This window comes from Monomorium pharaonis, chromosome 9 (genome assembly GCF_013373865.1).
Source record: "Monomorium pharaonis isolate MP-MQ-018 chromosome 9, ASM1337386v2, whole genome shotgun sequence".
In the NCBI taxonomy this organism is placed as follows: domain Eukaryota; kingdom Metazoa; phylum Arthropoda; class Insecta; order Hymenoptera; family Formicidae; genus Monomorium; species Monomorium pharaonis.
The window spans coordinates 5,676,046-6,572,520 of NC_050475.1; the positions used below are offsets into that span (position 1 = coordinate 5,676,046).

At 35.6% G+C, this 896,475-nt stretch overlaps 21 protein-coding genes and 1 long non-coding RNA gene across 64 annotated transcripts; 11 read left to right on the forward strand and 11 right to left on the reverse strand.

Annotated features, from left to right (window-relative positions):
• Positions 1 to 69,040: 69,040 nt before the first annotated feature.
• On the reverse strand, positions 69,041 to 72,346 carry LOC105836203 (troponin C, isoallergen Bla g 6.0201). The gene is made up of 5 exons (XM_012680074.3): positions 72,237 to 72,346; positions 71,876 to 71,903; positions 71,667 to 71,810; positions 71,344 to 71,595; positions 69,041 to 70,000 (listed from the first exon to the last, which is right to left on the reverse strand). The coding sequence occupies exons 1-5, from the start codon at positions 72,237 to 72,239 to the stop codon at positions 69,966 to 69,968; spliced, it is 462 nt and encodes a 153-aa protein (XP_012535528.1). The 5' UTR covers positions 72,240 to 72,346; the 3' UTR covers positions 69,041 to 69,965.
• A 2,391-nt stretch (positions 72,347 to 74,737) lies between these two features.
• On the reverse strand, positions 74,738 to 76,516 carry LOC105836204 (troponin C, isoallergen Bla g 6.0101). Its single transcript, XM_036291966.1, has 5 exons — positions 76,146 to 76,516; positions 75,960 to 75,993; positions 75,670 to 75,813; positions 75,070 to 75,324; positions 74,738 to 74,986 (listed from the first exon to the last, which is right to left on the reverse strand). The coding sequence occupies exons 1-5, from the start codon at positions 76,146 to 76,148 to the stop codon at positions 74,961 to 74,963; spliced, it is 462 nt and encodes a 153-aa protein (XP_036147859.1). The 5' UTR covers positions 76,149 to 76,516; the 3' UTR covers positions 74,738 to 74,960.
• Positions 76,517 to 80,653: 4,137 nt separating this feature from the next.
• On the reverse strand, positions 80,654 to 187,643 carry LOC105836201 (leucine-rich repeat-containing protein 15). 6 transcript variants are annotated; one of them, XM_028193893.2, is made up of 9 exons: positions 187,513 to 187,639; positions 133,832 to 133,901; positions 91,919 to 92,519; positions 89,437 to 89,659; positions 89,062 to 89,201; positions 88,675 to 88,827; positions 87,050 to 87,230; positions 86,802 to 86,941; positions 80,655 to 86,485 (listed from the first exon to the last, which is right to left on the reverse strand). In XM_028193893.2, the coding sequence occupies exons 3-9, from the start codon at positions 92,277 to 92,279 to the stop codon at positions 86,217 to 86,219; spliced, it is 1,467 nt and encodes a 488-aa protein (XP_028049694.1). In that variant the 5' UTR covers positions 92,280 to 92,519; positions 133,832 to 133,901; positions 187,513 to 187,639; the 3' UTR covers positions 80,655 to 86,216. The 6 variants fall into 6 exon arrangements, with proteins under 6 accessions (XP_012535523.1, XP_028049694.1, XP_012535521.1 ...); XM_012680067.3 differs by having other exon boundaries at positions 187,013 to 187,635; XM_012680066.3 differs by having other exon boundaries at positions 186,863 to 187,635.
• On the reverse strand, positions 123,645 to 130,898 carry LOC118647435. 2 transcript variants are annotated; one of them, XM_036292341.1, is made up of 8 exons: positions 128,758 to 130,898; positions 128,427 to 128,605; positions 125,955 to 126,091; positions 125,744 to 125,876; positions 124,758 to 124,919; positions 124,412 to 124,528; positions 124,165 to 124,326; positions 123,645 to 124,059 (listed from the first exon to the last, which is right to left on the reverse strand). In XM_036292341.1, exons 1-8 carry the CDS (start codon positions 128,924 to 128,926, stop codon positions 123,763 to 123,765), a joined length of 1,356 nt encoding a protein of 451 aa, XP_036148234.1. In that variant the 5' UTR covers positions 128,927 to 130,898; the 3' UTR covers positions 123,645 to 123,762. The 2 variants fall into 2 exon arrangements, with proteins under 2 accessions (XP_036148234.1, XP_036148233.1); XM_036292340.1 differs by lacking the exons at positions 123,645 to 124,059; positions 124,165 to 124,326; positions 124,412 to 124,528; positions 124,758 to 124,919; positions 125,744 to 125,876 and having other exon boundaries at positions 125,996 to 128,605; positions 128,758 to 130,883.
• Positions 187,644 to 210,384: 22,741 nt separating the features above from the next.
• LOC118647346 lies at positions 210,385 to 215,547 on the forward strand. The gene has a single exon (XM_036292113.1). The coding sequence runs from the start codon at positions 210,385 to 210,387 to the stop codon at positions 215,545 to 215,547; it is 5,163 nt and encodes a 1,720-aa protein (XP_036148006.1).
• Positions 215,548 to 218,374: 2,827 nt separating this feature from the next.
• On the reverse strand, positions 218,375 to 228,972 carry LOC105836202 (sodium- and chloride-dependent GABA transporter 1). 2 transcript variants are annotated; one of them, XM_012680072.3, is made up of 11 exons: positions 228,607 to 228,972; positions 224,348 to 224,653; positions 223,548 to 223,682; positions 223,289 to 223,417; positions 222,321 to 222,453; positions 221,209 to 221,580; positions 220,592 to 220,808; positions 219,646 to 219,798; positions 219,332 to 219,535; positions 219,007 to 219,177; positions 218,721 to 218,858 (listed from the first exon to the last, which is right to left on the reverse strand). In XM_012680072.3, exons 2-11 carry the CDS (start codon positions 224,646 to 224,648, stop codon positions 218,721 to 218,723), a joined length of 1,953 nt encoding a protein of 650 aa, XP_012535526.1. In that variant the 5' UTR covers positions 224,649 to 224,653; positions 228,607 to 228,972. The 2 variants fall into 2 exon arrangements, with proteins under 2 accessions (XP_012535527.1, XP_012535526.1); XM_012680073.3 differs by lacking the exon at positions 228,607 to 228,972 and having other exon boundaries at positions 218,375 to 218,858; positions 224,348 to 224,648.
• A 681-nt stretch (positions 228,973 to 229,653) lies between these two features.
• Positions 229,654 to 232,371, reverse strand: LOC118647307. Its single transcript, XM_036291951.1, has 2 exons — positions 230,577 to 232,371; positions 229,654 to 230,119 (listed from the first exon to the last, which is right to left on the reverse strand). The coding sequence occupies exons 1-2, from the start codon at positions 230,781 to 230,783 to the stop codon at positions 230,024 to 230,026; spliced, it is 303 nt and encodes a 100-aa protein (XP_036147844.1). The 5' UTR covers positions 230,784 to 232,371; the 3' UTR covers positions 229,654 to 230,023.
• A 96-nt stretch (positions 232,372 to 232,467) lies between these two features.
• Positions 232,468 to 254,178, reverse strand: LOC105836205 (laccase-1). Of its 9 annotated transcripts, none has more exons than XM_036291950.1 (10): positions 243,082 to 243,193; positions 242,508 to 242,539; positions 241,820 to 241,919; positions 239,695 to 239,815; positions 238,107 to 238,317; positions 237,137 to 237,532; positions 235,997 to 236,359; positions 234,747 to 235,016; positions 233,334 to 233,549; positions 232,468 to 232,741 (listed from the first exon to the last, which is right to left on the reverse strand). In XM_036291950.1, exons 2-10 carry the CDS (start codon positions 242,527 to 242,529, stop codon positions 232,590 to 232,592), a joined length of 1,851 nt encoding a protein of 616 aa, XP_036147843.1. In that variant the 5' UTR covers positions 242,530 to 242,539; positions 243,082 to 243,193; the 3' UTR covers positions 232,468 to 232,589. The 9 variants fall into 9 exon arrangements, with proteins under 9 accessions (XP_036147843.1, XP_028049567.2, XP_012535537.2 ...); XM_012680083.3 differs by lacking the exon at positions 242,508 to 242,539 and adding an exon at positions 245,942 to 246,028 and having other exon boundaries at positions 232,590 to 232,741; positions 243,082 to 243,285; XM_012680082.3 differs by lacking the exon at positions 242,508 to 242,539 and adding an exon at positions 245,089 to 245,407 and having other exon boundaries at positions 232,590 to 232,741; positions 243,082 to 243,285.
• A 429-nt stretch (positions 254,179 to 254,607) lies between these two features.
• On the forward strand, positions 254,608 to 264,038 carry LOC105839201 (pre-piRNA 3'-exonuclease trimmer). 2 transcript variants are annotated; one of them, XM_012685345.3, is made up of 12 exons: positions 254,608 to 254,853; positions 254,948 to 255,182; positions 255,322 to 255,606; positions 255,687 to 255,891; positions 256,013 to 256,111; positions 256,188 to 256,304; positions 256,388 to 256,493; positions 256,567 to 256,660; positions 256,759 to 256,845; positions 257,674 to 257,762; positions 259,322 to 259,420; positions 263,448 to 264,038. In XM_012685345.3, coding segments are annotated over exons 1-12 (1,545 nt in total). In that variant the 5' UTR covers positions 254,608 to 254,725; the 3' UTR covers positions 263,449 to 264,038. The 2 variants fall into 2 exon arrangements, with proteins under 2 accessions (XP_012540799.1, XP_012540798.1); XM_012685344.3 differs by lacking the exon at positions 263,448 to 264,038 and adding an exon at positions 261,148 to 261,482.
• A 15,866-nt stretch (positions 264,039 to 279,904) lies between these two features.
• LOC105832227 (calcium-transporting ATPase sarcoplasmic/endoplasmic reticulum type) lies at positions 279,905 to 327,315 on the forward strand. Of its 8 annotated transcripts, none has more exons than XM_036291921.1 (14): positions 279,906 to 280,195; positions 290,995 to 291,184; positions 305,295 to 305,312; positions 309,837 to 309,919; positions 310,771 to 311,157; positions 311,374 to 311,861; positions 312,005 to 313,010; positions 313,472 to 313,692; positions 313,771 to 313,906; positions 313,981 to 314,133; positions 314,236 to 314,369; positions 314,441 to 314,558; positions 314,669 to 314,786; positions 321,698 to 327,315. In XM_036291921.1, the coding sequence occupies exons 2-14, from the start codon at positions 291,067 to 291,069 to the stop codon at positions 321,724 to 321,726; spliced, it is 3,009 nt and encodes a 1,002-aa protein (XP_036147814.1). In that variant the 5' UTR covers positions 279,906 to 280,195; positions 290,995 to 291,066; the 3' UTR covers positions 321,727 to 327,315. The 8 variants fall into 8 exon arrangements, with proteins under 8 accessions (XP_036147809.1, XP_036147814.1, XP_036147813.1 ...); XM_036291920.1 differs by having other exon boundaries at positions 322,633 to 327,315; XM_036291916.1 differs by lacking the exon at positions 321,698 to 327,315 and having other exon boundaries at positions 279,905 to 280,195; positions 314,669 to 320,662.
• A 4,220-nt stretch (positions 327,316 to 331,535) lies between these two features.
• Positions 331,536 to 547,618, reverse strand: LOC105832228 (alkaline phosphatase). 4 transcript variants are annotated; one of them, XM_036291923.1, is made up of 11 exons: positions 516,376 to 516,380; positions 515,300 to 515,304; positions 513,627 to 513,634; positions 513,121 to 513,364; positions 412,786 to 412,960; positions 402,368 to 402,546; positions 399,957 to 400,164; positions 398,003 to 398,143; positions 384,157 to 384,351; positions 362,408 to 362,529; positions 347,641 to 353,759 (listed from the first exon to the last, which is right to left on the reverse strand). In XM_036291923.1, exons 4-11 carry the CDS (start codon positions 513,232 to 513,234, stop codon positions 353,307 to 353,309), a joined length of 1,587 nt encoding a protein of 528 aa, XP_036147816.1. In that variant the 5' UTR covers positions 513,235 to 513,364; positions 513,627 to 513,634; positions 515,300 to 515,304; positions 516,376 to 516,380; the 3' UTR covers positions 347,641 to 353,306. The 4 variants fall into 4 exon arrangements, with proteins under 4 accessions (XP_028049294.1, XP_036147816.1, XP_036147815.1 ...); XM_036291922.1 differs by lacking the exons at positions 513,627 to 513,634; positions 515,300 to 515,304; positions 516,376 to 516,380 and adding exons at positions 545,407 to 545,632; positions 545,971 to 547,618 and having other exon boundaries at positions 513,121 to 513,368; XM_028193493.2 differs by lacking the exons at positions 347,641 to 353,759; positions 513,627 to 513,634; positions 515,300 to 515,304; positions 516,376 to 516,380 and adding exons at positions 331,536 to 333,145; positions 537,778 to 540,249 and having other exon boundaries at positions 513,121 to 513,368.
• Positions 415,774 to 460,261, forward strand: LOC105832229 (caspase-1). Of its 3 annotated transcripts, none has more exons than XM_036291925.1 (6): positions 415,774 to 416,426; positions 417,858 to 418,043; positions 422,594 to 422,844; positions 437,992 to 438,167; positions 442,211 to 442,331; positions 451,739 to 460,261. In XM_036291925.1, exons 2-6 carry the CDS (start codon positions 417,937 to 417,939, stop codon positions 452,044 to 452,046), a joined length of 963 nt encoding a protein of 320 aa, XP_036147818.1. In that variant the 5' UTR covers positions 415,774 to 416,426; positions 417,858 to 417,936; the 3' UTR covers positions 452,047 to 460,261. The 3 variants fall into 3 exon arrangements, with proteins under 3 accessions (XP_036147818.1, XP_036147819.1, XP_036147820.1); XM_036291926.1 differs by having other exon boundaries at positions 417,865 to 418,043; XM_036291927.1 differs by lacking the exon at positions 415,774 to 416,426 and having other exon boundaries at positions 418,032 to 418,114.
• Positions 547,619 to 549,260: 1,642 nt separating the features above from the next.
• LOC105832231 (sorting nexin-13) lies at positions 549,261 to 557,910 on the forward strand. 4 transcript variants are annotated; one of them, XM_012672989.3, is made up of 11 exons: positions 549,261 to 549,481; positions 549,771 to 549,903; positions 551,332 to 551,444; positions 551,566 to 551,665; positions 551,733 to 551,819; positions 551,904 to 552,028; positions 552,515 to 553,079; positions 553,296 to 554,861; positions 555,055 to 555,243; positions 555,331 to 555,545; positions 555,748 to 557,910. In XM_012672989.3, the coding sequence occupies exons 2-11, from the start codon at positions 549,859 to 549,861 to the stop codon at positions 556,076 to 556,078; spliced, it is 3,336 nt and encodes a 1,111-aa protein (XP_012528443.2). In that variant the 5' UTR covers positions 549,261 to 549,481; positions 549,771 to 549,858; the 3' UTR covers positions 556,079 to 557,910. The 4 variants fall into 4 exon arrangements, with proteins under 4 accessions (XP_012528443.2, XP_012528442.2, XP_012528444.2 ...); XM_012672988.3 differs by having other exon boundaries at positions 549,775 to 549,903; XM_012672990.3 differs by having other exon boundaries at positions 549,819 to 549,903.
• Positions 557,911 to 558,052: 142 nt separating this feature from the next.
• Positions 558,053 to 563,863, reverse strand: LOC118647255. Its single transcript, XR_004964554.1, has 2 exons — positions 562,274 to 563,863; positions 558,053 to 561,542 (listed from the first exon to the last, which is right to left on the reverse strand). It is a non-coding gene; the product is annotated as an uncharacterized LOC118647255 (long non-coding RNA).
• A 3,520-nt stretch (positions 563,864 to 567,383) lies between these two features.
• On the reverse strand, positions 567,384 to 586,818 carry LOC105832232 (transcription cofactor vestigial-like protein 4). 3 transcript variants are annotated; one of them, XM_012672992.3, is made up of 5 exons: positions 586,295 to 586,818; positions 578,119 to 578,404; positions 571,413 to 571,577; positions 569,769 to 569,969; positions 567,384 to 569,577 (listed from the first exon to the last, which is right to left on the reverse strand). In XM_012672992.3, the coding sequence occupies exons 2-5, from the start codon at positions 578,174 to 578,176 to the stop codon at positions 569,501 to 569,503; spliced, it is 501 nt and encodes a 166-aa protein (XP_012528446.1). In that variant the 5' UTR covers positions 578,177 to 578,404; positions 586,295 to 586,818; the 3' UTR covers positions 567,384 to 569,500. The 3 variants fall into 3 exon arrangements, with proteins under 3 accessions (XP_012528446.1, XP_012528448.1, XP_012528447.1); XM_012672994.3 differs by lacking the exon at positions 586,295 to 586,818 and adding an exon at positions 585,894 to 586,044; XM_012672993.3 differs by lacking the exon at positions 586,295 to 586,818 and adding an exon at positions 585,781 to 586,043.
• A 577-nt stretch (positions 586,819 to 587,395) lies between these two features.
• Positions 587,396 to 589,129, forward strand: LOC105832235 (NADH-cytochrome b5 reductase-like). Its single transcript, XM_012673000.3, has 5 exons — positions 587,396 to 587,710; positions 587,778 to 588,084; positions 588,198 to 588,432; positions 588,494 to 588,705; positions 588,910 to 589,129. Exons 1-5 carry the CDS (start codon positions 587,636 to 587,638, stop codon positions 589,098 to 589,100), a joined length of 1,020 nt encoding a protein of 339 aa, XP_012528454.1. The 5' UTR covers positions 587,396 to 587,635; the 3' UTR covers positions 589,101 to 589,129.
• LOC105832234 lies at positions 587,977 to 591,470 on the reverse strand. Of its 5 annotated transcripts, none has more exons than XR_004964620.1 (9): positions 591,166 to 591,470; positions 590,673 to 591,047; positions 590,484 to 590,585; positions 590,154 to 590,401; positions 589,780 to 589,969; positions 589,481 to 589,702; positions 589,136 to 589,236; positions 588,357 to 588,630; positions 587,977 to 588,119 (listed from the first exon to the last, which is right to left on the reverse strand). XR_004964620.1 is itself a non-coding variant. In XM_036291955.1 (7 exons), the coding sequence occupies exons 2-7, from the start codon at positions 590,988 to 590,990 to the stop codon at positions 589,141 to 589,143; spliced, it is 1,176 nt and encodes a 391-aa protein (XP_036147848.1). In that variant the 5' UTR covers positions 590,991 to 591,051; positions 591,166 to 591,470; the 3' UTR covers positions 588,632 to 589,140. The 5 variants fall into 5 exon arrangements, 1 of the variants encoding a protein (XP_036147848.1); XR_003626499.2 differs by having other exon boundaries at positions 590,673 to 591,051; XR_004964621.1 differs by having other exon boundaries at positions 590,838 to 591,051; positions 591,166 to 591,469.
• Positions 591,471 to 592,174: 704 nt separating this feature from the next.
• On the forward strand, positions 592,175 to 593,641 carry LOC105828198 (transcription elongation factor 1 homolog). Its single transcript, XM_012666426.3, has 2 exons — positions 592,175 to 592,409; positions 592,989 to 593,641. The coding sequence occupies exons 1-2, from the start codon at positions 592,294 to 592,296 to the stop codon at positions 593,119 to 593,121; spliced, it is 249 nt and encodes an 82-aa protein (XP_012521880.1). The 5' UTR covers positions 592,175 to 592,293; the 3' UTR covers positions 593,122 to 593,641.
• Positions 593,642 to 593,819: 178 nt separating this feature from the next.
• LOC105837544 lies at positions 593,820 to 612,416 on the forward strand. Of its 4 annotated transcripts, XM_012682418.3 has the most exons (8): positions 593,820 to 595,454; positions 596,728 to 596,762; positions 596,900 to 597,262; positions 597,776 to 603,351; positions 603,503 to 604,364; positions 604,540 to 604,914; positions 605,449 to 607,254; positions 607,486 to 612,416. In XM_012682418.3, the coding sequence occupies exons 2-8, from the start codon at positions 596,747 to 596,749 to the stop codon at positions 607,731 to 607,733; spliced, it is 9,246 nt and encodes a 3,081-aa protein (XP_012537872.2). In that variant the 5' UTR covers positions 593,820 to 595,454; positions 596,728 to 596,746; the 3' UTR covers positions 607,734 to 612,416. The 4 variants fall into 4 exon arrangements, with proteins under 4 accessions (XP_012537872.2, XP_012537871.2, XP_012537869.2 ...); XM_012682417.3 differs by having other exon boundaries at positions 596,728 to 597,262; positions 605,449 to 607,251; XM_012682415.3 differs by having other exon boundaries at positions 596,728 to 597,262; positions 604,543 to 604,914.
• Positions 612,417 to 613,403: 987 nt separating this feature from the next.
• LOC105837545 (glycine--tRNA ligase) lies at positions 613,404 to 616,994 on the forward strand. The gene is made up of 4 exons (XM_012682419.3): positions 613,404 to 613,758; positions 614,239 to 615,922; positions 616,090 to 616,277; positions 616,453 to 616,994. The coding sequence occupies exons 1-4, from the start codon at positions 613,513 to 613,515 to the stop codon at positions 616,561 to 616,563; spliced, it is 2,229 nt and encodes a 742-aa protein (XP_012537873.1). The 5' UTR covers positions 613,404 to 613,512; the 3' UTR covers positions 616,564 to 616,994.
• Positions 616,995 to 619,686: 2,692 nt separating this feature from the next.
• LOC114255235 lies at positions 619,687 to 867,898 on the forward strand. Of its 3 annotated transcripts, none has more exons than XM_036292153.1 (7): positions 619,687 to 619,784; positions 629,749 to 629,872; positions 641,875 to 641,994; positions 673,749 to 673,794; positions 685,655 to 685,861; positions 686,115 to 686,152; positions 863,761 to 867,898. In XM_036292153.1, the coding sequence occupies exon 7, from the start codon at positions 863,925 to 863,927 to the stop codon at positions 865,413 to 865,415; it is 1,491 nt and encodes a 496-aa protein (XP_036148046.1). In that variant the 5' UTR covers positions 619,687 to 619,784; positions 629,749 to 629,872; positions 641,875 to 641,994; positions 673,749 to 673,794; positions 685,655 to 685,861; positions 686,115 to 686,152; positions 863,761 to 863,924; the 3' UTR covers positions 865,416 to 867,898. The 3 variants fall into 3 exon arrangements, with proteins under 3 accessions (XP_036148046.1, XP_036148047.1, XP_036148045.1); XM_036292154.1 differs by lacking the exon at positions 619,687 to 619,784 and adding an exon at positions 629,414 to 629,429; XM_036292152.1 differs by lacking the exons at positions 619,687 to 619,784; positions 629,749 to 629,872; positions 641,875 to 641,994; ... (1 more) ...; positions 685,655 to 685,861; positions 686,115 to 686,152 and adding an exon at positions 781,879 to 783,606.
• LOC114255234 lies at positions 686,160 to 692,144 on the forward strand. Its single transcript, XM_036292156.1, has one exon. It carries the CDS (start codon positions 690,836 to 690,838, stop codon positions 691,322 to 691,324), a length of 489 nt encoding a protein of 162 aa, XP_036148049.1. The 5' UTR covers positions 686,160 to 690,835; the 3' UTR covers positions 691,325 to 692,144.
• Positions 867,899 to 896,475: the final 28,577 nt, after the last annotated feature.

Consider the following 896,475-nt stretch of genomic DNA (forward strand, 5'->3'; position numbering starts at 1 on the left):
AGAAAGCTGTGCAAGGCACGTATGATGTGATACAACGAAAGCAAAATTTTTATTCGCCGAACATCGAGTTGTCGACATTTAACGGGTGAGTTTTATACTCTCCGTAGATGTTCCGACACGCCTCGCGTGAAAAAAATTTCATTCGTCATGATCCCCGTGAGGCGGGATGATGGGCTGCAACCAAACGGTTTGTCTGACAGCGGTAAGCATTATAGTATGTTAGCGCATGAAAGCGAGAGTAACGCATTTATTTGATTGGCACATTTATTGCTGCGATTTTATTCTATGGCTTCGTATCTCTCGTATGATTAATATATTCTTCTAACGTCATCGTGCGTACGAGAGAGAGTGCGTTTCCCATGATAATTATACAATAATATTATCGCGATTTATACTACCTTTTTGTACAAATGTAAAAAATGAGATTGGTGACAGCAGCACTCAATGGTGGAGCAACACTGGTCGCTCGAAAAGAATATTTGGTTAATTAGCGCATTCGGTTTTCAGCTGTTTGATAGGTTTGCGGTTATGTAAATGGGCGGAAGACGGACACTCGGTGGTACACGAGCGTTTCCGGTAACCCCGAGTAAACATTCGGGGCGCACGACGATTGTGCAACAATTGGCAAACTAATGACTTCGATTATACGCGACTGAATGCTATCGCACGGCAAATCTCGCCTCGGCTCGGCCTGATCGGGGCCTAAAAACACATCCTGAATCAGAAAAACGTCCTGAGCGCCGCATGGTAACGGTTCTCGCTCTCCATTCCGTATTTCACATCTCCGCGCGCTTACCGTAAACCGCAGAAACGCACCCACGGGGGGAAACCGCGTGCGTGCGTGCGTGCGTGAGCGCGCGTGTGCGAGTGCGTGTGTGAAAAATACTTTCTTCTCGCGCGGAAAACCGTGTTACACCGCACGGTTTCTCTCCACGATCGAATATATGAGCGGGCGTAATGTAAAATTCGCGCGCCCAGCATAATTAAAGACGAAGGCGTAGCCCGCCCGCGAGCGTTTCTCTCAACACTTCATTAGTGCATCGAGCAATTTCATTACCCAAGTAGTTAGAATTTTGTAATTAAATTCATGTGTGATTGGTTCTAAGATTTATAAAGACACTCTTAAAGTAGCGGGTTAATAAAGAGCTCCGCGCTTTTCTATTTTATTCAAGATCATGGCACAACTAAAAATATATTATTGAACATTATATTATAATAACGTTTGCAATTATAAAGATTTTTATATATGCTGCACGCGTAAAATTCTTATCAAGAAAAACAATATTAGCATCATTTAATACGGAGAGATTAAATATTAAACTGAAATGAATTGTGATCAAGAAATATCTAGATATCTGAATAATATAGCTAATATTCAAAAATATAATACTAAGATTAATTAATTAAGATGTTTAGGTAAATACAATTTTTAAATGTAATATTAAAAAATTTTGTTAATGCTATTTTACACCGTGGGAAACGCTTTACCTCTATGATTGCATTAAGATTCCCTCGATTCCTAAAATTCCTAAAAACAGCTGTACATAAGCCATTAAACTTTACAAAGTACACAATGCGATGTTTGCGACTAAATAAATTCAACCCGTTGAATTTACACGTGCATTTTATATACGTATGATGCGATTACAATCGTCGGATGGGATTTTTCCAAGAAAATCACAACCAACGTTTCTTCTTTAGGAAAATCGTGTCACTCCGAGAAATCCTTCGTACTCACGATATATGTAGGTCAACGCATAAAAAATGCGAGACATTTCGCGATAGACCGAAGTTTTTCTGTGTGACAACGAAACAAATAATACCCAACAAGCCTAATACAAAGCCATACAGATTCAGACGTGTGACAGGAAAAAAAAATCAAGATTAATTTGAGAAATATAATAGTACTGTAATTTAAGTTAATTAAAAAGAAAAGAAATTAATCTGCTAAAAGTAAAAAATTCAAATAATAAAAAAAAAACAATAAAATTTAAAAAGTAAAATGCCACATCTCAAGATCGTTTTGTTCGTGGAGAATTTAATTTTGACTAATAAAAAGGAAGACTAAACCGTTTGAAAGGGAGATAAAAAGAAGAAAATAAATGAAATAATAACTCGGTTCCGTCACTTTTTATGAAAGATAAAAGTACTTTTTGTTTTCACGTATTGCTAACACAAATAAAGTAGAATCATAAAAGTAGGAACTCGTTTCACGTCTAAAGTGTGCATCTAGCCATATTTTTCTTTTATGCTTTCATTCGATCGTTATATGCGAACAGCTGTGGCGCAGAAAGGGAAGGCCAGACATCGCCATCTTTCTCCTACCTATCACCCACATGGCTCATGATCAACAATGCCGAGGCGGACCGTGCACCTTCTATCCGCGTCTCTATATATAAAAAAAAATTCCGATGAAAGTGATAATATCAACAGAACGTTTCCGCGCTACGGAAACTCAAGCCGTCAGGCTTCCACGATCATCGCGCAGACACGCGTTGTTAGAATACACTTTTCCCCGAGACATTGATATTAATATTCTGCTGCGAAAACAACATTAACGTCGCGCTTATCGGCGGAGTGCGCAGTCACGACGGAATGACCACCGGCACAAGCCGATATCAGCTAATTTTCTTGGATAATGCAAAACAAGATCTTCGTGTCCGAGGCCCTGCCCGCGGAATTCTCTGCCGCACGGAGAAAAGTAGCATAAATCGACGCGTGACGGAGAAATGCGGAATATACTGCAGAATTTGCGGCTTTAATCTATTCAAATGTCTGGAGTTATTCTCTTTAATATGAAGACAAAGAGTAAGACAAATAGAGAAGAAACACATTTTTTTTCATTCTTTCAACACTTTAGACATATGCCGTATACATTATTAACAATAATTAAATTAAATCGATAAAAAAGTTAATATATTATTTTTGGATATCTGATAGTAGTATAAAAGATAATAATAGGAGATAATAATCAATTGTTCACAAAACTTATCTAATGATTACAAGATATAACAATAAAATTAAACTAAATTTACTTTAGCCGGAATTCCAAGAAAGACAAACTGCAAATATTTGATAAATAATAATAAGAAAGTTATCCTCCATTATATCTTCCACAATGTTTGACAATTTTTATTTCTGAATATTATTTGCTGATTAATTAAAAGATTATTAAAAAATAATTGGATTGCACTTTAACGAATCTTTCAATACAATGGAATATAAAATGCCATAAATTTTAAATCCTGCCATTACGCAAATGGGTGCTTCAAAGTTCTTACTCGAGATTACATTTATTGCGAAAATGCTTGACAAATGAACGTAATGATAACGGTGCATTTGTATCATTAATAAACGCATAGATTAATAAGCTGCTATGCGCAACGACCAGACTAATTGAAATCAATATTACGCGTTCTTCTTCCCCGACAATGACAGTCGTTCTCAATTAAAATGATTAAAGTATTCGTGCGTGATAAAACGGTTTCAATTAAACGCCCCACGACTTAGCGGGCAAATCATGAGAATAGGTGTGCGCAGCGTGGAGATAAAACATGCTGGAAACATTAATTTCAATAAGTCGAGTGTAACCGTGCTCGACGCGCTTGTTAAACAATCAATCAGAGCCTAATAGTGCTAATTGAAAGCTTGAATGCAAGAACGGTGCAGTTCTTTGATGTAAATTTAAAAAAAATGATAATGATTTTACAAGTAATAATATCCCGTGACATTTAATAGTTAATTTTTATTGCATTTATTCGTATTTAAATGTACGTACAAAATACGTATAATTATTTATTACCGTTTTGACTGAAGAGCAAATATGCCCTTTCGCTCAGAGCGACAAGTTTACAAGTAATTGCTTATGTAAATTAATGTTTTACTTTGTATGAGCGTGTCGTTACGTTTCTAGAAAATTACACCCGTAACGAGAGAGATGCTCGTTCCTATTTACATGCTCACCGCTATACACGAAGATGAAAGTTGTGAGGCGACAAGAGTGACCGGCGCGTATCACGCCTGTCCCTTGCGCGCGCGTAGAAAGATTGCAGTTGGGACGGTGTCGGTTATGCAAGGCTTACGTGCCGGCACAAGTGGCATAATTAACGAGTACGAAATCCGCGACTGTCTATGACCGCATCGATATCGGCGTCGCATCATTAAGGTCGATGCTACTCTCGCGTGAGTTCCGCGTTGCAGAGGCAGTTCGTTACGCGAAAGATCGCCTTTAAAATTTAATTATACGTCGGCTGATGACACGTTCCGACACTGTTAATTGGGACGTAGCATACTCTCTCGCAAACTAGAGTTTGGTGCTTTTTAAAAACAGTCCAACGGCGTGCCAGAGTATGAAACAATCGATTATGTTATCTGGTTTGTACGACTTATGGGTGCCGAGAAAATTCGTGAATACATAAAAATCAATGATATTGCGTGTACGTAATTATAAGTCATCTTCAATAATAGTAAATTATAGCAGTGATATCAAGCAAATCCTTGCAATTGCATTGATTATGTCATAACAGAGAAACTATACTTATTATTAATTACTACGAAATCCAATGCATTTTTTATTTTTTAAAGAAATCTGGCTATATATAATATATACAGTCTTCATTCAAGTATTGATGTAATCAATTACATTTTATAAATTCTACGATTTCTTTCGATTTCTTGCAACTCGAATTAAGAAACTTTATTCTTCAACTCAGCTTTTATAGTTATATAGAATGTGTAGTAAAAAAGTGAAAGTAAAATTTAGAAAATAGAATTCAATTTTAATATCAATATATAAATTAAATATTTCTTCTTACGTATTACGAAAAGTGAGATTCATAAATAAAAATAATGAAACTGTTAACTACATTCTGGTAAAAATGTTTACCAGATCTTTTAGTTACAAATAATTACCAATGGTGTAAATTTAAGAAATACCATTTCTATTAATGACGCTTATAAGTATAATATTATAAGAAGCTATCTGTTTGAATTTATGTAATGTAATGTCGCATATGTTATTTCCTCGAAGAAATTCCAATTTAAATTATATGTAAATGTTAAACGTAGAATTAATAAATTTCCTAATTAATATTTGTGCATTAAATTGCCTAATTATTGCACACATTAATCGCACTTATCTTACATCCTGCCAGAATCAATAATATAAAGAGTTACGAATAAAATTTTTCATTACTCATTATTACAAAACTCAACACAATGTTAATTGCACGTCTTAAGTAACGTCATCTGACTTAAAGATATGTGACACGTTTTTCTATCTCAGATTTTGTTAATCATAAATCATTCTTTTGTGGCAACTGAAATTCCCATGGGAAATTAAAGACGGGCGGTCATATTTGATAAACTCGATTTTGCAGTCGACGAGATATACAAGTTAACCGTATATTCAGAGAGAAAGAATAATGAACTTTATGTACAAGTTGACAAGGCTTCATATTTCGCACAATGTTTCACCATGTAACGAGAGAACTTTTAATTCGAGCGTTATGTTCGTAATTCAAACAGTCACGAGTTACGGATGCTACAAATTTGATAATTAGATACTACGGGGAATTATGTAAAGTGCACTGAGAGGGAGACGCACGAGCCATATGTCTAATGAGTCATTACATAGGCATCAAATAACTGCTATGTTTAATTTGATACTAACGAAACTGGTTTAACGAATAAATGCACGTTTCACGCAGATACACCGTCGTTGCAGTTGCACGAACAGGGTCTCAAAATGCCTTCGCGTTCTAGTTGATCGTGATATAAGAGGTACTGCCGTGCCGCTGTAGAACGGCCAGGCAGCATTTCACGGCACATTTCGTAATTAGATTGAAAGCGTGGAATGACTTTTAATGATAACACATAAAAAATACATTCGTAAGAGTTAATATTAAGATAACGAATCTTTTATAGCAAATATTAATTTGATATCCGGAAAAAAATATAACTAAAACATCTGCAATATGTGACAAGTGTTTCTTAATTGGCGTTAAATGTTTCTTGCGTCACTGTTTTTTGCCAATCCAAAAACAGCATATAATAATTATATATTTTTCTTGAAATTCATAATTCTTGACAATTATATATATTCGAAAAGAGATAAATTAATCATATTATTGTAAAAAAACCTAAATAAATATTAGTTTCAAACAATTGAATTTTTGAACACAAATTTCGTGTATTTTTATACTCTGTCAATTTTCTGTATTTCAATACTCTGTCAATGTTTTGCAGTTTCTTGACTGTTATATCCTTTCTCATCAAGCAACGCTATTCAAATTAATTGGTTTCGCAGCGTTGCGCGGAAGGATATTATGAACATTACGTATACGGTTATTCAAACACCGAAAAACGCTAACCTAATTAATATTATTTTTTTTTAGAGGATAAAATTTATCCCACATTAAGGTCGTGTTATAAGTTGCGTTACGTGAGTGAAACGAGAAATTAGATCAACAACTTAATTTTTATAACGTCTAACTGCACACATACATGTACCTATGTATGCATAAGCAACATTGCATAAACGTTGGCTGATACGGGAGGGTATTAATATTCTGATATCTCTTACTAGTATTTTGAATACGAAAGAGGAAAGGACAGAGTTACTCGTAACTCCTTAATGAATTTAACGAGCGGATTGCGTTCCGCCTCTTGCGATAAGAATCGCGACTCATCGTAAGGGCGTAACCTGACGTTTGCCTTCGGCAAATTAAATCAACAATTGCGATTCGGCAATAAATGGATATTGATTACTTTGAAGTCTGCGTGTAAAATTAATTCTTTATCATATGATAATTTCGTGCAATTATATAAATTTATAAGTAAACATATAAACATTTTAACAATAACCCAATAGCTAACAGAAAGATTTACTTAAAAAAAAAAATACTAAAAGAATTTAGTGTATGTAAATAAATTCGGAGTAAATAATTCATACAATTTTTTATATAAAATATTGTATTATTTCAATTTTTTTTTTCTTCATACTTTTGTTCGTTATAAATAACTTTGCACAGAAAATACAACTGTTAAATGTTAGGATGTAAATATGAAACTTGATGTAAGCACAAAATGTTTCGAATTGACGAAATCTCATGTTAATCAATCGACATGGCGGAAAAGCAAGGTGGATAATATTGCATTCCTCTAAAATTGGTTTCGTTTCTGTTAATGCGAATATGATTGATCGATCACGTCATATAATGGACGGCATTGTCGTATTCATTAGAGCAACTTGCGGCACGCAGAAATCACAGGGAATCATCGTGCAGAGTGGGTGCGTAGAGAGATTTCCAAAGAGGCGATTAAGAGATTGCCCGGCGCACAGAACCGTCAATCACCGATTGTTCGCGCTCCCACACGTGTTCAAGAGTGATTAATTACAATTTTCACTTGAGGCGCCCGTGCGTAGCGTCAGTCTCGAACGTCCACAGAATTCGCACAGTACATTCGCCGATGTACTTTGGCGATGTATTTACCACAGTTTCATACGTCAAGTAAAATGGATATTGCATCTAGAGGAATAAAATTTTCAATGGCTTGACTATTTATATGAAATATAACATTTTGTAAATTATGTCAAACAATAGCAAAAAAATGTTAAAATTAAATAACCAACGCGCAAGTGTTTTACTAAAATAATTAATTTAACAAATAACATGACAATTACATGAGATATTATATCTCTTCTTATTTTTGAGATAATTAATTTATGCTGTTTTATCTATTTGAAAAATGCTTCCAATTACTACAATTTAAGTATAATTCATAGTTTACGATGTTAATTACATATTTATAACTGTTCTAATCATGCAAATTATTAGCTATTAGTTATTATTACGCGATAAGCAAATATTAAAAAATATTATAGTTACATTCACTGTAATTATAATTGTGTACATTTACTACATAAAATATTATTTTATTTCAACAATCTATATCTCTTGTTATTGTTAAATCCGTAATTATAATAACTATAAAAGTGGAATTCTTAATCATAATTATTTTACTATGCAATTAAAGTTAAAATCACAAAATGAAAGACATTTCTCTCAATATAACAATGCATATATGCATACATTAAAAAATAGTCATTTTAAAACTTGCCCACTTTAATATGTCCTCTTTTATAAATTTTGATTGATGAATATATTTTTGAAAGTTATGATTTGATGATCTTGAAACATGTCCGTATTTCTCTCGCCGCGAGATTTCCAAGGGGACGTAGACATGGCATTTGCACCTGCAGTATGCAAACACCGCCGATCGGCATAATTGGGTTTCGGATCTTTACGGTACGCGCGAGCGACACAATATCGGGCTCTCGACGGAGACGTACGAGATACAAGATAAAATCTCGTACACGTGCATAAGGGTTCGCCATCGAGAACGCGGCTCATGTCGTCGTTCTCGTTGTCCCTGCCGTTGCATTCCGCAAGGCGTAACGCACCGCGAAAGCCGCGTCACCCGCATTATGCGCCGCATACATTCGCCGATCTTGTGCTCTCCCGCTTGGCGTTATCGTGGGAAGGTCATGCTGCTTTCCACGTGGAATTCAAACATGTAAACGCAATAATGCGAAATTACCTAGTGTGAGGAAAATAATACAGGCGAAACTCGGGAAAAATGGAAATAACGTTATCAACGAAATGCTTCGAGTTGTATGGTGCTTTGATATTCTGTAGAAATCGTGTAACACGTTTGTTATTGCTTTAAATAAAAAGTTAATATTTATAATAATTCAGAAATATACTTATTTTTTTCTAAATAATCACGAATAAAGAAAGAAATTGAACAAAATACAACTATGTCTGATACAAATAGACTAGAAAATCATTAATTAAAAAAGAAATTTAAAAAACAAATAAATCAACATTTATTTATAAGATAATTGCATTTTAATTATTTATTTATATCTACAAATTAACAAATTTGTATAAAATTACTGTATTGTTTAAATTATTTCTCCTACTTTTTCTCCTTTTCACATTAAACTTAATTAAAATTAACAAGAATAGTTAATTTAAATTTCTGTCCAAAATTTATGTATAGATGCAGATTAAATTTTCTTTTTTCATAATTGAATCTTTATTGACTGCAATTTGCTCTTAAGACTTATCGCGATTGGACTATTTACTTAATTCATCTATTTTTAATATAAAGTTACAAAGTTTTATGTCTTCCACAAGTAAGTGTCCTATTGCTTGGTCGGGCGAAGATAAGCTTGTAGCGAGCAGAGACACAGTAGGACAGCACGTGCTCGTGAGCACGAACGTCTTGCATATATATTGCGAATAAGCGCAGCATCTCTTCGTTTTCTCCGCCTGTGCCCGCTACCGTGATGTAAGCACGTACACGCGGCAATTCCTCTACGCGTAACACGCAAGTCCTTACAAGGCAGCGTGCATTCCACGATGGTAGAGTGTAGACTCCAGCGGTAACGAAGTGCCGCCGCGATTCGAAACCGTTTCCCTTCCCGACAAAGTCCTTAGTTGCAAAAAAAAAAAAAAAAAAAAAAAAATCTGAGAGAAAAGGAAGAACAAATGGACGATGTGTTGAATACAAAGGCAATTCGCAGCGAGGTTATAAAATGTGAGACAAAAGATGTATAGCTTCATTTAAGTCTCAAGTGTCCGATTGGATAAAAATGAAGGGGTTATAATAGGAAAGCCGTGTGTAATATATTTAAAAATAAATATAAAATAACATTGTAGTTTAAATCGTTTCTTTAATCGTTATATGAAAAGTTTTTGATTATGTTAATAGCGTACGAATATTGCGTATGTTTCATAAAAAATTGATCGCGTTTGGTAAATTTAAGTTTCCCCTTCGGGGACTCCTTTACAGTAATTGCGAAGACGTGCTGCAAAATTGAGGAAGATGCACAAGTGTATAATGCAACAGCATGAATAATAACACGGTAGAAAAGCGGAATGTATGTTTAGTATGTATTTTATCCGTAAAAGTGTAATTAGCAGACACACAACAATTACATGCACATCGCGTTTATTGCTGCCGTGAGCACACTCTAAAACTCAAGTCACGAGAAAGCGCATACGGTCTTCAAAACGATGAAGATATCGCTCGGTTTAATGACTTCTTCAGCGCCTGAAATTGTCGGAATTGCAGCGTTATCCTGCCCACATGCACGAATCATTCCTCTAGCTATCTCATGCGGATATAGGAAACATTTTTCCTTTCGATTCACGAACCGCATTTAACGTCGAGCGTTATTAATTCGTTTATAAACATTATAAATTATTAAAAGGCACGTACTTTAAGGAGATTGCGTGCGCACGCGGCGCATTCCTCCTGTGTACCTATACTCGCGAATGCCTCGGGAAACAGATACGGACGGTGCCGTAAAAACGTTACGACTTCCTTCTCTACGCTCTCGTACCAATATCGTATATATTTGAATATGCATCAGGCTGCGAATTTTTGCAGGTGCACGGCATAACGGTGCAACTCGTTGATCAGATCGCGTTACTTCCGGCGAAAACAATTTTTCATTGCTCTCGTCTATACGTGCGAAATTTTTGCATACGCCATTGCATAATCGGATCGCCGGGCACACGGTGCGTTGTGCGGATTATGTTTTTATTCCGCGACATTTGCGACTTTATTTGCCATTCATTATGCAATGCGGCATTTCGTAATTTTGAATTTCATCAGCTGTACAAAACCCGCTTCACAGACGTCATTGCCATACCCTCAGTAAAAGAAAAATCGTATATATCACATATATCGCTTATATTTCGCTCGCGATTAGTTTGGTTGACATTTTAATTCATACGTTAGTTTCCACGTTAACTGCTATCTTGACACGGCTACGTAGATTTTAATGAGACACGTCGAAGGTTTTTCGCCACCGGCGATGAAAATGTAAGGCGCGCGGCTGCATAGTTAAGGCATTGCATTTCGATGATGGCGATAATTAGCTGATATTGATTTAAATCTAAAAAAAAGTCAGTGAATTAATTCATACTTCGATCTTATGTTGTATGTATATTGATAGACCTTTGGAAAATCGTAATTGCATCAGATGAAATACTGAAGTATTGAATATAATAAATGCACGCAAATTCTGAATTTTACTAAACATAATTCAACAATTATCTATATTTGTTATCAAAATTTATTATCATATTCATTACGTCAATCAAGATTTCGAGTAGCCTTCTCCTATGCAATTAAATATTTTTTATCACGTGTTTGTCAAAAATGGTTCCTTTCGTGTCATTTTTCTGTGGATAAAGTCGCGAATTTCAGCATTTTAACATTCTTGCACAGTTCTTGTCCTTCAATAAATGGTATCAATCGTGACGGAAAACTTTATGACTTTACGACTTACTTAAGAACGACTTTTTTAGCACGTTTGATCATTGCAGCCACATTTCAGCACGCACAGGTGCCTTTATCTGCATCCCCCTCTCTTATTTGTGCACAAAGAGTCAACTTTACAACTTTACGCTCTTGCCACATAATGTACTATTAACTAATTGCCACATAATGTACTATTAACTAATTGCCTTTAAACAATACATTCTACCTATTGTTTTCATTTCAATCAGCTGTCAATTTATTATCTTATTTTTAATAGATAAATTTTGCTAAATTCATGTTTATCACGCATTTTTCTTATTTTTGTATCTTCTATTTTTTTTATTACAATCTAATATAGTAACATTATTGCTGGCATTTTTCTCTTTAAACATATTATTCGCTGTCGTACATATAGATGTCATTTTTATAAAATATTAAATGTATATGTGTAGTAATAAAGTCATTACTATTATTATTAATAGTAAAATACATGCGTTTTGTGATCAATAAATTTCTGTCCATGTATATCTATTTTAATGTGCATTTTTTTTATATTGTAATGCAAAATACTAAAAAAATGCACTTCAAAAAATCGAAAGGTATCTATTTGGCGCGTTGTCAATTTTACGTCAAGCTATACAAATTGGTAAGTATATCACGTACACGCAATGAGTAATTGTGAATTACCACGGAAATAGTAAAACTATCTGCGAGGTTGTAATATTTACAGGAAGTGAGCAATGTTCTTCAATTCTTGTCTACCAAACATTAAAATAATAAACGGTTATTGTTTTTCTTTCCACAAGACCTAATATTTACATTTTATGCATCTTTATGCAATGCGCATTTTAATATCATTGCATTTTCTCTCGACTATACATTCTTTGAGTCACATACAGAGATAATTTTTCTTTCTTAGAATTTACTTTCAAAATTATGATAATCATAACTAATTAAATTTAAAAGAATTTTAGTATATTGTTATAACTTCAGTATATATTTTAATAAAATTTATAATTTTAGTAAAAAATATTTCGTAAAACTTAACAAGATTTTACTACTTTTACTATTTTACTATTTTTAAATTCTAGTAAAATTTTTTGAAGAGACCATGTTGTCCCATAATTATCATAATTTTTTTAAAGTAAATATCTAAGAGAAAATTCTCTTCCGTGTTAGTAATTTTCGATATCAAATTTCTGTTGAAGATTAAAATTAAAATTTTATCAATTAAAGATTATTTAAAACAAAATGCAAACTAAAACTGTGCTATTAATTCATGTTTATAAAATTTTATTTGCAGAAAGGCTATCGTTTCTAACTTACAAAAAAGTCCACGTGTAATAATTCTATATTTGCATTATGTAGAAATCGGCAGTAGGCACTGATACATATTCTACACAAAATAATTGTACACGAGCAGAATATTCTACACAAATATTGTACAAAAAAATTGTACGTGGAAAAACTGCACAAGAATTACCTTTGAATTAAAAAAAATTGCACACGGATATATTGTGCGTAAAAAAACTGTCCATATATCCGTGTGCTATTTTTAATTCAAGAATAATTCTTGTACACAGTTTTCCCACGTACAATTTTTTTGTGTATAATATATTTGTGTAGAATATGATCAGTGCCCCGTTCCAGATCATTTCAATTTATTTAGATTTATTCTGTCTACTGTCCTGTAATTACGATTTACGATATAACAACTTAGCTTCCTAGCGATAACTTTTTAGTGATAACGTCAGCTGCTTTATTAATCAAGCAGCTAATAATTGTGTCTCGTGCATTTTACTTTCTCCTTCCCTTTTCGGTCTAGACTTTTCATGTATTTTACTGGACTCGTATCTATTTTACTGGTTCCGCTCTACATGTACGCAGGTGCATTCGTGCCTACATACGCAATAAAAAATCGCGCGCGATTGCGTTTGCGTATGTATTTCCATCGTAATGGCGAGAAAAGGGTCGTGCCAAACGGAAACAATTCGGCGATCCTTTCGCTCAGACCTCATCACGCAAAACAGATTCCCATATTAATTATCGCGTAATGCGTTTGCCCTAAATGTGTGATATATCGATATAATATAAAGCTAATAAGTTTAATGCAGTCGTGCGAAAATGTAATATTCTGCGAACTTATTAAATCGGTTTCTATTTCATACGCAATCGGCTGGGACTGTGAGAAACCATGCGATAAGTAATGGCGATATGTGAACGTCTACAGGATATTCCATCATCGTCGACTCCTAAATAATTTGCAGCGATTCTTATTTCAATAGTATGTAAAATCTAGTTATTCAAATATTTAAATAAAAAATAAATAAATAGAGAATAATATTCTCTATTAAATTTCCAATTCGCGAAAGGTCTGTTTCAACTTTGCTAAAAAGTTCATAATTGAAAGGCGCAATGGCAAAACCATATAATCTGTTGTATACATAGTTGTACATATCAAACGGGATTTGCACGAATTGCGAGGCCCGATTTGATAAGCGTGGCTTACGCTGTGTTTTTCGTACGTACATATGGATCGGATAACTAGTACGTTCTCCGAAACGGTTGAGAGTGCAATTCGTTTCGCACGAGCGGCCGCGCGATTTTCGAATCTTTCAAGTTGCGCGCCTAGCTGGACAAGTCGTCGTATCCTTTTTTCCGCGGCAACGTACGCACGACTTAGGATATTAAATAATGTCTCTCGGGTCGATCGCTTTCACCCACCAGTACAGGACAACTTTGCAACGCTACGGCAATCCACGCGAGCGTACGGACAGATCGCGGGATACGTAGATCGTGAGCGGGTTGTCACTGCTCTCGAGATGTAAAAGGTAGATTTAACAATCGACGCGCAAGCTTGACCCGTTGATGCGTGCAACTTTGATACGCGTTATGCACCTTTAACGAACACGACCGTTAAATCCCGGTTAACGAGCTCTCTCAAAAAGCCGGAAACGCAACTTTCGTTCCTCGCGCGCGATCCAATCTTCTCGCGGGTCGTGTGCCGTTTTTCTCATCAGGTTCGAGGCTCCGGGTCGTGCCAAAGTCTCTCAGTCCGCGCCTTCCGAGGCAGGTATTAATACCCGATCGATATAACGAGTTTCGTTTTCCCGCTGCCGACGCGCGGGTTATCACAATCGCAATCGTTTACGGTCGGTCGCGGTAATTTTGGCCGCACTTCCTTCGGCGATTCGGTATACGTGCGCATAATTCGTGAGATCTGCCGAGAGAAAGTCCCAGCGAAAACAATGCGCGCGGTTCTTTCTTTCCCTTTTTCTCTCTCCGGCCGATTTAATGCGTGCAACGCGGGACAATAATTAAGGAGCTCACCGCGAAATACAACGCACGAAACCGCAAAATCGATCCAGTAGGCGCGCGCGCTCGGTGGATGCTCACCTCTCGATCGTAAAGACGAACTTACGCAGTTCACTCTTGGTCATGAAGCAAATTACCGCAATGTCAGCAAAAACTGTTTACCGATATATGCTGCACAAATAAATCTGCATTCCCCAAAAGTTTAATTCATATTTAAACGTTCAGAACTGCCGACAAGCGCTTTCACATACACGTTACGAACTTTTATTTATAAAAATTGAAAATTTTTTACATTATTATATTAAGAATTATTTATTTGCCTTAGTAAATATCGCTTATTCAGGTTGAGTGATATTTCCTATGTGTGTCACAACGCGAATAATAAATTTTTCAATTATATTTACAGGATACATTCTCCTTCACTTGTGATCAGCGTGAATGCCAAAAAAAAGCAAACCGTGTAAATTTACCTTAACCCTTCCACAGCGAAGCAGCCCACGCGCCCGTGCTCGTCCCGCTTTGTCCCGATCTTTAATTTATCTCCCGCAGCTCTCGTAATAATCGCTATGCAGCGTGTCCTTGTCACGAAGGATACGATTTATTGCACACCATGCACACACGCATCGACTGTGACGAAATGCTATCTGATCAGTTTGCGTGAGTGCCCTTACTTGACGTGCATGCGAGACTCATATGAACTTTTTAGCGTCCCGCTGTCGTTTTCTATTAAATCGATATCTTATATGATTATAGGTAACCCATGCTTGTACCATGTTGCGCTTGTACCTGGGCTGCTTTCGAAGAATTTTTTAATCGTACGCATCAGAAATTCTTCTTGGAAATATACGAAGGTGAATATAAACTAATAATACCTTCCACAATTAATGTAAAAAAATGGAAATAGAACTTGTAATGTGTTACGACATACTTGGCTTTTAGACAAACACAGAAAAAAAAAAATACTGCAAGTAAAACTTCGTAAAACTTATGAATATGAAAAATCTATATCTAAAATAAATAATCTCTAAAATTGGAAAAATACCTCCATGAAAGGAAAAGAATATTTTACCATGTACCGATGCTTGCTATAAATTGTAAGCAATACAAATCACCTCATTATCTCAATTAAATAATCAGATTATATTAATAGTTTTAATTAAAAGCATGCAGTCGGTTGACTTATCAGCTTTCACAAATTATATTTAATGCATTTTACCGCACGCGCCAGTTGCTAAACGATACATTTATGCTGTAAAAGAACAAGATTTTATGATTGTACGCACGCATTCAAATACACGCACACAAATATGCACATCGTGAGATATATGATTTAGATAGGAAGATAACGTAAAAAACGTACGTTTCTCATGAAAGCGCAACCGGAAAGTAGCAAATCCGGAACAGGTGTAGTCCGAATCAAGGTGTAATGCCTCAAGAATACTACATTTTTATCTTTGTGTACAATATTATAAATCCATTCTCGTACGCTGCAAAACGCGTGACACGCTTGACTACGTGCAATTAATTATTAAATTTTTGTATGCCTATGAAATTTTATGATAATAAAACTGTCACGTTTTGTAAAAATTATAACATCAAATATTCTCTAAATACAAATTTAAAACAATATAATGTAATACTAAACCATTATATATGCATACACAACTTAAATTGAGAACTTTATTTTTATGTTTAAATTGAAAAAACACAAACGGAAACTGAATCTTAATGCTTAATATTTCTCGTGTGAAGTTGTATATATAAAAATTAACGTATTAATAAGTTTATAATTACATGTTATTATATAGTAGTATATGTAAACATATATAAATTCCTAAATGCAAACCTACAGAAAGAACACTAATCCAGATCATTAAATTTTAATACTGACGATGAGATGTAAATAAAAGAAAGCCAGTATAAGTCCACTCTCCGATCTTTCCAGACTTACTCAGCAATGTACATTGTCCATTGCGGCTGCATAATTTGAAAAAACGAAAGGCGAAACACGGAATGTCACCATACATCCTGTCTGGCGATCTAACTAAGTAGACCGCGATATTTCATTTTGTATACTTTCACCGAAAAATCTCACTCTCATTGTCCTGACACCGATTTTTTGCCGCAGCAAAGCGTCGTTTAATAAACGAGCATGTAGATCATATTTCTGTAGCCTCATCACTTTTGCTTCAGAACAATTTTATAAAGGTTTTATGAAAGGCAGACGTTAACACTGACAATAAGAAGAATATCCTGATTAACTCAATGAAATGTATTTGGTAGAGCTTATTTTTTTAAGACCAAACAGAATAGATATGACCAACCAGATTTGATATGTTATTACAAAAACGTTTGGTTTAATTATAAAGATTTGATTAGTATTTTCGGATTGAATAAAACTACTAGTTATAATACGCGTCGTCGCTGAAAAATAGGCGCGATAGAAAATGGTTTCTGAAAAAACCACGTGTAATAAGATAAAGAGATTTAAGGACATAAAAGTTGTTTTATTTCCTTTAAACATTTCAATGTAAATACCTGATTATTTATTATAAATACTTATGTGTAAATGCCTATTATTGTGATACTAGATTCCAAAATTATAATTAATACAAAGAATTAGGAAAAGTTAATGAAAAACAACTTTCATATGTCATTGCAACATTAATTATCTCACATAAAATCGTTGCTATATCATTTGCTACAACGTCAATCCTAAAGCGAGTTTTCACATTTTGATTGAGACAGATTACTCGGCGTAAATCAATACATAGGATTCAAGTTATATCAGATGCACCACTACGAATTAAGGTTTCAGATTAATGATCCAGATCATGTCAGTCGAACCGTATATGGTGTAAGTTTGTCGATCGACAAGTTTCTTCTCGTACCTTTAGCATGCTTAAGAGCTCTCGTGCGTAATTGGCAACAATTACATTTATACGTAAACCGTCGGTGACACGTACAATGTTTTCTTCCTGTATGCGACATTTGTTAAAAAAACGTAATCGAGACGATCAGATTACCGATTAAATACGTGCATGTGTAAACTCGCATCGATATGTACATATTTCTATTTATAATTACAAAAAATTATAATAAAATAATAATAGCTAGCATTTTTTCTGCAACTCCAATACTATGTTTTAAATTTGAGCATTTCAGCTTTTTGTAGCTAACATATTTTCTTTTATTGGATATATAATATACATATAATTTGCATAAACATAAGAAAAATTAGATTAAGAAACTTATTTGTTATAATTAAAAAAAATAATTCTATAAATTAAAAAATGTATTTTTATTTCAGTAAAGATATTTAACAGTGCTACTCTTCTTAATTCGTTTTAATATATTAGAAATATACTTTCATTATCAATATAAAATAAATATAACAGCATTTTTGAGAAAGTTATTAAAATAAATTTCAAAAAATTTTAATTAGCACATAGTGACTGACAAGCAATTTACTAGAAACAGACAAAAATACAACTTAGACAAAAATCTTGCTGTCTAGCTTTTTTTACTTATACTACAAACAGAAATATTCGAGATCACTTAATGTTATCATGCACGTCAATTCTTAAAATAATTACTTGTCTCTGACATGCATAACGTTTTGATAACCTTTAATTAGAAACTAGTATATGTAGTAACTTGTATGTAATATATAAGTATATAGTAACTTTAATTAAAAATTAATATAAAACCTACAAAAAAGATTGCAAGGCCATTACTTATTTTATGTTATAAAAATCGATACGCGACTGTAACAAAACTCTATTAATATAGCAATTCTGAACTTTCAATTACTTTGAAAAATATGATAATCGGAATTAAATTATAAGTCTGCCGCATGTTTGAGAATTTCAAATCCGAATAATTTCAACTTCTCGGAACCGCGATATATCATACATATTTTTATAAATACAGAGATATTTTTATATGTAAAGTATGTATTTATATGTAAAATAGGTACGGTAAGTTATAGTATTGACATCAAACAAAAAATAATTATTATTTTTATACCGTCTGATGTAGAAGTTCATCATATCACAGTAAAAATATATACGTTTATCACCACCAAGATACTCTCATATGAGAATACACATTAGAATGTGTAGAGTTATTATTCTTCGTGTTTATTATATCATCCATAACCCCCCGGTCACAATAAAGTCGAAAAATTATCTCAATCTCCAGCGCCCATAATAAGAAGATTGTTGGCCTTCGGTGAAAGGCGCTTCCTAAAAAATATGCGAAGGGAAAGGGATGGTATAATCATTACCGAATGACTGAATGTGTCAAGCCTCCAGATATTATATAAGTCGAAAAAAGCTCGGCTTAGCGAATAAGACGACAAGATGAAGAATAAAATACAGTTTGAGATTTATAATGTTTTTTTTAGCACAGAAGAATAAGAATTATTTGTTATCTGGAAGATGTGAGAAAATATTATGAAAATTTTCGTATATATTCAGAATGATTGAATTCTCTTGGCTCGATTCAAAATATCTATTTTAATTGCACTAAACTTTTTGTTATTTGCGACACTTTTCACAAGAAAAACATGTATTAACAATCTATCTCGTTTCTACCTCTTTTTTATCTTCCTACATGGTAGCAAGTATAAGAAAGTTGTTATTACGTGACGTCGAAAATAGAACGTATGGCAGTGAAGTTTATGCAGCGCACAAAACAACGTATGCAAAATTCCGATACCCTTCGCATGTGTCGGCTTTTCTGCACGAAGAGGCAATTTCCTTCCCCGCGAATCATTTTAATCTTATAACAACAATAACGGTAATCGCAAACCGTAACGAGTACACGCCTGGCAATTCGAGTGCCGGTTGTAACCCGTTAGGAGAAATGTTGTCAGTATACAATGCTTGTTAAACATTGCAATGACGTCAGTGGTATTTTTTATAAGAGAGAACAGTTAAACATCCGGCAAATATGTCGCGTGGTAGCACGATAAATCACATAATCTGATTATATTTGTTCCCCTTTCTAAATCTAAGAACAACTTTGTGTTCTCCCAAAACAATTTATATTTTAATCTTATAATTATTTTAAATTATTAGCTGATTTCAAAAATATTCGTAAATGTGAGAATTTATTATATTTATCGTGAATTTGATGAGAAAAAAGAAATGCATTGAATATTTGTCCGAATGACTGCACTTCTGAGACGCCAGATTAATTTCCAGCTGATTCAAACATATACTTTCGTTTTTTATGTATTTTTCTGGTAAGTATTTATCGAACAGTTTCTTGTCAAGATTGCAGCTTGCTCAATCCTTCAATGAAGCAAATTAATTCTCTGAATGAAAAAAAATTGCTGTTTTTGCTCGTAGTGTTGCAATTCTGTAATACCGTTTGAACATAATGATTACTCGACTGTTTTATGTTACATTATAGAGATGTCCAATTTTCGTAATTTCATTTATGTATCCGTGTTTCATCCACGTGCCGAGTGTTCGCCGACTGATTGCCGAGCATTGTGACGCGTTTAAGTTATTAAAGTTAAGTGTTTCGTTTACAGGGCGCAGTTTCGCTTCTGTAAACGGCTGATGTGGTCGCCTGATTATTTCAACTTGACGAAAGGGAAGAACAGTCGATAAAGGCGAACATAAAGGTAAAACAAGTTTAAGTAATGATCTAGCGAGTCGGCCTTACAACCGTGTTAACGCCGGAACGCATAAATTATGCCCGAGAATCATTCAGTAATGGCACGTCCATCTACACGCGATACTATGAGTCGGCACGTGGCATGCATATCACATAACCATTACCGAAATTATAGCACGTAATTAGTATGCTTTGTTCACAGAATCTCACGGTGAGTGCTCACTGTTATGAGTTCTGACATAAGAACTCTTACTTTTTTTTTTTCGTCTATTTCGCGTTTTAGAGGTTCTCGCATTGTAATTCTTGCGCAAAAGCAAGTACTGGAGTTATGTGATCTGCGAATATTTTAAGATGGTCTTTTTAAGCTATTACTAAATTTTCTTAGCAAAAAGTGCTGAAATTTATTCAGCCTTTCTTCAGATAAAAATCTTTATTATAACTTGGATTATATATTCTATTTAACACTTTATTCGTAACATATTTGGGTAAAAAAGATCAAGCAATTTTTATATGTATATTAAAGCATACTTATATGACAGTAAAATGATGGAATTATAGTACAAAATTCTTCAAATTGATTTTACAAAAATAAAAACGTTTTTACATGTGTATAGAATATACAAAAATAATTCGCAAGATACTCAAATTAAGTTAAAAATCAAAGAAAAATTAATAAATTATATGTTGATAACTTTTTAATATTTTTTAAATCTGTAATTCAAATTTTGTAATGCCTTGTAATACCAGTAATTCCATTGTTTCCCTTAATAATGAAATTTACTTTACAATGATATTACACATCAATATGCATCAAAACTGGAATGCAATCTCGAATTCTTGAATAGACAACACAATTTTTTCATTCTTTTTTAAAAAATTTTTTTTAACTCAAATCTAGTGGTTTTATGTAAATTTTATCAGTGATTCGTATAGCAATATATGTTATAATATAAGAATATAAATTCTTTATCTAACGTAAAAGAGACTTCACATATTACAAGTATTATTCGACTCATATCATGTTTTTAAAAAATCATAATTCGAATACGATACATTTTGTAATCCAGAGCAATATAATTACGTATAGTTTTTTATATGTAATTTTATTTTCATAAATAAAATTGCGTACCGAAATTAATCGCAACTAATTGCCATTGTGCATTGTCGAATGGAATAGAAAATACAACTCCTGTCACAAAAAGATATAAAGCAATTAAAAATTTAAATAATTTATTTAAATAATTATTTAGAATAAGAGATATTATCGATTATAATATAATGCAATATTAAACACGTTTTCATATCAATACTTTATCAGGTATTACGATAGGAAAATAAGAATGGTACGGGTTTCGTTCCAAGTTGATCAAGTATAGCAACATTTTTCTCAAAAAGCGTGCTGCAACATTATTACTTGTGAAATAACCTAGTTTAGGTTCATGTGACGCAAATAGCGACTTGTATTTCTAGTCGGCAAGATCTCCTTATCAAACCAAAGATATAGAAATATAATACGTAATTTAAATAACATTTGATCAAAAATCACACACGATCATATTAGCGAACTATAACTATACTCGTGTTATATTATCTAATTTTATTCACGTATCATATCCATATTACATCTAAAAGTCATAACATTCAGTACTTGAAATAACTTGATGTTTCCTCTTATTTAATAAAATTAAATAAAAAACATTTTTCAAATAATTACTTATTACATTATTTTTTATTATTATTATTGATGATGTTTTTATAAAATGCTATATACATACATACATATATATGTGTGTGTGTGTGTGTGTGTGTGTGTGTGTGTGTGTGTGTGTGTGTGTGTGTGTGTGTGTAAATAAAAAAATAAATAACTAAATAAAATATAGATAAAAAGAGAGAAAAAGCAAAATATATTAATGTTTTATTCTGAAAATAAATAACAAAGAATCGTTAGTCAGTTGAAAAATAAGCTATGTCATTGCTATAAGAAAATGCAAAATAATTATAAGCTTAAAAAAATTATAAGTTACTTTAATATGTAATAATAGAAACTGAAATCACAAAGTTTCACAGATCAAAGAATGCCTCCTTTGCGTAAGACCGCATTGCTTTATGGAAGTTTGTTAAACGTGGAATTTCCATTAAGCTTTAATGACCTCATGATAACGAAGAATGAAAGTGCAGCGGGCACAACTTCCAGAAATTCTCATTATCCGTTGAATATTTAGATGACAATTAGAAAACTGGCATATACGTATATCATAGTTTCGTAAAACAAACGACAATATAAATTACTTATGGTTATCTATTGCAGTTGTGCCGGTAGTTTCGACATATTTTTTTTACACTCAATTTGTTTACGAGAATTCATTCTCTATCGAAAAGTGAGCATTATATATGCTTCCACGCTTGCTTTTTATTTAAAAAGTCATTATCGATATAAATAAACATCATTTAAATTATGCAATATATATATAATAAGTTTAAATTTTCTTTGTTACAAATTAAGTCGGAATGATTTATTAATTTCCTTTTATCTAAAGCATATTTTGTTATAAATATTTTATGATACCTCAATTACTCCTTAATTGTTATCTTACAACTTATAAAAAAAGAATGTAATTAAGCTAAACGTGTGCATAATTTTAATATATCTAATATATATTATCTATAGAATATTCTAAATTATTTTTTTAAAAATGTTGCAAACATTATAAAAGAAGTGTAAGAAAATTCATAATTGTAGAAAAATACGTGTTTTTTAATGTAAATAATGTATAAGGCACATTATAAAAAATAAGTATAATCGCTTTTCTCTATTAACGATAGGGATCTACATACAGTACGTGATTTTCCCGTACATTGATTAACATATTAAATAGACATTACATACAGGTACCATAATTTATTTGCATGTTTTTCACTTAAGTATCTTTCCGAGCAATTTTAAATTCAAAACATCGACGGTGAAGTAAAATAAAAATTATTAATTGCCCCTTTACCGGTACTTAACGTTCAAATTATTCGAATAAATCTATTTTAACAGATAAATAATAATTTATTTCAAATCTAAAGTCAACATTTTTTGTGATTCGTAAATTAATATAATCGTTCACATGTTTTCGAAAAATTGTTTTTGCGAAATAAAAATAAATATTGACGAAGCATTTTAGTCCAATCAAATTTGATTAAAGGCATTTTAATTTCTGAAACTTCAATAATGAAATACATCAAGGCTACTCAATTGCATAAAGAATTCTAGAAAAAGTAGTATTACGTGTACTTGCGAGAACAGTTTTATTAGAAGGAGAAAATACGATCTGATTTACTAATTTACTGTAATTAACTTGCGCTCTTTCTGAGGTACGCATCTAGTGGAATTATAGTGACATTAGGCCGCAAATTGAATACAATAATTTTTGCGACACATGAAAATGCGTTTCCCAACAACATGTAATCACGTGAAAGTATTTTCCCACTGAGAGAACGTACAACGAAACGCTATAATTTCAAACTTTTGATAGTCACTTTCATTTTCTTTTTTTTTCTTCTTGCGGATTATCATATAGTTTTCAATGTGTGCGGGTAAAGCAGAATATCATGTAAAACATCTTGTGACACAAATAACACTCTATTTCACTGTGCGTAGGCGGAACTAACGCATAGTTATTATTCAACTTATATAATTTCCTCCTTGTTGAAAATTTTTTTGCACATAATATTTTTAATATATAATTATAATCACGTTATATTTTTGATATAAATTAACTAGAAATTATTTCTGTAACTACAAATTTCTCGACTAAAATTAATTTTCTTTTCCTTAATTAAACGTTATCTTTCTCTCGTAAGTTGAGACAGATAATTTTAATTTGGCAGCTCTAAATTTAAATTTGATTAAACTAGTATATTTGTATGTATAGAGCAATAAATAAAATATCGTCATATATCCATGTCTTGACATATTAAAATCATTTTATAAAACAAACTATAATTTATGTCAACATTTAGAATAGAATGTATTTATTACTTTTTGTGTAGTGTAATATATAAAACATTTAATAAAGAATATAGATTGAAATGTACGCATTAAAATACAAAATAAATAATAATCTAATGCAATTTGTTAATTTATCTTTCTTATATTCAGCACATTGAGATTTTTAATAAGTGATTATTGTCCAAAAATATGTATATAACACATTTTTTAAAATATTAAAATTTTAAACTGCTGCTTTTGTTTTCAACGAGAGAGACGTATGATAAACATAGTAGGCTTAGATCTATTGTTAGATCTAGCCGATATTACCATATGAAAGCTACTGTCTTGTGCCGTCAATAGCCAAGCGCACCAAGCCAGCTATTTACATGCACAGTACAGCAATGTGAGACACAGAACATTGTATAGAAATGTACGCGCTAAGGTATTCCGGACTGACGAATCTCAATGGTTCTTGTCACGGTTCAACATGCACTGCAATCAATCTTTGCAAGTGCACACGTGATGTGACGGGTTATACACGATAATTACAGAAATAATTAAATTATACCTCTGTGTTGGTAAGCATAATTATTAAGTGTACGATTAAGTGATGCTACGTAATTATAAGTATAAAAATTTTGATAACAGTAAAGTATGCATTGTATATCTTCTTGTATTTAATTCATTATTTCGACTTTATTATCTCTTATCTTTATTATTACTTATTATTGTTAATTTTATTATCTATTTAAGATATTGCGATATAAAAAAAACTTCTGAAATAAATAGTCTATGGATTTTTTATTATCATTCAGGATCGATAAGTAGAAAATTTCACTTTGGGTCAGACAATGGTTTTGACAGAAATAGTACGATTAATGCGCGTTATGCACGCGTATCTAATGCAATTAATAGAATATGCTATAATTTATCATAAAAAAAGGAACACAATAGTATATCAGTATAAATCTGTAAATATGTATTATGAATCATCTATCTAATATAACTTATCACATAATTCGGTTTACATAATTCATTTCACTCTAAAATTGTTTATAATAAATTATACTATTTGTGTGTGAAATATATTTATTTTATTTTTTTTGTATTGTAATATACAATATAAATTCCTAACGTAGAAGTTCAATAGAAATAGCACAATGTCTATAACAAGACTCACATATTTTACGTAATGAATGTGCATTCAAGCCTGTGAAGATTCACATTTGTTCGCGTATATCAAGTGCGTAACAAATTAATTTAGAAAATTTACCGTGCCATTCTGAATAACCTAATTGAATGGATTAATAGATTTTCTAACAGCCCGTATCGTGAAAACTGGCCATGCGGTAATTATTGTACAAGTTCCAGATAATAAATCTGTGCTTAAGTGCAGCGGATAATCTTCTACTGGTCATATATATCGGTCGAACGTTTATGTACTTGCATCGCGCACGGAGTATTCTACTTCGTGATTTATGTTCCAAGGGGAAATCTTTCTCTCGTTCACCATAGTGCGTCGCTTGTGGTCTAGCATACATAGCGTAAAGTGCAACAGCATTTCCCCGTGCTTAAGAGTAACATCCAGCGAATGCAAAAGCGTATTGTCTCGCGTGATGCAGCTTGCATCCGTGAATGCTGCGTGCTTAAGCAAAATTATTTGTGGTAAAATCGCTGTTGAATTTACGCACAAAATCAGGAAGGTATAACTTTTAGTAAGTTCATTAATTTATGATTAATCCGTAATTTAAGACTAATTACTTTATATTCATCCAGACTCGATCGCAGACAACCTTCAAACTTTGCACGTGGTTTTCTACTTTCGTAGTGGTAAAACAACATTCGCTTTTAATGCAGCTTGCAGATTCGTGACTTTATATGTAAGATTAGGCAGACATATATAATGTATCATTTTAATAATACTCATATATTTGGAATCAAAGAAAAAGGAAAAATAATTTATATTATATCCAGATTTGGTAGGTTTAATTTTGTGAGAAATGCATAAAAACTGCGGTAAATCTTTCAATAATGTTATCTAATATGGAAAAATGACATTATGTATTATGTTAATTGATTATACAAGAATGTATCGGTTCGTAATCCTCACGAGAAATTTTTATTACCGAAGCAATTCATAATAAAAAAAATGATGTATACAGTTGACTTTTCTATTGGCATTTCCTGTAGAGCTGCACGAACCAGAATTATCGTGACATTTAGAAACTGGTTGAACCACGCACATATATAGTTCACCAAATAATTTTGTAAAAGCCTTTCGTTGATATCAGTGTAGATATCTGTAGTAAATGAATGAGTGTCTATATTCACGCTCCGACGAGAGCCGCGTTTGAAAAGGTGGTAATCGACATAATGCCATTGTTTTCCATTTACGTTCCGTTACGAGAAAAATATTCGTGTAATTGGGTACCACGTGATACACTTCGCGCGTGTCACGCGATATATTTCGTACGTTTTGCGCAAGAGTGAAATTCTTATAAAACGCTACTACGCGTTAAATTCATCGTGTAAGAGACACGTTACACTTGCGATGCTTTATGTAACGTATTGCGCGCGTAGAAGAATTTTCCTCTTTAAATTAAAAGTAAACTTTCGTTAGTTCCTATAAGGCAAAATATTTAATGCATGTGCTTTATTCCGCAATTCCGTCATTTCCTCACATAATGGACGCTTCACGTGTCACGTTCGCGCGAGTCACCTAACGATTTATAACGACAATTTACATCTAATCGTCGACGTGATTTTAAAATCACCATTTGTGCAATAAATGGCAAACCATAAGAAGTATATCCAAGTAAAAAGTTGCTAAGTAGCTCTCAATTCATTAAATTGATCTTTCAATATGCACACATGAATGTTTTTTCTCCTCGATTTACAATAAGTTATATGTATCAAAGCTGAAAAACCTGTCGAAAGACTAAGGATTTCTTTCTGAATAAAATGAACGTCTCGAGGTAGCTTTATCGATTGCATTCATTGCAACTAACACGGCCATTACCCCATATCTTTGCTCTCAGATTCCTCGCGGATAATCGCATTAGCACAGCTTGTTTATCCGTTACGTAATGGATAGTGTCTCGTTGCGCGTTAGAATCAATGATATGTAAATAGATCAGCTTACTTTTTATTCTATTCGACGGGACTTTCACCGATATTCATTCCCAGACCGTACAGCACGTTACTCGGGGACCATGGCGAGTCCACTAAATCGCTTTTCCTATACCGTTCGAAAGCGATTCCGCTTTCTTTTTATATTATCGCGCGCATGTGCGTTGATTTCGCGATACGTTTTGAATGAGCTGAATAGTAATAACAATAATTAAACAATTTTATAAATGAGTTTGTAATTCTTACAAATTTAGATAAAATATGTGTGAAACAAGAATTAAACTACACATATTATAAAATTTTTATTAAATTCTATGTGAATAATGTATCTATAGATTTTTCAATCATTATATGGAGTACTAGAACTTTAAAATTTGTATTAAAAAAAATTATATTTTATATAAAGAGAAATTGTGATTTGATGGTAAACTGAAATCGAAACAATGATAAGGAGTATCAATACGGGTATATTTTACGTACAACAAACTTGTATAGTTGTCGTCTCAATCAAATCGATGAAAGCAGAATCTGATTTATATATTTTGAAACAGAAAGTAAACAAAATAAAATAAATCTCTATCCAAACATTTAAATGACTAGCATCATCATGTTATTAAAAAAATAAATGCAAACAAGACAGAAAGTAGAAATAATAACGCAATTTAACAATAAAATTATAGTTAAACATTAACTAAAGCCAAAACCACGAAAACTTATTAAATTACTTCGAATTAAATTTTTTTCAAGATAAACAATTACATTTACACGGTCTTTAAAGATTTACTTTCGCTTCTACTGATAATAATGGCACTTCGGAGTAATCCGTTTTTTCGTGAGTGTCAAACATTCTCGGAGTTAGTGGAGTGAATCTATATTAATAGAGTTCAGTGAGATACATAAGAATAATGTATGTTCTCGCGATTTCTGCGAGATTACGGCCCATTCGTTACTAAGAAAACCACTTAACTGTACACGCATCATTTTAATTCGATTCGATTTTCAATCAACGCGTTGTAATTGTGGAACAAAGTCGTAAAAGAGAAATTAAGAACCGGATGAGTATGTGTTTTATGCCATTATATTTTAAGGTTCAGGTTCGCAATAAATCATTTTTAGTTCCATTAATGACGAAATCAGGGCCGTTTTATTCATTAGTCATTATAGATATTGCATGTGTACAGCCTACTTTTCAAGGGCTTCTCAAAATTTCAGGATAATATTAAGGCAAGAAACTTTACTAGTCTTATTAAAGACTTATTTTATTAAGTACATTTTTTAATTAAATGCGTATTTTAGTGTTTTTATTTTTAGTATAGTTATTTTACACTTTAGAAAAATCTACAACAATTTTTAGAGTATTGCTCTACAAAAATCTCAAAATGCTTCAATGTAAAATAGAGTTGTATATTATCATTTAGATAAAACAAAATCACTTTTTTGACAGCGTATTTATCCAATCACTACAATGATCATACATAACGATTGATCTGTTCTCATACGATAGCATCCAATTAAGATATTATGACGTTCTGCGAATTCGTCTGAAATGTATGGCGAATCGCACTTGACATGGGCAACTTGACGGGAAGAATTTCGCATCTGATTATGAGTGGCATTCTGACTGCCGTGCCCATATTTTAATACAAAATAAAAAGAATGCATTGTACAAATTGGGACGTATCACTGAGGATTGAACGATCGACACGGTATCTGACTTATTTTATCTGACGTTGAAATGTGCACGCTAATATATAGTTACAATGGCATCTGTTACGCTTGCAGAAAATCCAACGGTTGCATTAACCCTTCAAAGATATGTCTTTATAGCGCGTGTCCCAAGGCAAAGTGTCTCGTAAAACAAATACCGGTTATGACAATTTTGCGCGTAAAATACTTTAAAAAATCAAAGCAAAAAGTCAATTGTGTAATTTGCTCTTTAAAATACTTCAAGTATCATATATGTACCAAACTGTTATATTTTAATATAGCTAATATAAAGAAAATTAATTAATTATTAATCGCTTTAAATGTTTTATTTTCGTATTATTTTATACTTTCTACCCGAATGGTGAAAAATAATTTTTTTTGTACAAGAAACAACATCTTTGTACCAAACGACAGTAGTCGTGGCGAGTACCGCGGATTATAAATAATCCGACAAGATTGTGCATCTCTTGGGACGAACACTTTATCTACGGGATTTCGCGGAAAATGCATCGATCGCGAAAAGTACGAGATTTATATGTAAGCAAATCCCGCGAGCAAACGGAATCGATTCTCATAAATAAGCGTGAAGGTGGTTCGAGCATTTACTTTCCCTTCTAGAGCAGCGCGCGAAGGCGTACAGAAACCGTTTCAGCTGCAATCCCTCGTCGGCGGCGAGCAAACCATCGCCATAGGAAACGGTACTCGCTTTATAGCCCACCTTCCTCCCGTTAGTTGGTTCCTCGAAATTCGCGACCGTTACTTTCCCTCGTGAGACAGAAACGATCGGCTACAGTTAATTGACGACGACTCCAGGCTACGAAAACTGCATGGATCACGAGGGAGGAAATGTAAAGAGAAAGGAGCAAAGTACATTTCGTATGATAAAGAAAGAAAATCAAAATTTGATAAAACAAAAATGAGAAATAAATGATTTTCCTATCGATGCTATTTTTCAATAATGAAAAAAAAAAAAATAACGCAAATTTGTTAGTGGTTTAATGCTTTATAATAAAAAAGCAATTCTGCGAAATAAATATCAACTCAATTTCTTTTTAAGCAAGAAACACGTTTCAGTTAACTGAATTTACGTAATTTGTGCTCAATGATTGTAGCAGAAAGTGTCAATTCACTAATCTTGTTATCCTTTAATACTAAATACAAAAACCTACAATAGAATATAAAAGTAAAAGTAAACAAAGTAGTCGTAATACCGAGCTGCTCAATTAAAAAATTCAGTCATTGTCAGACAGAGTTGTTTCTGAAAAGAGAACTACTGCTATAAAATAGTCATTGACACTTTCGGGGATTTGCATAGAATCGGTTGTTGCTAATAGGACGACACAATTCTTGCGGAATATACGCGTATAGATCTCATCATCCTTATTAGTCTCAATGATGTACGGAAGGCCGATGATATGAACACGACGAAGAACAATACGTAGATGCGAATAATAGAAAGCCGGAATCGCAAAACAATGCTTCGTTGTGTTGTATATCAAGACCTGCCGGTGACAAAGCATCTTTTTCCAAGCTTTCTCATATGCCTAATACATTCGTATGTACATTTAGCTGCTTCATGTACTCTGCGTTACATGGATCTATGCAACCGTACAGCAGCCTACGAGTATCCTGTTTTATCTACACGATACGGTTGCGTAATACATATATAATCGATTAGCTCGAGTAATTCCGACTCGATTGAAATCATTCATTTGTACGTGCACAGATTAACGTTTATAATAAATTATAGTAAAATTAAAATTGGAAATATTAATACTATTTCTAGTATAATTTTTTAATCGCTACATTATAGATATATATATATACAATGATAACAATATATATTTATAATAATTCTAGTATTTTCTTTGTACTGTTAAATTGATAATATTGTTAATATAATGAAAAGCTTTTTTATTTAAAATATTTCATACATCGATACATTTATAAATTCTTTCTTTGCACGTAATAATGAAAATTAGTTTTTCTCAAATTTTTCGTGTAAAACAGTACATTTTAAAACTATTATTAAACATATTTTTTATATAAATTCTTTGGCGAAAAAAAATCAATAATTGGTTTTTAGCAATACAATTGGTATTTTTGTGTATATAAAAAAAGTCTCATTTTTGTTCATAACAATATTTGGGTTAATAAGCTCGCAAACTCGAATTTCTGGAAGAAACGGCAAATGAGAGAAAGACGTGAGAGTGCCCTGAGAATAAGGTCGTCCATGTGTCGATCGAGAAATCGAGGGGTTCAGTTTATTACTTCAGAAACTGAAACCATACACCGGAAGCGCCGTTCTCTTACCGCGAAGAAAGGGAGAGTGACGAAGGGGAAAAGAATATCATAGAGTTCGAAGTGTGCGTACATTGAGATGCACGTTGAGATGCATTGTGCACCGCGAAAATGAAAATAGATACTCGGCTTACACACCTCACGAAGAATTTCACGAAAGTGTCCCGTGTGCAGTGAAACTTCATTAGCAATCTAGTAACATTGAGATTAGATTGCACCTATAATCAGATAATTCTGCATTAGAAATCCTGTGTTTCGTTCCGGATCCGCAACGAAAGCAGGCAGAGAGAACTTAATCAATGCACCGATAGAAAAGATTACTCGATTAAAATAAATATGTTATTAATACTACTCAAATAACTTATTTACATCGACCAAGTAAATATTAGTTGTTTATAGAAAATATTACTCGTTTGAAATAAATATTATTGATTTAATATAAAGTGTTTACTTATTAAATTTACTTATAAAATTAGTACTTCTCTTTAAAAAGGTATGTAATAAAATCTATTTTCCCTGATGCTAAAAAAACAAATGCGAAGTAACAAAGTAAAAACGTGCGTATTTTATCTGTAAGATGAATAATTTCTAACGTTCAGTTTGTAACGTTGAAAGACTTGCCAATTTATGCAGAGAATACAAGTGCTTGAGGAACCATGTGTGAAAGATCAAGAAAAAATGTATTCACAGACTATCAGTGCATACAGTCAGCGGAAATGCATTGAACGAAGTGCATACATATATACTACTGATTCGACACGTTTGAATGTAAGAAGATCTTGAGGTGGCAGCGACTGTCTGCTCTCCACCAGCCGCTCCTTGATTTTTTTATCCTTGCCCGAGATGACGACGGAAGGTCCGTGCCGTTCTCTCGCGAAACAGCCGCAAGGAAATGACGGCAAGTGATATTCAAAGAGAAAGAGTGACTAGTGCTTCGTTCTTCTCAAGAGTGACCTCAAAAAACCTAAACTCGCCAACAATGCACGCTTGACGTCGGATTGAAGTTAAAGCGATTACGAGATCGTCCGCAATTTATCAGCTCTTGATCTGTGTTGTCTTGTGTCCCATTTATCCGTGACATTCAAAGTAAGAACTTTTTAAGGCACCTTTATTATCCGCATCAAGATGCACATCGGCTGTTAATCATTCATAAGTAGAAGTTTCTTGCTTCTTAATAATTAGTTTGTAAAATTAGTCCAGATGTATGTTTCGCAAACAAAGATATACGTCATATACTGACTGTTTTCTTCTTAGTAATGGTCATTAGCGATATATTAACACAAACGGTTCAAATTTCATAGTTCAAACAATTTTTTGCAAGCGAACAGAAGCATCATATAATTTTTAATCAATCCAATTTTTAATCAATTGATAATTGCATCTAATTTTATATGTAATTATAATTATATTATAATAAAACATATTTAGTAAAAAGGAATCACTTGAAACTGCTAAAAAGTACTTTTAATTAAAAGATAAAAGAATAAGCTTTAATTTTTATCATCTTGTCTTATATCAAACACTATATTAAACAGTAAACAAATATATAAATATATGGATCTAGTTTTTAGTCCTCTTTTTCTGTTATTTTTAAATTAAATTATATTTTTTCTCTTCTTTTTAAATATTTGTTGAATTCATTTCTTAAAAAAAAACGAGCAGTATAAAAATATGTACGTGAATAACCATAGCGTATCGAGTTCGAGTCCGAGGGTTTGCTAAGCCCAAATAACTGTAAGGATCAGTCATCCCTATGGCTAAACTATGGCTAATACTGTCTAATTAATATTAACTGTTGCTATTTAAATTCTCATAAGGATAGAATGTCTGACTTCAGCGGTTGCGTGTCAAACTCGCGATATCTGTCAAACTGTCAATCGTTGCTGCACGAAGTGTGCATGTTACGCCGTTACTTATTGACAAGATGTTGTGAACTGACGTGTGTCACCTCATTCTATGTGGCCACGATGTCGAAAATTTCCACACGCGTGCACAGATCTTGTCACAAAAGATTTATTTGACACAATCGTTTAATAAATTTTACGAGAGAGAGAGAGAGAGAGAGAGAGAATACATTTTCTAAAAATGCTTATCAAAAATTAAAATGTGTAAGCTTTATAGTTTACAATATATATTACATCATCTTTGTCTTTTGATATGCTATCAACTTTAGTATTACTTTAAATTTAACTTAAGTTTAACATAACGTTATTTAAGATAAATAATATTTATTACTTTAAAGAGAAAATGTATTATACATTTTATTATTTTTCATGCATCCTGATTTTTCAACTATTATACTTTAATAAATAAAAATAAAAATATATTATTCATATATAAAATTGGCAGAATGCCAGGTTCTAGTTTCAAAATATGATTCTGTTTTATATATATATATATATATATATATAGATTCATCTCAATCCGTTATATGAGAGAAACTTCGTACACGGAACTTCGCGAAAAATTAAAATTTCTAATATAGAAAGTGAAAAATCTCGGTGAAATGTAATACGTATAACGACGACTCAATCTATTAATCTCAGAAAGGTTATCGATACAAAATGATTTAGTTGCAATATCCAACTCATGCCGGCAAGGGGTCATTACGTGCGAGGAAAAGTCGATGCAGCCGGTCGTACTAAACGGAGGAACATTCAGAGCCGAGTGTATCATTTAGCGTGATTTCGAACGCGGCATTAACGAAGGCGTGTAAATCTTCACAGCATTCACCGCTGTTTTCGCGGTTGGCGCTGTATGCGATCTCTCATTTTTTTGCGCGTCGCGATAATTATTTTCCAGCGTGTCTCGCCGTATTACGATCCTTCCGCGCGCGCCGTCTATTTACCGCATTCGGGTATCTTTCACGGCGATACTAATGATGGCAGCTAATTACGTACGTGCTGCCGGGCGGTGCAGCGGTGGCTCCTTTAACGAACGGGGCATAAGACAATTCGTGAGACTTCGTGCAGGTTTAACGATTTCTGCCATATACGTAGAGATTCGCCATTAACTCTTTCGACATTCAAAAAACAATGATACGTATTCTCACCGCACGTTTCGTCTTAAATACATCTGCAATATGTCTAATCTTCATGTCGCGTTGCCGTTAAATAGATGAAAGAGAATGACGTTGCGTAAAAAAAAAGAATTATGATATTTTAATGATACAATAAATCAAAAACTTGCAACAATTTTTTTGAAAAGATCAATCCTTCTTTCGCCACAGTTATCGCAAGATTTTTTGCAGCAGCACGCCAGACTTTCATTAACACATGCAGTGATTATTCGATACGGCCAGTTTGATACGTCCGAAATTTCATACATATTACCTTCTTAAGATAACATTACAATGGGAAAACGTTAATATGTTTACGAAACATGCAATTTCATGCCATTTGTTATTGCTTTTTCTCTGCGATTATTGATTACATTAGAAATCTAGATCAAAATTTACGGACAGCGTGATGTATTATGTAGTATAATGTGTTCTCTGGTTTCGTGGCGTTTATCCTAGCAACGTATTATTAATTATACTCCAGCATGACTCCGTTTCGACAGGAATTAGTTACAGAATGTACAATGCGATGTGTTCGATAAGCTACAGAAACTTTGCTACACGTTGATAAATAGCGACAAACATTAGTAAAATCTAACAGCTTAACGTATGCAAATATACAATAAATTATTTTGCAGCTATTACATTTGCATAGTGTAAATATAGGAGAACGTTGCGATCTTTTTGCAATAAAAGCATAAATTTATTCATGCTTTTTTTCTAAGGTGTCAACGTATCGCGTAATACTAAAACTGCTCCAGACTTGTTCCGAGCTTGTATCGTATTATATACAATACATATATATAGAATATAGAGACTTGTTACTTGTTGAATATGTAGAATAAGTAATAATGTCATTATCGCTTTTCCTCTCACTAAGATCTTAAGTTACATATTCCGAAACCTTGTTTGTCTTGGACAACGCCCAGTTCGAGTAGTTTCGTAAAGTATAATCTGTACCCTTCTTCTAAGTACTGTTACACTGAATGTAAAGTTAATGAGCTATCTGCATTCGCAATTCAAGGTCAGGTAAAAGAGAAATTCACGCGAACAATTTCTAAACAAATGCTAGCGCAAATAGTAAAAGGAAAAGATACAGAGTAGATAGAAATTACTACACAATAGCTCTTTCTTGCGAATGGATTATGAGAACGATTCATTAAATCATTAATGAACGATCAATTATTACAGAATAATGACTTGATGATTAGAGACCTCACTTGTTAATGACTAATTAATTAGCGAAAAATTTCGCTGTCAACAAAATCATTAACGGAATCATTAAAAGAATAATTGTAATTCATCCAGTTATAGAATTATCGAAGTACAGATTTTATAAAGTCATCAGTTTTTTAATTCTTGATAATAGAGAACTAATTATTAGAGATTCGATTGTCAGAAAAGTAACTATCATATTGATTTTTGTAACTATTTAATGTCCACGAATTGTGTAGACCTTATTTTGATGTAAGACGCTTATTGCGAATCCATGCAACCTTCATTCCGCCACGCGGCAATCAGCAGGAATGCGCTCAGACGATTGCGTCAATTTAAATTGAAACTAGGCCGTACTGCGATGTTAGAACGGTCGGAAAACTTAAAATCCCTTCTCGTCGATTTGCCATCGTTATCGTTTTATCGTGATTAGCGATTCGCAGCCTTGAACGAATAAATTTCCGCATTGTGTAACCGATTGCCGGCGCAAAATTGGTTAATTGGTTATTGTGCTCCAAGTTTAATTAGTCGGAGATCCAAATGTTCTATGAACGGCTTATTGTACGAATAAATCTAGTCCATGATTTTGCAATTACTAATTCTCCGTGTCGCCCGAATAATTTGCAGCACGTTGAATTACGGCGCATAAGCAATGGCAATTAGGGCAATCAATACACTACGTTTTTAACTGCAACACATAAATATATAAATGTCTATCGGCGAATTCTTTAATAATAAATGATACGTTACATTTAACTTTTCGCTCTTAGCATTCGAATCATGTGTAAACATATTTCATATTTATGATATGCAAACCTATAATTTTAGATTTTCTTAATCTTGTTGACTTGATTGGAGAATGTATTTGTAATTGTTGTAGACGCGTATGTTCATTAATAATTTATCACGAATAACAAGGATTATAAAATAAAACTATTAAAAGATTTATAAATTGTTTTAGGTATATAAAAAGATAAAAAAAAGAAAGAAAAAGATATGCAAATTCCTTTAGGTTAATAAATAAAAATAGATAATTAATAAATATGTATATGTGAGATCCCGGGATAAACTATATATGTCGCGTTTCTTGTGTGCTTTGCACATATTAAAAAAGATTTATTCACACATAATGTATGGATATAACATAAATGGCACACATCAAAGTAAGCAATTTACACGTGATTTTTTAAGAATGCAATAAACGCGCATAATGCTACATAACATGAAAAAAATATCTGTTGTCATAAAAACATAATAATTACGTAATAACAGCATTTATTACTTTCGAATATCATTGACAACATCATTGATCGTTTTTCTCGGTGTATTTCATAATCTAATCACATTTTACATGATATATTTTCTTGTGAATAACGGATATCTATTACAGCAGATTGCAAGGAGAAAGAAGTCTGCTCAAGCATGATTATTACAAGAATTAACGAGCCTCACGAGTACCCATGGGTCTTGCAGGTCGAAACTAACTAGTTATCGAACGAATGCGATGTACACGATGTTTCGAAAACAAATTTTCAAGCAAATTATCCCTTTCGCGTCATGCATACGATATTAAATTCATATCTGTGTGTTTATAACAACAGTAATTTATACAAAAATATTAACAAAATTTCTTAAGTAAGAAACTTTTGGACAATAAATTATTTTAATATTGCGTATAAGACATATCCGTTTTATTGCATACAGGCAATTAGCCGTAGGAATAACAGGAGCAAAGTTACATCTTCTATTATAAGTCGTGAAAGTGTAGCATATGCGTAACTGTTGCTTTAGTAACATCTTTTATCTTTTTGTAATGCTATTTCATCGAAACTATGCGAATGTTCGGGCTAGAATCTTTATAACAATTTCGGCAAATTCTCACGATCTTCGCCTTCTTCGTTATAACATGAATTTCGTCATTGTGCGCACGTAATCACGCGTGTCACATAGTTATTTTTTCTAATACTGTCAAGGCATTGTTTCTATTTATTTAAAAGTTACTCGACTTTGAAACAGCTATTTTTAAATAATAAAAAATGGAAATAGATGCATATAATGTTAAAATAATTTGCATATAAAGAAAAGGTTTGTCTGCTGGGAGCAAAAAGATGCGTCTTAGGAAGACTTATTGTGATATATATATTACGAGCGATGAAAAAAAACCGGGAAAGCTGCATAGGTGCTAATTAAAAAGATTTACGAGCGTCAAGAGCATTAATAAAGTTATAATTGGAGTATATCTGACGTTAACATGTACAGTTAAAAAAAAAAAAGATTATGACGATATCGCGATGCATGCGATGATATGCGACGTATCTCATGCGGTTACGTAACGAATCGTCTGCCCCGTATAATGTAAAAAGAAGTCATGATAGTCACTTTTCCCGGTTCAGCCGTTTGCTGCGAAAGCTCGGCGCTCGCTTATCGAACTTTCACGATCGATTCACGTCTGCTTAGTCAAATTGCAGGTTTTACATTTCCACGCGATACGCACATAATGCAAAGTCATACAACACATAATGGCGCCCTGAGTCAAGGAAGTAGAAACCAATTTCCTGAGCTTAAATCTCTACTATTCATCGTAATTGAAGTTATTGTTCTACTCCAGATTCTAATTGAACTTTCTTGATGGCTGTTATATTATTGCTGTTATTACATTCTGATTAACGACACATTAATTAATTGGATCTTCAAAAATATACTAGAAAAATAGCATAAGAGTCGATCAAAGTACAGTAATATTAAAAAAATATTCCACTAAAAATTTAAATAAATACGCAAATTGCTGAAATATCGTAAGACCAAAATTTAAAAAATGCACGTTATTAAAATAATATCACGCAATATATTGGAGAATTTACGAAATTCGGAAATGCAAGTTTCGCACAAAATGGAAAAAATTATAATTTAATAATCGCGAAACTTTACGCATATAAAATCCAGCAATAATATTATTAAAAAATAAAGAGTGCAACGTAAAATAAGCAATAACACATTCATCATGATTATAGTCAGTATTCATAGTCTATTCTTACATTTAAGACCGTCTTAAGTACTATCTTAAGACGTCACCGACCAATCACAGAACCGTATTAGTATCTTAAGATATTGCTTAAGACAGTCTTGAAATAAGATTCGAATATAAATATCGGTCTGTCTGTTCAATCATATCATTATATCTTTTTTTTTACAAAACGAGTTATCGTGATTTGATGGAGATGAATAAATCTTTTACACAATGCTCATATTATCTTTCAAAATCTATTTCTCCTGTAGATAAACGATCTCTCCTTATCTAAATAATTCTCATTCTCTGTACATTTCACAAGTAAAAAGTTTTTCTAAACGGAGAACGCCCAACTTTCGCGGCAAATCGTGCGAGAAATTCTGTATCGTAACAATGAGAATGCGTGCCGATCGAAATGCATTCTGAATTAAAAGAGTTCTTCCCGGTATTGTTGTGCTTGTTACTATTAATGCGAGCCATTAATGCGTACAGGTATCGACAGGTGCTTTTACGCTTTTGCGTATAACCGCTAAGATATAACGTAAGATAATGAACATTGCTTCGTATCATGACGATGCATTAATCTAAAGAATATGATAGTGTAATTAATCAATTTTGCACGCAATTGCAGTTTTACCTATGTCATTGTTAGAATGTACAAAAACTTGAATTAAATATAAAAATCTGAAACATCGCAAAATATATTCTATATCTGTTTGAAAAATTTAAACTTTGTAAAATTTCGTTGCAGAAAATTGTAGTTGTAATTATAACACTTTATGCAAAAATAGTAACGGTAATAAAAACTCTCCTTAGAGAGAAAAATTATATATAAAAAATAAAATAAATAATAATACTGTTCTAGATTTTGTGTATGTATACATTACTTAAATAATAATTTTACAAAAGTAAAGAAACAAAATAAATTACAATATAATTATTCAGCCTTTGTAAGCAAGATAACTCATTGGGCAACAAGCAATTCATGGAAGCCATTTAACTAGATTTATGTATAAACAGAGATAATCCTATATTATATATTAAAAGCAGTTTAAATAATTTATTATTAATTTAAAATTTCCGAATTTATCATCATTATTGTTTATTAGAATTACACTGTAGCTTAAAGATTTTACACAAAAATCCTTAAAGGTAATAATACAGTCAGCATTATTATAACATTTATCACGCGTTTTGATTTTGACGTACTAATATAGTCCTGCAAATTCCTCAATTAGTCATTTGTATCTGTTACAAATGTCTCATGTTTACCTTTGAATTTGACGTTCTAATTGGCGTTTTACTAACAAATAGTCCTGCGAACTCCTCAGATACTCATTTGCGTCTGTTACGAATGTCTCTCCCACGTGAAACGTGCGATGTAGTACGCGATACTTCGTGAGTCGACAATAAACGTGGGCACGTGTTGCTAAACCGTTCATATACTCTATTTTAAACATTTATAAGGAGTACATCAGAAAATGGTATTTGGAGTCGTTTGTTAATTATAAAGATGAACAATTGCCACCGGCATTATCAATAAATTTGTAATGTAAGAGAGCATAATTTAACGTGATTTAAGTAATTGACAAAGTGATTAACAAAGATTGCGAAACTGTAATGCATTATCATAAATTCTAAAAAATATATCTTTGTACAACATAATAAACTTATGCTTATTATATTTAAAAAAATATATGCATATATATATATATATATATATGCATATATTTTTAATAAAACTTGTAAACAAACTTTGTATACTTAAAATTTTCTCATGTTGTTTTATGAAACTTAACTCCTGAAGTATGCTTTACACTTTGATTTTAATTAAACCAAGTGCAACATTTTCACTTGGAAAAAATACAAGAAATATTATAGAAAAACGTGGGTAGAAAACTGCCTTTCAAACAAGAATAATTACTGTAAGAGAAATACAAATTTTATATATGTATATCTACGTTTAACATAATCAGAGTTACTAATTTTTAAATAAAATGTAAAATTAAGAAACAAAATAACAGTGTTATTTAAATTCTTGTCAATCAACTGAAGTGAACGTATATATATAGATGTAGGTCAATCGTATAACTGCATCAGAAATGTCGCGAAATGTCGCGAAGTGATCGTGTCGTTAATAATTAGCTCTCTAGATATAGTCGTGCATACTAATATGTAAATCAATTTTCAAAAGAGGTATTGCAAAACTAGAGATATTGGAAAAATATTAAAAATAATCTAACTTAAAAACAGTAACGAAAAATCCAATCGTGACAAACTTTTAAAGAAGGTGAAACTGAAAGAAAAATTATGACTAGTAAAATAGAAGTAAACATATTTCGCTTATAAATGTATGCAATGCGTATCTAGTTATTTCTTTGCTTCTTATTAACTTTCTAACGTGGACGACGGATATTTTTATTTATTTCATAAAAAGAGAAGGTCGTGATATGACTTTCATTTCACTCTACATGATTCCACGCATAAGAAGGTTAGAGAGCAAAAGTTAGGCTATTAATATTATATTATGACTACATCATGATCAAAATAAAACAATGTTCAATGTTATCTAGATAATAAGCAACTGCAGCATTAGTCTTTAATTGACAGTCACATTTCTTCTAATAAAACGTTAATAAAATGTAAACATGCTTGTAATTAACTTAATATTTTTTTATTGTACTCTTATCTAAGTAAATCTAAATTATACTGAACTATCAAGGAACGTCTGCAAAATTACTTGAAAAATGAGTATTCAAGGTGTGAGTCATGAATATTAAAAAATGTTATGTAAACCCTTATTCATTGCATTGTATAAAGAAATTGAAAATAATTATAGATAAAATTAATAATTAATATAATAACAACGTTTGAGAGTTGCATTAAGATACAAACAAAACGGAACCACTATTACGCTGCATTCTTGGCATTGAAGTAATTCGTACCACGCCTAATCAGGATGGGTGTGGCACGCGTGACGTATTTAATGAAATACCATGCAACAAGTTCGTTACTGTATGTAATCATATGCACTCATAATAAATCATAAAAAATTACACATACTGACAAGCGAAAGTATACGCGTTTCTACTCGTCAATGTTTATTGATTTTCAAATAATGTAATTTTCTGTACTAAAGATTTCAAAAAATTAATTAAGATAAAAAAATAAAAAAATGTAGAATTAAAATTAAATATTTCATTCTGAATATATACATATATAAGTATATATACACATACACGTACACATACACATATATTAACTTAATCAATAATTACTATGGAAAGGTATAAGTTATCCTTTTATACAGATTACTCTACTTTTACCGGATATTAAAGCAATTAGGCGCCACCTTGGAAAACCTCAAATTTTCCAGTTATATCTAGATAAGTCTAAATTATGCTTTCAATTTGAAATTTAAATTACACTCGATAAAAACGGATCAATTTTGAAGATCTGCTTCATTTAGTTCATGCATTTTTTTTTTGCACACATTTATTTTATATTTCTATTTTGTTAAACATTTTTTAAATTTTATATAACAATCAGCACTTGGATGGCGCTAAGCGCATATACGCATGCCGTACTAAATATAGTGATAAAATCCCAAATTAGAGGGTGAATTTCATGTCCCTCGATCTAATTTTCTAACAACATTGACATATATTTGCAAAATTTTAAGCATTTATAATTAACATTTAACAAAAGTTGCAGAATTTTATAATTTAACAGCGTTGTATGTAACAAGTTTCAACGATCACTTTTTAATAAACAATAAAAAATTAGTCCGATTTAATGAACAAGGAAAAGCAAAATGACCGTAATAGAGATTGACCTTTGCGGGCATGGTAAATTCCTTTTTCCTTGATAGTCTATACTTTCAATTCAATGAACTATGGGAGAAAGGAAATGATTTACATGAAAAAAGTTTATATAATAAGATGCAAAAATCTGTAATAAATTAATTTAAATTATTGTTACATATTTAAATTATTATTAATATAATAATATATAATTAATATAATAAATAATAAATAATGTAATTAATTTCAATTACTTTTGCTATTCTTTCTACGTAACTATATATTCAATTACAATGATGGGTTATATAGATATAATGATGGGTTATATAGATATTTTAAGTTATACAATGTATAATAATAAAAATTGCAAATTCATTATTAAAAATTATGTAAAAAACTCTAAAAAATAAATTAACTATTATACTGTTCTTTTCGTACTGTCAACTGCATTATTATTACACATTTAAAAAATTGAGATCAAATCACAATTCTAACTATTAAAATATATCTTTACGGTAAAAATTTCTTTTAAAATAAATAATTCTTCCCTCTCTCTTTCTCTTTTATCTCAAAAATTCAAAAAAATATCTGATATATAAAGAATATGTAACATATCTACATTATTTTTGTTTTCTTTTAAAATTGCATCAATTTATATAATAATACGTTGACTATTCAGAAATCATTATTTAAAAAAGTGATAGCGCGACCGCTAGAATGCAATCGGGGACTGTTGGCTAAATCCTTGTAAGGACGCCAATTAAACCGCATTGCACGCATAACGATACTTGGTATCGCGCGCGTCCACGAGACAACACATAGAAGATTCCCTTGAGCTTCAAGTTCAGGGCGCGCGTCTCTCGGCATTATAGTCTAGGTTGGAGAGAGAGAGACGTTTACATCATCGAGTCTTCACCACGAAGGAATTACGGACACGGTTACGAGCAAAAGCCGGTTGCATCATTGAGGATCGTTGCACCTCACGAGCCGTCCTCGGATCGAGCAAGATCACGGATCGTCCTCGAGACACGAGCAACCTCCTCGATTCTTCCGCACTTCATTCAACGTTTTCTCTGAGTCATTCGCGGATTGTGATTCCACGTGCTTGTACAGATATCAAAATATCGAACCGCTTTATAAACACACGAAATTACAAATATCTCTATAATATCAACATCGATTAACTTTACTTTTCATCTTTTATAAAACTAATTTATGCATAATAGTTTAATTAAACTTTATTCTTTTGTTACTTAATTACTTTTACAGTTTAGTATTATTAAAAAAAATAGCATATATATATATGCACACATATACAAGAACATCAATTCTATTCTGTTAAAAACAGTGATTATTTAATTTACTTTGCTTTCAGCAAATAACGGTTATTTTTAATAAAGAATATTTTCTTGATAATTGCCTTAGTATATTTATTATAATTTAAAAAACTTATTGTTATACTATATACTCAAAAAAGAATATGCTCTTTCGAAAAATATAAGTATAAAGTTTTATTTCAAAAATAAAATAATGTTTTTAACATAATATCTTGAAGCATATTATTAAAATACTAGAATTCAGAATATATTTTCAATAAATTTGCTGCTTATAAAATTATAAGCATAAGACATAAGAGAGTAATATCTATTTAATTGAAATAATTTGTGATACTTTTGTATATATACGAAAGTTTATTTTAAGTAAATGTTACCTGTTTCAAGTAAATGACGAATGCATTTTCAATTAAAATATCTCAAAAAAATATTCTTTATAAATAATCGTTACTTAAAAGAAGAAAATTAAAATTGAGTATAATCGCTTTTCTTATGAGGAATGACATTTTTGTATACATAATTTAAATAATTCGAATAAAACTATTTCAGAATTTCAACATTAATAAGATTAAGTTCAATTTTACATTATTGTAAAAAAATTCTATTTTATAAATATATTGCTTAGCATCTGTATTATTAAAATTGCACACAATATTTTTAACTTTTGATTGATTCTTCTCAATACATCTCAATACTGCATTCTAGAACAGCTCAATGACACGTTGTTTATTATCATGCGCTCATTTGTGCTTGTTAAAAGCTTGCTGATTCCCGGACTTCATCGAACGCAGAATAGTGGCATAACTTTTCGTTCGAATTATCAATCAATTGGATCTCAACGTGTTGTGGCTCGCTGCCGTCAGAGAAGAGAAAATTAGGGGCAGACATTCAATTAGAACCGCACCGTCGGTAATACGTATCACCTATCTAACAATCGCAAAGTGTCAATATTTCGCAAAAGACTCCCTATGAAGGCACGCTCGCTCGTGTTCGCCTCACGCCACTTAATGGCTACCTGCACGTCGACGCGATATAAACCAGGCCGCTGGCATTGATCACTAGATATTTCATAATCTATGCGCGCAGGCCTGTTATTTTCCTACTTCTGTAGTAATTAGATTCCGCGACTGCAAACCGCCCATCCGAACCCGTTCGTTCCAGTAGGATGATGATCAGCCGAAAGGGGAACCGTTGATAAGTACCTGTTCGTTTCTCGTACCTGTTTTCTATGCAATTATTCGTCATTTTTCTATTATAAACGACCGTTTTGAAACATTAAAGAACGTGCATGCGCGATCAAAAAGTCAAGAACGTACGATATTAACGCCATAAATTGCGAGTAGATCGCGCGCATTACAAATTTAAATGCAATAATCTTTTAAAATTAGAAAACAATTCATTAAAGACAGACAGGAGCAAATGCAGCAAATTCAGATTTAATCATCAATGAGTAAATTTCTACCAGTAAACATAAATAAATACTTATGAAAATTAACGGAAAAAAAACTAAATAAAAAGTAAATAAAAATAAGAAAGAGACTAAAGTTAAATTAAATAATCTAATCTTGATATAGTCGAAGAACAGAGTAAAAGCAGATATTTTTATAAGTTATTTCACGCATGTTATATCGCACAAGTAAAAATTCGTAAAAAAACCGTAAATTTATATTTATTTATAAAAATATTATTTTATCTATTAAACTCCTCGATGATTAAAACTGAATTTGCTGCATTTACTTCTATCTTTAACGAATTATTGTTTTGTTTACAGGAAAACAGCGTTACATGCTTACTCGGGATGCGATAAGGCAATAGTATCCGCTTCCGATAACTAACATTATAGGGGCCTTCTTATTCTATTTTTTTTTTAATTTCTAATCAGAATATTGTCATTTAATAGCGCGGCATAAGCGGCGCGAATTCGCTTCCCGTAGTTAACCTATATAGTAGGTAAAGATTTATATTTATTCTTTCTCGGCGATTACTATCGATATCGTTTCTCGCAACACAATGCACAATGAACGAGATAGTGCATAAACGCGATAAATATGCATCTATGTACAGTCGAGAAACCGACGTCTGTGGTATATGGTTCCGATAGTATGGAGCCGATCTCTCGCAACAAGATTCCACGATTAAATTAATTCGTTTCCAATTAGATGGTCTCCTATGCGACTCATGCGAAGATAGGCAAAGCGCGGATCCCGCACCGTGCAACATTTTAATTATGCGCCGATGCGTGGGACGAATCGCGCGTGACGTAACGGAGAAACTACGCGATAAAAGCAGCTGCAATTTTTCAGCACCGGCACACAGAGGCTGCTGCCGCCTCTACGGTTACGCGACCGTTGCACATCGTTGATTAATACGGAATCGAGGCACGCATTCGCGCCATACGATCAATTCACCGTTTGCGATGATAATAAAAGCGAGATATGCAACGTTATCTTCTGGCTAATCGATCTAATGCAATGGAATCAACGCCGCCGCCGCTTCTAATTACGATCAAGATGGTAATAATTTCTATTGCTTTCCCGTTGATGTGCACAACTCAAGCTTTCAACATTTCATGTTTCGTGCACGTGACGGCATAATATATTTTCCAAACGATAAAAATTATTCAAATATTTTGCAATAACGTGAAGAATTGATTGATAGTAAATATTAAAAAAAAATTATACAGCACATTATTGTATTTCACAGAAACTAAAAGTGCACGCGTACGTTTGCGATACACGCTATTAAAACGATTACATAGTCGAAGTAACGTCGTGTGCAAGTAGCATTTCATAAAATTTTCATTAATCGTCCAGCGAATATCTAATAAATACATTCGAAACGGCAAATTTTTTTCGTTTTTATTTCTATATGGATTTTAGGACCGGCAAATAGGACTGTTCACGAAAGACAGTCATAAGAACTTTTTATAAGCCAATTTTATAAGCCTTTTTATATGCCCCTTTTGTGACTTTTTTATCGTAACGTAATGTTGCAATTTTTGTCATAAAATCAATTTTAAACAAGATATGTGCGAACATTGAACGGTGTTACTTTGGTTAATGCATATTATGGGCATAATTATTGCTACACGCGTACGGAATGCAGCTTGTAATAGCGTTATTGTGTCAGTTTATGATCGCATTAACCTCTCAGTTCAGTGGAAAAGATTAATCAACGTGGGCCAGCTAATTAAATCCTCTTGGAAACATTTTCGGTGCGTAACAGGAAGCTTTTTGGCAGTAAAATGAGATTTAATATTCCTACTGAAAATTTAAATTACATGTTATAAACGAGATTTCTAGCATGCGAAGCTACCTCTTAATTAGATTTAAACATACTTAGAAAAGTTCCTTAATTACAAAATAGCGAATAGCGTTTGCACGAAAGCAAGTCAAACGTTATACTAGAAATTTTCCGAAACGTGAGCACATAATATCCTATTTAAAATTAAAATATTTTATAGTCTTTAAATATTTTGTTTGTGCATTTGTTAATTTTATCGCTATTTTCTCCTTTTTAAACTTATGCATTACTAAAAGATTATAATTCAAGAAAAACGGATGAACATACAAAAGTTTCACATTTTTGTGTCATTTATATTTGTTTCAGTCATCTCGTTTATATCTTTCAGGAACTTGCTTTTTGTTTTCTTCCGTCAAGATAGAGTGGATAATACTTTGTCAAAATGCACAAACGTTTTGGAAGATGTTCTACATAAGATACCTTTGCGTAACAACTTGCACGATACGATATGGGCTCTCGCCCATATTTGTTTATAGACTAACAACATGGATATATCCACGTTATTATAGAACCGTGCGTGTAACCACGGAGAAAGTTCGGCGTGCGGCTTGCCGACCATAGTGCAACAGACGTTAATGCGCACTAAAAATGGATCGTGTTTATTAACATTGCCTCCTTGCGGATACGCCGCCGTGCGGATACTCGTCCGGATCTTTCGGAATGAAAGGAATTGCCGCGGACGAACGATCAGATACCAGCAGGGAGGAAATAACGCCCCGGCGTTAATGCGAATTTGTCGGAAACGAATGATAATTTTATCTCTGATCGATGCAGTGGATTGGCCGTGCAGCCTTTGATTCTTCCGTTTGGCAAACGTTAGATGAAATTGTTAAGCAGCAAGCAGGAAATTAAAGTCCCGTTTACTGCGTTGCTGCTATTTGCCGTTCGAAAGTGCACGCTGCCTTTTCGCTACGGCCACTTTTGGAGTCGCGGGTGTCTATTTTGAATAACTAGAGAGAAAGTTGGATGACACAAAATAACATATATAAACATATGACGCTAAATATATGAATCTCTACGCAGAGATCGGTAATTCGCATCAAGGGCATCGGTAATTGGATAATATTTTGAGTCTCATTTCATGAAATTTTAATACTATGTAATACTGAAACGCAAAAGTACTTGTAAAAATAAACTAAATCACACATGTACTAATAACAATGCGGATATTCTCAATCATAATCACGCGGATATCTTTTTGTGTCTTTGGAGAGTTTACATAGCTGATGTAATGTAGTATAAAAATAATAATTGTCTAAACTTACGTACTAACTCTTATTATATGCGCCTTGTCGGACGTATATGCACAATAATTATTGAAAATTACTTGAATTATAATGAGTTGAGAATGTTTTATAGAGCTATTAAAGTCGGTAGTATATACGTTTTTATCAGGAATATAGATGTTTAAGTTTGGAAGTATGTAGTAATTTTTAAGTAAAAAACTTTCATAATTTAATTATTTATTATTTAAAGAATAATTCTGTTCACATAAAATTCTGTTTCTTTCTTTAGTCATAAATTTCTTATCAAAAAATTTGCAGCACTGACTTTTTTTTATTAAACCATTACTTCTGTTAACGTTATAGGTGAAACTCAGTCGTAGTTTGTAGCTTTAATTGTTGAGACACATTTAAACATGCGTGTCCACGTTGTTTTTCTACCCCTTTCTCTCCGGTAATTAGAATTCGAACGAGGAACTCATATTCGAAAAAAAAGCATATATCCGTTATGTTATAAAGAAATAAAGAGCGTGTCAATGTGATATTTTTAGTGGCAATTTTCACACGGTAGTAACTTATGGTTTTATACATAATCATGCACAATATATTTTACCGGCATCGTGCATTTCATGGTTCGAGACCATTCAACAGCTGGCATATGAGATCCATTAATCTTGCTACGTGATCTACTCGATTCTGATTGATCAAGACCGTTGATGTAACTTTAAAACGTTTGTAAGCTTGCCGGAAAAAGAGGACAATTTATCATCGCGTAATAGATCCCATTATTATAGCTTCACGCTAGCTTGATTTTATGCGCAACATGTGTCCTATCCTATCGTAATCTGCGATAAAATTAACGAACAATATCAATTTGCAAATCAAAAGTACAAAGCTTATCATTGAAGATTTCATACTATAGATATAATTATATTTGATTTTATTTAAATTGTACCGATAGTTATACGTACATATATTTTTTACACATTAATCAATTAAATTTTTTTAAGAGAAAATGATAAAAACATGATTTTAAAATCCCAAACTTGTGGATAAAATATTTTACAACTTTATAGATTATTCGTATCATTATGCGGTAAGTAATTTAAGTTGGGTAGTATTTCTTAACAGCTAGGTAATTAATTACAAGCACAATAAAACTTTGACCATATGAAAGCGTAAGTTAAAAGACTTACAAAATTTCTCTTGGATATCCTTCAATTATTGATTATTACCGTGTCATAAATTTATGGATTTACTTATTTTATTGTAAGATTTTATATGTAGACTGTTTTTAAGTAAATTTAAAAAACAGCATAAATCGCACGCATACTGATTAATTATAATGTCACAACAAAAACTTGTGTAATAAAAGTAAAAGTTTCGCGTTCCGTGTTAATTCACGCATAACTGATAGATTTTAATTTTAATTAACATCAGGGCCGATTATCTCTCTAAGTAAAGCAGCACCAAATAAAAATATTTAAGACCGACAGATTTAATCGCGCGCGTGCAACTTGTATAACGTATAATTTATTTATTGGCATATTTAATTCGTTAAGTTATTTATATGAGCTAAAATATAACATTTTTCACACACAGATATTTTAATTATTTAATTAAATAAATATGAGACAATTGTTATAATAGTTCTGTTAAAACATATAATATTCGCAGAACTTTTAATTGTGTAAAAGAATCATATAAATTTGGTTCATGATTTTCTATATTCATATTTCTTTATGTGTGTTATGTGTGTTTTGTATATGCATTTTTTTAATAGGCAACATTATTTAGACAAAGAAGTATTGTCCAAAGTTGGAACAAAACTTTAATTACCTGACAAGTCTAATAATTCAATAACGAATTTTTGTAATTAATTTGTTTTTTATCTTTATAATAAAAATATTTACGTCTTTGTTAATGTAATTAATATTATTGTGTGCGCAAAAAATAGAAATACGTGCTCGTAAACAATAGTTAATATAATTTGCAATTTACTTATATTATATATACACCCAAAGTGCCATCGGGACCGGGATAGTAGACAATAAAAAAAGGCAGTTTATGTAAAAACATTAATAATATTCTTGTTCACTAAGTTGGGTATGAGAAGCAAACATTTACGAAAATGGCTCATTAGATTCGCGCGATAATTAACACGGCTGGATGAACACGAGAAGTCTCTAACGGTGGGACCGCCGCGCCGGTATAGCTTTGGATAGGGTGCCGAGAAGTGAAAGTATCCGTATTTTTTTCGCAAGTGTATCTAACTTCACAAGAAGGAAAAGAGACAGAGCACTGCACAAAGATTGCGTGATAGAATTACAATTATATGATTATTTAATTGCCCATGGATATGCGAACTTCGTGTAATCGAGTATTAAATTGCCCAAATATATTATGAATTATACATACACAATATCATAAAAAATTTCCATCGCTGTAGATATAATATTGTTTTATAAGGGGATATAGAGATTCTTTCAATTTTAAAACAATTCAGTGTGAGTAATATCTTCCAAATTATGATTATATGACTAATAAAAAAGTAGTAACTTGCCAAATAAATGTAGTGATTTTACTCATCAATTGCTGTATTGCCATAGTATTGTAGTAGTGCTGTATAGCCATTGGATCACCATTGCATTATATTATAATATTGCTATTGGATCTGCTATTGCTGTTGTACTGCCGTTGCTTACACACAGATATTAGTACCTAAAATTATAATATTGTAATTAATATTCTACATCTAAATGGATATTAATTAGTTACGCCAAGTATTCTCTGTGTTAATATAAAGTATTAAATATTTACTTCAGTTGTATTAAAAAATTCTTTAAGCTTATCTAAAATTTCAGAAACAATTTTTGAAAAATGTGAGAATTCTCAAGAAATTCTTTTACAAAACTTAAGTAAACATTCAATATATTTTGTAATTTATTGTAAATTATACATATTCAAAATTCTCTTTAAATAAGATTACAAAATTTTTTAATAATATAAATTTTAAATAAATTTTATTTTATTATACCCTTTTTAAAGTTTCTTAATATAACATAATCACAAAAATTTTTATAAAATATTAAAAACAAACAAAATAAATAGCATGTATAACAATATATTTGCAATAACGGACTCCTTGAAAATTGACTTAAGAATCAAAGAATTAATATACTTTATGTACTTTCATTTTTCAACAATTTTCGTATTACGATACAAGAAATTATAAGAATTTTAATGTAAATTTTTTTACACAAATTGCAGATTAATTAAAGCAAGGATAAACTTATTTAATTAAAAAAAAATGTTACGAAAAGATTGTTTTTGCTATACCCGGAGAAAACCGTAATTTAAAGCAGGCATAATTTCTTATAGGTTTTAAGTAATTCGATGGTGAGAGTTAAAATTATGACGGAACACATAAAAATGGAATTTAAATCAGGGAAAAGCGTGGGTGAAGAAAACTTTCTTAAACACGTTTGTGCAAGCGCGACCGTTTCGTCTGACATTTTCGCTAATATGAACGAGGGAAAAGAATAATTAAAAGAAAAAAAGTTGCCGTGATAGCATGCACATGCACGATAGCATGCACAGCCATCTAGCAAACTATAGTCGTACCTGCAAGAACGATCGAGAAGAATAGCAACTTTTCATTAGCGAGGAGAACGCGATGAGAGAATCCGGAACGATCTCGACGGAGATCGGAAAGAAAAAACGGAAGCAGAGGAGCATACCATCTCTCACTACGTCTCCGTCCGTCTCGAAAGAACAGCTTGGTTTCCGTGTCTCCGTCATCACGGAAGAAAGGCATCGGAGCTCATTCTCGTCACTGGAATGACGAATCAGTTCGTACTCAATATCAATTCGTATATCGCCTCCACGCGTTGCATGCAATCACACAGTCGCGAGGCACTCGAGTTGTAAACAAAACGGCTCGTGGGATCCACGACTCACCTTCCTCCGCGGCGCGACCTTTCCGAAATCGTTGTCCGCCGAGCGGTCGTCGTCGCATCGTTCCGCCTGTCGTCGCGTCCTTCCGCCCGTCTTCGCGTCCGTTTCCCGCGCTCACACCGTAGATCGGCAGCTACGTCACGCTGCTCTGCGCGCCACCCCCCAAGCGTCGAACCCAGCGCCTCGCCAAATACGTGCACGCGCGCGCGCTTCGTCGAGATTACGGAGAACTGTCCTTGTTCTTCCTCCTTCCGTACTTTTTCGAAATACACCGCGCCACAAAGTCGAGACGCAACTCGTCGACAAGCACGGCGAGTCGACGATCCGGTAAATATTGCAATGAGCGTTAGGTCGTCGCGCGATGTTCTCACCTTACGTTTGATATGTAGATTCGATAAATCGGTCATACAGTACGTTCCCGCGCAATCTTGCCGTCCCACAAAAACGCGCCAAATTCACGACGGCCATACTTGATTCGCGAACTCTGATTGCTGTGACGTAATTGGCGGCGGTCGACGCGGTGCTCCGCGTTCTCCGTGTTTCTTTATTATCGGTGAATTATCTGCGACGCGTCGCGACGCCCGTGACGAGGAATTCATGAACACCCAGAACACCTCGAAGGAGGCGGATCATCCAATCACCGTGATCGATGCGACTAATGTGTTTATCACGGATGCACGTAGCTCGCTAGCCGTATCATCTCAGCTCCCATTAGGAGGGACGGATAACTTGCTAATAACTATGGTCGACTGCTTTTGGCCGGATATTCGGGTTTCAGCCTGATTTTTTTTTACGTCGATTTACGACAGACGACAGTCAAGACAACGAAGATCTTGTGATCAACATGAGAGGGGGAGGGGAAGCGGAGATTGGAGCAGCAAAGCAAGTCCGAAATTGGTAAGCTATTTAAATTTCGTTTATACTCGACTGCATAAAGATGGAACGTATACCACAATTTCGATATTTTACGTGCAGTTTCGCGGGACGGCTGACGTTCTGGGAAAACCGATTGTCTGCGAGCACCAGGATGACGTTTACCTAGCGCCAAGATGCACAGTTTTTCGCATGTGTAAGGACTCTGTTTCTGTGCCCTTATTGCAGTATCCTTATATGCCACATAACTGGTGAATATTTATTTGTTTTATTATTATATTTGATTAGTAATACATTTATCATAGCCGTTTCTGTATTATTTATATTCAATTGATCAAATTGTTCTTGCTGCAGTTTTGTAATTTGATAAAATATAAAAATTAAGATATTACTGTGACGACATTATTAATAACGTATAAGATAAACTACACGGAGAAAATTTTTTAGCAAAAATTACTATGGTAAATATCAGTATGCGTAGACCAGTGAAGAAATTATGAAAATTTTTGTTACGTTTTCATTAAATTACTATAGTATTTACATTACTTATGATATAATTTTTTGAAATTCATTAAATTATCATAGTATTTACATTACTTATGATACAATTATTTGAAATTTCTTATATTTCCTATTCATAGCTACTGTTGTATAGTAATTTTTATTATAAAATTTTCTTGTTTAAAGATATAGATAGTTTATATTTAATATGTTAATATGAGATGCATCGTACATATTACATGTTGAAAGACAATGGAAAAAATAATTACTAAGTAATTGTAAATTTTTAATAGGTGCAGCTAAAGAGACAACAGACACAACTCTGTCATCAAAGGTAGGATATCAGCGCAGGATGCGGTAAGTGATGTTTTGTTTATGTCAATATATTGATGCAATTGGTTGTAATGGTTTGGTATTGTTACATCAGAATAAAATTTTCAATTGTGAAATTAGTACTCCAAAAATTATGAAAAGTTTAAAGATTAAACTTATATAATTTAAAACAAAATTAATTTACTTAATGCAGTGATTTAAAAATAAAGAATTCAGAAATATTATTACTTTTTTTCAGTATTTACATGTATTTCATCTTATCTAGGGTTGCCATTTATCCTCTTTTTTTAAGGCATTTGGAAACGTCTGGGAGAATTTTTGAAAGTGTTAAAGACCGGGAGAATTATGTGCGCCCAGGGTTTTAAATAATTATTTATTTTCTTTACCATGCTTTTTCTATGGCATCACTTATTGAGCGGCTGAGTAACAATTAAATATAATACAATTAAAATACTTAATAGACTTACAAGAGTATACCCTTGAGGCGAAGACAAAAGTTTTTATTGGAAAAAATAATCCGTTAGTAAAAGTGGTTTGTCTCCTCCATCTTTCGGATCTAGTAGTGCTTTTTATTGAAAATTATGTTATGTCCCAATTTCTTAATACGTCAGTCCATGGTTTCCAACTTATTTTCAGCCATCAAATGGCTGTTTACACTTCGTCTTTTTTTACTAAATATAATTTGGCAAATTAATTTACCACTATTTTATTAAAAATGTTTCAATAATTAATCATTATTTAAATCAGTAAATTTAAATACTTTCAGATGTACTCGTATTAGGCACATTTTTATTATTATCCGTAGAATCTAAATTTCTGTTATAGTTGCACCGAACATAAACTTAAGGTTTTTCACTTTATCAGTTAATTTTACTCTTATATTTTTTTTATTTGGGCCATTTACAAATGGCTCGTACGCATATGTAGTCTATAATATATTTTTCAAAATAAACATTATTTTATTACTTGTATTAATTTTAATTATTAAATTTTAAAACTAAATAAAGAAATTTTATCTCAATCTCAGTTGAAAATAATTTGTAATAATTCATATTTTCTTAATTAATATCTTTTTAGATAAGATGTGAAACTCTTTAAAAGCAGGGCTACAAAAATGTTATAAAGATAAAGATAAAATTGCCTATCTGCTCTGCAACAAATGTTACTGTTGCATAATAATTTTTCAGTGAATTTAATATTTCCAGCTTATTATGAAATACGCGCTACTTTTTTCAGTTTTGAAATACAGTTACTAACTAGATATTGGTACTCAGAAGCATCTATAAGATTTGTTCCTTTTCTTAAATTATTGGAAATAATTATAGCGAAAACTAATATCTGAATCAGGATTGGCCTATCCTAATTGAGATATTATTTTTCGCAAAAGCTACATATAAATTATTGGGAAATAATACATATCTTAGCCAGGACTGACCACCCTGTTTGAATTATTTCTTGCAATAAATTATTTGGGAAGGGGAAAGGGGAGACCTTACAGATGCGTTACAGCATCGAGTTAGTTCAGTGCATCATAGTATCTAGCTAGTAACTGTTTCAAAACTGATAAATGTCGGCGCGGTTTATATACGCTACAAATATTAAATTTACAAAAAAATTATTATTTATCATCAAGATTCTCTTGGCGTAAACCAAATAATGTAATAATGTAATTTGAAAGAATGCCGCTATTATATATAAGGTTGTGTTGTTCACCGTGTTTAGTTTAACGATTGTGTTTTAATATTTTTATTTTTTCTAGTTCAAGTATCTTTACTTCTTTATATTTGATTGATTTTTTTATAACTAGTTGTTTCTCCCCTTATGTGTGTGTCATTTCTTATTATATTATAATTTTCGAAAGTTATTATTTGTTTATTATTAAGTTTTGTTTTATTTAGCAGATTTATGTTCGGTTTTTGTGTTTTAATTAAGTTAATCAGTGAGCTCTTTTGGTTCTTTATTATCGAGTTTACGTTAACTGCTATTATTTTTACTTTTTTTTAAATTTTTATTTTACTTATTGTCAGTGATTTATTCGGATTGAAAGTGACTACCAATAAGTTTTTCCAAGGAGGCTATTGCGTTTATTTTTGTTGCATTATTTTCATCTTTTTCTTCTAATTTCGTTATATTATTTTTAATTTTAGTCATTTATCGCGTTATTGGTACATGTATTATCTGTCACTTTGCTTACTTGGGTGTTTTTATTTTTGATTATATCCGCGTAACTGAATTCCGGGTTTATTAATGATTTATTTGATCGGGTTTACTCTTTTGTCTTGATTTTTTGTGTCATTGGCGTTAGTGTTTATGTTTTTAAATCTGTTTTTATTCTCTATTATTTGAGGGCAGCCTCTATATGAGGCAGGCTGGCCGTAGCTATTGCAATTGACGCAAAATAGTTTTGACTCCTCTAATTGTGTATGCGGCGGATATCTGCATTTACCTGGTTCGTGTTTAGTATCACATTTAACGCATTGGTACGGCAAATTACAGTTGGATGCAGACTATCGTATGATTTTATAATATTTATTATGTGTAATTAACGTATCCTCGTATATGTCCGGAGTTGCAACAGAAATATCCGGGGTTTTTGGCCGGTAAGTTCTAGTTTAAAAAAATTTAATATGGCAACCCTAGTCTTATCAAATTGATCTTATCGAATATCTTATAAAATTAATTTTTATTCAAATATTTTTTATTATAACTTGTTATTCTTGCATATATTTTATTGATGTTATTGATATTGACATTTACTTTTTTATTGTTATTTCTAAAATTACATTAACAGTAAATATTATGTGTTTTTATAAATTTATTTAAAATTACATGATTTTTTAAAGTTTTTTTTTTAAATTTATCTAGTAATATTTTTTAAAGACTTTTAAATAAAATAAACGATATTTATATTTTTAAATTATTTAAACAATTTAATTAAAAAGTGTTTACATTAATATTTTGAAACAAGATGCATTACGTGAAAAATCACTACATTCTTTTCATTTATATGCGTCTTACTAAATACAGTTATAGAAAAGCATTATAAAAAAAATTTATGTTATTTTACAATTGGTAAAATACTCTGATGGAGCAATGATCATCTTTTATCTAATGTTCAACGACATAATGTAATTAAACGGAGTAGAAAGAGGGAAACAATTTACCCTCAATTAAGTTGTAGAACGGTAGATTATATATATATATGTGCAATGTAGTTTGCCGTTTTCACATAAGCGTTACTTTATTATTGACGTCATAATTATAACGATCTGGAAATGGCGCGAAATCGTAAAACGAATCAATTTCACCGCGTCAGTCTCGGCATTATTGAACCGAGAACATATTTAACTTCTTTTTTCTTTAGTTTATGCAATTTCTCACAAATTATGAATTCGCTGCGTGTGCTAATGTGTGAATATTCGTGCGGATATCCTCGCGATTAAATTCCAGTAGATCCTTTAATAGAATGAGTTTAACAAACGCCGGCCAACAGGAATAGATATGCGTCAAACACCACGTCACGTCTGATAAATCCTTTCTCCCGCAGCCTTTAATTTTGTGTCGAATTCCGGGTGAATTCGAAATAGTCCTGAGCGTTTCGACGTAGCCATGTGTATCACGTCACGCTATCATTAACTTGTCCTTTCTTTCTACTTAGATTTTTTTTTTTTTAACAGGATGTAGACTTGCGAAAGTGACGAAGTGTGACGCATCAAAAAGTAATTTCTTTTTTTCAATAAACGATATTTGAAATTCGCACGCAATGTATTAATATTAAAAAGTTAATATACAAACAGCTTAAAATATTTATATTTATGACGGATATCTTGAAGGATGTTTATATAACATTACGTTTACTTTTAATTAAAAATATAAATGTAATACGATGTGAATATTCTCTTGTGTTAAAGAATATATAAAAGTTGTATTACTTTTTAAAACAAGTTTAAATGTGTATAAATCGAGAAGTAATTAATTCACACACTTTAGACTTATTGTTCTATTATAGAAATATCTTTTTAACAAACTTTTATTTTACCCTAATGTACATGATTTCGATATTACTCGTTTTCCTTTTCAATGTTAAAATTATCCGCTACAACTTGATTCTTACTCGCCAGTGGATCCGATTTCAAGTGGCGAGCGGGGATCAGTCGGCCGAGTGTAGTCGTGAATCACATTTGTGAGTGGTCATTCGACCGGTTAGACACAGCGATCCGTCTGTAGCATGCTCCGTTGATCTGGTGGTATGGTGAAAGGAGTTTGCGCGGCTTTTAACGCCCGCGCGTTCCAACGAATTTGCCCGCGATCTAGTGCATGGTTGGTAGGTATTCGGTAGCGTAACACAGAATTGTGTTCTTACACATGATACCATGCAAAACGTAAGTTAGTAAAATGCACTATTAAACTTTCAATTAACTCTTTCAATTAAGTCGGGGCGATACCTTAAAGACCTGAAGTTAAGACCTAAAATATTACAGCAGGTACTCTCTAAATCGCAATCAAGAATATTATTTGCTGAAAAAAAAAGCAAATAGTCTGATATCAGTGCTACACTGGTATAACTGTGTATTATCACCGATTCTTCTCGGTGAGAGTACATCCCTCTTAATCGGCTCTGAAAGATATTGAATAGTTTGATAATCACAGTTATAAATATCGCATTGTAAATAAGTAAGATTTCACTGACTCAGATGTAGAAAGTACATTTGGAAAACATTGAATTTTCGCATATGTTAATAGCGAGCAATAAAACAAAATAAAATTCAGACTTTTATTCTAATAAATTGTGTGACTCGAAGTGGCAGGAGAAAGTATGTAACGTATACATCTTATAACAAGAATGATACGTGCGAAAGTGACGTAATCAATTATTTGGATCAAATATTTATTAATTTATTATAAATACATGTTGCATCATAATGGATCGTCGACTTCGGTCGCATAGTCCAGCCGTAATAAAACTAGGACTCTCTGCGGCCCTGAGTAACACCTTATATCAGTTACCATCAGTGAATGCCATTTTCGAAGGACACGCTCGGTTACAGCCGGTGCCTTGTGGGATGTTGTTACATACGGTACTGTATATCCGTTACCGCGGAGTAAACGTCACGTCGCGCAAGTCATCGGCTGGAAAGCGCCCCGGGTACAGATCACCCAGAGTGATTCCCCGATGCAGGCTCGTGCGAATAGAGGTCTAGACTTTCACGGATAGCGTGCGATCGGTGCACGTGCTGGGTGCATATAGTTTTCCTTTCTAATACGTCGGTTAACATTAGAGTTTACGATCCCGGAATTTAGTTTTCCGCACGGGACTTCGGTCGTTCGTATTTCCACGAGGAAAATGTGAATTTTGTTTTCTTCTGTTTTCTCTTTTCTAATGAGATAACTTCTATCATGAAAAGTATGTATAGCATATTTATATATATATATATATATATATGTATGAATATGATATTGTTGCATCGGTTTCATTAACTTGTTAATATTATTAATTATTTTATTGCTAGTTAATTATTAATATTACTTGATCACATTACGAAGATTGATACCTAATCATCTGATATTAATAAACATAATTAGTAGAGTCTTTTCTATGTAAATTTGCTTTTTTAGCGTGAACGCATATGTTGTGAACACATTACGAACTCGCGCAATCTTCATCCGGATCTAGTTCAGTCTTGCCGTTATTTCCCAAATTTAAGAAAGCGTTTAATTACAACGTGTAATTAAATATGTATATTAAAGTTAAAATGAGATAAATATGAATTAAATAGGATAGTAGGTACATAAGTTTTTACAAATTATTTATATGGAAATAGCACAATGTGTTGTAAACCAGTTATTGTGTAATTTTGAAAAATTTAGGATACTTATTAATTATCGAGAAAGCTAATAAAACATATGTTATTAACTTCTGAATTGTTAAAAATGAATACAAGTGGCAAGAATATAAAAAAACATAAGTAAAGAAACCTAGTTAAATCTACCCGCTCAGGTGAATTATGTTTTTCGGCGCCTTTCTGTACTACACTCGCATGGCTTATCGATCTAACTACGGTATCGGTTTGGTAACGTTGCAGATCGATCGGAACCAGCTTCAGAATTATTTATGGTTCGCTTATTTATGTAGAATACGATCGTATCCACCGATAACTTTTACTTTTGCGATCGCGGAGAACGCTGTCGTTGCTAATTCTCGTAAACTCGCGAATTTCTGTGCCGTTTCGACGCTTATTGAATATAATACATCTAGCGGAGGAAAAACAATTTCGCCTGCACCTAACGTGCGCGCAAACGGCACATTTATAATCGCATATTTTATGGTCGTTTCCGCAAAGTATCGTTGCCGCCTTTTGATAGTATCTTAATGATTTTCCTGTAATGCAACGTGTATAACTGATATAGCCACAATTTGCGTTTATCTTTGTCGTAATATAAAATTATCAGAGCAAAAGACTCATTTATTAATAAAATGTTTACATATGAGAAATTTACATATCTTTTTAAATTAATTAGGGAAGTATTTTTTCTAATTTGAATCTAATAGAATAAAAATTTCTTGTGAAGGTACAAGAGATATATCGATGATATAATTTTGCACTATTCAAACAGAATCTTGTACTTGTTCTTGTATCGTTGTGAAATCTATGTAAGGATATAATGTAGCGATTACTTTTTGTGTCTGTTGAATAACGATAATCTTGGGTTTTGAGACAGTGTTCGAATGACGACAGTATGCGAAATACAGTTGCCTTGGTTTCTCGCAATAATGATCTTATGAACGGCCGCAGTTGCATATCAATCAATTGGCAGACATTTTCCTTTCTATAGAACCTAAGCAATGTCTGGCCTTACGTAGTTACGATGCGGGTGTTGACCGTTTCTCATCGATGGCTGTGCTTGATGATTGTCAAAGCCATTCCCAGTCGCCGCGAGCTGACATTCCATTCCTTATTACATCACATTATTATGTTACGTGCGAAAAGCAATTCGTCTTAATGATTCTTAATGTCTCAGTCTTCATCAAAGATTAATGTTCATCATTTCTATACTTGTTATGTTGTTTAATATTTAATATTTAATACAAGATGATTTCTGGTTATATATACGACAATGGAATTGTGAATGTTGTATAATCGTATTTCATAAAGGTACTCTCTAAATTACAATCAGTGAAAAATCACTGAAATTAGTGAAAATACGCTGATTTCAGTGGTATATTTATAACTTGTCAATTAGTGAAATAAATACACTGATCTTTCAGTGTAATTATTTCACTAATTCTAAAGTAAAAATTATTAAAAATTAGAAAAATACTCACTAATTATCACAGTTATAAGTATACCACTGCAAATTAGTGAAAATACACTAATGGCAATTTAGAGAATAATATCATTTTTTTTATTGAGCCATGTGGTCGATTGATTTTTCGCGACGGTCATTTCTCTTGTACTGAAACTTTCGTTAATGATATATTCGCTAGCATTTTGCAAAGACTTGCCGCGGTATAAGAAATTAGGTGTTACTTGGCGATTCCCCTGGCGGTCATGAGCCTAGTCGTAACGTTCTCTATCCATTCCCAGCTCGGAAACCGCACCATAAAACATTTATGGGAAACGTGATCGGCTTAACTTCGAACGGGCGTATGATCTTGTAATTTGTCCCATACATGGTATACGGCTATTTTCCTTAGAAAGCGCCAAGGGAGATTTCGACTGCTGCACCAATTAACCGCGCGCGAATTTGTATTATATTATGTTCGAAGGAACGGTAAGAACCCATACGCGGTTTTAATTGTGCGGTTTATAGTATACAGTTGTTCAACTACCAACGGGTTGAAAGTACGATCGAGATAGATTTACGATCGATTTTTTATCAGTGAGATTTGACGAGAAAATTGAATTGTTTTAATTGATTGAATAGAAAAGATATTGAATGAGAACATGCGAGAGTATATTAAGATTATAGTAATGCAAGGGATCATATTTTTTTACACTGATAGCTGTCAAAATCAATTTCGTGACTTTTATATCATGATTTTGAAATTATAATACTATCCCGGCGATAGATTGTAATTGTCGATAATTAATATTATGATGAATCATCACGCTGATCTGTTTGCGTAAGATTCATTGGCTTCAGTAGTATTTAGTTATAATAGTAGTATTTAATTGTTAGAAATATTCGTTTCTGATATCAGATATATTATATAAAGCGTACCGATTAAAATGAAATACAGACGTAGTGGAGAATAAATGAAACTTCCTTTTAATCTATCTCCGAAATGAATCTAATTTGTTCGGTTGAGGCGATAATTACTCGCGAACGATTCCGAAACGAATTTCAGTTTACAAAGAAATGCGGGCAAGGCCGTATCATTAACGGAATGCAGCCAAGTTTATAGTAGATTCTATTAGCCAGAATTGTGTAATTCAGCGTAACTACCGGCCCCGCGACTGCAAGTAGCTTCGAGAGGCAATGCATGCATAAACTGAGCTATGCATCGTATGTTTTATCACGGAACAGAATGTTAATTATATACTTTCCTTTGCGAAAATAACCCTTAGCAGTGTCAAACTCGATCAAACGTTTTAGTTAACAGACAGAGCTGCAGTTAATTATATAATTGCACGTTTGGAACAGAGCAATAGTCAATTTTATCTACATATCATTATGTCATATCTTATGTAAGACTTCGACTTTTATTATATGAAATACCAATAGATCTCGCATTTTATATTAAAATAGAAAATTTTTACACATAGTTTTCATAGACAGAATATATACAGATGCATATACTTGTGTAATATGAGATACATGCATTAAGTTTTGGACTTATAAATTTAACTTATTTATTTTATTTATATTTTAAATTTTATAAATTGCATATTGAACAACAATTGTACATACATAGATGATATACATAATTTTTTTATTTTTATACAAAAAATATACTGCAGAAGACTTTGATATTATATTTCTATCTTGTTTTATATTTTATTCCGTATCTATGTGTCATGTTTCCTTTTCTTTTTTTTGGCAAATGTAAAGTATGGTATGCCAATAAATGTTACGATATTTGATTTTGACGAAATAATTTACGATAATTATTTCAACAAAATGCAATTATACGTACATTCTATTAGCTCGCGATTGGTGATTGGCGATTGGAGTACGTGCATCAGGCCAATCTCAGTCGATCGCATTTTAGGCACTTGTACTTTCTCGCAGCGGGACTTGTTTCGTTGGCTAGGTGTAATACGCGAAGGAGACTGCAAGTAATTGTGGCAAATCGTTCGTTCTAGCCTTCACCCACTTTCTCTTTCATAGACCGAGTTTAAGTTAACAATCGGATCTAAATGTGTCGAGCCAAACGTGTAATGCAGCGGTGATATCCGTGTTTCGTTATTTACAACATATTACAAGAGTACTTTGAACCCTAAAACAATTTTCTCGAACTATATATGTATATATAGAATTTACTCTAGCTACGCACTATCTACTTACGTTTTTCTATATGTCTCTGATTTATTGATTTTTTATCATTTTTTGTAAAAATGTCGAAATAATAATGATTTTGAATTACAAACTATTAAAAATTAAAAATAAATAATAATGTTTTACATTTAAAAGGACATTATTTTAATAAAAGTCTTATTTAAAAATTGACTAAAGCTTAAATATATTTACAGTAAAAATTAACTTCGTATGCTTTTAGAATGAATAAAAGTGTAATAAATATTGAATATTATATATGTAGATAATAATTTCTCATTGATGAATTAATGAAAAATTTACATACAATCATACACATTTTTCCCCATTAAAAAAATTATATTACATACGTGTATCGTGATAAAATATTCGGGAAGCATCGATTAACGCTGAAACTACAAGTGAACTTAGTTATCGAATTCGTAGCAGTAGACTTAGGCACTTAATTGGCAGAGAAAGTTCCGTCAAATGTGGCGTGCACTGTAATTAAACGAGCGTTTAATCGCGGTAGTGCATTTCTGAGAGCTATGGTTTGTCTCTTGAGACCATTGCGAATAACCATAATGACGTTAGGCACGACGCGATGAAGAAGTACATACGTGCGTTATTTCCGCTGTGCGTTATATCACTTCTGTCGAATTAGCACATGTTTAGAATTTTATTGTGATTAATTAGGTTTTGGCCGTTTTTTTAAACAAATTCTGAAATTTTTAACATTACAAAAATTCTTAGATTATAATATTACATTTTTATGGAGGATAGTGAAAATTTTTTTTAATTAGAAAAGATTTGAAGTGTAAAATGCTAAATAAAAAAATGTTTAATTTCACGGAGAAAATTTTACAATAAAAAATACTATGGTAAATAGTAAGCGCGGAAGCAAGAAAGTAATTTTACTATATTTTTCATTAAATTATCATAGTATTTGCACTATGGTATACCTAATTTGCAGAAACTTCTTTTTAAAATTTGTAACTATTATTATACATAATAATTTTTACTATAAAATTTTTTCTATAGAGATTATAAATTAAAATTAAATAAAAATTAATTTGTATGTTATTACTACGTTATAGTTATCTGAACTACATTGCTTTAATTTATTTTTAATTGCGTGTTGTTTTACTGTCACGTTATTAAGCACGTATTTATATATCATATAAATATGCGACCAATATAACATTAAAGTTGAATTTATCATTGACATAGCATTCATATCAATATTTTATTGAAGAAGCTTGTAAGGGAAATCACGCTATCAGAGTTACGACGTACCTTACTTTCGAACAAGTCTCGCTCTAATTTGAATCATACATCATACGCAGGTGATGAATGTAACATGTAACTCATTATCATAACTCATATAAGAATACTTTTTAGTTAAAAATTATATACATAGATGTATGTTTAAAAAAATATATATGGAAAGAAATATTTTTTTAATTAATAGCAAAATATATTGATGTGAACAAAATTTACTTAATTTCTTACATTTTCACAAACGTTACATTATTACGTTATAACTTTATTAAACATTTGAGTGAATTTGTCAATGAAATGATTTTGTTTATACAGTCCCTTTGCTATAGGAAGCGGATGACATTCTTGCAAAAAACCTAGTTGCCTTGAACACTTACAGACATAATAATGTATATCTCCTTATGTATTTACATGATTTATTATATTAAATGCAATTTAAGACAAATTTTAAGAGATTTACTTTATATAGTCGAAATCAATCGTTAAAGAAATTAATTATTGAAAATCCTTTTAAGAGTCCTGCAGGTCCTCATTACGGCTGTCTATTGATTTACGTAAAACAAAGAATCGTAAAAGTATATTTTGTCTATATATAAATGAGAATAGTTGATAAAAAAACAAAAAGTAATTTTTTGCTTATAATATTGTAATTCAGTATATTGCAGTAGTAGTTTGCTATTGACAATTTGATTACTGTGCAAGTAAATATTAATCAGAGTTAAACAGAGAATATAAGATGAGTCGGGCTTATTGATAGTATAGATTACATTTTTGATGATTTTGACTAAAATATCAGTTCGTTCCGGATTCTGCTTATCGCGGATAAACACAAATGATCGTGCAATAAACTTTCTCGTATAATTTATCCTCAAGCGCAGGAATAAACCACAGCTTCTTAGGTAACAGTATAAATCAGGCTATTTAATTTGCTCTTTGTTTCTTGCGGCCGATTCTTGTCAACCTATCCAAAAAATTGTCAGACATAAACATCTATAATAATCGTTTTACTTTCACCGAACAACGATATAGCGTGACTTAAATTTTGACAAATGTGCATGCTTTCTTGATGAGATGTACTTTTTCTTTCGTGAACACGTATCGAAATTATTTCCTTTTTGCCAATACATGGGCTCGGTCATAAATATTTATCGCCATTTCTCGAATAAATGTAAGAAAATAGTACATTACTAAAAGAATATTATTTTTAATAGTATTTTTAATATTTGGAAACATTAGTTAATATATTAACTATGGCAAAAATTTTCAATCAACGTTGTTATTATAAGTACTATTACTAAATAGAATTGAGATGTTATTTGATTTATTATTTGCTATCGTAATTCAAATAAATTGAAAGTTTTAAAAGAATTTTTAATATATATGTTTTTTTATCATAGCTCAAAATTTATACAATTACATTGTATTATTATGCTTAAATGTTCAAAATGTATTACACTGACAAAAAAAATTTTTGTTTTAATAATTGTACTATTCAAATAACTATTTATTCGAAATATTTATTTTGGTCAGTATACGATGTAATAATAATTTGATGAATTATTTTAAAAATTTACAAAATTTTATAATTTATTTATATGAAATTATAAAGAAATAGCGCATGTAATATTTATAAGGTATAGAATGTTTATGTTTATACTCGGAATAATACATTTTGATCTAAGATTTAAGAGAGAAATTTGCATTAGAAATTTTGTCGGTGAACACTTTTTTCGCCATCACATTTGACTTACATATCACTGCTCAAATAAAGATCACTAAATGCAATATTTATCATCACAGGGTATGCGAATGTTATAATATACGCACATAACATTTTCGTATTTGTTATTTTATAATAACATAATATGTTTCGGAAGTAGGAATTATTTCACATTTTCGACTTTCTATAATGGGATATCGAACCGTTAGTGCCAAACCACTTAATTCTCCCGCAATTGTTACATAATTTCAAGTGCAAAAGAAATTTTATAGTTATCGGTTGACCAAACCAAACCAGTGAAAGGAACTTTTCTTCCGTATGAATTATTACGAATGGCGCCTCGTTTACCGAAATAGCTCGGACAATCAGTGCGGAAATACAAGTAATCGTAAAGTAGGGACTTAATTTCAATTACAGAATATATAATGATACTTATTTTAAATTTATGATCAAAATAAAATATTGCATAATCAACATTATGACCGGACACAGAGATTTAGATTAAAAAGTTTTCTAATTTTGTCGTTTTGTAAAGAAAGTAAATCGTTTACAGTTATGATACTTACAAGCTATAAACTATGTAATGTTTGGCTGCACTTTGAATTTATTGCGTCCGGGATAAAGCAAAAAGTAATTACGTTTAATGTAACGTTTCTATTATGATAATTAACTATTAGTAATAGAAAAATGCATTTTATAAAAGAAATGTTTTTTTTCTTTGATTACCATTCTTGAATTTGTGAATTATGAAATATATATTTTGTTATTTTTTTTTAATAAATGTACTAGTTCTTATATAATTTAATCTTTTATTTCGATTTTAAAAAGCTAAATATCAATAATGATAAACAATTATTAATTTATCGAAATTATAGTTTTTACTAAAAAATTTAAAAAATTAAATAGTTACAGATCTGAAAATAATTTTATTAGGTTATTACAATAATTATGTAAGCTTAAACTGGTTGTTAGTATGTCCAAAGTTCTTTCCAGCATTGTTTGAATTTTTTTTTTTTTTTTTTTTGATCCAACAAAATTATTTTTCGATCTATATTTAGTTAAATTTCTAGATACTTTAGCAAAATTGTTCTATCTATATAAAAAATAATGACAGTATCTATCAGGATTTAAAAGCGAAAATTAAAATATGTCAAAATTGCAACGATGAAGTGATTTTTAAATTAATATATTAAATGTTTTAATCTATCATATATAAGATCATGTGTAAGTTGCACGGTGTAACACGTGTATATATTCAAGAGAGATATATGAGGTCAAGAGATTATTATTTCTTCTATATTATTATATTAATAATCTATCTTTACTACATTGATTTTATTATGAAACCAATGTTACGATTATGTTCGAGTTCATTGACTATAAGAAAAGCGGAAGGTCAGTAGATTGAATCATCGGGACACAAAGTTACAACACTATTTCTAGTTTTAGTGACTCTGACAAATAATTGTGCTCTTGCGCGAAATTTGAGTTCTCTGTATAATAAATGGGTCGGCTATTTTCACGCGAAGCAGATTAGTCTACGACGACGTGAGAATCGCGATATAACTCCGTGACGGAACATTTTAGATACCTGATTTGGTCAGATTTCTCACAGCGTGATTGCACATGCCGCGACGTTTATTGCTGCACTTATTATTACGTGGTTCATTTTCAGAACGGAAATGCCACTGGTCAGACAGCTAGTGATCGGTGTGAACGATTGCGGACATTTGTTTTAGTCGCGTGAGTCTATTTTTTATTCGCAATCATGTTTTGTTTTGTAATGTGCGAATCCTACTATATTAAAAAATGAAAAGATATTAAAATCAATGAAAATTTCTTATACAAATGCATTTGCTTTTAATTAAGATAGTATATTTAATTTTAACTGTAAAATTATTTTATTTCTTGATAGAGAAAAACAATAGTTATAGTATAGCCTGTATATTATTTACACTTTATATTTGTGCAATTACACCCAAGTATAAGAACAAATAAATATACTCTCTAAATCGTAATCGTGGATATTCACTGATTCGCAGTGACATACTTATAACTATGATAATCAGTGAATATTCACTGTCTTCCAGTAATTTTTACTTTAGAATTAGTGTATAGTCACTGAAAGATCAGTGTATTTATTTCACTGATTGATAATCAATAAATGATTATAAGTATATTACTGAAAGTCAGTGTATTTCCATAGATTTTGTCGAGTTTTTACTGATTGTGATTTAGAGAGTAATAATAATGTACTATAAATACTATAAATAATATACTAATATACTATAAATATACTTTTTTTTAATTTGCCTAAAATCTTTAAATTTTTTTTCAATAAATTGTAAAAATATTTTTTACAAAACTATATACAAATTGTTTTTTTTTTTCTTAAGCTTTATTTAAAGAACTACAATGTAGTTATTAATTTTACATTTATGATGTAAATATGATGTCGGTATTTATCTCAATAATTATTTATTATTTTATACCCTGGAAATAGGTAAAAAAATAAGAGAACATTCTCTCTTAAAGGAACATATATATAATAAGGAATTTTTAATTATAGAAAAAATATTTATTTTACAACACGTTTACATATACGTGGAAAAACGATCTTTATCGCAGATAATGACATTTCCACTTTTTTAATTGACTAGAAGAAGACTCTTCTTTTTGAATTGCTAAATTTAATGCTAATGAGATGACACAATTAGTCTGAATCTGATTACTGAACGTTATAGCATTGCATAAATTATATTTGAAAGGTAAAAGAAAGTTACAATTTTTCCAAATAATCTCATATTTGTTAGGAAGTTACAGAATCTGCTATAGTGATGTAATTAATGTCAGTTAAGACTTATGAAGAAAGTAGCGCCTCATATACTTGAACGCGACGCGCTACTTCGTACACCGGGAAATATCGTTTCAGGCGCAAGGCACTTGCGTGTAAAAAGAAACAAGTAACGCAATATTTCTACGTATAGCTTATTATATACGGTTTATGTTACATATTGGACCTCTCCGTTATACTTTCATGTGTAAAGTCTCGAAACGAAATCCTGTAATGATATTCGTGGGATGGGAAATTATAACTTTCTTCGCGTCGTAATCAACTAGAAACGATTGGAGCTTTGTACGCGTACACATTTTCTCATGACGAAGAAATTTTTATCGCTACTTTATTTTGCACGGATGCAGTTTCGATTTATTCAAGACACTCCGGGATTTCCATTTGCTCTCGATATCGTTTGGATCACGTTGTGATCTTCATCTCGCGCGATGAAAGTCACGTGAACGTTATAACCAGCGATACCACGGATGAGAGCGAACGTCCAATTTCTCACTCGGCCGTAGTTTAGTGGTTTGCAGAAGCGCGTATCTGGATGATGAAGAAGGAACGCTCTCTCTTTGACGGTCGTTGCCAATTGCGCGGCTAACAATCAGCCTTCGAGTGCCCATCTTCATTATCGGCTTGCTTTTAGTCGTCGCCTCCTGTCATGACTTCCATAAACTCTGAAAGCGCGCAAAATGCGAGCGTTAGCGTAATCAACGACGCCTCGCATTTCCCGCAGGCTACAAACTTAGCGAACCACCCAAGTTGAGAGACTTATTGAACATTCGATCGACTTTGCTATTAGTGCCGGTTATGTTAAGCTGACGTTGACGTGCGCGAAACGAATTTACTTGGCTCGGGGCTTTGTAACTCGAGCACATTTTAAATGAACTACTTGGCTTTCGGAGCATGTCACATGTTATCGTATTCCGCAAATCACTCGCAAATCGTTGTTAGATTTAATTTGGGACATTTCTTGAACACATTTTAAATGTCGTTAGTAGTTAAGGATGTGCCGTAGTTTTTAATGACATCGTGATATTGATGAAAACTAACATGATTATAACACTGTATCTCTAGTAAGAGCTATTTTACAATATATATGACATTTGATAGTAATAGTAATATCGATGTTTTTGATAAACGCAAGATCTAATGCTATACTCTATTAACTTTAGAGTACTACTATGGGTGAATTTTCATCCAGGAGCTTATTCCAATTACGTGCTATTAAATGCTAAATTAAATATTAATAGCAGCGTTGAGAGTTTGTGATTTAATCTATTCTTCTCTTTAGTATACCTAGTTTAGTAGTTCTAAACAATATCAGATTTACATTACGTTGCGTAGGAAAACACTATTAAAACCTAAACGACATTCAAGACCTCTAATTTTGCAGGCCTGTTTAATTATATCAATTTATTTCACTAAAAAAGTAAACGAAATTATTTATGTATTAGTTGAATATTTGTTAATAAAGAGGCAAAGGTCACTTACTTCTTTTACCTCTACATTTAACATTTATATCTTTTTTTCTATATATTCTATCTCATCGGTGATTACATTTTTGGAAGAACTTTTTTTACTTTTAAATACTAATTCTTTAACAATTTTGATTAAGGGTCAAGTTACAAAGAAGAGTTCGTAGAGATGTTCTAGAACTTAATTACAATAATCTTACTAAGACAGTAAACATTAAAATTTGTTACATAAAAATTTATTACTTAAGTTATTCTACCATTTTATTTCTACCATAATTTATAAAGTAGACATAAAAAAAGTGTAAAACTGTTCAATTATTTGGATGAATTTTTACCCAGAGTAGTAATAACATAAGAAAAATATGAGCAATACTCTTGGTTTAAATTAACTTGAAATACTTTCTTTAATATATTTAAGAATAATTGTTAATTGAAAAATAAATTCGAAAAATTAGTTTAACTTGGTTAGTCTCTTTGATATCTGAGGTTAATAACCAACACACACCACGAAATAATAAGAAATATATGTATAATGAAAATACCATCAAAATCGAGTGTTCCTGAGCCGTCAGCGTCGATCTCTTCGATCATCATATCGAGTTCTTCTGGCGATAGCTTGTCATCGAGTTCGTGAAGGATATCGCGAAAAACAGCGGTAGTTATGTAGCCGTTGCCCTCTTTATCATACAATCGGAATGCTTCGCGTAATTCTTGCTGCATCGCTTCCGTATCCTCTTCTACTAAGAATCTAGCAGCCAGCGTGCAGAATTCTTCAAACTCGAGTTCTCCAGAACCTGTCAGTGTGAATGAGGAAACGTTGAGAGAATGCGATCGTGAGAAAATTGATAGAATATATTTTACTTACCATCCTCGTCGACTTCACTAATGATTTCTTGCAGTGTAGTCTCGCTGAGTTCGTAACCTAACATGGTCAATATGGTGCCTACCATGTTGGTACCGATACTGCCCTTCTTTTCGTGATCAAAGGCATCAAAGGCTTTCTTCAGCACTACGGAAAAGCGATAGCTTTATATTATCTTAAATTTTCTATTACAATAAAAAGATAATACTTACGGGCCACCTGATCTTTGGTTAAATCGTCCTAAAATTATAAGAGATATTTAATTATTGATTTTAACCAACTATTAATTTACTAAAAATAAAATTATTAAGAAGAATATTTTAATAATAAGAGCAAATAATTTTCTTGCGTAAATTTATTTACATTTGCTTATTAAACTTATTATCTACTTTTACAGTATTCAAGCTTGATTATAGAATTATCATTTTTATTTAATTTAATATTTAATATTTAATATAATTATATAAAAAATAATATGAATTTTATTTATAGATGTAATTTTATGTTTTCTTGGCTGGGAGATATTAAGACTCAATAAATTATTCTCGCGTTTATAGAAAATATTTGACTTGCCATAGCGATGATTATACTACACTCGCTGCTCGTGGTACGTTGGCGCCGACAGTTTATCCGGGTATGCACCAGATTCTGGCGGTGAATTTCTGTTTTAAGTGATCATAACGATGAGCTTCTGGCACGTGATTGACTAGGTAATACCTACATCCCGAATCTAGTGGTTTTCAAATTCATCGAGGACGTTCTCCCCACTCTATTTTCTCAGGTGCGTTTTATCTAATTATGCAGAACTTGTGGCATCACATTTAATTTAATTTTGAAAATTATCCACCAGTTACACGTTCGATTTGTCAACGGTTGCTCCAAATATTCTGACGTTTCTACGTAGACAAAATTAATGCGAGCATATCGCACGCGATTCGTCTTGATGCAAATAATTAATTATGATATGAACATTCGTATAACGTATGACATTCAAATACAGCTGTATCAATTATATTAAAGTTTATTTTACGCATTAGTAACGAAACAATTTAAATTTATTAATGACAAATTAACAATTTTACATATTGAGTTACATGTTTAGAGATATATTAAAATTAGTGTATTTATGTGATATTAAAAATAATTGTGTTAAATATGTTGCATTAGATACATAAAAAATATATCTTATTTATTTCTAGATTTATAAAATTTTTTTATATCTTAAATAATTATTACAATAGATATATTCAATTTTTTAATATATTTTTAAATAAATTGAATTTTAATTTGATGTGTATTGATATTGTGTGTGAGAGACTCTTAACTTTTTCATAAATAATTTGTTATATAGTACGTATTTATTATAATCTGTAATTTGAATTTATTATTAATTTTATATGAAGAACTTTAATAAGAGTTGTCTCTAAAAGGCTGTAGTACATTATAACTTAAAAATATATAAAATATTATTAATGCACTATGAAAATTTTCTTCGAGATGGCGTTTTGATCAAAGCAAACTTAGTGTCTGATAATACGAATTTTGCTAATATTTATATACGTATTTTCACAATTCTTTAGTAAATTTATTCTTTCGATTTTTCTTGAAACCACGCTTGAATTGTCTCAAGTCTTTCCTAATCAGATCACGGAGACCTTTTATGTTTAGAGCTTGCACTACCGTTGTCAAGACCACACAAGCAGTTCACTATAAAATTTTGTAATATGTCTGAACGGCAGAATTTACGAGCGACGTAATGTGTGACTGTGTGGATGTAACAATAGACAGAATTGGCGCATCGCCGGGGGATTCATTGGTGATGCTGAGACCCAAGACGGTTTTGTGCAATAATTGTGCACGCTTTATTCTTAGACTCCTAATTATAAGCTCATAAAGCCCGTGACTGCTATTATATTTAGGCGATTTTACCGTTCAGAATATAGTTGCTTGCCGTCGCGTGCATTGTCGAGCTCTTTGGTACACGTGCCTTTGCTACTTTTTCGACAAAAGTTCACAATGGATTACGCTATGTACGAAGTGTATAATGCCACGTTTAAAGCGTGCGAAACACGTGCAAGTTCTATTGCCAACACGCGAGCATATTTTCAGATGCGACTTCTTGTATTGAGAGTAATTATATAATTATAGATTTTGTAGAATATGAAGTAACATATACATTTTCTTGTAAGAATTAAATTTAGAAAAATAACGTTATTCTTAATATTTATATCAAGACATTAGCATTTTTAAAAATTGGGATTCAAAATTTAATAGAAATTAAAATTTTATTTTTTTATTAATTATAATTAATAAATTTTGTTTTAAAAATAGTGAAACTAAAAAATAATAAATATTACGATTATATAGTTATTATATGTTATATTTTCTTGAAATGTCTCTCTCTCTCTCTTTCTCTCTCTCTCTCTCTCTCTCTCTCTCTCTCTCTCTCTCTCAAAAATGAAAAAATAATCCGATATCTTATAAAAGCTCGATTAGAATTAGTACCTATATTTTTTTAATAACAATAGATATTTATTATATTTAATTGACATATATATATACACATATTGTATTTTAAAAAATTTAATAAATATTTAAAATACTATAAATTTAACTAATGTATCTTAAATATACATGTTATGTATATTTGTATAATTACATATACATTGCATAAATATATATTATAAAATTTTAATATCTGATTAAATTAACAAAACAAATATTAATGCTAAGTAAAAATAATACAATAAACAGGTCAATATATCGAGCCAAAACAAATTTTCCTAATACAATATAATGTTAATTTAATAAATTATATTGTATTAGAAAAATTTGTCTTGGCTCAATATATTAACCTGTTTATCGCATTATTTTTGATTAAATTAACATCTAATGGGACTTCAGTGTCAAAATCCTGACATAAAAAAGAGCAATTTTGCAATCTTAACAAATTAGTAGCTACAAATTTTAAAATACTGATAATAATTATTATATTTAAAATATTATTTCATATATACTTTCATAGATCCTGAAATCTTTCCTGTTATATTTGACACATACACACAATCTAAGAATTTTTTAGGCTTTATTTTTTATTTTTTATTGAAATCCTTGATTTGTATATTTTATAAAAATATTTTACAACACTTTTTTTTGCACAAATGATAAACGAGCGAATTTATACTTTGCTAACGTCAACTTCGAAGAGATTTCGGCCTCTCTGTTTATACAGGCACACTTGTTGTCCGATACGTGGGCGATCGACACGGTGCATCCGTATGGTGCCAAAGCCATAATTTATCCTGTCATGACCTCCATGAATTCTGCAACGTAAACGCCGGGTTAGTCAGGTATGAAGACGAAGACGGAGTGGATTAACACCTGTGTATCACGCAAGATCTCTCACCATCGTAATCGAGTGTGCCAGATCCGTCAGTGTCCACCTCCTCTATGATCATGTCAAGTTCCTCCGGAGACAATCCGTCGTCCAATTCGTGAAGAATGTCTCTGAAAACGTCGGTAGTGATATAACCATTCCCTTCCTTATCGTACAATCGGAATGCTTCTCGTAACTCTTGTTGTATCGCTTCCGTGTCTGTCTCTTCTTCGAGAAAACGCGACGCTACCTGACAAAACTCCTCGAATTTTAACTCACCAGTTCCTAAAAATGGAATTTAATTTATTATTTTTGTTTATTATGTATTATATTATAGAATATTATATGTCGTCAGTTTTTAATTTATTATACATATTTTTTTTTAAATGTATATATATATATATAATTTCTGGAATTTTTTGACAGTAAATGACTATCGTGCATTTTTGGATATTTTCTAAAAATGATCTAAAACTCCATATTTTTTAAATGAATTTTGTTTTTAAAAAATTTGTTAGGAATTGTAATATAAAATATTAAATATTAGATGTAAAATATCATTATTTTATAAAGAAATAGCTAAGCGACTTTTTTTTTAATAGATTCTTTTCTTTCTACAATAATATTTACCCCAGGTATCAACCTCCATAATAATTGCTGAGAGCTCTTCTTGTGCGACTTCATGACCAAGCATACCTAAAATTGTGCCTACTTTGTCCGTGGTAATACATCCTTTTTTATCAGGATCAAACGCGTCGAATCCCATTTTCAACTCTACACAGGAAAATTGTTTTTTAATTTTTATCCTGAACGTGTAGAGAAATGCGCTAATTATAATCGTTAATAATTTTAAATTGATCACAAAAGTATATATTTAGTAACAAAAACAATGGTACTTTAATAGAAGCAAGTATACTTACGAGACACTTGATCTTTGCTAAGTTGAATTTCTTCCTATAATTGCATAACGAAATATTTAATTAATATATAAATAATTGGAAATATATTAAGACACACAAAGCACTGAATGAACAACTGTCTGCAATTATTTCTGTATAATTAATTCGAGCAATTTATAAATACATATAAATTTACACATAAATTACCATGTTGTTAAAGTTCGCTTTTCTAGCAAAATTATTGAATTAATTACTAGATCAAACAATTAACGCGGATTCCTTTCCGATGCAGCTAACTTACTCCACTGACGAAAAAGTTCTACTGAGCCGTAGTAAACTAATTAGTAGCACAATACATATACTATAGCTACACTACTACAATCGGTGTTAATAGATCAATCATGTATCGAACCGAACTCGCTATAAAAAGATTTTTATTTAAGGCGCCTTCGTGACTGTCTCTGCACGAAACAATTAACGAGTTGAAGCAATTGAATAAACATTCGAGTTGTTTAAATTGATATGAGAGAGAGAGAGAGAGAATTAATATTACATAACATTATTAATTATTATAGGTACGCGAACGCAAATAATATTGCTATAATATTTACATAAAAATTGTAATCCTACATTTTTTAGTAAAAAAGTAATGTAACATTGGACATACTATACAATTATTGATTTTTATGTATACAGTTTTAAACTCATATAAATTTATTTATTGAAATAGAATTTAAAGATTTTTTGTTCTTAGAAAATTATAGATATATTAACAGAGATCTATAGGAATTTTAAAAAATTCTGTATTTTAGTTAATTTTTGATATAGGCTTTATTCTTCCGTTTATGGAAAGCTTGAAACTAATATTATATAAGAATTACAAATTTTGTGTGTGTGTGCGTGTGTGTGTGTGTGTGTAATTTATGTTAAATGCATTTATTATTTAATTACAAAAACATGAATTTTTTTCATGAAAAATTTTGACTGTTGTCAAATTGATTGAAATCACGAAAACATGAAAAATTTTTTCCAATAGATGTAATTAATATTTGACTTGTATTCAGAGGTAAAATCTAAGGAAGAATTTGTAGCATATCTGATGTTATCTTTGAATGACGTAGATGATGGTTATAGTAAAATGATTTCCTCGCACCTAGCAAACTGTTCGCGATCGTGAAAACAGTTATACGTTGCACCGTATCGTATATACAGCGGTTTGGCATTGCATCCTTTTGAGGATTGTAGTAGATTGCAGTGGATTACTGACAACTCGTACGTGAAAAAAATCATCTGGCAACTACCTTTAACCTCAATATATGTATGTTAATCTCTAGTAGCCAATCAGATAAAGCTTCGACGTTAAATCGAACTACTGATCTAACGGCTAAAAATAATTCTGGGGAATCGCTTCGTTACCATAATAAACGGCTCATTGCAAATCACTAAGTTTAGGGTAGTTAAAAGCGCACGCATGGGTCATCTTGATTTTATAAGTTTCTAACATATATGCATACATGTATATGCGTGTTATTTTCAAAATAATTAAATTTGTTTTCTATTTTTATTTCACTTAATTTATGTGATTATATATCTTTATCTTATGATATGAAAGATTCTGTCAAAAATTAAATTAATTCTATAAAAAGATAGATTATTGATAAAATTATTTGACGAATACTAAAATTATAATAAGAAATTTAGAAAAAATGGAGTGGGATCAATATAGCTTTTAAAAAGAATTTTACACACATATGATACACGTGTTTAAAATAATTCTGAGGAATACATATATTAACGTATTTTACTTTCATACGACTTTCATCACTAAATTTCTTTTAACTTAAGTTATGTATTTTTAAAACAAAATTAACATTTAAAATAATAATTATCTTATATTCAGATTTTTTAGAATATTTATATTTATAAAATTTAGAACATTTTATTATTAATAAAATCTATTAGATATATTTATTATTAATTCATATTTTTAATATATATTTTTTCTCAATTTTTTTTTAACGTACACAATACATTATTTCCTACCATATGCGTTCTCAAAACCCGACATTGACTTTGGGCTGTTAGCCAAATTTAGCTTAGTCCAAAGCAAACCGAGTATTCCAAACATTTTCATTAGCTAACATCATGTAAAATATAGGTAGTGTTTGAAATACGAATATATATTACAAAAAATTCGAACTTGGCAATACGTATGATAAAAAATTATATTTTTTTACAGTAATTTTTTTATAATTATTTTTTAAAATCATTGTTGCAGGATAAAATTTAGGAAAGATTTGTAACACTTTTAAGTCACAAATTTAATTTTATAACGTTTCGTTACACCGTACATGTAACGAAACGTTATAAAATTAAATTTGTGACTTAAATTCTACTAAATCGTTAGACTCGTTCAAGTCTGTTACCGTCGATAATCGTGCATGATACGAAGTACGGAAACGGCGATAAGGACAGTGGTTCGACTTCCCGGTTCATGTCAAAAGCTCTTTTTAACTTTTACTAATTTAGTTGAGATAATATCAGTTTGACGTCATAAATATAACTCGTATTATCTCTCTGTACACTCGATAAACTCTTCGAGTTCTTGCGAATTAGCTCTTGCGCATGTATAGCAAAGATATCATCATACATTCCTTGTTCAAACTTTACAAAATTATAAATATCACGTTCTGCTTTGTATAGGGCCTTAAGGATGTCACTTGAAATCCTTCCGTAGCATCATAGCTAGATTTCTGTGCTTCGCGATTACGACTCGATGATTTTTTTTCTAATATCGCCGGATGTCGTCGCATCGTGACATGAGAGCAGCTCTTATGAAACATGCTAATATTTAAAAAAATTACCCGGCGATAATCGTGCTCTTATTGTTGCTCGTCAACCAGAATTTAAATAATGATATAGATTGTAGTTAAACAGTTAGCGACGAAGAGCTGATGTTGTTCAATATTATATAACTTGTTCCTTATAATTTCTCGCTGCAGATCCTGCAGCAGAAAGAAATGATTTTGCTGACGCATTGCGTCTTTCTAGATTAGATACGCTTGATCGCGTGTTATTGGCGAATCAAATTAAGGACACGCTGTTTAAATTCGGCAGACTGACTAGGACGCTATTTTCGATTTCCTTCGTAGAGAAATTCCACAACCGTAACGATATTGTGAAATTAATCGTAGTCGACGAAAATATTTGAAGTTGAAAATATCAAATCCAGTTCCGAAGAAATTTGGATCAAATATTATTTTTTTATTTAATTCTGAACTCGTTTATGCCATCAGAAACCTAAATTATGTGACTTAGTCTGCTTATATTTTCAGCTATTTTTAGTTGGTTTATTCGTAAATAAAATCGACTGGTTAAAAAACAACTACACCTGATGAACCAAGAAATACTGTAAAATGATTAAAAACGATTAATTTCATAATTTTTATGCGAAATGTTATCATGAGAGATAATTTTTTTTTATAATTATTTTGTACATAATTTTGTATTTCTAAAACAAATTTATACTCATGCAATATTAATCTTCGTTTATTTACTTTTGTCATTAATTTTTGTCATTACATTTATATTATAATTTGTTATAATATTATAAAATGACAATTACATAATGATACTTTGAAAGTATTTTTTATGAAGATGTTTGCCATTTTTCTTGGATCAAATTTTTGTAAAATAAAAACACTAAATAATTTTACATATTTTGAAGTATAGCCATACGATGAATTCAGTGTTTAGTTTTTTTCCAATACAACAGCAGTGTAATATTTTGAATAATTTGTTCTTATAATTCGAAATATATTAACAATGGATGAAGCAACCGACTATAATATATTTTAATCAATAGAAGCTTTTGACATATGAGGAAACAATAATCAATTGTCTACTTTGAAACAATATGTAATTATTGGTGGACAATAAATAGATGGATCGATTTATGCAAATTGTTTACATATTTTTAGATTGATAAATCGATACTAGGAAATTGATCAAAATATAATATGCATGCTGGAAAAAGTTGTAAATTTTATGCAAATAAAAATAAAATTAATATGCTAAAAAATTTTATTAAAAGTTTAATACATTTATTAAATTATAATTTTTTCTAATAAAATAAAGCGTATATTTGAAAAGCATAATATAAATTTAATTTTATAAATTTACATTAAATATTTGATATATATTTATATATAATATATATTTTTAATATTTATAATGTATTGTAGATATACGCGTTTGCTATGATTTTAATTAAAATTTTCTTTTTTTAAATTTACGTAAATTTAATTAACTTATTTAAAGTAATATTAATTAGGAGTATCTTTTCTCCAGAGCAAATTTTTGACAGAACATACTATTTATATTGTTGTTTGTATATATTAAACATTATTACTACTTGATGCAGTTTGACTGATTCATTGTAGGATATTCTGACATTAAATCTCTTCTGTTTGTGTTCGACATTGATTAATGTTACCATGCACTTGTCGATACGTATCTCGTATTGATTACCGATACAATGTTGCTAAAGATGAACTTCGATAAATTATCCTGTGTTTCAATTAAATCACATAACATATAGCGTATAAAAATATCTATGTTTTCATATTTCATATTGAAATCCATAAAAAAAAAGTATTTCCAGTTTAATGAATAAAGGTAAAAGGTAAAATTGAATAAAAGTAACAGCAAATGGTGTTTCTGCTTATATCATTTTTATTCTTTGAAAGTTTTACATATACACGTTAATCATTAACGACATAATAAACAATGACATATAGAACTTGAGTAGCGAGTCGCGAGTCGATAAGGGAAAAATGTTTCATAATACATACATATCACGTAATAGTTATTATATAGCGACCATATATATTTAACATTATGTATAGACATATACAGACGAAGTTCGTGTATGTGTGTTATATAGTAACCATTATATATATATACATATATATATATATATGTATGTATATATGTATATGTATATACATATATATCATAGATATAACATTAGGCGTGATTTTGTCTCGTGTATGTGTATTCATTTAGGTATGCGTGTACAAGTATACACATTTATCTCTGCTTAAGAGCATTTATGCTGAAAGACGTAGACGTGTGTACATCAATAATTAATTCTTTTTTATATATCTAATTTCATACGGACTTTGTTTTTATATATGTAAGAAATACGCGTTCTTTATCTATATAGAAGAGACAATGAAGAAAGGAAACGCTCACGAGAGCATAAGATTAACTCGTAGTGTTTTGTCAATGTAGATAGCATCTGTAAACACGTGTTTATGCTGTGTACATTTGTGTATAACTGGTACGTGTTAACACAGATACGAGATTTCTGAAATCGTGCGAAGAAGCGACGTGTGAGCGAGCACCGAGATTACAAAGATACATTCTTCGATCGAAAGTTAAGCTCCATTTATCGTCCTTACGTGCAAGGTGAGTCCTGGATGGGACCGGCGATAATTTCGTTTACACGTCCCGCTAACGCACACACATGCGTATGTAAAGGTATCGTCGTGTTTGCGCACATACGCGTTTACGCGTCTTCAGGGTATCGCGCGCTATATAAATGAAATAAGTATGGCGGGCCGGTCGTGTGCCCGTCGGGCGTGCCGGCAACGATCCGACCACATTGTAAGACGCTGTACAAAAATATCCGCTTATAATAATTAGTAATAATAAACGGCGCGCCCGACGAGTCTAACGCCGGCTTCCAGCGATATGTCTTGATATGGTTCTACGGGCTTGACGTCCGGCGATCTGTAATCCTTTCGGCTGCTGCAGCCACTGATAAGTATTCTCATTCGTTGGGCAATGCTCATGAAACGGTAGAAACTTTGTAGAAGATTTCGCCTCTCGATTTTATTCAGTTATTATTCAAGTAGAAGGGTATAGAGGGTGCGTAGACAATTCTATATGCATTGTACAGTGCTTTTTTAGAGCATCTTAACAGTATGCCGCAGTCACCAGCAGGAAAGATTAAAGTCGCGCAAACTCCCGTTTTCGCTTTTGTCTCTAAAATTTGTCTAAAGATATGTTTTAACATTCGAGCCGGAAGTTCTTCAATGAAGCAAATTTTTGAGTGTATAAGTAGATAATTAATTCGGATTTAAGAAACTTTTGTTCTTAACATTTTTTATTTTTCTATTTCAATATAATAGCAAAAGAACAAAATTTAGAAATAAGAAAGATAAGTAAAGATAAAAAACGTCGAATAACTTAGGGTATTGTCGGAAAAATGATTGAAATGTAAAATGTTTAAAATATAATATAAAGAAGCTCTTTTATATTGCATTTCTCAAATGTGTTTTCTACAATAAATAGTATATACTTTGAACTTCTGACTCAGATAATTATGCTACTTCGCTAGTTTTACTTTCATATCTATCAACTTTTTTTATAACTTATTGCCGTTCACACACTGCCGTTTTTCTCTTGTTAATAATCATAACTGTGTATAGATTAGAACTCGTGTAAATCTGTACTCATGAATTTTTCGCTTGTAATTATATAAAGACGAAAATTAATTAAGGGTAATAGTAGATATGCCTCGTACGAATCCTAAGCTAAAGTAGGGCCTGCAGAGGATCGCATTTGGCGTATCGTTAATTTTTATTATTATTTAACATATCCAAATCTTATATTAAAGTATTTTATAACTGAGAATACAATAAAGCAAAACACGATAAAGATGGATTTTTGGAATTTAAAAGACAACTAAATTTACAACGCCAATGTGTGCTTGACAGTTTTTTTATATTATTATTAATATAACTTTTTAGAAAAAACATCTAGTGCATATATGTATATATAAGAGATATAGGTATATATAATATATTTTTTATAATCGTAAAATAATGCATAATAATATATATATTATATATATAACGTACATATATATGTATATATATATATATATGTATATATGTTAACAAATAAATTCTCTTAAATCTCGTACGTTCACGATATGTATACGATCTTTAGTCGTTATAGCTTCGTCAAGCCTTAAATCGACTTAGTTAATCAGTTTATCTTACAAGTAGATTTGGGCGTATAAATGATATGTGTACGTGTGTATGTGACATCGTACGCGTCTCTACCTGCGCATTCAAAAGAGAAGATCTTCACTCGCGAAATAGATCACGCACTGTATTAATCAAACGATTTTTTCCAGACCACAGACGGTCTTATTGCATCGATCATGAAATGTTGAAATGACAATCTATTTTAAGTAAAAAAAAATTAAAAGACATTTTTTAGAAAATAGCTTCAAGAATTATTCCATTTATGCAAATTTTCTTTATTGGTTTGTTGAAGTATAACATTGTTATTAAACTGCTAAATTAGAGAAAAGATTCCAATATTTTATACATGAAAAAAATTGATGACACGAAACTTTTGCAAGAATTACGTATTATTATTTCACACACCAAGTCAAAATATGAAATATCCAAAATGCTCTCTGAAATGTCTAGCTCTGAAATTCACTTTCGAAAAGCTCGGCTTGACGCGCCATATAACGCATACCGGCGATCTAATATTCCGCTATACGATATATGCGCCTTACAATAACACCTTAGGCTTAATTCTACCTTATTTTTTATACGTATCGAATAGCAAAACACATGATACTTTCTGCGTTAGCACTACGTCCTGTGAACTACGTCTCCTGCACGATCGATCTGCCGTACGATGGGTCTTCGCTGAGAAACGCGTTCGTCGTTGAGTATGCATTGCTGAATTTGCCGAACGTCTTTCAAAACGAAGCACACGATATGCGTTGTCATGTGCCACGATCTTCCATATTGTAAACGGATATTATTGTTAACAGACGAGAAATATTTTAAGCACAACAGACGGATGTTATGCCTTTACGATTGTTTGTGTCTCTGCGTCCCGTGATGATCATCGCGAACACGTGTAACGCATGCGTTTTACCTTCGGCAAGATGATGCAATTTTAGTGCACACGTGAGCTGTCGCGGCGGCGAAGTAAGCAAGTCGTAAAGCGAACGCAACGAGGCGTTTGAATAACCACGTTTGTGCTCTACCGGCTTTGACAAGTGTCGGTTTCCTGTTGAGAGTATCGTTGGGAGTATTACGTGTCATCAGCACAGTCGTTATCTCATTTCGCGCGGTCGGGTCTTTGCGAGTCGAGTTAAGTATTGGGGCGATCTCAAGATGTTAGCGATTCTACCGCGCGCGCGGGGGGACACATTCCAGCAGAAAAGTCGATAAAAAGATAAATGTCACGAGTATTATTTTTGTTTTATCCCCGAATTTAACCTATCTATTTTCTTTTTCGTTTTCTAATCAGTGTATCAGAAATTATTGATATAATGATATAATGATTTACTATCAATGATGTATAACGGATTTAAGCAAAACAGACGAATGACCTACTTTCTGACACTTTGTCCCTGATAAATACAGAATGAATAAATTTGAATAATTGCTAATTTCTAAGTTCTGGAAAAGATCTTCGATAATAAGCAAGAGCAAACAAGCAAAAATAATTTTTGTTCGACGTTTCGGAAGATCGTGGCATATGGAAAGCAACGTACGGGAGGATGTCGACTGTATATTCGCGAGTATTCAACAGGAACGCATATTGATATGTATATAACGAGTGAATCCGGAACCTGACTTCCGGCCACTCGGATTCGCTAGTGAGTATACTACGCTTCGCGTCGCGAGCTTAACGGATAACCACGAAATAATTGGCAACGATGCTGATATGTAACGTTCCGGTGAAGAAAACTCGCGCGCTCCTTTTGCGAGCGAGAATTCTACGGTCCAGTGGCCGATCGTTCGATCGACGTTTGTTCCTAGCAATCGCTCAGATCCTATACCATCGAACTACATAAACGAGTGATACCTCGCTGCTACCTGTATTATAACAAGAATTAAAGATACGTATACCTCATTTGTTTTTCATTAGGTAGTTGTTTTCGATGAATTATCATAAGCAGCAGGTCGCGAGTTCATTGCTTACTACAGTTACCATGGCCATCTTGCAATTCGACCGTAAAGTATCTGAGGGGTTTATAAATAACAGTGACATTATCAGAAATTAATCCGCCATCGCGTAGCAAATATATCTCCTACAGACTGCTCGTCGTTACATTAATAATCTAGCGTTCCTGCGACGTCTGTGATTATCATTTCGACGTGCAGGAATTGAAGGGATTGCTCGTGATACCTAGTGCGATCTGACTTACCGCAAGGATTAACTTTTTTAACACGATCATTGTACTTTTGTGAATTGTATTTCACGGCGGCGAACGAAATTAAACTTACGACGTACGGTGAACATTAAGCGTCATCAAGCAAAAGTGTTACGGCATCAAGTAATTTATAAACGTCATTAAAAGAAATCCCAAACGTGTATCGGTTTGATTAAAATGTAAATATTTCCGCAAGCTTTCTTGCGGACAACGAACAGATTGTCATATTGAAGATTAATCGAATTGAAGAGCTCGACAGGAGCCGTTCCGGTTTAAAAAAGAACATCGCGGAAGCGCCCGGCGAATATCCGGAAGAATTTAAAGTATTCAGTTCTCAAAAGATCGATTGTCGCGGTTGCCAAACGCCACGTGATTGTCCACGCGCGATCGCATTGCATGGACGCGTATATGTATCTCTGCACGGAAAAGCAACCTTCGCTTGTACGCATAATATATTCTTTCCAGTTCGCATGCAAAATAGACATACCTCCTCCAGGGAAATAAAAAAAAAACGGCTTCTCAAAGAGCAAAGGAAAATCAATCACTCCTACCCGTCGCGCCGAATCGTAGCAATCTGTTCGAATAATAATGCTCGAGACTTCCTTCGTCAGCCTTGTTATGAGTCGGCTGATCGTGACAAACGGACATCGTGAGATGCGCCGACTTTTCGTGCCGCGACTCCCTCGCACCATTCCCATAACAGGCCATGAATGTGTTGAATTGTCGCGATGGTACATGATAAAGTAGCGTTTTGTTTTCTACAAAAAGGCTATCGTGGAATCGTGACGCGTCTCCGCTATCGCGTCACGATTACCTCGAAAAGCCTGGGGGATCCTTACCTCCTTTATAGAACTGAACAACGGAATAAAAGATTCGTAGTGAGCTACAGCAATCGCGAGTTGTAATAACAGCGCTTAATGAAAACGGCAGATATGATTATTGACCGTTCCAGCGACGTCGAAACGAAAAGTCGACTGTCCGTCACCGCGCGATGCCGTGCACCCTTGCAAAACGCATTACACTACAGCAGCAGTAAGAACAATCAACGGTAGCGTCGCGTCGACGTACATTCTACAGCCGATAGCTGACGATGAGAATTTCCCGACGTTTTTGCCCGCGCAGCCCATCCTTTCGAGCGGGATATTCTGCACGGAATATTCACGATGTTCCGTAGGCATCATGCAGACTGTCCGCTTCTTTGACATCATCTCGTCGTCCTTGTCACGCAAATTTCCGAGCCACACGGAGTACCATCGTAGCTCGCAGTCACAAATCAAAGGGTTGTCTGAACGACAGGAAAACAGCGGAAGAAAGATGAAATTAATAAATTCGCACAAAATGAATTTCTGTTTAAATGAAAAACTAAAAAAGTATAACTTTAACGAGCGCGATATTATTTAATTCGGTGATTTAAATGTTTTAATAAGATTTATGTAAGTAGAAGAGAGGCAGATGATTTTTAAAACGTGTTGTATTTATTTTTAACATTAGGGACTTTAATGGCAAAAGATAATGAAATTTTGGAGTTATCGTATATTTGACTCGGAGAAAAGTTATTAGTATAAATATTTTAAATAAAAGAAAAGTAATATATTTTTTACCTGTTATATCGATGTGACGTAGAGTGTCAACGATGTTCTCCGTAACTTCTTCTGGGATATGTGTGAGTCTGTTGTTTTGCAAATTTAAAGTTTCTAGCGAATTGAGATTTTCGAATACCAGAGGTGGAAGTATTTTAATCCTAAAAAGATTACGTAATAATATAGAATATTTTGCATATATTTAAAAAATTGAAACGGTGTTTGACCCAAATTCTTAAATAGTATATGCGTGAAAAAAAGATTATTACATATTTTTCTGCAGATTAAGGAAAGTGATGGAATCTCCGTAGCCCGTGAAAGCGTCCTCCGGAAGTACAGTGATGTTATTTGACCGCAAATCAAGGTGGCGTAAGCGATGCAAACGTCGCAGAGCGTCGCTCGGTACCGAATGCAAATTATTATCTCCCAGTCGTAAATATTGCAAGTTTTCTAGAATAAAAGATTAAAAGATTTACGGAAAAGAGAGAGGGAGAGAGAGAGAACAAAAATAAAAAATGAACATATATGTATTTAAGATATGAAAATGAGGCTAATAGTTCCAAAATTCTCTTATTAAATTTCTTATTAACTTTTTTGTGAAGACGCATATTGATTTTTTCGTATGATGATGTGAGTAGCGTAATTAAAATGGTCGTACACAAATGTATAAAATATATTAGGAAAAGTAAAATCTGGTTTATAGTAGGCAACTTTGTTACGTGAAGATCAATAATGGCCTTCAAGAGTTACGACACGCTCAAACAAACTTCTTTAGATGAATTGTAGCTAGTTATAATTAAATCAAGTTATTACTTGTAGTGATGAATAAACACTTTATCGAAGAATTTACGTAAGCATAAATCAAATACTTTGTTTGAAAGCTTTAATTAGATCCATCAACATTGATGAAAATAACAAATGATTAAAAAATTCTAAATTTTTGTTGGGCTTTTAGTAATAAATAATAATTAAATATTGATAAGAATGAATGAAAGAATATTCAAGAATAATTTTGCACAAAGCAAGAACACATCTTGCTAAGAAACAACGCTTCATTCAATATGTTATTATAATAAATAAAAACAAAATATTTCTCGTACAATAATAATACTTCGCAATTCATGTTTTTGCTTCATATAAAATTATCCTAAATATAATTTATAGGGCTGCGGAAGTAGTTTTTTAACCTATTTTAACCTATTGAACTATTTTATTAATATTTTATTAACATTTATTTATAACAGCGTTTATGTGTGTTTGAATTATTGGTCTTATTGATTGCGAAGCTAGCTGTGATACTCGACTGAATTGTCGATATTCTACATTCACACAATGCTTTGTCGATTATCTTGGTAGTGGAGCTCGCGTTCATAGGATGCAACGAGATGAAAGGTAGTTTGTAAAGTGTCGTTCGCTCGTTTATATCCATGTTCCCAAAGGGAACCGATTGCATCTCAGGCAAGCAGCCACAGTATGCGGTAGATTTAAATGCTAAGCAGTTGTTCGCAACGATAAATAATGTAGAACGTGATCTGCAGAGACTGCAGGAATTTTATGGTAAACTGAACGCGAGCCCGCACATAAATTCCGCGGCTACATTAAACCAGCGCGCATTAAGATGATTTACCAATACAAAATTTAAATTATTGTTCAATTAATATAGAAAAATAAAACGATGCTCAAGTGTTGATTATTTCTTTGCATATTATTAGTAAAATTTTCTATAACAGAGTTGTTGTACATATTTAATTGTTAGACTTTTAAATTTATTGTTAAAAAAGGAGGGGATGGAGAATCATATTGATATCAGGCGCACTATAACTTTATCGTAAGTGCTATGTTCGAGTGTCCATGTTTAACAAATTAAACACAGCTATATTGCAATTGCACTTACCCTCAAGACCTATGAACGCATTGGCATCCACGTGAGTAATCTGATTTCCGTCGAGTTCCAAAGAGTTTAATTGTGTCAAGTGGGAGAATACACGCGCCGGGACCTCACGAAGGTGATTGTGCGCCAATCCTAATGAATCGAGCGCTTTCAATCCTGAAAGAGTAAAACGTTTTATCGATGAGCCCATTTTATTTAATTGTATGAAATGCTCGTTACACATTCATTTTATAAAAGCTCTGTATTTATATCTGCAGATTCGATACATATGATGGATTAAAAAAGAAGGTAATTTAATTAAAATTACAATTGTTCTGCAAAATGCGATCAACAAAAATTGAAATGTTAAAAAAACATTTCTTTTAAAATGAAATATATTATCTATTTTACCTTCAAAGTCTCCTTCCGTTATTGTAGATATGCGATTCTCTTGCATTTCTAATTTCTTCAACAATTCTAACGTGGATAAAGCTTGAGTTGGAATCTTCGTGAGCTCGTTTCCGCCTAAGTTAAGTCTTTTGAGTCTCCGGCTAAAAGCGCGAGATTTAAAATTAGGCTAGGAGATATTCGAATTCATTCTTCATTCGAAGCTTTTTATAACAGTGAAGAATTCTATTTAAAGTAACAAAGTTGGGAATTTAATTATTCTAGATTAGCCAAGGAAATGCATCTTCAAAATTTCTATATCAATTTTTAATAAAAAATCTCTGTCTGGCTTAGTTTTTTTTAATTTACTTATGAAATTAGCAAATAAAAGCGACTTACTTATCGAGTCCTTTAAATGCATCTGGATCTATAGAGGAGATCTTGTTCTCATAAAGGGTGAGAATTTCGAGTGTGTCGAGACCTTCGAAAGCTCTAGCGTGGATGGCTGCGATTTTATTACGGTTTAAATTCAAAATCAGGAGATGGTGAAGGTCTCGCAACGCGACGCTCGGAACGCTACTCAGCGAATTTTGGGAGAGATCCAGCTGTGTCAATCCCGTTCCTGTAAGGAAGTGTATTAACTGAATCTGTATTTGCATTTGTAATATTGCTTATATAAACCTTGTAGTTTGATCAATACTATTTTCGAGTATTTCTTAAATTTGTAAAAATGTGAGAGGGAGAGGGGAGAGGAAGAAAGAGAGAGGGACCTATTTTTACCAACGTAGATTAACTTTAATCTTGGATTAAATTATTCTTTATCTCTTTCTAATTTTTGGAACTAGAATGAGATAACAAGTAAATTAAATCAAGATTAAAATTAATCTACGTTAGTAGAAATAGGTCAGAGAGAGATGGTAAAACGGCAAAGTTTAAATGTAACACCGTTATGATTAACTTTAAAGAAAATTTGACTATGTATAAATGTTAATTATGTATAAAACTTGTTTTAATATTTAAAAAACTTTGATGTATACTATGCACATTATATTAAAAGATGTCGAAATTACGCATATATAAGTATATGTATACATATATAAGAATCAAAATTATTTATAAATTAAAATATAAAAATAAACTATATATATATATATATATATATATATATATAGTTGACAGGAAGCGTATATAATGAGATATAAGTTTTAATCTTTTAATATTGAAATTCAATTTTATATCGTTTTCTTGTGACTCTTATTTCTTTTTTCGTTACTTTTAATTTTTGATTATTGAGAGTGCTCTCTCTCTCTCTCTCTCTCTCTCTCTCTCTCTCTCTCTTTCTCACGACATATTGAGGACTATTTATAAATTTATTAAATTATTGTTTTGCGTTTTGACGAAAACTGATTTGGTATTTTACAAAATGTAAAATTACTTGCGATATTGATTAATAGTACGACTACAAAGTTTCGAATTCTTCCTATTTGATGCATATATAATTAATTTGTTGTAAAATACACGATGCAAGCATCTGGAAAATACCATTTTCTATGTTTAATATACTTTCGACTTTGCGAGTTAATCACCACGACCGGGTGATGTCGCGCCGAGAGACGGGGAATGCCGCATTCTCATTAAGGTCGTGGTATATGCGATATGTTATCTCCACGTATCTCGAATACGGGTATAAAAAGAATGTATTTTTCACTCCTTTACAATAATTTATTCTGAATCTCCGTGGCCGCGTAAAAACGATGTGGTGATCAAGTTAGTATAGGATTTCGTAAGAGATTTAAAAACAGGTCAAATTTGCAGTCAATTTTAACATGAATTTTATGATAGAGGACTTTAATTAGAAACTGATTTTAAATTGTTCAAAGTTTTTTGAAAAGAACAAGTATCGTTCAACGCCATAAAAATATTATGTGGAATAAGAAAATTATTATATAACCCGAATATTAGAACGCTCTCTTTTTATTACTTCTTAATTATTAATCACAATGTACTTTGAAAATTGAATATTGATATATTTTAAGTGAATTAATTTTTTTATCATTTAATTATCTAATTATATATTAAATTTAATTTTCTTTAGACGTTATTTTTAAAGAAAAATTTAAAACTTAAATATTTGCATTTATATTACTACATTACTTAAAAGTTCATAATTTAATTATTTGTAAAATTATTGTGAAATGCAATAATATATTTTGTTTTAATATTTTTTTAAGTAAAAAAATGTTCAAATATTCAGAAATTTAGTTTGTATAACATTTAGGCTTGGTTATACGAACATTATTTTAACTTCAAGTGAGACTTAAATATGCGTTTGTCTTCATTTATTTAGAGAGAAAGATAAAGATAGACATACTCTTAAGTCTTGCTTAAAACCAAAACAATGTTGGTGCAACCAAGCTTTAACATTATATTTATCATAGTTATAATGGAAATGCTTACATTGATATTAGCAGTTATCTTTTGGTGAACTTTAACCTTTAACCTTTCACAATTGCCATTAAGATAAACTCGTCATGTTTTTTAACTACAATTTCTTAAAATGCCGCGATAATGAGCGTATTATATTTTTTGAAATGTCATAAATATTGTTAGATTGCTGAGATAAACTTTAAACAAAGATTAAATACACAATATTTGCCTACTTGTGGAAATTGATTTGAATTTTGCAAACAAAATTAATGTTATAAAGCATCGTATTTGTTTTAAATTTTATATTCTATATATTTCATTGAATATACACGCAAATTGATTTTATACGTTTCTGTTTTTCTTCGAAAAAGTGACAATTTCTAGCTCTCTTTCGCGTGTCTTATTGATACTTTTGTTTAATTCAATTATAAGCGAATAGCATTCGTGTACTTACCGAGAGAACTAAGGGAAGATTCCTCGAGCACCGCGAGGCTACTATTGTGGATGGTGAGGTGGCGTATGTCGAGCCCGAGGAACACGTATCCCTGCAACTTGGGCAGGGTGTTATGCCTGAGCCTAAGATAGAATATCACGAGGTTCTGTCTTCCCTTAAGCACGGCCATGGCCTTCAAGATGTGTGTCAGGTCCGTAATCTCGCACACAATGTCCAGGCCGGATTTTTTCACGCTGCAATAACAGGGCGAGATCTCACTGTGGGACGGACAGACCTGCGACGTTTGCGCTAAGCTCGTTGCTAAAACGAGGCAGAGCAACCACACCAGCCGCCACACATCCGACAGAGCTTGCTCCCTCATTTTTCGTGGGACTCCACACTTCTCCCCCACGACTTTGTCACAATGGCCGACCCTCCCGTATCCTACTTTTGCCCTCCGTGTCTATCCCTCTGGCGTTCACTCTCGCTTTCTGTCGGCCGCACGCCTCTTTCCAATCTTCCCCTCGTGCCGTCTCCGTTTCTGTACCTGCAGCCTGCTACTTAGCCTCTGCTCTTCTCATATCCATTGTTTGCTCTGCCACGGTGTATCAGTACACCGAGTCTGCAAATAAACGGAAACATGGTAAATCGAAAGCAAATAAGAAACACCCCGGTAGTCGATAGGAAATTGCGATATGATATAAATATATTATGTAATCACTCACAACTTACTCTTTTAAAAATATAATGGAAAACATGGGTTATATAACGGAGTTTATAAGCAAGATTAATTTCAATTCTTACACTGAGAAAAAAATGTTCTTAATTTAAATGTTCTAAATTTTCCAACTAAATTAAATTTTGTCTATTCAGGTATTTATATATTTCAATTAACTATATAAATATTTGAATTGAAATTTATGCATTTAAGTTATGCATAAATTCTTGAATTGAAAAAATTTTAATTTAGTTGGAAAATTTTGTCGTTAACAATATTTTTTTCTCAGTGTAACTACAACATCAATGGAATCTTTCTTATCCATTATTAATATCGTAAATGTCGTTGGTTTGTTATGACAGTAATAATATAAAATATATGGCAATTCAACCATTTCTTTGTTTATTCGAATGTAACGTGGCTTTTACAACTTTTTAAAAATATTCGTCGTAATAGAAAATACCATGGCTCAATACATTGCTAAAATAGTACAATGTTCAGTTCCTTTCAGTTTAATATTTATCCAATAACTATGTAGCTTATATAGAAATAGAAGATGGAAATTTATTGGATTTATTGTTAGCGTAGAATAACACATATATTTTAGCACGAAGCAGTAATAGCGTATACGAGCGGCATTCTAATCGCGCTGGTTGCACTGCAAACTTATACGAAAATATTCGTGCGTAATAAATGTCAAGGCAAATATTGCTTATTAGCAGTTATAATAACTCCATGAAACTTTTACGCACCGTCGTTAATAACTGCGGTAACATAAAATTTTAGTATTCATTAAAGCAGTTATACAAAACTTTACAAAAACACCATTATCATCATCGTAATCTATAAAAATCTGGCATCGGGAAAAAAATTATTCTTGCATTTTATTTTTACATATATGTAGTTTATATAAACACTTTGCATAATTATATGATTATCTTAAAAAACGTATTTTTTTCTTTTTCTCAGTAAATTTGAAATTTATTTTTTCTTAAAAAATTTACAAAGAATAAAATAATTTTATAATGAAAATGGGTGAATTTTAATTCCCTTTCTAAGTGATTAATTAATATTAAAATTGTGATGTAAATCATAAACATTAATGTTACTTTTTATTTGCATGTATTAATATTTTATTTTTTAATAAATTTTTGTTAATTAACTTTTTTTCCAATTTAAAAGCAATTTTATTTTCTTTCACGAACTAATGATTCAATTTTTATTAAGGATAAATTGATTCCGCTTCCACCGGACTTGACATGTTTTTAATTAATACATATGTTTATTTTTCCATAAGCTTTTAATGTTATATAACGAATTCAATTTCTTTATTCAATAATTTACACTTACCGAGCCATGCGGCGAATACCGTATCTTCTTCTAGCTCGTAATATACTCAATGGAAGACGCAAAATAGAGTAATGATGCGTACTCGCGTGATCACTAGTCATCGCTTTTGATATCGTTGTGTAAGTAATAGTTCAATCGATATCAGCTAATCGATCGCAGGCGCGCAACCCCGACGTTTCCTCGAATATTCGCATTTTTGTCACGTAGCAAATACAGCGATCAATAAAGTTCACAGAGGTCCGCGAGAAAACTTCTCGGCTCGTTAAACGAACGCGCTTCAGCGCATTGCAAATCTGAAATGGGTCAATCTCACTTCGCGCGCGAATGTCGGAATCACTCTCCCGAGATGATGATATCCGTGGCGAGTTTCGCACGGTCGCAAAATAACGCCGATATTGTCACGCGACGAATGTGTCGCACTATTATAGTTGCAGCTCGCTATCTCGCTTAGTGCGCGTAAATAATTTACTTTCCCGATAAACACGTTTCACCACGATCAACGCGCACCACCTACGTAGCCGCAAACCCGATCAACAAAATCGCAAGGTTTCCACTACCACCCATGAAGTAATCACTCGCTGCTTCCCCATTCGTTAGTAATATTCGTATCGTTTTCTATCCGGCGCAATTGCGTTGTGAGAATAACGCTCGGTAATTGCGTCACGATGTTATCGTCGTTTTGCAGTTATTGACAGGCTACATCAGCGACGGAATCAATCCCTCATTAGTTTTCCCGGGAGAAACACATCCGCACGATGCGACGCGCACATTGATGTCCGATAACACAATTCCCTCGAATCCGTTGCCGGAAGTACAAGGCACGATCGATGTGTTTCAGGTGGATTTAGAAGCGATTTATAATGATCCACGGTAAAGCCACAGTAGAATTGACGATATCTACCGCAAAGCTATCGCTAAGACACGTCTCCGCGCCAAGATGCGAAAGCGTTACAATTTACAGAGCCGAGCTCGCCGCTGCGTTACTGGTGACCGGGTGTCCGTTAGCATTATCATTGCCCGACTAATGGACCCCTTCCGGTACAGGGATCATGGGATCGCGACCGCGAGAATACGCCGGCCAACGTTATCGTTGCACGCCTACGATCGCCCACTGCAAATCAAGGGTTTCACGTAAAGAGTTTGTAATGGCGAAGGAATAGTAGAGAAAAACGAAAAACTTAACACCTCGATTTGTGTAAAAACGCCTAATGTCTCGGTAATGCTCTTTTTCCATCTCCGGTCATACGAGAAGACTCACAAAACACAAGCCTGTTTGCATCTCCCGATAGAAATTTTCTTAGAATAGCAATATCGAAAATTAAAAAACGTGATATGCGCTATAATATATATGTAAACCATGTACACTTATTAGTACTTTCAATATTTTTAACAACCGCATCACTTGAATGATTACGTTTGAAATATGATATTGTTTACTGATTCGCTTAATAACTCTGGGAAGCGTATATAGTTGGGACACTGTAGACAGTAGTAGAAGGATAATGCAAACGAAATAAATTACCTTCTTTTTACTTTGGAATGTAAATTTCCCTTTTCATATTTCGTATATGCGAATTTGCACAAGTAATTTCGGTATATCAGCTTTGTTAATTCTATAAACGAGGCGAATGGATGGATGCGAGTATAAATTCGTGCTCAGGAAAATATAAAGTTTTAACACAAATGTCATCAGCAAAATGAATGAGTTCATACCCTGGCTCTTCTGAAAGCATACGTATGGAATGGATATCTACCGTGTGTATCATATGGATTTGGAAGTGGAAATACTTTACTATTTATATTAACTGTACCTTATTATATATTTCAGAGATATAAATACTTTATTACATGTGCTAAATTTAAACTATGCAACATTTTATTATTTTGATATTCAAATTAATATAAATCTGAATTTGTAATAACCCCATGTTACCATTTCCAAGTTACTCGCGTACACACGTATCTTTTTATTATTAAATTCTAGTAAAACGCGAGAACATCCCATATCTTTCTATCCGTTAAACTAATCTTGTACAATCTTTTAAATTAATAGAAATGACAGATGTCGTTTTTGAATCAGATAATTAGCTTTCTTTATTATTTAAAGGCAATTCGTCTTTGATCAATAATTAATCTGTCAAGTTTGACATAATTGAGTTTATGATTGCGTGGAGATAGATAGATAGATAGACGGATAAAGAGAGATTGGAGGGGGAAGCATTGATATGCATCATTATTCCGAATATAGGTCTTTACATCTGAAAGATGGAGTTTATAGAATATTATGGAATATTGCACGATTGCCAATTAATAATAAATTGGGGTTCGCAAAGAAGATATTAAGAGTTTTCAGCTTTTAGAATGTATACTGATTTTTTCCAGAAATAATGCTTTTGTGCAATATATCTTACATTCTTATTTAATATGTTGAATATAAAATTAAAAAATTTTTGCCACAAAAATTAATTCAGGAATATAATAAAATAAAAGTTATAATTTAGACGATGAAATGGAGCCACGTTGAAATCAAAGTTGAGAAAAGAGAAAATAAGTACTAAAGGGAAGTGTGGTAAGCAGACGTAATGCTAAATTTCTTCTCGTAAATTTTCATAATTCACGGACGACAAATAATAATTACGCATTTGCGAACTGTACATTTACTTAAAATTTCGCACAGTACGTTAATGAACTTGATGCGCGTAATATGCTTTTAGCGCTGTGCTTTTCAAAGCAAAGCATTTGTAATAAAGCTTCGAGGATAATGTAGGCCCGAGAACAGTAATTAGCATATTGAACATTTTAGGACGAGAGGGACGAAGTGTGAGTCCTTCGGTTAACCGACGTCGCCAGTTGACGTCGCCCAAATCGATTCGTCTTCGCTTGCCCGACAATAGTTCACCTCGCTTTGTTTGTACGGCGGTTGGCGTAGAATAAATTGTACAATCTAACGAGAGAGAGAGAGAGACTTTGTTAAATTGAATGACGTCGACACTTCGATAATGTCGGTTACAGCAGACGCAACTTTTTTTCTTTTTCCCAGCCAACGTGCTTACGAGATGGATTTTCATCTTGAACCAGAGAAAGAAAAAAGGAGATTGTGAAATTTAATCTAATAATCGTAATATCAAATGTTACCATTTCTTTCGATAATACTATATAATACTATATAAAGGAATATGCTATATATAAAAAATTACAAAGCGTTTGTTCCCATACAACTTATAGTTCAAACATATTTAGCGATTTTATTATATTACGATTAAATTTAATAAATCTGCTCCACGTAATTGTGTCCGCTTATCTTCTTAACAGATTCGAACAGGTATTTTTAGTTTAATTGGCAAAATTCACAGGAAATTTTATATTACCTAAAATTGTATCTAATTATATTTTATAATATCAGGTCTGTGGGTTGGTTGAGATGTGAATAGAATAGAAACAAGTTACTATTTTAGTCTTATTATTTTTAGAAACTTATAATGATTAATGCACTAAAAAAGGAATTAATAATAATTACCAAATGTTGAGTGAAATATAATACCAGTTAAATATTAATATTAATATAACCAAAAATAATTTTATAATATTTATTACTAAATATATTTTGGAAAGGAACAACAAACAACAAACGTTATTAAACACTTTTTTAGTGTAGAATGCTTCTTTTTGATTTAATTAATAGTTTTTGTATTTCGACGTGACTTGATCGTATTTCCGATTTCATTATATTATCATGCCACAATCTCCGTTATCTCTGTGAGAATCAAAACCAGACGCTCTTCTCCCAGTTGAATTACAACCGATCCGATTCGTATCAAATTCTCGGAATGCGGCCTAAATCCTTAGCATGCTTTAGCAGTTAAATATATGATGAGCTTGTTAGGCTTTATTAGCATACATTGCGTGCGATTAACATGCGTCGTTGGGTACATCGACGCATGCGATGAGGATCGACGTGTGCATTTACGTAGAAGCAATTCAATAGCGTATGCCGTAGCGAATGTCACGTACGATTAATATACATATGATTGGATCTTTCTGGAATATTTTTATTCTTTTTTGCCCGTAGCGATACAATGTTGGCTAAAACCAGCGAATAATCGTATGCTTTGTGAATACTACGAATTCCGGATCCGTAATATTTGGATTTATTCTGCCCATATAAATTGTAAATTGTAATTATAGAGAAACAGCACTCAACTCTACCGAAAGAGTAACATATTTCAATTTTGCCCTTATTTCCTTGTTACAACATTCATATTCGAGCTGAGTACTACGAATTATTATTAAAACGATTAAAATGTTACAACGTGAAGAAACAACAAGAAATCCAGATCAATTATATTAACTGATAAAATTAATTTAACAATTTATTTTTATGTTTATTATCTCATTCATTTAATGATTTTTTCGTTCACTACAATTTAATATAAAATCCAACTTTAAATATAAATTAAGGATGTTTTTTCACGTTCTCATTATGTTTATTTATGGGAGTTTAATGAAATGATATAATAGACACAATAATTGGACAGAATACGCACGCGCGCATACACACCACACACACACACACACACACACACACACACACACACACACACACACACACACACACACACACACACACACACACAAAAACCTTTCTGCAAAACAAGTCCTTTTTTTTTTAAATCTAGGTCATAATGCCAATTTGTCAGAAGCGTCACATCGTTAACAATTTTGCTTCAGTAAGAATCAAACAGAAAACGGAATAAATGTAAACAGACAGTAAATATCAAATTTTGCAAGGGCTAAACAATTCTGTTTTTTAATTTTTATATGGTTGCTTACGAATGTTAATTGAAATATTAAAATCTACAGTTTGTTCCGTTCGTATATATATATATATATATATTATTTATATAAACTTTGCAAATGAGATGCTTTTTTGTTTCTTCATAATTTAACTTTTTGAATTTATTTGATTTTTATAAACTGTGTGGGTGGGTGGATGTGTGTGTGTGTGTGTGTGTGTGTGTGTGTGTGTGTGTGTGTGTGTGTGTGTCTCATTAGACACAAATAACTAAGTAATAATCCCAAATGATTTCATCTCCAAGGAGTTATGTCGCATTTGGCGAATAGATTCGGAATATCTAGCCTTGATTGGATATTTGCATAAATCTTTTATGCATGTCGCGTAGGCTTTAAGTCGCAGCATCGCAAGAGAAATATCCCGCGAACTCGCAATGTTCTTAGTTCGTGAAATCATTTCCGGAATTGTCCGTTACTCGTCTCGGCCGCGAAATGAAAGAGACAGGTGTACTATGCTCTTCCGTTCTCTCGTGCCGTTAGTTTTCCCTCCTTCGAGGGAGAACTACATTTTCTCCCATCCGGAAATCGCTGAACTTCGGCGTGTTCGTTTCGCGAGTGCTTCTGCTATACTACTGACTTTTACAAACAGTGTTCCATTCATAATTGAACTGCCTTTGCGCGGGAAAAAGATGGAAAACTGTCGGTGCGGTAATTTGGTGCGATGTCACGGGCAAAAAAGACGTTTCATAAGTAATGCTGCGTTAACGGAAAACGTAAACTTCCTCGCCGAACCATTAAAGCGCGTTGGCTTTGCAAGTACCGTTGCCTGAAATGTGGGTGGGCAGATTGGAACTTTCCAAAAACGCGCTCGTGTTCCACCGTAAGAAGATTACGTAGAAGATTATGGTCCGGGTTCCCTTTATTGAACACACACGTGGGAAATACGTTATTCACATTTCCCTTCGCTCGCCATTTCAGCCGTTCCTAGTCCCAATTAACTCGACTTTGCCTTTATATTAACGCTTGCGGATATTACATTCGCGCGAGTATATCAATTCACGAAGACTGTACATCTTGGCTGAATCTTACGACGCACATTAATCTTTCTCATCCCTTCCATAACGTTCCGCATACGAAATTTGTACAATATGCAGAACAGTTGATGACGTATCTGGAGATTAAAACAGACAGGGATGTATTTGAGAAACGGCGAATTATCCCCCGTACGTTATTTTACGTTCTGGAAAGGTGAACGTTATTAATAGACCTGATCGTATTGGAATAATATCGACGTGTATGTTATTTTATACTTCATTTCGATAAATGCCATCCATTCCGTGCACATCTGCCCGCCGATTTTGCCCCAGTGAAATCAGACCGGTGCTCGAAAATATACACGGCGGTAAAAGATTGAACCATTGATATACTCGGCGGATATTTTTACGCCGTTATTCCGAAATTAGGTTGATAAAAAGAAAACGAAAATAGCGCGTATGCATTGAGGCGTGCATTTCGCGATTACCGTGCAACTTGCAATGTTATTTACTGCCAGAATGTTCTCGAGTGCCGTTGGCGCATCTGCTGCTGAGAATGCGAAATGTCGAATGCGCTTCTCGCATCACGGCATCCGAATGCGCCATGCAAGGCTGAACTCTCGGCAACGCAACGCCCGGGTAGAATTCGCGGTCTACTTTTAATTCTGCAGGTGACTGTACAGTGTATTCACCTTTATTAACCCCACGGCAGCGTAACGGGATGCGGCGAGTTCTAACTGAATATTTTGTTTCGGACACAACAGGTGAAAAAGTCACAGGCCTGCATTACATTTTCCAATTCCGGGAATGTATGTTTTAATCAAACTTTTAATGCAATTGTTTCATTGCGTGTTTCTGGATTGTATATTTTCAAAAACTTTAGAAGGTAAAAAAAAGGAGAAGGAAAGTAACGGAATTAATTTCCAATGTATATACAATATAATTATCAAAAACTGTTGCTGATTTTATAATGTTTTTGAAATCATATCATTTTTCTACGTGTTATTTCCCTTATTCTACATTGATCTTCAATAACGCCACGTGCACGTATAAGAAAAAATAACAATAAATTAAAAAAAAAATTACGTAAAAATGATTTTGCATTGTCACCTTAACATTGAAATAAAAACCTCTAATGTCAAATCGCGTGGCGTGAACATTTGATACATCCTGACGTTACGCCGCGACGTGCGTTTTAACGTAAAAATACGTCACGACGTTCTGTCAACGACTTGACAAATGGTCGATGAGTGTCTGGAGCACGAAGAAAAGGGAGCGTAGCTTGAAAACCCGACAAATCGTCTTGAGCGAGACGCGGGCGCACTTTCTTCGGCGACGCATCCGCTATAATAAGCTGGATAAGTCTTAAGATGAGAAGACAGACACAAAATATACGTCCGTCAGGTTTTTCGCCCTTATGCTTGAGGAAAAATAGATCTGGCACAATGAAGTGCTTCCCGTTTCAACTAATGGTGTACCATTAGTCGAAACGCCGCATTTGTAAGAGGATTTCACATTCAAATACTAATGAAAGGGAGGAGAAACGTGATCACAAAGTTCTTCTTTTTCGCTCCGGTCGTGCAAACTCTCCGACTGTTCGACAATTTTTCTGAATATCCAATTTGTCGTCCGCGTATGATTACTGAAGATTTATCGCTTCGAGCACTCTGTATTTTCGTTTTAACAACGATCCACTTCATGTCCTTATCCTGACACAAGCTTTTTCCACTTCACACAAACTTATAATTATCTCTTCGATTTTGCAATTTATCAGCATACTATTCTAGAAACTTATATCTCTAATTTTTTGCATTTTAAATTCTTTTTAATTACGTTACGTAAATGTGAAATATGTTTGACCTTTAGAATATTAATATCCATATCAGGGTTATGTTGTTCTTCAAGATTATCTACATGAATGATTTATGTATTGTTTACGTTATATTTACACGAATCTTTTTCATGTCAAGATAATGCAAGTAATGTAAATTATTATAAACTGGATAACACAATACAGAAATAAGTAATTAAACAAGATTGTTAATATATCTGACTACTAATAAAAGATATAATATTAAAAATTAGAAAATAAAACATAATTTTCACTATTTATGATGAAATCTATATCTGTGAAGACCTATAGATTAATATTTGCATACATGATGCATAAATCTTAGTTTATATTGTATGCAATAATAATTAATTTTTTTACGTCCAAATCTGATCGATATTGAATGATTCCTTTTTTTGTTACTTCTATACATTATTTTATAATTGTGAAACTCTTTACATTATTTTAAAATTTAAATATCTATAACATAAGTATAATATAATGATGCATAAATAATTTTTACGCAGCTTGCATTACATATAATACGTTACATATCGATCTAACATTGAAACAGTAAAATTTTATGCAACGTTCTCCACGTCACGTTTTCTCATTTCTAGTTAACTAGAGTTCAGACAGAGGGAAATTAATGGGCAAACCTACATTGCTTTCCAATTATCGCTGCTACGAATTGTGTATTTTCTGTTGGTCATTTTATCGGCTTACTACTACTACTTGTTCGTATTTAATTTGGTCCCACGGTTTGCGAGAGAACTATCAAAAGAAAATTACGCAAAATATTTTAGCTTTTGAAAAACATTCCAGCGACTGGCGCGTATGTAACTCTATTCTTTATCGAACACATCGGTAACAACAATCGTTAAAGAACAAAACAGATAGTTTTATTATCAAACAGAGAGTACACACGTATGTAATAACAACCTACGTAGATTAGTGTCGAAGCCCACTTTTTAATAAATCTCCATGTTATGCTTCGATTTTCTAGTGTACGAATGGATGGACATTAAATCATCGGCGCATGAAAATAACGTTATCGAGTATATGAATATCTAGCGAATAGATTGCATATTTCTCCATATATGTGGTACCCATTTAATTATGAAAACAGCTTGTGACGCAATTTTTACGTAAACCGGCGCGTAGCTACAGGCAGTTTTCAGCTTTTGGATTTGAATGATAAAAATATCGAATTATCTCCAAAACATATGCGATATGCAAATTCGTACGTGTAAGTAACCGAGCTCTTTTTCGTACACAAGCTCATTTTTCTTTCGAGCCGCTCCTATTCCCTACCGAAAACATTTTGCGTCTGAATTGTCATAGACTTCCACGAACGAGTTGCGTTCTGTCCGCGAAACATATATATGTAAATGCGACGCGCAGCGTAACAACAACACCGGGCTCGCACATCGGGAGTTTGCATATTTTCCGCGTATATGTGTGTCACACAGACGAATGCGTTGAATAAGGATGCGTCGCGACGTCGAACTTGGTTCCGGTGGAATATGGCGTTCGTTAGCACCGGTATAACGGCTGAATGACCTAATGAACCGTGCGTGCGTCCAACAGCGTATTCCTAATTAGATCTCGTACGCCGTGGCATTGTCCTGTCGCGCGTATTAATAAACGGTACAATGGCATGTCCATCATGGTTAGAAAATGATTTATTTAATCTTAATAATTGTAAGCTCAATTTTTAGATATACGTGTGACAGCGTAGTAAAAAAAAAACGATATACTTGTATTTAACACTTATATACAGGAGCACATTTTTTTATTGTACGGATTTTTATTAAATTCGTATTCATGTTTTTTTTTTTTTTTTTTGACCATTGATTACGAATTTAAATCTTTCGATTTTTTGCAATTATATATATTTTGTTAAGTTATATCGGTATGTAAGTATTAAGTTAAACGTATAAAACATATTAAAAAGATTGATGAGAAAAAGATGAGATATATATATTTGACTGTTCCTATAAGGGTTGTTTGTAGAAAATTTTTTTATAGAAAATTTATGTCTTTTTTGTTTACTCAATTGTAATACTTAATTATGTAATATTCCTGCCTAACAAACGATTGATTTCGAGAATTGAATATTTTGTATTTTTCCATTTATATATACAGAATATAAAGTTATTTAATAATTAGTGATCATGATAAAATAACATTTTAACAGAAAGTTAAGTTTGAATGTTGCAAAAATATTTCTATTAATTTTATCTAATTACAGCAATTAAAGAATGATAACGAAATTTCTTGACAATTAATTTTAAATTTAAAAAACTATTACACAAAATAACTTTTAATATAAATTTAAAATTAAAATTGAGTCATGTCACTTTTAAAAAATTGAATATTTCTTTTCTAAGAATTCAATATCTGAAATACGATAGTACGTTCTTTTTATTTTTTTTATTAAAATTTTCATATTTTTATTGAAATTTTATCGTCGTTTTATTGAAAGTAAACTTTGCTTCAGAAATAGGTCATTGGAAATTGTTAAAATGTTAAAACATGCAGCTAAAATATAAAATAATAATTTATGATAATATAATTATTTTTAAACAATTTTATAAAAATACAAAATATTGAATTTAATAAATTATAGAATATAAAATAATTATTTTGTTTATATACCGTTTACATCGAAATTATTTGAGAACTTATATTATACAACAATATTATGTATCCGCATAATATTAACATAATACAATGAAAACATAGTTAATTTACATATAAATGAGAAATAAAGATTACATATATTTTATTAGGAAGAAAGGGGAACACTTTTCATGAAAAATTTAAATGAATATTATAAAATCTTGATGAAAAATTTCCTATTATACATATGTGTTACATAAGTATTAGATAGGATATTTTAATATATAATATCTGATTATAATAAAATAATAAAAATGTATAATATAAAAGAAGCCTTAAATAATACGATATATCACAAGACTTTTATTATTAATTACATTGAGTCAGGTTTCTTGTTCTATTGACTAAGGGATTCTTTGCCGACAAGTATAATAGATCGTAAGATCCGATTATTGCGTATTATCGAATCCTTTATTACGTGACGGAATCGATATGACGAACCATCGCCATCACGCTATCACAGATATCTATTAAATAGCGAAATCGTGATGAAGTTGAAACGTTTATTTAAAGGCGCACGACATTTCTGAAGTACAAGCTGAGAAAGAGAAAGACGAGGGTAAAGCGACAGAGATAGAAATGCACCATTGCTATGAGAAAACCTAAGGTGGCTCGTGCATTAAGTGATCCATCCGTGACAAACTGAGATACAGCTCTCTATCCACCAAGAGGTAATTTTATATTCTCCCCTTGGCCTCGTACTCGTAGTCTACTACACGTTGCTTCACCTGTTGGTTGCTCGACGTTTCGCTTGGCCTCCCTCAACGTATACGTAATATTGATCCACCACCACTCGGAGGGAGGCGAGGTGGGTTCTGGCTGTCCTGCAAGACCTCAGCCACAAGTATAACGTGACTCGGGTGTATAATCTCGATCGCCCCCACGGCTTATGTTCAAGGAAGACAGCGAGAGAATGGTCCCCATAAAGAGATGACCCATATCCCCAGATTGGCCAATTATACTCCTTGGAACGGGCTGCTGCCGTCTGTTTTAACGATTCTCAAAGAATACGGCGGCTTTGTATCGCAGTGCATTGCAAATAAAAGAGGGACTCTGTGCTAAACAAACATGCCACAACAACACGATGGGTACCGTGTGTTTTGTATCTTCGCGCTCGAAACTGCATGCAAAGCACAGCGGTAGATGTCTTCATACATACACGCATGTAAATTTAATCTAGGGAGTTTGAAAACAAAGTGTAATTTATATATTTATTAATACACGTTCGTTTCCTCTTGCTATTTAAGAAAATGTAGTAGCATTATCTCAATGTAAAAAGAAAATAACATAGTAACAGAGTCTGCTGGTTTAACCGACAGTCGATGTTAATCGACGAAAAAACAAGTCTTTTTGTTGAAAATATTAAAATTATGGTGATAAACTAGCTGCATGTTTTTATGTTTTTGTTTTTGCTGCATTCGCAAGATATAAATTAAGAAAACGAGGGAGCTTTGCAAACTACCAGGTTTCTCGCGCTTAATTACCACGCCGGAATTGAATTCGTGGCCTATTTAATTCGCTTGTGAATTTCGAATTATGTTGCTTCCGCCTGTATCACGCGATGCATTTCAGTCGTATGAAGAAATAACGCGAGTCAAGATGTAACGCGAGTAATCAGTCTCGAAATAAAGAACGTCTAGCAACAGGCAAAGCTAGATTTCTACGAGTTTTCTCTGTATTACATATGCCATTTAATCCGCGCGCGTACGTGTGTGTGCATGTTATAACTCTGCCGTTAGATGAATAAATAAAAATAAATTTTGAATGAATGTTGATATTACTTGATCAGTCGCGTTCTGCAATTCATTTTGTTACTACAAATTGAATTAAGACAATTGCACGTATTAAATATTAAAAATATAATTTGTTATATTTTAGTTGCACTTAAACAAAGAAACATGAACCTCAAGTTAATTATTATTATATAATGAATATACGCTAAATAAAACTGACAATTACATTTTGTAATTTCATATAAGATGTAATTGTGTTGCAGAATGAAAGCAGTTGATTTTAACGTTTTCTTTATTAAATAAGAAATTCATAAATTTATTAACAATTTGTAACTGCAATGCGCATCATTTCTATAAAGATAATATTCTGCAACTTTCTTGTAACTGTATTCTCGGAAAATTGTTTTTTACAATAATTTTTTTATTAGTTACTGTGCGCGTTTACAACAATATACAGTTGAACTTGTCTTTAACATTGCGTCACATTAATTAAAGTACCTAACTGACACTTCAGTTGTTTGAACACGTTTGTTGTTAAAATTAAAGTTGTTACACGAAACACGATAACTTTGTATCGTAAATCAATTGCGAGAGAGCACTGCAATATTTGTGCATGAAATAAAAAATGCGTATGTCTCTTTCTCTCTCTTTTCATCTCTTCTTTGTATGAATCACGTTAAAAAATTGTGCAAATTCTATTATAAAAGATAAACAATTCTGAAAAAACAAATATACTTGGTTACAGTTTTTTTTACTGTTACAAGATAATTTATTTTAACTTTTTTTTAATTAAAAACAAAAATTTTTATAAAAAAATTTTATTGCAAATAATATTTTATCTAGATTATAGAATATTTTGAAATAGTAGGTGTGCGTTATGTGATAGAGAAATGTGAAAAGATTATAGTTCTAAGTCTTTTAGAAAAAATTGAATGCTTTAAATAATATACTGGTAAGACTAAAACATAATCGACTAAATCATTTTGATTTCATTGCGGGGTCATAATATTATGCTCTTAATTTTTATGATTTTCCCTGCGACATATCTTATTTTACGAGAAATAATAAAAATTATTGTCTGCTCTGTAAAATTATTTATCTCCAGCATAAAACTTGATTTTATATCGATTAATACTATTTTATTACATGTTTGAAGAAATGTTACAGAAAAGTAATTCTTTAACTTATTTTTTATGGACTACTTATTAAAAATTATTTCTGTAACTTAAATGAAAGCTTATATTATACTTGACTCAATTACAATCAAATTAATGTTATCGAGATGAAAATGGATTTTGCGACTGGAATAATCTTATGTTGGTGAAGATGCATTGCATATTTGGTGCAATGGTTCGCGAAAAATTGTTATGAGGCTTAACCTCGTTCTCTGCTTCAGTGATATACGTAAACATTTATGATGCCGTCGAAGCTGCAAGCATCGTCGTACAGATAAAATGTCTCAGATATTTTTCCCTACAAATTTTTAAAAAATTCTACTTTTTAGGAAACGTACCATGACAATTTTCTGAACATGCAAAAATCTCGAAAAAGAAATCTCAGAATTCGAAAAGTAGGATAATAGTTCGCAAGTTATCGTAAAATATTTCTTGAAATATATTTTTCTAAAGTATTTAAAAGCATGTATATTTACCAAATTAGTTAAAATACATGTAGACTAAACATATCACATTTTTCTGTAAGATAAAAATTAAAGTTAGTATTTATTTGAAATATAATTTTATATACATTTTTTTCCGTAATGAGATAGTCATGGGATAATTAATAACTTTATATTCTTTAAACATATCAATGGATTAAGTAGATCGCCTAACGGTCTGCATCGGATCTTATTGATGAATATAATTTTTTTATTAAATTAAATTTCTTAACTCATTTAAACTGCTCGCCAACAGGTTTCGTCAGACTTACAACACAGTTACTAAATTAAATATTGATGCTCAAGAACATCTTAAAATCCCCCCTTCCCCGAAAAGCTAAAAAGTAAATTTATATTTTTTGTTTTATATTTTATTAATTGTAACTCAAACTTGATTTGAAAAAAATTTTAACACAGTTTTTTACATAAAGGAAAAAAAATATATTTAATTATAAAATGTACACTGAGAAAAATTATTTGATTATGTTAGGATACATATAATGGGGTGCGTTTTGGGAAGACTAAAGGGGATTTCTGGGTTTTACATTGGGAATAACTAGAACGTTTGATATATGGATCAAACGTGATGTAACGAATAGTGCATTGGTCTGTTATGCTGAAGGCTCTGGGTTTGATCCTAGGTAGAACTGGAAAAGTGTTATATGTTTGTTGTCCTTTTCGATGAAATAGCAGGTCATCAAAAATATTTTATATTTCAAAATCTTTTTATCTTAGCCATTCGGAACCGACATTAAACTGTAAAAATGTATACCCGTATATCTATGTACAACCTACGATGCACATCACAGATATATAGAACAGGCCCAAACCCAACATGGATTTTAGTACTATTTAAAGGAAAACAAAGATGCGACATAATTAAAATTCTAGTCAACGTTAATCTCGGTGTACTCTGGTAATTCTATTATTATACGAGTTGGATGAATACGTGTCATTGTTTTGTGTCGTGCGTGTTGTATCTTGTAGTGAAGTGAAATGATATGTGGCATGGCCAACAAAAAGTCCTTTCTTCTTAAAAGTTTATAATACAGTTTTAATTTATATTTCTGTACTCATACATAACACATTATTTTCTTGTTTAACAATTGATGAACAATAATTATCGTACGCATCAGAAAAAACGTAAAATAGAATACGGAATACATATATGTATTATCTATATGCGATAGTTAGAAAGCAAACTACAAAAATCCAAATTAATTGTATTTTAAATCTCTAAAGCTTCGATATATTTTTAAAGATTCTACAAAATATGTAAATATTGAGCGAATAATCAACTAGAAATTTAATTAGAAATACATTAACAAGAAATTCTAGTATACATCTAACAAGAAAAAGTTAATCAAATGCTTATCCCTATAAGAATTCTGATCCATTATTTTTGAATAGATATACTAGTTGAATCTATCCAATTTTCTATTATACACATACAGACTTGTATGTTTGTGTGTGTGTGTGTGTATTGCAAGAAATATATTTATTAAATTATTAAAATTAAGAGGAAAGCGTTTTCAAGTTATGAAAGCGTTTGTGCAATAATGAAATTATTAATGAAATTATTTAGATGCTTATATTTTCATTCAAATAAATTTTATAATGAAATAATTCAATTATCTACTTTTATTAAAACATATGGTTAGCGATCAGAAAGGGAATCATTAATTAAACGTGTATGAGATATTGTAAAATATTGCGCCCGATGTATTAATTCGTTACTCAATATCGACATGCGATTATATTAATTCGTTATATCAGCTATATGTTACCCAAAAATAACTTTAAGCCGCATTTGCGTCCGCGGTATTACTGTGCGTCGGAAATGAAATTGCCACGTACATTTTACAGTGTCGGTGTCGGTGATATGTTATATCTTGTTGCGGTTTTAATGTTCCTCTTTGTGTACGTGTTATTATTAGTTTTAACCCTGCAGACAATACCCGCCATGTATCATATTGTTAAACCCTACATCTTTCTTCCTGATCGTTACCACTTTCATGGAGGTACTTTCGTAATAAGAGGCACTTTTAGTTCCGTAATTCAGACACATTTTATATTATAACACCAGCTACATTGTTTGCATATTTTTCAGATAGAAATAATGTCGATGTGATAATATTTGTAACGTTGGCTAAACAATTTTATAAAGATAATATATAATTTTCTGTACATATATGATACGTATGAAATTCGTAATACTTAATATTGTATTTTTGTGAAATATTGATCTGTTAATTAAATTATTCGATTTCCCATAAATTAGTCTGTCGCTAATATAGCAGAGTTCCGAAAGAGTAAAAATAATTTAGTTGAAGAGGCGCTAAGAAAACAAATAGCATTTACTAAAACGTAACACGAATATAAAGAAGATCTTAGCCAGAATTCTACTTTGTATATTTAAATGTCAAAGATAAAAAATAGATTTTTATAAAATATTTATTATATAATAAAGTAAATCTAAAATAAAAAATATAATTAACACAAAACAGTTTGTTTTAGTGCTTTGTGTTTAAGTGCTGCATAAGCTTTTAGGGAGGCATAATAGAATAATAACATAGAATTAGTATTTGCAAAAGATAAATAGTAAGCTGATAAAATTTATAATTTACATTATTTGCCAATTACAAAGAATTTATTAATTATCGTTTTTATTATTTTGAGTTAAAAACAAACTGCTTTGTGTTAATTATATTTTTTATTTTAAATTTATTTTATTATATAATAGAATATTTTATAAAAATCTATTTTTTATCTTTGACATTTAGATATACAATATTTATTTTAGTTTAAGTAGTTTAATATTCTTTATATAAATATTTCTATCTCATTTTATAAAAAATAATTCGTTTTTGCCGTAGACAGAGCATTACAAACAAGCATGTACGAACTATCGACTATCAGAATTCGTACGCTAATACTGACAAGTTCTCTGAACAAGTTGGCCTCCGGATTTGATTAAACTGTACAGAGAAACTTGTATCTCGGAAATTCTGCGCAAATCAGAATTACAACAGTTCGTCCAGCTAGTTCGTGCAACTGTAGGAATATTGGGATTATAACATTTTTCATGAAAAATATGTTTTATATGGATAATTACTCACATGTATAATTCTAGCTACAAGACAAGATAAAAATCAGACACGTGAAGTAGAAACCAAGTTTTTTCTTCAATTAAAGGAAGAATATTTCTCTATTGCAATATAATTCTCGCTATTATTGCATTAACTTTGATATACAAGTTTGAAATAAATTTGTTGTTAAAATTTAATTTGCTACCAAAGTAAAGTAAATTTAATTTTAGTAAATCTTGTAGAAATTAGAATTTGTTATAAAGTTTCTCAAACATTCTAATTATAAAATTTTGATTTCTACTATAATAGTAAAAAATTCTACTTGGCATCAAACTTAATTATATGTCTTGTTGATATACTTAAATCATTTTTCTCAGTGCGTATGTTACAATAAAATATAATTATAAATTTAATATAAAAATTTTAACAAGCCCTTTCGTTGTTTATACAATTGATAAAATATAATATAGTGGTATAAAATATATCGTGGTATAGCGATTTTTTTCTTTTTAACTTGACAAACTCATCCATTAATTTTTTTATATTATTTTTACCTTATTTTTATATGTATATGTATAAGTACTCAACGTTATAATTGAGTTTTCTTTAAAACATGCCGTTTTTTCAATCTTATCGTGTTTTTATATTTACTATATGCGTATTACTAACATCAGATAACAGTCAATATCTATTTTTATAAGAAACTCTATGTTGGAATATGATAAAATGTATCCCACAAAAGCATTGAAACATCTCGAGGATTGAAATAATGTTGCATATGGCAAGGGCAATTTCGTAGCTGCATAGAATCGAGTAACAGATAGTAATCCGGGTTAAGTTCTGGTCTGAGTCTCGGGTTAAATACATGGTCACCCTAGATTTGCCGCAGGAGTTAGTAGCTTTAGTCTTGGTACTCATATTTCATAGTAACATCTTGCATAAAGGAGCCGGTAAAGATTTCCTGTATCCGCAGAAAATTTCTCTCTCTCTCTTTCTCTCTCTCTAGTCTCCAAATCTCAAAGATTTATACACAGAGAAAAATTTCCAGCGGATTTATAAATTAAAGTGTATCTGATTGTTAATTTTGTTTATATTTTTATGATTATTTCTAATAAAATTTTTGCTAAAAAGACATTTATTATGAAAGTAAGTAACATTGGGATTGTACTTTTGTCAATATCGTATAATAAAAGTATAATGTATTTATTTATTAATTTACGAGTAATCTATACATTTACGAGTTAATAATAATAAAAATTACCGTTAATTAAAAATTTAATTTATGTGCGTTTTTATGAAATTATTTGACCAATATGTACATGTGCGTGATGCACTAACAAGAATGAATAACATTCTTGGTAATCTTTCTGTGTAATTAATATTCGTGCACATGTTACGCGATTATTCCCCTCGGAGGCGGCGCAGTGTCCCAACTTGGAAAAGTTATAATCATAATCGTACAGTTACTATTTTAAACATACGCATATTATAATTGATGCCATGGTCTACACTAAGACCGCCGTTAAAAAAGACTCATACATGTGCTTCCGTTGCCCATAAATAACAATTAACGCCCGGAACTCTCTGCAATGTTAACTAGGATTAGCAATGGTCATTTCTCTCGCGAGTAAAATTAAAATATTTCGGCGCGCAGCATATCCAATTATAATTCTCCTGCTCACTAACCAAATTCCCAATCGGCATTACAAATGTATATATATAACATTGCGTGCCAAATAATTACTACGTAATTAATCACAGGCGACATAAAATTTTCATCAATATTGTAATTGGTGCACTAGACAATATTACATTGCATAGCAATGTGACTTGACATTATTATGTCGATGTGATTTTAAAAGCTGTTTATTATAGATAAATAAAGTAGAGTATGAAACGAAGTAATTTGGAATAAAATAGTTCTATTTTATATGTATACTAAGCAGATTTTAATAATTTAATAGTCGAATTGTATGCTTTCGCATTCTTGAGCTTTATGTGTATATAATGTTACATGAAATAATGCGAAATTCTTCGATGCGTGATCTTTTTTTTTAATTGAAAAAATAAATAAACGAATTGATGGACAGTAGAGTTAAGTGTGATTGTCACTTTACGGTGTTGCGAGTCGTCTACTCTACGAATCAATTTGGTTAACAGCAGGCTCGTATTTATCTTTCTAGATAATCTTATTAAGAAAATTAAATATTTACGATGTTTTCTCCATTAAGAGAGCCGCGTGCAACATGTTGAGACAGTACAGTCTGTGTTAATAGTACCGAAACATTAATTAGTTAGCGTGTCTGGCTGCCAACGCTGATTTACCGATTGTAAGCTAATTGTCAGAGAAACTTGTGCTCGTGATAATTGAAGAGAGAAAGAGAGAGAGAGAGAACTTAGAATAAATAACAAAATTAATAATACTCAAATAACGTTAGTCACATTTTTATACAATGAAAATAAAAGTAATATATTCAATAAGATATGTAATTGCGGGCTGCCAACTACAGATATACTCAGTACAATAATATAAACTATTGCAGTATCAACATTGTACTTGCATTAATAGCAAATATTATTGTATTGAGTATTTTATGTAGTTGGCAGCCCGCAATCACATATGTAATTGGCTATATTTTTTTTTTCTGTGTACAAAGAGAATTATCTTTAGATAGAAAATCGTTTTGCTATCAAATACCATTAAAGTAAAACTGCAGCAATAATTTTCTACGTTATTTTAACGTAAGAGTGCGTTTGGAATAATAGAACACAGATAATTATTTGATATAATTATACCTACAACAGAAATATTCATAAATGTTTATTAAGAAATAATTTTTTGACTTTATTTCTTTTATTGTATGATACTACGTTATTTATTTGATATAGCAAAGCTAAATCAATTACACGATTAGCTTATTATAAAAGAAAATATTACCATCAAGAAAATGTTTATATAGTAACCTTTTTGTTTAAATATACGATAACATCTTGCTTTTATTTAAAATACATTAATTAGTTTTATTCTTAGCGCAATTGTCATTTCATTAGAGATAAACATTATGGAATTAATGACATAATTTTCATTAGTATTCCTATCGCGTCATTTGAGTTGCTCGATTATTACAAGCGCAATAGTAAAGTGGTCTAGTAATATCCATATAATCGACATTAACATACAGACACACATACTCACATATATATTAGTGGATTATGTGGATTGATACAGACGATTTGTCACCTTAAAACTTATTTTTACGAAAGATATGATATTAAATTTTTGACACTGATAAGTGAATATAAACCAATACGTGAAAACTAATTAACAAATTAAAGATGAGTCTCAATCGGTTATGCTATACCTATCTTATTACTGATATTTCTTATGTGATCTTAGAAATGTTTAATTTGCAGAAAAGACTATCGAGTAATGAGAATTATCTAATGCTCAACGAACAACGAAATTCTTGCTTTTTTAAATTAAATTTGTTTTAGCGAGGCCTTGATGCGAAACTAAAGCTCCGGGCCGAAATTTAAGCAGAGATATTAAAAAATCTTGAAAAAAAAGAAGCTAAAAGAAGATTAGTTTACTGAAACGTAAATTATAATTTTGATTGTATTTTGTCGTATAACCCCACGTATTTATCTTTGAAAAGCTTTGTAAGCCATAACGATTTCCGATACCGAACCTAGCATAGGTGTGACACGAATGCCGCTCAAGTTTTATTCGTTGCGCCGGTGTATCTCTGGTTTGGTTGAAATGTGACTAGAATTACATGTCACAATTTTTACAACAATGTCGGCGATTCTATTTCCGAGACAGGAAAGAAAATCTCTTTAGTAATATGTACGCCATGACAAGAATAACGGTTTTACAATATTCTACCATCGCTATATGCAATATTCCTTTGATGATACTCCTGTGAAAAAGTTTTTGTTAACACAATCAGAAAAATCTCAGTTTGTTATGATTCTAATCTTTATTCGCGTAACTTATTAACTTTTAATCTTACGCAATTGTGATAATTACACTAAAAAACTTTAATTAAAATTTGAAATTGTATGAAAAAGTACATTGCTTTATGTTTTCCAATTGAGGAATTTATTTCCTAAAAAGCAATTTTCTACTTTTAATGACACAAATACTTCAAACATTTTATAATAGATTTACATATATTTTATTAAATGTATTCATTTTTGCCTGGAGAAATTAATAACGCTTTTATTATGAAACATGCGACTGCAGAATGGTCAAAGAAATCAAAAGGAACTGCAATTGTTTTGACGTGCTTTTGGTGCATCTGACATATTGATTTGTGCCCTTGGGCAAGCGATTGTTTCAATTATTGCAGACAACGATCCGCCTTGACCCGCCAAATGTCGCGTATGTGCATCCCACGTAAAATGGCTGAACTAATTGGACAATATCTGCCAATACAGATGGAACATTAAATATTATCATCATTTGTGATACAGTTCAGAAATAGCCGATTATCCTAATTACCTCCCCTGGCATTGATTCCAATAATGGCTATGTGTGTGTATGTATGTCGCGGGGTGAAAATTAATTTCTAGCGCGAGATATTAGTGATTTTCGCATTTGAGAACGAATACATGGTGATGGATGGTGCTCGGAGATAGAAAGTGATAGAAACCATCCAGCAGCCCGGCGCGCGGCGCGGCTGCTGCCGAGGCGCAGTGGCTAGTCACGCTTCATAGTAATTAGAAATCGATACGCCGTTGTGTTTTTCTTTATCACTCGCGACGGGGGAATACGAAATAAGTCTTGCGTACGCAAATATTGTTGCTTTTATAATGATTTCATTATCGTGTAGATAAACATGCACTTAAAAAATAGGAAGCGTAAAATTATTTTATGTGATAATTTTCACTTTTTTCCATGAAGCCGAAACGAATTTTCCAGAACATTTCTTTCGAAACGGAAAAACGTAACCGACACTAATATGCACATGTAAAAAGGCGCACTTAAAAAGGATAGTCATAAAAATCCATCTTGCGGATGATTTAAATCATTTAAAATACCAATTTCTAACTTTCCTATCTTTTTCCAAGTTGTTTGTAAAAGATGCTCGTCTACATAAAGATTTTGATATAATTTTATGAAGAAGCAGAACGGTCGTTGTGTGCACGTGTGTCCCTAGAAGTAACAAGTCCCTATATTCTTTTCGTTTTTAGCTTATTATTTTACAATATCCTTTTGAAGCTTATGAAGAACTTGGCTAAAATCATTTCGTTGTTTCTACGTTGGGATAGGATGCAATAAACCTGCGGAATTGTCTCGACTGACGCGGATTTCATCCACAGTGCAACATCAGCATCAACATCACGTAGCGATGCGACGCGGGCATGGTAGCTGCCATCTAACGCGGCAAAGCCGACGTAGTTAGGGAACGATACGTGTCGCGAGAGATACCAGCGTAATTAAGGAGAAATGATCGTGCTCGTGATCCCTAACACGCCGGTTAATCTCGTAAACATTTAATAGGAGTTAAACCGAATTTTAACATGTGGGCGTTTTCTTGCAGGAAAGTTTCGAAGCGCGTCCGGAAAAAAAATTTCCAAGTCCCGCAATCAATTCGAGAAGCCTCGGCGCGGTAAACGCGGGTATCGATCGCGAACGTAACAACCCCGATGATGAGCGCCTTCGAAACTCGAGGAAAATTACATGCCATAACAATATGCATTAAGGCTAATGGTTAGAACAGGCTTCACACGCGATCTAAAATCACAACGGATCTCGCCTATCACTTTAACGACATTATTTGACGTTTTAGAAATCGATATTTTAATGAAAGCTTGATAAAACGTTATCATACATCACAACTATTCGATTATCGATTTAAAATATCTTAGTTGTACGCTTTCTTTAGTTTTACAAACAAATAAAGATTTGCTTAACTTTCTTAAAGTCCGTTGGGACATTCATATTCCATACATTCAAATACGTTAAAATATAAACAGTAATTTTTTAATTTAGGAATTTTATCGATAGAGTTGCTTTAAATACGCCTTGATGACTATACTATTAGAGAGTCCGAGATTCATCAATAAATCGGTTAAAAAATAATACAGTATTAACGTTAACGAAAGTGCACATTACGTTTGCTGATAATTTAAAGTAATAATATTTTTTATAGTATGATAAATATAGATTTATTAAAAGTAGACTTGACTGAATAAATAAACTACTTAAAATTGCTTCTTAGATTTATTATGTGTAGGGGGTTATCATTTTACAGTTAAAGGAAATTCTCTTATTCAAAAAAACTGTACTTTTCCCGTTTTTATGCCCGATTTAATTATAACCGATATAACTTTTTAACCAGAAGTAAAATGGATAATTCAAGCTGTCAGAAAAATTATATAACTTCTACAAACCTGGGCTTTAGAGGTTAAAGGGTGCGCTTAAGAAGCAATAGGAAAAGAAAGGTATTATCTATATTAGAAATTTATTAAATTTCAAGTAATCAGACAATCCTCTAAATCCTCGTCAAGAAAAATTCGACGTAGTAAATATGTAATAATGAATCAGCGTAAGTGTATTTGCACGTTTTTGATAGGAATGATGGATCTGAATCCTGCTTCGGTATAAGCTACATCAGGAGTGCATACAAAATTTTTCTGAACAAATAGAGAAATGTCTGCTCTAAATGATGAATTATTAGAAATGTGGGGTATTGTGCGAGAAGAAAATTAATATACGCGCGTTACTATTTAATGCAAGGTATCGTTACGTTACGTCAATGGACGTTGTGAAGCTACGAACAAAAGCTCACGTTGAATAACCGAGACAAACCGGGTTGAATCCTAAGAGCCCAAGCCTTACTCATTGAAGGCGTAAGGTATACCGTAAAATATACTATAAAATGTATTAAAATAGCAGTTGGTGCGCTCCTGCATTTACGCTTTGCCAACCTTCGACTTATGATGGTCACGTAGCTAAATCCTCCCGGACAAATAGAATTAACTGCTCGATTATATTCCCAGATATAATTAATTCATTTATGCCCCGTTCACGTGACCCAGAAGCAAGATGTAGCATCCTCTAGAGAGTATAGAAATTGATTCTATGTACAGTTTGGTAAAGAGATAATTTTGCCCAGAATAAATCGATAAACTCTTTAACACACACATTTTGGAAGATAAAAAAAAATATAAAATTATAAAATTATCAATATTATAAATATGATTTATCATTGAATAATTTTTTAATCTTTTGTATCGCAGAATATATAATTTATATTAAAAACGATAAAATATATGTAATTTTTGATAAATTTGTTTTAATTATTAATGAATTTTATTATACTGTATTACATAATAAAACTCGTCTATCTCTCAACGGGTTTCTGTTCTATCTATATGAAGTGTCGCTGTTTAACGTATAAAGAATTACTTGCGCGCGATTACTTTGAGGAAAGTCAGTGTTACATGATATAACAATGTTACAGATTTGAGACATGGATTCTTCCGCACAGTTTAGTGCAAAATTAATCGTAAAATTACCACCGCCGCCGGTTAAATATAACTTTCATGAAGTGAATTCGAAAATGTCGCGTATTCTCATAGTGCACACTAAAAGCTGCCCCTTTTACTACGGACTTTAACGTTTCGGCGAAGTTGTAAAATCGACTGGCTGCATGGACATACATGTTTGTCACTTGCATCCTGTTAAATATTTAAGCAGACATCGCCCGATGTTCACGCAGGTTGTACATAGCGAGACTGACAAGACCTTTTCCGTGCCATGCAAATTGAACCCCGAGGGTGTCGTCAGGGCGAAAATTGGAGAGCACGAACGAAGATGGTTCTTCATCTCGGAAAGATACACTTAGAGGGGTCGACTGTAATTTCTCTGACTTTGTTATTGCAGTAGAAACAAAATAGCAGAGCGTCGTTACGCAAGAATTAACTTTCTCATCCCATCGGTCATTTCTGCTTATTAGGTTGAGCGGCTTCTACCGTTTTTACCTCAGATAGAAACGAAAAACGTATTCTTGAGTTGTCGGCAGTTAGATTTCTTCTACGAGTGGATTGTTTCATGCAGTTACGGATTGTCGTGCTCCCTCGCGGACTCGCATATTCCGAGCACGTGTCACAAATGTGGTACGTTAAGGAGACTCGATCTTGCAGAGAAGAGAGGTCGTATAATATGCATAATTTCTCCAGACACGTGTACGTATATGTAGTGTTATCTTAAGATGATGACGGAATGAAAACATAATTAAAATTTAAAATGTATTTAATTGTTTTGTATTTGTCTTATCTTGAATATTTAATTTAATCTTGAATTTTACATATCTTTTATTCATCATGTACAAAAAACAATACAATTCATAAAAAGTAAAATTATACACATCGCTAATTTAATTATTTATGATATAACAAAATTTTTATTGATAAGTTGACTTGATTATTTCATTGTCTTGATTAAGTTAAATAAATTTTATGATTCAATGCATAGCAGATGATTCAATAATACGTTATATGTACATAGCATCTGAGATCCGGAGATAGATGTTTCTGCTTGTTAGTATTGGATATTATTTTTGTCTCAAGCGCATCGCAATTATGCAATAACCACAATTAAACAGATATTCCGCGAATAATTTAATATGCAATTACTCATCCTATTAATCACTGATAAACGAAACTCCGATATGAAAATTGGGTGAGAATGTTTCTCTCGGAGAAATCGAAGGTTCGAGGGGGAGGCGAATGAAGCGACGCACGACGGAGAAATGTAATTTCGAAACGTTTTATGTAAATCGCAGCCGAGAAATTGAAGCACACGCGAACGCCACGTCCGGTGCATGGAGCCGTCCGGAACTTTTTAATTAACGCTATACGACGACATTATTTATCACATCGGATCCAGGAGGACCCCTACGGTTTTATCACATTATACACACGCGCGCAGAATTAACATGGCGCATGCGTCTCGGTCAAATGAGAATTCACTTCCGCCTTATTTATCTGAATAATAGAACATGCGCGATATGAGTTACGTCTCGCCTGTCATAATTGCGGCGCAAACACTGTATCTTCCTCAGTGCGTCAATAGCGTTGTTTATAATTCGGCCGCTGCAATATTGATCGATATTATGTTGACGTGCACTTTTTTGTTTTCATAGCAATTTCAATACACAATTACGACGGCGGAGCTTGCGACAATAGATGGGACAAAGATAGGGAAAGGAAAAAAATGGCTCGTGTCTCACCTATTTTAATGTCTTCCTTTGTTATAATTATATCGTCCTTTTTTTATTTAAAGAGATTATTTAAACCAGGGATTTTAAACAGGCTCCGAAATGTAGTCGTATCAATAAATACGGGACCTTTAATAAATTTAAAATCAAGTTTTAGGCTAAGAATTTATTTACTTTTAATATTTTTGTAGCTGAGTATTTTTGTAACTAAGTTTCAAACTAAAATTTAATCAACTCAAAGACGATTTAAAATCCATTAACTAACAGAAGTCTTGTTGTGATTACTTGGTTTTTTATTTCAGTTTATTAAAACACAGTCTGTATCATTAAAGATATTAAAACACTTTTTGCTCAAAGTTAATCATTCTCGTATGAAAACTTCGATGTTTTCCCTTCTCTTTTTTCTTGTTTTTTCTCGCCCTGACCACGAACCAGCATCGTTTTCATTCGCATTCTTCCACAAATTACGAGAACCGGGAAATAAATATCGGGTTACGCGCAGATATTGCGAGATTGCTCGTTGTCTGGTCAACCGCGAAATGTATATACACAGTACTGGTCTCGGGATGGTTTCAGATTAGTTTTAAAGTACTTCGCATGTGCATGGAGGATAGACCGAGCGCTTCCGAGAGGGTGGGAAAAAGAGAGGAAAAGAGATAAAGGTGGGTCGCGGTGGAGAGCGAAATTCAGAGAAAAGGAGTAAACTGCGAAACCGCCGCGGCTACAACCGCGGCGGCGACGGCGACGGCGACGGCGATGACCGTGGTAGCCGCGATTCGTCGACGAGATACGTTACTTTGTTCCGCGGATTAAAAAACATTCGTGCTTTTTCATGTACCGCTATTTGCGCGCGGCAATAAACGATGAAATATATAGCCCAGCATGTGGTTCTCTAAAACTGTCCATACTACGCTAAATTATCCGAGCGAGGATCGCGTTTGCCGTGCTCGCGACAGCCATTCACGCACGAGATCGATACAAGTTTTTGTTTTTTTAAGCCGTCTCGCGAACCGTAAAAAATACTTTTTTATAGATCCAATTGATGGTCCAGATTTATGGGCAATTGCTTGGTATATTTTGAAAACGTTTCTCGCATTTTTAGGCTTAAAGCATATATATTGCCACGTAAACACGTTACTCATATAAAAAATTGCAAGAGAATCTAAAAAAAATTATGCAAAGAATTTTAAATTTCTTGTGCATATTTTTAATTTAAATTTTTCTTACGTGACTTATTTTTAAAAAAAGATTTTATTCTTTTTACAAAGGCAAGTCTTTTTTAATTAGAAAATTGAATTAAATATTATTCATTTTTATACATTTTTTAAATAGAATATAAATAAGAAATTTAATATCTATGTGTCACTGTTTAACTCGGGAATAGTCATCTTTTCTCAGTTTTTGCGTAAACGATCATTTGGAGTAATTTTTACAATTTACCTCAGTTAAAAGTCATTGTTATTTAAGTACATATTATATATTATTGATTTTTCTATAATCTATTAATATCTAAGGACATTATGTATATAGATTTAACCAATATTTCTTTAAAGGAGAAACAAATAAAACACAAAAAATGAAAAAGTATATTATTATGATATTCTAAAACAAATAAAATTAGGTAATAAAACGCTCTTATTTCATGGGTTTTTATTAGGATTTTATTTTACTTTGTTTATTATATTATATAAATGTGTATACAGAATATAATAAAGTGTATGCTTTAATAAAAATAAACATTTACAGAAACTCATTATTTGAACTTTTTGTATTATATTAATATAAAAATATTAAAAGATTATAATATTTTTTAATTTAAACATATTATTTTAAATTTATATAAGCTTTTACCATACTTGATTAATTTAATACGTAAATGATTATCTAGAATGTTTTCTACCCAGCTGAAATTTTACCGGATTGATATTATAAATCGGTATTATAAACAAGTTATAACTTGCTTTTATTGTTTAAATTAAATCTTGAAATTTTTTAATAAAAGGTAGATATGGATTGTTTCTATTGTACGAATTGGATCTCAAAATCTTTGAATGAAAGGTAGACATGGATTTGGAGTAAAAAAATTGCTCTGTGATGTGAGCTTTATTTTTTCGATGTTAAAGTGTAAAAAATGTTTTAGGTGACTATTCTCGGATTAGTGCTATTTAATATCCATGTTATGTATCGATTTTATTGATAAATTGTATATCTACCACGCATAAATAGCGCCACGTGAAAAGTTAAAAATCGATTGTACTTAGATATAAAAATAGACGTTTAAGTGCGTAATGTATCTAGACACTATACATATAATACTGCATGAAATTTCTCCTTGGTGACTCCTTTATTTACTCGCTTCCATGACCGATATCGCGATATTACAGATAGATTTTATTGACCAAAGAATTCTCGCGGAGACAACATTTGATGGAAGCGCAGCGTCGTGTTGATAAAAATTGCTAACAAATAAAACTTTAGATATTAACTTTTGAAAGTTTTTTTGTAGGCGCGTGTATTCATAAGTATAAAAATGAGACGGAATAACTAATGTTAGCAGTGGAAATATCTTTTTCTATAGTAATAAAGGTGACTATTTCAGTTTCTACAATTGCGCGATATAATAGTAACAGACCGTTATTCGTCTCTCTTTGTACGAATATTATTTATTCTCTTTTAGGAGACCAATTAAAATATTTCGCTAAATTGAGAGAAGGATGAAAGTACCTCGTATAAATACGTTATTCGTAGAAAAAATTACAGCGACTTCTTCTTTTAAGGGTAAAGACTGAGTTTCCGTCATACAGATCTGCATATCCAAACATTATTACGGAACGTCGTTTATTATCTGTGGTACTTATTTACTCTTCAGATTTCTTTTATAAGCACGATAAATGCGAATTTCTTTTTTTTTTTTTGGCAAATTGTTGGTGTGCATTTTAATGTGCAAAAATACATCCGAGAAATAGCATCAGTATACGAACCAATGAAAAAATTTGCATAATTATGAATTACTTATTGCATCACGGACACATTTACACGGACTTTTTCGAACACTTTGAGAAATTTTTTGTATTATTAACACAGTCGCAATTTCAGTAGTTGAAGGTAGAGAACGTTACGGTAATTTTAGTTACCATCTTGGATCTATGTTAATCCATCTGTTACACTGTCGGATCGTAGTAAGACCGAGTACACACACTGCAAAACATATCCACTCTAAATTCCGCGAAACTATAACGGAAAAAAGTGACTTTTTTTCCACTTTAAATAAGCGTGAAATTAAAACGGAATTATATACGTAGGACATTGTCTATAATAATGTCCTTTATAAATAAAACGGACTAGTGTCCTTTATAAATAGAACGGACTAATGTCCTTTATAAATAGAACGGAAATTTAGTCAATTTTATATTCTTTTCCGGATACAGAAAAGAACATATCATCTGGAAGACAATATTTTATTACATTCAAATATACATTATACATTATTACATATATACTTATAAAATATATACATATATACATATATATACTTATATATATATATATAAAACATTATATATATATGTGACCAGAAAATATAAATGAACAAACTATATAGTTTGTATACAAAAAAATAAAACCTTTATCCATAATAAATGTATTATATTAGTTTGTTTGATATATAATATATATAAGAGAAAAAAGAAGGAACAAGTACAAAATCCCAAACAAAGATAAAAATGTAAATAATAATAAAAGAAATTCTTAACATTTTTCCAAAGTACAATGAGACAAAATTTCTTTAGCTCGCTTGCATAAAAATTCGTTGTTGTTACCGAGGCACAAAGCATCAATTAAACCAAGCAATTGGCTAAAAGATGATGGATAAGTCAGATCCTTCATAAAGTAAATGGCAAATCCTAAAGCGGCTGCTTCTTCCGCAGATGTAACATCAATTTTTAGTTGATCAATCTCACTGATCACAAGCCAGGCAGTAGCATCATTGTAAAAAACTTTTGGTCCAGGAGAAGGTAATAGTAGATCATCAAACGTTGGAACTTTCTGCATAAATTATACAAAACATACAAAGAATTACAGACATCTATTAAGCATATATAATAAAATAAAAGAAAAACGATTTTAATAATTTATTATACAAGATTTTACCTGTTCAAGAAAAAAGTCTTTTGTCCCTCGTAAAGTTACAAATTTTTGTAGCTGCAGAATGTTGTTAATTCCTTTCTCCGCTGTCTTTTTATACATTGTGTTTATAGTATTAATAACACTTTCAATAGATGTTTTCATCCTTAATTCAGCTTCTTGGACAAACTATAATATATACCACAATTTGTATGCATACAATTTTAGTATTTTTCTAGTATTCATAGTATTTTTTTTAAGTATATATACTTACACATTCTTTTCGTGAAAGATAGTAAGGCCACACATTTCCAACGTGAGGTCGAACTTGAAATGATTGCTGAAGTAATTCAACAATTGTGGTTGTCGACAATTCATCTTCTGCTGAATCCTAAAAAGGGACAATAAAACAAATAAATGTAATTTTACATAAGAATGCAAAAAATTGTTTTTTAATATGTTGAGTTATATTAATTTAATATTGAATTTGTAAGGCAAGAAAATTAGAATGAGCCTATATCTTATCATCTCATTAAACCATCTTAACTTTCATTTTAAGTATTGTTCGATTCTCTCTCTTGCACATTTTAATATTACGAGATTCTTAGAATGCATGTTACCTGAAGTTTCTTGTAAGCCTCTTCTGGAGTTATTACTTGTATAAGTTTACCCTTTTTGTTTGTTTTTTTTTGCAACTGCAAAGGATTATGCATCTGCTGCATACATTCTCGACGGTTGTTTCTGTGACGTCTAATATCAGCAATTTGATGTACGAAATGTCCCTGTTTCACATCATAACTTTTGACTATAGAAGTCTGGACTGCTAATTGCATATCCAAGCAAAGAGTTTTTGTGTAATGGAGATGAAACGCACCCCTAATGTTAAAGTAACAGAAGCCCGATGGTAAAAGATGAGGAAAGAGAGAGACAGATTGAGTCATTCGTCACTATTTTATAAACTGCAAATTACCGAATATGCATTAAAAAAATTAACGCAAATAAAAGTTGAATTAGTTTCATAGACATACATATTTATGCAAGTAATCCTGCTAATATATTCCCATAATAAAATTATAAATTAATTTTAAAAAACAAAATCGCTTAATTGCATTAATTCTAATTTTATTATGGAGATATATTAGCAGAATTACCTGCATAAATATATATATTTATAAAACTAATTCAGCCTTTATTTGCGTCAATTTTTTAAATGCATATTCGATAATTTGCAAAAAGTTGATAAAACAGAATGACTCAGTCCGTCTCTCTCTTTCTTCATCTTTTACCATCGAGATTTTGTTTAATGTTTCCAATTTCTGCCACTTTAACATTGGGAGCGCGTTTCATCTCCATTACACAATAACCTAGACTGGTATTCATAGTCGGATCTTATATTTAAGATCATCTTAAGTACTGTCTTAAGATGCCATCAGCCAATCACAGAGCCGTATTAGCCTCTTAAGATATGGCTTGAGACGATCTTTAAATAAGACTCGACTCTGAATACCATTCTTAGACAACTAGCAGTTCAGACTTCAAAGATCATAACAAAGTTGAAAATTGTTATATAAATACATCGATTTAAAAATCTACTGTATCTACTTACACATTTAGTTTTAAATTTGGGTGACTGTTCTATATGGATTGAAGGAAAGTTTGTTACAAGAGCTTCTCCTAGATCACGATATTGCCAACGTTTTTTCATATGATTTATGTTGTGAGGAATCAAGTTGTGCCTGCTGATTAAATAAGGTACACAAGACTTTATATTTTTGTTTTACTATAAATAAATAAAGACATCAAATGTATATACTTACTCCAAATGGTCTATTATTTCGTCTTTTAACTGAGAGCATAATTTTTTTTTTTTTTTGGGACTCATAGCTTGCCCTTCCAAAAAAGGCATTACATATGAACTAAAGCTAGGTAATAACTGGGTTTTATTATTATCAAGCTGCAATATTTAAAATAATAAAATAATGGAATTAATTTACAAGACCAGTAAACCACCCCGAAGGCAAAAGAATGTGAATCTTGCCATTTATAACATATTCTGGGACAGTCCATGGATACTCGAGTTTGCAAATGCTGTACATTTTAAGTTCATTTTTACAAGATACAACATAACTGCATGTGTTTTGTTGGTATGTTGTAAGAAGAGTTTCCACAAGCACATAGAACACATTTTCAAAGAGAAATATGCGACAAACTCTACCGAACAAAGGATGATCATCAATCTCTCCAACTATCAAAATGACATTGTTCTTGTATTGTACACCATGATATTTTAAGTATGACAATTCGATTGCATCAGAGACATTATCAGAATCAGGTAACATTTCAAAGATAGTACTTTCATGCTCTTTTATAATAGCATTTTTAACTTTTATGTCCGCTGATGGAGATAAAAAAGAATGTTTAACAGAGCCATTACTATGAAACATTTGATAAGCACATTCTATTTGAAAATGATCCATCACAGAATAGCAAATATTTTTGTAGGAAAAAAAACGCTTTTGCTTGACAACAAAATGTTTGCTTTCAGCACGTATACATGATTGGAATCTACCTGGCCCATGAGTGTGCATCTGTGCAGCTAAGTGAACTAACATGTGCAACTTGGGAAAGAAATTACCTGGATATAATTTCACATACAAATTTTGGTGTTCATGAACTAAAGCCTCTATTGCAGTTAAAGATTCAACTGTCAATGCAGGTGACCATATCAATTTAACAAGTCCGACAAGCAAAAGAAAACACTGCCAGTGCTGATTATCAGTAGGAATATCATGATGCAGAAGAATCGGCAAATGATACATTAGTGTGAAGTTTGCTTTACTGGTTCCCGATATAGAAAAATCTGGAGGAATAATGCGAGGCCTTTCACCACTTGGAATGCTTTTGTGAAATTTAAATTTGCTAATCAGAGTATTCAGGCGATCACGAGTAATTAAACGTTGCAAAACAATAGTTTTCAGGAACAAGCTTAATTCTTTTGGAACAATACCCTCCAATAATACGTGCATAGGATCATACAGAACATCTTTGAATATATTGAAGAAAGGAATGTGCCGAAATATGGTATCTCGCTTAATTCCATTCTTTTGAGACTTTTTGGAATACAATGCCTTATTTTCCTTCATCATTTTTTTCATTTCATCGACAGTTCGATAATGTTGTATTTCATCTCGCAAAGGACATTGAGAATGATATGACATTTTAGGAAATAATGTAAATGACGCAGTACAGATTCTACATTGTTGCTTAACGCGAGGAGAAAAACATTCCTTAAAACCACATAATTGATGTGCTGCTAGTGCATCAGCATGATATGCAAATAAATAGCCATAAAATTTTTCTCCTTGTGGATCAGAAGAAATTATAATTCCTGTAGAAGCAAGCATCTTTAAATCGTTAATGAAATTATTAAGAAGAATCTCATGTGTCTTAAAAGATTTCAATGATTTACTTTTACATACAGCAATGCAAAATGTAGCTGCTAAACGTGATCGTAATTGGACAGGTATGTTCAGAATTGTCACGTAAAATAAACATATTTTGTTAGTACCTCTGTGCATGCCAATTGGATTACATAATTCAATATCATCATTGTATAATAACAAAGCAATGTTGTTTTTTTCGTGTGCAATCTGTCCAGGATGATTCCTGAATCTTTGACCCTGCATTATATCAGTTATGTGATGATCTGACAATGGGGCATTATTTTTGAAGAAGGATAAAATTTCATTAAATTTTGCTAAATTCTGAATTATATCAATAATTGACACTACATATCCACTACTGCCATCAGGAAGATCTACTTGTTGAGGAACAAGATACACACCATTTTTTATCAATTGACGTTTACGTAATCTATCTGAGACTGACTGAGAAACATCGTTTTCATGACCAATGCAGCCAAGAAAATTTGTCATTACGTTTATTGCTATTTTAGGAACTTTATGTTTTGCTTCCAGGAGTACACAGAAATCTAAAATTTTATCGGCAAGATTCAATTCTTTTTCATGTTTTTCTACTATTACATCAGTATTGACATTAGTTTCATTTTGTTGTAATTCTACAACTGGCAAATCACATGCAAACCTCGGGGCAACACATTTATGAGTCTTAAATTCTGTTAATATTGAAAAATAAAAATTGCATTTACGACAATGACAAATTACTGTGTGTTTTGATCTGTTTGTATGCGTTACATTTACGTGATGTATTAAACGTGTTTTTTTATTGCAAATTAATCCACAAAGCAAACACTCGTAACCCATTATTACCCAATTATTTTCCTCAGCTACAATTATATCATTATCCTGTTGCTCTACATTGTTGGCAGATTGCAGAGTTTGTTGAGAGTCTGGATCTTCATTGGGATTGATTACTTCCATTACTTCGATCACTTCATTGCGTACTGAGTCAGTCAAATTTTCTATTGCCACTATTGTAGGCATTGTAACTGCAATGAACCAGTAGATTTTATTAATTTCCCTTCACAATATAATAAAGTATACACTGAGAGAAAAAAAGTATAACATGCACGTAACGTAATATAATCTATAATAATAATAATAATAAATTATCAAATAATTTATTTGTAACAAAACTTACTTTCGTGCGTATGAGCTTCTTTAATTATTTCCACACGCTCATGTAAAGGCGAATAATGCCCGCAAAAAGAGCACACATTTGTGTTATCATCCGCCTGAGGCAACTCAAATTCGTCGCAATCACACGCCGTACATTTACCGCGATGGTTACCGCGTCGATCGACACCCATTATTAACACCAACAATTAGTAATAAAAATATTTATTATAATTGGGAAGAGGACGGCCGTTAGAGTAACAAGTTAACACTGTTGTGAGTGAACGATACGGCTATCGCTACCGCTCGCGCCATATTGCGTTGCGTTTTGTTTATTTCGTCCGCTTTAATATATATGGCGGACCACATCCTTTATAATGTCCGGTTTAACGTCTGTTTTATAATGATTACTTCCAGTCCTATTTATATAAAGGATATTGATCTATATAAATAACATGTCACATTAAGAATTGCGCCAGTCACGCTTAAATAAAATGGACACGTAAAAAATCCGTTCTAATATGGTATATTCCGTTACAAAATATACATGTCCTTTATATATAAAGAGGATATGTTTTGCAGTGCACTACGTACAGAGTCCTAATTAGTCTTAAATTGACTAGCGTGGCATACCATCGTGCACATATACTACAGTAATTTGGCATTAATGTGCCTGCTTAATGGGATTGGTCCGGTTACATTTTAGGCAAATATAATCTCAAAATATTTCTCATCACGATTCTCAATATTTCCGTAAACTGCTCGAGCAAGAAAGAAGAGCGTGATTAAAGGAATTAAAGACAAATAAAACTATTGTTTCTCTTTGTCTTTTCGATGGCCCTATAGTTAATAATTAACGATACGAAACGTGTAGCTTAATTTAAAAGCTCATATAGTCACGTAATGCGGATCTCAAATTTTCCATTTATTGTTGTTTATCAAAATTTTCTTTTCTATCTACTATTTGTCTGTATAGTACTAATATTTGTAGAGATTTGTGTCGAAACATAAAATATAAACTCGCAAATTTGAAAAGAAAAATTTTTTTGTTTAAAAAACCTAGGAAAGTAATACACTAAATACAAAGTTCTGTTTTTAATAGTTCTACTCTTTCTGTGTATGAAACATACTTTGTATGTTTATTTGATTTATTAATATAACAAAATAATTACAGACAATTTTGTAGAAAATACAGTTACATAAGCTTTAATTAAATGTCAATAACATATTATTATGTATTAAATAATTGTGTTAGATTTAATTATAAATTGCTTGCAGCGGCACACACACGTAACCAAGTCTTTATGTCGATCAATTTCATTTTTGGCACATTTTTCAGGGGAGATGTTCAAATCAAATCATATTAAATTTTAAATCCAATCACTCTGCATAAATAAGTGAATATTTTTCTCTATTTTTAACAAATAAAGTTGCTTCCGTCTGATGGCGTCAATACGTAGTATGGCAGATTGATGTCGCTACAAAATGGTGCAGCACAATTTTGTATCGAAACTTTCGTTCGAATTGCTTTGAAACTTTAGATCTCTTGACATCTACGAACAAATATGACTTTTTTTACGAAGAATAAACCGATTTGATGCTTCGCGATACGTTGTCCCACAAAGAGTAGTTTTGCTATTTATAAATATCTTCTCCTTTGCTCTTTCCCAGAAGGATGTTGTAACTTCTTATAACTTAAAATATATATAGGTGCTTTGTAATACCCACCGTATGACCTAGTCACGTAACTCTTAATATCGTCAGAATATAAATATTTAAATACAAAAGTTTATAAGAACTTAGCAATATGTGATTTGCAATACACAGTATACATATTCTGTCTTTGTAATATGCATACTGACATATTTAAACAAATTTTATCAACTTTGTACATATACGTGCTTGCAATTATCATTTTCTAGATATAGTGATAATAACATTTTACAGAGCAAATTAATCTTACAGCGATGCATTTTCACATTAGTGTTGCTGAATAAATAAAACATTGTATTAGTTAATTCTTTTAGTACTTAAGAAAATTGTTTGCATCGACCATGACATTGTGATAAGATAAAATTAAACTGATTAATGCTTTTTTGATAATAATTACAAAAAAATTGTTATTTATTGCTTCTTGTAACTATTAAAAAGAAATTGTAGGTGTTGCTTTGAAATCGATAAAGATATTTAACAGATATGTTAATATAAAAGAAAAGTAAAAAGAAAAATACAAATGACAAGAGTAACAAAATATTTGTTATTTACATATTTTTTATTTTCGAAAAAATTATTTTCTGCTGAAGATGCTTTTCTATTATAGGAATTTTTGGATAACTTTTATGATTTGAGATATTTGTCACATTATAACTTGTAATATTTAGAGATATTGGATCTTATTAATTATTAATGTTATATCGATCGAGAGAAGGAAATAGCAAGAAAGAGAGAAATAATGTGATGTTACGAAAGACGTGTTTCGTAGGTTCCTTTCAGTAATTCGATCTTCACGTAGTTCATGGAGCACGCTGTTCATCCATTAATTTTGCCGCGTATACTACAAGGCTCCAACTCTGCGAAATATATTCCAGTTCGCGTCAGTTCGCGTATACACTTGGGAGGACCAAAGCGAAATCAGAGAGTTGCACCGTACGTACTCCGACGGGTTTACGCGGACAAACGCAATTGTAATAAAATCTCCACGACTGCTGTCCGACAGAGTGCGACGAACTCTCTCTCGATTATTGTTTCTAGAATCTCATTCATTACGTATGACAATACTGTCCATCGATTCACGATATCAAAGTACATGTGTTCGATGTTCCACTGCAATTCCTCCTACTTCGATTAATGTTAGTTAATTAACATGGCGTTTAACGTAAAATCATGTTACACGCTTTGAATGTACGAGATCTATCGACGTAGTTTGTAATGAACACAAATTCAGAAACGGATGATTTATTCGTGCTTTCCGCAGTGAGTACAGTGAGCGCACAATGTTTCGTAAAATTGAAATTCGTAAAAAAAATAACGTATGGATGAACGATTTTTTATAATTACAAAAATTCCATGCAAAACAAAAGAATTGCCAAGCCAGACATTGTTCGATTTCGTGTAGAATTTCCAATATTGGATCGCAAAAGAGTTTTGTTCGATCTTTTTTTTTTTATATTCAACGCTGAAATCAAAAAAACCTTCTCGGTGCTTCATATGCAAAATTAAATTCTTTTCCAAAGCAACACGTAGATAACGAAGAATTCCGGTAGTAGTTGCATATTTACATTCATAAATCTTTCGCGTAAACACCGATTGCAACACGATTTAATATGCATGCATTGCTCTTTTATTTTCTTATGATATTCTTATCCTTATTGCGATTCTAAAATGTGCATAAAATTCCGTCTGTGTAGTCATCTGCGTTTCAATGAACATTATTTTTACCAGCAAAACTAATTTAAGTTTATTCGTATTCCGTCTATACTTACATTATGCATATGTTATATAATTCTATAAACTCCTGTTTCTTTTTTGTTCATTGTATCATAAAATAACTTTAGTAATCATATTTCTTCACTTTACTTTTTACAAATAACATTTACCAATAATTTTCTTATGACAATTTAATTCCTTCAAATTTTTTGTAAAATCTTTCAGTTTATGGAGAGAATTTTGTGTCGTTTTCTGTTATCTGTCCATAGTTTTACTTTGTTCTTGCAATTTTTCGACCATGAAAATACATTTGTCTACCAACAGAGAAATAGATGCCACTCTAAATGCTATTCAAAATGTCATTCTAGACTATTCCATTAGGATTTCATTTTCTAGTTTGTCGGATCCGATACCTTTGGTCGTCCTTATCGTGTTGCTTTCATTTTATCAGTCTTTTAAATTGTATTTGTACGCTTACGAACAAGTAAGGAGAAAAAAAAATGTACATGCATTACAGAAAAAGTTCGCTTTTTTTTATATTCTTTTAGTTTGAATTATCTCGAATATTGGATAAACATTAGTTGAAAATGCACGTAATCCCACGTACAATTATTTCCTTTACATTTGTTTATTTTAGTTAATAAAATGTAATATACCCTTCAACATGCTACTTCCATTTACGGTTCTGCTAATTATTTCGCAAACGCGTATATCATCACAAATAGAATTTATGAGTCGCAAAAGCCGCACCCTTTGTCACGCATTATAACCGTATATAATTTCTCTGTTATATATATACAACACATGCAGAAACATATGTTTATGTGTCATTTTTCTTGAATTATAGATATAATAGTGATGAAAAATGTTATAGAAATTTTTTTTAAGATTTTTGGAGTTCCTTTTATTAAAATTATTAAAATTGAAATTACATTAAATTGCAAACATTGTGAATATTGGAGTTTTGTTAATAAAACACTGTGTTCGTAAAACATTCTATTTGAAACCATAGAAATATGAATACAATAATTTCAACTATTTCCTCAACATACATTTGTTGTAATTTAATAAGCATTAAACACAATTTTACAATAACGTAATATCAAAAATAGAAGGAAATGTCCATTACTTTTGCATCAACCTAATACAAATAATTAACATATTTAAAATAAAAATATGATTCTGCGTCCTCGCTCTTTCTCTTTGATAACATTTAAACAATAATTATTTTTTTTGTTAATTATTATTTGAAACCATTTTGATCATTATTCGCAACAATCATTCCAATAAACATGTAACAGAATGTCAAAGATTAAAAAAGAACATAAAATCCAATTAATTGTAATTAAATAATTAATAAAAACATATTTATGTTATATAAAATTACAAAGATATAAAAAATTACAATTATATAAATTTACTTGCGGCATTTGTGTGGTTATCTACTGGAAAATTAGTTTATGTAGTTTATATGTTACAGGGCATGTTATATTGTATTTTGTTGAACATAAGTTATAGTATATTACGATCAACATCCAAACTGTATAGACATAGTTTCCATATGCTACATTTTTAACCCTTTAGAAACAAGAATTGTGTGGCGCAACAATGTGTTTATCTCGTTCGAATTCGCGATAGCGTATTATTTTATACGTGGCGAAATATTTACTTACCGGATGTTGCGGGTGTTTCTCGTTTAATGGAATTTTACCAGTTGGAGCTTACATTCTGTACGGTACGTACCTGCAATGAAAAGGATTGCACAAATGAAACCAACGAATATACAATGCAACAATACGACGCGCATTATTTTGAAGCTCGCAATTTAAAAGCTCGTCTGACAGAAGGGAGTACAATCTATACAATAGGCCTGCAAATTGTATATCGAAAGTCGGAAATGTAGAATACACTTTTGAGAGAAGTGGAAATATCTGGCAGTAATTATTTTGTACAATATTTTCAAACAATTACATCTATGGAAAACATTTTTATAATTTATCTTTTACCATTTATTATTATTAATTTACCATTAATTTGCAATTTTAAATTAATCTTGTTCTATTAAACGCTTTATGCTATATCGTATTTATGATTATTAGAATTTGCATACAGAAAAAAGAATTTTAGTTGTTTGTTTAAACAAACGCAATACTCATTGATTATATTGCAAGAGCATGTTCGCATAAGTGTTATCGTTGATTTCAACATAATAATACCAAAGTGCGGAGATTTCGTGACGTTCCGGAACAATGTATATCCAATTTCAATTAGACGGTTACTATTCGCCGAGATTCGCTTTGGACAAACGGTTGATTGTTATTAGCGTCTCTTGGTGTTTCACGATGAGATACGAACATTCGCTGTACCCTCTTCCCCAAACTCTGCACAATTACAATTTCGCGCGCGAGGCGCAATGCAATATAAATTGCGTATCGGCACATAATCGAGAATACAATTTCGTATGTTTAGAAACGAAAGAACCAAATGGGATGTTTTACGAGTCGCATAATACAGAAACATTTCCTGTCAGTTTAAATTTTTTAATAAAATTCTGAAAATTTACGCCCATGACTATATAACGTGGAAGATGTATGATAAATATGACATGAAAAAAGCTTTTACTTATGAAAAATACGGCAAAACTTAAATTAACAAGGATTATTATCCGTGCTTCATATATTTTGTTAACAGTTACTCTGTGTATTTAGAAATTGTTCAGAATATACGAGTCATTTTTCTTTAAACGCGTCCCTTTTATGATAATCTCTTCTCTGACATAAATATGATCAAAAACACGCATATTATTAAAACTTCTTTTTGCGATACACAAAAAATAGATATATCATTAAAAGAGATACGGTTTAACGGTGAGATAATACGTTTTGCTAAAGAAAAACTTGAATGGACATTCTGACTTCAGAATCCATTCCTTTGCAAATGATTGTAAGAATAATGTAAACCTAGTACGAATTTTAATGGACTATCATTATTTAAGAACAATCTTGATTTCTGCATCAATATTTTTCTAAAGAAAGAGGTGTGCTTGAATTTAATTGTGAACTGGAGTTCGTCTTTGATACCGACAATATTATAATTCAAAGACCAACTTTAAATACTTTATATAAAAAGAACCTAGATTTATATAAATATTGCGATTCGACGAAATATACGTGCAGATGTTTTCCGCTTGAGATACCAATATTGCGAAATGTTTCTAAAGAAGATATTCTTGCTCAATATTCTTAAAATACAATTTTACGAAATAGCGCGTTTTCGTTTTTTGGGGGGAAAGGGAGAGAATTTATAAAGATACACTAAAAAAAATTTACTAAATTGAAATAAATATTTTTTTCAAATAGTACTATGCAGAAGTTTTGTAAAATACATATTTTTGAAATAAGATAATGTTTTTTATAATTTAGAAAATGTATTATACATTTTGTATACATTTAGAAAATGTATTATACTTTTTCTAAATTATAGAAAATATTATTTTAATTGAAATAAATATTATTTATTTTTTACAAAATTTGTGCATGATATTATTTAAAGAAATATTTATTTCGTTTCAGTAAATTTTTTTTTCAGTGTACATTTTTTAATTTCCTCTAAAAAACAATTTTTTATATACGATGTTTTTTTGGATTATGAAAGTTATTATTTTATTTATTAACATATTCTACATAAATGTTTTTATGGTCTCTCAGTAAAATCAAATTCACATAATTAGAGGTTATTTACTTTTTCTATACCTTGTGAAAGCGGAAAGAGTTACGCTTGATTTAATTGTAAATTTGCGTTTAAAGCTAACAAAGAAATTTATTATCTACAATAAAGGTAAATCAAAATCATATGTTAGAAGAGAAATAAAAAACTATGAATAAACATCATAATTGAAATATTCCGTCTCGGAAAGTCTTGCATTATTCATATAAAATTACACTTTATTTCTACGATTGAAGGGGGAAGGGGGGTAACATCGTGATTAAAACTACTTTTATCTTCTGTTTTGCATATTATTACGTTTACACTTTAACGCTGCTTGCATGACAGTGCGGAATTTTCTGTTATGCTTTTACGCGTTAAACGTTGCGATTCTAATTATTCACACATCAAGATTTACTGCAATGAAGATGCATTGAAATATGAACTTTTGCGACCTATTTTTGCATCAGAATATCAAAGGAAAGAATCTGCATGAGCTTCAAAGAACGTTCGATTGATTCCGCTTTTGAAGTTTTGTGGGTAAGAAAATTCGATTCAAGCATGCTCCATTATTTAATGGAACATTACTACTATTTTTCTTACGAATTTAAATATATGTACGTTCTCAAAAGGCAGACACACATTTTCCGTAGATTCCTAGGAATAAAAATGTTTACGGAACATTACAGCTATGTTTATTCATGCTCTAATTGCTATAAGCATGCGAATGTCGCACAATCAGGAAACCTATGTGATAAATCTTTTATAATAGTCGCGCTAAATGCAGTCTCTGTTCCGTACAGGCAAGTTGTATGGGTGCATGTGAAATTATTACCAGACATTACTTCTTGTAAACAATACCGCACCGACACGCCTAAAAGTTACTGCGCGATATACATATCATAAAATTGAGTTAACACGAAAACATACTATTTGTAATAGCGGTATTTTAGAACATATTGAATTATCAATATTGAATATTTCTTTTATATATTATTTTTCTGTAAATTATTACTTTTTTAGAGCTTTATATTAATAATTTTGAAGACAATTTCAACACTTTTTCTCTGGGACATCTTTTTTCTAATAAATGAAGCAAAAGACGCATAAATTGCATGGCAGTATGATCAGCAATACTGCAAAAAGTTGACATTCTAACAGCTTAAATAATCTATGTAATTGTTTTAATAGTCAAACGAGAAATTATTTTTATATCTGTATTTAACTAAATTTGTAGATATTTTAGCAAAACGGTTTTTTTCATACAGATTTGAAAGTAATTAATATAATTATGTAGATTTCATTTAAGTATTCAAGAGCATGATACAAAATAATATTATACAAAGCGTAAACTTTTAATAATTAGTTTGAACGTTCTATATAATTACTTTAATGGTATAACAATTATTTTCAAACATATCTAATTAATTTTTAGATTTTATTTTAAGAGAAACCGTTTTTCCACGCGAGAATAAATGTATGTAAAATTGAAATATAAATTATTTCACCGATTTATTTGCCTATTTATTTTTACAGGTTAATTTTATCGTATACAAAACGAACGTTATAAAGTTAAAAGTTAAAAGTTAAAAAAATTACACAAAAACTTTACAAATGTTCTACATACCTATAGAAGAGAACAATAAAGATTTTAATAATATAAAACCTCTTTTTATCACATTGTATATAAAGTTTTAATATAAAGTAAACATTACTACTTTATAATATTATGGCAGTCGGTCGCTATTCCTCTAACGGCTTTTTTATTTAATATATTGCTCATATGTATGCAACATTCTAGCATATTATTAAAAATTAAATTAAAATATTAATATGGATAAGAAGATTCACGCAAAAGAGATTACACGGATATTAAGAAATTAATAACATTAACATTAATAACAAGATAAATAAATGCTGAATCGAGCAGAGGATTGTAGAATACGAACCCTTTGACGGACATAATACACGAAATAGATCCTAAGGGCCTTTGTTGTCAGTTAGAACTGTCCGCTCTGGACAGGTTAAAGGATGGGCGCAGACATAACACGGATTCAAAGGTGGTTCATGACAATCAGATTATACAGTTGGAAGAGTGGTAGACTTCAATCGGGGTTATGACGGAGAATATCCGCTGCCATAAGAGGTTACACCGAAACAAGACATGCGGAACACCTGTAGCACTGTAATACCTTTTGCCCTGCGGGTATATACATTCATGCTTTGCTTTGCTTCTGGGTCACCAGTACTCTCGCGTATCGATGGAAAAACGTGCGCGCTGAAACAGCATTCTGAATCTGAAGGAGTCAGCTTTACGGAGTGAGCTTCAGAAATTCAGTAGTAGTACGTGTTTCAAGTAGAACAGTAGTCGAACGAGCTGGTTAGTTCCGACGGTGGGTGTTAAAAAGGAAGGCACACTCAGTCGCGGGAATGAATCTGAACGATAATATTGGATAACGTGTGGCGCGTTTGATCTGGCTTTTTGCGATTTAGTAACGAAAAAAAGAGAACGCCAGATACGTATAGCTCTCTTTTTGAATCGAATAACCTTGTGTTAGAAGATAACGACGCGTTTAATCGATTTCAAACGCGTCTGAAAAATAAATTATCTTTTTTTTTTTAATTTTATAGAAACTCATGACGTTTACAATATGCAATATATTATGTTTAAAAATTATGTAAGTAATAAATTTGATAACAATTAAAAAATTTGTTATAAGACATATTTGCTTATAAAAATTATAAAATAATTCAATAATTTTTAAATTAGTTTTAGCACAAAATTACTTGGCACTTATCTCAGAGAAAGTCATTTTGCGGATTTCAATCTCGGCGAAAAAGTTACTGAAATCCGCAGGATGATTGGTCTTAGTAACTTTATGTAATTTTACGCTTTAAAAGACAGCTCGCAGAAATGCAAGATAAGTCGATTTAGTCTTTGCAGGTTACGAGAAGAAAAGTCTTTTCACGGGTATCAAGAAGGATTGCGATAAGTTTCGTTCTCAAAACGCGAAAATAAAAAAAAAATTTTAAGAGATATCTATTTATTTATAATCTTTGCAAGGATTGTTTTGAGTAAAAAATTAGGTGCCTCGCGAGCATAATAAGATTATGTAGTAGCAAGAATTTAAGGAGAAAAGTGGCATTTATCCCCCGGAAATTCATAACAGTAGAATAGTGTTGATATATATTCTCTAGTGATTTCGGATCTATCACAGAATATTTCATTCTAGGGATAGTAACGTATTCCTATTGGGAGTAAAAGTATACGTGTAGGCGAGCGGCATATCAAGAAGACCACGTAATATAACGGATAAGATGACGTGCTATGATCAAAATTCTGAAATCGAAACCTCTCTTAATATTTCGATCAAGAGTTCACATATAGTATTTTATAGTAATAATTTATTCTTTGTTCCTTTCGAATCATGTATAATACACGTTTATATATCAAATTATAAGAATTATAAATTATAAATACATGGAAAGAACGGTTTTATACCATATGTCAAAATTTAACAACACAGATACAGATTTGAAAATAATTTTGCTGGACCATCAAAATAATAATGAAAGATATTTGGGTATAATGACCAATGCTAAAAAAATTTTTTTGATATTCTAAAATTAGCTTAAACGTATTTCGATAGTCCTACATAATTATTTTGATAGTCTAACTGTGCTCATATGCATAAAAATTTTATTTAATTGATTCTGAATATTGTATCCTTCAATTTTAGTGTTAAAATATTTTTAATTTTAGCTGATTTTTTTAAAATTTTGTATTCTGAAACTTTTTTAATAATATATGTATACACAAAATAATACACGTTATAAAATATTATATTATTTCTATTTTGTTTATTTTTCTTAGGATTTAATTTTAATTCTATTTTGTATTATTTCATTTAACGCGTTTTGTTGCATGTACGTCTCATGTTTTCGAAAGCTTAATCAGAACAAAGGTTTGCTATCTTATACGATAATTTCTGAACAACATGTTTCGTGCAAGTCTGTGTGACTGTAGTGGAAGGTCTTCCGGGTCTTTCTCTTCCAGTCGGGAAAATCACGCGGACGACGTGAAGTAATGCGATTTTGGCGAACAGGAGATTCGATGCAGTAGAAGTAGCTTTTCGCGATTCTGGATTCTCATGGGAGTCCAGAAATTTATAAGAGACTGGGAATCAGATAAATCGTATTGAAACAAGAAAGTAGAAATGTATTACTAGTTTTTAACGAATTGTTTGATATGCGAAAAAAACCTATTCTAGATTTATATCGCATAGGTAAACATTATAAATTTTGGAAAATAATTATTTGTGTTTTCCTTATAACAATATTAAACTCAAAAAATCATGTCAACTTGATATCCTTTATGTGATATTCTCTTGTAAAATTATATTTTAAATACATCTCCCTAAAATCTCTTTCTCTTTTTCCCTCTTTCTTTCTTTTTATTTCTTTAGCTCTTTCTTTTGTCGTTAGTTATATGTATAAACTTCTTTTATTTTAAATATTATTTAGTTATTACTCATTTAAATTAAATTTTTAATTAACTCATTTAAATAAAACATTTAATTAAAAAATGTAAGACATAATTTCTTGAACAAGTATCTCAAAAATTTTACCGTACTCATCTAAAAGTAGGGAAGAAAAACATTGACTGTTTGAAGGTCTTAATTGGAGTTATTCAAATATGTTTCTTTTATATACACACACATATATATATATATATATATATATATATATATATAATGTAGAAAAAGAGAGAATTTTTTAAAAATATTTTTATTAATTAATTTTAAATAAATATATACATTTATTTAATAAAATATTTGCTTTCTTATACGCATAAGAATATTATTCTAATACTGAAAACAACAATTACTCAATTTTAGTTTTTTTCTTTTCAACAATAGTTATTTGTTTACAAAGAATATTTTTTAAATCATTCTCTATCTTTTTAAACCGTTATTTATCAAAAGAAAAAAGTAAGTTGAGTAATTGTACCACTTATTTTAGCAGCAGAATTAATATTCTTCTGCGAATACATTTAAGTTTTTATTGAATTTAAAGAAATTAACACAAAAATTACAGCATTCTTTTAGAAGAAAATGACTACGCAACCATTTAGAAAAGTTTTTTGAATTTTTATTAAATAAATTGTTTTCAATGAAGTAAAAGATAGATATTTCAAAAGGATGTTTGTAAATTGATAAAAAAAATTGCAAACTGATAGAAAAACTCCGATGAACGATATGGCTACAAACGAGTTATTTAGATAATTTAGATAAAATGTATATCTATTATATTTCAGCTATTTATTACAGGTCATCAGGCTTGTAATTATGGTTTTATTTTTAACAAGAAATGCACGTCACTTTATAACTATCTCTTAATATGAAAGGAACTTTCGTAAAGTTTTAATTGAATCTAATACAAGAAGTGTAAAGTTGAGTCTCGGTTAAGTGGCTTTTCATCCGTACGTAAGATGAAGTTACAGAAATTGGCAAGTTTAATCTGCATACGTAGTAAACCGTAGTGAGCAAAACTTGCATCACGCATTTATTGCGCTTAACTTACGGTCGTGACAAACTATTAAATGCAATTTTCAGGATACAATTTTCACGTGTTACCTTCACCGGAAAATAGCCAATCCATTTTTTCTTATTAGTAAATAAAATATCTTTCGCGCGATTTATTGAGAAAATCTGATTTTTAAATTAAAAATTTTAAAGATATTTTAAATTTTAAGTTGGAGCAGTAACATTATAACAGTTGGATCATTCTGAAAAAATAAAAAAAATATAAAGTGTAATATATACACTTAGTGCGACGCTCGGATGGAAATCCCGCCAGATTTTCGTATCCTTCCCGTATACCAATGCGCTTCTAAATCCTTGGATCACAGCACGGTTGAAAGCATAAACGGGATGTAGTTTGATGGCGGACAAAGCACCGGAACGTGGCGCGAAACTATAATAGGTCGTACCATGAATGACTGATACGATCGGTGATTCTATTCTCTTCCGCTACGCTTAGCGTATAATACCGTTAATAACGTTAAACATTACACTAGCGTGGATTTTGCACCGAGGTTTTAATAAATATATTACGCGGCAAAGTGCACATTTATATAATTCGATTTTCATATAACCGTAATGTCGCGGGATAATTACATACATTAACTGATTTCGTTTGTCGGGCGGCGCGGCAGGTCAGAATCCAGCGACGGTGCCAGAGAAGGAGAACGATGCAGTTTTTTAAACGTATGGACCTTACGTACGTTCAAGCGTATCGTAAGTTTGAGCGTATATCATACAAGCTATCGCTCTGGGGCGAATTTGAGATTCGGTGTCACGACTTTCCCTCTAAATCACGCGCCCACTCGAGATTACTTCGCGGAATCGAATGTCGAATAGATCCAAGAGCGTGGTACTCTCGAGACTTATACGCCGCATATGCGCCAAGCTTTTCCTTTATCGGCATTTTCATTCCCTTTTCGTGCCAACAATTCTGAATGCACAAAGGGCCCGAATCGCCTTTCACTTGATTTATTAAGGCGCATGTTTCGTTTCAACACACCAGAGGAGTTTTATAATGCGTCTTTTCTTCAGACCTCACAATACCGTCGTGTTAGCGTTTGTACTCGTTTGCGAGAATGCTTATTTCTTACGTTCCTCCATGCTTATGAATTAAGCACTTTCTGAAATAGCTTTTATTCAAGCTAATTAAAGGATGAGAATTTTAAGTTCTGTATTGTTTTCAAGCAACGTATGTTTTTATTTTAGAATTCTTATTATTTTAGAATTCTTATATATTTCTATTTTTTCCTAATTTGAATTAATGTTATATTGTCATTAATAAGCTTAGTTTAGAATTTAAATTCTACCTAAATCAGGTTGCCTATTTTTAGATAAAATTGCTATTTTCTGCATTCTAAAAGAAGTTTGAAGTTATTGATCGTGACATTGTAGCAACTATTCGTAGCATTCAATGTGGTTAATATATAAATTTGGCAAAACAACGTAAAACAAATTATGATTCTTCATAATTCTTCTACTGCTTTGTATCTTTTTACATTTTTATCTTTTCGAGTTTTTTTATTTTAACTTTAAAGCAAAGTTAATAACGGGCGAGATAATCAACGCGAGATAACCAACTAATTGTAAATAAAAGCGTCTTTGTTAAATTTATATATTTTTAATTTACTTTTTGTTGCTTTCTTAGGAAAAAAATTATGGATGAAATTTTGAATTTTTAATACTTTTCTCGATAAACATTGATTATTCAATTATCTTATAATTTTCGAATTTTTCAATATTATTGTACGCAATGTATAAAAAGATATAATAATTATTTTTTTTAAACAAAATTATTCTAAATTTTAGAGATTGTAACAACTGTTTTAGCTCATATAGTGTTAGTTTCAATTAGTTTTATTGCCGTACTTAACTATGACCACTTAATATCTGTAGAATCCGACTGAAATGATAAACGGCATGAAATATGAAATCGTCCATCTTCATTTTCTTCTATAGCGAGAAACGCAGTCGGCATATTGGGTCGTAATAATAGATTAATGTTCAATATTTTACGTCATGGAGTAATGCTATTACCGCCTTCGTAACGATTAAAACTACTTATTTCCACAAAAACGTATAACCTGATCTTACCGCGTAAATTTTAATTCAATAGCAATTTAATTCAATACATTAACGAGCATTTAATTATTGCGTAAATTACTTCGATATCTCTTTGGAATACGCGTAGGTGTACAATACTGAAGTTACCTTTACGCAGTAAAACATCATGAATTTTTTCCTCAGTCATCTCCTCGGTGAGCCAATAGGTAAAAGGAATTATTCCACGTGATAATATAAAGTGGTTCAACCAGTATACACTGGAACAGTAGCAACGACTTTTCCGCACTTCATCACACAACTTCGCGTTATATGATGAAATATAAGGCGGAGAGGATCGTCTATTTTCTTACACGTTATATCACTTTAGCCCAGGCTCGCGCAGTACTTGTCCGCCCGCCAAGCCCGTGTCGGGCGATCCTTAAAAAAACATAGAAGTATTTGAGCTTGTAACGAGGCGAAAGTAAAGCCAGGACGAGCAATGCTGATTTTTAAAAATTAGCATTCTAGCGCGCCAAGAATAATATCTCCCTCGATAAGGTAAACGAGCGAATTGTAAAACTGAAAGCAATTGCCAGCGCGAGAACTTTATCGAAACAATTAAAGTTTCTCCCCCGTTCGTACGCCGTTTTTCTATTTATTATTATTATTTTTTTATTCGATGCAACCTACTTTCTCTTTTTACTGGATTATAATTGATAGCCGCGTCATTATCTCGCCACATCTTTCGCCTTCCCCGCGTCAAAAATCAATTTCCAGACGGTGCGTATCTTGGATACTTTTGTCGTGCATTATGACAAGGTAAATATCGAGAGTATACGTTTTACGAGGGTAGAAGCATATGAAGCTGCGCGGAACTAACTTCCATCGCTTCTAATATCAGACGCTGTTATTAGTATCGTTTTATCACCACCTTCGAGAAACTACTCCCGTCTTTTTCAGTAGAAAACTTGGCACTTAAATATGCAAAATATTTTACAACTACTATGTACAATATTTTAGCAGCTTATTTTAATCGTTAATTAGAATTATAAATTTTAATTAAAATAATATTGATTTTTAATGCTCAATTGATGTAGGCCATAGTAATTATAATAATCAGATGATATATACAAGTTAATTTTAACATGCAATTTTAATATTTTAACATTTACATTACCTATTTAATCTCTCGAATAAAAATGTGACTAATTTATTAATTAATTTTCTTAAAAAATTATTAAATCTAAAGTGCATCACTTAAATCTGAAAAATAATTTATTTGTATTTTAAAATTAAATTTATATAATTTATTATAATTATATAACTTTTATTTCGAGAGAAGTAAAATTGTGTTATTTTAATGAAACACGAAAAGACATGTCACGCTTTCTGCACCAATTTAATTTAAATTTCGTGATTTATTAATCTACAATCTAATATATCTAACAATATAATTTCTTTTAAAATAACGTGAAAATTTATCAGAAAATAATATATTAATACCATATGTAATATTGAAATTTTTGAAAAAAGTATACTTAATTAAAAAATAAATATACTAAATTTTATGCGTGACAATAATTCTTTCTATTTAAAATTTTCAAAATTAATCTAATATAAAAGACCAAATATTCTGCGCGCATTTATCTCATAGCAATTAAGCCCACTTTAAACGATCTAGAAACGTCAGAATTCAGGATAGAATTATATTCATAATTTTATATGCTGTAGAAAATGTAGAATATGTAAAATATTTATGGAATCAAAGTATAGAAATATGACATGAAATAAACATGAAAAATAGTGAATAAAAACGTTAAATTTTTATTCTGAAATATTAACCTTAAATTATATAGATGTAAACTTAACCTTGAATAATTTCTATTTCATAAAATTTAGAGAGAGAGAGAGAGAGAGAGAGAAAATAAATTTTTGAATAATTATATATAGATATATAAAATATGAAAACATTTGAAAAATAAAAATACAATAAATATAAGTGTATTAAAATACAGATATATGGTGCATAAAATACTAAATGTTAGTCTGAAATGTGACACAAATTATAAATTATTTAAGGTACTTTTGTGTATAATGTTAAATATTTTGTGGTTTACATACCCAGCATACATAAAGGGTGTCACTCCTTTGCGTACACAAGATCGCTGTGCTGTCATTCGCACGGCAACAATTAAGCAAAGAGACGACGCGAATAGCTGTGTATCATCATATTACTATCATTTTAAATGTTCTCATTTTCTAGAAAATTATTTTCTATAAATTAGCAATTATTAATTCGCAGTTACAATTCCCGCGATTCGTATCATAACAATTATTTGCCAAAGCTTTAACATATTTCAAACATCCATTTGTTTCATATGAAAATTGAAACAGTAAAGAAAATAATTAATGTTTCCTGAGAGTCATTAACGATTGTTTTTCTTTTATCGATATTTGGAACAAAATACACTACACATTGAATTTTAGATTTTTCACCATGTTAAATATGACCTGCCAATCATTTAGGAGTTGATAGGGTTGAACACATAAATCATGAGATATTTAACGATTTGAGTGGAGAAAAATGGCGACGCATATCGATCGATTATTAATAATTGATTTTAAATATAACAATATACTTGACGTAGATTTAGTTTATGTGTGTTGAATATTTCGTAACACCGACAAATTACTCTTGGTGTTTGTTTTGTACGGTATACAGCACGCGTTTGCATAAGACCGTCGTGCTATCATTCGCGCTCCGAGATTTGAATGAAGCAAGTTGCAATAAACTGCTCCGCGCGTTGTGACGCATTAATTCTCGAAATGCGATCTTTCCTAAACAAGCAGCAACTACTTAATTCTTGAAATAATTTTTGCGCGATATATTCATACTGTCAAAGTGAGTTTCACCGACGATCATAATTGCCGCGTATTCTAGAGATTAGAACTCGAACGATTAATTAAAATAATTAATCGTGCTCTTGCGGGTAATTCAAATACAACGAAGGAATTTTGAAAAAAGAGACTTTAAGAGAAGCATCGAGCGATGAGTTAGAGCAACCGTGAGGCGATTTATTTTTTATATTTATTACGTATATTTTTATTTGAGGTTTATCTACTTTATTCCCGTTTATGAGAATTCGGACGACTTAAGTAATGACAAAGACTTATTTATAAAATTTTATAAATGAATTATATTCTTTAAAAAAAAATTATATTATTTAAAAGAAACAAAAAAACTTTTTTGCAAGTATGAGTTATAATTTACTAAATACATACTAATAAATACAAAAAAGTCAATGCACGCAATAATGATCTTTTTTCTGAATATTAATTGCCCTGAGCTCCATAATAGCCCCCGTGTTTGTGTTTGACATTTGAGATATTAATTACTTTGAACTTTGTAATACCTCGTGTGTTTGTGTTTTACAGTTCAACATAATTTGTAACACAGTTTACAATTCCACTATTGCATATTGTATATTGTAAATGCCAATTTATTTTATGTTCAAGCAATAAATTTTTGAAAATTACATTAAAGTACACAAATATTTAATCCTGCGGGAAATAATATTTATAAACTGTACGTATATTTAATAATAAATAATGTTTTATATTAATTTATCACAAATTATCATTTGTGGACACATTTTAACGTCTTATTATATGATAAAGCAATTACGAGATATCTTAATATGAATAAGACAATCTCACAAGTAATAATAAGTATAAATATAAAATACAATTAGAAGAAATATATTATAGATAGAGTAATCTTAATTAAATAATGATAAATAATGATAGATTTATTTTGTCTTGGAAGAGATACGTAATTTTCAAATCTATATCTAGTTAAAATATTAAAATTTGTGTATCTTAAACTTTGTGTATTACATATTCTACGTATAGATAAGATTTGTATAAAACGGAATTTAAAAAATAGAAATATTTATACTAATACAAATATATTAATATATAATTTTATTAATAAATATATTAATAAGAATATATTTTACAATATATTAAAATTTATTTAAATAATTTTATTTTAAAATATATAAGTATATTTTAATTGATTAAACTTTTAAGTTTATTTCTAAGAGAAGAATTAAAAAATAAAAGAACAGGAAAAAATTATAATCAGTGAAATACTAATATTGTTAGAATACAAAGTTATAAATTTCTAATAATGCGCATATTATATAAAGTGAAAGAGATGTGACACACACAAAGTCTATAAGTTTTTTTTAGTTTTTACTTTCTACATAATAAAAACAAAAAGCAAAGTTGAAGTTATGGACCCTTATTTTGTTTGAAAAATAATGTCTCTGGAAAACAGAATTAAAAATTTTATAAATATAAAGAAACAAAATTTATATTCTTACATTCTTATTCAGCCTTCGACGCTTATTAACAAAACGGAGATTTGTTAAAAATATTAAACTTGCCTCAGATGTATCATTAAATAGTCAGTGTTACGAGGCAGTATTCCAATAAAGAAGGTTCTCCGGATAAGGAATGTATTTTACTCAGATCCATGAGAAAGAGAGAAAACGAGAAATTTTAGTATTTCCATCAGGGTGGATCATCTCTGGGGACATTCAATCATTCTGCGCTCTCTGGAGTATTTCTTCCCTTCAAACTGGCGAATCATTAATTCGCCCTCTGCATCGACACTATCCCAGATGGGCGGAAAACCGGAGAATAAAATAGGACGTTAACGCTTGAGAGAATCGATTTCGACATAAAAGTTAGCAAAATTACAAGTATTTTATCCCTTTGAAAGAAACATTGTCTTAAGAAAATTTAACTTATTACACACGCCCTTTTAAAAAGTGGATATAAAATGCCATTTTAGAATTTTACAAAGTTTCTCTCTTTGGAGAACTTTTGTAAATGTAAAATTAGAAACTGTTATAATAATGTTTATTGTAACTTCCATACCTTGATTGGTGTAAAATAATGACGGTTTTTCTTTCAAATATAAAAATTATAATATACGAATTATTTAAAAATTTTATTTGCAAGTATTTTCTAAATAATTCTAAGTCATTATTGTTGTTGAGTTATTCTTTGAAAGTATCCTAGCCACGTCAAGTAATGTTTTGTGAAACTTCATAAACTTTAGTTTATTATATCTTTGTTTTAGAATAACAAACAATCTCACAAAGTAGTTTGAAAAGGATTAAGGTATTCTCGCAGGACAGTTTCTCAGGTCAAACTGAATTAAAGACTTATTTTTAACTTAATTAAGTACTTTTTTCCTTTTAGTTAGACGGATAAGAAAATATATTATTTATCAATATTATATGCATTAGAGATATATTTAAAAGTATCTTATATACAAAATAACCGAGAGATCTTTAGATCTTCACGAATCGCGTTTATAACCAAGAGACTTGTGTAAGGAATAAAAAGAGGAACCCCAATCTCATTTTGCCGCACTCTATTCAGAATTAGGCTTTGCGCGTACTTTACAACAGGCGAGCTCCGTCTTGGCTACTTCTTACCCTCGTAACAGGGATCGTTCGAGGGATCTTATCGCTAGTTTTTACAGTCCGGGCCAGAACGCGCTTAACCGCGTTTTCTGATTTCAGTATGGGATAAGACCGATACGTGAGTCGGGGCGACGGGGCCTGGCTCCGGGTTTTCAGCTTCGCTGTACACCACAACCGTGATTTTATCGCTGAACTTTTGCGCCTTCGTTTCCCCGTGGTATGCGCTACCCTTGTCCTATCGATTTCTGTGACGTAGCCCGCTCACCTCGTCTCACGCTCCCGCATCCCTTCTTGTCCTTTTCGTATTTGTTTACTATACCTCTTCTTTTGCTTTTGGTCCGTCCGTTGATTTTCTCAATTCTAAAAGAGATTGATGATGTGAGTGTTTTACCGACAATGAAACAATTTAGATGATTTAACAATTTGTTTTATACCGTTTTATGTTGCATCTATATGCACACAAAATACGAAGTTAGGTAATTCTGTTTTCTTTATTCGCGACCTTATCCGTCGACTCCGAAATTGGTTTTCTTTCAATGAAAGTTTGATCAAATGTATTTTTCTTTAATAGTTTTCCAACACTCGATTTTAAATGTTTCGTAAATTGATAAAATTATTCAGTTTTTTTTAGAGCTGTAACAGGTCCTGTTTCAAAAAATGAATTTATTGCCATTTGTATTGTTGCCAATTTAAATATGCATCAATTCTTGCTTTTACTTTTTACAAAACATTAATTATAGCGTGCGAATTTATAGCGTGAATTTCTCTTTTGGTTTTTGAAATTTAAAATCGAATTTGTATATTAAACGTGTCTCTATTTTCTGTCAATATGTTGAAAACTGTTATTCTTTGATAAACGTCAATACATTCGGCGCACAATGCCTATCCGGTGTAAAAATTTCAGTCATTCATCGAGTAAGTAATTGACCAACGGTCGAGTAGATACAATTTGTACCAGTTAATTTCTTCATTCCGCAATTCAACCATTTTGAATGAAAAAGTATCCCAAGCTACAGTATTTTTTTAGCATATTTTTTTAACATGAAATTGATACACATTTAGGAATATTTCAGAAAGATTTGATATTTATCACATTTTATTTAAGGTTTCTTTATTTAAAATATATTTTATGGCTTCTAATTAAATCTGACAAAATAATAATATATACGTGGAGTTATAATGCGTTTAAAATACAACTATATTGGAAGGCACCGAAATGTTGTGGTCTGTGAAACTTTACCTCAAATAAATCCTTATGCTATAACATCCTCAGAGTACAGCAATATCTTAGCTTCCTCTGCCACGTTTGGCCATTGCGAAGAACATTATATCTTACAGCTTGCTTTACTTGTTAGTCTTGTAGGTCAAAGTAAGTATAATTCCAAATTTAAAGAAAGCATGAGAAGACGTAATAAAAAATGAAACAAAGAATCTTATCAGAATAGCGGAGAATATACGGATATAAAAGAATTTAAAGTTACTCCATGTTTTGTACGAGGAGTAAGGAGTTGACTGGAAGTGTATATGCGATATGTAGATAATGGATACGTAAATGGATTAAGATCCGGAAATACATTTTCCGTTCTGTGATCTTTTCATCGGCGTCGCGTGTATACAAGGAGCATTCTACATTCTATGTAGAGCGTGGAATAGGAAGGAAATGACAAGAAGCGAGTAACGTTAAACGAGGATAAACAAACGGGAACAATAATGGATGAAGGAATCAAACAAGCGACAAAGACATCTAAAAAGCAAAGCGCGACAAAGACAATCGCCATGAGTGACAAAGCAATCAAAAGGACGAAATTGCCGTGGCACAAAGTCACTTGCACACACATGTATTCATCATGCGCGAAGGTACAAAGGCGATAATAGTATCCGGAGAGCCGGCTCTCGTGCGTGTAGAATATGCGTACAGCAAAGATATAGTCCACGCAAATATTGTCGGAGACGATAAAATCGATAGGGCGAAGAGCAGTGAAATATGCTGTGTATTTTTGAAGGTATCTGCTAAATTCGTCGCGCGTTAAATAGAGAGGTTCAATCGATTTTAAGCGCTGTATATGATACAAAGCTATGTCACGCAGGCGACCGAAAAAAAAAGTTGAGTTAATACGACAGTTTTTTTTTTATCATTGAAATGCTTTTTGTCAAACGCAGTCGAATAGTATTGCAACTAACGCGACATGTGACATTAGAAAGAGTGCAATTTGTTTATTTCACTTATTTTACTCATCTATTTCTAAATTTCTCTTTTGTGTTTCTTTTCGAAACTCTCTTTTGCGGGTTAAATCTGTTTTATTCACGATACTTCGCACGCTACACGTAACAATTATAAAATCAAAAATTACGGCGATATGTAACAGCGGGATTTCACAACGCACGAATGAAAAGAGTTAAAATGGAATGGAAACACTGTACAGAACTATCGCGACGAGTGTTTTGAAAGCTTTTCTCTGTATTTTGCAGGGCAGTTGGTAACTGTTAGGGCGCGCGAATTTACTGCTTTCGAGGTAGAACTGTATCTAGAAAACAGCGGGGCAAAAAAACAGACATACGAGAAACATGTGGGCCATAAGAAAATACGTTAATAAATGAGGTAAAGAAAACAAAGCAAAGAAAACTCTCAAACGTAAAGCTGTCACGAAGAAGAAGAGCGGAGATGTGGCGCCGAGGGCAATGGTAAAATAAGATACTTGAACTTAAATAAAATATTGCCCGAAGATATTAATTATTTTATTCTTAACCAGAACAATAATGTCAAGCGATAATGACACCGTAAATCAAAATTTTTAAATACTTGAATCAAAACTTAAAAGATTATGATATTATTTTAAAAGTGTTTTAAATGACATACATTTTTCAGAAAATTATCCATTAAAGACATTTAAAGCAAGAAGCTTTTATATTGTATAATAAAATTTTATTTTTTTATTTATTTTTAAGAACATAATGTGTTTTAATATAAATTTAATGAAAGGCTTAATTGTGTAATAGACTTGATAATCAATATCGAGATTTGATTGATTTCTAATTTGTGTTGAAAAAAATTCAATTTTAATTTTACAGTTATTCAAGATGATAGCTTACACTAATTTAAAATATAACAACAATAGCGTCTCATAAATATTTATAAAATGATGTATTTATAAGTAAACCTGAATGAAAATCCACGCGTAATTAAATAAAATCAAAATGCACGAGTTGTATGTATAAGACAACATTGTCGGGATATAAAGAAAAGTACAACAAGACTTTTACCTAGAAGTTTGTTCTTTATTGCCTGGAATGGCATGCCACTGCGGTAGCGTGGAATCTTATTGCTTTTCCGACAGCGCTGTGAATTCAGAGGACTCTCACGTTAAAGAAAAAGAAAAGAGTAAATTGCTAAAAAAAAAAAAAATAACTTTCTATTTAACGACGGTGCAAAAAACAACCTCGAATATATTGTAATCACTCTGAAACCTAACAGTGACAGTTTTTATATGTTTATTTCACTTGCATTTAATTAAGTGATATTAAATATGGAAATCGGCTATTTATTGAAATTGGCATTTCATGTTTAATATCATTTAACATTAATTATGCATGTTTATTACCTTTGCAATCTCTTCAAAAAGTTATTACAAATATATTGATGACCGCGTTTAAGTTAGTAATTAGTATGCGACATAGACTTTCGTCAAAAATCGATGCTGAAACATAATTACTCCATTTACGCATTATCATTTTCTATCTAAAAATAATAATGTTGATTAATATATTTGATAGCTATTTATTAAATTTGTATTAAAATTATCTCGGTTTTATTCAAACATATGATAAACATGCGAGATAGATCATTTTAATCCTAGACTAAAAGTGAATTTCCCAGGTTAGGTTTTAATTCAAATTTAATATGATTTTTTAATTAATTAAAATTTTAATAGTTTAAAATAATATTTAGTAAGATTTTTCACATTAAAATAATGTTAGTTTAGTTATTCTAACACTTTGCAACCTGTATAAGGTAAAAAAATATTTAAAAAATTCTTAATATATGGATGAACTTTTATCCAGAGCAATTTTAATCTCAAAAAATATTAGTAGCACACTAGGCTTAAATATATCTAATGCTATGGGAGGAAAAATTTATTATTATATTTTTATAGTAAAGACTACAGTGATACAGCATCGTGCAGATATAATTCAAGATCATGAGAATAGAGGAAACGAAAACTTTAACAGAAAGTTGGTTTTGTCTTTTCTATCTGTACATGAAAGTCTTTGACGTGAAGTAAGTTTGAATTCCTTTTGACTTTAATCTTCCCCGAAATTGACTTACAATGAGTGACGTTTTCTCGTCGGATCAATACGGACAACAACATGAATTCTAGTACAGAAGAGGCGATAAGAAATAATACAGAAGTTGCAGCGGTCATCTGTCTCAGAATTAGGACAAGAAGTAACCATAACGTTTCCTCGTGAAATGTTGAAAACGTTGATTTAATAACAAGCTAAGGAAAGAGAAAGAAATATATAAATCCAGATGGTGGAAACACAACGAATATTCGTGAAGCCATTGTCGGTCGACGTAACCACTAAGAGTGATATCTGTTTATGAAGAGACCCACTGAGTTAGGGTTATTTCAGCTGAGTAGAGCCTTTAAACCGCTATTACGTTCCTCTCTCTTCCCCCGCATAACGAAAGAGCACAGATCAATAAACGGGTGAAAGAAACAGGAATGGTAGCTGTCTAGAGACGGCAAAGAATGGAAGAGAATGGATGGAGTAGAGCGACAAAAAAACCTTAAATGAATCTTTCTCTGAGGTTATCCTCGCTTTACACAACTTCGCGCGAGATATACGTTCATATATTCCAATCAGTATCTTCTTCCCCACATGTTGTCTTTTTTTATCATTACGAACAAAAAGATATCTCTAACAAAACAATGTCTTTATCTTTTTGAAACTTGAGCTTTGAAACTTAGAGCGAAAGAAGAGGTGAAAAGAATTCTTTCTTTTTTGTAAAAGAAAAATTTAATTAATTTAACTTTATAAAATGAATATGATTAAAACTATACATGCTAACGATTATAAATTTGCGCAATTTGCAATAGATTTTTAAAAATATAATTATTGAAATGTCAATTGGCTTTTATAATTTATAACTCATGTAGAAATAAAAAACATTTTATGTTTAGAATTATGAATAAATGATAAAATTATATCTGCTGTTTAATTAAAAATAAATTTTGCTTTAAATAAAATATTTTTTTATTTAAATGATTACTCAAACAACATTATATCCAAAATCGAGACATAAGATGAGTCTTAGAAATATCTGGTCTGCTTTTAAATATGCGTGCTGGTCTAGATTATTATGAAAATATTATTTAAAATTGAATGTCGCAAAAGTGAGTATTTAAAAAAAATATCTCATTTTATCTCATTTTATATCTTGGTTTTTGCATTAGTAATATAAATTGCAAATTAAACCCTGTTTGAAAAAGGAAGCTCTTGGGCATATTCACATGCATTTTATGTTGATAAAAAAAAGATTAATTTAAAAAAATATCAGACAGTCTACTTTTCCGCTACAATAATCAGATTATTTTGCGGAATTTTTTTCTGATTTGACAGAATTAATTGGTCTAACGGAATATTTGTTTAGAATATTTGCATTGGCTTAACAATTCTCTTGTCGCATTTCACAATAAATAAATCTCTATTATTTTGTCGAAAGGACAAAGGAGAAGAGATAAAAGCAGCAATTTATTTGAATCGCACATAAAAGGCAATTGCAAGAACATTGCGTGGAAATGGGTAAAGGTAAATTTCTAGATGAAAAAGAGATATGGGGCGGTGCTGTGCGGGCATACGGAAAATAGGATATGCACCTACATATCGAGAAACACTGGCACGAAGAGCCATTTCCTTATCCGCGTGCACAATATGACAGTCACAACTTCTTTGAGTCGTTGAAATACGAATTGACAGACAAAGTGAGCATATAGTAAACTAGGAAAACGCGCAAAAGAGTTGGTAAACTATAGAACGGAAATTAAAAGGTCAGGGATGAAACTTTATATTCAAATAAGATGTACTATAAATAGAAACGCGCGAAAGTAACAATTTTTAGATTGAAACAACTATTATAGAGTAAAAAGATATTTTCAAAGCAACAGGATTGCATTCTCTAATATGCATCGGTACCTATTAAATGTTTTACAAAATTTGATAAAATCTATTAACGTGTATTTCTATTTTTACCTGCTGACATTAACGAGATTGAGTTTCTGCTGTTTTTCTTTGTAAAAATAGAAAATACCTTGAATGCACATTAAAGATTATCCAAGAAAGCAAGAAACTGATTGCTTCTCAAGCTTTCTCGAGAGTGTCGACTTTTTCAGTCCATCGTAATCGATCTTAACCTGTGAAAGGTTCGGTGTAATATCGTTAGATCTCAGATTACATCTTTGATTAATCTTCGATAAAATTATTCAAATACAGCATTTTTACAACAAATTTATAAATTTCTACTATTATTCTCACGTTTCTTTTTCTAATATTTCTTATTCAAATATTAGTACAAATTTTGCTTCTGAATATGGCCGTTGTGTTTCATTTAGTAGTCCGGTTTTCAAGTTTTATTGTTAGAAATGTAATCTTGCCAATTTCTATAGCAAATAAAAAGCAGAAAGAAAAGAAGCAATATTTGCGTTTGGTCCACGACTATTTAAAGTCACATATACATATAATATACAAAAATGGAAAGTAATGTCAAAATGGAAATCGATTTAGACATATGAAAATTTTTGAACTAAAGAGAAAATATCAACATCGCTTTCCGCAAATCGGAACATATAAATGCAAACAGATGCTCGACAAGTGCAACTTCTTATTCTTTCAAGTTGAAGCATTCCTATCCCTCGGGTCGAGTCGCGGAATAGTCGTATGTAAATGTAAAAACCAAACGAATAAAACATAAGGATAGAATGAGCAACGCAACGAAAAGTAGTTAAGAAAGATTTAAAGCTTGCTTTTGGGTTTTATTATAGTTAGCTAATTCGGATTCCTCTAATTAAAAGTTCTAAGTAAAGCTATTACGTATTAACGTAACGAATTTGGAAACGTTATAAAGTTTAGGTCAAATTTATTTAATTTTATGAGGTCATTTTATTTTATGTTCATTTATTTTGAATCATATTTAATTAAGAGAGTATCTTAGTCTAAAACGCGAAAGAGAGAAAAAGAAAGAAAGAGGTCATTTATTTTTTAAAGAAAACTGGTGCACATATTTTCTTCTATGGTTTTATACATTCTACTTGTATATATTTAGTAAATATCTACAAATTTTGACTAACGTTTATTAGTTTTATGTTACATAAACTTAAATAAATATTTTTCAACTCGGCACAATTTCTCACAAACATTGGAGCTATCAACTTTAACTTTGGCGTAAAATGCAAGTCTGTTTATCGCAAAAAATTTGAATAAATAAAAAATATTGCAAATTAAAATAAAACAATTAAAAATGCATATCGGTTTTTTAATAAAATCCAACATGTATAAAAAATAGTTAATTTATAGTTATTGCAATAAATTTAGTTTGTACGATAGACATATATTTTACATACATACAAAAGTTGGAAGTTGATAGCTTTAGTAATTTCAAAGAAATTATGTCAGTTGATTTATGAAACATTATGTGCTTAATTTGTATGTGTTTAATTTTGAATTATTTAACATAAAATCTAATAAACACGTTTAGCTATACCAAAATTTTAGTTTTTTCTTCGTGGTTTAATATTTTATAAATGTCCATACATTTTTGCGAGTAAGTTTTCGTATAGATGTTAGTTTTTATAGCAAGTTACTAAAGAGCATGAAAGCAAATCACATTCTAAAATTACATTTTAGAATTACATTTTAAAATTACAATAGGATATTGTATAATGGTTCATGATCCGAAACGAGCTTTTATCTATGTAATGGCGCTTTAATCTATGCTTTGCGCTATGAGTTGAATCACACATTTAACAGTTGCGACATGGGAAATTACTCTCAGCGAATCTCCGGAGAATTAAGATTGTATTGGATCATACTCCCGGCACAGGTCTCCTATCGGAGATCGAGACCTTTAAGCTTCGCCTCATTCCCTTTACGAGCGCTCGAAATCGATTTGAATCTCAATTAAGTATAAAAATTCTGTTATGCTTGTAGAAATTTTACAGTAATAAATAATTGCACACACGAAACTTGTGATTTGAAAAAATGTACAATATTCATATATCATAACTAATATCATATCATATTATATCATATCATATCATATTATATCATATCATATCATATAATATCATAACTAATAAATATCTTATATATTATAACATAACTATTAAATTGTACATATAGTTCACTTATATTTGTGTCATTAATACGCATTGCTTGTAAGTGTAAATTTATTTCTTACGTTCTTTGAACTTTGGAGAGAGAAATAAATTAAATTATATATTTAATATTGGCGCAATTATGCAATTGATCATTTAACTTTCTTTTTTATTATTGAAGCACATAAAATCAAACAGCCGCGATTATAAAAGGGTGACCTCACTTGAACGAACGAACTTGTGTTCCACTGTCCAGGTTCCTAAAATTAGTTCGGGATCAATATCCTTCCGTCCCGAAACGCAAGTCGAGACACGATTCTTGCAAGTCAGATCTTAAAATATCCACGTACTTCTTAAATTTTTCATTATCAACCTACGCGAAACGCATATATATGCGTGTACGTGCGCATCAGTATGTTTACTCTCATAAAATATATACATATACGGGGCCAACATATATACCCCGCATTATGAATCTGTTATGTAGTTCCGATGTCGTTACTATGTTACGGTCATTACAAATTATAAAATATTGCCGGGGGGGGGGGAGGGATATTACCACCGAAAAAGCGGCGCGGCGTGTTGTACAATCGGTCTCGTGCGCGCGCTTTTTACACGACGCCGCCTCCGGCAGCGGAAAGATAAATCGGGCAAAAACATCAGAATCTCGATAACGCCGTAACGACACGTATGACCAACGGCCTCGGGTGGCCAGACTCGCTCCCGCAATGTCGGAAACATTTTTTCGCGTGGTAAAAACCGCACGAAGAACCGGTAAGGGAGGAAAGCACGTACGGATCCGGTGCAATAACGCGCGCGCCCGCGCGACACAGCACGGCGTAACTTTGCATAATATTCTACGTGGCATTCTGCGAGTTAGCCCACTTCGACTTTACAATTTGCCCGGCGACCTAAGCATTAGTACGGACATATGACCTTCTTCCCTTCCGTCCACTTTTTCCCATCCTTGTGAAACAGTTATGTCGATCTGATAAGGTAAGAAAAGGTCCGTCGGTTTCGAGTCGCCACGATAAAGAAATTAATTTCCTCTCATTGATGTTATTGCAATAGTAAACGAAGAATTTTTTTTAATTATACCAGCGACAGAGGAGAACAGTTGTCGCATGCACGTGGAGCGATGATAGGCATTATCTTTTCATTTATTTGCGTGACCTCCGCGTTCTCTTTTCCTCTTCTTTATGCATTACTTTGTGTTTGCATCATTATTTTTTTGCAGCAAAAGAAAAATGAGACCGCATTTATTATTTATTTCTACCAATCGATAAGGTGCGCTGTATGAAAAGCTTTTTCTTGTAAATTTTAATTATAACTTAATTTTTATTCATGCTGAAGACCCAGTTGCATACAACTGATGCATGACGTCGGATATTATGCTTTCATTGTCATGAATAAACATAGAGATCATTCTCTGTGTCGCCGACATAAGAGTCAACTTTTGAGGAGCCAATAATTTTACAAAATTTATTTTAACAAAAGATGAAAGAGAAATGAAAGAAAGAAGGGAGAGAAAGGCGAAAGACTATTAATTATAAGTTACAAATATAAATTACAAATGCGTCTGGAAATGTAAAACGTTTGGTAAAGCGGCAAGAATTGCGAAAGTTCAAGACACCCTTTTCAAAGTTGAAGACATTTAATTAGCTCGCTGCATATTCAAAAAGTTGAATTCATCAGAATTAAATCCATTCCAGTGAGTTTCTCAATTCCCGGACGGATAACACAACCCGCCTCGTTACGTTAAAAACAACGCATCGCACTCTCATTATTTCCCTTATGAGAAAGGCACAACTCGCAATAATATCTCGCGAACATTTATGTTGGGAAAGCCTCCGAGTTTTCAGCATCCATCATCCGACGTCGCGGAGCACCGGGAATCAAGGATGATCGAACGTTGCTCGTAGAACCGCGCCCAGGGAAATCCCTTAATTTATCGACTTGATTTGTAACCATCACGTGCGCGCGCGCGCTCACGTACACCTTTTGCCGTAAGGCGCGTAACGAGAACACACAAGGAACCGAAGTCAAATTTGCACTGCTAGGCGCGACGAGTATTACGAGGGCAGCGGTATAAATGATCGTGCCGGTCGATTCGAAGACACACGTAGGCGTTAAACCGAGATTTCCTCGCGCCGCCGTAGCGGCTGCGAATAGCTAAGTTCGTTATCGCTTGGCATCTGAAAATTGCTGCCGGCCAAACGCGCGAAATCGAATATTCGCACGACAATTCGCGTGCCCGTGTGCAAACCGCGTTTCACACATTTACGTGCACGCGAGAACAATACGGAATTGTTTTAAGATTCGAAACATTGTACACAGCCGCTGTCTCGGTTTATGCTGAACGTAACGTGCATTCTTGATTTTCAAATACCATGATCCTATCATATTTTAAGAATATATTTTTTTAACTCATAAAATGTTTTGTTTTAAATCGATGTAACTACGTATTTTTTTATCCGTTACTTTATGCAAATGATATCGAAGTAGCGAAACTCCACTGATTAATGCAATTTTACGTTTTTAATGGTTATAACGTTATATAAGTCTTTATAAAATTAAACTTTTTGTTCCTTTATGTACTGCGAAACCAGTAAATCTTTAATGAAGTTTCTGATATTTTCACAGGCTCTAGATATGAGTCTAAAGATAAACCAATTCTCCTTCGGGTGGCCAAACGTGACTAGAATCTTACTCTATCTCAACGAACGATCTATTTTCAAACTTTTATATTGTGCTTCAAACGTCACGCGCATGAGAATATAACCGCAAACTTTCCCATTCGCTAAAATTACAAATGTAAAGTTTATTTAACGTTTCCATTAACTATAAAATTTGTGGAGGAGTTTAAGAAAATTCAATCATGTTCAACAAATATTCGAGTTAATGTAAAACAATGAAAGTTGTATGTAGCGTTATATATTTTAGAAAAAAATTATAAATATTTTTATTTCACTAATAAAAGAACAATTGTAAAGTCATTCAATATAATCGTGATAAAGTAAAATAAAATTGCAACAAAAAATGTGTATTTTTTTAATGTGAAATCCTAAATTAAAAATGTACATAAATTTATAATTTGAAGTTATTGAATTTAATATGCTATTCCATATATAACGTGATATTTTTAGTTAATTTTAGTAACTTTAAAATTTAATGAAGAATATAATTAAATTGCACTGTATACTTATAATAACCCTCCGGATATCTAATATTAAAAAACGAGACGTTGCTCTTTAAATTTATTACTAAAGAGGAATTTGATATAAATTTTAGTGAAGATACTGATATTCTCTTATATTTGCCAAATGAAATAAAATAATTTCAGATTAATTTAATTTGAAGGGCCGATCGCGAATATAAACTGTATGAACTTTATGAACTCTAAAATATTGGTTTCAATCACACGTTAGCGCTATATAGAATAAAACTAAATTGTATTATGGAGTCACACAGGTATCTTGCATGATTTATGATCATACGCTTACTGACCATTCGATTTGCCCTTTGATCAACCATGTCCACATACATCATATATCGAATATAACTCACAGGTCCTTGGTACGAGTGCGCTTGACGTCAAGAGCATAGAAAGATAGCCGAACTCCTGTCGAAGAGCAAGATCGATATATCGAACATATGGCACATCGGCAAATTATGCTTTTTATGATTTCTTCGATTGACAAATCGAACGATTGCCTGTTGACGGAAGCTAATCGTAAAATTCACAAAATTTGTGAGAAGCCGAAATAAATTTTTGCTACCTTGAGCCGCGACTGTAATTTAATCGTTCGATTCTCTGTTATTTACAAATAGAGGAGGGAAAGTATACATAAATGTTCGACAGATTACTCTTGAGTTATTTTCTTTTGATCGGTGAAAATTACAATTTATTCGAGTTTCAATTAAATACAGTACGTTGTAGTAAATGAGTAATTGTGCAATTTCTATATATTTTGCTGTATAATTCAGGTACACCTCCTCGGTGCATTGAATAATGGCGTGGGAATTCCCAAATTATTCCGAGCACTATAAATTTATTATTCAGATTTTGATCCACCAACGCCAGTATGTTACATGCATGTATATTTAAGAGAACAACAGGGAGATGCTTTATTCACTTATCCACATTTTTCATGAACCTTCTTTACACGCTATCGAATGCATAACATACCGTTGCATTCGTAAAAGTTATGTAATAAAACAATTTAAAATATATATGTATATAGTACAGATATCTGTATCACACGCAAAGTTATTCTATTGATAACTAACGCATTGATTTAATTATAATTTGTAATTAATAGCCTTTAATTAATATGAAAGCATATACAAATCCAGATTATATTTATATACATTTATAAATCTATCGCTAAAACTCGAAATGTGGAGGTCGATGACGCATTACGTTCTGGCAATTTATATTTATTTCATTAGAATATGAATTTTATATTTATGTAAATATCAATATACGATTTTTTTATATTTATACGATAAAAATGAAGCTGTTGTGCTTATAATCCATTTACATTTTTACAATATACGCACGATTTCCATATTTATTTATCATGATAAATATGCGACAATTGGATTACGTGTTTTTGATATTTAAATCAATTGAAATTGCGCTCGTGTAAAAGTCGCCGGAGTTAATCCTCAATTCAGAAACTTTTCACAAGGCTCTTTATGTCAGGATATTCAATGCTTCATCAGACATCACATCACATCACTTGAAATCCCGATTTTTAATACACCCCTGGAGGTAATGTTAACTTATTGAATGTGCTCTTCTTGAAATGGCGCAATTTAAAGTGACATTGCGGAAAACGTACTGACATCGGACTGGTATTACTCGTTCAGTGATTCTCATTCTTTAGTCTCAGTCTTATATACCGCTATTTTTCATCCATGGCCAAGACGCGAAGTCGTCAAATAACAATGCCGTGGATATAGGTCGACCAGTTGGTCGATAAACCGACCGTGTTTAATACGGCATAGATGAGGAGCATAGATGAGAAGTAATGTATGCATACTAGTGCAAGATATTCTAAAGTACCTCCTACGTCATTATTTATTCTGACGTATATACATATAAGCCAGATCTTTATTACTTCCTTACGTTAAATTTATCACGCCATTTCGGTTTCAATTGGGCCATCGTTGATTTATTTCGCAATTATAACCGCAATTATATAGCGTTTATTTGCTAAATCATTATTGAACAACAATGTGTAAATAACTAATGCGTTTAAATAATTAAAATAGATGATAAATTAATACGACGAAGTATAGAATTGTAATTAAAAGTAGCGTTATAGTTTCTACACATGAACGAACATATTTGTATACTTTTCATATACCATTACCGTGTATACATTAGCAATCTCTTGATGGATTAGTCGATGGATACTCGATTTTCCATTATTTAAACATTATCGAAACAAATATTTCATATTTGATAAAGTAATGAAAATATAAGGTTTTATAAATATTACAATTACAAACATAAAGTAACATTTTTGTGTCGTACTTTGCCATAATTTGAAATAAAATATATATTAATTTCTTATTTGTCATCTTTCTCACACGCGATATTCATATAAAATTATTTAGAAATGTATATATCTGTATAATAAAGAATATAAGCAAACGGGGTTAATGGATTATAACCATATAAATAAATGTAGGATTAGTTTACACAATCTTTTAATTTTTATTAGATTTTTAAAAAATTTATATCAATTCTTAAGACATTTAATATTGAAAATTATAACTTTTTAGAATGCTTTATTACAGAATGATTTATTTTGAAAAAGAATGGAAATTCTATTCTTTAAAAAAAAAAAACACATTTGCATAGTCGTTACTATTATAAAATAAATTTGATAAACGTTAATTAAATTAGAATCAGTATGATGAACTTGTTCGGCATACTTGTAAGTCTTTTGGATCGCAGCCAAATCGTTATTTCATTCTCGTCTCAACGCGCGCGAGCATATAAGGTATTTCCGATTTATTCAAATAATTTCTGACAAATCAAGTTGACATTAAAGACTAAAGAGGTTTCTAGACTGATTAAATTTATATAATTTCAGAATATATTAAACCAGAAGTTCCAAATTTCTAAAATTCATGCTTTTTTCAAATATATCAGCTAATATATATAGTCATTACATATTATTATATTATACAATTATATTATAATTATTATACTTTGATAACTTTATAATTTTACCAATTAATAGAATTTATTAGTAGAATTAACCCAAATACATCGTTAATCACGACTCGTATTTTGAAAATCATTTCTTGCAAAATTAAAACATTTTGCAAAATATTTGTTAAAATTTCTTAATATTATTTATTTTTATTATTTGAAACATTTAAATACATTCTGGCCCACGATGAAAAAAATAATCTTATAATTAAAAATTTTTTAATATTATATAAGTAATTTAGTCTTTCAGCAGATACATCACATATTGTTTTTATATATCATTTATTAATAATTTTTATAAAACTAGAAAATAGATTGTATTTTGTATATGTACTTCATACAAAAATTAAAAAAATTTAAATTTAAACAGATTGACATAAATATGACTTCCACAATAAAAAAGGATTTGTTTTAAATATTAGACTTAGTTTTTGCAAAGATTCTGTAATCTTCATGATAGTAGCAGAGTTTTAAATATTTTCGCCTGATAGATTACGTCCATAATGATATAGAGCAAATATGCAAAGCAGAACGCCCTACGTTTGTGGATGAAAATGCATTAATCATTATGTCATAACACGTATATATTCTTTCAACACTATAGTGACTACAATTAACATGTTATTTTATGCTAAGTCTATATGCAGCACATCTATGCTTGTATCGAGCGATTTGATATTCGCTATTTGATATGATGTCCAGAGCAATATACAGTTCACCATAATTATCGCGTTTTGCATAATAATTAAGAGCTAACAAGGACAAATACTGCATAGTTGTATCTAATCATTACAAAAGCACTTGCTACATACTTATACCTATCGATTAAAAGCACTTTCTCACATTTGTGTTAAAATCGGTTCCTCAACGACATGATAAGTAATTTTATCGAATCTGTTTGCAAATTTTAGTTTTGTTTAGATAAACATTAAAATTTTGTTTCAGTTATGTTCATTTTTGGATAATTAAAATATAAATATACAAAAGATAATGATATATTTATAATGTGTGACATCTTTTACGCTGTGTTACTAGTATTGAACATTTTTTGTTATTTTAAAACGAACTTGTCTTGAAATTATCTTACTAGTTGACAATTCATAATATAAGTGCACTATCTTAGTCATCCCTATCTATTCCATATGCATGAAATCATTAGAATCGCGCTCACGTTACGTGGATCAATTAAATGTACTTTCTCTAATTTTAACGCATATTCATTAAGCTATCAATACTATTCGAATATGTTCTACCAAACTTTCCAATACAATAAGACAACATACATATATATGTTTGTATCAAATTTACATTTATATTTGTTGTCCAGTCGTTTTTATACAACTCGATAACAATTGGAATAACAATAGAATTTTAATATTATTTACATAAATTTGATTGAAGCTGTTCTCCTGCAAAGAGATAAAATTTGTCCATAATATTTGCAAAAACAAGACTTGTACGGTAAACATTTCGATAGAACTGATAATTTTGATATACCATGCGATATACCATTGAATGTCAAATTGGAATTAATTCGACAGTACTTGAGTGGTAAAGCATGTACCTCAAATCGTACACAACAGTTATTGACATGCGTTACATATTTTGGTAAATTATATATAAACGATCCGTTCATATTTCATATATCATGATAGAAACTGATTACAAAGGAATGTGTCGAATGTTCTATTTTGTCGCGTGGTCGATGATTGTTCGATAAAGCTATCACAGATTGATACGGAATGTTGATTATCCCCCACAAAAGTAGTACAAGTTTATCATCACCTGTTGTCGACCTGAAAACCGTATTGATTTGCGCCATGAATTTTGAGTTGCCGCTGGGACTGAAAAATGGCAATTTCAACGCCCGTTTGTTATATGAATTAACAAAAATATGAGAGAGAGAGAGAGAGAGAGAGAGAGAGAGAGAGAGAGAGAGAGAGAGAGAGAGAGAGAGAGAGAGAGTTGCATGAGAGAAGCTAAATTCTATGAGATTTATTTTACGCAATTGAATAAATAGCAGTGCAAATATCTTGACTCGAAATTTTTTAAATAGAGAGTAACAGATTTAAAGGTAAAAGAAATATGATATTAATTTAATCAGCAAAAACATTGCAAATTCAAGTGTGTAAAAAATGTGTAATTTAGAGTTTTGCGTTATCATAATAATATAAATGTTAAGTTACACATTTAAATATGTAAATTTCTTTTAATACAATATATCAATGTTATTATTATTTTTACCTGGAAAACAAAATTATTGAATAAAGCATTTTTTTGTGTACTTGAATTTAGAGAAAAGTATGTTCTCATTAATACTTGTAATTAATTCTCTATCCCTTGGATATCTCATAAAATTGATTCTATGTTAGTAAATATACTTAGGTAAAGATATACAGAGTAATACAAGCTCTGAACTTTCTTTCATTTATGATTTCTTTGATAACGTTGAAGTCACTTAGAGAGAGTTTAATTAAACGTCAATTTTTTTCATAACATTTTAATATTTAGTATTAAACTTCTTTGATATTAATCTTTGAATTAAAGTTTTAAATCAAAGCTTACAAACTAAATAATACATTTTGTATTTATTTTTATTACGTCGTATTTTGAATTGATGCGAAAAAATAAAATCATAAATATTTATCTTTAAAAAAAAAGGATGTTATATACTGAAATAGTGGGACAGATTTGAATAATTTCAATATTGTTTTGCAAAATTAATATTATTTGTATTTTTCGGCAATTGTACTTTTGATAAAAATATTACTTTTAATAATTGATGAAAAATATTGAACATTATTCACGGCATTTGAATTTTTTATTTTATTCTTTCTTGAAATGTATTTTTTGCGATTTACGATACAATGCCTAAGCTTTATATGTAAAACGTCATATTGTGCATTAATTATAACTAACATGCAAAAATTTATCGACAAAATATATGCATTGAAGCACTATTATAATTAGTCCCCTATTTGCAAGTCACACAAAAGTAATTGACGTTAAAGCGCTGAAATTTCTTAATCTCGTAATTTTGTGGCCTAATATTTGTCAATAAAATTGTCGCAGCTGAGTGGGAGGAGTCATCAGTCGTCATTAAATTTCACGGACGCATAAACGGAATAAACACCGCTCCCTCGCCACTTCTCCGTTCCGCTCCCTTTCTTCGCCCGGTCAACTTTTTCTCGGAATTACGTTCAAATTTGTCGTAAATTCGCGAAACTCTCGTAAGATGTTGAGCTTAATATAAAATAGAGTACGACCGTAGAGTAAGATCACATATAATAGTCTTATTTTCTTTTTTCTCTTATCTCACCGGTCGTTGATATATATGGTCCGTTTCAATTCTATCTAACTTTTGGTGCTGTTTTTAGTAGCGCGCATGTACCGAAGTAATTCGCTATTGATTCTCGAGATCAATGGAAAAGTTGGAAAAAAACAAAAAACTAGGTAATTTGTTATCATTATATTAAACTTAACAAATCTTTGACGGGTTGGACATATTTGTTTAACGAAAATTGAATTGTTTGTTTTGCAATCTCTTTCAATTTATAATATTAATATATATATATATATATCACAGATATTGTAAATTCTTTGAAGTAAAATTAATTTAAAATTAAAGAGAAAAATGTTATTTACAATTGTAAAAAAAAACTCGTTTTGCGAAACATTTATATATATTTTTAATAGAAAAAAAATTTGATTTTGACATAATTTTTGACACGCTCACACACACACACACACACACACGCACACGCACGCACGCACGCATGCTATATGTACTTGATATATGTGCATATATATTTTTTTTTAATTTATTATATGTACATATTATTTTTTAAATTTTATTTATTTATAAAATGTATGTATAACTATTTTTTTAAAATATATGTATAAAATATCACAGTTGTTCGCATTACTTCTTTTACACATGTATGTTTTATGTAAAATTTGAAAATATCTTGATTAGATTAACAATAAAATAAAGACATTGATTCTCTGTTGTAACACAGAAATTATCGCAATGATGGCAGAAAAATTGATGAAATAATCCATATTCTGTACAATAACTGTGAATAAAAGACTATTTTGTATAGAACCACATATGGATACAATGTAAAAATATCAAAATATTATAAAATAAATGTACTGTATTATTTGTAAAACGTGTTTTACAATTTACAATGACGCGTAGTATTTTCTGCAACATTTTATAATCACACGTCGATGGCATTTATAGAAAAGCTATCGATTCGATAATCACGAATACGAATTTATGTTGTTATCAATTTTTACTCATTTAGCTAACTACGATAGAGTGCTTCCTTTATCGTCCACATCTAGAATTCTATAAAAATGGAAATTTTCCAGCCATACTTGTGATGCGGGACCAATCGATACTACGGAAATCGTAAGCGTTATGCACGAATTTTTCACACATCAAGTTATCGCAAAATACAAATTGCTCCTTTCGCCGGCCGATGTATCACACGGAGGTACCGTCTTAATATTCAAACCCATTTAATACGCTAGAAAATTTAATTTTTCATCTTACATATTTCTTCTGGAAAATATACGGTATAAATGTATCATCGCGCGAAAATGAATAGAATTCTGCCGCGAGAGAACGCCAAGATTGGACGTCCGCAGATAAGTTTCGTACGTTTTCACACTATCTATAGTAGATATGGAAAATAGAATGGTTTTATGAAAACATCGGAAAATAGAAAGAAATCTAATAGTTCTCTGATGTAAAAATACGTCCGCGTGAAATGCCTTATCGATCCAGTCCTTGCAAACAGCGATAGTTTGAAATAATTAATGTCGGAAATAATGCATATGGAGAATTAATACACAAATATATATAAATAGTTTTAAAATGTCAACCGGTATTTGATCTTATTTGGTCTTATATTTTCCTATTGTAATACAACATATAATGGAAAGTAATCAATTTATTTCTGAACTTCTGAAATTATTTCGATTTGATTTATATCACAAGTTACAGAGGAAAATAAACCTACTCCGGAAGTGCAAAGCCGAATTGAAAGAAAACAATCCGTGGAAATCTCTATCCTTTACTCTGAAGCGTCGTGATAATCTGTCTTAGGAAAACAATCAAAAGAGAAAACACACCGAGCTCAAATTAAAACTGCGAAGTGTTTCAATGATTTCTAGTGGCCACTTACCTTCCGAAAACAAATTTCGATTTAGTAGTTCTTGAATACAGAAGAATAGATTTGTAAGTAACGAATAAAATTAATTAAAGAAGGTTTTCGAAACATTTTTCTTGAATTGTGCATTGAATATATATTTATGCCAATAACATTTGCAAGAAAGAGAGAAAAGTTCTTAATATTATTTTATTTAGGAATGTAGCGCTTCTATCGGAAATTATTTTGTTTGACAAATATTTTTTTATGTTGAAATATAGAATAAATAAATAAAGGAATGGAATAAAAATAAAAAATATATTTAGATAGCGGACACACACACACACACACACACACACACACACACACACACTGCATATAATATACATATATACATATGATATACACACGCTAATTAATTTTTTCTCAAGAATTCCCCGCGGTTACAGTTTCATGCAAGAAAATATCAGAGTGAACTTTCCAGTTTATGTATCTCATTTCCCATGTCATATGTCAAATACTGAAATGTCAAGCTGCGAATATGCTTATCAAGATTATTGCATGTTATATATAAATACGATACATTCCGCACTTTAGAACAACTGCTTTAAAAAGGATAGCAAAAAGGCGATAAATAGGAACGCTTGTTAGCACTATCCTCTAGGGAACTTTTTATCGATTCGCGCGATTATGTAAATTTTTTTTTTGCTATATCTCCCCGTCGCATTTCGCATTAATTTTGGAGTCCAACTTTAAGTTAATTTTTAGACCAAATCGATAAGTAAGATAGGCAGAACGAAATGAATTCTACGCGAAAAAATAAAGAGTAATATTCTATTGTATTCTTTATCGAGAATGCATAATATTTAAATGATAACCAGATATTTTTATAAAACGATCATGTAAAATAATCGCGCTGATTCCACATTTTACTGACGCGAAAGCAATAAATAGCGTGTTTATGCAGTAGTGAAAAGTGCAATCATCCACGAGCTTTTTCTGCATTTATTTCTGCGAGCGCGCACGGTACTGTTTACAAATCGATGCGCTGCGATGCCATTGCCTAAATAACGTGGTTCTTGCGGTTTGAATATAGGATTATCGTTTAACCAGTGACGCATCACCGAATTGCATTACACAGAGTTGACAATCGACACTGTTATTATTATTTTTTTTTTATCAGCCGATTGAAAACCGGCCCGGTCGAACGTGTAGCCGACGTCCGAATAAAGAACCTCGTTGTATAAATTCGAGTGAAGAGAGGCGATCGATTCGCTTCGAGGATTTCCGCCGCCGGCGCGAATATCACGCGGAAGAGCGAAATCGTTCGCGATATCGACGGCTGCACTTCACATCTTATTTCACTGCGTTGCTCGCGCGTAGATCCCGATAAACCGATATACTTGAAAGGAACTCTACGCGAAAATAGTGTAAAAGAACTATTGATTTTCTTTCTATTAGACGATGCGTCCGCGTACTCAGCGACGGTACGGACGAAAATAGGAAAATTAAATGTTTGTTTCATATATTGCAAGCAGTATGGCATCCAGCAAATAAACAAACGAGAAACGCAAACGTTCGAATAGCCGTTATTGCCGCTACGCTCTGTAAACGCGAAACTCTCACGAGTGTCACGAAAAATTTCTCCAGTGCCGAAATGTACGTACAAAAATTAACAGTATTTTTGAGAAAACGTTAATACCATAAATGAAATTTATATTGAAAACTTTTAGTTATGTTTGTAAAACACGTACGCGCTAATAAAATTTTATCGGTCGCGTTAATCAAAATTTCACTGAACTTGAAATTTTTCGAGCAAAAATTTCAAGTAAAATCCGAACGAGAGTGGCTTTGCAATTTCCTTTGCCTTTTAATCCTTTTGCTTTTCATGGGTTCGCAAATAGTGCACGATAACATGTAAAAAGAAAACTAATTGAGCAATATTCTAATCGGTATCCCAACTTTCTGTATAGGGAGACGATTAACTTTCATCCTCTTTAATAATTTATCTCTTCGGAAATTTAACTGTATTACCAGGGTTACAACATTTCGCGTCCCGTATAGCAAGGGATGTTAAACATGGGATCAAAGTGGAAAAACATTCCTCACCACTTCAATCGGGATGTCCTTCTCCGCAATTCTACACGAGAAATACCGTTTTGCACCGGCATCGGCCAATATTTATTATTGATATACGCTTGCGCGTTTATTTTACGGCGTTACTCCGTGGACGCCATCGTATCCAAAGTTTTGATTAGAACCAGAATGTCGGGCCGGGGATACGGCTTGTTTCGCTGGGAATGACTCCGCAATAGCGAGGGAGGGTTTCAGTCTGCTGGCGGACCTGATTTGTCACTTCTCCGTTCTGTTCTATCTATAAAGGGGCACTTAGGGCCGACAAACGTATTTCGTCCTGGGCGAACATCACTTGACGACATCTCCAAATCTTTCCATGTGTATTGTACGAATCAGCACTATTATTAATACAACTGTCGAGATCTATCTGCCAATCCTCCTTCTCGCTTTCTCTTTCTTTCTCTCTCTGTTTCCAAGAAAAGCACGGTTATATACGATACATTTTGAAATGATCTTTACAAATGATCTTCCGATATGGGTAAATTAGCTGTCAATAGGTATACGGTGTCCGATTAATGCTGTTGACATAAAGTGTCCACTCGTATCTCTATAGCGCGTTGCAAACGAGCACTATGCCAGTCTAAAGTGCACTATTGATCCGCCCTAGGCACGTTCAGAGCATCAACAATGAGATGTATCGTAATTAATTACTCCTAGCAATCTGGATAATTATTGATTCGGGAATAAGACGCGCTTTAGATGCTAACGATTAAAGTGAAGTGTAATTGGTAACTGGAGACGATAAATTGTCTGTCGATGTTCTTTGCTTTTACACAAAGATGTAGACATCGGATAGAATACCGTCAGAAGAATTACTTCTAATTTGTTAACTGTTTTGAAAATGCAAATGTATATCCGACGTGAAATGTACATACGCGTGGACACAATTGTCTGCAATAAGAGGTGTTTTGCCCTCGCAAAACTCCATTCAACTCGAACAAAGGACCATCGCATTTCGATGCATTAAACGTCGTGCAGAATCGCGAAAATTGCCAGTTAGCCGGCGGACGGGCGGACGTAAGTTCTGCGTAGTGAATCGATGGCTTGGCCGAGTTGTGTACATCGAGCAAGAACTCGCGGTTACAACTCGCCCAACTCCGTTTATAGCTCGGTCGCTTTCCGAGGTGCATCACTCGACGATGCAAGTTTACGACTGGCCGAACACCCGCGGAAACGAGCTACGTCTCCCGAATGAGAAAGTAATTCCGCCTTCTAACTTGTGCGCTCAATTCACCGAGTTGTCAACTCCAAGTTCCGGACGATGTATAGAATCTCGGTTTCGGCTGCGGCGTCCACCCGATCTATATAGGCCCAAATCAGTTTTCTTTATTGTAGCAGTTGTAAATTGCGGAAGATAGAGCGGTACGTGCTGAGAAAATTGTTCTCAATGAAGCAAAAAATTCATATTTCAAGTATATGTTAAATATGGTTATAAAAATATGTAGAAAATAATGAGAGATGATGATATATACTTCCTGATAGACAGTACATAAAAATCTATTTTGATTATATATCGCACTTAAAAAAATAAATAAGTATAATAAATAAAAAAAATATTAAATATTTTGTATTTACATATATGTTTATACTTGTTTGCATTTTTCTTTAATTTAACAATTAATAGAATATAGTTAAAAATTTAAAATTTATAAAAATTACAATTATAAAATTTCAATTATACTTCTGACATTTCGGATTATTTTTAGCGCAATCAAAGTTTTAAATTGTACCTTGTTTGATATTGGCAACATTTCTTGAATAAAAGTAATTTAGAATTTAGGCCTTAATGTTAAACTTATTTTGATGAACTTGCATGTATGCACTTTGTTTAAATCTTGTTAATGGTACAATTACATTTTTATGAAAGTATTCATCGTTACTATTATACCGTTCTCGATCAGTTAATAACGAAGAATGATAACAGCATAAACTGTAAGTTAGGTTGTATTTTTATATTAGGAGATGCATAGTAAATCTTATATATCTCTTAATTATGGTTTCAATTAATTCTGTAGATTAATAATTTTATATATCTGTACCGATATTGCACACATACAAAGCAATATTATTTTAGGCTTATACATGAGTTAACATTAATATGTACATACGTATTAACGTGTATTCTGTCTAAAGCCTCAGTTGTAATGGTTTCACGTTAAGAACTAATTAATTACAAACATTGCAAATACATATTACAATGTCGCATTATTTATTATTACTGATCTTAAATATTATATCTATATAATACGTATATATATATATATATTTTTTTTTTAAAATGTTTTGTTATACAAAAGAATCTTGTTTTATTCTTACAAACACAAAAGTAATAAAATTTTTATTTTATTACTGTTACTTTATTTTTATTATAGTAAATAATTATTAAATGTTATATATATGTATATACATACATATATATATATATATATATATATATATATATATATATGTGTGTGTACACACACACACACACACACACACACACACACACACACACACACACACACACACACAGTTTTTTATCAATTTTCTAAATGTTATCTCTTTTTTTATGCGTATTTTTCTTTAGTTTTATTATTTTCGCAAAATAGATGAGATAGAGAGGGAGATAGAGAGAGAGAAAGAGAGGGAGAGCAGAACGGCAATATTGACCTGACCCTTGATACGTTGACGCGTTTACTACCGACAAGGGACATACGGTAAAATTGAAGCAAACCAAAACTGTTCTATCAAACACTACGAAGTCAAGGACTACCTTTCGCAAGGACATAGAATAGAATTTTTTATCACGTTCCACGCCATTATCGTTTCGCCCTCCATTTTCCTTTAAGAGCAGAATTAGTCCTTTCCCCAAGTGTAAACTTTTCTTGTAAATTTGCATGTTGAGTATAATGTATAGACATTCCATTCTTGAAACATATTTTTACTATTTTAAGGTATTTAATCGAGACGAATATGTGCAGTATGATTTTATATAAAAAATTATAAATTTGTTTTCAAAAATGTCAAAATCAATTAGATTACTCTTTAAGCCATATATATACTATATATAATATATACATATATTTATTTATTTAAAAAAAAAAACTTTATATAAAAACTTACAAATTCTTGCATGTTGTAAAAAAAAACAACACTCTTGTTACATGGAGCTGCAAGCTCCAAATATTTGTTTCCAAGTATTCTGCAAAATTAGAAGTTTAATTTCTTTTCTTTTCTTCTTTGTTCTTTGTTCTTGCTCATTTGACCTTTTTAACTGTTTTCTTAATTAAACTGTAATTATCCAGATTATAGTTTGTCACGTCATTATATGTAGTAATATATTGAGGAAATGGGGCAAAGTGCAAAAAACTGTAACAAATCACAAAATATGGAGAATTTAATTTTGTAGTTTTAAAGTTTTGTAATGATACGTTTATTCTATAAAATGATAAATTTTTTAAACTCTTACTTGACTTGTAATTGGTAATATACTTTTGCTTTTGCAGTCAATTCAGTTACAACAAATTGTTATTATGGTATATAGTTGCGTCTCTGCACGTGCAACTATCTGTATAAAACGACGAAGTTATATGAAACTTTTTTATTAAATACTAGAAAACAAGTTTTACTAGAAAACTTTTCTTTAAAGTACAAACATTTTTTATTACAAAATAATGTTCATCAGCGTTACAAATTGTATTTTAAATTATATCTTTTATATCTTGATAAATGTTTTCCAATTAATTTTATTTATAAATATTAATTGAATTTTGGTATTTTATGCTATCTTGGTTTGAAAAAAATATGAAACAAATCGGAAAAGCACAATATTTTAAATAATCGCATTAAATATTAATTCTTAAACTAATTAAATAAATTATTTCTTTCTTTAATATGATTTATTTAAACGGACAGTAAAAGCATTTTCCACGATTTTGAATATTTTATAAATAATCAATTAACGTCTATTCTAATTTTCGTTGATAGCACGTTATCATTTTATAATTAAGTCCGGATTGCCACTAAGGTATAAGCACAACGTTTGCTTCCTACTGTAATTTATTTAAAGTCTGTTATGCTACATATGCGGAAGTTATGGCGAACAAAGATGAATTAAACAGCAAATATCGCTTAGATTCGACGAATTTGCGTCAGTAGCAATCATTATGCAGCGTTGTAACCATGAGGTAACGTACAGTATTATTATATGCAAGGATGTTAGGCGGATACTCTGTGAATGCCTGCGGGATATCGTCGGGAATATCGACATATCTGAATCGCGTCTATACGCAGATATTTCCAGGATATAGCAGATTATGTTACCTCCCTGTTGCCAGACTACACGCCGCAATATCCTGAGATTCCCACATGTTCATGTGAGAAAATAGAAATCGTGGATGTGGAGATATTGAAAGGCTTCTTAGAAATAATATATATTATCCGTTTATATCTAAATAAAATGCATGTTCTTTTATTTTGAGGAGTTAATCGTTTATCAAGAAAATTTTTTTTCTCAACTTTTTACGATTTAATGGGCGGACGACAATCCGAAAAATTTAAATTACAAAAAACATTGATAATACCTTTTAAAACTTCTTTTAAAAGACTTTGTTAAAAAAATAATTTTGATGTGTTCCGGTTGCTGCATTGCTCCTATTCAAAATCACGGATGATCAAATTCTTGTATCATTTTTAACTCAGGCTAATAGTATGGTTGTAAAGAATTACGCGAGTTGATAAAATATTCATCTAAGAATATTTTGCTTTATTTTTGTTTTCAGATTTAGTTTCTTTTGAGGGTGTTCCAAATTTTCTCTAAACTTATTCTACATTTAAATCTCCCTTACTTTTTCAGAGGCGAAAAATTAGAATTGTAGATTTTTTTTCATTTGGGAGTTAGAACTGTCATTCAGGGATGGGAAGGACCTAACTCAATATTTCTTTTGAAGATTTTTTTTGATTATATACGTAGAACTTGGATCGAAGAATCAATTATCTGATCCTTACTTTCTAGAAGCTACAGTAAAATCAGTGTTGCTAAAAACAATGGCTTTTCAAAATAAAGTAAAAATAAAAATGCATGTGTTTCTGTATATTTATATAATAAAAGTGCATGACATTTTTGTATATTTTTCATATGTTCGATATTTTATGTTATTTTGAAAATACATGTGTTATTTTTTTCATGTTTTCTGTATATTTGATTTTAATGTCATTTTGATATTTTTCAAGTTGACAGAAAATGTGAAACAAAAAATTGCAAATAGGCTTTAGATAATTTTGTATATACGTGATATTTAATATTAATTTTTCTTTGCAAAAGGATTAAGTGGCACTGCCAATTTTTTTCATTAATATAAATGTTTAAATTTTTTTAAAAAATTTTATAATTTAATTGCGGTAGCGTATTAGCGATTATAGTGCATGAATGCATTATCCTGAAAAAGTAAACCTGAGCCAAGCAGATCCCGTGCAGCATTCCACCCATAAATTATGCCCGAAGCAAAGATTCATGTACGGTAAATGCAAAATACCAATATTCCGGGAAATCCAAGGAAAGTTACGTATATGGCGCGATAGCGAAGTTACGTCTTGTTAAGACACCACAATGTTAACGCGATTGATGTGTTCTTAACGAAACGGGCTGTGGAGCCGAGTTTAAGAAACTTTAAATAAGTTCAGAAGTCGGGATGCGTAGGCAAAGTTACGTTTCATTGAAGAAAATTTAGTGCCTACTATAGACGTGGTGTTAACTATAGCTTAGCTATCCCGTCCTTCGCGTAGTCTGATTAAATTAATAAGCGGATTATGTGCGTAACGATAAGGTCGACTGGCATAAAATTTTCAGTTTATTTATATATCCGCGGTATATTTTAAGCGTTTCAGAGATCGCTCTTACAAGATGCTTGCAGTGAAGTTTTTAAATATTATAAAAAAGCTCCCCAACAATCAATATCCGATATTATTGTACTAAAGGTTGTATTGCGATCGTTGTCAAGTATGAAAAGGTTAAAGGAATATACTTTGTGTTACACTTTGGAAGAAAGTTTCTATCGAACCAAGGAAAAAAGAAAATTTATTAATTTATTTGTTATTTTTTACATAAATGACAATTTACTTTGTTGTTGCAATTATAAACTATCTAGTGACGATGCAAGAAGAAACATACATCTTTCTAATGTAGATGCTCATTTAATTTTTTTTTTTTTTGCAATTTGAAATGCATGCCTTGTGGCACAAAAATTTAATTTTTACATATGTATAAAATTAAAAATATTTTCTATAGTTTTTTAAATCTTTTTACACACAAACGCTCATACGTAGAATATTTATTAAATTACAACATACTAATTAAAACACATTTAATGAGATATGCAAACTGGTCTCGTAAAAATGTTGCTACAAAATTAGTCCCTGACCTTATGATCATAAAAATGTTTTGTATAAATGTAAAAATATTCTTTTCATTTAAATGAAAAATGGATGAATTCTTTTTGAATATGGAAATCTTTTATTTAAATAAAAAAGATAAATTCTTTTTAAAAAGAATATTTTCTACTTGGATAACAAAAATAGAGAGATTCTTTTTTAGATAAAATTAAATAAAATACCACAAAATTATTTTACGTTGTTTATGTTTGTATATCTACACGAAAAAAAAAGTAACATATCCAATAAGATACGTAGTTGCGGGCTGCTAACTACAGATATACTCAATGCAATAATATATGCTATTGCAGTATCAACATTGTACTTGCATTAACAGTAAATATTATTGCATTCAGTATTTTATGTAGTTGGCAGCCCGCAATTACATATGTTATTAGCTTTTTTTTTTCTGTGTAAGAAATATAAGATTGTAATATATAAAGATGTTCAGTCTCTATCTTATTTGTTATGCGTAAATAAGAATACACTGGTGAGAAATCACATTTTATATAAGGCAGATAGAAATTATTTCTAAAACTGTATTCTCAATTTTTTTTCCAAAATTTAAAGGGTAACAATATAAAAAAAAAAATAAATAACTTGGCGATAATACCGCATGTTTGCAACGTTGCAAGTAACTGTCTTTAAGTTAAACAAGGAAACTACATCAGATTAATTAAAGCTTTATCACTGTACTTATACCTATACATATATAGTATTCATCTGTCTTTCGCTTAGTAAACAAAAACGTGTCTAATCTATTTCTTCTGTCAGCACGGCACGATCTACATTAATGAATGCCATCTGTTTGGAATGGAATATATGGCTGAGCAAACGTTTAGTATTATTAGCCAATTGCATCGTGTTGCAGCTTTTCCCAGCTTCAATGATCACATTTCCGTCCGCGAATATTAGCAACCAGTTGGCGAAATAGCATTTTCTGCAATATCAGTGAATAATTTATATGCGAAGAAGTTGCCATTTCACAGGACTTTATGATCGTTCTATCTATCATCGCGCTGCAAAGGCAAGGAAATGTTCCACGAAGCAATATCGCCCCCTATCCTTCGTGCTGAATTATACCGACTTGTCCTGCAAAGTTAGTACGTATTACGTTCACGGAAATTCCGACAAACACAATTTTCTATGCTTGAAAGTACTGTAATGCGTATGCACACGTATACACATGACGTACATAAGAACATGAACATGCATACAAACACAAATATGCACTTTGTCACTATCTATTGTATAGAAAAGTAAGATCCCAGCTCAATTCTTTAAATTATGCAACTAAATATATAAATTAAATAAATAGTTATAACAGCAAAATAGTTATTTGAATTGAATCAGTTGTACATTTAATAAAAGTAATATTTTTACATAATTAGTTTACATAATTTAACGACTACTTTTCTTGATATAAAAACATATAAATGATGCAATAACGATCCCGCTCGCTTTTATTTTCTTATCTGCTTTTTATGTAATTTTATTTTAATGAGTCTTCAAAATATTAAAACTTTTAACAACTTTGTTCTTATATTTGTTATATGTCCGGAGAAAAATTATTATATTTATACAATGAACGGTTTTTTAAGATGAAAAGGTTTTGTTTCTGAAAAATTTAACTGTTTTGATCTGTTTGATTTTTGTAGGGAATCCTTTAATAATATTTGAAAATTATGCATATAATTATGCGTTATTTGTTTAGTTTGTAATATAATCGTGATCTACTCGTAGTTAACTGCTTACATTAATCCAGCTTTGGCATGTTCGTAAGGGCTCATGTAAATTCCCTGAAGCATAGTTACTTATATGTGTATGTATTATCTTACTGTGTGCTTCAAAGGACATTGCCCTAAGGTATAATAAAATCTCTCTCTCTCTCTCTCTCTCTCTCTCTCTCTCTCTCTCTCTCTCTCTCTTTGCCCCCCCCCCCCCCTCTTCCTTTGTCTCTCTCTCTCTCTCTTTCTCCTGTATCTTTCTTAGTTATATGTATAGTTATGCACGTAAGGATATTACACTACGTTTCAAGTTTTTGGATACCTTGTGCTTAATGGCACTATAAAGCGCAAATTTCGGTACGACGCGACGGTAAGAAATGGTCGGTCGTCCATAAAGTCAGACATTTCTCGCCGGTACTATTTCAAATCTTACTAAAATATCGAGCTACGATTTATTCGTTCGTGGGGCGATAAAGTTTTAAGAGCAAACGGTAAAGTGAGATTATATTGTACGCTAGTAATCCTGCAACAAGCAATATGTTTGAGCCACCAAGATAGAATTGTTTGAACGATTGATAATGATAGGTTTTGGAGACAACTACAGAAAAAACCTAAAGAGAATGTAAAATTATAAGAAAGAATTATAAAAATGCATAACGATAAATAATTGATAACTTATGAGTATGTGGATTGCGCAAAAAAGTTCTTTCGCCGAGTTATAAGCTTTTCTGCGCTTTTGAAAATTTCACTGAGAAACGCGCCAACAGCCAGCTAAAATTACACCCACCCAGTTATGCGCTGGCTTATACTACTGAAATTTTCAGAAAAAGCTCGGAAAGGAAAAAATTTCTCACGACCCACATACGCGCACACGTGTGTAATATTAGCCCATATACTTATCTGTCAAATGAACATTTCTTCGCGCGAAATCGGTTAATTGCGAAGTCATAACTTGGTCCATTTATCTAATTCAATTTCGTTCGAATTTTTATATTTCATAGCCACTTCGCGTTGCGCGTTTACCTCTTTTTCAGTGTCGATATTCTCCGCGAGACATTGAAAATGGATGTATGCTAATGGATTGTGCACCCTTCACAATTTTTCTCGCTAGCGCGGCGAAGTCTATGCAGAAAGCATCCACGTAGCGGAAATGTCAAAAGTACAATGTCCCCAAAAAAAATGTGATAGCATCTTGTATAAGAATAATGGCTAAAGTTTACTTTTTCTTTATTTAAAAAAAACTCAAGTTTCTTTCTTCCAACAAGTTTGATATATTTTAAGAACATCCTTCGAAAACGAGCTACTTGCACGTTTGTGCAATGCAAATGCCACTTTCCCACTGACTTTATATATTTTAGCTTAGTATAGCAAATCTTGTAACATGAAGAAAATTCCCGTACACGTGTTTATGCAAATCTTGCTTATTTTAACAAGAGGGTGAATATTTAGCGTGAAATTATTTAACATTAATATACAAATATTTTATGCAATCGATACGTTGTTTATAAGTGGCATGGAACATACTCAAACAAATATTTTTGTTCGTTTTCGCTCAACCTAGTTTCTGTTAAAAGATTTCTCTTGTAAATTCAGGCGATGGATTGTAAATAATGCGCGCGAGTCTAAAATGTTTGAAGAGCATCAATTATTATTTCGTCGACAAAGTAGCGCACGACAGGTCACGGAAATTCGAGAATAATCTTACCGCTGGTAAAATAATGTAACGGAGTAGCCGTTCGCGACACCGGGCGAAGAGGAACGGCGAGGGGGAGAGAGAGAGAGAGAAAAAGGACGAGATCGACGGCAGTGTGCCTTGAATCGAGTTCACCGGATTAACGAGCGATGCGGTTGCCTTCACAAACGCAAAGATAATGCGCGCGGTCAAAGCCTCCGCGCACAAAAGTCGACCCCGATCGATCGCCCGGTGTATTTTAATCAAGCGCACGTAAAAACACGAAGCGAGAGAGCGCTCCGCTACCTGTCGCGCGAATCACTTACTCGTTGCAGATCCTCTCTTGGGTCGTCTTACGCGAACCACGTTTAAAGTTAGGTTTCGTAATTTCCCGGCTTCGAAGATAACGCAATGTTCTTCGTGCGTGTGTATGCGCACACGTCTTAAAGTTAGTTTAAACATCTCACGAGGGCAATCCTGCTTGCACGTAAGGGAAATCCACGAGCGTGAAACGCGTAAAAACTCGTCGGTACGTAGCCGGAAAAGCAGCTTATCGCTTTCGCAGCACCTCAGAGAACTTGCGTGCTAGCGCCTTATAACTCTCCGCCTCCCGATGGCACAATCGTGAAACTTGTACGACTAACAGGATGAATCCTAATTGGTTTGAAAAAGTTTTCCGAACTTAATTTCATTCCTTTAAATTTATTATTATTAATTAAAAATTTTTTAACGATATGTTGATGTTATATTGAAGAGGCATACCCAACTAACAATTTGAATTGTAAAATAGGTATTAATAATTTTATTGATGCTTTAAAATACATTTTTGCGCGTGCAAAAGGAAAAAGGTAAAACAAATGGTTTGCGTAATTTATATTGTTTTGTATTTATCCTTTTTTGTGTTTCGCTCTTAAATCTTACTGTTTGATAAAAAATCTGTCATTCTTTTCTTGACGTTAAAGTCAAATTCGTTCGTGAAATTCACTTTTACATAAAGGGTATGTTTTTGAAACAGATGTTAAGAAATCTTCGTGCCGTTTTAAAGCGCAAAGTGGAGGAAATATGTTGGTTTGCCAAGACAGCGAGTCGAGTAAAACAGCGCGAGTTGAATTTGTGTGTTCGCAAACAGCACACCATTCCTTTGTACAGTGGCCGAGGGGGAGGAAAAGAACTGGCGCCTTTCTTGCACAGCAGCGAAAATTCATTGAGGTTGGCATTGTTGTAAGCCTTGACTTGCGGCCTTCGCGAGTTTTTACGCGGCAAGAACACGCGGCGCATAGTAAATGCATTATGGTGTGACGTGATCTACAATAAAGATGATACACGTTATTGCACGTCATTCAGGCTCGTACATTTATGCTGAACGCAATACGAATTCAGCTCCACGGTCGTATATCGTAAAGTATAATAAATAAAGATGATATGTGGGGGCGAGTTTTTTAGATTTTTCAGAAAAATTTATACATGCAGCAGAAAGTTGCAAGACGTTACGTGTCATCGCGTAGAATTTAGAGTCATCTTTATTTTTGACGCAAAAATGTGATGAAAATTAATTTTTCGTTAGACTTTAATTTATGTTCAGTCTCAAACTTGATTGACAAATGAGAAAATTTTTTCTTACGCAAACCAGGGACAAACGCGATATAAGGGACGAATATGCTGCCCTCGTAACCGTAAACGTGGAAAAGAAATGCCACACGTTCAAACGTAATAACGAGATGAAAAGTCAAAGTAAATGAAAATGGATGCGTGTATGTTGGATCGGTGCGTATCTTTTCTTTATACCACTTTGATTAAACTAATGTGTACCCGTTGGAGAGAAAGAGAGCACATTTTTCCAATCCTGCAAGAGCAACCGTTTCCTTAAGGGGGATGTCCGGGACGTTGTATGCGCTCGCCTCATTTAGTCATTCGCCCTCGCTTATCTTAATAACGTCGCAAGAAAGTACGATAAAGGTCGTTTGCGTATCAGAAGGAGCGTATACTCGGGGAAACGAAAGAGAGTATAAAAGTATGAATAACGTTCGCGGCGCCGCTACGTTTTGCATTTCCGGTGTGCAATTTACGAGCGACCAGGGATAAACTACGTATCAGCGCGCGTCGTATTTTCCAGTAAATTTCTGGGTGTCCAGCGGGTAGTGGAAGAAGGGGGGAGAAAACGATGCGCATTTCAAGGCGAGTGAGCGCAATTTCTCCATGTGAAAGACGCGAGCGAGTTGCATGGTGGCTCGACTAGCGCGTGCATTATGACATTGGCACGGAACGGCAATAACGCCGGCCGATAACGCGCGATATTGCCTCGCACTGTGCGCATTAACGTACGTACGTAGGCCGGCATATATCTTTACGGTCGACGAAATCTAGGGTCACGATTGCTAAGCCGCGCTCGCGCACGCAGCGACGTAACGAGGGGGATGAATCGACTCGGGCTGTCGTAACCTCGGCCGCTTCGCTGACATTTCGCGGCGACGGCGGTGCTTATACCCCCGCAGGTACTTGTCCCTGAACATGCCAAGATTGCTAAAAACACGAATGTTCGATACTCGAATAAAAGCGGTGAAACACGAGACAAGGAAATATCGAGAGAGAACGGAATATGCGAATAGAAATCGTGCTCGAGAGATTCAATCCTATTGTGTGTTTGATGTGTGGTCGAATAATTCGAAGTACAAAAATATTAGCATCCAGTTTGAATAGCAGTTTTTTACGGATATTTTCTTTTTTATACTATTATTTCATAAAATTTAGATTTAGATTATAATAATTTCGAACTATTTGACGTTTGCGATATGATCTGTCCGAATTAATCAGTCAACTGTCACTATTTAATCACTTGACGTTTCCGTGCACTAAAAATAAGTAGAAATAATCAAAATGAGATGTTTTCGAGAAATAAAAATTTGAGTGAGCTAACAAAATGAAGTAGCTAACTCGTGTTTTCATCTTTTAGCACTTTTTTTTCATGTATTCAGCCATGTATTCTGCAATTTCATAGTGATACATGACAAATAATTTATAATAATATTGAAGAGTCCGAAGATTTTAGCTAGTAGTTATGAAAGACGTTTAGCAATTTATTGCAGCAATGCTGGAAGAAGTTTTGACAATTTGACAACCAGCTCGAACATTTTACATGCTTCTTTGCATGATTTAACAAAAATTATTTTCAGATCTGTCAAATAAATTAGACACCGCAGCGAAACGCCGTTCTTTCGCTGTGCATAATTTGTCCCCTTTTTTTACACCGCCACATATCGATCGCATCTTTGCCACTCAAAATAAATGATTTTACAAATAGAACATTTCTAAAAGAGACAAATGTATCACGCGATTTGACACTTCATTTGTTTTATGCATTTCTTCCTACTGCAAAAAATAACAATATCCACATTTGATCGGATAGATTGTTTGATGTTCCAATAATACGGATCATTTTTCTTATTACATATTTATTGATTTTCTGTAAGCGCTCGTGAATTAATGTGTTCCGCGAGCGCTGTAGGCAACATGGAAAAGCGCATTAACCTTTGGCGCCTTCTTCCCCTCCCCGGTAATATATGCGATGCGATTTTACCGCGAATCGTGAAACAGCCTCTTGAATTAATTGACGGAAGGATTCCGGGGCGCAGCGTATGGTAATGGAACAAACGCGTACTATTAAGGAAATGCGCACGAAGGCGCGCGGAGGAAATTACTCTGATAAAAGGAGACAAGACGACGAAGGGGAGCAGGTGTAACAGCAGAGCCATGTTCTATCATTCCCTCGAGATTACGTAAACAACCCTTGCGCCAGCACGCGCACTCGAATTGGACACACCCTGCTCTCACTTCGCATGGCGTATCGCCCGAAATTTCGGACGTCGACCGTCCATGTATCACGTATATACGTATATGCGCGTGAGCAAATAAGGCGCCCGCGGGGAACGCTGCCGAAGTTACGACCCCGTAATTTCGCATTCGTGAATGTGCGCCGTTTCGTCATGTGAAACAGCTAGGGCTTTAGCTACGTCAATATCGGGAACGAATATTATCTGATCAAACGCGTGGAATTAATTAAATTTTTTTTTTTTTTCAACAAAAAATTCTTCCTACTTCTGATTAAATTCTCCCTCCCCCCTTCTACGAGGGATTTTTATATACATATCTAATTACTGAGATACGCTTGACAAGTATATCTCATTGAATTTGACTCGATGATTCCATCCCTTTCTTCGTTATATTCTCTTTGTATTTTCGCATTTATTTATTAAGTTACGAGGAAAAAGTAAAGAGAGTAGAAAATGTCGGCTTTAACTCAATCTACTCCCGAGTTCACGTTCTCGAATTAGATGTGCGCCACAAGTTGGTAACTTTACAATACGAAATCAAGCCGGGAGCATTCATTGTCCGTACACGTACGTTCCTCGGATAGCTTGATGAAGTCCTTTATCCGATATGCGAGAACGGTGATATTTAGTGCAAAACCATTTTCATTGTCGCCAAATGAGACTCGGTCCCTGAATAATGAACGGGTTAACGCCTCGCCATCATCATCGGGCACGATGCCCGTCGCGAAATGGCGAGATTTCGGGACAATGGGACCGGACAGAAGTCCTACGACCCGAACAAAACGGAGCCACTTGTTACGCGTAATGCGATAGAAATTGCTTCCTCAACGTGCTGCCGTGCATCGTGCTCTCGCATGAATCTCGCGCCGCGATCGATATTGCGTTTATTCTCGTGCAATCGTCCGTGGTAAGGTCGAAAGACCTAAAAGGAAGCTCCTGTCACGGTAATTGATGGGCAAACGTTCGACTCCCAGAGTTTACCGCGTATTGACTATCCGAGCATCCTCAAAGCGCACTCAGGCTATTGCACAACAAAGAGAAATACGTATTGCCGTATTACAAGTGCGAGTGTTCTTTCCGAGATCGATATATTACGCCGGCCAAACGCGTGTCTCTCCGATTAACGCAATTAAAAGACACGAAATCTGAAAATGTGTCTTTATTGTGAGAATTTTACAACGATTAAAAATTTTTTAGGGAAAGATTACGATGTACATTATGAAGCACGTATGACCAAGTATCTTTCCACAATTACTTCACATTCTGTTACTGAAAAAAGGCAGAAGGTGAGGCACGATCGATAAACGCATGGCGCAACAGTGGTTTGAAAAATTCTCAAGGGACACGACAAAGAAGGAAGTCACCGGAAATAGTAGTCTTTAGAGAATACTATCATACACTGAGAGCAAATTTATAAGAAATAAACTTGAAAATGTGGACTTTCTATAAGAATAGATACAATTAATTTGATGAAAGAACCGTCGCCATACTTTTATCCAATTTTTTTTTGTGGAAGATCGTATTTAATCGTAGAGTGAGACTTAGAATTCTTACTTTATATTTCACGTTATATATTATTTATTTATTTTTCTATTTAACTTTTTATTAATTTTCTTTAATTTTTGGACGAGAGTGAAAGAAAAAGAAATAATTTTCGTAAACTTATTTGCACGTGACAAAATTGCATTCTCGTCATCGCGTCTGTTATAAATGTTTGCTTATGTATCAATTTTATGAAGATTTAATTTGTCAATTGTGAACTTTATAGTAAACTTTGTTAAATATTAACTTTTGATATTTTTAACTATTCATTGCGAATTTCATGAAATGCATCGAATCTCTTTTCTTTTGTCTTCTAAAAGATATTTTAATGTATATCACACACCTTTGAAGATTATTTGTATCACTCAATCATGAAGGTAATAACTAACTTATATTTGTGTGATGACTGTAGCACAAAACTCATTGTAAGCCGCAGTCAAACTTTCCTCGGTGTTGTTTTGTCGTTGTTAAACCCATGAAACTCTAACGCATGGGCACCATTTTGCGCCGCGAACTGTGATTTCAGTAATTATAACTACACATTTAAACTTCATCGGTCGCTGCGACAGAGATACCCTTAACGTCGCAGGGGAAATAAAGTCTACTACGCACGACTATAGTTTTACATATCGTGAGCTTCATCAATAAATCAGGAAACAAAAGATTGATTGTGGATCTCTCGCTGCCTATCGTACGTCAAGCTGCTTTTCGACGAAATGCGATCGTCCAATTAAAAAGAGCACGTTTGGATGAAGCTTACACACAGGAGAAAGAGACAATTAATTTAACACCTACCTAACTAGCAATTTCGCGTCACGTTTATGCAAGATCACAGTATTTCAGTCTTCCACAATGTGAAACTTGTATTGTACGTCGTCACCAACAACTGACGCGTTCAGCCGAGAATTCTAGTTTGTATGCTAGTTTAACAGGTGTCCAACTTACGCGCGTTGTCTCTCCTGTGAACAAGCGGGCACCTTCGAACGGCAAGCGTTCGTAAAAGGCGAATCTCTTCAACGGAGAAGATTTCTCGAACTAGATAGTTGTAGTTGGATCCAAACTTCCGGCAAATTCGAGAAGCATTCACCGAATCCACCACCCGCGTCTTTCACTTCACTTTTCCCCGTGACATTTCCGAGGAATGTGAAAAAAAACAAAAAACGAAGGTGCTCACTTGTTCACTGGTAGTGTCCCCCAACACGCTCGGGATACCCGAAGTCGCCCCAATACTCCAATAATCCGGAAATCGGATTAAATTGATCGCCGAACCGAACGGAACAACCGCGAACAGTTGGTCTCACTCAAACATGATCTGCGTGTAAATTACAACTCGCGAATTAAAAACTCAACTGGTTGCACGACTGAAACACTGATCTCGCGACGGATAAACGGATCTCACGTGCGTGACGTTGTCGATGACGCGTCCTGATAAGTCTCTGACTGACCTGGTTTCCGGAGAGGATTCCCCTTCCTAGCTGACGAACGCGCGGGAACCGAGGCTCATGTCAAAAGTCAGTCGGAGCGACGGAGTAGCGGACCCGGCGGAGAACCGACTCTCTACGATGGGACCTCGCGATCCTCTGGGCTTCTGCCGCGCTCTGTGGCGTCGCGCGTACCTCAAGCTACGCGTATATCTAACGGGGGTGGGGAAGGGGATAGGAGGGGTAATACTGACGACGCCGACGCCAGCGTCACGACGCACCTGCGCGCCTCGCTGGTAAACGCGCGCTAGCTAAAGCGAAACCCGGGCCCGCCGCCAACCGACCGGGACACCCTGGAGCTTCTGTTCCAGCAACCCCTCTGTTTCAACAGTCCTCCCCCTTTTGTCCTTGTCGCGCTTCGAGCGTCTTCTAGCAACAACTCAAAGTCGATGACTGGCCACCTGACGATTCTCTTGGCATTCGTCCAGCATAGATTCAAAGCTTGTTGCAAGTTTGGAAAAGTCTTAAAGTCTTCAGAAAGTAAAGCAGGTAGGCTACAGTCGAGGAATAGCAGAAAAGATCAAACTATTATTGAGAGCTATATTAGATTATTACAATTTATTTATTTATTTATTTATTTTTTTTTTTTTTGCTTAATGCCTATACATTGCAAAAAAATGTTAAATAAAAAAATATATAAATGTATAATAAAATTTATAAATAAGTATGTAGAAATTTAGTCTCACACATTCGAAATTTTTTAATAAGCTTTATTTGATCCAAGGAAGAAAATTAAAATACTTTACTCATAACAAGTAGTACAAACATAACATTTCTCCGACGAATATCTTCAAATAGAGCATTTAGCTTACTAATGTGTCTTTTTCAAAGCTACTTTTTAATTAACAATTAACAATATATTTTTGGAGCTAAAACAGCATTTGAATCATTTGGATTAAAGATGTATTGTTTATTCAGTTGGTATTCAGAGACGTTCTACCACCTGAGTTTGCTCTTTGCTTTAACGTTGCGGTGAGTGCGGTAACACTGAATATATTATACCATTAATCCTCGAACTATATCTTTATATGTATAATCCTTCAGTTTCGTTATAAAACGCCCAATTTCGCGGAAGAAGAAACCCTTGCGAATTCATTACGCCCACAAAATCATAAAGACTGATCTTTCCGTTGAAACATTTCATAAGGTGGCATGAGAAAGCTCGCATGTAGGAAATAGCTTTGTTTTATTTTAATGCTCAATATTATCGAGAATTTTGTGTCACGCTTGCTCAATTGTTCGCATTGTGAAAATGTCGTGACTCATAAGTGTTTTGTGTGACATTAACTAACTTTTGAGGACTTAAATATTTCTCTGGTAATAACTAGTTATTATCAAAATAGTGCAATTTGCCACGAAATCTGCATGATTATAAATTCCAGAATTCCTACTAAAATTTTATTTATTTCTTGCTAACGTTTGCAAATTAATGTTCCATAAATTTTATTTATTAAAATTTGAATATTACTGAAATTTTAATAAATATGTTGAATAGATCAACCACTTGTTTTTACGTTGATAATATAACTTAAGAAGTACCCGGTTAGGTACAGAGTTACATGGCTTACTTATAATTCTGACGGATTGAAATCGATGAGATTGATAAATTATTTATTCATTTCGTTCCACTTTGTTCTGTTAAGTTCATAAAGAGAAGCTTTTTTTCGTACGAGAAATAAGAATTGGGATTTATCGATCGAATATCTCATGAGTTTAATTTCAGATCGTTATCTTTATTTGAATATGTAAAATATGTAAACACTCGCTTATAACATATGCAGATATACATATAGAATATGTATAGTTTAGAATATAGGTTGTATATATGTATATATGCTATGTACATTTATATGTGAAAATGTTCGATGATAAATTAAACGTCGCGCATATTGAACGGAAAGCAAAGAATAGAATCCCTGCCATATGTATTATATCGTGCAACAAATGGCACAAGTGACAATATATATCGGCACAAGTCAGCCATATGTATCATCTTTACTATTACTAGTAAGTGTGAAATTGGCAAACAAGATATCTAACTCTAACCAAACTTTATCACTAATGAAAATTCTGATTTGTCTTAATTAAGGCACTTATGAAAACCACATTTGAATTGTAAATCACAAATATCTGTTGTTTAATTGGTTTAACGTAAGCTTAACTTAACGTAAGTTAAACTGAATACTATATTCTAATTAATTTAATTAATTAATAAATTGTTGAACATAGAATGAAATTAATTTGATTTTTCTAATAAATAATGAATATATAGTTTACATTACTTTTCCTAAATTTTTGTGATGAAAGCAATGAATCATTTATATGTTGATAGATGTATTGAATCAAACAGTTCATAGTCAAAGTTAAATTTTTCAAAATTTATCTCATTTTTCTTATTTTTTTATAGAGATATTTATAAAACAGTTGTGTTTACAGAATTTTATTTTTTCTTTTTGTCGTAATAATATCAAATTGTGCATGATTATCGATTCTTATGAGCATCGAATGAGTTACGCATTTATTCATTAAATTTTGTAAAATAGAAATTGCATTTTAAAGTGGCTTAATACAATTTATTATTATGATGCAGATATATCAAATAATTTATATGTCTGGAAAAAGAAAGTATTGTTTAATGACCATAATACAAATTGCATAAAATAATGTATACATGAGATTGTCCGATAATATTATCGAATTATACATATAATAATGATCATTTGAGAAAGAGAGAAAGAGAGTGAATGTATGTGTGTATATGTATGTAGATGTTCTATATTTTAGTGAATTGATCAATAATCGTAAAATTTTCATGTTAATAAATGCATTGGATCAAACGGCTCATAGTTAAATCCTTGAAATCCGTCTCATCCTTTTTACATATTGAATATGTAGAACACAATAATCCATAATAGTTGAAATTCTTCAAATAATGCATTTTGTCACTAACATTTCATCTTTTAAAATTTCTTAATACGTAAGACATAGTACTTTGTATTTAATGACTTTGTCATTAAAATGTTTTAATGTGTTTTTTATTTGCATTAATTATAAATTTTTGTTTTATTATTCTTGTATTATTAACAGCACATATATATTTTATAATGTTATTACAAATATAACTTATAATTAATATCTTGAAAATAATAAGTATATATGAAAATATCTTCCTTTGTCGAAAGGACATTATATGATGCGAATTTTTTATTGTATACAATGTGGTTTTAAATTAAAAAGTTTTTCTAAGTTTGTTTAAATATTTTTATATCAATATTTTTATAAATATAAAAAAATTATTTGCAGGAAAATGTTCCATTTAAAACAAAATATTGACGGATCTTAATTAATATAAACTCTTCAATCTATTACACCTAATAGCTTGGAAGAATTTGATTAGTAAAACCATCAGCAACATTGTTTTGATAAAAAATAATAACATAACGAAACAACATCAATTTTTCTTTTTAATTCGATCTCTAATATCTGTAATAAAAGCGCCACTTCGGCAGCTCTGAAATTCTCTCTGCGAAAAATTAATTCAGATTACGCTGTTGACATGTCGAATGTATCGAAGTATTAACACCCTATACACCCACGGGACGGCCATTAAACCGCTAATCGTAAATATATCGATTAACATTATTAACGGCTAGCGCGTGTACGCACACGCGTTTCCCGCAACTTCAGTCTAATCGACATCGAGCACGAGGAAAGAGCCGAAGAGTGAAGAGAGGGTGAACGAGCAACAACGAGCGCCACCAGCGCAACTGGGTCAATACTGCCGCTCCTGTCCTACGTTCGCTTCCACCTCTAGCAACTTTGCTTCCTCTTACCTCCGTTCTCGCGAATACGAAAAGCAACCACGATAATGATGCCTACAAAATACATGATGAACTAAATCTGTCTATCGCGATCTTTTTGAACCAGTTTTATTGGTAGAAGTTTTTGCTGTACGAAATCATTATTTCGCTATGAAAATTAGGACGTTTTATTAAACGCGATTAATAATCTATCTATATATCGTTTGTTTAATTACTTTAATTACTTTAATTTAGTAATACTCATTACACTTGTGGAGTAAAAAAATGGATACGTATTTTTTTATCAGCCAACATAAGGAAATTAGCTTTCGAAAGTTAATTAAATTTTCGCTTTTTTTGTTATAAGAAAATTAAATGTTACATTAGTGTATAACATTCGATATTCTATTTATTTTGTTTATTTATAAAATTACATTCTATTTTGTTCGAGAGTTATAATTGAAAAATAAAAATTAAACTGATTTCCAAGAACTAACTTTATCTTTTCAACATGATTGATTGCCGACAAAAGAAATATGTTATTTATACGTTTTAAATCAACGAATATGTTGAATTTTAATATATAATCGACGAGTAACACAAAGGTCTACTTGCTGACAATGTTATTAACTTTTTAATTGTAATAATTAAAAATCTGTCGGCAAATGATATAACTTCTTATTTCATAATAATTTACAGGTAAACTTACCTTTGACATTACCTATTGATAAACGAAATAAAAATGCGATTACGATATATTGCTTTGATTAATTTTTGTATTATATAAACTAACGTGTCACAAGATATAATAAAGAGACGTTTAATGGATTACTTATGTAATTTTAATTAGCTTTTATCATATCATGTTTGTAGCTAAAAGGTTTAAGCAACAGGATATGAGAGAAGAAATGATGTCGGAAATTTAAACGTTGAAAGCAGACGATAGTAGCCGCATGTATCACGCATGATGTAGTGTAATATTCTATATTTCAGTCCGTAAAAGATCATATGCTGCGAGCAAAAATATTACAATAAATCTTATACGATCAACGGTCTGTTTTCAATAATATCCATAGTAAAAATTATATCATCGAAAAATTGGATCAATATTTGTAAGTAAATAGTTTTAAATCAGAAACTTTTATAAATTTTTCTTTGAACTAAAAAACAATTACAAAATATTTGAGAGGATGAGAAAAATGGGGGAGCAAACTAAAATAGAGCGATTCTACAATTGGACAAAAGTTCACTTTGCGAATGTAATGATGTCTTTGTTTCCCCTCCCTTTCCCCTTACAAACTCCTCTTCACGCATTCAGGAAAACCCCAGGAGATATTTTGCGAGGATTTTGTGCAATTAAAATAACAGTAGGAGGCGCTGAAAACGGACAGTAACGGCCACAAAGTTCTCCCGAATCGTCGTCTCGAAATCTCTGCGCCGCGGCGAAATTGCGGCAGTCGTCGAGAGGAAACCGACGCTCCTCCATCATGAACAGGATGCACGTAATACTTTCTCAGGGTGTGTAACCCAGGCGCCACGACGATGAAAAACGGAAGAGCCGCTGGGTGTAAAGGGGCTGGAAAAAAGGGTGAGGCGCCGCCGGCGTCTCTCAGATGAAATTCAAGGAAGAGGAAGCGTGAGTGACTAGCCAAGCGAGACTTTCGTGTTATATTGTCTTCGGGTTCTTAGCTACGCGAAGGAAACCGCGCGAAGGTATTCCGCTTCCCGTATTCGGGAAGCGTGCTTTTCGACACATTTCGACGTTTCTGCGCTGTTCACAATAAAACGAGAAATTCCGTTTTCAATACCTCATTGAGAATCGAGTGACCCAAAAACGTCGAAGCCAAATTTACGATCGACAAGAAGTGAAGAACTTTTCGGGAAGTAGAAATAATAGAGGGAATAACGAGATTAGTTTTTTACCGTAATATAGAAATTATCCTTTATTGCATTCCGATATTTTGATCGTTAATCATAGTTTACTGTAAAGGAAATTTAAATATCTCAGTTGCTTTGCGCTTTTTATACATGAAAAGTTCTTTTTAATATACATTCATTGTGTGTTATATATCACGTCGACGCATTTGTCCGTAATTCCATTGCTGTTCCTTTTGTATCTTCTTAGAAGCATGTTATTTGCATTTAAGTACTTATCCAACAGAAAGCAGATAAATTCTGTACTTGCCGTTAATGCAGTGCGAGAGGATTTCTTGAAAGCAACGAGTAATCTTTATCACCTTACCCATGTCACCGTTTCTATTTTTTTCTGCTAACGGATTACCCAGAGGTTCTATGAGAAATGTGAGTCGCCATGAAATAAATATTTATGGAGGATAAATCTGAACTGCACTCTCGCACATTAATTAATATTACTTAGTTGTTAATATATATTTAATGTTTAATAACCTGTACATTTCAATCTAAAAAGGCACAAATTTTGCTTTTTAGTAAATAATATATAGTAACAAAAAGAAATTTATTTTTATAACGATAACATATTTTTTTTACAGTTCTTTTCAATGGAAAATATTGATGTCGGAGATAAAATACTGAATATTGCTCACTTTATCCAATAAAATATAGGCAAAAATGGCGTAATATTTTCTACATTCTGAATTATATTGCTGCGAAAAATCATTCTTTTCAATTTATGTTTTCAAGGGTTGTCTAGTTCAAGTTTGTTATTAATAAACGCACGAAAATTTACAATCCAACACCATCAATAAATCTAAAAGTATAAAATTATAATAAAATAAAAAAGATTTTCTTTTTAAAAATGGTGTAAAATTAATAACAAATTCTTTAATATTTATAAATGATGAAAACTAACAAAATTCATAAATTTCTAATCTTCTTACTATTCTTTAGCCTTCATATAAACGATAACTTAGCATATTTTCAATGTAAAATGATTCGAGGTGGCCGATCTAACATGAATTTTTCCGCTGTTTTATATTTCGACGTATTGGAAAACCGAAGGAGACAAGATAAAGAATTCGCCTATCTCGACGCTTTAAAACTGGTGCATCGAGAGGGCGGGCCAAGTTTCGAAACTTGATGCGACGTGGGACGTTGAACAAACTTCTTTAAGGTTCCGCTCTTGCGTGCAACACGAATATATATAAAGATATCAGATTTCTGCATGAAGTATGCACGGCAGTTTGCAATACACGAAGTCGACGCACGCCCAGGTTACGCGAAAAACGCGATGCGTGATGCACGTGAAATTCTTCTAATTCATATTCCCGTCGTGATTGCGAAGCCGCGTCATCTGATATACCAGCCGAGTAATCGTTAAATGTAAGACTTTACACGGCCTGCGACCGCAAAGAATTACGAAACCGCGTTCTCAATTACAGCTCTGCTCTGTTTGGAATAGTCGCCACGCAATTTTGCTCTCGTTGCAAATGCGAAACGCGATAAAGCGTGTCGCTTGAGAGAGATGATTAAATGTCTCTTTTAACAGAACGATTACGTTATTAATCGCTTCGCCGCTTTCGAATCGAAAGCAATTGGCTATATACATTGAATTCGCCGCGAAACGTTTTTGCTCCCGTAGACCTTTGCTCGCGCGAAACTTGTAACTTTGATTGTTAAATAATTACATACACTGTAGAGGTTTAATATCGTGTAATGTTACAGCGGCAAAATTACAACATCGAAGCGTGATAAATACCGTGAACTCAATCACGTAAATTCAACATGTCAAAACGGCGAGGAACGAATGTTTTTAAAAAAAATTACCGAACAATGATCAATGAAAATGTTATATGTAACTGACAATTACATTCGGTAATTAAAAAGTCGCTTAATAAAACATGAGTATAATTTCGAATCTTTTATGGTATTCTCCAAAATATACATCAGGCGGTAAAATGCTGTGCGAACATTGTTACACAGTAATCTAGTTAAATACGGAGAAATTTTTCTATTAATCAGGATTGATTTTAATTAAATGGTTTTAATAAGCATCAATTTTTATTGGACAATGGCTGCGTCGATATCTTTGTTAGTAAATCAAATTATAACTTTGTGATTTCCTAATAAACTTGATTCATGAAAAGTAAATGTCACAAATTTTGCCTTTGTGCGATCAATATTCGTTGTCATCGGAAAATATAAGGTTTTTACGAGAATTTTCCTCAGTTTAGGACATCGTATATTATAATGTACTACCTCATTCTTTACATCTAAAACTTTTAACACAATAGAGAGAAGTTTTTCGATATAAGACTTAGAGCTCACTTTTTGAATTGGTATTTTATAGAAGACCTTTGTTACACGCTCTTTTCTCGATTATCATGAAATATAGTTTATATAAATGTGTTATAGAACAATTATGTATTGTTAAAATAGGAAGTATTTTGTAACTTTGAATGTGCGAAACAGTAAAGCAAAGAAGAACGCCATTTTTTGATCGAAGCAGCATTGTTATCTAATAATATTCTTCTGTGAATTTTTAGTCACAATTTCTAGTTCATATATTGCATGACTATGTTTTGACCTTAATTGAAAAATGGCATTCTTCTTTGCTTAATTGTTGTTCACATCATTAGTTTTAATTTCAAAACTTATTATTGCAAAACAGTAAGTTGCTTATGAAAGTACAAGTTACTATTTTTAGACATTAATTCTATTTTAAGCTCCATAACTGCTCCAGAACTCATTTCGCAATGGTTATAGGAAAACTTTCTATTGATAACTGAAAGGTAAATTACAAGAAACCTTCGGAGCTGTTCAATATTGTACGCTCCAGGTCAATAAGAACATTCAATTGCTAACCATTTATATGCTTGACATATTCTCTTTGTAATGCGAAATTACAAATATATATCCTACAAGTCTTATATACAGTCTTATAGCTAGAAGTCTCTGCGATATATAAGTAATGTGTCTATTCAATCAGAAGACATTTACCTTATTCGCGTACAGTATTTACCAGTTATAAGATTACTTCTTGCCCTAGAAAACCACCCACTTTTTAGAACGAATACGTCACCTTTTGCCCCCGTTAAGAAATTATCCCTTTTCTGAAGTCAGCGAATCTTATCGTTACAAAAAACTAAAATGTGATTTTATAAAATATTATTTCTTTTAATCTCGTTTTCTCATTCAATTCTCATTCTCTATGAACTGTTGGTTTTTTGAAAGCTGAGTCTGTCTTGCAGCTCTTTTGTAGTCAGAGAACACTGTATTCATTATGATAACATCTAAATTTTTCGACTCGTTACTTCGATGATAAGCGTAATATTGGTATTAAATAATTAACAAACAAATATATAGACAACAAACGAATCGATATAACATCTGTATAGCGATATACAATTTAAACACGCGAAATATATTTGTGCGAATAAAAAGTAGATCAAAATTATAATATAGAAGTGAACTCTGGCACCTTGGCCTTATCTCTCTCGTATATTTTCGAATGGACGAGCGAAATTAAGACATTTATAATTATCGACAACCTACGCTAACAGCCTACGTTAGTGACATTTATCGATTATTCGACATGTAGCAAACGAGGTTGTTGCACTCTCGAACCATACAAAGGGGCCTCTTGGTTTGCTTACAAAACTAAAATCCACAAACTTTGATCTCGGACCTCTTCGTGTATTAAAACGACATTAGTCGATATAAGTAGCCGCCGTTATTAAACGATCCCATGAGAAATAAAGTGTTATCTTGTATAAGATAATTTGAAAGAACTACGTAAAGTAATAATTGTTCCTTTAGATAAAAATAATTCCATGTTTCTATATGCTTGTTATCTTAATGGTGCTTTATTATTCTTTCCTTTTTCACATAATAATTTTGTGAACATAATTTTGTCACATTTTATTTTCTTGAAAAAGTGCAATATTCTTTACATTCTTAAAACATAAATTATTGGATTTAATAGAGAATTTAAAAATAGTTTATCAATATTTTTATTCTTTTGAAAGACAAAGAGGAAAAGAAGCATGTTAAAATACGATTTGTGAATTAGAAATTATTAAAAAACTAGTGTATTTAAAATATAATATAACAATTTAATGTAACATAATAATTAAATGTAATATCAATAAACTCAATAGAATATAATGATTTGCTTTTTAAGTTATGGAAATTTAAAACTAAAATGCAAAAATGACGACGTCTAAGGTGCCGAAATAAAGTACGAATCGGTTACAATCGTCCGTGGAATAAATCTTCGTTATGAGAAGTCTTTTGAAGCAAGCTTATCTCTTCCCTAAGTCCATTCTGACTTCCACTTGCATACTTCTCACATCCGTGGATACAGGGAAATTTTAGAAGTCCCGGAAAGTTTTCAAGCTACGAAGTGTCATGAACAGTAAAGTACTCGAATAAAGGGAAATGCAATACGTGAAGAGTTTGCTTCGCTCGAGTTCCTTGCATAAATCTAAATGTGCATAAATATGAAAAATGTTAAAGTATCTACTTTAGTCTATCAACTATTTAAGAAGTAAAAAATGTAGATAAACAAAATTGAAAAATACTTAATTTCAATAGAAATGGTTTATGTAATGCATATCTTTTCTTTTTTTTAATTAAGAGCAAGCGATATTTTCGAGAATGTTCTGTGTAAAAAAAGCTCGGTTTTTCATATTTTCTTTTATTTTCTTGTAATTATATTTTAAATTAATTAATTTGAACAATGTAAGTTTGTAAATAATGTTTATAATGTAATATATGATATTTATTGGGAAAAAGAAGCATTTCAGATTCGAGTTAAAAATAATTACAATATCGATGAATTATACATAATTGCGGTAAAAAAAAACTGATCTGTGATATAATACTGTGATATATAACTGAAGAAATTCGATAATAAAATAAATAACAATGTTAAATTAAAAACGATCGTGTGTATGAAATTAATCTTCAATATTAACCATATTTATTTTATATATACATTGATCATGTTTAGGATCAAAACTAGATTCAACATTAAAATTTATTAAAACATATATTTTGCTATTCTTTTATTTATTAAATGATTTAGAAATAAATGTTAAATATTGACAATATTTTATTCCAAATATTATGAGACGTATTTTACAAATAAATGCATTTTGCACACATATAACAGTACATATAATATAATATAAATGTTATTACTTTTGCTATAACAATTTTTTCATATAAGTAACAACATTCTCATTTTTTTATTTCTATCAATGTTGTTAATGATTCTTTATTTTGCATACGTTACACTATATATGTTTTATTTAACGTCTTTGTCCTATGTAAAGCTTTATTAATTTTCCAAGATTTTTAATAAATAATTACTATCTGTGCTTGACATTTTGTTTCCATGTAAAATCAATTTTTATATCAAACAGCATGCATTATATGCTGCTTACTATGCGTATTCAAAAATATGTTGACCATCTCTCTTACTTTCTCTTACATGTATAATTAACAATATCTCTATCTTACTTATCAATAGCATCTTTCATATGATTATAATCTAAAATAATTTGCAGATCAACGATTGCTAATCATTATGAAACGTACTCTATAATACAACACATTTATTGCGTTTTAATACATAGGATACAAGAGTAGTACTTTTTTTGAGAAAGTAAAATTAGATGTGAAGATTGGAAAACCTTTACATTACAGAAATCTTTACATTGCAGTTCGACGAAATATTTTACAATTCTCAAATTGAAACGAGTTTATCTTAGCTCGGCGCTCGAGTTTTGCGATTATCAAAACAACGAATTCGTAATATTTATTCAAAGTTATAAAGATATTAGTGTTTGAAAAATACATTTTTTTCATATCATAGATTTCTAAAATTTTTACTATTTGATTTAAATACTGATTTGATTCGAGCTCATAATAATAGACTTAAATGTATGTACACGTATTTCAACTGAATTCAACACAATTTAATGCTTCGAATACACAAGGAGACTTTCCATATTCATTACTAAACTATTCAATATTTCCAGATACAGAACGCGACTTACGCTAAAGTCAAATGGAAAAGATGAACACACAAGGAGAAAGCGCTTTGGGCATACACAAACGTACCTTTTCCCTGTATATTCATTTTTTCCATTTAACTCCTATGCAAATCCTGTCCTCTATCTGCAAACAGTGTAGTGTACGAGAGCAGATAGCATTATTAATCGATAAACTTGTTTTGACGTTTGATAGCAGAAGATTCTTGGTTTTTGCCGTATTCTTTGATCGAATGTGATCAACGTCACTTTTTCATAGTACTCGTTATTGCACATTGTAATAATTTATTTCATTAAAGTGTGTCAAAATATTAAAGATGCAAAAACGCAAAACTTCAGTATTTTGAAAGTACAAGTATCTTTTAAAAATATTTGGGCTGAAAAAGATCTGAATACGGTTAAAAGATTAAATGCAAAATGTACCATTATCACGAAAGGAACTTTTATATATTTTTTTATTAAAAATTTAGCTAAGTACACATTCAAAAATATTTTTTAGACCATTAAAATAATTATATAAAACACTCGAGCAGATTACTGGTATGTAAAACTTTTTACAAAATTGCTTATCATGTTTGAGCTATATAATTATTTTGATGATTATAAAAATTATTTTTAGATCTGTCTTTTTTAAGCAAAATTCTTTAGTCAAATCATTTTTTTTATACTATATATATTATTCATATTGTATACTATACAACATATACCAGTCAACGTGATTTAATATAAAAAAATACTTCTGATATATAATTTTTTAAAAATATAATTTGTAAAAGTGCATGTACATACATGCATGCGCGTACAAAAAAATATTCTAAAAAATTATGGAAGACGTTGCCAACCAGATTTATAATAGTTTACCTACAACTCTCTACGAGAGTTTATCAGCGGTAATTTTTTAAGTGCACTTTAGCCTCTTATATACTCTTGAATCCTAAAATACTGTACTATTCATAAACATGAAAAGTTGTTAAATATGTCAAGGTAAATTTAAAAGTTTAATTTTTTTATTGGGTTATTGTAATAATTTTAAAAATAAAAGTACAAATATTTTGAAGGTAAATATTTAAGAAATAAGAAAAAATCTTACTTCTTGAAGCAGTCTTGATGTTAATAATTTTATATTAATTTTTAAATATATATTTTAATTCTATAGACTGCTAACATATTTAATAATTGATGTAAAAAATTATTAGTACTCAAATCTGCTTTGCGACCGAGAAATGGTATTTTTTCTTATATTTGTATTATTCACATAAGTCTAATATAGTATATTTTACTTGTTATTATTGTATAATATTTATTAAGAAAGGACGTTCTCTTAAAATAATACTACTTATTGCAATAAACATTACGTCGGTAGTCGAATTGATGTGACATAGAATAAGGGAGTTTCAGTTGTGAATTTTGGTTGGGGAAATACCTTTCTCAATAAGTTTTTTGCAGTTTTTTTCAAAATGCTTATAACATCTTGATCGTTATTAAATCTGACGAATCAATTTGAGATATTATTTCTAGTTCTAGTTTACAATTATGTTACAAGTTCAACAAACCATATCGATACGCAGTCTATAGAACTGAAAAATGTATTTAATAATTGATTTAAAATTATTATTACCAAACTCTACTTTGATTAAGAAATGGCATTTTCTCTTATTGTATTATTCATACAACGATTTAATATTTAACTTATTATTGTTTTTAAATATTTGAACTAGATATGCTATTTCGGATCTAGATAAATAATTTAGAAAGAAATACATTACAAAATTTTAGTTTTTATTGATTTATATTAATTTAACTAATTACATAAAATTTTATATAAAAATTGTTCTTACATAATTACATTAAAAATAATTGTTATTTATTTTATTTAAATGTAAAAAGCAATGCGTTTAATAATTAATATCCTTTCAGACGTAAATTCCTTTTTAGGGGAAGCGGGTAGATTTATATTATCTTAAAACGAGAAGCAAACTCTTAATTACATTGGATATACTAATTGAAACAGAAGTGCGTGTACATAAGGGGTGTCATATACAACGCGTTGCGGGCTCGCGTCCTAAAGTAGCGTCACGTTGCTTAAAGGTTCTTAAACCTTACGTTTTATAGTCAATATTGTCGTGAGGGTGTGGAGATCATGTTCAATGAGTAGGTCATCCGAAACCAGTGACGAAATACAGGATAATGCTTCAACGTGATGCCTGTTTCGCAAGTACCATTAATTGCTTGGTTAAACTATGTTACACAAAGTCTGTAGTCCTAAAATAAGTATCCATATCCTAGCGATGCTCTTTATAAATGAAAAGAGAAGGAAATAAAAATAAACAAAAACTCTTTATTTGTTATGACACACGCGAAAATTTTAAAACATATACAATAATTGTAAAAACATTTGTCAAAAAATTTTTTTTCTGCTTTTTTCACACTTGTTTTAATTTTATCTCAGTATTTATTGTATTTCCAATATACAAATTTGCTAAATGTTTTAATTACGCTGTCAGAAATGGTATTTCGACAATATTTCGATGTAGTAACTAGTCGGTTGATGCGTGGCTTTTGATGTTTGTTTTCATGCTACACACACACACACACGCCGCTATGTGTTCCAAACTCAGTGCTATCATTCGCACAGTCGACAACTGCTATTATTCTACAACACTCGAGTGAATGGGTAGAGAGTTGCTTCGTGTACCACATTTCCCCGAAACGTGATCATTTTCTACCAGCAATTAGTGATTATCAAACAGTGTAATCAATAGTTTATAATTAACGTTTTGTGAGCATCTTATTGCGATGTTTATCGACGTAACTACGTAATAATAAAGTTAGAAAAAGTTCAACTGCAAGAATATATAGAAAAAATAAATACAATAAAATTATTTTTATTTTTTAATATGTTTATTGTTTCTCACATTTTTCAAAACGGTGAGTTAAATTTTCTGTGCACAAAATATATTCTAAACTTTTATCTTTAAAATATATGTAATATTGCATATTACTTCTTTATCATTATCTCTACAACATTGGTTTAATCTCTAATATTTTTTTAGTTTAAAAATTGAAGTTCGTTTTGCTGAGAAAAATTTATCCATGGTGGAAAAATGATCTGATATGTTAAATTATTTTAATGCTAAAAATTTGGAATATATTTTTAGTGTAAATAATAATATAAAAAATAAATTTATTGTTTTGAAAAATGTATTGAAATGAAATGTAACTATATCATGAGAAAAAATGGTTGTTTTACTCCATCTTTTTTAATATATTTTTTGAGAAGGATATTTTTTGATTTTATTACATATGTTGCGCAATTTGTCTATTCAAAATAAGAAATAAAACGAAATAAATAGAAAGAAAACAATCTTCAAAGTGCGAATTAAAATTACTGTCTTTGATATTTTTCCTTCTTTAATTCTTTTTGAATTCTTGTGCTTTGAATTTTTAATCAATATAAATGTAATTTGTCTATTATTACTTTACTAATAGAGAAAATAATAGAGAAAATCAATTACTCTATTAAAGAAATTAAAGCGAACAATACAAATAGTGAAAAATATTTATAGATTTTTTTTATTAATAATACATAATACATTTTTTGAGATGTATTTGAAACTTACTGTGTATAATATTCGAATTTTAATTGTTTATTTTTGAGCGGTTGTCGCATTATTTACTAAAATGCGATTACGAAAAGTATGTCAAATACGATTAATTTTTTTAACGATTAACTTATCCGTGATTTATTAATGTCTCGATTGTAACTCGTAAATAGATGAAGCGAACAGGTACAAATAAAGCATAATTTTGGGCATGATTTATTCATGTACAACAGAGATCGAAGCGAACATAATAATAAATTATTGCTTTATTATGTTTATAAGCAATGTTGTATATTTCTTAAATTTGCTTTCGATCTGTATTGCGCTTTCAGTTCTTTTATGTAAGTGGAAATCACTCGCAATAATTTTGGATTAAGAACATGAAGCAATATATACATATATCGCCAATTTAAATTTACAAATACAAGATATTTGATGATAGTTAACTTGAAGGTTACTTTGAAGTTTAAGGTAAAAATTTATTGTAAAAAGGTGTGTATTTTATCATTTATTTTACAGTACATTAAATATTTCGAAACGACAACTTGGTATCCAATTTTAGCCTCTATTTACGCAACGAACAATGTAGACCATTGTATGTACAAAGTCGGCACGCTACTATTTGTACGCTACACTCGAGCAATCTATTATAGCAGCAATGCGAGTCACTCCGTATATCATCGTCTTTTCTTCTGAAACACGATACTAAATATTATTACACTTTATGATTATTTACACTTACCTGATCATCTGCTTACACAGCCAACGATTCATAAATACATAAAAATAGAAAATTTAACCGATTTTTAAAGGCTACCTCTGCCCATTAAATATATTGATTGCTAGAAAAATACATATTATACCTTTTCTACAAATTCACCAAGTTTTATTAAAATTGAAGAAACACTCGCTTTTTCGTGTTAATTGTATTTTGATTAATTTTGAATTAGTATTCACGTGCAATGTAAACAATATAAACTATGTTTTCCTGAGTATTTTATTAATGTAACAATCTCTGTAAATTTGAAAAAAAGGAGGAAAATAGCAATAATTATTATGCGAAAATAGCAATAACTATTGGTGAATCATAAAATATCTGTAATTTTATCTTATACGAAAATTAGATAAGATACATTTAAATGTACAAACGTTTATGTTAATACATATAAAATATAATATTATATTGATCTGTTATTCCAAAATGGATAGGATAAAACAGATTGATTGAATATTTAATCTTAGAAATACGATTTTTCTAGTAATTTATTTTGTTTATATTATTTTATTTTTTCTTTATATTATTTTTTAATATTCAAACTTGAGTATATTTTAGATAATAGTAGAACATTTTGATATGTTCTAATATTACGATATTTACAGTACATTAAATATTTCGAAACGACAACTCTGTATCCAATTTTAGTAGTTTATGTCCGTATTTTATTCCAAATAGCAATATTGTGAATATTATATCACATTTTTATTTTTGACTGCCTGCAAAAATTTTTTGTGTGTTCATTAAAAATTGCCACAACGTCGAATAAATTACATTTGAGTTGTCATAACTTAACTTAGATACATAACAAAGGTATGTCAATTAATTGTAATGTGTGATTATCTTTTATTTTCTTTCCTATTTTGTAATAAATAATATGACTATCTTTCTGTCACAGTTTAAATAAAATGGTTTATGACTTTTTTTGAGATAAGTATATATTTTATAAAAATTTGAATAAAACATTTGGCATAGTTAGTTTAGTAACTAAACCATTTTAGTAACTAAATCTAGTTTATCCATTGTGTTTTTTTAAGCAAATATATATTTTTTTATTATTTGACTCATTGTTTTTAAAACCAAAATAAAAAATTGTTTTTTTTTTACTGACCTTTTTGCTCAAAATTTCTAATTTTTTTCAGTTATTTTTATCTCTACTCTCGCGCCGGATGAGCATTAATATGTCGACGAATACGTTCATATTATCGAGACTGTAATGATGACTGAATCTTCGTGGACGGTTATTTTTTATTAAATCGGCGCCTCGTTAAAAACTAAAAGTTTTGTCACAGAATTAAACCTGGATTTTATTGAATTAAAGTTTTTAAGAGCGGTGATTTTATCAACGAATTAATAATGTTATACAATTCTTGAAGTTGAAATTATTATAATTTTTTTTATTTTTAGTGAATGTTCTTATTTATTGCAAAGTTTTATGTTTAGGGACCATTTTTGACGTACATTTAACAAAAAATTTTGTTTTGAATATTAGAATTATAAGAGTTAGTCATTCAAAGTCAATATTATCTAATTATATATATCAAAATTTAATGTATATAGCAAATTATCTTTAAATTATTAACAAGCTGTATAAAATAAGAAAATTTATTTTTACTACATCGAATAAAAGAATTTAAGAAATGCTTTTAGGAAAATAACTGAATCATTAATTGCGCTACGTATATTATGTGATTCTCCTTCGACATTAGTATCTCTGCGATTTAATGTAGATAATGGTTGGTGAATTATTCATAAAGTAGATAATATTAATAATCTGTCTCTGACATTTTCTTGACAGTTGAAGAATTAATTACGTATTCTTTAAATACCGATTATTTATCAATATTAACATCCACATGTTTAATTGTGTAATAAATTCGGATATATTAATCCAAGTCAATAATATTAAACTATTAATATAATATCTATAATACTATCAATAATATTAAACTATCAATATAGTTATTTTATGAAATAAGCTTTGATTAAACAAGTAAAGTTTTTTCTTTTTATTTAATTAGGAATTACTAAATTATTAAGTAAATATAATTAAGAATTCTACTATAAAAGAGACGTGATAAAGATCGCATAATTTGATTTTCAATTGTAATATTTATATAAAAATTAATTAACTAAAGTATCTTAATTATATTTACGAAAAAAGTATTTACATAATTTACGAATTAGCACCGTCCTCTTCTCTGAGATCACCACACTTTGCAATAAAATTTGATTAGTCGGATCTGATCAACACACGAAATACAAGTCGAAGGTGAGGAGAATCGAAAGCAGGGTGCAGCTTGCTATCCTTGCGTGGTACAAATGTAATACGATAGCACATTGTGCTGTCTTTTGCCCCATTCTCTGGCTAAACTTAGTAGATTGGTTATAATGGATACAGAGCACGAAGAGTCATTTACGATGGCCATACAAAAACAATAATAAAAACGTTATTTCTGTGCAATATTAGTTATAGACAAAAATAATTTTATTTGTTGTGTTGCATCTTACACATTGCATTTTCTCACATTTTTCTTTACTGTTTTTTTTTTTTTATATTAACTTAGAAAAAGAGTTATATAATTCCCAGTTACTAAATTACTAAAGATTATCTTGTATACGTAATCATCCTGTGACGGGGTCATATCCGTTATAAATTTTTACAAATTAGATAATATTGATCCTTTAATAAATATCTATAAGTGTCTCTCCCTCGAAAACAAGTGTTTATAGTAATCAATGAAATTAGTATAAAAAATAAAATATACGATAGTTTTTAGTGGAAGGCATCTCTTTACTAAATAGTTGTTAACAAAAAAATAAAAAGCATGAAATATACACTGTGGAACACTGCAAATATAGACTTCGTGTGAGGTGTGAAGTAAACCTCGCTCGGAAAATCGAAAACCCATATAAGACAGAATAATTATAGATAATTGCTTCTCTGCTTACAAGATAAAACAACGTTATATTATACTGCATTACTGATCCCATCATTTCGATACTTTTTTTTTGTTAGGAATTATTTAATAAAGACTTTGCCTTTTTATAAAAACTATCATACAGTTATTTATTTATTTTTTTATCTATTTTTTGTTTAATAGAATTTTTTATCTTAATTGATTTTTTAAATACAATACATACATAATACAATTAAAACAAACTGTATAATTTATACATGAAAAAACCTAGTTGTCTTTCCCTTTTAATCTTTTATATTTTACTGTTAAAATAATTAACTTAAGAGAAAAGGTTCTCCAGTTCTCGTGTTTTGTTCCACCCTCTAATTATCAATCTTGGTTAGTATTTAAAAAATGACGCGAGTAGAACGTCCCTGTGCGTTAACTTCCAAACTAAAACAATTTTTAAGCCTTTCATAGACAAAATAGTAGGAGAAGATAAGAATTTATTAGAAAGTACAAAGTTGAGAGATAAAAAACGTACTTTAGCAGCTCGTTATTTTTTACTGTTGAGAGTTTTGCAAATTATACAAGTAAAATGTACTTCTTCTTGTTCTGAGAGACACGACATAGTATATTTTAACAACGCTTTTTCCAGTGTAGCATTCTTTTCGCTTGCGAAACGTACTCAAAACCGCATATTTACATGTGTCAGAAAACGACAAGAAAAAATGAGATACAGGTTTAACTTTTCCACGACATTATTTATTAATAAAACATATTTTCTTTCGTGCGCGCACGAGGTATTTTGCGCTTAAGAAAGTCTTAACGGTGACACCCGTCTATATAAAAGGGAACGTTGCTGGTAGCCGAGGCGACAGGTGGACCTCATGAGAAGGATGCGCTAGCACCTCGATAATAGCCCCCGTCACAAAATAAAAGACCGCGTAACGATCGGGTTTAGTGTGGTAGACGAGACGACATACAGGTCCTTCCACCATTGTCTTTAGCTATCGTAAAAATACGACGCGTCGTCGTTTCACGAAATGAGAAAAAGTCGAGGTTGAAATGCGCGGGAATGTTTGAGATACAACAAAACCCTACTCTCGTCCTGCATGTTATGAAAGACGATTCCATCATTAGCATATCCGTTTAGCATTTAATTACTAATTAAAATATTCTTGTAGTTGTTAATTGAAATTCCCCATTATCGTATGTGAAAAGCTTTAAACTGACTGTATATGCATCTATATATTTTTTGTACAAATCTTTCTGCGGGATTTTAGTACAAAATAACAAATATTTAGTTAAAATCGTGTTAAGAATTCAAAAGATGTTACTGAAGTATCCACAAATTTAATGAGATATAGCTAGATCTGAAAATAATTTTGTTGATCATCAAAATTATTATTATGAACGTTTAGTCACGATAAGCAATTAACATTTTACTGCAAAAAGTTTAAACACTAGCAACCAGTTTGAGCACTGTACGTAATTATTTTGATGGTCTAACAAAATTCTTTTTATATTTGTTTCCATACTAAATTTTTAAATATTTTAGCAATACCGTTTCTTTAGCAGAATTAACAAAAATTTTATTTAATGTAATTATTTTAAATTTGTTAATGATTGTGAGAAAAGGAATTTTCTAAAAGCATTACACAATCACACTACAAAAAATCACTGTTATTGCAAAATATTATGTTTATATTCATTAATCATGAATCATCTTTGCAAAATACACAATTCTATATTCAAAATATTGGTATCAACTCTGACAATAGTTACATAACAGATGCTCCTAATTTGCTTTTATCATTTGTAACCACGCCTGAAATAATTATGAAGCAATAGATAAACACTGCGAAAGCAAACATCCATAAATGATATAAACAATGGCACATGATACAGATATTGGATCAATAGGGTGGGAAGTCTTATTTACCACTACGGATACTGGAAATCTTCACAATAATTAGGCGTTAATGTTTATTTAAGTACATATATTGATACAATTTTGCTGGAAACGTATATGTAATGTCACAAATATGTGAAACATTCAATGCGTCTAGTCAGTACACATTTGTAAATAATGCGTTATTTTTACTGCGTTTTTGATCGCTCGGAAAGTAAATCTAAACAAATTTCGATTCTCAAGTACGTGTACATACAACATTGTGATTCGAATTACACACTATCTGATTTACTAAAAATATATTTAAAAATTCTTACACATTTCACGTTTCAAAGGATTCTCACTCTTTTTTTTACACATTTCCTACACACGTTTCTTCGTACGTGAAACGTAAGAAAATGTGACTCTCGAAATACGAAGTACGCCGTGAACTCGGTGACGCAGTCAATAAATATGTAAATATATATTACCAAAGAATTGTTGGTAAAAATTGTCGAAAATTCTGAAATAAATTCACGGGTTAAGCAATTAATATATTGCTTTTAAAATTACATTTGTACAAAAATTTAAAAACATAATTAAGATATCGTTTCGTGAAAAAAATTTCATGATATTATATGTGAAGATATATTCCATATATGTGTAGTATGAAGTATTTATTTCTTGAAATAATACAATAAAGTTTGAAAACTATATAAACAAAAGTCTCTTTACACTTAAAGACAGTTTACATTTTCAATAAAATTTAGTAGAAATTTATGGGGCGCACATATTTTGCAAAAAATCTGGAAGTATTTCGTAGAATACGTGTCATAGTGAGCACAAATTATTATTTCTAATAATTTGCAACGAATAATATGAATGATATAAAATAATTCTTCTCTGCACGTATGATAAAAAATTTATTTGAAATTTACAGCCAAATTTCGATGAAAAGAAAGTAGATTTTCTCTCTGCTGCATTTAATTTTCATTTATAAGAACAATACTACTTTTTGATTTTTGAACGGCAATATATATTATACACTGTATAAAACGTGCATACAATGTATAGATATATATAGAAATATAATTTGTAATACATTTGTTGCGGCCATGTGGCCTCCACGCGAATGATCTGATGTTTCTTCTCGAGATCGGGCGTGGAGGCCACATGGCCGCAACATTTGGTCCTTCGAGCCGGATTTCGAGACGAATCCAGCGCAGTATCAAGGTACGCTCGTAAAGACGACGAGAACACGGCCATTCGTAACGACACAGGCCGGTGCAAGCACACGACGAAGCAAATCGACGCCGGGCCGTTGCAAGAACGCCGCCATTACGGCGAGGCACGAAGTCCGTACCCGGCAAGGAGACTTCCTAAAATCAGCGCCATCCTGCCCAGTCGTGCCAGGAGGCACGAGTCGAGTCGCCGGCTGTTCCCGCCATCCTGCCCAGTCGTGCTAGGAGGCACGAGTCGAGTCGCCGGCTGTTCCCGCCACCTTGCCCAGTCGTGCCAGGAGGCACGAATCGAGTCGACGGCCGTTCCCGCCATCCCGTCGCACCAGGGGGTACGAGTCATTTCGCCGAGCATCGCTTCCCCTGCCCTGCCGTGCCAGGAGACCAGCGACCGAAACCATCGAGGTAGATTAACGCTATCGCGCCGATCTCAGGTATTTGTTAACGGGCGTCCGAAGCTAGCGCGAAATCCTTTACGCATCGCGAATCTTCCGCCGCCATACTGTCTTTCGCGTTTCGCGAATCTTCCGCCGCCATATTGTCTTTCGCGTTTCGCGAATCTTCCGCCGCCATATTGTCATTCGCGCTTCGCGAACCTTCTGTCTCAGTATTGTCGTTTGCGTTTCGCGAATCTTCTGCCGTCATATTCAAATGGCTACCGAAGCAGATCCGGTCGCGCTAAAAAGGCACCGTTCCACGATTAAGGCAGCGTGCACGCGGATTAAAACGTACGTCGATAAAATCAAATCCGTCACCCCGTCGGTGTTAGCTCAACTCGAGGAGCGTCGGTCGAAACTCGAACAACATTGGGCAGAATATCACGCGGTACAATCACAATTAGAAATTATCGATGAACCCGAGTGTAGCGATCGCGTTATTTTCGAGGAGGCTTTCTTTGATTTGTCTGCGAGAATACGAGAGATCCTAAGCCCGCCCCGCGCCGCACCGCGCGACACCGCGACGCCGTCTCCGACGACATCAAGTTCTCCGAGTTTGCGAGATTCAGCAGTGCACGTTCGACTTCCCAAGCTAAGTCTTCCGACTTTCAGTGGCAAATACGATGACTGGTTCCCGTTTTTCGACGCGTTCAATTCCATTATACATTCTAACGGGTCGTTAAGTAACGTTCATAAATTGCAATACCTACGATCCTCGCTCACCGGAGAAGCAAGCGATGTGATTAGTGCTTTGGAGATATCGGATCTCAATTACGAAATAGCATGGGCCATGCTGAAAGAACGCTACGATAACAAACGAGTCATCGTGCATGCCCACGTTAAAGCAATTATGGAACTTCCTTCCATGACCAAAGAAAATGCCAGCGAATTGCGACAAATCGCGGACGGCGCATCCAAACACGTACATGCTCTGCGAGCATTGAATCGCCCTACCGCGCATTGGGATGATTTACTCGTATACATTTTAAGTTCGAAACTAGACGCGCTTACATTGCGAGAATGGCAAACGTCGTTAACGGGATCGGACATCCCGGTCTTTAAACAGCTGGTAGACTTCATCGCGCATCGATGTCAAGTAATCGAAGCCACCTGCAAATCTAATCTTACTCCAGCAAAGGGGGTTAACTCTCGTGCTCTTGCCAATGGAAAGCGGCAAGTCGCGGCCGCCGCAACAGTGAAGTTTAAATGTAGTTTTTGCAAGGGAGATCACTCGATATACCACTGTAAAGATTTCTTGGAACTTAGCGTCCCGCGTAGAAAGGCCGAAATCCGCAAATTAAAAATGTGTGGAAATTGCCTGCGGTCCACGTCGCACTCAGCCGGCGAATGCACGTCGGGCCCGTGCAGGGTGTGCAAGGCAAAGCACAATACCCTGTTGCACGCAGCGTCTTCCGCCGAACCGACAAGCGCTGCGCAACAATCGCCTGAAAATTCAAATTCGGCAGCATCCCCTGCCGCACTGGCAACGCACATATCGCGTCCCTTCGACGGCAAGTACGCCATACTCTCGACGGCTGTCGTGCATGTTTACGACAATAGAAATTCGTTGATACCGTGCCGCGTCTTATTGGATTGCGGCTCACAAGCAAATTTCGTCTCGAAAAACTTTTTATCTATTCTCGGCATCAAGCCACGCTCGTTGAATATATCCATTTCAGGAATAAACGGTGCAATCACCAAGTCCACGCAAACCGTGCGACTCAAAATGCAGTCACGCATCAATACATTTTCGTTCGACACTGACTGTATCGTAACGGATCAGGTCACGGACAAACTCCCTTCGCATTCTATTAAGCGGAGTGAGTTCAACATTCCACGTGGCCTACCACTCGCGGATCCTCAATTCCACGTATCGGCAGACGTCGACGCACTCATCGGCGCAGATCTCTTCTGGGACCTCATCTGCATCGGACAAATCAAGGCATCGCAATCCCATCCGACGCTGCAAAAAACCCGCTTAGGGTGGATACTCGCTGGTCGACATTGCGACCCACCTGGGTCAATCCAAAAAATTCGGTCATGCCACGCGACGGTAAGCAACACGCAGCTGCATGAACAATTGGATAAATTTTGGCGACTGGAAGACGTCAACGGCCAATCAAACAGTTATACCTTTCAAGAGGCTAATTGTGAAAAACATTTTCTAGAAAACGTGGCTCAAACTCCCGAGGGCAGATACATCGTGAAGCTCCCAACCAATGAGCAGGCAATCTTCAGGCTTGGAGATTCCAAGGACATTGCACGCAAACGATTACAGGCTCTCGAGAAGCGATTCAAACGCGAAGCAGCATTAAAACCGCTTTATAAAGAATTCCTCGACGAATACGCCTCACTTGGCCATATGACATTGATATCCCCGCAAGCCGATGAAGGGCTATCGGTCTACTTACCTCACCATGGTATATTCAAGGCATCAGAGCAGGCACCGAAGCTACGTGTAGTCTTTGACGCGTCCTGCAAAACCAGTACTGGAATCTCCTTAAATGATGCGCTTATAGTGGGTCCGGTCGTCCAGCAGGATCTGATGTCGATCCTCATGCGTTTCCGCACCTTTCGCTACGCCTTCACAGCCGACATCATCAAAATGTACAGGCAAATTCTGGTGGATACATCCCAGACGCCTCTCCAAAGAATCCTGTGGCGTAGTGACCCAGAAGCGGACATACAGACATACGAGTTGCGTACCGTCACCTACGGTACCGCTTCAGCTTCATACTTGGCAACGAGATGCCTCAAGCACTTGGCGGAACAACACGAAGACAAGTATCCCTTGGGATCAAAGCACGTCAAACAAGATTTCTATGTCGACGACCTGCTGACAGGAGCGGACACACTCGACCAGGCAAAGACGATTCGAGAAGAAATAGTTCAACTCTTGAGACTGGGGTCCTTCGAACTCAGCAAATGGTCGTCAAATTCTCCAGAATTAATCGCGGATGGCGCACATCAACGCCAGAAATTAATCACAGACGGCGACGGTGCAACCTCTCGCATTCTTGGAATGAAATGGGATCAAGCCAAGGACACCTTCCAGATTTCGTACGATGCTCGCGAGAGATACCACGTTGTCTCCAAACGCACAATATTGTCGGGGGTGGCCAGGCTGTTTGACCCTCTCGGACTTCTAGGCCCTATTATCGTAACAGCCAAGCTCATCCTGCAGGAGCTATGGCGGGCGGGAAGCCATTGGGACGAATCCGTCCCACAGGACATACATACGCGGTGGTCAAGATTCGAACAGCAACTAACAGAATTGACACGACTACAAGTACCACGATGCATAAAATTCGCGACGAACCCTCAGCAGGTGGAAATACACGGCTTCGCAGATGCAAGCCAGCAAGCATATGGAGCTTGCCTGTACATCCGAACGAAACTTGGCAGCAATCAATACCGTACTGAACTATTATGTTCAAGATCACGCGTTGCACCGTTGAAGGCAATATCACTACCGAGGCTAGAGTTGGCAGCGGCATTACTACTAGCACGATTGCTAGAGAAGACTCGTGCGTCATTGGATCTGGCTCGCATGAAAATTTTTCTCTGGTCGGATTCTACCATAACCTTGAACTGGATAACCTCGACATCCCGGAGGTGGGAGGTATTCGTGGCCAATCGAACAGGCGAAATACAGCGCCTAACGGACTTAAACTGTTGGCGGCACATCGCTTCTTCAGATAATCCCGCCGACATATTATCCCGCGGACTCGACCCAGCCGAGCTCGTGGACGCAAACTTATGGTGGCACGGCCCCACATTCTTACAATTTAACGAGGATTATTGGCCAAGTGGGGAATTCACGCGCCTCGGAGCAGAGGCACCGAACAGGCAAGAAACAGCGGCAGTCGTCATCGTATCACCTTCCATTGTCAACAACTTGCTGAAAAGATATTCCAACATCAACAAGATATGCCGCATCCTAGCATACTGCCTCCGATTAAGCAAGAGGCATCGGCCAACCCCACTGACGGAATTCATCCCGCACACCGAAACCTCTTACGCACTCGAGGTCGCATGTAGAGCAGTACAGAGAGACGCATTTCCCAACGAGTACAGCCAATTAAGCAAGAACAAACCCCTCAGCACGTCCAGCAAATTACTCTCTCTTTCTCCTTTCATGGACGAAAACAGATTATTACGAGTGGGGGGTAGGTTAAAAAACTCCGACTTATTATTCGAAACGCGTCATCCCATATTATTGCCTCGCGATCATGAATTAACAAAGCGTATAATAAAGCAAGAGCACGAGCGGAACTTACACGCCGGAACGCATGCTACTATGGCAGCGGTCAGACAGCAATTTTGGCCCTTATCGCTGCGATCTACCACGCGAAAAATTATCCAAAACTGCATAGCGTGCTTCAGGGCTAAGCCGAGCATGTCAGAGGCCGTAATGGCTTCTTTGCCTAATAGCCGCGTCGCAATCTCCAGGCCATTCTCGCACTGTGGCGTGGACTACGCCGGTCCAATAATTTTAAGAGAGGGCAAACGACGAAACGCCCGCAACCACAAAGCGTATATCGCCATTTTCGTATGCTTCGCGACGAAAGGCGTCCACATCGAGTTAGTAAGCGATTTAACCTCCGAAAGTTTTATTGCAGCGTTACGGCGTTTTATTTCACGAAGAGGCAGGCCTTCCTGCATATACTCCGACAATGGTACTGTCTTTGTCGGGGCGAATAAACAGATTAAAGAATTGTATGAATTTGTAAACGATCCACGAACGCTGAGTGACGTGCAGCATTTCCTTGGCGAGCGGCAAACGACATGGGCCTTCATCCCGCCTAATGCACCTCACTTTGGTGGTTTGTGGGAGGCCGCTGTAAAGTCGGCCAAGCACCACATGCATCGAATCATAGGAGCAGCCCATTTGACTTTCGAGGAAATGGCGACAGTGCTGTGCGAAATAGAAGGAATTTTAAATTCACGACCGCTCACGCAACTAAGCTCGGACCCGAACGACCCAGCGTACTTGAGTCCTGGACATTTTCTAATCGGCGCGCCCATCAACAGTTTACCTGCTCATGACCTGAAAGACATAAACGAGAATCGACTGACGCGCTGGCAAAGAGTGGAGCAAATACGCCAGCACTTTTGGCAAAGATGGAGCACCGAATATCTCCATTCCTTGCAGGAACGAACGAAATGGAAGGTTAACAAGGGCACGCAATTGAAACCGGACCAGCTGGTGCTCATAAAGCAGCAAGGCTTGGCCCCTTTACAGTGGCTTCGAGGCCGTGTACAAGAACTGCACGTTGGCTCTGATGGCGTCACTCGAGCCGCCACGGTCCGGACCGCCAAGGGCACGCTAACGAGACCCTTGTCCAAACTCGCGATACTCCCGTTAGACGATTAAGCATATAGACTAAGCATATTTGCTCATTTAAAATAGGTTATAAGAATTATATTGTTATTGCGTACAGTAGTTACACTCAAAGCGTTAAATTTATTTTGAAGGAACGATGTTACACTTCATTGGTTAGAACCTGCGAGCATCTCTATAGTTTAAGTTATTTTCCTTGGCGTTCCTATTCGACCTTCCGCGCGACGATTACTTGTGTTCCCACCAATCATAATGTAAACCAGACAAGGTCTGCAACTATTCTTGGTTATTTTGAAAGCACATCCTTTCAAGGGGGGCGGCGTTGTATAATACTTCCGCATTATCTCCCGATTCGTATTGCCGCGCGAACGCAAGGCCCGGTTTTCAACGGAGGTCCCTAGTAAGAGCGCCCTCCGCTGCCCCCTCTCCATGACGCGTTGCATGAAGGCGCGAGCAGCGGCGCGCAGCGCGGCGCGTCCGTCTCCCCACTTCACTTCGTCCGTGGGTCTGCTAGCAAACACATCATCCGTCTAACGAGCGCGACCTCTTTATTCGTGAAGCAAAATTATATTCGAGTGATTATTGTGCAACGACGCATAGTTGAAAATAAAGCATAGTTCAGCAAAGAGAAAACAAGACGTTCCCTTTTTTTCTCTACCACGCCCGATCTCGAGAAGAAACATCAGATCATTCGCGTGGAGGCCACATGGCCGCAACAACATTTAATTTTCTTTGTACGAATTTTTCTAGCGGCGAACACCGATTCGTAAAGCCATAATCAAATTAACTGTGCGGTCGACAAATTCACTCGACAATAATGTATATGCAGGCATTGCCGTGTAAGTAATTTATGCTCGAAGCCCCGGTTGTGCTTGCGCACGTAACATTGAATACATTTACAGAATACAGTTACATACGGGAAATACTTATTATGCTATCACCCGCTGAACAAATGTTTGCGATGTTACACATATAATCGCTGGTGTGTTGCTCCCGTAATGGGTGTGAAAGAATTTTTTATGTTCGCGTGTCATTGAATAGTCGATTAATAATCAAATGGCCGGGATTCGCGCCCAGCACGTATTGTACAATTATTTTATTGTAATACGATCATTTGCAAACAGTCGCCGTACAAATCAATGAAATCGCGTGTATATCGCAACTGCCAATTGGAACTATAAATTACTGAAATGAAATGACAAATTGTAATAGTGCTATAAATATACGCAGACCCAACTGGCTTATAATATCATTTGGTTCTTAGCTTACTATTGGAAGTACTTCGCATTGCAACAGTACAGTACTAAAATAGAAATGAATATCGCGTAAAACTATCAGCCATTTCTTAGTATTATACAACGTCAACAATTGCAACACTTCGACGAATAGCGTTCACGATTACGCGAGTACTTTACGGACTATAATAAATAAGAGAAAATATTTCCAATTAGGCCGGTTAAAAAAGCACTCCCTCTCGTCTGTTGTTATTGCTTTTGTATTTCGAGCAAATAAGAAATCTTTTAGACAAAAAGTATTTTTACATTGATTTTGATATTTGAATCGATCGAACAAGTAAAAATTCTGATTATAAATTTAAAAGTCAAAAAATATTTTTTATGAAAAAAAATTAAACTTTTAATGTCTTTTGAATAATTATATATAGGTATATAACATATCTTTTATATAAATTTAACTTTAATATTATAAATATTATAAATACTGTTATAAAAGTGTCTCAGACACTAAATATTTGATTGTAATTGATTGCAAATGTTTTTCTATATAAATTTAAAACATATAATTTAAGAAATACATTACCGGCGTTATATCAGTTATATTGAAAAAGTATATTGAGTTTCGAGTAAAAAACATATTTCATTAATCCTATTTTCTTTAATCCTACATGTCTCATAAATTATAATGTACACTTTATAAATATGTAACAAAAATGTGAAAAGAAATCTAAAACTTGTGCCGTCGAAGTTGAATGCAGTATAAACTGCTAGAACTTTGATAGAAATATTCTGTATCCTGCTATAGTCCAGTTGATTATTACGACTGGTTGGAATCGAAAATGTCTCTTCTCGGTGAACGCATCGGGTCGTCTCGATTTTTTTGTACGAATATATTAAAATTATGTTTTTATTTCGTTACTTGTACTTCAGATTGAATATATATTCCGTAACTGTGTCAGTATTCTTATATTCTACATACATTATGCCTATATTTTATGTTATGTAATTGCAGCAAATTCCTTAAGCGCTCACCAGGAAGAGTTCTCAACTCATGTGAACACGCACCAGCTCATCACATTGATCAAAACAAATTTCTCTTTTCTTTAAGCAGGCCATTTGCTTTAATGCGAGAACTCTCTGTTTCCTTAAACCAGCCGAATTATCAACCAAACAATTCCTCTCTCCATTAAAAATTTATATACTTATCGCGACATAAAATATCGCGATATAAAAATATATTCTTTCAAATTGCCCGTAAATAGCTATCTGAATACTAGCGCGGTGTATACTATTATTACTTCTAAGTATTCCTTCCCGTCCCGTTTCCAATACTTATTATACCCTTTACTGAGTTTACAGCTTGGTCAACACGTACGAGTCTAATTGCGATCATCAAATAATTTTCTTTTCGATAAAAATTCTCTATCTTAAAACATTAATAGCTGGCATAGTTTATATATTAACAAAGATTGAATAATTAAGTAATAAAATTTTGAACATGCCCTTAATGAGGGTATATACTTTTATTTTTCTTTTAAAACATTAATTTATTATTAAATCAATAATTATCATGTATATATATAATAATCTTTTTTAACAAAAATTTCTTTTGAAAAAGTTTTTTCTTTTTTTAAGAAATGATTTAACTATTATTAAATATTATAATGTTAAAATATTACAAACAACCAGCTATTAAGGAATTAAGGAGAATCTCTGACATTCTTATCAGAATACATCACTAAACAAGTTTATTATTCACTTATTATATAATAAATAATATGTAATGATTGCTTAACTGAGCATACTATATGAAACTGATTAGTTTGACACGCGTCCATTTTGACACAAATTACTACTGAATGTCCAATCGTGCTGGACTCACTATATATAGATATATATATTTATCTTACTATAAATATTACTTTTATGATAAGTGTAACCTAACAAGTTAGAACTGATCACTAACGCTAATCATGTTTGACTCAGGAAACTGTTATTTTTTGTAATTAAGCCTGCACTGCTCTCTGACATGGGTATCACGGCTGACTTTTCACCTTTCGGTAACTTTGCATGTGATTTTATGTTTGGTTGCAGACCTTTCAGGAAATTCTAAAAAAAAACCATAATGTATTACATTTACAATTCAAATAAAGCCCGCAGCAATAATTGTACGGCCGTTACGTGAGATGAACGCAATGATAACACGAGAAGCTTTGTCACATGCATATAATTTCCATGCGAATGCATACAAATTTACCTCTTTAAATGATCCTGGCGTCATTATTACGTAATACAACGCGTATCCTGGTATCCATATCATAGACGAAAGGCTCAAACATACACCAACTATTTCTGCCCAAGTGGGATACTCGTAGCTGCTGCCATATTTAAGTGGTTTATATTGTACAATTTGGAATACGAAGATGAACTGGAAGAGAAAAGTCTTTTTTATTTTGCTATACGTACATAATATATTTTACATGTTTTACATAACGATTCTACGAGCTGATCTACACAATCAATTTGTTTTTTAAAGAGAGCAATAATTAGCTACGGTAATAATTAGATGCAAATGTACTTACAACCATGATCACCGGCGCAAGTAGAATCCAGCAAATATACCAGAATTTATTTAATCGAATACCCATCATCTGATGGACGCAGTCGCAGAACTTCTTCGCCCCGAAAATCCATGATATCGCAATTGTTTGGAAGAAGCACACCCACAGAATAGACATTCCGCTTGCGGAGTAGAAGTCCATCAATTGGAAAATATAAATTCCTCCCTGAAACAGGCATAATGGTTTTTTTGTTAATAAAGTGCATTTAAAACTTTTGATGGTATATCTTTAATTATACATACGCATATTGAATAGAAATGTTTTCAAATACTAACGTTTGTGACCATCGGGATTCCCAGAGCGAACATTATCATACATATAGCGATGGTGAATTTGATTCTGTGAGGACGAAGTGTATCAGGCCAGTAGTCGACCATGCCGGTTATGAAAGATTCCACGATGCAAAATTCACTGTCGATGCCGAGTATCTGCGTAAAAATGGAAAACCATCTCGTATATAATCTAATATTTAAATAATGACTCGGAACAATTCTAATTTCTCCATGCTTAATCATTGCTCCATAATCTAGATTCAAATTTAATATAATACGCTTATATTACATTAGTACTTAATAATCTATATAGGAGCTAGAAATGTTGCGTATGTGTATTGCTATTATCTACACGATTAATTATTATTATAATTCTTTCAACGAATACTAATTGATCTTGTACAAAATAATTTCTAAGTAATGTAATAATTGTGAATAAATAATTTATATAATAATAAATAAATACTCTGAATAATAATTTAAGCTACAAGTTTAGAAAGCAAATCAAATTGATATCCCTAAGAAAAAATATTTAAGTAATTATTATATTAAATATATAAATTGTGAAAGTGTCTATAGGAAATAAAATGTAGAAACTGTGATCTCAATTTGCTTATAGTCATCTAATTTTATATGTAAATTGGCTAATATTATCTTACTTTGGAATTTAATTCATTTGTCTAATATTTTAATTTTTCTATTGAATAGTTTATTTTGAAAAAAGAATTTTTTAAAGAATGTTTTTTATACCTATATTAATTTTACATTTATTATTTCCTATAAATATTTCACAATTTTTTTTAACAGACAAAAAAAGATGTTAAATGATGATATATCGAGTGAAACTTCCTGCCGACATGGGGTGACAACATGTCCCTTTTATAGCGATGCGCATGAACAAATAGACGGCGACAGAGCCGATTCCGTCGTTGGAATAACAATTTCTTACGAGTAGCATAACGAAGAATATAATGGCCCACAACGAAGCACCGGGTAGCTTCAAAACGACCTCGGGATACGTGAGGAAGACGAGACCAGGTCCGCTCTTGACAACCTCGGACACCTGCGTTTGCTGTTCCTGGGCGATGTGACCCAGTATCGAAAACGTTACGCAACCGGCCAGAAGACATGTCAGGGTGTTGACTACGCAAGTGATTATTGCGTCTCTGCAAGACAAAACTCCCTTTTTGAAAGACTCCAGCAGCGACGACACCGCGTTTAGTGCGTCGTAGTTAAAAGACTAGAGACACCTTTAACTCATAACTATAATTCTTGAATCATAATTTACGAAATAAGGTCTATGAAATCCGAAATGGCTACAGTAGCGATATACGTGGATTGTCCGAGCCACTTGGAGCTGCGAGATAAAGTTAAATTCATTTAGAGAAACGTATACTCTTTTTTTTGTCTTTTTCTTTAGTACATTGATGCCTCTCAACATTCTGATGAAAAATTAGTGAAAATCGGATAAGCAATATCTGTTATCAAAATTTAACACTGTAGGTGTAGAAGACGAGACGTCTTGTCGGTATCCAGCCACCAGTCAGATGGAACGCGTAAGCTTACCTATAACAATTATGATGGAACTTGTTGTACGAGCCCAAAGCGGGCAGGGCACCAGTGCCGATGCTGTACGCGAAGAAGATCTGGGTAGCGCCGTCTATCCACGGTCCGGGATTGAGCAACTCCTTCCATCGTGGCGTCACGTAGTAAACCAAACCCTCGTAGGAACCCTCCAACGTCACCGCTCTTCCCAAAAGAATGAAAAGCACCACGTACGGGAACAAGGCTGAAAACCAGATGATCTTACCGCTCTGATGAAGGCCGCGACGGATGATAAAGTAAACGAACAGCCAGCCGACAATCAGGCAGCCTAGCAGTTCCCACTGGACCTTGCCGATGCTCTCGATGCCGGACGTGATGCCGAGGACTCGTTTACTGAAAATTCAATATTCAATTAATTCGTGTTATTAATAATTGATATGTTCGATGTAGAGCCATGATAATCAGTATGAAATGTCACAAATGTTACTTTACAAAATTTAGATTTATCTATTTACTAGAATTGTCTCTCATAAGTTTCCTTAAAAAAAAAAAAAATAATAATTTAAGCAAAAATATCAGATTTAATTAAATTCCGCACGTTACGCAATTGCATTACAGGTATTAAAATTGCATTTTTACATTGCAATAATCTTTTCTTGCCTTTGTCATGAAGGATATTTAATTTAATAATAGTTTTCTTTACAACATCAGATTAATAAATTGCAAATCTGTGTTGTGCACCCCGCTAATATTATATCGTTGACATTATGTATTACGTAAACGCATTTAGAGATACACGAGGGAACTCTGTGCTATGACCTGATTTAGGAAAATCGATGTCGCATTCCTTACAGTTATATCACACAAATTCCCTAATAACTTTCGTCTTACATCACAGCCTGTCTCATAGGCACATTTTCCCAAGAGATATAAATCTAACGCATATATATATATTCACATATGTATTCCATTTCATCAAAGTTTCCGAGAGTTTGAAAGGTTTGAAGAATTATTTTTTTTTAAATTGAAGAATTTGAACGGTTTTTTGCAACACAATCATTGTGTGCAATTGATATGTAGTAGTTTATATGCATTTTACATTTTGTAGCAATTTTCAATAATGCTTTACTTACTCCCAATATTCTTCTACCGGCGTGGTATGATGACAAGTATTATTTTCGGCAGAATTCGAACAGTTTGCTCTGCTATGTGTAATCGTGCTTTCCTGGGTTGCATCGTAACAGTCGTGTGTATTCCACCAGTTTTCTGAAAACAAAATAATTGCGTGGTAAACAAAAGGGTTAATCGTGTATAAGATTTCTAGAGCTTTATGCCGCCGTATTATAGTATTTTATATAAATATTATCAAAAAATAAAAAATTTTATTGAGAGAGAGAGAGAGAGAACATTTAAATATTTTTGATCATTTTCTTCTTTTTTTTAAGCGACATTATTATATAAGGTATGATACATGATATACACATAAAGAAACTCCAATATATGCTGCACCTATTAAAAACTTAATTTATCAACTATTATTTACTGATAAACTATTAAGGTAAATAAAATATATTAATAAAAATTTTATATAATCTACTACTATAAAAAATTATAAAATATTTATTTGCTTATACTTATTTGAAAAAAGTCAAGTACTCTTGTCGTATATAAAGAGGAATGTAATATATGACTATTTGTGAATGAAACATGAAACCCTGAAGCTGAATAAAACATACAAGAGTTAAGCTTTTGTATTTTGTTATATACTTTATTTTTTATTATTTTCTTTACATTTGTGATATTTTGAAATAACTGCTAAACCTTTTACATGACCTATAGAAAGAGTAATTATTTTACGTAAACTGTAATACATTGTTATGTTATTTATTTGATATTATATTCAATTTATGTTAATTTTGTTAACATTAATAGTAAAAAAAACTGAAATCACAACATAATATAAAGTCATATGACAAAGTAATTGCGAGCAAATTATCTTTACCTTTTCTATCTTTTTTTACTTCTACAACATAAGCTTTCGTAAGGCATACATATCGGAGTTATCTTATATTTTGAATATCAATGATTGAAAAATATTTACCACATCCATTCCAAGGTACTCTCGGTAAATTCACGATCGTGCTTATGAGGTAGAAAAGAGTCCAAGCAATAATTATGCAGTAATATACATCGAGGAAGAATACAATGGTCATTGTAGCATATCCCACACCTAAAATCCGATGTAAAATCCGATACATTATGCGATTTACTAATTTATTGTTACAAATTTATTACTGATGTACATAAAGTGTATAATTTTAAACATCTTAAATCTAAAGATATCAGAAAATAATTATTACCTTGCAAAAGGGGACATAATTGTCCCACTAACGTCATTCCGCCAGCTCCAAGATATTGTCCAATGGCGACTTCTTGAAAAAATATAGGGATTCCGCAAAACAGCATTGCAATACCATAAGTGATCAGAAAAGCGCCTGAAAAAATTCGAAAATTTGTTAAAGTAAAAAAATAAGATTTATCCTTTTATATAAAAATTAATTATTATTTTTGCATTTTAGGTATAAAATAATCTATCGGGCGTAATCTAAATTTAATCAACTTTATCCTCGCTCTTTCTTTATCTTATTTTATTTTACACGAACATAAAGGAAACTTAATTAAATTAAATTAAGTAGCGAGATAATAATTAAACTTGAGAAGGTCGCAAACATTAAGTTTTAGCGCATACCGTTTCAAACATATTAAAGATTGCATGACTTTCATAAATTAAAAATAATTACGAATGTTGGATGCTACTGAAATCCGACACTATCTGCATTCTCGACTTATAACGGCAAATTTAAAGCTCAGCTGAAGCTTCTAAATGAAATGCTAGAGCTTAACGAGCTTTGTTAAGACTTTATAAATAATATTATAATGATTATATTATATATAAAATTATAATAATAATATATTAAATATTAAAATGATGTCTGTGTGTAATAATAATTATCTTAAAATTTTCAGCTATAAAAATATTTTATATTAGCTATGTTAGCATAGTAAGCTTTTTATTTTAGTAATAATAAAAAAAGAGACTAAATATAAGAATCACTAGATTCATCCCCCCCCCTCTATAAACTTAGTAAAAGTAACTTACCACCACCATTTTTATAGCACAGATATGGAAATCGCCAGACATTTCCCAGTCCGACAGAAACGCTTATGCAGGAAAATAGGAAGTCGAGTTTATTGTCCCAACCGCCGCGTTCGGCATCCTCCTCTCTATTACTGATTTCAGTCATTTTACCCTGCGGTGAAGACACCATCATCTTCGGCACCGTACGAGACGACTCGCGTCTCTTGTCCGTCGCCACCGATTTGGCCTTGAACTGTATGAAGGTCTGATCGGGGTCGACTTGATCCTTCTCCTCGCCCCAGTAATACATTTTCTCCGCCATGGAGTCTGAAACACAAAAGTTGACACTAAATTTCTATAGAAGGATGTGCTAAGCCAGTTCTTGAACGTAATTGGAAAAGTAAAATCTTGTGGCCTTCGTGCAATCGATTATAAAATTGTCCTATCTTATAACGCGTTATTAAATCATTATTCCGCTGGAAAGGTTACACGCAATGTCTTTTTCTGTAATTTGACAAAACTTCTTTCAGAAAACTCTCTTTTCATTCTTTTAGTATTTCTTCATAAAAGCTAAAAATAGCCAGATAAATAAAAAGTTGCATTTATATTCCCTTGGAACAAAATCTAATATTCAAAATAAAATAATTAATTCAAGAATGATTAAATTTTTGTTTATTCTTTTAAATTTCTTTTAACAATTAAGTTTCGAAATAGTTGAATACTTTTTTTTTCTCTTTTTCTTTAAGCTTCTTTCGGAGAAAAACAGTAATTTTTTCCTCTTTCTTTACGTGCTTGCAAAATTCTACAAACTTCTTACTTATCGCCAATTATAAAATTTCTTTTTATGCAGATTTATGTGATTAATATCAGTAGCAATTTCTGAGAAGACGGTAGGATTTTTCTCTCTAATTGCGATATTTTGTTGTGATCTCTATTACATTCGTAGGAAAAAAAGCGATGCGCCTAACGATGCGCGATGTGAATATCTCCGCCTACATTCCGATAAGGTCTGGCACGCAATTGCATGATACGCAATTACGATTGTCGTTCAGGGAATTGCTTTTCCGATAATTCTGCTTAGTTTCATTTATCGCCGATTTTCCAACATATTTATTAGATAACACACACACATGTTTATTAGATAACACACACACACACACACACACTATATAGATACACACATTTCGTTGATCTTTAAACAATATAATTTGTTAAATGACACAACGAAACTGAAACTAGAATCATTAATAACAGCATGAACTAATAAGTAATAAGTAATTGAGCATTGTGTAACTGCGTATCATTTCAAATTTTAAAATAATTTTAAAATTTATAAAAAAAAATTTTAATTTGTTAAAAAATTTTTGAAAGTAACATCAGATATCTATTACATCTAATTTTTATTAATTTTCTACAATTATTAACATTATGGTACAATCTGAATATTTTTCTTATCACAGTATATATTTTTATATGAAATAATAATTTTTTCTAAGAGACAAATCTGAACATTTATAGGAAACAATAGAAAATTATTCTTAAAGCTTTCTTTACAATATTTTTTATATTTTAATACTTGCTTTTCTTTATATTTTTATATTTTTAAACAATTTAAAATCAAATTTTTCCGTGCTGAAAGGGATCATCTTTACAGTTCACTGACTTTTAATATTCAGTATTAAACATTTCCATGATCGATATTGCAATTAAACTTTTATAAAGATTTACATAACCGAAAGATAAGTTTTTATTTGCAATGTTGTATGCTTTTTAAAATCCCTCGCTTTAATTACGGTCAGCATTCTATTAACAACTAATTTTAATTAATTAAATTTGAAATAAGGCAAAGATAATTATCTAACAAAGTTTACTCAATTTAGATTCCTGATATGATCGATTGCTTCATAAAGGAAGCTCGTCAATATCGAGATATCTTTGTTTTTCGATTATATTTCTTAAATAAAACTAAAAATAAATCTTTAAAAACAAATACGAACTAAAAAATGTCTTGTTAGATAATAGTTTTTACATTATTTCAAATTTTGCGCACTGAAATAATAAAATGTTTACTATTATAAATAGAATTAATAAAAATTTTCCATTTTTTAAATAAAATAAGCAGAAATGGACCTCTAACAAAATAAACCCCAAAACTGACGTAATAAACAATAACATTACACTCCTTTTCTTTTCCTATAACATGAATTATCTGTACAAAATACTTACAAGTTAATGTAAATGAGGATTTCCAGAAGTCTTTTTTACTTTGATATGTAATATCTCTTTTGTTTATTTATATAAATACCTTATGCTGTAAATTTAACTTATTAATACTGTCTTTTAATCTATCCTATATAATTTTTATTATATTTTATAGTTTTTGTCTTATCGACAAGCGTGCCAATTTATATTGCACCGCGATTTTATTATATGTTTAAAACCGCATTATATGAGAAAAATATAAATAAAAGTTTTAGGACGCTATGAATATGTAAAATAATTTAATTTTATAAATAATATATCCATTATTGTTTAAACTGCAATTTTGCAAATAAAATTGTGTAAATTTTGTTCTTTCTTTTGAAGAATTTGTTTTTAATGTATTTTATATCGAAAAAATCGTGAATTATGAATTTTTACTTCCTTAATTATTTAAGCAAATCTTTTATCAGTATCAATAAAGTGCAATTTATTTTTTAAGAAATAAGGTGTTGCTTTAGAAAGCTTATGTTGGTATTGGCGACTTTCTTCTACTTTTTGCAAAACTTTGCTTTTGATCCCAGTGACCAATGCCAGAACCTACGCAACCGGTTTCCTGTTCAACGTATCACGACCATGCGTATTGTGTCGTAGCTACATGCATGTTTGCAATATGCGCGTCCGTGTGTTCTTATTCAAGCTCCCCTCCTTCAGGAATTCTCTCCCTATTTCTTTTACCGTTGTGGCCCGGCCGATTCGGGACCGTCGCCGATGAAGGGGGTGCACGTGCCAAATAATGTATACACATTACTGCGTACATGTGCGTGTGTGTGTCTGCACATGCATACGTTTGCGTTTTATACGCGCGCGCGCCGCCGCCGTCGCGCTGGCCGTGCGCGCGTTCCACGCTCACGGATGCTGGACGCAAAATCAATATCAAGTTTACATCGCGTCTATGTACACACGTGGACCGTGAATCTCCTCGTAAAATTCGGACGCGTCGCAACGCCGAGGCAACGCTGATTCCAATCGGATTGCGATTGCGTCAGAACGTGATTGTACAAGGATCAATCGGAAATACTTTGAATTAGAGGGTGGGAAGGGAGTCATAGAAAACACAAAAGCGCGTAGGCTGGAAATGAAAATTTGATGACAAAACAAAGGATACACTTTGTGACAACGCGATAAATATGAATCGAAAATATACAAGCGTTTCTTGTCGCGTATTTATTTATTTAAAAAAGCAGTAAGATAAAAGAGAAAATTAAAATTAAAGTAATATTAAAATTATTAATACTTTACTAGTTAATACTTTATAGCAAAGTTATATCATTTAGCAAAAACCGTGTTTAATATTGTGATAATAGCTTATAATATTTTTTTGACATTTAAAACTATTTTAATTAATATTTTTTAATCCTAAATTGATGAAAGAGATTATAACACGATATTTAAATTATTATTAAAACTAATACAATTAAAAGAAAAATAAAGAATGGAATATTAAAGAATATAATTATTAATTTAATTATTCTCTTAAAAATGTATCCAAAATATTTTAAAATGATTACGATTTGTAAATTTTATTATGACACATAGTGTAACGTTACGTTCATTCTTGCCATAATTAAACGGACCTTACATGAGATGATAGTGCAGATGCTGCATCATGCGCTTGACTGCGTAAGGGAAATACTTAGTCGTTAAAATCGTTAAGTGAATTGCGTAGGTTGTGTACAAATATAATCCTGTAATTATTAGACGATGCTTATCGATTATCAGATGCAAATGAATTAGATTTGTTATTGTTAATTACAACGCACTAGCAGCGTCATCGAAATACGTAACTTTATGCAATCCCTCCCAATATCAGTAAATACATCATCAATATTATTGTATTTATCGCCGCTAGATGTAATTTGCAATAAAAAGTTCTTGTTCTTTTTATCTATTCTAAATTGAAAGATAAAGATCTAGATTAGACAATAAAACGAAATATTTTAGCGTCTCAGTCATTCGCTCTTTTGCAACTAAAATTCTGTCTAAAATACAACTTTTTCAAACAACTTCAATTATCTTACCAAAGGATGTGCACAGAATTCCAATGTAGCAGCCGTGACCGTCAATTTTTCGTGTCTGGTAATAGTCGTAAAATTCAGTACTGCGTGTAATCACATCGTACAAGGAAGCAGACGTTGGTTACGCCGCGTAGGACCGTTCACGCCCGTCTCCGCTTCGGAGGAGCAAATCCTCTTCCTGAATCTTTCCCGGGGTGATTTTATCGACCGGAATCGATCCCTGAGTGACTCACGTGGATTCACTTGTCAGGATTGACGTACGGAAAAGCGCACTTTCGGAGTGTACGGTTTATTTGACGTATATCGTCGCCTCGGTCACGAATATCTACGACCTACCCCACAAGGGTTGTGGTACAGAATAATGCTCCGGTTCAAGATGGGGAATGTTACCCCTTTCGAACGCATGCGCATTTCTGTGCATCCCTCCTCTAGCCGGCGAAGCGGAGTGACGGTGTCCTGGGGTTTGGCGGAGGCGGCAGGACCTTTTATTCAATAAATAATCAAAAGAACCGAAGAGGGTGGCTCGACGCGAACATCGCGTGCTTTATAAAGTTCTTTTTAAGATACTAACGAGAAGATTGTTGTTGTTTAATTTCTTTCTACATGCGATTTTTTCTATAACGCTTCTTTTTCTAATACTTCTCAATTTTTATTTTCTACAAATTTAAACAATTAAACAATAAAATATTACTTGAATAAATATTTACGGGAATATAGTAAAATTGCATGTAAAATTTAACATTTACGACTATTTGTCAAATATGAGAGAAATATTATCTAGAGCAATTTTATTCATTCTAAACAAACATAATAAAGAATATAGTAATATTTTATTATTCAAAATTTCAACGTTACTAAATAAATAAAAACTCTAATATTAATAAAATTATCGCTGAAATTAAAATTAAATTAAACTTTGAATTAATTTTTGTATATTATAAATTTATTATAAGTTTATTATAAATTTGTAATATTTATCTGAGATGATATTATAAATATCAGAAATTTTTATGTGAACCAGATGTTTTAAAATCTTAATTCAATTATAAAAGTTTTATATACATATATATTCTATTAATATAATTGATATCGGATGGCATGCGATCTTGTTACCTTGTTATGTAACTATTGCACTTCTTTAATCTGGTCATTCGACTATCGTTCAATCTCAAAAGTAAAATCTTGGTTCTACATATAGTACACGTATAAAATATTCTGTAAAAAATTTTATAAATTTTTGGGGGGCATAAATATCAGATGATTAAAAATTTTATCGGTATATATAAAACGCCATCTCGTTTATGCAAATCATCATCTTCGAAATTGATCTCAATCTTCGGGAAAATATTTTCCCATGAGCACATTGCTTAATCGAAGACTTGTTCGATGACGATCGTTCAGTCAACATTGACAAGTCCCTTCAACATTCGCTCGATTGCTCGCTGAAATTACTCGGTATCACGGTGTGACAGCCACGACGATGTCGCATTTGCTTAGCAGTGAATTTATCAGGATCCTGAAAGCAACTCGTGTTGCAGTCATATTGCATTAGTATTTGTTTAATACAATTAAGAATTCTTTCAGAATTCTAACGAATTGCAGTCATGTTGCATCAACATTTGTTTAATACAATTAAATTTTCTACGGGATTTTAGTGAAATTATTAAAAAGTAAGAGAGAGCTTCTTGTGCTCTACAAAGATAATTTCAACACATTTCTTCAGTATATACCAATTTTTATAAAATAAATATAAAATAAATTTTAATATTGTATATTTTATCAATTCTTTTAGGGCATAAAAAGTGAAATAATTAAACATTTTATATAACGTATTTATACAATATTTATATAACAGGTTTGTTAACGTTTATTAAAAAAAAAGAAGCATAATAAAACAGGAAAATAATAAGAAATTGTTGCGACATTAATTAAACACAGAAAAGCTCCTCTCTCTTTTTTTTCTATCTTGTTACCTTAATGTCATTTGCGCCTGCTACTGTGTGAAAGGATTTTGTCGACAATTTTCGTTGCGCTTCTTTGAATGCGGAGAAATTTGGCTGCGGCATCCAATTCGTTCCGTAGGAGATTGGATGTATGTCTCCGCGGGTCGCGTTGTTCGAGTCATTCGACATTTCTGAGCGACCGTCGTCGCAAACTAAACTGATCTCGCCCTCGTCCATTGGCGTGTTTGCTTCAGCAGTTACGGGCTCCTCTTGCGTTCTGAGAAGGAAAATTTTTGCTCAAATGAGACTCTAATTTATACCAATTGTCGTTGTTATACGTAACATTAATTTTCTCGCTTTATTTTCGTCACTTGTGACAAATTAATACGCGAAAGGAGACAATTAAAATACGAATTGCAATACCAACCCGTCCTGCGAGCATTCCACACAGGATTTGGCCACCACAAGCGTATCCCAAAATTTAGCTAAGGATTCTTTAATGAAAATTTCCACGCTATCCGTAGAGTTCGCGCATCCCAAGGCGATCGTCGCAATCGACATGGCGATAATCCAACTAATAAAACCGGCCGACATCACCGGCGGGTGTATCGATACAGGATAGTACGAGGACCAGACGTGTTGCCACCAAGGATACGAAATATCTCGATATTCAGTTTCCTATATCGATAATATAACTGTTCTATATATTATATCGCACAAGAAAACTCTGTTAAAACTAATTGTTAAGCCCAAAACTTTACAGTTATTTACAATTGATTTTATTTACAGAAAGAGAACAATATTTTTTTAATTCATAAAATATTATAATATTTATTTTTTAGGAGAGAGCTTCAGAAAAACCTGTTATCCTTTCTGTTACAGGCGCTTATTTTTTCTTATATAAAAGCAAACAATTCAAGCATTACGAAACCAAGTTCCTTTGTTAGTTACGAGAAGAACATAATAACGAGTCCACTCACATAACTCCAATAATGCCAGACGCTGCAATAGAGTATCCTTTGGAGGATCAGCCATAGCCATAAAAGCGCGTTAATCACGAGCCAACTGGCTGACACCTTTATGAAAGACGCACGTATAAAGGGAAGGGTATTAGCTAGGAGGTAGCTGAGAGAGATTGTACCTGAAACCCTTTATAAATGAACGTCATGCCTACGAGGTCCATGAGCCGCGTGGAGGACGGAGGATTCTTCCAAAGGACGAGTACCGCGGCTATCAGGATCAGGAAGGACGGCAACGTGTGGATAAAGTCCGGTCCGACTGCGATTTTCGCGTACTCGCGGAAAACCCTATGTTGCAAAAATAAAACTTCGTGGGGCACGGAGAGCAGGGTCCCTATCTGCGTTTGCAGCGCGCTCAGGCAGGACATTACTAATGAGGCTACGTCAGCCTGACCTTTCGGAATTATCGCGCCACCGCGAAGGAGCGAGTCGCGGTTATGGCGGTTTACTTACATTCAGTTACATCAAGACACGCGCGGAAACGCCTGACGTGTGCGCCGAGATGAACTGCGAAAGCCGCTTGTCGCTTGTTCGAGGAGGGAAATGCACGAGAGTGTAGCGGAAACTTACGGTAATGTAAAAATGAAAGTCGCGCACTAAATTCCGGTTGCCAGTTCTGAGAGAAACGACTGTTTTCCGACAAAGATACGAACGTTTTACTTAAATCTTACTGGTTAAAAACGGAAAATTGCAAAGTTGCGCCACAGATTACCGCAGATTTTCTGAAATAATTTATTAGTAGAGGAATTATAATTTAAATTAAGAATCAAATTTCTTGAAGTTGATAATGAGGAAGTTGTAAAGAGATATTGGCATTTAATTAAAATTTTCCAAAGGAAATAATTACACAATAATACACACGAGGATTTTTGAAAGAAAAGAGTGAAAGACTTCTAAACACGTTTGGCAGTCATAAGTAGATATTTATTCATTTAAAAAATTGCAAAAGTTATCTAAGAGACAGCTTCTTGTCCGAAACGCTAGTATTATATACAATTATATACATATTTAACGCTTAAACAGTCTATATAAGGAAGTAATCGGGTCCAACGAAGGATCCACATTTGGGAAAGTCCTGTGGCGCGACCACCATGTCGCTAGGTTCCCCGACTTGCAAGATAATATCTAAACCACGAGTCCAATCGGTCGCATGTTCATCCCGCAACATCCAATATCCTGCGAATAAGAATAATAGTTTCACTGAATTAATGTGCAATTCTACATATGCAATACTACATTTTTTAATTAAAAATTAAATTAAAGTATTTAGCAAAAGTCGATTTTTCCTCATTAAAAAAGTTTAGAAAATAGCAATCTATTTTGTAGACTGAGGATTAAATTAAAATTAAAAATTAAAGAGTTTTTTGCTACTATCCATTTACATTTGAAATTCAGTTTGCAAGAACTTTTTAGTTCTACTTGCTACATCGAAAAAAATGCTTTATTAAGTATATTTATTTTAATATCGTTGCTTTGATTTAAACAAATATTTTGTAAGTTTATGAAGAAATAATTTTATATTTTTTAATATTTATATAAAATATAGGTGAAATAATATTAAATTAAATATATCTAATTAAACAGAAAAATTTTTTTCAGTTTAATAATTCGCGAATTGCTGATGTTCTAGTATATTTTAATGGGCATGCTTAGAATCTTTATTTTCAAAATTTGCTGAAGAAAATTATCAAATTAGCAGTTGAACCTGTTAGAATAAAGACAAGTACATTGAGTATTCATACCAATTCGATTAACAATGAAAATTTACCAGGATTATCAGCTTTAAACCGCAGTGCTACGGCACCGAACTTGGGCACGACGATGGTGTCTTTAGCCAGTGTGCAATTGAGATTCCGTGAGAACAACTGCCTCCTCTCGTCAAGTTTTTTCACCTCTTGCAGTGACATATTTCGTCCAAATTGTCTGGCGCCCACTACGTAAAAACTATAGCCGTGTAGGTGGTAAACTAGATCATCCAAACCACCTGTGACAAAGCGATGATAGATTAATCCTGATTGAATAGAATTCCCCGTGAAACAAAAAAACCATTGTCCCTATTCATGACTTTAGCTAAAATTATTGTCATATTGAATTATTTTATTATATGTATACTGAATTATATTATATTCAAAAATATATTGAATTATATAAACACTTATACAGCTTGGATAACATGGACCTAACAAAATAATCGCGTCATGTAAGAAATTGTCGCTAGGTGAATGGTCAATGAAAATATAACTCGAGAACACGAATGGTCCTACAATTGCTTTCGCTTAATTGCGAAGCTTTATGAAGGAAACCAATCGGTTCACGTGCTGTTAACGGAAGTCGCGGGATTTCTCTCGACTGTTACAATTAAAAGAAATCACGATGACACGTTAAATATTGCTTTCTTAAGGCGAAACAAAATACATATATCTTCCGCATCAAAAGTGATTTATGATGATGGAAACCTTCGATCAATAACTTTGGCTTACGCACCAAATACGACATCGGGTTCAATCGTAATAAATTCTATTAATGCACTAATGTTCTCTCACGTGCCGCTTCACTCATTGTAAGATTATCCCCAAGCAATGGAGGGGCTATGTAATAATTAAGTTAATGAGCTACGCTATACAATATTACGCAGAAGACCGTATTTCTACGTACAATTGGCGTAATGAGTTCTTCAGTAATCTTGTCATATTTCATATTAACACATCTACTTTATCTTAACTAAAAGTACCGTGATTAAGGTAACATAACAAATATGTTTGGTAATTTGAGAATTGTTTCTTAATTACAAAAGTTTGAAATATTAAAAACTTGTTTAATGAAGCTGATTTTTTATGATCTTCAAATTTGCAAAATTGTTGACTCTAGAATATTAGTATTTTATTCAATTATATCTATTTTTCGCGCTTGCGTCATTGTAAAAGAAAAGTATGGATAAAGTAATAAAAAGAAAGATGAAGAAAATTTCTTTAGTCTTGTAAACTTGTGAGTGGAAACTCTGTCTTCGTCTATATATTTTTTCAGATTTTCTAAGTAAAAGAAAAATATAAAGATATCTGATGGACTTTCTGAATAGATGGGAAAAAGTTTGTAGAAAAAGATAAAGGATCAATTAGAATATGCAGAAATATCTTTGCGGGTTTCATTTGCGTTTTGATTGCGCATGAATGAAACTAATTACCCTGGTCCAAAAGAATAATCTCGACAGTCGCTCCGAGTGGCACGTGGCGCACGTGTACGCACTCGCATATGTCATCCGTGCTGACGTCGCCAACCTGGCGGTATCGGCGTCGCGACACGGTCTCGTTGCTCTCACTGAGATCGTCCTCGTCACCGTTGGTACACAGCATCCCCGGGGACACGTCCTCTCTTTGAGTCAATAGCGGCGACGACGGATATGTGAAAGTGACGTTGTCCACGTTCAACACTCGCGTCTCCGTCCCGCCATTACCTGGACACAGAGGGGGGGGGGGGGGGAGATTTGCGCGTTGCGATTAGATAATCGAGCTTATAATCACGCATTGCTTTCCGATCCAAAACTATCTTTGCACACGATTTTCTTAATTTTAATTTAACGTTTGCTCGATGTCCATTGCGAGAGATCCAGAAATTTATTCGCGATAAAAAGTAATTAGTGTAGAAAATGTAGGCCATCCTACTATCGATGCCTCGTTAGTATATCCAATTTATTTCTGAGCGAATTTAAAGATTTCTCCATAACGAAAATTTGACGAGAAATTAATATGTATCGCCGCTTTTTTAAGTTCTGCATTTGGTGTATTAATATATATAAGTTAATAATATTATATGATAAAACAATGTTCAACAAATAAAGTTTAACAAAATTACATAAAATTTTCCAATTTAACTGAAATTTAAAAATTATATTTTCACAATTGTGTTTTTTTTTTTCATTTAATTTCTTTTTAACTTTTAATAATATATTATATATCATTTAAATCAATTCTTTACGATAAGCTATAACAAAATCACGTAAAGTTTTTATTCCAATTATATTGGCTGAAATTTAAGAAAGTAAAATTTTTGCATTGTTTTTTTTTTTAATTTCTCTTTCACTTATTGTAATATTGTAATTAAATTTTGGGGATTAAAAACCTTGAGATTGAAAAACAATTACCTCTCAATTTATTAAAAAATTAATTAAAAAATTTCGTCTGTGATTATAGAAATAGAAAAAATAACAACAATGAAAGTCCTTTCTCACTACAATACGTTGTTACGTAGGAAGCATGCTCGGCAAAATTTTAGTATCCGGATTTGAATTTATAATAATGCGGTGAAACCTAGAATTTTTATCCATAAGCCTACCCGCGTTAATTAATGCGCCGTGCAATTACGTTCCGGTTGCATCTTAATTTGCACTTTCACTCCCATCAGGCGCTCCCATTAGGTTTTTGCTTTGTTACGCACCTATCAGTTCCGTCGCTTGAATCTTGTAGTTAATCGGCAGATACAGTGTTACGTCCGTCTTGGGCTTAGCCAGAGCCGGCGGCAATTTGCGGATATTTTGAATATCCATAACGCACAAATTCTCTTGCTCGCCGCAGCCCTCAGTGGGATTTGTCGTCATGGCCAGCCGGTCCGTCTCCAACTTATTGATATCGCGCTGATCGATAGTTTCCGTGGTTGCTGCAGAATTTTCCGAGTTACCTTTATAATTGAGTACTGCAGCGCCATTTATCGCGCCCGTTCCGCATCCTTTCGCCGTGTGCACGTTTATCCAGTAGGAGTCGATGTGTTTGCTCGCTTTGAGGACGAAGTCCGCCCTTTCACCTTTAACGAATATTGAAGACTGGTCATCAGTCTCGACGATGAAAATCGTGACAAAATCAAGAAATAAAGTCTTGCTTCACGTGCTCTCTAAATCTCGTGAAGTAAAACGTCACTTTGATAGAGTAAAAATTAAGCTTATGCGATTTTCAAATGATTTATTCTACGGGATTTAGAGTTGATCTTATATCTGCAATGTTGAATTTTTTAACTTTCTTGGAAATCTCAAAAGGTAAAAGCTGTACTACTTTAATACTTGATATATTCGAAAGCAAAAGCACTTAAGAAAATTAATGTCATCAGCTTAAATATACAATGAAAAGATTTGCGCAAGATGTTCTTACTATTTGTCATTGTCGCATCTAATATTTTTACAGTTTACGCAATTAATTTCTTAATGGAAAATATGGAAAGTGTAAAAGAGGTTTCAATTAAATGTCTTCAATTCTCCCAACAATGTTAGATCATTTAAATATAAAATCGACATGTTCTGTACTCTAAAAGTGATATTTTTACATAATTCTTATCATGTTGGTGTCGGCGAGAATCGCGCACTTTGCTTGGTTTTCTTACTCGCTTTTTTTTTCTCACTCAAACGCCGACACTTTTCATCATATTGTTGCTAATATTGGTGTTCGTACACCAACATGGTAAGAATTATATAAACACCAAATGGTGTTAAATCCACACCATTAGAGTGAAAATCACACTATCATTTTTTAAGATGTGTGTGAATTGTATGGAAATTTGATTACGAAGAGAAATTAACGAGTTTCCAACCTTTAGCCAAAGTAATCGAAGTGACTTGTCGCGATTCTGTAGGATGTCCATCAAGCGCGATTAGGAGAAGCGCATGGCCGTCGATGAAAAGCGTCACCGGACATGCACCGGCGCCTCCGGCATTAGCGACGCGAAATCTGTGACGTCGTCCTGGAATAACCGTGAATACGCTTAAAGGAACTGTGGATCCGTTGGGCTGGCGGCCTCTTCCATTGATTAAAAGAATTGCTGGTTTCGAGTAACCCTGACTAAACGATACTTCCGGTGAATGTTGCCACTGAGTCACCAGAATCACATGATTAGGATCGTCGATGTCATAAAGAGCGCGATGGGGTTCTCGAAGATCGGCTTGTCTTACAATCAACGATCCGACAATGCCATTCGTGACGTCGGCTCCTGAAAAAATTTTTTTTTCGAAAGGATCGGTCTAACAAGTATGCGTGTCATTATATTATATAATTCGTTGCATTGAAAAATCAAAATTTATGATTAATAATTAAAAGTAAATCAATATCAAAATGAATCATTAAATCTATTATATCTATATTATAAATATAAATAAATAATAAATATAAATAAATATAAAAAAATAATAATCTATCCGCATTTGATGCAGAATAACTTAAAAAAATATACACGTTTCCTTAGATTAATTTTAAATTCTACAAATAATTTTATAGCTAATAAGTCTACCTGACGATAAAATATAATAAGTACAAATAATGGAGAAAATATGGAAAGCTTATAAATTTATATTTAAATTAATAAATATATATTAAATAACAGGTTAATTAGATTAATTCCAATATTTTTAAAGTAAGTTTTACTTAATATATAAATGTTGTATGTGTCTGTTAAATCTTTCTCTTTTAAATATATCTATAATTATATATATAAATAGGTAGATAGATAGATATAAAGATACATTTTTCTGCAACCACAAAATTTAGCGTAAATAACGATTCCTAACCTGCGTGTGCGTGCCAGAGATGTGTGCCGGGTATGGAAGCGCGAAATTTGTATTGGAAAGTCGTGTAACTTGGTATTGGACATTGCGTGACCAACGGTGCTCCATCCATGTAAGGCATTTCCATTTGCGTTTGTCCACGCCAATGCACCGCTGCTGCTTTACCAGGAAGACGATTTATCACATCCACCACTAGAATATCGTTTTCACAAACCTGTAAAAGCGTATACTTGTTTGAAAGTTCGCAATTAAGTCACCTTTCTGGTCATTAAAAACGTTTACTAGAACATTATATCGAATTTATGAATATGATAATTATAATTATAATATTAATTATCTTTATCAAAGTAATATAATTTACAATATATTATATGTATAATAATAAATGTATTTTATGATTATAGCTTTAATATATATTGTTTCTTTCTTTTATTTTAAATCGTCATTTTCTGCAAAAGTATAAATACTTTAAATATGTAAAAAAATATTAAAGATTTAATTATATTTATATTTAAAAAATTTTATTTAATTTTACTTTATAATAAAAGATTTTATTTTAATTTCATATGTTCTAAATACTCTTAGATATTCAAAAATTAAAATTTGGAATATTTAAATTTGTTTTAGATGACATTTAGATGTTTTAAATGTCAGAAATAGAAATAAAAATGTTAAGAGTATATTAAAAATAATATACAAAATGACATAAAAGATTTAATAGTCTTCTAAAAATAGGTACTTGATTTTGCGAAATGAGAAAACGTACTTAGCTTCAATTAGCATTTGTAAAGCTTCGAATGTTAGCGACAGAGGAAGATCAATCAGACACCTAGCAAAATTTGCTTCACTTCAAAGTGTTCACTCAGTTAATCGAGACACGTGCTCTAGATTATTTCTGTATATTCACGTGGCGTGATCAATTAGCAAGCGTATATATTGAATACGTGTTTCAATCACTACGCGACATTCAATTTTAACGCGAGATGGAATGTCAAGTTTTATTGCAATTGCGGGTCACTAATTGCAAATGAAAGCGCATTGATATTAGCGAAGCTATGTGAAGCAAATTCATCTGAGTCTACGGAAATTTAATGCGACGTTTCTCTAAAATTACAGCATTGATATGAGCGAAAAGATAATGATGTCACAGAATTAATTGTATCAATTTCATATTAGGATTTTCAAAATAAAATCTGAAATTTAATTCTCTAATTCAGTTAATAATTAATAGCGGCTTTTCAATGCTTTTGATAATATTTAAACCGAATTAATAATATTTATATTTGTTAAATTGATTCTGCTTCTCACGTTTGGGTCATAAAATGACAAAATTACATGGAAAATTCTCAATGCGCATTTTTACTAAACTTTAAAATATAACAACTTTTTATATCAAGTATTTCTAATTATCTATCAATTATTACAAATAATTCGTTACGGAATATGCTCTAATTAAAGAGAGAGGGAGAGTGTAGAAAGATATTGGGTGATATTGTAAGTAAATTGCGCTCTTACAACGAACTTCATTGAATTTTCGACGGTAAGTGATGCACCCGAACTATTGATCGGTGGTTGAACATTGAGGTCGTACCTGAATACTGGGTCCCGGCATTTGACGATTGGCCGTAAGTATACCCCGTCTCTGTCCATCCGCGGAAACGCAATGGTTAGTTAGACAAGCCGTCTGGTTCGATGGACAGTCACCGCATGATCTGTAAGGAATGCCGTAAAATCGCAATATCTAGCACGAAAAACTATATGTACATGAAGAGAATTTTCTCTTAAAATTTTCCTTCAAAATCATGGTAGAGTTGTAAGGCTGCTTAGACTTCGAAGAATTTTACTATACTTTTAATAATAATAACATTAAGTTATTATTGTACAATATTATATATTAATAGTTCAGTCAAACTTTATTAAATTTTACTAAAATTATATGTATAATTATACAACGCGTGTAAAATGCATCGAAGACTAAGTTATCCCATATATACCTATTGTAATTTTGAAGATAAATTTTCTCCGTGTATTATTTATAATTGCAAAAACTAAAAAAAATACTGTGATACATAAGTGATCACCTACATGATGATCATTATATTTCAATTGAATAAGACGAATGGTCTAATTATTTGACTTATGAAAGGCAAAAGAAAGCGAACTATATTATTTGACATCAAAAACTTGTATTGTTTAATTTAACTCAATTTGCATTTATAAGATAACTATGAAATGCCTGGTTTAATCTTTTTAATAGAAATACATAATGCTATATACCTAATATATAGCTATACTCATGTAGTGTTTTTCATGTAGATTTCAATAAGACATGACCGCGTCGCATGATTGCTCGCAAGAGTCTTCCGCATTACATCGATTAATGCTTAGGAATTACATAATAATTACTGCACCGACGAGCCCGAAATTATCGGTGCAGTATTATGCTGCCATAATCGCCGCACGTAACAGTAGAAAAATCACTACAATGTTGCAATCGCAAAAACAAACTCCATAATCATATTGTGAGCATAAAAAGTACATCAGTAGTACTCTTGCGTGAGCCAATTACGATCTATGACGTGCTTTACGAGACGTATAAAGATACTTTCTCTTTCGAGTTTTTTTTTTTTTTTATTAGAATAAACTAGATTTTCTATAAGAGGTTTGAAATAGATTAATATATACACATGTTAATGTGACTTCAGGCTATTAGCCTTGATAGTAGAAAATATTTATGTTAAAACCGGTCCTTGTTAATTTTTAACGTGATGAGTGTTAATGTGATTATGTTATTTAAATACTTTGTGTTAAATTAATGCTCAATATTTCTTAGTATTAAAATAAAACAATGAGTAAATGTTCATAGATAACAAAAATAATGTAATTTAAAAATATTAATTTTGAATAAAAGATATGTTATATAGGTACCACATTATAAATGTTAATTTTACGAAAGAAATATGTTTCCACAATTTGTTTCCAAATTATATCAAAGTATTACATTTTTATTAGCTTTACTGTTTATTAACACATATTCATCTTGCGCTAACAAAAAAATTGACAATTATTTAATAAATATTAACATGTACAATTATAATTTATAAATCGATTTCACAAAATAAAAAATGAATATTAGACGATAATTCGTGACATTCGAAATACTTTGCAACTTTCATATAATATTTGTCTTAAGTTTTAATTTTTCTGCTTGGTTGCATTCATTGCTTTCTCTATTTTCATATACATAAAATTATATGTATGACTGCCTGAAACATTACTCACTATGCTATAAGTCTATTACGAAATAAATAATTGTTATTAAATATTTAATTTTTATTGAAAAATGTTTAATATATTCTTGATTTTTAACGTTGTTCTATCTAGATATGTATTTGTTGTCTTTTTCAATTTTTTATACACAGTTTTATACACAGTTGCACTATTTTTTATGCAAATTCATTATGAAATAAGTAGTTAACAGTTAAATATCTTCATTCAAGGTAAACCTTTAAAAATTTTTGCTGATTGTTTACAAAATCTCGATCATCGATGATTAGCGCAATGCATTAGCGTTATAATCATCATTGAGAATTAGGTATTTAATAATCTGTGGATAAAAACTGGACGGATCATGCGATTTAACGTTTTTTTGATGAATATTCTACAAAATTTTTCTAGCTTACATCACGAAGTAGTTAACCGATATTCTGACTTACTTGCTGAGCGATTGGAAGACTTCTAATGTGAGTTTCACCCGGCAGATCATAGGCCAATCTAAATGATGACACGGTCTGTCACAGGAGAGGAATGTTTGTTCTGGAAAAGAAGGATAGAAAATAGTCAAGAAAGTAAAAAGAAAAAACATTTTTATTCTTAAGGCGAAGAAAGCAGTTTTCCTGGCTCCCCCTCAATCGGGGAAAAATGCAAACGACAATCGGTAGAAATGAAAGTCCAATTCACATAGAAAGTGCCATACAGTAAAGAAAAGTTAATGATGCGCGCACACGGTGCACACATCGGATGCTGTGCGAATTAGAAAGAATAAAAATACGTCTTATACGTTATTAGGGACAATTATTTATCGTCGCATAGCAGAGCTGATCTCTGTCATTAGAAAACTTTAAGTTGTTTTTAATTGATAAGGTAAAATCAAGTATGATGATCATAGTTTTTTAAAAAATATAAAACTTTAGAATTTTAATGAATAGGAGGCCAATGAGCCACTACAGGATTTTTATGTAGAAATTAATTTGAATTGTATAACAAAATAAAATAGATGTATGTATGTTAATCTGTTATCAGATCATTCTCAAAATTACACATAAAAATAGGAATATAAATAATGAATATAATGCGCAGATTACATTTATTGCGGTGTTATTAGCTATAGGTATAAACACTTACCCCCAAAAAAGTCATGGACCATCTTACTCAAACTGTGACAGCAAGATACTCATAATATTTATTTAAAAGATAAAGGAAATGAAAGATACAATCACACATTACTATTTACATATCTTTGTTATGTGTCTAACATTAATTGTGACAGCTCAACTGTAATTTATTCGATATTGTGGCAATTCTTAGTGAACACATGAATAACTTTGCAGACAGTTAAAAAGAAAAACGTGATGTAATATCCAGAATATTGTTATTTCGAATAATATACACACATAAACTAAGTAAATATTAATTATCTTCGAAAATAATTAGAACACATTATTTTGCAAGTATTGAAGAAATTATAGCCATTGGCCATCTTCTCGGTACATGGTCATCATACCCTAATTTACCTTATTATAACTCGAATGAAAATTCCTTTCAGTATTTAAGTACTTTTTTAATAAAAATATGTTATAAAAATATATTTTAGAAAGTACTGTGTTTTAAAATAAGAAAAATTTAGCGATTACAAGATTCACACGAAGCATATTCCTGCGCGTTTTTTTATTTTAACAAACTAATTGTTTCAACTTACTGGGCCTGTAATTGTTAATATGCAAAAACGTGGCCGCAGCGACGATCATAGTGACAACTACGAGACACCGTAATATGTACGTAGTCGGTGTCGCCACATGATGGTGAACAGACTTATGGGAATACATCGCCTACCAACGTTGTTATGCGACGATAACAAGAGGTGACGACATTTATTCCTCGTGAGCTTTGGGTGATCGACGGACTTTAAATGAGATTTATTCGAACGATTAATTTTCACAAAATATATATGTGTCGCGATTAAATTGCGTAAACCATGAACGTATGCTATTGAGCGATGTGTGTATGTGTATTTAATAAACTAATTGTCAAGATGTCAAATTTCTGTCAATGAGCAAGAGCCAATTTCTTTTCGTTATTATATTAACGATTTTCTGCTGAAGGCTTTGAGCTGAATATCGATGTCAAGGAAATAAGAAGGAAGTGTCAGGTGGAGAAACCGGCTCTGAAAAAAAAAGGAGCAGCCATTTGTACAGAGACCGAAAGTCGAGTTGCTTGCTTGCAGCTCGTTCACATTAGGCAGACTCTTTCCAACTCCCGCTGAACAAGCGGTACATCGATTAACTTGCGTGAGGCAACCGTGAACAAGTCGTAAAAATCAGACTTGAAGAGTAATAGAATTAACGGTGACTAATTACGGTGACTAATAACGTATTGAATTTACCGGATACCATTTTTCACGCATTAACCGCTAGAGTAACTTAACTAGCTTCTGGAAACTACAGAGTTCTTCACTTAATTACGATTGCAAATAGGTTGTTGATATTTTGTAATGGATTGATGTAATTTATAAGCGAATGAGCAGCGATTATTTTCTGAAATATAAATATCGCTACACCACTGTGTAGCGAGTGAAGGTGAACCCCATAGATGAAAATCAATATTAAACTAGATCAAGAACATTACGATTGTCTAATCACTTTCGTTCTCGATTAGAGGGTCATTATTACATAAAGCCTCATTACGTCGAAACTGATCTTATCTATTGTATAATATAACGTGTCGTAATCCGATCACGAGTGTGACAAACGGAATCACTGAAGGTGTTCGAAAGTCCTAAACCGAAAGCGTTATTCACACTATACACGAATTTCACCACATAAATCTTTTTGCAGCACGGAAATAAACTGTACAAACGTAACATAAAGTGCACTTCCCAATTGCAGGCTTATATATTATTAAAATTCTATATAATTTGTTTAATATATAAATTTTATCGAATAATTTTTAACATAGAATTTGCGATTTGCGTAATTTTTTAATGAAGTCTGAGTCAACTGGATACAAAATCTAGGAAATCCTAATCGACGCTTCAAATATAGATAAGAAATTATGGCCTGTGTGCAATTTTATTCGCAATCATCAATGCATTGTATTGTTATATTGTTTCTGTCTTTAGCCTTCTACATATGTAATCTTCCGTTATGAAACGCAAAGTCACGTTTACGTCAATCGACGATCAATTCATTATGCCACGATTAATAGCTACGCCACATGCGGCACAATTATCAATCAAGAGAGCGTGTTGCGTCTAAACGCGACGAAGAGAAAGACACAAGCAAAATAATTATCGATAGATAATTATCCCCTTGACAATCATGCGCGCGGGAAAAAAAGGTAAAAAGAAGACGTATATGAGGAGTATGATAGATCTTTGTGTCGCACTGCACCACTGCGGACATTTACGTGGGACCGGTACAACAAAACCGCGGGCACAGTCGCGCGCTCCCCGTCGAAGACTGATAGGAACAGCAAGACTCCGAAATTCGTTGCCAGAACAGTACGTGTCTCTCCCGCTACCTTTCGCCGTTTCAACGTTCCTTCACGCTTCCTTATTACCTCATGATCGATAGTGCGCCTAAGCACAGTGTGAGGAATGATAGTGTAGGCCTCTCTTACTTGTGTAAAACCGCCCGAATCGAGTCTCCCGTAAAAAAAGGACAATGATCAAAATGGCATTGACAAAAATCGCAGTAAAAGTATTTACTGTAGCTTTTTACGACGGCATTATCTGCATTATACTCGGCTACGCGGAATTCAATTGCGCCGAACAATCGTGTCATCGACAATAGAAGAACACTCGGTTACTAAAAGCGCGATTACAATGAAGTTGATGATAATGAAACTTTTTCCATTTAAGTATAAATTGCTTATTGTTACACTGCTGCTAAAAAACTTGCTATAGTTTGTACATACGTTTGATAAACGTTAAGTTAACTGAGATCCAAATTTATTGAGACGATAAATGACATCTTTTATTTTACATTGTAACTATTACATTGATATTTTCATTTCTATTTTCATATACTATTTTATTAGATTAAAATTATTTTTGGTTAGTGTAAAAAAATATATTTTTAGCTTTGATTTATTTTTTATATAACCTGTTCTTAGCTGTTTATATTTTAGTAACTGTCAGTAATGAATTTTTAAAAAGATTTCTTATTAATTATTCTAACGAAATTATCTCCAAAAATGATAACTTTTTGATAATTTGATAATTGCTAAATATTTAACTTATCTCCACACATTGGCTGTGTTCTTATTCACGACACGTTATTGTTCTTATAATCTTCCCATCCACGGAAATGATTAATAATTAATATTGGTAAAGTATAATTGTACGAATTGATTCTCATCTCTTTTGACCTCTGATTATGAATAATAATCAATCGTGATGAGTTCGAATGGAAATCGAAACATTTTTAACACCCGGATGTTTATCTGTCAATGGCTAATGAAGTTGAAAAGTGAATTAATCGCTGATGAAGCAAAATGACGTCCTAAGAATGATTATGATTGAGACAAAATGACGACAGGATCTTTGGAAATCACTGCACCACTGTCGATTGTCGGCACGTGAACCCGACCGTGAGACGACCGACGTCGCCGGTACCGTCGCGCACCCGGTAGTCAACTGACGAGCAGGCCCAATTTCGTTGCTTACAATCGTGCAAATTGTGACGTAAATCGGTTTCCCCTCTTTCGTCCTCGGCCCGCGTGTCCTCGAGAACCAAGGATCGTGGTCGTACTTGAGCGCTGTTTTTTAATCGCATCTCCGCAATTTCTGCCAAACCCCTCGCGTTTCCTGCGCTTAAACGTGGGACGACCTGTGCGCCTGAGATATGTGTCAGAGGCTGGGTAACGACGAGTGAAAGTTCGCCGGCGGGCCTTCTCTTGATCGAGGGGGGGACCCCCTACTATCCCCGATAACTAAACCCTCGGATTCCATCTCTCTCAGCCGGCCTCGCGTGAATACTTTCATCTCTCGACCTTTCTCCTTCAAGTTGGTCCAGCCGGCGTATAGATTTCGCTTTCGCTGATGCCCAATCGATTCCACTCTTACTCGTGGACGGGGCAGAAACAGTCATCACGCTAGCGGCTACTATGTGGAAAACAAGTGACGTTTCGCTTTAGCAGGATGCGATTAAGCTTGCGTTTCTTCGGTCATTCACTGAGATTGCGACATCGTTGCTTGTTCAAGCGAAACTTTCTAGAGAGAAAGATAATCAGCTATTTGAAGTGCACCTTTATGATAAATAGATCGAAAATAAAGATATGAAATCGATTAATTCTGTTATATTTATGCGAAATATGTATAAATTATCATTGTCGAGAAAATTATTAAAATCCATTAACATAAATATGAAATGTATATGAGTAAATTTTCTCCCTACGTGTTATTTTAAGATACAATTCAATTTTTATAATCAATTTAAATCATATTAAAAATTTTTATTTTATAACAGAAAACAAAAAAAAATCATGAAACTTGTAATCAAATTTGGACTGCCTACTTGAAAGCAATGTCTACTTTTGCTAAACTTTTTTTCTCACAAACTCCAAATTTTTTTCAAGCAAAGTTAAACTTTTTTTAACTGGCAGCAATCGATAAATAATTTTTTAAATTAGCATGAATGCAAAAGAACTGAACGATGAAGAGTGTGGATTCGCGTGAGAGATAATTGCTATGCTTGATTTTAGTTGAGTAAGATTAGAAATAAAGTAGGAATTTGTGAAAACGACACGAGTTCGTATTTCCCTTTGCGGAAATGTACCGATAACATACAAAACAGTAGGGAAAACGATTGCATTTCCTGTTGTAATAACAACAGTCCCGAGCATTTCCTCTAACATACCGCAAAACACGTCAAAGATAAGAGATGAAGAAAAGTGCGTTGTGAATCCAAGGCACGAGATAATTTGCCTTCGATATCTATCTCAGAATATTTTTCTCCGAGTGTAATTGGAGCAAAGTGACAAGCGTAGGATGTTATATAAATAAATTTTTTGAATGATTGGCACGATACTGTATCATTATGAAAATATTAGAACACAAGAAGAACAGACAAATCGAATGGACGTCAATTAGATGTCTATTATTTGTTGTTCCTCTCTGGGAAACAGACATGCTGCAAAATATAAACTTTTTTACATTTCTGTTACGTATTACCTAATACGCATTGGATAACAAAATTGCATTACTTTGATCTGTAATAGTGACATTACGTTACCTAATCCGTATTAAAATAAAAGCGATTGTCATCTATTATCGCGTTGTGCTAAGCAAATATTACTTCCCAGCTTAGTAGATAACAACCGCGTTCTCATCTGTCGGGAATGTGTAACAATTTGACGCTATCTTCCTCTATTATCTAGCATTTCTCCTTCAATTTCGTTACGTTTCTAAGTGTTTATAAAGATGCGCCAGGGGAGAGTTGCTGGTAATGCAATCATCCGATCTAACTTAACTGTAACTCGCGCCACTCGAACACTGCTCAAAGTGAAACTGCTTAGTCGTGAATTTATCGAAGTCATCATTAAAAGTAAATTTTACTTATCACTTGGGAAAGTGAAAGACGTATCTCTAGGCAAATCGTTCTATGGCTAGTAAAATAGCGTTAATAAAAATTGGTATTGTTCTCTTTCCTCTCTCGGCAAAGTCTCTTCTTTTTTTTTTTTTATCGATATATCAAGTAACGCTCTCGAGTGAAAATCTCTCGGGCATAGAAATGTTTTGCTCAATATGTTTCATGCTACGTTTAGTAATTATGAATTATTAATTTCTGTATGAAGTAATCTATGTTCACTAGGTAATCAAGATTCTATTTATCTGATTTTTAAAAAAGAGACTAATTATTTTGTGCGTGTGTATAGAAAATGCATTAACTGTAAGAAAAAGAGAAAGGCTCTATTTAAATGATAATGCTCTTCCTTTTCGCATCTTCTTTAAACAACGGAAGTACAACATAACGCAATGTTAAGAACGTAATCTCATATTTTTTAATGATATTTTATCTCGTTGCAAATTAATATTCTTACACTTCCTGCATCATGTTTACTATAAAATTTATATTAAGTGACAATTTTTTTTCAAAAGTTTTATTTACCAGGAAGTTTTTAAAGCAAAACTCGGAATGCGTATACGATAATCAAGACGGCTTTATACATAATAAATCTTCACGTTTACCGACGAATAATCGACGCTTTCACTTGTTTAATTCGACGTAACGCATCTCTCGTACTTTTTACAATTCATTAAATTTAAACAAGTATATCGTATTTCACTAATATTACAATTTCTAGGAAGTATGGATGGATTATGGATTTGCGTGCGAGTTATGTATACGCAAGGCTGATCGCGGCAATCGATTCGATCGCCAAACATCCTCAAATCATATATGTACGTGCATACAATATAGCTATTACAAAATTTGCAATACAATCAAAAACAAAAATACAAAGTAATTTTTTTTGTAAATAATGCATTCCACTTTATAATATAATTGTCACACTTTATGGGCATAATCAATTAATATATCTTTTATGTGCGTGTATTAATTATTTTTTATGCATTTTGGACATTATTGCGTCGAGAAATTGGATATGAATTAAAACATTTTTATACGCAATTTATAATTTTCATTATAATTTTCCATAAATATAACGAAAAATAAATATAAAAATAATGTTTTTATATAAAATTATTATGCACATGAATGAATAATCTAAATATCTTGAAGATACTAGTTTTATAATTTTTTATTTTTTTATCATAATGATAGGATGATAGGATTTCGAAGAAATTGATAAAGAATGTTTTAGTTGTCTAATTATTTGTGAAAAAAATAATGATATAATTAATTTAATGTACAAAATTTATTACTAAATATTTAATTTGCATTTATTTAACAAATAGAATATTTTATTTTATTTATAATATTTATTTATATTTTATATTTATAATTATAACAAGGAGAAAATATTGAATTTTTGGTAAAATTCAAAAAGCGATATATATTATATGGTCTCGAAAATTATCTGACAAATTTTATATATTTTACATCTAAATAGGTAAGAAAAATTTAACTTTAGCAAGATTTTGTTTTCTGATTAAACAAATATCTATTATTGGATGTGAGCGAAATAAAAGCGTGTGTCATTTTATAAATTTTTAAAAATACTAGTAAATTACAATTAAAACACTAGTAGCAAAACATCGGTGAAATTTGATGTCAAGAAGTCTAAACAATCACAAAAGATAAATTTACGGGACAAACGGACACTTCTTCGAAGTATAAAAGAGGAGAAAGTGAGAGATATTCAGTCAATCAAAAAAAAGCCCTGACACTCGGGCTAGTGTTAAATCGTGATTAATAAGAAATTTGACTTTTAAAGCGGAAGTGATATATTATCGAAAAGTGAAATATTGTGTGTGCGCATGTCATTGTAACGTACTTTCACGTAGGCCTTTCGATTTTCGTCTCGGTATATTTTATCAATATTAAAGACTAGCACGGTGTATGAAAAAGCGCTCTTTTTTTCTGTACAATTGGCTAAAGAAAACGTTTATCATTACACTATTTGTGTAGGACTGTAAGATTACGATGTATTATTATCTGTGGATAGTATTATGATGCTAGTATTATGATGAAAATTATTACATATACACACTTAATTTTTATGTGTGGGAAAAATTTATATATATTTTCTTTGTGTAACATAATGATTCTGAAAGAAAATTAAATTTATCTTGTTTTATTGTGATATAATTATTTCTTAACGTTCAAGATAGACAAATTATTTTAGAGCTGAAATGAGAATATAAATGCACATAGAATGAAATGAGAATATAAATGCACATGGTGTAAATTTTCGAGACATTGCTACATTTCATTGATAGAATAAAACAAGTATCATATATGTCATATGCACAAGTATGGTCATATGCACGTGAAGGTAAACAAGTTTTACAAGATAACAAAATTGGTAAATATAATAGTATATACATATAAGATAAATATAAGTATATGTAAGTGAACATAAAATTATACGCGAGTAAGATTTTATTTAATTATATTTTATTTAAAAAGTGTATAAGATATTTATATATTAAAAAATATGTCAAGATATTTTTCCGTAATTACAAAATAAGAATATATATCTTACTTTCTAATATTATAAAATTTAAACAATTTTTATTGCTATCAATTTATAAAAATGTGTACATATATATATATATATATATATATATATATATATATATATATATATTACAAAAATGTTATTAGATAACTAGTTTACTTTTATTATACATTTATTATACATTTATTTTTATAACAATAATAAGTAATCCTTTTCATTATTTGTTTTTAAAAAAAATTTAATCCGCTTTTTATCCCGCTTTTCATCAAATAATATTAAGATTGATAATTTTATATCGGACAGTCAGTGCAGTATTGTATGTTCCAGGTTAACATATAGTATATGCTATCTCGCGTATTATATCTGAGAAATGTAGCCGTAGGCGATTAGCATCCATGGCAGTAGGTTTAGAATAGAGATGCGTGTACATAACTGTAAATTTTGATTTAAGGTCATTCACCTTTTGCACAATACTCAATTAGTACCAATTTTCCAACCAAAACGCATTGTTATCTTAAGAATCTTTGGGGCTATATCAATTATAAATATACTAGACACTACAGACACGCGCTTCGCGCGCGCTATTTAACATTTTATTTTTTACTTTTTGAAAATAAACTACAACGATAATTGTATAGATAACTATCTATACAAATTTGACAGCTGTCAAAATTCAATCGCAATGACAGTTACTCTCGCAACACGAAGTAAGCGCAGCGAGAGAACCAATCACCGTCGCGGAAAAGCGGCAATAATACAATGGTAACATCTCCTTTTTACAAAGTGGAGGGGATGGATTATGTTTTAGAAGACAAAAGAAGATTTTATGTATTCTTTGCAATATGGAAACCTTTCACAAACAGTTTCATTAATAGAAAGTAACACACACACATTATATATATATATATATATATATATATATATATATATATTTAAAATACTAGAATAAAACTATAGAAAAATAACAAACATACTAATATAATGGAACGTGTTAACTTTATATTAATTTAAATTTAAAATTTATATTAAAAGTTTAAACAAATTTTAAACTATTCTATATATATAATTTATGTAAAAAGTAACTTTATAATATAATTAATGTTGATGTGCGCATACGAATTTATACACCCAATGCGTATTTTAAATTTAAATTAATTTAAAGTCAACACGTTCCATCATATTAGAATGTTTGTTATTTTTCCATAGCTTTAGTCTTTTATATTTACTTGCACGTAAAAAAGTAAAATTTGTTAAACACTAATACTTACAAAATATCAATAAAAGCTTATTTTTAGTATAATATTTTTGTGTTATGCTGCTTTAAATCACTTTAAAATTAGTCGAGAAATAATTATAATACCACACTGATTATAGATTATGGATTATAAAGGAAAGTTGTCTATACTGACAATGAATTAATCTTTCTAAAGTGAGTTCTTCTTATCTCGCTCATTTAGAAACTAAACACTGCACTGTATGAATACTGATAAAAACATGATCTAGGTTAATATAAAGGAAAAAAAATTATAGAAATGAAACCTATAGTTCACATTCATGGTTTTTTTCTATAAAAAAAATCTATAAAATATTTTTCTATAAACTCTACTAAAAACGAATTCTTTACAAGCAAGAATAAAATTAGCGTGATATTCTCTTGCAAATTGCATCGTTTAAATAATCGTGAATGCATTATTAATAATATTACATGATCTTATATGTTTATAGCTTTTTAAAAACTGTTTTACATTTGTCTCTTTCGTATTTTTCTCATAATACATGTGAAACATAAAATTGCTGTACAGCGTGACTAAAGTACCTCAGTATGATACAGTAAATTATTTCATTCTTATTGTTTATCAATGTTAAACAAGGATGACATAATGCATTATTTTAAATTGTAAAACCAAAAAATTTAGTTAACTGTCTTATTATTTTTCTTTCCAACTTTGTTGTTTAATATATTAAAATATATCTTATTAATGATTTTCCAACTTTTATAATAACACACATATTTTATAATTACACACATCTGACTCCTCTTACGGAGCTCTGAATTCTATCATTACTGCCTATCTTAATTATGAAATAGAATTTTTCAGATATTTTTTTCGGGTTATGTTGCGGGAACATTGATTACTATAAAGTACTATAAACATTATTATAAAAATGACTATACCATGATAAAAAACATTTTCTAGTTCGTATTTATGTTTTTAAATTTTTACTTTTAACTTTCGTTTAAGCAATACTTTTCAAAAACAAAGTAGTAGCTAAGTCATGGCGACTTTCCTCTAGATTATAGCTTATAGATTATAGTCTACTACAAAAGCTGGGTTCGTTTTAGCGCTCACAATGCTTGTATGCATCACTTGTCCTTGTTTAATATTTATTTGATAAAAACAAGAATGAAACGATGTGTTTACAGCGTCAAAGCGAACTATTTATTTATAAAAAATAACGATTTATTTAAAAAATATTTAATAAAATATAACGATAGTATTATATATATATATATATAATATGTCATATAAATAAATTTAAGTAAAAGTGCTTTCTCTTATTTATCAAAGAAAAAATGTGAGAAACTATCAGAATATTTATATTGTATGTAAAATTAAATTTATATTCAAATAGATTATAACCAAGAAGTAAAATAAATTTAAAAATTTGAATAAAAACTAATTTATTTAAATAAATATAGTATCTGTACATATTCATGTATTGTATATTAATACAGAATTTTAAAACAAGATAAGAACAATGAAATAGATACAATAGTTTTCTATTAGCATTACTACTCACTACGCAATTTTTATTCATTTGTCTTGCAAGTGTCACCAAAAATTGTGTCAAAAGCAATTGTACAATCCATGCACTTTTAAATTGACCCGAGATTGTAAAATTGTACACCAACCTGAATTCTTCGCGCGGTGAAGGAAAGAATATGAATGAGACAATCTTATATATAAGTGAGACGCAGGATATATCTTCATCTCGTGTTTATACAGAATAGAACGTTTTTTCCCTTTTGATTTACTTAATTTCTGTTACTACGTGGCTTTTTCACTCACCTGGTGTCGGCGTCAGGTAGATGATGGTCGTGACCACGCTGCTCAGGCCAACAAAGATCCCGATTCTGAAGAGCATGGTGCACCTGACGGATCGGGACTTGTTAGCCGAGATAGCGAGAGGCGCGAGAGCGTGGAAAAGGCAAGCAACCCAACCAAGCAAGCCGTCGAGAAAGGTACGGACTGTCCGGTGTCGTAGCCGCGGACACACTAGCGCTTGCTTAAGCAAGTTCATTGCCAGAGAGAGAGTCGATTCCCGATTAAAAGAAAGAAGTTTTAAGTGTAGGAGCCGTATAGCGTGTACGCAGTGCCGTTTACGGTCTCTCGCCGGTAGAGAGGCTTGTACGCGGGTATGAATGTCTCCCCGAAGAAGTATGATACCTATCAGTCTTCCAGGGAAATCGTGAACCTCGTGACCCTCCGACAATGGTATTCTTCTCGCTTAGGAACTTTCATAACTAGCGCTTTTCACGAGCAGATCGTATAATAATTAAGGAATAATTAAATTAATAGAAGAATTAACATATAAATACCTAGCGTTATTTTATGTTATTTGTATGTTGAAATTATATGTTAATTTTTTATATTGATTTAATTTGTTAATTACTCCTGATCGTGTAGATTATCTCTAAAGTTACAAAAAAAAAATTATAGTTTCGATATCGAAACTGTCTAAAAAGTTGAGTTATTCGGTAAACTAAAAACGACATTATTTAATATCATAAATAAACGATTATTTATTAACGATTCATAAACGATTACAAATTGTAGATATATTGCATTTAAATTTTAAATATTTCATATTTTAAATATTTTAAAATTTAAATGGATTTTTTTAAATATAGCAATAAAAATATGAACTACATAATATAAATACATAATATATAGCATTTTAGAATTATATTTAATCAATATTTTGTTCACATGCATATGCATTTTTTTACGCGTAAGTATATCATCGAGGTGAAATTTTGCAGATTAGTACACCATGAGAGAACGTGATGGCGATACTACTGCAAACAGCAAGACCTGCTGAGTGCTGGATAGCTGGACTTCGTACAGTGGAGTTTCGTTTAAGGTTAGGTTATCCAACACTTAAGATTATTTCGCACATGCGGAAAAAGTACCATTATGATCGAAGTTACGAATCAGAATTTTAACCAGGTGTATCCGCACTTGGAGGCAACGTTGAAAAAAGCGAGTTTCGTAGCGATCGATGGAGAATTCACAGGTATAGAAGGCATTGATAGGAAAAATAGGTTAGTTTGTGCTCTCCCAACAGTATGACGCTCCGGCAATCGAGCGGGCATTTCAACAAACAGATGAACAACAGTTAACGTTTCGCCGTTGCAGCTTGTTCGACGCCGTACACGAATGTTACGAGAACAACAGGAGCAATATTCAGCCGCATATAATAATTCAATTCGGTATCTCGGCATTTGAACGAGTTCACGATGAAAATACATACACCGCGGAGGTTTTCAATTTCTTTCTATTGCCTAGATCCATACCGTCAAAAAATAGACAATTTCTTTGGCAAATTTCATCGTTAGAGTTCCTGACTGTATACAACTTTGATTTCAACAAAGTATGTGCATTTTTTGTATAGCCATATTATAGATATTCCTTTCTTACGTTTTTTAACAAAGAATAATTTAAATTACGATTCTTAAATTATGTCTATATTTTATTCTGTAGGAATAAAAAAATTTATGAATAATTTTCAGCTTGCCTATGAAGGTATTTCCTATCTTGATCAAATCGATGAGGAAATTTTACGGCAACAGATACAGGAGAATATGTTGCTGGAAAATGTGGAGCAATCTATCTCTTACAAAGAGGAAGATGATTTTAAAGATACACTCACTCAAGTATTTCAATGGCTGAACAATGCTAGTGATAGAACAAACTCATTTAAAATTGAATCCCTTACTCCAACTTTGCAGTATTTTATGCACAAAGAGTTGAGAAAACGTTTTCCAAATATTTGGACTCTCTCAGGGGACAATATGGTACAATTATGCTGTTTTCTTCTTCTTTTTTTTTTAGAAAAGCCTACAAAAAGTTTTTAGCCTTGTAACTTTCTTTTTAGGTAACTGTGATTAAAGTGCCACCAGAGTCGAGAAAAATGTTAGAACAAGAAGAAGACTCTATATTAGAAAATGTATTGCTCGAGACATATATAGGTTTTTCAAAAGTATTTAAGCTTTTGGTTACTCTGAAGAAACCTATAATTGCGCATAATCCTTTTTTAGATTTTATGTTTATGCATCAACAATTTTATAAACCATTACCACGTATGTATAATTTTGTAATAATGCAGATTTATTTATTTTTTTTTAGTTCCATTGTTTTTATGATATATATGAGTAAGAAAATTAAATCGGCAATTAATTATGAATAATGTGTGTTTTACAGGAAGGTATGCTGATTTCAAAAATAATATACATCAATTGTTTCCAACAATTTATGACACAAAATTTTTAAGCTTTAAAGCAAAAGATATTCTTCCAGGAGGTAATTATTTAATCTTCAATCACTTTGCATAGTATATTATATAGAAACATATTAAACACATTCTTTTTCTTTTCAGAAAAGTGGAAACGTAATATTCTAAGTGACTTAGTCAATTATTTTACAGAGAATAATGGAAAACGTATAGTATTAGGCTCACCTATTGTTAAACTTACAAATTTAAACGAATCAGATGGTAGGTAGTTTTTTCTTATATTTCCTGACTTTGTACAATCTTACTATTAATTTTTTAGTTATAATATACATTAACGTTTATAGATATTGCCTCTTCTAAGAGATATCACACTGCAGGATGGGATGCTTACTTTGCTGGTTACATATTTATTAGAATAGCTCATTTATTCGCTTCAAATCGTTATGAAGAGTAAGTTGTATATTAATTAAAAATCAGTTTATTTTAGTTCTTAATAAATAAATAGTGTGTTTCTTGATTTTAGATGTTCAAAGCAATTTACACATTCAGAATTAATGAGTGCCATAAAAAGTTTTACAAACTGTGTAAATATAACACGCGGTAGTACTCTATATTTGGTAAGAAAAGCATTTATTTTAGTAATAAATATGTTATTTTACAAAAACAATAATCAAATACATACTATTTTTTTATAAAGAAAATATAAATTTCCTAGAGATTTGATGCGCGTGATCCTGAATCGAGTCGACCAAAATGGCTTTATGTGAAAGCACTATCGACGCAACCGATTAGTGCCTTACAGGTATTATATAAAATTATTGCACATAATATTTTAAATACAATTAAAACTTTACAATCTTAAGAAAATTCTTGTTTTTTTTTTTAAGTATTAAGTATCATTTTTATTGTCTTTTTTTAAGAAAATATTTAAAAGTTATAAACTTAAAATTTATTTTTTGATATTTGAACTTTACAAACAGGAAAGATTTTTGATAATTATTTATAAATCTTTATAGGTAGGTAAAAAAATACTCACTGTTTAATTTTTGCTGTAATTTAAAATGCATATAAGTATTATCTAAAGTAAAGAATTAAAAGAAATTCTAGAAACCTATACAAAATTTATATAACTTATATAAATATAGTTTTCGTCTGACCTACAATCAAATTAAAAACATTGATTTTTGCAAAAATGGCAAATTTTTAAAAAAAGATTAATTTTTTCGCTTTAAAAATATTTTTATTGAAAAAAATTGAAAAGTTGAAATATTTATTTCATTGTAGACAAGAGAAACATTAAATATCTTCTAAAAATTTTAAATCAAAGAAATTGAAAATAAATGAGTTATCGTGTAGCAACAGTTTTCGAAAGTGTTATTTTGCAAAAAAAACACGTTTAAAATTTTATAAATAGTTTATATATACATTAATAAAAACTTTTATAAATCTTTTAATTTACTGTCACTCTCAAAGTCTTAAACTATTAAAAAATGTGAAAAAATTATCGATTTTTTTTTTAAGTGTAAAAGTGAAAATACCTCGTTAAATACACGTTTTATATATTGCAATATACAAAATATCTATAAAGTGAATGATTTGTGATTTACATTGTTGTAAAATATTTGTCCAGATAGCTGAAAAAATGTCGAGATTTGGCATCGTTGACGTGAAGCAGTACACACCGCAGCGCGCATTAGTTGCAGTAGCAAGTCATGGAAGGTTAGTAATCTGAATTTTCTATTAAGATCTTGTTTTCTTATTTAAATTTTTTTGTATGTTCTACATATACGAATAACGAGGAACGTTATTACATACATTTTAAATATGTATGTATATTAAGTATATATGAGAAATAGGTCACAACTTTATACATATATTGAAAAAACATGCTATCAACTGTGACTGATTTCAATCTACAAAAATATGATACTCTGCGGTACGAAAAAAAAACGCAAAAAATTTTTTAATTTTTTTGATAGAAGCTGGAATTGTGTTATCTTTGATTTTATTCTTTCATATATGGAGTGAATATAAATATTAAATATGTGGTTATACAAAGGAGAGAGAGAAATTTATAATAGTAACTTCGGTGCAAGGTGGCGGAACTATTTTGGATACGCTTCAAGGGCAGTCGCATATACTCATCGATGCACCGTACAAAATATGATTTTAGTGCACTTTTCTTATCCATTTATAAAACAATTATATTGCATAAATTTGCACGTAGAAAAGAAACGTACGAGTTTTTGTGCAATATAATTGTTGTATACTTCATTTTTTTTATTTTAATATTTCTTAAGGAATAAGAATTTATTTTTATTTAGAAAAGTAAGTTATCAAAAGTTGACACATTCATCCACAGATTTTGCTAAAGTGATTGAGTCATTTATTTGATTGTTGTACAGTGTTATATCGAATTGATGTACCATTAAGGTAACTCTCAACACGCATTCGACCAGAAAGTTTATTTCTCCGGTCTGATTGTACGATCGATCGATCGACTGTGCGCGTTTGTCTAATTCAGATAGTCTGAAAACACAAACTGTCGAATATATCACTAATTCAGTGAATCTATTATAATCCGCTTGCTTTGTAAGATACATTGAGATCGCGCTAAGCGCTTTGCAATCGTTTAATCGCTGCAGGTGTTCGGATATCTTCGTTTTTTTCTCAATGAAGTAAAATATTTTATACGCTACATTCACTGACCTATTGTTATGGACTACGTTTGATAAATTGCGCGTTTATCACTCTTGAGTGTCGAAATTTTGTCTCCCTATCTTTAAAATGATTTGATAAGAAAACTTAAAATATGTATAAGTAACTCGCGCGTTTCGCCAAAGACAATCCAGAAGACACTTTTGTTGAAATTAAGAAGTAAATTATTGTGATATATGTCGACAGACGTACACTTTTTACGATGAAACTTTTTCGAATATTTATACAACTGATAATTGACTCAATGCTGTCATATTGTATGCGTAAGTTTTCTTCGTTATTGGCACCGTTCCCGTCTTTATGTCGCTTTTACCAACGAACTTTTGTGGATATATTTACAACGCTTATTAAAAGATCACCACTGTCTACACCATCGTGTATATTATTATTAACGGTCTATTATTACTCGTAATGTGCCACACGTGTGTAACTTTTGTCACGCAAAATTGACTTAACGCGTTATTACGTTTATCTCGTCGCACAGGAAGCAATTGAGATTGTTGGATGCGTTCTTGTTTGCGACCCAATGATCAAAAATGACTTTCTTAATTGTTTTACAGCGCACGAGATATATTGCAACACTTCAAGCAAAATAAAGAGTTGTATGTAGTCCCGTATAATCCAATACGGCATTCACGCTCGATTCAACTTATTTTATGGTACGTATAAGAATCGGTAGTTAATCAAAGCATTCCGTAATAGCATAGAATAATAATTTGGCATGAATTCCGTTCAACAAATCGTCTTTCGCGTAATGTCAAACACGTATGATACATGCATCAACCTGTTTAATTTATTTCCAGTAACTTGTGCATTTATTTTTATTTATTAATGATCTATAGCATTTATATCTGAAAGAGATTCAATGTCAGCATTCATTGCCCTCGCTAATTATATTTTTAACTTGCAAAGATAATTTAATTTATTTAATGAAATGCTTTTTCTACATTTATTCAACTATCTTTATATGTCAGAGAGAGAGAGAGAGAGAGGGGGGGGGGAAGAGAAGGGGAATTAAATTTATATTATAAAAATAGTTTCAGTTTTTCTTTTTCCATTGAGAGGAATTCTCACGATCTGATATCGATAATAGTCAAAATATGTTAAATAAGATAAAAATGCTTGGAAATCACTAGTTGGTTAGTTCAATATTCACTTTAGTAATTTAGAAATATAAGAAATATGATTTAGAAATATAAAAAATAATTCTATGATTTGAAATAAAACTCGGAGGCTTACTTAAGCAAAATGTTTAATAGCGTAAAAGAATACCGTATTGAAAAAAGTGTTAATAATAATTAAGCTTAGATACTAGTTGCTAAATTTTGATGAAAATTTCAATTAACTGTTTAATTAATATAACCAAATATTTAATAATATTAGTAACTTATTGGTTCATATTATTATGTTTGGTTACTGTTAATAGAATTACGTAATATTTAGCTATATTAGCTATAATTTCAATTAAATTAAATATTTAATTGAAATTATTTTACCACAAAGCCCGATTATTATTATTAAACTATTTCTTTCGGTGTAGTGAGAATCAAATATTGGCGATAAAATGCGATATTTCTGGGACATCTCTCTACGTCTCTACTTTCGAAGCACCGGTGTCGTAATTGCGCGACTTTGGTCAACGGTTGTGATGTGTTAAGCTCGATCTGATTCCTATTAATGGCGAAACGCCATTGAATGTCAAACAAGCATTGCATCAAACAAATTAATGGCTCCCAATTGGACCGCATTTGCAAAATCTCTCTAATTAGTGTCGCCATTGCCGTAGATGCAGACAGAAGAACTCGCGTTGCCAATTGTTGCGCACTAACGAACGATCGTTGCATTTACCTAAAGCTCGCGGGTGAAAGACTCGCGTTTATTCCCTGTCGTTCTCTCAGCTTATCCCGTTTTGTATGATCGATATATCAATTCGCGTTCGTCATTACTGCGTTCTGAGCTCAATGAAAATGTTATATTTAGGTCGCTAATCCGTCCCGTTTGCATTCGCACTCATATGTGCTATGTAATAAAATTCTTCGCTGAATTTATAGACTTGATGCTCTCGTCGATTTTTATGATTTTTTGTCGCAAATTGCTTGTACAGTAGTTAACTTTATATTTGCTAATAGCAATATGAGTTTTCTTCAATAAGACTTTTATCCAATAATTTTGTCGAATTTTATCTTATTAACGAAAGAATACATGATGACATTGAAATTAAATCCTTTGAAAGCAGCGTTTTGATTGCGGGATTATTTGTCTAAATTTAAATATTTAAATATTATAAACTTCGTTTTACACTTTAATTCTTTATATAGATTTTTATCGTTTTTTATAATCACATTATGCATGTTATAATATAATTATCTGATCTCTTTAATTACAGGAGCAGTATAGTTGTTTCTGGTGGAATCTTCGCGTGGGTACTGCATCAGAAGTTTCAGAAAAGTTCTTAAACAGACTGTAAATATCTTTAAAATATAGTTTCAAAGAATTCAAAATTTTATTTTTTAAATAAAGGACTGTTTATCAAATTTTTAAGTTAAGAAAAAATATTAATGATTTAAAATAGACGATGAAAATGAGATGCATTTTTTTCTGTAATAATAGAGGGCAAAATATTTTAGTTGCTCCAAGAATTCAAAGATTTATAAAGTTGTTGAGTTGAATAAAGATATGAAAGGCTTATAATTTTTAATAAAAATAAAATTCTTTGTAATATTATAATTTATATTAAAAATTATATTTAAAAAATATAATAAAAGTTAAAATATTCCAGCGATTTGCAATCAGGATCTCTAAGAATATTCTTTAAGAATGCAAAAATTCCAGATTAATGAACGAATTTATCGACAAAATTTAAATTGGCGGCTCTGAAACACTTTGTATGTAAAAAGCTATTTAAACTACACGTAAACAACAAAGTTGTTTGTCGTTCGACAAAATTAAGAGAGCGGAACACAAGAGTCCGAGATGTAGAAACGAATAAGCATTTTATGCTTCACCGCGATGCCTGTCGCCATTCTGTTTAAATTTAAGATTTAGCTAGGCAACAGATTCCTCGTGAGAGTTGTTATTATTATGGCTCGTAGCAAGAGCTCGAAAATTCTAAGGACGGATGGAGCTCAAAGCTCGTTTTTCGAATTGAGAAGGAAGTGCTCTCTGTTCACGCTTGGCAAAGAAACGTTCTCTTTCGATTTCTCTCTCTCTCTCTCTCTCTATCTGGAAAGAATTACCTCTATCATGATTACGAATCGTCGACTCTCATCATATCTATCTACATAGTTTTTTGATGCTTTTTCTTTTGTTCTGCCTAATTGTTCTGAATAATTAAAGATTTTTTCACTCTTGGTCTCTACGATACTTTTCTCAGCAAGCTGCAAAGATTTATCTGCAAAAGGAAATTAGATAAATTACTCATGAAATTATACCTTGATATTTGGCATAAATTTTTAAGAAGTAATACTTTTGTAATATTGCGAAATATACTTATCCTAGGGACAAGGTTTTCCTTTCAATTTTATACATTGAAAAAAAGAATTCGAAAGGTACGAACGGTTGAAACCCAGGCCTTTTCACTCTTTTAATTGTCAAATGACGCGCATATAAGCTTCTTCGTACTATACATAGTTGATCTCCAGTTTGTGCACAACGGCTATTTCCATTGCCGTCGGTGATGGTGCGACAGGTGTTAAGCTATACCCGGCGGCGCGATGTTGCATCGGCGACGAGGCGAAGATTTCAAAATCCACCGACGGAGTATTTTCAATCGTCTCTACGGTCGCCTGGGCGATATTCCTCCGTCCTGGGAACGGCACCGGACCGATAGGTGAAGGCGAACGGATAGGTGGGTTCGCAGAGCATATTTCTGGCAGTCACGAGATACGATTTTACGGGCGGCGAGCGAGCGGTAACGAGCTCGTCGCGGAATAGAGAGGAAAATGAGAGGAAGATAGAGTGAGGAAGAAGAGCCAGAGACGAAGACAAAGGATACGCGTAATATGCATGTGACGATGAAGAGGAACGGGGCAGGCAGGGTAGAGGAATGGCATTCGAAGAGGACAGACTCACTTTTGCTCAGACTCGACATTGCTTGCCGGGCGGCAGCCAATTCTCGGGGAAATTCCATTAATATCCGTGGCTTTGTCCCACTTTGAATTGATGAGTCGTTCTACATGTTATACATTAAGACAAATCGCTTTATGCCAAGTATTCCTGCTTCATCTCGTTCTTTTATTTCGCGCGCTCGTAGTTCTCGACAAATTTGATATTGGATTTTTCTCAGCGCTCCCTTCAATGTTTTTTTTTTCATTATTTGATATTAGTTTTATTGATTAAATGTAGTGGACCAAATTTCAAGTTTTAAAATATACTGCTTAAAATTACAATGCCAAATAAATTCATTATAATGAAACATAGAAGCCGAGATTTAAGTAATTTAAAAATTAATGAAAAAATTGACGATAATTTAATATCAAAGCAATCATTCGTTTTTTTTTAATAATATTTATTCAACATCTTTTGTTAGGAAAAACACGAGACATCTCGTGAAAGACGACGTCGAAGTTGATTAATGACGCATAAAATACGTAAAACAATTATGATAAAAATAAAACTAGTACATGGTACAAAAACACATTGTACATAGTATAATAATCTTATAATGATTATATGTTTGCATGATAGATGTTCTGGTATGTTGAAGAACTTCTTAGGAGAACACCAATGGGCTTCAACTTTATAGCAAACACTGGCGTGCATGTACGACGGCTGCCAAAGATGTTTACGTGTGTCGTGATCCAGTACCGTTTTTATAAGTTTGAGAAATGTCGTCCGCCCACGTTGACGTTATATTTTCTGTATTTGTACACGTTGATCGTTCGCCAGAATTGCATTTGCGTATGCGGAGATGCATATGAGATTGATATCTCAATGCGATTTTTTTCGACGCGTTAAGTCATCAAATTATAAAACGCAGTATGTTAAATAAACTTGTGGGACAGTAAGGGAGAGATATTAAATAATATAAGTGTATATTATCTAATTAATCTCACTAGAAATTAAACTGTTATGTAAGGTCTTACTCTCCTTCACGTATTTGTATCTCAAGGATTAAAGTATATTTAGTATTAAAATTTTGAAAAGGAGGATATTTACACAATTTTTATTACAAAAGAATTAACTGCAAATTTGTTTAAATGTATCTTTAAAATATGACAATAATGAATGTTTTGCAATAAAAATCTTGCGATATATAATCGTGATCCATTACAAAAAGAAGAAAAAAGCCCAAATTTTTTATCGAGTTTCCAAAAACGTTCCATCGTATAGGTAATCTTAATCTCCAGTCTTACTTCAGGATCAGATAAAATCACGAGAGATTGCAATCGCGAGTGTCAATCAATTTTGAGGCTTCCCAATTCGCACAGCTTGATTAACCCAATTCCGTAGCCCTGGGTGCGAGCCCACGCGGGCGACCTTTACCTCATCTACGCGATGCGAGAGCGAAGGGAGAGAGGGTGCCCATCTCTCGAGGAGTCCACCTGCCATCGGATACCAGCGCGACCAAGCTGACTGTCCGGCCGTACGCCCACACAAATTGCTGCCGCATTATTTCGAGTGCTTTGGCCTTGGGTAGCGGCCAGAGAAAACTTTTGCGGAGATATCGGCGGAACGCGCGCGATGATTCTTCCTCGAGAGCGCGATAAAGTGCGGACTACTTCGATCGGAAGATGCATCGTAGCGTAATCAGCGCGGCTCTCACTCATGAAATTTTTGTTTTTAATACGTACATAACAATATTAACAATAGATACCTTGCAATAAATATATTTAAATATAGTTTTGTATTTTTTGTAAGAATATACAAATAAAGGCATAATAATGTTTTTCAAACATATATATTAAACGGTTTATAAAATTAATAGAATTTTATTTTGAATTGTGCCAAGAATTATAAATTTAACAGTAAATTCTATAGATATATAAAATAAAAATGTAGAAAAGATGTCTTTATTTAACATTTAATCATATTAACTTATGTTAAATATGCAGATGTATCAATGTTTTTTCTTAGCACATGTTTATATACATATATTTACTTTCGTCGAAATTCATATATGGAATTAATCCATTTTTTATCTTGTTTAGTAGAAACGCATTTTTAAAAAATAAGCGATTAAATACAGTAAAGAAGAAAATGGTTACTACAATAACTAAATGTGACGTTAAATAAGCAAGTTAATTAAGATTAAATTATCATGGCGTGTGTAAGCAGTGCTGGGAAAAAAGTTGAAATAGAAAATAATATTACTATAATAATACTTATTTTAAATAGTATTTTTAATAATATAATAATATAATAATATAATAATACTTATTTTAAATAGTATTTTTAAAGATAATACATTTTTTAAATTAACAATTTTACTGAATCTATTTCAACATTACATGTTAATTAATTAAACGTTGATTGGTAAACGATACGATAAACCTTCTGCTTTACATTATTGCAAGTATCTTTAAAACATAAAAGAGAGATAGAAAGTAATTCTTTACAAGATTTCTCGGGATATGACAAGATATAATCGAAGCCGACGCGGCGTTTGTAATTTCTTTTATATGCAAGCCAGCCATTTGTATACTTGCTGCTGTGTTCACGTATTTTCGAAAGGGATATTACATAATCCGCGAAAATCCACCGCGACGTCTGCTAGATTACTGTCTATCTCCACCGTGATGTGTTTAGAAAACTAAACGGGCGCAACGCGGCGAGTATTCGAATTCTCCGCGTTGAACGGATGATGAAAAATCAGTTTAAAAGAAATGAGATTAATCCCGCGCGTGAGCGTTAAACCAGACACACACTGGGGATTCTCGTGGACAACGTCCCAACAATTTCTTGTTCCGAAGTTTTCTCTCTACGGACTATTTTGGTCCATAAGCTGAATCGCGGAAATAGCCTAGCCTAGCCCCTGGCCTAGAGCGTAGGCTTGACCGGCCGTAATAGCGGCTTTCTCAAGGATCCTCCGTCACATTCTCGTCGCGTAAATTGGAAAACGTAGCGGAAGATTATATTTTCTCCCGCGTCCGAACGGGATTAGTTATGCGTTTCTTTGCTGACAATCTCGTATCTACGGCATAGCGCGGACGTCCGACAATCGACGAACTCCCAAAGATCGCGTTGTTCACAGAAATAATCCTTGCGTCTGCCACGCGAGTTCGTAAAATTATAAATACATTTGTACATTCATCTTGTTCATCCCGTTTTCTTTTCCAAGTAGAAAGTATTCTTCCTAACGATTTTCGGAAATGTGGAATGAAATATTTTGCATAAATTTGTTAAACTTTGATTTTCATCAATCTTAAGGTTCGTCAAGTTTATCTAACAAGAAAAATAAAAACTCACAATGCCGTTTATCTGTCTTCAATGTTAGTAAATATTAGGATTTACCGAAACTATATGAAAAAAGTTAAGGTTTTATTCTCTTTTTCAGAAGCAAAAGGTATTTTTCGACTAAATAGATTACGCCTCAACGAGTTTTAATCGGATTAATATTGAGATATTTAACTTTCACAATTATAAAGAGCGGAAAATTAATAAATCTAAGGGAATAAATTTTTGTATGATTTCTTGTCTACAGAGAAAAATTGATTTAATATTATGCTTTAATAATTTAAATTTTATTTTACTAATGTTGTGTCTCTCCTCCCTCTCTCCCTTGCTCTCTCTCTCTCTCTTTCTCTCTCTCAAAACCAGGAATTATTTGAATAGATCGCGCTTTAACTAAATTTTAATCTGATTATTATCGAGATATTTAATCTTGCAAATTGTGAGGGGCAAAAAAATAATAAATAAAGGGGGAGGGAGATTTATAAATTAATTTAAATGTTCTCTAAAGGAAAATCGATTCGACATTTATCGAGATAACTTTAGATGTAGAGACGCTTTATATCGGCTATACAAAGAAGTCAAAGTTGATTCTCGGCGCATATTTTTATCATCCTCAGCGTGTGCATAATCGACAGCAGCCCTTATCCACATATTGCATCTCTGAATATTCTTCCTGTCATTGCGTAATAATATGTCTTTCGCGTGGTCTTAAAGGAATCAGCTTACTTTGCCCTTTTCGATCCTTCCTTGAGATAAACCTTTGATAAGCCAATGAAGCGCGCACGATATAGGTACATATCTATATATATTTTTTATTATGATAAAATATTATACGATTAAAATATACCCGATGCTATCAAGAAGCGCAGTCTCGAAAAAACGCATCTTTTTTCAAAAGAATTAATTAATTTTTTAATCGTTATTTTTGGCACTTTCTTACATACATAGGTAGAATATTAAAAAATATCTGAAGACGTGTGTACTTTAAACTGGAGTTCTTTAAATATGTGGGAGAAATCAAAAACGCTAGAAAAATCGTGGAATTTGCGAATTTGTGTGCAATCTCGAAATTGTATCCGTCTCGCATGTGTCACTCCCAGACTTCACTTTCATCCGAGCGATTTGTGTAAGAGATCCGTGATAACGTCGCGACGATGACGTGGCCTCACGCTGGTATCAGAGGGATCTTAGGAGTCCGGATAATTCGCACCGGTACGGTCGCACGCACTCTTGTGAGCCCAGCGCCAAGTCCGGCCCCGAACACGTATCCTTGCGACTATTTTCGCGTTACGTGTTTCGACATGATAGATGAGACTTTTCTGCGTTTCATCGACGTCGCGTCGGGCCGCGTAATACCTGCCAAAGATTCCCCGGCTCGGTAGTGGAGAACGACGAATAATTTAAGATTGCGAGCAATACCTGTGCGCGTTCTTCGCAATTGCCCGAAATTTTTTTCCTTTTTTTTTTTAAGGAGAAGTACATATACTTGTAAAACAAAGTCTATATAAAAATAGCGGCTTTATTATCGAGATTAATTATTTCGGAACTTCTGGCTAATGTATTGTTTTGATATTTTTGCACTTGACATCTGGCACTTTGGAAATCTAAGTGCTACAATCGCTTGCATATATTAAAATTGAAAGATTAGAGAGATTTCTTTCAGAACAATAATTTCTTTAAGTTTTCTACATTTCCACATTTTTTCTATCTCTTGAATATATTTATATTTATTTTATATTCCAAAAACTTATCTCCTAAATTTATTGTGAAGTGCCCATGTTAATTTTTGTATTATAAATATATTAAACGTTGATATATTAATTATAATATATTGTGAAATATAGTATTTTAAATTTTATAAGGACATTAAGAGAAATTTATTAAAAGTTGCAATATTTCATTAATGTTGAGTAACGGTCACAAATCTGTTGCATAAATTTCAACAATAAATAAAATTTTTTTCTTTTGACAATTCAGAGAGGCACGAGTTTACTCGCTCACGACGTCATGCGTCACGCAACAACTATGACGTTTACGAAGCTGTGACGTGGTCTTCTTCAAGATGAGCGAAGATCGATCTCAAAGTGCGGCAAAATTCCTGGGGATGTCAGCACGAATATCTCAGCCTTCGTTCATCTATTTCTGTTCGCCCTATAAGCGGTTCTTAACAGCGCGTTTCAATATAAACAGGTAAGATTCGTCTTATTACAAAATAAAAAAACAGTGCATTTTTTGTTTTGGATTTAATATAATACATATATGTTTTTAAAACATGAAAATCCTTAAAATATTATAGATGGATACTAGAAGAAATAAATCCTTTTCAGATATTTTTTAAATATATTTTTCTGTTTTTTTTTAAGGGGGGAAGGGAATTAAAGAACAATATATTAAAGAAGAACTGCAAGCTGCTCTTACTATGTTTACAAAGATGTGCTTTTCAAATCTCTTTTTTAATTGATCAGATGTGTTGCAACTGCTATCTGAAGCATTTTATGTTAGATTTTGTAACCAGTACTCAGAAACTTGATCAAATACTAGATACCTAGAAATTTGCATTAAAAATTTAAAAAACTTTTAAGTGAAAAATATAATTGTACAAGAATAGGAATTTTTAATAAGGATTAATATATTTTAGGTTGAGTCATTTTATACATTTTAAGACTAAATTAAATATTTTTTATTATAAATTTAAAATAAACAGGCATACCTTACAAGAAAATTTTACTTTCCGAAATAAATTTACACAGAATATGTTACATAAAATCATTTCAATATTGAGAAATATGCTAAAGATATCTCAATTTGCATCGAAAATGAGGCGACATAAACAAATGTCTTTTATTTTTAACTGGGTAACTCTCTCTTTTTCACCGTCTACAAAGATTAAATTAAAACAACCTGAGTGACGTGCATTTCCTGGCCAGTGTTCCGTTCTGCATTAGGGACACATTCTGCACTGTAAAAATAATGTAAAATTACATAAATAATATTTGTAAAATTACACAATTTATAGTGGAAATGTATGAAACTTTTTAGTATTTTTATTTTTAATTGTGCAAATATAATTTTTCATTTAATATAAAGATACGTTTGCACAATTAACAATAAAAATATTAAAAAATTTAAATATATTTTACTGTTAATTGTGTAAGTTTCACACATATTATTTATGTAATTTTACATATGTATTTTTTTTTAATATGTATTGTCGACAACTATGCCGTATTTTAGAAGAGAATTCACGTAAAACATAATTCATTCCGAATATTGCCGAAATTGCTTTTGGTTCTCGCTGGCCAAGTGCATCGGCATTACAACGACAAAGTGAGGACCGAATAGCTGTTCTTGAGTGTTGAAAACCGCTATCGCGCTCGCGGGACACGCGTTTGTCATCGGTATCGTTATTGCTTTCGATGATTTTGATTGGTGTCGCCTCATAAATCAAAAATTTACCCACGCTTTATTTATTTACTCATTTATTTTATTCGGCAGCTACACGAGAAAGGAATCAATTTCAATAAATATTTTAATAAAAATTTTTTAACCAGTACGCGTCGGGTGTATTTTACCTCAGGCTTTTTCGATTTTGCACAGAAGCAATTTTTTTCAATATTGCCTTTTTCAATAAAAAAAATTAAAAGTTCGATATTATTTATATATTCTAAAATACGTGCAACAATGAATAATATAAATAAAAACCCAAACTAACAATTAATGTAATTATAAATAATGTGAAGTGTAATTTACATCCCACATGCCTCTTTACGTTTTAAATTTTGACGCGCTCATTAGAGAGTTAATAAACGTCAAATAAAATAAATTTCAAAGTGCTGAAAAATATTCAAATAGCAGAGTTCAAAAAGAAAATATTGTAACGCTAAAGATGATCGCGCGCAGGCAAATTTCAAATTAATAGATCAAGTCGCGATGAGCAGGTGCGAGTCAATATATTCAGAATGCGGAACGGCACGAGCAATCCCAGAATTAGCGAGAAACTCGCTGCGACTCGAGCGGGGATGGAAATCTATCGGGGAAATAGCAGCGCGGTGACAGATCTCGGAGTATATATTATTATGCCTGCACCCGAGCGATGCGCCATGCATACGGTGCATTGAGCGGCGGCAGGGATGCGCCAGTGACGGCAAGCGGGATAGACGAAACGCGACCATGTAGATGTCGGACTATATTTGGGACGTCGAGCCACGGCTACTTTACTGGCCCAGTTGGCCAGTCGATCGGACCCCCGCTGACCGATTATTTTTAGTTTAGGTCGCTAGCCGCGCGTCGTCGGCCCGCGGTAAGACCGTGTGTGCATCGCGCAAATTGCACACAGACTGCAGGCAGATAACGGCAGGCGGCTGCGACGCGGACCGCAGCTAAGCGGCCGTGTTTATAATTAGATCCAATGTTACTCGTTCAAGATTTTACATAAGTAGGACCGATCCGAGTTAACCCTGAATGTGCGGCGTCGTGCGGCGGCTGTCATATTCGGTAATTGCGAGTTGATCTTCTTCCTCGATCGATCAAGGGATCCCCCCCCCCCCATCGTTGCCTGAAAACCAAGATCCAGAGCGAGCGCGAATAAATGCGATTGAATAACTTGCTTCAACGGGTCTAATACTTGCAACATCGTTCGCATGCTCATTGAAACAAGTCGTTCATCCGTGTGTGTTTATTCGCGCCCGTCTGCATTCGGCGAACAGCAGAAGTGACGGGAGGGTGGTTGTGAATTGTAATGGACGTGCGAGATTGCAAAATGTTTACAAATATTTACATTTTAAACTTGAATAAAGAGGAAAAGCTTTATTACATTTGCTCACTTTATTAATTATATTATTGAGATGTTTACTAAAATTGATAATTATATTAATTTGGAAAGGAGAGAACAATTAAATATTTATTTGCGTTTAATACGAAAACAAAAATTTAAAAGTTTACTTTAATCTATCAGATAATAAATACTGCATGCCATCTAGATTAAAATAAAAAAACAATTTTGTATTATTAAAAAGATGCGTTCGTAATCGGTTATTATACATTACAATTTTATTTATATATGTATATCGTTATCGTATTCCTTATTGTCTTGATTAAATAAATGATAATGGATTTCTAACTAGGTATATTAGATTGACGACAAATTTAAAATAGATTATATAATTTATTCCGCGATCACGAATTATTTATTCACTAATGATAATCTTCTCTAATAATTCTAATCTCTATTGCTAATAATATTAAATGTATAATTACATATACGTTAATTACGTTATTAATTGATAACGAAAATTTAGATTACATTCAATTTACCTAGCCTGCGAAGCCGCACTAGGAGGATTAATTACAGTCAATTGCAATTAAATTCCTCCGATACCGCTTGGCGAGATGTGGCCGCTTGCTGGTTCGCTCGCCGTCGTCCATTCGTCATTCATTCATGCCGCGCATCCAAGAAATCATCGACGTCATATACACGATGACAGATTACATCACTATCAATGTCTGCATTGCGCGGGTCACGCAATCTTAATTCGGGTCTGTCTATAGGCCGTGCGAGACTGACCGTGAAGACTTCCTAATCCGAAAGAGTGTCATGTGCGTCGCGAGGCAAAGACCTGTGGTGAATCATATAAATAATAATGAATCGATATTGTATATCGATGTTTATCAATTAACTTTTTTGTCATATTTTTAAAATATTTTTAAATTTGAACGAGCGACTTTTATCTCAAGAAGGTTATTATAAATTTATACGGCTTTTTGAAAAATTCTATGTAAAATTAATGAAACGTAGGCTAAATTGTTGTTAATACCATATAAACATATTAAAACACAATCAGTACTGCTTAATTACATTGTGAGATAATTAATTTTTCTATTAAATTGAACATATGTTATATGCTGACAGAGATGATATTTGAGGAGATTTCAGAACACATTAGTTAGAGAGGCGCAATACAAATTACAAAAATGTAGGGAGAAACAAAAAACCACGCATAAAATGTACTAAACTTACCGCTTATTTTCTCAGAGACTTTGTCTTTAATTAATCAATCTATATTTTTTCTCTGGATGAGCGATTCGTGAATTCTTGCTTTTCACTATTAAACTCATAAAAGATTGTGTTAAAAAAATCGGTTTCATTACACAAGAGAAATTGTGACCATGTCGAATTGCCTGACGACAGACACTTTCAAATAAGCCTTTGTTAGCTCACGCGTTATTTACTACAAATTTCGACGCATTTCTATCTTTTTGACCTGCATCAACCGACTCAGGGCCTTCCTCTTCGCCTAACCAAGGGCCATCCCCACCTCAGTCGCCTAAGTTGTCTCGGCCCTTCTTGCTGTTTATTGGAAATTGCATGAAATACGTCAACTCTCTCGACATCTCCTTAACCAATCATCTACCGAAATAAAAGCGACGCAAGGAGAATCGAGCGGGAAAAATCTGTTACTATGGAAAAATAGTCAGTCTTTGTGCAGATAGTCTTTCGGATCCTTCTCTCGAGTTCAGTTGCGAACATTGTATTACGGCTACTTCTATAGAGCAAAGTTGCGAGTAGAGTCTGTTCAACTACGTCCCAATTTCGGTTGCGAATACAGTCCACCGTGGAAATTGTGAACGAGTACGATACGCGATATAACGTCTCGAGTAGACTTACATCCTTGTGTAGCAAGTGTATGCGCGTCGTCGAGCATTTCATCATCTACCACCCCGGGGACCAGACGACATACAATTCAAGGTAACAGGCGACTACCTGCTGCAATTACTTAAGGAATCGATCCTTCAGCCGTGCAGGGTCAAGGACCATCGGCATCGAACAGCTGTGCCTAACGTCCGGCGACACAGGGAAGTCCCCTCTCTCTTTACAAATTCGGGGCTCTTACAGAGTGACAAGTTTCTAAACTTGCTTACTGCTACATTGCATTCGCGGATATCACCTCCTAAGCGTCCGTAGGCTGAGAACGGCTCTCCTATAGGACCGATCGAGCGACCGCTAATTGTCGATGCGTGAGAGAGAAACGATCTTTCAAGAGAGCATACCTCACATAGCAGAACCTACGTTCTTACAGAAGCGTTCAAACAGAATCTACGTTCTTGCGAGAGCAACGGGCTCTCTAGAGAGCATAGCGTCAAAATCATGAGAGAGCAACGGGCTCTCTATATAAAATATTGCTACTACCTTGTTTAAACTGTACCTTCAAGGCTCATTGTAATACTTAGCGTACTAAGTACTAAAAGCGACTTTCTTTCTCTTGTCCGCCAGGACCTTTTTCCTTTTCGTCTCTGCGTGGCTATCACCGCGCTAACAGATTGATGAAATAGTTTGTAAAAGTTTCTGTTCCGGAAACCTTTTTATACTTCATGAAAACATATTTCCCGCGCGAGTGTTAATGATTCAGAATTATTAGAGCATTATTAGAACATATGGGCGAGCGAATGCGTATTTAACATGTAAGACCTGAATAACTTAACAGCAAAAGCAATCGCCAGGCAAAAGGAAGAACGAAAACGGACTCGGCTCCACGTGTGTGAAGTTAACATTTCAAAGTTTAGCATCTCATAAAAAATACTGCAGAATTACTTGCATCTAGCATAGTTCTACAGTTCTTGATAGGTTTCAACAATAGTTCCGTTGAATTACCTATTTTAATTAAATTTTTATAAATGAGATGCTAACTTCTAAAATCACATAATAGCATTTCACCGTATTTCGAATATACGACCACAGAGAAGACTAAATCTGTAGAGTTCTATCGTTTAGAGACGTCCTATCAATAGTTCAACGGAACTATTGTTGAACCCTATCAAGAACTGTAGAACTATGCTGGATGCAAGTAATTTTGCAGTATTTTTATGAGATGCTAAACTTGGAGATGCTAACTTCACACACGTCTCGGCTCCTGATCCAGTCACCCACGCTTGATGCTCTTCTCGCTCAAATATGACTAGTAAACGTATTTATGGAGCAGTACCGCTCGCATCGTGAGTCTATTGAGAGAGCACTGGCAAGGCAAAAGCATAAATTCATAACCGAAGTAAATTAAACAAATGGAAATTTATCTCACTTAAATTAAACTAATGTATGAAGTACTAATTTTTAATTTTATTTCAATTAAGAATATCTTTTTATAATTTGCCGCCACTGACATTATGCATTATTATGAAATCTCTAAAGGAATAGTAAAACTGTAAAAATTTATTTTTTAACGCGCGTTTCTGCACTGTAAATGTTTAAACATTGACTTCAAATTGCTTTCGTATAAAAACTCCCATCTGGACGGAATCTTGCCAGAAGAAAAAGTTGCGATTTCCGGCAAAGAAAATCGAACTGTGATTCTAGGACGTTCTGGGTAAATTTCTCAGAAATATAAATTTTAGAAATAAAAAAAAGAAAATCTCTGAAATTTTCTTCTTTTGGAGATGATGTACAATCGCTAGCTCTTATTTTGATTGAAATGCTTTGTTAGACGTGCCATAGTTTTTTTTACATTACTGCAGAGTTTAAAGATTGGAATTTATTTATGTGCCTAACGTAAATTTGTAAATCTTTAAATTGACAGGCGGGGCTGACGCGATCCTCTTTCACGCTGTCGGTGCAGTAATTTCCGGATGCTAATGATATCGTTAGACATTGAAGGCGCCTTCAGCAGTAATAAAGCTCTTCTGTCCAACGATAGGGGGAAAAACGTGAATTCCTCTTTGATAATATCTCATAAATTTCGACGAATGCGATTCCGCTGGCGATGATTTAAAATTACTCCCGCGATCTTTCTTCGGAAACATTTCTGACGAAATATGAAAATACGTATGTGGATCGTTTAGCAGTCATCCTTGTGTTTTCGAAGATCATTGCAACACAGAACGCGTATAACTTTTGACACTTTATGAAGGGTTGTAGCTCATAATTAAAAAGTACTGTCGAAACTGAATCCCTCATCTGATTAAATATTTGTTAAAATAGTTTTTAGAAATTTTATTTAATTATTTATTTTAAACATTTATATATTTTTAATATTGTTGTAATTATTAATTATTATTTACTTTTTGAGCATTAAAAAGACACAAGAAACTATTTACCAAAAAAATATCGAAAAATTTGAAAAAATGTACTCTTACTAATAGTTTAGTTATAATTCTGATATAACATTTATTTTCTTCTTTCCACAATAAGTTTAGTTCTATGATTTTACTTTTAATGATAAAGTTGACATTCCTAATGATAATAATATTAATATTATTCGTAAATTAATGTTAATTTAATGTGACATAAAACACAGATACATTTTGTAAATTTTCTAGTAATTATTCACGCATGTATCGAATCGACAGGAACATGATCGAGATGAGCAGCAGGCGATTCATTAGTCTGTCAATATTTGAACTCATTTTAGAACGCGTTTTGATCGATCGCCTGCTTGTCTGGCAGGTGGCTTCATCGCGGCTGTTTAGCAGTTCATTTATAAAAATCGTTATAAATAAATACGACTCTCTATGTGTTGTCGCCGGCGCGTACCCCGTAATATCCTTTGGCTCTCTCGACTTCTTTCTCTTTCTCTCGTCTTTCTTTATATATGCGTATATATTTAGTTTCACTAAAATTCGCGTTAGCGGCTAATAAAGCTCGCCGAAACACATGTCCGGGCCGATAAACTATTATTACAAACAAGGTTTCCGAACATATTGTCGCTATAAAAACGGCACCAGTTTTCTAGACCATCAAAATGCTAGCAGCGATATTCAGGTTATAAAAAAAAATCATTCACCATTTCTTCCGCGCTCAGGTTATGTGTACGACGGGGGGTTGCTAACTTGGTGAAATATAGATTTCCAAGCAAACACACGAACACCGTTGTTTCTCATAGCGAAAATTCGCTGGGAGGTGTTTTCTCCAGCCGATTAGAAAGATTACTCCTGAATTAAACTACGGGGGGGTTTCTATTTTTATTCGTTAGCTCATTCGAGATAGAGCCGTTCGTGCTGCACTCGTAAGACGTGTATACCAGCTTCTTCCGGGTAGACGAATCTATCCGCGCGAACGGCCGAAGACACGACGGGCATGGAGAAACGTTCCTAGCTCTAATGACGCTCCGAAACATCGCTGTACCCACGTGCCGGTTTTACGTAAGACTTTGAGTTTTGGCTAAGAATAACGCCGCGCTTTGAACCGCCGGTCAGAGTAAGCGACGAAGTAACAACGTCTATTTTCGTTTGCTATAATGAGAGAATGCTGATAGCGCGGACGTCTCATGGGGACGGCCGTCCAACTGGTTCCGACAGTTTCGGGTCTTTCGACAGGCCAGGGGCGATGAAGTCGCGCGTGTTGCGGATTCAAGGACCGCTGTCCGTCAGCTTATGGCACAAACGCGCCTGTTTTCGTAAAAACATTCGCGATGCCCGCGATATTTACCTAAACTTGATAGGTGCTCGTACACACGCCTTCGAAATGCATTATAGTCGATAAGAAAGCATTTCTTGCCCGGGACATTTCTGTACACAGACTGAAAAAGCATGTGAAAACAGCATGCTTGCCCGCGCAGCAATGTGAGAGTTGATATTTGAAAGTCCGATAAATCAGAAGTTCTTTTTCATTCGGACTTATCGATAAGCCATCGATGCTCTTTGCTATGTTAATCGGGAGAAAGAGAATTGCTAATCGTAAAGTTTAATGAAAAAAATTGTGGACCGCTAATTCTCCATAATTACTCGTTACAAATATATTCGCCGTCGTGATTTGCAATTAGAAAGTAAATTGGAAAAAAAAAAAATAATGTCCTGCCGGCGAAAATTGTAACTAATACATGCCGATTATACGCGTTTCAATATTGAGAAAACAGACTTGTCTCTGCAAGTATTTTCAGAACACTGTTACCGAAACGTAATCGCAAACACCGCACGTCCATTGATGTATTTAAAACAAACGTATTTGAGGCACTAACTTTCGCGATAAAGCGTATATGTTTATCCAGCGTCCAGAACGGCCCGTTGCTTCATCTTTGAAGTATATTGCGACGAAGAGATCTTCTTAGAAAGCACCCGCCTTTATGACACACTTTTTCGCACTTATCTCCCGATGTCCTGAGCGATCTATTCTCATCTTCTCGTTTCGTAACGAAAGGTTTTGACGGGTTCGCACATGTCAATCCGTTATTAATCACGAAACGCCTTTCATCGCGGAGTCGTCAGACTTTACAGACGGTATAGCCCATCGTCGATTATTTGTAATAAAATCCAGTAAAATGTGTGCTTTTTGTTATTAGAAGGATACACTTTACAATTACTCTATTTGGCCCGTACGTATATATATAAAATCCAACAGTTTCCGATTCAAGAATATTAAAAGGATAAAATAGAATAACCTTTTTTTTTGTATATATAATCCTCCTTTATCTTAATACATTTTTTAGGTAAACTAACAACTATACAAAAATTTTTTTTTAAATTTTCACTCTCAAAATAATTTAGCATTGCTGTTATTCCGTTATATTCCACGATGTAATATTTTTCGTAATTTTAAATAAAATTAAAGGTAAAGCTCGAGCCAAGTAATTACGCGCAGCAAGCTACGGTGGGTTCTGGCGGATCATCGCTAAACCGGGACTTTATCGTTAATACCCGCGTATATGACGCCATTGTTTCGTCATGTTGTATTGCAGCCTCGTGCAAACAAGCTCGTGCAACGCGCGCGATACCGGCGTGGCGTGCGCGAGATAACCGGAGGGACTTGGCAAATTCGACGAGGCGCACGCGGAGGCGCGCGGGATATCTCACAGGCGCGAAACGCACGGCGGGAATGCGGACGAGCACTCGTATATTAAATGTATTTGGGATTCGAGAAACGGGACGTTGACCCGACTCTTCCTCCTGTATTTTCTTTCGCGTCTCTCAAGGTATGCTTACACTTAAAACGTGGCGAGTCGCCGTTGCCGGGGTAGGAGGGGGGAAAGGGGTTACAATATTCGTTTGTTCGCGTACAAACGGATGCACTTTTCCAAAAACAATAAAATAAAAATTGCACGTTATATAATTTCAGTTATTAATTTTTAACTTCAACTTCTCAATATGTAATTCAATATTTAACATCACAAGGCGCAACGGTTCTTTTAAATTCACAAGTGCATTTACCTAAAAAAAAGGATGAACCGCGCATTATAATTACCAGCTGTTAATTTTTTAACATTAATGCACACTTTAAAATGTAATTCGACATTTCAACGGTCTTTTTAAATTAATGAGTGCATTTGGAAATTGAAAAAGTAAAATTATCAATGTATATGTTATAATCTCATGTTATATCTCAGCTATTAAATTTTAACTTTAATATTTCTACATTTGTCGATATATTTATAATTCAATATTTTTTAAAAATTAATTTAAAAGATTGAAGAGAAATCACCATGTTATTCGCATGACAAAACAGAATAGAATAATATTCTTAACGGGATAAGTAAAACATTTCATGTCACACATAAACATAACAACAAATCCTCATCAGAAATATATCACTGTTATGTGCACGTATGAATGTGTAGAGATTAAAAAATGATATTGATTAAAGGGGATGTAGATAAAAGGATATTAAATATCTAAAAGTATATAAAAGACGCAATGTATACATAACAGGGCGATGACGAGGGAAGATCGATGCTCGCGCCGAGAAACCTTGATCGTATTAATACGGAAGATGAAAACGAGGCGGCCGAAGAACAAATTTCCCAACAGAATGCTCGCGATGGATTGTCCTCGAAGATCTGTCTGATATCGCATTTGGATAACCGCCAGTCGACTATTTTCGTTCTTGAAGAAAACGCGAGCCTTGTATAATTCTAATAAGAATAATACTTGAGAGCGCGGTCGTACCGAAGTTACATATTTATAGCTGAATCTAAACGCGATCGTTCAGTCTTCTAAAAGACATTCGATGATCATATGATAATTTCTATTTTAATATATTATTAATTTTATCTTTAAAATTAATTTTCTGGTGGCAACGAAATGATATTCAGAGCTTCATGTTGATAGACGATATTTTTAAAAATTATTATGTGATTATTATGTATAATTTATTACTGAAAGAATTTAGTTATTTTTTTATTTACTCTTTTAGGAAATTATTTAGGATATAATAACAGCTATATCTCGCCGAAAACAATAGGGGACAAATGGAAAATGACAGAGTTTCTTCATGTATGAAATAATATTATGTTCACACATCCTTTGAGTATAAATAAAAGTTGCAAAAATTCTAAGAAAAGAAGAACCGCAATTACTTATGGTATACCTCGCAACTATTCTGCGATGTGCTATTATTCTAAGAGAAAAAGAAAACGTTTCACCCTTGTTATCTTAAGGAAAGGAAAAACATTTCTCTCCCCTGCTATCAGCTCAACCCTTTAGGGACCACCTGTACTGAAAGCTCGCGAGTTTGGAGATTTTCTTTTATTTATTCCTTTTGTGGTGAGGAGTCCAAGTTCTATTCTTTCGTATAGATTAGCGGATCACGTTCCCGAAATACGGTATTCCTTCGCGTTCAGAACGGCACTGTCTCTCCCCGTCTCCCTCTTTTCTTCGCAGTCCTCTTCCTCCCTCGGCTCTTCGAATTCGAAGGTTAAGCACAAAAAAGCGACGACGACGACATCCGCGACGGTCGCCGGGGCCACTGGCTTCCGGCCAGAGTCCGGCTTTCGTCGTCTCGCCACCAGGTAGCGACGGCTATGGACTATTTAAACGAATTTCGCGGTCGCTCGGCGCTTCGTTTTGTTCAGCAGCGCAGGCGTTGCCCCCTTTTGAATGTTTGTTTGTTTCGCTTTCCTTTTGCCGTCGCGCAAACGACTCTTCCGCACGTTGTAGAGGGTCCCAGTCGAGAGCGGCGCGTCGAGACGATGCGCACCGAGGAGTAGTGGATCGAAAGACGAGGAGAACAAAAGGCGAGAGGACAGTGTGAAAGGTTTAACGGGGGTGGTCCACACCCCCGCCCCTCCTCCACCGCGGCGCTACCAAGTGTAAAAGTTGAAGGATTGAAGACAGAAGCTGGTCTGGTAAGTCTCTCTCATCAAGCAGACATCGTGTGCAGTTGCATAGTGTTCTTCGTGTGACCACGCGAATAGTGACGAAGCTTCCGTTTCCGGAGTGGGGAATTTGCGCGCGCAGAAGGAGCGCAAAGTGTAGTGACCGAGAAGCCAAGAAGGATTAGCCCTGAAGTACCTATCGCGTTTATTATCGTGGATAATCAATTACCGTGAATAACCCTCCTGATTGGCGAAGGGCCGAGCTGCGTCGGAGAACGGAGCGGGCAGCTCTATGGTGAAAATTTCAAAATTTCGCGCGTCTACGGGGCGTAATCGCAAGCTTCGGAAACGCGATAGTGATCAATTTTATATAAGGGGAGAGTTGATCCTGTCTGGTTTTAGATCGCCAGCACGGCGCGATCGTTTTTAAGTGTCTAGCGAGAACAGAAGTGTTTCTTTCCGTCCTCGTAGTGAATCTCGATTGATACTTTGCACGTTAATCCTGTAAATTTTTCTTCGTCACGCAATATTCAGAGATTTATTCAAACAGCACGATGTCTAAAATCAGAACATTAAGATGTCTTTTAAATTTCTTTAACATAAAAATATGACTAAAAAACATTTAAAGACATCTTTGAGATGCTTATATCTTGATTTTAGATATTGTGCTGTCCAAGTAGAAACTGCGAGTTTGCAAATAGAATAATTCCTGTCATTTTATACTGTGAAAAAGGTATATAATGTTACATAAATAGGTAAAAATCGACTTGTAAGGGCCATCACACAATGCCAGGCAATAGGTAATAGGAACAGAAATAATGAAAGAGAGAAAGGATCTTCTCTCTTTCTCTCTTTCTTTATTTCCTATTCCTATTGCCTGTTGCCTGGCATTGTGTGATGGCCCTAAAGGAAATCCATATATTTTATAATTTGTGTAATTGTGTGTTACATTTGTTCGCATGAAAAAAGAAAGCGGCATATTTTTTTACAATGCAGACGGGAAACATGGTTTCTCTTATGTAACTTGAATAATTAACCTTCAAGTAATGGCTAGTCGGTTACAAAAGTCTCTGGAGGATTGGTTTTCAAATCAGGATGTTTCAATAAAATGTGCAAAAATATCTCTTTATTGGAACCAAATTAAATAGTTCACATTACAATTTTTTACTTGACATTGATGTATCTTTTTCTCCGATCTTATTTTTATAAAAATTATTTTAATCGATATAGTTACGGGATATTGTATAGAAAATTTTAGTAGAATATCTCGATACTGCACATATATTGCAACGTTGCATTTGAAAAGTGTAAAAATAACGGGGCAAAGTTAAATTAGAAAATATTATTCTTTAGAATCTGATTTCCCTTTATCTTGGATAAATAGAAAAAAATCTTATTGATATTGCATAAGGAAAACATTACATTAAACGAGCGGACACGAGCTTTGATCCTGTTACATTACACATACACGTTAATTCGAATGCGTGGCGATGCAGGTACGCGGTTGCATAATAAGTGCTTGGCAAAGCAAAATCCGCGGATTAAAAGCGTGTCATTCTGCGGGGAAATAAAATATTTTAACTCGCCGTAATGCGTTTCGAGCGCGGAAAGTTCGCGCGTACGTAAAAAGAAGCAGTTGGAGCGTGCGGCTCGAGAAAGTCAATAAAAACCGCTTGTAAAAAACCGCTTGATGTTCCCGATCACGCGTGAAACCACGCGCGTAAAGTCCTCTCTTCGCCGACGCGAGTACAGCAGTGCGTATTACGCGACCTATAATAGCCAGAGCCAAGAATTCATTTTCGTTTTTGTAGGTCACCGCCGCACATCCGCGCGCCCGCGTAAAACAATTTTCGCGGACCGAGAAATTATCTCGACGACCTGACGACGTCGCGGTAATTTGTGCAATCCTAAACTATAATTAAACACCGTTATAAAACACCGGCCAGCGAATTGCGCGCGCGCGCGCACGCCCTGAGAGGGACCCTCGATAAAAATGAATCCGCGTATTAATGGGAGATAACACGTGTCTTCAAAAAAAAGTACGTGCCTCCAGCTTACGCGTTAAGCTTTGATATTGCCAGGCGGAACAATTTTAATGTCCCGCGAGATTTAACAGCTTTAATATGGTGAAGCTTCAATGCAGATATCACATCTGTTCTTGCATTCCTCCAGTTTCCCTTCGAGTAATTTCGGGTCGCTTGTTACGCGTGACTCTATTAATAAAAATTTCAAAGGCATTCTGTTATCTTTGGCGATGGGTACGCGGCAGAAATACGTGATGGATGATTTGGTGTCGCGGGAAATGCGTTAATGCGTGCAGCACCGTCGGCAACGGTCGGAAACGCACGTATGCGCGCCCGCATTCCCATATGGTACCACGTCACAATAGCATAACATATAGATATATCAACATTGCGCCCGCAACATTACAGGAAATGATCTGTCGAGCGGTGAATAGGTCAAGTCAATATTGCAGTTAGCCTTTTCATAAAGCAACCGCGAGCTCCTCTGATTCGAGAAACTGAAAGTTCATCCCAGTCAATTTTCTAACGAATTCAGAAATACGTTCAAAAGTACTCGTAATAACAATTTTAGTTGATTTTATTGATAGTTTTAATTTTATTAGACCTCTAATTGTAGCAAGCTCTCAATCTAAATAAGAAAAATCCAACTCTTTGAAAATGTAATCGATTTCTGATTCTGATTGTCTGATATTAATAAATCTTAATTTCGATATATTTTTGAACCGATGAATACTGTGGAGAAATAAATTGAGAGAATAACACGAAGATTGCGTACCAAGTACCACGCTGAACTCTTATTGGCCCAACGTTGATGTATTTTTTTTTTAATTTTAAATTTTAATATCCCCAAATAATAAGTTTTACTTTGGAAAAGAATTCTGACTAGACTTATCGTTTAGTAAAGCGGATTGTTTAGCGCTGGAATAGTCGTTTGCGACTTTTTACACAAACGTGGGAGAAGGAATATCGGTTTTCTTCAAGAATGGATAATCCGATAAAGCGAATTACCTCATCCCGGGTACCTATGTAAGGCATTCGTCACATATAACGGCGACCTCTACTTGTTTGCCAACAAGCGCACTGCGTTTCTTATCCTTATGGCCCGTCCAACATGTTGCATCTCGTCTTCAAATAGATCCCACCAGTCCACTCACTCAAATCGTGACCACAACGTCTGCTTCGCCCAGCTGCGCTTTTCGCGCTTTCCGTGCTTAAAATGGAACAAATGTATGCTCGTGTCTCGGCAGAGAATCCCTTGTTATGTAAAGGGGTTCAAGCGTAATTTGGTTGATTCAGATCCCAGACATTTACCTTCTGTCACTCCTCTGTCGTTCTCTTTAAGGTTTAAAAAGATTATTATTATTATTAAAACACTGCTGAAGTATTTATTACGCGTTTCGAGAGTATTCAACATTCATTTCGCGCTTTTCATTTCACGCTGTGATATTATGCATTTAAATTACAGAGCTGAATTCGTGAATATGCCTGAACTTTTATTAACTAAAAAAAATATTGTTTTATTGCCTTAAACAGTATTATTAATAAATAATCAAATAATCATGTTTATTTCTTTAAAATAAATAGTTTGTCTATTTCAAAACATTTATTTTTTCTTTTTCAAATAAATTTTATTAAATTTAAGACTTTGTCTTAAAACTTGTGCGAGGAAGTTGATACTCTTACCTTATATAATTAAATAAAAGTAAATTTAGTGACCGTTGAATATTTGATGAGATTGATCCAAAGCAAGGTACGCTCTTTCGAGTAAACTTATTATTAATTAAATTTATTATGCATAAAGGCAAAATGATCCATACTGCACTGAGGGAAAGAATTTAATAATAATATAATCAGATTTTTGTAAAATAATTTCAATTAAATATTTGACAAATTAAATATTAATAGAATTAAAATATCTTACGAACGATGAAACATAACATTTTGCCAAAACATTTCTCCATTTCCCACGATATTCATCCTTACATTTCTACTTACGGACCGCGAATGGTGAAGCCACCCTCAAGCGCGTCATAGTCCTTGGCAGGACGGCTCGGCGGGACGAAGCAGGAGGAAGAGGCGATGTGCCGTAGATCGGGAGAGCGCGGCAGCTCCCCGCGGGAGCTGATCTCTGCCAAAATAATTAGGAAGCCGTCGTGTCGAAGACGTGCTAAAAACGTCCGCTCGGCCGCGCGCGATTTGGCCGGATAGTCGCGTCCCGGGCGCCCGAGCGAGCTGGTCGTCCGGACAGTCGTCCTCGGCAGAGAGCAGTCCGCAGCGGGTTGCCGTGGTACCGCAGTTACCGCGCGACCGGGTCCCGAGTGCCGTATCGCGCGGCGTCGTGTGCTTCTGCCCTTCGGCCCTCCGAGGCCCTCCGATCTGACGAGCGAGCGAGCGATTACGTCGGAGGGGAATAGTCAGCGAGCGAGAGAGGGTTAGTCTTGCCATATCCGCTCGATTCATCCCCTCGATTCCCCAACCGCGGGCTTGCTTTCGTTCCTGTCGCACGAGGGAAGAACGAGCCTTCCTGATTACGTTCGTCGTAACGTAAGCGGCAGCAATGCAACCCATGTAATACAGTGGTTTAGTGAGTAATCTAGCGAAATTGTCAAAATAATGATTGATTGGGTTTCTGAGAAAATACGCGGATTTGTGAAAAATCGTACTGGTTTCTTTATGATTTCTCTACGTACTTATCTGTCACGATATTGCTTTCGTCCTGTCGCGAAGGCCTCGACGGGAGACTCGATTTCTAAACCTTTATTTGTATTTAATTTAAAGAAGAATTTAATTAAAAGCACTATTTGTGTTCTTAATTAAAACATTATCCTAAAAAATTACGCCTGTTTGCGGCGGAGAGAGAAGGCCGAGAAAAATTTACGGGAGACTTTGTTGGTTGAGGGTTGAGCGTACCTCGTCTCGATTACGTTACCTCGGATTTGTGTGCTGGAGTGTGAATGGATATATACACGGGGCTCTCCCGTGAGAATCATGTGTGACGTGTGTAATTAACAGCTTGTCAGCATTTTAGCGAATTGTTTCGCTCCGATCGTATTTTCCAGCTCTCACAACGCGAAAAGTTGATGTGCTTGATGATTACGGGGCATAATCGCGTGGGAATTGGATACGACGTGTTTAATTAATCACTCGTCGGGCACTTCGTCGAGTTCTTCGTTTCCTGTGTTGTATCTATCTTGAATTTGCAAAACCAACTTACACATCGAATAGCTAAGCGGGACTTTATGAGAATTATGTTACATGTGACCTTCCGTTGACATCGCAAAACGCTTGTTCGATATTCGAATGACAGATTGTGAGAATCAAATAGCGTTGATACGGGTAATTAAATATCTTTTTCCCTTATATTGATTGTGTTGTCTTAATTTAAATTAACAAGAGCGTTTCTGATCATAGGAAGATGAGACTTGGAAACTTAATGGGATGGATTACTTATTAATTTTAAAACAATGTTTTATGCTTTAAGTCTTTGTCTTTAACGCACAATAACTGTCTTGTAGTTTGAACTCTTAGAGCCTTTGCTTAGAATGGACTGACTTGTATACTTTTAAGATGTCATTTATTGTTACATTATTATATTTACACACTTTTATAATATGTATAAAAATAAAGTAATAGTTAAAAATTAGTATTATTTTTGTTATTTTATACAGAGATTTATCAATTACAAACAAAATGACTCTTTAATTTAAGACTTTAGATACACACACACATCACACACACACACACATGCACGCACGCACACACACAAGACAGTTAAATATAACAATTTTAAAAAAGATTTAAACATTAAACATAATTTAAAACATTGTCTTAAATTTATAAATTATTAACATTTAATATCAATATTAAGTTATTAATGATAATTAATTGATAACGATATTAATATTAAATTCATAACCACTTGTTACAATGAATATCATCACATGGTTCAGTGATTGAATTGATTAAGATTCGTTCTGAAAATCAAGGCAGTCCTGGTTCGATTCCTGGCTGGGACATTATTTTATAACAAATTCTTTATAGTATTTGGAAGAGGAAATTTCTGTTGATAACATTGTCATAATAGATACTTGTTAACATTATTATTAAATTGGTTGATTAAATTAATTTAATATGTGATATTATTCTTATTCAACAAATAACACAAACAGAAACATAACTAAGTTTCGTCGATTTTAATAAGCTTTCGAACGTTAAAAAGTATTGATGGTAATGATATACAAAACATATATTTTTATATAAATATATTCTCATACTTTCAAGAGATGCAATTCTTTGGAAAAATCAATTATTTTCTATCGAAGTGAATATAATACTCATAATTTTAATAAGTTTATAATTATTATTAAGTGTTTTTGTAACTATTAACTTATTTAAAAACTTATTAAAAAATATGTCTCTTATTTTTGTTTTATTTATATTTTAATTAATATCAGAAGTTTATTAAAATCGGAGAGGAACTCAACGCACGATCGAATTATTTTGTCAATGTTTTATGACCGAAAATTTGTTTGGCGCGTAGTTTAATAAACTTGAAAATGTCTATAAAATTGCACAAGAAATATCAACACTAAGATTCAGCTATGATCGAAGAAAGATCCATCTTTAATTAGTTGTATTTTCACATATCGATGTTCTCTTATTAATAATAATTATAATTTTGATCGCGTATTTATATAGTTAAACATGTTCTTATCTTGATGACGCAAATTTATGTAGAAAATTAATGAATAATTACAAGAAATTATGGAAAAGTCAGAGATCCAGTACACAAGTTATATTACAAATCCCACCGGATAACAAGAAGACATGTTTTTCAGACTCTTTTGTGTTCAAAGCCCAAAGACAAAAAATTCAAGGGGAGGTATATAAAATATATCTAAACAATGTCTGAAATATCCGACGGCTTTTAGACGCATTTCAGACATCTCTTGGAGTTACGCCAGCGAGATCTTCGGGCGCTCTTCGTTCCAACCGCGTTGCTTCGAATTTGCGAAGTTAATAGGGAAAGTTAGCGTTCAACGATTAGCGGGGCGATGAAGAGCCGAATTGAATCAGTCGCAAGAGTTACGGGCGGGTGCGTTTAGTCGTTTGCCAATGTGTGCTCGCATAGGTGTTTCATAATAGAAGACACGAGAATATCCGAGGTAAAGGAAATTTCGCGGGACTGTGAAAACGACCTTGGGAATAAAAGCTCGTCGAGGGCTGGCAAAGCTCGTCGGATGGATTAAGAGATCGAGCATGCTAAAATGTTCAATTGATTTGACGAAACAATTTCCAACAATCATAAATGTCGATTTTTCTCTTAAACGAAGTCGAGTTTTCTTACAGAAATTGAATATTGACAGCGATTAATTATTTATTTTGAGTATTAAAAGTTCTTTATTATTAATGTTTTTAATATTAAAAATAAATAGTTAAATACTGGCCCATATTCAATTACTCTGGATAATAATTAAGAATTTTTTTATTACACACTTTCCGATATCTATTTCATATAATTGAAAGAATAATTGAACACTATTTTAATGTATAATAAAAAGACGATTAAATTAAACGTTACTTTAAGCTATGGAAATTTTAATAAAAATTATGTTCTAAATTTGAATTAGCACTGGATGAAAATTTACCTACAGTAATATTCCAGGATTAAACTTTTATGGGGGATATTTTAATCGATATTTTCGAATTTGAATCGAATTTTGAAACCGCATCACATTCGATCACACATTCGAGCGAGAGAAAGAAACCTGGCATTTAATTGAGAGGGAAACATATGTATCCTGATTACGGAGGGGACCCATCCTGCAATTTCCTTCTCTTTCGCAACTCGTCGTTCCAGCAACGCCAACATTACTCAACCCCCAAACTTGTTGATGCCGCGCGGATATAAATAATAACTTCAACGTGTGTCACGCTGGTATTAATAATGTGGACCGTTCGCTTGGGATTGAATTAACGTTTCGCTTTTCTCGGCGAAATGAGATATTCCGACCATCTGTCCCGAAGTCAAAAATCACAGCTGGACCGCGTCGCGGGCGTTGATGTGCGTACAAGAGCTTTGAAACGGATAAAAAAAGAAAGACAGAAAGAGAGAGCAAAAGATGTAGTGAAAAAACGAGTATTTTCGAAAAAAATTACGTGAGCGACAGGATCACTTTCCGATCCTGGGGGATCTTTCGCCTCGCAAAATTCGGCAAATTGGCGAGCGGGCCGGAGGATTTGCATTCGCCGACGGTCAACAGTCTACCACCGCCAACATCGCGGTTACGTAAGGGGAAACAACTGCGGTCGGTCCCGTCACCGGACGGCCGTCTTAAAATACGCGCCAAGGAAATAGCCTAGCAGAAGCCTGAAAATAGCCGCGCACCGCGTCACACGCCGCTCGGCCAATCGCGTCGCTCCACATGCTCGCTGTTCGCGAGACGCGCGGCGACGCGTGTCGCCGTCGCCGCCGCGGTGAGAGCGGGCGTCGCGACGCCCCGTACGCCGGGACGTGGCACGCGGCCGCGCGGACAGCCGCGACGCCGTCGACGACGTCGCGGGGCGAACCGCGGGCGGCGTCCCGGCGCCGATCGGCGCCGATTAATCGCCGTACGAACGGCCGGCGTGGCCGCGAGGCGGGCCACGCGGTCCGTCGTGGCGCGCGCGACGGCGCGTCGATCGGCGGCGGCGCGCGCCGCCAGGCGGCGCTGACGCTCGCGCGATGATTCGCCCGATTCGCGGTGTCAGTCTCGCGGAAGCGGAGGTCAGGTTGGCAGGTCGTTCGCGCTGGTCACACCGTGTGTCCGGGGAAAATGACGTGCGTCCCGTACGTCCGCGCCTCGTGATAGCTCGCGCGTGCAAACAGCGTTTCGCAGCAGCAACGGCACCCAGGATCACCAGCAGCAGCGGCAGCAGCAGCAACAGCGGTAGTAGCAGCAGCAGCAGCGACACAACCAGCACACCTCCGTAGCGCTCTCCGCTTCGGCACGTTTTCTTCCGTTCTTTTCCTCCCTTCGTGTTGTGCGTGTGCGCGCGCGAGCTGGCGAACGAACGAGCGAGCGAGAGAAAGAGAGAGGGAGAGACGGGTCGTGCGTTATTCCGAGAGTGAAACGTCAAGTTCCGTTCGCGGATCTCCGTCGTGGAGAAGCACGCGCGCCGCCACCGCCGCCGTCGCCGTCGTCGCCGCCGCTAACGCGGCTAACCTAAATATTCGGCGGCCGTAACGTAATCTTTTCTCTCTCTCTCTCCCTCTCTATTGCACTTTTTCCTTCTCCTCTCGCCTCTCTTCTCCCTCTCGTCCTTCGTCCTCCTCTCTTTCTCTCTCCTTTGCGTTCCCCCCTCCGCCCTGCCTGTTTGTCTTTCTCTCTCTCTCGTCGTTGACACGTCGTCGTCAACGGATAAGTCGCCGCCGCCGCCGCCGTCGTCGTACGGCCGTCAACGAGCCCGGCGAGGACACCGTAGCGGGCCGAGCGCGAGTGCATGTCGCGCGGACACGTCGCGCACCGAGCAGTGAGTCGAAACCGTGGCGGAGTGCTTCCTCTTCCTCCTCCGCCGTCATCCTCCTCCTCCTCGTCGTCGTCGTCGTCGTCGTCGTCGGCCCGTTGTCATCACGCGGACGCGCCATCGCGTTTCGTAATTTCACACGGAGGCGAAACACCGTGGGACAATCCCCTGCGTCACGGCATTTTCGGTAGTTGAAGTTTATTTTACTTCTCTTTCTCTTTCTCCTACTCTTGCTTCTTCTACCGCGTCTTAGTAGGCACTTACGTGGTGCACGCGGATGAGTTTACGTGGCGATCGCCCAGCGGAGAGTTTCACCGATTTCCCAAAGTCTCGCATCTTCGGCAGGTTTTCGTTAGGAACACGTAGCACGGGCTGGCGTCAAAGCCCCCGTTTTCCCCCTCCCCCCACCCGCGCTCCCTTCAGCTGAGTAAAGTGTGCCTGACGGTGCATTTTGGAAGGAGATAGCGGCTAGAGATTGTTAATTTTCTTGCTTTTCGAAGTCGAAGATTTGAGAAAAGTCGAAAGAAGCGCAGTTTCATCGGTTCCCATTCGACTTTATCGTGAATTTTTCTATTATTCGTGCGTTTTATATTAGGTCTCATATTTTTTACGAATTGTTAGAACATTGGTATCTGTGAAAGAAGCTTGGTCATTTCTCTGTTTGTGAAACGCAACGTTTGAGGGACAGCTCCAGGGTGATTGAAGACGCGAGTGTGACTTGTACGACAATGATTTTAAAATGTAGAGTTAAGTCTTAGACCTCGATGCAGCTCAGCTCTTTCGTTTGCGTGTTTTCAAGGCAAGATTTTATCATTAACGAATAGTGAATTGTAAAAGTTTTTGCCGATAAATAAAGTTTAAAGGACTATAGATAAAGTTTAATATAGACATTCTGAAGAAAAAAAGATGTTTAGTTCTGAATGAATATTCTGTCTACATAAAGATTTGTATATTTTCTAAATTCTTTATTTTATTATTTGATATTTTGAGAACATGACAATTTTGTGTGCTTCAAACATTTGGCGGCCTTGAACACAGTATGAAGCCTAACGTTAATTATTATCTTTCGAACGGCATTTGTTGGTTCAATCACTTTTTCAATTATTTTATTCGGAATAAATGAGCTAGTGATAAAAGTTCGCTGGCTGTACAATTTGCTCCAGTTTTTTTTTTTATTCGGTCAATGTTTACTTGCGTATTTGGAGCAATTTTTTAGCCGTGTATTTCGGTTTCGTTATCCTCTGTACTACATATTTTTTCGTAATATTTTGTCTAACAAATAATTCTGTTTATTTGCAGAAATTGCTAGTGTGAATGAACGTACACTCACTGAGAGGATAACATTGGTGAAGCATCTACGAAGCAGTAACCATGGAGGACGGCCATTGTAAAACCGTGGAAGAAGTGGTAAATTACTTCAACGTCGATCCTGACCAGGGATTAAGTCCCGACCAGGTCAAAAGGAACCAGGAGAAGTATGGTCTCAACGGTAAGCAATTGGTTCTTCCTTTTTTGTACAGTTTAGATTTTATAAGTCTTAATAAATTCCGTAACGTTTGTTCGTCTGTATTTACACAGGCTTCTTAATGCCAGATGAATTAAATATTCATGAATGAATTAAATGAATCGGTTAATAAAATAAAAATCAAACAGGTGAAGGGGAGCCGTGTATTTTTTATCGTTCGCTCCGTCTTGTGGAAAGGATCAAACTCTTTAACATGCGATACATACAATCACGTCGCACGTGGACTGCACAATGCGCTTCGGAATTAGCGCCATTCCAAGTCGCCGTTCGCGAGTTTTTCTCTCCTTATCTACTCCGAGTCGCCCGTCTTTCTCTTCAACGTAATCCGTCTGTAATTAAACTCCAAATTAACTTTCCGCCCGTACTAAGTACGCTTAAAGCGCACCGAGCCTTTAATGTTAATTAACAGCGTGGTTCTCCCCGATCGAGTTTATATTTAATGAAGAAAGAAATTGCATTCAGATTGCTCTCGCTAGGAAAAACGCAACAGCGAGCTCTGTAGATATCTGCGCGTTATTACGCGCATAGCACGCACTCGGCGCGGATGCGATATCGCGATACTCGCGGAAATAACGCGTGCGCGCGCGCATCTAACGTCTCCGCGTTGCGAGGAGCACGGGTAAAAGTGTCCTCTTATCAGAGCTTATGCCTGATACGTATGTCGATGTCGTTGGTCGTGCGTGTGTGCCACGCCACGCGTGTTGTCCCCACCATCGCGTGATATCCTACCACCGTCAGTAGCTCACCTCCGTACACGTGTTCCGTGCCTAAGTAGTTTTCTCTCAATGATTATTGTGTGTGTGTGTGTATGCCGTTTGATCATACGAGGAGACCGTTTTTGCTTCCGTATACCTGTCGGAAACGGCCGCCACACGGAGAGAACGATTTCTTTGAATATTTTTTTCTTCATTTTTTGGATTTGCTTATTTTACTTATTTCATTCAAACGACGTGATGTGTTATACGAAACGTTATCTTTATTGGCTGAAAGAAGTAGTATCGTTTCATTGAATCGAACAGTATTTAATAATAAATAAATCGAATAATCGTATTTGTTTTTTTTTTCCCTCAAATAAACAGTCTTGCTCGATTATCCCGAAGCACATATTGCCTTGTTTTTAATCAATTTTTATTATTAAAACTACACCGAGAAAAAATGTAGTTAGTTTGATTAAATTTTTCGACTTGGTTAAATTTCTTCCGTTGAGGCATCTATGTATTTAACTTAAATACGTAAAATACCTGCACTTCAATTCAAGTATTTATATATTTAGCTGAAATACATATATATTCAAACTGAAGAAATTTAATCAAGTAGAAAAATTTTAGCCGAGTTAACAACTTTTTTTTCTCAGCGTAGAGAAGAACTCGTTTCTCTCTGTGTATCCTTTTGTTTTGGCGTGTAATTTGCGTAGAAGGAATCGAGATGAGAGAACAATTGTTGTCGGGATTTGTGCCTCAGGTAATTTATTCGAGTGCCGCGTGTTTATTATCGGCAGGCAATAGCCCGTATCTACATTTCGCGAGATTAAATGATCAATTATCAAAACCGCGTGCCATTGCATGTGTGTGTGTGTAGCTTCTGTTTTCACCTCGTTTCGGAGAGAGACGTGCTTATGACGTGTGTATCTGTCGATGGTTTACAATAATGCAATTGGGGACGTTTAAATCATCGGCATTCCAATTTCCGTCGCCGATACAAACTGCTCGATTGAATCGCGTGTATTTCGAGTAATACTTGAAGTTGTGCTGACGTCGGGGATTCAATCCTCGCACTTGAGAAACAATAATTCTTTGTGATACGAATTCTTTGCGTAAAAACTTAATCCGACCTGATAACGCGCGATAATTGCGATTAATTAATACGTCAATAAACGACCGTGACTGTATTGTGATAATTATTTATTATTTTAATGAACTTATGCATACATAGTTTTTACTTGATCCAAACGTTAAATACTTAATTCAGAATTATATTATTTTGATAATAATAACATGCGCAAAAATTATATATTATGTGGTTAAAATTGCATGAAATACATTAGTACAGAGAGAGAGACTACAGATTAAACATTTAAATAAATTTTTATATTTTCCTTTGATTCTTTCTCTCTGAAGGATCACAACGCATGTGACATAAATAACTGAAATAAATGTGTCACATAAATAACTTGAAAGCAAAAATAGAGCAAAGCATACAAAATTTGGTAGAACCTTATGAACAGTTCTCAATACAGAACCCACTAATTTTTCATTTTTTATTTTGTTTTATATTTTACTAACTATATGCCACTGTACGTGTTATCTATTTCGCAGAATGAGACACGTTGCAAAGAGTATCTTTGATTGCGTTGCTTTGTAACTTTTGACAATTTAACCGTCGTAAAATTAATTCCGTTCGGTGATATTCACAATCCGCGGAAGAGGAGGAGCGCGCACGTGTCTCATCTATGGTTTATTTTCGCGTAAACGCTAATTAGCGCTCGTCGAAATACCGGACCGGATTTCCCTCCCGGTCTCGGAGATCGAGAATCTGCCGAGATGAGCTGTCGTCTGTCTCACTTCCGTTCTTCAGAGATTTCCATGAAATGTGAACAGAAAGGTCAAGTCTCGAGAGCTGATTACGGAATCGAGAGATCTTCAATTAGTGAGAGCAAAGCGAAATAAAAATTGCACATTCAGCTTTCTCGTCAATCGCGGTTCTCTTATTAGTTTCGTCTTTGTCGAGCAAACCACGTGACCAGAGGGAAATGAGGGGAAATACGAGAGGGAAAAGAAACGATAAAGTTACTCCATGTTACTCAGCGGGGCAGGGGGGTGTTTATTATTATTCTGATGCAAGGGTTTATGACGTGTCGATCGTCTCGAGGAGGTGCATAATCGCGCGCGCGCGTGCGTGGCACGGGCCGCCCGGGGAATTCGGGGCTATTTGCACGTATATACACGCGATAAACATTACGCCGGGGGAAGATTACGGCGGAGCTACAAAATAGGCGAGTTGCGTGGCGTAGTATCGTCTTTCGTTTACGAAAATAAAATACAGGGAGCAACAAAGTCCGTGGTCGAATCTTAGAGTTGGACGTTATCTGGCGTGTCCCGCCGCTATATTTTGACGCTCCTCCGAAAGCGCCCCCGCGATGTGATACAATTATTTTAAATAACACGCGGTGTCGACGAACGCGCAGCTGCTCCTTTCCGCACCTGCGAAATTTTTCCTCGGCTGAAATACGATCGGGAGCGCGAATCGTTGTAATTGGAAATCCTTAGCCTCCGAGTTCGGTTTGCTTTATTAAAATTCTCGGGAGGTTAAAGAACTTGACGAGACTTTGAGCTCTTCAGAGGATTATAGTTTACATAAAAACTTGTCGACTGTTTAATTTTTTATGGTGTAGTTTTTAGAATATTAAAGTTTAGGAAAAAATTAAACAGCTTCACCGACATCATCCGACGTAATCAGTCGGAACACGGAATAAGCTATAATTATGACTATAATCACTGTATTTCATTCTGCTCGAGATAGTACTTGATAATAGAACGATGACGATCTGTTACCAACCAGCAAACTCGTTTTTATGCGTAGCAACATGATTAATTGTGTCTGTGAATGCGTGTTTGGAAAAAAAACGCACATTCTACAATAAAATGCCTTCTTTCTGATAGATTTAAATCTTTCCTAATTAAAACAAAATTGTTACATTACTTGTTGTTTGTTCAATTTTGATAAAGGATATTATAAAATCCTATGATCGTTATTAATTAGTTTTTAGTTTTGATTGAATAATCGATACAAAGTGTGCTACACACGTTTGTTACGTGTAGAATATTAAATAGCATTTTCTAGCAATGATAAATTAATCATATTACGTTTGTGTCCGATATGCCGCGCCTTGAATGACCTTAAGTTCAATCTTGAAAATTAGCTGGACGAGGGTGAGGACAATGCGGGCACAACGTAACCCTTTAAGGCTCATATCGATCTGATAATACGATCGTGTGCCGCTGTTGAGAGTTTGATGGATAGCATAACTCAATTGTACACGGCCGAGCGTTGCATTTGGCAGGCTGCATGCAGCTTGATAGCCGACGTTAATTGCGTGAAGAAGAAATAAAAATAATCTAATTTAAGGTAAACTTGATTCACAAGCGAAGTTGGTCTCTCTTCATTGGAGAAAATTTGAATCGTCAGTCTAAGAGACGCGTAAAAAGCAGCGTTTGAAAAATTGAAGCGCGAAAATGAAACTTTTTATCAGGCAGAAGGTCACAATCGACTATTATATTATAAGTCCATGAGAAGGTAGTTTAATCCTTGCATTAATTTAAATTTAAATGATGAAAACGTTAATTAAAGATCTCGCGTAAAAGTGAAAGATAAAATTCGAGAGGAAGAACCTTTTACAGGCGAAAAAGAGGGAAGACCAGGTAATTTCGCTTATAATATTTGAAATCGGGAAATTAAAGAAACTTCGTATTGTTGAACTTTCGTGAAGTTTTAAAGACAAAATTAGAAATCAAATCGAGAGTAGTACAATTCAAAAATCTGTTTGCATTTTGACGTTATGCGAAGGGAGCTTTGGACATTTGCTTCAAGATAATGCTATCTTTTATGGAGGCTTTTGTTATGATTTTTATCGGATAAGTATAATAAATGTAGGCAGACTTTGCACGCGTTATGATAAACGGATATCGTTTACGTAACGCAAACGAGGCCATCTAAATTATAATGAATGCTTTATTTATATGCATTGCCTTTCCCCATTCTCCAATATTGCTGTTTGCACTCAAAGAGAATTTTGCATTGTTATATCATATTCCAATATGAAACAATAAATATCATTATTGCCGATGAATGAATTTGATTAATATATGTTAATTTATGAGAAACAAAATCTATTGTTCACCCGTGAATTTCTTAATACCTTTTTTCCAATTACACATTTCATCACACTGTGAAATGTTAAGAAGAAGCGAAACAAAAGAGAAAGAAATTTCCTTCAAGAAATTTATTCAGAACTTTGTAAAATATTACTAATTTTTCATTTTAAGATATAACTGCAACGCGTAAATTTCCATTTAAATTCACGATTAATGCAAGTTTAATTAACAGTTGATTTACAAAATTTCATAAAAATTTACATTTTTTGAACTATAATTTTATGTTTCATATATGTTCCTTTTATGTATCTTGACCGTATCATTTATTTTCTTGTTTTCTTTCTCAATTATAAATGGTCATTTTTAGGAATTCTTTTTCAGAAGCACACGAATATTAGCAGCATGAATCAGCACTGATCAACTCATTAAATTGATAAAGCGTATTACGTCCATTGTTTAATTATATTCTTATTTGTATGTCAAAATAACACGCTTATCGATTCAGCATTAAATCAGTCTTGACGTAATTTGTCGTGAGAAGAATTCGCGTTTAAAGCCAATCTAATCGGCGCGGAGAATTAACATTATCCGCATAAATACTACGCGCAATTGACGTCCGATGATCATCTTCGGAGATTTGTATCGATGACGTCAATTCATATCGGATTTATTATATTTTCGCAGGAAAAACGTAGACTACGCGGACGTCAGCGCGCGATATTCGGCGAACGTTATTAATTCGTATTTGAACGTACGTATATCGCAACTCATCCTCCTCCGCGTTTGCACCCGCATTCAAAGGTAAACAAATTGTAGGTAGTTACACAGAGCGATCTCGCTAACTCGCTTTTATCAAGATGCGGCCGGGGAGAATTTCTCGACGAATAATCGCGGTAGACCGCGCGCTACGGCGATAAAATGTCGTCGCCCACATAAATTTGCATTGCATCAGCCCGGGGAAGAAGCTCTTCGGTTTTCCGAGACCGAGAACTCGGTCACTACTGTGCGATCATCGGCACCGCGCGATAAATACCAAGGGTAGACTCGTCGGGCAAAAATTTCCATTTACACTAATAGTCACTAATACACGCGTCTTTTCGCATACGACTTCTTTACGTATTCCGTGCGCATTTTTACACACAACCTTTTCAAATCTTAACTGTCTATTATTGTTTTCTGTTCTTAATATATATGCAATTTACAATTTTTTAACTTATCGTAAGACGAAGGACGCACATTTACTAAAAATAAACTTACTGAATAATCATTAAACTTATTTGTTAAAAACGTAATCGCAACGATACATGAAATATGATCTTTTTTTTTTTTAAATAATGTAAGCTTGAATGAATTATTCCTGTGCCATACCGGATAAAATATCATTCCGATAACGATACCGTTATCACGAATTAATGAATTTTAACAAGTCGACTTGGCCGTGCAAAAGTTCAGTCGTTCTCTTAGATTTGCGAGCGTGAGTCAGTTTGTCTTTACATACCAAGCAGTCACGATTGATAATTGTTTTATTTATATTTCCTTTGTGCGTGAATACATGACGTGCGTTTAACTTGAATTCCACGAGATACGCCTATTCGGGATCTACGTGGGTAGAGTTCGTTCACAGCGTGTGTTTTCTTATCTTTTTGGGTTAAGGATTAATTGCCGATTCAGCGGTGACGTGAGTTTTGTAATTGGAGAAAAGTTTACGCATGTCCTCCATGGGAGTTACATTTTTGATACCTTTTCAAACTTTCTTGTATTAAAGTTTTATAAGTTAAAAAGAAATCTGAAGAGAACAGCAATTTAATATGATAATCAGAGTGAGAAACGTTAAAACAAATATCGTAAATGCAAACGAAGTGAAGACACGGATAGAATAGACGTGTTAATAATTTCATCGGGTTAAAACTGCCGTAGATTAAGAAATTGTTCTATGCCGGCAATGTAATGAGTTGCGAAAGAAAGTGGCGGACGGCGCTCTATGTCCAAATTGAAAGCTTCGTTTCATTTAGCCTTAATTCGCCCCGTGGGAAAAAGCGTGCCAGCCCACGTGTGTGCTTTTACGCGGGTCGTAATTGCATTTCTTAAGTTCCCGGGCTCTTTTGTCTTCGGTGTTGCATCCGCAACGCTCCGCGAGTCGCGCACGGGGGGACACCTGACGTGGACAACTTTCAGCGTAAGCAACCACGTCAGAGCAAACGTCGTTGGCCGATTCATTATTAATGCGCTGACTGCGAAGAGACGTTTTCCGGCGCCTTCCTTCGACTCGCGATCACGCGATCGCGCACGAAGGCCGAGGTGCATTGCGACGAGGATACACAATGACGCCACACTGCAATACAAGTGTGTAAAAAATGCCTTATTCGTGCGTATGTGATTTAGTTTTCCGCGTAAAAATAACAGCAAAACCTGTCCAACTATACTTTAAATATGTAAATTTATGCAGTGTAGCGTATTATTTTTTATATGGAAAACTAAATCATAAATACGATTGAAGGATTTTTACACATTTAAATTTAGAGTAAAGTTAAATCTTTACGAACACATTCACTAATTAATTTTCTTTTACTTTGTTAAATATTCGATAAATAAATTATATATATGGTGTACGTGTATAAAACATTATTTCTTATTTCTTCTTTTTAGCGTTTGAAAAGTATTTTTTGTCTAGTCTTATATCTCGAAAATACAATTCCGAGTATAACTTTGCACGTATGTCAATTAAATTGTAACTTTTTTGCTTTAAAGATTTAACTATTGAATTCTTTTATCTCGTCACTCGAAATTATTTCAATTCTCGGTGGTATTATTATTATTATTATTACATAAGAATACTAAAAATAGTAAAAGAAAAAAATGACATAATTTGTGTATCTGAAGAATGGTTTATTTTTTATTTTTTTACGTTCAAAATATATTCTCTCTAGTTTTTATCGAAGATACACTTTCGAATATAATTTCGCACGTACATCAATTGATTTGTAACTTTAAATTTTCTGCTTTAAAGATTTTTGCTTAAAGAACTTTTTTCATTTTGTTACTCGTAATTATTTCAATTTGCGTTATTATTATTGTGCAAGAAATAAAATAATAAAAATTATAAAAGATGAAATTACATAATTCGACATAAGAATCAATCGTACATTGTGCATAATAATTTGCACCGCGTCTTACTTGAGCTTCGTCAATAGCCGTGACGGGCAGGCGGCTGCAAAAATCGTTTGGCGCTTAATAAATTGCTTAATAAATTGTACATGTGTGGTGAAATTGCATTAGGAGTTGACGCGGCTGAGTGAGGTTAATTCATTTTAAGGTCGCTCTTTAAAGTCGCGGCGTGCCGTGATATTTAGCGCGCTTGGGCGCGTTGTACCACTTCGATATTACTTCACGCGATTATCCATTTAATTAATTTATTCTCGATCGATCTTCGTCTTCGTATCGGACCTTACATCCATTATTCAGCGTTAATACTTTCTTCGTTATCTGACGTTATTCATTCACGATTGCGTTTTCTCGTGTCATCGGCGACACGTGTTCTTTTATACGTAAGCAACCGTATACAATTTCAAAATCAAAATTCAAAGCAAATTTTCTTGACTCTTATAATTTAATAAGATATAGTTGATTAACCTTTAACATTTAAAAAAAGGCAGAATTGAAAACCTTGAAGGACATATTACAAAGGCATTCCACATTGATTAATTAACAATAAAAAATAAGGATAAAGGATTAAGTGCTGCTTTATGACGAAGGAATTTTAATGAAAACACATTTAAACGAGTTTGGTTTACATTTTAAAATGCAATATAAAAACATTAAAACGGCACAAAAATTGTTTTTTTTTTCCTTTCAAATAAAAATATCTAAAAATTTAGGGGATTAAATGTTCATACCTTTATTATAATAATACTATAGTAAATGATGTATGTACTGCTAATTTGCAACTACTTGATTAAATCTGTACACAACTCCAGAAAAAAGGCACCAGACGCATATTTAAAATCAAGCCAAGACTCACTAGCATACTCTCATTATTTACTTTCCTCTCGTAGGCCAAGACGAATGTGTTAAAAAGAAAAAGACCTATAGCCGATGCAAATGGGCGCGAAAGACATAGCATACAAGCTGAGCGTACACGCGTCTCGGTTAACGAGTCTTCGGCGAAAACTTCCAGCGGAAACTCGCAAACGCCAGCGAAGTTTACTTTGGTCTCGTCGGACGTTATATCGCCAAGTAGTCTAACCAATCGATACTAGAGAACTTCCACTCTTTTGTTTCTTAACAGGAAAAACATAGCTGCGGGCAGTCGAGATTATTGCCACGGAAATGCAAACTTAAACGTCGAATCCACAAACATGATTTGATTCTTTTTTTCAAACGGTCTTGCAATTTAAGAAAATAATCTTACGATTACACCTTTCGAAACAAATTTTTTTTGATTAATAGATTTATGACACGTTGATTTTAATGTATTACATTATTCGAAATTTTGTTTCGTGAGGTGGCAGTTGTATGTATATCGGAAATTAGAGCTTAAGAAATTTATTTTTTTTTTATGCTAAGTTTAGAAGCTTCGAAGCTCATTTACATGACACTGCATAAAATGTTCTAAATCCGTACTCGAATTTTCGTATTTTCACAATGCTGGCGTCTAAAAAAAAAACGCGTTACGTATTCTACGTTACGTCTACAATCATAACAAAGGTTTGATTCTCTCTTTGTGCAAGCTTGATTCTCTCTGAACGAGCGTTTCAAGTGCGTTAACATGCAGACTACAATGGTAATCACAGCGATCGATGCTTAACTTTTTAGTGACCGGCACTATCGAAATTTTTTGCAGCACTGTATATTGTAAACAAGTAAATGCCATTTAATATAAAATTTTTAACATAAATAGCTAGATGCAACACCATAAGGTGCACAATTTAAAACACTACTCGTGACAATTTATTCTTATTCATCATGTAACATTTTTAATTATGCTGTTTATGATAATAAAAATCAAATCAATCTCCGTAATAAAAATGTACAAAACTCCAAGCAGACAATATGTTAGGTACTTCTTGGACAGTTTACACATCCGGATTTTTGGAAAAAAAATCAATAAAGCGAATCTAATGGAACATTATAACAATTAAGGGTATCCGTGCGCCGGTAATCGAAGTTTTCTACGCAGTACAAGTGGTCGAGTCGAGTATGCTTAAACAGTATTGTTTTATCTTCTTGAGTGTTCACCGTACGACACACAAATAAGCACTCGACATACATGTGTATTGTAACGCTACGCATTTGTGCGCGTAATGAGGTTTCATCTATCGCAAACGCAGTTGCAGATTAGTTTCACGGATGACCTTAGGCGAGGGAAATTATATCGCCCACCTATATATTTCGTGTACACGATGGAATTTATCACCGCTGTCCATCAGTTGTGTATTATCCTTGACATCAAGTTGTCACACACGTGACAAATGGAACGAACGTGGAAGAAGGAAGGAAATTGTGGTCTTATGGTGCTATTTATTTATTTATTGTCATTAATTAGTGAGATTAGATTTGTAGCTTGCTGACTATTTTGCACGTTTCCTCATTTTTCACTTATTCACCTTGTCAACATTCTCGCATTTTTTCTTCCTTGTGTACATCATTTTTTGCTAATTCATGGTACTTTGATCGAAACGACTGAAGCGTGTATGTTCATTAATTGATTGAATTTCAAGCGAGTCGGTGCGATTGCGCGCCACAGTGTTCATAATTTAGAAATTTCTTTATGATTATTTTTCTAATTTTTTGTCGTAATGCTTTTTTCGTACAGGATATTTTTTTATAAAAAGATCTTCGGAGATGAGATTTAACACAGGCATCTCCAGAGAAGAGTGATATTGTCATTTACACAAAGAAAGAACGATTTTTTTTAGTCAAGCATCTAAAAAATTTAGCTAGGTACAGATCTGAAAATAATATTATTGCGTCAACAAATGTGGGACGTTCGAGTATGATGCCGTGCAGAAAGTTTCGACATTCTGTCATCAACTTGAGCGTTGTACATAGTTGGATGATCCAACAAAGTTATTTTCAAATCTATGTCCAGGTTTTTAAATGTTTTAAAATACACCCGTCACAGAGAGCGAAACTATATTCTTTCCGTGCGCAAATCGGGCGTATCCTTTACTAAATCGCTCGTGCCGCGCGATTCGGAAGTTTCTCCGAAACTCGGACGCGTATAACCCGCTCCCCGGAACTTGTTTAGCCACTTCGTTACACACGAATCGTCGTCCTGACGACAACGACGACGACAAGTTCGCCGGCTAAAGTTAGCACGTGCAACACGGACCCGCTGCCGCCGGCAACGTGTCGTTCGTTCAATGCACGACCGGCGGATTTGTTTGTCGCGCGTTTCTATCGGCTTTGTGCGGCCGTTCACTGTCGCGTGATAATCCGTAGCCCTGACGCTCTCGCACGGCAACGGCGGGGAAAACTCCCCGTGTGTCGTCGGTGGCTTTTTCCGCACCTATTCCCTCCCGCACCTTTAGCCTCGATCGCGCGCGCCGTGTGTGCTGGGGGCTTCCGTTCCGCAGCGCGATGTGACGACACCACCCCATAGCCGGCTCTCCCGGACTAACCGGTGTGCGTAAAGCGCGATCGATGCCACTCGTTGGAGGAGAGGCTCGCGGGCATCCAGGTGTTTTCCTACTGAGAGTATCTTAGCTTGTTGTTCCGCGGCATTGAATTATTAATTATGTTAGTTTCGTGCAAATACTCGAGCGCAGGCGAGTTCTACGGTATCCCCTTTTCTTTTTTTTTTTTAGCGAGGTCCGTTATCGAAGATTGATCGTTGGAAGTTACTACGTCGAGAGAAAAAAGTCGAAGTATCGAGAAACAAATATTTCTTGTGACGCAACCTTCGATATTTATTTGTTACTAGACACCACAGACGCGCAATCAATCAGCATTGCGGAAAACTGTCAACGATAAAATCGCTTACACGGTTTTTTTTTAAAAGAGAAGATAAAAAGATTTTGTCTGTGATGTAATGAAATAACACATTTCTATGAGATACATCTCGTTCTTCTTATTGACTGGTTTATTTCTTAGGAATGAAACTTTCGGAGTGTGAAATATACATTATTTCTAGCAAATAAATCATTTATATTTAACGCACTCTGGATGCTGTCTCTTTGAATAAAATATACATATTTTACAGAAATGTATTTCAGAGATATATTTCGCAGGATATTTCATAGAAATGTATATTTCGTTTTCACGAATAAATTTTTTTGTAACAAATAGATATTGAAGGAAACGTCACGAGAAATATTCGGTTGTCAGTACTTCGATATTTTTCTCTCGGTGTAGAGTCATCGACCCCTTCTTTTTTTCACGCCGAAGATATCGATTGCTTGTTTTTTTTTCGGCACCGATGTCAATCTCTAGGTATCAATGTCGCGGCGTCTCTCGATACTGGGGGTAGAGGTACAATACGTGTGTGCGAATTAGCGGCGGTTTTCGCCGCGCGGCGGTGCAAATCGATGTGAAATTGAAGCTATTATTCGCACGACAAACGCTTTCGCGCCCGGCTTTGTGCGCCGCGAGTCCGAGAATTACACGCGGCCTTTCAGCGCCCGCGGCCGCTCTCCGAGTTGCGCGTTTCACCGGGAAGCGACGACGTGTCCTCTGTTGAACACGTCAATCGCCGAGACACGGCCATTCAAGGAAAAATCTATGCGGATCCAGTATACGAATCAATGACTCCCACGTGTCTCTGTTTTTTCTCGCATGTCACTCCGCGCGCGTATCGCGGGGCAGGTCGCTCGCGTCGATATAGACAGTCGGTCTGCCTTTCCGCATATTGCGAACGGTACTCTCCCGCATCCCGTCCTCGATCTCTTCGGAACGAAACGTTAGCGGTGCCGTCATTTATTTCTGAGCGGCCGAGGTGCCGCGCAATAGAATTCTAATCTGGATTTGCGGTGCTACGAATTATTTAACTTTAAAAAATGAGAAGCGTCGCGGAAAACGAACAGCACCCGACGAAATTTTTATCCGTGAGAAAAGATCCGCGTCGAACGAGAAGTTCGGAGTTAGGAGTTACGCCGAAGCTGCATATAGCTCTCGGTAACAACGGTCGATGGTGTTTCTACGTGGTTTTCCTAGGTCTTACAAGAGGCTCTGCTTTTCCGCGATGCGTAAATATTTATACGGATTATATTTATACGGCGCTATTGGAACACGCAGAGAGACCCGCAATCGCCCACACGTCCAATTTCGAGACGTTAATGAACGCTTAAAAGAGAGTAATCGACCTCGTGGGTTAAACTGGATCGGGGATTCTCGCGTATCCGATAAAAATATCTGACCTTTCGGCTGCGCGTTACGGCGAATTTATTTCAATCGACATCAGACAGACACACACACACACACACACACACACACACACACACACACGTAATCGCAATATTATGGAGTATATCATGAGTGTGGTTTATAATTTTGCACGCGTCTAACAAGAACTTTTATCAACGTCAACTGAAGGCTATCTTCATGTTAATTTATGATTCGCAATGTTTTATAAATAGCTCTTAGCATAACTGTGCCTATTGCATTTTCGTGACGGAGAACCCGATATCAACTTATGCAAAATTACAAGTGAGATAATATTGAACGATTATTAACAAAATTCCGAGCCATCTCGCACTATAGAGAGAATCTCCATATAACGACTGTGCTATAAATCTTTCTGACGTTCGAAAACTGTCACCTGCACGTTCAGCTGAACCGCTAGGTACGCCCATTTTGCACGCCAAATTCGTTTTCGCGGTTTCCTTCAATTTGTTCGCGTCAAATTATGGAATTCTAGACTCCTGGCGCATTTCTCTACAATTTGAACTAGGACATCTTAAAGCGGATCCTTCAAACATCTCGGGTTACGCATTTTATCTTAATGTGCACATAGAGGAACCACCATCGTTTAAGTTTAAAAAGATTTAGAACTTCTGAAGTATCTTTCTGATGATTATTTTGCATTTTATAATTATTATAAAGTTGTTAAAACTTAATTTTGATAGACTTTTCTACTCCAAAATTTTATAAGAAATGTATTTTGCAGCAACAGTCATTACTTAATATTGCGATTTAATTCTTTGTCAATTTTACTACTCAATTCTAATGTTTCTAATTCTAATGCTTTCCTTTTTTTTATGTTGCAGAATTGCCAGCTGAGGAGGGTGAGTACCGACGAATTTGTCATCCTTTGACGTCGCTCGATGGTAGAAAACAGGTTTGCGACAGATTGGCATATAAATTACTTTCGACGTAGCAAAACAAGTTTGTAAATCGGAAACTCATTTTTTTCTCCCCCCCCCCCTCTCTCCGTCTTACAACTCTCGTCTATACGTCGAACCATGACTTTGCCGTGTTATTTCGGGCTAAACGCTTATTTAGAATTTATAAGTTTTCAAATTTCATCTCGACTTTGTCTTTTGCGGGGAAAGATTTTCACCATATGTTCGCGCTGTTGAAGTAGGTCAACGTGCTTGCTCCTGGAATTCCACAGGCTTTGAGAATTAACGTCGCATGCACCCACTACGTTACGTGCGTTCGCAAATGCGCATGCGAATGCGAACGTCAATCTGAACAGCTGGCTGTAGAGGACAAAAGCGTCAAAATCATTTTTGCGGCTTTGAAGACTCGAAGTTTATTCAGAAACTCTTGCAATTAATCAAAGCAAGAAGAAGTAAAAGACGAATGTTCATAAAATAAGCAGACATATAACAAATAAGATATAAGAAACGTAATAAATACAGAATATTAAAAAGGTTTACTTAATACTTTTTACTTTTTTACATTTGAGCTCTTTAAAAGTTTTCAAGCTTTCGAATTTCCATTTTTTTCTTCTTAATTTTCGCTCTTTGATAAATATTTCTTTTTGAAACGATACATTTTTCTTCTATAATTAAAAAATTGTAATCGACAAACTTAATCTGATACAACAACAAACGATATTTTCCAAATAAAAATGTTCTTGTTCCGAGCCTAGCAGCATAGATACAGCGGTTTGCCAAACGTTCTGGCTGTAAAGTAACGCGACGGCAGAAGGAAATAAATATAGCACGAGTGCTATGGGGAAATTACGGGATCCAGGTACCCGGGCCACTTGCCCCATTTACTCGTGTCGAAAGATGTCAGCGCGTAGCGCCGTACGTCGCCTTCGACTCGGCCGTAATTGCATCGGCATTGCACTCGACCTGCACACGCTATCTTTCCGTCGACGACCTTCGGCGAAGGATCGACCCGCCTTAGCTGCGGGTCTCTCGCTCGGCGTTCGTGTGATGCGAGATAAATGAAATTAAAAAAAAAAAAAGAAAAATAAGGAAAAAGAGAAGAGCAATTTCGAGAGGTGAAATTTTACGTTAGCAGAAAATCCATGCCGAATAAATCAAACTGCGGGAATTGACTTTGTTTAGGTCGGCTCGATAGCTGACGTTGACGATTACAGGCGTGCAATTTGTATCGCTGCGTGTGCATGTAATCAATATGCATTCTGCTGAGGCAGAGGCAAATCGCATGAAAATTAGATCGATTATGTACGACTGGTATAACATACTGCTAAAGCTCATTTATAAGGCGTAATATATTTTATTAGTCGGTGGACCGGTCCAGCCAATAATAAATATTTCCGGCTCTATCGAAGATAATTGGACGATAAGATAGCGTCATTGAATTCATATCGTTCAAACGCAATAATATCCGAATTTCGACGAATTCTCAAGAACATGGCCTGATAACGTGGAAGTGAAGTTTTCGACCTGATAACGGGAGATATGATTTTAAGCACACGACGCGCGATTTTTTTACGGAAGTAATTTTCTTTGCGCGCGCGCGCGCACACACGCACACGCGAATGAATAGAGTCATAGCCGCAAGCTAAATTGCTGTCATTTGAATCAACGATCTCGATCTCGTGGCAATTAGCATTACTCGGCAGACTCGGCTCTCTTAGAAGATGACATCCGACGTTTTCGGCCGGCAGATTGCTGACGAAACGTGCTTTCGTCGTGAACTTACAATTGGGGCAAGGGCTCGCGTATACAATAGAGATAATAGAGAAGACGATACGTAACAGGCACGTTTTCTCTTTCCTTCGAAGCGAAAGGGTCGAAGTCAATCAGACGCCGTCTGTATTTCATCGTTTCGCGGTATTATTATCACACTTTATATAATCCTGAAACGCGTCGGAGGAGAACGCGTATCAAGGCCGTATTAATGAGATTCCTGTCGTAAATTAATCGCGCGGCCGGTTACGAACGCACAACTGCCTGTAATCGCTGTCGCGCTCCGTCCATCACACATTTGCGCGCGGTCTCTTTTCTGTGTGTAGTGTAGCGCCACGCTCTATCGGACGATTGACAACGCCTATTGTCGCACGCTGAATCCGGTAATGAAGCATGTTGCACGTTGTGCACGTGGGTGAGAGAGTAAGGGGGGGGGAGGGAAGAGCGGGGAAATGTGTGTGCGCTGGTCTGTAGAGCACCGTGCGGGGCACGTCATACCACGGTATTAATTTCTTAGACGCGGTGGAATGTGTGCTATGATATTACGTGCAATTTATGTAACGAAATGTACGCGTGTAACATTCTCGCGTTACCGGAAAGTGTGCGTTAAGACCTAAAAAATCATTTTCATAAGTTATATTAATTTTGTATTTGTATAGGAACCTTACACACACACACACACACACACACACACACACACACACACACACACACACACACACACACACACACACACACACATACACACACACAGAGTTTATGTAATTTGTGGAATTAATGATGATTAGGTTTGCGTAATGTACAAGTTAATTGATTGAGGGTTACGTGGCTTTGGTTGTCTTTCTTGGACTGAATTTTAAAGTATATTTTTAAACAATTACTCCGTATTCAGCTGGTTAATATTTTATTACATTATCGATCCTGCTTAATTTTAAATTCAATGTTATTAGTGCTTTGAGACAACGCGATTTTATTAATCGCGTCATGTCGGAGATCTCAATTGAAAATTTCACCGTTAGCATAAATGCTTAATTCATTCATTTTTACGTTGATTTCTTACATTTATGTGAATAATTTTTAATATAAAACTCAAGTTGTTTTTGTCCTTTAGTTAATTGTTTAGTTAAAACATTTAAAAGAGTCCTTGATGATTGTATACATAAATTATTTTTTATTGGGGTCTTCTGACTTGCAAATGAATCATTATAACTGGCGAGTTCTGTCGGTACATATTTTACTTATTATTATATTATTTAATTTCGTTAAGAATTTATTGTTAGTATGTCTTTAACGTAAAAAATGTTAGTGTGTTAGGTAAAAAACATTATTTTATTACCAAAATTCTGTTAACTTGTCGTTTGCACTTTCTAAATGTAAAAATTCGTATGCCTTTAAACAAGGGAAAAAAAACACAGGATCTAACTTGATGAAAGGAGAGTGGTGCAAGGAAAATGAGAAGAAAGGTAGCGCTAGTTAATAATTTGTCGGGTAATCGAATTTTCGTCTCTTTGGCGGCTGTTGCAAAATTACAATTAATGAAATCGTCAACTATGGAGCAATGACGTCAATCGCGTGCAGGCAAAAGACGCCAGCCATCAAGGACGTTTGCTCCTGACTACTTTATTTTAATTTTTTATTCTTTCCTGACGCATATACCAGACTGTTTCTTCAACAGCGTTCAATACGTACAAATGAGATCTGCTTACGAAAATCTTTCTTTACGATACCAAATTAGTTCTTCGTGTATACAAAACACGTGTTGCCTTCGATTAAACTAGAATCTGTAGACCAGCATATACAGATATCGCGCGCGTTGAAATTGCTATTTGCTTAATCTCTCAATTGCTTTACATAAACTGAATGTAAAGATGAATAATTTTACTACCGCATAAAGATGAAATAATTCTTAATTTGAATTTATAATACTATGTAACGTTAATATCTATTTCTACCAATGTAAATTAATTTTTGTTTAATTAATTTATTTTTTTCTATTTTTAGAAACGATAAAAAGTAAGTTTAATTGAGATTAAATTTAACTTACATTGATGGTACAAAACTTTGTGAAATATATTTATTATTAAATATATATTGTTATTATATTGTATGAAATGAGAGAACAATTTTTGTTATAATTTTAATTTTAATGTGTTGCTTTATAATTTTTATTTAAAAAAATTGTATTTTTTTTCTAAGATAAAATTATGTTGAGAAGTACTATTCACGAACACATGCTATTATGTTGCTAGTAATAATGCAAGGTCGCGTAACAATGAGGTATCGTTAACAATCACATTCAGTATTGATTTCAATGTTAAGCGCTATAATTAACAGATTCTTTTTTTTATACAATTACGAACTAACATTGATAAACAACTATAATATATCAGATTGAGTATTTATATATCATTTATTCATATATCATTATATCATTATATTAAAAAGGTTAAATGCAATTTGAAATTAATAGAACTATGCAATGCATAAATTTTATTGAAGTTTTATGCCAATTTGTCGCAACAATTCTCAAATTAGATATCGGATAAAATAATAAAACTGTTGTTTACGAAATTAAATTTTGTAATATAAGAATAATTACGGAAAATATATAAAAACTAATAAAATTTCTTTCTTTCAACCTTTTTATATTTTACGCATTGCGCGAGATGGGTAATAATACTTATTTTTTGCGTACAGGAAAATCCATCTGGCAACTCGTCTTGGAACAGTTCGATGACCTTCTAGTTAAGATTCTTCTATTAGCTGCTATTATTTCTTTTGTAAGTATATAATGCGAAAATATAATAGGATATTGAAAAATTATAATATCTTATACAATTTAAACTGGTATTTGCGTAAAACACACAATTAATCTGAAATAAACACCTCTTCAAAAGAAGTAAAATCTAAAATAATGTAAATATATTAAGTTTATTAGATACAGATCGATATTTATTATATTATTATTTCCAATTACGATTTATGGATTGAATGTGTTTTGCGGTCTAATCTTTTACAAAAATTATGATAAAGTCAAATGAATTCTTGTTCTTTTTCTTGTCAAATTTTCCGGTATATGCCACTTTGCTAAAAGCACCATAATTATATGTTTACGGGGGTTCAAGGGTAAATGAGGCTAAATATATCTTCCATGAGAGGTGAAAAAATAGCATATTGATTTCAAGTAGCCGTGGTGATCTGATTTTCTCTGAGCGCATAAGAGAAATATGTAACATTTACTATGGAGTTTGATCTATAAATTGTAGAAATTAAGTATGTGGTTTATCACTATGTTGGATGTAATAGCTTAAAGAAGAGAAATTTTTTTAGTGATATGTGTATGCTTGAAAAATTTATCTTTGTTTAACATTTTTATTGTATTTTTTGAAATATATTAGTTAACATGTTGCGATGACAAATAAATGCTTATTTTATTAATTTTTAAATATTTCCATTTGGAAGCTTATTTTTTATAAAATTTTAAATATTAGATAAACTATTACTTGAAAGTAACAACGTGAACAAGAAAATGTAAAATTATTTAACAATTTGCTGAGAAATTTAAGGCTTAATATATCTATCTCTTATATTCTTGAAGTTTTTCTGATCTAATTGGTCTATTTTTTACCAGGTATTAGCCTTATTTGAAGAGCATGAGGATGCGTTCACGGCCTTCGTCGAACCCTTTGTCATCCTGCTCATTCTTATTGCCAACGCCGTGGTCGGTGTTTGGCAAGAACGAAATGCCGAGTCTGCGATTGAAGCGCTCAAGGAGTATGAACCCGAAATGGGTAAAGTTGTACGATCGGACAAATCTGGCGTTCAGAGGATTCGGGCGAAAGAGATCGTGCCTGGAGATATTGTAGAGGTGTCGGTCGGCGACAAGATCCCAGCCGATATCCGTCTATCCAAGATCTTCTCGACTACTCTCAGGATCGATCAGTCTATTCTGACTGGAGAATCGGTGTCCGTGATCAAGCACACTGATGCTATACCCGACCCACGCGCTGTCAATCAGGTGAAGTTGCATAAAAACATTTCCGCTTTTTCTCAAGCATCAGCTTTCAAATATCAACGTTATATCTTTGAAATAAAAGTTCATATTTGTAAAAAAATGCAAATAAAAACTTTTATTCATAGGACTTGCATAGTTTATTTACTCGATCTACTCTCAATTTACTTGTAACTTATGTTGAGAAAATTTGTTAATATATAAATTTTATTATTTCTCTAGGATAAGAAGAATATCTTATTCTCTGGTACCAATGTCGCTGCCGGAAAGGCTCGTGGTATCGTTATTGGAACTGGATTGAACACCGCCATTGGTAAGATCCGTACAGAGATGTCGGAGACTGAGGAGATCAAGACACCATTACAGCAGAAGTTGGACGAGTTTGGCGAGCAACTGTCGAAAGTTATTTCCGTGATTTGCGTTGCCGTATGGGCTATCAACATTGGCCACTTCAACGACCCGGCTCACGGTGGTTCCTGGATTAAGGGTGCCATTTACTATTTCAAGATCGCCGTCGCTCTCGCCGTAGCTGCTATTCCCGAAGGTTTACCTGCTGTGATCACGACTTGCTTAGCCCTGGGTACCAGGCGTATGGCCAAAAAGAACGCTATCGTACGATCTTTGCCGTCCGTAGAGACTCTAGGTTGCACGTCCGTCATTTGTTCGGACAAAACTGGCACTCTGACGACTAATCAGATGTCCGTTAGCCGGTAAGATAATTAAACAAAATTACTATATATTGTAGATTCTGAATTTTTAATAAACACAAAATAAAGATTCTTTTTCTTTCTTGGTTATATTTAAATAAAAATATTGATTCGCCACATAATTTTGAATATTTCAACATTTACAGAATGTTCATCTTTGACAAGATTGAGGGTAATGATAGCAGCTTCCATGAGTTTGAAATCACCGGCTCAACTTATGAACCCATCGGCGAAATCTTCTTGAGAGGGCAAAAGATTAAAGGACAAGATTATGAAACATTACATGAGATTAGTACAATCTGTATCATGTGCAACGATTCTGCTATTGACTTTAATGAGTTCAAGCAAGCATTCGAGAAGGTCGGCGAGGCCACAGAGACCGCTCTGATCGTTCTTGCCGAGAAAATCAATCCGTTTGGAGTCCCGAAGAGCGGTCTGGATCGTCGAGCTGGTGCCATTGTTGTCAGGCAAGATATGGAAACGAAGTGGAAAAAAGAATTTACCTTAGAGTTCTCACGTGATCGCAAATCCATGTCGTCGTACTGCGTGCCTCTGAGATCATCGAAACTGGGAAATGGACCGAAGCTGTTCGTCAAGGGTGCGCCGGAAGGTGTATTGGACAGATGTACGCATTGTCGCGTCGGTGGTCAGAAGGTCCCTCTTACTTCGACCCTCAAGAACCGCATTTTAGATCTGACCCGTCAATACGGAACTGGTAGGGATACCCTGCGCTGCCTCGCTCTCGCTACCGCCGATCATCCGATGAAGCCCGACGATATGGATCTAGGCGACTCCACTAAATTCTACACATATGAGAAAGATCTTACGTTTGTGGGTGTGGTAGGCATGCTCGATCCACCTCGCAAAGAAGTATTTGATTCGATTGCTAGGTGCCGCGCTGCTGGCATTCGCGTAATTGTTATCACTGGTGACAACAAAGCCACTGCCGAAGCCATTTGCCGACGTATTGGAGTCTTCGGTGAAGATGAAGACACCACCGGCAAATCGTACTCTGGACGTGAATTCGACGATCTACCGATGGCGGAACAGAAAGCAGCTTGTGCCAGAGCTCGCCTTTTCTCTCGCGTAGAACCGGCTCATAAGTCGAAGATTGTGGAATTCTTACAAAGCATGAATGAAATTTCTGCTATGGTAAGTTATACTGTTATTCCATCCACTGTTCACTTTATCATCATCATCAATGATACTACAGTTTAAATCGAGTTTTAATCCTCTAAAAGAAACTTCTTAGATTTTAGCTTTTTTATTTTGTTATAGTTATACTTTTTACGGAAAAGATTGTAAACCTCTTCAACCTTTATTCTGAAGGATAATGGCACAAAATATTACGATTTGTTTATCCCCAAATGATTTAGGATTAAATATTTGGATATTTTATTTTTATTATGGGATATTTTTCTCACACAAAATTCCTACTATTATTTGTGAGATGGCAATTCCTAGAATCAAATGCGTATTTTTTATTTAAATTTAATATTCAAATATCAAACATTTTTATACTAATATAATTATATTAAAATAATATTATGTAAAATAAAATTATTATTTAAAAGTTTAGAAATCATTAAATAATTTTTTGTTTGTTCCTACAGACTGGTGATGGTGTGAATGATGCTCCTGCCTTGAAAAAGGCTGAGATTGGTATCGCTATGGGTTCGGGTACTGCTGTCGCGAAATCGGCTTCGGAGATGGTGTTGGCAGATGACAATTTCTCTTCCATCGTAGCCGCTGTAGAGGAAGGTCGTGCCATCTATAATAACATGAAACAATTTATTCGTTATCTAATTTCTTCCAACATTGGCGAGGTCGTCAGGTATTTATAGAGATATATGAATGAGACAGAGAGAAAAAATGTTGAATTTTAATATTATATGTATTTATTTCTTTACAGTATATTCTTGACCGCCGCCCTAGGTCTTCCCGAAGCACTGATTCCGGTTCAACTTCTCTGGGTCAATTTAGTCACTGATGGTCTTCCCGCTACTGCTCTCGGTTTCAATCCACCCGACTTGGACATTATGAGCAAAGTAATTTAACAATTAAAGAGATTCATTGCCATGTCATCAAATACAAATTTTTTTATACACATGTTTTTTTATAGCCTCCTCGCAAGGCTGACGAATCTCTGATTTCTGGATGGCTGTTTTTCCGTTATTTGGCTATTGGCGGATATGTAGGCGCTGCTACTGTCGGTTCGGCTGCTTGGTGGTTCATGTACAGTCCAAATGGCCCTCAAATGAATTACTACCAAGTGGTATGTTTTGGTGAAAACATTGTTTATATTCAGAATTATTTAAAGATTTGAAAATTTATAAATTATTCTCTAATTAACATCCATTGTTTGTACAAAATATAGACTCACCATTTGGCATGTGTTGGTGGTGGAAGTGAATTCAAGGGTATTAACTGCAAGATCTTTGCTGATCCTCACCCCATGACTATGGCTCTCTCTGTGTTGGTCACTATTGAAATGTTAAACGCCATGAACAGGTGAGAAAACATTTGTAATATATTTTGCAGAATCGTGAGTTTAGAATTATAACACCTATGTTTTTCTATAGCTTGTCTGAGAATCAGTCGCTTATTACCATGCCGCCTTGGTCCAACATGTGGCTCATCGCATCCATGGCTCTTTCTTTCACACTCCATTTTGTCATCCTGTACGTCGATGTTCTTTCGGTAAGTAAAAATTTACTCAGGATTGATAAGGAAAAGCGAATGACCGAGAAGTCTTACTATTTTGATTTGCAACGCAAAAGTTATAAATATTGTTAACTATTTTGTTTCAGTCCGTATTCCAAGTGACCCCGTTAACGGGTGAAGAATGGGTTACCGTTATGAAGTTCTCCATTCCAGTGGTACTTCTCGACGAAACCTTGAAGTTCATTGCCAGAAAGATCACAGACGGTGAGAATCCAATTTACACCGTGCATTGGATCGTTCTAATGTGGGCTGTGTTCTTTGGACTGTTGCATATTTGTCCCATATAGAACGTCCGTGAAATAATAATATTAGTCTAGCAGATGATGTTTTTTTCCTATGGAAAAGCATCCGCGACTAAATCCTTGGACTCGCAATTTGCATTTAACCGAAGCTCTTCCCACCGTGACGCGGGAAGGCGCGAGATAAGTTATTAACAGAGTGCGTTCAAGTGAGATTTTAACAAGTTTGACTGTTGTGCATGGTGTTAGTACGATTATATATACGAAATATGCCACTAAGGCCCACCATGCCCGCATCACACACCGTACCCTGACGTCGCTCACAACGATCACGGGTTTCGAGTGGCATCGAGTGATCTAAGAGAGACCCCGTCGTAAATCAAAGATGTGATCGTTAAATTATTTTCTACGAGTGCCTTTTGAACATTGAATTTCCTCTGCAACAAACACGAAACTGTTTATAGATGTTCTTTCCGATATAGATATTTCCGATATGTTCGACGTCCTAATCCTCCTCCTTTCTTGTTGCACTATTATTTATATTTTGTTTTATTTTCATGCACGTTTCGGTATAATTAGCAATACATAAATTCTGGTAACTGTAGCAGCTCCCGATAGAATATTAACACAATTGAAACCTACATTAATTTATGCATGCCTTTCATCTGTGTTTCTCGCCGAGAATAATAAAGTTACGACGTAAACTTTTATATCTTTGCATGTTTGAAGCGTATTATTGGATTTTGATCGATTTTAGAAAGTACAAAGTAGTTTGCTTGCTAACAATACCGAGGATTAGTAACTTCGGTTATAGCGCAAACAAACGCATTTGCGACTATAATTTTCATAGAGTAATACGCACGTTTATACATACAACGAAGACAATAAAACATTCGGCGGAAATACAGATAGAACGGACAGTAATAATAGTTTAGTATTTATCTTCTGATTTTATTTTCAGGCTCAATTTAATGCACGCACACAACAAATTAGCACAGTATTTGGTTAATGTGATTAACATATCTCTCATTTATTAAATATTACTTTACATTTACACATTTCTTTTTTGTTGCTTTTAATGTTGCTTGTTATAAATTACATTTATTACTGAATTCTTAGTGTCTGATGTGCCTGTTTCTACTCTGAAGTCAGAACTGGAGCTGTCTAAGCGTTTGCTGAAATTTCAAGAAAATGCAAGGACTTCGCACTAACGGATCTCATTTTGTATCTTGCATCCCGTGTCTTCCTTCCCATAGAGATATATGCATGCACGGTGCAATTAACACAGCACGTTTTTGTAAGATCCTTTCTTATTGTAATCTATTTTTTCCAATTATATTATTCTCTGCTGTGCCGATCAATGCGCCCATGCGATCAAATCAATCATTTTAACATTACGCATCATTCATATTTATATCAAGATATATTCTTAATATTTATAAGCGAAAACTTTATTTTTATCGAATGATATCTTTGTGATTCATTCTTCTACCAGAGGTTTTTCTATTAAAATTTTGTAAATATCTACATAATCGATACTTTTAGATTAGATGATAGTGAAACACATTGTCACAAAATTAACGAGGATTAATCGCGATTGGCACGGCAGGGTTTCTTCTAATTTCTTGCATTGGCTCGAGAACACAATATCTGTTTCCCTATTATAACCTGTATGTGTGATTTATGTATTTGAAAGATTATGCAATACAACAGATAATTTCTGGATATGGACTGCAAAGACTCGTAAGTGTAAGATAAGGCAATCGTTAAGCAGAGGAAAATAGTTGACCTCATTACCTCTCTCGTACGCTCGAAACTGATGGGGCAGTCCATAGATTTTTTAATGCTGCGTTCGTTTATGTTAATTTGAGCAGTGTTCCGAACGTAATTCATTGTCAGAATTGATTATCCGTTTTTATCAATAGTGATATCGAATAGCTACATTAATCCTAGAATTAATTAAACTACTCCTCTCTCTCTCTTTTTTTTTTTTTTTTTTTTTTTTTATTATTTATAAATTTATTCTTCATGATAATTGCATGATAATAGTGATAGCTAGGCGCATCTATTTTCTGTTCTTGGTTCCCGAAAATCTGTTCATATTTAATTTTTTTTTCAAATTAAAAGAGTAAAAAAATTCGCGAGTAGAAGAATAGTCTTGATCCATAATCGTCTTATAAGTTATTTAAAATGTTGAAAAATATTTATGGATACGCGTTAACCTAATTAAATTAATTGAATTAATAATGTCGAAGAAGTCGATTTTTTATCGGTAACGAAAGAATTTGAGGGATGATGTGCTAAATACATAGTAAAAGGAAATTTGACTAGTGGCTCTTTCACATACAGAATTTTGTTAAGGATCGGCGATAATCCTACATCATTGAACCGTAATAGTTTTAATAAAGTCATTTGTTTACATGTAAGTTACAAGGGATCTCTCTTACCTTCCCGTTTGTTTTCTCATTTCCAACGTCACGGTCTCGGATGATTGTTCCGATCCTTCGAATTTTTGTATTGAGAGCAAATTTAGTCCATAATTACAGTCGAGATTGAGTGAACGCGAATTCGGTCACTGCCTTAGCCACATAACGAAACGAATAATCGGTGTCGTCACGAGTACGTGGGCCTTCGATATATCTGGCTGCTTAGTCAGTTTATCCTTCGGAGCGTATCCTGTCGGTGAGAGCGACCGCTAATTAAGAAAGGAAGGTGGAAATCGATAAAACGCTAGTAGAGATGGCAACTTCTCGATTCTCTCTTCCCGTTTGCTTATGTAAACTCATTATCTCTCACGAGACGAAATATTTCCAACTTGACCTCTGTCTCTAAATTACGATCGCTGAAAAATCACTGAAATCGGTGAAAATACATTGATTTCAGTGGTATACTTATAACTTGTCAATTAGTGAAATAAATATACTGATCTTTCAGTGATTAAACACCAATCTAAAGTAAAAATTACTAAAAATCAGAGAGATACTCACTTAATTATCACAGTTATAAGTCTTGCTGCAAATCAGTAAAAATACACTGACTGCAATTTAAAGAGCTTTCCGCCACGTTTCAATGAGAAAAACAAAGTCGGCAAGAAGGCAAGAGGACAGTGTATCGTCACGTGAGAGACCGCAAGTTTAAAGCGGTTCGCGCTCGCGTCGGCAGCGCACGATCCAAGGTGTCATCCAGATCTTCGTAGATATCGCCGTGATTCGGCCGTTCGCGATTCAGCGCGCGAGAAACGCAGCGCGCGAGACGCTTCTCCGCAAAACACGTGCAAACGTAACAAGACTGACGATGTGTTCCGGAGAGAAGCGGACGCGTTTTCCCCGCTGCGTTTTCCTCTTTTTCTTTTTCCCCCCCTTCTTCTTCGGTACGCGACGCATGATAGTTTAAATTGCGCCGTACTCATGGCGCTTCAGGAATCGGCCGTGGTCGCGCGGCGCGACATTGTAATATAATGAGTTAATTAATTAGTAACGGTTAAGGCGTGATACTTTGGTATGGGCATAATTAAAACTTAATCAAGACCGAACGAGTTAGCGCTGTCGCACTAACGAACTTCTGTCTCGAGTAGTGTTTCGTTCCGCAATTTAATTTTTAGCGGGAGATGAAGCTACCGGCCTTGCATCCCTGCGATCGATGTGACCTGTGCCGCGATCCTCGGCTTCTGCGTCACCCAAAAGATCATCCAAATGAATTCCGCGCGGACGAGTAACCGGAAGGTGCACGTGATATTTTTAATTGTCGTTTGTGAAAGGGATCTCTCGCGATCCAAACGTTTATGTTAACTGAGATTTTTGAACCGAATTCGAATTTCTTCAGATATTATTCTCCCGTTAGTCCCGAGGCATCCCGGGAAATACATGTCATGTTTACTCACCGTGGTACAGAACAATGGATGCGTTGCTCATTCGAATGTCTGAACGTTTGTTCGCGTAACGGTTGGCTTGATTGGCACGATTATCAAAGCACAGGTATACGCTCGTGGGGATCAATGCCGGTGCGAAGAGTCTAATGCAGTTCTCTGTGACGCTCAATAAGTTCGACGAAGTTGATCGGGGAGTACGGATGCAGGCGGCCCTCGAGCGACGGATCTCGAAAACGCGTGGAAGCACCGCTCTGAATTTTTTTGTGCATCATTGTATTCGAAAGTCCGTAATCTTGATATTCTTGGCGAAGTAATTATAGAGACGTACAGATCTGTAATTAAATTTGAGAAACGTTGCTTCTCTTTGTTGTTAAATGTACCTCAAAATTTTTTTCTTTTTTCGGGATTTGTCACTTATCGCTCCCCCGCATCCTCACCTCCAACCTCGTTCACGATGTATCTGTAAGTACTTGAGTGTGCATTGTATTTTACGTTGACCGAGAATGACGGGTTAGTGTCATCACGACGAGAATACACTGCGCGACGTCACGCAAACATCGATGCGACTAAAAAGTGGAATCCTAGAATAATTCAGTACAAAACGACGCTACGTAAAAGAAAATAATGGTTTATATTTATTGTATCTGTTCGCATATATATATTACATATTTATTAATTATAATTTATTGATCGCCATAAAATGAATTATACGTGTGCCGAGAGTTAAACGACTCATCGACAGACATCTCTCATTGATCCTTGTGTGACGTTGACAATCGTGGTGTTCAGCGATGATGAGACTACTAATCATGTCGTTTCCTTCAGGAAGTACCTATTTCTCTAACGATAATTGAAATAATATTAATATTAACTTATGAAATAACTGTAACATCGAGTATATACAACTCGCCGCGGAGCGCGTTCGCGGCGAAAAACTAGCCGGGAATATAATTCCGGATATAAATCAGACTAGAGACGGAGATATTAAAAAAATAGAGAAAGAATAAAGAGAAATTGTATACACGAATCCGACTGTGTTGCGCGCGTTACGTGTCCAGTCTATGCATATGCGATAAGTACAACATAACGTTATCATGTAATTACCGCGCCGTTCCTCCGTGTTGGCGTTCGCAATTTTGTTTTATTTATCGTCCGATTTGCCTTTATCGTGTATTCAATTGGAATTCCGTACGGAGAGCGACATTATAACAAGTGAGAGACTATGATGACGGAATTATATATAATGCATTACTTGTTATAATAAAAGACTCATGTGTTACTAATGCGTTTCTCGATCCTCCGATTGGCCTACTAATTGAAGCAACAATTCTCGCTTAAAATTCGGCGGCTGTTGCCATCGAAAAAAAAAGAAAATCGAGCACCTAGTACGACTAATGTCGTAATAGGTGTTCGGTTTAGTTCTGTCCCCGCCTAAAACTACTTTAACTTTTCGACTTTTTCTCTCTCGTTGTCTGTTATCCACCCTACCACATTCCAAATGTTCATTGTAACTGCAGCTGGCTTAAGACATTCAGACAGTTGGTGGGCCGGAGTTGCATGAGGTTACAGGATTACTGAATGTACATTTGAAATTCAGGAGGGAAATTAAATTCCTGTTTCATTCGTAATTCCTTTCTTTCGTAAAAAATCGAGTTGAAATTTCAAGTTTCGAAACGATATATTTTTAAAATTATATCTAGGATAAAATCGAATTATACTCAGCAATTGTTAATGAGTTAAATTTTAAAAAATGTACAATAATTCCAAAACGTACGTATAAAAAATATTTAGTTTTTTTAGCATAATAAAATTATAGATAAATGGCCCACTTATTCAATGATTAAGGCAGCTCTCTGCTTGTATAACCCTTACGATTTTTTAAAACAAATCGAAAGAATTCTCAAGGACTTGGGCATCATCTTGTACATCTCATCACCGCATCTGTGTGTGTTGAGGCAAGAGATTTCGGAAAATAAAACACGCTACATGATGCCGAAACTTCTCGACACCGTCACATCCACGACGAATTTTTTCATTATCTTTACTATGGCTACTGGTGTACCCTGTTTCTTTCTTTCGACCCCTCGAGATTTGTTGTTTGAAGTTTTTGCATGCGTTCACTGGAAAAAAAAAAAGACCGATGTGATAACTGTCGTGTCGACCTGGAATGAGTCCTAAAATCGAGGATACTGAAAACACACCCTCGACACATCGCGCAATCTCGACACCCAACCCTCTCTTGCTAACTTCCTTCTGCCTGCTGGTGTGCCAAACTGTACAGTCACGAGGAGAAAGAGAGAGAAAGAGATCTTCGAGGACGATCTGGGACGGACGCGCACAGAGATGACACAGGTAATGTTGAATTTGTCTATTTTAAAACTAACGGGATTAACGTTTAGCTGTACACTCTGTAACATGACATATATACGCCGTTCGCGAACTGCATTTTGCAAACGAGCGAGTTACTTAGGTGGCAGTTTTCTCCGATGGAAGAAATTGCGCTCTCCTTTCTGTCACGTAATGTGTATATGTATTCATGAAATGTACATTTTGAAAAGAAACTTAGGGAATTGCGGAGCTCTCTTCTGCGCCCGCGCGCATTTTAACCACGTGAAATGGAATTGATTTTCGTTTTTAATAGTTTTTATACTTACTGTAATTTATTATATGTACATTACATTCCATTCACTTGCGTACGATCTATATGTACAGATACTTTGTTTCTCAAGGATTTATACCTTATCTATACCACGTCCGCACACACACAAGCACATACACACGCTGTTTTTTATAATATATAATATTTGATTCTTCTATCTTTCGTGATTAAGCGTGCCGCTCCATACTAAATGCCCTAACACATCGCCATCGCCAAGCCTTGCATCGACTAGCAGCTGCATCCCGCTCCGTAGAGTTGGACGAGAGGCGCGTCGCTTGCCGCAGCTGAGCCAGCGAGGGTGGCTTGGCGGTGTGGTGAAATAATCGTTGTTACCCTCGTATGTTTGCAGTGGCACCGCCGGTGATGCCGCCGAAATAAAGCTCGAGGGGACGTAGGGCGAATCTAAGAGAGACATCTAATCAGCCGCAGCCGAGAAATCGGCAACCTGCACCACATTACACTCTCGAGCTGCTCTCGAAGGGACTGGAGACGTCTTTGCTACCCTCTTTTAAAAACAAAATCAAATATTTCCCGAATGAAACCACAGAGTATACCCCCCACCCCATCGACCCACAACACACACCGCAATTAAGCACCACCGGTCCACCGCACGCATGGGCACGCTCACGTACGTCTGCGTGGCGATCGGCATTCAAGATCGATCTCCCACGGGATGACGAAAAAAGTAGAAAGGAGAACGAATGTACGAGTGTAATTTTATGGCGATCGGAGTATTAACTACGTAAGACCTCGCTCACCTTCGTTTGATATCGTTGCCAGTGTTACATATTATGCGCCAGTAGGTTTCTAACGATGTCATGATTGTGATGATAAACAGATAGGGATATTGATTTTATTCGAGTCGAAGGCTGTACTTTATCTTTATTCGTCCGTGTCCCATTACCGAAAGAATAGCTGCTCATATAACAGCAGCGAGAGACGCGTCTCGGAATGCAATATTCTTCTTTTCATGTAGAATGGTTGAATATTGGTTGTATTGACGTCGGTCGATCGACATCAATTCAAAGCTACATCGATCACGCGACTATTCCTCTTCACAAAGGAGATCCGTACATTCGTTCGAGCACGTCGTACCTAGTTAGTCCGATTAATCCGAGGCCCGATCCGTTTCAGAACCACCAAAGTCGTGGGGAGATGATGCCGACGCGATGTCGAGAGCGCTGCTAAAACCAGCCGGCCGTCCAACCAATTTTTTTCCTATCTTTAGTTCGCCAATTGGATCTCCGCCGTTCGTTAATCGTTCTCGTGTGTGTTATGTTGCAGTAAATGAGGTGGTCGTCGACAAGTGGTCCCAGTAAATGGGTAGATCGTCGACAGGCGTGATCCCACACTCCGTCGCCGCCGCCACCGAGCGCGCGAGGCTCAACCCGAAAATTAAAAGCAAAAAAAAAAAATAGACCCGAACACGAAAGAAAAATAAAAAGATACAAAGACGAACGAATAAAAGCGTGAAATAACCGGCGCGCTTGTGCTCAGTAGAACGCTCCGTAATAACAACAGCAGCAGCAGCATCAGCAGCAGTAGCAACGCACTCGATAACCACTTAGCTACCTGCCAACTACCTGCAGTTCGGGGACTCCCCCTTGTCCTGCGCCCGCGGGACTTTCCCCGATCGCTGAGTAGACGCGCTGCACCGCCTCGCCGTCGCCGCTGCTTTTATTCTTTTCCATCTTCTCTTCTCCCTCTCCTGCAAGATCCGCTGCGCACGAGGGGTCGTTCGAGTCGAGGTCGTCGTCCCCGAGGCCGACGAAAGCGAAGCGAACCAACGGCTTTGGGAAACTCTTCACCCTCGGTGTTTGGAGCCGCATATTAACGTTTTCTTAACTTAACGACTGTGCCTTCTTAGATCCGATTGCGCCAAGGTCGGTCAGCGCTAATCTCGATTGAGCCACCTTCCTCCCTCCGTCCGTGCAAGGTGTCATTTGCAATTGCACTCGTGAAATTGATAAGAGGCTCTTGATATTTTATTATGAACCCCGGTTATTTTTATCGATGTTAAAAATAATCGATTTTTAAAAAATTATAAATCAATTCTGAAAAAAAAAAGAAACGCGTTAATCGATGCCTTGGAGTAATTAGAAGAACCGAAATCAGTAGAGATTCTCCTTTCGCTTAACACCTTGTATTGGATAGAAGAAAAAGATTAGCTGGCTCAAACTGTCGATGCAATTCAGCCTTAATTTCCTACCCGAGAAAGAAACTACGCGATATAACTGAGAAAGTAGAGGAGCGCTGCCTTGTCCTCTTTTAATCCTTAACGCCTCGGGAGCGTGTTAACGCAATCTAACGGCCACGCAGCACTCTCCTGAATCTAAGTAACTGTCAATCGATCACATCGCTTATGCTTCCGGAAGTAATCAAGACGATAATTTGCCTGTGTGCCTGAGAAAGGCCTGCTCCTCGAGCGAGATTTTCAGAGTAAGATCGCTTGACACATAATCGAAAAAATAATCGATCTTCTCGAGAATCTCATTAATTGGAAAAAAAAGACAAATTCAAACGTTCGCCTTTAACACATTTAGGTTTGCATCAAGTTTCATCCCTACATCGTCTCTTTTTCACCCCTTCTCTCTCGACCACTTTCAAGCGCGCTATTTTTCTCGCTATTTTTCTTGCCACCTCTTTTCCACGCCGCTTTACCGATATGGTATTCTACCGTTTTCTCTTCTCTATTTTTCCCTTTCTTCTTCTCACATTTTTCTTCTTTCCCTACTCTGTCTGTTTTTTTCCCCTGACGTGAAGATCTCGCTCTTGGCGGTACGTTCTTCCACCTAACAAACTCGACTGTCGTGTCCTCGACTGTACAAGCAAATAAAGGCAATAATCTACTTTTTTTTTTTCGATCGAAGCTGAGCTAACAGCGTTGAAATCCTCGCAACATATGTATACGCAAAGCCGATTAGTTCTGTTAATCTATTCCCAAAAGTGGAAGCTATCGATTTATCGTATTACTCTCGCATGGTTAACAGACTTTTGACTGGTAGTGAAGATTATTGCCTTGAAATTCTTTTACTTTCATAAGGACAATTGTATCTTCAGAAGCGATCAATCCCCCGGGTTTAAAGGCGAAAAACGGCCCCTTTATCGGGAATCCCCTTAGCTTCCAAGACGCCGTAGCCTCCCCGCGATGTGAGAGAATTCACGTAGATTAGGCACCTAATCGCATACACGGAGATTAGGTACCCGGTCCCTCCTGTCAACCACGAACGACGGAATCCTCTGTAGCTTGGAACGTCCGGTTCGACGAGAAAAAAAGACCGTCACTCGTACCTGGAACGCTCAATGATGTCACAGTCCGTCCGCGCGCGCGGCGCTCGCGTTTATCCTGCGGACAGTGTCGCGAGAAAGAGAGAAAAAGAGAGAGGAAGAGCGTGTGAACAATTTATGCGTGTGTATGTTGTGCGTGAATGGGCGTGCGGCCTGTTCTTATCGCGCAGAACGAACGAGGAACGAAGAAACCTACTCGCGCCGTTCTGGGTCTCCGTGAACCCCCTTGGGGGGGATACAACTTGCCGCTGCGAATCCTGCATTCGCGATTCACCCGACGATCATCTCGCAAGGCGTCGGAGGCAGCCGGACGGTGGGGGACGAAGGAGAGGGGTCGTTGACCAGGAGGTTCGACTCCTTGGGGCGAATCGACGAGTGGTGCCTCTGCGGAAAAAAAGAAAAAAAAAAGAACGAAACGAGAAGCGACGACTTCGGTTTCGAGCGGTGACGTAACTTTCGCGATCGGAGGCCGCCGCGATGATGATGAGCTTGTGCCCGCGTGCTGGTAACGCGGATCATTACGAGGCAGCACGCGGCGCGTTGCCGTTCTCTCAAGTTTTCCTCTCGCACGAGCCACCTGCGTCGTTCTAAGAAAAGAAATCCTTCCTCCGCGCGCAGACAGAACGGGAGAGATTATCGCGAGAAGTGAGCCATTAGAAGAGCGGCTTGTGCGAGAAGAAAAAGGCTTGTGCCCTCTCAAGAGGAAAGTTTGCCTCCGGACACGCACGAAACTTACGCCACCGGAGAATCCAGTAAAATCTCTCGCGAGAGTTAAGTTTATTATTGTAAATATTCGTCGCGCGCACACGCGACGATATATAACAAAGGAGAGATATTCTACATAAATACATAGTTATACATATATATATATATACACACACACACACACACATTATATATATATTTTTTTTCCTGAAGAGGAGCGCAGACGAACGCGTCGTCGCTGCGGACGATAATAAATTATTGTTATTGATAATATATTATTATTATTATTATTATTATTATTATTATTATTATTATCGTCATCGCTACTATTGTTAGTATTACTGTTCATTGAGGAGCGTCACTGGTTTGGTGATACACTGTACACTGTACGGCGGAAGCGCGAAATCTCTTTCGAGGACCGGGCTTCGAGCGAGAAGGATTTAAACTGCCGAGGCTCGTGGTTGTGGTTTTTTTCCCTTCCCTGTTTATTAGTCATGTACACGGTTGATCTTCTTCGTGGTGACATTAGAGGCGGAATTAGCCACCTCGCGGCGTTCTGATTGTTACTTAGAGAATGGAAGAGAGGGAGAGAAAGACAGCCACCTTTCCTCGCTTCGTTGATTGCAGCTCTCTCTTCGGCTTTTTTTTTCTCGATTAATACCGACGGAACTTCTCAGTAGCGATAGAGCAATTAATGTCCGACCGTGGAGACATCGTTTAAACGACGACCGGATATCGCGAACGTCAGTCAGCCTCCCGTCCCGCGCCGCAAGAGAGATCTCGTTCTCCGCGTCGTTTTTCGCGTCTCGTCTCTTCAAAGATCGACTTGTCCGGACGCGAGTGATAACATCAGCCCGATGTCACGGGCTGAAGTTGAATTCGCCATGTTCGTGGAAGCTCCGCAAACATGTTCCGCGCGATGTTCGAGATGGAGAACGCGGCGGGCGGAGGCGCGCATTGGCTACTTTCTCGTTACGGCTCTTCGGCTCCCGACGTACGTTATTATCGTGTGTTGACACCTCTAGTGGTATACGTCGTGCGTTTCTTGAATTTTTCTATTTTTCTCTTGTCCCTCACCCCCCTCTCCCCAACCACCACCTTTCTCCCCCTTCGGTCTCTCTTCTTCCCCCCGAGTACTTGTTATTCTTCCGCGCTACCCCCGTTATTCTTGTCGCAGCATCACGTCTCGCCGATCATCATTTCTCTCGCCCTGTACTACTAAATATATAAACTAGCAGTTAAGAATTTTAACGACCCGCGACGCGAAAGTTCATTGGAATCGCCGCCGATATGTAGGACGTGTGATTTCTAGTCGACTTTAGCTCTCGGCACGAAAGTAAGATAAGTAAAGACCGCACGCGTGACGCGAGTTTCCACCGGCGTCGGTGGGAACCGTTGTCAAATTCGTCACAGTGTGTGTATATGTGTGCGTACGTGTGTGTGCATGTGTGTGTGTGAATGAGTGAGTGTGTGTATGTGTGTATATATATGTATATCATTATGTACATTATATCTGTTACATATTATGTACATACATATATGTATATATATATATATATATTTAAAAAAAAAAATGGCACCTCGTGCCCGATAAATTGCTCCGTACATATACATCGCTCGCGTCATCCTAATCGGGTACACGTAGATACGTACGCATCGACGCGAACGTGATTCCGATCACGTTCCAATCCATCGTTACGTACGTGCGTACGTCTATCAATTTCTCGCCCATCCTGTAATTAAAGCTCATCATTTTTAATGTAATGTGAACACTACTGTCGTGGCGTGCAATATTCGTACTTGTATAAAGGCAATCGCCCGCGCTGACGCTCCAATCGTTCTCGCTCGAATTGTCCACACGTTGGAGCATACTCTTAAGAACGAATTTCATTATTTTCTTCGAATACGGTGACAAACCTTGCACGTTTCTAATGTACGCCGACAGCTCTGTACGAATAAAGGTTTGGAAGTAAAGCTCGCTGTCCTGTCTTCTGCCGCGTTCTGCCGCAATCCTTTCTCGAGGAAGCTATTCCTAGTATTTGATATTTTGTAGTATCTCTGGCTTTTATCTGTCTACAAAAATCTGAATTGCTTATCTATTATACGATTCAAGTTATATTTTAAGTATAGAGATTAATCTTGAAAACTGACACTAGGCTTGAAATGATTAATTTAATTTGATTATAGAATCATGAAACCTAATATACATTTATGACATAAATTGTATTTGCTTTCTCTTTCAAAAGTCATATTAGATAGTAATATTTGAACAACATATTCAAATATAAATTAAAGAAAAATCGTCTCCTATGCAAATACTTAAAAATAAATGGCGTTAGTTGTTCAGCTATATGATGTAGCAGTGAAAATGTTGAATAGTTCGTTGGAAACAAAATTCATAAATTGGATCGTAAAATTGTGACTATTTCATCGCAAACACACATTTTATGTGGTCTACATATTTAGCACATTATTTATTTTTGCTCTGTCATAAGATAATTTTAGAATATGCTTCGTGGAGACAGCACGGACCTCTGCTCATAAATTTCCCAAGCGGAGTAAATAAATTTTCTTCGTCTGGTTAAAAAGTAGAAACTAAAATAGTACAGTTCGCGAATCGTACTCTACGGACTGGCCGGGGACTTATTACTACTTTGCATTGCAAATTTAAATTGTTTTCAGCGACTGGGGGATGATGCGATCTTTGAGGATAAAACGCAAGATACATGACGCTATGTACGTAACACATACTTCAACTTTTCCACGAAACATTGCATCGCAAATGGTTGCAGCACTCCGTTTGAAGTACAAGGCCATAGTGTTCCTGAAAATTCTCGAAATTTTAATATAGCTTCTTTAGATTTATTTACTTATTTTGCAGAAGTTCTAATTGTACATTAATTCTACAGGTACTAAAACTTAAACTAGATAAAACTAAATTCCAGGAATACTATTATGGTATGTTAATAATGAGACATCCATCAAACAATAATTGAAAACACTCAATATTAAAATTAAAACTAAAAACAGAAAACTAAAAAATGTTATGTAAGATATACATGTAGATATCGAAATTTTCCTTTTAATTAATATTTATTGGACACTCATAAATTTTAAAAAATCTGAAATTGTACGTTTTCAAAAATTAGTTTTACAAAAAATTTTTTAAATTTTAAAACTAATTTTTGAGAATGTACAATTTCAGATCTCTGAATTTTTAATTTGTATCGGAAACAACGAATCTTTTTAAATTTGACAATCTTGCAATTACAATGACGCCTGTAATTATATATCTTTTATAGATCGGAAACATATAATAGTTACAGCCTTTAATTTTTGAAAGTTTATTTTAATGTTTAAAAATTGTTTTTAAAAATTATTCCGATTTTCATTTTAATCCGTTTTGATTTTAATTCTTTTCTTTTTCGCTTCTCTCTCTCTCTCACACACCTTTTTTTGATTCGATAGTTTTCATTGATTTTATTTAATTAAGAAATGCGTTGCTAACTTACTTACTATTACTTTAGAGATCGTCATTCTTGTCCCATATCGTCGGACGTCGCCATCGTTGGTGAAATGCTCTCGCACATAGTAAAATCACAGATTATTCCGCATAGAAATTTGCGCATAAATCTTCACGGCGAAGCAAGTCTTGTCTCGTGAAAAAGTAGATATCAAAATGATGCAGTTCGCGATTCGTCGTAAGATAGGTTCTACATTATAAATTCAAATTGTTTTCAGCAATCATGAGACGATACGAACTTTGAAGATAGAACGCGAGACGTACATTTTCCACATTGCACATATTTCAGTTTCGCCACGAAACGTTACGCCGCAAATACATTCTTGTTGTCTGCATTTGAAATTTAACGCGCGGTAGATTGCAACATTGCTAGCATTTCTCACGTCGGTTTCATATATATGATATATAAGCTTCTCTTTTTTTTGTTACAGATAGCGTTTGTGATCTAGAAATCCTTTGTAGTGACATCAATCAAAGTCGGTTAATTAAATAAAAACTGAAATTTTAATACTGCTAATTGAATGTTAATGTCAGAGTACGAAAATTATACAATTTATTTAAATAAGATGTCTTTCAATAGTACAAAAAATGTACTTGAATCTAAATTAGTTTAAATCTAATTTAGTTGTGTGGATTATTTTCATCCGTGTATTTTCATTTAATCAATAATCATCTGTGATTATTTTAACATCAATTTTCTCTTGCTTATTATAAAAATATGAAAACTAAAATTCATAATTTATTCCATCAAATTTATAATATATTTCGTATAATATTCCATCAAATTTATAATATATTTTAATTCGCATTCGAATAATTCGGATTTATTACACACACACACACGCACACGCACGCACGCACGCACACACATTAGATTTGTCAAAACTCTTTTTGTATGAATTGTTTTTTAATCGTTTTATTTGGTGCGTCTGTAATTAAGATGTATGTACAAGGAAGAAAGGAAAGGGTGATTTTTTATATTAAACAAAGCAGAGACTATATTGATGATTAAAATTAAAATTTCTTTTTTGCATAAAATATGAAAAAAGATATTCTAACCAATTTAATATTAATATATGTATATGTAATATAATTATATTAATAATTAATTACCAATTTATATAATTGATTAAAATTTATCTTAATTAACGTTCAGTAAATGAAATTCCAATATTATCGATATGATATATTATAGATACAAACTTTAATATTGTGTTTATTTTCTTATGTTTGAACAATTGTGTCCTCAGATTCTGTATTAATTTTTCAAATTATGTACAGAGTTGAGAAATTGGTTTTCGAATCGTGTGAATTTATCATAAATCGTTTCGTGAATGGTCGAATTTTATTCGTTTCAGGCACCTAGATTACAAACTGTGTTTGTTCATGCAAACGCAATCGCAGTAGTACATATCTATCTATTTTCAGCCACAGTAGAATACTATACACCCTTGTGCTAGATATATCTGTACTTGTATGTAACTGTTGTATAGACAGATAGTCAGAAGCTACTATATTCAATGTTCTATTCTAGAAATTTCGCATATTAAATTAACTCGCATATTTACTAACTTAATTAACAACTTTTTTCATTAAGCAGATTGTACGGCATGATGCAAGTTTTAATAGGAATTTAAAATAAATATTTGGAAATTCGTAATTACATACTGAGTCTTTATTATAGTTTAATTAAATTAAATCTTATTAATTGATAATAATTTTTATTAATTACTTATGTTCAATAATTCGGAGCTTTTCTCTCTATTGTATAGATTAATTAAGTAATGTTATTCTAAATTTGATAGACTAAATTCTGAATCTTGATTTTTATAATAAGCAAAAATTAAGATTTAAAAATAATTACATTATTGATCGAATGAAAATAGGTAGCTTAAAATAATCTGTACGCTGCAATTTCAAGCTTTTTATAACATAAAATAAAAGTGATACTTTATATTAGAGAAAAAGACGTCTTATTAAATTTTGAAATTTTAGTAGTCTGCAAATGTTAACATATAAATATTAATAATAATAATAATAAAAATCTGGAAATTATATACATGCCGTGTAGATATATTTTAAAATATTTTTTCAATTCTGCAAAAATTATTCTATGCGTGATAAGCTCTACGTAAATTAGTTTTTCATTTGCCTTTTCAAAGACTGTTGAATAGTTAGTTTAATTGGCCGCGTGACTTTGGCTAATTCCTCCGAGACTAATTCCGGCGTAGTGAATAACATTACCTTAGGTTCACACATATACCGAGCATCGTTGGAGCATTAAGTCAAGTTAATCGTGATATATGATACGTTGAGCATGTGGAGAAATTGTCTCGCCCATACTGAGTTACATCCTATATCTTCATATGTGTCGGCTTACCTTTACGTAGTACGCACATCGAAACAGATAGTACATCGTCTACTTATAATGTACAGACAACATTTCATGTGCCGAAAAAGATTATCGGAGATTTTCAAAATCTGATGCCTATGCAATTTTTATTTAACATTTTAGATATTTATAATATTAGACAAATTTAGACAAATTTATTTAATTATTAAGTATTAGTTAAATTAAATTTACTTTAATTTAATCAGAGCATTTTTAAATTAAATTAAATTATTTTAAATGTATATAAATTTAATATAATAAAATTCAACCTGTATATTGCAAAATTCTAATAAAAACCAGGATATTCAATTAACATTAGTATTTTTATTCAATTTAATTATATAAAATTTGTAACAGAATGTTGTTCTTGAAAAATATGCTTGCCTTGCTTTTAATAAAAAATATTAAATATAAGTGGAAAAATATTATAGCCATGCCCTTTTATATATTTAAAAAAATTTTTATTATATCTAAACATTTGAAAAATTCAATTATAGATGAGATGTTGCGATCGATCGGTGTGGATGCGGCTTTACAGCTAAAACGCGATCAATACGAATGCACACGCATAGTTTGCAATGCGTAAAATGTATGAAACTGCATGTTGGATTCGAAACCAAAATTATGCGAGACGACAGACATTTGCATTAATGCGTTCGCGAGTAGATATTAATATAATTGAAACGTATTGCAAAACAGTTACGCGATAATTCCTTGCTGGAATCGACTATAAGCGTTTTCGCTAGCAAGTTGCATTCCATGAAATAATATCCCCGCAGCGTTTGAATTTTAATGCGTGATCGTGGAAAATTTATCACGTCTTTATGCATCCGGTAATAAGCAAACATTTGTAAATTGTTGATATGTTCCAATAAACGTATTACGTAAACATAAACAATACTAACTGTTTACAAAGCTTTCACGATTAAATGTAATTTCTGCAGACCCGAAGCTTCATAAGCAAAAGAATTAATTAATCTACAATATAAAAAAAATAATTTAATACTGATATACGCAAAAAATAAATCGCCCCAATAATTTTATAATTGTTGTCGAGCACTTTTAACCCGAGAACCACGGGTGTTTTGATGTTTTTGTTAAAGGAAAACCACTTTGAAGTTGATTAAAAAATTTATGGACGGGACATTCTATGCAAAAGCGGACGGTTATCTCTTGATATCAATTGCTCTCGTTCGCCATTCAGGCGGTGCGATCCGCCCCTCCTGGGAGAGCGATGTAAAAGGCGAAAATCCGCGGTGCGCAAAGTCGGATCCGATGGTGCTACCGGTAGAGAGACGTGATCCGGAGGACAGCGCGAATAATTCATCGAAATCCGGCGGGATTTAGAGAGGAAGGCGGCGAATTCCGGGCCTGAATGCCGAAGGGTCGTCATTCTCGCCCGAGCTTTTCGTTCACCCTCTCGTATGCCATTAGTCGATACTCTCGTGGACGTCTTCGACAGATGGTCGTTTCGCCGGGTAGAGAAGATGTAGTAAGAGAGAGAGAGGGGGTGGGGGGAAGGGGATAAGAAAGAAAATATCTCGATTTCTTCTTATGATTTTATATATAGATCTCTCTTCGCCTTCTCCTCCGTCGCCGCCTGACATTAATATCGCTTCTTTGCGTGATCCTTCATTATGATTACTCTCGGCGAGCTCGCCCGCGATCTTCCCCCTCCGCGGAAAACGCAGCTCCTACGGGTAACTCCGACGATTTCTTACTGCAACGATATGGTCCTGCTGAGCTGTGATCCCTCACCTATGTCCGTGAACATGATCGAGACGAAAACTCGATTAAGGCTGTTCGCTGCACGGCGCCCTCCGGATCTCCTCGCTCGATTAGGATTACCCGTAAGCTTGTGCGTCTCTATCACGCAAACGTATCTTCCGCTGTAATATAGATGGAATAAGACGGCAGCTTTAAAGAAAAATTATGTTTGAGTCATTCTGAAAAAAATATATAATAAAGCTGTAATAAGAAAGAAAAATAGTAAAATCTTATTTTTTATTTTTCATACAGCGTCCTACATAATTATTTTGCTACCGATAAAATGTTTTTGTCACACCTGTATCTAGCTAAATTTTCAGATACTTTGATTGAAAATTTTTTTCTTCTGTATTTCTAAACATTAAAATTATTGATTATAATAACAAATTATATTGACAGTGATATGTGTAAAAAATAAATAATAAGGTAATAAAATAAGTAAAAAAAATTTTCACACTTGATCCTTGATTTAGTAAGAAAGAGGTAATAAATGCTTGTTAATATTATTATTATTATTAAATTGATTATTATAATAAATTAATTAATTGATTATCAGTTTAGATTCTCTTATTATTAATAAAATTTTATTTTTTATATATTATATATTTAGAAATATCAAAAAATTATTGCTCTAATAATAACATTAATATTATACATATATATTCGTATATATAAAATTGTGCACAAATATGCCTGCAGATGCACTATTGACTATACGAAATGCACAATACTTTAAGAGATAATTGATCAAATACCAATTAACTTCTGTTGTTCATGATTCTGTATTATTCGAAGCAGCACGTTAACAATATTAATTAATAAATAATCGACCAAGTGTCTATGGTCGATTAGACACCATAGACATTGCTGAGGCAAATAGCTTAGTGTTATTTTGGAATTAATTAGGTTTTGCACGCTAGAGTTAACGTTGAAGGATCTCTTAATCCGCCTTGTTTCCGGTCGAGCGTGCAGACGTATAGTGAAATCATCTATCTGCGTCGGCCAAGTTAGCTCCATACTCTGATACGACTATGATTGAACGATTACTCAGTATTGCGGAGTTTTAAGCGTCACCCGTTACGTTCGATTACGCTGTAATGAAGTTCCGCCGGAAGTTGCTGCTAAATTGAAAGCTTCCTTTCACAAGGTTTCTCTTAATTTTGCATCACGTTAAAATTTCAAATGCAAACTAATTAAATATTATAATGTAGTTTTATTTTTATATGTTTACTAAAATACTATTTTAAAATGCAGTTTAAAAAAGATTCGCGCTATAATATTTATGCAATTAAGAGATGAAATTTTACTAGAAGCACTAAAAATACAGAAAATTTGTTTTTTTATTTACATGAGAAAGCAAATATTATATTGGTTCCATCATTTGGCCCTTTTTTATTTCTGTGTATACTGAAAAAAAAATATCCAATAAGATATGTAGTTGTGAGCTGCCAACTACAGATATATTTAATACAATAATATATGCTATTGCAGTATCAACATTGTACTTGCATTAACAGTAAATATTATTGTATTGTGTATTTTATGTAGTTGGTAGCCCGCAATTACATATGTTATTGGCTATATTGTTTTTTTTCTGTGTATGTAATATCTTTCGGTCCACCGCGGATACCGTAGATTATCACTGGATGCATGCAATCGACACGATAATTCGACATGTAATCGACAGGTAGCAGTCGATTCATCATGGTGCATTGACAGCATTTCAGGAAAATTCTTCCATCTGTGTTCCCGCTAGAATAACGCGATGTCTCGTCTCGAGAGTGAAAAAAATGACGGTACACTAGAGATAAAATGAAAATCACCCAACGGACGATGTATTGTAGATTATTATTTTTCATAAATTTTTGTCATTATTTATTTTATTTTCATGATTTATTATATAATTTAACAATAAATACAAAAATATTTCTACTTTTACTATTATTTATCATTACTGATATTATTAACTTTAATGTTTCAGAATAATATTTCCAATTACGTCAACACTTTAGCTACTTGATCTAAATTGCTGTTATTAATAATATTTGTAATTGCTGTTTCCGTGCAGTCAATATAGGCATTATGTTGTGTTTACAATGCTGGTTGGTCATTGTGCAATATTGTATATAAACACAAATATTTGCCGCGCAAATATACATAATTAAATAGACTTCAGATTGTATGCTCAATAGTAGTCTATAGAACTGAATTGTGTTCTTCAGTGCATCAAATCAAAGCAAAGCATGAAACTAGTGTACATCAAATCTGTAGCATAGTTTATTCAAAGTTAGTTAAGTGAAAATGCAATAATAACATTTCGTGTCATACATTTCTAAAATTCAATTTCAGAAGGCCTGTTAAATCAATTTTCGATTTCGCATGTTAAGTTCATCCATAATTAAATTTTGAAATGTTAGCAGAGAGAGAAAGAGAGAGAGAGAGAGAGAGAGAGAGAAGGGGGGGGGGGGCAAAAAGAGAAGAAGAAAGAGAAAGAGAAACTTTTCAACAAAACTGATTCAAGTTACTATTTTTGTTCCCAATATTCACAGGTAATTTTTTTCATACAGAAATGCACTCGTTATCGCAAAGAATATATATGTATAAACTGTTTTTTTTTGTCATACTTAAATTAGCGAGGATTAATCATAGAAGTACTTAAAAGTTAATGTCTACCGAGATAAAAAGTTTTATTCAAAATAAAAGATTTCTTTAACGAAAAGAAAAAGAAAAATTGTATCAGAATTTTATTCTTAACTAAAAGATTTCAGATTTGTTAAGTGTATTTCATGAATATATTATTAGAGAAGCTGCCAATACCAAGATCTCCTAAAGTGACATTTCCTTATTTATCAGAAACTAAGCACTTTATTACTATTAATAAAAACATGAACTGATTATTAATGTAATTATTAGATTGTGTCCAATTTGTTTTATAATAATCATATAGATGTATATATTTCTCTTAGAGATTAATATAATTTTAATTTATTATGAAATATGTTACGAAGAAAATTTATATTTAAAAACGTGAAGAGGTTATTATTAGTTATATCTCTATAGAGAATCTGAGAATTCCAATTACACCGTTGCGTTGTCTCGTTGTACATACATAGTACAATCTACGATCGCTATCTTGAGGCTCTTTACAGTATTTCGAGCTCCAATCTGCTTTCGGCCAATATACCCGCCTGACTTGGCAGAATTTCATCCCCATCCGTCGCATTGAAGATGCGAACTTGGAAACACGCTTATTGAATTTTTTATTTGGTTGAGTCGTCTACACGTTTTACTCAATCGACTTTTCTGCGAATTTTTTCAAAAAAATTTCGAAGTATATATGATTTCATAGCAATCATACGCTCGCGTGTACATGTCATGTAATGTCGAAAATTATGGAATTGAGAAAATTACGAAACGGAAAGAAACGGTGCAATCAAATTTCTGCTGAATCAGCCGCGGGGAAAATCAAATTCAGCTTTACTCATTCACCAATTCACCGTGTATAATAAGGGAAACATTTTCACGTGCTCCCTCGCCGTTTTCTCTCATTCATAACCATCTTAATGAAAAATTGATGATTCAATTAAAGTTTGCAATCACGACACATTTGTATGCATGTGTTTCCCTCTCACGGTGTGCGGATATCGGTGCTCGAATCCTAATTCCCTCTACTTGTACGGCATTCAAATAAAGTTCGCTCGAAATTCGATCGATACGGAAAGTTTCGATGAGCGGGAATCGCGTAAGGCGGAAGTATTAAAAAGAGGTACAGGAGAATCTGTGTCGACAGAGCGGATCTGCGGGAGGCACGGACATTGATTAATCAATAGCACGAGTGTTCGTCTACGACGGGGATCAAAGAACGTCGGATGCTAATCGGGGGCAAACTTGCCACTTTCATGTCTGTCGAAGAAGAGTTTGCCCAAGCAAGACGCGCGTCTTCACGTTGCGAGGGCTCTCTACCTGACGCTTCCCGACGCCTTTCTGTCTGTCGCTCGGCTGAAGTGACGACATTCCTTCGCGTCGCTTTAATTTTGAAAGTGCGCGTCGCGAAGATTTACCTCTTTCGTGTTCTTTTTTTTGCAATTCAAAAATTAAGAATAGTGAGAACTTTTAACGCACAAGAGGCAACAACGCAAATGCGACAGTCGAATTGACGGACAAACTGCGCGGCGTTTCTCTCGGCGTAAATAATGAAATTCAATGGAACACTGAGAGAAATATTTTTGTTAAATTAACAAGACAGAAGCTACTGTAGCAAATGATTTGAGTACAAATAATTTGTTACATTTGATTTGCTGTTATAGCCATTGAACTCTAAGTGAACAAATGTGATTTGTATCTCAGACAATATGTTTCTTAAAATAACAAATGATTTGCAATGGTAACTGTTTCCTCTTTAGCTATCCTCTCTTTTGTTTGGGCAACAAAAAGTTTTTTCTCAGTGAAAATTGAAATTCAAGCACCGACGCTATTAGAACCATGGCTTACGACACCCGGCTTTTATTCCGCTACATTTCTCGCGCGTTACGATAATTAAACGCATTCCGCGTATCCGATCGGCAGCTCTGCCCTTTTCATTTCACGTTGTACATACGCGATGTATATTTCAGCGTTTAATGAAAAAGCCTCCTCTCTCCCCGTCTCCCTCCTCTTTTATTATTACCGGCGGATCGTAATTCTAATAATTTGTAATTCTACCGTAGCGCTTTCCAAATCGCAGTCCTCGCGGCGCATTCACGCCGATCGTTTTCCGCCGGTTCCGCCGCTCATCACGGTCCATTACCTTTCCTCGTAAATATCGTCTTTCGAGTGCTCGCCCGTGAAAGGGATCATCAACGCGCTGCAGCCCAAATCCACTGCAGAAATCGCGCGCCTGGCAGAAATTAATTTTATTCTTCTCCGATTCGCCACGTTCGATTCGCGTTTATCACGCGCGCCCGTGCAATATGTCGCGGGACACGGGCATTTTGTTTACGGGACGCGACGTTTTCACGCAAATCCGACTAAATGAAACTATCCCTTGCCACTCGTCCCGTTCCCTTCGTAATTTTATCACTAAAGTTTGTTACGATTTACGCGTCCCACGTTACAGGACAATTACACGCTGCGACACATTTTTTTCATTCAACCGTTTATTCGACACGGTGATCCGAAACAAACGTTTCGAAATATTTTTAAAACGGTTTAAAGTTACGCAAAAAAAAAAACTGATGAGAGAACGAGAGAGAGAGAAAAGGAGTAGTTATTTATTTAGCGCTCTGAAAACAATTTTCCTCAAGCGCAATCTCAAAAACAAAGTAAATGTAAAGAAATAACGAGAGAGCGAGGAGTTTATATTAAAATCTCTTTCTTTCGAATTTTATATTGCTCGCACTTGCAAATATTATGTTGCTTATGTGCGAATATAAAATTCAGACAATGGAAAATAACGTTCTCAAACAGTTTGCATCATATGCGTTTACACATTTAAAGTTCGTTAAATTGCGTCTAGAAAAATATTATATATAGCAGCTCGGAATGCAAAGATAACTGAGCAATATCTAAAAATTCTTTTCCGTCAAGAATTTATCATTGGAATTTATTGCACAGTCCATACATTGTTACGTGCAGTTGCATATTGCGCTGCGATTATGCTATTTATAAACAGATGAAACTTGGGTGATAAAAAGCGTCCATTTTCAAACAGATTGCAATCCACGGTCGTACTTAATTGTTAAATAACTACAAGAAATGTATTCGTTTAATCTCTCGTTCTTTTTATTCTTATTAATTATTTTTTAATTTTTATTTCGTAAACTTTTACACTTTATTAATTCGAGAATAGTCACACGGGACGTTTTTACATACCAGGGTTGGAAACTCACGTTACAACAAAACTTTCTACTTATCCAAAATTTATTTAAAGATTCTAAGACACAATTTAAATAGAAACAAATTACGATTTATGTATTCATTGTAGAAATTATCTCAAGATCGCAAAAAAAAAAGATTAGATGATTATTCTCAGGTTAAAGCAAGGATCATCATATATGTGGATAGTCTTGCTTCTTTTTATTGTTAAAAAAAAATTATTATACGTATGTTTATATATAAAATTTTGACATATCATGTCCGCGTAACTTTTCGTATCTGATCGTAAACTTTCATCTTCTCAAATTTGTTTGATTATTGCGTCTTCTCGCTTGTCGATGATAGATGTCGGGTTCATCAGCTGTAAGACAATGTTTGCCTATAATTTGAAATCGATATCGTGAGTTCAGCTAGGAGCGACTCGTAGTCGAGCAACTTCCCGATACACACGCGGATGTGTCCGGAAATTTAACTCGCTCCTACACCAATGTTATCAATCGATGTTGAATAGTTTAGACGAGGTACCCAAAGCCAATCGGTAATCGGATTGGGTTGCACTCGGTCTAACGACTGACCCTTGAATAACTAAACTGCAAGAGACGCAGTCAGATTTTCATTCGTTATTTTTCGGCAAACGAATAATTTCATTATCTAATATCGCGACGGTATATCTCTACGTACCTGTCGAATAGCAACTCTTCCGTGTAGCAAGCGTCCATTTCCGCCGACAGCTTTTTAATAACTTGAAATGTAGGATTAAGTTCGAGAATTGCTTTGAGCGTAAAAAGCCCTAGCAAAAAGCGAACGTTCGATCGAAGCGTCATTCAGCGAGACTTGATTTCAGATTGCAGAGGCATCCGCGATGAAAGAAATGCGATGGCAGGTTCCGGGACTTTTCCCGTACATCTTCCGTCGTACTTTCCATCGGATACAAGTGCTGGTGACTTTCATCCATCGACGTACCTGTTCGCAAGTTTTGCGAAATGGATGCGTGAGAGAAGTTCCGAAGCGCTTTCATATAACTCGTATATCGCGGCTGACATACGGGGGGGGGGGGGTTCAGTCTCTCGCTGCCGCGGGTGCTCGCTAGAAAGAAATCTCCCGCGAAAAGGTATTTGTCAATGAGCCCGAGCAAAAGGCACGCAGGCAAATGGATCTTGCGAACGAAAACCTGATGGAAATATATCATAATTCACGCCGATATGTCGAAGCCCCGTTAAACATGAGGCCTTGACATTTTTTCGAAACCCTTATTTATGAAAGGAAAGATCTAAATTTTGCGTGATTATTTAATTATTAAAATTATTTCTATACAGCTGTACAAAATGTGAAAATTATATTTCAACCTAAAACGACCGAGTTTGTATTATATTAATTTTTGTAACATTCCTCATCATGTTTAAACGTCCCTTATAAGTATTTTAATATAATCCAATAACAACAAATCTTCGGATTCGTATTTACAACTAAAGATTTTTAGACATTTCAGTAAAATTATTCTTTTTGTGTATTCACAAATAAAACACAAATTTTCGACTAAACGTGTGATATCAGTAAATAAATTATTACTACGTGCTAAAAGAACAAAGTATTAATTCTATTGTAATTTTTTATTAAATGTCTGTATTATGTTTCATATCAAGTTATTGCATTTATAATTAATAATTAATTATAATATTAACAGAATTATTAATTATTAACATAATAATTTATTAAATCAAGAGCAAAACTGCGCAAATAATTGCGCATGTTAAAGAGAAGATTTTCCTCTGGTTTCTTTTTGCTTAAAAGACAAAATTTTTGATTTGCTAGATCGCGATACTTCTTGCCTCTCACGTGACGGCTGCAAATTGCATACTTTACAAGGCTGACATAGTTCCCGCGCGTTGTTCTGTATTTCCAATAAACTTATGCAAATACGCGGACCATGCATCTCGCTCCACCGTCCGTCCGTCCGTTGAAAGCAAAGGAAGCTAAACAACCTGTCGTAAGCCAGTTCCAGCGGAAGTACGTCGAATTCCCCGGCGGAGCATTCGTGCCACTTCACAATTTTCACGGCATTTATGTCCTTTGCCGTTTTCGTCGGGAATTTCCATGACAGACGCCCGATTCCGCCGAACAATGAATAAATCCCTGTGTTCCGCGACGTAAACCGATTCTTCGACATCCGCGATGATCGATGTTATTAGGCAGCTGTTTAGCCCGGGCATGCAATACATGTCACTCGGCGGTAGGAACATGATTACGATCTTATCGAGGAACAGAATGACAAATTGTCCCTAACCCTTCAGGTGGGAGTTCAGCCCGTCGTCTGAACTTGTATCGAAAAAAAAAGGGCAAGCACGATTGCTCGCAACGTAACGTATTGCTCTCGCGAATCTGGTCGTGTTCGCGATTAATCTTGATTAATCTTTCTGCTAGCAAGGTATTTTACAGTCTGTTTTACAAAGACAGTTTTTAGAAGAAAAAGTAAGGGATGAATGTATATATGTAACATGTATAATCAATCTTAAGATCTCTTCTAAAAGTTTCACGGGGAAAAAATTAGATTAGATGATTCAGCAAAGCTATAACTTACTGTGCGAATTCAACATCTATAATTAAGAAGATTTAATAGTTCAACGAGGGAGTTATGGCTGGAAGTAATTAACAGTTCTTAAATAAATTTCTTACTATAATAAAAACTGCTAATTTAACAAGTTTTTTTCATTACAGAAGCAAAAATATATGAGTTTAGTTGGTTTTTTCAAATTTTAGTTACAAATTTTACTCTATATATTTGCTAATTTTCGCAAAAAGTTGTCTTGCTGTATTAACAAATTTGCTACTACACAAATATGATTATAATCATTTGCGTTATATGTGCGTCGAAAGCTCGCCTTTGGCTCATACGTTCTCGCACTTGTGAACAATAGCCGACTCACCGCACTTGTTACACAATATACTATTATAATCATTAATTTTATTCAACTGTAAAACTTCACTATTTCAGCACGGAAAACTGGCTATCTATATCACGGATGTAATTCTATTAAATTAATAAAGTTCTTGGTTGTTTCAACAATTTTTTTTCTATGATTAAAACTGCTAGACACGAAAGTAATCGTGTATTTACTATAAGTTATTACGGTATCGAAAGTTGGTATCGAAAAGCTTTGAATTCGCTTTTACATCCATGCGGCCGAAAAGGCATTTGATAACGTTTTCATTTAACCGCAGCGTGCTTTCGCTTGGCGTGCACATATTTGTATATATTATCTCGTTGTTAAAAGCGAAATTGCTATGTAATTATCGAGTGAATGTTATGTTAATGACTTCGCTGGTAAATATTCGGGATAAAGCATTTCTATGCATGACCGCAGGCAACTTGAGCGCAAACGAAAAGCAGCCGCCGGAAATAATGCGAATCGATCGAAAGTTTCGCAAAGCGTAATACCGAACTCGACGACGCAAAAAGCTTCTAATGCGAAACTTCTTCCTATCCAGCTCCATCGGCTGTTTACCCCGTGACGCTTTATCAGACTCGGCGTGGCGCGATAATTGCCAGAACGTTAAACTACTTGTTGCACGACGGCAAATTTCAATTTCAATTCACGGCGGATGGAATCTCACTTTGGCGAATATAATCGATATCGGCACGCTCGGATATGTCTCTCCAACGGAATTCATTTCGCAAAAATTCACCATTCGCAGAATTCGCGAAGAGAAGTCAAGAAGAATTGATGACCGTCTAATGCGGCGGTTTAAGTATCAAAAAGCGCCAAAGAGAATGGCTTTAAGAATGAAGCTCTGAACGATTAGAGAATGAACTGAATAGAGAACTTCTTTCTTATCTCACAATCGACTTTCTTATGTGTCACGTAACGTGCAATCATCTTTATATTCAATTCATATTCAAACATATTCATATTCAGTTTTTTTATTAATCTTTAGTTATTACTTTAGTGATTATAGTTTTCTGCTGATTCTCTGGAACGCGAAACGCTATTACAGTGGATTCCTTTTATAAACGATTTTCTGGGTCAAAACGTCACTGCACTGGCTCTTTTCTGTACCTCGGAGCCTCATTGCTATCAGACAGGAATGCCTCAATTGTTTGGACCTACGTTTGTTCATCAAAATAACGTTCGCATTTTTTAGTCGCATTCCATATAGTAGTACGGAATTCGCGTTCAACTCAGTATAGCCAAAAGATTAAATTTAAAAAATACATACACTACGCGTTCATCCAAGAATAGAATAATCTAAAAATAATATTCTACCAAAAAATCTGTGATCTTACAGAACTGATGCATAAAAAATCAGAATTGCATTATCGAGTAACATTTTATGTGTTCAATGCAAGAAAAGATTATATATTTGTATCCGGAGCAGTGGATGACTTCTTATCGATTCGAACCTCTTTGGAATGCGTCAGACTCTCCTACCCTTACAGGACTTGCAAGAATGAGGCAGAGAATGGGGAAGTGAAAATACCGATCGAGCATAAAGTACGCGTGCCGGACAGCTCTCTTCCAGATTAAGCGCAATTTTAGAGCGCAAGTTTCTGTTGATAATAATAAAATTCCAACAGGATGATCTCAAATTTATCGCATTTTTTTCATAAAGCAAACAATTTTTTTTTTATTGTTGCCTCCTTCCAAAAACATATTAAAATCCATTAAAACTGTAATATACAATTTCAACAGAAGTTATTTAAAAATTCCGTCAAATATTTTCGGATATAAAAATGTCGGAAATTTTTAATAATTTTAAATAATTTGGGGAAAGATAGTTGGCTTTTTATAATTATTTCTTCTTGAAGTATTATGGATAAAGGCAGAAAATGCAATGGTCTGAGGCACATTTTATCTTTTATGATAACATGTTAAGGTTAACATTCGCTTCGTAACGTTGCTTATTACACCTTTATGCTACGCTAACAAACTTCTAACGAAGCAACGATGTTACACTTCCTGTTTGTAATACATGAAACAACGCCCACCATAAACGAGATCTGAAGTGCATTGTGTAAACTTAATCTACAATGTACACCTAAAGCCACAAATTCTTCATTAACACGTTAACGTAAACCAATTTTTTATGTATTCACAATATATATTGTGTGTATTATAATTATATCATAATTATTTATAAAAATGGCATTACGAAGTAATTGATCTGTCAGTTTAGCAACTTTGTCGTTCTATATTAATTGATATTTAGTATATTAAATAAATATATTAAATTATTATTATTATTATTATTAAATATTAATAAAATATAATTCCAGACTTAAAATGCATTTTAATGTGTTTAATGTTAATTTAAATAAAAATAAAATTTCATTAAATTCTCTCTCTCTCTCTTTCTCTCTCTCTCTTGTGCAAACTACTTGTGAAATATGCAAAATGATCAAAGTTGGGATATGTCAATTTATTTATTTTATCAATAATTTATTCTCTTCCGATTATTAATTATGAAGGGCAAGATTAAAAATAGCGCAACTAATTCATTAATGATTTGTTTCCATGAATTGAGTATGCAATAGATTTGAATACAAATTGATGTAATCAACTCTTATGCTTTATTTTGATATAATCAATACAATATATCAAATTTAATTCGCCGATTTATCTTTCACATTTTCTTTCTCTTTAAGAACATTATTCTTTCAATATTATGTATTTAAACTTTTATTTCTCAACTTCTTTTTATATGTGATAACATAAAGCTCTTCTATATTTAGTATAATTAAGTTTATTTTAATAATACGAATAATAAATTTAATAATACAAATAATGTATGGTGTGCTAACAAAAATACTTGGATCTAATTATTTAATGAGAGAGAGAGAGAGAGAGAGAGAGAGAGAGAGAGAGAGAGAGAGAACGGCGCTGTAATCACGCTGTGTTTCTAATTGTGATCAAATTACGTCACAGCCGAACGTGGACCATTGTCCTTCAAATATCATATACATAAATTTCTTTATAAATTATCTACTTAGAAAATACTTATTAAATTTAAAATATAGTTTAATGAATATTTAAATGATAATGTAGAAATAATATTAGAAATCATATCAAAATATTCCAATATTTGCACATTTCAATCGGAAATTAAATTAAATGAAATATTCAATCATTTTCAAGTATACATCTTTTGATCATCTTAAATAAATAACAGCTTTTCCAAATAACATACGTTTTCTCGAGCGTACATGGGGTACAGTTTAATCGTCTAACACGCTTATAGCCTCGTAACGTTCTGCCGCGGACATGTAACAGGATGCAATTCCTCCTCGTGAACTACACGAGTTTCTAACGTGCCATTTCTAAAGTTTCAAAGCTAGTGTGCCACGATTTAATGTATCGCGTCGTTATTTGAGAATTGTTACATTAAGAAGATTGTTATACTTAGATAGCACTTCTATCGGCAGTAATTTTCATTCAAAGATCCTTCAAGAAGGTACTATTATAATATGCTATTCACTAGCGATGATTACCGTCCCTTGTCAGATTCGACGCATCACTATTCGCATCAAAATTGGAAATGAAAAATCAGCAATTTTATTTCGATAAAAGAGAAGATAAAACATCTAAGGCAACAAAAAACCAATTTAAAAAGAAGATCGATCTTGATTTGTGAATTATATTGATTGTGTATGTATCGTAATTTTGCAATTGCAATTTGAATGTATTGTTAAATTAATTAATTTTTCAAACCGTTAAGCACTCATCTTTTTAACGAAAAAATACAATTAACTATATTATTTTTATCGTTTGCAATTTAATTTAATATTAATTAATGAATCGAAAACATTTGTTTTTATATTAGTATTGTATACCAGACATCTTTTCACATTAACAATTGTAAGTAATTAGTTTCAATATAAACAAATTTAATTGCATTTTTATACGTTTTGCAATCAAAAGCTAATTGGATCAGACTTTGATAAAATAAATGAGAAACTCCTAATGTATCTCTATATTTTCGATATTAAACTTTGGTATTTATTCGGTATTTCTATTAATATTTGCAGTTTTATAATAATGAATATGATCTTTTTAGCAAGTATTTTTTTAATCTATATATGTATATATTTCATAATCTATATGATACATTTATGTAATAATACTCCACTCTAAAATTATATGTCAAACAAATATCAAGATTGTTCAAATAAATTATTATATATTTGAATGTACTTTAATAATACAGAGTTGAGAATATTAAATTTCAGTAAAAGTATTAAAAAAATATTAATCAACTGTATAGCATATAACGATTTGTCTGCAACGTAGTTTACTAAAAGAACAGAATATAAAACGCGATTAACACCCAAAGTCAATTCATAACAATGTATTGTCTTTTATTATCATTGATTTAAAAAATATTCGCGTTACACGAGATTGTATATGAATGTACACAGATGTATATTTATTGTTAAATGACATATTTATTTTTGATTGATTATCAATAATTTGTTTTAAAAAAAATTAAAAATATACAATAAAAAAAAATAATTTTGTTAAAAACAGTTTAGAATTTAAATTTAAAAGTAAAATTCCCCAAATTTTTCTGAGTTTCCAAAAAATTTCATGATTTTCAAAAATAAAAAAGAAATTTCCGAAAAATTCCCTGAAAATTTCAGGGTTTTTCCGGTTTTTCTGAATAATACATGTCGGGAATGCTTTGTTTCGTATAAACGTTATGTCGAAACGAATTTGGAAAAGCATTGATTTTCCAATTTTTTGATGAAAAAATGATTTGAGGTGAAAGAATTCACGAATAGATGGAAAACTGCGAGAAACAGGAGCCTATATAAAACGTGAACTCTACGTAAAGCTAAATCGACTGTCGCATCAGTTTTATCTCCCGCTGTCACCTGCTGACATACCTGAGAAAGAGATTCTGACGTGACCCCCTCCGTTGATGTTCCATTCGTAGATACTTGAAACTTCGCAGATAACTGTCTACAGAATGTTCTCCCAGGCAACGCTTAGGCCGCATTAGCGAGGACCGCGAAAGATCTACAAGCGCAAATCTCATAATATGTTTGAGAGCAAATGAATTATACACCACTTACGGAATAATGCCCGCACGTAATCATAATAGGAAGCCATGAGATTTATAGTATCCCGCCATGGATTTATGTTGTGTTCACCATCGGCCCTTCACACAATCGTATAACACGATACAGAAAAGAATTAAAGTACTTTATCGTACAGCTATTACAATCCACTATCAAAATACATGATCCGGGATAGCTATAAAAACATTATTTGTTTGTTATCCCCTGAATTACGGCGCTCTCGTACTTAATCGTAGCATCACGCAAACAGATTTATGGCCTTTTTGTCTGTAAAATTTATCCTGTAATGGATAATTTTATCTCTTCTCTGTTTGCTCGTACAATCAATATTATTTTTTTAAACAAAAATATTTTATTATCTTAATATTTAACATTAATATTTAATCTAATAATAAATTAGTTTAAAGTTATGTAATTTAAAGTTATGTCAACAATTCGGATTCAATTCGGAAATAAAATTTTGTCGATTCAATTTGATTTCAAATTCAAATTAAAACAAGAAACAAAGTTCAATTCGGTTTAATTGATCAAAAAATTCTATAGTAATGGCACTAATTAATTAATAGAATTATTTTTACAAACTTGCGTTTTACATTTACAAATTGTTTCAACCAGGCTTTTTTTTCGTTATAATCAAAGTGTAAAAGAAGGGAAATCTAATGGGGGAATAATTTGAAGGACAACTACGCAGACGTTTTGCGGTTTCTTTTTTATGAAACAATAGTATACAGATATCTATAATAAATTACATTCGTAATAATTTGTATTGATGTTCTTTACAGAAATATATATAGATCGGTGAAGTCGCGTATCGCATTTTCTTGTCGTAATTTGGTCTCACGTGATCCATCGCACGATCGCTAGATTTATATTGAAACATAAGTCCCTCGTGTGTAAGCTCGGCTTGAATAGCTAACGGCTTGAATGCCACGCATCATATGTTCGCAATTAAACGTTTTAAATTATGCGGCGCATTGACACATTTTCATTCATTGCCGGTAAAATTAATCAAAAATCGATGGTAGCTGGCAATGTTATTAACTTCGGAAAATTTATGTCATAATTTATGTAATTTTATTCGTGATAAATGTAAAGTTATTATTACTTCGTGTATATTTAAATATTAATAAAACGTCAATTTCTGATATAATTATTAATGAGAATTGTTTCCAACAAAAAAGAATTAACTTTGTAATTAATATTGTTATTGCCGGACGACATCTTTTGCAATTTCATACGCAACTCCGTAGCGTCTGTTGCCAGCACGTAGAAGTTCCTTGTGGTATAACAACTTTGCTATAAATACGATTTTACGTCGCTGCGATTTAAAGTTCAAATAATTTGTAATTTGCAATTCACTTAGAACACAGGCCAATTAAAAGGTTGCACTTGTTGGTAATTTCCTGAATTAAATTTTTATTCCGGTTTTAAACGGCACGAATGCGAGTCGGAGGAATGTAGAGTCGGATTGTGAACGGTGCGTTTAACAGAATGCAATGTAATTCACAAGAACCATCATCTCGTGTACCTTGTCTGCAAAGGATTCTACTCTTTCACGTTTATCACGACTGTTTTACTACTTGTGTATTCAGTTTTACATGATGCGCCAACACAGTAACATTTATCCATCTACGAGTCGTTGTTACTCGATATCTTGCATTCAAACTACAGCAAAGTACCTCAAGTCGTTGAAAATCTAGGAAAATGCAGCACAATTACCACATGTTTATTCCTTATTCATAACTAGTTTAAATGTTGAGGTATGTGTAAAGGAGAACCGTTTACTTCGATGGAAACTATAAATAGATAATGCAATTTTCTTAGGTTTCAATAATTTTGCAAAACTGTGTATTGATATATTTAATTATTATCTTTTAACTTATTACATGTAAATAATAAATGATAAATTCGTAGAGCGTTTAATGAGAATTACCGATGATTAACATATATAAAATATCTATTTATGATACAAATAAATTTGAAATTTTTCAATTCTATTAATATTTAAATTATCCAGATTATTATAATTACTAACTTTAAATACCTAAACCATAATTATTTTAAACAATTTAAATAGTATATTATATGTTCAGGTACTGTAAATATCACATGAGATATATAAGAGAATAAATACGTCGTTAATAAACAAATTCAAATAATAATTCATAAATTAATAAAATAATTAATATATTATATGCTTGTAAAAAAATAATTAATAAAATTGATTTATACTGAGCGCGTAACTAGTAAAAATCATTATAAGTATTACATATTACACATGTACCTTAAAAAAAATAAACGGTGAAAGTAAATTGATCAATTTAATCACACATGTTTATATATACTACAACAAAAATAATAGAAAAATTTCAGAAAATGTTATAAATTTGATCACAAAAAATTACAAATCAAAAAAAGCATTATAGTGTATATTGAGAGGTTTCCATCGAAAATTGAAACAATTTCTCCTTTGCTACAATATAGACGTTATACTTCTCGCAGCTATTAGAATTTTAATATAAATCATCTTGGTAACTGTGGCAAAAATCAAGATTTTCATATTGTATAATTTAAACAACCGAAGAATAAGCTTCGAGGAAAATAGTTTCTTTTTCGCTAAAATTATAAACACTCTTCCATGCGGTAATTGAAATTTTGACATAAAACATTTCCGTGACGCAAATCATAAAATTTTCATATTGTATAATAACCGAGAAATAAGATTTCATTATTTCATTATTCTCGATATGCTTTTTATCAAAATTCTTTTCACCGGATCAAAGTGTAAGAACTCTATGTTTTTATATTCCATAGATTAGCTAATTTTTTTTTTCTAAAAAAACATCGCTACGTGCATCTTTTATAAAATAAATTGTAGTAAAATTATGTTAAAATATGTTAACAATGCAACATTTCCTGATCCCGTTTAATAAACGACTATCTAACGTACAACCTCCAGTTTAATTACATTCGTTTCCTATTTCATCGAGATGTTGGTTTTGTTAGCAATTAAAAACTCACACTAGGCCATGGAAACTGTAATTGCCGCGCAAATAATTCTCCATAATTTGCGTAGGGATAATTAAAGACGGAGGATAAGATCTGTTCTGGCCCCAACAATGCGGGCGGACACGCTCGGTCCCATTCGTTGTCCTTATAACTGTTTTACGGCGTCTATCTATAAACCGAGAGAGAATTTACGTTGCCCGTGGAACTTCGCACCACTTTTTACGTCGCGCGATCGTAAAAACGACGTCGTCCCGAGGATGAATTTACCCTGCCAAAGCCTCCATCGTCGTTTAACTCCAGCCATCTCGAGGCTGCCATTTGTTAACATACACATATATCGCGTTACGTCTTGTGCCTTTATTTTTTTTTCTACAAATTTAAAGCTGACTTAAATATTCCTGGAGGCAAGTCTCTACAAATAGGAAGCGAAATAAAAATATTGCTCGACGTATGCACGTTTGTGAGATATTTTCTGCTTCTTTTCATATCCCGCATAAAATAAGCGCCATAGAAATAAGCCACTCTTAGCAAAATCCTTGCTGAGTTAGAAGACGCTTGATGGAAAAAAATAGGAATTCGTTCCAACTATTATCTTGTCAATGTCTTCGCTGGCTGCAGATCTCGGAGACATCTCCCCGCGAGTAGAAATATCATAACTGTTCAAGAATACACATGCAATGTAATGAAATTGGAAGCAAGACAAAAATATTACTTGACAAATGTGCACACGTTTTGCAAAGGTATCTGCCACTTCTCGTATTCAACGTACGTATTACTCTTGAAAAAAAAGCCAATTCTTTAACAACGTCGTTCGTCTTTTCCTGCATAAAATAGTTAAATTCCATAAATCTGATAGAAGAATTTCAAGTCGACAAATGTTATACATTATAGAAAAACATTCGCAATAGCAATCTGTTGCAATTATTTCATCAATATATTTGCTGTTTAATAATCAACTTAAAGAAAGTTCTATTTATGTTTGTTTGCAAGATATCTTCTGGTTTTCACACTCAAGATAGATGATACGCGTCCTTATTATTCCACACGCGATTTTAAGTTCATTAGCGCTTGCCAGTGGAAACAGAACTAACATAGCAATCTGTTGGCGCAATTACCAATCTGTACGCCAATTTACCGAGGGACTATAACTCAGAGTCGTGATTCAGTGCTTAAAAGGCAAATTATCTTTCAGAATGGCTCTCGCAAATACGCGCGAAACGCTCTATAAAATTCGCACGGCCCCATCAAAACTGGAAACGGTAACACTCCTCGTGAGAATGTATTCTGGAGAACTGAATGGCGAAGAGACTCTCGCAGCTGCAATTCCCCCAGTGCTAGTCACAAATACATGAGTGCATCGCCGGCAAATCTCCAATTCCCACTCAGCGCGATATAGCGATACATTACGAATAAACTTGAAAAGACGGCGCGGGTGGATTATTCAATAATAATTGCTTGAAGCAGACAAATCTGGGAAATGGAGCGAGACGGACTGTCGGACTAATCATGGACAAAACGTGTCCAACTCGCCGTAGTGACAAAATTATTTTAAAAAATTCTCTAGATTGCGAGAAGCTCAAGGTAAAAATAATTTAAGCGAAACAGCCTGATTTACGTAAGGTGCGAAAATTTCATCTGTAAATTACCCTTCTTCTCACAATCACCCAATGCAAAATAAATTTTGTAAAAAAATTGCTTTAACTGCATTATAAAATGTTTCTAGAAAAATTTAAAATAATTTAAAGAAGTATAAACAGAGAAAGAGAGAAAGAAAAATTAATGATAGCGTGTCAACGTGCACTGATAAAAAGTCTGTCTCGATTCGGCAATTAAATCCTACCTGTAGTTTACATTCGATGTGTGATGTGACACGTGTCTCATATTTATACATTGTGTCTGCTTCATTCTTAATATATATTTACATTTTACTTACTTGAGAAATCTCACGAATCGAGAGACTGCTTTACGGCCTGTTCGTTGGACAGTTTGTTAAATCGGCGAGGCTGCGTTATCAGTTCATTGTAATGTGCTACCACACGGCAAGAATCCAAAACATGCTTTCGAGAATTACGGTAAGTCCCCACTTGAAAGATAGACGGATAGATCTTCGTGACTGCGGAATGTATCAGAAACGTCGCCATTCTTGTCATCCACAAATTCTTTGATTAATTGATAAATCAAAACAAATTTTCAAAACCAATTCTCTTCCTCTTTGTTATTTGACAGAAAGTTTAGCTAATATTTACAGGCAATATAATAAGTAAAATTAGATCAATCTTTCAATCTCCAATTTGGATATTTATAAATTTTAGGGTATAATTGCATTTTTTTAAAATACATCTAATTTTATTTTAATTATTTCATTTAATTCAAGAATAAAAACTGTACTTTAATAAAGACCATTATCTTGGTTAAAATATATTTTATATTTAATCGATCGAAAGAAATATAATTGCAAAAAAATAGCAATAGTTCTGAAACATTTCGCAGAGTCGACCAATGTAATTAATCTTCCCATGCGAGAATTCGTTCAATTAAAAGAAAAACATGTGAGAACATAATTATAAAGAAGTATTATCAAAATTAAAATATATAATATTAAGACAATAATTCAAAATGTTAAAAATATATAAAAAAGAACTATAATTTTCCATAGTTCAAAGACTCTCGGAATAATAAGTAAGTATGACAGACCCCTCTCCCAATCTTCTCATTGAAGCTCTTTATTAAAAGAGCTTTAGTCATTAGCGTAAAGTTTGTGGAGCTTTTGGGCAATCTCTCAGACGAGAACTCGTATCAATTAAATTATTATACATAAAGCAAAAGTACACGACTATGTTCCGAGACACGTGAGAATCGCATGAGAGGACTAAAAAAGGGGGATACGCCGTTTTATCTCAGCGACGATGTCACGTGGCGCATCGTACGAATTCGTCGTCGGTTTGTCAGCCGTCGCGTTCTCACGCGAGGTGAAGATGAAGGATACGCCTTTCTTCGAGGGGACCCTCGCGACGGAATCCTTCCCATTACCGACTCTCCGCGCGAGGGTCCTCCACGCTTTACTCTCGCACCAATACTCGATGATCCTCGTAGCGTATGGTTGCTGGGCAACGATCCATTTAACGGTTCACCGAGAAACGCGATCACTACTCGTTCGGAACGAGGCACTCTCGAAGGGGTTCCTGTGTACCCCATCAAATTTACACTGCGGTCGCTCCGTCGACCATTATTATGCGTCCGCGTCGCGTTCAGGACGCCGGTATCCCGTGGCTTCTCCGCGCTGTCATGTATCTCCGACGTCACACAGGGGGCCGCTCTCCTCCTTGGACGCGGGAGAAAGGAGCGCATTAACTCGTCCTTTCGAACCGGCACCGGGGAATCAGCAGAACGACGGGCATCAGAGGCATCAACGGCGACAGCAACAGCAGCAACAGCACCAGCATCAGCATCACCGAGAGGCTGCTGACGAACGAACGGCAGGGACTGGCGGCGGCGGCGGATTTCGGGGGTGGATTTCGCATACGGTCGTTCATCACGTCGCTGGATATCGCCGCGCTGTTCGGCTCTGCCGAGGGACAGCTTATCGGCGCGGTGTTCATTGTGTCGCTGGCATTCACGTTGTTAGAATCCCGGGAGCAGCGGCTGGCGTGATGGGCCAGGCAGGCGGCGTAGGCGATTGCGTGCGGGATGTAGCTCTGGTCGACGCTACCGGAGAACAGGGCGTTCGCGAGGGGCCCGACGGCGAACACTGGCACATCCTCGCCCCCGTGCGTCGCCCACGCCCTCGGCACGCCCGACGTCTGTAATCATAGTCATTATAGATGCAATTACTGCGCCCAAATCGAACGCAAAGAGATTGCACCCCCGTGCGTATTGTTGGTGGAAAATTTGACGGGATCGATAAGAATGCAAATAGATGAATTGACTCTAATAAATCTTGATAAACGTGTAATGATAAAATCCCAAATTTATAGGCGACCAGGGCTAATTCGTGAATCAAAAATAGGTTAAAAAACGTATATAATTGATTACTGAGTTGAAATTAATTATGTACTTTGAATTTAACGCTTATAGTAAAAAAACTGAAGAAAAAACTTGAATTTACGTTTCTTTTTTACACGAATATTAATAAGATATTAATGAAAAATTGTATTAAGCTTATGTAAGATTTATATTTTGTGTTGAAATTTAAAATTCTATTTGTAATTTTACATACCTTGGAGAAAACATATGAAAACTCAGATATACAAACTCCTCGAGAACATTATGACGTTTTGATCTGTGAGAGACATTATAAAATTTCGAAGACAGTTCAAGGAACTATCAGAAAGACATCTGTAAGACGTTTTTAACGTTAACGTCTTGTGTGTCCCGATTTGTATGACATCTTTTAGATATTTTTTTAAGATGTCTTTCAAATGTCTTATTTAAAATCACATTTAAACATTCCATGGCAAAGTAAAAAATATTTAATATTATAAATATTAATTGATAGAAAGATATAAAAATTTGTTCTAGTGAAATTGTGATAAAACAACTTTACAAAGATACGATTTCTGTACTATTTTGGCGCAAATAATGAATTGCAGTAAACAATAAAAAAAATTCTGTCAGAAAAGTGTTGAAGACTATTCATCCATTTTACGGAAGAATACTACTCATGGTAGTAGGATGGTGGGCAACGGAGCATTATTTTTTTAATGAATCAAGGCCGGTTTTATAACTGCGGCTATATAAAATATAGCAATAAAACGACAAAAGTAGTAAAACAAACTTTTTTGTAACGTTTAACATGGAAATTGAAAAATGTTGTAGTGGAAAACATTAAATTGTCACAGATATGTACGCACATACATGTCTGTAAATCGTACATAAAAACAATTTACTTTCCAAGAGACTTACGTATATCTTTTTTATATACATGTAGAAATCTATACTTTACGTGAATGTAGTTTAATTCGAGATATAGTCGTCAAAAGAAAATTGTTGTATTGATATGTATATTGTATAATAAAAAAGTAACAAAATTAATATCAGATAATATTAATAAACATATTTTATTCGGTGTGATATGCAAATAAGGGCCGGTTGTTCCAACTTCTTGGTAAATTTATCTACCAGGTAAGCATGTGTCTATCTTCATTTCTTTTCTTAAATAAATAAAGACGAACATATATTTATCTAATAGGTAAGTTTATCAAGAAGTCGGAACAACCGATCTTAAAAGAGCAAGCTTTTAATTCTCATAACATCACACGCTATTTAAAAATGTATATCTTTGAAATAGTCTTTTCTAAAAAAAATTGACTTTACTTAGAAAAGTGTGTATGATTGGATAAAATATAATTTTTGTAATATCTTAATTGTTTCCACACTTTACTATACCAAGCACACATATGAAGTTAGTATACATAAATCAGTTTTAGAAAATGATAATTTTAAATTCGAAAATCTTGAATATCGATCAGTATATTATTTTGTAATCTTGTTAAAAATTGTTACATTTGTTTAACTTTTAACTATATTTATACTTTTTAAAATTTCTAATGCTAAAATCACAAAAATTCAAGAATTAGCAAAAAATACTGTTCTCTTTCATCACATTGAAATTCGTATTGTTTTAAACTTTACTTTAACTTCTTCTCCAACGGAAAGAGTGTACATTTTTAAATTAAAACGAAAATAAAATTAAAGCAGCTGGTTCGAAAAGATATTGTCGCGAGTTCTAACTACGACCAACTGTAGTTCACTCTGCATTTTACTTCGCCTGCGGCTACACGGTGCAGCTCAAATGAGGCGCGCTGTTGCGGCGAAAAAGGGATTTCTCCCACAATATTTCTTTCTCGTCGAGACATCGTAGACCCTTTGCTGCGATCTCGCCACGATGATCAGATGAAAGGCCACGTTTCGGAGTAGTGCGGTAACTCAGGGAGAAGTGGTTTTGTGCAATGAAGGTGGAACGAAGCTTTATGCCCGTAGGAGAAACAACAAGTGCTGGGAGTACAGGCTAGAATGGCGATGATGACATTGCGGAGGTGTCTATTTTATCTTCGTCTTACAATTATCTTACAATTATCTTTTCTCAACAAGCTTACATCCTGACATACATAAACAAAGATTGAGAAAAATATTATAACTGATTTAATCAAAATCGATTTGTAGCTTAATAAGAGCCAAATAGGAAATATTGTAGATTTATCTTTACTTTCATACATTAAACTTCCAGTAAAATAAACACAATTTCCTTCTTTTTTCTTCTCCTTTTGCAATAAAAACTATAATGTGCAGTTCTAAAAGCACTGAATATTGTTACTCCGGTTAGACATAGTCTGAATCATATGATTTAAGTAGAGTCATTTAATATGTGTGTATTCAATATCTCTTTGTAGAGATCGAAGCGGATTTCGATCCACTTGAGATCGAAGGCAAACTATTCATGCAAAAGATTCAATATGCAAAATATCAATAATTCCACAGTAAGCATCGCTAGTCTCGACAAGGACACAAAAGAGGTACGCTGTATCCATTGAATGTCTATGAGAATTGTACAAAGAACAGAGTTGTGATTTTTTTTAAGAATATACATATATAGACAAAAACATAGCTTATTAGAGATTGTTGATAGAGAGAGAAAGAGAGAGAGAGAGAGAGAGAGAAAAGATAAATTTTATTGCAAATAATTAGTACAAAAATTAAAACCGCAGGTCTCTTTAGCACATCGTAAAAAATATATAATTTAATTAAAATGTTCAGGATAATAAACAAAAAATTGTAAAAATTAAATACATAGCTGTTATTTATATAATCACTTATTTTATGTTAAGGACAAAATAAAATTTATTAAATACTATTCTATAGAAAAAAACTATATTTTTACATAATGCAAAAAGAATATATAAATTTGCAAATAATTATAATAAAAAAACAATTCGACTAATTACAATAATTTAATGACAGAAAATTTATAGAATAGTATTTTATAGAAACAGTTTTAAATTAACTTATCTTATAAATTTTCCAGATTTTAAATTTGCACAATAATTAAGATGTTCTTAAAAATCATGTCGAGACATTTTAAATACAAATATCACTCAGCCATGCAAGATAAATTTTCAGCTTTTTTATAATGTTTATCTATACATGTTTATAAATATATATTCCCTGTGCGTCAACAAAAACAATACCATTTTCTTTTGCGAAAAATGGTATAGTCCATTTCATTCTGTATTTCATTATACAAAGTAACAGCTATTTAATTTCAGCAATTTCCCCGATTGTCACTCTATGGCGTAAATCTACGTGAAAAATTCAGAGGGAACCTTTCCTGGCCTGGACTACTTGCACACAATAATCGTTACAATAGTTGTGTAACGAGAACGGTTACGTTTGTTGAAAATAACGCAGATAAAAATTCCGCCAACGTTTTCGCGCATCCCCCAAATTCTGCCGGCGTCCGCACGTTCTCCTGAGAGAAATCCCTGCCAACGACAATGATTGCGTAAAACAACGTCGGGCTGCCGGATGGGATTCGTCCGAGGAGGATGTAACTTGGGAAATGGTATCTTAAGGAATTATGGTCCATCGGGGGAGAGAGCGTTAAATATTGTAAGGGGTTAGCGTTATCCGCCATCGGTACATCCCGAGCTCGGTGTTTCTATTGGGTAATGCGAAAGCCCGGAGATATCGCGGAGCGAAACATATCTCGCGCACTTTATTCCCAGCAACAAAATCTATGGAATGGACTGGGACAGCGAGCGCTTAGCGAGATAAACAAGAGGATCAGATACAAACGCAATATAATGGCTATAGCCATTAGATTTATTAAAGAAATATGTCGTCTATCACCGCGACAGATTGGACTGGATTTCTCTTAATGCGCTCAACTCGCACACATTTATCATAAGTTGTATAGATTCCAGAGTCTTTATTTACATTTTCGAAGAAATATTAAAGTCACGTTTGAAACCCTTGGGTTTCTATTCCTCCCGCGTCGCATCTGCCTTTCGCCTGTTTTCTATAAAAGAAACCCTGGTAAAAATAAAAAGCAGCTATTTACTAGCAAGAGAGTTTTATACGGGACAAAAAATTCTGGCTGTGTGTGCGCAAATAGAGAGCGCAGAGGTTGCTTTAAGACATCCACAAGAGGCGGATACTTCATGCGGAGTGAACATCCCTGCGAGCTCCCGGGGTGAAGTCGACCGTGCGGGGTGGGACAGATTTGTACCGGTTTGCGCTTCGGGAATGCAGAGGAGAGCGCATAGCATAATACGAGGACGAAAGAAATGGCGCGATGCGAACGGGCGAGTTATCGATGCTGAAAAATTCTCATTAATTTGCGCGCTACATCGCGCGAACGAAGGGAGTCGACGTCTACTAAATAGCCCGATATCAGCTCGGCGCGATGTTTAATTCGTCCGGGATATCTGAAGCATTAACTCCCAGCGTGTAATTGCAGGCATAAATCACTAAGGTAGGGTAATAATGTATCTACTTTTTATTGCACCGTGTCGGTACATATAAAATGCAGCGGTAGATAAGTCGCAATCCCAGCATAGAAAATTTATGTAAAGTAAGCATATATTTCACGCCACTTAAATATCGATCATCATATAATAATTATATAATCCATGCATATAAATCTATACTTATGGAACAGTTGACACACGGCACCATTTTTGCTAGTCGTGTGAAAACATTCGTTATCGTTACATAACCATAAGTCACAAAAAATGATTTTTCACAGAAGCTTTTTCACAAAAACAGAAATAAAGAAGAGAGTTATTCAGAGTAATTAATTTATACAAATATTTCTCATTATCGTAATTTTTTCTGTATATCGTGTTGAAAAAAAAAAAGTTATATTTTTATATCACTAAATTTCTTAAGTAATAAAACCAATTTTAAATTATAATTTTATGGATAGCATTATTACACAAAAAAAATTTTACTAAAGTATTTAAAAATGATCAAGAATGATGAGAAATTCTGTAAAAATTTTTCACATTTCAGCAACGAGTTTGTTAAAAAAGCGCTCTTCATAATTATTATATAATAGTCTAATTAAATTATTTTTATATCTACATCTAGGTAAATTTTTAGATACTTTAGCAATACTGTATCCTTTCCATGTAATAATGTCTTATATCATTGCATAGCTTTACTACAGTTCAATAATCATCGCGTAACTTTGTTACAGTTCGATCATTCGTTTATCAAAGATCAAGTGATGGATAGTAACTTCGAATTATCCTCTCTACATTCTCGAGATAAACAATTTCGATTGGAAATTAGGTCACTGTATACCTTGGCAGTACCGCATATACGTTTAGTACGTACTTTGTATTATGATCATGAGATTTGCTGCTAATTCCGCGTGGTGATCCAGATTTACGCGCTTAATGCATACCTGACATTCACCCTGTAAATCACATTCTCGTAAAACGAGAGCAATCTCCCTGTGTAAAATACGGGCGCTTCTTGTTTCGCGATATCGATTTATGCGAATTTACGTTTACATGATAGTCCGTAGGAAAATGCGACCGCGCAAACGAGGTCTACGTGATACTATCGTAGCAATATTATGCGATACTATCTTAACTTACATTATGCACCCACAGTGGCATTATATGTACACATTCCAGGTGTCACAAAGGTAAAATATGCAATGCAACAAATTTTTCATGTAAACGATATGTAGAATTAACTACAAAAACACGATTTATATTATTACAAAGTTTTTAAATTTTTTGAACTTGCATATATGCTCTGTAATCTGCATTAATCTGTGTTCAATTTTGTAATTATGCTAGCTTTAAAACCAAATATTTTTATAAGCCTTATACTAACGTAAAAAATATTACAAACAAATTATTATTTAAGATTATTTTACTTTCCTTTCAATTCAAATATTGTTACACTGCATTGCTTTATTATATTTTTTCAAGGTATCTAAGAAAGATAAAAAGTTGTAAAATCGAATGTAGTACTCATAAGTACATCGCGGAAAGAATGGTTTTGCTAAAGTACCTAAAAATTTACCTATAAGATACAGATCTGAAAATAATTTTGTTAAATTATTAAAATGAGTAGAATGCTCCAGTTGGTTGTTAGACTGTAAAAATTGAATGTAGCATTGCTCATTATACCGGGACACTCTAAATAATTATTTTAATAATTTAACAAAATTATTTTCATATCTGTCTCTAGCTAAATTTTTAACTATTTTAACGCACACATAAAACTGTTCCTTTCGTGAAATAATATTGCAAAATTTAAGCAATTATTTCTGTTTTCTATTTTTCTAATAATAACGATTCTTCATCCGATATCCTTAATGCTCTTATTTCAGGCTGTCGCCTGAATTTTATTTAAGGTGACGAAATGTGTTATTCGGTTCCTTGCTATTTATATGGACCGCCGCTGAAAAGGGCAGGTCAATGTAATTTATCTCTTTAATAGCCATCTAGATTTTAATCAGTTTCTTCCCTAGCCACTTACCGTTTATGACGATTCACTCTGACGAGAGCATTCCAAGAAATTGAATAATCATGCTCGAGAGTCACCGCCAGATGATACCTTTATAACTTCACGAACGAATTTTCTCAATGCATTCCGAGAGCGCCGCGAGCGAAAAGATTGTGCGAATTGCCACTTTGTAATCTCAACGAGCTGGATTTTTAATATCGCATATACGAGCCTGCCTGTGCAAAATACATGAGAAAGGATTTCTCATCAGGATTAACTTTTTAATTATCAACCTCAAATATCTTGACAATTATAATCATTTGGAATCGATTCGAGGTTTCGTGACTTTTCCGCGTCGACATTTTAATATGCAATGTCTTTAAATAGCAGTATAACAAAGTGTTTCATAAAAAAAGAAAATTTACACAGTTTAAAGAAATGTACTATTCAATCTATCTCCAATATCAATACATTTACTCCATGGTGATTGTCTTGACAAAGGTACTCTAGATAATTTGCCATTGCCTCTCGAAAGATGATCAATTAAAAATTTAATATTGTTCTGTGTGAATTTTAACTCGAATCTTTGAAATTCCAGAATCCCAGAAAGTAGACGAGTAAGACTTTTATGCCATACACCACAAAAATATATAGCCAGTTATTATTCTATGTTAATCAAAATTAATTTACATCACTTTTGCGGTGGCATAATGGTACAGTATATTAAGTTCATGTAAGATGGTAAAATCGTAATTATATACCGGCGTACCAAATTTGCGCGTAAAATTTATTAATCGCCACACCTGCCATATCGGAGACTAAATTGCTGTATGTACGTGTTTGGCATGATAATATAAAGCGAAGTGCGAATAAAACCACGGGACGACTACCTCCCATTTCGCGATGTAACTCAGCGACGTCGAATAATATTATCCGTAGCGTAAATATTCAGCGGGGATGGAAATGTCTCCGGTCGAAATGTTGTAAATACAAAATGATATAAAACTCAGCGAATACGTGAGAGATCGCGAATAGTTGCGAGGCACAAAACATTTTTGTTTACAGATTAGTATAAATTCAAATCTCTATGTAAACGCATGATGTGCGAAAATCTATAAAACGGGGGACCGTGTGCTCGCGGAACGTAACATAACGCGATCAAAAGATAAATACAAATTCTCGAAAAGCTATGTCAGCGAAGGAAATTAAATCAATAAGCGACGAGCGCTGGTAAAACTGTCATAAATAAAATACATAAATAAGGTATAATATATGACGAGTTATAAATAAAACGATCGACGCATATATTATTTTGTTGTATTTTTCGTAAGCAATTGGACACGTATCACATTTGTAATTTCTCTTCATATGCCATTAATTTAGCACACGCGTGAATTTTAAAGAGTCTTTTATCGACGGGATTTAAAAAAAAAAGAGGAAAAACTAATTTCATCGCAGAAAAATTAAATAAAATCAAACACATTTTCCTCCTCTCAATATTTGTGTATAAACATTTGTGATTCTATCAAGTGAAATATATATAGAATATATTTTTAACATTAATTCAATTATTGGAACTATTTAATACGTTAAAAATCATAATATTTTAGAAAGGTTTATATGTATTTTATTTTAACAGTGCCATTTTTTAACACAGCATATCGTTGCACATCATTATGCGCGTCTACCGATTTCAAATTAAATTTGCCTCATGCCCGATCGTGTAGCACCTTCATTAATTTTGCGGCAAAATTAAAAATTCCTAGCGCCCATCGAACGTGGTATTTCAAGATACTTGAGGAAATGGTTGGAGCTAGGCAGTCGGAAGTGTTTGGCAGAATATTTCACGATGGAACAGCGATGGTACGTGATGGATTTTCGAGCGCGGTCGGTCTCGATTTCGCCACTCGATCATTCTCCGATCCAATAAACACTGGTGAACTACCTCTCACGCGTACGGAAATGAGGATAGGGCCTCACTTACCTGAATGGAATCTTTCCCGGCCTCCCGCAGGATATTCCGTGGATGCATGTAACCCGGGCCGTTGCTGTAGAGTAGCGTCGTGTACGGCTGTCCGTCAACGTCCGACACCTTGCTGTCGGAGCCTGAAGGGAGGAAAAAAATTGATGAAGCGATTTGTTCAGTGGAATTATTGATGAATAATTTTATGAATGCCCTCCGGGGGGAGGGGGGGAGAGGGGAAGCGAAGGGAACTCGTTACTTTACATTCATCGGCACGGCGCTCCGTCGAGATTCGATGTCATCTCCCGTAAAGATAGCCGACGATCAAAAAGCGAATAATTAATTTCATCCTAGCTCGAGGCAATTCAAGTTCTCTTATCTGTTAAGAAAGTTAAATGATCTTGCGTACACGTTAAGTACCAATGACTCCGGGATGACTCTCTTAGAGGCTGTCCCACTTTTGGACGCTTCCCCGGCCACGACGGTAAACTTCATTCGCAAAGTTTCTCGGGCGCAACACGTTTACTTTATTACCATCAACGGGTCGCTATTACGCGGCATCGCCCGAATGGCCTCCCCAAGGACGGGCGGATGTTTAACGGTAAAGCGGATGAAAAAAGAGGAGGGCGGTGAAGAAGACATAGGGGATGAAGGGATGAGTAGAGAGCGAAAGAGAGAGAGAGAGAGAGAGAGAGAGAGAGACTTCGGGACATGCCCGAAGCGGTAGATATGTTTTATTCAAGGGGCTTTCTTCTACCGCCGCGCGTAGTCACCTTCAAAAATAGACCAACCAGCAACCGCGCGCCGTTTCAGAGCCTGTCCGTCGCTTAACAATGTATAATTTAACCGTTTATTTGCCGGTGCGGCGGTTCACTCTAATCGAGGAGGTCGGTGCCGCTTCTCTTTAAACTTCCCTCCTCTTGCATTTTACGCCCGATAGACCGAAACACTTTCTTGTTTCTTCGAGTAATTGCACGCTTGTTGCCGCTGTACGTCATGACTCTTGACTGATGTGCATACACCCTACCGTTTCGCGTGCCGCGGCACTTCGCGTCTACTAGGCCGGCTAGGAGTAACGAGGAGTTAGTCCGGACGAAGGAAATCATCCATACTGATCCGTCAATCTGTTTGTTAATTTTATGCAGGTCCTCGAATGGAACAAGGTAATTGTATTTACTATTATAGTGCTTCCCCGCAGACGAACGTGAGGGTTGTCACGAAATGGGAACAAGGCATTTAGATGAAATTCGTTTCTCAAAAGCTTCGATCGAAACCGATCTATTCTACGTTGAAAACGCCACAAAGCTACGAACCTTTGTAAAATATTGTCGACGGCGAGTTAACCAATTTTACAAGATTCTTAAACCCTCAATTAGATTTTGACATCGATCGAGTTAAAAAAAAAATAGCTCGTTGATGGGATAGTTAAATTGCGCGAGAAAAAAAAACGCGCGGCCATCGTTACAGTAAACACGGCGGCGCATCCCCGCTGATGTTAAGCACTTCGTGGAGGGGGAGGGGGGTAGGTTGTAACACTTTAATTGCCCATCTGTAACGTCTGACCTGACATGTAATACCGGCATCGGGATCGCGAAATGCACCGCTACCTTAGGCTGCCCGACAGCGTCCGGAACGAAATGAGCCTTTGCGTTCCTTTCAAGCGCAGTTGGAACTCACGAATTACACGTTTAAACGGATGGGGGGTAAAGGGAGATCACGAAGTCAGCGAAGTAATATCCTGCAATCTGCCTCTAGAGACTCGGTAAGGTAAAGTCTGAGATAAATGGATATATACGCGCGGGTGCGAAAACTATCGTTCGAAAAGCCGATAATCTTTTGTCGATACAAACGAGTCTTTCTGGGAAGTTACCAAGTTGAAAAGCGATGTAAAGTGGCAATTACATCAATAAAAACTATATATTTCCTCCTTGTGAAAAATCGTGTTTTGCGTGCTTCTCCGCAAAGTTATGTTATGTCAATATTTATTCGATTATTTTACAAAATCATTTAAGATCTGTATTTAAAATCTACATATAAAATGTTATTATGCATCAAGAGCTAACCTCGACCGCAATTGGCGGTCTTATTTCTGTGATTCTTAAACAGTCCAGTTTTAAATTATTATTAAAAACTATTTGTTTGATTATTATTACAAACGTTCTTTCAGGGGACAGTTTCTTCTTATATTTGTGTTTATAAAAAAGTATGCACTATTCAAGCAAATAAGATAATAATAATGGAGACAATCATTTTCATAAATCGGCAAATATAAAACACAAACATAAGTTAGATTAAACAAGAAACACAAATTAAAATGTAATATACAAGCACAGCGCATGGACTAATCAATGCTATGTTAAGAACAAAGCAGTAAATTATTACTGTAAGTAACAACATAGCGCAAGTAAATTATTTGAACAATTTGAAGCCGTATAACGGCCAATTCTCAGCTCCAAGTTAATCAAGCTCGAAAGAAGCTTAGTTCCCATTATGCCATTTCACTCACTTCGCTTTTAGTAAACAGCATAAAGATACAATATGACGGTTTATTCTTCTTACAATACATTGAAAAAAATATACTAGATTCAAATCAATATTTTTTGAATAGTACCAAGCAAAAATTTTATAACAAATATATATTATTTATATTTTTTAAAATTTCTGCTTGGCACGATTTATTCTCCTTACGATACACTGAAAAAAATATACTAGATTCAAATAAAAATTAAATATAATTTATTTTTTATAAAATTTCTGCTTGGTACCATTTCAAAAAATATTTATTTGAATCTAATATTTTTTTTTCAGTATAGAATGCAACTCTTTAATTGGGTTGTTCACATAGTACTCTGCTTTTTAGTACATTGTAAATAATATTCAATATGCTTTATCATATCGTGTTATATAAAATTACGTAATGTAAAATTAAGAATGACGGCTACAGATTACGATTTACATTTGTGAAATGTAATACTGCGCGCACACAATTAAGGACAATCCTTTCGCTATCGAAGAAACCGCCGTGTCCATCAATGGGTTTTCCAACGATATTGAAACGTGAATCACTGGACTATGCTACTACGGTTAATACCATGTACAATATTGTTGAGCCGATTATGTGTCGATATTGCGCCATTAGATATTAATTAATACCATAAAGTATCATCAGAGGCCACGTCGACAGGTAGATTTGTCTAATCGGTTACACGAACTTGATTTGACGATAATAGCAATTACAATGTACTTCAGAAAATGTAATTTTCAGTAAAAAAAAAAGACATTTGTATATGATAATGCTCGATAAAACTCTGTGACTTCAGATACATAAATGTATGTCAAATGATAAAACGAGAAACATAACACGCTAATCGAAACAGAATACGTAAAAAGAATTGTCAATTCCATATTTTAATTTTAATGCTTTCAGTACTGAGCCTTTAATCACCATTTTACGTGTTGTGTTCTTTTTTTTTTTTTTTTTTTTTTTTTTTGTTTTGTTTAAGCGCCCCGAGTTGTGTTCAAAATCCGTTTGTTTAAAATGTGCGAACTGAAGAACTAAAAGTGTTTAACAGGATAACTGTAACCAATATGGTTAATTTTTAAGTAATAAAATTTATAGCTTAATGTATTTTTTTACAGTATTTATAATTAAATACTGTATTATTACAATATTAATATATATAAATAATTTATAAAGAAACGTTGTAAATACTAACATAGGTCTCTTAAAGCAGTGCCCCTTATTTCTTAAAAATTAAACATTGTATTAATATTAATAAAAATATAATTTGCTTGATAATTTAAAAAATTACTAATTTATAGGTTTATAGCTTTTTTTACATAAAATCTGTTAAAAATAAATTCCTCAAAAGCAAAAATAAAATTTGTATAATGTTTTTTGCAAGTTGCATTAGTTTAAAGATATTAATAATAAGTATATTATTGATAATATCGTTTAACATGTTTCTTCAAAAGAGCCATTATCTGTTATAAACCACGATGAAATAAACTAAATAGAACTCCCCAATGGCTTCATAACGCATATCGCGTATTGTGTAAATAAAACAAACGTAAAAGCATCGTGTTTCAACTAGATTTATAAAAACATTTGTAATACAATTGCACCATATCTTGATAGAATTTTCACGGGTGAATCTCTATCCGGCTCGTCTTCGTGATCTAACCAGCAGCGATATCGCCGAGTCTTGTATTCACACATAAAAGAATTCTCATTGAGGCTCGACATAAAAGTCGAGGATCCATCGCGTAATTTAACTTCCCGACGGCGGGTGCACCTTCGTGAGCGGCCACTATCGCATAACTTTCCGACTCCGTGATACGCTTCCGTGATCTTATATATTTCTAAGTTAATGGGTCGAGCCTCCCATGGCGTGTCACGATCCTCGTCGTCCTTGCACGATAGGTCCGACAGGACGTTCCCGAACTGATTTACGAACATTTCTAGAATTCAAGCGGCTACCTAAAATATTCTCGCAGCAACTTGGTACCGCAATTTAATAAGTGTCGATAATGGCCACATATTTATCGTAAACAATTTCTATCTAGATGTACAAAAGAATGTGAAAATTATTAAACTGCAGCATTTTGAAATTAATTTCTCTGACTGTTTTTCAGAGTCATATTCTAAAAAAATACAAAACGTATTGCTTAAATATTTCAAAATATACAGGCAAAATAAAAAACAAAAGGTTTTCTACTAATATTAAGAGATTAAATATCTTTAATGTATGCTTCTATATAAATAGCTTTGAATTTTATTTCGAAGGAACGTATCTCTTTCTTTGTATTTTAGCTTCGCGAGAAAATGATTACATTTTTCTCTAGTTCTATTAATAAGAGAATGTAGAGAGCTTTAATAATACTAAAATTCCCTTGCAAAACTCGACATTCAATATCAAATTCAATTTGGTTTGTTTGACCAATATCACATAACACAATCGTGTTATACAACGCGCGCATACATATATATAACAGGATACAATCCATTTTCAATATCGCGTGCGTCAATTTGTACCTGACGTGCCAGATGACTAATTCGAGGTATTTCAAGAAGTTCACGAAATTCGCTTAACTGAATTCCCCGTCATCCTGGAGTAATGTGTACCACGGCGTCGCAAAAACGTCACGCTATCTCCTCGCACCCTCCTGAATTTATGGTGATAAATTATCGCGATCGAGATAAACGCACTCTCCGGATTGCCGACCGTTGCTCTTCGGTCTGACCCATTTCTCCTCGGAATGCCAACAGTCAATGCCGATTGGCATAAGCAAGAAGCATTCTTCCGCTCGAGTGGCAAGCAACCGTCGTAGCTCTTAGCGGATTAATCGCGCAACCTCCATCTTCCTCTGAGTGATCCCGCAAGCTCGTTTCGCGCAAGACTTTTCTAGAATGTCTTTATGTAAATCTGTTGGCTGCAAATGCAAGCGTTCTACAATCGTATCAGTATTACAAATGTAGAACTGAAAGCACATGGAGAAATGTAAGTAAAACACGAGTAAAGAAATTGATTAATGACGAACAATAGTAATGCAATAAGCAGCAGCAAATTAAAAAAATTAATACACGTTGATTGTTTAAATCTTACTGGTTACGTTTTTCTTGTATGTTACTAGCCTAAGAAACAAACAAACACGCACACACACACACACACACACACACAGAGTACATTGAAAAACAAATTGCTAGATACAAATAAATATTTTTTTGAATAGTGGTAAAAATATATTTTATAGAAAATGAATAATATTTATTTCAAACAGATAATATTTTCTAAATTATAGAAAACTAGTACTTGTTTTAAATAAACACTATTGATTTTCTATAAAATATTTTCTTGGCACTATTCAAAGAAATATTTATTTAAATCTAGTTTTTTTTCAGTGTAGCTGTTTCATACGATCACAGGATCATCGTAATCCGCTGTTTTTTATAATACGAAAAATATTTTTCTAAAATACACATTTTACTTTACTAAATATACAGACACCGACAGCTGTTTTTAGTTTCATAAAATGTACATATTAATAACATCACATTCTCAAAATATTTTGCTCTCCGTATTTTTATCGAATAAAATACCAACATCTTTTTTATAGTCAGTCAAATAGCATTTTTTAATCAAGCAAAGTTGTTATATATCTTTCGAACTTGTCCTCATTTCAAGCTGTATTTTGAATGACTGCGTTTTACGGCCGCAAATATACAAACTCGTTAGATTTCGCTTTATGAACGTTACGTATTCATTAAAAACTTCGCATCGTGCTGCTCTTCGTGAAAGCATTAAGATGTCAGGTGTTTTGCGAAAAGCTTCTCAACGAGAAGCTTCGCAAAAAAAACTCTTTATCGATTACAGATGATTTGTATGTTTGCATGTATGTTTTAATATTTAATTTCTATTCTGCAATTTTTAGATATACAAGAAACTGGAAAAAGGAAAAGAAGAGTCTTAATATATTTTTTTTTGTCTCATTTTTCGCGCTTTTCTTTATTCAATATAAAATAATATTCACGATGAAAGATTTTTTCCAGCGCAAGTCTAAAAGTAATTAGCCAGATTCGTTTCATTAATTTCTGTAGAAATAAAAATCTTTATTTCTTATGTTTAAAAAAATATTATTCACACGTAAAGTTTTCTATTTGGTTTTCATTAGCTTCATGATTATATTTATATTCGCATGATTAATAACTTTGTTTTTATTAAAAAATAAAATAACAAATGAATTGTATCTATATAAAGGATTCATGGAATAATACGTCCTAATGTATGTGGTCGCTCGTGTTTTACGGTACTTATTAAGTTTTAATGAGACTACTTTTAACGGTACGCCAGCTGCAATGCATAAATCGCAGCTGCGAGGATCCTCAGATAAATGTGTGCGACACGTGTTCAATATCCAGATTCAGGCTTAAAGGTTACAGACTTCAAGACTAACAATAAAAAATCATATAGAAATCATTACATTACGCATCCAAATCACAATAAATCGTATACGAATATATCGGTTTTGTCGCTGAAAAAATTAGTATACTAAAGAAAGATTTAGACGCAAGATGTTCTATGTGTACTTCAGTTTATCTCAACTCAAATTTATTAAATATTTCGATTGGATGCAATAATGCACATTAAAATCAAAATCGCCGTAAAGGTATGTGTTTAATATAATAAAATAAACTTCAATAGATTTTATTATGCTGTTTGATAGAAAATATTTTGTCCTACGAGATATGTATATTTCACTTTTACGTTTAAATCAGATCAGTGTACAACGACACCAGTGCATTAGTTTAATGTGCACCAGTGTGCATTAGTTAAATCAAACTCGTTATTAAATTTAGTAATTCCAATTCAATTTTTTTTCAAAATTGTAGTCTAAGCTACAATTGATCAAAAAGCAAGATACACAAATCTTTTTCCCAGCTATTTCTATAAGAATCTCTTGGAAGAAGACATTCGTCATCCTTTGGTCATCCTCTATAGAATTCTAAAATTCGTGATACACATTCCATGATGTATACGCAAGTGGCGAGACCCTATTGTCGAACTTTGCATGACCGTGCTTATTTCGTTCAAGCCACGTTGGAGACATCTCGGAGCTCGTATCATCTCGCGATGATGGTTCTGACAGTGACGTTTTTCAATATAAAGGATTTTTGTCAAATTACAAAATTTCGAATAAGTTATGTAACGTAATGATGAATTGTTTTTTTTTCATCATAATATTAGAATTAATGTTAATTACCGAATATTAACTCTCTCGCAAGAAACTTTTTTTAAATAACCCTTTCTCCTTTCTCTTAAATCGATTAATGTAGCAAAAACTGCAAATAATTTCGTTGCATTTTCTGGATATTTGAATAAAGACTGCTTCGCTTGCAAAAATGAGAAGCGAGAACTGAAGCTTTTTCTTGCTCTAGTTGCTGTCCCACATAAACGAGCTTAGCCATCGCGCTCGGGCACGAATACACATCCTACGGTAAGTTTTGCAAGACCCGAAGAACTCACGTTTATTTCCTGCTTTGAAATACATCGGACACACCAGCCACTCTTCCGCCGAGTATCTCGTTTGTCCGATTACTCCGTCGAACCGCAATTCTGATTCAACTTGAACAGTGTCTCCCAAACGATATTTCGTCAAGTCGAAAGATAAAAGCAAAATATTTCCAGAAATATCTTGAAAATTGTAAGTAAAATTAAGCTGAAGATAACAAATTAAAATAACAAATTGTTAGCAATAAATAAAAAACTGAAAAAACAACACATATATACAATATAATACCTTATAATTTTATAATTTTATTTAAATATTATACCTAAACCAATTTCAATCTTTTCAGTTGGATTTAACTGAAATGTCGCAATTTCTAATTTATTTGATTGCCATCGCAATCACTTGTTTTGGGTGTACCTTGCTAACTTTACATAAAAGTGTAAGATTAAATTTTTTACAACTTTTCCTCAGATTCCAAAGAGGTTTAAAGCAAAATTAAATTGGGAGACACTGAGGTAGAAGGATCTTCTTTCCTCTTCCACACTTCTAGTCGCACTCTGTTTTGTTACATTTCAGTTTACTCCACGGATGCGCAAAAGTTGGGTGAATCGACAGAAGCCAAGCTGCTTCACGGCAATGTGATCAAATTCGATTCGAGCGTTGGATAATTATAAACGCATTGTTAGACGATACTTTTAAATTTATTTATGCTTTCCTTAAGAAAAAAGTTGAATCAAATAAAAGTTTAGTTAAACTGGAAGATTAAGGAAAAGAATTAAAATTTTCCATTTCTTTTGATAAAAAGATAAAGATGGCTATTATGAGACACTTTTTTTAAAAAGCTTATATTTTCTTGAATAATAACTTTTAGCTTACTTAAAAGTTTTACGTTTTATAGATAGTACGTTCCAGTTTTATTACCAAAATGTATTAACGGCTTAAATCTGTATTTCATTTATTATGATAATTTTTCTCAGACTTGAAATAAAAGTCAGTTTTAAAAAAGATGTCCTAATATGATACAGTGGAGTTCTTTTAATATAAAATAATCTCATGTTAAGAAATTAAATGTGAAAAGAATACATTTTCAATTAAAAACTATTTTTATTTATTATATTTACATAAATATAACAAATTGTGACAATTTTTATCGATAAAACATTACAGAATAAAATATAAAAAAAATAAAAACTCTAAATTTTGACACAAAAATTAACTTATACTAAAAGATATCCTTCCCAATAAAGGGTGCGCAAAAACTTGTCCAGATTTTCCGTCTCCATATTATACTTCATATTAGGAACTAATACTTTATATTAGGATCTACACAAATCATACAAATGTTGAAATTATGCGTTTAAAATACCTAAGTTAATGACCAAATACCAAGATGCAATGATTATACTTGATGTTAGTACCATGTTAAAAATAAATATTATTGCTATTAAATTATATTATTTACAGACCTTTGAAACACGTTAAGAAATTTTGCTAAGTTACAGAAACAAAATCTTTATAGACATGACCATATACGTGCACTACACGGCTGCTACTTACATGAGATTTCACGATTATTGGTTACTAATATGAAAGTAGTCACTAATATTTATTTAAAAGTGTTTGTGTTTGTAAAATAATTGGGTGTCTCATATTAGGCATCCTTATTCTAACAATTAATCAGATGTAAATTTTTCTGTGTAAATAAATTAAATTTAGATTAAATAAAAAAGATATCGATTGAATTCTCAGACAAGTGTTATATGTATACTTAGAAAAAATATATTACAAATATACTCTTGCTAATTAATATCCTGTTTGAATTTCCTGTACATATCATTTTGGTCAGTAAGAAAGAAGCTTTAAAAAATAAAAAATATTTTCACAAAAAGTAGATATTATATTAACAGATAAAATTATAAAAACTTAAAAAAAGTTTTAAAAAATATTAATAAAAAAATAAATTTTAATTAATAAGAAAATAAATTCTGGCCAAATAAATTGCAACAAAGCAGCAGTGAAAACAAAGAACTCAATTTTTAATCAGTAAATATTTTTAATTTTAACAATTTATTTTTAAAAAACTTGAAAAAGTTATATATAAATAATTATTTAAAATATTTATGTGTGTATATAATATTTTTAAACATTACATACCCAATACAATAAAATCAATACGATCAACACAATAAAAATGTTCGTGCGTTATTTTCCTCTTGTACTTTTTTTTTTTACAATTTTCACTAAACTTTTTTAGTTAAAAAACACGACATAACCGGTTTTTGTTTCTAAATATGTTTTTTTTTCACAGTTGCAAAGTTGATGATAAAAATTGCCGAGTACGCGAACGGCTCGTCATTTCGATCGAGCGCGAGTCACGTGTTTCAATTATTCGGCCAAATTGGTGACATTGTTGATCAGAGCGCGTTGCGAGCGACTGTACATAGAAAACTGGTCGGTTAAAGTTTCAACATTTACGCGATACCGACATTCGACTGTAATGGAGCCACCCGAAGGATCGTCGAGGATACCTAACTGAAATCGCGCGGTGAACCTCTTTATGGTCTCTGCCATACAATCGTCGTTGTAAAAAGGGGGTTTTATATGAGCACAGTTATGCGTACGCACTGATGCGTGCTCAACAACAGTCGTGTGTCACTCTTACCCTGGAAACCGCTCCGTTTTTATGGCAACGGAAAACATTATCCTCGAATAAACGATGTACGATTCACATGCGTCGATTTCGATCGCGGTTATTGTTTGCGATCCGTGTACAAAAGAGACACACAGCCATGTCTCAGGTTAAAGATATTAGCTCAACGATATTACTGCAACATCGGCGTGTCGCATAAAAATCGATGTAAAAATTTCTTTCCTTACGGGTAAAGCGCTCTTTTGCCATTTTACTGAGCACTTTAGAAATATAATGTTCCTGATCTGCTATATACATTTAGCAAAACCCACAGAGATACATTTCCTTACTTGATTTCTTTATATGTTAAATATTTCATTATTTTTAACTGCTACGTAAAATAAATCTCTATTGCGTGTTCATGCGATGTCGGTAATAATTCCGACGTATATCTCAGAAATGAGATAGCCTGCGCAAATTATTAAATTTTATCTGATTACGGCTATCCGAAGGATGCATCCTGTAGGAAAACACACTAAGAGAGATATTTCTTGCTTTATTAATGATCACGATCACAGCCTCGTTGCAGAAAGCAGAAGAGCCTTGCTTTGCATACTCTAGCAAAACCGAGGCGACGTGTATCGCCGCCGCGTAGCCTCGTCTCGCGCGTGGAAATCGCGGGTGAACGAGATAAAATCTCTAAGCGTAACACCATTTCTCTCTGCAACACGAGCAAAACTAGTCGAAACTCTTCCGAACAAAAGCAAAAGCAGTGTTGGCGTTGCCGCCCGTGCCTAAAAGGCGCGCTCAAAACCATTACCGTGCAACGTGAACGCAATTCGGTTGGAACACCACGGCGCAAAAATAGAACTTGAGAAAAGTCTTTATTTAATTAAACTTAAAATTCGAACGTGCCTGTCGAACGAAGGCGCGAGGTTATCGCGAATTAACTCCAAATTGAAAACTTAAAAACGACACTGCGTCAAAATAACGATTTCAATTATCCCTTAGCAACCCTTAACAAGTCTGTTACAACTTTTCGATTTGTTCCAATAAATCTCAATTCTAAATGTTAAATAATTTGATAAATTGAGATTTTTCTTTAACACGATCAGTTTGCGCGAAACCAATAAAAACAATTAAAACTAAGCTGCATATAGATACGGACGCGTACAATAATTTTCTAAAAAGTTCCGGTGATATAAATAATTAAAACATTTTTTAAACAATTATTTTGCCCGGAAAACTTGAATTTTGAGGGCTAGACGTGAGATGCTGTCTCTTCCGGTCTCTCCCCGTCTCTTCCGGTCTCTTCCCATCTCTCCCCGTCTCTCCCGGTCTCTCCCCGTCTCTTCCGGTCTCTTCCCATCTCTCCCCGTCTCTCCCGGTCTCTCCCCGTCTCTCCCGGTCTCTCCTCGTCTCTCCCGGTCTCTCCCCATCTCTCCCGGTCTCTCCCGGTCTCTCCCCGTTTCTCCCGGTCTCCCCCGGTCTCTCCCCGTCTTTACCCGTCTCTCCCGGTCTCTCCCCGTCTCTCCCGGTCTCTCCCCGTCTCTCCCGGTCTCTCCCCGTCTCTCCCGGTCTCTTCCGGTCTCTTCCGATCTCTTTCGATCTCTCCCGGTCTCTCCCGGTCTCTCCCGGTCTCTCCCCGTTTCTCCCGGTCTCTCCCGGTCTCTCCCCGTCTTTACCCGTCTCTCCCGGTCTCTCCCGGTCTCTCCCCGTCTCTCCCGGTCTCTCCCGGTCTCTCCCGGTCTTTCCCCGTCTCTCCCGGTCTCTTCCGGTCTCTTCCGATCTCTCCCGGTCTCTCCCGGTCTCTCCCCGTCTCTCCCCGTCTTTCCCGGTCTCACCCAAAAAATTTGAATTTTGAGGGCAAAATAAATGTTTAAAAAATGTTTTAATTATTTATATCACCGGAACTCTTTAGAAAATTATTGTACGCGTCCGTATCTATATGGAAACTGCGTTAAAATAAATAGAACTGTCGATATTCGACCAGCATCTCACGTCTAGTCCTCAAAATTCAAGTTTTTCGGGCAAAATAATTGTTAAAAAAATGTTCTAATTATTTATATCACCGGAACTTTTTAGAAAATTATTGTACGCGTCCGGAACTATATGAGAACTGCGTTAAAATAAATAGAACTGTCGATATTCGACCAGCATCTCACGTCTAGTCCTCAAAATTCAAGTTTTTCGGGCAAAATAATTGTTAAAAAAATGTTCTAATTATTTATATCACCGGAACTTTTTAGAAAATTATTGTACGCGTCCGGAACTATATGAGAACTGCGTTAAAATAAATAGAACTGTCGATATTCGACCAGCATCTCATGTCTAGAGCTATAAATACAAGTTTTCCATCAAGATAGTTGTTAAAAAATACTTTCTAAATTTTTTAAATTAATTAATTTTGTCTATCTGAGATGCCAGTTACACCACATCCACGTGCGCAGACGTATACGCATATATACGTATGTTTTGTAACAAAAAAAATTTTTTTTATTAATTTAAACATCAGAACTATTGATAGGACGTCTCTAAACGATAGAACTCTATAATTTAGTCTTCTCTGTGGCCGTATATTCGAAATACGGTAAGATGCTATTATGTGATTTTGGTAGTTAGCATCTCATTTATAAAAATTTAATTAAAATAGGTAATTCACGGAGCTATTGTTGAAACCTATCAAGAACTGTAGAACTATGCTGGATGCAAGTAATTCTGCAGTATTTTTATGAGATGCTAAACTTTGAAATGCTAACTTCACACACGTTTACATATGTACAAAAAATTAAAATTAAATTAGAATTTTCTCTATAATCAAATTTTATATCTCAAAAGAAATGAGAACAAAATTCATAAATGTGGTTTTTTTTCTACATCTTATTCATATAATAATTAATCCAAAAGTTCTTACGTGTCGCATTATATCGATTCTTAAATGTTAACAATCTAACTGAAAAAGTTGGTAAGAGTGGCGCTCTTTAAACTTCCAACAATTTCTCGGCAATTTATAAATAAGAGAACTTGGGAAATTCTAATTTATTCTTAATTTCTTATTCTAATTTGTTTATATATACAGCAAAACACACGTACACACACACACACACACACACACACACACACACACACACACACACACACACACCAATAACAGTGATAGCAAAAATAATATCAATTGTGTCATTAACGAAGAAATTCCTCTATTGAATTTATGTCGAAATAAATCTCCGCAATCCGCAATTATTTAATTGCAAGTTGTACCCAGAGTTCGAAACTGTGTAGAAATAAATTCGCACGAATCTCTTCATTTTTCAACAAGAAACATAGCTCTTCGCGTTAATAAAGCTCTCTTGTGAAAAATTATGTTTCCTACTGAAGAAATAGACTGACGTCACTCTATCTCGCGATATTCTTTATATCTTGGAAGATCGAGAGCGAAAGTACACACTTATAAGGTGAAGTAAATAGTTCTCTTCGCGCGGTACTTTATCCCAACTAGGTCGCGAGTTAAGAACCCTAAATCATTTCGCATCGATATCGGCCTCAGTCAGCGTGGCGTAAATGCAATTAAGTTCTTAACGGGCGAATCGCGCGAGCGCGAGAGTACGCGTAACTTTACTCCGCGGCAAATAAATTACATCTCGAATCGGCGCGTGCTTTAATTGTTTTATCCAATACGTTCACGTGAGTAAAGCAACTCGACTCTTAATGAACGGCCAGCAATAAAATCCGTTACGGGCGCTATGTCGTTCGCACATTTTTCTTCATTTCTTGTCAATGTGTCTTCCTTTTCTTCTACTGGTTTTTTTTATCTCGCCTTTTTGTTGAAACCTTTATGTCCTGAACGCCGACGGCATCTTCGCGGCTATTTCCTCACGAGGATGCCAAATGGTGCTAGATATAATATTTTTAATCTCAAAGAAATAATCCCGAGAGTGTCTCGATTATTGATAAACGATATGCCATGCGCGAAAAACTTTATATTAAATTTCGTGATGCATTAAATTTCAATAATTCTGACAGTTTACCCACGATGAAGCATAGTCTGGAGGGGAAACTTCTCGTGTACGTAATCCGGTTAAACATAAAATTCTAGGATTGTAATGCGAAAAAGTTAAGCGAAAAGTGCATTAGCACATATTTAAAAAAAACCGTTGAAAAAACTATCTTAATAACGCACATTACATACTGTACCTTTTCGCTTGGAATTACTGGGGCACGGTAAGTTGGCCTATGGTACTAAATACGCTACTGCAAATGTAAAAGCTTGAAGTCTCAGGTAGTCTGAACTGTTCAAACAGCTAAGTACCACATTACGTAGTCGTATTCAATTTACTGATAAAAATATTAGTCAAAACATATCATGTCGCAACTATAAAGTTAAAATTAACAATACAGAAACTATAGGTAAATCAATTTTATCGACAGATCAGCATGATTTTATTACTGAATAAATTTTCAAAGTTAACTAATTTTTTGTATACATCTTTTTAGATATTTAACATGCTGTACTTTACAAGCTTAATCTGACATTTTACAAAGCCAAAAATCGATTACAAGTCTCTTTAATTTTGCAAACTAATTACAATGCGTATCTAAAAATTTTGCTGAATAGACAGATATACAGATATACAAATACATAAATCTGAAAATATTTTTATCGGATCAAAATTGTGTACGACGCTAAAATTGTTTGCTAAAATGTCAAAATTCCTTACAATATTGCTCATCATACTCGATATCTATCATAATTGTTTTGATGGTCTAACAAAATCACTTTCAGATCCATATGATATCTGTATAATAGTAATTTTTCATTTATTTCTGATTTATTCTAATTCATCTCTCATATTTTTCTTATTATTTTTTATTAAGAACCTTTTATAAGCAATGATATGTAGATTACCAGAAAAAGAAGCAAAAAGCACACATACGATATTCATAATATTACATGTGCAATTATAGTATAAATAATAAAAAACTTAAACTGAAATATTTTATCAAAAACTGTGATATTAGCTTCACTGTAAAAAAGTATATAAAATTACGTTAGAGTATAACAAGTACAGTCGCGTGTACAAGTGTCTATAAATCATGTGATTTTTACATTTATTGTGCTGACATAATTTTTAATACTTTTTTTACAGTGAAGCCAATATCACAGTTATCGGTAAAACATCGTTTCGCATCGTACCATTCACATCGTTTCATTTAATCGGGCTCTTTTTATCCAAACAGTCAAACGACGTTATCGCTGGGAGCGATAAAATAATCATATTTATAAAATACATGTCTGTTTGACACTGTGGATAAACTATATCTAAATTTTGTAATTATTATTGTTCAGTGACCAAATGTCTCAATAACAATGTTTATAGATCTGATCAGTGAATAACTAGGTTATCGGAGAAATGGAGATTAAAGAGTAAACGCAGCATCACTCAATTTGTAATAATTGACCAAAATTCCCAATAATTTTCAATAATTACATTTGTTAATTTACATGTCTAACTATTTTCATTTAATATTCATTAAATTCTCATGCTTTAAAAATAACGAGAAGCAAGAAAACTCACAGTGTTTTTCTGTCAAATACTTCACTTTCTACAGTTGTATAAAATTTAATTATTAAGTTATTTAAGAAATAAACTCGTAGGTGATATTTATAAATATTCAATAAATTTTAATGTTATTTAAATAATACAATTAAATATTCAATAAATTTTAATATTATTTAAATGATGCGATTCATTCCACAAAATTTAATGCGTAAAATTTAATTTAAAAACAAAAACTCTTCAACTTCAGACTAATATATTAAATATAGAAAACTATAATTAATACCTTTCAATATAAGATAAATTTTGCCAATATTTATTTAAAAAGTCTATCGGCACATGATAAGTAAAAATGTAGTGACTTGTTAAATAGATGTTACAATTTAAACCATTTAAATACTTTTAGTTGGAAAAAGGGAATTACTTATGCACATTCATGTCCGTGCAACTTAGCAGTCGCGACAACTAGTTTGGCAAAATTTACATTGTCCCAAATACAGTATTGTCCGTTTCATTATTCTCACTTTAAATTCTCTCAAGTCTCACCTGGAATACTCGTTGCCGCGATTATAATATAAGAACGACTGCATATTCATTTCGGTTTACCTCGATTAAACCGTAGCGGCAATATAGACGCGGAACATTTTGCGGGACAAAAAACCGATCCGTACGTATTAGATGTTTCCTTCAGGCCGTATTTCACGCGGCGTATTAACCACATAATTTAGTGCCCGTGCTTACGTTCTTTTATTATGTGCGAAACTCGCACGCGCGGAATCTCATTTCGGAATTTTGACCCGATGCGAAACGCGTTTCGTCGAGATGATGCGAGACCGTTGTTGCGGCGAATCAAGAATTACGTTACGGCGAAGATAAACCTTTCAACTCCGCGCCTTTATTTAGATCAGGTGACAAATTCGAATTTTTCACGTAAATAGGAAATGCAAAATTTTCTACGTGATTCACGCGATACAGATTCTTATGAGCACCCGATAACTTTCGCGCGACGATATTGAATGCGCAACTATAGAGAGCATATGACCAGCGGAATTTCCGTCTGTTATATTTGATTCTAGAATACGAAATTATTCGCGGTTTCAATCTGGAAGCGGAATCGCACAATATCGAATCTAATTCGAGTCAAGTGCGCCCGGCATTGGCATATACCGTTCAGAATTGGGTGACACCAATACGTCCGTCTAGCGCTACCCTATTTTTTTTTTCAATTACAAATGCAAACGAAATTTGACGTGCCAAAAATTTAAAGCATCCAATACCGCGTTTTCGGTGCAGTGGACAAATTGCGAGATTCGTCGGTTCGACAACCGCTGTTTATTGATGGCAATCAACACAAACGGGAAAAGTTGAACTGGCGCGAGCTTTTCTGGGAGATGTATCGATTATTATAACGGCAGGCGCAGAGATAAATTATTTCCCGAAAGAGAGTAGATCAATATCGTCTCATTTATCGGAACGTTCTATTTAGTCACTAGGAGGTAAATTATTGGATGTTAAATCACATGCTCCTGTTCTCTTCACTAATAAAATACATTCTTCTTACTATATCATTAAACATATAAAGATAAATATGTACACAAATAGATAATAATAAGTTGAATATTAGACTAATAAATATGTAACACAAATGGGAAGAAATGTCATTTTTTGATCAACGAATCTTGGTACTTATACATGATAATGTTTCTGTATATCAATTATTAAATATATTTTTTAGTTCTATAAACTGCGTGCCGCTTGTTGAACTTAAAATACAATCGTAAACTGAAATTAAAAATACCATCTTTAATTAAATTAATATATGTATTGGCATTTTTCTTCTCATACAGACTAAAAAATTATCTTGATTTTTTTAATTAAAAAATATTAATTATTGTAACTTAATTAACATTAATCCTAATTCATTGTTGAGTTATTTGTATTATTTGTTTAAACTTTAAACTTAAAAACCAAACAAGACAATAAAATAATTCATTTTAAAAGCTTTTTCTAGTAGCAAAATAGCCTCGTCAGGTCATAATGTCGATTGCAGAGTGACCTGTTTAATTAACAAAGCTATCTCATTCAGATTATGTCTGCTATCAAACATATATATAAATTTCTATTAAATCATGCGGAATGTTGTTGAGTATAATCACGATGAGGGATTACATTATTGGATATCTTCCACTCGAGTAATTCCGGTAAATTTATCGTGCATTGGTTGGCAAATTTACGGGATGCAAACTTGCATTGGACTTAAAAATTATTGCATTGTTCGCATAAACGTAGCATTTCTTTGTTAAAATAGTCGCCCAGTTCCGAATATCACTTTACGTGATAAACAATTTGCATTATTGCTTATGCGGTTTTTTCTCTTCAATTCATCAAGTGTCAAAAATGTCTGTTATATAAATACATATCAGTCCGTTGCAAAATTTTAATTTTTTTTTGGTAAAACTTTGTATTAAATAAACCCGGAATTGGTTGAAAAAAAGGATTGAAAAATTCAATCCTTCCGGTACAAAAAGAAAAAAAGGTATATTGAAGCTCGTGGTGCGACAATTTTGCTTCAATTTTGCTGAAATTTAGTTTTTCAACTTTATTCGACCAACGTTTTTGCACTAATCTAAAAATAATTCAATTATTGTTAAAAATTAAAATAAAAATATGAATTCTAATTATTTCAGAAGCCACGTATTCCTCATACCGGGCTGGTTTCTGCGTGATTTTAATTGTGCTAACATATTTGTTTCATCGATGGGAGGGGGACGACGACTAAAAGTATGTCTATCAGATTTCAAACACAGCACGCTCCGTAAAACAATGATCCTCCGTGATGAAACTTGCGAACTCATGCGAGTCGACCATAAACGGATTAATTTCTCAATGGGGCAACAGAATATTCGGCAAATTCTGTGGGAACGAAGTACGCGAGGCGCCCGATAAAATTCACGATCGGCAATTTTCAAAAAACGGATGCGCGTCGGTCGCCGGGACGATTTTTTTTCAACTGGCCGCTATCAAACAGACGAGACGACGAGCGGAGTCCTTTGCGACTTCACGTACGATCGGCTGAAAAAGCCGTCCTTTACGTTTCCCGGGCGATTCAATTTAACCGCGACCGGTCCGAACTGGTCGACGGACGGATGCTGTCATGAAGTTGTCCAAGTAGATTGGATCTTATTGAATCCAGAGCTGTCCTGCCGGAAGGGTAGACCATCCTCCTTCTTGATGGGAACGAGCGCGCATCCTCATATAAAACAGTGTGCTCGCGTCGCTTACTCGGTATTGAATTGCGACACTGGGCGTTGACGTCCATTGCGAATCTCGGGTCAACACCTGGCACCACGAAAGAGAAAGAGAGAGAGAGAGAAAAGCAACGGCCACGTCGAATTTAACTCACGAAAAAGTCGTCACGGACGAGTAGAGTTCACTCTTTCTGGCAATCGGACGTTTCCGCGTCGTTCGTCGCGGATCAGTGTACACCATCGTGTACTTCATGGACAGTAGTTCAACGAAAGCGTAGGGAACGAGCGATCGAAGGGAGCGAAAGGGTGGATCGTCCCGGAGGACGATCTCCATAAAGCGCTTTCGTACGCGTAGGCAAATAGCACGTTTGCTCGAAAAATACGTCGAAAGTCTAGCGAAATATTGCGTTAGAGAAAATCGGTTAGGAGTGTGCCCGGTGCACAGTATTTGCTTTTATCGCGACGTCATAGGAAATTGGTAGCAGCCGGTAAATAATCTATCAAAGTGTAAGTTTTGATAGAATTTTTACATTTCTATGGACCGCCGGTTAGATGTTAAAACTAGATAACTGCGTGACAAAACTACGCATCATTTTTTTTGTGTCAGAACTTGTAGCGGTACCATCATTTTTACAGAGTGAAAATGTCTCGACTTTGAATAGCTGGCCAGTTGGCAGAATCTAAAAGAACTCGATGTGTCTTTAATAGTGTTTCCTGAAATTCGCTCTCCAGCAAAGTTTCCAGCAACTTTTCCGAAACTTTCTGTAAGACACGTCCTCTACATAAAAAAATCCTGACATTATTTACGGCATTTTTTAAACCATCTATTTTTTTTTTAAACGATTAGTTATCGATTCGCTTTCATTTACGTGTCATTAAAATTAATCGTCGCTAATTTATTTGTTTGCTGTTAATCTTGATATTATTTATAGTTTTTCAGTTCCGTGCACGGAGAGAATTTTCTCTTAAAATTTACCCTCAAAATCTGGTAATTGTGGGATAATGTGTGACCTCGAGGAATTTTACCATACTCTAGTAAAATGTACTATACTTTAAGTAAATTTTACTAAAGATGTAGTAAACTTTACTATACTTTTAGTAAATTTTATTAAAAAGTATAATAAAACTCCTCGAGTTAACACATTATCCTACAATTACCAGATTTTGAGAGTAAATTTTAAGAGAAAATTCTCTCCGTGTGGAGAAACGCATAAACGACGACTTCAAAATTGCTTATCAAATTTTGTTGAGATTTCGCGGACAAATTAAATCATAAAGCATCGCGCTCTAGCTTGAATTTGCTAATGGCTTTACTTGGCTAATGGAGGAAAATGTAGTGTAAGCTGCGTTTAAGCTCTGCCTGATATAGATAACCTTAGCGATTCATTCGATTAATTCGCGCGTGTGATTCAATAATGTTTCCTGCGAGGCTGCTTTTCGGGGCAAAAGTCAGTTGCCGGCGCATCCCTTCCGGATATTGGAAGCCCACAGACCCAGACAACAATGGAAGAACGTTTTCTTTCTTGACGGCGAGCGGAAGTTACGGCAGTTGAAACCGCTCGTCTGAATTGGAGTTTGTTAATGCATACAGACATCGTATTCGCGCTAACGGGTGTATAATTAAAAATCTGAGAGAAGCAGGTGTCAGAAATAGTGCGACATTATTAACTAGAAACTTCAAAATATTCCATGCTTAATCAAAGAAAAAAAATACTCAACGGGACAGTGCTGATGACTGCAAATTTATTTGTATCTCTTTTTAGTAATTTATTGTCGATATAATTGAATTATAGAAAAAAATAATAGACAATGAGTCATTGATTATCATTAACACTAAATAATCAATTTATATGTATTTTTGTTATAATAAAAAGCAATATAATATTACACACTTTAAAAGTGAAAATATATGGTACTTTTAATTTTTTATTGATATAAATAAAAAAATATTATTTGTCAGATAAATTATTGTTTCACTCTAATTTTAAAATATGCATTCTCGAACAAATTTGATGTAACACGCAAATATAAATTTTATTTAAAACTAAAAGTAAATTACATCTTTTTATTTAACCATTTAACCATGATGAAATAACAAGTTGTAGCGTATATTCATTTATTTTACTTTATATTTAATCATTATATTTAATTGTTATAACCAATTACAACTTTTCATTTAACCGTTCTCTCTCTTCTCCTCTACATTATTTTAATCAGTTAATTCATTCATTGATGCATCTAACCCAAACGGAAATTTCCCATTCACTTTAGTTAGACTCGAGAGCGGATATAGCATACAAGGATAACGTATATGTGGTGACTCACCAAATATGGGATTCCCACGATGCGTCGCCAGTCCGCCGAGAGTTAATACATGCGAGTGATCCGCCGTAACCACGAGGAGCGTTTCCGTGAGATCGACCTCTTTCATAACTGCCTCGACGGCTTCCTCCAACGCCAGCGTCTCATCCAGGGCGCGATAAGCGTTGTTGTAATGGTGAGCGTGGTCGATTCTTCCACCTGAAGTGAAACACCAACAGATCTCGCTCATGAGAGGCTCGTGAAATGCTACCATTTATTAAAGTTATCTTCGAATATTTCATAAGGGGTGACGCTACGTTTCGTCTTCCAAATTCGTTTGAAAATCTTCGCAGTTCCTAGCTATTTTTTGTGCTCTTATTAGACATCTATTTTCATATTACATAAAATTTATTAAAATACATCAACATCTATATAGTAAAACTTCTTTATCACAAATAATCTGTAAAAAATTAATTTTTCAAAGATAATTTCGTTAAAATAATCTGAAATTCTATAACACTATTAGTTCCAACATTTATTGTATTTATTTTAATAAAATTTTTAAGCTCTGCTATAATATTACGATTATGATTTTTTGTATCGATATCAAGTAAAACAATTTAATTTTACAGATTAAAGAACAAACGCTAGATTTGATCAAAGCGAATATACTGTAGCACCTACTAATATTTTTGCGTTTTGAGTTTCTATAGTTTATGCAAACCGTGTGTTGATTATTTGTCAGTCTTGAAACACAATCATAAACTGTACGTAATATTACAAATTAAATTGCTTGTCAATTTACTTCATGACATTATTCCAGTTTCAGTTTAGAACTGTTTCAAGACCGACAAATGATCGGCGCATATTTACATATGAATTGGAAATTGTAAAATTTACGCAAAAGTATTATTAGATACATATCAAAATCCGCTTTGACCATATATGGCAATTTTTTCTTTTCCGTGATATTCTCATTAATTAATTTCGATTTATTATTAATTTTAAACTGTTATTATGCCTTTATCTGCGATAAGGGCGATCCTGTTTGTCTACACAAGAAGAGGAGTATATTCGAGTTTGCGTTTTGTTTACTTCCTCGTTCTCGTCTGTACAATGTTTGTCATTTGATAGCTTCATTAATAGTTCTCAATTGGATTTTAATCAATGGTGTCAATCATGGATGAGACGTTGTTCGTTGCTCCATACAGTTACGCTCTGCATGAGAGCAGCGGTTCCTGTTATCGCATTAACAAAGTTACATAAATGGACTTAACTCGATCATCGTGATAATTCTATTACGGCAAAATGGCGGCGTGGCTGCACACGCGAATGTTCACGCCGTAATAGCAATGATCAAAAAACAGTTGCAAAAAATTTCACAAAAAGGGAGTGTCAACGCAATACAATTTAATTGTTATAAATAACAAAAAAAGTTCAAAAAAAGAACAGTGCAACGCAATGCACCCAAATTTGAACTCCATCTCGTTGAAAAGCCATATAAAATTTGATTATTAAATAACTAGTTTATCAAGTGTTGTATGAAAATGTATAAAGCTATTTATTTAAATAAAGCATTAAAAATGTATAGGAACAATTTATATATTTAATAATAACCGTTCAATGGAGAATTTCAATCGGTTGCAGCAAAATTATATGCAAAATAATGGAATTTAAAGAAATTAGAGAAAACAAATGAAATGAAACTAATACAGAGATAACAGAATTACTTTACGCTACAGTCACCCTTCAATTATTTATACTCATTACGTGTACAAAGTTACGTATGTAATATAAATTTGGTCGTTCCTGTTTCGATTCACACAAATACGAGCCAGTGCATCGAGTGCACTTGCGGTTCTGTCCACTGTTATACGAAATAATAATTCCTCCAGCTATTCCTCCAGCTATCCTTTGATTTATTAAATACCATTATAATATTCTGCCGCTTCTATACATATTCCATAATATTCCATAATCAACTTGTAAAATAGAGAGTATCATCAACTGTTTCTGAATGTAGTAATAATAATGTTTACATATTAGCTACTAATATTTTTTTAAGGAAAAATAAATTGTCGTTTTAGTTCAAGTCCAAATAGTTAATACGATTATTATGATCATTGGTAATGATGCCTAAGTTTTCAATGGTGCTTTGGTGGTAACAGACATTAAAATGTTTTAGAACATTTGTAAAAAAATACTTTACTACAAAATTTTATCATATGTAGTTTAATTAACATAAGTAATTAGATAACAATACAAAGTAAAAGCGCACAATTCAATTGATTTATCAATGAAGAACATATTCTTAATTTAATCGTATTGTACATTATTTTTATTATTACACTGAGAAAAAAAAATTGCTAGATACAACTAAATATTTCTTTGAATAGTGCTAATAACATATTTTATAGAAAATCAATAATATTTATTTCAAACAAATAATATTTTCTAAATTATAGAAAACTAGTACTTGTTTTAAATAAATATTATTGATTTTCTATAAAATATGTTATTAGCACAATTCAAAGAAATATTTATATAAATCTAGTTTTTATTCTCAGTGTATATGTTTATGATAATAAGAATTTTACTGTACTACGATAAAACTACATACAAACTTGCTGGGCGACAATGACAAGTTAAATGAGTTTCTAATTTCAGCGATAAAATTAATTTATTAATTAATGAAAATTGCGCAAGAAATTATGTTTCTGTAAGATTCCGTCTACATTAGATGTATTAAGCCTTAAAGCCGTAAGAAATTGAACAATTACAATAGAATATGAGAAAAACCGGTCAATTTCTTACGATATAAAGCTTATCATATCTATTGTAAACTAATCATAAGAAATAAAATTGCGTTTAGAAGATAAACCATTTACGAGAAAGAATATTTTATAATTATAATATCTCCCCAAAATTTACATCTCTCAAAAGAAAATTTACAGTAAAAAATTGCAAAACATGCACGTTGGATAGCGCAACTTCTCCTTCTCGTTACGTAAAAAGTTAGCAGCTAGTTATGTTTCTTCGCAATATCTCAACGCGTGCGCTTGGTTCTCAACATGACCGATCGTGCAATGCAAAAAGGTACGATCACCGACGGTATTACGTCGGTTTTACAATCATTAAGAGCGTCGTCGATAAAAATAGCCATAAAAAACCCACGAGATAAACTATATCGCGACCGGCGTTCAATTGCCGGGCGATGCTTAAGAACTTGCACCGCTGGCACATCACGAGCGAGTAGCATCGATCCACTCGTTACGCGCGTATCGTTCACGTGCAACTGCAGACTTGCTCGATCGAGGTCCGACCGGCTCTTATCCGATTCAGCTGTGCACTGCTAGAACAAGAACCGGCTTTATTATAGATATCATCCTAAGGGTTCATCTGGTATAACGTCACGTTTTAGATAAACTTAGTTAATCATCCGTTGCATTAGAGTCTCGTTCGAATCTACTTAACTCGGAAGCAATGTATATAAATATATATTTTTTGTAAATTTTGTAATAAATTTTGCACTTAGAATAATAAATTTTGTAAATTAAGGCTAGAAATAATTTCAAAATAATTTAATCGTCAAATTTAATACATACTATGAGCATCTTAAAAAATTGTAAAAAATTGTTTGCAAAAAATTTGTCTAATTTTAAAGTAAAATTTAATTAACTAAATTTTTTTTAATTTACAACTTTTTATTTCCAATGTGTATTTTGATACAGACTTAACATTTGACACTATAACAGTCAAAGAATTGACGGAATTTGACGATATAAATTATAAAGAAAAATTAATACGGCGAAAAAAATTATCAATTCGTGTATAAACGTGAAATTCTTTGAAATTTTCAACTTTCTTTGTTGAGAAAGATAAATCGAAAAGAATAAAAATATTATAATTTGTTCATAATCCATGGGTTCTTTTAATTTAGTTTCTTTTAATTAAAATATCCTCTTCTTGATTAAAACTTTGCTATTTGGATATAATAATGCAGAGTTCGAAATTTCTAGTTTATTCGTTGGACAATTGGTAATAAAATAACATTTTTGCATAAACCTTGAATGTACAACATCCCTTTGCGCTGCACACCGTAAATAACAAAGTAGCTTCGGTACAAAAGGATCGAAAATAGCTATTAGAACCGAGCACGCGGACTTCTCAATGCCCGACTGTATGTCGCAAATTGTTGCTTTCGTAGGATTGCCTATTCCATCTGGCAAGCAACGTGGAATCGTCACAAAATAAAAAACACCGAAATGTCACTGGAGAAATAAAACATCACTAAAAACAAAGCGTACCCGACAAACTGCGAACTACAAGAACGGCAACGAGGTAGAATACAGTCGCTGTTAGCCTTCACTGAAGCGCGATTAAAGCACAAACAATCGATAGGGCGTTCCAACATTGCCGTAATAAAGCGGAAACCGGCCTTGATTTCGATTCTATCTTTATGCCGTACACTCGAAACAGTCGCGATTAGGGCATAAAACAACTGGGAAATGTTAGGAATATATAGGCACATAATTGGGAAAGTTACATTTTAAAAATAACTCATTATTTACTAGTTTTCAAAAGTAACTCGTTACCATTATGTTTTTGTTACAGTTTTAATGCTAAAAGAAAATCAAATTAAACATAAAATTTACTTTTCCAATGTTTATATTATAAAATATCCCCCCAAAAATTATTTTTTATATTAAATTCGAAAGATTATCTGATGAATCTTAAGAAGAAAGGATTTTAAAGTATTTAAAATGCAAATTAAAATATTTTGATTCTAAATAAATTTATAAATGCAAACATTTATTTTTTTTGGCACCCTTCATTTTCCGTTTAAAAATTTTAACATGATATTTCCAATAATTTGAAATAATTCTTCCTTTAATCATTACATTTATTAAAAAAGAAAAGTAATATCGTTATCACTGTTATTTAAAAAAGTAAGTATAATAGTAAGCATAATGATAATAAAAACAACGATACAAGTAATGCATTACTTCCTAATCCTGGAAATAGAAAAAAGTATCTTTGGTTCGCTTTATCTCTTTATCCCATTATGAATGTTACGATATATTATTTCATAATATTCTGTAACTAGAATAAAACATATGCAGTTGGTCGTTTTATGTAAAAAAAACATTTTCAAAATATTTTTTCTGATAAATTCATTGACGAAGCCGTGAATTTTCTTTGGCAAATATTATTTCTTGTAAAAAGTTTTTGTTTGCTTGAGCTTGGCGGATTTCATGATAATTTCTATTAAAGTAAATAAAAAACGTAACGCTTATTACTTAACGGCGTAAATATAATTTATTATTATTTCCATTACAACGGCTGCGACACACACACACACACACACACACACACACACACACACACACACACACACACACACACACACACACACGAGAAGAAACGGTTATTTCTTCGCATAAATGTTCGACGGTCTTGATCATTCTAGAATTGAACTCTCGATTGCCGCTATTCGATACAATGCGCGCTATCTTAGTGATGACAGTTGGCGAACAGTTCGGCGAACAGTTACTGCACTTCGATTAAGATGACTGCTTATTACAAGTTATGATTATTACGAGCTCTTCTCTATCTCTGATTGTACTAGTTTCCCGTAATGGCCACTTAGGTGGCAACAATAGAGACAGAACTTATGCCGAGAACAATACGAAAGCTAAAATTTAAAAAATCTGCATTTACATGGTAAATAATCATAAAATCATCATAGGTATAAATATGAATCTGTTATTAGAAAATATTGCTTTATAAGTTTACACGTAAATTCTTAATTCGCGTGCTTCGTTTGTGCAGAAAATCTATTTTTATGCCTTTCGAAAAGATCTTTTAATTAATTTATACCCTGAAGGATTTGATTTCTCTTAATATTTGAGTTTCTCTAATATAATTTCCTTATGATTTTAACGTTCGATTCATCAAACTTTGTTAACGATTGCAAAATTTACAGTGCAAACGCATCCCAAATTTCACTTCTATTTTCAGGATTGTCTAAATAAAGGCTTTTAGTTATCGGAATGGTCATTCGAAGATTTGTGGAAAGCTCAATAGCGGAAAAAGGCTAGAAATAGATCTTCAATCGCTTACTCCGTTTACGAACTTTAGATTTTAATCCGAACGGACAGTGAGTCGTCTGTTCGACAAATTATGTTCGTGTCGTTAATTTTAGGAAACCGTTTTATAGGGACTATCGAGTCCCTGCTGGTTTAGTGGCCCGTATCTACTTCTCTACATTGCGACTGGCTTCCTAACTAAAACTCAAAGTAAATACCATGGCGCTGCAATGGCACTTACTGCGAAATTAGTTCTGCTGTTTTTCAACGAGTAAATGTGTAAGAGGATTAAATAATAAATTAAAAAATGAACGATTAAACGATTTGAGCTTCGGATAGTACGGCCGTTAATAATTACACTCACAGAAAAGGATATTTGATTCAAATAAATAATTATTTGAATAGTACTAGTAACAAATTTTATAAAAAATAAATATTTATGTCAAATAAGTAATATTTTCTACAATTTAGAAAATGTTATTACGTAAGTTATGTTATTCATATGTTTGATAAACATGTATGATAAAGATAATACTAGTAAATTGCATACCGAGAAATATTCTATAATTTGCAATTAATTAATGTCGGCACATCATATATCTAGCAATATTGATATAAATGGAAATATCGATATTAATGAAATAAATATTAAATTTCACGTTTCAACTGACATTAGATACGTTACTTTATTGTTATTATTACTTTAACACAAATTTTATTTTATCAAAGTTGGAAAGTAACGCGTTACTTGTAGCGCATATTATTGTTACTGTTATTGTTACTTCTTTTTTTTTACTTTATAAATATACATACAACACATGCATAGAGAGATCACATTGCGATTATTTATAATCACTATAGATTTCGCATTTAAACTAATCAAACAGCGGACATAGATAATTGAATGCCACTAAAGAAAAAGATTATCAAAAAATTTTATAAAACAAACAGTAACAAAGAAATAACAGTAATGATAATGCGTTATACTTCTATAAAATAACGTTTCTAAATCCTAAATATAATTATTTTTTTGTTTCTTTTCAATTATTTAAATTCAAATAAGCGGATATAAAAGCTCACAGTATACATAGCCACAAAACTTCTTTATCTAATCATGACCCCTTTGTCTGATTTTCCTGTTTTTAATATTACCGTCACATTATTGCTGTTAAATGCAGGAAGAGTGTTTTCTCACTGGATTAAGAACAATGATAAGACAGTAAACTTAGCGATGTCGCTTTTTTTTAAGCAACATAGACCAAACGTTAATTCGTAATGATGACTATCCATCATTGAACCATTTTATTATTATAAAAGATACGAAATTAACCTGGACATACTTTCCCGCTCCATTTTAATCTTACGTGGATAATTTTTATTGTTGTCTCGTATATAAAAATATATTTATATAAAAATAATACCAGAGAGATAAAAACTAAATTTATGTTTATGGCATTAAATGCTTGTAAAATACTTTAATAAATCTCATAACACAAAAAAACTTAACGTAAGCATTTAACAAAACAAAAATCTGTTTTCTTTGAATCTTAGAAACATACATATAAGACATAACTAATAGTCATCAATAGTCACCATTATTTTGTACGGAAAGTACATACAGACACTTGAGTCTTGCTACGAACGCTAACCTTGCTGTTCCTTTCATAAGAAATTCATGGGCGACATTTCAGCCACTTGGATCACAAAAATATGGATTCAAGGGGCAATAAAGATATTTTATTGCGCGGTAATAATACATGTTCTTATTCGTTCAATGACGCAAAGCCTCGAGGATGAAGGAGATTATGTGGTGGAATAACGCGTGAGCTCTAAGCATCGTAAGCGGGTTTCGTTTTTCTGCGATAAATTCTATGCGGGAACGTGAGTACATGTATCAGAAGAAAGGAATGATATCTTGACTTTCAAGCAGTGCTGTTCATAGTTTATTTTTATTTAAAAAAAAATAATAAATAATTTTATAAGCATCATACATCTTTATCCTCTTATCAAAACCTTGAAAAAAAAATCACAAACAATTTCATTATTAATTAATTATAAAATTTTAATTAGTATAAATATATATGTAAGTTATTCAGAGAGATCACGATTAAAACATATTGTGTTTAATTAAAACAAAAGAATTAAATATCCAAAAGTAATAAATATATAATCATTAATATTATGGTTTTATATTTATTCGGCTATTTTTTATAATTATTCTGATATCTCCACTTTAATTCCGATCAAGAATTATGACTATCATGCTTTCTAATAAAGATTTCTAATGATTCTAACCGTGTTAAAATAGCCGTCACTCCTATAAGACATATCACTGGCAGCATCCACCGAGTCGCGACGTGTGCAACGTTCAGAATTAATATTCAGATGACCCATTTAGCTTCCGAGCTTGACATTCCCTACCCTACCCAAAACCTGACCGCGTAACTATGCATCAGAGAATGTGACGTGTAAACACATCCATCGGCTACTGAAACTCAGCCGACAGCGGCCCGACGTGCAAACGAGCCTCAAGTCGACTTGAGGTTTATCTCGGATAAGGGCTTAACAGGAAGTCTGGACGTTATGCGTTTATCTTTGCGGACGACTGACGAGAAAATACGACTTCCGGCCCAGATTCGTTATTGCTTCCCGGATAATCAATACTAAAACTGTATGGAATCTACGCAAAAATAATGGTAAAAAAACACAGATTTTCACAGAAAAAAAAGCTTTCAAAGCGAGATCTCTGAGATTATTTATTCAATCTTTCTCTCTCGCTCTCGCTCTCTATCTGTTTATTTATCCATCTATCTATCTCTTTGTATAAGAAAAAAATATTTTCTCTTAAATTTATGTTGTAATGTTATTTATTTATTGTTTTATGATTTATTGCACCGCCAAAAGTATCATGGGAAAATATTATTCTCTAGTACAGATTGAATATAATTTCATCGTAAATTGAAAAAATACAGTTCAAACAATGCTAATGAAAAACTCGTAATCATAAAAACATAAAGAGCATCAAATAATCATCGATGAAGTATTATTATTATTATGCAGTAAAATCTTTATTGCTGCTTGAAACCATATTTTCGCAGTCCAAGGAATCGGTGCATCAGATTAACGCATTTACCGCGCTCGAAGAGACGCTCTCGTACCTTCGATGATCTGTGAGCGGTAAATCGTGTCGAAATGTATTAAGGTGCTGCAAACTTTCCCAACTAGTAGCCGGGAGCAACAGTTGTCGCGCGCTGTGAAACTTTAGTCGCAGCATCGAGATCTCAATGCCGATTGAAAGCAAAACGAGGAAAACGCGACCGCGGAACGGGGACAAGTCCTCTGATGAAGTTTCCCTGGAAGTGCTTGAATGATTTCAAACTCGGCAATCAGCGTTACCACGGCGTACGATATTTTCGCGCATGTTGCTTAGACGGCTCAACCTGATTCCGAGATAACATATTACGGTAACGTATGATATATGGAATAAACATATCACATGTGTGCCAATATTCTAGAGATGCTCCAATTTTCAATTTAGCATGAGCGACAACTATGAGACTCTCATATATTATATATTTTCCGCAACAAACATTTAATTTTATGTAAATAACAAGTGCACACAATTTAAAACATACTAAAACGTATTGCAAAGCTGCTGATTCTCTAAGTATAAGAATAAATTATGTCGAAAAGTGTTTATGGGTACGTAAAGTGTCTACGTTAAATCAGAAATCAAATGCACCGTGGTTATACATATATGTGTTCTCTTTGTTTGCAATTTTACGAATATTTTATCTACAATATATTACTGTATATTTCAAGTACACAATAAAAATCCACATACAGAACTGCAGACAAAGAATATTTATAACTTGAAAAGAAAGAGTTCTTTTATTCACGACTATGTGACCCTCTTCAAAATGAGAAAAATATACAAATGTGTGAAAAATATGGAAAAGAATATGTTTTCTTAGTTGAATTTATTTCAGAGATAATTTGCGACCTTATGCAGATGTTATTAAATAACTGCAAAATTGATTATTATAAAAAATTAATCGGAAAAAAGGAAACTGCTGTAACACATGAGATTACGTTTAAACATGTTTTTCTTTTGTATTATTATATTACTGATTATGTTCTAATTAACAAAATCTCCATTTACAAATAAACTTGTTTTGTATGAGTTTATCTAACACATAATCAACCTACCACTTTTCATTAATCAATATAACGCGTGAAAAATGTATTGCACAGTGGTGCACTGTAGGTTAAAATGTAAACAAGATCCTTAATGAAACGCTATTTTATTTGTATTACAATCGCGCTGAAGTGACGGCCTATTTTTGTGTAAACATGTGCAACATTTCGCATATCAAAGAAAAGAGAAAACATCTTGTACCAAAAAATGTATACACATGATGTAATTCAACTGTATTCAACTCTAATCTTTTTATTATCATTAGTCTGCATAATTTTATAACTTTATAAAAAAAAATTTAAAAAAACTAACTGATAAATTAAAAAGTTTTCACAGAAATTTAACCAAAGTAAAAGAAATAATTGCTTTAAAAGAAATCGACTTTGTCAGATAATTAACTACAATTCGGAATTGGTAAATACAAAATAAGTTTAAAATTCAAAACAAAATTTATTTGAAAATAATACAAATTTAATATAAAAATATATAAATTTTATAACATAAGAATTCCCCTATCAGTACATTTTTAACTTAACAATTGAATAGCCTTTCAAGTGCATTAGAGAAAATTATTTACGATAAGAAGCTAATTATGTAAATGTTCGCCTTATTTATCGTTTTAGCTGCACGTATTAAATCTCTCATGCAAATCTTTTACATAGGAAAAGACGCACAAAATACTGGTAATAATGATGAAATTATATATTGATCTGCGGTCTAAAAAAAAGTAGTCCGTTAAAGTTTCTCACATTAATTTTCAATATATATAAACTATATAAACAATATAAACTTTATGAAATATGCAAACCTATATATTTTTTAGATTCACATATATAAATATGTTACTTTTATATAAAATTCTGAAATTGATAATATCCGTAAAAGCATATCATGTTCTCGTTCAAATTTTATTAAACATAATATGCATTATATTAAACAAAATATAATATTGATAATAATGTAAAATTAATTATGAAATTAATGATGTTTTTGACCAGGCAAAATCGAGTTAGGTTAAGTCATCTCAGGTTCTTATTCTTCTAGAACTGGCCAATCACAGTTATTCCATTCTTCAGAAGAATGGCTGTGATTGGCTTTATGACGTCATTAATCGCTCCCGGAACGATTAACCCAAGACTAGTCAAAAATACTTGAAAATTAAATTATCATCCGTCGTATGTATATTAATAACTTTTTTAAGTATGTAATCTATTTAATAACTAGAGTAAACACAAAACTATCTGTTCAAATTAACTTTTATGAAAATTAAAAATGTAATATTTTCCTATAAATTCTTTTAGCGCAACTTATTTCAATATCCAACTTCATGCAACAACATATGGAACTTACGAACAATATAAATTTTACTTTATTTAAAACATCTGCATTTTAATGTATTTTTTCTGCAGTGAATCATGCATTTTCTGCAGTAAAGCTTTATAAATATCTCGTACATTTGTGTAATACGTCAGCCCTTTAGTGACGATAACACACGTACTATCTACCTGGAAAGTGTTAATCAAATTGTTGCAATCTCCAAATGCACACAGATAGCTACTTCGCGAAGTAGCTTCAGCGCGAAGTTTCCGAACTCATTTATATGTATGCACATGCAAGAAAACTAAAGTTCCAATCTGGCAACAAAGATACGTTACAGATTAACGGATATAGAGTGCCATTTATAAAATTGTTGAACTGTATTGATTTCAGTAATTTTTTAATATAATGTAGAAATTCCAATTATATTGACAAATAAGAAAAAATAATAAATTCAATAAAATACAGAATGTTAACTAAATTTTCATATAAAAAACATTTTTCCTTATTCTTTTTTCGGTAAAACTATCACATATTCGTAACGTTACGTGTAACTAACATATTACACAAATGGAAATCAAATTTGCGAAAGGTATAAGTAGTTTAAACTAAAAAGCATCTACAATGGTAAATTAGAATCTGAATATCAATTACGTTTAATGCCGAATAAATTTAAACTTGACCACAACATATTAAAATCAATACATTATTTCAATAGCAAATTAAATTTTGTACTATTAATTTCAAAAGTACAAAAATAAGAAATACAATTTTAACTGAAAACCCAATGTCAAAATTTAAGCTGAAGAAAGAGAAATGTTTTGTTTTTATTTTAATTTTGATTTAAAAATCCACTTTGTACAAAAACATCCACAAATAGTCATATAATTCCGGATAAAGTGGTCCATACTTTGACTTTGATATCCATCGTTTATTCGTGCATTTATTCATGATTCACTTCCATTATAAATCGTGCGCTATTTGTCATCTTCGACACATCAATAGTTTTTCAAAATCCCCGAAACAACTCTCGTACGCGTTCTCGATTTACAGAATCAAATAATCCGAATACGTAGAAAATGATTTATCATAATGCACGCACTCGACGCTCGTATATAACTGCACTATATTGTATTGCTGACTAAATCGAAATTTGGAATGTGCATAAAAGCGCGTCGTTTTCACACATCGGATAACCGCATTGAATTGCAAATGCTTTTTTTCCTCCGCACGTCATTTATTGCTTTTTTTTTTAATCTCTCTGCCATTTCGCACCTACATGAAACCGTGCCCCTACTTGCGACGTTAGATCGATGGAACAACCTGGGGTTCCCTGTCATCATGAATTTTGATGTTACCGCACATTCATCGATCATCATCATTCATCTTCATCCGTATAAATTATTTATTTTGTCACAGACAGGTTAGAAACTAATTAATTCTTATGTTCTCATTCGATTTTCTGTGTCATATTAGGTACATTAATCACGCATTATTATTTTCATAATGGATGATAATTGCTTCTTTATAAATTTCAATGTATTAGAAATAAAATAAAATAAAATAGAAATTTTAAGAAAAATTCGAGTAAAATTTGAATAGATTTTTCACTGAATTATACTCTTAGCAAAAATTCAAAGTGTGTCACACGGCTTACTTTTTAAGAAATATCGATCTACTAGAAGTACAATACTTTAATTCATTAGGGACACTGTGTATGTATATGCACAGAATGTAAATAAGGAAATTAATCTTCTGATTTGTACACACATCGGAAACCATAACCGCATTGAAGCGGACTAAGGAAGTGATAAACTCCTATAAAAGCCTGAAAGCAAAACGAACATAATACTTCTTCGATAAATGTGAATTTGTGTGTATCGAGATTTTATGGCTTTTGACCGCACTTTAAATAATTTAAAATAATGATAAATGCAATGTAAAACTGCAAACAAATCCTCTCAATTAATTATTAATTATCAGGCAACAGAATAACTAAAAGAGATAATATTGTAAGACATTTTCAAGTTTTAAATACAAAATTATTGTTGCAAGATATCTCCTCTCGAGAATTGCGAATTTTGTATTTAGGAACGGTCATGTGAATAGGTCGTCGCGTGTGTAAAGGCCACAACTCTCATTTCTCAAACCGACTCGCAGTGTTGATATCTCACTGGAGATGTATTTCGCGACTGTTACTCCTTTCGTCGCTGCGAACAAAGTTGTAAGTGGCTCTTTCTCTCTGATGTCGTAACTTCTGACTTACCCTCCACGAAGAGGAAGTATCCCTCGGGATTGTTCGCCAGTATCCGAAGCGCCTTAATCGCCATCTCGGCCAGAGAAGGATCGCCGGTGTCGTTCGTGTTCCGGTCGACGTCGAAGTCCATGTGAGAATAGGCGAAGAGACCTACGACGAAAGAAGATAAATCGCGACAAATAATCGGATCGTGTTACGCGGAAACAAGTTTGTAACCTTATGGACAAATGTGAGGAAATACGAAGCACATAAAAACCAGAATGTCGCACAAAATGTAAGTAACTAAAAATACGTAAGAAACGAGAAGTAAAGAAAAGATCATTCTATAATTATAGGACTCGTAAAATATGTAGTAAATTTAAAAAATAAAAAGAAAAATTTTTTTTTTCTTATAATTGACGGTATTAAAATTATAAGTGTGCGTGTACACACGCGCGCGCGCGCGCACGCACGCACGCACGCACACACACACACACACACACACACACACACACACACACACACACACACACACACACACACACACACACACACACACACACACACACACATTATATATATATGTGTATGCATGTATACTCGTTTAGACTACGTTATCATGCTTTTCGCAAAATGCTATGCTACGCAGCCACTATTGCTAGCTGTTATTAATGATTGTACCTGTACAATGTAACAGTGTTACATGTAACGGTGACTCAAATTTCACTGTATTGATCAACAGGTAACACTATCTTATTAGCTAGATACACAGAGAAATCATCAATAGCAATCGATAGGCACGTTGGGTAATCTCGTATACCGAATGCTGAATGTCTAATAATTAATACACTGATTACGAAATTGACAACAGCGTGCAATTAATACAACATAGCAGCTAATCACATTATGCACACAATCTAAAGCACGAATAGCCGATGAGATTAAATTCTTATAAGTCATTGTAAAACTCATGCATTCTGCAAATTCAAAATCCATAACTTCATATATTTCTTTTAATGCAAATTAAACTGTTAGCTATAAAAATTACTGTACTAATTAAATTACTAGTACAATAAATGTTATTACAATTTTCTCTATTAAATTTAATGCAATAGTGTTATAGTGTGACAAAAAATTCAAATTAATTAAATAAGCAATAAACAAATTAAAATTAGATAGTGAAAAACAATAAATAAATATTTGAAATTTTTAGTTATGAAATTCTAACAAAACTAATGTTCCTAAAATTTGAGAATAATATATTAAGAACACATCTGTGAAAAAGATTTTATAAAGTCAATTTTATAAAATTTTCTGTATTTTTGTTTATTTCTAATAAATAAATGTAAAATAACACCAATTTATATACAAAAATCTATAAAAAATATATTTAAATTTACATATCTAGTTTAAATTAAATATAACATCTTTTTGTAATTTGATGTAATTTTTCTACAAATTAAACTTAATAGTGTGTACTACAATATTATGATAATAATTTTGCAAAACACAGACTTAAATTCAAAATAAGCTAATACAACATATTCCAACATAATGAGATTTCAACCTAATTAACTAATTATACATGTAACTTTGTTAGGAATATTCTGAATATAAATTATATTGTTTGCCAAATCACACAAATAGAGTAACTAAGAGATCATTCAGTAAACAAGACATAATTTTAATATTACAATATTGTAATATTACTAATTATTATAAAATTAATAATACTGTTGTAATATTCATTTAATAGTAAGTAAAAGTTGTTTAAAATATTTAAAAAAAAATAAATATTGACTATATTATTTAAAATTACAACGTGATCTATTTATTTAATAGTCTTAATTGCTTTTTTAATCTTATAATAAATAATTAACGTTAGATTTTCATATAATAATGTATCAATGGCTGACAAAATAATTTTAAATTCTACGTTAAATCTTAGAAAAATATAAATATATTAAAACTTATTATTAGTTACCTAACAATCGATTCACTCTTCGTGGATCTACTCTTTCAAATTGCTCTTTATTGGCAACATACTTTGCGGCTATGTTCCTCTTACGATGATTTCTGGACCACTCTTCAATGAGATTTCTACCGTCTAACCGCCTACCCTCCTTATCCGGCTCTTCAGGATCCAAAGTCACCTTCGGTACAAAATGGCGTCTACCACCACCAAGTATCACCTATATCCATTAAAATAAAAATAACGCGATTTTATTATATATGTATATATACAATATAATTTTTAATTTAATAAGGTTTGATAAAATTTCGATCGATATATAAATCTTTCCAAACTTCAAATACCTTGACAGAAAATTTTATTACCGGTTCGAATGAGTTAAAATAAAAGATATATATATATATATATCACATATTTCGGCTAAAAACTGTGTTTCAAGGCTGATGAATTTGTTAGAGCGCAATATATGCTGGATTACAAACGATTAATTATACACGCAAATCACGCAAACATCCAGTATTGGCTCGTAACGGCGATATTAAATATACATATACAACGAGTATATTTCTGACTTTCCGAATTTATTCGCTTTGTTTGATAAGATACTCTCCAGACACTTTCGAGAGATTTGAATTTTTACTAGAAAGGCCATGACTTTTTGATCTTTGATTCCATCTATCCATGACAAGACACGCAGAACAGACTTTAATGAGAAAGAAAGTTTTCTACAACTTTGCTGGGAAGGAACGTACCAATGAAATCACCCGCGGAGTTCTTTGCTTTTTGTTCAGACTTCGAAGTAAAGACTCTTTTTCAAAAAATAGCACATCACAAGTTATTCCGAAAAATAAGGATTAATTAATCCTGTCGCACTTGCAATTAATCTGTTTGTTAATATTTGTTAACATTTACAATACACTTTTTCTTTACGTTTTTGTTTGGCAAACGTTTGGTTACTCAATATTTTATTTAAAATACGGAACATGATGTGTCCTTTCAATTATAATCGATCTAGATTTCAAAATTATCCAATGAAAAAATTTCACAAAAAGATATCTTTAAATTATAAAAAGTTCAGGTTTTCTATTACATGAATAATACTTTTAGTTCGGATTAATAACCTATTCTCCGCACGTTTTTTTGTGCGAAACAAACGTCACATGATAAAAGATGTGAATAAACTGTGAGACATATGTTTTATGTCTATCGATACAAGATAGAAGGTGCAATAAAACGTGATAAAGGAGACGAACGAACCCCCCGATATGGGTTTTATGTCCACTCGTATGCAAAAACGAATCATAACTGTGAAAACCTCAATATGTCATCTGGCGAGTGTAATCGTATCAGACAGGCTTTACATCTTCAATCGTCGCACCTTTCAATTTGTCGCGGAACGGGCAAAAGATTTAAATACTTTATTTTTAAATTTTATCGCAATGTATTGAGAGTGGTAGTCATTTTGCACAAAATGCGCTTGTTCGTAAATAATCCCGTCGTCCAGTTTCTACATTGAAAAGATTCATAAATCGAAATTTTATCATATGGTTTGCAAAGACTCAAAGTAAAAAGTGATATCAATCAAATTATCGAAATAATGGCATTTATTAGAAAATCTTGCAAAACATTACGAAATAACCATATAATTTAATTTAGAATCGTAGAAATACACAAAATAGAAGTTAGATAGAAGTTAAATAGCAAGTTACATATCAAGATTAGACGTAGATTAATTAATTAATTTATTTGTTAACTAAAATAATATTGACTAAAAGTTTAAGAAAATAGATAATCACAATTAATGTAATTAATTAATCAAATTAATTGTCAAGCAATTTTGTATTAATAATTGATTAAATTTTCGCTCGACTAAAATAATCAATTGAAAATTAATGCTAATAAGCATAATCAGGATTGATTTAATTAATTAATGAAATAAATCACAGTTAATAAAAAATATTAATAATCGTTAATCCACAAATTAATTTTTAATCATATTTCAAAAATTATATTATTTGTGAATAATTGCAAATATAAAAAAATTGTTTATCATATCGAAAAAATCGACATTGATTTATTTTATGAATTATATCAATCAATTAGCTATCAATCAATGCTATAAATCAATAGCAATATAATTAACGATTAGTTTTTTATTCAACAGTAGTTAATTATTTTTAATCAATTTTAATCATAATTACAACAATTTGTTTTATTTATTTTATTGATTAAAGATTTAATTAATTAATGTCTAAGGTTTACTTCAAAACAATAAAAAAAAATTTAATCGCATTTTTTGAATACTGTAGTTCGCTAATTACTACACCTAGATAAACACAGCTATCGAAATCACGCAAATACGTAAGGTATAAAAAGTATCGAATATTCTCGCCACACACAAACGCCGGGATATTATTACGTACAGTGATGTTACAGCCGGGCTCGTCCTCGAGCAGCTGACGCGCGATGTCTTTGCAAGAGGTACGTGCAGCAGGTGGCACTTTGCCGTCGTCCTCCCAGTAACGGCTGGCCGCGTGTGCATAAAGAGCCGCCGGTGTCGCGTGTGTAACCCTGGTGGTTGTAACCAGCCCCGTCGATTTGCCTGCGATCAGAAAAATCGAATTGTCTTTTTACGGCGAATTTTTTTCCTTCTCTTCCCCCCCCCCTCTTTTTTTCTATCTCTTTATATCTCGATCTCTATCTCTTTCTCTCCCTCTCTTCTTTCCTCTTTTGTTCACCACTGGCAAAGTTGCCGGCGCGTACGTGCTTTCGTAAATCACCCCCTCGGATCCTCGCGGCCGTTCGTATTCGCATCCGACTTTATCGCATTTAACCGGGCCAAGCGCGCACCGTCACTGACGTAGACCCGGAAGACAAATTCCCCGAATAGCGACCCCCAGGCGAATCAGTACGATTTATACTTCATTGGAGGGCAAAGTGGATTTTAGAATGTCGAACCGAGCCGGGGGTAGAGCTGTGCGGGGATTATTACTGGCCGATGTATTATTCAAGGGAATCTTGAATGAACTGTATCGTAACCTAGCCGCAAAACGGTTACGCTAAACTCGCTCTTAAATATAAATACTCGATGAAAAGTTGAATCTTTCAAAATCCTGGGATTAATTTTTCCTCCGACGAATACTTAACGTTTTATGCGACCTTCGAGTACAATGATACCCGAATACTTAAGGCTACTAACGATTTTATTGTTTCTCCCTCTCCCCCTCCCCCTGATTAAAAACAAATCTTTTCTCATTTTAAGATCTAAATTCACGTGCTTACACAATATTCTATATGTAATTTTATTTTCAAAAGAGAGAGAGGGGAAGAGAAACGACGACAACGATTGAATATAAAATACTTTTCATCAAGACAGAAAATTTATTTTCCTGACATTTAAATCTAAATATCTAGAAAAGAGTTACATATCGCTTATAGATTTTTTTTTGTTATATTTCCCATTCGATATTGGTTATTACAAATAAACGTTGAAAAGTGTAACTTGAATGTTTTAGGTACCCATTACTACAATATTTAGCCGAAAAATAAAGATATATAATTATAATACAAATAAAGATATATAGTTATAATACATAGCTAAAATACAATTATTAACTAATTCTAATTTTATTACTAATTTATGTGGTAACGTAATTTTCTTTCAAATATTTCATAGCTTGGCAGCTAGCAATTGTACAAATAAGATAATATGATTTCTCTTTCTACCTTCTTTTAAATATTATATACAGAAGTCTAACTTGAACGATGGCGAAAATATGTATTTATGTATACGTGTGTCCGCGCGTGTGAGGCGTATATGAAGCGAACGACGAAACGGATACAGAGAGTCGTTGCCGATCTGTCGATTTGAAATAAATAAAGATGAAAATTGTCTCCGTGCACAAAATCGGTCTCTAAGAGTTATTTCCAAATTCCATTATAATATCCCAACATTTATTAAAAAATAATCAAATATTTTATAATTAATAAGTAACAATAATAAAGCTAACAATGTAATAAAACTAGCTTAAATTTATTTTTACAATTAACATATTTATATTTATATTAATTATTAGTTTTACTATTAGTTTTACATTAATATCACTTATTTTAATAAAATTTGTAATGGTTCAAGTTAAGAAACTTGGTAAACTTTTTAAAAATATTGATTTAATATTTATAATTACTGGCCTGTATGTATACAATAAATGTAAAATATTCTGGAATAACCATCATCCTTTTATAAAAGTATAATAAATTCTGTATAAAAATTACGTAATAATCGACTACATAAATTGATCAAAAATTAACATTAATTGTACTTGACTTTTTAAAGTGTAATTAGCATGCACAAAACAAGGTACAATCTATTAAAAATTTTTGCCTACATATTACTCATTTTTCATTTATTTCATATTTTCACAAAACGTCCCTTAATATATATATATAACATATGAAGTAAAAATTAAAATGTAAAATAAAGTTCGTTTTAAGTAATCGTTTATATCGCACATAATTTCACTAATTAATGCATTTAACGGTTAAAATGACAATGTTTGGAAGCTTGGCCACGACCGAAGAATCGGAGTTGCAATGCACGGCCCGACTCAAAGATTGCATTTTAATTACACATTCGCAATAAGCTTAGCAGCCGTCTCGGAGGCTTTCGCTTAGCGAACGGGCTAAGGAATTAAGTCGGCACGCAGGGCTCGTGCAACATGTGCGGCTCTCTGCTGAGGTCAGTAATTACGGAAGTGGCTCTAGCGTGGGTGGTTCGATGCTAATCGACCCGAGTGTGTCGATGCGTGGTCCTTCATTAAAGATCCGCCCGGGGAGGGGCTCTTTGATCTCGATATCTCTACTCGAAATTATCACTGCATGATCCTGTTTAATTCACGACGTTACTTCTCGACCAGAGAGCAAAATTGTCAATACTAATTCGAAAGATTAGATTTTGAAACTTCGTGCAGTAGCATTACGAAACCCAATTTAAAGAGAAACGAGGTCAATTGCATTTTATATAAAAATAGTTTGTACAAGCATAATGAATGGTATTAAGATTCGTATTCGAAAGAACATCTACTATTCCAAGCACAATTAAATTTATAGATTAAAACCGTAATGTTACACGAAACTAATATTATAATAACAATTTAATGATTATCAGTAAGTTGAATATATTATGTGAGCATTGTACAGTGCATCATACATCACGAAAATAAAAGTCACAAAAAACTTTTACAAAGGTTATCTATCATTCATTTCAGATCTTTCATCTAATCGGATTCCCGTAGCGAAAGTTTAGAAAATTGTATTGCACAAAAACATCAAAGTTATTAAAAAGAAATTTAATTATATAATTTGTTTTAAAAATTAAATTATTTTGGCAAGCAGAAAATGCTTCTAATAACGACGCGAGGATACGACAGAACTTTGTTTTCTTCGTTAACTTCAAGTGACTTTTTGCTTTAAGAGGAATTTAATTTGAGGCTTAGCTGTCAAGTAATCTGAAGTTTCAAATTAAAAAGTTGTGTAAAACCAGCTGATGTAAGTACCGGTTGAATTTCCGCAAAGAAAGTTCTCACAAAATCGTTTCCGAATATTCACATTGAAGGAACGCAGAAGCCCGAACGGTCGAACATTCTTAACGCCGTAATGGCGAAAAAATTCAGCCAACATTATTGGCCTCTTTTTTTTTTATGCATGCTACATAAATTTCGCCGAAAAGGTACGAGATGGCCTACATCAAGATGTTCTTGGATCGGCGGTTTGCGAACGTAAATATTCCTGCGGGATCGTCTGGGATCTTACGCGGTCGTACCCAATTCGTTGCCCGCTTTCCGATGGGCGAAACGATGGTGCGATTTCGTAGGTCGCGCACGATCCGCGATTCAAAATGATAATTCAAGGAGTTCCGGAGCACCGCATGAGAACTGGCGGAATTCCGATTCGCCCCTCGAGATGCGCGAAATGGACCGTAGTAAGTTGCGCCGCTGCTCGAGGACAGGGGCAACCTACTCCCGCAACTTATCCCTTTTGCAAGCAAAGTCGCTTTAATGCGCGAACTCCTTAGCGAAATCGCGATATCGGGAAATGACATTTCAAATCTCAAAGTTTACATCTAGCGGGAAATAGACACTTTTACCGATTCGCTATAAAATGTGGATATTGATCCGATGACATTTTATTTTAAAGTGTCGATACTTAATGGCATGGGTATCACATGCAGATAAGTACAAGAAATAGCTCTACTGTATTAAATTTGAAAAGAAAATCTTAATATAAAGAAGAGTTGTTAAATGCCAGTTGTTCATCAATATTTTATATATTTTTATTAAATATAAGCAACATTTAATGACGAAGATATCAAATAAATAAAATAAGAAATAAGTAATGTAGAAAAATTAACAGATTATACATCTTGTGTATGATAACAAAACTTTAAAAAATCAGACACAATTAATATTAACTATTAATTTTTGGTTAATTTTTTTCAAGTAACAATAGAGTAATGGAATCTTCCAATTTTATATTAAATATTTATACTCTTATTAAAAAAAAATTTTTTAAATAAAAAATATTTTACATTGTATACACATATTTGTAGTTACTATAGAAACTAAATTAATATTCTTATAAAATTCACGTTGTATTATTTCTTCAATATAGCACAACAAATTTTTACAAAAAATGACGTAAAGATAAAAAATAAACAATAATATTAAAATTAATAATTAATAATTACACAGAAAGAACGATCTGAAAATTTAACTAAATACAGATCTCAAAAGAATTTTGTTAATCTAGCAAAATAATTACGTTGCACAGTAACTAAAATGTCAAAATTTCTTACAGTATTGCTTATTATGTTTGAATGTCTTCATAATTATTTTGAAAATCCAACAAAATTATTTTCAAATTTATATCCAGCTTAATTTTTGAATACTTTAATAACACCAGTCTTTCTGTGTGAATAGAAATATGTCAAACTGCAAACATTAATTCAAGTTAGTTCTATTTCGATGTCCCTATGTTCCGTTATCGTTATTTATTAATTCTTTTTCAAAGTTTCATAAAATTAATTGTAGTTTTATTGCTGACTTTTAGTTCAAATTACACATATTATTTTCAGTACTGTAGTTTAAATACAATATAAAACATTATGTACATTTACATACATTGGCATTTATTCTGCAATATTTTCTCTTTATTTTGAATAAATATATGATTTTATAGCAAGTATTGTTTTTTAACCAAATTAATTTTTAAATTTATTTTGTGGCAAAGTTACATACTACTTCTGTTTCTCTTCGAGCAGGCATAATCAACATCCAATAAAAAATATAATAAAAATAGCTTAAGTAAACATTTGACAATTCTTTCTCATATCACAAGAAAAAATAGAATATACAAAAGAGAGAAAAATGTATAACAAAATTATGAAATAATCATCGCAACCGCGATAAACATAAAAAATATCTACTGTAATAAATTAATAAAAAAAAACAGTATGCACGTAATAAATATAATAAATAAAATAATAATAATTATGTAAAATAATAAATATATATTACGAGAAAAATAATATAAAGCGTACGAAAGAGAAAATATATCAAAATTATGCTGTAATTTTGTACTTTTTCTACTCTCATCTATCCTAATTCCCCATTTCTTTTCGTTACTCCAACGTTTGTTTTATTATTCCGCATTTCTCCTCGACGATTATTCCTCGAGTGATAGATAACCGTATCGTTCGCTTTCAATTATCGCCTTTATTATCTCCACTGTTCCGCCATCGTTTTTTCCCTCGCCCCTGTTTTCAATTTCCCCACTTCTTCCCGTTCATTCGACATCGAATTTCCATTCGCCGTCGTGCATCACCTCACGTCGCCGCGTCGCGCTAAAGAACGTGACAAACCGCCGACGAGAGGGCCAAAAAGCCGCGGCGCGGCCGCGCGGAAAGCCAGGGGTGTCAGCGGCAAACGGCGCGCTATTAATCAGCTGGGCCATTCATCTTAATGATCGTGCCAAAGCAAGCTCGTCCTTTCATGCCCGCGTGTACATACAACGGGACCGGTGGCGTGCGTGTAGTGTCAGCAACCCGTACATTCGCATACATATTGTCGGGGGTGGCGTCGCACCGGCCGGTTCTGGCAACGTGTCAACTGCCTCAAAAACACAATGCCGCCGTTTGTTACCGTAGATACGGACGCGGAAACGATACGGCCGTCGTCAGTCGGTGTCGCGATACCGTCGCAATATCACGCGTCCACGGTGTAAGGAAGAAACCCCCGTTAATTGGCCCTCTCGGTTCTCCGATCTCCGCGAACGGCGCAGCATTACATCTCCGTAATTTGAGAGGACGTATCCTCAATTAACCATTTCTCATCCGTCCCAATAGCGGGCTCGGGTTTGCGGTGAGTAAAGGTACTTTGTTTGCTTGAGAGCTGAAGGTAAAATACGCTGAAACGGCGATCGTCGGACAGCCGGGCGAGATGCGCATCGCTGGAGAGTTCGCAATGATGATGCCTCGCGTGGATATCGCGTCGGATAGCGTGCATTTCGACGGTGTTTATTATTTATTCAGCACGCGCGGGAGATCAACGTGGAACATCTGCGGCGCTCTCTCTCTCTCTCCACCTATACTCGCGCCGCAAGAAATTACATTACAAGCGGATTACATCGTGCCGTGGCGCGCTTCGCTCGCGCGTCGTTCTTTGCAGCGGGGCCAAACGCAAACAAACCGTAAGCGATTACTAATGATCGCGCAGGAGCGGAGAGTATAACGTTAATTCGCCGCCATCGCCAGCACGCTCACTCGTAAACTTACAATTTGGCGGTAAAAGCAATTACAACGGTATCGCCGATAATTACTTCTGCAACAGACACCCGGCGTACCTCCGCGACATTGTATATTGTGCATGTACTGTTGCAAATACATTGTACGTATATATATTATACACCCTGCGTACATATATGTACATACAGTTTATATATACACGCCGACAGTTTTGATTTAGCGTTACGACTTTACGTTTTAGCAACGGCGTAATAAAACGCTATTATGGCTCGCGCGATTTATCTGGCAGGTAGACAATGTCGTGTAACAACAGCGCCTTTGATGTCATGTAACAACAGCGCTGGCTAACATCGTCGCGAACACCGTGTCTTTCTCTAATTGCATTTTCTACCGTCAAGAAGACGAACCTTTCGAGCACCGCGCTCGCCTTTGACATGCAACGCGTCCACGTCTATTTCCCTACGCCACGATGCGCATTCCGAATACCTTAGCGGACTGATTACGCGGCTCCGAGATTATTGGAGTATCTTCGATAATGGACGTGGTTACAGCTTGTAAATAATAAAACGCTGACATTCATGTTATCGTTTTAAATCCGTGTTGCTTTAGTCATATATATGACCTATTAATTTTTTCACAGTTTTTATGTAATATTTTATGTAATATATTTGATATAATTCCTGAGACTTATACATGCATATAAGTAATATAAATATATAATTACAAAGATAAGGATTAAATCAGCCTATTCAGTCAGCAGCGGATCTTGATGCTAAATAATAATTTTATTGTAAATTTTAATTTTTCCAGTTCATATAACTGCAACACTTTTTGTCAGTCTCGAAACACAGTTATTAGTTAGATAGCGATGCTAACTAAACAGGCGATTTAATCTTTATCTGTTTAACATTTATCGGGCGAATATTCAATTTAAATTGTATATACACGTTGCCGGAAAAGGACATTCCTTTAACATATATTGATTATTGCGAAGAGCAATATCATAGACCTCGGTTCGAAAGGCAATTAATAACCTTAAAAACCTCCATACACTAAGATTCGAAATATGTTCAAAAAGACCAAGGCAAAAAGAAACTCGGTAAATAAACTTTGATCCATTTACTTTCTATAGATATATAATATAAATAAATTTAACACGAGATCTTTTTTTCTCGGTTATTTATATTACAGAGTGCTTCCTGTAACTCCATCATTTACAGATCATCAATTTTTTTTAAATTAATGATATAATTTCATTAAGTTTCACGTTAATAATAGAGTTCATAAAACAATTTAAGCATAGAGAATATGTTGTCTGATAACTTTAAACAATAAAAATACTTAATATATTAATAATATTTAAAAACTACTATCAAAATTATAAAATATTATCACATCAAATTATTGCAGCTTGATTATTACATCATGGTTTACATTGAATCATGATTTTACAGAGATTGTAGGTGATTTAGTTGATATTTAATTAAAGTAAATGGTATTATGTTTCAAAAATTTTTCATTACAGAATGAACTAAAATTAAAAATCTAGCAAAAATGAACAAAAAGTACAAAGTACAAAAAAAAACAGAATAAAAATTGATTGTAGTTAGTTCTATAGTAATACATTTAATGTTGTTCATTTGAAAAAAAAAAACTCAATAGTTTTGGATTCTCGAATTATCTTTGCAAAATCATATATCGAATAAATTTATTTAATGCAATAAATCAAGTTAATAATAATAAATTTTATTTCAATAATATCATTGTTAAGTATTTTTAATTCTCTTTATTAATATTATTTTAACAATCAGAAGAAATTAATTTTAAATAAATAATATTACCCTCTCTCTCTCTCCCTCTCTCTCTTTCTCCAATTATCATTAAAAAAGACGGGTAAAATCATCAGATTTATCTTTTTCCATGGAACCTTTTTTATCCATGTTTACTTATACTACTTATATTTTTGGATGTGTTGAATCTAATTCAAATTATTTTCAAAATAGAACGATGGAAAAATATTGAAAATTGCATTTAAATTGCTCATTCTTTTATAATTTATATTTAATAAATCATAAATAATCTCTCTCTCTCTCTCATCTCTCCTCCTCCTCGCTATCTCTCCTCTCTCAATCTCTTCTCTCTCTCGCCTCTTCTCTCTCTCTCTCTCTCTCTCTCTCTCTCTCTCTCTCTCTCTCTCTCTTCTCTCTCGTCACTGTTACCGGCACAATAGTCTTTAATATTAATGTTTAGACAATTTTGTTTAAATACTCAACTAAACCCAGGAATATGCAAACAACAATTAACTAATTTTCTATTTTGTACGAATAACTGAAAATAGCTGAAAGATTAAAAGAACTTTTATTTTAAGAACATATGAAAAATATTTCATAGATTTTGAATGACGTGACCTAATTCGAGTCTTCAATAAGGGGGGATTGGGAGAATATTAATATTAATATTTATATTTTAATCTTTCCAATCAAGTTACTTTTTCTTAAGCACTTTAAAATATATATGTGGTGAAAAAGGAAGAGAGAAAAAGAAAGAGAGAAGAAAGAATTAGAAGGAAAAAAAGGGGAGTAGAGAGGAGCGATTTGAAGTTTAAGCATATTGTATTGAATTATATTACGTTCAATTTTTGGGTTAAGTAAAATTAGCAAGCTCATTATAAAAAAGTATGAGTGTAATTGACGTTATGTATAATAGTACAAAAGTAGAATAGTAAGTAGAAAAAAAGAAGGTAAGAAAATATATATAATCTTGAGTTTTTATTCAAATTTTATGAAAAATTTTGCAGATTGAATGCGATTTTCAATACTTTCCAATCATCCCATTTTGAAAACAATATTGGACTTAAATTCAGCACAGCCAAAAATATAAGAAAACAAATAAATAAAAAAGTTCCACCTTCGAACGCAAAAACTCCGATCATTCTTCCTTTGTGATTTGAACGAATCATGATCAATAAAATCTTATAATTTATTTAAAATATATATTACCGCACAAATACGTTACGTACTTTGAAATTATGTTACAATTAAATTTCAAGAATTATCGAACTTATTAATCCGTTTCCAAACGTATTAATTAGCGTACGACACACGAAGCCACAAACCACTCGAGCTTCGAACTGCGAGGCATGAAACTGCGAAAGTTCGGTAGCGACGTCCAGAATATTCTCATATGTACAGGGGCGATTTAATAAACAGCACATGAAATCTTCCATTAGGCAGAATCGCTCTAGCTTGTGCAATTAGCGCCAGCCGTAAATTAGATATCGGCTTCCGGTCAAGCGCCGCGCCGCGCGGCGCCAAGAATACGATGTGCGGTGCTGCGCGGGCGCGCAAGCATGAATTCAATTTATACGTGGGCATTTAATCGTGTGCCGTGTTTGGGCAGTTTAATCGTTTTAACGCCCGTCCTCGGCAAATTGGATGTATGCGCAGATTAATTATGTTTGCTTATAATGACGAGATCGCGAGATCGTAAACGCCGCGCCGTGAAATTCGGTATAAAGTAACAATCCAATTACAAAGATTAATCTGCTGAAGGCAGATGTTATAGGTCATTTGCTGTGCCTTTCCTTTTATTTAAGATTGATATTGGTTGCCTTTGCAAACATAAAATGTGTTTTCTGACAGATCGATGATACTGATACTAAGATCACCAAAAAAATTTAAACAAAAAGAACTGTTTTACTCAAGTATCTGAAAATTTAACTAGCTACAACGCCGAAAATAATTTTCTCAACTCATTAAAATAATTACGTTAAACATTAAAATTGGTTAATAGAATGTCAAAGCTTTTTGCAGCCTTGTTCTTTGTTGATGCAGCATCATTCTATATATAGCTAAATTTTTAAATATTTCAGCAAAAGCTCGATCTTTCTTGAGTGCACTTTATAACTATAGAGTGCACTCTAAGAATAACAGAAAATACACTAAAAAATTTATAAACAACTCTCTTCTTACTTTTTTCATTTGTGCGGCTGCTTAAATATTAATCTCACGCTATATCGTCATATTGAAGGTGAAGACTCACCTTGATCCTGGGCCCAATTAATAAGTGAAGGAACGCGCGCCTCCAAACTGGAGTAACAGTCCTCGAAACGTGCCGATGAATCCAGACCAACAGTCTCGTAATTGGCTTTAACTCCGCAGAGCAGCGCCGTCGCACATGCCGACGATTCGCCAACTTGGGCATCCATGTTGTACGTCTGGAAACAAGATAACGGAGATTAATTGCGTACTTTCGTGTAATCGAATTGCGGTTAATACGAATTTATGATCTGAGACATATTTTTTACTTGTCTCTGGGAAGGAAAATGTATTTTTCAATCAATTGTGTCTCGTTGTAAAAAAAAAAGCTAAACTAAAAGCGCACTTTATTATATTTACGAATATTTCAATCGATGTCCCTTTCGCAAAATTCTGCTCACAGTCAGTAAAAAAAATTAATAAAACATACAGAGACTTTTTTATTCTGTTCATATTTCCCTCAGACTTAAATTATGAATAACCTCGAATTTCAATTGCATACCACCGCAACTGAAATATAATGTAATTAAGAAAAGAGATATTTTGTTATTAAAATACATTGATTTCAAATGTGAATAATAATAATAATCCAGATTTGTTACACAGTGACCATTTCATTGACAAATATTTTTCATACAACATGAAATTTTCGTTTTGCAACTATTAATGGCTCATTCCACGACTCATTTCATCAGAAACAGCCCGTCTGAATTTTGCTCGAATTTCAGTGCTACCATTAGAGTGTCGGAATTTTGCCGTTTACCCTACGGTTAATATGGCCGTGGTCACGTAAATAAGGTGTTACCATACATCAAGTCCCGCGAACGTCAGGAGCATCGAGGTAGGAATGATAAGTTTCGAGGCAAAGAGAGAAATTCCGGTGGAAGTGGACGTCGCATGTCTTATGTGTCATGACTGGCAATTTTCGTTAGGTAATAGAATATGGGGTCGAAGTGTGTCACCGATGTCTAGGAACCGCACGTCGCGTTCAACGCTCTAGGATAAGCACTGCAACGAGCAAATGGACATTTTCGTCCATCGGCTCACTCGACTCGGTCCGCTCCGAGCTTTCATGAAAACGACAGCTGTGCTCTATTACCGCTGGCGATTCGCGAATAAAAATTGCAAACGCCGCTCTCCATTCTCTGCAGGAATTAATCGAAACGATGTCAATAATATTTTAATATAATTTTAATTGATATGAGAAAATTATAAACGAGAAAAATATTAAAAAATACAGGTTTTATAAGGTAATTTCTTTTATAATCAATTATTCCTAATAAATACTCCCCCCCCCCCTCTCTCTCTCTCTCTCTCTCTCTCTCTCTCTTTCTCAAATTGGTGATGAAAGATTATGATCTTTATTTGATGTACTCATACATGTTCCATGATGACTGTCTTGGTAAAAGTACTCTCGATGAATTGCCATTGCCATTCCGAGACGTGGTGATAAATTAAAAATCTGATATTACAAATTTAAAACTGGAGCTTTAGTACAGAAACCAGGTGCACAGCTCTTATACCTCAATTGCTACAAAAGTTATAACAATATTTTCATCTTTCTAGATTTATCAAAGATTCTTAATTAATTAAACTATTCAACAAGAGTTTGTTTTAAAAAATATTGTCTAAACTTTAACTGAACGATATAAATATAATATATTTAAAAAAATTTTTTTAATATATATATATATATGTATATATATACTTATAGTAAGATTATAAAGATCTCAAACTAATCGAAAAAGCTTGACAAAAGTATTATTATCTATTTTGCAGTATTTCTTTCATATAGCAGTTGCACAAATGCAAATCATAGTATAAATTTGTAATGATATTTATATTATACATAATGTATAAAAGTGAGTAGTTTTTTAGTTTTTTATTTCAGCAATTGGAAATAAAAAAATTCATAGAGAAATAGTATTGATATGCTTACAAGTGCGAGAAAAAAATACTCGTGATAAACTTTTTTTTTTCATTTGTGCCAAATAAAACAAACAACAAAACACGTTAATTACAACCACAATAAACAATTTTATTACAATTTAATAATATTTTGTTTCTTGAACTTGCCATATTAAATCGTTATTTAAAATTTTTACGTTTTAAGTTTATTTTGTATTCAGCAATTCTTTAAAAATAATTATTTATTATACATCTCATTTCTCAAAAAAATTAGAAAAGAGTTCAATCGTGTTTAAAAGATCGATCAGTACGACGAAATGAAAGCCGAAACAAACTCGTTCCCATAAATCCTTACAGTAATGTTAAAAATTATACTTTAGTATAAAATACCATTAATATCCGACAATTTTTTATTACAGAACTAGCCTATTTAGTTATCCTTTCATCTCATAGGGATTAATTCGCTTGAGTGTGCGTCCCTATTTCAAAATCCGGACAGAATCGATCTGGCACACCGTGTGGAAAGCCGATTTCCTTTTGCACAAGAATAACTAAAAGGCACACTCGTCGTTATCATAGTTACAACTAACCCATGAATCGTCAATTCAAATACCGTTATGAATTAACTACAAAACTACGGTCAATCGTCAAGTGGCGCTAAAATAGAACTAGGACTGCAGCTTATAATAATAAGCTTATAATAATCTGTTCTATTTTAGAGAAACCGTATACCGACCAAACGTTAACTTTGGTATAAACATAAAATTGCAAAGAGAGAGAGAGAGAGAGAGAGAGAGAGAGAGAGAGAGAGAGAGAGAGAACTTGTTTGTTTATATTGGATAGCAAGAATGAAAACCTAAAGTTATAATAAGAATTATGCACGATATCGAAAAGAGAAAAAATTGTCAGTACAAGAAACACTCTCCTTCTTAAAGCATTTTTCAACGTAAAATTTGTTTACTCATAATAATGTTAACGATCATTATCGGGGGAAAAAAATATAACTAATGTAAAATATAAAATGTAAGGAAATATCATATAATATAATATAACAAATTACAGTGTTAAAGTAATTTAATAATCATAGGAAATATATTATTTCATATGCTCACGCAGCCAACAAAAGAGGTTTAACATAAAAAAGCTCTTGGTTATTACCAAGAAATTTTTTTTTTTTTTTTTTGTTCACCAGTGACACATATACATTAACATTTCATATCTGATTGAGTTTTCTAAATAACCTAAATAATTAAAATAAACCAATTTTAATTTCCATCTCGCGAGATTATGCTGACCAGATGAGGACCCACGAGCGGGGCTGTGAGGCCGAAGGAACCGGAGGGTCAAAAGTCAGGCTCCAGCGAAATCGAGGTTGAGATTCGGAGAGGGATTCTCCGCACGGATGCGACTTGAGGTGGCGGAGCAGACCGCCCTGACAGCGATAGAAAAGTTACGACACCGTGGGGGAGCCGCAGGACCCTTGCAAAGCTAACGCAAGCTGTTCCTGTCGCTCGCAGGATCACGAGCCCGACGACAGGGCGCAAAAGGCATGCGCAATACGCACCCCTCGCGGGGGGATTGCGCCGTTGATCACGCATCGAGCGCGATCCAATTCGCTTTTGCGTTCCGACCGCCCAGGAGGATCTCGAGAAGGCCCCGGCTGTGGAGAAGCGAGATAGAACGAGACAGAGAGGCCGGATGTCGTCGTAGCGGATCTAGAATCTAAATGTCGATGAGGTACCCTCAACTGTAAAGCCGCGAGCAATCGGGGTAAACCGCGTCTTCGTCCCGCGATCAAGCCACGCTTAGTGTCGGATTTTGCGGTGCGTTCACCATTAGCGGTGTAGGTAGTTTACACGTGGTCGTTTGCGAGCGAGGACTCTACGCCCATTTTGTCGCGAGCTAGTGGATGCGTTCGAGATCGAGACGAGCCTCCTAGAGGACAGGGGCACGAGGGTGTCGAGTCGGGAAAAAACGAATTCGCGTGATAGTATACGCCCCGATTAAATTCCTTTCCGTCTTGATCGCGGCGACTCTTCCGCGAGAAAAAGCCGTGACAGCAATCATTATAGAAGTTAAATAGATATTTTTATAAAATCTGTCAAAAGTTTCTAAATTGTATCACCACAAATTTTATTACAATAAATGACATTACTGTAAAACTGATAATTTATAATAGCGTACTCGTGTATCCTCCGTTTCTTTGTGAAATCGGATGCCGTTGGATGATCGTGTTAAAAAAACGAGCGATGATTTTTCGAAGTAGGATTAGGAGAGCGAGGAATCTTGACCAGTTCGAATACATAAGAAATCAAACGTCTCGGGTAATCGTCTCTTTATTTGCGCGCTAATGTTTCTCGTCCGCTTTACCTAACTGTCGAACATCAAGTGTCGCTTGCTTTTAACATCCACGCTAATCTTCTTGTACCTTTCTCGATCTCATCCGTGACCGTAAATATTTCTATTACTCATTGTGTCTGCTCTTGATATTTCTATTTCTATCCGGTTCCTATTTCTTAATTTTCCGGCAATGATTTGTGACTATATAGTCGTGATAAAGTAATAATTGATATGAATCAAAACATGTCAACTACAAAAATAAATTCAAATCATTTTCATTTCAAAAGATTTGTACTTTTTCATCATTATTTATTAATAATTAAATAAATATTTTATCTTTATTCAATAAATTATAATAGAATAAGTATTAGTTAATGATTTCTATTAATCTTCATATTTTAATTTAATTACTTGAATTTATAAATTCAATACTACTTCTTTCGAGGTGATACGAATTAGGCATTTGATTGTCTTATGCTTTTTTGTCTCCTAACTTATACAGCAAAAAGTGCAAATAATAAATTGTTAGGTCAGAGTGAAGTTAAACATGTAGTAATAATATCTAAAACATCAAATTACAATTTTCATTTACAATTCGGTGCCAAATCAGAAATATAATAAAAGCAATAATTTAAGTTCACAACTGGAAATACCCAAAAAGTGCCCGATCAAGGATTATCCCGAAATGTGTACAGATATGCGCGCGATATGCAGCGATAGGCACGGAGATTACTCATCGGTTATTATCGACGAATGTTTTTATCGGGCGTTTTCTCAGCCGGGCGCGTCGATAAGATAATCTCAGTGCGTGTGAGACGTGTCTTTCAGTTTGCAGGTGAGAGCAAACGGCAATAAACGCGTAAACGCGTAAGCGCAAATACAGAGATCATTAGGAGGCTGGGGCAGCATGCAGGCGGACGATGGTTGCACTTCGCAGCAGAAACGGCAGAGCGTTTCAACGCCGGACGAATCGCAACAGAGCGTGCCGGACGGATGGCCGTTCAGGAAGGCAAAGTAAGCACCACTTCGTCACGTCCGTGACCGATATAAAGCGGAGATATGGAGGTACTGCAAGTAATCGACGTGTGAGTGACGCGTTTCTAGCGCTTTCGCTTGCTTTCCCTCCTCCTCACCCCTCCACCCGCTAAAGCAAACACGAAGATGTATCAACTACTAACTCCCTTTACGATCTTTTTTAATTTATTGGAAACTGGTAAATATATCATGCGTGCATTCAAATGAGAGGTGTGCGCAGAGCAAATAAAATCGTAGATATCAAAATTTTATGACGATCTTTTTTACGGCTCTTGTTCCCAATAGAAGTCATAAAAAGTGATCCGTGTCATGCTAACGATATGTAATTCACTTTGCACTTGCTCTTTATTTTCAACGGTCAGCCTCTTTATCTGTAATAAAGAACTCGAAAGATAACTGCCTCTTTATCTGGTTTTCTATGTATGCGATATTGGCTATAACGCAAAAGAATGGCAATTAATTCTGCGAATATTCAAATGAAATAAAATGTTACGATTAAAAAATGTATTCAAAATATTTTTTGTTTTATTTGCATTTGACTGCTCTATTTCGTTTTCAATTGCAAATGTCATTTATTTTACTTCAATTTATTTATTAAATTTGTACGTAACACGTGTAACACGTGGCAGCATATGAGCGATAATATTAATCCTTTTTGCTTCGAATTGTTGTTTTTCAAGCAAAATAATTTCTTTCCATTCCGAGGCCACCGCAGCGTTATTCTAAAGAAAATTTTACTTTCATGAGTGTTTATCGTTTTGTTTCATACAAGAAAAAGGGAGAATCTAAAATAATAGACACTGTTATTTCAATTGCGATTACATGGAATCGCGCAGAATGTAATGCAGTCGAGATCGTTTACCCGATATTGGGGAATTTCTTTTTTATTGAGATCCTCCCGCATAGGTAAAAGCGAGCAAGCGCTATGACGTGCGTGTTACGCGCGTTTTGTGCTCATTCTCGCAGCCGCGCATAACGCATGGTTGGTGGTAATTGTCGGATGCCGAAGCGGTCGGGTGGTTCGCGCGGGTGGAAAAGCCGCTGCGGGGTAGATTTATATTCATAATAGCAGGGAGTTTGGAGGCCGTTAGGCGCAAAATGTTTTAGAGCCCCAAAGTAAACGCGCCGCAGTGTTCGCGGTAATGCCGGTAACTCACTTCTCCCACGACGAACATTTGTCTCGTAATGGCCACTGGCCCACCACGCTTATGACTAGTTCGTAAGCGCCCCGCAGTGGTTTTGTCACATCCGTTCCATGTTCTATCTCTACCTCTGTTTTTTCCCCTCCTCCTCTCTATCTCTCTTCCTTTACACATTTTGAATGTTCTTGGTGATTACGTTGAGCATGTGTACCATTTTCATATGTTCATAAATATATATCGATATATGTATATTTATGAACATATGAAAATGGTTGATGTCCATCCACAAGAACCGTTCATGCGATGCGATTTTTTTTTCTACCTTAAAGTTTCAATCAATGAAGTTGTGCTTTCTTTAAAGACGCAATTTTTTATACGTGCGAAATTAATCCGATACTAAGCAAAATCATAACGCAAGTAGTAAATACACATTAAATATACTTTTACGTAGTTACAATACATAATACAGAATCAGCATATTAAGTTCATTATAATACGATATAATCTAGAGTCTTCTAGATTACATAGTATAGCGCAGTGTCTACGTATATTTGGTAATATTTGGTCGCGGAGCTTTTGCGAGCACGCATCTAACCGCGCGAGGGGATTAAACGCTTCGAGTTTACGGTCCATTCAGTTCAACGGGGCTCAGACAGTTCTACCTCCGCATCCTTCGCGCTATTCTGTACAATAATACCGGCGATTTACTTTCGGCCGGCGTAGCCGGCCCGATCCAAAGCAGTCGTAATCGCGGTAACTCGCGAAAGTTGGATCGCGCGTACGTGCGGGAGCCGCCGAAAGTCAGAGGGGCGGGAGGGGGGGGCAGGCGGACTCCCGCACGATAAAACGCCGAATCGCGGCGGAAGTTCTCGATTGCGATCTAAGTTGAAATTAAATTGACCGCGGTATGATCCCGCAGCGGCGCTGCCCAAGTCCCTCGGCTAAACAGGATATCCGTCTGCGTAAGCGCACGTGAGCGGAAAGTACGAAGTAGACCGGGTGCACTTTTCCGGGCGAGGCCCTCCTTCGCCGTCCTTCGCCTCGTCTCGTGAAGAGAAATGCTCCGATATTTCCCCTACCGAAACCAACCGCAAAGAGGCAAAACGTTCCGGAAACGCCCGTTTCTTCCCCTCTTTTTAGCTCGTTGCTCTCCTCTTTCTCCCTTACTGCTCATCGCTCGGGCCATCTATTTGCGACTGTCCTCAAGTCGGAATTCTACAACTAGCTACCGCCTAATTACACCAACTGTACAAAGAGACATTGCACTAAATGCTACTGACATTTATTTCGTCTGTAATCTCTCTCTCTCTCTCTCTCTCTCTCTCTCTCTCTCTCTCTCTCTCTCTCTCTCTCTCTCTCTCTCTCTCTCTCTCTCTCTCTCTCTCTCTCGCTCTCTCTCTCTCTCTCTCGTCTCTTTAGTGCAATATACTGCGGTTAATGTTTCACGGATATACTAATTTTTCCGATTTTTTTCAATGCACAAAGTATCGAAAAATTATAAGGTATAACGGAAGCTTCGTATCTTCGCAAGTGAATGAGCACCAAGGATAATTCGCGATAATTAGTCTATTGAGAACGAAACTTTAGTCACCTTCAACCGATAATCTTTTTCTTCGTTTTATGTAAAATATTCCACAATCATCGCGCCAGGTCTTCTCATCTGCAAGTTCATTAATGGCCGTGTTGATTTTTGCCTTGCGGCATCGAACATTTTAATTTGCCGTAAAATGTGAAGAAAAGAAAAGCCCGTTAATATTAATACAATATTTCCGTTACAAAACACGTTTTTCTGCGGAGAAAATAAAATTTAATTAAGATCCAACCAAGATATAAATAACTGTACCAAGTTTCGCTCGTTTCATTCTTGCAGCTCCGTTTTATTATTAATGGCGGAACCACTGAATCATTTGTTTCTTGCATCTCTTGTGCAACAGTATAGCGATAAATTTCTTTATCTACGCCATTTCGTCGAAACCATATCAAAACCCGTGAAAACTTCAGATCTTTCAACACGTTTCAAGATAATACCATACAACGTCATTTCCAACGTTAATTAACAAAATAGAAGCGACCGCGAAGTTAAGCGTCCGCTTTAGTTTATCTTCGAAATAACATTACCAACTTTCTATACGATAAGGAAGGTGTAATGTTGTAGTTATCACGAACTTAATTATAATTTCGAAAGATGTCAACTATTATTATCGTTATTAAAGCAAAATTAATTTTCTGTATTATATTTCGCATTTAAACGGTAAAATCATATATAAATGTATCAACTTCCAATAATATCTTTAATTTTGTGTTAACTCCATTATTATTAGGAAAAAATTATATACCGGATGCGCATTAAAATAATTAACATTATATATTTTTGTTTTATTCCCCGTATAGTACTAATTTGTACGCAAATGAACATTGGAAATTGTAGTTTGATATTCAGGTTCCTATTATTACAATGTTCTAGCTTTCATCAATAAATTAATTTGTTACAAACCTTGTTGCCCAATTACCATCATACTTGTAAATTCCTATATCATATCGCTTCCACAATATAAAATTTATAATTAAAATAATGAAAATATAAAGAATCATTAAGTAATACTTAATTCATTATTAATTTATTTTAAAAAAAGATCAAATATTTAATAAATAACAATAAAAAAACAAATAAAATTGGCTTAAATTTATTTTTGTTCATATATTTTTCACATATAAAAATAATTAATTTCACTATTATCAATTATCAGTCTTCCATTGATATCATTTACTGTAATACATTTGTAGAGATACGTTTAAAAAACTTAATCTATTTTTATGATAAACATAAAATATTCCACAATAAACTTTTTCTTATAGAAATATAAAAATACAGTATGAAATTATAAAATTATTTTTACATAAAAATTGATCAAAAATCATTAATTGTACCTGCTTATTTAAAGTTTTGTTGACGCACGAAAAAAGATGTACCTAGCTTGTTAAATTTTCTGCATTACTCATTTGTTTCATATCTTTGTCACTAAATGTCGCTTATATTAACAATAAGTAAAAATATAAAATACTAATGAGATACAATTTAGGCAATTAATACACATTTAGTAAATTTCTCCTATATATCTAAATTAATTTAGATAATTTTACAATATGTTTAATAATTATAAAAATAAAAGAGCTAATGAGAGAGAGAGTTGCACCAGTTGTTTGTGGTAACATAACAATCTAAGTCGAGATAAACTTATAAACAGTATCAAACATTTCAAATTAGATTGTAATGTTAACACAAATAACTAGCGTGACTCGATTAATCCTTCTGTAACTCTTGTATTGATCTTAAATCTTTTAATACTGTATTCGTTATTAATATTTAATGTTTAATAATATTTTTAGAGCGGACCTAGTCGACAGCCACAAAGCGGTGAAACTCGATTTGGATCCGTGGGCTGACGAATATAATATGAAACATAAGAGAAGAGGAACAGCGCTTATACTAAACCATGTCGAGTTCGAAAGCATGCCCACGAGAAAGGGCTCTATAAAGGACGCTCGGGACCTTGAGACATCATTAAAGAAGCTCGGGTTTGACGTTCGACCTTATCTTAATCCGTCGCTCAAAACCATAAACAAAGTCTTAGAATTGAGTAAGTACTGCATTTCCGTAATTCAAATACTACGTAATCATCGCACTTTGTATCACCTGCCTCAATTGACAAATCAAATAGATGACGACGTTCCGAGTCCCTTCTGGGATAATAAATGCGAACGGTTTCCGTTTGAAAAAAAAATAAACAAACAGAAACAATATCATTATTTCTGTCCATTCGCAATATTGCAGCCTGACGCAACCACATCGTTACCTCTGTGTACCGTCGTTTCTTATCTCTCGACAATGAGCGCACTTTCGTTTCGTATCTCATCGTGACAAAGCGATAGAGTTTTCTCAAGATGGAGAGAAAATATACGGAGCGCCCAAGAGACTCCTTACTTTTAATCGCAAACTTTTTAAAGAATTCGAACTTAATTATCGTTCGAAGAGGGGAGAAGTTCATGGGAAAACAATTTCATCCACTTTTTTAACGCTTGATATCTTCGCGATTAAATCAGGAAATGAAATTTTCCCCCAAAAATCTCTTTGATATTATGCAGTATAGTGACTCGCGATCCATTAAATAAATAATACAATTTCTCTTAATATTGTAATTTTACAAAATAAAATAAAAAGCAACAAAAATGGAAAAATCCGAGATACAGGCGTTATAAATGGAAAAAAAATTAAACACCGGTGAATCGATCGGTTATCGGAAAATCGAAGCCATTTGCCGAACGACTACATTTGTGGCTAAGCTACCCAGAAGTAATCCCCCACGCATTAACAATCTTCCGCTCGTCTAATGGCACTGCGCCTATAAAAGCGAGGAAGCTTTCCAACTGCACTGATAATTGCCGATGGACTCTTTGTAGAGCCCGTCCTGCAGACGAGCGAATGGATTCCGGCGCGGTTAACGGCGAAGCGGATAATGATGCGCGCCCCCCCGATGAGGACGACCTGGCGACAGGTTATACAAACATTTTACAACGGGACGAGCTCATTAAACGTCTATTCGTCGCAGTGAACTGAGTTCCTCAACAAATAACTAACAAAGCAATCTCGTGAATACGGCTGCGGCAGGTGCCGCGGAAAGTGAGGCGGAAAGTCTGATGATTACAGAACTTCGCCGTTGGATAAGAAAAGTTTTCGCGCCTTCGCCTCAGCGCGACACGATGCGCCTCTATCAACAAGCCATATTCATTTACCACTTTGCTTCTAAATTCTAACCGTCGGTCCTGCTTCACGTAGCACGCACCCATTCAAAGGGTTCGCTCCTGCGAGGTGACAAATAACACGATAGAGAGGGTCTAATTAAACATTTAGTATAATAAATACGAAAAGCGTCATCGCTTGCAGTCTCTCGGAACTCGGAATTTCGTGCAGATAACAACTCCGTTGATTGTACGAGACAAATCTGTCAGCCAAGGCGATATGAAGAAAAATAAGGGAGGGGGAGGAACGCCAAAAGTTGGCCGCACAAAAATACAGCAAATTTTCGTTCGCTACTTCCCTCGGGAGCAACTAAGGCGGACTTTTCTCAAACTGCGCTTTCCGTTGATATGAAGGGAAACAACGACGGTGGAAACCAGAGGCAGAGGAAGGAATCCCGTTCGGATCCTCTCTCCCCGATAGACTTTACACGTATTCGATTACCGAGTCGAAAGTGCACGCTTTTCCGGAGTATCGGAGGAGCGTTCGTTTACTTTGGAAAGTCAGCGCGGTCAGCGCGCGTTGTTATAACTATGCTGTCGCATAAATAAACCACCCCGTATTTTGCGCGACTATACCACCACGCCCGGGCTCAGTGCTTTAATTTTGTCTGGCAACGTTCCACGTAAGCCGAAGCGAGAGCCCGGGCTTCCTCCCTCTGGAAGTTTCGCGAACGCGAATCGACTGCCGAATGAGGACCGAACTTTTCAATTGGAAACGGTCCGCGTGTCGTTGTAGCTTCGGCTTTTCTTCCTTTCTTCCCATTGATCTATCAACAATGCGAGAGCTACACATTGCACAGCCGCCGTTTTCCTCCACTTGTATCGATGATTCTTACTCCTCACCTAGACTGTCACATTGCGCTAAAGCGATGAGATACCATCCTCAATTTATTAATAAGTTTTTTTGCAATAAAATGCGAAAGGTATAATTTATATCACCAGTCATCTAAATGATGAATATATCTCCTAAATTATATCGCTCTTTTAAAAGTATTGATTTTATAAATTAAAATAACTATATAAAAATATAACAAGTCATTAACTATACAATATCTTAATAATTAATTGAAAAAAGTTAAATAAGTAATAATAAAAAAATAAAAATGTAATAAAATTAGTTGGAATTTATTTCTATAATATATTGACATTTTTATTCATATAAGCTATTACATATTTACTATTATCAATTATTAATTTTATTTATTTTAATTATATTAATATAATTTATTGTAATAAAACGGATAAATGATAGAACAATTTTAAAGAATTTGATAAATTTTATTAAAAACTTGGATTTAATTTTTATAATTTTTACGTTATAAAAATAATAAAAATATCGTGACAAATATGTATATACAATAAATGTAAAAAATATTATACAAAATAAAACTTTTTAATAAAAATATAAAAATTTAGTGTGAAATTGCATTTAATGTTTTAAAATATTGTTAACGTGCATAAAATAAATATAATCTCTTAAATTTTTATCGCGGTATTACTCATTTCTCATTTATTTCATATTTTTGTCTAATAAATATTGATGCTTATATTATATTAAGTAAAAGTATAAAATATTGAGATGCGATACAATTTCAGTACACATCAGCAGCTCTCCCCTTCTAATTGTATTGATGCTAAAAGCATCGTTCAAAATAATCGGAAATGTTATTCAATAAAACTCGTAAAATTAAAAGTACAGTTCTAAAGGTTACAATTGGGCTACAATTCTAAAAGTTCATCCATAAAGTTATTTACGACGTTACGGTTAGATAAAAATAGAAAATCGAAGCTTTCTATCACAGAAACGTTTTAAATCTCCTAGTGAAGTAAGTACATTTAACAAAGACTAATAAAAACAATGAATGGTCACAGAGCGAAGACTAAACTTATTCGTGTAGAATCGCTGATAATAGATTGTTTTATAGTGCAATGTTATGCCATATTTTAAGAAATGTATTTAGTATATAAAATATCACGAGAAAATGGTTGTTAGCCTTTAAATTAATTCAACGTCAGATTAGCTTTTGAGAGAAAGAGAGAGGCAGAGAGAATGAATCAATAAACTATTATTACTTTCACAAATTGTTTTCGAAGATTCTATAGTTCCTAAAATAATTACGCGAACCGGAGAGAAACTAGAACTTCCTATACATAAACTTTCGAGTTAAGGCACGTTTTAATCGGGATAAAATTACCGAGAAACTCAAATCGTTTCGCAGTTTTTGAATCTCAATAATAGAACAATACCTTTTGAACAGCGTTTAATCGGGCGGAAAATAAAGCCGGGTTCTCTATAACACATGGGAATTCGATATATTCATTAAAATCGATGTTCAATAAACAGAATTGTTAGACGCGTTCTAGTCTTACCGGGATAAAACCGACGTGTTCGGATCGTTTCACAGTTTTTCGAATTTTCGAATTTTCAACAACAGAACCATACCTTTTGAATAGCGTTTGATCGAGTGGAAAATAAAGCCGGGTTCTTCACACACGCCGCTGGATAATCAACGAGAAAATCGTCGTGCGGAATGGACACGACGCGAGTCGTTCGCTCCCCCCCCGGTACGCTTTTTTCCCTTTTCGCGAATTTTTTTGAACGCGTGCCAAAAACAAACTTTTTCCGCGCGCGTCGTGGTCGAGTGTACGTCGCGGCAGATGTCACACCGCAGGATAACGCGACGGCATGTAGCACGTCCCGTCGCAAGTCTTCGCGATTTCGCGCAATATCTTGCCGCGTGGCCGCAATCGCGAGATATTACCCGGGAGGAGCCGGGCAAACGAGAAAGCGCGCGCGACGATGCGCCGGCACGTAAAGCACTCCCGGTGTTTGTCGACACTTCCCCACCGAAAAGCTCGATACCCATCGTGCATGACAGACTCGTCAACGTGGCAGCGGCATCCACTTATCCAAGTTGCAGCCGGCAGGCAAACCCCGCGCGTCCTCGAAGAGTAGATAGATTTTCAGAGTTAACGTGTCAAGTGCAAGCATCGTGAACATTCTACTTGAGATAAGTGCAAGTTATCGTGGGAAAAGAGCCGAGTGTCGTTCGCCTCTCGGCTAATGTCGCCTGCGCCTTTGTAACTCCGATACACGAACAGAATGGACGGAATTCACTTCTTCCCGGCTGGCGATCCGTAAATTTCTCGACAAACTCGTTAGGACAGCTATTTTTCGACGCGGCAGTCTGTAACTTCGTATTGACGTATACGAGTTAATATATATATATATATATATATATATATATATATATATATATATATATGCTCGAAACGTACGTTTCCCGTGGCGACACGTCAAACGCGGATATCTTGAAATGAGAATATTTCAGCTCGAGTAAGAACGTATTATGTTCGAAGTTTCCACGTTACATGTTTCCTCGTGTTACACACCCCTCCCGTAATACGGTGGCTTAATCTTGTTCTAACGTTGCGCAAAACGCACCACTGTATTTACTTGTTCTACATTATACAATATTAGACCATTTCAATGCTAAGTCACTTCTGGCTTTAGACTGTAATGCTTAAACTTGCTTACTAGTTTCGTAGCACCATAAACCATTTCCATTCCTTCAGTCGATACTATAATATACAAAATCCTTAATTACTTTGAACTTCAGTCAGAATTGCAAGATATTTCTATGTCCAGCGAGTGTATCATTACGCGTTTTTACTTTAAATTGTACATGTTTTAAAATGTACAATTACAAAATTACAACTATAATCTCAAAATGTTTAAAATGTTTAAAGCGGGAGATATTTATAATCCTTTGACTACGACTGACGCAAAGCTGTACCACTGAATGCACCGTGAAATTCAGCTAAAAATGCGTTTTTGAAACAAACGCAGATCAAAACAATTGAGAATATTTCTGTTTGATAACGATAGAATATCGAAACATAAAAAAAGGCTACTGCTCTTTAAGTTGAATCAGTAAAATCTTAAGGTTCATCTACGATAGGAACAGTAATTCTTAAGAAATTGATCAATTACAAAAGAACGTGAGAGAAAAAATTAACTATATAATTAATCAATTTTTTACAGCATTATCGATTTGCTATATTTATGCTGCGATCATCACTGTCTTTCAGTCAATTTCGATCATAAGAGGGAATCACAGACCGGAATCGATGTATTAATCATTAAAAAACAGTGCTTATTTCTGTGAATGATATAAATTGTAAATATAGAACTATTTATTCAGCGAATAATACACTGATTCTGATGTAGAGAGTAGAGTCCTTGTATGGAAGAGTTTGGTCACAGTATAATCTATAGGAGCACTCTGTGTCGGTAGCTTGGATTTCCACGTAGAGATTTCCGTGACCATCTCCTATGTTAAATTCATGACCGAATAGAAAGAGTGTCGTATCATAAGTATGTTATTCTTTTTCTCTTAGATGGTTTTTCTTTAAAAAATACAAAATAATAAATAAAATTATTTCAAAAATTATAAAAACTAGTAAATAAGTTAAATATTAAACTTATAAAATATTTGTGCACATATGTACGTATGTTACTGTATCTCGTCGCGTTGTATCTCATCGGATACAATCAGAAAAGTGCAATGAAAAATTTGCACGCTCACGCATCTTTTCGTGAAACGGGACATATTGTACTTTAAGCCAGCAGCAAAAGAAAAGAATAAGAATATACTCCAGTCATTTTGTATTTTTTTAAATACTAATATGATTCAAAAGATAGTAATGATTATAGTTTAAGAAGACAATTGCAAATTTAATTCTCACTGACAAACAAACATTTCGTAAACGAGAGAAGGGACAAAGAAACCACGTCGCTCCATTCCACGTGAATCAGCAAAAAAGTTAGTTTACATACCGCGCGCACTGTGACTGTGCAGACTCTGCTTGTAAAAATTCAACGTTGCTTCGAGTCGACCAGCGACATTTTCTGGTTTCACCAATGCGCGGCGGTGTCATAAATGTCGCGACCGCAAAAACCAAAAACAAAAAGGGAGAGAGGGGGAGAGAGAGAGAGAGAGAGAGAGAGAGAGAGAGAGAGAGAGAGAGAGAGAGAGAGAGAGAGAGAGAGAGAGAGAGAGAGAGAGAGAGCAGAAGAAAGAGAAGGAAAGAGAGAGAAGAAACAAATTCACGCGAATTGTTTGGCGTGTTTCGAAATTCCATGCAGCGCGTGCGGCGCTGGGGACTGGCAATTACAATCGTGATATTCAGCGGAGTCGACAATATGCGGCCGCGATGCAATGATGCCGAACGCTGTGGCCACGAGCAAGGGATCGGTATCCGCGAACGCGATGATTCCGGTGTATATTGACGGGCACGATGACCCGCCAATCACCCGCAACGTGCATAACAATACGCAGCGTGATTTAATAATTCCCGCGCGCGCGCGCTCGCGCTCGCGGGTGAATCGCTTTCTGTTAAGAATTCATCGCCAGCTACCGACGTTTCGCGCCGTCGTCGTTGCGAATCACCCCGTTTTACTATCGCGACCGTTGGTGGGATTTTTACACGGGCTTTTCGAAAGAGTGATCGCCCGCAATTTGCACCGTTCGATAGGAGCCTCTTGCCGGCAATAAAACAAGAAGCCTTCTCGTTTTCTGAAAATCTTCCGAGGAAGAGCACTCAAGGACGTTGAAAAAATTACTGAAAACTTTCGCTTGTTAATTCCGCTTGCAGACTACTCTAATTCATTATATTTGTTATTCATTGTACATTATGAGATAGAAGAAAAATTGCAAGAGCAAAGAGCACCGTTAAAGTAGAATTTAAAAAAGAAGTTTTACTGTAGACAATGGAACAGTTTATTTTATCATAATTACAAATTTCATTTCTTTAAAATTTTTGTTTAGTTCAAGGAGCTTCCAAAATAAAAATTAATTAAATTATGCCTGCAATATGTATTTAATCATTGCTGATAAAAATGGCACACTGCATTTTAAATGAAATTATATTTAGATAACAATTGCAAATTTAAAAAGAATTTATGAATAACATAAATATTTCAAACTTTATTCCATTTTAATTTTTAAATCCATCGTAAATACGCAATGTATGTATTACATTCGTTATTTGATTATTAATGAGTTCAAGTTTGCTTACTAAATATTAAATATTGTATCAAAATTTTTTAATCAAACGCTTTTATGTAAATATTAAAGACGGAACTAATGTATAACGGCAACAAATAATTTATTTAAAAATACTAATTTTCTTCACAAATATGGCTTTTAATTTTGAAACCTAATTACTTTAAGCTTACCATAAAAAGTGTTTTTCGAATAAATAAATAACTACCGATATATATAATGACGTTTAAAAAAAAACTTGCAGAATAAAAAATTGACAGCACTCGCTATTTATGGCAATGCTTAATCGATGCACATAATTGACAAATAACACCAAATTTATTCATGGAAATATCAGCGATACTGTCGAGCTACTGCGTCAGTAGCTCCTATTTCAGCAATATTATCACGAGAAACATCTCATATATTCATAACAAATAATTTATTAAATGCGCGTACATGGAACACGATCTAATGATAATACAATTAACTACATGCATAATTTAATATGGAAATGCAACAAGGTTCCACAGAAGAAAATACGTGATATAAAAAAATAATGATTAACAGATATCTCATGTGTGTTTGAGATAACCTTTCGTGTACTGCGATATTAAATCCTTGAATATGATCGAACATATATAATCGAGACGCGCTCTCTGCTCCCTTGTATTTTAACTGCATCCAAAAGCGTAAAATCGCGCGTGCGTTACTACACGAGGCAAGATTGGCCTCGGAGTAATAATGTTACCGCATCGTGCACAGCACGGGTCTGTAATGCTTTAACGCGCAACGAATTAAAAAATAACCAGGATGATCTTTTTCCCGAGAATAGGAGCACTAGAGCGGCGCTGAATTTCCACCTAACGTATTATCCCGCCCTCCTCCTCCTCGGGATATAAAGCGGACGAAAGAGATGGAGATATGTAAGCCACCTTAACGAGTTACGCGAAGCACGATACGCGAAACTCAATTACACAATAGCTCGGTTCTTATCCACGGTTACACCGGTGGCTTATTCGTCTTAAAGGTCGTCAATACCCGTATAAGCTTGGCCGTGACGTCAGAAACGGTGGAAATACTCGCGAACAATTCTTGCAACTTATGTCCACGCGAGTTATTCTTTGTCAACAAAACCGTTCTGACTCGATAAAGCGGGATCATAAAGCGTGCCACAAATTCTATCGTCAGCCTAGCATGTCAAGCGGAAACGCAGATTTCCTTTCTAGAAGTGTTTCAACAACTGTCATCAATTTCAGCATATGCATAAAAAAGTTTCCGTTTCCTTCTCCTCAATAGATTTTAAAAAATAAATTTTTATTTTTAGCATTTGATCGCCGACATTTTACGTCAAAAAATAATTTTCTAGTAAATAATTATAAAAGAAATAATATAGTATCACTTCAAAAATTCAAATTACAAATATTGAAATGTGGCTTTTGTCATTCATATTAATTAATATGCTGGCCAATATTTTTTCTTCAATATTTTTTTTCTAATTTAAAATTACTAGTAACCATACAGATTATATATTTCAGAAAAGACGTCATCTGCTATTGTTCTTTTTGTGTGGTGACTAAACAACAGTTGCATCACAAATTACAAATATGCAGCCAGTAACTAATCAGTGACGAGTTAGAAAAATCATTTAATCTACTACAGATTATATTCAATACTACAGATACTAAGTCTTAAATCAGATTGCCTAGATTTATTTTTATTCGGTATATTTATAGGTCAACATTGAAATAATGCTTTATAATAAGTGTAACTGTATATTTAACATGATCATTTTTTAATATTATCTTTCAATCAAACTCAACTATTAATATCAAACAGAAGCAAACTGTAGAATTATGCCATTGCTAAATGTGAAAAGGTATTTTTACAGATTTTACCAGTTGTACAGATTGCATTATCTGGGCCATCTATTTTTCGTCTTCCAGCGAAGATCTTATTCAAAGTTTGCGCGCATTAGCCGTTGCATCGAAAGCGTGAGAATATTAATTTATTATTACTTTATCGTCTACATTTTCTCTATAAAATGATATATATACATTCGTACCATTTTCGTTTGATCATCCATGTGCAAAGATAAACGATAATCTCGGTGAAGCTCGCGATGTTCGAGGATTTATTTATAATAAATGACAAGATATAGAGAGATTGAACAACTCGTTTACAGCGAGCTTACGCGCGCGCAATATGTTTTTCTGTAATGAAAAGTTTAATCACAAAAAATATGTAAACTCAAAATAATCTTACAGAGCTTTAATTTAACTATATTCAATTCGCTTTTTACTTCGGCTGTGTTAAATAAAATTGAAAAATATGTTATCGGTTATTTTTAAACGCCGATTTCATTTCTGATAATTAATAGTCTCGTTTCGTCCAAAAGAGCGTTATTTGATTTTCAATGCATAATTTAAGCAGAACTGAACGTAAAGAATTTTCCCGCTATTCAGGAACGCTTTCGATCGTAAGATGAATAATTAGATGAATAATTAGACGAAGGGTGGAATACCGCCGTAAAGTGAAGTAATCCTGAACCTTGCTGAGCCCGTTTAAGTGTAACGAGTTTAAAACTCGGTGTGTAACTATTTGCATTCCCTTAGTATAATCTACCTGATGCATATTACTCGTTTATACGCAGATTTCATTCATTTAACATCGATATTTCATTGATAACCTCTAGCTATATTCCTTCCATAATTTTAATTTAAATATTTTTTTATTAAAGTTTCTATTAGATGAAAAAAAATCGTATACATTTAATTTTATTTTTTATATATATGTTTAATTTATAAGACACACAAACAGGCGCACACACAAAACACACACACACACACACACACACACACACACACACACTTCTTCATTAACTAACTTCATTAACGGAACATATGTTTATATATTATAAAAACATATGTAATATATAATATATATATATAAATAAGAATTTCATCTTTACTCTTTTTAAATGTATGTATGCACTACCATATTTTTATTATATTATATACGAATAAACAATGTTTTACTTTTAATATTTCGGAATTTATCATCTATAAAACATTGAAACCGAAAATTATATATATTACATAAATACCAATTTCTGAATAACATCAATGAATATAAACATATTTAATTTCTGAATATTGTAAAATATTTGCGAAATAAATATTGTTAACGTAATAAGTGATTTTTATCCGAAATATCCAAATCTTCCGAAATATCAGGCAAAAAACACGTGTAATCCTTTGAATAAGAGATGTATTCGTATATAATAGAAGATAAATTATTTTAAAAAATTTAATGAAATGTAATTGCAAAATATAAAATGAAATTATTTTTCAAGAAATAAAAATTTATCGTTAACTAGTTAATTATACAGCCATAATAATCGTTATAAACATAATAATTAAATTTAGTTTAAATCTAAATTTAATAAACTCAGTTTTTCAGAATACACGTATAATATTAACCGTCGTAAATTAATGTTTAATTGATCAAAAGATTAAAAAATGAAAAGCAGTGGATTATTCTGAACAATAATCCATATTACTACGTAGAAGACGTTCTGTAGCTCGCATTTTCGAAATTTCTGTTGCAAGACAGAACATCGGCACATTCTATTCCCCTCCAATTCAAGATTGAAAATCGAGAAACGCAGAGATATTGCCGTGAAACATGTCAACCGCACGATTCTGTCGCGTTTCTCGAATAACTTACGCGGCCGCGACCATCCGCAGACACGTCAGAATTATCCGCATCTCTTAATTCACGTAATTCACGCCTTCTCCAGTCCTGTAACGTGAAGAGATGACGCTGTTCGCATATTCCGCGCGAGTATTTCGCACCTATCTCGCCGACCATACTCGCCAATCTTCTCGAGGTGCACAGCCAAGCATCGCAAACCTTCCCTTGAATACAGATTACACGAATACTGAATTTTCCTCATCAAAACTCTAAATGGACGGCGCGTTTTCACGCGTCTCTCTCTCTCTCTCTCTCTCTCTCTCTCTCTCTCTCTCTCTCTCTCTCTCTCTCTCTCTCTCTCTCTCTTTCCGCTAAATATCTCGGCGGGTAAACTTCTGTCGATACTTGGTAATGTAACATTCGGTGCATGCACCGCATCCAACACGCAAGAGTGTCGGCGCATCACTAGCCGTAAAACTTACAAAACTTTGTCCAAATGACTTCATTCAGAGTATCTTTTAACTTTCGAGAACCATTCGCTCCACATCCGCGTCTCAACGTTGAAACAAACGTTGGTTCTTTTCCCCTCTCGATTTAACCTTCGATGTTCACCCATCGGCGGAGAAGAGATACACGATCCAGTTCGTCCAGTTCATCTTGCACATTCGCCACGCGGAGGTCAGGTCCCACTCTCGCCCAGAGAATTCTCTCTATCAGCCACCGCCGGGATATTAAACTTTCGAATTTATAGCGCGCGTCGCGGCTATATCGATCGAGCGCGAGCGGCAACCCCGCCGCCCTCGCCCCGCGCCTTCATAGGGAGAGAATATTTCGCTAGAATATTATTAGCAAGAGCTTCATCGAGTTGTTAACTGCCCCGTGTACTGGCGCAGCGCGCACCGCCAAGTTGAATTTACAACGCGCCGTCTGCACTTCGGGCGATTTATACTTCGCTCGAACGACGGCGATATCTACACGTCGGGGCAACCTTGAATTATGACGGAGTCAAAACAGGAGGGAACGTCCGTAGCCTGTGTTTGTTCGCGGATACGGTTTTTGATAGATGATACTAGCGAATGAAGTTCAATGGAGCAGCAAAATTGTTACCCTCCCTTTTTTTACCCGTTGTTTTATGGGATTTTTACGTTGTTTTTCGTCATTTCATATCAGCGTATCATAAATCTAACTAATCGGAATCTGAATTAATTTTTCGTAAAAATGCAATAAAGGTTTAATACTCTATTGTAATTCTAACATCGCAGTAACCGATCCTTATTTCTTAAATAAATTATGTTGAGAAACAATAAAAATTATAAAACTAAGAACAACTGATAGAGAGAAAAATATAAGAAATACAAATTCAGATACGTAGTGTCTGAAGAATAAAGTTCATTGACCGGTGTATAGCCAACTTTTCCTTCATCTAAGCAAAAAAAGCTACGAGATAGTTAACGAATACAAGGAGAACAACGCTAGATAATATCAGATAATTACCTAACCTAGGGGATGCTTTACTTGATTTTTTTAAAATGTCTAGCAGCATCAAGCCAATGGTAATTACATGATCATTACATGTGCAAGGTATGGTGATGGTTTTTTCATGTGACGCGAGAGATTCACTTTTTCTTGTGAAACAGAACTGTGAGGAGTCAGAGTAAATTTCCATTACGGTCCGCGGCAAGCTCACAGGAAAACATCCCCCCGAGAAAACAAAGCGCGAACGGCAACGTCGTTTCACGTAATCACGCAAAGTCTTTTGCGAAACATTTTCCTATCCGCATACCATGTATAACTTACGAGACTGCATATGCCGCGCGTCAATTTTGCAGCTCCCGTGCCCTTTACGCCGATTTATATCCAACTCCTTAATTACATTAGTGCCGCAGGATTGCCGGACCGAGGCAGTGCGGATTAATTGGATTATCGATCGTCGTTGGTCATAATGCTTTTGCTCGAAAACAAAGATCGATGTTCCTCAGGAAGAGATAAGAAAAACTCTTTCACCCACAGCGGTGCACATCGGCGCAGTATTTCCCCTTATTTTTATTTATTTAAAAAAGTAAAAGCAAATTTTTGCATTAAAGTCAAGAAAAGTATCATGATTAAAATGTGTAATGATTTTATCGTCTACAAATTTCATTTGCTTAGTTTCCAACGGCACAGCGCGGCGGGAAAGAAGCAAATAATACTCGCGAGCTTCGTGAGAAAAAAGAAGGGAGAAGAAAAGAAAGAAACGCGCGAGGCAAAAACAGAAAAACAAGTACATTCGCAAATCCTTGGATTTTCAGAAAAATGAAGAAAGAATTAAATTTCAGTGAATAAACTTTCATAAAACTAAAATAAATATGTTTTACATTTTTCATAATTTAAATTTTTCTATTTACTCGTTACGCGATAAAGAGAATAATGGAAGGGGATAATGAAAGGAAACATAAGCATCGATATAATCCCTCATACTGTTGCCAATTACATAAAAGATACGTTCGGCGTAAAAGATGTTTGTTGCAATATTCTTCAAATTGTAGAATTTTATATTAGACGATATTTGGATACATATAATGATTCCGCTGTAACATTTAAAGAAATACGATATGATGAAATTATGCAAAGAAGACTTGGTTGCGTTAAAAAAAAAAAAGAGTAAACGCTAAAAAAAATCTCTGCCGTGATAAAATCGAACGAACAGCTACGAAAATAGAACCGTCGTAATAGCAAACAAAGTTGAAAAAGAACGAAGAAAACATAGAAATATACTAAAAACGGCAATATCTGAAAATATTACATGTTCGAGTAATGCAGTAACAGTACAGCGACGTAAAAAGAAAATTTTATGCGTATATATCCACGAAGTTTTCTAATGCGTAGTTTCGCATGTTTCCCCCAACAAGACAGGAAGGGAAAAAATATTGAATAAATAATATTCTTCTACAAAATTTATCATTATTTTGTTCTCTAGCAGAATAACAACTACAGCGCTGTAATCATCGACATCTGCTGTCCGTGAACCTCATAATGTATGGCTACAAATTTCGACGTTGTTATCTTAGACGTAGAATTAATCTTTTTTTTTAAAATTGTGTCACAAAATCACACACCGCATCTAATCGATAAACGGCTACTTTGTTCTGAAAAGAATCTACCCTCGAAATTTTTCCCCCTTCAACTTTAATTTTAAGATATATGTAAATTCTGGAGGATTTCGCTACAATGGATTATAATCATGAGAATTGAGCTCCTACTTTGCGCCTCAAATAATTATTGGACAATTTCTCACCTTGATATTAAAAAGAGACTTAGTAAATTTCTCAAAACTCTTCGGAGAACATCTCAATCAAATAAGCTACTACAACTAGTGTCAAAAGTGATTTGAGTGTGAAAAGTGTGAATATAGGCGTAAAAGATCTAATTGAGGTCGAAAAGAATAAAATTTTCGACTCGGGCAGTGTCTTACAGTTCTATTAAAACTTCACGAAGATTATAAAGCTACGATGAATAATACATTGCTAATCTTGCGTAACGAAACTTTTTACTTCACGCAGGCGAAACTGCGAGCATTTACAAAGTGAACATTTATGTTCATTTGCAATTAATCTCCTGCAGAAAAATATATCGTTCAAAAGCATAAAGCCAATTTAACTGAAACTGGATAGAAGACTGATTTTCGCGTTCTTTAAAAATGAAACGAACCATATGACCCATATTCTGTTCCATGAAAGCAATTCGTTTTATGATTACTGAGACGGTTTTGTATATTATTCCTTTTCACCTATTTTTTAGAAACAAAAACATTTCGCTTGTAATGACACGTCATCTAAATAAAATGCTTCGCTTTAACATTCTCCCATTAATTTCTCATATAACAATTCAAAGGAAAAACTATTTACTTTTCAATGTACTTTATAAAAAAAAAAAAGCTATAACAAAGCCACGTATATAATAATTCTGTCCACGATCCAGGGTTACAACTTGTTTGGAGTGCCTTAATAATAAATTACTTCGCGCAATTTTACTTCGAGGGGAAACTTCGTTTAATTCCTTAATGCCGGCGTCGCGCAAACCCGGAAGCTGCACGTACAGCCATTCGTATAGGTACGGCGCGCGTCGGGAGGAAATTCGCGATGCAGCGAACAGTATCTGCACAATCTCACCTCGGCACAGTTTGTTTGTGCACAGACTATTAGGTCGGACCGCGTCCAACGACTATTAGCGGCCACCGCGAGGAATTAATTAATCCTTTCATTAAAGCCTCTGCGGAAGACCACACGGATGCCGACTGCCTGATCGTGGTCGCAATGTCACACGGCGAATCGGGTCTATTGCATACGACCGACTGCATGTATCCAGTCGATATGTTGTGGACTCCCTTCACGGCCGATCGATGCTCCAGCCTCGCCGGGAAACCAAAGCTGTTCTTCATTCAGGTACGCCTGTCTTAACGTAAATTTACCGTTTCTGTAAAAATCACATCGGGGTAGAATCGTACCACTGCCCGCGCGTTCGACGAAAGAAGCGATGCCACTTTCCACTTTCGTTCACTCCGGACGATCGCCCCAAGTGATGGATCATTCCAAGTGAACCGTCTAAGCGGTGTTACATGCTGAGTAATTCGCGAGAGATTTATACGGATCATGTGAAGTGATTTATGGGTTAATATAAGCTATTGTACGGCCTAGTGTTGAAGTTAATTGTACTCTTCAGATAGGTGTGCTTCTCGTACTCGGATACCTTCTCCTTTCCGTAGTTTGCCTTTGACAAAATGACTCGCAGACACCTAAGGCCTTTTCTTTTCTTACAAATTCTTTCATTGCAATCGTATTTATATTGTTTTTCATTTATTGAGGGTACTGCAATGTGAATGTTTCAACATGAATCGAAGTTTGACGCACGTCCCGATTTACATATCTGTTTAAATAATTTACGTAAGACAATGATGAAGAAAACACCAACCGCGAAAAACGAATTTCTGTGATTTTTGCATTGTTCACATTTGCGTTGTACGAAAACCCGGTCGTATTTTAATAACGTTAGAGAAACGAAAGAGTGGAAAAAAAAAGATTATTACATTTTCCGGTTGGTTTTGATATACAATATTCTTGTGCGGCAGATATAAATTTAGTTAAATACGATTGCGATATCCCGCAGGTAACGCAACGTAGCAGCAAGATATATCCGTATCGGTTATCCTGATCGAAAAAGCGAAAAAAATCGTTACATTATTTTACAAAAATTGATGTACAGAATGTCCCGAAACTATCGTCATTTTTTATGCCGCTTATATTCCAAATAAAATTTTAATCACCATACACGTATATGTATATATATATATATGTTTAAAATTAATTATATTTAATAATATTTTTATCTTGGTTGACTCGTTATTCGAAAGTGGGAAAGAAATTTTGATAATCTTAACTTGCATCTCTCTATCTCTAGTTCCTCCGAGAAGCAGAAACTAGATTTTAATTATTAATCCGTTATCGATGTCCTTCATCCGCGTATTTTTAAGACTCCAGAGGTGAAGTTATGCATTTCCGTAACTACATCCTAACTGATGGAAACAGATGACGTCGAGACTCGACGATACCGAAATAAATGGCCGTTCCGCGAGTGTTACAGAAAAAGGGGAGTCAACGGCAAACAAGTGACCCGCATCTCTTTCGCGCCCGCGAACGAAAACGGGCGTACAATTCCGATGATCGTCCGCGTTTCAAGAGCGGTCGGGTTGACGCAGTTGCAATTCCGACAACAATGCCGCGCTAGATCTAATTCTTTCCCCATAATCCTACCGGGGATCGTTTTCCATTTAGAGACACCCCCACATTTATCTGCCTCACGACGCTCTCGGAGGGATTTGCGGGCACGCGCACATTAGTGCGCCGTCGGGTTTTTAGCGGGCGCAGCCAATGAAATATGTGCGTTCTGCGATGTAATGGAAACTGTTCGCGCGCTGGAAACGCCGCAGTAATTAAGATTACTCCCCGTCCGTCCTCGCCGGGGGAGCAGAACGGTGGCAAAAACTGTTATTTGCATAATTCCGAAAGTAATGCGAATGCGTGCATCGTTTCGGGGATTTCGCCGCCGGCCGAATTAAAAAGTGCCAAGCGGGAGGACTATTCGTGTCGCGCAATATTCTATACATTCATTTTTTTTCCTTCTCTCTTTGCATTTTTGCTTTTTATTTTTTTTCCGCGAGAAATTCCATCATGCTCGCTTTCCGCGCCGCTCGATGTACAAATGTTTGGTCGGCCGAATGCTCGAATATTTTAAACGGCGCGGAAACGCACGGGTTCTTGTAGGCAATGCTATTATCGCTCTTTATATTCACGCGTGACATTTGTACGCTCATGTACATATACATTCAAGCGACACGGAGAGAGAAGAGAAGATATAAGTGTTATAATTTCATTGCGAGCTATGAATTTATACGGTCACATTTATCCTTACGCAATAATAACAGTTTGCTATAACTAAGTTATATATGGCTTTCGATCGTTAAAATTAATTGATTGGTATCAGTCGCAAGGCAATTCCAGAGATGGCGCGGGGACGATCCATCAAGAATAACTATTCCGACAATGGATGTAATTTACTTCGCCACAAATGAAAAAGGAGCGGGCGGCCAACATGCCGGATGTCTTTCGAAATTACCGTTTTCGTCCCAAATAGAGTTAGAGGATCGATGATCCCAAAGATAAAGCGCGACGGGGATAAATGAGCGCGATAAAGTTAGCGCCCGTAACGATCGAAATGATTAATAATTTGGTCTCGTGTCTCGAATGCGCGTGTGCATTCGAAGATCCATGCGGATAACAATTCGCAAGACTCAATTATCTGAGAACTTCACGCTAAAATATTGAATCGATTATCTCGAAAGCGCGTTGTCGAGGTGCCCGTCCAACCGCGCGTTTCCTCTCAACGTATAAACATTTAACCAATTCGCTTCCACGTAAACGCGGCTTTAATCAATTGCAAATTAATGATTTGCTCGATACCCATTTGAAATTTTAATGACGTGCTGGAGAGTTATAATATAGGAATTATACAGATGAGATTATTGTAATTTGCAAGCAATGTAAATTGCACGAGCGCGCAAATTCTGGCTACACTATCTATCGAAACTAACGCCAATTTCTGTACACTTGAAAGCTGTGTGCAGCCACGGCAACCTCAAGTAAGTAGCCGCCATATTTCTTGCTACGTTTCCGTTCGAGCCGCGCTCGTCTTTCGTTAATGATGCTGTAAACATCGATAGATCTGCGTGTAATTGTCTCATGCATTTTATTATCAGTTTACCGTTAAAGAAAAGCAATTGCAACACTTAGCTATTGGACATTAAACATTTAATATATTAAACGTTGCGCTGTTCTTAAAATAAAATACTAATTTTATTAGAAGAAATAAGATTTGCTAAATTCAGAAACTGCAGTTTATCGATCTCTTTCCATTTTGACAATAATATAATATCAATTATTTAATTGATTTAATAATTAAAATAATACAAAAATGTGCATCAATTATTTAAGTTTACCTTATTTTTGATCAATTATTTAAGTCTGAAATAATCAAATAAGTTTATCATTAACAATAATTTAATAATGTAAACATTATACATATGTCATACAAAAAAATAGAGAAAGTCACAGCACTATAAATAATACTTGCTCATGTTAACAAGAAATAAATAATAATTAACTACTTTATTACATTGAGAATATTGAAATTGATAATCCAACAGTTTGTTACATTCCGATATTTTTGTTGATAAAGTTACGACTATGGATTGAATATCGAAAGACTCAATGTTTCATAATATCTGCCTGTAACTCTTTTTCGTGTTTATGTAGTTTCATGTTCATGTAATTGAATAGTCGATAACAGCTCACGCTGCATATTGATTTCTTTATATGTTAAACAACGAAAATGTAGACAATATAGAACAAGAAGTAAATACAAGTTATTTTATATATACTATATATATATAATATATATAACATACATACATATATGTGTGTGTGTGTATATGTATATATATATATATATATATATATATATATATATATATATATATATATACATATATATACATATATATACACATATATGTATGTATGTTATATATTGTATGTATACTTCTTATGTAAGGTATGTAATGTGTTACTTCTATAAAGTAACATTCTCAATCCTCCAACATATAGTTTGTGTATGTGTGTGTGTGTAACAGAATTGTATTAATGTAGCTAAAGTTCAGATTCATATTATTGCCCACCCCGATTACAATCGTATACGCATTGCATGTCTCATTTTGTAAATGTTTTAATAATTTTACGAATTATGATGTCATGTTGAAAAGTATTTTAAACAATTCGCGATTTTGTGCGGAAAAAATCTAACGGATCGTATGCATCTTTTACGTGCTGGGAAATTCTAGTATCGTCGCTCACGCGCGCATTTTTCTTTTCCGCAGGCATGCCGTGGGACGGAACTGGACAAAGGGGTGAAAATTATGCATGAGACAGATAGTAAAGGTACTACATACAGTATACCCACCTATGCAGATATCATGGTCGCATATTCTACTTACGACGGTATGTATAGGCATCCTGTACGTAAGTGCAGGAGATTACAGAATTTTTATCCACCTTTCTAATTTATAAGTACTTGCAAGAAGTTGCTGAACTAAAAATTTCCATAGTATAAATATTGGTATTAATTCGATGAACGATATGACTAATCAAAGATTTAAAAGTACACGTTTAAAGTTTAAAGTTTAGTATGGAATCGCGATGTTGTGTGTGCACAAAATTCATAAAAAAAGTTCAGGATTTAAAAGATAAATTGCATTCAATAAATTAAGTGCAAAATGCTTAATCGATGCGTAATCATTAGGTTAACAAAATTTAATCTTCTTTAAGCTAAAAAAAACTTCTAATTACGGTGATACTCACACACACATTTACTTCTAATTGTAAGATATGTAAGTTACTACAATCTTGCCAGTCATATCCTGAATACTGCCTTCTCGATTACTGCCGCACGTATCTAATATTACCTCCATATTTATTACCACACAATTTACTTGGGCTTTATAAAATAATAAATAATATTCTTAATGTATAATTTAATATTAAAACATCTTTTTAATACATAACATTCTCACACTTTTATTCTAATATTGCAATTAAAAAAGTGACAGTCATTGGGACAGTTACTCGTGCAATAAGTAAGCAAATCATTATATTGTCCAATCACTTTTCATATCTATGAAAGATATCTAATTACTCCTTCTGTACACACTTTATATTTGTCTCATAAATTCCTTTCAACGTTAGTTCCGTTTCATTTATGAGTATAAATCTAGAAATTAGCAGAAGGGAGCAAACGATAATTCTAATTTACTTTACATGTACGTACAAATAGTACGTCAAGTAGTTAATATTGCGCATAAATGCACGTAAGCCCTATTTCAAAACGGTCTGTTCCAAGATAATGCAGGGAATCTGAACGAAAGCTGCGCTTTAGGTGTGACGAAGAGTTATAGGAACGTCGCACGCGGGTAATCCAGCCGTGGACTATATATTTTCCGACATGCTTTCCCATTGAATTTACTGAAGTGAGCGTTACCTGATATCCGCTTGAAACTTTGACGACAAGGTATTATATTTACGTAAATGAGATTATTATGATTTGTAAGCGACGCAAGTTAAATGAACCATCTATCGGAATAGCATGTAGCTATACCAAAGTAGTGGAGATGTAGTAAAACTTTCCTCAAGTAATAAAAAAAGGACGTAAATCACAGATAATAAATAATAAAACCATATACTAATATGTATTAATGTCTGTCCAGTACAATTTTTGTGTTTTCAAGATATAAAATTACAGAATAACGATTTGTATAAATTTTAACTTTTTTCTTTGCTAATAAAAAACAAATTACGATTAATTATTACTATTGAGTATAAAGTCAATGGACGTAAAAAGACTGTTATTTCTATTTGGTTATTTTTTGTTATTATGTTACATTTATGTACGGAAAGTATAGAAATATAAATTATATATGGTATTATATCATCCGGATAATGAAAAGCTTGAAAAAAAATAATAATGCTTACCGCGTAATTACATGTGCAAATAATAAATGGCTTCGTATATGGTACTCGCTAATGAAGATGTATACTCCAATTTCAAGCTTTTAGATAGCAGCATCATTAGTGCATACGTGTAACGCAGATATATTGAGAGTATTTGCAAAGATACACGATAGATTGCCACGCTCAAACTCACGCGTGTAAAACGAAATTGTTCAGTCTGTCAAGTTAGACGTGGAAGCCAACAGGAAGGGAACATGCAGTATTCCAATGGATTTCGATAGGAAGATAAGAGAGTACCGGTGGTAAATCTGTTCTATTTTGAAACCCAGTAAACTTCTTTTTTTTTTTTTAGAAAATGTTTCTGGTTAAAAATCTAAAATACCCAATTTAAGATATAATTGTAACGTCAAAAAGCCTGGCTGTTCAACGCTGTTGGGTGAAATATGAAAAATTATAAAATGTCTCTAACAAATTTTTGTAGAGAAATCGAGTCCGCTCACCAAAAGAATCCTTCTTTAAATTTGATGCGTTATACCGAGATATCATTTATACGTTTGTCACGTATCATTCTCTCGCATCCTCATTTATATTTCTTACTGCAGTTTGTGCTCGCTGCAACGCGCCTTCCTGAAGCGTCTGACGGCGTTCAAATTCCTGATGATAATTGCATTGAAATGCATTTCAGTTTTCATACTCCGCCGAGTGGAAGATATCAAGTATTAACGAGATACCGTATATACTCGATTGCTAAACAATAAACGGATATGGCAAATGCGAATTAAGCTTCTTCTTCTGGCACACGTCCGAGATTCTATGGCGTCATAAGCTGCTTATTGTGAATAATGCAGGCTTCGCGATACGCTCGAGTGATGTATAGGTAATCTACGCCAATTCCTCGATTACACCCATCGCTTCCTAACGCTTCTCTGCTTCCATGCCGAAACTCGTTAATGAATGTAAACCAATATTATTTGCAACTCAATACCTCCGATACGAACCAGCTGCTCTTTGAAATTTCAAATTATACGAATCATTGTGTGCTTGATTGCCTCGCTCTATTTGTAATTTCTCGTGTCATCTGAGCATAACATCCGAAATTTTCAGGGGCACAAATTTTCGAGAATATTCTTCGCGAGAAAGATTTTCGGCTTACACCAAACAAAATCTCAATAATACAACCGTTCTCAGGACTGCAGTCGCAGCACGTATCTTCGTGTTTAATTCGGCTGAAAATCCCCCGTTGAAAAAGGTCTGTAAAAGCGAATTCGTTGCTCGAGCATCGGCGGCAAAACACGTGCATAATACGATGCGTACATTTTCGCGCCTCCATCCAAACATTTGACTTGCTGTTGCTAATGGAGTGCGAGAATTTGTGTTGACAGTGGTGCACATCGATGGGGTACAACAACGCGATGTCTAGCGAGAACGTCAATCATTCAACTGATAAATCGATATACAAGCGCGTTCGTAATACTGTCTCGAATCGAACTAGCATTCAACCTAAATACGATTACAATAGCACGATATATCATACGATAACAATGTACAATGCATTTTCGAACATCTAACATCCCCTAATTCTCCCGTTATATCTCGAAAGTTTCCGAATTTTTATCGAAAAGCACGATCCTCTTCAAAGCCTTCGAAATTCGACGACTTACTAACAATATTGTAAATTTTCATTATTTAAATTTAAAAATTTATACAAATATAAATTACTCCTAGATAAATAAATTAAATGAAGTTTTTGTGTGAATTATAACATTACATGTAATAAAATATAATCACAGCACAATAATGGTTCCTTTACTTAGTATGCTTCTTCGAAATTTTTAACGAAATATTCTCTTATAAATTAGAGATAAAATATAAGTGAATTTACATTTGTAGAACAAATTCTTGGTACATTCGAAACGATAAAGTTTCCCAGCAATCGCCCCCGCGAAACCAACTGTGCTATATAAAAGATGTAGAGCATTGTACTCACAATGAATCCAAATAAACCGTAAATTGTGCCGCAAGCATATTTATCGTGCATGTATATTTCTTGACGTAAAAAACCGAAACAAAAAATTACTTGAAAAAAATATCGCATGTATGTATCAGTGTATCAATTTATCATTATTGTTATACAGAAAAATGTATTGAGATGAAAATAATCGTATCATTTCTAAGATATCGATACAAAATAAATATCAGTATTTTTGTGAAAACGAGGATGTTCCTTGAATCAAGTTGGATGTCATCCAAGCTCGTTCAAACAACCATTTTGAAGCTATTCAGGCCGTTCGTGGCCAAGTTTCACGTCGTGATACATTTTTTCGCTCCTCTTTCATTCCCGTTCACAGATCGATATAAAGTATTGTTCTTTCTTTCGATTTTATATTTTTCTCATGTACCCATTAGCTGGCAGATAAAAATCAAACAGTCTGTGTTTTAAGATTTTTAGCCATTTCTCATATCAAATAATATATGTAATTAATGTTACATAACTTTGATCATTCGACTAAAAATTATTCCTTTAAAAAGTCAGATTCAAAAAATTAATATAATCTCCAGTATAAAAAAATAACAGTTTCATAATTATTATTACTAGTAAAGTTTGTAAGGCGTATATTTGTAAATGTTAAATTTTATGAATTGTTTTTGTAAATAAATATTTCAAACAAAGATAATGTAAGCTAAAATATTTTCGTATAAAAAATAATTGACTTTTTGCTTGTAAACAAGGTTATTTATAAAAAGATTATTTATAAAAGGTTATTTATTAAAAAAAAATTATAATGTAAAGAAGATAATGGATAAAGTATTAATTACAACAAATCTGGATAATCACGATAGCGAATTAAATATAATACCACAGTATTTCTCTCGATAATAAATTTTATAATTATTATTTCAGAAAGATTTTAAAATAATTTAATAAATTCACAATTATATTACATGTTATAATAATTTTATAATTTTAAATTTTATTGTTTAAATATACAACTTATACGACATTATAAATGACCGACATAATTATATCCAATATGCAAGTGTAATTATTTACACGATATTAACGGTTGGTACTACATGAATAAAATTTCATTTGGTCATGTATATACAGTAAATTACAAAAGTTATCACAATCCAATAAAATACAATTATAAAAAAAAGTATGAGAAACTCTATTAGTAATCAAATATTTTGCATACTTTGTGAACTACACCATATTGATATAAATATTTTAATAGAAATTCCTATATTGTCACCATTTCAAGATATTTTCACAATTGTAATTCCACGCTGATAATCTAGTTTCAATATTCCACTCCTCTTTGAGTCAAAGAATTTCTATATACGCTAAGGAAAGCTTTCTTTTATATTTTAGTTTCTAATAATGGTTGACTTAGAGATGATGGCTTAAGCGCAATTCTAGAAGGAATTGTGCAATATCTCAAACTTTGTAAAACTGACGCAAACGCACTGACAATATGCGTGAAAATATCACAGAAGATTCCGAAAGAAATATTGCAAACTCTTGACTGAGATTCGCCTAAATTCAGAATCGAATAGCGCGAACTTTGTTACGATCGCAATTCCGGTGATTTATTGCGAGTGCGAGCTGCAGCGCGACAATTCGCGAAAAACGAGGAAACTAGAAAAAAAAGGACATACCAAAACTCGGCAAACCAACAAATGCATTGGCAGGTTGCTAGACGAGAATTTCACATAACAGTATAGCATACCGCGCAATGTCAATCCTGCGGCATTGGATTAATGAAAAATACCTGTCGATTGTCAGCGAGATAACTCAGATAATCACAACTGCATCCACCAAAATCAACCGTTAATATCAAAGCGCTTGCGTCTCATTTAGGAAAATGACATTTGCACGTATCGATACATATGAACTGATTATAATTAAATTCCTTTGTGAAAATTTGAGTAAAAGCTACTACAAACATCCAAATCCAAAATGTTTTAATCGTGTCAAATCCAATTTTATTTCTTTCTTCAAATTACTCGAAAAATTGACAAAATTTTACCTGAATCAAGTCAAATTGTTGAAACATAATTTTTAATTAATAATAATATAATAAACATAATTATTATTATGTAGAAATTCAATAAATAATTAAAAATAGTATAGATAATAAGATTTCTATATAGATACGAAAAAAGTATATCAATTATAAACATAATATAAAATTATTTGATTCCGTAAAATTATCAGAATGCGATTCCTATTCAAATCTCTTAGATTTGAATTTTCAAATAATACGGATTTGAATCACAGAGATTCTCTGATTAATTGAGATGATTCAAATCCGAATCAAATCTAATTTAATACCAACAGTTCGCACAGCTCCTAAAGCTTCTTTTCCAAAAGTGGTTTAAATATGCTTACGCTCAAATAAAATTTACAGAAGATACGCTTATCTTCCTACCGCATTTAATAAAAGTATTCAAAAACACTATGCGTTAATGTCCGTTTTGAAATCGGATTTTGTATAGCCACGAGCAGCTTACATGTGGAAATATTCGCCGCAAATTTATTCGACTCGCAATTTTGCTTACGTCTATCGATTAAGGAAGGTAAACAAAATTTATATAATGCGAGTACATTCTCTCTACGGAATGATGTTTGCGGATATACCGTGCCCGTCATATAATATTAAGCGTTAAGCAAACCGGATAAACAAGGTTTGTTTATAATAGAAACAAAAGATACGTATATCCAACAGATGATGATTCATGTTGCACTTCACATAACCGCAACATTTTTGCTGCACCCCGATAAGCGTATGTGCCGTCGATACCAACGAATTAATATCCGCGAATTGAATATGAGTTCATTAAAATGAGGCGCAGGTAAAATCCCAATAATATCCCGACGTATTTACGCATTTCACAATGATTATTAATGAACATTACGAGCATGCGTGCACTGATTGCATAGTGGATTTATTTTATATCCGTAGTAATTCCGACAGTAATTTCATCAGACGAGTAAATAGATTTTTCAAACCTGTCTCGAGGAATGTCGATTCTCCATCCGTACCACGTGAAATATGTGTAGCGAGCAGCGGTTGTTAGATAAAGTAAAATAGTTGCGGGGTATGATAAACGTGGCACGCGGGTGGTCACGCTATTAATAATCCTAAAGAAGAAGATTACTTGTTAATGCGTGTATGTGTATGCGTGTCGTCTACATATGCAGCAGGAAGTGGACGCATTGTTAATAATACGGGCGGCGTTGAATTCGCGGATAACACCTGGCTCGATGCTAAAGGCGTCATTAATATGCCATGTAGAAGATAAGCGCGTAGTTAACATACCGATGGTGATAGCGAACGTGCATTTAACACTTCGCTATGGAAGTGAACGTACGGTTAATACATCATCGAGCACGTGTACGTCCGGCTAGCACTAAGATGTTTCGCGTCACGTGTGCTATTGTTAGAGCTTAACGCATATTGCGCTCGATTATCTCAAACCGCCAAAATAACAAATAATTACATGTTCCTCTACTTATGATGAAATTACGTTTCCAAAACGTTGGTCGTAAATCGAATTTTTCGTAAGTTAAATATAGTATTCATATTTCACATGTAAATAAAAATATACAAAATAATAACTTTGTTATTAAAAACAGCTATAGATCTTCTATTTAGGAAACCATTTCACTACACATGTAATCCACTGGTTTATTATCAATACACATGCCGGTCATAAATCAAAAAGTTCTTAAGTCGAGATAATCGTAAACAGTAGGAACTTGTATAAGTTGTAAATTATGGCGATAAATTGTCATATTACTAATAATTAACATTAAAATAAAAATTTAATTATATAAAGTTGACTTAAAAGTTTAATAAGGATTTTTTTCGACATTAAATATAAATTGTATTTAGAATTAAGCTTCTAATTAAAGTTTTTTAAATGAAAAATAAATCCAAAATAAGATAAAAAATAAGATTTAGATCACACACACATGTGAAAAGATTGTTACATTTACAATTATTCATATTTTATTTATATTATTTATTTATATTATTTATATTTTAAGAACTATCGCTGTTTGGATTTTTACAGAAAAATTTTCTATTGGCATGTAGTTGTAAAAATTCCTAGGTAAAAGTAGCTGTGGTGAGAATCTGGCGCATGCCGTATACGCCATTTAAGGAGAACACGTTGTCAGAATATATCAAGAAATCGATTTCTCTTACATATTCTCGAATGGTAAGCAGATGCAAATGTAGTTTTTACCTATTCTAACAACGTGTTTCCTGTAATACGCTTCGATCCTACAACGCAACCTTTCAAATCCGACGAATTTTATATCGCAACAATGCTTCATGTTGCTCGTAACTGTGCAATTATTAAGATTTACCAACAAATGCATAGATAATTTTCTAGGAACTTAAAAATATCTTGGATCAAATAATCCGTGATAAATGTGGCTGAACTAATATAGTATTCAATACCTTTGCGACGAACATACACCGAGCGAATCAATCTCGTGTTTAGGTCAAAGTTAATAATAAGCTCTGGTCGGCGTAAGATCAATGGAATAAGAGATGGAATAATTTAGCAATTTACGGTGCAGCAGCTAGGATGTACATCTATAACGTATGCAAAGTAATCCCAGATTAGGGAATCGCTCGGGCGTTGCAATCCTATTTGTAACAGACAGGAAAGGAAAATAATCTAATTTTGAACTAACAAACGACTTAATGCTATTCAATTACCGTGCAAACGAGTTTAAGGACAAATTAAGGAAGAGATCAAAAACTATTATATTTACAACAATTAACTTCTTAGGTTTATTCCACCTGAACAACGATTTGTGCTAAAACTTTCGAGTCTGTAATTGTGTTTGCATCGTTCCCAGTTCTATTCATTGAGATCACAACTTAGGAATTAAGAAGTTCATTAAAACCAAACTCTTAAATAATTAAGGTCACTTGAATAGATAAAATTAAATAAGTAAAATATAATATATAACATTTTTCTGAAAACATACCTGTCAACGGCCTTTTTAATAATTTTCTTACATATATATAAATAAACATTTCATACAAAGATCATATTCCGTAGCTTGTCGTTACTGTCTGTAATCCCACATTACTCCGCTTAATCCCAAGCCCATTAGACAAGGTCTAAGACTCGATGTCATCTAAATGTAGAATGCACGCGGCTTCCTAAGAAGTTTAAGTGCTATACCGAGGTAACACCGAACTTTATAATTTCTGATTAAAACATATATCTGTTCCGCGCAACACAATTAACAAGGAGTATGCGGTTGCTCGTATATGCGCGGAAAGTTAAGATTAATTTAAACTTATTGCCCTGGAAAGCTGCAAGTTTTTATTAGAGATTGAATTATCTCAAAGTCGTAACAAATCTATCAACTCGGCGACGTGAACTATCTTTAACTTCATAGGCCTCGTGTAAGCTTCAGTAAATTTATTTTAATTTCGTTTTCATTTTTATTCCGAAAACTTGTTCAAAGCAAGCGTTATTAAGATACATGAACTGCTCTTATCGACTTATACGTAGCCGTTATACTTTCTAAGATCTCGTATTTTTCAGGTAGTGATTTTAAAAAAATCACATCACATATTTTAACGCATAAGAAAAGGCAGGTGCACGTTAACCGTTGCGTGTAACGGCTCACGTATACTCGATGTATACATCATCTCGAAGGTTTTAAATTTCTCCTCTGTCCTATCGCGCTACCTTGCGACTATCACGGGTCATGGGTCATTCGCTGATGCTCCCACCTTACCGAGAGCTCCACTATCGATAATGTCGCATACATCTCGGCCGCGCAAAGCGTATCTCATTACGTATCGGAAAGGGGAAATCAATTCACTGCAGTCCGAGAGTAAACCGCGCGTTACGACTTTCAGGTTTTTACTCGTGGCGCAATCCGGACTCAGGCTCCTGGTTCATACAGGCAATCTGCGAGGAGCTGGAACTTCACGGGCGCACCCGCGATCTACTCACCCTAATGACCTTCGTTAACCGCCGTGTCGCCATCGAGTATCAATCCTATGTGCCGCAGAACGAGAAATTCCACGCGAAAAAGCAGATCCCGTCGATTGTCTCGATGTTGACCCGCCTCGTGTACTTCCGCGATAAGTTCACAGCGACACCGGATGATATCGACGACAAATCGAAGGAAAAGGAAGTTCAGGTCCGCGAAAAAGTAACGTAAAAGTGGCAAAACATTCGCTCTTGAACGAACTTACGATGATGGATTCTCCAACAAAAACCGACAGATTGATTCTACCCGAGTTGTTTTGATACGTTCAACTTTTTGAGCAGTGATTATCGATCCGGGCAACTCATCGAACACGTTTGGATTGTTACGAATGAGTTCCATTGTTACATAAAAACTTTAAGAATATAGTACGCAAAAAAGAGAAAGAAAAAGACAAATGTATTTTTTTTATTTAGGTAAGAATTGTTCGTTTGTTGTATTACAGAAAAAATAAATAATATTCTTTAAAAAATTTAAATATCTAGATTGTAATTAATTTAACCCTCTGTGTACAAAGGGTTAAATACCTTTCAAAATGAGATTATTTTACATCTAATATAATATAAAATGATATATAAGAATCAATTTTGTATCCTTTATTTGAATAAAATGTATTATTAAAATATTTCATTTATATTACTAAACATTACAAACGCGCGCTTCGCGCGCACTATTTGACTTGTTGTTTTTTACCCTTTAAAAATTAATTGTAACAATAATTGTAACTATTAAAATTTATAGTTTGATAGCTGAAAAACACAAAGTGAAACACAACGCACATGACAACGAAATAGCGAGACAGCCAATTAGCATCTCGGAAAAGCAACAATAATATCAATAACATTTCCTTTTTAGAGAGGGATAATTGTTATTTTTTATTAAACTAAATAGAACGTAAAAAGAGAAAAAAAATTATAGGCTATAGAATTAATGAATGCTTTTACATATTCCACTTTCCATTTACAAATGCGTTTACAAATAAATTCGTTAACAAATTATGAAATATCATGGAATGTATGCTTGATAACGTTTAATAAAGTAAAATAAATCGCTAAAGCGCATTAACTAATACACTCCGAATTATTATATTATAATTAAGTTCACTGTATTATTCTTAATTAGTATGCTAATTAGGTGCAGATTTTCATAACGCGGTAAAGGTTGTTATCGTAATGGCTAAGAATAATAATAAGTGACGTTCCTCGCTTGTTCAAATTCATCTTGAGGTATATCGATCGTGATGTACTGACACGTGAAACAATGCAAAGAAAATGCTATTTACGAATCGTTAGTCAATATTTTTCCTTACACAAAATTTAATTAGTATTTTAAGACAGTCAATTTAATTTACTAGAAAAGATTGCGTCCACTTAAAATTTTCTCAAGACTATGCGCGACAGGAAAATTTCTTGAGCCGGACTTGAACTCTAATTGAACGGGAATTGCTTGGGGTGTTTGCTCACGAGAAATCGGTAGGAACTAATTCTGCCCCCCTAATACATCCCTCTGGTGAACCGACAGGGAAGATCCTGGGGTCTATTAACCGCAATGCGTGCGATTGCGATGGCATGTTCAACGTCAGATTAGATACCTGCGGTCAAAGGAGTTAGACGCTATTAACCTTTGTCTTGGAAGACGCGAAGTGGAATCCACGAATTATGCCGTTAACCAAATACTATCGCGAAATGTAATCTCCTCCGTGCCCAGAGTAAATCGATCTGTGGCGATAATACGGACAACTTGTACAGCCTAGCAGAGAGAAATCTTGGCGTCACTTAATCGCGCTGAGTTGTCATATGGTGGCATATATTACAGATGTCTTTACCATAATAAACGGTAAATAAAAATAATAACAAGTTATTATTAAAAATAAATTTAAAATGTACATTTGTCCGCCGTAACATTTAACGATATATCTATATTGATATACCGTTAATTGTTACGGCGGACAAATGTACATTTCAAATTTATTTTTAAAATCAAAATATTTTCACAAATTTTTCGAATTTTTTTTCAATCCACTTCGTATTTTGTATTACACATATTTTGGATGCAGTAAAAAATTTTTTAATATTACTAAAAATTGATGTTGCCGACAATACATTGTTTTATTCGTAGTTCAATAAAATTTTTAATGTTTCGTTATATCGGCTGAATAATCTAAAAAATCATATAAAATAAATCTTATTTCATCTTTAGTATAGTTTTTTTTTTTTCCAATAAAATAGATTTCGTTGCTAATTGACAGTATTATTGATTAACGTAGAGAAGGAAAAAAAAAGCAAAAATCCTATTAAAACTATGAAACAATTGTGCGAAATATTACACTATTCTAAATGTAACGTTAGCTCGCAGAATTTTAAAAACAAAGAATATACTGTATATAACCATTTGTTCACTAACTGAAACAATTGAAAAAAATTATGATTGATTTTTTACATAAATAAACTACATATTTAACAAAAGACTAGTTTTTAGTCAGAACTCAATAAAATTTAATTTAATAGAACATAGAAAATATTTTCCTTTCATGACGTTATTGCAGGAATTTTTAATGGCTCGCGATCTAGTAAAGGATCATGAAAAATTTTACAGCCATAGGGTAGGAAATTTTAATACCAAATTTCAAAATAAATTATAATTATCAAACTTCTTGTGCGTATGAAAATTCGCATCGATATCGACATCAAAGCTGTCATCAACAGAAATGGAAAATAAGTGCATGCTTGATTGCTTCATACTACTTGATACTTTATACTTCATTATGTATTAAAGAGAGAGAGAGAGAGAGAAAAATAGATTTACAAATTTATATTTATAATAAAAAATTAAAAATAAAAGCGATAAAGTAATTTAAATAAATAATAAACTTTATCCCTCCTCCCGTACTTTTCATATTAAAGTTTGATGAATCGTAGATGTTTGCCGTTTCAAAAAAAATATCGCGGTACACATAATAAACGTACTTTTATAAGTTTTGTCTTTCTTAAAATGTAAAATAATATTTTGACACATCTTTATCCTGTAGCGTCTAGAAAATAATCTATCACGGATTCCGAAATTATCGTTCGCAATCTGGAATCTACTTTCAGAAAAACGAACGCACCACAGTAGAAGAACGGTAAAGTGAACCGAAGGCGGTAAGAAGCGATTCAATCACTGGCGCCGAGAAAGGGTCCAGCTGTCGAGGAAATTCTTCAAACCGTTTTGACTTTCTGGCTGGCAATTGGAACGATTGCGAATCGATCCTATCTCCGCGCGATGTTAAGTGGAGCTCTCGAAGAGCGAACCCTCGAATCTATGCGGATGGCTTGTCTGAAATGCGATCGAAAGGGATTTCGGTTTGGCCCTCTTGTCTCTTTATCACGGCTGGAGTACACCGCGTCAAGTAGAAACCACTTCGTTCGACGATCGTATCGTTGATTCGATCGATATCGATGCATACAAGAGTTGCGCGTGATATACAACTCTGCATACAAACGATAACGAGCGCGCCGCGTTCTCCCCCCCCCCCCCCTTTTTTTTACAATCCGAGGCGTTCGATATTTTATAGCTTACTCACCGCCGGCAACATTAAGCTTCCTTTCGCGTTTTTTCTTGCTTCTTCGTAGCGGCGGAATGCGTTGACTTTCCCCCGCCGTAAATATGCAAACAACGCCGATATATCTTTTTCATAAACCACCAGCCGCCATTTTGCGATTTTTTTTATAAAAAGCGATTAATGCGGAAAACCGTGAAATCGTGTATTTGACAGGAGAGGCACGTGAAAAAAATATATTTACGTGCATTGCTCATCACGAATCTCATAACGTTTGAACCTTTAAAAAGAGAGCAACTTGGACACTTCAATTCGAAATATATATCGCGTACGTAAGGTAACTTAAACAGATAAATCTACGAATTATCGAATTGCAAACGAGAAAAACGTTTTCTTCCTCTCTCGCCAAATAAAGAGAATCGAAAACGCGAGTTACGGTGTGCGGTTGCAAGTAGTAGTATTTCATCTTCGAGCCAGCCAGCTTCGACTCGACTAGCAATAAATCAGTCCCTTACAGGCGGCTGTATCATCGATATATTTTATATACTGCACCGGAAGATAAGTTACAAGATGTTGCGCGGCGCGATACACGTGCCCGCCGAACGTCATAATTTTAGACTCGCGCAACGATAGTTAATCCGCACCGCCCACCATTCCACGCGCCGCGGAAAATCGAAGCTGCGATCGCACGATACCCCAGCGCCCGTGTTCTTACAGCTAATCACCCATCTCTCCCTGCGGCGCAATCTGCACTACATCCGATGTAATTGTAGCAAAATGAAGGCAACGTACCGAGCATTCCGAGACGACGTCACGGCGGTAAACTAAGGCGCCATTCGTCTTAATCTCATTTACAAGCTTCGCGCGGGTGCGACTGAGCGCTCGTGGCTGTATACGTAACATTCTGTCCCGCTCTCGCAGGTATTACTATTTCGGTTTTGTTTTGATAGAACGGTGTGCTCGGTGAAATACGATGCAGTGGGTAAGAGCAACCGCTCTTAGAGGAATCGCATTCGCCATTTTATCAACTTACTCATACGTACACATATACATATATACGTGTGCTCCCAGTAATCCCTGTCACTTGGAATTCAGAAGAAATTGCTACCAATTCTATTACATGCGAGCAAAAGTAAAGTGTACCCATATAAAAGTACATTAGCCCAAAAAAAAAAAGTTATTTTACAATTTAAATAAAATAATCTGTTCTCTTTTACACACACATTGACTTACCATTAGGCGATAGGGGACGATCAATAAACTCAAAGCTCGATTTTCCCAATGCAAAAAAAAAAGGAAATTAACTCTTGCGGTATAATATAAAAAAGGGTATTGATCCGATGGATATCTCGCTTTGACCACTTTTTCATCTGTTTAAAATGGTTTTTAAAAATTTGCATTTTTTTTTAATTTCCGGAAATGTCTATACTTTTGAAGAAAAAGGCAAAATGTAGTATAATTTAATTGTCTTTGAAATTTTTAGAAACTTTGGATAATTAGAAATCGAACAGAGATGAAATACTTATGATTAAGCCTTAAAGACTAAGGCCGAAATAATGCGAGGACGAATGTTAAATTTGTAATATATTCGCTTTTAAAAGAGAATATTAAAAAAGAATAATCGTTTGTTTCGGCTACATTGAGCCTTTATTACCCTTCCATGTAATTGCTATAGCTACGACGTCAATGAACATTGATGAAAAATTGGCATAACCTACATCGCCGAATAAATTGCTTCCAATAACCACAAACGAATGAGTTGAATAGAGCTTTTAGAAGTTGATACTATATTACTCCTGCCAAATTTACTTTGTACTTTTCGTAAAAATTAAATTATTATTATTAATTATTTCAAACTTCGTCCTCTCAAATTTTAAAATGAGAACAATAACCTGTATGTTTCTATTATATTAAAACTTTTATCAGAGAACAAAAATGTGTACAGTGCGCGTAAGTTAAAAGCGCATTAAACCAATAAATTAAAGTAATGAAAATTAAAGATTAAAAATTAAAAGACCAATAAAAAAACCATATCTGAAATCAAACGTGTAACAAATTAAACAAAGCCGGAACATGTACGATAAAACAATGTAAACTGTCGCCTACAAGATAACAGTTTACTTTATTTTATTATACATATCCAGCTTTATTTAATGTTGTTAAATATCCGACATCAAATGTAGCCTCTTATTGACCTCATAATTTTTAATCTCTAATGATTAACTTTCAACACTTTAATTTATACATTTTTATTTCGTCGGCTTTTTAATTTGTACGCAATGCTTTCAGCTGATAAGTCTCATTACAACTGAAAAATATAGTTTATTCTCATTTAATAGTGAAAGGATAAAGTTGGGAAGGGGGGAAGATTAGTAATAACTTTTTACGGAAATTGCGGTATAACGACAAATCTGGCGAGAGCGATTCAATTTTCAAAAGGTTCATTCAATTCATTCGTTTATGATCAACGGAAGTAATTTCATTCGGCGTCACCGCGCGCGCGAGGCAGATTATGCCAATTTCTCACCAATGCCCATTGACATTGCGGTTAAAGCAACTATATGGGATCCCGCCACGCAAGATTGACTGTCACTATTGACCGACGCTAATTTGCCGGTCGTTAACACGCTAATAAAACACATCGCGGAACAACGCGTCGCGGGAGCGACGGGTCAGGTCGGCGTGAAGGGTTAGTACGGTCGCAGAGTGGCGCGAATTATTGCGAACGGGTGGGACATGTCTCCGCCATTCGACACCGGAGGATATAATTCCGTTTTGATCCGCGAATTCGCCTTTCGGTACATCGCGATGGCGCTGGATCGCTGGATGAACCGGCTCGGCTGGAAAGTTTTGACGCGATCACCGACGCGTTATCGATCAGCCGTCGGCCGGCAACCCGGTCAGCACTTTCCCCACGTCGCGTCGACAACCAGGTAATCTTTTTGTCGACCCTCTTTCGACATGCGAGCCATAATTCCGGACCGACGGGATATCCTTCGGGCGTCGCGTCGTTGTCACCGCGTAAACGCGGTCGCTGTTTTTTTTTCCCCCTCCCTTTTTTTCCCCGCCCCGCAACGCGGCGGCGCAACCCCAAACGCCGGGATCGCCGATGCGTTGCCGCTACGTTCGCGCGAGAGAGTGCTGAGAATCATCCCCATCGGGCACACACCACCTATATCCCTTTTGATATCTATGCAAAATAAAACTTCGGTTTTCCGATACGTTTCATCCGCGGCTTTCATTTTTGCCATGTTTTACGGCGTGTCGTTGATTACATCGCTCTTCAGCTGTAACTGTAACGTCAAACGGCGAGTCGGGAGATGTAGCACGCTCCGGTTATACCTCTGCAAAAAAATGCTGAGAATGATCTCCCTTCCCCCCCCCCTGTAACACTCCTGTCACAGCCATGCATTTGATGTATTTTCATTCATGCTGCACTTTACAACATACACTCACGATTATTCGCGCGTTCATTTATCAGCGTTAGATTCACAATTTATCCCGAGTGTTTGTACGACAAGTTTAAAAACGACCCTTTGCGGACTTTTATGGCGACTATATGAAATAGAACTCCGGCCTTCCGAATATATATTTCATCTATTTGCATACTCGCCATGTTTCACAGTATTGCTCATTATATATTTTTTTAATAACAATTCACCAGTTAAAGGTCGAGTATCTTATGTAAAATTTTTATTTCAGAAAACATTATTGCGAAAATGTTAAAAATAATTTTTCTTATACGATATATATATGTAGCAATAATAATAAAATTTCATTGATACTTCTGCGCATTTTATTCATTTATTATATCACTTATTTGTTTTGCGATTTTTGATTGTATCCTTTGTAGTTTAGTAATAATTAAGTAATAAATGACTCAAATTATAACTGTATCTGCAACGGTATTTACATATAAAATTAAATAAAACTGTCCTTTTAATTATACATTAATTAATAATTTATTATCATGTTACATTTGCATAATCTATTATTGTATTTATTTATTATTGTTTAACATAAAACTTCAATGCCATTTTGAAGAAATTCACGTTTAAAAGATGGATGTTTAATCCGTAATTATTCTTAAAAAAAAGAAAACAAAATGTCTAATCATATATTCTAACTGAGCCCGAAAAGCTAGAGCTAAAAATTTTGCTGCAGATAATGATTTTATGGAAACGTAAGAGGAACTCGAAAATTCAAGAACAGCGAATTCAAGAGTATAATAAACGTCCCGTCGAAATGTCCGAATGCATGTGAGCGTTTTGAATTAGCGATATTGGGACGGAAATTCGGTATTTCGAGAAAGGAGAGATAGCTGGCCTCAGCGGAACTCGCGGTAAGCGGGTTTTATTTATGGGGATGGAAGATGTATCTTTCGTTGTCGCTCGACGTTTTCGAAATGCAGCTGAGCCAATTACTGAGATTCCGCTTAACGTCGGCGGTGGTGCGCGCACGCAAAAAGAGAAGGCGATACCCGCATTTACTCAGCCATCGCCATTTGTAAAATATCCGTATTTGAAGCTGCTGTACGGTTCGCCACTCGATGGAACATGAAGTGAATTACACTAGCACTTAATTCGCGGTAAAAAGTAAAACGTACAAATGAGAATCCAAGTCGCGATCTATATATAGATGTACCTAATTCAATTGAAAAAGAATATTAATTTCCTTATCGATTTTTATTCTGTAAATAAAGTGCTTTTGAATTTCCACCGCGATGTTCGAGAAACGTTAACTCTAAAGTGTTACTGTGAGGTGCCAATTCAATTTAGTACAGTTTTTGTAATTAAAATTTAAATTTAATTTAAAATAATACTTAATAAGATTCTTTCGCATTTTAAAAAAGTGTTAGTTAGCTCTAATATCTTATTTACAAAGTAGAAAAAAAAAATAAAAAGAATTCTTAATTATAAATTTTCATCCAGAGTGATATTAACGTAAGAAAAATACGAACAGCACTTTAGGGTTAAATATCTCTGAAAGTCTCGCAAGAAATAAGGACCAGAAATATGATTTATCGATATTTCTTCTTTCTTTCACTCTGAAAGAGAATGTTAACAAAACGCTAGAGGTGCTATTAAATTTAAAGCTTTTGCATCGTGCGTAAGCCGCCGCCGCCGCAGCAATTTTCAAGGATTTTACGCTATATTCTCCTCACGTAATCTTCTTTCGCCGCAAGTACGACGCAACCTACGCCATCGCGATTCTAAAAACGTCACCCCTGTAACCTGGCAGTTAAAAATCTTTTCGTGCATTTTTCGCATCCAGCCCAGTGATATATCTAGTTTCTCGCCGTCGACACAATTTTCTTTGTTTTGCGACGGATTGCATAAGACAAATGCTCCCCGAGTTTTTATCGCCACGTCAGTTTCTCATACTTCTTACGTAGACATAATAAAACTAACAAATATCTGCTGTTCTGTAAGTAATGATTTACTTACAGATAAATTCACTGCGCGCTTTCAAGAGTGGCTGACGGAAATATCGCGAAAATGCTGTTTGCTTAATTAATCCTAGCAGCGCGACTCTTTGTGCGCGACATTTCAACGGAAATATTTACGCTCTTTTTGCTGAGAACTACTTTTTCCGAAAGAATCAATATTAATCTGCGGCTTCATGTCCGTCGGAAAAGTTTGTGATAACCTAATGGAATGTATACTTGATCAATGTGCTTGATATATCAGTGCGCATCGACGTTATCCTGTTTCGCATTGTTATGCGAACCATAATTCTAACATTTCGTTAGTGACGTACGGGAGTACGGGACATTGTTTCATTCCGTACGCCGGCTCGATGCACCTGATCTGTAGACGGCGTGAATTTTATGCGAGCATGTCCGACATTTTATAGATGGCTCATACATTCGAATCGCCGAGGATAAATCTTTTGTCTTGCGTGTATATGTGTGTATGTGTGGAATGCGTAATAAATAAAAGTTCCTCGGTTCCCCAGGTAGTCCAAGGATTTATCTACCGCAAGGCTTCATTGCCTTACGAATCAATTCGTGTCTTCCCGATCGGAGGTTATTATAAAGTGACATCAACACTGCGAGGATTAAATCTTCTCAGAACAATCTTAATAAACGGACACTATTAAGCAATTATTCTTGATAAAATTCCATATTAATTTCACCAAGATGTTTCGATCATTATGAAATTATATAATTAATTGTGTTACATACACAGTTCTAAAACATTTGACAAACACAAAATTAAAGTAGATGTTTCTGCTTGCGTGTACATTAACACACAGCAAATATTATCGAAATTTGATCATAAGATGTTCAGATATTTTGTATGCAATCGCTTTATATATGTATACTAACAGCAAATATAAAAAGTTTGAAAGTTTAAAGAGTACAAGTGTGCCCATGAAACGGCAGTTTATCGAGTGCACCGAAGATCGTTGCGAGGATGTCGGTGAAAGAGGACATTGACTTTGATGCAAGTCCCACGCGGGCACCAAAAACAAATCTTTCCTGAACGTAAGTACGTGACATGCAAGCGTACTTATTACTCTTCTCGAAAGTCTAATTTGTAGGGCGGTGCCGGCGAGCGAGAGACACGGATCGATTCGGAAGGACCGCGCTTGCAAGAAACGGTCCGTTTGCATTTTACACAAGCAGCGCAAGATTTTACGACGACCATGATCGTGTTACAACCATGAAAATAATCTCTCAAGTAATTTAGTTCAATATTATTTTCGTTTCTTGAATACTAAGACGTGAATTAATTAGAAACTAAAATCTAATTAGTTATTTATTAAGTATGATTTATAAATAATAATGTAAAATTGTTTAATTATGCGAGCTTAATTCTTCAATTTCGCAACAATTTCTGCGAACAATAACAAGATATATTCTGACAAACAGATAAACAGATATTCACATTAACCATCACCATCTAAAACCACTAATCATTCCTCTCCAATAGCTTACAGTATTAATGATTGTACACAGAATGAGGCAATGCTTTAATTTTAATAAATAATCGTATGTCTAGAACTATTACATTAAAGGATTCATTTTCAATACTAATTTTAAGAGAAGCTAAAATTACCTAAAAAAATAAAAGAAGTTAGATAAGCTTTATTCAGCAGATATTTTACTTAAAAAATAAAAAAGATTTTTTAAATTCTAAACATACACATACATATAGAAGAGAAGGTGAAAATATGGCCAGTGTGGATAATGGTATCATAAATAATTACTAGAATTCTCATCAGCTAATAACGGAGATAATATGGTTACCCATATTATCTCCGTTTATTTATAATTATATTATATCATTTGTTTAGTAGCCTACTGTTATATAATGATGCTAATATGACAAAACACAACAGTCAACATTTGTTATAAGGCATTTTTACTTTTAACAATTTCAAAAATTTTTTAAGGTACATTTGAACGTTTAATTACACATACTTCCTCATTATTTTTAAACTTAATCGCATTATCACCCAAATGTATGTACACTTGAATACTTTCTTATTATTTTAACTCTTTATTCGGCTGCATACATTTCAAATTATACAAAATTAAACAATGAGATAGGATGTTGTCAATATAGCCATCTAAGTGTGCTAGTAATATGATCGCCTTTTTTCGAGATCTCCATATCGACAAAATTCCTCGATAAATCGATTAAAGGTTTAATTTATGGCTATTAATTTTTTAAATCCTTTATATGAATAAGGTTCTTTAGATTTAAAATTAATACTGTAACCTTAAAAATGTAAATTAATACTGTAAATTAATACTGTAACCTTTTTAAACAAAATCAATTTTTTTACATTAATTTTTGTGGTGACCATATTATCCTCCTTATTTCTCTTCGGTCCATTATACAGTATCGTTACATTTTTATAAATAATATATAATATAATAAATATTTTATAACTTTGAATTGAAAATCTAATAAGCAACACACTTTAATGAATATAATCGAAAAATTTTAACTTAAAACATTGCTTATTAACAAAGTATTAAATAAAATATAAATGGGTGGCCATATTACCACCACCTCCTCTACATATACGTGTATATATTTATGTATATGCATTATATCAATAAATTGTTGTAAATTTATAATGAAATATGAGGGCAGAATTGTAAAATGTGAATTCTTTTGTATTTGGCAATACTAATAGCAATTTTCTTAATAACGTTCCTTACAATCGCCATTAAACGCTGTAAGAGGCAACTCTGCTAAAACAATCGAGAAAAATTGCAAAAGGACTGAAAGCACCCGTTGGGTCAAAAGAAAAATTATAAACGAAATGTAGCTCAGTTTTTGTAAAAATTGGAGAGTATACCTTAAAAGACCGTATCCTTTAATTCTAGAGAGCTACCCATATTTTTCTGACATTAATACTACTCTGGGTGAAAATTCACCCACGTAATTAAGAACTTTTTTAATACTTTGAAGATTTTTTTTAGATTTCTTTCTTACTTTGCAAGTTGAAAGGTGTACAGAATAACTGAATTAACACTATTTTAATGTTAAAAAAAACCATATTAAGTATTCTTTTGAACTACAATTTTAATAATAAAAACTGTATTAAATATTAAGATTAGCACTGGAAATTCATCCACCGTAGCAAAGGTAGAGTTAAATTGTATTTTTCGGATGGAACTTTCAACTCTTCGATTCCTCGTTGTAGCCGCGGCAACGAGTAGGTAACGCATATTAGCCTAGTTTAGGGGTTGCACTAACATTCACGTTCTCATTTTGCAGTCGCAACAGAATTGCAGTCACGTGTATTACATTTATCATCTGGCATATACGATTTGCCACGTGCTTCGACATAACAACAAGAAGCAATTAAAGAGATTAGAGTTGAGTAGGTACTAGTACTCTAGAACACCGGCATTACCGGAGAGGATGGAGTTAATTGCGTATCCCCTAAAACCTAAGGGATTCGAGGACAAAGCAGCGAGTCGTGCGTGATGATCGGATATTCAAACGAGGCCGATCGAGGCCAGATATGCGTTTCCAACGGATTGATTCTTAAAGCGGGAGATCGCGCGGAGAGATTGCTTCGCCGACCAATCGGCGTGATATCGCGAATAAATCTCGCGGCGTGAAACACGGGCGGGGCCCGAATGGTGGTATATCGAGATCAGTCTTCCGAGCGAGCAAACGTCAACGGAATTGCGATCAAAATGCCACACCATGATGAAACAGGCGATACGTGCCGCCGATAAAGTGCCGGAAGACAGATGCGTAATTAGCGCATACGAACTGGGAATGAATGTGGCTCTATCCGGTCCGCCCACGTGATATTCTCACCCTCCTTTGACCCGCAGATAACATCCGCGCGCGAGCGCGCGGTTGCTGGATACACGCCTGATAACAGCTCTCGCGCGCACGGGATATGCACGATTTACAGTTTAGTTTCGGTGCACTGTCGGCGTCCAACGGCGCGACAGTGGCGGATTAGCAGCTTTGAAATAGTCAAGCTCGTAGCGGCGTATGCAGCTTTAACACGCCGTGACGTTTCCACGTGCGTATAATTCAGAGGATAGGAGATGCGCGTGCATCCGCTAAACACATCAAACGTTAAGGTTTCTAGCAAGAGCTTAATTAAAATAATGTAACGCATACCGAGACATATCAACCGGCTTTCAACCGAGAAATTAAACTGCAATTCTACCTATTTTCTTTTCATACATGATTTTGTACAAATGCAAAGTTATTCTTGGTATTTATCCGCGACTATTTGGAATCTTTGTGACTGGCGTAAAGTCAATCTCTTCCTGTTTCATGTATTCCATCCCTGGCCTATAGAATGCAACAAAATCATGTCAGTTTTAATTCTTACATTAAATAAACTTGTAAAAAAAGGAACAAATCGACATTTTCTTTCAAAAAAGAACATTTTTAATTTGATTCAATAATAGTCAATTTTTAAACAATAAATAAAAACGTAACTTTAATCTATATCTATTATTAAAAAAGAAAGATTTGCATTTATTATTTCAGTTTTCATGTTCTAAAGGATGGCGGAATGTAATATCTTCATTTCTGTTCTGTTCAATAGACGCGATATATAGCACTTCAAATGTAATCTACATGCTCGACAGACAACGGACATGTAATACGAATCTTGCATGAATCATCAATAACTCACGAATAATGTCGCTAAATGGTAACGTCCTGAGTGATACAGAGTGCTACACGACCCTACTAAATTAGAATTGAGTTCAGTGGCCGGAAACTTTTTTTCAACCTTTGTACATCACATAGCATGCCGTTACAATGCACTATAAAAACCAGAATAAAATGTATGCCACAAAATGTTAGTGCAATTAAATTTATAAAGACACTTGGACGGAAAGAACAGTTTTGCTGACCTGTTAAGTCAATTGTGCAGAATGTTGAAATGGTTGGAATATATCGAAATTTTTTACAGCATTGCTCGTCATAGTTCAGAAAGCCTCCTATATGATTACTTCTAGGTCTAAGAAAATTATTTACAGATTTGTATGTAGCTAAATTTTTAGATACTTCAGCAAAACCATTCTTTCCGTGTATGTTTCTAATAACAAGAAGTCAAATTGTTTATAAGAACGTTAATATAGCAGGTGATTAATTTAATTATTTTTGCAATTTAGTTTTACATTTATATCTAATTTATATCTCACTTATTTTGTCGTGCGTCTCTTATTGGGAAACAAAGAAAGCTACCTACAATGCTATTTAAAGAAAATTATGTCGCTCATCCTACAATCAATACATAGTATTTTTACAAAGATAAAATAATTAACAATTAAAACGTCTCTTCCGTTGTATATGTGCACCCTTTCTTTTCTCAATCGAGCTTTTCCCCGTTCCCGTAACCTCCTTTATTTATCTCATGTCCACATTCTTATCCAAGAAACGATTTTCTCCGCCCCGTTCAAATGGCACTGCAGTTTCCATAAGAACCTCAATGGTGCTACTCTCGGGGTGATCCTATCCTCATTTAACCTCCTTTTGTTCTTCGGTATTACAGACTTCTTGAACGCTGAACTGCATCCGTTTCGCCCCGCAAGAACTTTATAAGTAAGCTAACGGCTTGATTGCTGCCGACAGTGCTAAATCTTCTTACAGAAGCGAAATCGTGATACTAAACGGTATCGTGAATTATTAAGATAATTTATTGGGTCTGCGATTGTTTGCGACAACTAATTTTTGTAATCTAACGTACATTAAATTTTAATTCCACTGTAATCAATTAAAGAAATCAATTTAAAATATAAATCAAAGTGCACTCCTCAACATTGCTTCTCTCACTTCTCTTCCATTGTTTTTTTTTTTTTTTATTTATATTTAATATAATTTTTTATATTATATTTCAAAGTGATAAACCTGCCATTGTGTAAGCCGATTGTACGTGTTCAACGCGTCATATGTCGCATTAAGAGCCGACAGTCCCAATCCCAACTACTTTTGGATTATGACGAAAAAATTCGTACGTACACCATTCTTGCGATTTATGATCCCATAAATAATTTTTTCGTGAACAAAATTGTGTTAATCCACTAGTATAATTTAAAAACATGCTCAAAGTTTTGGTGTTAATCATGATACGCAGATACATGAAATAAACCAGTTATTAAAAACATTTTACATACTTATAAATGTAAAAATACTTATAAAAATAAACCTAAAAAAACGAAACAAAATGAAAAACCCGCATCTAAGCGATATCTACGTTTAAACATATTTTATAAGTATTATTATTAGTATTATTAGTAATTATTAGTATAAGTATATTATTAGTATTATTAAGTATAACTTTACAGACAAAATTCTTATTTGTTTCTTTCAATTTCCAACTTTCGATTTACTTACTGAATAACAGGAATTTCGGAAACAATTTGAATTATTAACAATAAAAACGTTTGTTTGTGAAAAGAATTTACGGCGTTCCGTTATAACGCTGCAATTTATCAATATTCGTCTAAAGCATTAAAGACCTGTACTCGGAGTACACTACGTACACAATGTACTTTCATAAATGTGAAAACGCATCGCGAAAAATCCCGACATACGAAAGTTCCATATCCGAATCCATTTCATTCCCCGGATTCGGATTTCAACTTGTTCCCGCATGTCGGCTCATGCCTAACAGGATGGAAGAAGTCACGAATGCGAAACACGCTGCCGCGGATGAAATCTTGGATCGAATCCCGCATCCGTAACCGCGTACGCGGAGCGGGACCGAGATACCAGACGGATCTACAACGGGCTCGATATACCGCCGAGATTGATGAAGTGTAAACCGTGCGAACACACGGATGCCGGCGTCGGTAAAAACATCAATTGCGCGAAGTGTGCAAAATAAAAAACGAAATTCGCGATGCGGGCGCGCTTCTCCGATCGGAAGATTTGATTTTTCCAAGCCAATGTAAATTTTCGCATTCAAGTAATCGTGAATGTATGTATATATGCGGAAATAACTCGTGCATTAAAAGAGAACCCATGTATTTCGCATAAACAAATATCGCATTAAAAATTTTTTAAGTCCGTTCGAGATTAAATAAAGCTGTATAAACATGTATGTATTCTTTCACTATAATTTTTGACGATAAATAATGTGTTAAATTCAAAGAGAAAATTCACTTAATTATTCAATTTTTTACATACAAATCATGCAACAATTTATAAAAGTGCTGATATAATTCATTTACAAACGAACCTAATAATACAGTTACTTCACGTAAAAGAAATCATCGCAGCAATGCGCTGTACGTGTTAAAATAAACGAAACTTCGTCTGTATTTTGAAAGGCACCTCCAAGAGACGACTGCACGATCGCGCGAATTCGTACCGCAAATTTTTCCGTAAAAAGAACGTTCCGTATTTTCAGCGAGATCCCAACGAGATAATCCAGCCGACCCAGGGAAAGCCTCGTCGTCGGTGCTTCCCTTCCACATAAATCCGTTCGAATGCAGGGACGCGGAGGTGCAAGGGAAGGAACTCGAAACCGCCGCCGCCGTGCGGACGAAAAGTTGGTCAATATCGATGTGTGTAGATTCGCTCCGGTCGCGCGGTTGTCGACATCAGCGTGGTCAACGAGTTTTCTTTGTCCTCCGCCGTCTCGTTGAAAATCGAAGTGTTTGCGTTTCGTTCTGAAACTCTCTCGATACCAAACCGCGGGACAGAGACAGAACGGTGGGAAATGAAGAGATGAGAGAGGGCGAAGGGGAGAAAGAGAGAAAGTGCGAAAAATGACACGGCCGCAGGTAAAACGGAAATGCTGCAGGCGAAGGGAAAGAAGAGAGAGAAAGAGACAGAGAAAGAAACCGCCGCCGCCGCCGCCCCAACGAGAACATTTCCGTTATTTTATTGAAGCGAGACTTTCTTCGAGTTCGGCTGTTTGGTCTTCCGACTAACTTTTAGAGCTTTCGCATTTTACTAGCGTTATTGCCTACTTCTTTCTCACTTTTCGAACGCGCTTCACGGCATAGATAAAGAGAGTTTGGAAAACTAATGCAAGTGCAATTTTATCCACGCAAATCGATGCCTTTTTATATCTAGACGAGAGTATTGTACATTTGTACACGCGATTTTTTAGCGCTAAATCTATTTATCTGCCTATTTCCGAGTATTATTTATCTATGAGTATTGCCCTCCGATATTCACACAAACCATGCGGACCTATAACTTTATACCTATGATGGGAATATGGAAATATTATAAAGACGTCAAAGTTTGATGTCTGATTTGATTGATCAATTGAAAGATGACATGATATTTTGACAGCAGTTTTCCTATTTTGTTCCATTTTTTTATGACAACAATATACAAAATAAATGCGCACAAAAACATTATTTTATTTTACTCTTAATAAAAACAAAATAGATTCGCGGTGAATTAACGATGCATGATGACAGAGAAATTAAATAATGCTTTCAGAGTATATAATATATAGAAAAAATATATTATTCAAAATGATATATAAAGAAATCATTGTGAAATCCATAAATACATTTCAAAAGCTTTGTGCTCGAAAATTTAATTACAAGGTTTTAAATTAAATAATTAAATTAATAAAATTCGGAAGTTTTTCAAATTTTAAATTTTAATTTAGAAATATTTAAGTTAACATCTTTTTAAGCTAATAAATCTGTGTTTTTCTCTCTTTTTCTTTTTTATTTTTATTTAAAATTTCTCTCTTAATAGCGAAAAATAATTTAACTTCTTGTGCTAAATAAGTATCCTGTAGATTACTCTCCTTTTCTATCTATGGCAGGAACATTCCCTTCCCCAAGCAAGAAACTAGGAACTTATTACAAAGATTATCTGGCTTAAGGATGGTTATTATCCATCTACGACGAGGTTAACATCAGTGAATTTAAGAAATATTGCTGTACCCGCCTGAAATAATTCGCGCGTTGAGGAACTTTGTTGCGGATAAGCTTGCAATTTATCCATAACAGTAGAGACATAACATCACGAGAAAACATGTCCACTTTTCGCTCTGCGACTGAAAATGGAATTTCCCGTTTCTGAACAGACGAGAGTACCAAACTCCGTTTGTGTCACGTTTCTGTAACGACAGATCGTAAACTTATGTTCGCAATTGCTTTCATACTTTGAAGAACTCTTAAAAACTTGATAGATATCAGAAACACGCAATTAAAAAATTTCATGACATCACGACGTCTCGCATATTTATTATAAATGCCTTTTTTCAAACAGATCTAAATTAAATTGTAATTATTTCGGATAAAAATAATGTTAATAGTATAATTTTTTAATAGTATAACATAATTTTTTAAATTTAATGGTTGCTCCAAACTGCATTTATAACTGACAATTTATTAAATAACAATTCTACAATATGTATTTATAGGGTGATTCTAAAAACAAATTCCCTTAGACTGAACTAGCACTTTCTTCATAAAAAAATAAGCAGAAAAATAACTAATAAATTGTTTTAGCGTAACGTTATTAAAGAAATAAATTATTGAAAAAAACAAAAGATATTTTTTGTAAACAAAGACGCTACATATACATCTACACTAAAAAAAAAGTAATATATTCAATAAGATATGTTATTGCGGGCTGCCAATTATAGATATACTCAATACAATAAATATATGCTATTGCAGTCTCAACATTGTACTTGCATTAATAGCAAATATTATTGTATTGAGTATTTTATGTAGTTGGCAGCCCGCAATCACATATGTTATTGGCTATATTACTTTTTTTTCTGTGTATATAATGAATATATGATAACCGTGTTTATGATTAATATAGAGACAAGTATTAATTACTTTCGACTGATAACTACCCAAAACATAAATATCGTACAAATAAATGCGATTGTATCATGTAATTACTTTTCTTCTTGCTGAGACAAAGAAACGGTATTTGCTCGACCGACCAGCACTAATTATCAAAGGGCTGAATGAATCCTCTTGGAGCATTCCTTTGAGACAAATCCCATTTTATCCAGATCATTTTGGCCTCGTTCCACGCACGAGCACCGATCGATATGACCATTACCATGGATGTAATTTCCATTTGAGCGCCTTCGCGACGAACTTTTGTTACAAACTCGCACGGGTTGCTTTCCCGTCACGCGCCGGATAAAGTTTTTGATGTCTCGTGCCTGTGATACGAGTCCTAGCTCACCCTAGAATCCGCCATTGTTCCATCGAATTAACCCTTTCGCTTCCCCGATCAACGACATCCTTCTCTCTTCGCGCGTAAACATAGAATTTTAAAGTTATTTCAAGTTGTTTTAGTTCATGTAGAAAATTTTGAGTTGTCATTTTCAGTGTTTAACATCATCTATCTAAGCGGAATAATGAATAGATGTTAAACATCATATTCCGAATGATTTTTCGTTTAATAAAAACCATCACAATGGTCATGAATAAGAAATTAAATATCAAAATAATAATTATTGTAAATTAATTATTTAAATAACTATATCTTGTAAAAATGTACTTTAGATATTATTAACAGATGCAATTACTCAAAGAAAAGTAATTTTATTTAAAAAAAAAAAAAAAAAAAAAACAGTAATGTTACTGATTGCATTGATAACTAACAATCTGTTATATACGATAAACCGATTTTAGAAATACATAGTTTCTGTCCCCGCCAGAAGAAATTGTTCGATTTCCAGAGAAATTTTGTGATCTGACGAGCATAGAGAAGTTCCTAAGCGTATTTACGTCAGGAATACAAATTTCTACCGTAAATCCGTACTGTTGTAAGATCTGCGAGCTAGAAATCACTGAGAAATATAAAAAAAATACGATTCAAAAGATAGCGGTAATATAACAATTTTTAACATCAATAATAAATATATCAGCAGCAATTTTTAAATACATTTTTTCTTTATTTTAATGTTGTGCGGTATAAATTATTAAGTTAATTCTGTTCCATTTGATTTTGCACAATCTCGGTTCCACTCCCAATAGATTAAACGTAATTAAATAATAAATAATGATTAAGAGAAATTAAATAAATAAATAATTAATTAATAATGAGAGAGAGCAATTACTGAATGTGGATGTAGGAATAATCGGATGACGATTACAGCTGTATCAATATTCAATTTACAAGAATATCAATGTGCCACAATTGGTTTTCCATTAGAAATAGATATATTCGCGTTAATGTAGAATGTAATATAATACGAATATAACCTAATTCTAACGCAATACTTGACAATACGCAATCAAAACTCGTTCTAATGTTGCATCACTTTGGTATATTCATAGCATGCTCTTTCTAAATGCTAAAAAGCTAGCAATTAATAGATTTTTGCGTGTGTATGACAATCTTAACGTGGTGTAATAAACTACACTATATTAATATAGTTTATTACACCAAACACCAAGTTACATGTAAAGTGCCTATTAGTTGTAATTTCCCATTCAACAATTGTAATATAATATATGTGTTATATTACAATTATATTATTGAGTGGGAAATTACAACTAACAAGCACGTTACACGTAATTTAGTGTTACTACTGGGTTACTACTAATGCTAAAACACATTAGATAGGAAGGGGAGTGTAATTTCTATAAGTGAGTAATCATGTCATATCATCAGTGAAAAAAAAACGAGAAGAGTCATCAAACAGGAGAAAGGAAAACTCATCTGAAGCTCGTAAAGAAAAAGAGCACCTTAATATCGGTATGTAAAAGTACTTGGACTAAAGAGATACGTCGTTTAGACGCGCCACGTTAAGTAGATACACGAAGTACTTGACGGATAGTATCACGTAAGAATGAATTCATTTTGTGTATTTCAATAATCATTTGATTTGTTATTTTCAAGGTAAAGAAAAATTTGCTTCCGTGTATTATTTATATAAAAATAAATTCTTTAAGTTCATAATTTTGTCTATATAATAAAAATAAAGTAAAGTATCTCTAACTAAAAGAGAAGATTTAAAAGTCCTATAAATGAAAATATATAGTAGCTAGCTCTAGGAAAATTATTTATATAATTTTCTTGTGCCATCTTTTATAATACTACTAGAAAAATTGTATTTATGTAATACATCAAATTTATTATTTTACATATTGATTAGTAATCGTTTTATTTATGTCTAGAACGTTCTCTCCAGAATAATAAAAAAAAGTATCGAGTACCGGATCATATTCCACTCTTTTCTCTCGTTTTATTTTCATGTTTTATTTTCTCGAACTACTGCGACTCCCTTTTCCTTTTATGCGAATATGCAAACATTTTCAAACAATGATGTACCTTTTTTACATGATATTTGATATAACAGCGGTTTTTTTTAATTTTTCCATTTTTTTAAGAATTTTTAAGCATCAAAGAAACATTTACTCTCATTGTAACCATAACGATACACCTTGTCAAAATAAAATAAAATTTCTCCTTGGTGATATTACAAAAGATAGCAGATATAACGAAATCAGACAAATAATTTTTTCTCCAACATTACTTATAGATTTATTCGCAAAATTTTTTAAACACTTTTCGTAAAAATGATAATGACATCAACGTTAAAGTTAAAATATTACAAGTGCATATGCATTAATACAAATATATGTGTATTCTCCGCCGATCATTTTACGAAATAAAAATATACCTCATCGAAAGAGAGCGGAATATACCGGAATTATCCTATCGCTGTAGACACAGTTTGCAAATATCCACTTTACAAGAAATACAAATGGACAGAATAGACAGAGATACAATGCAAAAATAACTTTTTACAACTTGTTTATGGAGATTACGTAAAGTATTGCTTTACCGCCAGTAGAATTTTCGCAGGGGCTTATTAAAACTTTTGTCCTTCTTGCTTACCTTGAAGAAACACATTACACGATTAATCCGCCACCCGCGTTATGAAAAAAACCTCTTATGCTAATAAGCATTACTGTCGGACGAATCTACAGTTGCATAAAAGGTTCTCTCAAGACTGTCATTATTTTACTTTTTTATTAATAAAAGATAAGCAGTAAAATAATCGTTCGTGCATTACTATAATCTACGTAGATTATACATAATAAATAATCTAGCCTCTTAAGATATTTTCTTAAAAAATCAAATTTTTATTAACTTATTGTAAAAAAAACCTTTAATTTACTATTCACAACTATATAAAAATTTCGTATGTATATACATATGCACTAATTAACATACATATATTGTTTCGCAAGTTTACTAGAATTTTCTTTCGGCTAAATCACAAGATATGCAACATGAAATTTCAAAACCTTGTGAACAAGTTGTACAGGGAGAAATTTTATTTTATTTTGACAATGTGTATTGTTATGGTTACAATGAGAGTAAATGTTTGTTTGATGTCTTGAAAAAATGGAAAAATTAAAAAAAAACGCTGTTATATCAAATATCATATAAAAGAGGTACATCATTGTTTGAAAATGTTTGCATATCCACATAAAAGGAAAAGGGAGTCGCAGTACTTTTCCTTAGATGTATCTCTCTAAAGAAATATTTTATCTTTAAATTAAAAAAAAAAAACTATTTTCGAACAATTTGCTTAAAGATAATATTGAGAGATTTTGTAAAAAAAATGCTCATCCTAAAATTTTAATAGAACTTCGATTTCATTAGATTAAGGAAGCTGCAAAACGTATATATTACATTATTCTGACATTTATTCCGCCATTTATTCTGTTTACATATGCCACGCAAAAATTAATCCACAACACCTACTGCAAACAGAAAAAAACTGAAAGAGTCGTATTTACTGTAATATCCCAGTAAAATTATGTATACGTTATAGCTTGACAATTAAATTTTGCTGAAGCTTGTCATTAATTGCGATTCGTTACCGCGAAACTAATACTCTGCGTAAAGAATATTATGTATGTACGCTGTAAATCCGTGCCGACATCTCCTGCTAAAACGAGATTTGTGCCAAAGCCACGTTTATAACGATATCAAACCTGCAACATTCTTCGCATTTTGCTGTAGCTTGAATGGACGTAAACCAGTTTCTCTGGAAAATGCGATTAATACTCCATTAAAAATATTCATGCAATTACGTGCACAGCATATACATCAGACCTCGTTATCGCGCTTCACCTTCTCGTTGATATAATCATTATTTTCCGTGAAAATAATGCACGCGCGAGTCTATCACGAATATAATGTATGTGCGAGAAAGACATATTTAGATCGAGACAATAAAGTTATTAACAACGTGTTCAAATTGTTTTAGAGATAACATCAGTTTGCTTCTGTTAGAACTAGAAAATTTCTAAATTTTCCTTAATCGCAATAGAAATATATACATTCGTAAAATATATGTACAATATATTATGTAAAAGTTTTCAACAGAATTTATTTCCGTATGGCGCAATGCATTCTGGGCAAAATACGATTCAATATAAAAATACGCGTATTTTGATACACGGATTTTTTGAAAGAATTTTTCATAACGCACTAAAATGTACTAAACTTCTTTATTCCAAAATTGATTTAATTTAATTGCATTTTTATGTTCATTTTAGCTGTATATAAGTTGTAATTTGTAAATTTTAATACAAGAAAATAACCAAAAGTGCTTTCAAAGTCCTACCAATTTAAGAATAATAAAATAAAATAAATTTATTTATATTAACAGAAGAAGATATATGTATAAGTATAAAAATATGCAATGTAACTTATGAAGACAGAACACTGATTAAAAAAAGTGTAATTTGCGACTAAGTACAATTGTATAGTAAAATAATTATAGGCAGGAATATTATTTTTATAGTAATTATTATAATATTGGTATTAACTAATAGTTATGCTTATAGTATACCAGAAAAAAATCTTCATATCACAATAGATCAAATTAATTATATCAGAGCAGATTTAATTTTACAAATTGGTGAAATTAAATCTGCTCTGATGTAATTTGATCTATATTTGATCCTCGATATGAAGATTCTTTTCTCGAGTACTTAGTATATTAAAATCTCCATTTTAGCAAATCTCCATTTGGCAACCATATCACAAGTTGCACAGATCAATATTACTATTATGAGAATTTTAATATAATTTAAACAAACTATAACTTATATTGTTAAATAACTATAAAAGTATTTAAGTCTAAAAATAACTACAAATTATAGTGATGTTAGTGCAACTATTTTTTTCTTTGGTGAAAACAGCAAATATTAGTATGATCAACATATTATGATTAGCTACATGTCTGTCGGTTTCTCCATAAACATATCCTAATAAGTCAATCCTGTTAAACAATCAGATAATTCAAATACGTCAATAGAGTTAATTTGTTTATACGGTTAAGTAACGGCCCAATTTAGGTGCTACTGTTTCGTCGAGAGTAGTTTTACGCAGAATGTACCTCACATAAAACTTTACGACACGGACGTGGGTGTAACAGCTAGAGCGTCTTTTTTTGGCCGTTACGTACAAAGAATGCTCTGCGACGAAAGTTTAGCGTGGAAACTCGCGTGTTGTCGCAGGAAGCCCGCTGCTTGCACCTCGGTTGCGCCAAAAACAATTAACTTTGCGCCGCTTCCTCGAAGCCTTTGTAACTTAACTACGTGAGAGAGCGTAGGCGGTTCCGTGTGGCATGAAATTATTTACGTCCTAATGTAATTCGCGTGCAGTACGGCATGCCCACAGATAGATGCTTTTTAATCGCATTAAATCGTCGGATCGCAGTCCTCAGACTTTTTTTTAATAAAAGTCTCCAATTTTTAAAGAGTTAAATCTGCATAATTAAAATCGTAAGAACGTTACGTTTTAATGCGGAATAACAAAAACAAAATAACTACTACACAGGCATTACCGCAATTAGTAACACATGCGTGCGCACGAGAAATTATTTTTCAAATAAACATTAACGTCTATATTAATTAATCGTGTGCGTGTAAACAGTCAGATATGATGATGTCAGAACAGAAATTCCCATCATAGCGAGCGCGCAAACTGTGCGTTGGGATTAATTAAATTTAATTCGACGCCGGAAGGAACGAAGGCACCAAATTCGAGACTCGGAACATTTCTCCGCCTGAGTAATTAATGAAATTAAATGCGCCACGATATACACTAGTGACGATTACCGCTCGAAATCCAGTCCGCTCTCAGACAATCCGATCTCGCGCGAAGTTACGGTTAGCGATCGCCCGCGTCCGGTGATATCTCCCCGAAATCGAATGAGCGAAACCAGTTAATGCGAACGCGCTCGCTCTCGCGAGACTGCGTTGAGAAAATCCCATTGAAAAGGATTCCCCCCCCCCTCCTTCCTCCCCGCCATAAGTCCGTCTCGGTAACGCCGCGCGCGCGGCATTGGATATTCCGGGAAATATTCGAGAAAATCGTGATTCATCGCGCAGCTGCTCGAAAAAGCAGCACGAATTGGGTTAGGCAGACAAAGGCAGCCTCCTCGTTGATTCTCCTTGTCTCGGCCGTGCGAGAAGAGGAGAGCGAAGAGCGAACGGGAGTCGCAGCTATCTCGATAAAAGGAAGGAAAGCGCTGAATGATGAACGACGTCCCGTACCTTTCTTGAAATTCGCTTTGGCGGATACGAACGAGTTGCACCGCCGCGACCGCGTTTGCCTTCGTGATCGCGAAACGCTTTTCCCGTTTATTCCTTTAAGAGCGCGAGCGCGCGATTATGGTAATGCATACTGGTTTTATGCCGTTGGAACACGTATTCGCCTCCGGAAATTGCGAGTGGTAGACGATTCTAATTGAAGAGTTCAGACGCGAGAGATGGAAATATCAAAAGCTATGAAAAACCAAGTTAATTCATTAGAACGAAATATTGTGTTTGTCGTGAATGAGATTTACCCACATGCTCCATAGCTCACGAGAAAAAACACGATTTTGTTAGGATTCTAAATGGACGAGAATCTAGTATACTCTATATCTCTTTCGAAAAATAAAAATTTAAAAGGAAAAGAAATAAATTTTTTTAATAAAAAAATATGAGAAAAAATCTCTTAAAAAATAAAATTTAAGGAAACAATTTTTTTTTTTTTTTTTTTTCAAAGTCTTTACAAGAAAAAAATCGTGTTATCTTTTGATCAACTCCTAAAAAAGACATGAAATTGAATCTATCGAAATCGCTTTTCTGCGACGCCGATTGGTTCTTTTGCTATGCCAACTTCGTGAGAAACTGTCATCACAAAGTTAATAAATGATAATTGATATAAATGGTTATCTGTGCAAATATCGTTGCAATTTGTTTTTAAAAAGTAAAAAATAAAAAGCTAAATACCGTGCGTGCGTGGTATCCGGTGAAATTTTAAAAAAGAAATAAATCACAAAAAATATCGTTCTGCTCGCGAGTAATTTGACTAGTAGATCAAAGCAATTCAAAACAGTCAGTCAATATTACAAGGTAAAAAGCATGCCAAAAATCTGAGAGAAACCGCCGCGCAGATTGCAGCAATATGCAAAACTCACAAATGGCCGTGTACAGAAACTACCGTGTTTCGAAGGACTTGGAGAGAAACGTTTCTAATAGCGCGCACTCCCGCGAATTCTCAAACTTTGTCACCCGGCTTGGTAAGTAGAGCTAATCGCGCGCGCAACTCTGATACCAACGGGTTTTACGTGGCACCAAATCATTAGCACTTCTCCAAAAGTAATTATGTGCACCTTGAAGCGAGGCAACGAAAGCCTGCCCGCAACAATTAACGCCCGTCTCGGATGCCGTGATCCTCAAGTTGCGCGACGCGAAATCGCGACTCTATTTGCGGGCCAATTCTCGGCGAGAGGAACTTGGACGTGGACAAACGTGGCCGTATACGTGACAATAACGCGGATTTGCGCGCGGATCGGTCCACTTCCGCCACCGAACATGTCTGTCCCGCATATCCGTGTACCACCATCATCGTACGCAAAATCGCTCCCCGTTCGCGTTTGTTGCGCCCCGGAATTTATCGCCCGTCGCCGCGTTGATTTCGTGCCGCACGCTTTCACCGTCGTGAAAAACTCCCCCGCGGACTTGATAAGGCGGCAGCGGAGCAGTCGCGAGAGCGATAAGGGGTGGCGAAGATTACGTATGGTTAATCGCCCGCTCGTGCGCCATATCGTTTACGATACGGGAAACGATAAATGAAAAGTTCGATACGATAAATGAAAAATTGCACGACCTTTCCTCCCCCCCCCCGCCAGCAAGCTTAAACACTATTAATAATGTGTATTATTAATGATTAATTTAATGGGATTTATCTCGTTTATTGTTTTTGGAGTGCCTGAGTGGCGTACCTTGATTGCCATTTATCATTTAATACTAATATGATTTCGATTAACTGTGAACGTCAATCTGCTGCCATTGAAATAATGATTTCACTTCCTTCTACCTTTAATAGCATCATCAAATAATTTTAAATAATTATATCACTCTTCTATATTTATATATTTGCAACTTCATGTGTACATAATTTCGTTCCAATATGTGATGAGGCACAACAAAAAGAATAAATAGAATAATAATTGCGTTAATAACATTATGCCAAATTACATGTATTAACGCGCGCCACGTGCTACATTAACACGTAATAGCGTAATCTGCTTTATCCGCATTTCATTAGTTGGCAAAATCCAAAATTAACGTTAGTGGTCACAATTTAATTAATTCTATATTGGCTCAATAAAGCGCGGAATCGTTAATGATTTAGGCCGATACAGATACGGATATTGAATTACTTTCTGGCTTTATCGATATCAGGTAATCCCATCTACTTCGTTAAATGCGCCAGGCCATACGATACTGAATTCTACGTATGCCGTCTATTAAAAGCGTGATGCGAGGTGTGCGTGTTGCAAAACGTGCCGCGGTTAAACGATTCGATCTTTTAGACAATTTGTCGCACGTATTACATATCGGTAACACAATATTGGATTTGTATCGGCACTATAATCGCACGCTGTATCTCACGCGCACCGATTTCATTTCCGCGCCACCACACCACTGGGATACGTTTCAGGATAAGCACATTATATTCTCGGTATCTTTGTTGTTCTACAGTTTACATAATAAAGTAGAAAGAACTTTCGTGCACCTATTCATCTAATCGAAAAATCACAAGTGACGTTCAATGAAATTGGTCCTGCTCGCCGGTGCTGGTTTCTAATTAACCAAATGTGACCCGAAACTTGTGTTACTCTACTTTCTGAAACCCACACGTGTTGACACATGTGTGCATGAGACCTCTTCCAGGCAAACTCAAAGGGAAGTTTTATACCGACATTAAATGGCACATCCACCGCGTCTCCGTTTCATCTGGAACTTTTCCGTGCCTATTCTCTCTTTTATTATCTTTACGCGCGCGTCTCCCAGAGAAAAGAAGATAATAAAATTCGTGAATTATGAAACTAGAATAATTAACTGAAAGAGAAAAATATTCAAAATCGTAGACGTAATATTTTAAATAACAAGCGTTTTACATTCATAAATAAATTTATACGTGGCTGTATGATTCATATGTTCCAAATATAGTATATGAAAAGTAGCCTCGTCGTCTGATATTTCAATATAATTCTCATGCCATTACTGATACAATAATGAAATTTGCACGATTATTATATTAATATGAACATATTTTATCATAACGCGCATACGAATTAACAATTCAGTTATTTTGTAAATATTCTCATCTATAAATATAATAAATATTAATAATTATATATACGAATTTATTTTCATGCATGTATGTATGCTTTAGCTGCTACAATTCTTATTCACAGCATTCAATTGCGAAGGCAACATCGTATTCGCGTTGAACATAATCGTAAAACATTCTAGTCACGTAAAAAATTTCGCACAACTTTAAGAAGTTCCATTGAATGTAAAAAATAACGTATTTTTCGAGCATTACTGTGCTACGGTAAAGCTGTTACGTTACTTCCCGTCAAAAAATATCAAGAAACAAAAAATAAAGCAATAACCGGTTACACCACAGTTGAATTTAATATACACACACATACAAAAAGAGTTTTATTTTATTATATGAAATCTATTTACGTAAAATTTTGTGTGTTAAATTGCATGAATTTTATTCATCAGTTTAATCTAATACTCAACTCATCAATTTTATCTATTATTAAATCATGGTAATCGGCAATATAAGCAACACTCAAAAAATTGACAGTGGTCAGTCAATTTTAGATGCAAAAAAATACAAAAAAGCACTTTGCTATTAATCAATAATATCCACACAGCTTAATTACATAGCAGGCAAGCGACAACCCCGTCCCCCCCCCCGCTGATAAAACCAACAGCAAGGGTAGACTGAACAATAACGAAGAGTGTTAAAGCGACACACCATCTTCCAACTATTATTATCGTAGGATCCGGCTTCAAGCATATATAATTACGCTCGTGTTAAGTATAATTCATCGTTCGCGCAATGAAAGGATAATCCTCTGATGGTGATCTACATTGGATTAACTTTCATTCGTTTGTCCATCACTCTCATGCATAAGCGTGATCATCATTGTGCTATCATAATTAAAAATTATATAACGTGGTAAACATAATCGATATTGTTTCTAGTTGGTAAACGTTTTATTCTAATATCTAATTCACGTATGTATAAGTTGTCTAACATATTTTTATTTCTTCATAAATTCTTCATAAATTTATAACGGAAAAAATTACGCTGATATATTTGTTATAATAATTCGAAAAAAATTTTTAAATCAATCATAATTTTAATACCAAGTATTAAATACTAAAATTAAAAAATATATAAAGCTATTATTTAAATATGAATAACTGTTTTCAAGAATGAAGAAAACTGTTATTCAATAAATTCGGTAACTCTTCCTATTTAATATAATTTTAATTTATATTGCGAGGAAAAAACGACATTTAATATCAACCAAAATTTTATTTTAAAATATTTTAATCGACAAATTCTTATATAAAATACAAAATCAGTTAAATTCCATATTCATAGTTACATTAATAAAATTTATTTTAATATGTATAATAGTTAACTTCAAATCCTCAAAGTATAAACTTTATTTCTACTTCTATTCCATTGATTATTATATCTCATACATGATCAACTAAGATAAAATTTTACACCTCCTTTAGTGTAAGAGAGTGATATATAACTTTAGAGTATGATATATAACTTTAATAAATTTCAAGATTATCATATTTTATTATTCTCGAAAAAAGGAGAATCGAATTTATCAAAGTAAAACTGTAAATCGTTATACAAAAAACGATCCCGCCAACTTACTTAGCTCACTATCATTATGCATTTCGTCACAATGTACATAATCCATATTATGCAAGCGGGTTGCGTTAGCAATTTAAAAAAATTTCGTTGGACGAAACTTAATTAGCGTGGGCCGCTCCTCCATTTTCATTTTCCATTTTTCTAGAACTGAGAATTGGAAAGTCTCCGTCCGTTTTCCTTATTCAATTATTGTACGATTCCGCGAGAATAGTTTCGCGGAGCGTATTCCCACGGACGCGTCGAGAGAAGAATACTCTCTTCCACATTTACGTGAATCACATTTCTTGCCGAGGCGCTCAACTTTTCCAAAGATATTTTTATTCGCTAATATTATTGTCGTTCGCTTCTGCGTACTGGCCGTGAAGAAAGGACCGCGGAGTTATAATCTGTTAAATATTTCACGAGATCGTTAAAAAGTCGTAAAACATCATTAAACGGATTTCCGCCGTTCCTTTAACTTTATCCACCATGATAACCCTCGAGAGAAAGGAGTCGCCCGAGACCGCCCTCGAAATCTTCTTTATGGTGGAGCAATTTAACCAAAGGCTCTTCTCTCCGCCATAGATTTTAAGATCTAAAGTGTACACATTGAGATCTAGAGCTTATCGAAGAGACTCCGAAACATCCGAAGATATTTCTAATTCTAAATAATTCTAAATATACTGCCTGTTGAACTGTGTGAATAATTTGATCCTAGTGTCGCAATGTCGTGACTGATTACGAATAAAGTTTCACTGCGCTCGAATGAAATTTCTCTTCAAAGCGACGCGATGAAACGAACCGATATCGACGAGCGTCGTCAGGAAAACTTAACGACGCAAACGAGCATCAAGCTCCTACACCTTAAGTCCTTCGTTCATTCTACTACATTTTCTTCATTTGCAATATGAGACGCAAATTGAGCCAATCAAAAGTATTCACGAGAGATTTCTGAACCGTTTAAATATTACCGTTTAAATAGGAAGTATAAAAATATTAATATTAAAATATCATCAATAGCTAAATACATTATTAAAATTTACAAAGGGGTTAAACAAATATTCATCATAGATATTTTCCAATAAATTTTACTTTTTTTTAAACGCGATTTACAAATGCAATTTTATTTAATTTAAAGTTACGAAAAAATAAATTATTGATCAAATTAGTAAACGTAATGAGATACTGAAATATTATGTGAAACGGTAATTCATTAGTCCAACTTTAATTAACAAAAATTTTTTAACAGACGTAGTTCAACAATACCTATTCAACGATTTTTGACATATTTATTCGATCGTGCGATTAAAATTTTATATTCGACAAACTCGTTGACACAGCCAATTAAAAGTACGATCTTAAATACGTCCTGTTAATTAACGTTTCATCTAAGATAAGAACATTATTCATTTCTGAAATTCATCCCTGAAGCTTTTTGCTACATGCAAAAGACAAATATATACAATCTCCGACGTATGAAACTTTTTGTGAATCTTGTTGACCTTCGTGAAAATAAATTTCGTTCGTCACAAATAAGTTTTTCACGAAAGTCGTACATCAATTTATCCTACTTCAATACTGTCCTTCAATATTTACCATGATAGCTATCAAAGTGTTCTACCTTTTCATGTTGTATATCGTAGAAATGCAGTCATACGGTATTCTTTTATGCAACAATAGTGTGTAGAATGGCCAACACACATATACATATAGGTAGTAGATATGAGTTTCGATTCAAAAAGGTTCTTTTTATATCCGACGTCATACAGTGCAATCTAAAAAAGAAATCAATGAATGTATAGTGAACGTGTAGTATTCACAAAAAATAAATAAAAAATTGAATAATTAACACAGATTCGCGATCATCACAATGCTAACGCGTATCTTTTAGAAACTGTATATATCGAAATGTTCAATGCATACCTCATTCATTTGAGAGTTTTACTCCACCAATAAAATAATTTAAGACAACTCTATATAAATCAAAAACTGAAAAGGTTTTTAAAAATGTATCTTATTTTATTAAGATTTTAGAACCTTAATTATTAAACTATATTTTTACACTGCGCGTGTTGTATAATTTAAAATAATTTTTGAAAAGTAATTTAATAAAATGTTTAATTAAGCGCCTAAAATATCCAACAGAGAGATTGTAAGCACAAAACTGAGGAGACATGTTATTATGTGTCGAACTTAATTTAACCATCAATTGGCTAGGATACAACGAAAGAGTAATAGCGCTGGCACGCAAACAACTCTAATATCGCGAACACAGCAAATCTTCAAATGAAAACGAGATTTATATATCCTCGATCATGGAACCACGGGAAGTGATACGATTCATAAAGTCATCTCAAGAGCGCCCTGCATCAATTCATAAATTGAAAGAGATTGCCAAGCGCCTTCGAATTGGCTCGCAAGCTAGTAGCTCGCATCATTACCCCCAATATCCCCATCCAATGTCTTTAACGGAAAATGTAAATGAAATGCTCCATTATTCTTTTTATTCAATCTAAGTATCTAAATTGCGATCAAAATAAATGTCTACGGGATGATCGATCGCGATTCTTTTAATCAACGCTATCTGTGCAAAGTTTGATAACAAACTTTCAGAATTAATTGCGTGACACGTTACAAGATCTTAAAAAATCAAAAAGATTATTACTCAGAGTCAAGCAAAATAAATTTTAATAAAGATTAATTGCGACAAGTCTTTTAAGCTGACGATTAATTAGTTATTGCCTTATAATTTATATTTAAATTATAATTAAAAAATTCAGAAAGCAACAATAATCATAAGAATTTAGTCATGTATCCGAATCAATTTAAGAGATCCAAATTTATATTAAAAAAATACATCTTATCAAGAATTTTACAAATCTAATCTACTACTAATTGCATTTGCGGATTAAAACTTTCAATTTATTGAGCAGGATGTGATTCAACAAACGCGTACCATTCGAAATAGATCACGAGAGTCTTTCATATGTCTTCAAATTTCTCATTAAATCATATTCCTCTCGCAATCATAGAGAGAGAGAGAGAGAGACTCAGCACCATTATGAATTCTCTGATGTAACGCACGAACTGGCATGCACACACGTAGATATCAGATTGCGCGCAACTATCAGATTCAGAAGGAAAAAGCGGTGGGCGCGTTTGCCCGAGACGTGCGCGCACGTGAATACTTTCGTATTTCACACAGAGCCGCATACCGATGTAAATAGCGCGCAGGTTCCATAAGGGTAACTTTCGGTACATATGCTCGTACACCAAAACCTGTGCATTTAGTGCATCGCGATACGTCCAGAGGGGCAATGTCCCCGAAGGTCGTAGTTAATCGAAGTTCTCGTACCGTCTAGTACCGTGTAACCGGTATGCCTCAAAACGGACGCTGTCATATTCCAGCCACTATGAACTCGAACTCGGGCTGTCGAGCGATCTGTTATTAGAGCCCCGAGGACTCATATTCAGTTTACTAAATGTAGTCGTACCAACAGGCCTGGCTTGCCAGGCTGTTTTTGATCAATCCCGGCCTCGCCTTGGCGAAAGTTTCATCAAGCACGCTACCGTAGTGTCTCCACTCGATACCTAATTTGTGACCCCGACGAACTATTTAAAATTATACGAAGAATGTTGGCTAAGAATCCACCCTCGCTTTCCCCGCGCTGCGCAATCTTGGACTTTATTTATGCTTTGGACTAATATTTTTTAAGCAAAAATTAACAAATTAATCTAAATTAAATACTTATGTGTTTTTATCAATGTATTTAACGAGTCATTATGTAGAGGAGTTCAGGGAGTTTCTAAATCGTAATATATTCTGACTATAAATGTTTAAAGTTGATCATTTTCTTGATAAAAAATGTTCATCATTCTTAAAATTTTTTCATTTTCCTGACTGACATTTTAAAAAAGAATCAAATTATAATTTTATTTGCACAATAGGCTTGAAATAAAATTAATTCTCGGCATTATTTGATATTATGACTCGACTGTGGCCGTGAACTTGATACATTTCAATTCAAATTTTAAATTAATTTTAAATTTTAGATACAAGAGAGAAACAATTTGTTTGCAATTTGTTATGTAAAATGCGCTCTCACAGTTGGCTGTACAGCTCTCACAGCTCTCCGTCTTATTTGATCTTGAGCTGCGAGCCTTCAAAGTAATAAAATGGCATAAAAAGTAGGATGGCACTTGATAGAAGTACGATAGCAAAGCGAGCAGTTGTTCGGTCTGAAAAGGTTATACGGGGGCAGAAAAACTCGGGATTTTTTTTTTTAATTAAAAGATATAAATAAAAATAAGCTTTAATTTTTCTCTGTCCTGCTTCATCAAACACGTATACTGATCTTATTATTCTGTTTTTATTCTTCTCATTATTCTTAAATTAGGTTACTTCTGCTCTTTCTCAAGTGTTTGTTGCGCTATCGCTTACATAAAAATAGATACATATATACGAGTGTATTTTAACGTTTCAATATATGCGAGAGTATTAAACTGGAATCTGTGAGTTTGTTAAGCCTAATAACTGTGCAGCTTAAACAAAACTGACTCGTTTTAATTAAATCAGGGGCGATTTATATTTCTGCAATCTCTTAGTAAAATATCTTTTGTATTTTCTTTTTTTTTTTTCAAAGAAACGTGCTTTGGCACCGTTTATCTCGTCTGATACCGGCATCGCTGCAACGAAGCCCGCGGACTTTCTGAATAATCTTCGCGGTACGTGCCGCTCCGGAGAGAGGAAAAAAAAAGCACGCTGCAGATATCCAGATCTCTCTTTTCTTTTCTCTCACTCGCTCGCTCGAGTGGTACACGAATGATACACGAGCGCGGGACAACGCACAATTTTCCGGGAGAGCGAGAGGGAGAGGTGCAATTTGTAGCCGTTGACAGCGCCCGGCAATTTATGATCTAACTGCGCCGGATGTCATAGCGGCCGCCGGGCGGTTTAGCGCCGGCGGGTTTTCCGCCCGCTTTACCGCTGCAACACGTCTGCCCCCGTCGTCGTCGTCGTCGTCGTCGTCGCGTCGCCGCGGAAAAATCAGCCCGCTGCCTTATTGCGCACCTAAGGATTTATGCGCGTTTAGCACGACGACATTGTCGTCCACCTTATACCTTGCATTTGCAACGCGATGTCACGTTTAACCGTACACAGCTGCTCGCTGAGCATTAACGCCGGGCCTCTGCCTGCCTGCTCGCGCGACAACGCCGAGGAACCTGTCTGTGAATGTCGTCCTGCTAATATGTATACGGAAGTACCTTCTCAGGCGCGCGGGATGCACACCATGCGCCGTTTCACGTGCACCAGCTATAACGCAAAGTTTTCACAATATTATAATAATAATTTTGCTCTTAATAACATTATTACTTGGAGAATCTGTCTTCCCGGCGCATTAGCGTGCAATAAGCGTTTCTAGGACGATAAAGATTATGACCCGTCTTGAGCCAGATGTTTTATGATTTTACCGCGTGAGGTACCGCACCTTTTTATGTCGCGTAAAATGACAAAGTATCATGATTGTATCAAACCGGCATTTAACCGCGTGATAACGGGGCATTAAATTAACTAATCGCTAGATAAGCCATTAGATCATCACATGCGCGATGAAACTATGTCAAATCTGAGGAGCATTGCGCAAACACTTCACGAGTCAATGTAATATGCATGTATCAGCATTCATATGCACGATGGCGCACGTTGGCCCTTAAAGGGGGATTTATCGATCGCGTGACTCCGGCCGATGCTTTCCTTTAATCCAACGTACGAATCACGGGGATCACGCGATATCTAAAAGCCTTTTATACCGATTAGAGAGCGCGCGGGACAATCGAAAATCCCAATATGGCCACCGAGCGCCTGCCTTTCACGAAGTTTGATTTACAAGTACCACGAGCAGAGCAGAGCAACCTGCCGCGCGACCGCGCTCACACTCTATCGAAATAGTTCGTTGCAATTTTGTTCGATGACGCGCGGTATGCGCGGTCTGCGTACTACCTACGTGCACACGCTACGGAATGTGGTAGAGCTCAAATATTGATGTGGCTCACCGATACGGCATTGTTCCCCCTATCGAGTCAATTGATTTAATAGTTCGTAATTAGTGTCGTTAAATAACCAGAATTTCCATCGGTTTTGCGATATCTGAAATCATTAAGCACTCCTTCAATTGCAGATTTCCTACAAAATTGTAGGAAAAACGAAGATCACTTTCAGAATTTATAAACAACTATTTAATGTTAAAACTCAGATAAATTGATGAGTTAAGGTTTAATTGTGGTTAAATATAAAAACTAATTCCCTAGTTAAACCTTATTAAACTTTATTGAAATCACCGTCGGATCGCAATTTAATTTAAGGATCGATTGAATTTATCGAGAAAACAAACGTCAAAAATTAAATACATTACCAGTGTATCATATTATCAATAAAACAGTTTTAATCATATCTAGTAAGAAATGTAATTAAACGTTTAGATGTGTATCAGCCCAGTAAATTGATTAATCGATAAATACATAAATAAATTGACAGCTTTTATACATTAATTCATTAATTTCTGGCATGAGAGAAAATGAAATATAAATGGATGCGGCTAGATATGAACGTCCTTATCATGTAATGTAAACGTTTGTTTTGAATTATGAATAACGGTACATTTTTTTACATGAACAATATATATTTTATATAAAACGTCTCAGAATTATCATTAATTTTTTTCTGAAGCTTACTTTTCCTCAAAAAAAATATATCTGTAATTTTTACGTCGCAAATTATGAATAACAAAGAGTAAGTATGAATTAAGCTTCGATAGTAAAAAACAAATTTTACTACTTTTTCTTTAACTTAATTTGTAGCTCAGTGCTATCATCAAGACATTTCATATCAATCAAAAACTTGGTGTAAAAGAAGTATCTCCGCAATTAAACCTCGTTAGGCAAGAATAAACGTCGAGAGAGAGAGAGAGAGAGAGAGAGAGAGAGAGAGAGAGAGAGAGAGAGAATAGTTCTTTAGATGAGACACGCATAATTAAATATTCAAACTCAATGCTTCATCATGATTAAAACTACGTGACTTTGTTTTGTCTTGTCAAAAGCTCTGTCCGACTGTCGTAAAGGGAACGAATGTAAACGGGTAGCTGTTTTCAGGGTTGAGTGAATCCTAATACGCGCTTTCAGCGCACTAACTTGAGCTGCTGCTTCCGGGAATAAGCTCTCGGTGCCAGTATTCGTGCGATGAGTTAAAGACGAATAAAAATATCAGCCTCGTTGGCTCAACAATGTCGCGTGTTACGCCGGACGCAGAGTTAAGTTTACTTTCGCATCGAACAGGGTCTCCACGATAGGAAACCGCATAGGAGTATATCGAGAAGAAAGAGAGAGAGAGAGAGAGAGAGAGAGAGAGAGAGGAATAGTTCTTTAGATGAGACACGCATAATTAAATATTCAAACTCAATGCTTCATCATGATTAAAACTACGTGGACTTGTTTTGTCCTGTCAAAAGCTCTGTCCGACTGTCGTAAAGGGAACGAATGTAAACGGGTGGCTGTTTTCAGGGTTGAGTGAATCCTAATACGCGCTTTCAGCGCACTAACTTGAGCTGCTGCTTCCGGAATAAGCTCTCGGTGCCAGTATTCGTGCGATGAGTTTAAAGACGAATAAAAAAATCAGCCTCGTTGGCTCAACAATGTCGCGTGTTACGCGGGACCGCAGTAAGTTTACTTCGCATCGAACAGGGTCTCCACGATAGGAAACCGCATAGGAGTATATCGAGAAGAAAGAGAGAGAGAGAGAGAGAGAGAGAGAGAGAGAGAGAGAGAAGAGAGAGAGAGAGATCCCGAAGAGGGATTGAAAGCATTCTAGGACGCCGAGCGAAAACTTGTTCGACCATAAGGAACAGCCCGCTGTAGTGCCGGCACGTAGTCACTTGCTAACGCGTTTCTTCGAGCTTCGCTATAGCAAGCATGACGCCGCAAGTATATCAGAAAGCAAACGAACGGGGGTGTAAGCACCGCACGTTTTGAGAAAAGATCAATATCGCTGTGAAATTCGAAATTGAATTTTCCACGGGGTAGGTCTCCGTTTTCTTCTGTTTTGCTGCTTTTGACTCGAAAGTTAAAACAGAATTTTATGCGAGAGCAATTCTTGTATAAAGACTTCCTTTTTCATTTCAGTCTTTGAACGATTCTATTTTCTATTCTAAGAAATTGCGAGCTTTGATATCAAGAATTATTAATTTGGATTATATCTTATTGTCAAAATTACATGGGTTCTTAAAAAAAATAGATTTAAAAACTAGAAAGCAAAGAACTTATGTTATCTTATATGCTTCTTAAATATTTCATATAAACCAACATATAAATGGTAAAAATTAAGAGATGTAAAAAAAGAATAAATTCTATAAAGTTCTCGATATAAGAAAAAATTACTCTATCAAAGTTATCAACAATAAATTATTAATCTGTTACGAGAAATTACCTTGTGAGGAATACCTGAAATGTTCTGTGTAATTGGCGCCGGTATGAGTATCAGGGAGGCAAGGCAAAGATTTATATCGGCATTATTACCACGTTTAATCTCAATTAGTCAGTCATGTGCAAGTTCCAGGCCAAATTTACGTACGAGACTGGTTACCCGGCGCCATTCATGCGCTACTCTAATTCGCAGCTGATAGCATAAATCAACGAACGAATACTGAATGGTGCGTAGTGCACTACAATATTTTCAAGCATTAATAAATACAATTACAACTGTAACTAATTTTCAATAAGCTAATGTTACAAGTATATATACATTTAATCAATATCAAATTTAAATTATTGTAATTATGTTGGAGTAATGTTATTACAGGTCAATTAAAATAAAATTTTTATTTTTTACTAGAAATGCTGAAGTAAATATCTTTAAAATTAAATTTTAAATTTTTTGAATTTATCTATTTAAGTACTTTAGAAGTAATCCAAGTCTCTCTCTCTCTCTCTCTCTCTCTCTCTCTCTCTCTCTCGCTTCTTCCCTTCATCCTTTTATCTTATTCCAATCTTGCTCCAAAAATCTCTTCTCGGTAGGGTGAATAATATGATTGTGAATAATATAATTCTCTGAAGGGTGAATAATATCAATCGGGATTGGACAGCTACTATGCGAATTAGAGACGTTGTATGCTGCGTTTGCACATGTTAAGTAGACGAAAGCACCGTTGCATCAGAAAGGGACCAATGGAATTGAACCCCTTGTTCGCGTGTTCGCTCAGAGCCGTATACTGGGAAACTATTCCGGTTATTCCGCGCGCTCGAAGTACGTTGAAATGCCGAACCTCGACCATACACAGAGACAGAAAGGGAAAGAGACCGAGGGTTTCCACGGCGCGTTAACGCTTTCAAGAAAGCGCCTCTCTTGAAATGGTTGCGTGCTGCACCGATCCCAGAAATGTGAGCGACGGAAGACGGCCAGTTGCATTTTTGATACGGCACATTCCATTTTTAAAACCCAACCATTCGTTCTCTTTGTAGAAATGAAAAATACGAGAAATAGGGTAAACTTTCTTCACGATTCTTCAATTTCGTCGTTACAGAGAAACTTTTTTAGAAAAAAATCTATTTTCTAACGTTTACTTTAGTTCCTACATAATTTTTAAAACGTTTACTTTAAATCTTTTAATCGATATAATCTGTTACTTTAATATTGACACAAATATTAACAATAATTGCTCATATTAATAGCTTACGATAATACATTTTTAATTTTTAATCAATATCTCTTAGCAAAAAAAATGTGTTTAAAAATTAACATTTAATATTTCAAAATTTAATTTTGCTCTAATTCTAATTTGCTACATATTAATAATTTAATCTTAATCTCAATGTATATATAAATTAATATTATATTTAATATCCCTCATATTTATTTTCTTATTTTGTAATCAATTTCAGATATTTTTTCACAGTAAAGTATTATTAATATTGGATTGAAAAAATAATATGTTCAAAAACTTTACTGTGCATGTCATTTCCAAAATAATAAACCATTTAAAATTAGTGTAAATAAATCAAACCGATTTCAAAGTCAACTAATTTATAAATTTTTAAAAATTTACGCAGAAAAAAAATAATGAGAGATACTTCTCGTAAAATTGCTGCTTTCGTTTTAAATAATTATGGAAAAAAGCTAATTAAAAGGCAATTCAATAATTTATGAAATTCTGGCCAATATTGCTCAGGTTTTTAGGTAGGAAAAATTGAATAAGCTATGTATATATGTATAACCTATATACGAATAAACCTATATAACGAATAAATTATATAATATCGAAAAACTTGCTTTTTTGACCAAATGTTATTTACAAATTTTGCAGTCAATAAGAGAAGATTAGTTTCATGGTAAGTCACCCGTTAAAAATCGTGAAATTCATATACCAACTAAAATATAGGAAATATTACACTTAAATACTTAAATACATCATCTATTACATTAAAACAATTAAAATAAATTATTATGTATTTTTAAGTTTAATATAAACTGTTTTATATTGATTAAAGTTTAATCTATCACTCAAATGTTTTAAAGATTCAAAGAAAAAATTAAAATTGTGTGACATAAAATGTTTAAAAAAAATTAAGGAAAAAGAATGACAAATTCTTGAAAAATTGCGACTGCACAACACATTGTTTACAATTAATGTTCCTTGCAAACAAATTTTCTGGCAAATCCTGTATTTCTTAAAAAAAATCTTCCGTCACGGTATTCGCAATTTTTTGTCATCATTGACCCCTTTTCTTAACCGACAGTCGATCTCACGAAGTCCGAATGATGAACCGACATCCAGAAATTGTACCAAACATTACCCTGGATCTCTGCCAGGTGTTCTCTCACGTGTACCCCCACGAGGCTCGCCGTTTTGTAGTATATATCGTCGTGGTTATTTACGCGCACCGCCTTGTCTATTAATTACAATTTCAACGACCATATTTCACCAAAAGAACGACCAGGGTTATTTGGAAAACAAACAGCAGAATGTTTCCACATAATTATATTCTGTTCGGAAATAATGGCACGTTGCTAGATAGTCCTATTTTGGCACTATGCACTTGATGATGCAGCTGTTAACTCCGGGTGAGTAATATCGAGTGTAAAGCACTACCGTGGTAACAATGCATCTATCTATTACAACGCTGAACTTGTTCCTAAATAATCGAAATAAAGAGAGAGAAAAAAGAGAAGAGAAATCATTCTCTACTATTATTATTAATTTTTTAATTAGCTAATTTATTTGTTATCAGAACAATATAACTATCTTTCATAGTATAATTCTTTCAAAAATATATTATTTTACATTACGGCTTTTGCATGCAATTTAAATTAATTTATTTATATATTTATTAAAATATGTATATTTATTAAAACTAATAAAACTAGTAACATTTGTACTATACAATGTATACATATACAATATGTATAATGTATACAATTGATAAATACTAATACTAATAAATTTTACCAAAGATTTTATCTTTCAATCTAAAATCATTTTCCAATTTCCACAACCGTTTTTCTAACTTTCTCTAACATTTATCAATTACATTCTTTACTTAGATATTTATACATCACATATACAACATGTATAAGAATATACAATACAATCCTATTAGCAAAAAGCTTGCTACAAAATTGCAAATTTACGAGCATAATTTATCTGTGGTTCAGTTCATTCAACATTTAAAATATCTAATTTTATCTTAAAAAATATATGTATTCAAAGTTTTTAGAAATAATATTATAAAATATAAACAAAAAATCCACCAGTGATATGGTCAAAAACCATAACAAGAAAATGGTACTCAAATATATTTTACAGAAGAGAAATAAAAACAAAAACTGTTGCCGTATTTTTGGCCAGAGAGTGCAAAACATAGTAAAAAGATAAAAGTAAATTTCATCAGATCTTAACTAGTCTAAGTAAAAGAATTTTCATTTTTGCACAACATTCTTAAAGTAAAGTAAATATAAAAAGTCCTTTATGACTGTTACTCAAGCATTCTATCTATCATATCAAAGATTAAAGATTAATTTACCATGCTAGCAAGAGCAAATTACAACACAGTTGACAGAATTGCTCTCAATTCCGGAAATTTCTCCGTTCCCAGTTGGGAATGCTCGCAATTCCTTCGTGTAACATCTCATCAGGTACGGAATAATATGGACCGAGTACGGCACTATTCATTACGCTATATCAAATCGTTCCTTACATTAACATTGATTAATAGGAATTAATAATTCTCTATTGGCGCCTGTAATATGAGTTTGTGTTTCTATATTGACATCCTTATTCGTCCCTTGGCTTCAAACTATTCTCATAATGGCACTCTAATAGCTTTTTAAGTAAACAAACTTGTTAAATAACATTAAAATAGAAAATCTGTTTTCTTGCTATATTATACTGTAAAATTTGCTTCTCAGCGAGAAGACAAAAAACGAAAGGGACATTTTTTCCAACTAGATTTTATTTGAGATCGTGGAAGACCTGTGACATAGGAAGCACATCTCGTACGGACCAAAACTAATATCTGCAATATCGACGAGAAATGCACGGCTCAGGGAACGTTTCTGATTCCGATGCTGATTTAAATGCAGAAATGGTCTTCGAACGAGCGAGCGCTATTAGTTTGTGCTTAGGTACAAGAGGAGAAATTCGGTCAGGGAGCGATTAGTCATTAGTAGAAACTCTCTTTGTCTTCCTCCACCTTCGACGTACGGTTCATTCGTGCTACTTGGAAGCTATTCACATCAGTCTCCTTGTCCCGAAGCGCGGATTACACGGCCGTTGAATTCGTAAGTGAAACTACCTGCGCTTTTCATCGTCTAACTTATCTACAATACTCTTTGATGGTCTTATGCAGTTCGCACGTTAATTATCCATAGCACAGACTGACTTCTGTCATTTTCCTCGTTTTCAGTATCCACGAAGTTCAAGCTACATTTAACGCAAGTAGTGCGCAAATTACGCCAAGTAATAACTGAACTATAATATCAAATCCTTTCTGCAATCTCTCTACGATCTCTATGATTACACAGAACTTTTGCTCCAGAAAGATTGTATCAAATGTTAAACATATCGGTTAAGGTTCATCTTCCATTATGTATAAAAATAAAAAAACTTATTTGATTTTACGGAGCTCATCTATTGCGATTTAATCTTGAATCTTTCTTGAGCAGTATTTTGTGCGTTTTCATCAATATAATACGATTTTCTTGCAAAACCTCCGGCAAATACAAATCCAAGAAATTCTTTCGATAGCAATATTATCAGAAATGCGAATTTTTATTTTTCCAAAGGGAATGACGTAAATTACATGTATTTTTATTTCTAAATACGAAATATAGAAGCTCTTCTATTTGCTTTACATATAAAACTTAATTTTTAATAAATTTAGGATTAAAAGGCGAAGGGAAAATTTAATGAATGTTTCAATGGTATTAAAAAAAATAAAAATTTTGATAGTGTTGTATATAAACTACTACGACTAATACGTAATTTGTGAACAATATCTTTGTTCTAATACAGTTTTAGATCTTTTCCATGAACTGATTTATAGTTATTTCACACGCAAATCCAGCAAGCTCGATTTTAATGCGATATATCGTTTTATGTTATCAATCGATCGATCAAGGTTTAAAGGGGGCCGAGAAAGAAAGATTGATCTCGTCGTGAGCCATGATAGGTCGCAATGGGATTTCCAGGACAATCTATTGTCCCAGCTAGGTGACTCTAGTACCTGCCGGGAGTTAACAAAGGATTTACGTCTCGAAAAGAGTAACAATATTTATCGTATCTTGATAACGTACATATGCAAACGAACAAACCATTAGACTGCAACAAAGCGTCGCAGTTTCAAATGGTTTCAAAGGATCAAACAAATTTAATTAATGTAAAAACCATTTAGTTCACAATTTTTTTTTATTATACTAAGAAATTAATTTAATCGTTAGATTAAAATTCAATATTTCTTTTAGAGATAGAATTCAAAAGAATAGTTTTATTGAAGTATTTAAAAAAAATTAGATAAATATCTGGAAATAATTTTATTAAATCATCAAAATATAATTATGCAGGAATTAAAACACAATTATGCATAATAATTGTGTAGGACAACAATCTGGTTATTAACATTTTTTATAATATTATGATTGAACACCTTTTATAATAATTTTGATAGACCAATAAAATTATCAAAAATATTATGTCTATATTTAGATAAATTTTTAGTTGGTTCAGCAAAATCATTCTTTTCGTATAGTATATTCTTTTATACTTTAAGAGTTATCATGTCTTTAATGTTAAATTTTTTATAATTATTTCTCTTACATGAATATTTTTTTAATTTTTATAATACAGTTACTATAATTCTATCATATTTTAAGAACTTTTAATAATTGTTTTATGAAACTCACATGCATTTAAAATGCAGTGGTAATCTAATACGTTACTAAGTAATCTGATATTTTACGTTTCAACCGTAAAAGTTTTCAATAAATAATCCTAATCCTTTTAATAAAACCACAGCTTCCAAAAACTATGTGTACATGTTACTGCAATTCGTAAGTATTGGCAGGCTTATCGAGGCTTACCATAACAAATGAAGCTAATTACCATCGTTAACGTTTCATTTAATGAACGCACATTAGCGTGGGAATTACTGGTACTGAACATGCGAAAACCCGCATAATAATTTGAAAAGTGCAGTAAGATACATTTTTGTATATGTAAATCGAGCCATTAAAAGCAGTTGATATTCAGAAAATTGTAACGTAAATTCAACGATATCAGTTAACAGATAAAACCGCGATCGATATTGCACTATAATGTAAAAGACGATAAAACAAATTTGCTAATCTGTCATTCTCACTAAATGACCATTTTATATACAAATTATTAATATAAATTTAACGTCAAATCAAGATGTTATAAATCAAATCAAGATAATATGGAATCAAGAATGCATAAATCCGAATGCGCTGACTGACAATTAGCGCATAATCAATCATTTAATAGCATAAACAGTAATTGTGTATTAAATATTCAACATAAAACATTGAAAATGTGCCAGAAACGATTTCTGGCACATTTTCAATGTGCAAATGTAAATTGTTTTTGTATTTTTTTAAATATATTTACGCAGATAATTTGCAAAAAATAGAAAATGTCCCAAATTTCTTCATTATAAAAAATCTTAAATTGTGCGTATAAAATTATAAATAATTTTAATTTTTTAATATTGCATTTTTTATAATTTTTATAAATTATAATTTTTTCTATCAACTTAATTACGTAGACATTAAAATTTAGTGCTTACAGGTAAAAATTGAAGAACAAAATTCACAATTTCAGAATTTGTGTGCAAGATTAAAAAATTTATATATAAATTTTTGAATAAATTATTTGTAATTTTTACATTAAAATTTAATATAAAATAACTAATTATTAATTTTTAGTACACTTTAATAAAATTGCACAATAAATTTTTTTTTATCAATATCGAGAAAAAGAAGCACAGTGTACGCTTTCTTTTTTCTTTATATAATTCATTATTGCAAATTTATATAATTATATCCCAAAATTGGATCGCGTTGCAGATCTCTAGCAGTAACATGTCGACCACTTGGAGTCGCGGGTTCGTTAGCGGAATCAAGCTGGTTAACTCACCGAACGGAATGGTTAACCATAAATTTCCCTATTCTCGCATTACTCGGACCGTTATCACTTTAATATCCGCCGCGGGGACCGATAGAAACTTCGGTGGTAGAAATCAGTCCAGGTGACGAATTCATGAATATAAAGCAGATGCACAACGTTCCATTTTATGAGTGTCAATGGCTACTAAAGTCGCCACGAATACGCTGACTTTCGCTGTGAAATATATGCGAGTCAAAGATCGATACTAGACATATATAGCGTATATTCTAATTATTATAATATTCCTTTTATGAATTTTTGTATCGGATAATTTTAAAACTTTGCATCTAGGTATTTTTCGGGTCGCTGATTACAAGGTCAAAATCTTAAGATTAAGAAATCAAAATTTTTAAATGCAAAAAAACTATAGTCAATACAGCGCGGTTTAATAATTAAAAACTTTTTTAATTTTTTTTAATTTAGTACGTAACTTTTTTATTGACAATAAATCTAAATCTAATGCCAAAATTTCAAAAATTTAACATAACGGATCAATAAAAGTATTCTTAGTAGTTTAGGATTTGTTTTCTAGATATGTTTACTACTGAAAAATTTAGCTCTATTCTTTTATTTCTTTGTACGTCATTTTTCCATAAAAAAACATAAATTTTAACTATTTGTGTGCAATTATTCAAATAAAAATTTACGTTTATCTTTTTTTATACTTGTTTATGTGCTCTGAAAGTTTCACCATAACATAAAGACTTAAACAAACTTCTCTTGAGTACGTTAAATTTTGGAATAGTAAAACAAAGGAAATTTTAGCTTGCACGCAGCTTGTGTAAGTTAACACATATAAATATTAAATATTATTCAATTAATCACAAGCTGCGAGTTAAAATAAAATTTTTTTTGTTTTATATTATTCTAAAATTTATTGTACTCATGGAAAGTTTGTACTCTTTTTAACTACTTTATCACTCATATACGCGTGAATAATGGCTTCATCATGCATTTATGATTAAGAATAATTTTCTTAAATACTTAAAAAATAATACAGAATTAAAATAATACAGAATTAATAATGCACTAGATTGATTAAAAACTCAATTATTCCCATAAATCAAAATAATAAATTTTATGTGATTAAAAATCAAATGTAAACAAAAGATAAGAAAGATAAATAATTGGGTTTTTAAATCTAGCATATTGTTCGAATGCAGTATTATTTTTAAATGTCTTGATATAATTTCCAAAGTTTTTTTTTTCATCGACTACAAACAAATAATTTCTCATTAATTAAACTTGTAACTTAACCCTTCGTCCATAACCTACAAGGATTAATCTTGGGTTTATAGACGAAGGTTAAAAAAAGAGAGCAAGAAAATATATCAAAAAGTTTATAACTAATTGCTGTGTGTGTGTGTGTGTGTGTGTGTATATTACATTAAATATAATATTTCTAAAAGGAGCGAAATATTTTTTTACAATTTGGTATTGTTTTGACAGTCACTATAACTTCAGTGACGAAAGTTTAGTTACTGAGTTTGCAGCTTTCCATCTCTTCGCTTTTTCAAAATAGTTTCTGGCACGTCTGTAAGTCTGTTACAAACTATGATCTAGTTTTATTGATGAAAAGTCATCGATTCGAATGTAAATCTTAAAAAACTTTTTTGCTTATTTTTCATCGTCGTTGACGCAGTGATTCAAAATAACTGCAAAACCTTATTTTCACCTTTATTATTTTTCCTTATTTTTCTTATATTCCTATTTCCTAATCTCCATATTTTGCTATTTTATTGTATATATTTCTGTCCTTATATGCTCCATTCTCTCTATTAATCTGCCGTACAAATTTCTAATCTAGTTCTCTCACTAAATCTCCGCAAAATCTCAATAATAAAAGAGTTACAAATTTTACAGCATTATACTGTCCACAGCTTTACGTGCGATAAGGTTAATCCTTCGGGAATCGGCTGTATTAGGAAATGCTTACTGATGCAAACTTTTGTCCCTGGAAACATGGGACACTCGACAATCTGCTGAAGTTTACAACCACTAACGTTACGATAACAAGTGCGTATGCAAATTGCATCCGGTACTTCGATTGGCACTAACGCAAAGCGCTGGCGAGTATTACAGCTTACAAGATAGGATTTGCGTAATAAAAAAAAAAAAAAAAGAAAACTTAATGACGTAATCGCAGTATGGACAAAACTTCATTCTAGCTGTTAAGCAAAAATAATATTCACGCTTTGCGTATTTGGTGTAAATTAACAAGTGAACAAATCGCACTGTTTTCCTTAAAGAAAATTTAATAATAGCATAAATAGAAATTTCAGGAATATAAAATTGATATTTCACTAGATTGAAAATAGATGATCGATTAACAAGCAACAGAAAAGACCTATACTATTCGCTGACATAATAATCTCTCTTTTAATAATGCTGATATCTGTGCGATGCTACCGTCTGATAAAAGCGGCACTTAGACTACTAGTCTGTCCCGTCTGATATAAAAACGTACTCTTTTCACTTTATCTATTTAAGTGGACTATATTAGGATACCAAGTTCATACTATTAGCAACAAATTACTTTGTAAATTTGCTCTTTTACAGCACGTTAAAGACTTCAATTTATTAATCTTTTTTATTTTCTACTTTAATTTTCACTTATTTTTTAAAAATAATTTATAATAAAAAATGTTTCTAACAAGAGAGTGCTAATTTATTTAGTATGTCCGTTCCATTATTATTTTACGTATGTCTTAAGTTATAAAAAACTATTCAAATCATCTCTTTGCATTATGATTGATACATTTGCAAGTAATAGAGCTTAATTAAAATTGTGTGTTGATATAATACATTATTAGCGTAAAAACCTAATGTACTTCAGTTACCTCCATTATTTTGTATTAATAAAGTGATTGCACAATAAAGATCGCACAAATATATACATATAAGAGAACAATATACAATAGATTATTGAAATACAATAGATAAGTTAATTACTTATGAAAATGCAATATATCCCAATTTAATTATTAATTAATAATCAGATACAATTTTATTAATTTTACGTAAAATTTCGAAATAATAGAAAGTGCCTTATAACAAATGTCGGCTATGAAGCTACAAGGCTAGGCAGAAATTAGAATACTTCATATTGTTAACTTTGATAAATAATCTTTTAAGAAGCATATACAAAAAAAAAATGCTTACTGGACTCTGTCAGAATTATAAAACAAATAACGCTAATGAGTTGTTTATTAAAAGTTTTACAACAAGTCAAATTTTCGATTACTATCAACAAAAATTTAAAAGCAAAAAGCGCAGCTTATATTATATTCACGTGTTAGAATTTCGTAGTTAGTAAAAAAAACTTTTGATAACTATCAATAAAAAGTTTGGAAGTGCAGAAAGGTAGCTTATATAATATTCATTAAATTTTCAAAATCAGTCAAAAAAAAATTTAGATAACTATATCAATCAAAACCTGCGTGCGAAAAAGTAATTTGTATAATAGTCATATATTGAAACTTCTATTTTTTTCTTTTATTAATGATAAAAATCTTTTTCTTCTTCTTTGTACAATGACAGAAATTTGTGTGTATTTTCGAAGAGAATTCAGGGTAGAGTAGCGCAAGAGATAACTCTTTTGCGAAAGGAAAATATCGTATGATCAAGACTCGAAAAACAAATAAATTGGAAAAACTTTCCTCGTTGCGATGCAACGATTAGATTCTAGCAGGCAAAGACTTTTCGTCAACTCGTATTACAGTTATTCTTCTACATTCAGAAAATTCCTAATCAAAATTGAAAGCTTTGGAATTTACCGAACTTTGTTTATAACTTTGTCAAAAATTGTTTAATACAAATTGGCAGACTGTTATTTTTATGCCGGAATTTAATAATTCTAGGATTTTTTTCATTATTTTGTGAAAAACGTGTAAAATTTAACAAAAAACTTTAAAAAAATTATGCGTTATCCAAAAGTAAATAAATAGTCAAATAAAATTTAATAAATTTATATTTATCGCAGATAATCAAATCCATGCAATTAATTTTTTAAATAAAGAGTGTGTTACTAAAACTGTATCTATTATTATAAAATATCTTTTATAATCTATCCATTCGTATATTTATTCATAATCTGATTTTATATCATTGAATATTGAATCAAAGTAATTTAATCAATTCATTGGAACAAAAATCTTTTTTTTATGTATAATAAAATATTAAAAAATATATTTTGCATGAATTCTCAGTCATATTAAGTTACATCAGTTACATTAAATTGTTAAAATAATATGTTAATAAATGTAATTTTCATACACAGACTGTTAAACTCGTAGTGTCAAAGTTTACTCAATTGAGTCATTTTTAACGATTTCATATGTCGCCACTGCTCCTACCTAATAAGAAAGTTGAATTTAACAAATCAACGAAGGTTAAATTTAAAAAAATCAATAATGTATTAAGTAAGTATTTACTCAATATTAATCAAATATACACTTCTTCCTCTATCTATGAAAAATCTTATTAAAAATCAATCAAAAATTAATTGTGTGTAAGTGTAAGTAATTAAATCTAAAAGTTTGCGAAATTTACGCTAATGCGGATCTAACGTAAACAAGTAAAATAGCAAATTAAAAAATTATATCTTTTCGCGTGTTTCTTTTATCATTTCGTAACAAAACTTATCGTAACAAAAACTGCTCAGCTAAAACCAGAGTCGCCACGAGGATATGGCAATATGCAACTCTATTTTTTTGTTTTTCTTGTTTTTTATTTTTTCCATTTTAAATTTAAAAATAATAATTGCAAATTTGAATCATATATCAAAAAACAGTTATAAATAAAGTTTCGAAACTACTAAAATATATTAAAACTTATCATTTTGTCTGCTATATTAGATCCGTCATTTTAAATTTTGGAATTCTAACAGTAGATTGATAGCAACCCAAAAAACTCTTGTATTAAAAATTTCGGGGATTTTCACTTAGGAAAATCTCTCATCCTTTATTCTGGTTAATTACTTGAGAACTGTTTGCAATTATATTATATTCGTAAAAAACTTTTCGATTTTCTGGAATATTAAAGTATGATAGCAGGACATAATTGAATGATTATGTTTTTCTCATAAGATTTTCAAAATTTATCAAGAAATTTACAATTTGACTTATTTATTTGACTTATTTTCGTGCAAAAACACAAAATGTTTACCAGGGGCACTGCTAAAATCTTTCGAAATATGCAAATAGAAAGCAAATCCGTAAAAGTAACAAATACGAAAATATAAACAAGAGAACTTCAATAAAAGGCACTTTCCTGAGATGCGATTTTCTGAGCATAGCTGAGCATAGCCAGAAAGAGATTATGAAGTGCGTGCCTCTTAAATCCAATTTCTTCATAAATGGAAATGAAATATACAAAGGAACAACCGCCAGTATGATAAAGTAGAAACGCAATATTAATTTAAAATGTGTCTTGTCTTCAGGAGAAATAAAATGCGGCCACTGTTTTTAGAAAATTATATTTTCGTTACAATATTATGGCAACCGGTGTTACGTACATAAAGAGAAGCTTTGAGAGGAGCTTTAATATCTGTTCGATATGCTCTCATTAACGTTATTTATTCCTTTACACCGCTGATGAATATATTCGATAAATTTTGAATATTTCAATAGCTCATTACGAAAATTAAATTTAGCCGAAAATGCTTATATGAATATATTCAGGTCATAATAATTTTCAAATTTTTTTATACTGTATGTACACAGTACTTGTTATAATTACTATAGAGTACAGTTACTGATTAAATTATGTTTTCCTAAATATTTAAAACGTATAATCAAATACTTAATAATATTTACTAAAAATTTAGAAAAATATAAAAAATTGTTATGTTAATTAAATAGCTAATTAATATTATTTTACTCAACATCAAACTTATTTTTCAAATCATTTATGCATAAAAAGATAAAATAATCTAAATAAAAAGATATATTATAATGCAATAAACAAGTAAAAATAATAAATCAGTATAAGTATGCGCCATGTATATCAGAGTTGTGGACGTGTGAATTTAACACTACATTCTTAGCCAATTTTGATCGTATTATTTATTGTATTCCGAACTATGGTACGATTTGTTTCCGCATGAAAATTGTCGGTTTCATTAATCTTTAGAATATGCCATTAAAATATTGTATGTTAGGGAACGCCTCATATAAATCTATCTTAAGCATTACGGGACAGCCAGGAATATGCGCGAAACATTCCAGTATGATTCATGAGAGTGATATTGCAACGTTACAGCTATCTGTTATTCTATCCGTTTGAATAGACGTATACTATGCTTGATGTAACGTTCAACTGACACCGACACGAAAATAATAGACAGTTTAAACGATTGTAAATTAAACAGGTATTAGAAACATATAAATTCACGAAATAATTTGACTGTAAAACGTTGTATTTTACTTATCAAAAATTTGCCCAAAAGATATAACAATAAGTTATATTAACTTAGATGTAACATTAACAAATATATTAAAGACTTATTTCCCTTAGGTTATTTATATTCATTTATATTTACTTATTTATATTCACGAATGAAACTTTAATTTTTCAATTTTAAACTTGTTTTACTTTATTCAATTCTAACTTACGGTCCGTAAGTTACGGATAAAGTAAATAAAGAATATAAATTTCAGAAATCGAGCAATAAATATATTATTTAAACTTAAGTAATTAAAATTTACATATTATTAAATGTCAAAGAAATATAATTCTACGAGACATTTATTTATTCAGTATATGCGCGAATAAATATTCATTGAAACAAATGATAAAAACGTTGTCTTCACGTTTAGGAAAAAAATTCTATAATAATTCATTTTTAATGAAATATAACGACTTTAAATATTTTATGAGCTATACTTAAAATGTGGCGTTGCATAAAAATATCGTTAACTCGAAAATTTGCATATCCATTAAAAAGAATTGTATCCAATTCTCCAGGATAACAAGGACAAAGAAGAAAAATGTTACATGTACAATAACAAATGTACAACCAGAAATGTACAATTAAGAATTATAAATTACTTTGTAAAAACTGAAAAAATATTGCAGAATGTAAAATTGTTTTTCAATGTTGTTCTTTACTTTTCTATCTGTGATGTAGCAGCAAAACGGAATACATCATTGAATTCTTTATTGTTATCAACGGAATTATATATCAATTTAACATTGTTCGTATATCCGAACATTCAATGAGCAGATATTCACGCTGTCAGTGAATTTGTTACAAGCGTAAGTTCACATTAGACATTCGTAAATTATGTTCTACCGCAATTTGATTGCATATCGCGTTAAAATATGGATATTATCGATACGGGCGTAATACGCGTCAATGCATTTCATCTGTTTGAGACGTAAATTCAGAGTTGTTGCATTTAATCGTATTTTCTTCGCGTGAAATATTACTACTAATTTGTTTCGACGAGTCGGCGGATTATTATTTCATCACGCGCATTGTAGCCGTGACGCCATCAAACTGTGAATTTCTCGTTGGTTCTTGCTACGTGATCGATTTGCAAGTTTCATTAGTTCGTCCCCGGCCCTTCATTTGTTTACGATACGTGCCCGCCTCGGTCGCCGGAAACGAGTCGTTTGTTACAATGTATTTTCGCTTTTCGACCATCCAGGGAGATCGCAGGCTATTCGATAGAAACATCTCGCAGAATCGCAATATGCACGGAACGTGTTATGCATACACGCAAACAGGAAGAGAAAATCGCGGTGGTCCACTCCATCGCGTTGGAAGCGTCAACTCGCCGGATTTATCATGTTTCTACTTATACAGAGATTAACTTCGCATGAATAATCCCAAAATAGAGACGTACAAATCGAAAAAAGATGTGTGCATCTACAATTGTCAAGTTATCAATTATTCGAGTATTATAAGAGAATATATTTTTACGTTATAAGTACTTTATATTTTTTATAAAATAACATTTTCACGTCTATAAAATATAGGAAAATTCTAACGCCAAGAAGTAAAGAAGATGTTAATATTATAATATGTTACTTTCCACAGCTTTCTCACTTCTATCTCAAATTATACATTTAATTACTAAGTGCTTTTTTAATTAGATTTAATTTTAGCAATTTTCATTTTTTATGTCATTTAATACACTTTGTACACATAACTGAATAAAAATATCTTGTGCATTTCTTTTCTTTGAAATACAAATATCTAACCAAATAGCAATCTTCTTTGTAAAAAAAAATTGAGAAACAGACGTGCCAGCCTGAATTCATATGTTCTTTATCCAGCAAAACTCCTATTGTGCATAGAATGATAATTTGCTGTATGTGTGTAATTTTTATTTTGTTTTGTTTATAATTAATTCTCATTTGTATTAAATTCACAACTATTAAAAAAATATTAAAATTAAGCAATAATTTTAAGCCAAAATGCAAAAACCATGGCTATCATATTTGTATTAAATGTTAAATAATATTCCAAAATGTTTCTTATAATTGGTTTAAAGTTTTTGTAATGCAATATTAATAAAAAATGCGTTATTTAAAATATAAATGCAATAGACGTTTAATTTTAAACCATTCGTGCATATTAAAATACATCTTTTTTAGCTTACTAAATAACTCAACTTTTTGAACAGTATTTAAATTATTTTCTTTTTTATAATTTGAAAATATCAACTTTAAGGCATAAAAATATTTTTCTTTAAGTCACTTTAAGTTTCAAATTTTATAGTTATTCAACAATATAAATTATTATTACCAATATTATAGTAATAATTACAATAAAAATAATATTCCTAACTATAATTATTTACTATGCAATTATAGTCGTAAATATCATATATTTTTCTATCAATGTACGCTATTCTTTTTAGTTAGTTACTACTGTACTTTCTAAAGATACTAAAGCATATTTGTAAGAATTACGAAAAAATATTTTTATATTTATGAAAGTAATAAATATTAACTCAAACACGAATAATCCTTATGCACAAAGAAAATGATATAAAAACAACATATGTACAGAGCATTAAGATATTTATACAAATAAATTAAAGAGATACTTCTAAATCTAAAATATTATTTATATCAAATTATAAAAACTTCATTGCTAAATAAATAAATTATTAGATCATTTTCAAATCATTTTCAAATTATATCATGTTCCAAAAAAATAGTTTAAAACCCTAAAATAATAAAATTTAGCATTTCTTTTTAACGATAAAGATACGTTCTCTTTGTATTATAATAAACACAAAACTAAATTTAATACAGTTTATCCATTGTATTAAATAAATTACCTACACTTCAAAATATACCTTTGCGTTAAACGTTTTGAAAGAGCTCTCTCTTAAATATATTATTCGAAAATGTGTCAGGGAAAAACTTTATGATAAAGCGATACAAAATGAAACGCGCGATTGTAAATTTCGCGCAATTTGTCCGATATTTAGCAGACCGTGCCTCGATTAAATTGACGCAATTTACAATGAAAAAACGTGTCAGCACGCAGACATTTCGAGTGCGGAATTATTTTTATGTTTGCATGACCGAGGGGAGAGCGGGGGAGAGGAAGAATAGAACAGAAGCTCGCTACTTCGGTTTCCGCTTTGACTCAGCGCCCGACTCTTTGTATCTTTCCTCACAGTCACGCTCGGTGTTAAAAAAAAGATGATTCAAAAATTTAACAGCGCGAAATATTCAAAGCACGAGAAAAGAATTTCATCAGCGTATGTCCGCGAAAATCTGTACAAACAGAATACTTTATATCGCGGTGATTTAAATAATTTACTTGTCTTTACTAATGTTGCTTTCTTAATGTTCCGTCCATGAAGAAACATCGTTACTAGTTGTAACCTAGTTTCATCGTGTCACTTTTTGCGTTCATTAGTCACCGAGACGCATCTGCGCATGTACAGCATAAGAAGAATTCATTGTCAGAACGCGTAATTATTCACGTCATTCGACACGTATCGCTCTCCTACATTCGCATAACTTGCCAACTCGCTTGTTGCACAAAATAATAATCTAATATTATTTTGCATACTTAATTTGCTATTTGTATTAATAAAGATATTATTAATTATAAAGTTTCAATGAAAAATCACATTAATTATCTTGATTCTCTTTTGTCTTAATTGTACTATTCACAGACGCGATGATGTCTCGCGCTAAGCATATTTCATTGATTTGATCTTTAATGTTTTAAGGATTTTTACAGAGATAAAAAATAAAAGAAAAAGATGAAAATAAGACCGGTTTAGCCCTCCTCCCAATTTCCATTAAAATTTTCCTTTATTCTCTGATATCCTTAATAAATAAAAAATATAATATATATTTGACATATATAAGGTTCCATTTATAACTGTTAAAGTTTTTGATATTGATATAAGCTATTGATTAAAAAAATGAGCAATTGTTTAAAACAATAGACTTCAAAACATCGATTAAAATCTTTTTTTCAATCAACAGTTCATATCAATCCGCCAAAAGCTTTTAATTATATAAATAAAACTTTATTCAAATATATATGTATTATATTTTTTGTGTTTATTGAAATCATTCAAGTTTATTAAGACTTTCAAAAAATAAAAAAAATAGTTTAATGGAAGTTCGAGAGAAAGCTTAAAAACCTTGATGTTTTTCTTTCATAAATTTATAAATACATAACCCAAATAAAATAAAAACTATAAAATTTTTAAGTTTTAATAAAACTTAAAAATGCACAGTATTTCAAATTATTGATTGTTAAAAACTAATCAGGATTAATTTTGTCCAATTTATGCTACAAAAAAACTTTAAAATAAATTATCGCGAAATTCATATAATTCACACGCAATGCAACCGAGAATAATTTTCGTATATGTGGAATAACTAATCTATTCACAGGAGAACTAACTACAAGTATGTTTTGAAAACAGTAGAATCACGATTTATATTTTACAAGGGTTTTTCAAAGATAGCAAATACGCGAGTGATCGATGTCAGTTCAATGCGCCAGGGAGGCTTAGTCATTAGTCATCCGCGCCCCTTTTGCGTAACCCACAATTAATTATTATCCTGATAAATGTCACATGCTACGTGTTTCGACAATAAATCGTTAGAGCGATGATGCGCAGCGCACTATTGCTGAGGTGTATACCCAATCATGCAGGTATACCCAATCATGTAATTTGATGATCGGTTAATGCTTAAAGTTAACAGTCGATTGCACACGACGATCACATGCAATAGATGTTCAAAAATAAAGCATGAATTTCATAAATGTATAATATATTTTTATATTCATTGAGGTTTTTATTTACATTTATCCTACATATGTCAAGGGTCGAAAACATCTCAAAAGTTTTTTTTACCAGAAAGATAACAAAATTAAATTTGTATAAGAGAGAAAAATAAAAAGATTTTGCAAGCTCAATGTCTTTACTTATTAGACATATAAATGTCTATTTTGATAATTGAATCATCTAGCAAAATAGATTAAAAACTCTTTTCTAATATTATAAAAATTATACCTAAAATATATAGTCACCACACACATTAACTTTCTCTGATAACTGAATTTATTCTTAGGGCAAACTATTATTAAATAAAATATTGCTTTGTAATCCTAGAGAATATATATTTCTTAGGATAAAGCAAATTCTCCTTATTATGTTATTACAAATTTAGGCACAGTGGTTGATCGCTAAACTGCCTCTAGGCATAGGCAACTAGAACCCATATTTACATATGCAATCTGTACTTTGTTTTCATTCAGCGACTATTGTATATAGTCTGCTATCCTGCTTACATCTGCACGAAAATAAACAAGTCCCCTATCAACACCAGTCTAGTCTTCAAGTAAGTTCCCAGGGGACTATTCGAGAAACTTTGTTCTCGACCAACAACGTTTCCCAGGTGCATCACCGGGGACAAGAGTGCTCGAGACGTGCAGAAGAGAGAGAGAGAAACGAGAAACAATAATATTACTTGACAAGGAACAAGAAAAATTACGAGATAAAGAAAAGGTCTGCACGTCGTGGGACCGCAAAGGCGCAGAGATAATATTTACTCCTTACTACATCGAGAGTTAATGCAATGGCAAAATCGATATTTGTGCAAATTAGCTTATTGTTATGACATAAATTTTGAAGGGGGCTCGAAAGTTAAAAGTTTACGTAATGTCTCACGGCACCGTTCGCCATAAGAAAGTGGAGAGATGACCCAGTTAAATTATGAAAGAAAATTTTCGGTAAAGTTTGAACATCGTACGTGAGTATCTTACGTTCTTCGAAAATCCTATAAATTTACTAGCTTTACTTCGACTCCAACTCGCTCGCTTTCAATTTCGATTCAAGAGAAACAGAGATTATATCAACTAGATAATAAGCAACTTCGTAATCAATAGTTAGAATGTTAAAATCCTCTGGGGACTTCACTGAGAAGTTTCGTACTCCATGACTTTTCGATGCGCTACTCTCGGAGCGAAGGTACGGAAAAACGACGTCCGATACGATAGATGGGGAAACAGAACGATACATGACGGACGGCCGTGAGGACGTGTGAGGGATAATACACGTATATGATCGCACATTTGTGCGCAAACATCGATATCATCCGTGATGGATGTTTGAAGCCCCTTATGGAAAACAAGTTTTGACAACGGATTGCTTGTAGCACGTCATGTATAATTTCAAACTTAGAAAGTGCACTTTGATCTTGAGCATATCTTTTCGAGAAATTACAATATGTAATCAAACGATGCTATGTATAATTGCATGTAATCTTTAACAGGTAGCTCTTATTAATATGTAATAAAAGTTAGAAAATGTTATAATAATTATCAATATAATGTGTATATCTACTTCTTAGTCTTAAGACAACTTTCAAAACTTTGAACTTCCGTTTAAAATAAGAAATAAAAATGAGAATAAATTAATCGTAAAAATCATGAGATAACCAACGATGGAAAAAATTATGCATTTCAAGAACTGTTGGATACTTTTTTTAGCTGACTAATCTGTAAATGCTACAAAATTTGAGATGGATTTCTTTTATCTCTTTTAATGAAAATTTCTTAGGAAAATGCATTTTATTTTTTAAAGTTAAGCATTTTTGCGAATAAATTCTGAATTAAATTCCTGTTAAGGCAAAATTTAGTTAAAATAAGATTATGAAAGATTAAAAAAGAGGTTTCTTTCTGTCTTATCTTACTAAAAAATTTCATTACCTATTTAAATTCTTGAAACGAAATTAGCTTAAATAACATTATATTTTATTATCAAAAATGCTAAATAGCATAAGATAAATCGGCTTATTTAAATTATATTTAGATATAGGTGAATTAAAAAAAAATATTTTTTAAATTTCAAAGATTATATATCCATTTGTGGAATTTTCTCATATAAAAATATAACAGTAAAATTATAGTAGAAATACTGCATTACATTTCTATTGCGTTCTCAAAGGTAAACCTTTTTTTTTCTTAATCCTTTAATTACAATTTCTTTTAGTATAATAAATGTAACTAAAATAGTAAATACGTCGACAAATTCGATACGCGGCAATACTTTTTCTTTACCTCTGTTTATTCTTCACTTGAGAGATCAAAGGAAATATCCGAGTGTTTATTTTGAAGCAATCTCTGCTTTGTAAAATAAATTAATATTATGAAAAACAACAGATAGAAAACCTGATGTAAATCTTCAATTCTGTTCTAATGAGAGAGTGCCAGTGATAAACAAATCTTCAAGTAATACAAAACAATTTTGTCAATTTCAAAAATCTGTGGATTTTTTTCGGTCTGCTTTTGTTAATCAAGAAAAATCAAAGAAAATTAAAAAATGTCGATTGTTTAAACATTATTTAATTTATTAATTATCTTTAATAGTGATCGAAGTGTATGATTAGAAATTGTTAATATACTGTTATTATTATACATTTATATTCTCTTATTTCACTATTTCACGTTTATGTTTCTTTAGACTTCTCAAAACGAGATTAAAGGAAAATTTTTTATACGTGCTAAAAGATGGGAAAATAAAGCAGAGGAATACAAGTTTAAACGAGTTTTGCTCGTTGGCAAAACAAAACAAATAAATTTTACAATAATCATGTTAATTAAGTGGTTTGCGGATATTAATACACGAATACTTCTGTTTGCAGTGCGCGGTGCAGATGTCTGCAACAAATAAAAGAAAAGCAGACACACAGCGTTTAACCATGAGCTTAATTAAAATACGAATAAGCGATCTGTGATCCACGTAAAAGTGTGTGTACACACGTTTCGATTAAATTTGCATGCAAATATCCTGCTGCTTTAACGAAGTGAATTCAGCACATTGGATTTTTCCTTCGTGCATATTATAAACGAGCATCAGCAATTTTCTCCAGATTATCTGCATCATGATCGAAAAAAAACACAGAGTTCTTAGCGGTATAACCTGCTCAAATTATATAAGCATTGTGTGTGTCGTAAAAATTCGACCATAAATGCCCAATTAAGAAAACTGTCGAGATGGCAATTTTTTAATTAGAGAACATTAAAAATCAAAATTAGATTGTAAAATCTATCAAATGTAAATAAACAAGAAAATCTTATTTTTCCCTTTATATTTTCCATGTACTTCATTTCAATATAGAATTTTTATTTCATGCATACTTATCATACTATTTCATGCGAAAAATTGAAATTCTGGGAAATAATATCCGATCCAATTTTTGTCAGAGAAAAATTTAACTTCACAAAGGAATTTGCCAAGTCAACAGGAGGGGTTGTACAACAAGACGCCAAATATCCGGACGAGCTAGAGTAATAGACTTGTTATCGATTATTTACACACAAAATGCACAAGAAAAAATGAACACACACACAAGCGCAAAATATTAAGAAAGATATATATGTATACATATATATATATACATACATGTGTGTATTTTTTTTTCATCGCGATTATTAAAGATAGTCAATGTTTAAATAAGTAATGTCCAAATAATTGATATTCATATTTGGAACACTAAAATGCAATTTCCCCTAAAAGCAAAATATTAAGTATCTGCTGCGCAACCAGAAATTTAAGTTTTGACAAGCTTAACTCATCTTACAAAACATAATTTTTGCTTGTTCGAAGATATTTTTCAATCTCCAATAAAACCCGTAACGCAACACGTAAATTGTCAGTCTTACGTGCGCCAATCTAGCGATTTGCGTGCTCCTACAGTTTTGCAACAAATTTGATGCACGTAAAGCGACGGCTTTACGTGCCGTCGTCTTCAAGAAAAAAGAAAAAAGTAAAGGAAAGACAAAAAACGATCTACGTTATCTCGTACTCACCCGCGCCAACGCCACCGCCGGGAAGCTCTCCCACGCGAGCTGCGTCTCCTCGCCTGGATTCCCGTGACGCTGACCCGCGAAGATCCTCGCCGCCGTCAATGTACTCATCCCCATGCCGTCGCCGACGAAGAGGACGACGCCGCGCGCCACCCCGGCCGGGGGCGTCGTGCCGCTGACGCTGTTACTCGCTGCCTCCCTGATTCGCGTCTCGATCGCCCGCGTCGCCGCTTCATACCAGACCTCCCTCTCTGCGAACAAACAGGCCCGATATATATCACTGTGTACGAGCGATGTAATCGGATCGGCGACATCGTTACGATTGCGAGATGAAACATCACCATAGATCGTATGTAACGGGATTCGAATTACAGAAAAGACAGGTCAATAGTTCGTATTTACGCAGTCATTCTGTTTCTCTGATACGTAAACTGAAATTATATTCGTCGGGATATGATGTCGATTTAGTTCTTTTTCTTCCTCTCTATCTCTCTCACTTTCTTTTTTACCGTACTCTTTTTAATCCTCTATCATGATTGATTTTACTGCGCAAAAGCATGATAAAGTTCGCATGATAAAATTATATTGTTGATTAAAAATATATATTTGGTCTTTTTCGCAAAATGACACAATATTGGCTATTTAAAAATATTTAAATATTTAAAACTATATTAAAATAATGCACAGTAAATCCAAAGGTAAAAAATTAAAATCATTTTTGTTGTCATTTACTTTATAATTACTATAAAGCTAATTTATAATGTAGCTTTGAATTTGTCTTTTAACAAAAATTATTTATAGATATTCAAAAATATCAAATAGAAAATACAAAGTAACTAGTATATCTGTATTTAAAAACATATCCATTTAATATAGATGCTTTAATATAGATGCCATTTAATATAGAATTATATTTGATATGTATTCATTTAAGAGTGTCCCATTCCCAATTATTGTAGATACTAACAGAACAAAACAAAAAAACAATTTTAGACACTATTTATTCTCCTTTCCACTTATCGAAATGAGCAATGAAAATTTTATAAGCGTTATGTTTTCTTCAAATAAATTTCTTTTCTTATTGTTTCTTTTTCCACAGCAGAAGCAAACGAGAACTACGGGCAAATACTTGAGCTTAATATCGGATAAATTCTTAATTGTCCATTTGTCATTGGAGAAAAAACTCTACAAAAGAAACAAATAACATTTTTCTATTTTGCTAATTATGTACTAATATATAATACACATCTTACAAGAAACAAATATATAGTAGAATAAGAAAGTTTTCTCCACTTCTTAAAGTGGAGAAAGTAATAATAAAAAATAATTACGTTTTCCTAAACTACTTGATTTAGTAAATTGCAGAGTAATTTAAAATACTTGATATATTAATCGCTTAATGTAAGAAATAGTAATAACGGATTAAAGTAATCAACAAGAATTTCTATAAGAATTCTAAAAAAATTTACATCCATTTTTTGTATATCGAAAGAGTAAAACGTAGTGTACAGCATCTTAAGTGGAGTCGCGTGTCACACAAGTTTTAAGGCTAAACGATTTCGTTTGAAGCTCGACTGATGGCGCCGGAAGCAATAGGGTTTACCGAAAATGGCAATTTCTCCGAACTACGGCAAACGAAACCTTCCGTGCGGTTGCGGTTTCCCCGACTCCCATACAGCTATTCCCTGTTACGACTCGATAATGGATAAGTTGGACTATTCCAACATGATCTATAAACTGTCATAAAACCAACGCGATAACGGATTTTCAGAAACAGCGACCGAGTCGAAATGGGATGTGAGCGAGGCTACAGAATATATGAAAGCCGACTCTCGTCTTCAAATAACACAACGAGTCATATAAACATAGTTATCTTTGAGAATATTTTTCAGCTTTGCACGCGCGGTTACAATGTTCATCCGTACTTTTCCCCCGATTTTTCGTGTAATCTTGAGAACGATCGAAGATTTTGAATAAAACTCCTATCTACTTGCCCGTTTATCCACCCTACCGAGGAAGAATGAAAAATCAGCGCGAGCGGGTTTCGTCCGCTGAACTAAACCATCCGGGACTTAAGTCGGTACACGAAGCAAAAATTCTCCTGCAGCTACTATTCCAGCTAATTCATGGAAAATTCAAACCGTACGACCCTGGCAGCCCGCAGCGCGAAAATATACGCGAAGCGTTCTACTCGCGAATATTTTATCCGTCGACTTGCACTTCCGCTGATTCTTGCCGCGTGTCGTTAATTCGCGCATCACAAAAGTCTGATGGGTTTTCCGTGAGTAACAGTCTCGTGTTCAACGAGAAGAGAATATGGGGCGAGATATTCTCAGCGGAATATAGGAACCGTGCGATACAAACGCAACATCTCTATACATTTTGGATGTGATGAGCTCGCGTTTGCATATCTCAGCTGAACAATAAAAAAGAGTTCTTGAATTTTTAACTTTCTCATAAAGTATGATTAATGATGCTCCATACGACACAATCATTTTAACAATGTGTTATTGTTGACTGCGACCAGATCAATTAGAGAACAATTGGCAACCAGCGCAAGATAAAAGAATATTTATGTTTACCCGTGCTAACAAAATTTCAAATATTAATTTTCATATTTTTAATCATTTTACATTTTATCAATCGGAATTTGTGTCGATTTACCACATCAACCGATATCATTAAATATCTTATAATAACTCGCGATCGTATTTTACAAAACATATTCGCGGATCAAAAACATATAGAAATATATTTTTAATTGATGAGCACGGCAATTATTATTTAATAATGTTATTGCTGAATCTTTCAATTTTAAAATAATACAGGAAATAATAACAGAAACATACACACATAGATATAACTGAAACAAATTGTAAGAATAATATGTTGCTTTCAAATGTTTATTAAATATTTACTTTCTATATTTCAGACTCTTTGTATTTCAATATTAATAATTAATCAGAAATCTTGTTATGCAAATAATTTCAAAATAACTAAAAAGAGATAACTAGAGATTCAAATCTTTTATCGCTTGAGCCGACGATTACGTAAAATGCAATATCTGTGCGGTCATATTATCACATAGTCGCACAATCCCTCGATGTGTAAATATATATCCCCGATACTCGGATACCTATGCAATAATGATATGTAAAATCCTATTTAAATAGCTTTATCACGTTTTTGCGAGTATTACAGATGCAACGAACCAGGTTATAAGCGGTTATAAAGCCGTAACCAAATTATTATCAACACGATACCACCGCGTACAGAGAGAGAAACCGACAAGCTCCCAGCGACGTTTAAGTTTTATATCTTACGGTGGAATCCTTGCTAAGAGGATGTTAAATGGCGCCGGCCTTTGCGCGGCCGCAAAAACGCTACAGTAAAATTTCCACCTTAATAATTCGCGGCACATAAATGGATTACTTACACCAGTGCACTCGTGCGAAATACGATTGTTAAGTGCGTGAGCATAATAGTAAAGAAGACATTAGCAAAGCGGGATACTACCGGGAAAAACTGTTAAAAAACGGAAGGAAGACGCAAAGAAATGAAAGAAAGAGAACCATCAAAGGACTCCATCGGGAATCCTGAACAACTTTGAGGAAAGTGGGGGCTGCTTATCCCAAGAGCACTTTACATGAATAAGATAAAAAATTTTTAATAAAGATTTTCAATAATCACGTTGGATCGATTTTTTCGAACATAAATATTGAGAAAGCACTTTATGTATGTACAATAAAAATTTTTTTTCATTTCGATTATAACATTACGAAAGAAATAAAAGTAAAAAATTTGATCTAAATACTTTCCTGTAATCTTTTAGTATCTTCCGATAGTATAAAAATCAATTTTTTAATTTAATCAAGAACGGCTCTTCGTAACATTCTTTAGAAAAATTCGAGAAACTCGGATTTTTTACGACAATTCATAATGCACGATCAATTTTACAAAAAATTTGATTTTTTCCTTAGTCTATGAAACCAGAGCCAAAACTTAAGAAAACATAAAGTGGAACGTTCCTTTTAAAGGGCAAACTTCGCTAGACACTCTTAAAAGCGTCCTTTTTCCAGATCCTCTGTATAGTCTAAATTTTTTTATCGTGAAGAAAAATGGAAGGCAACTACGATAAAAATTATGAAAACTTCGACGTAGAATAAAGAGTAGGTCGCGCTAGCTAGAAGGTTACAGGGCGGGTTTCATTGGCAGTCACAACGCAGGCTTTATGATCAAACGAAAGTTGTTGTGAGTGCATAAGCACGCCTGCTGTTTCGAGATCCTTTGAAGATTCTGCAAAAACCTAATTTACACATGGCTAATTTTAATTGCATCGACAACTATGATGATATAAAGTTTTTTCGTTTTTTCTTGCAATACAAGTTCTTTTAAATACTTTATAAATTTCCACAGTAAAAGTCGTTTGACGAAATAGTAAATATTAAACATAAATGGAAAACGTTAAATCACAATTTATGTCACAGACATATATTTTTTAAAGAAATTATTAATAAAAAAGCTCTAAATTTTTTGCGCCGTCTGTTGCATAAATCGCCATATGTAAATCATAGTTTCATACATTTACAAATTTCATGAAATTTCACATCCTAAATTTTGAATATATAAATTACGCGTACAAATTACGTCATGATAACTTCTAATTCCCGTCTGCGCTTAAAATATGTGTGTGAGAGAATTATAAAATAAAAACTTTTAAATAAAAAATTTAAAAATAAAAAATTTTTTAAATAAAAAATTATTTTTGTAGCAAACAAAATTTGTTTTACAAAAATTGTATTATAAGAGATAATTTTATTTTAAATATATATGTATTGTATAAGAATATTTATAGTCGTAATCATATTCAATCACAAATATTTTGTTTAATTTGAAGAAGAACGATATATTTATATCATATATTTAATAAACATGTAAAACTCGATTGTTTCTGATTTAAAATGTTATTTCGAATATTAATTATTTCTAAAATATCGTACACATAATTTGCAATAATAAATATACGTTAAAACAACTTTTAAATCCATAATCGATTTGCATGCATTCCTGACATGAAGATATATAAATTATGAAAGTGTATATATGTATAGCTGATTGGACTCGTAATTAATATAAGCCGAGATCTGAAATCCCCATGAGACTTCAAGTTCCGCAAGTTTCATTTCAAATAGCTCCTAGCATCCTATTCGTTCTGCTGGGAGTAATTTACATATTATGTACGAAAATAGCATAATTGCATAGAAATATAATTTTCTTTAACTGTAGTTAATCTGAACATGACATACAAAGATTCTAATATTCAAAATAATAATAAAAAGAAATATTTTCTTTCAATAAACTGTGAGGTTTTAGTTAAAATTCGTTATATTTATAATGGTTTCAGCGATGTATCCAGAATCAGAGAGTTTAAGTGAACTTGATGTACTTTTCCTGACTCTGCAAACTGTCAGAAAAAAGCAGAAAAAAAAAATATCTTGTTTTCAGAACGGCATACCCGTCACAATTGGCAGGGAGCAGTATCCAACGATTTTCTTTTTTTGTTTTTTCATTTTGTTAGACGACTAAAAAATGGAATTGACTACATGCGATCGTTAAATGGCCGCACAACTGTTCGTGATATTTTCGTAGATGCACTCGTGAAATCGTAAACGTTGCTGTCGAAATACAAAGCGAGATGCGACTTGTACAGGTTTTTCCGATGACGAACGGATTCTGCAAATCTGCAACAATTCCGAATCGCGATTTTAATTTTCCATCGTTGTTACACGTATCATTTAAAATTGTATACAATGCAACCTACATGCAGCAACGCTCCCTCAGATTTATCGGCAGTACAGTCAACATCATTTTATTTACATAGTCGGGAAATCACGAAAATCACGGAAATCACGTTTGCGAAGGCAAAGATGAGATAAATTGTGCAAGAAAATGAATACATAACAGGAATTCACGAGATAGCGTGCGCTTCAATCCCGCGGATTCGTAATTAAGAGAAAACTATCGCGGAAGAATTAACGCGATAATGGAGGACTTTCGTATAATATCCCCTACGCGGTCGAGTTACTGCAATTACCGCTTACTCAGGTCACCGCTCATGATACGAACACAAGGAGAGCTTAACACGCCGGTGGTTAACCAAACGTTGCTGTCGTAGCTCGTATCTATTAATTATTCAGCCGTAACTTCTCGTTTATAGCAGAAATTAACTGTACAATTCATACACGGAGATATTAAGTATGCCTAATGTATGGCAATTATTATGCGAGAGTGCGAGCGCGGCGCCGAAATATGAAATTCCTCTGATGATTGAAATCGAAGGGACGTGTGGAGAGATAGAAATATTTATAGGATAAATACCCCGAGGACGTCTCCGGGGGAATTATGTCGCGTGTGCGATTTTGTATTATTATGCGGATGTCCTGTATGGTGACGATAATGCTGGGACTCAAGCTTTTCACGTCGAAAATTCGATATAAAAAGTTTGCATCTCAGCCAGTGGCTACAAATCACTTGGCGAATAGGATATATCAAAGTTCATACATTTTATACATCACGTTTATGCATATAGAATGAATAATAGAAATAAATACTTTTCTTGAAATTCAATGTATAAAAATTTATTGTGCATATATGCCTTTTATATAAAATTTTATTTATTTAATAAAGTGTTGAATACGATGAGATAAAGGTACTTAAAAGCTTATCTGTGGGATATAATGTTTATTTCGCCAAAATTTTTTAATTAAATAAAAACGGCGAAAATAAAATTTTATTGCCTAGCAAATAAACCATCTAGCTAAGAAAAAGAAGATATTTTTCGTCAAATTCCGTCATCAAATTTTTTTACAACCAGTAAACAAAGAAAACGACACAAGTAACATATCTGCATTTAGAATTTTTTTTCAATATAATTTTGCCTTCTCTCGCAGCTTTGCACGCACATGCACGTTATTTCTGGAAAGAAAAAGTAACAAGAAAACCATATTCTTTGGTGTAGCAAAATCAAAATAGCTGCACTGAGAAAAAAAGTAATTGATTCAACAAAACGTTTAGTTGCGGGCTGCAACAAAAGATATACTTAAAATAATGATATTTGCTGTTAATGCAAGTGCAATAACGTTAATTGGGCTATGTATTTATTTAGCAATACCATATATTGTTGTATTGAATATATCTTTTGTTGGCAGCCCGCAATTAAAAAATTTTATTGAACCAATTACTTTTTTCTCAGTGTGCGTACAAAGGCATTCGGAAAAATTGAAGGATGGGAAAATTAAATATTTACAAAAACGATCGACCAGGTTCATAATAAACTTTCCTGCGGCGACAACAAAAAGCCACGGGAACCTTTTAACTTGCCGCATCTGCGATGCAGATGTCCGCACTGACTGAGGGAAAAGTTGCGGGTAACCACACAGATTTTCGCACGCCGTACCTTTTAACGGGGGCCGACGTCTCACTTCCTATTAGATGCAGCGACGTGGCGCTGCCATTTACAATGCAGAGCGTGCCGATGACTGGCCGCGTCTTTTAAAGGGCACGCGTACATTCGGCCTCACTTTTTAACGACCATTACCATTTTTCCGCTTGAACGCATTCAGCGAATAAAGTACGAGCCATCGGGTCGCGATTATAAACGCGAACTCGCACGATATAAATTCGAGACGGATCGAGTTCGGCCTCAGGATATTCCCTCTGTAGTGTGACACGATCAATTTGAGAAAGGATCACACGTCAAAGGCTTGCAGTGAGAATATCGAAGGATCTCGCGCGCTGCGTGAGAGCTAGATTACTTTGCACGTTGATTGCAAATGCCTTCGCCGCCAGTGGGCGGGTTAATTGCCTTAGTCCTGGTTGAAAGGCGATATTTTTTCATAAAGTTGCATGCTCCATATATTTCGCAGTACAATTATACGGCAGATCATAAAAACAGCATGCGACTTCGCAAAAAAGAGTTCGCGAAAAAAACTTGATTTTTATAACAGAGGGAATAAATTTATGTTTTGTTTTTGTAAATAAAATTCAGGATTAGATATATATTTGCAGAATGTTTTATATTCTGTATTATTTAGCGTATCTCGAAAAGATCACTAGCCTATGTGAAATATTTCAAGTTTTCTGCACTTATTTACATCAATAAATTCTTTAGAGTTAGCAATTTAGAGTTGACTTTTCTTGAAGGAAAATTTGATCGCGTCCCATTTCTCTTCACAACTTTTTAATATTCGGGATTAAATATCTTTCTAATTTTTACATAAAATTCTGATAAAATAAGATTAAAAAATTTACATTTAAAATTAAATGAGATATTATATAAACCTTAATTTAAGCACTCAAATGATCAAATAAAGACTTGAACTTCATTATATATTAAACGTATGTGTCAATCAATTTGTAATTCTAAAACTCATTTTATAGATGGTCTATAATTTGCATTAAATTCTAAAATATTATTCTATTTGTAATTTATATACCGTATATATACGGCCGTATAATCTTTGCATTTTAACACTTTGATGATCATTTGACGTATACGTGACTTTGTTGTCAGCGGTTGTCGATTGACGTCATGTAAACGTGATTTTGCCCATGTAATCTTTGTTTATTCTAAATCCACATAACACAAATTTCAACTATTTGTTTCAATTATTTTGGTTTCATTTTCTTTTTACTAATAAAAAATTAATAAAATTATATTCTACAATTTAAATAATAATAATTTCATTTGCACTAAGAGAAAAGATTGCTGGATTCAAATAAATGTTATTAGTAACTACTATTCAAATAACTATTTTATCTTGAACTAGTAATATTTATTTGTTTGATGCAAATAAGTGTAATTTGAATACTGATAACATATTTAAATAAAGTAATTTTTTCTATCAGTGTGCAAAAGATGTCGGCAATAAGTATTAGTATTCACGTGAAATATGTGGCTCCCCATCAAAGTGTTAATATATATTTCATTTATCTTTGTAACCTCATTTTATATGACAAATAATTTTTATATGTACTGCACATAAAATTATAAATAAATTTTATTTTTGCTTTCTGACAGAAATAGTACGTTATAGTACGTAAATAGCAATTAAAGCTTTAGCCATCAAATAAAGACAAAAATATAAATAACCATTATGTCCTTTAACTCTTTGTATTTTTGGAATATTTAGCGGAAAATGCATACGAATAAACTGTCTATTGCATGCAACTGCTGTAGGTCACCCATTTTTTAAAAGATCTTTTTAAATTATTAATAATTTATAAAATAAAATAGTTATACGTTTTTTAAATAAATAAATTTAAGCCTTCTTCGAAATATTCCTTATTAATATGATTTTTCACACAGTAGTGTGAAACTCAAAAGTATAAAAATATAATTAAAAAAAATAATTTTCTTATGAAATTCTTTAGAGACATTTTCTTATTGGTTATTTAATTAAACAGATTTTAATAACATTAATCATTAACTTTAAAATAAATTATCCTTGTGCATACTTATAAATGCAGACCTGAAATAAATTATTGATATTTTTAACATTAATTGTAAATATATTTTCTTTCGTGAATTGTGTCCAAAAACAAATCTAAATATTGGTCCAACTGTCCAAGCTATGCAAGAACAAACATTCGATTTATCCATTAGTTCAGTAACAGAAATGCAGTTACATTTAAATCCGTACATTTCATACTGTGAAATATCTGCGCCCTTTTCCTAGTTGTAACATACGTGAAAAAGGATATTTATAATCGCAGGACACCATCGCGAAACAGAATAAAGGTGCAACGATAAAGTTTTTCGGTTTACTCGAGGGATTGTATTTCTTATGCACCGTGTCGGTGAACATGCAAGCATTTTTCATACGCATGAATAATCATCGGTATGAATAAAAATGAGGGTAAAGCCCATTCAGAAAATATAAAGTTTTAACTCGATTTATTTATTAACACAATGAATAGATTTACACCTTAATCCTAAGTACGTTGTAGTAAAATTTTCCACTTTTCGCCATCAAACATCGTAGAAGTTAAATATGAAATTACAGTAACTGTAGCAAATTTCCAAAGCAAATATATTCATAGAATTAAAAAGCAAAAAGTTATTAATATATACGAATTATATTTTTAAAAATTTTAATATAATTATATACATATATGTAAACAATTTTTAAAACTTAAACAAGGAAGAATTAATATATAAAACTATAAAAAGTATATTTTTTAAGCATAAGACGTCTATTTTTGTTTATTTCACTCATTTTATGAAGCTATTTCCAAAAATTGAACTTTAAGACATTAGTAACAGTAGCGTAGCAGATCATTCATTTACAGCCTACTTTTTGTCTTATCAATATCTACTTTGTGAAATGTTTAAATCACACCGTTGTTACTGAAATTGTATCAATTAAATTTAAGCTTGATACTTGAAAAATTCACTTTTCTTGGCAATGTCGAAGGATCAAATGGCAGCTACTGTGCGATAACGTTTACTATTGCCGATCCTCTCGCACGGTGCCGATAAACTCGGTGAGAATAAATTTCAAAGTTCGCAGAAACTTCGCACGGCCACAAAGTTTTATGAAGGTTGTAACGACGTTGCGGCTGCTCGGATGTAGAACGAGAAATAGAAAGGTATAGTTTAACAGCTAAAGAAGAATATAGGGAAGGAGAAAGGGAGAAACATACATAGATATAGCAAGAAAGTAAGACAGAGAAAGAAAGAAAAGAAAAGAAGGAAAAGCAGAAATGAAATAGGAAAAGCCGGAAACAAGAGAAGAATAATATAAAGATAGATACAGACATAAATACATATACGAGATGAAGACAATTAAGCGAAGTTAAAATTGTACTCTAGCAGTTAGGCAATTTGTACAAATGAAAGAAATTAACTAATAATCTTGGCCACTTTAACCTGTTGTGTAAAAAACAAGAAACAAAAATTCAACCAAGATTTACCAAATCTATTCAATATACCAAATCCGTACAAAATAAAATCTGTATCGAATCGGAAAAGTTAAAAGAAGTAGTTCTATTACGAACACTCACATTCCATAAGTTTATTCTAATCATTCTATAATGCGTCATTTTCAATTTTAATTTCTTATAAAGTGTCAATTTGCAAGAGTCAATTCATTAAAGCCTATAATTATTATAAAGAAAGAAGAATGTAATATATATCAATTAGGATCAAAAATTAATCAATTAGGATCAAAGAAGGAAAGAATTTTTAATTTTCCAAATAACATTCTTTGATACAAAATAATAGTTTCTTGTAAATATATAAATAACAATGCAATATTGCTGTATTGCTATATTATTCGATAAAAATCAATATTACGTTTTCACTAACTATTGCAATAAGTCTATTGGAACAAGTCTAAACGAGATAAACTTATTGGATGTCTATTTTCAATAGAAAGCAACGGTACAAAAGAAAAAGCTATTAACTTTAGATTCACTAAGAAATATATATATATATATATATATGTATATAATAACACAAAATAGTTTGTTCAATCTTTGTAATAGGTTCCCATTATTAATAATCTCAAATTGAATGTCGTGCGTAAACCGCTGGGATATATAGAATTACATGGGTAATATAAAACAAAATATTTACTTCCAGTCTCCAACATATTCTTTTAAATTGGTATTATTTTAATATTATTTTAAAATTTTAAAAGACAATACATACCGACTTGAAAAAAATTGGCAGAAAATTTAAGTAAATATATATATTGTTTCATATTACTCAGGTAATTCCAGTTTACAGTATCAATTAAAAATTAACAATCGAAAAATTTAGAAACGCTTATTTGTAGCTCATTTTAAAATATCTTGATATTCTTGTTGATTAATTTAACTTATTTATCAAATTGTCTCTTAAAAATTAAACAATAAAAATCTCAATGTTAAACTTATTTATTGGTGACTGCGTTATTAAATAGCTAATCGACAAAGCCATTTCCAAACATAAAACAAAGTTAGGCAAGCAAAATTATCCAATATTTGCGGTTAGCAGAGTTGTACCAATGGGTGATATAATTCGTTATGTGGTAGCAATAGAATTACATCGCATATAAATGGAGTTATTTCCCGTATAACGAGTCACATGAGAAATGAGCGATTCGAAACACGATTTAAATACGTAAGATACGGAAATTACTATAATGAGTTCCATGGTTTCGGTGATTGGCCAGTAACGAAATTTAGATAATCTCCATAATTTCATAATTACTCATATTTAATTGACTAAGTTAAAACGATCAAAACTCGCAATAACTCCAATTGAACAAAATTCTAACAAAGCTCAATATTTTCCAACAATCATGCCCACGATTTAGCCAAGTTTATTGGATTTAAAACCAATCCAGTTATAATTTATACAGAAAATGTAATTATTGAATACCGTTAAAAACATGGTACACAAAGCAAACATTTAGAAAAACCCCCAAAAAAGATTGTACAAAAGATAGATAAAAACCCAATCTATTTAAACAAGATCAAGTTTCTATTCATTCGTCTGCCTGTTGTTGCGTTATGTAGTGCGTGTATAAAAGTTAGAATTTCCATTATATTTCAAAAGCGTGTTTAGAATAGTTTCATCTAAAATATATGTACGGGGAAATTGAATAACTCTTTTTATCAATTTTAGTTATATATATTTTCAAATAAACGTGTCGCGCGTGGAATGTTAACAACTTCACAAGCAATGCAATGTAACAGCACAGTATTTGCAAAGCAAAACTAGTCAAAGCACGCCAATTTCTGTATAATGCATTTCCCTCCATAAACACAACCATTAGCATCTTTATTATTCTTTGTTTAGTTCTTTTTAACAACATTTTGTGGTGTCCGATAAGCTGTCTCGGAAAATATCACGTACAATCAGCCCGTAAAATAGAAACGTGTAGCCGAGTGTCATGAGAATAATCTCACGTTTTCCGGTTTGCTGCCTTATCTTGTGGCCAAATAAAAAAAGACTACATTATTGCAAGTAAGATATAGTTTGTAACATAATAACCGATTTAACTGTAGATGCATTCATTACGTTAGAATAGAATATAAAAATACTTATACAATTATAAAGAAAAATAAAGACTTAAAACTAAAATCTTTATCCGTTTTAATTTCGTTACAATATATAAAAAATGTATTAAGAATAAATGTGTTGTATCTATCTTGTTATATAAAATATTTCACTGTGTTTTTTAAATGTTATTCTTTTTTATGTTTTTATAATATATTTTTATAATATATTCTATTAAACATATTTCATTTTTCTAATATCACCCTCATATATAAATAACTAAATTAACTATCATTCATCTTGCAATTAGTGTTACAATTTTAAGGAACTTTAAAGCAACCACTTTCATTATTCGTGATCGATTCTAACTATATCATCTCCATGCCAAAATTTTTTATCTGAGAGATCATTGCGCGGAAACATCATAAACCCTCATGTTCTACGAAGGAGGAAACACGGTCGAAGAATTCTGTATTGGAGTCGCGGACTTCGAATTTTAATGCGCGGTACGAAGGCGTTCCGAAGAAAAGTTTAAGCGGCGCGAGATAAGTGGGACTTAAGTTACCCCCAACTGGGCGATTTACGTAACGTTACTTCCGTCTCTCCGGCATGGTACCTCTTTTCATCCTGGTAGCTCCAATAGGGACGCATAAACCGCGAAGTCTGATAAGCGGTACAGTGGTGGAAAAGGTCCGCTAAACTCCAAACGTGACCGAATATACTGCATGAGATTGCTGCGCTACGTTGGAGAGTTGTCGTGTGGATTTATATAACTCTTTCATGATTTAACCTCTAGTATGTTAAATCGAAGTTTGTGCTATGAATAGCACAATGTAACAGTTCCCCCTACACATGGAAAAGATTTACCGTCATGGACAGATCTACAGTTTGTCTAATAAAAGCGTGACCCACAAAATTTCGAAACATTTCTTATAATAGAAAATTAAAAAAATATATTTACTACTAGATTAGTGCTATATTTTTATGTTAGTAAGTCCACCGTCATCTGACACCTCCGAGACATGTTTTCTAATACTAAATTGATAATATTGTTGAGATAAAGATCTCTATATCGAATCTGTCGAACCAACTGTTTCAACTTCCATATTTTCTTTCCAGAAAGCTTTAGTTTCATATATCCCCACGTTTTCTATAGGATTTGTCTCGACGTTTTTAGTCCTTTCAAGTGTATGCAGAGAAACAAGGTTTTGAATCGTTTTACATACGCGACATACAATGAATACCTTTTTCTTATAAAAAAAAAGTAGGATAATAAATGATCTTTTATTTAAAACGTGTCGTAGAAAGAGTCTCGCTATTTGCTTTGTCACCAGAATTTTCCACCTAACGTTTTCCAAACAAAAGGTAGGCTCTTATTAGACTATATACATATTAATATAAATGTATGCACACACACACACACACACACACACACACTGTGTATGTATATAATTTCCTATTTTTATTAATACAAACGATGTCTTATTATATGCTTTTTCCTAAAAAAATTAATATCTTTTACAAACAAATTTTACATGTAAAATTTGCATAATTAATAAACCGTGAATTTGGCTTGTTAGGCGTGAATTTTTAATTAAATCTTGTTAACGATGGTTTTTGGATCTAAATTAAAACTAACTATTCAGATATGAGTCATTTTATTATAAAGTTTTGTATCACGAATTTTTCACCATTGAATGGAACGACATTTCCATTTTTTCTCAACTGAAAAATATATGGAAAATGTAAAATATAATTCAACATGTATATTTCTAACGTAAAATGATTTTCAGAATATGTCCATTGCATTCAAATTTTGGAAGCAAGTATTTCAGTGAGAAAAACTAAATAAAAACATCGAGTACGATAAAAAAAAAAAAGATTCGATTGTACCGTACTCAAGAGACAGTCGACAGACGATTATGCAATAAACTATTTTCCCGAGTTCTATCCAATTATTATCGCGATACCAGATAGAGAGTGCGCTGTATCGAATACAAGTGGAAAACTCGTACATTTTTCCGGGCGGCCGCGTTACAAAATTTCACTCGCTCGCGCGCGACATTGTAAATTATTGTTTCAATATTTAACGCGCAAACTCGGCCATTTGTGATTTTCATGGCGATGCCCCATTCTCAAAATCACGTAGCCAAGAAATAATTCATATTCGTTACTCGTGCGTGCGATATAAAATTCCAATTGTAATTTCCCTTTGATTTACCGACCGTATGGTTATACTCCATTTGTCGGATGCATAAAAGCATGAATACCGCCGGCTATTGCTAAGCCGCGGACATGATGGATAACGTATCGGGGACACTAGCTCATAAATTGCACACGTGACAATAGTTCCTTCATTCTAATAACATCTTCTTTATTTGTAGTATTTCTTTTACCTCAAAAATGCGAATACACGTATGTACTCAAAAATAAATAGAAGAAGGATAAAGCAAAAATATAAAAAATGTATTTAATAAATCCGTATTAAACATCCGTGGCAAATAAGAGCTTGCAGAGCTTTTTTCAAAATTTTCAAAACAAAATTGCTGGCCAAAGAAACAAAATTGTTTCAAGTATGCATCGAGTACATGTATGCACTCAAAAATAGATAGAAAATAAAGCAAAAATATAAAAATATTTAACGAATGCGTGCTTAATATCCGTTGCAAAGAATAGCTTGCAGACCTTTTTACAGAATATTTAAAAGAGAATCGCTGGAGAAGAATCATCAAAGAAACGAAATTGTTTCAATCATACATAAATCATTCATTTGTACCTGTGAGGTCTTTAATGTTCGAGTATCTAGTGATTTAGAGCTGGTTTCACAATTTTCAGTTACCTTACCGATTATTTCATTGGAATTGACCAATCGTATTTGTCGTTAAGCGAAATTAACAATTGCGATTGATCAATTTCAATAGAATAACCGGCTGATTAATTTAACCGCAGTTTGTGAAACCGCCCCTTAGTCTATATAACTTTAATCTCACTTGTATGCGTTACAAGTCGTTAATTACTCCACAAGTATCACGTTTGTATAATATCTAGACTAATTGATGACCATTGCGTCTACCGAATAGTGTTTTATACATAAGTACTTTCTCATATATGTATAATATTATATAGAAATTAAACGTTAGATGCTGTAATTAGTAATAACTAAATATTGATTATTAATATCAAAGGATATATGAAGTAGTTAAAATCTGTTACGCGCATATTAGCAATATTAATAGCAATATCTATATATATAATTACTTAATATTTTCCTAAACTAAACATTTTTTGAATCAGCATTTATTGTTTGATAATGAGATATTAATATCTTTTATCAAAATATCATTATTTTCTTATTTTTGCATTTTTCAATATAACAATAAATTTTAATCAAATTCAGTTTATTTATTCAACAAATGTATTAATCTTAATTGATTTGTCAAAAGTTAAAAAAAATGGATGGAAAAATTATATCATTATGTCATTATAGTAACAAGAAATCTTTTTTTATTATGATAAAAGTGGGGTTTTTTATTTCTTTCAAATAATTTCACGGACTTAGCTTATTCTCGTTGCTTTAAGATATCTACGAATGTAGAAAATCATTATGTTAAAATTAATATCGTCAAATGTCTATCTTCACTTTTCTCGAAATTAAAAATTAAAAGGCAAAGTTTAAGTTCTCTACGATTGCGAGTTCTGAAACATCTCGCGTAGCTGTTGACCAATTTTGCGATCGTGACGTTGCGAGAGTCATTGGATATCCAGCATCACGCGAGCACAAAGGACTAGATTTGAGCTGCGGTATATTGTGCGCGCGTTACAGCTGATCGCGTTAACGGAAGCCAAAGCGAAACAGCGCTTTTCATTTGCGTCGTATATCACCGGCGTGAGAACGTCCGACATACAACGTGAACTAATATAAGCTCAAATGGTCGAACTCTTCGAGCGAGCCGTTACGTAATTCAAGACCAGTTTGTATGCAACTTACTCGAAGCGCCCGCCGATTCTGATTCGTACCAATTAAGTGCGCTAACCGCACAGATGTAAAATGTTAAGCTTGTTAGTGCATACAGATGGTATGGCGCAAGTTCGTGCAAATAGAACGATATCGGATCTTACGCCATTGCGTTGATGATTAAATAACAGGTCTAATAAAAAAATGAGTAGATTCAAGATGTTAAAAGAAATATCGTGCAATAATTTTGCGGAACGTTAGAATCCGCGCGATAATGTGTCAGATACAGTGCGTAATGCATTTAATAGTAAGTCAATTCATCAGTGATTCCCCGGACATTTCCGCCCGTAACACGGACGTCAGCATTAGCAGTGAAACCACATGTGATGCACGATTACGTGAACGACTGACATCCCCGTGTAATTATTCCGAGCGTTGTACGAGGTAACTCGAATCCTGCAACTGTACTCGGTATTCGGACTGAGTTCCATTGGCAGGAAGCGTCTAGATAAAGCGACTGAGGCCCTACCCTATTACTGGTAACGACCTTTTGCTCCGAATAAAGGTTACGTATGTCTCGAACGCGCGAGGAAGAAGAGCGGAAAATTGAGAAAAACAAGATTTCTGCTAACGCGACAGATTGGAAAGAAATATAAAGATAAGAGTTCGCGGGTGACAACTGGAAATGTATCTCCACATATGTCTAAAATAATGGGACACAAACACTACTGCAGTACACGTTTAAATTTCCAGTTCGTTTCTTCTTTTTTTAATATACTTTATGTATGTACATATAAATTAATGTCCTAGTAACTGGAGATATTCGTAACAAAATTTTTTTTAATAATAATTTTTATACGTATTTTAAGTAATCTGCCTTATAAATGTCTAAACATTTAAAAATTACAATTTTAATATTATAAAAAAATACACATTTAAAGTTCATAATAATAAGTTCCTATATAGTTATCCGGATACATTAGGGACATGTTCGGTCATTGGGACATTACTTTACGTATGTTATACGTTACGTATGTAATGTCATTAATTTCAATCTTCAATCCATTTTATTTCAATTATAACCCCTATATTATAAATGGACATTCCCTTTGGGAAAATTTCACAGGCATTCACGTTACTGCGTCAAAGATTAAGCGATTTTGGCGAATTATATTTCGCAACCGCGAGTAGATAAAACGTTATATTACATTTAATGGCGAATTATGTTCATTTTGACAGAATTATAATGCGATTTGCTTGACATTGATGATAGAGTCTAGAAATTTTAATTTAATTTAAAAAATAATTTGCGCTTAAAAATTTTTTATGCAAATGTGTAATCCAATATTTAGTTGAACACTTCTGCATGAATTTAAAAGATAACGCGAAATGATAAATGCCTTCGAATTAAAATCTACGTAATGCGTAGACTAATGCAAATTTGAACAAAGCCCGTATAAAGCCACAAAATCATACGAAAATTGGGCTATGCTCTGAGAGATTATTATACTCGCATAATGATCAACTGTGGGTTGCTAAGGAGACTTTGCAACTTGGCGTATTCGCGCAACGTGCGACTAACGCACAAATCGTATGCGCGCCCTGCAGTCGACGTCATGCAACATTTTACGTTTAGGACACGGTACAATTGTATTCACCAACTGCCGCGATTCGCTCCAATTACAAACGTTATCGTTATGCAGCTGTAAATACATAGATTGCAAGTGCAATCTCAACAATGCGCATACTGGCGAGATCAAACGGTCAAAAGTATTTTGGCGATGAAAAAGGATAGACGATATCAATAGAAGACGAAACATATTATAATATTTATGATGAAAGCTTGTGAGTGAGCAGTTTACGTAGAAAACAAAATTGTCGGATTATTCGCGAGACGCTTTAATTTAATAAAAAGATAATCCTGATAATGTTTATATATATCCATGTTTCTTGTAGATATCTATTAACGTATGATGTCCCTTTTTTTTCTTCAGAATATCTCGAGCTGATCAAGTGTTCTTTCAAATATAGATATGATATAGTAAAAAAGTTGTCATTGCTTCGATGACAGAATATTTGAAAAGTTTATTCAAAGTTAAAAGCAAATTAAACAAAAGGAACTATTACAATTTATTATTGATTTACAGAACTCAATTTAAACATAAAAATTCAAGTAGCAGTATAAACAAAAATTATTTCAAACATCAACATTACAACATGAAAACATCACAATATTATAAGCACAGCTGAGTCAACAGATGATATTACACACACAAGATCGTTTAAAATAACTAATCGATATTTACAGAATCCAAATATTAATGTTTAAAATATCCACGATGCAAATGTCAACGTAATTTGCTCTCGAAATCTTGGAAACGCAACACGTTCATGCAGCATCGCTTTCATAAAGAGCGTAATTTAACGAATCCTCTTGTACGTGTCACTCGTAATAAAAAGTAACCAAATTAGCTTCACTGCGTAACACACGTGTGTGTGTGTTCTATATGAAAGATAAAGAGTTGCCTGAATATATCGTATAAAATTCTGTCTTATTTTTAAAAACTTAATTATATTTTGTTTAATGATAAATTAGCGCAACACCTAGTACGATGAGAGATCATTTTGGCATAAAAGTTATAGCTATAATTTTGATAATTTAAGGAGAAATATTAGAATTGCTAAATAGAAACTATTCTTTTCGTTAACATTTCCATTTTTTCTGTGTTAATTATTTACACAGAATTTGATCGTAATAAAATAAAAAAGACTACAAATACAAATTTCATACACTTCTAACTTTTTATGAAAAATATCGTATTTCCAATTTTGTAATTTTAGAGCAGAATATTATTCCGTACGAAAAATGGAACTAAAAAATAATATTTGTGATACGTTAATATTTTATAATATTAAGTTATAATGTGTTTTTAAAGTACTTTATTATAAATAATTAAAAACTTCATATATTCGATGTAAAAAGCTTTGCTCTTGAATTTAAATGGTCATTATTTCTTATAATTTTTAAAGAAAACTTATTGTTCTGTTTCTTATAAAATATCTGTACTTAAAGTAAAACATATATACGTTTTAAAATTTAGCAAAAAGGAAAAATAATGTCCAATAAAAGTTCCCACGAAGGCTATTAGAATGCAGCAAGAAAAATAAATCTAATGTTTCTAATATTTTTGTGTGTAATATACACACACACACACATATATATAATAACTATGCATGATACTACTTTTTTCGCAATTAACTATTGCAGGTGCGTGGTTAACGTTTGCCATAGCACTTAGTCTAAGTGGAAATGTTTGCTTTTATTCACTGTGGCAGTGAATGGGGAAATAGAAGCCAACACAATACACTCTGTTCAGACAAAGCATTGTTCGCACGTTAGTGTGGCGTTAGTTTAAATCGTTTACTATCGAGTTCAATAAACGCTTTTACAATAAACTGATTCTAATCTAATGTCAATTGAAATAGAGATTTCTGAAAGAAAAACAGAAAGAGGGGAAAAAAAGGGAGAGAAAAAGAGAGAGAGAGAGAGGGGGGGAGGGTGTGTGTGTGTGTGTGTGTGTGTGTGTGTGTGTGTGTGTGTGTGTGTGTGTGTGTGTGTGTGTGTGTGTGTGTGTGTGTGTGTGTGTGTGTGTGTGTGTGTGTGTGTGTGTGTGTGTGTGTGTGAAAGAGAGAGAGAGAGAGAGAGAAACGCGTAATATACAATAAAGTAATAAAAAAATAATTAATAACATTAATAAAAATATGTTCTGTTTTATCATACAAAAAATTAGATAATCAATTAAATACAAAAAACTTTATTCATTTGTAAATTAAGAATGATTTATGTTTCAATAATAAATACAAATAATAATCTCTTAAATTTGATCTTTACAGAGCCCGTTAAGTTTATTACACATTTAATTAAAATCAATAGTCAATATTTCAGTCAAGTTTACCCAGTAAATTCCGATTTATAATAAAATTACTAATTAAAATTCCAATGACTGCTGTAAAAATATTATTTTAATGTTTTTTATGTAATATTTTATGAACAAATTTTCGATCGGTATATTGCGATTATATTTTTGGCCACGTATTAAATTGCAAATCGGGTTACTTGAGCATTATCGTCCAACTTATTAAGTATCTCCGATACGTGGAAACTTTTGGTTCCACTAAGAACTCGAGAGTCTCCGAAGAAAACTGTTATTAGATATCAAACTTGTATACCGCGTCGCACAAGCTGCTGGATAATATTAAGAATATTTGCAAAGTCGGAACATCTTCTTGTGTATAAGGGTCCACATACATATGTAGAATAAACGAAAAAACTGTGTGCATGTGTAGAATAAACGAAAAATTTTCAACATTTTGCTGTTAACAAGCCACACGCATGTTTCACTTTAAGCTCATGAACAATTTTATTCAAATAAATTAAACACGCTAACTTTTCCGCTTAATCCGGCAAACTTTTTCATTTTGCATAACAATTCCCATGCTTGTCATAACAAAGATTACGTTAAATTGTTAAAAATATATTCATGTTATGAAGTATTAGATACATCAATAGTTGATACTACTTTTACGTTTATATGCACTGACAGTTTATATTTATGAATAAAATGATAAAACGCAACAGAGAAACATAAATTGTTCGATTAAAGCATATTAAGCAATATGCTATGCGTACTTTAGACGTAGTATTAAACGGCAACACCATGTAAGCTTGATCAAGTTGCAAACACGCATTATGTAGTACAGACTGCATAAATTATACGCTAAACTAAACTAGATCGTCTGAACACGGCCTAGGATATGGGGATGACGAAGTGACGTTCATTAAACCTGCAGTTAGAACAATTAATTGACAGAGAGTTCCGCAAGCCCAGTGGGACGTTATCACTGTGCAAGCGAAATGACGTTTAATATTAAAAATGAAGAATATTCTTAAAAGCTACTACTAAAACTAATATTAAAGAATAAAACAATATCTTATCTCTTCGTGTATAAATCTAAATGCTTAAATCGTTACATCTTTTCATTACATTTCTAATTTTAATTAACGTATAACCCAAGAGCTATTCTTTGCAAATAAATCCTGCTAAATTAATCATATTTTTATAATTATGCAGTTTTTTTTATTATTATATCCAGAAAGATCACTATTCAAAATAATTAATTAATTAATTAAATTGAAATACCTATTTAAAGCTTTTAATTTTAATTAATCATATCAGCGCAAGTATATATATTCCTATTCTAGTAATATTTACATTAATAATGTGTAAATACTTTTGAATTAAATGCATGTTTAGCTTTGTTACATAATTTGTTTATAAATATTGCTTTTCTAGTTATATTATAATTTAAAAAGCCGTAAATTATTAGATTGCAAATACATATAATACAAACAAATGACATATTATTATGCTATTTATCAAGAGAAATATAGAATAATAATAATTTCAACAATGACATTACTTTGATCATTTGTCATATCGCTATTTGAATTTGTGTGCATTATTATCAGAGTGTATCTAATCCTATGGTACTTCTGATTGTGCAAGCTTTATCAGAATTATTGCAATTTACAATTTGCTCTAATATTGTCTATGTTATCAGTTTTTCAACCTACATTTCCATAGAAAGAAAAGTATCGTCACGTATTGTAAAAGCAACAACGATTGATCAAGTTTAGTTATTGTAACATAATGCATATTAATAAATAAGATAAATCGATATAAATAATACAAATAAAAAAGCAATAACCCCCTTTCAATCAAAGCGGATAATAGTAACTAATAAAATTTTCTGTATAAATTTATATACATTTTTTCCAATTCTGACAAATTATAATACCGATAATTTTTGTCGGTCTTCAATCATAGCTTTAAACTAAACCTGAAATAGTAATATCATCGAATTAAATTAAGAAACAATTTATATCACGGTAATAAAAATATTAAAATATTAGAAAGACCTAAAGCCTGCCAGAATATTTTTACACAAAAATATTTATTTATAATTTATCAATGATGATTCTTGGCTAAAAAGAGATATTTTTCGTAATAAATTGTTTGCAATTTGAAGATTTTTATTAGCATCACATTATTATTATTAAACTGTTTTTCCTCAATTTGATTCACGATATTATTAATTCAGGTTTAATTTAGGACTGTACTTTAAAACCGAAAAATTATCAATGCGCAGTTTGCAAAATTGGAAAATGCATATAAATATTCAGGTAGAAAATATTACTAATTCACTGAACTCCGATGACCAAAAATGGTTTTCTTATTTACGTCGTACTATGTACTGAGTTAAAATTGTAATATTACTATGAATGTAATATTTTGTTGAATAGCAATTGCACATTAAAAAATCTATTTAAAAAACATATTAAAAATAATTGTGATGTGTGTGTGTGTGTATCTTCTTTATTTTTCTCTATTTAAATTATTTGGCACCTTGCGGGGTTAAAAATATTTGGATCGAATTTCAGAATAGCGAAACTCACAAAATATAGCATTTGTGACAGTTTAGTTATCCTCTGCTTCACGCAAACTGAAGCGTTACGGAAACGGTGCCGCGGTAAGGGGAAAAATTCAAATCTCTGGCAAGTAACCGAAAACCATCCCAATCGGAAATGTAAGGATAACGAATCGACGGTACAATACGCGCGTCCATTGTGTCTGCCAAGAATCGCGGAACTGTATTCACCTGCAGACCGCTGAAAAGCCGTTTTCTGGCTGTAAGATATACCTTCCACTGGCGAAATTGTTTTCCTAATCGATATTCTACACAAAGTTACTATTCCTTTGGAATAATAATAATAATAAAAGGTCCTCATAAGATGTGACACATCTCTGAGCAGATACAATTCACATTTAAAGACTTATTTAAAATCATACTTTTTGGTAGTTCGCGAAAATCTCCCTGATCGACTGTAAATTTTTTATCCTATCTATGCATGGAAAAAATTTTATATCAAATATTACTTATGTACAATAGTAATCACGGACCATAAGAAGAGAATTATAGGTATATACTATAGCAATTTGATAAAAAACATAATAAAAATTTTCATAATTGCTTCCCTTAGTCCACGCTTAATACTATTTACCATATGGTAATTTTTACTATAAAATTTTCTCCGTATAAGTAGTATGCACTTCGATTCAAAATATATTTCGTAATATTCTTGTATATCTACTTTTGTAAAAGTATGTAATAAAACAAGAATTTAATTAATTTTATTAATGTTTTCAATAATACAAATCGTCGTAAAATTATGCAAAACACACGCTGCTGTCCACAACTTTCAAAGTGTATCAAAGAATTAAAGTAAAAATGCCAAACAATTTATAACAGCTTATTTAACATCCGAGTAAAATTATTCTTATATAATCGCTAAATTACTTTCTCCAAAAATATAATTAAAATAATCGAAAAGACTTTCTATAAAAAAAGGTCTTGCAATTACTCTCATTTCTCTCCTCTTTTCTCTCATGTTTCTCTCATGTTCTCTTGTGTTTCTCTCATTTCCTAGTTAATCTCTTTGATGTGTATTACGTGCTTTTTAAGGCTTCCACAACGTTGCCGTCCTAATCACAAAGACACGACTAACCGTACGAAATAAAGGGTCACATTCGATTACCTCGTTTGCCGGCCCGCACGATGTTTGCACAGATCGCCAACAGCACGACGGTAAGGGCGACGTCGATATGCAGTAGATAGCGCCGCATCTCGAGAAACGAGAAGGGGCCAATCGCTACGTGTTATCCGTACGCCTCTGCCTCATGCCACTCTTCACAGTCCTTTCGCCGAGAGACTCGCCGTGATGAAAATTACCGAGTACGAACAATGGCGGCGGCGCACTCACGAGAGATACTCAGAGTACCCTTACATCACTATATTATCCACTTCAAGGTGCGTTCAGGTAGCGCGTCCCTCTTATCCTCTCTCGTCCCGTCACTCTTCACTCTTTTTCCCCGTTTCTTCCGTGGAACTCTCACGGAACTCCCGTCGCTTCGCGCATCTCTCGTCTCGCCGTCTGCACCTTTTGCTTTCGTATTCCGTCTGTAACGCGCGCCCGGCGCGTTTGATCGCGCGGCACACCGATCAACAGGGGCAAGTATATATTATTCGCGCTACTATTCGGTACCGTCTACCTAGGATACAGCAAGCGGCGCGCGTCGGTCAAAGGGAAGAGCGTCAAAAAAGACGCCTCTGGCGCGTCGACGCGAGTCCTCTCGCGTGGCGGGAACTCTCGGCGAGTTTCGGATTCGCGAAGGAGGCTCGCGACCGCGAGGAATGCACCGTTCGGCATGGTGGCCGTGCACGGCGCGAACGAGGACGATCCTTTGCCAGCCGGTTGTTCGCGCTCGCCCGTCGGTCGAGTCCCATCGACTTTGCAAAATGAGAGATCGATCAAATGTCCAGCTGCCTCGGCGCCAAGTGCGGTGTTTCGCGACGATGCCACAGGTTTTTCAAAATCGTTCATTGATAATGCGCGTTCGTCTCAATCGTCGATCTCTTCAAGTTCCCGCGGATGCTCTCTCAGTCTGTATTATAAAGCAGAAATACGTAATGCAGAAGGAAACAGAGCGAGAGTCCACCGTCGATCCGAGGTCGGATAAAACCGCCGGCGTAATTTAGCACCTAATTACGAAAGTTCTTTGCTTTTTGTAGAGAACAGTTAGACGCAAGCGAAGCTCCCATATCTCCATCACGCGCATTCGGTGGAGGAGAAAACTGAATTGTCACGCGTCAGTGAAGTTCAAGTCGATCAACGTGCCTTAGGTTCGATGTATGGCCGCTGCATGACTGTACACCAGCGGATATCTAAACTCTCGTTTTTCTCCGCGTCTCCGAAGAGCATCCCCGTCGCGGTCCTTCTTTTCCGCCATAAATCACCGACTTTGCCCCTCCCCTCGTATAATCAGAGCGCTTTCTCTCAAAGCTCCAGGGGAGGAGGGACAGCAACCGTTTACCGAAAATTCCGTTAGACGAAGCACACTACGATGCTCGCAAACTTCAAAGCCGCCGTTGTTTTTTTTTTTTTTTTCTTTTCACTTGCGACCTAACGAACGCGAATATTTACACACGCGTGTCGGAACGAATAAACGGTGATCACGGTCCTCCGGCGAGACAAACTCACGCGCTCCATAGCTCGTCGCTAATCGAAGGGTATCGCAGATAATCTTTGCACCAGCCTTGATAGCACACACTTCCTTTTTTAATTCGGGCAAATCTTTTGATTTTTCGATCCCTGCCAATTTTCCGGGAAAGTTCGCCGAAAAACGCGTATCGCCGTACTGGCACTTCGATCACTCGAGAGCTCGTTGTTACCCGGCTCGATCGCGCGATCTCATCCCGCGGGATCAGCAGCAGCCTCCGGCCTGTCGGGTCCTCGCCGCGATAAACCCGTCACCGGCGCGACGCGCCGCTAAAATTCTATCTGTCGTTGATCGGCTGTCACACGTGGATCCACCGGTCCGAGCGCGCGATACGATTACTACCTCCACGCGAGAGGAACGGCGTGAGAGGGCGAACGAAATGAACGCGCTTGGACGTGACACACGACGGGACCGACAGGAGTACTAGCGCGCGTGCGGGCGGACGCGGGCGCAGTGGCGCGAGCGTACCGTCGGGCCGGCCGTTCTCTCTCGCTTTCGGCGGTGCCGCCAGCCGAGCCGTTCTCTGCGACGACGCAGCCGTCGTCGTGCCAGCCCGAATAATCGCGCGCTGCTAAAACGCGCCGCGGCGACCCGGGACACGACCGCCGGTCGCGTACACCGTGGGCGAAATTCGCCCGATCTACGTGAATTCCCGCCCGATAAATAAAGGTGGACGACGGTGGTGGGTAAATGAAACCTTTCAGTCTCTTTTGTTACATCGATCAGACAGTAAAGTGAACTGTACGGTTGAGAGGAGAGAAATGATTTAGAATTGCGACGAGATTCTTCTGCTTGTAGATTTGTCCCAATACCGATACACTTTACGCTCTCATCTTTCATTTTCTCATACGAATTACCTTATCAACAATTGTATTACGAATTCCTCTTACCATTCTGCAATATTAATAGCATGTTGACGTATATGGTTTCAGATTTTTATGAAAAAGGGAGATATAAAAGATATATGGTTTCAGATTTTTAGAAAAAAGAGAGATATAAAAGATTAGAATTAATATTCGTTTTAAATCTGTATGTAGAAAAATCTTGATATAAATTGTCAATTAATAAATTGTTTTTTAATTAATAAAGTTTCATGTTAATATACTTTTCCTAATATATTATATTAATTTTATTACATGTTTGACACACATAATGAAAAAATGTGTATCACTATGTTATCCATTATTCCGCTCATTCATATTTATTCATGATAACTTCATTTTTCACACATTATATCAAACCCATTTCCTTTAATTACTAATTTCGTAAAAAGTTAATCCATGCTATGTAAAAGTTGAAGTATCGAAAATTTATTTTTGTTTTAGTGTATTCTGTTCTTCCAATATGTATTTTGTCTGTGTATCCAAACTTTGAAATAGCAATGTTTTTTCGAGTCGAGCTATATAAATATTAGAGAGACGTTTGTTTTTTCCGTCTCATTTTGTTTCTGGATACATGAAAACTAGATAGAAAGCAATATATTTGTTCATATTTGATTTTTAATGTTAGCGATAAATCGTAATATTTCTTTAGCAATATATCACAATTAAAATACACAAATAAATAGCCTACGTAAAATCCATTTAAAAATAAATAATTTCCTGTATATATTTCTTAAAAACACGTTGCAAAACTTTTATAATCTCAAGCACTTATAATTTTATAAGTATCGGTCAGATGTTGAAAGAAATATTATTTTTCTTAATTTGATTTCTGGTTAGTACGGTAGCGCCCAGGACATCCCATATATCCATCAAGCATTCCAAGATAGCAACTTTAGAAATTGTTTTTCAAAGAAATTGGAAAAGCTCCAAAGTGTGTGAATCTTCCACCCATCGTGGTGATATTGGAAAGATCACGCAAAAGTCAATGAAAATTCCATAATCGATGTGTTTATTTAATTGAATAACTATAAACAATTATAACAATTATATCAATTATAAATAAAACTATGCATAATATTTTATTTTTAGCTATTAATCACTTATAAGTAATTTGATTATAAAATTTTCTCGGATCAAGAAAAAATTTTTCTCACACGCGCGTGAGATTTTTTTCTTCATATTCATCTATAATATAAGTTTGCAATTTTTATAACTCAATTGTTTCATTTAACTGCAATTATAATATAATTCAGTTCATAATAAACTTATGTAATGCTATTTTTAATATATTTTTAACATTTAATAATATTCTTAATAAACTGCATATATTTTAGTGTGCAATGTCCTATTGTTTTCCGTGAAATTCATTATAATATAGGACAGTATTGTGGCGATTGTAATGTAGTAAAAATGTTTTATAAAATGTAATCTTTCGAATAATATGCTTAACTGAACGCCATTAATTAAAGTTTAATTTCAATTTGACTTTAATTTCATGTGTTTTATACTTTTATTTTAAAACAAGAAACCAAATTGTAACAAAAGTCAGAATTGTTAACGTCTAAAATTCAGAGAATCTGTACCTTTTAGAGGAAAATTCACGATATTCGGCATATTCTGAATGAGGAAAATCTCAACAAGAATGCGCATCCCGATTGTGCTCTACTTGCGGTGCATCGTTTACTAGCACTAAAGGCGACATATATAGAACTTTTTGCGAATCTTTCTTTCTTTGAGGCCGTTGGTCTTAAATCCCTTTGAAAGATTGAAAGAAACTTACTATTCTTTGGGCTGTCACGATTTTTCCTTCTCGACTGTTCGCCACACTATTCAACTTTGTCGATATAGATGAATTCTGAGTACATGAATGCATAGAAATAAATGATCTGCCGGAGATATCATGCTATTATGTAACAATAAATAATTCAATCTCATGAGGATAAAGTATACTTTCGATGTTTCTGGTGAAATTAGCATCACAGAATTAACTCTATTGTATATAGAAGCGTCAAGGAAAATCTAATATAATCGTTTCATCTACAATTATAAAATAAATTTTAATTTTGACAAGTCAAATAAAGAAAGTAACAAGTATAAATCTTCCAATGATGATTCCTCGCGTCAATGTTCAAAACTTGAAAATTAATGTTTTTTTATTGAATTTTATCATTTCAGAAAGCAGATTTTTTTCAATTTTAAAAATTTGGAGACTCTTGATAAGAATGTAATTGAATTGTCAGCTTTGTGCAGCTATATAATACATCGGTGATGCACACATCTGTCTTAATTTATACATTTGTGTGTTGGGGAAAGTTACGAATGGATATTAAACCCGGAATTCAATTATAAAAACCTTCACCCCCGTCCAAAGAAATCTAGAAGTCGATCAAAAGGTGCAGCCGAATACACGACGCCAGTGACAAATGCAAGTCAGGAACAGATTTGCATTTCGCGCGTTTAGAAAAAGCACGGTGAAGCCGCGGGCGGGTTTTAGCGGCGGGTATCAGTGACGCCGCGTGATTAATTAAGTACACGGCGATGAGCCTCGGAACACTCGGAGAAGTACTTTGGCCATGCGATGATAGAATGGAGCTGCCGTTTCCAGACACCTGTGACTCTGGATGGCGAACACGAGAAGAAGAAAAAGAGAGGAAGAGAGAGAGAGAGAGAGGGAGAGAGAGAACAAGCCGAGTAGTTCAATCACCTCTCGACGGTCAGACCGTTGGTCGTACCAACGAATTTCCGATAGACATTTAATTATCCCCGCTCAAACGAGGACTACCTTTAAATTCCAAAGCTCGGCCGCATACCGACTCGCCTGGTCGTCGAATCCGCTCGTTACATGTGGTTACCGTGTAAGTATCGCCGCGAGGAAAAAAGTATAAAACGCGGCAGCTGCGCTTGCAACCGGATATCCGTTGTAAATTGAGACGCTCTAGTGGATTATTTCTCTAGTATTTAAATAATAAACTTTTTTTTTATTTTTGTACATTGAAAATCGTTATTGTGCTCGAGCTGTGATAATGACTTCGAAAAAAGGTGGAAAAATAATCCGGCAAAGTTAATAAGATTTTAAACAAGATACTCTAACGTTTCTACAAATAAAAGTCGAACAAAAAGATTATAGAAACAAACTTTATCTCGTTTAAATAATTAATTACTTTAACCAAATTTGTTAATCATTCAAAATAGATCAAATTCGTCGCTTATAAATCGTCATCATATTATCTTATGTGTCTTGGAAATTACGAATTCTTTATAATAAAATCTCTCTCTCTCTCTCTCTCTCTCTCTCTCTCTCTCTCTCTCTGCGGTTTAATTCACCTTATCATCGGCATATCATGTTTCAAGCCCTTGTTACTTATAACTTGTACGATCACACACATAATGATATGATGATATTACATCCTTCAATTAACTTGATACTATCGAACTGTAGAACATCTGTAATTAGAACAAATAAAAAACTCGAGGAAAATGTGAAATAATTTCAACGCATAAAAGCGATTGTGATATTGCACGATTGAAAGAGTCGACTGTGACATAGAAAATAATTATACACAGAAAGATTTCTTTAGATTTAATAAACAGTTTTGTTCGACTATTCCAAAGCATATATTTCTTTGGTTTTAATAAATTTTAAACAGATTTTTTTAGATTTAATTAAAAAAATTTATTAAAAACAAAGAAATATATTCTATGGAATAGTCGAACAAAACGGTTTATTAAATTAAAAAAAATATTTTCTTTCGGTATATACATAATAAGTAGAAATAATTACACATTATAAATAAATTGTAGAAAAATAATAATAATGGATATACAAATGTGAAAGATTCTTTATCATCTTTCACGAATTAAAAAACATGGAGAAATTGAATGTTCAATATTCACAAGACTCTAATATACACAGCCTGTTTGATAAAAGAATATCTGGCGAAACTTTTACCAGAAAATCATTAGACAGGAAATTTCAACGGAAGCAAGTGAAGTAAAGAAAGCCTTATCTTAAAATGCTTTGTGAAAAAAGCCTGTTATCGTTCGATCTTAATGACAGAGTGATGTATTTCGTATTGAAAACTTTTGTTGCTCAAAGACTATCTAAGAGACACCAGGCCATACTTTCCATTAATAATTAATAATGGAGGTAATTGGACAAATTATTTGTTTTAATAATAAAACATCACAGTTCTTATCAAGTAGTACGTGTGTTTTCTTAATTTGTCATAATAAATAGTTTCCGAGTTATATGTTGAACACCCTTTCATCAAATAGACCGTATTTACATTGTGTTATTAGAAATTTTAATAAATAAATATAATATAATTAATATATTTTAATATATGTTTGTTAATAAATTAAGAAAAGGACAACAACAATCACACAAGTAATTAATATAATTAATACCTTGATTAATACACATCAGTGTGGCTTTACCGCTGCTCGTCGTACCGGTAAACATCCAATTGCTTTTTTATTTATTAATCAAATTTAATTAACTCCTGAAATAATACCGCTAGCTTAGCATAATGTAATACTAGAGTACATATTAACTATTTTCACGTTCTTTTCTTGTTTTGCGATGATAACCGACATATTAAAATGAATTAATTGTTGTATTTCTATTTTAAAAATTTGTAAAAAAACATTGTAAATATTAAAGATTTATAAACATTAAACATTCAATTCCTAGTCAATTTCAACTTGCAAACGACATAATTTAACATTATAATGTATATACACGATGCATATGAATGGGTTATAAATCGAAGGCATGTTGCATTTACATGTTAAATAAAGCTAGATCAGGTCACTCAGTCTGTTTACAGCAAGCGCTTAAATAATTTTAGGTCGAATTTGACCCGCGACCGAATGCAGGCTGTGAATATAGCCGGTGTTAAACACGGATATCTTGGGTTGCGTTCAGATTTCCTACCCCAAGTGTTTCCAGGTTATTTTATCCTTTTATCCTTGTTATTTACTGAACGTTAAACAAGAATAAAACGACACCTGAGGGCACTCGGGTGAGGAATCTGAACGCACCCTTGAATGTCCCGAAATATAACCTCAAACATTTTATACGCAAATCACATTAGACAACAAAGTATAATAATTACGGAACCGTTGCGAGAAAATTCGTAGTTACAAAAACTGATAAATACATAATACAGATAGATACACACGTAATACAAAGTAGATAAATGCACAATATAAATTACTCACCGGCCGCTTCGCTGTACCACCCGATGCCACTTCCGGACCGCAAGCTCTCTCGCTCCTTCTCGGTTGACTTCTGGCGGAGTTCCTCGCGAAAACGCGGCACTTGTTAAGCACGACACTGCGTACGACGACACGACCATGGAGTAAGAGTCGGGGAGTACGATCTCACCTAGCGTGTGTCCGTGCGAATAGCAAAGGCGACTCCGTACCATCCGCGATCGAATGCAGGCTGTGAACATAGCCGGTGTTAAACACGGATATCTTGGGCTGCATTCAGATTCCCTACCCCAAGTGTTTCCAGGTTATTTTATCCTTTTATCCTTGTTATTTACTGAACGTTAAACAAGAATAAAACGACACCTGAGGGCACTCGGGTGAGGAATCTGAACGCACCCTTGAATGTCCCGAAATATAACCTCAAACACTTTATACACGAATCACATTAGACAACAAAGTATAACAATTACGGAACCGTTGCGAGAAAATTCGTAGTTACTGATAAATACATAATACAGATAGATACACACGTAATACAAAGTAGATAAATGCACAATATAAATCACTCACCGGCCGCTTCGCCGTACCACCCGATGCTACTTCCGAACCGCAAGCTCTCTCGCTCCTTCTTCATGGCGTGCGTCCGTGCGAATAGTAAAGGTGACTCCGTCTGTACCACCCGATGCCACTTCCGGACCGCAATCTCTCTCGCTCCTTCTCGGTTAACTTCTGGCGGAGTTCTTCGCGAAAACGCGGAACTCGTTAAGCACGACACTACGTACGACGACACGACCACGGAGTAAGAGTCGGGCAATACGATCGTCCATCGCTACTTCGTAGCGTCCGTGCGAATAGCAAAGGCGACCCCGTTTTTAAACCTCGAAGGAATGGATTCCCTCCCAATTAGGGGGGGGGGGGGGGGTCCAAAAACGCGGGACCACTTTTGTCTCACGAAGATCGCCCTCCCCCTTCTCTTTACTCCGTGAATACGACACGCGGCCCAATTACGTCGAGACGGTAGATTCGAAGGCGAGAGAAATACGATCGCGAAACTTTCCGCGACGAGGGACGAGGGGGGATTCGACAATCGCGCGGCTAATTCACGTCGCACTTGCCGCGATCGTACCTGTTGCTCCGAGCTATACTTATTTCCGAACGATTTCTGCATCTCGAGGAACGAACGGGAACGCTCGATATCTCCTTCCCCCGGCGATTATTACTTATACGACCCCCCGCGATATATACGTGGCACGAAAACGATTCGCGAGACGCGAGATGTATGACCGGACGACCGCGCCTGCACACCGTTCTCCGTACAATGATTGGTCCGTTGGCGCTCCTCGCGGGGTAAAGAAAACGTATACTTTTATCGATCCAGCGATCGATAATTAGGTCAATAAGTGTCATCCGCTGCCGTCTGATGGCACCATGAGTACTTTTTATAGTTCTCCTTATCCCGCTAGAGATGCCAAAGGAACGAATCATTGCTAATCATTGCATAATTGCATTGTTTTGCCGATACATCGAGCGAATCTCATGCAGATTTTGCATGTTCCAATAGCGAATATGCGTACCGACGAATTCAAATGTCACGAGCGGAGTTATGATGCGTCTAATTAGTAAATACGACCGCAACAGTCTATTGGCAAGTTAAGCTACTAATTAGACGCGTCACGACGACGCTCCGTCTAACAATGCGTGTCTACATTCGGGACATGCGAAGGTTTAGGCTGATATTACGTTTGTCGACAAATGTTTTCAGGTGTTGATTGATTGCAGAATAACGATGTTCTCGAGTCTCTAGAAATCTAGTTTGTGCTTGGAGCAGCGAATCAATAAATTAATTGTCCCGATAAGATTTATATTAGGAGTATTGTTTTGCTACAAATGCAAATTTCCCAGAGAGAAAACCCGATTGAAAGTGAAAATTTTTGTCAGTGATATACATTTCCATCAAGAGTAAACTTGTATTCAAATTGAAAAAGTTCTGTGGCCTGTCAAAATTGAAAAACTTATCGAATGTAATAGCATCCTTAAATATGTAAATTAAGACATTTTTTTCGTGTCTGAGAAAGTTTTAATGATATCTTTAAGACGTCTTACGTTTTAATTTCCATCGTGTTGTCTGGATTTTTTCTTTACTCAAATGAGTTAAATATAATCAGGAAACTAATTATCCAAACACGGGATTATAGAAGTTTTAATATGCCGATTATAAATTTATCAAATGTTATGTAATTTTTTTAGAAAAAAACCGAAATCTGAAAATTTAAATATATTTTTTAATCTGATTTTATTATAAATACTAACCATAAAATTACTTTTTCAGTTTAAATAAAAGTTTACGTTTGATGGAAATATTTCACTGGCAGTAATTTTCACTTTCAATATTAGACACGAAATTAATTTGTTTTCGCAATTTTAGGTTAGGATCAGTATTTCGCTATGAATATTCATAGCAAAATACACTCCTAACCTAAAATACATATTCTGCGAGAACAATTAATTTTATGTCTATAATATATGTTTAAAAATCAGTATCTGTACCAGATTTTTTATAATTCTAAGCATACATAAATAAAATATATGCACTAGACGTATAATATGTTTTATACTTGTTATCTTTCTTTCTCTTAAAGATAGAAAACTGAAGGCGATAGACGTGAATGCCAACAGACGTCAGGCTAATGCACAGAATTGTATAAAAATCTTGGATAGCACTGATATATATAGATTTATTAAATCAAATACTTCTCGCACATTTCTCATTTTACATTCAAATCTGAGATCATGATCTTATTTGAAGTCTACCGAGCGAATCTCAAATTGTTCGCGAAATGCTAATCGCGGTTGACCGTTGGCCCCTTATCAGGCGACGCTGAGCTATCTTTCGAGGCAAATTTCATTCCGAATTCGAGGAGGAGGAGCGAGAAAGAAGGATTTCATGTAATATCGCGGTCGACGGCGACCATTATCGTATCCCATCGCGTGCGGAATTTTTTAATACCGCGAATCGATCTGAAAGTCAGATGAAATCCATTCCGAAAGATAATTTGCGATCGCGGACCGAAGCCGCGCGCGGAGTTAATACCGCGGAGTACGAACTCTTGCGTGTGATAAACTGCGACCGTTGTAAGTTTCGAATCGATCTGACTTCGCAATTCGCGAGCGTGATTCGCGTCGACGGGAAGCGAACGGTTTTTAGCATAATTCAGAAGAGCTGATTCCAAATTGTTAAAATTTGACGCAACATCCGCCTCACCGTTAATTAAGCAAAATTGATTACCAGCAATTATAAATATCTATAATTGGAGAGCTGTAGATCGGAATTAAATTGGTTGCCGAATTACATGAGCCATCGGATACGATAACAAATAAAAATAAAGGTGATCTACTTAATAGATAACTAATAAAAGTATAATATATAATGTTTATTATAAGTATAATAAAAACATAATATTTAATAAATTTAAATAATAATGCTTTGTTTATTTGATTGCCTATCTCTTCTTAAGCTTAATTGTTATTTTGATTTAAAGATTAATAACATAAAAAAATATAAGATTTGATTATGAATACCGGCTGAAGAATTGTATTCATAAAAAAATGTAAAATTATGTAAAATTCATAGAAAATTTATAGAAAATTTCTACAATATGAATTATATTATTACGAAGAACGTAGTTACAAATAGAATCAGCCTTTGGTCTAAATAAATAAGGGCATTTAGAAAAATTATAAATTGTTTTTATATCACTGTTGGTAAGTACTTTGCGACGGTGCCGGCCATATCGACTGTTCTTGGACCGCGCAATGCGTCTGTCGGCAGCGCCGACAGAGGGTGCCTCCGCCGCCGTCGTAAGTCGCGGCCACGACCACGCAGAATCGTGCGGGATCGGAAGATCATGGTGTCGTTCGACGTGTCGCTCTGCGCATCGAGCCGCATCGTCCGCGAGAATGTAAATAAAGCGCTTCTTAGCTGACCAGCCCGTCGAGTGTGAGAGTACGTCGCCACGAGGACCCGCAATATGCGCGCATCCGAATGCGCGACGATAGCCGGCCCTACGAGCAATCACCAAAGGTACGAGGAAAGCGAAAGAGCCTCCGGTCGAATTCCCCCCCCCTCCCCCGATCCTCGGTGTCGACAATGTACGTCGTCCCGGAGGACACCTGTATGCCCCGTCCCCGCCTACTTTCCGTCGTTTGCACGACGATTCTGGACACGTCAGATTTCCCCCGCGTCACTTTGCTGCGATTCCGCGGAGCACGCATGCATGACGCGCGCTCGCATTCGCGCCCACTGTGCACGGAGGCATATGTATCAATAGTGTGTCATAGTTGTTTGTGTTGTTTTGCATGCCTGGACGGAGGTAGACGCGGGGAGAGGATGTGCGATAATGTCAGTCGTTTCGGTTCAGATCGAATTGTCATTGCGACGATACCTAGAGTTTGGAGCAAATGGATCCGAATAGATCTGCCTTTGTGGAAAATAGAGGAATAAAGGTAAAATAAATGTAGAAGGTGTCAAGTTTGATTTTTCTTTTTTTCGAGTGACAGAGCATGACAGCAAAAAAAGTGTATCTCGTTGCGTAACACTTCTTTGTTATTACACAAAGCATTATCTTTATACTTTGGTTTTTGTTCTACGGATAGCTCACTGATTACAAAATTGACAACTGTATCTTAAAGATATATTATATGTACACGTACATATGTTTGGAAAATTTATATCTCGAGAGTGGTATTTTTAATTTCTTTTTAACTCTTGTATCTCGAGTGTCATATCTTAAGTGCACTTGTAATGAATCATTTAACCATTATATTTCAATCAACTTCTTATCATGATAAGACTTTTCGCGATATCTGCAGATTAATTTGTTGTTCACAAAAGAATTTAATTTCATTATCCTGGTTACTCTTTACAAAACCAACACTTTATATTAATGTTTTATAAATATTACTAGACTTGTGAGTATATAAAAAATATATATGTATTTATTATATGAAAAAACTCTAAAATGGTATATAAAATATTTCAGTATATTTAATTTTTTTAATGTTTTTTTTTCTTTGTAAGTATTGTGGTGCTCTAACATTATTCAAAACAAATTGCTAACTGTCATTCTGATAAGCAATCTAAATATTTCTCTATTAAGAAAGAAATTAATTATTTTGTTAACTAATTCATAGATACAAAGTAATTTTGTAATTTATTGAGTATTTATTACTCCCTACTAATAAATTTAATTGAGATCTGGCTTGTAATTATCATTCTTAATATAGTTTTTGTTATAATCAAGCTTTATTTAACACTGTTATTTTTGTATATATTAGTTTAATTACTAATATATTTGTATATTATGAAACTTCTGATGTTTTTTACAGAAATTAATTTTACTAAAAATTGTATGTAGTTTGCATGATTAATTTTAATATATTCTTATACATTGTATATTATATATTATCAACTTTTCACTGATAAACTTATTGTATTTTTATAAAATATTAGTTTTCTATTATGTTGAGTTTATATTCTTTTGTTCTAAACACAACAAATTGAGTCTTATGTGTAGAATTCCATTCTGAGATAATCAATTTTTACTAGCTTATCACTAAGCTATACTTGTGTCTTTTACTTTCTCTGTCTATTCCCTCATTATGAGTGATAAATAGTATTCAACAGTTAACTAGTATTTGAGCTGATAAGCTGCTACCAGAAAAATCTTGACAGTACATTTATTTTGCATTATCTACACGTGACTTACACTATGTATAATATATCGTGATTATCTTTAGAGATAATTACAGTATATTTATCATAGTAGTAGTTTACAGTATACATATATTTAGCATGACTGAATTAATTTTTCTGTATTTTGAATTTAAATTTTGGAATATTTATTGGTTGATAATAGATTGTTACTTTTGCAGATGAACATCCCATTGTACGGCGTTCTCGGAGCTGCCGCTACTCTGCTTGCTTACATCTTCGGCATAGGAACAATTGTAAAACTTTTCATCTGCTTGCTTGCGTTAATTTTAGGGTAAGATAAAGCTTAAAAGAAATGTATTATATATAAAATGTACAACACGATTATTAAATATTAAATTATAAAGAATAATTGTAATACACAACCAAAAATAACAGAGAATATTCTGTTGCAGGACATTGATTTGTATATATAGAACATATTCACCGAATCTCGATAATGTAATTAAATCTGAAAGGGAAGATTTAACTAAGAAGACTGAAAAGTTCCGACAGGTAACTAGAAATTGTTCGCCACTCATTTACGATTTGTCGTATAATGTTCCACCTGTTGTGTTTGCAGTATATACTAGATCTGTCTAAGGAGAAGATGACATTTACATTAGATAGAAGAATAACTGGTAGTCGTATCATTGATGAATCCCTGCAAGTACATATTTATGGAACAATATTACTAGAAGAATATCGAATTGTCTGCTAATCATTAGTTTAATGTATTTGTTGCTACTTTTAGGAAATCTTGGATTTCTTGATTAGAGATTATGTAGAACCATGGTATAATGTTGTTACGGATGATAAGGAGTTTATCTATTCCGTTCGAGATACTGCCCAAAAAATTGCCATCAATGTAGCAAATCGGTATATAGATTTATATTCATTAATATTTTCTTGCTTGTATTAAAATTAAAATATTTTGTACACTCTAGCTTTCTTCTACTTTTTAAATTTATTTAAGATTTTGCATTTTTAAGTATGTGTTTGTTATGATCATTAACGCTTTGAAAAATTGATTAACTTTTTTGCCCTTAAGATTAAAGTATACAATACAAAACAGCGATACGAAATATGTTTGCTTTTTTCCATAAACTAATTAAAAGAATTTATCACAATAATTAGAATCATTTTTTAACAATTTTATTGTTCTTAACAGCTTTTTATTTTTAAAAGGTGCGCGCGCAAAATTATTTACGATTAAATTTACACACTATAAAAATAATAAAATTGGTGTATTTTGCAGATATTATTAAAGTTTTTTTTAAATGTTTATGTAATTAAGAATTTGAACATATGGTCTATTTAAATATTGATTAAAGTTCTACTGTCTAATATCGATGTACAAAACAGGGTCAAGAGTGTCGACTGGATACCTTACTTGACTACACGACTCGTCGACGATGCGGCCTCGCACGTCAGGTTGTATCGACAAGCAAGCGCGAGGATGAAGCAATTACGATCGAATAGGGTTCAGAAAGGTAGTGCCAGCTCAAGCACATCAGGCGGAACTCCGAAGAAGACTCCAACCCACCGGCGAAATAAAAGCGAGACTGACGTATCCTGGTACTCGCAGTCGAAATTTTATATACCCAATCTGTCATCGCTTACCGAGCCAATCGAATCGTCTGGCGACGAAAAGGAGGACGAATCGCTAGAAAAGATATTCTTTGATCTCGAAGTGCAGATGGAAAATAATTTGATATGCAGGGATCTGGTATGCATGAACGATACCCAGGAATTGGAATTCCTGGGCGAAATCTCTGAAATCCTGTTGTACCTGGTGCTACCCAAGGCTGACTTTGATTGCTTGACTGTGAGATTCGTCTTAAGGGAATTGTTAGTGAACGTTATAATCAGACCGTTATTGGATCTATTCTCTGATCCTGATTACATTAATCAGGCGTGTATATGGCTGGTTAGTACAATATTATTGCCTTAAAACTTGATGACAAATTTGGTAGATATAAATTTAAAACTTTTATTCTTTAATAAGTGAAAGCTTATTTAATTTATTTAAAGAATTTCTGAATTTGTTTAAAAAAATTTATTCGTGTTTTTATTGCCTTAGTGCTCAATGCAACACTATTATTTGTATCTGACTTGTGTGTAATATTCCGATTTTTTATTTTAGTGTACTAAGGATGGTGGTTTACCAAGTGATATCTTTTTAACAGTAATTAGAATAACGGACAATTTAGACGAATTAATGGCGACGAAAAATATAGTTTGTAAAGAAATAGCGCACTTGCGCTCAAAGGATTCGGGCGGAGATGATCTGTCAGTGAAGCAACAGCTGAACAGTCTCGTTTACGTAAAAAAAATTCTGGAAACGAGGATTATTGGCATGCAGGAGGGCTTGGAAACAGAAACAGATGGTATTGGCGCTCAACCAGAGTGGAACAGATTACTCATACCTGGCCAAAAGTTAGTTAATTTACCATTAGATGAATTATTAAAAAACAACATCGCGCTCAGTTACTTCATCGATTATATGACCTCCATAAATGCAGAAGCGTATCTCTTCTTTTATCTAAATATCTATGGATGGCGGGTCTCGGCTGAGCAACAGATATCGGACATTGAGTTACAAAAGATTCAAAGTGCTCAATCTGGCACGAGTATGATTGGTGCTAAACGCAAGAACGCAGATCTAGATAATCTGAAGGAAGCAGCGACGAAAATTTACCAACAATATCTTAGCGACAAAGCGTCACCCAAATTGCAATTGGACGATACGCTAGTGAAAAGCTTGCTTACGAAAATGAAAATGGAATCAGTGAAGGAAACATGGTTTGACGAGCTGCGAAATTGCTGCTACGAGAAACTGCAGAATGAGGACAGATTTCTACCAGGTTTTAAAAGATCATTGGCTTATGTAAAACTACTCGCAGAATTGGATTTACTAAAGGATCCAGTGTCCGAAGATGACGCAAAATCCTTGGACAGCATAAGTTTATCAAGCACGAACAACGAATTGGACACTTTAGAAGAATTATCCGAAACATATAAATCCGATGACACAAAACTCGTAGTGAAGGACGGCGCTAAGAAGTCGAGTTCCTCGACAAGTTTAACGAGCATAGGCGAGGCGAATGAAAGTAGGGGATCCGACGAAGTTGATGCGGATATGGCCAATCTCAAAAGCGCAAAAAACATGCATATGGAGTCTACCACAGAGATCGAACAATTCAGTGAAAGGAAGGACATTTCATTTGACGTGGAGACCAATGCGGAACAATTCGTTAAGTTAGATGAGAATAATTATGACCAAAACGCGATCAAAAAATTGCAACAGGGTCATTTCGAGATCACTGCAACGATCATAGAAACTGGCATCGTCAGCGATCGCGGAAAAACTTACGGCATATATGCAGTAGCGGTCACGAAGAATTATGATTCGGGTTACAAAGAGAAATGGCACATCTACAGACGATACTCCGACTTCTATGATTTGCACCAGAAGATCAAAGAAAAGTATTATGATCTGGCAAAAATACCTTTTCCAGCAAAGAAGGCTTTTCATAACATGGAACGTACGGTGTTGGAGAGACGAATGTTAATGTTAAACGCGTGGTTGTGCCAACTAACGAAACCCGCGATTATGAACGGTCATATGGGATTACAGAATATGTTGTTGTCCTTCTTGGAGCAAGGGGATTACGATAAAGGAGTCACTGGCGGGCAGATCTCGAGAACGGTAAATATGAATAGTTTGTTTGTTTTTGTTTTTTAATTTTTATATAGACATATATAAATTAAATTAATAATTTTTTGTTTAAAAGTGAAAATTCTAAAAATATAAATTCCAAAGTGATAAATATATTATAATCTTTATAATGATTTTAAATACTTTCAAAATAACTAAATGTCTAAATATTTGCTTTATACAGATAGATACTTTAATGAATCCCTTAAAGACATCTATGAAAAGCGTCACGCAGGCGGTTAAAACGATGCCGGACAACATGTTGAGTACCGTGGACGGCGTAATGGACAACTTGAGCAAATTTTTTGGTAATCCTAAGAAGACGAGTATATTTTATGAGAATACCAAAGTCAGCGCCGGTCTCGATACAGAGGTATTTCTTTTTTTATTCCATTTTACGAAGACGTATTTTTAGGACACTAAATCGATTAATTGAATTATTTAATTTCTATTTTCACAGACCGATGACAATATCCCGTTGCGAATTATGCTCCTGTTAATGGATGAGATTTTTGATCTGAAAGTGCGAAATCAATGGCTGAGACGGCGGATCATAACGCTACTGCGCCAAATCATTCGCACGATGTTCGGAGACATAGTGAATCGAAGGATAGTGGAGTACGTATCGTTCATGACCAGCCCGTCCAAAGTTGCGGGATATTTGCGTTTATTCAAGTAAGCAAATGATATTATTGTCTCAAACATGTCTATATATAAAATTGGCATTTATTTAAAAGTATTTTTAATGTATACGTAATATGCAGAATAAATTCTATATATATTTCATCATAAAATTTTTTTACAATAACCATAATTATTTAATCTCAACATTTGAAAGTATAAAGAGAAGTCTAAGTGAATTAATGACGTTTTGCAGGAATAGCTTCTGGCCGAATGGCGTGAAGGCCGAAAGTAAACCGCCGCGAGATACGGAAATGAAGAATAGAACACGAGTGGCAGCTAAGATAGCTTTGCTTTCGTGTCTCTCGGACGAATTGAAACATATCATAGGCAGCGAGACGACGAGACGTGGCTTGTTAAGGGTGTTCGAATTATTTCAACAACCCGTACTAAACAGAAGGCTATTGTACGTGTTGCTGGAAGGTATCGTCGAGACTCTATTCCCGCAGAACAATCTAGTGACAATTTTCAGGAAACTCTATTCGGTCTCGCCGAGAGTGAAGAATAAGAGTAAAACAAAGTCCTGATGGAAGAATAGGGCGGACTAATGTCCGGATGCAATAGTATGAGAGCGACTATGCGGTCGAAAAAAATCTGGGATTAAAATTTTCGACTTCATTGATCAATCTTCAATAACATGCATCTCTTCTCTTTGAATAGCTTAGAAATTTATAATATTAAGAAAATACTTATGCAAAGTGTCCAACGTAAAAGAAACATATTTAAAATATTTGTGCCTTTAATCCATTGAGCTCTTATTCCATTTTTACTCTTTATTTTCTCCGTTGAGAAATATATTTGAAAATTGATAAAATACTATTTCTTTGCAATTAAATCTTCAATTATTTTTTGTAGGAAGAGTTCTCTTCATATTTTTCTTCTATTTAAAAAATAATATTTGTACCATATGTATTATAATATATGTATATTAATTGTAACATGTACTTAATATGAGTATGAGTCAAGTAGTCTGGACTAGTATTCGTGACTAAGTGTCTAGAGACTTCACAATTTTTTATCGTACCGTTTCTATCGAGGCAAAGAGATAAAGTGCTGAATGCAGAGCTCAATAGGCTAAAGAGTCGTCGATTGTTACGCTTATTATGATATTATTGAATGTTTAGTCTCTCCAACCAGTTCTCTAAGCTGCAGTATGCATAAGTATGCCATTGCATCGGACACCCGTCGCGCCTACAGCTTTCGACAGGGAACAAAATGAAAGTCGTACGCTTTCATATTTTGATGATTTATACGTTCAACGATGCGCACGTCGGAAAAGTTACATTTTGTTGATTTTCCTTGTTAAGCGATGTAAAAAAACTTTGGAATATTTTCCATGGAACAAAAATATCTCAAAATATTGAAACTGAAGATTTGTAAATGTAATATAACGCAAAAATAAGCAACTTTTGAGAATAAAAGATAACATGATATTATCTAGATCTGAGAGAAAATATAAATTATACTGGAAAACGCTAAAAATTAAGATATTAATTTTTAAAAGCAAGCTTAAAACTCAGTTTGCTTACTTACTGTCTTTCTCTATTATTAGGTCACTCAAATAGATTATTTCTTACGTAATATGTACAATAATAATAAGACTTTCCTATGTTTGTTAAATGCAATAAAAAATTGTCTTTAAAATAAGTAATACTCAACGAATGGCTGACTGCGTGATAGAGAGTCAGGCAATGTAAAACTTTTCCAGACGTGTGCAACTATTCTAAGTGATCTAGTGGCCAAAAAGTACGATATATACGAATTTCAATTGTGTAACCGAGTCTATAACTCGGGCTCTGTTACTGTCATCGTATTAATATAGGGTAAAACGAAAAGAAACTCACGAATTCCTTGTGATTACCTCGTAGGGGAATGCAATAAGGTTTATGGAAACATTCCACTTGCATTTTAAGCGACACCGGCTAGTTAGTTAATTATCCTTTTTACAACTGTCCTTGAAACTACAACGTACTACGTAGACGTAAGTAGAACACCATACATCACCAATTTACTTAAGTTCTAGACGATGCGAAGTGACGCGAAGAATGCGATCAATTTAGACGTACAATTACCGCCGATATTATACTTAATTATTTATGTTGGACTATACTAAAGTTTATTTGTGCCATTCGATTAAACACTATTTATTTTTTAACGAAAAATTACTGGCAGTCTCGATGGCGCCCTTTAGACATTTTTCTGGAAATTTATGAGGACTTATTCCGTTAAAGATGCGAAACGCAATTGTATAAACTTGTTGTACATTACTCTATCGTACATTTGTATAAAAAATTATTTCTATCTCATGTTAAAACGCCATACACTTATCACGTTTACTTATTAAAGAAACTATTTATAACTTGGGTTTCTAGTTTTATTCCTAAATGCATCCACCCTCTCCCCCTCATATGCCAAAAGTATGCGACGTCTATTTTTATAGATAAATATACTCTTAATACCTGGATATGTATAAAACTGCTGATAAAGAGTTTTATCATAAATTTTTTTTTTTTAATCAAATCATTGTATTTTTACATTGATTATGTATACGTATTATACAATAAAATGTGTTCTATAGAGAATTAGGAAAATTCGTTTTAGAGAAATTATCGATAAAATTTGTGCAAGTACAATTAAAAATTACTCTTAAAAGTTGCGAAAATTAAAGCTAAGTAATCTTCTCGAGTTTTTAAGAGAATGTTTTAGTAGTGACACCATCAAATTTCTAAACTACTTTTTTGCCTCAAGTTAGAACAATAATTGAGTCTGCACCGATGCTACGATAAATCGGAGCTAAGTGAATGTTTCTGGTTTCGAGATTATTTAAGCACAGAGCCGACCGCCGATTCAAAACGGGTTCGATTGTTCGGCCTCATCAGGCGCGTTTGCTTTGTCGTCGACTAAGAAGCGAAAGTAAAGAATGGACAAGTGTTCGAAAACAAAAGAAGTTTATTACCGGGCTCGCCGTAGAAGCACGCAGAGGGCGGGCCGTCATGAAGATGGGGGAGGGAACAGAAAGGGATGCTCGGGAAAGAAAGACCGGTCGAGGGGGGCGATCAGTGGTTCCGCTACGGGCAACCCCCATCGTACTTTGTACTGCTTCTCTCTTAACTAGAACTTGATGAGCTAGCATGGTCTTTCAATACGACATGCAGAAGTAAAAAAATGTGCGAAGGGTTTCCTTAATATGACAACAAATTGTCATGAAAGATACCGTAACGGTAAAACTGACTTTTGGGGAAAGTATTTTTCTTATTTGTGAAAAAAATCACTTGTATAATAAAAGAGCATATTAAACATCGACGTAAAATTACACAGTTTAGAATTAATCCCGGAGATTTCCATTTCCAAATTTCTGTATGCATCTCTATAGGGGGATTTTACCGGAACACAAAATAGCGTCGCGGGAAGAGGGGGAGTTGCAGAAGCGATAAAGCGTCGGAGGTGCAAGGGGAAAAGAGGGGGAAATAAGCGACGAGGACTTCGTGCGACGTAACGAGAAGGGGACAAGGGTAGCAAAGAGAAAGAAGAGAGAGAGGGAACAAGGGGGCAGAAGGAAAACGGGAATACGGGCCATTGTGCGAAAAGAATCAGGTACTGCGCGCGTATGCGTTTTCAGAAGGGGGTTCGTCCGTGACGCGACACGGCCCCCAGGCTCTCCGTTAGAAAGAAAGGGAGAGGGGGAAGGGGGGGCGACAAGAGAGAAAGAGAGACGGGAAAGGGGAAGGTGGCGGGCATACGTGAGCGACTACCGCACGGCCCTCGCTTACTCCAACGAAAGAAAATCGATATGCATGATTCACGCACGCGAGAGCGTGCCGAAGGGGGTTGGAGGGGGGCGCGCGGGGTGCTCTTGCTAGGGGAGCGAAAGGATAGAGCGAGAGGACGAGAGAGGGGCCAAAAGAAAGTCGTAGGACGGAGAGAGAAGGACGCGGGCCACGCTCTCCGTCGCAGCGCGCACTTCTCTTCCCTCGACCGCCTCGTGTTCTCGAAACGAAATGGGGGACGAGCCTCCGGGTGTACGACAGTAGTACGTACACCGCGCCCGGACACACGCGTAACTCTATACATAAAGCGGCCGCGCGCGTGTTCCCGCGCGTGACGGGGAGGGGTATACCCCGCGATGCTACCCCCTCGGTCACTCGATCAGTCGTGTCCGTGGTATACGCTCGTTGTCACGTTAGCGTCGTCGCATCGCGCCGTGCCGTGTCGCGTCGCCTTGCTGATGCGCGTCCGCCGCGTGTCACCTCCGGCCGGCGGCGACGCGCCACTTCCGGTTAACCGAGTTTTCACCCCCTCTCAAGCAAGAGAAACCGTTGTGTAATTCAGCGGCGGGTTCGCTGTCACGCGCGCGAGACACGAGTAAAACGTGCGTCTTACGCAGCAAATTGTCGTTATTTTCTCCAGCAGATCGATCTCGATGTGAATGCAACGCTGATATTACAAATTTCTGTGTAAACCGTTTCTGCGCGTTTTCTAAAAATTCTAGAGTGTGTTCCCTCGGATGGAGTAGAAACTTCAGCACGCGACGAAGAACGTGATGTCTCAGAAGAGTCGAATGTACGTGTAAAATCTGAAAAGTGTCTCGGGAACGTTTGAAAAATTAAGAATATCCCTTGTAAATGCATCTCTCTTTTTATATTCTCATTGATTCTCTTGCATGCAGCGCTTGATTCTTTGACCACTACTTGTTTGACAATCGAACGAAATCGAGTTTTCGTCAAAATAAAATTTGCTTATACTTATTTTACTTAATTTATTCGTTTAAATGAATTAATATCGATTAATATTGATTGTCACCAACGTCTTTGACCTGTGCGAAATTAGATTGTTATTAAAATTATTAGAATTGATTTCACATCAAAACAATCTTCAAATAATAGAAAAAAACCTTTCTCATACATTTTTACTTTTTTTTTTCACATTGCATATTTGAGAATATTCGTTTGCCGGGAGTGCTCCGCGCAAAATTGAAGCTTTGACGTGCAGCGGCACGTAATGCACTTTTGTCCAGTCAGGTCTTCGTGATTAGAGCGAATCTGGAACGAAGGCTCGTCGGAACTGCGACGAAACAATTTGGAGAACAAAGTACTCACCGCCAACGCGACTGCGCGCTTTCCCGCCACGCGGGTGTAGTAAGGGTGTAAGAATGAATGGAGCGGGAGGGTGAATCACGCGTATATATCGTTCGTGTTGCAAAACACGCGTCGTTTTCAATGAGACCGATAAGCGGGGGTTTTTACACGTCCTCTCGATACGCTTCTCTCAATGGTTTTCTTTTAAATTTAATTAAAGCAAAAACTATCGTTAGTTGTTTTTATGCCATTATCATGAAAAATTCAAAATAGAATAGAGAGGGACTATGTAAGTATGTATATGTTGAAAAAGCTTTCGTATCAAAATATCCACATTGGTGAAGATTTTAAAATCAAAGTTTTTTTTTTGCTTCTCCTGGTCGTTTCAATATTCAATAATAATAAAAATAAGAAAATAAATGTCTATTAGAGAATATTAAAGAAAAAAAGTAATAGATATAAAAAATTATGTTAAAATTTTATTTTTTTATATTAAACATTGATAATATTCATATCGCACAAACATAGAAATAATGCAAGCTATGAAAGAATAAGTACGCGCTGCCGTTCACAGGATAATTCTTCGATTGCGAAAAGACGATCGATTTGAAGGATTTGCGCAATCGTTGTGCTATCTCGAACCCCAAACCCCGTGACGTGAGTTATAGGCGTTGTAATAGGATTACGTAAGGGATGCGTGCAGATCGATTACGTGTAAATAGTGACGAACTTTTCTACTCGGAGAATCGGTATGACTCAGAGAGCGCGGCGACGTTGCATGCGCGAAAAAAAAATGCGTATGCAACGCGTGGAATCTGATGTGACGCATCCTAGTTCACGAAAATGCATCTCTGCTTTCTTTCACAAGGGAATACTTTCGTCCGTTTGTAGCCGATCTCTTTTCAGCAAACTTTCCCTGTAAACAGAGTAACGATAAAAAATCGATGCATTAATCTTTAATAGAATTTTTTTTAAGAATTAATTACACGAATGTGTTCAAATAAAGGTTGAGTATATTTCAAGATTACGTCATGGATTACTTATGTATTGTGTTTAGATACTTTTTTTCATGCTGACAATTAATACAAGCAATATAAATTATTATGAATTTATTAACGCAATACAGGAAATAGTAGTTAAATTATAATATAAGATTATTAATATATTTGTTTTTTAGAGAGACTGATAAAATAAAATTATATACTATTAAAAATTGAAAAATCGAAATTTTCCATGATCTGTACATTATTATTATTATTGTTTATATAGATCAGATGTAGAAATTATATAGTTTACATTGTATGCTACACGTAAAGTAAATTATCTATGTCATAGACATAAATGTCCAACCCTCGTTTAAATGTCAAAAGAGGGTAAAGATAGCATCGTTTTCTCTTTCCGAGTTGGACAAATAAATGATGAATAATTAACACATGATAATCAAGTGAGAACAGTTTAAAGAAAGGGAAAACTGAAGCATATTATCGATCCGCATCGTGCACGTGTATATTATGTGTACGTGTAAAAGCCTAGTTCAAAGGATCAAGGATTATAGCCCATTTGTCGAGAAGTCGTGGAATAGTAATACGCGCCACGGGAGGTGTTCGGAACAGGATGACTCGACGCGACCGAATGGGGGCGACTCACCCGATGTTCGTACAGAGGGCGGCTCCGGGGATTTCGATGCAAGGCGCGCGGCGTCGCGAATCAACGCGACGCATGATGTTTGGCCCTTGCCGCATCTGTCGGATCCCTTTTATTCTCAGTGCAATCGTAATTTTTATATTTCTATGATATTTCTGTAATAATACTCGCAACACTTATGTTATTTCTATATTAATTGAAGAGTTTTCTATATCCAAAAATCCAACAAACCTAAAAATCACATTTTTAAACAACTAAAACCTTATCGTTTTTTTGTATAAATAACTTTTCTGCGGATTTAATAAGTATAGTTGGTAATTGTTTTAATTAATATTTCGAAACTCAGTTAAAAGAAAAAAAAAACATTTAAAACAAAAAGCAAATAATCTTTTCACTTTTTATTTATAAAATTTTACTCTCACAAAAACAAAAACTTTTTAATTTCTCTGTAAAATGTAATACATATACGAACAAAGATTTACACTGTAAATTTATGCTTAATGTGTTGAGAAATTTATTTAAAAAAATAAAACAAAAAAAAATCTCGATTTGTTTAATTTTTGTTGAAAAACGTTATATTTACATTTTCCGTTTTTATTTGATTTGTTGAAACAAAGTTGTTCATGATGTGACATAGAGAACAATTTCATCATAACTCAGATTAAAAAAAGAACATTTGATTTTGTAAGAAACTCTTCAATTCTGTTATACGTCTATATTGTATTTTCTTTAGGTCAACTCTGCAATCTTATTGACTCACCGATATCTTAAAATCAATATTCGCGTGTTCCATCGGTAGATTAGCCACACTACACACTGCATGTTCACCCTATTCAATCTCCGATTTATTCAACTCGTGAGTTAGATTTTATTATGTTCTTGTTTATGTTACATGCTTTTTATCTCTCTTGCCATGAGTTGCCTTTCAAGATAACCGCGATCACAGCGTTAGTGCAATTAAATTACATATTACACTTTTCGATTTTGCATAAATAACTCGAGGAAACCTTGATACTAGAGGCGAGACGAAATGTACTCTACTATATTTTTCTCCACCATTCTTCGACATTGTCGCGCTCCCGATCTCTTCTTTCCGCTTCTGCCTTTGTTTTTCGCTTATTCCGCGTCGGCGTTGACACGGTACGCGCGTGTAACGTAACAGAAGAAAACGGAAAAACGACGCCGGCCTGTGGTCAGCCGGATCTGGTTCAGAAATGAGATACGCCTGAGAGACCTGACGTAAACAAACGGTAACGTGTCGCGTCTCCGTAAATGATAGAGACTAGTACGTGATCAGTGCTCGATACCTGCTTATCGATCACCAACGCAATCAATGCGTAAGTACTCGATAAATCATTTCATACGGTTTAGAAAAAAAAACTTCTCAAGATCACTAATGTTTTTGCTAATGTCATCCCTTTTATCCTTAATATGTGCTCTTTTCATGTAAAATAAAATTAAGAGATTGCTTACTTAAAATACTAGGTATTTTTGTTATTCAAGAGGGCTTTGTTTCACGAGGTCATTTTTATAAACATTTTTTTCGAAAACTGTTCGGACGATTCATTTTAAACTTTATATTCATAATAATACATCTTATTTGTAAAATTATTAATCTACAGATTGCTTATTATTGAAATTATAATTATAAGAAACAAACTATTTTTTCAATTTGTTTCAATTAATTTTAAGGTATATAAAAATAAATCAGAGTTACAAAAATCGAATTTACGTTAAAAATAAAATAAAAATGTAATATATTTTAATTTTGTTAGTTCCAACGATAACCGAACTACCTATTGATTAATAATCTTATCTCTTTCTAATATCTCGTAGATAAAATATGTGTACAAAGTTTAAAATGATTCATTCGCGTAGTATCCGAAAAAAAATTCACACAAATATTCTTTCCATCTCGAAACGATAATATTCCCTTAAAAATTTTAAGTTTTGTTTGTTTAGTCTCGTATCTTTTTGTAAAAGATACGAAATGCAGTTTGGAAAGAAAACAATTGTGATTTTCCAAATTAATACAACCGAAACTGAGAACAGAATTTCAGAGCTTTGTCTCATCCGCGAGGTTTAACCTTTAGAGAAATAAAACATTTAAAAATTTATTTTTCTTGTTAACGTAAATCTTACATCTCTTTTTATTTTACTATATACAAAATTATGATTTACGGTAATATATTGAGTGATATATCTGAACCTTAAACATTTTTATTTTATGTTTATCTCAGATGTCTTTCCAAAAGTTTAAAATCCTACTCCTGTCGCCTAGTATTCCTGTTCCCCTTCATTTTAATATTTAATATTTATGCCACATGGAAATACAACATTCAAACGTGTACAGACGTAATTCGGATTCGCTTCACAGCCTTAGAGTCAATATGCCTTTCCAATATGCCGGGCAACACCTGCGCGTTGTTGGAAAATATGCGTTTTATGTAAGCATCTGTCCCAATGCGATCCACTGGCCCATTTCCAGCTGCGCTGCGTGCCCCGGAAGTGAAGCGCTCGCTTCGATTAATTATATATTATGCGGGATGTGTCGCGTTTCCTGAAAGCTTACTCTTTTTATCTATTGTACATCCCTTACTGATTCAACGACGAGATTATGAACGAAAATAATAACATTTATCTTCCTTGGATAAAGTTTGGAAGTCAATCGAGAAAAAATTAAAAATTTTGAGAGATTCACATTATTTCGGACACTTTATTAATTATATGAATCAAAGAAATATTAACAATTCTTGTTTAATTTTGTTCGATCTTTAACATTTTAGATAATAAGTAATTCTGCGATAATAATGTATGAGTGTGAAATCAATAGACATTAAAATAAGTGAAAAAAGAATTTAATCATATATCATGTAAGATATCCATAAAGCTTAAACGAGGTCAAAAATGTCTAAAAGAAATCTGTGGTTTGAATGTTATAAATAGTGCATAAAACAAAGAAATGTATATAAATGATAACGTAGTTGGCCTTAGCACCAAGGTCGTACTTTGAAAACACCTGTCTCGCATTTCGTTAAAAATCACTCGAAGACTCCGAAAGAATAAATGGAACAACGCTTTGTCTGTAATAAAAAGCAGAGATTTATTACGATATGATTGCACAATTCATCATATAAACGTAATTGCGTAATGAACAATTTAGAAAATTTTGATTCTGTGTCGATATAGTACTCAAGCCAAAATAAGTAAAAGTTTAATATGTTATATCAAGTCTTGAAAAAATGTCCAAAATTCATTTGCAATATATTATTAATTATTACAAGATAAAAATAGATCTGTTATTAAAATTTTGGTGCAAAATTTCGTGTGAAAGTAATCGATTCTACTGGTACCAAATTTGATCTTGATCCTCATTTTACATATAATATGCTTTTAAAAGAAATTGATTAGAAAAGGTTGTCAGTAAAGATGAGAGGAGTTTTAATTCATTTCGTGAAATTATGTTTTAATATATCAATTACTCAATTTACTAAAATAAAATTCTTTATGTAATTTTCGGGAAAGTAGTGATAAAGCAAATTACATGTTTCTATAATCATTTGTATTCTGCATGTTGAATTGCCACACGACTGTATAACTAAAAGCAGCTCAATTAGCGCCTCTTGGATTCAATCCCTTATCACATATACATTGGATTTTCGAATATTCAAACTAACGGGAATTTGAAACTTAACTCGCATAGTAAAAACATAAAGAGAAGTCTCTTCAAATTTTAATTCAGAAAACCAATTCAAATTGAGCCGTCATAATAATAATAATGTTAATAATGTTAAAGTTTAGGATAAAACCGCGATTAACTATACGCAAGGAAGGAAGAGGAAAAGAAATAGACACAAAGAGGATATATTGCAATAAGCAGAGAGGATGGTGGCAATTTGCACTTGGTGCAAAGAGAGTACCACCAGTATCTAGTATATTGTCGTGTTATTACGCTCGAAGTACTTCGAGGAGTAAGAGGGAAACGGGGTCCGGTGATGACTGAGGGTGCAGGAGGGAGGGAAGGCGGGATACAAGGTGTAGACTTACTTTGGACTCAGGTGTGGGATTACCGTACTTATATTCAGCTCTAATATTAAGTTACCACTTTGCTTTACGGCAAGTGAATAGGCCGCCTGCATATAGGAAGCCATCCGAGCGCTCCCGGGACAGTCTGTCCCATTCGTCTGGGTCCACCTACTAATAACGTTCGGTCGTTCCGGAAAAAGTCCCGTAAATTGACGGCGTCGCTCTCTCGCGTTAATCTCCTTCGAAATATCGACATAAGCTCCTTTCATCATCAATCGTTTTTTGTGCAAGGGGGAAGAACGTGAGCTCCTAGAAGATATTCTCACTTGAGTCCTACGCTTCGCGCTTTTTCGCGTTGAAAACGGCATCCCCGTTCGATCGTGTTATTCGCCTCAAAGAAAAGCCGATCTCATTCTCTTCAACTGACCGAAACCATCGAAAGGCAGAGATAAAAGAAGACACGTATAACACCACAAGAGATAATTCGTTAAAAAAGAATTATAAATGTATAAACATTCCATCCCGTAAAAAAAAATCGCATTGGTGACGCTGTATCTAGATAAAACACAGAAATATTAACAGTGATTCAGTGTAGTAGACTGCTTGATAATTTTTTGAATTATCGCCTACAAATTCTCAGAGGATTCAAAAACCACGAATCGATCGCTGGAACTTGTTTGACATAGTGTAATAAATCATAGAATATCATATCATAGAAGAAGAGTGCAAGAATTTCACGTGCAAATACTTAATCTTCATCTGGAACATCATCTCGTACGGCTTCGGGGTAACCTTGGTTGAAAGCTCACTATCAGTTTGCGCAATGTATCTTACGCTACAATGACAGAGAGAGAGAGAAAGAGAACGATAGAATGTTCGTATATAAGAAAGTAGAGGTACTGACTTCTGTGCGTGCTGGGGTATGCGTTTGACTTCCTAGCACCATTAGAAATCAGTACTACTCTTCTTAGCATTCGGCAATTAGCGTCCGGAGCGAAAACGGGATTGTTCCCTGCGTGTTGCGCATGCGATAGCGCTATTGAGAAAAATCAGGAAAGACAGGACGTAAATTAACGCGCGCTGTGAAAATAATTAAACATTTTTCCCTTTAATTTTTTTTCATACAGCTCATTGTCATAATCATTTGTCATATTGTACATATCCTGTTCGATATTTTTATCTTTACAACTTCGAGCGTGACCTTGTAGCTTAAAGATGTGACACTTATACAATTAATATTTATAACTAATATGGTGCCCTGCTTTGTTAAATTACACTTCTTTCTATTCGGTTGTTTCTCTCAACAAAGGAGACGTCCCGTAACGGTAGTTACAAGATATTATAATATGCACCCATGGACAATGATTCAGCCCTCCTAGTTAAGATGAATTAAAAGTCGCAGTTGTCTAAATCATTTTACGCACGCGACATGTATTTTGCGAGTGAAATTAATTACATAACGAGTATTGTGAATATTCAGTTTCTAATTGTACTTTAAATTCATTCAGTGTTCGTCAGTGACTCCGCTCGATTTACAATAATTAAAGGAGAAAATTTTATTACGTCCAATTGGGCATTTGACTGACAAACATGATCGGGTTACAAAATATACCTGGCACTTTATTCAAATTATTTTATTACGAAGGGCCGTATCATTGTTTTCCACGAATGTACTACGTATATTGTACGCTTACGTAAATATTACATAAACATTACATAAACATGTGTATGCATATAAACATACTGCTTTGCGAGGAAGTATGAAACATTATTATAATAAATAACTATTATATATTCATACATAACTCGGAACTATACGGTAATGACTGTGGCGATGGCGTAATAAAGGAATATGTGTCTATATACATAATAGTAACTCTCAACCCTCAAATTCTACACTTCATCTTGGCATAAATTAATTCCACACTACGAATGGACCACAGTGCGAATTGTGATTTCAAATGACAACTTGAAGATAATTAAAACAATTTAAATTTTAAATCTGAGTTTTATTCTAAAATTGTCTCAAAAATCTATTGGTAATACTTTCATAGCGAAAAAATTGTTAACGTTAAAAATATGATATAAAGAAATAGAAATTTTCAAAAATAAGAGACAAAAGAAATGATCGCTAGTGCGAATTGGTACTAGTGTGAAATTTGAGGGTCAAATTCATCCGTATAAAATACAGCATGCAACAAGTTAAAGATGTGCAAACTATTTGAATTCAAATCGTATCAAATCGAAACTTATCTGATTCTTTGTAATTCGAATGCAAACTACGAAAAATTTTTTAATTTATTAATTAAAAATTCAGACAATTTAATTTAATTCAATTTAATATGGGTATAATTTTATTGATTCAGTTTTTGATTCGAATTAAGAAATGAAATTCGATTCGATTCGATTTGAATGTCAAAACTTTAGTTTGCATATTTGCAACAGGCCAACTTTCTTGATGTCTTCTTAAAATTTTATCCTGTATTCGCATTTTATACTGACGAAAAAGCGACGACAACGAGCACCCAGTTGAAAAGCGAGAAGATCAAGGACACTTGATACCCTCTTTACACAACGCGGTACGTATACCAATTATAATAAAACAAAATGTTTACGAAAGAGCGAGTGGAAAAAGTGTTATAAGTATATAATTACAAATTCTATAAGATACTTAATAAAAAGAAATCTATAAATCAAACATAAAAAAAGATATAAATCGAATATAAGAAATAATGTAAGCCGGATTTAACTTTATAACCAAAATCAGGTTTCACTTGTAAAAAGTGTAACTTACCTTCAATCGAATAAATCGAAAAAATATAATATTTGAAATACCAAATAATAATTTTTTAGTCAAACGTTGTTTTAACTTTTTACTTATATTCTTTTTCCTGAAATATAGAGTATCAATACAAAAACCCAGTTTGAAAAAATTCTATATCTTTATCAAGATCGTGTTCTAATGTGCGCGTTTTTATTTTCTTTTATGTAAATTCTTTAGCCCCTAATTACAGTTCTAGTTGGATGCACAATTCCTCGAATACAGTCGCGAATTCAACTAATTCTTATTGATTATGACTTATCATTAATGCATATTTAACGAGACTGGAACGATTTTACCCGAGTGGGTTACCACGATCGTCAAGCGACGGCGAGGACGACGACGAGTAGGATGACAAGATTTCCGGTGAGTCTATCCGGTAGTTAGGTGGACTCCTTTCGATTTTTTGCCTGAAGTCTTGTCCAAGTCTCGCCGAGCGCTTTCGCGAAATGATCGTCAACTGTGCAAAGAATGTTTAAGACTGGCCCATGCTAAGGCGAAACTGAGACAAGATTGGATCCAGATTGGTCCAGCCTGGATTATAAAGCTAGACTATGAAAGCATCACCCAAGGCCGGCCCATGCTGAATCCAGGTATCATGTCTACTTCATCCCTTACGGGACAAATTGTTTAATATCTGTCTGTACTTACCACTCAGGCCGGTTTCCTTGTCTGTAGTAGTGGCGTTGAAGACCGCCGCGTACTTCTTCGGACCTAGGGATCGTTTGAAGTGCTCATCGATTGCGGGATCACTAACGCCACCCGCTGTCCTGATACCGGTCCTGTGTCCACCCGAGGCCGCGGTAGGCGTCGTCGTCGGCGTAGGCATAGCAGTGTCCTCAATTGTAATGCCTGGAAAAAAAAACAAATCCTTTCATCATACTTCAATCGCTGTACGTTTATTTTAATTAAATAACATTATTGTTAGTCTATATTATTGTACAGGCGTAAAACACGTAAATTTGTTTTTATCATTTTACTATCAAAAATTAATCAATTACACACACAAAAAGATAAATACAATTAAAAAAAATTTTTTTTAATAAAGAATATAATGGCCTGGAATATGTATTATAATTAAACAATTTCCAAGAATCTAAAGAATTGCAAAGTTTTTTCACAATAAATAAATATAAGATGTTATCGAAGATATTATAATTATACATCAATTAGATTTTAGTTCATTATTTAAATAATATTTAACAATCTATTAGATATACGAAACTTTTATTACTCTCAATATCAATAAAATTAACTGTGAATAAATTTAAATTTATTCAACACTATCATAAATATTTAGATATCTGTTACCATCGCTTTCATTTCACCTATAACTAATATGAAAATAAATGTTTCAGGAAAATATGTTAACTCAGGAATGCTACGGTCTCATTGGACAATTAACTGTACCTGTTGAGAAATCACATCTGCACAGCAGTACATTGTTATAAATCCCAGTGCAGCAGGCGGTACAGTGTTATGAAGTTTTCTATATAAATACATCTCTAACAATAGGAACTTAGAAGATGCCCAACGATTCAGCACAGTCAGAACATCCGTTAAAACAATTTGGTAAAGATATTTCGAATAGTTTCGAAGATGAAAGGAATTAAAAATAAATTTATAAAAAAAGTTATATTAGAAAATTATTTTCTTCACATAATTTTTTTCATTTTACATAATAATACAATCAAATTAAAATTGTTTCAAATTATACCAAAAATCGAGCAACCAATATCACTTTGGTTGTTTTTGTACTGCTACAAAGATTATTTCGGGTTTTGAAAATTTATAATTTAGTATTCAATCTCGTTCCATATCTTCATCTCGTTACTAATTATTTGATTTCGATCTTCTTATAAAAATTAATAATGTCAACGGAAATATGAATTCAAATTAGACATAAATCTAATACCTATTATTTTCGTTGAAAGTTTATATTATCAATTCTCCACATGAATTAAAATTGAGTTCTTATTTTTCATCGTTTACAGAACTTCGCAATCTGACAGAAAATTCTCACATCTCTTTTCGATATTTAAAATTTTCAACTTTTTCGTTTAAATTTTCGTTTAAATCCTTACATTTTTACGGAGTATATAGGTTCTTTTGGGCTCCTTGTAAGCCTTCGATTATTGTCAGATTTTTATTATCAGTCGTGTGATAAACGAAACAATACTTGGGGTCGGAATAATCAGTCAAAATTTTGTCTTGCACTTTATTTTAACTAATATACCAAGTAATATATTAATTACATCTCTTTTATTTTTTAGGTGCTTTCCTTTGATTACTTACCAACTTGTGGCGTGGTAGGAACGATCACACTTGGTCTGTTGTGATGATGATTCGTTCGTCCTGCCGACATGTCCAACGCTTCACTTTGAATCGGATCTCTCCTGCGTTCTTTACGCCACGCGCTGCTCGGTTTTCGATGCAGATTCGTCACCTTTGGTCTCTCCTCTGCAATAAAAGAAAACACCGAAAATGAACAACGCTCATCCTTTGAGACGCCGACGGAAATTTCGAACAAAAAGTGATGATCTACCGAGGAAAATTCAGACGATGGTTTCTAGATATTCTAAATACTTTAGATAGAAACGTGAAGAATCCTTATCCATTATTACGATCGATTATTTTTTCATACCAATCGCGCTCGATCCGCTCTGACGATGATGTCTCTGCTTCGTTAACACGTATTTCGTTCTGAAATCTACGGATCACTTTGTACTATATGTCTCCGTGAGCTCAAAACAAAATGCGCATTGAATTCCCGAAGAAAAAGGACTGGCTCGTTTTCTTAACTTTGTCGTATTGTAAAACCGAATGTGAGAGACGCCTTCGTTATTTCGAATCAGCGATTACGCGGTGGGGACAGAAAAGAAGAGTGGTGGACATGAGAAAGCAACTAGTCTGGCTGTAAATATTTTCGTAGATTTTCCCGTTTGGGTAAGAGAGTGTATAGGCAAAAAAAACCGCACGTGTACATGACTGATTGTGACGAAGTAGCAAGTTTCATTGACTATATCAACCGAGGAACCGAGCCTTGTTTACGTGTCGCAATTTTCGAAATATCCATATAGCACACTTAGAATTCCTCCCTTACATCTATTTATCGCGCTTCGCGACAAGCCCCACGTTATCGATCGGAATCTATCGGAAATCGCGAGGGTCGTCTATTTTCGAGCGGCGGGGTATCTAAAATTGGAAAGCCAATCAAACGAAACACCCCCTCACCGATGATCGGTTAAGAAAGAGCGGAGGAGGAGAAAGAGCACAACGAAGGACGAGGGAGGAGGGTAGTAAAAACGAGTTCGGTTCTCAGGATGGGCAGGAAGTGCCTAATAGCCGTGAGAGGGATCGTCGAGAAGATGGCGAAACTGGTTTAGAGCCGTACCGCAGGGAAAAGATGAATGGACCATGCATGGAGCTGAACGGAAGCGGGGCAAGAGAGGGTTTCCTCGAGAGTCAGTTAACTTCTCGATATGTACCGCTGATAATTAACGAACGCGCGCATGAGTCCCGTCCCTTTATGACTCCAAATCATAGGGCGACTCGTCGTCGTTTCCGTTGCTGATGCTATCCAGCGGATAAATCGGGAGAGCTGAAGGTCCTTTTTAGTCCGTAAAACGAAATTTGATGAGAGAGATAAAGCATTCTTACAACATCGCTCGGCACTCAGCATTCATGCACTTCTAATTGCATAATTTATAATTTATAACACGGTATATTTATGTTAATAATATTATTTTCAGCGAAGTCCTGTAATTGACACGATCGTAAAATCAAACACTAAAATGAAAAACTGAAGAGTTAAAGTTACGCCAAGCCAGTTTGTGCTGTAAAATTACTTATGCAAATTCGCGAAAGCAATTCCGAAAGATGTGACATGCGATAATTATTAAAAAAATTTTATCTTGAATTATTCGGAATTAATACCGCCGGAAATCTTTATCTTGAAAAAAATTGGGAAAAGTTTCTCTAATTTCAAAATTTTGGTCTAGGTAATAAAATCCATTTTAAATGAAATTATATCTGATAAGGTTCCTCACATATTCTGATGAGCAGACTCAAAAAAATTTATCAATAAAAATTAGTATAAATTTAGTATTAGTATATTAGTATAAATTAGTATAAATTAGTATAAATAGTAAATTAGTATAAATCATTTTTGAATTAGTAAAAAATTATTTATACTAATTTACATTTTGCATTAACAAAACTCAACTTTAAATTTGCATTGGAATAGTATATACTATTTGATTTCTGTCGAACAAATTTAATTGGCCAACGGTGCAAGGAAACGTTTCTCCTGAGAACTCGGTTTTGAGTTTCCTTGAAACTTTTTTGTAATAAGGTTTCCATATTCGTTTTCATCACTACAGACCTCTTCGGTTCTCATTTAGTTTTTACCGCACTTTACAAAATGACATACCTTCCGGTTTGCGAGGCAGTCGGAGGCTATTGACATTAAGCCACGGCTGCCAGAGATGCCTCCTCTTGCACGGGAGCTCCATTTTCTCTCTCTTGGTAGCATTAATAGCAAAGTTAAACTGCGGGATCGTCCTCTCTCACGAAATATCAAACGAATGCTTGACGAGCAAGACGAACATTTATTTAATTCCAAAACGCAGATTTTTTTCTGCGCAGATCCAGTCTGTCACCAAATCACGTTCTTCAGCTTCAGTGATGTTATAGCACAGTTTAGAATATTTTTTATATACAGTAATATACAGTTTTATTTTGATTAGGACATTTATCACACAATTGTGATGCGCATAATAAAAATTTAAAAAAAAGAGAAAATATTTGAACGACGATATTCCCGATAAAATAAATTATCTTCGTCGATATGCGTCTTTTTTCCCGACGTATGATTACCTGCTAAAAGCAATCAAAAAAGCCTTGAGCTAAGCATGAGCTGGGTTCTGTGAAATTTCTCACAAACAAATATCAATAATGAGTCGATTTCGCTCTCGCGCAACTGCCGAGACTCCAAGTTCCTCAAACGATGTACGTGCCAGTCATTTTTACCAGCGGTGTACTATAAATAAATAGTCACTAGATAATCAATAAAAATTAATATCCTTGAATGTAACTTTCGAGATGCACTCCGCCACTTTCATCCTTTGAATGAAAAATCCGTGCGATATTTCCACAAAGAATCTCGCGAAGATTTGTTTCTGCAGAAGTGCACCGATCTCTTCTCGTTTCTTCGAAGATCTTCCCTACTTTCCGAGCACAATGTTGCAGCTTTTGATAATCAACTCGGATGTAATTACCGCTCCATTCGTAAGACGGTCGGTCGCATTGGCGATCGCTGCATAAGACAATCGAAGAGACGTCGAAGCGAAGATCGCCATGGAGAGGCGAAAGAACTCAGGATTCGAAGAGAAGAAAAGGAAGACAAGAGAGAAAGAGAGAAAACTTGAAAACCGCGAGAACACGCGAACACACCACGCATTCCGCTGTTCGGCGTAGCCGCGGATAAACGAAACGGCCATTTAGCGCGATCGCGCGAGGTGGACGCACAATACGGACGGACGACGGCGCGGCGACGAAAAGGATGAAAATGGCGACGGCGACGAGGCTCCTCTCTCTCTCTCTCTCAAAAAAAAGCGCGTCCCTCAAAGGCGCGCTCGCGGTTTCGTGAATGCGCCACTCACGACTGTGTGTCTTAAGATTCATTCATTCATCCGCCGCCTCGGCTCGCCGTCCGCCGCGCCGCGCCGCGCCGCCACCCTTCTCCCCGTGCAACACGTGGGATCGAAGGAGGCTGCCTTTGCACGTACACATGCATACGCGCCCCGGCATATACTTGAACGTATCGCCGCCGAGGGTATATCCTGCACACGGACACGCCGCGAATTAAGCGTGTATTTATAAGGTACTATAAGCGCGCGCGCTCGGCTGGAAGCCAACTCGTCTCTTTTCTCGCTTTCTCTTTCTCTCGGCTTCTTCCCCCTCCCCTCCCCCTATCACCCTCTTCAACTCTATCTCTCTGTTTCTCTCCTTCCCTTTTTACAGGTAAACCCGATATACTGGGTGTGCGAAGATTAAAAATTCACATATGTGTACCTTTTGAAACTTGATAAAATAAGCCGAATGCGTTCGATACTTTTTTCCTTTCCGTTTGTAGTCTTCGACGAGTCATTTTGTGTCGAGTCTCAAATTCAAGAATGTTGATTACTCGATCATATTGCATATAAAGTGACGGCCGCAATTATTAATCATTTAAGGTTAAAATGATTTTCATTAGTTCATATGAATTTAACGATCAAACATTTAAAAAGATAATTTAATGTCAAAAGAGTGAATACATTATGTTAATTATGTATTAAAATTCGTTAAACTGATAGCCAATAGTTGACAATTCTTTTCAACTCCCTTTTAAGTTTTAAAGAGTGAGATTATATTAACTGGATTTAAAATTAAATCAGTTCAAAATGTACAATTATTTCCTGCATGATTCTGTGCATACATTAAAATAGAATAGCTATTGAAGAAAAAAATTAAAAACCAATACTCACTCTAAGTTAGAAGATTACTACTGTAGATTAAATGTAGAATTCAAACCAATTCGGTTCAGTATTATGCAATATATAATTTCGTATAATCTTCTTCGTATATATAAGTACATTAAAATAAATTCGTTAAAGAAAAAATTATAAACCAATAGACAATTTGCTTTTCGTTTAATTTTCAAATTAGAAATTTACATGGACTAGATTTAGAATTAAATTAATTCAATTCATAGAGCGATTCTGCACGACTGTATATAATATGTGCGATGTAACGCATCGACGCGGTGCACGCGCGAATGAGTTGAGCGAGGTTAATAGCATGCATTTATTTTAACCCTTTCGATATCCACGTACTCATCGTGTATCCATCGGGTTTCATTGACTCTAACGCAACAAAAAAAGAGACGAAGCGATAAGCGTTATACCTTTACATAATTTTTTCCTATAGCATTTTTTTGCACTGCACAGAATTTCGTCGCATAAAATTTTAACACAAATATGTAGGACGTTCAAAATTAACATAGGTAAAAATAATGCAGTCAAGAAAGCAATAAAATTTAATAGAAGTCTATAATAACGATTGCTATTTCCCGTTATATTTTATATGTAATTATACACACACGATTTATTAATCCATATTTTTGCATTTGCATTAAATCTCAGATTTTACATGAAATATAATTTACGATTTAATGCCAATACTGTCGACCGTAATTTAAGGCTTGTTCGTTCGTACAAATGACTTACCGGAGTTATATCTATAATTTGCATCATTTCGCATTTCATTATTCAAGAAATAGAGCCGTTAAACACATGCAGTAGAGGATTAAGCAGTCATGGCACATTCCGTCTGAGTTTCCTGACAAAATGTATCGGTGTAAGCGAAAGACGGTTCGCTCCGTTGAAGAATAAAAATTCGAGATCAGCAAATGCATTCGCGCACGACACGCGTCGAGCTGAACACGTGTACTTAATCTGCAATACGTGGAATCGCAACTATAAACGGCGACTATGCGGAACCGTAGTGACACTTCGAAGTGTGTTCAGTGTACTTAAGTAGACTAGGGATTAGTTAAATGCGCCCTGAAACAAATGAGCAAACACTCTACGACCAACAGACAAAATCATCTTGTTTCGAGCTCATTAATTAAGTAAAATTAATATATTTTTAATAAAAAATAATCGACATTATCCAAATTGAAGTAAACAGAAGGCAGAAAAAATGTATATACATCATACAACTTAGTACATTTCAGTTTACTTTCGGAATAAATTTATTAGAAAATTTTTGCTAAAGTTTTAATTAATTAGTAGAAAAAAGTAATAATTTAGAGCCTTAAAGTTTACAATGTTAGTTCCAGCATTCGCGCTGAATGTTGTTCGGATCATTCTGCAAAGAGGATTTCGTAAAGCGGACAGTTGAATACAATCGAAGCAATCGAAGAATGCGCTTGCTCACCCGCGATCGCGCGATCAATTCCATGTAAAACGATTGCGGCGGATTGTGACAGTATATATGTTACGATCGCGAATTTATGTCAGGTAATAGCACGTTGCATTATAACTCGGCGCCCGCGATAATAATAGCGATACCCACGGCGATTCGCTCCAACTTGCATACGTTAACGTCGCCGTGTACGCGCGTAAAATATAGAATGACTATTGAACAAATTATGCGAGGAATGCCGACGGCATGTCGAGTAGTTTTGTCGTCGTTTCTGAAGTCTGTGCATTCCGCGCGAATTTCGATCACGTTACGCTTCATTGTCGAGTTACATCTACATTGCCATCTCAATCAAACAACGATATTCGTCGTTTTCTGGATGAAAAGTGTAAGGTGAAACGGGGAAAAAAAGTGTTTTCTCGAGAAAGTAGATCAAAGGAGAATCAGATACAAAGAAAATACGAAAGAACAAAATACAAAAAGCATACGAAAGAATTTCCCGTGAATGACAGTACAATAGATTAAGTCTGGCTGAGTAAACTGGCTAATTCACTCCGAATTCAAGGCATCTTTGTTTCTATTACCGAATTTACAAAATTTTTCTTTAATGTGTTCTTTAATGTGTCTTTAATGAAATATCTAACACATTTTTTTTTACCGATCATTTCCTTTTACGAAACAGTCACAAGGACAATAAAATATCCAAGTTCTTCATTTTAAAATGACGTAACTTAACGTATATATTATGATTACTTATTATTAACGAGACGAATTATTATTTCCAACAATCTCGTAACATTCGGAGAGCTTGATAGAGAGAGAAGGAAGAGGAACTATGTTTTCTGGCATGCATTCATAGTGACAAAAAAAAAGATTAGGTTTTACAAAATTTAAAATGGACAAAAGATAGTTCTCTTTTGATTTCTTCTTATCGGGCTTTCTTAAAACGGTTTTATCAGTTTTCGCATTATCGAAAGAGCCAGAGTCCGCGAAATATGAGTCACGAAATGAAATTCCCCAAAAAATGTAAACTGACCTTGCACCATTGTCGCCGCTCTGGAAAGGACGTCCAAGGCACTCTCGACAGCGGACATATCTGCCTTCCTTCGTTCGTTCCAGCCGTTTGAATTTCCTCTTTTTCTCTCCTCGTCCTTCCCTTCTATTTTCCTCCCGTCACGTGCCACCCTCACGTGAAACTTGCGCGCACCCTCGGACCAGTTTATGGATCCTCGAACTCTCCCCTCACCGCCGAGTTCTTTTTTGTGACAAGGATACGTCGTCCTTGTCCCCGTCTGCGCTTCCACGTCGCAAAACCAGGCGCTCTGTATAGGGACAAAAGTCGAACTTTAACTGTTTGGGCCTTCCTCGCGGCCGAAGGCGGCGCAAATAAAGTAAAACGGGGATTAAAAAACGTGACATTGTCTGTGGAATGCGGACCCCTCACCGTCGGCGCCCCCCCCTCTCGCGGGAGGACTCCCCACCCCCGCGGCACTCCTCTCGCGGGACCTCTTCTCGCGCCACGTATCTAGCAATGGGATCGACACGTTCGCGTTCGTATAGCAAGTTAACGCCGATTGATAATCGTTTTAATTATTTTGATTTTCAGTATCGTCAGAGAAAGTTTAAGAATCGATTTTCTTCTGACAAAATATTTCAGACATTAATATTTCAGACATAATTTTAGAACTAGAAGCGATTAAAATATAATAACTTCTTTTAAATTGGAATGTAATTATAACGGTATTTAAATTAAATTCATGATTATCTATAAAATCTAATTAAGATTGACATTCTTCTCTCTAGCAAATTTTATGACACATTTAAAAATCGACTGCGCTAAAAAATATTTAAAAATAATTTAAACAGATCCTGTTAACATGATTCTTATCAGTGTCTAAATTGACCACTAGTTGCAAAAAAGTTAAAAAAAGAAAAATTAATTTTCAAGACACATTGATTTCTTCTAAAATTCTTCCTCGCATTCTTCTCAAGTTACAAAAATTGAAAGTTGTACATAATTATCCAAAAAATTCTAAGAATAACATAAATTCTCAAGCATGCAATTTAATTAACATTTTTCGATATATCGTACAGGAAATAAGAAAACAACAAAATAATGCTTGATAAATTGTGTACTCATATATTATACATTAAAAAGAATAATATTATATCTATCGTATCTATCATTATCTATTTAACCATGTTGATTTTCGATTACAATAATCAGTAGAAGTTTTGATGGAATTGAGAAAGAATGTGAAAAATAACAATATTAATCTCTTCAGATATTATCAAATATTTCTACTTTTTTAAAATACCATTATTTTTTCGCAAATATTAATCTTGGACTGTTTAAAGCTAAAAGAAATTCTTTTATGCACATATAAAAAGTATAATTTTTTTATTGTAACAATACATTTTGCCATTTGAACATGTATAAAAAAGTAAGAAAATATTTCAAGTTATATAAATGTTATACAATTGTATTCCTAAGTATTAAAAAAATTTCTTCAGATTTCTTGGAATAAAATCTCTTTGAAAAATACAACTGTCGATTAGTGACTCAGACCTATTAAACAGAATAAAAAGCAGCATAATCTGCAAAAGGTTAACCTTCAATAAACTATGTGGATTTAAATTAACTCAGCGGTTTTAAAACTGCCGTATCATTTTTTTCAAAAAATATAGTGATCTAAAGACAGTTTCAACTTTCAGCTAGTCAGAAGGTAATAAATTTTTATGTTTATGCTTGTTATAATAAATCATGGTTCAGAATGTGATTTTTATGTATCTGGCTTGCGGAAGGCTTAAGATTCATTTGGTATGATTAAGTAAATACGTTAATAAACTCAAATATTTTACAAATATTCCATATACGTGTACATAATATAATATTGTTTCCCGCATAAAAACTTTTTATAATTTTCTTGTTATGTGTTTCTCGTATTTAGAGATAACATTCAATTTGATATGCTTAATGATAATCAATTAATTTTTGCCCTTCGTAAGTCTTTTTTAATGTTAAAGATTTTTCCTAAAAAGAAAAAGAAAAGAAAATCTGATTCGCTTTTCACTCTAATATTTTGTAAAGATTATAGGCAATATTTTTTGAATTTGAAGGAAAGGCAAAACTGTGTGACTGGTTCAAAGCCATTGCTATCTGAAACGCGACCTCTCTCATTCCTTCTCATCCTCCTCGCGTGCTTTTCCCGCTTCTCGCAACACTACCGTACGGTCGACATCACGATTTCATCATAACAATATAAACAACTTTTATCCACCTCTCTACCGCTCTGCTCTTTCCGGTGCTTTGGTTTTTTCTTCGTTCTCCTTAAGAATTACAAATTTTGCGCGAGCCGATGGAAATAAAACAGCTTTGCTTCATTCATCTTTTAATTTACTATAACTATTATATATACAGTGATTTGACCCGAACATTTAAAACATTAAAAACTGTTATCACTAATATTGCATTTCGAGCAATTGTATATTTTCGTTACACTAATTGATTTATTATCTCATTATTCTCATTGTAGATATATAAAATTATAAGATACACAAATTATTAAAAAATGAATTTATTAATAATACTGATTAATAATTAGATATTTTATATTTTATTGTCAAAATATGTCAAAATCAAATATAAAAATATCTCGTAAACTATTAATTTTTTGACAACTGTAATACTTTATACGTAGAATAATCAGAGAAATTGTAGTGTGTAAAAAATCATGTAATTGCATTTTAAAAAATTTAATAAATTTCACATCTTTAAAGAAATCTATTATTTTCGAAAATTGATTCTACTGTTATTTGTCGCTCTTCATACATAGACATCATATAACTTTGTTCAAAATATTTTTTTTATGTGTAATTTTAAGCATTATAGTTTGTAACGCTTTCCTAAATTTCCTATGCTATATATCAACTTTTATAAATGTATATTGTTTCTATTAATTTAATTATCAGTCACGAAATTCTTCGAATTAGTGTATTTTTCAAAAGGAAATTTTTCGACTAAAACGACACCGCCCAATTTCACGACCCGTCATATTTGTCAAGTTTCTCGTGCGATAAAGCAATACGATAAGGTTGAGAGGATGAATCTAGTTTACAAAGGCGCGCCGTTCCTTGGCCGTGCCCCTTCCTCTCAATTTTGTGCGAGTGGCGCGCAGTGTAAACGCTTTATGAATCACGGCATTGTCATGCTATTTAAATGGAAAAAAAAAACCAGACCGAATAAAATGTATCACGCAAACGCGAGAGACATTGCGCAAAATGCAACGCTATTAAATACGAAATTACGTGCATTTAGTAAATGCGAATTGGTGTAAGAGCTTTGGAATTCGGATGCGTAACCCTTTCAACATACGTCGTACACGCGAAATTCAGCTGTAATCCACTTACAAATATTTTTACTTCGCTCGTCCACGAGAGATTCAATTCCGGGAACAAACCCGATCTTTTCGCATGATTGAATTTCTAGCGATACCAAACCGATAAACCGATAAATTTTTATTGTTTACTTCAATCAATTCTAAATATATCTTGTTCGATTCTTTCAATTGTAGTCTCGTTTTGTTGAAAAAACAGCAAGAAATCACCTTCATATTTATAGTATTTTTTTTCTCTTATTATATACACTGAAAAAACAATTTGATAACTCTTTTTTTCAGTCTACTATCCTACAGTTTAAAAAAATTACAAATTAAATAAATCACGTTTCAATAAGAAATTTATAAAAAATTTGAAACATATAGATAATGAATCTCGATGGAATCAAATTTAAATTAATGCTAATTTACGTGCTAATTTTTTTCCAAATTGGATCACCATTACCAAGATTTTAGAACGTACATATTTAATTCGAGAGCGTTAAATTAACGGTGTATGATCTACTGCAGAAAGAACGGTGAATCTTCACACCTCTCGATTAACGTCACGCTCGTTGCTCTAACCACTCGATCGACAGATTCCCACGTGTGATCTTGACCAAAGATTCGATCGGATTCAGGGTGTTCCAAAATTATTGTCTTTATAAAAAATAGTACAAGAAGCTCTAGAAGCTTAGATAAAAAAAGAACGTTATTTAATATTAAGCTATTAATAATTTTCAAATTTAATATTAAGTAAAATTTCTGAAAATCAAAGACCTTTCTTGAAGTAACGAGGAAAGTTTATGCACTTGTTTAATTATTATTGGTCTTCAAATATGACTTTTATGCGCATTATTTACAAAAAATAATATTTAAAAAAATAATTAAATATCGAAAAATCATTTAACAGCGTTAATATAAACATTTACATATGGTTATAGAGTCTTTAAAATAAATTTTGAATTAAGGTTACAAGAGAAGCGCTTACTTTTAAAAAAGTATTTTTAAGAAAGGTTGTCGCGATATTAGGAATCATAGATTTTTCCGATGAATCTTAAGTTTCCACCTGAAGAAACCCGAGGAAGTTTTCGCTCAAGGAAAGCGTGATTCCGTCGAATAATTCGTACACCCCGTATATACACACGTACGTATATACATATATATATACGCACTGAATAGCACGTGGTATGCGGGCGATTATACACGCGACTGCGGAGCTCGAGAACGCGAGAGCTCGAAACTGCCGATCGAGATTTCTCGCCGACCGTTTTCTCGTTTAACGAACTCGTAAAAAAAAAGTCAATTGAGAGTTACATAAAGTCCGCCTGTACATTTAAATTTCTCGTCTTAAAACTCTGCCTCTTTTTCTCTCTTTCTCTCTGATTTGCCTCATGTATCTTCGTTTCAGTGAAACATAAAGACATAATGAAACACGTAAGCCCGATTTTTATACAATTTACACAGATGCATTTTATCGGAATTACGCAAAAAAAAAGTAGAAAAGAATCGAATAATGAATACGTGATGTTTCACGGCCGACTTCCCGGGAAAACGTCTGATGACAAAGCGATGCAATATGTGTTACATAGATTTCTACTTACGCGCTCACAAAATTAACAAATCGACTGTCAGCCAAGGAAAACAATAACGTCGCGATATGTGAGAACGTGAGGTGTAAGAATCTCGAGAAATTCCGTTGTGACGGAGTGACGAAAAGGTACAATAAAATAACTTCAGAAATGTGGAATGAATGGAACGTGCGAAAGCGCTTAACAAAGAAATTTTCGAGAGCGAAGGACACTTCGGTTAAAATGCGGTTTTCCTAAAGGGATTTATTTGGGCATTGTAAACAAATATTCTACAGCGTTGCAACGACTTTTCCCCAAACAAAGATCGGCAAGATCATTCGAGAAAAGTTCGATGCACCCAATGGAATTCCAAACGCGAACACGTTCCACGGAATTTTTACGCGCCGGCTAACATAACGTTAAGAATTAATCGTTTCTCTTCTATTTGCCGTAGTACGTATACGTATGCGTTTCTACCGGAATGTAGAAATATGGTATAAAAAGAATATATATACACGAAAACGAAGTGACAAATACGTTTTGCGCAAAGAAATAAAACTGTATCTACTTCCAAATGTTAAAAGGTAAAAAATTAGCAAAGAATTGAAAATAAAAAATAAAAGGATTAATGTCGTTAGGAATGGATTCCGATCAAAATTATTTTCTCTAGAAAATACAAAATAAATGTAGAAAATATTCGAATAATTGCGATCGGAATCCTTTCTGAACGATTTTACTCGTTAATAGAAACACGTACCCTGATCTTATGATAAGTTGCTTTGTAAGAACACCTGACAAGATATGGTAGCCAAACAACATCTACATTTATTTCGAAAGAAACAAAGTCTGTTACTACCATAGATTCAATCTCTCATAAATGTCATCGCGTCTAGTGCGCTTTGTAAATTTTCAAACTTTGTGCATTTGCGAAAATCGCAATTTCAGAAAGGAGTTGATTAAATCAAATGCATTTTATTTCAAACACTATTATAAGTGAAAAAAGGGAGATACTTAAATATCTGATAATAAAATCGATGTATCTTATTCCAAAGGTTATTAAAATCAAAAAAAGAAATTACTTAAATCTGATCTGACTTTGTAATAATTTCTTTGTTGAAACATCCGATATGAAAATAACCAAGAGACATCTATCTTCATTCGGAAAAGGACAAAGTCCGGTACTTTCGTAATAGATGCAATCTCTCGTAAGTGTCATCATCAATCTAGTGTACTTTCTAAATTCTAAATTTCGTTTATCCGCGGCAGTACGACATTTCAGAAAGAAGACGAAATCAACAAAAAAATCCAATGTATTTTATTTCCAATTATTAAAAGGGAAAGGAAGTTGCTTTAAACATCCGATCTGACTTTACGATAAGTTTTCTGTTACATCTATCTTCATTTGTAAGAGAACAAAGTCCGGTGCTCTCTTTTTCGCGTATAGATTCAATCTCTCATAAATTCCTCCGCGTCTAGTGCACTTTCTAAATTTCTAAATTTTGCGCGCACTTACGAAAGGCGCAATTTCAGGGAAGAGGAGGCAATAAAAACCGCAAGGAGGTACGAAGAGGTGTCGCGGTAAACTCTACGCAAATTATCGCGAACGAACGCGAAAGAATCTCGTTCTCTCCGTTTTCGCACGCTCGCGAAAAAAAAATGTGTATACGCCATCCAAGAGTCATACCGACCTCGAATGTCTCGCAAGAGGGGAAATTCCGACCACCGTGTGACTTCGGGCGTCACCATTTTAAGAAATGCTTGGCGAATACTTGGCGCGATCCCCGTGACGTCGCCATGGAATTCGGATTTCGCGATGGCACGTGCGTGTACATACGCACGCACGTTTCTCGCGTTTCTCCCGAGCCGGCGGCGCCGGACCGTGCGTGATTCACCAATCACGCGACACTCGCGATAGCGCGGATTCGCATTTTACTATTTATCACTCGTGCCGATTTACTGGCGCAGCGATTTCTTTTCGACGAGGTCGAAGGGCGCGAGTCACCATATCGTCAATCAATCCGTATCGATTTGTACAGAACTGCGCTAGACAGCAGAAGACATTTGGTATTTATGTTAAAAAATGGTCCTGGTTAAAATTTTTAACATATAGTACATAATTAAACGTTATCTTAACGTAATATAAATGTCATTTAAATATTTTGTGTTATGTTTATATTAAATATTTTTATTATTAAAGTAAGATGATTTCTGGAGAAATAAAAAAGTAACGTACAAAACAATGCAGTTTTGAAATGTAAATTTATATATATATATATATATGTATATATATTATATATATGATATGTAAAAACGGTTTACTCAAAATTTTGACATTAATTTGGAAGCATGTCTTCAGTAAAATTTACATTTATAATTTGTAATTTGTTGATGAATATGTGTGTGTGTGTGTGTGTGTGTGTGTGTGTGTGTATTCGTCAACAAATTACAAATTATATAAGTGTTAATTTTACTGAAGACATATGCTTCCAAATTAATGTCAAAAATTTGAGGAAGCTGTTTGAGACATGCAATATGTATTTAACTTAATACAATTTTTTCAATTATTTACAAATGACGAGCCACCCATTGCAAATAATACGCGGACGGTTCCTTCCGACAGGCGCGATAAATTTCTACAAACGAAACGAAATGTCAACATCGCACGTCGTCGGGAATGCCGTCCTCGTCTCGACTTTCTCAGGACGATTTCGCGGGGGCGAATTCGCCTGTCGCAATGGACATCGCGTATACCTGATGCGAAATTCCTCGGCAAACGCGACGACGGGAAGAGGCGCGCGCGCCTTTCGACGTACGTCTCTCTCTTTCTCTCTCTCTCTCTCTCTCTTTCGGAAACGGCTGATCACCTTGCGAACGCACGAAGCGAGGATTACTTTCGTCCGAACGTCCGTCGACGAGTTGTCGACGGTTCAAGGGTCGCGGAGTAAAAAAAACTGTCGACGGCGACGGTGACGAGCCGAGCGCGCTACTCCTCGCGATCGTCGCCGTCGGCGCCACCGCCGCGCGGCGCGTCTCTCGACATTCGCGGGGGAATCAATAGAGGAATGCGGCGCGTACCGTAGAAGAATGCAAAAAGAGCGATAGGGGGGAGGGGAGGGGAAAAGGGAGGAAGAAAAAGAGGGGAAAAGGAGCGAGAGGAAGAAAGCGAGCGGGGCGTGCGCGCGCGCGTGTGGGCATTCCTCACCGGCGGCGGCATGCTTATTTGACAGTAAACGCGCGCGTGTATATACGTCATGCTTTTACTCACCCGCCTTTTACTCCCGTCTCGCTCGCCGACGTCCTCGTAGTCAACGTCGTCGCCAAGGCACGCACGGTCTTCGCACACACGGTCTGCCGCGCGACAATTGGCTACCGCGCCGCACCGCACCGGAGCCGCGCAGCAGCGCGCCGCGCGGTTGACACCCCGGTCTGGAGGAACGCGACGTCGATCAACGCGCGCACGCACGCACGTACGCACGGCACTCACGTCGTCGGCGCGTCCTGCCGCGAGCGGCCGTCCAATTTCCCCATTGAAAACCACCGTGATCTAATGGTATGCGGGCGGGTGGAACACAGACACACACACACGCGCGCGCGCGCGCGACACGGCACGGCCCGTTTGACACGACAGGCAGGCAGAGGCAGGCAGCGAGACCTCGGTTGCTCCGGCTATTCGTTCTCTCCTCCGTCCTTCTCCTCCTCGCGCCACCATCGTTCCTCCTCCCGCCCCCGCCGGCCGCCGCCGCCGCCGCGTGCGCGCTGCTCGGCATTACGCCGGAATGTGTGGTATGCGGGCCCGATCGTCGCACCGCGACGGCAGGATCGTCAGGCTGCGACCGCGAGTCCCTGTAAACACGCCAGCGCTCGGGACGGATTTTTCTGCACTACGCGCGCAGTCGCAGACGCGACTCCAAGTAGCGTGTGTATCTCGCAGGGGTGTACGCAGGTGTACAGAGGGGTATCCTTGCGCCCACCTGCATCGGATTATGCACTGGAAATTGAGAATTGGAATTCTATCGATCAAAAAATACTAAAGTGTTTATAAATAATTACAAATATATAATACAAATGATTTAAAAATATATTGTAAAACATAATTAAAATTATTATAGTATTACATTATGTAATTAAGACTAGAAAATTAATATCATTTAAAATTATAATAAGTTATAGTTCATGATTTATAAAATCGATTTAGTTACATTAAAGTAGTTAGTTGCATAAATAAAAAAGTTAACTCGATTAATAAAATAAATGCGTTTAAATTAAATTAAAAATTAATTTTGAAAGATATATTAATGATATTAAATTCGAAAATATTAAGATTTAGGTATAAACATTATAAATAAAACTGCATTCAATTATTCAACATATTGCACATATATTATTAAATATTTAAAAATTTATTAAGAAATTATCAAAAAAACATTAAAATGTATTTGGATCCCAACAGAGCCCTATAGTACTAGGCCAATACTGCATCAAACACGGGTCTATCGAGGCAGTCACGTGGTCCGCTGCACGTGTGTGACTTCTGTCTGCTATTTCCAACATGACAATTGACCTTTTTAAATTTCTTACAAGATATAGTAACGCAAAATGACATGAAATGCCTTTCTGTATGAATCTACTAATGAAATGTCTAAGTAAAAATAAATTTTGCTGTAATTATTATTATATCTTAGTACGTTCTATTTGTTATTAATTCTCTTGTAAAATAGTTTGGTTAACTCATAGTTGTGCTCTTATAGAAGAGAGATTCCATCAGTAGCGTGATAAAAAACTTCTGCAAAATGAGTTCGGACAATCATAATGTTTATGACAATAACGATGATAGGCCCAAAACGCCACTAAAGGAAGATTGTTGCGGTAGTGGCTGCACACCATGCATCTTTGATGTACACGAAACGCTGCTAAAGGAATGGGAAAGTGGAAAGACACGTGCAAAAGTAAAACCTGCAGGCAATTTATTATCTCTTTTATCTTACAAAGCATTTGTTATCACAGATATATCCGATGCATCAAAAGATTGTTTCTTAATGAGTTTAGAATATCCAGGTATTATGGGTCTATAAATCAATAAATGTAACAAACTGTAAAAAATGTACTATATTATAGTAATTAAAAGTATTAATCTTAAAATTAATAACTTTAAAATACATATTATGTAGAAGACAAAATAGAAAACAATGTTGGTTTGCATCTCACACCTGGCCAGTATGTCATGCTACATTCTGGAGGCAAATCCCGACCTTATACTCCAATTGTTTGGACATGCAGGAGTTTAGTTTTTTTAATAAAATTTTATCAATATGGTGAATTCAGTTTACTTTTAAAAAATGCATCAGTTGGTAGGACAATTGACATCAGAGGTCCTTACGGAGATTTCAAGTATGAAAATAACAGGTGCGTAGGTGTGAATAAGTAAAAATTATCTTTCTCACTAATCAATGCATTGTCACAATAGTTTTAGACACATCATCATGTTTAGTATTGGTTCGGGAATAGCAGCACTTTATCCCGTGGCTAAAGCTATCGTCGATAATGAAACGGAATTGACAAGAATACATCTTGTTGCGGGATTTAGATCAATAGCACACGTACCTTTGAAAAAAGAATTAATGCATTTAGCAGATTATTGGAATTTTAAATGTACATTACAGTTATCTCAACTAAATGGTACGTAATATTGTGACATGGTACAAGAAAACTTAAGATGTTAATTGAAATTATATACATAGAATGTCCTATGATATAATTGCATTTGAAGTATAATTTGTTTACATAATAATGTTTGAAACATGAACAATTTGTGTTTAATTATATATAAGTATGTTTAATTATATATAAACAATACTTAATATTTTAAAACAATTGTTTCAGACGAGACAGTCAACCTTCATGGTTTTAATATAAACGCTGGCCGTTTAAGCAAAGCACTTGTCACTGATTATATTCAATCTAATGATACAGAGACAACATTAATTTTAATATGCGGAACTTCAGAGTTCAATCAGTCCATGAAAGAATGGTCTCGAGATATGAATTATACACATGTATATATATTTGAGTGAATGTTTAAAGTTTAGGGGATTGAGTCAATACCTACCTGTATCATTCAATGGGACAGGAAATGTTTTCCTTGCAATGCGGGCATTTGCCATGGATATGATGGAACACAACTTGATTCGTAGCGTTTGTTTGCAACCACTGTGTTAAAAAATTTAATTTTATTGTGAAGTATATTTTATATATTGTAATATTTTATATCAGATGGAATCCGTTCTCCATTCTGTTGTATTCTTTTAAAGATAATTTATCTTTTTTTTGTTTTGAATGTTTCTTGAAATATAATGGCATTTTATACAGAGCATTTATATATATATATATATATATATATATATATATATATATATATTTGTAAAATATGTATAGTATATATTCTCTGACATACCCTCGATAAACATGCTGAATGAAAATGTTTCATGCATTTTTCGTTATTGCACATCTTATTCGGCAATTCATCGGCCTCTGATTTTTCAGAGAAGCATATACCACACTCACGATTACCAATAATGCCTTTGGAATCATCCAAGCTGTCCTGCTGCTCGGGAAATTCATACATATTTAACAACATCTTCAGATTTTCTAAAACACTGTCATCTTCATTCCATTTCTGTAAAAAAAAGTATCAATTTTTAAATTACACATAAGCGAATCATTGTTATAGCTCATGTCGTGCATGAAACGTACAAGAATATTATTAGAAACATCGTCACTTAGTCTTTTCACCTCGTTGTCACTGCCTAAGAATTTAATTGTCGGCAAAGCAGTAGGCTTCAGCGGATCTATTGTAATTGTCACAGATATAGATTGTGACAAATGAATGCATCTGTGTACATGACTTTTGTTTGGTTCCGGTGGATCAATTACCCAACAATTCCTGATAATGATATTAAACATTAAAAAATATTAAAACATTTCAGTGTTTGACAATCATTAGACAATTCCTTTTCAACAATATGATTAAAAAATTTTTTTAATAAAAAATATTAGTATGTCTTTCACAAAGTTTATAAATATTTTCTTTCATAAAGGTAGTGAATGTGAATAACATAATTACTTACTCGTCAATTTCTTTTAATTGTTCCCATACTCTCTCTAATAATTCCACTTGCCATTTAAACTTAGTCATCGCAATGCTCAAATTAGTTAAGTTTCTCTCAAAACCTTCAAACGTTGGAATAGCAGGTATGTCGGAAGATACTATTTTCCAGCAAACTCCAACATCTTTACATCTTTGCAATGTAAGGGACACTCCTCTTAAAGATAACTTGATAGTACTTAGATTCCGATCACATGACAATTGCACATCCTTTAATAACATAGATATTTTATCTTCAACATTCAAATGGTATGAAAATTTATAGAAGAATGCAATTTATAAATTTACTTACAGATGGATTCTGAAGAGCTGCCTTTATATCTTGTAGAAACTCTCTTGTGGATTCAAAGTCGTACACATTAATTTTAGTATCTGTATAATGTATATATTTAAGCTGTAAAATATATAATCCTAATATAATTGTTAAAGTTTAAGTGTAAAGGCAATTATTTAAAAAAATAAGCTGATATTTTGTACTTACAATGAGCGACTCTAATTGCGTTAAAAATGATACTATTGTTTGCGCAGACCTTATTGCCTTCTTTACTTCTCTACTAAAACGTTTGTTTCGCAGAAAAGCAATGTGCCTGCCAAAACTAATTTCTGCATTGCAGAATGATGGATAATTAGGCACCACTAGTTTTACCTTCATTCGAAGACGTCTAGCATAACCAGCAGGATACATAGAAGACGAGATAACTAGAAAGCCTTGCCATGTTACTGGCGATTCTGAAACAAGTGTCATCTCCGGATATGCCTTCAAAATTTCTTCATAACTACATTGACGTTCTGTTGCCATTCTCAACGGGTTATTTATTAAAACTCACACGTTTTGTATAGTTACACGTGAAAAATACTATCTGAAAAGATTAGTCATAGTCATAGATGTATCAATAACGATATTTTTATCTGTAGTTATCAATTAAGAGATATCTTCTTAGATAAATGTAGGGGAGACACAAAGTAAAACTTACCGTTAAACAACTGTGGTAATACAAGATGCATTCCACAAACTATAGGGAATCTTTCTCTTCTTCTAACCCCAAAATGAAGTCGACGATTCGAATTACAAGAAATCCCTTGCCATTTCTTTTGGTTTCGAGTCATTTGAATAACATAGTTTTCGAAATATCAATTAATATCTGATAGGTGGAGAAAAAACTAATGCAATAATGCAAAAACTAGATTTATTAAGACGAATATCACAAGGCTGCATTTGGAGTACCCTGTGGCACCCTGTATACTTGTATCTTTCGTAGAATCGGTAACCGGCTGCCGGTTTCATTATTTTAAATTCAATCAGCTTCATCGACAGATTAAATTTAAATATTATAATCGGCTGTAGAACTAAAAAATTGATCACATTTTATTACCTATATACTTTGTCCATTTTCCGCAAATTATATAATGTATTTAGGTAAAATATTTAAATTAATAAATTAAGGAATTTTTTAATTAGAATAATTTAAAAAATAATAGGGATTATTAGTTTTAAATTGCATAATCGACAATTTATAAATTAAATTGGTTAATATGTTAAATAATCAGAATCCGGCTCTTATTCCTCAAATGTCCTTATAAGCGCATAATATTTATTATTTAATATTTTAAGTATATTCTTAGTATCTTAGGTATATTACATGTACACTTAATATTCTAAGAATATACTTAAAATATTACTTAACATTAAATAATATTATGCGCTTATAGAGATCCTTCTTAATTAAATTTAGATATTAAATTCGTAAGAGTGTAATGTCCCATACAGCACAACATCGATCTTTCTGAATGATGTGTGCTGTGTTACAAATAATCACGAAATAGATTTATCGACATTTTGTTTTGTGAAAATTGCATTTGTTATAAAAACTGTGTATATATATATATATATATATATATATATATATATATATAAGGTTACGCGCTTGCGTTATAGATCGGCAGTGGCAGTCCACGTTAACCTAACCTAACCTAACCTAACGGTACATAAACAAGCGCGACAAGCGCTGACAAGCGCGTAAGAACATAGACGCCGATGTCGCTACGCCGACTTTCGGAAATTTAAATTGGCTCAATACGCGTAGTTTCGAATTGTGAGTGAGATGGGTCGACGTAAGAGCAAACGAAAGCCGCCCAGTAAGAAAAAGGCCATTCAACCGTTGGACACACAGTTTAATTGCCCATTCTGCAATCACGAGAAGTCGTGTGAGGTTAAGATGTAAGCATACTGAGAATACCTTATATCATAACAAACTTTTTTGCAACTACCTTTTTTTCGTGTAATGTAGTTTCTTAGTCGTTCTATTGCTTTATATTAGTTTATTGTTTCTAATACATAAGTTATATAGGCTCATACCTTTCCACTTAAAATTCTTGACTCTGAGCATTCTGTGATAAACTAGAGCAAACCTAAGACCTATTGATAGTTGATCACTCTTATGCAGAACCTTGTGTCACTTTAAAATCAAATTTTAGTCGATTTAAATAAAGCAACATGGGTGTTTGTGTGGTTGAGGTAGTAGAGTGTGTCTAGTCTTAGACACTCGCTTTGGGATCTCGAGTTCAAACCTGTGCCAGCAAATAAAGCAACATTTAAATTATAGTTTTTTAACATTATATTTTTGTATTAGTTTAGTTGTTGTTTGTTAAAGTTGTTATATTTACTATAAAAATTATTATATTTATTATATTCAAGTTTAATTACTCTTAAGAATCTAAAAAGAGACTTATAATAACTCGGCAAATTTGCTAGACTGATAAATTTCAAGTTTCCTTTTTGAATTTTTTCTTTTTGCAGGGATAAGTCTAGGAGCACTGCTAAGATAACCTGTAGAGTATGCTTGGAAGACTTTCAAACGACAATAAATCTGCTATCGGAACCTTTGGACGTATACAATGATTGGATTGATGCTTGTGAGAATGCTAATTGAATGTTAATTATAGTTAATATATAAGACAGAGATTTCTACATAGTCTTTAACAAATCTTGCTATTTTTACTTACATTTTTATTCACATCGTGTTTAAAATTTTATTTCATGAACATAAATTGTATTTCATACATGAAGCTGTACTTTCTTCAATGTAAAGAATGCTAAATGTGGCTATCTCATCACAAAACTGTATTAAATGTACACTTATTACTGTTAATAAAAGTTAATAAAAGTTGTTAATCATGAAGAAGTAACAATTTATAGCCACATTTAGCACTAATATTTAGAAAGTCTAAATCTTAATAACATTGTACTATAGAATATTGAATTTTTCAAGTATTTGCAAGTACATGTATTGCTTAATTACTTTAGTATTAATTATACTTTAATATAAATCTATTACTTGTAAAATGTATTGTATTGTCTGTATATAATTTGATTTCTCATGTATGGTAAAACAGGTGACATAAGATGCATAAGTATATACATTATATTCTATTAAATTGTATAAAGAGGAATTCAAAAGCTGTTTTATTCAAATCTTTCCCTTATAATTCTGCAACTAATTTTTAGTAAATAAATGGCTTCACTTGAATTATATAATAGAGCAGTATTAATAAAATCTCAAATTGTGATTATAATTGACAATTATTGAATTTTTTATATACATTTATGTGAAAAATTATATATGCTGTTGATGAAATTATGTATATTTTTCTCAAAATAAAAAATTATTTCCGATAGAATAGCACAATAAAACTATATGACACATAAACATTCTAAAAAATCTTGTTACATAAACAATGCTACAACAGATTTAAAAAATTCAATTAAAATCAGATATCTCTAAAAAAATATTGAGTTATGAATAGAAGACGATTGGGGACTTGAAGAGAAAGTTGAATGTCTTTGTTATTTGAATGCCTTTATTATCTCACTATGTAATATGAGGAGTTATGCGTCACACTTTTTAACGACAGATCTCCCATTGGTCTTTCGAGAAATGAATCCGCTTACCTCGAGTTCAAGGTACGTCAATTATACAAACTCGAGATATAAATTTCATTTCCTGTTAAAATATTAATGCTAGGTCAAATTTCTATTCCATACATATCATTCGTATCGTTTTCATTCGGGGGATTGGTCGACCGAACCGCTCGGTGCGGATGATCCTCGGCGAGGCGCGCAGCCCGGCGGTCCGGTCTCCAGCATTCGGTAGCATTCTCGCGAACGTTCGGTCGGTGTTCGCTCATTCGTCGATGGTGACGGCGACAGTAGCGGCGGCGAAGGTGGTGGCGGTGGCGGTGCAAGGACGGTGGTGCAGCCAAGATGGCGTTCGCCGAGCGGAGTACGCCGTCGGGCAGGAGCGCGTGAGAGAGAAAGGAATGCCGCGGGGTGCCGCGACGACGACCGCCGACGCTTCGCGCGGGATGCTCGCGTGAGGTGCGAGAACTGGTCGACGGGTGTGCGTGCGTTCGGGGGTGCGGGCTCGCGACCGCACCGGGTCATTCGACGTTAACCTAAAGAGTGCGCGGTGCGCGCGGGGAACAGCGGCCGAGCGGCGTGGCGCGGAGCGGCGCGGCGCGGCGCGGCGCGGTGGTCAAGTGACGTGAAGAAGCGCGGTGCGGCGCGGTGCGGACTCGGCTCGGCTCGGCTCGGCTTAGCTCAGCGCGGCGCGGACGGGGACTCCACCTCGGCCGTCGCCGTTGACATGGAAGCAACCCGACCGAGCGCGCACGATCGAGCTCGTCGGACGTGAGGCCGAGGTTCTACGGCTACGAGGAACGACGGTCGAGAATACGACAACCGGCCATGGCGTCCGTCGTGCGCGCGTGATTGTCGATCAGGCGGTTGATCGTGAGAACGAGAAAGAAAGAGAGAGAGACAGAGAGGAAAAAGAACGTCAGGACGCGTCTATAACGAGACGGTGCATAGGGAACGCCGGAAGTGTAGTTAGACCTGCCGCGTGTTTTACGGCGTAAACAAACGCTCTGGCCTATCGCGCTTTTATCTCCCTCGCAGCTTCCTTTGCTCGGTTCTCTACGTTTTACTACCACCGTCGTTGGATCGTGGCTCGCTCCGGACACGTGCTCGGATTGTTCTATTCACGTGGTGCGGTGTCGTCCTGAGGTCTCCAGTTCGGTGGATGGCGTGATCAAGATCGATCCTCGGAGCTGCGAGAGTAGTTTGTCGGATAGAAAGTCATATTATCTATCCCGCATCGCGTTTCTTTAAATAACTCCAGGAATTCACGGGAGTTGCATTCGACTTCGTGTTCTTTCTTGGCGATTCATGAATTTGATTGCTGTATCTCTTGCCGATTTTTAGAAGGTACTAGCAGAAGATAGTTATATTTTTAGTTATTGTATATATGTTAGAATATTTTAATATAGGAAAGCTTTGATTTATACAATATAATTTGCAATATTTGTAAAAGAATACTAAATAAACTTTTGGCATGTTGCATATAATTATTTCATTTTATATTGTAAAAGACTAGAATATTATATATAGAATCTCCAAGAGATAAGGAAGCATTGTATAGAACAATTTGCAATTACATGCTGAGTCAAATATTTTTGAAAGAATGCTAAATGAACATATTTGATACGTTGCATATCAGTACTTATTGAGTTTTATATTATATAAAAGTCGAAGCAGTCTAAAATATTCTGTTAATGTATGTTTTATCTAGAAAATCATAGCAGTATATAGCAAATCTCTAATTTTCGATTTGCTATATACTATATTAGAATCTTTGAGAGATAAGCAAATTTTTGTTTACAAAAGATGATTTTAGATATCCCATTCTGAATAAAGTGTTTCTTAAAGATGCTAAAAGAGACATGTTGCATATCTGATGCAAGGTCTACAATGTCAGCAGGAGTAATGGAGTAGGAGTAAGAAGTAAGAAATATGAAATGAGATTTGCCCATTTCGTTTACTCCTGGTTTTTAATTAGTCAATTGTTACTCTTACTCCATTACTCCTGCTGACATTGTAGACCTTGCATTACATATTTTATTTTGTATTATAAAAGTTGAGACAATCTAGAATATTTTATTAATGTATATTCTACAAGGATTTTCGAGATACCTATATATATGTTAGGATACTCTAAAAGATAAGAAAGCCTTAGTTTACACAAGACAATATCTGATATCCCATGTTAAGTGAAATATGTTTTTTTAAGATTGTTAAATAAACAGATTTAGCATATTTTTATTTTATAATATAAAAGTTAAGAGAGGGAGAAAGAGAGAGTCTGGAACATTTTGTTTATGTACGTTTATTCTTGGCTATAAATAAATAACCTGAAAAAGAGAAGCTTTTATTACTTTTTATTTTAATATAATATCAATTTTTGCATTTATTTTATGAAATTTGTTACATTGTTGCAATTTAGTTGTATTATTAAGAGACTTAGAGTTTTCTTCAGTTTATTTTTAACTATTGATAGCATTAATAATGCATTTCTGTTTACCTGTAAAAATTGTATGACTGAAATTTTATTATTTTCTTTGTCAACACGGAATAGTTTTTAGACATACACTACTTACACGAAACACAATAACATAGTAAATATATGTATGTTATGTTACAGGAAGGGAAAGGCATTTTGAATGACATTTAAACAATGTGAGTGTTAAGCTAATAGATGATTAGTTTTGTGTTTAAATGTGTGAGACATTCCATATCGGTAAGGTAATACGTTGTGACTTTACGGACAGTGCGCACAATGTCTAATAGTCTAGACAGTTTTCTTACACGTATAGGGGATGTCACAATTGAACGTGTGACTCCACGTGGTGGTTCCAAGCCCGGTGAAGCGAACATGATGACCAGTGAGACTGCGACAAGTGCAAACATGAATGCTGAGCCACAAGCGACTAATGACGAGAGTTCGGACGAATCAAGCGGCGAAACGACAGACGGGGAACAAGAGAAGAAGCTCGACGCTATGCAATCCGAGGAAATAGAAGAGATACGCTCGGAGGGTTCAGGAGACGATATGGATCTAGACGAAACGATCGACTCACAGATCGGCGTGAGAATGGAGTCGGAGAGGCAACACCACCCATCTCCAGATGAGGACGACGAGGAACAAGTTAACATTCTGGATACTTTACCACTGGAAGGTTTGTCGAAATATACTCAATAGCAGACAGTCAGCTTTTATTTTGAATTAAATGAATTAAATTTTTAATTAAAGTGCTACATTGTTTAAAACTATTATCCTTTTTATATGACAAATTTTGCTATTCTGTATCTGTAATAATTTAATTAGATCAGTGTAATTAATAATTTATTATTTTGAATTAGTGGGTCAATAAAATAAAATTCTTTGTCAATTTTATTTAATCTTATTTATATATTTTTATTAATAATTCTAAATTTTATAATTGAATTAATAATAAAATTCTAGAAATTTCTTGATTAAAAAATATATGTCCTGTGGATTAAATTTTAACATAAATTATAAAATAGAGAAATTAAATATTGTAATATTTATTGTAATATCTATTATGATCTTTTCAACATTAAATTATATATTAATGTGTATTATAAAAAATTCTTTAAAAAATTATGTGTATTTAAATGATTTTCACCATGTTATTATTGTATTTTAATGTTTCTTGTATTGTCAAAAGGTGCACCTATAGAAGGTCAAGAAGTATCTGAAGCTGATCTGCTTGGAAAGCCAATATCAAAGGATTCAGAAGATGAGGAAAGTATGGACAATGAGAACGATAAAGACGGACAGTCGGGAGAGGAAGGTACTGATAGCAACAAGAGACACGCCGATTCCGATCATTCTGATAGCGCGAAGAAAAAAGCGAAAAAGGATGATGGTAGTACCGAGGGTAGCACATCGGAATGCGAATTGAAGCCAGAGAAAAAGCTTGCCAATATGCGAAGAAATATCCGAGAGGTGATGGACGAAACACAATTGGACGAAGCCACATTGTCCGCTCAGAGGCAGGAGATGGAACGTCTCAGGCGAGTGCAGGAGCAGCAGAGAATTATTCGTGAAGTACAGCGTCAGATAGCAATCAACCGGCAAAACAATAAGGCGCAGACGCGTGTTATCAGTCTGCTGCAAGGGAAGCAGAATCAGGCTGGCACTACTATGATCTCACAGTCGTCTTCCCCATCGTCGTCATTTCCGTCGATGACGTCGCCGTCATCCACTCAGGTCCGTTTGCCAAATACTGTGCTGCTGAAAGTGAATTCTGGCATCGGTACTGGTGCTCAGGCCACTCAGACGGCCAGTGGGATGCAAGCGGGACAGATGCAGAGAAGATCGATCGACAGTGGTATGCGTTGGCAGAAAGGCAGAGGTGGCTATCAGGGAGCACAGACCTCTATCTCACGTGTTCCTAATCGTTCCAGTGCGCCTAATATGTTACAGCAAAGAATCCGCATGATGACACCATCTGTGAGTATATCACCAGTAGTACCCAAAAAGGAGCCGTTGGATCGAACGGACTACTATTCCGATTCCGAATTATCCGACATGGAAGCCGAGGAGGCGATACGATGCGAGAAGCAGATGCATGCGGCGCGGAAGATGCCCGGTATGCCCAAGTACCAGAGAGCACCTAAAGGCAAGGACGTGGTGACGATATCCAGCTCTAGCGAGAGTTCGGACGATGACTGCATAGTTTTGAGCGATCCTAGCGGTGAGGAGGAAACTGATACCGAGGATGATCCATCCAATTCCGGGATGCACACCAATGATCGTTACAACATTCCAGACGAGCACGGCCGAGTATTAATTAACGTGGGTCATCCTGAAACCGAACCGGACGTATTTCTAGCACCACAGGTGGCCCGCATAATTAAGCCACATCAGATTGGCGGCATACGCTTTCTCTTTGATAACATCATCGAGACGATCGAAAGGTACAAGACTAGTAGCGGTTTTGGCTGTATCCTCGCCCATAGTATGGGTCTAGGCAAAACCCTTCAAGTCGCTAGCTTCTGCGATATTTTTTTTCGATGTACCACTGCCAAGACTGTCCTCTGCATTATGCCCATAAACACGCTTCAAAACTGGCTGGCGGAGTTTAACATGTGGCTACCGTATGAAGATCCTGCCGTTACCGCCGAGAAGCAGGTTAAGGCGGCGAACGTCAAAATGGAGCCGGGAACAGATATGAAGCACGAAGTAAAGGAGGAGAGCTGTGGCAATCAGAGCGACATGTCTAATATGTCGCGGCCTATTAGTACAGAGTCTGCGCATCGTTTTAGTCAGGACGCGGTAACCGGTGCGTCACAACAATCGGTGAACGTCATGCCGGAGAATCCCTACGCAAATCCTCATCATGGTTATGAACAGCGCAATATGATGCCGAGTTATATGCAAGATCCTACTGTAATGAATAAGAATATGGCTGAATCTCACATACCGCATATGCCACCGAACTATCATCAGGGAGAGATGCCACATAATCCTATGTACAACGCGAATTCAAATCCGCTTTCCAACTTTTCCGATCCAATGAAACCAGATCCAATGAACTGCCATGGTATGCCGTCTGGGCAGAACATAACGGGGCCAAAATTTGGCATTGAGAATCAGAACACTGGTGTTATGTATCCTGGCATGGAGAATCGATCGCAGGGTGTTTCTATGTATCCCGACATGGAAACTCGAAATGCCGCGGCAATGTATCCGGGAATGGGTAATCATCATCCTGGTTCGATGTACTCCAATTACAACAACATTCCTGGTACGTTTGCGAATTATGGCAGCCAGACGAATCAACAAGAACTTGAACGTGAACCGAAGAAGGAGAACATGCTATCGGGAGAAATGCCACTTCAGCCCATGGAAGTGAATGTGAAGAAAGAACCGGAGGAGACGATTAAAAAAGAAGAGGGTACATCGACAGTGAAGGAAGAATTAGCGGACGAAAAGAAGGAAATGATAGAAAAGATAAAAACACCATACGATGTAGACGCGCCAGTCGGCATGGAAGTACGTCCGAGGCACTTCGGTTTGCACATCTTGAACGATTCACACAAAACCATGACGGCTAGAGCGAAGGTGATACAAGAGTGGCAATCGACCGGCGGTGTTTTGCTGATAGGATATGAATTGTATAGGCAGTTGTCTTTAAAGAAGCCCAACAAGGCAAAACGAAAACGCGGACAACCCTTCAAAGATACGGTAGATGTAGAAGAGGAAGATAAGAACAAAGGTCTGCTGGACGAGATGCATTCAGCATTGGTGAGTCCGGGACCGGATTTGGTAATCTGCGACGAAGGCCATCGAATCAAGAATTCACACGCGAGTATAAGCATGGCGTTGAAGCAAATGCGAACGAAGCGCAGAATTGTATTAACTGGTTATCCATTGCAAAATAATCTGTTGGAATATTGGTGCATGGTAGATTTTGTGAGGCCCAATTATCTGGGTAGCAAGAGCGAGTTTTGCAACATGTTCGAGAGACCGATACAAAATGGTCAATGTATCGACTCTACTCCACAGGATATACGTTTGATGCGATATCGGGCACATGTGCTGCACGCTTTGCTAGAAGGTTTTGTGCAAAGACGCTCTCACTCCGTGTTGCAAATGTCATTGCCTCGCAAGGAGGAGTACATTCTCCTCGTTAGGATGACACCTCATCAACGTAAATTATATGATACATTTATGACTCAGGTAGTAAAAACGCGCGCAGTACCAAATCCGTTGAAAGCCTTTGCTGTATGCTGCAAGATTTGGAATCATCCGGACATCTTGTACTATTTTCTTCGTAAGCGTCAAGCGAATGAAGAAGATGATTTGGATCTGGAAGAGACAATAGCAGAAAAATCCGCGGCAGGTGGCAAGAAATCTAAAGCACGCCAACCGAAAGGGGAGTCCAAGAAAACCAAGAAGGGCACGACGATAAAAAATAAACCTGCAGCTAGCGTACAACCAAATGCTTCCTCGTCGTCTAGCAACGATAATGCCGAAACTGAAAATACGCACAATACTCCAAAACAAAATAATTATACTAATTATACGATGCCAGTTTCTAATTCTGGATATTCTAATTCCATGCCGCAAGGATCTTATTCTCCTCATGGAGGATATCAAAATTATCGTCCAAACGATCAAAACACATTCTACAGAAACGATAACAATAATCACGCAGAATATAATCACGGGGACTTCTATAATAATCCAGGACAACAAAGATATGGCAATCAACCGTTCCAGTCATATACTCAAACGTCAACAAACTACAATACGTCGCAGGGGTATGCCAATCAATCGCAAAACTATATGCAATCGAATGAGCAATCCGCGAATCATTCTCAGAGGTATAGCGGTGCAGCGGCTGGATCTGATTTCCGATCGGATCAAAATCAAGGAAACAATTACGAGACACCCGGGATGTTTCCACGCCAGAATTATCCCTATCAGGATCAGCAGCGCAATTATACGTCGAATTTAAACCAAGGGCCTAACAATTATCCCCAGGTGTCTAATCAACCTTCCTTTCAGTCGCAAATGCCGAATCAGTCCACGAATATGCCAATGCCGGATTATTCGTCATATACCGCAAATCAAAATCAAAATTACACGTCGACGCCAGCGAACATCTATCCGCGAAATGATGCACAACCACTGCAAAACTCAACGATGGGATATGCGGCGTCTCAACAAGGTCAGCCACCGGCGGCTCAAACACAGACCACTGGTTACATGGCGTCGCAGCAGAATCAAAACATATCGCCTGGTCAAAATTCTGGTTTTTCACCGAATCAGCAGAATCAGAATCTAGGTTTGCAGAATCAATCTCACCCATATGCGAACCAGCAACCGCAAAATGTGCCTCTTCAGAGCCAAGCACATGGTTATCCTACGCAGGTGAATCCAGCACCTCCACAGACTTCGCATGCATTTAATCAGCAGTCTGCTCCGATGCCACAAACTCCATCCCATGGTTATATGCAGGCGAACCAATCGAATCAAGGGCCCATATCACAGGGTCCCATACGTGGTTATACTCCAGCGCCGCAGGGTCAAATGAACGTAGCGCAAAACCAACCCAATTATTCTACCAGTCAATCCGCGCAAAACGTCAATGCACAGAATCAGACACACAGGTATCTTCCAGATCAGTCAGGCCAGACGTCGAATCCACAAAGTACAGTCCATAGTTATAGTCATCATATGGTACCTCAATCTGCAACTTCCAATCAGGCAGGTCCATATCCTCAGCAGAATCAGCCAGGTTCAGTTGTACCGCCATCGAACCAGGCTCATCCTGGTTATCCGCCGAATCACTCAGGCGCAAATGCGATGTCACAGAATTCCGCGCACCGATACGGAGCCGCGCAGCAGACACAGGTGGCTCAAAATCAATCTATGGCATATCCTCCGAACCAACAGCAGCCTAATTCATCTCTAAGTCAGAATGATCAACTTTATCCCAGACCAGATGCCGCGGTGTCGCAACAAACGCAAAATTACGCTTCTACAGCAAACGAATTTTCGAACGATCGTTCAGGTGCAGGCACTGTCAGCAATTCTGGCAATAATTACACCGCCAACCAACCACAGACACAGAACCCCGTTATGCCGAATTATTCCTCGGACAGCTCGCATCAAAATCCGGCGGCGGTCGGACAGATAAAGGGCGCAGATGAGCCTTACTATATGCCACAGCGTGGTTACCCGCAAACGTTCCGACCAGATCAGCAATGCAATGATTCGTACTACAGAGATCAAATGAATCCCGGGATGAATCGTTATTCAAACAACTACTTTCCGCCGCAGAATTATCCAAATCAATCATACGACTACGCCACTGGTCATGGCACGGATATGAATTCGCGACCTGAAGAATCTAAGTCTTCACAGCAACCCATTGGTACTCATCCTTCCGGTACGTCGTGTGACAAGAGCAATAAGGACATGACATCTAGTATCGGTGTGCAGAGTCAACCATTGCATCAGAATAATCTCACCGGCCCACCAAGCTACACTGGAGAACCGAATCGCCAGAGTTCGGCGACTCCCGCGCCTCGATCAGGACCGGGTGTTAATCCGGCTCCTCGATTAAATCAGAGTGAATTGACAAAGGAAGATGAGAAGGAAAAAGAAGACCAAATAGAAAAGGATAAAGAGGATAAATCTGACGAGGAGATTCTTGCAAAAGACGAGGAAAAAGATTGCAAGAGCTCTCCTAGCGGGAAGGAAGATCCAGGAATTCCATATGATTGGGTATATCAATATATCATATAAATATATTTATTATTTTAACATTAAATAATGGAAAAAATATTTTATAAAACACAAGTTTTAATTTTTATAATCTTGGATTTAATCATTATTTTATATTTTGACAATTTTGTAATGCTTAATCTTATTACAGGCAACAGAGTTGATGAAAGGATATGTACCCGGCTTGATAGATGCGTCCGCAAAAATGACGATCTTTTTTTGTATTCTCGAGGAAGCTATTAAACTGGGAGATCGCGTACTCGCATTTTCGCAGTCATTATTCACATTGAATCTCATAGAAGATTTCTTAGCGCGAAATAGCTTAAAATATGCAGATGGTCAAACTGATGCTTGGATTAAAAATGTGAATTATTATAGACTGGATGGAAGCACCAGTGCATTAGAGCGAGAGAAATTGATAAACGAATTTAATAGCAATCCGAAAATTCACCTCTTTCTCGTTTCTACGCGAGCTGGTTCGCTGGGTATCAATCTTGTTGGAGCGAATCGTGCAATCGTATTTGATGCTTCTTGGAATCCTTGTCACGATACGCAAGCAGTATGCAGAGTCTATCGATACGGTCAAAAGAAACAATGCTTTGTTTATCGATTGGTCACCGACAACTGTCTAGAAAGGAAAATCTACGATCGACAGATTAGTAAACAGGGCATGGCAGATCGCGTAGTCGATCAGTGCAATCCCGATGCGCATCTTTCGCTAAAAGAAGCGACGACATTATCATGGGACTGGGAGGAGGATAGTCAAGTACAGGATTTCTCGCAGATCAAAGACAGTTATACGGACGAAGTTATGCACTGCGTGTTAGAACGCTATTCTTCATTACTCACCAAACAACCGTTTCATCACGAGAGTTTGCTCGTTGATCGAAAGGACAAGAAGCTCAGTCAAGCTGAGAAACGATTGGCCCGTCGCGGCTATGAGCTTGAAAAGATGGCAGCTAATTGTTCTAGACCTAGTTATAATTATGTTCCTGGAAATACAGCCACGAGAGGTACAGTTTATATATTCAATACAGAAACTTTATTATAAGATCATACTCTGTGTGTGTGTATGTGTGTGTGTGTGTGTGTGTGTAAAATCAAATATATATATATATATATATATATATATATATATATATATATATATATATATATATATATATATATATTGACTGTTTATTCCAGCAGGTGGATTACAAATCAGAGCAATTCGCGGTGGTGATGGTGGTCCCACCCCGAAACCGGTGGCATCTGTTAGACCTATGCAACAACGAGGTGCTGAAGGATTAAGTCCGCGAAGCGTTACTGGCAGCAGATGGATTCCGGCGGAAGTATGGCAAAGACAGGGAATGAGTGCGCAAGAGATGACGCTACCTTTAGATGTAGTTATACCGACTAACTCTCCGGATAAAGGAAGTATCGTTCTGAAAGCGGGACAGCGGGTAATGGTGCTGAAGAGTCCAAAAGGCATTTACATGCAACTTGAATCTGGCAAAATTATAGCAATTCGCACCGCGCTTAAATTGAATCAGCAAAAGCGAGAGGAAGAGCCGAAGAAAGGTGAGTTACAAATTAATATATTACTAAGAATTATTCTTGAGAATATTAGATTATATGAAAATATTTTTTCATTAAAAATAGTTCTATTAATTTAATACAATTTTATTATTTTAATTTTATTAAGATACTTTTACTCTGAAAAATCGAGAAATTTCAGCTATGATCTCTGGCTCAGGAGTTATTTTTTACAAGAAATTCTTTATAATATTTGGGAGCAAAAAGTTTTTTATTGGCAGCATTGGTGTTATTTTGGCATTAGATGCTTGTTAGCATCATCATTATTAAATTTATTGATTGAATTTAATATTGCGATACATATCACTATTCTCTTTTAATTTGAACAGTATTTCAAGATTGGCAAATTTATCGGCGTGCAATTTGGTGAAATTGAAAATGCATATAGAATTATATAAAAAATATATCAACACAATAAGCTTCAGCTATACTGATAATGCCATTTTATTAGTTAATTTTATTATTTGAAAATTTAATATGCAGAAGTTGCATATTGCAATATGCAATTTTGCATTCCAGGAGTTTCCTCGATGATACAGAGGAATTCCAAGTCCGAGGTTGGCTTTCCTTTACGCAATAACTCGGCTATTTCCATAATACCGAAATCATCCTCAACTAATCAGACTGGCGGCCGGCCTCTCAATAAACCATCACCGAGCCCGGGTTACAAACCGTTCGGTGATAAAGAAATCTCTAAGAGACCCAAACCAGTTGCTACAGCAACAGCCAAACCTTATTTAAGTCAAGTAAATTTAACTAACCAAGTTTCTCTGTCGAGACTACCCAAAGTTAAGCAAGAGCCAATGGATCATTCCACGCTTGGAGATAATTCTAACTCATCTGATGGTCAGTTGAGAACAGAACAACGTGTCGAAGAAGTTAGATTGGAAGATGTAGTGGCAGAAGTGAGCTCGAACACTGAGTATAGCCCTTCTAATCATACTCGTACCACTAACTCGGATACGGATACATCTTTGCCAAAATCGTCCGAGGAAAGCACTCAAGTTTATACGCCTGATACTGTTTCTCTCGCGCAAAGTGTTCAAACACAACATGATCAGTCTGAATCGGAAATGCCGCCAACTTCTGATAAGCAGTGCTCGCCGGCAGAGAAGGAACCTTCTAAGCCGGGTACACTAACAAATTATAGTCGACCCTTCCACAATCAAACGGAGAAGCGAGAAACTTCCAATGATGATATCATTGTTGAGGAAACGTCTCAAACATCGCAGATGACGTCGCAGGTAACACCGCAGATGACGTCGCAGATGACGCCACAAGTGACGCAACAAGTAACACCACAGGTCGCGACACAGACGCACGCAATTGTTCCTGGCCCAATGACTTCTCTGTTGGCACCACAGCCAGTACCGTCAGCTATGCCGATACCATCGACTATGTCGATACCGCCAAGCTTACCGGTACCGTCAAATATATCACCGAACATGTCAGTACCATCGAACATGCCACCAAGTTTACCGCCAAGCATGCCGGTATCGTCAAACTTGCCACCAAGTATACCACCATCGAGCATACCGTCAAGCATACCATCAAGTATGCCATCTAATATGCCAGTAACGTCAAGTATATCGTTGAATATACCATCAAGTATGCCGATACCATCAAGTATGTCAATATCATCCAGTATACCGGTATCGTCAAGCATACCAGTATCATCTGGTGTACCGGTATCATCTGTAAGAAGCTCGGAAGCACCTAAAAGTATCGCCGATTCAATCACCAGCGCAACATCGACCGCTTCTGTATGCACTAGCACTAATATCACTTCTCCAAAAAGTGCCGAGCCAACTCCAAGTATGCGAGATAACATGATCCAGAGTGACCCGACGCCGAGCGTACCCCAGGGATATCCTTACGCTCAGTATCCGAGATACTATGACTATAGCGATCCGCGATCCCGTTCACTTTCTAATCCCTATGGCACTTACTTCCCAGGCGTTCCACCTCACACGGCAAATCCCAGCAGTAGACTGCCAGTAGACACGACGAAGCCTCAGCCGGACTTGGGCAAACCTATGGATGAGAGGAACGTGATGAATGTGCCTACCGCTTACACTTCTCAAATACCAAGCATTACTGCCAAAACGCTAACGAGCAACTCTGCGACGGAGTCTAAGAGTACGGACAGTACGACGGTGACTACCACGGTGGCTTCGTCAAGCAGAGATGAGACGCATATACCTACTGCATTTAGTCATCCCACTAGCACGCGATATCCGGGACCGTATCCACCAGGTCCGTACGATCCGTACTCGCAGCACTATCCACCGGCGCCTGGCTCTTCCGCGGCTTATCCTCCAGGTGGTGAGTCTTGAGTCTTAACTAATGTAAAACTTGAACATGGTTTTTGTAACTGTCTATTTTTTAAATTTAATTTTACTGATATCTTTTAATTTTTCTCAAGAAATTCTTTATGCTTAAGAAATACGTCAATATTTTTAAAACATTTCTTAATTATATTTATTGTATATATATATATGTACATACATACATATTACATACAACAAGAATATTAATGGTGAAATTAATTTTCAGGAGCACCCGGCTATCCAGCATATGGTGGACCCAGTTACAATACAGATTATGCTCGTATGTACTCGGCGTTCCATGGTCCACCACCTCCAACAGACCCCTACATGCACAGAGGATATGCTCCTCCCTCTTCGCATCCTCCTAATTATTACTCACCATTCCCTCATCCTCCACCACCCTATGGAAATTATTCGTTTCTGCCGTATCCGAATCCGAATATGTCCAGCGAGCCTCAACCACCTACTCAGTAGGGAAGCAACGCGGCTAATGATAATCCTGGGTTAATAGCTGCGAAAAGCGAGAAAGGCGTCGCAAAGACTCACAGCCGCGGTTACGAAGCTTAATAGACTGAAGTTGTAAAACGCATCGATGTAAATATTTAGTCAGAAATAATGAGATATTAAGAGGATATTTGATGGTAGGTATTTCGAATACTTCGCAATACCGATATGTAATGTCATGAAGGACGAGCGTGATCGCCGTCACAGCATTGAACTGTGCAATCTGTTGAAATGTTCAGAATATTTTAACTTTTGACTTTGTCAACGTCGTTCTTGCGATGCGTTTTTATTCACTAGTTAATTACAAGAAAATGTATTCATCAAATGGACAAATTACTCCTTTGGTTGATCCTCCAGTTTCATAAGAATGGCATCAAGTGAGATTTTTTACGAATGCTTAGATTATGCAATTTAGATTGCAATATGTTTCATATAATTGCGTTCCTCGTGACTTTTTCTACTTTTTGTACTTGCGCGCTGTGCTTTGTCAGCTTTTTATCCATAGCTTTTAATGTTAAACCTGATTTATAGACACATATGATTCTTCAGGAAGATTAAAGGATGAGTAAATTGTACCATTTGAATGATTAAAGAGAGGAAAGGAGCGCTGTATACTATCGTTTAGTTTCACGCGTTACATTTAATCACTTAGCTCATTTTTGTATATCTTGTATATCATTTTTGTAACGAAGAGGGGGATGGTCATTACAATGGAACAAAATTCTCGTATAAAAAAATGCTTAACAATATCCATGACGCGTTCGTTCTCAATTTCAAAACCCAGGAATTAAAGATAAAAATTGTGACTAAAAGAGCAGACTTATATATGAGATTTTGACTACATCTTTTTCAAGACTCGATGATGATATTAATTGATATCCATGTTATACGGGTAATACTTTAGAACTTAAACGTAAGAATATTCTTATGTATTAGCTTTTTATTAAAATTAATTTGTAATTTTTGTTTAACTAGAAGATTTAATTCTCTTGATTTTTGGGGGGAATTTTTTAACTTTGAAGGGGAAATAATGTATAGAAAATTTCCATGACAAATTTTTCGTGAATTTATATTTGATCGACTGATCCCTCTTCATGATGATACGGTAAGAGTAATGAATATTTGCAAGAATATTTTGCTATCTAGACCACTAATTTTAAAATACAGATCAAAACTTTCGCGCATGAATGTTTTAGAATCTATTGTGCAGTGAGATGTTTTCTTCTATTTCATTGTACAACATGCTTCATGTATTAGCCGTACATGTAATTACAATGCATTACAGTGTGACACTCGGTGATTCAAATCTTCTACCTTGAAAATGTTTCTTTAAAGATCTGGGTTGTATAAAGCATTATTTTATTTAAAATATGCTTTTTTAGCACAATAATGTTAATTTTAATGCAATTTCATCTTATGGTATTTTGAGTGAAATTATTGTCTAGATCAAGAGTTTCAGAAATCGAAACATACTCGAAATTCCGGTTTAGACAATGATTATATTACTTTATTTAGATACTATTATAATTTGCACGATAGATGAGATAATTTTATTTGTAAAGACAGTTTTAGGACGAGAGCAATGAATCGTGCAGAGAGCAAAGTTTGGTTTGCATTATGCATCACTCTTCCGTAACAAATGTACTTTTTAAAATAATATATTGTTTGTATTCTTTTTTTCAACGAGCGTCGAGATCGGTTGCTATTCTCTGCGGCACGCATCACGTCGCGTCTACGTGTCGTCTCTTTCAAACCATTTTCCGCATACATATAATTAAACTCATACGTACATACAGTATTCATGGAACATTTAGCAGCCAGTAAATTACAGTTTACAGCATCCCTAGCGAGTTGTATATGGACTACGTATTATACTATTAAACGTTACGGTTTCCGAACTAGATCTAATCTTACAGTAGAGCGTAGGATTGTTGTTAACTAGGAATGTCTTACGACTTATAAAAAAAGGAGGAAAAAAAAAGCAAACAACTCGCCGCGTCTCTCAAAGACGCGTAATGTAAGCGTTAAGGGGAGAGCCATGATTTTCAGGAGCGACTCTTCAGACTCGGAACTGTGATATTTTATTATTAATCTCGTGTCGAATTCGCGCTGCACGCTCTTGCCCGGAATCGAAGTCTCCGACCTTTCGGTTTCGGCGGGAGTTTCACGGGCGGACCCGGAGAGACATTCCTTCCGGGTTCGCTTACGTGACGCTCGGTCGAAATTGTTGCATTTACGTTAGCGTAAGTCAATCGGGTGCACGAGATGGCTAATCCGTTTTTCCAAGTGGGACGCAGAGGCGCGCACGGGTCTATCATGGTGCTCCCTGTACACATTATTACATAGACCAGTGGTATTCAACCCTCTTTTCCCCGGCGTCAATCCCGAGAGCAATCCTGTCGTGCTCTTTGAAGAATATATATATATATATTATATATTTTTTTAATTTTTTTCCCTCGGAATTTTGTATACTCTTCCGAAGGTACCCTTTCACTCGCGAAAGATTTTTGATAAAACTGTTTATTTCTCTACGATTTTGTATTCTTGTTTGTAATACTTGCGCTTTCCACAAGTTCCTCTTACATACTATAACGACAGAGATGAGCAATTCTCTACTATGTATATTCTTCAGAACTTTATACAGATGTATTTAGACTTCTTTTTTTTATATTCACACCTCTTCGTACTTACCAAAGTTCACTTTTAGCAGATCGCGCCGTGGATCCTCCTAGAATGTGAAAGCCCGCATCTTGACGCTCCTCCCACAAGGGGCATTCCAGGTTGAATACCTCTGATTATAGACGAATTATTCTAGTGAGATAAGCGTTCGTGCTGGATATATGATTAGTATAATACTATGTCTCCCGCGACGGGTCTCGGTGTTGTCTGTTTGCCGCGCGATGAGACGCGATGTCCCTTACCTATTACCCCTCCTTCCTTCGTTCATCCTCGTTTACTTGGGACGCGGTCGCGGCCGCATGTTTCGTAGGTTCTAAGGTGTACAGGTGTTACGTTTAAGCGCGACGCTCAAGTAAGCTGTGCAATCCTATGCGAACAGGCGACAGGGAGACCATCGCGTAAAAACTCGCGCGCGCGAGAGAGCCGCGAGCCGTACCGTTGTTCTGAAAGCGGTCGTGGGATTCGTCGTCAAATCGAGATCCATCCCGGAACCTCGGGGGTGTGGCTGTTGAGTTCTGTTCCATTGTAACATAAAGATCGCCCTCGACGTCGCCGCAGACTAGAAATCGAACGCGCGCGCGCGCGCGCTTGGTGTTAAACGTGACGGCCCGGCTTCGAGTTCCGTTCGCAAAACATAACGAAAATTCATTCGATGTTATTTAGGACTAAATGTGGATTGCAAACACAAATCCGTGACTTCATACTCTTGTCGATTAACGATCAATCGATTAGCTTTATCGTTACATATAATTATTTTATACAAGTAATATGCTTGATTAATATAATTGTTTATAATAAGATAAACGAGCGAAGTGATACGGGCATTTCAGTGAGACTTTCGAGGATCGACTTGCGACACTCTCAGAACAAACGGCTCATTTAGCTGCAGAAGGAAAGCAATTATTTCATCTGTTATAGCTTCTTTGCCATTTACATACTTGTACATACTCATTCTTTACATTTCATACTTTATTTATTATTATACATTAGCCATTATTATCGCTTTTTTTTCGATGTCAGAGTATTACCCTTATGTAAAATAAATTGTTTACACTGATGAGAAGATTGTTTTGCTCATATTATATTGTTGCACAAAACGAGAGAGAGAGAGAGAGAGTGTGTGTGTGTATGTGCTGCGTGTGTGCGTGCGTGTGTGAATGGAATGAGATACATACACTTGTTTTTTACAACATTCATCTTTGCATGTAAAAACAAATTAGCTCGCAGTTTCGTGTTTTCGCCGCATGTTTAAGACAAAACAGTTTGATTTCAAGAACAGACTGTTTTTGTTCGGTAAATTTCTTGAGAAATTTGCAGGAATTTTGCATAAAATCGTCCAATAGACAATAAATGAATCTAATTATTTCAAAAAATTTTGGGAAAGTTAAAGAGGTAAAATCTTAACGACGGATTTTCGCATTGCATTACACTTTGCGATATTGTTTTCGAAGAAAATATTTTCTGCAGGAGTCATTTTCATGGTAATTCAATAAATCTACGACTTAATTTTAGCTTATCTATGACGCAAAGATCTGGAAGGACCATCAAGCGACCGCCTTTCAGCTTGCGGCGAAAGCACGCAATGCGCGGTATAAATGCTTAGTATCGTAAGGGATGATTCATGCGAAATCAACATTATGGAATTTATTAAGCTAATTCGTCTGAACATGAGAGATCCGTCTTTCATTCTGAATTTTTGCGTCGACGCGATGAGATTTTCGCGATGTACGCTCTTCGTCTGTATGCGTTAGGATGACTTAAAAATGCATGTTACACGCAGGCTGAGTTTATTAAAAAAATTATAATAAATTTGCCAGCGAAGGATTAACAATGCTTTGTGTCGCCTTTTCTTCATTTTTTTTCTAACAAGCTTCGCGTTTTCATTGCAATTTTTCTATAAACTATTATATTAAGGCGCCATGTGAGATAAGGTGAGATATAATTTAAATGAAATAAAGATATTCGGATATTAAACGGGTTTATTTTCTGCAGTTAGCTTGAGATTCGTAATGTTATAAAACAAATCGTATAAGTTTTATTTTGTTTTGTTTTGATCGAAATACAGTCGTGTTTAACTATCAATATAATAAATTACTCTCCAATAAAATTGTAGTAAATGCAAATAAATGTATAATTGGATATTTTTTTATAAAGGAAGTCCAAGAGTAAATTTGACTTTTTTAATATTAATATGTACATAGAATGAAATGAAATAGTAAAAATTACATTTATATTATTTTTGATTTTATTAAATAAAAAAGGGACGTGTGTGTGTAACTTTTTTAGGTTTATTTACATAAAAGGATCGTGTTTTGTAGAGAACAATAATTTACTCTTCATCTAATTCTTTTTGTCGAAAACAGGAAGTTGAGGTTAGGTGCAGTGAAGGTTCGCTACATTATTGGTAATATTTAATTATAAAATTAACAGCAGAGCGTTTGTTACAACAGAGAGGAACCTGAGAGCGGTCATTGCGTCGTTTTAAGGCGTTTTCATTTATCAGCGCCTCTATGCGCACAAAAAGGGCACATTGAACTACGTAGTCAAATATCTATGAATCCCGTAGATAATGTGCATGACTTTTTGAGCAAAGTGCATAATCGTGTTCTATAAACGTGCAATACCACATTTATTTACAATGTAATAATATCATACATATCACCACAAGAATTTTTTCTACAATTATTCGAACGTGGGTAATAAAAATAAAAGTATGCATGGTTTTAAAATAAAAATTAAATCTAATTTATAAAGTATAAAATCATAAAATTAATATTATATTATTGGATGTGTGTGTGTGTGTGTGTGTGTGAGATCATCTGAATTTTAATAATCATGAACTTTCATAAAATTATCGATCTTTAACATTAGTATTTCATGATGGTGATAGTATCATGTAGATTTTTATTGAAATTATGATTTAAATTTCCCGCGAAAAAATGGTCAGGAGCGTACTCAAGCGCAGTACTCACGATGCTCCGAAATAACCTAACAAGCCACGGTGTGGAGTCACATGGCGCGTGTGGCGACCACCTGGTGAAGATATATCGCGCAATCACTTTCGCGGCGAATGCGGCTTCTCAGGCGCGGTTTGCATCATATCGCGCGTAGGGTTGCAGCGCACCGCGTGTCCGACGACGTTCCGCTCGCCAAGCCACCTGTCAGAAGCGTCGCGTTCACCGTCAATCTTCTCGATTTCAGCCGCTGGGGCACCAGGAAGGCGAATAGGAACCTGAAGATCGCCCTCGCGCTCGACATGACGAATCCTAAGGTTGAGGAGGTCCTAGCGCCGCTCCGGGCGAGCGTCAAGGAACAGGTGAGTGCCATATGGATGCAAAGTAGGGATTACCCGGCTCATCAGAGCATTCTGATACTGTGAGTAATAATTCTTAACAATAGTTTGGTTGGAGATGATGCTTCGAACGTTAGCAGAATTGTAAGATGGATAATAAGTGTCGGTATTGTGAAAATTTGCATAAATAGCAATTTTAATCAATTCCTGTGTGAGAACAAAAATTTTTTAAGAAATTCTGAAACAGAAAAATATACTGTGCTTACTTGATTAGTGATGATTAGTAAGGCTAAATGTGTTATATATTACATTATATTATAATAAATTTCCTATTATATCACGTACAATCATTAATATCATATATTCTTGAAGAGCTTGTGTTGAATGATACTATTTTTACTACTATACTTTATTAAATTATCTTTTGATTGCATAATATATGATTTTTTAAATATATAATACATGATTATCCTTTCGTGAGATATAACTGATCATTCTTTGTAGGGAGATTATGTGCGGAAGCTGAAAGCTGATGGCGCACCAGAATTGGACATTAAGAAAGCTGTAGCGGAGTTGAAGCTGCGCAAAAAGATATTAGAGGACAAAGAGATGTCTCTAGCTTCCAGCAATATAACATTCGACAGAGCGAGGATGGAGGATCTCTTGAAGCGTAGATTCTTCTTGGATCAGTCTTTCGCAATTTACGGTGGTATTACTGGTCAGTATGACTTCGGACCCATGGGCTGCTCGTTGAAGACAAATCTGATAAATGCCTGGAGAAATTTCTTCGTCCTAGAGGAGCAGATGCTGGAGGTTGATTGCTCTATCTTGACGCCTGAGTCGGTGTTGAAGGCGTCTGGCCACGTGGAGCGATTCGCCGATCTGATGGTGAAGGATGTAAAGAGTGGGGAGTGCTTCCGTCTAGATCACTTGATCAAAGCGCACCTGGAAAAGATAATCTGTGACAAGAAAACGAGTGAGACAGTACGCGAGGAGTGCAGAGATATCATTGTGAAACTGGATGGTATGACAAAGGACGAGATGGCTGCAGTATTGTCCAAGTATAACATGAAATCACCGGTTTCCGGTAACGACTTGACGGAACCAATAGAGTTCAACTTGATGTTCGGCACGCAGATCGGACCGACGGGACTCATCAAGGGCTTCTTGAGGCCGGAAACGGCCCAGGGTATCTTCGTCAACTTCAAGCGACTGCTGGCGTTCAATCAGGAACGATTGCCGTTCGCTGCGGCACAGATTGGTAACGCCTTCAGGAACGAAATCTCGCCGCGATCCGGGCTCATACGCGTTCGAGAGTTCACCATGGCGGAGATCGAGCATTTCTGCGACCCGAACGACAAGAATCATTCCAAGTTTGGGACTGTTAAAGATATAAGTATGCTGCTGTACTCAGCTTGCAATCAAATGGATGGTAAAAGCGCGCAGCGTCTTACTATAGGTGAGGCCGTCTCGTCCGGACTGGTGGCAAACGAGACGTTAGGTTACTTCATGGCCAGGATCAATCAGTTCTTACTGAAAGTCGGTGTCGACCCAAATCGTGTGCGCTTCCGTCAGCACATGAGCAACGAAATGGCGCATTACGCCTGCGACTGTTGGGACGCTGAGTGCCTGACTTCTTACGGATGGATCGAGTGCGTAGGATGCGCCGACCGGTCCGCCTATGACTTGACACAGCACACCAAGGCCACCGGCGTGAAATTGGTAGCCGAGAAGAAACTACCCGCTCCAAAAACTGTGGACGTTTGCGAGATCGTACCAAATAAAGTGTTGATTGGCAAAACGTTCAAAAAGGACAGCAAAGCTGTGCAAGATGCATTAATATCGTTAGGCGAGGATGAGATTGTGTCCTTGGAGAGAGATCTCAGCGAGAAGGAAGAACACGAGTTGACTCTGCCCAACAACGTCGGCGTGAAGATCACCAAAGACATGATAGAAGTAAAGCGTTACCAGAAGACTGTTCACGTGGAAGAAATTATACCCTCTGTGATCGAACCTTCTTTCGGAATCGGTCGTATCATGTACGCCCTGTTTGAACATAATTTCAAGACAAGAGAGGGTGACGAGAAGAGAACGTATTTCGCCTTACCGCCAGTAGTAGCGCCGTTGAAATGCTCGGTGTTACCACTCAGTGGCAACGACGAATTTGTGCCGTTTGTAAAAAAATTATGTAAGTTAAATATATTCTGATCACTTTGTTGTATTTATGTGTTGATGTAAGACAAAATATATATTATTTTGAGCTGTGTAATCTTTATCTTATAATTAAAAGCATAAATAATTTAGATCTGAAACTCTTTGTGTATGCAGTGAAGCTAAATATGTGATATTTTGTAGCGCAAGATCTGACGAGAGCAGATGTCTCACACAAAGTGGACGACTCTTCCGGTAGCATAGGACGCAGATATGCTCGTACCGATGAGATAGCGATACCATTCGGCATTACCATCGACTTCGACACTTTGAAGGCGCCGCACAGTGCTACGCTCAGAGACAGAGACAGCATGGGACAAGTTAGAATAAACGTATGTATATTTTTTTTGAATATGCTGTAACTTCTAATTTAGAAATAAAATTAAAAACTTCTTATAACTATATGTAAAGAAAATACAAATTTTTACCTTTCACTTATATGTGTATGTATGCATATATGTGTGTGTTTATAAAATAAAATATAAAAAATAAAAATTTTAATTACAGTTGGATGAACTGCCTGGTGTAGTGAGGGATCTTTCCTATGGAAGGATTACTTGGGCGGAAGTGGAGACAAAGTATCCCAAGTTTGTACAACAAGAATCAACAGAACCATAGAAAACTTAGATAGGCTCGGGAATAATTTATTTGTACTATATAGAAGCTATATAGAACTGTATTTTGAATGGCGTATATACAAAGTTTTTATATATTGAGCATATCAAGGTGTTTATTAGAAAATGCAATATTAGAAAATATACCACTAATTTTTGGAAGATTTAATTTAAACATTTGTTAATCAGGAAATTTAAACTTATACAATCCTTTGCAGATTTTAAAAATTTACATGATATGTATTTGTGTATTTATTAAAAAAATAATATAAACTTTGAGAATCCTGCAGGAAATATTTTGCAATTGTAATAGAATACTTATTACTCTTCATCTCTTCGACTTACTGTATAATTTAGTCACTCGCATTTTTCAGAATCATTTACTTATTTAAGTTTTTATAAACGCTGTGTAAAAAATATAGATCTGTTTCTTAATTCCATTTTATTTTAATATCCTTCCTGTAATTATTTTTAAATATTAATATTATTTTTTAACGAGAGAAAAGATAAACGAAGTCAAATGTAATATTAAACAATACAAAACATGCATTTTATATTATATTCGATTTTCACTTTAAATTATTGTTTAAAATTGAGTAATGTGTGTCAGTTTAAGACTTTTTTGTTAAGTGTTTTCTTTAAATGTATATTTTATATGAATTTAATTTTATAAGAACAAAAGATGGAAAAAGAACAATTAAATATAGTCATACCACATAGAATATAGACATGTAATTCTCTATATGAAAGACTGAAATAGAAAACAATTACATTTGAAAAATAATCGAATTTTACTGGGTGAACAGTGGAAGTAGTTTGCCAGATTTATACCAGTTGGCGTACGCGAGAGCCAATTAGCGTTTGAATTCGCATTCAATGTTTCACGGAGTAATGTTGGCAATTAGCATGTACGAACTATGGTAACGGATAAAACGCGCGCGAGTGGCGCGAGAAATCGTGAAATATCATCGCGGATATTCGGATTACATGTAGAATCGACTAACTTTGACATTATCCTAATTGCATAAAGGAACCAATCGCAACGTTCAAATCGTAATGGACGTATCTCACAAATTAATGGTAACAATTATCGTGAATAACGACACATTGGACAAGACGGGCGCCGGAAGAGTCCATTCGATATCTGTGCGGGGGGTCGAGCTAGAAAATGTAATCGAGCGTCTATGACAGTGAAATTGTGGCGCGTATCGCCAGTAAAATTGCGTCAATATTTTTTGGACAGTGATAACAGCGCGTGGAAAGTAATTTTGCATATATTCTGTGGATAGAGTACCATGGGGGTCGAGGTACCACGGGGCGTCATGAGATTGAGGTTAAATAGGTAAGTGGCATACTGACAATAAACAGTAATTAAGACGATTTGACAGTATAATATACGTATTACAGACAGTGTACGATCAACATCATTGTTACAATAAAGATATTTAGACGCATTTATATATCGGAAAGCAACACGATTGACGTGAAGTTCTCTGCAAGTGTTGGGACACGAGGAAGCCAATCGCAGCGTTCGTCGTTCAAATCGTAAGTGATGCACTTCAGATCAATCATAAAGTGAACAGGAACATGGCGAATGAAACGCGCGCGAAAAGTCGTTCGTGAAATATCTGCGCGGTGAGTCGAGCTAGAAATGCAATCGAGTATTTGCGACAGTGAAATTATGACGCGTGGCATGTCGCGAGTGAAAATGCGTTAATATTTTTTGGACAGCATGCAAATTGGAAAGTAATCTTGCGTATATGAATTCTGTGGGCGGGAGTATCACGGGCGTCACGAGAGTGAGGTGAGTCAAACAACACAAATAATACCTTAATGGTACCTTAAGTAGTAATTGAGACAACTGAATAATCAGTATTGTGCAGTATAAATAATGTATCGTCACGCGTACAATGAACATTGTTACATCAAAGAGATTTAGACACGATTATGTCGGTTTCCTTTGTCACGTAAAGTTTTTATGAGATGTTAGTTGAGGCACAAAAGAACTAAATGCAGTGTTTATCTTTGACATCTGTAATTAGTACGTTCGAAATAATATAGAATATGTTAAAATTTTAATAGTGAAAATATCAAGCGCAACGGAAAATTTCGTGCGCTTGCAGCTAGAGCGGGGAAGAGTGGGGAGGGGAAACCGTCTCGGTGTTTATGCAAGTCACGATCGTTGCGTCCATTTTGTTTTCGTTAATAGATGTAGCATTCTTATAAAATATTCTATATCTAAAAACGTTGGTATCACTCCGTGTATCAATATCGCGTAGTTTGTGTATCAAAATAGCACAGTAATTCGTCTCCGAATAATTGCAACATGTGTTTTCTCTATTTAATTTTTTGTGTTTTTATTATGTGACGTAATTTTAAGTATTACAAGTATTAAGGATTGCAAGTTTTCTCAGAAATCATAACAAATTATGTCTATTTAATATTTTTCCCGAGTGCAGTGGGCTTTTTTACAATATCTTTCTTTATTTGAAACATATATTCTGAATCCTACTAGTTTAATACGTCAATAAAAATGAAGAATATTAAATTAAAACGAAATTTCAACTTGTTCATTATTTTGACTTGAAAAAATTTTATGACATTTTTCAAGAGACAAATTTTTGAGAGATAAATTTTTTTGAGCGATAATGAGTTTCTTAAAAATGAGATTTTAAGACAATTATAAGAGAATATTTTTTAAATTTAAAGATAATTATTACTACAAGAACAAAAAATAGAGTAAATTACTTTTCTTAGCAATAGAATTGATATTTTTCTGTCTGTATAAAGACAGACAGATCAGAAATAAGTCAATATAGTCAGTATTTGTTAAATAAAAAATGCTACAAACATTTGTGCTATGAAATAAAAAAACCATTGACTATACAAAAATATAGTAGCTCACAAATATAGTTTTGAATGGTTTTGTACACGAAAGAACGAATTTGCTAAGATAGCTAAAAATTTAGTTAAATATAGATCTGAAAATAACTTTCTATTTGACCATTAAAATAATTGTATATTAGAACGCTCAATCTGATTGTTAGAATCGAAGAACTCGAGAATTATATGAAAAATGTTATTAAAACTCTAATTATTTTTTAAAAATAATAATAGAATGTGTCAGTTTCAGATCCGAGCTTCTTCTTCATGGCTGTGGACCCAATTATCTACAGTGGCTCTCCAGAAAGAGGAACGTTGTCCTTAGGCTGTGGAAAGGACGAGGTACCAGGATTTTTCTCTTCTCTTTCTCTCTTTCTCGGCATGCCAACAACCCTCCACGCAAGAACGTGTCGAATCGATTCTCCGCGACTCGTTTACAAGTTGTTCTGCGAATGGCACTTCGCGAACTGCCGTGCGTTATCCCGCCTTATTTGCAAACCCGCGTAGGCGAGATGCAAAATGCACCTTGAACCACAATTTTCGAATTGATCACTTCAACAGGGGACGCGACAATTTTCGACAATCGAAATAACAACACTTTCGTTATCTATAGAGAGCTTTTTCGAACGGTGATTTATTCAGCACTGTTTTACAATTATTCAATAAGTGGAATGTTTCTACTAAAATTTGGAATTTCATGTGAATTCGATAACTTTAACGCGAGTTTTTATCTCATTTTTAAATTAATCAATGTTGATAAGAAGAATGAAAGCGCTTGCTTACATCTTACAATTTTTTTTTCAAATTTATATTAAATTTGTAATTATTTTTAGATTATTTTATAAAATATTAAAGCAGAAATTTATATTTGGTCTAAAATGATTATATTTCTAAATTTAAAAAGATGATCTAAACATTGAATAATTTAAGAGATTTAAATTATAATGATAACTTTAATTTTATTATTATAATATTGAAAAATAAGTTCAATTGCCTTAATAATTTCTGATTTACTATCAAAGAAAAGATTTTCGGGATATAATTTGTCCCTGTCTCTTAAAATCTGGAAACAAAATTAACGTAGAAAATTGATTCGAATTTGCTGAGGTTTTTGATAGATAGTTTCTTTTATGGAAATAAAAATGATTGTGCGTTCGCTCAAGCTTGATAGTTATTATAGCAATCTCGAGTGATATCGTCACTGACCGAATCAGCTTGCAGCTCGTATTTTTGGCACTGGGTTATAAAAACATTGTTTTGTTTCTGTTCCTATCTGAAGCGGTTCCAGAGTGAAATCCATTCAACACGTCCATTGGGAATTCAAATGTTTTTTTTCTTTTTCTTTTTGTAGACTCTTCCGTCGCTATCTTTTCTTCGCTCTCATTCAGTTGCAACCCGTTGAATTATGACTTTCGTAATTCAACGCCGACGATCCCAAAAATAGGTACATCAGGAAGAGAAGACCTCTATTCGCATCGTGGCAGGTCTGCGTGACATTATTATTTTTACGTAGCATCTATAGAGTGTCCAAAAACAATCAATCATTAATCGCAATATACAAAAGAAGAAATGTTTAGGAATCTTTCGAATCTTTTATTGATAAAATTTTTTAAATACTTGCTAGAAATATTTAGTAAAGTAAAATGTGCATTTCAAGTTTATAATTTAATATTCAATTTAACTGGGATTTTGTATTAAAAATGTCATGTACTTGTAAAATTTGTTTACATAATGTATTAATAACCGAAAAAATATAATATGTTAAAATAGAAATCTAAAGTTAGGTTTATTAGTGCTGGACGCAAACGATACTAGATTTTAAATTAATGTTGTTATATTAATAATTTGACAAGAGATTTTTTAAATTTTGTGTTTAAAATTAAGGATTGAAAATTCCGCTAAATCACAAATATTAAACTCGTACAGGCTAAATCACATCGAGTTCATAATTGAAGGAAATTGAGGAAACACCATGTATAGATTTTAATTTTATAGTTTCCGTGAAAGCATTTATTGTGTGTGAGCGTAGTTACAAGATACACATTCGTAAACGAAAAATCATGTCAGCTGGGTTTCTCAAATAATTTCTTAACTTTTGTTGACTCCATCCTCCCATTCTCGTTTCAGCTTATTCGCCTTTGAGGATATAATTGTTTACACATGGGTGAATGAAGGTCTTCTAGATATTTATGAACGAGTTGTTAGCGCGCAAAAAATTCCGCCGGTTTTCCTGTTTAATTGGTGCCGCGTAATGCGTTTGTACGACGTATTACGAGGCACTGCACACATTATTAATTCTAAATCCGTCTATAGGGCGGTTCAGAAAATGATAGAAACAGGATGCATTCGTTAATTGAGTCGTTTCGATTCATTACCCATGATTAACTTTTATCTGATTTACTTCTATTAGTCAACATTGAACATTCTAATAATTAAGCCACCAAACAAATTAATTGCTTTAATTGCTGTTATAATTACTCTATTTTGTTTTTTATTAGTATTTACTAATCTATATGTAGTTGCTATTATATCAACCAAAAGTTTTATTATTTTTGTTACAATCATAATCAACACATTTTCAAAATATGGAAGGTTTTCTTAGTGCACCCTATACATAAAAGTGAGATCTTCTTTGCGCCACATTCGTGCTACTCGGGTTTTAATTGCGTCGCATAATGCATTCATACAACACATTACGAGATCCTATGCACATTAGTATACTCCTAATTGGTTACCTTAAAGCGAAAATTAGTTCGCAGCCCAGAAATCTTGTCACTATTCACAGAGAGAGAAAGAGGTAGGAGGGGGGAGTATTTGAAATAGATAGAGCGTTAAGAGTCTTAATCTTCTTTATTGCCAACCATTAAGATTACAATGCAATTGTTGTCATACACACACGCAAAAAAGTTAATTTATCAATATATTATAAATATATATTATAAATAAAATTAATTTAATTCTTATAAATTTATAATATTTATAAGCATTATAAATATCATTACATGTAAATGAGAAATATTGCTCAATTTGTTATAGAATTATGTTAATATTTTTATTAAGTTTTATTAATTCTACAAATATGTTTTTAACATAAAAATTGATAAATTAGCTCGAGCAAAAAGTTGTTAACAGAAATTAAATCAAAATCAGATGTGTAAAAACTGTGCTATTTTTTTTTTATACAGTAATCAATTTCGAATGGTTTAATTATATAATATAGCGTTTACGATTATTTTACTATAACAAATTGTATACATGTTTTCAGAAAAATCCGTTCCACCACCTTCGTAATAGGAGCGTGTTGGCCGTCTTTGCGTGCTCTCTAAAAACGTGTTCAACCGCAGATACAAACGTGGCGTAACGATGGATCGTTAAATCGTGACGCGGCCGTTTTACGCTATGAATTTGCATAAATATCTTTTGGAGTCTTACGACTCCGCAAATCGTAGTGTCAGTTATACCCGAGCCACGATTTTCCCGGCAATCTATCTGTCGCGTTTAGTTAGTCTTCTCCTCCTCGTCTGGTTTCTTTTTCCTACCGTCCCTCTCTCACCGACGGAGGTGGAGGGACGTTGCGTCATCGCGTGCAGAACTTTGTGTAGGATTTTATGGTCGGCAGAGGTGCTCTAAAGTCCTTCTTCGTACTATCCGGTTTGCACAGCGTAAAAAGGTATTAATCGCCCCGGCTTATTAAGTGCGCGCGCTCTTGCAGGACGTTATCGGATAAATTATTACCGGGACATCGGGATTAATTAACAGAGGCGTATCGTTGCGCTGATGGAAGCGGATTTAACGCCGCCCGCTCGACAGGAAGAGCAAATAAAGACTTAACACCCTGTACGTGCGTGTACCCAGCAGTTTCGGATTTTTGTTGCTTTTTGAAGATAGAGAAACTGCAACTTCCAGATTTTATACTCGTAATAATATACGTACTTTTCATAAATCAAAGTTATTTAGTGTGAAGCTGATATTGCAGTTGAGGAGGGAAACCGACCTTCCTAAATATCCCAGCTTGTTTTGATCGAACTTGTCGGTTTCCATCGAGCAAAATTAATCGCCCCAACACTCGTTCTCTCCTTTTTTTTCTACGGACCGAACGATCTCGATTTTACATGGTCGTTCGAACCGATGTCGAGAGACGTCCGCGCGCGCATTCCGAGGATTTCGTCGCTCGCCGGCGCTCGACAGCTTTTCGATCACCCGGTTGTTTTACTTGTACGTTGGTACGAAAGGTACAGGCACGCCGGGGTGGGAATTTATAGGCGTTAATTAATGTTATTCATCAGGACTGGTCGTCGCGCGCCTCGGTAGCCGAATTCGAAGACCGCCGATTAGATTGCTGGTAGTACGCGTTCCCCCGGTAGACCACACAGGACGAACACGTTACTCGCGTCCCTGACGTGATACTGAAAAAGTGTCGCCCACACGCCGAGGGACGCGAAAATGCCCCTGAGTGAGAATCTACTCTAGTACTAGAACTCCGGTAGCCGTTGACGCGCATCCCATCTCGCCTGAGTTTGCTACAGTTTCGCGGTCGCGAGAGTGCGGAATTTTTTTTCGAATTTGACAAACTTTTATTAAAGTCAGAACGATATCCAGCACCCGGAATAGATCTAAAATAAGAACGTTTATTATTTCCAACACAAAAGAACTTTCCGCAATTCCCTCCTTCGATGCTTCGTGACAGATGGAAAATGATGAAATCAAAGAGACTTTTGTGTTTACTTATTATGCAAGAGAGACGTTTGAAATATTTTCTGTTATCAAGAAGATCGACTTCGGTGGGAACTTTTGGCGGGAAGGAATTTTGAGGTTTGCCTCTACTTGGCCGTAGCTTCCTTTCTCATAACTTATCGAAAAGTGGGCCTGATGAAGCGGTCTGATTAGCAGACGTGATTTATCGCTTCTTTATACATATATCTGGCGCTCGCAGCAACGGACGCAGCGCGTCTTTCTTCATCTTCCTCTCTCCCTCTCGCGAGTGGTCTCGTTAAAATTTATTCATGATTCGGCAATGCGGCGAGGCACCCTCTACTTCTCCCTGGAGAGACTGGTTCGACTGGTCGCGGTCCAAATATTCGTCCGGGGCCCCGGCCTATTTTCCGCGTAACGCGATAGGGGCTTAATTCCACTCGTGAACCGGTCGCGGGGGTCTGATTTATCGAATGGCGGTATCGACTTTGTTCGGTTTGCTAATCCCCCACGTTTCTCTTCGAGCCGTTATCGCGGCGCTCTTTCATTGGTGCCCGCCGACGTGCACTGGATACTTTACATGTTAAAGAGTGAAGTAATGAGTAATTAAATAGGTCTTACCGAGAACTTTTAGCAAATTACGTCCCCTGATTAATGACGCGCGATGTACGAGGGTTTGCGTTGCTACGATTTATGATTTGATTTTTTCTTATCTCTCGGGACGTTTTACGAATATAACTTGAACGCTCAGACCTTTGGGAGCCTGGTAGAGATTTAAATTTGGGTAAGCCTTCGCCGGGGAGAATTCCGTGTAGTTCGGAAGAGTGATGCACCGACACCACTCTGGCTTTGTAGGCGTATTCCGCTTGTCTTTCTTCGTGCTTTCAGCTTGTATTGTACACGGCATCAGCGGCGCACAGAGAAAGAGGAAGAGAGCGAATCGCCCACCTCTGAAACTAATAAGTATTGTCCATCAGAGACGCATTGTTTTAGTGCCCACGTTAGGGCGTGCAACATGTTCGAAATACGAGTTACACTTTAGATCGTTAATGTCGTCAGGCCATTCGGATCGATCTCATTAAAGAGTGTCCCCGTAAAAAGCCGATAAAACTTTTACTCAACCATTCGATTGTCAATGTTGATAAAGAGGTAATATAAATCCTTCCATTAAATTTTTAAATAAAATTTTATTAAGTCGGAGAAAAAATAAAATGCACTATCATCGTGTAGTATTCTGATTAACATGAAATAATATTTTCCAGCCGCAAAGCCGATTGATATGGTGATTTCCAACAATTCCAGTTATTAATTATTTTACTAATTATATATTAAATATTTAGTAATTTGCATATTTATTATTTTTGGACTCACATTCCTTATTTATTGCTACGGCTTTATTATTATAAATTACGGAAGGATATAACTCATAAAGATTTGACGAATATTTATTAGTTTACGGCATCTTATGTTGCGACATTAAATATACATGATGCTTGCAATACGGACTGTTTCCAATTTCACATTAATTCGTGATTGATGCGCCCATAATTCTCAACACAATTCCCGATTCTGCTTTATAGGCTTTATTTAAGGCACTTTAAAGCGCTCGTTACGACTACCCGCATTTTAATTTTTACACTCCTAAGGTGTCATAAATCAGTTTCGCAAGTCTTTGGTACTTTAACGAGGCTAGTTATTACTTAATATTTATATGCAGTCGATTTCCTTACGTAAGTAGTTTGCCAATTGATCTATGTATAACTAGAATTGCATCGTTTTATACTAACAACCTCAATCGCTTTTCACAAAATTATTCACAATGATATAATATAGTAGAGCGAAATACTAGACACTATGAATAGAGTCAATTACGTATTAATCATTCATGTAATAAAAATGTATTAAATATTACGAGCTACGATTTTTACCTGGTTCTCAAATCTCTCCTTACCGACTACTCGAGCTACTCTCGACAGATAGAAGAGACCTAGGCCGTGTGAACCATCCGTCAGTAGTTAGTCATACCTTTGATCAGAACTCATACTTCTTAGGTTCTCCGTTGTTCGCCTTCCGTTACTATTTACATAACACTCGTAAGCGTCACGTTTCGAGCTTAACCACCACTTCGGGAAATCATATTAACCAAATACTGCGGTCGTTATGTGCGTGCAGGAAATATATTATCGGGAGACCCCCTCGGGATCCGCTCAATGGAACGTAGAACGTGGAAAGGGAGTAAATGGTCCTCTTCCTTCTCCCTCTCACTTTGCGTTCGTTCTTCGCGAGGACCCGTCGTGTCTCCGAATTCTTTACGATTTCTATTCAATCTCTTTATCGCTCTCTTGACTCGAGAATTCCATTCTTGGATTTTGTATGTATGGTCGTGCGACGCATGGGAGCCCCGAACTGTTGCAAAAGAATGCACTTGTCTGCATTCTCTTTCTTCCCGAGTTTTCTGAGAAAAAAAAACAGTTTAATTGAACGATGTTACGCAATGATAAATAGAAATTTAAAAATATCAGTTTTAAACTCGAAAAAAAGAACTAAAATTAATGCTCTATTAAATGTCCAATTTAATAGAACTTTATTATAATTTTTATTAAAGTATTTATCACATGTTGGAATATAACTTTTATGTTTCAAATCAAATAATTATAAATCAAAATTTTTGTAGGAATAAATAATCGCATCTGCTCCTTTATACCCGTCTGCGTCCCAGGGGAGGACATCGCGGTGGTTGAATATGAATCAAACGATGCTCAGCATTGTTTTCGCGATAAATTACGAAGTTATCCCGCATAAATTGCATTCTGGTGTCCGGCTCGAAACAGGTGGGGCGGCGGGGATGGGGGGAGGGGAACGGCGCCTCACCCCCTCGCGGCCCTTCACCTTTCGGGCGCGAAATAAATTGGCCTTTATATTAGCGCGAGCCGCGGCATAAATCCCGAGTGCTCATTGTATCGGCCCCCGTGGGTGTACGACGCTGTGCACACGTGGGCAAAATCCGCTTCCCTCGCTCGGCTTCCCGCCGCCGCAAAAGTGGCGTGCGATCGCGCGGGTGGTGGAGGAAACGCGGAAGAAAGGGAGGAGAAAACTTTACCTGCGTGACGCGGCGACGTGGCACCGCAGATTGCTGTAACACGCACCGCACCGTCGAGCCGGTGACACATGGGTGAGCCACGTGCGACGTAAGAGGCCGGGTCTGCAGCGCCGAGGATCGAACTTGGAATTACGCGTGTGAAATGAAACTTGGACCCCCGTCGAGTGGAGTTTTCGTCGAGAGAAACGTCAACTCGTGAATGTAGCGAAGAACTTCTGGATAAACGCGAACTTCCCAAGTTTATCGTATCTCGATCGCATCCCATCGCAATTTCGCTGAGTATTTCATAGCACTCTAAGTTTTGAAGAAAATGACATTTCAAGTAGAAAATATCTTATTATGATCGAAAGTGATTTTTAATTATCATTTGGAACAAATTATATTCCTAATTTAAAAAATATTCTTCTTACCTTTACAGTAATTTTTTCTAAAGTTAGAGCATCAAGAGAATTTTCTTAATTTTAGAGAAAAATTTGTTAAGGATAAATAGCAAATATTCTTAATTTCTACATGGCCATGTAAATTTTTTTATTAAGGTAGCTTGCAAATTATACTTTCTCATTTCGAAAATACAATCTTTTAGTGAATCATTTTGATGTCATAATGATTTTTCGAGTTGTAGATAGAAGACTAGCCATTTACGTTGAGAAATTTTTTTCGTACACGACAAAATTACATAAATTAACTCGGCTTTTATAAAAAATAACAGCTGGGCGTATCATAAAATATTAAGTGTTTCTGCGACAAATAACCGTTTTATCATCCCTGCGTTTGTATGTCAATTTACATTGTCGGGTTGACAATTCATCGTATGACACGCTATTTGCGGTAGTTGAGTGTATATAACGTCACAGATCTGTGGGTAGGGAGGCACCCATCTTCGTCCCACGTGCCAACTCGCTGACACGAAAGTCGCGTCGGGGTGAAACGCGCGCACGTGTGACCGATAAAGTAAATCCGTTCGCGCGTTGATCTGGGGATGTTAAATAACTGACTTCCGCGCATAACTCCGCAGTCGTCTTTAGTCCGACTTTATGTGACCCGCGCAGCAGTAAAACTACAGCGCCTACGTTTTAAGCCGCGATTGAGTCCAGGAACTGGTGTAGGAAGACTGTAAAATTGGAGTCAGCCGACAATCGGCAGGTGCCGGTTTCTAAATCTAACGGCGGGCCGACGAGTTTCGGTTGTCGTGAAAATTTATTACGCAAGAGAGACATAATTCTTTTCTGTTTCTTGATATATATTCTCTTTTATTCTTTTTCTTTCAAGAATCATCAAATTGCATTATTTTTTTTATTATCACATAGACTGCAAGAAATAATATTTGCTATTTAATTTCTTATTAAATCTCGGCTTTCTCGCGATGCGTTTGTATTGTTGATATGGCGTGAGAAGCGAGAAGTTACATACAATAATGATTTGCTATGTATAGCTGTCAAAAATCTGTCATGAAGTTTTTAACAACTGAAAAATATGTAACATTATAAGAATTATTTTATACTTGTACGTGACATATCGAATAGAGGTCTCAGTTTGTCGCACAGTTCACAGTTAGGTTTTAGTATTACTAATTTATTATATTGTCAAGGAAAAACTAAACAATTATACATATGTAGCAAATAATTTACTGGATATAATTTCTCAGTTCTGATACCTAAACAATATCGCACAATATGAAAGCCGAGTTTTAATATCAATATCGGTATTCACATCGTTGTTTTAATCTCCGATTATTAATTACTTAATTACTCAATCTGTTAAGAACAGAATTTACGTACATATGTATATATTGTACATCATATATGGAAACAAAAAAAAAGAGGATACATGTTTAAAGGTCTATAGATTTGTTGTGAACTGCGATCGTGGAGGCAAGAATTACGTATTGTTGAGAGGAGCTTTAGGCATATGCGGTTTACAGTAGGCGGCTTGCACGCACACAATAAGTCGGGAAGATGCCGATTTATATCCATCGATAAATCGCAGTTAACCGGCGCGGCCGCGAGTGAGGCGAGGGTAATTTGCCGAAGAAACGATTCTAGGGGATTATCCGTGTTATTTATTATTTATCAAGATACACTCGAGATAAATGGCAGTAAATAATACTACAACCTCCGCGAAATCTTTAAGTGTTGTCATTACGCATTGTACACAGCATTCCAAAGGATCGATTTGCATATGTATCGTTTGGTAGTGTAAGTATTTCGCGGTCGTTTCACCTTTCCGTATCTTACACGTATATGGAAACGAACTGTACATAACTATATAAATATATACATTTATTAATTAATATTGCGCGCAAAATAATAGAAAATATTTTGGAGAAGATATTTAAAAAATTAAATGACTTTTAATGCCTTTAAATGTTTTTTCTCGACTCTTTTTCTTCGAGATTTTTTAAATCTAGCATGTAACACAGATGTGACTTTACGATATTTATAGGAAAAAGCCCTAATAACCCGATTACAAGATTATGAATGATTTAATATTTAACGCTTTAATTTGTTTAAACAGAGAACGAGTTTGCGGGAGAAGAAAGGGGGACTTGCTACAAAGGAAAGCGGATACAATGGAGGGTGAAGTAGACAGCGCTGTGAAGAGGGTGTGAGAGATCGCAGGGGCTGCATAGAGACGACGAGTAAGCCCTACCTTTTATTATTGATAGTTACACGGTCGCGAGACCAACGCGGGCATGTACGAAATTAATTTCTCGTGGAGAGTCCCGAAGCGTTCGGCGCAGATAGTGCATAAATCAACGATCGAATGCGTTAGCTTCCAAGGGGCCACGCGAGTATAGCGCTTTAGAGGCACGCGTGTGCATTTTGGCGTGCGTGTGCAGCGCGTGAGAGAGAAATCGACGGGCGAAAAGGGGGGTAGGGGCGAAGAAGACGGAGGGAAAAAGAGAGACCGACGTGCGTTTAACGTGAGTTTAACGAGACGAAGAAGGACCGAGCGGTGCGCGCGCGCGCGCCCACGCGCGCGAATTAAAGAGCCTCGGATAAGGCAAGGAGCGAAGACCCGGGACGAGAGGTAGGACGAAAAGATCCGTATGAGAGAGAGGGCTCTCGAAGGGAGAAAAAAAGGACGCGGTAGGGACCGCCACACACGAGCAAACTGAAAACCGTGGAAACGCGTGGGACGAGCGCCAGCGCGGCTGCACGAAATTGACGACCGCGGAATGCCGTGGCGCCACTTCGACGTGTCCCCTCGGCCGGAGATGGCCCCCTCCATGCGCGCGAAATTAACGCGGATTTGCATATAATGTTGCGACGGCATGAATTACACCGTGCAGAGGAAAGATACACTTGGAACGCCGCGTAAGGAAACGCGCAAGCGGGAGAAAACGCAAGCGACATGTAACGGAATATAAACTGCGTTTTTAACGGTGGGCTCTTTAAGGCTCTTTGTAAGTACGGCTCAATGTGAAAAATGATGTTTTGGACAATGATTTTTTGCATGTCGTTACTCTATATTATTTTACTAGATAAATAAAAAAAAAGAATCAATCATGACGTGAATAATAAGGTGAATAATAAGAACGAAGCCAATGGAAAAGTATATGAACCGCATTTAATTTATTTTAATGCGAACTGTTTAATATCTGATAATTAATTAAAAACTCTTATCGGTGTGTACTTAATGTACTTTTTTAGTCTTCAGTTAACAAGTTAGTTAATGATAAAAGGATTGCGAGCGAATTGAAGGGATCAGTGCAACGTTTCAGAGGACTTCGCCCAGCATGTACACACCTAAGAAGATATTCTCGCATGATTATCTCACGCGGGACAGTAACATACGCACATTATCATATACCGACTTCGTATTATCCCCGCATGCGGATCGAATAATCCGCGATGGTAAGGCGTGATTTACAGGACAGATTATTGCCTCCGGGAATCGTATTTCTGCTGGGATCTACATTCACGTGCGGAACGCATGTACCTTCGACATTTGATAATTATATGTTAATTAAATTCGCATGCATCTCACACCAGCGACGTAGCAATAAATTACACTTCGACTCGCAGGATAACGTCTCTCTTTCGACGATGCTCAGTTTTGATGGCTTATATGCTTGTCTACTATATTAAAGCTAATAGGTATATTTCACATATAGCCAACTTTATTTTTCACGTCTTTTATTCTTTATTTTGTATTTATTTGTACGCGTTTTACACTGATACAATTTGGCGAATACAATAATAGCGAAATGTTGAATGAAATAATATCCATTAAAGATTCGGTTAATAAAAAATAATTTTACTTTTTTAAATATTTAGTATTCTTAAATTATACTTTTTAAATGATAATCAGTAAAAAAACAAATCAAACTACATTGATTTTAGAGTGCTGTATTTATAATTTAATTATTAATCAGTGAAATAAATGCGTTGTCTTTTAGTGATAATACACTAATTCTGATAATCGAAATTACTAAAATATGTTTACTGATTATCACAGTTATAAATACAGCACTGCAAATAAGCACTGAATAATACAGTGCTTTCCATTTAGCAGGTTGATTATATTATTATGTTTGGTACTGTTTTTATTAATAACCGAATATTTAATTGGTATTATTTTACTCAACATTGGGTAGCCATTACAAATTTTTTTTTCAGTGTCTAAATTGTAAAGGTTTGCAAATTTAAGTTTGTCGTTACCGCGTTATTGCTCATGCAGGATTTTATTCTTTCGTTCTTCGAATTCGTCAATAAAAGCAACGAAATTTATTGCTCCGTTTGCGCGATTATGACCAGCAACACGACTATATATATGGTTCTGAAAACCATTCGGCATTCGCTAAAACTCACGGTAGTGGAGCTAAGACGGGATCTGGATCTTTATCGGTACGGTTTTTACGAGGGATGCACCAAGACTCGAACAACAGTAAGTTTCGTCGACGTTCTCTGCTGAGGTTAGTTTCACGTTGCAAATCATCCGCGTAAGGATTTCCTTTTGCATCTTCAAAGAGCGTTGCCGAAATTATCGTTATCTCGCGTGCTCGTGCAGAAAAAATTTATGAATTGTTCCTTCGACACTACCTGTCGTAAAATCTTTTAACATTGTATCAGATATACTTTTAGAAATACATTCACGTAGCCATTTAAAAAAAGCAAGATTTTATTAAAGTCTGAAGAGAAAACAATTTCAATGTTTTTAAAAATGTATTTAGATACATGTTTTTTTTGTAATATACGGAATATCCGTAAAATTAATTTAAAAATTCATTTATTTTGAAACTAATACTTTCCCATTGAAAAAATTTCTTGTTTAAAAAATTGGTATATGAAGATAAAACAATAATTAATGTAGAGTTTGATGTAGTTAAACAACGAGAAGATTTATTCGTCACGAAAGGGAATAAATCAAGCTTGCAAAGATAAAAAACGGGGCAAAATGATCATAAAATTCAAAATGTGCCGCGATTAAATATGCGACTTGATCGATTTATCAATTAATCGTGAGGAACGTGGCATGGCGTCTTGTCGGGCGGAATTCTCGCGCGAGGAATTCTTTGACGGCAGGTTGGCGTGTTGTACGCTGCCCTCCCATCGCCAATTACACCGTGACTAATGCCCCATGGCCGCGGGCACTTCTCTCCCTTTCGAAATTCATCAAAATAAAATCAGTAGACCACCGAGGAGATAATTCATCGGCCGCGCAAGTCTCTTTCAGACCGGCCAGCTAGACCGGAATTTTTACAGCGCCGAATGCGCGGCATAAGGGTGGCACGAAAATTAGGACCCGCACTTGTCCGTAAAACGCGTGACTTATGCGCGTGTGAGATGCATGACGTGGGTTTGGACAATTTGCGAAATTAATTACGTGCCTGCTTACATTTCACTTATATTGTTTTCACTTAGCTCTCACTCACTACGAATCTCCTATGACAGCGGGAAATAGCAAATATAAATTATTGCACAAGATTCTTTAAAAAAATCTTAAAAAAAAAAAATTTTATCTTAATAATCCCCAAATTTATAATTGAATTATTTATAATTAAATTAATTTTTTATTTATATATCTAATAATTACTATATTATAAAAAGGACATTTTATTCTTATTTTCTATTTTTTTATATTATATTATATTAGAAAATTGCATATTTATAAATGCATTTGATTTGAAAATGTTATTGAAAATAATAGTTAGCTCAAATACAATGGTCGGATTTATTATTCACACATAATGCATTCTCTAGTGCGTAATGTGAATCTTATCCAAGCTAAGTTTCATCAGAGCGAAATGTCCGATGCGATAACAAGCAAAACAAGACTAGTCAAGTACATCTGAGATTGTACCATGCTCATAATTTTTCTGTCTATTTAATCGAGAAGTATTCGCTGTCGTTAAACTCAAACCGACGATTATTCGAGCTTAAATTAATTGCCAATTAGGAGTTGCCTCGGATCCCTTTGATACATGAACCGAGTATCCGCGGCCGAGGTTCGATGTCGACGATAAAACAAAGGTTCGATGTTCCTATCAAAGGTGTTTACAGCTTATGAAATCGTAGTGGACGGAAATAACGTAACATCGCAATAAAACGTAAGAGGGATATTACTTCAGGATAAAACAACCGTCAAGATCTTTGAATCTTACATCAATTAATTAATTAAGTGGATGTGACAAAGACGCGAGACTCGGTTTCACAGTATCAGATTACGCTTCTCTCTGATATTCGGTTCACATTTATTCGACCATAAATTTTCTTACCAATTATTCTACTTTTCCTAGTTTTTTCTGTTTGACTCTTCCATTCTCGGTTCTTGATTTTATGCTCTCGAATTAGAATTCTCTCACGTCGTAATTTCCAACTCCGGCACACGCCGACATAATATACACGCAAATTAATACGTAATATACACGTGACAATAATGAGACGTAAGGCAATCAAAAAACTGTCACGTCGCGAGGCGTGTTGCAGCCGTTGCAGCTAATGAAATAATAATGACATTGCATTGCTCGTTTTTCACGCGGGTCACGGGGACGCGCGGGGTACGCACAATAACTTTCTTGCTAATTATGAAATAGTGATACGACTACACGGCGCGCATACAAACATCGTAACACTCCAAAAAACACGAAGCCAATTATGCACCGGTCCGGTGAGAAAGGACGCGCGGCCCTCTCGTAAAGCTCTCTCGCCGTGTGACACGTGTGTGTCGGGGAACAATGAACAAAAATCGACACAGGGACACACGGACTTCGAGCTTCTATGCGAAATTATGCAAGAGTTGTAATTCGAGTAAGTTGAGTTACGGAACGACGCGCATTCGAAAAAAAACAAAAAACGGCAGCTCCCGTTATAAACACGGAGGAGAAATACGAATCAAATTGTGAAAAATGTATTTTCCGGACACGGACCGTGCGTGCACCGTCAAATTACGACGGTAGGTGCTTCATGTCGGCAATGAAATGTGTGTGTTCTGTAATTCGTAATAAGTATAATGAATTCAAAGAAATCTCTTTATGCTTTCTGCTTTTTTTTTGTTTGTACGATAAGGTCATTGAACGTTTAATCTATGAAAAGTCAGACAATGTATTTTCTTTCTTCATAAAAAGTTCATTCTCGCGTATTGATTTTCGTGGAGAGATTTTATTCTTTAATATATAACTATGAAAGAGATTATATTTTTTATAAATTATTGTATTAATTAACGCAACTTATTTAAGAGAAATCTACAATCGATAAAAGTATTTTGCAAAATTAAAAGTTTTGTAAAAAATTAGCTATACTTAGCATTGCTAGGAAGGTTGGACCTCGATGTGCAATATATGTCTCAGACGTTTTCTTTTTATGAAAATCTTTTCTCACGAGCCATAATTTAATACCTATTGAAGTAATTGTTGATGAAAACCTCGCAGCGACATAAATGCGATATGTCCGCGCTCCTGCGACTACGCACCAGTGCGGATGCGTGTGCCGTTTATGAGGGGGACAGGACTCGCAATTTCGGCGACGCGAGGTTATTAACATTGTTACGCGGGTGGCGGCGATGTCGAGTGTAAGGACCATAAGAACGCTTGACTTTAATTTTAATTTAAAATCGTTGCGTCCGACGGCGGGGACCACCTACGATCAGTAAGGAGGTCTGTCTCACTTCCAGAGGAGAGGCTCAGCTGCCCGGACGGCGCACGGTTCAGTCGGATTTCGTTCGAAGGCTTTCGACGAAAGGGCCCGAGCCAATATCGAAGCGAACAATCAAAGATTCCACCTAATTATTTTAATTTCACACTTAAGCACTCAGCGACGTGACTTTTCGAGAGGCCCTTGTTTAAGATGGCGTTTGGTTTTATAGCGACGTAAGTAGCTTGCAAGATTAATTAGGACATATTTATTCCGAATAAAATGTTTAACTAAAACGAAATGTGATAGATCGATCGTTTATTAATACGCTTTTTTTTTATTAGCAATATTAATATTTTTGAAGAACAGATTTTATAAAAAATTAAATTCTGGGGAAGAATTAAAAACTTTCTCTTTTTCTTTCTTTCTTTCTACGAATGAACAAGTTCCGATCGCGTTCGCAAGCCACCGCTAGCTTCGCCACGAGCCGAGAATCTCCAGGTAGCGGCGCACTCGACTCGGAGGCGGATGGCCATTGTTGAGACCTCCCACTGGGTCCACGACTCCTTGTCATCGCTCACATCGTCTGCGGCGAAGAAACAGTCACAACTTTGACCGCAAGGGAGTGACGGGGAAACTCGTAATTACTTTGTCGTAAATGCACATTCGCGGCTAGCAAAGCGGTCAGTTTCCATATCTGTATCGAGACTTTCCTTACGCGCGATGCTTAGCAATGTTAAACGGCACAATTGTGTGGCATAAAAATATACTGTCTTATAACACTAACATGTTTTTGTTTGGTTCAAACTGAAACAGCTTTTGAAACGTTAAAATTAAAGAAAAAAGAATTGTCTATTAGGCACAAAATTAGTATTCCCAAATTTTAATTAGATAAATAACGCATTTTAAACTAATCTTAATTTTTTAAATCATTATTTAAAATATTTTTTTATTATTTGTTATATGTTTAGATGTGTATCTGTGTGAAACAGACATATTCCTATTTTCATGATAAATTCCTAAAAATATAATTTTGTCGTTGAAGTAAAAGAGGCTCTTCATATTGAAGTACATCTTATAGTATAATACCATAATTCTTGCAAGATTGATTGAATAAACGACCTTGCGCGCAGTAGGTAACGAGGAAAGTGGATACCGTGTCGGCGGTCTCTGAGATTCTTTGAACTTTTTTATTTTTCGTCGAGAGATCGATGATGATTGATCAGAAGCTTGTAAGGAAGAGATCATTAAAAAAAGATTTAATAATATTAAAAATGTCTTTCGCATCCAATATGTAGATACAATCAATGTTGACATTTTATCTTATCTAATAATGTATTATTAAATACTATGAACATATTTTTATCTGTTTAGACTGTGAATATGTTAAATACTAAGAATAGTAAGTCTGAACTGCGATCGTTGGAAGGAAAACAATAGATAGTTATTTTAATGATTAATTTTATTAATTCCTCTATAAGAGTAAATTTTTTGGGATGTTATTGATCTTGAATTCATTACAAAGTTTATTAGTAATCATCAATAATCAAAGTTGATGAGAAAGGAATATTCGAGTCCGGTAACGGTTTATGACTGTAAAATTAAGCGTGATATTCCATGAGCAATTTCCTTCTTCGCGATTGTGCGACTAATATATTATCGCTTATTAATATAGTAAAAGGCTGGAGACAAATACGGAGTGGCTGGGATATAACAAGATTTATCGTCCTACACGGTCGCGATTTATCACGAAGTACGAAGGTACTTTCGGCCCCGAGTGCGTCTCTCGGTCGCATGCGGAAAGAAATACGATCGAGCCCGGCAAAGCCACATATGTTTCGTAAATCCTGTCGATTCGTTAACGTTAGCCTCTTGTATTAACCCATGGAGCGATAAACGTCTCGCAATGACCGCAGACGCTATATGCGTCCCACTCGCTCCAAGAGAGATATTATAGCTCGAATATTTTTATATTTTTATAGCCAGCTACTTCCGATATATGTCTAATTTTAAAATGTTTATTCTTAATAATTTTCATCGATAATTGAAGTATTAAATTATTGATAATCTTGTAACATTGAGCTCGCAAATGTTTTGTTGAGTGAAATAATGCTGATTGAATTTGATTCGGTTAATGTAACCAGAAATGAATTTCTAAATATTCAGTAAAATATCACGAAACGTAATAATATAACGTATAAAATTAATCAACCATTTGAAAGCTGTTATCAATATTTTGGGTGTATAATTTTAATTTTATTTTACAGAATTGAAAAACGAATAACATGTATATGCAAGTTTTGTCATATTTTGAAACTTCTTTATCAGCATAACGTTCCCTTTTTGGTGAAATAAATCGGAGTGTAAGTGGAATATAAAAGAAGAGTGATAGCAGTGTAAGTTAACTTTAAAAAGTGTAAATTGAAACAGTGGCACGTAAAAACGGCACTTTACGAGCTTAATGCTTTTTTCTTTACGTTTCATTGGTTTAATTCACGTTTCCTAGGAAGCTTGCACTTCCGTCATTCTTCCCAATGTAAATTCAACTTACGCTTCGAGTTTTATTTTTGCCTGAATTGAAGAATGTCTTTATGCTTTTGTAGACACAATGTTGTGCATTCCATTAAAGCGTAATTATCCTGTTCGATGAATTTATCAATCAAAATGCAATATTAATCATTGCCTATTTCACACATTTAGTCGCGCTTGTAAAGTTCTAAATTTTGCGTAAGGTTTTGTCACTAAATATGTCAAAGCGATTTATCTTAATTTCATTCTCTTATCGAATCGATTAATCTTTCGTTATCTTACCCATTGCATTTGATACTTATTAGATAAGCAGAAGAAATTAGTAAATTATTTAAATGGTTGTAGGATCATAATTACAGGATGTAATTGCGGTAAAACATGACTTATTACACAGTTTCGATAGTGTGGATAAGTTTTAATCGCATATATAAAATACATATGCAAAATTGTGATTTGAATACTTATTATGTTTTTAATCAAGTTATAAACTCTACACTAGAATTATCTATTCATATTTGACACTGTCACTTGTGTCTTTGATATTTTTAATGGGAAAAATTCCGAAAATTATATGCAATATTTCATATAATGATAGCTCTTTCCTCTTAGGCTAGGTGTACGCTACCAAGTTTCGTTACTCGGAGCTGTTCTCAGAAGTGTAAACTTTCATGATCCAGAGCCATTGCCGAAGCGAGAATACTTTACAAGTGCCGCAACTATTAAGTTTCGTGCAATCGCTGTTAATTGGCACCGCGACTAATCGGTGTGACTTACGCAGCCTAGTTATCAATGTCACTCCTGCGACTCTGCGCGCTAAATTACGGGGGTACCGTTAATTAAATTTTTAAGTGATTCGTCGCGCCTCTCTTCCCCTCGTTCGGGAACGAACGAGGATGAACTGCCTTTCTCTTTCGCGCTTGTGACAGATATAATAAAATATATTCGTGTCAGGTAGGAAGAGAAAGGCGGCGGACGCTGCGCGGAAGCGTCCAAGTTCCAGGATCCTGATACACATGTCGCGTTATTAATATCAGTTGCGGTCCACTATCCTGTCTCTTTGCGTTCGCTCTCTTTCTCTCTCTCTCTCTCTCTCTCTCTCTCTCTCTCTTTCTCTCTCTTTCCCTCATCTCCCTTCAATTTTCCTTTTTTACGCCCTGGAATCTCGTCTTGAAGTGTATAATCTTGCGCGCGAAATTTGGGGACACCACGTCAGCCAGCAATCTGCATACGCTTACACCCCGATGGTCGAAGTCGAGTTTTATAAAAAAAAGAAGGAAGACAAATGTGTGTCGGCTCGTGTAGAAAAGAGATTTCGCATTATGCGAGCTGTTGTCAAACACCTGTATATATTTCTTAAACTATTAAGTATTATTTTACATTCAGAGGAAAGACTGCAATGTTTTTCTAATAGTCTTTTTCTGATATGAAGCTTTTATGCCACATCTACAAAAATTATAGATGACTCGGAAGCATTGAACTGCGTAAAAATCTATAACGATTGACATATATTGGCAGTATAACTGGAAAGGGGATGATTCTATGTAAAAAATTAATTGATAACGTAATTATATAAAAAAAATAATTTATGTTTTATTTCAAGTTAAAATATGCCAATTTTCAAATTCAATTGTCTCGACGAAAACATTTTATTCTATGTTTCAACTTACGCTTTTTTCTTAGATTTATCCGGATTGTATTGTCAATTACAGAACTACACAAACTTACAATATCTCGCTGCATATCAGATTTTTTCGTTTAATATTGAAATATATATGAAAGATCTTACGAGATTTAATAGCGAAACTGTATCTGACAGAAGATGCACGTGTCTTTTCGCACGATAAAGCCAAGCCTGCGCGATTTGGTTTTTGCGAGAGTTCCTTTTTTCCGTGGTGTAGATTACGAGGTATCGATCGCCCTTAACTAATGGTCGTGTCTGATGTCTCGCGATTTGATCTCGCCCGACGGATTCGTGATCGTCGAAGATGATCGTCTGATCACATAACGTGCCGTGTCTAGCGCTTCTCGCGGGGTCGCGCGGTTCTCCCACGAGTATCATGTACCGATCGCTACACGTATGTTGTACAAAGAATTCGCGAGCCCGCGCGCTAATCGTGAATCACCCGAGCTTTAAAGCCACAATGAAGTTGAAAAACAGCCTGTGACGAAGGAAGAAATATTGGCTGTCCGGGACTTTAATTCGGCTACCTTAAACGGCGCGTTGCTCAGGAGCGAAAGTTTAGACCTTCAAACGAGGCACAATTTAGAACTTGAAATTCAATCTATAAAATATATTTTTTATATTATTCGTATCAAAATGTAGTTTGGTCCAAATTAAATAATCGACGCAGAATTTTAATTATAAATTAATAGAACCACAGTTTTAACACATAATTTAATTCACGCAATAAATATGCCGTAATTTATATATAAGAAATTAAATATTGTTTTTTTTACAAATTATTTTGTAACAGTTAACATAATATCTAGTATAATGTTTATAATTTGATTAATTTACATTGATTAAATCACATCGTGCTATTAAATAATAACACAAGCGAAAAAATGGGTCATTTGGAATCGATTACACAAATGGCATTATTTTTTATATCATTTCATCGGGAATCATTTCTTCTATAAAATCAGGCACGTAGAATATTTTTCTCATGAACTTACGACGACGCACTATAGAGACTCGTTTGGATCACAGTTGGGGGGGGGGGTAGACCGTACCTACACCTTCCATATATGTAATGACCGAGGTCTGCAAAAGATGAGAGAGAAAAAGAAAGAGCCAGAAGAGCGAGTGAGTGGAGTGAGTGAGAGAGAGGGAGAGAGTGAGGCAGGCACTAAGAAAGAAGAGGAAATGAGAGACGAATATATGAAAACGCAGGTGGGAGCAGATGCTGGGAAGCGCGAGGCAACAAGAGAAAGAAAGATAGACAGAGGGGGGCGCACACGGATCCCGGGGTCCGGGAGTATTGGGGCCCCACCTAGACGCGTGGGACCGACACCCACGATTCCCCAGCATCAACGTACCGACTCTCATCGCGTACACGCAGCACTTACATACATACAGCCGGCTTTTACGACGGGGGAGACAGCCTGTCGGAGTAATAAGAGGGGCCCTGGCCACGCGCGCCGACCAACCACTTGCGTTCGAGAGTCGATCTCACCCGACTTTCTGCGAGGTCGCACACAGACGTTACTCTTTCGCCTCTGATCTTGTCGATGGGCGATACGATCTAGAGCTCGATCCTGAAATCGCAATATAAGATTGATCGTATTGCATAGATACGGGTCATTCTAAAAGAAGAGTAGCGAATGAGAGTTGGCGTAGCGAGAAGAGAATTTGGTTCCCAAAAATCTGCAAAAATTAAGATTCTAATAAATTCATATTTGAGTAAATGTTATAACACTTTCTTTGCAAGGAACATTTAAAAATGAGATTTGTGCTGCAATATTTTCTATATTAAAAAAGGTAATAAAATTACTCCGGAATGACATTAATGTTAATTGGAGAAATTTTCTGCGTATATTAGATTATACTTTTTAATATAATGTTCGAGTAAAATATTTTTTACACGTTTGCGTATTAAAAAGTCGTTTTAAGTCGTGAAATTTGAATTTATCGAATCACTATTCTATAAAAAAAAAATATAGAATAATAGATTTACTTTAGTTTTAGTTATTAAGAAGGTACTTCATTTATAATCTTATCTTAATTGCATGCATTTGCAGTTATCCTTATAATTATTTGACTAGTTGAAATTTAACATATATCGTACATACAAGAAATTATAGAAAGAAATATAGATTTTTGATAATGGAGTGAAACGAATAAGCTTATCGAAATTTCCAAGGAGTAGTTTATTCCTAGCTGTTAAGAGATTAAACGAATCCTGACTGTATTACGTGTTACATTCTGTGCGAAACACGATGTATATTGAATATCGGAGAACTAATTGTTCTTCAACGAGAAGTAGTCTATTCACGGTGAGAGTATTTTTGATTCATGAACGATTTATTATTCCAGATCGAAAGCTGATATCCGACATTCTACACGTGTTGCCTGTTGGCTCAGTGAGCTTTCTGATAGGGAAGACAGATCGCCTGGCTGGAATTGGATGTGGATCTGCAGGAAGCGAATAGAAGGGTAAGCAATGTTGCATTCTCTTGTCGGAACGTAATAAGTGCGCAAAGTGACGTCTCTTCCGCGAAAGGTGCAATGAATAATTGCGCTTGAAAGACACGTCGTTTAATTTTGGAAATGGCTTATGCGTACGGCTCGGTAGGCGTTATTTTATGAAGAAGCATTGGTTGTTTTATATTTCATCGAACGTAATAAATACAAAAATAATTTTGCAAGAAATTAAAGATAAACAAATATGATGTCGAGCTTTTAATGGAAGGTTTATAAGAAAAACACTTATTAAATAATGTTTTGAAAGAGTAATCAACACAAGTTTTTGATAACTTATTGGAATTGTGCTAAACGATTAAATCAAAAATCAAATGGATATGATAATTAGATATACTTAATTTTAGATTAAGTGTTTTGAAAAGATTTGTCTCTCTCTGAATAATTATTTTGTGGCTTTATGATAATTTTAGATACAATATAAAAGACATTTGATAAAGTATGCATTTTGAAACGTTAAATATATTTTGCATTTTCTAGTTTTTCACATTTAAATTTTATTTTAATAATTGAAACTTTACCAAGAAGTTATAAAAAAATTTATTTTGTAAAATAAAATCTAGAACACTTTATTTATGCAAAAAATTTAGATGCTTAAAAATAATGTTATTTTATATAACAAAAAAAACAAACAGATGACATATAATACATTATGCAAGTTTTGTTGCGTTTCGAAGCTTCTTCATCATAACGTTCCCTGAAGAATGTCTTCATAATGGTGTCGCGTCGATGCGGACACAATGTTATATAGTTCATCACAAAGCGCAATTATCCTGTTCGATGAACGTGTCGATAAAAATGCAACATTAATCATCACCCGTTCCACGCATCTAGTCAAACTCGTAAAAGTACTCCGTGTAGGATTTTGTTTCTAAACGCGTCAAAGCGATTGATCTTAATTCCATTCTTTACCGTTCTCTCCTTATCGGGACTCGAGTATCTTCGAGCCGGTAAGAGGAGTGTCTCGTAATCATCTGAACAACTAAATCCTTGTAGGGTTAAGTTTTATCGTCTGTCCGCGCAGCGATTTAGCTTTTTTGTATTGGTGTAATAATATAATAAATATCCAGAATATTATACGAATACAGTTCTGGAATGCAAAATTAAATTTTAAAAGATAACCAAGTGATTTTAAAATGATAATAATACTTTTAATATAGTATTGAATAATATAACATGATTAATTAATATATAATTGCTTGATTAATAATACACATATAATTAAATGTTTAGATACGTAGAAGTCTGATTAACTTAATATCGATTGAATTTTAAAATGAGTTTAAGTGAGATTTATTTAAGTAACATTAGTTAATAAATTATGAAAAAAGAGTAGACAGACATGTAAAAGCATAATTAATTAAAGTAAAGCCTTACTCGAGCATAACTGAATCATATTAATGTTCATACTAATATTTCTTGTGATTTTAAACTGTGCGCCAAATAAATTTTTGGTCTTGTACAATTATAAGATCGATACAAAATTAGTAATATTACGATTAATAATTAATTTGATGATAATAATATTAATTCTATTATCTCAGGTTTCCCCCAAATACTGTAAAGATTTTTGTTGCAAAAAGTATAAACACTTCAGCTAGGGATTGAACCTGAAGCCTCCTGACTTTTATAGGGGCAGATTTTCCAATCACTTTAACCTGAGGCGTTAGTTAATTAGATTATGAAGAGTTAAAAAATTCTTTATTGGTTGAAAAAAATGCATTATTATTAGGATGTTCTTGTATAACGTCGCTTTTTTTATATTTAAGCAGCAAAATAGCTTGTTTTATGAGTTTGTGATTATAAAAAAGAATATTGCGATAGGATTACTGAAAGTGTGTCCAGTGTTGAAGCGAAAATATTTGGTGAGTTGCCTAAGTGTAAGTCGGAAGCCCGTGCAGCGTACCGAATCAACATTTCACAGCAAAAGAAAGCAAGAAAGTCCTGTCATCGAACCGACCATAAATCATAATTAAACGTCAAGGAAGTGTCCTGTGGCCAGGGCCTATAACTCGTCCGGGTGACTCCAAAAAGTAGTTGACCTGCACGCCACACCTCCGCAGTCATGTTTATACTTCATTACTATTCTAACGTTGCCTCTAAATCACAACCTCGGCCTTTAAACGCCTTACTTCTCGATTCGCGACCGTGCCGCGATTAGATATTTGGATTTTATTCTTTGCAGAACGTGACACATGTCTGGCATACTTATAACCTGAATAGAATGCGTAATTATATTCAAGAAAAATGCTGCAGCAATGTTGATCTATCGGTTTCCGAAGAAATTATAATAATATTAAAGGAAAAAATAAAGAAAAAAATAATAAAATTTGGCAAAAAATCGTGATTGCATAATATTTATAGTTAATTTAGTATATTGTCATATCTTTCAATCGGATTTATATTTATACATCTTAAAATTAATCTTATTAATGATTTGGCGTCAAAGCAAAAGTCATTGTTATTTAAGTTTTTAAATCATAATTTAAAATCAAGTTATTTGATATTGATAGGCATAAAAAGTGGAATTCTTTCTCTTAACTGATTCACCTTGAATAATCAAGCCGTTAGAAATACATTGCTGCAATAAATGTGCAACCGGCGTTTCTCTCAAGGCCGGTCGCGGACCCAACAATCGTGTGGCCCGGTCGACCGAGGGGCCTGATTCACGTCAGTAGATCCCGCGGCCAGATTATTCATGCAGCTCGCTTCAAACTCGAAGAAGCATCTCGATACCACGTTAATAAATCTGCCTAATACAAGGGGCGCGGCAATGCGAGTAAGGCTCCTTTCACACATGGCATGCCAGAACATGCGTTCTATCGCGTTGGCTTGCATAAATCTCACCCCGTATTGTCGAGAAAAATCACTCCTGCAAATCAACTTATCCCATGTGACATGGGAATTTATTTTATCTCGACTGTCTTACCTAAATACAAATTAATGTTACCTGCCCAAACCACATTCGTGATTTATGAAATTATTTAATCATATGTACGTACTATTATGTATGAATTTCTGAAACGCGAATTTCCAATGCTCTCTGAATTATTTTTAGACAAGTATTTAGACTTGTATAAATTTATTATATATAATATTCTTATTATAATAAAGATTTTATTTGCCTAAGATAGCTTCTATTCGATTATTTTTTAATTGCACTATTGATTATCGGACACTATAACATCTTATACATAAAAAACAAAGTCAATGTTAGGAAGTCTCATGAATATAGTAATTCTATTAGAATCAGTTGATTTATTTTAACAGAAATTCTATTTCTGAAGCCTGAACAAATTGATAACGCATTGCCAGACGCTAAATTACTCGATTCCAGAATAAATTTTGAACTAATTAATGAACTTTTTCCGATATGCTGCTATAGTAGAAGTACCGCGAAATCTTCTATATACCCTTGATTATTTCTTTTTTCTCTTCCCACCATTCTTCTTTCTTTATCATTTCCTTTCCTGGCGCCGTAAAGCTGTCAGCTGGACAAGATCTTGCGGCGTCTCGTTGTCGAAGATGCGCCTCACGGTGCATCGGCTCGAATTTCTGGCTCTCCATTGTGCACGTTCTCGCGCCCATCTCACTCGCGCCCTTTGTCTTTGTCCTGCCCCTCCGCCAACCCCTCCCCTTGCCTTCTCACGCTTTCGAAGGATTCTATAAAGGCTAGATTGTAAGCGAGACGGTTCTCTTGTATCAAGTTGTTCCTCCGAGCGTGGGAGTATCGCCACCGTTGCATTTCGTTTGCTTTCATCCTAGGACAGTGTTTCCCAAAGTGTAAAGCTCACAAGGAGACGGTTGATATCCTTTTGAGGTCGCCTCTTCGTTACGCGGCGTTCCTCTATCCCGAAAAAACGGCGTTCGATCAAATTTCGGAAATAATGATATTACACGAACAAGTTAGATATGGACAGGTGGAATTTATTTTCTAATTCGATTTTTAATTTTTGAAATTTAATTTACGTTGAATCAATCTTATTAAATTCAAACATAAATCAATTTTAATCTGAAGAGGTAATATGAATCGTATTTTATGCACAGTTGGCGATTTTTATTTGAATGAAATAATTTTATCTTTAATAGCTTTTAAAAGAGAGAATCTTTATTTCTACGCTACTCTTTAGAATTTACTTAATAATTTTATTTTCTGTCATATATATCATTCCCCTTTGTACGTAAAATTTGTTTGATACAAGTTGAAAGTTTCCAGTAGTATTCTATATGAGATTTTATGGATAGTTTGCGATTTTTATTTCAATGAAATATTTTATCTTTTATGGCTTTTGAAAGAGAGAATCTTTATCTCTACGCTTCTTTAGAATTTACACTGATAATTTCATTTTCTATTATACATATCATTTTCTTTTGTATGTGAGATTTGTTCGATAGATTTACAGTGCTTTTCTATGAGATATTACATAAAGGAAGCTTTCTACACGAAAGAGCACAACGATTAATATATAATTCTATAATACGTTACCTTTCTTAAGACATTTCTTTGAAATGATTTAGTACAATATGTTTAAGATGTTTAATTTTGTAGAAGCTTTTATTTAATGATTTGAACTAAAATCTGCGAAATTATCCTGCTTTAATACATAGAATCACAATTTTCAAATAGTATGTTGAGTATATCGAGAATATATCTAGCTTGCGAGTTTGGGAAGTACTGTGACCTAGAGAAGATAATGGAATTTCTTCTTCTTTTTCTTTCTCGTGGCAACAGCGAAACAGAATCTCAGGTAGTAGATGCGACTTTTATCGCGAGAGAAAATAAACTTTCCACGGAATGCGCAGTCGTGTAGTTACTCTGGCGAAAGGAATAGTCGCCAAAAGCGATCGATTATCCGACGATACTTCGGGTGCACCGTACTCTTCTCTCCTTTCTTTCCTTCTCGACAATTTGAGTTCAATCGAGAGTCATCTCGATTACTTCTCGTTGCTCCTTGTGGTAGCTTCTTTTTAGACGCTTCCCAGTTAGAGTTGCTTTAGGCTACCACCTCGCTCTTCTCTTTTTCGCTATCTTCTCGATTTATTGGCAGACCTTGAAGGATCTCGTTCGATACTTAAATGTTACTTACCTACGTTCCCGAAATATCCCAAGGCACAACGTGTTTCTAAAAATCAATCTCGCCGTCGCTTCCGGGCAATGCGATCGTTTATGCGTTTGATTTCTTCGTTTTCTTCTTCGCGAACGATAGAACGGAGCGAATCGGCTTTTCGGCTTCGACTTTCGTCCTGTTAGGAGGAACAGCCTGTAATCTGCGCACTCAAAGACGGGTAGGTTTCTCGCGCGATGGCCAATAAATATCGCGCCCACTCCTCTTATTAGCGGGATCCACCATTCCCTGGGTTTCTCGCGTCTCGAAGCGAGATTACCACGTTGCCGTCTTAACGCCGCGAACCGCGAAAGCTATGGAGTGGTATCGGAAAGTGGAATCCTGCAACACACTGCTCCTTGAGAGTAAACAGGATTTAAGTTGTGGTTATTACAGAGAAATTATTTTTTAGTCAGTTATACCGTACGGATATTTTAGCTTTATACATGTGGGTGTATGTAATTATAACACTGCATACATATGTGAATTTCCTTTTAACGGAAGAGACATTTAATGTTGAGGATATTTTTTCGTGTTTGCTTTATGCATTTGGTGTGGAATATTTTCATATTTAATCGCAAAAACTTGTAATTTCGTGAAAAAATGGTTTTTTTGTTTTACATACTTTCGTATTTTTCATTACCTCGAATCTGAAGGTGCTTTTTTATTTTTTTGTTTGATACTAGCATTTTAATCTGTCATATTTTCCAGTTTGAATTAATGATGTCCAGGCTGCTATACCTTTGCATTTTGAATTACTTGTTCTCAAGGTCCACGCATCCATTTATTTGCAATTAGCGCAATTATCGATGTCGAAACACCGTCTTACATACGTTGTTTATCGCTCTACGCCGTGCCGGGGAAAGATAAGCGTGATTTTGTTAGCGCGTCCGAGCGGGTAAATGGTGCTCGTGCGACGAATATCGAACAACTTGGAACAGCGTGACGCCGCTGCGAGGAGGCCGCTGGATCAAGAAGATGAGAGAGAGAAAGACTGTAAGAGCGAGGACGAAAGAGAAAAATGGAGAGAGAGATAGAGAGAGAGGGAGAGAGAGAGAAAGAAAAAGTGAATAAATAAAGAGAGGCACAACGTCGTTCGCGATATGATTAATGTGGCCGATCGAGAGAGGAACAGAACCAGTCGGTCCGGAACGAAAGCCGCCTTCGGGTTAACTCTTCAAGGATCGGTGGCTCCACTTCCCCATGGGAGGAGACGAAGGGATCCATCGATCGGGCGCCATCCAGTCAGCTTCTCGATTCTGCTTGAGAGAAGCGTATCCCGCGCGTATCGCGATACACATCTCGCGGCACTAATAAGCTATTTCAATAAAGATGCGTCCGTCAAGCGGCATAGAAGTCAGATAGACTGCACCTTTATCCAAAGATCCTTTTCCAATCGACGAATAAGGCGAAATCTTCGTGTAACAAATATATCTTCATCGGTTAAAACAAAGTTAAAATATTTGATCTTAATTCTGTATATCCGAGAATGTTACGCTTACGACAACACCATATGAAAAGAACAGTTTTGCAAGGTATCTAAAAATTTAGCAAAATACAAATTTGAAAACAAATTTGTTGGATCTTAAAAATAATTGTATGTTATGTATGATGTTCAAGTTTGTTGCCAGAATGTTAAAAGTTTTGCTCCAGCATCGTGCTTGGAGAGTTTTATATAATTATTTTAATAGTCCAACAAAAATTATTTTCAGGCTTATATTTAGTTAAATTTTTAAATAATTTAGTGAAATTGTTCTTCTCGTACATTATTGATATAATTTTTGTAAAAAGTAGGTGTACAGTGAACTTATCCAAAAGTCAGTTTGATTGGTATAGCATTGCAGGCACCGTTTTGTACGGTACACTTCGAAACTTGATAAAAGTATCGAAGTACATCCCCACAAACGGCTTTAATTGCTCTTTTTGTCTATTATATGACATCGCAATTTTGTCCCATCTTCACCTCGGCTAGCAGCCTGCTGTGAACCGGTTTCTTTTTTGTATCGGTTTCGCCGGAGAGTCAATTTCTTCGGGGCTTCCATATCTCACCATTCGATGCGTACGCTCTACCGGCCTTTATTTTTTCACACCGTCTTCCCATCTTCCATTCCCTTCCCCTGATCTTGGCCATTCTGGATGCCCCGATCGTTTGTTCGCGTCATTAGAGGCTCGCGTGCGGCAATTTGCCACGCCCAGATACAAGAATTCGCACCTCCGGAACGCGGTCGACCAGCGAAAAAGAAGGAACTCGCACGAGGCTTTTTCTTATCAACGCTCGAAGAGCACGTATGCCACTTCATTCTCGTCTCGTTTCAATTTTTCGACGACTTGCTAATTAATCTAACACGTGTCGCTCATATGATACCTGTAAACAAATCTAACGTTGTTAAAAAAAAAGGGAAACGTTAAATGTTTTATCACCTTAAGTGGTTAAGATCATTTTATTATGTTATTTTATATTAAAGTACTTTAAGTAAAAATATATGGTATCATATTATTTGTTGTGAGATATAATAATAGGAAAAACAGAATTATGAAAAAATTAATTTACAAAAAGGTTTAATTTATTAATTTAATTTATTTGCGTCATGACAAGTTTTAAGAAGCATATCATCGTTCTGTTTCACGTAGCTTTGTCTGGTTAAATTTGCAATTATATACACAAGAAATTAGTATGGAAATTATGGAGCTGTTGCCTTAACTGGCGTAAAAGTGGTTGATTTATATAGTCAGTTTCGTTTAAGTACGCTCGGTTAAGCACTCACGATTTTCTGATTGTGCAAGCTTTGATCGTACGATGAGAGAATATAATTGGAGGGAAAGTTCAGTCATTATGTAACGTTGTACTTGATAACGTATTCCGGTAATCAGAAATGATATTCTTCAAGGAACGGGCAAACGGCGATTTTTATGCGTCAACCGCTTTTTCATGCGTCAAAGATACGCCGAGATTTCGACGTCAATTAATCCGCATTTTAATGTCAACGTCGATTGATCGGCGTTACATTGTGTCCTTAACAACTCGCTGAAACGCCGTTACGTAATGCTGAATAATTTTCCACGATTTTAATTACATGACGAAAACTCGCGATCGTAATCGCGATCCGTTCGCTCGAGGACGCGGTAATTAAACGTAATGCGAAACGACAGGCGTGGTGAATTTCGCATTTCACGCGAGTCCTGGCTCCAGCGTAGCGTGTCAGAGCGTCGCGTTACTATCAATCAGTCGGTGTTGTCTTGTTTATCGACGGGGATAAAATGTCGAAAGGCTTATTCAAATGCGGCACTTTAACACGCGGGTGAGACCGCGTCGGGGAGCGACGCGGGATTCACGTGGAATACGCACTCCCGCCACTCCCGGCGTATCTGTCACTCCGCATTAACGCGGAGTTCCGATCGCGTTGCGCGTTCCCGGACCCGCGAGTTTTCGTCTCGCGATTCCCCGACCGCGACCGGACAGGCGGTTAATTCGCCGCGAGCGAGCTGATAGAGATGTTTGACGGGTCCGCATAATAAATCAGCATCGGCCGCAGCTGCTGATAACGGGGTTCCGAACGCGTTGTCTCTCTTTCTCTCTCTCTCTTCATCGCCCTGTAAAACATGCGTCTGTTCGTGCGAAACGGGTTTCCGATCGACGCGAAAAATAGGAAAGCCCCTTCTTTTGTTGTTTTACTACAGCGAGACGCGCGATTCGAGCGACGACGTCAAAGCCAGGAATAGAGTCTCACCGCGCGCTTAATTAATCCGCGCGAACATTATCTGTCGCGGTCGCGTATCGCATGGGCCGTCTGTTCCGAATATCGGCTTATCGTCTCGCACGATTGAATACCAATGTTGCGGTTGTGACGATCTCTCGGGAATCTTTTTGTAAATCGAAAGATAAGAGGGTAATCTCCTTCACTTCAATAGTCTAAAGAGACGAGAGACACGAGAAAGGAGCATGAGATTTACGAGACGCCCGCTAGCTTACACAACCGTTTTTCCTTTTATCCGTGTTTTACATATTCAGCTTCTATACAGGGGGTCGACTTCACTCGGCTCCCCCTTCCGTGAGAAGTCGTTTGACAAGGTGGATGATAGAGCGCGGCATGGAAACGCCGATATCAAAACTCGCAAAAATTCACCGCGAAGAAGTCGTAAAAGTTGCCGATAAAACACGAAGGGTTTCGCGGGAGAGGGAGGGAGAGCAAAAGGCGCTCCCGGCATACCAATAAGCGAATATTTGTCGAGGACAAATTTGTGGAGATCCCAAATTTCGCGAGGGTGTCTCCGCGCCTCCGCTTCTCTGAACGTTTAAGGGTGTATCGGCAAATATTTGCGCGCGAAAGCGGCAAGGTATTTCAAGCAAACCGAACGAGGTATCGCGGAGCCGATAGGCAGGGAGGGGAGAAAAGAGAAGGCATAGGCAAAGGAACACGAAGGAACGGTCGCGTCGTTCGTGCACACAACGATTGCCAATAATAAATTTGTCCGACCGAGATCGAAAAATTCGCATCGTGAAGCAACAGCTTAGCCATGTCGATAATATTTAATAACTTTGCTCTTCTCTTTAGAGATACACTTTTTTTACTCGAGATGGATTTTAATGAGTAGATGTTAATGAGTGTAAGTTAAGGTGAGATTTTAATGAGTGTAAATTTGAGCCACTATATCGACACTTAATAATCGCGTAAGTAATGATCTCATAATTTTTATAATTATATTCGGTATTGTTCTCTTAACTTGTATATGATAGTTATGTTCTATTTATAAATTATGAATTTTAATAATTCATGCTTTTTAATTATATAAATTTATTATGAATATTAAAAAATACTTAAATAAGTATATATTACACTGAGAACAAAAAGTTGTTAATTTGAGTAAATTTTTCAACTTGATTAAATTTCTTCAATTCAACTATTTATATATTTCAGTCAAATATATAAGTTGTTTATTTTTTTATGTATTTAAGTTAAATGCATAAACTGAAGAAATTTAATTGAGTTGAAAAATGTAGTCAAATAAACATTTTTTTCTCGGTATGGGAATAAAAAACACCGCATATAATTTGAAAAAGCAATATAAACATAAAAAAAATCACTTCTTTTAGTTCGGAACATAAAACTAGCCCACGCAAAAGTTTCCAAAGTATCCCTCAAGTATCCTCAAGGAAAGAAGGACTGGCACGGAAAGAAATTCATATTTCTTCTGGCGAAGTGAAGGAGTTGAAATAGCGTGCTCGTTAACTTTCAGCGTATGCAAAGTTTTCCTTCTCTCTGCTTGTACTTCTCATTTGCGAAACTCCGTCGTCCCTACTCGGCAAAATCATCTGCAGTGTAAATTCATCATATTTCAATAAGAATTTTTACAAACAATCCAATACGAGTCAACTGCTGCTAAATAATGATACTTATTTGAATAATGCAGATAGTCAAAAGAAAAATGTAAGAAACATACGGTTTCTTCGTCACACGCTTCTTCGTAAGCGTCGCGGTGTCTCGCTGCATAGTCTCGGGTTCCTCCTTTGACGAAAAATTATTTTCCTGGAAATATATGGCACTTGTGTGTGCAGTAGGGGGGGGGGAGGAGGGAGAGGGTGCTTTTCCGCGTCGGTTCTTTATTTATTATCGCGTTATCGCGTTTCGTGCCCATGTATACCCCCGCGTGCTCGCACTTGTTGCACGCGGAAGCGATTCGGGACGATTGAAATATCGCGTTCGGCTTTACGGTGGCGTTAAAATCACGGCCGGCCACGGGTAATTGTACTTAATTGCCCGTCGCCGGATAAATTCCGCGCGAGCGCTCTCGCTTCGCCAATCGGGAACACCTGCGGCGAGATCTCTATAAAGTCGTGTCACTCCGAGGTAGAACACGATACGTAGAGTCCCGGGTAGAGTCCACGGCTGTCTATCCTCATCCTCGTCGTCCTTTTTCGAGACGGGAATCTTTACTACCGTTCCGCCACTTTCCTACGTTCCCGGCAGCTATCCTGGAGGAAGAACGATTATCCTGTCGACTGTAACAAACGTTTGCGATCGAAGACCGACGGTGTAGACGGTATGCGCAGAATGGTATCGCTCGATATTCAATCTCGGATAGGCTCGCTCGACCCGTGGGTGTCGGCAATCCGATATCGATAATCAAATCGATGCGACGCAGTTGTATTCCGTTAGCGATGATAAAACGTTCGATCGAACGAAGTCCTCTCTCGCGTAGAAGAAAAACGAGGAACTTTGTACAGTGTTGTCTCAAACTTATCGCGGCGAATTTTGTACTAAAAATATGACGATTGTTAAAGTCAAGATTTAGCATTCTTTTAATGTGTTAAAACGGTTAAAAAAAATCTAAAGAGCAAATACGTTTAGTGTTAAATTTTAAAAGTAAATAAGGCAAAGTTTAATTGGAGGGTAATCGTCGATTACGCAAGACCAACTTAATCTAAATTTAGCTTAACTTTGATTACTCATGCCCGCAGTTTTGGAAAACCCACGCGCTTCATTTGACGAAGAGAGCCTCGGTTCTTTTATATGAAAGTTATCGGAATAACCGGTGTGTTTTTTAATACTGCTCTATCCGCGGTAGGTCCACACGACACCCTCTACGCCATCGTAGACTATTCTGACGTGCGTTTGGCCCGCACATAGTCGTAAATTTTTGAGTATGGGCGACCGTGGGTCGCTAGATGGCTCATTTACGGTCATCAGAAACGCGTGGTTTATGCGGCCATATCTCTCCGGTCCAGCGTATATACCACAAATACGCGTAACCATAAAGCTTTAACCGGCGGTTGTAATCGTGTTTCTCCTTTTCTTTCACACAGTACTCGTGTCGGAACGCTAATCGTCCCCAGACGGCATTCACGAATCTGTTGTGACATCTGTGACCGAGATCGTTATCTACGATTGTGTATCTATGATGAATATATGGCAGTCAGGTGCACGGAAGCAATGCTTGAACATTATGAAGGAAATATATACAAAGTAACACACTGTAACGATACGTCTTAGTATCTATTTTTTTACTTCGAGGGTCTTCGAGTTTTACTTACGCGAACGATTTATTGGTTACAAAAGTTATTCCATCATGTAAAATCGTCACTATTTAATAAAAATTACTTATTTTTATTATTTATACGTATAGATAATATTATCAAATATGGTTTGACAAATTAGAGAAATTTTCCAATATAATTATGTCAACTTTATAATTTATCATTCCGATTTGATTCTACAGTATTTTTCCACTTTACGTCGCTATTTAATATGTTCATGTAATTAGAGAGTTAAATTCGAAAGCACTTTAAGGAGATTCTCTTTAAGACACCCTGTAGATAGGTGAGGACGACGCTCGTTGGTGCCATCACGGAGGCATCACTGTGCGTGGAAGCCCTCAAAGAGGCAGGAGGGGGAGGTGACCGAGAGGAGTAGACGAAGAAACCCGTTCGGTCGCGTGGCTCACGCCCACGCATTTTGCGTGTGTACGCCGTTTTATGCCGCCTCTTTCTCTCGTGGATACCCCTCGGAATCTCCTAGATCTCAATTTCTTCTTGCTCTAACGGATCTATTTCATTCCTCGAAAGTATACGAGGCGTACACTGAGAAAAAGGTCGAAATATTTGCAAGCAAATATTACTTGTGATGTTTCTTTTGATATTTATTGGTTATAAAAAAGAAATTAGAATGTGGTTAGAAATATACATTTTTATGAATATCTTATTTTTCTTACTAATTAGTTTATTTGCTAGAAACAAAATTTTATTTTGTAATATTTAACTTCTTGATTCCCATGCTAATTTCCCAGACGTAATTTTCCAGGGAATGAGTAGTTGACACAAAAAAATTTTTCATATTATATAGTATGTTTATAATGTTAAAAATTATTCTAAAATATTCTAAATTATTTTAAAATATATTATAGTAAATAATTATATTATAATAATTAAGGCGTACATATAATACAATAATTAATGTTTATTTATATTGATATAGAATCTTTAAAATTATAATTATATTTATAGAATTATCATTATAATTATATTTATAGGATGAACGGCTTGCTTCGCTTGAGAATCAAGAGCTTAAAGACTTATTTCAGTGAAATAAATTTATATTCCATACATTTTTAATATACATTAAAAGAACATTTTACTACATTAAAAATTATGTTAAAAATTTAAAACTTTCTTCATATCTCAAATATTTCTTAAAATAAAGATTAAATTAACATGTCTGAACAATCTAAATATATTTAAAATTTTCAAATACAGTTTTTACAGAATCTTATAGATATGATTCATAAAATATCTAGAATTTTTGTCATTTAATAAATCAGCTTTTAGTGTCTGAAGTAATAATCGACTAAGAAGCGATGACAACGGACGACGTGCCAATTATTCGTTTTTCTTCGTATTTACTTCATGACGTTATCTCGCTTTGGTGATGGTTGTTATTATTTTCTTCGCTCGACTAACATATTGACAGATTGACGTTTGTATTTCGTAGACGCTCGTTCGCTGAGGCGTGACAATATAGTGGGCGATATCTGTCATGCTTAATGTGTGCTTCGTAAAACATCCTTTGTTCTTCAATATAGTTTTATTAGATGCAAGAAGAACAAGTATAACAACATAAAGATGCAAATTAATATATCACGAGAAATACTTTTACATTATCTACATATGCTGGATATGACACATATTAATATCACGTCTGCATTAATGGTAATTAATTATCTAAATCGGACATTCAATCAGTAAAAATAAATTGTTAAAAAATATTTGGTCATATATACATTTAGATTTCTATAAAACGTACAGAAGTATGCGACCAGTTGCGTTATAATTGGGGAGGTTAGTGATTTTATTTGCGATAAGTTCGCCGTACTGTCGCTGCAACATACGGCAATAGCAACATGCAATTATTCCCGCTGTGTTCGACACTTGCAGGCAACGTAGCACTATACTCTCTCCGTGTGACATTTACCGCTGGAATTCATCGTTTCCCGATACGGAATCGAACGAGATCACCTTTCGAGTTCTACTGATGCGGGGCGAATTGTCAATACTCGACAATTTCTATTTTTTTAAAGTCTATAGTAGAAATTATAAAAATATTAAAAAACAAAGACTAAACATTTTTATTTAAAAAATATTTTAGTGTATTTGAAAATTGAGATTAAATTAATTGTAGAATATTTTGTATAGAATATTTTACACATATTTTACATATTTTCTATAGAATCATATATATTTTATTTCTTAATATTATTTTTATTAATTTCACTTTAGAACATTTTTTTATTACATAACAGAATAACTAAACAGCGGATATAAAATTCTTTGCAAATAAAAGGAATATGGTTTTAGTATCCAAAACATTTTTCCATTTTTTATAAAATATGAAAATTATTATGAAACTATAAAATCTCATTTCTTCAAATCATGCGCATACATACATAACTTGTCAAACGTTTTGATTTACCGGGATTACGTACAAATTGGCAACTGTGGATCTACTATACGTGATAATTCTACAGATTGAACCCCTGGATCGTACGCTCTATATAGAAGAGCAACAGACGACGATTACCGCGTCGGCAATAAAATCGGGCGATATGCGCGGCGTACGGTTCACCGGCACGATCATTTTCGCGGTGCTGATATATACCGGTACGCTTTACTACCGTGGTAGCGATATTATAGCTTATAAATTCCTGCATGTCCCGTCACTGTGCTCCCCGGGATATAAATGGGGCACTTAAGCGGGATGTCGTTCGCACGTAATGACGCCTTCAAAGCTTACCTACCGGAACACAGTCTCTCGGACGTGTCACTTAAGGATTGACGTCGATTTTCCCACAGTCAGGTCCGTACCGAATCGAGGGATGGGTTCAGCTTCAACCCTTGGGTCTCGCGTGGTTGATGGGATCATGGTGCGAGGCCGAGCATTTGCTAATCCCTTTTAGGGATATCTTCAGAGATATTATCATCTGGAGAACAAATTTAGAAATGAAATTGTAGAACACTATATAGAAATGTTCCCTTTCGTTCGCTGACTTATTTAAAATAACGATAGATAAAGTTGTCTGTGATTTACATACGAGAATTGCGAGTGATTATTTGATCCCTTACATACAATAGTTTATGAAAATTGCCTCGACATTGAGTTAAAACTGATGTAAAGCCCGGGGCACGTAAGTGTCGATTTTACGACAACGAGGAAGGCGAGACGCGCTTTTGAGCGCGTGCGTTCAGATTATAATTTCCGGAAGCGGAAGGCAATAGACGATAACTGGGCCACTGCGGAGGACAGAGAACGCGAGAAAAAGAGCGAGAGGTGACTTTACGTGCTCCGTTATTCGAGTTTACCGTAGAAGACCGTGGTGTTATGGCGTTTGGTTGTATGGTTACGTTCAGCGCCGGAGTTCCCATCGGAAAATTTTCTCTCTTCTGACTTTCCCCCCACGTTCCCTGTCCCGTTCCATGCGCCCACTGCGCTCGGTCTTTTACGTCCTTTTATTCTCCTCTTCTCTCCCCGAACCTCTCCACCCACGAGCAATTTACGAGCCGGGTGAAAGACACGCGCCCGCCCGTTTTATGCCGCGACCGGTCGAGTGGGCACGACACCGCTTTACATACGGAATTTCTCGATCCCCGCGCTTCGATTCCGATCCGCCGAGGATTAGGGATACTTATGATACTTCGATCCTACCGAAGATAATACGATTTGAGGGGATCAGTCTTGCGCGAAACACGTGATAAGCTGAAATGTTTGTGTAGCTTTTGATATTCTCTCACGTAAAAGGCTCCTAGAGTTCTTTTTATCAATCTATTATTTTTGTAGCGTACCTTCTGTTAATAGGATTATATTGTAGCTGTCCATTCACATTGTTGATTATATTTCGAAGCAAGAAGTAAATTAGAATTTTGTTAAAGTATAATTACTTAGCGTCTTTGTTGAAGAATGAACATTTGTTTTCTGTTTGTGTTACTCCGCGAAGCTTAATTTAGTGAAATTATTCATCAAGTTAAACCATTTAATTCTAGTAACAGAAAGCGAGAGAAAGAGAGAGAGAAAGAGAGAGAGCGAGGAAGGGGGGGGGGGAGTAATAAACTATGCGTCATTCTTCAAGCGTCAGGTCTTCGTACTTAAATGTGACCTGAAAGGATGTGAATTTATGGATTTACGGATTTATAGATCCAACATTTACGAACGTAGCAATCTATGAACCTATAAATCACTTATAAAACTAGCAATCCACGGATTTATGTATCCGTAGATCTGGCAGAGTCTATGGATTTATAGATTTATGAATTTACGGGGGGTACACACATGGATCGAACAAGCAACCTGTTGCTTTATAGAGTTCAGTGAATTTAATAATTTACGCTTTTTAATGTACAGCCAACTTTAGTCACAAAGATACTTATCATTTTCAGGGTGTTTTATTTCCTTACTTTTAAATCTTATTTTCATAAACCTCCGTTTATTTTCATTTTATTACAAGAAAGAACGGACGGAGGAGAAAGAATCAATTAATTAATAAGTTATAAAAGTAATTCCGTTTTATATCTCTTGTCCACCATCTCCTTTGCTCGCCGCGCCTTTGGCACGATTCATCTCCGTAAGTTTCGTCGGTGCGGACCGACACCGAATCCCGCGGGGATTCATGACCTATCCAGAAATTATTCGCGGATACGATCGTATCTGCCGCTCCTGGGAAATTTACGGGGCGATCACGAGCGCTCTTGAGCTTGAATATCTTCATCGCGGGGAGCTGTTCGCTGGTCCACAGTACCGTACTTGATCCTCGTAACGCGATGATGCTTTTATCCCTGACACGTGTCTACCTTGATACTTGCCAAACGTGAAACAGTTCAATCAAGTAGCTAGCAAATATAATTCAATTTCAAAGTATTATTTGAAGGTAATTAAAGTCTCTCGTTCGATCTTTCGAAATTAAATGTTCAATTAAGAAGTTCAATATTTTGATGGCTACGCGATATTAATATAATTATTGTGAATTTTAAATAAAAGAGATTAAATCCGAAAAAAAGCAATTATAATTTTGATTGACGAAGAAGAATTTAATTTGCAGAGGATTACAAATTCATTGTTTTTCTAATCTTAAATTATTGTCAAGTAATTGCGACCTTATTACTCATTAATAATCCATAATATGATCTTTATTCCTGAAAGCAAGTACATAAAACATGTACTTATTCTTGATAAGAGCAGCAGCGACGCTTTATGTTTGAGCGTGGGAATAAGCTCTCCAAGTTGCGAGAAGCTGTTTACCTTCTCGAGCGTTTAATTTTATGCTCTCGTACCGCGAGAGGAATTAAGGGCTCCGGTATACCTCCTGGATGCTTTCTGCGCGCTCAACGATTGCAATAAATTTCGACGCAGAAGGGCGACTTTCTCCACGGGGGTACGCGTAGGTGGTTGTCGAATATTGCTTCGATACTGGTTCTGAACGGGCAAGAAAGCATCCGCTTCGAGCGTGCGCGCGCTCGATTTAAATTCCCTCGTACAATGGCACCGCGGCGTTCTTCACAATACTACTCTCACACCTTTTATTTATGAAGGCATGGACACTTGTATCAAGACGGGAAGGCATTTGCATACGTGCGTCGCGTAAATATCCGTTGCGTCCGGATAGTGTCAGCGCGGACCGAGAATTGTAAGTAAGAAACAAAAGTTTCGACCAAATGATTTAGCTTAATATTCGTTCACTTAAAAGAGTTTTCATTTAACGCCGTGTTAACAAGTTATAACTCGCAGAAGTAAGACAAGTAGAATTTCTTACATCGTCGTACGGCAAAATGGAGAGAAGGGAGTTGAAGAGATAAGATTGTAATGGATTGATCTCACTCTCCTGGGAGAGGATCGGCTAATAACGGTATGATAATCAGGCTCTGCATTTTAGGATTATTGGCATTGAAATTACTCTCGCAACATGTTCGAGCCAATCTTCGGTGATTGGTACACGGCGGCGGGAACGACGCAGCTTCCAGTTGCGGCTCTCTTATCTCTCGCCGTGACATATACTTTTGTAATATCTCTTTATCGCGTACACTTTATTCGAAATTGAGCGTGCAGCGTTATTCGCCGTATCCGTATCGCCGTTTCTTCTTGTACGCCACCGTGCGATTACAAATTACTCGTGCGCCGGCCGCGTATATGAGCGCGATTCACGCCGGGTCCGGCTTTCTTCCGGGCGCCGTGAGCCGCAAATCAGATAATTTCGCGGGCCAATTACGTTATCGCGCGCGGTCCGGCGTGAAACGGGAGAAACGAGAGGCGAGAGCGAGGCGAGAGTGAGGCGAGAGAGTTGATACGGAGTGCGAAAAAGGAGAGAGAGCTCCGGGGGTCAGGTCTCGGGGCCTGATGAAAGCTTCATCGAGCGGCGGCGGCGGCGGCGCGCGAAGAAGCGTCGGTGCACGGCCGGCGAATAGTATCCCGGCGTAATAGAGCCGTGCACTCGGCGGGGACATTATCTGATGGGAGGATTTGCATCCTCCTGGGATCCTCCTCCTCCTCCTCCTCCTCCTCTTTGCTATAAATACTTTAGCGCGCCCGAGCCGACCGGACCGACTCGTCGTCGCCTGGACGACGCGCTTCTCTCGGCATTGTACCCGCTTTTCCACGCGCGCTGTCTCGGGCCGCGTTGCGGCGTGCGCGCGCGCGCGCGCAAACGACAAATTATGTACTCGCATTTGCATATTTGATACGTGGCTACAACGTCCTGGAAGAAACGTTCCGGCACTGAGTTACGTTACGGGCCCGACCGCGCGCTCTCCGCTTTCGGCTTCGTTGTCTCGCACGCTCTCCTCCCGTCTTCCCTCGCCTCCTGGCACTTTCTACGCTTCTTTCTTCAACTGCGGTGTGTCGCCCCCCTCCTCTCTCTCCTCACGCACGATATTAATTTCGCATTTTATTGCATCGCTTTGTGTTACGTTAAGTTTGTACACTACTTCAAAATGTACTTTTTGTTAAAAGAAAGAAAATAATTGATTCCACATCGGGACGGCTTCCCTCGAGTCCACAGTTTCGAAGGGAAGAGAATATCCTGCCCATTTATTGTCCTTATTATATTTTATGTGTATCCTGTGCGCAGCTGTGCGCGTTCCGACGGCTCCCCCCCCCCCCCCGCCGCGGAATAATAAATAGGCATATCTTTAATAACTGATAATCTTTTACCACTTTATTTTTATTAGATTTTCTAATTGCCATTCCTAAAGAGGCTACGCTCCCCGTAGGACGAATAAACTATGCTTCTCTCTTTCTCTGCTCTTTTTCCATTTTTCTTTTTGTAGTGTCCGAGTTGCACATCTTTCCGAAGAACTACCTCGTTACTCGACGGACGTACGAAAAAAGACGTTGCATCGTCACCGCGCGGTTGTGCATCCGTAAACTTATAATACATATATTTTTAGAAAAACACGCGTGTACGTTTGTATCAATGACGATAGAAGCCACTTAATGTCTTCCGGCATAGCGGCGATAGGCACACTGCGGCCGGCGCGCGTCAACTGTAATGATTTCTCTCACATTTTCTATTATATCTCCTTAAGATAATTTATCCCGCGATTAGACAGCGCTTTCGCATTAACGTTTTTCTCCCCCTGTCCCACGTCCCCCTCCGACGCTCGTAAACCGATAGCGAACGATTCCTGATCGATTCGCGACTGCGTGTTGCGCGAAATTTGTTGCAGTAACGAGGCGTAGAATTATCGACTATAAATATCTCGAGGCTCTCGGTGTCGACCAAAAATAGAAAGAGATATCATTAAATCTCTGCAGATTTTCCGTATATACATTAATTAAGCCGATTTGTTTAGAATGTAACGAAGTTTACGTATCCTCCCCATTTTTTTACCATAAAATATAGTTTTGACTGAAGGAGGAAAAGGATTATTTTAATAGTTGAATATCATTCTCGCCTAGGGTTTATTTATTGAAGGAATATACGTTTCACATTTCTGCTGAAACGTTTCATATGAAGCTAAACTAAAGACATCGGCCAGCAAATATTGTTCGAAAATAGATGTGCCGACACACATTCCCGTGGCGACGTCTCGCAAGTGCGTACCAGGGCTTCAGTTAGTTAGCTGGTTTCGCTTTGCCGCCTCTGTCAAGATGGCGATCAATTAGCGCCGTTCTCCATTTCCTGGCACCTACGGCACCACGTAATCGCGCTCGGCAACGAGCCGCGGGGAAACGTACGTACGCGCCTCGGCACTTCTTAATCCTCACCATTTACGAGCGTTGATCGAGCAGTAAAATTAGAATATCGATACGGAATGAGATCCGTAATTCAGTCGGTGATACGTGCTTAGTGCTTTAAGTCGCTCGATATCTTTAAGGCGATCAATGCCGTTTCATGCAGATTTCGCAAATGAACTGCCTCGACGTCGAGACTAGGTACTAACATATATTTGGAACCTACATTTATCGACATTCGTTTTTGGATTTCAATCTCTTTATTAATTCTAAAGTAATTCTTACACATTTTTATTCCGAGAGAAGTATGTTTGAAAAATTTTTTATAACTATCAGAGATTGTGTGTGTTTAAAATAATTAGATCTTTTCTTTTTATCTGAATAGAAAAAGGAGATGTAAGATATTTAAACATTTTTATAATTAGATTTTCTGTTAGAAACCTGTGAGAAGAAAACTTATGTTAGATATATTAGTTATAAACATTCAGTTGAAGGAAGGATAATATCCTTAAAATGTTTAATATAAGCTCCAGAGTCATCAGTTAATGACCTTTTATTTTTCTCGCCTCAGGCGAAGACGAGGAAATTTATGCCGCGTGTGTATATCTTATTAAAGGTCCTTTCACTCACGCAATACGATCGTGGCGATTGTAGTGGCACGCGACATGTACAAATGTTCTTGTCCTCGCATAAAAAAGCAAGAAGGAAAAAGTCTCGCGAGCGAGGAAATCGTTGAAACAGTCACGCCGTTTTCCCGTCGTGTACACGATGTCGGGATTGCGCGCAAATTGTGCGTACCTGTATTTGCATAGCGAGAAGCGTGACCGCGCGCGACTCGTTGGAACAAACGGCGCCACAAGTTACGGTACGGCAACCGGATTAGATCGTATTCGGAAAACCAGTAACGACCGTGACGCGCGTTTACCAGCGATGGATTTTTCAAAGGGCCGCGTATTTTAAAAGTGCCGGTGATTAATAGGAAGAAAAACGAATAAATAAATGTCACGAGGAAAATCTATGTAAAAATATATTAATTGTCTTTTATATATTTTATCACTTATTTCTTCTAATTTCTGTATCATTACATTTTTTTGTATTTAGCATTTTGCCTAAATTTAACGTCTATTAAGCTGGCACAATCACTTTAAGTACAATCTAAATTTATTGTTTTAAATAATTGTATTAAAGTTATATTACTAAATTATACTATAAGCAATTAAATATGATGTTAATTATTAAAAAAAAAATTTTTTACAATCTCGTGTTTGTGCTACATCTGCGACTGATTCCCTAGATCGATTAGTGAAGAATCCTGAACGAGTAACGCGCGTAATATTCGACACGTGGGATGTTGTGTTGAGATACGCACGATTCGCGCGGTGCCGTGGCCATTGTGTTCCGGCTTTGCGCGTGGCGGGAATACGAGACGGTAAAAAGGACCGGCTCGTGTACTCGCACTATCGTAATTCACATGCCGGTTATGATGAGACGGGTGAAATCGCGTCGCGACGCGGGATATTGCGTTCGATCGCCGGCCGATACGCCCCGGGTGGTTTCCCAGGCAGCGGTCACCATGTGAAATGAATGAATGGACGAGTTTGCTTTTCAAAAGACTTGCCTCGTGTACAACGAACGCTTTTGAGAAAAAAAAAAGTATTTTTGGACGCTAAAGTTAAAGCTTTTGTATTTGATATTTTAGAGATAAAGAGGAAGAAGAAAAAGGGAAGAAAATAAAAACAGAAAAAAATTTAATCTACATATATTAATACACGGAAAGAACACTGAGAGAAAAATGTCGAAATATTGAGAACCAAACATTTAATTCTTGTGATGATTTCTTTGACATTTGTTTGTAAAAAAAAAAATGTATTGTGAAAATATATACATTTTTATGAAATATTCTGTGAAATATATCTCTCAAATATATTTCTGTAAAATATATTTTATTTAAAGAGATAACATCCAGCGTGCGTAAAAATAAATGATTTATTTGTCAGAAATAAAACTTCTTTCTCTCTATTAAAATTAAGTTATTTATTAGAGAAAAAACTTTTTTATGGGAAATGATGTATATTTTATTTCAAAAACTTTATTCCTACGGAATAAACCAAGAAAAATGAGATGTATTTGATAGAAATGTGTATTTTATTTTTACAAATAAACTTTTATAACAAATTAATATCAAAGAAAACGTCTGGCAAAAAAATGTTTGGTTTTTAATACTTCGACATTTTTTCGTTCAATGAGCGGTTTTGAATATAGCTCTGAAGATAATTCTCTTAGACCATCAAAATAATTATGTAAAATGCTCAAACTAATTGCTAAAACATCTAAACTTTTTGCAACATTACGCATTACGCTTGAACATTTGTCAGATTATTTTAATTATCCAACAAGATTACTTTCAGATGCATATCTAGCTAAATTTTTAGATACTTTAGCAAAATCTTTGAATATACTCAATATATAAACTTTTTCTCTCTCTATTTTCGTGATTCTTAAAATTTGATTGTGGGATTTCCTTGACCTACAATAATACATATATAAGATTCATAACGATATTATCGGTGTCATAAGAGACCGCAGATACCGTCACCCGCGGCACCTGCCGGACTAAAAGCGGCCCGATTATCGCCGATATGAATACGTACGTCGTGCGTATCCCGCGTTACGTTCAATTAACCGTAAGATCGCTTTGCCGCGTCGTGTTATCGCCGGCAACGCGATCAATCTTCATTACTTCTAACGAACCGCCGTCGTCGCACGGACACGAGCGCACACCGCACATTTCGTCCCGATGCCGCCGGCACCGTTATTACGAGGATCGCTCGTGTGACGATTGCCGTTATTAATATCGACGATACTCGCCGATATTCGTACTCGTTAACTACGGGATTAGACGCCGCGCGCCGGGTATATCCCGGTCTCGTGTAGCGCGCGAGAGAGAACGCCCGGGATAAATTCAATCTCGAGAATCCATTAAGTGCAACGCACTCCTTCTCTCGAGTCTCCGCGGCGTTACCCCGCGTCGTATGCGTGGGTGCACGGTAATGGGAAGTGCACATAGAAACCGTCCTGCCCATATTTGTCTACCATTCGTCTTTTTCAGTCCCTCGGTCTCTCTCCTCCACCTCGTGGCTCTCCGTTTTCCGTGAGGGCCCGAGCGAGTCAGGAATGTACGCGCGCGCGTGTACCCACGGGAACGGGTCGCCTATGCACAAAGCGAAGGGCAGAGTTGTGAGAGTCGGCGATAGGGATCTTTGGACGGGTATCCCCCTTGAACGAATCTACGAGTCGAGCTTGTTTCGACGACAGTTTACATTGTCGTTTAAATTTGAAATTTGTCAATCTTGAAATTCTGTCGAGATCGAAAACGCCCTAAGGTCAAATAGAAAGGGAAATTTCTCAGCGTGTTATACAATTTATTTACTTCTCGTATTCAAATTTGATTTTCTTCCGAGGAAAAAAAAAAGACTCGTATAAGATCTACATCCCCAACGACTTCGCATCTCTTCTTTCAGTTTCTTTTTCAGTTTGTTTCGAACGTTTATCTCGTGAATGCTCTTCGGCAAGTATTAGTCCTACGGATTCCCAGCGTGCACAACGCACTCGTCGCACTGTCTGGACGTGACGAATGGGTGGTGGTGATCACTGACGTCGATAAACATATTAAGCCGAGTGTTAAGCCTGCCTACGGGCAAACGGGGCAGATCCCGAATCGATTTCACCGCGGTCCCGTCAGCATCGAGGTGGCGAGGTGGACAGGATTTATTTGGATTTTTCGGCTTTAATCTGTCCGGATACACCGGTATAACTTACTCTACGCTCGACCACGCTCTGTCGTCGAGCCGATCGTACCTGTCAAATTAATGCTCTCGTAATTCTCGTAGTACGCTATAAATATCCGCCACGACGATACGCCGTCGAGGGTCCTGAGAATTCGATGAACCCCGTCTTTTCAGCTGCGCTATTGAGTCATTAAGGTTATACAGGACAATCTTCATCACGGCTTCTCATTATTAGACGGGCTTTATGCCACAGGGAATTACATGTCAAAGACCGTGTGCATCTTCATTATATGGCCTTATTCATGGCTCACTCTATTCTATAGATAGCAAGAAGGTGAAATCCCACTTTGAGTTTTATTAGAAAATTAATAAATTTGATTATTAATATTTTAATTATTAAAACGTAGTACAATATGTAGTACAATAAAAACAAGATATAACAGCATTTTTTTACTTGAGCATGAGGTAATTTTCACCGCAGGAGGATTGGTAGATTGAGAATATTGAGAAATCAAGTTATGGAAAAGAATATATTAAATCTCATTAATGATTTATGGTTGAACGCCTGTCAAATTTACTCGCAGCTCGGCGTGCTATTGCTCGTATAGAAACCTTATCTAACGTTTACGTCTGCGTTAAATGCAAATTTTTTGCATAGAAATCACGTATTTTATGCCGAGCGTCAAGATGCGCATCGTTGATGATGTAATCTATCTTGAATTTTTGTATTATAAAACGAGAATGAAGAAATGCTTATTACAATTGGCATCAATATTACGAAGCGAGTAATATTAATTGTATAATAGTATTACTATATTCATAATATATTTATAGTCAGTAATAGTAACATCATCAATTCAAAAATAAAAGATCTTATAAATAATTTTGTAATATACAAATGGTTTTTTTGCAATTATTGAAATATAAATTTCATTTATTGAGGTACGAACATAATATAGATAAGAACGGTGATATTTTTTGAAATTGATATAAAATCGATGAAAAAAAAAGTTCTAATATTATGAAATTATTTATCTAAATTAAAAAAGAAATTAACGCGTATCTTTATATTGCAAACAAGATTTTAATGTATGAGTTTATAAATTGTATGTCAGCTGAGATGAGAGCCGATTCTTGGGGATTTGATCGTCCGAGGTGTATGGGAGCCGCGGCGGGCTATGTCCTCCGTATGTAAACGTTTGCATTTCGAACGTGCTTGGACGCGGTTTGTACGACGCGGCAGTAAATTTCGCGCTAAGCCAAAGTCACCCCGAGTGATTTACGCGAGGGAGAAGGGATGGTTTTCGGTTTTGGATCGTCGGACTGTCGCCACCTTGGTGTCTTATTGGCGATAGGTGAATCCGAAAGGCACAATTGCGAAGTGAATCTCGGGAACAAGTTATTGTTTAGACACTGTGATACAATTGCAGTGTAAATTTACTTGATCGCAAATATTTCAATTTTGCCATGAGACAATAAAAAAATCTTTAAAAACTCTTGGCAATAATTTCTGAATTTTCCAAGATTAAGAATATTATTTGCATAGAGCTTTCTTTTAATTTTATTTATCTGTTACATAAAAGATTATTTAGCTTCTCTAAATATATTTAGTTTCCTTTCTTGTAGAAAACAGTATAATCGTGTTATCATGAAGAAGGCGCGTACGGTTGGCGTTACATGATATTTGCGCGATTCTCGCCAAGTTGGGCTTGAGATAACAGAACTGATATCGGAAAGCTCGGGAGAAGGCATTCGCTGACTTTCAGAAACATTACATTATCCGGCATTATCATAGTCATGCATCTTCGAACGCTGATTACCATTATTAAACGTCAAAGTTTCTGAATTACTGAGCGTTTTGTAGATGTGAGTGCTTTTTCCAGGTATTCCCGGGGAATATGCTTGCGTGAGCGTGTTCACGTTCACGGGATTACGACGTTTCCGGTTTAGACCGACTATCGCGGAGGAAAATTATGGTGATCCCGCTTACCGCGAGCGCGCTAAGAATGACATACGATGCTCGCTTTTAATGCCGATATTGTTCTTACGTCTCTATATTCGCCGCTTTCGAGAGGCAGATTTCCAATCCGCAACGACTGAGCATAGTGGAACATAAAATTTGCCATTGTTCTCTGTATTACCCTTATAGACGCCGGCGACAGATAAGCTAAACGATTTCTCACAAGAATCCGTGGGACTTAAGTTATATAATTATTATTATTATTGGAGATATATTTCTGCTGTATTTTTTTGATTATATGAGAAACGATAATAATTTTACCGATATTTTGAGACATACTTACATTTACTTAATAAACTTTATAATATTCGTTAAATTTTTCCTTAAAAAATTAATTTATTTTTTAAACAATCTATAAATCGCAATTTATTTAGAATTTCTTAATACAGATAACTGATTTTCTTCCATCAATAAGATATTTTTATATGTTGATTTGATACTCATTTTTGCTCATACACTTGATATTGAAAATCATAGCATCTGTTCTGTTCGGTCTGTTTAATTCGAGTTTCGTCGATGTCCGGAGATATGAAGGAAATAATCGCCATAGGCAAAAGCCGATACGTGAGGCCCCGCGAGACGCGGGGCACACACTTGTCCCACGCCACGTGGCTGTAAACAAGGGATTTCGCGCTGTCTCCGCGATATAAACGCACGGTGGTGCACCCACGCGTCTCACTCGCGAGAGGGTCCCATTGTTACGGAGGCGTCGCGCGTGCTGCGTGGCAAATACGCTAGCGCCTTTATTCCCCTTCATTACTCACCGGAACTCACTTAAACGTTGCGCCAAATCGCCTTGTCTGCAGTGCACCTAATGAGGGAAGAACTTTATCTGGCCTTCAATGATTCCCATCTGCGGGCTTTGTTGCGCCACTCTCTGCGCCTGACGACTATCTTATCTTGAATTATCTCATCTAGCGATAAAAATTCAAGTTTATTCAGTTTTTCTCTTTTTTACCTTTTTCTTCTCTCTTCGAGAACTTTGACTTTTCTTTTTATTTTTTGATTTTTTTATTATACATATTTTTTATACTGTGTACATTACGTTACATTAGATATTCAAATATTACGTTATGTACATATAAAGTCTGTCTGTAAATGGCGTCTGACTTCAATTCGAGGGATAAGATCTCGGGAGTAATAAACGTTACCCAAATTTAACCGCGGTAGTCGAGGGTTAATGTAAGAGGCGTACGCAGGTCGTTCTCGGTAGATTGCTTTTCTGTCGCGGACTTCTCTTTGGCCGCGGAATGCAGGTTCGAGATTTCTTCTCGAGACCCGACTGTTACCCGACTGCCCTCGCGGCTGACATTTTTACGCGCGGCCGATGGACTGACAAGCGAACGTGCCAACGATGTTTGGCCATGTCGCTCGTCAATCGGCATCAATTTACGATGATTCTTTCGCGCAGGCCGATTGATTTCGCACCGTGTGCCGCGAAAATGGACACGCCTGTTTCGTGAACAAGCCGTAGCAAACGTTACGAACACCGTGCTATATACATATGTTTAACAGTTATACCCAATTCGGCATAAAATTTTATCAAGCAAATGTTTTTCTTTGAAAAATTAAGAGCACTGTAATTAATTATAATATTGTAAATAATTCCTAAAAAATATTAAAGTGCATAAGAATTTAATGAATTTTTCATACCATACTTGTAAAAGTAGTAAAAGTAAATTCATTGAAGTGAAGACAACGTGTGGAATATCGAAAGCAATTCAAACATGAATATTAAATTAATATACCTATTGAAGTTTGAAATTGAGTTTCAATTCAAGAAAATGCGAATAAATTACAATGCTTTATCGATATATAATTCCAAGTTGCATAAAAAAAAAACCTCTTAATTAGATTGATATGAGATCGATGATTTAATGTTGAAAATTCAGTAACAAAGTACATTTGTGAAATGTCTATCATCACATTGAACTCTCTCTTCTTTCCTCTGCTAAAGCTTCGTTGGGAATTACAAGAGACATAAGATTTAATTCAACACTTCAGTTTATTTAGCGGCTGCAACCATCATGTCGGCGAGTTAGATACGCGTCTGCTATAATGCACTCACGTTTGATAATCGACGCGTCTGCTTCGGCGACGCTCGTATCGCTCGGGCCTCAGAAGTGGCCCGGGAGTGTGTCTCCACTTCAGGAATTCAACTTCTTATGAAGGCGGTTCATTGTTCCTGACAAGTGGGGCGATCAGCATGAGTTGAAAAAAAAAATTGGAGTCACGATCGGCGGATCAGAGTCGCGGTCACGGTATCCGATCGGATCCGCGGACACGCCCGGATTCGTCATCGTCTGGGCATACCGATCCCGAATGTCATTTTAGCATATGAATGGCAGGTCACGCGAGCAAGACCGCATCCTTATTTAATCTCCACGACGCGCGCGTTTGCACGATCCTTTCCGTTGCATGATGTACAATATCCTACATGTATCACGAGTTCTCGTGTAGGTTGAGGATCTTACTTGCGCGACTTGCGCGGTCTTAGCAACGGCCGAACGTCTTAAGAGTATATACATATAAATATTATAAATATATATAAATATGTCGACCTTTTGCAAAGCGGATTTATTAACTGAATGATTTAGATCTCCTTATTCCTCTGACTAAAGAGAAAAATGGAGAGGGATACTTTGTACGTGTCATTTAATTTTCAGGAGCATGTGAATTTAGGAAAGATGAAAATGCAGGTTTCTGACATGAAATATCTTGCCAAACTTGTTAAAATTCTTCTTGCATCGCCTGAATATAATAAAAGATTCACACGGGAGATCTAAAGAGGGTTTATACGATGCCGCGCCGCTTCTGTCAGTGTCCACGACCTGGTATGCGATTTCATCTTGAAGTAGCGGCTTTACTCGTATCTCTCTCTGAGTTTCATTTCTCCACACAGCAGCCGCATTTTTTCGCGACACTCTCGTCAGCCCTCGCGTACGAGCGTCGTAATTCGCGCGCGAACGAGTGTCAGCTCAGTTGAAAACGGCGCCGATAAGTTTGCTCGAAACGGAACGTTGGTGTCCTGGCGTTGGCTCGTGTCTTACGACACCTTTATTCCACGTTTGTTCAATCGCCGTACTAAAACCGCGCCCGGGATCGACAAGGTCAGCGCTATTACCCGTCGCGAGCGAAACGTTTCGCGGCAAATACCCTTTCCGAAACGTTCTCAAAGCAATAATAATATTGAACGAAAGTAACGATCCTGGCTTTCGCGGCTGAATCGCGCGAGGCTCATAATTTTTCCGACTACCCACCGCGTGTCTCACCTAACAATCTTTCCTTATTCACGCAAATTAGGCAGTTAGAGTAGGCTCCCTCGTTCGTCATCGTGGCAATTTCTCTATTTTTCTATGGACATTTTTTTCTTATGGAAGATTGAAAAGATGTAGATATTAAAATATTATAGGGCAATATAAATGAAGTATTATGGACTTTTATATATTTTTAACATACGTATATATTTTACATATATTTAAGAAATTGAATTATCAAGAAAACAATTGTAAGATATATTGAAAACTGTTGTTTTCTTCTCGTCGTAGCTACACTTCCTCTCCAGAGAGTGAATATTTCTTCTTTTCTGGTAATTCTAACGAAGGCATCAAACACATTTTTGTAATTTCTTCGCTGCTCTAAGCGTTGAAAACATTAGTTAGATTTAGTCTAATAGGTATTGTTTAATATTGATAAAAATCAATGCGCTAATTATCTTATATAAAATAGATTATTACCCACTGCCATCTATTGTCATTTTTACGAGAGTAACGTCGCTCGTCGGTGTTTCAACGAAAGTTTCCGTGGCACAAGCAGTCCCAGCCATGAACGCCAGCACCACGAAATTGGGACGGTCGACATATTTTTGTCTGAAATGTCATTCGCCTTTTTTTAGAAACTACATTGTGTTTATTATTTGGTCGATGCGACTATGTTGAGTCATCAGATTAAGGAGACGTTCTGATTTCATTTCAATTTTGTTCAAACTTTTTTTAACTTTTACTGTCTGAAAATATTCTTGACCTTTGAATTTTTAAATTCATTTTTTATTGATACTATTAGATTACTTAAAAAAATCTTGCATCTGATTATAAATCCCGAGTCGTACGGTGTACGTTGCCGGTGTCTGATGATACTGGCTGTTAGGCCGGCTCATCAGACCGGCTGTAAAACGAAGTAATACCCTCTTTGCTGTATGTGATACCAATTATATTCAAGATCGATGCTTTTCCTTTGTGCATTTGCATCCTATTTTTGATTACGTCTATTGGGTGACAAGTGTTCGTCATCCTGCCATACAAACGGAATTCGAAAATATTAATGTTGAAGGAATTTGATACAAAAGATATTAATTAACTCTATTTGAATTTAACGTTGTAAGAAATTATCCGGAAAAGCCACTTAATAAAAAATTCATCATCGGCAATATAGGTTGTTTCTTCTTTTCAATCGTCTCTTTCTTTGACATCTTTAATAGTTTGTTGTACCAACGAAATAAATGTTTACGAATAAGTTAGATGATTAAATGACTTCTATTTCTCACACACAAAGTAATCTAAAATAATTGTGTGAAATCGTTCAAGTTGAAATACATGTGTATTTAACACGCTAATCTATGTCAAATCTAATCAAACTGTATTTTACAAAATTTTACTGTTAACATATTGCGCATTAAAACGCAACGCTTTGCAGCGTGAAATATCGATTGAATATTGATTTTTACATGAATTAGATTAGACACCTTGTAGAAAATTTATTTTTTAACCAGTAGTTAATTAAATTTATTTCACATAAATTTTTGCTTGGATGCAAAATTATCACATCGAGTTAAAATTATCCTTTGTATTTATATATTTCAAAGTAACAATAAATACAAACAGTAAATTTTTACGTTCACGAATACCGATAAGATTATCGTAATCAAGTTTAATTTTATGTTAAAAGCAGGTGTCTTTTAAAGTGGTGGTTTCTTAATCCATTTGACTATAATTGATCAAATCCGCTCTTTATTCTGTTGATACAACCGGCCCTAAAACTACAGATGCCTATTGGTACAGTCGTTTAGCTATAATCCCGTTGAAAAGAAGATCCGCCGTCTTTCTTCGTATACGCCTGAAAACCGGTCGCATTCCGTTAATTGGCTAAACAGTGTAACTATCCCGACTTATGGACCGATTTACATCGCCCATAAGAAATTTGTTGCGGCCTCGTCGTGGCGACTGACTATTAATATCGCCGCCGCGCTGCCGATCTTGCGAGCTATCCTTTCTGTGCTCTTCATCCGCGATGACTTCGATATTCGCTCAATCATTAAGAAACGTTCGCGTTTCCGATCCGTTAACGATCCGATATCGGTGCCTTTGAGGTACGCTGCGCCACCAGCGCGCCGGTTACATCCGCTTATTAAGGAACCGAGTTACATTTCGCTCAGACAGCGATCTAATACTTGTGCGATAATATAATTAAACTCTAACGATCTTGTTCTAATAATGTCGTTAACGTTTTACGCATAATGAATTGCGCATTACGTCCTCCTCGAGGATCGTAGCTATTTGCCGTTGCTGAATGTAATGTTTTATCTTTTCCGTAGATACTCTGGTTGTGGAATCATCGGGCGAATTAATGGTGCAAATCTGGTGAGTTAAAACAAGCAAAAATATAAACGTTCTTGCCATATAAATGCCATATAATTATAAATGTAATTATCAAGACATTAAGTTTTAGATTTTACTCTTTACGGAATGAAATATTGGTTTCAATTTAACATTTGCATAGATTAAAGATATGCGGATTATTCAAATAGGAATCAAATTGAATCAGTTAAGATTTAATTTGATTTAGATTTAAATCTCTGTAGTTAGTGTTTGAAATTTTGGATCTAAGAGTTTTGAATACAAATTATATATATTGACAATCTTATAAAATTGTATATTTAAAGTAATTTTACATTACATATAGTCAATTATTTTTTTCTTACATAATAGAAATCTACATTTTATTATATATATTTGAAAAATTCAACATAATAACAATAACGTGTTGTTAATTAAAAGTTATATTTCCACGATTTGATTTTATATCAAAACATTTTGATTCATACATCTCGGTCATAGACCTCTTGTTAAAAAAATTAAAAGGACATAAATATAAAACACAATTTATAATGTTATTACACAGATTTACATACAGAAGCGTGTAAAAAGACGATATTACTTTTACAAATTATTAAATTAAATTTTTTCAAAGAAGTCTCACACATATTTCCGTTATAGCTGCTGATGGATTATGAATGTGCATTGATTGATACGTGACGATTGAATAGAAATGACAGATTTCAATTTAATCGCGACAGCTCTTGTCGGATTCGTTTCGCGGAGGCGTTGCGTGCAGCTCCCCCTTTTCCCCCTTAAGACCGCATTAATTGCCCGTGAAAACGCCCCCGCGAGCACACTCGGGACCCGGTTTCACCACAGTTCATTAGGGGGTCCCGGCTGCCTCGTTGGGTAACTCCGGTTGGATCTTCGCCGTCATGAATATAAATCCTGCCGAGGTCGCCGTAGCAGACAAACGCCTCTGTCGCCGCCATTTTGCGGGTCCGAGATAGGCCCACGCGGAAGTTCACTGTGTTCCGCTATCTCTTCCTTTCTCCTTCTTCGCGTCTATGACCTCTTTCTCTTCCATCGCCGCCCATTTGATACGTGGAGCAATCCAATTCTCACCGACGGTCTCTTTAATCTTTGGCGCAGGGGATTATTAGGAAAGATAGCTTATTTGCCGATTCGAAAATGTTTAGGTAAATTGAGACGTGCCAGTTAAGAAATAGGAGATAAATCTTGTATATCGACTTAATTAACCTTTTGGACTAAGCAAGATAATTTATGTACATGGGAAGTATTTTGGCCTTTTAAAATAATATAAAGGCACTGCCTTTCGATTCTGTTTTAAATTAAATTTTGGAAACCAATACAAATTTATTCGTTTCAATTTTCTGCGAAATGTTAATAGAACAGGAAAAAGTTTATTAACAGAAGTGTGTAGATGATACGTACATATTTTAGAAAAAAAAATTTGCTAAATGTAGATAAAAATAGAAGATGCAGCGTAGATTATTATAATAATGCACGGGGACACGATTCTTGACATTAATATAAGAAGGAGGAATAAATTTTCGGTATGTGACGATATGATGAAGTCGCATTAACATAGACAGAAGATCGAGAAGGGTTTACACGAAGGCGGATCCGGTTCCAGCCTGCGCAATGCGAGGAACATTTTCGAATCTTTTGATCCGAAGACGTGGCCTATGTGGCCACGGCCTTTATCGCGCCTCGATCACAATAAATTAATAAACACTTCTTTTATTTTTTTCATCTCAGACCACAAGCGAGATCGGCCGGCCACGATATTAGGGGTTTATTAATTTATTTTCTCTTTATTAGGCGGCCGCGGTCGCGCCCGTCGGTAATCAGGGATCTGTAATTAGTCGAACATGCTGTCTGTCCATAGCGATTTATGCCATGCCCCCGGGGGTGATGCCCCCCGTCTTCCTTCTCCACCTCCACCTCCTGCACCTCGGCTCATTCCACCGACGCTTCTTCGATTCTCTCACTGGACAATAGTCCCGGCGCGCTGCCATTCCTCTCGTCATCCTCGGATCTTCCTTCGAGGAAGGACGAATTCCTTGCCTACCTATCGGCACGGCGCATCCTTCAAATCCGTAATTGCTGGCGGGGACCGCGAGGCATAAACACACCGCACTCACAACTGATCAATCAATTTTGTTTGTGGCAGCTCTACCACGCGTTGCGTGGAATATTCTTAACTAATATCTAAATGCATATTCGGGCTTCATTAATTGAGGGTTTCGTACGAGAGCGATGCAAGCGCAGTATTATATTCCCCGAGTTAAGTAGACGTTTATTCAGTTAAAAATTCTGCTACACAATAGAGCTATTAAAAAGATATTATATTGAATTTGCTAATATTTCTTTTATAATAAGTACATAATTATTATTCGCAAAAAGAATATTTCCTTTATAATAAGTACACATTTATTATTCACAAAAAGAATTGAAGACAGCGTAACGGAATGTAAATTGATGTTAATTTGATTATAGAGTAGAAATAAAAATAATCGTATACCTATCCTCAAATCTTGGGCAAACACTACTTGTGTGAACAATCCGTACGATAAAACGCGTACATACATCGATGATCATTCGAAATTTTCACGTCGCTCATCCGTTAGCGCGCTACCAGGAATAAAATGAAGATCTCGGTATGTCAATATTCCTAAACTGACACGGCGCGATAAGAAAATTATAGGTACCTTGTGTACATATTGACCTCCAAAGTGCATCGGAGGTTTAACGAGCGACGCGCTCCGGCAAACATCAGATAAGAATCTTCCCGCGGCAGCACGTTCTTTCGTTGACTAAGTGGTTCGCAGGATGTGAAGGATCTCGGCTCTGTTCGCCGCCTGGCTTTGGATTTAAGACCAACGCCTGACTGTCCGTCAGAGACCACACCTTCGGACCGGCCCCTCTGGTTCCTTATAAAGTATCCCGCCGATGTTTCATTATTTCCGTCATGATTGAAGCCACGCGAGGAAGAATGTAAAGATGGTGTGATGAAATTCACAGCTTTGTAACGCGAAAGACGTCACACTTTGAAAAGCTGATGAATTTTTATCTTAAGCGAGACGGGGTTCTCTCCCGTGAATTGCTTTGCAAACTCTTCCCTTAAATTCCTCGAAATTTAAATAGCGACGGAATATTTTATTTTATTTTACTTAAATGAACTACGAAAAGAGAGAATTATTTTATGGGCCACATTCCCCCAATAAAAAGTGCATTGCGAGTGCTGTTTAAAAATATCTGAATCCGTTTTGTCGGGTAGAAAATGATGTCTCCCGGACAAAGTCTTACTTTACAACGCGGCGGCCTGCCGTAAAAATGAAATTCCGTGCTCGCCGCCGCGAAATTCTTTTCCTTCCGGCGGTAACGGTCGCGTACCCGCGCATTTTTCTTCGTGAAACCTTAATTCGGACTGCACCGCGGACAACCGCACCACCGCCGTTTTGCCGTCGGTTCCGCCGCACGGGACGGCTTATCGTCGGAATGACTTATCGCTCGAGACCGGCCAGCGCGCTTTTGGCGAGCGTGAGTACGGCGGGCCCGACCGTAACAACCTAAATTAAGTTCGTGCCTTCGTCTCTCACCCGTATTTCATTTCCGTCGGCCGGCAGCGGCGGCGTTCGTGCCCGGGGACGCTCGTTTTCTCGGTTTAAGGTTACCGCACCATCCACCGCGGTGGCGGAGAAACGAGCTGAACGAGATCTTTGTGATCACCGTCGCCTCTCGCCCTGTTCCGCGTATCGCGGGTTTTGCGCTCGCGGATGGAATCGCGATCGATCGCGGCAAAACATCGCGATTATGAACATAAGAATGATACAGGTCTAGCTATTGGGTATAAATTAAGGGCGGTTTCCCTTTGGCTAATCGGAAGATCAGGTTTCGAGCGAGTCGCATCTAGAAGACAACAAAATTATGTCGTGACACCGTTTGAATCGACCGCATCTACAAATAGGATTGGTAATACGATAAATTAAGAGTCTCGAGAATGTGAAATATAAGTAGTTTACGACGCACGGGCCACTTTTGCATTTGTATTTATGATAATTATCATTCAAGCCCATCTTTCCGGACGATTCAAATTTGCCGCATTAACGGTCCCGGTCCGCGTAAAAGTCAGGTATGTCCGCGTCGAGATAAAATCGTCCTCTTTGTGGCGCGAGATGATTTTTTATCGCGGCGGGTTCCACGTACGCTCCGCGAATTGAATCGGATGCGCTTGATTGAACGGTCCTCTCGCGATACGCGCGTTGTGCCACGGCTTTCCGCCGTTCGAGCGCGTGTTTCTCCGCCGTATTTACGATTGCCGTGACTCGTAAAATGAGGATCCAGCTGCGATAAGACACACACCGTAACCGGCTGTCGCCGTGTCCCGCGCGCGGCCCCGATAAGGACGTCGCAGACGTTTAGCGGCTAAGTGGATGTAGATTGAATCGTCAAGCGGACAATTTTGGTCCGGATCGGAGATCGAGGCTGATAAATGATTCATACGTCCCGAGGGATGGGCGACGGGATGGCGTGGCGAATGGCTTTTGTATCGATTTGTCTTACCGGTGCACGACTCGTGCGAGCCTGATGTATTCAATACAATGTTCAATCGTATCACATCATATGATTTATATCTTATTTGCAATACCGGTATAATGTGGGCCGGTATCTCGAAGTAGGAAAACATTTTCATTCTTATTTTATTGTCCTCTTTGAAAATCGTGCACTGATACGTTATCGAGAGAGTTGGCTGTTTATTATTGATGTTGCCAGGAATCATAGGGAACTCCGCACGAGCTTGATCACGGACAAATTCATATATCAATAGAATCATAGTTTGCTCATAATATATGGATGAAGCAATCTCTCGGATGGATTTACGGATCTATAAATTTATGATTGCACCGACTGATGGATCTCGCGACTTACGGATGAATTTATGGATTTATTGAGTCATCAATCCATAGACATACGCATTCATGGGATTCATAAACACAACGATTGATGGATTTATAAATTCGTAAATACGTGAATTTATGAATCGGTTGCATCCGGTGCAGTCAATTTTGCGTATCGGCGACATTTAGTAATCTGTCGGTAAAAAGATCTACAGAGTCCAACCCTGGGATATAATGTAAAGTGTATCAAAAGCCGTTCTCGACGCGGCTTTCTTTCTGCCAAAGAAAATTACTGGAATCACTTTGCGCAACAAGCGGGATGCGCGCTGCAGAGAGAAAGAGAGAGATAACGGCTTATCAACCGCGCTATCTTCGCACTTTCGCGGTCCAGCCTCCGGGCGAAAAGAGAGCGTCTCAAAGAGCGTATCTCTCGAAATCTTCCCGCTAACCACGCGGCTAGTTAGCTAGTCGGCGTTTGCGTCACATCCTCCGTCAAATGGCTGGGCGTAGAGTTTCAAGGACCGTACACACCGCGATGTGCGCGCCTGTTCGAGGAAGACGTCGAGAGGGCACACGTGTGTCTTCCCCCCGGAGTGTCTTTTCACGTCTCATCTTCCCTTTCGTCTCGCGCCGCGGGAGGAGCGTTATTATCCTCTCGCGGTAACGGTGTATACGCGGGAGAAGGATCCGAATGCGAGGACTAGAGGATGCGACGGAGAAAGTCCCGCGGACTCAATTTAGATTATTACGATGTACGTGACGCCTCGGATTGGCGCGGCCATAAGTCATTTCCGGCGATAAGCTCGCGAAAAGTACCCGCGGTCCGCCAAGAGTGATGTGTGCGTTTTGTCCCTCTTTTTCTTCCACGTTAATCCCGGTTAAGAAAGTTTTAAGGCGCGCATAAATTTTTTTCAAGGGCTCGTTAAGCCGCGCACGCCGAGCCTCCCGTTGTAAATAACCTTTAACCATGAGGCTTTAATCCGCGTGTCCAACTGCTCTCTGTATTTAACATGTCGCGGTACATGATCTTCGCGAGGCCACCGCGTTCGAGAAATTGCGCCTGATCTTCAAATAATCTTTATAAACGTGCTACATTAAAAGGTCCCGAAAGAATTAAATCTTGATCTATACGCGCGAGTAGGTTTACTCTATTTCACAAATGTAAATCTACCGAGCCGGTACACGTTACAATTTTTTTTGTAATTTGGCACACAAATGCCTATGAAAAATTTTTCATCCATCTTCTTTCCATCTGTGTTTATAAGTGATTTTAAGGACAATTATTATCCCTTAAATTTTTACTCTCAAGTTTATTACTCATAACTTTATAAGTAGAATAATAATTTAATACAAGATATGGGATCTTTTATGATCAATGAAAAACTTCTGTATTTTGTATTAATTTCATAAGTATCATAATTATCTATATGTGTGAGGAAATTCAAGGGGTGATAACTAGTCTTAAAATCGCTTTTGAACAAAAAAAAATAGACGAGTGAAATATTTTCCGTAGTTGTACACTTGTGCTTTGAAACAAATCCTACTTGTCGATAGGTTTACTCGTCAACCAGATAGCGTGCGGAATATTTGGACATATTTCGCTTCAAAGTATCGCATCCCCGGCTTTAGTACGAGTACGCGGTTGCCTTACGATGCTTCGCTATCGCAAAACCTATAACCCGAGAGGGACGATCGTTTCGGTTGACGTCTATCGTGCGTTTGGGTAAGTTCCGACAATCGCGGAGCTCGCGTGACCACTACAGCAAGTAGTCTTCACGGTAACCCCACGGCGGAGCCTCCGGTGGTGCCATAATATTGCGAGAGGACGTCGTTCCCGCGCGACGTCTCTATCGCGTTTGATAATTCGCGAATGGCGATCGTAAGCGGCTCGTTAAATCCGCGCCGCCGTCCGCAATCCGGGTGTCGTTATAACGCTCGTAATGTACCTACCGATCGCTTCGCGTCGCTGATAAGCTCTCATCCGCGCCGTCTCTATATCTCCGAGTCGAGATTGATGAAGTGGACGCATCGATTTAACGATTGGAGCAAATTCTGCACGCTTATACTCTCTTTGAATTTTAAGTAACTCTCACGCGAAACGTTTGAACCGTTCGTGAATACCATTTTACGATTGTGTTTGCATAAGCTGTGTGTATCCCACTTCGCGGTGAGTGTACGCGCGCGGTGCTTCACTTGAAAAGCGCGCGCGTTCGAGTACGGGGGTTATTTCTTCTCTTTAAACTTAAATTGAACCGTACGTCCGTTTACCGCGCGAGGGCGAGACACGAATCGCCTGTAATACCTTCCGTCGTCGGTTCGACGAACCGAAACCGAGCCTTCCCCAGAAGTGACATCGTTACGTGGGTTTTTGCGGGATCGCGTTCGAGGTTACCGGGGGCGATTTCTATCCTCGCACCCGAGACGCGGTACACGGCGAGAAGAAGGAGGAAGGAGAAGAAGGAAGAGGCGGTTATGCGCGGCGAGCGACGCGAGCGTATAAGCATAGCCGGCATGAAATACGATGAGAGAGTGCCTCGGGTGCGAGACTTATGCTAAGTACACGCACACACGCGTCTCGCCCCGTGTGCGCATTTTATGTTCGCGTCGCGTCCGTCCCGGCCCTCCGTCTTCTTCTGCGTCTCTCTCCGCGAGAGACGCTGCGCGGCCCGCGGCTCCCGGCTTCTACCTGGCCCGCTCGCGCGTGTTTCTTTATATGGGCCCGACTCGCGTCGGGGCCCGTCGCGCAGCGCAGTAGTGCCCGGCGGCATCCGCGACGACACGTTGCCGATGTCGCCGCGTCGGTTGGGAATGTCCCGACCACGTTTCCCCCGGCTCGCCACGCATCGCTGAGCCCTAGCACGATTTATCGTGCATGGGCGCCGATTAACAGCGAATCGCGCTGTCAGATTGTTATATGGACTGTTACGAGCGGAGAAAATGACGAGATCATTTTCGCTCGTTTTCATCGGCGGGAAAAAATCTCACCGGCGGCGGGAGAGAGATCTCGACTCCGCGCCGTCTTCTCATATCTCGATTACCGGTTTTGCCGTTCTTTTTTATCGATTGAATAAAATCTGCGCTGTCCTTGAAAAAATGAAAATAAGAGAGAGGGAAAGGGAATATTTAATACTCTCGCAACATATCGTCAAAACATCGGCGTCCCATTTATTCCGCGTACGATTAAGCGAGGGGGAAAAAAATGCGGGCGCCAGACAGATGGCAATACCGCTTGCGATAATTAACACAAAGAGTCGTAATATTTCGCGAAACGAATCTTCTTATTTCTCCGAGAACGTACGACCAATTTGGTTAAAACGTGGTCCATCTCCGTATAGAAAAGTGGTGGCGATGGCGGCGGCGGTCCGGTATCGCTCGACAATGACATTACTCAAACGGGCCTGACAAACGTATAAAGAGCTAACGACGCTGGCATTACGGCGTACGTGCACGCGAGCATTTGTAAGATCTCATGGAACGACGGCGGTGGAGGGACCCAGGGGCCCCGCGAGACCCGGAGGCGACAGTCGCCATAACTCATCTTCATCGTGCCGTCAACAGGTCCCGGTTTTCTGGACGATCCGCGTGTATTCTACGGCATCTGCGGCGACTTTGCGTTCGTAGCTTATCGTTTAAGTAATTTTGAATTAAAAATATTTGAGAGAAATAAAAAGTAAAACACACGTTTTGATCTACTAAAAATATTTAGAATAAATTCAATGAAATTCTAATACCGAAGAAAACTTTGTTATGTTGACTGGAATATAATAATTTCGACTTTGAAAAATTTTACTGAAAAAAGGGTGTGTTTTTCGACTTGAGAAAACATTTTCCTCTTATTTTTATAGTAGTCTTTCCTCAAATAGACATCAGGAGAATTTTCTTAGCTTCGGGGAATTTTTTTAAAAGATAGATTAGTATCAGATGTTCTTATTTTTTAAGAATATATAATGAAGATTGTAGGATTTATTCTATAGAACTGATTGTCTATAAATGTGAAAGGAAATACAATTTAAAAACATTGAATTTCTTTTGTTGCGCTGTTTTTTAACGCTTATGAAGATTAAAAGAAACTAATAAAAGTATATAAATATTAATTTTTTAAACATTCATACGTTAGGTTAGCTCTTCGAATCACTTTTATTATTGCTTTATTAATTAAATATTACGTAAGGTTTAAGATTTTGAGCACCAAACATTATACTGGTTAAATTGTAACGATATAATTGTTGCAAACACCAAATGAAACACGATCTGCATAGAATATATGTCATTGTCCAGAAGTTCGTTCAAAAGAATATTCTTAGTTTCAAAGGGTATAAGAAGAAAAGGATATAAGAAGAATATATTCTTATTTATTAAGAAAAATGTGTTACTCTTGTGAGGTTACACAGTTTTGTTATTTCGAGAATACAATTTTTCCAGTGTCACTTTATAAACGCCACGCAATCTTGATGGCAGGAATGTGATACGCGTTAGGTGAGCCATAACTGCTAGTGCGCGGTTGCAAGATGGTAAGTCATTATAGGATCAGTTTAATCGACTAGTTTCTCTCGAGCGTCATACAGCCAAGACGATCGTTCTTGTCGCTGCGTCGTCGTGCACGGCATTATAGTTGTGCACAGAGAGGGAGAGTTCTCGACCGTGAGGTGGAGACGCGGTGCCCGACGATACACGACCCGTTCGTTCTTTTTATTCTTTTCGGGTACAAGATTGCCGCGGCGAGGTCGAGGTCTGAAACAAAGTGGCGCATTAGCGTTCCTTATGCATGTATTGTTAACGAGCCACGCAAACCGATTCATTCGTTATCGTCGGGGGATCACATGGCGCGGTAGCACTCCGTCTCGTCTCCTCGCCGCCATGCTTCATTCCGTTCGAACGGCGATTTGTCTAGTTGCGTATGCAAACATCGCGCGCTGGGTGAAGGCGATTTGTTTAATGACGCTCTAGTCAGCGGTGTCGTATCGTCGTGAATGAATGTGCCATCTTCTCGGTAATGGTTAATTGCGCCGAGACAACATCGATCACTACCGAACACGCCGTCGTGTTACGTCAAAATATTTTTACAGCACTTAAGACACTTATGTGTCATAGAAATGTAATTAATCTTTTCTCGTGGAATATTAAACAGAATTTCTTTATTTATTAGCACGCAAAATATCAATTAAGTCGATAATCGTGGATAGCAAAACTTTATCAAATTACAGTTGACTTTTTCTTTTTTTTCGTCCTTTTTTATCGTGACGTTAGCAAGCGTGACATTTGCAAGACTCAACAGATTATTATTACTCTTTTTTAACTTTTGATAAAACTAAGCATCAGTTTTGTATCTACAGACTTTTATTTTTCTTCTGCAGAAATTCTCAAAGTTACATATATCTGTTTATAAGATATATGATATATATAAAATTTATAGCGTGTATCTTAATCTAGGAATAAAACTCTAAATGCGGTCTTACAGTAACATCAAGTACAAAGATTAAATTATAAAAATGTAGTTTTATATTTGTCTTCTTTTGCAGAAATTTTTAAAAATACATTATATTCACAAGATACATAGAAAATTTATGGTATCTTTATTCAAGAATGAAGCTAAACGCTCTTACGGTAACACTAGATACGTGGAATGTCGTTACGCGACTCATTTCGTTGTTGCATCCGTAATACTTGGCGTCTCACGTGCATTGAGGAACTGACAATCGGTACGCGAGGTACGGGAATCCATTGGCAGTGTAATGCCGATATTTCTCTCCTCGCTCGGGGGATACGACCTGAGAAATGCGCCGAGAACGACGCAAGGACATGCGATTCCCGGTGGTATGTCGAGCGAGAGAGAGAGCGTGGGCATCGGGACGACCGATTCGTCTCGGCTGGTCGTTCGGGTCGCGCGTGCTGGGGATTCAATGCCTCGTGGAAGTGTCCTCTCCTCGCGTCGTCGTCGCGAAAACGATCGCGTGCCAGCGACGGATTCAGAGCGTCCAGCCGGCCGGACGTGAGGGATCTCGTTTAGTCGCGGCCACGAGTCTCTCACCACGGCGCATTCATTACCGTCAGCCCGGGTGTATTATGCGCGCCATGGGTGACAATACAGCTGTGGCGAAATGTACGGCCGGAATTCCTGTTGTTAAACGCGTCTCTACCTCGGCGAGGTAACGTGCTAATTCCGCATGCATCCGATCGTCGTGGCTAATATTGCGCTCTCGTAAAAGACGTGGAAGTATCAGTCCTTCGCGATTTTCTTTTATGAAAATTTGATATGCTAATTTATGACAGTTCGAAACATTCGAGAAAAGAGAGCGACAGATTTCCGTAGACTGTATTTCTAGAGAAAGCAAGGGAAAAGAGATTAGCCAGAAAGTTGTCCGCGTTTATCAGACGAGTAATCTTCCTGGCGACAAGAGCGTTTGTTTTTCTTTTTTTTTTATTAATATGTACTTTTATCACTTTTTTCTATTGTCATGTAATTTGCTTACTGGTTTTGAAAGTAGAATACGCATAGAGCAATGCACGAATTATAAATCGAGTATTTGCTGATCAATAAAAAACAACAAATTGTTAACAAATTTATGTCTTCAAAATGTACGCGTACATTGAATTTTGTATGTTTTTAGACGGTTTGTCGTGTCATAATTAGTCTGACTTTAATAATCATGTCATATCACGGTGTCGGGTAAAGTTGTTGGAATTTTTTAGTCGTTAACGGTACGTGGTTCGAAACGGATCGACTTTGCGAGGCAAGCTGCGCCCGGTTTAATTAGCACCTACAGTCATAATTAACCCCGTATCTTAAATATTTGTCAACCGTATGGAATTAATTCGGTGTTTATAAAGCAGTTTGTTAAAATCCTCCGTCTTTCGTTCATGATTCATCCGTTAAATTATTTGTAAGATTTTGCAAATCTTATACATTTGTATGTATATATCGAGTGTATCGTAGATATGTGCGGGTCATAAGTTTTCGTGTTATTTTTCTGTTTCAGAGTCACAGCAATAAAGAGACTCCTGCTCGTGTGATTAACATCGGAGATTGCTGTACAAAATGGTGTGCGATCATCATATTTTAACGATTGGTGTGCGTGTGATAATTAACCGTGTTTTCTTGAATATTATGTTGTGTCGTGCAACAAGGAAATCTGAGAGGAGGAAGCGGCCTCGGAGGCATCAGGTGACAGCGGAGTAGTCATGAAGTAATTTTACCTTTTATTATTTATTTATTATTTTTCTCTTTTTTTTTCTTTTTCTCACTTTCTTTTTCTTGGAAATCAATTACTTTTAGATTGTGTAATTATTTTATTAAATAAAATTGTAAAATATATATCTTTATTTTATTTGATAGAATATTTGAAAAAATACACGGTAGTCGTTATTTAATTCATTTAATTTATTTTTTATTTTAATTATTTCGAGTGCTATTGTAAATTGGATGTTTTTTTTTTTTAGATCGTAGTAATGCAACTCCGCTGCTGCGCATCGTATTGGTAAGTGTTAAATTACCTATTGATTTAATGAGAAGTTATGAATCTGAAAATTGAATAATATACATAAAAAAAGCAATTTAAATTTTATATTAAAAATTACGAATAGATGTATCTCATAGACATATCTATTACCTTAAAATGAACAAGCTATTAATTGTAATATTTAATTCTGGATATATGTAAATTATTTATCGATTTATTTTGCATATGGTCAAATGTATTACGTTCATTATATTGAAACCTTAATTGTTGGCATATTTCGGTATTTCCTATTATAACGAGTAATGAAAATTATATTGAACTATAATAGCCTGGAATTTATAGAACTCGCAAACGTACTGTTTCTTTTTTTATGTGTCATTTTTATTCTAATCTTTTACAGCTCGTTTATTTATATTTATTGACAACGTAATCATGTGAAATGAAATAAAATATTGTTAATTTCGAGGGAAATTTTGTTGCGATTATCGCCTATGAGAATCGATAATAGTTTACAATTATTCTATATATTGTTATTTTACAAGCGATGTTCTTTATACAAGTTTTGCTCATTTATAATTCCAAAACTATTCCAAAAAAAATTTTAAGAATTTTCTGTTTGTATTCCGTAGTAATTTTTATTAAAGTTATTATTAGGTAGTCGCAAGTCCGCTATTTATAAATCTTTTAATAATTTTAATACTTGCATTTTTTTTGTATTTTTTCAGATATTAATTTCTAATTTTTATCATGATTAGATTTTATCACGGGAGAAAAACTCTCAGCGTTTCATTATTCTACAATATTAATTATAGCTGTGCCATAAATGGTTGTCTTTATCGCGTAATTTCTGTTACTGGGTTCACTAGGTTGAGGGAAAGGTTTTACGAAAGTCGGTGTAGGATGCCAGCAGTATAATTATTTGACGGCAGTTATAAATGTTGTAGGCTAGTCTCATGCATGCAACTTTTCAATATTTTGATATATTACTCTACGGATTGAGACATTATTGCCGCCTGTATTTGCATCTCACGTTTAGCGGTAAACGTGGGTGTTGTGAGTCTGACTTTTATGAAGATCATGTTCAATGTTAGTTCTGAGAATTAAGTCATGTTATGCAAGGGAATTAAAATTTTGAATTCGAGATGAAATAAAGGTGAAAAGATTTTGAAAAGTCATAGAATATATAAAACAAAAAAATTAACGATGCACACTATTGTAAATAAAATAAATCATAAGATAAAATGTTAAGATACACATATATATTATTTGAAGCAATATTTATACAGAAATTTAATATCCAGAATCTTTTCAATATCAGTTTTTATTCATCAATTTATCAGTTTTTTAATAAAATGAATATGGTATTATCGTTATTAAAGCATCTCTAAATATTTATACATTATTTTTTAAGCTTTGATTCAAATTTTAATATACATATATATATATAATATTAAAAAAATATGATTTTTTTTATTTTTTAAACAGCATTTCAAATGTCTAGCAGATTTCGTTTGGAACACACACAGTTCGTATTTCTCCTTACAAAAAGGTGTAGGCAAATCTGTAGGGCTCCTATCGCGACGATCGTTTCTGCAAACGTCCGAAACTCGAGACCGCTTCTAGCTGATGCGTCGCGGAGACAAGAAACTCGTCGAATCCACACCCAGTTTGCAAAGGCGCGTAACACACTGTTGCCGAGATGCACGAACGGCTGCGGAAATTATGATGTACCATAACTGACGACACCGTACATCACGCCCTTGCCCATTTTCACGCCACGTCGCGTCGCGTCGCGTCGAGACCGTCGTCGTAAAATAGAGGAACGCGTGTCTTTCCTTTTACGAAGTCGTTGTCGAAGTCGAGCTGTTAGCTTTTGCGATGGGCTCGTTAAGCCGGATTTTCACCGTTTCGTGGGTGATGCTCCAAGGAGAGAGGAGACCGTAGCGCTCGGCATTATCGATCGCCATCAATTAGAAGCCGTCCGGAATCGCCGATCGTTAGGCCGGTGTCGATTAGATCATTTAACCTCGCCACTTTCTTGCGCGCGACGATCGACACCGACGCACGTTCGCACGTTCATAAATTAATAGTGTAAAAACGTCGCAGATATACCAAATTTAAACGTCACCTTTCTTCGCAACGCTAAGAGCACTGGCGGACAAACAATGCGTCAAAAAGAAAAATTAATTTAATCTATCTAAACAAAATTAAAGGATATTGAATGACGAAGGATACATTCGTAATCGTTTCTATTATTTATTTGCATCTGAGCTTTTAAATTCAGAATTGCTCGTCACTTGATATTAAGATTGATAAAACATATTCCACGCGAATTTTCGCAGGTGCTGATGTACCTCCACCGATCAGCTGCCAATTTCCCTCTCCCTTTTCTTTTTACCAGAGTATCCATGGGATTGCACGCGCGTGTGGCGCGTGCGAATGGAGCCACGGCAGCGACGTGTCGCGGATATACTCATGTGCGTGCGTGCGTGCGTGCGTGTACCTTCACTGCTATACCTGGCCAAGATTTCTCTCCCCTCCGTCTCTCACTCTCGCGGCGCTCACGCACACACGCGCGCGCGCGCGGACGCGTGTACCACCGTCACGGACGCTCACGCACGCACGAACGCACACTCCACGTCTCTCTTTCTCTCTCTCTTTCTCTCTCTCTCTCCCTCTCGGTCCGCGCCGCGGGTTCTCTAAGGCGACTTACGCCTACACGTTGTAGTTGCAGCATCCACACTTAGCCCTCCTCAGTCCAGCGCGTGCCTCCACGCGACCAACCACCACCTCGATCACTGCTCTCTCACTCTCGCGCGGGTTCACGTTCGCGCGGTGGCGAGTCCCAACACACGTTCGCCGCGAATTTCGCGCTGGCAGTGCTTTCGGCCAGCGCCTGCTTGATCGCGCGACTCGATCAAGTGGTCCGCCGCGGTGTCCTGTGCGTAACTGTGTGTCGCACGAGTGGAGAAAATTAAATGAAGTGCATTGGATGTGGCTGTCATGACGAATGTCGCGTCGACGCTTCCTAACGGTATAATTTCACGTGTGCTCGACGAAACTGTGTGAGAAAGCTTCGACGCGTTTTGTAGCATTTTGTAACGTCGTATGAAAAAAATGTAGAATGTCTTGGCTGGCGCTTACAGAGCTATGAAAATTCGTTGAAAATTTAACGACAGTTGAACATTTTCTTTCATTTTATACTGCGGAGCGATTGAATATTTCTTTTAAAACGGGGAAAAAAATAAGTGCGTTTTTTATTGATAGCATATTCTTAATTAAGTCTTAATTAAGTCTTATGAAAATATATTCTCTAATAGCGCGGAATAATTTAATGAACGTTCAACTGTTAAAAAAATTTTGAATATATCTTGGATCATGACGGCGCATACATATTTGTAACAAGTATCATCCAGTTTATAAAAAAATAATCGTTATAACGGGTAGTGTTGTGGGTGGTGGTGTTCGCGTATCACGAGTGAATCGTTCGCGTGAGTTACGTTATCGATATTCGGAGTAATTCGGTGAATAGTGTTTATCATAAAAACATACTTCATCTATAATGAATTCCAGTGAATAGTATTGCAGTATCGCAATGCTTTTATTTTAACAATTAGCTGAGCTATAAGCTATCTCGATATCCGCGATGGCGTACAGTAGTAGGCGCGAACGTGCGGTTGAATGTGTGATTTTATCGAGACGGGCAAGAGCTGAGTAGAGAATTCGCATTCGATCGTTCGGAGGGCTTGATCGGAAACCAGTTGACGATCGAAGCGCGAGGGTACAGAGCCGCGCGTTTCGTTGACGGTCGTTGGCGACCGAGTTCGGCATCCGGTCTCATCATCGGCGACGATAAAAAGGGACGGGGGAGGAGAATCGGCTTACAGTTTATCGATCTGTCGATCGATCGGGGAAACGTCGCGCCCGCCGCTCGGCGAGAGCGGGTGAACGTTGGCACGCGGATTGGAAATCGGCGAGCGTGGGTTGACACGCGGCGCCAACCTGTTGCACGAGATCGGACTCGTTTCCATTTAGAGGACTACGGGAGCCCAGGCCGAACTGGCTGCCGTCGCTCCGACACCGTGGGACCCGTCCTCGATCCGGAGCCAGGAATTAATCAACCGGACCGGCGGAGTTTCGAGTGCCCACTTCTGATTAACACGCCCGAGCGTGTCTTTATCGGGGATGCGGTGGGATCGGAAGTTCTCCGTAGTAGCTCTCCGTTTCGCTCTGAGCCAGCTATCGATGCTGCTTGCTTCTGATTAACGTCGTGTTCCTCTGAAGGAGGCTGTTGACGACAGGAGGTATTCAAGATACGTCTTCGACTCGAAACCGGGAATTAATCAAACCAACTTGTGATTAAATGGACCCAATGGTCAGCTCATCGAGCGGATTGTAGAACCACGAGTCTTCAAGATAGACCTTCGATTCGATGTTTGGAATTAATGAGATTGCAGTTATGTGTGTTGCGAGTACATTTCTTAATGTTGGAATGTGAATTACAAGTAGTGTAAACTATCGTGTTGAAATAATTCAGCGTAAAAGTATCACGTAGTATTTATAAGAGTACGCGCGCATGTGTGTGTCGCTTAACGTTTAAAACTTTCACATCGAGTGCGTATCGAAAAAGACGAAGAAGTCCGAAACGCGGACTGTCCGCGTTGGAGATCGGGATCGACAACTTTGCAGCTCCGAGACAGAATGCACATCGGATTCAAAATGGTCAATTACTCGGTGATTAGTTTTTTCGTCCTCTGGATCAGTCTGTCGTCGGCCAGTTTCTCGACTGGCGAGCTGTTGGAGTGCCGGGCGAACTTGACGGCGACGATCAGGAACGATACGATGTTCCTGGAGAAGGTGCGCCAGTCGGACTACATATTCACCGGGAAGGTCAAGGAGCTGCGGCACGGACAGCTGCTGCACGTGCGCGTCAAGAGGGCGATCAAGGGCGCGCTGAACGTCACCGTCGACATCGTCACGAATGATACCTGCGGCCGTTACATCAGGCGCGGCTACACCGGCATCTTCATGGCGCGTCGCGGTGCCGGCGACGTAGTAGGCAGCAGGATCGTGATGCACTTCGGCCCGGTACCGCTTACGCTCGCGAATCTCGACAGGCTGAACGCCGCCGTCAGAGGTGAGTTTTGCCCGCCGTCAGGCATCGTTCTTCGTTTCTTTCACGTCTGGTAGAATGGGGAAACGCGGCGCGAACATTCGCGCTTTAACGAGACGCGCTCCAACGTCTATGCGTTAAAATGCTTTCCGTTAATTGGATAAGTCGGAATATGGACTACCCGGGCGCAGTACCGCCGGGCGCGATGCAAGCGCAACGGCAGCCTGTCCGTTCACGTTTAATGGACCTCGTCATCGGGCGAGAGCGACGCGGTTTCGCCAGGGAATGCGCGCAGCTCGCTCGTTGGATTATACGGTTCGCGCCACTGTTTAATATGCTATGCGGAATGTTTTCTGTATACGATTTAGCTCTCTCATTGGTTCATTTTGGAGCCGAGTTGTAAGTCGTGAAGTTTGAAAGTTTAGACTCGCTTTAAAAATGAAAATAAACCACTTCTTCACTTTAACAGGACTTTAATAAGGAAGATTTAGGAGAATCTATTTGCGCCGAACAATCGGATTTTGGAAAAAAAAAGAATTTTACAGAGTTATGTTGGAAATCTCTCGGTTTATTTCGCTTTATAGTGTACATACAGGAATTTATTGAAATTTCTATTTTCTTTTATTCGTTATACAACTCGCATTGCGCATTGGGAATAAAGAAAGGATTTCACATTCACGACAATTCTTTTTTTTTTCTTGCATATTGTGCAGTATTCTCTTACAAGAATCATGCGTGAGCGTGTTGACACGCAATGTGTTGTTGGCACGTAGGTGGATAAAACACGTCAGTCGGTTAGCATTCAAGGTCCACCGGGCAATCGTCTCGACAAAAGCGCAGGAGAGCTAGAAACGACAGTATCTTCTTATGTGAATTAATATCTGAGAAGGCAAAAAAGAAATAAAAAATCACGCGTCATTTTTTAATTTACCTTTCCATGTCGTCAATATTTACAATACATAAATTATTTTGTGTGCAGTTACACATAAATTGTTTAATATATGATGCTATACGATGCTTTTAACGTGACACATAATACGTCACATATTATAAATGTATATGTTTTTTACTTTTTTGAAAATTAGCTATTAAAAAATTTCTCAGGTGGACTTTCAAGTCCCAATTCCATTCTATATATTGAAATATCTACAAAAAAGCGCGTGAAATGGTTCTCGCAAGGAAGTTTGATTCATCGCGTCGCGTTTAACCTCGAGGATTATTAAATCACGTCCGTTTCACCTCACGCACGCAGGCCATGCCCCTTTTCATCGTGTTAATCGCGTTAAATAAAGCGACGCGCATTATAAATAAATTACGACTGTAATTTAACTCCTTTACGATCAGGAGAGCGCTTAATTCCACCCCGGGGCCAATGATACCGTTCCGATGTGATGTATCTCGACGGTCGCCAGGATTGTTTCGTGGACTATTAAAGAAATTAATGTAGGAATTATAAGACTGGCTTCCCGGGGCACATCGCGGGCTCCAAAGTGATAGGGAGCCGTGATTTATTTAATAAGCGGAGATTAACTGCGGCCTCTCCTCTCTCTTTCGCCGCGCTCTCGGGTCCTCCATCTCGTCCTTTTTTTTTGCTTCCGAGATCGGTTTACGGTCGAACGATGTCAACGGCGCGATACGGCGACGTTGATGAATAAAAGTCCCCGGCGCGCGAGCGGGACCCCGCGGCCAATCGTTTAATCTCAATAACTCACAATGCCGCCAGGACCGACAAGGCTATCGTACGTCGCTTTCCCCGAGACCGCTGCTCTCCCCCTCCCTCCCCGTCATTTGCAAGTCGATCGGCACTGTAAAGTGTCGCCAGGATCTTTGACGAAAGCCGTCGTGTATAATTAGAAGTTTTCCCAGCGGTGCCTGCGGGGCTTGATTCGAGTTAACGAGGAGTTTAGTTTCGAACTCGAACTCGAGCGCTAAGTGTCAATCAGAGGATGCGGAAGAAAACCGTTTCGCGATAATGAAAGGGTGGAAGCCAATGTAGGAAAAAATCGCCACACTTGTTGGCGCGAAAACCGCTATACGAGATTGACGACGCCTTCCGCGATGTAATCCATCGTGCTTCTAGAATATTGCGATGTTTATCTAGAACGAGGATAATAATTCTTGACTAATTCGGACTTTTCCTCGCGTGATCCCGATCTGTCATCGCGTCTCGTTCTTCACGGTCTCTCTTCAACACTTGATAATTAATCCTTGCGTCTTTTTTTCTTTGAAGGAAAAAAGTTTCACTCTTTACTGCCTAGCGACAAAAGTTACATGATTTTGTCTTTAAATTGGAAATTAATTCGATGTGCTACTAATTCCTGTACACCATTTTAAGAGAAACTGCTCACCTCTCTTTTCTCTTCGCCAATCTGATCTCGATTGCGACTACGCGACGTTGCATTAATCACGATGCCGATCGTTTTTTTTTTTTTTGGAATTGACGAGGCGTTTTACGAGGACCTACTCTGTTTAACTCGTGAATTTTGCTTGTGGGAGGAATTGCGATACTTTCGCGCTACTTCAGTGCGCTATCAACCTCTTCCTGGTACGTAACTTTCGTAGAAGTTGCTCTCGATTAGTTTGCAATCCTCCTTTTATCGTATGCGAGATAGCGTACTTCTGGCGACAGAGCGTACATCTGCCGTTATCATTGCGAGATCCGGCAGTTCCGGAGTGCAACTTCTCTCGCCTGAATGGAATCTCGTATAGATACGCTAAATGTCCAACGAACGTATGATAAACGGATATGCGGACATTGCATATCCGTTTGCGCTCGTGAATGAATTTCAAATGCTCTAGATTTCCGTCTCGATCGAGAAACATTAAATACGTTTTCATTGGAGTTTTAACTTCTCGAAGATATCGTTAATTTGCCATCGTCCGTACCGTTGCGATACCGAATACCATAATTACAGCACGCGGCTGGTTGGCGAAACTGCACCTGGTCGCCCACGTTCGCGTTTGTGCACGGTCTCGCGTCTCACTTGACGCCCGTTCCCGGCGCGGCGGCAGGACTTGGCGTTTTCTCCGCGTCGCGGGTCCTGAGACCCGATTCAGGCCCCGTGCGAGCCTCGTCTCTTTCTCTCGGGGGATCAGCATAATACGGTGCCGGCCCACGCGTCCTGCCACAGCCAACACAGGCACGCCCAGTCACATAACTGCCCAGGTGTGTCCGATTTCGAGAACTTTTCTCTTGTGTCCTCTTCTGTAACTCCCCCCCTCCCCTTCTCCCCCGCGAAACATAGACGAATTGAAAGTTGTTGGCGAGAATTTATCTTCTGAAATATACGCAATGATTCAATCTTGGAACTCAGAATCTCTTTTCACAATTTTTCATAGGCATGAATTTTGGCGCATTGTGAAAAATTGCACGTAATTTTATTGTGTACAGAATAAATAAATGTATAACTCTTGCGGTAGATTATTATCATTTTCCACATAACATAGACATGAAATTTTTAATTATACTTTTGACATGGACATTAAGAAATTAAATCTTTTAACTGAGATTAGTAAACATAATTTAATTATGTTGCATTATGAAAAATTGTACATAATTCTACGTCATACGGAATACATACGTAAAAGACTCGTAAGTTTTTGAAACAAACTCAGGACATAACATCAATACAAAGTAGAGACGCCGCGAATGAGCAACGAAAACACGACAAGCATCATTATCATCAATATGAGATGCGTCGATGAGTCTCGCGTGTTGCAATGCGATTCGAATTCGTCGGCTGTGCATGTCCGTGTTCGGCTCGCGCGGCGTGGAAACTCCATTAATTTTTCATTGTATGTGCCCGAAAGAAGTCGATAATGGATCCCCGATTGAGGCCCCGCGCGACTATTGTTGCGACGCGCTACGCCGCAGTCGGCACTGATTTCAAAACGGTAATTATCCGCGCCCACGCGCTGTGCCGACCGGCAAGTATGAAATGAGCCGCGTGCGATCACGATCACGATCACAATCACAGTCCTCACGATCGATGATATCTCGCAGGGGCGCCAGGCGAGAAGATCGAGGCAGCGATCGAAAGTGTAGCGCGAACGGGGGCGCGGATCGTTTGTCAGGGTTGCGGCTCCTTCAAATTGCTACCATGTAGATGCAGCGTGAAATTAGCGAGCTTATGCTTCATTAACTCCTGTCGTGCATAATTTATAGTCAATCACGTGTTTTTTTTTTTTAAGGTGTATGTACCTTGAATAAGATTCTAGATCTCTTCGGTTTCGCGATTCTCATTACTATTTCACGAACTTCGAATATTTGCTTTTCACTTTTACGAGCGAATTAGTAACGATTTATTAGCGAGAGGGGGGGGGGCGCTTTATGATAAATTTTTAACGGTGGTGTACCGTATTTATTACGCGGAGTTGTCGATCTCTCTTCTCGAAGGAAAACAGTAAGTGAAAAGCAGAAAAACAAGAGATCGATAAGTCACGCTTCATTAATTCCCCTCGCGTGCGATAATTTGTAGTCGACGGCGACGCGTTTTTGAGATACCTGGTCAGCGGGGATTATGGTTGGACACGTACTGCATCGCGGAGCAGTTATCGACCATAATTTCAGCACATTTTAGTCATTAATAATTCATCAGCGACACCAATGCGCGGTGGCTGGGATTAGAAAAAAAAAAATAGGCGCACGTAGATCAGATTAAGTGGAAACCGGCTGACGCTTTCTGAATAGCGCCCGCGACAAATAAAAGCCGGTGTAAGTATGCACCGACGTTTTAATTTAGTATAAATTATGAGATAGTGACCTGCAGTACGAAGGCAGGTCTCCGATGGTTTCGTTAGTCTAATTTATTATCGGGTCAACAATACCACCGCTCGTAATTAGTCGCATATCGAAGTGCTGTACAGTTATCGGCCATAATTCTAGTTATTAATAATTCATTCGACAACGCCGCGCCGGTGCGGCCTGTGACGCGAGGAATTGCGTTTATAGCTCACGCATGATGAAATTAGATATAAAAACGGCGGTGAGAGCTTAACTTCCTAAATGGAACCTAAATGGACGAATAAAAATCCGGTGTGCGGATTGACACTCCAATTTAGCGCAAATAATGAGATAGTGATTTGTACGTTGTAAAACGTAAACAGCCCCTGGTCGTTATGTAAATCATCGCTTTTAATTTATTCTCGGAATATTCATTAATTATTTCGATCAAACTCACGTAGCGATATTTTTGTTCTGCAAAAATGTCTATATTGCACGATATTAATCTCGTGCAGAAAAGTCTCAGGCACGATAGTCAATTCGCTACGGATTAACTGTAACATTAATTTACGTGTGAAACCGTAGCCTTTTTTGTTTATATAATCCTTCGCGATCCATATAAATGCTCTTGCACAATCAGCCCGTTTAAATATCAATACTCATATTCGCTACATATTGCTATCAGTTTCTACATTTAGCTTCTATATTTTATTTCTCGGATTTTTTTTTTCAGACGCGAGTCGTAGATTTTTAATATAGAAGGCGTTCCTATCTTTAGATTTAATTTGGCTATGTTACGTGTATCACACATCACGTATCTGTTCAAGTCTCTCCAAATTGTTTTAACGCACAACATTTAGCTTGTGCATTTTACGTGAATTGATTGCCAAACTGCGGGAAAATTAATGGTTACGAAAAGCAGTTTTGCATTTCTTTCAACAGTCGAGAGTGAGTCTAGCGTGTTTTGTACAAACAAAGCAACAGCTTTTCCATTACATTTACATATATTTTGTAATTTGCATAGCACTCATTAATTCTTGACTCTGAAGTATTCTACTGTAATATGTATGAAATTCTTGAGAGAAATCAGTTTCTTAACGAACAGATAAGAACGTGGCATCGTATCCTTCAACAAATACATTCAAATCTAGGATTTTATGAAATTTTCTGATTTATCGTAAATACTTTATATCTTTTAACATAATCCGTTTTATATCTTCCTTTACGCACGGTTGCGTGAAATATATTTCATTTACGACGGGACAAAATATATAATAGGACCAGTTCATTGCGGTCGCGGTATTCACATTTATCGGTGATTGCGATTTATAACGGCAACCTTTAATGATGCGCGCGTCATTCGTCGATTTGTGAACTCGACGCGAATTTCGCGCGAGATCAAAGACGCGTTGCTAATCCAATAATCGAAGTAATCCGCCGAAGGCGAAAGAGCGAACGTAATTCGCGAGCACCTCGACGAATCGCAGGGAGCATAAACATTGTGATCTGGATTCACTCGTCAGGGTATTGTAACATCAATGACGATTTGTGAATTCGAAAATATTGTCGCACGGATTACTGGTGGTGCAATTCAAATTCTGAAAATAATAATTCATACTCTACCTCGAAAATGCGTACTTACGAAATTGCGATGTTGCTTGTTGAATTGACGTAACTTTTTTTTCTGCAAATTGTTCTATATAGACTTTTTGAAAAATATTGGAGAAATTTAGAGTTTATACTTTTCAATATTCCTATTACATTACCAAATAGATTATGAACTTAAATCTTTATTTATTAATAAAAATTGAAATTTGAGTGAAGAAATTAAAGAATAAAATTTCATCTAAAAAGAGAAACGGAGAGTTGAAATTTACAGAAAGTTATGCATTTCTCACAAAACATTCCAAACGTTTTGGTTTGAGACTTTAACTCTTATTGCACATACGACTCAACTCATAAAAATCCTGTTAATTACAATCAGATTAGGAAAATGTACTAAATATGGCAGCGTCAAATCCTTCGTGTTATTCCTACGACGATTAATCCGTTTCATCTGATCGCATCTCGGCGTCTTCGGCCACCGCGGCAAACGCGGTGAATCGTGTTGCGAAAGATTACTCATCGTGGATAATCTCCGCGTCTAATGCCCTCCGCAAGTGCGTGCAGATCTGAGCGCCGCGCGCCCATCGTTTAATCCGCCGCGTGGGTGGGATTAGACTCTCGCGCCTATATCGACGATATAAATTTGTCGGTCGGTTCTTAATCTCAGGTCCATTCGCCTTGGAGGTCGGCGATTAGAATTTACAGTGTGCACGCCTTAAGCGCGCACGTTGTCCGTTAGCGCGGCTGGGACGAGTGGCCGGCTGGTACACCCGCCGCGGAGGCCGATTCCGAGGGGATTAGTCGGCTGATTGTTACAGCTCCGTATTGTTGCAGCGAGGTTCACCGGCGGCGGCGGCGACGACGACGGCTACCACGGTGGCTTCGTGTTGCTCACGTTGCGTTGCTTGGTGGTAAGCGGCTGATTGCGCGCCCGCGAGAGCAGCCCCGCATTATGCACGCTTTGTAAGCCGAGCCGCTGAAAAATTAGTCGCGCGCGCGCGGGCGCAAAGTGCGCCAGGGTAACTCAATACACACAGGGCGGATACGCGGACGGCAGTCGCCTAAAGCCGGTCTCGTCAGGCACGTCCTACATGCACAATGTGTACATTTCCTTTTACCAACCTGTTCCTGACCGAATATGAAATTGATTTTTCTCACAAATACAAAGGCTCGCGATTTTTGAGAGATACAGAAGTTATTGAAGAATTGGAACTATTTTAAAGTTAAATCTTGAAAATGCATACAATTTTTGTTAGATATTAAAACATTATATATATTTTTAATATCCGAGTTCTGTACACAGAAATATTTACTCTACTGCCGAAAAAAGAAAATTTAGTTTTTTTCTTTTAATAAGTAACGATTATCTTTAATAAAGAATATTTTTTTGATAATTATTTTAATATATATAATATTTATCATAAATTTTGAAAAATATTATAAAATTGAATAAAGAAAATTTAAAGTTAATAAGTAAATTAAATTTTTATTTCAATTTAATATTCTTAATTGAAGTATATTAAATTCACTGAGATTTAGAATTTGTTACTTATGACGAACTTACGATAGATTTGCGGGTATAAAACTTATAATTATTTAAAATAAATGATATTTATTTAATTTAAATATATATTTTTCTGTGCGTACACAAAGGAGTTTATTTTAAGCAAATCTTGTTTCAAGTAAATGATGAGTATATTTTAGATTGTTTATCAAGGAAATCTATTTTCCAAAGATAACAGTTACTTAAAAGAAGAAAACTATAAGATGAAAAACTGCTTTTCTTAACATGAGAATTTATTTTTCTGTGTGATTATATAAGGTATATAAAAAATTAAATTGTACAAAGTTCTTTGTATCATTTATGAACGCGGAAGTTAAGCAGTAAATAGGAGGTATATAATTCTATTTATAAAAACCAATTTGCCGGTTGCGAGATCAAGAAATGGCATATGGTACTTAGTTACGACTCGTCATTCCCTTCTCATTAGCGAATGAGTAGGCGTGAAGCTAGAGTGGGTGGAATTTACGAGTATAGTCGCTCTGTTATTAGCGAGAAACGTCACTTAGTGACGACGTATAAATCGTGTATCGTTTGTTATTTGCTTCATTCACGAAAATTGGCGAGGCAACCCCGCTTTAGAAATTGCCGAAAAAGTAATTCTTGTTCCCGACTCCGATCCGTTATCGGTTTTACGTAACTCGGTCATTCTATTTTGGGCACTTTTTCTTTGCTGGCGCGTCGGTTGTTTTCTTAAGCGCTTCGGCGACACTCCCGTTTTCTGTCCTTGCGAGAATAAAAAAGCGGGAAAGAGAGCGGAGAAGAGATGCGCTTCCGTACGTCAGAGTCACGATCGTTCTTCCTCATCTTTTCAGCCAATAAAAGCTTTTAACGCCCTGGCCATAATTTGAGGCGGAATAAGAAAGATGCCTCGGAAAACTTTGCGTTCGCGTCAATATTGTTGTAGGTAAGGTTATTATAAGTGCAACGTCGAATATCAGACTGCAGTTACTCATACAGAAAAATATCAAATTTTGAGGAAAAATAACCGTGAAAGTACCGCCTCTTGGGAAAATGTTAATTTAAAACTTCAGACTTTGAAAAATTTATCTTTAATATTTGTTACAAAATTATTTTTATTTTATATAAATTAAAAAACACAGTAGTGTGCTAAAAAATATTTCTTTTATACTTTATTTTTAAGGTCTCATCTTTCCAAGTTTTAAGTTAGTTATCTCTCTTGTATTCTACAAATATATTTAATTTATTACATAAATGTAATATTTAGAAAGTATCAATAATTTTGTTACATCAAAAGACAGACGTTTAGGTATTTTCTTGTAAATTCTTAAAATGATGGCAGACAATTGTTCGATTGCAAATATATTCCGTCTTCGTGATAAATAACGGAAAATCGCTACGGGGTTTCTGACGCATATTCCAGAGGTGTATAAATTTCGATACTTTCATGTAAACGGACAGCTTTATTATTAAAGTTCAAGATCATATCTACATTTTATGTTAAACGCGGAAAACGTTCTTTCTTTCCTGCTATCTCTCGCGTTATTCAAAGTCCACCGACTTGGCCCGGGGCTACAGACCCAATCTTCTTCAATTTGTTTGGGCCCGTGGAGAACGCAGACCGGCTAATTTCTCCGGGTGAGTGAAACGCGCGTGGCGATGCTTCTCCGCCCCCAAATCGGTTTTAATTAAAAGATTTCGCTTCACGTCGTTATGGGATTTTCCCATGGGTATACGTCGGCCCGCCCTTCGTGGGACAGGCCGCAACTATATCCGTTCCTTGTTGAAAAAAAAGAAAAGGATCTTTAACGTTTTCGTTTGCGCTGGCTCTGCGATACGATAAGATTCATTTCTGAGTGTGAGAATTTCGCGTTACCTGATACATTACGGTACCACGATTACATAATGTTATATAAAATAAGTGTTTATACAAATGAGAGACAGACATTCTATATAAAATTGTGCAGTTGTATAATGTTGCTTGTAGTATTTTTTACTGAGATAGCGTGATGGAATTTTAAACAACGTTGCAGACGTGTTCGTATGTCCGATTTAGACGTGCAGTTTGTATTTCTAAATCCTTTTTTTTTTTCTTTAGAAAGAGTTAAATGATACCGACTCGCGGCATTCGATTGCTCGTGTATCGTTCGAAATGAAAGGGCGATACGGCCGGCCGTGTTTTGATTCAATCTCGACGTGGCGTGGCATCGAGAGGATACCAGTTTGCTCGCTTTCCCCGGCGTGTAAGACCGGGCCATTAATTTGAGCGCGTGTCACGATATTTACGGGGGTGCGCGTTGGCTCGTCAGGCCTTCTCTCCTTCTTTTTCCTCCCTCTCTAGTAATCTTCTCTGCGTCAATTAGTCTTTCAACGTAGCTTAGCTTGCGCAAGGTTTTTTGCTTTTTTTCCTTTCTTCCACTTTTTTCATTCGACAGTTCCTTGATTTAGCGATCGTGTTGATGCCTTTGTGCGGTTATTCTATCGATACGAGTATAAAAATAAAAAATCGCCGAATGAAATCTATTATACGTTGAGAGTTTGCTTTTTAAGTATTTTTTATTGTGTGTTAATATTTGTAACTCTTTTAACTAATATATTAATCTTTTTACGCTTGAGCACTATTTCAAGATCAGACTTTGATTGGCTTTATTTGTAAGACATTTATGGGCAAATAATACGTATTACGGACACTTCGGTAAAGATCCTGTCCGATAAGTAAAGGTATAAGTATAGGTGTTATATGCTTTGACAGCCGTCACTATTCCCACCTTACTCACCGTTCGCTTTCTTCTCGAGCGGCGCGCGTTTTATTTCGAGCGAGCGCCTTTATCTGGCATGCTGGCTCACCATGACACAGGAGACTTTACCTTTCTCCCTCTCTCTCTCTCTCTCTTTTCCTCCCTGATTTTTTCAGTCCTTCTAGAAGACTTATTGAGCTACCGATTCCTGACGTCGGTTAGGGTCGGATCCTTCCGCACGTCCCTCCGACCCTTTCTCGTCCTCGCGCTCTTCTGAGGTTAAGGAGTTGCAATCTCGCCCACTCTCTCGGGATGCTCATAAAGACGTTATTGCTATTATTACTATTATTACCGTCGTTATCGCTGTTATTGTCTCGTCCTGAACGCGTGCCGCACGAAAAGTCGTGCCAGATGGCGATCTGTGGCATTTTCGAATTGCACGTCTGGGCATATTGGCCGTGTTAGAAATTGTGTGTACCTTCTTCCTACACCGCAAATTCCGTACTGAAATTAGAGACAATTTTTACTTGGGAAATTTCTTACTGTTGTTTGTGTTTCTCGGTCGTCAATATTAGCACATCAGTTTTTGCATCATTTTTTTTTAAAGAGAGATAAATCAAGTTTTTGAAATCAGAATATTTTAACATCTCTCTTTACCTAATGTTGCAATATTTAATTAACTGGCATTTGACTTTTTAAAAAACATTTCGAAGTAAGTACACGGAAAGAAAGAAGCTAAAATTCTTTTTCAATACTTCTCATCATGCTTAACCATTGTACATAATTATTTTGATAATTTAATAGAATTATTTTCAGATTAGTTACAGTTAAATTTTTAGTCTTTTCGTGTACGACATAACTTTTGAGAGAACTTGTATAAATAGTTGTGTGCTTATCTAGTATCATCAGATTCTTTTAAGTATAGCCAGCCATGAGATCCAATTTACTTCCCGGTAGGCTGAATATCATGATCGAGCGCACGATATTCGTTGGGATAATGTGCCTTAGGATTAATATGTCCATCGTAAATTGGAGCGTCCGTTATTTCAGATAATACTGACATATTCCTCAATCTGACCGCGGGCTACTGACAATCTTACAGAACTATATTAATTTTGCTAAATATAACAAAGAGAAGAAATCCAAAATATATCCGATATTCAAAAATATATTCGTAGATATTGGAGAAATAGAAAGATAAAAATCATAAAACTGATAATTTGGGAGTTGTCTCATTTCTTTCTTTGTTGTAGATATTTTTCGATTTATCTGCGAAATAATCAGGATTTTCGAAGAAAAGAAAAATCGTAGGCATGATCTTATGAGCTTAGAGACCTCTGATTCTCGCTGACCGGACCGATTAAACCATCTACATATTGAACGAGTAGACTGACCTTCTTATCTGCCGATCGGAATTTCCGGCTTGCGGCTTACGGACACCGAGGTGCGGCAATTAGACAGATCGGAATCTCGTTCTCGCGGCGCACATCGTTAATGCCGCCGCCGCCGCCGCTGCCGCTGCCGGAGGGTGGGCGGCCGGGGTGGCTTTAACGACGATTTTGATGAATTTAGTCGGATTTAATTAGGAGACGCGCGTTTTCGTGGCCCGTTACTCGAGGCGACTCTGCGTCCCCGTTCGAGGACGTTAAGAATCGAGTTTTGCATGGCCGCGGGACAGAGCCATAAAATACCAAGCGTAACAGCTTTCAATTACGGGTCCCCATATGCGCGCGTACGAACGTAGGTAGGTAGGTAGGTAGGCTTGACCGCCACCGTTAAGGGGAGAAAAAAGGGCGAGCGTACCCGCGAGAAAAAACGAACGCTAATCGTGGAATTTCCTTGGTCGTCCTTGAAATTGCCTTTCGTGTGTTATTCGAACCTTGTTATGTAGGACCAATCGTGTAATTGCGATCCAACATGAATCGAAAAAGGAATATGTATTGTATATCCTGCATCAATTATATGTCCAAAGTAATGTACTAATGTTCCTGGAAGGCAACATGTAATGGTTTAGGTAGAAGATAGTAAATTTTCACTAAAGTTACAATACAAGTCACTGACATCTTACATAATTGTATGTGTACACGAAAATTATTATACACAGAAAAAAATGTAATATAGCCAATAACATATGTGATTGCGGGCTGCCAACTACATAAAATACTGAATACAATAATATTTGCTATTAATGCAAGTATAATGTTAATACTGCAATAGCATATATTATTGTATTGAGTATATCTGTAATTGGCAGCCCGCAATAACATATCTTATTGAATATATTACTTTTTTTTAGTGTAGAAATTAATTATAAATAAATGATTGATTATTCTAAAAAAAGGGAAAATATCTTATATTCGCGAATGTTGTCGAGATTACTGTTTTCAAGTGACTAATTAGCTTGACTACTCTCGTACACCATTCTGAAGTATCTTTGATATTCGAAATTGGAGCAGATTTCTCTACGAGTATAATTTAGTTCATTACATATGGCTACAGAAAAACGTTGTATCAATTGAACGTAATTTTCTTTCGTGTCTCTGACAGATAGCGGCCGCATTGGCGCCGTTCCAATGTCTCTGAAAGTTTATTGTTGCGTCACGGCGGCATTTCATGCAGCTCCAAGGCGCAATCGGAGATCTTTGCGCGAATGCAACGCGTCGTTTAGTAGATTCGCATATGATTGACGTCACGCGGTGATTGCTGTAAAGACGGGAGGAGGTGGTGCAGGAACGTGAGTGACGGGTCGCATGGGTAACTGGCGATTCATCAAGCCACGGAGTAATGCGGGATGTTTCGTGAAGCTTGCGCGAAACTTCAGCCCGCGTACTTTGACGAAGTAGATTCCCGGAGGATTTTATAGGACGTCATCTAAACGTAGCGTAGTTCGAGACTCGCTAAGTTCCAGTCGGGACTGTGTATCTAGATTCGATCGAGTTTGATGAAATCCCTGAATAGATGAAAATCGATAGCAAGGACACTCTGTTGAATTTACGCGGAAACTTTTAAGTACTTGTTGAATTATCAAATTAACGTGTATTTCGAGGTAAACGTAAGGTAATCTCAGTAAGTCAATGTACAGATTTTGTTAAAAGGTGTATGAAGGTTTTTAAAAGAAGTTTAACGATGAGTACATAATGTACAGAAAAAAGCAAGTATTAAATTAATTCTTTATTGTTTCATACGCAAAAATATATTTAATCTTTTTAAAAAAATTTGAAAATCTTGAATTTGAACAATATTATAGTCTTATTTTAATACTATAATTGTTATTTTAATAATATAATATAATTATTTTGATAATTTTATTTTAAGGAAATTATAATCTTTGATTCGTACAGTATTTACTATCCAACATTTTTTCCTTTCCATTCAAGAAAATTATTCTTAAATAACAAGAATATCATTTTCTTGATTAAACTATATAGAATCTTAAAATAAATCTTCATTCAAGTAATTTTTTTTATTTAACGCAATATAATGTTATTTCAAGATTTTTATTTTGAAACTAAAGATATTGTCAAAGTAACAATATTCTTTTTTTTCTGTGTGTGAAAATAAAGGATAAAAGATTATGACTATTATAATTTACATTTACATGGACGGAGTACGTACGCGTGAAATTTATTATTTATAGATGTTTAATTTTATGAGTTACATTTATTTTGAGGACTGGGGACAAGAAATATATGGGAGAATATTTTATATTCTCATTTCGTCTCCGGGACACTGTATTGAGTTTCGATGCAAATTTTATGAAACACCCCGTATGATTGTGTCATTCCGTAATGGCATGGTAATTGGCGATTCGTCAAGCCGCGGACAAGCGGCCCGGAGTTGCTCGCCGTGTTAACCGCTCGGCCGAGACACGACGCAAATTTGCCGGGAATCTTTGGAGCACTTCGTCCGACGACGAAACGTCGGTCGTCCGGTGAGGAACGAAACGAGAGGACGACGTGGCAAAAGGAAGGGTACGAGAGGAAGAGGAAGAAAACCGGGGAAGGGACCGCGCGCCCGTGTGTTTTTACGCGACGTACGGTGCGAAACCTGATTCATCTACTCTTTCGGAACGTCATAATTACGCCGTAATTGCGCGTTCGTTATTTGAAGAGAGGGTACGCGTTTACGCGCACACACGCGAGATTATAACGTATCTTTCCGAGGAAATTATCTGGCAATTTCTCAATTATCTGGCTCTCCCGATGACAGTGGGCGTGCCACCGGATTCCGCGGTGCAGAGAAATAGAAAGAGTATTGAAAAGGAAAAAAAAAAGAGAAAGAGAAAAAGAATGTGTCAACTCAGCGTACTTTATTTTTCTCTTTCATCCCTTTATTCGACATCCTCGATATACTTATACGATAAGACTTGGCTGTCTTTTCGGTCCGGCTAAGTGATTTCGCTCTCGAATTCGTGAAGGGAGAAAAAAAAATAATACGTCCCGTGTATTTACGCAGACGATTTTTCATCTCCGCGATCGACGACTCATCGTCGACTGTGATCGTCGACCTGTAAAAAAAAATTGTTCCGTACAAACGCGCGCGGATTTGTTCCCTTCCCGCATTTGTCCTCGACACGTGTCGCTCTTCCCCTCCACGCGGAGGACGGGATAGTGGGTGGAATGTCGTTACACGCGTGCCGGTTCTTCCCGAAGAGAGAAAGAGAGAGAGGAGGAGAGTGAAGGGACGCGTTGAGACGTCGAGTGGGTGGAATGCACCCAACTCTCTCTCCTTTTCGGCGTCTAACACCGCGCTGGAAACCAGTTTCTGTTTTCCGGAGAAAATTAAAATTCCTACCGACCGGATAATAAAACGGCGGCGTTTTTCATCTCGTACAATCAAGATATGACGTATCCCCTTTCTCTCGCTTTTTCGCCGGTCAGAGGCACGAAACGGGCGAATTTGCTTTCACAGCTCCGTTTCATTGCGTGGACATTTGCTGTGTAAGAGCATCAATAATCGTGTCTTGTTAAAAAGAAGGTAAATAGATTAATTGTCGTGTGAATGAGAGTGTGAAGAGTTTGCTAAATCGCTACTTTTCCGGTCTTTTCCGGTCGTTCACAGTTTTGAAATTAATTATGACTTGTTCTCTTTCACGAACGGGACAATTGGATTTTTCGACGGGAAACTTTATTTGTTGAGGATTGAATCGTCCATTGTACACACACACGCCGCACGAGTCTACGGTTCAGCACGTCCAGTTTCGGACGATTCGCCGCGGGCGAGATTCCGCTACTGTTAGACCGCTCGTCGATTTCACATAAGGTCGTAAAACCGCCGACGAGAGCGGTTATACGGAGTTCGAATTAAAAGCGCGTTTCCTGAAGGTGATCCGCCGGTGCTACCTTTGCATACGGAATGAGATGTAAAATGTACAACCAATTGCAACTGAGCGCGATCATCGGAGCTTAGGCCGATTGAACGACGGGTCGATAAGGGGCCCTATCGCGGATCGACGATAGCCGTACTTGCCAGATAAGCTAATCGACGATTTCTCTGCGGAAGTGCCCCGACTATCGGGGAAACCTGCGAGCGTTTCCATGCAAAATGCATGAGACCTCTTTAACTTCTCTAGAGATAGATTAAAAGAAATAATAAAAAATAATAATAATAAAACCATGGATTAACTTTGCTTTCTTTGTTAGTTCTACATAAAGAGGCAGATTTACTCAAATGAAATTTAGAATGCTTTTAGAGATTACTTAAACAATTAAAACTACATTTTATTTTTGGAAAAAAACATGTAGAAGGACTTTTCGTTTTGTTTTCTTTACTCAAATAGAGAGGATATGTTGTGGAAAGGAAATACATATAATGCGTTGAATATATTATTTTACATTAAGGTAATTTTTTATTTATAATTTGAAGCGATTTACATTGCTCTTTTTTGCAATAAATTAGATACGTTTGATAATATGACCTTCGATTCTTATTTTATTTAACTTTAAAAAATATGATGTGTATGCTGAGCATACAGGCTGATGAGATAATGTTCTCGCGTGTAATATTTGCGGCAGACCCGTTAGTCCTCGAGTGTCCTCATCTTCTCACTTTTTTTCTCGTGTAAGAGTCTTCTTTCACGTGCGAGTATGTGCGTTTCATCTAATATTGCGTACACAGTTATGGTCACACGTGCGAGTTTCGTGAAATGGAAAGGATTAGTCAGAAATAGTGGCAGACAGCTGATCACTTGATCAATCAATATCAAGATTCAATATGAGGATGCTTCTAGTATACTACTGTATATATATTTATTGTACAAACATCATCATTGAATTATTAGTGTCTCTGCAGTGTCAAGCGTCTTTTAAGTCAGTAAAGATCTTATGTGATATTTTGCTCTATTCTTGGAATAATAAATAATACTATAATTACTGCACGTATAGTATTATGAAAGTTTATTTGTAAATGTTGAACATGATAAGCACCTTTGAAAATACATATTGTACAATACTATTTTATTTCATATAATTTTTAATTTTTTCATACATTCTTGAAGCATATTGCCATTTTATTTCATTGTTATTCTATCATACATTTTAATTATAAATTAATAGAAATAATAGTTTCTTATATTAAGATAAGATTATTGATATAAAAATTATTATTCTAATATGATTCCTATATTAAATAGTTATAAATTTAAAATTAAATTATTCGTTACCTGAAACTATCATATTTGCTTTGCACGAGTTAATGTTTAATTGTCATAAATGTACAATTAGAATTAGGTATTTTATTTGAATCGAAATTTATCTTGCTTACGCTATTAGCGTAATTAAATCGTCAAATTTTCAAGAGCATTTTATCCTTATTGTTTTGATGTCAAGTTATAATATTTTAGTGTTCAATGAAACAGCATTATTTGATTATTACAAGTTAACACAATTGAATCTCTCATTCGCAGGGTGTTCTGTATATCATTAATATCTGATAGCAATGATTCCATTGTGTACTGATGCGCGATGAGACGCGCAATTATAACTTACGATCGCGGCGGTAGATCGTTAAAAATCTCGCCCCTCGTCGGGATGAAAGACGCAAAGAGCGAATCCTCGTCTTGGGTGTGCGCGACTCTCCGGTACATAATTTATGAAATATAAATCCAGGAGAAACCAACCCTCAACAAATTTGACCACACCCCGTCACGCCCCCACGCGTGGTACCCTCAGTCCTTTCCACCCTCGACGTACCTCTTCCGCCTCGTCTCTCTTCATTCCCGTCATTCTTCCCGTGTCCATTCGCGCTGGTAAAATAATGCGCCTTCGTTTTTCTGCCGTGGTTCCTTTCGCTCCGGGTCCTTTGTCTCTCCGTCTCCGTTTGTCCGTCCGTCTGTCTGTCTCTCGTCCTATGGCGTTCCTGCGCGGGCCTGTGTGCCAGAAGAGCCATTAAAACGGTGGAGCGGTCCAAAGCGACCAAGGAGAAGGCCAAGAGACGAATGACGACGGAAAGGGGGAGCAAAGAGGATAGGGCATAACTGACTCATTTGTTTGGTGAATCGACTTTCCAGTCTTTCAAGCCTCAGTCCCATCCACGTGTCCCTTGCTACGTTTTTCTCTAATTGCATTCACATCTGTTATTTCTCCTACTTTCTGACCACGAGAGAAAGTTTATTACTTAAATAATTTTAACGTTTGATTTTTAATTTGGTGATCTTTCTATTCTTCAAGTTCTGGATCACTGATTTTTCTATGATATATATTTTTTAAAGAATATATATATGTGTGTTGGATATACGTTTGAAAAGAATTATCGAAAATAAAATTCTCAACATTTTCCTCTTTTATCTTCTCTTACTTTCAATTGATTCTTTCTTCAGATTGTTACTCTCTTCAAGAACATATTTCAGCAGTAAGGTACACTGATGAGAATTCAGGACCCCCGTGTAGATCTACGAGTTTAATTACCGGAGCGAGAGACTCTCGATTCTGGATAGTGAAGATTTGAAGCGAACACCTAGTAGTATTCTATCTCCGTGTCGGCCGCTACCCAAGTTTGGTATTAATAACTGACGATTTTGAATTCATAATCATTTTTTGCGGTTAGCAAGGACCGAGCCTGGGTGGCGGTGCTTTCTTCGTAGGAATGGTCATTAATTATTATGCCCGACAGAGTGGAAGGGAGGCGCGAGAGTCGAAGTGGGCGAGGACGGTGCAGGAAGGTCGAGGGAAGGCAAATAGAAAGGAAAGGAAGAATGCGCGAACTAACAGTCCTACTCGGAATTAGGCGAGAACAAACATTGGCCTCATTTTGCACCATGACTTTGCAATTCTGAAAAATATTTGGGGTACACGCCGAGGGATTCGAACTCGGCGATCGATCGTTTAAATCACGCCGAGCGAATTTTATGAGGAAAATCATGTATATATTCGTCTTATTATTTGCTTTCATCAGAAATTTTTATCCCAAAATTATTAACGCACAAACTGTTGTCGAGAGATAATATTCCTTTCTGACTATTATGCTCGGTGACAAAGCTATCGAACGGCGGTATCTTCCTCTTCCTTCCATTTAGCATGATTTCACCGCTGATATCATTTATGCATCAACGATGAGATCATATATGCAAATGCACATCCTCCATTCGTGCCTCTCGTAGGCTTTCCGAAGGAACGTGAAACGGAGTACTCACACACTCTCGTTCTCAGAACTTACCAAATACATTTTATCCTTCTACCCGTGTACGCTATTAGGAAAGATCGGAATCGGCGTAATCCCTTTGTAACGCTCGCATCACCGTGTTTGTCTTGTGTGTTCGCTTGATACATTCGCCTTATTATGGCCCCTCACTCGGCCCGTATCAATTTCCGACCGCCCTTTTCGTGGTGGCGCAAATTCTCCGCAGCAAACATGCCCAGGATCCTGTCTTAAGTGATGAGACGCGAGCCAGAGGCCACTATTTTGACAGACGAAATTACACGGCCCGCGACCATAATCAAATTCAATTGCGTCTCTATCGTCGCGTCTAATGGCAGCCTGTTCGCTCCACGTACTACTTCATCGACGCGCCGATGAGATCTTTTCGATTCTCTCTGGGCGTGGGAGGATCGTCTCGTCTCTTTTCCTCTTTCTTTCTCGGGGCCCCTGAGAATGTCACGGGCCATTACGTGAATTTACCGTAAATTTTGTATTAGGGGCCTCTCGCCCCCTCGGTATCACGCGGGGCGCGATATAATCGACCGTTGGGATCTCGGCGCCACACGGTGGTCCCCCTATCTCGCGCCGCGACATAAATCGGCCGATTTTATCGATGACCATCACGAAAAAAGAACCCCGAATGCGTTCCGCTTTGAGACGCTTCACGGATATTTCCCTTTCACGCATGCAGCGTGCAGCGTGTGGTCCGTAATTTCGGTGCCGGGATTGATTTATTTTCAAATCACGTCTCAAATTTTTATGAGTAGAATTACTGTCGTATTATACTATTGAAAAATTGCCGTTCTACACGTGTAATATAAAAAAAAAAAAAACCTTTGCAATAAAACTGAAATCCATATCTTTGTCTGACATAAATGTGGAAACGTACGAAGCTATAATATTTACGCGCGACATTCTACGCGTAATATATCATTAAAAAATATATCTGTTGATTGACGTTGGCTTAAAGAGAATTTTAAGATAAGTGTTTTGTGTATTCCAAGTTTTAACGTCTATCTTTTATTTCATCTCGGCTTTCAGTGATTACTTGCCACACTGTGAGCGCAGTCCTGCGGGCTGCGAGTCGCGAGATGCGATAGCCCGAGCGAAATTATATTATAATTGGATTCATTCACGAGGCGGACCCGATAATTTCGCGCGTCGTCCAGATTTCCGACGCGGGGTATGCGCGTTTTCAGGCCTGACGTGACGATACCGCGGCGTCAATCGGGCTGTCGGCTGCATCCGGAACGCCGCGCCGGTACACATACACACACACACACACACACACACACACATTGCGTATCGGTTCTCCCCACAAGTTTAGATAGAGTGTTGGCAGCGGCGGCGAGAAGTGGAACGCCCGGTATCTCGATTGGCCGACGAACTGACGGATCGACAGGTGAATATACAGCAGAGGGCTGCAAATAGTCCCGTACAAAATTATCGACGGATCTGACGTTCACGGTGACCGATATCGTGGAGGACCATCGGTGGAGGCGAGGAAAGGGGAAGACCCCCCCCCCCCCTCCCCATCTTCTTTCTCCTTCCTTCCGTAAAGAGATCAGATGGAGCCAGCTGATCGAAGCGAATTATGAGTAGTTCGTTTTTCCCCACTGACGCTTTCTGGTCTCGCTTTTAGCCGGTCCCCGCGCTTGACAGGAAGCGATTTATTTATTTATTGTGGCAACTCTGTAACAGCTGTCGCTGTGTCCAATCGAGATCAATTTGTGAATGACATAAGAACTGTCAATACAAGTTCGCGACGTTCGATCGTAATTTCTTTTTGGATTAATTCCGGTCGCTTAAGTACCATCCATTTAAATTTAAATTATTCGTTTTGTTCCTGCCGTTCAAGTCGATAAATGTTCTCTCATGTTATTTTCAGATATTGATTTTAATGAAAATGGTTTAAAGAAACATTGCACGAGATTGTGTTGCGCTAGGAATGTTGGTATATTTCACAATAGAGAAAAAAATCCAAGTGTCTAAAAAATTTTATCTATAAACTTCAACATGCAAATTTTGATCGAGTTCTGATCGATTAGCTATTTTCTCAGATAGCAAGGATTGTTTTGGAACCCGTTTGCGGTCCCGCGTGACGTTATCCTTGTAGCTCTAATCTCGTCTTACCTCGCGGTGCGGCGACGACTTGTAGCGTGGGCATATTTGCGTTCTGTTAGCTTCATTACACCGGGAGGGGAGGTGGGGAGGGACGATTCGCGGGGAAGGTAAGTTATCGATAAACACGGCTGGCGGTAAAAACCGCGAAGATATGTTCCGAGATTGGAAAGGGGAGATCACCGAGGGGAAAAACAGGATCGCTTTTAGCCTTATCGTTCCGACAGCCCTAATAGGACGCGAGAGATGCGCGTTTACCGCTCCGACGCCGAAACTTAAAAGATAAGGCCAGATAAACGGACGAGAAACGAAGGTCCGTGCTGAACACGAAAGTTTGAATAATTATCATACGACGGGGCGCAATATCGCGTAGCGGGAAACGTGTAGTACGTATACTCGAGCGGTGCTTGATGAATGAATCTAGATACCCGTTCCGTATATATATGTGTAGCGTGAACATTAACATAAACATTACTCAACATTATCGCGTCCATAAAATTAAAGAGATTTACGCCTCCGTTATTACAAATGTATTTAGAACATGTCACTGGCCCATTCATGTCGGAGGCTACGAGAGGTTCCGCCTCGGGCTCAGTTACCAACATTGGTTAATGCCAATACTGATTAGCACAATCTCCCGTCCTAATTGGCTCGAGCTTAAATCTAAATTGCTGGCGAGTCGATAATCCCTAAATTAATTTGACCGCGCGGTCCGACAGCAGTCCAGCTGTAAAGTCTATATTACGGGGGAGAAACGCAATCGCGAAACGCGAGCGGAGATTCAATTAACTCCCGCCTGTCGGTACGCGACGCGGCTTTATTCCGTTGTTGCGACCGTGACGCAGAATTTCTCGGTGCGCTTTTGCGCGATAAGAAACCGCTTCTCATGATACGAGATCCTCCTCCGGGAGCGACGGCAAAGGCCGCGTCCCGCCAAGGATAAGCGAGATTCTTTGCACGCGAAACGGGACAATCCGCCCCGTATGCAAATGCAATTTCGCTCGCACTCGCACTCGCGCTTGCCGTTACGATTGGCAATATTTCGGATGTGAGAAATGAGAAGCAATCTATATGTAAGTAAGGTCCTGGACGGACGTGTAGGACGGTGTTTCTCCCGAGGCTGGCTTTTTCGCCCGAGGGAAAGAGGCGAGGGACCGAGGGGGCTCCTCCGCGAGCGAGATAGCATCTCTCGAGAGGATCGGTAGCCGCGGAAGCAAGGGCGTAGATCACGCTAATGGCATTCCGCCAATATGACGCACGGCATCTCTATGCCGCCTCGATCGCTATCGATTAGATATCGTGATGCGTTTGGCAGATACGTGCGGATTTGAGCGCATCGTGCGATTTCACTCTCTTTCTCTCTTTTCTTTCTCTTTCTTTCTTGCATTATAAATCTCTATGTACGATTATAATTGAGACATGGAAAAGCCGGGCAGATTAAACGTCGGAATAAATATGGCCTGGTGGTGAATCGGCACGATCCTAACGAGAAGACATGACCATCAATCCGCTGTCGTATCGAAATTGACAGCTGAACTAACTGGAATTGTCAGGACAATCGTCCTCGTGTGATTGTAACTACGTTTTCGTAATTTTCTGAACGATTTATGTTTTGGACAGATCTGCCTTTTTTACCATCTTTTATCAATTTTAATTTACAAATTTTTGGATTTATCTTATTACCTAAAAGAAGTAGAAACTATTAACTTTTAAAAAATTTATTATTATATAATGTATATTATATTTATTTCTAGGAAAGATTTATCTTGTAATTGTGTAATTTTTTTGACATGTTTTTACTTTGATATATAAATAATTATAAAATGAGATACATTTTGAACTTAAAATAATAATTATCAAACATTAGAAATTAAAAAGATCTATATTTTTAAAAATATTTTATTGCGTATACTATATTTAATTAATAAATTTATAGTCGAGCGAGCTTACCCTTTCCTTATACGAGTGAGGGATATTAAGTAAAATAATCAACAATAATTGTTAATTGTTTTTTAGAGTCTTTCTCTTTAAGTCTTGCTTTTACTTTGATACACATATTTCTGGATGTGAATTTTTCGATGAATAATATTTATAGAATTCAATTTTTTATTAAACTGCTTTTTTGAAAAATTGCGCAGAAAATTGAATATCGTTTTTCTAAGCATTCTAAACTTATGTATATGTGTGCATCTATGAATATAGTTATAAAGAATAGAGTTTATCTAGACAATAGAGTATTCTTTACCATTATGCAGTATGTCAAAACAAAAGCATAAAGTAATTACGATAGTTTAGACATTCATAACTGTAAGTGTCAAATTAATCAATCACGTCACATCAAACAGCACGCAATTCTTTAAGTGTGTTCTCTTTGTTAACTTGCAAGTGGATAATTTTCGCGTTGTCATTAGTCAGATCGAACAACCAAATTGCTGGCCGCTGCCTCGCGAACGATTATGACATTACCGGTCATTTGTTACGACTATCATTAAATCTGAACCTTCGACCCATGGCGAGTGTCGAAGGTTTCGGATCAATCGATTTTGAGGCGCACTTGGGTGCGCGTTAGGAGGCTTTAAAGTGCCACAAACAATTAACCATTAGAATAATTTGTTTACATATTTTTATATTTTGTATTTTTAGAGATGGAGAATCTCTATTATTCAATTGAATTTAAAGAAACGTAGAAAATGCTTTGCATTATCTTTTATTTTATATTTATTTTGCAGCAAATTTCTTACAAAAGCATGGCTTTTTTTCACGTTAAATACTTCTCGATGACGGCATTGTGTCGATCATTTGTCAGACTTGTCATTAAGTCCGGACCTTCGATCTTCGGCAGGCGTCGAAAGAATCGACATCGATGCGGTTAACAGGATGAGTGATCTGTCGGGGAGTCTTTCAGAGACGATGTTCGATGCGAGGGATGAAGTATCCCGTGGTAGGCCGTAACAAATCTCGAAACAAACAGACGCCACGGCAGATTCGCCATTTAAAATCACAGCGTGAACGACCCGATGACCCACGGTCCGGGCCTTTAATTTGGAAATATGTCGGCCGATTACGGCGCGCAGAGGGGGGTGGCTGTGCGCCATTCAACGCCTCTCCCTTTCATCCCCGTCTCTCCCTATGAGGTATAATTTATGCACCCGTGGATTTTGGTCTTTAAACGCCAGCTTAATAATAGACTAAATGGCTTGTTAACCTTAATTAGCCGTAAATCAGCCGCGACTCCCTTCGCGCGTAAATCCTCCCCCCCCTCCCCCACTTCCACCCTCCCGGTACTCTTCTATTGCTCTCTCGTGCAGATTAACAGCCGCGCCGTAGAATTGCCATCAATAATACTTCGTAAGCCGCGAAACAATGCACTATGGGGGTATGCCGCTTGATTTATGTGCGGAGGCAAGAAACTGGGATTCCTCGACGTCGCGTTTGTCCGTCGTGCGGCAGAAGTAGCCGGCCCGTTATGTAGAAGCCGGCTGCTGACTTTCGCTGCCTGTCGGCGCGAACGCGTTATCGCGGGATTTATAAGGTTCCCGATTTTATTTTAATTTTAGAGAATGCTGCGATTATCATCTGGCATTCTGGAGAAGCCAAGCGTACTTCATTTGCTTTTGTAAAAGTATTTCTATTAAAACTGTCGTGTACAAATATATATGAAACTCTATATCGACTTGTCATTATTTCCTTTGAACTACTATTGTAATTATACTTTTTTTTTAAGATGCTAGAAATTGATTTAAAAAATAAAAGGTATAAAATAAGATTCATAAGATTTGTATAGTACATTTTTATGGTATAATGTGAAAAAGAGTATCTTATTGGTACTCAACCATAGGTCATTTTCGAACATTTGTCTATTTAAAATGGTTTAAAAAATCTCTAAGAATTCGTAAATTTAGTTACCTTCGAAATTTTGATAAATATTTATAGATATGCAATGGAAACGTTCGGTCGAACATGGAGAACTCGGAATATGATTGGGCCTTAAAAATTAAATAATCGCTGCTTTAAAGATTAATTTCTATCGGATTCTGTTGAATTCTATAAAGAGCGATTGGCACGAAAAGTGAATAAAGCGGCTTACGAAATAGATCGAGATTAATTGTGTAACGAAATCGCGCGCGTCGATCGAAAAGATATAATTATTTATAGCTGACACAGATCACGTGTAGCGCGTTTTATCCGCGTTCGGAATAGCGAAGGTGATAGTCGCTCCCCTTTTTTCGCTTATTTCGGCGCGATTACGACGGAATCTGGCATGCTGGAGGTACCAGCGAGTCGAACGATCCTGCTCGACCAGAAAGCGCAACACAATTATGGGTCGATGGCCGTATTATTCATGTCGTGTCTCACCGCCGCGGACCAGTAGTTAACTTATCTCATCTACATAACCGCGTCCCCACCGCGTCTTCGCTCTCGAGGATTCGAGCTAACCGAAAAATACATCTCTCCGCGGTTGTCAGTCCCCTTGCGTCTCGTTCGAATGCAAATGCATCGGGAAATGAAGGATTCCACGTCGGAACGAGAGCATCAGCACATATCATTATCGGAAGTTTGATAAATCGTAATGAAATTCACGTGTGCACAGAATTCTTTATACTTTCGGTATTTTGCAGCGGACTTTTTTTACTCTGTTTTTGTATAAAAGACGAGGATTTTTTATTGAAGATAATTATGAAGAGAAAAGATGGATCGTACCATCCAATCATACGATTTATGTACTACACTAGTTTATTATATGAGTAAGTTTATATTTATTACAGATATGCGTTGAAAAAATGTGATAAGCTATCAAATATTGAGTGAAATAATGAAGAATAAAAAATAATGAGAGAAAATCTTCTTGTTATGATTGTATGCAGAAATTTCGAGTTTTTGGAGTAGACCAGTTTATGAAAGAAACGAATCATTGCTCGTCAAAACAACTCGCTAAATGACATTCACATTACGTGGTTGAATAATTCGATTCGTCGCCGTTTAACTGGGTTCCTCACGGAAATCGCGTCGGTATGCCAATATTATTGGTGCTAAATTTGATGCTCTTCGTGCATAATCGACAATTTCTACTTCGAGATAACATTTTTATTTCATCATTTTATATAATCAGATCGCGAGTTTAACACAGCGGCCGAGGATCAGAAATAAAAATGCGCTTGTGAAATGCGATTTGCTGAAAGATAGTCCGTCGTGTTCATATTAAGAATTCTAAATCCCTTCGGACATGTCTTAGTTTTTAAAATTAACAATAAACGCAAAAATTTTAAAGTTATCAGATCGATTAACCACTTGGCAGGATGATAGATCTTAGGAAAGACGAAAAAAGTTAAGTATTACGATATTCTAGGCTCAATCAGCTTTTTCCTGATGTGTCTAATAAATACGATTAGTGTGAACACAAGCCGTCCAAGAACTAGTTAATGCTACTGTCCAATGCACTGTCAAAGTGATGAAAATGCATTAATCCGTGTTGTACTTATATGCATCGGGAAAAGCCAATTGAGCTTAAAATATTGCATTAACTTTTTCTTTCTATCCATGAGATTTGTCATTCTGTCAAGATGTTAAACGATTCAGATAAATGTAAAATTTTTATTTTTGTTATTAAATTAAAAAATACTAAAGATATCTCTTGTAACAAATCGTATTTTGAAAGTACTTCCGGTTTGTGAGAATTGATTACAAGTGACAAAAGTTTTTTAAAATTAAATTTGAAAAGCTGTCGAGGGAGACAAAATGTTTTCAACGAAAGAATCATTTCCCTGAAAAGGATTAAAACAAATCCACAAGTAAGAGTAAGTAAATCCCGATATCCTTCGTGTGCCTTGCTTGCGTAACCTCGCAGTCAGATCGTGGGCTTGCGACGTCAAGATAAATTCGTCTCGCTCGAATCCTATCGCTATGCGATATCGCGCCGAGCCATAAATGCTCGGTGGAGGCCCGCGGATGAAAAACCGATGGCGCCAGGCGGCAACGGTTGCAGGTTATACAATCATTTGCGTGCGTGCCGCGTGTCGCAATGCGCGTAGAAACTTTTACGCGGTGCGGATCTCGGAGCCCCCTGATTATGTATCGCCCGCGGTGCGTTATTACACGCTCCCAGTTTTGCATAAAAGCGCGCGACTGCGCGCGTAACTGCACCTTTAAACACGCATTGCGACTGCGTAAATAGCCGGAAAACAGAAAATCAGTCTTAAATGAACTGTAATTAGCAATCTCAATTTCTTTTTTATAATCCATTAAACATTTCCCACCGTGATTACAGAACTCGTATTAAAGCATTGAACCGTAAAGAAAATATATATCTTTTTAATGCTTCTTAATTTAAAAATATTTAGGATATTGTGAAAAATGACTATAATCAGAATTGTAAGAGTTATAATTTATTATCTTTTTTTTTTTTTTACAATAACAGCTATGTTTTATCTGAACAGAGTCTTCAGGGAAAAATATGTAAAATGGACGTACACGTCTTTCTGCTACGCAAGCATTTAATAAGATGAAGTTAAGCCGCCACGGTGAGATGAGGAGCGGTGCTCGCACCCGAGGCAAAGTGCGGTGCATTGCCATAACTGCGACGAGTGTGTATTTACCGAGCGCCCGCAAGAAAGTACAATTATATCGCTCGTGTTAAGCCACCGTGAGATTCATTTTGTTGCTTTCAATTCCCATGAAAATTTACGAGCGGCTGGTGCTCGGCTGAGAGACGCGTGCGACCGGTCGCTTCGGGACATTTTATCCTTTATATCAGAAAATTTGATCCTTCTTTTTTTTAAGATACGTACGTCATATATTCGAGCTTTTAAACTAGACCGAGAATCCTTTCGGCGTCTCCGCCGCCGCGTTTTCTTTATCTTATGGATATAGCGCACAATATCATTGCGCTATCACCGCGGGCGATTCGATTTGCAATAAGATGCGCTCGCGATAAAAATTATGTCTCTCTGATTAAAGGCTCGCGCGCCGACAATTAATCCGATTCGCTTCGCCGACGCTAAACAGAGACGAACGTTAATTGGCGGGGGGATATCTAGTACCAGCAGCGGTCGCGTATCTCGTAAACACTTCTTGCGTGGATGAAAACCGCGTATCGACTCGCGGTCCCAGTCCCCGTGATGTTCGAGTCAGCCGTAATGCCGACGATTGTCAGCGCGTAATGTCGGCAATTAGGCGAGGCCGAGGTAGATACCGTCGAAAAAGTGCGCTAACATGACCGTTTGCTAATTACCAACTGGTCTTTATCCCCCGGGGGCTTCTCTTCGAACCGACGGCGGCTTCCGGCGAAGTGTAATAATTGCGATTGCCGGGGATTCCTGTGCCGTGTTTCCCAGCTTATTTTCAATCTTTTATTGTAGAGAATTAGATAGTCGGCGTATATTGGCATAAACACAGTTAATTCTTTTATCTGTTAAGCCTGGTGTTAGCATTTAGTGTCACAAAATGTAACTTTGATCGATGATAGAGTATACGAATGTTATATGTAATTATATATAATAAGCTTGTTCAAGTTTAATCGAAAAAAAAGTTTCTCAATTTGCAATTCCATACGACACAAGACCTTGCGGATACGTTGCAACATTTCATTTTTGCATAATGCAATGCAGTATTCTAGAAACATTGTTGAAATATTTATGTGATTTTAAATTTGTTGCAACAATATTTTAAATCACATTGCGAAAGAAGTATTTTATGTATAAATAATTTATAAGTAATTTTAACAAGAGTCTTACGTTGCAAATCTGCGATTTTTTGGAGCTACTTTTTAAAATACTATTAACAATGTTTGCAATTAAAAAACATTTTTCGTGATTTTATAATCGTATATTTACAATATACAGTATTCTGGATAAATTTTAAAGTGATTCGAAGACATTCTAAAAATTACAACGTTATTTAAATTATGAATAATTTATAAGTTAAGTATATAAACAGTAAAAATTAAGATACGAATTATTTAAATATAAATTTGCCATTGTTTTATAAGTAATATATTAAAATACTAACAATATGTGTTAATAATGTTGCAAATTTATGTAATTATTTCCTTAATTTTTGATACTTGTACATATATCCTACATATATCCTTTGTTCAGATTAAAAACAAATTAATTATCAAAAAGTTTAATGTTACAAAATTAAATATATATTTTGTAATATTGTTGCATTATCGTATTGCAATTTATCTTTTTAAAAACGGCAATCTTACCGTTTTTGCAGTATTTTTGCAATGCTGCAATGAAAAAATTCTGCAATGTTTCTATAGTTTTTTTTACTGCGTAAAAAAATATTTTGATTCTGTATTTTAATATACCTTTTGTAAATCATTGATACCGATGATCATTGACAGCGGCGAAAAACTGCTAGACTTTGTTGGCGATGGCCCGATTAAGTAGATTGCAATAAACAGAGAAGATAAGATTCTCGAAACGTACGGCGAGAGCGTCCCCGGCAAATGTCATCATTAATGTAACTGCTATTCGTGTGGCGTGCAGCCAGTCGGCATGAGGAGTCGTTAGTAGTTGCCGGCGCGGTGCGTCAGCTCCTGGGATTGAATTGCGCGAAACGGCCCTGGGGATTAGTCCATTTCGATATTGGACAGCTCGTTATTTCTCCATAGCCTCGCACCGACTCACAATTAGCGTCGCGGATGCGCCTACTTCTGAGCGCAACCCGCGTTGCTGCTACCGCTGCTGTCGCTACCGCCGCCATCGCGGGAAAAGTCCGACGGATACGACCGGCCAGCTAATTAATTACCGGCTTATCTTCATCCCGCAGGCTTGTCGTCCGCTTAGCTCCTACTCAGACGAGGCACAATGACGCGGCCGCCTCTGGGAGACAGCTCTGCGACTATCACGCGATTGATACGCGAGTCTCTCGGAAGTCAAACTTCGATCGTCTCTACTTTTCGCATATGTCTTAATTTTATTATCAGAATACGTAATTTATTAACTTTATTTTTTATTGATGTTGATTTCCTAGTTTTATTATTCCCGGTAACGTTATTATTTTTTTTATAACATGACTCGCTAATTTTCTTTGTTAGTTTTTGGTGAAATTTCAAAGATAGGGATGCAAGATATTTGTTCTGAAATTATCGACATTTAATTAAGTAATTGCAAAAATATTTTGTGAGAAAATTCAATTATTTAGTAATTTACTACTTTGTTTTGCATCTAAGTTTCTGTCATTGTATATCAAAAAATGATTCATAAAAAAGGATAATAGATCAAATAACTAAAACAAATAAACATTTTTTAAACCAATATTCTCATTTTTAACGATAGTGGAATATATAATAAGTATCGCTAAAATGTATTTGCAGATTATCCACTTGATTAAGGCAATTAAAAGTGAGCTTGTTACGCCCCTATAAAAGTCGCCAAGATACGTCGCTGCTTAAAGGTTAATAAAGTCCTTGCGGGATGCCGTAACAACTTAATCGCTGATCTACAGGAAAATTCTGCGTAACGTGGTGCGATATAGCAGGCGATAAAACGTGCAAAAAGAGAGGAACAAGTCGCGCGGGGTAATCCGACGCCCTGGTATTTCTTAATTCGAACGAAAGAGTCGTCAACGCGCAGCGGAGCCAGCTGAGAATCGGTCTTAAAAACCCCCATCGACAATTACGACCCTCCTATCGCGCACGATCGGTCTGCATTCCGTAAGTCGGTTCGGCGACGTTGTAATCGCGGGAGATAAGCACGAAATTCGGCAATCGTTTGGCAATTATATATCAAACGTTCCTCCGTTTCAGAATTTTTAACTCTAAATGTAAACCCAATTAATGATCTTGTATTTTCTTTTTGTATCTGGTTGGAAAATTTGTGTTAAATTTAACATATATAAATGTAGATATTGCATGTCCCAAACAGCTGATTCGAATTTTTGCGTTAATTTGGTACAAGGTGAATATATTATAAAGAAACGCAAATATTACATGTAAAATTAACATAAAAAATGTAACACTTTAATTTTTTAAAAAAATGGGAAAGCATATTTCTTTAAAATTAGCATTTATAATATATTAACATGTACATGTTTATTGTAACATATTTATTACACATAAATTTTATTATTTTGATACTAGAAGAAATGTTGAATATCAATTTAACACAAAATATTTAAATTACATAATCACATTATGTAAATTACTCGACTGTGTTAAAAATTTTAACAAGAACCGTTTTTAACATAAATACCAAATGTTTTCTATTGTGTGAGAGAAAATCATGTTCACTGCCACAGTACATTAGATATAATATAATAGATATATATGTATAGATATATAAGAGACATACTTTTCTTATAACACGCTTTTAAATCTGTACGTTTTAAAAATGTATTTCCTCAATTGTAAAATTATTGTAAAGGACGTAATAATTGATCTTTCCTCGATTAAAGCCTGCAAGGATTTAAAAACAAGCGAATTACGGAGTTTAATTCGCCAATTTAAGTCCGTATCAATGAATTCCACGAGGCGTATCCGTGATAATCTCGAACGGTGGGCGCGTCGCGATAGGCTGAATGGTAATACGACGATGGCTTCTATGTAAATGAGAAGTTGCAATTAACTGAGGTGACGGGCGAGCGGAAGGTGCAGGGGAGAAGGCTGCTCTCGCTCGAAGAGCGTTTCTCGTCAAGCAGCGAAGACCGCTCCGGATTTTTCGACCCCCACGTCGAAGCGCGCGGTTAATGCTCTTCAAGGCCTACACGATGGCGTTTCATTTACGCATTAGTGCCATTCTTTTGTTTCTCGTTGCCGCGGCCGTCCGCGGTAAGAAACATACGGGAAAAAGGTGCGACAAACGAGGGGACTTCCTGAATTAGTTAAAAGTACCAAGTATAAAAACTCCGGTGGAATTAACATATGCAAATAAACATAAATATTTTATGTTTCGTCGCGCGGGGTAGCTGCGTAGAAATTGAAGTGTGCTAATGAGGAACGGCTTTTTGAAGTACAAAGAAGCTTGTGATCTCATCTTAAGACGTTTGACATAATATACTGAGATGATACTATCGCACTATTATTAATTACGATAGATTCTACGATAACAGCTTGAAGCCTAATTATACGGTAAATTCCTCTTCCTGACTTACTTAGAATTACTTGGAAATTTCTGTATTACCTCGTTGTCCCTGCAACCCCGATCTACCGGAGCGCGCAAGGGTCGCGCCTCGTGAACAAGGGATTTACTTTATAGTCCGCCGTCGTGTAAATTCGGATGTGTAAACGACGCTGTTCTCACGCGTGTACCCGCGCGCGCACGGCCGTGTTACACGGACGAGAATGCGCGGACGGTCGCGTGTAATTAAGATCTGACTTGTCAGAGGGGGAGGGGGGGGGACCCGCGGCTCTTTCTTGTCCGTCCGTCCGTCCACGCATGGGCTGGCACGCAACTATACGCGCCGTGTCCTTTCACGTTCCACACGTGCCTCTCCCGGCCGCGTTCGATGCGTCCGCGCTCCTTAACCGCCATTACGTCCTACGGCGTTGCTTAATTGCTTCTAAACACGGGCGACGCGAGAGGGATGTGAGCCACCGCGTTCGCATCCTCCGAGATCTCGAGAATGCCTGTGTACGAGCACGATTCTTGAATGCGGCACCTTGAATTTTTTTAAATATGTTTTTAATATGATTCCAGGTAGATAAGTTAACTTTATTTTAACATAATTTATTACAATTTTCTGAATGATTAATGCATATTAATATATGTATAATGCATCAATCAGCTTCTCGTTCATCAGCTGTGGTTTTCCTTAACATTATCGATGCGAGAGACCAATTGCTCCAATAATTTTTTAATCTATGCTTAACAGTCGACAAATTCCAAAAAAGAGAAAAATTAAATTTCTTAACGTTCTTATAATTTTTCTTGCATAAACTAACTTACATCGAAGAAATTAATAAATTTATATTTTTCCATTATGGTGCATGAAAGCCAGTCCAGAAAATTGAATTCATCACTCTAATGATTCCGGAAGGAGAAAGACCAGTTTGCTGAATCGTCTTAGAAAATTGCGTCAACAGCGAATGAACGCGTAATGCGGTATAACTTTGTAATTTAGGCGCACCTTTCCTTTTATAGGTCATTCTTAATGAATACGAGCCGCTGTCCCCTCGTTTCGCGTACATGCAATACAGATTGCCGCGCGTCAAGTCGTGTCGCGCGTCATTGCATGTTGTCTCGCTCGCGATGTGAGCAAACGCGGCCTGACGTCGTACAGGACATTTACGGACTCCTTATCTCTTTCGCTGAAGTCTTTACAAATTCGGATAACTGACACGATGACACCAGCACGTCATTTGTCCGATGCGGTATCTTCAAATTTGCAAACAGGCTCGTCACTTCAATCTCGAAAATAACGATTTCAATGAATTTTTAAACAGGCCCCCCCCCGTTTAATTCATTATTTTTATTTTTATTACATTACTTTTATTTATAATCCAAGTGAAATTTTTGCAGATCGTCAAATTGTAGCAGTATACCATTTGGCAATTAAATGTTTCATCCGATCCCTGAATCACGCGAAGATCAGTATTTATCGTATTGGCGACATGGGCCGTGAACTCTGACGCTAAATCTGAATAGACTTTACGGGCAGTCGAATCTGTTTTCCCTTCAATGCTAATCGCATGAAATCTCCATTATTAGATGTCGGCGCGAGATGGGCTTCACCTCGCAACTTCGACCCGGCCGCCGCGCGGGTACACGTGTACCCTGCCACCTGTGACCAGGTATCGATTTCGTTCGAATCTTCCGCGTGCGTATGTACATCCCACCACGTGGATTGTTTTCCCCACCGCACCGCCGGATGGCCACGCCGGTTTACCCACCACACGTCAACGACTACTAACCGCGCGGTTCGCTCAACGCCGCGCTCACCGACTTCCATTTGTATCAAGATCTGTTGCAGATACCGAGCGCGCGCGGGTTACACGCGGGTAACATTCCCGCTTTGCCACGAGCCATTCCGATCGGCCCACGGTTCCGACGAGAGAGAGCGACGTATCCGGAATACCAACGAGTTCCCCTCCCCGTAATCGCTTGAACACGCGCTCCGTTTTCTTGAACGGCGAACGGCGAACGACGTGCATACGGTTTTCTCATCTCTCGGTTCCGTATCGGGAACATGTTTTAACCCAGTTCACGTTCTCACGATGGTAAGGGGACGGTCTCGTTGCCCGCTAGGAACTGTATTAACGTCTTACGACACATTATAATGCACTTGTCGGTATTTCGACTCGCTATTAATAGACGACGATAACTCACGTGGAGGACTCTCTCTCTCTCTCTCTCTCTCTTTCTACGAAAGCGGAATTGATGGAATTCCCGCCGTGTCTGTTCCCTCGGCCGAGAGGAATCTGGGAGGGCCCTATTTTCTACCGTTCTCTCGGACCTGAAGTAGACTATCATTTCGTGACCGAGTGCTTGTTTACTCAGTTACTCGAGAGGCGCAGTCCACCGTGGTCAAACACTCGAGCAACGAGGCCGGGCATTAATGCAGGCTGCGTATCGCCAGATGTCCGAGAAGCGACACGACCGAGTAGCGCCGTGTCCGTTCGACGCCTCGCGACGTTGGAAGAGAGAGAATTTCACTTCCATAAATTTCTTTCTACGTATGTGCGCACCCGCCACGTGGCACTTCTCGAACAATAATCATATACGCGCTCGATGGATCATCTCTGGTCCGGAGGTCGGCTTGAATTGATGGTTTATCGCGACCTCGAACGCAACTACTGGTGTTCCAACGACAAAAGCTAACAAATGACGCCGAGGCACTTTAACTCGCATTACTCGCCTAGTCGATAATCGCGGCCATTAGCCTCGCCGTGCGCGAATGATCGGTCAAATAAAGGAGCATAACAAAGGCAGGCTTTGGTTTCATCGCTCGCTTTGAGCTGCTGGTGGACAGTCGAGCCACTAATTTATTTGTTTCACACGATTAGTCCTTTTATTATCGAGAAACTTGCCCGAGAGAGCAGATTCCGGTATACGCATCAATTTGTCATCGTATTATGATAAAGACCTATTCTCCGGTGTGTATATCAAAATGAAATATACGTATAGGAGTCTGTCTGTCTCTCTCGCGCGCGCTTTGCGCGTAATCACGCGTAACGCGGTAGTTTCGCGTCATAAGCACCGGGAGACGGTTGGAGATTATTTAGAATGATAACTACGATTCGCATATAATTGAACGCGGCGCGTCGCAATTATCGCGCGGCGGGATTAGGCGGGGGGGGGGGAGGGGGAGCTTGGCGTTTTCAATCTTCAACCTGTGCGACAGGGTGACTTCGCAACTTACGACTTCCCGGACCTCGCGCCGCCGCTGCGCGCTCGAGGAGCTCTCCCGCCACGGGAGCGGGATATCCACGGGTGGCTCGGGGAGTCGAGAGAGTTTGAGAGCAAAACGAACTTGGACAATAAGAAGGAGAAAGAGAGCGCAGCGCGCGTCGCAGTATGCACGTCGCGCTTCTTCAACCGGTCACCATTCATTTTCTCTCGACTCGCTTGTTCCGCTGATCACTACGTCTAAACGATTGGATTCGCGAATCCCGTGATTTTCGCAATTGCAATTGCGCTCACGTTGCCTTTCTTATGATACTCGTGTATTATTAGCTTCCGCTACGAACTGAATGGAAATTTAGTTTATTTGTATTCGTGTAACAAAATTGATGATAATTACATCTTTGCTGTTACAAATGAAAAGCGGTAAATTTGCTGTAGCTATATAATCATAATTAATCAGCTATAATTGAGACAAAGTCGACGCTAATTCGGATAGATGGAAAACTCAGTTACGTGCGTTTTACGTTAATTATACGACAACGATACTTTTCGAGTTTTGTGCGGAAATCGAAAGAGACTCGATTTCCGTGCGGAGGATACGCGCAGCGTGAAAAAAACACATCGTCGTCACGCACGATCAATGAAACAGGTTTTCACAGGCGTATAATAAAAATACAGCCGGGGTGCAGAACGGGGCATTGTGACTAATGGCGGTCCGCGGGTCACTTTCATCCTTTTACGGCGAAAAACCCGGAGTAAAAAATCGTGTATCCCGACGGGGATTAAAGGTCCTTACGTGCCCTAATAGCCCTTAATTGAATGGCCCCACCGACGACGAGCGGGGACGATTTTTACCCTCGACATCTTTATGCGGCGTAACGTAACACGGCAACTCGTGCGAAGTCGTGTCCGGTCGCCGCGGTTGTTCGCCGCGCTACGTATAAAATTAGGAGTCGAAAGGGGAGGAAGGAAGAGACGCGGGCACATTATTATACATAATAACCCGCCATAATGGCCCGCGATTAAATGTCTTTCGGGCGTGCTGAGGAATTTGCGGCTAATTTCGATATCCACTCGTCGTCTTCGGTAACTTCATCTCTTAATCGCTCGTCCCTGACGCTGGTCTGCCAAACGGCATTAACTATGTTGCCCTGGCACCCTGGATAGCGGCCAAATGCAGTAGGAAGTGCAAGTTCGAAACCGTTATGAAGGTAAAACACGTTCGGTCAACATTTCAGTGCGCCTCGGACGTCGAAATAATATTAACTCAACTAAATAGAAGTAATTAGAATCGATTTAGGATTTTGATTTTCGGCAATTGTATTGGAAACGCGAATCGATGAATTATTTAAAAAATGATTAATTTATGGTATTTTTTATTTATGCTACCATGAAGTATAATATATAAAATATCTCATAAACTATTAATTTTTTAAATAATTATCCTCATTATAGTTTTGTATGTAGAATAATTAAAAAAATTATATGCGTGAAAAGAAATGCAATTCCGTAAAAAATTATTTAATATTACCTTTCTTTTTGCTATAATAAAAAAATAGCAAAAAGGGTAACATCACACGGTGTTTCAAAGCAGTCACCCATCCAAGTATTAATCGTGCCCAACGTTGCTTAATCGGACGAGAACTGGTGTATCCGAACGTGGTCTGGAAGAGTTACTCGAGTTACGTGGTTATATGAGAACGGTTTTTAAGGCCTTTATTATTCTGTTACTTTTATATATAAAATGTATTGTAGCAAAAAAAAAGATAATATTAAATAATGTGTTTTATGGAATTGCGTTTTTTTCATACATAATATAGTTTTTTCTATACTTGCAAAAAACCTAGAACTGTAACGACAACGTGACTCTATGCATTTCACACGATTTTCTTGCTATTTTAAACGAATCGTCTGGCGGAAGGTTGAGTGCTTTCTGGCATTGTGGTTAAAAGTACCGTGGATGTTTGAGGATTTGAGGTATTAACGCCTAAAGCCGAAAACCTTGTCAGGTTTCTGCCGACAATCTCGTCCGCGTGCGACGGCGGAGATATTATGAAACAAAACATTGAAACAAGACAGCACTTGCCGGAAATAAGTTTACAAGGAAGGTGAGAGAAATCGGAGGGACAAGAGAACGGGTGAGATTTCATCTAAGTGGCGATAATATCGACTTTCGACGAAAGTTTCTGCGTATAACGGTCGACGAACACGAGATCCAACTATTTGTTAACAGTCTCTAACCAGTGATGGATCCCTACATACCTCTTTAATAAATGAGACTTTAGTAAACTATCAATTTTTTAGCGTTATCGGACATATTATAATTTTTTACTTACAATGAATATGCACACTTGTTGCGTTTCTTATTTCTACATTATTCATGCAATTATCGTCCAATTTATGTAAGTTATGATTTAATTTATTAAATTTATTTTATTAAAAAAGTTAATTATAATTTGAAATAATAAAGTTAACAAGTATTTTTATTATGATTTGAAAATAATTTAGAAAACATTTATACCAATTAAAAGAATATGGTGTACGAAATGAGTAAAGTATCTGTACATTAATTTTGTCCGTGAATAATGAAAATCGTAATAGATAGATAATCATAATCATAATAGATAATAAAGAATTAAAAACTTTTGAAGTTTTTTTTCTTTGAAAATAATTGCTACATTATAAATCATTTTAATTAAAATTACTCCTACTGGATGATTGTTACAAATTATTAGTTATTCAATCTCTGCTCCTAAACTTAATCCGTCACTGGTTTCAATACCTTTTCTAGGTGAGAATCCTAAAAATGGTCGGTCACACATATGCCATGTTGACTCATAGCCACGGGTAAAATGCCAGAGGTCTCGCCTACCTTCGAAAGTGCCTCTCAATAATCTCGAGAGGTCGGCGCAAAGTGGCCTACGCTCTCGCGGAGGCGCCGTATGATTTTTCGGATTGCATTAACGATCAGTGGATCCAATCGCGCGTTAAGTGCGTGGAATTTAAAAGAGCCTGGCGATAAATGCGACCGTTTTCTTCACGTCTCACCGCGACTTCGAGATTTCGCCGGTTGGCTCTTTACGATCTGTGTTAATCGTCGAAACGTTTCAAGTCATCTCTGCCACTTCTCTTGCATACAGAATGTCTCACGAAACGGTGTGTTTTTAATAGCAATTATTAAGAAGAGTGGTGATTCGTTTACGCAAAACGCCAGCGTTTTAAAGCGAAGAAATAGAAAGTAAAACAAGTCTTGATAAATTAAGGGATCTGAAAAATTGTGAAATCTTGTTCTCCAGTTAATTCCAATCAGATTGATCTCTCTTTTTATTTAGATAATATTTAGCTTAAAGTTTCAAGTTGAACGTAAATCTCTTAATAGATCAGTGTTGGAAGAACTGAGAATTAAAAAAAAATTGATGTTTTAAAAATTTGGACAATACAGTATATATACATAGACTGTACAATGTCTTGTCTCTTGAATATTTATATCGACTATGTATATTTGAGATGCCACTCAGTTCCGTTTATAACTCGTTTTGCCACCTGTATGTCTAAAAAGTCACATAACTCCGCTACAACTGATATTACCTCGCAGTTTGCGCGAACGTATCCCGTCACGCTTGTCAGCTACGCTAAAGGATCACTTCCTGGATCTCCTTAGATTCCCCCCCGCCTATGAAATTCGCAGACTGGCATTTGCGCAGGTGCGTCGCTTTGTCGGCGAGAAACGAGGACGCGTTTTCCCCGATGATATTATTCCGCGCCGACAAAAGCGGGAATATTGCGCCGCTGATATGCTATTATTGCCTCCATTAGTTGTTAATATATGCAAAATATCCTTGTTATGATCAGCACTGGTATGCACGCTAGAACGCTGGAGGCATTATACAGATTCACGTTCGTGATTTCAGATCTGGCTTTCCTGGCAAACCAATTCTCGGCCGTCGACTCTATGATATCTCTACTAAATTTTGCGAACTACGTAAAAATAAGAGGAAGAAAATTCGAGACAAATTTTCAATCAGAAAATAACACAATTTTCAAACTTAAATTATTTTGTTATTTGCAATTCTTATTTTATATATTTTGACGGTACAATTTGCTCAAGTGAGATTCGTACGTGATTTTTAAAGTGATGAAAGTGGAAAGTAAAAACAATGATCGTTATTTAATTTTGGATATTGCGATATTAATTTGAGAAACAAAGCGAGACGACGCGCATTTTGAAGGATAAACATGTCTCTAGATTAGAGACCGCGATGTAAAAGGCATGCCAATTCGAGCCGAACGTGAACAACGATCGTATACTCGCGTTAGCGATACGAATCGACGGTCAATGCGCTACGGTGTTGATATCGTTGGGCGCGTCAGCTGCGATCGAGTTAAGGCTCGTCTCCCTTTAATTATTTCGTGCTGTGGTCGCTTATCTCGTCGCGGGGGCAATTTAACGGGCTCCGCGCTCGTATTATCTGTATCTCTCGCATGCTTTTCGAGTGTGCGCGCCGCCGCCGCCGCCGCGCCGTTGCCGATTTAAATCCCTTTCGACGACTCGATCGCGCGCGAGCACGAATGGGCCCGTAATCTGCGAATATATTTCACGGGCGGCGTGTACGCGAGCGGGTTGCTCAAGCGGGATTATCCCCTTTCATGGCCCGACGAGACGAGATTTTAATTAAGCTGTGACACTTGGCGCTAACACGCCGTCGTAATAATTTGTCCTTATCCGTCTTTATACGTTGCGGGTGGTGTCTTTTGGGAGAATCGGTAATTCATTCTCGCGATGATAAACGATCCCTCGCGGAAGGGGTCTATATTTTTTCTGAAGCTAATTCGAGGGATTTGGCGGCCAGATGCCCCATCTGGTTACTAATCGGATTGTGCTCCCCTACCGAGTGGAATCGTAAACCGAATGAAAATGTATTCGGGTCGAAAATCATTTTCCCCTCGTGCGCCTGAAATATTTGTGGCTACGCTACGTCGCTGTCCTCCTACGTGGTTTTGTAGGAACAAACGTCTTCCTCCGTTCGCGCCATTAGCGATACATTGTCACGATGCTACACAATGCAGCATCCTTTCGCAATCGAATCCCATCACTTTAATATCCTCTTGCGTCGCCGGTGATTCATGACAATTGTACTTACATATGTACGTGCGACGAATAAAACCGATATGTTGGACCTTTAAGCAAGTAGTTTAATATAAAAAATGTGCAGTATTATTTAAGAATAGTAATTTGCTACTAAAGAATTGAAATTAATACCGACATATAAAATAAAGTTTTGTTTTTTGCACATGGGATCAATGTTTAATTGAAGACTTTCAAGCAAAGAAATCTAAGAATTGTCAGGAAGCAAAAGAAATTTTATTTTCAAATGATTTATTGTATAATAAAACAATTTCTTTCCGGACGTACACGTAATAGATACAAAAACAAAGATTTAGACTTTATTGCATACATATGTCATCAGTTTTTTATGTTATATTTTAATGAATAAATTATGACTTTTTTTTCATTTAAAATGTATTACAAAAAATAGTACTTTAAATTATAAGTTTAAACTTTAATAATATTCTATCAAATCTTTTTTTATTTACAAAATTTTTATTTAAATTTTATATTATATAACAGATTATCTTGCACAGAGACTTTATTTGAAAAATATAGTTGTGCACGAAGGAAAAATTCATTTCATTAAAACAAATTTTCTTTTCTCGATCATTTTTATCAGAGCTCGACATGATGATAATTATCTTAAACTTTGAAAACGATGCACGTTTAACATACATCGTTAACTTTCTGACCGATGCTCAAACACATCCTTACGAATTTTATCGCGAACATTGTGTGCGCCGATTGTACCGCGTGCGCGTACACGCGTGTATAAGTCGCGTGTAAATTTCGCCCACACGCCGTTCAACGCGGGGGAAACGCGTTTCTCTTCATGAACTTCAATCCTCGCTTCTCTTTGAGATCCTGCGATCATCGCGGTAGGTAATTAGAAGCGCGCGCCGCGGTGATTTAGCATAATGAGAAACGTAATAATTACACTCCCAGGGACAAGTTCCGCGCGGTACTACCGGTGATTAACGTAAATCTGCGAAACGTATAAGAATCAATTACAGAAGGCGCTCGAGAAGCCACACAGGGTGCGATCAGATACGCCGTTTGAGATCGTTGTCTCGTTTTCACGATCGACGAAGAAACGTAAATCTCACTGGTAATATTTCATGTTACGAAAACGATATTAATCGAAACATTTTTCACCTTTTGCACACACGTTAGACAGAGAAATTTAAACTTTTGTAATAAAGGAGCTCCTATTTCCTGAATTCAAATTATATATTTTAGATCGTATCAGTTTAAAGATAGTTTGAAGAGGACGAACTGAAGTTTATTTTTTAACGCAATTTTAAAGTGTCGTTATAAAGTTTATAAAGTTTTCTCGTCACGAATGTAAATCTTATTTGAATCTGACGCCGATCGTAATGAAGTCGTCTCGATTCGTTACTTATTAAAATATTATGAAGTGAGTTTGTCGATTATGTTAGAAGTTTCACGAAGAATCTCAGCCTGACGGCTGTATGACACTTCTTCGTGGTACGCTGTTTAAGTATTCACGAAACTTCAACGATAGATCAATCTGACGGATGACGTCGATGAAAGGGGCGCGTTATAAGAAACCCTGAAAGTCACGGGGAGTGTCTGAACTTCTCGAGCTCGTCATTTCACGACAACCTCGACTTACCTCGTTTCTCTTTTTTTCGATCGTTTCTTTTGCAAGCTTCTCTTTGGCTCCTTTGATCGCTCTTTTTCGCTGCACACGAGGACGAATTTGAAACAAGAATAAAAAACTAACGTATCTCGAATTTCCTATCAAAAAGTTCCGCTTCACTCCGCTACGCATTTTATATAATTCATGTAATTTTTATTATTTTAACGTGTTGGGGTGTTTTTGCCGGTTGTCAGACATATTTTTATTTCAATTCAAGTTACGTTTGACGCATTATTGTTATTGCTGGTATGAAAAGTTGATTATTGTTCGGTTATTGCAAGCTTTTCCAATGTTAAAAAATTTAATAATATTAATGAAACGCGCTGTTGATAACTTTTTATTTTTAAATCTGTTAGTTTATTATCGAGAGGGAATTTGTAACAAACTTGTTGACAGAAGGTCGTAAACAATAATAGCAATTATATTACTGAATAAAATAATATGTTTTATGGACACAGTGTTTTATTAACAAAACTTCAATATTTTCATGACTTTTGCATCAACCTAATAGATATGGGTTTTGGATCAGTAAAAAATATTTTACTATCACGTGAGGCTTATTTTTCTGACGCTGGGGTGGCTATTCTCGTGGGTTAATAGATACGACGGTCTGGAGGGTGGCGAGAGTTTTTATCGCCAATATTTATTACATGTGAGGAACGCATGAGAGACACCGCAGGGTGTTCCTGTCAACACCCTTTCTCGCTGCCAAGAACCCCAAAAAGTATCAACTTCAGGTTCAAGGGATCGCCATCCTTTCGTGGCTCGCTGCAGGCGCCAGGGAGCGATGAGGCACTTTATCACAGGAGTGGATTTGCACATCGGGGCACCGATCGCGCGCGCGTGCACGTAGTACGTGATGGTTCAGGCCGTGTGCTGGCCGTAACTGGCTATATACGGCGGCCCATAAAACGCGCCAAGTAATAATCGGTGGAATCTTTAGAACCGCGGTGCCTTATTGGCCACGCGCGCGCTGCTGCGTTCCCTTGCCGTAGATGGTTCACCGTCTACACCGGCCGCGTTTATTGCATTCGGCATGGGTCTGTCTCTTCCTTTTCTCCCTTTTGCCGCGGCTCCGATAACGATCGGCATTGGTTTTCCCGCCCTGAAAAAGCGCGCCGGTGCCTAGTCTTCGTATTAGAAAGAAACGTCGGACTCCCGACGAACGGTTTGTGCAGGTACGACGAGGCATTATCTAATCTCAAATTGACTGCGCGCGGTCGTAGAATTTAATGGCAGACGTCTAAGTATCTGGCCGGATAGATAACTATAACCGTAATTAATACGCTGTTAATTTTACGACCTCCGCGTACGAAGTGGGTTGAACCTAAATTCAAACGGAGCAATTATACCGGCGCGCTCGTGTAATTTTATCGCGTAGCACGATGCATGTACGGGTACGATTGAGATTAGCACAATTACGGAGGTAGCTCCCTCGCGCGCTCGATTCTTCCGTATGATTCTCACTCAGTCGCGATTCTCGTGAAAATTGTCTCTGTGCCGCGGAAGAGGAGCGAAGACGCCCTCGGGAGGGCGTGTGAGATGATAAAGGGAGGAGAGACGGGAAAGTCCCCTCGATTACACGGCGCGCTCTCGCAAATCACGGCTCTGTATGCATTGAAATGAGGAGCGGCAGCCCGGTCCCGGCTACCATAACTGCGATTAGTTAAGACGCGGCTTCGTAATGCAACGTAATGCATGCACGTATGCGCCACGCCGCGCGCGCGACGTACGTTACGTTGCGTCCTGCATATTTTACGAGGCCGCGTGTGTGTAACTCGATATAAGCGCGCGGGGAGATCCCGGTGATAATTATTTGTAACTCGAAAGCCCGAGCGTTTAATTGTTTATTATAACGCCCGGCCGATCGCGTTTCGATTTACCGGCGAGTTATTTAAGACTACTGCGCGAGAGCGTTAATTGTCGATCGGTCATTCGATTCAACGGACGCGTTTTTTCTTTGATATATGCGCGTCAGAAGGAGCGCGCCACGGGCTATTCCCGGCCCGACCATTTTGCGGTCTTTATTTTACGTTATATAAATGACGTACAAGTATCATCTTGTACTTGTGATGTAAGAGAGGGGATAAGAAGTAATAAAGTTAAAGAGGGCGGAAGCAACGATAAACTTTATGTTTTAATCGAATATAATTATTCATATATCTAATAATTACTGTGTAAATAAAGGTTAAACGTGTGTGCGTACGGGGGATAATTACAGGGGCAAAGATAGAGAGAGAGAGAGAGAGAGAGATGTGTAATTTCCGAGCAAAAATGTGTAATTTTCGCGGGAAGAGGAGGGGGATAAAAGGTTGCCGCGAGATTATCAGTTGCTTATTGATGCAAATTGCATTGCGACGTTACAGACGTTATTTGTATTTTGACAAGACGATGATTGGCCGCGCGCGGCGACGATAACTAATTTTGCGAGATGCGGTCGAGCGGATGCGACGAGGGGGAGAGGATACATTTTTGAGGGTTCTTAACGGCCTCCCGTGTGATTTCTCATCTTCCGTTGCGGTGTGTACGCGCGCGCCTCGCTTAATGTCTCTAATTGCTTTCCGTTTGCGGCCTGCGGTGGAATATCTCATACGACAGTAAACGGGAAAAGTCGCGGTGATTCGCTCGTTTACCGCAATAATCGTCAAAGGGAAGAGAAAAACGACCGAAGATTCTAAATAATTTCGTATTCGAGCTTGACCCGTCGACATCTCTTTTACCATCGCTATTTCTGAAATAGGCATCCAAAGAATTTTCTTAACTTCAGAGGAAATTCTTCTAAAGAATAGACTAGTGGCAGATATTTTTAATTTCTATAAGAGTATATAAGAAGATTTCTATAACATTTATTTTATTTCATATAACATTTTTTTACAAATACGAAAGAAAATATAATTTGAAAATATTGAATTTTATTGAAACACGCATTGTTCTCCGTTGTTCATTCGATGTACATGTAAAGTAATCGGATTTATAAATATTGATCTTAAAAAATATACCTATTGTATCTGTGACAATCAGCTCTTTGAACTCTTTTTAATTATCGTCTCATTTATTTTATTTTATTTAATCATGATGCGTAAGACTTTTTAAGCACTAAATACCAAATGAAACATGATCTGCATAAAATACTATTGTCCAAAAGTTCATTATAGAATTAAGTTTATTAAAGAATATTATATTATGAAGGCTTGCAAAAATATATAGTCCTTTTCGAGAATACAATTTTTTCGTTATATCTTATATTTTCAATATATTTTGCGACATTCCTTCACGATATATATTTTAATTAATTCATTTAGTTTGCCCTCGCCGGACAATGCAATTGAATCGATTACAATCGATACGTCTGTTAATTAATAATCCGATGTAATTCCGATTTTATTGGAAATTTACAGTTGGTGTCGCTTCGCTCAAAATCGCGAGCCGTGTCATTATGAAAGCACGAACGAACATTCTATTTCGGGATGCCCGTGGGATTATTCCTAGCCGGGAGTATCTTAGTACGTAGCCTTTCGCAATTTAGACACGAGTTGCACGTATTAATAATAAACTATCTCGTCCGTTGTAATAAATTACAACTCGCGGCACCTACGATATCGACACTTCGGAATAACCAATATCGTTCTGCGTCGCTTGGAGGAGAGAGGATAAATCTTCAATATCGCAATGTATATCGCATCTCTTCCTCCTTCCACTTCCACGGGAGGAGACACGACTTCGGTTGTTCTCTCGCTCCAACGTATTGAATTATTCTCGACGTAGCGTGACTCTTGGTATTGGCCATTATTGCATTCGCGTTTCGCAATCTGGATTCGGGTCACATGTATTAACGACAAATTGTCCCTCTCGCGATATGCATAAATCACGTCAGAAGCTGCCCGTCTGCCGGTTTTATTAGTGTACTTTGGAATAATTTTTTTTTTTTACGCGCGTGCGTTTATCGCGAGTTCTCGAACGAAGATGAAGGATCCTGAATATATGTCAGGATAAGAATCCTGAACGCGTTCTTCCGGTATAACATTCCTTTCGGTCTCGACCCCGAACGCGCTCTCTCGTGCAAGAGGAGTCTCGCCTCCTCTCCCCCCTTCTTATGAGAACGGCGTGGTCGTTGTTGAATTGTCTCTGGCCAGATAAAAAGCTGATATGTCGTCGAAGAGTTACAGATAAAAAGAGCCGGAACATCGTATATGGTGGCGAGGCGCGGCTTATGTACGGCGGGCCTTAAATTGGTTTTACAAATTTATCGCCTCGTCCCCGCAACCCCCGCGAAACCACCGGAAAAGGTTTGCCCGGTTTTCTAGAAAAGGGTAATTCCCGTACCGCCGCGCCATCGAGATAGGAATGGAAAAATTTACGGTGCGATCGCCAGTCGATACCCGTGTGCGTGGAAAAAGATTCGATTGCGGTTGCACGGTATTTTACACGGAATCCGTTCGTTATTGATGATTATAAGCACCTGTGATGCATTCTACGTTGCATATTTTGGCAGTAAAAATAGTACAGTTTATCACATAGGTTATACGAGTATTTTTATTGGGTGTATGTTACATAAAAAAAGAAAGTTAATAATTTAAATGGAATAATTTTATAACATCTTTAGTACAAGCAAGAATTTTCGCCTCATAATTTTTATTACAATTTTGATTGATTTAGTACGGATTGATACAATTTTAAATTTTTTGAACAATTTGCAAAAAAAAAAAATTGTTAACAATGTTAATCAGTATGTTGTTTCAAATAATATGGTTAGAGATCATACATACCTATAATTTTCGAAGTTTCGGAGTAATATTAATTATGATAATTATTTGAAGTTAATTATTCGCAGTACGTGAAATCGACTAAGTACTGAAAATGGAATGGATATTGATGGATTATAAAATAAATAGCGGTGTTAATACATTTTAATACTATTTCTGCATAATGTAATATTCGTATAATACTGCAAAATCATCACTTTCGAGATTATGTTCAATAAAACCTATAAAAATTAAATTTTCATAATGTATATAAAATATTTGAAATTATTAATTAATAATAAGGAAGACGTATGAAGAATAACTCGTTAAACATGCGAACTTACGATCCCTTGTGTTTTATAAAATATATGTGAAACTTTAATTAGGTGTTGGGACGAAGCACCTAATTAAGAAGTCGCCATAAGAATTAGATTGATGGGCAGCTCAGGTTTTAGGCGATTCTTTCCGATTCCGCCAAGTTGCAAAAAGGAAACCGGCGGGAGTCTCTCGGCGGGATCTCCTGAAAAAGAAAGCGTAGGGAACACACCTTAAAGAATTCACGACATAAATATTGTCCACGCCCAGATACCGAGTTCGTAGCCTTGCCCGCGGATACGACTCCCTCTCTTCCTACGGAAAGACCTATCCACCGCCATCATCGTGTTGATCTTGTCGTGCCACCTTTCTACTGAATTATTTCGTGGTCACAAATGTCCGAGTCATTCTGTGACTCAGATGCGGCAGTGCATATTACATTACATTGTACATTAATTACATTTCTTATGATCTATTCATAAAATATACGTACATGTATATATATAATTATTTCTATTAATTTATAAATAAGATAATGTATATACGTAAAAGAATTGAGGTATTTTTAGACTGAATATATATTGCACTGAAATTGCAATAATTGAACAAATAACAAGAAGTAATCTTAATCTGTCGTTAATGATCCCGAAAGCGCGGTAATGAAATCAACTTTCTACACTAGTATGAACCAAGCTAAACCAGATGGAAAAGTGAAAATATCCGCCTACTAAATGCAAACAAGAAGGCATTTCACATAGGAAAAAAGACAAACGGAGCAAAGCGGATAAGAAGAGACACGAGTGAAATCAGACTGCAGACAGCATCGGAGTGCAAAAAGGAATATTCAAGTGGCAGAGGGGAGGGAAAAGGGGGAGATAGCCCCGAAAGAATTCAACATAAATATTGTCCACGCCCAAACGGCGTGGATCCCGCAGACTTGCCTCGGGGACGCGTCTCCTACCACCACGTGGTCTCCTTTTTCCCCGTGTGAGAAGACCCGTCCACCACCACGACCATCAACCGCCACCACTACCAACAACCGTGTCACCGAGATTCTCGTTCTCGTATCACCTTCACCGGGCCGACCACCACCATACCACCCCCACCACCACTATCACCATCGCCACCACTACTACAACCAGGAGCGATCGTCATCGCCACCATCGCGGTGCGATCGCCATCGCGGCGAAAACTAATAAAACGAGGCGCAAAGCGGTCGCGAATGTAGCGGGAGGAGGACGCAGCGGGAGAAAAAGGATCTGATGCGAGAGCGCGCGGTAGGAAGAGATGACGGCGGGACGAAGAATGCCTATGACTCTCGAAGTTGCGAGTGCTCCTTCCGTTGGCCCTATTGAAAGGCGAAGGTAAATTTACAGCTCGGGTGGGAAGGGTGAAAATTTACTGCTGCGCCTCCGTGGACGATCGTCGTTTCGGCCGTTCTCGTGGTGTGCCGAGCGAGGCGGTAAAACTCCGCCGAAAATCGAATAATGACTGCCAAAGGCCGACATAGGAGGAGGAGGAGGAGAAGGAAACGAGGAGAGATGCAGCACACACAGCCCGTATTAAGTGAATAAATAACCAACCCTTTGGATAGGACGGGCGAGCCTCTCGTCGCTTGCGGTGGGAAATTTATTTAAATTTTTACTACCCTATAAATAAACCGACCGGTATTGTCCGATGGTTGTCGGACGAGCGGCCACGATCGACGCCGCGATCGACGCCGATCTGGCGTCGTGATCACGCGTCAATCTCGGGATTACAGAAACGAACTCGGATGGCGACACGAATATACGTCACTAGGATTGTGCGCTGGATCGCTGAGAGAGACGTTCGACGGATTGTTCAGTATACCGTATGTAAGATGCACTTAGAAAGCTACTTTGGCGAGGAAATTGTGATAGAATGATAAGCGACGACTCGCTGCTTTCTCACCTTTTTCAACATAACTTCCACGCGCAGTTTGATAAAATGTCGCATAGAAAGTCGCATAAACTTGAAGTGATATCGTTCAACATTTATTCTCTTTTTAGAATTCCTTAATTTTTGGGGGTTTACGTCATTAAAAATTTAAAAAGTCAACAATAAGAATTTTTATTTCTTTGATATCATAATTTATTAATTTTAGTCTTTAAAGCTTTTATGTCGTGTTTACGAAAGCGCATATATATTGTTTAATTAAAAATGTAAATTAAGTGGTTTTTTGTACAGAACAAAGAAGTAACGCTATTTTCATAGAGTAATTGGATATTTTTACATTTATTTCTTTTATTTTGGATGAAGATCTATAAAACTATTCTATTAACACATGCACTTATTTCTTATACATAAAAGAAAGGAACTACGAAATAGTTTTGTAGAATAAAATCTGATAAAATTTGTCGCTGAGAATTTGCCATCTGATTTTACTGCCGCAATCCTCATTATTTAAAACTGAAAGTGAGATTCGTGGCTGCTTTTGCGGTCCGAGTGCTATCGGTCCCTTGGTCGAGCCGGGAGATTGGTATCGAAAGCTCACGCGGGATACAAGAGATATCGATTATCTAATTGGGTAAAAACCGTGCGGGATCGCGCGACGACGACGTCCCGGAGATCTTAACGATCGACTTGCTAACGAGATAGGCCAGTTCTAGGTAGCGGCACGTTAACGAGGAGGTCTCTCGGTCCGAAATATTTTATATCCGAGGGATCCGCGGCCGCCGGATACGCCATTAATTTCCGAGGAGGGCATCGTCGTTTCGCGCCTAATAAATGCTTGGCGCGGAAAGGAGTCGGCGGGGATCGTCAATCTGGATAGTTGCTTTCTCTTCTCGATTAATTTATTATTCTACACGCCGAGCGGTATATTTTTATGGCGGCTACACTTTGTGGGACAAAGAATCTGCGCTTCTCGGATATCGCAAATAAATATTGCAAACATAGAGCTGAAAATAAAGTTAATGGTTTCGATGATGATTTTATGCAATTTTAACGTTTCTGTTTACAGCGGATTGAACAAAATAATCTGCGGCTTTTAATTACTTGCGCTATTAAAATTTCATGCCCGTAGGAAACAAAATTACTTAATAACAATCACATCATATAAATATACATATAGTACAGTCCTATAATTTATTACAATCCGCATAAAAGCGGCAATCATAATAATTACAACGGTGATAATAAATTTAGAAATAATAGTATAACAATTTATCGCATTAAAATGACATATTACTATATTTGTAATTATACATAGAGGTAACATAATATAATAAAATAAGTAAATATAGAACCTGATTAACGAAATGATTAGATAGAGAATTATGTTGCTAAAATACATATAACAGAATACGTAAGTTTCAGTTTGCGAGACGATCGAGGGAACCAATAATATTCGTGTGAGAATATTCTACGAACGAAGCATTAAATTCTCGATTTAATCGATCGTAAAGGGCCAGTTTCGCCGAAAATTTTCCGTTTCGATCGAACGAGTCTTCACCCTCGCCACGGAAAATAATACAACACGCGAGGCGCGAGAATATCCGACTTTATCGCCGATAAAGATTCGCAAATTTCAAACTGGTGAGACACGATCGTTCAATTCGATCGTTCGGATATTCGGTTGAAAGAAATAAGGTACGTCTCGTCGACACGGTTGTAAAATTCCTCTTTTCTCTATCCGTTTTTCTTTTTTGCGAAATTTTTTTACGATGAAATTTCACGTCGCGTAAATCGTTGAAGTCATCAAGCGCAAGAATCGCGCGACGCGAATATTTTGTATAAGACATAGGATAAATTAAAATTTGATATGACTAACGTCCAGATTTAAATTATTGCTCGGTGGTGAATGTGCGAAATATATATATATATTGCGATTAAACTTGTGTAGTAAGATCAAATGAATTTCTATGTTAAACATAGCTCGTTGAAGATGTCTGCTACAACGTAATCGCCGCAATTGAATTTAGAATTGTAGAACGGTACTAATCTCATTTGTTTTATTTCCGCTCGTTGTGCTGCATTTTGCATTTTCTATTTTCATATTTATTGCCATGTTTATCGATCGAGGTTTATTCCCCGCGACACGCGGCAACGAACGCACGCGGGCGAGACGCAGAAAAACAGGTTATCGCTGTATGAGGGCGCATTGAACCCGATTAACATCGAGCTGCCAGTAAATGTCAGTTTCTACCCACTGCTCGCAATGCAGTCTTCTGCAGGAGGTAATGCAGTTGGCGCCTTTGCCGCCGGTTGGGCAAGATATCTTTGAAGTATATTTATAATTATATTTTACACATTTATTTACTTACATGCGTAAGTGCTTTCTCTAATAAGAAATTATAACCGCTACTGATGAGGTAAAATGTGCAAATGATTCTGCTTTGAAAGCACTCAGTACAACGTATTCATGTTTCTAAGATAATTTTAAATATATAGTTATATTAATCTTTTTAATACAATAGCATGGATATCGGAATTGCTTTTATTCTTATTAAATTATTTTATTTTTGAAATTATGGAATTATTTACATACGTTACACTCTATGCCTCTATGATTACGTTAGATACGTCGGAGGGAAATAATGGGATTGTTGAAGATAAGAGAGGGCAGGTTAATAAAATATTATCAGCAATAAAAACCCGACAGCAAAACCACGTTTTACCGGTCGTATTACGTTGGATTGGCTGTAATCGGTAATTTACGGCGCATCGATTGGGATATGTTTAACATCCTAATACATTGCTCGTTTTGCCGATTTTAATAAAACGTTTTACAACGCCGCTTATCAACTATCCCGCTCACGGACATTCGCGGAGCTATCAAATCACACTTACGCGAATAAATGTCCGTTATCCGCAAACTCGATTCAGCGTATCCATCCGTATGGATGATGAGAGAGCGTCAGGGCAGCACGTGATTTTATGGCACGTGACGATAGCGACGGCGGTGGCAATCGTAATGTCGCGTAATGAAATCCTAACTGCGTTAGAAGATGAAAACGATTCCGGCGGTCCCCGGAGGTACATTCGCTTACCTTTGCTCAAGCAGCGATTACGCCTCGCACAATTTTTCTTCCTCGCTGTAACACCTTCCACCCACACTTTCTCTCTCTCTCTCTCTCTCTCTCTCTCTCTCTTTCTCTCTTTCTCTCTTTTTCTCTGCCTCTCGCTACCTTTGCTTCCTCTGCATATCTCCGCAATCCTTTCGCTAGCCTTGTACTTACATCCCGAGGAATAATATTCCCCGTTCTCTCGCAGATCTGAGAAGAGTAGTTTTAAATTTTAATTACTATCTTCCAGGGGCTTTTACGTTACACCGCGTAACCCACAATTGTTTCACTCTTCTTTTTTACGTGGTACGCGTTTATGTCCGAGAGATTAAAATCGCAAATTTTTTAAAGTAAAATTACGGCTCTTTCTTGCAAGAACATTTTATTTTACGATAACACTTATATGAGAAAATATTAACGAGAATTGGCAAATTTGCCACGCACCATTTGGATTACTTTACATCGTTTGCTTTTCGCTTTTTGGTACACCTATTCGTGTCATAAATTTACATTCAGTGAATGTGATGAAATTAAAATTACTTTGTCGCGCGAAATAATTAAAGTCTGCCTGTTACATTGTGGGTAAGCGAAGCGCGAGGTAGTGAGACGGAAGGATACGATGTCCTGCGCAAGATCATCGATCACGTCACAAAGGGAGCTACAGAACCCCTTCTGGTTTCATCTACCACTCTCTCGCTCATTGTCAGACAATTTCTCGGGATCTTGCGGCGACCGCAGAAAGGCACGTTGAAATGGATGGCTCGACAGTGACGAGTCATTTGGATTCCCTTAACAGCTGAACCAAGCTTTCTTCCAATTCCAATCCGTTCCGCCTGATTTGATCAAAACGAAAGGTCCTTTTTTTTTCGAAGCTGTCGCGGGCGTGACATATTAACGTGAATAGAAAGTTCGAAACACAGAGGAAAATTCAATCGAGACAATTTTAAAAGGATTTGCATTGAATTCCCTAAGAGAGATCATAAACTTGCAGGTAGTTGAAGCAAAATCTGATTCTCGAGACTTAGGTCTCGAGGCTTGACGTATTTGTCGTTTAAACAAATTTCCGCTAAACGTATGCGATCCTAATTTCATCAAAAGGAAGGGCTACAGTTGAGAAGATATCCATTAGCGCAGAAACATTCTTTTTTTTATTATATTACTTGCGTCTTCTCTTCGCGCTTCTTCTCGGCCGACACCGTAGGAGAGACGTCGCGTAAGAAGGGGTCGCGTGATGGCATCCCTCGCGCTCGGTAAATAAATTACCCTGGTCTTATCAGGAGTAATAGGGGTGCGCGCACGACACAGATTGGTCGACGTCGGGCACGCGAATTAAAAGTTACTGCCGCCTTGCCCCCGCGCGTTACTGCGGCAGGGGAGGGCGCCGAAAAGATGGTGCTAACGGCGGCGGATGGTTTCCAGTAAATACGCACGTCCCACGTAGTTACGGCATACGAGGCGAGAAGTCTAACGAATGTTTCCACGCGAGTTCATAACTTCCTGGCTGCGTTCGCTACTCCGCAGCCTGTCAGATTCGCCGCATCGATTACGTCTATCGCGCTACTTCGTGGTACTATACCGTCGCTTTCTCGTGTTATGCTGCAGAGAGCTTGTTTCTGCATTTACTGCACAGTCATACAGGGGTTGCATATTTTTTTGAGTAAGTTTTGAAATTAGCTTAAAGTCAAACAAATCATTTTTGAAGTTAGAACCGGTTAACACTTTGAAGTTTCTGAAGAATGCTAAGATAGAATTAGAACACAGCACGTATTAAAGATGAACAAATTTATGTAAATACCTAGAAAAGACACTTTTTTTTATTAATAAAAGATTTACTGTTTAATTTTAAGTAAAATTGTATGTTTTATCCTTGTTTCAAATCAGTCACGCAACGCTTGAATCACTAATGGCATGTTGTACTATTCTTTAGCAAAATATTTTTTAATTGATTAGAAACAATTAGACACATTAGAACAAATTTTTTCTCATATTTTTCCAAAATTGCTCTCTGTTGTTCAAAACGTTTATTTCCGACCAACATTGTCTGATAAATATCATCAAGTGATTATTGTGAATAGTTCGAAAGATGAAAGGTGAAAAAGAAAGAGGATGAAAAACAGATTTTGTCATCTAATATCTCTTAAAACGTATTCTATATAAATATTATATGACTTAATTCCAACAAGGATAAAATCTATATGCTAAAGACAAATGATGGACCAATTTTTTATTAATAAAATAAGTAATCTATTTCTCAGGAGTTCACATTCTTTTGTCTCTCCTGTATATCTCCAAAGGACTTTCAGAGACATTCAGTGAATGCTCTTTATGGTGAACGCGCAAAAATAATACATATAGTCAGTAAATAGTAAGTTTTCGAAGTAATAACACATGTTCTATGGTAAATAGAAATGGGTGTCACAGCAAGTCAACCGCAAATTTTAGAAGATCGATCGAACGGCACTCGACAATGCGCTAAGGAATAACCCATGCTCAGAGAAATCGACGAGCGATCATCTCTCAGATTCGCGGAGTCTCGTCGTTCTCTCTTTCCTGGTGCCGGATATACTTTAGCGTTCGAAACGATACAGCAACTTTCTCGGCACGTATATCGCATCGCAGGATAGCGAGACGGCGGGATACTGCAAGGCGACGAAACTTCTCGCGCCTCTTCTCTCTCGACCTTTTACCCCTTCCGTCCGTCCGTCCGTCCGTTCGTTCGTCCTTCCTTCCTTCCTTCCTTCCTTCCTTCCTTCCTTCCTTCCTTCCTTCCTTCCTCCCCGGTGCTAGTCCTGCATCTCCGTCATTTTCCTCACCCGCCTCGAAGATCCTCCGGCGTGAAGTTTCGCCGACCCGCGCCGATTTCGTGAGATCTCTCGACGTCTCGCCCGCTTCATCTTACCCGTCATCGTCGGGCGGGGACGAGCGCACATCTGCGGAAGAACTTCGGAGAAACGTCAGTCGAAAAAGTACCATCCGCCCGCCCGCCCCGACTGATTGATACGATTTTATTGGCCCGCAGAGATTTATCGGCGCCGCCGCTTTATACATGATTGATTTGCGCCGACTTTGCGGATTTACTGCCTCGGTTATACGCATCCGTTCGCCAGTGTTCTGGCTTCCTCCAAGGACCAAGATGTCGAAAATTTCTCGGAAAATTGTGCATTATAAAAAGTGGATATTGAAACGTACGGGAATATGAAATGCGGAAAGAATGTCTCTTTTGGAGAAGGGAGATGTTTCCAAAGACAAGTGTTTTGCGATTAGCAGACCCGAATTTTCTTTGCGTTGCGTCCTCTCAACTGGATCTCAACTTCTCTCGAGTATCTTTCGCAATCGGAAATTACGTTTTAATTATGACGCAAACGAGGCGGTATTACTTTTATTTGCTTTTCGTTAAAAATGTTTCCGGGCGAGGACTGAAGAAACTCCGAGTCGAGTACTTGCTTACTTTGCGAGACAGCGGGAAGTTTTATATGTTTAAATTGTTATCCGAGGTCTTGCAGTCAAGGTGGTGGATTATGTAAAGCAAAATCGGGAAATTCATGAATATGGGAATATGTGCGGTTAATGTTAACGTAGAACGATGCAAACGATATTGATTACTGCGGATAAACACATAGACGTGAACTACGTAAAGTAAACAGGAAAATAATTAACGGGATATCACAGATAATATTGATAATTATATAGTATAAAGGATAATAATGTGATGAGAGATATTATATTATATCCACCTTTCCAAAATAAGCGTGTAATTAATATGAAATGATACACGAGATATTTTCATGAATGCGCAACGTTTGTGCGTAAACGATGGAAATAAATGGCGCAAGAAAATATTATGCTAAATTTGGAAATAAACGCCGGAATTAAATTATGATGGTAAAATAAATGACATAATAGGGACTACGTGGAGTAATTATAACAAGCGGGTCGCGCGAATAGCGCATAGAGGGAGATATCGTACTAAATCTGTTTCTTTTTTTTCTTCTGTTACAGGTGAGTCGCTGAAACAATCGTATTTGTCATCCACGATTTTTTTCCAGGACTAATGGAAACCCTTGCGGTAAGACCGCTCCTTGATTTACGAGCCCGGGATATGAATGTGCAGGTGGAGGTTCGGTAAAGGTGTCGGGACTGAGTTATTATCTGAAAAATATGTTTTCGCGGAAACTTTGGATTAAATTGACAAAGAGCCCAAGTTTTCAACGTTACGAATTGCGCCCCCAAAAGGCGTGATTTATGTCGGCATTACGGGCTTTTTAAGAGCGGCTTCGACGTTTCTACGAGCTGAATTTCTTTGATCGATATTTGGACGGAAAGAATTACAGTGTCACCTTCACCTGAGCATTGCGGGTAACAGTAATTATTAAATCTTTTTTTTTTTTTGTAGTATTTAGTGTTTTAGAAGTATTATCTTTTTTAAAAATCATTATTATTAATTATTAAAGATTAGACTGTAATTAAACGTTAAATCTACTCTAATGAATTTGCATTCATGTAATGACCTCTTTGATTATCGTGTAATTCTTCTTAGTCAGAAAATCAGTCAGAAAATACGTCTCCTTTTTGAAACTGGCAAAGTATTTATCTCACTCTAATTTTCACAGAGAGTAAGTTAGATATTTATGTCTACATTCCACTTAGGCTATCTAAAAGCACGTATCCCCCATCCCTCGTTGCGTGAAAAGCGAGCAAGAGAGGGGGGAGGGGGAAGAGGGAGGGATTACTCGTCCTTCTTACCGCCTAATTGATCTTCGCCTCTTAATTGCAATTAACCTCGAACCTCGAACGTAATTATAACGGAATTAAATTAAAATGCTATGAGAGATGAGTGCGCGGACGCCGGTAATGAGAGCGGATAAAGAAAAGTTATCTTTCCATCTCGAAATTAAATCGCAAAAATTTTCTACTTCTTGCCTTAGAGTTTTCACGACTGCGGAAGGAAGCGCACGTCGCTCAGGCAAGTTTGTTTCATTGGGGAGAAAGTTTCGCAAACGGATTAATGAGGAGTTATACCCAAGATTGTTAAAGATAATCTTGTTTCAATGGGCGAACGTAATTTGCAAGAAAGAATATCTCACGAGGAATAATATTGATCTACCTCGTCCTCGCGGGTGAAGTTACAATAGCCGTCTCTTTAATAATAGCGCTGACCTGCCCTCATGTAATATTTATTCTGTGTCATTCTTAAACCGAATGCGTTTATCACTGCTGCACTTTGCTGGTAATAAAAGCAGCGGATCTGGTAGCTATTAGCTAACGGTGGGTAACGGCAAGAACAAGAAGGACGCAAGGAATATCTAACAGGGATACTCACCGGGAAACTTTTGCCGGAACTGTAGGATTCTAGCCCGGTTCAGTTAATAGCAGCAGCGCGGTCTCGTGTAGTTTAACCTAGCCTAACTTATCCTCAGATTAGTTCAACGGACCGTGTACTTGTTCACTGGCCCCACCTCGCCACCCGCTCGCTACTAAATGCTATCTATAATCATGCAGCTCTGGTAGCTGTGCACTATACAAGACGTGCCTACAAATAGCTGCTCTTGTCGACCATCCTCGTAACAATGTACACTTTAAAAGACCACAACGCGTGATCTTTTAGCAGAACTGTTGTCGAAACAAAAATTTATATCTACAATCAATTTTTGTTCTTCCACATCAATATTTATTTTGTAGATTACAAAATACATTCTCTGTTATATAAAAATATTATATAAAAATCCTTTTATATTGATCCTCTTTTTTTTTTGAAGCACGAAAAAATCAATTGTTTTTACTTGCCAATAGAAAAATATGTGCAGATGCGAGATAATCGTTCCTTCTGTCCCAAGTCAAGAGAGATTTATCGTGCTAAGGACTGATTGACGGAATTCGATTGCTAATCGTTTCGGGATTTAGCGAAACGAACGTTGTGACGATGCGACAAGTGTGTACGTAATCTTAATTCTTGGTGCACGGTCGACATTAACTTCCAATCATGTACGCGTCAGTATTTACTGATTCCCGAAGTCCGTTTCACCCTCCAAGAGGTACATACATAACGCCCCTTTGATGGACGCAGTATCTATAGCGCACCACCCCGACGTGAACCAGTGATGTGTACTTAAGGAATCGACGCCAAATATAATTACCGGTTTCGTCTGTTTGCTTCTGACAAACATACCCCCAGCTAATACAGTCAAACACATTGCCGCCTCCTCTCCGCTGCTCGATCGTCCTCAAACCTACCGTCTGTAGCATCATGCAATATGCCCGCTCTAAATTGAACCATTGTTCATTGCTCATATTTGCCGTTCAAAACGATACTGACGACAGTCGCATGCCAATTCGCGATATCAATAAACGATTATATTACATTGCAAGTAACGCGAGAATCGTTTTGGTGGAAAAATAACGGGGAATGGAATAAGCGCACAAGCTTTCCTACATTACCGTAAAACTAACCGTGAGAAATCTGTTTTTTACCAAGTTACATTCCAAGAAGTACATGCAGCGAAGTCATAATTAAGGCAAAGTTAACTACCGAGTTTTTCTATGATTAATAATTAACATCACAGTTACGTTTCGTTTATGAAGGGAAAGATCTTCTGTTTCGCGCAGGAAGATTAATTTTCTACGGGAGTATAATTACACGTAACCGTATTTCCACCCACGCACACCGCTCGTTTCCAGGAAAATCAACGCAACTCCTACGCGCTGCGTGTGACATGCTTACTAAATTCCTCCAAGTTTCTTCTCATTTGGCGTCTCGTGTTTTTCGTGGGAAACGACCGCGGGAATGGCGCCCTAATCTTTCTTTTCTCTTTCTTTCGTGATTCCCTCTATAAACTACGCTTTATCTCTCATCCATTCGGTGAACGAATCATTATTCTAATGAAAAAGAAACTCATAATCCTGAGAATAAAGGTCCTGCGCCAGTGATACGCAACGTTATCTTTATGGCTTTGCGAGGAATTACGAGAGGAATAAAAATTCCGTAATACTGGATTGTGTGCCACAGATCCTTTGAACTTTTATCGCATTGCATTTACTTTAATTAACATTGAGCCTCTTTCCTCTCGGTCCTCATAGAATTTAAAAATATCAAAATCTTCACGAGCCGTTAGTCGAAGGTAACAAATAAAAAAAGTCTCGGCGTTTTGGAAATAAAATACAAGTTTTCCATCTTAATTTAGAGCAGCCGCTCGTTGCTGTATAGTCTTAAGTCTCCGAAATTAGGAATAATCCGCGAGTCTCTAATTATAATCAAGTTTCGATTGTCGCGGGGCCCTGCTGCGTGTTAAAGCGAGGCGTCTGGAGATGGAAATTTGCAGAAGATATTCCCACCAAATGCCATTATTCCAGTCGCACATACTTGCCGCGTGCGTTTCCGCCGCCAACAACATTTTCCATCCTTCCTCCCCTCTATTCCCGCGGCCCCAACCGCGGTCTCCGGCGCTTTCCCTCGCGTTCGCGACGACGGCATTTTCAGCACGTGCTTGACTTAAGCGCAATTTAATGTGGTTTAAGTTCGCGCAAAAGGCGGGAGGGGAAGGGACCCGGCGACGGAAACAAGTTGCCGCGCCTAATCAAGCCTCGCTTTAACCCTGCCAGGGCCACCGTCGTTCCCCGGGAGACGTTGCGAACTACTTGTCCAACTAATAATCGCGGAGGATTCCCCAAACTGAAACTTCCGCCGCGTCGAGCGATGTGTCTACCGACTTCTCGGGGGTGTTTAGCGCTAACGGGTGGCCCGGAATCCTAACCGAACGTGCGCGAACGCGAGAGATAGGGGGAGGGAGGGGGCGGCTTTGGACAAGATGCGGGTTGCTTCACGTCGCGAAGCTAACTGAACGGAAGCGTGCCTGCAATTTAAATTGCTGTCGTGCGTCTTTTTCTTTTATTGGACCTTATCCGATGCCGGATAATCGTTTATTAAATGGTACATTTTTTTAATCCGATGCTTAATATCTATCATATAACAACGCATTCAGGATACAGTCAGGAATAGCATTTTTATTGTAATTATTATCATAGTATTAGTATGTTGTAATATTAGTAACCATATCCTATGTTTTAAAATTATATTATTTATATTACAATTGTTTTATAGTTGGCATCACTATAAGTATATGATTGTTATTATTAATATTATTGTAATAGTTACTATAAAAATGATATTCCTGATTATAATTATTTTACTATACAACTATATAGTCGCAAATATCGTATATTTTTCTACAATGATTGTATTTATTATATTGTGTTATGCATTATTACTTTACATATTTATGATGTTGACCTCAGTTTCCTCATATTAATTGACTGTTTGTTTAACGTGTGTTGACTGCATTTTATATTACCACAGAATTTATCGCCCGTACGATTTTTCTGTTACATTGCTCCGTGATAATAATACATATTTACCTGATATCAATTAACTGAACCAGAATTGAGAGCAATATGCATATAATGATAGGTATATTTCAATATAAAATTTATTTATAAATTATTTGTAAAGCCCATTAATTTAGGCGATTTATTCGCATCAGAGGAAAGGTTTTCAAGAGAAAATTCTATTTATAATTTTATATGCTGCAAACTTTGATACATATTCTATACATTATTATATATCTGATTTTGTTAAATATTTTTTTATTCTAAATTCTGACGTGTGTTACAAGTCATCTGAAATAACCTTTATTTTATGTAATATTGCAATAGCTTATATATATATGGATATATTATATAAATAGAAATTACAGCTGTAAAACAAGTTAGTTTATATCATTTGTTTTTAATTAAAGGAAATCAGCTTTTTTCCTTGAAGAACAATAGCTTTTTCAAGAAATTAATAATTTGAAATCATTAATTACTACTTCTACCTCTGTGGAGACTGTTGCAACTGATTCCATTTTGAAAGAAGAAAAATGGAGTCTCCAATTGCGATATCCACGCCCAATACCCTTTGCTTCATATTTTCAACATCGATGTAGTTCGCGCGTATGTGTCGTGAAGCTCTATAATAACTTTATTAAAGCAGTGATCCGATATCACGCTCAGGGAATAACGACGTTATCTCCGTGCATTCGATGTAATCATGCAGGTCGAGGGAACCTGATAAAGTGATCACTGATTAGGAAGTGAAGATGGTATCGTTCCCCTCTGTGTACTTGACTCGTATCGAATGGAAGGAAATCCTGACAAATTTATTCCTATTTCGAATCTCCCGGATAGGTATATATCGGTGTTCTAGTCTCGTCCATCAAAACCCAGCTTGATGCGATACTGTTTTCTCGCCCGTCTTGTTCCCGTTTTCGTTTTCACGACGGATGAGCGTATGATAAAATATGATTTTCGTCGAGATCAAATATTAACGAGATCAAATAAAACGATGTGTAAAGCAAGGTTAAATATTTTCGTTGTTAATAAACGTTTACCGCGACAGTAGTAACAAGTTAACTACCAAAAATATGATAATTTATATTTTGCTTAAAAGTTCAACCGCCGTTTAATTGAAAACTTGGAACTAAAAAGTATGACAGCAACGATTCATCTATATGTATATTATCCGACGCTACAATATTATCCGCTGTTACAAGTGTCTATAATATGTGAATAATTCACGTGTATGAAATACTTAGTTATCATTTAATTGAATTGAAAATTAGAACAAAAATGAGAGTACGATTTATCTTTCGAAATAATAATCTCGTCAATTAAATTACCGTAATTGTATTATCCAATTGCGATTTTATTGTAAATATTGTACCCTGAAATATGTGTGCGTATCGATCGCGACCACGTGTAGGCGCTATGTCACGTCTGTCCGTCCAATCTTATCGTTATTCCACTAGTTTTTAATCGACGCACGTATTCGCGGTCTTCGTCTTGAAGCGAAACTATCGGGGCCGAGCCCGACCAACTCGTTGGTCGCCCTCAACTTCCGACAAATTTATTCTCACTTCATGCCTGTTTCCCGATAAATATCGATTCCCGGGGCGGCGCGGGCACAGGCAGACTCCCCCGGTCTCGATATAATCGCGTTACTCCGGTAGAGCCGCCACGTCGCGTGCCCGCCGTTCTTCTTATTTCTCTTGTCTACTCGCGCTCCGCTCGCAAAAGGAAGCGCGTTTCAGGCCGCCGAGAAAGGAGGAACTGAATATCCTCGCTAAAGCCGAATTTATACGGTTCTCTCTGAACGGGGCCGTATTGAGATGGATCGTTTCAAACGAATGTGTCGAGTTTTTTATTTGAACGTGTCATCAATAGAGGCATGCCGGTATCAAATATATAGTTCAATCGCAGTTTTTTCGCGAGCCGTTCGCGGCTTTTCAAAAAACACGCGCAACCATAAAATTTCTATTTTAATTCTCGGTCACATTTATTCGCGCGTTGAATGTCGTTGTGAATCGTCGTCATTCGTCGACACGAAGCTTGCGAACGTGGGAAATAATTCCGTTTTTTTTTTTGTTCTGTCGCGAATGATTATTTTTATGAAAATATTTTTCTTCCGTTTTGGCTCATCCGGAATGATCGTCGAGAGTAAACCGTGTAAATTCGGCTTAACGGACAGCTAGGAGGAAGACGAAGGTACGAGTGTGCACGTGAAATACAGCGCGAAAGCGCGCGGGGATGAGGGAGGGAACGATGGAATTTGATATCGTGCACAGGGTCGGGAAAATAAAGTGGAAAAATTCCATCTGGTCAGACGCGCCAGGTTTGCTTGCTGGAAAAGTGGAAGAGGAACGAAGAAGAAGAGGAGGAGGAGGAGGAAGAGGAGAAAAAGAAGAAGGGATGAAGAGGGTACAGCGAGGAGGGTGACTCAAAGTTGGGATATCCAATACACCGTCTTGATTCGCACGCGAATATGAAAGGGCGCGATTTACGGGGTGAAAGCGAGATGTACGACAATCTTCGGTCAGACCTAAATCGAGTGTTTGGAATAGCGGAACAAATAATGGAGAAAAAAAAAGAAGAGCTTCGATTTTTTTTAAATAAAATTGTACGAGGCAATTCACGATTTAATATATAGAATAATATATGACGTAATAATTATAATAAACAAATATACGTGACGTATATACAGTATAATTATATTACATTCCATCAGGAAGTTATCAGCGAGACTGCTTTTCGCATCTTGTATTTGTTGTGGAATTAATGATGTAAAATAATCGCGCGTCGCGATTAACTTGCATTGACCCAACTCGACGTCGTGGCGAATTACGGGGCGTTTTCGTTCAAAGTCACGCCGCTGTACGTTTCCGACGGCGATGGTTTCTTCAAGGGCTCGTGACCGATTCGTGCTATCTTTTTCCCTCGTTCTTCATTTTCTGCACGCGGCCGTGCTCCCGTGTCTTAGTATAGTTTCGCAATAATAAAAAGCGCTAAACGACGAGGCAGGCTGGCCCGGTCCAGACAGCAGACGAGTCAGGTCGACGTCGGAACGACGACTCCTCTCGTCACGTTGTCATCGTTCCCCTTCTCTATCGCCCTCTCTCTCTCTCTCTCTCTATATTTCTCTGTCCTCTCTTCGTAGTGGGTCGTCCTCGGCGAAATTAAAAACATTTACTTCCGCGAAAGAAACACGAAGCTGTGGACGACCCTCTCATAAGCCGAGACATATTTCGCGGGGTGGATGGAGACGGGGCAACGGGGAGACGAGTAAAAAGCTCGCCAAAGTGAAAAGAGGCTGCGGAACCCCCTCCCCGTCCTTCCTCATGTCCGCGTCTGGGATGTACGGCTCGTGCCGCCCGCGGGAACAAAAAGGAGTTCCGTCAAGATGAGAGGGAGAACGTGGAAGCGGGACGACTCGCGGAAATTAATTCGCGATGTTTCTCGTTCCTCTACGAGAATATCGGCTAAGTATTGCGCAGACTGTTACCATGGTTTCTCGACTTATCGGTATAAAGCGTATTCATGAGGTTTAGCATTTCGCGCAACTGAGTTTTATTATTAATTTAATTTCAAAATTAAATGTTTGCGTTTAAGTTGCTTCAATTTCATCGTAGTGTCCGTTACATAATGTTAATTAAGTAATTAAATAAGTGTTGTGTTAATGTGCAATTAATATTGTTAATATATTATCATGATGTAAATATCACATAATATTATCACCTGAATTAAGTTACATTCTTAGAAGATATAACTTTAACGAGTTTTTATTCGTATCCATTATAGCATAAATTACATAAATTTTTACGATAAACTGATGCAATTTCTTTCTTTTTTATTTTTAAAATCTCACGTTGACTCACGATTGACTTATAGCATAATTATATGTATCTAAATAATTATACATATAACGCTATAGTGCTTGCATCGTGTTTACCGAGAGCACTACAAACTTTCGGAGACGCTACAAGGGGTGGTTGTATACGCCGCTTGGGAGGTGGAGGAGGAGATCGCTGGGAGGAAGGCGTAAGTAGATTACACGACTGTGTAATTGAATGGCCACTCTAAATGCTCCGACCACTAATTAAGATAGTGATAGCGATCGATTATCCTGGCCGATATCGATACACGCTATGTCCATCGACATTCTCCATGATCCACTCTTCCGCGGATACGACTCGTAACGGTATACGATCGCAGCAGATCGAAGGGGAAGGGGGAGATGTTTCCTCTCCTCTTCTCTTGCCATCCTTCTCTCCCCTCTTAAGTCTGTTATCAGCAAACTCCAGCCGCATCGTATATAGGCAGGTGCACGGCTAACTGCCGATTATTGCCGGTGGTGTAACCTTCGATTAAAATCAACCCCCCTCGGCTTGTTTAACGGTCCCGTTAGATTGTCCAATCAGCGAGAGGAGCGGGATACACTTTTCTAAGGGTAACGGCTTGCGCCTCGGACTGAACTTCGGCGAACTTGATGTTGATTAAACGCCGATAATAAAGAAATTGATATATAAATAATAATTTAATTTTTAAATATTTTCTAACGATGTTTCTAAATGGCGGTAAAGTATCTAGCTTCTTTCGTTTTGCTGATATTACTCGAAAAAAATATGGATTTTTCAATAATATATATTTTATTCGTTTCTTCAGTGAAAGATTTTTGGTACAAATGTATAAATGTTCTGTAACGTAGTCATTTCTTCCGTTTGAGCTAATTATTATTGGCTCAAGCAAAATTTATATCCGCTATATACATTTAAATATCCGTCTGATCGATTTTCACAATCACGTCTATCCGATTAGGAAACATGTTCATTCGCGGATACGTGCCGCGAAATAAATTCGACGCGGATACAATTGACGGAGGTTTCCTTTTCCGAAATGCGCCGACCGCGTTGGAAATATTCGTTCGCGCGCGTTAGAATCCGCGACATGCGATTTACGATGTGATGAAACGTCATCAACCCACGCGGTGGTTATCGAGGTCCGCGATTGCGCGAAACGGCGAGATGAAAAGGCGCGCGCGTAAAATCACCACGGCGATGTTTGTTCAACGATGTTTATCGTCAGCGCGGCAATTAACGGGGATTGGGATTTAATTGTCCTTGACCAATTATTCAGTTGTATTCTTTCCAGTGTGCATGCCCGGTTGAAAATTACATGTTCTCTCGGTGTACAACCAACCAACGTGCGCGGCTGTCGCACCGATTGAGTCCAACGCTCAATTATTTAGCTAATTATCACTGCGGGTTTATCAGTGTTATCGAGATTCATTCAGCGCTCTCGCGGTGAGCTTTGCTTAAGTTAGTTATGCCCACGATCCCCGGGTCTAATATTCGGTCGGTTCGAAATGCAAAATTCAGTGCAATGATATTCCGGAGTTATGAGTTCCGGAATAAAAATTCATAATTTAAGAGAGATGTCACGAGATTCGCTTTATTTTACTACCGACGACTCTTCCACGTTTGTCCGCTTAGATTAATACTATTTTTTTTTAATGAGTTATTTTCTTTGACAAAGGTTTGACACACACACACACACACACACACACACACACACACACACACACGGCAAAACACATTATATTCCGGAGATTTAACAAATTCATAATTAGGGATCGTCCGTTGATTCTTCTTCCTCCCCCGTTTCTCCTGCTCCCTCCTTCTTTATTTGATGAACGGCCAGCGAGCTCTCGCGGTTTATGCAGCGGGGTTGAAACCCCCGCTGAAATATTGAGGCGTTAAGCCGAGCGTTTAGCATTTTTCCGGGAGGAATGACTACTAGGTCGTCCAGATGGATTCCAGACTGCGGACGGGCTGCCGAGGGATTCGCGAGGCAGGTGATAAATATTAAAATAACAATTTGAATTCAACTTTCGTTCAACTCGCGGTCGGGTATCGCCCCGCCGGCTGAGCGGGGTGGCGGAGGTACGGGCGCCGTACCCGAGGGTTGGAAACGCGATTTCCGAAAGGGGAAGGGGCCCCGTTGTGAATTCATACAATAATCATCTTACGTACTTAGTCTGCTTTTTAGCATACCCATCGGCCTCTTCCGTTTTGCTACGATAAGGGTAGCGAAGTCTCCAGTGAGGCAACGACGGTAGCACGAATCGAGGGTAAAACGAGGGTTGCTTAGCCAGGAGGCATCGAATATTTAAGCAAGTCAGACTTGCTCGTCCGATCGCGACTGAATGATTTTCTGGGAAACGGAGAGCCTTGGCATTAACGAAGCACACAATAAACAACCCATGGATTTAAAAGGACGAGAGGAACGATTTGTAGAGAGGGATGAAAGATCTGTTTGCTGAATGAAGGGCCTGATCTGTCAACTTCCCTGAATCGGGAAGTTTCTTCATTTTGTTCAAAACTGTCGAAACGGCCGGGAGAGTTTGGCGATAAGTTAATTGCAACCATTGCGTGTGAAGAGTCTGGTGTTGTTGTCGAACTCCTCCCCCTCCCTTCAGTCATCGTTTATTAAGAACGAGCGCAAAATTGATGTCGGATCGCCGTTTCACTCACCTCACTCGAACAGGGGGGGGGGGGGGCGATCAATAGTAACGGCCGTGCCGACAGTATGCAGTGCCGCTATCAAGCGTCGACCAATAACGCTATCAGGCTGGCCGTAATAATTGATAATGCACTTTGTGTGCTCGGGGTAACTTTCCACAAAGACAGCGACGCCACGTTCGTACATAAGGAATGGCAGGGGCGAGCGTGCGCGCGCCCGCGTGGGTCAGTGCACCTGCTTGAAACTGCAGTTCCGCCGTTGCGCGGAATCGATCAGGAAGGCCGCCCGCCGCATGCAAAGACCGGCCGTTACATAGTTTCTAGATTCGATAACGCATTCCTATGCCTTTTTTCTCACGGCGCCGCGATGGGCATCCCCCGCAACGGCCGCGCGCGCGCGCGCGCGTTCTTGCATTTCCCCGCGCCGGACGCGGGGGATGTGAGGCAGTCGATCGCGCTCTTTGACTTTGCGGCCCTCCCGCTGAAATCGCGGCACCGTTATGAGCTAACTTGCGAAACAATGCGATACGCACGGCCAACAAATGCTTCCGGTAACAAGCGCGCTCGAAGTGGGGTAATATCGACGGCTGCGGCCGCGAATATGAACAACTTGGGGCCGTTCGGGATGCTCTCACGTCGTATCTAGAGCTCGAGCCTCGCGTACGCCAGTTGGCATACAAATGCCGCGGGAGAGCATAGTGGTGGCGTGTAAACCACGGTTTTTTTTTTTCACTTCGAGCCCTACATTTACAGCGTTGATAATTTATATTGACTTCAAGCCTGAAAGTTGAGTTTATGTTAGTAAATTCTTTTCAATCTTTTTTCCTTTTAAATTCGCAATAAAGTCGCCAACTCGGAAATTCGAGAAATTACGAACTTTCGACAACACAAAGGGTATTCTGATGTGTAATAGACTTTTTTGTTTGTTTGTTCGAATACACCCCGAAGAGATAAAAATATTAGGATTGTAGGCGCATTTTCTTTTAATCATTATCCAAAAAAAGAAAAGAGAAAATTCCTTTCAATGAACTTTATCGATTAGAAAACTTATTAATTTTTTAAAAAATTATGAAAAAATATATAAACGAAGGCAAAAGAAATATATAATCAATATTTTATAATACATTAATACGTATTTTACTTTACTTTATATAGTTATATAAAATAGAATAATTATCGGATGGAGCAATGCAGTGGATGTATCAAATAAAATAAATTTTCTCTGTGAAAATTTTTTTTATTTTTGTTGAATAGTAAAATAAAAAAAAATAAACCAACTTTCATGAGTTGATTTTACTCTGTTCAAGTAAATTTAGATAGAAAAAACGTTTATTATATAAGTATCAGGATGTTCTACGCGTATTACCAGTTTTATAATGTTTTGAAATTCCGAATTGGAGTGTTTGTTAGTAGTCATTTTTTAAGTAAGTAGGGAAGATATCGACATTGAACTCTTTAAAATATACCGTGTATAATTCGGGAACAAGGGAGAAATTCAAATACCGTCTCGTAAAATTTAAAGTAACGGGATATGATGGGGGGGGGATGGGGGCGGGGAATAACGGCATGTTAAGGGAAACGTTTGAATCTCATAAATTGCAAACATAGTGATTTGTATACTTTTTTGGTCAGGAAACATCACGTTCTTCCCGAGTGTGGAATATTTTTGGAAATACGTGTTTTTTCAGTGAAAAGAGAAATGAATATTGAATCTTTTTGATGGTTCTCTTTTTTTCTGTAAAACCTATTTCTCGCAGTAAATCGCGTTCAATCAATCCTTTCCACTCAGATGTTTATTTATCTTAATCTCCGTATCTCCCCGAAAATATACATTAGCGTGAGTACATATTTACTCGACATGCTCCCACAAGTTCATTTTCCACGAGCATACACTCATTGATCATAAATATCCGTTTGTTAGTATATCATTGATCTCTGTAATTATAACGTATCTCCTAAGAGGACGTCACGGCGATTGTCATTTGTAACATCAGTCCCCGTAGTCGTTAAACAAGTCACCCGTGATCGTGTGACCCGTGGGATCGTCCTTCTGTTAGCCATTGGCACCTTTGAACCACCGTTTCACTCGAGATCAAGTGCCAAAGGGGAAACCATAAATTTCGCAGAAAGTGTTATCGGGGTAGCGAGGGGGAAAAAAAACCTTTTAATGGGGCTTCGCCGTGTGTGGCGCGGCGAGTTTCACGCGAATTTGCTAATTATTGCGTATTGCGCCCGACGTCCGCGCGAGAACGATCGTGCCGAAGGACGACAGTGGACGGGAAGAAAAGGGTGGACCACGGCATGTGCCGCACGCGCGCGGTCTAGGGCGACGTGGTGAGGGTGGGTCGGACCGTTGGACTCGCGACAAAGGCTAATTGCGACGCGCGAGTGAGCCGCGTCGCAAACGGGAACAAGCCCATATTACGTCGGAACACACAGCCGCCTGCCACCGCGTGTCCCTCGCCCTTTCCGGTTCTTGCTACGCCGGCCTCACCGACCGCCCTCCGTCTCTAGTTCTCCCGCGACCGATCGAGATGACGATGCGCCGTCCAGGGCGCACGTTGAGGTCCGACGATGTGGCCCACAACGCCGTGGTCTGTTTCGGTTCATCGGACCGTCATGGTGCCCCCGTACGCATTCATGGTGATTCTGGACTGAACCTCTGAGGCGCGCAGACCGCAGCATACAATATCTTCGCGTTCGAGTACTCACGCAACTCGCTTTAGCGCGAGTCCAACCATGTTCACCCGAACATTCGATCGGCCTGGTTGCTTTCTGACGCATACACTGATACTGACCAGAGTCTCTCTCTCTCTCTTATCCTTTCCCTCTTGGTTCTCTCTCCTTTTCTCTTTCCCTTCCTCTCTCTCTCTCTCTCTCTCTCTCTTGCTGTCTCTGTCTCTCTCGATTAGCGATCGTTGATGAGGCTCTCGTCCTCCATGTGGCTTTTAACCGACGGTTGTAGGAGGATGAGATGAGGCGCGTTCGCAACAAAGTTCGGTCCAATAATCGTCGTAGTGAGGGGAGATATAACCTCGTAAATGAGAAGCTTCGTGGATGTCGATAGTGGTTGCTCAACTTTGTTGCATTGGATCCAAATGAACCTTCAATTAGTTTCGATAAGTTTAATTAAAAGTAGCACGTATCGAATCTACTGTTTGTTGAAATAATTTAATTTAATTAATAATTTAATTATCTTTGTATTCCATCAATATATGAAATGTCTGAATTCCTATCTGCCAGTAAATGTGTGATTCGTAGAATAAATATTGTCGTGGGCACACACGCACGCACATAAAAAATTTCTGTGACATACATGTGACGTGAAATTGTGTTACTTTTAAATATTTTAAATCGCGATTTAGTATGTAAGTTATATACCATCACAGCTACTGTATAAAGTTTTAATATTAGGTTAATGATTAGGTTAAAACGGTAATTTGAAAATATTACAAATATTGCTTTGGAGTTGAAAGCGATGAAAATTGGTGAATGATGTCAGGTAGAATTCACGTATTCAGATAAATGCATTTACGCATTGATCTGTTGTTGATTTTCACAGTTCACGTGATATTGGTTTTGATTGTACTATCACTGATTTTATCTTTTGATCGATTATACGTATTACATATACTAGAAATCAGCTGATTTGATATTGACAAGTTTATTACTAGCAACAAGTTTAATTGTTATATAATTTTTTTAAATTAAAATTAAAATTTTAATAAAAAATAAGAAATAAGTTACTTTATTTACTTTTTTAAAATAGAATTATTAAAATTATTGTTAAAAATTATAAAAGATAAAATGTATTTTCGTTTTTGACGTGAAAATTATTAATTTTTTAAAATTTTTTTTGTCCAAGAGATTATGCGATTTTAATAAGTAAATTGTTACATTTTTCATACTATTTTTTAATGTTATTTTTATTTCTCCATTTATTAAAATGATATATAAAGTATTTTTCATCATATAATTTTACTAAAAGTTAAATAAAAACCGATTTTATCTTCAGATATTATTTATATTAAAAAATAAGATAAAGTTCAAATAAATATTACGTTTTATGTGATATAATAGCTGAATGTGTAATTTAAAATAAATGTGAAAAACTGAGGGAATACATGTATGTATATGTGGCATATATTTTGTAGCGAAAAATGTTTTAAATGTTTTGTGGCAACGATAATTTGATTTAGCGCTTGTTTTTTATAACATATTATTATGCGTCTTGTCAGTCTTATCTTGTTGCGATTTGCGTGGTCAGATTTGAGCGGGTAGGCAACGACTATTCCGTGCCTCATTACTCTTCGGAACGCCATCGCGGCAAGTGCTACGAGACGCCAGACGTGATCGTTCTCTACGATTATTACAATTAGTGATTATTAGCGTTGATTAATTAACTCCCGCGATTATCCACTCGCAAGCGTGTCGGGGTAACTGCTATTTATCAATGAGAGTATTTCCCACGATTTATCTGTTCGATATAGGAATAATGGAGCGACGCGGAGGATGGAAATCACGAATTATTATTTTATTGCGATACAATTGGGCGGTGATTATTTCTTTAATGATGCATGATTTAAAATTCTTACTGATTTTATATCAGTTTACTTTTCATTTTAAATGAAAACGCGGAATGAGTAGTAACGTAAGTAACAGAAAGCCATATAATATATGTGAATATTTATTAATAATCTGTGCATAATATAATTAAAATGATATTAATGCAATTACAGGTGCGTGTGAATTCGTGGTATCAACTTTGATTGCTTAATTTGAAAACTATTATAACATTTTCATATCAGAATTTATTATTCTAATTAATCTTTAAAACCTGTTATTAAAATCTTTTGGAATCGCGAGATATCTTGTGAAATATTCTTATTTCAATATTCACAGTTTGCCAATTTATTTATCTATTATTATAGATAACATTTGGTCAACAAAATTTGTTTACTTTAGCAGCAGGTTATCGAGAGATGTTTCCGGATAGTTCGAGCGTGTAATAGTAAAACGTTATTTCGCAGAATAATAAAAGGGGTGCAGATAGGGTTGCCATCCGTCCTTTTTTCCTCGGACACTCCTTTTTAGGGCATTTGGGATCGTCCGGGAAGATTTTTGAAAGTGTTGAAAATTTGTCCGGAAAAATTATGTGCGTCCGGGGTTTCAAATATTTTAATTATTTATTTCCTTTATCGTGCTGTTTTCAATGGCACGACCACTTATTGAGCGGCTAAGTAACAATTAAATATAATAAAATTAAAATATTTAATAGACTTACAACAAAATACTGGTTTAATTTTTAATTTTAAATTTGTAGCTAATTTTTTTCATGGAATTTACAGTCAATTTAAGAGTAAATAATTTGAATCATAATTTAAATTGATGAGAAATCCAGATATATTTGTGTGTAGATCTGATTTATTTACAGAATTTGGCAGAGAAGGAAATAATTAATATTTTACAGTAAAAATATAGAATTTATTTCTTTCTTTTCCTCTTTCTTTTTTATTCTTTCAGGATTAAATGTTAATATAAATTAATATACGAAAAGAATTATTAGATTCAGCCCATTTTTTCAATATATGGACGTATACAATAATAAATAAATATTTCTTTTCTGTCTTGTTTTTGATAAAACATTCGTGAATTCCACATTGTATATCAATGTGTGCTAATGAAATTAAATAATATGAAGAGATAAGGCTACGGTGACTATATGTCCTTTAAGTCAAGTAGCTATTCTGCAGATTTATATATTTTTTAAAACTTAATTTAATTTAATTTATTTATTTTAAAAAGAGTATCGCAAATTTTTTTCTGAAAATTAGCGTTCCAGTATCTAATGAGCAAATTTTTATGAAAACAAATTTATTTTTGTGCAATATAATTCGTATCTTTCGTCAATTGTGCTTTTTAATTTTCTTTTATTAAAATTATTCAAATTAAATCCGTGTATGTTTTATTTTTTATTATTTTGGACCGATTTCATATTTAAATCAAGAATCGATTTGTTTTTAATACAGACGAACCAGTAATACAGTTTCAAATTATTAGAAAATTGCACGGTATATACAATTCTGATATATTGGGAAAAATTTTTAGATCAAAACATCGAGCCTCGCTGTGTGTGTGGCTAATCTCTTCTCGGATGCAGTGCTCATGTTTTCATGTGACATTTGGCACACGCCAGGCACGAGCCGAAGCGCTCGAGTTTTTATATTTCCCACGAATTTTCTCCGATTCTCAAGGCCAATCGGCTACTTGCCCCCTCCCACGGTTCGCTAGGCAACTCAGTATCATCGCGAACACGCGATTGGAAGGTCGCGTCATTTACGCTTCGCGATCGTGCATTTTTCTACTCGACAAGAGTCGTCTTTGTAGTGCCGCGAGGTGAGATATCGTCGCGTTCCTCGCGTCCTCGTCGATCGAGAGCGAATTTCCCCGCGGAAGGCATCGCCGGGGATGCCAGAGTCCGGCGTACGCAACGGAAAGTGTCGCGTCGCCGTCGATGTCTCGTCTTTTTGGTGTCGCGAGGCGAGATCTCGTCGTGTTCCTCGCCGTCCTCTCGTCGGTCGAGGGCGAGTTTCCCGGTGGAAGGCATCGCCGGGATGTCGAACCGAGTCGACGACGTTAATCGGCGTGCAGAGTGGTCGCGTCCCTCGCGCCCCTCTCTCCTCTCGTCTATGAGAAATTGGCGCGAAAATCATGTGAGATTTTCGTCGCGTCGCGTGCAAGGTGACGGCCATGTTGTGACGTAGTTAGTGCACAACTTCAGGTTGCACTTGACCGTCGCCCGCGTTCGCGTCGCGGCTCGTCCTCGTCTCCGTTCGGTACGCGGTCGTCCTTCCGCATCACGCGTTTCTTGGCGATTTGCGAGTTCGCGATCATCGTGGATCGCTCGCAAACGTCATCGGGGGCGCGTAAGTGTCGTGATTCGTCTAACGGGAGTGTCGGTCGCGGGACGCCCGGTGTCCGGCGTACGAAGAGTGTCGCGTCGCCGTCATTAATTGTCTCCGTCTTTTTAGTGCCGCGAGGCGAGATCTCGTCGCGTTCCTCGCCGTCCTCTCGTCGGTAGAGAGCGAATTTCCCCGCGGAAGGCATCGCCGGGGATGCCGAACCGAGCCGACGCCGTTTATAATCGTGTCGAGCGCGTGTGTGCAAGTGTGTGTGCTGTGCTGTGCGAACGCAACGGGGAAAACTTCATCGATTCATCGGCTGGTGAGTATATTTATTTATTTATTATATTCGCGGAATTAATCGGCACGTGGCGTCATTGTCCATCTAATATCTTAACCAGAATTTTAAGTGATAAATTAAATTAAGAATAAAATTAAGAATAAATCATTAAATTAAGAATAAGTTTTTAAAATTTTATTCTCTTTCAATTTTTCCATTTTTTTATCAAATTTTTAAATACTTTTTAATATTTCGATATTCTATATTTTTGATGATATCATAAGGGGATGCTGGAATGATGGTCAAATCTAATCAAGGTCGATAATATAGAATCATTAGTGCACAGCTTTAACAAAATTTTGTATATATTTCTTTTATAAATTTACAAAACATTTATTAACTCTGATCAAGTTTGACCATCACGCTGGTATCCCCTTAACTGTTTCCAATATATTTATTAAAGAATTGTATGATATACATTATTATATAATATAATATTTTTATTGACAGCACTAACGAGGATTTATCACCTTTATCGACAAATCATGAAATGGCATGACAAACAATTGAGGACACATATAGGACACATGTACAAGAGGTGATGCTGCTGCCGCTTTTAAAATACTTCTTGGTAAGTGATTTGCTTCCATAATGCACATATTTTGAAAGTGTTGAAAATTTGTCTGGGAAAATTATGTGCGTCCAGGTTTTAAATATTTTAATTATTCATTTCTCTTACCGTGCTTTTTCCAATGGCACGATCATTTATTGAGCGGTTTTAATAATGTTTATTATGTGTGATTAACGTATTCTCGTATATGTCCGGGGTTTTTGGCCTGTAAGTTCTAGTTAAAAAAATTTTAATACGGCAACTCTAGGCGCAGGCATACAGTTGTGCGTAAATGAGAATTCTTGTTCGCAACTGCCGTTGGGGGTTGGCGCGTGTAAATTTTTTCACTTCCCGATTACAGCAACTATTTATCTCTGCGGACGTTGAGGAAACGCTTTGTGGAAATCCTCGCCGAGCTTCGCGACGATTACGGATTGCCCTGCGGTAATTGAATGGATAATTGAAACGATCCTTATCAAGGCCACGGGGCTCTTATGGGGCACGGTCACGGCAAACGCAAACTCGTTCAACTGCGGCTCCTTCCTTCCTTCCTTCCTTCCTTCCTTCCTTCCTACCCACCGTCTGTTTGGACGTGCTAAGAACGTTTCCTCCAGCTCGGCAAGCTAACTGGCAATTAATCGTTTAAATATTGATTAAAAGATTTTCCTCCGTCGCGCCGCAAAGACGAGACCTGGCTGCACTTCACCGTCAAGCGTCGTCTTTCGCGGCTGCAAAATTCAATTCGCACAACAAATACCACGCCCCGTCCGTTCTTTGCGTCTTCCTCGCGCGTCTTCTTTCACGCAATTGCATGTCTATGCGTTTCCCTCTTGCAACAGAATAAACTCATTCGCGTAGAAGAGAAAGTTGTAACACACGTTGTAATCAACAAACTATAAATTTCGTTAAACGTTATAGTTCGCGCAAACGCGATAGATTTCAATGTAGCTGAGTAATGCGACTGTTCAAACAGTATCGGGCTGAAGCGGCGGGCTAACTACGCCCGGTGAAATTTATTTTATTTTTCGTACGTATCATGCCGTGACAAACGTTACGGCGCGGCGCGTGTGTTTGATTTCATATTGTTTGCACTATTAAATCCATTAACACGATTATCGCACGCGCGTCTCCATGATGGCGCGCGGATTTTGCATGACGTCGCAATCTTCTCGTTTCGAGAGCCAAATAAAAATATCGACGTGCACGAGAGCATCACTATATAAATACCTACATAAGCTATCGCACACAAAAGGCGCCCTCCTATGAAATTGAATTCCTTTTACTCCCGGCCCGCTCGCGTGTCCGTGCCGGCCATCTTTGAATTCCATGATATTTCATATAGTGTAGCAATATCCCGTTAACATCGTGAGCTGAAGCTATTGTGAGTCAACATGGCTCACTATGAATGAGCATGGAACGTCGTTTTTGTGCGTTTAAAGGGCACGTGAGATTTAACGAGCGAGCTTTGCAAGTTATTTAGCAGGCATTTAAGAATTATTTGAGTAAAGCAATTAATAATAGTTTGATTGAAGGATTATTCGTGTCGAATGTTTGATACCTACCTACAGAAGGTGATACGTGAATCATATTTCGTAAGTTCTATACTGTAAGAGATATTTTTAACTCGAGCTATCTTTTCAATTCTTTGAATAAACTAACTTCTGCAGGTTTACGTCCCGAAATCTTCACGCTTTAATATTTTATGATATGAGGTTTTTAATTTTTAACTTATCGGTTGATAAAAAAAAACTCATCTATATATACTGGAATACATTTAAAAGTATCAAAAAAAGTTGAAGATAGCTAGATTTACTAGACGCTGGTAAATAATTGATCTCCGATTTTTGTTCTGCTGAAAATAACTGAAGATTATTTACAACCTATTCGTGACTTGTACCATCCTGCTAACCGCTAAATAAACATTTATATTTTTTCAATGGAAAAAAACATGTATTTTTTCAATATTTTTTTTCTACTAAAAATAAAACTGCTTTTTACATTTCTAACTAAGCCTATTATATAAATAAATGCGTGGCAGTATCGAGTGCAAACAGTAAATGGGATGATAACATTATTATAGATATGTGCGACAATAATCGGGAGGAGGGAAACAGTAGTCGGACCATTGACTGACAAGACTGGCAATAATAAATTTTTATTCTTTTATTATATTTAAATAATCAGCTATTCAGCTTGTTACTTTTATTTCGTATATTAGAGTTATTATATGAATAATAAACGTTTATTAAAAAATTATAAAATAGCCATATCAACAGTTAACTTACATTTTATTTGTCAAATGGAACGTTGTGTGCATCCTAAAAAAATGAGAAAAAGAAATGTATATAAAAATATTGAAAATGAAATTATAAATATATTAATAGCGATGCAGCATATGCAAAACTGTAAGGCGTGGCTATTATTCGTCTGTACAACAGTATTTTAGCCATTCGATACGCGCGAGGGCCATTTGTCAGTCCCGCTGAGCATTCTATACCTTTCGAATATTGATTTTCGATTTCGCCTTCTCATTGCGGTGGCGGGGGCGGGCTGTAAATTTCTCAGGGCACACGTCGACCAGCTCTCTCTCTCTCTCGCTCTCTCTCTTTCGCGCGCGCGCGCGCGGCCGAAACGACGACGTCTCCGCGAATCTCCGGGCGTATAATTTCCTCCCCATTGTTAAACTTTCGTACCGGACGGCCATTTTGCCGAAACCGCCTGACTTTTCTTGCGACCGACCGTGCACCGCCGCCTTTCAGACCGTTGTCCGCGATGGCGGGGCTACGAAAAGGCATAATGTAAGCGGCGGGGTCACTTGGCATGCAAGGCGCGAGATAGTCGCCACCTCTGGAATTCCGTATGGATTAAGTGACCCCGCGTGCATAAGATCGCGCGGGATCGTGTACTGGGTTGTCCTCGAACGGCAGCTTGAGAGATGGTATGCAAATTGCTGAAAAGAAACCTCGTAATGAAGATTCTTGAACTCCATAATTTTTTTTACCAGCAGCAAATTAAATGTTTACGGCTACTATCTTTCTTGCCTATGTTATTGTAATTGTACTGTTCTATTTAGGTGATAAAGGTCTAAGTCCTAATTTTGAAGAGATGGACTATTCTTGTTACAGTAAGATTTAGCAGAATTAATGCATCTTTTGTTGAAAAGATAATATCAACAGCTATCTATACAGAAAAAAATGGTGTCACGAGAATTATTTACAGTACTATTTTGTGTTGGCAAAAATTAGTCTAAGAAGATAATATTTGTACGCGATTGCGATGCACTGGTTTTGGAAAGGAACAAAAATGGTAGATGTTGTAAAAGACATTCATCACAAATTTGGGAATTTTTCCAATATTTTGTGCAGGTTGCACGAGAAAAGAGATGTATTGCTGGCAGAAAATTTTGATATGCCAGGCATTTGAGAAATACCGTTCCGAGGAATTTCTTTTCTCGTTGCTGAAATTTAAACTGAAACCGATGTAAATTTGCTTTCCTTCGATTCAACTTTTATCGCGTTTCACCTACGAAAAACGAATATTACGTGGCTTACGGAGATTACGCGGCCGATTCCTTTTACCACTCTACGCTTTCGCAATAATTATTGCAAACACGTCGGTACGTGCCTGGGTTGTTATCTTTAATTTTCCTTCGCCAACCATTTCTTCCGGTCTATCTTAGCGCGCTACGGTACTCAGCGGTAATAAAACAAACAAAATAATTCATCAACGTCGGTCGGGATAAATTCCTTTCCACCATACTTTATGGCAGAAAGTGACAGAGATTAAGACATTCGATATGTATCTAATGATTTATTATTAAGATATTTAACATCGAGGTAAGATAAGCTGTGATTTTTATTTTTGTAGACAAATCGATCTGAAATTGAATTCATTTGCATTTAAAAGGATTTCTTTCTTAAATAGTTAGATTAAAAGTTCAACAGTTCGATTTTGGAGCGTGTTATAATTATATTCTTACATGTGAATAAAATGAATTGAGGTGAATGACGAAAATACGTTTCTTAAATAAATTGTTCCTCGTTTTTCTCGATACTCCATCGAGCGGCAGTATATTTGCGCAAACAACAGTCAACGATTACCGCGACAAATGAAGAACTGTGTCATTTAAAGATAAACGTAGCCTGTGTAGTAAAAGACGTACGTCGGGGACGAGGGTTCTCCCTTCTGCCATTCAGAAATAATATTATCCGCATAAAATTCCGATCCCGTTGTCGTTCCGCCGCGCCGCGCGTAAAAAGGATAAACGCCGTCGAGCTGAAGCCCCGGGCACTTTCGGACGTTGGCGACGAGCGGCTAAGCTTCGTCAAGTTCTTCCGGAGATTCCCGTCCGCGCGTCTCTCTTTTTATTTTTCTCCTCGCCCCCCCCCTTTTTTTTACCGGGGGGTACGTTTCAGTCCCGAAGGCCTGAGAGTGAGACCCTGCGAAGTAGGAGACATCGAGGTGACAACGCAATTTCGCGGACGTAACGAGGGAGAAGGTATAAAGAGATTGTCTTTCGCGCTGGCGCTTAAAAATTTGCACTTTTATGCCTCACGGAATAAAACTATCTCCACGTGCGCGCGAGCTTTACGTCTCTCCAGACGCGAGTAGGGTTGTGCGCGGCGTTTCCGTTTGATTTACGTGGTGCGCCGTCTTTACGGCCACGGAGGCCTGTGAGGCATGCAAATTATTTTGGGACTTTGTCGCGCAAATCAATCTAAAAGATTACGGACAAGTCTCTTTCTGCGGGAGTAAAAGTGATCTGTTGCGCATGCAAGGAATACGTAATATTACACACTCATTTATTTCTTCATTTTTTTATCTTATGTTTATCTTAGGGATATTTTTAATATTCACTTTAAGGGTACGTCGTTAATTTTTCCATCGATCTATAATTTTGCAGATTTGTATCCTTTAATCTAATACTTCAACTGTTCTCTTGACCTGCCTTGCTATAGATTGTCCCTGATTATCTCAATTTTAACATTGTCCGTTTCATAAAATCAGCGGTTGAGTTTAAAATATATGATTATATACACGGATATGGCGATTAGCGCATAAACGACATGATTTATTGGATTTGATGTTGAAGAGCTGTGAAGCATCGAATGAACTATTAAACGTTCATGTCTCGTTTTACACGTTATCCTATTGCGACATTACATAAATAATATTAATAAACGTCATGAAATATGCGACGCTGCATAAACTCGAATTGAATTACGGTGAACAATTTGCATCGGAAATTATCTCACGATTCTTTACTTCCTTATAAATAGATGAAATATGTCCGTGTTACGTGCGACTTATTATTGTAGCAAAAACAATCCCGCTTTTCCTTTTTTTCGTAAGTGTTTAGTTTGTGATTTATCAACAATAAGCAGTTTCTACTTTTATCTTTTACAGTTTTAGTAATCGGATTTACATAAAAGTGAAATACGTTTATCAAAATACGTATAATACATAAAAGTGAAATACGTTTTAACCAAAAATAGCTATTGCTGATTTAGAGATTGTGAATAAATCACGAGAACACGTTTTAATTGAACAAATCTTGATTTCTATGATAAAATATATATTGCCCTTTTATTTTATTCGTGATATATGTCGTGATCTTCTCTCTAAATCTGAATTAGTGAAATCTTACTCTTTTGTACTATACTGACATATTTTCTATATATAATTAAAAAAAATATTATCTGTTTGAAATAAGTATTATTAATTTTTTGTAAAATATCTTATTGGTATTCAAATAACTAATTAATTGATTCAAGTCTGTCCTTAATTCTTTTCCGTTAGTGCACTTATAATTGTGATCATCAATGCAGATTTCGATTAAGAAGTATGACCCGAATCATTATATTTTCACTGAAAAACATGCGTCACTAATTGATACAATCATAATCATAAATATAGCGCTGAAGATTATTTGTTGCCATTCAGTGAATAATATACCGATTTAGAAAGTTTTTTCGATCTATCCACAATATCCGCTGAACGGTCACACACACACACACACACACACACGATATTGACGTTTTTGTTTTTAGAAGCGGACAAAAAGTGTTCTCGTTTACTCGTGCTGTATACCCCGAATTCTATCTGTCCTCCCCATTTCGCGAGCCGCGCCCCGAACCGCAAAATGGATGAACGAAAGATCGAGACGTAGGGGTAAAAGCGTTGCGCCTATACATACAGCGTGCGCACAGATACAGCCGTGCACGCGTATGTATACCTACCCTTTGGCGCGGTGCTTTGAAACGCACCGGCTTTGCCGGGGAGCATATTCCGTACACGCTGACTCGTGCACTTTCCTGTTTATCCTGCGCCTCCCCGGGGTGGGTCTCGGGGCGCATCGACTTACGGGCCCGACTTCGTGTCGAGCTTCCCTTCCACTTTCGCATACATATGCACATACGAACACATACTTTTTCCTTTCCTACTCTCCCCTCCCTCCCCCCCTCTCTCTCTCTCAATCTTTCTCTCAATCTCTCGAAGATCTCGAAGTTGATGACAAGCAAGGGCGGTTTTGTTTGAGCAGCGAGTTACCTTTCTCGCTTGGTGGTTTCCCATTGAGATGCTGATGAAATCTGACGATCCGCGAACTTCCCAGGACGTTGCCGTTATCCGTGACGGCGACGTCGGCGACGTTGTGACGCTACTTTCGCAGCTTTTAACCGCGGATTGCGCCTCGAGCCGATTTCTCGCAATCGCGAACTTTGCGAGCTCCAATTATACCTCAGGTTCGCATTGTATCTTCGCCGAACAGGCGCGCGTACACTGAATTTAAATTAATAAACTTTTAATCGCGTCGCACCGCTCGTAAATTTACATGTCGGAAAATTATGGATGTATTAAGTGACAATAGGAACTGCGATGAAAATATGGACTTCTCGTGATGGAATGGGCGTCATACCAAGCATTGAGAGAATAATGCTGTTCTATTAATCATAGCTTCTATGGCCAACACACTATAATAAATATAATTAAAACTAAATAATGAAATAAAAACTTAAACATAAAAATAATATAATAATTAAAATAAAAGAAATAATAAGTATGTATATATTTTTTTAAGTACATTTACAAAAACTACACCTTTAAAAACATTTTATTATTAAATAAATATATACTTTAGTATTATTTTTTTTATTTAAAGAAATATTTTACAAATTTGTAAAGAAATTATTTTATATTTACTAATATTTTCTTAAAATATAGTAAAATAAATTGTAGAATAAATACATTGACTTGATAATCTCAAATTTTTTTCCGAGTATACATATTTGCATATTTTTCTTTTTTTAATTGTATTGTTATTGTATGATTTCTTTTAATATTAAAATCTCTTTTTCTCTGTCTTAGCCTGGGTACTTTAGATAAGCAGTACATTATTTTTGGCTTACACAGCGGTTTGTATCAAAATCTATTGTGAGTAAACGGAAATGCTTGTCCGTTATAGCATGATAACGACTAGATTTGTCTTATTGTCGACGAGTTTCAGAAAATATGATATCCCCAAGAATAGTTCGTAAGACCAGATAACAATCACTGGGGGACGTAAGATCTCATGGCGTATAGTCAATAACAATCCGACTCCACTAACTTGTAGCTCTCCAATTATGAATCTTTAGGTCTTCACGATTTTTACTTGCTATGACTTGTTAATACGAGTATTGTTGCGCGTGCAGGTTTGTAATTGTCGTCTGGAATTATGCACTATAACTATCGATGATATCTCGATGACATTTCCGTTCATGCAAAAAATACGCTGATTTGCATTGAGTTGTTAGTGGGTCTAAATATTCTTCCGTGTAATTCCCGACAGCTTGATTAATTGGAGCTGAATAATTAATCTCGGGTTATCTTATTAATCACGAAAGGGGCGCATTACCTCGCAGACGTGACTATACACTTGAATCCCAGTGAAATTGTTATGGACATTACGAAATTTATATTTGCGATTATATGTTATTTTTTGTCGATTTACATATATAATCTTTTTTTATTATTATCAAATATTATTTATTATTTTGTAAATGTTAAATAATAAATCTGAACATAAAGAGGACAAAATCTAGAAATAATAATTGAAAAGATTTAAAACTTATTATTTTTTGAATGTTGCTAACATTTATGTATTGTACAGCATAATTTATAAAACAATGTTTTCGGTATATTAATTATACTGCATGCGTCTATAAGTGAATGCTCCATATACATACGTCATGGCTAAAACGAGAATTGTGTGTGCCGTCAAAATGCTAAGAAGTTTGATGCACGAACGGAGTTTCCATTGTGATGGAATAACTGTCTATTTATCAGCAGCGAGCGCAGACGGTTTGAAGTTCACGCGGGGTTCGACATTTCGGTGGCACTATAGGCAATTAATTAACATTGCGAGTGGCTGATTAACATATTATCGCCGTAAGACAGACGGTGTTGCAGGTTTGAGGGATGAGGAGAGAAGTGGAGAAAGAGAGAGAGAGAGAGAGAGAGAGAGAGAGAGAGAGAGAGAGAGAGAGAGAGAGAGAGAGAGAGAGAGAGAGAGGGGGGGGGGTAGAGGGGACTGCGCATAGAGATTGCGTGGTTTGAAATTTCGTGTTGAGAGAAGAGGAGGAATGAATGAGACGAGGTTTCAGGCTTGCTTAAACGAACAGCGGAAAGATAGGGGGGAAGAAGGGATCGAAACCAGGTTGGTTAGCGGAAACAGTTAGATAGTGGGAGAAAACGAAAGAGTACGAGGGGCTAAGTGGAAAGGAGTCCTAGAGCACCCCTTCAGACACGTTCGACTATTAATCCCGTCAAGATTCGGAAAGGTGCGGGTGACTGAAGCCACTTGCAACCCCTTCTAAAAACGTTTGAACGAGAGACTTCCAGTCTCTCTAGTGCAGTGTCTTCGTAACAAGGACGAATTCAGCTCTCGAGCTGGAGACAGACGGTATCCCTCTGGCATGGCACCACGTTCTTCTTTCCCATTTCGCCGTATATGTTCCCTCTTTCATCCTGCGAAGAATCGTGGACGGAGGTGGCGTGATTAAAACAAAATTGTCGTCGCACTTTCGCCGCGTTCTCTCACGTAGACTCGCGATGCCTGTGCTAAAAGGGAGCTTTCGCAGCTTTTGCACGTACACTTTTTTCCAATCTTAATTGCTTACAATACAAAGTATTTCAAGAAACATTGATTTACTTCTCACTAATAGTAGTCACTTGAGATTAATTTGTGTATGTCATTTTTCATTTTTATTTTATCTAATAATCTGTTATTGTGATATTTATATAAAAATTATAATTAAATTTTATAATTTATGGAACATACAATTGAAGTTACTTCTGTGATACAAAAATAGTATATATTAATTATGCTTATTTTTATCTTGTAGGTGCATATAATTATATTTATTTTACTGTACACCAGGCAGTTGTAGTTGTTTAACTAAATATTTTAATTATATAATTTTTGTAAGCATAATTACATTTTATAAATTTTATTATTTCAACTTTATTGTTGTTTATACACAGAAAGAATAGTTTTGTTAAAGTGTCGAAAAATTTATATGTATATTTATATGTATATAAACAAATGTAACAATAATTTTGTTGAATTATTAAAATAATTATATAAAGCATTTGAGCGTGATAAGCAGTGCTGCAAAAAGTTTTGACAATCTAGCGACACAATAGCTCTAACAGAATTATTTTCAGATCTGTAGCTAAATTTTTAAATATTTTGTATCAAAACCATTCTCTTTGTATATTTGTGTGTTATATAAATTAGGAGAACAAAAAAGCTTATCTCTTAAGTAAATTTTTAATTTAATTATTCGACATGAATTTAATTATTTTGAATTACTTTATGATGTAACATTAAGCTCTCAGGAAGAAATGCGAACTTGTCTCTCTTGAGTGCTTTCTTTTTTATCTGTCGACAAGAGAGCGACAGTGTTGGCATGATTAAAACAAAATCGTCGTCGTCGCGTTATTGCCGGTACCACGTTTTCTGACGAATTGCAACGGAGATTCGTGGAGGAAATTCCGCGCCTCCGGCTAGGCGAGGGGCTGTGTGATTTATTGCGAACTCCACATAATGCTAGACGATACAGAGTTCGTTCGTTTTAATGTCAACGTTTCATTTTATGGATGCATGCACCATATTAAGAATAATGATAGAGTAATATTGTTATATATAAATATTAATACAAATGCATTGAAAGTAACATAAGTAAAACTTCGATAAATAATAATAACGCAATTTACGAAAGAGAAATAGCCTGAAATATTTTACTATCTAATATTGAGAAAACCTGATATTATAATATGATATAGTATCTGTAATATAACTTTGAGTGATTACGTGTTTAATTGAATAATAACAAGAGTTTCAAGTTTAAGAGTTCAAGTTTCCATTACGAAAACGTCTCGTTTAATAACGTTTGTAGGAGTTTATTAAAATACATTGTTTCATTTTGCGTTTCGTATGCTTTGATTTGTCACTCCAATATATTTGATTTACGATATTTTTACAAAGCAAAATAATACCAACTATAATGGAAATTTGTTGAATAAACAGAAAATAGCACTGAAATATGCCACGAATGTTGTATTATTGATCAACGACAAGTGGTAGCATGCCGAGCTGGTTCGTTTTAACATTCCGTTCGACTAGTATTTTATTACAATTCTTGTTGTAAGTATAGTGCTTAATTTTGCTTTGTAATAAATTTAAATACGCCAATTTGGCATGTCTTTATCAAGATATTTGAAATAAAAATTTTATTATCAAGTGGGTTTTAAATGAAATATTAATATATAAAATATATTTCTGTTGCACATATAATATATGCTACAATAAAATCAAAATAATTATATAGTCGCCTGTTTAATTGATCGAAATTAATTTTAAAATATCGTTTATGCTCAAATACCTGTATTACAATTTTTTAAACATTTTTTAAGCACGAATAAGCTTTGCAAACAAATTGCGCTTAACTTTCTGCGATGGTTTGGTTGACGCTGAGCAAGAAGTAAGATCGGAAAACAGCTAACGTGTAACGGGTAAAAGTTGATGACGTGAAGAACATTAAATGTAAGGAATTGGTTGTGGAAGTAAATATAATATTTCCATGGTAGAGTGGTTTATCGGAGTGCCGTTGCGATATCTATATCTCAGACTTAGCACGCTATGATTCTATAGTACATACACCGCGTACATCGTGTTACCTACATTACCCAGAGACGTTTGCAGATGTATGTTATATACACAAATAGTTATGCCTGCACGTACGCGAATGCGAAACATCGTCGACCCTTTTAGCTAAGAAACCAATAGAAGAAAAACGTTTTCCTTCATCACGATAGTCTTTCAATTACATAGCGTACAAAATACAAAGCTTTCTACTGATGATTAAATTAAGAGATTTTTATTAATTTTTAAATTTATTGATCTTTAAATTGTAAATTTATTAGCGTTCTGAGAGTAATAAAATACATTTATGTTGGCATTGTTGATGAAATGATGGGGATGCCATCGGCATTGTAAACGAAACCGCAAACAAACCAGGAAATGCGAATATTTTTTTCGTCTCCCGTCAGTATCCGTCTTTATCCGTGCTATCTCACCGTGGAACCATCTACGATGCTTAATGCGAATGATCTGGTCGTACTTGGTTGCAGCATCTAGAATGTCCCACCGATGGGTTACGAAGGAGCGAGACGGATAGAGCGGGATTCTGATAGAGCACCGGAGGAAGGGAGGAGGGCGTGAGAGAGGACAGAGAGATCGAGGATGTCGGGTCGCCACAGGGGTCGCAGTATGTAGGCTAGTTGGTAAAGGCAAACGCGAACAATTTGCCGTAATAATCCGATAACTGATAATATTGGCAATTTGGCCGGGAACTAAACGGATCTCGCGGAGTGCCGCTGCGTGCGTTATCTCGATTATTGTTATTGTCCGTGATCGTTAGACAGAGAAGGGATTCGGACTGTCATAAATAAGTATTCGACTCTGCGGATGTCTTCGCGCTTTCCCACTATCGTCAGTGTCTTGTTATCTCTGAGCTTCTTTCAGAAACAAAGCGAAACGTGCGTATATGTGTGTGTTTAATTTTACAATATTTTGCGAAGGTTAGACCGGATAAGATCTGATTAATAATGTGTAAGAAACATTGATATTTTCAACGCTTTATCGCTCAGTAAATTTGTTATGAGTACACAAGTACATTTTGCACTTACATACTTTAATCTAGTTACTATTTTATTTAATATGCGTCAGAGTTGTGCATCGTAAAATTCGATACTCTAATTCGGGCTTATTACTCCGAGGTACGATGAGCGAGCTAGGAAAACTAATGAAATTACTGAATCAGCAATAATGAGAACTGCTTTGCCCGTGAACTAAATTAGTTGGCAATAACCGTGTCGATTTATTTACTTGATTATACGCTGGAAGCATTAGATATGCAATCGGGTTATTCGCTTTATGACATTACACGTCGTAACGTTCTTCTGACATGTTTAAAAAAAAAGACTGAATTTATAACGAAACAACGATGAAAGTAGAGGAGGGAAAAGAAGTAGGAGGGCAGACTACATCGGGATATAAGTGATTAAAAAAATGAATGAATTGCCACTGCCGGAAATGGATCGGATTTGATTTGATTTGATCCTTAAATGCAAAATCTACGTAATGCCAAATGCCGACTGTCGGTTCGCGGTGAAGTCAATCGGATTGGGAAAATTAACGAAACAGGTCAATTGACGTTCGGACGGAAGTCCGAGATCCGCTTTGCGCAACGGGAGGGGGAAAAGCACATTACGAAATATCTTCCCCTTGGCATATCGTCCTCACCGATGTCTGTCCATCAGCGGAAACGGAACGAACCACACGAACGCGCGATCATCTCGAGGAATCTCGACTCCGACGGCGCGGCGAGACGTGCAGCGTTCGAAGTTTGCCGGAAGTGGTTTCGGGGGTGATTGATTTCCCACATCGACTCGTCGGCGCGCACAGGGATGGATTCTAAAGGGGTGGAGGGCGGACGAGCGAGCGATGCCGCGATCGAGATTCTGCGGGTTGGCCCGCGGAAAATTGTTGCATACACTGGAGAAAGAGAACAAACCAACTGATTAATCACAGTTGACGTTCATTAATCGACAACAACTTATATCACGTTAATGCTGCGGTAAGATAAGGCGAATGAGATAACTTTTTATGGCATAATTTGGGACTTTATCATCGAAAGAGAGGGGCGTATCCGAACTTATCGATCAATAGGGTGTGCGCGCAACTTTTAATTCCCATGGATGTTTGTATTTCTATAATATGGATCACAGAAATCTCTATTTACGATGAAATCTCATTAGAACGAAGTCCGTCGCGTATACAAAAGCATAAGGCTGTTCTGAAATTGATTTCTATCGATCTATGCGTATTAACGTAGACACGTTGATTGACAATATAATTGAATATCGAGAAGCTCGAATCTTTTTGTTTTTTTTTTCTCTTCGATAGTAGTCGTAATGGAATTTATGATTTTCTACAACTCTAGCGACCGAATGGAAATGTTAAATGTAATCGTGACACTCAATCACTTGAACAATTTAATCATTTTTTTATGTAAGTAAGCTGTCGATTTCACGCCATAATTTTATATTTAAAAAGATGTTACTTCTTCTAACCTGAAATGCGTTAATTTTTTACTTAGAGGATGGCCCCCATATATGATATACAACTTTGTTTTTAGATAATATTTCTTAAACAAAAGTCTCAAAATAAAATTTTGAAAACAAATGTAAATTAGGAGGTGTCTTTTATCAGTTGGTGTAGTTTTTATAATACTATTTTATATATTGTTATAATTAACGTTTTTGCAATATAAGCAAAAATAAATGTCTAAGAATTTGTGTTCTATAATTTGCATAATAGGTAATAACAAAATTCAGACACGATTTTGTAATGGAGTAATTAACTATAAAATAAATTGATTAACTAAGTAATATATTTCTGTGTATTAAATAATAACATTTATAAAATGAAAAGATTGTAATTGAATATTTTAAAAATAAAAGTACTATAAAATGAAAATAAACAATTTATTCAAGAAATAGGCAATTTATTTGAAATAATATTATTTTCTGAAAAAACTCATCTATGATCTGTTCTCAGTAATAGAAATATATTCTCAGTTTATGTTCCAACAATTTTAAGTTTTATATTGTATTATGGAAAAAATGCGAAAAAGCAAAATATAAGTACAATTGTTTTGGGAAGTTACAAGTTTTATAAAATGATTTAATATTGTCAATAATATGTTTACTGTGCATTAAACTGTGTGCAACTTACAAAAGAAAATTATGCAAATTTTAATCTCGCTTTTGAAGAAAGTGGTTTTAGTAGATTTTATATAGAAATTTCCCCATCTATAAATGTATAAACCACAGATTTTCACTTATATAATTATCTAAATATCTTATTAGTATTAACACAGTTTAATATTTATAATAATTTTCAAGAAATAACAGAGTGCCGGTTTAGGACTTATGCTAATATTGACGATTTTGTGATTTAGTAAGTAAAGAAAATAGAACTTATTTATATATAATTGATTTGCTAATCTAAATCCAGTATAATTTTATTATTTTTTTATCTGCGTAGCTGGTATTATTAGAATGATGTTGTTAGAATCTTTGTCTTGTCAGAATCTCATTAGAAATTATATTAAATTATTCTGCTGAGTCAACTCGGTTATTTTACGTAATTTCCTATTTTATATTTCCTGTCGAGAAAATATCGGAATATCTTGCTACTAGAAACGGTACGAATATATACACATGTATATACCGCTAGAAGAACAGAAGATTAAAATCCGATAAGTTCTAAATGCAATGCTGGAAATCCATTATTGTCGATCCGCTAATCCATTAGATGAACTGTGCGATCGAATATACTGCAGAGAATAAACGTTGAAGAACGTTGATTAAAGAAACCGATCTCTCAACAGTTTTAATTTCTCATTTGTGAAAACGTTATTCGTAAATACATGTCGGGCTTCGCCGTAACTCATTTATGAATTAGTTCATCGATATACATAATCTAGACGTATGAATCTTTTAACGTGTATCGCACTCGTCGGAGAGAATTATACGGAACGCGTTGCGATTTAACGGATGCTAATAACGATCAAGAAACAAGCGTCATCGATTGCAATAATCCCTCTCTTGAATGAAAGAAACGTCCTGCGTGGTTCGAAATCAATTTATCGATGTCGTTTCGATATCAGCCAGTCCTCCCGTACGCTCCTCGGTTGTGCACCGTAGAACGAGAGAGCGCCGAGTGGCAGGTAGCGAGTGCAACGAATACCACCGTCGGCCGATTCACCTGGCGCAGGCGCGCCACATTCCGCCTCGCGCCCACCCCCCCGAGCTACCCCTGTCCCCGAGGGAGAGCCGACGGAGACGGCGGACTCGTTCGACGAAGACGAGTCGAGTTTTGGGTGCGGGGTCGACTGACAGCCGAACCGTGCTTCAGTCGGCCGGCGAACTCGCGTGCCGAGCCTTCGCGCGTCCGCTTCGACGGGGGTTACTCCCTCTTTCTCTCTTTCTCTCTCTCTCTCCCTCTGTCTCTCTTTTTCGCGTCGCCCGCCCTTCGGTGCGTTATACCGGCGGCATACCGGCGCGTACCAGGACGTTCTCCGCCCTAATCCAACGTCTGGCGAACGGGGAAGTTTATTCCCCCTTTCTTCCCCCGCTTCGCAGCGGAAGAAGCCTCCGGATGATCCGTCCTAACGTGGATCGTGGATACTGACGGGAGAGGAGCGCGAGCGTGGATGTTTCGCCGCCGTGATATCGCGAGCGTTCTCGTGGACGGACGATGACCTGACTCGGGAACTCGTCGTCGTCGTCGTCGTCATCGTCGTCGGTGAATAGTGCACGAAGTGTCGGATTCGAGGAAGTGAGTGGTGCAGTGTGCGCGCGCGAAATGTTCAGGTCGTCGTACGGTGCTCCGAGGAAATATCTCCGAGAACCGGCTGGCCGGCGGACGTAGTCGATGATTGAATGTCTGCGGCGAGCGTAAACGTTTCCGCGAGGTTACCCCGGCCAAGTTACTTCGGACGCCGAGCGTGAAGAGCACTGGAATCGTGCATTAAGGCACTCCGCCGAGGCTCTGTCGGGTGTCGGAGGGAAAAAAATTCCCCGGCGTCTCGAACGGCATATCCAGTCGTTTCGGGAGCAATGTACCGATGAGCCGGTGAGGAAGAAGCGTCGAAAGATCAGGACATTGCTATTCGGAGTTTACCGGAGAGTGAGCAGATAATTGGCAAACTTTCGCGGAGGACACCATCGACACGGGCCCGAGAGGGGAGGAGTAGAGAGAGAGGAAAAAAAAAAGGGGGGATCGCTCATCGCGATCCGCCCCACTTGCTCCGTCACGTACGAGATTAAGCAAGCTCCCGGTCAGCAAGTTCGGGACGCGGGTACGTGACGAGTCATCCGTGAAAACATATCAGTGGAATATCAGTGAAAACGGTGCATCGCACGGTCCGTCCGAGATTCGTCACGTATCATATTGGTAAACGTTCTCGGCAGGCGCGTGTGTCGTTAATTCGCGTAAACCCCTCGGCGCGATCGCGGAAGATCCGGGGGGAGGGTGAGGTTCGAGTGGAGAACGGCGACGTCTCTCTCTCTATCTCTCTCTCATTTCCTTTACAAGCGAGAGCAACATATCATCTCTCCGTCGCGAGAAATATAATATAGTGCCGTGCGCGCGTGAGTTCTCGTGGGCTTTACGAGCGCGCGTGGGATCGATAGTCGCCCGCGATAGCCATCACATTTTTCCCGACGGTCCGCATTGTTTCGCCGGACGGGGAGAAAAAAAAAAATATGCCATCTCCCGCCGGCACGAGTGCCGTGGCGCGGTCCGCAAGTGCGCCGGCAAGTAGTAGAGGCGAACGTTAGTCCCGCCCGATACGAACCCGCGTGTTCGGGGCGACGATCAGAACTCGCTAAATGCGGTATACGAAACCCGACCGGCTCTCCTGTCGTGCACGCATTGCAAGGGACCACTATTAATTGGAATTCAATCTTTGCGACGGTCGGTGTAGTGTGGGTGAAACGTTCGACTGAATGGAACTGCGAGGATCGAAGCTCGTTAATTAAAGGTCGACGGCGAGTCGAGGCGAGGAGCGCGAGCCACCAGGTAAATATTTCCCGAGGCCACATGGCGAGATCGCAATTTCACGCTGCGCCATTTTTCTCCGTCTTTGTCACGGCGATGGGAAAGAGAGGAAAAGGAAAGAACGAAAGAAAGAAAGAGACGGACTCGGACGTTTTTTTCCGAGGTGTCGTTCCGCGTTAATCCGTGAAGGGGAGAGGGAAGGTGGGGGGAAAGGAAAGGACGTGATTTTTCTCGAGAGCAGCGAGAATTCGTTCTCGTTTTCAACGTCATCGTGCATCGGCGGATCGCATAAAGTTCCTTCGCGGAGTCTTACACGCAGGAGATACATACTCTCTCTCCAGACAAGACGATTCGTAAGGGCAGAAAGGGAGGCGGGGAGGAGATAGGGGTGGGAAATCCCCTTTCGTTCTCTTCCGCGTACGAATTTCCGGCGACGTACGTTTACGGCTTCCGCGATCGTTTCGCTTCACGCGAAATTGGATTATCGACCTACTGTAATAGTCCTCCAGCACCTTCTCGTCGGCGGACAAGGACACGTGCTCAGGATTGTCCTCCTTTCAATTATGTTTTCCAAGTTCGCGAAACACGGGCCGCGAAACAATCGGATTTTCGCGATGAAGATCAAGTTCTGCTGGTTTTCCTTTTTTGCCGCAAGCACACTCGATTACATTGTTTACCTTCGATAATGTTTCTTTTTCATTAAAAAAAGAGATTTCCTTTCTTTGCGAATAAATTCTATTTTATTTACTATTTATCGAAATAATTTTTTTTCATTAATAACTGTTTAAATTTATATTTATATAGTGTGATTTAATTTTTTATTTTTATTTTGGTTTCGTAATTTATTTCTCACGTGCGTGCGATGGAAAAATTACGCGAGAAAAATATGCCCTCATCCGACTGACGCGGAGCTGCTGCGACACAGGATCTTCTATTCTACTTTCTTTTTTTTCGCGAATGTATAATAAATAGCGTTTTATTGGTGGCGCATGCTCTCTCTCGGAACGTGACTCTATCAATAATACCGCGATACAAATAATACCGTCGTTACCGCTCGAAAAATGGTTATACGAATCGCTCGGGATTTAGGCGGGGTGGGAGGGGGGAGCATCATGTCGAATTTATTAGTCGCGTCGGAATATTTCCGTTCGCTTGTTCGTTAAAGAGCGCGCGAAATTGGCGGCTGGTCAATTTTATTAGCCCCGAACGACGGCGGATTCGATTTGGCGCTTTGTTGATACACTCCTAGTGATATATTCCTCGTTTTTTATCTCTTCCACTTGTTTTTTTATATCGGCACAATTGACTGACGGAGTGGCATTCGACTGCCGGTCACGAACGGTAATAGACGTGATCAGGATTTTATCAGGTCAGTAGTGATAACGCGGCGAATCTTCCCTACCGCGATACGCGGTGGCCTATGAAAAAGCGTAGGTCAGGGTCGAAAGTCTGACACGAGCGTCGTTAAATTTTAGGATTTCCCAAATTTGAACTGTCGATGTACGGGATTAATTTGCGGCAACGATTCCGCTGGCGTTAGATTACCGTTTCTGAATATTGCGGACAGGGGGATTCGCTAATACATATTCCGAAAGTATCGATCAGTATATGAGAATTTATGCCGAGAGTTTGGCGGTTCTCCCGGAGCTTTTTCCATCACGCGTCACCGTTAATTGCTAAATGTGCTAGAGTAGGGAAATTTTAGTAACGCGGTACATGATTTATCGCAAACTGTGTGATTTGCCTCCGATTTTTCATTCCAGTTTTGCATTCGCGACTTGAATGCGTAACTCTGTCGCGTGTGGGCTACCGTTCCGTACCGTTAAATAACAAAACGCGACGGCAATTAATTTCAGTGGCGGCATTTTGGTCGATGTATCAATTTCAAATGTATTATACGCCGTAACGTAATACGAGTATAAGGCGGCGCGTTATATATTTCTCTTCGCGTTTGGCAACAATTTCGGGACAAATTTGGCCGATAAACCGCAATTAGGCCTTTCACATCATTTTGAAGTACAATATTTTGGCGAGCGTTGCACATGCCAATTCCAGCGTCCCGCCGGTTTTGGCCGGTTTTAAACAAAACTGCGCGCGTTTTAATGGGATATCGATAATTGCAAATTTACCGCGTAATTTGGCAAAAGGCGAAACGCCGGTGTTAATTCGGGCGACGCGACGTCACTTGGTTAGCGTCGACGTGGAAGTAACGCGATCGATGATAAACGCGGGCCCCGCGTGTCGAAATCCTAGCGAAAAGCTCGACGGCGCGTCGGTAGGGGAGGGTGGGTGGCAGCAGCACAGCTATCTCGCCGCAATTTCGTACATTACCGGTCTTAATCGCAGGAAAGTTTACCCGGAAGCTTCCACGTTGCAGCTTAAGTTCGCGCGATATCGGCCGGATCGATTGGCACGCCACGTTGTTGTAACGATGACGCCTGTGTGATAAAGTCCCGATTGGCCGGGGTAACTCGGAGGCAAGCTGTAATGAGGCTTGCCGGGGATTACTCGGTAAATCGTGATCTTGATCGCGCGATCCTTTGACCTCCTGGTGCCGAGTCATCACTCACGATCGCATGGATCGGAGAGGTCTATTCTATTAGAAAAGGGGATCCAAAACTTTATGCCATTAAGACTAATGAGAGATGATGAAACGTTTCCTGTAATTTGAATACTTATATCGTACCCCATAAATTTTATTAGGCAATTTAATGAATTATTGATGAATTTCTCAGGAGAAATTCTACTATTACAGGAGATAGACAAAATAACGTGAGCCTGAAAAATTTGTACGTTGCTTATTTTATTAATAAGAGAATAGCCTGATATTTTTTAATATACATTTTATCCTTGTTAAAATTATATGATGCTTGAATAGTTACCAGTGTGATGTTACACTATTCTTCTAGCAGATCTTTCACGAGACGTGACGAGAATTGAAAGATGCTTAAGAGATATTAGAAAAAGCTGCTGCTCATTCTACCCTTTAAAATTGCTCAGAATTTAAATCAGTTACGCTGGCCAGGAAAGATGTTAAAGTTTTGGAGAATAGAGGACAATTTCAGAAAATAAAGTAAGAATTAAGCGAATTTTCTTTTCCAACAACACTTATGTAAGACATTGAAAGATGTCTTGTTAAAGTATTAAAAGAATAATAGTGTTCGTGATTATTTAAGATTTTATTTTAATAAGAATATAATCTGTAAGTCTTAAAGATAAATCTCTTATTACCAAGTAGAGTTTTTTTATATGTTTATATTGTATATATACAGAGTTAAATTTGATATCTAAGAAGACGGGAGAGAAACACGAGGAGTATTATACGTATTAAAGAAATTACAAATAAATATTAGATTATGAGTGACCTGATAATTTAGAATATTTGCGAATTAGATATTTTGAGTATAAAAATAGAAACGCGTGGCGAAACCTTATTTCTGTAATTTAAAAGAACGTAAAAAATCTGGCTCGACACACATTTATGACTGTAAAATCAATATCGCAAGGCGCTAGTGGCAAAAGGTATTTTACGTTTAAATTGCAGCAGAAAGTACTCACTTTCGTGCCGCTTATCTTTTCAAGTTGATGCATGTGTTCCTGTTATTTTTTTTTTCTTACTGTTGTCAAGCAAAATATCGATTAATATGGCGTGGCATTGGAAAGTTGGATTTTATTAATCTTAGCAATATATTAAACGCAGGTTATTAAACCCTTCTAACCTTCTACCTAACGGTTTTTCATCATTACCAGTTTGTTACTCGTCCTTTTTAATCCTGATCTTACGATAGTTCGTTCCACGATAATTAAGCACGCTCAGTTGAGATCAAAAGAAACGCGTTTAATTAAATATTTAATATTCTATTAGCGCGGTTTAATATTTTTTACTTTTATTTGAACGTTGCCATACCGGTATTATTCTTTAATTAATCATTTTTAATAATTACTCTTTTATGTTTTACGGATAATATCCAGACTTTTCTCTTCTTAATTTTAGCATCATCGTTTTCCTTTGCTTAATAAGGAGTAATATTTATGTGCTTTCGTTCACGTGACTTTTATTACACATTTTATTATCGCACCATCTTAGGTCAATTATTCAGCAATATTCGTTTGGCTTTTGTGTAAAATTATCTACTGCAGCGATCTTACTCCACTTTATGGTACGTTTATTTTTCTAAACTGCTTGTTGAGCTACGAAGATGCGACAAAAGTGGGTGTTCTTTGGGTTCTGTTTACGACTGTGCGAAGTTCTCGGCATAGTCCGACGGAATTATTCGGGCCAAGAAACCGGAACCGCGTTAGCACTACGACGTTACTTGTTAACGGCACGACTCGTAACTTTGGACAATTATACAGTGGTGTAATTGGTCCGCCCGAGATTCTCGGACCGCGTAACTTTTGTAACTAAGAAACAGTTCTGTAATATAGGTTGTCTTTTTTATCTCTTTCTCTCTATCTCTCTATCCGGATTCGTACCGATTACACTTATTAATTAGTTCTTTTATGAAGTCAATTAATAATATACTGTTATTGTAACTTTAACTTCAAAGATTTACGCGAGTAAAAAAAAAGTGCATTTAGTTTTTACTATGAAAAACATGTATTTTTCAATATCTTTTGAGCCTAAAAAAATTTTTTTATCAAAGAAAAAAATATACAAAGCTCGATTGTGTAACGCTATTGTTGACGTATCTATTAATTTGCCATTTGTTTCATAGCTTTTTTGAGAAATGTTTAAAAAACATTTTTGACAAAACGTTAGAATCCGATTTAGATCTGTACACTGACGTGATGTACGTTCGGTGGTGAAAGCAGCAGATTGATGCATTTCATTTGTTAACACCTGTTAATTAATCCGTCTCTGGTTCGATTTTTCGGTTCAAATATGGCCGATTGTAAATGAAAATTGCCATCTCCATTAATCAAGGTTTTGTCTATTGAGTATTACTCCATTGTGACTGTCGAGGCGTGAATGTGATTATCATGTCTCTCGAAAGCGAGATAACATAAATATCAAATCGCCGTCAATTTGCGAGAAAATTCAACTATTTATTTCTGCTTGATTATTGCTACGAATATGCTTTGCACGCATTAACGATATTTTACATTTCGCAACCTAGGATTTGACAATCGGAATGTTCATACATTCACATGAAATCTGATACATTTAAATATTCAACATTTACACATTTTTTAAATTTCATCGTCAAAATTGAAGATTTAATTAATAATATCAATTTAAAAATTGAAGTATATATTTATTCTGTTTTTTATTTTGCGTGTCACATACGCACACCACATAGTAACATTGAAATAAACATTTGCACTGAAATTTAGCAATATATTTTTTAGTACATACATATATATATGTGTGTGTGTGTACGTGTGTGTGTGTATATATACATATATATTGAAAAGCAAATACAAATAGCTCCAAAGGATATGTAATGCATACGATATAAAATGCGTCGATATTTTTGTCGATATTCTTCGTCGCCCAAGGCAACACCATGTGTCCGTGAAAATATTTTTTAACGTCGACATTTTAAAATATCCACCTGGTTAAATGTCGTACCCAAATTCAATTTGTAATTAACAGTCGCTAAAACAAACTGCTCTCCTGCGCCAATATTTTGTTTTCAATAAATCGAACGCCACTCAATTCACTGTACTTTAATACATTCAATCTCTTTTCCGCACATCATTGTCGAGTTTGCACATCTTCGCGATTTGTTTTGTTATCGCGTCGATGTCGCGGCATGGCGGTTCGTTATTACTACTAGCTCGCTATTAATTCAGCAATGGTTCCGCAGGAGTATGATCTCTTTCTCTCTTTCTCTTTTTCTCTCTCTCTCGGAAAGGTGTGTTTAATTTAGCTCACTTGAATCGCAGGGAGATCCTCGGCAATCACGCCCGATCATAAACCCGAGTAATCCTCGCAGAATTTAATTAGGACCACTTTCTCTTTGCCCGCCTTGTAACTACCTTGTAAGCGCCGGCGAGTAATTTTATTCAAGAATTCCGCCGGCCATTCTTTTTCAAGTATCCGGGCGTCCGTTTATTTTATCCGTCCCGGCGAGATAAAGGGCAGGCCGGGCACTTCGGAGAGGATCCCCACGCGCTAAAGTTTATTAATTCCAAGAGCAACGTAACGGACGCTCGATCGCTTTTACGCACGATTAATAAACGTTAAACGTTGCCTATAATAATCCGTTATATCTTAGTTTTATTTTTCTATTTTTAGAGAGAGACAGAGAGAGAGAGAGAGAGAGAGAGAGAGAGAGAGAGAGCCGTCTGTGGGAGTTATCTTATGAATTTATTCGTATCTCTCGTCTTTGTGTGAAAATCGATGATTCCGGAGTATTGTTGGTTTTGTTGCGCTCGTGATACTTGTAATTCGTCGTTGTTTTTACGCGGAATCACAGTTGAATGCAAGGATGCAAAATCTCGAAGAGAGATTGCATATTAAAGAAAAGGGGGAACGGAAGAGGACAGAGTTCAGTCGCGAATACCCGTTCTTTTTATGAGAAAATGCATGGATTACGACTCGTAAGAAATACAAATTGTCTTAGATAAGACCGTGCCGCTCTGATCGTTCTGATTAATGTCCGGCTTTCCAGATACACGGCGGTGTACGTGAGCATGAACATGCAGCCGATTTAGAGGCGCTCTGCGTGCGATTACGAACCGGCAGGGTAATGCTCTGAAGCAGCAATTTTTACGCCGCAAGCCGATGATTTTTCAGAAGTTAACACGTAAGCGGCCGGATAAGAGGATAACAGTAAAAGGCGATTTTTCTGTGAGGGGAAATATTTTATTTTTATAATTTATATACGTATTTTAAAATCCGTTGTCATTTTATCTTTATTTTAGAAGCAAAAAATACATTGCAAGAGAAAGAAGAGAACCTTAAAAAAATTTAGAAACAATCGTTTTGTTACAATTAGTTATATTTATTAATTATATTGACAGATATGAGAATAAAAGAAAGAATTGTGATTGATTGAATTGTAATTGATTTAAAGAATTGTTAGATAGACGGATAAAAAATGCAGACAAATTATTGCTTTCTGAAATTAATTAAGATGAAACGTTCAAGATATGCGAACTATCTCATTGATATACATGTTGAACATCTAACGTGTGTATACGTGTTAATCGAATTAATTATAATGCGCGCCTGTAAATACATGCCAGATTCGATGGAATTCGACGAATACGTATCCGTACGTGGGAAAATGTCGTGTTTGCTCCGCCTGATCAAATAGACGCACGTGTCTGGCGAATAGCGCGTCCCATTTATCGTCTCTCTCTCTCTCTCTCTTTCTCTCTCTCTCTCTCTCTCTCTCTTTTTCCCTTTACTCAGCTTATCTCATCCTTCTCGTGTGAATGCAACCTACATAGAATGCGGCGCGAGTGATTCAAGAAGCAATCGACACGGAAAGAATCGACAAGCCGACTTTCTTGAAGCCTCAGCTCGTCCATCTTCGACCTTTTGTCTCGATTTTGTTTTCCTCGCAATTATCATAAACACGTCGATTGCTCTTGGGTTGTAACATTTTTTCTAGTGAACGTAATCCTTGCTGGAGTGACTTTAATAGGAGTTTATTCAGACGTTAACTCACGAGGATGTTTATATCACACATTTTATGGCTATTAAAGCGCAAAATTCATATTTCACATTTTTTTCGCGTTTTAAAAGATTTAACATATTCCATACCCAATACTACCTTTAAACTTGACTTTGTAATTTGTCTGGAATTCTGAAGTATCTCTAAAAGCTTTGCTTTTCCGTAGTATCTAAATCTGTTTTTATAAAGCTGTTAACTGTAAAAGGATGTTCTATTCTACCTCGTAGCGCCGGCCAAATACGCCATTAGCGATTATTTGGATCTGTTTGACTAATCTCTCTCTCTTTCTCTCTCTCTCTCTCTGTTTTAACTCTCATCATTTATGTTGGGACCTGCAACAATTACAGCGTGTACAACATGAAAACCACCAATGCATACGAGGCGCATTTGTATGAACACATGCACGTGTCTCGTGTCGTCGCGCCATTAACCTTTCGGGGCCAAGACTCTGGCATTTTGACCCGACATCCCGACATCTCGGCCCGGTTCACATCGATATTTCACATACTAAGGTCGAGTGTTTGTGAATCGCATTCCTCTTTTGCCTTCGCACCTCGCCACGCAGATGTGTACTTTTAACGAACGATGCCTTTTGTTACAAGCTTGCGGTTAATAATAAAAATACTGAAAACCTTGCTATGTATTCTGATCGTATAATTTTAATGATACGCAAGAATATATTTTTTTATAATAAAAAAAATTATATTTTAAAAATGTCGAAAAAATAGTTTCCCACCGTTTAATAAAATTTTTATCGTGAATACGTACATAGAAAGAAGAAAAAAGATTTGGAATGAGTGTGAAAAACATCGAGTCTAAAGTTTATTTCACTTCAATATTCACTTTTTCTCTGTTCTTTGGAAGAAGCTTTTTACATTTCATATACTTGCCGTAGCATAATTTGTTTTGATTTACCACCACATCCCATATAATTTACTACCGTTCTGACGAAGTGTATCCGTAGCCGCGATCGCTTTATTATCTCGCGATTACGCGAGCAGAAACTGCATTTGCATTCATTATCTCGACCGACTGCGGAATATAGAGTTAGAATATTCAAGCTCGGTTTTGTCTCGTTGACGTATAGTATTGACACTTTTCTTTTTGCATAATTTACTCATATCTACACTGCAGGTAAATGACACGTTTCTCGCTTTGTAATATCGTGCACTTCAGAATCTTTCCAGTGTGTCGCTTCGTTAACGTTGGAAAATACGACCTATAAAGATGATGCAGTTGGATAAATATAATTCTTCAAATTTACGTTAAAACTTAATTCGCGCCGATATATGTACATTTCCGGGAATTTTCTTCATTTTACTGCCAAAAAATGTAGTGGTAATCTGAACTGTATTCTCTCGCTGTATTTACTCGACAGTTTTGTGGTAAAACCGCGTAAAGGTGATTAACAAGTTGAAATAAAATGTTTCATGAAAAATTCTATTTCTAGTATAACAAAATAAAGAAAAATTTTTACAATTGTTTAATATTACGCACGTTATACGCAATACGCCCCGAGGAAAAAAAGTTTGACTAAATTTGACTAAATTTCTCACAACTTGATTAAATTTCTTCAGTTTAATTATTTATCCATTTAATTTGAATATGTGAAATACTTGAACTTTAATTTAAGTATTTATATATTTAAGTGAAATACGTAAATACTTGAACTGAAGAAATTTAATCAAGAAAGACCTTTTGAAAAATTTAATCAAATCAACAACTTTTTTTTCTCAGTAATAATCGAAGGACGAAGATGAAGCGTTGTTTTTCGGAGATCGCTAACGTCAGCAATAAAATATTGTCAATTACAATCGAATTGCAGTTTCCGCGCGCAGGTCTTCCGCATCGCCGCACCGCGGTCGTATGAAATAAATTATCTTTTTTTTTTTTCGCCGCGCGCAATTTCGGATTTTTTTTCCCGCGTTGAGCGTTCCCGCGAGCGCACTAACTTTGTAGGGCGGCCGGACGGCAATTTTTCAGCGAGCGAAACGAACCGCGCGAGCCGGCAGTTTATTACGGGCGTAGCGTGATTTCGAGACTGCCGCATCGATGACGGCGAACGGGAGCTGTGCGAATTTCCGGCACGTTAAAGTACCGTAAAAAGAGCTCGTGAAGTCGGGGGAAAGCGCGCGTAAATACGTTGACCGCGTCCGAAAAATTATTTCCTCCGATATGTGCACTCGCGACGGGCGGGCGCGCGAAATTCGAGGGGGGCGAAAAAAAAGCGCGAAATAAAATCTGGCAGCTAAAATATATGGAAAGAATAATATATCTTTTTGCGGAATGGGTACACTTTGGGATAATGAAATTTCACTACGCTGACTCGCTTTTGTCACACAGCGCGGGGATCCGTGATTTTCCCGACTTTTGCGCGGCCGTCCGTTCCTTTGGGGTCCACCTTCCCCCCTCTGACATTTTCGGAGTGGCGCGCGATATTTCCGGCCGGTGACACATTTCGGACAAAGGAATTTTCAGTACATTGTGACGCGCGCACTTTTCTAATGTCGGGGAACTGTAATCTTTGTGGAGCTTTGTGCGTTCACACTGACGAGTCCGACGGCTATCAGAAAAATTTCATGCCTCTCGCGCTATGCGCGCGTGAATATTTCACGAGATTCCCCGACTTTATCGCCGGGGCTTCATAGCTCATCGTCGGGCCCGAAAGTAGTATCCGTCGGAACGGTATTGTCGGCGAAATGACCGAGCAGGTCATTCGAAGAGCCCTTTTATACCGCATCGTACGATCAACCATGGAACAGGGGGAGGCGAAGGAGAGCCGATCTCGACACTGCAAACTTCTGGCTCAGGTCGGTGGAGCCAATCTTCATCCTTTCTTCGAACGGGGGCGAAGGAGATTGTCGGGCCGCGAAGATAGCGGAAAAGGTGGGGAGGTAAGGAAGGGTCGGGGGAAAGAAAAGAGATTACCTCGTGTAAAATCGCGGCGGCGACTTTTCGCCGTTCGCGAAATAGCCGCGGACAAGCCAACGAGTTCCTTCCTCTTCCTTTCAACGCCGGTAATGCCGTCGAGGTGAGGCTGTCCGGTAGTAAGCCACCCCGCCTTCCAGCCGCCAGACAAAGAAGCCGTCGATGGCGGATTTTCGAGTGACGACGCGTCCGTTCGCAAATAGGACTGCGGTTTATCCGAGTTTGATCGGGCGTGCGAAGAGCATCTAAATCCTCTTTCTCGGTTTTTGGGTTACGTGAATAACCCTTTGTACACGTTAAAATGGACACTTGAAAGAATCTAGCAAATGCAATCGTACAACTGAAATTATCGTGATTGATGCGAAGAGCGTAAAGGATACAATTGTTTTATCAATCGGTTTTTGTCATTTGTGTTTTTAATCAAAGCAATACATTTCTGATATTATTCTTGACGGTTCTCTTATTTCAAACAATTTGTATATTTATTTCAGCGAAAATATTGAGATAGAAATTGCAAGGAACAATATCAGGATTTTATGGCACGTGCATTTTTCATAAAGTTCGTTTTTTATTGCTGCAGCGGACATTGGAATATTTTCTTTTCGTTTTCATCAAGGAATGACCGCACACATTTATATGGGAAATTGTCTCTTGGTTAATTTCGTGTTTGTAGTTTATACGACACTGATTAAAAGTGTGCCAATAGACAAAACTTTCTCGGAACTATAGTTTACAGAGAGCGTCGAAAGTTGAGAATTTTTTAAATTTATAATGCTAAAAGTATTATTAACAAATTTATTATGTTTACAACTTTCTCCAAGTTTCAACAAATAAAACATTTCAGGACTCTTCACGTAAGGGTACATAAAAACTTACCATTTTATTTTAAGTAAAAAAACGGACCCATTATTTTTGCGAACCTGCTCTTTGTTTCTGCAAATAATTCGCATCTAATGAGAACAGAAACTTGTCTGCGGTGGATTTCGCATGTCTCGCTGAGCGACAGATCTCCACCGGAAAAAAAGGTGACTGTAAAGTTTGTCCTTCTCCGTGCAGCGCGCATAGAAATAGAGGAAGGGAGGAGGGGGAGAGAGAAAGAGAGCCGGAGCCGATAGTAAACCAAATTAAAGACCCCGCACGAGGGCGGTAAAGCAATTTCGTAGTGCCGCACGGGAGGCTCTTCGCGAGGCGTTTCCACGTCACCGAGCGCGAATAGCGAGCGAGAGAATAATGGCAAGAGCCGAGACCCGCGTAGGATACAGAACGCGGGATCTATTTTCCGCGAACGGCCGCGCCGTAGCGAAATTCTCGCTTTGCCCGTGCACGTTCTTGCATTTTATTAGTGAAAGGATTTCTCTTAATGATCTGGTAAAGTTACGTGCCTACCTTCTTCCTTCGCAAACGGTAACTACGATTATTTTGTCATTCATCGAGACCGTACTAATTCGCAGAAGTAAAGCTGGCTAATTTGTGCATCTTCGTGCATCTTAGAAGAATTTTAGAACATTTAAGAATTAATTTTTATCGAGAGGAGGAATTTCTCGATTTTAATATTCTTTTAAAAAATATTTCTTCCCTTTAAACGAAAAAATATTAAGGTTTAATGCAAATTAGAATATTATATCAAAATTAGACAAATTAAAGCATATTTAATTAGTTAGCGGCTTAATCTTCTTAATAAAATAAAATAAATTTTTATAACTAAAATAAGAGCTGTTGAAACATTTCATATACAGTATTATTATTGGGATTGTTTTTTGTTAAAGGCGAACGCGTTGACGTTGTTTGCGTTGTTAGAAACACCACGTTCGTAGATACATTGTGTGAATTGCAATAATATAAAGAGCAATCAGAAGCAGCGTAGGCCATAACGATAAATCGCAACGGGAGAGTTCAAACTATCAAATATCTGTGCGAGATAGAGGGCATGGATGGTTTAAAAAAACATTTGCTACATGACGCAAAACGAATTATTACGGAAATTGCGCGAGATTTGCATTACATTGAGTGCATGCTCGAACAGATCGCATCACGTGATATCAATTATAAAAACAGCACGCGGAATATATTGTGTATCGCGCATGATATTCGTGCCGCCATCGCCGCCGCTACCGCGTCGTCGAGCTAACGTTTCGACGTGCCAGTTTTGCCTCGAAAAAGCAAATGTCTTGGGGGAAATCCCGGAGTTACGAGTTGCGAAACGATGCGGCATTTATACGCAATTTTTTCGGGAGTATCTTTTTATTATTTAGTACGTCGGAATTGCGCGCGTTTTCTTCGCGAATCGCTCGAAGGAGATTTGGGACTATAGTTGTCGGACAAAGATTCTAGCTGCGTTTTGATATTTACTGTCAGTACTGAAAATCTACAGTATATGTGATGTAAACTATAGATTTTCAGTGCTGGCAGTGAATATAGGAACGCAGCCTCTGTCAAACGATTCTGTTTCAGAAGATGAATTTAGCGATATGAAATTAGAGAGAAACTGTTTTACAGCGCTTTGCACGTTCTACACGAACAGAAAAGGATACTTGATTCAAATTGTTATTTCAATAATGCTAATAACGAATTTTATATATAAATAAAAAATATTGTCTATAATTTAGAAAATGTTATTTGTTTGAAATAAATATTAATATTCTAAATAGGTTGAAGAGGACAGGCTAGTTGCGATAATCTTGATTCCGATATTATTGCATCACGAAAACTTGACATGTTATCTTTTTTAAGTTTTCAAAGTTGTAAGAAAAGCTAAAACGACCCATTTATGTGTATTTTAAGGATCTTTTTTATCGACAGATAAATTAATTATTATTTCCTGTTTCATTCTTTATTGTGGTATACGAAGAAATGTATTAGACACTTGATACGTAACACATTTCCGTCAGTGTTAATTTAGCCAAGAAAAATATTGTTTTCTCATGTATATGATTCTCTCTTTCTCTCTCTCTCTCTTTCTCTTTTGAACTGATCGACGTTATGTCCGACGAACGAGATCGAAATCTCGGCTGCGATCGTTACAACTTCGAGTCTGTGACCTTACATACTGGCGCGCTCGTCGCTCGATGCACCGCAAGCTCGTAAAGAGACTTTCAAACTCGTTTCGCCGGTGATTCGTCGCCACGTAGGTCGGGTCGAGTCACCCTCTCTCGCACGGCGTGGCGGGTTTAACGCATGGCATTAAGTATCCGCCTACGACGCGGCGCGAAGGCTAAGGAACACACTCGCCTTCGCTAATTCTATCAGCTGCACACGCGACGCGCGTATCGCCCTACGCCTTTTCCCTCCCGAGGATAACGTGCCGTTTTATCATCCGCCTTCATGCCGCCTTTTGTAGTCGTTTCACGCAATCGTAAAGCACAGGTCGACCGGATCGATATTTCTATACGTGTATTCTATAGTTTTCCAAAAAAATCGCGAGAATTCTATACTTCCAATTCTATTTGTCTAGTTATAAATTATACTCGAAGATATCGATAAATACATTATGTTTGTAAAAAATACCCTAGGCTTTATAAATGTAGTGAAAGATTTGCTTTTGCAGGCTTAACATCCTATAATACGAATTCCATTAGAGTGTTCAGAATGAGGCCCCCAATTACTGTTTCATTCAATATTTTAAAAAAACTTGCCTTTATGCGTAAACTCGTAAGTTTTTTGGTCAAATTGAAATAAGTTGCAATAATATATATTAATTCTTTATTCAAAACAGTTTTTATTTTTTTTCTGCCAACGTTCTGGTAGATTTGATATATATTTCTAAAGTAACATTTATCTAATTTATCGAAATTGTACAGGTGACATACATTAATTATTAATAAGAATGGGATATCTGATAACGCGTACATTTTTCATTCTTGCGTTTTTATTTATTATGTTACCATTGAATGCACGGTTGCTTGGAGTTATTTTACGGTGCAAGAGATTAAAGATTAGATACCCCGTTCAACTATTGTTCTCTCTTTCACAATGCTTTCCTATACCCTGTCCTCAGCCTTTCGACTGCCATTATTTGGAAGGGTTTTATTAAGTCTTCAGTCTCGGGGAAGGGAACACGTGCCCGTCCATCACGTCTGTCGCTGCCTCGCGGATCGACTTTTAAATTGCGGCGTGAAAAAAGGGCGACGGGGAAAAATGTGGTGTAATTACAGAAATTATTGCGGCGCGTGATACACAAGTTAGTTGACTCGCGATTACACGCGGATCACAAGCGGCCGCAAAAGTTTCGCATTGCGGAAATTTGACGTCCCTTACATTGATGCCCGGTTGCGTGTGTATGTTCGCCTGCGTAAATTGTTCGTTCATGTAAATTTCTGCTCGATTTTAGCCGAGATTCGGCCCGCCCGACGAATTTCCGGAAATCTTTCGCATCAAAATTCATGAAGGTTGTCCCTGCGGAACGTTTGGACAAATTGCGAATCGTTCGGACAGAGATATGCGAACTTTTCTCAGTTTCCAGGCAATTCTTTCCTATATTTTTTAAATCTTTACGTCGTTTCGTCGCGCTTGTTCTATTTAAAAAATCGAAATCTAACGCTTCAGCAAAGATAAAAATAAAATTTTATTGTAAAATAATGCTGTAACGCAATATTTTTCGAATGTTATTTTATTTTAGCGTTATTGTACTACACACAACATTTTAATATGTAATATATAAGTATATAGAGACCAAATTCAATTTTATAATTCGTGATATAATAGGTGAAACAGTAACTTCGAAAATTCAATTAATAAACAGCAGAGCATTTTTTCCTTATTTTTTTTTTGTTTCATTTTCCACATAAAATTAATTTGATGTACACTGTAACGGGTTAATAAATTCTTGTTATTATTTCTGACACTGAATTTTAAACACTCGCTATTCTTTGCCTAACCTGCCAGAGTCTCGCTTTATACGTGTAACACTTTTTGAATCGATAATGTTTCTCGAAGAGATCACGCACCGATGATGTGTATGCTACATATATCCGTTCTATTCGCTTCGTCGCTGTGTTCGCCTACACCCCGAGGCTACTATCGCCGAGGAGAAACCTTTATTAAGTCTTCAACTTCGCGAGACGCGCGTGTCTGTCCGTCAGAACGAAATTGAGTTGCCGCGGATCGTCCTTCGGCCGACACATCGACGATGTTCGGAGCTCGATGTAATGAGAAGTTGAGGTACCGTGCTTTGTTTTAACCCCTTTTGACCCCTGTTATATTCAGTTTCGAAAAATTATATAGGACTATTGTCATTCAGTTTACCGGCCGTTCGACCGATTTCTTGAATAAAATTTTTATCGAAAAACAATAGCTTTTCGAAATTACAAATTCAACATTACATAACATTTTCTATTATCATTGAATATTATGCTTTTTGGGTAATATAAAGTTTATATTGTCATTATTAGGATATGCTTTTCTTTAATTTTTATATTAAAATTAAATATTAAATATTAAAAATTTTTAATATAATACAATTTGATATAAATTAAATATAATGAAATTTGTTTTTTGTAATAATTCCTTATTGAAACCATTTTTCGTTGATTCCAGTTAATCTGTACGGATTAACCTAAATTAATGCATATAAAATTATTTAATTTTTACAGAGCGTCTTAGAGAAATTAATATTAATTTGAGCAGGATTTGCAAAGTAAATCAGAGTCTCTTTCGAATCATTCTAAATTGTTGTCCTGCCTTATTTGGAGTATGTTTATCATTTTATGTAAAATTTATATCTAATTTTGATTACTATTGCATTTATTATATTTAGGATTATTTTTACTATTATTATTATTATCATCATTAGTGTATGTAACGTAAAAGAGGCAAGTTAAATATTATATAAAGTAGTAGAAGTAGCAATGAACGAAAGTATTTATAATTTATCACATTTCGAATTCTGTTTGATGTCTATCAATTAGGAGTAAATTTGTACTCGATTTTCGTCATTTACATAGTGTGCGGATGGTTTATGTCGCTAATCGCGTGCTATTTTATGGGTTGTTTCACAGTTCGTGTCTCAAATGTGATTTTCCGCATCGTTGCCGGAAGCACGTCCGACGAACTTTATTGCACGACCATTTATTTTTTCTCGCCGCAACACAATCGTAAAATAGTCACGTGTATATTTTTATACGATTAAAAGTGTCGCCCTGGAGCAAGCGTTGTATATGAAATAACAGTAAATGCCTTTGATAGTTGAATCGCTTTGATAGAGCTTCATTATCTTTCTTCATATTTGTCATAAAAATAACACATGCAGTATAACATATTTGAAGAAACAAGCAAATTACTGAATTTACAATGTTTTTAAAAACGTTTTTGATATTAATTTAAATTCTTTTTATTAATAAATTTTTTATTAAATGTTAACGCTGTCCAGCAGTCAATTTCTAAAGCTTTACTTGTCGATCCACTCGAGAAGTGAAATAAAAACAAAAGCTATTTTAGCTATTACAATACCTTTGAATTTGTATATGCGTTATGCGTTGTCGAAACCAGCGGCAGTGAAAATACACATTTTTCGATACTTCATTGTCATGGATACGAATCGAATTTCCGTAACATGTTAGCAAATTACGAAATAATCCCGGATATAAGCAGAATCAAACGCAAGCGTATACAATTGTAAAAAATTTCTCGTTGCCTTGAGGCTGCCTTCTAAGATGTCATGCTGGAAAGAATATGAAACAATCACGAAATAATCATGAAAATAAAAATGGGTTGACACTTTTTTTATTTTAATAGCATGTGAACACTGTAGTATTACCATGATTCTTGAGCTTTCTCTTTGAAGGCAGGAAATTTTTTCAAACCGACACTTGCGAAGAAATAGGGAGGAAAAATAGCAAGCAGAAAAGAGGACTGAGAGTCGTCGGGAATACATTTTCCCAGTTGTCTGCTGGTTCTCGAGGCAAAGGGCATCTTCGGACAAGCGAAGCATTTTTAATCTTCAAAAGCAAACGTACAAGAGAGAGAGGGAGAGAGAGAGAGAGAGAGAGAGAGAGAGAGAGAGAGAGAGAGAGGGGGAGAGAGAGAGAAAGAGAGAGACGCCTGAGCACGGAAGGAAGTGGTAAAGTTCTATAGTAAAGTTCTGTGGGAGTTATTTAGCTTGGTAGAGTTGCAGACTGAGAGCTTGGAAACCGAATATTTTATTCACGATTGTTGAACGTATAGTACATTATATGGCGCTATACGTTGTGTAAGATATTGCTCATGCAGCGATTATAAATATCCCACGGTATTGCGCTGCATCGTATTTGTGCGCGCTGATAATGCAGCTGATCCGACTGAAGACTAAGCGATTTGAAATCTCATGATAATTGAATTTGAAACGACAGGAGCTGTAATCGTGCAAGACGCAGATCGTACATGTTAAAGGAAAATGCTTACAGCATGCGGTATACCGTGACATTGGTTGAACCGCGTTAAACGACAGACAGTTTTTCCTGGTAAGAGACTTAATAATTCAAAATGAGATATTTCATTTTGGTCTCGGGGATTTTTATTCCGCTGTACTGAAACGTATCTCGTAGTTTGAAATAATTATGTTTTTGCCAGAGACTCCCCGCTCCCGTTTCCTACTATTCACTCCATTTTATTTTACACGAAAATGAGGGAAATTCACGGAGAATTAAGCATTCTCATATCATATAAAAATATGAGGTAGATATTAGAGCAAGGATGCATTTATCTGAATACTTACATAATAATAGGAAAGTGTCTGTTATATATAATTGTTTGAAAATATGTTTGATATGGATTTAGACATGCTCATGAATTATGTAAGTATTTTATGATTTTACTTACCTTATTTATGAATTATTAAGGAATGGAAAATAAGATCTCTTCTTCTCTCTTTTTCTCTCATTCTATCTTGATCTCTGCGTTTTTATCAAAGATATTTTTTTAAAAGCGTACTGTATCTTCTTTATCGTTTTTTTTTTGTTGGAAAAATCAATTTTAATCGGAAAGCACAGGAAGTAAAAATTTACGAACGAATCCTCGTATCTTGTAGTGAAAAAAGGCACCGGTATGCACCAGCGATTTACTTGGTTTTATTGCGGACTCTGCCATTTATTTCGATCCAGCTTTCGCCTCGCTGTTGGGAGCTTTTGAACGTCCACGGAACGAATAGTCCGTGGTAAAAGTGCTTAAAGCTCGCCCCCTAAAATGTACAGGGAATTGAAGACCAAATGATTTTTCAAACAGAAATTGAACGCAAACAGTCACAATTGATATTTTGATCAAAGTTAAATTCGAAGAAAGCTTTTTGCATAATGGCGAAATTAAATTATTAGAGAAAAAAATAATTAATCTTTACACAGATATTATAGATATTGTTCGTTATGCAAACATAAAATATAAATATTGTAAAAAAAACCGACAAGTTTCTGGAAAACATGCATAATAATGGGCGATATAATGCATCTAATTAATCAGCCTTCTCTTCTTGTTTTTAAAAACGGGCATTGTGTTTTCGATGTCATGCCTCGTTCGCCGTAACGTCAGCCATGTAAAACAGTTTTTTATTTATAATTTATTATTTGGCCTGGTCGCTAGGCTTCTCCGATAACTCGCACGCAAGCCCTTAGGTGGGCGAAGTTTCCTTCAGCCACATTACCTGAACGAGCTAAATCAAAGTTCTTTATGACTCTCCATGTTCGGTCGATAAAATAACATCTTTCTACACGAAAATTTTCGTTGGCAGAGATGAAAGATCCTTATCCAATCCTGCGTTTAATTGCGCGATGTCTGACTATACTGTGCGATAACTACTACCGTGAAAATCCTAGGCTTCCAGCTTGACTTTGAGATCTCGGAGTTGTTCAGTTTCGTTGAAATTAAAGTTATTTTAAATAAAATCTTCCCTAAGTATTAAATTTTCTTTAGTATAAGAAATAAATAATTTAATAGATTACACGTTGAAAGGGCAGGTTATTGTAGATTGCAGTTTTACACGATTTTGCGCGCTGCCGTATAATCAATAAGCAATATTGTTAAGTCCAGGCTTGACTACGAGGCGCTTGATATCCGCACGAATGTTAATTAACCCGAGTCGGCTATATACGTTAGCAGGATGTTGCCTTGTCGCTCATCTTGTCTCTATATTGCCACGTCGCCCGTCTTTCCATATTGCTGAACTCAAAGCGGCAACTAATCCTAGTAACAGTACACACCGTCAATATTACTTAATAATATTCGATCGTGTAAGCAGCGCTTTCATTACACAACGAACGACAATTATTACCGGCAATAGTTGTCTTCAAATAATTATCAATTGCATACGGTGATTGACGATAAAAATAACAACTTATTCATATCATATTCGTCTTGTCGAAAATACGGCGACAAGTACGTCAAAAAGAAAAGGTACCAAAAGAAAATTTGTAAACTAGTTATCGTTCGACTGTTTATTCAATATTGACAAAGGACGTGCATGAATCGGCACACACGGCGCGTGTTGAGCAACTTCGCGGTTTTAAAGCCGCGCTATATACACATTTCTTTACGTCGCCCAACTTTCCGCATAAAGATACTTCAGCGGCGTGAAATGTACGTGTGCGGCACGAGTAACCGACTTATACCGCCGAGTATAGTATTTCAACCGCCGCCGCCGCCGCCGCCGCCACCGTGTTTCGCGCCACTATTTATTGCATTCTCTCGCGGGAACGCGATAAGTATTACTCCCTATACTTAAGATCGATCGCGGCCATCCACAACACATGTGTACACATCTCTCTTTCACTTTTCCCTTTTTTTTCGCGCGTCTTTTTCGCTCTTTGCACCCAACTAGTTCTCTCGCGCCCTATTCCAGCACATCTGATCGTCGTCCGTACATCGATCGGCTTTTTTTCCCCCCTGTCTCTGCCGCGATTCCATCATGAGTATATGCCCGTAACGCCGTGACCTATCCCACGGAGGAAATCGATACGCCATACTCGGGGATATCGAACTCTTTCGCGAGCTGTAGTCACATCGTTGACTCTGCCGCCTGGTATAAATGCCATGTAGAGCGCAGGATTTCGCTGGAAACAATCGGGCCAACTCACTCTTTCTCTCTTTCTTTGTTTGTCTTCCTCTTTCTTTTTCTCTCTGTCACATTTTCTCTCTTTTTCTTTCTGCCTGTCTCTTCCTCTCGTTTTCGGTGGTAAACGTCACGACTTAAACTAGATTAAAATGTGGTGTAGATAAATGGGGCCAAATCCGGAAGTGACTAAAACAAGGAAGGGGGGAAGCAAATGTTCAGGCTCGTTACTTTTACATACACAATTTAGGTACGTGTATTTCCTCTATTCACGTGCCCCACTAAATGTAGAATGGCAAGTCGTATGAAATATAAACACAAATGCTTGTACACGCGTTTTTTTATTAAATAACGTAACCAAGATCGGTAATTGCCACGTTAATGAAATTAAACCGTCGACGTTAATAAAGCTTTCCGTAATTATTATAATTTTACGTGAAATAACAATTTTTATTATGATTTATGTCATTATCGTATTCATTGCATTGTCCTTTGTTTCTCATCACATTAAATATCACAATTTAATATTAATAAATGACATAAAATTGTATTCAAATGCCTGTTCTCCATCTACTAATTACCTGCGAAAGCCCGATTTTCCTATAATATTTTGATATATTTTCCGCCCGTTTGGACGAGCTCGAATTTACGAGACCGTGCTCTGTTCGTCGCGAGTATGTATCCATCGAATGTTTCCTTCGCAATTGAATATTTGTGCAAACGTCGGTTCCGTAATCCAAGAACCGAGCCATTGTCGACGCCAAGGCGTCGTCGTGCGACGCGGTATTACTCCAAAAAATTGTGCTCGAGCGCGAGATAACTCTGTCATTATTGGAAAAAACTGTCGCGCCGTTGATTTTCGTGCCCTCCACGACTTCGTTTTCCTCCCCGTGACTGACGTGAGCGACATCGCGTCTCTCCATCCTTCGTTGAGAGTAAGATTTTATTTCAAGTAAAATTAAAGAAGAAACTGTGAAACTGACGTGACTATTCGATCTGCAATCATTTCTTGTTCTACAATGAATAATAATATCGTTACGTCGTTTTATGAGCTTAAGATATATTATTAATATATATATATATATATGAGGGTAAATCATAAAATTTATTTATTTTTTACAGTACATCAACAAAATGTACATTATTTCCTAACAGAGTGCGTTCGGGGAGAAGCTATTAACGCTATTAGCCTCAGTCTATTCTTGTTCTACTTTTAATGAGCAATGAAAATATACTGATACTGATAGCGCTAATAGTGTTTCCCCGAACGCACCCATATCATCGTCCAATTTTGTAAAAAGATTTGCGTAACGATCCGTAAGTCTCTGAGCGACTACGCAAAAATGAGAGATTGATTACAGTTGTAGCAGTAAATGAAATCTGTGAGCGATAACTAAATTTTATCTGTATATTAATATCTTTTTTTTGAAAAATGATATTGTATATAGTTTTCTAACGCGTATTGTACATAAGGAATAAATAAATTTATTATCTGATTTATTTTTGTACATTTTACAGCGGCTGAAATTATTGTCTCATGTGTCTTTACTATGTTTGTCGCCTCTTTTTTTATTTAAAAAATTTCAATATAACTACTATTCGAGATGCAAACAGTTCGTTCATTGCAGGAAAGAGATGGTTCGGATCAAGACGGTACTTTGTCTATCATATCTGAAAATTGTACTTCAATCTCTTCTCGAATACTTTAAGACGTCGGGATAAACTTTTTATTTGTCCAAGTAATGTTTGTGTTTCCGTTGAGAAACCCGGCGATATATACACCACCGCAGGACCGAATACCACGTAGACGAATATGAAACGGCAGATGTGACACTCGTCGTGACGGCGTCTCGCTGAAAGGAGAAAAAAAATATGAGAGAGGGTCGGATGACGCGGATCGGGTAGTAGGCGAGCGGGGATGAAATAAAAAGGAGAAAAACGTTTGCCGGCTGCACGCTTCGCGGGGGATGCTGAGTGCGAGGGTGGATCGGACGAACCCGCGACGACGGGAGGGTAGGCGAGCGAGAGACGGGCGATGGTACAAGGGGGGTGGCATCTAAATGGAGATGTCTTGTATGTAGAGCCGCGCCGTCAGGACGATAGCAGCTCGAAAGCTGCGTCCGTTTCCAAGACTAAGAGACAAAAGTTGCTAAAAGGGAAATCTATCAGAAGATACTTGCACTCCGGAAAACTTCGTAAAATAAACTGATTTCTGCTGTTTTCTCTCTGCTTCTTTTCCGCTCTTTTTTTTTTAAATATATTGTGATATCTTAAACTTGCATACAACGCACATAGTTACACTTCTTTCAGAATATCTGTTGAAATCTTTTATCATAATTTAACGAGCATTTACTTTTATCCATTGTAAATCGCAAAGTGAAAAATTATGCGAATTTAGAGAATTTGATATTTATAACATGCACTGTAATCTGTTTTTATGTGTTTCGTGTTAAATATGTACATTACTGTTATTTTTTTTAATTAATTGAGAGCCTGCTTCGGCAGAGTAGATTTAAATTTCTTTTTCGTCGAGTTTTCTCATTCTTCTTTCCTGTATTTCTCTCCATTCTATCTTGCGTCATCCTTCACTGGCACCGTCCATCTTATTTGTCCCCTCGCTATTCTTTCCAGGTCCGACTTATCCCGCGAACAAAAAGATACCTGCGACAATTCTTATCTATCCTCGATGTACTTTGCTCTCGCGATCGTGTACCTCGCCACGCGTCCTCGAATTTCCGCACGTCTCGTTTCGACGACAATTCTCGCACGGACTATGACGACAAACTACAACTGGATGCGCTGATGCACCGGAAATGTCCTCCCACGGGAAAGTCCCCAGGTGCTGAAAGCTGTAGGACTTTAAGACCGGCTTCGTCGTTGCTCGCCAGCTTCCGACACTGACAGCCTTTAAGGATACTTCGATCAAAGTATCCAGAGATCATTTAAGTATCTCAGAGAGAGACAGAGAGAGAGAGAGAGAGAGAGAGAGAGAGAGAGAGAGAGAGAGAGAGAGAGAGAGAGAGAGAGACGACACGGGAAAGCAAGAACTAAAGAGAAACAAACTTAATTCCGAGTGGAATAAAGTAATGTCCAAAATTGTAACGCCTTAATTGAACGAAGTTGCACTCTAATTTAAATTAATTAAAGTTTCAAGTTAATTTAGAATTTTTTAAATGATAGATTTTAAATTGTTTTTAAATCTACATTTAATGACTCACGTCGTACTTTTGTTTCCAAAGGTGCAGTACTAATTTAGTGATAGGAAACCTCGGCGTTGTACGCACTCGTAATTGATAATGTAATTACTTTTACATCAAACCTTATCGCTCGTATGAAATAACACCATAGAACTCTGTAGAAAACTTGGGTATGATTTATGACGGAGACGCTAATGGCTGGGTATTGCAAAGTAACGGGGAAGTGCGAGGAAAATAGAGACTTTAATTGATCACTGTTTTACATTGTCGCTACGTAGAGTGGAGTTGGACGCGCGCCGGGCGCTATCTCCTATTCCCATCTCTATAAATACCAGCCTTAGAATCGAGGGCGGGAGGTCGGTCAGTTCGATGACCTGTCACGATTTTCAAATCACGTCAATCCTCACAGTCTTTTACCTGAGAAAAATTGTCTCGCTTTTGCCGGCACACATTTTTATTTGTTGAAACTATTATACCTTCGAGGAGGAGGGGGGAAACCGTACCGACATGTTACATCAATGTTTTTCCACCTGCTGTCACTATCGGCACCGCATCGCGGCAGGGAAACGAGCCGATAAAAATAATCGGGGCATCTATACGCGCGGGCGCCTCTTGAAATATGCACGCGGCAGGTATCGTCGAGGCGCGTAAAGCTACTTTGTCGTACTTACTCCTTCCAACCCCTTGTGTCTACTTTCCATCGCGTACGCGTGTATATGCATGTCGACGTAATCTGCGAGCAAACTGTTATCCTCCTCGAGCGATTGTTGTACCTTCTTCCACCCCGGTCTGGCCTATCGATCACCGGCAGGTAGCAAAGACCGGTAAAAGCCCACTGACTGATTGCTAAAGTGCATCGATGCGGTGTCGATGTACCTTGCACTCTTCATCGATCGCGAGGAGACGGGTGGGCGGACGCCTCGCATCTCGCTTAGAGAGAGAGAAAAAAAGAGAGAGAGAGAGAGAGAGATGCAGCGCGTCGGCTATTTATTTTCAGGTGTATACACGCGCGTGTGTGCCTTTCTTTCATCTCGTCGGAGAAATATATCGTAGTGTTGCGAGTGCACGTATTGGCGAGGCGGGGTGCGCGCCGCAGTCGGTGTGTATTGATTGAATCTAATTTTATTCGGTTTTCTAGTGTTACATCGGAATTGCAAATGGATTCTACTGCGGGCTGTGAGCTCTTTTCGCGCAGATTGCACCGCGTTTATCTCTGCAAAATTGGCATCGGAACAAGGCGGATTAGGTCAGCAACGTGAAGTTGATCTTCTCTTAGCGAAAATTTTATCGGAGGGAAACAAAAAAAGAAGAGAAAGAAAAAAAAGGGAAAGGACAGAGAGCGATATCACTTTTTACAGAGGAAGAATTGTATCTCCGTTGTCGATTAAATGTTTCGATAACTGCTTTCCACATTCTCTAAATTTTTGTCACCTAATTGTGTAAAGTTCTTTCTACAAAAGCATCTCATTTCAATTCTCGCTTAGAGGAGATATGAATACATCACAACGGCTTCACGTTGTATGTACTAGACGACGCGGTACACGGAATTTAAGGGAAGAAATAAATGCCCGCATAACGTCTGTATGTCTGCGGAGCCATGAATCCCCGCGTAGTATTAATAGTAGCTCATTTGAGCGCTTTGCGCGGACGTGAAATGGGAACGGCGGCGGAAACGTTTGCTCGACAGTTCGAGTTCCCTTAAGCGTGCAACCCTATCTACCCCGTCTTCGAGGCCCACCCCTCGGTCGCTCGTTGAAACAAGCGACGCTGTTTATCTCCGTATCTCACCTTCTTGGCCGACCCCTCCTCGCGTTTAGGCACCAGCACTCCTATGGCTCTTCCCTTAAGACGACCCGTGGCCGCCTCATTAAGCCGGTTGCACGTCTCGTGTACATCGGAAATACAGCCGGTTTGCATCTGTAAACCCTCCGTATCCTCCTAAAGTCTTGAAACTGTCGACGATCCAAGTTGTTGAGATCTCTTGAGATTCGTCGCGATATTTCGGTCGACCTTTGCCTCCTCAGCAATTCAAACGTAGACACGACAGTTTTCACAATGAATTTTATCTTGTTGTTTTCAATTTGTAATATTTGTTTGCTTTAAGTTAAAGTTTTGGATAACGTAAATTACAATTGTTTTTATTAATAAGAAATTTTTGTTAAAAGTATATAGCAGTTGGTAAAACGAAGTGACAAAATTTATTTGTAACAATCAATGTATCCGTGTTTTGTGTGCTAAATGACAATTATTTGTTATGTAATTTGATTGTTTGAACAACTATTGCAGTTACTGTAGTACTGGAAAGCCACTACATTATTTATTATTAAATCGATAATTGGTAATTTGATTGGATGATAGTTTCTCATGTGTGACGTAACATTCTGTAACGTATTATGTGCGTCTAATAATGTATCTATTACATGTTGTATGTAGCCTAATGCTTTCTGTATGCCAATCCTTCTTGAAGGTACATGGCCTATAGAGAGATGCAAACATCATCTTCTCCAAGGCACTTAGGGCTTAGCTGCTACATGCGACGTCATCGTCTGCCTCATTAAAACCAAACTGTAGAGACCTTCATATACTGGGTATTCTGAAACTATGCACTGTTCTTGTGTGGACGGGTACCTTATGACTTTTTTTCTTAATGAGAAGTTAGATGTCATGTTATTCCGCGATTTTTAAATTCCCTTAATTTCAAATATCTTAAAGTTTATCAATCTATTGAAAGCGAATAAAGAGATATATCTGATTTAAAGCTTAATTTTTGCTTTAATCTTTTACAGTTTAAAAACTATTTGACATGTTTTTAGGGAAATTAATTATTATCAGAATTCAATGAACTAAATATAACTGAAGTGAGTAGTGACAAGTTTGAGACACCGAGTATGTTTGCAATGCATCTTATCATGCATCTTAGTCTTCCATATACTTCATACAATGTCTTCTGCGATAGTATTATCATACTTACATCTCTCGAGCCGATTAGAGTTTAAACGACACGAGAAAAGAATTTGTTAATGGTCTTTATGCGCTAGAAAAATTGAATAATTAATGAACTAAAAATCAATTTTATCATTGAGTGTAAAATTGATCATTCTGAATCATTAATTTGATTAATTTTGTTTCTTGATGTAGAAGTTTATGTTAAGCATTTTTTACCAATTATTATCGATAAAGAAACAGTTCTTTTTAATAAAGTGATTTTGTCTAGAGGTTTAGCAAGTATCGACTTTTTTAATGAACGATCACTTAATGTTATTAGTTCAGAAGCTCGTTTTGTCACTGCACCTCTCGATAACTGTTCTTATCACTGCACTTACCCGAGATGAACGATAGCTCTTCCGTGGCAGGCATCTATCATCTTCTTTCTAGCGTTAGTTTTTTTTTTCCACTTTCTCATCGTTTATCCCGTTGGACATATTGTTATTCGTCCGCTGAATTTATCCCCGGCTGCCGGGAACATGAACGAGGTGTCGTCGTTTTGATGGCAGTAGATGATAGCTGCCTCCGAGCGCTACGCAAGCCGGCGCTCGCGTATCAGGGACATCTATCCCTACTATAAACGGGGGTCGTGCACTCCAACCCTACAGATACTCTGCGCTACATCCTCTTCTCGTGCGGTACTTAGATCTTGCCGATGCTACATACACAAGGTGTTCTCTCGCCCGCCTCATTAAAGCCAGCTGCAGCGAAAACCTTTCCCTAGGTCGGTGCGCGCCGTCAGCCCTCACACCATTGCCTCGCGGTGGTGGTGTCTCCGAGGGCGAACTCACCCTCCGAGCAGGGATCCTGCCATTCCGCTCTCTGATGATTCGTCGACCTTGCGATTTTTCAAGTGACGTCGCCTGGCTAATTAAATCTGTCGCTCTCGGTAGAGCGATGCCCTTCGGGCTTAGCGTAAGCCTCTTACGTCCGGAATTAGAGGTGTGTGTATACTTAGAAATTATTTCTCCGGCGGAAGATATGTTTTATCGAAATTTTCCCTCCGATTTCTTCGCTTTAGATGAGAGCTATTCCATTTTGGTGACGCAAAAAGACGAGGATTATGCTCACGCGTATATAGAATGTCTTCTAATCTTTAATTTTATATGTATATTAAATTACTTTCGTTCTTTGTGAGGCAATGTTATTTGTAGGTAATAGAGTAATTTTTATGAAAATTACAAAATGTTTTTGTTATAAAATATTGTTTATACTGAAAAGAGAATATTACTCATATTTTATACTTATAATTTAATATACACGAATATTTTTTAAGGAGGGAGAAAGAGAGAGAGAGAGAAGGAAAAAAAATCGAAAGCTTATTATATCAGAAAATGGTCTTGCAATATAATATATTTAAAGTTTTTCCGTTTGAATAAGACAGCACACGCCGTATGCCCTTGATTGAAACTGATGTATATTTACTTATCGCGGTATAACTTCTTTTTGATTAGTAATCGACATAGAGATACTTTTCATCCTTTTCCCCCGGTGACCTGGAAAGGCCGCTCCATCCGGATTCAGGATGAAAGAAGAGAGATCGAAATAATTTATTTGCTCGCTCGTCGGGGATTGAAATAGGTTCGAGGTCATGGTCGATGGTTCGGCTGATGGAAGAACGTGGATTAAGGGGGCGTCTCGTGGCGAATGGAAATCGGAAACCGCGGGTATCGATAAAACCGCCGTCCCACTCTTCTCTTCTATCGATTTATCGGCGTGGTTACGGCAATGGACTGTTGCCCAGGTGATTTGATGCTACTCCATAAAGCATGCTTGCATCCGTGCGATGTTCTCGGCAACACTTGTTTTATTCAATTCGTTTTATATTTTGGAAGTTGGTAGCCGATATTATTCGTGTTCGTAAATTTCTAAATGTGATCTATCCTCATGCCTCGGATATTTATATGCATCGGACACATTTCTAGGTCATTCAGTGTCCTTGTTTCGTAAATTTACTTTATCAAAAATATCTCGCATGAAATGTCAAAAGTTCTAACTGTTTTAATGAACGCGATCAATATACGTCAGATAGCAGCGATCTTTTTTGCGTGCATTTTATATCACGATTGATAGTATACGCGTCGAATGAGCTTGTATTCTTAAAATAGAGGAGAATACAATTTTAAACGTGATTTAATGTACCCTGTTACCTGTGACGTAAATGTATCTGGTCGATTGTTCGATATAATCTGTGACATATAAGAATATCATATAATGTAATTTATAATTTAATAAATTTTAGTAATGTATAGTACTTATATATACACAAATAAAATACCATACGCGTGCGTGTGTATAAGTAAATACGATTTTCATTGATTTTTAAATCTGAGATTTATTTTATCAAGGAACAATTATTTAATCTTAAAGAATCATAAAAAAAAATTTGATCAAAAGTCGTTACTAACCTTCGAAAAGGATTTGCAGACTGGAAAATCTACGAGGAAGTAGTAATGTCCCTGGACAGTTAAGACAGACATGACGTATTACGTTCGCGATCGAGTTTACATGAACGTCGCAAAATATCTGGCGAGAGCTTTAGGTCGACGTCCCTCGAGAAGGGATCGATCATCCACTCGTTACCGAGGCGAAACTTTACACCTACTTCTTTAGGAAGCACTTAAGCCACGCTCGGACTATTCGGACTAATAATCCCCGCGGCGCTACCTTGGGTGCTGCATTTCGCAAATTCGCCGATGCTGTTTTTTTTTTATGTACCACCAACCACACTGAGAGTGACACATAATTAATGTCGTGTGTGAAAGCTTCTCTTAATACATCGCGCACTTTGCTGGAGCAAGAAGTAAAGTTGGTGCAATAATCCACAATAAGGAAATTTTAATAGCAAATAAGAATACAAATTAAGATAATGGATCAGGCACAGACAGAGTTTTTTAGGAGCGTTTGCAGCATATTGTGGCTTAAACTTACATTTCTCTCTATATAATTTCTTGGTTAAACTTAAAGAGCGTGTTAAAATGTTCCACCGATGTATAAAGCTTCACTTTACAACATCGAGTGGCAGTTTAGTTCTCACGACTGCATTTATATTTATCCAATTTAAATCAGTGTTAAAGAAATAAATTTCGTCGCTATTGTCAGTGAATAAAACGGCGAATAGAAGCGAAAGCATTATTCGTTCTTTCCTCGGTGTCTGACACGGCGTAACTGCGCGACGTTTCGTGTCTTTTTACGGAGAATAGAGTATTCCGCTTTTGTGTCGCGTACGCTTTTCTTTACGGTACACTTGGACGGGCTTGAGGGCAAGCCCAGTCAGAGCCAAACTGCAGAAGTCGTGCCAAGATTCGACAATCCGCTCCGCCGCCGTCGGTTTTGCCGGTCGCATGCCGGCCCGTTGTTTATTCGCATTCGCGAGGTAAGAACAATCTGCGGTTCTCGTGTTTGTTTTCGCGAGGCGAGAAGATCCGCGGTCTCGAGTACTATGTCTACAAGAGCGCTGGCTCGCGCCGCTGCAGCAAAGCGGTGGAGGGAGAGATTATATTCGTCGGCGCGGTGAGAAAGAGAGGAAGAAGTAGTTCCGGCGAGCTGTACATTCGTGTCCCGGATGATTAGCGCATTTCTTCTCTCCTCTAGTTTTGGGAGAGAAAGAGAGAAGAAAGAGGAGTTCATTTTACAGTAGTGCGAAGACTTAACTTTGCTAGTGTAATGAATTAAATTGTACAAATGAGCTATATAGAGGAGAGAAAGAAGGGAAGAGAATAATAGTACGAAGAGAAACTTCCTCTATATTATACTATTTAAGTAAAATCGTAATAATAGAATTAGTGTAACATTTTAAATTAATATATAAATTTAAAAATTAAAATTAAAAATTGAGGTACGAATTAAGTTGGAACGTTTTGTTGTAAACGTTTGGTTTATTCGATTTCCCGCGAGTAGCAACGAATAGAGAGCTCTAGTTTATGATTTCTATTAGGAATATAAGAAACACAGCGTATATTCGAGATTTTATTTCTTGACGCGTTCGACGCGGAACTTCATTTTTCGGCGCGTGAGCATCTATCTCGCCCCTGAGGGCCGACACGGAGGCAATCGGGGCGTAAAATCGAACGGATTCAATTTCTGTCTTGATTCGCCGACTTCATTACTCCTTTACACACAGTTAGCTATATACGCAGCCGAATCCCTCGTACATTTACCCGCCGCCTCTCTTCGTGATTCGAGGGGTCTCTCTCTCTTCGGGGCTTGAAAGAACGAAAGCGGGGATGTTGGTTGCTGGCCCGAACTACTCATCCGACGAAACTGAGTTTGAGTCACGATCGGGATAGAGACATAGGGTGAAAGACTGGACTTTTGGTATGAGAGACGAAAGGGTGATACTCAGAGCGAAGAGCGATAGTCGGATCTTCCTCTTTCAGCGGGGGAGCTTTCTCTAGAGGCTCGCACTAGCAAAAAAAAGCGAGGGGAAACTTTTAGGTAGCCTTTTGGGAGAGCTTGTCATAAACTTTTATTTTCAGGAAGATTGAAAGGATCACCAGGCGATTTAATGAAACGTCTTGTCTCCTCGTTTCGCTTACGAATGCCCAATATGATCTTCAAGAGATAATCGCAAAAAATTAGAACAATTTTTGCGTAAATTAAAAGTTGATATTAAAAGTTTATGAATAGAGAAATTGCATCGGCTTCCAAATTGTACAATCTCGTCTAAAAATATAATCGCTGTTCTTGTACGATAAAATTATTGAAAAATTATATAATATTACTGTTGTGTTTTATTACACAAGACATTAGACAAGGAATTTTGTTATTTACGTTTATAGAAAAATTGTGTTTGCAGTTTTTGAGCGGTTTAGTAATTTAATTGTAAAAAAAAATAAGATAAATGGCCTGCATATTTAATAATTTGTAATGATCATAATACTGTTAGAGTAAATTAATAGAGTTTAAGTTTTCTTTTCGTTCTTGATTGTAGATTAGATAAACAAAACGTCTTAATCTTCTAATCTTAATCTTGCACCACTTGCTTATCAAGATTCCTACAAAAAAATTAGAATAATGCAAAAGTTCAAAAAAATTACACAAGAAAGAGAAAATATTGTACTTTAAAGTGGCAACCTTTCGTTATTATTTAGTGGTATTCTTTCAGCTAGAAAAAGCTGATTAAAAAAAAACGGCTACATACAGTCCACAACTACGACGCTTTACTTTTATTGGTTGGTCGTATCTACGGAATAGTTTTGTATGCGGATAGTGTCGGAAACGATCTCGAGATAAACGCGAGACGAGGATCGGATAGGCACATCTAATACCAAACGTGTGCTAAGAATACACGTGCCGATGAATCTGGGATTTGGAGCACCATTTGCTCAATGGAGTTCAGTTAGACTTGAACACCGCTTCCTCGAGTTTGGTTTCCGCGTATTTGGGCGAAGAAATTGGGAAAGAGACGGCGGAGATGGTGACGGCGGGAGGGGAGGGGGAGAAGATGGAGGAGGAGGAAATAAGGAAGAGAGAAGGCGCTAGATGTGCTTCAGTGCGCGAGAGGGGTATTACGAGAGCGAGAGACGCCGGAGAGACGGGGACTCGAAGTCAGGGCTTGAAAGGGTAGAATTTCGAGAGTGCTCAAATTGGATCAGGGAAACTGAAGGGAAAGCCACAGTGAGACAGGACGACCGGGGCCGGAGAGAGGAAACGAGAAACAGAAGAATGGCCTTAACGAAATGCGACATTCACTTTTCTCCGGGCATTATAAGGTTTGCCGTCTAAGGAGACTCGTCGGAAGAATAACGAGGAGAGATCGAGTTATGCTCTCAACGAATATAACGTTATCCAAAACACATTGCTGATTTCTTTCGCGGTAAGAAAGGAAGGAAGTACCGGCGGACCTTGTTAAAAGTAAATTTAAGAGCCGCGTCTACTATACTTTCTCTTGGCGCGCAGTACGTATTACGCAGCTGGCACGGCGCGCAATTGATTCTTAGCGCGGTGAATAACACGTAGTATGTGATTCTTCCTCCATCCAAAGGATGCTGTAACAATGTCCGCGTCCCTTTGAGTAACGTTAACATTGCTTTTATGTCTCGCGGCGCTTCGCGAGTGGTTTTCGCATACGGTACACACCCTCCCGTTTATTACGCCGTAATCAACGCGCATATTGCGGTCCGGGGCATTTTAGACCTTATCTTCGGACATTTAAAGCGCGTTCCACGAAGATTTCCCGTGCAAGCCCGTAAACGGCAGTGCCAAGTCCCTAATTTCCATCGGCAAACCCGCGGGCGCGCTTCAACAGAGTATGGCCCTTCCCCCCGTTTGCCATTTGGCGCTTGATGCGCAACGCTCGGCTGCGGTGCGGGTCGCGACTTCACGGCGGATTCAATTCCGCGTCCCGGGGTATAAATGCAAATGAAAATGCGGTCCGACGCGGATCGGGGAAACGTGACTTTTGTGCAGCGCGTTTCGCCGGATCAGAAACAGCCCAGGGAACAATCGGAAACGAGGTTTAACCGGGAGGACGCGCGCGTATTCGTCCATTTCGGATTTGCAAGTCTCTGTATTGGGTGGTTATCGGATCCACGTGCCCTCCCGTTTTGTTCCCCCGGTCGTGCGGTCGGTTTTTTCCTCTCTTTCTTCTCCATTCTTCTTGTTTCTCTTAACGAGCGTTGCTGCATGGAACAAAATTCTGGACGACACCGGCAGTCGGTTTGATTACCATTATTTTACCTCGTGCTTCCTCTCTGCTCTTCGATCTCGCCCCGGTCTTTATCGAGATGGAACTCCGGTTTTTTTTTTTTTTTTTACTTTTACGCAGACTGCAGTTATTTGTTTCTCGGACAGACAGACGTTTCGGTCTTAATATATTTCACAGTCGATATTTTCCGGCTATTTTTGGTATCTGAATAATCGAGACACGTGTATTGGGAGGGGGCGTCGATAAATTGGAAGACCAAAATGTTCATGACGATTCGTGAGAGTCGATTGTCTGCTGGATAGATTAAAAGTTTTTTTTTATAGATGCCGCATGCAAAATGCACTTGCATACGTTGCCGTACTTTCATAAATACTCCACGATAGAACTCCTGAAATATAGTAAAGCCGATAGTAAGTATACTATTGTTACCCAGTCGCGATAATATTTACAGAGATCTATCTTGTTCTATTATTGTTTTCGATTATTCGTGGGGCCGTAACAGGGCGGCGCAAGTTATCGAATGCTGCGCACAATAATCCTGCGGACGGCTAATTCCGCGGTATAACGAAGCGATTACGAGCGGAGCTGAGCCGAGCCCTACGTCGTCGTGCCGAAAGCGGATTCGGATAATATCAAAGCAGCAAAGGATAATACGCACGGCGGCACCTTCATTACGGATTGAAATCAAAGTGCTGTGCGATCGAATGATCCGCGACTCGATGATGTCGCATCGAAAGGTATCGCGTTTCGCGTTTTGAACGACGTACAGATGTGCACGACTATTAGGCGGTCCGCGAGGCGAAGAGGAATTTCATGCTCCGGCCACGGGAAAGCGAATGACGGAAAGGGAGGGTCGGGCGAACACGGGGTTAATTACTTTCCGTGCGCCTCAATGGGGTTGAAACCACCGGCTCGATGTTGCACGAGGGACGCGTGCGAGTGACAGCTGCCCGCTTCCTTCCTCATTGCATTATCGATGATCATCGATGCTCGAGGAGCGCCTGGACTTCGCTCGCTGTCCTCTCCAGGATGAAAACCCGCGCCGGATCCATCCGGGGTAATGATTCTGACGTGACATCGCTGCTGGGATTATCCGTTGTTAAGATGGCGCCGGATCCGCGATTAAAACCATCGATCCGACTCGAACAAAGCCCGATGATTAACCGCGTGTGCGGCGCTTTAGCGTTTCCTAGTTGAAAGCCCAATTTCTGTGTACGTAACGAATAGCTGGAGCATACTGTCTATAGCCGCGCTACTCACAACAAATTGACAAATTGACAAATTGATTCAACTTGCAATGATTTCGTTAATATTAACAATAATGAGAAAAGAATTAAAATCATATTACAATACTAATATATCAGAAAGGCTTGTGAGTGGGGAAAATTATTTTTACTTCTATTTCTTTTTCTGCGGCGTAAATTCCAGAGTTTCTCTATCAATTGCCTCTGCGTTTAGTTTGAGGGAATCTGCGATACGAATGTCATGAAATAAAACAAAATGGTTGCAAAATTAATTTGTTGTCGGAATGTAAAGAGTACAGATTTGCGGAAAGCTGTGGAAATAAATGATAGAAGTTTCAACTTGGACATGTTTTTGTTTCTTATTTGCTTCTCTGTGACATCTTTAAAACCGCCGTCGGAACCAGGAGTTACTTCTGAGAGCTGGCTTTTATTATGATTAAGGAAATAAATGAGTGTACACGTTTCTCAGATCTGCTTATATATACTCTTAATCCGCTGAGAAATGAATCTATTATTGCATATATATCATTAGCGGATTTATTTTACGTTACGTTCGTCTCTGTGTTCATTGATTCATGAAAGTCTCTACGGATCTCGTACTTGAGCTTCTCTTCATTCGATGCGTCGTGAACTTAATCCAAGGATCACAGGAGCGATGCGGGTTGGAATTGGGCTATAATGATCTTAATGCCTAATCCTGATTCACGGCTGCATTTCCTTCTCCACTTTGCAAGTATTATTACTTGAACCGTTTACAGGAGACGCAATACGCAAACGCAGTTGCTTCTTTCTTCCGGTTTACAGTTTTGTTTGCTGCATTATAGTCCACTTTTTTTATGGTCTCTCTGTCTTTCATGTAGCTGTACGGATATTCGATTACGTTAAATACTAATTAGCTTGATTTAAATTGCTTAAAATGATTTAAAATTTGGTGCAATACAGTAACATTAATATTACATATTTTAATTAATAATTATTATGTATTTGATATTTAATAAAACAAAGAATTATTTATTTTAAATATTTAAAACATTATTGGAAAAGCATAAAGTATAGTGACACTAACTTTGTCTTGATTACATTAAAATTATTATTAAAATATTAATTTCTACACCATTGAATATCACATTTTTATCGATAAATTATGATAAATTTTTTAACACTCTTAGTTTATTATATACAAAAATAAAAAGTATTATGTTTGATAGGAATGTTTTCGAGTAAGAATATTAATTTTTATTGTTCTCTTCTTCCCCCTTTCTTTATTTTTTTTTGATAGATATTAAAAGTTTTTTTTTTTTTAGAATATTGAGACATAAATAGTGTTACTGGCAAATATAACAGTTTATTTTTCACTTTCTTCCTTTTTTTTTCTTGTCACGACGATACTCGCTTAAGGCGAATTAAACATAACTCCTAGTAACTAAGATCGTGCAGAGCAAACAGAAATTAGAAAGAGTTTCTTCCGAACTGGCCAGTCGCGCCAGAAGTGGCGGATGCGCTCTCGACTCTTTCATTCCCTTTTTGCTCGCTGGTCCCCTCTTCATGCCACCGTGTCACCCCCGTCGTCACGGCGGGATTAACTTCCTTTGCCGTGCGAAATTAAATTATCAAGTTTTCAAGCGCGACCGAAGGGGAGGTAGTAGAGGAGTGAGATCGGCGCGCGCGGCGCGGTCTGCAACCGGCACCGAAACTGGCCCGGGGCTTTAATTCGATTAATTATTTAAATCGCCAACGGCTTGCAAATACGCCACCGTCACTTTTACGCACGCAAGCGAACCGCTGCAATTTCGCCCCAAAGTTTCTCTTTTCATTTTCGCTTTTTCTTCTTTCGCCGTGATACGAATCCCTTCCGACGATGTGCTAAACGAAGTTACTGTGTGTTGCCAGACATTGCGGCATTATTATTTCGATGTGACATGCACAAACCTCCTGGTACTTCATATTTGTTGAAGAAGGCAAATAGTTGGAAACACATTTTATTGGTGAGAATGTTGATCGGTCGGATGTGCATCGTTGACAGATATAATTTATTTTGTAATGATTTGAAGAGAAAAAGAAAAAAAGGAGGGGAGGGGGGGTCGTTATATGCATTATGTAACAAATTAATAATAATGTGGCGAAATAACTAACGGATACGTATCGCATTTGTGTCATAAAATCAATTAAACATGTCATTATCACGTATTATTATTCCATCATCGCGTCTGTATGTTTTGCATATCCATTTTACACGTTTTGTCGGACTTGTTTGGAATGCATTGTCTGGAACTGCTTTAATGATAGTAAAATTTGTCACATGAATGCGAAGTATACTTGTATTAGGACCGAATATTTCATGAATAAATGCATGGCATGGTGCACCTTTCCGCGTTTGAAAGCTGCAACGTTGGAATTCCAACACAGCATATTTTCTCAGCCAATTCTTTCAACTTCTGTATTTAATTCTGTTTATTATTTATTAATTATTTTATATAATTATTTCAAGACGTGTTTATTTTTGCTTTAAATGTTCAGTAGTATTCTCATTAATATTAATAATAGAAGTTATCATTGATGACAGATCTCTGATGTCGATATATTACTTTTTTGAGTGATATTTCTTAAACAAAAACTGAAAATAAAATTTTAGAAACAAAGCTACAAAGTATCTTATTAGATAATATTGTAGTTTTTATAATATTATTTCGAATTTTAAGAATTAAGTTTTTTGTAGATATAGGCAATAATCCTATTATTACGCTTTTTATTCTATATTTTACTATTTTATAATTTGTCTTGTCGACAGAGGTGCCAGTTTACACTATACCATAATTTTAAAATTACATTTAAAAAATAGAGAAAAAGAGAAAGCAAAAAATATAAATAAGACAGTTTTAGGACGACTCTTACATGTAAAATGATCGGATATTACATGATAAATAATATACTTACTATTGTTTAAATTACATAATTTGCAAAAAATATTATTTAAAACGCATTTAAAAAATTTATTTTTAGCTTATTTTATGTAGAAACATGGATGTATAAATGATTGATTTTTTCTTTTCTAATTATCTAAAAGCACGTCGTGTTTTTATCAGTGTTAATAAAATGCAATGTTCAATTTCGAAAAGTAAAGGCCTGTTGCTTTAAGAGACCTACGTCGAAGTTTCGACGATTTTTCTCTACGATTGTGTGTACGCTCTCTGTGTATAATATGAATATATTACTATACTTTTATTCTAAATTTAGAATGCACACGTCAAATATACATCTTTGTAAAGTTTTCGTGCTTTGTAGAATCGATCTGGGCTGTCGGCTTAGGCGAGCCTAAAATAAATACAAAGATCAATATTTGGCTCGAGCGCGTGTCATGTTACGTTCACGACAGTTCATTCTTATCGACAGATCATGGTGGAACGACCGAATAACGTTCACCGGAACTGCATTCGGACTAAGGTCAGTCCGATCGTTCGGCAGTCACGAACCCCGTGGTATGCATAGTTAACACGTTAACATTATCGTTTATCACATTTTTTTCGCCCCGAATGCCAAGGACGATATTGGTAATTGGTATACAAATGTGTCAAGGATTGCATCAACGTGCTGGAAGGTTTCTTAAGTATCATGTTATAATTCTTGAACGATTTCAAGATTTAACTTACTCCATTTTTTAAGTCTTAATCGTGAATTATACTTCTCCTTTCTTCTTCCCTCAGTAGAGAGTATTTTAGATTCATTTTTCCAACTTTTTGATCCCTCCAAGATATCGGGTGTGCTAGTTTTCAGTGCACCTCCGTTCGACGACCCGTGCTAAAAAAAAGGGGGGGGGGAGAAAAAGAAGAAAATCTGTACAACGTATCGCATGCAGTAACCTACTGACTGAGTCCAAGGTGTACGTGACTTTCCAACGGATAGCTATCCAACAGCATTAGCTTTAGGCCAGCGAACTTCGTAAGGTAAATAATGGTATTCAGGTGTGGGCCGAATATAGTCGAAGGCCGCATTTATCCTGGTAAACGTTGGATCTCTAGGCGCTATCCATCACATTGATGAATCGTTCACGCCGATGGGGCTATGGCCGGCCGGGCCAGGGCCACGCAGTTTTACGCAGGCTTAAGAGTTTTCCCGATGCCAGCCGTAGTTTGGCCGAAGGTAAAAGTGCCACTTGTACGCGCGAATTCGCACAACGACAGTATTGGCTACATGTGGGAGACACGCCCTTCCGTGATCGCCACTAGAATTCCGCAAGGGGCAATTAAACTGCGGAATTTCGATAATTACGTTATTTCGATAACATCATATGAATAGCTTCAAGCTATCTGATGTGTAAATATCTATTTGCAATTTTAATGCTGGGTTATATTGGAGATTAGATAGAGCAGTCGTGAGCAAATTGGATCGCGGAAAAGTTATTGAACGGAAATTTTAAAGAAATTCTAGTATTTGATTTTTTTTTAAAGAGAACTACAAGCTTAAGGTAGCCCTATTTATTTTCTATTTGACATTTTAAATTTGTCATGTTAGAACCCGAAAATTATTTACGACTATTTATCTTCAACATTGCTATAAACAAAAAAAATTATCGTGTTTATAGATTTATATAAAAATGGACTTATTTATTCGTTTATATTATACTTTTGCTTTTTTTTTTCTTAATGTATTAATGTGCATTTTATTAAGATATTAAAAAATTATTAAATTTGTTATTAATATGTACATTAGAGATGAAAGTGCTTTTTTCCGTTTTTTTTTGCAGATTGATCGATTAAAATGTCAACATAGTAATTTTAACGTTTTTTATCCGATGATCGATTTATATCTTAGATGTATTGTATACGAATTAACGTACAATGCTATGTTTCACGGTAATAGATATCAGGCGCTTTCAGTAAGCACCGGAAGTAAATACCATGCTTTATTCAAAGCTATAATGATCGTAATTACCGCACAACAATCTCGGCGAATCAGAAGTCACACATCCTGCGGCTATTGTCTTGTATAGAGCCGTTATACGTAAATAATGTTCTTGAATTGTTCTCGAATTGTGTGAGTGGGTGGAGGTATCGGAAGGTGGTGCGATCGATCAAGTGGAGCGATGAGCCGTTTATTATCCTTGTTTTCGACAGGCGACACGAATATCTTTGGAAATATGTATCAACTTTGTTTTGCTCGTTTTTAGGCGCCGCGACGCGAAAAAAGGATCCTACAGAATCGTGTGCACGAATCCTACAGATGACGTTTCTGATTGATGGTGTTTTAACAAGTATTGGACTTACTGTCGCAATATACGTCAATATTAGTTTTGAAAGTTTTGACATCCTGGTTCTAAATTAATATTCCATTAAGGAAAATTCCATCAGCTAAGGCGCGAGTTTTCGATTCACTCTTTATCTCTATTACTTTATGTATTAAAACTCTCTAATTTTCAACCTTGTGTCTATTATTCGAGTTCAAAGTGCGTTTTCCTTTTCATTTTCTCTTTAGTTTTTTGCGTCATTTTCTTTAAAAAAAGGGGAGGGGGTTACGAAGTTTCCACAGCATCCAATTATAATTTGGTCGAAAATCGTGGAGTTATACAAGTCTGAGATTTGTTTTTCACATGTGACTGACTGGAAAATGGGACGCACCGGCGACGCGCCGGAAGGTGTGCAGGGTGCGCGTTGTCACACAAGTTCACCCCAGCACCGAACTAGTCGCTGCTGCGTGCAACAGCCCGAAGCTGCCGGGGGCAATGTAGACAGACACTCGGCGGGCCAGATAGTGCGATGCGCGACAAAGTCAGGACTTGGCACGACAGTTCCGCAGCTCGTGCTCAGGATATGTCGTTGAGGACGGTTGCGCCTCCTCCCCCCCCCCTGACCCCCGTCGCAGGAGGGTGGAGACCGACCGAGTCGGTATGTACACCCGGTACCGGTGGGAACACGTATTACCACGACGTGTCAATTGTTCGGGGAAGACCGGAAACTTGCCGTCCCTTCCTGTAATCCTGTCCGGGACGTGCTGAGTTCCGGGGATGAGTTTCAAGGCCGACGAAGGTTCTCCAATAATGCAGCGCCCGTCGCTCGTTCAATACGCGTTGCTTCATATTCGTGTTCGTTTTCGTCGGCACTTGGGTCAGGCCGATGGAAGTCCAGGCACGAAACGAGGTCGGTCGAGACCAAAAGCTCCGTGGGAGGCCCTTGTTCTCGTTTCCCTCTGTAAATTCTCGAACTCGTAAGATATGTAAAGTAACGTTGAAGCGATGTGAACTAGAGCGAGCATTAACGCGAAAGTTTTTGCAACGGTAACCGTAGAAATGAAATAAAATGGTAGAATTTAGGAAAATGAGATATAGTTGAGGCTAAGGTGGAAGTTTCGTTGAAAATATTCCACGTATCACGTCGGTCCGCTCCCGTCAGCTTCGTAACCGCGGTTACATCAACGGCCGGGTGCGTACGCGTGTCTGCATTTGCGCGCACACGTGCATGCATACGTCTTGCCGCGGGGTCCGGCAGCGTTAATTAAGTAATTTCAATTAAAATTCTTCAAAGTTCTCTCGCCGCTTTTGTACGCTGTCACGGCCGCGAGCCGACATCTTTTCCGCGGGAGAACTTGGATGAACACTCGTCACCGTAAACAAGCCTTACTTGCTCCAACTTCTGCGCCAATTTGTATGCAAAACTTGCTGCGTGAGCACGTAGCCATATTAGAAAGAGAGACACCGTTGGCCGGTAGTCTCTGTGCCTTGCGGACGACGTCGAAATGCTTTGTTGTGGTAAAAAATATTCGCTTTTAGAACCTGCGGTTGTTCATAGCACAGGTAATAAAACGTGTCATCGAAATTCTGATATGGTCACACGAAATGTTCTATTTACACATTTGATAAATATTAACATTTTCAAATGGCAAAAGAAACAGCTCTAAAGTGCAATATTTCCGTTTTTTCTATTTCCATAACTGCTATTTTTGTTTTGACATAAAAAAGGGGATACTTTAATAGTAAAATGTCATATCGTGCGAAATGTATTTGATTTGTAATAAGAAGAGCTCATTTTTTATTACAATTTTTTCGGATTAGAAATTTGTGAATCCGTCTTGCTTGAGATTATTGAAAAAGACAATTGGTACTAATTATTTAATTAGTTTCTTTCTTAATTTTTTTTTATTTTATATAAAATTATTAATTTTGAATAGTTTCTTTTTAACAAAATTGAAGCATTGAAGTGCTTAAGAGTTTATAATTGTTAATATCTCTTATTCTAATATATTATCTGTTGCATTGTTTATCTTTAGAGTTTTAAACGTTTAAACGACTGTAATGAATGATTTTTTGCAATATTTAATTTAAGTAGATAATTTGATAATCTGATAATAATTTAGTTAAAACATTAACATAACCATACACAATTAAATTTGTTAGAAACTTTTATTAAATAAAACTTTTATTAAATATTACTCATTATACTTGAGTGTCCTACATAATTATTTTGATGGTATAACACAATTATTTTTAGATCTATCTATTTCAAATTTTAGATATTTTAGCAAAATTGTTCTTTCTGGTTATATATATTATATTATGGACCTGCGGATACCTGCGGGAAATGGATTTGGATTGGAATTCACAATAGCTAGATTTTTATTGTACTTTTTTGGAAACACGGAATAATTCAAATTAAAATCTATTTTGAACAGTTTCGTAATACATATACGTTGAGGTCAAATTTGAATATCGTCTAAAACGTATTTTATACATCTAATCTGATTAGTTCAATACAAAAGGACCTACTTTCGTCTACCTGTCGTAAATCAATAACAACCGCAATCACTTTCCTGTTCGCCCCATAAAACTGCGTTTGATCCCATAAAAGTTAGATTAATACTGAAAATGCAATTCTGTCGCGATAGTTTCGGGCCTGCCATTGCCGTATAAACTGGAATGGGGTTCATTGTCGGATTGGACCGATCTCTGCAGGTGCATTGTTAGCGGTAATGCAAGGTAATAGAAAGTGCTTTGACCCGACGCTGTTGAAAATTAAGTGACCGCTGCCGAACCATTGAAATTTATACCCTAGTACTCGGAACGGCTCGCTTAACCCGAAAATCTGATTTGATACGGCGTAATTTCAATGTCCCGCAGACTCGATAAAAGAGAAAATTACGCCCTGCGTCGCGCCAAAGCGTGTGTGCACTCGAGCTTGAAATGGCGTTTCAACAAAGAAGATAGTTCTCTGCGTTTTATAATATATTTAGAATTTCAAATCGAAATCGATTAGTATAATCTCATAAATGTTTGACTGTTTTCTAAACGCATGTTTTATTGTTATTATTTGGAGTAACATTACGGATTATGTAATAGCAAACGTTTGCTGTGACTGCTCTGTTTACAAATTAAATACAAAGTGAGACCGCTGTTTTTAGAAACTCTAAATTATAATCAGTGAAAAATCAATGAAATTAGTGAAAGCAGACTGATTTTCCGTTGTATACTAATGACTTAGCAATCAGTGAAATAAATACACTGTTCTTTCAATGATTGTACATTAATTCTGAAGTGAAAATCACTAAAGGCAAGAAATAATACTAATTATCACAACTATGAGTATAACACTTTAAATCAGTGATAATACACTGATTGCAATCCAGAAAGGTTTATTTGATTATTACTGTATCTAATTGTTGTTATCTTAAATGTACGTGCGGTTAACAATAAATTAATAATGAAGCTCGATGCATATAACTTTATTTAGCATCAGAATCATCATATGTAAACGAACATCACTTTAGAGCTAATGAGAGGAACATGTTGATAATTTTATGCCGAATTCAAAGCTCACTGGCTTTCAATACCACAAGTGGGACGCGAAAGCAGGGGATGACAAAGAAGGACGAGGGAGAGAGGAAGGATACATGCCGCGACAAAGGACGCATACATGATTCTTGCCGTCGTTGTCACCTCTGCCTGGATATATCCTTGCCGCGACGGGTCAGTAGTTTACAATCCGGTATTTGTTGCTCTGACAAAGTGGAATTTGAACATTAGAACCCGCACGTCGTGGCCGCGGAAAAACGAGCGCGACGACACTCAACGTGGACGCCGGAATTGTGAGTCCGGTGCTCACTCTCTCGTGTCAAAAGCTCGACGCGCACGCACAAATGCAGTAGGCGACGGGGCGCGTATATTCGTTATCGCGCCTCTCGTGTGCACGTGTGTGAGTACGCGCGTACGCCCGGAGAAAGAGGATGATACGCGCCCCGCGAGAGAACACCGCTGATTTTTATTAGCGTCGCGCAGGGTCCAGCGCATTTTGTCTATGCAACATTTTTTCCATCTAACAATCCGTGACAATAAAATATTATTTCGCGCGATATACGCACGGAGGCGCGCGACCTACGGTATCGTAGATTTTTTTATCGCCCGGCTTTCTGCCGCGTGTCGAAGTTCGACTGACACACTTTGCACGACACGGTATCGCTAAATCAATTGTATGAATTTATATCTCGAAAATATATCTTTTATACATAGAATAATCTATGAAATTGCTGAAACAAAGTGATTTCAAGCTCTCTCTCTCTCTCTCTCTCTCTCTCTCTCTCTCTCTCTCTCTCTCTCTCTCTCTCTCTCTCTCTCTCTCTCTCTCTCTCTCTCTCTCTCTCTTTCTCTCGCGCGCGCATGTATATCGATTTACAGATATAAATTTCTACTCTTTTCACTGAAAATGCTGATTTCCAGTGGTATACTTATAACTTGTCAATTAGTGAACAAATACACTGATCCTTCGGTGATTGTACACTAAGTGAAAATCACTAACAGACAATAAATACTCACTAATTTACAGCTATAATTATACCGCTGCAAATCAGTGATAATGCACTGATTGCAATTTAGAGAGTATATAAATTTAGAGGGTATATAAAACACATCTTTTTCTTAATTTATTTTAATTCTACTGTTGAATTTTACCTGAACGGGGATACGTGATGATAGTCTGTGTGTAAATTTATATCCCAAATTACTAGCGCTGCGATTTTGCATCACTCAAAGGGGATGAAAGATCGATGGGATCATTGCAAATATTTGGTTCCTGCCGCGCGATATCGTGCCGGTCGTCATAGTCGTAAAATCCGATCGCGGCGGATATATCCTTTTGTGGTTCACGTAGCATACGCTGGGCAGGGGATAAACTGTTAATTATAATTACGTTTCTGCCGACGCGTATAATGATGACTGATTTGTTCGAGGCAAACACGACCGGCATGGTGATCCTCGCAGTATGGAAATGCGCGGTTGACCAATAAATTATGATAAATTATAATAAATGAGAGGGATGACTTTCCCGAGTGGAAAATGTTTCATTGGGTCAGCCATAATCTCGAGCTCTTGGCGGAAGCCGAATGGAAGGTCGAATTGTGCGAAATGCGACGAAGCGTTGCCTTTTTTTTCCAAAAAGAATAAAACTGTAAATATCTTTTTTAAGTGATAAGAAGAATGCGATAGACTAAGACGATTTTTTCAAGTTACAATAATAATTCTTCTGAACTATTTTTATTCACGCTTATGCCCTTAAATTTTTTTTAACGGTCGATGCACAATTACAATTGCTGGATTTTATTCAATATCAGTTGCGTCCCGAAATGTATAGAAGGCAATCTAAAGCATATGTAACGTGAAGAGATTTTTAGTATTGTCAACACACTTTGGAACGCTTCCATTGTAATAATCGATTCACGCAGGATGTCTTTAGGTCGCGACGAATGAGGGCAAGAATGAGTCGTGAAAAAAGATGACGTAAAACCTGTCAAGCTCTAAAAATTCTGTTTGTCACGTTGGGTTTCCTTCTTAGGTGTGTTGCACGATCGATTGCGGCCGCGCCGATCGTTGATGTGCCTCCTTTACTTTTCCTTAACCGCACGAAATTAAATGAAAACATTGGAAAAAACAAAATTTACTGCAAAAGTTTATTTCGTCTCTCGAAATAGGATTTAAATCTATAAAATCAATGGACTAGATGTAAAAATATTTTTTTTTAATTTTCGTAGCGGTAAAAAATTTCATCCGAGAGTCTATCGAATTTATTTAGTGTACGGCTGACTGGTGTTCGTTGAAATCAGATCGGACGTTAAACGCGGGTTCGCGAATGTTGCGCGAATGTGTGTATGCGTACGTGAACGCAGGGGTCAGTGGTAACAATTTAAAGGAACAGGGGTTGCCCGTTTGCGGCTACAAGTGGTAAAGCTCTCGTTGAGATCAGACGAGCTGCTGGAATTTCTAAGCTGGCACATTCATATCTCTGGCTTCCTCGAATTATTTCAATCAAAATCAAATTTAAGCTTTATTAAAATATTTTTGAATATTAATTGAAATAATTTTATTCAAACATGATTATTATTAGTAAGTTATTCTTCAACTGATAAATGTTTTAAATATAAAGATAAGATTTAAGAATGCCTATTTCGGTCTGCGACGGATCTTGATATTAAATGTAATTTTTATATTAATTTACTAATTTAATAATTTTTATATAAAGCTAAAAATATTACATTAATAGAAAAAATATATTTAGCACCAAGATTCATTGCAGACCGAAATAGGCGTTTTTAAATTTTGTCTTTTATGTTTAAGTGATTATTAATGCTTAAGTCTTTGTGTTTCTGCGTACGTTTGCACGTTATTAACGTACTGATGTGAGAAGATTGAGGATATACTAGGGTTATTTTGAAAAGAGTTGACACATAGCAGCAAAATTTCTATATGCTTTTATGTTTATTAATCTAACGGCGTATCTCTCGACAAAGTTGGAAGCGGAATTTTTTTTTTGGTGATGTTATTTGGAACTTTCCTAAAGGAAGATTAGGATAATCATCGCGTCAGTGTTCGTGTAGTGAAACTACAGATTACACGAGACCACGTTGCTTACGAGCCGAGCGGCGCTCTGCTGAAAGTGTCTCGTCGAGTTAACGAAAAAGGAAGCCGGAAGTGAGAGAGAAAGAGAGAGAGGGAGAGAGGGAGAAGAAAAAATATATAGAGTCGAGCTTTATCGCGCAATTTATCGTCACGACTAACCCTCGGCGTTATCGCGGATTGGATTAAAACAGTGATTAGCACGAGAATCGGGCGTGTTAGGCGTGCGTGCCTCCCTATACCCTTATCAGCGTTGCCCATACGATAGCGATCGGACATTTAGTACCCTCGATAGTGACGCTAATCCGGAGTTACGAAGGAAGGAAGCAGTGGTTGTCAACCGTTATCCCACGAGGAACAGCGATTTCGTTCGCCGTTGCCCCGTACACGCAATCAGACGAGCATGTAAATGCTAGATTAGGCCCGGGTAGGTGGTCTCCGTGCAGAATCGATTACCGGCCAATGCATGGGATAAAGAGTACTTTCCTAAATTTAGCTGACATCCACGGCGGTAGCTAATGTTGCCGGCGGCCGCGATAATCGCCGAAAGATCGCATGCGAAGCGTTACACTCGAATAATTAATCGTACTTTTGCGATTTTTATTTCCCGCTGTGATAATCGTTTACCTTATTGTTTACAAGTTTGTTATCAATTTGCTTTCGAATACCATTTTAGTGATACTTTGCCAATTTAAATCATTGACATAATAATAATTTGTATTTTTACATAAGAATTTATACGAATACTATCGTGCAAAATTCTTGGCTGAAATAACGTCTGCAAATTCATATAGCTAGGTACTTTCGGCGCATCATCTATCAGCTCGTCTCCACCTTTTCGACCATTCATTACAGCCCCGACTGTAAGTGTGATTTATGGGGTATCTAATTTGATTAAGGGCGATATGAATGGGATGCTACGTGATTGTAACACCGATGATTTCATGCTGTACTGATGTACCGTTAATGTTACAAAGGGGATCCATTTCATTGATCAAACCCGGAATGATTTACTTCGTTCTGTCAGGCGAATTTTGCATTCTTGGGCGCGGTACGCCGCGTTTCCTGCGTAATCAGACTTTCCGTGGGCAACTCGTTCCGTGGGCTACGCGTTTATAATTGCCATTTATCACACCGCGCGCGGGGCTCCATTCCCCAAATCCATTCTTATCGGTACAGGTGGCCCGACACGAATCGGACATTGTGTGTACTTTGCGTATACGTGTCACGCTTGGAGTCACGTTAAAGAATGAAATAAGTGGTTCACGGCTGATATCCATCTTACATGATCAATAAAAGTCGCAAGCTGGCGGCAAGAGAAATGACTTCATTCTAAGTAATATTGATTTACAGGCTATTTTACGTGCTTCGTATCCAGTCTAAGAAATGTATAAATACTTCTAATTCGCAATCACGACAGGTGTACCGTATATGTCTTTTATTGCTTTCCCGTATGGAAAGAATAGTTTTGTTGAAATATTTTTAGCTAAATGTAAAAACAATTTTGTTAAACATTGTCGAAATAATTACGTTCGAGTATGAGCAATGCTGCGAAAAGTTTTGATGTTGTAACAACTGTTTTGAATGTTCAATATAATTATTTGACATTCTAACGAGAAAAAGTTATATTCTCGAATCTGCACCTACTTAAATTTTTACTTTATCGAAATCGTTTTTTACTTCATAGATTATAAAATATTTGCTGGTACACGTAATTAGCAGTTTTTGTCATCTTTGGATTCAAGACAATTAACTTTGCCGCAGCGAAATATCTGATAACGGAGAGGAAACTCCGTGAAGATTCTATTAAATACGGATATCATTAACATTCGATTTTCACGGTGTTACCATGTTACCTTGTCACCTTCGCCGCGTTGCGCCGCTATTAATTTTCCCCCGACGTAACTTTCCGCGAGATGGGGGGGGGAGACAATGCCTGTGAAATTCTCGTTTTCGCGGCTACGACCAAGATCGTGGGCGGAGATGGCGGGAGCGAAGTGTGGCGGCCGAGTGCATTAAGCTGGCAATTAAAAGCGGCGGAGATAATCGGAATAAGGCCGCCACGGTGAACCAGCCACCGGGCCCGTTCCATTCCACGTGCTCTGCCGGATCCACGCGCTGGAGTGGCTTTCGAGGTGCGAGACGTCAGAAGCGAGAGCGGGGAGGGGTGGGGGAGTGCAGGGAGGAGGGGTGAACTCCCGCGTTAATAGGGCCAAGCATTAGGTTATCTCTCGTGGGCTTACTGGGACCGAGGGTAGCGCCACCGGTGGCTTACGTTGCTCGTGGACGACGGGAGAGGGATGGAGGGGGAGGGGGTGAACGACGTCGGGCACCGCCAGGCGCTGCTCGTGATCTGCCCGGACACGCGTATCTCTTTGATATATTGCTCCGAGAAATGCGTTTTTCCACCCCGACCGCCCCAACTCGTTCCGCTGAAACTTTGCGGCGTTCATCCCCCGCTCGATCTTCTTGTCTCTTTAGATTTTCCGGGATTATGACGTTTCTTCGTGCGCGGAGATATATCTCGCGCTATAATCAGTGTCAAATGTAATTAAATGCGAATGTAATTAGACGTAAGCTAGATATGTTTTACACATCTATGTATAGAATTATTTGCATATTTGTGTAATTATATCAACATATGTTTGTAAATTGAGATTTTCAGTAACATTAATCCTAGAATCGCTTTTGAACAATATTAATTATATTAATATTGGTGCGTAAATTTTATATTTAGAAAATAGATCACTCTCTCTCTCTCTCTCTCTCTTTCTTTCTTCCTCAACTAATGTAATATATAATTTTCATATATTTCACATTTTTAATGAAAAAATATATTTAGAAGAGATTTTTATAAACATAAATAACATTTAATTAATAAAGACAAGCATTACATACGGTTTATTAAACTGTGTCGAATAAATTATCGGTTTCTAAAACACAGTTACAAGATAACAAGATAGTAATATTACGATATTAAATTAATAATCAATTTAATAATAATAATGTTTTTTCTCCTCCAACATTATAAATAATTTACAAAATAAATAACCTAATTATTAATTTTAACATGAGCCTTTGTTGACCCATGGTACAGCTGGGCATAATTTAACGTTCAAAGAACGGTGTTTGAACTAGAGTTGATTAAAGTGGGTGGAAGGAATAGAGTATATGGAGGTTGTACGTAAAACTTACGTATATATGTTATCATATATTCTAGGGTTAATGAAAGCCAAACTTTTTCTCTATGAAAGCAAGAAAAAGAACCTTAATTTGAACTTCCGTTCTTCTCTGCTTTGGGTATTTAAAAATGGTAAAATTATAATTTCCTGCCCAGTGCATCAAATTTTCCTTTGAGAGTTATTCTTGCACCGCCAAGTGCAATTGTCCAGGACTTTCAGTTCCGTGTAAAAGTTTTTATTTCATGTGCAACGTATCACCACTTGCCATTCTTTTCGATGGCTGCCTCATTCACCGTTCCTTTCTGACTTTTTCGGCACGCCGGTCGAGCGATTCCCAATTAACTTGGTGACGGGGCTCATCAAAGGGTCAAAGCCGACCGAGAGGCTCTTCGAAAAAACGCTCAACAAGATTTTGCACTTCTATGCACCATTTTTCATTTCGCCGCTTGCACGGAAAATATCGAGAGACAAGAACGTCGATGTCGATTGATCGAGCAACAAGGACGCCAGAATTTTTCGTTTGCAGCATTATTGAGAAATGTCGTTCTCGCCGCATTTTTTCCCCCAATACTGAAGATTTGTTTGCTTTCCGTGTTTAACAGACCAAATTAATGATATAATTATCCACGCTTGTGGAGATTATTTACTCTAAAAGCAGCACGTGTTCATAATTTCATTAACTTTTTAACCCTCTGAGCAATGAGTTTTTATAGTGTTATATGGTGTTATCAATGAGTGTTATAAGCTGATCTAAAATAAAATTTTTTTCACATTATAATGATGTTTTTAAATGTTGACTTTTATAGTTTTGTTTGCTTTTAAGTACTTTGGTTTGCTTTAATCAGTAAATTAACGGCAACTATGTACTTGCTTTGGTGCAAAATTTAAAATGTACAGGTACATGTTACGGTATATATAATGTACACTTTTTTTTGTTTAATTTAAAACAGAAATAAATGTTAATATCGTAACTTAACAACCATTGACTTTTCATAAGTTATAGATAAAAATGCTGCAATTGATTAATTAATTTTAAAGTATTTTAAAGTTCAATAGATAATAGACAATAATAATATCAGACTAATGAATTTTGTGCCTTTTTCAAATTTTACCTACTGCGTCTCTACTACTCGCTTTCAGGTGAGACGTCTCTTGTAATTTCTGCGCTAATACGTTCGTAATTCTCGAAATTCCGCAGGAGAATTTCGTCGGACCGTCAAATCCACGGAGCCATCGCATTCGGCGGAATTTCTCCGCAGGGTTCACGGAGACTTTCCTTTTATGCGCGCTCCTTTTATACGGCAAACTGTCGTTACGGAAATGATTCGCGGAACTGAATAAGGAAAAGAAACGTCCGGACGGAAATCACAGGACGAAACTGCTGATATTACCTCGAAGCCTTCCGGCATTCCTCGATATTTTGATTTCTGCCATTTCTTGATCTACCCCATGGGACACGCGCAGCATTTGCGTCGCGTGCATATTTCACGGGACAAATGGCTTTCAAGCAACAATAGCGGATATCGGGCTATGCCGCTACAACAAGACGATCGGGAATATCGACGACTTTCTGCAAACGTCGAAGAAGCCGGAGGGCGAAACGGGGATGAGCGGGGCGGCGGGCGGAAGGCGAAACTGGAAGTCTCTTGTGAGCGCGGCCATTAGCTTGTCGGCATTATACTACCGGCTGAATATCGCCTGGAAACGGTGCAACATTATTCGCAACAAATCATTATTTGCCGCAACTCTCCTGATTAATAGGCGCGATTGTTTTCATCGGTCATCAATTATAAACGACGATACTTCGGGGGTGCGACCCTCTCGTTTGCGTGGGCATGACGCGGAAACGAGATTTTCAGAATCGGGGAAACACTGCAAATTGAAACTCTCAATTTTAAAAGTTCTTTTACACAGTTTTTTTTTATCTATGAAGATTTTCACAAATTAATTCGTTCACAATTTAAACCTTGTGAATAATTTATGTTACTTGTCAGTTATAAACACATAAAATACACTTGATTAATATTTGATTGATATTTAGATATTAACAGAAGCGATTAATCCACTTTAATTAAACAAATCATAGCGTCGTGAATATTTTTTTATTCTTACGTACAATCTGATTGTTTACTGTTGTTTTTTATTGGCGTTGGATTGCAAATGATGAGAAGGAAAGGTCGACGAAGCGATGCGCTTATTCAAATGCAAATAAAAATATATGTACAGAAACAGAATATTGGCAATCTCTTCCGCCTCTCTCGACTGGAAACTTTCTATCGTAATTTTGATCTCGCAGCTAGAGCTCGTTCGACTATGTGTATCTGTGCGTTATTTAATTTACAGCAAGGATGAACGCACAAAGTTTACCCATGTTCGTTAAAATTCATCTCGTCTCGTCCGTATCGTACGCATCCGATTAATAATACGGAATACCTGATGAAACTTTTTGAATGCGGACTTAACATTATAATAAAACATTTTAATTAAATTTGCCCCGGAAAGCGTTCGCTTCTCTTTTTTAATACAGAATATTGAAAACGGGAAAGGTAGGAGGGACATGTGTAGGTTAAAAGATTGTTGAGAAGCGCATTTAATTAGTTAGATAGTTAATTTTAACGATATTAATTTTCTACACCTTTTTTGTGAAAAAGGAATTTTCTCTGTATTACCGTTTTCCGTCCTTTGGATCACGTCATTCGCACCCATTGCTGTTAACTGGAAAAAATTAAAATCGTTAGAGAATTCTGTTCCGTTTGTGATTTGCGACTTCCATTACTTTTTTCACGTTCTACATCTTATGCATAAAATTTACATCAATATTCTATACGTTATAAACTCTGTTACAATATTGTTTTAATTCAGTTTCTTTTCCTCGAGGGAATCTCTCTCTCTCTCTCTCGTGAACATTGGCCTTTTACGTCATGAACCATAAATTTTATATATTTGATCTGATTCGCCACACTATTAAATTCTTTGTTATGAAGTTCCAATATTGGATTATCCGACATTATCGGCGTTAGGTTTTGCCGCTACTATATCTGAAACTTCTTTAACCGTGTACTTCTATTGAAAAGAATATTTACTTTTTAACGAAATTAAGTAGAATGTGAAGTAATGGAGAGCTTTCTGTTTCACTTTTCTTCACTTTATTTATTTATTTCGCATGTCTTGCCAAGTCCAAAGTTGACAGACGAATTAAACACTACGATTTAGGCACAATAAATGGGCATTTAAGAATATTACAGAGAAATTAAAACTATTATGATGCTAATGTTCGATCTTGGTTGCGAGTTAATTTATCAAAATTAGGAACATTTGTTGAGTAAAGGGTAGATTTCTCGACATTTTTATCTGTGTAACGACGGAATATAAAAAATCTTAACGAGCCGAACGAGTTAATTTGATTGGGAAATAAATTTTAGCTGTCAACTTTTCAAACCTGTTAAGTTTGTAATATTGTATGTTTTTTTTATCAGATAAGAATAGCAGAATATATGAACTTTTTTAAAAACATTTATTATGTAGAATAATTTTGCTGTAACATAACAAAACTTTATTTTCCGTCCTTATATTTACGAATAAACTTCAGTTTTTTAACAAAATTCTAGTTTGAAAAGTAGTTTCAAAGCCTGTATAATTCTTTGTAACTTCTGCAACGCAATTACGATTCACGTTGCAAATATTTACGTTTACGACTTTCCGACGTAGGACTCCGCTTATTTATTCTTTGCTACATTGCATTCGTATATAAAGTAGTGTAAGTGTGTAACACAAATAAAATAAATAACTCTGTCTATGAACGAATTGTCGTTGCTGTACACAGTCACGTGTCAGGGCTTGATAAACATAGAAAATAATGCAGGTATTCATTATCGTTGGATATAACTGAGAAAGGAATGATTCTACAAGAAAAAATAAATCGAACGTAGAATAAGTTTTTTTTTTCGTATAATGTGCTATTTTTAAGTTAAATTTGGAAGTTGACATATTATGTGAAATATAAAACATATGATTTATTTTTTATAATCTTAATATGCCCATAATAATGAGATAAAATTGATGTAAAGAAACACATAATTGTTATTAAAAAAATAATATTAGTTATTGCATATTGTGCTTGTGATATGATATGTATGTATATAATTTCCTTTTTAAAAGTACGTGTGTTTATACAAACTGATTTATCTAACAATTCTGCACATAAAAGTATAAGGATAAAATTATCAAAATTAAATAGTATATGAGATACGTATTTTATATATTTTATATTAAATATATTTCGACTTATTTTTCCATGTAGAATCCTTCCCTTTTCGATATCACTAGCTAATCCGGAACATTCTGTATATTAACAAGTTGCGAAGGTTCACAAGATTTCGGCCAGAAAAGAGGTCAGCTTTGCGCACTGTTCGAAGAGAGTTTCCGAAGCGGACAAAAGGAAATCCAGTAAAAGAGACACCGAGTGTTACGACCCACGGGGATACGAGAATGTGTGAACCGGATCGGAGAGGGCGACAGTACCGGTACGACAAACTGCTCTCGTGGGAGGAATCTTTACTGGATCGTCAGAAAGTTTGGCGCGATTTAAATCTCCGCGGCCGAAGAGGGGCGGCGAGCAGACGGAAGGGGGAACACCTGAGAGATCCGAGATTCGCGTAAAGATATCGGCCAGGCCCGAAGGACATTGAACGCAGGTCGCGCTGCGCGTAGGCGGCACCTCGTAAGGCCTTTTTACAATCCATAAAGTCTACGAGGGCTCGAGTTCTTCTCTTTTTTTTTCTCCCCTCACGACTATCACCTGGACCGGAATCCCGTCTCTCCCGGAAGCCCGATTACAAAACGCTCGGTCGCACGAGGAGGAGAACGTTCTCGTGCCGGCAAGACTCCAACCGTATAGTTTAACTTCCTTCTTCCTACAGTATCATACAGTATTCAAATGGTACGCGGTTGTTTACGTGGATATAAATAACGGATGGATGTAAAATTGCATTCACACAGATCGGCATTCAAATTTAAATAGTCGGCGTTTCAAAGAAAGATTTTAGAAATGGATTATTTCGGAGTCTCTGAAGAGAATTCCACCCTCTTTCGAATGAAAATTTTTCCACGAATCACGGGAATACACTTGAAACATTTTCGCGTTGCTTGAGGACTCCATATAAACGCAAAATAACGGTTGATTGATCTGCAGCGCTCTCATCGAGATTTGTCGTAATTTAGAGTTCGGCTCGCACCAATTTCGACAACAACGAATATCAGCTCGGATATCAGTGGATATCAAGTGGTTTTGCCTGCGATTGAAATAAAAATCGTTCATTGGACGAACACGCGCGTACTACATTGTTTATCGAGTGCGTTTATCGGCGAAATGCATTTATACGTCGAAATCGGCCGGCCGACGTGGATTTAGACCAGGGCGTATGAGAAGCGGGCCTCTTGACGCGGCGCGCAAATTAATTTAGCGTAAGCGAAATCGGCGAAACGATTTCCTCGATAATTCGCGAGTGCAAATGCGGCGAACGGTGCGGAACGAGTGCGCGAGCGATTTCGGCGACGAAACGCGGCATACGCGAACGGAAGGAGGATGCCAAGTGCCGAGAGCGAAATGTGCAGCAGTTTAAACGCGGTAAGAGGATTAAGGGGTATCGAGAGGCGCGTGTAAAAACACAAATTTGTACGCGAGTTGGATCGCCGCCTGTTGCACACGGCGTGAGAGCGTGCAGAAATTAAAATCACTCTGCGTGACGTGAACTGGCCGCTTCAGAACGCATCTCCGCGATCGACATTCCGTTCCATTGCATTATGAACATGTGAGCGAAATTCATTATATGGGTACTTTTTCTTTTCTTTGTGCGAACAAAATGACTGTCTCTTCGCAAAAAAAAAAAATTATTGACGTTTGCAACGAATTTAATTTCCAAAAATCTTTTGATATCGTTTTTTAAGATGCGAAAGATATATGTCAAAGAGGAATATAAAGAAAGTTATCAAAATTATTAAAAAATTTTATTATCTTATTTAAGCATTTATATACTATATAAGAATTATAATACTATTACACACATAATGTTTTATTACATTTTAGATTAATGTTTTATTACATTTATTATATGTTAGGCGTAGTAAGAATTTTGTTAGTTTTATTTATTTAAAAAAAATCGGGAATATTGTTTGATACACTTTTGTAGAACTGAATTGTAGAAAAGAAAAGATAAACGGTTTAGATTATGATAATTTGTAATGATCATATTTATTGATTAGAATTAGATTCATAGGAGTCATAGATTAAAGTTTTTTTTGTTTTTGTTTGTAGATTACATAGTTTTACAAAATACCTAGTTTCTTAAATCGCGTCATTACCATCGCGATTTTGACTGATACCGTGATACAAAGTTATTTTTTTTTTTATAAATAGGAGGTAGCCAAAACAAAATACGGATAGCAAAGTATCCAGAATTTGTGACTCATACTCTCAAAGAGTATAGAGACTGCAAAATAAGATTGAAAGAAATAGAAAGAAAATACAGAAATGACATTTCTGTAGAAAAGAAACATTTTTACGACATTATGGAGTATGAAATTGAATGAGCTAGTGTAAACTCTGTAAATAGTGAAATGCAGTTTGCAATTTGCACACAGCTTGTATGCGAATTAACAATTTTTTAAATTGCAGGCTTATTAAAATCTCTTATTTAAACAAATTATAATGATGCAAAAAATATTAAAAATTTATATAAAAAAGAAAAATATTGTACTTTATTACATAAACTTAATATAATTTTTTATATTTTATGAGTTTTTTGACTTTGTAAGCTTTTATGTCAAAACTATAATTTTGATAAACTTTTTTTATGCGATAAAGTGCATTATACTGTGGCACGGTATTACGATATAATTATTAATTAATGTATCAGTTATAAGTTATTTGATGTAACTAGATTGTATTATATAATTTAACTTTGACAACATTCGCTAAAAATTTTACACTAATTTCTAATAATTATTGGGAATTCGAATTGAAATAAATACGTTTAAATACGAATGGAATAAATATGAATAAATTTAAGAAAAACCGCAAAAGAGATAATGATATTAAAATACACTTTTGGCTCATGCAATTTTGAAGTAGCGCAGACATTTCTATTAATATGCCACCAATGGTATCTCTGACAACACTCCGCAATTTGAATATTTCAATGACAGTTCGCTTCGATTTTGATATTCGTTTGCTATGTTTGAAAGCGTCTCTTTGCATTTGACGGCATTGAAGTCGGTGAGAGATTGATTTATTAATGATTTCATTTTCCGTTTCTCGGGAGAAAATACCGGCGTCAGGAATTGATTCATTCGACGCCGAGTGGAAAGTAACCCCTTCCAGGAGAAGGGAAGGCATGACTGTGCGTCATTCGGTGATTTATACCGAGTAGAAACGTTGGAATTTATGTCGGGGGGACTCCCGGGGGTACGATCCACTCGCGCCGATTTCCTCCTTCTAACGCTTCTGTATCGTCACGCACACGGAATAGATAAGGACAGTTTTATGCGCGAATTTGGATTTGGCGCAATCTTCTTTGCGAATCTTCCGTATTCACAAAGACGCGAATGCAATACGTACGCTGCGGATAAACGAGATATCCGTTCAAACGGCATATATTCAAATCTGTATTCTCTTAAATATATGCAGCCCTCTGAGACGTGTATATCTTGCGAGAGGGGAAGACAATGAATGCGCGGGCTTTGTATTAAAATTAATATTATCGTGGCCCACGTGTTGCGTCGTTGAACGAGACCGGAGAAAACCGAAGAGCCGACCGGTATCAGCGTTTCCGAACACGTCCGGGATCTGCAAACGTTGCATTTCGATTTCCATTTCCGAGAGAAAGCAAAATACATCGATTGTTTGCTTATCCGTCTGTCGGCCGACTGCTTGCAAACAAGCACGTCCATACATCGAGGACATTTTTCGGAAATGCATTTGTTAGTGCTTCGGCTATATTTGCAGGAAAAAAAAGTGTCGACGCTTCACGCTAACAAATTTCGTTGTAAAGATAAACATCAAAGAGATTCCGGGTCCATCAATGATTTTTTTTTCCCCCCCGATTGGTTCGCGTTCGTGTATATGCGGGAACGAGCCCTTTCGATTCCTATGACGCTTATATACCGCGAATATATCGCGGTTATCTCGCGAATTGCCGCCGTTCGTCTCACGGTCGGGTCACGGTATCTCGCCTCCCTTTAAACGTCACGACTTACGCCCGCCTATTACAACCCCGCTTTTTATATTTCGCATTGTACCCTCGGCGTAATTTACCGTAACGACGCCTTCTCCTCTTCACCGGGGGGTGGCCTATATATCGCACGATCCTCTCGCCTTTTGTCCTCTCGATTTTGCGTCGACTCGCGGCTGATTACGAGTCGTTTTCCGCGGTGCTTAAGGAGGCACTTTGCGCAAAACGGAACACGCGATTCTATAAATTAGAAAACGCTCAAACAGAAACAATTTACGATATAGTAACACGTACATAGAACACGTTATTTTTTTATATTTAATAATATTTTTAAGAAATATTTCTGCTGTGATGTATTTTTTATCTTTTGCACGGCAAAATAATGAATATGTAGCGCAATATGCAGAAATACGAGATTAAAGAGAGGCAATCTGTTTTCATAAATTGCAGGTTTTCAATTCTCCAAGTAAAAAGCGCGAGAAGAATTTTCTATTATCGTAAAACAAAGTTAGTCACTATAAGAAGATTATTCCGAGATGAAAGGCGCGAAAAGAATTTTTGTTATCGTCGGACAAAGCTGGCTCCTACAAAGAGGATTGTATCAGGGAACCTTGTATGCTGCGCCACACCATCTGCTTACCTCTTCGTCGCTCTGACTTTGTTTTTTTTATTTATAATTTTGCCACAGAACATATAAATTATCCGAGTAAATTATAAACAGGGAATGTAAATGGCCGTTAAAGGAAAATATACCGCCTATAAAACCGCGCGAGAAGCCTCTTTTTTTTATAAATTCGACGACCTTATTGCCCCTTGGAAGCCACAAGTTTTCCGGTGGCAACCGCTACTTTAAATTTTAATCAAATGGGGGGCGAAAGGCGCGTCGAGAACGTGGCGCTTTTCCTTTTGATTCGCCTCAACACATTTATTTCCCGCCCGTCGGCCGACACCGTTTTGTCACGGATCGACAACGGTAGATTGGGACTTTCCTCTCTTTGTTCCCTGCACGACCTCGTTAGGAGCCGGTGTAGCTACAGAAAAGCAGCGAAATCATTCTGCCGACGCTGCGCTACTTTGCCACAAACGAACTTTCGCCGTTGTAAAAAGTAAACCAGTCAAACGCTCGTAAAAGTTAAGGAGGTAAAGATTGCGGAGTTTTTCAAGGGCGGCGTGGCTGATCGCGCTCGTCGGACGATACGAAGCGGCACACGTAAAAGCGTACGAAGTCTACCCTCGTAAGTTTATGTCGTGAAGTTTTGTTCAGAGAGAGAGAAACACGTGCGTGTGATAATTATTTACACAACTAGAAAACGCAGATAAAATTATTATGTATATTACATTTATAATATATTGATTGATTTTTTTTATACAAGGCCAATTTAAATTTTAATGTTTCGAAGACACTCTCCACCTATGCTAAGAAAAAAGTATTTTGTGATAAATTTTACTATAAATTATGTCACAGTTTTTTTTTTAATATTAATGTATAGTAAAGTATAAAAAAATTTTAGTTGTAAAATTAAATAATTTTTATAAAATAAGTGCAATTACACCGAAAATGAATTATGAAAAGTTAAATTTTAGTAATTATAACCGTTTTTTTTTTCTACTTAGTGCACTTTCCAATGTGCCACTGTGTACAGCACAGCTTCGCCTTCTACGGGTGCAGGAAAGCTCGAGTCATCTTCTTCCTCGCTTATTTTAATTGATCGACTTCCGCGGGTCCGGGAACCACGTTGTTAAGTCGTCAGACGAGGGCTCAGACTATTGTCCATTCAATAATCGATGGCGCGCGTCTCGCTCCCGAGGTTCTTAACCATCGATAATTAGGAAAGGAGACTGGAGAGGTACGTGGGAGAGAGTACCTCGTAATTTTCCGGACGGACGGAGATGAAGCGCAGATCTTTAGCATCCTTTCTACTTCATAACGACTCCCCTATTATCTGGCCGTCGAGCGCAAGGAGCGTATTCAAGAATGGCTTGTACTTTTTCCGAGACGCATGGCGATCGGCGTGTCTGCTGAAAAGTCAGAAGTAGAAAAGAGACGAGGAATCGAGGGAAAAGAATAAAAGCGTGGAGAAATGCACCATTGTCTTGAATTGAATTGATCATTGTAAAAGGGAACGTGAATCAACATTTTTACCAGCCAGAAAAATCAGACATTTTCTTTAGAAAATGTATTGCACTGTTGTGCGAACGCATAATAACCAAGAACACTCCGATTATATTTTAACTTGTAACAGCTCGCCTCGAGAAGATCTAATAACGTGCGAATAAGGCTTTCTCTTTTCTGCATCACGTCGTTTTTTTTTTTTTTTTTTAAGATGCATACGACTTTTTTCCGAAGTCGCATTTGATTCCATTTCACGGTACATGGTTTTCGGCTCTGTTATGTCGAGGTATAACTTGCGCGTTGCTTTTTAGGCGCAACTAATGTCGTCTTTCACCCTTACGGCCGCATGAAGGCGTCTGCTTCGATCCTACAGCCTTTACTCTTCTCCACCCTCTTCCAGGAAAGTCTGGATTAGCCTTTCTCTCTCTCCTTCTTCCTCTCTCTCCCTTCTCTTTCTTTCTCACGCGATGTCTTTTTTTTTCTGGACTTCTTCTAACTGCTTTTTCTCGTCGGCTGTTCGCCAGATCGTATTTCTTCTTTTACTACGACGGACTCTTTGCAACTCTTGTTCATTGTATACGCTCCCGCGGAAGAGAGTTCTGTTTGCGAGAATTTTATTCTTTGTACTTGAAAATTCGTCGATAGTTTAGGAAAAGAGAGAAAGAGGAAGAAGAGAGAGGGAGAGAGAGAGAGAGAGAGAAAAGAACGCGTGTGGTCAACTTTAATCAAGTTTCTCCGTACATATGTTTAGCAACTATTGTAGCATATTGTACTCTTTGAAAATTCGATGAAAATGAACATAAACAAAAGAGTGCTTTTTCAAATAGAAATTAATTTTATCGCATCATGGAAAGTTTGCATATAATGTTCCCGATCTTTTATTTTTATTCCGTAGAGCAAGGTTGCGTTAATATTGATATATTACTTTGTTTTTGAATTATGCTTCTTAAACAAAAACTGAAAATAAAATTTTAGAAATGCAAATACAAACTAGAAAGTGCTATCAGATAATGTAGCAGTTATTATAATATATTGTTTTAAATTAATAAACATCTGTTAAAATGAGGCAAAAACTGACGTAATAATTTGTAATGTTATAATTTTTTTTTCTTCTAATAGAAGTTATCTGTACAAGTTAATGTGTATGTGAGGATTCCTAGCAGTCTTTTATTTTTTTTATGTTTTATTTATTTATTTATTTTTTAGATTACTGTATGATAGATAGATTTTGAGTCTTTTATTCTAATCTATACAATATATTTTAATATCTAATGGTCTGTCTTATCGACAGTTGTGTCAGTTTATGTTTAAAATTTTATTATGAAAAAGAATAAGAAAACTAAAAATATATAATAAACAATTTTAGAACGTTAAAAACATGATGAAATGATATAATCTTACAAATAATATATTTATTATTACTTAAACTATAATGTAATTTTGGAAAGACATTCGTATAAGGTTTATTCTTGCTTTTGAAGAATTCGTTCTTAGCAAATTTTATATATAAAAAGTCATGAATGTATAAACTACGAATTTTTATTTTTTTTTAATTATCTAACCAGAATATATTTTTATTAATAAAGCGCAACGTTTAGTGTACGGGAAATAAAAAAGTTTCACTTTAGAAAATCTACATTGATATTGCCGACTTTTTTTCTATCTCTTCCGTAATCCATAGATTATGCTCGAACTTTAAATAATTGCAACTTTGTGATATCAATTAATGACGTCACAGAGAAACCCATCTCCGCGGGATCGATACGGGACAAGATTAACGGAACTCTTTACGAATCATGAGGCACATGTACGCCAGCAGACCGTGAAGCTCATGTCTTATTACAACCCGGTACATTTAGCGTGGCGCGTGGAATTACCCGGTGAAAATAGAGGGAATTAATGGTTAAACGGATTCCGAGGGGGCCGTCGCGTAATTTTATGCGCGATGTCGTCTCTACCTGCGTGAATATTCACATGTGCGGCCGCGCCGCCGTGCCGTGTACCGGTATGCACGTGCAGGCGTGCGAACAATACGAGGTACCTTCTCGCGAGGTTAACGCATATAATGCTGAAAATGCAGCGTGGTGTATGTAAAGCCGTATTGTTCCGCCGGTATTATTGGAGCTAAATGCTTCATATTACACGCACATAAGCTAATATACCACTGCCGCCGCTTCTACGTGCGCGAGAGGTCGCCTTATGTGTCTGCACAGTGGACCCGGTGAATCTTCCCTCTTTTTAAAATAAAATGTTTATTTTAGTAAAAAAATTAAGGTTAAGTTTATTTAAGATTAATTACAACATATCGTAATAGTTCAAGAAAATAATTATTTTAGAACAGTTTTTCGCCGCAAGTAGATATAACCAGTATAAGTCAGACATTTCTACGTCTGAGATATTGGTAATGTATTTCACTTACAAAATACGTCTAATATCGAAACTGAGAAGATTATCCGACGAAACGTGTTTTAAATTTCGTGCGATAAATTTTCAACGTGTCTGTGACTTCGCATTACGGTAAAAATTTTTTTTATCTTGGCGGAAGTAGAATGCCCGTGAATGCGTGAGAGAAGATTCGTGCCATCGTTTAATCGAGGAACTCAGACGAATTCGAAGTGATAGAAATTGCTGGGTCAAGTCGAATAGTGGAGGAGAATTGGAGGAGATCGGTGTTAAGGGCGAGACCGGTCGTAATTCAGGGATGTCAGTATAACGCTTTATGGCGCTTCGCGCCGCAATCTCGACGCACGTCCGGTTTTACGATTTTAATGGGAGAGGGGAGAATTTTACAGCGGCCGTCGAGTGCCGGCAAACCCAACCGAACGATTGGCCGCTTTCAATAAAACTCCGGGACGTGTATATGCATCCACGAGAAAGAAATGGGACGAGCAAACGAGTGCAGTTCTGTCGGTAGGCGAAACTTTGAAGAAAATTTTATTCGTCCTTATAGATGCGCTTACCAGCCGTCTGATTAATTTTTCATGTGCTATTCACGTAAACGGAATGTCGCAGAAATAATGTTACGACTTACATTTGCCGATTCTATCCGCTTGATGTATGTGGAATCGATCTTTTAAACAGGAACTGTAGAATTGAGCGCGTAATGTTAATCGTTCATAAATTGCGCAAACATAGCGCATATTATATTATTGTACACACACACTGGAAAAAAAATACAATATATTCAATAAGATATGTAGTTGCGGGCTGGTGACTACAGATACACTCGATATAATAATATATGCAATTGCAGTATCAACATAGTACTTGCATTAACAGTAAATATTATTGTATTGAGTATTTTATGTAGTTGGCAACCCGCAATTACATATGTCATTGGCTATATTACTTTTTTTTTCTGTGCAGAAAAAACTTAAAATAAGGCAGGAGTAAATTTTATTTATGATTTTTTTATATGTATTGGTTATAAAGAAAATTATGGTGATAAAAGATTTATTTATAAAATATAATTTAAATTATTCTTCTTATGAACAGTTGGTTTATTTGTTAAAAATAAAATTTTATATTTTACCGTATTCTAATAAAGATTTATTTCAGATAGATTTATATTCTACAAATAAATTTTTAAGTATTTTTTTCTTAATGTATTCTAATGAATTAAATGAAGATCACCAATACTAGCATATCACTTTGTTTTTAAATAACATTTTTTAAGTAGAAGTTAAAAAAAAACTTTGAAATATAAATACACGTAAAGTGTCTTTATCAAATGATTTTGCAATTTTCATAATACTGTACTATATTTTGCAACAATTAATTTTTCCGCAATAATGCAAATAATAAAAAATGAACGTTTGAGAAAGTGGATTTCAAAAATGTCAGTTTAAATGTCTAAAAAGGATACCAAAACATAATTAAGCGCGATAATACTTTAATTAATTTATTATCAAGCAATCGCGATCTTAATAATTTCCACAAGAGAGATGTTAAATTAGAAATAAGTCTTAAATCGATTCTCGAGGAATTATCGTACTTATAAATTTGCAACAATTTTAACGCAACGATGCACTGCGGATTCGACAAACACAGAGATATTAAATAGAGCGATGGAATTACGTATATTTTTTATCGTTATTTAAAGGCTATTTCAAACACATAAAATTCGCTAACGATGCTGCACACTGAAAATTCTGAATGTAAACTTCGTGTAAAATCTGCAGAAGGAGAGGTGGGCGATGGAAAAGTTTAGGAATTCCCTAGCTATAATGCTAATAGCGGTTGTTTATTAGCAGGGATGAGAAACCAGACGTCTTCCTCTCTCACCCCCGCCCTCATCCTCCCTCTTTCTCTTTCTCTTCCGGTCTACATAATCACTTCTAAATAAGTCCAGTAAATCTACCATCCTCTCTGGGAGCATAATCTCGCCTAGCAGTGTATATAACACTAACGAACCGGCGCGGCGCGGAATAATGCAGATTTTATCGACGGCACGTTGTTTGCGGCGAATTGAAAAAAACTGCATCCTTGCAGGCACCTTCTCTTTACTTCCTCTTCCTCCCCCTCCCCTCCTGTTCTCTTCCTATCTCTTCTCGGAGCGTACTAGCTATATTCCTTGCCACGGACTGCTTTATCGTTTTTCTCTCTCCCGTCCCTCCCGGCTTCACTGCCTTGCTTCTTTTTCCCGCGGAAACCATCCGAGCGATCGCGCGGAAACACACCGTAATTACTGCCCCACGAAACTGATTAATTATGCGGGGATGGATCGCGGCGCGCGCAGAAGAGAGCTTTTTTTGGTTGCGCTTGCTGCCGGCGTTTTTATCTCGTCCGCTTTTTTTTTAAACCCCCCTCCCGGCTTTTTTCGTCGTAAACCCAACCGGTGGCGCCCTTAGCGTTTTATCTCGCGATCTCTCTTCTCCCGATCTACTTTATCCACGTCCTTTCCTTCAGATGCGTCCGGGGCCGTTTTAATTCCTGCTTTGCTCTACCCCCTTCTTCAACGAAGCTGTCGCACTGAAAAGTAATCAACGTCGTTGTATTACCTTTACACCTGCACTGCACGATATTTGATAGGAGACTTGGCAACCTTTTTTACCTATTAAATTTAATCGGAGATATTGTTAGCTCTTTATTGGTCGAACCTCGCATTTGAAATACATTCACAAAAAATTATACGTTGTTTCTTTCCTTCTTTTCCTACGTTAATTATTTGTTATATTTATTTAAGTGACATTCCTCTTAACTGAAAGCCATAAATATGACATCGCTTTTTGAATTGAGAAAGTTGTGTTTGAGAAATTAAATCATTTCTATTATTTTTGTAATTTAGCATTTCTAGAAAAAGAGAAAGAGAGAAGGGGGAAGGGAGAGAGGGGACGGATAAAGTGATGAGAGGCCGTAGTGCCTAAGTACGCATAGAGAGAAAAATCCCGAGAATAGAGTTTTCTGAATGCGTCGTTTTGAACATACACACACATATAGTCACATTCTCTTTCTCTCTTTTTCTTTCTTTTTTCTTTATCTCCTGTCTGCTATCTTTGCAGTCTTTTCGCTGAGCAGGTTTTAGCGTAAACCGATCCCGCTTACCCCTCGTCGCCTCGCGCGAGATCCTTCTTTCCACAACCGTTTTAAAATTTTGTAATTCAGTTCGCCTTCTTTTTCTTCTTTTTGTACCCTTTTGCTCGTTGAAAACGAACTTTCGGACTGAAAGGCCGCGATGATCGATAAATTCGTATTATGCGCGGAACTCTTCTCTTGCAACCCGATGATGAAGCTCCCCTGGCTTAAACGCATCCTCTTCGGACTGTATTTTTTCCCCACGATAATGTTATGCGCGATTAACCGGATGTTTATACTACGGCGGCGCGGCTTGATGGATTCTCGATTAACGATGCCGTCAAGTTAAACCGAAATAGCGTCACTCTAGAGGAAATTGCAATAAAAAGTACTGTTAATCCTGTCATTTAACTATTTATAAAATTCAAAAACTATATATAAAAACTAAAAATTAAATTTAAAAATATCCACTTAAAATACGTAACTATTTATAAAATTTAAAAACTATATATAAAAACTAAAAATTAAATTTAAAAATATCCACTTAAAATACGTAATTTTAATTGACTGACTGGCTAAGAAAGATCATTTAATATTTCATAAATTTAAATATCTTGCTGAAAGTATCAATGTAGCTTTTCTAAAACGGCATTTCCTTATTTCTTAAAAATTAAATTGCACTTTATTAACACTGGCAAAAACATGATCTACTTAAATAATTAAGTAAAAATTTATAATTTATATATGGTTTCTTTCTATTAAATTGCTTAAAAACAAATTCTTTAAATGTAAAAATGATATTTTTACTATTTTCTTTTGCACGCACGCATGCACGCACACACACACACACAATTTTAACAAATATATTGTTGATGATATTAAATTACTTTAAAATCAATTAAATTATTTTACATGTTTCTAGCGCCTTAAAACTTTTTGCACTTTTTAAAATTTTTCTTACAATGCAGTTTTAAACTTTAACAAAATGAAGGCGCAGCGTAAACTGATACACATTAATAAATGATTATAATATAATAAAAGTCATACAAGATTGAACAAATGATACAGTATTTTAAGATCTATCTATTAAGTTAGTAATCTAATTTAATCTTTACATTTTGCGAAACAGAATAATGTATAATGTATTTGTATAAATCGACCAAAAACATTTTATATCGAAGTGAAAAGTGATTTTAAAAATCTTCATGTATAATAAATTAATTTGGAAGTATTTTTACAGATGACTTGTGTGAAAAAAAATAATATAATGTCATGTTTTTGGTTATATTGTGTCAGAAAGTTTATTTTTGCTTATCTTATGAAAAAATTAATTATTAAAAATTGGAAATAATATAATAATATAAGAATTGCTAACTCATTTGATAGAAAATATTTTCTAATTTTTATTTATATTTCTAAAATTTTATGTTTAGTTTTTGCTTAAGGAATATAAGCCTAAAATGATATATCGGTGATTTTTTTCTAGTATATTAAGAAAAATGTAGTTATTAATGCAACTTTAAGTAACATTGAGAAATTAGAAAAATTTTCAAAGATGCGTATTTTTATTTCCGGATTTGTCAATTATGTTAAAGTAAGGAAACACTGAGATTGACTCATGCGTCTTGAAAAATCTCATGATCGTTTTCGTAGGTCTGTGGGGTAATTATGTTTGTTCTCCACTGTTGATATTCGATCTTTATTAACTGGACCGTAGAAAACCGAATTACGAAGAGCGAAAGGAAGTTGGTGGAGAAACAACATTCGCCGGTCAGTAGAACGAAAAGAGAAGTACAAGAGAAAAATCGACGCCCTTTGAACGGTTTTTAGTCGTCTAAATCGCACTTAATTGCAACACGAAAGCGATTTTTCTTCTAGCACGAGATTGGTGTTATTAAGAATCTAAATACAATTTAGATTTTATACTGGAAACTAGATTTATTTGCATATATGAGATGTATTGATCTATCTGCATATATTTAAGTGTAATTGATATTTTTTGTGATAATAATTTACACATTGAATACAAACATGTAAAAATATATTGGTAATATTAGTATTGTATTAGTATTCCAAGTTCAATTAATTTTATACATTATAAATTTATTAATTTAGTTCTCTACATTAAATATGAACAATGATACCAAGAATAAGAAAAAGATTGCGATAAAAGTAAATAATTATTCTTTTATTTGTATTTGCATTACATTTGAAAAATATCTGTTTCCTTTTTACTTTTCTCTTTTTTCCACTTTCTTCTCATTAAAAAATAATATTTTATATAAGTAATGGAGTGGCATATCTATATATATCTAGTCGCCTCATTGTATCCTCAACAACGCCAGATGAGGTAATCCTTTTAGGGGCAGAAGGAGCGTCGTAAGTCAGACGTTACGTAAATGATAAGCGACGCGGGTTGGGGATCGTGGGACGGAGTAATAATATGCTTTCCAGCGAAATGGTTCTCCGCTTTGGGTAAGAACAAGGAGGCACGGAAGGACCCATTGTATCTCTTCTTCTTTTTATTTAAGTATTTATTTAACGGCGCCGAGGAAAAGGGAAGAGGCGCGCCGAGCGCGAGAAGAGCGGAGAAAAATAGGCTGACGTGGAAGGGTGGGAGGGAGGGATGTGGGTGAGCGGCGTTGTCGCTCCACGTGAAAGTCCTTCCGGCCGAGACGCTGCACGAGCACCAAAGTGCCCTCGAGGGCGTACTGCGGACTCCTGCTGGACGCAGAAGGGCCATACCGGGGATAGCCTAACAGCCACGTACACAATGCGCGCAACCCGTCTCGTTTGGTAGCGCGCGAGCTACCTTACGTGTGTGTGTATCTGTTCTGCCGGAGCTGCCGCGTGTTCCATAAGCTATCGCAGAAAAAGGCTGACCGTTTCAATGTCAACTGTGTCACCACGGAGTCGTTTAACACAGTGAATTAGAGGACCTACGCGACTCGAATTTTCAGAAATATCTCTTCGGTTAGCTTTGATCGGAATTAAAAACGTGATTATTAAATACGATACTTGAATAAGCCACGATGTCCAATCACGAGGAAACTTAGATGAGTAAATCTTCGTCTAGATGAATAAATTCATAGATAAGAAGTTACAGTGGAATTGTCGGTTGTGAAAATAGATATTGTATATTTTATGTGGTAGCGCACACACGTGTGTTCCCGACAATATGGCTGGCTATATCGAAAGGTTTCTTCACTCGCCGCAGCTGAAAGCGGAACGTCGTACACCTAAAAGCATCCACCGCGATAAGAATAAGATGGCGATTCTTAGTGTTCCTTAGCGCACTTGCGTTAACATTTATGAGTAGCACAGACGTGAAAGTCTTGGAAGCAATTTTGAAGCGATTATTTCTATAGGAACATTCTTGCTAGACGATGTTTCGGTTTCCTAGAACGGAGTCCGTAAAAGTTTTTGCTGAAAAAAGTATATGATACACGGCGTTTCTTTATGCCCGTATATATGTATATATAACTTCTTCGTAAAAATAAAATTTTGCAATATTTGCCCACGAAAATAAGACCAATATCGTATTTGCCATAGCCTTTGTGGACTTTGTGCTGAAACAATAAGATGTGGCGAGCTCTACCGGAACGCTCTTTCTTAAAATTAGATCGGAGGGCAACGTGGTGTGGCGATGTATGGATAGTACGTTGACGCTTACATCGAGAAAGGGGAGAAGGGATTGCAGGGCAGTGACGCGCGAGGGCAAAAATGTCGGGCATGGCATATTTTCGAAGGTTATATGGTTCAGCGACCATATTATACGGCGGCGAGACTCCGGGCGTATATTTATGTTGATAAAGCCGGGTTGGTGGACGTGATAAAGCTAAAAACTAGGGGAGAAGACGTTCGTAATTCCGGCCACACGTGCTTTATCACGTGGCTCTGCGTTGACGTTAAATTGCGGACGGAAGCATCTCTCGCCAATATCGCAATTGCGTACCGCGATAGATCTTACGAAAATATGTACTGCATCGTTATACAGAATTTATACTACTAGAACATTACAGGCGCGCGCTGCGCGCCTGTAATTTGACTTTTCACTTTAAAAATAATAATAATTGCAATTTGATCTTCTCTATCTTTCGTTTACATAAATCAAACGTCTTCGGCAATTTTGAATAAAAATGTAAAGTTAATTATACATATCATACACATACATACATTACATACTACATACATACATACATACATACATACATACATCATACATACTACATACATACATACATACATACATACATACTACATACATACATAACATACATACATACATACATACATACATACATACATACATACATACATACATACATACATACATACATACATACATACATACATACATACATACATACATACATACATACATACATACATACATACATACATACATACATACATACATACATACATACATACATACATACATACATACATACATACATACATACATACATACATACATACATACATACATACATACATACATACATACATACATACATACATACATACATACATACATACATACATACATACATACATACATACATACATACATACATACATACATACATACATACATACATACATACATACATACATACATACATACATACATACATACATACATACATACATACATACATACATACATACATACATACATACATACATACATACATACATACATACATACATACATACATACATACATACATACATACATACATACATACATACATACATACATACATACATACATACATACATACATACATACATACATACATACATACATACATACATACATACATACATACATAGCATACATACATACATCACATACCATACATCATACATACATACATACATACATACATACATACATACATACATACATACATACATACATACATACATAATACATACATTACATACATACAATACATACATACATACAGTACATACAGACATACAATACATACATACTACATACATACATACATACATACATACATACATACATACATACATTACATACATACATACATACATACATACCATACATAACATACTACATACATACATACATACACTACATACATACATACATACATACATACATATCATACATACATACATACATACATACATACATAATACATACATACATACATACATACATACATAGCATACATACTACATACATACATACATACCATACAATACATACATACATACATACATACATACCTACATACATACATACATACATACATACAATACATACATACATACATACATACATACATACATACATACTACATACATCATCATACATACATACCATCCATACATACATACATCATACATACATACATACATACATACATACTACATACAACAACATACATACATATACATACATACATACATACATCATACGTACTACATACATTACATACATACATACTACATACTACATACATACATACATACATAATAAAAAAAAAAAAAAAAAACATACATACATACATACATACATACATACATACATACATCTAATACATACATACACATACATACTACATACATACATACTACATACATACATACATACATAAAAAAAAAACATACATACCATACTACATACATACATACATAAATACATACAACATACATAATACATACATACAGCATACATACGTAAATACATACATACATAACATACATATCATACGTACATACATACATACATACATACATACATACATACATACATACATACATACATACATACATACATACATACATACATACATACATACATACATACATACATACATACATACATACATACATACATACATACGTACATACAGACATACATACCTACATACATACATACATACATACATACATACATACATACCTACATAATACATACATACATACATACATACATACCTACCTAGATACATACAGACCAACATACATACCTACTTGCATACTTACTACTACCCAGCTACATATTTATCTAGTTACGCTCGCTCGTTGGCTCACTCCCTCCCTTCCTTTTTCACTCACTCACTCGCTCACTCCGTGCTCCCTCCTTGCTTCGCGCGCACTACTTAACTCTTTATTTTTTACTTTTTAAAAATAAATTACAACAATAAATGTATAAATAATATTTATACAAATTTGACAGCTGTCAAAATTGCAATGACAGCTACTTTTGCAACACGAAGTATGCGCAGCGAGACAACCAATCGGTATCGCGGAAAAGCGACAATAATAAACTTCGAGAAATGCGAGCAATCGACTTTACATGCCTTTTTTTAGATAGGATTATACATATTTATAATTTACCTCCTCCCTCTTACACATACACACTGATCGTAAAACTTTTGTCTGAAATGGTTTTTTTAATTGTTTTTTTTTTATGATTTCGTTGTTTTGATTAAAATGTGATATTTTGTGTGTGAAAAGAAATAAATGATAAAATTAAATTTTTGAAAATTGATTTTTAAGGTTATTATTATTTAAAATGGAATTGTATAATTTTTAAATTTAATATTATATTTCTAATTATTCTGCATATAAAAATAAGTAGATTTTTCGGTCGAAAAATTAATAATTTACGATATTTTATATTTTATATTAAAATATGCAAAAGTAAACTATATATAATATATTTCGCAAGCTATTGATTTTTTGATAACTCTCTCTTATATTTTTATTATATTATACTATGTCAAAAATTATGTATAATAATAATTTTATTTTAAAACGTAGCCATAACTTTAATATAATCTTAAAAAGCAATCTTGTTAAAATTGATTTTATATTATTAATTCTTTCTATATTAAATATGACAATCTGGAATATTTTATTTCCGAATTAATGCTTTCTTTTTAATTTCACTGTTTCTATTAAAATAAAGTATTCAAGTGCCTTAGAATAATAATAATATTTTAAGAAGAGATTTTTCGAGCTGATGTGAACCACAGAAAAGCCTCGAGATGCTTTTTAAATTACAAACATGCGAATAAATACAATCTGATTCGCTAATGAATTTGAAGTGGGTCTTAACCTCAGTGAAACTTCAGCTTTGGAATTTAATTATCAAGCTGCTCTCTGCTGACAATTAAAAGAGTTCTGAAAGATGTGTAGCGCAAAGGTAATTCGCATTAGTTCTTGAGACGAAAGGCTCGATTGCGTTGTATTCATCGTCATAGCTTTTTTTTTTTATTAGCAGACAACGTACTTTAACCTCGTATGTTATAGTCATCCTCGTGAACGTGCCACTACAGGTTAGTATTACGTGCACATGTTCTTGCGCTCGTTTATGCACCTGAAACTGCAAGCAACCCTTTTCAACCGTTCCGCCATCCCCTCCTCGCTTCTCTCTTCCCGTCTGGTAGTCCTAACGTTTGATTGCGCCCATTACGGCTGAAGCACCTAATACGTAACTTTCGAGACTCGCGCGATAGGTCGGCGCACCAGCCGGTTAAAATCGATCTCACCTGCTCTCTCTCAACCTTTTCCACTTTTAGCCTGCTCTGTCTTTTAAATCTGTATTTGCTCTGTAATTAATAAGAAGAAATTCAAGCTTATTTAATGCTCCAAGTACATGTAATTCTGATTTTATCTTAATGAGATATTTTATTTTAAATTCTTTCAATGAGATATTCTGCAAATATTTTCATGTAATACAGATATAATAACATGAAACGAAATATGAAGAGGGAAATCTTCTTTTCTTTAAGCACACTTTTTCCATTTGGTATCTAAGGATTTTTTTAATAGCCGTACCTTGGCCACTAAGAAGATGTATATATTTTAGGAATATTAAAATGTAATACTTTTCTATTTACTTATTAATTTTGTTATTTTATCTGTTGAATTTTGTAAATGCAATTTGGTTGGTTTTTCATTAATGTCTCACATGGCAATTCTTTCTATATTTTAGCAACGATAATTCCTCTTTTACAAATTTCTTCCCGAACCCTAATTACAGTCTCTCTCTTCTGTTCTTTTCCGGGAACTTTCTTCACCTCATTTACTCTTGTACATCCGGTCTCGTTTCTCTACGTCTCGCTGACTGACCAAGGGAATAGAGGGGGAGACACTAAAATCCCGCGGAGTGGATGAGAGGGAGGGTCGAGTCCTGTTTGCGGGCCGACATTAAACATTCAAAGGGACGGCAAAAAAGAAGATGCATTTGCATCCCGCACTGCAACTGCGGGCTCCCGGAAAAAAACATAAATAATTCAAGAATTTTTACGGGACCGTCGAGAGTTGGTTGTCGCGGGAACGAAGAGGAGGAAGGGGCAATATGGGGTAGGATGGCGGTCGGATCCGCGACGAGAGCGGGTGATTTGTGGGATGACACAGGGTGCTGGATCAGTCATGACGTGCCAAACGGCCGAATAAACGGTCGAAAAATGATGCCGCGTTCGCCCAGCAGCCGATGCAGTTTCGCTCGCGCCGAAACATCGTAAAGCCGATAATGTTTTTCAATGTAGGGCACAGATTTTGCGCGACGGAATATCACTAAAAATTGTTTATGGAATAACCCCGTTGCAGGTGTGTCCGCGTCGCAATTTTCGAAATAAAACCTTGCCCCGAACATTTAATGTTTGTTACCGTGGTTGTCGCGCAGCGCTTGCATATTTTCGAACGACGGAAAATCACACGCGTTAAACCCTTTTAGTCGTATGACATTTTTTTCGCAATTTCCATTGGTCGTGCATATTTTGGCCGTTGACATTTTTTTCCTTCGGGTTTTCACAAATTTAGACTTGCGAAAGAACGCGCCGAGGGTCGTGCGGAGACGCTGTCTCTTGCGCGGAAGATTACTTATGATAGTAGCGTTACGTTTATTTTCTCCCGTTGCCGTCGGCCTGGAGAAAATCCAGGTCGGAATACCGGAGTAACGGAATCGTTGATTGCCTGTAACGTCATGGCCAGGAATATCGATCTCGCTGGATACCTGGCGGCCAAAAAATCTTAGCCAGAGCTAATTCAGATCTCTCCGTGGGCGAATTGCCGATATGTACAAATTCAGTTTTTCCAACAGATACAAATTCAGGTTCCAGTATGCGCACATCAGGAAAATTGCCGTGAGTCGTGTCGCCGAAATCGTTCGAGGCATGTTATTCGGGCGCGCGCGGGAATCAAATATTCGCAACCGCGGCTGTAAATATTTTCGCGCCGGCCGCGCTTTATTTATTTATTTTTCCATCGAGACTTTGCAAAACGCAATTTTATTCTCGATCGTGCGCGGCCGCGTCCACAAACGACGTCGTTGTCTCTCCGCCGATGTACTCTATAAAACGGTTCAAAAAATGATTCTTAAATGTTTGTTGTAAAGATAAAAGCGTTTTGTGGAGATTTAAAAAAAAAATATAACAGCAAATTTCAAAAGCGATGCGTATTTTTTGCTGACTGCATTTACAATTTGAGAAAAAAAAACCGATTTTAATAAGTGATATTTTATTTTAGTATTATTGTATTTAATAAAAAGATTAACAATCGCAAGATTAAGTTATAATATTTTATAATAAGGATTTGAAATAAAATTAAGTTAAAATATGCATATATTTTAACTTAATGCGTGTGTCTAGGATATTATCGAGACATTTTTAAGGCAAAAGCTAAAAAGATAGGAACTTTCGCCGAGAAGAAATTCAAACATCTCTATGAGTTCTGAGAAATGAGACTCGCGGTAAGGGACTCTGTATACGCAAGCAAATTGAAGTAAGTTAAGTTAAGCGCTCTAAGGTAATTTAATTTGTTTCTTTCGCGAATATTTCCTCGATATTCGATATTTCTCCATCTCCTTTACTTCTCTCTCTCTCTCTCTCTCTCTCTCTCTGCTTCTCTGCGAAGCATCGAAGCATCCCAGTGAAGCTTCAACTGCGACTTGATATTAATCTTGTTAGACAAGCATTTTCTCTTAATAACAACGTTTTATTATTTATAGTCGATTTATACGGTGATCTCCACGCGAGATTTTTTCGCATACACGAATCGATTAGGGACAGTGAGATTGCAATAAATCGGGAGATGCCTAGATCGACCGTGTTGCGAGCGTTCAACATCCTCGCGTGGCGACATCGCCCCGAGCGTAACGCAAGGCTTTCCGTTCCAAAACTCGCTATTTCCACTCGATGTTCTCGTTACGTATCTATCTGTGACATGCAATAACAGGACTGGAGATGGCAAGCCTTTGAAAAATAACAAACTTGATACATATTTTGCACAATATTTTTCGCTTATTCAATCAGTAGCGTCACTCTTTCTTTATTTTAAATGTTAATGTCGATTGTATTAAGAATCTTTAAAAATACTTTAGCTTCACCTAACATCATTTCCTATTGGCATTACAACCATGTGAAACATCTATGTAGCACATAATACAATTTATTGAAATATTCATATTCCACATTGCATCCAAATCAATTAATTATCAAGCTTCCCGCGCATGAAAATGATTTGCATCGATGTCGACGCCAAAGTTATTGGCAACCGAAATAGGAAATAAATGCAATTATCATATCTCATTATATGTATTAGGTTGATAAAATTATATTTAGATAAAAAATTAAAAAGTAACATAGTATAATTAATATACTAAATAAATCATTAACGCATCATCCTTTTCCCTTCTCGTTTCCCCCTTTTCACATCTGCTAAAGCTAGACAGGTCCATATTTGTTTGGGAAATCTCCTCTGGGGGTTTGGGAAACCCCCTCTAAACGTTTTGTATGTTGTTCTATCTCATATGTTGTGTGCTACTACATCTCTTTGGCATCGAATGGTTGCGCATATCAAGATGGAATTATTAGTCGGCGGGATATGCCGCCCGCAATTTCGGAATATCTACCGGCGACAATGTCCAAGGGTCCGACGACGACAAAGTCGGAAATCACAGGTTGGGGGGCGGGGGCTGGGCGAGACCCCGGGATTTCGCCGGTTCCTATCGGGGAAAGTTTTAACGGTGCTTCATTAAGCAAAATAGTTTCATATGTACGATCGTGCATGTCGGTATTCGGGAGGGCTGAGGGGGGACAAGTTTGAACGCGACGGGAAACGGGAATGGTGCGCTTGCGTTTGCTAATCCGGCGGCTCGCGGCCCCGAATTGTTTCCGGCTGCAGCCAGGACGCGTTTACCGGCGACAATAATCGCCGCCACTCGACGCGAAACGCCAGAGGAAACGCGCGTGCGATAGCATGACTGCGGAGGGCGAAAAGCGAGAGGCGGATTAATTCTGCGCCCCCCCCCCCTCTCTCTCTCTCTCTCTCTCTCTCTCTCTCTCTCTCTCTTTTGACGCGATGCCCTCGGATATTCCGCTCTCGAGTCGAACGCGCGAGCGTTCTCCGCATTTCGCGTTTACGAAAATCCGAGTTTTGTCCATGCGACAGGACGTGGAGAGAAGCGCAGGATGGGATGCGCAATTTTCAAGTCTTCCGGCGCATTCCCATTAAGAGAGAAATTCTCCCCCGGTACACGGTCGTTTGCGTGACATTGACAATAAAAAGAGAGCGCGAATCAAATGCAGCGAGAAGATACGACAGACCCTTTGGGGGCTTCGATTGTATCGTGATTCTTTTTTTTTTTATTATTAAAAGCCTATCGCTATTCTGATTGTCGGGCATTGTGACAAATAAACACGACATCAAATGACACCGTGTCGGATTTTGAGTCACTGGAGAAAGAAGAGATGGAACGTAAATGGGACGCGGAAGGTTCGCCGCATTTGGGCATGAAAAAGCGTATATCCAGTATCAGGCATATTCGGTTTCCGTCACGCCCCGCCACGCTGGCAGGCCCGAACGCTTGACAAATGAACATCCGGCGTGACAGAGACAAACTGAGGGTACGTTTCTCTTACAGCGCGAGCCCGCGTCTTTTTCTCTTTTCCTTCTCTTCCACGCCGCAAACCCCCCACGGCTCGATGCAGTTTTGCTAACATCGGGTGACACGCGATTATCATTCTCTCCGCGCTCCCTTACGTTAACGCTTAAGTGCGAGGTATCGGCGCGTGCGGCCGGAACGTTTAACGATCGGCAATTAGGATCCGGAAAAAGATCGCCACCTTCTCTCGCTTTTCGCGCTTAACCCTCCCCGGTCGTCTGTCCTTTATCGGTGTGCGGGACTCCTCTCGCTCTTTATAATTCCTCGCGAAACATTTTTTCCCTCCCCACCCCTTTCATCCCCCTTCAACAGCCCTCTCCGACCTACTCTCTCCCATCCCCGCCCCTCCTGCCTCATTCTCGACGCTCGGCCCGTCGTCGTTTGCATAAAGTGAGCTATCCGCGCTTTTAATATACGCAAATGAAGTTACGCGCCGGAACTAATCATATTTGCATGCGGAACAGCAATCTCCTTTGAGCCCTTGTCATACTTATTACTCCAGTTTAGTCGCTAGAGAAAATTTTATGACGAACAGCGCCGGCTCGTAGCCGATTGATCGCCCTCACCCGGAAGGAAGTGCGGCGTTCCATCAGCGTGACGCGGTTAACACTCAAATATTCTCATTTTGTTACGTTAAACCGCTTACTTGAAACTATCGAGAAATAATTGCCGATAACGGAGTTGCGATTACGACGATATTGCGCGTATTTATTTTAACGTAAAGTATGGTAAAATGCTCTGGTTGTTACAAATCACAGATTGCTCGTTCGTTTCGAATTAACGTGCGAAATAAACGCGCGGATCACAATATCGTTTATCTCTTTTATATCTCGCGGATATCAAATAATAATTTGAACGCAATGTGAGATGCGTCGCAGTTGGTTTATCTTGCGGTCGTGTCTTTCTATGAGATTTTCGTCTCCCGTAAGCCCCGATAATTCCTGCAAATCGGCGCTCACGACGATCGAAACTTTATTCGATTAAAGTTACGTCGTAATACCGGGTCGTTCATTAAGGATTAAAAGCAGTATCAGACCATTTCGAATGCAATATGACAATGTAAGGCAAACGTCGTCGCAGCTGGTAGGTTTGTGCAACACTCCTCCAAAGGAAGTCCGCAACTACGGGCGGAGACGGGTGGAGACGATGGTATTCTTGTCGGTATTCTCGTAGAAACTTCCGGGACGTTTGTCGTTCCTCCGCAATCGCGTTTAATTAATTATCGATCGATCCGCCGTGGGCGTTAATCGCGAATACGTCCTGTCGACTGACAATGAGAACGGAGAGTCGGGCGGGCGGTATTATATGACTGTAATCGAAAGACTTAGCTCAATAATGTGATTTATCGATCCGGCGTCGATTTGACGGCGCCATGCCGGCCTATTCAACAAATTAAAATCGGAATTCTATTGAATGACTCTTCCCTTCCCCCGAAGTACTTTTCTGGGGAATGTAGCTGTACTTCAAAAACTCGTTGAGAAATAGGGAGAGGAAGAGAGAGAGAGAGAGAGAGAGAGAGAGAGAGAGAGAGAGAGAGAGAGAGAGTGATTAAATTTGCGTTAAATGCGAAATTCGCTCGAATTTGAAATATAAACTTTTATTAAACAACAGTAATCTCACTGTCTTCCTATTGAGCATCATGAAAAATACTGTCATTGTATAGTCTTGTAATTATTATGTAGTATTATAAAAATTTTTGTAAGAAATACTGCAGATATCGTATAATCTTTTAAAATAAAGAAATAGAAAAAAATAAAAAATTGAAATAAAGAAGCTTATAATAAAAACGTAATGCTTTCATTAAAATTAGCGAGAGTTCAATTTACTTAAACAAAGTCATTTAGAACACACGTAAGTTGCGTGACTTTTGCGCGATCATATGTGGCCAGCTTATATTATTACCGTTTCATATCGAGCTTGAGGAAACATCGGAAGTGTAGAAGCAACGTATGAAATTATTTTTGCGAACAGTTCTGGAGTAAAGGGAAAGGGGGAGAAACTGAAATTGCAACAAGAAGCGAATCTTTATTCGAAAGAAATTGTTTGCTCAACGATGCCATTGTCTATTTATTGTGCTTAAGCAACTTCAATTTTCCGGGAACTCCGATATGCATTCGACGGCCGCATTATCATTGACTGCGATGCAGCTGCATTTCGGTCACGCACGATCGAGTATTATCGTCATCATTGGCTATAGCGGGCATTCGTGAGCTACCAAGCATGCGGAGGGCAATCGCAGTCTAGAGAAGCGCTTACAGACTATCACTACCTCTTGCTCCCCTTCTCCGAATATTGTATCGTGAGATACTTGCGTCGATAGCGAAGCACTAATAAATACTCGCGTGCGCGTGCCAGCCACTAGATCTACTGCTATTAAAAATTTAGAAGCAAATTGAACCGTCTAATATCAAGTGAATCGCTTCGTACTGAAGATTATGAATCAATTAATATCAAGTGACTTATTACATAAAAATTAATATTTATGATTACATTAGGATAAGATGACATATCCGCGTTCCAAATTGTTTTTAGAGTATTTATTAAATAATATATTAACTTATTAATTTATGACAACTTTCCAAAACTCTTACCATTGCATAAAATTGTAGAAATATAAATTTTATTAACTATACTAATTATACTAATACTAACCATCATACTCACCTCCTTTTCTCTCTTTGCTTCCAGGTGTAGTAATAATTCACCTACTAACCCCGCGACGCTTTGAATCCGCTACTAACACAAAAATGAACTCCTAACTAACCAGCGCAACAGACTCCGATCACCGCTGTCGTCGTCGACGCTATCGTCCACGGGTCATCCCCGCGGAACGATCATGCGAATCCTCGAAAATGCGCAGGACCAACAGCAACGGCCTCAAGCTCGACCTGACGGAGAACACGCCAGGTAGCTCGTTGTCCCGGCTGCCGAATTTGGTCGAGCATGCGGAGACCTGTCAGGCGCTGTCCGCGGGAACCGGTGAGAATTTGAGCAGCAAACTGCCTAACGTGGTCGAGGGCTCGATGGACTATGGTAACGAGCGAAGGTCCTCCCGTTACCTGGAGTACCAAGAGATCAAGTCCTATCAGGACCCCCAGTCATCCGCCTCGGTGGCACCGGCTTACGAAGGGGCCTACCACGATCAGTCGAGGGGATACCGGAACTATGATCGTAAGGGCGGCGTCGGCTTCGATCGAGAGAACCTCGAGAGATACGATAATAGGATTTACCCGGAAGACGGGTTAAGATACGGCGCCGATCGCCGCGTGGATCAGCGCACCTACCAGGAATCAGACCTGGACGCGCCTTACGATCGAAACGACGCGCAAAAGCTTAGCAGGGCTTATCCGGATCTCCAGGATCCCAGCAGGCGGTACTCGCGCGACTTGACTGATTACGAGTATGCGTCGCGCTACGCCGAGGAGACGCTAAAACTGGAACCGAAGAAGGACCACCTTCACCATCACCATCCGGGCAAGATCTATGAGCCGGCTGCCTCCAAGGGTTACGAGTCGGGCGTGAAGACTCACGATTCCGCTTACGATCTGGGTACCTGCGCCGGACAGCAGGAGCCACCAGCCAGACAGTATGAGAGCAAGTACCACTCGGTCAGCAAGATGTATGGCACATTACCCAGGTATGAGAGCAGCAAGTCCTATGAGCCGACCTATGAGTCTAGGCCCACCTATGAGCCCAAGTACGACGAGCAGTCGTACGAGTGCGGCGCTAAGGGCTACGAGTCCAAGTACGAGCTGACGAGCTCGAAGAGCTACGAGAGGGCCAAGTATGAGAGTACCTCGACGTCCAGATACCAAGACAAGTCGTACGATCAGACCTTAAAAATCGGCGAGCTGGGCTCGTCTTCCTCCGGCGCGTATGTCAGAAAGCATCAGGATCAGGAAGAGACTGGCGCGGAGAAGATGAACGGATACAGGAAGAATAATTTTGAGGCTTACGGGGTTTATTCGGATCCCGAGGACGATCATGGTTTCCTGGCGGACAAGAAGGGGCCTCAGTATACTTACAAGGGCGTCGTGGTGAACGTTAGCGGGGAGTCCGCGGTGGTCGATCAGAAACGTTCCAAGGACAGCAGGCAGACCGAGGTAATAAGAAGTCCTTGGTGCAGGCCAACGATACTGCTGCTCCTGTTGGTACTCCTGGTCGTCATCTTCGTCTTCGTCGCTGGAATACTGTTGTACTTTAATTGTGAGTTTCCACCACTGTATTTGATGTGTCACACAATTTTTACGACAAGTCTCGCGTTTTACTTTCACGTATGCTTTTTACAAGAACGCTTGCCCCGCTTTTCGTTTAAAAATAATTCGTGTACGTTCTCTGCATGAAATGTGTATTTCAACGTAAAAATGCATTCTACATCGTAGAAACTTTACGCAATAGAAATTTCACTGTAACTTTTGGCATGCCGAATTAATCGCATGCAACAAAATTCGTCGGGGTTTTGGCGCCAACGAAACACGAGAGTTTATTCGAAAGTTGTTACGTCTAATATTTATTTATATTATACATTTTAAAACTTGTATCTTTATTATAATTTATTACGGACAATAATGTAGCTTTTCGTACAACAAATTTGCCAATTCCTTGAATTCAGTTTAAAGCTCGTTACTCTAAATTAAATTTCACGTCGTGGAATAAGAGGAAGAAGACATTATGCATTCAGACATAAAACAATTGAACTTTAAGTACAACTTTCAGAAGTAGTTTCTGATATCGGTCGCTTATCGCGGTGAAAAGGTTAAACAGCAAATTTATTATTGTCTGACACGTAACACGTCGAATAATTGTGTCCGTCGATTCAAATTCAATTAAATTCACTTTCCTGACGACAACTAATTAAAAGTGATGCCTAACGAACGCTCGATAACGATTCGTGATGGAACATTCGAGAACGAAGAGAGTCGCTGCCAATAAACTTTCCGCGCTATTTCTTTTTTCGTTTACCGTCCGTTAATAAAACGTGCCATTTATCCTTGTATATAGTGCTCTATGCTCTAAACGCAATGCACTTTCTGCCGGCAACAGATACCTGAGCAAACACCTAGACGATTTTTCTTCTTCAAGAATTGGAGACGAGAGTCTTATATTTATCATCATTTCTTGAATTTCTCATATCTTCATTATCTTCGAGTTCGCTCGGTTGGAGATTACGAGGGAGTCCTTTAAAACTTAATACTTTTTTAACTCATGAATGTTTCGACGCGTTTTCTTCAATCTGTAAGATTCACGATGATAATATTAAGAAAAATGTCAGGGGGACAACGCGAGGAGAAATAACTGACAACGTATACCACCATATGTGCTCGCGAAAGCTGTATTTATTTCTCTCGAGACATTCTATATTGCACCCAATGTATTTTATCGTCGCGCTACAGCGTTCGTGAGCCGACTCGGCGATAACGGCGGGTGATTTAGCTAATGAGCATCCGATACCAATTATTTACGGTCGTCCTCGCGTTTGCCATAGTAATAGCCGCAGTACGACAATAGGCGACGGCCAGCACGGCAACGAAGACGACGGGGACAACAGCGAAAGACGACGGGGAACGGTGACACGTGCCGGCGATACGTTAAGCCGGAACGGTTAGTGTCTCCACGGCAGTTTTATGTGTCGAATTTGACATGCTGGGCACGTAGGGACTTGCCACTAGCGAAACTGTTCGGTCGGAATTACAATGCGACCAGCGGATGGAGGGCGGACCTGGTGGGTTTAAGGAAAATAGGTAGAAAAGAATGACGGACCGCGCCGGACAGACCAATCCGTTTTCGCTTCGTGCACGATCGTGTTTGTTGAGGACGAATGGCAACATGGAAGATACGCGAAGTCGCATTACCCAGGGAAGCTACCAATTTTCCTGTGATCTAACGTAAAGAAAGGCTGAAGGCTCGTGTCTTATATTTGGTTGTTTACGGGACGTACTTGTAGCGAATTTGATTCGGGATCACACTTTGTGAAGTCTTTCGTGTAAAAAAAGAAAAAAACTTTATTCCGTAACAGGAAAAAGTTTTACGAAAGATTGATACGAGGATTGGACGTAACGTTTTTTTACTTTACCGAGTAGCGAGTAACTAATTGAACAACAACCTCGTTGATTCACGCTCGTTGATGCACGTGCGCGTGCGGCCGCGAGTTATTAATTTCAACGGCAAGCTCGCAAATGGATCCTGTTAAAAAAATTTTGAACGGCAAATGTATGGAACGCGGTTGTTAACGTAGCATTGGACCACGGGATTCTTTCGTGTGGAAACATCCGCGAACCGGAGAAAAAAAGCGCTTAGGATATTCCGCGCTTTATGAAATATTGCGATAAATGCCGTTATGAAAACATGTGCAGAAGTACTTTTCTGCTTACGCGGTTACGGTCAAGTTCTATATCAAAACTATATCCTTCCTCGCAGATAAGCTTGTTACAGGATACAGCACGGGGGTCGTAACAGTTTATAGCCTCCGCTATGGCAGTCGGCTGCCTTGTGGTTTGCATAGATGGTTTTATTTCCAATTATTCCGGTGAATTGTAAACTTTGCGAAGTGAATATTTTTTTAATTAACATTGTACAATGGTTGCGTTTTGGCGCTCGCGACGCTTGTAATTATTTGTCCTTGTTTAATAGCTGATAAATAACAAGAATGAAATGGTGCTCACAGCGCTGGTGAGCGCCAAACCAAACGCGGCCAATGTGATATCGATTCCATGCAATATAAAACGCGTGAAATATGGATGAAATAATTATATGCAGAAGTGTTCCATGTAACTTGATCATTTATAATTTTAGATTATCTCTGTTGTTTTTAACGAAATACAAAAAATATCAGAAGGGAACTTTATTCGTTTTGAAGAGGCAAATATAAAAGCGGCATTTTTTTCATGCTTATTATTTTACGAGATTTCGAGATTATATCATTTTTTTTTAAATTGGATGGCATATTTCCATTAACATAGTAACGTAGTCCATAAAAAATAAATTCAGCCATATGTTGATTTTAAGGTTTAAAAGTGATTCTTTTATGTTGTACGTTTATGTATTCAATAATATAATTATATATTCTATATATGGCTTAATTTTTTTTTTTTCATGAACTATATTACTACATTAATGAAAATGTTATTTTATTAACGATTATTATTAATGGTCATTATTTAAAAAGTGATGAACTCAAAATACAGGAAATATTTTATATACTTTTTATTTAATAATTATATGTATGTATACTTTCAATATTATATTTTATTTAAAGTTGTAAGGTATGCTAACAATGAACAAAAAAGAAGAAACATATTTCCGAGCATATTTAATGGTCAAGGAAAAGAAATTACTGCTGGGTTAAAGTCTCTGTATGTTTTCATTTCATATAAATTTAATTTGTATAACCCGAATTTATCATGTTTTTTTGTAAAAATAATGTCATAATGCAGTAGATTAACACATGTAATATATCGATCTCGAAAAAATTATATTTTGTATGTTGAGTCTATCATTGCAGTTAATAAGTTTCGAAGTAACTTTGCCATAAAGAATTATCGCTCACCTGTTTATGGCGCGCGAATCACATGTTACATATATAGGGAAAGATCCACTACATCCTTTAACGACGTCCTAAAAGAGTGTATCATTCGCGATAGAAATTTATTTTCCTTTAACGTGTGCGCGCGTTTATTGGAAACGAAAAGAAAAACGAAGAAAACAAATGTACGAATAAGAAACAAAATAGGATAGGAAGGCAAATAGATTACTATACAAAACCAATTTCAAGTGGCGGATCCAAAAAGCAACCATAAAATAATAAATTTAAAAGAGTTCTATGTATTACATAAACTAAATTCTTTTTTTGAAATTAATTATTAATTATTAATCTAGTAAAAATTTCGTGTAAAACTGCGTTTGACAATGTTTTATTAGTGCAATTTTAAATTATTAAGTTAACTTTTCTACATAGTTTTGATATTTATTCCGCGTAAACTAAAATATTGAAATCATTATTTTCAATTACAAAATATAATATAATTAAACAACAGTAATGTACTTTAGTTTCTACTTTAAGAAGAGATTTGCAACGGTATTTTTATCTTTCGGAAGTGTTCATATAAATTTCACGTGGCAAATTCTTCGCGGGTCATTGTATCATACAAGTATAATTTTCGTTCGCCTCTCCGCGTAGTTTTCTTTATCCACCTCAGCGCTTCTTTTTCCGTTTACAAGATACCATAGCACGAGCTTCCATCGCGCTCGCGAAGAATATAAACCGTCTCGTTGCAACCGTCTCGTTCGGGCCGGGCCAAGTCATCCGCGAGTAACGAGCAACGAGTTTTCACGCACGCCTCCATTTTCGTATTTATAATCGAGCGGAAGAGCAAGTCCGCGTGCATTATGATACGGGAAAAGGGAAAACTAAGCTCGCCGCTTATCCCGCGTCAGTTTCTCTCTCCCGCGGCGGATATCGAGCGGTAATATTCGATACGGCCGCTGTGCGCGTTTTTACGCGGTTTGCGCGGGAATGGCTGTCTGAGAATAGCCGCCGTCGTTGTGTTTTATGTTACTGGACTTTTACGCCGGCGGTGTATTCTCTACCGTCGCGCGCCCATTCGTTTTCCCGTCTCTCCCAAGAAATCCATTAGCGGATATAGAGACGGAAGCAGCCTCTTTTAGCGAATGCTAGCCGAGATTTTCGCGCGACGCGCGCTCGCGTTATTGCGTTGTCGCGTGCATTTCGTTACAGTGATAACTTGTGGCGTTCCAGACAGCGGTATACACGCGGGACACGTGGGACGATGCAATAAAATTCGCGAAGCACGCGGAAACGCGCTGAAATCCCGAATGGTCGTGGTGCCCCGCACGGTTTGTAAGCAATTCGAGAGAGAGAGAGAGAGGGGGGAACGTGGGTGCGTTCTTTTTCGCAAATCATGTCGTGACTTGCCGTCGCCGTCGCGACGCAAGCCGCACTTTTTCTACCCTGTGTCGATGTCTGGCTTTCCCGCGCGCGACAGCGACAGGATCGACACGACAGTATCGACCGGTGGTGGCTCGGATCAAAGAATCGTTTTATGGGGCGTCCATTCTGTAGTCGGACGTCCTTCAGAGAAGTCGCTTTTTTTATCGATAAAAAATTTTTAATTGACGACATATACACCGCAACATTTTTGTATTGAGCGTTGAATGAATCTGGGACAACTGACGCTCCACATTGGACTTAGAAAGTATCCGTTTATTTACGTTGTGCATGCTGGAATTTCGCATGTAAAGTTAAAAATATATTAACTCTATAATAACTAATTACGGAAATTTATTATGCTGCAATTTTAAGCGTATTCATAAATTGGTCGCAAAATTCGTAGCTTACGATTACGTTCGTAAGAAATTGAGTTACAGTTTTACTGAAACCGCAATTAAAAACAGGTTATGGTGGCAATGAAACTATTATATATGATCTCTATGTAATCTGTTGTATTCTTCAATGTGTAATATATTTGTTTTGGTTTATTATTTATAATAATAACACTAGAAATGTTTCGCGAAAGCTTTCAGCTAGCCATAAGATGTACGAAAGACCGTAGATCAAGAGTAAACAGAAAATTCAATAATTTCCAAACTAATAAGAAAATTACGTTCAAATTTTTCAGAGATATTTAAACTTAACAGTACAATCCGACAAATGTCTAAATTTTTGGTAACACTTTGAAACGTGACGCGTACATTTAACGTGTTTTCCAATTGAAGTTGGAATTTAATTTTCGATTAAATTTCAGAAGTGAACTGAAAATCGGTATGCTTGATGCTTATTGATAAGACATCGCTTGATACCCGCGTATGTGCGAGGGTAGATTCAGTTGCCCGCAGACACCCAGAGTACTGGGCAGGAGTGCCGCATGTCCGCGTTTCTCTTTCTCCCCGTGTTCGTGAGTGACTGCGTTTGACAGTGGTCGACCGGGGCGTTCGAGCGGTTCGGGTTTATTTTCGGGTCAAGTTTTCGCCCGGCCGCTTCGCAATCAGCCGGCGCATTGTCCGGCGCGGACAATACAACCACGGCGACGGAATCCCGACGCGCGTAGGAATCCCAGAGTTATCGTCCGTCCGACGCGACGGACGCGGCTTGTCGGGGCGACGTGTTTTCGCAGGAATTTTCGGAAATTCAATTCGCATGCCGACGCGGTCTGTAACACCGTCTCTGCGACGATTCCGATTTCATTGAGTCCCGCGTTAAGTGGCAGACTGTAGTAACGCGGTGGCGGTTACGTAACGTCTATCCAATTGTTGCGGAGAGGCAGAGCCAGCGAAATATCAAGTAACAAACGGGACCGGGATTACTTAAATGTTTCCCGTACAAAAGACTAACCCCCCCTCCCCCCTCGTCCCCTTCTCCCCCCCCCCCCAAAGTCATCGTGAAATCCGTGTCTGGTGGACGCGAATATTCCGGAACACTCTATGTGTAGCCACGAACGTGCAGTACGACGGCTTTGGCGTAGGATCGGGCTTTAGTATGTAAGGCACGTGTCCGCATCTGCCTTTATGAGAGCTTCCCGCGATTCTACCATTTCGTCCTCATTCTAGAGCAAGCTTGCCGCTCGCGGAGGACGGGCAACGGGGGTTGCGGGATTAAGGGCGTCGCCGATCATATTAAGGCCCGGAGATATCTCGCCCGTTCCTTATCCGCCGTCGTACGACCCCCATAAACCCATGGCCGGGGTTTGTTCCACATAAATTATAGAGACTGCGCTGGCTTCCGGATATATCGCCGGCGATGTGTACCATCCACGTTGATGTAAATGCCTCGGGTCCGTCAACACGCTCCTAATAAGACGGAGCAGAATTCCTCCAGGACAATCCAGTCGAATTCATTGTCGAATCGCGTCGTGTCAGTCATGATTTCGACAGTCTTGAATTGACAATTGCGAATGTGGTGTGCTTGGAAAAACTTCAACCGTCACATTTCTTCCTTTTTCTAAATTGCGCCTTTTTCCCCGGGAAAGGAGATGGTGACAAGTTGCATCTAGAAGTTTAGATGCACAAAACCGAGAGTCTGAGAAAAAACGAAAATAGTTCTGTCAACTATAACTTGATTATTTGTTACTTGCCGTATGAAGTAAATAAAAAAAGTATTATTAATGATAGTGAAATAATGACTGGACTGCATTATATAGACTTCATAGAAATATTATATGATAATTGCAATATAAATCTGAAAATCAGTGTATTTTTACTGATTTTATTGATTTTCACTGATTGTAATTTAAAGAGTAATCCTAAGTAAGAACGAAGGAACGGAAGTTGAATTTTGAAGCCGGCTCAATTTTTTCCCTTGCCTATATATCGTGTTACTATTTTTCTGTAGTTATCCGACGGATGGTTGCTACATTTTTCTCAGTTTTCGTATAATTTATTTTGTTGTTCCTATTGCAACTTTATAATGCATAGCTACGGCGCTAATTGTTCTCGAATTTCTAGTTGCTGGCGTGACTTTTTTTCTCCGAGTATACCACGTCTGCGGATGCACTGTTTCAGACAACCGCGCCGGATAAATTTGGCATCCTGACGAGCGGAATGTTTAACTGGGAAGTTAACACAGTGCGCTTCTCGTTTCTTATCGCGTGCGCTTCAGCGTACGAATCAGATTGCGGTGTCTGCAATTCGCCTTCTCTCTCTCTCTCTCTCTCTCTCTCTCTCTCTCTCTCTCTTTCTCTCTCCTTCCTGTTCTCTCGCCATCGCTTCTCAACATTGTTAACCCGATACATACTTCCACGTCTCGCGGCCACACGTGTAAACCACCCCTCGTTCTATCCGAGATAATCGCGTTACACGACACATTCGCATGCGGTTGCACGAACGCCCAAAGTTCCGGGGATCCCGGCGTGGCGCAGCTGTGCTTGATCGCCGCACGAAAGATAGGCGGATTCGTTTGCGGATCCATCGACTCGCTTGTTCTTCACTCGCGCCGGACAGCGAATTGTCCGGAGGTGCTTGAACGCTCTACGCCCTACGATCCTCGGCTCGCGCGTCTCGCGAAGGGTAGGTCGGGGTATCGGGAGATTGCCATCGCGCCCCCTGCGACGACAAGGGGCATGAAACGGGTGGAAAAAGGCGAAATTGGATCTTTGGGTAATAGCTAAATCGCGAACGGAGTTGCCTTGCGGCACCTTGGACGAGATTGCGGGCTACCTTTTGCGACACGAACACGGATAGGGCTGCTGCGATATTCCGTATCAATATTTGGTATCGACATCAGCATGAAAAAGGAAAAAAGAGAAAGAACCAGCTACAGAGCGCGGCTGATATTGGAAATGGAAGTATCGATACAGTGCCAAAACTTATTAATAAGTTCGAAAGTTAACATTTTAATCGAAATTTTTTACAACTTGGGATATAGCGTTATAAACAACATTATAAAATATACATTTTCGAGGAAATAATATACGTGAGAATCTTTGGTGATATTTAATTAAAACATACCTCGCGATAACGCGGGTGTACCTTTGAAAAAAAAAAAAAAATTGCTTCGATATCCTCCGCATCGCGATACGCTTTATCGCGCTTTCGGAATGACGCGCTTGTAAAATCAGCGAAATTGCGTTGCGGCTGTAAAATTCGTTAGGTTACGCGCGATAACCGTCGGAAATTACGAGGCGAAACTTGCACCCTTTTAACTGATACAAACCAAATTCACCGGCGAGATAAATTCTCAGGCTGTAAAAGCGCTGTGAGCTACGGGAGTTCGTATGCCGGAGGATTTGAAACGATTTACCATCCCGTAAAGAGCTCGCGCGTTTGTTTCATGTGCGATTTCAAATTACATTATTACGAGAGGGAGAGAGACAGAGAGAGAGAGAGAGAGAAGGAGGGGGGGGGAGGACGGGAGAATGTCGTCCACAAGAGAACGTAGCGAAATAGAAAGTTTAGCATTACGCGAAACGTCGTATTCGTCACAACGAAACATCTTGCTTCGTGTGCCGCATTAAATTACAGGAGCACCCAAGGTAGACTAAATTTTATGTGAATTATCTCTGTGTAAATTCTGCTGAGAACAACGATGACGTGAGATGTAGAAATTTTCTTCCTGCTAAATGACTTGACGTGTGTACATTGAAAATTTAAGCGAGTTATTAAATTAATTATTAAATTAACAGAAGACAATACCGTAAATTAAAAAAAAATCGATATTATATGCGTGATAAGGGAAAAATTGTAGTTTGTCTTTATTGCATGAAATGAGACGGTCGTCGAATTCATAGGGAAAGATTGTTGAAATTGCATTGGATTCTGAATTGCACCATCTTACCTAAAAATTCAATCGCTGTAAGTACTTGTGATTTCCATGAGATTATTTGAAAACTGGTACCGACCCAATATTTTATTACGTTGGAGATATCGAGCATAGGAATTTGTTATTTACCTTAACAATGAAAATTAATATTGAAACTATTTATTTACACATATTTGGTATTTGAATTACAGAAAACTACCTCAAGATAAATGTTCTGTTTGATTGTAATGATTACGATACTATTAGAATTTAAATTAATAGAATTAAAGTTTTCTTTTCGCTTTTGATTGTAGATTAAATAAACAAAAGTTTTGCTCTAGTTTTTTAACTCGCACTACTTTTCACATAAAAGTTTACTCAGAAATTATGAAGAACATTTTTTAGTTTTTTACGTTATGATAAAATACAATAATTTTCTTTTCATATACAATTCTTTCATAATTGTGTGCATTATTGTAATTTTTAAAAAGTAAGACCTAAGTTGTGCGACTTTTGCTATTGTGATATAACTTTTGTTACAATGGGAAAAAGAGAATACGGAAAGTGCCAGAATCTATAAATCGTTTTCTCAAAGAGTATAGAAACTAAAAATAAGATTGAATAAAGTAGTAAGAAAATAAAACATTTCCGTAAAAATTTGTCGTATTATCAGAATGAAGTTTTACGTTAATGTTAAAAAGTTTTACGGGATGAGTTAGTGTAGACTTTGTGATATAGAACACTGTACTTTTAGCAATCTATCATATGATTTAGGAGACTCTTTCTAAATTGCACCATTTGCTGGTTTATTATTTCTTATTTAAAATTTTTATTTAATCAAAATAATTTTTTATAATCTAAAAAACTATAATGTAAGAAATTATGAAAAATTTTCGTAAGAAATGGAAAATATTGTTTTCATTGTTACTTAACATAAACTAATTAAAAATTTTTGTAATTTTTAAATTATAAATCTTTATGTTGAGAGGTTTTGTAAGAAAGAGTTCATGCAAGAGAGGTACGATTTTAATAACCTTTTGTGTCTTAACTATTTCTGAACGATTGTCGCCTCGCGCGATGTCGTGTCGAGTATACTCGTGATATACACGCGAGAGTTCCCGGCGACGGCGCGGCGTTTCCTCGTCCGCGCATGCAAATCCGATTCGAAAACTTCCACGAAGAAAGAAACTAATCGAAGTATCAAGTTGATTTAAGCATGGGGGAGCGGCCGTGCCATCGAGTCCTCTCCGGAATCGAAGGCTTTAACCGAGGCAAGTTCGATCCCACGTAGATTCGTCCGAGTCTTCCGGGTACTCGCCTCGAATTAACTCTCCGTCGGGATTGTCGAACGAGCAACTTCGCGGATCCCCCTTCCCCCCCCCCCTTAGTCGCCTCGGAAATTGGTGACCGGCACAATGGCGCGCCTCTGCATTTCCGGCGTTCGTTTCTACGCCGGGAGGAGAAAGTCCCCTTTCTCTCTTTCTTTCCCTTTTCCGTTCTCTTCAGTTTTCGCTCGCGGCGATTCTGAGATTTCCGAGAGGACGAAGATGAACAGCGCGGCGCGGGCCGACCGATGTCGTGGGTGGGAAGGTCGCGCCAATCGCTCGCGATTGGGATTGTTCGCGAGTTACCGAGTTGGAGTCAAGATTAATGTTAACTTCGCCGTCGAGTTAATAAGTCCGGCACCTATAAATCCAACCAACTCCTTGTCCCCCCTCCTCTTCACCCTCCCTCCCCTCTCCCTTTCCATCTGTCTTTCTATATCGCGTTCCCTCCCCGTGTTTCTCTCTATCTCTTCTCCTCTTTCCATGTCCTGGCTTTACCTACCCGACGCTCCATTACGGACGTTTCCTCTCCGTCCTACGGTTTCCACACCCTGTACCCTCCTCGAGCTTTCTGAAACTCGAAAACTTTCGCGGCGAGAAAAAGCATCCGCGTATCGGCGGCCTTCGGCAAGAAGCTCTCCCGCGCTTCCGAGAGTCCTTTCCAGGATCGTTCCCTGCAGGAATCCGCGCGCTTTTTGCCGCGATTACTTACGCCAAATAGTTTTCCTATTATGCTATTCTCGCGTCGGCATTTACTCGGCGCCGTGCTTTATTTGCCTTGAGAGGGCCGGGAGGGTGTCACGAAACAGCTAATATGGATTATTTCACTTCCGCTGTCTGAACTTGTAATTCGGGGCATTAGCTCCGAGGGGAAAACTATGTAGCGTCTGTATAAACGGAGCACGCGAACAGATTCGGTGATAGATGAATGTGTTAAACGCAAGAATATCTACTCGGAGAAAAAAAAACGGCGTACTAGGTGAGGTCTCGATAGATTTTCAATAGATATTGTAACCAACGTTTTTCTATTGACTGACATGCTAATATATTGTGTATAACTAAAAAGGCAACATTATTAGGTGTTGCTTAGAAAAGGAACTGGCTGAATTCGAGAAAATGAACGAAGAAAGGTTTCATATCCATGCAACAACGAAACATGAATATCGGAGGAGAATAAATATTTGAAATAGCATAAAAAAAGCCATTTGACGTGACGTAGAAGAGAGTGCTGTCAATTTCCTGCAAAAGATCGCTCGCTAAATTTCAAGCTCAAAGACAAATCACGCTGTGGACGTGGTTTCCTGATATTGACGGTGGCAACGTTGCGTATTTTAGTGAATACGAACACACGAATCTCGACTGAAGTTACTGATTGGATTAAACGTTGACAGATTGACCGACTTTCGACGTTTAAAATAATGTTGGCCGCATCTATTGAAAAACCCATCAAAACTCATATTTATTCCGTGACTCAATATAACTGTGCAGTAGCGCACCCTTTGTGAGAATTGTTGATCGTTATGTACGAGTATTGTAACCCGGGCTGACTCTTATGAAATAAAAAAAAAAACGCACGAGATGAAGAAAGGGAAAATTTAATTTTACCGCGAAACAAGAGCGAACTTGGCTGACGGAAGCCGCGTGCGGAATAACCGGCGACACACCGGCGGTGGTCAACTTTCCGCGACTTTGCGACAAGCGGAAAGAGCCGGTCGCTAAGGACGCGGCTCCTTGAGAAGCCTTGTCGGTAGAGCTGACGTTTAATTTAATAAAACCGTCGCGGCCTTTCTTTCTCGCGCGCGATTTCGCGCGGAAAGGGTGGCGCGTTTCCGCGCCATTTCCCCTTCCCGAGGGTGCCCCGGCCGTCGGTTGCCCGACGGGATGCCGGCACGTAAAATTCCTTCGGAAAAACTGCGCCAGCCAGCCGAGGTGCACCTTGTTAAGAACGTCAAAGTTACGGTCGAGAGTTTGCCGGAACTTTGTAATTTCCAGCGCGCGCCCGCTGATTGACGCTCGCCTTCCGACGCGCGTTTTTACAAGCTTTCATCGAGCGGCGTGTGTGTGTGTGTGTGCGCGTGTATACGTTGGATCTTCGTAAGAAATGTCATCTGTGTCGATATACTCAGTACGGTAGATTGTATGTAGCTATGTGCAATGTTAATTAATTGATAATAAACTCTGTATAGTGTCGATTACGATTATCGAGGTCATTAGAGGGTTCCGTTATGTCGGGAGGGTGGAAGCTATATGCGCATTAAATTTGCACAATTGACATTAATTATGGTTATTATCCTACGGTGATATATATCATGGTTCGTGATTTCGCATAAACCATTCATAAATTTTTGAACAACAAAACACTGAGGATAATATAAATTTTTCTCTAGAGTTATGAAAGGCATATATTATACAATTATAAAAGCAATTGTCAAGATGTAGAATCTGAAAACTTAATTTATATAATGATAATTTTTTTATGAAAAATCAATGGGAAGTGAAAATTTTGTATCCGGACAAAAATTGGTTTCGTAATTATAGTAATTGAAATTTGTACATTAAATCATTTTCAATGTATTACAATTTTTTATTACCTTTGGATTGCATTATTAAATTTCATAACTGTTATTGAATTGGACTTCTGTTTTGTAGACTTTGTAAAATACAGATTTGTTGCGTAGAATTATTTTCAATCCGTTCGCTTAAGGCGTGTCAGCAATTGCCATGAATTAATTATTATTAATTATTCCGATATTAATTAGTATTAATGCTGCCCGTGCTGAATACATTTTGACTGGCCGTGTTCTCCGTCTCCCGATTTTTAATTATTATGATTTTGCAATGAAAATCAGACGTTGCTCCAAGAGTTTATTCTTAATACTGATGTACGCGATTATGCGACCATTAAGTTTCAGCTGCCTGCCGCCTGTCGCCGGTAGAAGTAGATCGATCACTTGCTCGCGTGACATTAATCCATTATTACAGCAGAAATTCACGACTGCTCGGATGAAGACGGTGCTATCGAGTAACGTCGAAAGAAATTAATGTTGTAAGTCGGACTATATTTTCACCATTGTCAATTACGTTCTTACATTAATATTCCGTATGCAAGCGGTATATAAAAATGTTTTTCTGCTTAACGGCGTCGTCTCTTTGCTCGCTTGATGTATCGTCCCGCTTCTCGTTTTATCGACGATTCTTCTCGTTGTGTAATTACCCGCTAACCAATTTCACGGTATCGTAAGTACAAACTTATTGTCTAACTTTGTCGTGAACGTTACCGGGACGACGATCTTTTCGTCTCGTCGAATTTCTCATCCGTTGAAATCGTCAAACTTAAGGTGGTATGATCGATAGAATCTCAACAAGAAGTGTCTTATATTATTGAAAACGTAACAATTGTTGAAATTTTAGCATTTGTATTTCGATTAATTAAGATTATTATTTGTTTAAGCTACATAAAATGAAATGTTTTCGGTAATCGTCAATAAGATTTTTACATATCGTTTATGCATATTCTTAATTTTTTGCCAATACAATGAATCGGACGTGACTGAACAAATTAAAAATTAAAAAATTGTTACGAAAATACCTCGTAATAATGTTTAAAATTATTTCTTTTACGTTGCCGATTTTTTGGTTACATTTTTTAAAAATTATTTTTAATTTATCAGCATATATGCACTGAGAAAAAAAATGCTAGATTTAAATAAATATTTCTTTGACTAGTGCTAATAACATATTTATAGAAAATCAGTAATATTTATTTCACGCAAGTAAAATTTTCTAAATTATGGAAATTGTACTAATTTATATACTATTACTTGTTTTAAATAAATATTATTGATTTTCTATAAAATATGTTATTAGCACTATTCAAAGAAATATTCATTTGAATTTAGTATTTTTTTCTCTCAGTGTACAAAAAAAAAAACTATGGAGTTAAATTGAATTTTTGCAATAGCATTGTTAAGGATGTTCTATGTAACTAGATCTACACGCTGCGAGTTACCCTATGCGAAACAGGCTCCGTCGGTACTTTCGAGCGCATCGAGCGCTTTCGCGTAACTTCGATTATCGATCGCCCGTGCAGGGGCGCTAGTTAGATTATGGCGGCGATCCCGCGATAACGGCGATCGTGTCGTACGTAACATTTAGCCGGGGTTCTTCGTGTATGAGTAGTGCTTTCGGGCGATACAACCACGGAGTAAGAGAAAAGGGTGGCGATCTTCGTGAAACAAAAGTGGTTCGGTTTTTAGACGCCTAATTGCGAGGGAATCCGCTGAAAGGATTGGATTCGAATTCATGGTCACCGTTTGTAAAGAGAGAGAGAGAGAAGGAGAGAGGAAAAGTAAGTGACTTGCATTTTTAGAAAAATGACATCTCTCTCTCTCTCTCTCTCTCTCTCTCTCTCTCTCTCTCTCCACAAATAGCGACCATGGATTTGAATCTACTTTTTTCAGCGGATTCCCTCGTAATTAGGAGTCTAAAAACGGGGTCACTTTTGCTATTCGCACGGACGCACGTTATGAAGACCGTCCTCTACTCTTACTCCGTGGATACAACATAATACGAACTTGAGAGGAATGCAGTTTTTCTCGGTTACGTAATCGCGAAGCAATCCTACCGCGAGTGCTACGAAGCGGGAACAAGGCCCTATGTGCAGAATACGCAACAAGCATACAAAAAGGTTTGCTTATAACTTTTATATATATTGAAACATTTTAAAAGTAACGTAACACGACGTATCAGTCATTCGATGCATCTGTCATAAGATACCATAAAACTCAAATTCGAACTTTTATTTTCTTCGAAACTCCACGGTCAGTTTAGAATTATAGTTTGAAATTTTAATATACTAATTTTGCTTTAAATAACATTCTACATAATTTTTTGACACACAGAAAAAAAAGTACTTTTAAATTGAAACTTATATATTCAAATTAAGGCGATCATTGTTTCATATAGCAACAATATATAATTCTCTTGGAAGAATTTCTTGAATTTTAAAATATATATTTTAAATTAATTATAGTTTTATTTCAATAGTGTAAGTGTTATGTTCAAGAATATAATATAATTATTTTGATAATTTTATTTTAAGAAAATTATAATCTTTAATTTGAACAGTATTTTTTATTCAACATTTTTTCCTCTTTCCATTCAAGAAAATTATTCTTAAATAATGAGAATATCATTTTCTTGGTTAAGCTATAAAAATTTTAAAATAAATCTTCATTTAAGTAAATCTTTTTGATTTAACGCAATATGATCTCATTTTCGTTTGGAACTATAGATATTGTCACAACAAGAATATTCTTTTTTTTCTGTGTAGATTGAAGCATTTTAGTTTTTTAAGATCTTGCGGTCGAACTTTTTTTGTCTTGAAGAGGGATCGCATTATGCTTGCGCGGAGATGTGTTATCGGATTTTAAATCTGTCCGGGTGGAAGTTTTGCGCGAAAACGAAGAGACATGACAATTTGTCGATATGTACGAAGAGATTTCTGAAATGGAAAACTATTGAGTTACAAAACTGTCGCGGCAATTTCTGCCGTTATACAGTCGTCTGTCACAGCGCCGTCGTGTTTTGCGCAATAAATTCTAAATTTTTTGTTTCGATCTCACCTGGACTATTCGGTGTTCGGTTCATTTGGTAATGCTTGCGAATTGACGGCTAATCCGAAAATATTGATGTTTTGTCGATAACGACTGATAACTCGAGAGGTAACACGCGTCAGTCATACGTTTACATACGTTTTATTATATATTTGTTACGAAGTAACAAATAATCCGAATAGCTCGGATGACAATGTCGATGGGATATCGCTGTGACTTTCCTTCGATTACAATGCTTATTTCCCGCCGTCGACTGACGGCTTCAGTTATTAACAGCTGACCACGGTTAACATCGTCGCCGTCAATTGTCATCGTATCCGATGGGAGTGACAGTTGACAGCTTAATGGAATTTCCGAGTAGGCCCGCAATCACGCGGCCGAATTTGCGTCTCCCTTTCAGCGTCTCCCGGCGAAGTCTTGCATTATTGCTGTATCATTATACCATTGATCCGTTACGAGATTACCCGGTCGAGCGAAAGGGCATTTTCATACGAGTCTCAAAGGAAGAAGGAAAAACGCTGATGGAGGTCCGATATTACAACGTTAAAGGCAGAAGGGCGAGGGGGGAGGAGGGGAAAGCTAATTGTCACGCACCTAACACTGAGGGGGTCACGTAAGGGTTCATTAGCCGCTTTACACAAGATTGTAATATCATCTGATAAGGGGGGTTTATTCGAAACTTTCGATGGACAAAGAAAAAGTTTTTGACCCCTCTAAACGGGGGAGTCACCCGAGGAAGCAAATAATAACGCGAGTAATAAGACGAAAGGCGAGATGACTGTTCAGTTGATAATTATATCCCGAAGCTATTCCGTGCTATCGTCGGAGTACATCGCCTTTAACTCGTTATACTCGTAATTGATCTCTCGTACATTCTCGTCGCTCTTATTTTGCGATTAAAGGAAGAAAAAATATTTTTATATCGACACGGAGACTACGTGCCCCTCCGTTCGTCAAATGATATCGCGTTATTAATCCGTTCGCGCCGATCACACGTCGGCGGTCGTCGGAATCGTTTTTCCGCATCGTGCGTGCGTGCGAGCGTGAGTGCGCGCGCGCGCTAACACACTTTCGACCACTTTGTTACGCTTTATATCACTTAACGCATCGCGGCCCTCTCGTTCGCTCTCGCACCGCATGGATTTCCACCAGGGAACGAAAAATCGACACGTCCGGTGTAAGTATATCGCACACGTGGGCGCAGTTACGAAAGACGTGAGCGCGAGACTTACCCCCCTTCCTCTCCCCCCTCCGGAAGGGAAACTTTCTTCATTTTTCGTCCGAAACCTCGATCGAGCTCGGGGAGAAGTTTCTCTTCCCTTCTCCCCCTGCCCCCTGAAATATCGCGGGAATCAATCGCCGGCGCGAGTGGCCGCGATCGCGGCCCTATTTTCCACGCTTTTCCCGGCACTCCGGAGAAAAGTAATGGGTTAGTTTAGCCAAGTCGTCAAGCGTGCTGCCGTTTACGCCCGTTGCAGTAACGTTGGGAGTGGCTTTTGATCTTCTCGGCTGAGCGAAGCGTTTTCCGCTTTAATCTTCTTAAGCTTTCCCCGCGCGCATTGAATGTAATCTAATTTGTCCTTGGCAAATAGCTTAATTAATAATCGAGAAAAGGTTGAGGTAGGAGAATGAATTTTCGAGTTGTATCTCTCTTGAAACGCGTTTCTCTTACGTGCGTAAACGAAAAAAGCCACCGTTGCGTCTAATTACACTGTGCACCAAAAAAAAAATTATTAGAACGAATTAAATAAATCATGAAAAAAATGAATGCATATTCATCGTTGCAAATTAGATTGTTTTAAGTGTCAAATTTATAAAACCAAAAATTTGCATCATATGCATTACTTTTTGTTGATTATACCTTAGTAAAATATTCCGGGAAACACGACGGAATCACTTTCGAGCCGCTCTGATGTGAGTCTCTCTTACTTCTTATTTTTACAATTTTTGATAAATTTTTTTCCGAAAACGAGGTGAGGGGGAATTTGAGAAATTTGGGTGATTCCATCAAGCAATAGTTCGGAAAATTTTATTGGGCATTTGCCTTGATTTCAACATTCTATATTCCGTTTCTGTGACGCTATATTTTTTACCGAAGAACTAGAAATAGTTAAAAATTTTTAATTTCGTTTAAATGAGATTCAGATAGAGCAAAATCGATGTAGTCTGATACTTTGGGCTCCTTCATTTATCACCCTCAACCTTCAGAATTGAAATTGCGCATCAATAATTGTTTTATGTTAGCAATTAGCGCGACACGTAAGCTTTGCATTCATATATAGCAGCGCGCAAAATAACCAACTTTTGATTCTAATTGAAACTGTTTGACTTTTACATTGAAATCTCATCTGTTCCAGCAAACGCGATAAGCAGATTCGCAATCCTGTAATCCGCGCAACATCGAGCGCAAACAGTTTGATAGATTCGCAGAATATACAAACACACACGGTTGATCCACCACGGTAGATATTACCGAAGCCGATTAGACTTCCTCCGCGTTGATTTCGCACGCTGAATATCCTCTCATTCATTCTTAATAGAGTTTAATTCATATACTAGAAGTTATTAAATGATAATAGGTAAGAATTCAAGACTTATTTGATTAAATGTCACATGAAATAATTATAAGCTCAAGCAAGAATTTAGACTATAAGTAATAATACGATAAGAATTTTAAATGTATATTTTCTAAATCAAAGTCAATGTTTTAATATTGAAGGAGTAGTGCACATATCGCTGAATGATGTAGTTATGAGTATAGCACTGAAATCAGGTCATATTTATTATCGTTCAGTGAATAATACAATAATTCTGATTTAGAGAGTAATGCAAATAAAATAAAATTTTGATCTCCATGAATGAAAATCGAAATGTTTGTACTATATATTTAAAATACTTGTCACATTATTTAATTATAGCATTAAAATCTTGTTTGGCTCGTAGTCCATTATTGTTTTATGTGACAAATAACGAACACAATAGAACGAGCGAGAATAATAACGGAGAATAAAACAAGATTACGGCAGGAAATAAATTTCAAACAATACACGGGACGTGTCCGATGAACTCGTGTCGCAACTTTCGATTCTTTCCACCTTATGCCGTAGGATATTTTCAACCGGCGCGAATTTAAGATCTCACGGGAGATTTACAATGATCCCCGTAACTAAACTCCCATCAGGTGCCCTGTAGACGCGCGGTAGTTATCGACAGTATCGGATATTCCGATGAAGATTCCGATGTTACATGGATAAGCTTACCGAATTGATCAGCCAACTGTGATCCAATTGATCATGGACCCACAGTGGACACGTCCAGTTCGTCCTCCATAACCGAGTGAGATCTACACACACCCGACACCGACACGTATCCATTGATCTAAATTCGAAACACAAATTCTCAAAGGAACCAAGCATTGTAATGCCGCGAATTTTCGCAACAATGTGCTCGTAGTTCGGGTGTGCGGATTTATGAAAAAAAAAAAAAAAAAAAAAGTTGAAAGTTTCGCGATCAACGCTGACGCTAATAGGCACGCTAATAAATAAAACTAACGTCTCGTCGCAGTGTAAACGTCACCTCGCGCGCGGCGAACGAAAATATTTTTATCCGTGTACGCAGAATGCAATTTACATTTACATCGCGCGACGCTTCACAATTTTTATGGAGCGGCATGCATTTTGCTGGTACGCGCGATAAAGCGATACTCTTGTTTACGCAAAATAAAGTGCACTTACAGAAAATACAGCGCGTTCTTATCACGAAAGTATTTCCGGAGAAAGAGAAAGAGAAAGAGGAAGAGAGAGGGAGAGAGAGAGAGAGAGAAACCAAGCATCCCTATTTATTATTTATCGTTGTTTATTCTGGGACAGAAATGTGTGTTTTGATCGATACACTTTTATGACGCAGTCACAACCGATTTGTTGTTCTCCGGTATAATAATATACACGCGGAAACTTGCGTTCTACGAAAGAGGAACAAATCAATATAATATGTCATTTACCTTGCTGCGTAAATATCTTAAATCTAGCGAATGTAGGCTCCTCCCAGCAATGGCGCACAACTAGTTTTAATAATGCAAACCGCGTATTCTTTGTATAACTTCAATTTACTCGAACAGCCGCATATCGCGTTATTAGAGTTACCCTTACGAGCTTTTCTGCGGCTCGGCGTTTGAAGAAATATGACAAAGCAAGCAGACAAAATCTTGTGCTTCGTTTATAACATTACGGCTCTTATGTATTCCGTGTAATGTATCCTCTTCAGTACGTGCGCTACATAGGAACCTCGTCTGCTTGGCAGGTATGTGGCGTTCCATGTACATATACGTATACGTTCTCGGATGAGGAAACAGAAAGTCGGGAGTTACTTCGCCCGGCGTTTCCCTTCCGCCGAGAATCTTGCGGGAGCGCGCGTCGCTGTCGAATGCAAAAAAAGAGGCGAATGAAGAATAGCGTCTGCGTGCACCACGCGTGAAATTGTTCCGTGATAAAATAGTCCCCTCTCCCCTCCCTCTCTCTGCCTCCCTTCTTTCTCTCCACCTTCGCCTCTCCTCACGTACATTCGACATTATGTTTATGAACCGCGCATAAAGTGCGCGTGATAAAGTGTACGAATTACTGGCAGTTGCGCCCAAACACGCTCAATCGTTCTAAAATGCGTGATATTACGCGCCCGTCGAATATTTATGCACCTTTAAATTTAACCGCATTTACAACGCCGCCATTTGTCGAGAATTTATCGCGCGCGTTAAGGTATTCCCGTTTCCGTTGTTTTGGATTGTAAATGCTTCATTCCCGGTTTGGCCTCTCGTGTAACAGCAGTGCCAACGGAAGTCGAGCCACCGTTACAATGCCGCGAGACTGAAAATGTACACAAATCGCATTAAAAAAAAAACAGGTTTCTTAATTTTACTCGGATATAAAGAAATAAAATATATATAGGAATTTTGATATTAACATACTATTTTTTGTATTGTATTTCTTACTCTCTAAATCGCAATCAATGGTTATTCACTGATTCGCAGTGGCATACTTATAACTGTAATAATCAGTGAACATTCACTGTGTGCTTCAATGATTTTCACTTTAGAATTAGTGTATTATCACTGAAAGATCGGTGTATTTATTTCCCTGATTGATAATCAGTGAATGATTATAAGTATATCACTGAAGTTGATGCATTTTAACTGATTTTTTTTGAGTTTTCACTGTTGTGATTTAGAGAGCAACATTTATAACGGTGAGATAAACATAAAAAAATTAGAAAGTGCCTTTTGTGTCGAATGATTTAGAAGGCTTACAGTGGTATCGACGATTTTCCTCTCTGTGTGAAGAAATAAAAAAGAATTCTACCTCTATCAGACACACATCATACATACACACATGCATATCTACGTACGTATTTAGAAGCGTACGTAATAGAAGCAGAATTTTTTTTCAATTGCTTTATAATATGTACAACGATTTTCCATTTTTTTCCACGATAACTTGTTGGCGGGGTCTTTTATCTTTCACCGGCGTTCTCTATCCGCAATCTCCCTGTCCTGCAATTCTCCGAGGCACAAATGCACTTTGCCGAGCCCTCGAGTGCACATAAAATCGATCTATGCGATCTTGCGGATATGGTGTCGCCTTCCGTCTCTGTGAAGTTTCCACGCGTAAATCCGTACAGCCTGGTCGTTTAAACGAGTTTATTCAACCGCGTTGTGTCCTATTGTTTCGATGGTTATCCGCCGCAGAGTCGATATCCGGATGGGCCTTCGTATGCCTATCCCTTTGTGGTATCCCATCGATATCTATCTTGCGTGAAATAATTTCCAAATGTCCTGCGACCGGGTCCATTGTAGAAACACAGCGTCACTCGTATATATTACAAGTATATGCGTAAGGACTACAGTTGCCAAAATTGCTCTGTTTTCTCTAAATGTACATAATCATACATAATTATATCTCATCTTTACGTTCTGTAATTACAGCCACGTCCGAATCGAATAGCGCAACGCGGAGTTTACAACCGCGAGTTTGCATCGTAATTTGAAATTGAATATGTATTCATAGATAGATTATTAATAGAAAATTGGAACACAATACGTGTGGAATGTAATATTTCGCTGCGACTAATGGACGAGCAATAAAAACGACGAATACCGTGTGTACCGATGATATAATCTTACTCGCGAACGATCGTGTTTCATGCTCTCATCAGTCATCAGTCTTATGCGAGCGAGCGGCTCTTATGTTAATTGCACGTTCTTACGAATGCGCATGCAGCGCGAATGTGCGTCTCGCGAGCCAATTAGCGCCCCGAGTTTATCCCCAGTGGCGTGTGGCGACATGTGTCTCTCCGGCGGTGCGTCCAAAACGTTACATCCCCCCCCTCGCGCGCACCGCCCTCGTCGTACATAAAACCCCCCGCTCGCCCAGAAAGGGGAGAATATCGGCGCGATATCGAGCGCGCGCAAATTCCTCATACAGTCGACCTGCATACATATCGATGCTTTGGCGGCGCCGCGTGGCTGGAACTGCGCCGCCAAAGCATCGGCGTTGGTGTAGATAGGTGGTGCATATATCCACCAGTACACATACGCGCGAAGCGATCCTAAGCGATCTCAGGTCCCGGGCGACAACGCGGTGTGCCCGCGCTCTCTTCCGATGTCCGGGAATTTATGGGCCACCCGATTCCGCGCCTTAACATGCCGAATCTGTAATGCGCGCAGTCGCACGTTGGTCTCGATACACATGTACCGACGCGTCGTCTGATTGCGACGGAAACGTTGCGTTCCTTATACTACTCGCCCGCACTTGTCTTTCGTAGGTAATTCGGCTAGCAGGTTACTCTCGTCAATCGCTGTTACAACTAGAGTTCGTGTGTCCTGATTTCAATGAGGTTCCTGTGCACCCGAGCCAATTGGCAAAACATTGGCAATGATTTATCTGTAAAATAGTTTTTTCAACGTCTTACGCCGCAATCTTCTTCGTGCTCCGCGTTACAAATAATTTAATTATGATATTACGTGTCATAAGCTTGGTATTATGTACCGTAATTTAAATTTCAAAGGAAGAGAGAGTCGGCCGAATTTGTCAAAGAATAAGCACCTGGAATTTAATGTGGACTGCTGTACTTTTCCTCTGTTCGCGAATATGCATTTTGCTTGCCGCGGAAATTTGGTTTAGAGCGGCAGGGGTGATGAAAGCGAAGGATTATATTTCTACCCTCGAGAAATTCCAGTTATTTTCTCCGTTACTCCCGTCCCGACAACGACACGCACAATACGTCACTGATATCGCGCGCTCTCCGGATGATGACGTTCGCTGTTTTGGCAATTTCCGTTTTTTTCCCGCGCATCTCTCGAATTTTCATATGGAAACTTGTAATTATTTTCGATATCATAGAGGCCGCATAGAACTTCTCCATTAGAACGCTCGGATAGGATAATTAAAAGTTCGCGAGAAGCTTCCGAAGCGTTTCGTTACAAAACGCAATGGGCTGTGTTCGAATTTTCCTTCTCTCGTCGCAAATTTATACCTGAGTGCTGGTATCGTTTTTTATTTATTGAATTAACAAATATTATCTGAATCTCTTTTGGGAAGAGTGAAATGAAGGAAGATAAAGGTTAATAATAGTATAAATAATTGAAATAGAAACAGAACAAGCTTAGAAATGAAAAATATTCACAATATGTACTCTTTAAATTTCTTAGAAGTGAAAAATACTACTGCCACTTTCCAATTTTTGAGTGATTTTTCATTCTTTCGATTCCGAGTGATTTTTCACTCTTTAAAAATGAAATACTGCCACTGGCTACTCCTTAAGATAAAAAAGTCACCAAAATTGAGAAAAATCACTCAAAAAATTGGAATGGCAGTTTTTCATTCTAAGAATTTAGAGAGTATATTTATGTAAACACACATATATAATGTATATTTGCCACATTATGTTGTACTTTTTGTTACGAAAATCGATATTCCGGTATTATCTGTGTCTATAAATGTAACAATGCGAGAGATAATACTATATTCCTGTCAAACGCTTCCATTCCCGGAATATCGGTGTTGCGTTTGTATCTTCCGTAAGCGCGGGCTGTATAAGACGCTTTGTGCGTTTATATTTCCCGTCTCGTGGGACTCGTTATGCGACAAGAGCTGCGCGTCCCTGGACAACTAGTAAGAATGGCCACTTAATTAAGGTGGACTTTAATTAAATTAAAGTCTTTAATTAAGTTGCATAAGTAATAGAAGAAGCTTATCGCGACTAAGCACTATATAAATTACTTCTTTTATGTACAAAAGACCGAAAGAGAGAGAGAGAGAGAGAGAAGAGAGAGGAAGAGATAGAGAGAGAGAAGAGAGAGAGAGAGACGAGAGAGAGAGAGAGAGAGAGTGGGGTGAGAGCGGCACATCTCTTTCACCACTTGCGCGCAATGCTAATTGTGTCGTTGTAATTAGTTAGCATTTTAAACGGTAGATAGAAAGCTTCTGTCTTTTGTTTCGTACGAGAAGTGGCGCGAAAGAATTTAATGTGCTCTTATATTTTAAATTTACTGGCAATACAGTTTTGTTCTCGTGCATGAATCACGCAACATACTCATAGTTTTTTTATTGTAATGGGTTAGCGCAAATTAGCAGATTATTTTTTGTAGGTCACATTTTTTTCCGCGAAAACATTATGTAAAGAAGGCGGATGTTATTTTGTTTGTGATAAACACTTTCATAGATCACGGGATGAAGAATTGTAAAAAGGTGACAAACCTTTTTGCTTTGTAACTCTTTTGTCTTTACTAATTACAAGTCTAAATTAGAATCGTAATTCATTAATGCTAGTCAGAAATGCAGTCTAAACTTTGCGGCCGCTAAAATTATAAACGGTGAAAATTGTCTGTCGTAATTGTCGTGACGTTAGAGTGTCAGAAAGATAGCGGCTTTGTGAGTAATTGACTGCGTGTTACATACATGTATCTCGTAACTATTCACTACTACTAAAACCCGCCGTTTCTCCTCCTCTTTTCAGACAAATGTCCTACAAGCCGCCCGCCAATCCCATTTCGAGGGTAAGTATTTTCAACTCATAATCCACGTAATACTATGGTATGATGCCAATCTAAAATCGCGGGAAGCGCTTTCCTCCTCATTCATTGAGGCTCGACAGCCCCGCTGCCAAACGCTATTACAATATTGATTGCCAACGAAAGATGCACAGGACAATTCCGTACTTATCTTGGTCTTTCGGGCAGTTTTCCAGCACCGTCGTTAATACTGGCACTGGCATTAGCATTACGATTGTTCACATTTTAAAATCACGCATCCACCGCGCTAAATCCGTGAAAATTCAACAAAAACGTATCGATGAGAATTATTCCTCCTCGAAACCGATGTCGCGTATCACGGTTTAAATTACATTGGCCTTTGCAATCATCTCGATTTGCGTATCGCGAAAAATACGCGGTAGCATACGCCGCGAAAAAAAAAAAGAACTGGTCCGCGAAATCGCGTTGACTTCCATTTTCCCCGTCGATGATATGCGTGCGCGGGCCAGAATCACCAATATGCTTTTCCAAATCAAGGGAATCTCCCTGGACAATTGCAGATTTAGAAGGACCAGGGCCTTTACACACTACGTCGGCGACGTGTTATGCCGAAGAACCCGACGGGAAATGCGGGTCTCGAGTGCTGGTTCCCTTTCAAACGACCGTCGGCAATGCTCAATTACATTACACGAAACGCGCGTACCGTGAAATTGCTTATAGCGCCAAAACGATCACGCGTAACGCGCGTATATTTTCGCGTCCCGCGTTACCACCCCGCGAACGACCCTTAAAGATACCTTTTATCGCCACGCACGCGGCACGAAACGCCCGCCTCTCTTTTTAACGACGTTTTAATTCATCTCGTACCCCTGTCGCGAGTAAATTAATAAAATCTCATCAGCATCCGTCGGGATCCGATTCGAGGGTGAAGGGGGGGAGATGGGCGACAACTCGCGACGGTTTTTAAAGCGCGTGCTGAAAATTCCCCGATATAATGTCACCACCCGACGATGCGCCAATCTTTCTTCCTCTTCTCCCGTAATATTCTCAGCTCTGCAGATCAACAAAAAGGGAAAAAACCGGCGAGGTTGTGAAACAAACGGAATGCGTTTCTTTTACGTGTTTTTCACCGCGAGACCGCTCTCAGAGAGCTGTGTGCGTTTTTAGATCTCTAGAAGGCCCCCCTCCGGCTTTTTCGTAATTTCCGCCGGCGCTCTCGACTCTCGGGCCTTGGGCGGAAAATTATAGAGGCAAAACCTTCCGCAAAATGAGGACGGTCTCGTGGAACGAGATATCAGAAAATTCTCGATGGCTAACTATCCGGATTGCTTCTTCTCTTCGGCATTTCATGGCGCGCGCGCCGCGCTCCTCGCCGATATACCGGCACACACCGCGCGCAGATATTTATGTAAAACACAGCGGCAAACAATCCGTAGCAAAAACGCATACACACGGGAAAAAATTGCTCGCTCGCTGTTACCCCAGTACCGGGTTACCAGGTCTCCTTCTTTTCTGTCCTTTTCCCCCGGCGAACGTAACGTGCATCGCATATCGCAGATATTGACGCAGGTCTACTTGGTATTTCCGGTGGCTCGCTTTCCCCCCGCGCCTTATTTCGTTACCCTCTACCGCCTGAAGTAATCCCCAGTGGGGAGTCGCACCCGCTCATGCAGGCATCTTCAAGCACTCCACACACGAAATGCCATCGGCTCGGGGTATCGGGGTATTCCCCCTCACCTGCGAGTACTTACATTTGAATACGATGCCTACCTCCTTCCTTTGCCCCTCCCCCCCCCCCCCCCCTCTTTGGAATCTTGTCGCGCACTGTCCTCAATCCGGATCCTTGCCTTTCGGACGATCCTCGTTAACCCGTGTTTACTCTCTCTTTACGCCCTGTTCTACTTCTACTCCTACTCCCGTTTACCCCCCCGCTTCTCTCTACGCTCATTACCGTCGCCCCGACCCTCGTCGCGAGATCCGTGACTTCGCTTTGCGCCGAAACTGTCGCCGCTATACTTCCTCTTCGCTTTTTTTTTCCCGCATTCTTGATCAATCCGGAACTCGGCGGAATCTTCAATCTTCCTCCGACAAACACGTCGACAGGCTTTCGAGGGGTAATAGGTAAATTTTGTCCCCGTCCCGGAACTGCGCTTGACTCCCCTCGTCATTCCGCGATTACGAAGTCGCAGACACGCAATCTGCACTTCCGCCCCGCGAAATGCATGTACCAGGCCCTCCGCGGCGAAGAATCCGTCTAATTGTATCGTGTGTTTCGATTGACCTATTGAGGGATTTCGCTCGATCTTCCTTTCCAATTCCCGAACCGCACACCGTGATATTACTTCGCAGATTCAATTCAATTAGAGCGAGGTTCACTTTACGACGCATTTAAATATCAGCTTTTCACTCCTTAATTACATTCCTTGGCAGCTCAACATCGTCGGGACTCTCTTCCTCTTCGCTTTCTTGCTCTTCCTCTAATTAATCTATACGTCTCTTTTTAATGCGTTTTAATATTTAAAATCCTTTTTTTATATTAAAAATTAAGAAATTCGTAATAAATAACAGCGAACAATATTCTCTATTTGTCTATAAATTCCTATCAATTGGAATTTTTTTTATCTATCTCATCGCTGTACAATATTTCGAGATCAGCTTAATAAAGGTTTGCCGCAGGAACAGTGCTCTGAGACAGTTTTTGATCTATATCATTTGGATATTAACATCGATTTTGCTATTGTTTCGCAAGACTCCGGTTGAATGGACTGCCGCTGAATGTAATGGAATTACCGCAATTCGCGAAAAGATATATTCATTTGCAAACTCACGTTATTCAGAATTATCATATTCGATATTCGACTGATGAAATATACATCAGTGTATATGTCACTGTGCGCGTCCTTGTATTTCCATGAATTTTTTGAGGATTAAGCGGATCTACTTGTACAAGTATCTCATAAAGATAGCTAATGTGTAGTAGAAAAAAGCGCAAATTGGGCTACTGCTGTATGGTATGATTATATGTTCATCATCTACCTCGTTATGTGCCTGTGCAGTAACACCGTGTTTATATTAATATTGGAAAATGCCTGTCACTTTCACAATCCTCTATGGCCGCGTTATTGCACTCGACGCGTTTATCAGCGACGATGGCTGTTACATATTTCGTAACTATTAAAAAAAATTTTATTTGCCGATATTGCTCAAAATGAATGATCTTTTGTTGTTTTGACAGTCAGTTGCATTATTCCTCTACCTGTATTTCTCATGAATTGAAATGCGTCAATATGTAGATACCAAATAAAATATATCTTATATTTTCTTCTCAGAAAATTGTCATGGCAACCAAAATTTTTCAAGGATTGAGCTTTTTTATAAAGAAAACAAAAAATTTGTACAAATTTTTATAAAATTAAAATTTAAATTTTGATAATTTTTACTCTATATTAATTTTTAATATTTTTCAAAACTTACTTACAGAATGATAATAATATTTATAAAAGCATTGTTTCCGAATAGAAGCACTAGAAAATCTACTTTTTTTTTAACATAAAAATAATTTAAGATTTGTTTTGTTTTTTAAACATTTTTTTAAGGAAAACATTTCACGCTGTTGTATACGTTATTGCATTTGCATCTCAGCATTGAAAACCTATGTTTTTAAAAATATTCCCGAAGTAATGCATTTTCCGATGTACTAAACTCAATTAACACTAAATAATAAACAACAGTTTCTCGTCATATTCATTCGGTAATGGCGTGGTCGTTTGGGGCAATTAAGTCGATAGATGTATTTAAATAGCTCTTTCGCGAATTCTACATATTCCCTAGAATATCGAAAATACGTATATATGTAACATAACGCAGGGGAAATACGTTACATTTACAATATATGTATGTACGCAAAGTCTGCGTAACCAGACGAGCGTGTTGTGTAGTTACTATCGCATATCGTTAGTTACATGTTACGTGGTAAATAACGCGGAATGACTGGTCTGTTATGACTGGTTCTTTGTACTGCATAAGGAATTGCATCCTATGCGAATATCTAAGGCTGCATAGAAAGACCGTTAATAGTTTAATATAAGGATAAGTAAGAGTGCGAAGATTAGGCCCATATTTGGATTTTATTGAAGAAAACTGCTGCATATTTTTTTAATCACTATTACATCTACTTGTATTAATAATTTTAGTAAATTTTACAATTTTTCCGGTACTAGTTTTTATGTTGTCTAAATTGAAAAATAATTTTTAGGGCAATTACACCCTGTGATTTTTCACAAACTACTGACTGACGTTATCGATTTCAATTTTCGCAATGTATGTAAGATATGTGTTTATCGTATGAATTAAGTTATATATTCTATAAACATAGTATTTTTTTTATTTTTTAATTTTAATATCTTTTGTTAAAAAATAATATTGTTTTTTTACAACACGCGCCAATTTATAATTACCTTTTTAGTTTTTTGTGTATGCGATAAACCGACATTGTATATCCGCAAAAAGTGCGTCAATAATTTTCAGTAACTCGAAAGAAATTTCTTCGCGAGAAATTTATACTCGGCTTTATAAAGTTCTTTTTAGATGATTAATTTTTGATAATTAAAACTAATAAACATTTAACAATAAATAATTTGTAGCAACTTTATGCTTCCAAACTTGCTTTTAGATATTCCTAAAAATGTAAATGTGTAAAAGCACAGAAGACTATGTGGTCACATTTTTTTTAATTTTTTAAAAATACGGAAACCATTCAATCTACAATCATTGTTAACATTGACAGATTCGAATATTATTACTTATATGAAACTGATTGTCGATTGATTTGCGACTAATTTTTTTCTGTGTAAATCATTTTTTTAGGCTAGAGTATCCTCTTATAACAAAATATTTTTAGTTTGAAGTAAAATGGATACAGTTTAATGACGCGAAACTTTGTTTATTTACTCCCGAAGGACCGTTGGAGTCGCAGCTTCTCGTCTGTGCGCGGAAGAAACACACGTGATACAAACGCCGGACGTTCACCCTTGTCTCTCCTCGTCCTCCTCCCCATCCCTCGGAATGCGTACAATGTCAAATATGCCGTGGCACGTGCTTGAGAACCGCTGCCCCGTAAACCCAGTCCGCCGCCGCGGGCGATCGATTAATGATTCGAAAACCGAAACCCCGCCGTGGTCCTCCGCAGGGACGGTGTGAGGAACTGATGGCTTTCATTCATTCGCTAAAGGCACTAAACGCCATTGTTCACTCTCTCTCGAGAGTGCAGCCGGGAGAAGCGATACGCGGACGGCTCTGCGTTTCGGGCCGTTTCGAGTTACTAACCGTTTCGTGACGGTACGGATGTGACGACGCCCTCTGTGTTAACATTTCGAGAGTGCAACGTCCAAGTCCCCCGGTGCAAATCGTTATTTAACGTTGATGCCCGGCGAAAACGCCGCGTATATATTATACATATATATACACGTGCACGTACACACGTCTTCTAAAGAGCGTACGTGTAAAAAAAAGGGGGCCCCGGGATCAAAGCATAAATCGTTTGTCCTAATTGATTACGGGCGCTATGTTTATCATATCCACGTATTCCAATCCGCAATGACTCGTTAATTCATCCTCAATATTCAAGTCGACACCGTGTATAACCGCGCGGAAGCCGTATAACTTTTCACAAAGACTTTAGTATCGACCATTAAAACTGCAATTACACGATATGCTAGAGGTACCACCCCGTCTATCGGCGAGTATGGGTGGACTATCGATACCAGTTATCTTGGGAAGCCATCCCTGCGAGGGGTAGGGGCGACCGTTACCCGCGTAAATAAGCGTGGCCAGGCGGAGGTGGACGGGAATTACCGCTCGCAGGACTAAGCGCAAGACAAATGCGCTCGTACAACTTCGATCCGAAGGTCACTGCCGGCAGGGAGTGGTTCTGCGCGATGCTTTCACTGCTTTTCCCCCCGCTTTTAGCATTCCGCTTTTGTTTTCCGCGGACTTGAGTACTCTCCGTTGCCGATATTCGGCACGCGCAGCGTCGCGGGTATGCCGCCTTTAAAGAATATCGAGTACGGCGCGGCGGGTTACCTACAACCAGCGAGCGAGTGAGAATGGTTACTCTAAGAGTTGGGCTGGGGGTCTCGTCGGTGAGTCGGGGGGGGGCGGATAGAGCGAGCTCTTGAGGTTCCTGTCGGCGAA

Bases quoted from the DNA above. Each gene is read 5' to 3' on its own strand.
- LOC105836203 (XM_012680074.3), bottom strand. The intron at 71,596-71,666 runs GTAAGTAAAATA...TCACACTGACAG, and splicing joins TAGTGAAGTCGACGAGGATG to GTTCTGGAGAACTCGAGTTT. The intron at 70,001-71,343 runs GTATTTTCATTA...GCGCGCTTTCAG, and splicing joins AGGAACACTCGATTTTGATG to AGTTTATGGAAGTCATGACA.
- LOC105836204 (XM_036291966.1), bottom strand. The intron at 75,325-75,669 runs GTAAATATTATT...TTCCATTTTTAG, and splicing joins TATGGAGGTTGATACCTGGG to GAACTGGTGAGTTAAAATTC. The intron at 74,987-75,069 runs GTGAGAGATCTT...TTTACGTTGCAG, and splicing joins TGGCACACTCGATTACGATG to AATTCATGGAGGTCATGACA.
- LOC105836201 (XM_012680069.3), bottom strand. From the start codon at position 92,279: ATGAGGGAGCAAGCTCTGTCGGATGTGTGGCGGCTGGTGTGGTTGCTC. The intron at 87,231-88,674 runs GTAAGTGCAATT...CTTTTATTCTAG, and splicing joins TGCGTTCATAGGTCTTGAGG to AAAACTTGCAATATTTACGA. The intron at 86,942-87,049 runs GTAATAATCTTT...TAATCTTTTTAG, and splicing joins CTTAATCTGCAGAAAAATAT to GATTAAAATACTTCCACCTC.
- LOC118647435 (XM_036292340.1), bottom strand. From the start codon at position 128,926: ATGGGTGTCGATCGACGCGGTAACCATCGCGGTAAATGTACGGCGTGT. The intron at 128,606-128,757 runs GTAAGTTTTGTT...GGTTCATTGCAG, and splicing joins AGAAGCTCATACGCACGAAA to TTACAATGCCTACAATAGTG.
- LOC118647346 (XM_036292113.1), top strand. From the start codon at position 210,385: ATGGCTACCGAAGCAGATCCGGTCGCGCTAAAAAGGCACCGTTCCACG.
- LOC105836202 (XM_012680073.3), bottom strand. From the start codon at position 224,648: ATGGCGGAGAAAATGTATTACTGGGGCGAGGAGAAGGATCAAGTCGAC. The intron at 221,581-222,320 runs GTAAGTAAAGCA...TTGAATTTTCAG, and splicing joins CCGGTAGAAGAATATTGGGA to TAAACGAGTCCTCGGCATCA. The intron at 220,809-221,208 runs GTAAGCTTACGC...TTTGTCTTGCAG, and splicing joins TTCCATCATAATTGTTATAG to AGACGCAATAATCACTTGCG.
- LOC118647307 (XM_036291951.1), bottom strand. From the start codon at position 230,783: ATGGACGAGGGCGAGATCAGTTTAGTTTGCGACGACGGTCGCTCAGAA. The intron at 230,120-230,576 runs GTAACAAGATAG...AGTTGCTTTCAG, and splicing joins CAGGCGCAAATGACATTAAG to GATCCTGATAAATTCACTGC.
- LOC105836205 (XM_028193766.2), bottom strand. From the start codon at position 253,829: ATGAACTTGCTTAAGCAAGCGCTAGTGTGTCCGCGGCTACGACACCGG. The intron at 239,816-241,819 runs GTAAGTCAGAAT...CATTCCTTACAG, and splicing joins GTCTTCCAATCGCTCAGCAA to ATCATGCGGTGACTGTCCAT. The intron at 233,550-234,746 runs GTAATTAGTTTC...GCTTTGTCACAG, and splicing joins GATTATTCTTTTGGACCAGG to GTGGTTTGGATGATCTAGTT.
- LOC105839201 (XM_012685344.3), top strand. From the start codon at position 254,726: ATGATCGAAGTTACGAATCAGAATTTTAACCAGGTGTATCCGCACTTG. The intron at 255,183-255,321 runs GTATGTGCATTT...AATAATTTTCAG, and splicing joins ACAACTTTGATTTCAACAAA to CTTGCCTATGAAGGTATTTC. The intron at 256,846-257,673 runs GTATTATATAAA...ATATTTGTCCAG, and splicing joins AACCGATTAGTGCCTTACAG to ATAGCTGAAAAAATGTCGAG.
- LOC105832227 (XM_036291916.1), top strand. From the start codon at position 291,067: ATGGAGGACGGCCATTGTAAAACCGTGGAAGAAGTGGTAAATTACTTC. The intron at 313,907-313,980 runs GTAATTTAACAA...GTTTTTTTATAG, and splicing joins ACTTGGACATTATGAGCAAA to CCTCCTCGCAAGGCTGACGA. The intron at 314,134-314,235 runs GTATGTTTTGGT...TACAAAATATAG, and splicing joins AAATGAATTACTACCAAGTG to ACTCACCATTTGGCATGTGT.
- LOC105832229 (XM_036291925.1), top strand. From the start codon at position 417,937: ATGCAGGCGGACGATGGTTGCACTTCGCAGCAGAAACGGCAGAGCGTT. The intron at 422,845-437,991 runs GTAAGTACTGCA...CTTTCATTAAAG, and splicing joins AAACAAAGTCTTAGAATTGA to CCTCTGCGGAAGACCACACG. The intron at 438,168-442,210 runs GTACGCCTGTCT...TCTTTTCCGCAG, and splicing joins CAAAGCTGTTCTTCATTCAG to GCATGCCGTGGGACGGAACT.
- LOC105832228 (XM_012672983.3), bottom strand. From the start codon at position 537,865: ATGCGGCGCTATCTACTGCATATCGACGTCGCCCTTACCGTCGTGCTG. The intron at 402,547-412,785 runs GTGAGTCTTCAC...TTCTGATCGCAG, and splicing joins TAATTGGGCCCAGGATCAAG to GCAAATCGACGGGGCTGGTT. The intron at 362,530-384,156 runs GTGAGTCACCAC...TCCTCCCTTCAG, and splicing joins TCGTGGGAATCCCATATTTG to GCTCCGACAGCAAGGTGTCG.
- LOC105832231 (XM_012672989.3), top strand. From the start codon at position 549,859: ATGGATCCGAATAGATCTGCCTTTGTGGAAAATAGAGGAATAAAG. The intron at 555,244-555,330 runs GTATTTCTTTTT...CTATTTTCACAG, and splicing joins GCGCCGGTCTCGATACAGAG to ACCGATGACAATATCCCGTT. The intron at 555,546-555,747 runs GTAAGCAAATGA...GACGTTTTGCAG, and splicing joins GGATATTTGCGTTTATTCAA to GAATAGCTTCTGGCCGAATG.
- LOC105832232 (XM_012672992.3), bottom strand. From the start codon at position 578,176: ATGTCCGCTGTCGAGAGTGCCTTGGACGTCCTTTCCAGAGCGGCGACA. The intron at 571,578-578,118 runs GTCAGTTTACAT...CTTTTATTGCAG, and splicing joins AGCGGCGACAATGGTGCAAG to AGGAGAGACCAAAGGTGACG. The intron at 569,970-571,412 runs GTAAGTAATCAA...TTTTTTTTCCAG, and splicing joins TCCTACCACGCCACAAGTTG to GCATTACAATTGAGGACACT.
- LOC105832235 (XM_012673000.3), top strand. From the start codon at position 587,636: ATGCCTTTCTGTATGAATCTACTAATGAAATGTCTAAGTAAAAATAAA. The intron at 587,711-587,777 runs GTACGTTCTATT...GTGCTCTTATAG, and splicing joins GTAATTATTATTATATCTTA to AAGAGAGATTCCATCAGTAG. The intron at 588,085-588,197 runs GTATTATGGGTC...CATATTATGTAG, and splicing joins AATGAGTTTAGAATATCCAG to AAGACAAAATAGAAAACAAT.
- LOC105832234 (XM_036291955.1), bottom strand. From the start codon at position 590,990: ATGGCAACAGAACGTCAATGTAGTTATGAAGAAATTTTGAAGGCATAT. The intron at 589,970-590,153 runs GTAAGTAATTAT...TATCATTATCAG, and splicing joins CAATTAAAAGAAATTGACGA to GAATTGTTGGGTAATTGATC. The intron at 589,237-589,480 runs GTATGTCAGAGA...TTTTTAACACAG, and splicing joins ATTCAGCATGTTTATCGAGG to TGGTTGCAAACAAACGCTAC.
- LOC105828198 (XM_012666426.3), top strand. From the start codon at position 592,294: ATGGGTCGACGTAAGAGCAAACGAAAGCCGCCCAGTAAGAAAAAGGCC. The intron at 592,410-592,988 runs GTAAGCATACTG...TTCTTTTTGCAG, and splicing joins AAGTCGTGTGAGGTTAAGAT to GGATAAGTCTAGGAGCACTG.
- LOC105837544 (XM_012682414.3), top strand. From the start codon at position 596,863: ATGTCTAATAGTCTAGACAGTTTTCTTACACGTATAGGGGATGTCACA. The intron at 597,263-597,775 runs GTTTGTCGAAAT...TATTGTCAAAAG, and splicing joins GGATACTTTACCACTGGAAG to GTGCACCTATAGAAGGTCAA. The intron at 607,255-607,485 runs GTGAGTCTTGAG...ATTAATTTTCAG, and splicing joins CGCGGCTTATCCTCCAGGTG to GAGCACCCGGCTATCCAGCA.
- LOC105837545 (XM_012682419.3), top strand. From the start codon at position 613,513: ATGCGGCTTCTCAGGCGCGGTTTGCATCATATCGCGCGTAGGGTTGCA. The intron at 613,759-614,238 runs GTGAGTGCCATA...CATTCTTTGTAG, and splicing joins GGGCGAGCGTCAAGGAACAG to GGAGATTATGTGCGGAAGCT. The intron at 616,278-616,452 runs GTATGTATATTT...TTTTAATTACAG, and splicing joins TGGGACAAGTTAGAATAAAC to TTGGATGAACTGCCTGGTGT.
- LOC114255234 (XM_036292156.1), top strand. From the start codon at position 690,836: ATGCACATCGGATTCAAAATGGTCAATTACTCGGTGATTAGTTTTTTC.
- LOC114255235 (XM_036292153.1), top strand. From the start codon at position 863,925: ATGCGCAGGACCAACAGCAACGGCCTCAAGCTCGACCTGACGGAGAAC.